This window comes from Mobula birostris, chromosome 11 (genome assembly GCF_030028105.1).
Source record: "Mobula birostris isolate sMobBir1 chromosome 11, sMobBir1.hap1, whole genome shotgun sequence".
NCBI lineage: Eukaryota > Metazoa > Chordata > Chondrichthyes > Myliobatiformes > Myliobatidae > Mobula > Mobula birostris.
In genome coordinates this window covers 51,782,003-52,786,628 of record NC_092380.1, presented here as the reverse complement: position 1 = coordinate 52,786,628, position 1,004,626 = coordinate 51,782,003, and the positions used below count along the sequence as shown (strand labels likewise).

Genomic DNA, 1,004,626 nt, shown 5'->3' with positions numbered 1-1,004,626 from the left:
AACTTCTAAGACCAATGCTTTTCATTTTAGATGCATTAAGCACGGAAATCAGCCCTTCAGCTCATCACTTCCATAATGGCCAACGTACATATCCGTGCCAGTCCTATTTGCCCGCATTTTGGTCCATATCCTTCTGAACCTTTGCTATCCATCCATCTGTCAAAATATCTTTTAAACATTGAATGGGCATTGAACCCATGAACACTATTTCACTACATTTTTAAAATTTTTACTTTTGCACTACATATTTAACTATTTTACATATATATGTATATATAAATATATATATACTTACTGTAATTCATATTTTTTCTATTATTGTATATTGTACTGCTCCTGCAAAGACAACTCATTTCACAACATATGCCGGTAATGTTAAACCTGATTCTGAAACGTTGCAGTTGTACTGCCTCTACTTCTTCCATTGGCAGATTGTTCCTCATTCCTACCATGTCTAAAAAGCATATCTCTTTTAAATCTTTTCTCTCTCACTTTAAACCTATCCCCACTATTTTCAAGCTCACCTATCTTGGGAAAAGGAATGCAGCCACCTACCTTATCCATGTGCCTTATGATTTTATTAACCTCAATAAAGTCATCCTTCACTACAGGGAAAACAGTCCAAGACTATCCAGTCCCTGCTTCTAACTCAAGCCCTCCAGTCCATCCTCGTGAATCTTTTAGAACATAGACAGTACAGGAGCAGGTCCTTTGGCCCACAATATTGTGCCGAACCAGCTAAAAAATAAATCAAAAACCACCAAAAAAACTAATCCTTCCTGCAACACAATGTATATATCCCTCCATCTTCCTCACATTCATGTGCCTATCTAAACATCTCTAATGTATAGGCAAATACCACCATACCAGACAACGCATTCCAGGCATCCATCACCCTCTGAGTAGAAAACTTGCCCCTCACATCCCCTTTGAACCTACCCCCTCTCACTTTCAATGCATGCCCTCTGGTATTAGACATCTCTACCCTGGAGAACAGATACTCCCTGTCTACTCTATCAATGCCTCTCATAATCTTATGAACATCTATCATCTCCCCTCAGCCTCCACCATTCCAGAAAAAACAGCCCAGGTTTGTCCTGCCTCTCGTGGTAGCATCCCCTAAACCAGGCAATGTGCTGGGAAGCCTCTTCTACATCCTCTCCAAAGCCTCAACATCCTTCCTATAGCGGGGCAACCAGAACTACATGCAATACCTGTACTCCAGATGTGGTTCTTCTTGTTTAATCACATCCTTTCTAAAGTGTGGTGACCCGAACAACGCAAAATATTCCCAAGTACAGCCTCATGAATGATTTGTACAACTATAACTTGAAGTCCCAAATCCTATACTCAACGCCTTGGCCGTGAGGGCAAGCATATCTTTTGCTTTCGTCACCACTCTGTTTACCTGTGTTGCCACTTTCAGGGAAGTACGCAAATGCACTCAATGGTCTTGCTGCTCAGTAAAACTCTGTGTGTTTCCTGGCCTAGCTTAAAATACATCAGTTAACACTTGCCATTCTTTTACCATTCCCTTCCCTTACCGTTCCAATTTTTACTTTCATAGGAGGTTAAGGAGGTTAAGGAGGTTCAGCTTGTCACCGAACACTCCAACAGGCTTTTACAGGTGTACTGTTGAAAGTATCCTCTGGGTGCATCGTGGTCCAATGCTGCAATTCAAATGCACAGGAACGCAAGAAGCTACAGAGAGTAGTGCACTCTCCCAAAGTGTCACAAGCACCTCCCTCTCCATCATCAGTAGTATCTGCAGGAGGCATGGCCTTGAGAAAGCAGCATCTATCAAAGATCCTCATCATCTGTGCTGTGTCGTCTTCTCACGGCAGCCATCAGGCAGGAGGTAGAAAAGTCTGAAGTCCCACACCACCAATTTCAGGAACAGCTACTTCCCTTCAATCATTTGATTCTTGAAGCAACTGGCAAAACCCGAATCATTAGAATTTGGCAACACCGTGACCACTTTGATCACTTTGCACTAAAATGAATGTTATTGTTCTAATTACTTTCTTTCTAATGAACACTGTGTATAATTTATATTTATGTTTTTCTCGTGGATGCTGCTTATCTGATGTCACGTCCCTGTGATGTTGCTAAAAGTAAGTTTTTTATTGCACCTGTGCATTTATGTACTTGTGCTTGTGACAATAAATTTGACCATTTCCTCAGTTGATCCAGATCTCGTTGTAACATTAAAAGACCTCTTTCACTGACCATTATTTTTTGTGTGATCTAAAAACTTACCAATCTACATTCTCTTCCTTATCAGTAATGGTATGATGGGCAATAAAGTAGCCAGCATTGATCCCTACAGCACAGAGCTGATTATAGGTTTCCAGCCCAAAATGCAATCCTCCAGTGTCACCTTTGGACAGGCGACCAAGAGGATTGATGAGGGCAGGGCAGTGGACATTGTCTACATTGACTTTAGCAAGGCACTTGACAAGGTTCTATGTGGTAGACTGATGCTGATGGTTAAAGTCCATGGAATCCAAGGTGAGCTAACCCAGTGGTTCTCAGCATAGGCCATATTGCCCCCCAGGGGGCCATGCCAGATTTTGTGGGGAGTACAAATAAAAAACAGGAAACGGGGGGCCACAGGAGTTTCTGAATGGGAACAGGATAGTATTGTAACTTTTCTAAGTGATAAGCAGCTTGGCAAAAAAATTATCACTGCTGAGTCTGACAAATTTTATCTGTCAGATATATTTGAAAAACAATTTATTGTAACAGACATTTACAAGGAACATCTGCAACCTCAGGGGCTATTACAGCTTTCCTTGGAAAACTTTTCAGCAGAATTACTGGGCAATTTCCTTTATTAGACACTTTTAAAATAGAATAGCAAGATGATAATCTGATTGTATATCTTGATCATTTGAAACAACTGCACACTGATATGGAATTTTGGTTCAGCACCCTGCTGGAGATGCATTTTCCAGATTGGGTGATGGATCCATTTGGGGTGAACGTGAATGATGTTGACACCACATTGCAAGAACGTCTTATTGAGCACCAGAGTGATACAACAGCTCAAGCAAAATTCAAATGCACCAAGCAAAATTTCTGGATACTAGTGATATTTAAATTAAGTTTTCACAGCTCTGGGAGAAAGCAAAGTTGTTTTTAATTAAATATCCCACCACTTATCTAGTTGAATGTGATTTTAGTCAAGCTCCTCACCTGCTATCAAAAGCTCATAACCAAGTTGCAACCAGATATTGAAAAACTCACGTTTGCATTATTCATAAGGATCTCACCAAATACCCAACTTTTTTGTTGCTGGTTGAAAGAGCGTAACATATATTACAAATAAAGTATTCTATTCAGAACTTTGAAGTAGTTCTATTTTTCATATACACTTGTAATATTATCTTTAACATATAATAATACCTATAACCTGTTAAAGCATAAATATTAGAATAATTAGTACAGTTGACCAATAAACTTTAGAAACTAATGGAGACTATGGAAGGTAAATGAAAGTTACAAGTGGGCCAAGAGCAGAAAATGGTTAAGAACCACTGAGTTAGCTGATTTGATACAGATTTGCCTTGGTAGCAGGAAGCAGAGTGCGGCAGTGGGGGTTTGCTTTTCTGTTCGTTCAAAAACACAGTCAGATCTGTGAGACATGATTTTCCATAAGCAAGATCATACTGACTGTCCCTAATTACTCCATCCCTTTCCAAATGCAAATAAACCCAGCCTTTCAGAATCCCTTCCAATAGTATTCCATTATTGATGTACTGGCCCATAGCTCTGCGCCTTGTTCTTGCAACCCCTCCAACTAAAGGCACAACGTTAGTCATTATCCAGTCATCTGCTACTTCACTTGTAGCTAACAAAGGGACAAAAAATCTCTGCCAGGGCCCCAACAATCTCTCCCTTGCTTCCCACAATGGGGATGTATCAGATCAGGCCCAGGGATTTGTCCATCTTTATGTATGTCACGGTCACTAATACCTTCTCCTTTGCAATGTTGATGTGCTTCAGGATGTCGCTATTGCCTTTCCTGAACTCTCGAAGTTCCATGCCCATGGTAAGTTGGACAAGTAGTATTTAATGAGGACCTCATCCATCTCTGATGGCTCCACACATAGACTGCCATACTAAATGGGAACCCACCTTTCCCTATTTACCATTTTGGTCTTAATATACCGTACTTATAAGATCTTTACCTGACATGCTGTGCTCCTCCAGCATTTTGCGTGTGTTGTTCTGGATTTCCAACATTTGCAGAATCTCTTGTGTTTATACCTTTACATTTTCTGCCAACAAGATCTCACCTCCCCTTTCTGCCCTCCTGATTTCCTTCCTTCCTGCATTCCTTATGCTATTTATAGGACTTGCTGGATCCCAGCTGCTTATACCAAACATATGCCTCCTCTTTCTTGGTCAGACCCTTAACATCCCTTGTCAATTATGATTCCCAAATCCTGCCAGCCTTTCCTTTCACCATAACAGGAAGATTGTAGCCCTGAACTCTCCCTATCTCACTTCTCAATACCTCAGATTTGCCAGATGTTCCTTCATCTGCAAACAGCCTCTCCCAATTAACCTTTGCAAGTTCTTCTCTCATGCCATCCATTAAAATTAGTCTTGTGCCAAGTTAGTGCTTGTAAATTTATAGAGATTCTTTGAGACATACTGCATAGAAACAAGCCCTATAATATTGATTCCACTCAAGATGCCTATCTAATATCATCACATTTGCTTGTTTTTGGCTCTTATTTCTCTCAATCTCCCTTACAGGTTATCTGTCCAAATGCTTTATAATTGTAACTGAACCTGCCTCCAGCACCTCATCTGGCAGATCATTCCACATATCCGGCACCTTCTCTGTGAAAAGCCTACCCCGCAGAACCTTTCATGGACCTGAAGGCTATTGGCAAAGAAGAAGACCCTTTAACACACCAAGCCTGTACCAGCCCTTCTAGCCCAGCTGTTCCAATAATAGTTATTTTGCCTCTGAGGAAAAAAAAACTCAACAGTATTGATCTTCTGGAAGACCAGAATGGTCGTCCGTGTGGACCCAAACCAAATGGGGGATATCTCAAATGAATTTTTTGCATCAGTATTTACTCAGGAGACAGACACAGTGTCCATAGAAGTGAGGCAAAGTGGCATCACTTCATGGACCCTATATAGATTACAGAGGAGGAGATCCTTGCTACCCTGAGACAAATCAAGGTGGATGAATCCGCAGGTTGCTTCAGGCCCTAAGGGAGGCTAGTGCAGAAATTGCCAGGGCCCTAGCAGAGATATTTAAATCATCCTTCGTGACAGGAGAAGTACCGGAGGATTGGAGGTAAGCCAATGTTATTCTACTGTTTAAAAAAGGCTCTAAACATAAACCAGGAAATTATAGGCCAGTGAGTCTGACATCAGTTGTGTGAAAGTTATTGGAAGATATTCTAAGGGACTGGATATGTAAGTATCTGGATAGACATGGACTGATTAAGGATAGTCCTCATGTGTGGTAGGTCATATCTAACCAATCTTACAGAGTTCTTTGAGGAAGTGCATAAAAGCAAGGCAGTGGATGTTGTCTACATGGACTTTAATAAGGCACTCATGGAGGTCTCGCATGGGAGGCTGGTCAAGAAGGTTTAGTCGCTCAGCATTCATTCAGGATGAGGCAGTAAATTGGATTAGACGTTGGCTTTGAGGGAGAAGCCAGAGAGTGGTAGTAGAGGGTTGCCTCTCTGACTGGAGGCCTGTGACTAGTACTGGCACTAGGTCCTTTGCTGTTTGTCATCTACTGCATATCAATGCACTTAATTGGATTAGCAAATTTGCAGATAACAACATGATTGAGGATGTAGTGGACGGTGAGGAAGGCTATCATGGCTTGCAGAGGGATCTGCATCAGCTGTAAAACTGGACTGCAAAATAGCAGATGGAATTTAATGCAGAGAACTGCGAGGTTAGATTAGATTAGATTATGAGGACACGCAATCCTCTTTTATTGTCATTTAGTAAAGCATGCATAAAGAAATGATACAATATTCCTCTGGTGTGATATCACAGAAACACAGGATAGACCAAGACTGAAAAACTGACAAAAACCACATAATTATAACATATAGTTACAACAGTGCAAGCAATACTATAACTTGATGAAGAACAGGCCATGGGTACGGTAAAAAAAAGTTCCAAGTCTCTCGAAAGTCCCACATCTCAGGCAGACGGGAGAAGGAAAAAAACTCTCCCTGCCATGCCCGACCACAGTCCGACTCTGAGTCGTCCGAAAACTTCGAGCCTCCGACCAGCTCTCCAACACCGAGCACCAAGCACCATCTCTGCCAAGCGCTTCGACTCCAGCCTCGGCTGGCAGCAGCAGGCAAAGCCAAGGACTTTGGGGCCTTCCCTCCAGAGATTCTCGATTGCATAGTAAACAGCGGCAGCGAACTGGGCGTTTCAGAAGTTTCTCCAGATATTCCTCCGTGCTTCTCACGTCTGTCTCCATCAAATCAGAATTGTGCACGGCATCCTACTTACAAATACAATATCATTACATCGGAGAGCTGTACGCGCTGTGTCGCGCCGCCATCTTCTCCTCCCGCCGAATGGCTGATGGAATTTAATGCGGAGAACTGCGAGGTTTTGCATTGCGGTAGGAACAACCAGGGTAGATCTTACATAGTGAACCGTAGGAGTGTGGTAGAACAAAAGATGTGGGAATACAGGTCTATAATTCATTGAACATGGTGCCACAAGTAAATAGGGCAATAAAGGAAACTTTCGGCACATTGGCCTTCATAAATCAATGTATTGAGTACTGGAGATGGGATGTTATGTTGAAGCTGTGTAAGACTTCAGTGAACATTAACTTGGAGTATTGTGTGTAGTTTTGGTCACCTACCTACTGGAAAGATCTAAACAAACTTGAAAGAGCGCAGAGAAAATTTACAAGGATGTTGTTGGGTCTGGAGAACCTGAGTTATAAGGAAAGATTGAATAGGTTCAGGCTATATTCTTTAGAACATAAAAGGTTGAGAGGAGATTTGATAGAGGTATACAAAATTATGAGAGGTATAGATAGGGACAATGAAAGCAGGCTTTATTCCACTGAGGTTGGTTGGAACTACAACCAGAGGTCGTGGGTTAAGGGTGAAAGGTGAGATGCTTAAGGGGAACATGAGAGTAACTTTCTTCACTCAAGAGGGTCATGAAAGTGTGGATTGAGCTGCCAGCACAAGTGCTCAATTATAAGGGTTAAGAGAAGTTTGGATAGGCACATTGATAGTAGGGGTATGGAGGGCTATGGGGCTGGTGCAAGTTGTTGGGAGTAGGCAGTTTAAATGGTTTCAGCATGGACTAGATGGGCAGAAAGGCCTTTTTTGCCCTGTACTGTCTCTATGTCTATGACTCTATTGGCACATTTCGGAAATCCACATTAATAACCATAATCTTGAGAAAAGGTTTTTTAAAAAATTATTTAACACAGAATTCTAAGAGACTTTTACCAAACATCCGCGCTAGTTGTCCAAAGGCATGAATGCCATGAAAGGCTGGGTAGGTGAAGGATATTTGCTGCTATGTGATTCTGTCTGAGGCACACAAACCACTTAAGCTGCATTCCCAGATTTCGTGATGCCACCTAATCTTCTTACTGTTCTGTAACTCCCTTGTACTTGAATATAATTCTGCAGATTACTTTGATTCACTTAAAACAATAAAAAGCAGACACTGCTTGTCAAAGTAAATGACTAACCGTGAATGGCGACACATATTGTGCAGTAACATCAGAGCTCGAGGAATGAAGGAAGATAATAGTACAAGGGGTGATTGATAAGTTCGTGGCCTAAGGTAGAAGGAGTCTATTTTAGAAAACCTAGCACATTTATTTTTCAACATAGTCCCCTCCTACATGTACACACTTAGTCCAGTGGTCATGGAGCATACGGATCCCTTCTTTATATCGGCATCTTGGACCTCCAGAAAGTGGTCCACAACAGGGGTGATTGATAAGTTCGTGGCCTAAGGTAGAAGGAGATTTGTTAATAAGTTCAAACTTTCTGCATTTTCACTCAAAGAGCTGAACTACATATGCATATAACGAGGGCTGTATAACTGATCTCCTTCTACCTTAGGCCACAAACTTATCAATTACCCCACGTATCTAATAATCTTCTTCCTCTTTATTCTTAACATGTTCTCCAAATCTTAGATATTACAGAGCCGAGCCCTCCATGCCTCTACCACAGCACAGTGGTGCAGATGGGAGAGCAGATGCCTCACAGTGCCAGAGAATTGGGATCAATCTTGACTTCTGGTGCTGTCAGTCTAGAGTTTACACATTCTCCCTGTCAACATATGAGATTCAACAGCCCACCTCTGAGATGCTCTGGTTTCCTCCCACATTAAAAATGTGAGAAGGTTGGTGGTGTTGGATCTGGTGATATTGACAGAGATTCTTCAGACATCAAGAATGAGGCATAAATCTTGAAATTATAGCCATCATTGAGTGTTCATGCAGTAACCAGTAAAGTAGCAGAAACCAACTCACTCTACTGTGAACCAACTCACCAACACACACCAACCCACTCTCCTGTAAGGGAGAGTAACCAACTCTCCAACAGTAACCAACTCACCAAACTGTAACCAACTCACTCTACTGTGAACCAACTCACCAACAGTAACCAACCCATTCTCTTGTAGGGGAGAGTAACCAACTCTCCAACGGTAACCAACTCACCAAACTGTAACCAACTCACTCTACTGTGAACCAACTCTCCAAGTAACCAACCCACTCTCCTGTAAGCGAGAGAAACCAACTCACCAACAGTAACCAACCCACTCTCCTGTAAGAGAGAGTAACCAACTCACCAACAGTAACCAACCCACTCTCCTGTAAGAGAGAGTAACCAACTCTCCAACAGTAACCAACCCACTCTCCTGTAAGAGAGAGTAACCAACTCTCCAACAGTAACCAACCCACTCTCCTGTAAGAGAGAGTAACCAACTCACCAACAGTAACCAACCCACTCTCCTGTAAGGGAGAGTAACCAACTCTCCAACAGTAACCAACCCACTCTCCTGTAAGAGAGAGTAACCAACTCTCCAACAGTAACCAACCCACTCTCCTGTAAGAGAGAGTAACCAACTCTCCAACAGTAACCAACTCATCAACAGTAACCAACTCACTCTACTCTAAGGGAGAGTGACCAACTGACCAGCAGTTACCAGCAGTGACCCATACACGAACAGTAACCACTAACTCTACTGTAATGGAGAGTAACTGACACATCCAACAGTAACCAACTCACCAGCAGTAATGAACAATGAATGACCAACTCATCCAAGTAACCAACAGTAACCAACTACTCTACTGTAATGGAGAGTAACCAACTTATTCAACAGGAACCGACTCATTAACAGTAACTAACTAACTAACTCACTCTACTCTAAGGGAGAGTAACCAACTCATTCAACAGTAACCAGCTCACCAACAGTAACCATTTTATTCTACTCTAAGGGAGAGTGACCCACACACCAACAGTAACCATTTCACTCTACACTAAGGGAGAGTGACTAACTCACCAGCAGTAACCAACATTGACCAACTCAGCAACAGTAATCATCTCACTCTGCTCTCAGAGAGAGTAACTAACTCACCAACAGTAACAACACTGACCAACACACCAACAGTAACCGACTCACTAACAGTAACCAATTCACTCTACCCTAAGGGAGAGTGAATAACTCACCGGCAGCAACCAACTCACCAAACAGTAACCAATTCAAACTACTATTAACCAGCTCACTAACAGTAACCAACTAACTCTATTGTACGAGAGAGAAAGAAAGCAAAGGAAGAGAGCAAAGTAAAGAACAAAGACAAGTCATAGTAGTCTTATACTAAAAGCAAGCTCTCTAGAGAGGTAAACATATTCCGGTGCTAAGGAGTAGCCTATGGAATAGACAGGTTCAATAGCATGACATACAGAATCAACCATACTCCAGTTACTGAAATTCACTGAACAATTACACACGTAGGTGATTATATCAATGCACAAACAAACGTAGGAAAAGTTAAACTATGAAAAATACCAGTTTTACACTTTAATTCAATAATAAATTAATTGGTCACTGTAAAATGCCCCTAGTGAGTAGATGAGTGCAGGGGAGTCTCGGGGTAGTTGAAGGGAATTTGGGATAAATGTGGGATTAGTGATGGTCCATACAGACTCGGTAGATTAGAGGACCTGTTCCTATACATGACTCTACATGTTATTGAAACACTGTGAAGTGCAGTCTGTCACTGGAGTTAAAGAGTGAACTCTGCTCAGCTGCACTCCACAACGGTGTAACCGTAACAACAGTGTACTGGAGGGGCGTTGCTGCGCCAGATCGAGATAAGCTGCAGGAAGTTGTAAAGATAGTCAACTCCATCATGGGCTCCAGCCTCTGCAGTGTCCAGAACATTTTCAAGGAACAATGCCTCAAAAAGACAGCAACCATCATGAAGGGCCCCCATTACCCAGGACGTGCCTTGTCCTCATCGCTGCCATCAGGAAGGAGGTACAGGAGCCTGGGGGCACACACTCAGTAATTCAGGAACAGCTTCTTCAGGAATAGCTTCAGTATTGCATTGTACTGCTGCCACAAAGACAACAAATTTCACGATATATGCCGATGATATTAAACCTGATTCTGATTTTACTTAGGTACTTCCTGAGGAATGAGAGAACAGGAAAACATCCCAGCTGCTTGTATTTACACAGAGACTTGGACACAGTTATTTGTCTCATAGGAGCATTCTAAAATAACATCCAGCAGAAAAGAGTTATAGAGATATGTAGATGATTGATACCGATCAGGAAACGTCTTCTAAGGACGTACATGGAGAGGGCTCTGACTGACTGTATGGAGGCTCCAATGCATGGGATGGAAAGAGACTGCAGAAGATTATAGACTCAGCCAGTTCCTACAAGGACACAACTCTCCCCACCATCCAGGACAACCTCAGGAGATGGTGCCTCTAAAAGGTGGCATCCATCGTACAGGACCCTCACCATCTGAGACATACCCTGTTCTTGCTGCCAACATCAGGGAGGAAGTAGAGGAGCTTGAAGATGCACACTCTGCATTTTAGGAACTGTCTCTTCCCCTCTGCGATCAGATTTCTGAATGGTCTCTCACCCTCACATGGTCTCACATTACCTCACACCCCTTTGAACTATTAATTTATTTAGTTAGTTAGTTTGCGTAATTTATAATATTTTTTATGTCTTGCATTATACTGTTGCCACGAAACAACAAATTTCACAATATATGTCAGTATCAATAAATCTGATTCAGGATTCTGGATTCTGAAGGACAAAGGTGCAGGAGAGGGAGGGAGAGAAGCATCCCAAAGTTTAAGGTGTCAGCAACTGAAGTATGACCTCCAGTGATGGCAGAGCTAAGCTTGGGGTCATAGGACCACAGAAATATCAAGGTAGGTTTCAAGCCTGGAGGAGATTAGAGAGGCAGGAAGGAGAGAGACAATGGAGGGAGTGAAATAGTTTTAAGCGTAGATATTTCTCAACAGGGAACCAGTGTATGTTAGACTCAGCCCTCACAGTAGGCCGCTTTGCCAACACACTGTCCCCTTCTCTTGGACCCTCACAGCCCCCACCTTCCCTCTCCCGCCCTAATTCTTCCCCCTCCACCGACTGCAGGTGCTCTCTCCCAAGAAGAGATCGCACCCTCCGGATGTCACGGCCTCAAACCTCTGCTCCACCACAGTGTGTGATGACTTTCTATCTCCCCCCACCACCCCTGATCTGCCCCCTTCCACCCACGCCGCTCTGCTCCCAGTGCCAATCCTGCAGAACCTTCTCTGGGGAACCTCCAGCCACCCTGGGCTGGCACACGTGCTCTGGGAACGCTGCGGGAGGGAGGATGATTCCTGTGTACATTGTATCAGAGCAAGTGTGTCTTACACTGCTGCCACTAACTTGGAGCAAAAGATGTTGAACAGGTTAAAGAAGAATAGGGTAAACTACTTCCAGCAGTTGTATTAAGTATTTCTGGCCGATGTGGTAACATAGTGGTTAGTGCAATCGCTTTATGGAGCTGGCATTCAGCAGCCAGGGATCAGTTCCCTTCGCTGTCTGCAAGGACAAAGAACACAGAACGTAGAAATCTACAGCACATTATGGCCCACAAAGTTGTGCCGACCATATAACCCGCTCTAGAAGCTGCCTAGAATTTCCCTACCACATTACCCTCTATTTTTCTAAGCTCCATGTACCTATCTAAGAGGCTCTTAAAAGACCCTATTATATCCGCTACGATAGGAGTTTATACAATCCCCATGATTGCACGGATTTCCTCTGGGAACTACCATCTCCTCCCAGTTCCCAAAGACATCTAGTTGGAATTGGGATTAGTGAGTTGTGGACTTGCTATTTTGCCGCTGAAATGTGGTGACACCTGCAGCACAATCCTTTCTGATTCGATTTCGTGCCAACCACGCACTTCACTGTATGTTTCAGTGTTTTGATATACACGGGACAACTAAATCGGATCTTAAGCTTACATCTCAGTTGTGGCTGACAGAGGGAGGGTGATGCAAGGTGAGCATTGAGGGAGAGCTGTTGGGCAAGGGGGTGTTGGAGAAAAGTGCAGGGGATGGAATGTTGAGGGGGCAGAGGAGGGCCTGCTGCAGGAGAGAGGAGGAAGGGTGTGAGGGAGGAGGCTCTGCTGGGCAATGGCACGATCGTGTGCATCTGGTCCTGAACTGAGTCTAACTACACACCCTCTGTGTAAATTCATCCTGTGGATTGACACGTGTGTGTGTGTATGTGTGTGTGTGTTTTCATGTTGGTATGTGTGTGTGTGTGTGTTCATTCATGTGTGTGTGTGTTTGTGTCAGTGTGTGTGTGTGTGTGTGTGTGTGTGTGTGTGTGTCTGTAATCCAGAGCCTGATCACTCACTGAATTTGATACCCGGTCGCTGGACCAGGAGCTTGCTCTGTCCGTGTATTAGTCAGTGCGCAATGGCCACTCTATATTAAAAGAATTCATGAACAGGCCAATACCAGAGGACGTTCGTTTAAGATGAGCTGAGGAAACATTAGGGGAGATATATACCTGAGACAGGTATTTTAGATGGGGAATAATGGATAGCTGGAAACACACTGCTGAGGGTGGTGATAGACACTGATACAATAAGGACATTTAAGGGATTCTTAAATGGGCATGTGAATGTAAGAAAAATCTAGGGTTATGGGATGTGTAGAAGGAAGGTTTAGTCTGATCTTGGCACACACACAATGCTTGAGGAACTCAGCAGGACAGGAAGCATCTGTGGAAAAGTGTATTATCGATATTTCAGGCTGAGACCTTCCATCAGGACTGGAGAAAAAAAGATAAGGAGCTAGAAGGTGTGGCGAGGGGAGGAAGAAACACGAAGCGTTAGGTGAAACTGAGAAGGGAGGAGAAGCGTAAAGAAACGAGTTGGGAAGTTGATTCATGAAAGAGATGCAGGGCTGGAGAAGGGAGAACCTGACAGGAGAGGACAGAGGGACATGGAAGAAAGAAAAGAGGGGAGGAGCTCCAAAAGAAACTAATGGGCAGGTTGGGAGATAAGGTAAGAGGGGGAATGGGGAGCAGTGAAGGGGGTATGGAGCATTACTGGAAGTTCGAGAAATCAATGTTCATGCCATCAGGCTGGAGGCTGCCCGGATGTAATATAAGGTGTTGCTCCTCCCAACCTGAGTGTGGCCTCATCTTGACAGTAGAGGAGGCCATGGACTGACATGCCGGAATGGGAATGGGAAGTGGAATTAACATGGGTGACCACCGGGAGATCCCACTTTTCTGGCAGACTGAGCATAGGTGCTCGGTGAAGCAGTCTCCCAATCTACGTCAGGTCTCATCGATACACAGGAGGCCATACTGGGAGCACCAGACACAGTATATGACCCCAACAGACTCACAGGTGAAGTGTCGCCTCACCTGGAAGGACCGTTTGGAGCCCTGAATGATAGTCAGCGAGGAGATGTAGAGGCAGGTGTAGCACTTGTTCCACTTGCAAGGATAAGTGCCTGGAGGGAGATCAGTGGGGAGGGACAGATGGACAAGAAAGTCACTTAGGGAACGATCTCAATGGAAAGCAGAAAGTGGAGGGGAGGGAAAGATGTACTTGGTGGTGGGATGCTGTTTGCCGAGCACCTACACTCTGTCCGCCAGGAAAGCGGGATCTCCCAGTGGCCACCGATTTTAATTCCACTTCCCATTCCCATTCTGACATGTCAGTCCATGGCCTCCTCTACTGTCACAATGAGGCCACACTGATGTTGGAGGAGTAGCCTCCAACCTGATGGTATGGACATCGATATCTCGAACTTTCGGTAATGCCCCCTCCCACCCTCCTTCACCATTCCCCATTCCAAATTCCCTCGCTCACCTTATCTCCTTACCTGCCCATCATCTCCCTCTGGTGCTCCTCTTTCTTTCTTCCATGGTCCTCTCCTATTGATTCCCTCTTCTCCAGCCCTGTGTCTCTTACAGAAATCAAGTTCCCAGCTCTTTACTTCACTCCTCCCTCCACCTCCCGGTTTCACCTATCTCCTTGTGTTTCTTCCTCCCCCCCCCCCCCCCCCACCATCTTCTCACTCTGACTCCTCATCTTTTTTTCTCCAGTCCTGCTGAAGGGTCTTGGCCCAAAACGTCGACTGCACTCTTTTCTATAGATGCTGCCTGGTCTGTTGAGATCCTTCAGCATTTTGTGTGTGTTGCTCGGGTTTCCAGCATCTACAGATTTTCTCTTGTTTGTGATCGGACTGATTGTGGAGTAGGTTTCTGTAAGTCCGTACAAAGCCAAGGGCCCCGTCCTGTGCTGTACTGTTCTATGTTCTATGTATGGTCCACTCCTCAAATTATACTTGCATCTATAATGTCAGGCCCTTAGTTAACCCATGATCGCTTGGCAATTCACAGCTCAGGAAGTCGAACACTTTGATATCCTGAGAGACACGAAGAGGAGGAAATGACCAGATCAATGGACAAGGCGGCAGGGTCACCTCCTCCTACAGGACAATTAGCAGAGAAGCTGCTTTCATGGGAAAGTTTCACAATCAAGAATGAGCTCAGCCAGACATATGTGAGCTTCTCCTGACCCTTGGCTCACTGCAGCATTGAACCAGCATATTATAGTCACTGGCATATATACTGCTAAGCAGGGAACTATGGAATCCTCCCTGACCTCAAGCAATGCTGGTTCATATCCCATGGAAAACAAATAGATTCTCCACACTGATTTCAACAGCAGAGCCAACGAAGTCTCAAACCTCTGGTAAGCTGTCCAGGGCAAGGAAAGAGCAGAGCAAGTTAACTCAAACAGAACACATTCCTCAACATACTTCACCGCAGATCAGACTAGAATGGGACACAAAGCAGATAAAATGCAAGTGAAAAGTAAAGTACCAAAGACGTTGCAAATCAGAAATACAAGCAGAACTCTGGAAAATGCTGATCAGGCAGTATCAGTGTAGAGAAAAATCGAGTTAACTTTCCAGATCAGTGAACTTCCATCAGAACATTAAATAAAATATGAACTGACTGTAGGGCAAACTTACAGTCAAGTCAAGTACTCCGGGCAGAATTAAACATGAAATTGTACAATGAAGTTGCCTAGGGCGCTTCAGTTCCTATCGATCTTTCAGCTTATGTTTTAGAGTCAAATTATCTGTCTGTGAACTCCCTGCATTCAATTTGGCCCCTGCATTCGCTTCATTGTAACAGTGGGAATTCAAAGTTCATTGGCTGCAAAACATTTTGGATATTCCTGGGGCTACAGAAGGTGCCATACATACACAATACAACTGGTAATAAATCTTTATTGTGCACAATTAAAGAGTAATATTTAATAGATTACTTGGTAACGAATCTTTGACCTAAATCTACACTGATACTTTCTGCCATATATTTCTGTTTGAAATCAAGTCTGCAGGATGAATCGTGTTGGATGATGACACCATTACCTATTACTCATGTCTGGGTGGATCATAAAGTCTCCTATATTGCAAAAAAGGGACCTGCAGAATACCAGGCCACAAGGAGTTCATTATCTTCATGTGAATGTCCCATTGCTTTCTTCACAGCAGCTTAATAGTACACAGACTGACAGGAGTGATGTGGCTTTGGCTGCCAATACCCAACATGAGTTCATTGCGCTCTGTTCAAGGCAGCGCTTGTTGTCACATTGAATCATGCTCTGATACCAGTCCAAAATATGAGGGAAGGATTACATACACCAGCTGTGAGTGCTGTTTGCATGGTGTAGGAAAACAGAGAGCACAACCAGATACCCTCAGTAGAATCGTGCCCAGATAGCTCGCCACGCAGTGGTAGTGAGTTGGCATAGTGGTGCAATAGAAATTGCTGTTGCTTTATGTAGTGTATTTAATATTTCAGCAATATTTGACTAATATTATAAATCAATTATTCAATTAAGCATTCCTTGTTTGTTTATATAACTCATTATGGGTTATGGAAGCACGTGAATGGCTTACACCATTACGGCAGCACATCACATGTGAGTGACTCACTAAAAAAGAGGAAAAGAAATCTAAGTACACCATCATCCCAGCTCCTGTGTTTTTCTGGAGTTACAAAACCTAGCACTTTAGAGTTTCAGTGATGTGCTTTATATCTGGAAAAAAAATCTTTTAACCTCAAGTTGCGACTAGAAGGAATGAAAGCCATATTCAGTGTTGTGTATTTAATACTTCAGTAACCTAGCTCCCTATATTCTCTCTTTGAACGCCATCCTTCTCCCTTCCTATGTCATTTGCACCACAACTTCCGGCTGAGATGTCCCTGACCCTGGCAACGTACCACCAAGGAGGAGCGGGTCTTTGGTGTTATCATTTCAGAGGAGCTGCCCCGGGTCCAGCACATAAGTATAGTCATGAAGAAAGCACAGCAGCACCACTACTTCCGTAGAAGTTTGCAAAGATTTGGCATGACATCTAAAACTATAGATGTGTGGTGGAGAGTATATTAACTGCTTGCATCACAGCCTGGTATGGAGACACCAATGCCCTGAGCAGAAAATCCTACAAAAAGTATTGGATAGGGCCCAGTCCATCAGGGATAAAGCCCTCTCCATCACTGAGCACATCACATGGAGCGTTGTTGCAGGAAAGCAGCATCCATCATCAGGGACCCCCACCACCCAGGCCATGCTCTCTTCTTGCAGCTGCCGTCATGAAGAAAGTACAGGAGTGTCACAACCCCACCACCAGGTTATTACAGAATAGTTATTGCTCCTTAACCATCAGGCTCTTGAACCAGTGAGGATAACTTCACTTATCCTCACTTGCCCCATCAATGAACTGTTCCAATAACCCAAGGATGCACTTTCAAGTAGTCTTCATCTCACATTCTCAATATGTATTGTTCATTATTATTATTATTTAGTTTTTGTTTTGTATTTGCAGTTTGTTGTCTTTTACACATTGGTTATCCATTGTGTTGTGTGCGGTCTTTCATTGATTCTATTATGGTGCTTGGATTTACGGAGTATGCCCGCAAGAAAATGAATCTCAGGGTTGAGTAAGACAACATATATGTACTTTGATAATAAATTTACTTTGAACTTTGTTTGCTCTTGCCTCCTCTCAGTCCTAGCAGCGTGCTCCCTCATTTCTCTCTCGGCCTCTCACTCTCTCTCACTTTCTCGCACAACCTCTCTGTTTCTGTCTGTCTCTCTCACTTTGTCTGTCTGTCTGTCAGTCTCTTTCTTTCTCTTTCTCTTTTTCTCGCTGTATGCTGCCCTTATCACACATTCAGTTGCAATTTGTCTTTACACACTCAGAACAGGGACTGTGAATAAACACAGGCAGAGCCTGAAAAGGAACAGGTGTGAAATAAAGATTGAGTTAATTATGGAGAATGTGCCAGAGATGAAAAAAACAAGCTGGGTTAAATGTTCGGTTGAATCCAGTGACAGAGAATTACTGTAAATGACTGTCTGTAAGGAGTTTGTACATACTTCCTGTGACTGCGTTCCCAAGACGTACAGGTTATAGTTAGTGAATTGTGGACATGTTATGCTGGTGCCAGAAGCATGGTGACATCTGCAGGCTGCAAAGAGCACGTATTCGGACAGTGATCATCATCGTTGCAAATAGCACATTTCACTGTATGTTTCAATGTTTCAGTGAACTGTATATGTACAAATAAAGCTAATCTTTAACTTTATCTTAGATGAAAATTCTGATGACCAACATGCGTGGTATGGCACTATATGCCAGTGCCAAATATTGTGCACATTTGAAGAGATGCTGGACTTGAATCTTGCTGCTTAACTGAACCTCTCAAATACACATTGACCAGACTTACATAAAGACCTAGGCTATGTAAAAAGGTCTGTAACCTTATTTCTGATTCATTGCTATGAATAATGAGTTGCCTTTTAATAGTAGATAGCAAATTTATTTGGTACCTGTAGAAATTATCCTCCAACCTCCTCAACAACCATAAGATGGAGCAGCGCGAACCTCAGCAACTTTGGTCAGTCAGCATTACCTGAGAGAGGAGCTGTGCCCAGTACTACCTTATCACAATCTCTACACTGTTGCCTTTCCAGTGGAAGTCACTGTACAACAAACAGGAATATGCATCTCTGTAAACCTGTCACACCATATCCAATGTAATTAAATTTTAAAAATCTGCAGATGATGGAAACCTGAAACACAGAGGAAAAACCTGCGGAAGCCTTCGACCACTCAGGCAGCCTCTGTGGGAAGAGAAACAGAACTAACATTTCAGGATGAAGAAATTATATGAAGGGCCCTTGACCTGAAATGCCGATTCTGTTTCTCTTTGAAGATGGACCACAATCACAGACCAGATAAAGAAAACTACCGAGGGAGAGACTTCTTGTTTACTGTGATAGAACAGAACATTGGATGTATCAGTGGAACAGTATTAATGTGCTGAGCAAGCAGGTCGTCAATAATCCTTACAGAGCAAGTATCTAGACTGAGTCACACATGTTTATGTAATATAGTTATGAGGACAAAAAGAGACGTGACGAAGTGTTGTCTGAGCTGCAGCAATGTCTGTAGGTTAGGGAGTCAGTCTGGTGGGAAAAAAGCCACGAGAAGAAAGCAGCCTGACCTACAGGCTTGTTCATCGATGAACCAACCGCCTTTGCTGATAACTTGAATCACTGACTATTTTCCATAACCTCAGGGAACTGATGGGAGTGATGCTGGACCGGACTGCCAGAGAGTATGTGGATAGTGTTAGACTGGGGAGAAAATGAGTAAGGATGATGTAGTTGTGTCTTACACTGACAGAAGCTCCAATTTAGCCCCTTCTGCACAAGCAGTGATGCAAATCTGATACCTACCAGAGAACATGGCTGATATTCACAAAGCCACACTAGATGCTAGAGGCTGCCTCCAAAACATGAACATTGGCATATAAGTTATAAAAATTAAACAAAAATGCAGGGGCTGGAAATCTCTGAAACAAAATTTAAAAATAGCAGTTTAGGCAAAATTTGTGAAGAGAGAAAAACAGTGAAAATTTTCCTTTCTTTGCCTTTCCATCTCGGAGGACAGGCTTACAACCAGCATCCACCACAAGCCCTAAGATTCCCATAGCTACATTGGTGAATGGGTAAAATTTGTAAATAGATTTATTATAGTCACGTGTACCATGGTATACTGAAAAACTTTGTTTTGTATGTCATGCATACAAGTCATTTCATGACAACAGTACATTGAGTAATACAAGGGAAAACCGATGACATAATGCAGGATGAAGTGTTACCGTTGCAGACAGACAGTAAGGTGCAAGGTCATAACAAGATTGTTAGAATGTGAGGTCAGGAGTCTACCGCTGGCAAACAATGTAGGAGAGGTAGTAATGGAGGACAAGGAAATAGTGGACGAACTCTCAACCCTATTATTTTGTCTTCTCTCTGTAACCTTTGATACCCTTATTAATCAAAATCCTATCAACCACTGCTTTAAATAGATCCAGTGACTTGGGCTCCATTGCCATCAATGGCAAGGAATTCCATAGATTCACCACCCTCTGCCTAAAGGAATTCCTCCTCATCTCTGTTCTAAGGGGACTTCCTTGTATTCTGAGTCTGTGCCTTCTGGTCCTGGACTGTCCCACAGTTAGAAACATCTTCTCCATGTCCACTCTCTCAAGGCCTTTCAATATTTCATAAGTTTCAGTGAGATTCCCCTTCATTCTTCTAAACTCAAGCAAGTACAGGCCAAGAGTGTTCAAACGTCCCTAACACATTAACCCTTTCATTCTCAGAATGATTCTCATTAACCATCTCTGGACCCTGGCGAATCCCTGAGCATCTTGTCTTAGATATATTCTACTGTTACAAAATGAATGGGAACACTGCATCTGCCTTGCTTACTGCTGACTCAACCTGCAAGTTAAAAGTTAGGGAATCCTGTCCTAGGACCGCCAGGTCCCTTTGCACCTCTGATTTCTGAATTTTCTCCCCTTCATTCCTTCCAACAATGTTCATGTCCATACATTTCTCTGCACTGTATTCAATCTGCTACCTTTTTGCCCATTCTCCTAATCTGTCTATGTCTTTCTGCAGACTCCCTGCTTCCTCAACACCTGCCCCTTGACACAAAGCCATCAATTCCTTCATCCAAATCATTGGAATGTAACCTGAAAAAAAGTGGACCCATCACCGACCCCTAAGGAACACCACCAGTCACCGGCAGTCAATCAGAAAAGGCTCCTTATTTCTAATCTTTGCCTCCTACCGTTCAGTCACTCTTCTATCCTTGCTAATATTTTTCCTGTAATACCATAGGCTCTTATCTTGTTTAGCAGCCTCATGTGTGGTACCTTGTCAAAGCCTTCTGAAAATCCAAGTAAACAATATCCACTGACTTTCTTTTATATATCCTGCCTGTTATTTTCTCAAAGAATTCCAACAGATTTGTCAGGCAAGATTTTCCCGCTGATTTCATCATGTACCTTCCAAGCAGCCCAAAACCTCATCCTTAATAATGGACTCTAACATCTTACTAACCATGAAATCAGGTTATCTGACCTATAATTCCCTGGTTTTTGCCACCTTCCCTTCTTAAAGAGTGGAGTGACATTTGCAATTTTCCAGTCCTCTGAAATCATTTTGGAATCTAGTGATTCATGAAAGATCATTCAAATGCCTCCACCATCTCTTTAGTTACCTCTTTCAGAAGCTTGGGCTGCTGTCCATCTGGTCCAGGTGACTTAGTCACCTCTAGGCTTTTCTGCTTCCTAAGCACCTTCTCCTCAGTAATAGCAACTGCACTCACTTCTGCCCCCTGACACTCTAGCATTTCTGGTGTGCTGCTGGTGTCTTCCTCAGTGAAAACTGATGCCAAATTCTTATTCAGGTCATCTGCCAATTCTTTGTCACCCCTTACTTTATCTCCAGTATCATTTTCCAATGGCCCAATATCATAAGACCATAAGACATAGGAGCACAATTGGGCCATTCAGCCCATCGAGCCTACCCCACTATTCCATCATGGCTGATTTATTATCCTTCTCAACCCTATTCTCCTACCTTCTCCCTGTAACCTTTGACACAATTACTAATAAAGAACCTATTAACCTTTGCTTTAAAGATACCCAATGACTTGGCCTCCACAGCCATCTGTGGCAATGAATTCCACAGATTCACTACTTCTGGCTAAAGAATTCTTCCGCACCTCTGTCCTAAATGGATGTCCCTCTATTCTGAGGCTGTACCCTCTGGTCCTGGACTCCTCCACAACACAAAACAACTTCTCCACAGCCACTCTATTGAGATCTTTCAATATTCAATAGGTTTCAATAAGATCATCCCCGCCCCCCATTCTTCTGAACTTCAGCAAGTGCAGGCTCAGAGCCATTTAGCACGTCTCACCTGTTAACCCTTTCATTCCATGAGATCATTCTTGTGAACCTCCTCTGAACCCCTTCCAATGCAGGCACATCCTTTCTTAGATAAGGGGCCCAAAACTACTTGCAATACTTGAGTGCGATCTCACCAATGCCTTAAAAAGCCTCAGCATTACATCCTTGCTCTTATATCCAAGCCCTCTCAACATGAATGCTAACAATGCATTGGTCTTGTTATCCACTCTTGCCTCTCCTTTACCCTTTATACATCTGAAAATAAACTGTTGATATCCTCTTTTACATTATTACTGGCTAGCTTACCTTCATATTTTATCTTTACTCTCCTTATAGCTTTTGGTTAATGGCTTCTGCTGGTTTTTAAGAGCTTCCAAATCCTCTAGCTTCCCACTAATTTTTGGTGTATTGGATGCCCTCTTATTTGCTTTCATGCTGTTTTTGACTTTCCTTGTCAGTCAGAGTAGCCTCATCCTCCCTTTGAATGCTTTATCTTTTTTAGGATGAACTGATCCTGCATCTTTCAAGTTACTCCCAGAAACTTCAGCCATTGCTGCTCTGCCGTCATTCCAATCATCTTTGGCCATCTCCTCTCTCATGCTTCTGTAAGTCTTTTTACTCAGCTGTAATACTGATACATTTGACTTCAGCTTTGCCCTCTCAAACTGCAAGGTGAATTCTATCATATTATGATCATTGTCTTCTTCGGGTTCCTTTACCTTAAGCTTCCTAATCATATCCGGTTCATTACACAACACCATCCAGAATTGCCTTCTCCCTAGCGAGCTCAATCACAAGCTGCTCTAAAAAGACGTCTCGAAGGCACTCAACCAATTCCTTTTCTTGGCATCCAGCACCACTTTGATTTTCAAAATTGACCTGCATATTGAAATCCCCCATGACCGTTGTAACATTGCAACACACACAAAATGCTGGAGGAACTCAGCAGAACGAGCAGAATCCACAGAAATGAGTAGAGTTGATGTTTCGGGTTGAGACCCTTCTGTTCATCAATCCTGATGAAGGGTCTCGGCCCGGAACGTTGACTGTGCTCTTTTCCCTAGATGCTGCCTGGTCTGTGGAGTACCTCCAGCATTTTGTGTGTGTTGCTCGGATTTCCAGCACCTGCAGATTTTCTTGTTTACCATTGTAACAAGGCTCTTTTTGCATGCCTTTTCTATCTCCTGCTGTAAGTTGAACCCCATATCCTGCTACTGTTCAGAGGCCAGTATACAACTCCCATCAGGGCCTTTTTACCCTTGCAGTTTCTACCCACAAGAATTCTACATCTGATCAAATGTCACTTCTTCCTGAGGATTTGATTTCACCTTTTGCCAGCAGATCCCATCTGCCCACCTGAATGCCCTTTCAATACAGTGTGAATCCTTGGATGTTAAGCTCCCAGCTGTGATCATTTTTCAGCCACGACTTACAGCATTATGCCTGTCAATTTCTAACTGCGCTAGAAGATCACCTACCTTGTTATGCATACTGTGTGTATTTAAATATATATAACACCTTTAGTCCTGCAATCACTACCCTTTTCAAGTTTGGCTTCATGTTACATGAGATTAAATTCGTATCCCTTTCTAAACCTGATTTTTTTTTATTCTGGATATTTCCATAACCTCTCCTGCAGTCTTCTTCCCTTTTACCTTATCCAAACATTTCCAGGCTGTTGAAGCTAGGCCCCACAACTTAATTTAAAGCCCCATCCACAGCCCTAGTTCAGCGGTTTTCCAGGTCCCTGGCCCCAGCAAGGTTCAGGTGGAAACTATCACATTGGAACAGCTCCCTCCTTCCACAATACCGGTACCCATGCCCCATGAATTTAAGTCCACTTCTCCCACACCAATCTTTGAGCCATGCAGTTAGCTCCCTGATCTTATTAATCCTATGCCAATTTGCACATGACTCAGGTAACAAGCAGAGATGATTACTTTTTTGGTTCTACATTTTAATTTAGTCCCTGACTGCTCAAATTCCCTCAGCAGAACCTCTTGGAACATAGAACAGTACAGGTCCTTTGACCCATGATGTTGTGCCGAGCCTTTAATCTACTCCAAGATCAATCTAACCTTTTTCTCCCACATAGCGCTCCATTTTTTCTTTCATCCTTGTTCTTGTATTGACATGGAACATGACAACTGCATCTTTCCCCTCCCATTTCAAATTCCTCTGTAGGTCAGATGAGATGACCTGAACCCAGGCACCAGGCAGACATCAAAGCCTTTGGGCTTTTTGATCCTTGAGAAAAATAATTATGTCTGTTTCTTTGACTATACTACAGGTCGACCTTCACTAATCCGGCACCATTGAGACCTGAGGAGTGCCGGATTAGTGAAAATGCCGAATTACAGAAGGATCACATTAAGCATAATCAGTGCCGGATTATCGAAGGAACCAGATTACAGGTAGTCGGATTAGTGAAGGTCAATCTGTATCCCCAATTACCACTACATTTCTCTTCTCTCCCCCCTCTTGAATGGACCCCTGAACTACAGTGCCACAGTGAGGTTCCTCATCCTTTCTACAGCCCCCACTCTCATCCACACAGGGAGCAACTGTGGTAACTTCTACTTTGAAAAAGACACGCTCGACAACTTCATGCCCAAAGAAACAACTTTACCTCGAACATCAAAACCTTTATGTATATACAGAAGATTTCACAACCCATATGGCATAGCAGGAACACTATATACAAAGCACACCAGAAGTAAAAAGAACAGAAGTAAACCCCCCCCCCCAATTATCCTAATTAGTATTAACTTACTTTTAATAATACTCACATTACAACACTTCTCCCCCTTTAAAATCCAACATTCCCCAAATGTAAAAAACTAGGAAATAAAAACAGTGGTGTTTTTAATTTGGGTACCCCTGAAAACTTGTACTAGTATCTCAGCAACAGTTCACCAATACAAAACATCTGGAAAGCATGACAGATTCAACATTCAATCCAACAACAACAAAAAAACAACTGCCCCGTCAAAGATTCAGTCTGTCAGGAGGTTTACGAGTGCGCTGTGATCTGCGCACTACCCCCAGTGACCCAATAGAAACCGCTGGTGAGGGTGTTTTGGGTGGATCTGGTTTTGCGGGCATGAGAGGCATCTGTGTGTCTGCATGAGAATGTCCATCCTCCTCAGGGGACTCCGACCCCTCTGCCAGTGTCTCGCCCTCTGGCAAAGTCACTGGTGGACATGCTTCCACCATAGTCTGTCCCACAAATGGAAAATTGATGGAACTGTCTGCCTCTGAGCCGATATCGTGACGTAGGTGCACATGGTCCTGATGTCTGTGGAAAACACGCCCATCAGTCAGCTTAACAACATAGGAGACAGGACGACTCTGCTTAAGAATAACCCCAGGCAACCATTGCTGATTGTTTCTCACATAGACATTGTCATCCGGTTTTAACTGTCTCTCTTGTGCATGTTGATCATGTCCCTCCTTCTGCTTTTCCTGCTTTCTCTTCACTTTCCCCTTCATGTCCGGGCACAGCTGGTCAAATCTTGACTTGGGCCTACGCCTCATCAGCACCTCTGCTGGAGTGCAGGCAGTCGTAGTCTGTGGCATGAGGCGGTATTTAAACAAGAAACGTGAAAGCCGCATGCTAAGAGAGTCCCCTGTCATCTACTTCAGGCCTTCCTTCACTGTCTGAACAGCCCGCTCAGCCAAACCATTGGAGGCTGGGTGGAAAGGAGCCGTCCGAATGTGATGAATGCCATTCTGCTGCATGAACTCACTGAACAGTTCTCTGGTGAACGGCGGGCCATTATCAGTGACCAGAGGGTCAGGCAACCGGTGGACTGCAAACACTTGCCTGAGTTTGTCTATCGTTGAGGGGGCTGTGACATTGCTCATGATGTGAGCTTCAACCCATTTAGAATGCGCATCTACCATTACAAGAAACATCTGCCCCATAAAAGAGCAGCAAAATCCAGAAGTGGCCTAGACCAGGGGTGATCTGGCCACTCCCATGGATGCAAAGGAGCTGGTGGTAGCATATTCTGATTAGTCTGACATTGCATGCATGATTTTACCTTATTCTCCAGTTCCTGATCCATTCTTGGCCACCAAACATAGGATCTTGCAAGGCTTTTCATTCGAGACACTCCTGGGTGAGCCTCGTGAATTTCCTCCACAATCTGTGAACAGCCAAGGGGAGACACGATGACCCTCACCCCCCAGAAAATGCAGCCATCCTGCAGACCGAGTTCTCTCTTGCGTTTGACATAAGGCCTCAGTTCCTCTCCTTCCACGACTCTGGGCCAACCTTGTAAAAGAAAGGTCTTGACTTGGGACAGGACTGGGTCCCTCTCTGTCCACTGCCTGATCTGGGTCACCTTTACAGGTATCTCTGACAGCCTCTCCAGTGAAAACACAGTCTCTGGAGGCACATATGTAGTAACAGGTGACTCAGGTAAAGGTAGTCGACTCAGTGCATCGGCGTTTGCATTATCCCCACCCGCTCTGTACACTATAGTGTACCGGTAGGCTGACAATGTAAGAGCCCAACGCTGTATCCTGGCTGAGGCTAGCGGTGGGATGCATCTAGTCTCACTGAACAGGCTCATCAGTAGTTTATGGTCTGTATAAATTGTAAATATGCGTCCATAAAGGTACTGATGAAAGCGTTTGACTGCAAAAACAATGGCCAGACCTTCTTTATCTAGCTGTGAATATCCCTTCTCAGCAGATGTCAGGGTACGTGAAGCAAAACCAATAGGCTTCTCTGAACGGTCCTCCATTACATGTGAGAGAACTGCCCCGACTCCATAGGGCGAGGCATTGCGTGCAAGGGTGATCTCCTCGTCTGGGTCATAGTGAACAAGCAGCTTCACTGAGTGGACGAGTTCTTTCACTTCCTTGAAAGCTTTCTCCTGCTCTTCACCCCACTGCCACTTAGTAACATTGTGAAGCAGCTTATACAGTGGGGTCAAAGCCCTTGAGAGGTCAGGAAGAAACTTGCTGCAATAATTCACCATTCCCAAAAATGATCTGAATTCCATGACGGTCTTCAGGCTTGGGGCCTCCTTAATAGCTCTCACCTTGTCCTCCACAGGGAAAAGCCCCTCAGCTGTGATCTTGTGTCCCAGATAAGTCACATTCGATGTCAGGAACACACATTTTCCACGTTTCAATCGCAGCCCTGCGTCTGAGAGCCTCTTCAGCACCCGTTCTAAATTAGCCAGATGCTCCACTTCCATAGCCCCCATGATCAAAATATCATCAAGGTACATTGCTACATGCGGAATCCCCTGCAGCAAAGTGTCCATTGTCCTTTGGAAAATGGCAGGGCTGGACGCCACTCCAAACACCAGGCAATTGTACTTGAATAATCCCTTGTGCGTATTAATTGTGACGTACTCCTTTGAATCCTCGTCGAGCAGCAGCTGTTGGTAGGCGTGGCTCATGTCCAGCTTTGTGAACAGCTTACCCCCTGACAGGGTCGCAAACAGGTCATCCACCCGTGGCAATGGGTACTCCTCCAGCCTAGAGACCTGATTCACCGTAAGCTTATAATCCCCACATATCCTCACCATTTTGTCTGCCTTCAAAACTGGAACAATGGGAGCCACCCACCTTGAAAACTGGACAGGCTCAATAATGCCCAGCCTCTGTAAACATTCCAGCTCCTCCTCAACTTTGCCTTTCATGGCATAGGGCATCGACCTGGGCTTAAAAAAACATGGTGTAGCCTCAGGGTCCACATGGAGTTTCACTGTCACGCCCTTCAGAGTTCCCAACTCGTCCCTGAAAACGTCACTGTACCGCTGCAGAATGTCCTCCATCGTGTGTGCATACTTAATTCCATGCCAGTTGAGCTGGATTTTGCGAGGCCAATCGCGACCCAAAAGTCTAGGCCTCCTGCCCTTAGCTATCACTAGCCTTCTGACCCCTGGCTGAAATGTCCACATATAACACCCCTAAATGAGGTATGGGTTGCCCGTATAGGTCCTAAGTTTGAGCTTTGATGGTCTGATGGGAGGCAGGTTGGACCCCCATGACTCCTCACTAATGACTGATGCAGTAGCCCCTGAATCAGTCTCAAACTTAATGTCCTTTCCCCTGACAGTGACTATGGCATAATATGGTTCAGGTGGTTCCTCATCTGTTTCTACTGCAAACATGTTGTAGGCACACACTGCCTCTTCATCTGCTTCTTCTAGATGGTGTGTGGCTGCCTGAGCCTGTTGAGCTTTCCCCTGCCCAGGCTTAATCTTACCCTTTGAACTTCTGCACTTTTTAGCTAAATGTCCCTTTTTGCTACAAGCATGGCAGACAGTGTCTTTGAATTTGCAATCATTTGCATAGTGCGTCTCTCCACACCAGAAACATTCCACCCACTTTGCCTGTTTACCAGTCTCCCTCCTGACTTGGTGCACTGCCACCGACTGTGACCCCCCATGTCCTTTCTGGATATCCTTGACATTATTAGCAGCCATCTCCATGACTTGGGCAATCTCTAAGGCTTTCTTGAAAGTCAACAGTGGGGTTTCCCCTAACAGGCAGCGTTGTATGTCGTCATTATTAATGCTGCATACCAATCAATCACGGAACATGTCATCCAATACCACTCCTAAATCACAATGCTCTGACAGCTGCCAAAGCTCGGCCACAAAATTGGCCACAGACTGACCTGGCTTCCTGAAACAGCTGTGAAACTTACACCATTGGACTATCACAGAAGGTTTCAGATTGTAGTTGTTCCCCATGAACTTGGTCAGTTCGTCATATGGAATGTCCCCCAGTTTCCGCGGTGTGGCTAAATTCCTTATTAGCTTGTAAGTCTTAGCCCCACACACACTCAGGAGAACAGAGCACTTCTTAGCCTCCTCAGTAATTCCATTAGCACAGAAAAAGTGTCCCATCCTTTCCTCATACTCCGGCCAGTCCTCCATTAACTCCACAAGTTCAGCAATAGTCCCAAACATAGCCATCTAAACGTGAGGCCCCTTATCAGCGCTGCTGCTCCCGTTTGAAAAGTGCCGACACGTCCACAAAACCATTTCACCTCGTCGCCAAAAATATGTGGTAACTTCTACCTTGAAAAAGGCACACTCGACAACTTCATGCCCAAAGAAGCAACTTTATCTCGAATGTCAAAACCATTAAGTATATACAGAGGCTTTCACAATCCATAAGGCATGGCAGGAACACTATATACAAAGCACACCGGAAGTAAAAAGAACAGAAGTAAACTCCCTCCATCCTCCTTATTAGTATTAACTTACTTTTAATAATGCTCACATTACAACAGCAACAACCTCAGACCTCCTGGGCAAGCTCAAGGGCTGAGGCTCCTCCTGCATTACCTGTTGGATCCCCAGTCCGCCTCATCGCAGTCACACCCTCTAGTCCCTGGCCACGGACTGAACTTAAAGTAGTTAATCTAATGTGTGTGACTGCCTCCTGAAACACAGTACCCAGGTAACCCTCCTCCTCCTTGAAGTTTCACAGTGTTTGAAGCTCCGATTCCAGGTCATCAGCTGTGAGTCCAAAACGCTTGAGCAACCTCACTTTCTGCTCTTGTCTCACCCCTTTCCTGAACCCCTATGTACTGGCCATCTCCCCACACTAAGCACCCCCTACTCCCCACTCCTAATGTAGGGTCTTGACCCAGAATGTCCTTTGCCTCCACAGATGCGACTTGACCCTTGCCAATTCTCGTCGATCTGGATACATTTTGACTTGGCATGACAACTGCTCTGCCCATAACCACAAGAAACTGCTTGGAGTTGGGATCACAGCTCAGCTCATCACGGAAAACAGCCTCCACTCCATGGACTCTACCTACACTCCTCACTGCCTCAGTAAAGCAGTCAAAGCAACCCGACCCACCTTGGGCATTCTCATTGGCGAGAAGGTACTAAAGCCTGAAAGCATGTACCATTCAGCTCTAACAACTCCTGTTCTGCTATTAAAAGACTATTAAATGGTTCCCCAGTAAGATAAGGTGCACCCTTGATCTCACAATCTACCTGGTACGGCCTTGCACATACACCTGCTTTGCGTACAGTGTACTCTCTCTGTTACTCTTTACTCTGCATTCCGGTTTTGTTTTCCTTGGTACTACCTCATTGCGCGGATGTGATGAAATAATCTGTATGGACAACGTGTAAAACAGTTTTTCACTGTACTTCAGCATCTGTGATCATAATAAACCAATTTATCAATTGACTTGGCTGCCTTCCAGTCGTCTTGTTTAATCGATGTGGACAAGCAAAGTGCCGGGGAGGGGGAATATTGCATTGGAATTAATATACTGCTCAGTCTGGAACACTTAGTTGGTGTGAGGATGATAGAATAAATTAAAGTTTGCAATAGTGTGGGATAAGGAAACGCCTGAATGATTGACTGAATGTGCTGCTGAGACTCAGCAAGCCTGATGAATAAGAAGGCTGTGATAATAAAAGTCTAGGCACAGGACATTATTTATTGATAAGACCTTGTTTTCATTCATTGCATTTGTACTGCTGAGGGCATTCTATCTCTGCATTGCACCAACTCCAGCTAACTCAGAAGTAAATAATTAACAAGGAGTGCAGGCAGAAAGTGAAATTGTCATTGTCTGCTGAGAACTACAAGTGGATTAATTGTTCAAGTAGATAAATTGTTTGCTTCTTAGTCATAAAACCAATTTACTGAAGAATACAGATGGCATGAAATATTCAAGCTGCATTGCCTACTTCTGTGCAAGTTTTAAGTTCCATTTTGAACATCTGAAAGCAAATGAATACCCAGCCGGAATAAAAAGGCAACAAAGAATGAAAAAAAGATGCTTGCCCCAGTGTTCGCCTTTTACACTTTATTAGAAGAAGTAAAACATAAAGCAGAAGTCTCAGTTCCTGTTGTAACTAATTGTATACATTTGCCTTGTGTGTAATCACAAACAGTAAATCAAGGGAAATGTGAAAGCTCCGAGTTTTATAAGTTTCCTTCTGTAAAATGTTACTGCTGTGCAACAATTATCTTCTAACAGAGTCAGTTTAGGTCACAGTATACCCTTATTTGTCACACTTTTCTACATCTGTGATTGAAACTGGGTTTGTTATTGCCTTAGCACTGGGTGTTTGCTTTCAAGGCCTAAACGTAATTTTCAGATTAAGTTTGGTTACAATGAAGGATGCAATGTAATTCAGTTTTCTCTTTGTTATTTGCTGCAAATTTTTTTTAAAAACTTTCAACAGTAGGACACAGTAGTTTGAAGCAGTGACGGTCACTTCGAAAGATTGACCTTGTATTCGGCAATAGTAGTGTGTAAATATGCACCGACACAATTGAATATAAGAGCGAATGACCCTAACAACATAAAGGTCTTTGCATTATGTCAATTCATTTTCCATTATGAGTAAAACTTAATCTGCTTTCAGACTGCCCACTTGTAAATTCAGGGGAAAAAAAACAGCAGATAACAGAAGAGAAGAGCAATGGCTGGTGTTTCTGAGGGCGATTTGGAAAGACAGATCCCAAAGATGACTAAGTATTCTAAAGGAAGGATGAGGCAACCGTGGCAGACAAGGGAAGTCTAAAGCAGTATACAGGAAAAGAGAGGGCATGTAATATAGTAAAAATGAGTGGGAAGATAGAGGATTGGGAAGCTTTTAAAAACAAACAGAAGGCATTAAAAAAGCCAGAAAGAGAGAAGAGATCAAATATGAAAGGAAGTTAGAGAATTATATAAAAGAGGATACAGGGAGTTTTTTTCTGATACTGTATATAAAGAGTAAAAGAGAGATGAGAGAAAATGGTGCTAGAGAGGTAGTAATGAGGAGACAAAGAAATGGCAGAGGAACTTAATAAGTATTTTGTATCAGTCTTCACTGTGGATGGCACTAGCCAGAAATGTGAGAGTGTCACGGAGCAGAAGTGAGTGCCATTGCTGTTACTAAGGAGAAGGTTCTAAGGAAGCTGAGAATCCTGAAGGTAGATAAATCACCTGCACCAGGATTTTGAAAGCGGTTAACTGTAGAGATTGTGGAGGCTTTAATAGTGATCTTTCATGAATCATTAGATTCTGAAATGGTTTCAAAGGACTGGAAAGTTGCAAAAGTCACTTTACTCTTTAAGAAGGGAGCATGGATAGAAGACTGGCTGACTGGCAGGGGGTAAAGAATGGGAATAAAGGGGAGTCTTTTCTGGTTGGCATGCCATAGGGGTCAGTGTTGAGATGACTTCTTTTCATGTTGTATGTTAATGACTTGGATGAAGGAATTGATGGCTTTGTGGCCAAGTTTGTGGACAATACGAAGATAGGTGGAGGACAGGCAGTATTGACGAAGCAGGAGCTTGCAGAAGGCCTTAGACAGATTGGGGGACTGGGCAAAGCGGCAGATGGAATATAATGTAGAGAAGTGCATGGCTACACACTTTGGCACACAGAAATAAGGCATGGCCGATATCCTAAATGGGGAGAAAATTCAAAAATCAGAGGTGCAAACAGACTTGGGAGTCTCGTGCAGATTTCCCTAAAGATTGAGTTGGTGGTGCGGAAGGCAAATGTAATGGTAGCGTTCATTTCAAGCGGACTAGAATACAAAAGCGAGGATGTAATACTTAGGCTTTATAAGACATTAGTCAGACCGCTCTTGAAACATTGTGAGCTCCTTATCTAAGAAAAGATGTGCTAGTATTGGAGAGGGTCCCGAGGAGGTTCATGAAAATGATCCGAGGAATGGAAGAGTGCTTGTTGGCTCTGGGTCTGTACTCGCTGGAGTTTAGAAGAATGAAGGGCGATCTCAATGAAACCTATGGAATATTGAAAGGTCTGGATAGAGTGGATATGGAGAGGACATTTCCTATAGTGGATGAGTTTAGGACTAGAGGGCACATCCTCAAAACTGAGGGATGTCCATTTAGACATCTAAATGAGGAATTTTTTTTTAGCCAGAGGGTGATGAATCTATGGAAATCATCGCCAGAGACTGCTGTGCATCCTCCCAGGTCACTGGGTATATTTAAGATGGAGGTTTTGTAGGTTCCTGGTTAATCAGGATGTCAAAGGTTATGGGGAGAAGGCAGGAGAATGGTGTTGAGAGGGATGAAGGATCAGCCATGATGGAGTGGCAGAGCAGACGGGATGGGATGAATGGCCTAATTCTGCTCCTATATCTCGATGTTCTTATGACTTAAGAATGCACTTGTCTCCACCTTGGATCTACCACTGGATCAGTGCAATTGCAGAACCCTTTTGTGTAGTATTAGCAAAAATGTGAAGTTATCCAGGCAACACACACAAGAAGCTGGACAAGCTCAGCAGGCCAGGCAGCAGAGATATCCAGAACTGAGTTCTGTGATAGAGGCAGTGTGCAATTACAGCTTACACTGGGAATTTTCACTATTAATGCTGCTATTTAGATTTTGAATAGACACCTGAAAAAGTTTGTCTCCTGTGACCATAAAGTGACAACGAAGTGTTGGAGGTGAGAGGAGGAAGGAAAGAAGGTTTTGAAGCTGAGCTGGAGGAAGAGGGGAAGGCAGATCAGAGTCATGAGGACAGGGGAGAACAGAAAAGTTTAGAGAATGTAAAGGTTGGAAAAAGACAGAATGCACTGCAGTGTTAATGGCCTACTGCAAACTGCAATGACAGTAACAGCAAACTGTAAATTTTAAAGAAATTGCCAGTCTAATTGGCTAAATCTGAAATAAAAATTGCAAAAATAGAGGGGCCAGGCATGGCCACTAATGGAGTGAAGGAAAATAGGCTGAGGTTGAACTTATGGGGCAGAAGTGGAGGCAGGTGGACGTGAACTTAATTTGAATGAAGAAGTGGGGGATAGTACAAGTTCAAAGTTCAAATTAGCAACATACCTATATGTCACCATACACTATGTTGAGGTTCATTTTCTTGCAGGAATTTACAGGAAAGTAAAGAAATGTATTAGCATTTATGAAAAGCTTTTCATAACAAAGATTGACAAACATCTGACATGCAAAGGAGGACTAATTGTGTAAATAAATAAAAATAAGTAAATAAATAATACCAAGAACATGAATTAAAGTCCTAAAAAGTGAGTCTATAGATTGTAGAGTCAGTTCAGTTTTGAGGACAGTGAAGTTATCCACACTGGTTCAGGGGTCTGATGGTTGTGGGGTAATAACTGTTCCTAAACCTGGTGCTGCAGGACATAAGGCTTCTGTACCTCCTGCCCAATGGTCATAGCGAGAAGAGAGCATGGTCTCGCTGATGGGGGTCCTTGATGATGGATGCTATTTACTTGTGCCAATGCTCCTTCTAAATGTGCTCAATAATGGGGAGGGCCTTTGCCTGTGATGGACTGGGAGGTATTCACCATTTTTTGTGGAGTTTTCTGTTCCCGGACACTGGTGTTTCAAAGCTAGGCCATGATGCAACTCGTAAGGATACTCTCCACAGTCCAACTATAAAAATTTGTCAAAAGTTTTACATGACATGCTGAATCTACTCAAACTTCTAGGAAAATAGAGGTGTTGTTGTGCTTTCTTTGTGATGGTATATATGTGTTGGTCCTAGGACAGACCCTCTGATATGGTAATGCCAAGCAATATATAGCTATTTACCCTCTCCACCTCTCATCCCTCATGGCTCACAGACTTTGGCTTCTTCCTCCTATAGTCAGCAATCAGCTCTTCGGTTTTACTGATGTTGAGTGAGAGGATGTTGTTATGGCACCATTCATCCGGATTTTCAGTCTCCCTCCTATATACCGGCTCATAAAATGGGGTAAAGAGGGAAGGAGGAGGCAACAGTAGAGTTCAGGGTAAGATCTCTGAGTATTAAGCGGGAAACTGGAAATAGTGTATAAACGGCTGGCACAATGGTACAGCTGGTGGAGCCACCGTCTTGCACTACAGCGGACTCTTTTTTTGTTCTAATTGTGTTCTTTCTTGTATAATTTATGTATTTCGTGTGAACATTGTCTCTAATGCTACATGTCTCTAATTCATGATGCTGCTACAAGAAAGTTTTTCATTGAACCTCAGCATACATGAGCTTGTGCATATGACATTATCTTGACTGGTCTCCTGGGCACAACGACCTCTGGCTGTGTACAGACATATCACTGATGAGCAATTCCCTGTTCCTTTTGAGTGCTCTTCCTTCCTTTCACACTGTGTCTTTTCTACGCTGGCTATAGTGTGTGTCACAAGCATCTGACCCCATTGGGTGCGTGCCTTTAAGGTTGCATTTCAAGATGATTATGTTGCAAATTATCAGTAGCTGAACTGCGTTGAGCTTGGTCTCATTAATCACTATCAGGTTCTATTTTAGCACTCGTTTCTGATGTAAATTATCCTAATGTTGCTTTTAATCTTTCAGCCAATTTTGCAAATTGCACCCCCACCCCGTTCCCTGCAATGTCTCCAGTTAGGTGTTAGTGAACATGTTTAGTGCATCAAAAATAGGAAATATTCAATGCTCAGGCTGTGAATCTGCGGTTGGCGTTGCCGAGTTCTCTTGTTGCAAATGCAGAGGCTTCATCAGGACCCATAGGATTCCAACTTTCCCTTGCTTGTTTAGAGAAAACTCTTCAAGTAAATAAATTCAACGTGTCCAGTGGGCTGTAACCCATCTAACAATATATGGATCCGAAAAATGATCTTTTTCCATTTCTTGCACTCAGCCTCAAGAGCTCCAATTGTAACTCTTTTATGGCAATGTGATGCCTCTTCACTTCCTTTAAAAGCTGTCATGAGAATTTATACCAATGACTCTGCAATTTGGCACAAAGATAGTTCAGTGGAAAACATTTTGCTAAGTGTATATGAATGGGCATAAGATCATTTTAACATTTTTTGGGCTAGTTTTGTTGTAGAATGATACACAAACTTCCGGGGGCAAATCAATTTTACTGATGTAATTGGGAGTTTTCTGCTGTGGAATGAGAGAATCATAATTTTGCCAAAAACTGTGCATACTTTGACGTCTTGGTGATGAGGTCAGGGCTGAACAGACATATTTCCGAGGTCAGATAATAAGAAAGAAGATAAATTACTGTTAAGGAGCACTGTCACCAACTGGTTTGCAAAGTAACCCAACCCCAAACAACGCCTTCAAATGTTGACAGCCCACAATTTGATTCAGTTAGCCAGGAGTGAAGAAAAGAGCAGTTCAAACCTGTGTTACCTATTTTGAGCATGAAATTTATAACAATCATGTAAAAAGCATTCCTAAGAAAAATGAAGAATAACTGGGAACACAGTGTGCTACAGAGCATGTTGGAATTAGCACCCAGTGAATCAGAGGCTGAACCATTGGCACTGTCGAACAATCTTACAGTGGATAATAGGAATTTTACCACAGTATTATGCTGACTTTGATTGAACTACTTGTTACAGTAACACACCTTGCCTTTAAACAATCCAAATGCAGGAGGAGAAGATGGTGGCGCGCCTGCGTGTGCGCAGCCCTCCGGTGAAAAATGATATCGTATCTGTTAAATAGGGGCCGTGGACAATTCTGATTTGATGGAGAATGGACGTGAAAGCACAGAGGAACATCTGGAGAAATTTCTGAAATGCTCTTTTGCTGCTGTCGTTACTGTGTGGTCGGGAATCTTTCAGAGGGTAGGCCTCAAAGTCCCCGGCCTTGCCTGCTTTTGGCGACCGAGAAGGAGGTCGAATCGTTCGGACAGAGATTCGTACTCGGTGTTGGAGAGCTGATCAGAGCTTGAAGTTTTTGGATGACTCACAGTCAGACTGTGGTTGGCATGGCAGGGAGAGTTTTTCTTCCTTCTCCCGTCTGCGTGAGATGTGGGACATTAGAGAGACTTTGAACTTTATTGTGCTCATGGACTTCTTCATCAAGTTATGATATTGTCGCACTGTTGTAACTATATGTTATAATTATGTGGTTTTGTCAGTTTTTTCAGTCTTGGTCTGTCCTGTGTCTTGTGATATCACACCAGAGGAAATATTGTATCATTTCTTAATGCATGCATTACTAAATGACAATAAAAGAGGACTACGTGTCTTCATAATCTAAAAAAAACCTAAAAAAATAATCACATGGTCATCAAAAAGGCATGCATTTATATAGTATCATTAATGAGGCCCAAGGTCCTTACAATCTATGAAACCTTTCTGTTGTCACTCAGGAAAAACACTGTGGATGGCAAAATCATAAAAGCAGCAACACAGCAATGGCTGGACAATTTGTCTGTAATGGAATGAGTGGTAAATATTTGCCTGCAGAATTGGAATTAACTATGCCTGGGAGTTCCAGCAGAGGCTCCATGGGGTACTTGATTTTAAAAAAAAGCCTTGTGTGACTAAAGAAAGTTTCAGTTTGGTATGCTCTAATTTGTGTAATTGATCCATGTTTTTTTCATATTAGTGTTAGGTTTTAATTATTATGTTAGCTGTATCTCTTTACAAATCCATTTTGTTTTGCTTCTTATTGATGCTATTAGGTAATTGTAGTTAAATTAGCTCAACTGTTATTTTAAAAGATTCAAAACTAACATGGAACATCTAACATTCTATACTAGCTGGGATAGTTGTTCCAGGTTTAAAGTCTCTCATACTGGGTCATTTATCTGATTTGCTTTCATCCTGGAACAAATGCAGGATAGTCCAACTTTCTTGCATTTTTAGAACTTTCTCATGCTCCATCTCGTGGTCAGAAAATCTAAGCTTGTGTTTCCACATAAAATGCCACCACTTGATTGTGAGTGGAATTGCAAGTGTGTTAGCCGAACATGTTTAGAGTTATAGAGTCATGGAAAACTACAGCACAGAAACAGACCCTTCAGCCCATCTAGTTTGTGCAGAATGATTAAAACTAACCATACCTCTGCCATCCATGCATCTATCCAAACTACTGAAACATTGAAATCAAAATCGCATCCACAACTTGGGGGATGTTGCGGGGGCATCTGATTCCACACTCTCACCACCCTCTGAGTGAAGTTTTCCCTCCTGTTCCCCTTAAACATTTCACCTTTAACCCACGACCTGTGGTTGCAGTCTGACCCGATGTCAGTGGAAGAAGTCTGCTTACATTTAGTCTATCTATATATCTTATAATCGGGTAGATGGAGCTTGTCAGCCTGGGAAGGCAGTCCATCTAAGAGAGGGAAAACTCTGATTTCAAACCTCCGCTGCCTTGCGGCCATAAGGACTCATGAGAAAGGCTTCGGGAGTAAACCCCAAGGACAAATCCAGAGCTGCAGTCCCTAAGGCAGTCCGACGTTGCCTTCAACCTCGTTCTGGCAACTCCTGCGATGACACTGGTGCCAAGCTGTGTCGGCTCTTGCCCTTCCCTTGGACAACATTGGTGCCGTGGAGAGGGGACACTTGCTGCATGGGCAACTGCTGGTCTTCCATACAACCTTGCTCAGGCCTGCACCCTGGAAACCTTCCAAGGTGCAAATCCATGGTCTCATGAGACTAACGGATGCCTATAATTCCCGTATCCCTTTGTTCTACTGCACTCCTTAGTGGTCTGCTGTGTAAGACCTACCCAGGTTGGTCCTTCCAAAGTACAATGCTTCACACTTGTCTGCATTAAATTCCATGTACTATTTTTCAGCCCATTTTCCCAGCTGTTCCAGAACTCTCTGCAAGCTTTGATAGTCTTCCTCACTGTCCACTGCACCTCCAGTCTTGGTGTCTTCTGCAAATTTGATGATCCAGCTAGTGACATTATCATCCAAGTTGTTGATATAGATGACAAGTAACAGTGGACTCAACATCAATACCTGCAGTACTCCACTAGTCACAGGTCTCCAGTCAGAGAGGCAACTATCTACTACCACTCTCTGGCTTCCCCCGCAAAGCCAATATCTAATTCTATATACTACCTCATCTTGTATGCTAAGCAACTGAACCTTCTTGACCAACCTCCCATGCAGGACCTTGTCAAATGTCTTGCTGAGGTCCATGTAGACAACATCCACTGTTTTGCCTTCATTATTTTCCTGTTAACATCCTTGAAAAATTCTACAAGATAGGTTAGTCGTGATCTACCATGCACAAATCTATGCTGACTATCCTTAATCAATCCCTGTCTATCCAAATACTCATATATCCGGTCCCTTAGAATACCTTCTGATATCTTTCCCACCACTGATATCAGACTCAGCAGCCTGTTATTCCCTGGTTTATTCTCTAAATCTTTCTTGAACAGCAGAACATTAGCTATCCAATGCTCTGGTATCTTACCTGCTGCTAAGGATGATTTAAATATCTCTGCAAAGGGCCCCTGCAATTTTTGCACTTGCCCCTCACAGGGTCTAAGGTAAAACACCTCCTCCTCTGCAATCTGTATCGGGACCACAACCTCATTGTTGCTTTGCCTGACTTCTATAGAATCTGTACGTCTCCCAAGTAAATATAGATGCAAAAAATCTATTTAAGATCTCCCCCACCTCTCTTGGTTCCACGCAGAGATTACCATTCTGATCTTCCAGAGAACCAATTTTGTCCCTTGCAATCCTTTTGCTCTCAACGTATCCGTCGAAGCTCTTAGGATTCTCATTCACCTTGTCTGCTAGAACAACCTTATGCCTTCTTTTAACCTTCATGGTTTTTTTGGACATCTTCTTGCACGCCTTATTCTCCTCAAGTGCCTCATTTGTTCCTATCTGCCTATACCTGCTGTGCACCTCCTTCTTTTTTTTCTTAACCAGAGCCTCAATATCTCACAAAAACTAAGGTTCCCTAAACATGTTATCCTTGCCTTTTATTCGGACAGGAACATATAAGCTTTGTACTTTCAAAATTTCACATTTGAATGGCTCTTACTTACCAAGTACACCTTTGCCAGATCCTTTCTGATATCATTAAAATTGGTCTTTCTCCACTTTAGAATCTCAACCTGAGGACCAGACCTATCCTTTTTCATAATCACCTTGAAACTAATGGTATTATGACCACTAGGTGCAGTGTTTCCCTATACAAACTTCTGTTACCTGCCCCGTCTCATTCCCTAATAGCAGATCCAGTATTACACACTCTCTTGTTAGGACTTCTATATACTCATTAAGGAAACTTTGCTGAACACATTTGACAAACTCTATCCCATCTACTCTTTTTACAGTATGGGAGTCCAAGTCAATATGTGGGAAGTTATGATACCTCTACAAATTTGTTCCTCTACATACCATGGACTGATGGATGATCTATAATATAGCCCCAATGATGTGATCATATCTTTCTTATTCCTCAGTTCCACCCACAAAACCTCACTAGACAAGTTCACCAGTCTGTCCTAAGCATTGCCATGACATTTTCCCTGTCTAGTAATATCACCCCCCCTTTAACCCCTCCTGCTCCGTCATATCTAAAACAATGGAACCCCAGAATACTGAGCTGCCAGCCCTGCTACAAAGTCTTGCTAATGGCTACAGTATCTTAGTTCCACGTGCTGATCTATGCCCTGAGTTCATCTGCATTTCCGACATCCTTCTTGCATTGAAATATAAGCAACTCAGAACACTAGTTCCACCATGCTCAACATTTTGATTCCTGACTTTGTCTGAGGTCTTAACAATATCTGTCTCCACATCTTCACTAACTGTTCTGGCACTCTGGTTCCCATTCCCCTGCAGCTCCAGTTTAAACCCCTCCATGCATCACTTGTAAACTTTCCCACTAGGATATTAGTCCCCTCTCCAGTTCAGGCGCAGGTCCCACCTTCCCTGAAAGAGAGCCCAATGATCCAAAAATCTGAAGCCTTCCCTCCTACATTAACCCTTTAGCCACACGTTAAACTAATCTTCCTACTTCTGGTCATATTAGCATGTGGCATGGGTAGCAGTTCCGAGATCACAACCCTGGAGGTCCTGTCCTTTAACTTAGCACCTAACTCCCTGAACTCATTTTGCAGAAACTTGACCCTCTTCCTATGTCATTGGTACCTATACGCACTATGTGTTGGCGCGTGGCCAAGTGGTTAAGGCGTTGGTCTAGTGATCTGAAGGTTGCTAGTTCGAGACTCAGCTGAGGCAACGCGTAATGTCCTTAAGCAAGGCACTTAACCACACATTGCTCTGCGACGACACTGGTGCCAAGCTGTATCGGCCCTAGTGCCCTTCCCTTAGACAACATCGGTGGCATGGAGAGGGGAGACTTGCAGCATGGGCTTCCATACAACCTTGCCCAGGCCTGCGCCCTGGAATACCTTCCAAGGCGCAAATCCATGGTCTCACGAGACTAATGGATGCCTATATATATGCACCATGACTACCGGCTGCCTTCTCTCCCACTTAAGAAAGCTGAGGACTCAATCTGAGATGTCCCAGACCCTGGCACCTGGAAGGCAAAAACTGTCCAGGAATCTTGATATTGTCCACAGAACCCCCCTTCTGTTCCCCTAATGAATCCTCCATCACTGCAGCACACCTCTTTTCCCCCCTTCCCTTCTGAGCCAGAGTCAGACTCAGTGCCAGAGAGCTAAGCACTGCAACTTTTCTTTGCTAGGCCATCCACCCCAACAGTATCCACGTATAGACTGGGTGTCTAAACCCTTCCCCTTCCTGTCATCCAGTTTTCTGTATCGTGCACCTTGGATGTAACTACCTCTCTATATGTCCTGTCTATCACGCTCTCAGCCTCCTGAATGATCCAGAGTTCATCCAGTTCCAGCTTGCACTCCTTGATGCAGAGTGTTAGAAGCTACAGCTGGATGATACTTCTCGCAGGTGAAGTTTCTGAAGCTTCTTTTATATTTCAGTTGAAGCAAGAGGAATAAAGAGTGGCACAATTCCAGAAATTATAGGTTACTCCATCCCCACATCCAATTTTAGTCTTCCTGTTTATGCAGGATAAATGGGAAAGAAAGGGGAATTTACAAAATAGAGCTCGAGTATCCCTTGCTCAGAATTTCAGTCCATCTCAAACTGGGAATTACTTATCTAACTTCCTGTTGCAGTATTTTGAGAAGCACATTCTATGGACGTGTGAATTCCTGGTAAGAATGCCCACCAATTGGACTTCTATAGTTGAACTGTGGGTACTTCTTTATTTATTTACAACCCCGACTTAACCCCAACCTACCAACTTCCTGCAAGAGCCTTAGGTTACTGGCACATTTTATTCACAGAGAAAAGGGAAAAATGTTGATGCAATTAGGATAAGGGCTGCAAGTGTGTGGGAGCCCCAAGCTTTCAGCATTGTCTTACCTTGTCCTGACTTGGATTATGTGTACGTATTGTAATTCCTTCATTTTAACTGGTGATCCATAACACAAGAAATCAGGAGCAGTAGTGGGGCGCTCAGCTCTGCCCCACCATTTAGTGTGATCTATGCTGGCCTCAGCTCCCCATAACCATATCAATTAACACTCACTTAAATTTTATTAATTCTAAACAGGTGCAAGACCTACACTTTCTGTCCTAATACGAATGCAGTACTCAGTAATCAAGACGTCACTGCCATCTAGTGGGCAATACTTACGTTGCAGCGATTTTTCTGTAACCGTTATTTTTCTTTTGTATTCTGCATTTAAACGAAACATTACGGCAGCACAATCGGAAAAAAAAAGCAATGAATCAGGAGTTATGCACGTAGTGGTTAAAAACTTGATTAAAGAACATGTGTTCGCTTGCCAAAGAGCTGTCCATTATAATCATCTTTCCTACTCCTTTCTCTGTAATCTATAGGCTTTCTTTTCCTGATAATATCCTGCTTCCTTTTTGAAAGCTAACATTAAATTTGCTTCTCATACTGGTTCAGACAGTAGGTTTCTGAAAGGGCTTAAATAGATAACAGCAATAGTATTGAGGTAAGGAAGCTACTATTCTGGCAGATTGAGCGGAGGAGACTGATTAATGGACCAACGGTCAAGAAGGCAGTCCAGCAGGCGTTGGTGGAGACCACAGCTGTAACCTGCCAAGTATATGATTTCCCAATATGTCAGAGCGGCGTGCAGGGAAATTGTCTGCCAACTGGAAATTCCAGACGCGACCTAGCGACGAAGGAAGCTAAAGATGCAGAGATTATGATAACAAAAAAGGGACTGCAGATGATGAAGATACACTAAGCTGGAAAGGAGATTTACAATGATGTTGACAGGATCAAGGGAAGGTTGATCAAGTTGGGACTTTATTCACTGCAGCATAGGAGAATAAGGGTTGACATTACAGAGGTGTATAAAATCAGATAGGGTGAATGCATAGTCTGTTGCCAAAGGTTGGGGATATCAAGTACTAGAGGACATAGGACAGGAGACAGATTTATTAGGGGCCAAGGGGCAACTTCTGTCAGCCAAAGGGTGTCTGCATATGGAAAGAAGCGTTTGAAACAGGTATATTTAAAAAACAAAGTTAGTCAAGGATAGTTAGGCTCACCGGCCTGTAATTTCCTAGTTTATTCTCCAAGTCTTTCTTGAACAGTAGAACATTAGCTATCCAATCCTCTGGTACCTTACCTGCTGCTAAGGATGATTTAAATATCTCTGCTAGGGCCTCTGCAATTTTTGCACTTGCCTCCCACATGGTCCAAGGTAACAGCTTGTCTGGTTCTGGAGATTTGTCCACCCTGATTTGCCACAAAATGGATAGTCAAGGTTCAGAGGGTTCTGGGCCAGATGCAGGAAAATGGGAGTCTTAGTTGGCATAGATTGGTTGGGCACAAGGGCCTGTTTCAGCGCTCTCTCACAGAGTCTGAAGAAAAACCAGGAAATGGCTAAAAACACTCAGCAGATCAAGCAGTGCATGTGGAAAGAGAAACAAAGTTAGTTGTAGGTTGAAAACTCTGTCAGAACTGGAAGTGTTTTCTCTCAAGTCGTCTCTGCTCCAGAGATGTTATCTCACCCATTTTTCTTGTAATTATAGACAGGACCTTTGGTAAGAATGAGAATTTAGATGAAGATGCAAAAAGAGGTTGTGCAGAGTTCTCCAGAATAGAGGAGATTATAGATATAATATAGAATTTAAAAGTCCCAAGGATACAGTCAGCAATTCATTTTCCACTGGGATATTAACCTCCTAATGCTTGTGGGCTAACAATTTAAATCAAAAAGGTTTTAAAACAGCGTCATATAGTAAACAGAAGAGGCACTGGGGCCCACTATCTATTGAGACCCTAATGCACCAAAATCAGCTTATTTCATTTTACTCTTCCACGTTCCCATCAATTCCACAGATTCTTTGGAATGTGGGAGGAAACCAGAGCATCCAGTGGAATCCTACTTGGACACAGAGAAAACGTGCAAACATCAGACAGGAGTGGAGTCAACCTGGGTTGGTGGAGTGTGAAGTAGCAAGTCTCCGAACTGTGTCATTTATTCACAGTGAAAACATTTGTAAAACTAACCCAAAATAGGGAGTTCAGTGGGTAATGGCAGGTTAGGACTGACTGGTGAGAAACATTAAATCCACTGATTCCCTTTGTATTCATAGATCAAGGCCATTTACTTTTGACCTTTCCCTATTGTTCTCTTTGTGTTTTTATCATTTATCTCTGGGAGCTGTTGGATAAACTCAACTGTGCCAGAACATTGTTCCAATTTCTAAAGAAGAGTTGAATACATAAATCCACTCAGTCATACAGTCCAAGTCATTTTTGAATCTAAAATCCCACAATTGTTCTGTGGCTACCATTTTCCCAAGGTTGCCTTGACTTTGATTCCCTAAACTATCAGGATATCATACGGCTACCAAGTCAAGTGGCTTTCTGTTAGGCACACATAATCATGAGTCATTCATACATACCATTTACCAGTTGGAGACTCAATTTTTAGGAACTTCCAATTTACATTCGATATGTGAAAGGCATATTGTCATATTTCTATAAGATAAATGATAATATTTCATCAGAATGTGAAGAGGTAATGAAGGCTGTGAGATTTTAAGTCCTGAACAGTAAGCATTTTCAGTTTTATCACCCAGTTGATCAAGATGCCATTGGCTCAAATGGTTCAGTGTTTTATTTCTCTACAGTGAAGTGACAAGCTACAAATCATTGGGTCTGAAACAAACATGCTGCAATTTAAATTATAAACCATCCTTAGAATACAACCAGAGTTGCAAGAAGCACACAAAACTTCCTACTTCAATAGAAAGAAATACATTGATTAAATGTTGTTTGGCTTTACAAGATATTTACACATGTGTACAATAAGGTAGACTTTCACTTTTCAATTATAGCAGATCAGTAAGTGCAACTAGAAAATGTACTTACAGATTGCAGATAGACATCTATAGAAATAAGGGGGTTCTGTACTTCTAAAAATATATACATTTTATTTATAGAGGGAAAACAATTTTAAACATTGGTGCTTGTTGCAGGTATTGTTTCTAAAGCTGGGGAAGATATTGTCAATGGTTACTGAAGGGTGTCTACAAACGCATCAAATTCTTCCATATTCTTCTCATAGATTGCCAGCTTTTCCGGTAAGGAATCCTGAGGCAGAAATAAAATGAATTAAAAAATATTAGAAATATTTTGCAGCCTCACATTTGTTCTTATTCTTCAGTTGATAGGACATTCAACTTTGTATCAAGTGCTTGGTACTTCAATATGAGCCCCCAATATACACTGACATTCCAGAGGAGCAATGGGGGAATATAATTGTTGGGATTGTATGTTAATATAAGACCATAAGACATCGAAGCTAATGACTTAGAATGAGACAGGTTTGAATTGATTACAAAACTCTTGGCACCTTTGAAGATCAAGAAGTTCTCCAAATGTGCTGGTTAGAACCTTTGTTCAACCAAATCCAATCCCACTTTTCTGCTGATTATTATATTTCTTTGTTCTTCTTCCTCCAACCACTTGTTCATGCTACCCCGAAGTGCTGATATTTTCTCCAATGTTCTACATAGATTCACTATTATACCTTTGACTTTCAATTTCTACATATTTAATATGGATTTTTTATATCTCAAGTTTTAACTCATGAATCTTTGTAGTCATCCAACACAGGATAATCTATACAAAATATTCTACCCCATTTCCATCTAACATTTACTTTTGGCTATTTCACCATCTTGTTAATATTCTTCAACAGCTTCCTTTGTTTCTGAAAATAATTCACTATGCCTTTTATACTGCGAGTATCTGCACAAATTTTTAATCTTTTAAATCAATACTATACACAGTTAAATGCAGGAATCCCCAGACGGTTTGGCAACAAGTTTAAATTATTTCTAGTTGTTCAACCCTGTACTGCTCATTATTTGTCATCTTTCTTTCAATTTTGAATTTAATTTGTCTGACCCATATTGGGGACAACATCTTTTCAAGGAAATGTTGCAGGCATAAGTGCTTTCTCTTGTGCATTTATTATTTCAGTAATGTTTAAGTAATATTGTAAACATACTGTTTGATTAAGCATTCTTACATAATGCATTGTGTGTTAAATGTAAACATACGTGCATGGCATACGTCATCATGCCACCATGTCATAAATGTGCACCTTGCTAAAAGTAAAAGTGAAGTTTACACGCATCTCTCAGGCTTGTTTTTCTTTCAACTAGTTTTATGTTTTTGAGTTACAGAACGTAACAGTGGTGTCTAAGTTTTAAATGACCCCAAGATGACTACCTACCTGTTGAAGTTACATTGTACAATATACTGAGTGTGTGCGTAAATTTTATATATATATATTTACACACACACACACACACACACACATATATGTACATACACACACATACACAGGAGACATATTACATATTTGAGTTGAGAAGCATTCTATGCAAATGTGTAAAGAGTGTAGTGTATTTAATATTTCAGTAACATTTGAATAATATATTGTTTGATTAAGCATTCTTTGTTGTTTACATAATGCATTGGGGGTTATATGTAAAAGTATGTGAATGTCATACGTCATCATACCACCATGTCATTAGTGTACACCTCACTAAAAGTAAAAACAGAGTTTCCACGCATCTTTCGGGCTTCCTTGTTTTACTTTCAATTAATTTTATGTTTTGGAGCTACAAAACACAACACCTTCCATTTCTTCAACTGTTAGTTTGTAAAGCTTGGGACCATGTTCCCCACAAACTGAACACTGAACTTGGGCTGAAGTTTCAGAGGATGGGGTGGGATAGACTATGGGATCAGGTTATGATTATCACAGTATCCCAATGAAGGCTTAAAGTAGTTCTTTGTAGGTTCCTTCAGCAGATTGTTTATATTTCTCTTCCCCAACATATTAGTGCTCATGTACAATATAAGGAACAACAGGAGCAGTACATTTAAACCCTCATGCAATTCAGGAAGATTGTTAACCTCAGCATCATTTCTTTCACAAACACCATATCCCTAAAATCCATTAACAGAAAAATCTGCTGAGCTCAGCTTTGAATGTACTTGGTGTCTGAGCCTCCATTACCTTCTTTGGAGAATTCAAAAGGTTAATTATTCTCTGGGTGAAGAAATATGGTTTCTTCTGTGACCGGAAAGGCCAACCCTCAGAACTTTAGGTTTGGGTCATTACTTCAGCAGAGGAAATTTCAACTCCAAATCTACCCCATTAAGGCACAAGAATTTTATACATTTCAATGAGATCATTGGAGTATCGGCCCTGTCTGTCTAACCCCTCCAATTCAGGTATTCACTGCACTTCCTCTATCACATCCTTTCTCAGGTAGGGAGACAGATCTGTACGTAATAGCATGCCTTACATAATTGAAACAATACATCTTTATTCTTGCAATCAAATCCTACTTAATAATGAACAACAAGTTGCTTGTCTTCTTAATTGCGTGCTATACCTGCATGTTAACTTACAGATTTGTATACCAGAATATCTAGGTTCCTTTGAGCATTAACATCTTTCAATGTCTCATTTAAAACATACTCTACATTATTTTATACAAAAGTAGAAGATTAAAGTAAAGCTGTTCAGTTTCTAAGGAGGTGGTAATGACTTACAAACAGGTGCAGTTACTTGAGCATCAAGGACCATCCTATATCACACTCAGGTAGTCACTCGTTACATGTGTACTTGGATTTAACATCAAATTATGTGGTTGATGGTGGAAAGGTAAAAAGGTGTGTTGATTTTATTCTTGGCAATGTTCAGGTAAGAAGCCCAGGAGGTTAATTTTCCTTTCAGATTATTTGAAAATGCATGAGCTTTCACAGAAGCTATCAAACTGACTCTATTAGGTTTATGGAGACACCTTCCATGTAAGTGGCTGTACCATCAGTACAGAAGGGATATTACATTTAGATCCAGAAAAGAACAGATCAGTACATCAGGTGTGCGACATATGCTCCTTTCTGAGGCCAAGTTCCAGGAATGTACCTCACTATGACCCATTAATTTTATTTGTGGGATGGGCCGGAGAAAGAGGAAAACAGACAGTGGGTTTATTTGACAATAAATTCCATTGCATTAATAATTATTTTAAACACAATATAGTAGAGTTGAAAACAGAAGAATAAAGCAGCATGTCGTACAAGAGCAGCATGCAAACACAGTGTAAATGTATATGCTTTCTACTATTAGCAGCATGACACATGAATTTTATATAAAAGCAATGGCAAACATATTAAAATACTGATGATGGTGCTTTCATTTTTGAACTGCTTTGGCCTTCTGTTATGATATCATGCTGCTGACAGATGGGTATTTGTTACTTCCTCTCCCACAGAGCACTATAATGTGATCACAGCAGCAGCGAAAAAGCAAGTAGCCAAACTCAATGTACTATGATTTATGTCCATTAGTGCACGTGTACTATGTATTCAAACGTTGTTGCTTTAATGCAACTCCATAACTCTCTTCTTACCAGATCCTCAGCCATTGACTGTGCGCTGATATCTATGGAGAGACTGCTCAACTGAGGCGGGTTCTGAAATTCCCTGTAAAAGGTGCCAAGATCCATGGGTAGAAAATCATCCTTTGAGAAGGCAGGCTTCTAAATTGCAGATAAAGAAAAATTTGTTACATTAAATTTTATTTTGAAAGGAAGTTAAGCATAAGGATAGAGATACAACTTGCCTATAAAACGACGCGCAAGTAGCAAATGTATTTGATCAATGGCTGTTAAACACAGTAGATTCTATAGATAAACATGGTAACATGGGTGGTTGTGATAAAATGCTCTTTGACAGAAGAGCAGATCAATGTTCAAAATAGTATGTTTGTACTATATGACTTTAAAAGAAAAGCAACTCGTATAAAAACTGATGCTAATTTGTTAAAACTGAGAATAGTGTCCTGTTTCATTATCCAGAAGTAATTATTTCTCTGTATGGGAGTCGTCGGCTTGTCATCCTTCAGGAATTAATTACTTTGTAAAATTATTCAACTTTTGAGTCTACAAACTTATAGACTTCAGGATGAGAAAACTTATTTCTCTTGTACTTTATCAGAAGTGTTCAAGATTTAATTTTAGCACCTTCAGCAGTTCAATTGCCTGACCAATTTGAAAAATCTTCTTGATTTCAAAGTAGTAAAAAAGCCAGGCAGTACCATTTGAGTTTTTAAATTTTGTGTCATGCTCTTTTTTACGCAGACACAACAAAAATAACAAAAGTGAACTAATTCCAAATTATCAGAGGCTCAGGCAAACTACTTTGAACAGAAATGCTAAGAGATTAGAATATGGGACAAGTCATAGAGTATTATCCAAATTTAAAACAGAAGCTGTTTTAATTCTGAGCATCAAAGAAGTCTACAAGGCAGTAAAATAGTCAAAGTACAGCAGATAAAACCCAATATCTAAGAATGTGGAATATAGTTAAAAGTAATGTTTCCACAGGGGACAGCAGCTGATATGGAAGATACACACTGGTATTTCTGTACGACTATGAAAGTTTCAATGGACGCACTCAGTCACAGGAATTCCAAATTTGATAGCAGCTGTCAGAAATGATGTCTCAATTGTGGATGGACATTAGAACCTTCTCATTTGGTTTACAATATTGGATCTGGCACAGGGAGCTCTTTTGCATGCAGGGAAATGGCTGCCAGGGTTTAAGTATAAGCACTTACATTGTATTTATTCAAATAGACACTTTAATATTCCATACTCTTGCAATTAAGGTCTTTTTTCTATTAGCAATCATAGGTATTTGTTCTTATAACAATCTCTATCAAGAGATTGTCCTTAGGCTTCACTCAATGGTTCAATCTAGAGATGTACTCTCCCTGAAGCCTGTACTGCCACTGACAGAATTTTCACCTAATTCCAAGTGTACACCTAAAACCCAATTTATAATATTATGTTGAACCCCTACCTCTCTGAGCAGCTCCAAGTTCCTGGGTGTCAACATCCTGAACCCAACATACTGATGCAATCATGAAGGCAGCATTCCAGTGGCTATGCTTTATTAGAAGTTTGAGAGATTTACTATGTCACTAATGAAGCTAGCAAATTTCTACAGATATAGCGTGAAGAGCATTCTGACTGGTCACATCACCACCTGAAATGGAGGCTCCAATGCACAGGACAGCAAGAGGCTAACGAGTTGGAGACTCAGCCAGCACCATTACGGGAACAAGCCTCCCCACCACAAAAGCTAACTTCAAAAGGCTGTGCCTCAAGAAGGCAGCAACCATCATTAGGGACCCTCACCAGGCAGGACGTCCTCTCTTCTTGGGTGCAAGGGCCCTAAGACTCAATGTTTTAGGAACAGCTTCTTCCCCTCCACCATCAGATTTCTGAATGGTCTATGAACTGAACTCACTAATTCTGTTTTGCACTATTTATTTTTATTAATAGTAATATTTTGCCTGGCACTGTATTGCTGCCAAGAAAACGTGTGATAAATAAAACTCCATCATTCGAAACCCTGCCAAGCACTAATGGGTCTTTGCAGCTTGATTTCAATACTCTCATTATCGTGTGATCATAGCATGGCTAAGTCCCAATTCACCTTGTTGGGCTCCAACAGTCTGAAATATTTTATCTTAAGCATTTCCTTTCCCACTTCTACTTTATCATAAACTGCTGTCCCGTGAGACATCCTGCCTAGAATTCTTCCTAAATCCTTCCTGCTTCCAAGTCAGCTTAGAAATAGGTCCATCGAGCCCATACAATGACCCATTTTTACACTAATCCTACATCAATCCCATTTTTTAAATTCTCACCACATTTTCACCTTCCCTCAGATTCGAGCACTCACTTACAGACAAGGGGCAATACAGAGTGGCCAACTAACTGATCAACCCATGTCAACTGGATAAGGGAGAAACCAAAGCACCTGGAGGAAAACCAGGTGGTAACAAGGAGAACAGAAAAACTCCACACAGACAGCATTCTGAGATCAGAATATATGAGTAAAGGAAGATACAGAGGCTGCCATTTTATACTTAACATAAAAGAAAGCAAACCATTATTGTTTTTGTCTCTGTCCATCTTAAAAAAATTGGATTCTTCACTCCTCAGAGTGCTCTTCTATTAAGGGGAGAGGCTAACTCAAGTACAACTCACTAATCACTCCTTGATTATGGTGTAACTGCTACCATTTTGAAATTATTTGTTCAGGGTCTCTGGGCATTGGTGATGCTTGTTGTCCATCCCTACATGCTCCAAAGTCAGAAGCTTGCTGAGCCATTTCTGGGTATGTTGGTGTGTCTGGGGTCACAGTGACATACCACACTGGGTGAGGATATAGAATGCCCTTCCAGGAATGACATTAGTGAACCTAATATATTTTTAAAAATCCATGTTCATTTAAATAGATAAATTTAAAATTGTCAGCAACCTGGTGAGATTTGAACTTGCATTTTTGGATCAAAGTTTATTTGTCAACTTTGTACAACTACCAAAAAAATCCTTTTGACTGTGCTTTTGCCATACTTATTTTTCTGCAGTCATTCGTTCTTTGAATTTACCATTCTTTCGTCTTTTTATAACATGAAGATTACTTCAAGTTATAGATTATGGAGGTCATGTAAAGTTGGTTTTCAAAACCAGCAATTACTTGCTCTAGAACATTAATTGGAATTATAATTTGCAGATAGGAGGTTTTTCCAAGAACTCCGCCATGGATGATCCTAAGCCTGGCTGCAAAAGAGGGAGGGTTGGGCATGGGGCTAACAACTCCATCCCATAAAAACCCAGTGCTACAGAAACACCAACAAAAGCTCCAAAGACCTCATCCCTGAGAAAGGAAGGATCCAAGAAGAGGAGCTAAACCTGAGGACAATTTGAAAGACTGACCCAGACAGTGGACCATGATGTGCTAAGAAGAGAAGATTTTCAGCTGTTCAGAAAGATGGCTACATTGAGTATTTTCCTCTTCCTTCAGTTAGTCCTGACGAAGGGTCTCGGCCTGAAACGTTGACTGCACCTCTTCCTACAGATGCTGCTTGGCCTGCTGCGTTCACCAGCAACTTTGATGTGTGTTGCTTGAGTATTTTGTGTTTTTTATGCTCAAAATATTTTATCAAAAATTATTGATATCAGCATTATCTTTAATATCTTTGACGACATGCACTTAATATGTGTCATCCAATGGGATCCCTTCAAAATAAACTAGATCAGGCAATGTTGGAATGCGATAGGATTTCACTCTATCAATTCCCTTAAGATAATCTGCGTTCTTAGTTGCGATGCAAGTGAAAGGTGGTGATTTATGAACAACTGAGCAACAAGCCTGCAATGTTACTTTAGGTTAAACAAGTAGCCCGAAGTGCCAGAAATAAAAGACTTACAAGTTCCACCATAACAAATTCATCCTGTGTGAGGCCACTGCTACCGCTGGACTGGTCTGAGTGAAGACTGGCATGCAGGGGCGAATCTTGGATTGGGGAATCAGGGGGATTTACCTGTGTTAAAGTAGAAAGATGCCATCCATTCAGATGTAATAGGTTGCTAAGCAGCAGCAATCAGGCAAACCGTTACATAAACAAAAAGAACCTGCCAGGCAGCCAATGTCAGATGGCACACTAGAATTGCATCACTGAGCGATGAAACATTGAATTACAGTCATAATTTGGCATCCATTATAAGATTCTAGGATCAGTTCCCACCACTGTCAGATTCTAGGATCAGTTCCGAAGAGGAAAGACACAGCAGGAGAAAACTGTACATTTAATTGGAAATTGGGGTGACATGCTGGTAAGACATGGCTGAAATATTTCCAGCTCGAGATGGAGGCAGGAAGAAGCAGTGCTTGAACTCAAACTTTATACATATTTCAGAACATTTAATAAATTACAGAAAAGAGATAGACAGGATTATTCATAGGTTTGATAAAACTAGGATTACTCTTACGCTAGATATGGGAAGATTTTAAATCCTAGTGGTAGTCAGCTCCCTAGTTTAACAGAAATGAAGAACGTTCACGTCAGCAGAGATCTGAGAAATATATATGAACACAAGAAGCGAAAATGAAGCCTTTGTTCAATAGCTTGGCCCGTCAATAAGATAGGTTAACTACTCTCATCTTTTAGCTGATGGTTTATATTAAAAAGACCATACAGCAAAAGATGTTTTAAACCAGCTTTAAAACCTTTCAAGTTTCCGAAGGATTTATATTTCTTGCTAGACTCACCATAACATCAGTGTCCTCAGATTCAATAATTTTTGATGCAAACATAGCAAATGGCAAATCCATTTTGACAGCAGTAACCTGTGTAAAACAGGAAACCATAAGTTATATGACTAAATCTGATCATGATAAGAATAGACAAACATTAAAAAAATGTAATCTATAATCATTCACTTTAGTCAATTACTGAAACACATTACGGAGTTCTCCAAAAATATGGCACACTAGTTAAGCTACATAGAATGCTTAACATTCTATTTCTCTTGCTATTTTCTCAGTGCAAGGAAAACTGTGATCAGTCACTTTGAATTCATAAGCAATTTTAAGACTATGACAAAACTAAAGTTAAATTAAATCTGCTGTTGAAGCACCTGATATGGTTATAAGCTAGTTTTTCTTTTTTTGGTTTAAGAGTCACTGAAGGGTTCCTTAGATCATAGTGGATGTTCAGGAATCGGCAAAAGTTTTCGACTGTGACTGCCATCAAGTGTCATTACAAAGTTGACATGAAGTTACCAATGAAAGGGCAGTTGCACACACACCCACATAGACACATACGCACGCACGCACGCACGTACGCACACACACACACACACACACACACACTCACTCACTCAGTGGCCATATTTTTAGGTACACCTGCAAATATCTAATCAGCCGATTATGTGACAGCAACTCAAAGCATAACAGCATGCAGACACTACAGCACATAACTATGCCCTTCAACTAATCTAGTCCATGTTGAACTATTAATCTGCCTTTTTCCATCAACCTGTACCCAGACCATAGCTCTCCATACCCCTCTGTTCCATGTACTTAACCAAATTTCTCTTGTGTTGAAATTGAACATGCATTCAACATTCTCACCATGCTCTGAGTGAAGTTCCCCCTTATGTTGCCTTTAAGCATTTTGACTTTCACTCTTAAGCCACACTTCCAGTTCTAGTCTCACCCAACCTCAATGGAAAAGCCTGTTGGTATTTACCCTATCTATATCCCTCATAGTCAAGAAGTTTAGTTGTGGTTCAGACCAAACATCAGAATGGGGAAGGAATGTAATCTGAGTGACTTTGACCATGGATTGATTTTGGTGCCAGACGGGGTGGTCTGAGTTTCTCAGAAACTGCTGCTCTCGTGGATTTTCATGCTCAACAGTCTATAGAGTTTACAGAGAATGATGTGAAATTCAAAAAACATCCAGTGAGATGTAGTTCTGTGGGGGAAAACAGCTTGTTAATAAGAAGGGTTTAAGGAAATGGCTGAAGTGGTAAAAGTTGACAGAAAGGTGACAGTAATTCAAATAACCACGTGTTATAGCAGTGTTGTGCAGAAGAGCATGTCTGAACATATTACAATATGTCAAACCTTGAAGAGGATGGGCTACAGCAGCAGAAGGCCATGAAAATACACACAGTGATATCTTAAGATTACAAGAGTGTAATCGTGTGGACAACATAGATAGGTACCCTTATCAGGGTGGGAACATACATATATAGTTTTAGTGATGTTTGGTTGCTGGCTGCTTGACCAAAGTTTTTGGTTGGGTGCCGGACGCTTGGAGAGATTTGGCAGGGGGTGGGCACCCGGCGCTCGGCCGGGGGCCGTGGTCGAATGGTCGGCAACCTGGGCCGGCTCGCCCACCGGATTTAGTCTGGGAGGAGGGTGTGAGGACACCCAGCAGGGCTAAAAAAAAACAAGACCTGACAAAGGGCGGATGAGCTCCTTGTGAGCCAACGGCCATCTTCCATGGAAGAGATTAAAGCCTCACCATGTATCTACGAATCGTGTGCTATACACCTGGTTAGAAGAGATATGATGAACTTGGGCGCTGCACCGTGTGCCTGGACCTGCCCAGGGCCTCCACCTAAGGAAGGGCTGAGCTCGAAGAAGCGGCTGCGGCTGGAGGCCGACACGGCCTCGGGCTCGAGTTCGGCGGGGGCGGTGCCAAGGTGGTCAGTGGGAACAAACTGGAGGAGAGGCTGTACTCAGTGCTGTCACAAGATCAAAGAAGATGGAGGTGCATAGCCGCCAACCCTGGATTCAGGACAGCACCCACTGACTGACTGACTGAGACACACACACACACACACACACACACACACACACACACACACAAATTGGTTAGTTAACTCTTTCAGCATCAACAATAATGCTCCTGAAATGTCCATAAATTATTATTTTTTTCCTTCTTAGTAAATTGTTTGGGAGAGGACTAGGGAAGGTGTCTTAACAGCACAGGTAAAACTTCCTGCAGTTTTTAACTGTTTGCAAACATCCACATTGACACATATTTAGGTAAACAGAGGGAATGACCACTAAAAATGCTCACAACACATAAAAGTTGGACATCTAACATAAATATTAGCACATCTACATGGAGAGCTGTTGCAGGAAAGCAGCATCCATCATCAGGGATCCCCACTACGCAGGTCATGCGCCTGTCTTGTTGCTGCCATCAGGAAGATAGCACAGGAACCTCAGGCGAAACACTAGCAGGTTCAGGAACAGTTATTACCCCTCCACCATCATGCTCTTGAATCTGTGGGGGATAACTTCATTCAACTTCACTTGCCCCATCACTGAACTGTCCCCACAAACTATGGATGCACTTTCAAGGATTCTTCATTTCATGTTCTCCATATTTATTATTATTATTATTGCTATTATTTTTTCTCTTTTGTATTTGCAGTTTGTTGTCTTTTGCACATTGGCCGTTTGTCTGGCCCTTTCATTAATTCTATTATGATGCTTGGATTTACCGAGTATGCCCGCAAGAAAGCGAATCTTAGACATATATCTACTCTGATAATAAATTTACATTGAACTTTGAAATAAAGCAAGAGGAAACTTGTTACTAATAGCATTGAAAGTCAATTGTTCAGTCCCTGCTATATTTGGAGTCATACCTGAGTGGCTGGTTTGTTAACAAATGCACCCACTTTCCTGGTAAAGGTAGTCTCCAGTGCATCTTGTGGTGATCCACTCTTCCCCTCACTGCTCTTTGATAACATTTCTGCTTCACCACTTTAAAATGAACAAAGGAGAAGACTGTCAAAGATGGCTGTTTATGATTTTATTACATGTCACTGTTCTCAGTCATAATAAATATAAATAATAAATAAGAATAAAAATAAGCATTTTAATCTGACAAAAGTGAAATTTCTACTTAAAACCAGATTAGGTGTTGAACAAGTTTAAGAGGAGATTTAGTGTGTAAATCTGCTCCAGCATTCAACAGGCTCATGTTTAATCAATAAGACATGACTCAACTAGCCTCTTAGACTTTGATCCATTAGCATTCAAAAATATTTATCCCTGCCCCGGGTATTTTCAATGATTCAGCATACATTTATATCTGGAACAGAGAATTTCAAAGGTTCACAACCATACAATGCAGAAAATAGGTCTTTCAGACCACTTAATCTGCTCCAACCATTAAGCATCCATTTACACTAACCCTAAATAATTTCATTTTCACTCTTCCCACATTCCCATTTACTCCTCCTCGACATTTCCACTTACTTAAACACTGGGGATAACTTAGAGGTGGTCTATTAACCTACTGACTAGCATATCTTGGGAATATGGGAAGAAACCAGATAACTCGGAGGAATCCAGTGTTGGGAACTGTAGGGTCATGCACTTTGGTAAAAGGAATAAAAGCATAGATTATTTTCTAAATGAGGAGAAAATTCAAAAATCCGAGATGCAAAGGACTTGAGAAATCCTTGCGCAGGATTCCCTAAAAGTTAAGTCAGTGGTGAGGATGGCAAATGCAATGTTACCATTCATTTTGAGAGGACTAGAATATAAAAACAAGGATGTAATGCTGAGGCTTTATAAAACACTTGTGAGGCCCCACTTACTCTGAGCAATTTTGGGCCCCTTATCTGAGAAAGGATGTGATGACATTGGAGAAGGTTCAAAGACATTTTACGAAAATGGCTCCAGAATTGAAAGACTTATGATATGAGGAGCATTTGATGGCTCTGGGCTTGTACTTGCTGAAATTTAGAAGAATGGGGTTAGGGGGATCTCATTGAAACCTATCAAATGTTGAAAGGCCTAGATGGAGTGGATGTGAATAGGATGTTTCCTATAGTGGGGGAGTCTAGGTCCAGAGGGCGCTGAATCCATGGAATTCGTTGCCACGTGCTGCTATGGAGGCCAGGTCACTGAGTGTATTTAAAGCGGAGTGTCTTGTGGGGGTGTGCCTTATTCTGATTGCTGAAAGTCGCGTTAGTTGTGTTTGGTTACTTTAGAAGCTGCAGCTGCTTTTCCCATTGGATAGATGCCTGGTGTCCGCTTTTAAATATCCTAGGTGTATATGCTTTTTGGCTGTTTGCAACAATTGAAAGACATCAGGATAAAACAATAGCGAGTCTTAAGAATGAATTGGAAGATCTTAGTCAGCACTGTATTAAGCTGAGCGAATCAATATTGATGGCTCAGAGTAGGGTTACAAACTTAGAAGATACAAATATACAGATGGCCTGTTGGCTAATGAAAGTACTGAATTTAGAGGCAGCTCACTGGGCCTATCAGGAACTACGTTGAGATGGGGTAATGATCCTACTGTGTGGCTGAGAGATGGGGATACCTGGTTGGATGATAAGTATGAGGGAGAGAGAGTAGCGTGGCCCCTCGGTTTAATCCTCGAGATGATCGCCCTCTCCCCCGTGAGTTTGGGCCGGGCCAGGGCAGTAATTATGCGTTCCCACACCTGCTGTGGGGGACATCAATCCGCAGCTTCGTCCTCTCAGGAGGGGGAGGAGGGTCAAGAATGTACAGGGGATGGTGTAATGGACACCTTTGAGACAACAGAGCTCAGAGTCCCGTAAAGAAATGTTTTTAGTGTTGCTTAAAGCTGGGATTCTAGAGGAGTAGGTAAAATGGGTTTTGCAATATGTAAATACTGTCAGGAGGAACAAAAAAGGGAGACTGTTGAGAGGGAAGGATCATTCTTCAAGTCTTCTGTAGATAAGGGTTCCTTTTGTCCTCTGCCAGATTCCTCACATTTCATTTAGGGTTCCCTGCAAAGGATATTGGCTAACGATTGCCAGCAGTGGGAATCGGGGTGGGGGGGGGTGGAGTTGTGGCTAGTGCCTTGTTATTGTAAGGGGGGGGGGGTCATCTATCTTTCCTGTAAATATTGTGTGAATGATTTGAATGCAGAAAAATGTGAGGTGTGGCCATATGTGACAGTTTGTGTGTGTGTGCGCATTCGTGCGTGTGAGGGCTTTGCTTATAAGAGACTGTGATTGTGTTGGGCCCCACCCAGTTACTATTTCCCTATCTGTTCCCTGAAAAGTGCTGTTTCTCTGTGAGAAATTAATGTCTGTTTTCAGTTTTGCAGTTCCATACAAGTTTTAAAAGAGGAATACAGCCTGGGCTTTGTGTTTTGTATCTGTTCTGCGTTTATTGTATCTTAAACTGTTAATTTGTTACTTGTTTCCCCATGGTTTGTGTAATTGGTTTTAAGGAAGACTCATTTTTCACAGTGGCCATATGAGACTAGAGTTGAAATTTTGGTAGAAGTTTGGGCAACTTTATTCTGGATATGAGATACCCACATTTTAGAGGGAATTGAGCATTTGGGGAGTAATTCTTGTAGTTATATTGCTGTTTGTGTTCTCTAAGCATCCAGTTACTAATCAGGAGCAAGTGCATTTGCATCTCCCTGCATTACAGAATGGCAAAGTGGTGTATGCTAATTTGGTCAAATCTCTTACTAACTCTTCCTTCAGTTAGTCCTGACGAAGGGTCTCGGCCTGAAATGTCGACTGTACCTCTTCCTAGAGATGCTGCCTGGCCTGCTGCGTTCACCAGCAACTTTGATGTGTGATGCTAATTTGGTGTTTGAATTTGCATACTAGATCAATGGGTCAGATTGCTGAACTTGTATGAAGTCTCCTTACTACAGCAAGAAGGGATGCCACCGATATTGATTCCTTTAATGACAAGAAAGATTGTAAGACTGCTGGGGGAAATTATCTGGCCGCTCGGATTTCGGAATTCTGTTTTGGGGAGTTGAAAGGGAGTAGTCCATTTCAACCAACCTCAACCCAGAGTATGACACAGCCTTAAGGGACTTGAGCCTGAATAACCCCGGTGGAGTGGGTGCTTTAAGGGCTCGTATTTCCCTATATACCATTTATATAATTGGAAAGTCCTGACTCTTAAAGTGATCTCTCCATGTGACAAAAGAGTGTTGGTGTAGATGGTATGTGGAGTACAGGTACAAGGTGTAAGGTGGGTGGTAAGTGTGAGCAGGACCAGCACACTGGGACGGCTGTGTCTGTGCCAAATGGTCTTCTGAAGTTGGGCACATGTTGGAAGCTGAATGGCACTTACTGGATATGCAGTTTCTAGGCCTACCCATTGTTCCCACTGGGTGGTGCAGTTGCTATGTGGTGCTGTATGTATGCCACTCACTCCCGTGCCCTGCATGAGCACCTTGCCCATGCTGATCGGTAAGAGGGCTATTACAAAGGAAGGATGTTTGAACGATTACCCTTCTCAGCATGGTATGGCCAGACTGTCCCAGGAACTGATGCTTTGGATTACCTGCTCAGAAAGGAAGGTGGCACTTGTACTGTTATTGGTCAAGAATGCTGCTCCTACTTTTCTGATGGGTTGGTGAACATCACTCACCTGGTTGATCATTTCTCAGAGTCAGTCTATAACATTAAGTTGGGGAGCAGTTCACTGGTTATGACACTCCAGGGTGGGGCTGATGCCCTTTTGGGTTAAAGGGAAGCTGGTGGACTACTATAGTACACTGGGAGGTGACTATTGACTATTGGTATTGTACTCATGTGTTTTATGTACAGCTTGGTTGGGAGTTCGTAAGAGTTGTAATAGTGTGAGGGTTGGATCATCACATATATGTATACACTTACTGTATGTATATATATATATATACTTAATGTAATACAATTTTTTCCTATTTATTTATGTTTTTCACTGTACTGCTGCTATAAAGTTAACAAATCTTATGACATATGCTGGTGATATTAAACCCGATTTTGATTCTGATTCCGATTCTAATTCTAAATTCTAAAGAATTACAGACCTACTGTCCTCCAAGAAAAACCTCATTTTGGGAAGTTTTTCTGCTAGCTGCTACCAGCTGGGAAATGGTACCACAGCACAAAAGCCAGGAGCAACAGGCTCTGGGACAGCTTCTTTCACCAGGCAATTAAGACTGCTTAACTCATGCTGACACAACTGTATTTCTATGTTGTATGAACTATCCTGTTGTACATACTATTCATTATAAATTACTATAAATTGCACATTGCACATTTAGACGGAGATGTAACATAAAGATTTTTACTCATGTATATGAAAGATGTAAGTAATAAAGTCAATTCAATTCAAAACCAGAATTTTGATAATTTCCAATTCCAAAAGGTCTTGAGCTCACGACCAGATTAGTGTTTAGTGATCAGTGAACCCTTCCTTTTGGCAGAGACAGAACACCATTAGGTCTGAGTCCAAGAGCAGTCAGAGAGGATAAGGGCTGTTCTATATTATTCCATTAGATGCAATCATTAAGACAAAATGGACTGAACGTCATCTTGCAAGGTGTAGACAAGTACTTACAAACTTATTCTGCATCTGAATAAGCTGTATGAGTACACGTTCTGATAGGATTGATTACACTTATGTTTGTATAAATTCTTTAGCACTTAACCACCTTGCTGTTATTTTTGTAGCTGCATCAGAATATTCCTTGTGAATTAATTCGCTATTATTTTCAGCAAAGTCCAATTATAAGTGAACAGAACATAGAACAGAACAGAATAGGAACAGACCCTTTGGCTCAACTGGCTGTATTGAACCAATTAAATTAGTAATCAAACGGCCAACTAAACTAATCTCTTCTGCCTACATAATGTCCATATCCTTCCATTCTCCGCACATTCATGTGCCTATCTAAAAGTCTCTTAAACGTTCCAGAGCGTATCCACCTCTACCAGCACTCCAGACAGTACATTCCAGGCAACCACCACTCTGTGTAAAAAACATGCCCCACACATTTCCTTTGAAATTAACCCCTCTCATTTTAAATGCCCTCTGGTATTGGACATTTCAACCATGGGAAACAAATACTGTCTGTTTACTTTTATCTATGCCGCTCATAAACTTATAAACCTCTGTCAGATCTCCCCTCAGCCTCAGCTGTTCCAGAGAAGACATCCCAAGTTTGTCCAACTTCTCTTTATGGAACATGCCCTCAAAAGAAGAAAGATGAGGACTGATCCATTACCAGGTGTCACTCAAGAACTTTGTAGGCAAATTAAAATCAGGAGGGATCCACCTGGTTGAAAAATGAAACTGCTTTGGACTGGTGCTCTTTACATTTTTAAAAACCTTTATGAATCTGTTATCAGTGATAGGGAATTACATCATCATTTCCTTCAGCAATCCCGCTGTTAGTTCTAACTGTACCTGCTAGATGGAGTTGCTGGCACCTGTTGATTCATATCTGTGGGATTACAGGCTGGCATCCTATCACCCTCAGCCTGGGTACCATGGGCAGGATGTTGAGGAAGAACAGGGACCCCACCTTCTTTGCCAGGAATTGCCATCTGTTATTTATCAACAGAAGAGAAAGGAAATATTCAAGACCAAAATTATTAATTGCATAAATTTAAATTAAATTCAGATACAATTTAACTAATATACTTTAAAGTGAAATACAATGCCTCTGGGATTAAATAGGAAAACAAATTAAGCACTATTAAAATGTTCTCTGCAGCCGTGCTTGATGAGCCAAATACGAATTCTCACTTACTACCATGTATTTTTTGTTTATATTCTATGAAAAATCCTTGCCCTTGAACCTATACTATATTAATACAATGAAAAAGACTGTTAGGGCATATTGAGTACTATGGGTATGTGCTTATGCTGTTTATTACAGGATTTGGGAAGCAATGGAGAGCAACGACTGGAAGAGTAAAATTAAGCTCTCTGGTTAATGAGAAATCTGCATGGACTCCTCGTGGATGCAAAGGCACTTTACGTTCAATTCTTTTTGAAATTTAGAAGAATGAGAGATAATTGCATTGGAGCATAACATCTGGGAGGAGCTTGATAGGGGAGCACTGAAAGTTTTGCCTGGGTATGGCGGGTGGAATGTGTATTAGTCTCAGGATAAAGGGCCGGCCAAGCAAGCCTAAAGTGAGAAGAAATTTCCCTGTCGGAGAGGTGTGGAAAGAGGAATTCAGATCAGCCATGACCTCGTTGAAATATACAGTGAGACTCTGCAACTATTTCAATTTCACTATCTCACTTTTTTCTTCGGGCACACAGAAATCAAGAGTGGAGAAAAAACTGAAATACGGTTACTGTACAGTGTGGAATGAATGCATACTAAGTAACATATTTCTCCCCCCTTTTTTGTCAATTTTCTGTGCCATTTTCCTGAAGGTGCAAACTGACTTTTCATCATGCAGTCTGCTTGCCAGAGCTGCTTTACCTCAGAGAGGAAATTGGCATTTTTCTGGTTTCTTAATTGTTGAAGTGGCTGTTATGATAACGTATATGCCATTTTAATAGTTGACAGGTACATTGCAGGCCTAACATTTGATGGAATTAGTTGGCTGCACAACATAAGGGAGATAGAAGATGGATTACAACCCTGTTGAAGACATCCCAAAATTCAGCACTCCCCATGATAGGATTGACAAAGATTCACAGGAGCATCAAATCACAAATCAGAGAATGAAGTCAGTCACAGACAGTAAGGTAACACGGATGGAGGTTGCCATGAAAGTAAACAAGAGAAGCATATGCTCCTATCTCCGGATTTAGCAACTATGAGCGTTTGGAGCTCATCAGTTGAGTGCACTGGGTTATTCACCAGCATCCTTTTGTGAATACTACTCCAATCCCCTTATTCCAAGCAGCAAATTGCACTCAGCATGAAATTTCCAACACAAAAGAGAAGTGATGTGCCTCAAGGAGTTCATTAAAACCAGAAGTGCGTATTCTCCCACTTCAGCAATCTAACCCTGCTGATGCTTCAGATCTCCCCTTCTGCAAATACACGTCTCCCCATCGGGGCCATTATTAACAAACCTGTTCAACACATACCATTACTTACATTCATCTGAGCCCAAAAAACTGGAATAACCAGCTTTCAAAAAAGATGTCCAAGTAACTTGGTTGCACCAAGATTACAAAATCAGCGCCATCATAGAGATTTAGGAAAAGGAATAATCAAAATTTGTGGTAAAAACCAGTTGTACAAATTGTAAATTTTGCCAGAGTGCTAAGTCTCAGTTCTTTTAATTAAGAACTAACTGGACTTTCAACGTACCTAAAGTAAGTCATAGATTAATGCCCAGCAATTGGAGGAGAGGGCTAGAAGTAATGTGGATAGGTACACATGCCCATGAACAGAACTGATTTGACATTTGGCTATCAGAAGATGGATTGGTGGCACATAAATGTATAGTGGTGATGCAACCATGCAATGCTTGTATCTTCATTCTTCTCTTTTGAAGATGGTTCATCTTCCTTGCCTTCTGTCTTTAATATGCCCAGCAGCGTAACGTGAAAAAGGCATCAATTCACCACCATTGTGGAAGCCTCCATGGCATGCACCATACTCCTTAATCCGAAAACCCAGTCAAGATCCATTATCTTGTGGCAGTGGCAGTCACATACACAGGATCCTTAAAAATAACTATGTGACAGTTCTGAACATAAACAATGGAAACTTGTCAGAAAGGGTAGTACAAATCAAGGAGAATTTTAACCTACACATGGAGTAGAAAAAAATCCGATTAACAGGGATAGCTATGAGAAGAGGTTTACAGAGTGCCTTCAGAACTGTTTCTATGAATAGCTTGTTCCAGAGCAAAACTGAGGGCAGGCTGTAGTAACACTGGTATGCTGCAATCTAATATTAATGAACCAATTGTGAAAGTACAATCAGTTTCAGCTGGTGGACTGCACCGTGTTCTAAGACTCATCAGAAAATTTGAACAAGTACACCATGGTTGTGTCTTTATAAAAACAGTTGTAGACTAGTGTGTCCCCACAAAATCATTCAGAGTCTTCCCCAACCAGCAGCCCCTGAATACCCTGTATTTTCAATCTCTGAGGCTGACATACGAGTATCTGTTAGGAGGGTGAACCCATGGAAAGCATCCGGCCCAAATTGGGGTAGCTGGCCAAGTACAAAAGATACGTGCTGATCAACTAGCTAAAATGTTCACTGACATCTTTAACCTCTTGCTTCGGCAGTCTAAGAAACCCAAATGCTTCAAGCTGGCTTCAATTATACTGGTGCCTAAGAAGAATCGTTAATCTGCCTACGATAAGTACTAATAGCACTTATATCCACTGTGAAGAAGTGTTTTGAGAGGCTGGTGATGAAGCATATCAGCTTCCGCCTGAGCAACGATTTGGATCTGCTCTAATTTGCTGACCAGAGCAACACAGCAGATCCCATCTCATTGGCTCTTCCTTCAGCCCTAGAACATCTGGACAGTGAAGATGCATACATCAGGATGCTCTTCATTGACTACAGCTCAGCACTCCATACTATCATCCACTTATAACTAATCAATAAGCTTCAAGACCTTGGCATCACTAGCTCCTTGTGCAACCCAATCCACAATTTTTTCGCTTGCCCAGTCAGTTCAGATTGGCAACATCTCCTCTACGATCTCCATCAGCACAGGTGCACTACCAGGTTGTGTGCTTAATCCCCTGCTCTACTCGGTAAGCACAGCTCCAATGCTATATTTAAGTTTTCCAATGTCATTAACCAAATCAAAGGTGGTGACAAATCAACACATGGGGGGGGGGGGTCACAAGTGGAGATTTTGAGCAACTTTAAATTTCTTGATGTTATAATTTCAGAGGATCTGTTGTGGATCCGGAATGTAAGTGCCATTACAAAGGATGTGCGGCAGTGCCTCTGCTTTCTTAGGAGTTTGTGAAGATTTGGCATGACGTATAAAATTTCTACAAACGTCCATAGATGGTATGGTGGAGAGTATATTGACTGATTGTATTATGGCCTGGTCTGGAAACACCACTGCCCTTGAACAGAAGACCCTACAAAAAGTAGTGGATATGACCCAGTGCATCATGGGTAAAGCCCACCCCACCATTCAGTACATCTACATGGAGTGCTGTTGCAGGAAAGCAGCACCCATAATCAAGGACCCCCACCCACCATCCATGCCATGCTCTGTTCTTGCTACTGCCATCTTGACAAAGGTACAGGAGTCTCAGGACCCACACCACCAGGTTCAAGAACAGTTATTACCCCTCAACCATCAGGCTCCTGAACCAGAGTGGATAACTTCACTCAACCTATCACTGAACTGTTTCCATAACCTATAGACTCACTTTCAAGAACTCTTCGTCTCCTATTCTCAATATTTATAGATATTTCTTCTTTTGTATTTTTAATGTTTGTTGTCTTTTGCACATTGGTTGATTGTCTGTCCTGTTGGTGGCGGTCTTTCATTGATTCTATTGTGTTTTTACTGTGTATGCCCACAGGAAAAAGAATCTCAGGATTGCATATGGTGGCATACTCATCATAAAATCAACACCCTAGAAATAACTGTAAATTGGAATGGAAGGTGAAACACATGAAAATTGCTATCACAGGGCAGTGTACTGAGTAACATGTTTTTGCTGTGGACTTTATTCAACATTACTAAAAGGTAATTCATTTTACTTTCCCGAAGTTCCCTAAATTTGGGATATTTCCATGACAGAAAAAAAGGACTACTTTGAAGGATAGATCACAAGCCCATTAATTTAACATTCAGGTAAAGTCAACATGGTCTTGTGAATGGGAAATTATTTTTCACCATTTATTTCATTTGAAGTAACATACATCAAGGATAAAAATTACTGGATGTACAAATACTTCCAGAAACATTTGATACAGTGCCACGAAGGTTACTGTGGGGGATAAAAGTTCAACATGTAGGAGGTAACATTTTGGCAAGGGATTAGTCTCACAGGACTAACAGGAAAAAGTAAAAATAATTGGGTCTTTACCTTATTGATATAAGCATTGAGTTTGTGCCACAAATATCAGGACTGGAGCAGCAATATTTTCAAGAAAAATTATTTACATGTAACGATCCTAGATATTGTTGCTAATTTTGTTGATGGCACAAAGATAGGTAGAAAAGTCAGATATGAGGAGCAACACTCACAACACGCTGGAGGAACTCAGCAGGTCGGGCAGCATCCGTGGAAACGATGAGTCGACGTTTCATTTATAGTCTCCTTAAATATGCAACATATTTGAGGGGCCAACTGGTTTGTGTAAACTCTTAATCTGGATGTTTACACCTCATCCTCAAGCAATCAGCAAACTTACATAGAAAGATAGAAAGGAATTAGAATGCCCAAAAGTATGAAAGTGAGGTGAATCCAGAATAAAATATAAATATGGAGAAACATCTTGAGTTGTTGGCACAGAGTTGTTGGCACCCCTGCATGCAAGAGTGGCAGCTATAACAGTAAAGCTGAGTGTGTTCATTCTGACCAGCTCTGCAGGTAGTCATGAACATAATTGGGTACCCTGGAAAGAAGGTAGCATTCAGGCCACCAGTGAGATTCTATACATCAAGCCTTGCCAGAGACAAAGAATCAGATTTAATATCACCAGCATATGTGTGAAATTTGTTAATTTTGCAGCAACAGTACAATGCAATAAATGATAAATAAATAAAAAAACAGAATGACTATATAAATTAAGATATGTAGTGCAAAAACAGAAATTAAAAAAACTTAAGGTAATTGATCATTCTAATAGTTACAAGCATCAGATCTGTTCCAACAAGCTAAAAAAAGTCTATTACCTGATCCAAAATATTAATCTATTAGAAACACAAGCTTGAGCATGTCCGAGAAACTAGGCCTCTGCTTGTATCCTGTGATGAGTATGGCTTCCTACAAATTAGTTTCCTCTGCTTGGTGCCTTTGTTCATTGATCACTTCTAGATCTCACGAATCTCAAGACAAATGAGGTGCAAAGTGTACTTAACTAGCTGATGCCTCTTAAGTTTGTAATGCAAAATGCACAATGCACAAACGTAGCTGAAGTTCTGATAAAACTTTTGTACACAATCCCCCCTAATATAAATTCTGTTATTTTCCCTTTTGCAGAAGCATGATACATACTGGATCTCAGTGGTAACCTTTTCAATGCAGGGGATCGTTACCCTGTTTTCAGGGTGCCCCAGCATGCCCAATGGGTGCTCAGCTTTTCTTTGCTCACAGTTGCTTTCCTTTGGATGTAGAAGTATTATCAATCAGCAAGTTTTCCAGTGTACCCAATACATTGTTCAGGGCAATAAGGTTTACTGAATGTTATGGAGTGTAAAGTTATATTACCAGACAAAGGAGAAAGAAATAAACATATAAGAACAAAGTTCAAAGTAAATTTATTTATTTGGAGTACCGTGCTCAGTTCTCGTTGCCGTACTACAGGAAGGACGTGGAAACTAAAGAAAGGGTGTAGAGGAGACTTACAAGAACGTTGCCTGGATTGGGGAGCATACCTGATGAGAATTGGTTGAGTGAACTTTGTCTTTTCTTCTTGGAGCGATGGAGGATGAGAGGTGACCTGATAGAGGTGTATAAGATGATGGGAGGCATTGATCGTATGGATAATCAGAGACTTTTTCCCAGGACTGAAATGGCTAACACAAGAGGACACAGTTTTAAGATGCTTGGAAGTAGGTACAGAGGAGATGTCAGGGGTAAGTTTTTTTACACAAGGAGTGGTGAGTGTGTGGAATGGGCTGCCAGCAACGGTGGTGGAAGCGGGGTCTTTTAAGAGACTCCTGGAGAGGTACATGGAGCTTAGAAAAATAGAGGGCTATGGGTAACCCTAGGTAATTTCTAAGATAAGTACATGTTTGCCACTGCTTTGTGGGTCAAAAGGCCTGTATTGTGCTGTAGGTTTTCTATGTTTCTATTATTAAAGTACACATATGTCACTATATACAACACTGAGATTCATTTTCTTATGGTTATACTTAGCAAATCTACAGAAGAGTAATTATAAGAGGATCAATGAAAGATCAACCAGAGTGCAGAAGACAACAAACTGTGCAAATGGAAATATAAATAAATAGCAATAAATAAAGAGAACATGAGATAATGAGATAAAGAGTCCTTGAAAGTGAGGTAAATGGCTGTGGGAACATTTTAATGATGGGGCAAGTGAAATTGAGTGTCATTATCCACTTTGTTCAAGAGCCTGATGGTTGAGAGGAGGGGTAGTAACTGTTCTTGATCCTGGTGGTGTGAGTCCTGAGGTTCTTGTACCTTTGACCGGACGGCAGCAGAGAGAAGAGAGCATGACCCGGGTGGTGGGGATCTCTGATGATGGATGCTGCTTTCCTACGATAGCGTTTCATGTAGATGTGTTGGGAGGGCTTTACTTGTGATGTACTAGATTGAATTCACTACTTTTTGCAGGATTTTCTGTTCAAATGCATTGCTGCTTCCATACTAGGCCATGATGCAGCCATGCAACATACTCGCCACTACACACCTAAAGTTTGTCAAAATTTTAGGAGTTTGTGGAGGTATAGAATGACATCTAAGTAGAGGCACTGCCATGCTTTCTTCACAATTGCACTTATGTACTGGGCCCAGGACATGTCCTCTGAAGTAGTAACACCCAGGGATTTAAAGCTGCTAGCTCTCTCCACCTCTGTTCCTACGATAAGGACTAGCTCATGGTCTGCTGGTTTCCCTCTCCTGATATCGATATATCCGTTCCTTGGTCTTGCTGCCATTGAGTGAGAGGTTGTTGTTGCCACCACTCAAGACAGATTTTCAATCTTCCTCCTATTTGCTGATTCAGCACTACCTTTAATTTGGCCCACAACAGTGGTGTCATCAGCAAACCTGAATATGGCATTGGAGCTGTACTTAGCCACACAGTCATAAGTGTAAAGCGAGTAAAGCAGTGGGCTAAGCACACAGCCCTTTGGTGTCCCTGTGCTGATGAAGATTGTGGAGAAGATGTTATTGCCAATCCAAACTGACTGGGATCTACAACCGAGGTCTGTAAGAGGTGATAGGCATTCAAGCCCTGCCACTGTTGTTACGCATGGCTATCTCACGGGTGAAGATTGGTGTTCTTAAAAAAAGTTGACTGGGAGGAAGAAAGAAAGATCGATTGATCAAGGAAGAGTAGTCAACGACCATTTAAAGGCAACAGCCTGATGAAATGCAGCAAAGGTGATGAAAATCTCTAGCTCAGAAAGCAGCACCATTATTTATGTGCTGAAAAATAAAGCTGAGAGCAGGGATACAGGTATAATGAAGGCTCCTCATATTTTGCAATGACATAGCCCCATGGTTCACATGCTGTTACTGAGACAAATGCTTTTGTACATGGAATCTGGGGCCTCAACTACATAACAGAGGTGCCTCTTTATGATGCTCCACTAATTTGGTGGGGTGTATGGGGTGTCCAGGGAGGGGTAATGGGCTTGGCATACTTCGCCCAGTGGCAGCTTGTCCTCATTTGGTCCCCACCTGCCACCCAATTCTCACCTGTGGCTCCAAGTAACTGTTTGAAAGTGACAGTGGCCACACCCCAGACCACCACTTCGACAGGCAGGCTAAACGAGGTGAGGGTAGCCAGGAAACTCCAACCCTGATGAGATCGGGATGTGCCCACCCCAGCATGCGAAGCCAGTTCCAGCGACTAGGGGGATGAGATCAACTACAAGATGCAACAGCCAAGAAGGTGGTGCTGCAACGCTACGTGGAGAGCAAAGGACATGACAAAGCACAGAAGGAGTCATGGCTATTTGCTGCAGCTGAGGAAGCCTCCAGTGGTGGTGATTTTTCATACCATTGGACCAACATTTTTTTGAGGCCAGGAGAGTGGAACTGCCCTGGTGCAATGACCTTTTCCCTACTAAACTCCTTCCACAAAGGTTACATTATCGTCGGAAACAACCGACAACCAACACACTAATTTTGTATGACAGGATGAGCAACAATCATTGAAGGCTGATGTCTAAGCTGTTCAGCATTCATAACGCTTTGGGATGTTTTTTTCATGAAATATAGATTTTTTCCTGTCATTTTTCAATCTAAAACGTAGGAGTCTTCTGAGTAAAAACTTAGTTGCTCAAGAAGAATGGCACTTGTAAGAGAGGCTACTCTGAGTGAGAAGCAGAATTCAGTAGCTGCAACTGGAGAGAAGTTCCAGGCCCCACAATCTCCGAGGCCTTGCACAAAAAGGGTATTAATGTAAGAGTGGCATGAAAACAAATTATCCTTGGTCATTAGGACTTTGTGTGACGTCACTTAGAAGATACTGTAAAGATGTGGAAGAAAGTCTTGTGGTTGGATGAGACTAGTAGAACTTTTTGACCTCAACACCAAGTAGCACCAAGTGTGAATCTAATACTGTGTATCGGCCGGGTAACACCATCCTTACTCTAAAGTATGGTGAAGTTAGCATAATGCTATGGGGATGCTTTTCAGCAGCAGGGATTGAAAATCTGGTCATGATTGATGGGAAGATGAATGCTGCTAATATACAGAAAGATCCTGGATAAAAACTATCCAGCCTCTGCCAGGAAGTTTAAACCGGGGAGGAAGTTTGTCTTTCAGCAGGAAAACAACCCAAAGTGCACTGCCAGAGCAACTATGGAGTCACTTTAAATAAAGAAAATTGATGTCTTGGAGTGGCCCAGACACAGCCCTAACTTTAACCTGATCAAACATCTCTGGCAAGACCTGAAGATTGCTGTCCACCACTGCTCCCCAACTAACATGGCACAGCTTGTGCCATTTGGGAAGGAGGAATGGGCAAATCTTGCTCCATCATGTTGTGCAAAGCTAATAGAGAGTCATCCAAAAAGACTACTGGCTGCAATAGCTGTGAGAGGCTACACTGAGCAAAGGGGGATGAATACCTTTGAACTGCTGACATTTCAGTTTTTAAATTTTGTAGCTTTTTGTGCTTTACAATTTTCCCCGTTTGGGCTCTACTGTGAAAAAAGGAGCATGTGATTTACAAATAAAAATTCTCAGTTAAATTGATCAAACTCCCTAGTTGTAATACTCATTTATGCGAACAAAAGGTTGGGGACTGAATACTTTTACAAAGCACAGTATTTATTTGAATCTTTCTGCATAAACATAATAATGATAATACAAAGTAATAAACCTGAAGTACTGTAATTTCAATTTGCAACTAGTAACATAATTTTTAACAGCCATGCAAGTTGATAGAATTGCACAGGACAGTAGGGCATGCAGGTCATCAAGCTTGTGCCAACTATGAAAGAACTATCCAGCTTCAGTGCCCCAGCATTTTTGTGAAAAGTACCTATTTCACTTTTTCAAGTGCAATTTATTTCTTTTTGAAAAATACAACTTGATCTACTTCAAGAAGCACATACCAGATAATAATCCCCAATGCACCTGAAGTTGCTCTGCACAGTTTCAATGTATGATGTTTATGCTGTGAAATCCTATATAGCAGAACATAAAGCCAACATATCAAATTTTGAGCAGGATAGGATCCTGAGGGTTCTTAACAGGATGGAGATGGAGGGAAATGTTTCCTCATGTGGGAGAATCTAGAACTATGGGTGATGATTGTAACATTTTTCTCCAGGTGAAATACACCTTTTGGAATCTCTTCATTAAAAGTGCAGTGGAAGCAGAGCCTTTAAACATTTTTAAGCAAGATGTAGAAAACCTGATAAATAAGGTGAAATATTACCACAGTTAGACTCAAATGACTCCTGGTTACAATCAAATCAGTCTTAAACTTGTTGAACAGCAGAATAGACTTGAGAAGCTGAGTAGCACATCATGGCTCCCATTTGTACAGTAGGTTTGGATTTTTAAAAATTGTTTTCCTGAGAAAGATCATCAGGGTTATATTCAGTTATGATTTTGTTGCACTGAAATTACGGTACTTTTCATCTGATATCGTTGGCTAAAAGCAAGACTTTGAATCAAGAAACATCAACTTTACCTGATGAGGATGAGCAGCATTTAGACCAGCAGTTAAAGCTGCTGGGGTATAGGCTAGGTCAGCTGAACCACCACCGAGAGTAGCAAAGGGCTGATAGGAAAGACGGGAACTGTAGAGCTGGGAGAAAGAAGAAAGGCACAGAAAACAAAGACAGAATCTAAATAGTAATCAGAGTGGGCACACAGGAAACAAGAAGGAAACAAAGGATTGATGTTACTGTAAGACTATCGATTGAAAATTAAAAGTACAGAGTCTGAATTCTGAGATTTTAATTACTATCCAAACATTAAAAATCTTGATCTTTTCAATGATTTCCAGTTCCCAGGTCCCGAGAAACTTATTTTCACTATGGATGTCCATCCCCCACCAGAAGGTGCTTCTTTCTGGACACCAAACCCAACCAGTTCTCCTCCACCACCACTCTCCATCGTCTGGTGGAACTTGTCTTCACCTCCAGTAATTTCTCCTTTGGTTCCCCCCACTTCCTTCAAACAAAAAATGAAGACTGGGTACTCGCAGGGGTCCCAACTATGCCTGCCTTTTTGTCGGCTACGTTGAACAGTCTATGTTCCAAGCCTACACTGGTGTCACTCTCCAACTTTTCCTACACTACATCGACAACTGCATTGGTGCTGCTTCCTGCACCCCCCATGTGGAGTTTGTCAACTTCATCAACTTTGCCTCCAACTTCCACCCTGGTCCATTTCCAACACCTCTCTCCCCTTTCTCAATCTCTGTCTCTATCTCTGGAGGCAGCTTATCCACTGATGTCTATTATAAAATCACTGACTTTCACAGCCACCTGGACTATACCTCCTCCCACCCTGTTACTTGGAAAAATGCCATCCCCTTCCCTCAATTCCTGTCTCTGCTGCATCTGCTCTCAGTATGAGGCTTTTCATTCCAGAACGAAGGAGATGTCCTCCTTCTTCAATGAAAGGGGTTTCCCTTCCTCTGCCATCAGTGCTGCCCTCAACCGCATCTCTTCCACTTCGCGCACGTCTACTCTCACCCCATCCTTCCACCACCACACCAGGGATAGGGCTCCTCACCTACCACCCCACAAGCCTCCACGTCCAGAACATAATTCTCTGTAACTTCCACCATCTCCAATGGGATCCCACCACCAAGCACATCTTTCCCTCCCCCTACTTTCTGCAGGGATCACTCCCTATGTGACTCCGTTGTCCATTCGCTCTCCCCTCCCCACTGTTCTCGCTCCTGGCACGTATCCTTGCAAGCAGAACAAGTACCACACCTGCCCCTACATCTCCTCCCTCAATACCATTCAGGGCCCTGAACAGTCCTTCCAGATGAGGTGACACTTCACCTGTGAGTCTGCTGGGGTCATCTACTGTATCCGGTGTTCCCAGTATGGCCTCCAGTATATTGGTGAGACCCAACGCAGATTGGGAGACCGCTTTGCTGAGCACCTACGCTCCATCTGCCAGAAAAAGTGGGATCTCCCAGTGGTCATCCATTTTAATTTCATTTCCTATTCCAATACGCCAGTCCATTGCCGTCTCTACTGTTGCGATGAGGCCACACTTAGGTCGGAGGAACAATACCTTGTACCCCATCTGGGTAGCCTCTAACCTATTGGCATGAACATCGATTTCCAGAACTTCCGGTAATGACCGCCCCCCCCCCCCCCACCTTTACCATTCCCCATTCCCTTTTCCCTCTCTCACCTGATAACATACCCATCACCTCCCTCTGATGCTCCTCCCCTTTTCTTTCTTCCAAGGCCTTCTGTCCTCTCCCATCAGATTCCCCCTTCTCCAGCCCTGTATCTCTTTCATCAATCAACTTCTAGCTCTTGAATTCACCCCTTCCCTTCCCCCCCTTCTTAACCCCCGGTTTCACCTATCACCTTGCGTTTCTTCCTCCCTCCCCCCACCTTTCCAACCCTGACTTCTCATTTTTCCCTCTCCAGTCCTGATGAAGGGTCTTGGTCTGAAACATCAACTATACTCTTTTCCATAGATGCTGCCTGATCTTCTGTATTCCTCCAGCATTTCGCACATGTTTATTAAAATTATTTGTTATTTTTAAACAAGATTTTTTACCTAAACTAATGTAACCCAATTAAGAGATTCAATCATAAATACTACATCATTCTTCTATGTTAATTCCGCTAGTGTTTCTTCCCCATCACCTTCCCATCAGCTAGTGAACAATGAGAATTCATTATATCTTTACTGGTAGTTGTTGACTTTATGACAAACCACAAATGCAATAGACTGAGGCACCAGAGAGCTTGTATAAAAAAAGCCAGATGCAATTTGCATTTCATTCAAGGAAATGAGGTTTAAACTGGATTGGCAGGGGGATGAGAACCAGGGTATAGGTCAGAGGAAGGGGCAGACAGTGTGAAGGCAGTTGCAGCATATAGAGACTGTGAGTAAGGAGAGACAATGCAGGGCATAATTGCAGTCGGTTGGATGGGTTTATGTGTCTACTTTAATGCAAGGTGAGGAACAAGGGTGATGAACTTAGCAAGTCTCTGTAATGGTCACAATGTCACAGTTCCATGTACTGACAGAGGGCAGGAATGGCTGTTGGATGTTCCAGGGTTTAGATCTTTCAAAAGTGACAGGGAAGGATGTAAAAAGAAGTGGGGGAGTGGTATTGCTAATCAGGAACAGCTACAGAAAAGGAGGAAGTACTGGAGGGATCTTCTACTGAGCCAGTGTAGATGGAAGCCAGAAACAGGAAGGGAGCAATTACTCTATTAGGAGCATTTTATAGACCCCCACAATAGCTACTGAGACACTGAGGTGCAGATCAGGAGGTAGATTTTGTAAAGATGCAAAAATAACAGGGTTGCGGACATGGGTGACTCTAACTTTCCTAATATTGATTGGCACCTTCTCAATGAAAAAGGTTTAGATTTGGCAGAATTTGTTAGGTATGTGCTGAAAGGATAGTTGGCTGGAGGAGAGACAATACCAGATCTGATAAGAGGCAATGAACCTGGTTAGGTAATAGATCTCTCAGTGAGTTGAGTATTTCGGAGACAGTAACCATACCTCTGACCCTTAACATAGGCTTGGAGAGGGCTAGGAGCAGACAGCATGGGATATGTATTTAATTGGGGAGGGTGAATTATGATGCTATTAGTCAGGAACTTGGGAGTGTAAAATGGAAATGAATGTACTCATGGACATGCTTAACAGAAAGTGGCAGATGTCTGGGGAGCACTTCATGGGGTTCTGGATAGGACTTACTATTGAGACAGGGAAAGGATGGTAGGTGAAGGAACCATATCTGAGAAAAGATGTGAAACATCTAGTCAAGAGGAAGAAAGAAGCATAGTCAAGGTTTAGGAGCAAATGATCAGACATTGCTCTAGAGAGTTACAAGATAGCTAGTAAGGAGCTGAAGAATGGACTGGAGAGCTAGAAGGGGGCACAAGAAAGCCTTAGCAAATAGGACTAAGGAAAATCCCACAGCGTTCTACACGTACGTGAAGAACAGGAGGATGACTAGAATTGGGATAAAAGGGGAAATGTGCCTAGAGTCGGAGGTAGACATAGTCATAGCCATACTTTATCGATCCCGGGGGAAATTGGTTTTTGTTACAGTTGCACCATAAATAATTAAATAGCAATAAAACCATAAATAGTTAAATAGTAATATGTAAATTATGCCAGGAAATAAGTCCAGGCCGAGCCTATTGGCTCAGGGTGTCTGACCCTCCAAGGGAGGAGTTGTAAAGTTTGATGGCCACAGGTCCTGGATGAGGTCCTTAATGAATACTTTGCTCTGGTATTCACCAGTAAAAGGTACCTTGATGAATGTGAGGTCAGTGTAAAACAAGCTGATATAATGGAGCATGCAAACGTTAAGGAAGATGGTGAACTGGAACATTTGGAAAACATTAGGATGTATTAGTCCCTGAGGCCGGATGCAATATATCCCCAGGTCACCATGAGAAACAAGGGAAGAGACTGCCTTTGGCGATGATCCAAGAGCCCTCACTGGCTACAGGACTAGTGCTAGAGAATTGGAAAGTGGCAAATGATATTCCTTTCTCAAGAAAGGGAGTAGGGATAATCCTAGGAATTATAGACCAGTGAGTCTTACAGCAGTGGTGGGCAAACATTTGGAGGGGATTATTAGAGACAGAGTAGTCAACATGGCTTTGCGAGGGGCAGGTCGTGCCTCACAAGTCTGAATGAATTATTTGAGAAAAGTGACAAAACATATTGATGAAGGCAGAGCAGTGGATGTGGTGTATATAGACTTTAGAAGGATGCCTCATTCAGAAAATCAGGAGGCAGGGGTCCCAGGGAAACTTGGCTGTGTGGATTCAGAATTGGCTTGCCCACAAAGGCAGAAAATGGTAGTAGATGAAGTGTACTCTGTCTGGAGATTGGTGATAGTAGATTTCCTCTGGGATCTTTTCTGGAACTTGCTCTGTTTTCTTTTTCTAAATGACTTGGATGAGGAAGTAGAAGGGTGGGTAAGTAAGTCTGCAGGTGGCACCAAGGTTGGTGATGCTGTGGATAGAACAGGCTGTCAACCCACCTGAAGACCCATCAAAAGACAACCCTTTATGTGAACATCATACTAGACGAGTGATCACACTATGTCATAGGTTAAAATGGAACATTGATAGGATGCAGGGCTATGCTGAGAATTTCAGATGGAATTCAATCCTGTAAAGTGTGAGATGATATGCTTTGGAAGTACAAACTTGAAGGCAGAATATAGGGTTAATGGCAGGATAGTTGGCGGTATAGACGACCAAAAGGATCTTGGGGTCCATGTCCATAGATCCCTTAAAGTTACTACACAAGTTGATAGGGTTGTTAAGAAGGTGTATGGTGTATTGGCCTTCTTTAGTCAGGAGATTGAGTTCAATAACCACAAGGTAACGTTGCACCTCTATAAAACTCTGGCTAGAACATACTTGGACTATTGTGCTCAGTTCTTGTCACCTTGTTATAGGAAGGAAGTGGAAGCTTTAGAGAGAGTGCAGAGGTTTTCCAGAACGCTGCCTGGATCAGAGAGCATATTTTATGAGGATAGGTTGAGTGAGCTAGGGCTTTTCTCTTTGGAGCAAAGGAGGATGAGAGGTAACTTGATAGAGGTGTACAAGATGATATGAGGCATAGAGTGGACAGCCGGAGACTTTTTGTCTGGGCAGAAATAGCTAATATGAGGGGACATAACTTTAAGGTGTTTGGAGGAAAGTATGGGGTAGTATCGAAAGTATGGAATTGGTTATTTTATATACACAGAGCAGCAAGTGTAGGAGTGATGGTACAGCAAGATACTTTAGTGGCATTAAGAGATTCTTAGATTGGCACATGGATAAAATAAAAATGGACGGCTATGTGGGGTGGAGGGAAGGCCTCATATCATCTTGAACACCTCTATCAAGTTACCTCTCATTCTCCTTTACTCCAAAGAGAAAAGCCGTAGCTCACTCAACACAACATTGTGGACTGAAAAGCCTATACTACGCTGTATTGTTCTATGTTCTATATGCTATCTGGTACTTAAAACAGATTCTGTAAAGTGTTTTTCTTCCAGAAATATGGAGTGCACCTGGCACATGATTTAAACTTCCAGATGGAGGTCTTGGTTCCTGATTTCTCCACATCTCTAGCAAACAGTCTCAAATCAAAAATAATTATGTCCAGAAAATCCATACACTGCTTTGAAAAATCAAGGACTTCATGATTATCCCAATGATTCAACTTCTCTTCCTGTTATATATTAGCCCATCCTCCACATTTCTCCTTCAGCAGAGGATCTTGACTATGTTCAAAAACAAAAAAAAATGTTTCTTCAAAAATGGCCTTTGTAATCCTGACTCCTCACAACAACATCACCATCTTGTATCTACTTCATGATTGCATGCAAACTATGATTTAATCAGATATATAACAGCCTAATCTTGGTGCAGACCTCTGTCAAGAAGGCTATGTCACTGCCCCTACACTTCTAGTCTTATTTGCTGCATTACTGAATTTTACCTAAACAAAATGTCTCCATGGAATGGAGCTAATCTACAAGACAAATGGGAAACTATTCAATTTATGTCACCTGCTCTCCAGATCCAAGGTCATCTCAATTTCAGTCATTGGAGTTTGTGGAGGTCAAACTCCAAGTCACTATAAATAAATTCACTGAAGCATAAGAAAATAGGCCTTACATTTAGTATCTGCAAACCAAGGTCTACCAATCAGCATTTGTAGCATAACACCATTCTCCAGTAAAGGTCCAACAGAGACCCTGGAAAATTGGTCCTCTTTACACAACTCAGAAGGCATGCCTCAATGAATGAAAACATCAATGATGAAGCTTACCCATATCTTCCATGAAAAGGCATGTAATAGGGCAATGTTACAATAGTCATGGGAGATTTCAATATGCAGGTAGATTTGAAAAATCAAGGTTAGTCCTGGATCTGAAAAGACAGACTTTGTCGAATGCCTTTGAGATTTTTTTTTAAGAACAGCTTGTGGTTGATCCTACTAGGGAAAGGCAATTGTGGACTGGGTATTGTGAAATGAACCAGATTTGATTAGGCAGTTTAAGGTACAGGAACTCTTAGGAGGCAGTGATAGAATAGAATATGATAAAATTCACCCTGCAGCTTCAAACGGAGAGACAATAAAGTCAGATTTATTCGTATTACAGTGAAGTAAAGGGAATTAAAGAGGCATGAGAGAGGAGCTGACCAAAGTTGATTGGAATGGACACTATCAAGGATGATGACAGAACAGTAATTTAAAGCATTTAAGCATTTTAAAGCAACCATGGCTGACAAGGGAAGTCAAAGACAGCATAACAGCAAAAGAGAGGCAAATAATATAACAAAAATAATGGGAAATTAGAGGATTGGGAAAATTCTATAAACCAGTGGAAGTTAACTAAAAGAACCACGAGAGAAAAGATGAAATATGAAGGAAAGCTAGCTAATAATTTAAAAGCAGACACCAAAAGTATTTTTCAGATATATAAATAAGACAGGTGAAAGTGCACATCAGATCGCTGGAAAATGACGCTAGAGAGGTTGTAATGGGAATGCAGAAATGGGAGATAAACTTAATAAGTATTTTGCATCAGCCTCCACTGTGGAAGTCACTGGCAGTATGCCAGAAAGTTGAGTGTTTTTAGGGGCAGAATTCACTGTAGTTTCTATCACTAAGGTTACACTTGAAAGCTGAAAGGTCTGAAGGTAGCCAAGTCAGCTGGATGAGATGGACTACACCCCATGGTTCTGAAAAAGGTAGCTGAAGAGATTGTGGATGCATTAGTAATGATCTATCAAGAATAACAAAATTCTGGAATAGTTCCAGAGGACAGGAGAACTGCAAATATCACTCCACTCTTTAAGAAGGGAGGGAGGAAAAAGAAAGGAAATTATGGACCAATTAGACCCACTTCAGTGATTGGGAAGATATTGGAATCCATTAAGGATGAGATTTCAGGGTACTTGAGGGCATAAAATAAAATAGGCCAAAGTCAGCATGGTTTCCTTAAGGGGAAATCTTGCCTAACAAAGCTGTTGGAGTTCTTTGAGGAACTAACAAGCAGGATAGATAAAGAGTCTGTGGATGTTGCTTACTTGGATTTTCAGAAGGCCTTTGACAAGTGCCACACATGAGGTTGCTTAACAAGATAAGAGACCATGATATTACAGGAAGAATACCAACATGGACAGAAGAATGGTTGACTGGCAGCAGGCAAAGGCGGCTATTCTGGTTGGGTGCCTGTGATGTTCTGCAGGGGGCCAGTATTGGGACCACTTGTGTTTTTTTCACAGTTTAAGTCAACAACTTGGATAATGGGACTGATGGCTCTGTGGCCAAGTTTGCAGGTGATACAGATAGGTGGTGGGTCAGGCAGTGTTGAGGAAGCACAGTGCTTGTAGAGAGACTTGGAATGGGGAAAATGGGCAAAAAAAGTGTCTTTGAATATAAATATGGAGAAGTGCATGGTCATGCACTTAGATGGAAGGAATTAAGGCATGGACAATTTTCTAAATGGTGAAAAAATTAAAAAATTAGAGGTGCAGAGGGACTTGTGCATCCTTATGCAGGATTTCCTAACGGTTCGTCAATTGAAGTCAAATGCAATGTTAGCATTAGTTTCAAGAGGACTAGAATACAAAAGCAAGGATGTAACACTTAGGCTTTATCAGGCATTGGTTCGATCACACTGGATTAGTGTGAGCTCCTTATGTAAGAAAAGATGTTTTGGCATTGGACAGGGTTCAAAGGAGGTTCATAAGAATGATCCCAAGAATGAAAGAGTTAACATGAAGGAGCTTTTGATGGCTCTGGGCCTGTACTCACTTGAGTTTAGAAGAATGGAGGAGGATCTCATTGAAAGCTATCAAATATTGAAAGGCCTAGAGTGGATGTGGAGAGGTTGTTTCCTATAGTGGGTGAATCTAGTCAGAAGGCACAGCCTCAGAATAGAGGATGACTATTTAGAACAGAGATGAAGAAGAATTTCTTTAGCCAGAGGATGATAAATCTGTGGAAACTGTTGCGACAAATGGCTGTGGAGGCCAAGTCATTGAGTATATTTAAAGCAGAGGTTGATATGTTCTTGATTAGTGGGGGCGTCTAAGGTTACAGGAAGAAAGGAGCAGATTGGTTAGAGAAGTAATAAATCAGTCTTGGCAGAATAGACTTGATGGACCAAATAGCCTAATCCTGCTCCAATGTTTTATGATCTAATTTAGAATCCTGAAAGTTGAAGCAGTGTCTTCTGCATAATGGATCCATGACGCTCACTTATGGGTGTGCTTTATTCTTAAAATAAAGGGGGTAGATGAAGAGCAGAAAGGCCATCAAAAATAAAAACAGCAAACATAAAAGTATGATATATCAGGAAGTAGTACAAGTTTACCAAGCATAGATTCTAAAAGCCTACAGCCTAGGAGAAACAATATACAAGGGGAAATAAAAAGGTACACAGAACTCTTTAGGGAATAATGTGCTTTGAACGAGAGATCCTGCAATTATAATACCATGAGAATACTGAAGATGAAAGAATTTACAAGATCTCTTCTTTTCCCAAATTCAAGAAACAATTAGAGCAAAGCTGGCTGATATGGCCTTTTTCCATTTGGAAATTGTCCCTGTACAACTGAGTCTGAACTATTAATGCATGTTAAAAAAAATACTTGTACTGACCCCTGGGGAACTCCATTGTACATTTCCCCCCAATTTTAACAACAGCTTTTCATGACTATTCAGGATCCTATTAACTAATCCAATTTCTTCTATATGCTGCTAAATTTCTTTTTATTCCATGGTCTTCAATCTTGTTGGCAAGTCAATTATTAGCATCCAACTGATCAGCTTTTGGAAGTTCATGTTACATTAGCCATATATGCCTCAATACCCTGTTAACATTAAGGAATGAGATTGATCCACAAACCACATTTATTGAAGTGACTGCTAATTTGTCTATGTTGAATTAGACTGTATAATTGTTATTTTCCTTGTAGGTCTTATGTTGGTTTGTATTTTTATATAATTAACTACTTATATGTAATTGTTCAGTGTGTTTTCCGGTGGTTGCCGTTGCGGTTGTCACCCCTATTAAGTCATGCTAAGCTCATTGGTTACACAAGTGATTCTGCTGATGCTGGAAATCCAGAGCAACATACACAAAATGCTGGAGGAAAATGGCCTCATTGTGACAGAAGAGGCGGCTCTGGAGTGACATATCAGAACTGGAATAGGGAGACAGAAATTGAAACGGTTCACCTCCGCCAATTCCACTTTTAGAGATGGAGTGGACTGTGATCCCCCAATTTTAGTCAGGTCTCACCAATGTAGAAGAGGCTGCATCGGGAACACCAGATACAATGGACAACCCCAACAAACTTGCAGGTGACATGTTGCCTCACCTAAAAGGAACGTTTGAGGCCTTGAATGGAGGTAAGGGAGAAGCTGTATGGGCAGGTGTGACATTAGTCTCACTTGCAGGGACATGCGGCAGGAGGGAGATTAGTGGGAAGGAACACATGGACAAGGGAAGCACGGAGCAAAGTGATCCCTATGGAAAGCAGAGAGTGGGGAAGAGGGGGAAGGGAAGTAACGATATGTTTGGTGGTAGGATTCTGTTGAAGCTGGTGAAAGTTGTGGAGAATGATGTGTTGGATGTGAAGACTCATGGGGTGATAGGTGAGATCAAGAGTAACCCTATCCCTGTTAAAACGATGGGAAGATGGGGTGAGTGCAGATGTCCGGGAACTGGAGGAGATGCAGACGAGGGCAGCATCAATGGTGAAGGAAGGGAAACTCCATTCTTTGAAGAAGGAGGACCAAGTGAATATAAAGGCAGGGTGGAAGCTGTAGGCAAAATTGATGAAATTCAGCATGGGTACAAGAAAGTTCTACCAGATGGAGCAGGATAGTGGTGGAAGGGAACTGATTGGGTCTCATGTTGAGTAAAAAATGGACAGCGCTAAGACCTTCTTGATGCAGGATGAAAGCGTATAGGAAATGGACATCCATGGTGAAAATGAGGCAGTCAAGGCCAGGAAATTGAAAGTTGCTGAGGAGATAGAGAGCATGTCAGGCATCGCAGATGTAGGGGGGAAGGGACTGAACCTAGGGGATAGAGTGGAGACGAAGTATGCAGACACAGTGGTCAGTGAGGCGGGAGCAGGCAGAGACAATGGATCTACGCAGACAGTCAAGTTTCTGCATCTTGGGTAGGACGAAGAAATGAGCAGTGCAGGGTCAGGAAACTATGAGATTGGTGGCAGTGCATTGAAGATCTCCAGATTTGATAAAGTTAGTGATGGTGCAAGATTCAGTGGCTGGACGGTCTGGAGTGGGATTCTTTACAAAGGGTAAGCAAGAAGAGGTGTCTGAGCATTGCCACCTGGCCTCAGCAAGGTAGAGGTCAGTCCACCACATTACAACAGCATCCCTTTTATCTGTGGGTTTGATGTAAAGGCTGGGATTTATGTGGACAGAGTGGAAGGCAGTGTATTCAGAGCAGGTAAGGTTCGAGGAGGAGAGAGGAGTGCTTAGGTCGAGTGGTTGTTGGCTCGTCAGCAGTTCAAGGTGAAAAGATCCAGGGTAGGCAGAGAATCAGAGTGGGTTGGCCAAGAAGAGGAGGAGGCCTGCAGACAGGAGGAGGGGTCATCGGTGCAGTGTGGGGAACTCTTGTCAAAGTGGGCTTGGAGATGGAGGCAATAGAAGAGGAGCTTGGCATTGTGGTGGGCATGAAGCTCACTGAGGTATGAGTGAAGGGGGAAAAAAAGATAAGGCCCTTGCTAAGGACAAAAGGTTCTGCCTCAGAGAGGGGAAAGTCAGAAGTGGAGACACAGTAGGGATTAGAGATGGGATGGGGGGGGAAAGAGTTGGTGGCGTCAGAGGAGGTGGGTGGGTTGTGGTGTTCAGGCAAGGTGGGGAGAGAGGAAGATGGAGGCTCTGAGGACTCAAGAGGTGACAGAGGAGCCAGGGAGCCCAGCAGCAGAGAGGAATGTGTTGGCTTGGAGGTGGTGCGACCAAGGTCGAAGCTGGAGCCAGAACCAGAGGCTACGTAATTTGCACCTGAAGGCATCGGGGGTCATTGGGACTAGATTTGGCAATGGTGGGATCCTCGCTTTGGAGCTGCAATTGGCGACGGTGGGTACGTGGGTATCCAGAGATGGAGACGATGGGATCCATTGTTTGGAGGTGACTGACTGAATTGAAGTCTGAGTGAGAGGTGGAATGGGTCACGGTCTGGAGTTGCCGAGGCCATCACAACTGGAGCTGGAGATGGCGGGATCTGCGGTCTGGAGACGGGTGATCTTCCGATCCTTTCTGGCCGCAAAGAGGGAATACAACTGGCAACTGAAGGTGCGGATCTGGCGGAGGATACATGACAGAGGTCCATGGCAGGCGGAAGAGAGAGAGAGGCTCAGAGCTGTGGCGGAGACTGAGACGGGGCCTGGAGGTATCTCCACATAGCAGAGATGATGGTGCGTAGAACCTGGAGGGAGAAGTGGTGGGCAGGTAACTGGGATTCTCAGTGGGTACAGTCTGGGAGGCCTGAAAATAGAGCTGGAAGCTCTGTGGAACAAGATAGCGATGAAGACATCTTGGATCAAAAACATCAGCATCCAACACCTTTGGCATAGCCAGTGGATAGCTGTGAAGATTTGAGGACTAAGGAGAATTCCAGATGAAGTGGACCTTTTGGCACCCATTTTTAAAAAGGAGGTAAGAATTGTTTCAATTTTCTTACCGGCTGAGTGATTGCTAGATCTTGCTTTAATATACCATCTAATGGAAGTTTCATAGTGAAGAAAATCTCTAATATAGATTGCTATGCTAGAAGTCAGTTGAGCACTAAAATTACCATCATGCTCTAATTAAATTTGTACTACCCAGTGGAGTACATAAGAAACCTCTCGATTTGTAATCTGGTGCTTTTGGAAAAAAAAATTAAGATTGCAATCCAATGGAAAAAAACTGCTGTTTGCAATCCTAAGATACTCCGATTACAATCCTATGATATTTTGATTGCAATCCCAAGGTATTTCAATCATAGTCCAAGTATGCACAAAATAAGTATTCTGCGACACTGAATTAAGACAATAGTCAAGGTCGTGAAACTTATGAAAAGGGGAGTTGAATTTCCAGCTATGTGTGAACAGATGACCGAGGGCTTGAGTTCTTACCTGAATAAAGCATTTCAGTTTGTTAAGATTAATGAAAAAATCCAGATGAAATATACCATCAATGTAGATCAAAAGATAGGTGGTTCTTATATGATATTGTGAAGGTATGCAATAAGATCCAGAGAATGTCTTTGGGGAAAGAAGACTGGCTGGATGTTATTATATTATCACAGCGAAGTAAGTGCGAGTGTGCAGGGTTAGAAAGACAAATCTGTGAGCTTAAGCAAACACTTGGTCAATTGGCAAAGGAAAGGGGGAGCTGCGATAAACTACAAAACAGTATGATTGTGACAGTAAGGAGTTTAAAGAGCAAATTTTTGCATGAACTGAATGGGTGAAAGAATAGCATGGTAAGTGTAATTAAATCATGGTACATTGTACAGAGCTTCAAAGCAAACTGAAGAGGTATCAGAACACACAACAGGGGCCTCAAGTGGGCAGTCCTGCCAGTGACACACCTCCTGGAGAAACATTGGATATAAAAACGCAAACACGAGGAAATCTGCAGATGCTGGAATTTCAAGCAACACACATAAAAGTTGCTGGTGAACGCAGCAGTCCCTTCCCCTCCTGTCTTCTCCTATCATTTTGGATCTCCCCCTCCCCCTCTCAATCTCTTACTATCTCTCCTTTCAGTTAGTCCTGACGAAGGGTCTCGGCCCGAAACGTCGACTGTACCTCTTCCTAGAGATGCTGCCTGGCTTGCTGCGTTTACCAGCAACTTTTATGTGTGTTGCCCTACATTGGATAGTCTTCTGAGACAATGCGACCATCTGAACTCCAAGAAATTATGGCAAGGACATGACATGGACCCTACAGCAACCTCTAGTGACTCAAGTGAGGGTGACAATAATGAAACAAGAGGATTGGCAGCTATGACATGGTTTGCTCCAATAAAGACCAAGGTAGTGAAGATATGAAAGACTGAAAATGGAAGCTATGAAAGAAGACAGATGGTTTTCCATCAATCATCTGAACTGGAAAAGATGAATAAATGGTCCAAAGAAGTTGCACATCCTAAAAAAGGAAGTTTGAAGACCTGGGCTGAGCTTCAACATATTAAGAAGAGCTATAAACTGCACCCATATGATGGCATTCACATTTTAGCTGTTATGTTGTCTTCTCAGCAAACCAGACAATTGAGTTGTAGAAATGATGACAACATGGGGGCTGATAAAGAAAATATTAAAGGTGGTTGGGATGCTATTAAGAGGTGGTACTATTAAGTACAGACTCTAATCAAGGGAAGTGGTTGATTGTGCAAGCAAATGTTTCCAAGGATGTTTCTGAATATGAGGAACACTACAGAATGGTGTGGCCAGCAGTTCCAGGAATAAATGAAGATAACATAGAGCACTCTACATATGGCCCCTTGAAGACAATTTTTATGGATGGCTTGAAACCAGATGATGGAAAAAACAGTGAAGCTGACAAAACTGAACTGGAGTAAAGATGGTGTTCCACATAGCGAGCTAGTGCAAACCACCAACCAAGTGATAAGTCTGAGAGATGGCGGTGCATGTGTATCAAGAGGCTCAGTGTCTTCCCAGATTTCGAAAAATAGTGTTAATTTATCTGCTTGTTTCCTGTGTGTTCGCTCGATTCAGCTATGCGAACTACACTTACAGCAAACAGTCATTTTTGGACATTAACTATCAATGCACCAACATAGTTTTGGACTATTCATTCAACTTCGACTAATGACCTCCGGAGTTAGTAAGGACACCAAGGACTTGCATTCAACTTGCTCCGACCGGAAGGGCCCGGTGCCAACATCGAGACCGTAAACAAAGACGGGGGAAGCGTGGAGGTTTGTGTGCTAGGCTAAGGCTAAATCCACACAGGCCAGTGCTACCTAGCATCTTCCTCGCCAATGTTCAGTCTCTGACGAACAAGCTGGACGAACTAAAGACTTGGACCCTTACACAAAGGCAGCTTATGGATGGCAACGTCATGTTTTTTACGGAGACGTGGCTAAACAGTGATGTCCCAAACAACAAGGTGGAACTGGAAGGGCACACGGTCTTCAGGGCTGACAGAGCTGCAACAGCGACAGGTAAAAGTAGGGGAGGTGGTTTATGCATCTATGTGAATCAATTATGGTGTACTAACTCTACCACTGCTGACACTTATTGCTCTGCTGATCTGGAATACCTGATTATTAAGTGCAGACCTTTTTATCAACCTCGAGAGTTTACATGCATCATTGCTGTCGCAGTTTATGTTCCACCGGATGCTAATGCTAAAGTAGACATGAAAGACCTCAGTGCCCCTATTAGCAAGCTGCGGACATTGCATCCAGACGGAGCCTTTATTGTCGCTGGGGACTTTAATCATTGTAACCTATGTACCGCGCTTCCAAGATTTTACCAAAATGTATCATGCACCACAAGGGGAAATAAAACGTTAGATCATGTCTATACAAATGTGGCTGACGCTTACAAAGCCACTACCCTCCCCCACCTGGGACAGTCTGACCATCTTTCATTGTTTCTGCTTCCCAAGTATAGCCCGGTCATTAAACGTGTGAAACCCACAATGAAGACTGTTAAGATCTGGCTGGAGGGTGCTGACTCTGCTCTTCAGCACCAATTCCAGCACACAGACTGGAGCACGTTTGCTGCCCATGCCACCACAGACTCTCAGGTTAACATTGATTTATATACCAACTCTGTCCTTGAGCACATCATCAAGTGTGTAGATAGAGCGACATCACAAAAACAAATAAAAGTTTTCCCCAATCAGAAACCATGGATGAACAGAGAAGTTTGCCTCTTGCTCAAAGCCAGAGATTCAGCCTTCAGGTCTGGAGACCGAGAGGCTTACAGCTCAGCCAGGGCCAACCTGAGGAGGGGAATCTCTCAGGTTAAACACATATACAGACAGAGAATTCAGGAACATTTCAACTCCTTGGAACCCCGGCACATGTGGCATGGCATACAGATTATTACAGACCTCAAACCACCTAGTACTGTGCCCCCTTCCAGCTCTGTTTCCCTCCCTGATGAACTCAATTACTTCTAAGCTTGCTTTGACCAAGAGAACAAGGAGGTCACCCTCAAAGCGGATCTCCCACCTGGTGAACTGCCTCTCTCACTTTCCACCTCTGATGTTTGCGCCACCCTGAGCAGGGTGAATGTACGGAAGGCAGCTGGTCCAGATGGAATACCTGGCTGTGTGCTCAGAGTCTGTGCAGGGCAGTTGGCCGGGGTCTTCACGGACATTTTTAATCTGTCCCTGGCCCAGGCAGTTGTCCCCACAAGCTTCAAGATCGCTACCATCGTGCCAGTGCCGAAGCATTCCACTGCCACGGGCCTGAATGACTTCCGCCCAGTTGCACTCACTCCCATCAATGCAAAGTGCTTTGAGAGACTGTTTCTATCACATCTGAAATCCTGTCTGCCCACTACCCTGGACCCCCATCAACTTGCCTATCGCACCAACAGGTCAACAGAGGACGCCATCTCCACGATACTTCACTCTGCCCTGACCCACCTGGACAGCCCCAACTCTTACGTCAGAATGCTGTTCATTGACTTTAGTTCGGCATTCAATACTGTGATCCCCTCCAAGCTGATTGCCAAACTTCGCCTGCTTAGTATCAGCACATCCCTCTGCAATTGGACCTTGGACTTTCTGACTAACAGACCCCAATCAGTTAAGTTAGACAACCTCTCCTCCTCCACTCTCACCCTGAACACCGGCATGCCTCAAGGATGTGTGCTGAGCCCTCTTCTGTACTCCCTTTTCACCTATGACTGCATTCCTGTACATGGTTCTAACTCCATTATCAAGTTCGCAGACTTGATGGTGGTTGGCCTGATCAGAGCGGATGACGAGACAGCCTACAGCGACGAGGTCCAGCACCTGGCCGCGTGGTGTGCCAACAACAACCTGGCCCTTAACACCCAGAAGACCAAGGAGATCATTGTGAACTTCAGGCATGCTAGGAGCCACACTCATGTCCCCATCTACATCAACGGACCTGTAGTGGAGCGTGTATCAAGCTTCAAATTCCTTGGTGTCCACATTTCCGAGGATCTCACCTGATCCCTGAACTCCTCCCTCCTGGTCAAAAAGGTGCAACAGCACCTTTATTTCCTGCCGAACGTCAAGAAAGTTCACCTTTGTCCCAGGATACTGACGGACTTTTTACCGCTGTACCACTGAGAGCATACTCACCAACTGCATCTCAGTGTGGCATAGCAATTGTCCCGTATCAGACCGCAAAGCACTCCCTCGTGTGGTGAAAACTGCCCAGCGGATTATCGGCACCCAATTGTCCACCACTGAGAACATCTACCATAAAGGCTGCTTGGGCAGGGAGAAAAGCATTATCAAGATTGCATCTCACCCTAACCATGGACTTTTTACTCTCCTCCCATCCGGTAGGCACTACAGGAGCCTCCCCTTCCTGAGGCTGTGACCCTGCTGAACCTCACATCACAGCGCTAAACAGTACTGCGCCCATATTGGACTGTCTCAGTACTTTTATATTTGTGTGCTGTAGCACTTACTTTTTATTTGCAGTTATTTTGTAAATAACACTATTCTTTGCATTTCTGGTCAGATGCTAACTGCATTTCATTGGCTTTGTATCTGTACTCGGCACAATGACAATAAAGTTGAATCTAAACTAATCTAAAAAAAGTAGAACATGATGTCGAAATCCAAGTAAGATTATTGCAGGTGGGTTAGCTATCTGTTGATCAATAGCCACTGACCATTGGTCAACTGTCATTGCTTACTAGTTAACAGCCACAGCTGCTGCAGGTGAGTCAGCGGCCAACACCCATTAACCAACAGGAAAGCAGGACTGGAATTCACCGTGTGTACCACAGCAAACTCAGTCTGAGCCACAATGCCTAGGTAATTCCCTTAAGACCAAATGTCAGTTTTGTGGTTAAAAAAATGACATTGGGGTAGAAGTTGTTGGTATAGGAAACAAGGTGGATAACAGAAACAAACTCAATCCCCCGCTTTGCAAAAAAAGGGAAATTCTAATTTGATGACATGGTTTCAACAATGTTTAATGTAATGGAAGTATTGTTGAATTCAAAAAACAACTAAGCCCTTGTTTGCCTTGATAGAGCAAAAACCAGATGGCTTATATGTTAACTTAATGATTGGATATCAATGTGCTGACCATGGTGACCATAACTGTGCAAGAATAATAACATGTCATGAAGATGCAAATTATTACAAAGAAACACCTCTCTTGATTCTGTTGGCTCTCCAGCGATTGAATTCACAAGGCTGTGTGGGCCATTGCTTCTGAAATGGAAATGTTGGACTCAGGAAGCATGGCTCCTGGTAATTCTGCAGCAGGCAGAACTGAAAGCTCTGATTGAAATCAGTAAGGTGGCAGAAGGATAACTGGCTCATATCTACACTGATTTTTGATATGCTTTTGAAGTTGTTCATGATTTTGGGAGCTTAAGGACAGAAAGGGAATTTCTTACAGCTGTAGGGACATACGAATGTTATATAATTGCCATCAAAAGTGGCTGTATTAAAATGTGAAAGCCATGTCAAAATAACTACAATGGAAAACCGTGGAAGTGCATTTGTGGATGAAATCGCAAAAAGGCAGCCGCCATGGTAAGGGGTAAAAAGAATACAAGTAGTAGAAATAGTAAAAAAGATAGAAGAATTAGAAGTATCGGGATCACATGAGGTGAATCCGATAACTGAAGTTACGGAAACTAAGTTCAATTCTGCATCACCGACGAACACACAAGGTATTTGAGAGATGCAAGCTCAATGCTCTAACCAGAAAAAGTGATTAGGATGGAGAACGGTGGGAGATTAAACAGTGATGGAGCATGGAGATAATGACAATACTCATAGACTAGTACCTCTAGCTACGTTGCTTCCTTATCTGGCACAGCAGATTTTCCCAGAGGTGGTGGAATCCAAAGTTCAGGGCACAAGCTCAACCAATGTTTGAAAGATGCATGACATACCAGAAAGTAAATTCTAGAGCAGTGGAGAAGGTACTGCAATTAAGTGCTCCTGCTCCACCTGGTCCATTTTTACATTTACAAGTGAACTACATTATTTTGTAGAAGTGGCAAGGATACACCGATGTACTGGCAACAGTGGACAAGTTCCTAAGATGGAAGCTATTCCAGCAAGGAATGCCACTGCCACTCACAGTTAGGAAATTAATTTGCCAAGGGAATTTGATTAAAGTTGATTGCAAGTAAATTAGGCACAGACTTTGAAGTAAAAAGTGCTTTATTCACGATATTGTGGGGAATGGACCTCTAACAGTGGGTTTCAAACTCCAAATAATACAGAAAGCACAGCTCCTTTTATGCATGTACAAATCAACTGTAAAAGCTAAGGCTGTTTGATTAACCTTGTGAATTAGAAAAGATAAGCTAGAAGCAAAAACCTGAACAATCCCTTGACTACTCACAATTAATTAAAGAAGAAAACTTAAGACAAAAATTTACAATTGAAGTAAGGAAGAGATTTCGAAGTCTAGAAATAGAATCTGTTGAATATGATAACAATCATGTAGAAATGAAGTTTAACTCTTTAAAGGATGCTTGGTAGAATCAACAAAGTCAGTGATTCCTAAAAAAGAAATAAGCACAAAGAATAAATAGATGACAGATGAAATCAAAAATCTAGTGGAAGAAAGGAGACGGAAGAAAGCAAATCCTATAGAACGTAAGTCCTTAGGTAAAAAAGTTAAAGGCTTATATTAAAAAGCCAAAGAAGAATGGTTAAACCAGGAATGTGAGCAATGAGAAAGAATCCCTCTTACTGATCTAAAAAGGTTACATCAACAAATCAAGAATATCACTGATAAAAAGCTCCTCTGTTCTTCAGGTGGATGTTTGAAAGCAAAGGATGGTACCATTATCATGGAAAAAGATGAGATTATGAACAGATGGACTGAGTATATTCAGGAATTGTTTGAAGACGACCGAGGCCTAAAACCAGAAATTAAGAGGAAAATTGAAGGTCCCAGTATTTTAAAATCTTAAGTTCGCAATGCAATAAATAAGGTGAGGAAAGGAAAGGCAGCAGGTCCTGATGAATTAGTAATAGAAGAAATTATCGCCCTTGAAGATTATGGAATTGAAAAATTTACTGATTTAATCAATGACATTTATGAGACTGGAATAATACCAAAAGAAATGAAAAAATCAGTATTTATCACTCTTCCTAAGAAACCTGGAGCAATAGAATGTGAATTACATAGGACCATAAGATTAATGAGTCATATCACTAAGATACTTCTAAGAATTTTGATGACAAGAGCTAAAAGTAAGATACAAGCTGAAATAGGTAAAGAACAATGTGGTTTTGTGAAAGACAGAGGTACAAGAAACACGATATTGATGTTAAGGATACTATCAGAACGAGCTATTCAAGTGCAAAAAGATTTGTTTGTTTGTTTTATCGACTACACAAAAGCATTTGATAAAGTGAAGCACAATAAGTTATTCGAAACATTACAGGAAACTCTAGATCTAGATTCGAAAGACCTCCGCCTAATCAGAAATCTGTACTGGGAACAAACTGCCACTGTAAGAATAGATGGAGAAGTGAGTCAGTTTACGAAAATCAAGAGAGGCGTTAGACAAGGGTGTATTTTCTCCCCTGATTTATTTAATGTGTACAGTGAAACAATATTACAAAAAATAAGAGACATCTTGGGAATCAAAGTTGGCAGGTGAAAACATCAATAATTTTAGATATGCTGATAACACTATGTTCAATGCACGTACGGAGAAAGAACTACAAAACTTAATTGATATAGTTGTTGAAGAAGTGCAAAAATGGGTCTATCTATCAATTGCCAAAAGACAAAATGTATGGTGATATCCAAAGAGAAGGAGAATCCTATTTGCAGGCTGAGAATAAACGGGGAAGACATAAAACAAGTAAAGAACTTCTGCTACTTAGGAAGCTGGGTGGCATCAGATGGCAGGTGCGACATGGACATCAAAAGAAGAATAGGGATGGCAAAAGACACCTTTATGAGAATGAAGAGTATACTGACCAACACTAAACTAGGCATGACAACCCACCTCACAGCACTGAATGATACGTTTATCCAGTTATGTTATATGGCTCAGAATGTTGGACAATATCTAGTAACATGAGGAAACAAATTGAAGCAGCAGAGATGTGGTTTTTGAGGAGGATGCAAAGAATATCATGGATGAAACGAATATCTAATGTGGATGTCATGAACAGAGCAAGCACAAAAAGCGAAATAATGTATGAGATCATGAAAAGGCAATGTGACTTCATTGGACAGGTGATTAGGAAAGACGAGTTAGAATGCACTGTAATTATGGGAAAGATTGAAGGGAAGAAAGCAAGAGGAAGGCAAAGGCAAATGATGATGGAGACAGCAGCCAGAGAACTGTAAATGAATACCAATGAATTGATCCACATAACCTGAAACAGGAGTGTGTGAGCCATGGCAGTCAAAGCTCAAACTGGGCATGGCACCTGATGATGATGATGAAGCTAGGTTCACATGCAGTTTTCTTGTGATAACCTATACCCATAGCAACAGCCAAAAATTAACTGTGTACAACTTTGTATTGACAGTTTGTCTCATATCCTTGAGTCTAATTCTTACAAGATAAGCAACTGCAAGTATTTATTCTAAGAATCGTCTCTACTGAAAGCCAAGGGCATATCTCTAACAACTAAGCTGGAAACTGGTTTCCATACTCAAAAATCCAATATTAACCCTGCGCCTATCAAAATCTTTAACTCACAATATTTTCCTCCACATACACAAAGCAAGAACACTGATCAAGGACTATACTCCAAGATAAGGATCACCGTGTCACATCAACTCTGACCATGGAACATATTTCAGAATCCGAATCAAACTTAATATCACTAGCACATCTGGTGAAATCTGTTGTTTTTCAGCAGCAGTACATAGTAATATGTAGTAATAAAAACAAATTACAATAAGCATATATAGCAAAATAACTAGGTAGTGCAAAAAGGAGAAAATATACTGAGGAAGCGTTCATAGGTTCATTATCCATTCAGAAAGCTGATGGCAGAAGGGATGAGACTTCCTGAAATGTTCAGCGTGTCTTCAGGGTTCTCTACCTCCTTTCCTGGGTTATGTGAGTCCTTAATGATGGATGTCATCTTTTAGAGACATCACCTCGTGAAGGTGACCTGGGGCAGGGGAGCCTCGTGCTCATGATGGAGCTAGCAGGCTTTACAACTTTCTGCAGCTTTTTCCGATCCTGTACAGTGGCCCCTCCATACCAGATGGTGATGCTACCAATCAGAATGCTCTCCACAGTACATTTGTAGAAATTTGCTCATGTCTTGGTGACATACCAGTTCTCCTCAAACTCCTAATGAAATATAGCTGCAGTCGTGCCTTCTTTGTAATTGCATCAATATGTTGGAGCCAGGATTGCTCCTGAGATGTTGACACTCAGGAACTTGGAACTGCTCATCCTTTCCACTTCTGATTCTTCAATGAGGACCTGCCTGTGTTCCTTCAACTTACCCTTCCACAATCAATTCCTTGGTCTTACTGATGTTGAATGCAAGGTCGTTGTTGCGACATCTCTCAACCAGCTGAGCTATCTCGCTCCTGTATGTCTCCTCATCACCATCTGAAATTTTGCCAACAATAGCTGAGCTATCAGCAAATTTATAGATATTGGAGTTGTCCCTAGCCATGGGCATAGAGAGTACTGCAGTGGACTAAGCACGCATCCTTGAGGTATGCCAGTGTTGATTGTCAGTGAGGAGGAGATGTTATTTCCAGTGAGGAAGTCAAGGATCCAGTAGCAGAGGGAGGTACAAAGGCCCAGGCTGTGGAGCTTTTTTAAAAATTAGAACTGAAGATATGATTGTGTTGAATGCTCAGCTGTAGTCAATAAACAGCAACCTTACGCAAATATTTCACTGGGATTATTTGTCTGGAATTATGTTAACTGATGATCACTGAATGGTCTTTCCATAGTCCACATCCCTCAGAGTCATCAGGATAAGTCGAATGAATGAACCACCAAGTATTACAAGGAAGGCATACAATATCCTACTACTCTTTCTATGGTCTTAACATCAGAGCAACCCCAAAGAAGAAAACTAAACAGAGTCCATTCAGGGTAGTAACAGGGCGTCCTATGTCATTGCCAAGAGTGCTTCATCTCAGAGAGGCTGATATACATACACGTTACGGTAGACAGTTTATGTAACTATTGTGTGAAATTAAACCAAGCTGTACAGTCTATTTCTCAACAGGTTCCTATCATTTGGAGTGATCCAATAGAAGAACACACTCCGATTCCTGCTGAGTAGGTCCTGATTAAAAAAAACACATAAAGAACCACTGGGAGCTTGATGGGAATGGCCTTATCAAGTGCTGTTAATTACTATCTCAGTGGTAAAAGTAGAAGGTAAAAGTAAGTGGATACATGCTAGCCACTGCAAATGAATTAAAAGTGGCACCTGATGTAGACAACAAGCACTGTGGTTAATATAACCTCTGACCCAGTGCCTGTGCTGCTGGGCTACAGTGAGCAAATCGCTAACCAGTCAGAATACTTTGAACAGAGTTGATGGATTCTGGACATTAGGAAGTTTATTCTAATATCATGCGTTGTTGTTAATATTTCTGCTGAAGTTTCCCTACTAACTGTGTGCCAATGAGGTAACTCAATTGTGAGTTATCACATGAATTTGCTGATGCCCCTAGCTGTTGGGTATTTCAATATATAACACAGACTTAGAAGTGGTTGCCTTGCGCAAGATGGTACTTGAGAATTGTATGACATTAGATCTTCTCTTAGCAGTTAAGGGGGGGAAGCATGTGCAATTACAGCCAAGGAGGGTTGTACTTACATACCTGATGAGACCAAAGACATAGTGATTTGACTGATCATATTTGTAAAGAAACAGCTAAAATACATCAATCTGATTGATGGGATTTCTTTGACCGAAGGAAGTCTAAGAAGCTGCCTTTACTCAATATTACGGGTAAATGTTTCTCTTGATATGCCTTACCATAACTTACATCTTTTTTTAACACTTGCATAAAGGTGATCATTGACAGAGCAGTTTAAACACATGTAAGTCTGCCTGCTTACAAAACCAATCTACCTAGCAGTGACATAATCCTATGAACAACCTTCGATATTTCCATTACAGGTTTCCCCGCCATCCGAAGGTAGAGCGTTCCTATGAAACGGTTCGTAAGCCAAAATGTCGTAAAGCGAAGAAGCAATTACCATTTATTTATATAGGAAAATTTTGTGAGCGTTCGCAGACCCAAAAATAACCTACCAAATCATGCCAAATAACACATAAAACCTAAAATAACAGTAACATATAGTAAAAGCAGGAATGATATGATAAATACACAGCCTATATAAAGTAGAAATACCTTTCCACAATCATTACTGAACTGTTCTCCGTAGTGAAAATCTCACGCAAGCGCCATCGGCAAAAAATCTCACGCAAGCGCTGTTGGCAAGAACACTCTCTCCAGTAACCTTTAAGCTATAAAGCTGCCAAATCATACCAAATAACACGTAAAAATACACAGCCTATATAAAGTAGAAATAATGTATGTACAGTGTAGCATCACTTACGGGAATCAGGAAGACAGCTTGCCGAGCACACTGATGATGGTGTGTTAGACTGAGTCGTCGCAGGCTGGGGTGGTGCAGTGCCCCAACCCTCCAGGCCGCCAAGTGATACATTGCCACGAAGAACGCAGGGGTCCAGTGGTAGCCGGGAGGTACACAGCACATCTTTAAGAAAAAAGCCAAAACAAACATGCAAATTAATTAGGTGCCACCCGTAATTGTCGGCCCAGATTAGTGCCGATTTCCGATTGCGTCGTCTCTGATCTGGGCCGACAATTACGTGTCAGCAGCACCTAATTAATTAGTATGTTCATTTCGGCTTTTTTCTTAAAGATGTGCTGTGTGCCTCCCGGCTACCTTTGCATTCTCTGCGAATCGGTATCTGTCCGTGGCCTGGGGTGGTGGGACACTGGGGTGTCATCTTGTCATCTGTTCCCATTAGAGCAGGCAGCTCATCTTCTCCTATGACTGCCCACCTTGATGTCAAAGGTCGAGGTTCATCGTCTGCTGAGGCTGATGTGGAAGGCTTGCTTGACTGCTGAGCCTCGCGCATTTTTCTATCACACAGTTCTTTAATAAGGACTCAAACCACCCTGCAAATATCCCCTAAATCGACGTACCCTTTCAAAATTAAAGTCGTACTTTATCATTACTCATTCTGTTTCGATTGTTATCCTTTTTTTTTCAATTGCATCAGCTCTTCATCTGTCAGTTCTTGGTGATGGGATGCCAAAACCTCTTCAACATCATGTTCAACAAAAACAACAGGAATTCTGCAGATGCTGGAAATTCAAGCAACACACATAAAAGTTGCTGGTGAACGCAGCAGAAGGGTCTCGGCCTGAAACGTCGACTGCACCTCTTCCTAGAGATGCTGCCTGGCCTGCTGCGTTCACCAGCAACTTTTATGTGTGTTGCTTCAACATCATGTTCGTCAGCTTCCACAAGCCAAACTCATGTTGTCCTTACTTCATTCACCATGATCAAAACGCTTAATTATGTCTAGTTTTACGCTAAGTTTAACACCCTTACGAGCTCTTTCAGGTTTTTCCGATACCATAGAACTCATCTTGCAAACGGCTGCTCACAGGCACGTGTTAAAGCAATGCCGTTCCGAATCCAGGGGAGAGCGGCTGCTCGGGGCACGTGCTGCCTTTTATCATGCGCTGAATTTTTTTTTCGTAACAGTGAAAACACCTTCTGAAAGCGAAAACAGGGTACTAATGTAGGTCTTTCGTAACAGTGAGGTTTCGTAAAGTGAACGTTCGAAAAGCGGGGGGCACCTGTACTTATGTTAAGTGCAAAATAATCATAACTTTCCCAAGTACGAGAAGATTTTCTGCCTCCGAATTTTCAGATGCTATGATTCTAAATGCGTGATTGAGAATTGGGGGGGGGGGGGTGTTGGATTAGACTGTATAATTGTTATTTTCCTTCAGTTTAACTTTCTTATGCTTGTTTGTACTGTTATATAATTTCCTACGTACATGTAATTGCTCAGTGTTTTCCAGTGCTTGCAGTTTCTTTTGTAAGAACTTCATTGCAGTTGTGGGTATCACATTACTTGAATTGAGACTCCCTTATTGGTTAATTCAAAGAATGGAATGTGTCTCATCTCTGGAAATTCAATGGAATTAGCAAACTGGTAAAAGACTAAAGCAGTGGTCCCCAACCTCTGGGCCGCGGTCCGATACATTGCCGCAAAGAATGCAGCACTGCAGTGGTGGCCGGAACGCACCCAACACATCTTTAAGAAAAAAGCCGAAATAAACAAGCTAATTAATTAGGTGCCATCCGGCACATAAATGTCGGCCCAGATCAGATGCGACGCTATCGGCAATCGCCTCTGATGGTTGATAGGATGCTAATCAACTGGGCTTTGCTGGTCTGGACATTCTCTCCATCACCAACCCACGATGGCTGTAGTAAGTACCATCTATAGAATGCTTTGCAGCCGATCACTCAGACTACTCCAATAGCATCTCCCAAATCTACAATCTACTGCCAAGAAAGACAAGGGCCAAGCTGCATGGAAACCACTAGCTGCAGGCTCCTGTGTCGCACATCATTTGATGTATGGAACACAATCATCTCCAAGTTTTCTTCAAAGCCATGATGTATTCTTATTGAATATATGCTGCATGTGTCTTTTCTTACAGGACAAATACTTGTTAGTGCAGACTTCCAAAGTTGAAAATGATGACACTTTTCTTGTCATATTAATTGCCTCATAATGCTACAGATAATGTAAAAAATGTTAAACTGTTGCCATAGTTCATCACACATTGTATGTCCAGTCATTCTGATGTAAAACATTAAGTGGGTTTTATTTATTTTCTCTTGCTGTGCACTGTGCATATAAAAATACAAAATTGAGAGAAACTAGACAACAGCACATATAAAAGATAAATATTTCCAAGGTCCTAGTAAATCTCAAAGACTTTAATTTGAACAAGTTTAACATTTTGCAAGTGACCACATATATTTCTATTTCAAGTTGAAGGAGCAGGATGCAGTTTGTCTGATAGCAATAAATAATTATTTCAGTGCCAAGAATAAGACATTTCCATCACCAGGTACACAATTAGCACCCGGTAGGCAAAATCATTTTATCCAGAGAGAAGAAATACAAGACCTTTGTACAAACCTGGAGTTGGCTGAAGCCAAAGTATGAGAAAGCTTAAATTACTATTCAGTTATTTACTGGTTTGGCACTACTTAATAGAATGATTGTGCAAACGTAGGAAGCATTACTCACAAATTTCAACTTTGGATATGAATTGCTAATATTTAAAAGCTTTTGTTTTATAATACAGAATTCACTGGTATACTCAAGACTAAAGTCTGAGATGCAATGGTCTTTATTTAGTTGTTAAGCAGTTAACCAGGATAAATGGCTCCAAGTATGTATTTGTGCGGTATAATTATATATCACCTCAGGTATATTAAAGGAATAATTGGAATCACATGTAAAATTATGATATCATTTATCTTATTGTTTTTAAAGAACTTATTACATTAATGAGCAGTAGGTGTCACAGTGCTATTGCTTTTATACAAGACTTGTTCATCTTGCAACAGAGGAGTAGGATAACAGGCTTAATGGTTGATAAAAGTCACTGATTGTGTTTGGCTTGGAAACATGTCTACAGCTAGATAAAGCAGCAAACAAGGTTGAGAGTTCATGTTATAAGATTTTTTCTCCAATTAAAACTTCAGACATCTATGCAGTGAAGATACTTATACATTCTATTATAAACTGCAGGAATCAAAAGAGATGAAAACTGAACATGCACAAAAATGGAAAAAATATAAAAACTTAGAAATAACAAAAGGCACTCTATTAATATTTATAGCTTTTCAATAGCCACCACCTCCCAATTTCCTTCCTCAACAATCACCTAAAATTTTCCCAAATTCACCTTCCTCACCTGAGAGAACAGAGCAGAGTCATGCCTTTGCAATTTCAATTTGCAAAAGCTAAGAGGTAAATAAACATGGCAAAATGGTAATTGTGTGCACCTTATTTTTTTCCTGCAAGTGCCTTCGCTTCCCACAATAGCATAAGCAGTTAACATTATCTGGATGTTGCCCTTTATTTTAACTACCGATAGTCAAATAAAAATATCCCTGCAGAATGTTAGTTCAACAGAGATGATGACTCTGGTTTAAATCCCAGTTTTGTATCACGGGCTCACATAGATATATTATACCTGGAATCCTTGTCTAACCATCTAAGAATTGTGAACAGTTGGGAACACAGCACAACTCCTGTGGCACTCCACTATAGACAAGCATTCTCAAGATGATCCATTTATTTCTGTTTTCTGTTCCCCCCCCCCCCGTTAACTATTCTCAATTTATGCTTGCCTATCACCAAAATCCAACTTGCATTAATTTTATCGAATCACCTCCTGTGTGGTACTCTATTAAGGGACCTTTCAAAGCCCAAATACACCGCCCACAGGATCACTCATAACATTTATACTAATTACAACTCATTTTTGACAGACTTGTCAAATATAATTTCCATTTCATAATCTCTTGTTGACTCTGCTCCATCCTTGTATTCTATTACCTTTAAAAAAAAAAATCAAAGCATTTTCTCTTCTCCTGACAGATGTCTATTCAATTGGTAGGGGTTACGTTGAAATTTGCACATCTTTATCGATTCGTACAATATATAAACTCACTTGATGCGTAAAGGTCAAACCTAGCATGGGGACCTTCAGTGTGTCCATTATCACTGGCCTGGGAGTCTGAAAATGTGTCTTACTAATAGTAAACACACACTACACACAAACATAGACAAACACAAAAGAGAAGAAAGAAAGAGAAAAGGAAAACAGAACTTAGAGAGAAAAAAGGTCAGATTTCAAAAATATCAACTTTGATATACAATGTGAACAATATTTGAAAAAAGACATTTTTAATATGTACTCACACTGATGCAATTTGGTACTGAACATAACTACAATTTGACCTAATTTAATTTATTTCAGTGATCAAATCTTTGCCCAACTGCTCACCAAAGCTCCAATGATGACCATATGGATATTTTCAGATTTTAAACATACAAAGTTCACTTTGCTTCCCTTTAGTTTTCTCCTTAACAACTTGGTGACTCACTATACTGTGATCTTACAAGTGTCAAGGATCACATTCCATGTGTGAAACTATACAGCAAGATTTACCAACAAGTAGGGCCTCTGAGTTTTATTCTATTCAGGCAGTGGAGGTCAGTGAATAATAATTAGCAGCATATCTTCTAATCAACATTTTTCCTCCATGTTCTGCAAGCCAAGATTGATTGTAGCACCCCTTTCAGCATTAAGCTTAAGATTAGGTTACTTGGCAGAGGGCAAGTAAACTTTTTATCTTTAACCTCAACTTAACTATCAGACACTTTCCTTTTGGGGCTGTCTCACCCATCCATTTCCAATTGGAGTCGCCCTCCCATTCCAGCTTCAACTCAATAGCACCCCCCTCTTCACAAAAGCTCACCATCCTTCTCACTCACAAACTTCAGCCTCACTCTGGTTAGACTGGAGATCAGCTCAACATGCAAAATACTCCTGCAACATCCATCCCAATTATCAACCTCTGTTCTTTGTCCTTCTTCATCGATAGCTGCAGGTTCCCTCCCAACACTAAGAATGGATCGATCCCACAATGTTGGCTCACTAGCCCAGCTGTCCAGCACTGACAAGCAAGTAGCTTATTTCTGACTCCTCATCTAGTTCCCTACTAATAACAGATCATCATAATCAGTCCTTTCATGCTGATACGTTAATCATAATTTTAATTGATTAAGATTTTTCATTATTTTTGAATTTTACTTTAATACCCAATCTATATTCCCAAAAAATACTAAATGTGGGAGGTCAAACTGATAGTTTAAAGCAACATTGAAGAATTGTCACAGTGTACATGTAGCTGCTCAACTGCCACATGTACAAATTCCTTAATTTGGAGGGAAATGTTTCACAGTATCTAGCTGAATTTGTTCACACCAGAAGTGTAAGGATGTTATCTACAGATGAACTGAATGGACATCATGCCCATGAACAGAATGAATACAAGTTGGGGATGGTATATTAGCTTTCCTATCTGGGGTCAATGGTGAAGTCTCTCTTGCACAGAACTTGCAATTAACCTATAATCTCTAGGAAACTGAACACTGATCACACAGCTCCTTGAAGGTGTATGTTAATGCATTTTTTGTCCAATTACGGAAACTGTGAAGTAGTTTAAAAATTATCAGTGAATAGTTCTGGAGGGTTCAGTGCATATTCCTGATCAGTACTGTAAATGAAGTTTGTGTTGATTTTAGATTCAGACATACTCCTACATTTGTAGAAATCTGATAACATAGATAGCCAGATCAACATAAAGGCCTTTTTTGTAACTTCTCTATTTACTGTACTTTCAGCTGCCGTAATTAAATATCTGATCAATAAATTATAGAGTACTAACCACTGCTCATGAACCATCACATGGGAAGGTTATGAGTTCAATCGAAGTGTACTACCAAGAAAATCCACGAAGTATGTTAAGGATGGTTCATATTTCTTACCTGTGAGGGAGGGGAAGTGGAGAAAGAGGTCGTGCACACTTCCTGAGAATCTTCTACAGACGGAAAAGTCCCTGTATCCTCCTCATTAGATGTCCTGCAGGGGCCAGCAAGAAATATTTTGATCTACTTCATGCATTTTGTTCAATTTTATTTTCAAAACCATACAGTGTGTAGATAAAGCTTATTCTTATTTACCCCAACATATCACGGCAATATCATACCATCACGATGAGAGGATTTTTCTAAACTGATTGTTATTTCAGTGCTTTGACGTGCAATATAATACAAGCTTCAAAGTCTTCAGGATGGGAGTTCAGAATTCCATGTGAATGTAACTGAAGCACATAGCCTGAAAATGCAGGTTCTTAGCCAGTTCTAGTGGACAGATTACAATTTCACATTTCATAAAACAATGCTTTTTGTTTTGATGACATTGTACCTTAAATTATTTAATATGAGCAACACACACAAAATGCTGGAGGAACTCAGCAGGCCAGGCTCCAAAGCAACTCACACTGTGCTGGAGTTCTTTTAGCATTGTGCGTATGTTGCTTTGGATTTCCAGCATCTGCAGATTTTCTCATGTATTTAATGAGTTTGCTCAGTGCTTGGTTTCCCATTGCACTGCACATTTGAAATAAAGACACTGTTTAGGTGTCAAACCCAAACTTTCATTAGTCATGTTTACTTGGAACGTAATCTTGTTAAACCGTATCCCAGAACATTAAGTAGAGGTGACATTAAAGAATGCTGTTCACATTAAATATTCACATGCTAAATCAGAATTTAAAAATTACAACAATACAACTTCAAAGAAACTAAGGTACAATGCGAGGAGAATTTCTGGTTGACAAAGTAATATGGTAGTCTCTATCGCTCATGTGACTATCATATTACTCACGTTTTCTTGCAACATAGAAGGATGCCATTTGACCCATCAGATCTACACCAGTTCTCAAAGTATTATCATCAGTCTCACTTCTTCACTTATTTCCTTACAACTGGTTCTCTCTCACATGCCCATCAATTCCCCTCTGGTTCTCCTGCTACCCACCTAGACTAGCAGCAATTTACAGTGAGCATTTAATCTGACAGCTTGTATTTGGGATGTTGCAAGAAATTAGAATACACCAGGAAGCCCCATGCAATCACAGGAAGATTGCGGGAACTCCATCAGACAATGCCCAAGACATCCAAGTCAAAGGAGCTGTGTGGCGACAATGTTATTTGTTTCTATTATCTATGTAAAACAAACTAGCAAAAAGATTAATGAATTTTAGAACAGCAGAAAGAACATCTGGTTTCTTCCTGTACTGCGAAGCAGCTATAAAACAATCTGCCAGTTTCAGTATTGATAGCTGTCATGCCTGCTCTATTCTTCCGGGCTGATGTTTCAATATTTTTGCAAGCTATTTTGTTACCTCTCAGAGCAACAAGAACTAGGCAGTAAAACTGATTTATAATTTGGAAATTATTATCCATTTGTCACTGACAATATAGTGGTTGAACTAAATGGGTCTCTACAAAACCAATTGGTTCATGAGCTGAAACCAAACGAGTTTTACAAATTGAAATTCTGCTTATATGTAAAGTGATAATGGTTCTTGACTAGATAGTTGAAAAATCAATGGGGAACAGGGTGACTACAATCAATCCATTGAACTCCTATCTTTCAGTCCCATACCTTTTATGGGGAAGACTGGGAAAAGGAAGAAAAAAAATTCATATATGGCATTCCAGTGTGTGGAGAATAGTTAACTATGATTTCAACCGTTATTTCTGTCCATCCTAAAACATGAGGTATTGAAGCCCTCTCAGTAAATTTACTTAAGAGCTAGTATGCCTTTGATAAGAACAATTTCCTGAAGACTTCAATATAAGTCACAAGTCTGCTGTGAAGTTTACGGTATCTGAGATACTGCAGCACACTTTGCACTCTGAATGATCCTAGGGGAGCTGTGGTACACATCTCCTAGAGGCAGGAATAACAACAGTTAAGGGACATTTGGTGAGGTACTTGAAAGAGCAATGCATTGAGTAATGTGGAAGTAATGCAGGCAAGCAGGATTAGTATAGGTAGACATGGTGGTTGACCAAAACATGGCACGTTGAAAGGCCGGTTTCTATGCTGTACAACTCTAGGACTCCAATGTAGCATCATACCTATGCAAAAATCTTAAATGTCTTAACCCAGTGAAGTAGTCCTACTACAGCATGGAATATTGGCATTACATTTCACAGATGTGGATGGACAAATTGAAAGCAGACCTAAAATAACCTGTAACGGGAACAGCAAAATCTGGAATAGTGTGCCAACCTTGTCAGAGACTTTCTCCACTTAGCCCCAGGCAGTAACGTGAAGAAGGGTAGCAAGGTTTCCCATGTAGAGGAGAAGTTAATAACTTCTCATGATACATTTTTGTGTATATGAAAGTCATTTGTCCTTTGGGTTAGATCACAGCAGTCCTTTATCCCAAGAATCCTACATTCTAGAACAATCAATTGGAAGGAGTATTTTGCACTCATCTGCAATCTTTCTGTCAGCAAATTTGATCAAGGACTTCTCCAGAGAAGACTGACACTGATTAGAATATAGCTCATACTCACGATTTTGTATTCTGATCTATCAAATTCAATTGTGTAACCCTGAATCTCACCTAGATATTGGGAGAATGGAGGTGGGTGAAGATGGTGGTGGGCTTGGAAACTGTGTAAGTGGTGCTCCTGTGTTCACTGAAAATTTCAAGCTTCAGACATACAGGGAAAGGAATATATTACCTCTTGTTTAATCAATGCAACACTGGCAAATGTAGTACCAAGTAGGAATCCTGAAGGATTATTATAGTTAGCTACTACAAAGTAGTACCAGTATTGAACTCAGCCAAAAACACCGACAACTTGGAGTTATGGTGCATCTTTCAAGTGGAAAAACATGCAGTTACATTAAAACAGCGTAAATGGACAAAAAGTTCTGTCAAGTTAAATGAATCATGTTAGAATAGTGCAAATAGAATTTGGCAAATTCAAAAACAAGAAGATGGAGCTCATTGGACGAAGTGGATTGAATCCACAAAGACAATGTGGGAAATGTGCGAGTGAGAAATGTACACATTTCTCCAGGCAAAAAAGAAAAAGGCCAAGAGCAGGATTTTCAAAGTGTGGGATTGGAAACCAATGCACAGGATGAAAAGGAATGATAAACAAGTGTAGTTTAGAGAACTATAGGGACTGAGCACATGGATGCTGGCCAATATATGGATGTAAAGATTCAGCTTGAAACACACAATCAGTAGTTTGCAACTGAAAATCTTAAGGGAATAAAATGTCCTTGATGAGGACAGTGGACAAGAATAGAAATGCTGGAAATCTGAAATATAAACAAAAAATGTTCAGCTGAAAAGTCACCATCTATAGACAGGAGAAAGAGTTTTAATGTTTCAGATTGAAATCTGAATCACACCAACACTGAACTGAACACAACCTCACTTTCAAGGACTCTTCATATCAAGTTCTCGATATTTATTGTTTATTTATCATTATTACTGCTATTTTACTTCAGTATTTGCAGTTTGTTGTCTTTTGCACACTGGTTGTTTCTCCACCTTGTTGTCTGCAGCCTTTGATTGATTCTATTGTGTTTCTTTGCACTTGCTGTGAATGACCGACCACAAGAAAAGGAATCTCAGTGCTTATGTACTTTGACATTAAATATTTTTTGAACTTTAGTATGAAATAAATGTATTAAAACATAGAGAATGGGACTTGGGGTTAAATAAGGCCAAATAATGAACATTAAAAGAGGCAATAAGGCAATTTGAAAGCTGGTACTAAAAATATAAAAAAAAAGGAGGTGCTGTAAATATTCAGTAAGTCAGATCACACATATTGGAAGAGAATCCAGATTAACATTTGCTAACACTGATGCTAACAGGGAACAAAAGGTAGGCATGAAGAAGCTGCACATGGAGAATTTTTCTGAAATTATGGCCAAGAACATAGAGTAAATTAGAACCAAGAACATAGAGTAAATTAGAAACATAGAAACAAAGAAAAACCTACAGCACAATACAGGCCTTTCGGCTGACAATGCTGTGCCAAACACGTACTTACTTTAGAAATTACCTAGGGTAACCCACAGCCCTCTATTTTTCTAAGCACCATGTACCTATCCAGGAGTTTCTTAAAAGACCCTATCATATCCGCCTCCACCACTGTTGCCGGCAGCCCATTCCACACACTCACCACTTTCTGCGTAAAAAACTTTTCCCTGACATCTTCTCTGTACCTACTTCCAAGCACCTTAAAACTGTGCCCTTTCGTGTTAGCCATTTCAGCCCCAAGAAAAAACCTCTGACTGTCCACATGATCAATGCTTCTCATCATCTTATACATCTCTATCAGTTCACCTCTCATCCTCTGCCGCTCCAAGGAGAATAGGCTGAGTTCACTCAACCTATTCTCATATGGCATGCTCCCCAATCCAGGTGACATCTTTGTAAATCTTCACTGCACCCTTTCTATAGTTTCCACATCCTTGCTATTGTGAGGTGACCAGAACTGAGCACAGTACCCCAAGTGGGGTCTGATCAGGGTCCTATATAGCTGCAACATTCCCTCTCAGCTCTTAAACTCAATCCCATGGTTGATGAAGGCCAATGCACCCTATGCCTTCTTAACCACAGAGTCAACCTGCGCAGCAGCTTTGAGTGTCCTATGGACTCAGACCTCAAAATCCTTCTGATCCTCCACACTGCCGAGTCTTACCTTTAATACTATATTCTGCCATCATATTTGACCTACCAAAATGAACCACCTCACACTTATCTGGGTTCAACCTATCTGCCACTTCTCAGCTCAGTTTTGCATCCTATCGATGTCACGCTGTAACCTGTGATGGCCCTCCATACTATCCACAACACCCCCAACCATTGTGTCATCAGCAAATTTACTAACCCATCCCTCCACTTATTCATCCTGGTCATTTATAAAAATTATGAAGAGTAGGGGTCCCAGAACAGATCCCTGAGGCACACCACTGGTCACCGGCCTCCATGCAGAATATGACCCGTCTACAGCCCGTCTTTGCCTTCTGTGAGCAAGCCAGTTCTGGATCCACAAAGCAAGATCCCCTTGGATCCCATGCCTCCTTACCTTCTCATTAAGGCTTGCATGGGTACCTTATCAAATGCCCTGCTGAAATCCACATACGCTACAGCTCTTCCTTCATCAATGTGTTTAGTCACATTCTCAAAAAATTCAATCTGGCTCATAAGGCACGACCTGCCTTTGACAAAGCCATGCTCACTATTCCTAATCATATTATGCCTCTCCAAATGTTCATAACTCCTACCTCTCAGGATCTTTTCCACCAACTTACCAACCACTGAAGTAAGTCTCAGTGGTCTATAATTCCCTGGGCTATCTCTACTCCCTTTCTTGAATAAGGGAACAATATCTGCAACCCTCCAATCCTCCGGAAGCTCTCCCGTCCCCATCGATGATGCAAAGATCATTGCCAGAGGCTCAGCAATCTGGAAAGCTCACATAAAAATGCCAAAAATGATAATTATCATGACTGTCAAACTCAGTGTTGAGTCTAGAAAGCTGTGTTGTGACAAGCACAAAGATATTGTTGGAGATAGGACTGAAATATACAAAGAGCAAAGTTTAAGGATACACTTGACTGAAGTAATGGTGTTTATCTCTGCTAAGAGGACATGTAAGGGACATCTTAAATAAATGAACTGTACAATTTATTTGAAAGCATTTCCAATTCTCCCTCTGCTTACATCTCAGTTTAAATCAGATCCCCCCCACCCCGGGACTAAGATTTTTACTATCTACCCTATCTCCATCATTATTTTATAGACCTCTAACAGGTCACTCCTTAGCCGCCTTCTCTCCAGGGAAGAAAAACCCAACCTATCCAGTCTCTACTTATAACTGAAACACTCCAAACCAAATACCATCCAGGTGAATCTTATTGCACCTTCTCCAGTACAGTCACATCATTCATACAGTGTGGCAATTAGAACTGTACACAGTAATCCACATAAGGGCTAACCATTGTTTTATAAAGATGTTACATGATGTTCCTGTGGAATACTGAAATCCCTATGGACTATGGAGAGCCTATCTGCGCAGAGAGAGGAGAGAGTGTACGTGTGCAAGCACAGAGAGTGTACAGCTAAGAAGAATAACCTCTCCTTAAATCACAGGATTGGACAATTTTACATGAAAGCTGTTGATCTTACCATAACTGGCTTTGTTTAGTAGTCTTAGCAGTTGCTTGCTTTCTATTTCTGAATGCATTTATGTAGCATGCTTTAGACACTGGAATTTTTTTTTCCAAATGGTGGTCTTAGAATTATGTACATTCTTAATGCTGAAAGTAAGAAATGTGTGAAACAAGAGCATGAAAGATGAAATGAATTTGATAAGAAAACAATGATGAATTGTCTTCATTCTGCTTTTCAAAAATCTTAACATTGTAAATTCGGAAATGATAAATAAAATTATGGAAAATTATTTATTGAGATACAGTGCAGAATAGGTCTTTTTGAGCCATGCAGGCCAACAATGCCCCCAATTTAATACCAGCCTAATCATGGGACAATTTATAATGACCAATTAATCTATCAAACAATACAGGAAATTGGAGCACCTGTCAGAAACCCACAATCACAGGAAGAAAGTACAAACTCCTTACGGGCAATAGCGGGAATTGAACCCAGGTTGCTCGTACTGTAAAGCGTTGTGCTAACCACTATGCTACTGTGCCATCCTGAACTGGTATCAAATATAGCACTGGTGTGAAACAGAGTAACACACCATAGCATCGCACCATACAAATCAGGAGGCTCTCCAAGACCATCAGTGACAACCTCTCCAGAAGACTTTGACGTAAAACTAAGCTACAATGTTATCTTTCAGAATGGACTTGACTGGCAATTTCAATAAACTACCTAAACCTTAATTCTACAGTACAGTTATCAATGTACACTTTATACTTAAAGACTATTGTTACTGTCCCACCTGTAGTTACATGGGTGCAGTGGTGATGATCCACTATAGGGACGATCTACAAAGTGGTCTATGATAATTCCCATGATTGGCTGGGTCCGCTCCAACTGCCTGTGAAATAATTCAAAGTAAAAATTAAAAGAGCTCCTAGAAATGACAACTATTATGTTCCCTGCTTAACTGATCACGTTAAGCAGTAGGACAAAGGTCTAACTTAGTAATAGCTCACTTGCATAAACAGATATTTGGCAAGATTATCAAAATGATAGCATGTGAAGAATAACCAGAACTATTTTGATAAACAGGGTCAAAAATAATAAACGCTGGTGCAAGCAGAGACCACATATTTTTAATCACAGTTGTGTGTTTTAGACAAGAGATACATTTATAGGCTGCTTTAATTTTAGAAACTGTTTATTTTCAGAGTGACTTAATTCACCACATATTAATTACTGCAATACAACCAAGGTACGAGGAGATTCTAGTAATCAAAAACAGTCAAAACATTGGGGTGTAATTGCAAACGAGCTTGATTTCTGTCTGCATTCACAGTCTAAATTAGAACAAACCACAAGCATGACACAGATGATAAAAATGGAAAGAAAAAGAACCAAATTATGAATCATGAAATGAAAATAACAAAAATGATTTTATTCACAAGATTAGACTACAATATTGAACTCACTGGCTATTGTAATGTATGCTATGATAAAATTCCATTCCAAGACAGTAGATAATGAGACATTTTGAATCCTTAGTTCCTTTGAAAAGGTTGCCTTTAAATAGGCACCAAGACAAACAGTAGTTGGAGCAAAATATTTCAGACTTCAGCAAAATAGTATGTAAATAAATTTGATTGCGTTCTTACTTACATTAATGGTTTATCACTCTTTTTGATTCGTAAATCAGAGAAAACCCTTGTTCTACACCTGAAGCATCAAAAACCAAACTACAACTGCTCTTAAAGTTTATTTCTAGTTTACTTGAATGTCAGTGGGAAATATCAATAATTTTGGTTTAATTTTTATGACTGTAAATAGCTTGTGATGGATGATTTTAAAACTTTTGTTGTTGAACAATTTGAAGTAATTCTGGTTTAAGATGGTGCTGGTGAATAGAAACACATTAAACCTACAGCACAATACAGGCCCTTCGGCCCACAAAGCTGTGCCGAACACGTTCTTACCTTAGAACTATCTAGGCTTATCTATAGCTCTCTATTTTTCTAAGCTCCATGTATCTATCCAGGAGTCTCTTAAAAGACCCTATCGTTTCCACCTCCACCACCGCCGCCAGCAGCCCATTCCATGCACTCACCACTCTCTGTGTAAAAACTTACCCCTGACATCATCTGTACCAACTTCCAAGTACCTTAAAACCATGCCCTCTCGTGCTAGTCATTTCAGCCCTGGGGAAAACCCTCTGACTATCCACACGATCAACGCCTCTCATTATTTTGTACACATCTATCAGTCACCTCTGATCCTCCGTTGCTCCAAGGAGAAAAGGCTGAGTTCACCCAACCTATGCTCCCCAATTCAGGCAACATCCTTGTAAATCTCCTCTGTACCCTTTCTATGGTTTCCACGTCCTTCCTGTAATGAGGCGACTAGAACTGAGCACAGTACTCCAAGTGGGGATTGACCAAGGTCCTATATAGCTGCAACATTACCTCTCGGCTCTTAAGCTCAATCACACGATTGATGAAGGCCAACGCTCCGTATGCCTTCTTAACCACAGAGTCAACCTACGTAGCAGTTTTGAGTATCCTATGGACTCAGACCCTAAGATCCCTCTGATCCTCCACACTGCCAAGAGTCTTACCATTAATGCTAAATCCTGCCATCATATTTGACCTACCAAAATGAACCACCTCACACTTATCTAGATTGAACTCCATCTGCCACTTCTCAGTCCAGTTTTGCATCCCATCATCGTCCTGCTGTAACCTCTGACAGCCCTCCACACTATCCATATCGCCAACCTTTGTGTCATCAGCAAATTTACCAACCCATCCCTCCACTTCTTCATCCAGGTCATTTATAAAAATCACAAAGAGTAGGGGTCCCAGAACAGATCCCTGATGTACACCACTGGTCACCAGCCTCCATGCAGAATATGACCCATCTACAACCACTCTTTGCCTTCTGCGGGCAAGCCAGTTCTGGATCCACAAAGCAATGTCCCCTTAGATCCCATGTCTCCTTACTTTCTCAATAAGCCTTGCATGAGCTACCTTATCAAATGCCTTGCTAAAATCCATATACACTACATCTACGGTTCTACCTTCATCAATGTGTTTAGTCACATCCTCAAAAAATTCAATCTGGCTTGTAAGGCATGACCTGCCTTTGACAAAGCTATGCTGACTATTCCTAATCATATTATGCCTCTCCAAATGTTCATAAATCCTGCCTTTCAGGGTCTTCTCCATCAACTTACCAACCACTGAAGTAAGACTCATTGGTCTATAATTTCCCAGGCTATCCCTACTCCCTTTATTGAATAATGGAACAACATCTGCAACCCTCCAATCCTCCGGAACCTCTCCCGTCCTCATTGATGATGCAAAGATCATTGCCAGAGGCTCAGCAATCTCCTCCCTTGCTTCCCACAGTAGCCTGGGGTACATCCCGTCCGGTCCCGGTGACTTATCCAGCTTGATGCTTTCCAAAAGCACCAGCACATCCTCTTTCTTAATATCTACATGCTCAAGCTTTTCAGTCCACTGCAAGTCATCCCTACAATCAGCAAGATTCTTTTCCACAGTGAATACTGAAGCAAAGTATTCATTAAGTACCCCTGCCATCTCCTCCGTTTCCATGCACACTTTCCCACTGTTACACTCGATTGGTCCTACAGTCGGCCCTCCTTATTCGCGAGGGATTGGTTCCGAGACCCCCCCGTGGATACCAAAAAACGCGGATGCTCAAGTCCCTTATTTAACCTGGTTCAGTGCGGGTGGACTTTAGGACCCAGGGCAGCACAGGACCCACCGTACTCAGTGTTTCTGTTCCGTTGACTTATAATACTTAATACAATGCAAGTGCTATGTAAATAGTTGTTATACTGTATTGTTTAGGGAATAATGACAAGAAAAAAAGTCTGTACATGTTCAGTACAGACGCAACCATCGTAGCTCTTCTGGGAATGCTGGATGCCAATTCTCCCGTGATCTTTAAGTTCCTGAGGCTGTAGCACTTTACATAGCTAGCCAGCCATCCCTAGCACTAACACTTTCACGAATTTCAGCTTCTTTCTGCTTTATAGTGCGAATGCTCGATTCGTTCTTACCGACCTTACGGCCCACTTCGGAATGTGACATGCCACTTTTCAAAAGATCTAATATTTCTAATTTCTTGGTGAGAGATAGCACTTTACGCTCCCTCTGAGCCTTTGAGGAATTGCTTTGACCAGGTAATTGCTTTTTAGGAGCCATTTTTTCACAGAAACAAAGTAGCGACCAAACGAGACGCGAAGCGAACAATGCTTGAACGACGAGTGCTGGAGAGAGAACTTCCGGGTTTTCCCGATTCACAGTTGGTTGAATTCGCGCATGCAGAACTCACAGATAAGGAGGGCCGACTGTAGTCTCTCACGTCTTATCCTCTTGCTCTTCACATACTTGTAGAATGCCTTGGGGTTTTCCTTAATCCTGTCCACCAAGGCGTTCTCATGGCCCCTTCTGGCTCTCCTAATTTCATTCTTAAGCGCCTTCCTGCTAGCTTTATAATCTTCTAGATCTCTATCATTACCTAGTTTTTTTAACCTTTCATAAGCTCTTCTTTTCTTCTTGACTAGATTTACAACAGCCTTTGTACACCACAGTTCCTTCACCCTACCATCCTTTCCCTGTCTCATTGGAACGTATCTACGCAAACCCTATGCAAATATCCCTTGAACATTTGCCACATTTCTTCCGTATATTTCCTTGAGAACATCTGTTTCGAATTTATTCTTCCAAGTTCCTGACTGATAGCCTCATATTTCCCCTTACTCCAATGAAATATTTCCCTAACTTGTCTGTTCCTGTGCATATGCACCGGTCATGCATGCAGCCTGTTACAGCCATTCTGACTAGTTTGCTTATTTTTTTAGCTTACGTTATTTGTTGTATTTTTTTCATGGTAACACGTTGAAGCTGCACCCTCTCTAACATGCTGGTGGAGAGAGTTTTATTTGGGTTTTTAGCGCTGGAAATAGTTACATTCGGACATGTCTCATTAGCGGGGCAGCAGTATGGTCACATTGTTTATTCCAGGGACCAGCTGATTGTGCTTACGCCAGCCGGTTTAGTGAACAGAGCAGCGGACACCCCTGCTGAAGTCTGGAGGAAAACACACAGAAGGGGATCACAAAGGCAAGGAAAGAAGACCGGGTCGAGACAACAGAGACTTATGGAGAAGAGGAGTGAGATGGGTAATAAAATGGACGAGTTGACGGCGCTAGCCAGGAGTCAGAGAACGTTTCAGGAGTGCAGTGTTATGTGTTTCACTGAAACGGGGCTGCACGAGGACATACCTGACCAAAACTTTTCCATGGAGGGCTTCTAGACCGTTCAGGCTGACCAGAAGTGCACTGAGAGCGGTAAGTGTAAAGGAGTTGGGGGCTTGCTGTTCTGGTTATCAACAGATGGTGCAATCCTGATCATATTACGATTGAGGAATGTGTTTGTAGACCGGATATCGAACTTTTTGCTGTTGGACTCCGGCCACATTCCACCGAGATACAACATTGGGCGTCATGGGAGGTTGTTCCTACCTGTGGCCATCGAACTTTGCAGCTCCTCCCGTGGAGGTCCAGACACCCTGAGCCAATAGGCTGGTCCTGGACTTATTTCCATCTGGCATAGTTTGCATATTGTTGTCTGATTGTTTGTGGTTTTTGTATTGCTATATTTACGCTCTATTTTTGGTTGGTATAGCTGTAACGAAACCCAATTTTCCTCGGGATCAATAAAGTATATCTATCTATCTATCCCTCTCCAATGCTATGGTAAGGAAGATAGAATTGTGATCACTATCTCTAAAATGCTCTCCTACTGAGAGACCTGACACCTGACCAGGTTTATTTCCTAATACCAGATCAAGTACAGCCTCTCCTCTTTTAGGCTTATATACATAGCATGTCGAGAAACCTTCCTGAACAGACCTAGCAAACTCCACCCCGTCTAAACCCCTCTCTCTATCTCAGCAACTTTTGGCTGGTGGCCAATGAAACAAGGAAAAGAACTCAGTATTTTGCTAATCACGCTTTTTCTGGCAAACAATCGCAAGTAATAGTCTGCAACTTCCCTTTGGACTTAGAGGCAACTGAGAGTGAGGAAGACCTGAGGTTTGATTAATTCAAGTGCCAGGCAAAGATCAGAAGTCAGGTACAAGTCAAGTCAAGGCAGCGAGGTCCAGGCTCCAGAGTGCATTGAAGTGAATGAACCTGACATTTGGGCAATGATTTCAGCACCAAGATGAATTGGGAAAGTTGGGTACAGGCCGAACTGAGATGGCGGGGGGGGGGGGGGGGGGGGTCCAGACAGAGTGTATCGAGGTGACTGAACCCGATGTTTGGATGACAATTTAAGCACTGGGCCAAATTGTAAAGGTCAGGGTGTCGGGGCCAGAGGCGAGGGACAGGCCAGTTCAGCTCACTGCTCCACTTTGCGCTGAACCAAGGGTCCATGGACAAACTCCCTTTGTCGACTTCAGTTCAAAATGCTATTTGCTTGCATTTATTGCTTGCATTTTTTTTCTCTCAGCACATTAGGTATTTGATGGTCTTTTTTAAAAAAATGGGTTCTTTTGGGTTTCTTTGTTTTGTGGCTGCCTGTAAGAAGAAACTCAAGGTTGTATGATGTATATATACTATGAAAAAAAAAGTGCTTTGAACTTATGTCATCTCTCATACATTTTATATAATTGACCAATGCTTATAACTGCTGAAATAAATTAAAGCCTGCTGCACTTTCTTGTGTAAATCCAGCTGACTGGGTGACTGCTGACCTATAAGAAGGGCATATTAATATTCAAGTTTTATATTTGGCCCTTGGTCTAGAGCAAAGATTTTATGCTAGAGTGCTGCCAATATTACTCCTTCACAAAACTGACTCAAATCTACTCTCTAAAACTAATTAACAGAAATAGATTTAATTTCAAAAGCTGGCATTCATTTTCAATTTTTCTACTTCTATCAAATCTACATGAATATATTTAGCTATATTTGTATACCAAAGACAAATGCAAATGACAAAATATAAACCCACCCTCTCGTCTATTAGTTCTTCAATAAGCATGCCTTATTTTCCTTCATTGTCATTATTCATTGCTCCTAGACTACATTTGTCAAGGAAATTGAATGTCATTTCCAATACTAACAAAAATGTGGAATTAATCTATGATATAGGAAAAAAAAAGAGGGAACTCAGGGCAGTGAAGGAAAGAGAAACTTATAATATTTTGGTATTTGGTGGTATTACCAACATATTCCAGTAATTTAAAATTCTACTTGCATTCGTAATTCCACGCACACAGACTGATTACTACAGTAATTAAGAACACTATAAACTTCATATTTAATGTTGCAGATATTGCTGACTGCACGACATTTGGCCCTATCTAAGAGCTGAATCGTCCTACTCATCTGTAGAGGGTTTTCGAAGGTCACCGACACTTCCATTTCCAAGATATCTAACCTCCCTCCCAAACCCCTACAGATTTTGGCAAACTATTGCATTTACAAAAAATATATATGCATTTTTTTCAATTCTGTTTCTCTTGCCCAGAAATGCCACAATTTTATTTAAAGTCTATGCTGCAATTTACGTATGGCTTGAATTACTTAGTAAATTAAGGAGGCATGAAACATTTCACACTATTATTGATATGGTGTAAGAATTGAAACTTTTTTTATAATCATAAACAGTGGACAGAGGCTGTGAGATTAAGCAATTCATACAATTAATTCAAATAAACTATCAAAAGTTTATTTGTGGTCACTCCGGTGATGTCTGTTATTTGTCAAGTAGGTGCTGTGCACAGTCCTGATTTGATGGAGACAGACGTGAGAGCATGGAGGAACATCTGGTGAAACTTCTGAAAAGCCTGCTTCGCTGCTGCTGCTACTGTGTGATCCAGAATCTCTGGAGGAGAAGGCCCCGAGTCCTCAGCTTTGCTTGTTGCTTGGCGGCCGGGGCGGGGTCAAAGTGCTCGGCAGAGGATGGTGCTCAGAGAGGCTGTGTTAGAGGGGCTGGTCAGAGGCTCGAAGTTTTCCGACGGACTCAGAGTCCGCTGAGGTCGGGTGCTTCCAATGGTGCTGCATCGGCAAGTTGGTGGCGCTTGGAGGTTTGCGGCAGGGGGCGTTTCTCCCTTCTGCCGCCTGCGTGAGATGATGAGTCTATTGGGACTTTGAGACTTTTTTTTACTGTGCCCATGGTCTGCTCTTTATCAAATTATGGTATTGCTTTGCACTGTTGTAACTATATGTTATAATTATGTAGTTTTGTCAGTTTTAGTCTTGGTTTGTCCTGTGTTTTCTTGTGATATCATTCTGGAGGAACATCGTATCATTTTTTAATGCATGCATTTCTAAATTACAATAAACGAGGACTGAGTGTCCTCATAATCTAAAAAAAGTATTTCTTGTTCAGTTTTGACCGGACAGCTAGCCTGGCACAAGAACAATGAAGGATAGTGCCTTGTCTGAAGTTATATTAAGGGCTCAATTTTGAATCCTTATTATTCAATGTAGGATTCCTTAACAAATGATACTTGTCTCTTTTTGGAATTTCACTCCTCAATGATCACTATCCAAATATTTTAGTTACAAAATAAAGTGTGAAAAAGCAACCAAATAAATAAACAAAAAATATTTTTCAACTATTAATTCTTAATGCATTGCAGATGACATGGCTTTGTGTTACGGAAAATTGTGATACCAGTCATTTCCTAGGAATATGATCATCCTCGTTAGGGTTGACTGCATTCAAATACAATGTCTACAGCATGATTTAGTATCTTCATGTGTTATTTTCCAACTTATGCGCTTGATGTTTTACTTACCAATCACATTGCAAAATGAAAATATATCTTCCTTTCAAGACAAAGCAATTAATTTAAGCTTACTATGATACAGCACATGAAGCAATTCAGTCCATTATCCTTGTATCAATTATTGAAATGCCTTGTGCTTTTAAATACTGCTATGAAAATTTCTGAGCCTCTCCTGCTTCAAGAATAATTACCTCACCTTCTCTAATTCTTATTATCTTAAGTCTTGATCTCTTTTATTATTTCTCATAAATTTCTTTGCACTCAAGTTTTATTTCTTTATTAAACCTTTCAAATCAAATACTTGTACACTGGTCCAAATAAATGTTTCACAGGAATTCTAACACCCTTACTTTATATGTTCCACCTTTATTCATCAGCCATGATTTTTAAGCTTATTTAACATAATCTCAGTTTCCAATTCTCCCAGTTTGTCCTGCCATCCTCAAAAGATGTCTTTATTCACTTCAAAACTGTACCATTTGGAACAGAATCCGGAAAGGAAGGAAACAGTATGCAGGAAAAAACAGACTCATTTGTAGAACCCACATCAGTTGGAAGTAACATCAGGACGCTTAGAAAATCAAGCAGAGTCATAGCCAAATGTGAAAAGGGTTATGAAAGGAAAACCATGTTTAACAGATTGATTGTTATTCTCTGAGAACATGAGAGCATAAGATGGATAAGAGCACCACTGCCAGTAGTGCTTATAGATTAAAAGGAACTTGAGATTGTGCCACATGAAAGGTTACCAAAAACTTAATGTAGCAGTGTAATACACGAACAGAAATTCAGAACATGTGAAATTAAGTTTCATGACATAAAAGTCATCTTTAGCTTACAAAAGATGTAAAATAATTTATAATTTAAATTTTTAATATTTACTAATTTTTAACAATTTTTAATATTTTTAATATTTAATATTTGTAATCCGGGGAGTGTGAAGTGCAAAATCAAATATCGCTATGATGATTGTACATTCTAGTACCAATTGTTTGGCGACAATAAAGTATAAAGTATAGAAAGTATAAAAGTATAAAAAAATCAGCTAAGTGCCACAGGGACCTCAACTACCTGCAATTTGTATCATTAACTCAGATACCAAGTGTACTTCCAATAAATTTGCTAATAATACAAAAGTAAGTGGAAAGTCAAGTTGCAAGAACACAGAAGTTGCTAGGTAGTAATATGTGAAATAAGAGATTTTTATTTTGATAGAAAGAAAGGCAGAATATTGTCTAAATGGATAGAATCAAAGAATGCTATTAGAGTAATGTAGGCGTCCTTGCTGAAGAAACAAAAAACAAGCATTACTAGGTTATTTCCTGGGATGAAGTCATTGTCTCATAAAGAAAGATTAAGCAAATTGCACAAAAATTCAGTGAGGTTTTGACTAATGAAATTAATCTTTTAGGACAATACAATATTCAGAGGGGACCTAACAGAGTGGACCTTTTGTGGGAAAGAGAAGGCATCATCTGATATTAAGAGATTACCAATTTGAGAGATAAAAAGGAATTTCTTCTTTTATAGACATAGACAAGTTTTATAAGCAGATTCTATGTTGGAGCAAGGGTTATGAGTACAGACAGTCTGATCAGATTGCTCCATCTTTCAATATGATTGTGGCCAACCTGTAGTGGCAATGTACTTTATTCCTTCTCATACTTAATTAAGCTTTTGCTTCTGCTGACTTTTCCCATAAAAATAAACCACCCATGTTTAAATTTCATCTCGCATTTTACTTATCTATGCACATTTGTTGTGTTTACTATCCTTTTCGAATATTGAAAACCCGAGATAAGAGTGGATGTTTCCTATAGTGGAGGAGTCTAGGACCAGAGGGCATAGCCTCAGATTAGAAGGATGTCTCTTCAGAACAGAGATGAGGAGGAATTTCTTTAGCCAGAGAGTGGTGAATTTGTGCAATTCATTGCCACAGATAGTTGTGGAGACCAAGTCACTGGGTATGTTTAAAGCAGAGGTTGATAGGTTCCTGATTTATAAGGACATCAAAGGCTACAAAGTTCAAAGTACATTTATTATAAAAATTTGTATACATTATACAATCTGGAGATTTGTTTCTTAGTCAGCAGCCACAAAGCAGAGAAACCCCCCCAAAAAGCAAAAAAAGACCATCAAACACCCAAACAGGGAGAAGGCAAGAAAATGGGGTTGAGAAGGATAATAAATCAGCTATGATGAAATGGCACAGCAGATTTAACCAGAATGGTCTGATTCTGCTGTTATGTCTTCTGGGCCTATGGTCTTCATTGATTACTACATTTCAAATTTGTGTCATGTGCAAACTTAAAAACTCTGACTTGTTAAAGAATCAGTTTAACCCCTTGGGCGAGGACAAGGTTGCTTTCTGCATCCCAACTAAACCAAGGCACGACAAGTTGATAGAGCAGATTCTTCTCATTGCAGCTCATCACTTTGTTTTATACCCCTCAGTATTTTTTGTGAAAGAACTAATGTTTTTTTAAAAACTCAATTGGTTTTGAAATAACTCCTATAATTTTTATAAAAGTTCTTTCTTCTATATTTACCACATCTCTATTTAATCATGATGATCAGCGAGGAGTTATTTCCCATTTAATGTGTCAACCAAACTCACTATTTTGAAAACCAAAGTAAGATCACCTCTAAATCTCACCTTATGAGACAATGCTCTTTATCATAGCCAATCAATAGGACTTAAATCCCTTCATTCAATTTAAAACCAGTCTGTTGCTATATCAAATGCAGCCATTTGCCGTCTTTCTTCCTGAAATAAACTGCATAATGAACTAAAATGAGAGCAAGACAAAACACCAAGGTAGTTCAATTCTGAAATTTACTTCTTAAGAAGAGTTTCAAACTTTATCCGAATTTAATAATCAAGGGGCTGCAGAACTATTCAGTGTTTCAAGTTCTGGTGCTATAACTGCAGCAACTGAGTACTTTTCATGCCTTCTTCAAGGCAAGATCCCAGATTTCTTGATTTCAAGATGGCGCAAGTTGTGGCATCTGTTGAGGTCATGGCTCAGATTTCATATTTTTTAGGTTTGCAGGGATGGTTTTGGGAACAGACAGGTGAGTTGGGGATCAGGTTAGTGTAAATGGACAGGTTCTGGAGTTAAAGTTTCATGGGAACAGGGAGCAAAAGATCTGATAACAACCTGGGTCCGAGAATCGGTGAGAACTGTAGTTCGAAGCCTAGTGTTGGGGAACCCGCCAGCAGCGAGACCAGAATCTGAGATTTAGTGTTCAGCAAATGGTGGATCCCACATTGATGCCAAGGTCTGAGAGTCAATTGGAAGTACAGAAGTCATTGGCTGGAGCCTCAAGCCTGCAAATATCTGTCAGTACGCTGTGAAGTCAAAGGCTTCACGCTGGTGAAATCTATGAGTCCACTGAAGGCTAAAGGCCTGTCCTGGGGCTGGAGGAGTGTGAGTGTGTAAGGGAGGGAGGAGTGGGGCTTGTTTTGTTGCTTGTTGTGTTCTGTCTTTCCCATCAAGCATTGTGGGCAGACTATGTCAGTGCCAGAATGCGTGGCGACACTTGCAGGCTGCCCTGCCCCACCCCAGCACATCCTCAGCTGCATTGGTTGTTAAGGCAAATGATGCATTTCATTATGTTTTGACGTACATGTGATAAGTGGGCACGTGGCCAAGTGGTTAAGGCATTGGACTAGCGACCTGAAGGTCATGAGTTCGAGCTCCAGCCAAGGAAACATGTTGTGTCCTTGAGCAAGTCACTTAATCACACATTGCTCTGCGATGACACTGGTGCCAAGCTGTATGGGTCCTAATGCCCTTCCCTTGGACAGCATTGGTGTCGTGGAGAGGGGACACCTGCAGCATGGGCAACTGCTGGTCTTCCATACAACCTTGCCCAGGCCTGCGCCCCGGAGAGTTAAGACCTTTCCAGGCGCAGATCCATGATCTCGCAAGACTAACGGATGCCTTTAATTTAAGCAACACACATCAAAGTTGCTGGTGAACGCAGCAGGCCAAGCAGCATCTGCAGGAAGAGGTGCAGTCGACGTTACAGGCCGAGACCCTTCGTCAGGACTAACTGAAGGAAGAGTGAGTAAGGGATTTGAAAGTTGGAGGGGGAGGGGGGAGATCCAAAATGATAGGAGAAGACAGGAGGGGGAGGGATAGAGCCAAGAGCTGGACAGGTGATAGGCAAAAGGGGATACGAGAGGATCATGGGACAGGAGGTCCGGGAAGAAAGACAAGGAGGGGGGGGGGACCCAGAAGATGGGCAAGAGGTATATTCAGAGGGACAGAGGGAGAAAAAGGAGAGTGAGAGAAAGAATGTGTGCATAAAAATGAGTAACAGATGGGGTACGAGGGGGAGGTGGGGCCTTAGCAGAAGTTAGAGAAGTCGATGTTCATGCCATCAGGTTGGAGGCTACCCAGACGGAATATAAGGTGTTGTTCCTCCAACCTGAGTGTGGCTTCATCTTTACAGTAGAGGAGGCCATGGATAGACATGTCAGAATGGGAATGGGATGTGGAATTAAAATGTGTGGCCACTGGGAGATCCTGCTTTCTCTGGCGGACAGAGCGTAGATGTTCAGCAAAGCGGTCTCCCAGTCTGCGTCGGGTCTCGCCAATATATAAAAGGCCACATCGGGAGCACCGGACGCAGTATATCACCCCAGTCAACTCACAGGTGAAGTGTTGCCTCACCTGGAAGGACTGTTTGGGGCCCTGAATGGTGGTAAGGGAGGAAGTGTAAGGGCATGTGTAGCACTTGTTCCGCTTACACGGATAAGTGCCAGGAGGGAGATCAGTGGGGAGGGATGGGGGGGACGAATGGACAAGGGAGTTGTGTAGGGAGCGATCCCTGCGGAATGCAGAGAGAGGCGGGGAGGGAAAGATGTGCTTAGTGGTGGGATCCCGTTGGAGGTGGCGGAAGTTACAGAGAATAATATGTTGGACCCGGAGGCTGGTGGGGTGGTAGGTGAGGACCAGGGGAACCCTATTCCTAGTGGGGTGGCGGGAGGATGGAGTGAGAGCAGATGTACGTGAAATGGGGGAGATGCGTTTAAGAGCAGAGTTGATAGTGGAGGAAGGGAAGCCCCTTTCTTTAAAAAATGAAGACATCTCCCTCGTCCTAAATGAAAAGCCTCATCCTGAGAGCAGAGGCGGCGGAGACAGAGGAATTGCAAGAAGGGGATGGCGTTTTTGCAAGAGACAGGGTGAGAAGAGTGGACTCTCTCAAGACAGGAGCTCCCCAGGGCTGTGTCCTGAGCCCCCTCCTCTACTCCTTATACACCCCCAAATGTGTTGCCATGCACAGCTTCAATACGTTGATCAAATTTACAGATGACATGACATTGATAGGCCTTATTCCCAACAATGATGAGACAGCCTACACAGAAGTCAACCCCCTGACACAGTGGTGGCAAGTAAACAACCTTTCCCTCAATGTCAAAAAAAAACGGAGTTGATCATGGATTACTGGAGGAACGGAGACAGGCTAGCTTCTATTGATATCAATGGGACTGTAACTGAGAAGGTGAGTAGTTTTAAGTTCCTTGGTATCCACATCACCAAGGATCTCATCTGGAATGTACATACCGATTCTGTGGTGAAAAAAGCACAATAGCGCCTCTTACCTCAGACAGCTGAAGAAGTTTGGTATGAGACCCCAAATCCTCAGGACTTTCCAAAGGGGCACCATTGAAAGCATCCTTACTGGCTGTGTCACCGCTTGGTATGGGAACTGTATTACCCTCAATCACAGAGCAATGTAGAGACTGGAGTGGACAGCCCAGCACATCTGAGGATGTGAACTTCCTCCTTTTCAGGAAACTTACAGAGGCAGGTGCATAAAAAGGGCCCAGCAGATCAGGGGCTCCAGCCACCCCAACCACAAACTGTTTCAGCTGCTACCATCTGGCAAATGCTACCATAGCATTAAGGCCAGGACCAATAGGCTCTGGGACAGCTTCTTTCACCAGGCCATCAGATTTATCAATACATATTGATCTGAATGCATATCTGACTATACATTGTATCTGACTGTATATACATGTATACAATCTTAGTGTTTTTGCAATATCCTCCCACATTTCCCCTCTTTATTGCTTGTACATTGTGACGGAGACACAACAGATTTTTACTCCCATGAATGTAAGTAATAAAATAAACACAAATACTTTGCCAACAGATGCAACATACACTTAAGGCTCATAATATTTTACCCAGACTGGAAGTCTTTTGTACCAGGTCTTTTACAATTGTTGACACCTCCCACAACATTTATTTTACAAATACAATGTTACAAAGTTTCATAAAAATCACAATAATCCACTTGAACAATCAAGCAGACCGCACAAATTAAAGCTCATATTTTTCAGAATTTTCTCCACCTAACACTCCTCAAAGCTTGGCTTTTTCAGATAACTTTGCCCAATTTTGCTGGCAATAAAGTTCTGTACCTTAACTACAAATTTACGATGGTAATAGGGATTCAAATAATGCAATTAGGTAATGTGGGAAGGCGAAAAAAATTCCAAATCCATGAAGCTGTTTTGAAGTAAAGTTGTGGCCTTACCTTTGCTATCTAAGAAACCTGTTACTATGCCCAACATTGACCATTAAGAACACATAAAAACTATTAAAACAGGAAAATTAAAAAACTAATCATAACAAATGATAATAAAAATCTAGCAGCTCATTTAATCACTCTATGTAACCCCCAATCAAATGAATGAGTTTGTTGATGCTGCACAACTTGACAGCAAATTCCCAGTAGAAATGTGGGAAAACTTAACAAGCCCCTTGTAGCTTATTCAAGAAACTGGCTTGTCATTAAATTAGGAGTTCTGAAACTTGTTAGCAAATATGGACCAATACAATATGTGCGAATAGGAAGGTAATATTTTCTTCTACGTCACAAACTAAATTTATCTTTCCTTTCATTCAAGTGTCATGAGGCATAGGATCTAGGGAAACTTGGCTGGGGGATTTGGAATTGGCTTATCCACAGAAGGCAGAGGCTGGTAGTACATGGAATGTATTCAGCTTAGAGGTCTTTGACTATTGATATTCCACATAGATTATTTCTGGGACCTGTGCACTTTGTGATTTTTATAAATGACTTGGATGAGGGAGTGGAAGGGTGGGTTAGTAAGTTTGCAGATGACACAAAGTTTGGTGATGTTGTGGATAGTGTAGAAGGTTATTGTAGGTTACAGCAAGTCCTTGATAGAATGCAGAGCTGGGTTGAGAAGTAGCAGTTGGAGTACAATTCAAAGTGTGAAGTGATATACTCTGGAAGCTCTTTACAAGGTTAATGTCAGAATTCTTAGCTGTGTGGAGGAACAGAAGGATCTTGTGGTCCATGTCTACAGATCCCACAAAGTAGCCAAGCATGTAGATAGAATGGATAAGAAAGTGTAAGGTATGTTGTCTTTCAATAGTCAGATGACTGAGTTCAAGAGCCTCAAAGTAACGTTGCAGCTCTATAAAGCTCCAGTCAGACCACACTTCGAGTATTGTGTTCATTTGTGGTTGCCTCATTATAGAAAGGACGTGGACACTTTAGAGTGGACGCAGAGGAGATTTTTTTCAGGATGCTGCCTGAATTAGAGAGCATGTTCCATGAGGTAAGATTGAGTGAGCTAGTCTTGTCTCTTTGGAATGGAGGACGGTGAGAGGTGACTTAATAGAGGTGTACAAGATGATAAGAGGCATTGATAGAGTGCAGCCAGCACCTTTTTCCCAGGCCAGAAAAGACGAAAATGAGAGAGCATCATTTTGAGGTGACTGAAGGAAAGTATATGGGGAAATGTCAGAAGTAGTTTTTTTTTGTATACCCTGACAGGGGTGGTGGTAAAAGCAGATACATTAGGGACATTTAAGAGACTCTTAGACAGGCACACGGGAGAAGCAAAATTGGATGGCTCTGTGGGTGGGAAGCATTAGATCGATATTGGAATAGGTTAAAAGATCTGCACATCACGGGCTGAAGGGCCTGTAGTGTGTTATAATGCTCTGTGTAACACTTGATTGTACATTCTTTTATTGTTTTCTATTCTACTACCTCAATGTATTGTTGTGATGAAATTATTCTGTACAGATGGCATTCCATTAGTTTTTCACTGTGCCTCATGGGCTAGGATCATGGGCTGAAGGGCCTATATTGTGCTGTATGCTTTAAATGTTCTGAGGTATTTACAAGTTTGGAGTTGTGTTTTACCAAAAGCAAACAGCCACGCTGTTTTTAAATCCTAACTACTCTTTGCTGCCACAGTATGAGTGTGAGCAGCATCAGGTTCAGCCTTGTTGATTAAGTTATGATCATTAATATAAATTAGCACTCTGCATCAAGATAACTTTATTTCTTTGGGAAAGTTAAATGTTCATTCTTAAAAGCTTTATAATTATACTACATAACACTACTTCAATGTAATTTAAATATAACTATTGGATACAATCATCTAACCTCTTAACAAAATTAAAAATTTACTTAACCTAACTTTGCTTACAGCCAGCTCCATCAGTACAAATCTCAAGACAGTATTAGACTTTACCTGCCAGACATGAAAGCCAGGTTAGTTCTGTAAGCACAAGACAGAGTAATAGTGCCGACAGGAGTTCCAACTATTCCAACCCGTACAGTCTGAAAACCTGTGAGAGAGAGGTATAGAGAAGCCACGTTGGAGATGGGAGTGGGTGTGTCCTACCATGCAATCAAAATGAACAGGCTATTTATTAGATATATGTTAAAAGCAAACAAATACACCAACTTCAGTGGAACTGAATTTCTGAAACAGAGTACAACATGCAGTTGGTTTGACACAACGTACCAAACAGATTACAATGTGCAGTTTAAGCTTTAATTCTGTACATTTAGGGAATAAATGGTTTCAGAGATAATGCTGGAATATATCACTGAGATAGAAAATCATCTACGAGGAATAGTTGAGCATACTGAAAGGGCTAGATGCACCCTATCAATTTCTGTTTCTTACATTCTTAAGAGAGCAAGGATGCATTGGTGCTTCTATGGCCTCATGCACAGCTGTATATAGTGCATGGAGAGGTGGATAAGGAGCTACTGGCTTGTACTAGTGGGCTGCACTGGACAAAAGTTCCACCAAATGAATATTTATGCCTGGAGAAAATGTGAGGAAATTTCTAAGTGTCTAAGAAGTGTGATAGGACTGTCGTTACTCAGGTGGCATTAAAAAGAACCTCTGCAAGGTCAGTTAGATGGCTGGTGATGTAACTTCCAAGTACATCATGTACGGCATATTATTTTTTAATCAATTGGATAAATGCAACAAGAATGTCTGATGTTGGCAAAAACTTCAAATGGACAAAAAATATGTTATTGAAGCTGACAGTATGGAGTTTAAGATAACAGTAGCTAAATAGTCTGTTCAAACAAGACCATTAAACAAATGATTGCTAATAGAAATTACTCAAAGGGAGTCTCTTGCCCTTTTACTCAAGTACGTTCATGTAAATCTAAAAAAATTTGGATTTCAGGATACTAAATGGAGTTTTGCACATGATAAGCTTAGTTGAAACACAAACTACATTACATGAAATTGTCCTTTAAAATTGGCACAGGCAACTAGATCTCTAACGTTCATTGGAGAAATTAGCTTGAAACATGTACCTGGTCTAATCTAGAACTAACACCAATACTACAATATCAGTTAGCTCATTTCACCTTTAGGGAAGCTAGCAATAGCCCATAAATAAATCTGCTGGTATTATTTCACACATTATAAAAAGATACAGTAAAAATCTGATAATCTAATACACTCAGGACTTTAATGGTGTTGGAAGTTTGATATGCAACAGCCATTCAGCCTTTCGTCACATACGGACTATTTGGCAGCATCCATCATCAGAGATCCCCACCATCAAGGCCATTAGAAGTTATTTTTATTCACAACCCACTCACTTTTTATTCTACTGCTTGTAGATCTTAGAATTTTGATAAATTTTCCTGATCTGTTGACAGAGAAGGCAGCACTGGAACCAGGACCCAATGAGTGGGAAGGACAGTTTAACCTTAGGCTGGTTTATCATCTTGGGTGTAAAGTATTCTACATATTGTACTGTACATATTTAAAAACTGCAATTCCCCAATTATACATCAATGGGAGGATTAACACAGGAAAGGATACAAAAGTTACAAACATACCTTCACCCAGGCCACTCAGTTGCACTTCTCCAAAATATATCCTGCAAAATTGAAAGCAAATGTGTATCTTATCTGGTACTCAAGTAAAATACAGTGACCATGCTTTAAAATAACTGGGTATATCAGGAAACACACATAAAAGTTGCTGGTGAACGTAGCAGGCCGGGCAGCATCTATAGGAAGAGGTATAGTCGACGTTCCGGGCCGAGACCCTTCGTGAGTCCTGACAAAGAGTCTCGGCCCGAAACGTTGACTGTATGTCTTCCTACAGATGCTGCCTGGCCTGCTGTGTTCACCAGCAACTTTTATGTGTGTTGCTTGAAATTCCAGCATCTGCAGATTTCCTCGTGTTTGGGTATATCAGGAAACATTTTTGTGAAAAATATTTCAAATTCCCAAGGAAAGACTGTATATTTTCTACACAAAAAATGTCAATGGTTGCATATCCACAATGTGGCCTTTGGAGAAGGTTTTTGGATGGATTATTGTTTCAAACTCACTTTCAATATGAAATGGCAGCCCAAATCAAAAAGCTTTTTCAATGTGCATGCTTCAAAGTTCAATTATGGAATGGAAATAATGGTGGGAGATGAATGTCAGTGGCTATTTGATAGAAGACATACTTTTTCTAAAAATGAGAATTGTCATGCAAGACCCCCCGAAGGATTATCCACCACTTCAATTATTTCCCTCCGATTGTATAGGATACAAAATGACTTTTTTTCCCAGTTTTGAGGAATATCTTATACTTGAATAATTCCTCCCAAGTCCACTTTTCTTCAACATATCTGGTTAATAATCTTCCCATTTAAATACTACCCTTCCCTGAAGCCAATGTGACATGATGAATTTAATAATATAATAGTAGTTTTCTACTGTGACTTTACTGAGAGCCAAGAATGTGTAAACTAACATTGGATTAAACCCTCAAGCTGATGAAGAGACAAGGTCCTGTGTGACTCATTTGTATTGAGTTACAAATCTAAAGCATATCAATATAGGTTTTCTGCAAACTTACATCAGCACAAAATAAACTCAAATAAATCAGTTTTGGGGCAAATGACTTAAAAAAAAAAACAACTTGCAGGTGGCAGTAGAGTGGTGCTGACAGAATATTCCTAAAGACTATATTAATTGTAAGTAATCCACTAAAAACAAGTACAAACTCCACAATGTGAGAAAATCTGGATTCTGTTTGAAACTATCTTGAAAAGCTTAGAAGAGTAAAGTGATCACTAAGCTGTTGGATTGTTCTAAAGATCCACTGGCTCACTAATTTCTTGAGACAAGGAACAAAGAAACCCTAGGCTAGTTTGGTTCACGTGTGATTTGAAAAACACACTAAATGTGGTTTCAACTTAACTCGTTTTGCAGGCCACTCACACATTGCGATGGGCATGAAATGAGTTTCACGTGTAACAATTTAGCTCAGGAGGATGAATTAAGAGCAAAACATATTTCAATACATTCTTCCCAATACTTTCACCTTTTGCATGGAGATAGATCAACAAGGCTACCTTTTAGGAGCAGCTAGGAAATAGCTTTTTACCTGTACAGGATTACGTAGTCATGTCCTTGTTTTCTGGATAGTTTATATGCAGGTGTTACTCTTGTGATTGCAAGAAGTGATTTCAATAGTAGTGACAGTCTGTTGTAGACAGTGTATGAAACCTTAATCTCTTTATCACACCTAAATAAAGATCAAAATTGTTAGAAAAGCAACTCAACCCAAGGGGTCTCTGCATTTCCAATCTACTTAACATTAGTGATAAAGTAGCTGAAGACATTGTTATTTGAACCAGCAACAACCAGATAAACAGGATTTTAATTCACCCACTCTAACATGAAACAATACCATCGCTTCTCCAACACTGTGAATCATCAGGATGACTCAGGAAAGCACAGCTTGTTCTCAAATTTCTTATGATTTATCATCAAAATATGGTTTTGCTTGAAATTTGAAATTACCAAAGAACAAACTTACTTATCACTCATTTCCAAACACCATGTTTCCAACTCCATAGAATCTCCCTGAAAAGGGAAAAACGATATGCTTTTAAACAGTTTTTGAACAATAAAACATGTCAGCATATATGCCTAAAATCCCCAAGCCGAAGTGGCAGTGACTAACCGTACCACTCAGTTTACTCAAAGACATCATATCCTTCATTATATGTATTTGATTTCAAGAACACCAATCTTACTTTAACTATTACTGACTTGTATTTCAAGCAACACACACAAAATGCTGGTGGAACGTAGCAGGCCAGGCAACATCTATAGGAAGAAGTACAGTTGACGTTTCGGGTCAGGACCCTTTGTCAGGAGTGGTAATTACTGTCTAAGGCTCTCATTTGTCTCACTGCTTCAGAGGAATGTTTGTCTTACAACTGCATGGTTTGAAAATGCACAGAAAAGTAATCAAAATTATATGACAATATATTAAAAAAAAAGACATTTCTGAAGCAACCCGGGATGCCGTGAATAAAACCATCTCATTTATACGCCATTCTCATTCACACTGGGCCTTAAAATTCCTCTGGCCATAATGATAGGAAAGGAATCCCATTGATTCAACAGTAATAAGGAACAGTGATGAAAGTATAACTTAGAAAATGGAACTGTTACCATTCCATTCCATTGTTACTACTGCAGTAGCTAAACACGTTTTATCAGCTTGTGGCAATGGACTCTACTCATCTATCAATACTGACACCCGAGGAGGCTGCAGCATATACAGCCTTGAGGCAAATTTCGTGTACTGGTTCTGGGTACCTGGTGTATTATTGCAGTATTTATCGAAGTGAGAGGGTTTCAAGCCTGTAAAATTTGACAATATGGAACAGAATTCAGGAAGCAAGTTATTTGTTACAGACTACACTATTTCGACCATGATCTTATGTTAGCATTGACATCCAGTTAAAAATCTACTGACTGGTGATCTTCATGATGTTGGTAGGGGAGATTAAGTGCTGAAAGGTCATTGAAAAACATACCATTTATTGTGTTATGTGTTTGGGATGCTCATTACTGGTTTTTAAAAATGTTAAGAACGCTACTGTCCAAATTTTGAACTGAGCAATATGCAATCTTGGTTGTGTTGTTGACTAAACAGTCTTCATAGGCATTCGTACCTGTTCTACTGCGTCAGAACAGATGTAAATATCTATTAAGACTGTAGGATCATCAGAAAAATAGTCTTACTCTTTAACAAGCAATGGAGTTAAGTAACTCATGAACTAATATTATTACTGACATTTGACCCTCCAATAGGATCAAATAAGAGATGGACAAAAAATATCATCTTGTGAGTGGCAACTCTATCGTCCAAATAAAATAATGAAAATGATTCAGACCATGGATGCTTCACTCAATAATGACCTAGACCTGCATCTGCTTTCTTCTGTGTCAAGTACAAATGCAAAGAGAATAATTTTCCTTTTGACTCCATCAGGACAAGCCTGTATTGATGTCAGCAGTAAAGGTTCCAATGAATTTTGAACTGAGGTCACATTGTAAACAGTTTATTGAGGAGCAATATCAAGTGTCTTAATGGCACATCCCAGATGTGCCAATATTCTACTACTAATAGTGAGCCACAGAAAGTTGGCTGGGATGGATTTATCTAGTGTGATCTTGTAGGCAGGTTATCATAGGACAACATATTACTGGACAAAGTCACAAATGTAATGAAAGCCTTTGCCAGGTTTTCAGCACCATAGCAAGATGCTTATAACATTTGGTATACAACAGCATTCAGCCTTTCGTCTCATGTTGACTCTTTGGCAGAACTATTCAATGAGTTCCATCTTGTCACCATATCCTTTACATTTAAGTTTATCTCTCAAGATATTTACGAAACTTTTGGAAATGATCACTTACTCTTCTTCCCCTTTTCAGATCACAACATCATGTGCATACAGAAACAGTTCCTCCGGTCAACTGTTTTTGTTTCCTCTGTTAATTGACCTAAATCTATCTCATCTGCCTTGAGAAACAGCTTTTTCACTTTCAGAATCAAACCAGTTCACAATTTTAAGTTCATTAAACTTCTTCTTAACTGAATGCTCCAAATCCCTAAACCTAACTCAGTGAATCTCAAATGCATTCTTGATAAAAAGTTCTGATAATTTCCATGCTCAGAACACAATGCTCTAGCTGTACCAAAAACCTACTTTTTGGACAGTCAAAAAGGTTCACTCAGCATTCAGGATGAGATAGGAAATTGGATTAGACATTGGCTTTATGGGTAAAGCCAGAAGGTGGACATAGAGGGTTGCCTCTCTGAGTGGCAGCCAGTGACTAGTAGTGTGCCAAAGGGATCAGTGCTGGGTCCTTTGTTGTATCAATGATCTGGATAGTAATGGAGTTAATTGCATCAGCAAATTTGCAGTTTACATCACAATTAGGGGTGTAATGGATAGTGAGGAAGGCATGCAAAAGGATCTGCATCAGTTGGAAAAATGGGCTGAAAAATGGCAGATGGAATTTGATACAGAGAAGTGTGAGGCTTTTTTGCACTTTGGTAGGGCCAACCAGGGCAGATCTTACAGTGAAAGATAGCACACTGAGGAGTGCGGTAGAACAAAGGGATCTGGGAATACAGGCACATCATTCATTGAAACTGGTGTCACAGGTAGGTAGGGTCGTTAAGAAAGCTCTTGACACATTGGCCTTCAAAAAAGTCAATGTCATAGTCATACTTTACTGATCCCGGGGGAAATTGGTTTTCATCACAGTTGCACCATAAATAATTAAATAGTAATATGTAAATTATGCCAGGAATTAAGTCCAGGACCAGCCTATTGGCTCAGGGTGTCTGACCCTCCAAGGGAGGAGTTGTAAAGTTTGATGGTCACAGGCAGGAATGACTTCCTATGACGTTCAGTATTGCATCTCGGTGGAATGAGTCTCTGGCTGAATGTACTCCTGTGCCCACCCAGTACATTATGTAGTGGATGGGAGACATTGTCCAAGATGGCATGCAACTTGGACAGCATCCTCTTTTCAGACACCACCATCAGAGAGTCCAGTTCCATCCCCACAACATCACTGGTCTTACGAATAAGTTTGTAGATTCTGTTGGTGTCTGCTACCCACAGCCTGCTGCCCCAGCACACAACAGCAAACATGATCGCACTGGCCACCACAGATATATTGAGTACAGAAGATGGGGTGTTATGTTGAAGGTGTATAAGACGTTGGTGAGGCCTGATCTGGAGTACTGTGTGTAGTTCTGATCACTTACCTACAGGAAAGACGTAAACGAGGTTGAAAGAGTGCAGAGAAAATTTACGAGGATGTTGCTGGGTCTGGAGGACCCGAGTTATAAGGAAAAATTGACTAGGTTAGGACTGTGTTCTTTAAAACGTAGAAGATTGAGAGGAGATTTGATAGAGGTATACAAAATTATGAAGGATATACAAAAGATAAATGCAAGCAGGCTTTTTCCACTGTTGGGTGGAACCACAACCAAAGCTTATGGATTAAGGGTGAAAGGTAAGAAGATTAAGGGGAACATAAGGGGAAACTTCGTCACTAAGAGGGTCATGAAAGTGGTCTATGCGAGCTCGATTTCAATGCTTAATAGAAATTTGGATAGGTACATGGCTATGGTCCCGGTGCAGGTCGTTGGCAGTAGGCAGTTTAAATGGTTTTTGGCATGGACAAGATGGACCTGTTTCTGTGGTGTACTTCTCTATGACTTAGTTGTGTTTGAACTCCATTCTTCATTTTTTTTTGTTGTTATTTGAGGAGAGGGGCAGTATAAGTGTGAGGGCAGTTTGTTGTTCTTGGTGTCGGATGTGGGAGGCCCTGGAGTCTCCAAGCCTCCCGGACGTCCACATCTGCGCCAGGTGCGCCGAGATGCAGCTCCTAAGGGACCGCATTAGGGAACTGGAGCTGCCGCTCGATGACCTTCGTCCGGTCAGGGAGAGTGAGGAGTTGATAGAGAGGAGTTACAGGCAGGTGGTCACACCGGGGCCACGGGACGCAGACCAGTGGGTCACGGTTAGGAGGGGGAAGGGGAAGAGTCAGGTAATAGAGAGTACTCTGGTGGCTGTGCCCCTTGACAATAGGTACTCCCGTTTGAGTACTGTTGGGGGGTGACAGCTTACCCGGGGAAGCGACAGTGGCCGTGCCTCTGGCACAGAGTCCGGCCCTGTAGCTCAGAAGGGTAAGGAAAGGAAGAGGAGGGCAGTTGTAATAGGGGACTCGATAGTAAGGGGGTCAGATAGGCGATTCTGTGGACGCAGTCCAGAGACCCAGATGGTAGTTTGTCTCCCTGGTGCCAGGGTCCGGGATATTTCTGATTGTGTCCAAGATATCCTGAAGTGGGAGGGTGAGGAGCCAGAGGTCGTGGTACATATAGGTACCAATGACATAGGTAGGAAAAGAGAAGAGGTCCTGAAAGGAGAATATAGGGAGCTAGGAAGGGAGTTGAGAAAAAGGACCGCAAAGGTAGTAATCTCGGGATTACTGCCTGTGCCACGCGACAGTGAGAGTAGGAATGCAATGAGGTGGAGGATAAATGCGTGGCTGAGGGATTGGAGCAGGGGGCAGGGATTCAAGTTTTTGCATCATCGGGACCTCTTTTGGTGCAGGCATGACCTGTACAAAAAGGATGGGTTACACTTGAATCCTAGGGGGACCAATATCCTGGCAGGGAGATTAGTGAGGGCTACTGAGGTGACTTTAAACTAGAATGGTTGGGGGGGTGGGAATCAAATTAAAGAGGCTAGGCGAGAGGAGGTTAGTTCACAACAGGGGGATGGGAACAAGTGCAGAGAGACAGAGGGGTGTAAAATGAGGGTAGAAGCAAAAAGTAGTAAGGTGAAAAGTAAAACTGGTAGGCCGACAAATTCAGGGCAAGCATCAAAAAGGGCCACTTTTCAACATAATTGTATAAGGGCTAAGAGAGTTGTAAAAGCGCGCCTGAAGGCTTTGTGTGTCAATGCAAGGAGCATTCGTGACAAGGTGGATGAATTAAAAGTGCAGATTGTTATTAATGAATATGATATAGTTGGGATCACCGAGACATGGCTCCAGGGTGACCAAGGATGGGAGCTCAACATTCAGGGATATTCAATATTCAGGAGGGATAGACATGAAAGAAAAGGAGGTGGGGTGGCGTTGCTGGTTAGAGAGGAGATTAACGCAATAGAAAGGAAGGACATAAGCCGGGAGGATGTGGAATTGATATGGGTAGAGCTGCGTAACACTAAGGAGCAGAAAACGCTGGTGGGAGTTGTGTACAGGCCACCTAACAGTAGTAGTGAGGTTGGGGATGGTATTAAACAGGAAATTAGAAATGTGTGCAATAAAGGAACAGCAGTTATAATGGGTGACGTCAATCTACATGTAGATTGGGTGAACCAAATTGGTAAGGGTGCTGAGGAAGAGGATTTCTTGGAACGTATGCAGGATGGTTTTTTGAACCAACATGTCGAGGAACCAACAAGAGAGCAGGCTATTCTAGACTGGGTATTGAGCAATGAGGAAGGGTTAATTAGCAATCTTGTCATGAGAGGCCCCTTGGGTAAGAGTGACCATAATATGGTGGAATTCTTCATTAAGATGGAGAGTGACATAGTTAATGCAGAAACAAAGGTTCTGAACTTAAAAAAGGGTAACTTTGAAGGTATGAGACGTGAATTAGCTAAGATAGGCTGGCAAATGATACTTAAAGGGTTGACGGTGGATATGCAATGGCAAGCATTTAAAGATCGCATGGATGAACTACAACAATTGTTCATCCCAGTTTGGCAAAAGAATAAATCAAGGAAGGTAGTGCACCCGTGGCTGACAAGGGAAATTAGGGATGGTATCAATTCCAAAGAAGAAACATACAAATTAGCCAGAAAAAGTGGCTCACCTGAGGACTGGGAGAAATTCAGAGTTCAGCAGAGGAGGACAAAGGGCTTAATGAGGAAGGTGAAAAAAGATTATGAGAGAAAACTGGCAGGGAACATAAAAGCTAACTGTAAAAGCTTTTATAGATATGTGAAAAGAAAAAGATTGGTTAAGACAAATGTAGGTCCCCTACAGATAGAAACAGGTGAATTGATTATGGGGAGCAAGGACATGGCAGACCAATTGAATAATTACTTTGGTTCTGTCTTCACTAAGGAGGACATGAATAATCTTCCGGAAATAGTAGGGGACAGAGGGTCCAGTGAGATGGAGGAACTGAGGGAAATACATGTTAGTAGGGAAGTGGTGTTAGGTAAATTGAAGGGATTAAAGGCAGATAAATCCCCAGGGCCAAATGGTCTGCATCCCAGAGTGCTTAAGGAAGTAGCCCAAGAAATAGTGGATGCATTAGTGATAATTTTTCAAAACTCTTTAGATTCTGGACTAGTTCCTGAGGATTGGAGGGTGACTAATGTAACCCCACTTTTTAAAAAAGGAGGGAGAGAGAAACCAGGGAATTATAGACCGGTTAGCCTAACATCAGTGGTGGGGAAACTGCTAGAGTCAGTTACCAAAGATGTGATAACAGCACACTTGGAAAGCAGTGAACTCGTCGGACAAAGTCAGCATGGATTTGTGAAAGGAAAATCATGTCTGACAAATCTCATAGAATTTTTTGAGGATGTAACTAGTAGAGTGGATAGGGGAAAACCAGTAGATGTGGTATATTTGGATTTTCAAAAGGCTTTTGACAAGGTCCCACACAGGAGATTAGTGTGCAAACTTAAAGCACACGGTACTGGGGGTAAGGTATTGATGTGGATAGAGAATTGGTTGGCAGACAGGAAGCAAAGAGTGGAAATAAACAGGACCTTTTCAGAATGGCAGGCAGTGACTAGTGGCGTACTGCAAGGCTCAGTGCTGGGACCCCAGTTGTTTACAATATATATTAATGACTTGAATGAGGGAATTAAATGCAGCATCTCCAAGTTCGCGGATGACACGAAGCTGGGCGGCAGTGTTAGCTGTGAGGAGGATGCTAAGAGGATGCAGAGGATGCAGGGTGACTTGGATAGGTTAGGTGAGTGGGCAAATTCATGGCAGATGCAATTTAATTTGGATAAATGTGAAGTTATCCACTTTGGTGGCAAAAAAAGGAAAACAGATTATTATCTGAATGGTGGCAGATTAGGAAAAGGGGAGGTGCAACGAGACCTGGGTGTCATTATACACCAGTCATTGAAAGTGGGCATGCAGGTACAGCAGGTGGTGAAAAAGGCGAATGGTATGCTGGCATTTATAGCAAGAGCATTCGAGTACAGGAGCAGGGAGGTACTACTGTAGTTGTACGAGGCCTTAGTGAGACCACACCTGGAGTATTGTGTGAAGTTTTGGTCCCCTAATCTGAGGAAAGACATCCTTGCCATAGAGGGAGTACAAAGAAGGTTCACCAGATTGATTCCTGGGATGGCAGGACTTTCATATGATGAAAGACTGGATGGACTAGGCTTATACTCTCTGGAATTTAGAAGATTGAGGGGGGATCTGATTGAAACGTATAAAATCCTAAAGGGATTGGACAGGCTGGATGCAGGAAGATTGTTCCCGATGTTGGGGAAGTCCAGAACGAGGGGTCACAGTTTGAGGATAAAGGGGAAGCCTTTTAGGACCGAGGTTAGGAAAAACTTCTTCACACAGAGAGTGGTGAATCTGTGGAATTCTCTGCCACAGGAAACAGTTGAGTCCAGTTCATTGGCTATATTTAAGAGGGAGTTAGATATGGCCCTTGTGGCTAAAGGGATCAGGGGGTATGGAGGGAAGGCTGGTACAGGGTTCTGAGTTGGATGATCAGCCATGATCATACTGAATGGCAGTGCAGGCTCCAAGGGCCGAATGGCCTACTCCTGCACCTATTTTCTATGTTTCTATGTTTCAAATAAAAAAGCCAACAATTGCATGTAATTTCTTTTTATTGAATTACATCTATTTGCACTTGTCCTTAACATTAATTATTTATCCAACAGCTCTCACTGTCCATGCTTCTTTTAATATATAGTTTTCTTCATGCTTAACAAAATGCAGTAGAGCTAAAAGCATGCAACATTAATTCTCAAGAATACTATCAATCATGGAATGTTATAATTATGAATAAAAACTTTATGAATTAGGACCATTTTCGGAAATAGAGAACTTCACAGGATGACTTAATAATTGTCCAAAATGACAAAAAAAAATCCAACCAGGGAGGATTATACATTTGTATCTTCTCACTCTAATCACAATTTAGAATGTATGAGGGGGTTAGAGCAAGGAGCTACAGATGTATAATTCAGCCAGCAAATTGTAAAATCCATTTCTTTTAACACTTGCAGAATACATCACTGGAATTTGTGAATGTGGCGAAAAAGCGTGTCCACACATTTTGTATAAATACTGCTGTATGGAAGGCACTTAGTGGCTTCATAACTTTGTGAAGTGAACTGACGTGAGCAAAGACACAAGAAGCAGGAGAAACTGGTTTTTGGAGCAACAAATAATTTGTTGGAAGAATTCAAAGGGGGGTGGTAGAGATATTGTTGACATTTTGGGTCAAGACTCCACACAGCAGTACTGAGGGAACACCAGCACCTGTGGTGCAAGTATACGAGGAAGGCCAAAAGTAACATCCATATTCGATTGCCACCTTACTCTATGTTGCTTCCTGTGCTGCTCCAGCCATATCCAAGGAAATTAGATAGTGAGAATAAAGTCAATTACAAAGACCTATTAAATGCTAGGAGTTTATGATGTATGGAAAAAATCTTCATGATTCTTCAACTTGTTTAGTTTTCATGCTCCAATTCTAGAACTTCTAATTAGTCTTAACCCGCTATCAGATCAGGCTTTATTTTATCTCTTACAAGCTTTGATACACATCTTTAAAAAAAACCTTTTATTTCACAGTTTATTTTACTTCAAATTTTATAAAGTTAAGTAATTTGTCATTCTTTGTAAGTGACATGGTTTCAATTTTTGATTGTTCAATTGGAGACTATTTTAGGATATGACTAACTGACCAGGATTAAAGATCCAGGATGGATAAGGTAAAAGTATCAATTATTTCATGGCTTCAAATGCACTGTCAACACACTGAACAGCTGAAAAGTCAAATGTGCCAAATTTGGTCAAATGAATGCTCAATCAGCTGTTCAGCTTCAATATGTAGTCAGTACTAAAAGTGGAATATTCAATATTCATGTTGAAAGAGCAAGGTGATCCACATGGGAACTCACAAACAAATGATTGCAGTTTCTCCAGACTTGTTAGAGATACAAGATATACAAGATTGCTGATTGTGCAACAAAAGGAAATACGAAATGTTATTTAGAAATTGAATTTTTGGACATAATGATTCAGTAGCTTTAGGTGAAAGGTGGAAGCAAAATATTATTTATTTATAGCAAAATGTGAGCAGGCCAGTGAAAATTTTAACCAAGCAAAGCTCCAGGAATTGCAGCTGTTATTTCTCAGAAACTTTAAAGGTCCGCCAAAATGAAACACAACTTCCCTTCCTTTCACTGAATATTTGAAGTTGCTACATAATCAAATGTCAGCTTACTGGTTATTCCTTTTAGGAATTGGAGCATTACATAAAAAGTTGAGAAAAAGATATTTAGAGTATACAAATACTGACATGCAATTAAGAAATTAAACTGAAATCCACACCTCAGATGTCTTCAGAGAAATTTCCACACACATTGACCGCCCAATTCCTGGAAGTTGCCCTGCCAGTGCCTTCTTCGCCTCATGGGTAACTTCAGGAATATCCTTTATTGCGAGATTAAACTGAAACAGGAGGGTTATTTGCCAACAATCCAAGTATATCATAATAAGATTAACCTAGCCTCTTCAAATTCATTAAAGCTGTGGTTGATGAATTTAAGGCTTGCATGATGATCATATTTTATACTTAAAAAGAAATGAAAATATTTAACAACAATCTTATTTCGGAGTTAATCATACACAACCAATTTATGAGATAGGTAACTACTTTCAGAGAAATGCTTCATTCAGCATCAAATGTTGATTTTGGATGGAACCATCTTGGCTGTTTAGCCATTTCTACAAAACAAGTGCATAACTTGCCAGTCGGCCTAGATATACACATTTTATACAATGGTGGTTAAAAGTCTGTGAAACTTCAATTTGGCAAATGTTAACTTAGAATGGGAATTTTTGGGATAGAGATGTATTTCCTTACCCAGTCTGAGCCTGTAGGGGAAGAGCTTGAACGGGTGCAGATTTTTTCTCCAAGTCGTGCTTGTACAATCACCTGAACCGTCTGAAAAACACAGCAGTTAAGTACATAGAAATTGGAGCAGTAGGAGGCTGTAAGGCCCCTTGAGCCACTGTTGCTATTCAGCAAATTGGATCTTGGCTACAGCTCCACTTTCTTGCCAGATGCCACAATAATTCAAATAAGCCATCATACAGTTTTAATTTCTTGCCTCCATTGACAGCAGCAATGATTTTAAATTTTACATATTAATCAAAACTTTGCTGTAAGAATTCAAATGCAAAATCATCTTACAACTTTGAACCAAGGACCTACAGCTTTATAATCATTCCACATTAAGATTACCTGATGACAATCAATTCACGGAAGCTAAGCTTTTCTCAGTTTGTCATATTGCCTCCTTCAGCTTAATAGATGATGCATGAGCATTTTTATTTTACTTAGTCAGTAATGTACAAACTCTTTACAGACAGCAGTAGTATTGAATTTGTGTTGTTGATCCTATAATATTGTTATGCTAACCACTACACTACCATAACAACTGCAGTGTATTAGTTATTGTCCTCATGTTTACACCATGAATGTTCCTCCACTGTAACTGCAAAAGTGTATGGTTATCTAAAGATGTTAACATTTATAACAAGCATTAAATTTAAATTCTTGCCATCAAGCTCAAACTTATCAATTTATGATACACTTTCACACCATATATGGATTATCCTTTTCAAATTTAATTGGTTTTTTATGTCTTAATTATTCATCTGCAGCTAATATGCGGTGATATAGCTAACAAATGGCATTTTTTGAAGAAATGGACAGTGTTGATAACGTTAACAACATTTATTCCTTAATGAAATAAAACACAGTCTATCTAGTTATTAACATATCACTATTTGTGGGATTTGTTTAAGTTAACTGTTCTTTCCTTTGAAACAACAGTAAATGAACTTCAAAAGTTCCAGAGGTCGAATGAGACCAATAGAGTTCCAGAGAAGAAAGTATCTACCAATAAAAGGAAGGTAGGGCCAAGAAAAGTAGCCATTTACATTGGTCTGCTGACAAACAGAAGAATTAGACTAAGCAGGGATTTGAAAAAGCATTAGGAGATATTGTGGGTGCAAAATCTTTAAGAGATGGACACTCTTCGTATTTAATAAAGATCGTAAGCAATGCGAGAAAGCTTTGCGGTTAAAAGCTGTGGGAAGAAGGGAAGTAACAACAAGGGATTATATTGAACGACAGAGGCTTTGGGGAGTAGTTTCTGGAGTGCCTCTAATGTATGCATGGACAATTTAAAAAATAATTTCGTCAAAGGTAAAGTTGTGGATGCTAAATGTTTACAAGGTTTTGTGGTGGAGTTCTAACAGATAGCTTTATCGATGTTGATTAAATTTGATGGAAAAATGTATACGTTAAAATTTGGTTATATGACTTACATGATTTGAGTATATGTGCTACCCTTTCTGAATGTTCTCAATGTCAGAAGTTTAGTCATGTAGCAGCTGTGTGTAAGGGTAAAAAGTGCTGTGGTAGTTATGAAGAAGAACATGATTATTGCAGTTGCGGAGAAGGTGTTAGGTTAAATTGTAGTAACTGTGGAGGAGAATATAGTTCTGCCTATGCAGTGTCCTGTATATAAGAAAGCTATGGAAGTGTAGCATGTTAGGGTCGAGATGGGCAGGAGTTCTGCAGAAAGTACAGAAGACAGTGTCAATTGGACCTATTAATATCCAGAATACAGATAGTTTAAAGACAACGTGGGAAGCGCATGATAGTATAACAGAAGATTCTCTTATTGTTGATAAGCTAAAGTTTGTCACATTCATGGCAGATGTGGTACAGGACAAACTAAAAGTAGAACAGAAAAAATTATAATTATATTAAAGACTGTAAAAAAAAAACTAGAGATAGAGGACTTAACTCTAGAAGTTATTAATAATGCCTTACAAGGAGTTCAGATGTTCAGACCTCAAAGACAGGTTGTTAATGTTTTTTCCCTAATCTTACAATGGAATGCTAGAAGCCTGTTAGCTAATGATCAAGAGTTTACAAAATTTACTGAATATCTTAGATAAGTAGATAGATAAATACTTTATTGATTCCAAATGAGATTAGTGTCACAGTAGCATTACAAGTGCACAGATACACAAATGTTAGAAGTAAGAAAGAATAAAAAAAAGTTACCTCAAACAGTCTAAACTGAAGGGGTCAGGAGGGGTCACCAATTCCCCAGCCATAGGCTGACTCATTATAGGGGCTAATGGCTGAGAATAAGAATGACCTCATATAGCGCTCTTTGGAGCAACACAGTTGGCTTACTCCATTACTAAAAGTGGTCCCCTGCTCAGCCAAGGTGGCATGCAGAGGGTGGGAAACATTTTCCAGAATGGTCAGGATTTTCCGTAGTGTCCTTTGTTTTACCACAACTTCCATTGTGTCCAGTTTGACTCCTATAAGTCAGCCCTTCTAATCAGTTTCACCCATGTTGATGCCATTGCCCCAGCACACCACCGCACAGAATATTGTACTGGTGACAACAGACTGGGAGAACATGCGAAGGAGAAGCCTGCATACTCGAAAGGACCCCAGTCTCTTCAGGAAATAGAGGTGACTCGGGCCCTTCTTGTACACAGCCTCTGTGTTGGTGCTGCACTCAAGTCTGTCTTCCAGGTGCGGAGCGGTTATGATGGCGCTAACTGGCGACTCCTTTGCTTGTATCTTCAAAAACAGCTCTATTTCTATCTTTGATATCTCTTTTATTCCTTTTTAAGGTTCTTTTGAAGACCCGGACCTGGAGTTACACTCTGACTTTGGTTCTTTGCGGGAATGGGACCCGCACTCAGGGGTTCACGACCAGCCGCTTTTTGATACCCCAAGGACATGGTATGGAAGACAAGCACGCCTTCAGGGTTCTGGATTTTCGTGGCTCTGGAGACGTGCTGATTCTAGACTGGTGCCCCTGACTGAAGCAGCGTGGGAGAACAAGGACATCGGAAGCAGCAGGTTCGCTGCTGTGGGTTATGTGTCCGAAGAGCTGCACCTTTCTGGGGCCAACACTCTGGGCGCAGAGCTCGGAAAAAGCGGCGCCATAGACTTTTAACATCGTAAATCAGTGAATTGTTTGCTATGTCTCCCCTCTCGCTATGAAATGGAGACACCTCTTTTCCCCTTGTTAGGGAGACAGCAAGCCTGTAGTTTGTCGAATTACTGGATGAACGAGTAGTATTTGGGTACTGGAAGTTTGTCTTTATTGATGCTTGCTGCAAGCTCGAGTGCTCGGTGGAGGGGGGAGTTGGGTGGTGGATGCTTTTTGCTGGTGGGGGGGTGGTTGCCTTACTGCTGCTTGTGTGGGCAAGGGGGGAGCTGGGGGGGGGCTTTGGGATTCTAATGTTTCGCCGCCATTCTTTCTTTGGGCCACCCCTTAGGCACCCCACTGAGATTATACTGTGGTTCTGTTAAGTCATCCTCAGTTTCAGTATTACTTGTAGAAATATGTGAAGTACCTTTACATCTACACATGTTACAATTAGCAATGGTTTATTGGTTTAATGTAAGAGGACAAAGTTTGTCATCCAATAATGTTGTCAATAAGCGTGTTAGAAACACTCTACTCTTCAGTTTTGGCATGCTGGGAAATATGGACACAGAATCTTCGGTTATTTAATGTGGATGATGGTCCCAGTGTACCCCCTTCTGTCACTCCTCATTAGTTTTTCCCTTTGCCTGTGGTTGATCTGGGTCTTCAGGAATGATCAAGATGAAAAGTGATTGTTTATGATTGGCACAGGAAGTTCAGCTACATATGCAAGGCAGATATTATGGATTCTTACATATCTACACAGAAGGTTCAGAAGATCCAGTGACAGGTCATTCAGGTGATTGCTAATGTTCCAAACTTTCAGGCGACTATTAAGAAAAGATTGTCAAAGTGTCAGTATTCCCATCTGAGATGGTTGCTATCATTTTAGCCGTAGAATGGGTCGAAGCAGTGTGTCCTGATTACGTACTTCTGTGCTCTGATTTGTTCTCAGTCTTGTTATCTTTTAAAACAGGCCAGGACATTCTTCTTGAGATTGGACAACATCCATTGAGGCTGCAGGGTCTCGATCTGTGTATACGTTTCATATGGGTTTTTGTCCATGTTGGGTTTGAAGAAAATGAGGAGGCAGACATTCTTACCAAGCAATCACTTAAAATAAATATATAAATGTCCTGGTGATTTTGCACAAGGGAGAGATGAAAGCCATACTTAAAAAGTCAACTCAGTCGCAGTGGCAATAAAGTTGGGATGAGGAAAAATCCAGAGGACGGTTGGAACTCAACTGGGGATGAGTATAAAAGGAAGGAAGGAAGGAAGGAAGAAGTTGTACTTGTACATTTATGTATTGGACATACTAGGCTGAATAATTCTTTGTTCAGAATTAATAGGCATGATACGAGCATTTGTAGGAAATGCAATTGTCAAGAAAAGGTGCAGTATATATTGTCTGAATGCAGTTTCAATGAGGTGCAAAGGAAACAAATAATTGTTAGATTGAGTTCTTTGGGAGAGCCACAGTACCACATGGACAGTTTGTTAGGATATCACTGCCATTGTAATGTATACCAGCGCATACTTGACTTTCTGAAAAGCATTAAACTTCTTGATATTATATGAATATTTTTTGTGTTATTGTGTGACCTTTGACATAGTGGTCAAAGTCACTCAATCTAGGTGTTCAATGAGATTCCTCTCATTCTTCTTAACTCCAGCAGGTATGGGCCCAGATCCATTAAATGCCCTCATACATTCTCATACCATCTCTTTAGCTACCTCTTTCAGAACCTTGGGTGTAGTCCATCTGGTCCAGGCAATTTCAGATCTTGCAGCTTCTTAAGCAATTCAGGAGATCAAATAAAAGGTGGTAGTATATAGTTAGTGGAGGCAGCTTAATAACATTGAAATCTAGAGCGATCTTGGAATCCAGGTCCATTGTCAACTGAAAGTGACTACACAAATAGATAAGGTGGTGAGGAAGACATACGGCATTCTTTTCTGCATTGATAGGAGTGTCGAGTACATGAGTAAGTCACGCTGCTGGGGCATAAAACTTTAGTTACAGTGCACTTGGTGGTATTGTGTGCAGTTCTAGTTACTTCATTACATCTTCTTTTTATTTCAGATATAGTTCGGCTACTGTTAGAGCCCGTTATCTACATTCTAGTGTTGTGCTTTTGGGCTGATCAGGCGATCTGGCGCTTCGCTGCCTCAGAGAGTGTTCTACGAGGCTGGGAGCAAAGCCTGTGGCAAGGAGGCGGGTCCTGGGCCCATGATCAACTCAATCTCTTAAGAAGTGCCGAGGAAGACTGAAATCATTGAAGTGAGTGCACAAGGCAAGCAAGTGTTCAGCGCAAACTACAAGCCTCTCACTCGTTGCTGCCGGAGAAGGTATCTGCATGTGGTAGTCTCTCACACTTGCTGCTCCAAAGGGAAGGTCTCTGCATTTGTGTGATCTCTATCCCTCAATGCTGTGAAATGATGGGGCCAAAGCAAGGTTTAATCAACACAAACTATAGATTTGGACTCTAATTCAGGTTTATGATGTGTTCTAGTTTCTAGTTCTGGTCATTCTTTTTTGTTACTACTTTTGATGGATTTTTGAATCAGGCTGGCCTGCAGATAATGAACACTGGGCTCAACTGCACTGAAACATGCCTTTTGATTTTGAGTTTTATATTCTGTATTCTTGCTTATTTTTTTTGTTGCTGTTTGCAAGACTTTTTTTGCGCATGGAAAGGGTTCAGGGGTTGGTATGCTTTTCTTTGAACGGGTTGGTTCCATGCTCTTCTTTGTTTTGTGACTGTCTGTGTGGAAGGCAAATCTCAAGGTTGTATATACTGCATACATACTTTGAATTACAGGAAGGATATGGAGACTATATAAAGGGTGCAGCTGGATTAGAGGGTATGAGCTATAAGGAAAAGTTTGACACACTTGGATTGTTCTCTAGTGTCAGAGGCTGAGGGAGACCGGTTTCTAAAAATAAGGCCAACATAGGGTGGACAGTTAGATTCTTTTAACCTGGGTAGAAATGTCCAGAGTACATGCTTGCTCTTAAAAGTTAGAAGGGGAGAGTTTTTTTTTATAAAGTAGAGTGGTAATCTCTGGAATGGTTAACCACTAATAGTAGTAGAAGTAAGGAGTTTGGATTTTAAGAGGCTTTTATAAAGATAAAGGAACAATGAAGGGAATGGAAGGATACAGAAGATGCACAGGAGAAGGACTTTTACTATATATTGGCCCTCGAGATTGGCATTTCCAGGTCAGAAATGTTCACTTTTTGCAGGGTGTAGTATGACCTATTAAGCATTTGTAGCATTTTGTTTTCCTTTGGGTTTCCAGCATCTACAGTGCATTTGCTTTGTTTTCCATTCTGTTCAATGTAAATCATTTTGGGATATCCTGACTGTGTGAAAGTTCACCATTTTAAAGCAAGTCTTTCTCTCATTACAAATCCATAACATGCAATATAAAGTAGGCATATGCTCAAGAATGCAACTTTGAAGTAGATATGAAAAATAAGGATATGCTGGAAAAAGACCGGTGACAGATTTTACGAGAATATTGCGACGCTTTATTTAATGTAGGTAGGAAGTTAAGTCTTTACTACCCAAATTCAAAGCTGCAGTCAATGTTTTCTTTGTTTGATTCAATATGCAGGCTAAATACAAATCTTGTTTCAACTGAAAATTATCACATCTCTTCGCATTAATTGGTAATACAGTGGATTCCAGTTAATAGGGGAGCCATTTATTTAGGACAACTCTTAAAGAACAAAAACAAGTCGAGAAAATAGCCGGGGTTACTTCACTTATTTAGGACACTTTCCACTTAATTAGGACAGGAAACTGTTGCCAACTAGTTTGTAACTAGCGTCAGTTGCATGTATTTGAATGGCCATTAGACACTACACCATGATTTGAGTGAACAGTTTTTAAGTAGCATCAATTGCATGTGTTTGTCTTCAAAAAGCAGCTAATTTTGTCAATGATAGTTGGTGGGAAGTAAGCAGTAAAACAATCCAGAGCTGTTTTGCTCACTGTGGTTTCAAACATTCAGGTTTGGAGATGCCAGAAATGATTTCACTACTTCAGTAAGTTAAGCACTATGAAGAATTTGAAGGTATTGCCAATCAGCTTGAATGACAGAATTAAAATTAAAATGAAGACCTGGAGGATGCAATTGTCGACAGCATTGTATAAAGGCAGTCAATTATGTGCACTGGGTGCCGATTTTGTTCATTTACAGTCAAAAGAATGTGACACGGATGAATTCTTCCGTCAATACGTACTACAGCTTTATAATACTGTAGTGGTATTGGTATTGTTCCAATTTGTTCTGTATTTCATTTAAATATATAATTACTCAGTGTGTCTTTTTTATGTCTTTTTAACTATTTCCGTGAAACTTTGGCTAATTTAAGCAGCTTCTTAATTGAGCCAAAATGTACTGGACCAGATGTGTCACAATTAACCAGAATCCACCGTACTTTATTTGTACCTTCAGGGCAAAGAATTTGATAAACTTATCCAGGTCCTTTTTATCTTGAGGACTCAGTTCACCATCCATGGTGGGAAAAACCTGTAGATAAGGCAGAAAATAAAAAAAACAATTTATAATTATTAGAGTATAAAGACGGAGTTCGATAAAAACAGCATGTTTCCATTAGCCAACATTTAGTGCTTTAGCTTTTTTTTCCATTCTGTTGGATGTAAATCTTAAACTTCAGTGCTCCACATTATCACTTCTCTAACTTTGCTCTCCGGTAATCCAGGAACTAGAGTGTACTTTTGCAAAGTCGTAACGATCTTCACAACACATGTTATATACAGATATTTTATGAGACAATCATACAGAGGCAACAATATGCAAGTAATATTGATGCTTGTGGACTTTACAGACACAAGTTAGTGGAAATTTTCCTTATTGAAGAAAACTTAACATGCAGGAAATTCAGTTGACCTTGCCCTGCCTCGATCTGTCAATATGCACTTTTTTTTTTACCTTACACTTTTAAAGTGGTACTTTCAGAATTCTGAGATCTTCTTCCAATTTTTTTTTTTGCCTGAGCTTCACAAGATAAAATTTTACCCTTCGGTAAAGATTTTTAAGTGTAACATTTTCACGTGGGTACATGAAGAACATGGTGATTTGTCAGACAAACCCAACTGGTTTTAGCCGTACTTTCAAGTTCAGATATAGATAACAGTCTTCGAACACAAGGGGAATTCAAGTTGCAGTTGCATGCTCAGCTGACCATACTGACTCAATTTCAAAAACACTGCTGGATTTTACTTACATTCATTATTTCTAAGACGGTATTATTCCATTCTCATGGAAAGGAACTGTGATGTCTGCTACATATCATGTTTGAATTGCACAGCACAGAAATTAACCCTTTTAGCCCGCATTGTCCACTCTAATCTACACCAAGGCCATTTGCCTGCATTCGGGCCCACATTCCTATAAGTTTTTCGATCAAGCTACCTGTGCACATTTCTTTTAACTGTTGTATATTTCCCAATACCACCTTGGGCAACTTGATTCAGATCTGTCTGTCTGTCTAGGTACCATATCCGATGTGGACATGGGTAACCATGGCTTTCCATATAGATCTATCCCTCGTTCTTTGGATGTCTTCCATTTCCTCCTGGGTATGAGGATAAACTACATCCAGCTGTGGAGCATTTGCTTTGGGTAATGAGGTTACCATTAACTACAGCTACCTCCAGGTCACCCATAGGCAAGGTGTAGCACCTGTTAGCCTCCCTACTTGGATTATAGTGAAGCCACGGAATGCAGGTGGTGGATGAAGCAGATGGCAAGTTGAGAGTAACATAATCAATGGTTCTTGCTTCTCAGATGCTGAGCAGTAGATCCTTTTAATAGGACAATGGTCAGGGTCACCAGTCTTGTAAAGACACTGCATCGGAAGCAAGCAAGGGGAAGCTACTTCTTGTATTTTATCCCTAGTTTAACCATGGTTGTTTCCGATAACCACATTACCGCTACCTGTCTGCATGTAATTTTCCAAAACATTTGGGTCTCTGCTTTTTAAAAATTCTAATGGCATCTTCAGCACTGAAACTATATTCAACTTTAAGCAGCAGAAAGAACAAATTTTTGATATTCTTCCCACCACAGTTTGAGCAGCACATGCATTGCTTAAGTGTATATTGACTGAGTGGTCTAAATTGTAATGTTAAGGACTAGAATGCTAATTGTGTAAGTATACTTCCTAGCCTACAAAAACCATAAATAGCAAATTACAGCAAGTCTACATAAATACCAACATTAAGGAGGTGTCAAATTAAACCAATCAAATTAAAGATCAAAGTCCGGCAGTACTCTGTTTACAATGGTATGTTGACCCAGAGAACATGACAGACAAATTAAGCTTATGTGGAAGATTTAACACCAGGAATTTCTGAGGGACTCCTGATAACTGTAGTTGGCATTAAAGAGGATAACTGAACAAGTGAAGAATTCTGTCTTCAATTGACCCTGCTGAACAAACACTTAACCCTCAATTGTTGCTCGACCCACTTTATTAAATAGTCAAAAACAAAATTAAACTTCATGTCTGATCAATTATTATAGACTAATAATTGCATAAAAGTCTTGCAGCATCCTGTTATTCCCTACTTGTATGATCCAATTACCTTTTTTTGAGGATATAATGTACAAATTTTAAGTTGCAAGTATTATCCATTCCTGAAACATCCTCACTGATATTATTTGGATTGTCCAAAACTCAGTGGCCAGGAAATAGTTGTGCATATTCACCTGTCCAATTTCCAGCAAAGCCACATTTCAAAACCTCTTAGATATGCTGGTGACAGAGGTTATGTAAAAAAGGCACATCAATTTACATCATAGATTTTCTCTCAACTAAAACCTTAGCTATAATACAACCAAATGCAATACATTTCTTATATATAAAGAAAGGAAGAAATTAGTTGTGGTGGAAGAAACAATTTATTTTCTGAACCTATTCAAATATGTCTGTTGGGATTAGGCATCTGTACAGGAAGTGAGGCCAAGTCTGAGGTCATGGATCAAATTGTTTACAAATCTCTGCCCTATGAATAATGACATTAGTTAGAGTGATTGTAAAGCCATTCCTATACTTTGGGAGAATTGCTGCTTTTATTTGCCTTTAATGTATCACCCAGATGTTTAGCTTGCTGACTAGTATATTGTTAAGTCATAGATTAACAGCTAGAATTTTTAGTGACTCTATTCACAATTAAACATCTGTATCTTTATGACTATAGCGCGTGGCCAAGCGGTTGGGGTGTTGGACTAGCGATCTGAAGGTCGTGAGTTCGAGCCCCAGCTGAGGCAGCGTGTTGTGTCCTTGAGCAAGGCACTTAACCACACACTGCTCCAGTCCACCCAGCTGAAAATGGGTTCCGGCAAAAATGCTGGGGGTTAATCTTGCAACAGAGTGGCGTCCTATCCGGAGGGTGAGGGTGGGAGAGTCTTGAACTCTGTCGCTTCACGCCACGGAAACCGGCATCAGCACCGACCTGATGAGCCTATAAGGCTTGGGACAGACTTTAACTTTAATCTTTATGACTGAATGAAAAGAATGTGAAAATACTGAGGTAAAACAAAGCAGTGATCACTTTTATAAACTTGAAAAATACCCATTTATTCAATCAGAAAGCAAACTATTGATTAGAATTCAATATTGAGCACAATGTCAATTACCAGCTAGTAATATTAAAGGTTAACACAACTAAATGTTAAGTGATCAATTCTAAATGTAATTGTAAAATCTCCTGGTCCTGTTATTAAATACGGTACAACTTAATGTGTTCCAATTGTTCAGAAATCCTAATGATTCAGCATTTAACTCATAGGGTGATGCTTCCAGTGGTCCATTTAAAATCCCCAGAGCTCTGTTCCAAACACTTGTTTTAAATTTCACTGATTTTACGAAAAGGTGTAAGCAGAAGTTCAAACACTATTTGAGTGCCTTGTAATTGACCTCAGTTTTTAACCAAATACTGCAAAGTTCATTTCTAGCATATTGTATTTAAATTTGATAAGATATATTTAAAGGGCAAAGTTACAAGTAGAATTAATTGTCATGTGCTGAAGTAGTGAGATACAATGAAAAACTTGCAGCAGCATCACAAGTTTGCTGATAACCCCAGTGTTGCAGCCTGAATCAAAGGTGGTGGCAAATGACAAATAGGAGGGAGATTGAAAATTAGACTGAGAGGTGCCATAACAACCACCTCTCATCAATGTCAGTAAGACCAAGGAGATGATTATTGACTTCAGGAGGAGGAAACTGGAAGTCCATGAGCCAATCCTCATCAGGGGAGCAGAGGTGGAGAAGGTCATAAACTTTAAATTCCTCAGTGGTATCAGTTCAGAGGATCTATCCTGGGTCTAGTACACAAGTACCATTACGAAGAAAGCACGACAGCGCCTCTATTTTTTAAGAAATTTGCAAAGATTCGGCATGGCATCCGAAACTCTGACAAGCTTTCATTGATGTGGAGAGGATATTGACTAGTTGCATCACAGCCTGGTATGGAATCACCAACGCCCTTGTATAGAAACGTCTACAAAAGGTAGTAAATATAGCCCAGCCTATCACAGGTAAAGCAGTCTCCACTGCTCTGCATCATCTACACAGAATGCTGTCTCAGGAAAGCAGCATTCATCATCAAGGACCTGCCCATCCAGGCCATGATCTCTTCTCGCTGTTGCCATTGGAAAGAGGGTACAGGACCCACACCACCAAGTTCAGGAAGTTATTACTAATCAACCATTAGACTCTTGAACCACAGGGGATAACTTTACTCACCCATTACAGAACTGTTTTCACAAACTACTGACTCAACTTTCAAGTACTCTACATCTCATGTTCTCAATATTTATTGCTTATATTTTCATCATTATTATTTTTTATTTTCTTTTTGTATTTGCACAGGTTATTGTCTTTTTCACATTGGTTGTTTGTTCATCCTTTTGCATGCGATTTTTCATTGATTCTGTTGTGTTTCTTTTACTTATTGTGAATGACCATAAGAAAATGAATCTCAGGGTTGTATATGATGACATGTATATACTTTGATAATAAAGTTACTTAGAACTTGAGTTCAGACAACACAATTTAGTTATACAAAACAGTAAAGCAGAAAACTAAATGTACACCAAATACACCACAGAAGCAGCATGTTACAGAAATAAATGAATTCAATTTCTGTTTACTTCTCTGCACATCTTCTCCAAGTACATACAGTCTCCATTACCTTTAAAATTGCTACTGAATATGGTTCTACCATGCTTTCCAATGCCTTGCTCCAATGTGCTTGGTAAACCATATGGGGAGAACACTAGCAGTCTTACTGACTGCATGACTGGCTACATCAACTTCTGTGTGGACAACACTGTAATACCATCAAGGACTGTTCACTGCTTTTCTAACAACAAACCATGGGTCACCAGTGATCCAAAGGCTCTTTTCAACAACAAAAAAGAGAACCTTTAAACCAGGAGACAGGAAGGAACTAAAACCTGCAGAGGGACCTAAAGGAGAAAACCAAGGTGGCTAAAGAGGAATATAGGAGGAGCTGGAGAACAAGGTTGGGCAGAATAGCACATGGGAGGTGTGGAGAGGCAAAAAGAATATCACTGGCTTCAATCAGTCAAGGCATAGACCCTTTAAATGTGGCCATAAATGGGCTAATAAGTTAAACCAATTCTTCAGTAGGTTTCACAATTACCCTCCCCTCAGCGGGTGCCACGGCACCCAATGCCCCCTCAGCACAAATGTCTCCCCTCCTTCCTCTTACCCCCTCCAGTTCAACACGTGGATGAACAACAAAGGCCACTACCACTGTCTACATCCCTCTACTTGCCCTGCACCTACCATCCAGACCTCCACGTACCGACTACTATCGTCCTGATCTTCACCTCTCCAGCCCCCACCTTCCACCAACTCCCCTGTCATTATGGACTCACCTTCACTACTAAGCAAATGAGAAGGGGTCTGGGGAAACTCAATAATGGCAAAGCACTGGGACCGGATGGTGTGAACCCCAAGGTCCTGAAGGAGTGTGCTGAGCAGCTGTGTGGAGTTCTCCAGCACATTTTTAATCTGAGTCTTAGCATGGAAAGGGTCCCGACTGAGGAAAATTGTGATCTCATTACTCAAGAAAGGCCAAATGTAAGTCTTGAATAACTATCGTTCAGTGGCCCTCACCTCACACATCATGAAGAGCCTAGAAAGGCTGGTCTTGGCTCACCTCTGACCCCTGGTCAAATCAGCTCTCAATCCCTTGCAGTTTCCCTATTGGAGTCGCTGATACTATCATCTACCCGCAGAACAAAGCCTACTTCCATTTGGATAGAGGGCAGCACCGTGAGGATCACGTTTTTTTGATTTCTCAAGTGCCTTCAATACGTACAGCCCTCATTACTGGGGGAAAAACTCCATTCAATGCAGGCTGGCACTTCCATTGTATGCTGGATAATGGATGAACTGACTGCAGACTACAATTTGTGTGGCTTCAGAACTGTATGTTAGACATGGCTATAAGCAGCACTGGAGCCCCACAGGGGACTGTATTGATTCCCTTCCTCTTTAGCCGGTGTACCTCAGAGTTTAGATACAACACTGAGTCATGTCATCCGCAGAAATTCTCTGATGACTCTGCAATAGTTGGGTGTAGAAAGGGAGGATGGTAGGACTAACACAGGGCCCTGGTGGAGGACTTTGTCAAATGGTGCAAGCTGAATTATCTACAGCTCAATATCAGTAAGACAAAGCAGAAAGTGATGGACTTTCGGAAGACTAATCCCTGTTAGTATTGATGGTGAGGATGTGGTGAGGACCTACAATTACCTGGGAGTGCACCTGGATGACAGACTTGAGTGCAGCACCAACACAGAGGCTGTTTACAAAAAGGGCCTGAGTTGCCTCTACTTCCTGAGGAGACTGAGGTCCTTTCCAGTATGCAGGCCTCTCTTCACATGTTCTAACAGTCTGTTGTCATCAGTACAATCTTCCATGCAGTGGTGTGCTGGGGCAATGGGATCAACATGGGTGATGTCAACAGGCTTAATAAACTGATTAGAAAGGCTGGCTGTTATAGGAGTCAAATTGAACACATTGGAGGCTGTGATAGAACAAAGGACCCCATGGAGAATCCTGGCAATTGTGCAACACATCTCTCACCCTCCGCATGCCTCCTTGGCTGAACAGAGAAGCACTTTTAGTAATAGGCTAAGACAACTACACTGCTCCAAAGAACACTATACGAGGTCATTCTTACCCTTGGCCATCAGGCTCTATAATGAGTCAATCTATAGCTGGGGAAGTGAAGACCCCCTCCTGTTAGACTGAGGTAACTTATTTTTTATTCTTTCAACTTCTTTTCTAATACTTACATATCTGTACACTTGTAATGCTACTGTGACACTGTAATTTCCTTTGGGATCAATAAAGTATTTATCAATCTACCTACCTGCTTTAGATAGTCCAGGTCTCCAAAGCATTCAGAAGGATAGAGCTAGTTACTCAGGAGAAAATAAATCTGTTCAACATAACCAGAGGCTGTGCCAATGCATTGAAGATTATGGTGAATTTCACCATTACAGAGTGCTCCTAAGATATGAGACATGGTACATGTTTTTCAGGGTCTCAGTGAAGACAGATTAGTAGAATACCTACAAGAGTACAAAGTGACAATAACTTGGAGCTCAGCATGTGCGAACAAATGATTAATTTCCAGAACATAGCTCAACTACCAATATTGGGGCGATTTTGGTTCTGAAGTGTGGTCATCGTGATTTGTGCAGCTTCCCATAAATTGCTAAGATTAGCTCCATTCCTATGGAATATGTTGGAGTGAATAGGATTTTATGCCAAGAGAGATAGAAAGAAATGTTGGGCAATGACATTTCAGTGAGATTGATTCTTTCTGAACCAGCTGGTTATGATCGCGACTTTGCAAGCTTTCAATTAATCATTTGTTTACACATGCTGAGCTCCAAGCTATTGTTGCTTTGTACTCTTGTAGGTATCCGACTAATCTGTGTTTACTTTAGACCTGTGGCTCCAACAATGAGATTCTGAAAAACATGAACCACATGTCATATCTTGGGAGCACATTCCAGGGTGTCACCATCTCAGAGGACCTGGACCCATCATATAAACTTAATTGCAAAGAAAGCACAACAGCGTCTCTACTTCCTCAGGAGGCTGCAGAGATTTGGCATGTCATCAAAAACCTTGGCAAACTTTTATAGATGAGTGGTGGAAAGTGTGCTGACCAGCTGCATTACAGCCTGGTATGGGAACACCAATGCTTTTGAAAATCTTACAAATGATAGTGGAATCAGCCCAGTACATCACAGGTAAAACCCTCCCAACCATTGAACACATCCACATGAAATGTTGCCATAGAAAAGCAGCATCCATCAAAGATCCTCACAACCCAGGCCATGCTCTTTTCTCACTGCTGCCATCAGATAGAAGGAACAAGTGCCTCAAGGCTCACACTAACAGTTTCAAAAACAGTTACTAGCCCTCAACCATCAGGCACTTGAACAAAAGGGGATAAATACACTCATTCTACTTCTGATATTCCCACAACTGATGGTCTCACTTTAAGGACTCTTTATCTTGTTATTTCATGCTCGCTACAGGTGTCCCCCGCTTTTTGAACGTTCGCTTTACGAAACCTCACTGTTATGAAAGACCTACATTAGTTCCTTGTTTTCGCTTTCAGAAGGTGTTTTCACTGTTACGAAAAAAAATCAGCGCACGATAAAAGGCAGCGCGCGCCCCAAGCAGCTGCTCTCCCCCGGATTCAGAACTGCATTCTAGCCAGCATTGCTTAAACATGTGCCTGTGAGCAGCCGTTTGCAAGATGAGTTCTAATGTATCAGAAAAGCCTAAAAGAGCTTGTAAGGGTGTTACACTTAGTGTAAAACTAGACATAATTAAGCGTTTCGATCATGGTGAATGAAGTAGGGACAAAATGAGTTTGGCTTGTGGAAGCTGACGTACATGATGTTGGAGAGGTTTTGGCATCCCATGACCAAGAACTGATAGATGAAGAGCTGATGCAATTGGAAGAAGGAAGGATAACAATCGAAAACGAATGCAGTAGCGAACTGAACGTGAAGCAACTGTGTGAGATTTTCGCTGCAATGATAAAATACGACTTTAATTTTGAAAGGGTACGTAGGTTTAGGGGATATTTGCAAGATGGTTTGAGTCCTTACAAAGAACTGTATGATAGAAAAATGCGTGAGGCTTAGCAGTCAACTTCCACATCAGCCACAGCAGACGACGAACCTCGACCTTCGACATCGAGGCGGGCAGTCATAGGACAAGATGAGCTGCCTGCTCTAATGGAAACAGATGACGAGATGACACCCCAGTGTCCCACCACCCCAACACCCAGGCTGTAGACAGATACCGATTTGCGGAGAATGCAGCGGTAGCTGGGCGGCACACAGCACATCTTTAAGAAAAAAGCCAAAATAAACATGCTAATTAATTAGGTGCCACCTGACACGTAATTGTCGGCCCAGATCAGATACGACGCAATTCGAAATCGGCACTGATCTGGGCCGACAATTACATGCCGAGCGGCACCTAATTAATTAGCATGTATATTTCGGCTTTTTTCTTAAAGATGTGCTGTGTACCTCCCAGCTACCCCTGTACCCCTGCATGATTCACTGCAATGTATGGGTCAGCAGCCTGGAGGGTGGGGGCCACTGCACCACCCAACCTGCGACGACTCAGCCTAACACACCATCATCAGTGTGCTCGGCGCTTTCCCAATTCCGGTGAGTAATACGACACTGTACATACATTATTTCTACTTTATATCGGCTGTGTATTTTTACGTGTTATTTGGTATGATTTGGCAGCTTCATAGCTTAAAGGTTACTGGAGAGCGCTTGCGTTGTGTTTTTGCCGAGAGCGCTTGCGTGAGATTTTCGCTACGGAGAACAGTGCAGTAATGATTGTAGAAACGTATTTCTACTTTATATAGGCTGTGTATTTATCATATCATTCCTGCTTTTACTATATGTTACTGTCTACAAGAAGAGTCAGAGCCGTCTCTATTTCCTGAGGAGACTGAGGTCCTTTAACATCTGCTGGACGATGCTGAGGATGTTCTACAAGCCTGTGGTGGCCAGTGCGATGCTGGGGCAGCAGGCTGAGGGTAGCAGACACCAACAGAATCAACAAACTCATTCGTAAGGCCAGTGATGTTTTGGGGATGGAACTGGACTCTCTGACGGTGGTGTCTGAAAAGAGGATGCTGTCCAAGTTGCATGCCATCTTGGATAATGTCTCCCATCCACTAGATAATGTACTGGTTGGGCACAGGAGTACATTCAGCCAGAGACTCATTCCACCGAGATGCAACACAGAGCGTCGTAGGAAGTCATTCCTGCCTGTGGCCATCAAACTTTACAACTCCTCCCTTGGAGGGTCAGACACCCTAAGCCAATAGGCTGGTCCTGGACTTATTTCCTGGCATAATTTACATATTACTATTTAACTATTTATGGTTTTATTACTATTTAATTATTTATGGTGCAACTGTAACGAAAACCAATTTCCCCCAGGATCAATAAAGTATGACCATGACTATTATTTTAGGCTTTATGTGTTATTGGCATGATTTGGTAGGTTATTTTTGGGTCTGCGAACGCTCACAATATTTTGCCATATAAGTAAATGGTAATTGCTTCTTCGCTTTATGACATTTTGGCTTACGAACCATTTCATAGGAATGCTCTACCTTCGGATGGCGGGGAAAACCTGTATTTATTGCTATTTATTTATATCTGCATTCGCACAATTTGATCCTGTTTACAGTTACCGTTCTATAGATTTGCTAAGTATGCCTGCAGAAAAAGAATCTCAGGATTGTATGTGGTGACATGTATATACTCTGATAATAAATTTTACTCTGAACTTTGATGTTTTCATGAAGCAAGTGTAAGATGGAGGTAAATTTCTATGCAGCTAAATTTGACATGTTTCATATTCCCTCCTAGACACTAGAATCAAAGACACTAAAAGTCTGTAGTAGTTGGTACTGCTCCCTGCATTTTTTTCCTAAGGTTTTGTACCTAGTAATAGACAGGATTTATGAAGTGATTCTGGGAATGGTCCATCAATTGGTGATGGTTTGAGAAAGATCCTGCCAATGACTTTTCTTGAATGTAATTACCAGAGTCAGAAGTGTTGCCTTTCATGAATATGGTCAAGATTACCAATACAAGACCCATAGCTTCTCCTCTTACATGTTTTCACAATAAGACTGTGGTTTGTTTGAAGTGTTTCACTGCTGAGGAGGATGATATACTGGGATATTAGTTGAGCCTTTGAGGTCTTTTTGTTCACTAATGCTCCTTAGCACTATACCATTTACTGTATATGTCTTATTCCTAGTTGATTTCCCAAAAACGCAGAACCTCATACTTGACAGAATTAAATTTCAACTGCTAATGCTCTGCCTAATTTTCCATTTATCTGCTGTTGTAGCCTTGGACAATCTTCATCACCATCCACAGTAACACCAACTTTTGTACTATATATAGACTAATTATATCTCCACCTTCAGCGAGCACTGAGAGGGTCATGCTTTTTGACTTCTCCAGTGCATTCAACACCATCCGCCCTGGTCTGCTGGGGGAGAAGCTGACAGCAATGCAGGTGGATGCTTCCCTGCTGTCATGGATTCTTGTTTACCTGACTGGCAGACCACAGTATGTGTGCTTGCAATACTGTGTGTCCGACAGAGTGATCAGCAGCACTGGGGCTCCACAGGGGACTGTTTTGTCTCCCTTGCTCTTCACCATTTACACCTCGGACTTCAACTACTGCACAGAGTCTTGTCATCTTCAGAAGTTTTCTGATGACTCTGCCATAGTTGGATGCATCAGCAAGGGAGATGAGGCTGAGTACAGGGCTACGATAGGAAACTTTGTCACATGGTGTGAGCAGAATTATCTGCAGCTTAATGTGAAAAAGACTAAGGAGCTGGTGGTAGACCTGAGGAGAGCTAAGGTACCAGTGACCCCTGTTTCCATCCAGTGGGTCAGTGTGGATATGGTGGAGGATTACAAATACCTGTGGATACGAATTGACAATAAACTGGACTGGTCAAAGAACACTGAGGCTGTCTACGAGAAGGGTCAGAGCCGTCTCTATTTCCTGAGGAGACTGAGGTCCTCTAACATCTGCCGGACGACACTGAGGATGTTCTACGGGTCTGTGGTGGCCAGTGCTATCATGTTTGCTGTTGTGTGCTGAGGCAGTAGGCTGAGGGTAGCAGACACCAACAGAATCAACAAACTCATTCGTAAGGCCAGTGATGTTTTGGGGATGGAACTGGACTCTCTGATGGTGGTGTCTGAAAAGACGATGCTGTCCAAGTTGCATGCCATCTTGGACAATGTCTCCCAACCACTACATAATGTACTGGGTGGGCACAGGAGTAAATTCAGCCAGAGACTCATCCCACCGAGATGCAACACAGAGCATCATAGGAAGTCATTCCTGCCTGTGGCCATCAAACTTTACAACTCCTCCCTTGGAGGGTCAGACACCCTGAGCCAATAGGCTCCTGAACTTAAGTCCTGGATTTATTTCCTGGCACAATTTACATATTTACATATTACTATTTACCTATTTATGGATTTATTACTATTTATTACTTATGGTGCAACTGTAATGAAAACCAATTTCCCCCGGGATCAATAAAGTATGACTATGACTACATCCAACATATTAATAGGTCCCAACACTGAACCATGCAGTACAGTCACACTTGCGATCAGCAAAACATTCTTCCTACATCCTCACTGCCTTCCATCAGCAAACCAGTTTTTGATCCTGAAACCTTGCACCAAAGTGTCTTAACCTTTTGTGTAGATCTGTGTCTGAAACTTGGTGGAAGGGAATGTGGAGCAGGTATGCATCTGGAGCAGGGTACAGCCAGAATTGAAAGCTATAATCTACAAAATTGTCCATTATTAATACCATTATTTGAATCTGTATATGTACAAACATTACAATTTTACTGCTCAGTAATATTCTGCACGTATTTTAATTTCTCGTAGTTGCATACCATGATGAAACCACAAGATACTTCCAGTTTTCTCCTTAATTCTGATATTAAGCAACAGATGAACTTTGAACAACATCTGTTTATAAGTCTTCCCTGGCTCTTTAAAACTACTGTCTTAATGCAAAGGGAAAGACCTGAATATGTAAATTAATGCTCCAAGATAAAGAGTGCTCCATTACCAAATATGGCAAAAGATGAGACTTTCCCAGTGGGTAAGACATGTTCTGATAAATCTTTGGTGAAAGTCACCTTGCAGAATAGTTAACACTCTGAGCTAATCTCTACTCTTAGGTAGCATGCATTGTTTATGGTTCTCTTTCACTTAGAGGTATATAAATAAAATATTCCTGAAACTTCCAGGCTTGGGTTAATTTGTGGGAAGTTCCTTCCTGTTCTTGATAAACATTTTGTAATAACCTCACAAAAAACACGAGTGGGGCCTTTCAGATCTTTCCAGCAGGCTTGAAATAGCACGAGATGCCACTTGCTTGGAGGTAAGAGTGAGAATTAAAACATGAGTGGGACCTTTTGCGATATCACTGTTTATTAAGCCTATAAATGCCTATAAAAAGTGATGTTAAGCAGAGTGCCCATTGGGAGCAGCCATTGATGGAGTGTGCTAGTATTAAGAGTGGGAAGCTGACGCTTTGGCTAAAGAGGATTTGGCAAGGAGAGGCAGAGGCTAAAGTAGGTTTCTGGTAAGTTTCTTTCTTTCTTTGTCTATTTGTGCTTAGTTAGTGTAGTGAGAATGGGTCCAGGGTCAGCATTCTTCATATAGAGATAGAAATTTTGGGAGACTTCCAGTCTTGTTGATAACTACAACTGCATGAAGTGCATCCAGCTGCAGCTTCTTACAGACAGTATTAAGGAACTGGAGCTGCAGATGGATGGCCAGCAGATCATATAGGAATAGGAGGTGATAGATGAGAGCTAAAGGGAGGTAGTCACACCCAAGTTGCAGAAAACAGGTAGCTGGGTAACTGCAAGGAGAGGGAAAGGAAATAGAGCAGAGTACTTCTGGAGCTGTTTCACTCAATTACAGCCATACTGCTTCAGATGCAGTTGGGGGTGAATGACCTAGCGTGGAAAGCCGCAGAGACCAGGCCTTTGGCACTAAGTCTACCTCTGTGACTCTCAGAAGGGAAAGGGGAGAAGAGTAGTGCAGTGGTAATCTGGGGATTCAATAATTAGGGGAGCCGTTCTGTGGATGTGAGGAGTCTCCCGTTTGGTATGTAAAGGATGCCACAAGTGGGACTTCCCCGTAGTCAAACAATTTAATTCTTATTCCCATTCCTTTCACGATTTGTCGGTCCGTGGCCCCATCTTGTGCTAAGATAAGGCTCCCTCATGACTGAGAAGCAACACCTTATATTCCATCTGGGTATCCTCAAAAGTGATGGCATGAATATTGATGTCTACTTGCAGTAAACAAATCCCCCCCCACCCTGCCCAAAACCCCGCCCTTTCTCTAATCCCCACTCAGACCCATTTCCTCTTCTCACCTGCCTATTACTTCCCCCGAGTCCCCTCCTCCTTCCCTTGCTCCGATGGTCCACTCTCCTCTCCTACGAGATTCTTTTTTTCTCCGGCCCTTGTCTTTTCCCACACACCTGGCTTCACCAATCATCTCCCAGCTCACCTCCTTTCCCTCCCCCCACATTATAATTCTGGCAGCTTTGCCCTTTCTCCTCGGTCCTAATGAAGGGTCTTGGCCCGAAATGTCAACTGTTTATTCATTCCCATCAATGCTGCCTCACCTGCTGAGTTCCTCCAGCATTTTTTGTTGCCTCAGATTGGGCACACAGTATTCGTAGGGGGAGGTGAGCAGCCACATGTCATGGTACATCTCAAGGATGAACTTTATGCACCAAATACATTTACATTTATTAGGAAATTGTTGTGGTATGTTGGTACATGCAACAAAACTACAACATTCACCAATTATACATAATAAAGAATTATACATATAAAAGTGGAGATATGAAATAGAATGTGAATAAATACAAGCATGCATTTATAATACAAACAAGAATAAGAAGTGCTTTGAAGTGTTCACAGTGTGGTGACTGATGTTGTTATCAACAACATAGATAGGAAAAGGCTTGAGATCCTAAAGAGAGAATGTAGGGAGCTAAGTAGGAAGCTGAAAAGCAGGATCTGATGGATAGCAATCTCCGGATCACTGCCTGTGCCATGTGCTAGAGAGGGCAAGAATACAATGATCTGGCGGATGAACGTGTGGCTGAAGAATTGATGCAGGAAGGAGTGTTTCAGATTTGTGGATTATTGGAATCGCTTCTGGGGAAGGTATGACCTATACAAAACAGATAGATTACGCTTGAATTTGAGGGGATCCAATATCCTTGCGGGCAGATTTGCTAGCGCTTTTGGGGAGGGTTTAAACTAGCTTGGCAGTGGAATGGGAACCAGAATGACAAGCCAGGGAATGGGGCTATGGATATACAGGTAGATCCTGAATGCAGAGATATCGTGAGGAAAGACATGCAGCTAATAATGCAAAATAAAGCAGCCATGATTGAATAGTTGAACAGACTCCATGGGTTGAATGGCCAAATTCTGCTCCTATGTCTTTTGGTCTAAAGTTCCGGTCCAAGATTTGGTCCAAATTCCAGGATGAGTTGATCGGTGTCTGTTTGGATGCAAGATGTATCAAGAACAGGGTGAACTTAAAGTATGGGTCAGTACATGGAACTATGATATTGTGGCTGTTACAGGAATGGCTGCTGGATGTTTTGAGGGTTTAGATGTTTCAAAAGGGCAGGGAGGGAGGGAGGGAGGTACAAAGTGGGGTAGCAGGATTGCTAACCTGAATAGTATCACAGCTGCAGAAAGGGAGGATGTCATGGAGGGATTATCTACTGAGCTAATGTTGGTGGAAGCTAGAAACAGGAAGGGAATTATCACTCTCTTGGGAGTATTCTATAGAATCCTGTTAGTAGAACACCCCCCACCCCCCAACCCCTATAGCAACAGAGAATGCAGAACAGATGGGGAGAGATTTTGGAAATGCATCAACCTCAACATGATCTTTATTTTGAGTTACATTGTGGAATGGGCCCTTTCGGCCCAGAGTCACACTGACCAGCAACCAAACTGTTTAACCCTAGCCTAATCACAGGACAATTTACAACGACCAATTAACCAGTATGTCTTGGAATTTTGGAGGAAACCAGAGCACCCAGAAGAAAGCCACGCATATGGGGATGACAAACAAACTCCTTACAGAAGATGCCAGAATTGAACTCAAAGCTCAGACGTCCCGAGCTGTAAAAGCATCATGCTAACCGCTACACAACCATGGCACCCCATTAATAAAGGCCTGAAGAAGGATCTCAGCCTGAAACGTTGACTGTTTATTCTTTTCCTTAGACACTGCTTGACCTGCTGCATACCTCCAGCATTTTGTGTGTGTTGCATGATGCCCCATTAATTGGTACCTTCTTAGTGCCAAAGGTTGGCTGGAGCAGGATTCGTTAGCTGCGATCAGAAAGGACTCCTGACAATATGAAGAGAAGCTGACTAGATGAGAGGTCATACTAGGCAATGAACCAGGTTAAATGTCAGATCTCTCTGTGGGTGATCATCTTAGAGATAGTGACCGCAACTCCCTGCCCATTACCATTGCCATGGACAGGGATAGGAGCAGACAGTATGGGAAAGTATTTAATTGATTGAGAGGGAATTTAGGCAGGAACTTGGGAGTATAAATTAGGAACAGATGTACTCAGAAATTCACAATGGAAATACAGACATTGTTCAGGGAGCACCTGCATGGAGTTCTGAATAGATTTCTCCCATTAAGGCAAGGAAAAGATGGTAGGGGGAAGGAATCATGGTTGACAAGAGATGTGGAACCTCCAGTTATGAGGAATAAAGAAGCTTGCTTAAGATTTAGGAAGTAAGGATTAGAAAGGGCTCCAGATAGTTACAAGGTAGCCAGGATGAACAGAAGAATGGACTTGGGAGAGCTAGAAGGGGGCATGAGAAGGCCTTGGCAAGTAAGATTTAAAAAAAAAACAGAAGTGATAAGGTGTTAACACATGAGTCTGCTAAACATGATAAGAGTCATGGCATTACAAGAAAGATCGTAGCTTGGATTAAAAAAAATGGCTGACTGGCATACAGTGGGAATAAAGGGGGCCTTTATAAGCTACCTGCCAGTGTCTAGTGGTACTTCACAGCGTTTGGTGTCATTATATCAATGATTTGGTGATGAAATTGATGGCTTTATGGACAAGTTTGCAGGTGATAGGTGGTGGAACAGGTTGTGTCAAGGAAGCAGGAAATCTACATAAGGACTTAGATTGGGAGAGTGAGCAAAGAAGTGGCAGATGGAATATAGTGTAAGGACATGTATGGTGAAGCACTGTGGTAGAAGGAATAAAGACGTAGACAGGGAGAAAATCCAAAAATCAGAGATTTTAAAGGACTTGGGAGTCCTTATGCAGGATTCCATAAAAGGTTAACTTGCAGTTTGAGGTGGTGGTAAGGAAGGCAAATGCAATATTAGCATTCATTCCATGAGGACTAGAATAAAAGAGCAAGGATGTAATGCTGAGGTTTTATAAGGCATTGGACAGACTGCACATGCAGTATCGTGAGCAGTTTTGGGCCCCTTAAGAAAGGATGTACTGGCATTGGATGTTCATGGGAATGAAATAGTTAATGAATGAGGAACGTTTGATGGCGCTGGGCATGTACTCTTTGAGTTTAGAAGAATGAAAAGGAGATTTCATTGAAACCTAATGAACATGAAGAGGCCTAGACAGAATGGATATGGTGAGGATGATTTCTATGGTGGAATAGTCTAGAGCCAGAGGATATAGCCTCAGAATACAAAGATATCCCTTTAGACCACAGGTTATGAGGAATTTCTTCAGCCAGAGGGTGGTGAATCTGTGGAATTCATTGCCACAGATGGCTGTGGAGGCTGTCATTAGGTACATTTAAAGCTGAAATTGATAGAGTCTTGATTGGCAAGGGTGGCAAGGCAGCAGAATGGGTGAGAGAGATAATCAGCCATGATGGAATGGCAGAGCAGACTTAATGGTCTGAATGGCCTAATTCTGTACCCAAGTCTTATGACCTTATGGTCTAAAACCCCAAGACATTCTATACATAAGTGAAGAATAGGAGGATGACCAGAAAGCGCAGTACTAATCAGGAATAGAAGAGGAAAATGTGCCTGGCGCTAGAGGGGGTAGAGCAGTTCCTCAAAGCATAGTCTGATTAGGGATAGTCAGCATGGATTTATGAAGAGGAGGTGATGCCTCACAAGCCTCACTAAACTCTTTAAAGATATGACAAAGCACATTGAAGGTATTGTAGTGGATGTGATGTATGTGGATTTTAGTAAGGCATTTGATAAAGTTCCCCATGGTAGGCTCTGTCAAAAAGTCAAGAGGGATGGGATCCAGGGAAACTTGGCTGTGTGAATTCAGAATTGGCTTGCCCATTGAAGGCAGAGGGTGGTTGTAGATGAAGCATACTTCTGCCTGGAGGTCGGTGACCAGTGGCGTTCTGCAGGGATTTGTTCTGGGACCTTTGTTCTTTGTGATTTATATAAACAACTTGTTTGAGGAAGCAGAAGTTTAGGTTAGTAAGTTTGTGGAAGGAACAATGCTACCACGCAAGTTAATATGGTTATGAAGAAAGCAAATGGTGTGATGGCCTTAATTAGTCAGGGGATTGAATTGAAAAGCTGCAAGGTAATGTTGCAGCTCTACAAAACACTGGTTCAAACACAGTTGAAATATTGTGTTTAGTTCTGGTCACTTCATTAGAGGAAAGGTGTGGAAACTAGAGAGGGTGCAGAGGAGGATGATGCCTGGATTAAGAGAGCATGTCTTATGAAGAAAGTTGAGCAAGCTAGGGCTTTTCTCTATGGAACAAAGGAGGATGAGAGGTGTCTTGATAGAGGTGTACAAGATAAGGGGCATATATGGAGTGGGTAAATATATTAACTTTTTCCCAGGATGGGAATGGTTTTCAGAGTGGTGGGTGAGTGGAATGCCTTGTCAGAAGTGTTGTAAAGGCAGATACAATTGAAACTCTTTAGATAGACATATGAATGATGGAAAAATTGAGGGCTCTATAGAAGGAAAGGGTTAGATTGATCTGAAAGTAGATTAAAAGGTCAGCACAACATCCTGGGCTGAAGGGCTTGTGCTCAGCATTCCCTCTAATTTTTTTTTTAAAAAACAGCTGTGCGGACCAACCATTACTCTGAGCAGGCATGTTTTTATATATAAATGCTGCCTGAAAAATGCACTGTACTTTAAAAGTTTAAATGTTAAGAAAATTCCAGCTGCACTGCAGTAAAGGTCATGTGCGCAGGAGCATTTGTTACTGTGAGGCCGCGCACTCATGCGGCTCAAAGGGAACATGACCTATCTGCTTGTGCTGTAATGTTCTAGATCACAGATAAAGGAGCAGAAGTAGGTCATTTGGCCCATCGAGTCTGCTCCAAAAAAAAAGAAGCAGACTCCACCATGAGCTAAACTATTCTCCCATCTACTTCCAATTTCCGGCTTTTTCCCCATATCCCTTGATACCCTGACTAATTAGATACCTATCAATCTCCTCCTTAAACACCCTCAATGATCGGGCCTCCACAGCTGTATGTGGCAACGAATTCCATAGGTCCATGACCCTCTGGCTAAAAAAACTCTCCTCATCGCTGTTTTAAATGGGTACTCTCTAATTCTAAGACTGTGGCCTCTTGTCCTGGACTCACCCACCAAGGGATACAGCCTTTCCACATCCACTCTGTCCAACCCTTTCAACATTCGAAATGTTTCTATGAGATCCCCTCTCATTCTTCTGTACTCTAATGAATACAGTCCAAGAGCCAACAAACACTCCTCATATGTTAGCCCCTGCATTCCAGGAATCATCCTTGTAAATCTTCCCTGAACTCTCTCCAACATCAGCACATCCCTTCTAAGATAGGGGGCCCAAAACTGCACACAGTATTCCAAATGAGGTTTCACCAGTGCCCCATAGAGTCTCATCAACACCTCCTTACTCTTATACACTATTCCTCTTGAAATGAATGCCAACATAGCAATCACTTTCCTTACTGCCAATCCAACCTGGTGGATGACCTTCAGGGTATCCTGCACGAGGACCCCCAAGTCCCTTTGCACTTCCGATTTTTGAATTTTCTCCCCATCTAAATAATAATCTGCCCGATTAATTCTTCTTAAAAAATGTACTACCGTACATTTCTCAACATTGTATCTCATCTGCCATTTCTTTGCCCACTCTCCTAAACTGACCAAGTCTCTCTTCAACCTTTCCGTTTCTTTAACACTTCCTGCTCCTCCACCTACCTTGGTGTCATCCACAAACTTAGCCACAAAACCATTTAATCCATAATCTAAATTATCGATATACATTGTAAAAAGAAGTGGCCCCACACCGACCCCTGCGAAACACCACCATAACCGGCAACCAATCAGAATAGGATCCCTTTATTCCCACCCTTTTCTTTCTGCCTATCAGCCAATGCTCCACCCATTCCAATATCTTTCCTGTAATTCCATGGGCTCTCCTCTTATTAAGCAGCCTCTTATGCGGCACCTTATCAAAGGTCTTTTGAAAATCCAAATACACAGCATCCACAGCCTCTCCCTTGTCAACCTTATTTGAGATTACCTCAAAAAATTCCAATAGGTTGGTGAGGCAGGATCTTCCCTTCATCAAACCATGCTGGCTTGGGCCTATCTTGTCATGCACCTCGAGGTATTTCATAACCTCATCCTTGAGGATCGACTCCAATAACTTTCCAACTACCGATGTCAGACTAATGTTCTATGTTCAACTTAAGACAAAGGAAAGAGGAATCCATCCTGTTCACTTTGTGCTTTTTCCTTAAAAGGTTCATAAGAACAAATGTTTTCCTCCAAGAGGACATATACTGCCTTGATGGTAATTTTTGAACAAAAATTCACAGTCAGTGTCCTTCATTGGTTAAGAATGGGTTTGGATTTTTCTTTCCAATATTTTTTATTAGTTTCTACATAGAAGAATACAGAGTACAAGAAAGTATATATAAAAAGTCAAAAAAGATAAAAAATAACTACCAGTTACATTTTATCTATCCATAATAACAATCTCATTACCCCGTATACATGTAAGTTAATCAATAATTATATTGAAATATACTAATTACAAAAAAAAACCTAACCCCTACCAAGACCAAAGCTGTTTATTAAGGAGAAAAAAGGTAAAATACCTTCTCATATAATAAAAAATAATAATAGCCAACATCTGAATTTAAACAATGAATTGAAGGTTTTGAAAATAATTCAGAAAACGTCCCCACAATGTTTGAAAGTCTTGACGAGATTCAGAAATTGAACAATGAATCTTCTCTAAATCTAAGCATGACATCATGTCGTAGAACCATTGAGCATGAGCAGGAGGAAAGACATCTTTCCATTTAAACAAAAGCGCCCTCCTAGCTATAAGACAGTTGAAGGCCAAAATATGTAAATCGGATGTCTTCAGCTTGTTATCTTGTCTGGTAACAATACCAAATAGGGCTGTCAGAGGATTAGGCTTAAAATTGACTTTGAAAAGTAAAGAAAATGTTTGGAAAACTTCCTTCCAATATTTTTCAAGACTCGGACAAGTCCAAAACATATGAATTGATGAAGTTTCTCCATTATTACATCTATCACAGTAGGGATATATAGTCGAATAAAAACGAGATAGCTTATCCTTAGTCATATGAGTTCTATGTACCATCTTAAATTGTATGAGGGATGGCGAGCTCACAATGATGAAGTATTAACCAATTTAAAAATTTCATTCCAAGATTCCTCAGATATTGATGTCTGTAAATCTTGTTCCTAGGATTCTTAATTTTGTCTAAAGGAACATTCCTCGTCTCCAGTAACATGCCATAAATATTAGATATTAAACCCTTATGAAAAGGTGTCAAATTGAAAATTACGTCTAGTAAGTTCTTATCTGAGCTTATAGGAAATGTGCATAATTGAGATCCTAGGAAGTCTCTGATTTGTAAGTATCAAAAAAAGTGAGTTTTGGGTAAGCTATATTTGGCTGACAATTGCTCAAATGAAAAAAGATTTCCTCCAACAAATAGATCCCAAAAATATTTAATACCCAATCTGTCCCATTGTTTAAAAACTAAATCAGTCATGGAGGGTTTTAAAAAAAAAGTTAGAATAAGTGGGACTTGAAAGGGAAAATCTCAATAAACCAAAGTGTTTTCTAAATTGTATCCAGATCCTCAGAGTATGTTTAACTATTAAATTATCAGTTCGTTTACTTACAGATAAAGGAAGTGAGGATCTAAGAAGAGAAATAACAGAAAAATTATTAACAGAGTTAGCTTCTAAATAAACCCATACTGGACAGTCTACAGGATTACTATAATATAGCCAAAACGTAAGATATCGTATATTAACTGCCCAGTAATAAAACCTAAAATTAGGTAAGGCTAAACCTCCAGACTTTTTAGATTTTTGAAGATGAACTTTATTTAATCAAGGATGTTTATTTTTCCATATATAAGACAAAATAGAATCAAGAGAGTCAAAAAAAGATTTTGGAATAAAAACGGGTAAAGCCTGAAAAAGATATATGAATGTAGGTAGAATATTCATTTTAATAGAATTAATTTGTCCAATCAACGATATTGAAAGAGGTGACCAATTTAATGATATCTTTTTTACATACTTCAATAAAGTAAGAAAGTTTTCTTTAAACAGGTGTTTGTAATTCTTAGTGACTGTTACACCCAAATAAGTAACTTGATTCCTTACAATTTTAAAAGCGAGATTTAAAAACCTGAGTGTGGCTTCGGAACACCACCGTATATTCCGTCTGGGTGGCCTCCAACCCGATGGCATGAACATTGACTTCTCTAACTTCCGCTAATGCCCCACCTCCCCCTCGTACCCCATCCGTTATTTATTTATATACACACATTCTTTCTCTTTCTCTCTCCTTTTTCTCCCCCTGTCCCTCTGACTATACCCCTTGCCCATCTTCTGGGTCCCCCCCCCTTTTCCTTCTCCCTGGGCCTCCTGTCCCATGATCCTCTCATATCCCTTTTGCCAATCACCTGTCCAGCTCTTGGCTCCATCCCTCCCCCTCCTGTCTTCTCCTATCATTTTGGATCTCCCCCTCCCACTTTCAAATCTCTTACTAGCTCTTCCTTCAGTTAGTCCTGACAAAGGGTCTCAGTACCTCTTCCTAGAGATGCTGCCTGGCCTGCTGCATTCACCAGCAACTTTGATGTGTGTTGCTTCATTATTTTTTATACGTTTATCTTGTTCATTAAGAGTTTGTCGAATAGAATCCAATTTACCATCTATTTGTTTAAATTCAGAGTTGAATTGTTGAAACTTCTCAGAGGCTTGTCTTGTATGACTTTGCAGCAAATCCATTACAGAATCCAAAGAAGCAGGGAGATCATTGTTTTTAGTACCTCTGGCACGTCTTCCAGTCATAATGAAAGAATATCACACTTAAAAAGTTTCAAGACAGGTTGGAAATAGTAAGATAATTAGGGTTGGAGCAACGGCAGATTGCTGTTACTCCATCAGCCACCACCAGGAAAATCTGGGATTTTGACACTCAAATCACACGACTGAAAACTATCAAGATCAATTCATAGCTGATAATTTCTCCACTACTCGGAAGATTTATATAAACCAACATTTGTAACTCTCAGAATTGTTTCACATCTGATTAGACAGTCGCACCTACTCCATAATAAAGGATTCTAATCATCTTGGATCTTCTTGCTAGAAGGCCAAGACCACTCTCTACCACCCTCACACCAAGGTATTTATGAAGATAACAACCTACGGTTACTCAATACTGACTGGCCCAAGAATATATTTACAGCTGCGTTTAACTGTGCATTCACTCAGTTAATCCTATTCCCAGGTTGGTACAGAACACATCACCTAGCACTGACAAGCCAGTTTGAATTGGAATTCATTCTGGGCAAGCTCAAAATAAACATTATACAGCCTTAAAAAGTGCTGGAATAAGGAGCCTGCTATGGATGTACACAAATCTTCAAAGTTTCAGGAAAAGTTGAAATGGCTGCAGTAATGATGGTGAATTAAAGCTTTAACCAGCCAAGGTGCACAAAAACACTAAAACTTAAAAAAAATTGGCTTGCCTCAACTGGATAATTCCTTTCAATTCTGGATAAAGTCTTTTGGAGATACTAGATAAATTAACAGCAATGTTATCAGACACAGGGCCTCAAAGAAAATGAGCAGATTGTTTTTCTTAGAGCAAACACAAAGGATTATTACAGTTGTATTGTTATTAATTTTTCAGTTTTCTAAGAATATTAAGCAATTTAATAACTTTTGAAAGAAAACTTTGAATTTTGCCGATCAGGTTCTGATGTGATTTTAATCACATGCTGTCTCATAAGCACAAGAGTACCCTGCCCCCAACAGTCTCTCATGGTTAGTTGGAGGTTGGTTCCAATTGTTTCATAAACTGCACTGTATTTTCCCATATCTACCCATTCACTAACAATACAGTGGATTCCAATTAAATGGGACATATCAGATCAGTACATTTGGGCTGCCCCAAGTAGCTGAAGTTTCATGGAAATAATTAAAAAGTTACTACAGATAACTGAGTAACAAATTATGTACTTAAATAAAACAAAGAAAAAAGAACACTACCAATTCTACTACAGCATTATAAAACTATTAATTCTTAATCATTATCAATGGAGGAATTCATCCAGTGTACACCGCTGTGCTCTTTTGATTGATTGCAAATGAACAAAATCAGTGCAGGCACCTCGTGCAAATAATGTACTGCCTTCATACAATGCTTTTGACACTTACATCCTCCAAGTCTTCATTTTCATTGTAACATTTAAAAGGATTGCGGATATCTTCAAATTCTTCATAGTTCCTAACTTGCTGAAGTAGTGAAATTGTTTTTGGCATCTCTAAGCTCAAATGCTTGAAACCACAGTGACCAAACAGTTCTGAATTCATGTTCAAGTTTATTGTCATCTGACTGAACATATATACAACCAACATAATTCTGGACCATGGTGGACCAAGTCAGCATATAAACACACATAGCACATAAACCAAGCTATTACCATAAATAAGTTAAAAAAAATATAATCCAAAATGCATGCAGCACAAGTAACCAGTAATTGTCTTACTGCTTATTTCTCGCCAACTACCAGAGACAAAATTCACTTTTTTGGCCATAAACACACACAACTGACACTATTTAAAAACAATTCACTCTAAGCATAGTGTAATATCTAACAGTCACACAAGTGCATGGATTGACGCTAGTTAGAAACTGTTCGGCAAAAGTCACCTGTCCCAATTAAGCAGCATAGTATCCAAAATAAACGAAGGGAATCCCAGCTAGTTTCTCGATCAGTTTATTTGTTCTTTAAGAATTGTCCTAAATAAGTGGCTGCCCCGATTAACTGTTAGCCCAATTAACCGGAATCCACAGTAGTCCAAAAGGTGGCAATTGGAAACATGTTCAGGTAAGTCATGTTCTTGTAAAGATTTTAATATTGGTTCCTCAAGAATTTTGACAATAAAGTGCAAAGCTTAGGGTTCTTGCCGAATTAAAAGAACACAAGCATAGAAAAGCATCAATTAATGCATACAACAAAACTTGATAATCTTGTGTATTTTCTGACTGATTTTTTCCTGAAAGATGTAAGACGGTTTATGTATCTGAATGCCTATGACAGTGGAAAAGGTAGGAAGGGGACACAGGAGTGGGGAGGAAGACAGCAGGGCAGGGTCAGGGTGGAAAATAGTGAGTAAGGGACAGAAGAGGTAGCAGGTGGGCAGAGACGTCGAGGGGACAGAGCGGAAACGACGAGATCGACACGGGGCAGTGGAGCGAAGACAAAATAGTGGGATGGGGCAAAAGCAATGATTGGAAGAACACTAGCGAGTGGAGCCGTAAGGAGTCTCGAAAGAACAGGTACGGTCGCGGCGATTGGGGAAGACAAACGGGGGCGCGGAGGGGTTCGATTGCAGAGACAAGTGATGGGTTGGGCCACTTACCACTCACATTCCAGCGAAGATGAGATCAGTCTAAACTCCTCAGCCTCCAAACCCTGGAAACAGTGCAGTTCCCCGGAGCGGAACGGCGCCAAGTCCCGAGGCCGGCGACTAGCGACCACCAGGCCTAGGCCTCCTCACTGTTTACCTTTGCCACGCTCCGCAAATTCAACCACTATCGCGCAGCCCGCACATTCGCCAGTCCCGTCCCCTACAGCATTCCTAAATTAAAATAGGAAAAATAAATACATAACGATAATTGAAGCTCAATGTCCGTGTATTGTTTTCACAGTAGCTTTAAGAAAATAAATTTGTTTCTTCTGGCAAGATGCGTCGTATATGTGGTTGTCTATTAAAATGTAAGTTTGACGTCATTTTGTCTACAAATACCAGTGGCACCACACAATAGGACTACATTTCCCAGGAGGTAAAGGGCTGGCGTGACCCATGTGATCTCAACTGATCCAGTTGTGAGGAGTTGCAGTTTCCTTAATCGAGTGACTGATGGTTAGGCAAAAAATAACAACTTTATAATTATAATAAGTTAGGATCGATTGCATGTAAATTGTTAAATGTTTTGGAATCATTGTAGATAAAGTGTTCTAAGTAAATTTTTTATCAAAGTACATACATATCACCATATACAGCCCTGAGATTCATTTTCTTGTGGCATACTCAATAAATCCATCATAAAATAGTAACCATAGTAGAATCAATGAAAGATCGCACCAGCCTGGGCATTCAATCCATGTGCAAAAGACAACAGATTGTCCAAATACAAGAAGAAAGAAATAATAATAATAAATAAACAATAAATATCGAGACCATGAGGCGAAGAGTTCTTGAAAGTGAGTCCATAGGTTGTGGGAATATTTCAGTGATGGGTCAAGTGAAGCTGAGTGTTGAATATTTTCAGAACCAGGCTTATTGCCACGGATATATGCCATGAAATTTATTGTTTTGCAGCATCAAGTATGGTGCAATAGATAATAAATAACTGTAAGTTACAATAGAAAATAAGGAACTAATACAAAAAGAGAGCAAAATGTTGAGGTAAATGTTCATAAGGCTGATAGTTAGGGTAAGAAGCTATTCCTAAAATAATGGGAGTATGTCCTCACACTACTGTTCCTCCTTCCTGATGGTATCAATGAGAAGAGGACATGTCCTGGATGGTGAGGGTCCTTAAAGATGGATGCCACTTTCTTGAGGCACCACCTTTTGAAGATATCCTGATGGTAGGGAGGCTGGTGGCCATGATGGAATTAGCTGTCTCCAATCAACTGCAACTTTTTCGATCCTGTGCATTGGAGCCTCCACACCAGGCAGCTATGCATCCAGTCAGAATGCTCTCCTTGGTAAATCTTTGTAAATTTCCTGGAGTCATTGGTGACATATGAAATCTCCTCAAACTCCTAATGAAGTATACCTGCTGGTGTGCCTCCATTGTGATTGCATCAATGTGACAGGCCCAGAATTGATCTTTTGAGATGTTGACAACCAGGAGCTGGAAGCTGCTTGCCCTTTTCACTACTGATCCCTTTATGAGAACTGGTCTGTGTTCTCCCAACCTTTTCCTTCCTTAAGTCCACAAACAATTTCTCGGTCTTACTGACGATGAGTGCAAGGTCATTGTTGCAGTTCCACTTAACCAGTCGATCTACCGTTTCCTCACCACCATTTGCAATTCTGCCAACAAGTTAATTCACATTTGTCACAAATGAAAAAGCTTAAACTTACTTGTCTATTGGCTTCTCATTTACAATGAGGTACAGTTCCATAAATAAAAGCAAAACATAAATGATGGGAATACTTAACTGTGTGTGGAGTTTTCAGCTAGTCATTATCCACCATATTTTTAAGACATTGTGTTCCAACTGTGAAGTATTATGTGATACTTCATAAGGTCAGTCTGGCCAACATGCAAACAAATTTTTAAAGAATAGGCTTACTCTAGGAGCTCTTTGCATACCAACAGTGCAATATTTGCCTAATTTGGAAAAAAAATATTTTCCTTTCTCAAATATTTAATCAGCTGCTTGAAATTCAAGTTCCTAAGGCTGTGAAAACTTAAGTTTTCATTTCACAAAGACTGTAGTATCCTAGCATCTTTATGGATAAGGCCAGATAATTCAGAAATTTAAAATTTTAACTTCAGTTTTGCAATTCTCAACTGCATCATTTGTTTTATTTTTCAGCATAGGCCACTGGTGAATCAGGTCTTACGTACTGATAAGTGCACTGCAGAAGTAGAATTTAATGTTGTTTGATTGTATATGTTGCCAAGATTGAAAATATAAGGTAAGACTTTTTATTTTCGTTATCTTGGACTTCGCACCCTCAAGATTTAAGGGTACGTTAATCCATATTTAGTTGAAGAAAATTTGCTAGAAATAATGTCTGCGGATGCCACGTTGTCCATTCACAGTCTGTTACGGTTCCCAATATCTGTTCTACCTTCCTACACATTCGTTCTCACAAATAAATTGCATCCCTTGCCAATTCACTTTGCTGAATCATGAAGACCGAATCTCAAATCAGTGTCTCGACATAACAGAAGAGAATTATAATCGACGTGTGTGCGAAGTGTAGGGAAAATAACCATTACAACTCGGATATCCAGAGCCGTCAGCCAGTATTGATCGCTCCAAGTTCAAACGCTCGAACTTGGTTAAGGGACATGGACTTGTTGGCTGGAGTTGGGTAGCCGATCGATTCTGCGCATTCGGTTGCTTTTGCCTGGCCATCTGATGGCATCCGGTGCTCGACGACGACTGCTCTGGTCTGTAGAGCCATTGCTGTCTGTAACACAAGAAATCATGGTATGTGGGCAAGGGCTTTAGGCCACACCAAGCTTGTTCCTTTCAAATACAATCATTCTGCTCGGTTATGGACCCCGGCCAACATGTTTAATCTCTGGATGTTCCACTATGTCTTCCCAAAGGTAAAAGAAACCAAATTCCAATGCGTTGTATCTGAAATTTTGACCATTAGACAAGTTGTCAAGGTGCCTTTCTCGAACTTGGCTGCTCAGCACATCGCCCATTTACTTCCACGGATGAAGTGTATCCTTGGGGGTCTTACGGACGTAAAGCACTGCCCTTGTGCCTTGTCATTATTTCACCAGGGTGCAAGTTTAGTGGTGGTTTAGGAGTGGGGGAGATCTACACAAAATGTCTGCCCAGGTTATGTTTAATCTACAGTTTCCTCAGCACAAAATGGGCAGGATAAAATGATCGAGTGGAGCCGTGAACTAGGAGCTGCTTCTCTTTTTTGAGGTTTCCCTTGAGGTGTCTGTGTGAAGGCATGCAATGCCTGCTTTCGGTGTGATAGGTCTTCATTTTTGCTTTTTTTTCCCCCCCAAGTCGGCGAGAAGCCCAGAAAATGGGCCATTTGAATAAGATGCCTTGCTCTGAGTGTAATAGCAGTTATGGAGTATTTTTTTTCCCACAGGGTGTTTCATTACTGCTTTAATTCTCTAGTAATGCAGTGACTATTGTATTAGTAAACTTTGCTGACCAAACTAGGTTTTAAGAACTGGTTAAAATGTATGAGATCTAGAGTGAGAGGTGTGAAGAGTTTCACATTTGATAATTGAGTAAAAACAGTGTCTCCTGAAATGGCATGTCAAGTAGTTACAGATTACCAGACATTTTTCTCCTTTTAAATTTTGATAAAATTTCTTGATAATCTCATTAGCATTCACTGGGAAGATAAACTAAGAGCAAATATGTAAACTATTACAGCTTTGGGAAAATGCCAAAAATGTGCCGTATTTATTCTTTCATGTTTGAAAATTGAAGTCCAGATCCATCCGATAGTTCGCGATGGACGTTAACATCAATAAGTGAAGAAAGAATTAAAATATTATGTAGGTCTTGTTAAGGAGAGAAAATATAAGCATGTATGTTTTGGTGTAAAGTTTGGTCTATTCTGCAATTGTTTGAATATAAATTTCGTGAGCTGTGTTATTGTGGTGGGGGACATGGGTATGCTTATGATCGATCAGGTGTTTTTGTTTAGAGGATTAATGTGTGTAAGTAGTCAATTAATATGAATATAACTTTGAAGTGATTTATGCTTTGCCCTTTAACCCTTAGCCTAAACAAAACAGTTATCCTTTATTTGCATTATTTTTGGAATTCATAATTCACGACAAGTGTAAATAGAAATAATTGAATAATTACTTTAAACTAGATTGAGTTCAATTCTCAATCGAACAAAGTATTTATTGCATTAATTGGAATGCTGATATAAAAAGAAAAAATGGCTAGGAAAAAATTAACAGGTTGCACAGCATCTATGATTTAAATAAAACAGTTGCTATTTCAGGTAACTGCATCTTGGACATCTTGACAGAAGGACCACAGTCAGTCCCTGTTGGCAAAAATATCTCTAGCCCTATCACACTGAGTACTAGCACTCCCCAGGGCTGCTTGCTCAGCCAGCTGCTGTTCACACTGCTGTCACTTGACTGTACTACTAGATCCAGTTCAAACTGAATCATCAAGTTGGTTGAGACACAACACACCATGAGATGGCAAACAGTGAGGAGTTAGAGCAGCTAGTAGAATGGTGTGAACACAATAATTTGAGTTTCAACGTGGACGAGACCAAAGAGATGATTGTGAACTTTTGGAAGGCACAGCCTGACCACTCCTCTCTGCACATACACAGCTCCTCCTGTGGAGAGAGTTAGGAGCACTAAGTTTCTGAGAGTGCACATAACAGACGATCAGTGCCACCTCTTAGCTAAGAGATCACAGTAGTGTCTCTATTTTGTGGGGAGACACTATCTGGTATGGGAATGGCAAGGCATCTGACTGAAAATTCCCACAAAGGATTGCAAGGACTGCTGAGAGAATTATTGGGGACTCTCTTGCACCCTTTGAGATACTTAATCGAGAGCACTGAGTATGCTGGGCCCGTAGCATTGTCAATGATCCCTCCCATCCATCCGACAATCTCTTTGCCCCCCTACGATCAGGCAGGAGGCTCTGTAACGTTAGGACAAGAACTGTTGGATGGGTAACAACTTCTTCGCCCCAGGCCATAAGACAACTGAACTCTCTGCCACTGCATATGAGTCTTATCACATATGAAGTGCCAGTAGCATTATGCTGTTTAGTTTTTAACTTGAATCATATATGCACCTTATTATTTGATAATTTATTTTTGGTAATATCACCTTGTGTGTGAGTTGTATGTAGCATATTGTGCACCTTGGTCTGGAGGAATGTTGTTTCGTTTGGCGGTGTACACGTGTACAGTTGAATGACAATAAACTGAACTTGAAGATTGATGATCATTCATGTCAGCTGACTAGTTCTGATACAACCTAAAGAGGCTGCTCATCTACACAGCCGAATTCAATGTTGGGTCTTGAGAGCTCTGGCATGCTGACTCAGATGCTGTGTTGTGATCTTGTGTGTGGCTTTGAAATCAGAGTGCAGTGGAAGGTTGGTGTTAACGGAAATACTGAGGGTCAGTAATTTAAAGGAATGGAGTCCGGGGAATGGGGTGCAAGAGGTAGTCCAGATTGTTGACCAGAAATGTTCAGTCTTTTCTCTCTCCATGGATGCTGTCTAATCTGAGAGTTTCAGCAATTTCTGATTCTCTATCAGTGTTCCATTTAATTTATTAGCTATCAAGAATACGGTAGGAATCTGAGGTCCAAGTGTGAGTGAAATAAGTTTAAAGTAACAGTCAGCTGGGAGCATAATGTCCTATTTGTGGGCTGATCAGAAATATTCTGCAATCTGCATTTTGTGTCTCAAGTACAGAGGATACCACTTCATAAATGGTGATACAGTTTCATTTGGACTGTTGAAAGGTGATGTTTGGGTTCACAGTGAGCACAGAAACTGATTAAGTACAAAGCTATAAGTATAAAGCAGGAGACTAATGAGCAACACACTCAAAGTGCAGGAATTCAGTAGGTCAGGCAGCAACTATGGATAAGAATGTCAATGTTTCTGGCCAAAACCCTTCTTCAGGAGATTAATGAGTTTAGTAAAGAATGTAAAGGCTTGTGCAATAATGACCTTGGAATTTGGTAGACTATGATACTTAAGTGGAATGAATTTAAGAAATAATGTTAATGGGTTGATAGCATGGGCTGATAAGTAAGGCTTGAACTTAATTCATTTAAGAAAAAATTAGTTTTCTTAGTTTTTAATCTTTAAAAACATCACTGAATATGCATTATTTTTCAGTCTTTTGAGCACAATTGAAATTGGTTACTAGACTAATTCACTTGATAATCTCTGTCAAACTTTCTGTATTTTCCTGAAGGATTCTTAGCAACAGGAATATCAATTGATCCTTTCTCATTTTTTTTATTCCCCACCTGTCTCATTAGGACCATTATATTTCACACTTTGTGGTGTGGTGTTTCAGTTTTGTTCCTCAATTTAACTTGTGAAGCCATGGGGTTTCTACAAACATCATCCCCCTCATGGTGGTGAGTTCAACAGAGGTGTTCTGCAACTTGCATCCAGTGAAGTCATTATGTTTGGCTTAACTTGGTTCTTGTGTAAAATCTTTCATTTTATATAATGTAATTAAGAATGTGTTCTTGTTTTTTTTCCTCTACTTCTGGCTTGCTTTTGACCTTTCACTGATAGCAGGCGCAGAATCAGAATCGAGTTTACTATCGCTGATGTATGTTGTGACATTTGTTGCTTTCTGGCAGCAGAGACATAAAAAAATTAATAAAAGTTACAATAAATAGTTGAAAGAGGAATAGTGAGGTAGTGTTCATCGATTGTTCAGAAATCTGATTGTGGAGGGGAATAAACTGATCCTAAAATATTAATAATGTGTCTGCAGGCTCGTGTACCACTTCCCCAATGGTAGTAGAAGAGGGCATGTCCTTGATGGTGAGGGTCTTAATTATGGATGCTGCCTTCTTGAGGCACCAACTTTTCAAGATGTCCTCAGTGGTGGAGAGGGTTGTACCTGTCATGGACTGGCTGAGTCCACAACTCCCTGTGGCTCTTTTGATTCTGTGTATTGAAGCCTCCATACCAGGTGATGGTACAACCAATCAGAATGCCCTCCACAATACAGCTGTAGAAGTTTGCTGGAGTCTTTGGTGATGTTCCAAATCTCTTCAAACTCCTAATGAAGTATAGCCACGGGTTTGCTTTTTTTGTGATTACATTGATGTGTTGGGCCCAGGATAGATCCTCTGAAATGTTGACACCTAGGAATTTGAAGTTGCTTAACCTTTCCACCTCGAATCTATCAGTGAGTGCTGATGTGTGTTCTCCCAACTTCCCCTTTCCGATGTCCTTAATCAAGTCCTTACTGATGTTGGGTGCAAGGTTGATGCCAATCTGTCTCTCTCCTGTTGATTTCCGCTTGAACTTCTGCCAATAACATTAGCGTCATTAGCGAATTTATAGATGGTGCTTGAGTTGCGCCTTGCCGCACAGCCGTCAGTATAAAGAGACTAGAGCAGCTTGTCTCACAAACAAACAGCTGGGCCATTTGTAAATGCAAATCCCACACCTGCAGATGCTACAAATCTGAAATAAAAATAGTAAGTGTAAATATCCAGGATAATGAGCATCTCTGGAAAGATCAATTTATGTTTCAGCTCAGGTCTCTGTCAAAACAATTGTTTGATCATTTGTCAATGTGCACAATTTGCAAGTGAACAAAGGAGCCCTTGAAGCAAAGTTAAATAAAAACGTAGATTCTGGTGCCGGTGGTTGATAGTTAAAAATTTCCAAGTAGGCCTTTGGGCCTGATTTCATGGTTGTGTTAAACTGAAAGTTGAAATCCTCAAAATATGAGGCTGCTCTTGAAATAGCAAAAGTCCCTGTTCAATATTGCTGATTACAGACGTTTTGGACTATATGGAGAGAGCAATATTAGTTAAAGAAAGTAGTCCAGTTGTGAGGAGGTATGGTTATCTATGAGAAAGATAAATTACATAGCCTTTTGAACTTAATTGATGAAGGAAAAGAAATGTGTGCAATATCACACTGTTCTGTCATATGTAGGTCCTGAAGAGTTGGATGTGGAACAGAGGAGCAAATGGAAGCGATTAATAATTTTGTTGCTAAGTGGCATTTAGGGAAGAGTGATCATAAAATGCTAGAATATTATATAAAGATTAGTTCAGTCTGAAACCTCAATTTTAAGTTGAAACAAAGCAAGTTGTGAAGACATGAGGCATTGAGGCATGAGTTGCAATGGTAGATTGCAAAGCAACAATAAAAGGTATACCAACTGATAAGCACTGGCTAACTTTTAAAGAACTTAATCCAAATTTTAAAACAAATACATGGAGGAATTCAGTGGCAGCATCTATGGAGGAAATTGAACACTTGATGTTTTGGCTGAGACTCTTCATCAGGACTTCTACACACTCAGACTCTGGGTAGTAAAATGTCTGAGAGATAAATAAAGATTTTTGTGTCCTTAACAGGAGAGAACACTTAAAAATATTCTGATAATAGATAACAGGTCTAGGGATAATGAACTGGAAAAAAGTTATCATCAGTGAAATAATAGAATTGGATATGGGCCTGACAAGTAGTAAATTTGCAGGATCTAATTATGTGAATCACAAGCTTATGAATGAAGCGCTTTGGAGAGGCTGCATTACTTGTCAATTTCAAACATTCTGTAGATTGTGGAATAGGTCCTAAGGTTTGGATGTAGCAAATCCACATTATTTAGCAAAGGACGGACCAAGAAAATGGAGCAACTTTAGACCATTTAACTTAACACGGGTAGGAGAAAACAGTGCTAGAATCTTTTATAATGGAAGTGGTTAATAGGACAAAGTCAGAATGGCTTTATGAAAGGAAAATCATTTTTGACCAATCTATTCAAATTTTGAGGTTGGAATAAGCAGAAAGCTTTTTTTGGCATGAGTGGATGTGCTATTTTTGGCACTTTAAAAAAGTCCTTTTGTAAGGCTGGATGATGGCAATAAAGTAGAGCACATGATGTGGGTAACACTGCAGAGACTGGGGGAGTTGGTTAATGGACAGAAAACAAGGAACAAATAGTATTTTGTATTAAGAGGCTGTGACTAATTGGGTACCGCATGGAAGGATAGTATCACAATCTGTAGCGTTTGAATGAGGATAATGCAGGCCCTCCGCAGCTTATGAATACTTGACTTGTGTATATTCCCAACATAGGAATGAGTTTTTGGGAGACTGGTGGTTTGCATTTGACAGCTACTGTGGGATTGCAGGCAACTTCTGCCACCTGGGAAACTCTGCGGCCATATTTCTAACTACCAAACTGTTTGGATTAAGCAGGAACAGATCTTTGCTGTAACCCAAGGATGGCCTGTATGTCCAGAGGTTGCAGAGATTTCAAAGGGATATAGATGGGCTAGAAATGGGTGAGGATTTGGTAAATGGAATTTAATCAAGACCAATGTAACATCATCGATGTTAGAAGAAAATGCAGATATGTGGAATATTCTACATGGTGAGAGATGGAAGTCGTTATTCGGAGGAACCCAGGAGTCCTTGTAAATGAGCCCCCGAACGTAACATGCACTTACAGCAAGGAAACTGGCAAGCAAACTGTTTATTGGCCTTCATTATAAGAGGACTGGTGAACAATATTAAAGACTTATTGGTTAATTTTCTTTACAGGTTGCTGATGAGATTGCAGCTGGAATAATATCTAGTGGTCTGCGCTCCTTCCCCAATCGGTTGAAGAGGGTGGTGAATATGGAATTCATTGTTACAGAGGGCTGTGGAGCCCAAGTCTCTGGGTTTGTTTGAAGCAGATATTGATAGGTGCTTAATTAGTGAGGTTGTCAAAGGTTATGGGGAGAATTGGAGAATGGAATTGAGAGGGAATATAAATCTGCCGTGATTGAATGGTGGAGCAGACTAGATGGGCCAAGTGGCGTAATTCTTCTCCTATGCGATATGGATTTGGATTCTCAACTAGCCCTCATTTTTCAACCCACCATTCCCCACGTTAAATGGATTCTCCCGTATTCTCTCTGCTACTTTCAATGTGATGCTGCAAGCCAAGACATCTTCTCGTGTCATTTCAGCATTGAGAACAGATTGTTCCTTCTGTGGCGGCCAGGTTTGTATTTCTGTCTCTATCAGCAACCACTTATCATGGAAATTCCTGATGTATCAGTTTTTTCAAAGCTCTTCCCCTCTAACGCTGCAGCAAACCCAGTGCTCCTCCGTGGTGATGCAATGACCCACTTGTACTACTTCCAGTTTAATATATTGCATTTGGTGCTACTTTGGAAAACAAGAGTGGATATTGGGTGATTACTTTGCAGAGCACTCCATCGACTTTTTATTTGCCTGTCACCAATTCTCTGTTATGCTTCCATTCTGACTTCTCTGCATTTGCCCTGTTGTACTGCTCTATCATAGTTTAAAATGAGTTCAAGAAACTACAGACTTTCTTCCACTTAGGTACTGTATATTCTGTCTCTCAGGACATGACATTGAATTCAACAATACAAAATAACCAGCTTGCATCAAAACTTGATAGTTCTGATGAGAAATCATTGGCCTGTAACTTGTTCAGCTTCGATCTCTGCAAATTCCTGACTGATTGAAATATACTTCTGCAGGAGAAAAGCTGTTGTTTCAGATTTCTAGCATACTGCAGTGTTTTCCTCACCTGCCCTGCATTCACTTTCTTCCCCACACTATTCTCTTTTATCTCCTTCACTTGCATCTCCCACAGACACATCATTTTACAATAAATGGCGGAGCAGACTAGATGGGCCAAGTGTCCTAATTCTGCTGCTACAAATATTTTGTTCTCTGTACCCCTTCCTATATCTAACTTTCCCAGTTTTGAAGAGAGATCACCTGAAATATTAACTCTTCGGCAACACACACAAAATGCTCGGTACGCCAGGCATCATCTATGGAAAGGAGTAAAACAGTGGACGTTTCGGGCGGAGACCCTTCATCAGGACTGGAAAGGAAGGGGAAAAGTCAGAATAAGAAGGTGTGGGAGGGGAGGAAGTAGTACGAGGTGATAGGTGAAACTGGGGGAGGGGTGAAGTGAAGAGCTGGGTAGTTGATTGGTGAAAGAAATAAAGGGCTGGAGAAAGGGGGATCTGATGGGAGATGATAGAAGACCACTGAAGAAAGGGAAGGAGGAGGAGCACCAGAAGGATGTGGTGGGCAGGTAAGAAGGGAAGGTGTAAGAGGGAAACAAGAAAAGGGAATACTGAAGGAGAGTTAGGGGGGACAATTACTGGAGTTTGAGAAATTGATGTTCATGCCATCAGGTTTGAGCCTACCCAGACAGAATACAAGATGTTGCTCCTCCAACCTGAGTGTGGCCTCATCCTGGCAATAAAGGAGGCTGTGGAATGGGAGGCCACACCAGGAGCACCATATACACTACAGTAGATAACCCCAACAGACTTGCAGGTGAAGTGTCACCTCATCTGGAAAGACTATTTGGGCCATGAATAGTATGAAGGGAGGAGGTGTAGGGTTAGGTGCATTATGGTCATAGTCGTACTTTATTGATCCCGGAGGAAATTGGTTTTCGTTACAGTTGCACCATAAATAATAAATAGTAATAGAACCATAAATAGTTAAATAGTAATATGTAAATTACACCAGTAAATTATGAAATAAGTCCAGGGCCAGCCTATCCGCTCAGGGTGTCTGACCTTCCAAGGGAGGAGTTGTAAAGTTTGATGGCCACAGGCAGGAATGAGTTCCTATGACGCTCTGTGCTGCATCTTGCAGGAATGAGTCTCTGGCTGAACGTACTCCTGTGCCCACCCAGTACATTGTGTAGTGGATGGGAGACATTGACCAAGATGGCATGCAACTTAGACAGCATCCTCTTTTCAGACACCACCGTGAGAGAGTCCAGTTCCATCCCCATAACATCACTGGTCTTACAAATGAGTTTGTTGATTCTGTTGGTGACTGCTACCCTCCGCCTGCTGCCCCAGCACACAACAGCAAACATGATAGCACTGGCCACCACAGACTCGTAGAACATCCTCAGCATCGTCGGGCAGATGTTAAAGGACCTCAGTCTCCTCAGGAAATAGAGACGTCTCTGACCCTTCTTGTAGACAGCCTCAGTGTTCTTAGACCAGTCCAGTTTATTGTCAATTCGTATCCCCAGGTATTTGTAATCCTCCACCATGTCCACACTGACCCCCCTGGATGGAAACAGGGGTCACCGGTACCTTAGCTCTCCTCAGGTCTACCACCAGCTCCTTAGTCTTTTTCACATTAAGCTGCAGATAATTCTGCTCACACCATGTGACAAAGTTTCCTACCGTAGCCCTGTACTCAGCCTCATCTCCCTTGCTGATGCATCTTCTGATCTTTTTATTTGCCCGGCTTGCAAGGATCAGTGCCATCATTGATCTCCAGGAGGGAGATCAGTGGGGAGGAACAAGTGGACAAGGGGGTTGTGTAGGGAGTGATCCCTGCGAAAAGTGGCGGTGGGGGGGGAGGTGCTTGGTGGTGGGATCCTGTTGGAGATGGTGGAAGTTACAGAGAGTTACGTGCTGGGGTAATAGGTGAGGACAAGAGGAACCGTATCCTTGGTGTTGCATTGGGAGGATGGAGTGAGGATAGATGTGTGCGAAAAGGAAGAGATGAGATTGAGAGCAGAGTTGATGGTAGAGGAAGGGAAATCCGTTTCTTTAAAGAAGGAGGACATCTCCTTCGTTCTGGAATGAAAATCTTCATCTTGGGAGCAAATGCGGCAGAGATGGAGGAATCGAGAAAAGGGGATGGGATTTTTACAAGTGACTGGTTGGGAAGAGGTGGCTGTGAGAGTCAGTGGCTTTATGAAAGATATCAGTAGGTAGACTGTCTCCAGAGATGGAGGCAAGAGAGATCAGAAATGGGCCAAGTAAATTTGAGGGCAAGGTGAAAGTTGGAGGCAAAGTTGATGAAATTGTTGAGCTCAGCATGGGTGCAGGAAGCAGCATCAATGCAGCCGTCAGGGTGCAGGCTTGGAACATGGATTAACTCTTCTCACTCCCCACGAACATAAAACCTCCTTGATCTGCTATTTCCAGTATTTGTTTTGTTTTCTGACTGGCTGACTTAGCATTTTTTTGTTATTTCTATAAAAAAAAAAGTGGCATTTATTCAGACCTTAAAGAATACATTGGAAAGTTTTTGACAAGATCAGGCCATTTAGCCAAACAGAGCTTGCAAATTCTTATTCATACTGTGTGTCGAAATAACTGTCGTGTTTGAATTTGAGTCTTTAACGTACTACTCTCAACTGCACAACTAGGTAGTTTTTTCCACGTTTCCACAACGTGCTGTGTAAAGATATGCTTCCTGATCTTAGTCTGAAATTTCCCTTTAACCAGTCTCCACCTATGGCCCCACGTCCTCGTCGATGGATTACTTTTGGAGTCGCAGTTGGCATCTACCCTATTTGTACCCTGAAAGTTTTTAAATCACTTCTATCATGTCTCCTCTCGTTCTAGGTCTACTTAGGCTAAAAATATTTAATTCTTTCAAGCTTTCTTCATAGTTCATACCCTGCAGAACTGGAATGAGTAGTCCTTCTCTGCCCGCCCTTCTCTGAACTCTCTCCAGTGCCTTCACATCCCTCACAAAATATGAAGACCAAAATTGTACACAGTACTCAAGATGTGGCTTCACAAGTGCATTATACAGCTTAAGGAGAACACTGAATGCATTATATAGCCCAACATTCTGTTTGCCGTCCTAATCTCTTCTGTGTATTGTCTCGATGCTGATAAAGATGAGTCTACCGGGATGCCCAAATCCTTCTCATACAGTGCACTTTCTAACTGAAGACCACTGTATATTTACATCTAACTACTTCCTATGTGTAAAATTTTACATTTATTTACATTAAATTTCATCTGCCATTTATCTGTCCACATCTGGATTTTGTTTAGATCCAACTGTATTGAATGTTATCAGCCCATCCCCCTTATTTTGTGTCATCCTCAAGCTTTACTGTTTATTTGTTATGTGCTTATCCAAATCATTATGTAAATTAACAACAGAAGCAGCCCCAAAACTGATCCCTGCAGAACCCCACTTTTAACAAATAGGTGTGAAAATGATTCTCTCACCATAACTCATTTACAGATTTGAGCCAAGTCTGCACCCATTCACACACCTTAAATTTGATCACTGAGCTGAGGAATATGGATATAATCCCTAAGCAATATTTAATATATTTCTTTACAAGCGGAGAATAAATCTAATATTGTAGTTGAGGAAGACAAACTTTGAAAGAGGAAACATAAAGGGCTTTAGCATTTTTGAATGTAGCTGAATCACACAGCTTTATACAATTTGCTACAGTGGGAGAAGCAGGGGAGAAAATAACCATCCTTTATAGTTTCTAAGCCACTTTGGTGAAGGACTGGCAGACTGCTAAAGGAAGTGTTAGTGTTTTTCAAATAGTGGGAAGGAGATTGACTGAGTCATGACAGGCTGGTCAGGTCACATTGCTGCTGTGCAAATGACTGAAAATTAAAATGAGGGACAGTTTAATTTGAGAAGGCTCAAGTTATTCAAAGATAGCCAGCATGGATGCATTAATGGAATGTCATGAATAACTAATGATCAATTTATTTGAGTTGATGAGGGTAGTACATTTGGTGCACATGTCAATTTTTGACAAGGAATCTAATATATCTCCAGCACTAATTACTCAAGTAGAAGGCTATGGAGAAGGGGCAATTTGGATGCAAAATTTACTCACTGGTACCAAACCAAAGGTGTTTCAATGACTCAGCAACTCTCAGCTGTGGGTTTTGCAGAGTTGTGCACTGGATCCCTTAATCACATTAAACTTTGGATCATGACTCAAGTTTGCCGATAATACAGGATTTGGCTGTGCAATTGACATTTACAAACTTCTTAATCATACCTTCAACATTTAAATGTTATTCCTGTGATTTGCTTGGATGATTAAATGAAGAAACCTCTATGTTCCCGAAAAATATCAATGGACTTGTCAGGTTGGCAGAAAGGTGGCAAATGAAATTCAAACCAGAGAAATATGTAGCTATTTAGTTTTGCTGATGTTGAGAGGTTTTTTTTGGCACCATTCAACTAGGTGATTTATTCTTGCTTTTGTTAGCTGACACTTCCAGCTGTGATTTGACATTACTGTTGAGCATTGTATGCTCAATCTGGGGCAAGATCCCTGTAGTCATCAAGTTAGAGAGAAAGCTGTGTATATTTGGGTGGATTAGATGACTACTCATAGAAATGCATTGGATTTTTTACATTTCCTTGTGTCAGGTTGGTCCATCATCTTTAGTGGCCAGGTTTTCATCCAAAGTTAATTTTTGAAGTTTGATTTTATTTGCTTGCTCATTACTCAGATTATATGGATCAACTGGTGATTCTTCAGTACTACATAGATTACCACAAGCAGCATTCTGTGATTTGAAACAACACTTGTTATCAGGCATCTGTTAATCTTTTGGATGCTCTAATTTAGATTCTATATGCCAAGATTTGCCCTGCCAGAATAGTGGGATTCAATTCAGGACGTAGCACGCAGCTTTATAACTGACAAAGCAAGAGAAAATTCAGGTCTCAGATGCTTTAACTGGGCTTAACAATAATGTGTTTTCGTCTTCAGAATGAGGGTAGGTGCTATGTCCTAAAGTTACAGTGAGTTATGGAATAATACATCACAGAAACATTCATCTTGGCCCTTTGAGTACATGCTGATAATGAGATACCTGTTTGCACTAATCACACACTTGTAATGTTTTATTCTTTCCACATTCCCATTAACTCTCCATGGAGGGTGCTCATCTTCGAGGCAAATTGCAGTGGCCAATTAACCCACCAGTCTGCACATCTTTGTGATGTGGAAAGGAAGGAATCTACGTGATCATAGGGAGAATGTGCAAACTCCCCAATGATAGCACTGTAAGTGAGGAGTAAATCCAGAATACTGGAACGGGGGCAGGGTAGTGGGGGCCAGCATTTTACTAGCTGGACCACTGTGTCTTTGTTCAAGAGTTGCTGTTGCAAATGTCAATTCTTTATTGCTGGTCGATTTTTTTTTTTGAAAGATTTTTTTTCAGTTTCTGGTGAAGATAATTTTCATGAACTTGATAGCTCTTTCTATTTTGGCTTTCTATAAATTGGTCACTGAGAGTGTTGCCTAGATGTTGTAAGTGAAATTGGATGATTTACCATTTTGAAGCAGTCGCTATTCTGCTGGTTTCCTGAAACATTAAGATGTTACTCTGCTTTCCTTTGATCATAGCTCAGTTTTCTGATTAAGGACCAAACTCTCTTGTCGTAGCAATCTTTATGTATGTAATTGCCTGAAAAAGTAGAGGTTCTTGACAAGTCCAGAGATCAATTTTTTCTTTCTAGCTGCAATGGTGTCTGGAATGCTAGGTTTAATTTCTTACATATGTGTATCTTTTTTTAGAAATGAGAAGGACGTTAATGGTTGCCATAGAGTGGACAGGCTACATACAAGTGTTTGTGATTTGTACTGTACACTGGGATGTATCTTTTGCTTTAATTTTCTAATTTTTCAGGTTATTTTTGATGTTTGTCCATGTTTGGTTCCATTCTACTGTGAATTTCTGCCTATTAGCCTCATGGATGTTGAAACAAACACAGAATGGTGTTTTCTTTTGATTGAAAGATATGGATAGTGGTAAGTAAGATAGTGTTGAGTATAGAATTAGATCAGTGTTTCCAACATTTTTTTTTTAGCCTAATGCCCCCCAAAGCACTTTTGTACTTGTCAGTGCCCCTCCCCAAAGCACCTTCATACTTGCTAACGCCACTCTTGGGCACAATATACTTTCCAGCACCCCCGTAATGTAAAAACAAGATGTTGATGATGAATTACACAATGGATTGCAAACAGTCTTGGAATTGCATTTTTCATAAATGCTACTAAAGGAGCATGGCGACTTGTCATAAATGGTTCTCCTAATCATGTTCCTAATCTGAATACTTTTATCCTTAATATACATTTTGAGCTCATCATAGATTGGTTCTCCATTGGTATTTGTTTTTAACATTTTTATAAAAGAGAATCTCTTTATAAACTTTTCCACTTAGTGCGATTGACCAATCATGTAAGGTTTCATAATCCCCAAAGGTGGTTCTTGACCGCACATGTGAAGCCAAGGTCGATTTGAACATCTCAAGAGGAATCCTGGGGTTGGCAGGTTTACTGATTGGCTCTTTGGTTCCGGCCAGTGCTGTATCATTGTGTGGGCTGTTTTTCGTAGATCTGTAGAGAAAGTTGAGAGGATGTAATAGATTTGCCAACTGTTAAATTGCATGAACGCATTCTGTGCCGCAAGTCAAGAAGAACTGTTTGGCACCCTGGTTGCTAACTTATGCATCCCCAGTAATGCCTGTTTTGTTGGTAAGGTTGGATGAGATTGCCGAGTTTCAGATGTGTTGTGCCGACAAGTGCTCTCAACCTGCAGGGCTATGGTTCTTCCTGTGTTCTGGTGCTTCATCCTTTAGTTTTGGAGGTGCCTGCTGTACTAACGGTTGGTCAGGTCTGATGCCTCAAATTAGGTTGCTGCCCCACCCAAGAATCTTGAATGCCTCCGACAACGACTTCTATTTCCCCTAACGCCCCCTTAGGACATATAAACACCCCCTGGGGGGGGGGCGGTACCTTTCCAGTTGGAAATCACTGAATTAGATTTATGATTGTCCTTTAGCTTGGTGTCAGAAGGTTGCAGTTTGTTTTCTGGCTTCCACTTTCATTCAGTTTATGTCCCTCCCCCCACCCAAAAGTTCTCTATCTTAATTGGAAATGTATTTCTTGGTTTTGCTGATCATCAATGAAATATAGATGTTAACCCAAAAATACCAGAACTGCTCTACAGGTCAGACAGTATCCATGGGAAAAAAAGTGAGGTGCTATTTCAGGTATAAACCTTCAATCAAGTCAGTCAATAACTTGTATTAGTTTCTGTTTTTCTATATTGCTGCTTGCAGATGTTACACTTCCAGTATTTGTTTTACTTCAAATTTTCAGAAATTCATTATTTTGAATATTTTGAATTTCAATCATGGTGTCAGTGATCCAGAACAGTCAGATGTTTTTGCTTGATTGTTTTTCAGGTGAAGTAATTTGAAAATTCTCCTGTTGGGATTCAGAAACTTGGTTTCTTTGTGTCTCAACAGAGATTCATGATTTGTGCAGAAGATGCATTGTTTGTGTGATCTTGCAGTCACGGGCTTCATCCCAGGTGATTGTTTTGTATTTTACTAAAGACAGGTCCTTTGTGCAGATATAGCACCATGATGTGCCTTAAAAGTCGATTTTGCCAAATTGATAAAAGAAATGCCTTAAACATCGTCAAGTATGACAGTGTAGGCCCTGAATAGGGTTCTTTGTGATGACCATTGCTTGCATGTTTAGTTGGTTTACTTGGTACCACAGGTTTATGATGCGGATTCTCCTTCTGTGATTACCCTTGAACATATTTTCAATTCATCCTCACTCTCTTGGCAAAGAACTGTATAACTAGGGGACATAATTGCTTAACTTGTAAATGGATTAGAAGGAAGTGGGAGAAATATTTCCACCTTGACCATGTACATTTGGAACTCATTGCCTAAGTTCACAAACCCCCTTTTTAGAAAAGAACTGGAAGAGGATATTGATGTGCTGCCACAAAAAGTTTCAGACAAAAAAATAGAAGCAGGATGTGTCTGAAGAGTTATCCATACAGACAATGCTGGAGATCAAGAGAGAACCAGAGTCACTGACACTGAATCAGCAGCTTCATTAGCTGTGCCGCAATCCCTAGAACTTGGATGGATTCTCGGAAGTGAATGTTACCTGTGGGCCAAGACAATAAGGAGCTGATAACCCCAGAAATATACTTAAAATTGAAAAATAAAAGACTTAACTCTAGGCTCCTGAGAGTAACTTCTGCTTAGACTAGTCAGGAATCCAAACTAACTTTTAAGGAAGTGGAATCAACACCTCAGGTGAAAAATCTTCCACAATTCTGAACTTCTGGTCTTCATAATCAATCATACCTTTCCGACGAGATTCACGAATTAGAAGTTCCTTTATTTGAAAGTCGTGAAGACAAACTATCACTGAGCGGGATCGTCCTCCCGGAGGAGATCTTGGTATAGGCGATCTGTGAGCTCGGTCTATTTTAGGTGGAGATTTTAAAATATTTGGAAATAAATTAGCCAAAAGGTTTGCAAAAAATTTCGAAGGCTGATTGCCTTCCAATGACTCTTTAAAACCCAGAATACATAGATTATTTCTTCTGTTTCTATTTTCTCAGTCGATAATCTTTTGACTTAATGTTTCATTAACCTTTACCTTTATCACGGATCTGTTCCAGATCGTTCATCTTCGCATCGAACGTTGTCAAAATGTCTTCATTCTCTTGTATCCGTTCATCATGTTCACTTAAAGTTTTTTTTGAATGGAATCCAATTTTCCATCCATTCGTTTAAATTCAGCGCTGAGCTGCTACAACTCCTCTGAAAGTTCATTTTTATGTTTCCGAAGTGTCACCATAATAGATTCCAAAGTTACTGGAGGGTCCCCTTTTTTTTAAGTTGCTTTAGCACGACTCATTATAAAGCAATATTGCATTTAAAAGTAAGTTTTCAAAACCAGTTGGAAGCAGTAAATTAAAAAGAGTAGGAGTACCTATAAAAGCGCTGCTACTCCATCAACACCCAGTAGGATCTTAGTGATATTGGCTCTGATTCAGCTGGCATTCGGGGTTCTAATGCTCCAGGTTGGCTCTGATGCTGACAGATTCTTCTGGTTCAATTACCTGCACCTTCCTCTCTCTTCCCCCCGCCCCCCTCCTGAGTCTACTGCAGGATGGAGGGAGTGAAGTGACCACTCCCCATCCCCAATACCTCCCACCCTCAGCAGTAGAACATTGATGGCCCAATGGAGAATTTGCCGGCCTTCCTCTGGTAGGCTTTCTATGGGGCAGTCGGCCTTTCGAAACATGCACTGCGTGACCCCAGTGGGTGTGGACTTTAAGTTAAAGTTTATGTTGAAACCCTGAACACCTACTACCAAGTTCCACTTTCATCTTTACATTTATTGTCATCGTCATATACGCGCAGGGATAAGTGTTGGCCTCCTGCAGAAGCAGCACTTTAACATTACAAACATGACAAACCATCAATTAACAAACTTGAATTAACATAAATGATCCATAAGTTAACAAACTTGTATGACAAAATAAACTAAAAGAAACATAATAGTGCAAGTTCAAAGACAAAAAGACAGATCGTCTGGGCAGGGTTAGCGTCTTTCAGGTCAACTCAAGAACCTGATGGCAGTGCGGTAGATACGTTGATGAACCTTGAGGTCTAGTGTGCGTATTTGGGCTGCTGTGTCTCCTGCCTAGTGGCAGCATTAAGAAGAGGATGTGGCCCATATGGTGGGGCTTCTTAATGATGAGCGTCACCTTCCTGAGATATTGATTCTTGTATATCTACTAGGGGTGATTGATAAGTTCGTGGCCCAAACTAGACGGAGTCAATTTTAGAAAACTTAGCGCAATTATTTTTCAACATAGTCCCCTCCTACATTTACATACTTAGTCCAGCGGTCATGGAGCATATGGATCTTGGAGCTCCAGAAAGTGACCACAGCGGGTGTGATTGATAAGTTTGTGGCCTAAGGTAGAAGGAGATGAGTTATACAGCTCTCGGTATATGCATAATGCAGGTCAACTCTGAGTGATTATGCAGAAAGTTTGAAGTTAATAACTTATCAGGGGTGATTGATAAGGTTGTAGCCTAAGGTAGAAGGAGATGAGTTATTAACTTCAAACTTTCTGCATAATCACTCAGTTGAACTGCATGTGCATGTAATGAGAGCTGTATAACTCATCTCCTTCTACCTGCGGCCACGAACATATCAATCACCCATGCTGTGGACACTTTCTGGAGGTCCAAGATCCATATGCTTCACAACCGCTGGACTATGTGTGTAAATGTAGGAGGGGACTATGTTGAAAAATAAATGTGTTAGGTTTTCTAAAATTGACTCCTTCTACCTTAGGTCATGAACTTATCAATCACCCTTCGTATGATGATGAGGAGAGCTGTACCTGAGATGGTACTGAGTCCATCACTCTTATGATCCTGTGCATTGGAGTTTCCATACCAGATTATGGTGCAACCTGTCAGAATGCTCTCCACTACACACCTGCACATATTTGTTAGTGTCCAATAACATGCAGAATCTCCTTTAATACCACCCTCCCGATTAAAAGTAGTTTCACTTGCATTTCCACTACCACCCCCCCCTCCACCTTCCTGCTGTAAGACATGATTCTTAACTCACTGAAGGCACTTACAGCATGGGGGCAAGATCTTAAGTTCAGAGACATTTCTCATCTCTTCACAGCCCAACTTTGTTACACATGATTAAAGGGTGTAAATATGAAATACCATTGTGTTGGCAAGATCCTTCAATTAACAAAAGGACTGCATTGTTGTATTAACCATAAATCATAAATCTTTTGCCATTGTAACAAAATCGGGTTATATTCCATCGGGTTATATTCCAGAGCTCAGTAATATTATTTGAAGCATTATTATGGTGTTAACAATGTAACATTATTTACATTTTAACTTTGAATCAAAATATAAATAATGTGACATTGAAGGGTATTCATTATCATAAGAACCTAAGGGGTCTTGATGAGATGGATAGAATGGGATTCTTTCCCTTGTGAGAAAATACAGGACAAAGCATAACTTGAAATAAGGTGTTGCTGATTCGATAGTGGATTTTGTTTTCTGGAAGTTATGAATCTTTGGAATTCTGTAACTTAAAGGGTGCTGGAAGTGATGAGTTGCATGTTCTTAAAGCAGAGGAACATGGATTCTTAATAAGTGAATGATTGGCAATGTGGAAATGAATTTCATTGGAACAGTTGTGATCTTACAGAGTGACAGAATTGGACTGATGGGAAAAGGGACCCATATCTGCTCCTAATTCACACTTTTGTATATTTGTATGGAAGTGAACATGGTGACTTTGCAAGTTGAGATGGCAACAGGGAAGATAGGAGGCGGAATTGTTTCTGGAGTTTGGGTGATGATAGTATTGTGTGCAATGTTGATAGTGAGGTTTTATTATGTTTGGATTGCTGATTTAAAAGAGACTTGAGAGACATGATTATACATTTAGCCTTTTTTTATCATTTGGTTAAGAAGTTTTTTGGTAAGCTTCTCAGCCTGAAGTTCCAATAATACTTCTACGTCATCCTGAACATGTCATGAAGCCCAGCTTTGTTTGGCATATCGATTGGGGAAAAATGCCGTAGCTAGCCTTGTATCCATTACGCTCCTTGAGCTTTTTCACAGCAATCTTGCTTTTCTGCTATTGGATTCTGATCTTCCAACTATATGCTTAACTCTTTTATTATTTTCGTTATACAACTCATTTACATTTGTGAGACTTGACAAAGATTGGGAGACTGCTTCGTTGAGTGCCTTGTCCACCACAAAAGGTGGAATTTCACTGTGGCTATGCATTTCAATTTTACTTCCCATTCTCATTCTGACATGTCAGTCTATGACCTCCTCTATGGTCATGATGGGGCCACTCTCAGATTGGAGCAGCAACACATCATGTTTCATTTCGGTAGCCTTCAATGTGTGATCAAGATCGGAAATACAAACATCAAACAAGTCAACAAATTCCAATATCTTGGCAGCCTGATAACAAGTAATGGCAGGTGCGAAACAGATATCAAATACAGAATAGCAATGGTGAAAAGAAGCTTTCCAAAAAATGAAGACCATATTAAAGACAGAAAGATGAGCACGTACACTAAAAACAGAATACTGCAGTGCTACATTATTCTATCCTGACTTATGGAAGTGAATGCTGGACCATTTCTCCAGCAATGGAAAAGAGACTAGAAGCATCTGAATTATGGTTCTACAAGAGAATGTTAAAAATATCATGGACCACACACGCATCAAATGAAGGAAGTTCTCAGAGGAGCCCAAGCAGTTCGATCACTCATACCAACAATAAGAGAAAGACAACTCATATTCCTAGGACACATCATGCGGAAAGATGAACTAGAAAAACTCATACTTTCTGGAAAGATTGAGGGGAGTAAGCCTAGAGGAAGACCTTGGCTTACGTACATCAAAAGCATAGCCAGGTGGCTACACATCAAGGAAATGGAAGTCATCCAAAATACGAAGGATAAATCTATATGGAAAACCATGGTCACCAAAGTCCGCATCGGATATGGTTCCTAGACAGACAGGCAGGCTTCAACCTGATGTCATGCACATTGATATCTTTTGCTTCTGGTAATTTCTTTCTCCTCCCCCTTTTTTTTTCTTTCTGTTTCCATTTCTCAATCTGTCTCCCCTCTACTCCTTTTTGTCTCACCTGCTCATCACCTCCCACTGGTGCCCCTCTTTCTTCCCTCCTTTGTCCATTCTCATCTCCTATCAGATTCCTCCTTCAATCCTTTACCTCTTCCACTTGCCAGCTTCTCAATTCTCCGCTCTCACCTACCCATCCACTTTCTCTCTCACCTGATTTCACCTGTCAGTTTGTATTCCTTCCCCTCCTCCACCTTCTTCCTCCGGTGTCTTCCCCCTTCCTTTCTAGACCTGATTAAGGGTTTTGGCCTGAAACATCAACCATTCATTTCTCTCCATAGATGCTGTCCGACCTGCTGTGTTATTTTTGTAATTTATTTTTTATTGAAGTTCATCATCAAACAAGCATTTCCATAAGATGCATTTCAGATATTGTACATATATATCATATAATCATATTTGCCACAAATCTCCACATAATATTTATCTGAGGTGTGCAGCTATCGAAAAGAGAGGAAAGAAAGAACAAGCAAAAGGAGAAAACTAAGTACAAGTAGGGCGTGATTTTTTTTTACAATATATTCATTGATTTCTGAGAGTAAAATCAGGCCTATGAGGTGTTAATGCAGTTAAACCATTTTTCCCAGTATGAATCAAATTGTTCCAACTTATGATTAACAGATGCTGTTATCTTCTCCATTTTGTAAATGTCCATTGTAACTTCCATCCATGCGTTTAACGTTGGGCTCCCCTGTGGTAACTATTTCCTGGTAAGAGTCTTTTTACCAGCCACCAGCAGTATATTCATTAATATTTATCTCTTTTCAACCATTCTTGAGGTACATATCCAAAATATATGGGCTTACTTTCTAAGGGTATTTCATATTTAAAAATGTCTTGTTGGGCATTATGTATCCCACTCCAATAGTCTTTGATAATGGGGCAATCCCAGAAAATATGATAATAGTTTGAATTTTGATTTCCACAATTTCTCCAGCAAACAGGGAGGTTACTACCATAATGGGATTTCTGAGAGGGTAAGTTTTTCCATCCAAACTCCCTCCATTTCTGTGAACTGGTACACTTCCATTGATACCTCCATATTATTGTAATTCTTCCTCAGATATAATTATCCCTCCTTCCTTCTCCCATTTTGTTTTAATGTATGAAGTCGAATGTATTTTAAGATTTGACAAACCCTTATACATGCTTGAAATGATCCTACTACCGTTATCTGAATTATATGCTTTTCTAAATACCTCTATCAAACATGTACTTGCCTTGGTTACATTTTTAACCCTCCTATTAACATATTGTCACACCTGTAGATACCGATAAAAGTCTTGTTTTTTTAATAAGTGTTTCTCTTCAAGCATTTCAAAACTGAACAGTGTGCCTTCTTTCATTATATTGCAAAGAACTGTTATTCCTTTAGCTGTCCAGTGTTTAAATCTAGCATCCAGTTTATTTGGCATAAAATCGGAGTCATATGCACACCATTTAAGAATTGCAATATCTCCCTCTAGTTTATATTCTGTAATAATAGTTTTGACCTGCTGTGTTCCTCCAGCATTTTGTGTGTGTTGCTCTGAATTTCCAGTATCTGGAGAATCTCTTGTATTTATTATTTTCAATATTATATTTTTGTAACACAGTTCACTTCTGAACATTATAATTTGTCAGCATTTGTAAGGATTGCATGTGTTATTGACATGGCAAGATTTAACAAATACTGAATGTCCACTGTATTAATTTTGTTTTACTTGTGTTAATCACATTAAGCTTAATATTAATTATGATTGCTTATAGTCATTCGTTACAAGTACAGTCTTCAGAATTACGAAGGCAATTTTGAAGGAAAGCACTAAATAAGTTGCCATAAATCATGAAAACAAGCAGAGCACTGTGATCACCACAAAGACAAAATTGTGGGTGGAAATGAAAGTTGCATTATGGGTGGAAAATGGCATGTGTTCTGTTGGAGCAAAAAAAAATCTTAATTCGAGAACACATTGCCAAAGAGTCAATCAGAAGTTCATGAATGCAGAAACAACTGTATGCTTGGGATGGCTGTGGGTTTTGCACAATCATTAAATCCGTGACTGCAATATTTTCATATTTTGCTGTGGTCATTCAGACCATTGACAACAAACAGCTGCTGTAGCCACAGCATGTCGTTCATTTAAATTTTTATTCACGTAATTTGGTAATAATTAATAAAGACAGTATACAATTACAAAAATCCTTTTAATGTATGTGAAAAAGGAAAACGCTTTCGCATTTTCTCTGTCAGTCTCCTTGGGAAAGGGCTGGAGTTATTTTGTTGCTGAACAATAGAAGCTTCTGTCTTAAATTTGTATCTGCCAAGATGCTTTGGTTAATACAGGATTCCATTTTATTGAATCTGAAAGAACATTGGAATAATGAAGAAACAGTACACAAATGCTATTCATCTACTTCGTACTGTTTAGAATCTGTGGGTCAGATAGATTGAAAAGACTTGCCTTTTACACTAATGAAGCATCCAAGTCTTAAGCCAAGAAAACTATTACTTATAAATAGGCTGCTGGCAGTTTTCCAATTTGGATCCAAGTTTTGAGTGTTAATGCTGATTTGGTTGTGAATTCTTTGCAGCGGCATTTGCTAAGATGTTTTCTTTCTTTCTATAGGCAAAAATAAAGTTTCATTACCTAATGCTTGGCAATACCTTTGAAACCAAAATCAGAGCCAGTGGTTCTAAATCTGGTTACTTCCTTTTCCTTTTGGTTATGGTGGACGAAATTGAAAGCTCCAAAAATTGATTCCATGTCCCTAAATTTTGTTGTTGTGATAGAGTTTCACATGATTTGGACCTATTTGAATATTTGAGATAAAATATCTGGTACAAATTTAGAAGCTTTATCTGTCCTTGTCAGAACTCTTTCTCTAATTTTCTGCTTTATGGGAACTTTGTTTATCCAGTTATTATCCTGTTTTAAATTGCAAATAGTTAAGGTACTTCTTTGAAATAGCAGAACTGGATAGGTCTGCTCACATTTGTGAGATTTCGTAAAAATTCATTTTAAATTGGTGAAGTGAAGGCACAAAGAATGTCATGAATGGGACGTAAATATTTTCTATGCATGTAAAATTGTTTTTGTGGTATGTTCTTAATAGGATGAATAAGCAATCATCAAGTTACAAATATGTGCAACCAGACTTCTGTGTTTTTGTTTGATTTGCAAAGTAACGAAATTGTCTGTTTGAATGAAGGCTTAGGTTTGGGTTTGTATTCTTAAGTGCCTATTTCAAAAATATTCTCTTTCTCCAGCAGAGAAATTTGGCAAAATTATTGTCGAATAAACCAATTGTGGAGGTTAACCAAGGCAACTGCACTGCAGGCTGCAGTGGCTAATCAGGCAGATATTTATTTTTACAACCTCATTCAATCACAGGCTTGAGGTGAATATAAAGGGCTGAAAGAAGAAACTGTGGTTCAATATTGGGGGCAAAGTTTGATAAAGAGTTGAATCAAGTTGAGTGCCTGAGGTTGGGTAGGGTTGGTTGCTGTAGATGATGCTGCTGGATCAGTTCAGATGATTATAGTACTATAAGACATGGAAACAGGCCCAACTGGTTCATGCTTACTGAGTTGCCCATCTAAGATGGTCACAGTTGTCCTAATACAGGTTTCCCCCGCCATCCGAAGGTAGAGCAATGAAACAGTTCATAAACCGGAATGTCGTAAAGTGAAGAAGCAATTACCATTTGTGCTGCTTTTTTCGTAACAGTGAAAACACCTTCTGTTAGCGAAAACAGGGAACTAATGTGGGTCTTTTGTAACAGTGAGGTTTCGTAAAGTGAACGTTCGAAAAGCAGGGGACACCCGTAATTGGATAAAGGATTAGGTAAAGACAAGTGGCATGGAAATCAGAAAGAAAGCCGGACGCTTAGATATAGGAGGAAATGAGGACAAAGGCATTGGAGGTTCTTGAGGACAAGAAGAACTTGGCAGGGTCCATGATTTGTCGAACACACTGTCTTGTGCATGTGTAACTTGATTAATCAATGAATTTTGACAAGTAGTGGCAGGTGAACGGTTTTGGTTTGAATTTGCCATTCTATTATGTGTAATTCCTATTCTATTTTTCCATATTTTCTCCTATGGTTTTGTCTGTTTTCTACTTGTCTTCTGATCATGTGATTATCTTTCTTGGTGACTTTCTTTTTAATATGAATCAATCCAAATGACTTTCCTTTTAAGACTGTGACCCTTATTAACCTCCCTTCCTCTCTAGAAATCCCATCCTTGAATTGCGTGTGTTCTTCTCTGATCCCAGCCAACTTCTCCTGTTCTCAAGGTCCTTGAATGTAACTGTCATCTCTCAACTTGCACCACCTTTTAAAAAAATCGTTTTCTGCTATGTGCTTTTTTTCTTCTCCAATGCTGAGATTGTTGAAACAGAGATGAACAGTTGGATCTTTGTAACTGGTACCCAGTCCTGTGTTCCGAGGACATTTGATTTAGTTGACTGCAATGCCCTTCACTGTTGAACGAACTGGCCTTGTAATATTTCATAACTAATTGTCCCACTGTATTTACATATCACACCATTACATTTTCATTCTCTTCTGCATATAAGTAAACTCTGGCATTCCATTCCTTGTTACTATTATCTGCTTGGCTGAAGCTTCATGATATCTGCAAGCTTCAACTTGCATTATAGGCAATTGTAGTTCATTTTACATGATCCTGCAACAATTTTGTGCTTCACTTTCTCTCTGCAAAAAGGCACAAATGGATTACAATTCCTTCAACTGCAAAGAAAGTAGTCTTTACTTATTTGCTTCAGAAAGAGATTTGCATTACTTTTGTGCCTTTTATGACTTTGGATTGTTCCAAAACAAATTACAGCCATTGAAGTACTTGGAGGAGTACCCATTGTTGTGATGTGGGGAATATGTATCTCAGAGAGTCCAATGATCTGTTTTAGGGAGATGTTGGAAGGGACTGGACTCAAATAAGGCAGTCCCCTTAGAGCAATTAATCCTGTGAGTATAGAGCTCTTTTGCTCCTCTTTGAAGTAGTTTTTCAGGTTGCATTATGTGCACCTGAGTGGAGAGATGCTAACCTGTTGAGATGGACATTGTGAGATCCCGTGATACTATTCAAGTTGTCCTGTTGTTACCTTATCCCTTGCTCTTTTTTGCACATGCTCAGTTTTGCTCCTTGCTGGGATTCGAGAAATGTCTGCATGACAGTTGCTGTGTTTCTTAGTTCAATTAAATTAAACACTTTGAGCCATTTCATTGATGAAATAAGGTGCTAGTTGACCTGTTCAGATTAGTTGCAAATGTCTTGTTTTGAGGGATAATTTACTCCTAAATTTACTTGTATCTTCCTATTACTGAAGTTCTCTGTATTATTATTATTTTCCTTCTATGGAAGTTGTGATCTGGGATGCAGCAGTGAAGAACTCACATAGGTGGTAGTTGACTTTGTGACTTTTCACCTTTCTGAAAAAAAAAGCTTAGAATTGCTAAATTTGAATGTGTTTGCTTAATAGTGCAATGATTCCCTCAGATTGGCTTCTTATTCTTGTTTCTGGATATTATCTAAGAACAGTTCAGAATACTTTTGAGGATTTTTTATGTCATAACCTTGAAAAATTAAACTGAATGCCTATCTTTAGATTAAAATGAACAAGGGTGCTATGTGTTTTTATCATCTGTTATGGAGCCTGGGGCAAAGTAGGCATGTTTACATTTACTTTGAACTTATAAGTTGATGTTTACTCATCCCGTTAGGATTATAGGAGTTTTGTCTGTCCACAACAAATAATTCAAAGACCAGAGTTTAATGATGGAAGCTAACTTGAATTTAAATTTTCCCTATGTAATCTTTATTCATCCTAAATATTTAATAACCAGTAAGTAAGCACTTTAAAGTAAATTTATTATCAAAGTCATACAATCCTGAGATTTATTTGCCTGTAGGCATACACAGTAAATCCAAGAAACATAATAGAATCAATAAAAGAGGGCACCCAACAGGATGGACAAACAACCAATATGCAAAAGACAGCAAGCTATGTTTAAAAAAAAACATATTTCATGACATCTGAGTGATGATAAACCTGATTCTGATATGAGTTTGTATGTGCCTTGACAGTGGGTAGGGGACAGGGAGAGGAGAGGGAGCAAGAAGCACCAGAGAGACATGCTCTAATGATCAATAGACTAATTGTTTGCAATCAAATGTCCTTTCCTGGTATCTCAAGGCTGGGTGTACCTTCCCCAACACCACCCTCCCAGCCCCTGGCACTCCTCTTCTGCCGACTGTCCCTCATCCCCTCTCAGCAGCGCTCCACTCCCACTATTCCCAACACCCTTTGCTCCTGCCAGATTTACACACTTGATCTCCACTCCACTTTGACAAGTATAGTGCTGTACAATATTCTTGGGCTTAATAAGTAAAATTTATGTGCTACCTGTAAGCAGTCTTTATCTTACATTTGTTCATCACACATGTACTGGTGCAGCCATTCAGCATGTTAGATTTTCACCATCAACGATCTTGGTAAACTCATCAATGAATTTCTCTGCTGCTGCTTGATCAGCAGACATTTTATCACTACAAATCTTTACAAATGCTTAAATTTCTGCAACCAGCCTGCTGAATATTTACATATACCCTCAATTGTCAGGTAGTAATGATAGGTCTAAGATTGTTTCATGATCAGCATACCATTAAGGAACATATGTTCACTCTGAATTTACTCTTTCAATACATATTCAAGATCTTCCATTTTTATGCTTTATGCAGTGTTTTTCTATTTTTCTGTGGTGTGCAAAGGCCTGTGCATCGTCTGGGAACCGACCCAACGCCTTGTAGAATTTTCCACTTGTGACATTGTCGAATTTTGGAATTTCGGATAAGCGGTACTCAACCTGTAATAATAAGTACTGTAAATAAGCAATAAGTATCGAGAATATGTGATGAAGAGTCTTTGAAAGTGAGTTCAAAGGTTGCAGGAACAGCTCAGTGATGGGCGAGTGAATTATCCCCTTTGGTTCAAGAGCCTGATAGTTGAGGGGTAATAACTGTTCATGAACCTGGTGACGTGAGTCCTGAGTCTTCTGAACTACTTTCCTGATGGCAGCTGTGAGAAGAGAGCATGGCCCAGATGGTGAGGATCCTTTGTGATGAATACATCTTTCCTGCCAGTGCACTATGTGTAGATGTGCTCAATGGTGGTACAGTCTTTACCCGTGATGGACTGGGCTGATGGTTTTTTTTTTTTTTTGTAGGCTTTTCTATTCAAGGGCATTGTTGTTTCCATACCGGGCTGTGATGCAACCAATTAATGTATTCTCCGCCAGACATCTATAGAAGTTTCTCAAAGTTTTAGATAACGTGCTGAGTCTTTATAAACTTCTAACAAAGTAGAGGTGCTGCCGTGCTTTCTTCATAATGACACTCGCGTGCTGGTCCCAGGATTCATCTCCTGAAATGATTATGCTGAGGGAATTTTAAAGTTGTTGACCCTCTTTACCTCTGATCCCCTGATGAGGACTGGCTCTTGGACCTCCAATTTCCTCCTCCTGGATTCAATTATTGGCTCCTTTGTCTCACTGACTTTGAGTGAGAGGTTGTTGTGGCACCACTCAGCCAGATTTTCAATTTTTCTCCTATGTGCTGACTCGTGACTATCTGTGCTTAGCCTCACAGTCATAAGTATAAAGCGAGTAGAGCAGGGGGCTAAGCACACAGCCTTGTGATGCACCTGTTCTGATGGAGGTTGTGGAGGAAATGTTGCCAATCTGACCTGACTGGGGTCTGCAAGTGAGGAAATTGAGGATGCAGTTGCACAAGGAGCTGTTGAAGCCAAGGTTTTGAAGCTGGATTAATTTTGAGGGGGTGATAGTATTGAATACAGTGTGTAGTTAATGTAGAGCATCCTGATAAATGCCTCTTCATTGTCCAGATGTTCCAGGGTTTAGTGAAGAGCCAATGAAATGGCATCTGCTGTTGACCTTTTGTGATGGTAGGCAAATTAGAGAGGATCCAAGCAACACACATCAAAGTTGCTGGTGAACGCAGAAGGCCAGGCAGCATCTCTAGGAAGAGGTGCAGTCGACGTTTCAGGCCGAGACCCAAGTCGCTTCTCAGACAGGAGTTGTTATGTTTCATCACCGACCTCTCAAAACACGTTATCACAGTAGATGTAAGTGCTATTGGATGGTAGTCATTGAGGCAGGTTCCCACGTTCTTCTTGGGCACCAGAATAATTGAAGCCTGCTTAAAGTAGGTAGGTACCTCAGACTGCCAAAGTTAGAGGTTAAAGAAACCATTGAACACTTGAGCTATTTGATCAGCACAGGTCTTAATACTCAGCCAGGTACCCCCATGTGGACCGGATCCAGTTGCAGAGGCCTAGGTTCTGTAGCTTTTCGGTCAGGACTGTAGGAATGAATGTTAAATGCTGATCTGTAGTCAATAAACAGCATCCTGACATAGGTATTTGCATTGTCCAGGTGATCCAAGGCTGCGTAGAGAACCATCGAGATCATGTTTGCTGTAGACTTATTGTGGCGATAGGAAAATTGCAGTGTGTCCAGGTCCTTCCTGAGATGGGTGTTGATTCTAGCTATAACCAACCTCTCAAAGCATTTCATCATTAGGTGTGAGCGGAACTGGACAGTAGTTGTTGAGATAGCTCACACTGCCCTTCTTGGGCACTGGTATAATTGTTGCCCTTTCGAAGTAGGTGGGAACTTCTGACTGGAGCAGTGAGAGACTGAAAATGTCTTTGAATACTCTTGCCAGTTGGTTGGCACAGGTTTTCAGAGCCTTACCAGGTACTCTATTGGGCCCTCCTGCTTTGCGAGAGTTCACCCCCTTGAAAGACAGGCTGATGTCGACCTCTGAGATAGAGATCACAGGGGCGTTGGATACTGCAGGTATCCTCATAGCTGTAGTTTTATTCTCCCTTTCAAAACAAGCATAAAAGGTGTTGACCTCATCTGACAGTGAAGCACCACTGCCATTCATGACGTTGGGTTTTACTTTGTTGTAAGTAATGGCCTGCCAATCCTGCCAGAGTTGACGTGCATCCAGTGTTGCCTCCAACCTCTCGGAATTGCATCTTGGCTCTTGAAGTGGCCCTAAACAATCATGCCCAGTTTTTCTTATATAAAGAATTTTTCAAACAAGCCTGATTTATGGGTACGCACGAGGAATTCTGCAGATGCTGGAAATTCAAGCAACACAACTCAAAAGTTGCTGGTGAACGCAGCAGGCCAGGCAGCATCTCTAGGAAGAGGTACAGTTGACGTTTCGGGCTGAGACCCTTCGTCAGGACGAACTGAAGGAAGAGCTAGCAAGAGGTTTGAAAGTGGGAGGGGGAGGGGGAGATCCGAAATGATAGGAGAAGACAGGAGGGGGAGGGATGGAGCCAAGAGCTGGACAGGTGATTGGCAAAAGGGATATGAGAGGATCATGGGACAGGAGGTCCGGGGAGAAGGAAAAGCGGGGGGAGGAGGAAGCCCAGAGAACGGGCAAGGGGTATAGTCAGAGGGACAGAGGGAGAAAAAGGGGGGGGGGGAGGGGAGGAGAGAGAGAGAGAGAGAGAGAGAAAGAATGTGTGTATATAAATAAATAACGGATGGGGTACGAGGGGGAGGTGGGGTATTAGTGGAAGTTTGAGAAGTCAATGTTCATGTCATCACGTTGGAGGCTTCCCAGACGGAATATAAGGTGTTGTTCCGCCAACCTGAGTGTGGCTTCATCTTTACAGTATACGAGGCCGTAGATAGACATATCAGAATGGGAATGGGACGTGGAATTAAAATGTGTGGCCACTGGGAGATCCTACTTTCTCTGGCGGACAGAGCGTAGGTGTTCAGCAAAGCAGTCTCCCAGTCTGCGCCGGGACTTGCCAATATTTAGAAGGCCACATCGGGAGCACCGGACGCAGTATATCACCCCAGCCGACTCACAGGTGAAGTGTCGCCTCACCTGGAAGGACTGTCTGGGGCCCTGAATGGTAATAAGGGAGGAAGATTTATGGGTACAGTTTATCTTTCCATTGAACTGTCTGAACTGCTGAGTACTTACAGCATTTTTTTGTTTTCTTTCCATGTACATTTCTCAATTTGTTTTAACTGTTGTCAGAGTGCAAGTAGAATTATTCCCATTGACCTCTGGCATGTCTGCTAATCTCTGTAAAATAAAATATCAACCCTAGAAAGAAAATTCATGCCATATATACAATCTTATGCTTTTGTCAAGTAATTAAATGATTCTGATCTTTTATAATTAGTATTTTGTTTTGGCAAATGACATTAGATATTACTAAGGTCAACTGCAAGAGTCTTCGTTGGAGTCCCAAGTTGATGTTTTTTTCTGTTCCAACCCCTCAGGTACTGCTTTTTCATGAGCTAGTACCGTGGATGCTGGTTGTCTTCTAAAAGTAACTCTTCACATTATCTTGCACAGTGTGTAACCAGGTTATTTGGTCCTGAAAAAAATAGAACATCATCAAAGTCTATATCTGTTTGAATGTGTTTGAATTTTAGTTGTGTTAATAGTATAATGCTCATGATTGGAAATTTCCAATTTGTTTTTGTTTGTTTCTAACAAACACTTAGCCACACAATTTAATAGGGTTGGAAAGAAGCTATCACATGCTTGCCTTTATAAGCCACATCTGCAGTATTGCATTCAGTCCTGGTCACTTTGTTACAGCAAGGATTTGGAGAGGGTGGAGAGGAGATTTACCACATTGCTGCCTGGATTAGAGGGCACATTGTATAAGGAGATATTGGACAAAAGGGGGTTATTTTCTGTGGAGCACTGGAGACTGAGCAGAGATTTGATAGAATTTATATGATGGTGAGAGGCAGAGATAGAATAAACAGCTGGTGTTTTTTTCCCAGTGTTGAAATACGAGAGGGCATGTGTATAAATTGAGTCCGGATGTTGAAAGGAAATGTATGGAGCAAGTTTTTTTGCATGGAGAGTGCGGGGTGTCTAGAATGTATTGCCGAGGATAATGATGGAGGCAGATACAATAGAGGAGTTTAAGAGGCTCTTAGACAGAGACGTGAATGTGCCAACAATGGAGGGATATGAGCTATGTGTAGGCAGAAGGGATTAGTTTAATTCGGCATCATTAGCTTAAATAGTTTGGCACAATATTTTGGGTTGAAGCGCCTGTTTCGATGGTGTACTGTTCTATATTCTATCTTTGACTTGCGGAGGACAGATTTGCGAAGGTTAGACTACCTAAACTATCTTTCCAGTTGGGATTTGAACTTGTCAGAATTTTATTGCTGAACAGTACAGTTCAGGAGCAGGTCTTTTGGCTCACCTTGGCTACGTTGAGTACGATACCAGTTTAAGCTATTCTTGCATGCAGTCCATATCACTCTTTTCCTTGACTGTTTATATGTCTGTCTAAATGCTGCTGAAACATAGCTACTATATCTGTTTCTCCAACCTTCCCTGGCATTTCAGGCAGCTTCCACTTGGGTAAATAATATAAAATATTGCTTTGTAAATTTCCGTTTAAATTTTGCTTTAAAAGTTGCCTTAAACTCTGCCCTTTAGTACTTAATATTTCCACTCTGGACAGAAGACTCTCAACCCTAAAGGTGCTTCTCATAAGCACAAGGTTCAGCAGATGCTGGAAATCCAGAGCAACACACAGAAGGTGCTGGAGGAACTCAGCAGATCAGGTAGCATCTATGGAAATGAATAAACAGTTGACTTTTGGGCTGAGGCCATTCTTCTGGACTGGAAAGGAAGGGGGAAGATGCCAGAATAAAAAGATGCGGGGGGGGGGAGGAAGGAAGTAGGGTGATCTAGAAAATGATAAGTGAAGTGCTTTTTTTTTTTGGTACACTTCGATCAGCTTCTGCTCCAGAGAAATCAATCCATGTTTGTCCAACCTCTCCTCATAGCTAACATGTTCCAATCCAGACAACATCTAGGTGAGTCTCTTCTGCGTTCTTTCCACCACGTCTTTTTAATAGTGTCAACCAGAGTTGCACAATTACTATAAATGTGGCTTAACCAAAATTTTTATACAGTTGCTACTCAATGCTTCAACCAGTGAACCACACTAAAATGCTATTTCGAGCCTCGGGGCTCTCTTTAACAGTTGAACAAACTAAAATATTCTTCTGACTGAAGTTAATTTGTAGTGCAAAAAAAGACTTTGAAACATGAGGTTTATTTCATGTATTGTGAGAGAGCATATGTAAGACATTATGTTCCATGGGATGCTTTTCAATGAAAGACTGTTTCCCTAGTCTAGAAAGGCTACTTAGAATTTTCCCTAAGTTTCTAATTTTTGTTGTTGGCTTCTTTTCTAAAATTTGTTTTACAAATAAGAGCAGTTACATTTAAGTGCGAACATGCAGGTCATAGTAATTGATTGTCAGTCCATTCGGTATAGATGACTGATCCTTGAGGGGTATAGTAATTGACTACTCTTTAAGGTGGTTGAGTAATATTTCTCTGGGTATATACTGTGTATCTGTTCTTATTACCCCAGCTGCCCTGTCTGTCCAGCCTGGAGTTCGTGATCTGATTGACAGGTGTGTTTGGGTTCTATAAAAGCACATTTTGGCAAAGAGCATCTTTGGGTGACTCTATAGACTTTAAACTGTGGTCTTGAATGTTTGGTTTACATTTAACTTTGGTCATTGAAAGAGGTTTGCAGCCTTTGTTCAGTGTTGCAAAATTTTGTGCCACTTCTCCAGAGATGAAACATAGTCAAAATGCAGCAAGTTTGAAAGCAAAGCTGTAAAAGCCTTTATTTTCTGTGTCCAAGTTGGAAAAATGTGAACTCTGTGTTGTTATTCATCTTGTTTTAATCAAATCATTTGTCAGATCAGAGCCTCAGCTGAGAAACTGCATGATTATTTATTTAGCCAGATTTTTTTTGTATGGAAAAGGAGAATCTGTCATTTTCTAGTATCAGTGCACAAGGAAAGGTTGTGTTCTGATTCCTGGTTTGCCTGAGCCATTCTTTTAACTGTGCTACATCTTATATCACTGAAACCATGCAAGCTAATAAGTGAATGATCAACAAAAGTGAAGGGAAGAAATTGTCAAGCAGTGAGTTTTGACATTAAGCAAAAATACTTCTTTAATCAGTGCAATGAATTAAAAAAATGTGGTTTTTAAAATTTGCAGATTAGATGTGGTTTTAATTTTCTCTCTGTTTCAATTTATAGTGATCATTTTCTGACTTGATCTGGATGGGCTGTTCTTAGCGGTGACCTGGTGTTGGTGATTTGAAATCCCTGGCCTCTGGAAGCTGTGAATCCATAGGACTGAGTTCTGTAGCAATGAAGAGCATTGATTCAAAGAATGCAATTCAAATCCTGACTAGCCGTGAGCGTGGCTTCCAGGAGCTGGGCTGTCAAAGTTGCCTAGAGGAGCTGGTAGAGGATAAGACACGATGGATGCAATGGGAAAGTCAGGTGAGCAAAATCACAGGTCTTCAATCTTAATTTTAAATCAGATTGTTCCATTGTCTTGAAATGTTTCAAGTATACAAAACATGATTTTGTTTTACTTGGCCCTGTATTTTAAGATTATTTTCTTAACTTAATTTTAAGTAGAGAATGGTTGAGTGCATGCTGTGAAATGGTGATCATCAGTGATTAGCAATAATAATTCTAAATGCTTCACTTGGAAACTAAAGTATCGTAGCAGCTGAATAAGATTGGTCATCTCATTTCTTACAGGTGGCAGGGTGGAGTTACATCTCTACCAGAGGAGGTGTAAGATACTCCTTCCCTCCACTAGCCTGCGAGTCACCCTTGGGTAAGCTGTACCACCTGCTTAGCCCCCTGATCAGTGTTACATGAAGTCATGGGAGCAGGTGGTGGATGGTCCTATGAGCAGCTGGTGCAAATCACAAGTTCTGGTTATAGGACCTCTGACAACAGGCAGACAATCTCTGAAGAGTGTTGATAATGACTGGGGTCACCCATCTTGTAAAGACACTACCCAGAAGAAGGCAAAGTCAAATCACTTCTGTAGAAAAAGTTGCCAAGGACAATCATGGTCATGATTGTGACCATCTTGAGAACAGCATGAAAGGGGCTTTCCTCACAGGCAACGATCTCTTGCTTGGAAAATAGATTAAAGATGGCTGGAAGACCTTAATTGCCCATGTCACATGACACAGCACGTAATAATGATGTCGATCTCATTTATTTGTAAATCTCACACAGCCAAAGGAACTTATGTTATTATAGAAAGTTCTGAATTTGCAATTTTTTTTGTAAAGAAATGCAGGAGAATTAGTTATGAGGAAAATAAATCATGGGTCATATTGATGTATTAAATCAAAAAGACCCATGTGCTGAACATTGTACTGTTTGAGATTTCCTTTCTGTTAAAGACTTAAAGGAGAGTGGCCTTTCACAGCCATATTTTGTACTACTTGTGATTCTCTCGGACATCAAGATAAAAGATGAGAACAATTGAAGTGGTTTTCATCCTCGTTATTACTGATGCTATAGTTTTCGACATTGATGGGATTTCTGTTATTTTGAGCTTAAACATGGTGCAAATAGATCATTGACATTTGGGGTTGATTGTAGTTTGGGTAAGTTGTGAAGATTATTTGGGAAATGGGTTGAGGATTGTTTGTGAGTAACTGTTGGGGTTGTAAGCTTACGATGCAGAACATAAGTTGGGAGACACATAGAACATTGTAGCACAGTACAGGCCCTTTGGCCCATGATGTTGTGCTGATGTTTTAACCTACTCTTAGATCAGTCTATTCCTTCCCTTCCATCTGGCCATCCATTTTTCTTTGATACATCGATCTAAGAGTCTCTTAAATTTTGCTAATGTATCTGGCTCTACCACCAACCCTGGCAGGGTGTTCCACACACCCACAACTCTCTGTGTAAAGAAAACTTGCCACTGACATACCCACTTTACTTTCCTCCAATCACCTTAAAATTACGACCTCTTGTATTAGCTCTTACTGCCCTGGGAAAATGTCTCAGGCTGTCCACTCAACTTGTGCCTCTTATCGTCTTGTACACCTCAATCAAGTCACCTCTCATGCTTCTTCGCTTCAAAGAGAAAAGCCCTAGTTACTCAACCCATCCTCTTAAGACATGCTGTCCAATCCAGCCAGCATCCTGGTTAATGTCCTCTGTACTCTCTAAAGTTTCCACATCCTTCTTATAATGAAGCAACCAAAACAATACAATAATTCCAACCTGGGTCTAACCAGATTTTATAGAGCTGCAACATTACCTCGTGGCTCTTGAACTGAAACCCTGATTAATAGAGTATGCCTTCTTAACAACTCTATCAACTTGCACAGACCCCAAGATACCTCTGTTCCTCCACAGTGCTGAGAATTCTATTAATCCTGCATTCTGCCTTCCAAAATGAATCACTATATACATTTCCATGTTGAACTCAGTCTGCCACTTCTCAGCCCAACTCTGCATCCTATCAATGTCTGTGTAACCCTTGACAACCTTCTACACTATCCACAATTTCACCAAACTTTATGTCACCCAGGAACTTATTAACCTATTCTTCCACTTCTTCATCCAAGTCATTTAAAAAAAAGTCATGAAGAGCAAGGGGTTCCAGAACAGACCCCTGCAGAGCACCACTGGTCACCAATCTTGAGGCAAAATACTCTCCATTTACAACCACCTTCTAGCCAATTCTGAATCCACACTACCAAGTTTCTCTGGATCCCATGCCTCCTGACTTTCTAAATGAGGTGACCATAGGGAACCCTTATCAAATGCCTTATTAAAATCCAAAATCACAGCATCCACTGCTCTACATGCATCAATATATTTTACTACAATCAGGCTTGTAAGGCATGACCTGACCCTCACAAAGCCATGCTGACTATTTCATAATCAGACTATGCTTCTCCAAATGCTCATAGCTCCTGGCTGTAAGAATCTTCTCCAATAGTTTGCCCACCATTGAAGTAAGACTCACTGGTCTATAATTCCCAGAGTTATCCTTACTTCCTTTCTGAACAAAGGAATGACATTTTTCACCATTCAATTATCTGTTAATACTCCTGTGCCCAGTGTAGTCACAATGATCATTGCCAAAGGTCCAGCGATTTCTTCCCTCGCTTCCCATAGTAACCTTGGATATACCCTAACTGACCCAGGGGACTTAACTATCCTAATGTTTTTCAAAGTTCCAGGTATCCTCTACCTTAACATTGACATATTATAACATATCACCCTGTTTTTCACTGTCCTTGTAAAAGTCAAGGTCTCTTTCACTGGTGAACACTGAAGCAAAGTATCCATTAAGGAACTCTCCTACCTCCTCTGACTCTAGGTACATTTCATCTTTTATCCCTGATCAGTCCTACCCTCATTTTAGTCATCCTCATGTTTCCATAGAGCACATTGGAGCCGGGGCCTTCTCATTCCCCCTTCTAGCTCTCCTAAATCCATTCTTAAGCTCCTTCCTGGCTACCTTGTAACTCCGAGAGCTTTGATCCTGACTTCCTAAACCTTAAGCAACTTTATTTCTCTTGACGTGGTGTTCCACACCTCTTGTTAGCCATGACTTCTTCACCCTACCATCCTTTCTCTGCCTTAATAGGATAAATCTATCCAGAACCCCATGTAAGTGCTCCCGAAATAATGTCCATCTTTCCGTTGTGCATTTCTGAGTAACACTGTTCCTAAGTTAAGCTCCCGTCTCCACCTAACAGCATCATAATTCTCCCTCAGTCAAATAACTGCTTTCCCATACTGTCTGCTGCTATACCTGTCCAAGGCAATGGTAAAGGTGAGGTAGCTGTGGCCAGTGTCTCCAAGCAGAGATCTGACACCTCACCTGGTTCATTGCCCTGTAGCAGATCTAGTATGGCCTCTCCTCCAGTCGGCCTATCTACATATTGTCAGTAATCCTTCCTAGACACATTCCCTAACAAATTCTGCTCCATCAAAACCTTTTGCACTAAGGAGATGCCCTCAATATAAGGGAAGTTGAAGTCATCCATGACAACAACCCTGCTATTTATGCATCCTTCCCAAATCTGCTGCCTGATCTGTTCCTTATTGTCTCTGTTGCTATGGGGGTGGGTGCTGTCTGTAGAATACTCCCAATAGAGTAATCGCTTCCTTCCTGTTTCTGACTTCTACCCACACTGAGTCAGTAGATGATCCCTCCATGACGTCCTCCCTTTCTGCAGCTGTGATACTATCCCTGATCAACAATGCAACTTCCCCATGTGTTTTACCTTGCTCCCTGTCCCTTTTCAAACATCTAAATCCTGGAACATCCAGCAGGAATTCCTGCCCATACAGTATGACAACCAAGTCTTTGTAATGACTTTGAAATCATAGCTTCATGTACTGACCCATGCACTAAGTCCATCATCCTTTTTCCTTATAATACCTGCATTAAAATAAACATACTTTAACATATTCAACTGACTGCAATTTTGCCCCATCAACTGCTTGACTTTTGAGAAGCTGCATCTGTGTTAACACCAGAAGCCCTATCTGCTGAATTATTACTCTGGTTTCCATCCCCCTACCAAACTAGTTTTAACTCTCCTTTTTGTAACTTGTCCTTTTTGTACAGGTCATAGCTTCCCCAGAAGAGATCCCAGTGATCTGGAAATCTGAAGTACTGTGCCCTGCACCAATTCCTCAGCCACACATTGATCTGCCAAATCATCCTATTTTTACTCTCACTTGCATGTGGCACAGGCAGCAATCTACAGATTATTACTCTTGACAACCTTCTTTTCAGTTTTCTAGCTAGTCCCCTATATCCTTTTCAGGATCTCGTCCATTTTCCTATATCATGGATACCAATATGCACCACAAGTTCTGGCTGCTCACTCTCTCACTTTGGAATGCTGAGGACCTGATCTGAGACATTCCAGACCCTTGCAACTGGGAGGCAGCATACCATCTGTGAGTCTCTTTCACATCCACAGAATCTTCTGTCTCCTCCCCTAACTATTGAATTCCCTATCACTACTTCTCTCCTCCTCATTTCCCCTTCCCTTCAGAGTCACCGAGCCACACTCTGTAATTTGTCTCTCCTGCCACCCCCCCCCCTCCACATAGCGTCAAAGCAATAAACTTATTCCGTGGAATATTTACTGTTCAACTGATAATCAACATAATATAAATAAATTCTTAAGGAAACGCAGATATTTTTGTCAATTCTTAAATTACAACTCGAGTGTATTACTTTTACTTATTAAATGTACTTCAGAGTGTTGTTGTATTTTCAAATATATTAATAGAGTGCTGTAGTAGTTTTGAAGCTGGTATCTAGGTTGTAGCTGCAATTTGTTAAGGGAAGGAGGAGCAATGCACTGAAATACCAAATTCTGTAAATGTTAAATCTAATCTTTGCCCCATTTCCATAATATAATTATGCTAATAAGCAAATTGCTTGAATCAGTAGACCATGGATCAGTACATTTGTTCTCAATCCATATTAACTACACAATTTTCAAAAGAGATTTTTTTTTCAATTGTGTAGAGAGTACTCTTTACTCTTTTAAAACAATATTATCTGCCAGCTTATGGAGTTTGGTTATCCTATATAAAAGAATATTTCCCTTAGTCTTTCAAGTGCTGTTTTTGCATTTCAGGAGATGCAATTTCTGTCATCATTTTCATTGTTTTTGTTTTTCTGCTTTCATCATCTTTTGAGTTTACCACAAATGGTAGATATGAAATTACAATTGAGCTATGGTTTGTAATATAGCAGACTGGTCCAAGGCAATGTAAAGTTACACTGATATATTGATATACTACAATGATACAATTTGTAACCATCCTCTTTCACAGTGCAATCTTCTTTCTTTCACTTTCTGCTGGTCCTGAGGTTTGAAAATTGTAGTTTGATTTCAGAAATTGACGTTTTTTTAGAATCTCGTCCATTTCACTATTTGGTCGATTGGGTTTCTTTCCAATTTGAAGTAATTTAAATATGACGGCAACGTAATATAATTATGAGGCCCAGAAAGTGTTTTGAGAACAAATTTGAGATTAATATTTTAATGTGTGGAACAGTTAGTTATAACTCATGATATTTTCCTCTTGCAGAAAGTCGAACTTCCAGACAGTCCCCGATCAACTTTCCTCCTGGCATTTAGCCCAGACAGGTCAGTGGCAGCATGATTAATCTCCTTTGGATGACTTTAAGTGTTCCTTGCTAATTTCTAAAACAGTTCCTTGCTGTTAAAAATAATTTTTTTAAATGGTTTTATTTAGTATATAGGGTTACTTTAACAGAATCTCAATTTTTCCTATGTCCTGTTAAAGTGGCACTCTGAAAAAGTGAAAGCTTCAAGTCCTGTTTCAGGAACTGAGCATCTAATCTCACATTAGTAATTTTTTTTAGAAGGCCTCTTTCTAGGTGATGTGTTTTACTCTCAACTGATTAATCAGATGCTAAGGATTCCACAGAGCGAGGAATTTTCTCTAATACAATTATGCCTATGGCTTTTCTTCAAGGCCTCCAAGGCAGATAGGATGTCCAGGTATATTAGTGCTGTTAGTGAGAGCAAAGTGCATGCAAATAGAATAATTGCTTGCTTAGTAACTTTCACGATTGTAAAGCAACTTGTGGTGACTTGTGATTATCAAAGGTCTTATGTACTTTTAGGTTCTTAAAAACAGCTTACTTGTAAGCTGTGAAGTATTGCAAGTATCCAGAACAAAGACCCCACTTCACCTGAAGACTGTTCATTAATGCAATTGACAAATGTAGAAAAACAAGCAAAGTTACCTTATTGGATTATTATTAAATGAAATTAGTCCCTTGACCACATAATCCGTAATTTAAAAACTTGCTGAAGCCAATTTTAAGGAGTACATTAAGGTATAGAAAAGTTAGAGAAGGTTAGTGATTCTGAGCTTAGAATCCAGGTAACTGCAAGCAAGCAACACACATTAAAGTTGCTGGTGTACGCAGCAGGCCAGACAGCATCTCTAGGAAGAGGTGCAGTCAACGTTTCGGGCCGAGACGTCAACTGTACCTCTTCCTAGAGATGCTGCCTGGAGCCTGCAGCATTCACCAGCAACTTTGTGTGTTGCTTGAATTTCCAGCACCTGCAGAATTCCTCGTGTCTGCAACTGCAAGCAAAGCTGCCATTTGGTGAATCAAATGAAATCTGCTTGTGCAGGAGTTCTGAATACACATTCAGTTACTTTTCTGTAAATTATGGGTGGGGAAAATGTGGGGCAGTTTGAAAGAAGACCTTCAAAGACAAAATCGATTCTTGATATAGATGTAAATATCACTTCCCTCTTTTGTTGGGTGCAGAGAATGCTAAGATACGTGTGAGGAAAAGCTGGCAGTTTCACAGAGAACTACTTACTGTGGTAAGCATAACCACATCAGGGACTGATTAGGGATAGTCAACATGGCTTTGTGCATGGTAGGTCATGTCTAACCAATCTTACTGAGCTTTTCAAGTAAATTATCGGGACAGTTGATGAAGGAAAGGTAGTGGATGTTGTTGACATGGACTTCAGCAAGGCCTTTGAGAAGATCTGCATGGGAGGTTGGTCAAGATTAAGTGGCTTGACTTTAGCATGAGGTAGTAAATTGGATTAGACATTGACTTTGCAGGAGATGCCAGAGTGTGGTAATCTGACTGGAGGCCTGTGACCAGTGGTGTATCAGTTTGTTCGTCATCTACGCTTATGATCTCAATGATAATGAGGTAAACTGGATCAGCATATTTGTGGATAACACCAAGGTTGGTTTCATGGTGACAACTGGAATTTAATGCATGTGAGGTGTTGTACTTTGGGAGGATCAACCAGGGTAGGACATGTATGGTGAGCAGTAGGACACTGAGGAATGCAATAGAACAAGGGGATCTGGGAATACAGATCCATAATTCTTTGAAAGTGGCATCACGGGTAAATAGAGCTTTTGGCACATTAGCCTTCATAGATCAAAGTCTTGAGTACAGGAAATAGGATGTTATGTTGAAGATGTATAAAATGTAAGTAAGGCCTAATTTGGAATATTGTGTGCAGTTTTGGTCACCTACCTATAGGAAGAATACTATTAAGATTGAAAGAGTGCAGAGAAAAGTTACAAGTGTATTGCTGGGACTTGAGGTCCTGAGTTACAGGGAAAGGTTGAACAGGTTAGACTTTTCCCTGGAACATAGGAGAATGAGTGGTGTTTTGATAGAGGTGTACAAAATTATGAAGGATATAGATAGAGTAAATACAAGAAGGGAGATTGGATGGGACTAGAACTAAAGGTCATGGGTTAATGTAAAAGGTGAAATGTTTAAGAGGAACATGACAGGAAACTTCACTTAGTGGATGGTGAGTGTGTGGAACGAGCTACTCTGGGAAGTGATGAATGTGGGTTTGATTTCAACATTTAAAGGAAATTTAGATAGGTACATGGATGGGAGGAGTAATGGCGGTTATGGTCCGGGTAGAGGTCGATGTGAGTAGGCTGCATAATAGTTTGGCATAGACTGGGTGGGCCAGATGGCCAGTTTCTGCACTGTAGTGTTCTATGACACTATCCAGGATGGTCTGAAATGCCTGAAAATAAATTGTATTTGGCCAAGTAGCCAAAGTGTAGTTTTCTTGCCTTTGCTCTTCATTTACATTGTATTTGCATAGGTCACATTGGACCATTACTTTTCATATAGCCTCATTTCACCAGAAATTTTTACTATTCATAGCTGCAACTATCACTAAGACCTCTGCATGTTTTCTCTGCACCTACAAGCTTTCTTATAATACAAATCAACTAATTTTATATAATTCACGTATATTTTAATTTGGTTTTGATGTGCATTATGCTTGATCCTCTTTACTTGTTCCTCCAACCCAGTTAATAAACTCTGAAATGATAGCCTGCTATCCCAATTGTTAGAATATATGTAAGTGCAACTTTCTGGACATTTTCAGTATCTAAGACCATGAATTGTGGGTTACGAATCAAAAATCTATTTTTTTTCCATTAAAAATCTATTTTTAATTATGGGTTTTTAGTTATTCTCAAGTACTATTTAATGTTAACTATTTGTTTTTGTTTAATACTTTAAGAACATTGATGGCCTCCACCCACGTAAATCACAATATTTACATCACTGAAGTTAAGTCTGGGAGATGTATTCATTCACTGGTGGGTCACAGAAGAACACCTTGGTGTGTAACTTTTCACCCCACCATCCAAGGGCTTGTGGCATCTGGATGTCTAGATGGAGAGGTTCGAATCTGGGATTTACACGTAAGTATAAGAAACCTTAGCCTGAATGTGAAGCGATTTGCAATTATGGAAAAAAATAAAATCGGAAACTAAAAGGTAACTCATACATGCACAAAGAAGTATTAATAACATAGGGTAGATATCTGTAGAATTGGAATTCATTGATCTCTGGTGATAGAAATGGAAACCATTTACTGTGGACTCCTAAATGAAGGAATGCTCCTTTTAACAAAAAACTGTCAATGGGATATGAGTGATAAATGAATTTGATTGATAGCCTGAACTGCATATCTTGCTTTCATGTGACTCTATCTTACAAGTGACTACTTGTAATGTTCTGATTCTCTATCTAGATTACTGTGGATTAAGGAAAGAATTGTTCCTTTGCATCTTCTCCTACAACTAATATCTCAAATTGAGCTTACTGTAAAATAGATCTTTGTTTACTTTACTGTCTTTTTAATACCATGTTTAGCAAGGATTGACAATGTTACATTAAACATAGCAAAATATTCTTCAATGTTCTATTTTACAGGGAGGCAGTGAAAGTTGGTTTACAGAGAACAATGTTGCCATCGCATCCTTAGCTTTCCATCCTATGGCACAACTCCTTTTGATAGCTACTGCAAATGAGATCCACTTCTGGGACTGGAGTCGGCGTGAACCGTTTGCTGTGGTTAAAACTGCAAGTGAAATGGAGCGAGTCAGGTTTGTGTACATAGTTAATTGAGAGCTGCTGCCTGGAGCACATGCATAGTGTGTATGTTACTCCATTGAGGAATGGATCTTGATGGTCTTAAGTGAAATATAAATGCTGTATTTTTGTAGTTGAGCTTCAAATCCGAGGTTTCTGTGTAAACAAGACTATTTTCCTGTTCAGTTGCTGCTGGGAATTCAGTTCACCTATCAGTAAACGACGAATAATGGTGCATTAAATGTGGATTAATGCATTTGAAAAGAGCATCACAAAATACAAGGATGCAGAAAATTTAAAGACAGCCAGATTCTTGATTGGTCAGGGCATGACGGGATATGGGGAGAAGGCAGAAGATTGGGGCTGAGAGGAAATTTGGATCAGCCGTGATGAAATGGTGGAGAAGACTCGAGGGACCAAATAGCCTAATTCTGCTCCTATATCTTAGGGTCTTATTTGATTCTTCTAAATGTCATTGATTGGAAATTAGGATGGTGAATGATACCCATTAGCTTTGGTGTACATCCTGTTACATAACCCGTAACTGGGTTGCCAAACCAGCAGAAATGGACCACTTAGTTGGAGTCTGAATTACTAGAACTAAGAAAGTTTTATTAAAGAAATAAGTAACACAGTACTCTAATCATAAGAATATAAATGCAACAGGTTAGCAATGATAAAACACACATGTACACAGAACTAGGATAATGGGATCAATCAAGCTCTATCGCAGTCTAGGGGTAAAATGATCAGACTCAAGTGACGCAGAGTTCAGTTCAGTTTAGTTCAGTTCGCAGTAATCGCTGTTGTGCCTTTGGGGAGAGGGAGAGCGAGCGAATGATGATATTCAAATCGGATTCAAACAGACCTTTGATATTCCTCGCAGTTAGCTTTTGGGCGAGTCCCTTGTAATGTCTTCTGAGGTCACCGAGTGTGACCCCTCCGTTCCGGATACGATCATTCTTCTGCGGTGAACCCGGCACCCAGGCGAGGGCGGACACACACACCAGGTTCCCGCCGATCGTACCTTTTCACCCTGTGCGTTTATGGCCGGTCCCGTGACCAGACCTCCAATACTCCCACCAACTTGTGGGGGGACACACCGCACTTCCAGGGTCTCGTTATCTGGTGGTGTCGTGGTGTGTGTCCTTGCCTTAGCGAACCTGTTCCTTTTATCCCCCTGCTGGGGTATTGCCTGTCCATCAAACTTCAAACAGTTCAGGTTCAAAGCAACCGGTCTGACAATACTCGGAACTGTGTCTCTTTTCGTTAATCTCTCTCGTCTCTCATTAACATTTGGAATGTTTCTCTCTTTGCCTCTCTTATCAGCATCAATCTTCTGATAACTTGGTCTTTTGTCACACCCCTACCGTTCAAAGGATTTTTACCGGGGTAAAAATTATAGGCATGAATACATTATTAGATACACACAAATATACATGGTCATCAGCTATTTGGCTAATACAGAGAACTTTGAGTTGTCAACACCTTGACAGACAGTCAGCAATCACATTTTCCGTTCCTTTTATATGTGTTATTTTAATAATCCTCTAAGACCAGGCTCCAACTTAGCAAACTTCATAGTGGCCAAAAACACTAATGAGTTGTGATCAGTGTAACTTCTCAGTGGTTTTCGTCCCGGACACAGATAACAAGGGTCGTCCCATACAAACTTAGCATTCTTTGGCAAGGGCTGAGGATGGGTAATATCCGTGAAGTTTTTTTTTTGAAGAACTTCCGATAGTACCCCACCATCTCCAAGAACCTTCTCAGGGCTCTCTTGTCTGTCGGGGTGGGGACTTCAGAGATAGCCCGCACCTTAGCCTGCATCGGATCCAGCTGCCCCTGTCCTACCACAAATCCCATATAAGTGACCTTCGCGTGGCTGAATTCACTTTTTGCGAGGTTCACTGTCAGGCTGGCTTCAAACAGCCATTTAAACAGTGCCACACTGTGCTCCTCCCACGTGTCACTCCAGACCACTACATCGCCAATATACGCTTCTGCCCTTTTAGCCCTTTTGTCACTGAATTAATCATCCTATAGGGGTGTTGCTCACTAGGCTGACCTGATGTGACGACAACACCATGTCCCGGCTCTTTGCATCGCCTCGGGACATCCGGACATACGTGTGCGTGCCGTTTAGTTAGCTCTCTTAGCGGGTCGCTTTGTTCGGGGATTAAGGGAGAGACCTTATCAGCAAAGCTGGCCAAAACAATAGACTTCTCCCATCTGGTCGGCACCATACTTATCTTTTCAAAATGGGTTTTCCCCTTATCAGGTGGCACACTAGCCTCATTAATTTTCGTGATAACACCGACCAGGTTTGTTCGCTTATCATGGCAAGCTGTTAGCATATCAAAAGCCTATAACTGTGTTAGCTCACGTCTACAATAGTCAATAACATCCTTCCTCCTGTGTGGCCAGTAAAACTCTTTCATGATTCCGCCGACTGTTTTCCTCCCCCCAAAATGTCCACCGAGGGGTATCTTGTGGGCCAGGTTAAGAATCTCATCCCCATAAATTTTTGGCACCACCCCTCATTCCTCATCTGCGGGCACGGTACTTGGTCTCCATTTCTTCCTTAGCACTCCCTCCTCCACACAGTAGCCCACTGGCTCCCTTTTTAATTCTGCTTCAGAGAGAGCTGTCTCCGCCAAAACCATCAGCTCCTCGTCTCGCTCCTGTGCCTGTATAAAGTCCTTCCTTGCTAATGCTAAGTCTACCTCAACTCCCTCACTTCCTCCGGTTTCACTATGCTCCTTCTTTTCACTTTCTAACCCCTTCTGATACAAGGCTGGTAAAAACATCTCAGCTAAATCTATATTAGCTTCGGCAGCCTTCCTGGACATTCGCCGAGTCACTGCGCAAATGGGATAAACCTATGAGTCCGTGGGCGGGGCCTCAATGCTGGCAGGCTGGCTTGTCAATCTTACTGCTGGGTACACCTCTCCGCCGGCGAGGTCATTACCGAGTAAGACCTCCACATCTTTCATCGGTAGTTCGGGCCTCACCCCGATCGTGACCGGTCCAGAGACCAAGTCGCTTTTTAGGTGTATCTGGTGCAAAGGTACTGCTTCAGTCCCTTTCCCAATGCCTTTTATGACCCTGACCTCCCCAGTCTCGGTCTCTGAACTAAAGTCTAAAACACTCCTTAAGGTCAGTGACTGACAAGCTCCTGTGTCTCTCCAGATCCATACTGGAACTGGGTTTAACCCCTCCTTCACTGACACCAATCTGGCCGAGATAAACCTCTCGCGCCCTTCCTGAACTTTATCAGACCTCCTCTTCCCCCAGCGATTTGTTTACCAGCTCAATACAGCCAGTCGGAACCGCCGTTTTTCCTTTCCCCGTCTCCTTCTTTGGGGCAAAGCACCTGGACGCAAAGTGTCCGGCTTTCCCACAATTATAGCATACGACCCCAGGAGACTTCCTACCAAATTGCTCCCGGTCTACCTTATCCTTCTCACTAGTGCCCGGCTTACTTTCTGACTTTTCTGGCGGACTCTCCCCGCCCTCTTGACTACCCTTCTGGTAGCCTTTACTGGGGGTAAACTTCATTTTATGTGTCAACGCGTACTCATCCGCTAACTTAGCAGTTGCGGCTAAAGTGTCTGCCTCTTTCTCATCTAGGTAGGGTCTCATACCTTCAAGGACACAACCTTTAAACTTCTCAATCAGGATGAGCTGTAGCAGTCTGTCATAATCCCCACTGACCCCTTTCGAGGCGCACCAACGCTCACAATATGTCTGCAGCTCACGAGCAAACTCTAAATACGTGCGGTCCCACTGCTTCCTCGCACTCTGGAACTTCTGCCGGTATGCCTCCGGGATCAACTCATAAATCCTGAGTGTGGCCTCTTTCACCACCTCATACCTCTGGGCATCTTCTGTGGACAAGGCCAAGTAAGCTTGTTGGGTTTTTCCTTTAAGTACACTCTGAAGCAAAACAGCCCACTTATCCCTCGGCCAGTCCTGACTTGCAGCAACTTTTTCAAAATGGAGAAAATACCGATCAACATCGGTCTCGTCAAATGGGGGATCCAGCCTAACCTCCTGGGTCACCCTGAACCCTCCACCTTGGTTCGACATGGGCCCCTGTGCTGCCGTCATCTTGAACCTCTCCAGCTCAAATTCCCTTTCCCTCTGTTTCTCCAACTGCCTCTCTTCTCGCTCCAACTGCCTCTTTCTCTCTTCTTGCTCCAACTGCCTCTTTCTCTCTTCTTGCTCCAACTGCCTCTCTCTCTCTTGCCGTTCTAACTGCTTCTCTCTCTCTTGCCGTTCTAAATGTTTCTCTCTCTCTTGCCGTTCTAACTGCTTCTCTCTCTCTTGCAGTTCTAACTGTTTCTCTTAGTGTTCTAGCTGCCTTACCCGGATCTCGTGCTGGAGTCTCAATTTTTCCATCTGCACCTGTACTGCGTCTCCACCAGGTTTTCCAATAGATATCACCTCCAGCTCCCCTTGGGGAAACACACCTTTAGACACATAATGCTCTATTCTCCTCATGGTCGACTTCCCCTTAAAAAGATTCAACCGTTTGGCCACAGCTGCCAATTCTGCTTTCCTGGCATCCTCTAATGCCTTCAAGGTCGGCGCCTTTAGAAATTCCTCAATCTCCCATTTCTGCTGTTTGCCTTTTCTTTCTTTCAGAAATTTTAACCCAATCAATTTACCCCGTCACAAATTTAGCGTTCAAAATCGCAGACGAGAACCCCACTTATGTTACGTACCCCGTAACTGGGTTGCCAAACCAGCAGAAATGGACCACTTAGTTGGAGTCTGGATTACTAGAACTAAGAAAGTTTTATTAAAGAAATAAGTAACACAGTACTCTAATCATAAAGATATAAATGCAACAGGTTAGCAATGATAAAACACACATGTACACAGAACTAGGATAATAGAATCAATCAAGCTCTATCGCAGTCTAGGGGTAAAATGATCAGTCTCAAGTGACACAGAATTCAGTTCGCAGTAATCGCTGTTCTGCCGTTGGGGAGGGGGAGAGAGAGAGAGAGTGAGCGAATGATGATATTCAAATCGGATTCAAACAGACCTTTGATATTCCTCGCAGTTAGCTTTCGGGCGAGCCCTTTGTAATGTCTTCTGAGGTCACCGACTGTGACCCCTCCGTTCCGGATACGATCGTTCTTCTGCGGTGAACCCGGCACCCATGCAAGGGCGGACACACATACCAGGTTCCCACTGATCGTACCTTTTCACCCTGTGCATCTATGGCCGGTCCGGCGACCAGACCTCCAATACTCCCACCAACTTGTGGGGGGGGGGGGCACACTGCACTTCCAGGGTCTCGTTATCTCGTGGTGTGTGTCCTTGCCTTAGCGAACCTGTTCCTTTTGTCCCCCTGCTGGGGTATCGCCTGTCCATCAAACTTCAAACAGTTCAGGTTCAAAGCAACTGGTCTGACAATACTCGGAACTGTGTCTCTTTTCGTTAATCTCTCTCGTCTCTTATTAACGTTTGGAATGTTTCTCTCTTTGTCTCTCATATCAGCATCAATCTTCTGATAACTTGGTCTTTTGTCACAATCCAATCTGCTTTCGCAAGACAAGTGTGGGTTTGGGAGTGCAGCCATGATTTGAAAGGGCTTGAAAGGGTCGGGTTTTGGGGAAAAGAAAAGTTAATCTGCTTTCATAACGAGAACCGTCATTATCAGTATAAGCCAGGCTCAAAGTTAGTCCATTTAGCATTGAAGTGAGGAGATGGTTGTTAACCTGGAGAGTGGTACAGTAAATTTTTGAAAATGTCTATGCTGGAGAGCTTTGAAGGCTTGTTTATTGATTCCATTTGGAATGGAGATCACGAGATTTCAGGTTATTGAAGAAATCAATTGTTAAGGTGATAATGCAGTAAAATCTCATATAAACAATCATTAAACCATCATCTTTTTTGAATCTTAGAGCAAGCTCAAGGGTCTGCATACCATTTTCCTGCTCCTGTTTCTTATTTTTTGATGTACATTCTATTTAACTTGTGGGTAACTGCTGTAGGTCCTGGGGAGTGCTGTAGAACAGCAGACCTCAGATACAAGGACATGTTCCCTAAAAGTGGTTTTATAGGTCGACAGGGTGGTGAAGGTTCTTGACATGCTCACCTTCATTGTTCAGGGTACTGAGTGTAGCAGTTTGGATGTAATGTTGTCGTTGTAAGAGATGTTGGTGAGGCCATTTTTGTAAAATTGTGTTGGGCTTTGGAAAGCTGCTGTTAAGCTGGAAAGAGTTTAAAGGGGGTTTATGAAGATGTTGCCGGGACCTGGCGGAATGTGTAATTGACAGAGATCGAGCAGGTTGGGACTTATTTCACAGGTGCATAGTGAATGAGATGTGTATAAAATCATGAGGGATATAGATTGGATGAATGTTCATGGTCTTTTTTTCCAGGGTTGGGAATCAAGAAAAAGCAGGCATTGTTTTAGTGAGAAGGGAGAGATTTAATAAGAACCTGAGGCCAACTTTATCCACCCAAAGAATGATGTGTACATGAAACGAGATGGGGCAGGTACATAAAAGATACTTGGGCAGGTACATGAATGGGAGAATGTTAGAGGGATATGAGCCAAGTGCAAGCAAATGGCACCGGCTTAGATGGGAATCTTGATCGGTATGGGCCAATTGGGCAGAAGGGCCTGTTTCCATGCTGTATGATTCTATGATTCCATAACTGTAAATGTATTTTCTTTCCAGTTTTGATCTTTATACAGCTGGCTACATGCTACTTTGTATACATATAAATTTTAGCAAGCAATTTATCATTCCTAGTCCACTTGAAAAATGTCACAGCTGCTGACCATCACTTTGATCACAATGTAATATATTTCTGGAAGATGTGTGATCTTAGCATGGTTATTTTATCTCTCTCTAACCCCTTGGAAGATAGTTGGAAGAGATTTATTTTTACTACAAAATAGTTGGACCAAAGTAATTTCTTACCAGATTTGGCAATGGTGAATTTTTTGCTTTCCAAAAGGTATCAACAAATCATTTGGGCTGTTCTGATAGAGTGGAAATTTTACTTTTTTTTCTCTTTGCTTTGCCAGCTACAAGTCAAAAAATATTGAACTTGTTTTTTTATCTTGCTATGATACAGTTTAAACTTTCAACTAGTAGGTTGTTGATCCGATACAGCGCCATTGTTGTATACCACGGCCTTTAATATGACATTCTTGTCAGCCTTGTACATACTGATCTACTTCAGTAAGGAATCAGTGTAATTTGGTATGAAATTAACAAACTTGCAACTCTTAACTAACAATGTGGTAATATAATCAAGTTGGATCTTTCATCTTAAAGCAATGAATGTCATGTGATGAGTGGTGCTGAGGGTTTCCTCAATAAAATGTTAATTAAGCATTTACCATGCTTAAACTAAGTTAGTTATTTGTAGTAATTATGAGAACTGCTCATCCATAGTTCCCTGATTTTGTTGTTGCCCAATATTTCATATTCCACTCTCCATATAAAACATTTGTTGGCTGTACAGGGCGAGAACCAAATTATATTTTTTTTCTGAAATGTGCTTTTTAGAGTGTACAAATGTTAGTACTTAGATTTTTATTTGAAAATTATTTTGTTTAACTTCAATGCTAACATTTCTTTTTGACTTGAGGAATTTTTATTCTCTTGCACAGAATTAAGTTGGTGAAAATATTAACATTTAATAGGCAGATGTTGATTACTAATTTTTTTTTTGTTTTGTTACGGTGTCTAGTTCTGTGGTAGTGTGTATTCTCCACAAAATTAATATCTCGAAATGTGGAGATGCAAATTCAGGTATTGGCTGGTCCTGCATGCTGATATATTGTATCTTTAATCCTGTTTCATTTTGATGAATTGGAATGTATCGGACAGAATTTGTACTTTTACTAAATGTTTTGTTACGACTTTATTTGCAGAGTAAATAAATAATGGCCATGATACTATTGCAACAGCTTATAAGGAAGCTGATTGATTGAAGAAGCACAATGAACCAGCTTTTATTTTACCCTTGGGAAATAGCAGTTAAATACTTCCTCTTTTTTTTTCTTGCCTCTGATTGGCAAGATTTAATTGAAATCTTCCCTGTTAATTTTCAAGCTACATGCCAAACAGTTCCTCCCAAAACTAAAAGCTTCCTCTTTCTCTGTCCAGGGTTTTTAAAATTGGAAGAAAATAAAACAACCATGAATAACTATAGTTAGCGGTAACTATTTCTATTTTAAATCTGACTGGATTGACTATAGCTTCAACAAACATTCTTGTTCAAATGCTTTAAGTCATTGTTGCTTGAGCATTGCATAAAATAGCTTTCATGCTCGATTTGGAAGGTTGGCTATGTATATATGCAAGCATGCTTGCAGGTGTCCCTTGTTGATCAATTGCATTTATTTTTGGATGTGCAATTTGTTCCTTTTGAGTTTGAAGCTACAATGGTTTTGCAATTGTGTAGTACACAAGAGAGCAGGTATCTTGTTCTAAAATTTCTTGAAATTTTAAGTACTTTTAATAATTTTATAGGAGTCTTTTTCCTTACATTTATGAAGAACACTTTTCAGAAAATCTTTTCAAGTAGCATTGGTATGAGATTTCTCAAACTCTGCCTAACTAGAGGCATGCCACAATGACTGAAAATGTTGTTTTGTTTTGCAGACTGGTAAGATTTGATTCCTTGGGTCACAACCTCCTGACTGCAATTGTCAATCCTTCCAACCAGCAGGTAACTTACTGTCTCAAAAATTTATTATTTTTTTCCTTTTGAGTTTTAATGACAATGTTTTGACAAATCATTTCCTTTTAAGTGAGAAAAGCAGCCAGCATGACAGTTTAAGATTAACCAATGAGTTATTTCTATGTTTGGAGTAGCACAGTGGTAGTGCAGCTATTTCACAAGTACAGTAACCCAGGTTTCATTCTGAACTACAGCACCATCTGCGTGAAGTCTCACAGTCTGACTGAGAGTGCATGTGTTTTCTCTAATATTCCAGTTTTTTTTCACTTCACAAAGGATCTCTGGCTGTAGCTTTACCAGTATTCTAAATTATCACTTATACATAAAGGTGCAGCAGAATTTTGCAAATGTTGGGCATTGAGTTAGAATCATTTACAAGAAGGTAAATGGGGGCGGGGGGCAGGGTGAATTAGATGACTCAGAGCTAGCATAGGTGGCAGTACAGTCCAGTAATCTATATTGAAAGGAAAATGAGAAATAATGCATGACTGGCTGTACTTCAAGCTGACTGACCTCAGTCAGGGTGATGATGATGGTTAAAATTAGCATTAATATCACAATCAACCATGGTTCCTGGCTTGACTTCTCTCTATTAGTCTGTCTGGGGATGTATTTAAAGTGGAAGAACTAAACACAGCTGTCAAGCTGCAGCCTAACATATTGGTAATGCTAGAATTTCTGTTAATATTCCAGTGTCTATTTTAACTGTGATGCCAATCTAAACTATCACCAATTGCCTTTACAAGGTTCATTTCCCTTTATTCCCTGCCTGTTCATGTGTCAGTCTAAATGCTATTTAAACATTGCTATCATATCTGCTTCTACCACTTCTGCTGGCATCATGTTCCAGGCACCCACCCCCCATCCCAAGGGGGGATAAAACCATGTCGAGGTATGCAGAAATGAATTTGGTGGGGCAGGAGCAAGCTGAGACAATGGGTCTACCTGGACAGGCAGGTTTGTGGATCTTGGGTAGGAGGTAGAAACGGGAAGTGTGGAGTGTGGAAACTATAAGGTCGGTAGCAGTGGATGGGAGATCCCCTGAGCGGATAAAGTTGGTGACGGTGTGGGAGACAATGGCCTGGTGCTCCTTAGTGGGGTCATGATCGAGGGGTAGATTTCATATTTGATATTTTCATCTTTGGGTGGGGGTGGGGGAGGCACTGACCATCTACCCTATCTGTGTCTCTTAGAATGTTATATACTTCCATCAGCCCCAAAGAAAACCGCCCAAGGTGGTTTATGCATATAGTTTTTACATTCAGATCCCGGTGAACCTCTTCTGCGACCTCTGCAAAGCCTGCACATTCTTCCCATAATGTAGCAAACAGAACAGTAAGCGGTAATCCAGCTTGGGCCAATTGGTGCAGCTGCAATGTGACTTGCCATTTCTTTTGTCCCAATGACCTGACAGATGAAAGTAAGCATCCCAAATGCCTCCTTTAACCCCAGCCATCTACTTATAGTTGCCACTTCCAGAGAAAAATGAGGCCACACCCAAGATTTTTCTATGCATGAATACTACTGAGGAGCCTGCCATTTACTGTAAACTTGCTTTTGACCTCCCAAAATGTACCACCTCACTTGTCAGAATTAAACTGCGTCTGCCGTTTCCTGTGCTCATACTTCCAATTGGTTAATACCCTGCTGTATCCATTAACAACCTTCTACAATTCCACTACCATCTCTCGTGTTGTCTGCAGATTTGCTAATCAGGCTACCTGCATTTTCGTAATATATGTACTAAAAACAACAGCCATCCCAGCGCTGATCCTTGAGGAGCACCACTCGTCACAGACAAACAAACCCCTCCACCACTGCCATCTCTCTTCCCTGACCAAGCCAATCTTGAATTCAATATCCCATGTCACTGGATCCAAAAGTGCAAATCCCAAGCACTCAGAGCCAAAGAGGAGATTAAGAAGGAGAAAACAAGAAGCTCACTAAAAATGCAGTTGGTATGTTGGAGCCACCTAGCATGAGGACTCTCACAAAGAATTATGGTTTGAGGTAGAAAATTGAAATGTCGGGTTGTGAAGAAGGACAGAGAGAATTGAAAGTCCAACTGCAGTTGAGATAGTTTTACTTTCATTTGGTCTTATAAGGATTTTGAGCAAAACCAGTGAGGTAATAATTCTGTTAATTAGAAATGACAAATCTTTCTGACTTGCCTACATAGCAAACACTAATGTTGTCAAAGTCTGATGGACCATGCCAAATTCCAAGTACAAGTCAGATGAAATCCTTAATGGCTTTGATACATCTGTTAATGTTTAAAATTTGTATAAATAATCTCAATGTATACAAATTGGAATTTTTAAAAAAGCTAACATTGTTATTGTTTTGCTGTCTGGGGAAATGAAGACAAAAACAAATTGTACTTCACTTATAAAGGATGTTGTTGAGATATATCTAAGTATTGTGTATCCTATTGCTCTCCTTAATAAAGGAATAATGTTAATCAGAAGCAGCTCCTAAAAGGTTTACTGGACTAATATCTGGAATGAGTGGGTTTTATGAGAGAAGGTTGAAGTGGCTAGGTTTGAATCTGCTGGACTTCAGAAGACTGAGGGGGGATTTGATTTAAGTATTGGAGATCCTGATGCATAGAAACATAGAAAACCTACAGTACAATACAGGACCTTCGGCCCATGATGCTGTACCAAACATGTACTTATGGTAGAAATTACCTAGGGTTACCCATAGCCCTGTACTTTTCTAAGCTCCATGTACCTATCCAGGAGTCTCTAAAAAGACCCTATTGTATCCACCTCCACCACCATCACTGGCAGCCCATTCCACACACTCACCACTCTTTGCATTTTTAAAAAAAATACAACTTACCCCTGACATTTCCTCTGTACTTACTTCCAAGCACCTTAAAACTGTGCCCTCTCATGTTGGCCCTTTTAGCCCTGGGAAAAAGCCTCTGACTATCCACACGATCAATGCCTCTCATCATCTTGCACACTTCTATCAGGTCACCTCTGATCTTCTGCTGCTCCAAGGAGAAAAGGCTGAGTTCATTCGACCTATTCTCATAAGGCGTGCTCCTCAATCCAGGCAACATCGTTGTAAGTCTCCTCTGCACCATTTCTATAGCTTCCACATCCATCCTGTAGTGAGATGACCAGAACTAGGGACAGTACTGCGAGTGGGGCCTGACCAGGGTCCTGTATAACTGTGACATTACCTCTCTGGTCTTAAACTCAGTACCACGGTTGATGAAGGCCATACACCCTATGCCTTCTTAACCACAGAGTCACCGGCGCAGCAATTTTGAGTGTCCTATGGACTCTGATCCCAAGATCCCTCTGATTCTCCGCACTGCCAAGAGTCTTGCTGTTAATACTATATTCTGCCATCATATTTAACCTACTAAAAGGAACCACTTCGCACTTACCTGGGGTTAACTCCATCTGCCACTTCTCAGCCCAGTTTTACATCCTATCGATGTCCCACTGTAAACTCTAATAGCCCTCCACGCTATCTGCAACACCCCCAACCATTTTGTCATCAGCAAATTTACTAACCCATGCCTCCATTTCCTCATCCAGGTCATTTTTAAAAATCACGAAGAGAAGGGGTCCCAGAACAGATCCCTGAGGCACACCACTAGTGACCGACCTCCATGCAGAATATGACCTGTTTACAACCACTCTTTGCTTTGTGGATCCAGAACTGACTTGCTCACAGAGGCAATGTCCCATTGGATCCCATGCCTCCTTACTTTCTCAATAAGTCTTGCATGGGGTACCTTATCAAATGCCTTGCTGAAATCCATATACATGACATCTACTGCTCTGCCTTCATCAACGTATTTGGTCACATCCTTAAAAAATTCTATCAGCCTCTTAAGGCACGTCCTGCCTTTGATTAAAGCCATGCTGACTATTCTTAATCATATTATGCTTCTCCAAATGTTCATAAATCCTGCCTCTCAGGATCTTTTCCATCAACATACCAAATGCTGAAGTAAGACTCACTGGTCTATAATTTCCTAGGCTGAAGTAAGACTCACTGGTCTATAATTTCCTAGGCTATCTCTACTTCCAACATCTGCAACCCTCCAATGCTCCAGAACCTCTCCCGTCCCCATTGATAATGCAAAGATCACTGCTAGAGGTTCAGCAATGTCTTCCCTCTCCTCCCACGGTAGCCTGGGGTACATCTCATCCGGTCTTGGAGACTTATACAACTTGATTCTTTCCAAAAGCTCCAGCACATCCTCTTTCTTAATGTCTATATGCTCATGCTTTTCAATCTAATGTAAGTCATCCCTACAATCGCCAAGATCCTTTCCCATAGTGAATACTGAAGCAAAGTATTCTTTAAGTATCTCTGCTGTCTCCTCCAGTTCCATACACACTTTTCCACTGTCACATTTGATTGGTCCTATTCTGTCACGTCTTATCCTCTGCATTGGGCAGAGTGAACGTGGGAGAACCTAGAACAGGAGGATTCTATTCAAGGTGTTGCCCCTTTGAAGGTGGAGGCATTTTTTTTGTTTGAGCGTTCAAGGTCTTTGGATCTCTCTCCCACATTGGGGATAGAAGTTGTGGTTTTGAATATTTTTTAATGACAGGGTTAGAGAACATGGAAGTGAAAAATTACTATGGAAAGATGACTAGATAGGAATGTAGAGTTAAAATTATAATCAGATCAACTGTGAGAGTGGTGAATCTCTAGAATTCTCTCCAATGAAGAGTTGAGGCAAAATCAGTGGAGGTATTTAAAAAGGAAGCGGGTAAATATCTGAAAAATTGGGGAATTAAGGGCAATGAGGAGCGATAGTGGTTCAGCTAGAAGAGATGCTGCCTTGCAACTCCATTAAGTTAGATTTGATCCTGATTTCAAGCTCTCAGTGTGGAGATTGTATGTTCTCCATGTGACTGTGGGCTTCCTCTCGTATTCCAAATATGTACTGTATGGGGCAATTTAAGTTGTTACTATAAATTGGCATTGTGATGGTGAGTGGCAAAATCTAGAGGGAGTTGATGCAAATGTAGGGGAAATAAGAACGTAATTGATGTAAGCGGATGTTAAGTGATTGGGATACTCTTGACGGGCTGGGGGGGGGTCTGTTTTTATAATTAAGACTTTATGGGATGAGGCCTGGGGAGGAGCAGCCATGGGGAAGGGAGTCAGACTTGAGGGGCTAAGTAGTCTGCTTTTCATTACCTGTCTGCTCATGTGTGAATATTGCACTATGTTTTGACAACTATGTTTATATGAATAAATATCTTCAAAAATACTTGAATGCAAATTCATTTTATTATGTTGCCAAGGTTATCACTACTTTTCTATTGTTTTGTCATACAATGCTGACTTGAAATGCATTTCTGTAAAATTAAATTTTCCCAACAGTAGCTTGTTATATTTCATTACTGTTGTATGGATTCTTGTTCATGCTGGTGGTGATGCTCAAAAAGGATGATTGCTTAAGCATAGTTGATTTTTCACTTGGTTCTTGTGAAATTTGCAAATGAAATGCAATAGGTTCACTGTGCTTGACAGTTATTGAATCACGTTTGCTGAATAACTCCTGTGCAAATTCCTATTTAATGCTTTATATTCAATATTAAAACTTTTAAAGTAAAAATAATTTGGGTCATACAATGCAAAAATGAAATTATGTGCCTTTAAAATGATGATCTAGTGACATTTCTTTTTGTAATAGCCTTTTTGTTAATCAATAAATCATATAGGGCAGTGAACTGGAATATTGGGCTGGATCGTTCATTTATTTTTATTTCAATTACTTCAGAATTCAATTTGCTTTGATAATATTTCATGTATTTCTTAGTGTTTGATTGTAGGCACTTAGAGGTGGTTGTAAAGGCAAGAGCTATTAGAGGCTAACAGGTAGTCTGAACAGGTCTTTGGGATGTGACTAATCCCCAACTACTGATAGTGTTGCCCCAGCAAAGCTTCAAGACTGTTGGGAGCTGAACAGTTACATGAACTTATATTTTCTTTATTTTTGAGATGCAGCACGGAGTAGGCCCTTCTGGCTCTTCAAGCCGTGCCATCCAGCAATCCCTTGATTTCACCTTAGTCAAATCAAGAGACTATTTAAGATGACTAATTAACCTACCAATTGGTACATTTTTGGATGGTGGGAGGAAACCGGAGCACCTGGAGGAAACCCACGCACTCACCGGGAGAACATAGAAACTCCTTACAAACAGTTGCAGGAATTGAACCTGGGCCACTGGTACTGTAAACCGTTGTACTAACTTCTACGCTACCCTGTTGCTTAGGACATAATGAGTTCCGGTAACTTCTGAATTAAACTTCAAAACCAATGGTTGCAATGTTGTGTCCTGACCTTTTGTAAGGGCTTGATCTTGCTGCTTATCCTGATGCTGCAGATCCTTGAGCGCAGATCGTTTTTGTTTGTGTTTCCTATTGTTCTAGGTTTACATGTTTGGCCAGAGGATCTTCACGGTTGCTTGAATTTCACAGAAAGTTATTTCAAACAGAAGACCCTTTTGGATCTATGCACTAATAATTTGCCAGTGCATCATGAGGAGGCCTGAAAGTATTTCTTGGAGATCTCCTTCCTTTGATGCTCATTGCATTCTAGCTGTCCTCTAACAACCGAGAATTGTGGAAATGCACTTAAGAGGGGGTAGTTGGTCTGCATGGAGAATTCTTGATGGGTTAAGATGTGTTGAATTCTGGAGTTTATGTTCTAATTATTTTCCTCCTCCTACCTCCCCTCTCCCCCTAGAATGATGATGATGGCGAAATTCCATTGGATAACGTTGAAACACCCCAGTATCGCCAGCGATCTTTTCTCCAATCTCAGCCTGTCCGTCGAACACCACTGCTTCACAACTTTCTGCACATGTTGTCCTCACGGTCATCAGATACTTCAACGGGAGACCAGAGCCAGACTGAGGAGAATGCCTTGCCGGCAGGTGAAAGTGGTAGAACTTCCGTGTATGCTGTTCTTCGTGACCGCTTCAGCTATCCAGTACAGGAGTGTGTTCATCACATGGGTTTGGTTTGTTTTTGTAGCCGTTGCTCTACACTGAGGTCATCTTCCTCCTCTTCTGTACCTAATGAAGTCAATGCTCCTTCGACATCCTCTGCTACCACCAACTCTACGTCTGCACGGACTGAGCCTCGTATTCCTCCTGAAAGGCCTTTATCCCAGCCCGACCCTCGTATTTCTGACCGTCCTTCAGCATTCAGTACTGTTAATTATGAGAATTCTGGTAACTCTCTCAGAAATCTCTCTGCAGCCACTAGCAGGAGGGGTTTATTAGGGCACACGGCATACCAGTCAGGAGGTTTGCAACAATCTAATACCACACCAGCCTACAGGGACCAGAGTCCAAGGTTAAGTGGGACTGATTGGACAAGAACAATGCTAAACATATCACCAAGGTCTGAATTGGAAAGCATGCCACCTCCAAGGACTAGTGCATCTTCTGTAAACTTGCTGTCTGTGCTGAGACAGCAGGAGACAAACACTCAACCTGTTTACACTTTAGCTTCTGAGGGGAGAGGTGTCTCTAGTCCGGGCACAAGTAGTAGTGTCAACACTGGTGCTAACAGCAGTACAGATGAAGAGAGACCGAACAACCAGTCCTCTGTCAGGAATGTCCTTCAGTGCAACCTGAGCCGTTACTTCATGGAAATGGACCGCTTCCAGGATGTGGATCAGCGAGTTGTTGATGAGTCCAATCAATCCCAGCAGGTGCAGGAGATCCTAAATAACAACATAGAACCTAATAGGGCTGGCCCATCTCAGCAAAATGCCGAAAACACTTCCAGTTCATCAGGTGGACATCTAAGTCGCTGTAGAGCCTGCCATAACCTTTTAACTTTCAACCATGACACTCAGCGATGGGAGCGGACCACACAACTTTTTTCATCAAATGAGAGCAGCTCTTGGCATGTGCCAAACAGTTATGAACCACTAGGGCATGGAAGTAGCCAATCCCCAATGCCACCAAGTAGGGGGATCATGGGCAGGGCTCATGGCTTGAGTAGCTCAGAAGGCAGATTTACCCGTCATGGCTCTGGCCAGCAGGGAGAACGTACAATGGGTCTAACATTTAACAATGAGACGGGACACTGGGAGCGGGTGTACAGTCAACCATCATCAAACAGAATGTCGAATGTTTCACAAGAGGCCTTAAACCAAGAAATGCCTGAAGAAAACTCGGAAGAAAATTTACTGAGAAGGTAATATTTGCTTTTAGTTTTAAGAACATGAATTGAAAAGTAATCTTGCATATCTTTTCTCAAGTGGTAATAACCCAAAAGAAAAAAATCAAGCTGACTGTTCAAAGCAATGAACATATAACTTATGATTCTGGCATCAATTAAAGTCCACTTGTGGTCTACAATTTGCATATGAACACACGATTTGTGATTGGTATTAAAAAGTCCATGTAAAGCTTAAAGTGAAGCATCTGTTTCATACTTAAGTTAGTTAAATGTTGTCCTCTGTTATTAAATTGTGTTGTTTAGATTTGAGTCTGAAGTATCAATCTCCTATGTATTTGGCTGCAGTTGGATTCCTGGAATTCCCAATGAAGTTCTCATGCAGCATTGTTGCTGTAATAGGAGACATGCCAGATAATGTGATCAAAGCAAAATCCTAACCTGCAATGTAATAATGAACAAGTAATCTATTTCTACGTTGTGGATTGAGGAAAAAAGTATTTACCAGAAAGGGGGAAAGCATGGAGTTCAGAGGATTTGCTGGGGGGGGTGGTTGTGGGTTTCTTATTGAAGAGGTGGACATGGAGAGGATGGATCCAAGGGCACAGCCTCAGAACTTGAAACTGAGATGAGAGGGGATTTCTTTAGCCAGAGGGTGGTGAATCTGTGGAATATGTAACCTCGGAGGGGTGTGGAGGCTGAGTTCTTGAGGTTATTAAGGGCAGAGATTGACAGGTTCCTATATTGTAAGGGTTTTAGTGGTTATGGGGAAAAAGCAAAAATACAAAGTAAGTTTGTTGTCAAAGTATGTATCTATCACCATATACTACCTTGAGATTCTTTTTTGGATTCATTAGAAGAATGGGTTTTTAAAAAATCAGCCATGATTGGATGGTGGAGCAGTCTCAATGGGTCCAATGGCCTTATTCTTACAGTCTAATATATCTGTTTTAAATTGTTTTCATGGGCTACTTTATATCTTCCTGATTAGTTGGGACATTTATTTTAAATTTCACCTTTTAAGTAACATATTGATTTTTAAATGTAACATTTGATTTCACAATCCTTTACGTAGAAATTTGTCTCTCACAGCCATGAGTTATCTCTGCTTTGTCAATTCTGACATGTTGAGCACTCTAAATTTTAATCTTTCCATAATCAATGACTGTTCATTTAGCTGCAAATGCTCTGACCTCCATATCCTTGTCTCAATATGTTTGCTGAGCCACCACTCACTCTTTTTTCTGCTCTTTCTTTTTTTTTTACCAAGTTAGTACCTCCTCATCAAATTTGGTTTCAGATCTTATTTACTAATTTTCCCATTGAGGTATTCTGGATTGTTTACCAGCAACCTTGGGCTTCAAATAAAGTGAGATCTTAATGTTCTGAACATTGAACCTGAAGAAGAAAAGCTGATTTCATAGATGTTAAAACCCTAAATGGGCCCATCAACAATTACAAAGTTGCCTTGGGCAGTCTCATTTACAAGAAGACTGTTAGGTGCTTTATTATAAATTAATGTTAAATTGTTTGAGAGGTGAAACATATGAACAGTGAGTAACTGCATGCTGTCTGCTGTCCAATGGTAAGACATTTGAAGTAGCAGAACACCATTTGTACACCACAGGCCGTTTAAAGGTGAAGCAGATAGTACACCTGTAGTTCAAAGTACCACATATAACCCTGAGATTCTTCTTCCTGCGGGCATACTCAGTAAATCTATAGAATAATAACTGTAAACAGGGTCATTGAATGAGCCAGAGTGCAGAAGACAACTAACTGTGCAAATGCAAATATAAATAAATAGCTAGCAATCAATCAATCAATAAATGAATGTTTAATCCTGATCTCTGCTGCCTGTGTGGAGTTTGCATGCTCTTTTTGTAGCCATGTGGGTTTCTCTTGGCTGCACTGGTATCTTTCCACATCGCACAATGTTGTGGAAGATGATGGGCAGGCCAGGGAAGAGATGTTGCTGTTCAGCTGTCAAGTGTGGAGTTGAGAAAGAACTGTACCCAGGCCAGTAAGATGAGTGCAGCTGTAAATGCGAAGGGATGAAGAGAGTTAATGTTTCTATCAGAATATTTATTCTTTGTCACTCTCATCAGGATCAGACTGGACTCCTGAGAATTTTCAGAAATTTCTGCTTTTACTTCTGCCTCATCAGCTAAACATCTTCTGGATTTGACTCCATTTACTCAACAATTCCTATTTCCCTGCTGCAGTAGGATGAATATCCCTGCTTCTGAGCCACACTGAAAGAACAACCTTCTCTGAACTCGCAATTAAACAGCAAGCTAACTATTAGGTTTCTGCTGCTGAAAAAAACCTAATTAGAAAAGGCACCCTTGTGATTTAAAAATAATTAGAGTTTTATATTTTGAAAATGCTCTCACAAAAATCAAGCAGTGAAAATAATGAGATAGCATTAAAGATTTGGACAGATTGCTGTCAAGGAAATATTACATATCATTCTGTAGATAGGCTAATCATTGTACTGCTTTATGTGCTTCGCCGTCAGTGGGCCATGTTGATTTCTCTTTTAGCCTGCTTATATATTGGATATGAGGGCCATAGAATGCTGAGCCAAAAATTAGCTTGTAGTTCCAGTTATTCCTTTTATTTTTAAAGGCTAATCTGCACTCCGTGGCAGTAACGCAGATGAAATCAGGCACTCAACAGACACAGACCACAAATGTTTACACATAGTCATTCCTTTGCTGTTGTGTTACTCCACCTAACTATGTTAATCTGGAGTGTTTACTAAGAATTCGGGTCATTCGCTCCAACTGTCCACCACTGACACTCAGCACAAACACCTGCTCTCCTCAAAAAAAGTGTTCCCATGATTTGTTGCTTGATGGCTGATATTGATGGGACAGAGCCAGTAACATAGCTTCTCAATGCTGAGTTCTGGGGTTCAAGGCTGCACAATGAATGCCGTTTCCCTCTGTGTAGCTATGCATCTCTTCCAGAGAGTGAATATATGGAGCAGCTGCTGCTGGTCCCCAGTTAGAACTGCACTCATCTAACTAGCCAGGGTGCAGCTCTGAGCTCTACATATGACAACTTCTGCCTGCCTGCCCACCATCTGCCTTGTCTGCATTTGAGTATTGATATTAGAGGATCACCTTAACAAATCAGCTCTCTGCAGGATGCACTCAGCACAATGTGAAACTGTCATTGTATTGCATACCTAGTGGACCAAGGAAATGTTTGTGTCACAAGGGTTTGACATTTTTCTGTGTGCACTGATGCATTCAAGTTAACTGTTTCGATATACATTTTGAATTTTCTCTTTCAATGCAAGCCTTATTGATGCATAAGCCCCACCAGGGAGTATGGATGAACTATTTTATCCCATAGGCATTGATCCTATTTATCATAATTATAGACTCTGGGTGTTTTCTAGAGAGTGGGTGAAAGCAGATTTCCACCTCTTCTCTGGTTCACTAGTCCAACATATGGTAGCTTGCAAATTTATCCCCTTCACCCAATCCCACTGCCACATGAAGACATGGGAGCTACAGATGCTGGATTTAGAGCAACATACAAAACTCTGGAGAAACTCATCAGATCAGACAGCATCTATGGAGGGAAATGGGCAGTCAACTTTTCACATCAAAACCCTTCAGCTAAGACTGAAAGAAATAGTGTTGAAAGGTGGAGAAAGGAGCTAGCAATTGATAGTTTGGGAGTGGGGTGTGGTTAATAGGCAGGTGAGGGAGGGAAGAAGAGCAGGAATGAAGTCAGAAGCTGGGAGGTGGTGAGTGTAATGGGTGGCAGTAATCGGGATGAAGGTGATGGAATCTGATGGGAGATGAAGGTAGAGCATGAAATAAAGAGAGGGGATGCAAGGTGAACATCGGGGCACTTCCTGTTGCCATCTCTGCTTCTAATCCCTGTTTTGCTGCAGTGATATGAAACAACTGGAGAGCAACTAGCTGCAGATCAATAGCAGTTGGTATGAAATTCACTTGATACTGTGACCTAGTGGTTTGGGGAAAAAATACTCTGAAATAAACCAAAGAAATACAAAATTACTTTAAGTTTTGCATAATGGCAGTGACTTCTTAACTGAGTAATGAAATATAAATGATAATCAATTGTGAAAAATGGTCACAATACTCCTGACCCTAACACTAACCCAAGTGCTTAGTAAACTGTACACTTATCTTTCATTCAGCGTGTAGACCATTGTAATCTGCAAAATATAATTTGTAATTTTTTTTATTGCCCTATTCATTGTTATTGAGTTTCACAAGCTTCCCTGAGTAACTCCTGTATTTGATAAAGGAGTATATTTTTCCTTCCGCATCCAACGCATCGTCCTCCACAACTTCCGTCATCTCCGGAGGGATCTCACCACCAAGTATATCTTTATTTCCCTACCTCTCTCTGCTTTCCACAGGGATCACACCTTGTGTGATTCCCTTGTACATTCGTCCCTCCCTTCTAATTTCCTTCCTTGTACTTACCCTGCAAGCAGCCAAAGTACCACACCTGTCCATTCATCTCCTCCCTCACTTTCATTCAGGGCCCCAAACAGTCCTTCCAGGTGAGGCAACACTTCACCTGCAAAGCTGCTGGGGTCATCCATTGTGTCCGGTGCGGCCTCCTCTACATGGGAGAAACTCACTGTAAATTGCGGATGACTTTGTCGAGCACCTCCACTCCATCTGTCAAAAGCAGAACTTCCTGGTTGCCAAACATTTTAATTCCCGTTCCTATTCCCATTTCGACATGTCAGTCCATAGCCTCCTCTGGTGCCAAGATGAGGCCACCCTCGGTGGAAGAGCAGCACCTTGTATTCTGTCTGGGATGCCTCCAACCTGACGGCATGAATATTAATTTCTCCTGGTAAAAGAAGTTCCCTTTCCCTCCCTCCTCCTCCTCCCCATTCTGGCCTCGTACCTCTTCTCACCTGCCTATTGCCTCTCCCTGAATCCCCTTCTCCATCCCTTTCTTCTGTGTCCACTCTCCTCTCCTATCAGATTCCTTCCTCTCCATCTCTATATCTTTTGTAACAATCTGGCTTCACCTGTCACCTTCTAGCTAGTCTCCTTCACCTCCCCCACTTTTTTATTCTGGCATCTTCTTTCCTTTCCAGTGCTAGCAAAGGCCTGAAACGTCGATTATTTATTCACTTTCATTTATGCTGCCTGACCTGCTGAGTTCCTGCTGTGTATGTTGCTTTGGATTTCCAGAATCTGCAAAATTTTGTGTGTTTATATTTTTCCTTTTTTTTTCAGTTCCAACCAGATATGTGCAGGAGGTTTAATTACGATTCCAAATCTTGGTCCAGATTGCTGAATATGTTGCTCAGCAACCTTGCTGACAGAGAAAATGACTTAACGAGTGTCGTAGTTACATTGTAATTTTTCATAAATATTTCAGGCTATCAGTGGGTGGAAAACCTGACAGTCACTGTTTAATTTGACTTGCCTTTTAATTCTTACTGAAGTCATAATAAAAAAAAAAAAATTTTCATGTTTGATTAAATTATATTTTCTGTAGCAATGAATATAGCTTTGGTCTCAACAAGATGGGGTTCTCACAGTGAAAAGCAGAGTGCTTGGGCTTTGTACTTGTCACCTTAAGCTAAGTTTTTGAATGTTAATGTGAATAAAATACAATTGTGTATGTAATAGAAAAATAGTTCCAACATAACAAGTATTAAGGCCAGCACTTGATGCAGATATTTGTTCACCTTATTGAAAAGTGAAGCAGAGTTGGAGGAGTGACATGGCTGCCTCATTGTTTCTACTTGTGCTGCTACTTTCACACTTTTAAAGGTTTGGTTTGGAATTGGAAATGTTTCAATGATGTTCTCATTCAGTCTAATATCTGCATTGTTTCATCTGAACGTGATTGAAGATTCCAAGTTAGGAAACATACATTGTGCCTCAGATTTTAGACGCAGAAACATTTAGCTCAGTCACACAATCTTTGTCTCAGTCTGAAATGTCAACCATCCTTCTGCTTCCATAGAAATTTTGGAAATGTAGTTCCTGAACAGCAATTTGTTTTTTTTAAAATACAGATTACAGCATCTATTGTACCTAAGCAATTTTCTTAAATGTGTATGTACAAACATGGGTACATACGAACATGGAATTAGGAGCAGGAATAAGCACACTCTACTATTTAATCCTTTTATTTTACTATTTAATACTATTTAATCATGTGTGATCTGATGGCAATCTCAACTCTTTATTCCAGTCTTGGTGTGGTAATCTTTAATCTCTTGCTTTTCAAAAATACTTGCATCTCTCATTTTAAAATATTCAATCATTCTACATACAATCCCCTTTGAAGAAAAGAGTTTGGAAAACACTCCAGCCTCCAGGGGTGGGAGAGAGAATCTTTTTATGGCTGATCCTTTAGTTTTTAATAGTAATTCTGAATTCTAGGTTAGTCACAAGGCCAAATATCCTTTTCACGTTAATTCTGTCGAGAGTCTTCTATACTCCATATGTTACAGGCAAGTATATTTTCACTCTTGTATTCTAGATGATGCATATTTAGTTAGTGCAACCTTTCCTCATAATGTAACCTGCCCATTCCAATTATTAGTTTTGCACATTTCTGAACTGCTTACAGCACGTTACAACCTTTTGTCTGATTGCCTTATGTACCTCTAATTGAGCTCTGGGACAACAGTTCGTTGAAACAGCTTTGTGAAGTCATTTTGTTTTGGCGTTTTTGCCGCCTTAGGTTTTTTTTTCTATTCCCTTTTGCATTGGAACATAATCAGTTGCCTCCTATGTAGCCTTTGGTGAACGTGGTGATTGGGAGTCATATCAAGATGTTGGATAATCCCATCATGTATTAGTTACAGGATTGAGAAATGTCTTGTGTTAAAAGCTCCCTAACTAAAACAGTCAAACGTCCCTGGTTTTGCTGTGCTAAAAGGTTACTCATTCTTTCATACCACTGGAAGTTAATTGATAGCAGCCAGATATACAACAAGGAACATAGTAGAGTACAGCACCAGACAAGCCCTTCTGTCCATAATGTGATGCCAAAGTAATTAAGCTAATGATTCCCAAACTAAACTAATCTATTCTGCCTGTAGATGGTACATATCTCTACATTTCTGCATATTCATGTGCCTGTGTAAGAGTCTCTTAAATGCCTCCATCATATCTGCTCCCACCATCACTCCTGGCAGTTCATTCTAGGTTCCCACCATTCTCCTTTGAACTCGCCCCTTTCCCCCACCTAAACTGAAATGCATGCCCTCTAGTTTCAGAGCTTTTGACGTTTGGGGGAAAAATACTGGCTGTCTCTGAGTCTCCTCATAATCTTATGAACTTCTATCAGGTCTCCCTTGGCTTCCACTGCTCCAGAGAAAGCAAGAAGATATGCAACACCTCCTTTGTATCACATGCTCTAATCCAGGCAGCATCCTGGAAAACCTCTTCTGTACCTTTTTCAAAACATGCATACTCTTCTAATGGCACAGAGACGATCTGTATTTACTGATAAGTACCTTTTATTGTCTCAACTGGTAAGCATGTGAATTTACAAACTGACTGTGTGCACACCCACTAGGATTCCCTGACCTTCCACAAACAGTCAAAGAATAGAAGAGGTACTACCTGTGGGGAAAACAGTCTATCAGGCATTCCTCGTGGTTCCGATATAATAACCATGTGCTCAACATGGGTCATCCACATCTGCGGTTGTCTTCGGAGTTGTCACTGCCTTTCATTCAAAGCCCCTTACTCTTATACTCTTATTAGTTCAAATATTGTGTTTCAATCTCATTGGCTCTGGCCTATCTGGTTTATATGCCAGCTCCCCATTAGCTCTGGTCCATCATTTTAATGTACTTTTCACAAGTGACAACTTGTAATTAATGTCTCTTTGTTTTGAATCAGAGCAGAGCAGCCAGTTACTAGACTTGGGTTACTCAGGTTAGACAAAGACTCCCCTATTCATAAACCTGCATGTCAAACTTACTAAAGAACACCTTGCAGACAATTTATTTGGGAATGATCTCTAATTCAGCAAATTATCAGGTGTACTATTATGTCCATTTTAAAGCACTTTGTTACAGCAGGCTTCACAAAATGACAAACTCCATTCCTCTAATCACATGGCAAGATCAAAGACAATTGGTGTATATACTGCTACCACCCTTGCCTCATTCCTATTCACTTTGGAATTCAATTTGTAGATTGTAGTTCTTTCTGGCCAACAAATGGGAACACCACAATAGAATACAATACTCCAGATGTGGCCTGAACTTGATGCCTCAAGGCATTCAGGCAGGCAACCCATGTGGTGCCTTTAACACTATCAGTATGTGCCCCAGGTTCACTCTGTATGTCAACAGAGTTGAGGATTTTGCCATTGACTGGAATCTTTCCCTTTCTATTTCATCCCAAAGTGCAACAGCTCACACTTTCCTGGATTAATCTGCCATTTTTCCAGATGTATCTGCAACTGTATCCTTTGGCAGTCTTCTACACTGTCCCGAATGTCACCGATCTTTGTGTCCTTTGCAACTTACTAACCAACCTATCCATGTTTTGACAAGTCACAAACAGTGAAAGTCACAGTATGGATTCCTGTGGAACACCGCTCCTCATGGACCTTCTGCAAGAAGAAGATCCATTGATCGCCTACTTCTGTCTGATACAGGCAAGCCAATTTGGAACAAGATGAAACGTTACCAAATGGTCAATTCACCAAGGATGCCATGTATCTTAATCTTCTGGAGCAGCCTACCATGAGGGACCTTGTTGAATAACTTGCTAAAATTAATGTAGACAACATCCACTATCTTATCCTCATCAGTTACCTTCGTCACCTCTGCAAAATGCTCAATAAAGTTTGTAAGATACGACCTACCCTGCACAAAGTTATGTTTCAAACTGGGCCATGCTTTTCCAAATGCATATAAATCCTATCTCTACAAATCACCTGAATATAATTTCCAGGAATATCTTTATTTCCCTCCTTCAACAAAGGAATAACTTAGTTGTTAGTCTTCAATGACCTCGCCTGTGAGTAATGAGAACTCAAAGATCTTGGTCAAAGCCCTAGTAATCTCATCTCTTAACACTTCCAATAAACTGTGGAGTATATTCAAACAGGCCTTGGGGACTTACCTATATAATGTTCTTCAAGAGGTCCAGCATCACCACTTTATTTATCTCAATAAGCCTTAGCATATAAGACCATAAGACATAGAAGCGGAATTAGACCCATTGAGTCTGTGTGCCATTCTATCATGGCTGATTTATTATCCCTTTCAACCCCATTCTCCTGCCTTTCCCTCATAATCTTTGACTCCATTAAAAATATAGAGTCTATCAACCTCTAAATATACTCTTTGACTTGACTGCCACAGTTGTCTGTGGCAATATATTCCACAGGCTCACCACCCTCTGGCAAAAGAAATTCCTCCTCATCTCTGTTCCAATGGGACATCCTTGTACTCTGAGGCTGTGTCCTCTGGTCCTAGACAACCTGACTATAGGAAACATCCTCTCCATGTCCACTCTATCTTGGACTATCAATATTCAAATTTTCAGTGAATTCTCCTCTCCTCCTCCACCATTCTTCTTAGGCCCAGTGAGTACAGGCCCAGGGCCATCAAATACTCCTCATATGTTAACCCTTTTACTCCCAGGATGATTCCTGTGAACCACCTCCTTGCCTCTCCAATGTCAAGACATCCTTTCTTAGATAACGGGCCCAAAACTACTCTCAATACCCCAAGTGCGGTCTGACCAATGTCGTATAAAGCCTCAGCATTACATCCTTGCTTTTATATTCTAGTCCTCTCAAAATGAATATTAATATTGCATTTGTCTTCTTTACTATCGACTTAGCCTGCGAGTTAATCTTTAGGGAATTCTGCATCAGGATGCCCAAGTGTCTTTGCACCTTTGATTGCTGAATTTACTCCCTGTTGTAATACTCTTATCCTTGGTGAATTTCAAAGTATTCATTCACTCACCCACATCTTCCACCTTTACATATATGTTCCCTCCTTTTAACTTTGAGTGGTCCTACCCAGACCCTAGTTATCCTCTTGTTCATGATTTATGTATGCTCAAAAATATTGCATCTTTTTACCCTGTCCGCTGCCCAGCTTCACTGTATACCATTGAATTCAGTTTCTGTTACTTTAAGGACACCAGTTTCTCTCATCCTCAAACTGTATTTGAAATTCATCCATTCTGTGATCACTGTTTCCAAAGGGATCATTTACTGTGAAATAATTAAATAATCCTGTTCACTTGTACAGTACCAAATTGCATCTTAAATGCTCCTTGTTTGGTTCCTCAGTGTATTGTTCTGAAACCATTCTGGATACACTGTATGAACTTATCCTCCAATCATTACTAATTTCTCCAGTCTTTATGATTTAAAATTGTCCATGATTATTGATGTACCTTTCTAAAATGACCCCATTTGTTCCTTTTTCATGTCCAATTCCTACCAGTAACTTCTCAGCTTTACCATTTCTTAGCATTACACAAGCTGATTCTCTAACATGAGTTTTAAAGCCATATCACCCCTCACTTATGATACAGTGATCTCATCCTTTATTAAGAGAGCTAATTCATTACATTGTCATTTCCACATAAACTTTTGAAAAGCCACATACCTTAAATTTTAGAGTCCCAGGTCTATTTGCAATCACATCTCTGTAGTGGCTATTGAATTGTACTTAATTTTGTAACACAGTAACCAATTTGTACACAGTGGAAGCAGCATGATAAAAAGAGCAATAAGCATGATTTGTTTTATAGACTATTGTCCAGATCTGCATGAAAACTGAATGAGCAAGGTCTTGTTTTAATCTTTCATTTCAAGGGTGGGAGTTTTTGCTGTTGGAATTCTTCCTCCTTGGTATTAAGAAATTCTATGTCCATTTATTAAAATGATACCTGATATCTGTTGATAAAGAATTTCCTGATCTTTGGGCAAATATCAAAAAGCAGCGAATTATTGAAGCATCTGGCTTTCTCTTTGATAACTTTGACCAATTCTACTCTCTGTTGATGGATGTAAAACTGAGATCATGTACAGATTTCATTTTATAATTTTTATATGTTGTATGACCAGCATACTAAGGATGGCAAGGTTATCCATGCATCTTCTCTGTGCTGTATTTTCTCTGTCCATTTGATGGTGCTGTCGTGTTGCGCATCACTGAAAGGAATATTTTCCTTTTACATGTTTAAAAGCAATTTGAGGGAAGTTTGATACAAAGAAAGCTAAGGTTTCTTTTGCAGTATGTTGCTTTGAAAATATTTTTAACAAGCTTTTTTCCTCCTAATTGATGGTTATGATATAGCTGAGTTTAGGCAGTGACTGGTGGCAGAAGCGATATCCATATGTGCTCAGCTCAGCCAGTTGGACATATACACACTTAGACATTGGCTTTTCCTGGTTGCTCTTCTTTCCTTTGCCTCCTGCGTCCTTCAAAGCAGCTGACTACATACCAGAAATTGGCCAGTAGTGTGTACCTTATCTGGACCTTATCATTGTTGATGATTTCATGGTTCTTGGTTTCATTGTTGACTGGTCAATTGAGCAGCCCCGGATAGTTACAATGCTTGGGAAAGTTCTAAATTTTAAAACTTATGCAAGTGCAAGACTTATTGAAATCAAATATTTATGGCTTGCTGTTTTTGAAGTAAGTTTTGTTGATACCAGAAGAGAATGAATATTTGATTGAAATTGTTTATTTTAAGGTCAAATGTGGGTGATCATAATTTGGGGAATGAAGTTGGCCAAGTGTATTACAATGAATGCACACAGCTAATCATGATCATTAGGTTCAATTCAATAATAAAAGATGAATTTTTCCAAGTGGAAATGAGATTAAAAGGAATATTGCACAGGAGAACTGGGGGAAAATGTGCGGTAAAGAATGCACTTGGTGAAGCCATTAATCTAATATTTTTTTCCATCAGAGAAAAAGATAGGATATCCAAAACTGGAAATCCCTGGATGATGATTATGGAAATTAAAGTAAATCGGAAATGATCTGTTACAGAATCCAACAGAAAATCAGGAAGAGTACCAAGAATGATTGGAGAAATTGAATGTTATGGGTGAGATTGGGGAGAGGGGGAGAATTGTGGTAACACGACAGGCAGCACAAATAGTGGCTGTGAGAAATAAAACCTGATAAGAAGTAGAATGCTGAACAGACCAACTGAATGAGTACAATGCATCTATCATGGGGATAGGATATAGCTAAACATAAAGTTAAATGGTTGTTATCAAAATCGAGTATGTTATCTGGTCCATGCAGGTATATATTCAGTTCCAGGGCAGTGATGGAAGAATTTATAATCACACTTGTTCATCCTTCTGAGATAGAGTTGTGATGATGATCCTGACAAATTGCAATGTTTCAGCTTTGCTCAAAGGAGCGAATAATAACCCCAGTAATTGCAGGCCTGTCACTCATCATCAGTAAGGGACCATTGTCACGCTTCCGTATTTGAGGAAGTACGGTACAATTAAGCATCAGTCAGCATGCATTTGTTAAAGGCAAACTAAAACTAACCTTTGAGCAATTGAATAATAGTGACTAAAGAGAAAATGCCGTAAATGCAGTATAATTAACTTTTGTAATTTCATAAAGTATTTGTTGAGGTACCATGCATCAATTTTTTTTGGAAAAGAATCTCGTGTAATTAGGTAGGACAATGTAAATGTGGATGTAAAAGAAGAGAGTAGTTGTGAATGTTTTTTTCTGATTATAGTTAAATGTGCAGTGGGGGTTTCCAGGCTTCAACTTTAGGGCCATTAATTTAGATGTGTACTTGATCTGGTTTTAAGTACATCGTGTTCATAAATGATAAAAAATTTGACAATGAATTAATTCATGAGCAGGATAATCTTAGAGTAAGAGTAATCTTAAGGATTCTACAACCTGGTGATGTAGGCAGATGTAATTCAATATGCATGACTGAAGTCACTAACTTGTGGAGATGTTGAAATTAGCTATTAAACTAGTATATTAATTGTAAAATCAAGCGAAAAACATCCTTCAAAGTGAAAAATAAAAGCTAATTTTTGAATCTTGAGTGGATGAGTTGATATTATTCAGCTTTGACACTCTCTTCTTGATGCCTTTCATCTGTTTTTCCAATTCCATTCCCATTCACCAATTTCTGCCTACTAACAATACAGTAAAATGTTTGTGTTAGACTTTGCCATGATTTTTGTTTTTTTAAGACAGCATTTATTGTACTTAGTTTTTGGCTCTGCTGATTCCTTTGCTGAATATAAATGGTACCGTTCTCATACTAGCGACTGTTTACTTCATATGGAAATTGGTGATGGGCATTCAGATAGTTAATAATAGAGAGTAGATGATAGAATAGTGAATTCCCACAGATCAAAAACATCTTATTCTGATAAGCATTTCTTTGAAAGCTAATGCCCAAATACATCAGTGTGTCCTTGATCATAATTCTGCTTGTAAGAAATGGGCACCAAGCTCTGTGATGTAATGTTATGTTTCAATGTAATTTCCTATCTGTGAATATGAAAACTTTGCAAGTTTTTTGGAACTGCTCTTTACTTTAAGCTAACACGATTGGTTGCCAATCATGAAAGAAGCCATCATTCAAATAGTTCAAATGGTTCCATTTATTTATTATCAGAGAATGTATACAGTATACAACCTGAAATTCTTACTCTTCACAGACATTCATGAAAAACAGAAGAACCCCAAAAGAATGAACGACAGAAAAACTATAGAACCCCAAAGCCCCCGCTTCCTCTCCCCCATACAAGCAGCAGCAAAGCATTAACTTCCCTCCACTCCCCCCCCCAAAAGAGAGACCACGATCTGCAGTAAACAAAATCTGTTGTTTACCTGACAATAACTAATATTGCAGTGAATATTTCATGGGATAAACAATTAACATTAGATTTGTCATTTGATTCAAAAAATGAAGAACTGCAAATCATTATTTTTCATGTGGGTATGAGTGTGCCCTATGTGTTTCTGTACAATTGATGTAATGCAAAACACTTCACGTAAAATTAATGTCTTCTGATGAAAGGCACTCGCTTCTGTTCTGCAACTATTCAAGCGGATGGAAAATGGTTTCAAAACATAAATACAGTTATCGTTTTGACACCTTCCCAAATGAATATTTTAGTGAAGGACAAATAATAATTATATGTTGCCAAGCATTTCCAGAGATTATATAAGAGTCATAATTGCAGTGTTCTGTGCTTAAGTGGTGTAATAGATGCTCTTCAAATCTTTGTCATCTGTGTTTATGATTAGAAAACTCTGGATGTGAAATTGTTGAACTGACGTGAAGCTAGTCTCAATGTAGAAATATTATGAAACCCACCACACCAGTATTAATGTAAACTTTTACACAAGTGTTTTGTTTTCTCTGAGTGAATTGTATCAATGTGAGTTTATTGGTAATTTTGATGTATTAATTTGATTTATATTTCACTACCTTATGCAGTGCTCTATTTATCTGCTGAAAGGGAGACTGTGTCAGGCTCCAACACATTTACATTGTGCAACCAGCTAATTAATTTGATTCTTTTCTGCCCTCCCATAATGGGCACTGATTTATACTAACCCCCTTCTCTTTCCACATAGTACACAGCTGCTCATTGAGTGGAAGAGACCTTATTTGTTGTGCATTGTGTCTGAGATTCCATTTCTTGCAAATAATTTAATTTTATTTTGGGTAGTCAAAGATAGTGATAATGTGTTTAGTAGCAGTGAATGGTTGCAATTTTTGACAGCTGAGGCTTTACCCAAGAAAGAGAAACTTTTAGTGTTCAAGACCTCAATACATCTTTGTCAGCTTAATGACTTTTGTCAACTTAAGATTCTTAAATATTGCTCAACCTAAATGATAAAACCAACTTGTTTCTATGTTTTGTGGTTCTATTGGAGGACCTCAGACTTGTGATATTAACTGTTCAAAGTAAATTTGTTATTGAAGTACATATATGTCACCATATACTACCCTGATTCATTTTCTTATAAGCATTCACAGTAGAACAAAGAAATGCAATAAAATCAATGAAAAACTACACACACTGACAATGTGCAAAAGAAGACAGATTATGCAAATACAAGAAATAAAATAATAAATATGCCAATGAATAATACTAAAAGTTATTGAATCCTTGAAAGTGAGTCCATAGGGTATGGAATCAGTTCAGTGTTGAGTGAAGTTACCCATGTTAGTTCAGGAGCCTAATGGTTAAAGGGTAATAACTGTTCCTGAACCTGCTGATTTGGGACCTAAGTCTTCTGTATCTCCATTCCAATGGCAGCAGCAAGAAGATCGCATGACCTAGTTGGTTGGGCCCTTAAAGATGGATGTTGTTTTCTTGTGGTAGCATTCCTTATAGATGTGCTCCGTGGTGGGAAGGGCTTTTCCTGACAGACTGGGCTGTATTCACTTTTTTTTTGAAGGCCTTTTTGTGCTTGGGCATTTGTTTTTCCGTTCCTTGCTATGGTGCAACCAGTCAGGATATTCTCCACTATGCATCTATAGATGTTTGATGAAGTTATAGATGACATGCTGAATCTGTGCAAACTTCTAAGAAAGTGAGTGCTCTTGTTCCTTCTTTGTAATAGCACTTCTGTTCTTGTCCCAGAACAGATCCTCAGAAATGATGACCCCAAGGAATTTAAAGCTACTGACCCTTTCTGTCTCTGGTACCTTAATGAGGACTGGCTCGTGGACCTCTGTTCTTTTTTCCTCCTGTAGTCAAAAATCAGCTCTTTGGTTTTGCTGCTGTCGAGTGAGAGGTTGCTGTGGCATCATTCGATCAGATTTTCAATCTCCCTCCTACATGACGATGGTGTGTCATCAGCAGTACGGCATTAGAGCTGTGCTTAGCCTCACAGTCATATAAAGTGACTAGAATCGGGGGAGGGGTAAGCACACGACTTTGTGGTGCACTTCTGCTGATGGTGTTTGTGGAGGAGATGTTGTTACCAATCTGAACTGATGGGCAAGTGAGGAAATCAAGGATCCAGTTTCACAAGGAGAAACTGAGGCCAAAGTCTTGGATTAGTTTTGAGGGGATGATGGTGTTGAATGCAGAGCTGCAGTCAACGAAGATCATCCTGAAACTGCTCACAATACTCCGAGTGAGGCCTCAACAGTGCTTTATATAGACTCAATATTACATCCTTACTTTTATATTCAAGTCCTCTTTGAAATAAATGCTAACGTTGCATTTGCCTTCCTCACCACAGACTCAGCCTGCAAATTAACTTCCAGGAAATCCTGCACAAGGGCTTCCAAGACCCTTTGTACCTCAGTTCTTTTGTATTTTCTCTCCATTTAGAAAATAGTCAACCCTTTCATTTCTTCTACCAAAGTGCATGACCATGCATTTCTATCTGCCATTTCTTTGCCCATTTTCCTAACCTGTGAAAGTCCTTCTGTAGCTTCTATACTTCCTCAACACTAGCTGCCCCTCCACCTATCTTTATATCATCTGCAAACTTTGCAACATAGCCATCAATTCCATCATCCTAATCATTGACATATAATATGAAAAGAATTGTTCCCCAGACAGACCACTGTGGACCACCACTAGTCAATGGCAACCAACCAGAAAATTCTTTCTTTATACCTACTCTTTGCCTCCTGCCAATCAGCCACTGCGTTATTCATGCTAGAGTCTTTCCTGTAATAGGCAGCCTTGTGTGGCACCTTGTCAAAGGACTTCTGAAAATCCAAGTGCACAACATCAACTGATTCTCCTTTGTCTATCCTGTTTGTTATTTCTTCAAAGAATTCTAACAGGTTTGTCAGGCAAGATTTCTCCCTTGAGGAAAGCTTACTGACTACTGCCTATTTTATCATGTGCCTCCAAGTACCCTGAGACCTTATCCTTAATAATTGTCTGCAACATCTTCCCAACTACTGAGTTCAGACTAACTGGCCTAGAGTTTCTTTTCTTTTGCCTCTCCTCCTTCTTGAATAGTGGAATGACATTTGCAATATTCCAATCTTTTGGTATCATTGTAGAATCCAGTAATTCTTGAAAGATCATTGTTAATGCCTCCACAATCTCTTGCACCCCCCCCCCCTTTCAGAGTTGTGTACACCATCTGGGCCAGCTGACTTATCTATCTTCTGACCTTTCAGTTTCCCAAGAACATTCTCTCTAGTTATGATAACTTCACACACTTCAAGACTCCTGACACCTGGAGCTTCCACAATATTGCTAATGTCTTCCACAGTGAAGACTAATGCAAAATACTTACTCAGTTCATCCACCATTTCATTGTAGTCCATTTCTACTTGTCCAGCATTGTTTTCCAGTGGTCTGATATCCGCTCGCTTCTGCTTTATACTTTAAGTAACTGAAGAAATTTTTGGTATCTGACATTATTGGCTAGCTTACTTTTGTATTCCATCTTTGTCTTCTTATTGACTTTTTAGTTGCCTTCTGTTGGCATTTGAAAGCTTCCCAATCTTCTAACTTCCCACTCATTTTTGTTGTATTATATGCACTCTCCTTAGCTTTAATGTTGGCTTTGACGTCTCTTGTTAGTTATGGTTGTGTTGTCTTGCCTTTAGAATTTTTCTTCCTCTTTGGAATGTGTATATCTTGTGCTTCCAGAAATTCCAGCCATTGTTGCTCTGCTGTCATCCTTCCAGTGTTCTGTTCCAGTCATTTCTGGCCAACTCCTCTCTCATGCCTCTGTAATTCCCTTTACTCCACTATAATACTGATACATCTGACTTTAGCTTCTTCTCAAATTTCAGGATGAATTGATCATATTATGATCACATGCTCCTCAGGGTTCTATTACCTTAACCTCTCTAACCAATTCTGGTTCATTGCACAACACCCAATCTAAAATATTTGATTCTCTAGTGGGCTCAACCGCGAGCTGATCTAAAAAGCCGTCTTGTAGGCACTCTCGAAATTCCCCTCCCTGGAATCCAGCACCAACCTGATTTTTCCCAATCTACCTGCATATTCAAGTCAAGTAACATTTCCCTTTTGGCATGCATTTTCTATCTCCTGTTGTAATTTGTAGGCCACGTCTTCACTACTGTTTGGTGGAGGAGTGGTTTGTATACAACTTCCATCAGGATCTTTTTACCTTTTCAGTTCCTTAGCTCTAACCACAATGATTCAACCCTTTCTGACCTTGTGTCACCTCCTTCTAATGATCCGATTTAATTTTTTACCATCAGAGCAACACCGCCCTCTGCCTTCCTATCTGTCCTTCGATACAATGTGTATCCTTGGACATTAAGCTTTCAGCTGTAATCCTCTTTTAACCATGATTCAGTGATGCCTGCAACATCATTCCTGCCAATCTGCAACTCTGCTGCAAGTTCAACTACCTTATTCTGTATACTGCGCTCATTCAAGTATCACACCTTCGGTCTTGTTTTCACCCTTTTCAATTTCATCTGCCTCTTACGTTGCAACTCATCCTGTTGACTGCAATTTTGCCCTATCAACAGCCTCACCTCACTACACATTGCCTCTCTTTGTAAACCAGCTACCCCAGCTTCGGCACTATCATCCACCATTCCTACGATACTACTTGTATTGAAATATATGCAGCTCAAGACACTTGTCACACCATGCTCAACCTTTTGATTCCTAACTTTGTGTGGGGTCTTACAACATCTGCCTCCACAAACTCTCCACTAACTGTTCTGGCAGTTTGGTTCCAATCCCCTTGCAACTCTAGTTTATCTCGCATCTCTCCATTTCAAGTGTTTACATTTTTTTGTTTATTTATGGATTTACCAGGAGTGGAGTTTTATAGACCTTCTGAAGGCAGATGACATTAGTTTAATTTGACATTATGATCGGAAAGGGCATGGTGGGCAGAAGAACTTGTTACTGTGCTCTACTGTTCGATGTTTTGTATTTTTCGGTCTGTAATTTTTCAAAACCCAGAATTTGTATCCAAATTACAGTGGTCACAAAATTTCATTTGTAGATACTGGTTATAACATGAGTGGACAAGTAGGAAGCTAGGATAGGAAGGAAGAATTGGAGGGCATTTTTTTTTTGAGATGTGCGAGATTTGGAACCACAGGAGCTCCTCTCTTTAGAGGGCAGGGAGACAAAAGACAAGAAATTGCAGGAGGGAGACAAAAGACAAGAAATTGCAGGCCTGTTAGCCTGATTTCGGTCGTTGGCAAGATGTTAGAGTCTATTATTAAGGATGAGGTTGCGGGGTGGAGGCACATGATAAAGTAGGCTAAAAACAGCATGGTTTCCTTCAGTGGAAATCTTGCTTGACAAATCTGTTGGAATTCTTCAAGGAAATGACAGGCAAAGTAGACAAAGTTGATAATTGTTTACTTGGATTTGCAGAAGACTTTTGACAAAGTTCTGCATATGAGACTGCTAAACAAGATAAAAGCTTGTGGCATTACAGGAAAGAATCTAGCATGGATAGATAGAAGACTGGCTGACTGGCAGGACGCAGTCTGCAAGGGCCTTTTCTGGTTAGCTACCAGTGACTAGCAATGTTCTGCAGTGGTCAGTATTGGAGCCACTTCTTTTTGCATTATATGTCAATGATCAGGATGATGGAATTGATAGCTTTGTGACCATCCTTGCAGGCTGTTCAAAGGTAGGTGGATGGGCAGGTAATGTTGAGGAAGCAGGGAGTCTGCAGGAGAACTTGGACAGTTTAGGGCAAAAAAGTAGCAGATGGAATACAGTGTAGGGAAGTGTATTGTCTTGTACTCTGGTAGAAAGAATAAAGGCATAGACTACTTTCTAAATGGGGAGAAAATTCAGCAATCAGAGGTACAAAGAGACTTGGGTGTCCTTGTCCAGGGTTCTCTAAAAACTAACTTGCAGGTTGTGTTGGTGGTAAAGAAGGCAAATGCAATGCTAGCATTCATTTCAAGAGGGTGAGAATGTAAACGCAAGGATGAAATGCTGAGGCTGTATACGGCATTGGTCAGTGCATGGAGAATTGTGAGCAGTTTAGGACCCTTTTTTTTTAAAAAGAAGGATGTGTTGGCATTGGAGAAGATGCAGAGTAAGTTCACGAGAATGATCCTGGGAATGAAAGTACAAGGAGTGTTTGATGGGTGTCGGCCTGTACTTGTTGAAGTTTAGAAGAATGCTGGGGTGGGGTGGGGGTGGAATCTCATTGAAACCTATTGAATATTGAAAGACCTAGATAGAGTAGTTGTGGAGACAATGTTTCCTATAGTGAGGAATATACGACCAGAAGGTACAGCCTCAATGCAAAAACATCCCTTTAAACAAACAAGGACATCCCTTCAGCCAGAGTAGTGAATCTGTGGAATTTATTGCCACAGATGGTTATGGAGGCCAAGTCATTGAGTATGTTTAAAGCAGAGGTTGTTGGGTTTCATTATCAATAAGGATGTCAAAAGTTTCTTGGAGAAGGCTGGAGAATAGGGTTGAGAGAGATATTAAATCTGCCACAATGGAATGGTGCAGCAGACTTGATGGGCCTAATGGCCTAATTCTGCTCCTAAGGTTTTATAGACCTTGTCTGGGCTGAATTTGGAAGTCATAATGATTGAAAGTGTTATTCCTTGCACTAATATTTTGGATCCAGAGGCATGGCTCTGAGATTGAAAGTTCTGTGTGGGACATTAAGCTGTTTCTGAAATCCAAGGCCCTGACAATGAGGTGATCCATGAGATTTGGGGATCTTTATTTGTTCTGGTAGGACACGGGAGTCACCAGTGTGCATGAGTATCTGTGACAAGGCCCAAGAGAAACAAGTATCCATGGATCAGACAAGAAGTGAAGATTACTTTTCCTCTGAGAATTTGAGTGGAGGAGGACCTAGGGCTTGGATGGATTTCAGATGGTGGGTTTGGACAGAGGCTGATTGAGCCATTGTGAAGTACAATGACTGAATCAATTATAGATTGAATTGCCTTTGACACGAGCTGTTTTCAATAAATGCATTTTGCAGTTTGAGTACAGCTTGAATCAGCAGTGGAAGACATGCTGAACAGCATTAACATTAGGATAATTTGGATGCTGGTGGTGAACAGGAGAATCAGAATCAGGTTTACCATCACTGGCATACGAGATGAAATTTGTTTTGTGGCAGCACGACAGTGCAGTACGTAATTTTTAAAAAGAACTATAAATTACGATAAGAAATATGTCTTTCAAAATTCAAATTAGTAATGGAAAAAGAGAGGTAGTGTGGTTCGTTGTCCATTCAGAAATCTGATGGAGGAGATAAAGAAGCTGTTCCTAAAATGTTGAGCGTTTGTTTTCGGGCTTCTTTACCACCTCCCTGATTGTAGTGATGAGGAAGGGGCATGTCCTGTGTGATGGAGGTACTTAATGATGGATGCCGCCTTTTTGAGGCATTGCCTTTTGAAGATGTCTTCGATGCTGGAGAGGTTAGTGCTTACAATGGAGTTGGCTGAGTTTGCAAAGTTTTGCAGCTTTTTCTAATCCTGTGCAGCGGCCCCTCCGTACCAGACGGTGATGCAATCAGTTAGAATACTCTCCACCGTCCGTCTGTAGAATTTCCTAGCTTTTGGTGACATACCAAATCTCCTCAAATTCCTAATGAAATATAGCTGGTGTCGTGCCTTTTTTGTTGGTGCATTGATATGTTGGACCCAGGATGAATCTTCAGAAATGTTGACACTCTGGAACTTGAAGCAGCTCACCCTTTTCACTGGTGATCCGTTGGTGAGGAATCATGTGTGTTCTTGACTTCCCCTTCTTAAAGATTATAATCAATTCCTTGGTCTTACTGCTGTTGAATGCAAGGTTGTTAATGTGAAACCACTAAATCAGCTGATCTTTCTTACTCTTGTTTGCCTCCTCGTCACTGTCTGAAATTCTGCCAACAGTAGTTGTGTCACTGGCAAATATATAAAGGACACTTGTGTTGTGCTAACCACACAGTCATGAGTGTAGAGAGAGCAGGACAGTGGGCTAAGCGCACATCCTTTGAAGTGCGCCACTGTTGATTGTCAGTGAGGAGGAGATGTTATTCCAATCTGCACTGACTGGTCTCCTGGTGAGGAAGTCAAGGATCCATTTGCAGAGGAAAGTACAGAGACTCAAGTTTTGGAGTTTTTTGGAGAGTGCAGAGGGTATGATTGTGTTGAATGCTGAATTGTAATGAACAAACAATAGCTTGATGTAGGTATTGCTATTGTCCACATGGTTCAAGGCCAAGTGGAGATACAATGAGATGTTTGGATGGGTTAAGATGAACAGAAAGCATGATCATGAGAGTTGCTAGATCTTCATGAGTCCAGCTGATTCCCAGATAAATTTCAAGGAAGGAAGTCTAAATTTAATTAGTCTGAGTTCCATTTGACTCCTCTCACCGGTAAATCAAAAGCTGATAAATATTGGCCTTGTCACTAAGGAAAACCAACATTGAACAAGGACAGGTGCTAATTGAGAAAATGGGCCTGTCTTTTCTACAGAGCAATCAAGTCTTGAAAATTGCCTGTTGTTTTGAGGGTAGATTTCAGTGGTGACCTTGTTGACTTCATGACACAGCTTCAGAAATGAGATTCAGAATTTTAACTTATTGATGAGCCATGCCTTAGGATTTGATATGGTCTTTATCTGAAGGAGTGTTATGTGTGATAGATAATTGGTATGCTTGAGTGCAGCAACGTGCAGTTTGAAAGCGTACATTCAGTCTTGATCTGTGGTCTGCGTTTTGAGTGTGTCTTGTGGCAGACGATCAGGTCGAGCAGTGGTTCCTGGTCCACTTGTGACTTTCATTTACTTCTGTGGCCCCCACCCTCCATAGCCTCAGTTGCTATTTTTTTGGTCAACTGTACTAATTATTCTAATGTATGGTAATATTTATGATTTAAGTTTATAGGTATTATGTTACATATAGTGTTACAAGTGTGTATGGAAAAATAGAATAATTTCAAAGCTCTAAAATAGGATACTTTATTTGTAATATATATAATATTCTTCCAACCAGCAATGAAAAAGCACTTAATATTGTTACTTTGGGTACTTAGTGATACCCTGCACTGATGCAAACTACCGAGTTTTTGAATATCTGGTTGCAACTTGGTTAAAGGTAATTGAAGGTCACCTCTTTTCTCAACATCAAGACGGTTATAGCAAGTGAAGAGCTTGACTAAAACCACATTCAACATCTTTGTTTTCTCCCAGAGTTGTAGAAATTTAATTTGAGTATCACTAGTTATCCAGAAATTTTACCTGCTGCATTTGAATTTTGCTTGAGCTGTTGTATCACTCTGGTGCTCAATAAGACATTCTTGCAATGTGATGTCAACATCATTCACGTTCACCCCAAATGGATCCATCACCCAATCTGGAAAATGCATCTCCAGCAGGCCTCTGAAATTCCATTATCAGTGTGTAGTTGTTTCAAATGATCAAGAAATACAATCAGATTATCATCTTGCAATTCTATTATGGGAGCGGCCAGTGAAGGAAATTGCATAAGCTTGCAACGTCCAATATTGCTGGTGAAAAGTCTGTGTTTTCCAGAGGAAGTGGTAATGGCCTCTTTTCATGATGAGATAGCAGTTTTTTCCTTGTAACCATTTGTTTGATAAGTTTAGTTTTTTAAATATATCTGACAAGTAAAATATGTCAGGCATTGTGGCGGTAATTTTTTCTCCAAGCTACTTATCACTTAGAAATGCTGCAATACTGTGATAGTGATGGAGTGGTAGATTTCTCACGTTCTTGCCTCTCTGCAATTTAGCCGATTCTGGCAGGTGACTCCACTGCAGTAACTGCAGCCTTCATGTCACCTTTTATAAGTATTATAAGATACGAGGGTCAGTGGAAAGCAAACAGAACCAGCCTCGTGTTGCATACTCGCTGATTGGCCTTGCTGCAGAGAACCCCACTTATTCTGCAGTGTGTAATGGTGATTTGTGCATTATCAAACAGGAGCAGAAGGATTGATGTGCTGCACCCCCACCCCACTGCATACAGATCAGCTAACATCTGTTACATCTCCAATTGGGGCAGAAATCTACTCATGACTCTGTGCTGTTTCTCATTCCCACATTGCTTACTCTTAATTACTCGTTTACTCAGCTGTCTTTGTTTTGCTATAATGAGCTGTTAGTTAACCCCCCCCCCCACCCGTGAATTTCATGCCTAGTTTTTTTTACATTTTAGGACATCTCTATCACAACAGACAGCACTTGATCATTGAGTTCGACCTAACCCCACCCCATTATTCAGTCCCCTTAGGGTCTTGTTTGGCAATTCAGCACCTGAAGTATTCACCTTTCATTTTTTTTACAGATACTGAGTGATACTATGTTTCTCTAAGATTATCTGAGTGAAAGTTTATTCTGATAAACTATTTTGATTTAAGGCTTTTATTGCTGATCATAATAAACATGTATACAATGAAATAGTGCTTTTGAGGTTTGACAGTATTATGAATATTAATACGAGAAGACTGCAGGAAAGAAGAGTTGCTGTGTTGAGCTGGATAATCCTTGTGATATGCCACTGTGACAGCTGAGGCAGTTGCATGTTTAATAAGCTTTTGGAACTTAATTATGTTTTGGAGTTGCATGTTACTTGAAAGGAAGACAGTTTCTCTTATCAGTTCATTTCCATTTATTGTGTTTAAAATCTAATTAATTTTCAAATGAAATTGTGCTTGCTTTCAATTTTAAAAACTATACTTGGAACTGTCACAATAATTTGAATAAATTAATATTCATAATTTTTCCTCAAGTGCTTAGGGTTCGAGATTTTAAATTGCATATTTTCAGATTAGAAAGCAGTTAACTACATTTTAGTACCACCTGTAATTAAGGCATTATTTTTCTAAAGTAAAACATTGGTGAAAATCTGAAATCAAATGTTATTATTCAGTGGTGTTGATTGTTTCCTGATTTTGGTGAAGCAGTGTTTGCCACATAATTTCCGATATGCCTTGGCAAATTACTTCAGACCCATCGTTTGATAACCTCTGCTTGCTCCACAAATGTAACCTTGCTACCTGTTGCTCACAGTGACCTGACTTTAGCTCAGTCTGTCTGAGTTAGAGCAATTCTGATCCCGCTGTCCTGAGACTGAACTGAGAATGCTCCAAGCTATGTATCCATCAGAAATAAAATCTGTGACTTTTCTGATGCCCTCTGCCACTTCTACAAATTTAATTTCACTTTGCTCATCTTGCCCACAGACGTACAATCCTTCCATACTACTTTAGCATATCAGGATAGTATCTGAGAGCTTGCTGGTAGTTACTTGAACAATTCTCTTGCATACACCTGGCTGGAATTGGTTTATTATTGTCGTGTATACCAAGATAGTTGAAAAACTTAGTTTTACAAGCCAGCTAAAGTCAAGTGTATTGTCACGGGCACAAGATCACTTATGCAGAAGTGCATTTAGGTACAGAAACAATGAAAAACTTACTGCAATAGCATCCCAGGCACATGGCATCCATGTAAATAATATCAAAATCTAAGGGCATTGAGATAGTATTAGGATAAGCAACCATCAGAATAAGCAGAATATCTTAGAATTTAGATTTAAAGGAGCATAATAGATGTAATGAATAGATCTGCTGAGAGAAGTTTACAAAGAGTTCCACACTCTGGCATCATTTTGCTTGACTGAACACATACTCCTTCAATCCCACTCACTTTCTCCACATTAAAGTGAGTTGTGGTAACTCACATGAGTGTAAGCTACACCTGCCTTTAGTGGGATACATAGAATAGTCCTTGCTTGAGTCCTTCTCAGGACCCCTTCCATCACCTTTTTTTTTGGTACGTCAACAGTGCTATCACTGCTACTAGCTGTAATCATATAAACTCAAATTTCATTACTTCATCTGCCAGCTTCTAACCTGCTTTCACCATTGCAGGATCCATCCCTGATCCTCCTCCTTCGGCTTCGGGATCTTTAAGTTTCTATCTGTAGGCATGGGCGCTACAGTAGTGTAGCATTCTGGAGTTTGGAGTACACTTATGGCGCCATCTGCTAGGAGTTCATACAATCTCTCCATGGGTATGGTCGTTTCCTCAGGGTGTTCCAATTTCCTACCATGGTCCAAAGACGTACCGGTTAGGAGGTTAATTGGTGATCAGGCTGTTAAGTAGGTGGGTTGCTGGACAGTGTAGCTCATTGGACTGGAAGTTCTGCACCGTACCAATAAATAAATATGTACATACATACCACAATTTGCTTTGGACGCAGGCATTCATTACAAACTGACAGAGACCCATAGGAATCTTAATATATTTCATCCCACTCTGCTTATCATATTCCCTGCAATGATGTGATTTTTCACAAGGGTGTGCCTAAAATGTTTTTCTCCCTTCCTGAACTGTGGCTTCCTCCATGTCTTAGTAACTAGAGCCCTTGACCCCATCTCATCTACAATTATAAAAGGAATAGGTAGAGCAGAAGGTCAAAATTTTTTTCTGACAAGGGGGCACAAGTTGCATGCAAATGAAAGCAGTTTTAAAAGAGATTTGAGGGGGAAATTATTTTACACAGTAATTGATAGAAGTAGTGGTAGAATTAGATGTAATCAGCTTTAATAGACTCTGGTTCAACTGCACCTGGAGTACTGTATTCACTTCTGGTCACCCTATTCTCGGAAGTATGTGGAGGCTTTGGAGAGGGTGCAGAAAAGATTTTCCAGGATGCTATAATAAGCGATTGTACAGACTAGGGCTGCCTTCTCTCGCAGCAGAGTCTGAGGCATAAATAGCATTGGATGTGTTTGGCCAAAGTACGTGTCTCTGTGCTGTGCAATTTATGACTGACTTTGCTCTTGCCCTTTTTTCTGGACAGAGTAGAAATGGTGTTCTCCTAGTCCTTGCCCTCCATCCCACCTCTCAGTAAAAGATCCAATGCAATTACTGCAAGCTCCAATAAGATTCCACTGGTAGACATACATTTTCTTCCCTTTGCCTTCCAACTTCGTGGTGCTCTTCTGTCCTTGCCAACCCCACTTGATGAGGATGTCCTTCCATGCAATCTCAGTAGATTCAACACCTGTCCTTTCATCTCTTCCCTTGCCCACTCTTCAAGGACCCAAAGAATCTTTTCAAGGTATGCAACAAATCAGTTTCACTTCTTCCTATTTTGCGACCTACTTTGAGTGTTCTCAGTGTGGTTTCCTTTGCATGGAGAAACCAAACATAGATTGTGTGATTGCTGTGCAGAGAAACTGTATTCATTCCTGAAAAATGACTGAGTTTCTTGTACACTGCCACTTTACCCTCTGTTCATTCCCCATTCTTGCCTATTTGTCTGTTTCATCCTATGCTGTTATAATTGGAGCCCAATGCAAGCTTGAAGAGCAACATCTCATCTGAGCTTTCCAGACTTGATTACAGGAGAATTCTCCAACTTGAAGTATCTTTCTTTCTCAGACTATGCCGCAGTTCAGTACATCCCTTCCATCTTTCTCCCCACCACCACTCTGCAATTTAAAATAAGGTTTCATCCCTTTCCCAGTTACGATTAAAGTTTTCATGTTTACTCTTTTCATACATCTAGAGTGTTTCTAGAAGAAAATGAATATTTGGGTTGGTTGGTTGATTGATACCTAGCAAATGGACAGTATAAAGCCTTTTTCAGGTTTGTGGGTATTGCATTCATCCAGATGCATGGAGATTCCTGCATTCCTGTGATTAGTGTTTTGTACATGGTGAGATCTTGGGAAATCAGGGGGTGAGTCATTCACTTCTGACCTGTTCATGTAATCATGTTATTGTTATGGTGGTCCAGTTGTGCTTTGAGCTAGTGGTGAGAAACTCGAAGATGGTAGTGCCATTAAGTCTCAAAGTTAAACTCTGTCTTTAAAAGTGATCAATGCCTACTTGTATTGTCGTGTAAAGGAATGTTCTTGGAGCCTTTTCCTACTATTCAGGGTACGATGGTGACAGAAAGGGTGGGTTCAGTATCTCAGAAACTGAATGTCCGAGTTCAAATCCATCCATTGCAATTGTGTGACTTAAATTCAGTTAGTAATTTAAAATTTGTGGAAAAGAATGATCAACTCCCCGGGTAATGATAAGCACGAACAACTACTGGATTGTTAGGTCAGAGTCATTAGGTTCCTGAATGTCCTTCGAGGGAAGAACTCTGCTGTCCTGAACTAGCCTGGTGTTTGTGTGACTTCAGACCCATCCTATGTGGTTGACTGTTTAATATTCTCTGAAGTTGCTTCGGAGACCACTCAGTGGTGCCATTACTGCTATATTTAAACCAGAGATTCACAACCTGGGGTCCACAGACCCTCGGTTAATGGTAGGGCTCCATGACGTAAAAAAGGTTGGGAACCCCTGGTTTAAATATTGGGTGCATAAGTTAACATCTTGTGCTTTGGTAAAACCTTTGGAACTTCTGTACAATCAAGTTGTTTGGAATCAATATGTGTGTGTGAGATGCATTGCAGCTTTCAAATGCAATGTGAATATCATCTTGGACACCATAGTTTGTGACATTTAATGTACTTGGAGTACAAGACATTGTGATGGAATCAGTTGGCAGCAAAACTGTTGAGTAAATAGTCCAGTGCAGACTACATATGGAAGATACAAACATAACAAGAATTAACAAATGGAAATGAGTAATCTGCGGTATTCAAAAGAAAATGTGTACTTTACTTGCTTTACTTCAATGGCAATGTACCAGAATTTGCCTTAATTTGTTAGTTTTACAGATTTCCAAAACTCTTAAGATATTAATTTACACCATACACTAGCAAAAAAATAGCTGTCAGTTAAGATGGTTAATAATTTTATTGATTTAGTACATCCAGGCATTTCTATCTCACACAAAAGCTGGCTAATAAAGTTTGTTTCATGTAAGATACAGAAAAATAGTATTTAGTTTCACATTCCATTAATGATTAAATAAAATTAATCATATTTTGAATTAAGACAAAATTATGAATTGATGGAACAGCTCAGCAGGTAAAGCAGCATTTGCGGAGGCCAACGATAACTTTTTGTACTGAGTCTCCATCAGGACTAAAAGTTTAGAGGGAAGATGCTCAGTATTTGGAAATCCGAGGGAGGATGAGATAGTCTGGCAGGTGATTATAGGTGGAACCAGATTGGGATGGGGTGTGGGGGATGTTGCCATGTGAGGAATGATGGGCAGATAGACCCAGATGGGAGAAAGGATAAGAAAGATGACTAAAGGAGAGGAAATGCAGTTGGATAGGAATGGGAATGATGGATAGATGGAACCAGATGAAGAAACATGTGGAATTTTGGCAGGAAGAGAGGAAAGGATAGAAAATGTGCATAAAAGGGAGAGAGAACTTGACTGGACTGGGAAGGGAATGTGTGTAAGAGTTGCCTGAAATTAGAAAATTCACTGTTCATGTTAGGTTATTAGCTACTCAGGCAGAATGTGAAGCATTGTTCTTGTTTGAATTTTGCCCTCACCATGGCAGTTGAGCAAGCAGAAGACAGACAAGCCAGATGGGGATTGGAAGGGAAGTTGAAATGACATGCATTGGAAGCTGCTGCAGATAAAGTGCAGGTTTTCTGAAAAGCAGTTGTCTAGTATACACTTTTTCTCACTGCATAGAAGGTCACATCACAAGTACCAACTGCAATGGTCAAGGTTAGGGAAGATGCACTGAAATCTTTGCTTCTCCTGGATGGACTTTCTGGGTCCTTGGAAGATTATAAGGAGTGAGGTGAAGGGTTAAGTATTGCACCTGATACATTAGCAGGCAAAAGTGCTAGGGAATGGGGAGAAGTGGGTGGAAAGGTATGAGTTGGCTGGGGAGTTTCAGAGATTTGTCCCTGCTGAAAACATAAAAGGTGAGGGACTAAGCTTCTACTAAGCTTCAGGTGATGGACTGCTACCCTGACATTCTCCTGTAAGATGTCTTCATACAATTTTGAATTTATTGAATTTATTTGAATTTATTGTTCCCTCAACGATTGCAAGCCGTCAAGGCCCTGAGGCAGTAAAGCAGCCCCAAACCATGATATTCCTTCCACCATGTTTCATAGCTGGGTGTTTTTTTAACGTTGGTGTACAATGCCCTTTTTCCTCAGAAGATAGCATTGTGCATTTCTGATTTTAAAAGTTCAACTTTTGACTCATCTGTCCACAGAACACTGTCCCAGAAGCATTGTAGAACATCCAGGTGGTCTTTTACAAACTTGAGATGTTCAGCAATGTTTTTGTTTGGAGAGCATTGGTTTTCTCTGTGGTGTCCTTCCATGAACACCATTCTTGTGTTTTTCTTATAGTGAACACATGAACAGAGACCTTAGCAAATTCTTGGCTTCTTTTTCATCTCTTTCAGCATTGCAAGTTGTGCTGTTGGTGTGATCTTTGCAGGATGCCCACTCCTAGGGGAGAGTAACAACATTAAAAATGGAGTTTCTCTTACTGTGGACTGATGAACATTCAGGTCTTTAGAAATGCTTCTGTAGCCTTTTCTAGCTTTTTGCATCTCTACAATTCTTCTAAAGTCCTCAAAGTTGTTTTGATCAAGGCGTGGTGCACATAGACAGATCTTTCTTTAGAAGAGCAGGCTCTGTCAGTAACCTGACTTTGTGTGTGTTTTTTACAGGGCAGGGCACTTCTACAACCCACACCTCCAATCTCATCTCAGTGACTCCAAGTAGTTCTTACGGAAGGCATTACAGAGGTTCACATACTTTTTCCAACAAATACATGTAATATTGGATCAATATTCTCAATAAATAAATGAACAAGTATAATGTTTTTGTAACACACATCAAAGTTGCTGGTGAATGCAGCAGACCAGGCAGCATCTCTAGGAAGAGGTGCAGTCGACGTTTCAGGCCAAGACCCTTCGTCAGGACTAACTGAAGGAAGAGCTAGTAAGAGATTTGAAAGTTGGAGGGGAAGGGGGAGATCCAAAATGATAGGAGAAGACAGGAGGGGGAGGGATGGAGCCAAGAGTCGGACAGGTGATTGGCAAAAAGGATATGAGAGGATCATGGGACAGGAGGTCCGGGAAGAAAGACAAGGGGGGGGGGGGAACCCAGAGGATGGGCAAGTGGTATATTCAGAGGGACAGAGGGAGAAAAAGGAGAGTGAGAGCAAGTATGTGTGTATAAAAATAAGTAACAGATGGGGTACGAGGGGGAGGTGGGGCATTAGCGGAAGTTAGAGAAGTCGATGTTCATGCTATCAGGTTGGAGGCTACCCAGACGGAATATAAGGTGTTCCTCCAACCTGAGTGTGGCTTCATCTTTACAGTAGAGGAGGCCGTGGATAGACAGAGTGGTGGTAGAGGGAAACTGATTAGGTCTGGAATCCAAAAAGAAGTGTAGAGCTTTGAGACCTTCCTGATGGGGATGGAAGTAAATAGGGACTGGACATCCAAAATGTTTTTGTGTTATTTTTTTAATTGGGCTCTCTTTATCTGAACACATTTTAGGTCATAGTTATGCAGAAATAGAGAAAATTCTACAGGGTTCACATACTTTCTAGCACCACTGTATATTTGCCTAAGGCTTTTTCACAGTATTATAAGTTACAGAAAATTGTAGAAGAAAGAACACAATTAGAACAAGCAAACACAAGATCCATTGTACTGTAAAGTTGTTAATTGGCCATAGTACTGCTATATGGAAGTAATGATTAAGTCTCTAAAGATTGGTTCAAGATCCAAATGGTTGATAACCTATTCTTGGTTCTGGTGCATCAAGCTTCTGTCCAGTGGTATTTTAGAAAGAAGGCCTAGCCTTGATGGTGTAGATCTTTGATAGATGTTGCCTTCAGAAGGCAGTTACCCTTATAGATACTTCTGATGAGGGAAGGAATGTGACTGTGATACAATGTGCTGAGAACACTACTCTTTGAAGTTTCTTCTATTCCTGTGACTTTGAATTGCCATATTGGACCATGATGCAACCATTCAGGATACTTTGAACAGTACATCTGTAAAAGTATGTTGGTGCTGAGTGATATGCTCAGCCTCATTAACCTTCTAAGGAAATAAAGACCCTGGCGTGCCTTCCTTGTAATTGCACAGCATTATTCCTCATCTTGTGCCTAGGACAGGTCATCCAATGCATGTCAGTGCCAGGGAATTTGAAGCTGATGATAATCTGCACTGCTGATCCACCAATGTAGATCAATTCAAGTTGATCATTTTATCATAAGGATGAATTGGTTACTTGGCCCCTGTTTTTATTGGAGGAAAAGAAATTGAGAGATATAATAAAGCTTTCTAGGATTTGCAGAGGATGACTACATGATTTTGACAATGAACTCAATTAAAGGACAGATTTAATAACGATGACAATTGTTGGTCTGTATATCAAAGCAACATTTTTATTTGAGACTCGGAGATTCATGGGAATATTTCACGGTCAATATTCATGTTGGAACTGAATATTTATAATATAGTTTTAAGTTTTCAGATTAGATGGATTGTTTTTATACAAAAATAATATTGATTCTGGTGTTTCAAGAAGGATGCCAGTACTGTCCGTGGGGATCTACAGGCCAGATCGTATATGCAGATGAATGTGTTTTGGTCATCTATCATTTACTTACCATCTTTTAAAAAGTTTTGCCTTGAATTTTGTTGACGTGATAGTTCTGGCACCACTTTGTATTGTTGAAATTTAACTTTTGATTCAGCAGCATCTCTCTAGGACTTCCCATGACCTGGCCACGTCAATGGTTATAGAAACAGAAAGTGCTGTAAATACTAGAAGAGCCAAGCTACATCAATAGAATGATCTGCTGACAAGTCTTTGACCTGAATGTTAGCTCTGTTTCTCTCCCCATGGATGTGGCCTGACCTATGAGTGCTTTGAACATCTTGCATTTTTTTAAAATGTATTTTCACCTCATTGGTTAGTTTGATTCAAGGCTGCATTGTGACACTTGATTTAAAAGCCTTTTGAAATTGTAATATCTCATCTCGGATTCTGTTATTAAAAACAGTACTGGCATTGTCTCATTTTTGTGAGCATTGATGTAATTGATTACTTCAGCTTCTTCTGTTTTATGTTTTGCCCCTGAACATAGCAAAGTAATAAATCTGTTTAAAATTAATGCTGCATGTCAGGAATCCTATGAAAGAAACATTTGAATTTGTGTCTGCTGAGGGTTTCACTTAAATTATTTCCTGTGCATCCAAGAACTCATAATAAAACTTGGATCTACAAATGCTTGAATCTTTGCTGTAATACTGTGAACTCTTCATGGGTTCTAATTGTGAAAACTTTTTGCTGTAGTGGATAATTTTCCTTGACATAGATCACAGAATATTGAAATGCCCATGATGCATTTTGTCCAAGCCTCTTGATTTACAAAAGTTTTCATGACAGAAATTGGTAAATCAAGGAGTGGCTTATAACTTGTTTAAATAAAAATTGGTCATTATTTGCCTTATTTTCACTAATTTAGTATATATTCAATTTGGCCTTGCATTTGGCACGATCAAACCTATTGCTAATCTTAGCCTTTAGATCTGGGTTTATTTCCTACACCTTGAGTTATTTGAAAATGCCTTTTCTCTGCAATAAAATGACACCCAGAAGCATTGATACATAGCCTGAACATTATTGCAGCTAGAATTTCCTCAAGTATTCGTTAATAATAAAATCGCAAATGCTGGAATCTCAAAAGAAATAGTAAAACTTGGCCAGTGAAACAGCACTTGTGAAAAGATCGACCAGTGAACACTTCAGGTCAGCAACCTTAGTCACAGATCTGAAGGCTTAATTATTCAAGTATTCCTGTTTTTATTTCAGCTTTTAATTGAGTAATGTTGCTTTTCTCTATTATTTAGAAATATTTGTATCCAGAGCACAATTTTAATCTTAAAATGTTTTAATTTTAATCCCATTTTCATTCCCTTATGCTGAAAATGTGCTCAACTCCTGTTCTTTATGGCATTACATCCACTGACACTCAAGTCTGGCTTGATCTCTTTGAAAAATATCATTTGAAATGTGCTATGCTATTTTTCTGATTACCTTCAACGGAAATATAGCAAACAGCTATAATCACTTCGGCCACTATAAGGCATAGGAGTAGAACCTGGTGTGGTTTTCTGCTGCTGCAGCCCATCCACTTCAAGGTTTGATGTGTTTTGCATTCAGAGATACTCTTTTCCACAACGCTGCTGTAAAGCATAGTTATTTGAGTTACTGTCGCCTTCCTGTCAGCTCCAACCAGTCTGGCCATTCTCCTCTGACCTCTCTCATTAACAAGTTGTTTTCACTCATTGTACTGCTGCTTTCTGGATGTTTTTTTTGTTTCTCACAGCATTCTCTGTAAACTCTAGAGATTGTTGTGCGTGAAAACCCCAGGGGATCAGCAGTTTCTGAGATACTGAACCCATCCCTTCTGGCACCAACAAAAATTCCACAGTCCAAGTCATTTTGATCACATTTCCCCATTCTGAAGTTTGGTCTGAACAACAATTGAACATCTCAACCACGTCTGAATGTTTTTATGTATTGAGTTGCTGCCACATGATTGGCTTATTAGATATTTGCATTAATGAACAGGTGTACCTAATAAAGTGCGTAGAGACAATATTTTAAGTAATATGTAGCAGTGTATTATACATGCTAATCTTTTAATATAATCGGCTATTTCAACTTTGTCGAAAAAATTATGCAGTTCAAAACTTATGTGTAGGTTCTGCTTTTAATAACAGAGCTATCAACGTTTAATTGTTGAGGCTCTCACATTCCCTTCTTGTTTTAGTGCATCAAGTGAGAAATAGTTGTCAATAAATGATCCTTTCTCAGATAGGCCTCCAGCATTTCACAGTTGCTCCCCAAAATATGTATTATCCCCATTTCAGTGTATAATTATTTCCTTACTGTTACCAGATCAACATCTTGTAAATCTATGTTTAAAATTATTGATAGAATAACCAATCACCTCATGAACTTAAGTAGTTCGCAGAAAAAAATAATCCCATACAATAAAATTAGTCCTGACAATATTGCCCCAAGTAACTACTCTTTAGTTATTGATAATCATGATGCTCTCAAACACTGCAGTCTCCCTTGATAGATATAGTTATTCTCGTCCATTCAAAAGGATCTGGTTGCACAAGTTCAAAAATGACAACTTTTACTTACTTCTGGATGAAATGAATCAGGTAAAATATACTCTTTCCAATACCATGAAGGCTATCTTGAGAGATTTTTTTTTGAAGTCCATTTCAAATTTTCACACTCGATTAAATATTTTCTGCTGAAGGTCCAATTTCAAGCTTTTTGAAAATGAGGATTTATAGATGAATTCCATTCAGGTAGCACTGCTTTTGTGTTTAATGTAATGAAATGTATTTCAAAAGTCTATTGCCTCTTACGGTACTGGGTACACCTCATCCATTATCGGGGAATTATATATTGTTTCTTCTGCCTATGCACAATAGCATTGCAGATGCATCATTGAGCAACATTTCTTGTATGAGGAATGTTAGTACTAAATGATTAAGTGCTTAGATGTTCAAAGTGAATTTTCAATGGAGCAGAAAATCACTTTTTGTACCCTATTTAAAATGGTAGCATTCTAATACCACTATAATTTAATGATGAGTTAACATCACCAACTTACACTATTTTAATGTTAGCGTTGTTGACCAGAAATCTGCAGATTTCATCATTTTAAGTTCCATTAATTTTCTTTTTTTTTATTTTGGTAATTCTCAAATGTTCTGTTTCCACCTACCTTCTGTACCCAATGATGGAATTTAACAGCTTGCTCTGGCCAAGATTAGAACATTGAGGATGAAGAGGAGGAAGGTTCATTGACTGGTATCGTACATTGTACACCAGGTTCCTTTGTGCCATCCGGAAATAAATCATCCCTGAAAGAAAGCCAGAAAATACTAGAAAAATGGGGAGAAACGGTTAATGTTTCAGGTTAATGATCTTTCATCAGAACTTCAGTCAAACAATTTTAACTTAAAATGCCATTTTTTCCAAAGTTTACCAAGTTATGGTGAAGGATCACCAACCTGAAACAATTGGACTCACCATTTTCTGTCAACAAGTACTGCAAATACTCAGCATTCAGGGAGCATTATCTGTCTTTATTTCAGATTTCCAGCATCTGTAGTTTATTTTTTCTTTATGTCAGGTCTTGAGACATTACTGCAAGAATTCTTTGGGGCTATTGCTCAAGGCCCGATCTTCTTCAACTTCATCAGAAATGCCCAGATAGAAAATAAGGTACTGTTCTTTGGGATTGTGTTGGGCCTTGATTGAACAATGCATGACATCATAGTTAAGTGAGTGTGGGAACAGGATGATGAATGAAACTGGCAAGCAATTGGAAGCTCAGAATAAATATGAACAAAGGTTTGTTTGCAAATTTGTAACCTAATCTGTGTTCAGTTTCTCTGATGCAAAGGAGATCACATCATTCCCTCTTTATTAAGTTATGAATTTGTGCTCACAGTTCTCAATTATATTATTCTATTAAGACAGTTATTAATTTTATCCCATAATATGCATTTCAGATCTTGACCTGAATTCATGCTATGTTTTTTTCTCTTAGTTCAGCATTATTGTATTGTGTTCTTCAGTCCTCAATTGTAAGTTCAATATCCAAAAAGGTTTAAATGATGTATATCTTTTATTGCTATCTCCTTTCCACTCTTGGATCTACGATGCTTTTTCTAATGGACGCTGTACTTCTCTTCCACTTTTATTGTGGTTATGTTTCCGTGAATATTTATTTCTATTTTTGACCTATCTTAAGCCACATTAAACTGGAGGCAATATGTACCCAAACTTAGCTATTTTATATTCAGTTCACGTGATCCATGTAATAGGTACTGTTTTTAATTCACTTCGGAGATGTAGAAATTGCCAAAGATCTGACTACTTCTGACTAAATCTGACTGTGGAGCTGAATTGGAAAAACGTACCTGGCCAGGATTTTTCCATTGGGTTTTGCAGACCTGGCCTTGGTGACCAGCTAAAATTTTAATGAAAAATGAGTTGTGTGATGAATCAATTACTGACTTAGTGCAGGTGCAGGCTATGGTAAATGGAGAACACATGCATATCAGCATTTGCAATTTTTTTTTGCAGATTCTCAGAAAGATGTTCTAAGATTAATGGAGTGAACAAATATGTTAACTCCTGGTTGCATTTCTAGATGAAACAAATATTTCACAAGTAATTTGTTTGAACAAGGCCCTTTATCATATTGAATTTGCATACGTTTCTATTGAAGATTTTATTAAGAAACCAAAATAAACACCTATGCCTTTCTGCAGGCTTAACTGAGCAGAAAGATTTGATTTACAGTACTGTGCAAAAGTCTTAAGCACGTATATACAGCTACGGAGCTTAAGACTTTTGCGCAATGCTGTAGTAATTTTATATATTGCACTATACTGTAGCCACACCAAAAATAAAAAAAAACAATTTCATGACATGAGTGATGATCATCCAGATTCTGATAGGGGCTTTGTTGTGAACTGAGAGTGGGAAGGGGGCAGGGAGACGGGAGGGAGTGAGAAACACCATAGAGACATTCTGTAGTGATCTATAAATCAATTGTTTGGAATCAAATGACCTTGCTTGGTGTCTCAGGGCTGGGTGAGTCTGTGCCCACACCACCCCCCTGCTCAAAGTACTCCTCTACCACCTGTCCTACACCCCTTCCACAGAGCCCTACTCTCACCACTCCTGACATCCTTTGCTCCTGCCAGATTTACAAACTCGCTCTACGCTACACGTTGACAAATAACAGTAACATATATTGTTATTACCGTAGGCACCCTAGTGTGCGCGCGCGCTCTCTCTCTCTCTATCTCTATCTATCTATCTACACACACATATCTATATCTATATATATAATGTGTGTCTAGGACTTTTGCACAGTGCTGTACATTTAACTTGTGTTGAGTCAATCAAAACCAGAATTTAATTTTGGAAAGGAAATTCCACTAATCATATTTTTGTGCTTTCATAATTTGTCAAAGAGGTATTTTTTTCTTTGGTGTACTGCAGTGGTGCATCAATGGTGCCTTACAGGTTCAAGAAACTTGGTTCATTCTTGGCTTCCAGCGCTGCTGTGTAGACTTTCTAAGTCCTCCCTATAGCCAAGTGCATTTCCTCCTGGTGCTCTGTTTCTGAACCACTTCCTGAGGACATTTTGATGCTGCTGAGTGGCCGAATCTGAGGGACATGATGTTAATATGACAAAAATAAAATGGTTTAGAAGGAATGCAATTTACCAAGTCCAGTTTTGGGGTGACCAGCTCACAAAATATGCAAAGCATTATATCCAGTGCTCCACAGTGAATCCATCCACAATGCCTGCTGTGCAGTGCAGTCGGTCAGGAACTGCAGCAGGGTACATTTTCTGCATAGTACATGTGAACTCTGGGGTTGTATGTTTTCCTGAGTTTACACACAACCCAGGAGGAGCAGACCACAGAGCCTTGTTCCCCTGCCATGGATGACCCTTGAATTAACTCTAAATTAAGGAGGTAACTGATTATACTGGATCCTAAATTCTGAGCACAACCTAGTACAATCTGAAGCCTCTACCTTTCTCTTCAGTGAATCAAAATAATACAGGTTGTGACTGATTGGTTATCCTCCACGTATCCCATTATGCAAACGGATCTCCTTACTCAACAAAGTCTGTCTTCAGCGTTGTGCATTCCAGGATCCACTGTGCAAAATATGTAACACTTAATTTTGTTGTTTGAACATTCAGAGATTGTTGTCACAGAAAGTAAATATACCTATTTACTTGTTTAGTTTGAATATACTGTTGATTCTCTGTACTAGAATACAAGAAATGTTAATAGAAGCCAATTTGATCTATGTACGGGGCTACTGTGATGCAACTGAGGAAGTTAACATTCTTAGCCATGGTGTTTCTTAGCAGAGGGGAGGCTGTGATTATTGTGAATTCCTGTACTTTTCTGTCCTGTGTTGATCAAGGAAAGTGTAATGTTTATAATCCCTAGGATACTTTGACTGTCCAAGATTCCAAACGCAATGGCAGTTATTGTGTAGTGTATTGGCATGCCAGTGGCTGTAGAACTCTTGCTTGAGCCAGCATGTCAGGAATTTATAGAAAACAGAAAAAAACAAATTAGCCTATGATGCTTATCCTGAGTTCTGTAAGCACTCCCATTAGTCCCATTGCCATTGCCCTCCCCCTCCCCCACACCCTGTAGCTGATTCTCACTCACATGCCTATCAATACCACATTGGTTTTCTGCCTCTTACTAAAGCTATGGGGTTATATGGGGATGCCATGATAGCTCAGCAGTTAGCAGGATGCTATTACAACTCAGAGCACTGGAGTTCGGAGTTCAGTTCCAGCATCACCTGTGCAGAGTTTTTACATTCTCCCCATGTCCACATACTGGTTGGTCATTTTAAGTTGTCCTGTATTAAAGAGATGGTGCAGCTCGTTGGGCCAGAAGGGCCTGGTCCGTGCTGTATCTCTAAATACAAACAAATATATAAGTTAACGGCAGATTGTCAATTTTATGTATCAGCTCGTCTTTGGGATGTCAAGAGAAACTGGCTTACCTAGGGAGCACTCTCATGTTTACGGAGGTGATGTACAAATTCCTCGCAGATAGTACCAGAGTTCAGGATCAAACCTCGGCTGTGAGGTAGCTGTTCCATTACTGTACCTTCAGTAGACAAATGACTAGTGACAAAAAACACATACTGTAATGGAACTTGTCATTAAACATTCTGATGCTTTAAGCAGTTGATGAGTTGGTATGTAAAGTAGCAAAATTATTAGATTTGTTGCAGTAAATGTTTGGTGTTTCTATTTATTCTGTCAGACTCACCTGAAACTATCTTGTTTTAACTCTGTAGGCGACTGTTGGAGTCCTCACTTATTTCTCTGTCCCGAAATGATGGTTCGGGGTCAAGAGAGCACCCAATTTACCCAGATCCAGCCAGGTAAGGATCGCTATTATCTTCCTATACTGCTGCCACTTCTATATATGTATTAATTCTGTCAAAAGTATATTCTGTGTCTGGGCAATCATGGTTTTATCTACCATGTTTTACTTCCTGTAAATAATTTTAAAAATTGCTGTCATTTCTTTTGCTTTCCATTAATGAATCGTTTTGGGATGGATAGTTTTCTCTATTCAAAAGGAAATCCAGTTCTATTAATTGTAAAACAAAACTTTTTAACCGTAATTGCTGTGGTTTGCTTGGAGAAAATGAGTTGCATGAAGAGTGTGTGCAGAAACAAAGTTATAAAATTCTTCACGAGGAAATAACTTGGTTATTACAAATTTGAAACATTAAGATGTCAATGGTTCCATTCCTGGAGATTTTCAGGGCGAATTATATCAAGGCTTCTTTGTGCATTTTGTACTTGGATCTTTCAAATTTTGATGGATTTTTTTGGCTTTTTCTGTATTCTGCAACATTAAAAGAAAAGCTTTTAGAAATCTTTAGGCTGCAACTTCATGTTAAGTACAGAATTTTCAATTTAGATGTTTTCTCTCTATGATTAATATATTTCTGAGTGTGATGAATGAATCCTTTTCAATACAAATTTGAAAATTGTGTTTGCCCTGTTAGTAGGGATGTCATTCTCTTGACCTTTGTGAAGTTTACAACTGTTCATTTTACTTTTGTTGTTTTCTCTCATACTTTCAATTATTTTGTGACAAGTAGATATTTAAACATTCTTTTTGAATGTAATGCAAGACAAAGGCCTGAGATTCCAATATTTCTGCTAACTCTTCCAAGAACTTCTAGTCATCTGAGTGGAGTTTTTTGAGATGTACATGTTGTTGGCTTTGTAACAATTTTTACATTTAAGAAGTGGTGATGCACCTACAGCTGAATAGCATGCTGTTCCATTTCATAGTCAACCACATCTCTGCAGATTTGGAATCACATAAAAACTGGACTGGGTAAAGATGACAGATTTCCTCCTTGAAGGTCAATTAATGAACAGGATTGTTTTTGTGTTATGGTGAGACAAATCTTCTGGTGAACTGAGTGGTCTTGAAGGAGACTATGTAAGCACCATTGAACTGATTGAGGCAACTAGCTTCAACAGCTCCCCAACTACTGCCATCCTCTTTATTCAAACTCTGACTCTTTGTTGCAAGTCCATGAACTGGAAAAATTATTTTGATGGGAAGAAGTCTGAGGTCATCAGCACTCTGAAAAGTTTTACTCTACTGAGCATCTTGTGTTCTTAGAACATTGAACCAACTTGGAAGGAACATTTTATACTTGTGTATTAAATTATAAATCTTGTTGATTTATACAACAGGGTTCAGGGAAGAACGCAGTTAAATATCATCTGTTCATGCTTATATGAACAGGTCCCTCAGCATTTCCTTTCAGCTTACAGCTTGTTTTGAAAACTTGCTTCAGTATCCCTTGCTTTCTCATAGCAATTAGAATAGAAATTTTGGTCGATTTTTAATCCATGTTAGATTACCGTGGTTATCAGAGAAAGTACATTTTAACTTTGTGTATGATATACTGTACAAAATAAAATTCCTGCAGTTTGTGTTCGACATCGTTTGTGTTAATTAGTTTGTTCATTACTCAGACTGCTGGGATTATTAGATAAATGTTCTTTTGAAACACTCACGAGATCAAGTTCTGACAGTCAGTGAGCTAAATTTGATTAAATTCACAATGTAAACAGTAAGTTCCACATTCAGATAGTTACATTAATGCTGCCAGACCTGCTGAGTTCCTCCAGAATTTTATGTGTATTGACCTGGATTTCCAGCTTCTGCAGAATTGCTTGTGTTTGTAATAAATCACTTGCCGTCAATTGTGGAACGTTTGCGCCTTTGATTTCGGTTGTGTTCATTGGTCTTCCCACTGTGGAACTGGGAGACAGTGCAGGTAAACAGAAAAGGGAACTAGAAAAAAAATTGCATGAATTTTGGCTTATAGTATTGGGGCATCTCAAAGCATCTTTCATCCAATCAACTTTGAAGTGTTGACACTGTTGTAATGTAGCAACTAGTGTGTATTTAACAATTGCCTACTAAAGCATTTTTTAAAGTATTTTAAAAATGTTTATTGGGCTATACATTTCGGATAAGTCATTAGGGTTAATTTCTTTTTGCTAATAACATGATCTTTAATACTTACTTGAGACAGCAGTATCTGCTCATTTGTTCAGTGAACCATTCCAGAAGTAGTTAGTTCTGATTGAGTATCTTGTCTGTATGGCAGCATTGTACGGAGATTGTTGTTACAAGTATTTGTTGTAATTCAGGAAACTACAACTTCTGGACACGGTATGAATATTAATTCTTGACTAGTAATTGAATAGTTCATAACTGATGTAATGGCAAATGACTGCATTATAGTCTGGCATAAATGTTAGAAATAAAATATTCAGTCTCTGCTGTTGTTGAAGTTCATTGGATGCTGCTAGCTGATTTGAAATCTAAAGAACAGGACTAGATCTATATTTGCAACCACCTCCCATGTGTGGTCCCTGTGGATACACCAAACAACAACCTTGTAGATGGACCTCCACTCTGCTGTCCTTCCTTAGGTTGGAGAGGGTCATGAGCAGAGACTTGGCTGACCAAAATACTGTGGAAAGTATGTGTCAGTATTTTAAAATGTTTCAGGGGATAAAAGAAAATAAATAACAACTTACCTCAATTCACGAGGACAACATTGACTTCTCTAACTTCCGCTAATGCCCCACCTCCCCCTCGTACCCCATCCGTTATTTATTTATAGACACACATTTCTCTCTCTCTCTCTCTCTCTCTCTCTCTCCTTTTTCTCCCTCTGTCCCTCTGACTATACCCCTTGCCCATCCTCTGGGTTCCCCCCCCCCCTTTTCCTTCTCCCTGGGCCTCCTGTCCCATGATCCTCTCATATCCCTTTTGCCAATCACCTGTCCAGCTCTTGGCTCCATCCCTCCCCCTCCTGTCTTCTCCTATCATTTTGGATCTCCCCCTCCCCCTCCCACTTTTAAATCTCTTACTAGCTTTTCCTTCAGTTAGTCCTGACGAAGGGTCTTGGCCCAAAACATCAACTGTACCTCTTCTTAGAGATGCTGCCTGGCCTGCTGCGTTCACCAGCAACTTTGATGTGTGTTGCTTGAACTTGCCTCAATTTGCTCTTTTTAGTGAGGTTTAGTAATCCCAATCAAATGAAAACAATCATAATTTGGCTCAAGAAAAGCTAATAGACTATGAGGTGCATCCAGCTCCTCACATTAGGAAGTTAGTAGCTGTCTCTGGACTTGAGTATTGCTGCATCACAGCATGTGTTGAGAGAAAAAGGAAGCAGCCTTCTCAAAGTATTGTTATATTTTGAGTTGCATTTTGCATATGGAGGAATAGCAAAGGACAGATTGGGCAAGTTGTTTCCTGATGTCTGTGTGGTTTATATACAAGCATTATTTTCCTAGATTTTTGCATTTTCAGGAAAAAAGGAAAATTTTGACAATTTTGTAAAATAGGTGCACAAGACAAGACTTCTGGATTCCTTTCTCAAGCGGTTGCATGTGGAATCATACCTTCACTTAACTTCTTTGTTTGGAATGTGACCACTACAGCAGAATTTGTTAGGAAGGCCTCCTTTCAAGGTTTTGTGTTTTTCTTTCAAGACTTACGCTTTTGTGAAGGAGCTTCAGATTCAGAGTCAGGTTTATTATCACCGGCATGTGTCATGAAATTTGTTAACTTAGCAGCAGCAGCAGTTCAATGCAATACGTAATATAGAAGAAAATAAAAATAAATAAGTAAATCAATTGCAGTATATCTATAATGAATAGCTTAAAAATCGTTCAAAAACAGGAAATAATATATATTAAAAAAGTGAGGTAGTGTTCGAGGGTTCAGTGTCCATTTAGGAATCGGTTGGCAGAGGGGAAGAAGCTATTGCTGAGTGTGTGCCTTCAGGCTTCTGTACCTCCTTCCAGTGAGAAAAGGGCAGCCATGGATGCTGGAGGTCCTTAATAATGGACGCTGCCTTTCTGAGACACCGCTTCTTGAAGATATCCTGGGTACTTTGTAGGCTAGTACCCAAGATGGAACTGACTAAACTTACGACCTCTGCAGCTTCTTTAGGACTTGTGCAGTAGCCCCCCTCCCCATACCAGACAGTGATGCAGCCTGTCAGTATGCTCTCCATAGTACATCTATATAAGTTTTTGGGTGCATTTGTTGACATACCAAATCTCTTCAAACTCCAAATGAAGTATAGTTGCTATCTTGCATTCTTTGTAACCACATCAATATGTTGGGACCAGGTTAGATCCTCAGAGATCTTGACACCAGGAGCTTGAAGCTGCTTACTCTCTTCACTTCTGATCCCTCTATGAGGATTGGTATGTGTTCTTTCATCTTACTGTTCCTGAAATCCACAATCAGCTCTTTTATCTTACTGACATTGAGTGCCAGGTTGTTGTTGTGACACCACTCCACTAGTTGGCATATCTTGTTCCTGTACATCCTCTCGTCTGCATCTGAGACTCTACCAACAATGGTTGTAATCATCAGCAAATTTATAGATGGTATTTGAGCTATGCCTAGCCACACAGTCATGGGTATATAGAGAGTAGAGCAGTGGGCTAAGCACACACTCCTGAAGTGCACCAGTATTGATTGTCAGCAAGGAGGAGATGTTATCACCAATTCGCACAGATTGTGGTATTCCAGTTAGGGAGCCAGGGATCCAGTTGCAGAGGGAGATACAGAGGCCCAGGATCTGTAACTTCTCAATCAGGAATGTGGGAATGATGGTATTAAATGCTGAGCTATAGTCGATGAACAGCATCCTGACATAGGTGTTTGTGTTGAAAAGCCATTGAGATTGCATCTGCTGTTGACCTATTGTGGCGATAGGCAAGTTGCAATGGGTCCATGGCCTTGCTGAGCAGGAGTTCAGTCTCCTCATGACCAACCTCTCGAAGCATTTCATTCACTGTAGATGTGAGTGCTACCGGGCAATAGTCATTAAGGCAGCTCACATTATTCTTCTTAGGCACTGGTATAATTGTTGCCTGTTTGAAGCAAGTCGATGACTACAGACCGGTGGCATTGACCTCCCACATCATGAAGACCCTGGAGAGACTTGTTCTGGAGCTGCTCCGGCCTATGGTCAGGCCACACTTAGATCCCCTCCAGTTCGCCTACCAGCCCCGACTAGGAGTTGAGGATGTCATCGTCTTCCTGCTGAACCGTGTCTACGCCCACCTGGACAAGCCAGTGAGCACTGTGAGGATCATGTTTTTTGACTTCTGCAGTGCGCTCAACACCATCTGCCCTGCTCTGCTGGTGGAGAAGCTGACAGCAATGCAGGTGGATGCTTCCCTGGTGTCATGGATTCTTGATTACCTGACTGGCAGACCACAGTACGTGTGCTTGCAACACTGTGTGTCCGACAGAGTGATCAGCAGCACTGGGGCTCCACAGGAGACTGTCTTCTCTCCCTTTCTCTTCACCATTTACACCTCGGACTTCAACTACTGCACAGAGTTTTGTCATCTTCAGAAGTTTTCTGATGACTCTGCCATAGTTGGATGCATCAGCAAGGGAGATGAGGCTGAGTACAGGGCTACAGTAGGAAACTTTGTCACATGGTGAAAGCAGAATTATCTGCAGCTTAATGTGAAAAAGACTAAGCAGCTGGTGGTAGACCTGAGGAGAGCTAAGGTACCGATGACCTCTGTTTCCATCCAGGGGGTCAGTGTGGACATGGTGGAGGATTACAAATACCTGGGGATACGAATTGACAATAAACTGGACTGGTCAAAGAACACTGAGGCTGTCTACAAGAAGGGTCAGAGCCGTCTCTATTTCCTGAGGAGACTGAGGTCCTTTAACATCTGCCGGACGATGCTGAGGATATTCTACGAGTCTGTGATGGCTAGTACTATCATGTTTGCTGTTGTGTGCTGGGGCAGCAGGCTGAGGGTAGTCGACACCAACAGAATCAACAAACTCATTTGTAAGGCCAGTGATGTTGTGGGGATAGAACTGGACTCTCTGATGGTGGTGTCTGAAAAGAGGATGCTGTCCAAGTTGCATGCCATCTTGGACAATGTCTCCCATCCACTACATAATGTACTGGGTGGGCACAGGAGTACATTCAGCCAGAGACTCATTCCACCGAGATGCAGCACAGAGCGTCATAGGAAGTTATTCCTGCCTGTGGCCATCAAACTTTACAACTCCTCCCTTGGAGGGTCAGACACCCTGAGCCAATAGGCTGGTCCTGGACTTATTTCCTGGCATAATTTACATATTACTCTTTAACTATTTATGATTTTATTACTATTTATTATTTATGGTGCAACTGTAATGAAAACCAATTTCCCCTGGGATCAATAAAGTATGACTATGAACTTCCGCCTGTAGCAGTGACAGATTGAAAATGTCCTTGAATATTCCCACCAGTTGGTTGGCACAGGTTTTTGGAGCCTTACCAAATACTCCATCGGTACCTTCCACCTTGCGAGAGTTCATCCTCTTTAAAGAGAGCCTAACATCAGCCTCTGAGACAGAGATCACAGGGTCATCAGGTGCAGCAGGGTTCTTCACAACTGTAGTTATATTCTTCCTTTCAAAGCGGGCATAGAAGATGTTGAGTTCATCTGATAGGGAAACATCACTGCCATTCATGCTATTGGGTTTCGCTTTGTAGGAAGTAACGTCTTGCAAACCCTGCCAGAGTTGTCGTACAACCGATGTCGCCCTCAACCTCATCTGAAATTGTCTCTTCGCCCTTGAAATAGCCATCCACAAATCATACCTGGTTTTTTGGTACAGGCCTGGGTCACCAGACTTGAATGCCACAGATCTAGCCTTCTGTAGACGACATACGTACTTTATTTGAAGCTAATACAAACCTGAAGTAGTAGAGTTTCATGCTTTGATAGAAGCATGCAAAACATGAGAGTTGTATTTAGTGGTTAAGATAATATAGCCAGTCACTGTGATGGGCTTAAAATGGCATTAATGAATTTTGTTAGAATCCTTGGTCTTAACAGTCCTTTGAATTGCTTTCTCCTTGTTGTTCACCTTCATTGGATTACCATTATTTGGTTCTTAATTGTAGACATTTCCACCAAATTATTATCAGTCTAATCTTGAATTCCTGAGGATTTTCTTAATGGCTTTTTTATTTTTTAAAAATGATTCCTGGGATGTTGTAATGTTGCTGTCAATGGCAACATTTATTGCCTCTCAATCAAATCTTTCCTGAATTGATTGATTGGATCATTGCTGAGCACTGTTCAGGTTCAACCACATGGATAGGTCGGGAGTCTGGGATGGGAATGGCAGTGTCCTTCCCTGAAAGATGTTACATTTGTTAAATAAAACTCAATTTCTTGCTGATAGATGCATGATTGTTTCCTATATTAGTGTGCTTGCAGCATCCAGCTTTAATTCTGCACTACCCTTGTCAAGGTTCCCGTTGTTTCTGCAATGACTGACTGCTGGTTCAACATCAATTGCAGAATGAACAGGAAATTCCTCCAATTGTAGGCTCCAGTCTAATATCTTTAAACTCCCTTGGTACCTGCTTGGCATCCTTTGACTACATGTTAAATGATACGTTTGACCTAACATGGTCAACCTTATGTTTGATGTCTTTTAGTTTGGTGTCCCATTTTCGATTATACTTTGGTGCCATGCTGAGAGATTTTTCAATATTACGTACTTGATAAGTTCCATTGTTATTTGATTAATTTTAAATGTTAAAGAATGGAAACTTTTATATAGTAGTATTAGAATTATTTTCATGCTACTCCTATTTTGGTATTTTAAAACAATCTAATTTAGTTTGCAGCTTTAAATAGAAGAGGTGCCAGGGGACAGTTTAATGTGTCCCGTGCACATAAAAATGGTTCTGACAGTTTAGGGACGTGGTGTGATTGCCATGAATGTGTGTAGGTGGAGTTATCTCTTTTTCTGCAGAATTGAATTGTGTATCTCTGAAAGCAGTGACATTAATGTCAGGACCCTGTAATTTAATTCGGGGCTATAAATTCCACAAGTGCCTTATGAAATGGTTTTGTCTCTTACTTGGAAATTTAAAAATGATAAGATTCTCCAAGTAGGATCTCCTAGCACCAATAGCAGGTCAATGAAGTGGATGGATGGAAGTTGTTGGAGGTGAGTTGAGAGTTCCATTTTAAGAGTTGTATATCACCTCTGAGTCATTTAAACAGGCCCCAGGTAAATCAAAATTCATAGAACTGTACTATATCACGCGGAGTTTGATACAAAGAATGGCATTGCACAAAACCTGGAGAGGTGGTATTCATATGCATTGTGATGGGCTGCTTGCAACCTATGGTGTTATTTCTATTACTTTAATAATGCTGAGAACTTGCAGCATTGTGATCAGGTGTATCCTTAAGAGGAGGTCGAAGAAGGTGAAGATAGAGCATTAGATAGTTCTGTTCATATATTTGTGAGTATGAGCATTCCTTGAAGAAGCAATGTTTTATGGTTAAAGGTTAACAGGTGAATGTGATATAGTTGGATTTCCAGGAGACTTTTGCTGGCACATCAAAGCTTGTTGCAAAAGTTGAAACACATAGGTAAGAGATAGCTTATTAGCATGGAGAGAAGATTGGCTGCCTGATAGCAAACAGAGCTTGCATACATGAGTCTTTTTCTGGTTGTTTAAAATGTAACAAGTGGTGTGCTCCAGGAATTGGTGCTGAGCTTCTGTCTTTTTACAATTTATATCTGTCTTGGATGAAGGCAGTGAAAATGCAGTTCAGTTTACTGGGGGCTGAAACTGTAGAACGGAGGTGGGGGAGAGGAAGGAGTGAGACCTGACGCAGATTGGGGGACTACTTTGTCAAGCACCTTCATTCTATCTGCTGCAAAAGACAGGATCTCCTGGTTGCCACCCACTTCAATAGTGATATGCCTGCCCGTGGCCGCCTCTGATGCCATGATGGAGGAGCAACATCTCGTATTTTGTATGGGTAGCCTCCAACCTGATGGCATGAATGTCAGTTTCTCTGACTTGTAATTTCTTGCCTCTTCCTCCTCTTTTTCCATTCCCCATTCCTTCTCGTATCATTCCCCTTCTTCTGTCCGCCTCCCCCTTCTTCGGTCCGCCTCCCCCTTCTTCGGTCCGCCTCCCCCTTCGGTCCACTGTCCTCTCTTATTAAGATTCTTCCTTCTTTACCTCTTCACCTCTTCCACCTGTCATCTCCCAGCTTCTTGCTTCCTTTCCCTTCACAGAGTCTCAGCTATTACCTGCCAGCTTGTACTCCTTCTCACCTTCTTATTTGAACATCTGTCCCCTCCTTTTCCAGTCCTGCTGAAGAGACTCGGCCTGAGATGTTGTCCCAGGAATCACTTGGTATTCAGCACTGGAGGCTAGAAATTATGCCAAGGAGTTTCCACACTGTCCAGACCTAGCATTTCAATGAAGGTCCATGTCCATAAAGCATAACACACTAGGAAGGAAAAGTTAATTTCACTTACCCAAGATATATAAATTATTTAATATTTATAAAAAAATGTGATTGTATTTGCTTTTCATTTATAAATGATAAGAAATTTTAAGTTTGTTCTGGTGTCTGTACATCAGAGATATTTTAAGACTCTGATAATCTCAGTCTTTGTCAGAAAGTGTGGATATCTGCCCAGCCTTTATCTCCTTAAAAAAAATCTGTGAGGGTGTTCCAGGACTGGTCTCAGTTGTGCATTTGCAGACATCTGGTTTCTTCCGAAGTTCTGTTGCATATGCCTCTCTCTCTAGTGTTGGGAGGTCCAGGATGGTTGGACCCACATGTTGCTACCAGGTTAGCACGGGTGGTGGGAGAATCTACATGATGAGCTGCATTGTGCTTGATTTGGGGTATTGTCCATGTTAAATAAAATGTACTCAGTGGTCACTTCATATTAGGTACACTTTTCAACTTGGTGCCATCATCTGCTACAGTTGCTCTTCTGCACAGCACTGTTGAAATGTGTGGTTATTTGAGTTACTCTTGTCTTTCTGTCATCATGAACCAGTCTGGCCACTCTCATTTAACTGCTCTCATTAACACGGCATTTGGAACTGCCACTCACTGGGTGTTTTTTGTTTCTCACACCATTCTCTGTAAACTCTGAAGACTGTTGTGCATGAAAATATCCAAATCTATAATAAAAATTAGACTATATTTATCCTGCATACGGTACCTTTTATGCGTTCCTTTTTTATATGAAGATTCTGTATATTATTTTTCCTTGCCATCCTCTTCTGTCACCATGTGAAACCCACATTTGGCCATTTAAGCAGCATATCTGTATTTTATTTTGCATTGTGAAGTACTTTGTTTTATTTATCCCAGTTACAAAGTACTAGGACATCTTGAAGAAATAAAATAATTGACTGTGAAATGCCAGCTTAGAACTACTTGAATTCTCTCTTCAGAATCAGAATCAGGTTTATTATCACCAGCATGTGACATGAAATTTGTTAACTTAGCAGCAGCAGTTCAATGTAATACATAATCTAGCAGAGAAAATAAATAAAATAAAAATAAATAATAAATAAACAAAATCAATTACATATGTTGAATAGATTTTAAAAACGTGAAAAACAGAAATACTGTATATTTTTTTAAAAAGTGAGGTAGTGTCCAAAGATTCAATGTCCATTTAGGAATCGGATGGCAGAGGGGAAGAAGCTGTTCCTGAATCACTGAGTGTGTGCCTTCAGGCTTCTGTACCTCCTACCTGATGGTAACAGTGAGAAATGGGCATGCCCTGAGTGCTGGAAGTCCTTAATAATGGACGCTGCCTTTCTGAGACACTTTTCCATCAACTGTCCCCGCCACACCTCCACCAAGTGGTTGAGACCTACACTTCTAGCACTATTCCTGAAGAGTGCTTTCAGATTTGTAATTTCGAGAATTGCAGCTGTGGACTGTCTCACTGTACACTCAAGCATATCATGTGCGCTACTTTTGTACCCTCAACTGAATTTAGTTAATGAGAAAATAGGAATAGATGCATAAACCCTGTACCTGCTGTACTATTCAGCGAAATCATGGCTAATCTGTTAACTCCGTGCCACTTTCTTACACCCAATCTCTATTCTTCAATATTGAAAAGTTTGTCCTTCGCTCCAATTGGAAATGTTAATGACTGTGAAGATTATTAGCTTCCACTTTGGTACTGGATGGAGCTGTGGATCCGCACACAATTGAAACTTAAAACTTAGAAGTTAAATCCATGTTTAATGTACATGACTCAAACTTTTAAGAATCCCAGTTATATGTGATTTGATAGAATTTATTTTTTAGCATACTAAATAAATATTGACCATATTTGAGTTAACATGTGATGGATGCTTACATTGAAGATCATTGTCATCTACTGGACTGAAGGAATATTATGCAGTCAAGGTTATTATTTCATTACCCTTAATTCTACTTCAGAGTTCAGAAGGAAGGAACTATGATCTCTGAAGGGCTGAATACATTGCTTACATGTTGTTTATCTTCATATAATTTGACACATGAAACTGAAAGATTTTTGTTTCTTGGTAGGCATTTTCAAAAAGTTGTGCAAGTGATTCTTAACAGCCTTTGTATTTTGAAAGCCCTTAGCATCTTGTGATGAGCATGATGAGCTATCACTGGGAAATTAGCAAAGAAAATGAACCTCGAAACACAAGAGGTTCTACAGATGCTGGAAATCCAGAGTAACACATGCAAAATGCTGGAGGAACTCAACAGGTCAGGTAGCATCTATGGAGAGGAATAAGCAGTCGACATTTTGAGCCAAGACTCTTCATCTGGACTGTAAAGGAAGTTGCCTCTTTGTGGCAGTAGAGGATGCCATGAGATGTCAGAATGGGAATGGGGAGTGCGATTACGATGTTTGGACGATGGGAAATCCTGCCCGTTTTGTACGGAGTGAAGGTGCTCAACAAAGAAGCCCATCGATCTTTGTTGTGTCTCACTGATGTAGAGGAGGCTGCACTGGGAGCACCAGATACAGTAGATGACCCTGACAGACTTCCAGGTGAAGTGTTGCGTCACCTGGAAGACTGTAGTCCTGAATGATGGTGAGGGGGAAGGTGAATGGGCAGAGCCAGCAGGGGCTGAGGAACAGAGAAAAGTGACAGGGTGAGAAGAGGTATTGTTAAGATGGCTGTGAGAGGTCGAGAAAGGGGACAGAGGTGTCAGATGGACCAGGTGAATTTGAGGGCAGGTTGGAAAAGTTGGAGGCAATATTGATGAAATTGACAAGCACAGCATGTGTGTAGGAAGCAGCACAATGCTGTCGTCAATGTAGTGCAGAAAGAGTTGAGGAACATTACGAGTGAAAGCTTGGAATATGTTCCATGTGGCCAATGTGAAGGATGGCATAGCTGGGGCCCACGTGGGTGTCTATGGCTACACGTGTGAACTTCAAATCTCTGGAGCACAAAACGAAACCCTTCACTCATCTATTTATGTTAAGCTATTTTTCATGTCCTTTGAGCCTTGGATTTTTAATAACATTCAAACTAGTTTAAAGAATTAGCCTCATTATGAAAGGTCATGCATACTGCAACTTTGAGCTTGCTCTTAACTTTTTTTGACAAAATTACATATGTTACGATCTGAATCTACTGTCAAGTTGTGCTGGCGTGGGATTAACAGCCCTTTTGATATATGAATTGGGGCAGGATCACTGCAGAATTACTTTTACATAACAGTGAAATTGACAACTAACTTGGGATGCAGAATTAGCTCCAATTAGTTTAATATTGCTGCTACACATTAGAAGCTTCAATAGGGATGACAGTCCATATAGCTCTTGAACTTACCATTAAGAGTGCTTCATCAGTCGTGCTTCACACAACGTATAATACTTTCACAGTCTTCTTGCAAATATTTACTTTCCATTTTTTCAATCTTTTGGATATTGCTAACTTTTTCCAAATAAAAACTGATGTAATGCTAGCAGAAACTTGCCTCTGGGCAAATATTATGAGACAACACAGTCATTTTAGGTTTAAAGGCTGCTCAGCCCCAGATTTTATTATTGGTTTGGTCAAAATAAACTTAAACTTCATGGGGGGGGGGGGAAGAAGAATGATTGCCTTTGGCTTCAAAACAGCATTTTTTGCAAAATGTCGCATCATGGATACCTTTAAGTCTGAAGTTTATATAGTTCAAGGAGAAAACTCTTCGGGGAAAGGACAAAAACCTGATGGAGGAAGACAGTTGATGTGGGCTCATGTCAACATGAAAACATATCTCTACAATCTGATCTAAATTAATTACAAATATATAATACAAAATAATTAATTGCACAAGCACTCACCCCCTTCAAGTCAGTATTTAGTAATTGCACCTTTGGCAGGAATTACACCCTTGAGTCTGTGTGGATAGGTCTCTATCAGCTTTGCACATCTGGACACTGCAATCTTTCCTCATTCTTCTTTTCAAAACTCATCAAGCTCCGTCAGATTGCATGGGATCATGAGTGAACAGCCCTTTTCAAGTCCAGCCACAGTTTCTCAATTGAATTAAGGTCTGGATTCTGACTTGACCACTTCAGGACATTAACTTTGTTATTTTTAAGCCATTCCTGTGTAGCTTTGGCTTTATGCTTGGGGTCATTGTCTTCTCCCAAGTTGCAGTTCTCCTGCAGATGGCATCAGGTTTTCCCTGTATTTTGCTGCATTCATCTTACCCTCTACCTACACAAGCCTTTTAGGGCCTACTGCAGTGAAGCATCCCCACAGCATGATGCAGCCACCACCATGCTTCATGGAACGGATGATGTATTTTTGATGATGAGCAGTGTTTGGTTTATGCCAAAGATAGCATTTAGTCTGATGGCCAAAACATTTAATTTTGGTTTCATCAGACCATAGCGCCTTCTTCCAGCTGACTTCAGGGTTTCCCATATGCCTTCTGGAAAACTCTAGCCAAGATTTCATGAGAGTGTTTTTCAACAGTGGCTTTTTCTTTGCGCCTCAGCCACTGAAGCTTGTAACTCCTCCAGAGTTGTCATAGGTTTCTGGGTGGCCTCCCTCACTTGTCCTCTTTTTGCACGGTCACTCAGTTTTTGGGACGGCCTGTTCTAGGCAGATTTACAGCTGTGCCATATTCTTTCCATTTCTTGATATTGACTTAACTTTACTCCAAGGGATATTCAGTGACTTGGAAATTTTCTTGTAGCCACCTCCTGACTTGTGCTTTCCAATAACCTTTTTATGGAGTTGTTTGGAGTGTTCTGTTGTCTTCATGGTATAGTTTTTGCTGGGATACTGACTCACCATCAGTTGGACCTTCCAGATGCAGGTGTATTTTTACTACAATCAATTGAAACACCTTGACTGCACACAGGTCTCGAAAAACAGCAATCTCAATTGAACTAACTATGTGACTTCTAAAACGATTTGACTGCACCAGTGATGCTTTGGTGTGTCATATTTAAGGGACGGGGCAGAATACTAATGCAATCAATTATTTTATGTTTGTAATTAATTTCGTTCACTTTGTAGAGATTTGTTTTCACTTTGACGTGAAAGAGTCTTATTCTGTTGATCAGTGTCAAAAATAGCCAAATTTGATCTACTGTGATTCAAGGTTGTAAAACAATAAACCATGGAAACTCATTGGGGTGGGTGGGGGGAATACTCCATGGTCATAATACTGTAAGGTCATAAAGAGACATTTTGGCATATTGATCTTCATAAATCATAGTATTGAGCACAGGAGTTGGGATGTTATGTTGAAGTTGTTAAAGATGTTTCCAAAGCAAAACTTGGAGTATTATGTGCAGTTCTGGTCACCTACCCACAGGAAAGATATTAACTGAAAGACTGAAAGAAAATTTACAGAACTTTGCTGAGACTTGAGGACCTGCGTTATTGGGAAAGGTTGAATAGGTTAGAACTTTATTCCCTGGAGTGTTTGAGAATGAGGGAAGATTTGAGGTAGCTGTGCAAAATTATGAGGGGTATGGATAGGTTAAATGCAAGCAGGCTTTCTCCACTGAGATTGGGTGAGACTAGAACTAGAGATCATAGGTTAGGAGTGAGAGGTGAAACATTTAAGAGGAACCCAAGAGGGAACTTCTCCCAGAGGGTGGTCCGAGTGTCGAGCTGCCAGTGGAAGTGGTGGATGCAGGTTTGATTGCAACAGTTAAGAGAAATTTGGTTAAGTACATGGATGGGAGGTATTTGGAGGGCTATGGTCCAGGTGTGGGTCAATGGGACTTGGCAGAATAACAGTTTAGCACATGGGCTGAAGGGCCTATTTCTGTGATGTAGTGCTCTATGATTCCATGATTGGTGTGTGATGAAGTTACAGCCTACACATCATATCACATCTGAGTGTAGGACCTCATTGTTGCTCATTTTTGCTTGGTCAGAATCCTTGAACCTCCTCATCCATCTACATACTTGAAGCACCTTCGAGCAGAGCACAGCAGTGAAATAGTTATTTTGCTTGTTACGTTTCAGAGAAACAGAGTTCGACAATGAACAATCTTAGCAGTAACTCTCTACTCTTCAAATAAATCAAAACAAGATACAAGCCTTGAGGAAGTAACCATCTTCAGATGTTTTGGATATTTCACGGCTAACAATGCTTCTTTATGCGTACCATGTATTCACACTTTGTAAATTATATCCGTCAGCACACAAAAGCACTCTGCTTGATCTGTTCAACTTCATTTCAACTCACTTTTCTTCCCTAACTGTGGCTCTTTGAAGCAGGAAATCCTATTAGTTAGGTAGGGTACCAGCTGTGGCAAAAGACTGATTTCTTTTTCAGGCAAACATCCTGCAAAGGAGCCTTTCTGAACACGTGTCTTAAACATATGTTTATTGCATTTTTCTTTCCACAGGTGCTTTTTAACCTGCTGAGAGATTCTATAATTTTGTGTTTACATTTCCAATTTTCATCTGCAGTTTTGATTTTGATTTTCTTTTGTGTGTAATGTTAGATTAGTAGCCTACAGAAGTATTTATGTATCTCCATTTTGCACTGTGCTTGATAACAGGTGACATTTGCTGGAGGGAATGTTGTCTTCATTATTATCTGGACCTGATGGAAAAATAGGTTGAAAAATAGCAGATGGGATTTAATGCAGACAAGTGTAAGGTGTTACATTTTGGGAGGACCAACCAGTGTAAGTCTGACATGGTGAATGGTAGGGCACTGAGGAGTGTGGTAGAACGGAGGAATCTGGGAACACAAGTATATAATTCATTGATAGTGGTGTCACATGGGCCTTCATAGATCAGAGTATGGAATACAGGAATTGGGTTGTTGTCATTGTATAAGATGTTGATGAGGCCTAATTTGGAGAACTGTGTGCAGTTTTGGTCACCTACCTACAGGAAATATGTAAATAAGATTGAAAGTGTACGAAGAAAATTTACAAAGATGTTTTTGAGACTGGAGTACCTGAGCTATAAGGAAATACTGAATAGGTCAGAACTTTATTCCCTAGAACATAGAAGATTGATAGAGGTGTACAAAATTATGAGAGGCATAAATAGGTAAATGCAAGTAGTCTTCTTCCACTGAGGTTGGTAAGACTACAACTAGAGATCATGAGTTAAGGGTGAAAGGTGAAATGTTTAAGGGAAAAATGAGGGGCAATGTCTTCACTCAGAGGGTGGTTAGAATGGAATGTGATGCCAGTGCAGCTGGAGGATGCGATTTTCATTTCAACGTCAAAGGGAAGTTTGGACAGGTATATGGATCGGAGGGATCTGGAGAACTATGGTCCATGTACAGGTCGATGGAATTAGGCAATTTTAATGGGTTAGCACACACTAGCAAGTTTTCTTTGACTCTGTGATAATAAGTGACAACAATAACATCATTAGCTCCGTGCAGGACCATTGTTTCTGTTTAAACAAGCAGCAGAACTGGATTGTGGTAATTAATGCAGAGAGTTTGACTGTTGATATTTGTCGGGTAATAAGTTGGTATTGGGGTCTCTAAATAATTAACTGAAATCTTTCTATGAGAAAGAACACTTTAATGAAATGAAAATCAAAAAATACTGAAGATTTTGAAAATCTAAGTTTACAAAAAATGAAGTTGCTAGAAGTACTCAGCAAGGCAGTTGGATCTGTGAAAAGAAAAGCAGAATTAACATTTGAGATGGAAAGCCCTTTGTCGGAAACAAAAAGAACCTGCAGGAAGGGTGGGGGGGGGGAGGAGGAGAATAAAACGTAGGTGACCATAGAGAGAAGCTGTGAACAAGGTTGTCTGTTCATTAAGTGAAGGACTACAAGGAGATAGTGAGAACATTGACAAAAGAATGTAGGTGTTGCAAAATGCAAAACAGAAAATGTTCAAAGATCAAATTTATTATCAAAGTTTGTATACGTATACAACCATGAGTTAATCTTCTTGTAGGCACCTACAAAACAGTGGAACCCAATGGAATCCACAAAAAACCTCACACAAAAATGACTGACAAATATCCATTGTGCAAAATAAGATAAATTGTGCCAATATTCAAAAAACACTAAGTAAATATTACATTGAACATGAACTGCAGAGTCCCCAAAGGTGAGTCCAAGGCATGCAAAGTCATTACAACGCTGCAGGGAGTAAAGCCCCTCTAGGAGTCCAATGGCTGCAGGGCAAGAACTGTTCTCAAAACTAGCAATGTGGGTCCCAATCCTCCTGAACCTCCCACCCGATGGTAGTAGTGAGGAAAAAGAGGGAGAAAGGACAAGCGCAGGCAAACTGTGCTGAACACTGGTTTCTTTTCTGTTATTGGGCCTTGATGCCATAATCAGCATGGAATATTGGAGCTGAGCACAGCCTGAATTCCACCCCAGCAATGGCCATACCTGCATTCTTGAGAGTTAAGTTCACCGAATCTCAGACATCCCACCCTGCAAGAACTCATTTCAGGGAGGTAGCACCATCAATTTGCGGGAGACTCCCGGGAGAGGTGGGATGTCTGCAATAGAGTAGCTCCTTAGCAGCTGGCCAGCTAGTTTGAATAACATTAGCTATGCTAATGAACGAATGACACCTGTTAAACTCACCTCAACCTGTTGCAAACAGTGCAGTGAGCAACACTGTCATTATTTTTGACCCCATTAGGCAAGGGTACACTTTAGTGTAGTCTGGGGTGATGTACGTTTTATATTTCCTTTGGAACACTCTGCCATCTATCTATCTCTCTCTATCTCTCTCTCTCTCTCTCTCTCTCTCTCTCTCTCTCTCTCTCTTACTCGCGTGCTCTCGCTTGCTTTCTCACTCTCGTGTGCGCACTCTCTCTCATGGTCGCTCTTGCACTCTCTCTTGCTTTCTCTCGCTCACTCTCAAAAAAATTGATTTCCGTGATATTGTATATAATTTGTGGGCATCAGGGAGCCACTATTAACATGCAGGAGACTCCCGGAACTTCTGGGAGAGGTGGGATGTCTGGAATCTTTCAGACAATCACAAAGTTAGTGGTAGACAACAATCAGAAGCTCAGGCTCTCCCCACAGAGGTATCCTACAAAGCGGTCATACAATCTGCATTTGGTTTCTTTAGGGTAGAGAGCACACAGAATGCAGTACGCTAGTTTAGAAGAAGTACAAGTGAATCACTACTTCACCTGAAAAACCTTGTAGGATGAAGGGAAGAGGTGAAAAAGTAAGTGTTGCAAGGGAGGATTTCATGGGCGGGGGTGGAAATGGTTGGTGGGAACACAGAAGTGGTGCGGAGAAAGGAAGTGGATCCTGTGACATGCTGAAAGTCATAGAGGGGTAAAGAGGTGTCTGGTGGTGGAGAAAATTGCAAAGAAAAACCTGTTGAATGCAGTGGCTGATAGGAATTTGATCTGTTCTACCTTGGAGAAGGGATTAGGGTAGAGACCCAGGCAATGATGAATTCATAGAGAAATACAACACGGATTCAGGCTCCCTGGTCCAATGAGTCCATGCCAACCATGGTGCCCACATAGCTGGTCCCAATTTCTTCCATTCAGCCCATACACCTCGAAGCCCTGACCCTCTGTGCGCCTATCCAAGTACTATCAACCACTTCCTCTGGCAGCTTATTCCATGTACTCACCACCCTCTATATGAAAAGGTTCTCTTCAGGCCCCTTTTAAAATCTTTCGTCTCTTACCCTGAACTGATTTCTGTTCCCACAGATGCAGCCTGACTGACCTGCTGAGAATTTCCAGCATTTTCTGTTTTTGCTCAATATTTTTCTCTAAAGTTGTTGTCCTGTGAATGCCATTTAGGTAATAGAATAGGAAAATCAAATGCAGTTCTCCTAATCTGTAAGATATTTCAGCTTCACTTGCTGCCCAATTCAGTGTTTTACAGGTACACAGATTTTATCAGAGTTGATCAGAAGTTGTGAGTTAATGCCTGTCACTGGCATTCTTAATTGTCTGCTAACTTTCATTAGAATTAATTTTTGTATCAATTTCCTTGAGCAAATTTTTTCTTGGCTCCTCTGCCTCCTGACCATGACCTTAGAACCTATCCTGCAGCAATATGTATAATTCCTGCACACTGTACATTTTACTAAGCTAAGGTTTAGAATATACTTAAATACAAGAGATTCTGTAGATGCTGGAAATCTTGAGCAACAAACTGAAAATGCTGGAGGAACTCAGCAAGACGGGCAACATATGCACAGTTGACATTTTGGACCAGGACCCTCATCAGGATGTCCTAATGATGTACCGGCCTGAAAAGTTGTCTGTTTATTCCCTTCCATAGATTTTAGAATATACTTAACCATGGTCTCTGAGCCAAATATTTGTAGTTCATGTTGCACTCCTTTGACTTGAGTACAGACATGTGGACTGCCAATCCATTGTAGTTTTCATAGAGTGCTGCATTATGGTGATATGGTCATGCCTATGAGGAACATTGGACAGTGAGCCCGGGGAGCTCCTAGTTGAGCAGGCCAACATGTAGCTTTCATTCCATGATATTAAAATCAATTATTTGGACTTTGCACATTAATGTTTGTCTGACCTTCCTGTACTCAAACCTGTGTATTTCTGCATTACATCAATAGTTCTAGTTGAAAAACAGTTAATTGAATAGAAGGTACTCAAGTTTCCCTGAAAGGGATTTGAAGATGTAATTCTAAATGTCATCTTTCTTTAACAAGCAAAAATTAGACTAAATTGCAATGTCCATTAAGTTAGAGGCATTATAGCCCATGGCAGCAAAGACAAAGTACACAAAGATATGATTTTAATATATTTCAGAGCAGCTGGAACAACTAATCCCTCACAAAAAGCTGGGTAATTACAACAGAGAGATGATGAGTGAAAAATAGTTAAATACATGTTCTCTGCATAAAAATAACTTTTGGTCACAAAGCGTCATTGATGGAGAGATTATTCAATTAATGCTACTTTGGCTGACAATTACATTGTTACAAATAAGTAACTGCAAAATTTGTCTGAAACATTTTTCCTAGACTTTTTCCCAAAGTGTAGAAGAAGCAATGTATACTCCAATAAATGACCCAAACTGTTTAATTTGTGCAGATTTATATATATGTAACTTACAAATAATCTTCACAGAAATAGTTGGTCATCCAGAGAATGAAGGATTTGGCAGGCCAAAAGATGAGTTTTTTTTAATAGTAGTTTTAAAGTGTGTGAAGAGATTTACAAAGGAACTTCAAGGAAGCTGAGAGTTTTGCATTGACTATACAAGTAAAGGAAGAGTGGAGGACAAGAGAATTTAGTCATAGTCATACTTTATTGATCCCGAGGGAAATTGGTTTTCGTTACAGTTGCACCATAAACAATTAAATAGTAATAAAACCGTAAATAATTAAATAGTAATATGTAAATTATGCCAGGAAATAAGTCCAGGACCAGCCTATTGGCTCAGGGTGTCTGACCCTCCAAGGAGGAGTTGTAAAGTTTTATGGCCACAGGCAGGAATGACTTCCTATGACGCTCTGTGTTGCATCTCAGTGGAATGAGTCTCTGGCTGAATGTACTCCTGTGCCCAACCAGTCCACTATGTATGGGAGGCATTGTCCAAGATGGCATGCAACTTGGACGGCATCCTCCTTTCAGACACCACCATCAGAGAGTTCAGTTCTATCCCCACAACATCACTGGCCTTACAAATGAGTTTGTTGATTCTGTTGGTGTCTACTACCCTCAGCCTGCTGCCCCAGCACACAACAGCAAACATGATAGTACTAGCCATCACAGAGTCGTAGAACACCCTCAGCATCGTCCGGCAGATGTTAAAGGACCTCAGTCTCCTCAGGAAATAGAGACGGCTCTGACCCTTCTTGTAGACAGCCTCAGTGTTCTTTGACCAGTCCAGTTTATTGTCAATTCGTATCCCCAGGTATTTGTAATCCTCCACCATGTCCACACTGACCCCCTGGATGGAAACAAGGGTCACCGGTACCTTAGCCCTCCTCAGGTCTACCACCAGCTCTTTAGTCTTTTTCACATTAAGCTGCAGATAATTCTGCTCACACCATGTGACAAAGTTTCCTACTGGTAGGAAGATAAGTGGTGGGGAAATTCCAGCGACAGTTTAATAGTGATGTAGAGATACAAGAGAGTATACCATGTATAATATCATTTTTCCAAGGTTCATAATTCTCTATTTTGTTGCAAAATTTAATTTATTATACTGACACCCCTTTCTGCTTGCTCAAATATAAGTGGTTTATATTTATCAAATTGTTACTTGGGTAGCTGCATAGAATGAAAGCTTTATAGTACTTGTGAATATTTGGTAGAATCTCAGATGGAGATGAGAGAGAGTACAGAAGTGAGATATTCCAGATAGTTGAGTGGTGTTTCAGCAACAATCTTGAACGCAATGTCAGTAAGATGAAAGAGCTGATTGTGTACTTCAGGAAGAGTAGGATGAAGGAACACAATCCAATTCTCAGAGTGATCAGAAGTGGAGAAAATGAGCAATCCATAGTGTCATGATCTCTGAGGATCTAACCTGGTCCCATATCGATGCAGCTACAAAGAAGGCAAGACAGAGGCTATATTTCATTAGGAGTTTGAAGAGATTTTGTTTGTCAACTAAAACACTCAAAAAAATTTCTATAGATGTACCGTGGAGATCATCCTGAAAGGCTCCATCACTCTCTGGTATCGGTGGTGGTGTGCTTGAAAGTATTGAAAGAAGCTACAGAAAATTGTAAAATTAGTCAGCGCCATCTGTAGTACAAGCTTCTGTAGTATCCAAGACATCTTCAAGTAGCAGTGCCTCAGAAAGGCGATGTTCATTATTAAGGACCCCTATCACCCAGGACATCTCCTCTTCTTATTGTTATCTTCAGGAAGGAGGTACAGAAGTCTTAAACCACACACTCAGCAATTCAGGGACCAGTTTCTTCCCCTCTGCCATTTGATTCCTAAATGGACATTGAACCCATGAACAGGACCTCACTTTTTTTAATATACAGTGTATTATTTCTGGTTTTGCACCATTTTTAATATATATTCAATATACATATATATACTAATTTTAATTGATTTATTTATTTTTTCTATATTATCACGTATTGCATTGTACTGCTGCTGCTAAGTTAAAACATTACACAACACAAGCTGGTGATTTTTAAAAAAAACCTAATTCTGATATACAATATGGCAGTTGGATGCTTGACACAGTAATGGAAATGCACAGAGACAGAATAAAATATATCTGCTCTACAATCTATTTACGAGCTGTATGGGTATCCAGCTCTTTCACGTGTGAGTCAATTGAAAGTGTAATACATTTGTCTTCAATTCAATTAAACATCATAAGTAATATAGAAACCTTTATTGCATATTGTACTATAATAATCGGAATATCGCTCCACACCAGTTTTGCTCAAAGTACTATAACATGAAGTAAGGCCTTTTAAAGTCCCATTTCACAGTGATTTCTACTTCAGATTTTATGGTATCCTATTTTCTAAAATTCTGTTCTAAGGAATTAGATAGAATTGAAGTAAATGCTTGCACTAATATTGAAAAGTTTATCATTGAATGTTAGCCTAATTTACAAAGGAAATTCCCCACTCATTGAAGATGCATGTTATTGTTAAGGTTGAAAAATAGTGCAGTCATTGCCTGATAACATGGCTACGTGAGCATGAGTTGTGTTGCTTATTTTGTTGTGTAACAAATGCAGTGTGGTGAATCTGGAATGCTCTGTCACAGACAGTTGTGGAGGCCAAGACTGTGGCTATATTTAAAATAAAAATTGATAGTTTCCTGGTTAGTCAGTACATCAAAGGTTATGGCGAGAAGGCGGGTGTTTGGGGTCGAGGGATCCAGGATCAGCCATGATGGAATGGTGGAGCAGACTTGATGGGCTGAATGGCCTAATTCTGCTCCTATGTCTTATGGTCTTTCTTGGACATCAGAGATGTCCTCTTTCAAAGAACGGTGTTTTCCTTCTTCCAGAGTTAGTGCTGCTGTCACTCACATTTCCTCCATTTCCTGAACATCCATGCTCACCTCATCTTCCCACAACTTTAACAGGGAAAGAGTTCCTCGTCCTTGCCTACCACCCTCTGCATCCAAAACATCATTCTCCGCAACTTATGCCATCTTCAACAGGATCCTACCACCAATTACATCTTTACTTCTCCCCCCACCAACTCTCTGCTTTCACAGGTTTGCTCCCCTTGTGGCTCCCTTGTCCATTCGTCACCCCTTACTTATCTCCCTCCTGACCCATGTTCCTGCAAGCGACAGAAATGCAACACCTGACCATTCACCACCTCCATTATCTCCATTTATGATCCAAGCAGTACTTCGAAATGAAACAATACTTCACCAGTGCACCTGCTGCAGGCATGCATCCAGTGCTCTCAGTGCAACCTCCTCTGCATTGGTAAGACCTGACGTAAATTGGGGGACTGCTTTGTTGAGTTGTTGAGTACCTCTGCTCCATCTGCCACAATCAGAATTTTCAGGTACCTGCCATTTTAATTTCTATCCCCGTTTGCATTCTGAGAGTTGGTTCATGGTCTCTTTTTTTGCCACTATTTGACCACCCTTAGGGTGGAGGAGCAACACCTCTGATTCTGTCCAGCTAGCCTCCAACCTGATGACATGAAAATCGATTTCCCCTTTCCAGTAATTTTGTTCCCTCCCCATTCCCTCTTATTCTGTTTCCCACTCTGCCTTTTACCTCTTCTCCCCTGCCTTTCACTTCTCCCTTGGTTCCCTCCTCCTTTCCTTTCTCCTATAGTCCACTCTCCTCTCCAGTCAGATTCCTTCTTCTCCAGCCCTTTGCCTTCCCACCCACCTGGCTTCACCTATCCTTTCTCCTCCTTTCATCTTTTTACTCTGGCCTCTTTCCCTCTTCCTTTTCAGTCCTGAAGAAGGGCCTCTGCCTGGTATGTCCACTGTTCATTAAATTCCATAGATGCTGCCTGACCTTCTGAATTTCTCCAGCATTTCGTGTGTGTTGCCTACATTAGTTCTGTATCCTTCTATGCCTTATTCAAGTGCCTGTCTAAAAAAGAGGCTAGATAGAAGAAAGTATAGACAACTGTTGGAGTCTCATGGTTTGGAATGAATATTAGTCGCTCACTGACCTCCTGAGATGGAGACACTTCCAGTAAGGGAAGTAGAATTGGCGAAGGAGCTTGAGAATATGAGAGTAGGTTAGAAAAAGTAGCAAAATTAAAGCTGTTTTTGAGTTGACCATGACAGCAGGAAACCATACCATAGAGTCAGTGCCCCAGAAAAAGATTTGGGTAACTGGGTCCTGAGTAGGCCTGATAGAAGTTTGCTTATTCTGGTAAGATGGTGGCGTGCTCGGATACAGTGGTCTTTACGGGGTCAGCCAACGCTGTTGCTGCCTTTTTAAATTTTTTTTTATCATTGCAAGACACTGTGGGACATTAAGAACTTCAAATGCTGCAGGTCTGCCACATTAACGAGTTGCTCATTGGCTGAGGAGCTGGACTTGGTGCAGATCGTGCTGCTGCCTGCGACAGAAAGGTGTTGGAGTCAGTGCGCGAGGGTGGTTGTGCAGTCTAACAGTGAGTGATTGTCCTGGTCATTTTTCTTGTGATTGCAAGATCCTGTTGGATATTGGTAATGTGAAATGCTTCAAGACCCATTCACTGGTTTATTGGTGAGAGCAACAGCAGGGGAGCTGAGTGGCTTAGGTTGTAGCGTGGATGAGGCCTTGTGCTCCAGTGTTGCCTGTTTGCAGCTGCCCAGGGGAGAGGTGTTGGAGTTGGTGCCTGGAGGCGGTGTAGCGTGACGTCCATGCTGATATTGGTGTGCTCTCCAGTGTTCACTTAGTGGAAGGCAGGTCGGACTGCATTCTTCTGCACACTGCTATGGGCTTGCTCCTTCCAACAACATTCATGGACTCAGGGACTTGGGCTATATTATCTACTTTTCATGTGACTGTATATTTACTGCTGTCTCATGTGTGCTATATCTGCCTAGTGCTGCATATGACCGCTGGTACTGTGTTTGCAGCTCGGTCCCGGAGGAACACTTTTGTTTGGCTGCATTCATCATATTCCAGTATGGCCGAATGACAATTAAACTTGAATTTATGTATCCCTTAAATATTCAGTGTCATTTATATTGAGTTCCCAGAGGTCCATATATGATCTGGAAAAAGTGGAATTGAAAGGAGGGTTTTCAACACATGAATCAGTTTAGCCAAGTAAATGAGTATTTTTGGAGGGCAACTGGATTGGGGTACCTGAGGCCATCCTAGTGTGGGTTCGAAGTATTAGTGAGAACCAAAGCACAATCGCTGTACTATCGTATCCAATTTCACCAACAATAACATAAGCACATGAGATTCTACAGATGCTGGAAATTCAGAACAACACACACAAAATGCTGGAGGAACTCAGTAGGTCAAGCACCATTATGGAAAGGAATAAACAGTTGACATTTTGGGCTAAATGCTACATCAGGACTGGAATGGAAGGGGAAGAAGTCACAATAAGAAGGGAGGAGAGGGAAAGGAATCGAAGTGAGGGGGAAGGTGGATGGGTGGGGGAGGGGGAGTGAAGTGAGAAGATGCAAGATGACAAGTGGTAGAGATGCAGGGCTGAAGAGGAAGGAAGCTGGTAGGAGAGGGCAGTGGGCCATGTGGGAAATCAAAGGAAAAGGGGCATCAGAGCGAGGGGATGGGCAAGTGATGAGAAGAGAAGTGCTACGATGGAAGCCGAATGGGAAAAATAGAGAAGGAGAAGGAGAAGGAGGGAGAAATAACTGGAAGTTAGAAATCGATGTTCATGCCATCCAGGCAGTGTGTGAGGTGTTGCTCCTCCATCTGAAAATAGCCTCATCATGGCAGTAGAGGGGAGGCTATTGACTGACATTCTTGTATACTAGTTTTCTTGAATAAAATTTATTATTAATTGAAAAGTGGATGGGGATAACATCAAAAGATATGAAAGTGATGAATTGTTTCGAATGCCCTAGTTTTAAGGATTGATGAATGTCAGTGCCAGGAGAATGCTTGGTGTAACTTCAGAAGGTGAAAACAAAACTACTGAAGTCATTGAGCAGATGGAAGGAAAACATATTGCCCATCTGATCTAAATAAATCAGTATTATGAGGAAGGAAACACGAATTGCAAAATGTTTATTTGTAAAGCAGTCCTTGTTCCAAAGACTAAGTAATGTTTTCTCATTAAATTAATTTATTTAATGGTTTAAATTCAGTGATGTGTTTTGATTTCTCTGCTGAACACAATAACTGTTTACTCAACCAAAGTAAGTCAGCATTTCCAAATTGCTGTTTCTAAGCAAACACATATAACAATTGATGCTTACTAAGCTGCACTTTCCCTTTTAATTCATTTCCATCTCCTTTCAGTAGAAATAAAATGGATGATCTCAGAGTAGTTTCCAGCAAGTTAAAGGCAGAAAATCGTCATCTCATACTGTCTAGTTAGAGTAGTTATTCACCTGAATACTGTGGAGGTGTTTGTATCAGAAATGCCACATTAATGCAATGGATCATTGCCATTATCATAATTGGGTACTTTCTCAGCACCTTCATGTAAATGACCTCAACAGTGCAGCCAAGTGGGAGTACTTGATGCCATTTCTGCTCACTGAAGGATATCGAAGCTGTTTTTGAATTAAGTGTCTGAGGACACTCATTATCAATTTTATTTAACTGTGTATGTCTTTTGAGTTGAAGTCCATTCTTTTGAGTTTCCCATGATCTGACATTTCTACTGAAATATGTGGGATTGGTAATGTGGGAAAACCTTAAAACCACGATTTTGTGATGTCACCATCACTGCTGGTGCTTGGTGTACTACAGGAGATGTGATTTTGGAAACCATTAACATGACTGTATCCCAAATTTCAGCTTATCCCAGGCTGATTTTGGCAACCAGAAAGAAAAAGGATATGAGAAAATGCTGCTTGACTTCCTTTACGCTTGTTTCACCTTCTTTTGAAAAATACTTTACCTGTGTTTGAATTCATTAATTGCACTGAATTCTTATTTGAATCTTAAATTAAAATGTGTGCTTAAGTTTATTTGGGTTGTTAATTAAAACATGTATTTTGTAGAATTGATATACAAGCGGCAGCTGTGCCCCAGCCAAACACTTGTTGCTTCATAGAAATTGTGGTCACATGGCTACTGTAACATAATTTAGCATTTTGAGGAGTACCTTCTATGTTAAAGTAATCATAGTCATGTGTTCACAGTTGTGTTTTGAAGCTTGATTTTGCATTGCACTTGGACTGCTACAATCAGGAAAAAAAATCTGGGACTTGGTTGCAAAATCCTCTTCCCCAGCAATGTTCAATCTCAATTGTATCAGACATTTTAAAATAAAAGGCAATGAATAGCCTAATGTCTGAAAAGAAATGAGATGATAAATAATGGTGGGTAACCACATCATTAACTAACAGAGGAACTGAATTGATTCATTGGGTTTTATTTCAGCTTCAGCTCTTGAGTGGATTTGGTCAGTTTTTTTGTTTAAAAGCCTGCAGAACCATGAGAGCCACTTGTGCATGTTAGTTTGGAGGGCATGAGATGCACATTGTAAAGTGGATCCATGTTTGCAGCTACGCTGAGCCCTCCTTATGGGCAAGGAACAGGGGCAAGGACTTGCCTTGAATAACAAAAATGTTTAAATCACTCAGACTGCTAACGAAATCACTAAGACTTCTTTGATGTAGCAAATTGCCTGTAAGTCTCAGTTTGTACTTATCAGCTTGTAAGTTTTGATTTCTAATTGTACGTAAACCTACGTGTTATTGGCTCCCGGTGTTCCTGCCCCAGGCTGCACACCTGGCCCACACTTAAATTTCTGTTTTAGCCACTCGCCAGTCCTGTATTCTGGGCCCTTGGCTCTGATTGCACATCCAGCCTGCATTCTGGACCCTGCTTCTGAGTGAGCATCTGGCCTGCGCTCTGCATTCCAGTTTCAGCTGGACACCTGAGTCTGCTCTCCATCCCCATAAGCAGCATACATTCCACACCTGAGCTCCAGTCATAAACGTGCCCCAGTGTCCACACCTTGCAAGCATCTGGATCTACAGATGGTAATTCACTGCATTAAGGGGATTTAAATTACATGGAATTTACAGCTGCTTGTTCTGAGTGTCTGAAAGACAGATCTGAAAAAGAGTGACAATATTTTTAAAACTTTTCCAACATATTTTGGCAGCTGTTTTTTTCAATTTGCAGAGATGGCTGATTTAAGTGGGATTTTTTTTTCATTTTACATTAGGATAATTGAAGTTGCCTTATGATTTCTTTCTTTAATATCTAATATCCTGTTTCAGTGATTGTATGTGGGAATACTCCAAATGTACACCACTAAAAGTCTTGGGTCTTACTACAGAATTTTGTTTTTCTCATCACCAGCTTGCAAAAGTGATTTAAAATGTTTCAAATAATAGAGCTGGATATTGAAGATGCTTTACTGATGAAATAATACATTATGAAAGTGTACAAAATTCAGAGAGATGACCTTCTTACCCCTATTAAACTATTCTCTTTAGATATTTGCTGGTGAATTAAAAAGAAGCTTATGTACTTTATTGAAGAAATACTTTTATCTGGTGCACAGTTGATTAAATTTAACAAACAGAAATGATTTTGGTAAGATTGCAAATCAATTGTGCAGTATGTTTTTGTAATTAAAATTAGCATGGTGCAGTTAAAGCAGGAATACTGTTTTATGCTGGTGTCCAAGACCTTGGATTTTAAGCTACATACTGCGGATGATTTTAAAAAATCTCAAATTAAAATGTCCATTATAACTTATTTGGCAACAAAGTTTCAATTTTGGTCTAATTTCAGTTTCTTAAGAAGTTAATGAGACAATTCTTTGTTTCTAATAGTTTTTTAAATCAATATATCCATTTTACTTGAAAGTGAGTGTTGCATAGAAATTACCTATTTAATTTGGCATCATGTAATGTCCCAGTGTGTTGGTGTGTGGCCAAGTGGTTAAGGCGTCAGTCTAGTGAGCTGAAGGTCGCTAGTTCGAGACTCAGCTGAGGCAGCGTGTTGTGTCCTTGAGCAAGGCACTTAACTACGCATTGCCCTGTGACGACACCGGTGCCAAGCTGTATTGGCCCCTAGTGCCCTTCCCTTGGATAACATTGGTGGCGTGGAGAGGGGAGACTTGCAGCATGGGCAGCTGCCGGTCTTCCATACAACCTTGCCCAGGCCTGCGCCCTGGAAACCTTCCAAGGCACAAATCCATGGTCTCCTGAGACTAACGGATGCCTATATAATATCCCAGTGAAGCATTGTAATTTAAGTTCCAAACAAGGTTAACTTTTTGGCATGAGAGGAACTGCTAGTTTTTCCATCCTTGCATTTTACTTGCGTACAATAATTTATCCATGGCCTTACAGCTCATTGAATCTGTAAACTTTTTTTACATCTATTTAGTAACAAATTTCATCTACTCTTAACCAGTCAGAGACCTACCCTTCTGTTTTCTTCAGTGTTTCCTCCCTTCTGTTTGCAGCTTTTCCTAGTACTGATGAAAGGCATTCAACTTGTATTTTAATTTTCTCTCTCTGCAGATGCTGTCTGTCAGTGTTTGTAGATTTTTTTTAAAGCAGGTTTACTATCACTTTGAGAAAAGATATAATATAAAAGATATAAAATATATAGTTGATATAACTTGTTGCCTAGGAGTACTTGCATTAAAGTCAACAGCCCACATAAACTGAATTCTCAGATTTCGAGATTGATTAGATCATGGCATTTTGTAACCTTGCACTTGTATGTGGTTTTGTAAATTGTATTCATTAGTCTTAAAGAAATATAAAGGATGCGTACAGTTGGGGCAGAGAGGTGCAGTTAGTAGTGCCACTGCCTTGTAGTGCCTGAGACCTAGGTTGGTAGATTGTGGACACTGTAAATTGACCTTGTACATGGGGAAGTGGTAGAATCTGGGGAGTTGATGAGAAAGTGGGGAAATTTTTTTAAAAAGGGACTTAATGTGTATGTGGTTGGTTGTCTGTAGGATTGAACTTCTGAGTCAGGTTTATTTTCACTAACATATGTCATGAAATTTGTTGTTTTGTGGCAACAGTACAGTGCAAGACATTAAAAAAATCTATAAATTTCAAAGAGAAAGCAAAAGCGGAATAGTGGGATAGTTTTCATGAACCGTTCAGAAATCTGATGGCAGAGGGGAGGAAACTGTTTCTGAAACTTTGAGTGGGCCTACCTGCTCCCTGATGGTAATAGTGAGAAGTGGGAATGTCCTGGATTGTGATGATCCTTAATCATGGATGCCACCTTTGAAAGTTTTCCTCAGTGGTGGGGCAGTTTGAATCCACGATGAAGCTGGCTGGGTCTACAATCCTCTGCTGTGTCTTTTGATCCTGAAGGTTGGAACCTCCATTCCAGGCACTGATGCAGCCAGTCAGAATGCTGACCACTACATCTGTAGAGATTTGCTAAGGTCTTTGGTGACATACCAAATCTCTTTAAACTCTTAGTGAAGTACAGCTGCTGGTGTATTTCTTCATGATTGCATGGATGTGTTGAGCTCAGGATAAGTCCTCTGAGATGATGATGCCCAGAACTTGAAGCTGCTCCCCCTTTTCACCGCTGACCTCTAAATAAGGACTGGTGCATCTTCTAAGTTGCTGGTGAACGCAGCAGGCCAGGCAGCATCTCTAGGAAGAGGTACAGTCGACGTTTCAGGCCGAGACACTTCGTCAGGACTAACTGAAGGAAGAGTTAGCAAGAGATTTGAAAGTGGGAGGGGGAGGGGGAGATCCAAAATGATAGGAGAAGACAGGAGGGGGAGGGATGGAGCCAAGAGCTGGATTTGCCAATCACCTGTCCAGCTCTTGGCTCTATCCCTCCCCCTCCTGTCTTCTCCTATCATTTTGGATCTCCCCCTCCCCCTCCCACTTTCAAATCTCTTGCTAACTCTTCCTTCAGTTAGTCCTGACGAAGGGTCTCGGCCTGAAACGTCGACTGTACCTCTTCCTAGAGATGCTGCCTGGCCTGCTGCGTTCACCAGCAACTTTGCTGTGTGTTGCTTGAATTTCCAGCATCTGCAGAATTCCTGTTGTTTGCTGGTGCATCTTCTCCTGACTTCCCCTTCCTGTAGTCTACAATCAGTTTCCTGGCCTTGTCGACAATGAGTGTGTGTTTATTTTTGCAACACCACTCAACCAGCCAATCTGTCTTGCTTCTGTACACCTGTTTCTGTGTAATGCCTCTTTTTGGCTCTGTTTACTATTTTACAAAAATATGAATTAACTGTGGTTTCTAGCAGATTTGCACAATGAGTCAAGAAGGGTTTTGAGGAATGAAATGAGTTCATATGGCACTGTAAGTCATTGGGCTCTTGTCAGATGAAATATGGAAAATAGAAATGTACCTTGTTCTTGAAGTAAACATGTTTTACATGTGAATATAGTTGATCAACTCTTATTACATAATGCATAATTTGTCATTAATATTTTAAACAGAACTCTCCTGTTCTCTCACTTTAAGTTGAGCAGCAAATTCTGTCAACCAATGGCAATCCAAGAATATTTGTTTAAAATTTACATTTGAAAGTAGTTATTGTTCTTTGGATGAAGAAACAGTTTAACAGTCCTTGATTCATTTTAGATCACTGGGCATAAATCTAATTGGTATATTAAACCACTTGTTCCTCCTTGCAGTGTGCAGTTTTCTTTTGGAGTTAGTTTTTGTTGCCTTTTTACCTGCCCCCTTGCTAGAATTAAGATGCAAGTTTAAATATTTATATAGATGATTTCTGATTATATCTGTTCTTGAAGAGATCAGTGAAGAACAAAGAGCAGGTGTTTCCTGAACAAGAAATATTCTGTCAGAGAATTTTCTTGTATATTTCCCTTTGCTGGCCATAGGTAGGATTCAAAATGTATTTCCAGTTGCTCAAAATCGACAAAATGGATTCGTGTAGCTTTGAGGAAGAGTAGAATTGAGACAACAGGGCTCGTTATCATTATCAAAAAATGCTAGTAATTATCTTGCTCAATGATTAGTTTGCAAATGTGCGCTGTTTAGGTTAATGATTTTCATCTGCTCCAAATATATGAAAGGCGAATGGATACAAAAGATGCAATCCCATATTAGCAAATATATATAATAATTTTAATTAGAAGTTGTTAAAAAATTCAGACAGATTTGTTAGCTGCCTTCATGCTTAGCTTATTAACTAACTTCAATGCTGTAAAGGAGGGCACATGTTCAAAAATATTTGATGAGAGTTCCAAAGGAATATTGAAGTTGAAATTGTTTTTGATATTTCTTTTAAATACTTAACTGACTAGACTAAGACATTGCACTTCAATGAGTGCCCAAGGATAAATAAAATAATTGAAGTTGTGAAAAAGTGTTGGTTCTCAAAGTACAAGGCAGAAATTCAATGACTTATGCAAAATGATAGTCATGACCATCAAGAAAAATGTATTGCAGTTACAAAACGCAGAACTTGGAATGTAAATTCATCATCCTTGATGAATTCGCCCTATGCTTACTGGATTCTTTTTCAGTAATTAGAAGCCTGCAGCCTAGTCAAGATGGAGAAGAAATTGAAGATGAGGTTCTCATGCCCTCCTTCCAGCTCCCTCAGAAACTAAGAATATTATTACTAGACATAAATTTTATATCAAGTGAAACCCAATTATGACATTTGACCAAAGAGTTGCTGCAAAGTCTTTGGTGATTGGTTGTCCAGCTTGCATTTAAAGCATGCCACCAAGTAGAGCAGCAAATCCATACATTAATCGTTCAGCATGGACCAGATTGGCCTAAGGGCCTATTTCTGTGCTGTAGTGTTCTATGACTCTTATTTTCAAGATTCAAGTACATTTATTATCAAAGAATGTATATATTATACAACCCTGAGATTTGATAATTTATACATTCTTTGATAATAAGTACCTGAATTTTGAACATAGAAAGCTACAGCACAGAAATAGGCCCTTCAGCCAACCTAGTCCATGCCAAACCATTAATTTACCTAGTGCCATCAACCTGCATCCAGACCATAACTCTCCATACCCCTCCCATTCAGATATGTATCCAAATTTCTGGTAAATATTAGAAATCAAACCTGCATCCACCACTTGTGCTGACAGCTTGTTCCACACTCTCACCACCCTCTGAGTGAAGTTCCCCCTCACGTTCGCCTTAAATATTTCACCTTTCACCCTTAACCCAAGGTCTGTAGTTATAGTCTTACCCAACTCAGTAGGGAAAAAAACCTGCTTGTATTTAACCTGTCTATACCTGCCATAATTTTGTATATCTCTATCAGAACTCCCATCTATCTTCTACGTTCCAGGGAAATAAAGTCCTAGCCTATTCCACCTTTCCCGATAACTCAGGTTCTCAAGTTTCTTCAACATCCTTGTAAATTTTCTCTGCACTCTTTCAATCTTATTGCCAGTCCATCTATCCTGTAGGTAGGTGACCAGAACTGGACACCATACTCCAAGTTAGGCTCACCAATGTCTTATGCAATTTCATCATAACATCCCAACTCTTGTATTCAATACACTGATTATGAAGGCCAATATGCCAAAAGCTTTGTTTATGACCCTATTTACTCATGTTGCAATGTTCAAGGAAATATGTATCTGTATTCTCGGATCCTTCCATTCTACTGCACTCCGCAGTGCCCTATCACTCACCATCTACACCTACCCTGGCTGGTCCTTCCAAAGTGCGACATCTCACACTTGCCTGCATTAAATTCCATCTGCCATTTTTCCAGCTGCAAACTTTGATAGTGCTCTTCACTGTTCACTGCATCCCTGATTTTGGTGTCATCTGTAAATTTGCTGATCCAGTTTACCACATTATCATCCAGATTACTGATATAGATTACAAGCAACAATGGACCCAGCAATGATCGCTGCAGCACACCACTAATGACAGGCCTCCAGTCAGAAAGGCGGCTATCTATAACCACTCTCTGGCTTCTTCTGCAAAGCCAATATCTAATCCAATTTATTACCTCATCTTGAATGCTAAACAACTGAACCTTCTTGACCAACCTAATTTGCCTCAAGACAGCAAACAGACAGTAATCTGCTTAGGGTTCATGACCTCACTACTGCATTGCCTCACATCTATAGACTCTGTGTCCATCCCCGAGTATATGCGGATGCAAAAAAAAAATCCATTTAAGACCTCCCCCCATCTCTTTTGGCTCCATGCATAATTACAAATCTGATCTTCCAGAGGATGGATTTTATCTCTTGATATCATTATGGTATCTCTAGAAGCCCTTAGGATTTTTCTCCATCTTGTCTGCTAGAGCAACCCCATGTCTCCTAGCCCTCCGGATTTCCTTCTTAAGTGCTCTCTCACATTTCTTACTCTCCTCAAATACCCCATTTGTTCCTCCAGCAAATGCTGAGTTCCTCCAGTATTTTGCATGTATTACTATCACAGCCTTGTGTTTCTTGCAACAGTCTGTGCTCTCTACAAATTTTCTCCTCTAAATCCCACTCACTATTGGGTGATCTATAATATAATGCCATTAACATGATTATACCTTTCTTATTGCTCAATTCTACCCATAAAGCCTCACTAGACGAGCCCTCCAGTCTGTCCTGAGTACCACTATGACATTTTCCTTGATTAGTAATGCCAACCCTCCCTCTTTAATCCCCCCCTGATCTATTACATCTAAAACAATGGAATCTCAGAACACTGAGCCTCTATTTCTATCCCTCCTGCAACCCAGTCTTGTTAATGGCTACATTGTCATAATTCCACATGCTAATCCATGCTCTAAGGTCACTTGTCTTTCCTGCAATAATCCTTGTATTGAAATATACACAGCTCAGAACAATAGTCTCACAATGCTCAAACTTTTGATTAATGACTTTGTATGTAGGCTTAACAACATCTTTCTCCACAGCCACTTCACTATCTGTTCTGGCACTCTGATTCCCATCCCCCTACAGCTCTAGTTTAAGCCCCACTCCCTGTGTGGAAGCACTAGCAAACCTTCCTGCTAGGATATTAGTCCTCCCCCAGTTCAGGTACAAATCATCCATTTTGTACAGGTTTTCACTTCCCTGGAAGATTGCCCAAATCTGAAGCCATTCTTCCTACACCATCTTCTTAGCCACATGTTAAACTATATGATCTTCCCATATCTGGCCTCGCGCGGCACAGGTAGCAATCATATCTTAATCAAAAACTTAGCACCTAACTCCTTGAACTCACTTTGTCGGATCTCGTCACTCCTTCTACCCTTGTCATTGGTACTGATGTGGACCATGACCTCTGGCTGCTCACCCTCCCACTTAAGAATGCTGTGGACTTGATCCGAGACGTTCCTGACCCTGGCACTTGGGAGGCAACAAACCATCTGGGAATCTTGTTCTCATCCACAGAACCTCCTTTCTGTTTCCCTGATCAACAAATTCCCTATCACTACAGCTCGTTTCTTCTTCCCCACTCCCCCACCCCCAACTTCCCTTCTGAGCCATAGGGCCAGACTGTGTGCCAGAGACCTGACTGCTGTGGCTTTCCTCTACATATAATGCATATAATTGACCTCTTTATTAGATGGTTTAATTTCGCAAGATCTCTCTATATCTGTTAACTATAAAAGATGGTGGTACCAGCCTGCAAACATTATTACTTTGAAGTCTCATTGATGATAGCATGTAAAATTACAAAAACCCAACAGCTTGTTTTCATTTGACTGGCACTGGTATTTTTTTGGCTAAACAACACAGAAGTTAGAAGAAAATACAGATTCCCTGAAATGATAATCACAATTTCATAACTCCTTTACTTTGTCATTGTATGAGGGTGTATATAAATGGTGTGAAATATTCCAGTTTTGCAGAGGTTCAGAAATCAAAAACTGTATTCCTTCATGCAGTGAAGATGAATATCAGAAAAATACTGCAGATGCTGTAAATCTGAAATAAAAAATAATGCTAGGAACACTTGGTTGACAAGGCTGCGTCTACTGAAAGGGAAATCGAAGTAACATTTTGGGGCAAAGATCCTTCATCAGCATTAAAGATTTGACAGAAACATTCATAAGTTAAGTGGACTTGAATGGAGAGTGCAGTGAGAAAATGATTCTATATATATAGTTTTCCACAGCAAGTTTTCGTCAGGTAAGTGTGCTGGGAGAAAATTTGTAGTAAGTTTAAAATCGTAATTGAATTAATACATGAAAATTTGTGAATAAGACGATAAATTGGTGGCTTTTCTGACAGGCATGAGTAGCTTTGAGATGATGGGGTTGGTTGCTGGTGATTGTGTCTTACTCCTGTGCTGCTTCATTCTTTTACATTAGACAATTTTGTGACCCTCTGTGAATGAACTTTGCTTTAGTCTCTTATACTAGTGGAATCTAAATTAACAACACAGAAGATTAGATATTTTTCCCAGTGAAGGGCTGATCAAAGTGTTCCAACCATCTGGTTTGGTGGTAAAAATAAAATTGTATTGTACAACCCATCCCTAGGTTACAAATACCTTACACTTGGGCGTCTACATTTGAAGCTAATGAATTTTACAACATATGTCGTTGATAAACCTGATTCTGATATGAATGAGTTCCCATATTACTTTATATGCTTATGTTAAATATAGTAATACCTGTTAATTATGGATGCATATTTTTACTATTCTGATCACAGGGCGTTGCTTGTGATGATGATTCCATGTTCTTGATGGAAAGTATCTGATATGTCTTCTACATTTCATGTCTTATAGTCTAGTGGACTGATGAATCATTATCCACAAATGTTAGTGAATTGAGTTAAGTTGAAACCACTATACCTATACTATTTCAGATTATCCCCTGCCTATTATGCCCATCGGATCATCCAGTACCTGTCACGTAGAGACAGTATTCGTCAACGCTCGATGCGATACCAGCCGAACCGAATGCGTGCCAGTTTGGAAAGTCCAGCAAGCAGTCCGGCCCAGCCCATTGATGGTGCTGATATGGATTTTGATGATTTTGAGTAAGTACAGATTGAGATTTGCGCAGATACACTTGGCATGGCTGCAGTACTGACGTCCAGCGGTGTTGATTGTAGTTACCTTGTGGGGCAATGGCATCATCGCTGGACTCCGGAGCGAAGGCTCCCGAGTTCGAATCCAAGTCAGGCCACCCCCCGAGCATGCTTTCCATCCGTGCTGGGTTGAGTGTCGAGCTAGCCACTCGACCTCTTTTTAAAAAAAAAAGGATCGAGTCAGCAACGTTCATATTGTGACCCGATTAATCCGAAAGGAGACCAATCCTGACACCACGCGCCAGATAAGAATGGCTGACTGTCTGGTGCAACACGCTAAAAAAAGACTACTGTGCTTAAAAACAATATTTGATCCAAGTTCTTCTGCGCTCCCTCTCTCTTCTTTTCATGGAGTGTCCCTGTTGGTTGAACTGTGAAATGCTGCTAATGTCAGAATAATATGGAAGTTTGAAACTATCTTGTTTTTACCCTTTAGATAAATAAATGCATTAAGTAAAGTGAGAAAATGAGGGAAAAGCATAAATAATTTCAGTGTTTTGTGGCTTCATAATGTAATTTAAATTCTCCAATCTAGTTTCTTTACATTGGGCTAATACTAATTGTACAATATCTAATATGATTAGAGGTCAAATTCTTGGATGGCTGTGAACCATTTTAGGATACTTAGAAAAGCACATAGTCGATAAGTTAAATCTATTGTGGTTTATTAACTCTTGAGAGTTGCAACTGAAAGTAAGTGATCTGCATAATTCTCTAGTACTGCCCAAATTTTTAGAGACTTAATTTCATTTAAAGTCAAAGTTTCATTTATTAAAATTCTTAACTCATTTCCTTTATTCTAACCTTAATTTCTTTTGAACTATATTTAACAAGCATAATCCCAGTCTCTTGTTTGCAGTTCCCTCTTGTAACATGATAATATCTTGTGAAACTTGGAAGAATATTTGAAGATTTCAAATCCATTCATAACTTTCCTGAATATTTTAATAAAAGAATAATTTGGAAAGTATCACTTCTACTTATAAGTAGTTATAAGTGGTGCATCCAGGGTATGTCTGGTTTCAAAGATCACAGTATGTTATTTGATCTTGTGTCATCATTACATTTGAATGTAATATTTTGCTCATCTTTAGGGAGCATTATTGTCCCCTATGTCATTTCCATACAGCTGTATCCTGTTTTGTGCATTTCAAAGTGGGGAATGAGTTACTATTTGCTCTGAGGAAATCAATAGCTTGTCTAACTTAGAAATCTAATAAGTTATATTTTTCCACACATTATTTTTGCCACCTGTAGGGGAATGCTCATTTTGCCTCATGTCTTCTGCTTTACATGATTCCAACATGATGTTTTCATCAATATCACAGTGTTTTATTAGAGATATTCCAGGCTGGGATTCAATAAAAGTCCTCTTGTTTTTATGCAGACTGATGCCACAGGTTTTTTAGAATTTGTAGAATGTCTGGGAGATGGCTTTTTAGAACAGCTTGTCGTTGAGCCCACTAGGGGATCGGCTGTACTGGATTGGGTATTGTGTAATGAACCGGAGGTGATTGGAGAGATTGAGGTGAAGGAACCCTTAGGAGGCAGTGATCATAACATGATTGAGTTCACTGTGAAATTAGAAAAAGAGAAGCCGAAATCTGATGTGTCGGTGTTTCAGTGGAGTAAAGGAAACTACAGTGACATGAGAGAGGAACTGGCCAAAGTTGACTGGAAAGAGACACTGGCGGGAAAGACGGCAGAGCAGCAGTGGCTGGAGTTTATGCGAGAAATGAGGAAGGTGCAAGACAGATATATTCCAAAAAAGAAGAAATTTTCGAGTGGAAAAAGGATGCAACCGTGGTTGACAAGAGAAGTCAAAGCCAAAGTTAAAGCTAAGGAGAGGGCATACAAGGAAGCAAAAATTAGTGGGAAGACAGAGGATTGGGAAGTCTTTAAAACCTTACAAAAGGAAACCAAGAAGGTCATTAAGAGAGAAAAGATTAACTATGAAAGGAAACTAGCAAATAATATCAAAGAGCTTTTTCAAGTATATAAAGAGTAAAAGACAGGTGAGAGTAGATGTAGGACCGATAGAAAATGATAGTAAAAGACAGGTGAGAGTAGATGTAGGACCGATAGAAAATGATACTGGAGAAATTGTAATGGGAGATGAGGAGATGGCAGAGGAACTGGACAAGTATTTTGCATCAGTCTTCACTGAGGAAGACAGCAGGATACCGGACACTCAAGGGTGGCAGGGAAGAGAAGTGTACGCAGTCACAATTACGACAGAGAAAGTACTCAGGAAGCTGAATAGGCTAAAGGTAGATAATTCTCCTGGACCAGATGGAATGCACCCTCGTGTTCTGAAGGAAGTAGCTGTGGAGATTGCGGAGGCATTAGCGATGATCTTTCAAAAGTCGATAGATTCTGGCATGGTTCCGGAAGACTGGAAGATTGCAAATGTCACTCCGCTATTTAAGAAGGGGGCAAGGAAGCAAAAAGGAAATTATAGACCTGTTAGCTTGACGTCGGTGGTTGGGAAGTTGTTGGAGTCGATTGTCAAGGATGAGGTTACAGAGTACCTGGAGGCATATGACAAGATAGGCAGAACTCAGCATGGATTCCTTAAAGGAAAATCCTGCCTGACAAACCTATTACAATTTTTTGAGGAAATTACCAGTAGGCTAGACAAGGGAGATGCAGTGGATGTTGCATATTTGGATTTTCAGAAGGCCTTTGACAAGGTGCCACACATGAGGCTGCTTAACAAGATAAGAGCCCATGGAATTACAGGAAAGTTACATACGTGGATAGAGCGTTGGCTGATTGGCAGGAAACAGAGAGTGGGAATAAAGGGATCCTATTCTGGTTGGCTGCCGGTTGCCAGTGGTGTTCCACAGGGATCAGTGTTGGGGCCGCTTCTTTTTACATTGTACATCAACGATTTGGATTATGGAATAGATGGCTTTGTGGCTAAGTTTGCTGACGATACGAAGATAGGTGGAGGGGCCGGTAGTGCTGAGGAAACGGAGAGTCTGCAGAGAGACTTGGATAGATTGGAAGAATGGGCAGAGAAGTGGCAAATGAAGTACAATGTTGGAAAGTGTATGGTTATGCACTTTGGTAGAAGAAATAAATGGGCAGACTATTATTTAAATGGGGAAAGAATTTGAAGTTCTGAGATGCAACGGGACTTGGGAGTCCTCGTACAGGATACCCTTAAAGTTACCCTCCAGGTTGAGTCGGTAGTGAAGAAGGCGAATGCAATGTTGGCATTCATTTCTAGAGGAATAGAGTATAGGAGCAGGGATGTGATGTTGAGGCTCTATAAGGCGCTGGTGAGACCTCACTTGGAGTACTGTGGGCAGTTTTGGTCTCCTTATTTAAGAAAGGATGTGCTGACGTTGGAGAGGGTACAGAGAAGATTCACTAGAATGATTCCGGGAATGAGAGGGATAACATATGAGGAACGTTTGTCTGCTCTTGGACTGTATTCCTTGGAGTTTAGAAGAATGAGGGGAGACCTCATAGAAACATTTCGAATGTTAAAAGGCATGGACAGAGTGGATGTGGCAAAGTTGTTTCCCATGATGGGGGAGTCTAGTACGAGAGGGAATGACTTCAGGATTGAAGGGCGCCCTTTCAGAACAGAAATGCGAAAAAATTTTTTTAGTCAGAGGGTGGTGAATCTGTGGAATTTGTTGCCACGGGCAGCAGTGGAGGCCAAGTCATTGGGTGTATTTAAGGCAGAGATTGATAGGTATCTGAGTAGCCAGGGCATCAAAGGTTATGGTGAGAAGGCGGGGCAGTGGGACTAAATAGGATAAAATGGATCAGCTCATGATAAAATGGCGGAGCAGACTCGATGGGCCGAATGGCCTACTTCTGCTCCTTTGTCTTATGGTCTTATGGTTTACCAAATATTGAATTATGTTTACAATTTTCAGATTATCTTCAGAGTAAACTCTTTTTCCTTCTTTTTACTTGTGCTGCCTGACCAGCATATTTGCAGCATTTCTATTTTATTTTGCTTTTTTAGTCATGAATGCTGATTTTGATTTTTCCAACCTGCTTTCTGTGCCATTGACTGTGTGGGTATTTTCTGGTTCCTAAGCTGTGATCAGCTAGCTGGCCTGATCCAGGGGAGTTGAGGGGAGGTGCTAGGCAGATGCTACACCTTGCCCAAGGGTGACCTGCAGGCTAGCGAGAGAAGCAGCGCCTTACACCTCTTTGGTAGAGATGCATCTCCACCCACCTCCCTGATGGAGGTATTCATTTAATTTAGAACAATACACCGTAACCGGGGTGGTACTGTGTGTCACACAAGGTACTTCTCATGTTAGCAACAAGTGTAAATGTGTGGTGCCAATCACATTGCTGAAGGGAGTAGACTTCCTGGAAGTTTGCAATATAAAACAGAAATAAGATAATTGGAATAAAAAGCTGTGAGGAATATTTAAACTTCGGCTTATCAGTGTCAACGAGGCTTTCAAGCATAGCTGCATAAAGTCAAGTTTATGTACCAAAGGATACGATGGGATTTTTTTGTGTACTCATCCATTACAATAATTTATCTCTAATTTTCCCCAAACTAAAGTTAGTACAAAAGCCAAACGTGAGAAGTTATTGTGGAATAAGTAAAATTTTAAAGCAGGTCAGAGAGGATTGACTAAAGGAGTTGAAATGTGGGAGACGTTTACTGATCACAACAATCAAGCTGACTACCTTCTGAAGAAACATGCCTGACATTCTGGCAGCTGAGCCTGTAACTGCATGTTGACGTTGGAAAAATAATTATAATAGCCATGTTAATAAAAGGTAAACGACAGAATTAAGGGAACAAAAAGAACAGAACGGGAAAGTGAAAGAAAGGCCAATATTTTGTTTTGGAGCAGCTCTTGCAATAACTAAAAGAAAATGTTTGCCAGTAATTAAGATATCAGGATGTTCATAGTCTCCTATTGGGTGGGCAAACTCCCCCCCCCCCCCCGATGAGTTTTGTGGGTATCTCTGGGCTAATAGTAACTTCACGTGAGCTCATACACAAGGAACAGAGCAACTTGGCTAACAGATTCTGATCCCTGAGATTTAATTGTGTATTAACTGCCTGCGGTGATTGCTATTCGGTTTCCTCTTCAGTAACAGTAAGGGCTGATGCGCATAGATACAGAGTATTACCCACTGAAGATTAAAATCGTATACAAGCAAAACCATTTGTCCTGCAAATAGTAACAAAATAATACTGAAAAAGATGACATTTTAGTTTTTTTAAAATGCTTTATGAAACTGAGATATCTCATTTCTTTGCTACAAGTTTGATGATAAATAAGTCAAGTACAAAATGACAATGTCTTCAGTTATTATAAGCAAATGTTAATGACATGGAAGGCCATTAATTAGTACAGAATTAATGTTATCCTGCTCATGGTATTGTTAATTTTGGTGAACTGAATACACACGAAACTTCATAGCCACAGAAACCAGGTGAAGGGGAGGTGGGGGGGGGGGGGGGTTCGGTGGAGAGATCATTACCGGAAGTTTGAGAAATCTTTGTTCATACCATCGGCCTGGAGGCTACCCAGACAGAATATAAGATGTTGCTCCTCCACATTGAGTGTGCCCTCATCACAACAGTAGAGGAGGTCATTGATTGACATATTGGAATGAGAAATGGAATTAAAATGAATGGCTACTGGGAAATCCCACTTTTGTTGGAGGACAGAGCGTAGGTGCTCAGTGAAGCAATCTCCCAATCTACGTCAGGTCTCACAGATGTCCAGGAGGCCACACCGGCAGCAATGGACATTGTATATGACCCTCAACAGACTCGTAGATGAAGTATTGTCTCACCTGGAAGGTCTGTTTGAGGCCTTGAATAGTGGTAAGGGAGGAGATGTAGGGGCAGGTGTAGCATTTGTTCTGCTTGCAAGGATAAGTGCTAGGAGGAAGATCCGTGGGAAGGGATGAATGGACAAGAGAGTCACATAGGGAGCAATCTATGCAGAAAACAAAGTGGCGGGGGGAGATGAAGATGTGTTTGGTGATGGATCCCATTGGAGATGGCAGGAGTTGTGGAGAATTATGTGCTGGACCAGAAGGCTGCTGGGGTGGTAGGTGAGGATAAGAGGAACCCTATCCCTGGTAGGGTGGCAGGAGGATGGGGTGAGAGCAGACTTGTGGGAAATGGAAGAGATGTGGTCGAGGGCAGCGTTGATGGTGGAGGAAGGGAAGCCCCTTCCTTTGAAGAAGGAGGACATCTCCTTCGTTCTGGAATGAAAAGCCTCATCCTGAGAGCAGATGTGGTGGAAGCAGGAATTCAGAGAAGGGGATGGCATTTTTACAAGTAACAGGGTGGGAAGAGGTATAGTCCAGATAACTGAGACTCCGTGAGTTTATAGTAGACATCAGTGGATAAGCTGCCTCCAGAGATAGAGACAGAGAGATTGAGAAAGGGGGGAGAGTTTTCGGAAACGGACCAGGTAAATTTGAGGGCAGCGTGGAAGTTGGAGATGAAGTTGACGAGCTCCGCCTGGCTGCAGGAAGCAGCACCAATGCAGTCGTCAATGTAGCCTAGGAGAAATGGGAGGTGACTAATGAATTCGACGAGCTTTGCTTGGGATTCACAACCTGCTTGTCCAGGCCAAGATCTACAAAACTCTTTGTCCAAGTAGATCCATTGTTTCACAAGTGGATACAGCCCAGCCCATCACGGGTAAACACCACCTCACCACTGAGCACATCTACATGAAGCATTGTCGCAGGAAAGCAGCATCTATCATCAGGGACCCCCACTAACCCCCCCCCCCCACCCACCCAGCTATGACAACCTTAAAGAACATAATAAACATCATTAGACTTGTGTCAGAAGCTCAAGTATAATGAAAAACTTGCAGTAGAATCATAGGCGCATAATAATCTGCTACAACATTCACAGGAAAGGTATCAATTATGCAAGGAAGAACAAAAATGTTTGCCTTTTGATGGGGGAAAGGATCTGGCTGCTGACTTTAAATGAAGGTGTGAATGCAGAACACAAAGCCATTTGGAGTAGGAATACACTGAAGCTTTCTGATAAGGTCATTAATTATTTACACTGTTATCCTCTCATGTAAAAGGAATTACTTTCTGGGAATGCACTTTATAAGTGTACAGTCTGTGAGAATTGTAACATGGTGGTTTCAATTTAGATTTAATGTAGTATACTGAAAGGTTATGTTTAGTTCCTGATAAGTGATAATTTTATAAATGTAATCTTCACATTAGTAGCAGCATTATTCATCCTTTATACAATGTGTGAGAGCAGAATACTCAATGAATGATTACAGGTATTTATGCATGGGAAGTTAAGTAAACTGATGTGAGCCTTAGCCAGCTTAAATGGCAAAAAATTCAATGTAGCAAAATTTGAAAAATAAACAAGTGAAAATCTGAAGATGCTGGAAATCTAAGCAACACACAAAATGCTGTACTCTTTTCCATTATTGTTGCTTGTCCTGCTGAGCTCCTCTAGCACTTTTGTGTGTAGCAAAATTTGAGCTATTTAGTATAAAACATGATTCTATTACCATTAAGTGTTAGGCCATGAAGATGTTTCTCACATTGTTACCTTATTTCATCTGTTATATACTGTATCAAGCAAGAATTGCAGTTTTCTACTTAAGTTAATCTTTGCCAGTCCACTTGTAACAATTGCATCGGTCCATGTTAGAAAATGTCACCACAACTAGTTCCATCTTTATGACAAGGTTGCTCACTATGTGATTTTGAATGGAAATGGCAACTCAAAACTGAATATGCATGCAGTACCATGGGTTATCAGCAGCGACAGAATTTATTCCAATGCAAACTAAACTTGTGGAGAGAGTGGATGGTTAGAGTTTCCAATCAAGACAGTAGTTTGTCTGAGATGTTGTTGAGCTTCTTCAGTGTTGTTGCCATCCAGGCAAGTGAAATGTATTCTACCATAGTTCTGCTTTGTTGCCTGTGCATGGCAGAAAGGCCATCGATCTCTGGTATACTGATATATTTGTCTGGTGTCGCAGATCCCCATGAAATTCCAGCTGATTGGTGAATGAGTGCATCTGTCCATGACGAAAATGGTGACTACAACAAGTCCTATCTTTATGCTACGTATGCCTGCCCAGTCCTGATGAAAGGTCCAGAGATGAGAGTTGATATTGGACCAATGGAAAATGACGTTGGTGAGGTAGTAATGGTGACAAAGTAATGGCAGATGAACTTAATAGGTACTTTGCATCGGTCTCCTTGTGGATGGCACTAGCAGGGTGCCAGAGGTCTGTGAGCATCAGGGAGTAGGAGTGAGTGCCATTGCTATACAAAGGAAAAAGTGCCAGGCAAGCTCAAAGGTCTTAAGGTAGTTAAGTCACCTGGGTCAGATGGACAACATTGCAGAGTCCTGAGAGAGGTTGCTAAAGAGATAACAATTGCATTGGTCATTATCTTTCAAGAATCACTTGATTCTGGCATGGTCCCGGAGGACTGGAAAATTGCAAATCTCACTCCACACTTTAAGAAGGGAGGAAGGCAAAAGTTAGCCTAACCTCAGTGGTTGGGAACGCGTTGGAATCTATGACTAAGGATGAGACTTTGGGATACTTGGAGATTAATGATAAATTAAGTCAAAGTCAAAGAATTAAATACTTTCAAATTGTATTTACAGTAGACATACAAAGTCTGCCAGATATATTAGTGATTCAAGTAAGAATGTGAAAGTTAATACCGGTCAAAAATAGTACGAGAGCAATTGATGAGCATGAAAACTGATAAATCTTAGCAACCCAATGATTTGTATCGTAGAGTTTTGAAGGAGGCTGCACCGATTATTATTTTCCAAGGCTCTGAAGAATCTGGAATTGTTCATTTAGATTGGATGGTAGCAAAGCTGATATCTCTATTTAGGAAAGGAGGCAGATTAAAGACTGGAAACTTTTTTGCCTGATGTCATTGATGTGATATATTCAAACTTTAGGAAGGCTTTCAGTTTTGTTTTTAGGTCATGCAGGAGGTTAGGCATGGGTTTGGGGGTAAATTACTGACAGGACTGGAGGATGGATTAAATGAATTTATTGAATTGTCCTTAGGTTGGCAGGTTGTGATGAGTGGGGAAAGGCATGGGCTCTTGCCTGGACCCCAGCTTATTTCCAGGACCAAGAGGCACAGAATAAAAGGTTGGACATTTGGAATGAGATGAAGATGGACTTTTCCACTTGAAGGGTAGTAAAACTTTGGAATTAACTACTGAGGAGGCTGAATTGCTGTGTTAATTCACAACTTAGGTGTGTAGGTCTCTGGACACTTAAGTGAATCATGGGACTTTATACGGGGAAAATAGTGCCAAGGAGAAGCTCAGCCATAATATTAATGAATGGAAAAGTAGTCTCTGGCCAATTTCCAGTGTTTTAATAGTTCATCCTGTCCATTTTCCTTTGTGTTTATCAGTGTAGCGGAAGTTTATAGAAATGAGATGAGCCCCAAAACCCGAATAGTGGCAAGGGGTTTTTGGGTTATGAATCAAGATTCATAGAAATAATAAGCACGGAAACAAATCCTTGAGGCCTACCTCATCTCTCTTAATCCCATTTGTCCATGTTAGGCTTTATATCCCCCTACTCCTTTCCTATCCAAGTGCTTGTCCATGACCTACTCAGGCAATTATTTTCGGAATTCTACTGCAGAAAGATGACTGCGATGGTAAATCAAATTTTTGACCTGCTGTGCCTCAACTTCATTCACCCACCTTTGATCAAGATTCTTTGACACACAAAATCTCGAAGAAGTGATACTTGAAGTAGATATTGGAAAGCACTGCAAAGACATAAATATTATCCATCTAAATATTTGGGAGACAAGGAGAATGCTTTTGATCCCTCCCATACATTTCGTTCTAAGCCATTGTCCATGGTCCCGTCCCCTCCATTTGAACTACACAATTTATAAACTTGTTGTTGGAAAGCTGTATGATTACCAAGGCAAACTATTTTCAATTTTATAGCAATATCCACATTTACCCTGTTTCAGCCCACTTTCTGCTAAAACAGACAATTATACCTTTGCTATCATTAGCCTTAGCTCAGCTAAAGCTCCGCTGGCCACCCTTCATTTTGAACAATTGTTAAACTTGATAGCATCCAAAATTCTGCTGTCTAGTATTGTCCAAGACACTTACTGTCCATGTGTTCACAAAGTGTTCAACACCCCTCCCCTCTGGAAGTTTTCGTCTTTTATTTAACTTTGAGTCTCAGCCCCTTTAATATGACACAGCAAATTATCACTGGTGCAACCAATTGGTTTTAGAAGTCACATTATTGGTTAAACAAAGGTGTTTCAATTGATTGTAGTAAAATTACACCTGTATCTGGAAGGTCCAACTGCTGGTGAGTGAATGACAAAAACAAACATCATGAAGACAAAAGAGCACTCCAAGCAACTCTGCAAAAGGGTTATTGAAAAGCACAAGACAGGAGATGGATACAAGAAAATTTCCAAATCATTCCATATCCTTTGGAGTACAGTACATTCAATCATCAAAAACTCAACATCCTTACCATGAAGCATGGTGGTGGCTGCATCATGCTGTGGGGATCATCACTGTTGTAGTTCCTACAAGGCTTGTGAAGGTAGAGGGTAAAATGAATGCAGCAAAATATCGGGAAATCCTAGAGGAAAACCTGATGCAGTCCACAAAAGAACTGCGACTTGTGAGGAGATTTGTTTTCCAGCAAGACAATGACCTCAAGCATAAAACCAAAGCTATATAGGAATGGCTTAAAAACAACAAAGTTAATTTCCTCAGTGACCGAGTTAGAATCCAGACTTCAATCGAATTGAGAAATTATGGCTGGACTTAAAAATGTTTGTTTATTTATGATCCCTATGCAATCTGACAGCTTGAGCAGTTTTGCAAAGAAGAATAGGGAAAGATTGCAGTGCCCAGATGTGGAAAGCTGATAGAGACCTATCTACATAGACTCAAGGCTGTAATTGCTGACAAAGGTGCATCCACTAAATACTGACCTGGAGGGGGTAAATATTTATGCAATCAATGATTTTGTGTTTGATATTTGTAATTAATTTAGATCACTTTGTAGAGATCTGTTTTCACTTTGACACAATAGTCTTTTTCTGTTGATCAGTGTCAAAAAAAAGCCAAATTAAATCCACTTTGATTCAGCGTTGTAAAACAATAAAACATGAAAACTTCTGGGGGGGGGCGGGTAAATACTTTTTATAGGCACTGTATTGACATCAGAATGTCTTAATTTTTAAAAAAATCTTTTTGAAATCCTCTGTAATTTCATCCAGCACCTCAACTTTCCCAAACTGTCTGCACTCTCTCCATTCTGCTCTAGTGAAATAAATGTCGTAATATTGACATTTCTAAAATAAATCTTCCACAAGTGTTCCGATTACTTTTGCTGTACTGTTGGCTCAGTAGATGGCTCAAGTAAATTGAAAGGAAATTTACTGAGGAAACAGTTAAATGGTGTTCGATTAGGGTGCTCTGAATCCAGTGCTTAATGTACTTAAGATGGCTTCTTCCCTTTTTGATCCTTTTAAATTATTGACTTGAAATTTGATACAGTCTAGCTTGAGGACAAGTGTAGAAAAGAAGTTGAGAAACCATAGAAAGAACTGACCTTTGTTGTTTAGCACGTATCTTGGACTTTAGATGCAATACTAAATCCTGTCATCTGCAAAAATTCTCTGATGACTCAGCAATAGTTGGGAGTGGAAGACTGTTAAATGGTGCAAGCTGAGTCGTCTTCAGCTCAATATCAGCATGACAAAGGAGATGGTGATGGACTTTAGGAAGACTGAGCCTGCACTGCTTCCTCTTATTATTGATGGTGAGGACATGAATGTGGGGAGGACTTACAAGTACCTTGGGGTGCACCTGGATGACAGACCTGAGTGGAGCACCAACACAGAGGCTGTGTACAAAAAGGGCCAGAGTCGCCTTTATGTTCTAAGAAGACTGAGGTCCTTTTGGAGCTTGCAGGCCTCTCCTTCACGTGTTCTACCAATGTGTTGTCACCAGTATAATCTTCTATGCAGTGGTGTGCTGGGGCAATGGCATCAACATGGGTAATGCCAATAAGCTCAATAAACTAATTAGAAAGGCTAGCTCTGTCAAACTGGACATACTGGAGGTAGGCTGTGGTAGAACAAAGGACCCTATGGAAAATCTTGGCAATTCTAGACAATGTTTCTTTCCCTCTACATGGTACCTTGGCTGAACAGAGAAGCACTTTTGGTTATAGACTAAGACAACTGCTCTGCTCCGAAGAGCGCAACATGAGGTCATTCTTACCCTCAGCCATTAGGCTCTATAAGGAGTCAACCTGTAGGCATGGATGTGATGACGTCCTGATGAAGGGTCTCGGCCTGAAACATCGATTGTACCTCTTCCTAGCGATGCTGCCTCGCCTGCTACGTTCACCAGCAACTTTGATGTGTGTTGTCCCTCCTGTTAAACTGTTTGAGGTAACTTTTTAAAATTTTTTCTTACTTCTAATATTTGTATATCTGTGCACCTGTAATGCAATGGTGACACTATAATTTCCTTTAGGATCAGTAAAGTATATATCTGTCTCTCTATAACATCATGACATCCTTAATTCAATAAAATGAGCAAAAGTTTTCAACACAGTCATATAATATGTAGAAGAGCAATCTGACCATGTGGCCTCTCAGTACCCTTCTACTGTTCAATATAATCAAGACTGATCTGATCCTTGCCTCATATCAGACTTGGTTTAATATCACTGGTGTGCAGTACTGTGCTAAAGTTTTAATAGATATATAGATAGATATATGAGGGGTGATTATTGAGTTCGTGGCCTAAGGTAGAAGGAGGCAATTTTAGAAAACCTAGCACATTTATTTTTCAACATAGTCCCCTCCTACGTTTACACACGTAGTCCAGCGGTCGTGGAGCATACGGATCCCTTCTTTGTAGAAGTTGGTGTCTTGGACCTCCAGAAAGTGGTCCACAGCAGAAGTGATTGATAAGTTTGTGGCCTATGGTAGAAGGAGATTTGTTATTAACTTCAAACTTTCTGCAAAATCATTCAAAGAGTTGAATTGCACGTGCATGTTATGAGAGCTATATAGATAATATATATATAGTGCCTAAAACTTTTGCACAGTAATGTATTCCATGAAATTTGTTGTTTTGTAGCAGCAGTACATTCCAATACATAGGTATAAAAATACAAATTACAATAAGTATATACAATATATAAAAAAATAACTGAGTAGTGCAAAAAAAAAAAGGGAAAAAATACTGAGGAAGTGATCATGGGTTCAATGTCCATTTAGAAATCTGATGGCAGAGGGGAAGAAGCTGTTCCTGAAGCATCAAGTGTGAGTCTTCAGGCTCCTGTACCATCTTGATGGTAGCAATGAGAAGAGGGCATGTCTAGAGTGATGGGGTCCTTAATGCTGAATGTCACCTTTATGAGACATCATCTTTTGAAGCTGCCCTGGATGCTGGGGACGATGGTAATCATGATGGAGCTAACTGAGTTTACAACTTTCTGCAGGTTATTCTAATCTTGTACAGTGACTCCTTCATGCCAGACAGTGATGTAAACTGTCATTTCATGTTTATTGCCTGTTCCCTGCTACACTCAACTCTCCTATTTGAAAATCACCCAGTGCAATTCTCTTTGGTAGAGATTTCTAAAGATTCACAATTTGGGAGAGGAACTTCCACCTTAAATGGTGATCTGCAACTCTGCCCTCACCTTTCAGATTCCCTCTTAATTTTCTTTAATTTCCACCTTGTTAAGGTCTATTTCAAAAAGGTCACCTCATTCTTCTAAATTCCAACATGTCGAGGCTCAAGCTGCTCATTCGTTCTTCATAAAAGAACCTTTTCATCAATTTAATGAATATTTTTTGAACTGCAGTCAATGCACTTGTTTTAGTGCTCAAAAAGGAGACTAAGTGTACACAGATATCCATTACCAGCGCCAAGCACGATTGTAACATGGCTTAATACTTACTTTCGCCATTGTAATTAAGATAAATATGCAGGGGATGAGTGTGGGGTAGTTGTGGCCAGGGGATGAGCTCGTGTAGGCTTTATGTGTAACTTCCTGGCAATATACGTGATTTTTTTTTAATGTTGCCATTAAGTAATAGCAGCTTATAGAAAACACAGTGCTGTCAATGGTTGGAATGCAGAAGCTGTTAACCTTTTAACGAGCTACCAGTAAACTTTGAAGATTTTATTAAACTGCAATTAATTTGTAATAAAATTTTCAATACTAAATATTAGGCAAATAGGAGTTATAATTACCAGAAATTAATGTTAATGGATTTTAATTTTCTTCCTGTGCAATATTTCATCTTTATGAGTATACATGTCAAATGTTTTTTTTAGCTCTATAGAATGTCTAAAACTTAAGTTTTGTGCTTTCCGGAATGCTGCTAAAGGTTCTCCAATATGCTGGAGAAAGTGGTTGAGTCAGGTCCAACAGTATCTTTTAAGAATCATTTGCATCGGTATGTGGAGGGGCAGGACTTGGAGGGATATGGGCTAAATATGGGGTTAGTTGGGTGTTTGACTTGGAAGTTTCTGAAGGACTCAAATTTTTTGTACTTTTTAAAAAAAATCCATGTGGCCGTACTCCCTGGTCCAAATGTCTTGATTTTATTAATGCATTTCTCATATGATGAAAAGATGTGGAACGAACTTGCTCAGTGTTCCTAGTAGATGTATAAAATAATTGCCTTACACAGGAGAAGATGATTTGGCTTTGTGTTGTTGCTTGTATGACTCCATATTAGGTAATTTGCACCTCCAGACAATCCTCCCAAATCACTGTTTTTGTCTCTAACCATCCAAAATAACTGCATATCTTGTTAACACTAATAGTGGTTGTACTTCAAATGATCACATTCTGAATGTTTAAGATCATTCTAACCTCAGTTTCATGTGGATGAAATGTGAATGGAAATTCTTATTTGAATTGAAAGTGGTATGCTGGTTTTGCTTCACTTTGGTTTTACAGAGTTTACAATTTGTCATTTCACCACTCTCGTAATTGCAAAGTAATATGTCAAAAATAATGCAGGCAGTACTTGTCTCAACATGTAACAGCTAAAAAATCACAAACTTGAAAAAATCTGCGGATGCTGGAAATCCAAAGCAATTTGTGCAAAATTCTGGAGGAACTCAGCAGCCAGGCAGCATCATAAAGAATAATCTGTCAAAGTTTTGGGCCAATCCCCTTCATCTGGACTGGAAAGGAAGGGGGGAGGAGTTAAATGATCTTTTTGCATTCTTGCGTTAACTCACTATAAGAGAATAGTGGACCATATTTTGAGGTTGAAAGGCTTAACATACAGGACCGAAGTTTTAGAATTCACACAACCTTTAACTCACTGTCAACAAGATCAAGGAATTGATTGTGGCCTTCAGGAAGGGGAAGTCAATGGTGGAAAGGATAAGCAGCTTCAAATTCTTGGGTGTTAGCATCTCAGAGGATCTATCCTGGGCCCAACACATAGATACCTTCACAATGAAGGAACTTCTGTAGGTGTACTTCATTAGAAGTTTGAAGAGGTTTGGTATGTCACCAAAAACTCTTGCAAATTTTTACAGATGTGTGATGGAGAGAATTGAGTCTTTGCATCATAACCTGGTCTGGGGCCTACAATGCACAGGGTTACAAGTGGCTGTAGACATCATGGGCACAACCCTCCTCACCTTCGAGGACATCTTGAAGAGGTAGTGTCTCAACAAGGTGGCATCCATCATTAAAGACCCTCACCATCCAAGACATGCCTTCTTTCTGTTACTACATGGTAAACCATGTGTATATGTTGTAACTCGGTTGCCTGTCTGGACACACCCCTCTGCTGACTGCCCCTGTGGCTCCTCCCACAGAGTCCTGTATAAAGGTGTTCGCCTTGCCCCTCCCCCCTCAGTCCGGGGGCAGACACTCACTGTGGAGGTCGTATTGTACAGCGAATAAAAGCCTTTCAGTATTTTACCAAACCTCAGTCTTTTGGAGTAATTAAAGGTGCTTCAATTTTATTCGCTGATCAGAGACCAGCCGAACTACGACGGTGCGATGAACGCACTCAAAAGACAATACCTGTGGCTGATAAACAGCGTCTATGCTCGGCATCACTTAGCAACACGGCAACAACGGTCCGGGGAATCGAGTGCTGAGTTTGTCCGGGCCCTACAGACACTCGTGCGGGTCTGCAATTGCCAGGAGCTGACGGCGGCGCAGCATGCAGAACTCCTAGTGAGAGACGCCTTCGTCACGGGGACCAGGTCAGTGTATGTGCACCAGCGGCTGCTGGAAAAAGCCGACCTTACCCTAAGATCAGCGATCGAGCTGGCTGATACGTTGGAGGCCGCTCTGCATAACTCCGAGGCTCTCCAGGCACGCGATCCCCCGATGGCCTCGTGGGCGCCGCAGACCCCGCAACCCGCCGGCGAATCGACCTCGGCTGCAGCCAGTCGTGAGTCCGCGAAGTGCTACTTCTGCGGACTGGAGAAGCACCCCCGGAAACGCTGCGCGGCCCGACAAGCTACCTGTTCCAGCTGTGGAAAGAAGGGCCACTTCGCCAAGGTCTGTAAGTCAAAACCGCGAGCGGGATCGAACAGCGCCACGTGCGAGACGTGGGGGTCGCCATCTTCCCTGCACGCTGCCACCACGTGTGAGACATGGGGGCCGTCATCTTCCCTGCACGCCGCCACCACGTGGGAGACGTGGGGGCGGCCATCTTGGTCGGCACCACCTCCCACCGCCTACGACCAACGGGTGTTCACGGGCCACCCCACCGCGTCGGACCAAGACAGCGACCCCACCCTGGCTTCCGTGACCCTCGACCAAAGCGCTCCCCTCCAGCTCACAAGGACAATGATGGACATCCTGGTGGAGGGGCACAGGACAAGCTGCCTGTTTGACACAGGCAGCACGGAGAGTTTTATCCACCCGGCCACAGTGCAGCATTGGGGACTCATGATACGGCCAGTAAGTCAGAGGGTCACCATGGCCTCCAGGTTGCATACAATAGACATCCGGGGGGGTTGTACAGCGACGCTAGTGGTGTAGGGCACAGAATATCGGGACTTTAAGTTACTGGTCTTGCCTCAACTGTGTGCCCCTGTGCTGTTGGATTTGGACTTCCAGAACCACCTGAAAAGCGTGACAATGAAGTATGATGGGCCCCTCCCACCAATTACTGTCATAAATCCCCTGTTTTGTAGAGATATGTCACGTACCCCGCTACTGACCACACACACACACCGACCTGTGCATCCCACCCAACATCATGCGTATGCCAACTGGACCAGATGGACCAGATGGTGGACCAGTGCCAACTGAAGGCCACGTTCCCATATCTGGATAACATCACCATCTGTGGTCACGACCAGCAGGATCACGACAACAACCTCCAAAAATTTCTCCAAGCGGCCAAATCCGTACCCTTCAAGGCCCTGAAATTCGGCACTCTGCGGTAGAGAAAGAGGCCCAGGCCATAGTGGAAGCTATAGAAGCTATAACTGCCACACTACTGACACCACTTGCGGCCTCTCCACCCTCAGGATCCCTCCCCCACCGCTGTTCGCCAACCTGACCCCCGACTGTAAACCCGTGGCAACTAAAAGCAGGAGGTACAGCGCGGGGGACAGAGCTTTCATTAAGTCGGAGGTGCAGCGGCTGCTCAGGGAGGGGGTCATTGAGGCAATCACAAGTCCTTGGAGGGCGCAGGTGGTCGTTGTTCGGAACGGGGAGAAGAATAGGATGGTCGTGGACTATAGCCAGACCATCAATAGGTTCACGCAGCTCGACGCGTACCCTCTACCCCGCATCGCGGATATGGTCAATCAGATAGCACAGTACAAGGTGTACTCGACCATAGACCTAAAATCCGCTTACCATCAGCTCCCCATCCGCCAGGAGGACCGCCCTTACACTGCCTTCGAGGCGGACGGCAGGCTTTATCAATTCCTGCGCATCCCCTTTGGTGTCACGAATGGTGTATCTGTCTTCCAGAGGGCAATGGACCAGATGGTGGACCAGTGCCAACTGAAGGCCACGTTCCCATATCTGGATAACATCACCATCTGCGGTCATGACCAGCAGGATCACGACAACAACCTCCAAGAATTTCTCCAAGCTGCCAAATCTTTCAACCTCACCTATAACAGGGACAAGTGTGTATTTGGGACCACCCGACTTGCTATCCTTGGGTGTGTCGTGGAGAATGGAGTCATTGGCCCTGACCCCGACCATATGCGCCCCCTGTTGGAACTCCCTCTTCCCAATACCCTCAGAGCCCTCAAAAGGTGCCTGGGCTTCTTTTCATATTACGCCCAATGGGTCTCTAACTATGCAGACAAGACCCGCCCCCTGGTCAAGTCCCCCACATTCCCCCTCTCTGCCGAGGCTCACACGGCCTTCAACCGCATAATAGGGGACATTGCCAAAGCAGCAATGCATGCGGTGGATGAGGCCATTCCCTTCCAAGTAGAGAGTGACACCTCCGACTTTGCGCTGACTGCTACCCTCAACCAGGCAGGAAGACCAGTGGCGTTCTTCTCCCGTACCCTTCAAGGCCCTGAAATTCGGCACTCTGCGGTAGAGAAAGAGGCCCAGGCCATAGTGGAAGCTATAAGGCACTGGAGGCACTATCTTGCCGGCAAAAGGTTCACCCTGCTAACTGACCAGCGCTCAGTCGCGTTCCTGTTTAATAATCAGCAGTGGAGCAAAATCAAAAATGATAAAATTCTGAGGTGGAGAATCGAACTCTCCACCTACAACTATGACATCATGTACAGGCCTGGGAAGCTCAACGAGCCCTCCGATGCCCTATCCCGGGGAACATGTGCCAGCACGCAGATCGACCGGCTATACGCCCTACGTGTAGACCTTTGCCACCTGGGAGTCACCCGGCTTTTCCACTTGGTGAAAGCCCGGAACCTGCCTTACTCCCTTGAGGAGATCAGGATGATGACCAGGGACTGCCAAATCTGCGCAGAGTGCAAACCGCACTTCTACCAACCCGAAAAGGCACCACTCATCAAGGCCACCCGCCCCTTTGAGCGACTGAGTGTTGACTTTAAGGGCCCCCTTCCCTCCACCGACGGCAATGTGTACTTTCTTAACGTAATTGACGAGTACTCGCAGTTCCCCTTCGCCATCCCCTGCCCTGACACCACTACCACGTCAGTTATAAAAGCCCTGCACAAGCTCTTCACTCTGTTCGGATACCCATGCTATATCCACAGTGACAGAGGGTCCTCGTTTATGAGTGACGAGCTGCGCCAATATCTACTGGCTAGGGGAATTGCAACCAGTAGGACCACGAGCTATAATCCCCGGGGGAATGGACAGGTAGAGAAGGAGAATGGCACAGTGTGGAAAGCCACACTCTTAGCCCTCAGGTCAAAGGGACTGCCGGTCTCCCGCTGGCAGGAGGTCCTTCCCGAGGCATTCCACTCCATCCGCTCCCTGTTATGCACGGCCACCAATGCCACCCCTCATGAGCGGCTCTTTTCTTTTCCCGGAAAATCGACCACTGGAACCACCCTACCAACTTGGCTGACGTCTCCGGGGCCAGTGCAGCTTCGGAAACATGCAAGGAGCAATAAATACTCCCCGATGGTCGAGAGGGTTCACTTACTTCATGCGAACCCCCAGTATGCCTACATGGTTTTACCTGATGGGCGGGAGGACACGGTCTCCATCCGCAACCTGGCGCCCGCAGGAGCTCCGGACCCCTACCCTGAACACTCCGTGGTGACTATTGACCCCGTACCCACCAATGTATGTACCCACGAGACACCGTGCACCCCAAACCCTATACAGACACCACACCACACTCCCATACCGGGCGCGACGCACACGCACGAGGGATTACCGACGCCTAACGTGCTGGCACCTGAAATCAGGCCGGAGCCAGCACTACCGCCATCGCCGGTGCTACGTAGATCACAGCGATGAACTCGACCGCCTGATAGACTTAACCTGTAAATATGCTTCTTGTAAATATTGTCAGTCACTTCACCCCGCGGGACTCTTTTTTAAAAAAAAAACAAAAAGGAGGGGTGAATGTGGTAAACCATGTATATATGTTGTAACTCGGTTGCCTGTCTGGACACACCCCTCTGCTGACTGTCCCTGTGGCTCCTCCCACAGAATCCTGTATAAAGGTGTTTGCCTTGCCCCTCCCCCTCAGTCCAGGGGCAGACACTCACTGTGGAGGTCGTATTGTACAGCGAATAAAAGCCTTTCAGTATTTTACCAAACCTCAGTCTTTTGGAGTAATTGAAGGTGCTTCATACTACCAGTGGGGAGAACGTACAGGAGCCTGAAGACCTACATTCAATATTTTAAGAACAGCTTCTTCCCCTTTGCATCAAATTTCTGAGCACTCTATGAACATTACTTCATTATTTATCTTTTGCGCTATTTGCTTATATTTTTTGTCTTGCATTGTACTGCTGCAAAACAATAAATTTCACAACATTTCAATAATAATAAACCTGATTCCATTTCTGAATTGATCTTTAAAATAATGTGAAAGCTTGTAGGTCAATGTTCTACACTGTCATTATTGTACTATTAAAGCTTATTGAGTTATTTAATCTGCAAAGGAAATGCTGTTTTTTGTTTGATTGTTTCACTTTGCACTCATGTAAGATGTATTGACCAATTATTCTCCGTGCTTCTGGGTACGATATTTACTTCAAGATGAGAGAAATGGTACGATTTATTTGCTCGTTAATGTTTCTTTTCCTTCATTTTTGTCATGTTTATTCCTGTAGCTTGCCAAATAAAGTAATTCATTTTCATAGAATTTACCAAGATGTGCATGGAGGATAATGAGTTCAGAGGCAGTATATTGATAGTCCAGAGCATGATGGTATTAAGAAAGGTGAGGTGTTAGATGTTATGGATATGATCGATAAGCTTACGGATGTCTTGTAAACTGGGGAATTTGTGAATAATAATGAATGTTGTCTCAGGTTACAGGAGGATATAGATCAAATGGGAAGCTAGGTTCGACATGGCAGATGAAATTTAATCCTGACAAGTGCAGGGTGATACATTTTGGAAAGTCAAATAGGGGTAGGGCATAGACAGCAGAGTGCCGAATAATGTTAATTAATATAGGATCCTTGGGGTTAGAGTGCATGGGAGCCAGAAATAGTAACACAGATAAGGTTCTGAAGAAGACATATGGAATGCTGTTCTTCATGGGATGGGACATGAAACATAAAAGTTAGGAGGTTATGTTCCAGCTTTACAAAGTACTGATTAGATTGCAAACGTTTTGTGTAGTTCTGGTCACCACACAATAGGAAAGATGTGTTTGAGCTGGAGAGACCGCAGAAGAAATGCACTGGAACATCGACAGGATTGAGGGACTTGGTCATGAGGAGAAATTGGAAAAGCTGGAGTGACGGGCTGGGGATGCCCTGGTGGAGGTGTATAAAATTAAGAGTATACAGTGGTGCTGCAAAGTTTGTGAACCCTGTAGAATTTTCTCTATTTCTGCATAAATATGACCTAAAATATGATCAGATCTTCATGCAAGTCCTCAAACTAGATAAAGGGAACCCAATTAAATAACACAAAAAAATATTGTACTTATTTATTTATTGAGAGAAATGATCCAGTATTACATATATTTTTTGGAAAAAGTATGCGAACCTTTACTTTCATGCTCCGGATGGCTCTTGATGTGAGTTGGCAACAGCACATGACGAACGTCAAGCTCTATGATGACCTACCGATGCTCACCACTAAAATCGAGGTGAGAAGACTGCAACTGGTGGGGCACTGTCTACGCCACCCCATGGGGTTGCAGGTCGAAAGATGTGGGTATTTTCTTCACCTTTCAAGAAGAGACCTTAAGAAGTGAGGGAGTTAGAAGAAAGGAAATTGTCAGCCAGTTAGCCTGACTTTAGTGTTTGGGTAGATGTTGGAGTCCATTATTAAGAATAAGGTTTCGGCGTACTTGGAGGCGTATGATAAAGTAGGCCAAAGTCAGCATGGTTTCTTGAGGAGAAATCTTGCCTGACAGATCTGTTGGAATTCTTTGAGGAAATAACATGCAGTAGATGTTGTTTTACTTGGATTTTCAGAAGGCCTTTGACAGATGTTGCATATGAGGCTGCTTAACAAGATAAAAGCCCGTGATATTGCAGGAGAGATACTAGCATGGATAGAAGATTGTTGATTGGCAGGAGGCAGAGAGCCTATTCTGGTTGGTTGGCGAAGGCAAGTGGTCGCTGGGGTCAATATTGGGAAAGCTTTTTTCACGTATATGTCAGTAATTTGGATGAGGGAATTGATGCCTTTGTGGCCAAGTTTGCAGGTGATACAAAGATAGCTGGAGGGACAGGGAGTGTTAAGGAAGCAGGAAGTCTGCTGAAGGACTTGGTTTAGATTGGTAGAATGGGGAAGGAAGTGGCAGATGGAATGTAGTGTAAGGAAGTTGTTTTGTCATGCACTTGGTAGAAGGAATAAAGGTGTTGACTATTTTCTAAATGGAGAGAATTCCAAAATCAGAGATACAAAGGGGCTTGGGAATTCTTGTGCAGGATTCCCTAAAGGTTAACTTGAAGGCCGAGTTGGTTGTAAGGAAAGCAAATGCAGTGCTTGCATTTATTTCGGGAGGACTAGAATATAAGAGTAAGGATGTGATGCTGAGGCTTTATAAGGCAATGGTAAGCCATACTTGGAGTATTGTAAGCAGCTTAGAGCCCCTTATCGAAGAAAAGATGTGCTGGTACTGGAGAGGCTCCAATAATGATTCTAGAAATGAAAAGGTTAATGTTTGAGGAGTGTTTAATTGTTCTGAGCCTGTATTTGCTGGAGTTCAGAAGAATGAGCAGGATCTCATTGAAACCTATCGAATGCTGAAAGGCCTAGACAGAGTGGATGCGGAAAGGATGCTTCCCATCATGGGTGAGTCTAGGACCAGTGGTCACAGCCTGAAAATAGAGGAACATCCATTTAGAACAGAGATGAAAAGGAAGTCCTTTTGCCAGAGGATGGTGAATCAGTGTAATTCATTGCCATGTACAGTTGTGGAGGCCAAGTCATTGAGTATATTTAAAGCAGAGGTTGATAGGTTCTTAGTTAGAAAAGAAGTCAAAAGTTATGGGGAGAAGCAGGAAAATAGGATTGAGAGGGATAATAAATCAGCCACGATGGAATGGCAGAGTAGATTCAGTGGGCCAAGTGGCCTAATTCTGTGGTCTTTGCACTCTCACTGCATGAATGATAGAGCAACATGGGAGTGCAAGAAATATACTTGAACAACCAAAAGCAATTTTGCAGATAAATCCCTGAGTTCCTGTTGGAAAACCATTAGCAGGTACGTGAGTGAGTGTTGATGTTTCTCCCCAAAGTTTGGATAGTTGTTTAAGTTTTAAATTGTGGAAAGATATCAGAGAATATGGTTGAAATATCTAATGACTAATCAAATGCCTTACTCTCCTTTGACCTTTTTGGGGAATATTGATCATAGCTTGATAATTTATGGAAGTGACTCCAGATTGATGTGGTTCTTGGTTCAATTTTATGCTTCCATCACATAGTCAGAATCAGATTTAATATCACTGGCACATGTCATGATATTTGTTAACTTAGAGACAGCAGTACAATGCAATACAAGATAAATAAACAAAATGACCTGAATTACAGTAGCAAACACGAGGAAATCTGCAGATGCTGGAAATTCAAGCAACACACACAAAATGCTGGTGGAACGCAGCAGGCCAGACAGCATCCATAGGAAGGAACACAGTTGATGTTTTGGGCCGAGACCCTTTGCCAGGACTAGCTGAAAGAAGAGATAGTAAGAGATCTGAAAAATCTCTTCAAATCTTTTACTATCTTTTCTTTCATTTAGTCCTGGCGAAGGGTCTCGGCCTGAAGCGTTGACTGTGCTTCTTCCTATGGATGCTGTCTGGCCTGCTGTGTTCCACCAGCATTTTGTGTGAATTACAGTAGGTATATGTATGCGTATTAAATAGTTATATTAAGATAAGTAGTTCAAAAACATAGACTTTCTAAAAAAGTAGTGAAGTAGTATTCATGGGTTTAATTTCGATTTAGAAATCTGATGGCAAGGGGGCAGAAACTGTTCCTGAATCACAAATTGTGTGTCTTCACATTTCCGTTTCTCCTTCCTGATGGTGACAATGAGAAGATGGCATATCCTGGGTGGTAAGGGTCTTTGATGATGGAAGCTCCTTCTCTGAGGCAGTACTCTTTGAAAATGTCTTTGATACAACAGAGGCCCATGATGGAGCTGACTAATTTTACAACACTGCAACTTGCTACAATGCTGTGCAGTAGTGCCCCACCTCCCCATACCAGTCAGTGATGCAGCTAATCAGAATGCTGTCCACGGTACATCTGTAAAAGTTTTCAAGTGTTTTTGGTGAAAAACCAATCTTCTCAAACCCCTGATGAAATATATCCACTGTCTTGACTTCTCTATAGCTGCATCAATATGTTGGGAGCAGGTTAGATCCTCAGAAATATTGATACCCGGGAACTTAAAAATACTCGCTCTCTCCACTTCTGATCCCTCTGAGAATTGGTTTGTGTACCCTCATCTTGCCCTTTCCGAAGTCCACAATCAGCTCTTTGCGCTTTTTGACATTGAGTGCTAGGTTATTGTTGCAACACCACTCAACTAGTTAGTATATTTCACTCTTGTACACCCTCTCGTCACCATCTAAGATTCTGCCAACAATGGTTATACCATCAGCAAATTTATAGATGGTTTTTGAGCTATGCCCAGCCACACAGTCATGGGTGTAGAGAGAGTAAAGCAGTGGGCTAAGCACACATTCCTGAGCTGCACCAGTGTTGATTGTCAGTGAGGTGGAGATGTTATTACCAATCCGCACAGATCGTGGTCTTCCAGTTAGGAAGTCGAGGATCCAGTTGCAGAGGGAGGTACAGAGGCCCAGGTTCTGTAGCTTTTTGATCAAGACTGAAGGAATGATGGTGTTAAACCTGAGTTATAGTTAATGAACAGTATCCTGACATAGTTATTTGTATTGTCCAGGTGATCCAGGGCCATGTAGAGAGCCATTAAGATTGCATACTCATAGCCCTAATGTGACGATAGGCAAATTGCAGTGGGCCCATATCCTGCCTGAGACAGATGTTGATTCTAACCATGACCAACCTCTCAAACCATTTCATCACCATAGAGTGAGTGCTTCTGGATGATGGTTATTAAGGTAGCTCACACTGTTCTGCTTGGGAACTGGTATAATTGTTGCGCTTTTGAAGCTGGTGGGTACTTCCGACCATAGCAGTGAAAGATTGAAAATGTCTTTGAATACTCCTCCCTGTTGATTGGCACAAGTTTTCATAGCCTTACCAGGTATTTCACTGGAGCCTGCAGCCCTATGAGTGTTCACCCTCCTGAAAGACAGCCTGACGTCAGCCTCCGAGCCAGAGATCACAGGGTCACCGGGTGCAGCAGGGATCCTCGTAGCTGCAGTTTTTTTTTCTCCCTTTCAAACTGAGCATAAAAGGCATTGAGCTTGTCTGGTAATGAAGCATCACGGTCATTCGTGACGTTGGGTTTCATTTTGTAGGAGGTAATGGCCTGCAAACCCTGCCAGAGCTGATGTGCATCTGATGTCGCCTCCAACCTCGCTCAGAATTGTTTCTTTGCTCTTGAAATAGCCCTCCGCAACTTGTACCTGATTTTCTTGTACACACTTCTCCCAGATCAGAGAAAATTGTGTTTCTTTGTCTTTTAATATTTTTTACATATTGAATTGAAGGCAAAATATGATTATCAAAAATTTTAGGAACAGGTTGAATACTTTTTGGAGCTTAATGATCTCAGTCACAATGCAATAGTGAACCAAGACCAAGTGCTATGTTCAAATTAAGTGAGCTTAGGGGCAGATGAATACATGAATTTTGTAAGTTGGGGGGCAAGATGATTACTGATAAGAAGAGAAAAAGAGTGATTAAACCATAAGTTAGCAGTTAGTGTTAACGGTTGTATTTTCATTGGTGTGCTGTATATAACTTGTTTTGATTGTGACTCAGAAGAAATAAGAACAGAGGCCTTTTCCCATGTAATAAGGAAATATATGAATATGGAAGTCTTTGTTCAGTTCTCTTTTGAAAGTCCTAATTAATTGTTCTCACTGCTCTTACAATTCAAGTGTTCCAAGTCATGACTGTTGTATGTGGCTTTTAAAAAGTTGTTCCTGGTGGAGAAATGAAATTCAGTGATGAAGAAGGCTGGAATTTTGAAGTACCATTTTTTTTCCATTGGTAGGAGATACTGAAGATGGAAAGCACTAGAAAAGATTTGAAATAATAAGAGGTGAAGCAGTGATCTGTAGAAATGAATGAAACTCTATGCAGCTGGCGGGACAAAGGTGTTGAGGGGTCAGAGAAAGTTTGTGAGGTTAATTTTAAAGGCTGTACCTAAAGGATGTAGGTGTCAAGGATCACCATGTGTCAGCAACAGGGTATAAAGAATATGACCCTTCACCTGCAACAAAAAGCAATGCATGTTTGCTCATTTATTTCAAAGCAGTTTACTAAGGCTGTGTTCTTAGCCAATGCCAGTAAGTAGTAGGAAGGGAATTTGGTGTTGAAATAACACGAAGTAATTAATTTATAGCCGCACCCTCTCCCTCCATCTTGTGTTCTGGTTAATAAAGTAAAGATGCATATAATCTCTTTAATGTTAAAACATGTTCTAAATCACTTTAAGGATGTACAGTATAATAAGATGAAATTTGAAATCAAGCCGGATAGGTCAATGGATGCATTTAATGTCAGAGAAATGTATACAATATACACCGTGAAATTCTTCTTCTTCGCAGACATCCAAGAAAACAGAGGAGTGCCCCAAAGAATGAATGTCAGTTAAAACATTAGAATCCTAACCCCCCCCACTCCCCCTCCCACGCATAAGCAGCAGCAAGGCTTCCACCAGCAACAAAGCATCATAACCCCCCACCGAGCACACAAGTGTGCAGCAAAGCATCAATAAAAACACAGACGTAGTACCCCAAAAACTACACAGTCACCCAATAATTCAACATGCCACAGGCTTTGAGATGTCCCTGTTTCACAGCGAGAGGGGAGACATAACAAATAACTCGTCGAGTTACAATGTTGAAAGTCCGTTGTATCACTTTTTCCAAGCTCTGCGCCCGGAGAGTCAGCACCAAAATGTCACAGCTCTCCAGGCACACAACCCCCAGCAGCTAACCCGCTGCTCCTGACGTTCTGTGTTCTTCTGTGACGCTTCAGTCAGGGGCACTGGTCTAGAATCTGCATGTCCCCAGAGCCACGAAATCCCGAAACCCTGAAGGCATGCTCGTCTTCCAGGCCGCATCCTTGGGATATCAAAAAGCAGCAGGTCATGAGGCCCTTAGAGTGGGTCCCATTCCTGCAAAGAACTGAAGTCAAAGTGTAACTCCAGATCAGTGTCTTCAAAAGAACCCCCGCACCCTGAAAAGGGGAAAAAAATTTTTAACAAAGATAAAAATAAAATAGTTTCCGAAGATGCAAGCGAAGGAGTCACCATTTAGCGACATCTTAACTTCACCCCAATATAAGGGATATTGAAGCAAATACTAAGAGGAAGGTGTTAAATGAGTTCTTTAAAAGAATTCTGATGGACAGATTTAGAGATTAATTCCCAGAATTCCCAAATTAAAATCTGCTTACAGCTGTCATCATAAAAGTCCACTCTAAAAATGGAGATAGAAATTGGAGCCCAGTTGTGTCATGGGATGGGGTTATAGAAGATGTGAAGGGCTCAAAAAGATATGAAATAATGAGAGGTGAAAAAGTGGAGGCATTTGAAAACAAAAATCAATATTTCAAAGTCAGGGTGTGGTTAGCTGGGAGTCTGTATGGGTCAACAAGTATTGGGTGATGGGAGAACAAAACCTGGAGTCACAGTGGTATACAGCACACAGAAAGGTGCTGACCATCAAGTCTGTAGTCATCCCATCTCACTCTCCCCTTTCCCGTCATCTCCACCCACATTTCCTCTGCCTGTGCATTAACCCAAGCACTCTCACGTATTTGGGAAACTGAAGCACTTGAAAGAAGTTAGTGTGGTCACTGGGGCAACATGTAAAATCGACACTGAAGGTCAGGATGGAACTTAGGTCACAAGAGTTGAGAGGCAACAGTTGGGACATAAGCAGCAAAGTTTTAGTAACCACATTTATAGAAGATTGAGTGAGAGTCCAACCAGGTGTCCACTGCCATGCTGAGTTTTGTAGTAAACAAAAGACACAGATGGTGGTTTATTATCTGTGGTGCAAAGTGAGGCAGGGACACCACTAAGCTATTTTATGGGATTGATGACCTTGGTAAATATGTGGTCTCAATCTCACTGTAAGAACAGTTGCAAAGCATCTTCATTTTCAGTCAAATAACTAGAGAAATGAAAGAGGCTGAAAGTGAAATTTCTTTCTGTGACCTAAGATGGAGCTTTGGTCTTCCCAATATTTAATTAGAAGAGATTGCTCTACTGGATGCTGAAGAAGCATTGAGAAACAGTGGATGATCGGGAAAATGTCATTGGAGTTATTGTGGAAACTGATACTGTGATTGTAGATGATATTACCTGGAGCAGCAGATGGATGAAATAGAAGGGGGCCTTGACATTGTGAAATAACGATGTGTACATACATATATATTTAGAGAAACCATTGCAGGTCATTCTTTGGCAATGATGTGATGAACAGGAAAGGCTGCGAACAGGTCAAGAAGGATGCAAGGTTATTATTTTTCACAATCATATAGTTTGACACTAGCAAGTTTTTAAGTGTGATACAGAGAGGACCTCATCTATTCAAGCAAAAAGTTCAAGGTCAGGCAGTCATTAATTAAGGAATTAATTAATTATTTTTTTAAAGAGGCTTTCATCAGCAATTGTATACTAATGTGGTTGTGACCTTTTTTTTGAAAACTATGGTGAAATATTTCCTGTATGTTCAGTCATGTATTCGGATGAGAATTTTACTTTTTAATTAATATTTATGTTCAAGAGTGCTTAGAAGTGGTACAATTTTAATAGGATTATAAATCTAAGTATCAGTGTTCAGAGAGGCATTCAATTTCCAAGAATAAAATAGGACTCTTTCTTTGAAGATAAATGCAACTTTAAAGATTTTAATGATAATAAATATATTACTGCTTTGAATATTTTTAATAGTAGAGGATTTTGCACTTACGTGTACAGGAGCCACAAGAGACTGCAGATGCTGGAAATCTGGAGTAGCATACAAAAGAGATGGAAGAGCTCATCAGGCCAGGCAACATCTTTGCAGGGAAAAAATAAATTTGTTTTGAGTGAGACCCTTCATTAGGACTGGAAAGAAAATGGGGCGATAGCTAGTATAGAATGTTAAGGGGAAGGGATGGAACAAGAGCTGGTGGGAGATAAGTGGATCAGTTGAGGCATGTGATACAGGTGAGGGAGGGCAAGAGTGGGAATGATGTATGAGGCTGCAAAATGATAGGTGGAAGTAACACAGGAGTGAACAAGATGTAAACACGAGGAATTCTGCAGATGCTGGAAATTCAAGCAACACACATCAAAGTTGCTGGTGAATGCAGCAGGCCAGGCAGCATCTCTAGGAAGAGGTACAGTCGACGTTTCAGGCCGAGACCCTTCGTCAGGACTAACTGAAGAAAGATCTAGTAAGAGATTTAAAAGTGGGTGGGGGAGGAGGAGATCCAAAATGATGGGAGAAGACAGGAGGAGGAGGGATGGAGCCAAGAGCTGGACAGGTGATTCGCAAAAGGAGTATGAGAGGATCATGGGACAGGAGGCCCAGGGAGAAGGAAAAGGGAGAGCAGGGGGAAAAAGCCCAGAGGATGGGCAAGGAACAAGATGGAATCTTATATGAGGGGACAATGGAACATGAATAAAGGAAAGGAGATGAGTATGGGAGTAATGGATACATTGAGAGGGAAAGAGTTGGGGTGGGTGAGAAAATGGACAGAGGGGAGTGTTTACAGGAAGTTAGAGAAACTGATGTTCACACCTTGAGGTTGGAGATGACCAAGGCAGAATATGATCTGCTGTTTATCTAGCATCAGCTTTGTAGGGGAGGTGGCCCAGGGCAGATATGTCAGTATTGGAATGGAAAGTGTAATTAAAATGGTGGTCCACTGCAAGATTTTGGTTGATGCATGGAAAAGAGCAAAGGTGCTCAACAATGCGATTTCCACCATTCTGCATGGTTCTCACGGATGTAGAGTCCACATTGGATATAGTAACTAATACTGATGGATTCAGTGTGTGGTGTGCTGACTCAACTGTTTAGAACCCTGTGTAACACTTCATGTGATTAGAGGGATAAGTTCCTGGAGGGTATCAGTGGGAAGAGATCAATGGGTAAAAGGGTCACATAGAGGATGATCCCTATGGAGAGGGAAGGGGAATACGTGCTTAGAGATGGGATCACATTGCAGTGAATATATTCGATACATGAGTTTGTCATGTGGTAAGGAAGGACGAGGGGAACTCTATCCCTGTTGTATCTGGGAGGAATGGGGTGAAGTTAGACATATGACAAATAGAGGAGAATTTCTAGGATGTCCTGCAATCAAAAACCTCATGATTAGAACATATGTGGCAGGGACAGAAGAACTGCGAAAATGAATTGTGTCTTTGCAAGCGATGGTGGAAAATGGTGTAATCAATGTAACTGTGAGAGGCAGTGGTTTTGCAGATGCTAGTACATTTATGTATACCAGTTTAAGATGTGCCATTTCAAATATTGCTTGACTTAGCACTACTACTTCATTTGTTTGAGTTTTGAAGTTTTCTGTTCATGTAATGCATTAATTCAGATGTAAAAGTAAGCTTCTTTGAAGTGAGGGAAAATACTGCTAGTCTGCAGACCGCCTGATCTTGGTCTGCACTGGTGGGCAAGTGTCATTATAGAGTAGATGAAGGATGGTAGTACTATCACTGCCAATCGAAATTTCAGAAAGCTGCTGCACATTCATCTGGGTTGGAGTCCAAGGCTTTTGTGAGGTTAAAGCGGTTGATGCTATTACCTTTATTTCATTTGACTTTATTACTTGTTAACAGAATTTCAATGATGACTCTGGAAGGAACCCTTTGACCATTGGGAGGGGCATATTTGAGGGACATTCTTCAAATAACTATTCCTGTGGCAGACAAAGGTGCACACTTCTCCAGTTAGTGCATTTGAACATCCATCTTTCTTGAATATGTCACGTTTGTGCCACTTGAGATATAGTAGCTTGACTCTCCTCTTCCCGTGTAAGAGAGAGTTCATGAAATCTGGCCTGAAGTACTTTCCTGCCACGTAGAAGGGATTTCTTCTGTTTCGGAGATATTATTGTTACTCAGTGAAGGTATGATTGAGAGCTTTGAAACGCCTCTTTCAGCAGACATGAATACCTCATGTGAAACTGTCCTCTGTACTTGGCTGTCGTTGAGTTTGATCTTTGTATATCATAGGTGAATCTACAGCAGCTGCAACATCCACAGTTCATAGGTGTTGGATCACTGAACCATCACAGGAAACGATTCTTTGCTTTCACTCCAGAACTAAAATCACTTTAGCCTCATAATCAGATTTATTATCATTGACTTGTTTGATGTGAAACTTGTTGTTTTTCAGCAACAGTGTAGTGTAAAGATGCAGTCATTACAGATTTCAAAAAAATAGCACAGAAGAGAAAGGAATAAGGAGGTAGTGTTCATAGGTTCATCGACCAGAAATCTGAAGGTGGTGCAAAATGAACTGTTTCTGAATCATTGAGTATCTGTTTCCAGGCTCTTGTACATCCTTAATAGTGGTAGTAATGACAAGGTGCTCCTTCTTGAATGCTTTGGATGGTGAGATCCTTAATGATGGATGCTGCCTCTTGAGGCACCAGTTGTTGAAGATGTCCTTAATGGTGGAGAGGGTTGTGCCCATTAAGTTGATATGCTGCATCTCCTCAGACTCCTAATGAAATTGAGCTGCTAAATTAACAATGTGTTGGGCCTTGTGACATGTTGACACCCAGGAACCTAAGGCTATTTACTGTTTCTGCCCCAGTGAGGATCGGTGTGTGTTCAACCAACTTCTTCTTCCTGAAGTTCCTTGACCTTACAGATGTGAGTGCAAGGTGGTTGTTTGAGTTGCAGACAGCATTTTGTGGATATTCTGAGGAAGATGTTCTCCTTCATCATTGCATTCAAAAAGAATGACTTTACATGGAACATCTGCTTGACAAAGCTCCTTCAACCTGTATCCATCCACCTCACTATCGTGCTTTCTCACCAAGGCCTTCCCATTGAATTGAATTGACTTTATTTCTTATATCCTTCACGTACATGAGGAGTAAAAATCTTTCTTACATTTCCATCTGAATGTGCAAATTAGTAACTTGTTATAAATAGTAGAACAAATAGAATAGTATTTGTAGTAATACAGGAAGATATGCAACAGAACAGTCAATATAGCTTCGAAATACAATTGTGCCAGCGTGAATTAATAAGGGCAGGTCGAGTTTCAGAGCAAGCAATGGGAGACAAGTATACAGTGGTGCTAGAAAGTTTGTGAACCTTGTAGAATTTTCTCTATTTCTGCATAAATATGACCTAAAATGTGATCCAATCTTCACACAAGTCCTAAAACTAGATTAAGAGAACCTAATTAAATAAATAACTCAAAAAAATTATACGTGTTAATTTATTTATTCAGAAAATTGATCCAATATTACATTACATGTATTTGTTGGAAAAAGTATGTGAACCTCTCGGGTAGTGATTTCTACAAAAGCTATTTGGAGTCAGGTGCTCCAATCAATGAGATGAGAATGGAGGTGTGGGTTGTAGAGGTGCCCTGCCCCATTTAAAAAAAAGACACACAAAGTCAGGTTACTGACAGAGACCACTTTTCTCAAGAAAGATTTGTTTATGTGTACTATGCTTCGATCAAAACAACTTTCAGAGGACCTTAGAAGAAGAATTGTAGAGATGCATGAAGCTGGAAAAGGCTACAAAAATATTTCTAAAGACCTCGAGTATTCATCAGTTCATAGTAAGAGAAATTGTCTACAAATGGAGGAAACTCAGTACTGTTGCTAGTCTTGCCAGGAGTGGGCATTCTGCAAGGATCACACCAAGAGCACAAAGTGCGTTGCGGAAGGAGTTGAAAAAGAGCTGAAGGGTAACATAAAAAGATCAGCAGAAATATCTAGAACTTTCTAAAGTTTCTGTTCATGTGTTCACTCTAAGAATACTGAAGAAGAATGATTTTTGTTGAGGGACACCACAAAGGAAACCACTGCTCTCCAAATAAACATTGCTCCATGTCTCAAGTAAGGCCACCTGGATGTTCTACAATACTTCTGGAGCAATGTTCAGTGGACAGATGAGACAAAAGTTGAACTTTTTTGGCAGAAATGCACATTTCTATGTTTGGAGAAAAAAGGACACTGCACACCAACACCAAAACCTCATCCCAACTCTGAAGCATGGTGGAAGGAGGACTATGGTTTGTGGCTGCTATGTTGCCTCTGGTTCAGGACAGCTTGCAATCATTGAGGGAACAACAAATTCAAAATTGTATCAGGACATTTTACAAGAGAATTTCAGGGTAGCAGTTCATCACCTGAAGCTAATAGATGTTGGATAATGCAACAAGACTGATCTGAAAGACAAGAGTAAATCAACAACAGAATGGTTTAAAAAGAAGAAAATTCGTGTTTTGGAATGGCAGATTCAAAATCCTGATCATAACCTTACAGAAGTGTTGTGAAAGGACCTGAGACCAGTTCATGCAAGGAAGCCCACCAGCATCCCAGAGTTGAAGTGGTTTTGTAAGGAGCAGTGACCTAAAATTCCTCCAAGCCAATGTATAGGACTGATGAACAGTTACCGGAAATGTTTGGTTGAAGTTATTGCTGGACGAGGGGTCACACCAGTTACTGAAAGCAAAGGTTCACATACTTTTTCTAACAAATACATGTAATATTGGATCATTTTTCTCAATACATAAATGAGCAAGTATAATGTTTTTGTGGTACTTATTTAATTGGGTTCTCTTCGTCTAATTTTAGGACTTGTGTGAAGATCTAATCACATTTTAGGTCATATTTATGCATAAATAGAAAAATTCCACAAGGTTCACAAACTTTCTAGCACCACTGTGTGATCCCAATAAAATGCTCCCTAGCCACGTCAACCACAAGCACCATAGCCTTTTCCTGAGTTTGCAAATCCCACACAGGGCTCATTGAACACCTCAGAACCCACCAAACTGGAATGGGAGCAGGTAATCCTTGACCATGAGGGAAGGCCCAAGAAAGAAAGAGTTTGGAGTTAGAGCAACATTCGCTTCAACAGAGAGGTACATCCTGGCAGATACAGTGCTGGTAAGACAGAATTGGTATTATTTAGGCTCCAGGCATGTGCCAAATAGATATTTGAATGAACAGATTAATTGAGAATTAATATCAGTTGCTATAGTTTGTGTTTCGATAAGAGCAATGGAATGAGAAAATGTCATCTGTCAATCAAATGGGTCCCTCTCAACTATTTAAATTTTTTTGTCCTACTCATCCTGGTATTATGGATCTTCCAAAGAGAATACATTTCTATTTTCAATTGCAAATGAGAGCATTACCAATGTTTTTCCACTGTCTTAAAGACTGTTCAGCTGAAACTAATGAACAGAAGATAGAACAACAGCACAGTACAGACTCTTTGGCCCACAGTGTTTGCCGACACTTTAACCTACTCCAAAATCAATCTAACCACTCCTCCCCACTCCTGGCACAGCCCTCAACTTTTCAATCATCTATATGCCTAAGTCTATGTAAGAGTCTGTAGCACATTTCACTTGTCTACCACTTTCTGTGTTTTTAAAAAAAAAGGCTCTGACATCCCCTGTATACTTTACTCTTTCCACTTTCCACCCATCCCTTTAAAGTTATATTCCCTTGTAATAGCCATTTTCACCCCAGCGGGGGGAAAAAAAAAGTCTTTAGCTATTCATGCTAACTATGCCTTTTATCATTTAATGCACTTGTATCAACTTGCTTCTCATCCAATGAGAAAAATCCTAGTTGGCTTAACTTATCCTCCAAAGACGTGCTTTCTAATCCAGGCATCATCCTGGTAAATCTCCTCTGCACCTTTGCAAAAGCTTCCAAATCCTTATAATTCCCATGGTTATCCCTGTTATCTTTCTTGAACATTGTTTGCACCGCAGTTCTCTTGGAGCCACTGGATTGTGCGTTGTGGAGAGAGATTTCAAAAGAAGCAAGCGGGGCAGTCGGGACATTCTGTATGCCACAGTTCCCTTGGAGACATTGAATTGTGCGTAATTAGACACTTGCCAAGGGCCAATAAAAAGATATTAGGTTTAAGCGGAGCGGCCATTGTTAGAGTGGGGAGTTGAGACAGGCTCATGGAAGCTTTGATGAGGAGAGGCAGACCCTGTAGGTATGCCAGACAGGATACTGGAATGCTCCTGATCTGAGATGTGGAAAGGCAGGGAGACCTTGGGTGTTTCTGATAACTACACCTGCAAGAGGTGCATCCAGATGCAGCAGCAGCTTTCAGACCATGTTAAGAAACTGGAACTGGAGCCAGATGAATGCCAGATCGTTTGAGAAGCTGATGGGTTGGGCGACAAGTGATATAGGGAGTTAGCTGCACTCAAGGTGCAGGACACAGGTAACTTGGGGACTTTCAGGAGGGGGAAAGGGGATAGGTAGTCATTGCAGGGTGCCCCTATGAGAGGTAGAGCAGCCAAAGTCCTGGTCCACATCAATGAAAATGACATGAGTAGGAAGACTGACAAGACCTGCAAAGTGAGTTCATGGTTTTAGGTGCTAAGTTAAAGGACAGGTCCTCCAGGCGCTTAAGATGTTTGGATTATTATGCTTTTTTCCGGGGAAGGTGGGCTTTACAGATGGTATGGTTTGCACCTGAACTAGAGGGGGGCTAATATTCTTGCGAGTAAATTTGCTAGTGGGGGGTTTAAACTGGAGTTGCAGGGGGATGGGAATCAGAGTGCCAGAGCAGATAGTGGAGTGGATGAGCTTAGGACATTGTAGGCATTTGTGCAACTTGGTTGCAGGAGGCGCAGGAGTGGTAGCTCAATGTTCCAGAGTTCTGTTGTTTTAGGCATGATAGAGCAAGAGGGATGGAATTTCTAGTCAGGGAAAGTGGCACAACAGTGCTCAGACAATACAAGCTGAAGAGCTCATCTACTGAGGTTACATGGGTGGTTCTGAGGAATAAGAAAGAGATGACTACGTTAATGGGATTACACAAATGGGATTAATGGGATTATAGACCACCCAATGGAGATCACAGACTGCTGCAAGAAACATAAAGTTCTGATAGTATGTGATTTTTAACTTTCCACATTGACTGGGACTTCCTGACTGTGAAAGGGCTGGATGGGATAGAGTTTGTCAAATGTGTTCAGGAGAGTTTCTGTCAGGATAAAAGGCAAGGATAACAGTTTTAGGGAATGTTTGTTTTCAAGAGATAGAGAGACTATGGTTAAGAAGAAGGAGTTTGCATAGCCAGTGTAGGCAGGAAGGAACAAATGAGGTCCTTGTGAATAAGAAATGGAAGAGAACAATTAAGAAGGAAATCAGGAGGGTTAAAAGAAGGCATGAAGGTAACAGAGAATCCTAAGGACTTCTACAGATATATTAAGAGCAAAAGGATAGTAAGGGACAAAATTGGTCCTCCTGACGATCAAAGTGGTCATCTGTGCATGAAGCAGGAAGAGATGGGGAGATCCTAAATGGATTATTTGCATCTGTATTTACTTGGGAGAAGGACATAGACTGCATAGAAATGAGGCAAAGCAGCAGTGAGGTCATGGACCATATGCAGATTATGGAGGAGGCAGCAAGTTAAGATTAATAAATGCGCAGTGCCTGGCAGGTATTCCCTTATACATTGTGGAAGGCTAGTGCTTCCTTCCATGATTCCCTTGTCCATTCATCCCTCCCCATTAATCTCCATCACAGCACTTATCCTTGCACTTGCCCATTCACATCTTCCCTCATCTCCATTCAGGGTCCCAGGCAGTCCTTCCAGATGAGTTACCACTTTACTTGCGAACCTGCTGGGGTCATCTATTGTGCTTCCAATGCAGCCTTCTCTGCATTAATGACACACATCGTAAATTGAGGGGTCATTTCGTTGAGCACCTCTGCTCTATCCATGAAAAGCAGATCTCCACAGTGGCCAAATATTTTAATTCCCATTCCCATTCCAACATGTCGGTCCATGACCGTCTCTAGTGCCATGATGAAGCCACCTTTGGGATTGAGGAGCAACTCCTTATATTCTGTCTGGGTAGCTTCCAATTGATTTCTCCTTCTGGAAATGAAATTTCTCCTCTCCCTCCCCTCTTCTATTCCCCACTCTGGCTCTTACCTCTTCTCACCTCCCCCTCGGTTCCCTCTTCCTTCTCCTTCTCCTACAGTCCACTCTCCTCTCCTATCAGAGTCCAGCCTTTTACCTTTCCTACTCACCTTGCTTCACTTATCACCTTCTAGCTATCCGCCTTCCACTCCCACCACCTTTTTATTCTGAAGAGTTCCCCCTTTCCTTCCAGTCTTGAAGAAGAGTCTCAGCCCAAAGAGTTGACTATTTAGATGCTGCCTGACCTGCTAAGTTTACCCAGTATTTTGTGTGTGTTGCTTTAGTATATAAAGAAGACCTTTATCAAACAAATTCATAATTCAGGTATGAATGTTTCTACTGGCTTTTCATTGTCAGCAATACACTTACTGGGAGATATGAACATAATATTTTTAATGGTTTCATATTATGTTTATTGGGAGCACAAGACCAACACCACTGGTATTGCAAGTTTTTGGTACCACTAATCTAAATTCAAGCATAATCTGAAAACTGTCGGGTCCCAAGGAATTTGATTGACAATTCTCTACTTTGCTGTCAATTTGAATGGAAAATGCTTTTGTTTGTTCAACTATTAACGGAATGCAGGAGAAATTATTCTCATAGCTGTTGTCCATCTGTGTTATGTGTTTTACCACTTTGTAAACCTGTCAAAAATTGATGATTATTCACGTTATCTGTGTTTAAAATCACTTGATGAGAACAAAAGTGAATGCAATGCTTCAAAGTATCCTCATAGAGCAAATACATAACTTAGTGGAAGTATGACAGAAGGTCAGAAGTTCCCTCACAATTGGGTGAAGAATGCTGGTGGTGGTACTCTGAGCTGAACTGGGTTTTTTCAGTTTTGCACTGGCAATCCGTTACATTTGTACTCCTGTGCATTGGTATGTGAATTTGGCTCCACCTGAACTTGACTGAGAACTAATAAATAATTTGTGTTTGGAGCAGGCAGTTTTCCAATTAGTAATGAAGAGAAGCAGCCCCTCTGTGAACTAATTGTGCTGAACTGTGTTCAAACTGGAATTATTAATTGATAGCATTGTCACAACAAAAATGAGAGTGAAAATGGCTTAATTCTCAAGTTATTATCAGAGAATTGAGACCTTGATCCCAAGAGGATAGGAACACCTCAGCAGCTGTTTAATATCATGTTATCACTTATCTGGAAAGAATTATGGTGAAAATAGAAGTAGTTTCTATCCTTTCTGACAATGTGTCAGCATTAAGGTTTTGTTTGCTCCATGTAGATTGGGATAATCTCGAAGGTCATTTCAGAAAAGTGATGAATTTCTTGCATGATCAAAGTATTTTTAAAACAGTAGTAAGTCCCAGAAACAGCAGGAGGGCAAGAGTCATCAAAATTAATAATGAGTAATGCACCAGATTTCGTTAACAAGCAAAGATTGTCTGAATGTACTGCTAAAAGCAAACATTGATATACTTGGGGTCAGCTTTGTGTTTGAAAAGGAGGAGAGCGAAAAATTTTACTATGGGTTTATAGGATGTGACAGGTAGTGCCAATGGTAAACTAAGATGATTGATGCCACAGGGAAAATCATGGAAGATACTCAACATGATAAATTGAATATGAAACCAGCATCTACCACTAAGTGGTAAGAGCTCTACCTGACAAAAAATAGCCGTAGCTGACTGAGCAAATGAGGAATAATTTTTTTTAAATTATTAAAACTCATTAATTAATTTCTCTGCTGCTCTGTGATCAGCCGACACTTTATCACTACAAATCTTTTAAAAATTAATGCCGTGCCTTTTCTGAAATTTCTGCAAACAGCCTGCTGAATATTCACAATTGCTGAATTACTGTCACTTTCAAGTTCCTCACTGCCTCTCTCTCCCCCCCCGCAGCATGCGCTCCCTCCCCCTCCACATACTCTCTCTCCCCTCCACAGTCACTCTCTCCACGTCCACACACACTCCCTCTCTCCACCTCCACACACTCTCTCTCTCTCTCTCTCCACCTCCACACACTCTACCCCCCCACACACTCTACCCCCCACACACTCTACCCCCCACACACTCTACCCCCCACACACTCTACCCCCCACACACTCTCCCCCCACACACTCTCCCCCCACACACTCTCCCCCCACACACTCTCCCCCCACACACTCTCTCCCCCCCACACTCTCTCTCTCCAACCCCCTCTCCCTCCCTCCCTCTCCCTTCCCCATTTTCTTTCTCTCACCACCCACCATCTCTCCACCCTCCCCACGCCCCCACATGTCGAACGAATTGTGCAGATTTTCAACCCGCATTGAAGAAAAAAGACATCTTTGATGCAGGCTTTACATATATGTTTTTGAAGTCCTGATTTTGAAATTAACAATTCTTGTGTATTTGCTACTATTACCGTCTGGTTCTTTCAGTACTGTCAATGTCTCTATTGGGTTTGTGAATTCCTACCCCTAATTCACCATGAGTTGTCTTTGAGCCTGTGGCATAGTATCTTCTATCAATGTTAATGCAAAGCAATGATGCCTTATTCTGGTTTTGTTTCAGTAGTTCAGATGGAAGATCATTGAGCTGACATCCATTCTTTCTCTCGGCAATTATTGCCGGGTTGCTGGGTGAACGCAGTATAACTATTTTCATACCACATATCCAGCATTTGTACTATTTTGTCTTTGTACACCTCAAATTTCCCTATTTCATTTTATCACCACATCTAGACCATGTTTAGAAAAAAAATGCAGGAATGTCATATAATTTCAAAGGTTCATCAAATATAATTATGTAATTGTGAGACAAGTATGGAGGTTATGCTTGGATACCAGTGAGGCCTCCTTAGGAGGGGAGCAGTTTGGAGAAGGCGTACTGGACTACTGACTGGAATAGGTGAGTTATTATGTGAGGAAGGATTGGATTACACTTGTACCAGCAGAGTTCAGAAGAGTGAGAGGAGACCCAATTGAAACAGTAACTCCTGAACAGTCTTGAACAAGTGACTGCGGGGCCAGTTGGGTCACTCTTTCAAAAGAAAAAAGTCGCTGGTTTAAGTTTGGCGAGATTAAACACTTTTTGCGGAATCAGAATCAGGTTTATTATCATCGGCATGTGACGTGATGTTTGTTAACTTAGCAGCAGCAGTTCAATGCAATACCTGGGGATACGAATTGACAATAAGCTGGACTGGTCAAAGAACACTGAGGCTGTCTACAAGAAGGGTCAGAGCCGTCTCTATTTCCTGAGGAGACTGAGGTCCTTTAACATCTGCCAGACAATGCTGAGGGTGTTCTACGAGTCTGTGGTGGCCAGTGCTATCATGTTTGCTGTTGTGTGCTGGGGCAGCAGGCTGAGGGTAGCAGACACCAACAGAATCAACAGACTCATTCGTAAGGCCAGTGATGTTGTGGGGATGGAACTGGACTCTGACGGTGGTGTCTGAAAAGAGGATGCTGTCCAAGTTGCATGCCATCTTGGTCAATGTCTCCCATCCACTGCATAATGTACTGGTTGGGCATAGGAGTACTTTCAGCGAGAGACTCATTCCACTGAGATGCAACACTGAGCGTCATAGGAAGTCATAGCCTGTGGCCATCAAACTTTACAGCTCCTCCCTTGGTGGGGTCAGACACCCTGAGCCAATAGGCTGGTCCTGGACTTATTTCCTGGCATAATTTACATATTACTATTTAACTATTTATGGTGCAACTATAACGAAAACCAATTTCCCCTGGGATCAATAAAGTATGACTATGACTAATCTAGCAGAGAAAAAAATAATAATAATATATAAACGAGTAAATCAATTACATATATTGAATAGATTAAAAAACATACAAAAACAGAAATACTGTATTTTTTTTAAGAAGTGATGTCCAAAGATTCAATGGCCATTTATGAATCGGATGGCAGAGGGGAAGAAGCTGTTCCTGAATCGCTGAGTGTGTGCCTTCAGGATTCTGTACCTCCTACCTGATGGTAACAGTGAGAAAAGGGCATGTCCTGGGTGCCTGGAGGTCCTTAATAATGGACGCTACCTTTCTGAGAAACCAGTACCTGAAAATGTCCTGAGTACTTTGTAGGCTAGTACCCATGATGGAGCTGACTAGATTTACAACCTCCTGCAGCTTCTTTCAGTCCTGTGCAGTAGCCACTCCATACCAGACAATGATGCAGCTTGTCAGAATGCTCTCCACGGTACAGCTATAGAAGTTTTTGTGTGTATTTGTTGACATGCCAAATTTCTTCACATTCCTAATAAAGTATAGCCACTGTCTTCCCTTCTTTATAACTACATTGATATGTTGGGACCAGGTTAGATCCTCAGAGATCTTGACAAACAGGAATTTGAAGCTGCTCACTCTCTCTACTTCTGATCGATCTGAGGATTGGTATGTGTTGTTTCATCTTACTTTTCCTGAAGTCCACAATCAGCTCTTTCGTCTTACTGACGTTGAGTGCCAGGTTGTTGCTGTGGCACCATTCCACTAGTTGGCATATCTCACTCCTGTACACCCTCTCGTTACCACCTGAGGTTCTACCAACAATGGTTGTATAATCAGCAAATTTATAGATGGTATTTGAGCTATGCCTAGCCACACAGTCATGTGTATATAGCGAGTAGAGCAGTAGGCTAAACACACACCTCTGAGGTGCGCCAGTGTTGGTTGTCAGCAAGGAGGAGATGTTAGCACCAATCTACACAGATTGTGGTCTTCCGGTCAGGAAGTTGAGGATCCAATTGCAGAGGGAGGTACAGAGGCCCAGGATCTGCAACTTCTCAATTAAGATTATGGGAATGATGGTGTTAAATGCTGAGCTATTGTCAATGAACAGCATCCTGACGTAGGTGTTTGTGTTGTCCAGGTGGTCTAAAGCCGTGTGGAGAGCCATTGAGATTGCATCTGCCCTTGGCCTATTGTGGCAATAGGCAAATTGCAATGGGTCCAGGTCCTTGCTGAGGCAGGAGTTCAGTCCAGTCATGACCAACCTCTCAAAGCATTTCATCACTGTCGATGTGAATGCTGCTGGGCAATAGTCATTAAGACAGCCCAAATTATTCTTCTCAGGCACTGGTGTAATTGTTGCCTTTTTGGAGCAAGTGAGAACTTCGGCCCGCAGCGGTGTGAGGTTGAAAATGTCCTTGAATACTCCTGCTTTTCAGAGCCTTCCCAGGTACTCCATCGGGACCTTCTGCCTTGCGAGGGTTCACTCTCTTTAAAAACAGTTCATCTGGTAGTGAAGCATCGCTGCCATTGCTATTGGGTTTCGCTTTATAGGAAGTAATGTCTTGCAGACCCTGCCAGAGTTGCCATGCATCCGATTTTGCCTCAAACCTCATTCGAAATTGTCTCTTCGCCCTTGAAATGCCCTTCTGCAAGTCATACCTGGTTTTCTGGTACAGTCCTGGGTTGCCAGACTTGAATGCCACAGATCTAGCCTTTAGCAGATGATGTACCTCCTGGTTCATCCACAGCTTTTGGTTTGGGAATGTACAGTAAGTCTTCGTAGGCACACGCTCATCCACACAGGTTTTAATGAAGTCGGTAACAACTGCAGCATACTCATCCAGGTGATTCTTGGTGAGTCATTAAAGTCTCTTTCTCAGTGGATGGTGAAAGCAGAAGTATTTTGAATGTTTTTAAGGCAAAAGGTCAATAGACTCTTGATGAGCAAGTTGGTGGAAAATTACATGGATAAATAAGAAAGCAGAGCTAAGATTGCAGTCAGATCAGCTACTTTCTCATTCAATGAATTGACTGATCTGCTCCTGCTCCTAATTCCTATATTCACTTTACTAGATTGTTCTTGAAAAGCAAAGTAGTATGAGGTTACCAGGAGGGTATGCAAGGATGCAAAATTACTGATATAATCAGATCAGGCATGGCCCTACTAACGGAGGAGGAGCATCAAATAATGAGTGACCTACTGCTGCTTAATATTTGGGATTCGAACAAAGCTAAATGTTCTGTCTTCTAGTCCAGACAGATCCAGGATACTTTGGTCACATTATTTAGTTTGTGGAGGTGTGTGGGGGTTGGTACAATTTCTGTTAATTGTCTATCATCATACTCCACGATTCACCAGGAAAATAATGCTGCTGTTTTTTATTGAAGAGCTCTTTACCATTGGGTTTTACATTACTGCTGTGTTTTTATCATCCTCTGCTATGACCTATTGAGTGGTGTGATGGGTCTTTTGGCACTTCTTCTTCTTCTCCTTTCAGTATTCTAAAGCATACGTTGCATTAAAAGAGATAAATTGTGCTATGTACTACACGGAACGATGTGGTTTTCATTATTGATTTACCATACTAATCGGCTAAAAGCATTGAAGTGGAGAAGCTTGAGCACCATCACTTCTGGTAATATTGAGACCACTGTTATTACACCTTTTTTTTAGATTTCTTTTACATGGAAGCTCATTGTTCCTGCAAACTTGGAAATGGAATCTACTTTTAATTGGTTACTGTCTCAGATTCACAGATCTGTTGTAGCAAAAAATAATTTTCTATTTCTCACAATTAATATATTTAGTAAGATTTGTTACATAAATGTCACCTGGTGATAAGCAGTGCTAACTCCAAAAGATTATGGACATACTCCTGATAATCTCGTTACTAATGACCTCCTCCTTCATGAGGCACATAATTGATCTCGTAACAGTGTTAATGTGTTCTATAAGGTGTAAAGAGAGCTCTTGTTAGCTGTTGTGAACATTCAATTATCCATGTTCCAATTACCTTGCTTCCTCATTTTCAATAAAGTTTCAAACTGCAGAAAGTGTACACAGACTTCGTCCTTTTGCATTTAATTAAATCTACCTACCCCCTGTATTTTGAAAACTAATTTCACAAAGAGTGTAGGAGTAAATTAATACTTAGTGCCTGTAACACCGTTGGCATTTAGGGCAGCAATGAAGGTCCTCCAACTCTGTCTATCTAGAAGGATTCTTCAGTGCTGTTTCTGTAACAATTGTTTTTTAACCAGTCAAGGTTGGTAGCTCTGAGCTGAACCCCTGAACCTGGAGGACTGGTGGACCACTATTAGTCTGGCCTCTACACTTTGACCTGATTGGTATGGGTCATCCTATCAAGGGCCAAACCACAGGGCCCTGACTCCAGTCAACGTAGCTCTTCGGGTCACTGAGACACGGAAGCCTCCAAACCCTACGGCAAGGTTGCGGTCTTCTTGGAGGAGTAAATTAATAATTATCATATAATTATCTTTTTGGTATTCCATAGATTTAAGCAACTATATTGTCTTCAAGAATACACTATTTAACAAAAGACTGAATACTATAGATACTGGAGGAAGCAGTTATAATTATTTTTGCCTCATCTCTTATGTGTGCCCAACTGGATGATTTTCTACAGTTACTTGTTAAACAGATGAATGTACAACATTTCAACAGAGGCTTGTTAAAGGAAAGTGAATTGCGGGGGTATAAATTGATACTATGTGTTTTGTTTTTCTCTGGTGTTTAAAATTTCCCAAAGGTATCTCGAGTAAGACCAACTATAATTAAAAGTAAATTTGTGTTGAAGGCTGCCTTTCCTTTGCAAAAACTTTTAACAGCATTTTTCATATATACTATCCTGTCAGCTCTTACTTTTGCCATTCACAGTGAGACCAGAACTACTTTCATTTTTTTTCAAATTGCAATTCTTCCAAGAGAAGTCATCTATATTACCAACTTAATCTTTTGGCTCTGGGTTCAGATTCTGTCAATTGAAGTTGGATATGGGGTAGAAGTAGTTTAATAGTACACTTATTTTTTTAAAAGCTGTTCAGTTTTTTTCTGCTTTAGGTCACAAAATCAGGGTGATAAATAGAACTCGATAGTGTTTATATTCTGGCTGGCGGTGCAGTTTTCTTCAGGGTAACATTGAAATTGATGGTCTTTAATAGCTGCCACAGTGCATATTAAAATCAACAGAAATTTCAGGCTTATAGGAGTGTAAAGGAAGATGATAGAATGCATTGTTTTCAGCATTAAAGCCTGGTGGTAGATTACTTTATTGTAAGAAGTAAATGTGATTGATCTGTGTGAAAATCCTATTGGAGACAAAGTGGTAATTTTTTTAATGCATTGAAGTTATGCCAAATAAAGATGGCTTAAATAAAAGTAGAGAACAAGAATTTGGTGCAAGTAAGACAAAACATGGCTTCCTTTTAAATGGAGATACTTTGTTTCAGCAGGTTGTTGAAAGTCTGTATACTCCTATATTTATAACCAGATAAACAATGTCAAAATGGGAAATTGGAATTATCTTTAATAGAAAAGTACTGAAATAACCTTGTTTCAAGCACTCCTAAAATTAGTTAGTCCATTTCTCCTATTCTTAGAATTATATTTATTCTGAGTTAATTTTCTCCTTACATCACGTTCAATGATTTAGTTAATTTTATCAGTTTCTATGAGAATGACCACCACCCTGGCAGATTTTGTGTTCCAGTTTTATACTTGTTGGATTCCTGAGAACATCTTGATTAATTTGGATTAAGTTAGTCTTACATCTATTAAATTCCCTTTGCAAGTTTTCACTCTTTGCCTCCAACGTATAGTTAGTAATAGTTTCAGGACCAACAAAATTTCATAGTTGGATTTGGGCAGTTTCAGTTTATTTCCAAATGAAATTCAATTGTAATAACTTATTAAAACATATTATCTGATTATGTGCTAAAATTATCAATCATACATAAATATTGTGTACTTTGCTGCATTTAAACAGAGTCTTTACTAGTTTGTGCTTGTTTACATTTGCAAGAGAGATGTTATGCCCAGTGAAAAATATTATGAAAGGTAGCAAGTTAAACGCAGACCCGATTTGGGTACCTGGTCTGAAATCTTAGGCCAATCAACTGGTGGGTGTATTCAAAGGGACTTTCGATCTCTCTCTGCTATGGTTGGAAGTTCCCACCTGTTTCAAAAGGGCACCAATTATAACAGTGCCCAAGAAGCAGATTGAGCTGCCTTAACGACTATCATCCAGTAGCACTCACATATATGGTGATGAAATGCTTTGAGAGGTTGGTCATGGCCAGAATCAACATCTGCCTCAGCAAGGACCTGGACCCGCTGCAATTTGCCTATCACCACAATTGGTCTACAGCAGACACAACCTCAATGATTCCACACAGCCTTATATCACCTGGACAATACGGACACCTATGTCAGGATGCTGTTCATGAGCTAATTGAATCCTTGACTTCCTAACCGTAAGACCACAACCTATGCAGATTGGGAATAACATCTCCTCGTTGACAATCACCATTGGTGCACCACAGGGATGTGTGCTTAGCCCACTGCTCTACTCTCTCTGTACCTATTACTGTATGGCTAGGCATAGCTCCAGTGCTATCTATAAATTTGTTAATGATACAACCATTGGCAGAATCTCAGTTGGAAATGAGAGGACGTATAGGAGTGAGATATACCAGCTGGTTGAGTGGTGTTGCAGCAAACATCTTGCATTCAACGTCAGTAAGGTCAAAGAGCTGATTGTGGACTTCAGGAAGGGTAAGACAAAGGAACACAAACCAATCTCAGAGGGATCAGAAGTGCAGAGAGTGAGCAATTTCAAGTTCCTGAGTGTCAATATCTCTGAGGATCTAACCTCATCTCAACATATCAATGCAGCCATAAGGAAGGCAAGGCAGTGGCTATATTTCATCAGGAGTCTGAGGAGATTTGGTTTGTCACCTATGAAACTTCAAACTTCTACAGGTGTACTGTGGAGAGCATTCTGACTGACTGCATCACCATCTGGTATGGGGTGGGGTGGGAGGGGGCTACTGCATAGGATCGAAAGAAGCTACAGAAAGTGGTAAAATTAGTCAGCCCCATCATGGGTACTAGTCTCTGTAGTATCCAAGACATCTTCAAGGAGTGGTGCCTCAGAAAGGCTGCTTCCATTATTAAGGATCCCCATCACCCAGGACATGTCCGCTTCTCATTGTTACCATCAAGAAAGAGGTACAGAAGCCTGAAGGCACACACTCATCAATTCAGGAACAGCTTCTTCCCCTCTGCCAATAGACATTGAATCCATGAACATTACCTCACTTTTTAAAGTGAGGTAAAGTTTGCATTTTTTGTGTATTGGTGAATGCCAGAGAGGTGCCATTTCTTTAACAGCTGGTGATCTAAATGGCATGACCTCACTGGCTATTAATGACAACCTTGGCCCCTGTTGGAACCCAACAGTCACTTTGGAACTGGATTCTTAGCAGAAGATGGCACCCAGGGATTTGGGCCGGTTATGAGCTCACCTGTCAGTTTAAGATTTGGGCCCTTTAACTTATTACATAGCTTGGGGAGAAACTGGAATGGTTTTTATCAGAATGAAATACTAAGAGATACAAACTAAATGAGATCAGGTTCTGGCTTCAGTGTGAAGATAATGAAATAATGTTATTTCTGGGTCAGATAAACCAAAGTTCTGCAATGCAGTTTTGAAGCATTTAGTTAGAATAATAATATTTCCAGCAAAATTTTGAAATCCTCTCCTCTATCTCAGGCTGTTTGTAAGGCAATAGATATCTAATGATTCCCAACAATTTTTTTCCTCTGGATCATGATCTTTGACTTAATACATTGACGGATAAATATTTTTAAATGAATGTGAAATTCCTTTCATGGTTACAGTGCATTTGTATTATTTGTGTATATAGCCCATCCTACCTACAAACATCTTAAGGAACTTGTTAGTCATTGCAAAATAAAATTACTCCCTTCCTCGGGGGTTCATGATCATAAATCTTCAACTGGTATATCAGTGCTGTGACTTCAGTACACTGTCCAGCTTTTCCCATTCTGTAAAAGTGTACAGAAGTCTCAGATATGCTGTGTCCTCCCATCCATAATATACTTTGATACTCTTCTTCAAAGGGCTTATTTTCCATTCACAAATCATGCATCCACTTCCCTTGTTTCCTCCAACATGAGACTGATTATTAGTGTTCCGGCCGTTTTATACTCTTATCACCAAGCCTATGACATGTATGAGAATAGCATCTACTGTCTGTACTTCAGCCCTTCTGCCAGTGGATCAGCCACCCATGTTTCTAGTGTACCAAGGCTTCACCTTTCCTATAAGTATGCTCCAAAAACTGGAGTTCATCCAAATCCAAAATTATACTTGCGCATTGTAACTTTAAATCTCATTTACCTATATTTACCATTTACCGAGAAAGCAAAGTCTCATTTCAAAAAAAATCTAACATGCCCATTTCCTTAACCTCCATCCTTCTAGATTACCCCACATTGTAATTTTACCAAGACATCTGCTGTCCTTTATTAGGTGAGATTGTCCAGCATCTTTACTCGGAGAGTGGTGGCTGTGTGGAACGAGCTTCCAGCAGAAGTGGTTGAGGCAGTTTCGATGTTGTCATTTAAAGTTAAATTGGATAGATATATGGACAGGAAAGGAATGGAGGGTTATAGGCTGAGTGCAGGTCGGTGGGACTAGGTGAGAGTAAAAGTTCAGCACGGACTAGAAGCGCCGAGATGGCCTGTTTCCGTGCTGTAATTGTTATATGGTTATATTATGCTCAGGAACTGCCACTTGGTTCTGTACCAAAGTATCACCAGACACAATTTCTAAGTTTCAATGGTTTAATGGGTCTAATAAGGCAAAATGCTTGGAGGCAAAGGGAAAGATTTTTTTTTGATTTTAAGTATGTGCCTGTAGGTTTCAATTAATAATTTAATTTAATTTTTGTGTAATTCAATTTGAATAGTTTGTAAATGTCTCCAAATGTAAAAAAAAATAAAATGAGTACTGTTACAGCTGGCAGTGCTGTTCCCTGAGCATTACTGGCAGCTCATGGGTTGCCAGAACATTTCAAATGTGGATCCTCTATAGCCTGCAACCTCAGGCCTAAATGCTATGTGGACCACACCACTAGACTTGAGGTTTGGAAGGCCAGTGAAATACTGCCTTTAATACATTATTATTTATTAATGACATTAGTAATTATGGGTGTAACTAGACCACTGGTGCACACCTCTACAAAGTTCTTTCCCAATCCTTGTGTGCTTAGCTACATTGTGAAGCTGTAAATTGCATTAAGATACTTTATTAAGCCAGCTTGATATCTGTTAATAAAAATGGCACATTGCAATTCCTATGTAATAATTAACTGTTGAATTTTGGGAATGCCAAACCTGATTAAAATGGGGCAATACTTCAGTTTTTTTTTTGCTCTTTCATTGTACTCTTCGGTACATCAGCATTTGCATCGTCAGACTAATCCAGCGTGGCAATAGGCCCTTCAACCAAGCTAGTCCATGCCAGCAAAGATGCCCATCTCAACTAGCTCATTTTGCCGCCTTTTGGCCTGTATCCCTCAAAAAAATTTTAATCCATGTCCAAGTCCCTTTCAAGTGACAATGCACTGGTGCAACCTATTTAATTTGAGTTGAAATGAATACTATTATTAACTGTTTCATTTACTATTTGAGGAATGTAAAATTTGCTATCCTTTTTGTGCTTTAAAGGGATGGTGGAGAGAGATCACGCCAGCGGGCTCCAAGAAATGCAAGAATGACAGCCCCATCCCTGGGTCGCTTTGTTCCCCGGTAAGACTGATTAATATTGAATGCCTGTTGAGTTCTACTTGGAGGTAATGGTCCTGCTGGAATGCCATTCAGTATGACTGTCAGGCAACTGGAATGATTAACTGTGCCCATTGAGTTTTCAAACAAATTATCTTTCTTAAAAGCTCATAGTATAACTTCCTAGTCTAATTTCAGGTTTGATTATTTCAAAGAAAAGACTCCCTAATATTTATTTTTGTTAATTCCAAATTTCCTCTTTTCATATCTCATGAATTTTCCAACCCCTGTTGTGCTCTCCCACCCTCATTTCAAAAAAAATGAGCACATACATGAGTAAGTCCAAGGAGTCTAAACACCCTTGACCATTGCTTTACGAAGAAAGATGCCTCCCAAGCCATCCCTTGTCCAGACTTTGGTAACTCAGACCACCTGGCTGTGCTGCTTCTCCTGCGTACAAGCAGAAGGTGAAACAGGAGAATCCTGAACTGAAAGTCGTACAGTGCTGGTCTGAGGAAACAGATGAGATTCTACATGAGTCAGAAGAATGGTTCATGTTCAAAGACTTGGTGTCAGTCTAGATGAGTAAACTCTACCATCACAGACTTTATCAGCAAGTGTATTCAGGACTGTGTACCAAATAGGGCAATCTGGGTGTTTCCAAACCAGAAACCATGGATGAACTGGGAGATCACACTCTTCTGAAGTCTAGGTCTGCAGCATTCAAATCAGGTGACCCTGACCTTCATAAAAGATCAAGATATAACCTCTGTAAGGCTAACAGAGGTTGAAGACAATACCAGTCCAAAATGGAGACTCAGTCCAGCCGTCAGCTGTGGCAGGGCTGACATACCATAACAGGTTACAGTGCACCTGATTCTGCAGTCACCATTGTAAATGTAAGAGGGTGAATCTCTGCAAAGTATTAGGCATGGTTGGTATCCCTGGCTACATCCTGAGATCACATGTGGATCAGCTGGCAGGGTATTTGCAGACATTTTTGATTTCTCCTTGCCTCACTCTGTAGTTCCCTCCTTTAGAAGACCACTATCATCCCAGTACCCAAGAAAAACAAGGTAACGTACTTTAATGACCAGTGGCTCTCATACTACTATCACAAGGTGCTTCAAGAGGCAGGTCATGGCAGGCATTACCTCCAGCTTTCCAGACAACCTCACTGCAATTTGCCTACCTCCGAAACAGGTCTGTGGCACATGCTTTCTCCCTGGCCCTGTACTTAGCTGGACAGAAAAGGCATGTGTCAGACTATTGTTTATAGATTACAGTTCTACCTTCAGTACTATAATTCCAAGCAAACTTATTGCCAAACTCTGGAGCTAATGCCTCCCTTTGCAACTGGATCTTTGACTTTCTGCTCAGCAGACCGCAATCAGTAAGGACAGGCAGCAAAGCCTCTGCCAAAATTATTTTAAACTCTGGTGTTCCACAGGGTTGTGTCCTCAGCCCCGTATGCTGCTCTTTGTACATGAATGATTGTGCGGGTAGATTCTACTCTTACCATCTACAAGTTTACAAATAATACTATTATAGTTGGCCACATCTCAAATAATGATGAGTCTGAGTACAGGAAGGAGATTGAGAACTTAATGACATGGTGTCAACAAAAGAGCTGGTAATTGACTTCAAAAGTGGGTGGGGGGGGGGAGTGCTTGGTATACATGCTCATGTCTGCATCAACAGCGTTAAGGTTGAGAGCTTCAAGTTCCTAGGTGTCACTAGTAGCCTGACTCAGTCCAATCATGTTGATGGTTACGGCCTAGAAGGCTCACCGTCACCTCTACTTCCTCAGGAGCCTAAAGGTATTTTACATGTCCCCCTCGACTCGTACAAATTTTTATTGTTGCACCATAGAAAGCATTCTGTCTGGGATGCATGATGGTTTGTTATGGCATCTGGACACGACCACAAGAAACTGCAGAGAGTTGTGGACACTGTTTGACACATCACAGGAGCCAGTCTGTCCTCCCCGAGCTTTGTCTATGGTCTTTGCTGCTTAAAGTCCCCAGTGACCCACCCTGGACATTCTCTCTTCTCCCCTCTCCCATTAGGCAAAAGATACAAAAGTCTGAAAGCATATACCTCCAGGCTTCAGGTCAGCTTCTATCCTACTGTTATCAGACATTTGAGCAGACCTCTTGTACGATAAGATGGAGTCTTGGCTTCATAATGTACCTCATTATAATTTTGTGCTTTATAGTTTACCTGCACTTGCACTTTTTCAGTAGCTTTTACACCTTGTTCTGCATTGTTGTTTTGCCTTATTCTAGCTCAATGTACAGTGTAATGATTTGATCTGTATAAACAGTATGCAAGAGAAGCTTTTGACTGTATCTTATATATGTGACAATAATAAACCAATATCAATCAAAGATTTATTTGCATTCGAGTACAAGGAACTTCAGGAACGCTTTAGGAGATATCACATTGCATTCTTTATTAGAGAAATAGTGTGGCAATGTTAATGTGCTGAATTAAAGAAGGCTAGGGTTCATATTTATATTCAAACAGCATCCCATATGGCAAGAATGACAAAGGCTGGAGCAAATGAAGGGTTATAATAATAAAATTTACATTTTACAGTACTGTGGTCAAATTTAATATGTATTATTGATCAAAGAACCTTAGTCAATTTTGAAATGTGGTGCAATTGAAAGGTATTTTTAAGCTGTCAGCAAGATAAATTTGACAGGGATACTTGCACTGTTTAATTTAGCTTCTAAATTACTTTTCAATCTTTTGTTCGGAGTCCCAGCGGAACATTTGGAAACAGAATTTCAAAATTCAACTTGCTCTGCTTTGTGATATGAATGGTCTATCAAAAAAATTAATTGGTTAGTTCAATTGATGTCCTCCTTTACTTTGATTATATGTTTTACTTTTTACAGGCGATTTCTGCTGCCCGAGTATCTACCTTATGCAGGCATCTTTCACGAGCGAGGACAGCCTGGATTAGCCACTCATTCTTCTGTCAATAGAGCCCTGGCAGGTAAGCAATATCTGTGTGGTTTAGGAATCTCATTAGCAGGGAGTTTCTTTGTGTACTATGTTCATCTAACAAATAAGAGTTTAGAGAAATAAGTGACACCTTGCACTGTATGATACTGATACTGTGTAATAGATGCTCAGATTATACTGTAAATAATACAACTAATTGTTCAGATTTTCGCTTGTTTAGTTGATCTAATTAAAACCCTTTCATCTGATTTGTTTCTTTAATCCTTCAGTTTTGTAATGGTGTTCACTGACCATTGCTAGTGCTGGAAGTGAAGAGCAGTAAAACTGTTTCATTCACCCTTTGGTTTGCATATTTCTCAAATTGACTCAAATTCTCTGCAAGGAAGTTAACTACTTCCTACACTGTTCAAATCAGCAATGAATCTTTATAGGTGTGATTTTACCTGTGGCTAGCAAAAAATATATGCTGCAAAAATATTAGTCAGTTTCCGAGCATCTTGACTATTTTCACTTCACCTCTACTCCTGTGGGGGCATTGCTCCAGGTTATTTTTGGTGTGATGTGATCTTTTTGGTGTACACGCCCATACAGAGAGCAGATATACCCATTAATTTTCTGAAGACCAGTGTCTCTTGCAGTGCCATTTGGTCAGGGAGTCTTCAGCAGGTATTCCAATGACTAATTTCATATTGCTTCATTAAAAAAAACATCATTTCTACTTGTGAGTTTTTGTTGTAACAGATGTGTCCAGCCATGCAGCAGTTATAAAGCTTTTGTGTGTATCTATGTGCGTATCTGTAGGTATATGAGGTAAAAACTAAATTTTATTTCTTTCAGTCAGAAACATTAGTGATTCTGTTTCTGTCGAAATAGTTATTTCTAAATTAAAGCATTATTGTTTTGCTTTAGTGATGGTCCATAGTTATTTACTGGAACCTGTGACCACTTTTTATTGCAAACAATTCCACATTAAAAGTCAAATTTTTTCAAGATGGAGCTGGTCAGCAGTATCAGCATTTCACAATCAAACATCTGGATACTAAATTGTATCTACTTTTTTGCTTTATTGCTACAATGTTAAAAGATAGTTGTTCTGAACACATCCGTGGGGGTTACATTTGGAGAGGATCCAGTTGTTTAAGAGTTGTACATACAGTTTTGGAAGAGGGAATCGCTCATCTTAGGTGACAGTTCAGATGTTTCGTATCTGCCTGAAAAATTCCTTCTGAAATGCTCTTAAGATTTGTGCTGCCTTATGTAATGAAACTAAAGAATATTTTTCTCTCAATTCTAGAAGTCATTCACCTTCACTGATTTATAGAAGGCATGGCTTTTCAATTGCTTTGCGTTCTGATGCCTAACACGCTGGTTTGTAAAATTAAACCATGACATAGATGTCACTTAATTGCAAGAAGAGTGGCAGCACACACAGAGTTGTAATTAGTTTTTTTTTTTCTGACAAGAGCTTTATAATAAATGCCCAAGCTTGATTGCTTTTAAAGTTTTGAATAGAACAAATTAAATATAGAGCACAGTTAATGAACCTCATGCAGTGTGTTGCATGTGTCTTGTTGCTTTGCACGAAATGAGGTTAAAATGTTCATAGCAGTTTTATTTCCTCTGTAATGCTTAGGAAACCTTTTTATGAAAATAGTTCTATGAAAACAAAGTTTGTCAGTAATCAAAAATGGCAGCGTTCAAAGCATAAATTTGCCTTCATTTCCATGTCCATGAGCTTCAACCAACAGCTTCTTATTGGACACTTTATCATATACCTTTTGCTGATATGTATGAATAACTTCCAGAGACATTGCCTTTTCCACTTCAACCAGCACTTCAAAACATATTTGTTAACTAACAGAATGACTGTGTTTCTATAATGGCAAATATGTTGATAGATGGACAGATGCATATTGATGTTAAAGAATCAAAGTAATGTTCAGAATAAGATGGACTCCACTGATCTACCTTGTCCGTGATCCCTATCTATTACTTTTCCATTTGTCTGCATTAGGCTGATAGTCCTCTGTGCCTCTCCTATTTAGATGCCTGTGAAACATTATGAATATATCTATCTCCATTACCTCTGGCAGCTTGTCTCAGATGTTCACCACACTGTGTGAAAAAACTTATCCCCAAAAATCTCCTTTGTTTCTCCCCACTTACCTTAAACCTGTGACTTCTAGTTCTTAGCTCCCCTGCCTTTGGGGGAAAAAGATTTTGATAATCTATCATATCTATGCTCCTCATAGTGTTGGCGCGTGGCCAACTGGTTACGGTGTCGGTCTAGTGATCTGAAGGTTGCTAGTTTGAGCCTCAGCTGAGGCAGGGTGTTGTGTCCTTGAGCAAGGCACTTAACCACACATTGCTCTGCGACGACACTGGTGCCAAGCTGTATCGGCCCTAGTGCCCTTCCCTTGAACAACATCAGTGGCATGGAGACGGGAGATTTGCAGCATGGGGCAACTGTCAGTCTTCAACCTTGCCCAGGCCTGTGCCCTGGAAACCTTCCAAGGTGCAAATCCATGGTCTTACAAGACTAATGGATGCCTTTATATAATGCTCCTCATAATTTTATTAACCTTATAAGGTCACCACTCAGCCTTGTATATTCCAGTGGGAATAAACCTAGTTTATCCAATCACTTGTAAATTCACCCTTCTGTTCCAGGCAATTCTGGACTGTCTCTATTGCTACTACATGGTTCCTGTAGTGTGGCAACCAGAACTGCATACCATACTCAAACTCTGTTTCAACCATTGTTTGGTGCAACTGCAATATAGTGTCCATACTCATGGCAACACACAAAATGCTGGAGGAACTCAGCAAGCCAAATCGCATCAGTGGAAGAGAATAAACAGTCAAAGTTACAGGCCGAGACCCTTCATCAGGACTGTTGTACTCATGCCTTTTTCACTATCCTGTACATCAGTGTTGCTGCTTTCTGGGAGCTAGGGACTTGCACCACAATGGCTCTCTGCACATCAATGCTCCTAAGGTTGTTGTCAGTTACTCCATACAGTATGTCCTACTTGAATTTGACCTCCCAAAGTTGTGTCCACTCTGATGTCTTCAAGTTTTATTTAGCATGTCCTCCTTCCTAGTAAAGACAGGCTCCAGAATATCAGTGTACCCCTCTCTTAACTCACCACACTCTTCTCCCTGATGACTATTGATGACATGTTTATTAAGGATCTTGTTCATTTCCCTTGGCTCTGTTCTTAGAAGGGACCTATTTCTTCCTTAGAGTCCTCACTTGTTTCTAATATACCTAAAAGATTTAGGGATTCTCCATAATCCTATATCCTATTGTCATGTAATGACTTCTTTTTGTCTTACTAAGTTAAAATTTCTCCGGTATCCCCTATAAACTTCATGACACGTTTGATACCAATTTCTGATACTGATATATGCTGCCTGATTTTTCGTGATCAAACATTCAATATCCTTGGTTAACGCCAAGTTTCCTTATGTTACTCTTTTTATTTCTTACCCCAGAGGGATGGGACATGATGAATCTGAACTCCTAAGATCTAAGATGCCTCCTATGTATCAAATACTGTTACCACGCACCCCTGCCCCCACTTCCAAACAATTGTTTCAAATCTACCTCTTCTAAATCTTGTCTTAGACTATTGAAATTGACATTTTCCCACTTTCGGGCCTCATCTTGAGGACCAACCTTATTTTTTTTCCAATGACTACCTTGAAGTTTACCATTCTACACTTCTGGTTCCAAAAGAGTTCATGCACAGATACTGTATCATTTGCTCATCACCATTCCCTAAGGTAAGGTCAGGTACAGCTCTGTCCCTAGTAGAAGTCACTACATACTGTTTCAAAAAACACTCTTGCATACATTTTACAAATTCCTCCCCATCTACATTGTCCTTTACACTAAGACAATCCTAGTCAATATAGGGAAACTTAAAGTCCTCCATTACTATTCTTGCTTTTACAGCCTTTTGCATTCTCGTTGTTCTGTTCTGAATCCCACTGACTAATGCGAAGCCAAAAGTATAACCATGTCAAAGTGACTTCTATTCTACCCATATTGCCTCATTGGTTGATCCCTCCAGATATTTTCCTTGAGTACCATCCTAATGTTCTCCCTAAACAGCACTACAACAATGCACACTCTTTTTCACCTTTTGTCTTGCCTGGAACTTGTATATTGCAGAACATTAAAAGACCAGTTCTACCCTTCCTACAGCAACGTTTCCCTGATTGCATCAGTATCCTGTTCCTTTTAGTGTTGTAGCCAGAGGGGTGGGGATTAATGGGAATAAGTTCCCATCAACTATTAAGTGCTCTGAATGATGTACTTCTCAAATAGCCTCTGACAGCCAAGCCAAGTTTCTGGCTCCTTATAGCCACTTGCTTCAGGCAGATGGAGCTCCTCAGCTGTGGTTGGCAGCTCATCTAGGAGAAGGAAAACTCTGATCTCAGACCTCTGCTGCCTTGCACCAATACCCACTCATGTGGAAGGCTTTGAGAGTAAATCATGAGGGAAAATCCAGAGCTGGAGTCCTTATGGCAGTCTTATGTTGAGGTCAATGCAGACTGGCAACTGCTGCAACGCCACTGATGTCAAACTGTATCGTCTTTGCCATTCCTTTGGATTTATCAGCTGCATGACGAGGATAAGCCTGCTGCATGGGCAATATCCATGGTTGACCTCGATCAATGGAGGGTCTCATCGTACTTTTCCTAATTGTGTATGCTGGTGAATGCTTTTAGCTCACCTGTCATACCTATGAGACTTCCTATATTAAAGAAAATGGGGTTAGGCCTACCAGCCCTCTCATGCTTCCGATCCTGTTTGCATATTCTCCTAATTGTTTTGCTTTCAACATATGAGCCAGACTCCCCGCTTGCAAGAAAAACTAAATGGTTAATAAACTATTTCAAATGACAGTTCTGATTTTGGGAAATTGTGTTGGAATGGGCAGAGGCTCTGACTGAGATCCAGTTGGAAAGAAGTGACTGAACAGTCACAGTGGCTTTAGAGTTTTGATCCATTTCAACTTGGCATGTGCTCAGAAAAAGAATGCAGTGTAGTTTCTTATAGACGATATTTCCCATGGATGCAACTTCACAAGAAATTCTTGCAAGTAATTTCTTTTGACAATTGTCGAGTAATTAAAAAGGTTTAAGAAAAGATAAAATTGCAAAGGTACTATTTAATTACCATGTTAATTAATTATTCTTTTAGTCATTTTGTTATATAGAAGTTCAGTACCAGCATTCTTGAATGGCCTCATAGAATATTTTGCTTTAATTTCAAATAATAATTGCCTTTGTACGTACACAAAATTATCTCTGCATTCCTCCAGCTTTCATTGCCCAACTTTGACAACTTCATGGCTTATTATCAACCAGGTTGATTATTCTCATGGCAAGGTTTTCAAAAACAGCAATAATATCTTTTGGATTACCTACTTCTCATTTTCTAACTTCTTCGGTTGTTGCTCATCAGTGTTAACAGACCTGACCTATTCACAATTTCAGACAGCAAGAGGATTATGAGGAGAGAGATTTTTATGAAACCATGTAGGGATGTCCTTGTCTTCACACAGCCTCTCTTGCTCTCTCCCCTTTTGCCCCCACAACTGCTGGCTCACCCACTGCCGGTCTATGGCTTCTTGGCAAGATTTTTTTTTACAGAACTATTGCATTCAATCTGCAGGTTGTGCCCATTAGCATCCAATCATCTGTCAGTTTAAATCTCTCTACCCTATTCCCATTCTGCCAGTGTCTTCAACTTGTTTGCTTATTTCAACAAAGTTTACTATAAGCTGATGCAAGAACAGCTCATCTCCTGGCAGGCAAAAATATACAGTTGTCTGGATTTTAATTTGGGTTGAATAATTTCAGATAATTAGCTATTCCATAATTTGGATTTTGCAGTTCTGGTTTTTGGCTTGCTTTCTGTGCAATTCCAAATAATTCTTCTTCTTTTACTTTATTGGCACCAAACAATTGATACTAGAGCGTACAATCACCACAGCGATATTTGATTCTGCGCTTCACACTCCCTGGAGTACAAATCGATAGTAAATAGTAAAATTTTAAATTATAAATCATAAATAGAAAAGGGAAAGTAAGGTAGTGCAAAAAGACCGAGAGGCAGGTCTGGATATTTGGAGGGTACGGCCCAGATCCGGGTCAAGATCCGTTCAGCAGTCTTATCACAGTTGGAAAGAAGCTGTTCCCAAATCTGGCTGTATGAGTCTTCAAGCTCCTGAGCCTTCTCCCAGAGGGAAGAGGGACAAAAGTGTGTTGGCTGGGTGGGTCGTGTCGTTGATTATCCTGGCAGCACTGCTCTGACAGCGTGCGGTATAAAGTTAATCCAAGGACGGAAGATTGGTTTGTGTGATGTGCTGGGCTATGTTCACGATCTTCTGCAGCTTCTTCCGGTCTTGGACAGGACAACTTCCATACCAGGTTGTAATGCACCCCAGAAGAATGCTTTCTACGATGCATCTATAAAAATTAGTGAGGGTTTTAGGGGACGGGCCAAATTTCTTTAGTTTTCTCACGAAGTAAAGGCGCTGGTGAGCCTTCTTGGCAGTGAACTCTGCTCGGTTGGACCAAGTCAGGTCATTTGTGATATTGACCCCGAGGAACTTAAAGCTTTTGACCTGTTCCACTTGCGCGCCACCGATATAAATGGGGTCTTGCTGTCCGCTACTCCTTCTGAAGTCAACAACCAATTCCTTTGACTGGCTGATGTTGAGGGATAGGTTATTGTCTTCGCACCATGCCACCAGGTTCTTAATCTCCTCTGTACTCAAACTCATCATTACCCAAGATACAGCCTACAATTGTGGTGTCATCAGCAAACATATATTGAGTTCGACGGAAACTTGGCTACACAATCATGGGTGTTCAGTGAGTACAGCAGAGGGCTGAGTACACAGCCTTGTGGGGCACCGGTGCTCAGAGTGATTGTAGAGGAGAACTTGTCCCCTATTTTTACAGGCTGGGTCCTGTCTGTGAGGAAGTTGAAGATCCAGCTGCAGATCTGAGTGCTAAGGCCCAGGTTCCGGAGCTTAAGAATCAGTTTATTTGGAATGATGGTATTAAAGGCAGAGCTGTAGTCAATGAGAAGGGGCCTTACATATGCGTCTTTATTCTCCAGATGCTTTAAGGAGGAATGTAGGGCCAGAGAGATGGCACCTGCCGTTGACCTGTTGCTCCGGTAGGTGAATTGCAAAGCATCGAGGTTGACTGGTAGGCTGTGGTTGATGTGTGCCATAACCAATCGCTCGAAGCACTTCATAGCAATTGATGTCAGAGCCACAGGTTGATAGTTCATTCAGGCATGCCACCTTGCTCTTCTTCAGCACTGGGATTACCGTTACCTTCTTAAAACACAAGCGGATCTTAGACTGAAGCAAGGAGCAGTTGAAGATGTCAGCAAACACTCCAGCTAGCTTGCTTGCACAGGCCCGGAGAACCCGTCCCAGGACGCCATCTGGGCCCGTCGCCTTCCTTGGATTTATCTTCAGGAAGGCCCTTCTAACATCCTCCTTGGTGACGATGAATCTCGATGCCACCAGGTCCAGTTCATCCGTCTTGAAAGTTCTAAAAGTTAAACTTTTAAACAGATGCTTCAGCAAGATCTTCTGTCTGGTGTGTGCATCATGCTGAATGGAGAGGGGGAAATCACATGAGCTAGTACTGTAATACTGTAAATTCAGACCACCATAGGTTGTATGTAGCAACTAGACTTGACTACAAGCAGAGCTGAGACATTGAAGCCTTCAATGACAATAGATGGATATTGAGAAAAATGTATTGGGCAGAAAAAGAAACGGAAAAAAGGATTGCAATCAGGAGGAGAGAACTACGTGTTTCACACTTGAGTATGGTATCTGGTAGGACGGTTTGGTAGGGACATCATTTCAGCTTTGCATTGTTTATCTTGAAATTTGACCTTCATATCTTGAATTAGATAATTTGTCATTCAACCTTTGAATTTTTATCCTGGTGATATGTAAAGTCTGCTTATTGCCAACTTACTTGCAGTCCACAAATTAGCTCAGATTAATGGAAGTATAAAACAATATTTGAGTGAAAGTAAAAATTCTTTGTTTTTCTTTGGACTAATAAGTGATTTTACTTGACAGAATTTTCAATGGCACCAAAACCTGGTCACAAACAGTGAAAAAATCATGACCAAAGAGTCTTTTTCTCTTTGTAATATTGATTGAAGAATCAATGTTGACTTGGACATTGGATATAATTTCCTTGCTGTACTTTAAATAGGACTTCAGAGTCATTTACACTTTCCTGAGAGAGTAGATGGAGCACTGGTCCAAAGAGTTATCTAAGGCTATGTCTACCCTAGACTGGATAATTTTGAAAACGCCGGTTTCGTGTAAAAACAATAGGCGTCCACACCAGGCGTTTTTGAAAATATCTCCGTCCACATTAAAACGGATATTTGGGCGAATCTCCTCCTACTGGGCATGTGCAGGACACACAGAAAACAAGTGAAGAGGAATCCATATACTTGGTGCGCATTTGTCCAGTTACAAACTAGAAAAACTTAAAAGGAAATTGCCAAACGAAAGACTTGGTGCGCATTTGTCCAGAAACATTTCCTACAGCCATAGTATCTTCACCGATGAAAGGGACGACAGCAGCAACTAAATGCAATAAGGCTTGTTACTGGACAAAAGTAAAATTTGCTGTTACCTCATCTGTTTGCCTTTACTTTTGCCATGTCTTTGTGTATTATTTTGCTGTATTTAACATGTGTAAAATAATGAGTTACGGGGCAAAAGTGACAATTGCATCTATTGAATGTTTGCAGAAGCAATACATTAATAAAGCACCTTGTTAAATGTATAAAACATGTCTGCATCAGTGTTATCTTGTATTTCCATAAGATGTTACATTAGGCTGTTACACATCTATTCTCAGATGTTGTTGTGGTGTTGGAGGTTGCGTTCAAGAAAACAATGAAATGCCGCGCTGCTGCCACCATTTATTCCAGCACGTCATGACAGCGATTTCAAAAATAGCTGGTTACCCTGTACACACTACGCTGGATATTAGGCGTTTTCAGATTTATTCACTCTGGAAGAGCGTTCTTGAAAAGATCCATTTTCGGGGGAGGAAAACGCCGTTTCTGTGTGGACGGAGGGTCAAAATGAAGAGAAAAAGCTTCGGTTATGGATTTATTCGGTCTAGTGTGGATGTTGCCTAAGTGATGCCATGAGACAATGCTGTACTTCAGCACTGTGTCTGAGAATCAACCAATTATTATTCTCCTCAAATCACTGTTAATTAGCAGTATTTTCACCACATAGAAACCATAGAAACTACAGCACAGAAACAGGCCCTTTGGCCCTTCTTGGCTGTGCCGAACCATTTTCTGCCTAGTCCCACTGACCTGCACACGGACCATATCCCTCCATACACCTCCCATCCATGTATCTGTCCAATTTATTCTTAAATGTTAAAAAAGAACCCGCATTTACCACCTCGTCTGGCAGCTCATTCCACACTCCTACTACTCTCTGTGTGAAGAAGCCCCCCCTAATGTTCCCTTTAAACTTTTCCCCCCTCTCCCTTAACCCATGTCCTCTGGTTTTTTTTCTCCCCTTGCCTCAGTGGAAAAAGCCTGCTTGCATTCACTCTATCTATACCCATCATAATTTTATATACCTCTATCAAATCTCCCCTCATTCTCCTATGCTCCAGGGAATAAAGTCCTAACCTATTCAACCTTTCTCTGTAACTGAGTTTCTCAAGTCCCGGCAACATCCTTGTAAACCTTCTCTGCACTCTTTCAACCTTATTTATATCCTTCTTGTAATTTGGTGACCAAAACTGAACACAATACTCCAGATTCGGCCTCACCAATGCCTTATACAACCTCATCATAACATTCCAGCTCTTATACTCAATACTTCAATTAATAAAGGCCAATGTACCAAAAGCTCTCTTTATGACCCTATCTACCTGTGACGACACTTTTAGGGAATTTTGTATCTGTATTCCCAGATCCCTCTGTTCCTCTGCACTCCTCGGTGCCTTACCATTAACCCTGTGTGTTCTACGTTGGTTTGTCCTTCCAACGTGCAATACCTCACACTTGTCAGTATTAAGCTCCATCTGCCATTTTTCAGCCCATTTTTCCAGCTGGTCCAAGTCCCTCTGCGTGCTCTGAAAACCTTCCTCCCTGTCTACTACACCTCCAATCTTTGTATCATCAGCAAACTTGCTGATCCAATTTACCACATTATCATCCAGATCATTGATATAGATGACAAATAACAATGGATCCAGCACTGATCCCTGTGGCACACCACTAGTCACAGGCCTCCACTCAGAGAAGCAATCCTCTACCACCACTCTCTGGCTTCTTCCATCGAGCCAATGTCTAATCCAATTTACCACCTCTCCATGTATATCTAGCGACTGAGGTTTCCTAACTAACCTCCCATGCGGGACCTTGTCAAAGGCCTTACTGAAGTCCATGTAGACAATATCCACTGCCTTCCCTTCATCCACTTTCCTGGTAACCTCCTTGAAAAACTCCAACAGATTGGTCAAACATGACCTACCATGCACAAAGCCATACTGTCCTTATTCACGTTTGTACTGTAGTTAATTGACTGCAGGAATGTGTGTGCATGTGTGGAATGCTCTGGTGCTTATCAAATCTGCGAATAGATGCACTTATCCATCGGGCTCTTCTATTTCAAGTTTTTGATAAAACAAATGCAAGTTTGACTCAATTCTGGACGCAAAAAAAGGTCCAATTGATTATGAAAAGGAACATTTCATAATCTTCCCATGTCATCTTTCACCCAACCACTCCACAAAAAATGCCAGTTTGTTCTCAGTCTTTCATGAGCCTTCCCTGATCATTCCCAGCAAGATCTCTGCATTCACCATTTTGATTTGTGACAATGTGGCTTCCAGGAGGCCTTGCTGCCCTCCCATACAGTGGAACAATGGGCGAACAGCAACGTGGTCTCAAGTAGACCAAGGTCCTGTCTGTATGCAGCCTTGATGGTTTTCTGACAGCCTGTGCTATCAGGAGCCTTTCCCACTGCCTGGAACTGTGACTGATCATCAGATGTACTTTGCATCTGGTGAATTTAATAATTTAAAATAATTAAGTTAATTGAATACAAAAGTTTATTGGAAACAATTCAAAGCATCAATATTAATAAAATAAAAAGGAACACTTTCTTTCACTTTTTAATATTGGTTAGCAACGATGTTTAAGTGAATGATGCTGCCTGGAGCAGAAGGCTTAAAGCTGAGCTGTGTGGTGTATCCTCCCCATGGGTTCATAAAGTCAGGAGCTGCTCATGGCCTTGCTACTGGGTTCAGCAGTAGACTGAGCACCTGATCTGACATGTGCATTGCAGTCAATAACAGCTGGCTGAATATCAGCAGGGCCTGGCCTTTGTTTGGTTGATATTTTATTTATGAGATTTATCATTGAGAGCTAAAGGCCTGCTAGGGGGTGGTATGTTTACGCAAAATTATTGTTTAAAGAAAAAATATTGTGGGTTTTAATATGTTCCTCTTTGCAACTGCTCATTACATTTAGTATAATAACCTGAATATTGCATTATGAAATGCCTGTCACTTATTATTATTTTGCACTTTAACCCTTGCCCACCCAAAAACTTCCTATGACTAAAGGAATAAAGAAATATGAGCAGGAGACGGCTATTCTAGCCCCTGGCCCCAGAATATGACTGATGTTCAACCTCTACACCATTTTCCTACTCTCAATCCATATGCTTTGATTCCTGTCATATCTGGAAATTGAATTAATCTCTGTTTGGAATGCAATCAACAACTGAGCCTTCGTAGCCCTCTCAGGTTGAGCATCTTCAAGATTCATCTTCCTTTGATTAGAGGAATTTATCTTGATTTCAGTCCCAAATTGCCAAGCCCTTAGTTTTGATACAGTTTTCTCTCATCAGCTCCTCAGCCAAGGAAAGCATACTCACTGTACCTACTTTGTTACACATGTTAAAAACTTTCCCATGTTTCAATAAGACTGTATTATTCTTCCAAACTCTAAAGGAGAGGCCACAGTGACTCAGTCTTCCCTCGTGATACACCTACTGTCCCAGTCTGGTCAATCTAGTATCACTCTTTCTGAAGAAAGGTCAAGTAAGGAAACAAGTGGTCCAAGAGGGGTATCACCTGGACCTATGTAATTGTAAAAATTCATTTTCACTCTTGTCTTCAAAGTCTCTTCCTGAAACCCCTTTATACTGGGCGTCTCTGGAAATGCGGCTCGTTGGCCCCTCGCTAACAGCCACTGGATTCCACAGCAGAAACCCACCTTTCTCAAGCTTCATACATCTGGGTGTATATGACTTCGGTTCCGTTAAATCCATGAAGTAGGGATGTCTCGCCCATTCAAACCCCAGTTTGTGTGAATGCTGTGTGACTTGCTGCCCTTGGCAATATGCCGTCGGCAAGAAATAACAGATCATACACTGTATACAATTATAAAGAAGTAAGTTTAAAATTGCAAGCAGTTGTTCAAGGAAAGAAAGAAAAAATCGAAAAAGCGCCCCTTATAAGCAGTCACGTGCACATGGTAGGGCTCAAATCTTCCAAAAGCTGTTGTTTGCACACTGCACCAACTCCTATACATTGCTTCCTGGTAAAAATTCCTCTCTTGGGTTCTATTGGATTGTACGTTCCTGCCCGGATCGAATTCTATGGCCAGTTCTCTCGAGCTCCTTCTCTCTCCATCTCCCGCCAAAAAAGAGACCTCGACCCACCTCAGTGTTTGTCACAAAAAACTGCTCCCCCAGCATTCTCCAGAACCTTCTCCCAGTTCCACTCTCCTGATTGGATGACGCATATTCCTAAGCATCCCTTATCTTTAACAGTAACATAGACACTGCTAGCAGATCACACTGCTTCTACAGCAGGACCATTACATGAAATGCCCTACAACGTTATCAGTAAAATCTTTACTAGGGTGTTACATTACAAAAAGACCAACAAAGTGTTTCCTCCCTAATCACCTGGTACACTTCACATTGGCTGTTTTGTGACTTTTGTATAAGGACCATTCAGATGCCTCTGAACAAGTGTTTCCCAATTCCTCACCCTTGTCTGTGCTGTCATCCCACAAGCTTTTGTGTGGAGAGGATGTCTTTGGTCCCCTTTGCCATTTTGTTTATATGTTTATTTGCTGCCTGTTACACCACTGGTGCTTTGGGCAACAATGAAGGTCCTCCATCTGAGTCTGTCTTTGGCCATCTACTCTATTGTGCCCCAGGAGTGGTTCAGGGTCTCATTTCTGCCTCTGCGGTACAGCGCCAAGTTGGCTTTGGCCTCCCGTGATTCCTCCACCCTCTAGGAGTCCATGACTTCTCAAGTCCTGATGAAGGGTCTCAGCCCGAAACGTCAACTCTCTTCCATAGATGCTGTCTGACCTGCTGAGTTCCTCCAGCATTTTGTGTGTGTGTTGCTTTGGATTTTCTGGTGTTTGTGATCATTATTAACAGTCATTTCTGCTTGAGGAACTGATTATAATACCTTGTGTATTGATAAATTACAGCAGCTGTTGATTGTGTTTGAATAGAGTTGTCAGTTACATAAATTTTATGAGGACCAGTAGTAGGGGATATTTATTTTCAAGCAGTTACATTGAGATTTGCATATAAATAGGTGCTGTGCTTGCTTTTTACAAACATATGGTAAATGAAGTAAGATATCTGATGTCTTTATCAATCTCCATGGCAATTTAATGAAGAAAACCGACTGCTGCTCAGGAAATGATCTGATTTTTCACATTTGGGCAAATAGATTGTATACTTCCCACCATCCTCTGTTTTTTTTTGTTTTTGTTTTCCAAATAAATTGCATGAAGAAAATTATTGGGAGAAACAATTAAGGCATTGAAATAATATCCTGTGTGTTGCACAAGTAAAGTTCCTTCAGATAAAATTGGCAAAACAAACATTGAAAGAATTGGAGAAGTAATATATTTGGAGCATTTAATGAACATGGTTTTACAGCTCAATTGGACAGCTTTAAATTTGATTTATGTTTTTGTAACAATATCAGTATTATCTTGTACCATATTTAATGTTCACGTAAAGATGTGTTGAGCATTTTTGAGTACTCTTACATGTGGTAAATATAGAAAAATATAGATATAGTCAAGTTACTGGCAATATCCAGAAGGCTGCACAAATGATCTAGAAGTAGCATTCTTTTTTATTCATTATAGCTGGGGAATTAATAAATAAATAAATAAATAAATAAGCAAGCAAGCAAATCTGCCGTCAGATAGCTGGTATCGGTTCTGGTAACAGTGAAATGACCACAATTTGTAGAAGCCCGCTTAATTTATAGATCTGCTTCAGGGAAGAAAATAAATCATTTGCTCATTTGTCCTAGACTACATATCTTGTGCTTGTCTAGATGAAGATCAGACCATATTTTATGAATAATTAATACAGGAAACCAGGTAATTGCAAAGGGTTCACAAACTTTTTCTTGCAACTGCATGTCCTGGTATTGTTTGAGTATCAGAAGGTTAAAAAATACGTAACAGCTATTGTTGAAGGGTAAATGGCATATTGACTATCCATTCTAAGATTTTTCTGTGTCAGCTGTGCTTGATTATAAAGTGTCTTCTACCTCTCAAAAGGACTGCTTAAATTTCATCTACTGTACAACCTGTTGATTTTATTTCCTGCCTCTCCACCCTGCTCCTACTACACTTCCCCATCAATCCTACTCTACTGTCTTCACAATAGATACAGAAATCTGTTCAGATTGCCATCGGATTTGTTTAAGTTTGTTCTAAATCTTATTCTGTAGTATTCTAATACGGATGTGTGTCAGACATGGCTATAAGCAGCACTGGGGCCCCACAGGGGATACTGTATTAGCTCACTTCCTGTTTACCAGGTATACCCTGGAATTTAGATACAGCACTGAGTCATGTCATCTGCAGAAATTCTCTGATGACACAGCAATACATGGGTGTATGAAGGGAGGACAGAAGAATGAATGCAAGTCCGAGTGCAGGACTTTGTCAAACAGTGCAAGCTGAATCATCTGCAGCTCAACAATAGTAAAACAAAGCATATGCTGAAGGAATTTAGGAAGACTAATCCTTCATTGCTTCCTGTTACTATTGATGGTGAGGACGTGGATGTGGTGAGGACCTACAAGTACCTGACAATGCATCTGGATGACAGACTTGAGTGCAGCACCAACAAAGAGGCTGTGTACAAGAAAGGCCAGAGTCGCCTTTACTTCCTGAGGAGACCATGGTCCTTTAAAGTATGCAAGCCTCTCCTTCACATGTGCCACCAGTCTGTTGTCACCAGTACAATCTTCTATGCAGTTGTGTGCTGGGGTGATGACATCAACACAGGTGATGCCAACGGTCTCACTAACCTGATTAAAAAGTCTGTCTCTGTTATAGGAGTCCAACTGGACACACTAGAGGCTGTGGTAGACAAAAGACCCTACTGAAAATCCTGGCAGTTCTGGACAATGTTTTGCACACTCTGCATGCCACCTTGGCTTAACAGTGGAGCACTTTTAGTGATAGACTAAGCCAACTAACTGCACTGCTCCGAAGAGCGCTATATGAGGTCATTCTTACCCGCTTCCATTAGGTTCTATAATGAGTCAATGTACTGCTGGGGAGGGGATGACCCCCTCCTGTTAGACTGTTTCAGGTACCTTATTTTTTATTTTTTTCCTACTTCTCTAATATTTATGTATTTGTATATCTGCACACTTGTAATGCTACTGTGACACTGTAATTTCCTTTGGAATCAATAAAGTATCTATCTATCTATCTATCTATGTCATGTTTTTAAGAACATTCTTAAGTGAGCAAGTCTATACTGACCACTGAATCCATTAACAAATGTAACCAGAGCTTCTAGAACAAGAGTACTGAGAGTTGGAGTAAAAATACTGGTTCATCTTCTGTTCGGAAAATAACTTTAGACAAGCCACTTTCCATTTTGTTCCTGTTTTGCAACATTTCTCAATTAATTTTATAGGATATTAAACAGTAGAGAGTTGGTATGATTGTTTGTTTCTGCTCTGTCAGACTTGTAAATTCAGAATAAATTGCTGAGTGCAGCTTTTCTTGTAATGATTTTCCTTGTGTTTCTCTCTACATTATTCTCACTTCAGAAAGAAATAATCTGTTCTTCTGGCTTTTCAAATTTGTATAGAAAATTACATCTGTTTCCTTTGCAGGATGTTAGTTGCACTACTTAAAGCAGGTAGATTCAACCCTGTGATCTTATCTTGTTGGTATTGAATTTTGTACCTCATTCTGAGAACATAAGGGCATATTGCTGTCTGAATGTCTAAGAACCAAGTGTGGTGTTAGTTTGAAAACACACAGTGTACAGCTGTAGTGTGGCCCTGAATTGTTCATAGCACTTCTCTATTAGTGACGAAACACAACATTTATCCATTCAACTGTTTGGAACAGGGGTTCCCAACCTGGAGTCCATGAACCCCTTGGTTAATGGTGGGTGTCCACGGTATAAAAGAAGGTTGGGAACCCCTGGTCTTGATCTAAAGTGTTATCTAAAAGACATTGCAATCAGTGATGCAGCATTTCTGCAATCATCAACTCATCAGGTCTAAGAGAGAGGTTTCATCTCAAATCAGAGTTGCAAGTCACAAACACGAGAAAATATGCAGATGCTGGAAATCCAAAGCAACATACACAAAATGCTGGAGGAACTCAGCAGGTCAGGCAGTATTTATGAAAGAGAATAAACCGTCAACGTTTTGGGATCTTCATTGTGAAGGGTCTCAGCCCGAAACTTTGACAAGTTTACTCTTTTCCATAGATGGTGCCTGACTTTTTGTGTTCCTCCAGTATTTTGTGTATATTTCCCCAGAGATGCAAGTGCTTTCAATGAAGGTTACAGTTTCGTTTTGGCTAGAAAATCAATAATTAGGGGTCATGTTCCAAAGGCTACAGGAAAATTAAACAGAATCTTGCACACATGCCAAGATTTCCCTTTTTGTTCAAACTTATCTGTGAGCATTGGAAGTCCTTATAATAAGCACTTGAGTCCAAGTAACTGTTTTTTGAAGTACTGATACAGAGGCCACAGACCAAATATACTTCAACTTGTATGTGCCCAACAAATCTTATTATCACATTGTTCAAGTTTATGTACTTTGCTTTGTATAAAATGAAATTGTTATCAATATGAAGGTGTAAAATTTCTACATGTTCTCTTGTCCTTCTACCATTCTCCCTCTCAAATATCATTCTTTAAGCAAGGCAACATAATTTGAATTGGAGAAGACGTTGGTTAAATTTAAACAGTCACATGCTCACAGTACTTAGCTGACATTGCTTTCACTGGGCAGAAAACAGTGCTACAGCATACAAGAGATCTCAGCAGCTAAAGTCTTCAAGCCTTGGCTAACTTTAAAGTGATAAGTAATAGCATAGAATTGCTTACAAGGTCAACAAAAGTGCCATGTTGGTTTTATCTGTAGTGTGTTAGAATGTTTGCAGGAAGTTGTTTTAAGTCCTGACTTCAAGGAGCCCCTCCAGTGTGTCAGGAAAAGATAAGCCACTTTGCTGAGAAAATCCCATTCAGAGATGGTAGACCATCATAACTGGCTTTAAAACTCCAAGATTAAGTGGCAAAATGGACAGATTCCTTTATTTCTGACAGAAGTCTGCAAATTTCAAGTGGATTTCCAGGTGAACAAATTTCTTGACATGTTGGTGATACTAAACCTGATTCTGATTCTGAAAATTAATTATTGTTAATATCAGTGAAGTCTGTTTTCCAACTTTGCAATGAAATATTAAGTACTTAAATTGCTGCTTACATTGTTTTCCCATAAAGAATAATGTGGGCAGGTGGATGTTGCCAGTGAACTTTAATGGACAATGTCTAATGAAGGATTTAATGGAGCAATTTATCAGGCAGTTATCACACATCTACAAAGATGAAAATGATGTATTGTTCATTTGTTCCGCTTGTATTTTACAAAATATAGTACTTAAACTAAACAGCTCAACTCGCCACATTGTAAATAAAGAATATTTTTTTAAAAAAGGATTGGTAGCAGCAGATGTGGAGCACTTCAGAAAAAGTTGGCCCTCTGTATGCTCAATCTACTAAAATGTGCCCCTTACAGAGTAAATCTGGCCCATTGATTTGAATAAACAGCAGGTGACAATTTACAGAAAATTGTGTTTAGAAACAAAATATTATTTACAAGTCTGTGTATCTGAAATAATTAGAGAGAGAAAATTTGAGGTATATTAATTGAGTAAGGGAAAATAATTTTTTTTAGGTCCTATTGAGCTAAAGGTTAAACAGTTGTTTGTGTATTTAAATTTTAACTAAATTAAATTAATTTCTGCCTTGCCTTAAAAATGAACAAAGAAGACTTATTGTCCATTTATGCTCTTGGAAATTGTTTTCATTCTAGTATTAGATATTTCAGATCTAAAATTTCTTGGGTTATCCATCCCTTGTTAGTGTGTTGGATTTCTTGTACTGGGATTATCTCGTCTGCTGATTGCTGTATAGCATATTTAAATCTGTCCCAAATAGGTGTTGTTTCATTTTCATTGAAGTGTTCTTCTACAGCTGATTTGAATTGTTGCTTAAGTATGCTATCATTTTTAAGTTCTCCCAACATATACTCCTTTCTCTTTTTTCCACGTTTCAGTTTCCTTTTGTTTTAATGGTAGCTATTACTAGATGGTGATCTGAACCATATTCTGCTCCTGGGTAGACTTTAGAATTTGTGATATTATTTCTAAAGCATTCATTGATGGTAATGAAATCTATTTGATTCCTTCTTCTATCTCTAGGGCTAATCCAAGTACACAATCTACATGAATGGTTTTTATATCAAGTATTGGTGATCACTTATTTGTTTCTGATACACCAATCAGTAAACCTTTCTCCATTTTCATTTTTCTCCCCTAATCCAAAAGGTCCTTTGATGTTATCAACCCTTTCCTGTCCAACTTTGGAGTTAAAATCTCCCATGACTAGTTTTATATCCTGAGATTTACATTGTTCATAAGCACTGTCGAGATCTTCATAAAACTTGTTGATATCTCTTCATCCGCATTATTTGTTGGCGCATAGGCTTGGATTATGCTAATGTTGAAAGGGTTACCCCTTGATTTAACTAAAAGCAGCTGGATATTGCCCAATATCCCATAGGACATTTTGATACTGGTTTGTTTAAAATAATTCCAACTCCATACATATGCTGTTGACCTCCAGAATACATTATCAGAGAACTATTCTTAGTGAATTTGCTACTGTCAGTCCATCTAATTTCTGACAGGCCTAAGATATCAGCTTACAATCTTTTCATTTCATTTAATGTATTGTCCAACTTTCCTTTCTGGTAAAGTGTACGGATGTTCCATGTTGCTACCCTTAGCCTTTCCCTATTGCTTACAGTCTCTGGATGACGGTCTGGTATCACCTGCAGCCCATGACTACCCCTACCAAGCGAGGTGTTGTTCTATTGATTAGAATCAACCCCATTCACGCTGTTGTCTGGTCTCCTTCTTTTGATTCTTTCCGTGATTGACTAGGCAGAAATTACAACAGTGGTTTGCCGTTGCCTCCTTTTGCCGCAGTGCTCATCTAACTAGAGCATTTGACCTATACTGATGTTCCCAATTGGGAATCATACACTAGACATCGCACAACCTTTGCTGTTGTTGTACAAGGACAATCCTCCACCAAAGCTTGGAATCCATCTTCCTGCTGCCGGAGACTTCAGTGATTTTAGATGACACCACCACCACTGATCTGGTTATCTTTCTGGTGCCAAACACTTGCCATAGACAGAGCTCCTTCAGCGAGACAGGGTGCACCCGGACCTAAGTCCTACGTGAAGGCAGAGTTGTCTTGGGTGGTAGAAGCTATATAATCGTTTTTGGCATTTCCTGATATTTAGTCAGGACCCAACCACCCCATACACCTCCTCTACAGGATGCACAAGATCAGCAGACGGATCCATACTAACAGATCCAGATAAAGTATGTGAGAGGTGGATTCAGTATATAGAGCAGCTTTTTTGAAGATTATAGAGGGGAACCCCCCCCCCCCCCAAGATATTAAACATCCTAATTCTGGCCCACCTATTACCGAAGAAGAAATAACTAAAGCAATGAAAAGCATGAAACGTGGTAAAGCCACTGGACCTGATGAAATTTCAATGGAAATGATACAAGCCCTAGAAGATCTGGGCATAGATATTCTTTTTGAACTGTTTAATGGCACATATGAGTCTGGTGTATTGCCTGATGATCTCTTGAAATTAGTGTTTATAACTGCTAAAAATTCCTGGAACTATTGACTGCGAAAATTATAGAACAATCAATCTTATGAGTCACATAATAAAGATTTTGTTGAGAGTTGTTCTGAGTCGAATTAAAAATAAGTTGAGGCCAGAAACTTCTAAACTGCAATATGGGTTTATTGAGGATAGAGGAACTAGGAACACAATTTTCATACTACGAATGCTTTCAGAAAGGGCAATTGATTATCAAACTGATGTATTTTTATGTTTTATTGATTTCACTAAAGTATTCGACAAAGTGCAGCATGAAAAATTATTTCGAATTCTTGCTAAACTAAACATTGACGGAAGGGGCCAACAACTGCTTCAAAATTTATATTGGAATCAAACGGCAGCGGTAAAAATTGATGATAATATAAGCAGTTGGACTAAAATTCAAAGAGAAGTTAGACAGGGATGTGCTACCTCACCGGAATTATTTAATACCTATAGCGAAATGATTCTCAGAGAAATAGAAGACCTAGATGGATAAAAATTGGTGTTAACATCAACAATATAAGATATGCAGACGATACCACCCTAATAGCAAGTGCTGCAGAAAACCTACAAATCCTCCTAGACAAAGTAGTACAAGCAAGTGCAGATTTTGGTCTAACCATCAACTGTAAATAAAAAAACACCAAATGTATGGTAATATTAAAACAGCAGGATACTCCCAATTGCCAATTGTACATCGGTAACCAAGAGATTGAACAAAAGACCAACTTTAATTACCTTGATAGTTTTATATCACAAGATTGTAGAAGTAAAGTAGAAATAAAAAGAAGAATTGCCATTGCCAAAACCAACTTCCAAAAAACGAAACCCATTTTTACCAACAGACACATTTCTATGACAACAAGGCTTAGGCTACTGAAATGTTACATCTGGTCAATCTTGCAGTATGCTTCTGAAACATGGACTATAACACCAGAACTCCAAAGAAAATAAAAAGCAACAGAAATGTGGTTTCTTAGAAGAATGCTGAAAATATCATATAGAGATAGGGTAGCTAATGAGACAGTACTCCAACATGCCCATACAAAAAAGATCTTTAATGATAACATTAAATGAGAGGAAACTTAAATTCCTGGGCCATGTCATCAGAAAGGGAGAAATAGAATGCCTTACATTACAAGGCCGTACGCCTGGGAAACGCGGAAGAGGAAGGAAAAGAAGAAAATATATGGACACTGTGAAAGAACTAACAGATCTAAGCGTGTGAGATGTCATTGACGCTGTGAGGGATCATTCGATGTGGAGAGCCATGATCGCCCAAGCGTGTAATGCACAAGGCACATGAAGAAGAAGATTAGGTATTTTCATTTTTCCATGGTGCTTGCCAGTCATCTTTGTTTTCCCCCTTGACTAACATTGAATTTTCAGTAAAGCAGCTGTCAAAATGTTTCCTGGATGGAGAATATCTGGCTGGATTTAATGAGAATTCCACTGCAGCACGTGTTAATTGCAAGACTCATAGCCCTGCTGTTTTAGATACTTTGCACCTGCCTACTGTCTATCAAGTACAATTTCATTCTTTCAGCTTTAATACTATAGCATGTTTCATCCTGTGCAACCAAGCAGCAAGGCTGCGTGGCATAGTAACAAATATTATGAATGAACCAAATGTGGAAGTAATAATTTATGAGTATATATGTATTATATAGGGATGTAGTTAAGTTCATAGTACTGAGTTAGACAGAAATCTGGGTATAAGTTTTTTTTGATTTTGTTAGGCATTGGACTAAGATCATACATTTTTGTGAATTTTTCCCACTGTGAAGACAGATTTTGCATGGAAGAAACTGTGAGTCATTCTTCAGTCCCTGCCTTTTTCACCATTCAATGTGATCATGGCTTATATAATTTGTAACTTTTTTTTTGCTTGATGCTTATTGAAACACTCATTCAACAAAATTCTTCTTTTCAAAACTTCAACCATTTTTCAAGTTCCCAAATACCAGACTCTCATCCCTTTCCGTGCGGGGGCAGGAGGTGGATCAGAGGGAAATTGCATCTTTTCTGATTTTGCTTCTGTTTGGCCAAGTTTTATAGGTAAAATGCCAGCACGAGAAGGTTTTTTTTATCTAGCCTATCAAAATATTCTCAGACTGGTAATATAAAATTATTCATAACCATTAACAGTTTGCTATCTTTTTTTCTTTAACATTTGCCTGTCAGTATGCAATATATTCAATTTGTTAACTAGATTAATGGACTGTGGCAATTATTGCAGCTCACTTGGGATTTAACGGGTTCACTGATCTCTTATCTGCTTTAGAAAATGAGCCTCAGCTATAATTTTCCTTCTCATCAGAGTGCTAATTTAAATTAATTCTGTGATTTGCCATGTTAGCCTTTTTTTCAAAGCTTTAACGGTAACAATTTGTTATAAACCACTGATTTTTATTCAAGCTGAAAGCACAAATTATTAATTTGATGTTTTTTTTGATTAGTTCTGGTTATCTTTCATCCAAACTATGAAGCCATTTTGGCCTGCTGAAAATACTGTTTTTACGAATCCTTAATGCTTAGATCATCCTTGAGCCCAAAAAAGCTTATCCATTTAATTGAATCATGGAGCAAATGGAGTATAATGTGGGGAAAAAAGTGAGTTGCCTGTTTTGGTAGGAAGAGTCAAAAATGGAGTGTATTATCAAAGTAGCAAGAGATTACAAAGCTCAGGAGTGCAAAGAAATCTGTCTTTTGTACATGATTAGTGTGCAAGTAATTCGGAAATTGCAAGAAAAATTGAATGCAAAACTCGAGAGAGAGTGCTTCATTTATAAAGCATTGGTGCCTACTCATCTGGAGTACCGTGCACAATATTAGTTATTTTATTAAAGAAAGATGTAAATGTGGTGGAATCCGTCTAGAGAAGATGTATTTGAAATTGGAAGAAAGGTTTTTTCCCGGAAAATATTGGACAGACTAGGCTTTTATCCTCTGGAATTTAGAATTGTGGTGTGATTAAAACAATCAAATCTCCATTCCTGAGCGATCTTGACTTGTTGGATGTGGAAAGGATATTTCTCCTTGTGGGAGCATCTAGAATTAGCAGTCATTTCGTAAATATAAGGGGGCTCTCATTTGGCAAAATGTTTTATCTCAGAAGGTCATTTGTTTGGAACTTACTTTCTCAAAGAATCGTGGAAGCAGATTCTTTGAATAGCAAAAGGCTAAAAGGTGGTCACGTGGACTGGGAACAAGAAGTTCATGTCTCCTTGAGATCAGTTGTGACATTATTGAATGGCAGGGCTGGTGTGAGTGTTTGATTGGAATATGCTATGGGGCAAGTGTTTTTTCACTCTACTGAACTAAGTGATGTTTGTTAAGGTGCTGCTGAACTTAAGTTTCCTGACCACAGAACAGTTAATGTAACCAGAGAAGGTCATGACTCATGATTGAAGAAAAAATTGGCTGTGGCTCAGATACCAGGCGAATAAGTAATGTTCTTGAAACAAGTCTGCAATCTAAACTTGCTTTATGTTTTTGCTGAAATCATCGTGTCTTCTGCATTGTTTTCTTTTGTTAAAATTGTTGCTTGTCCAATAAACCTATATTGTATGAGTCAGTTCTGCAGCAGTTGTCATTTATAGTCACAAATTTATTCAGTGATCTTAATGAAGAAACAACCTTCATGAGTACCATGACTGCATCTGTCCAATTTTTGAGAAGTGGATGTTAATTGAGTAATTATTATAGTTTAATGGCTATTATTCTAACTAATGGCTCTTAATGGCACCTCGTAACTTCACAATGCATTAAACTCACTCGCTCAGTTGAACTTTAGGAGTATAGAACGCCCTGAGAAAGATTTTGTAAGAGATGCCAGTTTTATTCATCAGTGAAAGAAGTACTTATAGTGTACTTTGGTTTCAAAGCCTGTCTCTGAACCTTCAAAGCTAAATCCAGTTGCTATAGAAATATTATTCTTGCTATGTTTCTTCGTACTTTGCATTCTAGTGCTCCAAATTAAATTGCCTGTCACAAACTTCAAACTGACCAAAGTTAATTTCATAAAGTGCAATACTTCTAAGAGATGGAAAGATCAATGAATTCACTGGTGACTGGTTTTAATGGACCATTGTATATGGCAGCTTCTGACCTTATTTGATATCCTGCCTCAGAAATAATCCAGCTGCCTATTAAATTTTAACAACTTATCTACAGAATATTTTTGTCAGATATCTCTTCTGTAGTATTTTTGTCAGATATCTCTTCTGTAGTATTTTTGTCAGATATCTCTTCTAAATTCTTATTTTTCATGATATATTTTCAGAAATATCTTTATCTATTCAATCTAAATCTTGTATTAGACCATCCCAGAATCTTCCCTTTCCAAAATGAACAAGTCCAGCTTTATTTTCAAAAGGCTTACAGTATATAAGCAGACTCTATAGCCCCCTGTCGGTGCCAATATAAACCACCCTCTTATTCTAATCTTGCATTGATTTTATTTTTTTTAATTCTCTGTGCATTCTTATTAGTGCTCACTAGATTCTGCCACTCACCTACACACTAAGGACATTTTACATTCACCAATAATTATATAACCCTCACTACTTTGGGATAGGAAGAAAACTGGAGCACCTGGAAGAAAGCCAGTGGGTTACAGGGAGAATGTGCAAACTACATGCTGACAAGATCTGATGCCAAGATCAAGCCCAGTTCCCTGGTGCTTTGAGATCTGTGCCCTACTTTCCTTATCTGGCATATATACTTTTATAGCAGGAGATAGTCATCATTTGATACCAAGGTTGCCAGTCTATTCAACAGCTTTTGTAAAGAGGTTGTGATGTTTCCAAAAATGAATCTCTTGATGTAAGAGTTCAGTACTTGTGCTTAGGTAGCCACACACTCGTGTAAAGTGAGTGATTATATCTTCCCTGGCCTATTCTTGAGCAATTTAAAATCCTGAAATGAAACGTCAGCATGTTCAACTGCCTCTGTGATCTAGCTGGGATAATAAGATGCTTCCCTCTCATTAGTAGCCAAAATTTGATAAATAATCAATTTGGGGTCATCATTGTCTTGAAAGTAATTATATTGTGACTTCTAATTTGCATGCTATTTCTCTGTTAGTACTGTTCAGTACTAAATTATGTCTTTCTCTTTAAACACAGCTAGGGCTGTGTTACAGTTTCACACTTCTTTCTTGTTCAGCTGTGTTCCCTGCCTTAATTAGCATAATCCAGTTTTAATTACTCATTTTTCTAAGTTTCTGTTGAAGTGCACTGACCTTGTGTGCCAAATTATCTTGGATCTTCATGAAGCCTGTAGCAAAGTCTGCATTTTTTTGATATCTCTGCTCTTTTGTTATACCGTTAATGGGTGAATCATGGTAACAATAGCAAGTTTGTGAATAGTAAGATTCCCCCATTGGAATAATGTGCACAAATATCAATTGATGTCAGGAGGTAAGAAAATACACAGCATTGTCTGGGACAGATGATTTGTGGAAGATTGTGATGCATGGACAGCTTTACATGCTTATGAGTTGGATCATTTGCTACACTAACCATTGGCGTTTGTGTTTATGCAAGTTGTTGTGTAATTAATGTTGGACATTTGAATACCCATCTGTGGAATTAATCCCTTTTTAAAAGAATGCTAAACAGATACCCCTTTTCTATAAATATTCAACAACAGATTTGCCAAGAAATTGCATTTGTTAGTATCTTTTTTTTGAAATTGCAAATTATATACAAGAGCAAATTAACCAAGGTTGTATGGCTCCAGTTTTGCCTTGTAAGTGCACTAGCCCCTCCCAGAAGACTGGATCAGCCATTTAGTGTATGTACACTCTTGATTACAGCCTGACATCTTTTTGTGGCATGAAACATGCATAGCATCTTGAAGAGGTATGGCATTGGAACTGGCCTTGTGTCTACACCAACCATCATACCTCCCTTACAGTAATCCTACATTAATCCACTTTTTAAAAGTTCTCATCTTCCCCCAATTCTACTGCTCATTTGTACACTAAATTAATTGGTAGACCATTAAATCTGCCAACCTGCACGTTTTTGGGATGTTGGAGGAAACCGGAGCACCTGGAAGAAGCCCATGCATCAAAAGAAAATGTGCTAATTCCATTCAGGCAGATCCCAAGGACAAGATCCTGTACATGGTAGTCATAGCAGATATCTGCAATGTCTCCCAATTTTCTGCTCACTGCATCAGGACAGTATTTTTATACAGATATGATTTTGCCTGCTTCATTGGGGAGACGTTTGGTATCTCAGCAGTGGATTCGTTGATCTTGATGGTTTTCCACAATGTAGGCAGTTATTGACTACATTCATAATCACAGGAATCTTAATGCAGAAGAGCGTATCTGTTCTGTAATTGTGTTGGTGGTTGTGGTTCATTGACAGATTTTCCAGATGGTGAATGTCATGTTTCCAGGAATTGCATATGATGTATTCATCCTCATCAGGATACTTTAGCAGCTGGCATTGGCTAGAGGGATAAATCCCAGGGCATAAAGTGTACTCTCTACTTCCATGGCATCTCTCGTCAGTCTGTAGTCGTGTTGTAACTGCTGATTGTTCATGGTGTCGGAGGCCTGGGTCTGACACCAACATGATTTGTGGATTGTACTCGGTAGTTCACGTTATACTGTGTTTCTGGTTTCTGGTTGCTCCTTTTTTGTTATGTGATTTTGATCGGAACCATCAGAACTCTGTGGCTTGCAGTCAACAAACCACACAGGGCCAGTCTGAACTGAACTGGGCCGAAACTGAATATTCCTGGACTGTTTTGATGACTTTGTGATTGATGTTTTGTATTGTGTGTACGGGGTCTTTCTTTTGTTACATTTAAAATGGCGATTTTGTTATGTTAATCTGGGGAATGCGGCTTTGTTGTGTTTTAACGCTGCAGGGAGTTTGCGCTAACAGTTTGTTTTACTTTAAAATGAGGTAACAAGGTTCTATTAGCCAATGGGTGGTTATGTATCGTTTTGTTTTCGGGTGCCATGCTGTATGATATGACTGTGGACTGAGTTTTGGCGGGGAGTCGGAGGAGAGATGAGGAGGACAGCGGACATGCGGAGAGGCTCCGGTCGATCACTCAGGGTGGTCCCGAGCCGTGAGTCGACGGAATTCGGGTGGTCGTCTGACGTCGAATTGAGCTCCAACGGTAGCGCGCGAAGAACTTGGACTTTGATAAGTGTTGGCGCCTTTTTTTTTCCATTACTTTCCTCTCTGTATCAAATGCATATTAATGCCATAGAATTAGTAATATCTATCAAGTGTATTTGTTAAAATTTATTGGATGTGCTGGCTGATGATTGATGTTTGTGATTGATTCGGGCGGCGACTGACCCTGAGGGGAGTGTTGAAGCAGGTGCTGGGCGGGATTTCCCCTAGACATTCACGAGCCAATATAGCGGAACGTTACATGTGTTTTTCACAATTCGTTCTTTTTTTCTTCTGCATTAGGGGTTTGATGTTTTTCTGTAAGCGGGTTCCATTGTTTTATTTGTTTCGTGGCTTTCTGTGGGAAGGTGAATCTCAGGATTGTGAACTGTACGCATACTTCGATAATAAATGTTCTTTGAATCTTTACAGTGAAAACGATGTAAGTGCTAGAGTCGGTGAGGGTCTTACCAACATATTGAAGTGATGAAATGATCTGCGTAGATGGCATGCAAAACTGTGTGTACTGCAATAAGTGTAGTAATAATAATAAATCAATTTACCAACACAAGATTACTGTTCCTGCCTCAGAGTAAGGGTGCAGTACAGTATACATACAGCTGTCCTGGAGATTTTGCTGTGGTCTGCTGTAAACTCCAGCCAATGAAAACTAGCCTCTGCTGGCAGGGAAGCAGCAGCTAGGAACCCAGAGACACGAAGCACAGACTGAAAAATAACAGGAGCAGAAGGATGATGAATGCTTCAGGGTGAAGTTCCAGCAGAAGAGCAACAGCTGTGAACAGAGGCATTGACTGTACAAGGTACAAGAGACTTGTAGATAACCATTGTTCTATAAGGAGCTTTACAAATCACAGACATCCAATGTAACCAGAGATCCTCTCCACACTGCACTGAACTGGGCACTGAAGCTGGTAGGTATAAAGGTCTATATTCATCACTGCAAGCTGGCACTCTCTTGTGAACATCATGTGACAGCTGGAGCCACTGCTTTCCAATTGTTTATATGGCAGACACACACACACAGCAGGACTGCTGGTCTTCTCCAGCAAACAGGAGCTCCTTTTTGATACTATATCACTGTTGAAAACATCCATGTCTCCCAATAATTAGTGCTCTATTGGTCTTTCCTGTAGCCTCTTGTTTCCCCGATGGCAGGCACAGCATATGTTGCTTGTGTCTTACAGCCATGGGAAGTGAGCCTTTAAAGGCTGATGACATTCCAAAAATTTGCTATGTGCCTGTCTGAAAAGCTAAGTGGCTGCATTTGGGAACCTACAAAGCTTGTGATGTATCAAGTTTCTCAGCATAAACAACCCTTTCACATTTCAGGCTTATTTCTCTTTTTTATTGTTTGCATAATTTGTTCTTTTTTCACACATTGGACGTATGACTGTCTTTGGGGTGTAGGGTGTTTCGTGAATTCTATTGTGTTACTTTGTTTTGTGACTGTCTGCAAGAAGATGAAACTCAAGGTTGTATATGGTATACATACTTTGATAATAAATGTACTTTGAACTTTCTCTGAGATTGGGTTGAAGGGAGTGAAATAAATTAGCATTGGCTTAGTGCATCATCCAATATTTTCTAAATAGCTGCTGTGGAAATAAATTAAACTGGAAAATAATAGAACAAAAGTTTGCCAAACAGGCAGCACAATGGAAAGGTAAATCATTTTCAGCCTGATCTTTTGAAAACTGATTTTCTGGTATTTTCTGGTTTTGTTTAATTTTGAACATTTACTGTATTTTCTTCGTTTTGCAATTTCTGGAACATTCATTAAAGCCAGATAAGAAGTATCTGTACTAGCACCATGAGTTGTAACTGCACTAAATGTCCTTCACTTTTCTTTGAAAGTTTTAATGCACTGACGTCTCAACCAGTCTGTGAGACCATGTTGAAGTATGGTCTTGAGAGAGAAAATTGTGGGTGGGGGGAATTGTTTGGGAGGATTGTTTTGTAAATTTTGTCCATTATTGCCTTTTGACTTTCCATTTCTTTGTTGGAGCTATTGGGACAGAGTGCCTTTGGTGCTTCAGGGCACTAACCATAGAACAGTACTCTATTGTCAAGAATTGGGCAAGTGGCCTACTTTGTGAAAGGATTTTATTGAAAATGAGATTTTTCCTATTTGTTGGATTTTGTTTTCAAAGAAATAACTAAGTGCAGGGTTGCATTCTGTGAAGTCAAGAGGTTATTTGCTATGCTAAGAGGTTATTTGTGTGGCTATAATCAGACATTAATGTCCAACATTTCATGAAGATGTTGTCTTGCAATACAGTCAATTCAGGGGAATGTGGTCTTTCCTATTATTGCTGAATAGTATTACAGCACAATAGTTTTGCTGTTCCACAGAATTTAGGAGAGATACTGCATAGAATCTAACCTCCAAGTGATATGATAAAGACTAGACTAAAAGTGAAATATACTTGTCATATTTCATCAAACATGCTTCATTTTTAAAACACAGAAGGCAAGTTAAGAAAATGGGTAACATGGTTAATTTCGAGGAAGAAAGGTGATCAGATGAATAGAAAAGTGAGAAATGGAATTCAATTCAGCAATGCTTGGGGTGGGGAAATAATGACAAGAAAAATATTATAAGTAAAAGAACATTGAGAAATTGGGACCTTTGCATGTGTTTGTGTAGATCCTTGAAGATTAAAGATATTGGTTAAGAAAAAAACAGGACTTGTGCTTTTGTTGATCAGGGCAAGCAAGAGCAGAGGAAGTCATGCTAGAACACCAAAACACTGCTTAGTCCACAGTTGGAATACCTTATACTTTATTGTCGCCAAATAATTGATACTAGAACGTACAATCATCATAGCGATATTTGATTCTGCGCTTCCCACTCCCTGGATTACAATGTATGAATACTTTGTATGTTCTAGTAACCACATCACTGCAATAATGCAATGGCACCAGTAAGTATGTCCAGATGTATGAGAGTATTGCCAGGACTAGTTATGAGGAGAGATTGGCTAGACTTGAGAACAGAGACCAAGTTGGAATTTATTTGAAGTGTATAAAATTATGAATTATGTAGCTTAATATGACCAATTTCCTTTTGCAGAAAAATCAGTAATTAAGAGGTTAAGATTTAAAAGAATGGATGGAAAGATTAGAGAGTTCTATAGCTATAGTATGTTAATAGCCTAAGTGAGCACCTGGGTGAGGCAGAAACCTTCATTTCATTTAAAAAGTACCTGGATGAGCCCTAGTGAACCATATTATGGAGCATGAGTTAGAAAATGTATGTGTTACTGTTGGTTCTTCATGGACTGACATAGAAACTATGCACTTAGTGACCTCCTCCTGTGCAGCAACTTAATGTGATTCTAATCTGCTTTGCTGTAATGAGTTTCATGTGAATAGTCCACAAAAAAGATTTAGTCTTGGGTGGGGGGGGGGAATAAAGATAATCTGGTGCCAATTATCTTTCAGTAAATTAGATAAGCAACTATTGTGTTATCATTTGTTTAAATGAATCAGTTGTATTCTTGTAGGAATGCCAATTTGACATCTTGGTGTTTAGTGCTAACTTGCTTTGGTGACTGCTAGTTTGGTGCCCTCTGATCTTGCACTTAAGTGTAAAAGATTCATTTATCCTCCCAGCTATTTTGCCCTTCAATTCTGTCTTGCTAAGAACATAGTCTGGCCATTAATGCTTTCTGCCTGTTAACTGATTTTTAGAGCGTGAAATACAATGTTAATCCTAATTGCTTAAGTGAAGTTCCCTTAGAAAAGAGGAGCAATAACTCAACTCCCAAGCCTTCCAGCCACTTTTGCCCTCTTTGTTATTGGTATTGCTTAACTTCATTTACGTCAATCAAGATTTTGTTATCTGAATTTCCATTGGTTTATGCTTACAATTTTTTGCTTTCAAGATTTTTAACTGCACCAGTACTATTCTTGGCAACAAATGTCATGCTGCAGTTTATTAATGTGCATTTATGTTATCAGCATATTAAAGTAGAAAGCACTTGCCAGTCTCTGTTATTTTTAATCTTCATTTTAAAATAACTTTCAGAACTATTTTTCTAATTGAAAAAGGGATATATTTGTGATTTGTAAAAGGCCAGATTATTAATTGGTCCATTTACACATTGTATGTTGCTTGTGTTTACTTAATGAATAGTTTAGAAATATGGGAAATACCAAATTTTTTTTTGCAAGATATCATTTGTCTTTTCCTTTGGACTGTACATGGGGTCACTATTTAATGCTTGTTGTTATAGTGACAGTGATAGCAGTGATTGAGTTAATAGATGTTCCTCTGTATGCAAGCAGGAGAGTTTCTATCTGGTATGTGATAATATAATGCCAATGTAGAACATTTTGATATTGATTTTGCAAATGAATTGATGGCAAATGCAAGGAATTAAGTTGAGAAAGAGCAAATGAATATGAGACCTATAGAATTAAGTCCCACTATTTAAGTTATGCATGATAGTGTAAATGGTGGCAGAAAGACACAGAATTCAAAGAAATGCAGAAAGGAAACTCTTACAGATTTTTATTTACAAACGTAATTACAGAATTCAGCACATTTGTCTTAATGTCAAGGTTTTTTTTCGTTGTTATTTAACATGAGGGTCGATTACAGAAGACGCGTTACTAAGACCACTATTGTTTTTACCTCCTCAATTGTTGATCTTAAAACAGTGACAGGTCCTGGCACTTAACCCAGCAAGTTTGACAGGTGCTACATCTGCCCCTCCACCTCCACAACCACCACCATTCGGGCCCCAATAGTCCTGCCTGGTGAGATGACCCTTCACCTGCAATCTTTTGGCATTATCTTTAGTATTCTGTACTCCCAGTGCTGCAGCCTCCTCTACATTGGTGAGACCCGAAGCATATTGGGGGACCACTTTGTCCAGGACCATCACTCTGTCCTCGACTAAAGTAAGGATAACCTGGTGGCTACCCACTTCAATTTAACTTACTATTTTCATTCTGATTTGCCTGTCCATGGCCGCCTCTGCTGCCATAATGAGGAGGACCAGCACCTTATGTTCCATTTGGACAGCCTCCAACTTGATGGCATGAAAATTGATTTCTATAACTTCCAGTAATATTTCCCCTCCCCCTCATGTTCTCTTTTACCATTCCTCATTATGGTTCTCCTCTCATCCCTTTTCTTCCTCACCCTTCCCCACCTGACCATCACCTCCCTTTGGTTCCCCTTCTTCCCACTTCCCTTTCTCCCATGGTCCCCTCTCCTCTCTCGTCAGATTCCTCCTTTTTTTCTTATAGCTTATCACCTCTCAGATTCATACTTCATCCCTCTTCTAGCATCTACCCACCCTCCCCCTCACCTGGTTTTACCTATCACCTGCCAGTTTGTACCCCTACTCCTTCCTCCCCACCCCCACCTTGTTCTGGCTTCTGTCCCTTCCTTTGTTGATGAAAGGGCTCGACCTTGACTGCTTATTACTCTCCGTGGATGCAGTCTAACTTGCTAAGTTCCTCCAGCATTTTTTATGTGTTGCTCAAGATCATCTGTAGAATCTCTTGTGCTTATGCTCTGAAATCACCTTTAATATTTAAAAATATGAAGCTCCAATTGGAAAAAGTTACAGGACAGGGTTGGTATGTTTTCTAATGAGCACAAATTGCAGGCAATAGATTCCACCACCAATACAAAATATCAAAGCACTGCAGTTCTTTTGCATGCAGCCATGATGGTCGAGGGCAAAATACAGAAAGGGAAATCTTGCAGGTTTTTATTTAATTACAGAACTCAGCACCAGGCTTTTTTTTAGGGAGAAACAGCTTGAGGAATACTCTTTCTCAAAGGAGTTTTAAGTCTAGCATGAGTAATCAAAAACAAGCAGGTATCTTCAGCCAGAATTGCCAAGTGACTGATTCATCTGTGGTTGCTTCTGACATTCTTGCCATGTCTTCAGCCAGTACCTTTCTCTCAACTTGATGCCACATATGGCTGAGAGCTGCAGGCAGAAAATTTTCTTAGAACAGGTAGCATCTTGTCTGTGGTGCTGAAGTATTCCAAAAGTAGCTCTGCTCCTATACAAACTTCCCAGTACAGATACAGCACAGATTTTCACCCACCAGTGTTGGGGGGAGAAGGACAGAGGATACATTCTGTCCACAATAAAAGCTGAGCTGATCAAGTGTAACTGGTTACTGCTTGATCATTTACTTGCCAGTTATCAGCAAATTGATGAACTGTGTCAATGGTACTCTGGTCACATAGGACTTGATCAACAGTAACCTTCTTGCTAACATTTAGTTTGGGTTTCGTCAGGAACAATCAACACCAGACCACATAATGACCTTGGTCTACATGTAGATAAACGATCTGTCTTTGAGAGAGGAGTGAGAGCATTACCTTTGGTTGGTATCAGGGTAAGATTTGACGAAGTGTGACACTGCAGGCCCCTAGTAAAACTTGTCATTGCGAACCATAGAAAATGCTCTACTGTCTGGAGTCATGCTTTGCCTAATGCATATGGTGGTGCTTTCTTGGGGGTAGATCATCTCAGCCCTGTGACATCATGAGCATTGGTAGCTGTCCAAAGAATATTCACCAGGCTAATTGATAGGATAAGAGGATTGTTTTATCAAGAGAGGTTGAGTCTGCATTCACTGGAGTATATAAGAATAACATGTGACCTTATTCTGTTGTACAAGACAGGAGTATACACTCAGTAATCACTTTATTAGGTATAGAGTGGAACCTGGTGTGCTCCGTCAACTTCAAGAGTTGACATGTTGTTCATTCAGAGATGCTCTATAGAACACCACTGTTGTAACACATGGTATTTGATTTACTGTCACCTTCCTGTTAGCTTGAACCAATCTGGTCATTCTCTGACCTCTCTCATTAAAAAAGTCTTTTGGCCTGTGGAACAGCCGCTCACTGGATGTTTCTTGTACCATTCTCTATAGTCTATGGACTATTGTGCATGAAAATCCTAGGAGATCAGCAATTCCTGAGATACTCAAACCATCCTGTCTGGCACCAACAATCATTCCACGCTCAAAAGTCACTTGGATCCCATTTCTTCCCTATTCTGAAGTTTGGTGTGAACAACAACCGAATCTTCTGACCATGTCTGCATGCATTTTTTGCATTGAGTTGCTGCCACATAATTGGCTGATTAGATATTTGCATTAATGAGCAGGTGTGCCTAATAAACTGGCCACTGAATTCATGCTGAGATGTTTCCATTAGTTGGAAAAAGTGTACTTAATTACAAGATAAGGGGCTACCATTTAGAAAGAGATGCTGAGAAATGTCTTTTCTCAGGGCAATTAATTTCTGGAAGAGGCTAGATGTTTATATCTATTTCAGGCGGAGGTAGGTAAATGATTGAAAAATCAAGGAATTGAGTGCCCTGGGAACTGGCACAGAAGATGACTTGAAGCCAGATTTGATCAACTATGATCATATTAAATGGCAGGGCAAGTTTAAGGGGCTGAAAGGCCCATACATCCTCATAGTTTCTTGTGCCTTTATATGAACTGCAGGTGCAAAAAGACAGCAGCACCAACGAGTTTTCCTGCACAAAGACCCTTTAGAAGTTCCCATGTTTTATTGTTTTACACCATTGAATCACAGTGAATTTAATTTGGCTCTCTTTACATTGATCAACAGAAAAAGATTCTTTTGTGTCAAAGTGAAAACAGATCTCTACAACGTGATCTAAATTTATTACAAATATAAAACACAAAATAATTGATTGCTTAAGTATTCACCCCCTTCAAGTCAATATTTAGTGGATGCACTTTTGGCAGGAATTGCAGCCTTCAGTCTGTGTGGATAGGTCTCTATCAGCTTTGCACATCTGGACACTGCAATTTTTCCCCATTCTTCTTTAAAAACTGCTTAAGCTCTGCCAGATTGCATGGGGAATGTGAGTGAACAGCCCTTTTCAAGTCCAGCCACAAATTCTCAATTGGATTAAGGTCTGGACTCTGACTTGGCCACCCTTGGGGATTAACTTTGTTGTTTTTATGCCATTCCTGTGTTGCTTTGGCTTTATGATTGGGAACATTGTCTTGCTGGAAACAAATCTTCTCCCAAGTCACAGTTCTCATGCAGACTGCATCAGGTTTTCCTCCAGGATTTCTCTGTATTTTGCTGCATTCATTTTACACTCTACCTTCACAAGCCTTCCAGCGCCTGCTGCAGTGATGATCCCCACACCATGATGCAGCCACCACCACCACACTTTGCGGTATGGATGGTGTGTTTTTGATGATGCGTGGTGTTTGGCTTATGCCAAACATAGCATTTAGTCTGATGGCCAGAAAGTTCAGTTTTTGTTTCACCAGAGCATAGAACTTTCTTCTAGCTGACTTCAGAGTTTCCTACATGCCTTCTGTCAAACTCTAGCCAACATTTTGTTAGAGCGTTTTTCAACAGTGGCTCTCTCTTTGCCACTCTCCCTTAAAGCTGCGACTGGTGAAGCTTCTGGGCAACAGTGTATGCACAGTCTCACCTATCTTAGCCACTGAAGCTTGTAACTCCTCCAGAGTTGTCATAGGTCACTTGGTGGTCTCCCTCACTATTCCCCTTCTTGCGTGGTCACTCAGAGGACATCCAGCTGTGCCATGTTCTTTCCATTTCTTGATGATTGACTTAACTGTACTCCAAGGGATATTCAGTGACTTGAAAGTTTTCTTGTATCCATCTCCTGACTTGTGCTTTTCAATAACCTTTTCACGGAGTTGCTTGGAGTGTTCTTTTGTCTTCATGGTGTAGTTTTTGCCAGCATGTTTTCTCACCAGTAGTTGGACCTTCCAGATACAGGTGTATTTTTACTACAATCAATTGAAATACCTGGACGGCACACAGTGATCTCTATTTAACTAGTTATGTGACTTCTAAAACCAATTGGCTGCACCTGTGATGATTTGGTGTGTCATATTAAAAGGGATGAATATTCATGCAATCAATTATTTTGTGTTTTATGTTTGTAATTTGGATCACTCTGTGGAGACCGGTTTTCACTTTTTCTGTTGATCAGCATCAAAAAAGCCAAATTAAATCCACTATGATTCAATGTTGTAAAACAATAAAACAGGAAAACTTATGGGGTGGGAGGTGGCGGTGAATACTTTATATAGGAACTGTATATTTGTGTTTGTTCTCCATTCCTACATTTAAATCCTGTAGCTCTTTCATCACAGCATTGTGGAAGTATCTCCATATGAAGTACTGGACCAGTTCAAGGAGTGACTCACCGGTTCTTTCTCAAGGGAAGCTAATGGTCACACTAAAATACCCCAATTATATTGCCCCACTGAACATTTAATTATGATGAATCTTCACTGTAAACTCATGGTAAATTTTTATAGAATATTGCTTTCAAAATAAATATTTTTCATCTTTTCTTATAATGGAGGCCATTTGGCCATTGTATCTGCTGCAGTTGTGAGTAATCTCTTTTTCCTGCTTATTTCCCTGTGACCCATTCTCTGTCACATGCCCATCAACTTCACCCTGATTCTCCTAGCACTCACCTACAGCAGGGGAAATGATCAGCAGCAAAGTAGTATACTAGCCAACACAGATTTGTGGTTAGAAGGAATTAAAATGTCACAAGGAGAACACCACATTGCTGAACTTGTGAGGAATCTGCATTGCTTACTGCACAGCAGCAACATCTTTTTGGATTGACTATTGGCACTGCCTCAACATTGGCATTTCAATGTCTGTACTCCTTGGCTAACCTGAGTGGCACCTACTGGGAAAGGGGTGCAGCCAACCCCAATTCCAGTTCTGAGTATACTTTTCTCTACATTAGGGCAGCTTTTCTGGATCTGCTTTCTTGTGGCATCAGAATCAGATTTAATATCACTAGCATATGTCATGAAATTTGTTGTCTTTGCAGCAGCAGGACAACACAATCAGAATCAGGTTTATTATCACCGGCATATGACATGAAATTTGTTAACTTCGCAGCAACAGTAGTTCAATGCAATACATAATCTAGCAGAGGGAGAGATAGAAATAATAATAATAATAAATAAAATAAAAGATAATAAATAAACGGGTAAATCAATTACGTATATGGAATAGATTATTTAAAAAATGTGCAAAAACAGAAATACTGTGTATTTTTACAAAGTGAGGTAGTGTCCAAAGCTTCAAAGTCTATTTAGGAATCGGATGGCTGAGGGGAAGAAGCTGTTCCTGAGTTGCTGAGTGTGTGCTTTCAAGCTTCTGTATCCTCTACCTGATGGTAACGGTGAGAAAAGTGCATGCCCTGTGTGCTGGAGGTCTTTAATCAGGGACGCTGCCTTTCTGAGACACCGCTTCCTAAAGATGTCCTGGATGCTTTGTAGGCTAGTACCCAAGATAGAGCTGACTAGATTTACAACCCTCTGCAGCTTCTTTCGGTCCTGTGCAGTAGCCCTTCCATACCAGACAGTGATGCAGCCTGTCAGAATGTTCTCCACAGTGCAACTATAGAAGTTTTTGAGCTTATTTATTGACATGCCAAATTGCTTCAAACTCTAATAAAGTATAGCTGCTATCTTGCCTTCTTTATGACTACATCAATATGCTGGGGCCAGGTTAGATCCTCAGAGATCTTGACACCCAGGAAATTGAAGCCGCTCGCTCTCTCCACTTCTGATCCCTCTATGAGGATTGGTACATGTTCCAATATAATAATAGGAAAAAAACATGAATTACAGTAAATATATATTTTAAAAAGCTAAATTAAATATGCAAAAATTGAATTTAAAATGTAGGGAGGTAGTGTTCATGGGTTCAATGTCCATTCAGAAATCAGATGGCAGCGGGGAAGAAGCTGCTCCTGATTTATTGAGTGTGTGCCTTCTGGTTTCTGTACATCCTTCCTGATGAGAGCAATGAGAACAAGGCATGATCTGGGAGATGGGGGTTCTTAAAGAAGGATGCCACCTTTTTGAGGTATCACTCCTTGAAGGTGTTCTGGATACTACGGAGACTAGTGCCTATGATGAAGCTGACTAATTTTACAACTTTCTACAGCTTACTTCGATCCTGTGCAGTAGCCTTCCCCTCCATACCAGATCGTGATGCAGCCAGTTAGAAAGCTCTGCACTGTACATTTGTACAAGATGTGACATAGTTACCTTGTGATACTCCATCCCAAGCAAAGGTATAGGGTGTATAAAATAAAGCTTTGCATTCTGATGCTTGTAAATAAATCTGTTAAAATTGTTGCCTAGATAAACTTGTGTGATCTATTGCTCATCAGATGTGCTCTGATAATGTGTCTACTGTAATGTACTGAAAAGTACACTTTATAAGAAACTCAGGATACTAAAGAAACAAGATCAGATAAAGCCATAATTCACACTAAAGCAGGAGTCCCCAACCTTTCTCGTACTGCGGGTCGGTTTCATATTGACAATATTCTTGTGGACCGGTCGACCGGGGGGCGGGTAGGGTTGCCAACGTACAAGAGTAGCAATCAAATACGTTAGGTTTACCACGAGAAAGACTACAATGACCATGAAGCCTTGCGCGGGCACCAGTGTGCATCCGTAACTTGTGCATGCGTTTACGTGCCGATTTCTTAAAAATTGTTTTTGCCGATTCTGTTGTCATCGGCGGCGGCGGCGGGAGGGGGTGGGGTGTGTTAATCACGACCGGAATATAGGTGATAAGTGGCTAATACCCTCAATTTCGTTTCTAAATGGGTTTATCTAACGAATTTAATATTAAACACAGCGCATATTTTCCTCGCATGAATATAGCGATAAGACAATTATCAGGGGAGGACAGGGGAGCTTGAAGTGTTGAACGAACTTCCAGTAGAAGTGGTAGAGACAGGTTCGATATTATCATTTAAAGAAAAATTGGATGGGTATATGGACAGGAAAGGAATGCAGGGTTATGGGCTGAGTGCAGGTCGGTGGGACTAGGTGAGAGTAGAGTTCGACACGGACTAGAAGGGGCGAGATCGCCTGTTTCCGTGCCGTAATTGTTACATGGTTATATAAGTCACTTATAATAGCATCATAACATTTTAAGTAACGTTTGGATATCAAACACACAGCGCATATTTTCCTCGTATGAACATATAAAATCATTGCAACGCACCAATATCGCTGAATCAGTGGGAGCCCTGGGCTTGCTTTCCTGCAACAAGATGGTCCTATCGAGGGGTGATGGGAGACAGCAATACTCGAAGGGGGTTCCTTATGTCCAGTCTATTCTGCAATTTAGTTTTCATTGCATTCATTGCAGAGATATGTTGGAAATGGAAGCAACGTTTTCAGTGCTTTCCTGACTATCTCAGAATATTTAGCCTTGACTTTGATCCGGAATGCCGGCAGAGATGTTATGTCAAACATACTTTTCAGCCCACTGTCATTTGCAAGCTGGAGGAGTTGATCTCCTTCCCGCGCTGACATGGATGACGCGCGGGTAATGACCTCACTTGTGTTCAAGCTCAACAGTGGGCATGACAAGCAATGAGGAAAGGTGCAGCTGACTCCTATCGCCAAATCATATCGTTTCCTCGCGGCCTGCCCTGCGGCCCGGTGGTTGGGGACCGCTGCACTAAAGAATTGAACTATCAAGCTGATAAATGTTTTGCAGCCAAATCAGTGAAAATAGGTTTCTGATATCTATTTATAAATAGTCTGTAATAATGCGGGGCTTTTATAGTAACAGACTTTCCATTATACAACCTTCACTGAATTGAACACGGAATATACTGTATGTAGCATCTAATCAACTGAAATTTGGCTAAGTAGGATTTAAGGAGAGACTCCAGCTTGCAGTTGTACGTACAACAAAACCGATTTGCAAAGAGGAGAAATTAGGAGAAAATGTTGAGCAAACAAAAAAACTTGGCAAGATGTAAATCAGACAATGTAAGATGAGGTAAGAGAAATAAGGTCTGAAAGAAAGTACAGAGCTATTATTTGATTTACCAAGGGGAGGCATTTCTGAAAATATTCAATGAAAATTCGCCAAAAAGGGTGGGTGGTGAAATGCATGATGTATATTTCAGTGCTGTGTGTTCCTTTGTGCTGAGAATAGTGTGCTGCTTATTATAGTGAAAAATAGCTTCATAAGTAGAGAGCACATACCCAATTAAGTCAGTGATGTTGTGAGAATTCAGGAAGTCAAGGAATCTTTGGATTCCATTTGGTCTTTTTGGAGCAGATTTTTTCGTAAAGAATCTATGTAACTAGGTTTCCAGCTCAATTGTTTCGACTATTTTTTGACACCAAATTCACTAGGTTCCCAACTGTATATTCTTGACCAGCCACAGACCAAACATTCTGATCCCTCATGGAAGTTGGATTTTTATAATTAAAGATTGATCCCACGGTTTCGATATATTCTCTTCAATTGTCTTTCAAAGTGACATTGTTATTGAATCTTTTTACAGAAGTGAATCTGTGTGAGATCTCCAGAGGAACATTATGTTGCTCTTTGCAGCTAAACGATCTAGTTTTGAAGTTTAAACATTTTAATGTCTTTAATTTTTGTTGTTATGTACTATTTTAAAATTAATTTTAGGTATGTTGCATCACGTGTAAGTACTTGGACATGTAGATGTCCCTCTGACTTTTGTCTTGGGCTATTTTTGATCCATTCAAGAGAGCAAACACAGTTTTGGTTGATCACTACATCCAAAAGACTACAAACGGTATAGCACTGGAAGGGCAGTCTAGATTTTTGTGCATGATTTTCTGGACAACTGGTTGGATCTGGCAAACTCAGACACTGAGCCAAGAGTACCAAATGTTGATTCACAGCTAGAATGTAAAGGAGTGTGATATAATGGTTGAACTGGAAGAGAAACAGGAGAATGAGAGAGAATAAAACATGTGGCTTCATTTGCTGACAGTCCGGTGTAGTTTAATCAAAGCGCTAGTTGCCAAAATGTGTATATAGTTTGCCAGGGTGTTTAATTGCATCAGGGCTTGTTTTGATTTTGTAGTTAGCATATTAATTTTACACATCACTCCTGATGTCTTTGAACGTAATTACAAGTCTGCAGTAGTGGGAGATCAAGATCATAACCTCTTTTGAATATTTATCACTTGTGTTGAGATATCTTAAAAGTGGACAAATGTAGCCGCCCACTTGATGGAATGTGTTTCCTGAAGTTGATTGTGAAGTTTGAGATCTGGTCAACTTCTTTGACTCGTTTAGAATATATTGGTACTTGTTTCTCCACTATAATTACCCCCATCCCTCCTGCGAAACAAATAGTTTAATAATGACAAAAGGGTTTGAAAAATGTTCATAGCTACAATTTAAACTTCATTTAGCCTAGCAGGGGCAATCTCACAAACAATTTGTGACTTGTAATTAAATTAAAATGTAATATTTTATTAATGTTAATTTGTTTAAATCTTAGCCCACACACTATTTTGAATTCTTAAGCAATCTCAGGATCAAGGCTGACTTGTTTCTACTTTAGTTTTGTGGGCCCAGGGGCAGCTAGTGAGACCGATATGGAATTGTAGACCATTCTACAGATCTAGGAGGAAGTGAATGCTTGGGTGATTTGTGAGGTGGTATGCACTCCTTCATCCACTTAACACGGGATAACTGTGTGGTCCTGAAGCATGGTCCCTAGTTCTCATACCTTTTCCACTTGGAATTGTCATGAGCCAAAGGTTCCCAGGAACTACTGAAGATGTTGCATTTCCTGAAGAAAGTTTTTAATTCCTTATTTCAGAAGACTGGTCCTTGGTCCAGCACGTAAGTGCAATTACGAAGAGAGCATGACGGTGCCTCTACTTCCTTGGGAATTTGCAAAGATATAGCATGACATATAAAACTTTGACAAACTTCTGTAGGTATGTGATGGAGATTATATTGAGTGGCTGCATCATAGCCTGGTATGGAAACACCAAAGCCCTTGAAAGGAGAATCCTACGAAAAGTGGTATTACGGTCCAGACCATTACAGATAAAGCCCTCACCATCATTGAGAGCATCTACACAGAGTGTTGTCCCAGGAAAGCAGCATCCATCATCAGGGATCCCCAGCACCCAGGTCACACTCTCATTTAGCTGCTGGTATCAGGAAAAAGATACAGAAGCCCCAGGGTTCTCACCACCTGGTTCAGGAACAGTTATTACCCTTCAACCATCAGGCTCTTGAACCAAAGGGATATATCTTCACTCAACTTCAAATGTCCCCTCACTGAAATATTCCCACAACCTGTGGATTCACTTTCAAGAACTTTTCAACTCATGTTCTCAATATTTATTGCCTATTTATTTATTACAAGTATTATTTCTTTCTTTTTGTATTTGCACAGTTTGTTGTCTTTTGCACACTGGTTATCCGCCCAGTTGGTGTGGTCTTTCATTGATTCTAATATGATTATTGGATTTATTGAGTATGCCCTCAAGAAAATGAATCTCAGGGTTGTATACAGTGACATATATGTACTTCGATACTAAGTTTACTTTGAACTTTGAGCACATCCTGTGACTTTTTTCTTTGTTTGCTGTGTAATATTGTCCCACAACAGAGATTGGTTCAGTCCATCTATTTGGATCCAGTGTTGGGAATGCAATTGACATGGGTAGGGCCGTACTGCAGGGGAGGCCATAGGCATTGGTTTGCTTATCCTGCCAGTGGACTTGATGGACTTTGTGAAAGTAGAGTTGGTATTTGCAGTATCTTGAGATGCCTGCAATACATGGTGCTGATCTCCAATGTTAGAGCAGAGCAGGGACCATTGTTCCCCAATTGACCTTGAGATTTGTGCCAATCCTGACCTTCAAATACACTTGTCTTCAATCATAAAAATGTCCATTGAGCATGTTGCTGAAATCCACTGGAGCTTATCCTGATATCCTCCTCCATTATTTTGAGGCCATCTTGCTGCAAAGGGAGAATGCTTGCATAGATTATTCTGTTACTATGCAAGAGCAGAACTGCTGAGTGTAGAAATATACAAACGTTTGTATAAGCAATACTCATTCATCCCACATCTTCTCCTGGTCCATTTAAAAAAAAGTCAAATATTTTGTGTTTTCCATGTTTTTAATGTGTAGGCCATCAGTAGATGTATGTACACAGTGGATAATGCTTATTAACAGCTGTTGGATTTTGGTTGAATAATGTATTGTCACTTCTACGAAAAGACTTTTAAACGTAGTTCTTTGAGTTATTTTACGGCTGTCTGAAATGTGACAATGAAGTCTAATTATGTCAGCTAATATGAGGAATATTGATGTATGTAGTGTTCTAATTAGATTATAGTGTCCGGATAACTAAGCCTTTTTGAATTACTAGTGTTAGAAAAAAACTTGTATTAATGTGATTTTTCTTCCCATTGCAAGATTATTAATGGAAGCTTTGAAAATCCCATTACATTTGCAGTTGCAATATTCTGAAATGCTCTTAATCAGATGTTTTGCAATGGTTTCTCTGTTCACAGAAAAATAATAACCAGTTTTCAGAATTGCTATTCTTTAACCCAGTCCCCTGCTGGTGGATAAATCTGATCAGTACAGAAGATGAAGTTGTGCTGCACCAGTAATAGGAATTAGGTGGGTGTTGCTGGAGAACCATAGTTGTGGTGTGAGACAATGCAGGTTGTTGTTGATGGCTTCCATTATGAGGGTGTGTCCAAGTTTACGGATGAAGTCATGTGCTTTATCCAGAAGTGCATCAACAATGTTGTCCCCCAGAAGTCGGTCAGGGTCTTCCTGAACCAGAAATTCTGGATCAATAGTTTGCAGCACTTACCACGCGACACAGAGCTTACATTGCCAGCAATCAGCTGGAGCTCAAGAAAACCAGCTATGATCTGCGCAAAGAAGATTCACAACAAATAGCACACGTAAATTGGAGTGAGGGTTGCATTACCATCGCAAACTTCAAAGCCAAACGTTGTGGTGCCGCCAACATCGTGACCTCTCTCCCAGATGAGCTCAGTTGCTTTTATGCTCAGTTTGATGTTGCTAACTCTGAGCATCCAAAGAAAGCCACCGCTTCAACCTGCAACGTGGTCATCTCTGAGGCTGAGTTACGCAGATGTTTCCAATGAGTGGACAGTCACAAGGCTGCAGGACCGGACGGCATCCCAGGGAGGTACTTGGGGTGTGTGCAGCACAACTGGCAGGTGTGTTTACTGACATTTTTATTCTCTCCCTCTCCTAGTGTAGAGTGCCCTTCTGCTTCAAATTATCCACCGTTGTCCCTGTACCAGAAAAGGCCAGGTAACGTGCCTGAACGACTGGTGTCCTGTCGTGCTCATCTCTTTAATAAGCAAATGCCATTATTTGTTCCAGGAAAATGTTGTACAGTGTGGGTGAAAGGAGACAACCTTGTCGGACTCCAACTGATGTGTGGAGCCACTGTCCAACTGTGCATTGAACAAATACCACACTGGTAGTTTGGTGTAGAGCTGCTTCATGGTTTGGATCAGCTGTGGCCCATGTTGTATCTCTTCATTGTGGCCCAGAGTGCATCATGCCACACCCTATTGAATGCCTTCTTGAAGTCTATGAACATGTGGAAGGTGTCCTGTTGATGTTGGTTGTATTTCTCACACAGTACTTGGAGGTTGAATATCTGTTCTGTTGTATTTCTACCAATTCTGAATCCAGCATGCTATTCAGCGATTATTTCTTTCTCCTGTGGTTTCAATCTGTTCAAGATTACTTTCAACATCACTTTGCTTGAATGGCTGATAAGACTTGTGGTTCTATAATTCTGGCACGCTGCAAGTTGCCTTTCTTGGGGAGAGTGATGATGAGTGATTTTGTCTAGGGTGTTGGGTATTCCCTAGTCTGTCAGATATTGGTGAGGATGTGTAACACTGTCTTGCCTTCATGTTTTATCAGCTGAGCCAGGATGTTGTTTATTCCTGCAGCTTTCCCATTCTTTAGCAACTTATGGCTGCTTCTACTTCTTCCCGCAGAATTAGAAAGGCTTCGTTGTTTTATGACTCCTGGCTTATGAGTATGCTAGAGTCTTATTAGGTCTGATGGTTGTAAAGGTCTAAACAATACTCAGTCCATCTGTTGAGAATGTCTTCATCCTCTGTACAACAATTTCCTTCTTTGTCTTGGATGATACAAACTGATAACTGCCTTTGTTTCGTGAAGTCTTTCACAAGTTGAAATGCTTGTCTGCTGCTGTTCTTGTTCAGGGCTGTCTTCTATCTCTGTACACTGTCTCTCAATCCATTCTTCCTTAGCCTTGATCATGTTTTTCCTGACCTTATTGATCTCTCTGTACGCTACAGCTCCTGTTATTGTGTTCTTCTAGCGCCACACATTTCCAGGATCTTTTCTGTTGCTCAGGGTTGGGATTTCCAGCTGTGCTTTCCAAGTATCTCATTGGCTGTTACTGTCGTCACTTCATTGAACTGTCAGCTTTTCAGCATCTTTGTCAAGGGTCAGCAGTGGTGCAAGTTTTCTGCCAAATGTAGCTTTGAAGGATTCGGCGATGGAGGGGTCCTTCAATCTGCAAAGTTGAACTTCATTCTGATGTTCTCGGGCTTCTTGACTTTCTTCAATCTGATTCTAAAGTTCATCATCACCAGGTCATTTCCAATATCAGCACCTGGGAACGTCCTTGTTGTGGCTCACTTGATCCCAGATTGAAACCAGTGCTGCAGGAGGTGGGAAAACCTCGGTGAACGTCTCACTGGGGAAGGCCATATATTATTTTACAGTGGAGAGTTTGACAAACATGCCAATGACATAGGATTCCTTGTCAACAAAAGCGTCAAGAACTCAGTACTCAGGTGCCAACCAGCAGCCTTATTTCCATCCACCTTTCAGTGTCACAGTAATACAGGCCTACGCACCAACAGCTGATTAGAATGACCTTTTTTGTCAACCTTGTGAATAATGCCCTGGAGCTGGTTGTAGAGTTCCTCCACTTTGTCATCTTTAATCATCCAGGGGGACTGAAGTGCCAAGGTGGGTGCAGACACACCGAAAGACTGGCTCTACCTGTAATCCCATCAACAAGCGAGGATTACGCCTACCTCAGTTTGCCATCTGCAGCACCGTGGTGCTTGCGAACACTCTCGGAGAGCACAAAGACATCACAATGCTGGACTTGGCATGCACCTAATGGAATACATCATAGACTGATTGTACGTACATAAAATAATGTTGGGTACAGGAGTATCTGTACATAAGGTGACTGACATGAAATAATAAAGTTGTGATAGTGGGGGTATGGTGAGGTGGGTTAATAGATGGAGGTGTTGATCAGCCTTTCGGCTTGGGGGAAGTAACTGTTACTTAGTCTGGTGGTCCAGCTGTGGATGCTGCATAGTCTCTTTCCTGATGGGAGTGGAGCAAACATGGTGGGTGGGATCTTCATGAAAAGACACTGTATGAAGGTGAAATGAAAAACGACAAGTTGTTCCAAGTTTTCTGTTTCCTTTCCTGAAGCTGCTCAAGTTAAATTGGTGCTCTGGATTGGCTTTGAGTTTCGGTGGACCGAATAAAACTGAGGTATATCACAATCAAGCTTAAGTGTCTTTTGCTGCAGTTATATATGTTGGGAATGAGGTGTTTGGGCAAGTGAGAAAGGGACAAATGATGCAATTGATTTTTATATGCAAAGAAATCAAATGTGTAAAATTGGTGATAAGAATTAGTTGTATTTTTAATTATAGATTTTATTGTATTCAATGGAAAGTTTTTTTTCTAGTGGAAACACAGTTTCTACCTTTTTATTTTGTTCAAATTTGAGTGAGCCCTGATCAGTTAGATACATAATGTCAGAGTCTATTTTGAGTTTATAATTACAGTTTGTACCTTAATACTGGAAGACCATATTTAACTAGTTGATCTAAATAAGAATTACTTGCCACTCTTTCTATTTTACTTCCACCAAAAATTGATATATTGGGATCAATTGTGTTTGCCTTAAGTGAACAAGATTTATCCTGTTAACACTTCCAGAACTTCATTGTGACCAGGAGAAGTTGACACAATTGAGTGTATAAGTTTGCCAGGGCACCTATCAAGAGATGAGGAGGCGGACAGTCCCTGACACACAGGCGACTCAATTCACTACTGAAACAGTTTGTTTGAATGCTATTTTTGAGAGCCTTGTTCAAATTTTTTTTGTTTAAGGAAGAGCGAATCTGTCTTCATATTTAAGATCATCTTGTGATGGCAAACAAAACAAAGAAACAGAAAAGGCACAGTTGATTACTTTGTGAGTAATATGAATAGAATGTCATTAACTTCAGAGATAAAGGGAGTTGCACAAAATCAGTTTTATGCCCTTGGATTCTTTGTGCCCACACACATCACTATTACTTGTTTTACTTTATTCATTTTGCTGACAAGTGTCAAATCTCAGCTTCGCAGAGAATTTTATTTTACCCATTTAAATTTCATTCCATTTAGATCCTTAAGTATGTTAAAGGGGAAATTATAGCCAGTTCAGTCTAGAGACTTACTGTATTGTCATGTCTATTGCTATCTAACACACAGAGAAAATTGTGTACATATACAAAGGACTTTAGGTTAGAGATCTTTCACACAGCAATGATGGCTGGGCAACTATATACTTAAGTAAAGTACATTACTCTAAATGACTGCATTTCAAAGTTGTAAAGTACTTTGGGCTACCATGGAAGGCACAACATGTCTTTCATCAACTGGAATTTAAAATTTGAGTTTAAGTTCATTTTAGAGCTCAGATTTCTGCCACTCATTCTATTCATAATGAAGTACCCAATGCAGGTCTACTGTCACAGCTGTACAAAGTACAGTAATGGTCAGAATAAAATTATTGTTAAATATAAATCCCAGTATGCTGCAGCATAGAAAAAGATCATTTTGGACTTCTATGCCTGTGCTGGTCTTTGATAGCACGGTTGAATGAAATAATTTCCTTCTTCATCCCTGTAAATATGTGAATGTTTTCCCTACAAGTATTTAATTCTCATTCAGATTTCATTATTGAGTCTCCTTCCACTATGCTACCTCAACGTTTGAGGGGACAGCAACTGTATTTTGTATTTATATAGTACTGTGCAAAAGTCTTGGGCACGTGTAAACAAAATTCTGTCAAGTGAAGATGCGTTCAAAAATAATTAAATGAAAAATGTCTGTCAAAAAATTTAATATTAAGAGCTGTAAACAGTAAAAAAGCTAAATCAAATCAGTATTTGCAGTGGTCACCTTTTGCCTTTAAAACTGCATCAATTCTTTTAGGTACAGCCTTGCACAGTTTTATAAGAAAGTTGCCTGGTAGATTGTTCAAAGCATTTTGGAGAACTTGCCAAGTTCTAGTGCAGACTTTGGCTGTCTCACTTGCTTCTGTCTCCAGGTAATCCTAGACAGCCTCAATGATGTTGAGATCAGGTTTCTGTGGAGCCCATACCTTCTGAAACCATACAAGAAACCTAGGGTAACTGCGATTTTTGCACAGCACTATTTTTTAAAACTACCTTCACAGAGTCTCTAGTCTATTTACCAATCTATTGAAATTTTTTCTTTCTAGTTACTGACCCCTGTCGGTGAAAATAGTTTTCTCCCAATTACTTAATGGCTTTGAAAACCATCTAATTTCCTCCTATAATTTTCTATTTGAAGAAGACCTTACGAGCTTCTCTGGTATCTTCACAGAATTGAACTGTCCCACACCCAGTTGGTTCTTAATAAATCTTGCAATTTTCTTCTCCGACTTTGTGACTTTCTTCCAAAAATATGGAACACAGTATTGTGTGCAATTTCCCAGTTGATTCGTAACTAATGCTAACACTTGCAATACTCTGTCCTAAGTTCTCTTATCACAAGAAATTATCAGAATAGAGGAAAAGGCATGTTCTCAAAGCCTCTTTGGAAAGAGGTAACATCCTTACTGACCCATGGACTTTCTTATCCCATGAGAGCTCAAACTGGAGAAGCAACCTTTAGCGTTGGTACTGAAAATCTAAGCTATCTACTTGGAGTGCAGAAGCCCAGGATTAACAGCAAGAATGCACCACCTCCCAAACCACTTACTCATCCCCCCTGTCATGCATCACCTTCCTAGTCTGTGAGCCCTACTTTGAGCTCAACAGTCACATTAGAACCCATGGAATTGGCGTGCAAGTAGGACTGTCCGGGAAGAAACTGCAGCTTTTGGATTGTAACAAGTGACGAGAGCATGCCAGCATTATATTTAAATTCATGAACTGGGGATGGATTAACTCTTACTGATGACTTCTATTATAGTTGTTTCAGTAATCTGTTGGCTCTTTAAGGTTGTTAGAGCTGGGATGGTAGTGGATATAAGCTCCCACTACCTATTAAATGCTCCCAATAGCTTCTGACAACCATTCTAGCTCTTGGCCTTCACATACAGCTTAGCTACTAAGCCCGGCGGAACCATATCTACTGACAGGAGGAGGGGCAGTGGCGTGTTAATGGTGTCTTAAAATCAGTTGCTTTGGGCAGATGGGACATGTCAGTCATGGTTGACAGCTCATCTAGAAGAAGGAAAACTAATGTCAAAGTGCCGCTGCCTTGAAGCTATACCCACCTACAGGGACAATTTGGGGAGAAAATCGTGAGGAAAAATCCAGAAGTGGTGTCCCAAAAGTGGTCCTACATTGAGTTCAATGTTGACTGGCAATTCTTACAATGCCGCTGATACCAAACCTTCTTAGTGTTTGCTATTACTTTGGATTCATCAACTGCATGGAGGGGGGGGGAGACTGCTGCATGGGCAGCAGCTTGCTTTCCATATTGTACTGCATTGGTTTGTGTATGACAGCTTTGATTCAACAGCCGTGGACCTCTCAGTGACACGAGGAAATCTGCAGATGCTGGAATTTCAGGCAACACATAAAAGTTGCTGGTGAACGCAGCAGGCCAGGCAGCAACTATAGGAAGAGGTATAGTCGACGTTTCGGGCCGAGACCCTTCATCAGGACTAATTGAAAGATAGTAAGAGGTTTGAAAGTGGGAAGGAGAGGGAGAGATCTGAAATGATAGGAGAATTCAGGAGGGGGAGGGATGAAGCTAAGAGCTGGAAAGTTGATTGGCAAAAGGGATATGAAAGGATTGTGGGACTGGAGGCCCAGGGAGAAAGAAAGAGGGAGGGGGGAATCCCAGAGGATGGGCAAGGAGCAAGGGGTATAGTGAGAGGGACAAAGAGAGAAAAAAAGAGAGGAAAATTATGTGTGTGTATATATGTAAAATAATAATAAATAAGTAACGGATGGGGTACAAGGGGGAGGTGGGGCATTAACGAAAGTTAGAGAAGTCAGTGTTCATGCCATCAGGTTGGAGGCTACCCAGACGGAATATAAGGTGTTGTTCCTCCAACCTGAGTGTGGCTTCATCTTGACAGTAGAGGAGGCCGTGGATAGACATATCAGAATGGGAATGGGATGTGGAGTTAAAATGTGTAGCCACTGGGAGATCCTGCTTTCCCAGGTTGGAGGAACAACACCTTATATTCCGTCTGGGTAGCCTCCAACTTGATGGCATGAACACTGACTTACCTAACTGCCGTTAATGCCCCACCTCCCCTTCGTACCCCATCTGTTATTTATTTATTTATTATTATTTTTTTTTTCTCTCTCTCTCTTTCTCCCTCTGTCCCTCTCACTATACTCCTTACTCATACTCTGGGATTCCCCTCTCCCCCTTTCTTTCTCCCTAGGCCTCCCATCCCATGATCCTTTCATATATCCCTTTTGCCAATCAACTTTCCAGCTCTTAGCTTCATCCCTCCCCCTCCTGAATTCTCCTATCATTTCGGATCTCCCCCTCCCACTTTAATATCTCTTACTATCTCTTCTTTCAGTTAGTCGTTACGAAGGGTGATCGGCCCGAAACGTCAACTGTACCTCTTCCTATAGATGCTGCCTGGCCTGCTGCGTTCACCAGCAATTTTTATGTGTGTTGCTTGACCTCTCAGTGATCTGCTTTACAAGGAACCTACTGAGAAGGAAATTATTTTTTTGAAATTGTGTCTGTTTGATACTTCTTGCTGCATTTGGGACTCAAGTTGCTGGGTCAAAAGATTGTTGATTCAGTCTTACAGTGACTTGAGGATAAAATTTATACTGATTCAACTGTGATACTAAAACACTGGTGTACTAACAGCTCGTCTTCAAGAAGTTCAGCTTAGGCCTTATAAGCATTCCCAGCTACAATGCCCTGAAAATGTATTCAACCCCACAATGATTTTAACATTTTACTATTATTTTTTGAATTTAAAAGAAATTGAAGTTTTTTGAGCTAACCTACAAAACATTGTACATCATGTCATATCAAAAGAAAATTTCCAAAACCTGTAAATTATTTGCAAAAAAATAAAAACCAAAATTGTGAAGCTGAAAAAGTATTCATTTCCTTTGAAACTACTATGCTAACTTTCCTCAGGTGTGTTACTGTATATTACATTACCAACTCGCCCAATTTGTTGATGTCGAAAATTGGAGGACCACCTGAATAAATAACTGACCTCTCTAAGGTCCAGCAGTGTGGTAGATTTTCAACAGAGCAAACTAAAATGAAGCCAAAAGAGCACTCAAGCCAAGTAAGGGGAATTATAAAAGAGAAACACAAATCTGGTGAAGGGTACAAGATCATCTCAAAGGCACTGAGCATACATTGAAGCTCTGTGCAGTCCATTGTGAAAAAGTGGAAAAAAATACGAAACTGTCTAGGTCAGGCAGCCCTTCTAAACTTAGTCACCAGAGAAGAATGGGCAGTTACAAGAAAGGCGTCTATGATGCCAACAGTCACAATGAGTGAGCTACGGATATTAGTGGCTGCAATGGGAGTTCATGGCTCCAGTCTATAAGGCCTTGCCCAAAAAGAGTAGCTATGGAAGAGTGACAAGGAAGAAGCCCTGGCTTAAAAAGTAGCATATCCTTCCCTATAAGGACTTTTCAAAGCATCACTTAGAAGATACTGTCAAGATATGGTCGAATGACACGAAAGTGGAACTTGTTGGCGTCAAACACTAAGCGGTGTAACGTAAATCTAATACTGCGTATCAGCCAGGTAATACCATCTCTACTGTAAAGTATGGTGGAGGTAGTGTCATGTTATGGGGATGCTTTTCAGTAGCAGGGACTGGAAATCTGGCCAGGATTGGTGGGAAACTGAATGCTGCTAAAAACAGACCCTGGATATAAACCTGATTGCCTCTGCAACTTAAACTGGGGAGGAAGTTCGTCTTTTGGAAGAACAATGATCCAAAGCACATTGCCAGGACAACCATGGAGTGGCTTGAAGTGAAGAAAGTTGATGTCCTTGAGTAGCCCAGTCAGAGTCCTGACCTTAATCCAGTCAAACATCTCTGGCAAGACCTCAAGATTGCTGTCCACCACCGCTCCCTGATTAACCTGACACAGCTTGAACATTTTTGCAAGGAGGAATGGACAAATCTTGCTCCATCACATGAAAAGCTAATGGAGACTTATCCAAAAAGACTACTAGCTGTAATAGCTACCAGAGGTATTTCAACTAAATACTGAGCAAAGGGGGATGAATACTTCTGAACTGCTGACATTTCAGTTTTTGAACCCTGTTTTGGGCTCTACTATGAAAAAAGGAGCATGTGATTCATAAATAAAAATTCTCAGTTAAGTTAGTCAGAATCTCTGGTTTAATACTCATTTATGTGAACAAAGGCTGAGGGCTGAATACTTTTACAAGGCATTGTACTTCAAAAATATCCCATCATGATAAGGTCATGGGAGTGCTTCCTGTTGTCCTGATATAGGTTATCCTTCCATCAGCGTTACCACAAAAGCATTTTTTCTTCTCAGTACTACTTTGCTGTTCTGGGAAATTATTGCTAATCAGTGCATTTTGCAAATTGATGTATTATCATATTGCAATAACGCCAAGACTTAAACGTCATGAGAAATGAAGTACTTTCTAAAAATTCTGTCAGATTAAACTCCATCAACAAATTTTTATCATTAGTATCTTTGGCATTGTGATTTGAATTTGGCACTATCAATATGCTTCCTAGTTATCATGGACTTAATTCGAAGTAGTCCTTACAGTAATGCCCTGGTTCATATTTTTACTGTTATGCTGTATGTATTTCATTTTGCCAGTTCTGTAAGAGCAACTTGTTTTCAGCTTGTCTGGGTTACTGTTGAAGATGAGGGATGGTGTGGAATGTGTGCCATTCAATTAGCGAGAGGTTTTCTTGGTGAGTGACAATAAGATTTGTCTTGGGCTTTTGTTTGGTGGGAGATGAAGAGAGAAGACACTGGGAAGAACTGGTCGTAGCATAAGATCCGGTGGGAGACCCGCTTATTCGAGATGGATTGCGAGAAACATTTGGAAGGTGGTGTGGCCGTTCATGCTGACGAGGGCCCAGCTTGTGAGTGACAGTGAAGTTCAAGATCAGCTCCAGCTTGTGCGCATTTGACGGTTCAATTAGAGTGGGCATTTGTTTTAGTTATTCTTTACTAACCCTTTAGTTAAGTTAGGATTCATAAATACAATTCCTTTAATCGTGTGCAGTGTACTGTCAGTTACTTCATGGCACCAATTTGTAACAAGGTAGCAAATTACACAGCAAATTACACAAACTAGGATTTGGGGTGAGAGAGCACCTCAATCTCACAAGTTTGGCAGGGCCGGAGGGTGTCTTCCCTAGATTTACATAGCCAAGGAAACCAGGGGGTTTTACAGTTGATAATTTGTTGTCTCTGGCAGTGTCATGTTGACTCTGTTAATCTTACTTTTCTGAGTTTGTAAACTAGACCTATTGCAGGAAAGTCATAAGATTTGTACACTTGCATTTAGCTTTGTTTAACCTGAGGTTGAACCTTCTTTACTTTTATGGTTATAAAAGTCAATCATTTTATGTTTTTTTTAGAGCTGAAGCAGCACACTGGCATTTTGTAGGTCACTTTTAGGCCATTGTATTGAGATTAACGGGCTGCTGACCAGTTCTACATGTACCAACAAGTGAGAAGCCATTTCCTCTGGTACAAATAGAAAACTAAAATGGCAGGTCACTATATTGCTAAAATATTAAAAGCAAGAGATGTAAGTTAATTGCAGACCTCAATCAGTTTGAATCGGCAACAACAAATCCACAATACCATCAGCACAGTTGCACCACAAGACTGTGTGCTTAGTCCCGTGTTCTACTTGCTTTACACTTATGTCTGTGAGGCCAAGTACAGTTTCAGTGCCATATTCAAGTTTGCTGACAACACCACTGTTGTTGGCTGATTCAAAGGTGGTGATGAATCAGTATATAGCAGGGAGATTGAAAATATGGCTGAATGGTGCCACAACAACCACCTCTTAATGTCATCAAGACCAAGGAGCTGATTATTGACTTCAGGAGAAGAAAACCAGAGGTTCGGGAGCCAGTCCTCATCAGGGAGTCAGAGGTGAGGAGGGGCATCATCTTCAAATTCTTTGGTGTTATCATTCCAGAGGACCTATCCTGGGCCTTGCACGTAAGTGTATTACAAAGAAAACACGGCAGCACCTCTACTTCCTTAGCAGTTTGCGAAGATGCAGCATGACAAGGTAACAAACTTCACAGCATGTGCTGGTGATATTAAACCTGATTCTGATATTTAAAACGTTGACTAACTTCTATAGATGTTTGGTGGAGAGTATATTGACTATCTGCATCAGTTCCTGGTATGGAAACACCAATCCCCTTGAACCGAAAATCCAACAAAAGGAAATGGACACAGCCCAATCCATCACAGGTAAAGCCCTCCCCCCATTGAAAACATCTACACAGAGTGTTTTTACAGGAAAGTAACATCCATCATCCGGGATCCCCATGGTCCAGGTCAAGCTCTCTTCATGTTGCTGCCATCAGGAAGAAGGTACAGCACTCTCAGGACTCATACCACCAAGTTCATGAACAGTTATTACCCCTCAGCCATCAGGCTCATGAACAAAATAGTATTACTTCATTCAGCTTCACTTGTCCCATAACTGAAATGTTCCCACAACCTATGGACTCACTTTTAAGGACTCTTCATCTCACTTTCTCAATATTTATTGCATATTTATTTATTATTAGTATTATTATTTCTTTTTGTATTTGCAGTTTGTTGTCTTTTGCATACTGGTTGAACAGCCAAGTTGATGTGGTCTTTCATTGATTCTATTATGGTTATTATTCTATTATAGATTTATGAGTATGCCTGCAAAAAATGAACCTCAGTGTTGTATATGATGACATATATGTACTTAGATAATAATTTTACTTTGAACCATGTAAAAATATTGATGTGAAATGAATATAAAAAAGTCACCCTACAAAATCTCTTCCTGTTCCTTCCTTAGCTGCACTGGGTGGAATCATGTCTGATTTGCATGAGGACCTTTGTTTTTAATTATCCTTTGGTTTCAAGGTGAATTAAAATGTTGTTTTTGTCTACTGGCTATCTCTGTTTACAAAATGGTCATAGATTATATTGTTACAATAAAATAAACCAGCAGTTTCGGACACAAGAAGAAACCCAATAATATAAGCATTGTCAGAGACATAATAAATTACATTACCTCCTTATTGAAGAAAAACCTTGTACATAAATGTTGCTGTGCAAATGAGATCGTTTTTTCAAAAGAATGTGCTCATCATATTTGATTTTTTTTCCTTGTATTATAATAAAATGCAGATGTCTGTCTAATTGGTTGGATTTTCAGGGACTTGTGTTGATCTCTTGTTCTACTGCATGTTCAGTATACAGTTTAAAAACTACTTTTAACTCGGAGTACTATATTTTTGGATAAGGTTATTCACCTCCCTATCATTATAATGCCTAATTCCAATTATTTTTTATTTGTGAACTAGTATACCAATAATATGTGCAGAATTATACGATTTCCGGTAACTGGCAGTTTAAACCAAATGAAACATGCAAACGTACAGAACTACTTGAAATACTTTGTGCCATTAAATACTGCGTAAATTTTAAATGTGGCAAATACTTGTTTCCTTCCCTAAAATGTACTTAAGCTGTTTGCACAAGATAATAGTTGAGATTTGATTCCATAGCTCTTTACCTTTTAAACATAGACAGAAATTATAACCATTGCTTGGTAGACATCAAAAAATGATCTGTATTTTATCCCATGATTTCAACTATTTTAATGCACTAGTAATTTTCGCTTCACTTACAGACTTACTAGAATCATTTACTTTGTGATTAAATAAAGCAAAACAATGGTGTTGTATCTTTATTTATTAAGCTGATTTTCTGCTTTGATCTTCCAGGCACTAATGATTGCTTTTCCAATAAATCCATCGCTCTTTTTTTGCGTGTCAAATGTTGTCACAGATTCCTGAAAAGGAAGAGTGGTTTGCATTATCCAGAGTTTTAAATAGCATTTTATTATTTTCCTTTAAAAATATTAACTCTTATCAGTAATATACAGATGTCAAGATTTTTGTAATTTGATAACATGATTTTCAACTCCTTCCTAACTTTAATGCATGAATTTTATGGCTTGGTCCAAGCATCTATTCTAGAAGTTTGGGAATATGACCCAAGCAGACAATTCAATGAATTAATGTAGAAGAATTTATCTTTGAAGCAGCCATCTTCGTTATGGCATTAACCATGTTCCCCTCTGCCTTTCTATTTGAATATTCAAGATCCCCTTGAAATTGTTATTTCCTCTTCCACTTACCTTTTCCACTTCACTGACATTCATTAAGTCATTTAGTGACAATTGCATCTACTCAGTGCATTGCTGGACATTCACGCGGGATACTGTTTTATCCAAATGTGACCTCTGCCAACACACAGAGCAACACATTAGTGTTAAGACATTACTGTAAGCTCTGAGCATGATGGGGAGATGAGAATAAGGGATGGAATTCACTTTTGTCATGCCCAATCTTTATCCTTAAATCTGTTTATTTGAATATTTGCTGTTTGTGGGTATATATTCCGTTAAGTCAGTTATTACATTTTATTTTCTTTGTGCAGTCGTTAAGATGGTGAAGCCACTGAAAAGTACAAATTCATTTTATAAATATGTTTGTAAAATCTACTAAATCCATCCATAATTCTACTTCTGCATAAAGAGTAGGCTCAGAATATCATTTCTATGAAAAAAGATGAAGGTGTGTATCTCCTAACTGTTATGACTAAATCTTTCAACAAAATCTTTTGTGTGATTGATCATTGTGAGAGATTGAGAAGAGCTGACCAAAAGTTTGGTTGAAGACATTGTCTTGATATGAATGGAGATCTGTTCTCTCCTTTTGAGTTAGCCCTGTCATTTCCCACTCTGTTGCTGACTTATTGTAATAATCACCAGAAAGATGTGATGTTGCTGGAGAATCAAGCTATCCTTTTTCTTACTTTGTTGCTATGGCAGCAGTCAGCAGTTTATCCCCAGCTCATCATTTCATTGCTGATAATTGTCAGTAAAGTCATTTTGTATTTGAAGAAGGAAAACAAATTTGCACTGCTTTGAATCAGTGCTCTGACTCTCTTTAAGCCAATGGGTGTTAGAACTCTGAGGTTTACAGACCACTTCAACCATTTAGTTGTCCCAGCTGAAAAGGCATTACTGGTTAGAAGAAATTGCAGTATAAATTATTTGCTGAGTAAAATACAGCATCCCTTGACCTTATGATCCAGAGGAATTGCTTTGGAGTTCTATACACTTAGAAGTGAAAACAATCTAAATGCATTTATCAGCAATCTGCTTCAAGAGCAACTTTTTGGGGAAAAAAGATCCTGGCAAGAATTGTGGGAAGAAGTTGGATAAAAAGAGGAGGAAGATTTTGATTATTGGCTGAATTCTACTATATTATGCAAAATGTCATCAAATTGAATCATTCTCTTCAAATAAGATGAAAGAATTCAAGTTAAATTTTTTTCTTGAGATCTTTTGGGATGGTCCTTATAGTTCTGAAAACTGGTCGTGATTCCTGACACTGTGTTGAAAGGATATCCTTTGATCTTTTTAACCATAAAAAATGTAACTTAAGAGTTCAAGTAAAGCTGTAAAGGTCATCCTTGAGACCAGTCTTAGACTATTAAAATAATGGTTTGAACCAGACCTGCCAACTGCTATTTCTTGATCCCCAATAATGTGCAGTGCTCCCACTGTGCATGAGAATAAATTTTCTTAAAAAAAATCAGTAGATATTGTGACCTTGAACTGATATAAGAATGCACCTAAACATAGGAATTAGGAGCAGGACTAAGGCACTCAGCTGCTTCAGCCTGCGCTGCTTATTAATATGATTGAAATCCCAACTCTGCATTTCTGGTAAACTTTTCAACCCCTTGCAAATAAAGAATCCATCAAAATATCCACTGTCTCTTCTTCCATCGCTTTTTGAGGAAGAAAGTTCCAAAGACTCATCATCCTTGGAGGAAAAAGTTCCCTCATTTATTTTAAATGGCCAATCCCCTATAACTTTAAGCATTATATGTAAACTTTATCCAGAACAAGGATATCTTCCCGCCCCCCCCCCCCCGGCCTTTTCAAGTACAGTTCTAATGATGGTTAAGGAGCTCATAGCCTGATTCTGAGTAATCCAGCAACTGTTTGATTGACACCACCAATATAAGCATGAATCCCATTCTTTGAATATATAAAAATTCAGAAGTTGATATGGGTGCTATCAGCACAGACTGCGACATGAAGAATTATACAGGAAATAGCAGAAAAAGGAAACAAATACTTTGTATCTATTGTCACAAATAAAAAAAGTAGTACATATTGTACAAGTTAGACTAGACCCAACTGATCCCCAGACCAGATGACCTGTGCTCAAAAATTTTGAAAGAGATGATAAAGATATTGGACCCGCCGGTTGTCGTCCAAAATTATAGCACTTCTGGAATGGTTCCATTAATGTAACCTCACTATGTACAAAGGAAGGAGAGAGAAAACTGGGAATTATAGAATAAAGTTAGAGCACATAGCATATACTTGTATGGTTTAGTGCGCATGCGCCGGTCGTGCAGCCTGGTACAGCCATTCCAATTTATTCTTACTTTCTTCTTACTTTTTAATTTACGTTATTTTTTGTATTTTTTTCTCACGGTAACATGTCGAAGCTGCACCCTCTCTAACATGCTGGTAGAGAGAGTTTTATTTGGGTTTTCTTTAGCGCTGGAAATGGTTACATCCCAACACGCGGGACAGAAGCAAGGCTGCATTGTGCATTCCATGGACCAGAAAATACCGGCCAGCTTAGCGAACGGAGCGGCAGGCACCCCTGCTGAAATCCGGGGGAAAACACACAGAGGATGCAGAAGGGGATCACAAAGCTGAGGAAAGAGGACTGGGTCGAGACAACAGAGACTTTTGGAGAAGAGGAGTTCGCTGGGTAATACCGTTCCGGCTGACCGGAAGTGCACTGAGAGCGGTAAGCGTAAAGGAGTTGGGTGCTTACTGTTCTGGCTAACAACGGATGGTGCAATCCGGGGTATATTATGATCAAGGAACGTGTTTGCAGACTGGATATTGAACTACTTACTGTTGGACTTCGGCCACATTCCACCGTGATACAACACTTGGCGGCACGGGAAGTCGTTCCTGCCTGTGGCCATCGAACGTGCAGCTCCTCCCGTGGAGGGTCAGACACCCTGAGCGAATAGACTGGTCCTGGACTTGTTTTCCATCTGCCATAGTTTGCATTTTGTTGTTTGATTGTTGGGGTTTTTTGTATTGATATATTTACGCTCTATTCTTGGTTGCTGCAGCTGTAATGAAACCAAATTTCCCTCGGGATTAATAAAGTATATCTATCTATCTATTTCCGGATTGTTTAATTGAGTGAAAACAAAGTAGATATAAAACCTTATATCAGGATTGGAGGATTGTGCCTTATGCAGGAACCAGTGCTGGACTCCAACGTGTCCACAATTTGACTGAGTTAATCAAATGTGATTTATCCAAGGTTGCTGTTTGACTCAAAGCTGGATGATAGTGTGTGTCGTGAGGATGCAGATGTACTTCAGGGCTATATGCTGTATAGAGGATGCAGATATACTTCAGGGCTATATGCTGTATAGAAAATATAAAATGGAATTACATGTGGAAAAATAGTAGGTCCTTCACGATGAGGGGAAAAAAAAAGAAAAAATAAGAGTATTTGGGAAATGGTGAGAGGTAGAAAGATGTAGTTTGGAGGGGTGGTGTATCCTCGTACACAAATCACATACACAAAGTTAATATGCTGATATAGCTTGCAATTATGAAGCCAAATGATATGTTCTTTATTGCAAAATATAAAGATATAAAGCTGGCTTACTGGAATGATACAAGGTCTGGTGATGCTGCATGAGGAATATAATGCATCTGACCTCATTGCAATGAAAGGAGTACAGTGAGGTTCACCAGATTGGTTCCTGGGTATTCACTTTGTTTCTCATCCCTCTCCCTCTGTGCTGCCTTAAGCAGACTTGTTTTTTCGCATCTCCTATTCTGATGAAGGGTCACATTTTTGAAATGTGAATTGTTCCTTCTGACCTGCTATGTATTTCCAGCATTTTTCTGTTACTGTTTCATATTTAAGGCATCACAGGTTTTTATTTAATTTTCAGTTAGGTTTATACTTGAATTTAGAAGAACAAGGAATTCTTTGCATGGCTTATTGGAGTTAATGTTTCCCCTCATGACTGTATCTAGCTATCAATGGTCATAGTTGCAAATCAATATACAAGGTCTCAATGCAAAACCTCGACAATTCCTGTCCTGCCTGTAGACGCTCCTCAGACCAGCTGAGTTACCCCTGCAGATTTTCTACCTAAGCCTCTCTGTTTAGCTGCAGACCAGGTGAGGGGTCTTGATTCTAAACATCGACTGTCCATTTCACTTCACCAGTGATGCTTAGTTCCTCCAGCATTTTGTTGCACCAGGTTCCTGCAACTGTTTTTTCTTGTGTCTTCAAGTTAAAATCTTGGTCATTAAAGACTTGAGAGAAATTTCTTTGTTTTGATGGTACTGAATTTTTAGAATTTGCTACTTGAGGATCATCAATTTTGCACAGATTTTACCACTCACCTATACTCTAGGTGTAACTTAGTGGCTAATTAGCATACCAGATTACATATTTTTGGCATGCGAGAGGAAACTGGAATACCTGAAAGAAATTCACACTGCCACAGGAAGTCAGTGTAAATTCCACACAGAGGTCAGGATTGAACCTGGGTAGGTTTTTAAGATAGTAAGGCAATCAAGGGAGATAGGTTATTCCAGGAACTTGATGCAGAGATAAATTATTAGCAATGATGTTAGTTAAGGGTAGGGGAAATGCACAGGGATACCATTGTGATTTGGATATTTAGCATTATTAATAGCTTAAAAGCAGAGGCATCTCTGTTTAATTGCACTGTGGGACCATCTTCACATCATCCTTAACTTGAAGGCAATTAAAGATCGTGATTAAATGTTGACAGGGCGCATGTTACCCATATACTTCAAATGAATAATGATAGCAGAAATCGAAGTCTTTGCAGTATACCTTCTCTTGTGGTATTTTCTCATGCTTGCATTTTGCAATTAAAGGCCTTTGAATGCATCTGTGTACGCTATAATTTTTGAGTAATTCAAAAAGAAAATGTATAATTATCAGGACTGTATATTAAATATTTAAATCTTCTGTTTACAATGCTTGCAATTACAAATTGTTTAATCTGCAAGGCATTCCATTGTTATGTCAATTTAGGAAATTATTTGGAGCTTCTGATCTTGCAATTTGTGCCCATGATTATTAAAGCAGTAATAATGTCTGTTGTTTATGGGGCAATAACAAACGCAACAAGTAAATTTTCATCCAAAGACAGGTTTTGCTTTGTGTAATATGATAGTTTAGATTTCATTGCAGAAGCAAAAGCATTTAATTAAACCTCTTCTGAATTACTTTCACTATAATCTGCAGCCTGGATTTTCTCTTTAAGCAACATACTTCTGAATTGTCTTAATGAACTAGTGATTTCATGATCTTCTGAAGGGCTCAGTGAGCTTGATGCTCAAACATACAGGTACAGCACCTTTACAGAATGAAGGTACATCACTATGGCCAGAAGAGGGGTAGGACTCCAAGCCAGATTGTAATGTCAAGGACTGGAAGTTCGTCTACCCAACATCTTGTTAGCAAATATACAATCACTGGAGAACAAGATTCTCCAAAGCACTTCATGGCTGTAGACTCACTTTCGTGAACTTCAGTTTTGAATGTTATTTGCTTTCTTTTATTGTTTGCATGACTTGTTTTATCTTCTGCACATTGGGTGTTTGATGGTCTTTTCTTTAATGAGTTCCAATGGGTTCTCTTTGTTTTGTGGCCTGCCTGTAAGGAGATGAAACTCAAGGTTGCTTATAGTATGCATACTTTGTACTTTGAACTTTGAGAACCTAAGGGTTATCGAAGTGAAATGAGGAATTGTTGTGTTCTGTGTTTCTCGGAGACATGACTCACTCTGGACATGCTGGATACATCGGTACACAGGACTGCTGATTCAGAGATGAAAGGTGGGGTTCTGTGTTTCATGATAAGCTCAGTGTGGTGCTTAGACATAGCGGTCTTGTCGCATTCTTCTCCCCCCAACGTGGAACATCTACCTACCAAGAGAGTTCTCCTCCACCATCCTGACTGCAGTTTACAGACTGCCAAAAACCGATGTTAATCAGACACTTGAGATATTGAATACTGCCATAGCCAAACAAGAAACAGCTCAGCCCAACACATTTCAAGTCAAAGTTGGGGACTTCATTCAGGCTTGTGAGAAGAAATCTCTCCAATTATCATCAGCAAGTAACCTGCCGCATCAGGGGTTCCAACACACTCGACCACTGCTACGATTAGAAATGCCTACAGTCCCATGTGCAGACCACATTTTGGGAAATCAGTTCACTTGGCTGTCCTCCTCCTACCTGCATACAGGCAGAGGTTAAAGAGAAAGGCTGCAGGATAAGGACAACAGAGGTGGTCGAGAGAGAAAGAGGAGCGGCTACAGGATTGCTTCGAGCTGGTGGACTGGGCCATGTTCAAGGACTCAGCAGAGGATCTAGATGAATACACCTTGCTTGTCATGGACTTTATAAAAAGAGTAGTGGACAAGTGCGTCTCCACAAAAGCATTCAGAGTCTTCCACAAATAGAAGCACTTGATAAACCATAAGGGCTGCTGAGGGTCAGATTAGTAGTATTCAGGTCTGGAGACCAAGTAAGATACAAGAGGTCCTGATATGATCTCCAGAAAACCATCTCCTGTTTGGAGTGGCAATTCTGGACAAAACTTGAATCACTGAAAGATACTTAACAGCTGTGGAAGGTAATGAATGATATTACCTCTGACAAAGTGAAACCAAGCAACATAGGTGACAACAAAGCTTTTGCTCCCAGGTGAGCTCAATGCCTTTTATGTTCACTTTGACTATCAAAACAGTGGAACCTTCATAAACTCCCACAGCCCCCAGTGATCCTGCGATTTCTGTCTTTGAGGCTGACATGCAAGCAGTTTTCAGGAGGGTGAACCCATGGAAAGCATCCATGCGAGACGGGGTACCTGGCTGAGTACTAAAGAACAGTGCTGGTCAACTGGCTGGAATGTTCACCAATATCTTTAACCTCTTGCTTCACTAGTCTGAATTACCCACCTACTTCAAGCAGGTTTCAATTATACCGGTTTCTAAGAAGAGCGTGGTAACCTGCCTGAATGACTATCATCCAGTAGCATTTACATTTACTGTGATGAAGTGCTTTGAGAGGCTGGTGATGAAACATATCAACTCCTCCCTGAGAAATGACTTAGATCTGCTCCAGTTTGCCTTCTGGGCCATCAGTCAGCAGCTGATGTCTCTTCACTCAATCTTGGAACATTTGGACAACAAAGATGTATACATCAGGATGCTCTTCCACTACAGCTGAGCATTCAATATGGCAACTCCAATGCCATATTTAAATTTGCTGATGACACTGCTGTTGTTGGCTGCATCAAAGGTGGTGACGAATCAGCTTATAAGAGGGAGACTGGAAATCTGGCTGAGTGGTGCCACTACAACAATCTCTCAGTCTATGTCAACAAGAAATAGAGCTAATTATTGACTTCAGAAGCAGGACACTGGAAGCCCATGAGCAAGTTCTCATTGGAGGATCGGAGATGGAGAGAGTCAGCAACTTTAAATTCCTCAGTGTTATCATTTCAGAAGATCTGTACTGGGTCCAGCACGTACATAATTGTAATTACAAAGAAAGCATGACTGCTCCTTTTCTTCCTTAGACATTTGCGAACATTTGGCATGTCATCTAAAACTTTGACAAACTTCTGTAAGTGCATGGTGGAGAGTAAATTGACTGATTGCATCACAGCCTAGTATGGAAATACCAATGACCGGAAATGAAAATCCTACAAAAAGTAGTAGATATGGCCCACTACATAACAGGTAAAGCTCTCCCCTCTATTGAACACACCTGCACAGAGTGCTGTTGCAGGAAAGCAGCATTCGTGATCAAGGATCCCCACCACACAGGCTATGCTTCCCTTCTCTCTGCTGCCAGAAAGATACACTGCCTCAGGCCTCACACCACCAGGTTCATGAACAGTTATTATCTCTCAACCATCAGGCTCTTGAACCAGAGGGGATAACTTCACTCTACTTTACTTACCCTATTACTGAACTGTTTCCATAACTGTTAGACTCACTTTCAGGGATTCTTCATCTCATTTACTTTTATTGCTTGCTTGCTTGCTTATTTATTTATTTATTCTTTTCTATTTGCACAGTTTGTTGTCTTTTGTGTATTGCTATTTGTCCACCCTGTTGGATGCTGCCTTTCATTGATTCTTGTATTTACCGTGTATGCCTACAAAAAGACTAATCTCAGTGTTGTGTATGGTAATATATATGTATTTTGATATTAAATTTACTTTGAACTTCAGATTTACTGTGGCATTTCGAATGGTAGATTGTAATTTTTATACCAATTCTGCTTTTATGCTATAAGTTGATAAATTATTGTTGTTCAGCTCACTCTTCAGTAAATACCTGAAATCAATTCCATTGCTTTAGATGCTTTGACATAACCATCTCAACCAAAACAGATTAGCACCAGTTTCCTTAGTATTGCAGTATTTTTTTGGATTTATTATGCTCTGAATTACTGGAGTGAGGGCCAATTTCTGATTTCAGAGTGTTACATTCATTATCTTTATTCATTTATCTTGGTACCACTCTTTGTAGAGGAACTGTGATGTACAGTGAGTGGGGAAAGACTGGTGAAACCTTGCTTTCGAGTTGAGTTGATCTGCATATATTGAGGGAGTTACATCAACGTCATGCATTTGTATCGTTCCTTTAATGTTACAGCACATCTCTAAAGTGCTCTGAATGAAAAATGCGATAAATGACTTGGTCCAGGAAAGAGAGAGGGAGATTAGCAAAGCAAATAATTACTATGCTGAGTCTAGCATCTGGAGATTGACTACAAAGGAAGCTGCACAAGAGTCTATAATTGCAAATGTACAAGTTTGCATTTTCCTGCCAGAAGCTTTATTGATTTACATTTTGAAGTGATGATGCATGTGAATGCATGCATGGTTGGAGACAGATGCAAGTTTAACAAATGTGTATTACTCCATATTTTTAGTAATATCCTTCCCCAGTAACATTAACAAATTGGACTAAATTATTTTGGAAAAATTGGGAGTAAAATGTTCACCACCCCACTTTTTGTATTTAAATACCTATGGTGTAATTGTAGGGATTTTCTTAATCAATTGGTACTCTTATTCTTTAAATTCAGGTGCTGTGATAGGCGATGGGCAGTCAGCAGTGGCCAGTAATATTGCCAACATCACTTATCGCCTCCAGTGGTGGGACTTCACCAAATTTGACCTTCCAGAAATCAGCAATGGTAAGTGCTTTGGGAAGTTTGTCAGGACACAAGTGAGTAGGTCTCTGCATTCAGTGTGCTCTTTTGAAGTTTCTTGAATGAGTCAGTTGAATGATACACAGTATGTGGAGGAACAGTGTGCAGAGTTTGTTTTTTTCCCTCAGACAGTAGTTTTTTCTTGTGATCTTTTGGGATAGTCCTTACAGTTCTAAAACTTGGTCTTGATTCCTGACACTGGATTGAAAGGCTATCCTTTGACCTTTTTACCATAAAAATTATAACTTAAGAGTTCAGGTAAAGCCATAGAGGTCATCCTTGAGGCCAGTGTTAGACTGTTAAAATAATGGTTTTCAATCCAACCTTGGTGATGGTTGGGGGAATGTGATGAGAGCATATATGTTGAACAGAATTTTGTTTTTTTTTTTGAAGTTCAGTGATATTTCAGCAAATATAACCCATTTGAAGGATTTTTTTTTTGGAAAATTGATTGGTACTGAGGGCTCATTTTATAGCTTGTTGCATTGCTTATAAACCATCCATACTTTCTTCATTTAACTTACAGTTATTGAGACAATAGAGACCTTAATCAGGATTGGAAGCAGCTTCCAGAAGACATTCTTACACCACAGTGAACTATAATTATCACCAGAAAGACAATACAAAAGCCATTTTTTTCCCCAGAAACGGTGGATTCCTGTTAATTGGGACACATCAGGACCAGTTTATTTTGGCCCAATTAAATGGCTACCCCAATTAGCTGAAGTTAAAAGAGTATAAAAAAGACAAGCTACTGTTTAACTGACTAACAAATTGGGTATTTGTATGAAATACAGAACAAATTTAGAACATTACCAATACCACTACAGTACCATGAAATTGTGTATTCGTTCCTCATAATTCTCGATGAGGAATTCATCCAGTGTACTCTGCCGCATTTCTTTGACTGTAAATGAACAAAATCAGCTCAGATATATAGTGCAGATAATAGACTGCCTTCATACAGTCTTTTTGATGATTGCATACTCCAAATCATTTTTATTGTAACACTCAAGATAGTTATCGATACCTTCAAATTGATTGTAGTTTCTAACTTGTTGAAATAGTCAAATTGTTTAATTTTCATTTCTGTCCGTTTCTGGCGTCTCCAAGCCTGAATGCTTGAAACCGCAGTGAGCAAAACAGTTCAGAATAATCTTACTATTTATTTCTTGCCAACTATCAATGACTAAAATTGCTGCTTTTTGACACTACTTAAAAACTGTTTGCTCTAATCACGGTATAATGACCACATAACTGAATGTGATTGACGCTAGTTAGAAGCTGTTTGACAACAGCCTTCTGTCGCAATCAAGTGACATAGTGTCCCAAACAAAAGAAGGAATTTCCAACTCTTTTCTCAAAATCACTATTTGTTAATATGTAAATTATAAAGACTGCACAATTTATATTGGAGGAGATGACTTTGAACCAGCAAGGAATGGTTGATAGCTCTATGGCCCTAAGGCATTAGAACAGAATTAGGCTATTCGGTCTGGTGATTATGAGTGATGCTACTGGTTTTTATAGTTTTTGTTAAAAGCTAATATTGGTAGAAAGAAGTATGCTGAAATTGCCATCACCATCATCATGTTTTCTTAGTTAAGCAATTTCCTGCCTTGTACCTGCCTCATCACCTTGATGTTCCATTATGATGGATTCTTGATCTCAGTCGACCTCATTATGATTTTCCAGTTTATTGTTTATCTGTGCTGCACTTTCTCTGTGGCTGTTGCACTTTATTCTGCATTCTGCTATTGTTTTACCTGGTACTACCTCAATGCATCATGCAATGATTTGATCTGTATGAACAGTATAAAAGACCAGCTTTGCATATACAATGCAGTTCCAATTTCATTGTTGTTGATTTCCCCGCAGTTTCAAAAATAAAGGGGATAGAAAGAAAACTGGGAATTATAAACCAATTAATCTGACACTAGCTGTGGGGAAAATGCTCATATCCACTCTTAAAAGTATAATACCAGAGCACCTGGAAAATAGTGACAAGATCAGACAAAGACAACTTGGATTTAAAGAATGAAGATCAATCTTAAATTATTCTTTGAGGATATTAAGAATGGAATGGATGTAGTTGAGCTTTCAGAAGACTTATGATAAAATCCCACGTAAGATATTAGCTACACAATTAAAGCACAGGATTGGGGGTAAGAACTGATCTGATTGGCCAACTGCTTGGCAGACATGAAACAGAAGAAAACAAGAAGGCACAAACAATCTGCTGGAAGAACTCAGCAGGTTGAGTAGCATCTATAGAAGGAAAGAAAATGTCGACATTTCAGGTTGAAACCTTGTATCATGACTGAGAGTGGAGTGGCAAGATGGCCACCATTGAGAGGAGATGTGGAGTCGTGAGAAAGGACTCTGAGGCGTTTGGTGGACTGACGAGCGTAAGAGGGCAACCAAGTAGTTCCAAGAAGGAGAGATGAACGGGAGTGGAGTTGACATACTTCCCACACAGCTTTTCCCTCACCAGTGCCCACCCCACTTCCTTTCTAATTCCAGCTGCCATCTTTCTCTCCATTTTTTTCCTTCAATGATTTCCATTCTCATTTTCTTTACTTATCTGAATGTAGCACTGGTAACATTTTGTGTTTATGCTTACCTCCCTGCAGCAACTGTCTCCTATCTTCACACTCCCCTCCTTCCACCTTGGTCCATCTGTTTCTTCTCCCCCTCCTCCCCCCCCTCCTCCCCTCCTCCTCCTCCCCCCTCCTCCCTCCTCCTCCTCCCCCTCCTCCCTCCTCTTTCCCCCTCCTCCCTCCTCCCTCCTCTTTCCCCCTCCTCCCTCCTCCTTCCCCCTCCTCCCTCCTCCTTCCCCCTCCTTCCCCTCCTCCTTCCCCCTCCTTCCCCTCCTCCCTCCTCCTCCTTCCCCTCCTCCCTCCTCCTCCTTCCCCTCCTCCCTCCTCCTCCCCCCTCCTCCCTCCTCCTCCCCCTCCCTCTCTCTCTCTCCCCTTCCCCCCTGCATTCATATGCCTTCCAATTCCTCTCCTGCTCACCTCCCCTATCTGACACGACCTGCCCATCATTTCACACCCCTCCTCAGACCACCAATTGCCTCACCATCTTTTCTTGCCTCTCCCCTTCTCTTTGAGCCAGCCATCTCACCTCTCCAATCTCAGTTTTGATGCAAAGTTTTGACACAAAACATCAACACTTTTTCTCCTACTGATGCTGCTCAACCTGCTGAGTTCTTTCAGCAGGTTGTTTGTAGCTCCCAATTCCAAATGTCTGCAGTCTCTTGTATCTCCATAGAAACAAGCAGGTCTTGAGGGGCAGGTAGCAACTGGTGGGGTATCTCAGGGTTCATTGCTTCAACTTATGTTTGTTTACAATATATATTCATCATTTGGATGATTCAGCTAAATATATTCAGCTTAGGCAATCACCCAAAGCAGGGTCAACATGAACACCTTTTACTTTGCTGTTTCCCTTAAAATGGTTATAAGCACATTTCCTATTAGGTTTTAATCTTCATAATATGTTCTGTATTTCATTTAGCACTTCTTTATGTGACTCTCCCAATTTGTTGGGCATCCATGTTGTGTTGCATTTATGCACTTGTTTTTAAAATACCATCTCTCATAATAAATATATTGTAAAAATACAAAATTGAACCTTTGGCATTTTAAGAGTATGGCCTGCTTTTTTTATTCCTGCCAAATGCAATGTTTTGTGTTTGTTAAGGAGATGTGGCCTTCAGTGCAAAAGCAACTGCAGATTGTCCATCCCTAATTGCCTTCAAGAAGGTGGTGGAGCAGCAGCTAATGACTTGCCTAGCCATTTCAGGGGGCACGCTGTTGTGCTCCGGATTCTTATAGAAGAGATTATTTTCCATGGAGAATATTGGTAAACCATTTATGAACAGCAGTGCTCAATGATTTTTATCTGAATTAGATTATCTTGGTGCTTAGTGTAGACCTTAGTTTTACCAATCTCGTGATTTAACCAGTTCACTGCCATGTTATTTAATCTGTTTGGGAGGTTGCCCATTTTACTGAACCACTTCTTTTGTCATCTGCCTGTGTCTTTGTTACTTCAATTTGAAAATATATTTTATGATTTTGATTCTTCAGATTCAAACCCAAAATAAAATTCTGCCATTTGTCGCAAGGTATTCCTTGCTAAAGGATATGTGCTAATGACAACTTTTCGATTAATTGACATAACTGAATATATGTGTCTTATGGTCTTATAACGATTTGTTGTCTTTCCAGTTCTAAAAGAGACTGATCTGGAAAACTGTCTTGAATTGATTTTAGAAATTCATTACAAGCAGGACATTTATGAAACTGTTTGTAAATTATAGACCCAAAGTCAATACATGGGTTTATTTGTTTATGTTCTTTGCATTTCTGAAAAATACACCTTTTTGTGTGGTGATATCACATATTTGAAGAATGTGTTGCATTATGAAGGAGGGAGAAAGATAGTATGCAATAGAAATTTAGGGAAGGAATTCCAGAGTTTGAGAATGAGCCAGGCAAGTGAAGTAAATCATGGCCACTCATGCTGCAGAGATATGGAGGACCTTTGAAGTTGTCAGGCCGGGTGCTAATTTGAAGTGTAAATCTATGGAGATTTTCAAGCATGATAATGTGAGCATTAAAGAGGGACTTTGATAACCTGGGAAATACTCACAAATGTTGTTTATGCAAAACCCTCCAAATTCATTTGAAGGGTAAGTATAGGAGTGATTCAGAATTTTCGCACAGGTCCAAATGCCAGCATTGAGACCCTAATTTCACTTAATTGACTGTTAACATGGCATGGAAAACATTGTATTTTTAATGTCAGCGAGGAATTGGTATCAAGTGATCATTCAAGTTGAATCACTCTATGCATGGAGTAGTTTGCAGTCCCTTTTAGACAAAATGCACAAAATCTATCTCTTTTTAAAAGAAAAGTAGCCAGATTTTTGTAGCTGATGCAGGCTTGCATGCAGTTTTAAGGAAAAACTGAAGAAAGATGAACATAGTTGGGATTTTCGCACCCACTCCACCTCCATCATTGTAATGCTGGTTTAAATAGTTTGAGCAGTTTACTTGAACTCAACTCGAGGACTTTCCTGCATTGATTGGATTGAAGAGTTCCATTCTATTGAGATTCAATTTTCCAGGGGACTTCTTAGTGATGCCTGCATGTGGATTATTTTAATCTTGGAAATTGTGCTTTATTTCTGATTATTGAGGCTCCAGAAAGGAGATAAAGCATGAATATTTTATGCTCCAATCAACATTGCTGTCCACTTCAATAATAAAAACTGCTCCTGCTTTATATTTTATCTTCGATATGAAATACCTAACAATTTGTTGCTGCTGATCTGCCAGTGCAGTTGATTACTGTGAGTTAAAGCAAGTTTGGAGAGTGCATAAAACATGTATATACAATACCTATAAAAAGTATTCATCTGCCTTGAAAGTTTTCATATTTTATTGTTTTACAATTTGAATCACAGTGGATTTAAGTTTTTGACACTGATCAACTGAAAAATACTTTCATGTCAAAGTGAAAACAGATCTCTACAAAGTGATCTAAATTAGTTTAAAATATAAAACACAACGTAATTGATTGCTTAAGTATTCACCCCCTTTAGTATGACTCACCAAATCATTACAGGTTCAGCCTATTAGTTATAGAAGTCGCAAAATTAGTTGCAACTTCTTTTTGGAGACCTGTGTGCAGTCAAGGTGTTTTAATTGATTGTAGTAAAAATACACCAGGAAGGTCGAACTGCTGGTGATTCAGCATCCTGGCAAAAAGAACACTCCAAGCAACTCCATGAAAAGGTTATTGGAAAGTACAAGTCAGGAGATGGATACAAGAAAATTTCCAAGTCACTGAATATCCCTTGGAGTATAGTTAAGTCAATCATCAAGAAATGGAAAGAATATAGCACAGCTGTAAATCTGCCTAGAGCAGGCTGTCCTCAAAAACTGAGTGACTTTGCAAGAAGGGGTCTAGTGAAGGGGGAGGCCACCAAGAGACCAGTGACAACTCTGGAGGAGATACAAGCTTCAGTGGCTGAATTGGGAGAGACTGCAGTTACAACAACTTGCCTGGGTGTTTCACTAGTCACAGCTTTATGGGAGAGTGGCAAAGAGGAAGCCACAATTGGAAAAAATACTCACATAAAATCATGGCTAGAGTTTGCCAGAGGGCATATGGGAGGCTCTGAAGTCAGTTGGAAGTAGGTTCTATGAAACCAAAATTGAGATTTTTGGCCATCAGACTAAACTCTATGTTTGGCATAAACCAAACACCACACATCATCAAAAACACACCATCCCCACTTTGCAGCATGGTGGTGACTGCATCATGCTGTGGGAATGCTTCACTGCAGCAGGCCCTGGAAGGCTTGTGATGGTAGAGGGTAAAAGGAATGCAGCAAAATATCAGAAAATCCTGGAGGAAAACCTAATGGAGTCTCAAACAGAACCATAATTGGGGGAAGATTTGTTTTCCAGCCAAACAATGACCCCAAGCATAAAGCCAAGGCTGCACAGGAATGACTTAATAACAACAAAGTTACTCCCCTGTAGTGGCTAAGTCCTCAATCCAGTTGAGAAATTGTGACTGGACTTGAAAAGGACTGTTTACTTACAATCCCCATGCAATTTGCCAGAACTTGAGGAGTTTTGTAAAGAAGAATGGGGAAAAACTGCAGTGTCCAGATGTGCAAAGCTGATAGAGACCTATCCACACAGACCGAAGGCTGTAATTCCTGCCAAAGGCGCATCTACTAAATACTGACTTGAAGGGGGTGAATACTTAAGCAATCAATTATTTTGTGTTTAATAATTGTAATTAATTTAAACCAATTTGTAGAAATTTGGTTTTACTTTAACACAAAAGAGTCTTTTCTGTTGATCAGTGTCAAAAAACCTAAAGTAAATCTACTGTGATTCAATGTTGTAAAACATGAAAACTTAAAAGGTGAATACTTTTTATGGGCACTGTATTTGCAATGACAGTTTTGACAGGTAAACAATTACTATTAAGATTAGATCAACAGGCATTAGTAAATACATCGCAGTATTCTTTTAATTTTCTTATTCACTGTGGCACCATATAAAGGCTAGTATAGATTTGATATTTTCTATATTTCCATTACTGCATCAAAAGAAGAAAGCAGAAAGTCGTAAAAATGCATCAGTCTTCTACAGAAGTACAATTGAAAGAAGCATAAAACACAGTGAGCAGAATGCTTGCTTTAACCACCTCACTTTTGCTATTACTCCAAGACTGGTTGAGATGCAATAAGTCTGTGAAACTGAAACGTAGCTCTGCATATCATCATAATTTAACTATGCCGGTTGACCATGCACAAGCAATAATGCAGGTTTCTGGTATTCCCGCACTTAATAGTTAGTAATTAATTTCTCATCTGTTATTATTCATTTATTTATTTGCTCTTTACTTACAGAAAATAGAACGATACACACCTTTCAACCCACAATGTTGCGTCAATCCTTTAACTTACTCCAAGATTAATCTAACCATTCCAACTCACCTAGCCTTCCATTTTTCTTTCAATGTCCCTAACGTATCTGCCTCTACCACCACCCCGGCAGCATATTCTGTGCATCTATCACTCTGTGTATAAACAAATTCTACCTCTGACATTCTTCCTATATTTTCTTCCAAACACCTTAATGTTATGTCCCCTTGTATTAGCCATTTCCATCCTGAGGAAAGTATCTATGGCTATCCACTCTGTTTATTCCTCTTGTCATCTTCAACACCTTTATCAAGTCACTTCTCATCCTACTCGTCTCCAAAGAGAAACGTCCTGGCTCACACAACCTATCCTCATAATACTGCTCTCTAATCCAGGCAGCATCCTGGTAATCTTGCCTGCACCCTCTCTAAAGCTTCCACATCCTTCCTATAATTAGGAAGTGAACTAAACTGAACCAATACTTCAGGTATGGTCTAACCAGAATTTTATGGAGCTAATTACCTCACAGCTCTTGAAGTCAATCCACTGGCTAATGAAGGCCAAAACACCATATACCTTCTTAACCACCCTATCAACTTACACTGCAACTTTGAGGGATCTATGCACGTGGGTCCCAAGTTCAATCTGTTCCTCCACATTGCTAAAATCCTGCTGTTGACCCTGCATTCTGCCTTCAAATTCGACCTTCCAAAGTGGATCATTTCACACTTTGCTGGGTTGAACTCCATCTGCCACTTCACTTTTCAATCCAGCTCTGCAAACTATCAATGTTTTGTTGTAACCTGCAAAAACCTTCTACGCTATCCACAAAACTGTGAACCATTATGTCATGTGCAAACTTTCTAAGACACCCTTCTGCTTCCTCACTCAAGTCATTTATAAAAATTACAACTGGCAGAAGTCTCAGAACAGATCGCTGAGGAACTCCACTGGTCACCAATCTCCAGGTAGAATGCACTTAATGCACCCTTTACCTATGTGGCAAACCAGTTCTGAATCCATGAGGCCAAGTTTCCCTGAATCCCATGCCTCCTAACTTTCTGAATGAGACTACTATGGGGAGCATTCTCAAATTCCTTACTAAGATCTATATACACCACATTCACTGCTCTGTCTTCATCAGTATGTTTTGTCACTTCCTCAAAGAGTTCAATTAGGTTTCTGAAGCAGGACCTGCTATTCGCAAAGCCATGCTGATTGTTCTTCTCCAAAGTTTTGTAAATCCTTTCTCTAAGAATCCTCTCCAATAATTGTCCACCTCTGACACAAGACTCACTGGTCTATAATTACCAGGATTATCCCTATTCCCTTTCTTGAACAAAGGAATAACATTTGCCACTATCCAATCCTCTGGCACTACAATGCAAAGATCATCATCAAAGGCACAGCACTCTTTTTCCACACTTCTATAATAACCTGAGGTATATCCCATCTGGCCCTGGAGATTTATCAGTCCTAATGCTTTTCAAAAATTCCAGCATATCCTCTTCCATAATTTTGACATATTCCAGCTTGTCAGCCTGTTCGACGCTGACCTCACATTCGTCAAGATCCCTCTCACTTGTGAATACTGAAGCAACGTATTCGCTAAAGGATCTACCCTACCTTTGACTCCAACACGTTTTCTTTTCTATCCCTGATCCCTACCCTCACTCTTGTCATCCTCCTGTTCTTCGTGTAAGTGTAGAATGCCTTAGGGTTTTCGTTAATCTGAGTCGCTAAGGCTGTTTCGCCTTCTCTTCTAGTTTTCTTAAGTCCATACATAAGCTCCTTCCTGACTACCTTTTAATTCTCAAGAGCCTTGTCTGATCCTTGCTTTCTAAACCTTAATTATGCTTCTATCTTCCACTTGACTAGGTATTCCACATCTCTTGTCAACTACAGTTCCTTCACCCTATCATCCTTTCCCTGTCTCAATGGGACAAACCTATCCAGATGCTGTGCAAGTGCTCCCTATTTACATTTTACATTTCTGTGAGTATATCATTCCTAATTTATGCTTCCTAACAGCTTCAAAATTTCCCATTCCATCTGTTCCTATCCCTGTCCAAGGCTATGGCAAAGGTCAGGGAGTTGTGGTCACTGTCTCCAAAATGTTCACCCGCTCAGAGATTTGTGCCAATGATCCCACTAAGGTTCATTGCCTAGTACCAGATCCAGTATGGGCTCTCAATCTAGTCAGCCTGCCTACATACTGTGTCAGGAATCCTTTGCTGCACACACCTAACAAATTCTGCCCTATCTACATCTTTTGCACTGAGGAGGTACTATTCATTATGAGGAAAGTTGAAGTCATCCATATCACAACAGCACTATTATTTACTTCTGGGGCACCTCAAGGTGACTCGTGGTAGCAGCAGAGCTCTCAATACGATTAAATATTCTCGTTTCAGCCTGATACAGCTAAGAAGAACAACTGCTTCCAAGGTCAGTAGAGTCAACAAAGATGTCTTAATGTGTTTAATCAAACTATCGCTGCTTAAAACCAATGGAAACAACGCTGATTGGGGATGGATTCGTCCTCACAGGATTCCACGCAGGAAACGTGGCTGCTGGTCGGGGGTACAAGTGCGCTTAAGGAAATGGGGTTTTAATCTCCCAATACTGACTATCTTGCTGGCAAACGTGCAGCCTCTGGTGAATAAAATTGATGATCTCAGAGCTAGGGTGCTGAATCACAGGGACATTAGGACCGTGTGTGTCCTTTGTTTCATGAAATCCTGGTTAACCCCTTCTGTACCGGATGCAGCGATTCAGATGGACGGATTTACTATATACCATCAGGATAGATCTATAGAGTCTCTCCAAAGCTGAGGTGGAGGAGTATGCCTCATGATCAACTCTTCTTGGAGCACAAATATATCAGTGCTGTCCCAATTCTGCTCACCAGACCTGGAATATCTAGCAGTAGGTGCCATCCTTTTTACCTACTGCAGGAGATTTCCAGGATCATTTTGATAGCAGTATACATTCCACCTCAGGCCAATGTCAATGAGGCTTTAGGTGACCCGAGCAATGAGATCAACATGCACAGAACAGCACACCCTAATGCCTTCACTGTCATTTTGGGGAATTTTAACCAGACCAGTCTGAAAAATCACTAAACAATTACCATCAACAGATCACTTGCAATATCAGAGGAAACAACACATTGGACCACTGTTACACCACCATCAAGAATGCCTACCGTGCTATTCCACGCCCTCACTTCAGGAAGTCTGATCACCTGGCTGTACTTCTACTCCACGAGTATAGGCAGAGACTGAAGATTGCAGCGCCAGCAGTGAGGACCAGGAAGGTATGGACAAGGGAAGCACAGAAGCCCCTATAGAACTGCTTTGAATTGGTAGGCTGAACTGTATTCAGGGATTCATCTTCAAATCTGGATGAGTATGCTGTTGTTGTTACCAACTTAATTAAAACCTGTGTGTGTGTGTGGATGAATGTATGCCTATAAAGACTTGCTGTACATTCCCAAACAAAAAGCTGTGGATGAATCAGGAGGTACGTAGACTGCTGAAGGCTAGATCTGTGGCATTCAAATCTGGTGACCCAGGTATGTACCAGAAAACCAGATATGATTTGCGGAGGACTATTTCAAGGGCGAAGAGACAATTTCGAATGAGGTTGGAGGCAACATCGGATGTACGACAACTCTGGCAGTGTATGCAGGCATTACTTCCTACAAAGCGAAACCCAATAGCATGAATAGCAGCGATGCTTCACTACTGGATGAACTCAATACCTTCTATGCTCGCTTTGAAAGGGAGAATATAGCTACAACTGTGAATATCCCTACTGCACCTGATGACCCTGTGATCTCTGTCTCAGAGGCTGATGTTAGGCTGTCTTTAAAGAGAGTGAAGGTCCAGATGGAGTACCTGGTAAGGCTCTGAAAACCTGTGCCAACCAATTAGCAGAAGTATTCAAGGACATTTTCATCCTCTCACTGTTATGGGCAGAAGTTCCCACTTGCTTCAAAAAGGCAGCATTTATACCAGTGCCTAAGAAGAATAATGTGAGCTGCCTTAATGACTATCGCTCAGTAGCACGCACATCGACAGTGATGAAATGCTTTGAAAGGTTGGTCATGACTCGGCAAGGACCTATCGCCACAATAGGTCAACGGCAGTTGCAATCTCAATGGCTCTTCACATGACCTTAAACCAACTGGGCGTCACAAACATCTATGTCAGCATGCTGTTCATCTTCTATAGCTCAGTGTTTAATAACATCATTCCCACAATCCTGACAGAAAAGTTACAGAACCTGGTCCTCTGTATCTCCCTCTGCAATTGGATCCTCAGCTTCCTAACTGGAGCATTCATCAGCTATTCCTGCCTTTGTGATAGCCAAGGCCCTGTAATGGCCACAATGTCATAGTTCCATTTACTAACCAATGTTCCAATTTCATCACCCTTTTTCCTGATATATCTTGCGTTACAATAAACACATTTAAACCCATGCAATTGATAGCAGTTTTGCCCTTTCTTTTCAGTCTCCCAACAGACTGCGTCTATCTGTACACCAACTGCCCCATCCTTTGACCAATCGCTCTGGTTCCAATCCCCCTGCTAAACTAGTTTAAGCCCTACCCAACAGCTATAGCAAACCTGCCCGCAAGGATATTGGTCCCTTTAGAGTTCTGGTTGCAGTTCACTTCTTCCTCAGAGTAGATACCAATGATCCATAAATCTGAAACTCTGCCCCTGCTCCAGTTGCCAAATATTCATCTGCCAAATCATCCTGTTCTTCACCCGCTGGAGCATGGCATGGGCAGCATACTCTTGAGATCCTGCTCTTTAGCTTCCTACCTGGCTCCCTATATTCTCTGTTTAGGACCTCATCCCTTTTCCTACCTATGTCATTATACCAATACGTACCACAATTTCTGGCTGCTTACTCTCCCCCTTAAGAATGCTCTAGATCCAATCTGAGACATCCCTTATGTATTGAATCTTTGTTAACTGCATTCCCTTCCCATATCTTTTTGTTGTATTTTCCTTTTCACTTGCCCAAGATGTCATCCAGCGAGCTCCAGCTTCAGTTGCCTTACCTTTCTTCCTTATGCAAATATACCTAGCCCTATACTTGAAACGTCTATTCTCCAAGGATCACCTATTCTTCAATAAAAATTTTACTTCATATAATCCCTGGTAAATCCTCACTGGTTGCAGTCAGCTTTCTTCCAATTTAGAAATTCTACTTTGGATTTCTCCTTGTTCTCGTCATTATTAACCTGAAGTTTATAATCCATAAGTAATTATTCGATGCGCAAGGAAAAGTGAGCATGTACTATTAAAATGCAACCTAGGCATTGTATCATGACCTTGGAAAATTTTCTAAACCACTTAAGGATTCAAAGGGAAATCTTCACATTGAGGTGGTAATATGGATAAAGTATTATCAGTGTTTGAAATTACTTCCTTTACAAACAGAAGACACAGCGAAGAATTGCAAAATAGAGAGGAATATTGACAGAATAGTAATAAAGAAATTGTCAAAAGATAAGCGAATTCAGTTTTTTTTGTTTTGGACAGTTTAAGGCTAATTGAATGAAAGCTTGAATTCTGTCAAAACAAATCATGCCTTATGAAGGCTGAAGAATTAATCTATCAATCAACTCACAGATGGCATCTGACAGTGTTATAGGTTTATTAAGAAGCTTGATCATCTTAATGAGGAGAAGTTGGTGGTATTAAAAGAATATTGTCTCCACATGAAAGCAAACAGTTGTGAATGGATACACTATATCGATGGAGGATTTGCTGTAGTATTGCCAACATTACTTATTAATATAAAATTTTCAGATGATTCAAAACTTCGCAAAGTGCTCAGTCCTGATGATTGTAATTATCGGCTTTAGATGTGATAGAACTGGTGGTAAAAATACCAGAAGCTAGGGAGACAGTTTTCAATATGGAAAAGTGAAGAGTGATGGACTTTAGAACAAACATTCTGCAAAGATTGTCTTATAAATCCCGCAATTTTGAGCAGAAGTGACTGTTAGAATACACATCCTTGAATGACAGAGCAAGCAAATAAAGTGCACATGCAGGTGTTCAAATTGCTTCAATTGGTGAGTAGAATTAAAAAGAAATGGGAAATTTTGGGATAGTTTTCATACAGTTATATAACATGGAAACAAGCTCTTCGGCCATAACATCCATGCCAACCAAGTTGTCTACCTGAGCTAGTCCCATTTGCCAGCACTTGGTCCATATCCTTCTAACTTTTTCTATCCATTTAGTCATTCAAATACCTTTCAAGTTCTGTAATTGTTCCCATACCGCATACCCAGCTCCCTCTGTGTGGAAGAGTTGCAACTCAGGTTCCTAAAAATCTTTCCCTTCTCAGCTTAAATCTATGCCCTCTAGTTTTAGATGCTTCTGCCCTGAGAAAAATAATCTGAGAATTCATCCTATATGTGCCCCTGTTCATTTTTTGTACCCCTGTATGATTACCCCTCAGTCTAACAGCTCAATCCCTCCAGTCCCAGTATCACCCTTGTGAATCTCTCCTGCATCCTTTCCAGCATCATGATGTCATCTGGAATATTGTGGACTTCTGAAGTCCAACAGGAATGATGGAAAGATCATAAAATGACACGGGAGATTTATTAAATATTAATTTGGATGGGAGTTTTCAGTTGTAAGAAGGGCTTAGAAAAGTTAAACCAGACCCAAAGGATATTTTTGGGATGATGAAAGATTTTTATGGAACAGATAGATAAAATAGATCGTTGAGTATGCTGTAAGTCAACGAGTAAAACTCTTCACAAAGCAATCTAGAGGGGAGATGAGAAATTGTTTCACTGAGATGCTGGGATTTGGATGCACATCTAAAAATGTAATGAAACTTAATAACACAAAGTTTTTAAGAAAAATTGAGAGATATTTACAGTTCTGCAGGAATAAGCATCATCACACTTTCAGAGGCCGTGATCAGCATGGGTCTAATGACTACAATTTCCATTATCCCATTTCTATTAGTATTCCAAGGCTGGTGCTATTTGAAAAAAGTAAGTAAATATTTTAGACAACACACATAAAAATTGCTGGTGAACACAACAGGCCAGGCAGCATCTATAGGAAGAGGTATAGTCGACATTTCGGGCCGAGACCCTTCGTCAGGACAAAGGGTCTCAGCCTGAAACGTCGACTGTACCTCTTCCTATAGATGCTGCCTGGTCTGCTGCATTCACCAGCAATTTTTATGTGTGTTGCTTGAAATTCCAGCATCTGCAGATTTCCTTGTGTTTGCGTTTTTAAATATTTTAGATTAGTGAAAGCATATGATCCAGAGCAAAGAGAAAGCTGCTTAAGGGACAACACAAGGAAAAGACTCTTTGCCCTTCTGGGTCTTTGCTGACTTTCACTGCACCTGTTTTTGTTCTCATCTTGCACTATAACCCACTATTTTCTCTTCTTTCCTCCCCCCCACATTCCCATCCATTCTCCCCAGATTCTGCCACTCATCTACACACTCTGGGTGAGTTAAAATGGCTAATTAACTGCCCAGCCACCTTTGGGGTTTGTTAGGAAGCCAGAGTACCTAGAGGAAGTCAACATGGTTACAGGGAACGCTTGTAAACTTCACTCAGAAGAGCATGAGGACAGGATTGAACCTGGGTCACTGGAGCTCTGAGGCAGCAGCTTTACTAGCTGAGTAAGAGACCTCACGAGAATCAATAATTAAAATAAAATTCATATTTCCAGTGTAGATGACAGCCTGTAATCATTTGGATGATTGGTCTTCCATACAATTAAATGACAATATACTGAACGATGCCACGGTCGCACAGTGGTTAGTGCGACACTTTTGCAGCTCAGGGCGCTGGAGTTTGGAGTTTAATCCCAGTGCCTGCTGTAAGAAGTTTGTACATCCTCCCCAAGGAATATCTAGGTTTCCTCTCACAGTCCAAATATGTTCCACTTAGTAGGGCAATTGGTTATGGTAAGTTGTCCCGTGATTAGGCTACAGTTAAACTGGGGCATTGCTAGCAGCATGACTTGAAAGGTTGGTACGCTCTTCTCCATGCTGTATCTCTAAATAAGTAAAACTAGCAGTCAAAGAAGTCAGCAAAGTTGCTTCTTTTTTTAAACTTTGTCTGCCTTTTAGTAGTTACTTCAGCACAACCAAGTATCAGAGTCAGCTGCATTTTCATCTTTCTCCACTGTTCCTATGAATACCCCTTTTGCAGTTCCAGTTTGCTGATTAAAGTTGTGGAGATGTAGTGTTCTTAAATGGTGTGAGGTTAATTTAGCATGTTTTGGCAATGTAGGATATACTTGAAAAATCCTATCTACTGCTCAACCTAATTGTGTTACTGCAGAAAGTACAAGACATAAGAAAGAAAATGAGTTTGGTCATATCGTCGCAAAAAAAATAGTTCATTGCAATAAATTATACAAATATACGATTAGTTGGGAAAAGAAATGTCAGCGGTAGGCTAACTCAGTTCAAGATGCATGACTTTCATTTTTGCCTCTTTTAAAATTGTACATTTCAGCTCCTGTTTGACTCTGTTCTGTGTAGATCCTGATAAATCATCTGTGATGATCCCTCAAATGAGAAATTCCTGTTCAAACATTTTTCGCATCCTTTGATTAAGCCATATCAGGCGTCATTTCTCCAATCTTCCTGTTTTGAGAGCTGTGGAAAATTGAAGTGACAACATTCATTTTCTCTGTCAGTCAATTTAGTCCATAATGTAAATCGATTCTGCACAACACCAACTTATCTAGCAAAACTGCAATCTTGTGCAAATATGTTATACAGTAGCTGAGAATTAGTTTTGGGATTCCATGGTGTTTGTAAAATGCAAGTTTGTTCAGCTGGCACACTGAAAAATGTAAAGTCCTCATCAGACAGTGGTCAGTATATGGAATAAGCTGCCAAAGGAAGTAGTTGAGACAGGTGCATTAACAACATTTAAAGGGTGTTAGACAAGTGCATGGGTAGGAAAGTTTTCGAGAAACATGGGCAAATGGAATTGGATCAGATGGGAATCTGGTTCGGCATGAACCAGTTGAGCAGAAAGGCCAGCTTCCATACTGAATGACTTTGTAGCTCTATCGATGCCAGTAGTAGGATGTAGGAAATTGATAAAGCTCTGCATTGACGCCAAGTGAGGGAAACTAGAGAGGTCCGAATAGGAGGCTGAAAGGGACAGTTCCCAAAGAAAATTCTGAAAAAGATTTGGATCTTAATTTAAATCCTTAGGCATAATGGAAGCAAATTACTTTCCACTGGACCATGTTAAAAATATTGTACCTCAATTCATTAAAATCTCAGTCAATTGTGTTTTTTAAAAAATATATGTATTTTTTTCTTATTGCTTGTCATCCCTGGATTTGTCTTATAGCTTTAAAGCAGTTTCTGCCCTGCAGAGGTAAGTCATGTTTCAAACTTCATCAGCCCACTCAGGATGCACACCCACTCAAGCATCTGCAACAGTGTTTTTCCAGGGCTTTTGGAAATGGCATGACATGCAAGCATAGCTTGTCAGTTTCAGTGGATGCAAGTTAGATTTTCTCGTTGGTAAGTACTGTAAAAAGAACAATCCTTAGCTTGCAACCCAACACAACTTGTCAACTTCCACAGATACAACTGGGAATTGTAATGCATTATACACCTGTGACATTTTTAACGCATTGCCCTGCTGTCATTTTTATTGCAAACTGTATTTCAAAGACAACAGGATGACAGGTTGTAATGTTGCTGTTCACTCCCAGAAGCGGTAAGCAGCATGTTGGTCCAAGTAGTCAGTTTAGGCTAAACCTCCCTGAAAGTTAAAAATTCAAAATACATTTTTTATCAAAGTATGTATGCAGTATACAACCCTGAGATTTGAATTCCCACAGACAGCTACAAGACTAAGAAATCCATGAAACCCGTTCAAAGAAAAACTTTAACCATCCTCCCCACCTCCACGTGCAAGAAAACCAAATTGTGCATCTAGTTTAAAAAAAAGAGTGGGAAAACACAGAATGTAAAGCACAAAATCAAACGAGTCCAGGCATCATAATGTGAACTACAGAATCCAATCCACAACTGCATTGATTAAACCTTACCCAAGACCCAGGACTCTAACACAATCCTCTGGCAGCATTAATTGAGAGGGAGAGAGAGACTGTCACATGTAGACACCTTCCTCTGGCAGCAGTGGGTGAGAGACTGGTACCGTTGCTGAACACCCGCTCGTTTCGCCTACCTGTAGAGAAATGGGAAAAAATTTTCAATTAGTTAGCTCATCCTCTATATGTGCTAAACATACGCTGATACAATTTAAGGTAGTGCATAGGGCCCACATGTCTAAAGATAAACTAGCTCGTTTTTACTCCCATATAAATGCTATTTGTGACAGATGTCACTCTGAGGTGGCTTCTTTGACTCAATGGTTCTGGTCCTCCCCTCTCTTGGAAAAATTTTGGGAAGGTATTTTTTTGACCACCCGCTCGCCTTCCACTCTCGCCTCGTTGATTTCAGTCTTCCTCGACGCTTCAGTCGGCGAGATCGGTGAGGAATGGAGTCGATAATGGACTCGCAGGTTTCTTGGCCCCGAGGTCACATGCTTCCTCACCAAATGCCCTCGGAGACGGTGAAGCGCCAGATCGCTGAATCGGCCTGATCACAGGCTCCAGCAGTAGCAGAGCCACTTTTGAAAGTAAAGGAAGTGAAAGAATTAGTTTCGTGAACCATCTGGAGGATGTCGCCCTTGGTCGCGTTGTTACTGGTGGCATCTTCCGTTAGGGGCCTTGCTTACTGTGAATAGAAGCTCAGAAAATTGTCATAGGGAAAAACCTTCCATTTGCAGTGGTCTTCAGTGCTGGATGTTAGTTTGACCTGTAATATTTCCATGGAGAAGCTAATTGTTCATGTTTCTTCAAATTTGCTTGGAGCTTTGGATGAGTAGTTTAGGAATTTCATATTTGTTTAATTCCAGGTTAAATTCCAAACGGGTGGATAGTTGTACTATTATTTTTCACAGAAGTTGATAAACCAGTTGTGCTACAATATGGCAACACACACAACATGCTGGAGGAACTCAGCAAGTCAGGCACCATCTATGGGGGGGAATAAACTTTCCCTTCTGTGTTTATGTATTTTTAACAATGCTCATCTTTGAAGACTAGCATGACCTCTGATATGGTTGTAGGTTTAATTCATCAGTTTCTAGTAAACTGTCTCCTTATCCTTCGCCACCTGGCTGTTTAGGAGGAGCCTGTTTAAAAAAGATAACAGTTAAGAGGATAATTCAATGTGGAATACCCACAGCAGAAATCTGGTTAAAAACACTCTTCTCTGGCCTGAAAATCAGAGGATGAATTAAACAGTGAGCCTGTAAAAAGTAATCAGTTTGTTCATTGCAATGCTACATTGCACTTTGGTAGAGAGAGTGTTATATACGTCAAGGAACAATTTGTTCAAAGTTCAACGTAAAATTTATTGTCAGAGTGCGTACATGTCACTGCATTCAACCCTGAGATTCTTTTTCTACGGGCATTAAGCTCTGTTTGTATACAGGTAGTAGAAGTACAGCCAAATGATCCGACTTACCAAACTTGTGCAGTATTAAATGAATCACTATGGCGACTCCAATAACGTGAGAAAACGAGTATGCAGTTTCTATGCAATGGAAGGCAGGCAGGGAAATAGTTGAATTTGCAAGGCCATCCGACTTTGATGCTAATGTGGTCTAAAATGGAAAGGCTATAGCACGTAAAACTGAGCAAGCAAAAGTGTGTCACCGGTAAATGCTGATCAGTTTGATCGTATGTAAAAAGAAAAATGGGGGGGGGGGTGCGAGTGTTTGGGTCTAGGGTCCTTTGTCAGAACTGGTAAGGAGGAAAGAAGTTAATTTTAAGCTGCAGAGAAAGAAATGGGTAATTGGTTTAATTTGTCACATATACAACTATACAGTTTAAAACTGCTTTGCATGCCATCCCTACAGATCATTTCAAATCAGTAGTACAAAGGGAAGAACAATAACATAGTGTTACAATTACAGAAAGTACAGTCCAGGTAGACAATCAGGTCCAAGGGCTATAATGAAGTTTGTAAGGTCAGGAGTTCATTTTTATCATGCAGGATGTCTGTTCAAAAGTCTTTTACCCATAACAAGGTGGAAGCTGACCTTGAGCCTGGTGATGCTTTTTTTTAAAGCATTTGTATCTTCCCCTCCCCAATGGAAGCAGGGAGAAATAAGAATGAGCAGGGTGAGTGGGGTCTTTGATTATGTTGACTGCTTTCCCGAGGCAGCAAGAACGATAGACAGAGCCCACGAATGGGATACTGTTTTTTGTGATAGACTGCGGAGAGGATTTCATTAAAGGAAAAGATAGAGTACCTTTCATAGACTGAGATTACATGGATTAAAATGGCAGTTAGAACTAGGTTATCCATGTCTGTGGTGTGGGTTGCTCTTATTAGGGCTGTGAGGTATACCCAGCAGGGCAGGCTGTACCAATGAAAAGAGAAAAACTGAGCCAAACCTCAAGTTGACAGAACTGGTCAGTTGTGATAAAGAAAGGGCGAGTTACTTAACGTTGGATAACTTGATATTGAGTGCAGATCGCTGCAATGTTCCCAGATGGATGATTGAAGTGCCAAGCCTCAAACTTCCATTGGGCTTAATAGTGAAAGTGCAGGAGTCCAAAGGAAGATAGGTCTAAGTTGGACGTAGAATTAAAGTGGCAAAAGATCTGACTTGACTGCAGGTACTCCACAAAGCGATCACCCAATCTGCCTTTGGTTTCTCCTGCGCAGTAGATCCCAGTTTGTGAATACTGAATCCATTACAGCAGGTGGAAATGCATTGAGCCTAGACTATTTAGATCCCTGGATGGTGGAAGGGAAAGGTGTAACATTAGGTATTGCAAATCCTACAGTTGCATGAGGCAGCACTCCAAGACGGGTGGGCATTGAAGAGATAACCAGAGAGTCACGAGAGGAGTGATGCCTTTGAAATACTGATTAAAGAAAGGAAAAGGGAATATGTGTCTGGTAGAACATGTATCTTGTTGGAGCTGGAGAAACTTGCGAAGGATGACCTGTTGAATGCAGAAGCTTGCTCTGTCCAGGTGGTGAGGTGTCGAGAGCAGAAGTCGGCGAAATAGATGTGATGTGGTCAAGGGATCTGACCATTATGGTGGGGGGTGGGAAGCAATAATTTAGTATGGTCCTTCTCTCCAGGCACATTGCAGCCTTCCAGACTTCATCCAATCCTCAAACTTCAGATGTCTGGTGATTTCTTTCATTTTATATCAGAACTGGCCATTTCTGCCAATGATCCATCTGTGCCCCACAGTTTGGCACAAACACAGAAAAAGAAGCACACACACAAGGTGAAGGGTCTCAACCCAAATGGTCAACTGTTTATTCTCCTCCATCAATGCAGCCTGATTTGCTGAGTTCCTCCGGTATTTTTGTGCGTGCAAAAGAAACACAGCCTGCCTCCAATTGGCATATTAGGCCTCACCTTATCAGACATATTTCTGCTGTGCTTTACAACTTCAAGCTAACTTGTTTTCTCTCTTTCCCACATCTAGCAAGAAGTCACTGACCTGAAATATTAACTTTTTTTCTCCCTCCATGGACACTGCCTGACGTGCTAAGTGCTTCCAGCATTTTCTGTTTTTCAGATTTTCAGAATCTGTAGTATTTTTGATATGGGTTTAGTGATTTGTTGGTGGCTTATGTCTAGTGGCAGTAGCAGAGACCTAAGAGTAGGTCATCTTATTGGCTTCTTAGTTATGACTATTACAGTGTGGAGACATCCCATATGCATAAAACAAAATTGTTCCTCAAGATCTACTGGCAAAAAGTTTGCTCATGTGCATTTTCTCGTTGCTGTTTTGTATCACGTAAAATGTTTTCTAGATATTAGATTACAGCTAAGTACAATTGTAAAATGTTATGTACAATGGCAGATTTGTTAATATTTTTAATATTTATGATGCAGCTTTAAGGCCGTTTCCAAACGAAAAGGTGACTGGCCTCTTTTGGTTTCCTGGCAACCGTGGTTCTTTCAGTGTCCTCATTACAGCACCAATCAAATTGAAACTGAATTTTACTGAAGCATGGCAGCCACCAGCTGGAATATTTTTTCATGCATTACATTGTATTTTGCTGCTCAAATTCTTTTAAACATGAATTGTTTGGTATGCTACATACATTTAGTGGCCACTTTATTAGGTACAGGAATGGAACGCAGTGTGGTCTTTTGTTGCAGTTGCCCATCCACTTCAATGTTCGACATGCTGTGCATTCAGAGATGCTCCTCTGCACACCACTGTTGTAATGAGTGTTTATTTGAGTTACTTTTGCTTTCTTGTCATCTTGGACCAGTCTGGCCATTCTCCTCTGACCACTCTCATTAATAAGGTGTTATCACCCATAGAACTGCCACTCACTGGATGTGATTTGTTTTTCACACCGGTCTCTGTAAACTCTAAAGACCATTGTGTGCAAAAATCCCAGGAGATTAGCAATTTCTGACATACTCAAAAACCCCAGTCGGCACCAACAATCGTTCCATGGTCGAAGTCACTTAGATCACATTTCTTCCCCATTCTGATTTTTGGTCTGAACAACTGAACCTCTTGACTATGTTTGCATCCTTCTATGCATTGAGTTGCTGCCACAGGATTGACTGATTAGGTATTTACATTAATAAGCAGGTTTACCTACTAAGGTGGCCATTGATTGTATATTTGTAAGTCATTTTCAGTTTCTTTGACTTGTATAAAATTATGTTTATAACATAAAATCAATTGTAAAAAAATTTATTTTTTATATTTAGATATTTAGCTTATTGACCTAGTCACCAATCTAGTTTCTAGGAGGGTCAGACACCCTGAGCCAATAGGCTGGTCCTGGACTTATTTCCATCTGGCATAGTTTGCATTTTGTTGTTTGATTGTTTGTGGTTTTTGTATTGCTATATTTATGCTCTATTCTTGGTTGGTGTGGCTGTAACGAAACCCAATTTCCCTCTGGATCAATAAAGTATATCTATCTATATATCTATCTATCTAATAGAAGCACTAGATTTGTCTTGTGTTCTGTGGGTTAAGACTGCAGGGGTGAAAGTACAGGCTTTCCCCATCTTACAAATGATTTCCATTTTTTTACAGACATCTATGAGTTGATATTTTCTGTAAGATTTAAAACAAAATTAAAATGGTGGAGCAAAGACACAGCAGTGTATCCAGCTCCTGATAATAGAGCTAATTTTAAATTAGTGTTTCAAAGTTTCTTGTCAGGGATTTTAGTCAACCAAAGCTCCACGAATAGAAAGCTTAGATAAAATTACTTTTAATCCACCAGCAGCAGGTTTAGTAGCGATGCTCGGCTCTTTGGACACCAGGCCCAGTGATAGTGACCTGGCCTAGGTGACTGAGCTAAGGGAGTGGCAGACACAGGCGGTGTGAGAGGAAGCGGAAACATGGCAAGAGAGCTGGGGCATTAGCTAGGCTGAGAGCTAGCCTGACCAGGCTGGCACTACCATCACTTTTCCTGGCCAATATCTGCTCACTAGAAAATAAAATGGACTGACTAAGACTGAAAATGAATGCACAGAAAAAGATAAAAAGCTGCTGCATTCTTGTTTTCACCAAACGTGGCTAAACGACTACATGCCCAACTCCGCATTTCAACTGGACTGTTCCCCACAGATAGGAGATCCCAGTCCAGGATATCCAAAGGAGGTGGGCTCTGTGAGTAAATTAACAAAGGATGGTGCACAAACTCACCTGTAGCTGGTAGTTACTGCTCTGTTGCAATTAAGCAGCTTACAATTAAATGCAAGCTACATCACCTGTTCAGAGTTTGCTGCTGTGTACATCACCCCCCCCCACCCCACCAAGCACGAGTGCCAAGGATGCACTGGGGGAGCTTTATAGTACCTACAAAACAAGCATCCGGATGGTCTCTTAATAATTGCAGAAGACTTCACTTGAAGGACATTTTACCTCAAATTTCACCAACATGTCACCATGATCGTTAGGGGAACAAACAGACTGGACTATGTTTATACAAATAGATATGGTACCTGCAAAGCCACTCCACACCCTCATATTCATCTCTCTGACCACATCTCCATAGTGTTAATCTCAGCATACCGACCACTGCTGAAAATGGAGAATCCAGCCAAGAGGATCATCACCGTTTGGCTGAATTAGGCAATCTCTGTGCTTCAAGACTGTTTTGAACGGACTATCTGGCAGATATTCAAGGTTGCTGTCAGAAACAGAGAAGACACAGACTTTGAGGAATATGTCTCATCTGTCACCAACTACATCTGTAAGTGTGTAGACGACATTGCTACTTCAAGAACAGTAATTTCATGGCCCAACCAGAAGCCCTGGTAGAATGCAGAGGTGCGCTTCCTACTAAAAGCCCAAGACACTGCCTTCAAGTCTGAAGACAGAACAACTCAGCGCTGCCAGGAGAAACCTCATCTTAGACATCCATCAAAAAGGCATAGACCATCCATGCACAAAAAATTCAGGAGACTGCTGTCGGATAATGATCCCAGAATACATGGCATCAAGGGCATTACTGGCTAAGCAAGGAAGAACAGTGTTGACTGTACCAGTAACATCTCCTCCCCGACGCTCTAAACAACTTCTATGCACGCTTCATAGCCTGTAACAGAATGCCAGCCACAAAAACTCCCCCCCCCCCACCCCCATAGGTGAACAGCCGTTCTAACAGCAGCAGACATGAGAAGTGCTGCAGCGAGTCACCCCCATAAAGCTGCTGGGCCAGACTTCCCAGGCCGAGTACGCAGGGAGTGTGCACACCAGCTCATTGACAACTTCAACACTTTACTTATCCAGGCTGCTAAGCCCACATGCTTTAAGTCTGCCACCATTTTCCCTGTTCCAAAGAGCTCTACACCTTCAGAACTAAACAACTGCCACCCATTTGTACTGACGCCAATTACCATGAAGTGCTTTGCATGGCTGGTAATGGCACATGTAAAAAAAACTCCATTCCTGCCACTCTTGCCAGTCACCAACATGCTTAACGACAGAAGTGCTCTGCGACAGATATGGCATCTGTCATGCACCTAGCCCTAACACACCCAGCACACAAGGGTACTATTGTCTGAATGCTGTTTCTGGATTTCAGTTTGGCATTCAACACTACTGTCCCACAGACCTTGGTGTACAAGCTCCTACTCCTCGGCAATGTTCTCTCTAATTTGCAATTACCGGTAGATCTTGTGCTGTGCAATAATGTGTGTGCTGAATTTTTAAGTGGAAGTAAACCTGAAGCTATTCTAAGGATAATAAACTGCCAAGTCTAGTTTGTTGTTCATTGTTTAGAAGAAATAAAATAACTGCCATTAAGAACTTTGATCTCCTCTGAGTTTGATTGTTTTCGCTCTCGTTCATCTGCACTCTCACAAAACATACATAGCAGGCCTGTAGCAGGTAATGAAGAATTTTCTCACCAGAGTTTTTGCACACATAATGTGATTGGTTGCTAAATGATGCTTTAAAAAGTCAAGTTTCCAAATATCACTCCACTTCTTCCCACTTGCAAGTTCTCCAGCAACTTTTGCATTGTGACAATACACACAAGTAACACCAGTTTCTGTATCGTACATAAATATTTCTCATAGCCGCAGGTCCCTGACCTCATGAACTTTCTGTGTAGCAGTTTCTATCGTTTTTTAAGCTATTCTGCTTTAAATGAACTAGCAGTTCTTTTGTGCTTCATGCCCTTTTGCTTCTTTGGAATTCAACATAGTGAATCAATAATTTCTTCAGTAAAACTGCAGAGAAATCATCGCAAATTCCATGTTGTCAACACTGTCTGCATCAGAAGCCAGAAAAGGAAATGTGATTGTGTATGATCATGAAATATATTTAACATGCCAACAAGGTAGACAGCGACAACCTTTTGTGCACAGTTTAAATTCCTTTGTACGCTAGTAGCAAAAGATGTGTTCCTTAGAGGGAATGTTGCTCCTCAGTCTAACCACACTAATTTGCAAATGGGTGTTGAACTTGCTAGCCAACAGACCTCAGATAGTCGGATGCACAACCGCTCAGGAGAACTTGCACAGCTCACACTCCTCTTTATACTGCCGGCCCAGCAGTGCAAGCAATTTCAAACTGCTGAAAGTGCACATCTCACACAGCCTCTCATGGTCCCAGAACACATCCTACACAATCACGAAAGCTCACCAAAGAGGTTGAAGAGAGCTGGTCTACTGAATGTACATCAATACTCACGAGATTGTACAGATGCGCAGTAGAGAGCATCCTAACATGCTACATGGCTAGTTCAAGCTGCCCGATGCATCACTGGCACCAGCCTACCTGCCATCAAAGACATACATACTGAAAAAGGCCAGGAATATCATGAAGGTTCCCAGCCACCCTGCTCATGGACTGTTTGTCCCACTGTGACCGGGGAAGAGGCCACGTAGTATCCACACCAGTACCACTGGACTCAAAAACAGTTACTTTCCCCAAACAGTAAGGCTGATCAACACCTCCATCACTAACCCACCCATCCACATCCCCCCCCAACCACGACTTTATCACTTCCTGTAAATTACCTTATGTACGAACATTCCTGTACCTAGTGTCCCATAATGTCGATACAATCAATCGTGCATGTAAGCTATCTTACATATTTATATTTATTGTGTACTTTTTATTATTTTTTTTATCTTATGGTTTCTATTTGTGTTACATTGGCTCTGGAGTGGCAATTATTTCATTCTTCTTTACATTTGTGTACTAGAAATGACATTAAAGCAATCTTAAATGAATGTAGGTTACTTTTGGAAAATACATAAAATTATTTGATCATGACTGCACCACCATAGTATTGCAGTGAATGATATAAGACACATAAGACTGAAATGAAAGAGCAATTGTGAAAAGTAGAGAGAGGAACAAAACTACATCTGCCCTTTGCAGTAACAAGTATGTACACATGTTGAAATTTAGAATTTTATAATATTATTGGAACTTATTTTTATGTACGGAGTCCATATGTTGGGTGTTCTTAACCCAGGGAAGGTCTGTAAGCCTATATGGTAAGATAATAACCAATACGGTTTACAGTACAATTATATTAATAAGAAATGTACATTTAAGAAATATGAATTACTTTTGTGTCTATCTCACTGTGCACTCATTGATGTCTCATTTATATGTACATGACAGTTGAAGGTGCAAGGAATTAAACACAGTAGTAAGCCAAGTGGTTTTCTTTATTTGAGTAATAATAACACCAAGCATGTGCTCTTAAAGGATTGAAGTTAAACTATTAGGTTAATCAGTATCATTTTACCCTATCTGTTCTAAATCAAGCTCAGCTGAAAAAGTGAGCTGATCTTCCATAATTTCAATCTCAAATCAACTTGCGATAACCTGACTCATGCAGCATTTAGAGAGGAACATTAATTGATCTAGTCCATGATCTTTCATTCAAACTAGGAAGCATTAGTAATTAAACTGGTTTTCAATTACTAGAAGTGGGAAGATAGCCCTGTATCTGTCCTGCCAGTGGAGTTTGACCTCCATTTGGCATTACCCAAGTGGTTCAGCTAGCTACTGTGTGTGCCTAATCTTGACATGAGCTTCCATCCCGCCACTCTTCTACTTTTTAATCAGTGTAACAGATTTCGTTGTGTAGAAAAATAAAAGTCTAGGAACCAAAGGACAATTTCTCCAGTACTCCTTAATCACCCCTAACTCATGTTGTGCTTCAGCAAGTCAGTGCGATTAGCCTTGTTCATATTTGTGATTGCTGGTAAAATCACAAAAGCACATACCTTACTGAAGAACTTTGTACAGAGGCAGGAATCTACGTGCTTAGAAACAGTTTTGACATGTTTGCAACAGCAATAATTGTTTTTAGAGCGTTTGTATTCATGTAGCTGCTGGCCTAACCTTAATTAAGCTGAGAGCATTGAGGACTGCAGCTCAGCTTGATGCAACAGCTCAAATTGCTCATAGCCATATTTTTAATAGGTAGCAATTTGATTGTCTTTGTAATATCCAATGTGAATGAATGACACAGGAATTAGCAATCCCCACTGTGATGGTAGATTTTTGCTCATTTGACTTTGCAATTAAGCAAATTATAGGATGGAACAGAAGGCACAGTGCTCTGTGAAGTTTGTTTCACTGTCTCAGGGAATCTGAATAAACCTAATTCTCTTTCGCAGTATAGGCAATTTTTATCACTGATAATCTAAGCTTCAAAATCCTATTGCAATAGCAGCAGAGGTTCACCCTAGAGGTAATGAGCTGTGTATGGTTTCTAAATATTCTGCACTTTGAATGTTTCAGTGAAAAACTTTACGGAAATTAAGTGTTGTTTGCTTTGTATATTGCTGTGGTATTTATTTCAAATGTTCAAGATTCTGTAAAAGCAGGTTAAATTCTATAAATAGATTTAAAAACTGCAGAGATTTTGTGCGGATTTTTAATCATTTTTCAGAAAATCCTTATCCTTTTTCTGCCATCCATTATTTATCAGATTTTCTTTTTGTCTTGATCTTTCAGCCTCAGTCAATGTCTTAGTCCAAAACTGCAAGATCTACAATGATGCAAGTTGTGACATTTCAGCAGATGGGCAACTTCTGGCTGCATTCATTCCCAGCAGTCAGCGTGGATTTCCAGATGAAGGCATCTTAGCAGTGTATTCCCTTGCTCCTCATAACCTAGGAGAGATGCTGTACACAAAACGATTTGGTAAGTATGTAGCAAAGTAGATTTTCCCCAAGCTTTTTTCACTATTATTTAGTTATCTAATTAAAGAGAAGTTTTACTATTTGATAGTTTACCTCAACTGAACATCCCCTGGCTCTGAAGGTAGAAGATTTTCAGTTTCAGACCTTTTAAGTAAAAGTTTTTGAAGCACATTTTTCCTACTTTTCGGGCATCCGTTGTTCTTGTGAGACCATGGATCTGTGCCTGTCTTCACTCTCCAGAGCGCAGGCCTGGGCAAGGTTATATGGAAGACCAGCAGTTGCCCATGCTGCAAGTCTCCCCTCTCCACGACACAAATGTTGTCCAAGGGAAGGGCATTAGGACCCATACAGCTTGGCACCAGTGTCGTCGCAGAGCAATGTGTGATTAAGTGCCTTGCTCAAGGACACAACACGTTGCCTCGGCTGGGGCTTGAACTCACGACCTTCAGGTTGCCAGTCCAATGCCTTAACCACTTGGCCACGTGCCCACAATGATACTTCCTATATAAGTATGTCCCTTAAATAACTGACATACTAAATTACTACATGTCGGATGATGGGGTAAATATGGAGGATTTTGTTGCTTTATCTCATCAACAAAAACACTTTCCTGTACTGAAGAACTCTACAATGGAGGGTCTTAGTCATAAAATCTGAATTTTCGATTTAGTGATCAAATCAGAGAGTACCATTTCATACACTGAAAAATCTGAATATATTCCCTTAAGTGGGTTATAAGAGTGCCTTGTCATTTGGAATTAGCAAAGTTGATATTACTGTACTAGACCCTGTCACTCCCTGCTAGACTCTGCTTAACTAGCCCTAATTGTCATCCACTGGAAACTAAGTATGACATTTGTTACGTAACCGGCAACGATGAATATTAATCGAGACAGGTTATATAAAAATAACCAAACATTTATTAAACACGTATAAACGATAAGGAAAAAAAAATAACGGAAAACTTTAACCAGAGGTTAACAGGTATGCAGCCGTTCACCAACTCCACTCGGCTCTGGTTCTTAAAGCGTTAAATGCTCTAACAGTTCTTAAAGCGATACAGTCAGATATAGTTCTTAAAGCAATAACTTCGGAAGTCCAACAGTTTTACACATTCAATTGGGAGAGAATTCTCTGGAGAAGGATTTCTTCACAGACGCACCTTTACTGCTGGTTCTGTCCACAGGATTCCCGATGCCGAAAATAAACAGATTAAATCGACTGACCTTAAATTCCTTTAGAGAGAGAGCACCTTTTTGCATGAACTCACTGCCCTTTTGCAAGAGTTATCTCGATGCAGGTTCTCTCCAACGAAGACTCAATAAGGTTGATTCTCTATTAAACTGCCAAACGATGCCAACTTCTCTCGATCCTTCGATGAATTCTTCACTCTCCCCTCAGCTGTCTGAATTGAGTAAATTGGCAGTTCCAGCCACAAATCTCCAGTCCAATAATACCATATCTTGTAAGAGAATGCACCTTCCGTTTTAAAAATGAAACTGCGTCACAAAAACAACCACGCAACAGAAGCGGAGGCACAACACGTTCTACCTGGAAATCTACAAACTCAAAAACCTACTGCGTCACCTGAGTCGACCCTTATATAGTCACGGGGCACATGTCATCACGTGACCTCATCGGCGGGAAAATCATATCAGGTGACCTCCAAAAGACCATTACATCATTCTCACAGAAAAACCCAGATCTCCTTGAGCATGTAACACATTAGAGCAAGTAGCTTGCATTGAAACCAGGGAAGTTACCTGAAAATACCCAATTAAAAATGAGAGAAAATCTATGGATGCTGGAAATCCAAGCAACACATACAAAATGCTGGAGGAACTCAGCAGGCCAGGGAGCATTTAGGAAAATAGTACAGTTAGCGTTTCGGGTGAAAACGTTGACTGTACTATTTTCCTAGATGCTACCTGGCCTGCTGAGTTCCTCCAGCATTTTGTGTGTGTTGCTCTGAAAATACCTATGCTAGATTACACAGTATGGGGGCAGTGGCTCTAGTCATTTGACAAAGCAAGTTAAATTTTGGATAACCTGAATTGTTGAATTAATTGGGTTGAGTTAAATTATTTTGTTGTGTACCTCGTTAATTTTTTAGTGCTCTACTTGTTTGAGTCCCTTTTTTAACATTCTTGAATCCTACAGAATATGAATCCTCCTAAAATTTTGGCAGCCAGCTCTGTCACCACCCAGTTAACTGTCAAGAGGTTTTTCGGCTGATTTTTGACCAGGGCTTAGTTTCTCCCATTCCTGTGATGACATTTGCAGTACAAAGCTCAGCCACAATGTAGGACCTTGCCATTGGGAATCAGACTGGCATTTTGCAGCAAATTGATGCAAAGATTTCTAAAAATCAGCCTGTACATCAGCAATGAATGCCAATGGTGGGAAATCCGCACTTTTTATTTCTATTACAATTTCATTGAGTCTCATTAAAGGCTGAGGAAAAGATTATCTAACCGGCAGAAAAACAAATGTGTAACCTAACTAATTAAAATTTCGGATATTTAATTGGTGGGTGGGGGGGGCATAGGATTTGAAGCGAATCAGCTGGACCTTTGTTTACTCACTGGGAGCTAGAGAGTCTATGGAGCAGATGGAGGGGAAAAGCACAACTGAGGTACTCTTGCTGACTGTAACCAAGAATTGCCTTTCAACAAAATTGGACTTGTCAAGGGTCGCAATGATGAGAGATCACTTGAATAAGATAAGACTTCAGTGGCACTGCGAGATGTAATCACTTGGCTGGGAAAAGAAAATAAATGACAATACACTGCATTGAGAAAGTATTCAACCCCCACAACTATTTCCCCTTCCCCTCCCCTGGTGTCTGTGTGTAAGGAGTGTGTTTACCGAGTGCTCACCGACACAACCTGTTAACAATTGACTAAAATTTAAAAAACAAAAGAGTGAGGCTAAAAAATTATTCCTCCCCTCTGGGTGGCATGGCTCAATGGGCGGAAGGGCCTATTCTGCATTCTATCTCAATAAATAAAAATAATTTAAAAGTTTCAGTTTGTCCGAGGGGTGATTGATAAGTTTATGGCCTAAGGTAGAAGGAGTCAATTTTAGAAAACCTAGCACATTTATTTTCAACATAGTCTCCTCCTATATGTACACACTTCGACCAGCGGTTGTGGAGCATACGGATCCCTTCTTTGTAGAAGTGGTCCACAGCAGGAGTGATTGATAAGTTTGTGGTCTACGGTAGAAGGAAATGAGTTATTAACTTCAAACTTTCTGCATAATCACTCAAGGAGTTGAACTGCACGTGCATGTAACGAGAGTGTCTTGGACCTCCAGGTGGTCCACAGCAGGGGTGATTGATAGGTTCGTGGCCTAAGGTAGAAGGAGATGAGTTATACAGCTCTTGTTACATGCACGTACAGTTCAACTCTTTGAGTGAAAATGCAGAAAGTTTGAAGTTAATAACTCATCTCCTTCTACCCTAGGCCACGAACTTATCAATCACTCCTGCTGTGGACCACTTTCTGGAGGTCCAAGATGCCGACTTCTACAAAGAAGGGATCCATATGCTCCATGACCGCTGCACTAAGTGTGTAAATGTAGGAAAAATAAATGTGCTAGGTTTTCTAAAATTGAGTCCTTCTACCTTAGACCACAAACTTAACAATCACCCCTCGTATTTTTCCACGCACTATGTGACCAGATGATATTGTTAAGACTATACTTTGAAAGCTCTTTTGTCCTCATTTACAAAGTGGATGTTATTATAGGAGTAGTGTAATGGCTTATTTTATTGCTGTATCACATAATTCTTTAGACGTACTTCTCTCATACTTTTAGAGTGACTTTTGTGAATCAACATCAAGAGAGTAGGCAACTTCTCCAAATGCTAAGTAGTATAATTTATAGAATACTGAGGCATCATTTGATTCTCAGAGGATATGCAGATTTCCTTTTATAATATTTTAATTTTTCTTTAATTTGGATTTTTCTTTTAGATAGCAACACAGAATTTGCCTTATAAATCATTTACTTCCAAGGACTGTTTGTCAGCAGAGCTGAAGTGTCAATATTATAATTCCATCCCGCAGGCCCAAATGCTATTTCTGTCAGTTTGTCTCCAATGGGCAAGTATGTGATGGTTGGCCTGGCCTCGCGGCGCATCCTGCTGCACCCCTCCACTGAGCACATGGTGGCCCAAGTCTTCCGACTGCAGCAACCCCATGGTGGAGAAACCTCAATGAGGGTAAGTGTTACTCTGTTAGCCACTTAACTTATCACCAGCAGGAATCTTCGTATCTCCTGACAACAGCATATTTTGTAGTAATGATTGACTGGCTGTAGTTGTAGCCATTGCATTTATTTCCAAATCATTACTGCATGCATAGTATTGAAAGGTGAAATGCAGCCACAGTCACCTTAACTGTAAATTTTGTGGTGTACATTGACGTCATGATTTTTTTAAATGTGCTCTCTAGAGATCCTAATGTCAACAGTTCCAAAGGCTAATCAATAAGAAATGCCAATTATTTGAATAGCTCCAGAAGAGCAGGGAGAGCTAGATCTGCAGTGGAATCTACACCTACCTTCAGTATGATTGCCTAAGATATTAATGAATCTGTAACTTTGTCCCATTGGTAAATTTAGCATCGACATACAGTTGGATATAACATTAAACTATAATTATTTTCAGTGAACAGATGAAGCAGTTTAGATCAAGTATGCCACAGACACGGGGGAAAACTAAGGTTAGTGTTCCTCCCCCAGAACATTGCCATATATCCTTGCGGAGATTCATGGTATGGGATTTGTTGCGGAAGTGAAGTAGAGGTCAAGTATCATGCTTGAACTTTGTTGATCTGCAGTACAAGCTTCATGGCTTGTGTGGCGTACTCCAATTCCTATATACGTAATGATGCGGTGCATTAAAGATGCCTTCACTTGAAATCGAAATCTTAAAATGCACATCTGTACATTTTATTAAAAGCTTGTTGAAAATGGAAAGCTCTAACATTGGCCAAATCATAATGAAAGTTCAAAGTAAATTTACTATCAAAGTACATATATGTCACCATATACAACCCTGGGATTCATTTTTGGAAGCAGGCCCAATAAATCTATAGAATAATAACCATAACTGAATCAGTGAAAACCTGTACCAACTTGGGCATTCAACCAATGTGCAAAAGACAACAAACTATGCAAATACAAAAAGAAAAATGATAATAAAATAAATAAGCAGTAAATATGAGAACATGAGATGAAGATTGTCTAAACAGTGGATTGTACTTCGCATTAGGATCTGGGCCTTGCCATGGCGAATCGCTCTGTGCATTGAACATGCTTCCCAGCAATTCGCTCTGCACCTGGATTTCACTGCAGAAGAAGCCGTTATCAACCTCTGCTATTCAGCTTGGCGCTTAGAGCAATCCACCCTCGTACCCGGGTTAGTTGGATGGGCAACTGATCTCCTCTGTCCTGTTTTCTACCCTCCAAATTGTTCACTCCAACTGGCTCGGCTCCATCTCCAAGTGTGTCGATTTTGCAGCACACCAGCAGGGCACATCTCACGATGTCACTTTGCCTTCACTTGCTTCTTCATTGTTTGTGGTGATAGTTTACCATAATTTACCATAATTTACATTTTAAAGAAAATGTTAATAGTAATGGTTTTAATTGTATTCCTTTGCTTTCGAACTACCAGTAAGTTGTCACACATCTTCCGTAGCACCGTATTAGGTACAACTAAAACGCAACTTAATTAAGAACCTGCTTAAGTCAAGAAGCACAGGGTGGTGTGTGAATAGGATTTACAATGACTTTGGGTACGTCAGAGTCCCATCTGTCTTGTAGCGTGGCAATCGGAACTGTGCATCTGATACCAGTCTTTGATATCTTATCCTGAAGGAAGAAAGTTGTGATAATGTGATTAAATATTTTAATTGGATACGTGATTGGATGCAATCATCTTAGATATTACTAAGGATCAAGATGGTTGGAATGGGGGTTTTGTCATAAAATTTATCAACAGAAATTTTGGCTGGATACATACAAGGAAAAATTTCTTTATTTTCAGAAAGTCATTACTCCCTAGGATAGTAATTTGCATGGAATCTGTAGAGCACTTAAAAAGAGAATTTGTTATGTTCCTGGAAGGTATTTTCAATCAACAATGTGTCACTGGTTAGCTGTCACTGAAATGAAGCTGGAAAATCTTGGCTGAAAGCATGTCTGATTGCTTTTGAAGAACTTCCCAGAGTATCCCCTCAGTTCCTCAACTGACTGCAGGTTTTAGCAGTTTGTCATGAAATTAACTTGCTGAGGGTGGTTTGCTGGACTGTGGGGAAAATCAATGAACCCTTGTCAAGTGTTTGTAATTGGTTGCATTGTAAAGTTAAAAATAGGTCCAGTAGATTCTGGTTAATTGGAGCCAGTACATTTTGGCCAAATTAACCGGCTGCCCCATTTAGCCGAAGTTTCATGGAAATAGTTCAAAAGATATTAAAAAAAAATGACAAACGTTGGTATAACTGAGTAACAAATTATGCATCTAAATGAAATGCAGAACAAATTAGAACACTATCAATACTACTATAGTACTATAAAACTGTATTAGTTCCTAATAGTTATTGAAAGAGGAATTAATCCAGTGTACGCAGCTGCATTCTTTTGATTTACTGCAAATGAACCAAATTAGCGCAGGCACCTAAAGTAGATAATGGAGTGCCTTATACAATGCTGTCAATGATTGCATCCTCCAAATATTCATTTTCATTGTAACATTCAGATGACTGTTGAAACCTTCAAATTCTTTATAGTCCCTAATTTGTTGAAGTAGTGAAATCAGTTCATTTTCACTCCCATCCGTTTCTGCCGTCTCCAAGCCTGACTGCTTGAAACTGCAGTGAGCAAAATAGTTCTGAATTATCCTAATGCTGATATCTTGCCAAATTTCACTGCTTTTGAACACAAGTACATGCACCTGATGCTATTTAAAAACTGCTCACTCTAAGCACAGTGTAATGTCTAACGGCCACACATGTGCACACGCCTGATACTAGTTAGAAACTCTTCAGCAAAAGTCCCTTGGCCCATTTAAGCAGCATGGTGTCCCAAACTAACAAAGGGCATCTTGAATATTTTCTCAATTAGTTGTTGTTTTTTAAGAGTTGTCCCAAATAAGCAGCTGCCCCAATTAACTGGAATTTATTGTACATTCAAATATTCAGTAACTAAAATCTTCAACCACCCTGAAGCTCTTGAATATAATGACATTTATTACTTTAATCTGTAGAATGTGCTTACCTAGTTTCGAGCACGGCCAGCATTTGATCCTTGGGGCTTTAAACCAAAAATTAATATTTGTTGGTGAGTTTAATTAGGCTTGTCAGTTAAGCTATGATTAGAACTTAGTTCAAGTGATTATATTTGTAACTTCACTAAAAAAAAATATCAAATTCAAGTAATCCAAGCTTTAATTATTCTGAAATAGCTCTTTCAAATGCTGTGGTGATTGGTTTACACTTTATTGGAAAATTCTATTTAAATTCCTCTAAAGTCTACAAATGTATCTGGAAGATGAAGGTTTCTTACTGTGACATGGACAAAAATAAGTGAAAACGGAATGCTGTAAATGTTTCTGGATTATAAATTGAAGTAGAACATACTTCATCATAGTCAACCCTTAGGCAAGAAATTTTGACAGTGTTTCAGAACTGTCTAATGACTGCTAAACTCAGATAGATATTATACTGGAATTTATTTTGCCAGAACTGAAATCTTACATTGTTTGCATCTGTTTCCCTTTGATTTTTTTGTGTAATCTCTTGCCTTTCATTTATGTTTTTGTTGAAAGTAGTAGAGATCTCTCATCTCTATCAATTGCTTTCATAATGAGAAGAAAACACAGGATCACTTTGAAAATTTTCTCTTGGTTGGCTGCATTAGTGTCAGTGCTGTTAAAGATGAGGTTCAAACAGAAGCCCAGTGATCACTGTCTGTCATTGACTCCTTTGTTACATGTATATAGTTATCACCATGTAGCCACAGAACAAAATCTTGTTCTTGCTAAGCACTTTTTAAAAATGTGTTTTAATAATTTAGTTGTGCAACCTACCAAACATTTTTACCATTGAGAACTGCCATCTGATTGCAAATGTAACTCCTCTGATGTAAGGGAACTTGTGGGCAGAAAGACTATCAAGAAATGTAAACAAGCAGGAAGAAAAAATTGGGACAGCAATAAGAGGAATGCAACCCTAATTTTGGCAAAAACCTGGATGAGGATTAGAAATATTTGTGTAGTAACAGTGGAATGAGAAGGAGAATTTCAGGCTGATGAAATCACAAGGTCATAGGGAAAGAAACCCTTTCTGTCTGCTTTCTCTATGCTAGCTACAATACCCATCTATGCTAATCACATTTGCCTACATTGAGCCTGTATCCTTCAGCAATATTGTAATATCAGTCTCCAATACCTCCTCCTGCAGCCCATTCCAGATATTTCCCACCCGACGTGGAAAAACCTTAATTCTCAAATCTCTAAATTTCTCCCCTCATATGTTAAACATGGAACCTCCAGTTCTAGGTACCCCTGTCTTGGGGAAAATATTCTATCTATCCTATTGATACTCTAAAATTTTGTAAACTTCTATGAAGGCATTCCTCAGCCTCATAAATTTCAGAATAAACCCAGCCTACTGTAGTACTACTTAGAACTACAGCCTTATGTTGCTAATTCATGAAATGCATAATAAAATACACAAAACAATAACTTTACCCAACAGTTATATTGCTTTTGGTTACCAACAATTTAAAAAATCTCTACTTGTATTCAAATATTACCCACTATAGGTGAACTTGACCGGCATTCAATGCAATGAATTTTTCTGTGTCCTTGACTTAGAGTGTTCTTCTTGAGTTATCCTGTGAGGCCGTTTAAGCATTTTTCTGTATTTATCCCAGACATAGTCTGAATCTTTACCACTGATTATGTAGCTATAAGTCTACTTATTTACATCAGTGTACTTGTTTCTTGAACCTCTTCAATTTCCTGCTGCTGCTGTGTCACAATCATGGAACTGCTGGTTAACATGATTATCAGAATGTCTGCAAAATTTGCAGTTCATCAGGCAAGCTGTTACAAAATCTTGTGTATCAGAACATCCTTATCTTGTGCCTGCAGTCAAGGTCGACTATTCGAGCTGTTTCAGTAGCAGTTCTATTATTTTCTTTCAGTGATACTGAGCAGGTATCGATCAGATGACCTGCTTCGCCACACCTCCTTTCTTTCTGGGCAGCATCCTGGTGCACTCTCTCTATTGCTATCCATATCTTTCCTATAGTGTGGCAACCATTATTGTGCACAGTCCTCTAAGCGCAGTGGAACCAATAGTTTGTCTGATGGCTTTTATACTCAATGCCTCGACTTATTAAAGGCAAGCATGCAAAGTACTTTTTTTCACTACCCTATCCATCTGGATGGTGGCTTCCAGGGAGCCATAGACTTGCACAAAGAAGAGAAAATCTGCAGATGCTAGAAATCCAAGCAACACACAAAATGCTGGAGGAACTCAGCAGGCCAGGCAGCTTCTATGGAAAAGAGTGTAGTCAGTGTTTCAGGCCGAGACCTTTCATCAGAACCGAAGGAAAAAAGGATGAGAAGTCAGAGTTTGAAGTGGGGGTAGAGGAGGAAGAAATAGGTGAAACTGGGAGAGAGGGGAAGTTTACCGGAAGTATGAGAAATCGATGTTCATGCCATCAGATGTGGCTTCATCAGTAGACAAGGCCGTGGACTGACATAGACTTGCACCTTAGGTTTCACTGTATGTCAGTACTGCCTTGGTTACTGCTATTTGCTCTATATCTCCAACCAAATCTAAAGTACATTATGTCACACTTTTCTGGAATAAATTCCATCATCCACTATTTCACTCAATTTTCCAGTTTATTTGTCTTTAAACAACCTTCCTCATTACCTTTTATTCTACCAGTTGTGCTGTTTGTAAATCATACCTGCAACATTCTCAAGCAGGTAATTTAAATACACAAGATTCTGCAGATGCTGGAAATCCAGAGCAACACACACAAACATGCTGGAGGACTCAGTATTTCAGACAGCATCCATGGAGTGGAACAAACATTCAATATTTCAGTCTGAGGCCCTGCATCAGAATTGAAGGGGGAAGAAGCCCAAATAAGAAGGTGAGGGAGAAGATGGAGTACAAGCTGGCAAGTGAAACCAGGTGTGGGGGGTGGGGAAGGGGGGGATGAAGAGAGAAGCTGGGAGGTGATATGTGGAAGAGGTAAAGGGCTGAAGAAGAAGGAATCTGATAGAAGAGTTCAGTGGATCATGCACCAGAGGGAGGTGATGGGCAGGTGAGGAGAAGAGAAGGGGAACAGGGTAGCCAGAATGGAAAAAGAGAGAAGGTTCGGCAGGGGGAGGGAGGAAGAAATTACCAGAAGTTAGAGAAATTGATGTTCAAGCCATGAGGTTGAAGGTTACCCAGACAGAATATGAGGTGTTGCTCCTCCAACCTGAGTGGTCTCATCATGGCAGTGGAGGAGACCATATTACAAACTGGGATTGATCCCTGCAACACAACATTTGTTACAGTGAAGAAATACCCACCTATTACTAATTTCTTAATCATCCAGAAATTTTGAATCCAGTTTGCCAAAATGGCTCAGATCCCATAATCGTTAATCCACATGGACAGCATCTACCACCATACCTTCATCAGTCTCTTCTGTTACCTCCTCAAAAATACCAAACATTCTGAGATATGTGATCTCCCCTGCAAAAAAGTCTGCTGAGCTCTTCTGCTGGCCCTGCCTTTCAAAATGAACATAAATCTAGTCACACAGCTTCCTTTTCACTAATGCAAGGATCACCAGAATCAGAGTCAGGTTTATCATCACTGACAAATATTCTGGAATTTGTTTTATGGCAGCATTACAGTGCAAGGACTTAAAAAAAAACTATAGGTTACAATAAATAAATAAGTAATGCTAAAGAGGAATAGTGAGATAGTGTTCATGTGTTGATGGACCGTTCTGAAATCTGGTGTAGAAGGGGGTAGAAGGTGTTCCTAAAACATTGAGTTGTGTCCTTAGGCCCCTGATGGTAGTAATGAGAAGAGGGCACGTCCCAGATGGTGAGGATTGGATGCCACCTTGAGTCATTGCCTTTGGCAGATGTTCTCACTGGTAGGGAGAGTTGTGCCTGTGAATGAGCTGGCTGAATCTACAACCTTCTGCAGCTTCTTTTGATGCTGTGCATTGAAGGCTGTATACCAGATGGTGATGCAACCAATCAGAATGCTCTCCACAGTACATCTGTAGAAATTTGCTGGGGTTTTTGGTGACATTCCAGATCTCCTCAAACTCATAATGAAGTATAGCTGCTGGTGTGCTGCCTTTGTGATCACATTAATATGTTGAGCTGAGGATAAATCCTCTGAGGTGTTGATACCCATGGACTTGAAGTTGCTCACCCTTTCCAAAGCTGACCCTAAAATGAAATTGGTGTGTGTATTCTCTTGACTTCCCCTTGCTAAAGTTCACAATCAATTCCTTGGTCTTGCTGACGTTGAGTGTAAGGTTGTTGTCACGATACCACTCAATTAGCTTGGTCTATTTTGCTCCTGTACATTTCCTTATTGTCGTTTAAGATTCTGCCAACAATAGTGGTGTCATCAGCGAATGAATAGATGGCATTTCAGCTGTGCCTAGCCATGAGTGTAGAGAGAGTAGAGCAGTAAGTCAGTCACACACCTTTGAGGTAGCTCTTGTGTTATCAGCGAGGAGGAGATTTATTTCTGATCTCAACTGACTGTGATTCATTGATGAGGAAGTCAAAAATCCAGTTACAGAGGGAGGTACAGAGGCCCAGGTTCTGAAGCTTGTTGATTAGTATTGAGGTGATCTTAGTGTTGAATGCTGAACTGTAATCGATAAACAGCATCCTGATGTGTATATTGCTGATCCCATGTGCTCCAAAGCTGAGTGGAGAACCAGTGAGATTGTATCTGTTGTAGACTTGTTGCACCAGCAGGCAAATTGCAACAAGTCCAGGTCCTTGCTGAGACTAGAGTTAAGTCTAGTCATGACCAACCTCTCAAAGTACTTCATCACAGTAGATATGAGTGCTACCAAGTGGTAGTTGTTGAGTCAATTCACCCTGCTGTTGGGTACTGGTATGATTGACTCCCTTTTGAAGTAGGTGGGAACATCTGACTGCATCAGTGAGAGTTTGAAGATGTGCTTGAATACTCCAGCCAGTTGGTTGACATGGGTTTTCAGGTACGTCATCAAGGCTTGATGCCTTGTGTTGTTTCACCCTCTTGAAAAATGTTGTGATGATAGACTCTGAAGAAAACATCACAGGTTTACCAGATGCTGTGAAGATTTGCACAGGTGTGAATTCTCCCTTTCAAAGGCTGCATAAAAGGCATTGGGCTCATTGGCCAGTGAAGGAAGTAATAGCCTGCAAACTCTGCCTCAGCAGTCATGCATCCGATTCCATCTCTAACTTCTCATGGAATTGCTTTTTTGCTCTCTCAAAGGCCTTCTGTAGGTGTTCAGTGATTGCAGTGAGAGTAGTTGCCCATATTGGTTCAGGAGCCTGAAGTTTGAAAGGTAATAACTGTTCCTGAACCTGGTATAGGACCGAAGGCTCCTGCACCTCCTTCCTGATGGTAGCAGCTTGAAGAGAGCGTGACCTGGATGGTGGGGGTGCTTGACAATGGATGTTGCTTTCATGTGGCAGTACTCTTCATACATGTTCCCAGTGGTGAGGAGGGCTTTTCCTGTGATGAACTGGGCTATATCCACCACTTTTTGGAGGGTTTTCTGTTCTTGGGCACTGGTGTTTCCATACCAGGCCAGTCTAGATATTCTCCATCATGCATCTATAGAAGTTTGCCAGAGTTTTAGATGACATGCTGAATCTGTGCAAACTTCTAAGAAAGTTAGAGGTGCTGCTGTGCTTTCTTTGAAATGGCACTTGTTTGCTAACCCCAGGACAGATCCTCTGATGAGATAACACCCCGGAAGTTAAAGTTACTAACAACCTCCTCTGATCCCCTAATGAGCACTGGCTTATGGACCCCCGATTTCTTCCTTCAGCTCTTTGGTTTTGCTGATGTTCAGTGAGAGGTGGTTGTTGTAGCATCACTCAACCAAATTTTCAATCTTGCTCCTTTATGCCAATTTGTGGCTAGCTTTTATTCAGCCAACAGCAGTGGTGTCATTGGCAAACTTAAATGTAGTGTTGGAGCTGCGATAGCCTCACTTTCAAGTGAGCAAAGCAGGGGGCGAAACACACAGCCTTGTGAACCTATGCTGATGGTGATTATGGAGGAGATCTTGTTGCCAATCTATACTGACTGGGGTCTGCAAGGGAGGAAATCAAGGGTCCATTTACACAAGAAGGTTTCGAGACCTATGTCTTGAAGATTATTGATTAGTTTTGAGGGGATTGAAGGGCAAACCTTCAATAATCAGGGTGGCATGCTAGTGTAGCTCTTAATGTAATGCTTCACGGCACCACCAATCTAAAGATCGGGGTTCAATTCTTACTGCTGTCTGTATGGAGTTTGTGTGTTCTCCCCATGACATTGTGGGTTTCCTCTGGGTTCTCCAGTTTCTTCCCAAATTCCAAAAAGGCATATGGGTTAGGGTTGGTAAGTTGTGGGCAATGCTATGATGGCAACACTTGTGGACTGCCCCCAACACATCACAAATGATGACACAGATGGTGCATTTCACTGTACACAGTGGTACTGGAAAGTTTGTGAGCCCTGTAGAATTTTCCCTATTTCTAAATGAATATGACCTAAAATGTGATCAGATCTTCACATAAGTCCAAACGTTATACTTGTTCATTTACTTATTGAGAAAGAAGATCCAATATTACATGTATTTTTGGGAAAAAGTATGTGAACTGCTGCGGTATTGCATTCTACAAAAGCTATTTGAAGTCAGGTGTTCCAAACAAAAGAGATGAGATTGGACGTGTGGGTTGTAGAGGTGCCCTGCCCTATAAAAAAGACACATAAAGTCAGAGCCTGCTCTTCTCAAGAAAGATCTGTTTATGTGCACCATGCCTTGAACAAAACAACTTTCAGAGGACCTTAGGAGAAGAATTGTAGAGATGCATGAAGCGGGAAAAGGCTACAAAAGCATTTCTAAAGACCTGAGTGTTCATCAGACCACAGTAAGAGAAATTGTCTACAAATGGAGGAAACTCAGTGCTGTTGCCACTCTGCCTCGGAGTGGGCATCCTGCAAAGTTCACACCAAGAGTGCAATGTGCAATGCTAAAGGAGGTGAAAAAGAACCCAAGGGTAACAGCATAAGTTGAACTTTTTGGCAAAAATGAACATTTCTATGTTTGGAGGAAAAAGGGCACTGCACTCCAACACCAAAACCTCATCCTAACTGAAGTATGCTGGAAGGAGCATCATAGTTTGGGGCTGCTTTGCTGCCTCAGGGCCTGGACAACTTGCAATCATTGAGGGAACAATGAATTCAAAATTGTATTAAGACATTTTATAGGAGATTGTCAGGGTATCTGTCCATTTGCTGAAGCTTAATAGAAGTTGGATAATGCAACGAGACAATGGTCTGAAAGACAAGTAAACTAACAACAGAATGGTTTAAAAAGAAGAAATTTTGAGTTTTGGAATGACCAAGTCAAAATCCTGACCTTAATCCTATAGAAATGTTGTGGAAGGACCTGAAGCAAGCAGATCATGCAAGGAAATCCACCAGTGTCCCTGAGTTGAAGCAGTGTTGTAAGGAGGAATGGCCTAAAATTCCTCCAAGACGATGTGCAGGATCAACAATTACCGGAAAAGTTTGGTTGAAGTCATTGCTGTACGAGGGTGTCACACCAGTTACTAGAAGCAAAGGTTCACATACTTTTTTTAGTGTTATTTATTTAATTGAGTTCTCTTTATCTAGTTTTTGGACTTGTATGAAGATCTGATCACATTTTAGGCCATATTTATGTAGATATAGAGAAAATTTTACAGGGTTCCCAAACTTTCTAGCACCACTATATTTCAATGTATGTGTGACAAATAAAGTTAATCTTCTAACCTAATTTTCATTAACTAGAGTTGAACCTTGCCATCATTGCCTTTTTTAAGCTCACAGGGAGCATAGGCCATCAACTTTTTTGCTGTTAATATTTCTGTAGAAGGCAATTACTTTTTTACGAGGCTGAGTTGCTAGCTCAACACTCAACCCAGCACAATGGAAAGCATGCCTGGGGAGCCAGCTGGGTTCGAACCTGCGAACCTTCGCTCCGAAGTCCGGCGCTGATGCCACTACGCCACCAGCTGGCGTTACAGGGACATACTGACTCTGAAATCTTACTAATATCTAACTAAACTTAACAGCGTAACATAATTTAAGTTACTTTAAAGCACAAAGGTTATATTAACCCTGTTTTCCACATAATAATGACATAATTAATTGTGTGTACATTACCTAATCCATTTTATTGAGACTGTACAAAAGACAGCAGGTGTATCCTTCACTTTGTGCCCCAGAACAATGTTAAATTCCTCAGTGTTGTCATTTCAGAGTATCTATCTTGGGTCCAGCATGTAATTGCCATTACAAACAAGGCACTGTAGTTCTTCTACTTTCTTTGGAGTTTGCACAGATTCAGCATGTCATCTAAAACTTCGACAAACTTCTGTAGGTGGTGGAAGTATACTGACTGATTGCATCATGGCCTAGTATGGAAACGACAAAGCCCTTGAATGAAAAAAAACACTACAAAAAGTAGTGGATACTGTCCATCACAAGTAAGGCCGTCCCCATCATTGAGCACATTTATAAGGAGCGCTGTCACAGAAATGCAGCATCCATCATCAATGACCGTCACTATCCAGACCATGATCTCTTCCACCAGGAAGTCTCAAGCCCACACCACCAGGTTCAGGAACCCCTCAACTATCAGGTTCTTGAACCAGGGTGGAAAATTTCAATCACCCCAACATTTGAAATGATTCCACAACTTACAGACTTACTTTTAAAGACTCTGCAACTTGTGTTCTGAATATTTATGGCTTATTTTTATTATTATTATATGTTTTTTCATTTTGTAGTTGCACAGTTTGTTGTCTTTTGCACATTGAAAGTTTGTCCACCTCTATCATGTGCAGCTTTTTATTGTTTCTATTGTGTTTCTTTCTATTTACTGTGATTGTTTACAAGAAAATGAATTTCAAGGTGATATATGGTGGCATATATGTACTTTGATAATACACTTACTTTGAACTTTGAGAAGGTATTACAGGTATCATACATCATGTAACTGTGACAATAAAGTTATTAACTTCTACAAATTGAGGACACACTTTCTGCTACTTTTAGTTAGTTAGAATTGTTTGCAATCATATAAAATTTGAAAGAATCATCTGTAATTATGGTGCTTTGTATTTACTTTTCATGCCTACTCAGTGCAACAAAACAACTGATAAAAGTGGATATTAATACAGGGTGATACCAGTCGTAAATTGAGATCAGCTGCCCACCATCCTTCGGTGTGTTTACAAATTCCACATTCCTGCCTTGCTAATGCTATTGATTTTGCACTAGATATCTGTTCTCAGCACCTACTGAGCAGCGGGTTTTGACTAAAGAATGTTGATTGCAGTGGATTAATTTTATTGAAATTTTGCTGATTGATCCGTCCTTCCCTTTTCCTAATCTATTGTGCTTCTAAGTGACTGCTATACCAAAAAAGTGCTCTTCATTTTGTTGATGATAGCTGGTTTTAGATGCTAAGTGCATGATCCAAGACAGAGAAGTGAGATTTAAGTTTATTTCAGGCATATTAGCTGAAAGAGCAAAGTCATATCAGAGTGGAAGGCGAGTTGCATATACCAATGGTTGATGTGTCAGTAACTACCTGACTTATCAGAGGACATACATGTTGTACCTTTAAAGCATGCCACTTATTACACCAGTGGTATGTGTGGGTGGAAGATGCAAAGCTCATTCATGTTCTGATTAGTTGATATCTTCAATATTGTTTACAGTTGTAGTTACTGCAGCAGGTGCGTGTAAAATGGCCTTAGAGGGAATACAGCATGGAGTTACTGGAATAATAAAGAAATTTGAATTCTCATTCACAGTTTGTTTCTTGAGTACAGAGCATGTAATTGAGGTGCTTAAGATGATAAAAAGAGTATTGTAAAGGTGCCGTGGTAGCGTAGTGGTTAACACAGTGCTTTTACAGCTCGGGGGTCAGTGTTCGGAGTTCATTCCCAGCGTCCTGCGTAGGAAGTCTCTGTACGCCCTCCCTGTGGATTGCACAGGTTTCCTCAAGGTGCTTCAGTTTCCTCCCATGGTCAAAGACATATTGGGTAGGTTAATTGGCCGTTGTAAATTATCAGGTGATTAGGTTAGAACTAAATCGGATTGTTGTGTTGCTGGAGTGGTGTGGCTCAAAGGATCAGAAAGGCTTACTGTCAGCTGTATCTCTAAATAAATTAAAAATCAAAATCAATAGTATATTTTTTTTCCTCCTATGGCAAGTCCACAGCAAGGAAACAGGACCGAATTGAAATGTGCTATTCAGAGTGTGCAAGTGAAAATTTATCTCTCCATTTCCATCCACCCACAATCAAGAAAACAAACCTTCTTGCTTAAAATTTCAAATTAAATTGCAAGGTTTTTGTTAAATATATTATTGAAGGACAAAGAACTCCATAGCAAGCAGTTGAATTTGAGGTGCAAATTGGCCAAGATGGAATTGAGTGTAACTGGCTGAAGTGTTTCAGTGGTGAACTCCAGTACATTTGAGGGTCAAAATGTATTACCGTGCTGCAGACTTTGTCATGGAAACTGATCAAAGGCAGTATGGTTGGAACCAAAGCATACTGCTCATGCTTGTTTGCATCAGGGTTGCTCAAAAGAACACATGGTTTTGAAGCATCTAATGTGACTCACTCCTCTCATGGTTATAGTGATGGGCTCACCAATAATATGAATTGTTAGCAAGCATTTTTTTTGCTATGCCCACTTCTGCAAGATTTATTTTTTTTACATCCCATGCCATCCTGCGCCCCTTCAAAATAACCGCACTAATTTCAAGCATTAAATGACAATATTAATTTATATTACTGCATCTCCTTCTAACTCTGCCATGCCTCCCAGACTGAAAATCAAGGAGTTTGGCACTATCCTTCCCAAACAGTTCTTCGATGCAAAAGCCAAATACTGTTTTAATCAGTTGTTTGATGCTGGCTTTCCTGCTGGTTGCTATAAAAACTAATGAGCCACAGTCAAAATGAGCATGAGAAACACAAGGTATCACTTTTTCCTGGCAATTTTAGCTGTGTTTGTATTATTTTGATTGGATTCCAGTTGCAGAATAATTAAACACTGTTGTATAGCTCAGGCCCTCCCTCCCTATTAGCATTATTTGAAGAATAGATTTTGAAGCTAACCAACTTACTCAATTTCAACTGTTACAAAGAAATAAGGAAAATTTTGATTAATTTTGCTCACGTTAGATGAACAGATGTGATAGAGAAAGGGAAGACAGGCCAGGCTTTGTGTAAGTATGTCTAGATTCGTCTTAGATGTTTTTGTTTTATCCCAGTGAGCACACTAGGAATCCTAATGCTTTGGTCATTTGTATTTGCAGAGTTAGCACAGTAAATTGATAAAGTTGGCAAAAGATTGTGTCATGTTAATAAATCAGAATCAGGTTTAATATCACCGGCATATGTTGTGAAATTTGTTAACGTTGCCACAGCAGTACAGTGCAATACATGATAAATGTAGGGAAAAAACCTGAATTACAGTATATTAAATAGTTAAAATTAAGTAGTGCAAAAACATCAATTAAAAAATAGTGTGGTAGTGTTCATGGGTTCAATGTCAATTTAAAAATCGGTTGGCAGCAGGGAAGAAGCTATTCCGGAATTGCTGAGTGTGTGCCTTCAGGCTTCTGTACCTCATTCCTGATGGTAACAATAAGAAGAGGACATTTCCTGGGTGGTGGGTGTCCTTAATAATAGACAGCGCCTTTCTGAGGCACCGCTCCTTGACGATGTCTTGGATCCTACAGAGGCTAGTGGCCATGATGGAGCTGACTAATTTTACAACTCCCTGCAGTTTACTTCAATCCTGTGCAGTAGCCGCCTCCCCACCATACCATACAATGATGCAGCCAGACAGAATGCTCTCCGTGGTACATTTGTAGAAGTCTCTTGAGTGATTTTGGTGATAAACAAAATCTCCTCAAACTCTTAATGAAATGTGAGCAGCTGAACTGATAAATGCATTGGTGACAATGAATATATTAGATGATTCATTGTTTGTCCATATAAACAAAAGGCCTGTATTCAACTTCAGCTATCAAAAGGTTAATATTTTATTAAATACTGTTTGTTATTTTGTATTTGAGGAAAATAGTATCACTGGGCAAAATACAGAGTATATAATGCACCCAACAGCATTTGATCAGCAAAATATGCAAATTGAAGGCATGATTCACTTCCCTTAAGAGTTCTTTTAAATAGTGGAAACCATGGAGACTAATGAGTGCTATTAAAAACATTAATCTGAGGATTGTTTACCAAAGCAAGGATTTAGAATTGTTAAAAATCATTAAAATTCATAAGTACCCACTGTTGAATATAATAGTGCCGTGTACATTTGCACTGCCTAACTAATGCTTCAACAAATGCAGCACTGGAGATGTGATCTATGTAAATTCTGAACAGGAGAGGACTGAAGATCATAGTAGTTTAGCAGAGCAGGTATTACTTTATGAACTGATCAAGTTAAAGGTTTGCCTTTCATTCTCATCCATGATCACTTTTTGAATCTGAGTTGGTGCAGACTTTAAAAGATTGATTCTTAAGTTATTGCAAGTTTGCAAATAGGGTGTCAAGAATTATATAAACAGTATAGGGAAATGTATGCTCATGTACTTCGATAGAAGGAATAAAGGTCTAGATTATTTTTTAAATGGGAGCAAATTCAGAAATCAGAGGTGCAAAGGGACTGGATAGTTTTAGCGCAGGGGTCCCTAAAAGTTAAATTGCTGGTTGGGTCAGTAGTAAGGAAGGAAAATGCAATGTTAGAAGTTATTTCCAGAGGACTAGAATATAAAAGTAAGATGTAATGTCAAGAATTGATAAGGTATCGGTCAGAGTACATTTGTGGTATTGTGGACTGTTTTGGGTCTTACATCTAAGAAAGGATGTGCCAGCATTGGAGAGGGTCCAAAAAGGCTTAGATAGAGTGGATGTAGTCCTGGTGATGATGGGCAGCACAGTGCATCAGCATATTTCCAATAGCAAGAGAGTCTAAGACCAGAAGGCACAGTTTCAGGATAGGAGGATAGCCCTTTAAAACAGAGATTAGGAAGATTTTTTTACCCAGAAGGTGATGTAACTGTGGAATTCATTGCCACAGAGAGTTGTGGAGGCCATGTCATTGAGTGTATTTAAAGTGGAGGTTGATGGGTTCTTGATTTGGAAGGTTATCAAAGGTTATAGGGAGAAGGCAGAAGAATGGGGTTGAGAAGAAAAAGAAATAAAGCAGCCATGATCAGATGGCTGAGCAGGCTAAATGGCCTACTTCTGCTCCTTTGTCTTGCATCTTAATGTCAGGTAGTTTGTACATTGTAATAACTATATTTAGCATAGTGAAAATACTATGAAGTAAACATGTCTATGCCTGTTAATGATGGATGCTGCTTTCCTGAAACAGTGCTCCTTGGAGATGTGCTGACTACTGGGGAGAGCTTCATGTGTGATGGATTGGGCTGTATCCTCTTTTTATGGGCTTTCCCATTCAAAAACACTGGTGTTTCCATACTAGGCCAAGATGCAACCAGTCAGTTTACCCTCTACCACACATCTATATAAGTTTGTCAAGAGTTTTAAATGACATTCTAAATCTTCGCAAACTTCTAAGAAAGCAGAATCGCTGTTGTGCCGCTTTTGTTGGCACTTAATGCGCTGGACCCAGGACAGATTCTTTGAAATGATAACGCCATCATTGCGTTGCATTATATCATTGCATGGTCTTTCTCAGTAATCTCCAACTTTCAGATGTTTGCACTCTTCCAACTATGTGTCCTTAAAAGTTACTGACTTGAATCACACCACCACTCAAAACTGAACTTTGAGATTCTGACACCCTAAATCCTGTAATTCTCTCTATAACCCTGCCAGATCTATCTCTCCATCTATTCTGCTTATGTGACTTATGAAGAACTTTTGTTCAATGATACATTTATGAAGTGACTTGGGGAACATTTGAAAGTTGTGCATAAATGCAAGATATTGTCAGTGTCACAGTAAAATTCTTATACAATAATTTGGCCAAAGCTTAAACAATCCCCACTTACCGTTTCCACAAGCAAAAATATTGACAATTCATTAACCCAGCAGATGGCTTATTGATGCCTTTTGAAGATGGTTAAAATAACTTGGCTCTTCAGAAAGTTTCAACATAGGAAATAATCTGCAGGTATTTCAGGAGACAAAAGGAATCGCTTGCATTATGACAGAATAAGTAAGCAAAAGTTTAGTCTAGGAATGGGTTTTTAATGAAATCTTGTTTTCGAGAGGAAAGTTCAGAGTAATGGGAGGTTCAGCAGGTATGTGGCCTTATGTTTTATTCTTGATATTAAAATATGAAAGCTAACATTATTAAACTTATAGAGTCATGGAACACTACAACACAGAAACAGGCTCTTTGGCCCATCTAGTCTGTACTGAACTATTAATCTGCCTAGTCCCATTGACCTACTCCAGGTCCATAGCCCTCCATACCCTTCCCATCCAAGTATCTGTCCAAATTTCTCTTAAGTGTTGACACCGAACTTGCATCCACCACTTCCCCTGGCAGCTTGTTGCACTCTCACCACCCTCTAAGTGAAGGCATTCCCCCTCATGCTCCCCTTAAACATTTTACCTTTCACCCCTAACCCATGACCTCTAGTTCTAGTCTCACCCAACCTCAGTGGTAAAAGCCTGTTTGCATTTACCCTATCTAAACCCCTCATAATTTCATATACCTCTATCAACTCTCCCCTCATTCTTATACACTCTCAGGAATTAATTCCTAACCTATTCATCCTTTCCCTATAACTCGAGTCCTCCAGTTCTGACAACATCCTTATAAATTTCCTCTGCACTCTTTCAATCTTATTGACATCTTTCCTGTAGGTAGGTGGCCAAAACTGCACACAATACTCTTAATTACAAGACCAACGTCTTGTACAATTTCAACATAACATCCCAACTCCTGTACTCAGTATGAAGGCCAGAGTGCCGAGAACTTTCTTAACGACCCTACCTAGTTGTAACATCATTTTCAAGGAATTATGGATCTATGTACCCTGCCCTCTCTGTTCTACCACATCCCACAGTGCCCTAACACTTACTGTGTCCTCCCAACATCTTACATTTGTCTGCATTAAGTTCCATCTGCCATTTTACAGACCATTTATCAGCTGGTCCAGATCCTTCTGCAAGCTTTGATAGTCTTCTCCACTGTCCACCACACCCACAATCTTGTCATCCACTAACTTGCTGATCCAATTTACCTCATTATTATCAAGATCATTGATATAGATGACAAACAACACTGGACCCAGCATTGATCCCTGCAGCACACCACTAGTCACAGGCCTCCAGTCAGAGAGGCAACCATGTACTATCACTCTCTGGCTTCACCCACAAAGCCGATGTCTAATCCAATTTACCATCTCACCTTGAATGACTGAAACTTCTTGACCAAAGACCCATGTGGAAGCTTGTCAAAGGCCTTGCTAAAGTCCAAGTAGATGACATCTACTGCCTTGCCTTCATTGGCCATCTTGTTAACTTACTCAGAAAACTCTATAAGATTGGTTAGACACCACCTACCACACAAAGCCATGTTGACAATCTCTAATTAGTTCATATCTATCCAAATACTTATATATTTGCTCCCTTAAAATATCTTCCAATAACTTACTCACTACTGGCATCAGGCTCACAGGGCTATAATTTCTTGGCTGATTCTTGGAGCCTTTGTTAAACAGCAGAACAGCATTAGCTATCCTCCAATCGTCCGGCACCTCACCTGTGGCTAAGGATGTCTTAAATACCTTTACTATGGCTCCTGTAATTTCTGCACTAGTCTCCCACAGTGTATGAGGGAATACATTGTCAGGCCCTAGGGATTTATCCATCTTAATTTGCCTCAAGACCGCATTCACCTTCTCCTCTGTAATCTGTATATAGTCCATTACCTCACTGTTGCTTTGCCTCACTTCTATAGGCTCTGTGTCTGTACCCTTAGTAAATACAGATGCAAAAAAAAATTAAGACTCTCCCCCCGCCCCCCCCCCCCATTCCCTTTGGCTCTGCACATAGATGACCACTCTGATCTTCTAGAGGACCAATTTTGCATTCTTTTTCTCTTAATATATCTATAGAAACCCTGTGATCCTGCTTCACCTTGTCTGCTACAGGAACTCATGCCGCCTTTTAGTTTTCCTGATTTCTTCCTTAATTGTTCTCTTGCATTTCTTATACTCATTTGTTACTTCCTGCCTATACTTGCTATGTACCTCATCCTCCTTAAATAAGGCCTCAGTATCTCTTGAAAACCAAAGTCCCATAAACCTGTTATCTTTTCCTTTTATTCTAATAAGAACATACCAACTCTGTATTCTCAAACTTTCACTTTTGAAAGTCTCACACTTACCAAGTGCACCTTTGTCATAAAACCTGTCCCAATCCACATGTGCCACGTCCTTTCTGATTCAATCAAAATTGACCTTTCTCCTCAAATCTCAGGTGATCTATAATATAATCCCAGAAATGTGGTCATCCCTTTATTTCTCAGTTTAACCTATATAGCCTCAGAAGCATTGTAAACTCAGAGCATTTGTCCCAACATACTCATCCTTTCTTTTCGTGACTTTGTAAGTAGGCTTAACAACATCTTTCCTCACAACCACTCCACTACCTACTCTGGTTACCATTCCCCTGTGACTCTAGTTGAACCCCCCTGCTCCCACCCCATGCGTAACTAGCAAACCTTCCTGCAAGGATATTAGTTGCCTGCTAGTTCAGCAACAGCAAACCATCCCGTTTATACATGTTCGCCTTCCTTGGAAGAGAGCCTAATGATCAAGTAAAATCAAATTAATTTTGCAGCAAAGAAGTTGCCTCGCCTTATGAGCAAAGCGTATCACCAAAAATGAAAGTTTAAGAACTGAATTGTACAAACCTAAAATGTTAAGCAATCAGTTAGTTAATCCCATACTTAATTTCTGTGGTAGATCTCACCATTAATATAACATCATTAAATTCAAGGCCCTGTGATCAGACTTAAGAAAATATTTCTGTGACTTGTACAGTCTGTCACTTGCATCTGCATGCTTATGTTCAGTAGGTGCCTACAAAATGTTGTAAATTGTAATTACATTTCGTACTTGTACTGAAAGCCCATCTCTACTACTGTATACCTAATTATTTTTGGTAGGACCAAATGACAGAATGTTGAAAATGTGTTTACTTACAGGGTTATGGATCACTGCTAATTGCAATAGCACAGTTTTGCCTTTTGTTGGAATGTTTATCTTTTTTGATGCTCAAATGTATTAGTTTTTTTCTTAAGAAAAAGATGAACAATAGATTATGGTAGGATTTGGCCCTGCCATCCTTGGGGAGTTGATGCAGACAAGTCTCATTGCTCTGGGCAGAATTACATGGTACTTTGTTGAAAATTGCTCATCTTAGATGTAAATCTGTGCAGATAATTTCACACTGTCAGAATAATAATCTGCATAATTAGCACTTTTATTTGGTTATGCATTAAATTGTCATTTTGACTGGTATATAATGCTGTTATGGCATTTTAATCAGAAGTAATTGTTACAATCTAGCATTTAAGAAGGTAAATGTTTTTATATTTACACTTTTGCCAACTGATTGGATTCTGTTTTTCAGATTAAAAAGCAATCTGTCCAAGAAGACAAATGTACAGAAATGCCATCACTTGTTATGTCCTAGAGGTGCCAAACTGAAAAAAAAAATCTTCTCTGCCTTTTATACCTCCCACAAAATTATTAAATATTTCAGGCATAATTGCAGAGAAGTGTTGATTGCCTGTTTGCAATGGGAACTACAGCAGTTTTCAATGCTCATAGCGCTGACACTATACTCATATGTAGAGGATTTTAATTTTACACTGGCTGCCATTTCTTTCAATCCAAGATGTTCAGAATACATCAGCCACTGGAAACTTTGGATATGAAACACTTCCCTCTCTCTTTTCTCTTCCATCCTCTTGAACTATGTTCACTTCAGAGCTTCACATGTCAAATTCTTCATTCTGGGAAGACCAAATGCGGATGGGAAAATGTCTTACTGATCATCTCCATTGTGCATGAAGACTAACCTAATCTTTCTGATCTTTTCTCATTTCAATTTCTGCACTCTCCCATTTTGAGTTCCTTATTCATAGCTTAATAGAGCTATGAAACTCAACAGAGGATGCAGGACTAATAACACAGATTTGCCTTAGATAGTACATCATCTCTCAGACTCAGCACCAAGTTTAGTGATATCAGGTCCAAATTTTATTTTCTTTTGATATTCCATGGCATCTAATGTTAATTTGCCATTTTATATTTTATTTGTCACATCTGGGAAATACTTCAGATTTGACCTAGATTATCCCAGAGTTTGTTAGAGTTCATGGGACTCTACAGTCAATTTTGGACAGTTGCAAGTCAAAGAAGCCCAACCTGAATGCTGGCCATGTGCATCTAATATTGTGGTATATTTGCACCAAGTTGGAGCTAATAGAGTGAATGGTCTGTGGGTCAATTAATTGCAGTGGTCCCTGCTAATGCTCTGTCTTATCTTGCCTTGCTCTATTGCGAAGTTTACAGTCAGATCACTTCTATCCTACCTGAGGTGTTCCTATTGTTCTCAAATTCTCTTCCGCACCTTTCCCTGCCAATGTGCTTGCTGAAATTTGTTACACATGTATTATTTTCCAGTTTTGACTAAAGGCCATGCCCTAAGCTGTTGACTCTTTCAGACAGCACCCAAAAGAAATTAAAAGCATATTCTGTCTGTTGCTGCACAACATGTACATTACCCTGCTAAAAGCAGAGCTTTAACCAATGGGATTTTAAGGCATTCACTTTCACATTGACTGTAAAGCATAATATTCCCCTTGTCTGTATAGAAGCTCCTGATTTGAAAAGATGTCCCTAAGATACCTTGCAAATCTCTAACAGTTTGTATGAAATGAAGAACAATTCTAATTGACGATCTCTATTTTAACCTCAGTTTCTGATTGGACATAATGAGCTTAGAATGAATAATCTTTACGTTTGTCAACTTTTGTTGTATGCTTCACAGTTTTTGCAAATATGGCATTTACTTTCACATTAGCAAATTGAAGGCTGCAATGGGACAGACATCATAAAATAACCTTGATAGTGACTTAAGTGCTCAGAAAAATGCCATTGGACACGTGAGCAACAAATGTCTTTCAAAATTAGTATGTGTTCCAGTACTGCAAGTTCACCAGATGAAATTTGTTATTTAAAACCAGTCTTTTCTGAGACATTGCACTGTGTAGTGCCACACTTGAGTGCGTGGTGCAGTTCAATAGAAACTAAACTGTAAATTGGGGACTTGACTGAGAGCTACACAAATTCTTCAGTCTTCCTTCTATTTCCTCCCTCAATTTGATGTTGAAAATCTTGGGTAATGACTTTTTCTTGGACCCTTTTCCAGATATGAGTGTAGAAGTAGGCCTTCAAAGTGTAACAGTTATACCTAGTGTGAAGTCTGGAGCCCAGTGCATATAACATTATATGAAATATTAAATTTTTAGATAGAAAAGGTTATGAGTTAATAAATTATTTTAGAGGGTAAAATGCATAGTCAGAAAGGACTGCATCATAAATAAAAAAAAGTTGGGGATGAGATTGCAGAAGCACTGTTCTGAAAATATAAAGTTTCTCTTTTAGTAAGAAAGTTTGGATGGCTAGTAGCTCATGTAACTTCAATATAAAAATGGTAATGAAGTTATTTCAGGGAACTGTGGACTCGTTAGTTTCAGGGTGGTTATGGATAAATTAATCTAAGTTAGAGATGTAATAGAAATTGAAAATATAAGTCAACATCCATTCCATAAAGGAATGAGTAATGGAGTGATAAGTGAAAGAGATGATGGGGTAATAAATGCAGTGAGCATTGTATTTTTGTTGAATTTGAAATTAAAATACCTTCAATAAGCTGAGTCATTTGAAAATTAAGGCCAGAATGTGAACTTTGGTGAACAGTAACAAGCTGGTTACAAAATAGAATGAAAGTAGAGGATAATAATGGTTAGATATGAAAATGCTTGATATTTCACTTGGATTGATACAGAGCTTATGTCAGTTAATATTTACATAAGCAATTTGGGCAAAAGAATCATAAATGTAATCTCAAAATTTGTTGCTTATTACCAAATTTGGGAAACTAGTTAATAAAAAAAAAAGCCCACAATAAAATGTTGACTGTCTTCAACAACCTTCCACTATTGGTTTATAAAGGCCAATTAGCTTCACGATAGAAAAGCCCAGTAGAAAGCAGGGAAATTACAAACTTCTTGAAAGATAAAGATCCAGATAAAGAAATATCTGTGGTGGAGATATGTAGATCACTTCAAGGTATAATGCATCTTAAAAAATAATGGTCATGTTAACAAGTGAATCAGGGGTGATCTTTATGGACAGGGAATTGATATTGCCGGCATAGATCTTTTGATGCAACAAGACAAAATTGTAGTTGTATGATAATCATGAATCTCTCCAGAGTGATTCAGGAGAAATCTTTATTCATGGAATGGTAAGAATGTGGAACTTCGGGCCATAAGGCATAGTTGAAGGAAGCAAGAAGCAGAAGTGTGTTTAGGAGGTATCTAAATTAGAAAACGGCATGGGGTGTGGTTATGGAATGATAGAAAGGCTATGTTGCTGAATTTAGATCAGTGCTTCTCAATCTGTGGGCCACATACTTCCCATTAGCACACCATAGTACCCAGAGTTTTGGCAAAGGGTCTTCAGCCCTGAATTGTTAACTCTTTTTTTTCCATCACTACTGGCACTTTTTTTCAAGTGTACTACTCCGGACCACAGATAGAAATCATTTTTAAGACAAATGTACTGGAAGTAATTTATGTATGTTACCTACATTGAGAACTGCAAATATATTCTACTTGACAAAAGCCTTAAGAACAAGAGGGTGAAATGAGGCTTGTTGTGAGGAGTGTGATGAGCATGGATCTGCTAGACAAAGTAGACTGTTTCTGTGCCCTGTAACCTAACTTTTGTCAGAAAGCAACCTTCCAGTGTCTAAAATTTCTTGTGCATTCTCCATTTCTCTTGCATCTTCTTTACAATCATGTCTTCACTTATCTTGATCTTAATCACAGGTTTCCTCATCTGCTGACCTGCTATTCTCCTTTAAAAGCCTCCTTAAAACCCATCTCGTTGACCAAACTTTTAGCCATCCCTTCTGATAAATTCTTCTCTGTAATCTTGCAAAGTTTTAGCTTGATTACACTCTTGTGATTCATCTAGCAATGTTGTTGTAGATTAAAGGCACTATGAATATTCAAGTTTCTAAAAATGTGTCAACCTACTGTATAAATTTAGTAGTTTACCTAGCTTCAAGCTAAATATACGGTGGCGGGGAGAGAGAGAGAAAGGTTTAGTTAAATAAAGTGTATAACATCACTTGGGGTCTTCAATTCTCTTCAGTGAAAGAATTTTAGCTTTCTGACAACCTAGAATTTTTATTATTCAAATACAATTAAAGAAAGGTGTTTCTGTTTATCAACTACCCACCTTATTTTCCCACATGTAATAATGACATTTCTGAATAAAGCCAAGTGGCAGTAATTATGATTTTTTTTCTCCAAGTGTAGAATACCCAATACTATTTCACTTCTTCCTCTACATTATTAAAACTGTGACAACATTGTTAAACAATAATAATAATTTTATTTCAATTTATTCTTCAAATATGCATCCTTTAACACTGGCATCACCATCATAATCATTAGCTTATACAAATAGATTTTGTTACTGTTTCACCTACCCACCCCAGTATTTTTATTTTACCCTTACCTTAATTCCCCTCCTGGGCTGCCATTCTCTAAATTTCAATACCTGTACTGCATGCTTTGGATGACTCATCGCATAGCTGCTGAGTTAATTATATCACTGGGGTAGGACATCATTATGTAACAGTAGCTAATGTTTCTGAGCTGGTAAGGCATTTGACAAAATGCCACATTGGACGCTGATCAAGAAGGTTCAGTTGCTTAGTATTCAGGATGTGTTGGTAAATTGGATTGAACATTGGCTTTGTGGAGAAGCCAGGGGGTGATGGCAGATGGTTGCCTGTCTGACTGGAGGCCTGTGACTTGTGTGCTGCAAGGATCAGCACTGGATCTGTTGTTGTTTGTCATCTACATTGATAATCAGGATAATACTGTGATAAACTGGATCAGCAAATTTGTAGAAGACACCAAGATTGGGGGTAGCAAGTAGGATTATCAAAGTTTGCATTGGGATCTGGATCAGCAGAAAGAGTGGGCTGAAAAATGGCAAATGGAACCTAATGCAGGCAAGTGAGGTGATGCATTTTGTGAGGACAAACCAGGATCGCACTTACACGGTGAACAGTAGGGCACTGAGGAGTATGGTAGAAAAGAGGGATCTGGGGATGCAGATCCATAGTTCCTTGAAAGTGGCATCACAGCTTGGTAGGGTCATAAACAGAGCTTTTAACACTCAGGATGGGAGTTGAGGTGTTATGTTGAAGTTGTATAAGATGTTGGTGAGGCCAAATTTGAAATATTATATGCAATTCTGGTCACATGCATACAGGAAAGATATTAAGATTGAAAGGGTACATAGAAAATTTATGTGGATATTGCCAGGAATTGAGGACCCAAGTTATAGGGAAAATTTAAATAGGTTAGGACTTTATTTCCTGGAGCATAGGAGAATGAGGGGAGATTTAATAGAGCTGTAAAAATTATGAGGGGTGCAGATTAGGTAAATGCAAACAGGCTTTTTCCAGTGAGCTTGGATAATGCTAGAACTAATGGTGAAGGGTGAAAGGTTTAAGGGGAACTTGAGGGGAGGCTTCTACACTCAGAGGGTAATGAAAGTGTAAGTAATGGGTGCTGGTTCGATTTCAACATTTAAGAGAAATAGGGATGGGAGGGGTTTGGGCTATGGTCCGGGTGCAGATCGATGGGACTAGGCAGAGTAACAGTTTGGCATAGATAGATGGGCTGAATGGCCTGTTTCTGTGCTGTAGTATTTTATGACTCCATGACTCTAATTATTATAATGTCTTCAGGAGGTATTGCCATGTGATGCTGAAACACAAACAGAATTCTTTTTACAACACTGATGTGATTTTACCATGAACTGGAATGACTTTGTGTACCTTTTTATCCTACAAGGTCTATTTTTTAGCTGAAATAATAATGAAAATAAGCAAGTTAGGAACAAGTCTTTCTATTTAAGGCACCATTGTAAAATGTTTGTAAAATTCCTCAGTCAAGCACATGCAGGTAATAGTTCCTGAATGCCAAGTCATTAGTTGTTTTCCAGTATCTGCAGATTTTCTCTTGTTCGAGTTGTTTTTGATCAGTTAACTTTCTAAGTTACTGAATTGTAGAAATACAATGAAAATCAAATCAAGGGGGCAACCCCCTCACCACGAGTGTTCACCTAAGCCAGTTTTGAGGATGTCCAATTGTTCCTCATGCTGTCTTGTTTATATCTGATTTAGTTTGTTCACTTAACAGTTTGATTTTGAATACTAGTTAGATTTTAAGCAGAAAGTAATTAATCCAAAGAAATGGCCGTGCCCATTCATAGGACATTTGTAAATCTGAGGTGACACACATGCCAAAGGACTCCATGTAACTATTGGCTCATGTCTCAGAGATCGAGTTAATAAGATAATTCAGTAGTCTTCCACTCCTTCCTTGGGGCAAGGCAGATGATCTGAATTAGGTCGCAAGATCCAGAAGATCTAATATGTACTAATATAAAACTGAAATGCTTAGACAAAGGAAGTGAACAACTCCTTCCCACCAGTCCCTTGCATGTCAGTCCCACAGAAAAATTCACAAACATAACCACAGTAAATATGCAGAATAGGAAGGATTCACAACTGAGTTGCATACACTTGTGAAGATGTGAAGGTTAATCAGTCTTACTTAATAACTAGCTATCAATCACCAGATAAAATTGGCTTGTGCAGTGGGCTGAGAAAGGGGATGGCATGGTACTTGATTTCACTGCACTAAAACAAGCTATTTAAAATAATTTATATGTCTGTTTTCAAAGATGTTTGGTTGTTAGGCAGGAAATAAATGAAGTTTGCATTCAAAAGAAAATGGATTTGGAGTATAGTATGGCTATATTTTTGCTTCACAGTGATATTTTCTTGCTTTCCCATCATTCCCACAATCCTGATTGAGAAGTTGTAGAACCTGGGCCTTTGTACTTCCTCTGCAATTGGATCCTCGATTTCCTAACTGGAAGATCACAATCTGTGCAGATTGGTGATAACATATCCTCCTCGCTGACTATCAACACTGGCACACTTCAGGGGTGTGTGCTTCGCCCACTGCTCTACTCTCTGTATACACATGACTGTGTGGCTAGATATAGCTCAAATACTATCTATAAATTTGCTGACAATACAACTATTGTTGGTAGAATCTCAGGTGGTGACGAGAGGGTGTACAGGAGTGAGATATGCCAACTAGTGGAGTGGTGCCACAGCGACAACCAGGCACTCAACGTCAGTAAGACGAAACAGCTGATTGTGGACTTCAGGAAGGGTAAGATGAAGGAACACATACCAAGCCTCCTAGAGGGATCAGAAGTGTAGAGAGTGAGCAAGTTCAAGTTCCTGAGTGTCAAGATCTCTGAGGATCTAACCTGGTCCCAACATGTTGACGTAGTTATAAAGAAGGCAAGACAGCGGCTATACTTTATTAGGAGTATGAAGAGATTTGGCATGTCAACAAATACACTCTAAAACTTCTTTTGTACCGTGGAGAGCATTCTGACAGGCTGCATCACTGTCTGGCATGGAGGGGCTACTGCACAGGACCGAAAGAAGTTGCAGAAGGTTGTAAATCTAGTCAACTCCATCATGGGTACCAGCCTACAAAGTGCCCAGGACATCTTCAGGGAGCGGTGTCTCAGAAAGGCAGCGTCCATTATTAAGGACCTCCAGCACCCAGGGCATACCCATTTCTCACTGTTACCATCAGGCAGAAGGTACAAAAGCCTGAAGGCACACACTCAGTGATTCAGGAACAGCTTCTTCCCCTCTGCCGTCCAATTCCTAAACAGACATTGAATCCTTGGACACTACCTCACTTTTTTTAATATACAGTATTTCTGTTTTTGCACATTTTTAAAAATCTATTCAATATACATAATTGATTTACTTGTTTATTATTATTTTTTTCTCTGCTAGATTATGTATTGCATTGAACTGTTGCTGCTAAGTTAACAAATTTCACGTTACATGCCGGTGATAATAAACCTGATTCTGATTTAAATTTGTGGTTTGAGATAAAGTTGCTAATGGCATGGTTGAGGACCAGGACACCTCTAACTCCTATAAATAGAGTAACCATTAGCTTATCTCCTTTAACTGTGTATGTATTGCCTTCATCATAAAGAAATACCTTGGAGTATAAATTAGTGTTAACAAATAAAACCTGACACAGCATCATATGAGTGTAACAGAATAACAAGCTTGATGGAAGAGGTAAGAGTTGGTGTAACTGTGGCGAATTAAGGAATTCCTGTGTTATGTCTGGAGTGCTTGAACACTATCTGGGGTCCAAGGGAAGTGATGAATACTTGAAAAGCTTACAATGCTGGTAAAGGAGGCGTACTAAGATCATAGAATATTTGTTATTAGAAGAAGTTACAGGAAAAATAGGTGAGTCAAACAAGCTCTGAGAAACTTATTGTCATTGGCCACTTGAGAGCTAGAGTAGCTCATGTATGTGAGGGTGTTTGTAAAAGTTTGTACTGCATAAAATCATACAGTAGCAGGTCATTCTTGCCTCTGATATCCATGTTCCACGTAGTCTCCTCCTATTGTGTTTACTTTGTTGTGGTCCCTTTTTTTCCCTTTCTTCTTATGTGCTTCTTAGTCAATTCTACAATAATCTAATTTTCATTGGTAATGAGTTCCATTTTCTAACCAGTCTATAGAAAGAGATATTCCTTGTTTATATACTGGATTTATTAAAAATCAAGGTGCTTTATAGTTTTTGATGTAGACAACAAATTTTTGGATGCACTCAAATGGTCGGAGAGTGCAAGGTGATAAGCTACCACCAAGGTTGCAAAGCCAGAGGTGAGATTTTTGTTGGTTAAAGAGTTGAGGCAGAGTGTATGTTTGCAGTTGAATTTTAGAGCAGTGGAAGTAGGTGCTTTTTCGATGATGGAGACCATGAGGCTCAAGTCGGGTTACAGCAGAGCCTTTGCTTCCTTAGAGGTTTGTGAAGATTCGACTGACGAACTTCTACATGTGTATGGTAGAGAGTATATTGACTGGTTGCATCACAGTCTGTTATGTAAACGCCAATGCCTTGAATGGAAAATCCTACAAGAAGTCATGCAGATGGTCCAGTCCATCATGGATAAAATTCTCCCCTCCAATTGAGAACATCTACACTGAGCGCTGTCACTTCAAAGCACACATCATCAGGGACCCCCACAACTAAGCTCTGTTCTCGCTTCTGCTATCAGGAAGAAGGTACAGGAGCTTCAGCACACGCACCACCATGTTCAGAGACAGTCATTACCCCTTAACCATCAGGCTGTTGAACCAGTGGGGATAACTTCACTCAACTTCACTTGCCCCATTTCCTAATGTTCCCACAACCTATGACTTGCTTTTAAGGACAGTTCTTCTAATGTTCTTGATGTGTATTGCTTATTTATTCATTTTTTTTCTCTCTTGTATTTGCACAGTTTGTTGCCTTTTGCACACTGATTGTTTGTCCGTCTGTTGGGTGCAGTGTTTCATTGATTGTGTTATAGCTCTTGGATTTACTGTATATGCCCACAAAAAAATTAATGTCAGGGTTGTATATGGTGACATATATGCACTTTGATGATAAATTTACTTTGATCTTTGAAATAAGAAGCTGAATTGTAAGTGTAAACTAGTACTGTGACTGCAGGTGTAGAGGAACTTGGGGGAATAGGGAATAAAGTTTCTTCTAGGAAGCAATTAATTAAACATCTAATGATGTTTAAGGATGGAGAAGATAATTAACACAACAGTAAAGTTTGTGGAACAGATTAAAATTAAGCACAATAATTAATGAAATAAAGACAAAATCAAAAGGGCAGAGTTCTGAAAGATTTTGGAGTCAACTCTGGGAAAGCTAAACAGTTACAACAGCTTTCTTTTCTGGTGTTCATCACTGAATGTATTCCAGGAACAAAAGTCTTGTCATCAACAAATTTCATACTTGGTTGCCATCTTGCAGTTTCTGCAGAGAGTTTACTTTAAGATAACAGCACAAGTTCATGGTCACTGAACTCTCTGTGGAAGGATAATGACAGCATCTAGTTTTTGTTAAGTTGCAGCCAGAGCATTGGATATCAGCAAGAAATTTGTGTTAGTCCAGACCTCAATGTGCCTTTTAGTTGCCATAAAGGGCCTTGTTCTTGGTGGTACTGTAGTGATCCTGCTCTGAAGCAGCATGAGTTGATATGAACATCAGTGGCACCAGTACTTCCTTTCTGTTCTCAACAGCTTGGTGAGACTGCACCTAGAGTATTGTATACAGTTTTCGTCTTTATACCTGAGAAATAATGTGCTTGCCTTAGAGGAGGTTTCCATGATTTTGGAGAGTTTGCTATGCGAAGAGAGGTTGAGAAGACTGGGTCTGAGTTTAGAAGAATAAGTGAAAGTTCCATCAGAGCTTATAGATCATTAAAGAGATTAGCAGGGAGGATATCTCTCCTAGCTGAGAAGGAGCAACTTCAGAATCTAAAGATGAAGCCAGTTAGGGCTGAGATGAGAAATTTCTTCATTCAAGTGAAGAATCCATGGAAGGCTTTGGAGATTCAATCATTGAATATAGTCAAAACAGATATTAAGGCAATGGTAGGACCTAGTGCTTGTGTTGGAAAATCATGTTGAGATAGAAAATCAGTCATGATCTTAAATGGCAGAGCATGCTCTAAAGACCGGACAACCTATTCCTATAAAGTAAATGTAATTGAAATCTGAAAGATCTTCATATACTGATATCCTGCATCTTAATGTTTTGAAGGAGATGATCACTGAGAGTGTTAATGTAGTGGTTCTCATTTTCCAAAACGTTTTTAGATTCATGAATGGTTCACACAGAATGGAAGCATGCTAATGTAAACACATTGTTTATGAAAGGCTCAGCTGCTGAAGCCTCCGTTGGTTAGGGTCAACCGTATATGTTGTGTCCTAGCTGTCTAGATACACAAGCCAGGGTAGTACGATATGAAGAGCAAGCTCCCTCTCTCCGTGCATCTGATGCACCCAAAGAAACAGCAGAGTCCGATACACTTTGGCCCCAGCAGCATTGCAGGAGTTGCCAGTCAGCACTGAACTCAATGCAGGGCTGCCTTAGGGACTCCAGCTCCAGATTTTTCTCCAGGGTTTACTCCCAAAGCCTTCCCCATGAGTAGATATAGCCATAAGGCAGCAAAGATTTGAGATCAGGGTTTTCTTTCCAAATGAGCTGCCAACCACAGCTGACAAGCTCCATCTGCCTAAAGCAACTGGTTTCAAGACATCAGTAACTCACCTTTGCCCCTTCTCCTGTCAGTAGAAGAGGTTCCTCTGGGCTTAGTAACAAAGCCACACATGAAGGCCAGGAGCCGGTGATAATAAGCCTGATTCTGAAACTTGATTGTCAGAGGTTATTTGAGGTGCATGCCACGGGGAGCATTTAACAGGTAGTGGGAGCTTATCCCCATCGGCTATAACAACCTTAAGGAACCTTTCTGAATGGAGGGGGATAAAAAACAAGGAACGATAGTACTGTTGTCCTGACATCAGCAGTTGGGGAAATTGCTAACAAAAGAAAATAATGTTAGATGGGGTGACTGTGTATTCATGTTAAAATGTAAGTGGCCAAACAGAAGAGGTGGAATTAGTTGATCTGGTGTTTCTTTGGGTCATTGATAAGACCATACAGATAGTTATTAAACAGCACTGGACCATATAGGGTTACGGTAAATGTTGGCATATTTTGAGGATTGGTTGATTGACAGAAAATGAGTCCAGGAAGTTATGTCTGGTTTGGTACTGCTATGATTAGTGTTGGGGCTCCAACTGCACATAATCTAAGTGTGAGATTGTATGAGAGGACAATGTAAAATATATTGCTGATGGCATTATAGATTGTGAGCTGAATTCCAAGAAAAATCAGATTAAAAGGTAAGAACATGACATATAGAATGCAATCTAGGAAAATGTGAAACGGTTCACTTTTGATTGGAGGAAAATAGAAGAGTATTTCTTTAAATGTAAGAGATTAGCAGATGTTGATGTTTAAAGGGGCTTGAAATGTCATTATCTATAATTCACTAAAAGTTAGTGTGCAGATACAGCAAGTAATTATGAAGGTAGTCAGCTTATAGGCCTTTTGTTGCATTAGGATTTGAGAACAAAAGTGTTCCAATTATATCCTGATGATTCTGTACTGGCTTTGTGTCCCTACCTAAGGCAGCATATCATTCTTGAATAAAGGATCACCAGCTTTATTCCTGAGATTTTGCTGGGGTTGGGGGGGGTGGTTTGAGGGCACAGAAGCGATTGTAATAAAAAAGAGATTAAGTAAGCAAGCTCTATACCTTATTGACTTTAGAAGAATGAGTGATGGTCTTAGTAAAATGTACAAAATTCCTCTGGGGCTTAACAAGTTTGGTGCAGGGGTAATATTTAGAACCAAGGACGCTGTCTGAAAGTAAGGGGACAGCCATTCAGAATATAGTTGAGAAGAAATACCTTCACCCAGAAGTTGGAAATCCTTGGCATTCTATGCTCAAGGAGGCTATTGGAGTCCAGTCAAACACATGTTGAAGATGGGGATTGATTGGATGTTAAAATAGTGGAGAAATATGGGTTATTGCAGGAAAGTGGTGCCAAAGTAAAAGATAACTTATGATCTTAGTGAATGGCAGGTGCAGAGAGACAATTGGCCTCATCTTGCTTCTGGATGCTGGAGGATGAGAATGTTTTAAAGGTGTGGTTGTCCTTGTATAGATGCCTGATCTCAAAATAAAACCAAGGCTCTTCACTTTTGGCTTTGACAGCCATTGCTGGATGATATTATGTTTTGAAAACTTCTTGATTCTACAAAGTGTTTCAAATAATCTATTTTGATTATTTGGGTGGAGGATACTTTTCCCACATTGGATACCATGCATGTCATAAGATGACTCAACATCAACAACATGCTGGAAATCTGATGCCTAAACGGTGGAGGAAATGCACCATTCATTGGATGTCAGTGGAGAATCAAGCATAGTTAAACTTTCCATTAAATGGTCTTCCATGGGTTATACCATGTTGAAATAAAGTTATTGCATGGGCTTGTGTAGATTGAATAGTAACTAATAGCTAAGTTCTGGAATAGGCTGCCATCTAGTGTAGCAAGTACAGACTCCAGTTGAAGATTTCCAAACTGAATCTTACAGCATTCACAAAAATTGTTAGAGATATAAGATGCTAAAATCAGAGCACTGGAGGAACTCAGGCAGTATTTGTGGAGAGAAATACACAGTCGATGTTTCCAGTTGCGACCCTTCATCTGGACTGGGATGTGTGAACATGTTAGATGCAGGTTTCATTTTTCATACAGAAAGGCCACTCTCCATCATCATGTGTGGTACAACAATCAGGCTGAGTGGGATTGGCTTTGAATAGATCTGGCAACTCAAAACTGGGCATCCATGAAATACTGTGCATGATACGCAGCAGGAGAAATGCACATCAACTGTAACCTCTGTGTGGGATGCTCTTGCAGATGATAAATCCTAATACAATGAGGAATGCATAGGGAAGTTGGAACAGCATCCAAGCATAGCAAAATATGATAAGGTGCATCCTAGTGAGCTGCAGTACAAGATTATATATGTTCTAAACAGTAAAAATAGTATGCAAGAGACAGAGTTAAACAAACGGGCAACCAGTGGATCAGATTAGGGTTCTGCAGTCCAACTTCATCTAGCCATGAATGACGGTGGACTGGTAAATAATGAGCAAAGAAAATTTCATAATGTCACTTTCCCCAGTGGTGGTGGGGCCCAGCACCTGAGACTAAAGATAAGAGGGAAGCTGTGCCAGCCATACTCAACCAGAAAGGCCAAAAGGACGATCCATGCTGACTTTGTCTTGAGGTCTCCGATATTAAGAAAAGCTATTCCCAATTGATTCACTTAACAACTGGGAGCACCGAGTACACTAAAGGCAGTGGTTTAGCTGTAGTCATGATGATTTGTGCTCCAGCATTAGCTGAGCTACTCCTGTACATTTATAACACTGACATCTTCCTGACAAGGTGGAAAGCTTCCCCCTTATGTCCTGTTCACAGAACAAAATAAATCCAACAAAACTGACTACTACCCAATTAACATACACAAAATGCTGGTGGAACTCAGGAGGCCAGCAGCATCTATGGAAATTAATAAACAGTCGATGTTTTGGGCCTAGTCCTGAAGAAGGGTCTCGGCCTGAAACATCGACTGTTTAGTCATTTCCATAGTTGCCGCCCGACCTGCTGAGTTCCACTAGCATTTTGTATGTATTTGCTCTGAATTTCCAGCGTCTGCAGGATCTCTTGTGCTTACTACCCAATTAATCGACTCTCATTCATCAGCAAAGTGATGGAAGCCATCATCAGCGGTGCTAATGAGTACCAGTACAAGGAGGTGATGCCCTCTTCTGAATGATTGACAGAGATGAGCAGTAATTGCTTGCCTTCCCTGCAATGCCCAATTTTCAGGAGGAATTAATTTTAAAAAGGCTGCCAAGCAGTGCGTGTGCACATACATTTGGAGAAATGTTAATATTTTAAATGTAAGGCTGCAGTCTTCAAATCTAGTTCTGTTTTTCATTATTATAAATTGCGTTCAGAGTTTTGGTTCAGGTAATAGTAGATTGAATGTAAGAGCCTTGCGTAAACAACCCAAATCAAAATAAGTGAAATGGGGAGAAATGATTCTGCCCTTACTTTGACATATATATGATGAGCAATTTATTTACTTATCTCTGAAAGTTTGTGTCATTATGGATGGAAAGTTAAGGGCACTCTAATCACAGACACAGTCAGATTTATAGACACAAGCCTTCACCATCCACCTCCAGCATCATTCTTCAAGCTTGATCGTACACAATTAGTTTGATAATGTACTGTTATATCAAGGACAAACTGCATGGTTAAATGTGCTCTGTGAGTTGCAAGCAACCCATTTCTGATTGTTGGAAAGATGTTCAAGGTAATAGTACAATTTGAAGAGGAATGGTTTCATTCTTCTTTATAACCAATACCATAAGATCTTGACAGAGAAATCTGTCTAAATAATAACTTATCACATCACATCAAAGTGAAATGTACTGTAAGCTGAGGTCTTTCTGTATTTGCAGAAAGTCATGATTAGAATACTGTATAAGTATATTTTTAAAATGGAGGCTTTTTAAATCTGATAAGCCCAGGGCAAACAAAATACTTTACAATGACCACTTCTAATGAATACAGTTCAGTCAGTTGTGCAACTTCTTTCTTCCTTTGAATTACTGTGCATCAGTAGCCTTGCAGATACCTTATTGTGTCAGGATTCATGGTACAGTATCTGTAATGTACAATTAGGGCAACAGGAAGAAAGGAATAATAATAATAAATAAATAAGCAATAAATATCGAGAACATGAGACAAAGAATTACCTCCTTTGCTTCAAGAACCTGAAGGTTGAGGGATGATAACTGATCCTGAACCTGGTGTTGTCAGTCCTGAGGCTCTTATACCACCTTCCTGTTGGCAGCAGTGAGAAGAAAGCATGAACTGGGTAGTGGGCATCCTTGACGATGCATACACTTTCCTGCGACAACGCTCCACATGGATGTGCGCAATGGTGGTGAAGCCTTTATCTGTGAAGGACTGGGCTGTATCCACTACTTTTTGTAAGATTTTCCATTCAAGAGCATTGGTATTTCCATACCAGGCTGTAATGCAGCCTCTGAAATGATAACACCAAGGAATTTAAAGTTGCTGACCCTCTCCACCTCTGATCCTCTGATGATATCTGGCTCATAGAGCTCTGGTTTTCTCCTCCTGAAGTCAATAATCAGCTCCTTGGTCTTGCTGACATTGAGTAAGAGGTTGTTGTTGTGGCACTACACAGCCAGATTTTCAATCTCCCTCCTATATGCTGATTTGTCACCAACTTTGATGCAGCTTACAACAGTGGTGTTTTGACTTGAAGATGGCTTTAGAGCTGTGCTTAGCCACAAAATCATAAGTATAAAGCGAGTAGAGCAGGGGCCAAGCACACAGCCTTGTGGTGCCCCTGTGCTGATGGAAATTGTGGATATGTTGCCAATCTAAACTGACTGGGGTCTGCAAGTGAGGAAATTGAGGATCTAATTACACAAGGAGGTTTTTGAGGCCAAGGTCTTGAAACTTATTGATTAGTTTTTAGGGGATGATGGTATTGAATGACGAGTTGTAGTCGATAAAAGAACATCCTGATGTATGCATCAATGCGTCCAAATGTTCCACGCTTGAGTGAAGAGCCAATGAGATGGCGTCTGCTGTGGATCTGTTGTGCCAGTAGGTAAGTTGGAGTCAATCCAAGCTGCCTCTCAGACAGGAGTTGATATGTTTCATCACTATCCTCTCAAAATATTTCATCACTGTGGATGTAAGTGCATGCCACAAGACAATAGTCATTGAGGCAGGTCAGTCCATTCTTCATGGGCACCAGTTTAATTGAAGCCTGCTTGAAGTGGGTGGATACTTCTGACTGTCAAAGTGAGAGATTGAAGATCTCAGTGAACACTCCAGCCAGTTGATCAGCACAAGTCCTTGTCCAGGTACCCCATCTAGGCTGAATGCTTTTCACCCTCCTGAAAGCTGCTCACACTTTGGCCTCAGACTGAAATCACAGGATCATTGGGAGTTGGGGAAGGTTGTGATGGTTCCTCCATGTTTTGATGGTCGAAGTAAGCATAGAAGTCATTGAGCTCGTCTGGAAACAATGCCCTATTGTCACCTATCTTGCTTGATTTTACTTTATAAGAGGTGGTAGCATTTAAACCCAACCACAACTGTAGAGCATCCTTCATTGATTTCAGTTTAGTCTGGAATTGCCACATCACCCATGAGATGGCTTTCTAGAGATCATACCTGAAATATAGTTGAAATTGTAGTTTCATGTATCTGCAAATTTATTGATCTGGTCTTGTACATTTGCATCCAACTGAATACTAACACCAGCCCCTGAAGCACCCCACTAATCACCTGACTCCATTCAGAGAAACAACTTCATCATCGCCCTCTGCTTCCTACCTTGATTCCAAGGACCTAACCTTCCAGACCAACCTACCATGTGGGACCTTGTCAAAGGACTTGTTGAGGTTCAAATAGACAACATACATTGCCTTATACTCAGCTGCCTTTTTAGTTATCTCTTCAAAATAAACTCTTAACAATGTTCATCAAGCATGACTTCATTCACACAAAGCCTATCTGGCTCCTCCTAATGAGAACTGTCTATCCAAATGCTGGTAGATCTTTCCAGTACTTTTCCCACTATTGATGTCAGGCCGACACTTCTGCAGTTCCCTGGTTTGTCTTTACTACACATTTTTAAACAATAGGACAACATTAGCCACTTTGCAGTCTTTGGGGACTTCACCAGTAGCTATCGAAGCAAGTATCTCCAAGTATCTCCAGCGTTTCCTCTCTAGCCTCCCAGAGAACTTTCTTCTGAAGAGTATTCTTAATCTTTTTATAATCACCAAGGAATTTACTGGATCCCATCCTCCTAAACCCAGTATATGACTCATTTTTCTTGACCGAAGCCTCTCGTCAGCCAATGTTCCCTAAATTTGCTAGTTCTAGGCTTCACCCTAATGAGAACCTGTTGCTCCTAGACACTTAATATTGCACCCTTAAAAGCCCCCCAATTGTCAATCATTCCTTTCCTTTCAAACAGACTCACTCAATCTCCGCTAGATCCCGTCTCATTCCCCCAAAATAAGCCCTGCTCCAGTTTAGGACCCTAACGTGAGCACCTGCCTAATCTTTTCCATCACTATCTTAAAATTAATAGAATTATGGTCTCTAGAGCCAAAGTGCTGTCACTTTATTTATTCACCCTGCCTCGTTCCCTCAGAATATTTGGCATTTTTGGTCAAAACTCTGCATCAGGAGTGCAGGGTTTCTAACCAAAAGGTTGACAATTCCTTTTCTCCTATAGATGAAGCCTGATCCACTGAGTTCTTCAGATTATAGCGTCTACAGTATCCTGTGTCTCCATTACAGACAATGCATTGTATAGTAATTGAGTGTGCCCATATAATTTAATGTTGTCATGTAATTATGACAGTTAATGAGGTTGATTGGCATCATTCTGGTTATCAGTACTGTAATCCACATGGCAACCTGTCCTAATGTGGTTAATGCTATGCTCTGTTATAAAGCTTGACTATATTATGCTGTTGTTAGCATTGGAATTTTTAATCAGTTTGTGATATTTAAAAAAGGAACAATTTTCAGCTTTTCATTGAAGATTACTGCTTGCAGTGCTTTGTATGCTTTATATGGTTACCACATTTTTGCCAACCATCAAATTTATTGAAACTGATTCCACTTGCCTCCATTAATTCTATATCCCTGAATGCTTTGCACATTGAAGAACTTCTCCAAATGCCTCTTAAATGTTGTTACTGTGCCTGTCTCCACCATATTCTGCAAGGAGGTTGATGACCAGTGGTGTGCCTCAGGGATCTGTTCTGGGACCCCTTCTCTTCGTGATTTTTATAAATGACGTGGATGAGGAAGTGGAGGGATGGGTTAGTAAATTTGCTGATGACACAAAGGTTGGGAGTGTTGTGGATAGTGTGGAGGGCTGTCAGAGGTTACAGCGGGACATCAGTAGGATGCAAGACTGAGCTGAGAAGTATAGATGGTGTTCAACCCAGATAAGTGTGAGGTGGTTCATTTTCTTAGGTCAAATACGATGGCAGAATATAGTATTAGTGGTAAGACACTTGGCAGTGTGGAGAATCAGAGGGATCTTGAGGTCGAGTCCATAGGACACTCAAAACTGCTGCACAAGTTGACTCTGTGATTAAGAAGGCATACGGTGCAATGGCCTTCATCAACCAATGGGATTGAGTTTAAGAGCCGAGAGGTAATGTTGCAGTCAAGTCAGACCCCACTTGGAGTACTGTGCTCAGCTCTGATCACCTCACTACAGGAAGGATGTGGAAACCATAGAAAGGGTGCAGAGGAGACTTATAGGGATGTTGCCTTACGAGAATAGTTTGAGTGAAGTTGGCCTTTTCTCCTTAGAACGACGGAGGATGAGAGATGACCTGACAGAAGTGTATAAGATGATGAGAGGTATTGATCGTGTGGATAGTCAGAGGCTTTTTCCCAGGCTGAAATGGCTATCACAAGAGGGGAGGACACAGTTTTAAGGTGCTTGGAAGTAGGTACAGAGGAGATGTCAGGGGTAAGTTTTTTCTGCAGAGAGTGGTAAGTGCATGGAATCAGTTGCCAGCGGCAGTGGTGAAGGCGGATACGATAGGATCTTTTAACAGACTCCCGGATGGGTACACGGAGCTTAGGAAAATAGAGGGCTCTGGGTTATCCTAGGTAATTTCTAAAGTATGTACATGTTTGACACAGTATTGTGGGCTGAAGGGCCTGTATTGTGCTGTAGTTTTTCTATGTTTCTATCTCTTCTGGCACCTCATTCCAGATACCAACTACTCTTTCTCTCACCGGAACATTTTCACCTCAGATCCCGTTTAAACTTCCTCCCTCTCACTGGAAAGCTATTCTCCACCCCCCCGCCCACACATTATAGAGAGTGTACCATGGGAAAAGATCCTGGCCATCTACCTGATGTATATTTCTCATAATGTAATATATCCTAAATTCTTTTCAAGTTGAGGGGGGAGCCTTTTCACCCAAATGGTGGTGCATGTATGAAATGAGCTGACAGAGGTCGTGTTTGAAGAAAGTAAGTGAAAAACTTTTAAAGGACACTTGGTATGTACATGGGCAGAAAAGGCTTAGAGGGGTTTGGGCCATACACAGGCAAATAAGACCAACTCAGGTGGGTATCTTGGTTGGCATAGATCATTTGGGCTGAAGAACCTCTTTCCATGCTGTATTACTCTAACTAAAGTACAGAGATACTAACTATTTTCAAAGCTGCTTTCTGCTTGTAACCGGGTTCCCTTTTCACCTTCCATTGGAGAGGAAGTGGATTTTAAACACCTATTGAAACAGCTTAACTAAATGTACTGTGCATTTTGAGATCCGAGTATTGGTAAAAACAATGTCTTAAATATTGAAGTATTGTCCAAATGAAGTCAGCAGTGGCAGACTGTTTTGAAACATATAGTTAATAATTCAAGGCAAAACATTATGTTTTAATTGGCTAGTGCATCCCATTCTGTTTCTTCACTGAGAAGCTCCAGTGAGTTCTAGTGTTTTTAACAACTGACAACATTGACAGAAAGGTGAAGTTGGCTATGTATAAGAAATCTTCAGTTAATGTGAATTAATTATTATTTCTGATTTGTCAAAACCTGTGAAAAGCTTGTGTGCTGGTAATGAATAGCAAGCATGCCACCCAGAGATGGAGCTGAGTTATCCCATCTTCTTGTGGTACTGCAGAGAGCATTGTGCAGTGGTTCTCCACAGAGCCCATTCTTGGGAGAGTGCGGAGGCTGGTGTTGTCAGCTGTTTGAGAGTCTGCTGTCTTCGTGTACAGCATTTTTTAATGGAAGATGGCAATTTATTATTCATTGCTTTATATGCTGTGCTGAAATTTGCATAAACTCTCCTTGAGATTATTGTATCTGTGATGGCCCTTGTGTTCACTTCACGTTGAATATTCAGTCTGTTAATATACTCATCGTGATTGTCGCAGTACAAATATATTTTGTTAAGACTAGTTTTCTTTCTTTCAATGTTTCTTTTAAAGCATTGCTGTCCTCAAAGAATTCATGTGTTGGGGACAGTGGAAATGGATACCAGATTAAAATGCTGTTTACTTAACAGATCACTCTGATTGAATGTGACATCCTGAATTTTTTTTTCATTTCCTTTCAAATGGTGATTGTTATTTTATCAAGGCACCAGCAAGTGAATGCCCAGCTTGCCTATATTTGAAGAATGCTGCCTTAGGTGTAAAGTTTGCCTTTGGTTGAACTGCACTGTGCAGTATCTGTTTGAATTGTTGAGAGAATGTGGTAGATTGATCTCTCTTTTTTCTCTCTCTGTCCCTCTCACAATATTCCTTGCCTGCTCTCCATCTTCCTCTGGCCCTCCCCTCCCCCTTTCTTTCTCCCCAGGCCTCCCATCCCATGATCCTCTCCCTTCTCCAGCCTTGTATCCCTTTTGCCAATCAACTTTCCAGCTCTTAGCTCTATCCCTGCCCCTCCTGTCTTCTCCTATCATTTCAGATCTCCCCCTCCCCCTCCTACCTTCAAATCTCTTACTGTCTCTTCTTTCAGTTAGTCCTGATGAAGGGTCTCAGCCCAAAATGTCGACTGTGCTTCTTCCTATGAACGCTGTCTGGCCTGCTGCGTTCCACCAGCATTTTGTATGTGTTGCTTGTTATAAAAATGTTAGAATGTGTACAGGAGTGAGATATATCTGCTGGTTGAGTGGTGTCGAGGCAACAACCTTGCACCACACATCAGTAAGACTAAAGAATTGATTGTGGACTTCAGAAAGGCTAAGAAGAGGGAACGCTCAGGAGTGCTGATAGAGAGATTAAAAGTGGAAGGAGTGAGCAATTTCAACCTCCTGGGTGACAATGTCTCGGAGGATCTATCCTGGACCCAACATATTGATGCAGCGACAAAGAAGGCATGACAGCAGCTATATTTCATTAGGAGTTTGAGGAGATTTGGTATACCACCAAAGACACTCTCAATTTCTATAGATAAACCATGGAGAGCTATTGTAACTGGCTGCATCACCATCTGGTATGGGTGGAAGGCGGGGTGCGCAGGATCAAAATAAGCTGCAGCGAGTTGTAAACTTAGTCAGCTTCTTCATGGGCACTAGCCTCTGTAGTATCCAGGACATCTTCAAGGAGCAGTGCCTCAAAAAGCGACATCCATCATTAAGGACCCCCATCACCAGGTTATGACCTGTTCTCATTGCCACCATCAGGAAGGAGGTATAGGAGCCTAAAGGCACACACTCACTGATTCCAAAACAGCTTTTTCCCTCTCCCATCTGATTTCTAAATGGTCATTGAACCTATGAACACTACCTCACTACCTTTTTATTTCTATTTTTGCGCTACTTATTTAAAATATATATTTACTGTAATTCATATTTTTCCTATTATTGCAATGTACTGCTGCAGCAAAGACAACAAATTTCACGGCATATGCCAGTGATATTAAACCTGATTCTGATTCTACAGCCTCTGACTCAGAGTAAATGGTTATTTACTGAGTTAAATTGATTAGAGAAAAATTTATGATTGCTTTATTAAAAAGTAGTAGAAGCTTCTGTTTAAAATTATACCGTATGTACTTCAAGACAGAAAATAATTGTTCTTGATACTCCGCACCGAAAATCAATGCAGTGGATCACTGGTCCAGATCTGTGCATAATCATTAGTAAACTTTACTCGAAGGAAAGGGTTTATCACAGGTTATGTCATTTGTGGCTATGATTTTATTGTGTACACTTTGCTCTTAATTTAAGAAGATGTTTAATTTTACGATGAACATTGAGTTGAGTGGCAAAACACCCCTAAGGAGCTCTCCAGAGCATTTCATCTTCTGATTCTGTAGATTTTAGGTGCAAACTACCATTTCACAGAAAAGCTCTTTTTTTTTTTAAAAAGAATTCTAAAATCTATTTGTTTTGCACATGTGTGACATTTTATGCATTTCCCAAAGATCAGTTGTCTTACAATATCAGTGACCTTTTCCGTCCAATTAAGCTCTATGGAATCACAAACAACCAAATCTTCCCTGCCCCCCACTTCATTGATGTCGACTTTCCAGTCCAAATTTAGAGTATTCTTTGGTTTTATGGCATATTTTCATATTTCAAAATATTTCAGAAGTTTGGCAGAAAAAGATAAAATATTGCTTTGGATTTTTAGCATCTGAAGAGTCTCGTGTTTGAACTCATTCTCTGGCATCTGTATTCAACATATTTAACTGTTGTTTCATCTTCTTACAGAGAGTTTTCAACGTTTTGTACCCAATGCCTCCAGACCAGAGGAGACATGTTAGTATAAACTCTGCACGCTGGCTTCCAGAGCCTGGGCTGGGCCTGGCCTATGGGACCAATAAGGGAGACCTAGTCATTTGCCGGCCTGTGTAAGTAGCTTTTAATATTAAGGTACTTATTATCCAAAGCTATTCCCTTCAAGGAATTGTGTTTTAGAAAATATAAATGACTCGGTGTAAAGTGAAGACACTACTTTCGGCCATAATAACTGGTCAGTGTATTTGGTACTGCAGAACAGAACAGTAAGATTAACCTTTGTGTGAGTTCAATGATATCATTTCAAGGTTGATGCTTATTTCACAGTTGTGCAGAAACAGCTTGTATTTTATCGTCTATCCTTGGAGGATGGAAAGGGTAATAGGTGGCAAGTCGTCTAAGTGTAGATGAGTTTCAGAGACTGCTGATGCATGAATGCAGAGGGATTGAGAGTTTGGGGAGTATGTGGCGAGGTGACTGGAGTGAATGAAGGTTTGTAAGGATTAGAATGATTGATGTGCATTTATGGATTAATAGTACAAACTAGTTTTATATGACTAAATAATAATTTTACCAAATATTACTTTCATTAGTCTTCAGTGTTTGCTTAGACATGGTAAAATTATTACATTTATAATTGGCATTTGTAATGATTAGAGTTTGCCTTTGTTTTTTAAGACGAAAGCTTTTTCTTAGGATCATATAGTTGACCAAAACTTCTGTCCGGACCTATTTGGAAGTGAAAATGAAAAACACCTCACGTGAAGGGAGTTCGAAGGGTTGAGCTCTCTTTTGCCATAGTCATTCTGAGGTGCATATTCGAGGATATTTGGCAACATTGTCTTTGTGTATTTGGGTCACAGATCAGTTGTGATCTCATTGAATAGCTGGTGAATCAGGTTTGAGGGACTAAGTAGTCCATTTGAGCTCTGATGTTTCAAATTTGAGAATGCCCTACTGTATCTGCAGCAGTTCTTCCCCAAGCACTAGAAAAGAACCTGGTTTGTCAGAACATTTTGTTTATCATATTATTGTATCTACAAATTTCCCATTCAAAATCACACTTAGTGCCTGTTGAAATTTTCTTTTGGCTGAAAAACAAACACACATCTATTTTATTTTTTGTTTTCAGTTCACGTCTTCTCTCTAAGCTGATGGAGTCATAAAAACATAAGAAATAGGAGCAGGAATAGGCCATCTGGCCCGTCAAGCCTGCTCTGTCATTCAGTAAGATCATGGCTGATCTGGCCATGGACTCATCTCCACCTACCTTCTTTTTTCCCCATAACCCTTAATTCCCCTACTATGCCAAAATCTATCTAACTTTATCTTAAATATATTTACTGAGGTAGCTTCCACTGCTTTATTGGGCAGAGAATTCCACAGATTCACCACTCTCTGGGAAAAGCAGTTCCACCTCATCTCCATCCTAAATCTTCTCCCCCGAATCTTGAGGCTATGTCCCCTAGTTCTATTCTCACCTATCAGTGGAAACAACTTTCCTGCCTCAATTTTATCTATCCCTTTCATAATTTTATATGTTTCTATAAGATCTCTCATTCTTCTGAATTCCAGCAAGTACAGTCCCAGGCAACTCAATCTTTCCTCATAGTCTAACCCCCTCATCTCTGGAATCAACCTGGTGAACCTCCTCTGCACCGCCTCCAAAACCAGTATAACCTTCCTCAAGTAAGGAGATCAGGACGGCACGCAGTACTCCAGGTGTGGCCTCACCAGTACCCTGTACAGTTGCAGCAAACCTCCCTACTCTAAATTCAATTCCTCTTGCAACATTACATTTGCCTTCTTGATAGCCTGCTGCACCTGCAAACCAACCTTTTGTGATTCATGCACAAGCACCCCCAAGTCCATCTACACAGCAGCGTGCTGCAATTTTTTACCATTTAAATAATAATCTGCTCTTTTATTTTTCTTTCCAAAGTGGATGACCTCACATTTGCCAGCATTGTACTCCATCTGCTAGACCCTTGCCCACTCACTTAACCTATCTATATCTCTCTGCAGACTCTTCATATCTTCTGCACAATTTGCTTTTCCACTCAATTTAGTATCATCAGCGAATTTAGACGCACTACACTTGGTCCCCTCTTCCAGATCGTTAATGTATATTGTGAACAGTTGTGGGCCCAGCACCGGCCCCTGCGGCACACCACTCACCACTGATTGCCAACCAGAGTAACACCCATGTATCCCAACTCTGCTTTCTAATAGTTAACCAATCCTCCCTCCGTGTTAATACATCACCCCCAACTCTATGCGTCCTTATTTTGTGGATAAGTCTTTTATGCGGCACTTATTGAACGCCTTCTGGAAATCCAAGTAAATAATGTCCACCTTCCCCCTCTATCCACATTATGTCCTCAAAGAACTCCAGTAAGTTCGTCAAACGGGATCTGCCTTTGCTGAATAGAGTACGTGCTGCCTGATGGATCCATTTCTTTCCAGAGCACTACAGCACAGAAACTGGTCCTTTGGGCCATCAAGTCAATGCCGAACTATTATTCTGCCTCATCCCATTGACCTGGACCTAGACAATAGCCCTCCTTACCCAGCCCATCCATGCACTTACCCAAACTTCTCTTAAATGTTAAAATCAAATCTGCATCTGTCTCTTTCACAGACAGCTCGTTCCACACTCTCACCGCCCTCTGAGTGAAGAAGTTTCCCGTCATACTCCCTTAAATATTTTACCTTTCATCCTTAACGTATGACTTCTATTTGTAATCTCACCCTACCTCAATGGAAAAAGCATGCTTGCATTTGCCCTATCTATACCCCTCATAATTTTGTATACCTCTGTCAAATCTCCCCTCATCCTCCTATGCTCCAGGGCATAAAGTTCTACCTATTCAACTTTTCCCTGTAACTCAGGTCATAAAGTCCCATTAACGTCCTTGTAAATCTTCTCTGCACTCTTTCAATCTTATTGATATCTTTCCTGTAAGCAGGTGATCAGAAGTGCACACAGTACTCCAAATTAGGACTCTCCAACATCTTGTACAACTTCAACATAACATATCAACTCCTGTACTCAATACTTTGATTTATGAAGGCCAGTGTACCAAAAGCTTACTTTACACTCCTATGTACCTTGATACCACTTTGGATCTGTATCCCCAGATCGCTCTGTTCTACTGTACTGCTCAGTTCCCGACCATTCATTGTCCTCCCAAAGTGCAATATCCCACACTTGTCTGCATTAAATTCCGTCTGCCATTTTTCAGACCATTTTTTCCAGCTGGTTCAGATCCACTAGAAGCCTTGATAGCCTTTCTCACTGTCCACTACACCCCTAATATTGGTGTCATCTGCAAGTTTGCTGATCAAGTTTACCACAAACAACAACAGACTCAGCACTGATCCTCGCATCACATTACTAATCACAGGCCTCCAGCCAGTGAGGCAACCATTTACTATCACACTCTAGCTTTTCCTGCAAAGCCAATGTCTAATCCTGAACGCCAGGTGACTGAACCTTCTTGACCAACCTCACATGCAGGATCTTGTCAAAGCTTTTATAATCTTTGAGCATATTTTAAGTATTAATGTTCTGATTCCATTATGCTGCCTGTGGTCTGCAATTTGTATGATGATTTCCAAACTATTTAAGGCCAGAAAAATAATTAATTTTATATTAATTTCTCATAAATACACACACAAAATACTGGAGAAACTCAAGAACTCAAGCGATACTCAGGATTTCCAGTACCTGCAGAATTTCTTGTGAATTCTTGCGGAATTCCCACCATAGGAAACATCCTCTCCACATCCACTCTATCGACGCCTTTCAACATTTGATAGATTTCAATGAAGTCATCCCTCATTTTTCTAAATTCCAGTGAGTACAGTGCCAGGGCCATCAAATACTTCTCATATGATAACCCTTTCATTCCCAGAATCATTCTTGTGAACCTCCTCTGAACCCTGTCCAAAGTCAGAGAATCCTTTCTTTGATAAGGGGCCCAAAACTGCTCACAATAGTTCCTCACCAGTACCTTATAAAGCCTCAGCATTATATTCTTGTTTTTATATTCTACTCCTCTCAAAATGAATACTTAATATTGCACTTGCCTCCTTACCACTGACACAAACTGCAAGTTAAACTTCAGAGAGTCTTTCACAAGGACTCCCAAGTCCCTTTTCAGCTCAGATTTTTGGATTTTCTGCCCACTTAGAAAATAGTCTATGCTTTTGTTTCTTCCATCAAAGTGCATGACCCTCCACCTCCCAATACTGTATTCCATCTGCAACTTCTTTGCCCCATTCTCTGAATCTGTCTAAAGGCTGATTTATACTTGTGCATCAACTTGACGCCGTAACCTACGCAAGTGGCCTACACGCATTGTGAGCATTTATACTTGTGCGTTGGTGTGTCTGCGCCGCTCTGCAATTCAGGCACGTCGCACATGCGCACACCCCTGCCCACGCAAGACTTCATGGTCATGGTAGTCTTTCTCGGAGTAAACAAGTTTAAAGCGAGCGTCTTTTTTCGTAAAAGCGAAATGTGTCCTCCGTAATTTCGGAGGTCTATAAAGCTTAATAGAAAGCATTGCAGCCAGAGTTCCTTCCCTGCCCGTCAGTCGCCCAAGGGGAAGCTATTGCAGCATAGGAGGAAATGCAATGCTACCAAGCAGACCAATCACAGTTGTTGTGGTCTGCGTTGCCGCAACGTGTAGTTACATTTTTGGAGAGGTGTGTGTCAGGCTACACACGCAGGTGTGTGTCTGCGTAGACACTGTGTAGGGTTCGTGGCTATGCCGTACCTACAGTGTCGAGTTGACGCAGAAGTATAAGTCAGCCTTGAGTGCTTCTGCAGCCTCCCTGCTTCCTCAACACCACCTGCCCCTCCACCTATTCTTTCATCGTCCATAAACTTGACCACAGTGCCATCAATTTCGTCATCAAAATCATTGACATGTAATTTAAAAAACGTGGTCCCAACAGTGACCCCAGGGGAACAGCACTAGTCATCAGCAGCCAACCAGAAAAGGCCCCCTTTATTCCCACTGTTTGCTTCCTGTCAATCAACCAGTCAGCTATCCATGCTATTTTCCCTGTAATGTTATGGGCTGTTATATTGTTAAGCACAATCACGTAAAATCCAGTACACAACATTGACCAATTCTCCTTTGTCTATCCTGCTAGTTATTTCCTCAAAGAATTCCAACAGATTTTCCCTTGAGAAAATCACGCTGACCTTGGCCTATTTTATCATGTGCCTCCAAATACCCACCTCATCCTTAACCATCAACCAACTCCAACATCTTCCCAACCACTGTGGTGAAGTTAACTGGCCTATAATTTGCTTTCTTCTGCCTCCCTCCCTTGAAGAGTGGGGTGATGTTTGCAATTTTCCAGTCCTCCAGAGCCATTCCAAAATCTAGTGATTCTTTAAAGGTCATTACTAATGGCTGCACAATCTTTTCAGCCACCTCTTTCAGAACCTTGGCATATAGTCCATGTGGTACAGGTGACTTATCCATCTTAATGTGAATTCTTTATTTTCTCAAACCAACTCTGAAATAGTTTTCAGGAAATGATCAGCATTAAACCGATTCAATGAACTCTCTGGTAAAGCATCCAATCCACATTCAATTGAAATTCCACAAGATGTTTGAGTTAATATTGAATGGTTCTCATTCCTTGAGCACCAGGATAACAGATAATTGTATAATTATATTAGGTTATATCAAACATAATTGTGTTGCATTATATTGGAATATATATTCGGTTGGCACTGTATTGGGTATACATATACACCTGCTCATTCATGCAGATATCTAATCAGCCAATCATCTGGCAGCAAGTCAATGCATAAAAGCATGCAGACATGGTCATGAGGTTTAGTTGTTCAGACCAAACATGAGAATGGAGAATAAATGAGATCTAGTAACACACACAAAAAATGCTGGTGAACGCAGCAGGCCAGGCAGCATCTATAGGAAGAGGTACAGTCGACGTTTCGGGCCGAGACCCTTCGTCAGGACTAGCAAGGTAGTAAAAGATTTGAAGCGGGGGAGATCCGAAATGATAAGAGAAGACAGGAGGGAGAGGGTTGGAGCCAAGAGCTGGAAAGTTGATTGGCAAAAGGGATATGAGAGGATCATGGGACAGGAGGCCTAGGAAGAAAGAAAGTGAGGGGGGAGCCCAGAGGATGGGCAAGGAGTTATAGTGAGAGGGACAGAAGGAGAAAAAAGAGAGGGAAAAAAGGGAAAAATTAAAAGAAATAAATAAGGGATTGGGTACAAAAGGGAGGTGGGGCATTAACGGTAGTTATGCCATCAGGTTGGAGGCTACCCAGACGGAAGTGTTGTTCCTCCAACCTGAGTGTGGCTTCATCTTGACAATGGAGGAGGCCATGCTCCCGATGCGGAGACCCGACGCAGACTGGGAGACCGTTTCACTGAACACCTACGCTCTGTCCGCCAGGGAAAGCAGGATCTCCCAGTGGCCACACATTTTAATTCCACGTTCTATTCCCATTCTGATATGTCTATCCACGGCCTCCTCTACTGTCAAGATGAAGCCACACTCAGGTTGGAGGAACAAAACCTTATATTCCGTCTGGGTAGCCTCCAACCTGGTGGCATGAACATTGACTTCTCTAACTTCCGTTAATGCCCCACCTCCCCTTCGTACCCCATCCCTTATTAATTTATCTATTATTATTTTTTCCCCTTTTTCCCCTCTTTTTTTCTCCCTCTGTCGCTCTCACTATAACTCCTTGCCTATCCTCTGGGCTTCCCCCCCACCCCCGTACCCCCCCCCCGGCTTTCTTTCTCCCTAGGCCTCCCATCCCATGATCATTTCCCTTCTCCAGCTTCGAATCCCTTTTGCCAATCAACTTTCCAGCTCTTGGCTCCATCCCTCCCCCTCCTGTCTTCTCCTATCATTTCGGATCTCCCCCTCCCCCTCCCACCTTCAAATCTCTTACTATCTCTTCTTTCAGTTAGTCCTGACGAAGAGTCTCAGCCCGAAACGTCAACCATACCTCTTCCTATAGATGCTGCCTGGCCTGCTGTGTTCACCAGCATTTTTTGTGTGTGTTACTTGAATTTCCAGCATCTGCAGATTTCCTCGTGTTTGCGTTTAGAAATGTGATCTAAGTGACTTTGACAATGGAATGATTGTTGGTGCCAAATGGAGTGGCTTGAGCATCACAGAATCTGCTGATCTCCTGGGATTTTCACACACAACGGTCTCTCAAGTTTGCAGAGAATGGTGCAAAAAGTCAAAAACATCCAGTGAGTGGCAGTTCTGCGGGTGAAAATGCCTTTTTAATGTGAGAGGTCTGAGCAGAGTGACCAAACTGGTAAAGCTGACTGAGAGGCAACAGTAATTGAAATATCTGTGCTATAGCAATGGTGTGCAGAAGTATATCTCTGAACATGCAACATTTCAAACATTGAAGTGGATGGCTACAGCAGCAGAAGACCACTATCATACACTCAGGGGCTAGTTTATTAGGTACAGGAGGTATCTAATAAAATGGCCACTGCGTGTAGTTCATAAAAGAAGTGATTTTTAATACCTGTGATAGAATTAAAGACAGACAAAATGCTCAACGATTTTTTTTGTTGTAAGTTAATATTTTATTAGAAATTCTCAGTCTATATGAGAGTAATAGAAGTACATGCAACATGTAAGCAACTGTAATATTGTAAAATATCACAGAGGTTGACTCAAGCTATCAGAAATGTGAACCCAAAGGAGCTACATTTTACTTTACATCAGCTTTGTATTAAAGAAGATAAGGGCCTTGCCTTCAAGTTCTTATGTACTTTCTTTGTTCCTCAAGCAAGTTTCTCTCTTTCTCCTGTCAGTGCTCTTGATGATTAAAGAGTTCCTCCAGCAGTTTCATTGTCAGTAGCAGAAAATGAACAAGCCTGACAGGCAGCTCAGAAGTGGAGATCCATAACACAGGATGGAAAATCTGCATTTCACGTTTTTGACATGCTGAGCAAGAGTTGTTTTCAATATCTGTCGCATAAACCAGAATATCTTCAAAGTAATTTTTGTAGCTTAAAACAATGAAGATACTGGTTAATCTCTCATCTGTAGATTACTGAATAAAATGTCACATTGCAAGTATACCTCTTGTGTAGAAATGTGTTATGGTTGTTTAGCAGCACACTTCAATACCGAATCCTCCAGTATTGTCATAGTAATACAAATACAGAACCTATAAAAAGTATTCAGCACCACCCCCCCCCCCCGGAAGTTTTCATGTTTTATTGTTTTACAATATTGAATCACAGTGGATTTAATTTGGCTTTTTGACAATGATCAACAGAAAAAGACACTTTCGTGTTGAAATGAAAACAGGTCTCTACAAAGTGATCTAAATGACTTACAAATATAAAACACAAAATAATTGATTGCATAGGTATTCACCCCTTTCAGGTCAGTATTTAGTAGATACACCTTTGGCACCTTGAGATTGTGTGTATAGATCTCTATCAGCTTCGTACATCAGGACACTGCATTTTCCTCCATTTTTCTTTATAAAACTGTTCAAGCTCTGTCAGATTGCGTGGGGATCATGAGTGAACGGCCCTTTTCAAGTCCAATCACAAATTCTCAATTGGATTGAGGTTTGGACTCTGACATTAACTCATTCCAGGACATTAACTTCGTTGTTTTTAAGCCATTCCTGTGTAGCTCTGGCTTTATGCTTGGGGTTATTGTCTTGCTGGAAAACAAATCTTCTTCCAGGTTGCAGTTCCCTTGCAGTCTGCGTCAGGTTTTTCTCCAGGATTTCCCTGTATTTCGCTGAATGCATTTTACTCTCTACCTTCACAAGGCCTCCAGGGCCCACTGCAGTGAAGCACCCCACAGCATGATGCAGTCACCACCATGCTTCATTGTAGGGATGGTGATGTTTTGATGATGTGCAGTGTTTGGCTTAAACCAAACATAGCATTTAGTCTGTTGACCAAAAAGCTCAATATTGATTTCATCAGACAATCGAACCTTCTTCCAGCTGATGACAGAGTCTCCCACATGCCTTCTGGCAAACTATAGCTGAGATTTCATGTGAGTTTTTTCTCAAAGCGCCTTTCTCTTTGCCAATCTCCCATAAATCTGCAACAGTAAAAAACACCCGGGCAACAGTTGTTGTATGTGCAGTCTGTCCCATCTCAGCCACTGAAACTTGTAACTCTTCCAGATTTGTCAAAGTTCTTTTGGTGGCCTCCCTCCATGCTTGATTACTCAGTTTTTGAGGATGGCCTCCTCCAGGCAGATTTAAAGCTGTGCCATATTCTTTCCATTTCTTGATGATTGACTTAACTGTACTCCAAAGGATATTCAATGACTGGGAAATTTTCTTGTATCCATCTCCTGACTTGTACTTTTCAATACCCTTTTCGTGGAGTTGCTTGGAATGTTCTTTTGTCTTCATGGTGTAGTTTTTGCCAGGATACTGACTCACCAATAGTTGGACCTTCCAGATTCCTGTGTATTTTCACTACAATCAATTGAAACACCTTGACTGTACATAGGTCTACAAGAACAGATCTCCTTATAACTAATTATGTGACTTCTAAAGCCAGTGATAATTTGGTGTGTCATGTTAAAGTGGGTGAATACTAATGCAATCAATTGTTTTGTGTTTTATATTTGTAATTTGGATCACTCTGTAGAGATTCTGTTTTCAACTTGACAAGAGAGTCTTTTTCTGTTGATCAGTGTCAAAAAAGCCAAATTAAATCCATTGTGATTCAATGTTGTAAAACAATAAAACATGCAAACCTCCAAGAGGGGTGAATACTTTTTATAGGCACTCTACATCTTGATGGTGGTAACTATTTAATCTCTAATAAGAATTTTTTTTAATTTACTGTTCAGTGTCAACAAAATCTTGCTGGATTATCTGTTACTACATTAAAGCAGTTCAACAACATAGCTGATTTGGCTATAGATTTTAAAAAATGGCTAGTCCCTACATGCAATACATATTCTCTGGTCACATCTACTCGAGAAGGTAGCCTAGAATGTTCATATTTTCAATCAAATTGATTGCATATCAGAAAAAAATTGACCAGTTTTTCACAAAAGTATAAGCATATTAGCATCAGTTAAGTATTCCGTGAAAACTCTCAGTGGTAATCGAAATCAATTTAAGGCAGGGTTCCCCAATTAGTTTTCCACAAGGGCCAAATTCGTGCTCTACAGGGGTGTAGGCCTCAAATGTACAGTGTGGGATGATGTTAAAATAAATTAGAGCAGCACGCGCTTTATTTACATGTTATGACAGGTGCGTTCACATAAATGCCAGTGGGTCGGCGCAGTCCAGACATCTGGTTCCCATGGTCCGGACCTGGCCTGTGGTCCGCCTATTGGTGTTGTCTGACTTAGGGAATCCTCTGATAAAAAAGAATGACAAGCTACACTATTCACATTGCAAACATCGACTGTCATTGTTTTTTCTCGTATCCCTGCCGCTATTATTCCAAAATAAACCTTTTAATCCTATGTATAACCATTGCAATGTACACATACTGCATTGATAACATTAGATTTAATTTACATGTGTATTCCTTCCATTTGAGTACTTTAATGTTTTCATATGCAGATTTCATTCTTTTCCAAAAACTCGTGGTCAAAATCGGTATTGCATCTGCTGAAAAGAACTCGCCTACCATTCCTTTTGTATTAAAAATCCCAACGTCCCACAGCTTGCACATCAGGAATATTTTGAAGATCGTTTACGTACAACAAACTATCTGCCTTTTCTTACTGTGGGGGCAGAGATGGTGCTGAAAGTAAACTTTTTCAGTCGTTATTTTAATTTTGGCCAGCACTGCCTCTAATTTAGAGTTGTGGTATGTAGCACTTCTTTCATCTACTCTTTGGGTTATACTGATACAGTACTGCCCTATCCATCTTTTCCCTTCCTTCTTACAAGAGCTACCCAAACTCCAGTTCATGTTTGCTTTTCCCCCCAGTATTATGACCCAATTTTCATCCTTTCTCTTTTTGTTAATATCTAGAGATTCCTATTGAAGCACTGTGGATGTTTTTGAGAACCAAATGAATAAAACCCAGATGCACCCTGCAGGCATGAATTCCTAATTCCCCCAGGCATTTACCGTGATAACTGCCTTGTACATATGCCGAAAGTGCTCATAGTACAGATTACACCAGTTTATTGGGCATGTATGCATTCTATTCCATCTACGATAACCATTCATTCAAGAATTATTTTCTTTGGATCCCTGAATATGTATGATATAAACAAATCTTAACCATTGTCCTTGCACCAATGCATACTGTGTCTAATTAATAGTTCTTAAATGATTTCTAAAAGGCATAAAAGATAGCAATTTTACCTCCAGTTTCTTCATCTGTTGCACCTTAACCTTTGTTCTGCCTTTATTTCCATGTTTTCCAGTGCCAAATGTTAACAGTTATTTTGAAGTAGTATCTCTACCCACTATTCCAGAGTCAAAAGATATTTAATTTGTATGAACGTTGCATCCATTTCAAATGTAAATCCAGTTTGCCGACATTGATAGCCTTGGGCATTTAGACATTAATAATTTCATCTTAAGTACAGTCTGAAAAATTTCTGGGTGAGTTGATACTTTTTCTCAGTGTTCTCTATTCAGCTGTGCATACCCTCTTGTAGTCATTCCCTTCAAAATAAATATCTTCTGACACATTTTAGAAGTGCACCAAGAAAGCATGGAACTGCTAAATGCATGAAAAAGGATGAGCTCAATGATATTCACGAACGAGAAAGAAGGATGGAAAGCACGTGTCATTTATAATCTCACATTTATCCATTGGACCTAGAGTCCACATTATTTCATTTGCTTTCTGTTTTGGAGTTGATGTGTCCCATATGTTAGAGACCATGCATATGGGAATACCTCTTAAGTTATTTCTCGCGATTGTTAACAATTGCATGAACAATTCCTATATTCATGTTTAAAGTTAAAACTGCCTCTTAAACTTGTTAAACTGTGACCCAAACTGAAATTGGAGGAGCTGGTGCATTTGATTTTACATTGTCCAGTTTTACAGACTGCAAGCAGAGGAACATGCTTCAAAATCTTTTTGTCTGCTTCAAAAAATGTTTTCCATTTTGTAATGTAACAGCAAGCATTGTCAGATTCAGAAGAGCAATTTTTTTTATCTTAAAGTGTAAATTGACTTTCATCTGCCACGTTACTAACTATGTAATCCATTGAGTGTCAGTTCAGATCAAACCATTGGAATTTGAAAGTTTAAATTTAGTTTCGATTTAAAGCTGCTCGAAGTAATCAGACCGTGAAGGTATTTAATTCTCAATGCTCCACAAATGAGTATTCTTTACAGAAGGGAACCTCTCAACATTATCTAGTCTATCTATCTGACATCACTCTAGCAACACCTTAATTAAATCAGAATTAGATTTATTATCACTCACATAAAATCATGAAATTTGTTGCTTTGTGGCAGCAGTACAATGGAATACTGTACATAAAAATTTACTGTAAGTTACAACGGAAGATATTTTTTAAGTGCAAAAAGAGAATAAAATACTGAGGTAGTGTCATAGACTGTTCAGGAAGCTGTTTCTGCAGGCTCTTGTACCACCACTTTGGTGCTAATGAGAAGAGGTCATGGCATGTCCTGGATGGTGATGCTCCTCAATGATTGATGCCATTTTCTTGAGGCGCTGCTTTATGAAGGTGTCTTTGAATGCGATTGAGCTCGCTGAGTCAATACCCTCTTCAGCTTTTCCAATCCTATTCAATGGAGCCTCCATACCAGGCGGTCATGCAACCACTCAGAATGCTTTCCACTATACTTCTGTAGAAATTTGTTAAAGGTGTTCCTAATTGTGTTTCGTTGTATTTACTGTGGATGCCTACAAGAAAGCGAATCTCAGAATGGTACATGATGACATATAGGTATGCTGGCAATAAATTTACTTTGAAATGCCTTTTCTTGCTTACTGACTTTATGTTGATTTAGTCATTTTGCTTCAGTTCGCAAGGGTCGTAATTAAACACTGATTTGAGTTTTTTATCATTGTACGTATTCACACTCAGCAAGACAAAAGGCTGAAGCTCCAAGAGAGGCCTGATGCAAGTCCAATTAATTTATATAGCTACTAACCGAACTGTGGAATTCATGCTAGATTTCAGAAACGAGGTTTATAAGTCTGGTATCCAGCTGTATTGTCAAACATCATGTATGACAGTGGAAGCTGTGTCAAAATCATGGCTGAATTTTGTCCCCATAAAATTCAGTCATGATTTACAGCAAAATTAGATGCAAACTCAAGTGCAGGTTTAGGCACTGTGCAGTAGCCAGGAGGCGTCCAACGGCTCATGTATCTGGGAGCAAGTAAAATTAAAATCAAAAGGTATTTTCTAGTCTTATCGGGTTCTGAAATACCTACAAACCTGTTGATTTACAAGTATTAAGCATTCTGCGCAGAGACATCTAGAAAATTAAGTTGCAGTTGGTGTTCCCCCGTTCCTTCCTAATTGTAATAATTGTCCAAGTTTATTGTCAAAGATGCGCACACACGCAATATAAATGCCATAATAATTAGCCCTTTGCAGAAGTATGTAACATTACAAGATGATGACAAACATGTTCATGTAAACTTAAATTAGCATAAATCATACATGACTTGCACCCGAACAAAATAAACGTTAGAAATAGAAGAACTGTAGTGCAAGTCCATGAGCAAATCTAACACTGCTTGGGGAAATCTCAGAAAATACTATGACAGTATGATTATCAGTGTAATTGGTTGCAACTGCCTTAACTTCTGGGATTGGAGATAATATATTGGCATGAATTGAGTTATATCATGGATTGACAGTGCAGGAGAAATAAACCCGTCATGTTCGGGTGGGAGGCTAAGAGCACGGGTGCTTTGGATACCAGCACTGGGATTCCAGCTGTCAACATTAGTATTAGTCACTGGATAAGGGAACCAAGTGTAATCATATAGCAAGCTTTGCTGAGCAAGAGCAGAAAGCAGAATGAGTTGTGAGAAGGATGCGGAGAGGTTTCTGCTGAGTGAGTTTGTAAGAACACTCCAGATGGAAAATAATAGGGAGAAAGGTGAGTGTGTTGATGAAGGAGATTAAATAGAAGAGCAGAGTATTCTTTAAATGGTAATAAATTGAAAGGTAAAAGAGACTTGGATGTCATTGTACTCAAATCTCCGAAAGTTAACAAAACAGGTACAGCAACCAATTAAGAAAGGCATGGAATTTGTTGGTCCTTACAGAAGGAGGTTTTAAGAATAACATTATTCCAGGTATATGGGGTTCTGGTGAGAGCTGACTTGGAATGTTATGTGTATAGGTCTATATAGCTCTGATAGAAGTCAACAAAGATGCTCCAGGCTGCCTCCTGGGATTCCTGGGCTTGTGCTGTGAGGAGAAGATAAGCGGAGTATCCCTATTCTTTCTTGAGTTTGTGCTACTGGACAATAATCATTGAGGCAGGTCACCGCATAATTGAAGTCTGCTTGAAGCAGTTGTGTACCTTGGAATGCCGAAGCAAGAGATTAATCATCTAACTGGCTCTTCCCTTAATCCTGGAACCCGCTTCAGATTGCAGTGAGAGTAATTAAAAAGAGGTACAGTGGCATGCAAAAGTTTGGGCACCCTGGTCAAAATTTCTGTTACTGTGAATAGTTAAGTGAGTAGAAGATAAACTGATCGCCAAAAGGCATAAAGTTAAAGATGAAACCTTCTTTTCAACATTTAGAGTGGGGGGGGGGAGGAAAGGAGCACTATGCAAAAGTTTGGGCACCACAACAGATTTGAGCTCTCAGATAACTTTTACCAAGGTCTCAGACCTTAATTAGCTTATTAGGGCTATGGTTTGTTCACAGTCATCATTAGAAAAGGCCAGGTGATGCAAATTTCAAAGCTTTATAAATACCCTGACTCCTCAAACCTTGTCCCAACAATCAGCGGCCATGGGCTCCTCTAAGCAGCTGCCTAGCACTCTGAAAATTAAAATAAATGATGCCCACAAAGCAGGAGAAGGCTATAAGAAGACAGCAAAGCGTTTTCAGGTAGCCGTTCCTCAGTTCATAATGTAATTAAGAAATGGCGGTTAACAGGAACAGCAGAGGTCAAGTTGAGGTCTGGAAGACCAAGAAAACTTACCGAGAGAACTGCTCGTAGGATTGCTAGAAAGGCAAATCAAAACCCCCGTTTGACTGCAAAAGACCTTCAGGAAGATTTAGCAGACTCTGGAGTGGTGGTGCACTGTTCTACTGTGCAGCGACACCTGCACAAATATGACCTTCGTGGAAGAGTCATCAGAAGAAAACCTTTCCTGTGTCTTCACCACAAAATTCAGCGTCAGAAGTTTGCAAAGGAACATCTAAACAAGCCTGATGCATTTTGGAAACAAGTCCTGTGGGTTGATGAAGTTAAAATAGAACTTTTTTGCCGCAATGAGCAAAGGTATATTTGGAGAAAAAAGGGTGCAGAATTTCATGAAAAGAACAGCTCTCCAACTGTTAAGCACGGGGAGGTGGATCAATCATGCTTTGGGCTTGTGTTGCAGTCAGTGGCATGGGGAACACTTCACTGGTAGAGGGAAGAATGAATTCAATTAAATACCAGCAAATTCTGGAAGCAAACATCACACTATATGTTTAAAAAAAAAGTTGAAGATGAAAAGAGGATGGCTTCTGCAACAGGATAATGATCCTAAACACACCTCAAATTCCACAATGGACCACCTCAAGAGGCGCAAGCTGAAGGTTTTGCCATGGCCCTCACAGTCCCCCGACCTAAACATCATCAAAAATCTGTGGATAGACCTCAAAAGAGCAGTGCATGCAAGACGGCCCAAGAATCTCACAGAACTAGAAGCCTTTTGCAAGGAAGAATGGGCAAAAATCCCCCGAACAAGAATTGAAAGACTCTTAGCTGGCTACACAAAGCGTTTACAAGCTGTGATACTTGCCAAAGGGAGTGTTACTAAATACTGACCATGCAGGGTGCCCAAACTTCTGCTTTGGGCCCTTTTCCTTTTTTGTTATTTTGAAACTGTAAAGGATGGAAATAAAAAAGTAATCTTGCTTAAAATATTAAAGGAATGTGTCATCTTTAACTTTATACCTTTTGGAAATCAGGTCATCTTTTACTCACTTAGCTATTCACAGTAACAGAAATTTTGACCAGGGGTGCCCAAACTTCTGCATGCCACTGTATATCTAGAAGTACTGTCCGCAGCCCACTGAAAATCGCTGTGGTTAATCAGTGTCATCTTAGTGCAAGCTGATGCCATTTTATATATTTCTTATTGTAAATTATAGGTTTTTTTTGTATTGTACTATACTGCTGCAAAACAACAAACTTCACAACTTCTATCGGTGATAATAAACCAGATTCTAATTGTATCTCATTATGGCTTTGCACTCTACTGTCTACCTGCTCGACACTTTCTCTGTAACAGCAGCACTTTATTCGGCATTCTACTATTGTTTTTCTTGTGTTACCTCACTGCACTGATGTGATGAAATGATCTGTTTGTTTTTGGCCTACAGAGCAAGGTTTTTTTCTGTACCTCGGTATATATGACAATAATAAGCCAAAAGTTCCTCTTCTCCTTACCAACAATCCCATCAGTCTCCGCATCGAACACATCATCCTCCAAATCTTTCCCCAATCTCCAAAGGGATTCTACCACTAAACATATCTTTACCTCAACCTCCCTCCACTTACTACAGGGATTGTTCCCTCAGTGATTCCCTTGTCCACTCATCCCTCCCTACTAATCTCCCTCCTGGCATTTACCTCAGCAAGCAGCCCAAGTGCTACACTTGCCCATACTCCTCTTCCTTCATTCCTTTCAGGGCCCCAGACTGTCCTTCCAGATGAGGCCACCGTCAGGGTGGAGGAGCCGTTTGGGTTGCCTCCAACCTGGTAGCATGAATATCGATTTCTCCTTCCAGAAACACTTGGTTTCTTTCCCCCTTCCCTCTTCTATTTCCTACTCTGACCTTTTGTCTCTTCCCACCTGCCTATCACTTCTCCCTGGGTGTCATTTTCCTTCCCTTTCTCCTATGGTCCACTCTCCTCTCCTATCAGATTCCTTCTTCTCCCGCCGTTGACCTTTCCCACTCACTTGGCTTCACCTATCAGCTTCTAGCTAGCCACCTCCTCCTCTCCTCACCTTTTTATCCTGGCATCTTCCCCTTCCTTCTCAGCCCGAAACATTGGCTGTTTATTTATTTCCATCGATGCTGCCTGATCTACTGAGTTCCTCCAGCATTTTGTTTGGATTGCTTTGGATTTCCAGCATTCTCATGTTTATGATAAACCAGTTTATTGGTTTAAATAAGTGGAGTTGATACAATTTAAGTCCTGGATGTATGTTGTTTCTCTTTCTTTTCTGTACATACCGAATCTGTCTGTCTTGTATGTGCTCCCAGACACACACACTCTGTATTTCTCTGACAAGTACTGAATATGATTTATGACCACCTTAGTAATGTACAGCCAAGCCAAGAAAAAAGACTGTAATACTTGTGAGCATTTCTACTTGTTGTTCATTCCTGACACTTTAATTTTGAAAAATGATTGTGAGCTTTTCTTTGGTTTACACTGATGCATGGAACATGACTGGAGTTATCCTCAGCATTGAAGTGATCACTGTTCCAGAAAACATTGCTGAGCAGTGTATTGCAAATTTGTCTGTGTTCTCTCCAAATGCAGTGACTACTTTATTTAAAGCTGAATCCCTGATTCCTTGTTGTTTTACCAATAATGTACCAATTGTATCCGTTTTAGCCTCCTTCGCGAACACTATCAATTTATCCTAATGTGGAAATAGACTAGTTAGCCTGAAGCTGCTTCCCATGCCCTGACCAACCTGCCAATTCACCACCCTCTTTTCAGTCTCAGCTTTTCAGTTGTGGTGATGGGTTGCTGAATGGGGAAGTGTACCAGATTTCCATTGCCCAGGATAATAAGTGGTCCTCCTTGAAGTACATCTTGTTTGGATCAGTAATATTTAATTAGTTTTTTCAGCTATCATTTTTTTCTGGGATATATGATGCCTAACGATTTTAATTTTTGACTAGCTTCTTCTGGTCATGCTGGTTCCAGACTGTGGTGTCCATCAATGTTGTAGCTCAGATGTAGTTGTTTTTTAAGTTCGTAGGGATGATTTTGGAGTTAGTGCAGGGAGTTGGAGGTCACGCTGGGGTTTAGGGACAGAAATGAGGGAGAGTTAGAGGTAGGAGCTAATAAATGAAAAGTCTGGCAAGGGTTCGAGTCCAGGTCGAAGTGCTCTCCAGTCAAATATCAGCAATCCCAGAAGTCATGTCGCAGGTGCTGAGTTCGCCGATTCCCCAGGTCAGAGACCAGCCCCAGTTTGGAAGTCCTTATGTGCAGCAAGTCCCAGGTGTGGATGGGAGTCACGCGAGCCAGTGAATCCTCCAGGTCACTGGGGTCTGAAGTCTGTGTGAATCTGAAAGGCAAGGTCCAAAGATCAAACCCAATGAAGTCTGCAGGGCAAAGACGAAGGTCGAACTCCAGAGCACCACGGAGGTGGAAGCCTGAAAATAGAGGCCCAAAGGAGTCACAAGATCTTGGGTCACTGGAGTTGGAGGGTTCAATGCAGAAGTCAAGGCCCGAAGGTCAAACCCATGATCGACCTGGGGTGAAGTCTGAAGTTGGAGGCCTGATGTCTGCAAGTCTGAGAAATTGGGACAAGGACTAGAGGCCCAGAAGCAGCCTGGCCTGGGTTTGGTCACATGTGTAGATGTGAGGGATGGGAAAAGGGCTTGTTTTGCTGCTGCTGTTGCTTGTGTTGTTTTGTGGAACATCGTGGGCATGTTACGTTGGTGCCAGAATGTGTGGCAACACTTGCAGGCTGCCCCCAGCTGGTTGTTAGAATGATCTATGCATTTCACAGGAGTAGAATATAAAAGCAAGGTTGTAAGGCTTGGAGTATTGTGGGCAGTTTTGGCCTATCCAAGAAAGGATGTAAAGACATTGGAGAGAGTCCAGAGGAGGTTTATGAGAATGATTCTGGAAATGAAACTGTTAACATATGAAACATATGAGGAGTGTTTGATGGTTCTGCGCTAGTATTTTAAGTACCTTTCACAGCATTGTGCGAGCAATTATTTTAAAAGAAAAATCACCCTCCTAAATACATCACTTTATTTTCTCTATCTGTTTTTCCCTCTTGTTCCTTTCTTTCCCACCTGTTATCTCCCATAATATTCAGAAAGCTGGCCGTGATTCAGTTGGCAACAAAATTAAGTAAAGCTGAACATTATCCTGCATTGGAGGATGATTCATAGATATGTTCAATTATGTCCAATGAAGAATTGAAGATCTTGTCATAGCAAATCTTCCTTTCTTAGTAGAAGTAATTTGGAGAATTTGTAATTTTTCTGTAGAAACAGCGAATAATGCGGCCAAAGATGACATCGTTCAGGCAGTTCACGGAATTAGCTTCTTTCAAATATGATTCATCTACTATTGGAGCCTGTGATAGTGTGTTTTCAGGCCAATTGACCAATCTGGTGCTTTGCTGTAGCTCAGTGAGGTTTCGAGTGAAATGTTCATGGAGACAGGGCACAAGCCCATGATTGACTCAATTTCTCGCTGATTAAAGCATTGAGGAAGATTGAAATCAACAAAGGTGAGAACGGAAGGATAGCGCTGTCTGCCTGTGAGTGACCGGTCTCTCTCTCGCTCTTGCTTACTGCCCGGAGGATGAGATCGTTTCCCTCTCCTGCTCTCTCCCTCTCACTCAACACTGCCAGAGGATGGTACCAGAATCCTGGGAACTGGGAAAGGTTTGATCGATGTAGTTTGTGCATTTGACTCTAGTTCATGGTGTGATGTGTTTCTGGTTTTTGATTGCTCCTTTTTTTTTGATGATATTTTGCTCGGGGCAGACTGACTCTGCAGCCTGCTGTCAATGAAAAACACAGTGCTAAGTTGAACTGAACTGAGCTGAAACTGAATATTCCTGAACTGTTTTGTTAACTTTGTGGTTTGATGTTTTATATTCTGTGCTTTCACTCTTTTTCCTTCGTTTGTGCAATTTGTGTTTTTTTTTGCATGTTGGGGGTTTTGACGTTTTTCTTTAAACAGGTTCCATAGTTTTCTTTATTTTCTGGCTGCCTGTGGAAAGACAAATCTCAGGGTTGTATACTGCATGCATACTTTGATAATAAATGTACTTTGAATCTTTTAAATTTTTTTGAATGTCATAAAGTAAAAGCCTCATTTTGCACAATAAGTTACTGAAAAAATATGCAGAGTGGTTAGCTACTTCATTACATCACTAAGGTTGGGAGCACCAGTGGTAAGTATCATAAAAATGCCTCAGGTTAGGTAAAGGAATGGCCAACTTCATCATCCTTGACAGATAACATGTTCCTTTCCTGGAAAGAGCAGCAATCTGCAGATTTTTTTTCCCATCTCTCATGTTGATCAGAATTGCCATCTTCCCTCAACATTTTAATCTGTTTCTGTTGCAACTGCTTTTCTAAATTCTCAAATACACACCGCTGTCTCCTCTTCATATTCCTATTCATTCCAACAGTATTACCTGTGAGCTTTAAGGAACAATGTTTCAGGGCATTTTACAAAAATACACAATATCTAGACTGTATGAGAAGTGTCTCCTTTCTTCCCCATGTCTCCTGGTTCCCAATAAAGAGTTCTTCTGTCAGATCTAATTTTCAGACTTAAAACTAAAAAAAAAACTTCAGATTTCCTGTCTTGGTTTGCTTCCTGAGCTGTGTGCATTTTACAGTTTAACTTATAAATTAATAAAATATTTCAATTATTTGTGAATGTCATTGAAACGAATGTGTTGTAAACTCCAGTTTGCATGATATAGTTGGATTGGTTAAAATTTTTTATTTAACTAAAGCTGTTTGTTAATTGATATGCTGCTTATTGTCAGTTGTTTATCATTAAGCAGAATCTGGACTGAAGTTCAGTTTCATTCAACATTCTTGCCTTGAAAAAGGCACAGTTCGCAATTCACAGATTAAGACTGGAGGGTTGACTTGATGTGAGGTTGCAGCGCTGAACCTTTTCGATTAGAGTTGGAAATTTTTTTCTGCAGATCCATTAATTAATCCACCTAAAATGTCAAAATCATTATTTCCCATGTAATTTTTATTAGCATCATGTTAAATTACTTAATAAGAGCTGATGGACTTAATATTTTATCACAGAAAATTATTTATAATAGTCACACATATTTGTATAGTAATGAGATTGATGTTACATTGAATCAGGGAATAGAATGTGCAAAGGGAAAAAAATAACCTTGACAAAAGTAAATAAGAATTAAGTAGCAGCTTCTTCGGTATTTTAATGGTAAAATATTATCCAATGCTTTAAGTGGAGAAATTTTCTCTGTAACACGCCTCCAATCACATTTCACTGTGCTAGTGATGAACCATTTGGTAACATTTAGGACTGAGAACCAAAGCAACTTGGAAATAGCAAACAGATGCACCCTTAATCTCCAGGACTATATTGTTTCACTATGCTCTGTCTTCATCCATATTGTATAATGCTGCAGAGTTTTCCTATTTCTCTGCAGTTATTTATCTGCGCTGAAGTTGTATGCTCAGTTCAGAAATAAGTAGTTTTTCTTTATGTTTGCTTATTAAACATACCAAATACCTTGATGACCATTTAGTCTATTAGTTTTCATCTGCTATTTCCATCTTCAGTTTAAAACATTTGCAGTATTCTTTTGAGGGAATTTCAAAGCAAATATATTGTTCTTACTTCATCTATAATATTGGAGACTACAGTTTGAGACCAAAGCCAAATTTTTCATCAAAGTTTTTCTTTTATTAATCAGAATCGGGTTATTTATTTATTTCTTTATTTATTGACATACAGTACGGAGTAGGCCCTTCTGGCCCTTCAAGCTGCACTGCCCAGCAATCCTATCTTAATCATGGGACAATTTACAATGACAAATTAACCTATGAATCTGTATGTCTGGACCATGAGAGGAAACCCACATGGTCACTGGGAGAATGTACAAACTCCTTACAGGCAGTGGTGGGAATTGAACCAGCATCGCTGGTACTGTAAAGCTATGTGCTAACCACTATGCTGCCCTTGCCATCCCACTGTCACTGACATATGTCATGAAATTTGTTGCTTTGCGGCAGCAGTACATCCGTTAGTCTTGCGCGACCATGGATCTGCGCCTGGAAGGTCTTCACTCTCCAGGGCGCAGACCTGGGCAAGGTTGTATGGAACACCGGCAATTGCCCATGCTGCAAGTCTCCCCTCTCCACGACACCGATGTTGTCCAAGGGAAGGGCATTAGTACCCATAAAGCTTACCACCACTGTTGTCGCAGAGCACTGTGTGATTAAGTGCCTTGCTCAAGGACACAACACGCTGCCTCGGCTGGGGCTCGAACTCACGACCTTCAGATCGCAAGTCGAACGCCTTAACCACTTGGCCACGTGCCCACACCAGCAGCAGTACACTGCAATACAAAAATTACTATTGGTTACTCTAAGGAATAAAAACTGAAGTGCAAAAAGAGGGCAAAATAATGAGGTAGTGTTCGTAGGTTCATGGACTGTTAGAAATCCAATGGCAAAGGGAAGAAGCTGTTCCTAGGAAGAAGCTGTTCCTAAAACATTGAATGTGTGTCTTCAGACTCCTGTATCTCCTTCCTGATGGTAATACTGAGAAGAGCGGTGTGTCCTGGATAGTGAAGGTCCTTAATGATGAATGCCATTTCTTGAGGCACCGCTTTCTGAAGAGGTCCTCAACGGAGGGGAGGCAAGTGCCCATGTTGGAGTGGGCTAAATCTGTAACTATCTGCAGCTTTTTCCGATCCTATGCATTGGAGCCTTCGTACCAGGTGGTGATGCAACCAGTTAAAATGTTCTCCCCCATATATCTAAAGAAATTTGCTAGAGACTTTTGTTACCTACCAAATCTCCAAACACCTAATAAAGTACAGCCACTGCTATGCCTTCATGATTCCAATCAAAATGTTGTGCGCAGGGCAGATCCTCTGAGGTGCTGATACCTAGAAACTTGAAACTTTTCACCCTTTCGACTGTAGTCTCTTCGATGAGGATTGGTGCGAGTCTCTCCTCTTCCCTTTCCTAAAGTCCATAATCAGTGTTGAGTACAAGATATTGCTATGACACCATTCAACCAGCCACTGTATCTCACTCTAATATGCCTCCTTGTCAACATCTGAGATTCTGCCAACACTTGTGTCAGATTCATTTTGAATTGGTTTAATCTCTTCTACTTAATTGGCCTGCAGATATTAAGTTCTAACCAAGTAAACCATTCTTCCATAAATGTGCTTTTCATCTGGTAACATACTATAGATCTTTCTCCCAGGAGCAATTTTCCGCTAACCAAAGGCAAACAATCTTTTTACTATTTAGTAGAGACAGTAGAAATAATTAAGCCATTCTATTTAAACTAAGTATATGTTCAATGGCAAGTTAATAAATGTCAACAGCAGTGGAAAGTATATTCCATCCAATGTGTTTGGATTTTCTTCCAGTAAAATCTTATGCTGTCAGTAAGACCGTAGAAGTGGAATTCCACCTATCCCTTCGGAGAGCAAATAAGATAGGTTCCTTATTGTAAGTGATTTGCATTACGCTTAGCTAATTCTTTGTATCAGAAGAACCATCTCAGGTTTATGAAAAATGGAAATGTCACATTGGAATTTATAGCAAAGAGCAGTGCAGCTGTGCCTACTTGGAATGAGGTAACTGAGTGGCTTTAGTGCAGTCTAACCATTCAACCTGCCTATCGCCACAATAAGTTTCTAGGAGATGCAATCTCACTGGCTCTTCATTCAGCCTTGGATTATCTGAACAGTGGGATTACATGTCTGCCTGCTATTTATTGATTACAGCTCATCGTTCAACACAAGCATACACTTATTTCTAATCAACAAGCTCAAGAACCTGGGCCTCTGTATCTCCTGCTGCAACCGGTTCCTTGACTTCCTCACTGGCAGACCACAGTCTGTGTGAATTGGAGATAACATTTCCATGTCGCTGACAATCAACACTGGTGCTCCACAAGAATGTGTACTTAGCCCACTGTTTTGCTGTCATTACACCACGACTCTGTGACTAGGCACAACTCAAGTACCATCTATAAATTTGCCGATGAGGTAACTATTCTTGACAGAATTTCAGATGATGACGAGGAGGCATGCAGAAGCGAGACAAATCAGCTGGTTGAGTGGTGTCGCAACAACAACCTTGCACTCAACATCTGTAAGACAAAGGAATGGATTGTAGATATCACGAAGGGGAAGTTGAAGGGACACACACCAGTCCTCATCGAGGGATCAATTAAGTGAACAGTTTCAAGTTCCTGGGTGTTAACATCTCTGAAGGTCTATCCTGGGCCCAGCATATCAATTGATTACAAAGAAGGCATGACAGGGGCTATATTTCATCAGGAGTTTGAGTAGACTTTGTATGTCACCAATGATGCTCACAGATTTCTGCAGATGTGCCATGAAGAACATTTTAACTGGTTGCATCGCCCCTGGTGTAGAGGGGCCACTGCACTGGATCAGAAAAAAGATATAGAAAGTTGTAAACTCAGCCAGCTCCACTAGCCAACCCAGAAAGACGATACCTTAAAAAGGTGGCAAGTATCATTAAGAACCCCCATCACCCAGGATATCCCCTCTTTTCATTGCTACCATCAAGGAGGAGGCACTGGAGCTTGAAGACACACTCAATGTTTCAGGGATGGCTTCTTCCAGTCCACCATCAGATTTCTGAATGGACAATGAACCATGGACACTGCATCACTTATTTTCCCCTCTCTCTTCACACTACTGATTTAATTTAATTTGTTATATATATTTTAATTTATAGATTTTTATTATGTATTGCAGTGTACTGCTGTTGCAAAACAACAAATTTCACAACATGCTAGTGATCTAAACCTGATTCTATTTTCAAAATTTCACTGATGTTACAAATATAAAGAATGAATTTGATTATATTTGCTCCCCTTTACTCCAGACATTCTACTCCTCTCCATCTGTTAAGAATTTGGATTGGAATCCACAGACTACCGCCACCTCCAACAGGATCCCACCACCAAGCACACCATTCCTTCTCCTCCCCCCCCCCCCCCCCACTTTCTGCTTTCCACAGGGATCGCTCCCTACACGGCTCCATTGTCCATTTGTCCCTCCCCACTGATCTCCCTCGTGACACATCCTTGCAAGCAGAACAAGTGCTACAGCTGCCCCTACACCTCCCCCCTCACTGTCATTCAGGGCCCTAAGCAGTCCTTCCAAGTGAGGTGACACTTCACCTGTGAGTCTGTTGGGGTCATATACTGTGTTTGGCGCTCCCGGTGTGGCATTTTGTACATCATAAGAACATAAAGCAGAAGGAGTAGGCCATCCGGCCCATCGAGCCTGCCCCGCCATTCAATAAGATCATGGCTAATCTGTCCGTAAACTCAGCGCCATCTACCTGCCTTTTCCCCATAACCCTTAATACCCTTACTATGTAAAAACTTAGCTAACTGTACCTTAAATATATTTAGTGAAGAAGCCTCAACTGCTTCCCTGGGCAGAGAATTCCACAAATTCACAACTCTCTGGGGAAAACAGTTTCTCCTCATCTCCGTCCTGAATCTTCTCCCCTGAATCTTGAGCCAATGTCCCCTAGTTCTAGTCTCACCTACCAATGGAAACAACTTTCCTACTTCTATCTTATCTATCCCTTTCAAAATTTTGTATGTTTCTATAAGATCCCCTCTCATTCTTCTGAATTCCAGAGAGTATAGTCCCAGGCGACTCAATCTCTCTTCATAGGTTAACCCCTTCATCCCTGGAATCAACCTGGTGAACCTCCTCTGCACTGCCTCCAAAGCCAGTATATCCTTCCTCAAGTATGGAGACTAGAACTGCACACACTACTCCAGGTGTGGCCTCACCAGTACCCTGTATAGTTGCAGCATGACCTCCCTGCTCTTGAATTCAATCCCTCTAGCAATGAAGGGCAATATTCCGTTTTCCTTCTTAATAACCTGTTGTACCTGCAAGCCAACTTTTTGCGATTCATCAGCAAGCACTCCCAAGTCTCTTGGCACAACAGCATGCTGCAATATTTCACCATTTAAGTAATAATCTGCTCTTCTATTATTCCCTCCAAAGTGGATCATCTCGCATTTACCAACGTTGTATTCCATCTACCAGTCCTTGGCCCACTCACTTAACCTGTCTATCTCCCTCTGCAGACTCTCCACATCCTCTGATACAATTTGCTTTTCCACTCAGTTTAGTGTCATCAGCAAATTTTGCTACACTACACTCAGTCCCTTCTTCCAAGTCATCAATGTAAGTGGTAAACAGCTGCGGGCTCAGCACCGACCCCTGCGGCACCCAACTCACCACTGACTGCCAACCGGAGAAACACCCATTTATACCAACTCTCTGCCTTCTGTTAGTTAACCAATCCACTATCCATGGCAATACACTTCCTCCGACTTCATGAATCCATATCTTATTTATAAGTCTCTTGTGCGGCACCTTATCAAACGCCTTCTGGAAATTCAAGTATACGACATCCACCTGTTCCCCTCTATCCACTGCACTCATTCTGTCCTCAATGAACTCTAGTAAGTTTGTCAAACAGAGCCTGCCCTTTCTGAATCCATGCTGAGTCTGTCTAATGGAACCACCCCTTTCTAAATGTTTCGCTATTTCTTCCTTAATGACAGCTTCAAGCATTTTCCCGACTACAGATGTTAAGCTAACTGGCCTATAGTTGCCTTTTGCCTACATCCTTTTTATAAAAAAAAAGTGGTGTGGCACTCTCTCTCCCCTCCCTCTACCTTTTAAATCTACTCCCTAGCTATTTTCTCCAGTCCCGTCAAAGTGTTTCGGGCCGTAATGTCAACTGTACTCTTTTTCTAGATGCTGCCTGGCCTGCTGAGTTCCTCCAGCATTTTGTGTGTGTTGATCGGATTTCCAGCATCTGTAGATTTCTCTCGTTTAGAATCCACAGTGTTACTTTTCTTTCATGTAAAATTGCTGACAGAATTGCTTCTCAAGTTCTTTAAAATACATGTTGATCATGCAATTATTTCCATACTGAATACCAGATTGGAGTACTGGCTGCATATCTAACCCATGTTTTTTCAGCATCGCATATGGTTGATAAACCAACTATATGATGTTTCTGGAACTGTGTTCACTGTGTAAACTTGCCAGAAAGCTTGTACAAGATAGACTGTTTCCAAGATAAAAATAGCCTTCTCAGGAAGAAATAAATGTAAGATTTTATGGCATTAATTTAACAGTAAAAAAATACATTGAATTCAAAGTGACTTTATTAAATAAATTTGCTATGCTGCTGGAATTATGAATTTCTAGTAGTGCTACTTTGATCTAGTATGGTTGCACTACCCTATAATCGGCTCAAAATGAATTGATCAGTGGAGCATCGTGGCAACATCTGCTACAAATCCAGGTCTTTCCCATCTTCAGGGCCAACCGCTTTGTACCTCTGTAATATCATTTGTCACCTACCCTCACACTGGATTTCTGTTACCATACAAAATTCTACATCTACTACCACCCAGAGCATGATAACCTACTGTAATTCCCAGATGAACCTAGCAATTTTCCCCCAAAACTTTCCACTCATTTAAGACATAAAGCTTAGTCATTTGTCTGATTTTTTTTCCCTTTGAGAACGACTTTAGAATGTCTTATTACTATAAAATCACTACATTTGTCATTGTTATTTTCATTTCGAGGCTTATTATGTTATTGCCTTTGTTCTAATAATGTTGCAATGCCTAACCACACGTTGTGATTAAGGAATAATATTAAGGCATATATTGATACAAATTATCCTTTTCATTCAAGTTTAATTAGTGATGCTGTTATTGCGAGTAGTTATACAAAGAAATTCAGAAACTGAATTTCATAAAAGAATAATGCCCGAATTAGATAGAACCATTATAAGTTTGAATTGCAATGAATTAAAAAAATCACGTGCCTTATGAGCCTAAAAAAACATCATTTCTGCACTTTTCTGCATTTGTCTTACTTTACAGGTGGATTATTGTGTTTCTCAAAGATAATGCTGCTTTCAAATGTAAAACTAAAGCACAATTGTCAGCTGATATCTGGCTCTGCTTGATAAGGATCAGAATGTGTGTTGGCTGACTTTGTTCTTTTATACTCATCTTCATAAACAGGTGACAGGAAGTGGCAATTTGTTTTTGTTTTGTTGATTTAGCTGTTGAAGTTATTGTACTCTGTGTTACTTTTCTGGTACTCTGCAATGAAAGTAACTTTCATATCTTATCCCCCATTGGCAGTTCAAGTTCTTGCTCCTGTTGCTCATTTTTGCCATGTGAGATTGCCTTTGAGTGAAATGATAGAACAAACAGCATGTGCTGTCTGGTTTATTGTCTGAGTTAGTGGTCCCCAACCGCCGGCCCGCAAAGCATGTGCTACCGGGCCGCGAGGAAATTATATGATTTGGCAATATGAAATGATATGAGTCAGCTGCACCTTTCCTCATTCCCTGTCACGCCCACTGTTGAACTTGAATGCACGCGAGGTCATCAGTCGGTCATTAACCTGCAACAACTCGATGAGTAAAAAACAAATGTCGTTTGAGAGGTTCTTTGGAAGAGGAGGTAGGGGACATAAAAGGTCTAACGATGATGATAATGCAGAGACAGCTGAGGCCGAGACTGCAAAAAAAAAGAAATCTTCCTTCAACAGGAAATACGATGAGTCATACATAAAATATGGCTTTATTGTGACTGGTGACTCGTACACTCCAAGCCCCCTGTGTGTGATATGTGGAGACAAGCTGTCTAAGGAGGCAGTGAAGCCCTCAGAACTGCTTCGGCACCTTGAGTCCAAGCACCCCACACTTAAGGACAAACCCGTTGAGCTTTTTAAGTTGAAAAACCGTGAGCAAGCGGCACAGAAGCAAGTGCTGAGAGCCACCACCTCCACAAATGCTGCTGCTCTGAGAGCGTCGTACTTAGTGGCTAGCTGCATTGCTAAGGCTAAGAAGCCTTTCACTGTTGGTGAAGAATTGATTCTGCCTGCTGCCAAGGACGTGCTGTGAACCGTTGGGAGAAGCTGCAGCTAACAAGATGGCACAGGTTTCTCTTTCAGCTACCACAGTTTCAAGGAGAATCGATGGCATAGCGGATCACATCGAAGCACAGCTGTTGGAACGGCTTAACGAGTCACCATGGTATGTTATTCAGGTCGACGAGTCTATTGATGTCGACGACAAGACAATACTGCTGGTTTATGTGCGATATATATTTCAAGACGATGTGCACGAGGATATGTTGTATGCACTGCCGCTGCCAGCTAACACAACTGGGGCAGAACTATTCAAGTCTTTGAATGACTACATGTCAGGCAAACTGGACTGGTCATTCTGTGTTGGAATATGCACAGATGGGGCTGCAGCTATGACTGGACGGCTGTCTGGTTTCACCTCCCGAGTCAAAGAGGTTGCTCCTGAATGCCGGTGTACACACTGTGTCACACACAGGGAAATGCTGGATAGCTGAAAAATGTCACCTGATCTTAACAGAGTATTGAATGACGTTGTTGAAGTTATCAATCACATCAGAGCAAATGCCCCTAACTCACGTCTGTTTGAGCAGCTTTGCGAGAAAATGGATGCAGAACACAAACGTCTTCTCTTACACACTGAAGTCAGGTGCTATCAAGGGGGAGAGCCCTGGCCAGGGTTTTTGAGTTAAGAGAGCAGCTACAGAGATTTCTTTCAGGAAAAAAGTCACCACTGGCAGCACACTTCAGTGACAAGGAGTGGATAGCAAAAATCGCTTATCTGTGTGACATCTTCAACATGCTCAATGAACTCAATTTGTCACTTGTCAGTGGTCGGGGAGAATGACCACTTGTTTTCAAGTTGGCAAATAAAGTGTCTGCTTTCAAAGCCAAACTGGAACTGTGGGGATGGTGAGTGGACAGGGGCATATTTGACACGTTCCCAATATTAGCTGGGATTTTGGGAGAGACTGAGGCTGCACCGTCCTTCTCACAGCTAGTGCGCGATCACCTATCTTTGCTGTCGACAGAATTCGAGTATTACTTCCCAACCGCAAATGACCCAAAACGTGCAAAGGAGTGGATCCGTGACCCATTTGTGGATGTCCCCGGTGATCCACGTCAGCACAGGATGAAGATCAGCTCCTTGAGCTTGCAAATGACCGTGGGCTGAAAAGTATGTTTGACATAACATCTCTGCCAGCATTCCGGATCAAAGTCAAGGCTGAATATCCTGAGGTAGCTATGAAAGCACTGAAAACGTTGCTTCCGTTTCCAACATCGTATCTCTGCAAAGTGGGGTTTTCTGCAATGAATACAACGAAAACTAAATTGCAGAATAGTCTTGTTGCGGGGAAACAAGCCCAGGGCTCCCACTGATTCAGCGATATTGGTGTGTTGCAATGATTTTATTTGTTCATACAAGGAAAATATGCACTGTGTGTTTAATATCCAAACGTTACTTAAAATGTTATGCTGTTGACTTATAGGTGACTTATAATTGACTTATCACTATATTCATGTGAGGAAAATATGCGCTGTGTGTTTAATATTAAATTCGTTAGATAAACCCTTTTAAAAATGAAATTGAGTGTACTAGCCACTTATAAGTGACTTACAGTTGACTTATCATCTAAATTCTGGTCGTGATTACCCCCCCGGTCAGCCGGTTCACAAGAATATTGTCAATATTAAACCGGTCCGCAGTGCAAAAAAGGTTGGGGATCCCTGGTCTGAGTTACCCAAAACAGAAAATAAACAACAGAATAAGGGCCAATTCATGACGCAGAAAGCATGCATCTCACTTCTGGGAAGCTCACTTGGTTATCTGTGGGGTTTTTGTAGAGCTTTCATCTTTGAGTTGCTGTGTTCTCTGCTTTTGAAGAGCTGAGGTGTCCATTATCACAAATTTATTTCCATGCATTGTTGAGCCAGTTCAGTCCAATTAAAAGAATTCATTATATCCATTAGCTATTTTCTTAGATAAATTATTTCCAGTTCTGCACTATCACTGGTCTTTTCATTGTGATAATAGTTCTGTTTGTTCCCACAAGGAACCACTGTGTACAATGGGTGACGATTGATGAAGTCTGTTATGATCCTCCTCACAATTCCCTGCAGCTCCATCTATTGCCATGCACATAACTTCACACTGTCCCTCTCTGCCTGTTTGTTTAGCTTCTAGTTTTAACTTGAATTGCATGTTATTTTTGAATTTCTCTGAACACAAGTAGTATTGTTTTTTGTAGAATAGATTCTTAGTGTGTTTCCTTGTGCAATTAATGATTTCCTTTTTCCCTATATAGAACAAGTTTATTTCATTTGTAATTCAGCTTTGCAGCTTTCAACATAATCATTTCATTCATTAGCTAGATGGTTTATACTAAGGGGAATTTTAAGAATAAATTTCTTAATTTTGTTTCCACCCCCGACATCTGAATTGCTCACACCAACAAACTTAATACATTTGTTCCTCAAAATGAAGAATGGATTAATTAATACCCAATTAACATGGCAGCTGTGAGACATTTCAATACAATTTATTTCACTGCTATTAAGTTTGAGATTTCCCCAATTAAAAGTATGTAACTTGCAAATAATTTATTGCAATATCTATGCTCTGGATTGATTAAGTAATGGATAACGAGAATTATTTTTCCTTTAAGAAAGTGGCGCTTAGTAAGTTGGGTTCTCCTTCCTATTAAGTTTACATGTGAAGTTAAGATAATGGAAGTTTACCAGAAACCTTAGTGATGACTTTTGTGTGGCATTCCTGATTTCATGGACACTTCAAGCCAACAATCTTTCTGATGCTATCATTTCTATTTGAGTTGGGTTCTGAGTTGGATGATCAGCCATGGTCATACTGAATGGCGGTGCAGGCTTGAAGGGCTGAATAGCCTACTCCTGCACCTATTTTCTATGTTTCTATTTGATTGGAAGGAAAGCCACTGTAGACTTTTGAGAAAACATCACCCAGTACGCTTGTCAATAAATAATGAATCATCCTTTTCCCAGTGGCCCCATTAATGTCTCTGAGTCCATTATCAATTTAGGCTTCATTCCAGGGATTTGCAGGCATAATTTAAATTGAGAGGCATATCAGCATTATACAAAGGGTGCATTGTGCACTTTCGGAGCTGTAGCATTGTGGAATGCCCACTTCTCCAGCATGTAGCTTGATTATTCCTACAGCAGACTAGCTACTTAAGGAAGGAGAAATGCTGTAAGTTAGACAGATCAAGAAGAAGGAAGTTTGTTGTAAATTGGTGAGGGAAGTGTAAAAATACTGTAAGAGTGCTAGGAAGAGGATATGCTAATGTAATTGTGACCAGTTGGGAATGAAAGAGACTTGAGTGCAGTTTAGAATAGCTTGGAGAGGCAGAGGGCACTACAGGTCAGCATAGCCAGGAACAACTGGCACAGTTGGGAAGGGTTGGATAGGTGGCTAAAGTTGTGGGAGTCTTAACGGGGACGGGGAGCAAGTAGGTGGATTATTGAAGATTTGGAGGGTGATCTTCATTGCTGCTTACATAAATGGGATAGGAAAAATTGATCATTGGCTGTGGCCTTGAGCTAGTTATTTGTTTGACGATTAAGTTAAAACTTGTTTTTCAACTTGAGATGTGTCTCTAAAAGAGCTTCTTCCATGCCCTCAAGCATTAGACTACTAGATGTCTTCCATTCTTGCGGGTTTACTTAAGCTCTACCTGAAATACTAGTTGTGATTGTTTATTTGTTTAGAATTTAAGTTTTGACTTTGGGAAAATCATCACAGAAGTTCGATCTTTGAGCTAAATTGTAATTGTTATGCATGTTGAAAGAAGGTGGAAGAATAGCAAGACCTGAAATTAATATATCCTATCTTGTACCTTTGAAAGTTTAGGCAGTTTAAAAGTGGTTGATTTTGATAAAGTATTGCTTTGAGTGCAAAAGCAGAGATCTATGCAAAATTTAATGAATTGCTTGTTAGTCCCCTCTGATGTATTTTAGCCAATTCCTCCTGGCATCAAACCTTAAGAAAGACATCATTACATTGGGAAAAAATACAGCCAAGATTCAGTGGAATGACATGAAGGTCTTTTGTTACGTGCAGAGCTAAATAAACAGTTGCTGTTCTCCTTGGATTAAAGATGATTGAGAGATTTAAAAGATGTGTTCCAAATTTTGTAAGGTCTTGATGGAGTAAAAAATATTTTAATTGGCAGTAGAATTTATAACTAGAGTACAAAGCTTTAAAATAATTCACAAGAGAATCTGCCAAAGGCAAGAATTGTTGTCTTGCAGCACGTTACGGTGAGAGTGGCTGGATGGGTGACTCGGGCAGATTCATAGCAACTTCTAAAAAGGAATTGAATAAATACTTGTAAAAGATTGAAATGAAATTAATTAGATAATTTTCATTTGTTGGCACTTATAACAGGCTTTTGACCGTGTGCTCACATAGAATATAGCCAAAAGATTCAGAACAGGCTTAGCCACCAGAACAGATTATCACTTGTTTTTCAAACTCAGTTTTAAGTGTTGAACCAGGGATATGTGTTCTAAGCTGTATTTTCTTTTACTATTTTGCAGAGCATCAAAACTGGAGACCGAACACAATTGGGAGCAACTTTCAGAACCTGTTTCCACCCATCACAGCAACAGAAACAATGAGAGGCCTGGGTAAAACTGGCTCAAACATTTTGCTTTGGCTATGGATAGTGTTACAATAGTTTTACTTAACAAAAACTGCCATGCTAGAAATCTGAAATACTTATTCTCAGCATTTTCTGTTTTTATTGCTTCTTTGAACTGTTGAAGTACACAAGGTAATAATAGAATTCAAGGTGCAGAAAATGCAATAATCTGCTGCTTTTTAAAATGAGTTATATTTATTATTGATGGTGCCCCGTCAAAGAAACACTACAAGCACCACGATGCGGGTGCCTTTCTTGTGTGTTGTAAAATTGCATGATTCAATTTACTAACAAATATATACTTCTGTAAATTAGAAGGATGGCAAGAAGAACGTAACATCCTTTCTGGTCTCTGGTGGACAATTAACCAGTCTCCTTGGAGGGCAGTAGGAGATTCTAAATGATGAGCTGAGAATACTAAATAATCTACATAAAATGGAAGTCAGGCAATTGCTTAAGCATGAACATCGGAATGATTTAAGAGCCCTCAAATTGTTTTACATTGATATTATAGCCCCTTGTATTATTATTTGCCTGTGCAATGTTAGAATTTATTTAGAGCAAACATTTTCCAGTTCATGATCAATTATATATTTGCTGACAGTGTTATGTTGTTAATGCAAAACTCACAGAACATTACAAGAATATGAAAAAAGGGGTCTTTAAAATAGGAAATTGCCAGATATGGCTATGTTATTGTACGGTTTTGACTATGCTACTTTGAGGTAGTATGGTTATATACCTGAGGTCCTTGCAGTGTGGAGATGACTTCAGTTGTTATATTGGTTCTACTATAAAATAGAAATTAAACTGAAACTGGATTGAGTACTTTACCCACCTTTAATGAGCTCCAATACAGACTGATTAAAGGAACCAGCCAGTGTGCTGTTGTCAATAGACTTGCATGTCATGTCGTGGTTGGCTGCCGGTGACTAGTAGTGTTCCATAAAAGTCAGTGTTGAGTCCATTATTTTTCATGTTGTATATTAATGATCTGGATAACGAAATTGATGGCTTTGTGGCCAAGTTTGCGGACAATGCAGAGATAAGTGGCAGGTAGTGTTGATGAGGCAGGGAGTCTGCAGAAGGACTTAAACTAGGAAAAAGGATGTCGCAGCTGGTATACTGTACAGTATAGGAAAGTATGGCTACACTCTTTGGTGGAAGTAATGAGGTGTAGACTATTTACTAAATGTGGAGAGAATTCAGAAATTGGAGGTGCAAAGAGACTTGGTGGTCTGTAATGCAGTGGGTTGATCAGACGCAAACCAAATAATCTGACTGTTCAGGAGATATGGTAATAAGTGTACGAGCAAAACAAAGTAACTTAAGCCTAATTTATTGTCATATAAAAGAAAGCACAAATAAACCACACAAAGTACTACACAGTAAGTCACAAAGATTTCCACAAAAATTTCAGGATTTACAATTCATAGTCTCCACTTGGTTGTCGCTGTTGTCAAGAGAACTCCGAATTCCAACTCATAAAATCATGGTGGGTCTGTCCTGGAAACGGATCGCAATCCCCAGTCTAGGTAAAGTCCCAAGAACTATAGGTGCCTCAATAACTAGGGGTTCGATCTCCCAAGCATAACGAGACAGGGAGAGACAAACAAACTCTTTGATCTTTTGTTCTCGTAGCACTAACACAGCATGGTTTCTTCCATTCAAACAACTTGTGATCATCAACAGACATCCTGATGACACTGACGCGCGAGGCCAGAAAGAATTCGGCCAAGTCTCACTTGGAATTGTTCAGACTTTCATTTAATATTTTACAAAATTTCATACACCACAACACAGAGTCCTAGTGCAAGGCTCCCTTAAGGTTAACTTGCTAGTTGAGTCGGTAGTAAGACTCCCTCAAGGTTAACTTGCTGGTTCAGTCGGTAGTAAGGAAGGATAATGCAATGTTAGCATTCATTGGGACCAGAGTAGAATATAAAATTAAGGATCTAGTGCTGAGATTTTGTAAGGTACAGGTCAGATCACATTTGAAGTATTGTGAGCAATTTTACACTCCACATCTAAGAAAGGATGTGCTGGCATTGGAGAGCATCCAGCTGAGGTTTAAAAGAATGAAAAGGGTAACATATAAGGAGCATTTACAGGCTCTGGGCCAGTACACACTGAGTTTAGAAGAATGTTGTGAGATCTTTTTGAAACCTACTGAATATTGGAATGTCCAGATAGATTAGGTTTTGAGAAGATGTTTCCAGTAGCGGGAGAGTCTAGAATCAGAGGCCACAGCCTCGAAAGATGTCCCTTTAGAACAGAAATGATGAAAAATTTCTTTAGCCAATGAATCTGTGGTATTCGTTGCCATAGATGGCTGTGGAGGCCAAGTCATTGGGTATTCGTAAAGTGCTAAATAATAGGTTTTTGTTTAGTAAGGGCGCCAGAGATTACAGGGAGAAGGTGTTAAGGGGGGAATATAAATCAGCCATGGTTGAAGACTCAAAGGTCTGGTATTAATGTGGAGTAAATTGTAATCAAATCATTGCAGTGCTTCACTAAGGCAAATTAATGAATGCTGCTTCCAAAATGAATGAGACCGTTATCCACTTTGAAACTTGAATGACAAAGGCACTGTCAAGTAATTTGATCTGGAGATATAGTTTCCTAATCCATTATTGACCAGGCATTCAAAGATATATTTTCAATCATTTGCATTGAAGATTTTAGCAGAATCATGGGGAAAGTATGTAATAGGATACACTGCATATACTTCTTCACAATTACTTATTTCTTTTCCCTTTTTAGTATTTCATTACTTATTGTTTTTAAAGTATTAATTAAAAATGTAAGTTTCCATTTCATTATTGATGAATCTCGAATGTTGAAATGTCAGAGATAACAAGTATTTGGTAAAACAGCAGGGTCAGCTGGGAGTGTGACTTTATTGTTTCTCAAAGTTATGCAGTAATTCTTCATGATGGGTTGGCTCTGCACAGTGTAGGGACTTGTTGAGGAGGTAGAAAGCAGCATTTTGCAGGGAATTCATGTCCTAAGACATTAACAAAGCAAAAGCAGGGAAGAGGTGAACCTGAGTGATTTTTGGGCCTTTTTGTGCCTGGACTCGGATGGGATCCACAGAAGTGCTGACAGTGCTTAATTAGTTCTGAATTATTCATGTACAATTTATCACTAATTATCATGTTTCCCTAGCTAAGAAACATCTGTGAGTGGCTGGCCAATGAATCTTTGTCATGTGAAATGAGAAAATCCCAGGCATTGTTTGGGATGCCAGATTCACTGCACCACTTAACACTGAACCATCACACTGCAAGCTGTGTTTTTACTGGGATCTACATTTGAAGACTTTTAAACACAGCCAGTATTTCTAAGCTTTGTTCTCCCATGGTATGGCAGCTTGAGATAATGATGAACATAACAAGCAACACGTGAGGCAGTTCAGCTATTCCAACTACCTCTCCATCCTCTGTTCTTTATCATTTCCAGCTTGTCTTCCCCCACAACAGACCCTGTTATCATGTTCTTGCTGATTATGCTAAATTCTTGGCATAGATTATTCCTGTTCTCATACACAGGTCACTCCATGTTTTCTTTTTCTACCTCATTTCTACAGCTTGCTGCAAAACTACTGAACGCCCTTACACTCTGATTATAATTTTCCAATTTTCTGACTCCATTAAGGACTACTTGACAATCAAATTTCCATAATTTCTCCTTTGTTGATCAGCTTGTATCACCTATTTTGTTCATTGTGAAACACTGTGAAAATTATTATTGCAGTAATATATAGTGATTATAATTATGGGTGGTGCAATGGTTTCTCAGCTGGTTTCGATAGTCCAGTCGTCATCTGCTTATCTTTTGCCTTTTCATTCTTTTTCCCTATTGCAGTAACACCTGATAGTTTTAGGGTCACAGGTGCAATATCTGCCCAATATTCAGAGACCTTGTAGTGCACTGAGATACCAGAATACAATCAATGTAAGTGATGTAGTAATGAACTACTTGAAACAAGAAAATCATTATCAATATAACCATTCTGTTCATGAAGGAGCAAAACTTGATAAGCTAAGTTGTTACTTAAAAATTGTGCTGTGTTTCCTAATGGAATGTTATGTATACTTGCGTATGCTTAATTTGTGTGGATGTACTGCATGCATTTTCTGGGAATGCATAACAATTTTAACATTAAAAGATAAATTAATTTTTACTACATTATTTTTTACATTATGAAGAGTTACATATCATTTTACCAGTAGCTACACAAGCAGATCAGTGGTTATGTATCTTACAGTGAATGACACACCAAAGCATTTTCACATGCACAAGGCACAAGTCAGGAGTGTGACTGCAGTGAGTACTGCATTGCTTGCCCTGCTAAGTTTGATGACACCTCACAAACTGTAAGGGCTTTGGAACGTTACCACCTGCAGATTCACTTTCAAGTTTTACACCATCCCTACATGGGAATGTATCATTCTTCCTTTCTGAGCCTAGTCCCCAAGGCTTCCTTACTAACATCATAGATAGAGTATTTACAAAAGAAGGTCTGCAATAGTTTGAGAAAGTCACTCATCTCCACTTTCTCAAGGGCATTTGACAACTGGCAATAAAAGCAGTACTTACCAACCAACAGCACACATACACCAATAATAATATCACTGCAGAAATTAAAGGCTGGTAACTTTCCTGTAGAAAAACATAAGTACCCAGAGTCATCTCCTTCCTTTTGCTTTAAGAAATAACTTGCTTAGTCAGCATCAAATAGGGTGTTTGGAAAAGTTCTCAAAGCCATTCTGAAAGTTCAGCAAAGGTTTGAGAAAAGCTTTTGAAGCAAGATGAGAATAAAAATGTAACTGGTATAGTGAGTAGTAATTGGCAACAATGAGGCCTGGCTATTTGGACAAGCAGTGATTGGAATGCTTGTCTAAGTGACAATTCTGTTTCTATTCCAGGCCGAATAGATCATCGTGGAGAACAGACCGAGATATGGGACTAATGAATGCTATTGGTCTGCAGCCTCGAAACCCTGCCCCTTCTGTTACCTCACAAGGAACTCAGACACCTTCACCACAGCTACAGAATGCGGAAACCCAGACAGACAGGGATTTACAGGAAGCTACCACTTCAGGGACCAGCCAGGGTAAGAAACTGGAAATGATGGAAATGATCTAAATAAATTATAAAAGTGCTAAACAACAGAACTGTGGAAATAACAAAAGAAATGAAGATTAGCTCTGTGTCCACCTTTACGGATGCTGCCTGACTTCCTGAACATTGCCAGTGCTTTCAATTTTTATTTCAGATCTGCTGCATATTTTTGCCTTTCAAAAAATCTGCAATTCCTGGGGAGAGTGCAGCCTACTCAATCTCTTGAGTTATTTCTTTATAACAAACTAGTTTTTATTTGCATTTTCTGAGTTCCAGCTTGTTTCTGTGTTAATATTGCAAATGCTTAACTGTGTGGAGCAACAAAATACTGAGGACAAAATAGCGATGTGGAGGACACTTAGACACGCTCACACTCCATTTACATCATTGATACACCCAAAAGGGTGTGCATTTTATTGGTACCAAGATGAGCGTTAATCATTAGAAGTGCAATATTATTTTAGAACAGTGGCGGCTATAGTGATACTGCATTTGTTTGATGATATTGGAAAAATTAAGGGCTAAAAGTTTCATTCCAAACGCTTAAACTCATTCCTGCAGAATTTGATTTCTCAGTCTAACATGAAACTGTATCTAAAGACTGCTTTTAATCTGGCAGCCTTCTTACAAGCAGTTCCCTCCCAGTAGTATTCTGGTCAAGACTTATTGTGTACTCTTTATATTTTTAACGCTGTCCTCATTTCATGGTATTTTCTTTTAACTAGGTCATTTAGTATTTCATAACCAATTTTCCTTTTAGAAGAAACTAATAGGGAACAGATTTTTTCAAACCTTTTCTCACAGAACATGCATTTGTAATTTAAAATGCAACTCTTCTTGCTTCAGCAAAATCTCAGTGGGCATGTATTCCATTCTTCCAGCCAAGGTCCTTGGTGTTGCAGGGGAAATGTCCTCTCTTATGCCAAGTCATTTGTACTCATTCCATTGTCATTTCCTTTTCCTTTACCTTACATCTTATTTCATCAAACAAAGCCTGCTAGTGCAGTAGCCATTGGGTGGTTGCCTAGGTCTTTTTATTTTTTTATATATAAGTTTCTACAATGCACCAACAAAAAAAAACAAACAGTGCAAAACAAACATATCAAATGTACAGTTCATAACAGTTAAGGAAAAGCACCCATAGTAGAATTGTATAAAGTTAGTTACTACCCCACCCCCCCCACTACCCCAACTCCAAGCCAACCTTACGATATATAGAAAAGTTAATCAGAACTTTTATCATCACAGAGCTGTATTTATAAAAAGAAGGTATATTGCCTACTACCTGAGCTATAATATGTTTACGCAACAAAAAGTAACGTAAATCTCAACCGAAAGATGCTGGAAGTAAGGGATTTAAATGCAAAAGAGAAAAAGGAGGGATGAACCCTTAATCTAAACGGGAATTATGAAAATATTCAAGAAAAGGTCCCCACACCTTTTGGAACTTTATGTCCGAATTTAGGAGTAAATACTGAATCTTTTCAAGGTCTAAGCAGGGCATAATGTCTCTGAGCCATTGAGCATGAGTGGGTGGGGCAGTTGCCTAGGTCTTGAAGGAATTTAAATTGTGGTAAAGTAATTTGAGCAGTTAATCTGACATGGCAAAAACTGCTAGATTCTTGACTCACTTGCATCCTGTACTTGTTAAAGCTTGCCACCCTGCCTGATCTACAAGTGATTCTAGTTTTCCACCAGTTCATTGAAACTTTCTGCCCTCTGATGCATGAATCATGACCACTGTTACCTCTTGAAGTTGTACTGGTGCAGCTCAGACAGTGAACTGTGTGTATGTGAAGTTATTAAATACATCCATCAGGATGAATAGAAGACGGGCATTAGCATGACTGCCTGCCTTTCTCAAACCTTAAGTAAGTGCACATTCTAACTAAACTCAAGACATCAGGAAGAACCATCAGTATATATTGATTTCATCATTTAACATTTTGATCGAAATGAATCACTAATAAACTGGTTCCTCAAAAATATGGAAGACTTCAATTTATAACAGCGCATTTCTTGACCTTGAGACATTCCAAGAACTGTACAACCACTCAGTAACTGGCTGGAGTACCTACTCTTGCCTGATGAAGCAAGTGCCAGCCACAGAGCAAGTTTTATGCTGTGAAGTCTCCTAATGGAATGAGATAAATGGCCAAGCTGAGGAATATTGCTCAGAACAATGTGGAGAGGCCTGTTTTTCAGAATAATGCACCAGAATTTTTTTGTCTGTCTCAGAGAGTAGAGCTAGCCTCTGTCTGATGCCTGATTCAAAGGTAGGAATTCACAATGCATAACCTCCCCAGTCATGGCACTAAAATGTCAGCCTGAATTAAATGCCAGAGTCTCTGGGTGTGAAACTTTTTGAGCTTGTGCGGGAGATCCGCAACAGCCAATTGCAGGCACGGTGAAAAACAAGTACCTTTTGTTTTCAGGTGATATTTTGCTGATTGACTTTTGAAAGAATTTATGACCAGCAGGATGCATCAGGGCCAATGTTGTTTTCAGTTTAATTAATGGTTGGAGTAACTGCTGTTGTCTCCAGTTACATCTTTCCACCATTCAAACATAATTTGCTGTCAGCATTCTTAACAAACAGATTCCTGGAGAAGAGGTGCTGGCTATCCACTCTATCTATTCCTCTTATTATCTTGTACACCTCTATCACATCTCCTCTCATCATCCTCCTCTCCAAAGGGTAAAGCCCTAGCTCCCTTAACCTCTGATCATAATGCATACTTTCTAAACCAGGCAGCATCCTGGTAAATCTCCTCTGTACCCTTTCCAATGCTTCCACATTCTTCCTATAGTGAGGTGACCAGAATTGGACACAGTACACAGTACTTTGGTATGTACCATATTTATTGTTCATCTATAATTGCTTTATAGTAGTAGGTTTATTTTTATCGTGCGTGTATATTTGGTGGGTGATGTCAGGCTGTCTGCTGTAAGTAGTAAAGCAGTTATGGGCATCTTCTTGGAGCAACTCCCTCCTGTAAGCGTTTAATTGTCTCCCACTATTCATGATGGTTGTGACAAGACTACAGAGTTTTGACTTGGGGGAGGGAGTTCTGCAGCATCACACTCTTCACTTTATCTGAATGCAGTTATGTAGACCAGATATTCCTGTTGTGCAGTTCCTGGAGAAGTGGAACAGTTTCAATAGCAACAGTCTAACTTTGAATTTTCCTAGGATTGGGCACATGGTGAATGATACTGGTTAAGAAGATTACAATGGATAGGTGCTTGAAGGGTTGGCATGGACATGATGGGTCAAAGGGCCCATTTCTGTGCTGTATGACCTGGTGATAATCTACTTACTGCCCGTTACGCCACTGGCGTTTAGGGCAGCAATGAAGGTCCTCCATCTCTGATGGTGTTCAGGGTTTCCTTTATGGTGTGTCAGTCATGCGAATCCTGGGTGGAGACTCAGGAATACAATGTAGGATTCTTCATTGCTGTTTCTGTAACAATTTGATTCACCAGTCAGGGTTGTTAGCCCTGAGCTGAACCCCTGAACTTGGAGGATCGGTGGACCACCCTTAGGCTGCCCTCTACCCTATGACCTGTTTGGCATGGGTGACCTAACCAAGAGCCAAAGCATAAAACCCTGAGTCCGTCCAACATAACTCTCCAGGTCATTGTGGCATGCAAGCCTCCAAACCACAACAAGGTTGTGGTCCTCTTGGAGGTCGGTTATCATCAGGTCTTCCTTATTTTTGAAGAAAGATCCAATTCAAGTCTTCAACAACAGTGTTTTTCAGCTTTAAGTCAGCTTAGAGTGAAGCCATTTTTACCACACAAGCACAGAACTAGTTACTACCAACAGATCATTTTAATTTTGTTTGTGCATTCAGATTTAACATAAATTTGGATAAAAATCAACTCTACAAGAGCAGACAGTGGTAGTTAGAACTGGGATCTCTGCCTCCAATGTTCTTTTTCTAAATGCTTGTGAAAGGAATTCCCAAATTAATAAAAACTAATTTAGTAGGAAACACTTTGGGCTTTATGAAATGAAAATGGTATATCTTAATTTTGAAAACTTCTGGCTCATTAATGCCCATGTGAACTTTAAGTTGCAGATTTTGCACTCTATATGTTAACAAACTTTCTCATTTATCTTGTTGCATATTATCTTTAATGTAAAACATTTTTCCCTATTTAAGTAGTCTGCCCAGTTACAGTATGTGGATCTATTAGCACTACATGGCTGGGTGAACTACCTATTCCCTTGTTCCTATCAGTGATATAATAAAAACGTTTTCCTAGTAGGTATTCAGTGCTATTCTAAATAAACCTATCCTTTCAATGTTCTCTCTTGGATTTGACTGAGGAGATGGAAGTGCAAATTAGGTATCCGGAATCTGATCTGTCTCGTTGTGCTTTGATGGCTGTTTGCAGCCTCTTTGACTATTATTCTGCTTAAATAAAGATCAATGCATTATCTCTCTTAGCTCTTTCTTTATGTAGTATCCAAACTGTGGAGGTCTTCATCTCTATATTTCCTTCCTTAAGACAGTTTGCAGTTTTAAGTAACTTTGAGCACAATTGAAGAAATGTCATCATAATATTTTAGGAAGTTCTTTTGCACAAAAGCGAAATGGGTTATAGTGACTTAGTGACTAAGTTATTAGACCAGTATGCAGAGGCTTTGTCTAGAGACAAGAACATGAATCTTACCATTTTAGCTGGGGAAATTAAATTGAAGTAATTGAATCATTCTGGAATTTATTAAAAATCTTTACTGCCTTTTTTCCATTAATGCAACATTAATGTTTGCATTTCCCAAAACTTGTTCTGCATACTGTGTGTTCTCATCACATTGCTTCCTATCCTCCTGGATAATGAGGACATTGTATATTTTAGAGATATTCAGCAAATATGGGATCTTCTCCACATATTTTGCTAAGGCTTCACTATCCAGCTCCTTGATGTCACGTAATGACTCACTAAATATGTTCTTTCCTCTAGACAGTGACTACTGTAGGTAAGTTTATTTAGAAATTCTTCTTGTCACGTGTTTCAGAGCTGCACTAGCTTGGATCAGAAAGCCAAACAAAAACTGTAATTGTTGGAATTCTGAAACAAAAGCAGTAAAGGATGGAAACACTCAGTAGGTGTGGAAGAAAAAAGAGCCGAGAAATAGAGGTTAATTATTTTTTCTCACTTTCCCAACTCTGTTGAATGATTCTTAACTGTTTCTTGCACCACAGATGCAGTTTGAACTGCTGAGTATTTCTCAGTTTTAATTTCAAGACAGCTATTTCCTGCAGATGCATGAATCTCTGGCAGTTAGGAGGATCAATAGTGGGTACCTATGAGCATTTTAGGGGAGGTTGTACCATTGATTGTGAAAGGACTCTTTCTACCTGCTCATGTGGATGCAAATAAAGACTGCATTACACTTGGTCAGTACGTAGACATATCACCAACTCTTAGAGGATAGTCCAAGGATAGGCAACATTGTAAGGGCTGAATGGAATTGGTTGTGATGAGATATTCTGTAATTATAGAAGTAGTCTGTGGCCTTGAGGCAGCGTGGAAGAGGTCTGACTGAAGATGTTTTAGGATTTAGCACCTGAATTAGAAGTTGCATCTGAACTGATTACCTTTGAATTACTGCTTGAAAAAGATGAAAACACCATGGAAACAGATGTATTAGGCATGTTGTTATTCGTCCATCGTCGTCTATGATTAAGACCTTGACACCATGATGGTGTCGAGACTAGCACTTGATTTGGATTTAAGTGAGGGGGAGTCAGCCTCACTCTCTCTTCCCAATCCCCATCAGGATCCAGTGGCAAGACAAGAGTCGAGATGGCTGGAGATGAGACTAGGTGCAGTGGATGACCAGGACGCCTTCTGTGTCTTGTCATGCTCTACACGTTCCACGACGCTTGCAGAGACTGCCTTCTTAACCATTGGACCTTCCATTGGTTTCGTCCACTCAATCCGCCAGAGTCTGTCTTCACATGCTGGGATAGACAACTCCCTATCTCACCGAGGGTTTGAGACCCGTTGGCTACCCTCACCTGGTTGAGCCGGCTTGTCGAAGCCATTGCCTGGGTTGTGGCCACTGTCACATGCAAATAGCTACGGGGAGCCACAGGTGAGAGCTGAGTGCCAGATGGGGACCAAAGGTGGACTAACTGCCTTGAAAAGGACGCAACATATTCCCCCAACGAAGGTGCTACCCCTCCCTGACACCCCTTACACCCCATATTAGGCATGTTAATACATGATCAAAGGATGTATAAGAAAGATGAGCCTCAACCTGTGCTAAGGTGAGAAGACGATGGTAGACTGGCTCTGTCTGAGCTAGAATGGAACTGACATTATAACAGTAAGCATAAAAGGCAGGGTGCAAAGACTTCAACTAATAAGATGCCAGATGGAGTCTTTAAGAAATGCAACAAGCCCAGATATAAACAGAAAATGAGAGTTTAATATATGTATACTTGGCTAATAGGGGGCACAAATGAAGGTAGAACAGTAGATGTGATGCATATAGATTTTATTAAGCATTTGACAAAATCCCCATGGTAGGCTCATACAGAAGCCAGGAGGCACAGGATTCAAGGAAAATTGGCTGAGTGGATTCAAATTAGCTTGCCCACAAAAGGTAGAGGGTGATTGTAGAAAGAGATTGGTGAACATTGGTGTTCCACGGGATCTGACCTGTGACTCCTGTTTTTGGTGATTTTTACAAATGACTTGGATGAGGAAGTGGAAGAGTACAGATGAGACAAAGGTTGGTGGTGTTATGAATAGTGTGGACTGTTGTCGTAGGTTACAACAGGACTTCGATAGGATGCAGAGCTAAGTTGAGAAGTAGCAGATAGAGTTCACTCCAGAGAAGTGTGAAGAGACTAACTTTGGAAGGTTGAACTTAAAGGCAAAATACAGGGTTAATAGCAGGTTTCTTAGCAGTGTGGAGGAACAGAGGGATCTTGGGATCCACTTCCAGAGATCCCTCAAAGCTGCCATGCAAGTTTATAGGGTGAATAAGAAGGTATCTTGGCCTTCCTTAGTTGGAGGATTTAGTTCAAGAGCTGTGAAATAATGTTGTAGTTCCATAAAACTCTGGTTGGACCACACGTGCAGTATTTTGTTCAGTTCTGATCCCCTTTATAGGAAGCTTTAGAGAGGGTGCAGAAGAGATTTACCGGGATGCTGCCTTAATAAGGAACATGCATTATGAAAATAGGTTGAGTCAACAAGGGCTTCTCTCCTTGGAGCGAAGGAGGATGAGATGTGCCTTGACAGGTGTATAAAATGACAAGAGGATTCGAGTGGAAATGGCTAATACGACAGGGCATAACATTAAGGTTTTTGAAAGAAAATCTGGGGAGATGTCAGAGGTAGTTTTTTTTTACACAGAGTGAGTGGTGGGTACATGGAATGCACTGCCAGGGATGCTGGTAGAGGCAGATACTCTTTCGTGGAGTATTGTGGGCAGTTTTGAGCCCCTTATTTAAGAAAGAGTGTGCTGACATTGGAGAAGGTTCAGAGGAGGTTGAGGAAAATGATTCCAGGAATGAAAGGATTATCATATGAGCAACAATTGAAGACCTTGAGCCTGTGCACACTGGAATTTAGAAGAATGAGGGGGAATCTGATTGAAATCTATCGAATTTTGAAAGCCCTGTGAAGAGGATGTTTCCTTTGGTGGGTGAGTCAAGGACCAGAGGGCACAACCTCAAATTACTGGTATGTGCATTTAGAACAGATAAGGTGAAAATTCTTTAGCCAGAGGATAGTGAATCTGTGGAATTCGTTGCTACAGGCAGCTGTGGAGGCCAGGTCACTGGTTGCATTTAAAGCAGATGTGATAGGCTCTTGATTAGTCAGATCATGAAAGGTATGGGGAGAAGACTGGAGAATGGGGTTGAAAGGGAAATGGATCTGCCTTGATGAAGTGGCAAAGCAGACTCTAAAGGCCGAATGGCTGAATTGTGCTCCTATGTCTGATGGTCTTATGGTTTAACACCAACAAAGGAACATCCAGAACGAAAGAATGATATAGACTAGCAGAGTTGAGAGTAGGAAAATCCAAGCAGAAATGACCATAATATCTAATTGTTAAGAGTAACAATATAGAGAAACATATCATGAGGAAAAGAGTGAGTAACTGTTTTGATTTTAAGGGTCATGACTACAACTTGGGTGGCACTGGACCACAATGTAAAAGGCATGCATGAAATTCATGGAGAATGGCGAACCAAAGAAAGAAATTTTTAAAAAATGAATTGAAAATTAAGTTCTCAAGGATCGTGAAAGAAAATAGTCAAGTATACAGGTAAAAAGTCATGATGACAATTTGGTCACTGAAGGACAGTCGAGATAAAAGGGACAATGATGGTGATTTGGAAGAAAGAGTAAATTATTCTTTTGTTTCAGTTTTAATAAGGGGGCTAAGCAAATGAGTGTGTTAGAAAATGAGATTAGAAATGAGTTGACATAGTAAGAGGAACAAAATGCAATAAAGTAATGAAATCTGGCAGATAAAATCATCTGTCTACTTGGACTACATTAATTAAACAATTCAACGAAACGATCATGTCCATGATTATGTGTAATTACTAATAATTCATTCTAAATGGCTATAGTACCAGAGTTCTGGTAGATGGCTAAAGTTGATATTGTATGTAAGAAGGAGGAGTTTGATAACTACAGAATATTTCACTGCATTGTGTGCAGTGAGAAAATTAATAGATTTCTTCCTAACAGAGAAAATAGACATTTTGGAATTAAACATATAAAAAATAAATTGTCAAACATTTCAAAATGGAAAATCATTTTTTGACTCACCTACTAGCTCTTAACTTCAGAGAATAAAAACAGTAAATGAAACGTAAGTAAATTTTCAGAAGGATCTTCAGTAAGTTTCCCCAATACACGATAAGGCCAGTGAGGACAGAGTCAGTGGGTAAAGTAATAGGATAGGTGGTGGCCACACAGAATCAGAGATTAAGAGTAAAGAATAAGGGCACACAGTAGGTGCTGGATTCCCAGGAAGTTCAGTCATAGGGCCACAGATATTAATAATTTATATTAACAATTTTGATTTTGGAATCAAAAGGTACTTGTAAATTTGGAACTGACAATGAATTGGGTGGCTTCCAATGAACAGAACTACACAACTTACAGAAAAATATCAGTAAGTTTGACTAAGCATGTAGTTAGTAATTGTCTTCCAACACAGATGAATACAACGAATTAAGTTTGAATAAATAATTGAGATCACACATTGGAAATTAGAGAAGAGGGAAAATAAAATGAGAATATATAACAAAGATCATCAAAAATTGTGAACACAAGAAAATTACATTACAATAAGAATGTGACTGTAAAACAGAGACAGTAAAATTAAATATTTTTGAGCTTTGATTGGACGACATTTGGAATAATTTCTTCTGTGCTGGATGCCAAATAGTAAAAATGACATAGAAGTATTATAGCCAATGAATTCGCCACAGTTGTGACTGACTTTATCAGGACCTGTGCAGGTGAGTGTATTGCCTTTGAGAACATACTGCACTGTGTTAGAGTGGAGATTCTGAGGCTTTAGCTCCTTCGATGCTTCAGCAAGGTGACACTTCAATGAGAGAAGGTGAAAAGCTGTAGGTAGATTTTTTTTTCAATGTATTTATTGTTTCTTTTCTCATAATTGCACCGTTAGAGCAATAGGCATGCCAGGCAGGACAGCTGAATGCTCCTCTTGCAGGCTGTAGGAAGGCAGAGAGACCTCCAGTGTCTCTGCCGACTGTAACTGCAAGAAGTATGTCCAGCTGCAGCTTCTAACAAACCAAGTTAAGGAAATGGAGCTGGAACTGGATGAACTCCAGATCATCGGGAAGCTGAGGGCGTGATAGATAGGACATATAGAGAGGTACTTACACCAAGGTGCAGGACACAGGGAACTGAGTGACAGTCAGGAGGGTGAAAGAGGTTAGACAGTCAGTACAGAGTACCCCTGTAGCCATCCTCCTCAACAGCAGATATACCACTTTGGATACTGTTGGGGGAATAGAAACAACTTAGAAATTCAGAGTGGTCAGGTGTCTGAAGGGAATGGAAGAGAAAAGCTGAGCTGTGGTGATAGGGAATTCATTATTTTGGCAAACAGTAAGGAGGTTCTGTGGCCAAGAATAAGATACCTGGATGGCATGTTGCCTCCTGGGTGCCAGGGTCCAGGACATCTTGGATCTAGTCCTTAGAATTCTTAAGTGGGTGAACAGCCAGAGCTCATGGTCCACATAGGTACCAATGACATAGGTAGGAAGAGGGACGAGGTTCTGCAAGGTAAGTTCAGGGAGTTAGTTGCTAAGTTAAAGGACAGGACTTCCAGGTTGGTGATCTCAGAATTGCTACCTGTGCCATGTGCTAGCGAGGCCAGAAGTAGGAAGACCATATAGTTTAACACGTGGTTAAGGAGTTGGTGCAGGAGGGAGGACTTCAGAGTTTGGATCATTGGGCTCTCTTCCAGGGAAGGTGGGACCTGTACAGAAGAGACAGCTTGCACCTAAACTAGAGGGGGGGACTAATATCCTAGCGGGAAGGTTTGCTAGTACTGCAGGGGAGATTTAAACTGGAGCTGCAGGGGGTGGGAACCAGAGTACCTGAACAGATAGTAGAGTGGTTCTGGAAACAGATGTTGTTAAGACTTCAGACAAAAGGTTGAGCAAGGTGGGACTAATGTTGTGAGTTGTGTTTATTTCAATGGAAGAAGTATTGTAGTAAAGGCAGATGAGCTCGGGGCATGAATCAACACTGGAATGATGGTACTGTAGCTACTTGTTTGCAGGAGGAGCAGTACTGACAGCTCAGTATTCTGGGGTTCCATTGTTTTAGATGTGATAGAGCAGGACAGATTAAAGAGGGAGAGGAGGCGTTACTAGTCAGGGAAAATGTCATGGCAATGCTCAGTCAGGACAGATGGGGAACTCATCTAGTGAAGCTTTATGGATGGAAATGATGAATAAGAAAGGTATGACCACTTTAATTCGGCGATACTCTAGAGCACCCAAAAGTCCGCGGATTTAGAGGAACGAACTTGTAGAGAGATCGTGGACTTGCAAGAAACACAAGTTTTTTGATAGGTGATTTTAAATTTCTACATATTGACTGGGGCTCCTGTACTGTAAAAGGGCTGGATGAGAAAGAGTTTGTCAGATGTGTTCAGGAAATTTTCCTTATTTAGTACATAGAAGTCCCAACAAGAGAGTGTGCTATACTTGATCTCCTTTTAGGGAACGAGACAGGGCAGAATGTAGAAGCTTGTAGGGGAACATATTTCATCTAATAATCATAATGCCATTAGTTTCAAGGTAATTATCAAAAAGGTCTGGTCCTCGGGTTGAGATTCTAAATTGGAGAAAGGTCAGTTTTGATGGTACCAGAAAGGATCTGGCAAGTGTGCATTGGGGCAGGCTGTTTTCTGGTAAAGGTGTACAGGTCGACCTTCACTAATCCAACTACCTGTAATCCGGTTCCTTCGATAATCCACACTGCTTTCAAATTTTCCACACAACTGTAATTTCAAATTTTCCGGGCCACCGTACCAATCTGCGCATTGTTTTGGTTGCGCTAGATCTGTTCACGTGTTGGCGCGCTCTTGTAAGCACAGACAGGTGATTCCTGCTTGTTTTCCTGCATTTATTAATAACATTTGCATGAGGCGCGTCCACCCGGCACCAGCCAGCAGTGGGGGAGCTGGCGCACGCTGGGTCGGTCTGCCTTCTCGCCTGCCTGCAGACAGTCGCACACTGCCCTCCGGCATCACCCAGCCGGCGCTCCGTTCTTTTCTGCCTACGACCTCAGATCAGACGTGGTCACCCGCTGAAATTAGGCATATTACTAAGCGGAGGAAAAGAGACTAACGAGGATTCCCTCAGTAACTGCGAGTGAAGAGAGAAGAGCCCAGCGCCGAATCCCTGGCGGAGACGTGAAATGTGGTGTCTAGAAGATCTCCTTTCTCCGACTTCTGCTTCTGAGAACCCCACACTTGCAGACGTGTAGCTTTGCCTGAAGGTGTGTTAAATGTCTCACTTTAGAAGCGGAAATGCTCAGCTGTTCTGTATAAGTTAATTCCTGTACATTTACCTGTACCCTTTATTTTATCTGTGCCTGTACAGTGTATTACTTTATTAAAATTTCACTCACTACTCATTTAATATTTCTGTTTCATTATTATCTAAGTTGTACTGATTTACATGAGTCACCTCTTTCTCCCTTATTAGGAAAGAGAGAGCCTGCAGCATATCGAACTATTGGGTGAACAATGTCATCTTTGGGGTAACTGCAAGTCTGTGTCTTTGCAATCGCTTAGCTCACGCTTGAATGCTGGTAGTGGGTGCGCTTTATTTTTTTGCCGATGGGGAGGGGGGATTTTTGCTCGCTGCCGCTTACGCGTGGGAGGGAGGGGAGCAGAGCCAGTGGGGGAGCTTAGGGGTTCTAACATTTAATTGTTGTTCATTCTTTAGGGCACTCTGTTTTTGTACAAACGTTTGTAGATGGTTGCGAAGAAAAAGCATTTCAGGATGTATATTGTATACATTTGTCTGACATTAAATGAACCTTTGAATCCTTTGATATTTTAAAGGTATGATGAGCTGGTTAGCTATTGCTTAATGTGATCCTTCTGTAATTTGGCATTTTCAGTAATCCGGCACTCCTCAGGTCCCAATGGTGCCGGATTATAGAAGGTCGACCTGTAGTTGTTAAGTGGGAGGCCTTCAAAAGTGAAAACTTTGAGAGTACAGAGCTTATATTTGTCTGTCAGAATAAAAGGCAAAGATAACACATTTAGGGAACCTGAGAGATTTCGAGGCCCTGGTTAAGGAAAAAGATGCATAGCAGCTACAGGCAGAAACAAATGAGGTACTTGAGCCATATAAGAAATGCAAGAGAGCACTGAAGAAAAATTGGGAGGGCTAAAAGAAGGCATGAGGTTCCTCTAACAGACAAGATGAAAGAGAATCCGAAGGGCTTCGACAGATAGGTTAAGAGCAAAAGGATTGCAAGGGACAAAATTGCTTCTCTGGAAGATTAGACTGCTAATCTATGTTTGGAGCCAAAAGGGATGGGGGTGATTTTAACTGGATTTTTTGCATCTCTGTTTACTCAGGAGGTGGACACAGAGTCTATAGAAGAGAGGCAAAGCAGCAGTGAGGTCATGACTTCTGTACAGATTATGGAGGAGGAAGTGCTTGTTTTCTTGAGGCAAATTAGGGTAGACTAATCCCCAGGACCTGATTTGGTGTTCCCTGGGACCCTTTGTGACACAAGTGCAAAAATTACAGGGGCCTTAACAGAGATATTTAAATCACCCTTAGCAACAGGTGAGGCAGTGGAGGATAACTAATGCTACTCCACTATTTAAGAAAGGCTCTAAGGATAGATCAGGAAATTATAGACCGGTGAGCCTGACATTAGCAGTAGGAAAATTATTGGAAGGTATTCTAAAGAACCAGATATATGAGAGGGATTAATTAGGAATAGCCAGCATGGCTTTATGCATGGTAGGTCACGTCTGACCAATTTTACAACAATGTTACCAGGGAAGTGTATGAAGGCAAAGCAGTCGATATTGTCTCCAGCAAGGCATTTGGTCTAGAAGGTTTAGTCACTTGACATGACTTAGGGCATGACTTAAGGATTGAAGGGTGCCCATTCAGAACAGAAATGCGAAGAAATATTTTTAGTCAGAAGGTGGTGAATCTATGGAATTTGTTGCCACGGGCAGCAGTGGAGGCCAAGTCATTGGGTGTATTTAAGGCAGAGATTGATAGGTATCTGAGTAGCCAGGGCATCAAAGGTTATGGTGAGAAGGCGGGGGAGTGGGACTAAATGGGAGAATGGATCAGCTCATGATAAAATGGCAGAGTAGACTCAATGGGCCGAATGGCAGACTTCTGCTCCTTTGTCTTATGGTCTTATGGACGTTCAAGATGAGGTAGTAAATTGGATTAGACATTTGTTATGTAGGAGAAGCCAGAGTGTGGTGGTAGATGGTTGTCTCTCTGACTGGAGTCCTGTGACTAGTGGAGTGTCGCTGTGTCCATTGTAGTTTGTCATCTATATTAATGATAATGTGGTAAACTGAATCAACAAATTTGCAGATGACATCAAAATTGGGGGGTATGATAGACAGCGACGAAGACTATCAAAACTTACAGCAGGATCTGGACCAGTTGGAAAAAAGGGCTAAAAAATGGCAGGTGGAATTTAATGCAGACAAGTGTGTGGTGTTGCACTTATGGGAGGACCAACCAGAATAGGTCTTGCACAGTGAGCAGTAGGGGACTTCAGAGTGTGGTAGAAGAAAGGGATCTGGGAACACAGGTCCATAATTCGTTGAAAGTGGCTTCTCAGTTACACAGGGTCATTAAGAAAACTTTTGGCATATTGCCTTGACAGATCAAAGTATTGAGTACAGGAGTTGGGATGTTATGTTGAAATTGTAAAAGACTTTGGTGAGAAATATTGTGTGCAGTTTTGGTCATTTACCTGCATGAAAGATGTAAGTAAGACTGAAGCTATACAAACAAAATCTACAAGGATGTTGCTGGGTCTGGAAGACCTGAGTTATATGGAAAGATTGAATAGGTTAGAACTTTATTCCCTAGAAGATAGAAGATTGAGGGGAGATTTGATAGAGGTATACAAAATTATGAGGCGTATAGATAGGGTCAATGCAAGCAGGCTTTTTCCACTGAGATTGGATAAGGCTACAACTAAAGGTCATGGGTTAAGGGTGAAAGCTGAAATGTTTAAGGGGAACATGGGGGGGATCTTCTTCACTCGGAGGGTGGCGAGAGCGTGGAACAAGCTGCCAGCACAAATGGTGGACGCGATTTTGATTTCAACATTTAAGAGAAGTTTAGATAGGTACATGGATGGGAGAGTTATGAAAGGCTATAGTCTGGGTGTAAGTCAATGGGACTAGGCAGTATAAATGGTCCGGTATGGACTAGATGGGCTGAAGGGCCTATTTCTGTACTGTAGTTTTCTATGACTGTCTGTTCCGTGGAGAGCATTCTAACTGGTTGCATCAACATCTGGTATGGAAGGGTCAATGCACAGGATCAGATAAAGCTGTAGAAAGTTGTAAACTCAGTCAGCTCCATAACAGGCACTAGTCTCCCCAGCATTGAGGAGATCATTAGGATCCCCATCACCAAGGATATGCTCTCTTCTTATTGCCACCATCAAGGTGGTATAGGACCCTGAAGACACACGCTGAACATTTCAGGAACAGCTTCTTCCCTACTGCTGTGGTATTACTGAATGGACAGTGAACCCATGTATATTACTTCGCTTTTTCACTTTTTTTGCACTACTTACTTATTTTATAAATATTTATAAATATAATATTTATTTTATAAATATTAAATGTAATTTATAGTTTCTTATTATTATGTATTCCAGTGTACTGCTGCCGCAAAACAAGAAATTCAGTGACGTGCTAGTGATATTGAACCAGGTTCTGATTCTGTTTCAGTGCAAGATATGTTCAGATATATGGAGCAAGGAGATTATACCTATCAGGAAAGGTTGAACCTCCCAAGTTGCTTTTCTCTTAAACCCTTCTTTGGGCAGGGAGGTGGGGGAATGAGTAGTAGGAGTTGTGAGTTAGTGATCAAAAAGAGGATCTTAAGAACTGTGACTTATTTTGACAGTGCAGACATGTTAGCAGTTTCCCATATGTGGAAACAGATAAACCACAACATAATAAGATAGAGATGGAGAAATTAGAGGTGAATTCAGAAGTTATTTATTGGTGAGCATGTGAAATGTATTCAGGCAGTAGTAGAAATCAATAGTATTGATGCATTAAATGCAAAACTAGATAACATTTGGGGCAGAGAAATAGAGATGTATATTCGTGAGATGAGAGGATGTTTGAGTGGGTCATAATTACCAGCAATGATGTGTTTCTGCATCCTTCATTCTATGAAATCACTGCATTACTGTTTGTGTGGCCTGCCTTGTGCAAATTCATTCCCACTTTTTTCATAGAACTGCACTTTAAACAGGTCATTGGCAGCAAAGTGCTGTGAGGTATTCTGAAAAATACAATATAATTGCAAGTCTTTATTTTCAGGTTGCAATTTTAGCTCAGCAGTATATCACTCATATCTCCAAGAGAAATTTTAAGGATTCAAAAACTGCACCACAAATTTGAGCATACAGTTCCAATTGACATTTCTGGATAGCTTTGAACTATGAAAAATTGGAAGTGCTGCTTTCCTTCTCGAAGATCCGCACACCAAGTCTGGTCTGTCTAGTCACATGAAAATAATAATGTCCATGGAATTATTCAAAGAGAAGGGATATTTTCCCAGAAGCATGTTAATCAACATCATTTTTAAAGCAGTTTGTCTTATCATTTATCATGCTGCTTGTTATGAAACTTTGTGTGTAAATAGGCTGCCACATTTGTTGACATTACAGATGAACTTGGGTGTTTGAATAGTGTCATGGAAGTTGGGGGTCATACTGTTTTGAGTTTGAGCTGAACTAGTGGTCAGTTGATGCAGACACTGTCATGTTGTTTACATTTTTTTATTGTTGCTCTTTTCTCTTGGATTCACTGCAAAATTGGGGTGGTGGAAATTTAGGGTGCAGTAATCAAATTTTAACAGGATGTAATGACAATGCTTTCCATAATTGCAGACTTGCTTAGAAATTGCCATATGAAATAATCAGATTGTTGACAGTCAGTGATACAATAGGAACTCTTCTGTAACTAGATTACAGAAGGCCCTGTGACTACCATTATGCCTAATCAACAACCAGTACACATTGATGTCCACACTTACTTACATTTCAAGCCACCTGTCTATCAAGGGGATTCTGTAATGATTTGTCCAGCTTTCAAGCATCATTAATATAACCTCATTAATTCTCCCTGTCTGAATAGAAATATAGGTGATGTTGGGCCATTTCTTCAGGTGTAATAGAAATCTGAACATTTTATTCTTCCGAAAGGCAATGATACATTTGCATCATTAAGAAAAAAATCAAACATTTGAAAGATTGATTTTTATTCATTAAGACAATTGAAATATGGAACTTGCGCTTTAAGAAACAGTTTGTGATCCATTTGAATAAAGAACAGGCTTAAGAGCCCGAATTTTCTTTTTTCATTAGACCAAGACCTGTGCTCAGCTTACCTATTTTGTAGAATAGTTCATTCTAGATTTTAATATACAATCAGTGGCCACTTTATTAGGTACCTCTTATACCTAATAAAAGTGGTCACTGAGTATGTTTGTGATCTTCTGCTGCTGTAGCCCATCACTTCAAGGTTTGACGTGTTGTGTATTCAGAGATGCTCTTCTGCACACCGCTGTTGTAATACGTAGGTATTTGAGTTACTGTTACCTTCCTGTCAGCTTGAACAAGTCTGGCCATTCTCCTCTGACCTTTCTCCTTACTGAGCATTTTCACCCACAGGACAGCCGCTCACTGAGTGTTTTTTTTGTTTTTTGCAGCCATCTCTGTAAACTCTAGAGACTGTTGTGCACGAAAATCCCAGGAGTTCTGCAGTTTCTGAGATACTCAGTCACACTGTCTGGCACCAACAATCATTTCATAGTCAACATCACTTAGATCACATTTCTTCCCCATTCTGATGTTTAGTCTAAACAACAACTGAACCTCTTGACCATGTCCATATACTTTCATACATTGAGTTGCTAAAACAAGACTGGCTGATTTAGATAGTTGCATTAAGGAGCAAGTATACAGGTGTACCTAATGAATTGGCCACAGTGTTCATCTGATCTTCACATGGTCACTCACCCACATTCATATCTACAAAAATTGTGCATGTGCAAGAGATCTGAAATAAAATAGAAAATATTAACTGGTCAGCCAGCATCTGTGGAAAAAGAAATTTTATTTTTTCAACTTGGATATCTTACTGTAATTCAAGGCAAAAATGGCATTTTATGTTCATGATATTAAATGAATTAATTCATCTGATCAGAACTGTGTTAATTTCAACAGCCAGCCAGTCTTCACTGAGTGAATCAGAGGCACCACTAGAGACCACAGCCAGTCAGATGGCGGAGGCCAGTGCTGGAACAAGTTCTGATTGGCCCTTGGAGAATGCAGGGGGCACCTCCTCCTCTGCACAGCAGACAGATACAAACCCATCAGCACCAGGAGCCAGCACAGCTTCAACAGGTAGGTCACAAACTGAAATCCAGAGCACCATCAGTACAGGGTTTGGTAAATTATCTAGGTATAGGATTATCTAACTGAATTCCTCCAGCAGAATATTCGTTGCTCTATCACAGTGAGTCAGATCACCTGACACATTCCTGCTTCTGAAGTCTCTGATCTCCACCTAAGAAATTTCTGGGATTCTGATCTCCTTCTTGATCTCTCTCAGCTCAGTTGTCTGCCCAACCAATTCCAGATTTACCAGTGGCTGCAGTTAATCCTGTGAGGCAAACCAATCACATCCCTTGGTTGAAGCAATGAACTGCAGTCCACCAAAGAATATATATGGGGAAAAATAAATAATTATTGCTGAGGTGAAATTACTCCACAGCAAGGTTTAAGTCTTTAAGAAACATAGAGAGGGTTTAATCTTATCTGTATAATCCCCAGAAACAAATGTGCCTTTTAATATTTGCAAGTAATTGTTGAGTGAATTGAATACAGCAATAGGAAATTATATTCAGTCATTTAAAATTCGTTATGAGTGATTGGTGAGACTTATTTGGAGTACCGTGGGCAATATTGGTCTCCTGTTAATGTGTTGGAAGTAGTTGTTTTGGATGAGCTATCTCAAAAGGAATGGTTGGGCTGTCTAGACTTGTATCTGTTGGGGTTGAGAAAACAAATTACTTGATTGAAACATGTATTGAGAGAGAGATTCCTTCAGTTGGAGAATCTAAAATTCAGGGTCACTGTTGAAAATGAAGATCACCCACTTAAAATAGAAATGAAGTGATTTTTTTTCACCCAAAGGTCATGAGACTTTAGAACTTCCTTCCTTTAAGAGATGTGGAAGCAGAGTCTTTGAATATTTTTAGGGTGTAGGTTGATAAATTCTTGATAAGCCAATGAGTGAAAAGTTCTAATGGGTAGACCGTAATGCAGTTACGGTTACAATGATATCAGCCACAAACCTTTTAAATGGTAGAGCAGAGTTGAGCAGCCCAATGGTCTATTCTGCTCCTGATTTCTAGGTATCATTATTAGTGAGGTTGTATATTGTATTTCTGCATTTTTGCCTGTATTAGTTCATGTTAAAATGCAATTTTTAATCATTTAGAGAGGTCCCAATTGATACTACAAACAAGAGCTGGTGTGATTGGATCTGGCATGTAATTGAAGAAGGGAGACAGTAGGACAGATATGCTACCAGTTCATAAAGTTACTCTCAGTAGACATGGCGTTCTAAACATGACTTTAAAGGTGCTGAGGGAAATTTAGCAGTGGTACACTAAATGACACATATTTTCTAATTTCATTGGTTTGCCAGTGTCATTAAAAGTACCGTTTACTTTAGATTCATGGACTACAAGTAAAATAAAGAAATAATGTTTTGATAATATCAGATAGAAAGCCACAAACTATATATTTCTTTAAAAAAAGCAAATAGAATCAAATAAAGTAGTTAGCTTTTCTATATGGCTGAAAGTCAGGATATTCATGGAACAAAAATAGTTACCAAAATACCTTCCAAAAGACTATACTTAGTCTTAAACCTGTTACATTTACCCATTCAGGAATGGTTAAAACTGTCTTATTGGCTGAAGGAAGGAGACTGCATTGGCAGTTTTACTACCAGTTCATGGTGACTCTCAATAATTCTGGCTGTGGTCATTATGAAGATAAAACCATCAACGCTATATTTCTGTCACTAATTTCCTCTCTCCGCCTCAGACGATGCTACCCGTCACAAAAATTTAGTCGACCCTTTCACAGTCTTGCAGTTTGCAAGCTTGTAATTTTTCCTGATCATTTAGTTTATCCAGAGTTCTCATAGATTCAAATCAGACAATCTCAAGAGACTTTATTGTTTACTATAGTCTTCTGAGTGATTATGCAATGCAAAGCCACCAAGGTCCACTCCTGACGTCCGTCAAAATTAATAAAATTTTTCATACCTCTGATTCCAGTCCCCCCTTCCCACAGGAATTGCTCTCTACATGACTCCCTTGTCCACTAGTCCCCACTGATCTTCCTCCTGGTACTTATTCATGCAAGCAGAACAAGTACTGCACCTGCCCTTACTCCTCCTCACTTGTAAGGATTCAGGGCCCCAAACTATTCTACCAGGTGAGGTGGCAAATCACCTGCAAATCTGTCAGGGTCATCTATTATCTCCAGGGATCATCGGTGAAACCCGACGTAGATTGGGGGGAGTCACTTCACTGAGCACCTTTGCTCTATCAGTGGCAAAAGGTGGGACTTCCTAGTAATCACCCATTTTAGTTCTACTAAATTCCATGGCATCTTCTAAATCACAATGAGGCCATTCTCAGGTTGGAGGAGCAACATGTCATATTCAATCTGGGTAGCCTCCAACCTGATGGCATGAACATCAATTTTTCTAACTTCTGGTATTTTCTCCTCTTTTTCCATTCCCCATTCTGGCTTTACTCTTACTCCTCCTTATCTGCCCATCAGCTCCCTCTGATGTCTCTCTTCCCTTTCTTCCACAGTCCACTTACTCTTCTATTAGATTCTTTCTTCAGCCCTTTTCCTCTTCCACCTATCCCCTCCCTACTTCTCACTTCATTCCGTCACCCTAACCGCCCACCTTCCCCCTCATTTAGTTTCACTTATCACTTGCCAATTTGTACTCTTTTCTAATTTTTTATTTTGGCTTCTTCCATCTTCATTTCGAGTATTGATGAAAGGTCGCGGCCCAATATGTTGACTGTTTATTCCTCTCCATGGATGCTGCCTGACCTGCTGATTTCCTCCAGCATTTTGTACATGTTGCTGTAGATTTCTAGCATCTGCAGAATCTCTCGTGTATGGATAATATCTAATGTTTATCTTTTGTCTTCCTCAAAAATTCAATATTATCAAATACAATATGCATTTTATAAATCCATCTGAAATTATTTTATTATTATTTCTAAACTTTATTGACACTAAGATTAAAATCATGATTATCCGATTACTAAGAGTTTCCTTGAGCATTCTTTTTTGGGAACAAAAGTGTTACAAAAAGTCTACTAATATTGATACTCTGCCCAGCTATGATGCTGTTTCTCTCAAGGATCAAGTAGACCACCAGTGTACCCATGAACATGGGCATGTCAGGTGGGATAGCCAACAATTGTCGTCAGTGGTACCCAATCAGCAGATCCATGAAAAGAACATGTAGGATTATGTGGTTTGGGCAACATTTGACATTGCAGATGATGGCTTTTTGTTGTCATAATTGGTATATTTTGGTGTAGTTGGTACAAGGCAGAAAATTGCCAAGTGATTCACTTTGGAAGGATGAAATTGAAGGCAGAATATGTGGCTGATGGCAGGATTCTCAGAAGCATGGAGGAATAGAGGATCTTGGGGTCCACATCCATAGACCCCCCTCAGAGTTGCACACAAGTTCATAGGATTGTTAGGAAGTCATTTGGTGTGTTGGCCTTCATTAGTCAGGGGACTGACTTCAGAAGCCGTGAAGTAATGTTGCAGCTCTATAAAACTCTGGTTAAACCACACTTGGAATATCGTCTTCCATTCTGGTCGCCTCTTTATAGGAAGGATGTTGGCATTTTGGAGGCTGCAGAGGAGATTTACCATGATGCTGCCCAATTTAGGGAGCATGACTTGTAGGTTGAGTGAGCTAGGGCTTTGCACTTTGGAGTGAAAGAGGATGAGAGGCTATTTGATAGAGATGTACAAGATGATAAAAGGCAAAGATTGAGTGGATAGCTAGCACTTTTTTCTTTTCTAGCCTGGAAATGGCTAATACGAGGGGTCATAATTTTAAAGTGATTGGAGGAAAATATAGGGAGATGTGAGAGGCAAGAGGCAGATACATTGGGGACATTTAAGCAAATCTTAAACAGGCATATGGATGAAAATGGAGGGCTATGTAGGAGGAAAGGTTAGATTGATCTTAGGGTAGTTTAAAAGGATGGCGCCACATTGTGGGCCAAAGGGCCTGTACTGTGCTGTAGTGTTCTATATTTTTAATCTGCATGGGTATACAGTTGCATCAAAAATCAATATTCAGTAATGAAAAGATTCTAAGTTAGCCTAATTATTTAAAATAATAAAACAGAGACTGTTTGTCAGATCAAATATTTAGATTGCATCCTGCTTGTCACATTAGCAAATCTCAATATCATATTTTTTGAAAGAACTATTGATCCCTCATTTCAGAGAAACCTCGCCATATATAATTGTTGAGATGTACTTACACAATTATTTTTTAATAGGATTTAAAAATGAATCTACTTAAAATAAGTTGCATTTTATCCTTAAAATGGAAAGACCAGATATTTCACATGGTCCTTCCATACACTATATTAAAACTTTGTGAGAACTTTTGCAAATTCAGATATTGATTTGATTCTAGAAGAAAGGGCAAATAGAGCTGAGAAGAAATTTAGGAATGAGATTAAGAAGTCAATAGTTGCTAACCATAGACTGCACATGAAATTATTAGGGCTGGCATTTGATATAGGAACTCCAGAGGCAAATCTGAGATAAAAATTTGAGTTTGTCCTCTTTTCTCACAACCTCAAATGTTCAGACTCTACGCTTCTTTCCAAAAATAAATGGTTTTCAGTTGTTGACATCTTTTAATAGCAAAACTCTCAAAATTAGAGACCTGTTAAAACAAAAGAAAACAGGAACCAGAAAATTTGATAACATTTACCAGTGCATCAATTTATCTTCAGTCTATTTATTTTTAAAATACAGGGAACAAACGTACTTGCCAGTTTCTAAGCTTTGGCCGCTTGTGTAAATGATATATGTTCTCAATATTACAAAGATAAATAGGTCTGTAGATAATTTAATGCATTAGTAAATATTGCTAATATTGATAAGCATACTGCCACACGTTGTAGAAAAAAAATGACACATGGTCCACTGATCTTTTTATTTTCCCTTGCTGGTTTTTTTTGGAAACAAGCCAAGCTTTGACCCTGTGGTTGTCTCTAAGCTACTGTTGCACTGCTCTACTCAAAATAGTTTTTATTGGGATGGGTACATGTCTGCCAAGGCCAGCATTTTGTTGCCTAACGTGAAATGTTCTTGAGAAAGTTGTGGTGCCTACAATCACTACAATAGGATGAAAGTACTTTTATATACGGTAGTGCTGTTATGAGGTTGTTCTGTGATTTAACCTGAGTGACAATGAGGGAGCACAGTGATATTTCATACTTGAGATAGTGTGTGAGTTGAGGGGAATTGGAAGTGACATTCCCTTGCACCTCTGTCCTTACCGTTCCAGGTGGTAGCATTGTGGTTTTGGGCAGTGCAGCCAAGGTATCCTTAAGTGCTGCTTCGCTTCTCTTAGGCAGTCCCTCGAGATCGAGGATGACTTGCTTCCATTCCGGTTTTGTGGGTTCTGAGGTGACTGATGAGGCCAGTGTGAGAACTGCAGACCCGTCCACAGATGGGGCAGGAGATGTCTGACGGTCTGGGCAGGTGGGTAGTTTGTGAGGTGGTGCACTTTGTCTACCATTTACGCTGGGCTTCTGTGTGCTGTTGATGTATGCATATTAGGTTCTCAGTACCATCTTGAATGCTTCTTCTCCATTTTAAGCAGTCATAAATTAGGGAGTGTCAGGAGTGAGTGACAACATTACATAATTCAAGAAGGCTTTCAGCAAATCCTTGTACTTGATCCTCTGTCCACTTGGGAGTCTCATCCTGTGACAGAGCTCAGAACAGAATACCTATCAGAAGTCCACTGTTGGGCATGCAAATGTCAATGCCTACATTGCAGAGCCAGTAGAGTATAATGAGAACCCCAGTATGTACTTCTATTGATAGAGGTAGATAATGAAATTATGGATAGATGACACCGACCTTCCTGCAGACTCTTTGCTGTTAACGCTGATGTTTTGGACACCAGATTGATGGAGATGATAGAGCTGATTAAGCAGTGGTCAGAGCAGTGGTCATCAGTGCCCATCATAGTACAACTGAAGCAGACGTCCTTCAGCCTCTCACATGGAAAGTGATATAATGTAACCTGTGCCTGTGTCAGTATTGTTGTTGTGAGGTTTTATTCTTCTCTCTCTGATGGAACAGGTGTTGGTTATGACAAGGCTCATCTTCACATGATTTCTTTTCAGGAAAAGTTGTAGCAGCTGTTAAATGGTATAGACAGTGAGTGTCAGTAGGAGAGGGAATTAATTTTCAAGTCGTGGATGGAGTGTGAGTCAAGTGGTTGCTGTTTTGAGTGTTTTTGGAGCTGTCCTGATCTAGGCAAGTGGAAAATATTCTATTCCATTGTGAATTGTGCCTTGTGGTTGGTGGGATTGCTTTTTAGAGTCCGGAGGTGAATGACTCATCAATGTAATAGCATCTGACCTGCATTTGTAACCTTACTATTTACATGTCTAATTCATTTAAGACTATGGTCGATGTTAATCCCTTTCCTTCCCAACGTATCGATGATATGGAATTGATAACAGTAAGGTCAAACTACCAGATTTGATTTCCTCCTCAAGATGCCTCTTACTGTTGCATAGGTGGTGCCTGCCACCAAATTAGCTCAGGCTTGTAGGTTGAATTTATGAATTTGAACTGAATATTCTGTGATTGGTAATCCAAAAGCAAAATACTGTACATCTGAGTGAAAGAGGAAAATACTGCAAATATTTAGCAGATCCAGAAACATCTGTGGAGAGAAATAGCGTTCACATTTCTGGTCTATTACCTATCACCAGGAGTGGTAAAAGTTAGAGAAATAAGTTTTCAAGTTGCAATTTAAGACAGGAGGAAATGTGTAGACAGCTAAAGGCACATTAGATGCTGCTTTTGGCATGGTCTTTTACTACCTTCACAGTTGTCGCTGACGATGACTTTGATTGAGAGCATTACATACTAGTGAGCTAGCAGAACTTCTGCCTGACAGCTGCAGCGACTGGGGCTCTGTGTCTGCGGAGACTGCATATTCTCCCTGTGACTGTGTGGATTTCCTCCCAATGCTCAGAATCCCAAAAATGTACGGGTTAACCTGCCCCTATAGGTTGCTCCTAGTGTGTGGGTGAGTGTTGGATTTGGTGTGGAGTTAATATGAATGTGGATGTGTAAAGGTATTAGCTATAAAAAAAACCTCTTGTCTTTCTCTGTGAGATTATAGCTACAGTTAATATTTCATATAGTTGCTGCAGAATGCAGTTTGAGATATTAACCCGATTTATACAAAAGTTGCAATAAGCCTCAGACAACGGAATTCTGTCTGATTCCCATCTGATTCTCTCTTTTGGTCCATAGATAACACCATTATGCTTTAAAATATTTTTCATGTTTATTATGCAGATATATCTCCTCACTTCTTTGTAAATGTTTTTTTTTTCTATCTTGGTTGTATTTAATGTTATACTGGTATCTTGGTTACTGGCCTGCCAGTTCCCAGACACACATCTCGCTTTGTCAACAAGATGTTCTTCTTTGTTTGGCAGCAGTACAGAAAGACACACAGATTGTAGTTTAGCACTCAATATGTTCAGAACGAGCAAAATTATCATCATCACTTATAGTGCCTCTGGCCTGACGTCAAGCCATCAAAGGGAAAATGCAATGAGCACTTCAAAGTGTATGAACAAGTCCCACTCACAGGTGGATCTTGTGCTTTACAGCTGTTCCTTGGTGGGAGATAGGAAACTGGAAGTTTGTCAGCAACAGCTGTCGTGTTTACAAAACATATAGGAAGTTCTTGGCTCACTACTGAGCATCTTCATTCAGGAAACAGGATAGAAAAAAAATAAGAACACGAGGGTCACACACAGTGCTGGGGATCTTAGCAGGCCAGCCAGCATCTATGTAGAGAAATGAACAGTCAATATTTCTGGCCAAGGCCTTTCATCAGGATTGGAAAGGAAGGGACAGACAGCAGAATAAGAAGGTTAGAAACATAGAAACATAGAAAATAGGTGCAGGAGTAGGCCATTCGGCCCTTTGGGCCTGCACCGCCATTCAGTATGATCATGGCTGATCATCCAACTCAGAACCCTGTACCTGCTTTCTCTCCATACCCACTGATCCCTTTAGCCACAAGGGCCATATCTAACTCCCTCTTAAATATAGCCAATGAACTGTTCTCAACTGTTTCCTGTGGCAGAGAATTCCACAGATTCACCACTCTCTGTGTGAAGAAGTTTTTCCTCATCTCGGTCCTAAAAGGCTTCCCCTTTATCCTCAAACTGTGACCCCTTGTTCTGGACTTCCCCAACATCGGGAACAATCTTCCTGTATCTAGCCTGTCCAATCCCTTTAGAATTTTATACATTTCAATCAGATCCCCCCTCAATCTTCTAAATTCCAGAGAGTACAAGCCTAGTTGATCCAGTCTTTCATCATATGAAAGTCCTGCCATCCCAGGAATCAATCTGGTGAACCTTCTTTGTACTCCCTCTATGGCACGAATGTCTTTCCTCAGATTAGGGGACCAAAACTGCACACAATACTCCAGGTGTGGTCTCACCAAGGCCTTGTACAACTGCAGTAGTACCTCCCTGCTCCTGTACTCGAATCCTCTTGCTATGAATGCCAGCATACCATTCGCCTTTTTCACCACCTGCTGTACCTGCATGCCCACTTTCAATGACTGGTGTATAATGACACCCAGGTCTCGTTGCACCTCCCCTTTTCCTAATCGGCCACCATTCAGATAATAATCTGTTTTTCCTGTTCTTGCCACCAAAGTGGATAACCTCACATTTATCCACATTAAATTGCATCTCCCATGAATTTGCCCACTCACCTAACCTATCCAAGTCACCCAGCATCCTCTTAGCATCCTCCTCACAGCTAACACTGCCGCCCAGCTTCGTGTCATCCGCAAACTTGGAGATGCTGCATTTAATTCCCTCGTCTAAGTCATTAATATATATTGTAAACAACTGGGGTCCCAGCACTGAGCCTTACAGTACCCCACTAGTCACTGCCTGCCATTCTGAAAAGGTCCCGTTTATTCCCACTCTTTGCTTCCTGTCTGCCAACCAATTCTCTATCCACATCGATACCATACCCCCAATACTGTGTGCTTTAGGTTTGCACACTAATCTCCTGTGTGGGACCTTGTCAGAAGCCTTTTGAAAATCCAAATATACCACATCCACTGGTTCTCCCCTATCCACTCTACTAGTTACATCCTCAAAAAATTCTATGAGATTCTTCCGACATGATTTTCCTTTCACAAATCCATGCTGACTTTGTCCGATGATTTCACCGCTTTCCAAATGTGCTGTTATCACATCTTTGATAACTGACTCCAGCAGTTTTCCCACCACCGATGACAGGCTTATAATTTCCCAGTTTCTCTCCCTCCTTTTTTAAAATGCGGGGTTACATTAGCTACCCTCCAATCCTCAGGAACTAATCCAGAATCTAGGTTGCAGGATGAAAAGGCGAACAAGCTAGCGGGTCGTAGATGAAGCCAGGTGAGGGGGGAAAGTGGGTGGGGGAGGGGGTGAAATAGGAACGTGATAGGATGAAGAGGTGAAGGGCAGAAGAAGAAGGAATCTGAAAGGAGAAGACAGTAAACTATGGAATAAAGGAAAGGAGATGATGGGCAGATGAGGAGAAAAGAAGGGGTGAGAGGAGAACCAGAATAGGGAATGGAAGCAGGAGTAAGTCTTCTATCCACTCCTGTGTTCTCATGTTATTATAAACAGATTATTATCTGAATGGTGGCCGATTAGGAAAAGGGGAGGTGCAACGAAACCTGAGTGTCATTATACACCAGTCACAGTGTTAGCTGTGTTTTCCTTCAGTACATTGACGACTACATTGGTGCTGCTTCCTGCACCCATGCTGAGCTCGTCAATTTCATCGACTTTACTTCTAACTTCCACCCAGCCCTCAAATTCACTTGGTCTATCTCGGACACTTCTCTCCCCTTTCTCGATCTCTCGGTCTCCATCTCTGGAGACAGACTGTCCACTGACATCTTCTACAAGCCCACTGACTCTCATAACTACCTCAACTATACCTCTTCCGACCCCGCCACATGCAAAAATGCCATTCCCTATTCCCAGTTCCTCCATCTCCGCCGCACTGCTCCAAGGATGAGGTTTTCCGTTCCAGGACATCTCAAATGTCCTCTTTCTTTAAGGATCGTGGTTTCCCTTCTGCTGTCATCAATGATGCCCTCACCCGCATCTCCTCCATTTCCCACACTTCGGCTCTCACCCCATCCTCCCGCCACCACAACAGGGACAGAGTTCCCCTTGTCCTCACCTACCACCCCACTAGCCTCCGGATCCAGCACATTATCCTCCGCAACTTCCACCACCTTCAACAGGACCCCACCACTAAGCACATCTTATAAGGAGACAAATCTCAAGGTTGTATATAGTATACATACCTTGATAGTAAATGTACTTTGAACTCTTAAACTTAACACAGTGGCCTGTTCGTGGGGTCAGATAATGGTTGAAAAATACCACTTCTGATTTGAATTTGTACTTTTGAATCAAAAGGGTGCTGGAGCTTTCTGGATCTCAGCAAACAATGTGGCTGATAGTCTCTTAAGTCAGTCTCTCTAGAAAACTAGCAATTAAGTACTGTCTGTAAATGCTTTTTTAATGTGCTAAGTACATAATATTCAGTGGATGAAATGTTCTTTTTATTGCTTTTTCTGTTCTGTGTGACCTGAGTGAAGGCAAGAATTGTGGGTGGGAAAGGAACAGACCTGGAGGTGGGATGCAGAAGCAGACTGTGAGGACATTGGATCAGGGTGGCACAGAGGAACTGCGTAGTGAATTGCAATGAAAGTAGGATAGTGGACTATTCCTCTAATACAATTGAGGGAGTTAGATATGGCCCTTGTGGCTAAAGGGATCAGGAGGTATGGGGGGAAGGCTGGTACAGGGTTCTGAGTTGGATGATCAGCCATGATCATACTGAATGGCGGTGCAGGCTCGAAGGGCTGAATGGCCTACTCCTGCACCTATTTTCTATGTTTCTATGAATACACATGCTTTATGTGGCGATGGGAATTAAAGTGCAAAGTATTTGGTGGAGTTGTACAGCAGGTAGTATTGCTGCCTTGTGGGACTAGAATTCGGGGACAGTCGTGACTTTCAGCACTCTCAGCATCGAGTTTGCTAATTCTTCCCTTTGCCTTGTGGCTTTCCCCCAGGTACTCCAGTGTCCTCCCACATTCAAAAGCTATCCTGAATGGTGGGGAAATTGGATACTGTAAGTTACTGCTAGTGTTGGCGAGCAATAGACAAATCAGGATAGAGTTGATGGCCATATGAGAAAGAATAAGTTACAAGGAAATAATTTGGCGAATGAGATTCATCGAGCAGCCAGCATAAATTCAGTGCACCAAAATGGCCTCTTGTCATATTGTATGAGAAATGTGAGTGTGCTTGTACAGGGATGATAGGAATAGACTGCAAGGGCATTGGATCAGATTTGCATTGAAGCATTCCAGTGTGAATTGTGAGGTGCTAATAATGAAAGCAGGATAGTGGGATATTCATATTGAAGAAGATTGATGAGGGTGGGGCAGTGGATGTTAACTACATTTACTGTGGTGAGGCATTTGACACTGTCCCTCAAGATAGGCTGATCCAGAAGGTCATGATGCATGGGATCCAAAATTACTTGGTAAATCAAATTGAAAATTGGCGTGACAGACAGTGGTGGAGGGATGTTGTGTTGACTGCAGGCCTGTGACCAGTGGTGATCTGCAGGGATCATTGCTCTGATATGTAAATAACCTGGACAAGACTGTTAGTGGACTGGTTAATAAGTTGCAGCTGAGAGAAAAATGGTTAGAGTTGTGGAGAATGAAGAAGGTTGCCAAAGGATACAGCAGGATATAGATCAGTTGGAAATATGATTGGAGAAATAGCAAGTGTAAGGTGTGGCACTTTGGGAGATCTGACTTCCTAGATACGAGACTGGAAGTCATGTTGCAGCTGTATAAATCTTCAGTTAAGCCACTTTTGAAATATTTAATTCAGTTTATTGTAGGAAGCATGTGGAGACTTTGCAGAAGATATTGAAGAGATTCTGCAGGATGCTGCCTGGATTAGATTATTAGCTATTAGAAAAGGTTGCACAAACTTGGGTTTTCTTCTGTGGAGCATTGAAGGGTGAGGAGAGATCTGATGGATGTTTATAAAACTACAAGAGGTGCCTGGGATAGTGGTGAAAATCAGTTATGATAATGGCATTTAAGAGGTACTAAGACAGGCATATATAGGGAACGGAGAGGTGTGGATCATGTGCCAACGGGCTAGGTCCAGTACTGTACTGTTTTCCTCTGAAACAGTCAAACAGCCTGCTTTGTGTGCAAAGTTTGTAAGGAATATTGGAGGAATGGCATGGATACACAGAACAATGTTCAAAGTAAACATTATTATCAAAGTGCATATATGTCAACATATACAACCCTGAGGTTCATTTTCTCATCCTCATGCTCAATAATTTTATAGAATAATAACAATAACAGAATCAATGAAGGATCATTGAGTGTTTAACCAGATTACAGAAGACAACAAAATGTGCAAATACAAGAAGAGGAATTAATGATAATAAATAAATAAACGAAGAATAACAAGAACATGATATGAAGAGTCCTTGAAAGTGAGTCCACTGGTTGTGGGAACATTTCAATGATGGGCCAAGTAAAGTTGAGTGAAATTATTCCCATGGGTTCAAAAGCCTGATGGTTGAGGAGTAGTAACTGTTCCTGAACCTGATGTTGTGAGTCCTGAGGTCCTTGTACCTTCTATGCAATCTAATTTCAAATGCAAAGGACCAACAATCACTATAATTACCAGTGATCCCACTGAGATGAGGTTGGTTGGTATTAGACTTCTTTCTGTTAGAGGAATAGTTGTAGAATCATGTTGTAGGATATTGAGCTGTCGTGAACTGACTTTCTACTTTCCTGTCCCTCAGACAAAACCTACAAGATGTTCAAGTTAGATGAAGGTCTACTGGCCTGATCCCAGTCCTAGCAAGTGATCAGCTTTTCAGAATCAGCTGCGTGGTGTAATTCTAGAAGAGGACATAATCCTTGAGCTTCAAACAGGATAAATTGAGGAAACTATTCAGCAGCCAACAATAGGCATTTTTTTTTACTGGACAGCACGAGCACACATATTGCTATAGTATTATTCTTGGGTATTGAGACAGCTGCAACCAATGAGGATGCAGTATCCATTCTTTAATTTTTAAAGAACTGCAGTATTACCTTGGCAATAGAAAACATGTGCACTAAATAACATAACCTTTGCTTCCCTTTAACATTAGACTGTGCCTGGCATGTTGGACTATTCTGTTGCATATTTCATTCAGTAAGGACACCTGAGAGGATGCATGTATGTTGAAAATATAGTGTGTGCACATCTTTTCTTTTTTACTTTAATCTTCTTATTATATGAAATTTACTTTCACAGTTGATCCAGTAAAATTAACCCTCCTGAGGAAAGAGCAAGCTGTTTCAGTTCTTGACAAAAGTTGAAATTTGATTGAACAAATGTTTGCAGTAAATGCTTTCAGCCTGTCTAAGCTTCTGATATTGATGTTCTTTAACATTCTGCCTCTCTGTCAATGATGTACAAAAAAAAACTATTCCCTTTGGGCCTGGGATATGTCAAACTGGAAGGTTTCAGTGCCCAAAAATCTGTTTAACTGCTGGCTTGTAAGTTGCACCATGTGCAGTCAGGAACAGTTGGGATTTGAGTGCAGTTCTAATTGCTAGGAGGTGCGCTCACCACTGTCTACTGACATTGAAACTAAGGATGTTTGAATGAAGGGAAATGGAAAAACAATTCCTCAGAATAATTATATCAAGTAAATGAGGAATTATGTTATATGGGCTGTATTTAAGAAGAAGCCTGCAATCATTAACATTTTGCAATTACCACTTAATAGCTTCAGTGTTTCATTGGTTGAAGGAGGGAATATTTTGGGTGGCAGAGCAAATCATAACACAAGGGATTCTGCAGATGCCCGAAATCTTGAGCAAAACACAAAATGATGAAAGGCTCAGCCAAAACCTATTTTCTGTATCCATGTCTGTGGAATTCATTACTACAGGTGGCTGTGGAGGCCACCTGTGGGGAGAAGAGCAGAGATGCAGAAACTAAAATGAATGCATAAAATGGTTTACCAATTTCCTGTAAGGCTCTTTTACATTTCTGGTTAAAAACAGTTAATACAATTAATAGGAAGAATTAGCACAAAGGCAAGTCCTTAATTGGAAAAGCTTTTTGTATGAGACAGATTAGATAGGCATGGAATTTGTCATGGATTCCTATGCACCTCAGATTTTTGAATTTTCTCCCCATTTAGAAAATAGCCTACACATTTGGTCCTTCTACCAAAATGCATGACCATACACTACACTATATTCCATCTGCCGCTTCTTTGCTCATTCTCCCAAGATGTCAAAGTTCTTCTGCAGACTTCCTGCTTCCTGAACACTACCTGTCCCTCCACCTAATGGAATCAAGTTTATTATCACTGGCATATGTCGTGAAACATTGCAATACATAATAATAAAACCTGTAAATTACAATAAGAGGTATGTACACAAATAATCTGCAGATGCTGGGGTCAAAGCAACACTCACGCTGGAGGAGCTCAGCAGGTCGGGCAACATCCGTGGAAATGATCAGTCAACGTTTCGGGCCGGAACCCTTCGTCAGGACTGAAGAGGGAAGGGGCAGAGGCCCTATAAAGTAGGTGGGGGGAGGGTGGGAAGGAGAAGGCTGGTCGGTTCCAGGTGAAAAACCAGTAAGGGGAAAGATAAAGGGTGGGGGAGGTGATAGGCAGGAAAGGTGAAGAAGGAATACGGGAAAGCACAATGGGTAGTAGAAGGAGGTGGAACCATGAGGGAAGTGATAGGCAGCTGGGGGAGGGGCAGAGTGAAACTGTGATGGGGGAAGGGAGGGGGAGGGAATTACCGGAAGTTGGAGAATTCAATGTTCATACCAAGGGACTGGAGACTACCCAGACGGTATATGAGGTGTTGCTCCTCCAACCTGAGTTTAGTCTCATTGTGGCAGTAGAGGAGGCCATGTAAGGACATATACAAGAGGTATGTATATATTTTTAAGTTAAATAAGTAGTGCAAAAAGAGTAAAACAAAATGTAGTGAGGTAGTGTTTGTGGGTTCAATCTGATGGCAGCGGGAAGAAGCTAATCCTGAATTCTTGAGTGTGTGTATTCAGGCTGTTGAACCTCCTCCCTGATGGTATCAATGAAAAGAGAGCATGTCCTGGGTGACGGGGGTCCTTAAAGATGGATGCTGTGTTTTTGAGGTATCGCTCCTTAAAGATGTCCTGGATGCTGGGGAGGTTAGTGCCCATGATGGAGCGGACTGAGTTTACAATTTTCTGCAGCTTATTTCGATCCTTTGCAGTGCCTCCCCCAATTCCAGATAGAATGCTTCCCGTAATACATCTGTAGAAATTTGTGTGTGTCTTTGGTAACATACCAAACCTCCTCAAGCTCGTAATGAAATATAGCCACTGTCATGCTTTCTTTGTAACTGCATCAATATGTTGGACTCAGGAATGTTGACATACAGGAACTTGAAATTACTCACCCTTTTCACTTATGATCCCTCAATGAGGACTGTTGTGTGTTCCCTCATCCTACCCTTTCTGAAGTCAACAATCATTAGTTTGGTCTTATTGATGTTGAGTGGAAAGTTGCTGTGACTTCACTGAACTAGCTGATCTTTCTCATTCCTGCATACCTTCTCATCATCATCTGAAATTCTCCCGACAGTAGTGCCATCAGCAAATTTCTGGATGGCATTTGAGCTCTGCCTAGCCACATACTCATGGGCTCAGAGAGAGTAGAGCAGTGGGCTAAGCACACATCCTTGAGGTGTATCACTGTTGATTATCAGCAAAGTGGAGACGTTATTTCCAATCTGCACTGATTGTGGTCTTCCAGATGATGCAGTTGTAGAGGGAAGTACAGAGGCCCAGGTTTGGGAACTTTTTGATCAGAAGTGTAGGAATGATTGTGTTAAACACCGAGCTGTAGTCAATAAACAGCAGCCTGACCTAAGTATTAGTATTATCTAGGTGATCCAAGGCTGTGTAAATAGCCAATGAGATCACATCCTCTATAGATCTAATGCGGCAATAGGCAAATTGCAGTGGGTCCTGGTCCTTGTTTGGGCAGGAGTTGTTTCTAACCATAGCCAACCTCTCAAAGCACTTCATCACCATAGATGCTACTGGGCAATAGTGGTCAAGGTGGCTCAAAGTTCATCCTGCTGTTCTTGGTTATTGGTATGACTGTGCCCTTTTGAAGCAGGTGATCATTGTATCAGCTGCAAACATGGCCATAAAGCCATCAATTCCGTCATCCAAATCGTTGACGTATAATATGAAAAGAAGCGGTCCCAATACTGACCCCTTTGAAACACCACTAAATTAGATTAGATTAGATTATGAGGACACGTAGTCCTCTTTTATTGTCATTTAGTAATGCATGCATTAAGAAATGATACAATGTTTCTCCAGAATGCTATCACAGAAACACATGACAAACCGACTGAAAAACTAACAAAAACCACATAATTATAACATATAGTTACAACAGTGCAAAGCAATATCGTAATTTGATAAAGAACAGACCATGGACACGGTAAAAAGTCTCAAAGTCTCTCGAAAGTCCCATCATCTCACACATACGGTAGACCTTCAGCGCCGCAAACTTGCCGATGCAGCATCCTGGAAGCATTCAACCACAGTCCAACTCCTAGTCCGTCTGAAAACTCCCAGCCTCCGACCAGCTCTCCAACACTGAGCACCATCTCTGCCGAGCGCTTCGATCCCAGCCACGTCAACAGGCAATAGACAAAGCCGAGAATTTGAGGCCTTCCCCTCCGGAGATTCTCGATTGCACAGTAGCAGTGGCAGCGAAGTGGGCATTTCAGAAGTTTCTCCAGGTGTTCCTCCGTGCTTCTCACGGCTGTCTCCATCAAATCAGGATTGTGCATGGCACCTAGTTAACACATACAATATCATTCAGAACAGCCACGCGCACTGCATCGCGCTGCCATCTTCTCCTCCCTCCACTAGCAACCAAACAAAATAGGTCTACTTCATTCTCACTCTTTGCCTCCTGTCAATCAGCTAACCTTCCATCCATTCTAGTATATTTCCTGCAATACCATGTGCTCCTATCTTGTTTAGCAGCCTTGCATATGACACCTTGTCAAAGGTTTCTGAAAATCCAAGTAAACAACATCCACTGACTCTCATTTGTGTATCTTGCCTGCTATTTCCTCAAAATATTCCAGTAGATTTGTCAGGCAAGATTTCGCCTTTAGGAAACCATTCTGACTTTGGCCTATTTTATCACATACTTCCAAGTACCCTGAAATTTCATCCTTAATAACGGACTCCAACATCTTCCCAACCTCTGAGGTCATGCTAACTGACCTAAAATTTCTTCTGCCTCCCTCCCTCCCTTAAAGAGTGGGTGACATTCCAGTCCTCCAGAACCATTCCTGAATGCAGTGTTTCTTGAAAGATCATTATTAAAGTCTCCACAATCTGTTTAGCTATCCCTTTCAGCTTCTTAAGCACCTTCTTCTTACTTACAGCAACTACAGTCATTACTGCCCCCTGACACTATCAAATTCCTGGCATACTGTTAGTGTCTTCCACAGTGAACACTGATTCAAAATATTCATTCAATTCATCCAGCATTTCCTTGTCCCCATTACTACCTCATCAACATCATTTTCCAATATCCAGTATCCACTCTTTTTACACTCTTTATTTATCTGAAAAAACTTCTGAAATCCTGTTTTATATTATTGGCTAGCTTGCCTTCATATTTCATCTTCTCCCTTCATATGTCTGTTTTAGTTGCCTCCTGTTGGTTTTTAAAAGCTTTACAAGTCTAACTTCCCACTACTTTTTACTATATTATATGCCTTCTCATTTGCTTCTATGCTGTCTTTAACTTCCCTTGTGAGCCGCGGTTGCCTCATCCTCCCTTTAGAATACTTCTTCATGTTTGAGATGTATCTATTCTGCACCTTCTAAGTTGCCTCCAGAAACTCCAGCCATTGCTGTTCTGTCATCATCCCTGATAGTATCCCCTTCCAAACACTTCTGTCCAGCTCCTCTTTCATGCCTCTGTGATTCCCTTTACTCCATTGTAATACTGATACATCTGATTTTATGTTCTGCCTTTGAAACTCAAAGGTGAATTCTATCATATTATGATCATTGCCTCCAAAGGGTTCCTTTGCCTTAAGCTCCCTAATCAATTCTGGTTTATTGCACAGCACCCAATCCAGATTTGCCTTTTCCCTGGTGTGCTCAACCACAAGTTGCTCTTTTAAAAAAGATCCCATAATCATTCTATAAATTCCATCTCTTGAGATCCATCACCAACCTGATTTTCCCAATTTGCCTGCATTTTGAAATCTCCCAAGACTATCGTAACATTTCCCTTTTACATGATTTTCTATCTCTCACTGTAATTTGTACCCTTCATCCTGGTTATTGTTTGGAGGCCTGTATATAACTCATATCAGGGTCCTTTTACCCTTATAGTTTCCTAACAGGTTCTGCATCTTTCAATCCCATGTCACCTTTTCCTAAGGATTTGATTTATTACCAGTGTATAATACACCCAGTAGCCACTTTTTTGGGTACATCTGTTCACCTGCTCTTTAATGAAAATATCTCATCAGTCAATCATGTGGCATCAACTCAATGCATAAAAGCACGTAGACATGGTCAAGAGGTTCAGTTGTGCAGATCAAACATCAGAATGGAGAATTGTGATCTATGTGACTTTGAACGTGCAATGATTGTTGGTGCCAGATGGGGTGGTTTGAGTATCTCAGAAACTGCTGATCTCCTGTTATTCTCATGCATAACAGTCTCTAATGTTTAGAGAAAATGCTGAGAAAAGCTAAAAACATCCAGTGAGCAGCAGTTCTGTGGGCAAAAATGCCTTGTTATTGAGAGAGATCAGAGGAGAATGGCCAGACTGGTTCAAGCAGACAGGAAGGCGACAGCTCAAATAACCATGCATTGCAACAGTGGTGTGCAGAAAAGCATCTGTGAATACACAACACACCTAATCTTGAAGTGAATGGCTATAGCAACAGAAGACCTTGAACATACACTCAGTGGCCAAACTGCATTTAAAAAAATAATACAGTGAACATGAGTTGTAAGGAGTCCTTGAAATGGAGTCTGTGGATCGTAGAATCAGTTCAGGGTAGTGGTGATTGAAGTTATTCATGTCAGTTCAGGAGCCTGATGCTTGTCAGATAATAATTGTTCCTGAGCCTTGTGGTGTGGGACCTGAAGCTTATGTACTTCTTGCCCAATGATGGTAGTGAGATGAGGGCATGGCCAGGATGGTGGCGGTCTTTGATGGTGGATACAGCTTTTTGTGGCAGCACTCCATGTAAATGCACTTAATAGTGGGGAAGCTTTGCCTTAAACAGCCAAGATCAGAGATCAGAGAGCACAGATAAGGTGAGAATAGTTGCCCTTGACATCAGCGCAGCACTTGACTTGTGTGTGGCATCAGGAGCCAAGTACAATTCAGATGTGGCCCCAGTGGCTGGAGTGAAGGTAAGATTCTGAAGGTTAATCATACCTCACTGCAGAGTGTAGGCAATGTCCAAGACCCAGCCATCAGTTTCTTGGCCTTACTTCCATCACAGCACCAGAAGTGGGGATCCTCGTTTAGATTACACTTTAGTTAAGTCCATTCACAGCCATCAGCAAATGAAACAGTTCAAGTCTGTGTACAGAGGTGAGGTTAAAGAAAATGTCTGATACATGGAAGGTAACATCTGTACCACAAGGGCGCCAGGCAATGACAACCTGCAATAAGAGGGTCTAACTGTCTATCCTTGGGATTCTGTGGAATCACTATTGACCAGAGACTCTATTAAACCAGCCATATAAGTAGTGTAACTACAGCCACAGCTCAGATGTTGGGTATCCTCTGCTGAGTGATTCACTTCTTAACACCTTACAATGATCTTACCAGCAATGAGTTTCATGTATAGAGTATGATGAGTGCTGTTTAAGCAACTCTCAAGAATCTTGACACCTTTTAGGATAAGTCAGTCTACTGCATCAACAATGTTCCCTCTAATTTGTAACGACAGGTGTGAGCAAAAATCTTGTGCTGGGCAATATGTTGCCCAGTGACGACAACAAGTGTGCACTGAATTTTATACTTAAAGGTATTCATTTTAACAGCTAGCAAGCCATAAAGCCATTCTGCTTTAAATGAACTAGCGCTTCACGCCCTTTGCTTCTTTGAATCAATAATTTCTTCAATAAAAACAGTATAAATAAGCCAGGTCTAAAATCTGCAGACAAATCACTGCAAACTCCACATTGTCAACACCGTCCACTTCAGAAACCGGAAAGGAAATATGTTTGTGTACGATCGCGCCAATGAGATTGAGGATGACAACCTTTTATGCGCAGTTTAATTTTGTGAGCTAGTAGCATAAGATGAGAGTGCGCACACACCTCAGTTGGAACAATGTCCATCAGTTCTCTATCTATCGCACTGAATGTTTATTCCTGTCACAACTGGCTCTCACTGGATGTTATGAATGCCATCAACAAGATGTAATGTGACAACCTGCCCACGCTATTGCAACAAGACTTTCCAAACTTACCGCCTCTACCAGCAAGGACACGTGCAGCAGGTATTTGGGAACGTCACTGTCAGCCCTTCCAGTTGCACACGGTCCTGATTTGAAAGAATATATCACTGGAACTTCATCACCTGATCGCATTGCTTTTTGTGGGCTTGGTTGTCATGTTTCCCAGAAGAATGCCATCCCAAAATCTCTGTGGGAATAACTCCACTGGAAGACTTGCAGTGGTTCCGGAAGATGACTCATCACCACCTTCTCAAGCATTGCTAGGATAGATAAAATTCAAAGTAAATTTATTATTAAAGTACATGTATGTCATCATTTACAGCTCTGAGATTCCCTTTCTTTTTGACAATCACAGTGAATACAAGAAACACAATAGAATCAATGAAAGACCACACCCAACAGGGAGAACAACACCCAATATGCAAAAAAAACCAACAAACTGCAAATACAAAAAAAAAAGAGAAAATAAAGAAGCAATTAATATCAAGAACATGAGTTGTGGAGTCCTTGAAAATGAGTCCGCAGGTTGTGGAATCAATTCACTGTTGAAGTGAATAAAGTTATTCATGCTGGTTCAATAGCCTTGTGGTTGTGGGGTAATAATTGTTCTTGAACCTGGTGGTGTGGCAGCTGGGGCTCTTGTACCTTCTTCCTGATGGCAGCAGTGAGAAGAGAGCATGGCCTGGAGAGTGGTAGGGGGAATCTTTGATGATGAATGCTGTTTTTCTGTGACAGCACTCTGTGTAGATATGCTCAATAATGGGGAGGTCATTACCTGTGTGGGACTGGGCCATATCCACTACTTCTTGTTGGATTTTCAAGGGCATTATTATTTCCATAACAGACAATGATATAAACAGTCAATGTACTCTCCACCACACATTTATAGAAGTTTGTCAAAGATTTAGATCACATGCCAAATCTTCTCAAACTTCTAAGAAAGTAGTGACGCTGCCGTGCTTTCTTCATAATTGTACTTACCTGCTGGACCCAGGTCATATCCTCTGAAATGATAACACAGAAGAATTTAAATTTGCTGACCTACTCCACCCCGATCCTCAATGAGGACTGGCTCATGGACCCCTGGTTTCCTCTGTCTGAAGTCAGTAATCATCTCATTGGTCTTGTTGACATTGGGAGATTGTTGTTATGGCACCATTCATCCAGATTTTCAATCTCCCTACCATATGCTGATTCATCACCAACTTTGATTCATTCAACAGTGGTGTCATCGACAGACTTAAATATAATATTGGAGCTGTACTTAGCCTTATCGTTGTAAGTCTAAACTGATTAGAGCAAGGGGCTAAGCACATATCCTTGTGATGCACTTGTGCTGAAGGAGATTGTGGAGAAGATGTTGTTGCCAATCTGACTGACTGGGGTCCACAAGTGAGGAAATCAAGGATCCAGTTGCACAAGGCTTAGGACCTGAAGCTTATCGATTAGTTTCAAGAAATGCTGTATTCCAAAATACTAATAAATAAACTGTGTGGGGCTTAGTTTTTAAAAAAACTGAATAGTGACTCAGTATATTCGTCTTAATATATTGTCTTTCTTGCTTGAATGTTGGATTAATGTTATACCTCCAGATTCTGCATTTAGCTGCGGTCTGTTTAGCAGTCAGTCAGTCAGACAGCCTGTTTCCTCCTTCCTGCCAATTCCACCCTGTAACTGTCTGCCAGTGAATGCAAAGCATCAGTCATGGTAACTAACCTTACAGTTTTTCATCTGTCTAGTTTCCTTCTTTTCCAGCATGGAGTCAAATCATCCAAAACTTGTTCTTTTTTGATTATTCTGTTTCGAACAAGGGTCTTGCTGAATTTTAACAAGCTTTTGACTTTCTATAAGTCAGGTTTGAAATCACCTCACCATGTCCTATAACTCAGTCATGGAAGAGCAAGCATTTTGAAGGAGGTACATAATGTTGAATATGTTAACTTCATTGAGGAGGTGTTCAAGATAGCAGCTGGTTATGTCTGGAAAAAGGTCTGAGATAGATTTCATTGTTTGTCCTTGCCACTAATTGACTCCAACTTAGTATTTCTCTGCTACCACAGTGCTCCAAGCCCAGTTTCTGATTTCCCTGACAGTCTCAACAAGAAGTGATTTGAATCCTATTAAAGGTGCACAGACATCTCATTTTGTGTTGACTAAATGACATTTTACTATCTCAATTCCAGAATGAATGCAGAGGTAATTCATTTGAGTGTTTCCTGGGATCTCCACATGGTCTACTGCTTTTATTCATTGCCACAGAGCAGCAGCTTTGCTTCTGGTGTTGGGAAGAAACCAGCAATCAAACTGGTTTGATTATAATGTAGCTAACAGGATCAAGTTGCTCAAAAACAAGGGTTTGCTGATAGGCTGTTTGCTGGATGCTGTCAGGTAGTAAATGAAACAACAATGAAATGCCCCAAGGAGAATGATCAAAGTATATTCTGTTTTAGTACCCTTCAACCTAGTAACCTAATGGCATGAATATTGATTTCTCCTTCCAGTAACCAAATTCAACCCCCCACCCCATTCGCCACTCTGACCTTTGACTACTTTCACGTACCTATTACTTCCCCCTGGGTCCCCTCCTCCTTCCCTCCTTCCCTTTCTCCTATGGTCCACTCTCCTGTCCTATCAGATGCTTTCTTCTCCCACGCTTTACTTTTCCCACCCACTTGGCTTCACCTCTCACTTTCCAGCTGACTTCTCCCCCCACCCCCCACCACCACCTTTTTATTCTGGCATCTTCCCCTTCCTTCTCAGTCCTGAAGAAGGGTCTCAGCCCAAAACGTCAACTGTTCATTCATTTCCATAGATGCTGCCTGACCTGCTGAGTTCCTCCAGCATCTTCTGTGTGTTGCTTTGGATTTCCAGCATCTACAGATTTACTTGTGCTTATGATCAAAATCTATACAGAAGATAAATTTCCAAGAACTGATTTGCTATATAGTGATTGACATAGTCTTTCAAAATATACGATTCACACCTTTTTAAAACATCCTCTAAGTAAGCATCAATGTTTTCTGTTTACCCTGCTTCAGGAGATGCTCCAGAATATATTCCAGGAGAGGATGCTTTGTCTCGCATCCGGCGACTGATCGCTGAGGGCTGGATGACAGCAGTCGTACAACGAGAACAAGGCACTACCACTGCCTCCATGGGAGGCTTTGGAAACAACATTATCGTTAGCCACCGAATACACCGAGGTTCACAGACAGGCAACGAAGCCCTGACGCGACTGAGCGCACACCCACCAAGTACCCTTGGCAGGACAGAAATGGACAGTAGTTACAGTCATATTCTGGTGGACTCTGCTGTCCCCAGCAACTCCAGCAGCTTAGTGACAGACTTCAGAGAAAGTAATGAAAGGGATCAGACATTAGAACAGCTCAGCAGAAGTAGTGCCCTTGGGGATGATGGGATTTTTGGTCAACAACCCTCGACTTCTATGGACACGGGTGCCCCTTTCCATCCTGTCGGCGCACACAGCCCCCATATCGTTGATAATACTGATAATCATGGCACTGACAACAGGGGCTCAGACAGGAGGTAAAATTAGGTGCTCTGCTGTTCAGGGTAAAAGAAACAAAAAAAAATGCATGTCCCATGGTTTGTATGTGTAGAATCTAGCTAAAACAGCCAAGGAAATTCCACTTACTTGTTTTTAGTAGAATTTGATTTAAGTTGTTTTTTTTCCCCCCCTTTTTTTGTAAACTGGTAACTTGTTATTTTAGAGAAATGGAATCTAGTTAAGTGCAAGCAAAAGAGACCTATGTGAACACCAAAGATCACAATAACGAATAAAAACTCTTTAAAAACTGGAAGAAGACCTTTGCCAATGTGATTAATTTATTTTATGCCTAATGAAGTTGTACTAGACTTTCTCATTCCTTTTGTCATGTAGTATCTGTGTGGGGAGAGAGAGACAGATAATGTTTCAGGTGATGATGAACTGTCCACAATCTCGATCATTAACTTCTTTTTTGTCCTGGATGCTAATTAATCTGAAGTTTTCTATTTAACGGCAAATTTCTGCTCATATGGCCAAATTAAAAATCATTACAGAATGTTCTCAGCCAAAGTACAAACTGTTTGAAACAAGGCATTTTACACATATTAATATAGTAGAAATGTAATCCATGAATTTAAATGGTGTTGACATATTCTTGGTGTCATAAACTTTACTCAGAATAATAGAGACACAAGTATATGCTGGAATATGGAGCAAATAACAAACTTCTGGTGGAACTTAGCAGGTCAAGCAGCATCTGTGGAAGCAAAGGGATGATCGATGTTTCCATCTGAGGCAGATAAAGGGTCTCCATGTGAAACTTTGACCATCCCTTTCGTCCATGCTAATCTGCTGTGTTCCTCCATCAGTTTGCTTTTTATCTGAATGAATACATTGTGTTTGGGCCCTGGAATTGCATTTGAGCATGTAATAATTACAAACGTGCATGATATATAAAAGCATAGATAATATAATACAACAAGGGGTTATTTGCTCCATTGTGTTTATGCTACTCTTTGAAGGTACAATCAATTTGCTCCACTCCCTGCTTCTTTCTTCTAAGATTCCAAATCTTTCCCACAGAGAATTCGCTGTTCTCTTTATCATTATTGAATTATCTTCCTGCTTTCAGTCAGTGAATTTCAAATTTTTCAACTTACTGTTTACATTTTTTCCTTCTTGTCAGTTGCCTTAAATTTGCATTTTTGGATCTATCCTGTCACTAGGAACACTCATTACTCTAACAGAATAGTCCTGATATTTTTAAAAATACCAGCTAATACCTCCTTAACATTGTCCTTAAAGTTTGTTGTCAACTCTAACATCATTCTGGTAAATCTTTACCATACGCTGTCAAAACCCTTTGTAATGTTGTGCTCTGCTGTTTTTCCCCATCCTCAAAATGCAGCACTTGGTACTTTCCTTCATTCAGCTTTTATCTTCCACTTCATCTCTGACTGCCTGAACTCTTTTCCTGTATTCCTCATCATTTTCTGCATTTCCAATATTCAGATCATTTTCAAATTTGCAAGTAATGTCTTGGACATGCAAGTTCAGAGGGTAAATATGTATGGAAAAAGTGCTGTGGTCTCAACATTGATGTTGCATCAAACCTTCAGCCAAAGGAAAAATGATTCATCATTATCCTGGGCTTTGTCTCCTAGCCTGCTTGGTAACCACACGGTAGTCAGGCCCCTTAATCAAAACTGACACTGAGAAGGTACCACACCATTCAGGAAATGTTAAACTGACTCTTCATTATGTTTTCAGAATATTTAATATTAGGTAACTGATAAGTCATTGGAACAAACAGTGCACAATATTCCTGGCTGATATTAACAGATTAATTGATCGCTTGTTTCATAAACTGATTTTGTGTCCTTGGGGGCAAATTGCCTGTTGTATTTTGTTCCTCTATTTACTGGTTACAGCAGTTCAGAGAAGTGATTTTGCATAAACACTTTGAAATTTAAGATCCATGTATTTCCAGCTTTCTGCCTGCCCTTGTATTGTTTCACACACTTTACTTGGCTGCGATATGAGTATGGGTTTCTCTAAACTAATGTGTGTAGATCACTACCAACAGGATATGAAATCTATGTATAGAATGTAGAACAAAAATTTTTCCCTAGTCAATGTACAGACTACCCTATCATAAAATCTAACCCATTCATTTAATCTGCTGAGGGAAATTCGTGCAAAATACCATTTGATCTCCAAAAGTAACTTAGCAAAGCAGCTGAAATGCTGTCCATTTTGATCCAATATGAACAGCTTCTCACACATCACTTCCATTCTCGTAGCTACATAGACTTGCACAGTGTGAAGTACCCAGTACCTGCTGCTACAATTTTAACTTAGAAATTGTATTCAGCTCTCTGATAAGTAAACTGGCTGATTCTGCATTGTTGGGCCTTGGTGACAGCTGTTCTACATTCCATTTATGGGAAGCATATGTGGATAAAATAATTCAATCCAATTGAGATGGGAGATTTTTTAAAAAATCTGCCCCTATTCACAGGGCTGACCCAGCGCCAGGGTTTGTATAACTGATTTCGTAAAAATGACGTGCCATTATATTTTCATTCTTTTATTTCTCATTGATTTGATTGGAAAGAGTGCCACATGCCACAGGCCATGGAGTGGATGAGGCTGAGAGAATAACTTGTGTCACACTTACATGACCTTCATTAGGAACTTTGATGCCACGGCAAAGTTGGAAACTTGAAATGGAAAAAGATCAAGTGAAATGTTCAGGGGGAAACGATAGACCACAACACATTCACAGACTTTGGAGAGCAAAACCAGGTTAAAATAAAGTTTTTAAGTAAATATTTTAAACATTTATTTTAAATAAAGATTTGGAATAGTACCTAACAGTTTGAAATACAGCGTGTCCAAAGAAAAAAAAATGCATAATTCACCAATTTATTACATTACATTGAGAATAAATGCTAATTGGAAGTAGTTTATAATAATCTTCTGTAATTCAGAAGATACAGCTTACTGAATGATTTCCAACCAAGCACAACTCATTGCAGAACATTGATAAATATTTTAATTAGCTTTTTTTGAAATCTTACATTTTGGAGCCTCTTGCTGCTAGCTATTTTATCCTTGCTCAAATTTTGATGTTTATTGCCCACACCAGGATGGTTTGCCAACAAAGGAACAACTTGAGACCAAAATGAAGACAGACTAGCAACAAAATCAACATAAGCTTGCTACCTGCTAAAAGGCTCAACTATTTGCAACTAGTAACTGTCTACCATAGAGCAGTGGTCCCCAACCACCGGACCGGTACCAGTCCGCAAAGCATGTGCTACCAGGCCGCAAGGAAACGATATGATTTGGCAATATGAAACGGTATGAGTCAGCTGCACCGTTCCTCATTCCCTGTCACGCACTGCTGAACTTGAACACCCCCCCCCCCCCTTTTGGCCGGTCCGCACGAATATTGAAGAATATTGTCAATATTAAACCGGTCTGCGATGCAAAAAGGGAGGTTGGGGACCCCTGGTGTAGAGTGATCATGGGGATCTTAGCTCCGTTGTTGAATAAAAGAAGATTGCTCCTGAATGACAATGATGAAATTGGAGTAATACCACATAGTAATGTTTGCTAGCCTTTTACTACATTGTGAAATCTTGTGGATTGATTATTGTTCAGCCAAGAGAAAAAATAAATTGTTCCTTTCACTTGAGGTATTATGCACAATTCTGCATTAAGCCCACTTCTTATTCTACACAAATCTGAAACCTTTTCCATTATATACACTCACGCTCTACAGAAAACTCTTCCATTCAATACAATTCCATTTTGTCGACTCTTCATTGTATCCAGGCTCATTGTTGAAATCCTTCCCATTTTATACACTCCCATTATATGAAATATCCACTCATCATATGGAATCACACAGATTCAGTGTACAATCTCAATGACAATGTTGCTTTCTGGTTTCTTTGTGTATTGATATCCAAAAGGCCTGCTTTCCTATCTCAAACAAAGGAAAATCTACAGATGCGTGAAATCTGTGCAACACTCACAAAATGCTGAAGGAACTTAGTAGGCCAGGCAGCATCTATGGAAAAGAGTACATTCAATGTTTTAGGCCAAGGCCCTTCAGCTGGACTGGAGAAAAAAAGATGAGTAGAGATAAAAACTCGGGGGAGGGGAAGGGGTGAAGTAAAGAACTGGGAAGTTGGTGAAAATGACACAGGGCTGGTGAAGGGGAAATCTAATAGGAGAGGACAGAAGGCCATGGAAAAAAGAAAAGGTGGGATGGGGGGAAACAGTAGAACTTCCCATCCCCATTCCGATATGTCTGTCCATGGTCTCCTCTGCTGTTGTGATGAGGTCACACTCAGGTTGGAGGGACAACACCTTGTAGTCCGTCTGAGTAGCCTCCAACTTGATGGCATGTCATCAATTTCTCAAGCTTCCGGTAATGACCCTCACCCCCCACTCTCCTTCACCATTCCCCATCTGCTTTTCCTTCTCTCACCTTATCTACTTGCCTGCCCATTGCCTCTGGTGCTCTTTCCCCCCTTTTCTTTCTTCCATGGCCTTCTATCTTCCTGTCCTCTACTCATCTTTTTTTAGTCCTAAAGGTTTTCAGCCTGAAATGTTGACTGTATTTTTTTCTATAGATGCTGCCTGGCCTGCTGAGTTCCTTCAGCATTTTGCATGTGAGGCTTGCTTTCCTAATCTCTTTTTTGTTAACATACTTTAACCAAAGGAATGTCTTATTAAGGAATGTTTTAAAGCTTATTTTCCCCACAGAAAACTTACTCATTTGATTAACATGTGGAAGGAATAATCCTCCCCCATGCAATATTATTAGGGATGACACTTGCAACTCAATGATTGGCACCAAAGATGCTGTTAGAGATCAACTGCCAGGAGACATCATTCAGAATAAGAATAATTCAGAATAGGTCCGAGGGGTAGCCGTGGGCCCCTGCTATGCCTACCTCTTTATTGGCTATGTAGAACACTCCATGTTTAAAGCCTTCCCTGGTAATGCCACCTAACTCTTCCTCCAGTACATTGATGACTGCATTTGTGCTGCTTCATGCACCCATGCTGAGCTCATCAATTTCATCAACTTTGTCTCCAACTGCCAACCTGCCCTTAAATCCAGTTGGTCCATTTCTGACACCACCCTCCCCTTTCTCAATCTGCGACTCCATTGCTGGAGACAAACTGTCAACTGGCATCTTTTAGAAACCTACTGGTACCCATGGTTATCTTTACTATGCCCCTTTTTACCCCGTCTCCTGTAAAAATGCTGTTCCCTTTTCTCATCTCCTTTGTCTCTGCTGCATCTGCCCCAGGATGCAGCTACCCTTTCCAGGACATCAGAGATGTTCTCCTCCTCCAAAGGATGGGGCTTCTCTCCCTCCACCATTGATGCTGCCCTCACCCACATCTCCTGCATTTCCTGAACAACACACACAAATCTTCCCACCGCCTTAAACAATCATAGAATTCCTCTTGTCCTTACCTACCACCCCATGAGCCTCTGCATCCAACACATCATCCTCTGCAACTTCCACCATCTACAAAGGGATCCTCTGACTTTTTACTTCTTCTCAGCTGCCTATCGCCTCCCCGAAGTCCTCTCCTCCTCCTCATTTCTCCTTTGGTCCACTCTCCTTTCCTATCAGATTCCTTCCTCTCCAACCCTATATCCATTCCATCTGCCTAGCTTCACTGAGCACCTTCTAGTTATCCTTTTTCCCCTCCCTGCCCACCTTTTTATTCTGGTGTTTTCCTCCTTCCTTTCCAGTCCTGAAGAAGGGTCTTGGCCCAAAACATCAACTGGTTATTCATTTCCATGCATGCTGCCTGACCTCCCGAGTCCCCCCAGCATTTTGTGTGTGTTGCTTTGGATTTCCAGCATCTACAGAATTTCTTGTGTCTATCATTCTGAAAGAGTTATGATGCCTTGTGGAGATTTTCATAATGTTTTTCTATGGTGTGTAAAGTTTAGAAGCTCATGTTAATAACTCCACTCAAAATTATTATTGCCCATCATAAATCTTTTTCCTCAGCAGTTAATGTGAACAATGAAGAATGGACTGCATATAAAATGATTCCTACATTTGATCGCCAGCCAATGTGCAAGAGAGTGGATGGAAGTGAATGCATGTGATTTGAATTGGGGCATAGGCTAGTTTACTGTCAAGTCATCCTTGATCAAATTGTCAATTGCTCAGAGTACTCAGATACAACACCAGCGAGCTGCTGGAACTTGCAGTACTGAAGTGTGTATCCCTGTTCTCACTAGCAGAGCAAAGAATGCAAAAGACTACTATTGTGACTGACAATTGGTTACTTAGGAACATTTGTATTTTCTTCACAAAGAAGATCAGATGGTGTGCAGAGTTGGTATATTATATCCTCGTCTTCCTGGAAAAACAATGTCAAATTCACAAAGAACATTCAACGGTAAACAGCAAATACAAGCAACAAAATGATGTACAATGCTGGAAATGGCCACAACGTGCTGCTGATTTCCACTATTCCACCATCTTTGCACAAATAGCATTTATCTAGCAACCACTTGTTACCTTGAATAGCCCTCTTGGATCTTCATGTTGAGTCTATATCAACTCTCAGAGTATTCTCATTCTCCCACCCACTTCCCAATAGCGACTCACTCCATCTAGTACCCATCAATTCCACCCAATTCTCTTACAACCCCCCCCCCCCAAACTACACTAGAGCAATTTTTAGTGGCCAATTAACTTATCAACTCATGTCTGGGACTTGAAGTAAACTGGACAACCCCAAGGAACAAACGAGAAAATCTACAGATGCTGGAGATCCGAGCAACACACACAAAATGCTAGAGGAACTCAGCAGGCCAGGCAGCATCTATGGAAAAGAGTATAGTCGATGTTTCATGCCAAGACTGTTGGGTATGTGATCGTGAGCCACCTTAAGCTGTACCAATCCTTTTGCTACGAGTCCTGCAGTGATGTTATTGAATCAGGAGTTCCGGGTCATAGACCCAACAACGATGAAGGATCAGTGATACTATTGTGAGTGAGCTTGATGAATGATTTGGAGGGAAACCTGTGGGCCATACTCTTCCCATGCATTCATGACTTTTCTCTCTCTTGGTGGCAGATTGTGTGTGTGGGGTACTGTTCAGGAACCCTGACGTGTAAGTGCACTGAATTTTATAGTGTACTCACCCTGTGTGTTCCGTCAGTGATAGGGTAAATATTTATGGTGATGAAGAGGGAATCAGTCTAGTGGGCTGTTGTACTGTATGACGTTGAGCTCCTTGGGTGCTTTTGGAGTTTCACATGTACAGGAAAAGCAAATTATTCAATTGATTAGATTAGATTATGAGGACATGCAGTCCTCTTTTATTGTCATTTAGTAATGCATGCATTAAGAAATTATATCACAGAAACACATGACAAACCGACTTAAAAACTGACAAAAACCACATAATTATAACATAGTTCCAACAGTGCAAAGCAATACCGTAATTTGATAAGAACAGACCATGGGCACGGTAAAAGTCTCAAAGTCTCTCGAAAGTCCCATCATCTCACACAGACGGTGAACCTCCAGCGCCGCAAACTTGCCAATGCAGCATCCTGGGAGCATCCGACCACAGTCTGGCTCCAAGTCCGTTCGAAAACTCCGAGCCTCCAATCTGCTCTCCGACACTGAGCACCATCTCTGCCAAGCGCTTCGAGCCCGGCCCCAGCAACAGGCAATAGGCAAAGCCAAGGATTTGGGGCCTTCCCCTCCGGAGATTCTCGATCGCACAGTAGCAGCGGCAGCGAAGCAGGCATTTCAGAAGTTTCTCCAGGTGTTCCTCTGTGCTTCTCACGGCTGTCTCCATCAAATCAGGATTGTGCACGGCCCCCTAGTTAACACATAATCGACTCAGTCCTTGTAGTTCATTGAAAGGTTTTGGAGAATCAGAAGGTGACTTGCATGTCACAAGATGCCAAGCCCCTGTCCTAATTCAATAGCCATTGTTTCCTTATTGTTGCTGCTTTAGTTGAGTTTCTCATCAATGGTGACCTGGAAATATAAATGCTGAGGTTTGGCGCTGTATGTGGTTTGAGCATCAACAGTCAGTGATTAGTCTCTTTCTTGTCATTGATGATTATTGATTCTTGGATCATTGGAACCTCTTCTGCAGCAGGGGTGACCTGCACAAGAGGGACAGGTTGCACCTAAACTGTGGGGAGCTAATATTCTGGCAGGGAGCTTCGCTAGTGTTACTTGGGGGGGCTGAAACTAGTTTGGCAGGGGGATGGGAAGCAGAGCAACAGGTCAGAAAGTGGAGGGATGGAGAGGAAGGTAGATATCAGGGTCAGTGAAAAACAGGCAGAAGCAAAGTAACAGATACAATTGGATGGATAGTTTGAAGTGTCTGTATTTCAATATTAGGAGTGTTTTGGGTAAGTGTGATCAACTTAAAAGCATGGTTCAGTACATGGAACTATGATGCTCTCGCCATTACAGAGACTTGGCTGAGAGAGGGACAGGAATGGGTGCATAATGTCCTAGGGCTTTGAGGTTTTAGAAAAGGTAGGGGGTTAAAAGTGGGGAAAATTTGTAGTACTAATCAGGGATAACACCACGTCTGCACTCAGAAGGGCCATAATGGGGGAGGGGGGCTCGTCCACTGGGTCCATATGGGTAAGACCTAAAAATCGGAAGGATGCAATTGCTCAAATGGGATTGTACTACAAACCACCAAGTCTCTCAATAGCCACTGGGACGTTGAGGAACAGATATGCAGACAGATTAAGGAAAGGTGTAAAAACAATAGAGTTGTTACCATAGGAGCTTCGACTTCAACTTCCCTAATATAAACTGGGACCTTCTTAGTACAAAAGTTTAAATCGAGCTGAATTTATGTAGATAGTTCAGTAAGGGGAGAGAGAGGCTGTACGGGACATAATAAACCTGAGCAAGTGACTGACATCTCAGGGAACAGTGACCACAATTCTGAAATTTTAAAATAGCTATAGATCAGAATAAGCATGGACCTTGTGGGACTGGAGTAGGGAAAATTACAAGAGCATTAGGCAGGAACTCTGTAAGGTTAATTGGGAACCGCTGTTTCTTGGGCAAGTCCACACTTGACGTGTGGAGGGTGTTTAAAGACTAACAGCACAGAGTACAAGACGGGCATGTTCCAGTCAGAAGGAAGGACAAGGATGGCAAGGTAAGAGATCCTTGGATATCAAAAGAAGTTATGAATTTATTCAAGAAGAAAAGGGAAATGTTTGTAAAGCTTAGGAAGCTAAGATCAAACAGAGCCTTTGAAGATTATAAAGAAGCTGGAAAAGAACTCAAGAAGGGAATTAGGAAAGCCAGGAGGGGTCATGAAAAGTCCTTGGCAAGTAGGATTAGAGAACTCCAAAGCATTCTATACATATATCAAGAGCGAGGGGATAACTGGGGAGAGATAGGATCAGTCAAGGTTAAAAGGGGGAACATTTGCATGGATGCAGAGGATGTGAATGAACACCCAAGTTGCTGTGGTCTTACATTGGATCTATTGAGTATGCCCACAAGAAAATAAATCACAGGGTTGTATATGATGACATATATGTACTTTGATAATAGATTTACTTTGAACTTTGGGTGAGGATCTCAATGAGTATATTACATCAGTTTATGTCAAGGAGAAGGACGTGGGAGATAGGAAACTCGGTGCCAAAAATATTGATTTACAGTTTGAGGTAGTGTTGGGTCTGTCAAAGAGATTTAAGGTGGATATTCACAAGGCTTGTTGGGATATATCCCTGGTTATTGAGAGAGGCAAGGGAAGAAATTGCTGAGACTTGACCAATACTTTTGTGTCCTCTCCAGCTACGGCACAGTCACAGAGTACTGGTGAGTAGCCAATTTTCCATTACTGAAGAAGAGAATGAAGGATAATCCTGGAAACTATAGGCAGGTGAGTTTCACATCAAAGGTAGGGAAGTTACTGGAGAGATTTCTTAGGAATTTTTCATGTAATTTTTGGTCAGTGCATAGGCGGCTGTAAATAGAATACTTAGTGCTCCTAAACACAGGCAGGCTGACAAAATTAGCTGACTGTCTTGAATAAGGGGGTGAAGGCAGATCAGTAAAAAATCCCTGCTACCACTATTGTGCTTGAGTGAAGTCGGGTGGAGATGGGTGTAGGGCCTTCTATGGCTGCTGGACGTCATGGGTGTAGACCAAATTTAGCAGATTTTCCAGCGTCTGCTACTACTAAACCTACGAGGGGCAGGGTTAAGTTTGCGTCTTTAGATAGGAAGAAAAGTTGTTGAATTTCTCATGAGTTAAGGTTTATGGCTTAAGCCGCCTTCATTTCCCTAATTCTCCCTTTCTTAGCCTTCTGACTACCAACAATGAACCCAGACAATGAAAAGATATCCCCCTATGAGTGTGGCTTTGACCCCCCTGGGACTGCACGTCTACCCTTCTCCCTCCGCTGCTTCTTAGTTGCAATTCTATAGCTTTTATTTGACTTAGAAATTGTTCTTCTTCTTCTGCTTCCCTGAGGGGATCAGCTTACCTCACCCCTCACTACCTCTTTATGGGCAGCAATCATCTTACTTTTAACCTTGGGCCTAATGTATGAATGACTCCAAGGAGGTCTAGACTGAGCAGAAGAAGAAAATTAATCCAAAGACTTAAAACATTTGATTTTGGCTCAATTAATTCGTGAAAACCCGTAAGCATCTTGTGTCTCCAATCCATTTCATCTTCTCCTCAGCATTCATCCCAGGTCTAACAGAACTTGCCCTAAACTGCTCTCGTCTTCTATCAGCACTCATCGGCCTAGAAGGCACAATATTATCCCTGTTTATTGCAATTTACCCCTGATCAACAGCAATAGCTACCCCAACCTGTTCTCTCGCGCCCATAATCTTGTTAACAATCTCAGTTTGCAAAGCCTCCTAGTAGCTACCACCCACGCTCACGGCTCAGACACACTAAAAAACTTCAGCCTCCTGCAATGCTAGAAATCATCGTCCCTACAATTATACTTTACCCAATTTCATGAACATCATCTAAAAAATGCCTGTGAGCCACCTCCATTTGTCACAGCCTCCTATGGTTTAAATGAGATATAGTAGTGGACTGAGAGCTTTGCATCCTCCAGCTAGGACTTGATCCTCTGTCATTCCCCTTAGTTGCACTAACCTGCTGATTGTTTCCACTGATATCACTTGCCAGCCAAACCCACCTCACTGATGCACCCTGCACCCGACACCGTATTTACATCAATCTCCTCATCACCTTACAACTACTCTTAATCTTAGCTTTTAGCGCCAGATAAATAACTCCATTCCACATTATATTTGAAGAACTTTAATCCCGACATTTATCATTATTATCCGCTGAGGTAACCAAACTGAATGCCTAAACGCAGGGACGTATTTCCTATTTTATACCCTCATACACTTTGTGCCCCTTCGAGTTGCTCTCCTCGTCCTTCAAAATGATCTTGGTTCACTCTCAATATTAACTTTATAATTCCTCCAACTCCTAAACACCAACTTATGAGCAAGTAAATTTTGGTAAAAATGCCACTTTACAGAGCTTATCTATGACTACCTAAACCCACGTTGAAGCTCCCATTGTCAGTTCCATAACTCTAGCTGCAATTTTACTAAAACTAGGAGGCTACGGAATGATACGAATTGTCACTGTACTTAACCCTCTCACAAAAGAGACACCTTGCCCATTTCTGATCTTAGCCCTTTGGAGGATTATTATAACCAGCTGCAACTGCTTACAACAAACAGACCTAAAATCTCTAATTGCCTACTCATCTGTAAGTCACGTGGGCTGGTAGCAGCAGCCATTCTCATTCAAACATCATGAAGCTTCACAGAAGCAACCGGCCTAGTAATTGCCCACAGCCTCATTTCATCTATCCTCTTCTGTTTAGCTAACACCAATTACGAACGAACATGGCCAAACACCACTCCTTACTCAAGGTATACAAGTTATTCTCCTATTAATAGGAACTTCATGATTTCTAGCTAATTTAGCAAATCCAGCTTCACCCCCCTCCCCTAACCTCATAATAAGGGAACTCCTTATCATCACCTCCCTATTCAAATGATCTCATTGAACTGATTTGGGGGTTTTACCAACCACCTCCTACTTCTTGTATGTGTATTATAACACAATGGGGGCCTGTACCTCATCACCTTATCCTCATAGACCCTTCTCACACACGAGAATGCATACTGGTATACAGTATCTCCACCTAATCCCAACACTCCTACAAATCTCCAAATCAGAATTATCCCGGGCTGAACATCCTGTAATTATAGTCTAAAAAAATCATTAGATTATGGTTCTAAAAATAAAAGTTAAACCCTTTTTAATTACCCAAGAGAGGTCTGGGACAAGGAAAGCTGCTAGTTTCTCCTATCCATGGTTCAAATCCATGGCTCACTTGAAGCTGCAGAAAGATAATAGATATCTGTTGGTCTTAGTTCAGCTCCATCTATTGGTGCAACTCCAAACTAAAGCTATGAACTCTTTAACCTTCAATACATCATTTCCCTCAACTTAATTCTCCTGTACCCCTTGACCCTACTCTGAATTTTCCTAGATCAGGGTTTAGAATCTATCATGACCAATTGAAATTGAATTAACACTGGAACCTTTGATAACAGTGTTAGCTTTAAATTCAACTCCTATTATCTTCACCCCTGTAGCCTTCTACATCACATAGTCTATCTTTGAATTTGCCCTAAGGTACATAAACTCAGACCCTAATCTCAATAAATTCTTTAAATATTTACGCCTATTCTTAATCACAATAATTGTTGTCATCACAGACAATAACCTAATCCAACATTTTGTTGGCTGAGAAGGCATGGCATTATATCATTTCTCCTCATTGGTTGATGATTCAGCTGAACTGATGCAACCACAGCCACTCTTCAAGTCATTATTTACAACCGCATCAGAGATGTTGGCTTTATTGTAAGTATAGCATGACTAGCCATTAACTCATGAGAAGTTCAACACCTCTTCTTCCTATCTATAGAAACAAACTTAACCCTGCCCGCTTCAGGTTTAGTATTCGCAGCTGCTGGAAAATCTGCTCAATTTGGTCTGAACCCATGACTTCCAGCAGCCAAAGAAGGCTCTACAGCAGTCTCTGTCTGACTTCACTCAAGCACAATAGCGGTAGCAGGGATGTTTTTTTAACTTATCTGCCTTCACCCCCTTATTCAAGACAGTCAGCTAATTTTGCCAGCCTGCCTGTGTTTAGGAGCCTTAACCATTCTATTTACGGCCACTTGTGCACTGACCGAAAATGACATCAAAAATCCTAGAAATCTCTCCAGTAATTTCCCTCTCCAGTCTATGATTTCCAGGATTATCCCTCATTCCCTTCTTGAATAATGGAAAATTAGCAACTCACCAGTCCTTGTGACTTTGCCTATGGCTAGAGCGGACACACATATATTGGTCAAGGGTTCAGCAATCTCTTTCCTTGCCTCTCTCAATAACCTGGGGTATATCCCATCAGGCCCTGCGGATATCCACATTAAATCTCTTTAACTGACCCAACACTACCTCGTCCTTACCTCCAAATGCAAGTCAATATTTTCGTTTCTGAGTTCCCTATCTCCAAGTCCTTCTCTTTGATAAAAACTGATGTAAAGTACTCATTAAGGTCTTCATCCAAAGTTCAAAGTAAATCTATTATCGAAGTGCATATATGACATCATATACAACCTGCAATTCATTTTCTCGTGGGCATACTCAAAAAATCCATAAAAGAATAATATTGATAATAGAATCAATGAAAGACCACACCAACTTGAATGTTCATTCACATTCTCTGCATCCATGCAAGTGTTCACCCTTTTATCCTTGACTGATCCTACCTCTCCCCAGTTATCCCCTTCCTCTTGATATATGTACTGAATGCCTTGGAATTCTCTTTATTCATCGCCTTAACAATGAGAAATGGGAGGCATACATAAACTTCTCCTCATCTCTGACAATTGGTAGCTTAGCCCTAACTGGCACATCCTCCTTATCAGGACTTTTCTCAAAAGACACTATTATTGAAGCAATAAACACATCTTAACTTAACGCCTGTGCTCTATCCTTAACTCTTCTAGTCACATCCTTCATCACCATTTACAATTTATGCCTAAAATCTTTCTGATTAATAAACTTTCTATGATTAATTAATTAAAATAACTCCGTGCTTATTAACCTAATTAAACACCTTGCCTACAGAAGTATCCTAGCCAGCCTCATCATTACCTCTAACATAATAACCACAAAAACACAAGTCATAACAATACCTCCACTCCTAAAACACTCTGCCATCCTAGTGAGAATTGCTGGTTTAATAATAGCCCTAGAAATAATCAACTTTACCTCATCTCAACTTAAAATTTACCCAAATTTATCAACCCGCAATTTTTCTAATATACTAGGCTACTTCTCAACAATTCTCCATCAACCTTCTCCAAACTTAACCTATCCTGAGCCCAAACCTTCTCAACTCAAATGAAATATATTGGACCAAAAAGCCCGATTATTCAACAGGCATTCATAATTAAATTATCAACTTTCCCCAACAAGGTTTCATCAAAACATACATACTCATCTTTCTCCTCACCCTTACCCTTGCAACCGTTATATTCCTTTAAACAGTAGGTAACCACCCAAAATTAATATCCTCCCTCCTCAAGAGTATAACAACAGTACACCATTGAAGTCCCCATGAATTCAATTCATTTCTACAGACTCTTCATTCCCCAGTCAACCCCCCAACCTCAAGTACCCACAAAACTCATATCAACTCAGATAAGACCGCCAAAATACATAATTACATAAACTATTACAGACCAATCTCCCCACGACTCAGATAAGCTTCAGCAGCAAGCGTTGCTGTATAAGCGACTGCTACCATCATTCCACCTAAACAAATTAACACAATTAAAGATAGAAAAAGAACTACCAGATCCAACTAATAACCCACAACCTACCCCAGCAGAAACTATGAATCCTAAAGCAGCAAAATAAGGGGAAGGATTTGATGCCACAGCTACTAAATCAAGCCAACTATTAAAACTAACATTACATATGTCATTATTCATACCTAGACTTTAAATAAGACCTTTAATCTGAAAGACTATTGCTGTTATTCAACTACAAGAACCCCTAATGGCTCCCGAGTTCGAATCCAGCCAATTCCCCTGGCACGCTTTCCATCCGTGCTGGGTTGAGCATCGAGCTAGCAACTCGACCTCGTAAAAAAGAAATTGCCTGCTACAGCAAAAAGTTGATAGCCTGTGCTCTCTCGTGAGTTTAAAGACAATTTCTCTTCTTCATCTAAATCCTTATAGGCCCTGTCTCCTCAGACATCTCTGGAAAAGGATCACAGCCCCCGCTGGCAGTCTCCCAACTCTGCACCGGAAGACCCACTGTTTTCGGGCCATGAACATCTAGAGAATATACCGTGAGATTGGGATGTCTCCTCCACCCAGTCCCCAGTTTGTGTGAGTGCTGTGTGATTTGCTGCCCTGTTACAAATTGTTGCCAGGAAGTAACAGACCGCACACAGCATATAATGAAATGAAGTATATTTATGAATATTAACTAAGTTTTAGTAAAGAAAAGAAAGGAAAAAAACAAAAAAGGCCCATTATAATTAAACAGTCAATTTGCACAAATTGGTACTCAACTTCCAAAAGTCATATTCACTGATCCTCAGTAACCTCCCGCTCCTCCTTACTCCATCGAATCACGGCCCCCACTGGGTCGAATCCTACAACCGGTTCTCTCCAGCATCTACTCTCTTCTTCTCCTGCCAAACAAAGACCAAAGCCAACACTGGTGTCAGGCATGCAAAAAAAAATCCCCACTCCCCCAATAGAATGGCTCCCATTCTGAAGCACCCGTTATCTCTAACCATAACCCAAACACTGCTTCTTTATCCCAGCAAACCCTTTTGTTACAGCCCCTCATATTAAACCAGAATGGTACTTTTTATTCTCCAATGTCATTCTATGCTCCAGCTCAAATAAACTAGGAGTCATCCTAGCCCTCGCCTTTTCTATTCTACAAAGTTTGTAATTCTCCTTCTCGTACCAGTCCTCCACCCCTCCAATCAACGTAACTTAACCTTCTGCCTAGTTACACAACTCCTCTTCTGACTCTTAGTAGCCAACACTATTATCCTAACATGAATTGGAGGCCAACCAGTTGAACAATCTTTCATTATCATCGGCCAAATCACCTCATTCACCTATATTTCCTTCTTCCTCATCCTTTTTCCTATCACCAGTTCACAGGAGAATAAAATATTAAACCTTTAAAAACTAATGTTCTGATAGCCCGGTTATTTAAGGCATTGGTCTTGTAAACCGTAGATCAGACGTGAGATTCCTCCTCAGAACAAAGTTCTTTTCAGGAAAAAGGGGGCCAAGCCCTCATCCTTGACTCCCAAAGCCAAGATTTTTATTAAACTATTTCCTGAAAAAAATACTTGGAAAAATATCAGCTTGTCCTTCACAGCAAGTAGACTAGATTAATATCTTAATTATTGGGCTTCATAAATCTATTATACACGTTATACATATATACATTTAATCCCCATTAATAGATGTTCCCCTATTCCATAACGTATATATTTTTAATCCTCATTAATAGATATACCCCTATCTCATTACATTCCTGTGCTTAATCCTGTCAGGTACCCTGTGACAGGTTAAAGAACCAGCAGCAATGGAAAACACTTTGGAGTCCGGTATTGCTATTAACTAATGGTATTTATTAGTAACTACGCAATACAGTAATATAAAATCAGATATATAAAACAGCTTAGCAATGATTATATATGTATAAGTGTGGAAATATATGAAAACCAATCTTCTTCAAGTCTAGGGGTAAATAGTCTTACGATGATGAGTAAAGTTCAGTTCAGTTCATAGTATTGAGTTGGGTAGTGATATAGAGAGAGAGGTTTGAGTCTTCAAGGTGAGCTGACGTCGTCGATCTTTCTGTTGTCCTCTGAAATCCTTTAGAAGTCATCGACTGTGACCACAACAAAGGGGACCGTTCTTCTGTGGTGGAATTATCAACCCAGGTGAGGGTTGGACACACGAATAGCTCCCTACCGGTCACACCCTTTTCACACTGTGAGAGCCACTGATCGGTCCTCCAAAACCCACCTTTTCTGTGGGCACAACAAAGCTCGTTCAGTGTCCAAAACGATGTGTCTGTCAGTCTATCAGCTGACATTCTATTTATCTCACAGTGCTGAACACCAGCTGTCCATCAAGAAGCTCCTCCCTTCTTTCTCTGTACGAACACAGAAGCTGCCAGTGTCCTTGCAAAAGTGTAAACATGCTGCAGAGAAACCATAACACCATCTCCAAGCAGTCTTTGCCTGTCTCTCTCTTAATAACAAGGTGTCTGGTGTTGAACAATTCTCTCTCTTTTCGAAAGCACGTCTCATAGGGATACTTCAGGATCACAATCCTCATTAATAGACATTCCCCTATTTCATTACATTTCTATTGAACTTTTCCATGCTAAATTTATAATCCAAAGATTGTCTGGCTGGTAAGAAATCACCATTACCCTAACGTAAGGCACCTTTGTCCAGTTTGTGGCACAGTTATCGGTTTATCGTCACCTATTGCTCAAACCTGACATTTGGCATCCTTGACACGCATCTCATCCTTAACCACATCAGAAGTCCTCTCCCTCTAGCTCTCTTTAATGGTATATTAACCCTTGATCGTATGAAGTTTTCCAGTCCTCTAAGGATTTTATAGGGTTATCAAGCTTCCACTAACCCGGAGGGACTGTTGCCAGGACTAACAGTCAAGTTGGCACTGCCCTCAACACGATACTAGCTGACCTCACTACTTCTCTCATTCACTGGTCACTTCTCAGCCAAGTTGAGTCATATATATCAGAGTGTTAGACATGTGATTGTAATTTTAATCCTCTAATTACATTTGGTTAATCAAATATCAATTTAAGAAAGACATAAAACTTTTATTCATACCATTATAAGGACGACATTTGATTAATAGGAAAGTAGAAGAATCTGTATTACACATACATATAAGGATTATCCCTGTGCAGGCAAAAAAAAAGTACATAAAATTGTTTGGAAACCCCACCCTCCCCCATATATACTTGGTTATCCTCGAAAAAAAATCTTAAAATGAGGGCCATAAACCTAAAGAAGTAAATTAATCCTTTACAATTAGGCTTTTGCTATAATTAATAAAGACCCACCATGAAAAAAGCTTATGTACACATTCAAGTATTTCTTCCTAAGTGTGACATCAAATGACACCAAACTTGAGTAAAAAAATGAATCCAAAAATATATTTGAATTTTTAAAAAATTACCTTCTACCGCCCAGTACTTTACTGGAATTTAGGAAGCATATACATTGCTTTATTTAACTGGACAGACTCCACTGACAAGTGGTTAAAGAAGCTTGTAGCATGTCTGCAGTGTATCACACGTTACACACACCTTTCATCATAAACTACGTCACTAGTGATATTTACTTCTGCCCCCCACTATGACTGCTAGTGTAGCTTAACATAAAGCATAGCGCTGAAGATACTAAGATAAAACCAAGTAAAACCTTTTCACAAGCACAGAAGGTTTGACCTACACATGCAAATCTCAGCATCCCGGTGAGAATGCCCTAATTGTACTAAAATTTGATTAGGTATAGCACATGACACCTCACTCAGCCACACCCACAAGGGAATTCAACAGTGATAAACATTGTTCTATAAGCATAAGCTGGAGTCAATCAAAGTTATGAGAGTTGGTCAATCTCGCACCAGCCACTGCAGTTACATGAGTGAAACAAATTAATATTCTACGGCGTAAAGGTTAATTAAAAACACCTTGCTTACAACTAAAGTTAAGACCTCATTAAACTGTCATACACTTATGATTGGAAATGTAATTTAAAAAAGCAACTTCATATAATCAGATGTTTTGACCTCATGACAGTTGAGGCCCAAGCTAGGATTAGATACCCTACTATGCTTAACTATAAACATTGCTAATAATTATAGCTTTATTATCTGCCTGAGTACTACAAGCATTAGCTTTAAACCCAAAGGCTTGGTGGTGCTCCAATGAAGTGGGAAGAAATGGGCTACATTCTCCTTTTAGAGTCCACGGATAGCAGTATGGAAAACTACTTAAAGGTGGATTTAGTAGCAAGTACTCTTTAGAACATTACACCAAAACCGACTTTGGAACACGCAAATACCATCCACCACTCTCCTCGATAAACAATATTCCTCTTTATTAAAAAAAATTCCTAACAAGAGGAGACAAGTTGTAACATGGTAAGTGTACAGGAAAGTGCACTTGGATTAACCAAAATGTAGCTAAATTAGTAAAGCACCTCCTAAAATAGGATTTATGAGCATTTGGAAAACCGTGGCTTAATTAGGAAGGGCCAGCATAGCCTTGTGCAGGGCAAGTCATGTCCTATTAACTTGACTGAGTTTTTTTGACAAAGTTATGAGGGTGATTGATAAAGATAGAGCTGTGCATGCTGTCTACATGTAAGGTGCCTGACAAGGTTCATCATGGGAAGCTCATCCAGAACATTAAGATGCATAAGATCAATAGGGAACTGGCCTTTTGGATTCAGAACTGCCTGATCGATAGAAGACAGAGAGTAGTGGTCGAAGAGTCTTATTCGAGCTGGAGATATATGATTAGTGGTGTTCTGCAGGGACCTCTGCTGTTTGTGATGAAAATTTAAATGGATAGGTTAATAAGTTTGCTGATAATGTTGAGACTGGTGTTATAGATAGCATAGAAGACTGGTGTTGGACTAGACTGTTTAATTCTTAGATTACACTGTTTAATTATTATTTTCTTTGCATCTGAATAATTAATTGTCTGCAAAGAATTTTATAACTACTTACCTACATATAACTGTTTAGTATGTTTCCTAGTGGCCACAGTATGTATATATGCAGTTTTTTAGTGTGTCCCCTAGTGGTTACATTTGTATGATTCTGGAAAGATTGGAATCTTCTCTGATGCTGCAATATTTGAATAGGAGCTATCTGACTGGTTAACTCATATCTAGGACTTGGCGGCGGAACTCTGAATCCGCAGTGTTTCTGTTCACGAAAATAATCACGATCATAATTGAAAATAAAGTGGAAATAATAAAGCGATTGGAAAGAGGTGAAACACCATTGGTCATTGGAAAAGCGTTAGGCTACAGTCAGTCAATGATCGGAACAATTTTGTAGGATAAAGTGAAAAAGACCCTGCCCCGATGAAAGCTACGATTATTACTAAGCAACGCAGTGGTTTAATTATTGGGCTTGGGGTTTTTGATCCTTCACATCAACCTGGCACGGATGGAGAGCGCGCTCAGGAGTGGTCTGTCACTGGATCGAATTCGGGAACTTCTCGTTCCCAAGCCCAGCGCTGAAACATACGTTTCTCAAGTGTTTTATATGCATAGAAAGGTAAAATATATACTATATACTAAGACAAATGTTTGACTAACTGATGCTAAATAATACCAGATGTACCTGTTCTGACTTACTTCGTAAGAGAACTTCTGTTTTTTTTTCAATCCCGATCCAAGATAACCTACGTACATCCTCCCATATACTTTAAATCATCTCTAGATTACTTATAATACCTAATACAATGTAAATGCTATGTAAAATAGTTGTTATACTGCATTGTTTAGGGAATAATGACAAGAAAAAAAGTCTGTACATACTTGAACAACAAGTGCTGGAAGAGCACTTCCGGGTTTTCTCAATTCGCGGTTGGTTGAATTCGTGCATGCGGAACTCACGGATAAGGAGGGCCGACTGTACAAAGAGCTGATCATGCATCTTCTTTTTCTTTTTTGCTTCTCTCTCCCTTCACTTACTAGGCCTCTATCCCTGCCCACCTTTCAACTTTCTTAGTCTATTTATGCTTAATAAAAATGATTGTGAAGCAACATGTTTTGTGCCTCTTTCCTGACATATGAAAGAACTTAATTAAAAACAACAGAATCCAACACTGCCAAAGAATACAGTGGGATATAGATCATAAGACCATAAGACATAGGAGCAGAATTAGGCCATCTGGCCCATTGAGTCTGCTCCGCCATTCAATCATGGCTGATCCTTTTTTTTTCTCCTCCTCAACTCCATTTCCGGCCTTCTCCCCGTAACCTTTGATGCCGTGTCCAATCAAGAACATATCAACCTGCCTTAAATACACCCAATGACCTGGCCTCCACAGCTGCACGTGCCAACAAATTCCACAAATTCACCACCCTCTAGCTAAAGAAATTTCTCTGCATTTCTGTTTTGAATGGACACCCCTCTATCCTGAGGCTGTGCCCACTTGTCCTAGACTCTCCCACCATGGGAAACATCCTTACCACATATACTCTGTCTAGGCCTTTCAACATTTGGAAGGTTTCAATGAGGTTCCCCCTCATCCTTCTAAATTCCAGTGAGTACAGACTCAGAACCATCAAACATTCCTTGTATGATAACCCTTTCTTTCCTGGAATCCCCCTTGTGAACCTCCTCTGGACCCTCTCCAATGCCAGCACATCTCTTCTAAGATTAGGAGCCCAAAACTGTACATAATACTCATGGTGAGGCCTCACCAGTGCCTTATAAAGCCTCAGCATCACATCCCTGCTCTTGTATTCTAGACCTCTTGAGAAAAGTGCTAACATTGCATTTGCCTTTCTCACCATTGACTCAACCTGCCGTTAACCTTTAGGGTGCTCTGCATAAGGACTCTCAAGTCCCTTCTCAGATTTTTGGATTTTCTTCCTGTTTAGAAAATAGTCCGTATATTTATTTCTACCAAAATGCATGACCTGCATTTTATTGTATTTCATTTGCCACTTTCTTTTTTATGGTAATTTATTTTTTATTGAAGTTCATCATCAAACAAGCATTTCCATAAGATTTCAGATATCATATAGTCATATATGCCACAAATCTCCACATAATATTTATCTGAGGCATACACTTATAGAAAAGAGAGGAAAGAAAGAACAAGCAAAAGGAGAAAACTATGTACAAGTAGAGAGTGATTTTTTTTTACAACATATTCATTGATTTGTGAGAATAAAATCAGGCCTATGAGGTGTTATGTAGTTAAACCATTTTTCCCAGTATGAATCAATCTGTCTAAATCCTTGTGCATCCAACCTGTTTCCTCAACACTACCTGCCCCTCCACCAATCTTCGTATCATCTGCAAACTTGGTAACAAAGCCATCTATTTCATCATCTAAATCTGTTATTTGCAGCATAAAAAGTGATCCCAACACCAACCCCTGCGGAACACTACTAGTCACTGGCAGCCAACCAGACAAGGATCCCTTTTATTGCCACTCGCTGTCTTCTTCCAATCAGCCAATTCTCTAACCACCTTAGTAACTTTCCTGTAATGCCATGGGCTGTTAACTTGGGAAGCAGCCTCATGTGTGGTCAGGGTCTTTCCAAACCAGAAACCCTGGATCAACAGTTCCGTGCGAGCAACACTTACTGCGCGACGCAGAGCTCACATCGCTGGTAATCAGCAAGAGCTCAAGAAATGCAGCTACGTTCTGCGCAAAGTCATTATGGCAGCAAAACAACAATACAGAGACAAGATTCAGACTCAACTCTCCACCAACAGCACATGCAGCTTATGGCAAGGTCTGCACGGCATCGCAGACTTCAAAGTGAAACGCAGTGGATTTTCCAACATCGATGCCTCTCTCCCAGACGAGCGAAATCTTTTTTACGATTGATTCGATGTCGCCAATATTGAGCCCCTGAGGAGATCTGCAGATGATGCGACCGGCAACTTGGTCATCTCTGAGGCTGAAGTACGCATGTGTTTCCAACGGGTGGACAGCCGCAAGGCCGCAGGACCGGACAGCATCCCAGGGTGGGTACTCAGAGTGTGCGCGGCACAACTGGCAGGTGAGTTTACAGACATTTTTAATCTCTCCCTCTCCCAGTGTAGAGAGCCCTCCTGCTTCAAAACATCCACCATTGTCCCTGTACCTAAAAAGACCAAAGTAACCTGTCTGAATGACTGGCATCCTGTCGCACTCACCTCAATAATAAGCAAATGCTTTGAGAGGCTGGTCAAGGACTACATCTGCAGCTTGCTCCCACCCACACTGGACCCCCTACAATTCACCTACCGACACAACCGATCGACAGCTGACGCAATAGCCACAGCTCTACACACCGTCCTTGCACAACTGGAGAAGAGGGATGCTTATGCGAGAATGCTGTTCTCAGACTACAGTTCAACATTCAACACCATAATTCCCTCCAGGCTCGACAAGAAGCTCAGAGAGATCAGCCTTCACCCTGCCTTGTGTAGCTGGATCCTGGACTTCCTGTCAGATCGCTGGCAGGTGGTAAGAGTGAGCTCCCTCATCTCTGCCCCTCTGACTCTCAAAACAGGAGCTGCCCCCCCCCCAGGTAGTGTCCTAAGCCCCCTCCTTTACTCTCTATATACCCATGACTGTGTCGCCACCCACAGCTCCAATCTGCTAATTAAATTTGTGATGGCACTACACTGATTGGCCTAATCTCAAATAATAATGAGGCAGCCTACAGAGAGGAAGTCATCACCCTGACACAGTGGTGTCAAGAAAACAACCTCTTCCTCAACGTCGCAAAAACAAAGGAGCTGGTTGTGAACTACAGGAGGAATGGAGACAGGATAACCCCTATAGACATCAATAGATCTGGGGTTAAGAGGGTGAACAGCTTTAAGTTCCTCATCATAAACATCACCCAGGATCTCCAGGATCTCCCGTGGTCTGTACATACTGGCTGTGTGGTGAAAAAGACACAACGCCTCTTTCACCTCAGGCAGTTGAGGAAGTTTGGTATGGCCCCCCCCCCCCCCAAATTCTATTAACTTTTTACAGGGGCACAATCGAGAGCATCCTGACTGGCTGCATCACTGCCTGGTATGGGAACTGTATCTCCCTTAATCGCAGGACTCTGCAGAGAGTGATGCTCACAGCCCAGCACATCTGTAGATCCCACTATTCAGGACATTTACAAAGACAGGTGTGTATAAAGGGCCCAAAGGATCATTGGAGATACGAGTCACCCCAACCACAATCTATTCCAGCTGCTACCATCCAGGAAACAGTACCGCAGCATAAACGCCAGGACCAACAGGCTCTGGGATGACTTCTTCCACCAGGACATCAGACTGCTTAATTTATGATGACGCAACTGTATTTCTATATTATATTGACTGTTCTGTTGTACATAATATTTATTATAAATTACTATAATTGCACATTGTACATTTGAATGGAGACGTATCATGTATATGAAGGATGTAAGTGATAAAGTCAATTCAATGCAATTGTTAAAGGCCTCTGAAAGTCCAAATATACAACATCCACTGTATCCCCTTTATCTATCCTACTTGTAATCTCTTCAATGAATTCCGACAGGTTCATCAGGCAGGACTTTCCCTTAAGGAAACCATGCTGACTTTGTCCTATCTTGTTCTGAGTCACCAAGTACTCCATCACCTCTTCCTTAACAATTGACTCTAACATCTTCCCAACCACTGAGGACAGGCTAACCGGTCTATAATTTCCTTCTGCTGCCTTCCTCCTTTCTTAAAGGGTGGAATGACATTAGCAATTTTCCAGTCCTCTGGCACTATGCCAGAGTCCAATGATTTTTGAAAGATCATTTTTAATGGTGTCACAATATATAAAGCTACCCTAGGGTGCAGTTCATCTGGTCCAGGTGACTGATGTACTTTTAGGTCTTTCAGCTTTTTGAACACCTTCTCCCTTGTAATAGTAACTCACCCACTTCTCTTCCCTCACACCCTACGACATCTGCCACATTGCTACTGTCTTCCACAGTGAAGACTGATGCAAAGTACTCATTTAGTTCATATGCCATCTCCTTGTCCCCTGTTATTATTTCTCCTGCCTCATTTTCTAGGGGTCCTATATTCACTCTCATCTCTCTTTTATTTTTACATACTTGAAAAAGGTTTTACTATCCACTTTGATATTATTTGCTAGCTTGCTTTCATATTTCATCTTTTCCCTTCTAATGATTCTTTTAGTTGCTCTCTGTAGGTTTTAAACAACTTTCCAATCCTCCATCTTCCCACTAATTTTTGCTTTGTTGTATGCCCTCTCTTTTGCTTCTACATTAGCTTTGACTTCCCTTGACAGCCACGCTTGAACTATTTTGCCATTTGAGTATTTCTTCATTTTTGGAATACACATGTCCTGCACCTTCCTCATTTTCCCCCAGAAATGCACACTATTGCTGCTTTGCTGACATCTCTGCCAGCAGCTCTTTCCGATTTACTTTGGCCAACTCCTCTCTCATATCACTGTAATTTCCCTTACTCCACTGAAATCCGCTACATCAGACTTTACTTTCTTCCTATCATATTTCAAGTTGAACTCAATCATATTGTGATCACTGGTTCCTAAGGGTTCTTTTACCTTAAGCTCCCTAATCACCTCTGGTTCATTACATTATACCAAATCCAGTATAGCTGATCCCCTAGTAGGCTCAACGACAAATTGTTCTAAAAAGCCATCTCTTAGGCATTCAACAAACTCACTCTCTTGAGATCCATTACCAACCTGATTTTCCCAATTGACCTGCATGTTAAAATCTCACATGACTATCACAACATTGTCCTTTTGACAGGCCTTTTCTATTTCCTATTGTAATCTGTGATCCACCTCCCTGCCACTGTTGGGAGGCCTGTATGTAACTGCCAACAGGGTCCTTTTACCCTTGCAGTTTCTTAACTCAACCCACAAGGATTCAACATCTTCCAATCCTATGTCGCATCTTTCTATTGATTTGATGCCATTCTTTACCAGTAGAGCCATGCCTCCCCCTATGATTACCTTCCTGTCTCTTCAAATGCAACATGTAACATTGGACATTCGGCTGCCAACTACAACCATCCTTCAGCCGCGATTCAGTGACGGCCACAACATCATACTTGTCAACCTGTAATAGTGCAACAAGATCATCCACCTTATTTCTTGCACTCCGTGCATTGAGATACAACATCTTGAGTACTGTATTTGCTACCCTTTTTGATTTTGATTTTGCATCCCTAAGATACTGGTACTCACCCTGTTGGCTGTGTTGATGAGCAGAAGGATCTTGGAGTCCAAGTTCATAGCTCCTTGAAAGTGGCTACATGGGCTGACTGGGTGGTTAAGAAGGCGTATGGCATAAGAGGGCATATATACTAATACCTCTATTAGTTGGGGCATAAAGTTTGAATGTCAAGAAGCTATTTACAAAACTCCAGTTATGTCATATCTAGTCGCTCATTATAGGAAGGATTTTGAGGTTTTGGGGAGGGTGCAGCAGAGGTTTACCAGGATGCTGTCTAGATTAGAGGGCATGTGCCATAATGAGAGGTTGGATAAACTTGGGCTGTTTTCTCTGGAGCATCGGAGGATGAGGGGAGATCTGATAGAGGTTTGTAAGATCATGAGAGGCATAGATAGAGAATACAGACAATATCATTTTCCAGGATTGAAATGTCTAATACCAGAGGGCATGCATATAAAGTCATTTGAAAGGAGATGTGTCATAGAGTCGAGAAGTACAGCACAGAAGCAGGCCCTTCAGCCCATCTAGTCCATGCCAAAACCATTTAAAATGCCTACTCCCATCGACCTGCACCGGGACCATAGCCCTCCATATCCCTACCATCCATGTACCTATCTGAACTTCCCTTAACCATTGAAACCAAGCTCATATGGATCACTTGTACTGGCAGCTCATTCCACACATTCACGGTCCTCTCAAGTTCCTCTTAAACTTCTCACTTTTCACCCTTAAACCATGACCTCTGCTTGTAGTCCCACCCAACCTTAGTGAAAAAAGCCCGCTTGCATTTACCCTATCTATACCCCTCATAATTTTGTATACCTCTATCAAATCTCCCCTCAATCTTCTATGTTCTAAATAGCCATAGTCATAGTCATACTTTATTGATCCCAGGGGAAACTGGTTTTTGTTAGAGTTGCACCATAATTAATTAAATAGTAACAAAACATAAATAATTAAATAGTAATATGTAAATTATGCCAGGAAATAAGTCCAGGACCGGCCTATTGGAATACGGTCAAAAGATTTGAGGGGAAAATTTTTCATAGGGAGAGTGGTGGCTGCCTGGAATGCGCTGCGTGGGGTGTTGAGAGAAGCAGATACTCTACATTGGGGACTTCTAAGAGCTGTTTAGATAGGCACAGGAATGTGAGGAAACTGGAATGACATGGGTACTGTGTAGGAAGAAGAGATGAGTTGGATGTTTGATGAGTTCGGCACAGCATTGTGGGCCGAAGGGCCTGTTTCTGGGCCTTAACTGATCTATGTTCTATCTGCTTCCACCATAACCCTGGCAGCCTGCTCCAGGCACCCTACCACTCTCTATTTCAAAACAAAACTTGTCCTGCACACCTCCTTTCAATGTTCCTCCTTTCTCCTGACATGCAAGTCCTCCAGTATCTGACATGTCTAATCTGGGAAAAAGATTCTGACTGTGCCTCACATCATTTTAATAAGCTTCTGTCAGACCTCCCCTCACCCCCGGTGCTCCAGAGAAAACAAACCTAACTTTGTCCTAACAAGTTACATTGTGCAGTTATCAGTGAGCAGCCTATTTCTGACCCAAGGATGGAAGGAAGGAAGGTCACTGATGAAGAAGCTGGCTGGGCCGTAACATTATCCTGATGAACTCTTGCAGTGATGGTCCGTGGCTGACAACCATAACCATTTTCTTTTGTGCAATGTTTGACCGACCATTGTCATGTCTTTCATTCAGTTCCTTGTGACTTCAGTGTTACCAAGACGCTTCAGTGTTACACTTGGTGAAATGTCACAGTATGAATAGAAATTACTCAGTATGAATTGGAGAGAGGTTTTCTCTGCACAAAGCCACACTGGTATTTAATTGCAGTCAGTGTCCTAAATGTCCCCACTGCAGAAACATGTGATCTGGTGAATTGACCAGAATCCCTAATCTTTGCACACAACAAATTCATATCATACTAAATACTGAAAACTGGGCAGTAACTTTGGAGGTCAGCACTCATCACTAAGTAGCATAGCTTTTCACATAGATCCCACTGATCTTCTACAAGACTGCTTGCTTGCATGTCAAATGCCATAGACATCAGCACATAGGCATACCCCGATTACTAACACTTAACTCAAATGTCACTTCAGAAATATTCTGAAAATAATCAGAATCAGATTTATATCACTGGTATATGTTGTGAAATTCATTGTTTTGCAACAGCAGCACATTGCAATTCATAATACTGTAAATTGCAATAAGAAATATATATTAAGTATTTACTTAAGCAAGTGGTGCAAAAATACTGAGGTAGGTTTCATTGTCCATTCAGGAATCTGATGGTGGAAGGGAAGAAGCTGTTCCTGAAACATTGACTGTGTGTCCTCAGGGTCTTGTATCACCTCCTTGATGGTGGCTATGAGAAGAGGGCATGTCCTGGGTGATTGAGGTCCTTAATTATCGATGCCACCTTCTTGAGGCAGTGCCATTTGAAGGTGTCCTTGATGCAATGGGGGGCAGTGGGCTAGAGCCCATGATGGAGCTGGCTGAGCTACAACTTCCTGCAGCTTTTTCTGATCCTGTGCAGTGGCCCCTCCATACCAGATGGTGATGTAACCAGTTAGGATGCTCTCCATGGTACACCATAGAAATATGCAAGAGTCTTTGCTGACATATCAAACCTCCTCAAAATCTTAACAAAATATAGATGCTGGCATGCCTTCTATGTAATTGCATGAATATGTTGGACCCAGGATAAATCTTCAGAGATGCTGATACCCAGGAACTTGAAACACTTTCCGCTGGTGATCGCTCGATGAGGGCTAGTGTGTGTTCCCTAGACTTCCCCTCCTGGAGTCCACAATCAATTCTGTTACCTTACTGACATTGAAAGCAAGGTACTACTCAACCAGCTGACCTATCTCGTTCCTCTACACCTCATTGTCACCATCTGAAATTCTGCCAAGAGTAGTTGCGTCAACAGCAAATTCATAGTTGGTGTATGAGCTGTGCCTGGCCAGACAGTCGTGGGTGTAGAGAGAGCAGTGCAGTGGGTAAGCACGCACCCTTGAGGTGTGCCAGTGTCGATTGTCAGCGAGGTGGAGATGTTATTTCTGATATGGCACTGACTGTGGTCTCCCTGTGAGGAAGTTTAGGCTCCAGTTGCAGAGGAAGGTACAGATGCCCAAGATTTGTAGCTTGTTGATTAGTACTGAGGGTATAATGTCATTGAACATTGAGCTTTAATCAATAAACAGCAGCCTAATGTAGGTACTGCTATTGCCAGGTGATCCAAGGCCAAGTGGAGAGTCAGTGACATTGCATCTGCTGTAGACCTATTGTGGTGATAGGCAAATTGCAGTGGGTCCAGGTCCTTGCTTTGGCTGTGCCCAATCTCTCAAAGCACCTTCATCACAGTAGATGTGAATGCAACTGGGTGATAGTCATTCAGACAGCTCACCCTGCCCTTCTTGTGATTGTCGCCCTTTTGAAGCAGGTGGGAACCTCCGACTGCAGGAGTGAGAGATTGAAGATGTCCTTGAACTTTCCAATCAGATCAGAGCAGGCACAGGTTTTCTGTGCCCAACCAGCTACACAATCAGAGCTGGTGCCTTGGGAGGGTTCACTCTCTTGAAAGATGTTCTGACATTGGCCTCGAGGCAGAGGACACAGGGTCACCAGGTGCTGCAGAGTTTTGCACAAGCGTTCTATTCTCCATTTCAAAGGGAGCAGAAAAGGTGTTGAGCTTATCTGGGAGTGAAGCATCACAGCCATTCATTCATGATGTTAGGTTTCACTTTGTAGGGAGTAATGGCCTACAAACCCTACCAGTGTTGACTTGCATCCAATCCTGTCTCTAACTTCAATTGGAGTTGCTTTTTTGTGCATAGTATAGCCTTCAATAGGCCATACTTGAACTTCTTGTATAGTTCTGGATCACAAGTCTGGAATGCCACAGATCTAGCCCCTCAACAGATTACAAATCTCCTGGTTCATCCATGGCTTTTGGTATGGGTAGGTTCGGTATGTTCTCAAAGGTGCATACTCATTCAACCAGGTCATGATGAAGTTGGTGAAAAGTGTGGTGTACTCATTCAGATTCGAAGATGCGTGTAGCGAGAGACCTAGGCGAGGATGGTTAAGACCCAAGTGCTGGACTAGAATCAAAACTGAAACAAGGACAGGGATCTGAACTACGTGCTAGACAAGAATCCAAAGTAGAGCTGACGGTGGAGCCCAAACCTCAGTTCAGGAGCTCTTTATATCCTGCCGACAAAACATGGCTGCCGATTAGCGGGGCAGATTATTTTCTGCTAATTGTTTAGACTTTCAATCTTGTTCCGAATGTTTCAGTTTAAAGTGTATCATGGATTCTTTACTTATGTGAAGTAATTGGAGGCATCTTTGTTTTAACGTTTCCACTGTTTAACGTTAGCAAATTTGACTCCAGTTATTATATTGGATTTATAAAAATGAAAAATGCTATAGTTAACTAGATGAAAAATTCAAATCAATTTTAATTTCTGAATTGACAATTCCATGTTTTTTGTTGTCACATTTGAATTGAAGCCTGTTGTCACTCTATAGATAACATGACTGTAAATAAAGGAAGGAAGAGAATAGGGGTGGTGAGCAGAAGAATTGCTGAGTTCACAGTGGACACAAGAGTACAATAGAACATTCAAGCACAAGCAACACTCTGGCAAAGACTTGTGATTAAAGTGAAAGGGTGCTCTTGGCCATCTCAGTGAAGGTAAGGTACACTCACAGCACTGTATTAGGTAGACATGTACACATGCTCATTTATGTGGCAGCAACTTAATGCATAAAAGCATGCAGGCATGGTCACTTCTTGTTCAGATTAAATATCAGAGTGGGAAAGAAATATAATCTAAGCGACTTTGACCCCTGGAATGATCGTTGGTGCCAGACAGGGTGGTTTGAGTATTTCAGAAACTGCTGATCTCCTGTGGTTTTCAGACACAACAGCCTCTAGGGTTCACGGAGAATGGAGCGAGAAACAAAATACATCCAGTGAGCGGCAGCTCTGTTGGTACAAATGCCTTGTTCATGAGAGAGCTCAGAGGAGAATGGCCAGACTGGTTCAAGCTGACAGGAAGGTGACAGTAACTCAGATAACCACACGTTACAGCAATCATGTGCAGAGGAGCATTTCTGAATGCACAGCATATCGAACCTTGAAATGGATGGGCTACAGCAGCAGAAGACCATGAGCGTACAGAAACACACTCAGTAGCCATTTTATTATGTACCTCCTGTACCCAATAAAGTGGTCACTGAGTGGATGTTACATGTAAAAAAATTAAACAGAAACTTTGTAGATATTCAAATAGCTCATCTGTGCGTATGATTAAAAGCATTCAAAGCTGCTAATTAGCCATTTACTTAAGAAAATGTTCTTATAATAACTTCTGACTTCAGTTGCTGCTGTAATCACTTTGCATCCATTAGCTTTGATTCAGAGATATAAATTTCCTTCTACTCTTCGATAAAATGTGGAATCACTCAGCAGGTCACAGAGAGAAACAACATTGTAGCTTCATCAGAACGGGTTCTATCACGACAGATGCTGTCTGACCTGCTGTCTACATCCTGCATTTTATTTTTGGTATTTGAATTCCAACAACTGCAGCTTTTTGAGAAACAGACTGCAGACGGTGGAACCTGGAGTGACAGCCAATCCACTGGAGGAGTTCAGTGGGTTAAGCAGGATCAGTGAGGGAAAGAAATGGTCAAAACCCTGCGTCAGGACAGAGAGTGGAGAGGTGAGATGGTCAGTGTAATGTGCGAAAGGCGAATGGTGAATCGGGAGTCCAAGGTGATCGGTGCAATCTTTTGATATTTTTCCCCCAATCTCAATTAATTATTTATTTAGAGATATGAATTTCCTTATATTCTTTGAAAAAATGTGGAATCACTCAGCAGGTCACGGAGAGAAACAATGTTGTTTCTTCATCAGAACGGGTTCTATCACGACAGATGCTGTCTGACCTGCTGCAGATTACATTTATCTATGTCCATGAGACAATTATAATCCATCAATACTGGCTGATTATTGTTGGACACTTAAGCAAGAAGCCTCAAACTCTGAGTAGAAATGAAAAATCAACAACAAAACATTTTTAGCTTAGTTGAACTTTGCAAAGCATTAGCACCATTATGCAATTAAACGCATTATAGTCAATAAAAGTTAATTTCTTGTTTCTCCAAATTCCTACGTGATACAAGTAATCTGAAATTATATTTGTGTTCAACTTAAAGTGAATTATCATACACACAGAATAATTATGCAGAAGCAATATGTTTGAAAAAATTTTCTGTCCAGTGTTATCTGCCCATCTTGTGCATTAGGCATTTTAACCAATCTATAGTGTCTGGCATCAAGAAAGAATTAATTTGCTCTCTCAGCAGATTAAGGCAGACCTAACTGATGGTTAGTGAATTGCTATTTGTCTCTTAGTGCCAGGGATCATCCATTCACATCACCAGCATGAAAAACCCCATGGTTCATTAATAAGGAGTTACAAGAGGTAATTAAGAATTTGTTAAGGCACCCAAGACCTGGCTTACAACTCAGACACCCACACAATGCAATGGGAGGAGGCTCCAACTGCACAGCCAGCAGTGGTCTATAATCCTACATTTATGAGCCACCAAATTACTGGGTTGGATCTCAGGTTTAGGATTTTTAAAAATCTCAGCACAACTTCCTGCCCAACAGCTACGTTGAATGATTTATCGTTAGTGTGCCCCTCTTCCCTCAGTTTAATGAGTTCGCTGAGCATCCTATCCATTATTTGCATTCGTTGCTAAAGTTGCAGCCTGAAGGGTTTTAATGGAAGCAAAATCTAAAGGATATACAGTGGTTTTATCATGTGAACTTTCTGGGGAACATTCTTGTCTACCTTACTAAGTTTCTGTCTGGTAAACATGAAAACATATCACTGTGAAATATTTGCAGACATGCTAATTCTTCAATTGTTGTCTTACATTATATGTTCAGAGATAGAATATTATAGAAAGAGCAGTACAACACAGGGACAGCCCTTTCATCCCATAACGTTGCGCCAAACCAGCTAAAAACAAATCAAAAACACCCACACACTAATCCTTCCTACGCACACAATGTCCATATCCTTCCAACTTCCTTACATCTGTGTGCATATCCAAACATCTAAAAGCTCCAATGTATTTGTCTGTACCACCACACCAGGCAGCACATTCCAGGCATCCACCACTCTCTGAGGAAAAAAACTTACCACTTTGAACCTACGCCTTCTCACCATCAATGCATGTGTTTGGTGTTAGACATTTCAACCCTGGAAAACAGATACTCTTTGTCCACTAAATCTATACCTCTCATAATTTTGTAAATTCTATCAGATCTCCCCTCAGCTTCTGGCACTCTAGAGGAAACATCCAAAGTTTATCTGTCCTCTCATGATAGCACATGCCCGCTAAACCAGGCAGCATCCTGGTAAACCTTTTCGGCACCCTCTCCAAAGCCTCAACGTCCTTCCTATAGTGGGGTGACCAGAACTGTTTCCAATACTCTTGTAGTGGCCCAACCAGAGTTTTATAAAGTTGCAACACAACCTCTTGATTTTTGAACTCAGTGCTTTGACTAATAAAACCAAACATTCCATAAGCTTCTCAACCACATTAAATGAGGAAAATCTCGTGGAAAGAGTTAACCTTCCAGGTTTCAAGCCGAATGTTGGAGTTTAACATTCCAAACTATTTGTTTTGTGCTGCCAAAACAACTAGAAGCTGGAGGTTTGATGGCAGCTGCAGAAATACATTGTGATTTCTTACATAAGTCATTACCTTGAACATGTTTTTAATTCCTGTGACTGAGAAGTGATGAATATCTTTTTACATCTTTGAGGTTCACTTATCACTAATATTTTAGATTAAACTAAAAGATTTATCCCAAGTTTCATGCTATCCTGACTTGAAAATGTCTCTCCAATCTTTCATCAGACTCTACAACTCCCAGCTAGCTTTACTGAAGTACTTTGACTACAGGAGGTTGGAGGCAGTGGCACAGCCAATAGGTCTGCTGCTTGGACAGCTCCAGCAACTTGAGTTCGATCCAAACCACGGGTACTGCCAGTGCAGAGTCCACGTACTCTTCCTGTGGTTGTGTGACCTCCCCCACCACACACATCCCCAGAGCTTCTGTTTCTCACCAAAGACTTGCAAGTCAGTGGGTTAATTGGACAAGAGTGGAAATTGCAAGGGTCTTGACAGCATGTTTGTAGCCTCACTAACAGCAGGCAAGGTGCCGGAGGACTGGATGCTAGCCAGTGTTGCTCCTTTGCTTAAGAAGGGAAAAAGGGATAATCGAGGGGATTGTAGGGCAGTGAGCCTCACATCAGTGGTACGCACGCTTATTGGAGAGGAATATTAGGAATAGGACTTATGCTCATTTGGGGAAACATTGTCTGATTAGGGACAGTCATAAATTGTTTTCTGCAGGGTCATATCTTACAAACTTGATTGAGTTTTTTGAAGAGGCGATGAAGGAGGTTGATGAAGATAGGTCAGTGGTTATTGTCAACATGGATTTTAGTAAGACAATTGACAAGCTCCCTCTTGGTAGGATGATTCACAAGATTAAGATACATCTAGTGTGATTTGGTAGTTTGGATTCAGATTTAGCATGTGCACAGAAGACATGGGGGTAGTGGTGTAAAGGTATTATTTTAGCTGGAGATCTGTGACTCTTGGAGCTCTGCAGGGATTAGTACTGAAACCTCTGTGATTTATATAAATGACAGCAGAATAAGTAAGTGGGTGGTTAATAAGTTTGTAGATGTCACAAAGACGATTGGAGTTGTGGGCAATGTAGAGGGCTGTCAAAGGATACAGCAGAATATAAATCAGTTACAGATGGACAAGTGTGAAGTGATGCATATTGATTGGGGGGGTGCAAATATAGAGTCTGTGACAGGACTCTTAATAGCATTAATATGTGGAGGGACCTTGAGGCCTCTGAAAGCTCCCTGAAATCAACCACACAAGTAGATCGTTTTGTAAAGGAAGTCTGTGGCCTGCTTGCCTTCATCAGTCAGGGCAATGAGTATAGGGCAGCTCAGGAAGCCATGTTGCAGCTGTATGAACCTTTGGTTAGGTCGCACTTGGAGTATTAAGTGCATTTCTGGTCACCCCATTACAGGAAGGATTTGATGGCATTGAAAATAATGCAGAAGGGGTTTTCCAGGATGCTGCATGGATTCAAGGGTATGTGCTAAAAGGAGAGGTTGTACAATCCTGGCTTATTTTCTCTGGAGCATCAGAAGCTGAGGGGAGACCTGACTGAAATTCATAAAGTTATGAGAAGCCCTGATAGTGTAGGCAGTCAGAATCGTTGTGCCAGGGTAGATATATTAAACAGAACAGGACATGCATTTAGGTAAGAGGGGAAAATGCAAGGGAGCTGTGCCAGGCGGGTTTTGTGCAAAGGGAGTGGTGGGTGTCTGGAATGCTCTGCTGGGGGTACTGCAGGAAGCAGGTACTGCACTGTACTGGCATTTAAGAGCTTGGATAAACACATGAATGTGCAGGAACTGGAGGGATGTGGACAATGTACAGGCAGAAGAAGTTTAGTTTAATTTGACTTGGTGTTTGGTAAAGACATCATGGGCCAAAGTTCCACTCTCTGTGCTGACTGCTCCGTGTTCTATGTCCTGCGTCTTCCTGGGTTTAGATCAGTGGCAGAATCTGGGAGTGGTTATTGGGAGAGTGTGGAGAATAAAATGAGATTAGTGAAGTGTTAGTATAAATGGGAACTTCTTGGCCCCACCGACTCAGTGCTGTTTCCATGTTATGTGATTCTATTTCAATCTGAGCTGGTTTCCAAACCATGGTCACGCAGGCAACCAGGGATGGGCAATACATGCTGATTTTCCAGAAACACCCACAGCATCCATCATCAGAGATCCCCACCACCCAGGTCATACTTTCTTCTCACTGCTGCCATCAGGTAGAAGGTACAAGAGCCTCAGGACTCAATCCACCAGGTTCAACAACAGTTACTATTCCTCAGGCTCTTGACCAAAAGCGGTTAACTACATTCACTTGCCCTATCATTGAGATATCAAATATCTCACTTTAAGGACTCTTTATCTCGTTATCTCATGCTCTCCTTATTTATTGCTATTTATTTATATTTGCATTAGCACAGTTTGTTGTCTTCTGCACTCTGGTTGATCTTTCACTGATCCTGTTATAGTGACTCTTCTATAGATTTATTGAGTATGCCCACAAGGAAATTAATCTCAGGGTTGTATATGGTGACATATATGAACTTCGATAATAACATTTACTTTGAACTTGGAACCCTGAGAATAAATTTTAAATAAACTGGTCAGCAGAACTTGTAGTGATTTGATTATCCTCCATGATAACAATGATGAACTGTATGCCTGTATGTTGCCTTGGTTTGCTATCATTTGCATTCTCCTAGTCATAAAGCACTAATTGGTGGCACTGACGATCAGCAACAGGAGGCATATTTGGAACAGAGAAGTTTGATCTATGGTATCAGCTCCAGTGATGGAGCTGGGATCCTATAAAGATGCTATTTGGTTCATTAAGTAGAGGCCCAATCAAAATGCTGGCACTGTGGTGAGTGTTAATACCATGGCAACAATATATAATTTGTTTGCTTTATCGTAACTCTTCTTATCATAAAGATCTCTACCGTGTCACAGCTGGCCCAGATCATGATTGAACGTTACCTAGTTATACCTGGTACCCACTACAAGTCATTGTATTAAAACCAAAAGAACACCCACAACATTATAAAGAAACTCTTATCGGTACAGCACAATGGTAGAGCATTGGTGACCTGCGCCCAATCTTGATCTCCAGTGATGTCTGTGTTATGCTTGGGCATTCTCTTTTTGAATCCCTGGATTACCTTGGGTGTTCCAGAGCCTTCCCAGATCCCAGAAGTGTGGTTGGTAACTAGAACCCTCAGGGGAATCGCAGTGCTGATTGGTGGGTTAACTGGTTACTGTAATTTGCCCCTTATCTATATGTGGGTAAGGGTTATACTTTGGGATGTGTGAACGGGAATGTGAGGAGAATGCAAATGGATTAATTTTGGATCATTGTAAATAAGGGTGTGGCTCAGTGGGTCAAAGAGCCTGGTTTTGTGCTGTCAGACTCAGCTAGACTATTGAAACAGGCAGGTTATGAGACCATAAGACATAGGAACAGATTTAGGCCAAACAGCACATTGAGTCTGCTCTGCCATTCAATCATAGCTGATCTATTATTCCTCTCAAACACATTCTCCTGCCATGTAATACCATTGGCCCTTATCTTGTTAAGCAGCCAATCTTGCGGCATCTTCTCAAAAGCCTTTTTAAAATATAAATAACCAACATCCACTGACTATCACTTGTCTATCCTGACTGTTACTTCCTCAAAGAATTTCAACAGATTTGTCAGGCAAGATTTCCCCTTTCAAAAACCATGGTGACTTTGGTTGTATTATAATGTGCCTCCAAGTACTCCGAAACCTCATTCTTAATAATAGATTCCAACATCTTTGCAACCACTGAAGTTCGACTAACTGGTCAATAATTTCCTTTCTTCTGCCTATCTCCCTCCTTGAAGAGTGGAGTGACATTTGCAATTTTCCAGTCCTCAGAGACCATGCCAAAATCTAGTGATTCTTGAAAGATGATTACTAATGCCTCCACAATCTCTTCAGCTGCCTCTTTTAGAACCGTGGGTGTAGTCCGTCTGGTCCAGCTGACTTATATACCTTCAGATTTTTCAGTTTCACAAACACCTTCTTATTGAATTGACTTTATTACTTACATCCTTCATAAGGAGTAAAAATGTTTACCTTGCGTCTCTGTCTAAATGTGCAATGTGCAATTTATAGTAACTTATAATAAATAGTATGTACAACAGGGCAGTCAATATAACATAGAAATACAATTGTACTGTATCAGCATGAAATAATCAGTCTGATGGCCTGGTGGAAAAAGCTGTCCCGGAGCCTGTTGGTCCTGGCTTTTATGCTGTGGTACCGTTTCTGGGAAGGTAGTACCAAAACAGTTTGTGGTTGGGCTGAATTGGGTCCCCGGTGAGCCTTTGGGCCCTTTTTACACACCAGTCTTTGTAAATGTCCTGAATCATGGGTAGTTCACATCTACAGATGTACTGGGCTGTCCACAACACTCTGCAGAGTCCTGTGACTGAGGGAAGTATAGCTCCCATACCAGGCAGTGAAGCAGCCAGTCAGGATGCTCTCAATTGTGTTCCTGTAGAAAGTTCATAGGATTTGGGGGCCCACACCAAACTTCTTCAACCGTCTGAGGTGAAAGGGGCTTTCTTCACCACATAGCTGGTACGTACAGACCGAGTGAGGTCCTCGGTGATGTGTATACCAAGGAACTTAAAGCTGTTCACCCTCTCAACTCCAGATCCATTGATGTCAATAGGGGTGAGCCCGTCTCCATTCCTCCTGTAGTCCACAACCAGCTCCTTTGTTTATGCCACATTGAGGGAGAGGTTGTTTTCTTGACCCCACTGTGTCAGGGTGATGACTTCTTCTCTGTAGGCTGCCTCATTATTATTTGAGATTAGACCAATCAGTGTAGTGTCATCCGCAAATTTAATTAGCAGATTGGAGCTGTTGGGTGGCAACACAGTCATGGGTATACAGAAAGTAAAGGAGGGGGCTTAGGACACAGCTCTGAGGGGGATCTGTGTTGAGGGTCAGACGGGCAGAGGTGAGGGGGCCCACTCTTACCACCTGCTGGCGATCCAGCTGCACAGGGCAGGGTGAAGGCCAAGGTCTCTGAGCTTCCTGTTGAGCCTGGAGGGAATTATGGTGTTGAATGCTGAACTGTAGTCCAAGAATGGCATTCTCACATAAACATCCCTCTTCTCCAGATGTGTAAGGATGGTGTGTAGAGCTGTGGATATTGCACCATCTGTCAATCGGTTGTGTCAGTAGGCGAATTGTGGCCAGTAGCATAATGCAGTAATAGCAACTATACTCATTTCTGTCCCTGACACTCGAGAATTTCTAGCGTGCTGCTAGTGTCTTCCACAGTGAAGACAGATACAAAAATACTTACTGAGTGCAGCTGCCATTTTTTTGTCCCCATTGTTACCTCTCCAGCCTTATTTTCCAGCAGTCCAATATCAATTCTTGTCTCTTTCTTACTCTTTATATGTCTGAAAAAAGCTTCTGGTATCCTCTTTTATATTATTGGCTAGCTTACCTGCATATTTAATCCTTTCTCTCTGTCATGCTTTTTCAGTGGCTTTCTATTGGTTATCCCAATCCTGTTGCTTCCCACTAATTGTTGCTATATTGTATGCCCTCTCTTTTGCTTTTATGCTGTGTTTGACTTCCCTTGCCAGCCACAGTTGCCTCATCTTCCCTTTAGAATACTTCATCTTTGGAATGTATCTATCCTGCACCTTCTGAATTGCTCCCAGAAACTCCAGCCATTGCTGCTCTGCTATCACCCTGCTGGTGTCCCTTCCAATCCACGTTGGACAGCTGCTCTTTCATGCCTCAGGAATTCCCTTTGCTCCACTGCTATACTGATACATCTGACTTTATCCTTTTCCTTCAAACTGCAAGGTGAGTTCTATCTTATTATGCCCACTGCCTTCAAAGGGTTCCTTTACCTTAAGCTCACTAATCAAATCTAGTTCATACACAACACCCAACCCAGAGTTGCCTTTTCCTGAGTGGGCTCAACCACAAGCTGCACTAAAACACCACCTGACAGGTGTTCTGCAAATTCCCTCATCTAGGATCCAGCACTAACTGGATTTTCTCAAACTAACTGTGTTTTGAAATCCCCATGACTATCGTAACGTTGCCCTCTTTACATCCCTCTCACAAGAAGGGGCTGAGAGAGGGCTTGTAACATGCTGGGAGGATCCAACATACAGAAAATGTTTCCTGTGGTGATAAAAATCTAGAAGCAGGGATGACAGCTCGAACTATTGTGCCTTATTTAAGAATTAGATGAGGCACAATTGTTTCCCTTAAGCCAGGGGTTCCCAACCTTTATTGCACCACGGACCGATTTACTATTGACAATATTCTTGTGGACCGGCTGACAGGGGGGTGGGGGGTATTCAAGTAGGGTGGCCAACTTTCTTACTCCCAAATAAGGGACAAAAGTAGCAGTCAAATACGGGACACTTGTGTTTACCCCGAGAAAGACTACCATGAACATGAAGCCTTGCGTGGGCACATGTGTGCGCATGTGTGTACGTACCGATTTTTTTTTTCCACAAATCGGTTTTGGCTTAATCTTCCCAATTCTGTTAAGTGAAACTACACTGTACATACATTATTTCTACTTCATATAGGCTGTATATTTATCATATCATTCCTGCTTTTACTATGTGTTAGTGTTATTTTAGGTTTTATGTGTTATTTGGTATGATTTGGTAGGTTATTTCATAGAAACATAGAAACATAGAAAATAGGTGCAGGAGTAGGCCATTCGGCCCTTCGAGCCTGCACCGCCATTTATTATGATCATGGCTGATCATCCAACTCAGAACACCGCCCCAGCCTTCCCTCCATACCCCCTGATCCCCGTATCCACAAGGGCCATATCTAACTCCCTCTTAAATATAGCCAATGTACTAGCCTCAACTGCTTCCTGTGGCAGAGAATTCCACAGATTCACCACTCTCTGAGTGAGGAAGTTTTTCCTAATCTCGGTCCTAAAAGGCTTCCCCTTTATCCTCAAACTGTGACCCCTTGTTCTGGACTTCCCCAACATCAGGAACAATCTTCCTGCATCTAGCCTGTCCAATCCCTTTATGATTTTATATGTTTCAATCAGATCCCCCCTCAATCTTCTAAATTCCAACGAGTACAAGCCCAGTTCTTCCAGTCTTTCTTCATATGAAAGCCCTGCCATCCCAGGAATCAATCTGGTGAACCTTCTTTGTACTCCCTCTATGGCAAGGATGTCTTTCCTCAGATTAGGGGACCAAAACTGCACACAATACTCCAGGTGTGGTCTCACCAAGGCCTTGTACAACTGCAGTAGTACCTCCCTGCTCCTGTACTCAAATCCTCTCGCTATAAATGCCAGCATACCATTCGCCTTTTTCACCGCCTGCTGTACCTGCATGCCCACTTTCAATGACTGGTGTATAATGACACCCAGGTCTCGTTGCACCTCCCCTTTTCCTAATCGGCCACCATTCAGATAATAATCTGTTTTCCTATTTTTGCCACCAAAGTGGATAACTTCACATTTATCCACATTAAATTGCATCTGCCATGAATTTGCCCACTCACCCAACCTATCCAAGTCACTCTGCATCCTCCTCACAGCTAACACTGCCACCCAGCTTCGTGTCATCCGCAAACTTGGAGATGCTGCATTTAATTCCCTCATCCAAGTCATTAATATATATTGTAAACAACTGGGGTCCCAGCACTGAGCCTTGCGGTACCCCACTAGTCACCACCTGCCATTCTGAAAAGGTCCTGTTTATTCCCACTCTTTGCTTCCTGTCTCCTAACTAATTCTCCATCCACATCAATACCTTACACCCAATACCATGTGCTTTAAGTTTGCACACTAATCTCCTGTGTGGAACCTTGTCAAAAGCCTTTTGAAAATCTAAATATACCACATCCACTGGTTCTCCCCTATCCACTCTACTAGTTACATCCTCAAAAAATTCAATGAGATTCGTCAGACATGATTTTCCCTTCACAAATCCATGCCGACTTTGTCCGATCATTTCACCGCTTTCCAAATGTGCTGTTATCACATCTTTGATAACTGACTCCAGCAGTTTCCCCACCACCGATGTTAGGCTAACCGGTCTATAATTCCCCGGTTTCTCTCTCCCTCCTTTTTTAAAAAGTGGGGTTACATTAGCCACCCTCCAATCCTCAGGAACTAGTCCAGAATCTAACGAGTTTTGAAAAATTATCACTAATGCATCCACTATTTCTTGGGCTACTTCCTTAAGCACTCTAGGATGCAGACCATCTGGCCCTGGGGATTTATCTGCCTTCAATCCCTTCAATTTACCTAACACCACTTCCCTACTAACAAGTATTTCGCTCAGTTCCTCCATCTCACTGGACCCTCTGTCCCCTACTATTTCTGAAAGATTATTTATGTCCTCCTTAGTGAAGACAGAACCAAAGTAATTATTCAATTGGTCTGCCATGTCCTTGCTCACCATAATCAATTCACCTGTTTCTGTCTGTAGGGGACCTACATTTGTCTTTACCAGTCTTTTCCTTTTTACATACCTATAAAAGCTTTTACAGTCAGTTTTTATGTTCCCTGCCAGTTTTCTCTCATAATCTTTTTTCCCCTTCCTAATTAAGCCCTTTGTCCTCCTCTGCTGAACTCTGAATTTCTCCCAGTCCTCAGGTGAGCCACTTTCTCTGGCTAATTTGTATGCTGCTTCTTTGGAATTGATACTATCCCTAATTTCTCTTTTCAGCCACGGGTGCACTACCTTCCTTGATTTATTCTTTTGCCAAACTGGGATGAACAATTGTTGTAGTTCATCCATGCAACCTTTAAATGCTTGCCATTGCATATCCACCGTCAATCCTTTAAGTGTCATTTGCCAGTCTATCTTAGCTAATTCACTTCTCATACCTTCAAAGTTACCCCTCTTTAAGTTCAGAACCTTTGTTTCTGAATTAACTATGTCACTCTCCATCTTAATTTCAAGTTCAACAGTGCGTGACAGGGAATGAGGAAAGGTGCAGCTGACTCATATTGTTTCATATCGCCAAATCTTATCATTTCCTCACAGCCCGGTAGCACATGCTTGGCGGCCCGGTACCGGTCCACGGCCCAGTGGTTGGGGACCACTGCCTTAAGCCATAAGGCTGTAATATCTGAGGGCTCTGTTGGTCAGAGTTGGCCATGGATATTGTGTTCTAGCTGTCTAGGTATACAAGCCTGGGCAGTACCATACGGAGAGCAAGCTGTTGCCCATGTAGCTCCCCATCTCTACACATCTGATGAACCCCAAGGAACAGCAGAGACCAAGTGGGTGTAGCCACAAAGCAGCAGAGGTTTGAGATCAGAGTTCTCCTTCTCCTAGATGAGCCGCTAACCATGGCTGATGAGTCACACCTTCTAAAAGCGACTGGTTTTAAGTTTCCTGTAACCCGCCTTTGTCCTTTCTCCTATCTCCTGTCAGTAGAAACTATTTCACTGGGCTTAGTAGTTAAACCACACATGAAGGCCAGGAGCTGGACTTGGTAGTCAGAGGCTATTTGAGGCACATGCCATTGGGAGCATTTAATAGGTCCCCATTACCACCCCAGGCTATAACAACTTTAAGGTCCAAGACCATAAAATATAGGAGCTAAATGAGGTCATTTACTCTATCAGGTTTGCTCTGCCATTCAATCATGGTTGATTTTTTTTCCAACCCCATTCTCCCACCTTCTTCCTGAACGTTAACCATCTTCAGAGGATTGTGAGCCAATTCTTTTCCTCACAGTGTGTTTGGATGCTTTAAAGAAAAAGGTGGATAGATTATTAACAAGAAAAGGGTGTTACTGTATGTTACCGCAGGTAGGAATGTGACCGAAGTTGCAGTCATATCTTACTGAATGATGATGCAGGCTTTCATGTTCCATGGTCTACATATGAATTAAAGGGATTTTTTGTGAATCTTCTCCAATGAATTTACTACTATTTAACAGCAAGTTTGGCTTTAATCATTGCATAAGAATGAAAACTACTTTATTTACCTGGAATAAAAGACAAGTAAGGCTGATATTGATGTTTGGAAACAGTAATCTTTAATGACATGGTCTCTCAGTCGGTGTGATCTATGTCTGCCCCAGATTCATGGATTCACCACAATACAAAATATTACTTTTTTAGAGTTCCAAGGAACATGGACTCTTCCATGTTAATTGGAAGAGGTAATGAATTCTGATAAAGTTAGGAACAAATATACCTTTGTTTGGGATTCACTCATTAAATATAAGGATCACCTCTTGCATGATGAGTTATCGTAAGGATGAGGCCATCACTCTAGAGGGGAAGGGAGCATCGAACTGAGGCTCCAGTAGCCGGAAGGTCAAAGGTGGCTCAGCCTGTCAATTAGCTTTCAAAGAATGATTCCTAAAATACCCCGAATGCCAATTGCTAATGCATCTGCTTGTCTGCTCCCCACTCTCCCAGCCACCTGTCTCACTACTGAACCATGCAACAGTGTGCTCAGAAGAGGGACCTGTCACCTATCCCATTGATTCATTCGGTGTTTTGCCGACATGTTTAGGGTGCGGACAGCCACACCAGTGCCTTCAGTGTGATTGCCAGATCTTCGATAAAAAGGTAAATGAATCACAGAGTCATACAGCAGTGATACAGGCCCTTTGGCTTATTGTGTCTGTACCTGTCTATACAGATCTCATTCTCTAGCAGTCAGCTTTGAGGCTTCTATGCCATTGGACTTCAGAGGCTTATCTAAATACTTCCTAATTATCGTGTGAGTACCTGCCCTCACCTCCCCCTCAGGCAGTCTGTTTCAGTTTCCAACCTCCCTCTGGATAAAGAAAATTCTTCATATCCCCTTTCATTCCTCTGCCCCTTCTCTTAAACCTATGTTCACTGATTGCAGACACCTCTACTGATGAGAAAAAATTTCTCATAACAAGTTCAAGTTTATTGTCATCTGATCGTGTAAGCTTTTGCAAATAAAATGATGTGAGGCATTTTATGTTTAAGAAGAAATGGACCAACCAACTTATTGTTCCCTAAAACCTGAACACAAAGCACAGTAACTGAACTTCATGTAATTATATCATCAGGCCAGACCAGCCTCTTAAAGTGAACTCCAACTCAATGTCGGTGGTTGTGAATATGTACCTTTCCACTAATTACATTACCCTACACAAGTCTCTCCCCCACCCCCCCTCGCCTCACTGAATTCACTAATACTGGCACTGTGAGCCTTCCCAGAGCTCGGATGAGCTGTCTGGCTTGGGTCCTATGTTCCTCGATGGAGGAACAGCAGGTGCCCCTGGCTCGTCCCAATGTGTGTTGACACGTCCGTGGTCATGTTGTGATGGCAGGGGCATAGCAGTGGAATCCTCTAAATCTTGATGGGTTGGTTTAAGACGATCTACTGAAATACATTCAGATTTACCCCTCTTATCGATGATGAAAGTCTTTTCTCTCCATTCCAAAACACGGAAAGGGCCATCATAAGGGGGCCTAAGGGGATCTTGGTGAACATCATGGCGGAGGAAAATGAATGAAATGGGATGCAGGTCAACGGGAACCCAAGAGTGCTGTATGCCATGATGGGAGGTAGGAATGGGATAAAAGAAATTGAATTTATTGAGGAGGGTGAAACGCTGTTGAGAGGCCGACCAGGTGGTTGTGGCTCCAGGAATAAAATCACCTGGCACCTATAATGGCTGCCCGTATACAAACGCTGCCACGGCGACTGCAGGTCCTCTTTTGGAGATGCTCTGAGCCCCAGCAGGTCCCACAGGAGAAGATCATGCCAACACATCTGTCAGGGAAGCCTTAGAGCAGGCTTTAAGGGATGGTGAAACTGTTCACATAGGACATTGGTCTGCGGGCGATACGCCCGGGTGTGACGTACCCTAATGCTGAGGTTCTGGGCCATCGCAGCCCAGAGGTCTGATATGAATTGGGGACCGCGGTCAGAAGAAATATCAGATGGCGTGTCAAACTGAGCAACCCAGGTGCTGATGAATGCCTGAGCCATGTCTGTGGCCGTCGTAGATGCTACGGGGATGTACTCTGGCCACCTGGTGGTACGGTCCACCATGGTAAGGAGGTGCATGAAACCGCGATTGGGGGAAGAGGACCAACGAGGTCTACGTTGATACAGTCAAACTATCACTCAGGGACCTCAAAAGATGCCAATGGTGCCTGAACACGATGGTTAATTTTTCCCCACTAGCAGTCCACACAGTCCAATCACGCATGTCTTTTCTAAGGCCGTGCCACACAAACTTTAATGCAACCAGCTTCTGTGAGGGCCTTCTGGTCCGGATGCAAGATACCATGTATGGAGTCAAAAACAGTCCTTCTCCAGTTAGCAGGCACTATGAGGTGAGGGTGACCAGTTGAAAGATCACACAGGAGAGAAACTCCAGCTTCCTTGAACTTAATGTCAGCCAAGTGTGGGCCTGTGACTGCTGTTCAGTAAGCCTGGACCTCTGGGTCAGTAGCTTGGTCAGCATAGTCAGCCCCTATTTGTATGTCCTCAATGGCTGCCCATCAGAGGCAAACAAGCATGGCTTTATTTTACCTCTTGAATTGTTGCATATCAGTTGTGAACTCTGATATGGAGGCCAGTTGGCACTTCATATCAGACCAAGAGTCTGATATTTTGGCTATTGCGTGCACGAAGAGTCTGTGGACAATGAACCCTGCGAAAGGGCGACCCTCTTGAAGAAAGCAAAAATGGTGGACAGCCAAACAGAGGCCAACAGCTCATGGTCAAATGTGCTGTACTTCCTTTCGGTGGGGCCAGAGCTGCCAGGCTGAAAAAGGCAAGCGGTTGTCGCACACTTCCATCCAACTGTTCATGCACAGGACGCATAGCATAGTCTGAAGCGCCAGTAGTAATGACTATAGGTGCATTGGGGAGTGGATGGGCTGTAGGGTCAAATTAGAAGGAGCTTGTTTGGTATCTTCAAATACCCTGGTCATGAAGGCTGACCAGTCAAGCGTGTGATTAAAAATATTGCCTTTCAGCTTACTATGTAGGAGCAGCATGAGTTCAGCGACTTGCAGAATGAAGTGGTGATAGAAATTCACCATACCTGTAGTTTTTTAGTAGTGTGGGGTAGTGAGAAATCCATAATCACGGCTACTTTTGATGGGAGGGGTTTCGCACCTTCTGTGAAATGCGATGGCCAAGAAAGTCAATGGTTGAAAACCCAGACTGGCACTTAGCAGGGTTAATAATCTATCTGCGCTGGCTTAAGCACTTGAAAGGTGTGTGGAAATGAGAGAGGTGCTTGGATTTGGATGCACTGGCAACAAGTATGTCATCCAGGTAAACAAAAAGAAAGTCTAACCTTGTAATAAAGTCCATCAGCTGATGGAACGTGTTATTTTCAGCCCAAACGGATTGCGCAGAAACTCAGAGGCCAAACGGGGTTACCACTTTGGGAATGTCCTCTGAGCACACAAGCACCTGATTGTAGCCGTTAACCACGTCAACTTTGGAAAAAAATTTACTTTCTGACTAAATGTGCTGAGAAGTCTTGGATGTGTGGAACCGGGTAATGATCGGATGTGGTGACCTCATTAAGACTTCAATAGGTTTCAATTAGGTACGTGTGTTACCGAGGGGTATGTAAACTTGATCAGGTACTTGCTGCATGAAGAGTTCTTTACAAATAAAATGAAGATGGTGATTTCCCAGGAGAGGCAGCATGTGTTAATTAGCTCCGACGGCTTAGCATTGCTGAGGTTGGGCAAGGCACGTTCAGATTCTGATAGTCCAAAAGTCTGTAAAAGGTGAGTTTTCAACCATCAATATTTATTGCCTTCGGACAGGTGTTCAAGTAGACTCACCACTCTCAGAGCTGTGGAGTTGCTGAACAACGCTGTCACATAGAAAAATTTGTTGTTGGCGGAGATTTCTCACATGCGAATTGGGCCTCGGCTTGTACAAACCAAGCAATGGCATTGGCAAAAAAGAATGACGTGAGGTGTTTTATGTTGGAGAAAAACCATAACACCTCACTTATTGTACTCCAAAACCTGAATACAAAGTGCGGTAACTGAACTTCATATAATCACATACATGATCACATCAGGCCAGCCTTTTAAAGTGAACCCCAGCTCAATGTTGGTGGTTGAGAATTATGTATGTTTCCACCGATTACATTACGACTGTACATATATAGAACCAAACAAAACAAAGTTCCTGCGGACCACAGTACGTAAGTCACAGACAGCACATGAAACAAAATATTACCACTGTAAGTTAATAAAATATAATTCAAAATGCGTGTGGAAGTTCACAGCACAGGTAAACAGTATGGTAAACAATAAATAGCTCGCTGTCTTAGTGACAAGAGCTTAGTGGTGGTAGGGTATTCATTAGTCTTACAGCCTGGGAGAAAGAAGCTGTTTCTTAGTCCTGATGCTCTTGTACCTCCTTCCTGAAGGCAGTGGGTCAAAGAGATTGTGGCAGGGTTCCCCAACACTATTTTGGGCCCTTCATATTCAATGCTCCCAGTAATGTCATAAATAGTGGGGAGGGAGACTAGGGATGATGAGATCAGGAACTGGCCTAATCCAAGATGATCCAACTGAAAGATTCAAGATTCAAGTACACTTATTATCAAAAAATGTATAAATTATACAACCTTGAGATTTGCTTGCTCACATGTAGCCACAAAGCAAGAAACCTGAAGGAACCTATTTTAAAGAAAATACAGAATAAACAAATAAAAATAAACGACCAACACTCGATGTGCGAGAGAAAAAAATATATAAGCCATGCAAACAATTAAAATGAGTCCTCAGACTTGAACCCCGGAGCAGCCCAGAGTAGGCCCAAAGCCTTGCATATCAATTCATCATATTAGTGAGCATGGAGTACAGCAGCCCGGGCAGTCTTCACAACCTCAGTGCTATGGAGATGACCATTGCAGAGAATGAGTGAAATCGGCTCTCGTCCTGACCGACACCCGGTGTTTTCAGTCTGTCTGGGCTGCCGTTTAAATTGACGCGACAGCGGAACAATGAAATGCTTCGGCACCCTGGAGAGAGGAGCGAAGATCGCAGAGGTCAAGTGAAATCGGTTCTCGCCTCCAATCTGGGCCGACATCTAAACTGTCTAAACAGCGTATTGTACCTCGCACTAGGACCCAGGACCCCTGCTGTAAAAGCCCCTAGACCACATTGCCCAGCATCTTGCTCCAGGCCCACATTTTGTCGCCCAGAACAATCCAACCTTGTCTCAGGACAAGCTGTACAAGCATTTAAATCGAATCTCCTGTGCCCAGGCTCCAGCTCCTCCTTATGGCACCCAGATTGAGCTAACTTCGCTTCCAGGCCAACTGCCTGGGCATCTGTATTGATTCATCCTCCAAACTCACCTCTCCCCTTCACAAATTTAACACAATTTACCTCAGAAAATGTATTTTAGTGATGCTTTTTGTCAGATTTCTTAGCCTTTTGACTACTAGGAAGCTGCTGCACACATTTGGTAGCTCCACCTTAACTGGAAGTTTAGATGTGTGTTCCCAAGCAGGGTCCAAGTTCATCAGAGTATCTGGATGTAAGAAAACCTGCTTTTAGACTGACAGATAGGGAGTAATTGCACAAAAACTGAAACTTTGTTGCTGAATTAACAAAGAAATATGAATCATTTAACAGAAAATGCCAATCCAGTTTATCCTTTTCAGATGCTGGCAGGTTTGCGGAATAATCCTGTCTTCTGTCTGCATTTATATAGATCCAGTAAGATAGAGATGAGCGGGTAGAATTTATTAACTTTGATTTATAAAACTGCAGTGTGAGCAGTTTTTCCTAATGAAAAATGAGAGCGTGTGGTAGGTTGACATTTGTTGTTGGTGACATCAGTCCCTCAACCCATGTGTGAGTCCCACTTGTTACTGCATTTCACAAGATTACGTACAAGAGAAAATCTGCAGATTCTGGAGATTCGAGCAGCACACACAAAATGCCAGGGGAACTTAGCAGGCCAGGCAGCATCTATGGAAATGAGTGCAGTTGATGCTTAGGGCCGAAACTCTTCGACAAGACTGGAGAAAAGAAAGCTGAGGAGTAGATTAAAAAGATGGGAGGAGGGAGGGGAGAGAGAAACGCGAGGCGATAGGTGAAACCAGGAGGGGGAGAGGTGAAGTAAAGAGCTGAGAAGTTGATTTGTGAAAGAGGCAGAAGGCCATGGAAGAAAGAAAAAGGGGGGACGAGCACCAGGGGGAGGTGATGGGCAAGCAAGGAGATAAAGTGAGAGAAGGAAAAGGGAATGGGAAGTGGTGAATGGGGTGGGCTGGGGGGCATTACCAGAAGTTTGAGAAATCGATGTTCATGCCACCAGGTTGGAGACTACCCAGACGGAATATAAGGTGTTGTTCCTCCAACCTAAGTGTAGTGTCATCACAACAGTGGAGGAGGCCATGGATGGACATATCGAAATGGGAATGGGAAGTGAAGTTAAAATGGGTGGCCACTGGGAGATCTGTTCTGGTGGACAGAGCGTAGATGCTCGGTGAAGCGGTCTCCCAATCTACCTCGGGTCACACTGATGTACAAGATGCCACATCAGGAGTACCGAATCACAGTATGTGACCCAACAGACTCACAGGTGAAATGTTGCTTCATCTGGAAGGACTGTTTAGGGTCCTGAATGATAGTGAGGGAAGAGATGAAGGGGCAGATGAAGCACTTGTTCCGCTTACAAGGATAATTGCCAGGAGGGGGATAGGGAGATCAGTGGGGTGGGACGAATGGACAAGGGAGTCGCGTAGGGAGCGATCCCTGTGGAAAGTGGGGGGGCGGGTAGTGGGGAGGAAGATGTGCTTCGTGGTGAGATCCCATTGGACGTGGTGGAAATTTCAGAAAATCATGTGCTGGACGCGGAGGCTGGTGGGGTGGTAGGTGAGGACAAGAGGGACCCTATCCGTGGTAAGATAGTGGGAGGATGGGGTGGGGACAGACATGCGTGAAATGGAAGAGATGTGGTTGAGGGCAGCGTTGATGGTGGAGGAAGGGAAGCCCCTTTCTTTGAAAAAGGAGGACATCCCCTTCATTCTAGAATGAAAAGCCTCATCCTGACAGCAGATGTGGCGGAGATGGAGGAATTGAGAGCAGGGGATGGCGTTTTTGCAAGTAACAGGGTGGGACAGGTATAGTCCAAGGAGCAGTGAGAACCCATGGGTTTGTAATAGACATCAGTGGATAAGCTGTCTCTGGAGATGAAAAAGTGAGATCGAGAAAGGGAAGGGAGGTGTCGGAAATGGATCAGGAGAATTTGAGGGCAGGATGGAAGTTGGAGGCAAAGACGGAAAGTTGATGAAGTTGACGAGTTCTGCGTGGGTGCAGGAAGCGGCACCAAAGATGTTGTCGATGTAGCATAGGAAAAGTACGGGATGGTTACCAGTGTAGATTTAGAACCCCATCCTCCTGCCACCCTACCAGGGATAGGGTCCCTCTTGTCCTCACTTAATACTCCACCAGCCTCCGCATCCGGCATATTAATCTCTGAAACTTTCACTACCTTCAGTGGGATCCCACTACCAAGCACATCTTCCCTGCCCCCAACTTTCTACTTGCCACAGGGATCGCTCCCTACGTGACTCCCTTATCCATTCATTTCTCCCCATTGATCTCCCTCCTGGCATTTATCCTTGCAAGCGGAAGAAGTGGTACACCTGCCTCTACACCTCCTCCCTCACTACCATTCAGGGCCCTAAACAGTCCTTCCAGATGAGACGACACTTCACCTGTGAGACTGCTGGGGGTCATGTACTGTGTTCTGTGCTTCCAGTGTGGCCTCCTGTATATTGGTGAGACCCGATGTAGATTGAGCTTCTATGTTCTGTCTACCAGGAGAAGCAGGATCTCCCGGTGGCCACCCATTTTAATTCCACTTCCCAGTCCCATTCCAATATGTCCATCCATGGCCTCCTCCACTGTCATGATAAGGCCATACTTAGGTTGGAGGAACAACACCTTATATTCCTTTTGGGTAGCCTCCAACCTGATGGGACGAACATCGATTTCTCAGACTTCCAGTAATACCTCCCACCCGCATCCCCCTCACCATTTCCAATCCCCTTTTCCCTCTCTCACCTTATCTCCTGATCATTGCCTCCCTTTGGTGCTTCTCCCCCCTTTTTCTTTCTTCCATGGCCTGCTGTCTCTTTCACCCATCAACTTCCCAGCTCTTAACTTCATTGCACCCCCCCCCACCACCAACGTTTCAGCTCTCACCTGGTGTTTCTCTCTCCCCTCCCCCTACCTTTCAATCTACTGCTCGATTTTTTTTTCTCCAGTCCTCCTGAAGGGTTTTGGCCCAAAACATTGACTGTACTCTTTTCCATAGATGCTGACTGGTCTGCTGAGTTCCTCCAGCATTTTGTGTGTCAGAAGATTACATCTCTGCCACCTTCAGTCAAAATCTGAAGCTATTAAAACACATGACAGACAGAACAAATGTATAATACAAACATTTTTATATATAATAGTAGTCAAGGAATAGGTGATTAAGAACCAAAAAGAAACTCATGTTGTGGATGCAAAGGGTTTAAGTAATTCCCTTGTATCTGCTTTCACTTAAGTAGACTTTCCAGCCCTAATATCAGCAAACCTTTGAGGATATTCTTGGCTTCCCTATTCACAAGATGCACTTGATGATATTGACCAGGAGATCTAGGAGTTAATTAACAGAGACATAAGATTGTTCTTAGCCTGAAAGCTCGTGCACACCTCAAGGGGGACGGGACACCTCTACAGGTGTTCAAAAGCTGAGGCGAGTCAAAGAACAGATTGTGGGCAGAAAGCACACAGGACATCTGCTCTTGATGCAGTATTTCCACATGGTCTGGAAGAGATCAGAGTTTCTTAGTGGAAACCTGATAACCTGACTGCTCCGTTTCCATCTGAATGAGAGTCATCTTTGGACCAGAAGCAGCAATACAGTTCCAATTTCTCATTTGTCATTTTCCTTGGCAGGATTAAAACTCCAGTGGTCCCACAGAAAAGTTCCTGGCTCAAAATAGCATTATTGACAATCTTGCTTCCATTCCTTCCTAAGAGTGAGATCCAGTCACACTAAACCCTTGCTCCTGATGTCCATTTCATTCAAAAAGTCTGCTGGCTTACATCCTGTAGTATTCTGCCAAGTGGTTCTATATTCCAACAGCTAATCAGCCAAGTGATGTTTCACATTTAAAGATGAGAATTCTTATAAAATGTGCTTTGACTGTCACAACAGAATGTTCAGCTGTGCCTTAGGATACCAGAAAAAAAGTACGCTGCCATTTTTCCTCATGTGAATGTAACTACAGATCCCAATTTACACAACCTGGGTTGGATGACAACTCATGTCGTTGAACACAGAATGATTTCAGTCCTTCACTTCTCCAGTTGTTGACTAACTGTTGTGACTGTGATGGGAGTCATCGGGAGACACTGAAGCTGGTGATAACGAAGTCTTTATTCTGCACAGCAAGCAGGCATCATATGGGAAACATTCTTGGAAGAAGACATCTCCTGACCCAATATTATATCACATTTTATATGTTAAAAAACAAAGGTAACAACAGCAGATAATGAGGTCAGCTGAAGGGATCATTGGGGTTTCTCTTTTGGTCATTACAGACATTTACACTACACGCTGCATCCGCAAAGCTGACAGCATTGTGAAGGACCCCATGTACCCCTCATTCAAACTCTTCTCCCTCCTGCCATCTGGCAAAGGGTACCGAAGCATTCGGGCTCTCCGCCCAGACTGTGTAAGTTTCTTCCCCCAAGCTATTAGACTCCTCAATTCCCAGAGTCTAGTCTGACACCAACCTAAACACACACAAACACACACACACACACACGCCACACACTCAACTGAACACCACTCTACTCCCCTTGCAATTTTTGCTCATTTCTTTCTCAATTTCTGCTAAAACATTGTTTACATTGTTTACATTTACATTATTTATTATTATATTGTAATTTGTCCATTACTGTGCCTATTGTCTTGTTTATTAATTATTGCGCTGTCTTGCACTGTTTTGTGCACTTTATGTAATCCTGTGTAGCTCTGAGGTCTAACGTAGTTTTGTGTTGTTTCATGTAGCACCATGGTCCTGGAGGAACGTTGTTTTGTTTTTACTGTGTACTGTACCAGCAGTTATGGTTGAAATGACAATAAAAGCGACTTGACTTGAACAGGACAATTTCTATAGATACAATCTATTCATAATGCTTTCTTTGATTTGCACATAGTTTCAAACACCTCGATCTTCACACCAACACGCCCAAAATGTGTGTTAATTGTCTCTGAGCTGCATTCATGCATATGCAGACTCCTCAACTGAATTTAAAAACGCAAACACGAGGAAATTTGCAGATGCTGGAAATTCAAGCAACACACACAAAAAATGCTGGTGAGCGCAGCAGACCAGGCAGCATATAGGAAGAGGTACAGTCGACGTTTTGGGCTGAGGCCCTTCGTCAGGACTCGGGTGTTGGCCCGAAACGTCGACTGTACCTCTTCCTATAGATGCTGCCTGGCCTGCTGCGTTCACCAGCATTTTTTGTGTGTTTCGCTTCTCAGTTGAATGATTGTTTCCTGGTTTGCAATCAACCTCAGTCTGCAGCTCCAGGAAGACCATTGTACTGAGCTGCATTTTAAATTCAGTCTCCAGTCCACATTAAGGTCTGAAGACTGATTGCTGTTGAAATGAATATTTACTATATTGCACAACTCCAGAATACATCCTAATGCTAACCATCATCTGAATCCGAGCTTGTCTGTAGACAGAACCTCCCATTGGACCCTACCTGAGTTATTCCACATCAACATCTGATGTGAAAAAGTCAGTCAGCTTTCTGGCATGCTTGGCACTTGAAGGTCACACACACAAATCCTCATGATGTAGTCAACCACTGCATTTTATTTCAGATCCTGTTTCCTAATCTGTGGTATTAATGAGAAAGAAAGAACTCTTCCCCATATTTGAATTAGGAAAGCATTTATAAATGGCATATCTGACTTAAGCCATAGAACCATAGAACCTTAGAGCATTACAGCACAGAACCAGGCCTTTTGGCCCTTCTCAAGCTCATTATTTCTTGTTAATGTTACTGACATTTACGTGCCCTCTTATCTCTTCCCTTCCCACCATCCAGGAACCCAACAGTCATTTCAAATGAAGGCAATAATTCATTTAGACTTATTCCAATCCAGTATACTGGTTTTAGTGCTTACAGTACACATAAAATGCTGGAGGAACTCGGCAGGCCAGGTAGTATCTATGGAAAAAAGTACGGTTGGCATTTTGGGCTGAAACGTCGACTGTAATTTTTTTCCATAGATGCTGCCTGGTCTGCTGAGTTCCTCCAGCATTTTGCGTGTATTGCTCGGATGTCCAGCATCTGCAGATTTTCCCTCATTTAGCGCTTAGAATGTGGTCTCTTCACAAAGGAGACAGCTAATGCAGATTGAATTACTACTTTTCAGCCATCGTGGCTCACCCGCAGCTTTCTATTATCCACCAGGTTAATTGTCCATCCCACAGCCCCACAGATCTCTCTGTGACCTCCTATACTGTAAAGCAAGGCCTAATTTCTGCTTGAAGAACAATACCTCATTGAGTCAGACAGCATGAACACAAGCCCTTCAACCCAACTGGTCAATGCTGACCAATTTCCACTCTCTGGGCATGATGTAACTCTCAGGATACGCATCTCCCTCTCCACCCTCTCTCCCTTTCTCACTTGCTCCTAGCCAATTTAGCAGCAAACCTTCCACCTGTAAATATTGGCCTAGTTCCCCTTTCCCTGTGGCCAGGCCCACAAGACTCTGCATTTCACAGTTTTCACATTCCTTTGTTTGTGTTTTGTCTCTCGAACTGCTCTTGCCTTGTAACTTTTAAATGCCTTTTCTTCACTTTACTAACTTCTGTAATGAAATCAGCCTAATCATTTCATCAATTGTTTATCTCCCTGCCAATCCTGACCTCACCCCATCAGTGATGTTATCTTTATCCTCTCCCTCCCTCCCCACCTTCCCTGCAATGTAAAATGACTTTCTTCTCTTTCCCAGATCTGATGAAGGATCTGAAACATTGACTGTTTCTCTCTCCACAGATGCTGCCTGAATGTTCAGCCATGAACGTTCCCTGGTCACACGGGATGATGGTACTTGATGCTGCCATTTCTCTCGAAGTTGCTATCTGGCAAGTTTTCTCAAAAGTAGTCTCTGAACAATGACTTTGACTAATTTGGAAAGATTGTTAAGTCCATTTTTGGCCTCTGTTATTGAAAGTAACAGCAATTCCAGTGCAATGAAGACTCTCAATGCCTCGATACATTCATTAACTGACTCAACAACATTTTGTTTTTGTTTCAAGCCTGCAGCTAGCCACTCGATTAAAGTATCTCCATAATGTCCTTACACCTCTGCAAAGAGTACATCAATTGCCTTTTGAAGTGCAAGTAAATTGGGGTATTGTGATAATATCTGATCAAATTTCAGCTAAGAGGATTATTATCTTCTTCTCCTGAATGGTCTCGTTAAGCATGTGTGTACTCTTGGCAATTACTTGTACCTCTCCGGTAGGGACATCGCTGTACACTCAAAATATGAAGCGCAAGCTCTTAATCCCAATGTTAGGAAATGAAGCAATCATCTTGCTGCTGCCGTCAGGTCCCTGCACACAAAGAATGGCAGAACACCAAGGGCATTTCTATTTCTCCTTGCAGATCCAGTCTTTAACAAACATACCACCATTTGGCATCTCTCGCTGATTGTATACATTCAAAAGAGAAGTAAAATATTATTTAGGAGGTTACTCCTCATTTATGTATATGTGTATTTCCTAACGTAGCAGTGCTGATTATATTGCTGTTACACAGCAGGCATGCTGTGTGACTCTGCTGCCTAACACGGCCACAGACCACACATGCGAGGGATCATTGCCCACAGGGAATATGGGAGGGAGAGACAGGGCCCCTTACTTAACTCACCCCGAATGATTTTAGCAGTAAGGGAGATCACAGCCAAGCCTAACTCTTTATTACGGGTCATCTCTGCCACTGATCTCTGTAATAGTTTATTCTCCGCAGGCACAGACCCTATTTCCTGTCATACAACAGTTTAATTCCCCTGATATTACGGACCGTTTCCTAACGGATTAATTTACTAACCTTGTCTTGGTGGGTGATGGGCAGACAGGAAATGGGCTGCGGTTCTCCCCAGAATAGAATATCATTCGGTATAAGGATCCTGTTTCAAAATCAGATTGATCATGTGTTGTGAAATTTGTTGTTTTGCAGCAGCAGTACAGACCAAGAAGTAACTGTTACTCTAAGTGACAAAAAGAAATAAATATACTTAACTGGCTGCTTCAGTCTTTAACTTAAGTTGTCAAAACTCTTCAAAGTTCAAAGTAAATTTTATTATCAAAGTATATATATGTCACCATATATTACCCTGAGTTTGATTTTCTTGTGGGCATACTCAACAAATCTATAGAATAGTAACTATAACAGGATCAATGAAAGATCAACCAGACTACAGAAGACAACAAATTTCCTGAGGAGACTGAGGTCCTTTAACATCTGCCAGACGATGCTGAGGATGTTCTACGAGTCTGTGGTGGCCAGTGCGATCATGTTTGCTGTTGTGTGCTGGGGCAGCAGGCTGAGGGTAGCAGACACCAACAGAATCAACAATCTCATTCGTAAGGCCAGTGATGTTGTGGGGATGGAACTGGACTCTCTGACGGTGGTGTCTGAAAAGAGGATGCTGTCCAAGTTGCATGCCATCTTGGACAATGTCTCCCATCCACTACATAATGTACTGGTTGGGCACAGGAGTACATTCAGCCAGAGACTCAAACCACCGAGATGCAACACAGAGCGTCATAGGAAGTCATTCCTGCCTGTGGCCATCAAACTTTACAACTCCTCCCTTGGAGGGTCAGACACCCTGAGCCAATAGGCTGGTCCTGGACTTACTTCCTGGCATAATTTACATATTACTATTTAACTATTTATGGTTTTATTACTATTTAATTATCTATGGTGCAACTGTAACAAAAACCAATTTCCCCCGGGATCAATAAAGTATGACTATAACTATGACTATGACTATGACTAAACTGTGCAGGTGCAAATATAAATAAATAGAAATAAATAATGAGAACATGAGATGACAGGTCCTTGAAAGTGGATTCATTGTTTGAGGGAACATTTCAATGGTGGGGCAAGTGAAACTGAATGTAGTTATCCCTTTCTGTTCAAGAGCCTGCTGGTTGGGGTAGCACCTGTTCTTGAACCTGGTGGGGTGAGTCCTGAGGCTCTTGTACCTTCTACCTGATGGGGAGCAGTGAGGAAAGAGAATGTCCTGGGTGGTGGGGATCCCTGATGATGGATGCTGCTTTCCTACAGCAGCGTTTTATGCCACTGTTAACTCTTGCCCAATGCAAATAGTTCAACCTTTGTGAGATATTGTGCATTGTTTTTACTTCTGTTTACAGCCAATGGAAATGCTGGATTGCTTATTCTCCAGAAGTGTGAGCCATATTTCTTGTCACACGACGGCCGAATTCCCCTGATGTTATGTACTGCTCCCTAATGGGTTAACTTACATCTATCAGCGTGAAGTTGGCGAAGGGGGGATATATCTTCAATTAGTAATGCTTAGACAATTATTTGAGGCGCCACGATAGCACAGCAGTTAGTGCAACGGTATTACAACTTGGGGTGTCATAGTTCGGAGTTCAATTCCGATGTCATCCCGAAGGAGTTTTTATGTGTTCCTCCCTCCCCAACCCCGTGAATGCATGGGTTTTGTCCGGGTGCTCCGGTTTCCTCCCACAGTCCAAGGACGTCCAGGTTAATAGGTTAATTTGTCATTGTAATTGTCTTGTGAGCAGGTTAGGCTTAAATTGGTGGATTGTTAGGCGGCACTGCCGATTGGGTCAGAAGGATCTGTTCCATGTTGTATCTTTAAATAAATAAACTATATCTCATTTGATCTTAACCTCGCAGAAGACCTTCCAACACATTGCAACTTACGTACCGCTCCGAATGAAATTATTTGACGTCTTAAGCTGTTGTAACCTTTGTTAAAAAGTTAAAATAACACCAACAGGAGAAAATAAGGAGGATTTAGTCAATAATTAGCAGCTAAAAATGCTGACTATATACCTCATTGCTAAAAACAGATACATCAGTGATCTATCATGTGGCATGCAGTGATCCAGCAGCTAATCAGAAAGCATTGTTAATGAGCTCTCAAAAGCTAACTTGAAAGAACTTGGTCCAAGTGCATCATTATTTTGCCAGGATTGCCTGTTAGAATTTTGTCTCCAGGAAAAATATTGTATTACCTTTAAAGATACATGGCCCAACATCCATACATCTATCTAAGGTGCGAAAGGCTACCGCAATTTGAAACTAGATGTTATCAGTGGTTTGCCTTATTCTGCTACCAATGTCATTGTAAGAGTTTAGTCAAAGGGATCCATTCACAAAACAGATGGTGTTTGATTATGCTGACTGTAAGGCATTGCTACAGAAACAAACTACAAAGACACATTGACTTTTGTTCAGTGGCTTGTGGGCCTCTCATTTACTCATTATAAGAATATTTGCAGAGTACAAACATGGGACCCTCAGATCATAATAAGACCATAAGACATAGGAGTAGAATTAAGCTATTCAGCCCATCAAGTCTGCTCTGCTATTCCATCACGGCAGATTTATTATCTCACTCAAACCATTCTCCCGCCTTCTCCCTATAACCTTTGATGCCCTTAATAATCAAGAACGTATTAACCTCCGCTTTAAATATACCCAAATGACTTGGCCTCCCAAGCCATCTGTGGCAATGAATTCCACAGATTCACCATCCACTGGGTAAAGAAATTTTCCTCCTCATCTCTGTTCTAAAGGGGCATCCTTCGATTCTGAGGCTGTGCCCCCTAGTCCTACATTTCCAATTATAGGAAACATCCTCTCCACGTCCACTCTGTCTAAGTCGTTTAATATTCAACAGGTTTCACTTAGATCACCTCCCCTCCCTCCACCTCATTCTTCTAAACTCCAGCGAGCATTGGCCCAGAGGCATCAAATGCTCTTCTTATGTTAACTCTTTTGTTCCCAGGATAATTCTCATGAACCTCTTCTGGACTCTCTCCAATGTAAGCACATCCTTTTTTAAGATAAGGGGGCCAAAACTGCTCATAATACTCCAAGTGATAGATTGATGGATTCTTGATCGGTCGTGGGATGAAGGGATATGGGGAGAAGGCAGGAGACTGGGGCAGAGCCTTGATGAAATAGTGGAGCGGACTTGATGGGCCAAATAGCCTAATTTCGTTCCAATATCTTATGGTTTTAAGGACTCTGTAAGTTTGGACCAAGACTGTCATTCTCTGGTAGGATGAAGGAAATGGGATGCACAACATGCTTGAACTGGAGGAAAGCTCTGAGCATTCAGAGCTTTCATAAACCTTCTGCAATAACCCATCATATTGGCCAGAGCCACCATGGTGTCAGAGTACAGGCACAGTTGGAAGACAGACAACGAGACAATGCACAAGGGTGACTGGTCAATAATTGTTGGTTTGGTCATAGTTGATAATTATACGTTGCTTAACCCTGATTTACATGGCCTTATTTTTGATGATTTGTGTTTCAAAGGACTCAGATGCACAGCAAAATGATGTATCACAGGGGCATCAATTGTGGAAACATGCTCGTCAGCCCAACTTGTCCATGTCAACCAAAGTGCCCACCTCAGCCTGTCCCATTTGCCAATGTTTGGTCCCTATCAAATCTGCCTTCATCAGATTTGGTTCGTCATTAAAGCCTGTGTGGATGAGTGTGTGCCTATGAAAACTTGCTGTACATTCCCAAACCAAAGCCATGGATGAACCGGGAGGTTCATAGTCTGCTGACGGCTAGATCTGTGGTATTTAAGACTGGTGACCCAGGTCTGTACAAGAAAACCAGGTATGACTTGAGGAGGACTATTTCAAGAGCGAAGAAACAGTTCTGAGTGAGGTTGGAGGTGACATCAAATGCACGTCATCTCTGTCAGGATTTGCAGGACATTACTTCCTACAAAGCAAAACCCAATAGCATGAATGGCAGCAATGCATCAATACCAGACGAGCTCAATGTCTTTTATGTCCACTTTGAAAAGGAGAACACAACTACAGCTGTGAAGGTTACTGCTGCAGCCGATGACCCTGTGATCTCTGTTTCAGGTGCTGATGTTAGGCTGCCTTTAAGGTGGGTGAACTCTCACAAGGTGGCAGGCCCTAATGGAGTACCTAGTAAGGCTCTGAAAACTTGTGCCAGCCAACTAGCAGCAGTATTCAAAGACCAATGCCTTTAAGCTAAAATTCCTACCAAAAGGTAGTGGATTCAGCCCAATACAGCACAGATAAAACTTTCCCCACCCTTGAGCACATTGACGTGAACAGTTGCCGTAGAAAAGCAGCATCCATCAAAGATCCTCACCGCCCAGGACATGCTCTTCTCTCACTGCTGTCATCGGGTAGAAGATACAGGTACCACAGGACTTGCACACCAGGTTCAAGAACAGTTACTAGCCCTCAGCCTTCAGGCTCTTGAGCAAAAGGGGATAGCTACACTCGTTTAAGGACTCTTTCATCTTGTTATTTCATGCTCATTGTTTATTGCTATTTATTTATATCTGCATTTGCAGAGTTTGTTTACAGTTAGCAGTTGTTGATGTTTACAGTTTACAGTTACTGTTCTATAGATTTGCTAAGTATGCCCGCAGAAAAAGAACCTCAGGATTGCACGTGCTGACATGTATGTACTCTGAAAATAAATTCTATTTTTGACTTTGAACTTTGACATCTACAATCTCTCAATACGGTCTGAAGTTCCCACCTGCTTCAAAAAGGCAACAATTATATCAGTGCCCAAGAAGAGTAGTGTGAGCTGCCTTAATGACTATTGCCCAGTAGCACGCACATCTACACTGATGAAATGCTTTGAGAGGTTGGTCATAGCTAAAATGAACTGCCTTAGCAAGGATCTGGACCCACTGCAATTTGCCTATCGCCACAACAGTTCAACGGCAGACACAATCTCAATGTCCCTTCACATGGCCTTAGATCACCTGGACAATACAAGCACCTATGTCAGGAGGCTGTTCATTGACTATAGCAGTGTTTAACACCATTACTTCCTCAGTCCTGATCGATAAGCTACAGAACCTAGGCATTTGTACTTCCTTCTGCAATTGGATCCTCGACTTCCTAACCCAAAGACCACAATCTATGCAGATTGGTGATAATATCTCCTCCTCACTGATGATCAATATTGGTGCACCTCAGGGTGTGCGCTGAGCCCACTGCTCTACTCTCTCTATACCCATGACTGTGTGGCTAGGCATGGCTCAAATACCATCTATAAATTTGTTGATGATACAACCATTGTTGTCAGAATCTCAGATGGAGACAGGAGGGCGTACAGGGTGAGAAATACCTGCTAGTTGAGTGGTGTCGCAGTAACAACCTTGCACTCAATGCCAGTAAGACCAAAGAGCTGATTGTGGACTTCAGGAAGGGTAAGACGAAGGAACGCGAACCAATCCTTATAGAGTGATCAAAAGTGGAGAGAGTGAGCAATTTCAAGTTCCTGAGTGTCAAGATCTTTGAAGATCTAACCTGGACCCAACATATTGATGCAGCTATAAAGAAGGCAAGTCAGCAGCTATATTTCTTTAGAAATTTGAAGAGATTTGCTTTGTCGCCTAAAAGACACAAAAACCACCAAAAATGTAATGTGGGGAACATTCTGACAGGCTACATCACTGTCTGGTATGGGGGGGGGGGGGTGCTACTGCACAGGACCAAAAGAAGCTGCAGAGGGTTGTAAATTTATTCGGCCCATCTTGGGTACTAGCCTACAAAGTACCCAGGACATCTTCAAGGAGCAGTGCCTCAGAAAGGCAACGTCCATTATTAAGGACCTCCAGCACCCAGGGCATGCCCTTCTCTCACTGTTACCATTAGGTAGGAGGTACAGAAACCTGAAGGCACATACTTAGCAATTCAGGAACAGCTTCTTCCCCTCTGCCATCCAATTCCTAAATGAATATTGAACCCATCAACACTATTTCACTTTTTAAAAAAATATTTATTATTTTTCTATATTATCATGTATTGCATTGTACTGATGCTGCTAAGTTAACAAATTTCAAAACACATGCCAGTGATAATAAACCCAATTCTGATATCCTTCTAAACTTCCCCTATCCATGAACGAGTCCAGTTAGATATTAAGTTAAAGAACAGGACCTCCAGGGTGTAAACTCAGGAATGCTACTCATGCCAAACACTAGTGAGGCTAGAAATAGGAAGATAATACATTTCAACAAATTGCAAAAGAGATGGTGCAGGAAGGAGGGATTCAGATATTTGCATCATTGGACTCTCTTCTAGGGAAGGTGAGAATGGGACAGTTTGTATTTGAACTGGAGTGGGATCAATATCCTTGTAGGAAGGTTTGCTTGTGCAGTTCTAGGAAATTTAAACTAGAGTTGCAGGGGAATGGGGACCAGAGCGCCTGCACAGCTAGTGGATTAGTTGTGAGGAAAAAATTCTAAATAGAAACATAGAAACATAGAAAATAGGTGCAGGAGTAGGTCATTCGGCCCTTCGAGCCTGCACCGCCATTCAGTATGTTCATGGCTGATCATCCAACTCAGAACCCTGTACCAGCGTTCCCTCTATACCCACTGATCCCTTTAGCCACAAGGGCCATATCTAACTCCCTCGCACTATTCGCACTATTTCTTCTGCACTATCTGTACAGCAATCTGCAGCCTATAATTTCACTTTATGTAATGTACTTTTGAACCATCTAAACAAATTAATGATTTCATGATGTTCCGAAGGATTCGGTGGACTTAACTCTAAGGAATGCAGATATGACACATTTAGGCAGATGAAGGTACATCGCCGCGGCTGGAAGAGAGGGAAGAGGAGTATGAAACTTCCTCTACGCAGTATCTTGTTAGCAAATGTACTGTCTCTGAAGAACAAGACTGGGGACCCAAGGGCAAGGTTGCTGTATTAGAGGGAAAAGGTGGATTGCTGCATTCTGTGTTTCACAGAGACATGGCTCAATTAAGACACACTGGGTTCATCGGTAAGACCTGAGTACCTCTTGATACACTGCTGACTGGACTGCTGATTTGGAGCAGGCAAAAAGTTGAGTGTCTGTACTTCATAATAAACTCTTCACAGTGCTTGGATGTAGTGGTGTTGTCACACTCTATTTCCCTGACCTGGAACATCTTATGATTAAGTGTCGACCAATCTACTTACCATGAGACTTCTTCTCCATGACCCTGACTGCAGTTTACATTCTACCAGAGGCCAACGTCATGCATGCATTCAAAATATTGAGTGCTGTGATCAGCAAATAAGAAGCAGCTTTCTTTGACACCTTTCAGATAATTTCTGGGGACTTCAGTCAGGCTCGTTTGAAGAAATATTTGCCCAATTATCATTAGCATGTCACCCGCTGCACTAGGAGTCCCAACACACTGGACTGCTGTTATACTATGGTTAGGAATGCCTACTGTTTGACGCCTAACCTTATTTTCGGAAATCTGACCCTCTGCTTATCTTTCTCCTACCTGCATATAGGCAGAGGCTAAACAGTGAGACCCCAGAGGCAAAGAAATAAGGAAGTGTTTGTGGGAACCAAAGGAGTGAATATGGGATTGCTTGGAGTCAGTGGACTGGGCTGTGTTCATGGACCCACCAGAGAATCTGAATGAATATGCCATGGTGGGAGATTTTAATTTTCCAAATATCAATTGGCATGTCCCTGGAGCGAGGGGTTTAGATAGGGTGGAATTTGTTAGGTGTGTTCAAGAAGGTTTCTTAACACAATATGTAGAAAAGCCTACAAGAGGAGAGGCTGTACTTGATCTGGTATTGGGAAATGAACCTGGTCAGGTGTCAGCTCTCTCAGTGGGAGAGCATTTTGGAGGTAGTGATCACAATTCTATCTCCTTTATCATAGCATTGGAGAAGGATAGGAACAAACAAGTTAGGAAAGCGTTTAATTGGAGTAAGGGGAAATATGAGGCTATCAGGCAAGAACTTGGAAGCATAAATTGGGAACAGATGTTCTCAGGGAAATTTACGGAAGAAATGTGGCAAATGTCCAGGGGATATTTGCATGGAGTTCTGCATAGGTACATTCCAATGAGACAGGGAAAGGAAGGTAGGGTACAGGAGCCATGGTGTACAAAGGCTGTTGTAAATCTGTCAAGAAGAAAAGAAGAGCTTATGAAAGGTTTGAAAAACTGGTAATGATAGAGATCTAGAAGATTATAAGGCTAGCAGGAAGGAGCTTAAGAATGAAATTAGGAGAGCCAGAAGGGGCCATGAGAAGATCCTGGTGGACAGGATTAAGGAAAACCCCAAGGCATTCTACCAGTACGTGAAGAGCAGGAGGATAAGACGTGAGAGAATAGGGCCAATCAAGTGTGAGAGCGGAAAAGCGTGTCTGGAACCAGAGGAGATAGCAGAGGTACTTAATGAGTACTTTGCTTCAGTATTTACTACGGAAAAGGATCTTGGCAATTTTAGGGATGACTTATAGTGGACTGAAAAGCTTGAGCATGTAGATATTAAGAAAAAGGATGTGCTGGAGCTTTTGGAAAGCATCAAGTTGGATAAGTTACCAGGACCGGATGAGATGTACTCCAGACTACTGTGGGAGGTGAGGGAGGAGATTGATGAACCTCCGGTGATGATCTTTGCATCATCACTGGGGACGGGAGAGCTCCCAGAGGATTGGAGGGTTGTGGATATTGTTCCATTATTCAAGAAAGGGAGTAAAGATAGCCCAGGAAATTAAAGACCAGTGAGTCTTACTTCAGTGGTTGGTAAATTGATGGAGAAGATCCAGAGAGTCAGGATTTATAAACATTTGGGGAGGCATAATATAATTAGGAATGGTCATGCATTACAAGCCTGATTGAATTTTTTGAGGATGTGTCTAAACACATTGATGAAGGTAGAGCAGTAGATGTAGTGTATATGGATTTCAGCAAGGCATTTGACAAGTTACCCCATGCAAAGCCTATTGAGAAAGCAAAGAAGCATGGGATCCAAGGGGACCTTGCTTTGTGGATCCAGTACTGGCTTGCCCACAGAAGGCAAAGAGTGGTTGTAGATGAGTCATATTCTGCATGGAGGTTGGTGACCAGTGGTGTGCTTAAGGGATCTGTTCTGGGACTTCTACTCTTTGTGAGTTTTATAAACGACCTGGATGAGGAAGTGGAGGGATGGGTTAGTAAATTTGCTGATAACACAAAGGTTGGAGATGTTGTGGATAGTGTAGAGGGTTGTCAGAGGTTACAGCAGGACATTGATAGGATGCAAAACTGGACTGAGAAGTGACAGATGGAGTTCAACCCAGATCAGTGTGAGGTGATTTAATTTTGGTAGGTCAAATATGATGATAGAATATAATATTAATGGTAAGACTCTTGACAGTGTGAAGGATCAGAGGGATCTTGGGGTCTGAGTCCATAGGACGCTCAAAGCTGCTGCGCAGGTTGACTCTGTGGTTAAGAAAGCATACGGTGTATTGGCCTTCATCAACCGTGGGATTGAGTTTAGGAACCAAGAGGTAATGTTACAGCTATATAGGACCCTGGTCAGACCCCACCTGTAGTACTGTGCTCAGTTCTGGTTACCTCACTACAGGAAGGATGTGGAAACCATAGAAAGGGTGCAGAGGAGATTTACAAGGATGTTGCCTGGAGTGGAGAGCATGCCTTATGAGAATAGGTTGAGTGAACTTGGCCTTTTCTTCTTGGAGCGACGAGGATGAGAGGTGACCTGTTAGAGGTGTATAAGATGATGAAAGGCGTTGATCATATTGGATAGCCAGAGGCTTTTTCCCAGGGTTGAAATGGCTAGCACAAGAGGGCACAGTTTTAAGGTGCTTGGAGGAGACCCGGGTTCTGGGTTTTCGTGGCTCTGGAGACAGGCTGATGCCCCTGACTGAAGTGTCATGGCAGAACACAGAACATCAGGAGTAGTGGGCTAGCTGCCAAGGGTTGTGTGTGTGGAGAGCTGCACCTTTTTGGTGCCAACTCTCTGGGCGCAGAGCTCGGAAAATGTGACGCAAGAGACTTTTAACATCATAAATCAGCGAGTTGTTTTGTTATGCCTCCCCTCTAGCTGTGAAACGGGGACACCCCTTTTTCCCTTTTTAGGAGGGAGAGAGCCTGTGGTGTGTCAAATTATTGGGTGAAGGAGCAGTTTTTGGGGTAATGTATGTCTGTGTTTTTATTAATGCTTTGCTGCAGGATTGCATGCTCAGTGGAAATTGCTGTTGCTTTTTGCTGGTGGGGGTGGGGTCGTTGCCTTGCTGCTGCTTATGTGTGGGAGGGGGAGTGGGGGGGAGCTTTGGGGTTCTAACGTTTTAACTATCATTCAATCTTTGGGTCACCCCTCTGTTTTCATGGATGCCAGTGAAGAAGAAGAATTTCAGGATGTATGTTGTATACATTTCTCTGATATTAAATGTACCTGTTGAAAACTTTTGAAACTTGAATTATTGAAGGATGCTCGATATTGTAGCAGGGTTTGAATGCTATCACCTCTTACAAAGTGAAAGCAGGCGACATAAGTGACACTAAGCTTTCCTTCCCAGGTAAGTTCAATGCTTTTTTGCTCACTTTGACCATCAAAACATAAAGGCAAATTAAAGTGGGATGGCTCATGCAGTGAAACAACAATTTTCACAGTGGCAAGCCCAGTCTGAGCAGGGAGGAGCACATGGCAACACCCACAGCATCTGGTCAGCATCTCACCACAGACAGCCAGAATCAGGCGGCAGCCATTACTGCTGTCACTGCCGCTGTTCATCACCTCACAACAGACAGAGTCAGGTGGCCAATGGCTCTGTGGTTTTTGCAGGTCCTGGTCAACAATGCGCTCTGGGACAAGTTGAATCAGTTTGTTTTATGTGTACGGTATCTGGATGACATTCTCATGTATTCCCACTCTCGCTAGGAACACGTTCTGTATGTCTGGAGGGTTCTCAGACAGCCACTCGAGAACAAACTTTATGCCAAGCCAGAGAATTGTGTCCCACAAAGAGCAGGCATCATTCTTGGGCTACATCCTTATCCCTTCCAGTGTTCAAATGGAACAACGTAAAGTTCAGGTAGTCACAGAGTGGCCCAGACTATCTACGGTCAAACAGGTGAGGCACTTCGTGGGGCCTGCAAACATTTATCACCAATTCATCAGAAACCTCAGTTCCATTGCAGCTCCCATAAATACACTCAACACGAAAATCTCTGCAGGACTCCAGTGGGCAAGTGAAGCAGACCAAGCATTCTGCGAACCAAAGTGATGCTTCACCACTGCCCCAGTGCTGCAACATTCAGACCCATCACTGACATTCATCATTGAGGTTGATGCACCAGGTGTTGGCATTGGAGCTGTACCCTCCCAGTGTTCTTTGGTAGATCATTGTCTGCACCCCTGTACTTTCCCTTCCCACTTGCTTGACTCCTGCAGAGTTTAACTATGCTGTTGGGAAGAGAGAACTTCTGATTCTCAAGAAGTCCCTAGAAGCATGGTGACAATGGCTGGAGGGGGCAGAACACCCCCTTCTGGTATAGACACAGCAGAAGAACCTTTCCTACATTGGTGACGTAAGGAGACTTGACTTCATCAAACCTGTTGACACTCTTCTTCACCCGGTTTTATTTTGCCCTCATCTACTGTCCTGGTAATAAGAATACCGAGGTCGATGCTCCCTCGTGCCGGTTTGACAACTCTGAAGACAATGTCAATCCAGGGCCGATCCTTCCTTGCTTGTGCACAGCTGCTCTGGTTATTTGGTGAACAAAAACAGAGGTGGGGGTTGCCTAACAGTCAGGTCTAGGTGCAGGTGGAGGACCTCCTAACTGGCTTTTGGTCACTGCCACTGTGCAACCCAGAGTGTTGGATTGGGGTCATTCTTTCCTGCTGATTGGCCACCCACAGATCCAATAGTCCTGATGAAGGGTCTCGGCCTGTAACTTTGTTTGTTAATTCCCCTCCTTAGATGCTTCCTGACTTTCTGAGTTCCTCCAGCATTTTGTGTGTGTTGCTCAAGTAGGCAGAAAGCTAGCCTGCCTAATTTCTTCCTGCTGGGAAAAGTCCGCCCCGGGAATCAATCTGGCTGCACTTCTTACCTTATATGTATATTTTCCCATAGGCAGAGAGAGATCACAATATTCCAGCTGTAGTCTCACCAGGGTCCTATAAAATTGGAGAAAGATATCTCAATGGAGAGAAATGGATTCTACCATGGGAAACACATTTGCTCGGGGCTGAGAAGTAGATTGGCAAGTCTTGGATACAATGTCCCATTGTTACCTGCACACCTTCTGTATCTTCTCTGTTACTACTCAGTATGCTTATATGCTGAGGGTGACATTTACCAGTCAAACCTATCCACCTTCCCTTCCTCCCCTTCAAGGACTATAAACGTCCCTGCCTTGGATATTAGAGCTTGATTTAATAAGATTGGGAGTGGGTAGGGTTGGAGAGGGAAGACATTGAGAGGGAATCTCTTCACTAGGTGCAATTGGCAAAGTGTACAGAACATAGTACAGCACAGCAACAGGTCCTTCAGCCTACCTTATTGTGCTGAACTAATTCAACTTGTAATTTAAATGCCTAACTAAACTAATTACTTTTGCCTAAACTTGGTCTATTTCCCTCCATTTCCTGCAAATTCATGTGCTTATCAAATGCTTCTTTTCCTCAAGTTTGGCAGCATATTCCAGGCCCCCACCACTTACTCTGCGAAAAGAACTAACCCCACACATCTCCTTTGAGCTTACTCCACTCACCTTAAATGTTGAATACCAAAGGATGTGCATTTCAACCCGAGGAAAAAGATACAAGCTGTCAACTCTACCTATGCTCTCATAATCATAAACTTCCATCAAATCTTCCTTCAGGCTCTGCTGCTCCTGAGAAAACAACCAAAGTTTGTCCAACCTCTCCCCTTCTTTGTGCACTTGCCCTCTAATCCAGACAGTAAACCTGTTCTGCACTCTTTCCATCCTTCCAAATAACAGGGCGACAAGAATTGAATGCAATACTCTAGATGCAGCTTAATCAGAGTTTTATAAATCTGCAGCATAACTTCTTGACTCATGAACTTAATGCCTTGACTATAATTTCAATGCCCCAACTAATAAATGCAAGCATAGAAATGAGATTTCTGATATACTGAACAGGGTAATCAGGCTATCATGAAATCTGCCAATATGTGATTTGTTTTTGATATGCTACACTCAGCCTTTGCCTTTGATGCGTGGAAATTTGTTAATTCTAAGTATCAATACTCCCTTGAGCTAGAAGCTAACCTTAAAGTAAATGTTTAGCTGTTTCTGTGCACCTGATTAAAATAATGCTAGTGTATACTGACTAACAGCTGGCAGAGAGTTTTAATGAGTCACAAATTAATCCAGGAAAATAGTTCAATCTGGAAAGGTCAAACTCCAGGGATGCTTGGTGTGGGGAAAAAATGAATCGAAGGCAGAATTTTAATTAAAACTGTCACTTGGTGTAATTGCAATTATATGTAACCAGTGAGAAACTATTGACAAAATAACAGAGTGGAAGATTTATACCAACCTACAAGAGAGAACTCATTTACACCAAAGTTATTAATGAGGGATAATTACTTAATTTTATTTTTATGGAATGGAGCTTAAGCTTGTCATGCAGAATCATGTTTTTTTTCGAGGGGGGAGTGATTAAAATGAATAAAAAACTAGTAACTGTACTGATTTTTTGGATTTGTCAGGATATTGTGGTTCTTGCTGTAACATGTTGAACAAGTCAAATATAATTAAGTCTGGTAGCAAGCGTAACCATATGTATGATACGTAAAGAATTTGCTTCACTTATACATTCAACATGTAAGGGCTCTATTGATATCAGTAATATAATATAAACGAATGCCTCTTTTGGCAATATACACTGTGCAAGTGGACTTAATTTGATTCAGAGCCACTGTGTTGCCTTGTTAACTTCCCTCTCCTTCCTCCAAAACTATCACTTTCTACCAATACTACAGTACTGAATCTAAGGCTACGTCCACACTACGCTGTATAATTTTGATAATGAAGCTTTTTCTCTTTGTTTTGACCCTCCGCCCACATTGAAACGGCGTTTTCTAAAACACTCTCCAGAGTGTGTAAATTTGAAAAGGATTGTTGTGCGTTGTACTGGGGACGGGGTAAACGGAGGTATTTAAAAATGCTGTCATGACAACTCCACATCAATGCTTTTTCTGCATCTGCTTGGTACTGCGCAAGCACTTCTGGATGACTATTATAACGCGCAGTTGGTGTAAACGGCGTGAGAGTTAAATTGGAAAGTGAGCTTTTTTGACTAGATCCCCTAAATTGATTTGATTCAGTCTATGTTTAAAAATATTAATGTCAGAAATACTGCGCAGGTCTGGCAGCAGACGATTCCACTCTCTTGTTGATCTTGGGTAGAGGACGGCTTCATGCGTGTGTTGTTTACTTTATTGTCTGCGGTAATAGCTTGTTTGGAATTAAACATCTCCACGGTCTCCACTGCTTTGCTCACTGTGTAGTCGTTTGTAACTCGCAGAAACAGCTGGACTTCATTGTCTGTCTAAACGAAGAAGTCCGGTCTGCTTTTTCCAGCGGTGGTTTTCTTTGTATTCCTCAAAGACATTGTTGAAAACTTTCTTTCGCTGTTGTTGTTGGTACTCTAGTTTTTGACCAATGAAAATAGCACATTGTCGCCGCGGAAACGTAAATATTTACGTTTCCTCTTCGCTTGTTTTCTGTAGATGTGTCTGTGCATGCCCGGTAGGAGGAGATTTGCTCAAATATCCATTTTCATGTGGACAGAGATATTTTGAAAAACACCTAGTGTGGACACCTGTCGTTTTTACTCGAAACCAGCGTTTTCAAAATTATCCGGTCTAGTGTGGACTAAGGCAAATTATCTCACAGAAGTGGATTTTTGGAAATGTCAAAGACAAGAATAAAATAGCTTCAAGAGAACCCAAAAAGTTCAGTATTTGAAGTCCACAGCCTCTCAAAAGATTCAGGCTTAACATGCTTGAATCAAACAGAATGACTTCATTTATATGGGGCATGGCGGACATCTCAGGCTATTCCATAAGGGAAGGGAAGTGAGAAGGAAATTGGCTGGAGGAGATTAGGAGATTTAAAAGAAGTGTCTGAAGTTGTTTTGAAGATACTGTTGGAGCACTGATGTAGTTTCAGAATACAGAGGAACTATCACTGAAGATGCCATTATAAGTAACTTGAGAGGGGACAGACAAAGGAGGATGTGGCAGATTAAGGGTGAAAACAAGCTATGAAGAGTACTGTAAGGAGGACATAAATCCAACTATAAGCTCCAGCATTGTGTCTTGAACCTAAAGATACTAAAGTAATTGAAGTGGCTTCCAATCACAGACATTTTAATCCACAGCTGCTTTTACTATTGAACTATAAAAGCATAGAAGCATACAAGAAGGCTGTTCAAATAATCTAGTTCTATGTCGACCTCTTGCTAGATTTACCAGTTTCTGGTTCTTTCCTGTAGTCACACTGGAAATATAGAGTAATACAACATGGAATTAGCCCTTCTTTGCTGACCATAAACCACTCATTTACACTAATCCTGTACTTATCCTATTTTACTTTCCTCATATTAACATAAATATTTCCTAAATTCAATGGTCTACGTCCACACTGGGCCAAATAACCTACTAAGGTGCACTAGTTTGTCCTGTGGGAAGAAACCTACACACTCACAAGGAGAACCCATAATCTGCATATGAGCAGCAGCCCTTCTGTTTGTGTGACCACATCTCCTCCAGTTTCATCTTCTGTCTCCATTTACTTCTTTCCTCCCATGTAAAACATATTTTCTGGTTCCTAAACCTTTACTTTAGTGCACCACAGGATTTTACATTAACAAACCCAAAATAAATCAAAATTGGGCCTGCAAACTAACACCACTTTCATATGTTTTTGGAGACTGAAGTGTTTTGATTCCCTTATTACTGTGCTGCAGAACATAGAACATAGAAAACCAACAGCACATTACAGGCCCTTCAGCCCACAATGTTGTGCTGACCATGTAACCTACTCTGGAAGCTGCCTAGAATTTCATTACAGCATAGCCCTCTATTTTTTGAAGATTCATGTACCTATCTAAAAGTCTCTTAAAAAGCCCTATTGACTCCGCCTCTATCACCTGCACTGGCAGTGCATTCCACGCACCCACCACTCTCTGTGTGAAGTTAACAGCTAAGATCTCAATGTGATAAGTATGCCCAATATTTTGATACCAATGACATTCTTTCAGAAAGTATGAGAGAATTCTATTTAAAAAGTCCCTTGTTTCCATCTGCAGAGGGAAATCAGATCATGTCTGTTAAAAATCACATTCCACCTCAGCCAAGAGTAATTTAACGGCTCCCAATCCATTCTTGTTAATGTCAGTTTATTCCCAATAACTCAATTTTCTGTTTCATATCTGCTTTATAGTCTGAAAATGCAAGATGATTTTTGTTCCACAGCATTGATTCTGCTTGGCTTTTATTCACTCAGCTCCACTGACACTTATACCAGCTCTACCAGGTAATACGGAAGCAGCATGCCGACGGAAGGGAAAGAACTTGCATTTATAGAATACCTTTTCCAACCATGGAGTATCTCAAAGTGCTTTGTGGCCACGGTATACTTTTAAATGAGAGTTGTGAGAGAGGAAACGAAGCACTAAATCTGTGCACAGTAATACTTGGCGCGTGGCCAAGTGGTTAAGGTGTTCGTCTAGTGATTTGAAGGTTGCTAGTTCGAGCCTTGGCTTAGGCAGCGTGTTGTGTCCTTGAGCAATTGTTCTGCGATGACACTGGTGCCAAGCTGTATGGGTCCCAAAGCCCTTTCCTTGGACAACATCAGTGGCGTGGAGAGGGGAGACTTGCAGCATGGGCAACTGCCGATCTTCCATACAACCTTGCCTAGGTCTGCGCCCTGGAAACCTTCCAAGGCGCAAATCCATGGTCTCATGAGACTAACGGATGCCTATTATTATAATATTTCACAAGCATTGTTTTGAATAGTTAGATAATCTGCATAAGAAATGAAAAATAAGGATTTAATATGGGGAAGAAATCCCCAGAGTCATTAAACCTTCTATTTTGGTCAGATAGTAGAATGGGTGAATTGAGGGACTTCAGTTTTTCATTTTGCAGTGTACTGTCCATAACCACTAAAGCTAATCTGCAAAGTCAATCACACTGCCGGCAATTTTGAGTCATTCCAGTGAATTTATGCCATTGCCAATAACTAATGTTATCCATGCCATTGTATATTGTTACCAAGAAAATATAAACCATTTTATCCCCATCTGTAATGAAAGTTATTGTTTGGATATTCAAAGTAAAATTTATTATCAGAGTAGATACATGTCACCACATACAACCCTGAGGTTCTTTTTCTTTGGGCATATTCATCAAATCTATAGAACAGTAACTGTAAACAAGATCAATGGATAACAAACAGTGCAAATGCAGATGTAAATAAATAGCCATAAACAGCGAGCATGAAATAACAAGATAAGAGTCCTTAAATAAGTGTAGTTGTCCCCTTTTGTTCAAGAACCTGATGGTTGCGGAGTCATAACTGCTCTTGAACTTGGTGGTGTGAGTCCTGAGGCCCCTGTACCTTCCACCTGATGGCAGCAGCGACAAAAGAGCATGACCTACATATTCAAAGGATATTCAATCCTTTACTGTGACACCAAGTGCTGTAAATAGCTGTTCCTCCATATTGTATGTTGCTTCCAAGTTACTTGTGGTTTATTAAATTGATAGGTATTGAGATATGGTGAAAAACTTGGTTTTGTGTGAGAACCATACAGGTCATTTCTTTGCATCAGTGCATTAAGGTCCTCTCTTCTGTCTGTTACGCTGCTGGTGTTTAGGCCAGCCATGAAGGTCCTCCATCTCTGGCAGTGTTCAGGGTTTCCTTCACCGTGGAAGTAGCTTCGTTTTCATTACTGCCAGTCTTGCAAGTTCTGTGTGGAGATGCAGGAATACCATCACCATCAGATGTAGAAGGTTTTTTCCTGCTGTTTCCATGACAATTTTGTTTGACCAGTCGGGGTGTTAGCCCTAGCTGAACCCCCGAACCCTGGAGGACCGGTGGGCCACTCTTAGTCTGGCCTCTACACTTTGACCTGTTTGGCATGGGTGACCCTACCCAGAACCAAAACATAAAGCCCTGACTCCAGCCAACAAAGCTCCCCGGGTCACGGAGGCAGGCAAGCCTCCAAACCACAACAAGGTTGTGGTCCTTTAGGAGGAGAGTGCATTGAGGTAGTCCAAGGAAAAACAATACTAGAACGTGGAATAAAGTGTTACAGAGAAAGTGCAGTGCAGGCAGATAATGAGGTAGCAAGGCCATGTTGAGGTGGATTGAGAGGTCAAGAGTCCATCTCATTGCACAAGAGGGCCGGTCAATACTTTACAACAGTGGGATAGAAGCTGTGCTTGGGCCTTGGTGGGATGTTCTTTCAGGCTTTTCTTCCTTTTGCCTGATGGGAGGAGGGAAAGAGGAAATGTCCAGGGTGGAATAAGTTTCATTGGCAGAGTGCAAGACACAGATAGTACTCCATAAGGTGCTTAGTGTTACTGGTGAGGGTGAACTCCCAAGCATTTGCCTCCCGATCAGCCGACACTGGGAGATCACTCACTATTGCAGCCATGTGACTCTTCTTCCTGTCTGACAGCTAAAAGTGAAGTAATATTTCCATTTTTCTGGTGTTGACATTGGAACACCTATCTTAAAATGATTATTAACAACACTATGTAAGGGGCTTCTTCTTTTATGTTAGTGCTAAGGCTCATAAAAATGGCTTCTCTGTTATGTTAACGGCTGAGAAAGTTCTCTCTCTAGCAGCTTGTTTGGGTTATATTACTGATAATGAGAATTGTATTCATTTGCTAACCAATTGGGATAGATGTTATTCTTTCTTGTGTGTCTGTAAGTTATTGTTTTCACGGGCTTTGGGGCAGAAAGTGCAATGGGGACAGAGAGTGGAGACGCGATGCTGTAAGCTGGCTGATGGAACAGACCCTGAGCGGGAGTCTGAGGCCCAGAGTTTTTGGGAGGAGAACCGAAGAGGAAGGACATGCTGGAGGCGCTCTGGTTGACCACCGTGGATGGTCCCAGGCAGCGGGTCAAGGGGGGGGGGTGGAGGAGATCGCGTGGTGGAAAGAAGACTCCGTTACTTGAGCTCCAATGGTTGTGCACGAAGTGGTTGAACTCTGATAATTTTGGGGTCCTTTACTTTCCTTTTAAATTGTATCTCTATTAATTACATAGTTCCAGTAAGATCTATAAATTGTATTCTGTAAATCGCATATGGTGTACTGTCTGTTATTTGGCGTGGTCGGGTAAATCACACAGCATCTACACAAACTCGATTACTGAGTTTGGAGGGGCCGAAGGCTGCTCCCCCTAGATGAAAGCGGGCTGAGCGAGCCTGAGGCTTACCAGGGGGCTACAACTAAAATAGCAAATCCAGGTTGAATATTAATATTGGGACCCAGTGTGGCCAAGCCGGTGGAGCTGCACCTCGAGTAACCTGACTGGCAGAGTGCACATCCTGTTACTGTGTGGGTTGCCCCGGAGTTCCTGGTTTCTTCCTACTCCTACACAACATGTGGGGTAGTAGATCAACTGGCCCTTAGGAGGTGGTGGAACCAGGGAGGTGGAGCGGGAATTACAGGAATATGGGGAGAATAAGCTGGGGTTTGTGTAGAATGGTAAAGACAGAGACAAGAGAATATAGACACGAGAATCTGGATCAACAAACAATCTGCAGGAGGAACTGAGTGAGCAGAATCTGTGGGGGAGAAGGAATTGTCAATGTTTTGGGTTGAAACCCTGCATGGGAATCAAGGTTGCTTGATGATCAGTGCGGAACCCAAAGCACTGGTTCCATACTGTATGACCTAATGACTCTGTGAATCTTCCATCCCTTGGAAACTCCAGGATTGTGTGTGAGCAATTCGACTGAGAAATGGGAAGGATGGAGTGGCAGAGATTGATGTTGGGATGGAAATGGATCATCATAATCAGATCTCACCCCAGTCCTTGCTGGCTATCCAAGGTGCATCATATTTGCATCAGGCTCCTGTGGCACTGGCTCAGGAGGAGCACCTTGGATAACTTGAATTATTCCCTACCCAAGATTGTTGATCTAATAAAAGCACACCTGCCTCACTGATTATCCTGGCAGTGATCCACCGTCAATGCTGAACAGGAATGAAATTGGTTACCCTCTGAATACCAAGCTGATGAGTGAATTTACTCACTATGGTAATGGGGATCTAGCTGTGCAAACATACTACTGCAGTAGTAATAGACTTCCTCCTTACTTCAGTTCTTGACAATCGGAACTTTGCATATTCTGGCTCTATTCAGAAGACAGGTGCATCCTTGTGTAGTGAATATGAGTACACCTTTAAGAGCAGTTTAACTCATCATGTGCTTTTGTCTGGGCTACACTGCTGTACTTAGCTGACTGGCTGAAGAGATGGTACTTATAGAGATCCAAGTAGTTCACAGAAAATGCATACTGTGACTGATACGTCATTGTTGGCAGTCTGTGGGCAAACATCATGACGAAGAGTCTCGGCTCGAATATCGACTATACTCTTTCACATAGATGCTGCCTGGCCTGCTGAGTTGCTCCAGCATTTAGTGTGTGTTGCTGAAAAGTAATTGTGCCATTTTATGTGAATGGAGTTAAGCCCAAGCATAAAATAACCAGTGTCATCTACATCTTAGAGGCACCCATTTAATTTTAGACACATCTATCATGGGCTAGATATTTTAAGTACAGGAGTGGGTTGTTACTGGTTTAGATATATTTGCACAGACCATCTTTTTGGACCACTACCTTTTCAGCCAAGCACAACCTATGTAACAGAAAGAATAAGAAAGGGGGACTTTTCTCTTTTAATGGGACAGCTGTGGTATATTAGAAATATTTAGGTGTGAAGAGTAGGGTTCAATCAGTATGTAGTAAAGTTTATGATATATTGGAGGATGGTACATTGAGAGACTGAGAATAATTAGAAAAAGTTATGATTTTACAAGTATGATTAAGCAACTTAACTTTGAGATTGAAGAGTTGATTAAATTCTCAGCATTCAAGTTTTTAAAGAACTTAATTCAATTTGCTTACACTTTCAGAATGAAGTAATCAGGAGAACAGAGTTACTTCATTTACAGGAAAGTGAAGCAGGTTAGGTGTTTATGTAATTAACACTGACCATTTCAATTATCAGCTTCAAAATCTAGTGTGGATTTGCCCGCCAACTGAAATGTGATTGCACAATTATAGAGCCCTACGTCACAGAAATAGGCCCATCATGTCCGTGCCAACTATTCCCACTTATGGACTCTAGATGTAAGTTATTTATGCCTTGGTGATTCAAGTGCTCATCGGATACTTTTAAAAAAATATGAGAAGGACAGCCTCTGCCCTCCTCTTAGACACTGCATTCCAGTTCTAACCCTATAATCCACAACACAAAACCACTGATAACTTTGCCCCAGTAGGTAATCTCTTACAGAAAGGTAGGGAGGAGAGAATTATAATGGAATATACTTATTCAAGTCTCATGTATTTTAATTACAGAACAATCCTGACTTTGGTTATTTCTTTCCTTCCATTCCCAAAGGCTTGTTCTTCAATTCTCAGCTGTTTTAGTTTCATGACTTCTTATTTAATGTCATATTTTAGAGAGGAAAAGGAGCACCTTGGCATGGAAGGGATGCCTCACTAACTGTGGATCAGAGGTCTCCTCGGAATGATATTTTCACCCTGACACTAACCACAGGGAATTGAATCTGTTCAGTGTCTGTTGCTAGATTTAATCAGCAGGACCAATTGACAAGCAACAGTCATCAAGGCAGTGCCCTGTTGCCATTCCTTCATTCCTTAAGCAGAGATGATCAATACAAGGTAAATCCTGTAAAATTTAATGTCAGGATATGACCTTCAGTAAATGTGAGATCTGTGCTCGCAGATTGAGTGTGATATCTTTCCCTTGTTTTCAATGGTGAGCCTCAATTACACAGAATTTACCTCCACGATTTACTGTCTTTGCACTGATAGTAGATAGTAGATAGATCAGCTCATGTTCTCTTCAGTCCAATTTTGTTAAATAAACCCAACTAGAATCATAACAACAATGTATTTAGACAGCACATTTAACAAACTAAACTGCCACAAGACATTTCAAAGGATTGTTACCAAATAAAATTTGATGCTGAACCATATGGGAGACTCGGACTAGAAGCCAATCCAAAGAAGCAGATTATGAAGGGGTACCTTAAAGGATGAAGAAGCTTAGGAAGGGAATTCAAATATCTAGGGAATTAGAAATTGAACTCATGACCACTGGTGATGGCGTGATTATTCCTGGGGATAAACAGGAAGCCACATCTGATGGAAGCAGGTATTTTGGGATATAAGGCCATTTAAGCGATAAAGAGGTGAGGACAAAAATAGCTACCAGAGGGATTTGAAAATAAGAAGATATTTAAATGCAGAAGTGCATTGGTAGATTCAATAATAGGAGTAACAAATGTATTGTTGATAACCTCAATGGCATAAAACAAAAGCAGTATTAAACATTGTTATTGAAATAGGTAGTCTTATTTATGACATTTTCAGGCAGCATCTATGGAGAGAAATAAATAGTTTCAGGCCAAGACCCTTCATTAGATCTGTCACAGCCTGAAATGTCGACTGTTTATTCCCCTACACACACAAAATACTGGAGGAACTCAACAGGTCAGGGTGCGTCTGTGGAAAGGAATAAAGAGTCAGTATTTTGGGCTCAGACCCTTCATCAGGATTATCTGCTTTTGCAGAATCTTTAGAGTTTATTCCCTTTCATAGATGCTGTCTGACTTGGGCTCCACCAACATTTTGCTTGCTTTGCTCAAGATTTACAGAATCCAAAGAACTTCTTGTGTGTATGGTAAAACAATAGCAGAATGCAGAATAAAGTGCATTCTTTGTCTCTAAGAATTTGGATTTAAAAGGATAGAATAATTATAAATGAATTAATGAGGCGATGTGCAGAGAGCAGCTTGTAATGAGTGGCTATCTTGCAGTTTAGATTCATACCAAAACAACATCCCAGCATCCGCGTTCAAATACATGCTGGTTTACAAGTCAAGTTGAAGTCCTGATGAAGTGTCTCACCCAAAACGTTGACTGTCTATTTCACTCTAAAGATACTGCTTAACCCCTCAAATTCCTCTAGCAGTTTGTTTTATGATCCAGATACCAGTATCTGCAGTCCTTTATGCTTCCATCAACATACTACTGTAACAACCCCTTTTAGTACTGATCCCATTGGCACTCAAAATTTTGCACAAGATCTCCAATTGTCCCTCACCGTTAACACTTCATTCAACTGTATGTAACTGAGCACCAGTAGCTCTGTCACCTAACGCAAGAAAGAAAACAGGACACGATGTTAATACCCTCATGCCAATGGGTCGTGAGTACTTGCTCGAGACTGCCTTGACGTTGGGAGCGGCACAGGGCTGGCATGCAGGGGTTTTCAAGTGGGCACCCTCATTCCTTGATGTTTCATCAATTAGCCCACCACATCTCTGGAGGGCTCGACGATGACTTCTGGCGTCCCAGAGTCACCCCCTATTGTGCCTTCCCACTCTCTCGATGCTATCTTAGAGCCCAGGAGAGGTCTTTCCACTTCATCCAAAGCCATTGACTGCCTCTTTTCACTGCCTCTGATGTGTCTCTGATGGTTTGCCATAGAGTCTAACCATGGATCCCTAGCTCCTTCAGCAATTTGATGGTGGATGTGACTATAAGTCCCCTACAACCCAAGCCCACAGCACAAACTTCGGTTTTCCAGCCCCTAGAGCCATGGAGTTGCTAGATTTCCACAGCGTAGCCTCTTGCGCTCATATCCTTCAGCCACTGAATCCTCCCATGGGACTGTGAGTTCCAAGATGTAGGCAATCTGTAATGAATTAGACCAGAGAACCAAGTCTGGCCCAAGGTTGGTGGTAGCAATTTCCAGTGGAAAGATGAGTTATCCACCAGCATTTTCCAGTCATGAGCCATGTTCATCTGTCCTGTTTCTGGCTTGGGGGGGAGATTAGATAGTTTTTTCCCTCCCTTCCAGACAAATGCTACTGGTGGCAGAGTGTTAGTCATTCTAGGGGGCAAGGAGTTGGTTGATATCCTCTTGATCTCAATTGCTGCTGGCAGAATCTGCCTTGTGCAAGGCTGATCTTGCAGCTTGCCAGGATATGCTTGAGGGTTGCCAGAATTGGGCACAGGGCACAAGTTGGGTCCTCACTGAACCAGTGGTGGAGGTTTTTTGTGAGGAAAGCACATCATATGTAGCTCTGATGAGAAAGCTAAGTCTGTTTGCTTCCATCTCTCACGTGTCCTTCTAGCTGAATTTCCTCCTCTCAGTGCCTTCCCCCCACATCCATTGCCCCTGCTTAGCCAGGGAGACAGCCTTTGCACTTCTGTCTGACTCTTCCTGTCACCACACTTCCTCGACAACCATCTTCCTTCGCTCTAGAATTGTGACCTTGTGCCAGGTGGATCCACTTGCTGCCGGACCAAAACCACCCCTGCCCTGTTTGACCTGCCCCACAATGTCTCTAAGCTTAAGGGCTGCTGCACCATATCAATTGGGTTCCATTTCCAACCCATTGGTAAGGTCCGTGCAACATTACTGATGGTCTTGTCACAAGAGTATTTAAGTGTCATCTGTAGAACACACTTTAGAACATTTGAATTCCTCTGTAAGGCCGGTGAAGGGCAGTTCAAGGACTTCTTCACTATAGAGACTGATGTCACTGATATGCCTTGGGACACTGAGCTATTTCTTTATGAACGGTGTGATGGTTTGCTTGAACTTCTGCATGGTTGTTGGTGGGACCTCATAGACAGTGTGTGGCCACCTCACCTGGGGTAGCAGTCCAAACTGTAAGCACCAGATCTTCAGTTTTCCAGGATCAATTTATTATTCTAATAAATATTAATAATAAATATTAGAATTTATTAGCGGCTTGGTTGCCATTCAGATTTCAACAGAACAAAGTAATAATGTTTCGTTACTTAAAATGCATGGAATTATGGCTTGTAGTTCTATGTGTTTGCATGAAATCATGTTTATCTTTCATCAGTGCCAGGAACTTAATACAATTTGGCTCTATATCAAAACAACATCCCATCATTTATTTCAAAGCACTCACTGGTTTACGAGTCAAATTAAACTTTAATTATTGAAACAGTACCAATTTTCTAACATCCCAACTGGGCTTCAATATTATTTTCAGTGTTTTTTTCCCATTACGCAACCCCTGCCCCCCAAAAATCTTTCTGACTACAAAATACACCATGGTCTCCAAAACAAACCCCAAGAATTCTGGTTTGCAGATATGCAGTAATTATCCATCTAAATCTCTCAAGTACTATGCTCCCCAGTCCCCCTCCCTCCACCTACCCTCTCCAGAGCCCCCCCAAACTCCTGATAACTTTCTACTTAATGAATTACATTTTCTGAATATGATTTATTTAATGGATTGACCAGTGAGCCATAGACTCCATTAAGTAAACACATGGTTAATAAATTATAGTGTAAACAGCAGAGCATTAGAAAACTCACTGGTCCAAAGGGCAGAAATGTGGACATATACTTAAGAAGCATAGAACAGTAGAACACAGAACAGGCCCTTTGGCCCGCAATGTTGTGCCAACCTTTTATCATAACTTAAGATCAATCTAACTCTTCTGTCCCCCATAGACCTCCATTTTTCCTTCATTCCTGTACTTATCTAGGAATCTCTTATATGACCCTGATGTATCTGCCTCAACCACCTCTCCCAACAGGACGTTCCATGCACCTAATGGATGCCCTTTTCATTCTTTATTTTGTCGTGTAAAGTATGTATAATTTATTATTGCAGTTTATAGAATTTGCGTTATATTTATAACAGACTCTGCTGCTGCAAAAAGCAGACTTGTATGACATTTATGTCCTGGGTACCTATGCCAATAGCAATAAACTTGAACGGACTGTGAACAACATAGAACCCTTCCCTGGACCAACAATACACAAGGATCAAGATTTTGGACGAGAAGGAAGATGGGTGCAGCATTATCAAGAAGTCAATCATTCTTTAAGTATGACTTACCCCATGACTCCCTTGTCTGTTCATCTCTCCCCACTAATCTCCCTCCTGGCATTATTCCTGCAACCAGCCAAAGTGCGACACCTGCCCATTCACCTCCTCCCTTACCTCCAGTCAGGGCCCCAAACAGCCCTTCCAGGTGAGGTAACACTTCACCTGTGAATCTGCTGGGTGGACTATTGTGTCCGGTGCTCCTGATGCAGCCTCGATACTGGTGAAAGCCATGATAAATTGAGGGATAGCTTCATCAAGCACCTCTTCTCCATCTGCCAAAATGGAACTTCCCGGTGGTCAAACACTTTAATTGTGATTCCTATTCCCATTCTGACCTGTTGGTCCATAACTTCCTCTTGTGCCACCATGAGGCCACCCTCAGGGTAGAGAACAACACTGTATATTCCGTCTTGGTAGCCTCTAATTTGACAGCATAAATACCAATTTCTCTTTCCGGTTAAAATAACTCCATCCCCTTCTCTGCTCTTCTTTTATTCCTTACTCTGCCACTAACCTCTTTTCACCTGCCTGTCACATCCCTCCTCCCTTCCTTTCTCCTATGGCCCACTCTCCTCTCCTATCACATTCCTTTCTTTCGAGCTCTTTATCTTTCCTACCTGCCTGGCTTCACCTATCACCTTCTAGCTAGCGTCCTTTCCCTCCCCCGCTGCATCTTTTATTCTATCGTCTTTCCCCTTCCCTTCCAGACCTGAAGAAAGGGTCTTGAGCTGAAATGTCAACTGTTTGTTCGCTTCCACAGATGCTGCCTGACCTGCTGAGTTCCTCCAGCATTTTGTATGCCATGCTTTGGATTTCCAGCATCTGCAGAATTTCTCATGTTTATTCTTAAGTACAGATGTTTCAATAAGGTATATTTGAAAGCCCACAAAAGACTATTTTTTGTATGGACAGCAATTCGATGGTCAACATAACAAATCAAAATAATGTGCAGATACAGAATCTGAACAGAAGAACTCTCTCCTACCATTACAATCCTCCTCTCCTTATTTCATTGCTAATTCACACACCTTCAGTTCCCCAAAATACAGGCCTCTCTCAAGCCACCCTGAAACCTAGTTTCCCCACATTCGAAGGGAGCATCAAAGGGTTTTTACCATAGGAGAGCCCAACTTTAAGTGCATGGATGGAAATTACAATGGACATTTACAAAATGGAGAAGATAACAGCATCTGTTAATCATAAGTTGGAACAATTTGATTCATTCTGGGAAAAATGGTTCAACTACATAACACCTCATAGGCCTGATTTTATTCTCACAAATCAATGAATATGTTGTAAAAAAAGATCACTCCCTACTTGTACAAACCCTATTTCCAGAAAAGTTGGGATATTTTCCGAAATGCAATAAAAACAAAAATCTGTGATATGTTAATTCACGTGAACCTTTATTTAACTGACAAAAGTACAAAGAAAATATTTTCAATAGTTTTACTGACCAACTTAATGGTATTTTGTAAATATACACAAATTTAGAATTTGATGGCTGCAACACACTCAACAAAAGTTGGGACGGAATTAAAATAAGATTGAAAAGTGCACAGAATATTCGAGTAACACCGGTTTGGAAGACTCCACATTAAGCAGGCTAATTGGTAGCAGGTGAGGTATCATGACTGGGTATAAAAGTAGCGTCCATCAAAGGCTCAGTCTTTGCAAGCAAGGATGGGTCCTGGCTCACCCCTATGTGCCAAAATTCGTGAGAGAATTGTTAGTCAGTTCAAAAGGAACATTTCTTAGCACAAGATTGCAGAGAATTTAGGTCTTTCAACAACTACAGTACATAATATTGCAAAAATATTCAGAGAATTCAGAGACATCTCAGTGCGTAAAGGGCAAGGTCGGAAACCACTGTTGAATGTGCGTGATCTTCGAGCCCTCAGGTGGCACTGCCTATGAAACCGTCATGCTACTGTGACAGTTATAGCCACCTGGGCTCGGGAGTACTTCGGAAAACCATTGTCACTCAACACAGTCCGTCGCTGCATCCAGAAATGCAACTTGAAACTGTATTACGCAAGGAGGAAGCCATACATCAACTCTATGCAGAAACGCCGGCGAGTTCTCTGGGCCCGAGCTCATCTCAGATGGACCGAAAGACTGTGGAACCGTGTGCTGTGGTCAGATGAGTCCACATTTCAGCTAGTTTTTGGAAAAAACAGGCGTTGAGTTCTCCATGCCAAAGATGAAAATGACCATCCAGATTGTTATCAGCGAAAGGTGCAAAAGCCAGCACCTGTGATGGTATGGGGGGTGCATCAGTGCCCACGGCATTGGTGAGTTGCATGTATGTGAAGGTACCATTGACTCTGAGGAGTATATTAGGATTTTAGAGAGATATAAGTTACCATCAAGGTGATGTCTCTTCCTGGGACGTCCATGCTTATTTCAGCAGGACAATGCCAGACCACATTCTGCATGGGCTACAACAGCGTGGCTTTGTAGACACAGAGTGCGTGTGCTTGACTGGCCTGCTGCCAGTCCAGATCTATCTCCTATTGAAAATGTATGGCGCATCATGAAGAGGAGAATCAGACAACGGAGACCACGGACTGTTGAGCAGCTGAAGTCTTATATCAAGCAAGAATGGACAAAATTTCCAATTGCAAATCTACCACAATTAGTATCCTCAGTTCCAAAACGATTAAAAAGTGTTATTAAAAGGAAAGGTGATGTAACACAATGGTAAACATGCCTCTGTCCCAACTTTTGTTGAGTGTGTTGCAGCCATCAAATTCTAAATTTGCGTATGTTTACAAAATACAATTAAGTTGGTCAGTAAAACTATTGAAAATCTTTTCTTTGTACTTTTGTCAGTTAAATAAAGGTTCACATGAATTAACATATTGTAGCGGTGTGCTACACACAGCGCTAGAATAACCACACGGAGTCGGTGAGTTGGAGTTGCGATAAAGAGATTTATTCAAACTTCGCGGCCTGCTTTAGAGCCTTCCCGTTCCCGCCCTCCCTGGAGCGGGACTGCTGTGGGGAATGCATATTCCCAGACCCTTTCCGCGCGCGGGATTTTCCCCCGCTGGTGAAGATGGCCTGGCGCCCTTTTTGGGGCCGGCCCTCTGCCTGCGCACGCTGTTGTGAGCCGGTTCGTGTGTGCCAGAAAGCGGGTCGCCACATAACCCCCCCCCCAGAACCGGCGATACCTCCCCCAATGTCCACAGTCTGGATCGGCCTCTGTTTGGGAGGTCTGCCCCTGCGCCGCGATGCCTGAGCCTGGACCGGCTGCGCCAAGTCCACATGGGCTGGTTTGAATCGGTCCACCGTGAAAACCTCCTCTCTCCCCCCAATGTCCAGCACGAATGTGGACCCGTTGTTCCTGATCACCTTAAACAGCCCCTCGTAGGGCCGCTGTAGCGGTGCCCGGTGTCCGCCCCGTCGTACAAAAAGAAACTTACAGTTCTGCAGGTCTTTGGGGACGCAGGTCGGGCTCTGTCCGTGCTGTGAAGTGGGGATGGGGGCCAGGTTACCGAGCCTCTCCCATGGTCTGTCCAGGACTGCTGTGGGTTCTTCCTCTTGCCCCCTTGGGGCTGGTATGAACTCTCCTGGGACGACCAGGGGTGCACCGTACACCAACTCGGCCGACGAGGTGTGCAGATCCTCTTTGGGCGCCGTGCGGATTCTGAGCAGGACCCAGGGAAGCTCGTCCACCCAGTTAGGCCCCTCCAGGCGGACCATGAGAGCCGACTTCAGATGACGGTGTAAGCGCTCCACTATTCCGTTCGACTGTGGGTGGTAGGCAGTTGTGTGGTGTAGCTGCAATCCTAAAAGGCTGGCCATAGCCGACCACAGGCTGGAGGTGAACTGGGCTCCCCTGTCGGAGGTAATGTGGGCTGGTACCCCGAAGCAGGCTACCCAGGTTGCGATCAGTGCTCGGGCGCAGGATTCGGAGGTGGTGTCGGTGAGTGGGACTGCCTCTGGCCATCTGGTGAAGCGGTCTATCATCGTTTGGAGGTACCGCGCTCCTCGTGACACTGGCAGCGGCCCCACGATATCCACATGAATGTGGTCGAACCTCCAGCTGGTGGGTTCGAACTGCTGCGTCGGAGCCTTGGTGTGCCACTGCACCTTGGCCGTTTGGCACTGCATGCACGTTTTGGCCCATTCACTGACATGTTTATGAAGTCCATGTCACACGAACCTGTTGGTGACCAGCCGGATGGTTGTCCTGATGGAGGGGTGTGCTAAGTTGTGAATGGACTCGAAAACCCGCCGGCGCCAGGCTGCTGGGACGACGGGGCAGGGTTGGCGGTAGCTACGTCACATAGTAGGGTCCTCTCACCTGGGCCTACGGGGAGGTCTTAGAGCTGCAAACCGGAGACTGCAGTCCTGTAACTGGGGATCTCAGCATCTGCTTGCTGTGCCTCTGCCAGCGCTGCATAGTCCACCCCCTGGGACAGGGCCTGTATGGTAGGTCTGGAAAGTGCGTCCGCCATGACATTGTCCTTTCCCAAGACATGCCAGATGTCCATCGTGTACTCGGAGATGTAGGACAGATGTCGCTGCTGGCGGGACGACCAGGGGTCGGACACCTTCATGAACGCAAAGGTAAGCGGTTTGTGGTCTGTGAACGTGGTGAAGGGCCTACCTTCTAGGAAGTACCTGAAATGCCGGATTGCCAGGTATAGTGCCAATAGCTCCCGGTCGAAAGCACTGTATATGAGTTCAAGTGGTCGTAGGTGTTTGCCAGGGGTTGCCAGCGACCCTCGATGAGTTGTTCCAGCACTCCACCAACCGCTGTGTTGGATGTGTCCACCATGAGGGCAGTAGGAACGTCCGTTCTGGGGTGCACTAGTGGCGTTTGCCAAGGCCTCTTTGGTTTTAACGAAAGCGGTTGCGGCCTCTTCGTCCCAGGTAATGTCCTTGCCCTTACCCGACATTAGAGTGAACAGGGGTCGCATGGTTCGGGCTGCTGAGGGGAGGAAACGGTGGTAGAAATTCACCATACCCACGAATTCCTGCAGGCCTTTGATTGTGTTGGGTCGGGGGAAGTTGCGGACCCCATCTACCTTGGCGGGCAGCGGGGTTGCCCTGTCTTTAGTAATCTTGTGGCCCAGGAAGTCGATGGTGTCGAGTCCGAACTGGCATTTGGCTGGGTTGATTGTAAGGCCGAATTCGCTCAGGTGGGAGTAGAGCTGGCGGAGGTGGGACAGATGCTCCTGCTGACTACTGCTGGCTATGAGGATGTCGTCCAAATAGATGAATGCAAAGTCCAGGTCGCGTCCTACCGCGTCCATTAGCCGCTGGAAAGTCTGTGCGGCATTCTTTAGACCAAACGGCATTCGGAGGAATTCGAAAAGTCTGAACGGAGTGATAAGTGCTGTTTTGGGGATGTCGTCCGGATGTACAGGGATTTGATGGTATCCCCGGACGAGGTCTACCTTAGAAAAGATCCTTGTGCCGTGTAGGCTTGCTGCGAAGTCTTGAATGTGCGGCACAGGGTAGCAGTCTGGCGTTGTAGCCTCGTTCAGTCTGTGGTAGTCACCGCATGGTCTCCAGCCCCCCGTTGCCTTGGGCACCATGTGAAGGGGGGAGGCCCATGGGCTGTCGGACCGTCGTATGATCCCCAATTCCTCCATCTTCTTGAACTCCTCCTTCGCCAGTCGGAGCTTGCCCGGGGGAAGCCTTTGAGCACGGGCGTGGAGGGGTGGTCCCTGGTTGGGGATATGGTGCTGTACTCCGTGTCTGGGCATGGCTGCCGTGAACTGCAGTGTCAGTACTGATTGGAAATCCGCCAGGACCCTGTGTGAATTCGTCGTCGGACAGCGTGATGGAGTCCAGGTGTGGGGCTGCCAACTGTGATTCACACAGGGAGAACGTTTGAAAAGTCTTGGCGTGGACTAATCGCTTCCCTTGCAGGTCGACCAGCAGGCTGTGGGCTCGCAGAAAATCCACCCCCAGGAGTGGTTGGGCCACGGCGGCCAGTGTGAAGTCCCACGTGAACCGGCTGGAGCTGAACTGTAGCCACACCGTGCGGGTGCCGTAGGTTCGTATTGTGCTGCCATCTGCGGCCCTCAGGGTGGGTCCCGGTTCGCTGTTGCGGGTGTCGTAACTCGTTGGAGGTAAGACGCTGATCTCCGCTCCGGTGTCGACCAAAAAGCGGAGTCCCGACTGCTTGTCCCAGACGTACAGGAGACTGTCCTGATGGCCAGCCGCTGTAGCCATCAGCGGCGGCTGGCCCTGGCATTTCCCGGGAATTTGCAGGGTGGTCTGCAGCGGCGGGCCTCTGTGCCCCACCGCTGGTGGTAGAAACACCATTGTTCGTTGGCCTCCTCACTCCCATCGCCGGGTTTTGTAGGCTCTGCTGCCGGGCCTGGTCTGGTCTGTCGTTGGGCACGCGGCTTGGTGATCTGTGCGATGGATGCCCCTCTCTCTTTCCTGGCATTCCACAGCACATCTGCTCGGGCCACCACCTCCCGGGGGTCGCTGAAATCTGCGTCGGACAGCAGCAGGCATATGTCCTCGGGCAGTTGCTCTAGGAATGCCTGCTCAAACATGAGGCAGGGTTTGTGTCCTTCAGCCAGGGCCAGCATCTCGTTCATTAATGCTGACGGCGGCCTGTCTCCCAAACCATCCAGGTGCATTAAGCGGCGTGCTCGTTCGCGCCGTGAGAGTCCGAAAGTCCTTATGAACAGGGCTTTGAATGCTGTGTATTTGCCGTCCTCCGGGGGCGACTGTATAAACTCCACAACTTGTGCAGCTGTCTCCTGGTCGAGTGTGCTCAGCACGTAGTAGTAGCGAGTGGACTCCGCGGTTATCTGCCGAATGTGGAATTGTGCTTCTGCTTGTTCGAACCATAATTGGGGTCGCAGCATCCAGAAGCTTGGCAGTTTTAACGAAACTGCGTGAACAGATGCAACGTCAGTCATCTCTGGTCCAAATATCGTTTGGGCCGACGGGGTCACCAATTGTAGCGGTGTGCTACACACAGCGCTAGAATAACCACACGGAGTCGGTGAGTTAGAGTTACGATGAAAGAGGTTTATTCAGACTTCGTAGCCTGCTTTAAAGCCTTCCCGTTCCCGCCCTCCCTGGGGCGGGACTGCTGTGGGGAAGTGCATATTCCCAGACCCTTTCTGCACGCGGGATTTTCCCCCTGCTGGTGAAGATGGCCTGGCGCCCTTTTTGGGGCCGGCCCTCTGCCTGCGCGCGCTGTTGTGAGCCGGTTCGTGGGTGCCAGAAAGTGGGTCTCCACAATAACACAGATTTTTGTTTTTATTGCATTTTGGAAAATATCCCAACTTTTCTGGAAATGGGGTTTGTACATAGTTTTCTCCTTTTGCTTGTTATTTCTTTCCTCTCTTTTCTATAGGTGTACACCTCAGATAAATATTATGTGGAGATTTGTGGCAAATATGATTATATGATATATATGTACAATATCTGAAATACATCTTATGGAAATGTTTTTTTGGTGATGAACTTCAATAAAAAATACATTACAAAGGGTTTTTTTCATGTTTGTTTTTCACTTTGTTTAACTCACTGGGAAATTTCCCATTGTCTGTCTGAAGCACTGATACCTGAACATTGTTCTTATTTCTCTGTCTGTTTGTGAATGGGATCAAATTTTCCCTGCTTTTTATTTGTGCCACTCAGAACTCGATCTAACAGGCTGCGTTAACTAACCTAACAAGTTTTACACTTTAGATCATGGTGACCCTCTGTCTGACACACATCATTATTTATTCAGCTACAGCATGGAATAGGTCTTTCCAGCTCTTTGAGCTGTGTTGCCCAGCAATCCCTGAATCAGTTGGCATCTATCTTGAAGGACAATGGGTTATGACCATCATCACAAGCCTGGGTGGAAGGTATGGAGATCCTGAGATGCCCAGTGGTCAAGATCCCCCTCTCGGCCTCACAAGTATAGTCCAAAGGAAAGATTATGAAACAATCTGTTTGATACCAGCTTGTCTTCAGGAGCTGCTGGAAGGATGTCAATGATGTCCAGCCACCTTAGGGGCTCCACTCAGATTTGCTGTCTGGGTTTATTCCCATATCCTTCGTCTCTCCCAAAGCTGCCCACAAGGCTGTGGGGCTACATACCCATAGCTGGGAATCTGGTTCACAAACACCAAGGCGTGTCCACACACCAGTGGGCCTGCGTGCTCTGTGTGTAGGGGCCAGACCTCCTCCCCGTTCTCTGTAGTTCAGCCTGAGTTCAAAAGGAGTTCAGTTTCCGTGAGGCTGAGGAGGCACTACATGATGTTTGTGGTTGAAGAGGCTATGTACTGGCAGGGAGCGATGTACACATTCAGTTCTCTTTATAGCCAGCAGTAGAAGCTGAAAGTGAGAGTGATAAGCACTACCCACTACACTACCACACTAGATGCATCACCACAACCTAGCCTAATCAATTACAATGACAATTTACAATGATCAATTAACCTACCAACCAGTAGGTCTTCGGACTGTGGGAGGAAATCGGAGCACCCGGAGGAAACCCACACAGTCACATGGAGAATGTACAGGCAGTAGCAGGAATTGAACCTGGGTCGCTGGTACTGTAAAGCGTTGTGCTAACCACTGCACCACTGTGCTGCCCAAATTAATGGGTTATTGTTAAGATGTGAATCAGTGGTGATGATGTTGTAATTTCAAACATGCTTATTTCATTATGAGATAGTTTGTGTTTTTATGTTGCTGAAGGTGTCAAAATTTAAGAAAAAGAAAACAATGCCATTTTCAGCAGCTGGCTTGGAATGTTAGAAGTTCAGTAGCAAACTGACCAGGAACTCACACTGGCATGTTGGAGATTTGAGGCCAGGTATGCATCCCATTTTAATTCTGTTTGCTTTGCCAATTGTAATGGGATGTCAGCATGCTTGGAACTTGGCCATTTGTACCGTAATTGTGTATTAACCATGATCTAGGTTTATATGATGCTTGAATATAACAAGGAAGTAAAATTACTCCAAAACTGAGGATCTGTGCTTAGCAATATTTCTACAGTTGGGAGCAATGAAATTATATTGTTTGTAACTTGTCTTTAATTACTTTGTTTATTAGTGCAGGATTGATGACAAAGCAGCCATTGATTGTTCAGCTCTAATTGAATGGCTTATTGGGTTCATTCAGAAGGCAGTTAAGAGTTAACAACATTGATGGGTCTGGGTTAAGGTAGCTGATTTCTCTTCTAAGCACGGATGTGGTTTCCAGCCGTTTTAAAGTCACCACCACTGATGCTAGCATTTTTCATTTCTGGTTTATTTATTTACTTGCATTTAAAGTTCCCAGATAATGTCAGCATTGAGACTTATGTCTCTTAATTAAAGATTATCCCTCTGAACAGCAGAGCTGAGGATTAATCACGCTGCCACTTCACATGGTAAACCTTTCTATTTACACAGATATTTAGCCTGGTAAATAAATTGCAAGGGTGTTTTCTCAACATTTACAACTCCAGAGACTGAAGGAGACACCACAGCCCCATGTTGAGAAGACTGGGGCTGAGGGCAGTATGGTTATTGTGTGGGGCTCTGAGCTGTGGTGGGACTGTGGATTTGTGCAAGGAAGTACAGAGCTAGAGGATGGGGCTTGCCCCTCAGCATTAAGGTTAACTTACAGGCTGAGCAGATGGAAAAGAAGGCAAATGCAACACTAGAATTCATTTCAAAAGGCCAAGTATACAAAAGGAAGAATGCACTGCTGCCATTTGTCAGACCGCACTTTGAATGTTGTCAGCAGTGCCGGCCCCAGGGAGGGTCCAGCATCAGTTCACAAACAGGATTCTAGGAATGAAAGGCTTAAAACTTGAGGAGCATTTGGTATCTCTGAGTATGCACTCAGTGAAGTTCACAAGGATGAGGGGCATTGCAGTGAAAACATCAGATACTGAAAGGCCTGGATAGAGTGGACGTTTCCTTTAAGAGAGTATAGGATCTGAGTACACAGCCTCAGAGTAAAGGGATGACCCTTTAAAGCTGAGAAGTAGGGGATTTTCTTTGGCCAAGGGTGGTGGATCTGTGGCATTTCTTGCACAGAGGGCTGCAGAGGTCAAGTCATTGCATGCATTCAAAGCAGAGGTTGATAGGTTCATGATTGGTAAGTGGATTAAGGGTTACAGGAAGAAGATAGGTGAATGGGTCAAAAAGTAAAATCAACCATGAATGAATGGTGGAAGACATTCAATGGGCCGAATGGCCCAATTCTGCTCCTGTCTCTTATGAGGCTGTCAACTTCTAGAAGAAAGATAAAGGCCTTCAAAACAAATCAAAATATTAGGAACAATCCAGTTATGAAGAAAAGTTATAAAACTTAGGTTGCTCTCTTTGGAACAGAGAGAAACCAAAAATGATTTTAAATGTGAATTTCAAACCTAAGCTGACGTGAATCAGTAATCAACGACTAAAATTTTAAAAATATCCAACTCCCCTAGGTCTTCTGTTAAGGGAGTATGTTCCCTTGGAAGAGAGTCAGAGTCTAAAATGTTTACGTGAAGAGATGGCAAAAGCTTATTCTATAAATAATTCTAGAAGAGAGCTGGACAGAATACAGACCTGCAGGGTTTAAAAGTGACAGGGCTTCGAAACAGCCCGCACAGGTGTGGCAGGCTGGAAGGGTTCATTGGTGCAGTAACTTACAATGAAAGAGATAAAGGTGTTGAGATGCCTAGGACCAGTACACAAGTGTACCAGAGAACAAAATAATTGTTACTCCTGATTCAAGGCAGCACAAAAACATTGTAAGATATAGAACAGAATAATAAAAGAAACAATAAAAATAAATACATATGGTAGCTCATATACATTGATTGTAAGTACATGAAGAGAGACTAGGGACAGGATTGTCTGTACATAAGATGACTGATGGGGAATAATAAAGTAGTGGTTGTGGAGGGGTGGGGTGGGGTGGGTTAGTGGGTGGAGGCATTGATCAGATTTACTGCTTGGGGAAAGTATCTGTTTTTGAATCCGGTGATCCTGGCATGGATGCTACACAACCTCCACCCTGAAGGGAGTGGTATGAGCAGTCCTTTATGATATTGCTGGCCTTTTTCTGGCATCTTTCTATACGGATGTTCTTAATGGCGGGTAGGCTGGTGCTGGTGATATGTTGGGCAGTTTTGACTACCTGTTGTAGAGCTCTCCTGTCCTCCACAGCGCAGTTTCTGTAACCATGCAGTGATGCTCTCTACTGTGCATATGTAGAAGCTCGTGAGTTTTGATGTGTGTAGTCTCCTCAGCAAGCAGGGGTGTTGGTGAGCTTTCTTGATTTTGTAGGATGTGTTCTGGGATCATGAGAGATTATACATCATGTGCACTTCCACGAGTTTGAAACTGCTCATAGTTTCTATTGCTGTGTTAGCAATGTAAAGAGGGGTGTGAGTGGTGTGAGTTCTCCTAAAGTCAATAACTATCTTCCTTTTCTTGTTCACGCTGAGGAACAGCTGTGCATCCTCACTATCTGGGATCTGTTGGTTAGGAAGTCCAACACCCGGTTGCACAGTGGTGTATACAGGCCGAGGAGCAGGAGTTTGTTCACCAAGGTCTGTGGGGCGAAATTGTTAAATGCCAAACTGAAATCCAGAAACAACATTCTGACATCTTGAGAATATCTGAGCAACTTCTGCTGATAACTGCTTGCAGGATAGTTAGAGAACTCGGAGATAGTAGTTTGAAAGACACTTTGTTGGATTAAGCGATAAGTTGTGTCACAATAAAACCAAAAGATAGTTTGTTGTGCATTGTAGACCAACTCATGTTGTGTCTGTCGTCCTGCTGCAGAACAGGGCAGCAGTCATGATTGGGACTGGTCCCTGTATTTTGGTACATGTGACAATAATAAGATAAATTATCATTTACCACTTTGTAAAAAAGATATCCCTTACCATTTTTGGGTTCTTTCGCCAATGATTTTCATTTTACATGTCCAATTGCTTAAACCATCTGCCAATGGCCACATTTTTACATCCATTATATTTATACCCATCTTAATTTCCTGTGTGACGGGGTCCTGAATTACCCCTATAAACCGTGCTTTTAAAGAGAGAGAGAGAGAGAGTTATTTAACACTGACATCTTGTTTTTAAGAGAGAGAGAGAGAGACGAAGACTGCTCACACTTTGTTTATACTTTCTACAAGGACATTGCCTGCTTGTAAGTTCTTACATGAAGAGAAGGGAGGAGCTGTTATTTGAGAGACAGTTGGTACTCAGTATGGGGAGGTAAATAGAAGGTCAGATGATAGACCTGAGATACATGATTTTGGACACTGAATGAGCTTTGTTGTGCCCGCAGAAAAAGTGGGTTTTGGAGGATTGATTAGGCAGATCAATCAGTGGCTCTCGCAGTGTGAACAGGGCGTGACCAGTGGGGAGTTACTTGTGTGTCCAACCCTCACCTGGGTTGATAACTCCACCACAGAAGAACGGTCCCCTTTGTTGTGGTCACAGTTGGTGACTTCTAAAGGATTTCGGAGGACAATGGGAAGATCGACGGCGTCAGTTCACCTGAAGACTCAAATCTCTCCCTCTCTCTCTCTCCATCACTACTCAACTCAATACCACGAACTGAACTGAACTTTACTCATCATCGTAAGACTGTATCTATTTACCCCTAGACTTGAAGAAGCTTGGTTTTCATATATTCCCGCACTTACTGATATACTTACTTATATATAATCATTGCTAATCTGTTTGATATATCTGATTTTATATTACTGTATTGCATAGTTACTAATAAATACCATTAGTTAATAGCAATTCTGGACTCCAAAGTGTTTTCCATTTCTGCTGGTTCTTTAAACCCATTACGGGGTACGTGATACCTGTCAGCACCTTCCATTCCAGATAGAATACCTCTGGTTTCTCCTGCCCAAGCACATAAATAAACCCCCTCATCTCAGAGCTCATTTCGAAAATCTCTTCTGCACTCTCTCTAAAGTGTATTGGCCAGAACTGGACACAATGGCCCAGCTGTGATCCAGAGCAATGCCTTATAACGATTTGCACCAGCTTCCTTGTTCTTGTCCTCTGTGCTTCTCTATATCTATAGCCAGGATCTGATATGTTTATATGATCTGCCCTGACACCTTTGGTGAACAGTGCACATACAGCCCATCCACAGGATCTCTCTGTTCTTGTACTCATTTTAGAAAAATGCCCTGCAGTTCCTATTTCCCAGTATGTCTCTACCTCACTCATAACTACAATTTCCCACTGCCAACCTGTTGAACACATCCTCAACTGGTTCCACCTTATACCCTCCAGCCCGTACCTCAGCCCTTCCTCTCACCCCTTTACACTGGCCATCTCCCCTCTGCACTCTCAGTCCTGATTAACACTCTCGAACTGAAACTTTGACCTTTCTCTGCCATCGCAGATGCTCCTGACATGCTGAGTTCCTCCTGCAGTTTGTTATTTGCTCCAATTGGAGTCACTTGAGTCTCCATGTAACAAATCCATGATGATTTTCCATAATCAATTTATGCCTCTGGAAGTAACTGCTAATTGTATTTGTATTTATTATTTCCAGTGCTTACCTACTGAATGATCTGTGGTAACACATACAAAATGCTGGAGATACCCAGCAGATCAGGCAGCATCTAAGGCAAGATCCCACTGAAGATGGCGGAAGTTACAGACAATTATGTGCTGGATGAGGAGATTTATGGGGTGCTAGGCCAGGACAAGAGGAACTCTATCCCTGTAAAGGTGATGGGAAGATGGGGTGAAGGCAGGTGACTGGGAAATGGAGGAGATGCCAGTGAGGGTAGCATCAATGGTGGAGGAAGAGAAATCCTGTTCTTTAAAGGAGGACATCACTGATGAATCATACCACCAAGCAATCCACTTTCCACCTTCCATAGGGATCACTCTGTCTATGATTCCCTTGTCCTCTCATTCCTCCCCACTAATTTCCCTCCTGGTACTAATCCCTGCTGGCAGAAGCTACACATGCCCACTCGCCTCCATTTAGGACCCCAAAAGGTCCTTCCAGGCGAGGCAGCACTTCTCCTGCAAATCTGTTGGCATCATCTATTGTATCCAGTGCTCCCAATATGACCTCCTCTACATTGAGAACTGACTCAGAATGAGGAATCGCTTTGATGAGCATCTTCTCTCCATCTACTACAGGTAGGGTTTCCCAGTGGCCAAACATTTTAATTCCTATTTCCACTCCTGTTCTGACATGTTGGCTAATGGCCTCCTTCACTGCCACAATGAGGCAACTCTCAGGTTGGAGAAGAAACACCTCATAACCCTCCCACAGTACTCCACCCTTATGATTTCCAACATCTTTTGCTACCACAAACTCACTCTTTGCTCCATGTTGACAAATACAGTACTGTGCCAATAGTCCTATGCACCCTAGCAATATATATATATATATATATATATATATATATATATATATATATATATACACACACACACACACACATATATGTGTGTGTGTCTCTGACTTTTGCACAGGGTTTTTACTTCCGATGGCTGGGCATATACACTACTTTTGTAATCAAGGGTATTGGTGTTCCCATATCAGGCTGTGATGCAACCAGGCAATATACTCTCCACCAGACATCTATAGAAGTTTGGAAACATAGAAAACCTACAGCACGATAGAGGCTCTTCCGCCCACAAAGCTGTGCCGAACATGTCCTTACCTCAGAAATTACCTAGGGTTACCCATAGCCCTCTATTTTTCTGAGCTCCATGTCCCTATCCAGGAGTCTCTTGAAAGACCCTATCGTATCCGCCTCCACCACCGTCGCCGGCAGCCCATTCCACGCACTCACCACTCTCTGCGTAAAAAAAACTTACCCAACATCTCCTCTGTACCTTCTTCCAAGCACCTTAAAACTGTGCCCTGTCGTGCTAGCCATTTCAGCCCTGGGAAAAAGCCTTTGACTATCCACACGATCAATGCCTCTCATTATCTTGTACACCTCTATCAGGTCACCTCTCATATTCTGTCGCTCCAAGGAGAAAAGGCCGAGTTCATTCAACCTATCCTCATAAGACATGCTCCCCAATCCAGGCAACATCCTTGTAAATCTCCTCTGCACCTTTTCTGTGGTTTCCACATCCTTCCTGGAGAGAGGAGACCAGAACTGAGCACAGTCCTCCAAGTTGGGTCAGACCAGGGTCCTACAGAGCTGCAACATTACTTCTTGGCTCTTAAACTCAGTCCCACGATTGATGAAGGCCAATGCACCGTATGCCTTCTTAACCACAGAATCAACCTGCACAGCAGCTTTGAGTGTCCTATGGACTCGGACCCCAAGATCCCTCTGGTCCTCCACACTGCCAAGAGTCTCACCATTAATACTATATTTTGCCATCATATTTGACCTACCAAAATGAACCACCTCACACTTATCTGGGTTGAACTCCATCTGCCACTTCTCAGCCCAACTTTGCATCCTATCAATGTCCCACTGTAACCTCTGTCAGCCCTTCACACTATCCATGACACCCCCAACCTTTGTGTCATCAGGTTGTCAAAGATTTAGATGCCATGCTGAATCTTTGCAAACTTCTAAGGAAGTAGAGGTGCTGCCTTGCTTTCTTTGTAATGGTATTTACGTGCTAGACCTAGGACAGATCCTCTGAAATGCTAAAACCAATGAACTTAGTTTCTGACCCTCTCCACCCCTGATCTCCCAATTGACGACTGGCTCATGGACCACTGGTTTCCTCCTTCTGAAGTCTATAATTAGCTCCCTGGTCTTGCTGACATCGAGTGAGAGGTTGTTGTTGTGTCACTACTCAGCCAGATTTTCAATCTCCCTCTTGTATGCCGATTTGTCACCACCTTTGATTTGGTGAATAACAGTGGTGTCATCTGTAAACTAAAACGTGGCATTGAAGCTGTGCTTAGTCTCACAGTTATACATACATAAGCGAGTAGAGCACAGCCTATAAGTAAGTGCACAGCCTTGTGGTGCACCAATGCTGATGGAGATTGTGGATTTTGCCTATCTAAACTGACTTGGGTCTGCAAGTGAGGAAATCAAGGATCCAGTTGCACAAGGAGGTATTAAGGCCAAGGTCCTGAAGCTTATTGATTAATTTTGAAGGGACAACAAATTCTGAACAGTTATGACACAAATGCATCTTCCTGTTGGTATGTTCAGAGTTTACTGATAGATTATTTAGAGTCAAATGAAGTTGTAATTTAAGTATTTAGATTAGATTAGATTACATTATAAGGACACTCAGTCCTCGTTTATTGTTATTTAGAAACGCATGCATTAAGAAATGATACAATGTTCCTCCAGTATGAAATCACAGAGACACAAGACAGACCAAGACTAAAACTGACAAAAACCACATAATTATAACATATAGTTACAATAGTGTAAAGCAATACCATAATTTGATAAGAGCAGACCATGGGCACGGTAAAAAAAAGTCTCAAAGTCCCGATAGCCACATCATCTCATACAGACGGCAGAAGGAAGTAAAACTCTCCTTTCCATGAACCTCCAGCGCTGCAAACTTGCCGATGCAGCATCCTGGAAGCACCCGACCACAGCCGACTCTGAGTACATCGGAAAACATTGAGCCTCTGACTCCGAGCACCGAGCACCATCCTCTGCCGAGCGCTTCGACCCCAGCCCTGCCACCAAGCAGCAGGCAAAGCCAAGGATTCGGGGCCTCCCCCCTGGAGATTCTGGATCGCACAGTAGCAGCGGCAGCAAAACGGGCATTTCAGAAGTTTCTCAAGATGTTCCTCTGTGCTTCTCACATCTGTCTCCATCAAATCAGGATTGTGCACGGCATCTTACTTGAAAAATAACAGATATTCATCACCGGAGTGGCCACTGCGCACTGCATCGCGCCGCCATCTTCTCTTCAAATACTGGCAACCCACAAATAGTAATTGTCTAAAGGTCTGCCTCTCTCAGCATGAGGTGAAACAAGAGTCTTGAACCTGGACAGCATGGAGAAGCTGTTTCTCAAGTACCACATTATAGGAAGAATGTGATTCAGCTGTGGATGATGCAGAAAAGATTCTTTAGGATGTTACTTGGATTGGAAGACTTGAGTTATATGGAGAAATTGGTTAGGCTGAGACTGTTTTCCCTGGAGTGTAGGAGGCAGAGGGGTAACCTTGGGGCAATGAACCTATGGCACATGTGCCCAAGATGGCACATGCAAAATTTTGTTGGCACGCAGCATGCTCCTTAAGTTTTTAAATTCCGCCCATTATAAGATGCATAATGATTAACTTTACTACCAAATGAAGAGGTAGGATTTTTACAACCTATAATTACTGTTACTAATTATTCAAGCAATGATAATCTCTGCTCAAAATTGCAGTGGCACTTGAGAATTTTTTTTAGATCATTATCACAAATTTAGATACACACTCTGAAAAAGGTTTGCCATCCCTGCCTTAAGGCAAAAAATTAAGGGGCTTAGATAGGGCAGATAGTCACATTCTTTTTTCCACCAGCGTGGGTGAATCCAAAGCTAGAGGGCATAGGTTTAAAATGAGAGAGGGCAAAGGTTCAAAGGAGATTTCAGGGCAACATTTTCAACACAGATGGTGTTGGAGATATGGAATGAGCCGCTAGACAAATAGTGACAGTGACAATTACAACTTTTGGAGAAAAAACATTTGGACAGGTACAGGTATATAGATAGGAAATCTATCTACGCACATGTCCAATTTGGTCCTTTCCTTCCAAAGATGAGCAAGACCAAATGCAGCCAGATGAGATTAGCTTAGACGGAGATGTTGGTTGTCATGGATGAGTTGAGCTGAAGGGCCCATATCTCTGGTTTAGAAACATGAATGGAGTTTAAATGAATTTTGTTCGCAAGCCTGAGAGCTCAAAAGGCCACATTATCAACTGTTCCTGAGACCTGCAATCAAAATCCGTGTTGACAGATAATAGCAGGCTACCTGGATAGAGTTGTGGGGGGGTGGCAGGGAAGAGGTGTCTGCCTTGAGCACTGACATCTGCCAGGCTAATGAGAACAAATTAAAAATGAAAAGGAAGCACTGGAAATGAATTTACCTTATTGTAAAGGTCAATTTGCCTACTTCATTTACCTTCCTTGTTATGAAGCCCATCAGTAGCAGCTGATTTAATAAATGTTAATTTTTTTTGCACTCAAGTTTACAGCTTCTGAATATAATAGCAATCAGTAGAATGATGTGTCTAACTACAAGTCATTCCTGGCTTAATCTCCTCTGCCTTTCTATGTTCTTGGGGGTGGGGAGTAACACCCTTTCAGAAGATGCCTCGGGAAGTCATTACACACTGTAGTGTGTATCCACTCACAAGTACATGTCAAAATCCTCTCTGATCTAAAAGTCACTGATAAATGTCATAGGAAATGGAATGAGATTTCACTACAACATCATCTCCATTGGCATTCATCTTAGTCATAATTGACTATCTCATGGGCAAAGAAACTGTACTAGCAATGGTTTACATGATGCTTTGAGCAGTACTTTCCATTCGCTCAGTGTTAGCACTTATGCTTAGTACTTGTCTAACGCATTAAAAATCTTAACCTTTAAATTTTTCACCAGCCCTACCTCAAAAATTCTTACCATGTATCACAGGCAGCTCAATGTGCCAGAGGACAATAATCAGCATTTAAAAATTTTCCTTGGCAAAATAGAGTGGCATTTTAAGAATCATTTCCCTTTTTTAAGTGCCCTTCAGATGACAGCGAGGCCTCTGACACTGCTGAAATCTGTCTAGTGAAGGGATACACCTAATGCAGCCCAGCTTCAATGAAGAAATGCCTCTACACACCTGGATGTTTCAGATGGAGTCAAACAGAAGTGATAGTGTTCTCATCACTTGTCATCCTTGTCATTTTAAATGATGGAGGTTAGGAAATTAAATGGTGCTACTGTAGAAATCTTGGCTGGATACCAGTGTGGTATGGGACACATGAACTGATGGAGCAGGGGGTGAATATTAATGCTGGTGGAAAGGCTGCCACTTTTGTGATTGCTTTGTCCTGACCAGTTTTGGATTCAAAAACATAAGGAAGATAAATTAGCCTGCAAGTAAGTCTACAAAAGTTCTGAATCACAGAATTAGCATATATTCCATCTGGGTAGTCTCCAACCTGATGGCATGTACATCGATTTCTTGAACTTACGGTAATTACACCCCCTTCCCCCCACTTTCACCATTCGCATTCCCATTTCCCTCTCTCACCTCATCTCCCTACCTGCCCATCACCTCCCTCTGGTGTTCCTCCCCCTTCCCTTTAACTCTTTCACCTATCTACTTCCCAGCTCTTTACTTCACCCCTCCCAAGTTGCGTCCCCTCCCAACTTCAATTGTACCATCTTTATCTTGTCCATATGCCATCAGAGGTCATACAGCATAGAAACAGTTGATTTCACCTATCTGATCCACGCTGACCAGTGGGCACCCATTCATATGAACCCCACCTTCCAGTCCTTGGTCCATAGGCTTCCATGCTCAGGCAATTCATGTGCTTATCGTGTAAGGCTGTTAAATGTTTCCTCCTTGCTTACATGTCAGTTAATTACTCCATTGCTCAGTCAAGAAAATATCATCCTGTTTCATGTCTTGACCATTATTAAGATGCTTTAGTAGAAAATCCTCAAATGAGGATTTTAATGAGCTCTTCAAAAGTCTAATAAATAGATTTCACTCCAGCAATGAGAAAAGGCAGGAGCCATGCACGCCAACTGGCTGCATGACAAAGGACTCTATGCTGTATGGGATGTCCTCAGAGATGTGTTCTGAAGCAAACATCCATTGCTGCCATAAGATCATAAGCTGAGGGGAGGATGCTCTCTGGTCTGACTGAAGATCACTGGGATTCCAGAGAACGAAAAAGTCCACAAGCAAGTGCACCTGACTGACACGTTCCTGCATGTGGGAGTACACACTGAAGCTTAGTACAGCCACTGCAAAGGACCACATCAGGAGGCTAGGTCCTGTGTGACAGCCTGTCAAACAATTCACCAATACGTCATTACACTCACCCCCCTCATTACGACGGGAGCACAGCAGTGGAAACTGAGGGCAGTTTCAAACTCCTGAGAGTGCACATCTCGCACAGTCTCTCATGGTCCCCGAACACATCCTACACAATCAAGAAGGCTCACCATCAGCTCTATTTTCTGAGGAGGTTATGCACGCCCATGCTCATGAGCTTCTACAGGTACACAGTACAGAGCAGCCAAACATGCTGCATCACTGCACTGTGGCTCTGCAACAGTTAGTCAAAACTGCCTAACGTATCACCAGCACCAGCCTACCTGCCATCAAAGACATATATACAGGAAGGTGCCGAGACAAGGCCTGAAATATCATGAAGGATCCCACCCACCCTACTTATGGACTGTTGGTTCCACTCCCATCAGGGTGGAGGATACATAGCATCCATGCCAGGATCGCCAGACTCAAAAACAGTTACTTTCCCCAAGCAGTAAAGCTAAACAATACCTCCACCCACTAACCCACCCCACCACACCCCTACTTTTACCATTTCCTGCCTGTCATCTCATGTACACATGCATCACTTTATGTACATAAAATCGATTTATGTATATAAGCTATCTTATCTATATTTATTGTGCTCTTTATTATTGTGTTCTTTATCTCATTGTGTTTTTTTGGGCTGCATTGGATCTGGAGTAATAATTATTTTGTTCTCCTTTACACTTGTGTACTGGCAAAGGCATTAAACCATCTTGAATCTTAAAAGATCAAACAATAACGACGCTGAAATTTTATAAAATTGAATTGCTTGATAGTGAAAGAAAGTAGTGGCATGTCCGGATCATATTATTGTACATTCTGAATAAAGTTTATCATGGGGGTGGGGTGCAGTGGTGAATAACATTTCCAAAGGGTTCTGGGATTGTGATTTGGTGGAACCATGGACTTAACCAGATTGCAGGGGTTCAATGAAGGAAGGGAGACAACATTTTAAATGAATAAACTGCATCCTTTTATTTCCTTAGATCAACATTTAACAGTTTTTGTTTGGCTCTGCTTATGTTCATCTTCTTTTCTTTTATCTTATCGCCTGTCTCTGATAATCCTTTTAAACGTCTTGGTGATTCCTAATGGCATATGAAGCATGAAGATCATAAAACTGTCCCTCTAGTAGATCCACTTGCCCTTCTAATGTTTTTTCTTTGAGTTAAGTACGTTCATACTGTCGGTCTGGCTATAAGAGTTTATGACCACATGCTGTTGTGTTATTCTTTGAGCTGTTTTTTTAATATTAAAATACATTAGGTGCACATTGATTTTTGACAGAATATGTGAAATAAGGCAGGTGTCTTCCCCCCCACCCCCCGCCATTGTCCAGGATTCTGAGAAAACAGCCCTAGAGAGGCAGTCTGCTGGTTTTAACATCAAATTTTCCTTCTCCCACACTTGAGACACTTTCACCATTGAGCAAAAGAAAATATGTCACATTGCTCACACATGAACCTTTCCAGCCATCGCTTACAGCGTCAAAAGTACAGGAAAAAATCCTGTCAAAGTGCAACAGCTTCTATTGGTGTCAAGAAAGGAGAAAGAGAGAAGAACCATTTTCGAAGTGGGTGTTTCATCAGTACTAGAAGCTAGCACTTCTTATTAATGAGCAATATTTACATCAGTTACTTCTTGGTGGCACTGATGAAGGGAAAGTTTCTACCAATATCTACCTCTCCATCACTTACCTTTACTTATTGTTGCTTTAATGCTGCCAGTCTGGTTCGTCCGACATACAGTCTTGAAGGGCCCAGAACTGCTTGCAGTTGAAGTCAGTGCTGACATATACAGGAAGATGATGAGGGTGCGAGATGAAGCTAGAAGTGATGGAGGAACCTGGCAATTTGAAAAAAAACTGAGGTCCTGCACTGACACTTGACGGAAGTCACATCTGTCTACTTCTAGGATTAGTCTGATGAACTATTAGGACCTTAATCACGTGAGGTTCTCACTGGCAGGTAAATCTATTGGCAGACCACTGGCATCGAGGACCATGAGAAAATAAATGTGACAGAAATGTGGTGGAATCCAAGTTGCTATGTGCCTGAATTTAGTTCATATAATGAGCTGAAGCGGAATAAATTAGCATTTCAAAAAGGGAGCTGGATGTATATTTGTACAGGGGGAAGCGATAGTAAGGCCACTGGTAAAGCAAGGGAATTTCAATAGTTCTGCCATTGGCTAGAATGAAGCAATGGATTGAATAGGATCTTCCTGGGATTTTTTTTCTATGACTGTTTTTGTGTGTTTAGGATTGTAGCTGGCAATAGTTATATCAGCAATTCTCCCGACATTATTAGGATCTCTATATTTCCAACTGGACCTGAAGAGACTGTGGAGGGATTAGTAGTGAACTTTCAAGAATCACTAGATTCTGGAGGACTGGAAAATTGCAAATGTCACTCCACTCTTTAAGAAGGGGGGGGGCAAAAGAATTATAAGCAATTATAATTAAATTATAAGCAACATACACAAAATACTGGAGGAACTCAGCAGCATCTATGGGAAAAGTACAGTTGATGTTTCAGGCCGAGACCCTTCGACAGAAGTTCAGGAGAAAAGATGCATAGATTTAAAAGGTGGGGGAGGGGAGAGAGAAACACAAGGTGATAGGTGAAACCGGGAGGGGGAGGGATGAAGTAAAGAGCTGGGAAGTGTCCCTATCCCAGTCCCTTCCACAACTCCGGGATTCTCTCTCCACCGCCTGTAATGGACCTGCCTGCTACTTTATATTCCGCCGGATCCACGCTTTCAGTCACTGGTTCTTTGACTTTCTCACGCCCTGCAATGACCGGAAATCGCCCATTTACAGACCACAGAGTCTTCCGTCCCCAACGCCGGCAGGCCCAGGCGTCTCCAGACCGCGACCCCTGCTACCTATCTCACTGGCTCTAATGATCCAGATTCTAAACCCAGACTCTGCCGCCATCGATGCAGGTTCCAACGACCTCGGACACCTCCAAAGTGCTGATTGCACAACTTCCAACTCCGACTCCGGCCTTGACCTCCAGGCCGGGTCCTCATGCGCTGCCGCTGGAACCCCCGTCTCCCCTTTCCCCCACCGCCACTGCGCAATCCCGTCTCTCTCAGGTCCCACCGCCAGCTCCTGGGTCTTCGGAGACTCCGTCTTCCTCTCACCCCAGAGTCCCTGAACACCCCAAACCCCTTTCCCCTCAGACACTACGAGCCCCCGTCCGATCCCAGCTCTCATCGGTGCCGGGTTCTCACCATTCCGTCCGACCTTCCCCCCTGTGAGACAGAACGTTCAGTAAGGGCCTCACCTTTGTCAACCATTCCCTCTGACCTTCCCCTCTCTGAGGCAGAACGTTCTGTCCTCAGTAAGGGCCTCACCTTTGTCCCCCTGCGCTCATACCTCAATGAGTTCCGCACTCGTCTCCATCTCTGAGCCTATTTCTTTGGCAAGGACTCTCCACCCCTTCTCCCGTCTTCAACCTTCCTCCTCTTCCTGGGTACCCCACCCTGTGCAGTTCTGGACCTTTTCATTGCCAACTGCTGATGGGACATCAACCATCTTGACTTTACTATTTCTCTCTCCAATTCCAACCTCACCCATTACGAACGCTCTTCTCTCCACTCCCTCCCCTAATCCTAACCTCACCGTCAAACCCGCAGATAAAGGGGGTGCTGTAGTAGTCTGGCGGACTGACTTCTACCTTGCTGAGGCCTAGCAACAACTCTCAGACACTTCCTCTTACTTACTCCTTGAACAGGACCCCACTAAGGAGCACCAGGCCATTGTCTCCAACACATTACTCACCTTATTAGCTCTGAGGAACTTCCATTCACTGCCACCAATCTCATAGTTCCCGCACCCTGCACCTTCCCGTTTCTGCCTCCTATCCAAGATGCACAAACCTGCTTGACCAGGTAGACCCATCGTTTCAGCTTGTCCTTGCCCCACTGAACTTATACCTGCATACCTCGACTCTGTTTTATCCCCGCTAGTTCAGTCCCTTTCTACCTGCGTCTGTGACACATCACACACTCTGGATCTTTTCAATGATTTGAAGTTTCCTGGCCCACATCATCTTATTTTTACCATGGATGTCCAGTCCCTATACACTTCCATCCCCCACCAGGAAGGCCCCAGAGGTCTCTATTTCTTTCTGAACACCAGACCCAACCACTTCCCCTCCACCACCACTCTCCTCTGTCTAGCAGAATTTGTCCTCACTCATAATAATTTCTCCTTTGCCTCCTCCCACTTCCTTCAAACAAAAGGTGTAGCCATGAACACTCACATGGGACACAGCTATGCCTGCCTTTTTGTCTGCTACGTGGAACAGTCCATGACCGAAGTCTATACACTGGTGTCAGTCCCCCACTTTTCCTACGCTACATTGACAACTGTGTTGGTGCTGCTTCCTGCACCCATGCCTAACTCATCGACCATCAACTTGCCTCCAACTTCCACCCTACCCTCATATTTATCTGGTCCATTTCCAACATCTCCTTTCCCTTTCTTGATGTCACTCGTCTTGTCTCTGGAGACAGCTTATCTACTGATGTGTGTTATAAACCCACGGCCTCCCACGGTTACCTGGACTATAACTCTTCCCACCCTGCTACTTGTCCCCTTCTCTAAAATGCCTCCGTCTCTGCTGCATCTGCTCTCAGGATGAGGCTTTTCACTCTACAATGAAAGAGATGTTGTCCTTTTTTAAAGAAAGGGGCTTCCCTTCCTCCACCATCAATGCTGCCCTCAACTGCATCTTTTCCATTTCACGCACGTCTGCTCTCACCCCATCCTCCCGCCACCCTACCAGGATAGGGTTCCTCTTGTCCTCATCTACCACCCCACCAGCCTCTGCATCCAGCACGTAATTCTCTGGAACTTCCGCCTTTTCCTGCAGGATTCCACCACCAAGCACATCTTCCCCGCCCCCCCACTTTCTGCTTTCCACAGGGATCGCTCCCTATGTGACTCTGTTGTCCATTCGTCCTCCCCACTGATCTCCCTCCTGGCACTTATCCTTGCAATGGGAACAAGCGTTTCACCGGCCCCTACACCTCCTCCCTCACTACCATTCTGGGCCCCAATCAGTCCTCCCAAGTGAGGTAACACTTCACCTGTGAGTCTGTTGTGGTCATATACTGTGTCTGGTGCTCCAATTGTGACCTCCTGTGTAATCTCCTCGACTTGGATTGGGAGGCCATTTCGCCAAGCACCTATGCTCTGTCTGCCAGAAGAAGCAGGATTTCCCAGTGGCTACCCATTTTAATTCCACTTCCCATTCCCACTCTGATATGTCAATCCATGGCCTCCTCTACTGTCACATGAGGCCACTCAAGTTGGAGGAACAACACCGTATATTTCATCTGGGTAGCCTCTAACCTGATGGCATGAACATTGGTTTCTTGAACTTCATTGAGGAAAGAACAAGCAGGAAGGATAAAGGAGAGTCAGTGCATGTTGTTTACCTTGGCTTTGAGAAGACTTCTAACAAAGTGCTGCACATGAGGCTGCCAAACAAGATAAGAGCCCATGGTTTTGCAGGAAAGATACTAGCATGGATAAGGATTGGTGTTGGAACTGCTTTTTTTCATATTATATATCAATGACTTGGACGGCAGCATTGCTGGCTTTGTAGCCAAGGTTGCAGATGATACAAAGTGTCAGTACCTCCAGTTGAACTCTGTGTTTTTGTGTGTTTTCCCCCTAGCCGTCAGTCTGTGCTTTTGTATTGCCATGTGCTCTTGTTTGTTTTCATGCCCCATGTGCTCCTGTCCCCGCTCCTGCTCTACTCCAGCCCCTGTATCACTGATTACTCCGTCTCTCTCCTGTTTCCCATTATTACCTGCGTAGCTGCCACTTGTGTATCATTGTACTCCACCTATCATCTGCCTCTCTGTTTATTGCTCAGTGTATTTTAGTCCTGTGTTTTCACCTGTTTGTTGCCAGATTGTGCCAATGAGTTTTCCTGAGCCTTTCCAGCATTTGTATCTGAACTCTGTCTGTCTGAGTATCGACTCTACCTGTTTCCTGACCCTGTTTTTTGGATTTCTCTGGAACTTTTGATCTCTACCTGAACTTTGATGCCAACTTTGTTGCCCCTCTGGATTTGCTACTCAAGAAACATCACAGTGTGCATAGTACTTGGTCTGTGATTGGATCCCTTCTTCAGCGTCCTGACAGTAGAGTCTGGCCAGAGTGGATCCGCAGACCCTGGTCGTCTGAGAGCTGCCCTGGAACAACAGGGAGTGATGCTGGGGAGACACTCCAGCTGGAGTCTCTTTCTGCCGACGAAGCCGATTTTGTGGCCCAGACTCAGTCACTCCAGCTGTCCCAGAGCGCCCATCAACATTCTGGGACTGCATCTTCAGCCCTGCCATCCGCGTTCTCGCTTACTCCTCCTGTCCAAGAGCCCCGTCTACCTCCTCCAGAAAAGTACTCAGGTGAGCCCGATACCTGCTGCTCTTTTCTTTCCCAGTGCACCCTCATTTTTGAATTACAACCAACAACATTTCTGACTGATCGAGCCAAGGTAGCCTACATCATCACCCAACTGTCCGGTCAGGTGAGAGAATGGGGAACAGCCGTCTGGGAGGCAGGCTTACCTTTCTGCATCAGTTTTCTGAGATGTGAAGAGTGTTGATTGCTCCAAACATGGGAGAGAGGCTGCCTGTGAAATGCTGCACATGCACCAGGGGTGCAGATCTGTGTCAGATTATGCCATAGAGTTCCGGGCCCTAGCCGCCTCCAGCAACTGGAGCTCGGAGGCACAGTACGACACCTTCCTGAACAGCCTCTCTGAAGACATCAAAGATGAGCTGGTCACCCAGGACCTTCCTGCCACTTTTGAAGCTCTGGTGGATTTGGCCATCTGTTTTGATGTTCGCCTTCAGCAGCGCTGCAGAGGGAGGGACTCCCGAGGGTCCCTGGGGGCACTGGGTGAGTTCCAAGCTCCTCGTCAGTCTATATTGCCCTGCCATTTGCCTCCATCTACAATTCCCGTTCCAGAGCCTGAGGCTATTCATGTTGACCATACCCGCCTGACGTTGACTGAAAGACAAAGTAGAATCAGCACCCGCTCCTGCCTGTACTGTGGCCAACCAGGCCACTTCATCTCCACCTGCCCAGTAAAAGCCAAGTGCTCACCAGTAGGTCAAGGAGTACTGGTGAGCATGACCCCTGTCTGGCCCTCCTTGATGCCACTCATACTCATATCTGCTTCTCTGGAGTGGGGCATCCAATGGCGAGCAGTCTCTGCCTTGGTCAATTCTGGTGCAGAGGAGTGTTTTATCGATTCCGGCTTGGCTGCCCAGTGGGGATTACCCACGTCTGCTCTCCAGTCACCATTAATGGCCAACACCTTGAACGGTTAGAAACTGGTTAACATCACCCATGTCACAGCCCCGGTGAGTTTCAGCAAACATCGTGAGCGGTTAACCCTTTATGTCATTGACTCTTCTCAAGCTCCCATTGTCCCGGGCCATCTCTGGTTAGTTAAACACAACCCCAACACTGACTGGCTCAGTTGCAAGATTGTAGGCTGGAGCCCATTCTGTCACTCCGCCATGCTCAGATCTCCATGTCTCCAAGCCTAGATCCCCCCAGGGAATTTCCGGATCTTAGTGCCATCCCTCCTGAATACATGGACCTCAAGGCTGTGTTCAGCAAGTGTTGTGCCATTTCCCTGCTGCCTCATCATCCATATGATTGTGCCATTGACCTCTTGCCTGGCACCTCTCCCCTAAGGGGCCGCCTGTATTCCCTGTCTGTACCTGAAACAGAAGCCATGAGTAAGTGCATTCAAGAGTCTCTGACTGCAGGCATCATCCAACCGTCTTCCGCCCCTGTTGGTGCTCTTTTTTTCTTTGTTGGAAAGAAGGACGGCTCCTTGCGTCCATGCATTCATGACCAGGGCCTGAACTGTTAAGAACCATAACCCTCTTCTGCTCATGACCTCGGCATTTGAACTACTACGAAGAGCCTCAGTTTTCACCAAGCTTGATCTCCATAACGCCTACCATCTTGTCCGCATCCGCGAAGGGGACGAGTGGAAGGTGGCTTTCCACACCACCTCAGGCCATTATGAGTATCTGGTCATGCCATTTGGTCTCACCCATGCCCCCACTGTCTTCCAAGCCCTGGTAAATGACATTCTCAGGGACATGCCGAACCAATTTGTTTTTGTGTATCTCGATGACATTTTGATTTTTTTCTAAGTCCCTTGCTGAACGCACAGGTCATGTCCGCAGAGTTCTCCAGCACCTTCTGGATAACCAGCTCTTTGTAAAGGCTGAGAAATGTGAGTTTCATCGCAATGCAGTCTTCTTCCTGGGGTAGAAGATGGTTCCATTCAGATAGACCAACTAAAGGTCAAGGTGGTGGTCATTTGGCCCCAAACTTTGACTCGTTGGGAGTTGCAACGTTTCTTGGGCTTTGCTAACTTCTATCGCCACTTCATCAGAAATTACAGTACACTGGCTGCACCACTCACTGCTCTTACCTCATCGGCTGTCAGATCCCCTGCTGCTGAAAAAGCATTCTCTGACCTGAAGGAACGTTTCACCTCTGGCCCCATCCTGATTCAACCAGACACCGACCGGCAGATCATTGTGGAGGTGGATGCGTCTGACACTGGCGTATGAGCTGTTCTCTCTCAGCGCTCAGCCAAGGAAGAGAAGGTACACCCCTGCGCTGCCTTCTCTCACTGCCTCACTCCCACAGAGCAGATTTACGATGTCAGAAACTGGGAGCTGTTGGCTGTGAAGCTAGGTCTGGAGGAGTGGAGGCATTGGCTGGAGGGGGCCAAGGTGCCATTCTTAGTCTGGACTGATCACAAGAATCTGGAATATATCCGTACTGCCAAGCGTCTCAACTCCCGTCAGGCTCGTTGGTCCCTGTTTTTCTCAAGATTCAAATTTACTCTGTCCTTCCGCCCCGGTTCCAAGAATGGTAAACCTGATGCCCTCTCCTGAAGATTTCCCTCCTCTGAGACCCCTGAGGTACCCAATGTCATCCTCCCTGCTCACTGTCTCGTGGGTGCAGCGCAGTGGGACATTGAATCCATTGTGCATGAGGCTCAACAGAGCAAGGCAGGCCCTAGTCAATGCCCACTAACCGTGTTAACGTTCCCAGCTCTGTCTGCTCACAGGTATTGCAGTGGGGTCATTCTTCCCGGTTATCCTGTCATCCTGGAACCAGGCATACTCAAACCTTCATCAGTCTGCAGTTCTGGTGGCCCTCCATGGGAGATGACATCCACAACTTCGTCTCAGCCTGCTCGGTCTGTGCTCAAGGCAAGAACTCTAACCGGTCACCCACTGGTCTGTTACAACCCCTGTCTATCCCCAAGAGACCCTGGGCCCACATTGCCCTGAACTTTGTCACCGATCTTCCCCCATCAGATGGTAACACCACCATTCACAGTAGTTAATCGCTTCTCCAAGTCTGACAATTCATTCCTTTACCTAAACTCCCCTCTGCCAAAGAAACAGCCAAATTACTAATTCTGCATGTTTTCAAATGACATGGTTTACCTGTGGATGTTGTGTTAGACAAGGGCTCTCAATTTACATCCAACTTCTGGAGGGCATTCTGTAATCTTTTTGGTGCCTCTGAGTCTGTCTTCAGGATTCCACCCACAGACCGATGGCCAAACCGAGCGGGCCAACCAACAGCTAGAGACAGTATTGCAGTGTCTGGTCTCCCAGAACCCCCCTGCGTGGAGTCAGCAGCTACCCTGAGCTGAGTACACCATAAACTCTCATCCATCCTCATCCACCGGTCTATCCCCCTTTGAGTGCTGCCTTGGCTACCAACCTCCACTGTTGGCATTCCATCTGCCAAGGCATTCATCTGCCATTGTCAGCGGATGTGGAGGCACACTCGCTCTGCCCTTCTCTGTGCCTCAGCTAGGATCAAGCATCAAGTTGACCGCCATCACTTCAAGGCCCCATGTGTCCGCTAGGGACAGCGTGTGTGGCTTTCAACCTGAGACCTGCCCCTCAAGGGAGATTCCCGCAAGCTGCTCCTCCCCCCCCCACTTCATCGGCCCCTTTCTCATTGCTAAAGTCATCAGCCCTGCTGCTGTCTGTCTCAAGCTCCCCTCCACTCTCTGCCGCATTCATCCCACCTTCCATGTGTCCTGCATCGAGCCTTTCATGAGCTACTCCCTGTGCCCTGTCCCCAAACCACCACCCCGCCCCCCCCACGGCTCATCGACGGGTCAAAGGCCTTCATGGTGCGTCGACTGCTGGACATTTGTCACTGGGGCCGTGGCTTCCAGTACCTTGTGGTCCCCACCCGTAATATCCTGGACCCCACTCTCACCAGGGACTTCCATCGCCAGCACCCAGTTCCACCTGCCGTGATGCCAGGAGGCGTCCATAAAGTGTGGGGGGGGGGTGGTACTGTCAGTACCAGTGGTTGAATTCTGTCTTTTTGTGTCTTCTCCCCCCAGCCGTCAGTCTGTGGTTTTGTATTGCCATGTGCTCTTGTTGTTTTCATGCCCCATGTGCTCCTGTCCCCTTTCCTGCCCTACTCCAGTCCCTGTATCATTGATTACTCCGCCTCTCACCTGTTTCTCATTATTACCTGTGTAGCTGTCACTTGTGTCTCATTGTGCTCCACCTATCATCTACATCTGTTTATTGCTCAGTGTATTTCAGTCCTGTGTTTTCACCTGTTTGTTGCCAGGTTGTGCCAGTGAGTTTTCCTGAGCCTTTCCAGCATTTGTATCTGATTTCTGTCCCTCTGACTATCTACTCTGCCTGTTTCCTGATTCTGGTTTTTGGATTTCTCTGGAACTTTTGATCTCTGCCTGAACTTTGACACTGACTTTGTTGCCCCTGTGGATCTGCTACTCAGTAAATATCAGTGCGCACAGTACTTGGTCTGTGATTGGGTCCCTGCTTCAGCCTCCTGACACAAAGATAGGTGGGGTGGGAGGGGGTGGGCTATAGGCAGTGTGGAGGAAGCAGGGAGTCTGCAGAAGGACTTGGATTAGGAGAATGGGCAAAGAAGTGGCAGATGGTAAACCTTAGGGAGAATATGATTATACACTTTGATAGAAGGAATAAGGTCATAGACTATCTTTTAAATGAGGACTAAATTTAGAAATCAGTGGTGCAAAGGTCCTTGTACAGAATTCCGTAAAGGTTTTCTTACAGGTTGAGTTGATTATTAAGGCAAATGCCATGTTAGCAATCATTTTGAGAAGACCAGCACATAAATGTCAGGATATAATGCTAAGGCTTTATAAAACATCGGTCAAGCGGATGTGGGATTGAGTTTAGGAGCTGAGAGGTAATGTTGCAGCTACATAGGACTCTGGTCATACCCCACTTGGAGTACTGTGCTCAGTTCTGGTCGCTTCACTACAGAAAAGACGTGGAAACCATAGAAAGGGTGCAGAGTAGATTTACAAGGATGTTGCCTGGATTGGGGAACATGCCTTATGAGAATAGGTTGAGTGAATTTGGCCTTTTCTCCTTGGAGCGACGGAGGATGAGAGGTGACCTGACAGAGGCATATTTGATGAGAGGCATTGATTGTGTGGAGCATCAGAGGCTTTTCCCCAGGGCTGAAATGGCTAGCACGAGAAGGCAATGTTTAAAGTGCTTGGAAGTAGGTACAGAGGAGATGTCAGGGGTAAGGTTTTTTTTACTCAGAGAGTGGTGAGTGTGTGGAATGGGCTGCCGGCAGCAGTGGTGGAGGCAGTTACGATAGGGTCTTTTAAGAGGCTCCTTGATGGGTACACGGAGCTTAGAAAAATAGAGGACTATGAGTAAGCCTCGGTATTTCTAAGGTAAGGACATTTTCAGCACAGCTTTGTGGACTGAAGGGTCTGTATTGTGCTGGAGGTTTTTCTCAAGTTTCTAAACCGCACTTGGAGTATTGTGAGCAGTTTTGGGATGCTTATCTGAAAAAGGATGTGCTGGTGTTGGCGAGGATCCAGAAGAGGTTCATGAGAACAATCCTGGGAATAAAAGGTTTAATGTATGACAGCCTCTAGATCTGTACTAGCTGGAGTTTAGAAGGACGAGGGAGAATCTGATTGAATCCTATTTAATATTGAAAGACCTAGATTGAGTGGATGTGGAGAGGATATCTCCTATAGTGGGGGTGTCAGAGTGAACAGCCTCAGAACACAAGGACAAGCCTTTAGAGATGAGGAGGAATTTCTTTAGCCAGATGGTGGTGAATTGGTGGAATTCATTGCCACAGATGGCTGTGGAGACCTAATCATTGAGTATATTTAAAGCAGAGGTTGTTAGGTTCTTGATTAGTAAGGGTGTCAAAGGGTACAGGAAAACATAGAAAACCTACAGCACAATACAGGCCCTTCGGCCCACAAATCTGTGCCGAACATGTCCTTACCTTAAAACTACTTAGGCTTACCAATAGCCCGATATTTTTCTGAGCTCCATGTACCTATCCAGGAGTTTCCGCCTCCACCACCGTCACTGGCAGCCCATTCCACACACTCACCACTCTCTGCGTTTATATTTTTTAAAAAAACTTATCCCTGACATCTCCTCTGTACAACTTCCAAGCACCTTAAAAATATGCCCTCTCGTGCTAGCCATTTCAGCCCTGGAGGAAAAAGCCTCTGACTACCCATACGATCAATTCCTCCCATTATCTTGTACACCTTATCAAGTCACATCTCATTCTCCGTTGCTCCAGGGAGAAAAGGCCAAGTTCACTCAATGTATTCTCATAAGGCATTCTCCTCTATCCAGACAGCATCCTTGTAAATCTCCTCTGCATCCTTCCTGTGGTTTCCACATCCTTCCTGTAGTAAGGCAACCAGAATTGAGCACAGTACTCCAAGTGGGGTCTGACCAGGGTTCTATATAGCTGCAACGTTACCTCTCGGCTCCTAAACTCAATCCCACAACTGATGAAGGCCAATGCACCATATAGCTTCTTAACCACAGAATCAAACTGCACAGCAGCTTTGAGTGTCCTATGGACTCAGACCCCAAGATCCCTCTGATCCTCCACACTGCCAAGAGTCTTGTCTTTAATGCTATATTCTGCCATCATATTTGACCTACCAAAATGAACCACTTCACACTTATCTGGGTTGAACTCCATCTGCCACTTCTCAGCCCAGTTTTGCATCCTATCAATGTCCTGCTGTAACCTCTGACAGCCCTCCACACCATCCACAACACCCCAATCATTTTTTCATCAACAAATTTACTAACCCATCCCTCCACTTCCTCATCCAGGTGATTTATAAAAATCACAAAGAGTAGGGGTCCCAGAACAGATTCCTGTGGCACACCACTGGTCACCGGCCTCCATGCAGAATATGACCCATCTACAACCACTCTTTGCCTTCTATGGGCAAGCCAGTTCTGGATCCACAAAGTAATGTCCCCTTGCATCCCATGCCTCCTTACTTTCTGAATAAGCCTTGCAAGTGGTACCTTATCAAATGCCTTGCTAAAATCCATATACACTACATCCACGGCTCTACCTTCATCAATCCTCAAAACATTAAATCTGGCTCGTAAGGCATGATCTGCCCTTGTCAAAGCTATGCTGACTATTCCCAATCATATTTTGCCTGTCCAAATGTTCATAAATCCTACCCCTCAGGATCTTCTCCATCAATTTACCAACCTCTGAAGTAAGACTCACTGGTCTATAATTTCCTGGGCTATCTCTACTCCCTTTCTTGCATAAGGGAACAATATCCGCAACCCTCCACTCCTCCGGAACCTCCCCCATTCCCATTGATGATGCAAAGATCACTGCCAGAGACTCAGCAATCTCCTCTCTCGCTTCCCACAGTAGCCTGGAGTACATCCTGTCTGGTCCCGGTGACCTAGCTAACTTGATGCTTTACAAAAGTACCAACACATCCTCTTCCTTAATATATACATGCTCAAGCTTTTCAGTCTGCTGCAAGTCATCCATACAATTGCCAAGATCATTTTCCATAGTGAATACTGAAGCAAAGTATTGATTAAGTACCTCTGCCATCTCCTCTGGTTCCGTACATATTTTTCCACTGTCACACTTGATTGGTCCTATTCTCTCACGTCTTACCCTCTTGCTCTTCAGATACTTGTAGAATGCCTTGGGGTTTTCCTTAATCCTATCCACCAAGGCCTTCTCATGGCCCCTTCTGGCTCTCTTAATTTCATTCTTAAGCTCCTTCCTGCTAGCCTTATATCTTCTAGATCTCTATCATTACCTAGTTTTTTTGAACCCTTCGTAATCTCTTCTTCTTGACTAGATTTACAACAGCCTTTGTACACCACGGTTCCTGTACCCTACCATCCTTTCCCTGTCTCATTGGAATGTACCTATGCAGAACTCCACGCAAATATCTCCTGAACATTTGCCACATTTCTCCCATACATTTCCCTGAGAACATGTGTTCCCAATTTATGCTTCCAAGTTCTTGCCTGATAGCCTCATATTTCCCCTTACCCCAATTAAACGCTTTCCTAAATTGTCTGTTCCTATCCCTCTCCAATGATATGGTAAAGGAGATAGAATTGTGATCACTATCTCCAAAATGCTCTCCCACTGAGAGACCTGACACCTGACAAGGTTCATTTTCCAATACCAGATCAAGTACAGCCTTTCCTCGTGTAGACTTATCTACATATTCCTGAACACACCCAACAAACTCCACACCATCTGAACCCCTTGATCTAGGGAAATGCCAATCAATATTTGGGAAATCAAAATCTCCCACCACGTCAACCCTGTTATTATTATGCCTTTCCAGAATCTGTCTCTATCTGCTCCCTGATGTCCCTGTTACTATTGGGTGGTCTATTAAAAAAAAGAAAAACACCCAGTAGAGCTAATTGACCCCTTCCTATCCCTAACTTCCACCCACAGAAACTCCGTAGACAATCCCTCCATGAATTCCTCCTCTTCTGCAGCCATGACACTATCTCTGATCAATTGTGCCATGCCCCTGCCCATCCTTTCTGAAACATCTAAAGCCTGGTACGTGAAGTAGCCGTTCCTGCCCCTGCACCATCCAAGTCTCTGTAATGGCCACAACATCATAGCTCCAAGTGCTGATCCACGCTCAAAGCTGCTCCACTTTATTCATAATACTCTTCACATTAAAATAAACACATCTCAAACCATCAGTCTGAGCACGTCCCTTCTCTATCACCTGCCTATCCTCCCTTTCTCACTGTCTCCAAGCTTTCTCTATTTGTGAGCAAATCTCTCTTTCCTCCGTCACTTCAGTTCAGTTCCCACCCCCCAGCAATTCTAGTTTAAACTCTCCACAATAGCCTTAGCAAACCATCGTGCCAGGATATTGGTCCCCCTCGGATTCAAGTGCAACCCGTCCTTTTTATATGAGTCACACCTGCCCCAAAAGAGGTCCCAATGATCCATGTCCCCTGCTCCAATCCCTCAGCCACGCATTTATCCTCCATCTCATTCTATTCCTATACTCGCTGTCACATGGCACAGGCAGTAATCCCGAGATTACTACTTTTGTGGTCCTGCTTCTCAACTTCCTTCCTAACTCCCTGTAGTCTGTTTTCAGGACCTCCTTCCTTTTCCTACCTACGTCGTTGGTACCAATATGTACCACGACCTCTGGCTGTTCACCTTCCTACTTCAAGATATTGTGGACACGATCAGAAACATCCCGGACCCTGGCACCTGGGAGGCAAACTACCATCCGCGTTTCTTTCCTGTGTCCACAGAATCACCTGTCTGACCCCTTAATTATAGAGTCCCCTATCACTGCTGCCATCCCCTTCCTTTCCCTACCCTTCTGAGCCACAGGACCAGACTTTGTGCCAGAGGCGCGACCACTGTTGCTTCCCCCAGGTAGGCCGTCCTGCCCCCCAACAGTACTCAAGCAGGAGTACTTATTGTTAAGGGGGACAGCCACTGGCGTACTCTCTAGTACCTGCTTCTTGCCCTTCGCTCTCCAGACTGTTACCCACTTATCTGTCTCCCTAGGCCCCTGAGTGACTACCTGCCTATAACTCCTCTCTATCACCTCCTCACTCTCCCTGACCAAATGAAGGTCACTGAGCTGCACCTCCAGTTCCCTAACGCAGTCCTTAAGGAGATGCAGCTCGATGCACCTGGTGCAGATGTGGCTCTCCGGGAGGCTGGGGTCTCCAGGACCTCCCACATCTGACACTGAGTACTGAAAACCGGCCTCGCACACATTCTTTCTGTCTGTATTCTAAACAGATGACCTACCTCGCCTCGACCCGTTATCGCCAAAGCCCCATTGAGCCAAAGCCTTCCTACTCTGTCTCCCTGTACTCTATCGCCAGCTCTGTAAATCTGTCTTCCTTATAAACTCTTACTGCTCTTCTCACTGGCTGACCTCCACGCACTTGTGCAGTCGTGTCCCGTTCAAACCGCTGAAGAAATAAGAAGAATGGGTAGGAGAATAGGACTGAGAGGGATAATAAATCAGCCATGATGAAATGTTAAAGCAAACTCGATAGGAACAGAATTGGGTCATTTGGCCCATGTCTTATGGAAACAGCTCCTCAAGACGAACAACGAGATCATCTGGCCCAAGTTGTCTATGTGGACAAGAGATCCCACTTCCCAATAATTACCCCTTTTAACCTATTCTGCCTACATTCCCATCAGCTCTCTCCAAAATCTACCACTCAGTTAAAATCTTCAGGCAACTCACATTGTCCAACCTTACAGGAGGGAATTGGAGCTGCCACATGGAAACTCTTAACAGTCACAAGGAGAATGTGCACTCACACTCACCTGAGGTCAGGATCAAACCCATGTGGCTGCAGCTCTACTAACCACTACTGGGCAGCTGATTGAAGGCGTGTATCTATGGAGAAAATACTCTGCAACAAGAAATGTTAATTGGCAACAGAGCTGATGTAACGTATCTGTCTTGTCTCTTTAAAATAAAATTGACAGGTTTCTTTGTACTGCTGATTTTTATTAAATGTTACATTTTCCTGTATTTCCCTTTACAGGGTTGGTGTCAGGCAATCAGATCTGCAGCTCTAAATGGATTCTGACCACATTAACCTTCAGGTAATATCCCATGCTGCATCAAGACACCAGTATCACGAGGAGGCTGGACAAGAGCCTGTAGCTGCCTCGGCTGGGATAATCAGTTTTAAATTGAACTACGTTTGCTCGTCCTACGCACTTTGCTCCAGTCAATACCTTTCCACAAAAGTCATAAGTCAGATTGAACCAGAGGGGCTAAATTAGTCGAAAAATGAGAGTTCAGGATTGAAGCTGGCGATAGGCTTGCACCCATTTGACCCAACACAGGATCAGATTTATGCTCCTGTCCTATTTTTAAGAGTTTACCACCAAAGCAGTTCTAACTGTGGAGACAAAGGAGAGTGCAGATGATAGAATCCAGAGCAACAAAATCAGCTGGAGGAGCTCAGCGTGTAGAGAAGTATATATGGGTGAGGAGGGTGAAGGGGCAGGAGGAAGGATTTCCCAGTGGTTTGTGTCAAAACTCTGCGTCAGTACTGGTGCAGCATTTCCACCCGAAATGTCGACAATTTCTCTCCTCCCCCGATGCTCCTCAATCTGCTGAGTTCCTCCGGCAGGTTGTTTGTTGCTGTCGTGATAACTGTATCTTTTATTGCCTTCAGACATATCCGCTGTTTCCACCTTCATAAGCAGTGAGCAACTACCAAATTTAGAGAACGCTGAATAAGGTATCCTATTCCTCTTGAAGTGGAGGTGCTCCTTTGGTTGCAATTGTTGATAAAAGCCGTTCCACCTTTTGGGGAAAGTTTGGGCAAGCCACACTAGAACAGACACTATAATTTTCCAATGTATAATCACCTTTGCACCAGCACATCTGCAGATGTGAACTTCCCACTATTCAGGACATTTACAGAGACAGGTGCGTAGAAAGGGCCCGAAGCATCACTGGGGACCTGAGTCACCCCAGCCACAAAGTGCTCCAGCTGCTAACATCTGGAAAACGGTACTACAGCATTAAAGCCAGGACCAACTGGCTCCAGGACAGCTTCTTCCACCAGGCCATCAGACTGATTAATTCACACCGATACAATTGTATTTCTATGCTATATTGACTGTCCTGTTGTTCATACTATTTATTACCACTATTAATTACAAATTACTATAAATTGCATATTACCTATATAGACGGAGATGTAATTTTTACTCTTGTATGTGAAAGATGTAAGAAATGAAGTAAATTCAATTCAATTGAGATCACACCGTCGTTTTTACAGCCAGCGATTCCCTCCCACCCTACCTTTCCTAGTCCCCCCCCCCACCATCAACCACCCAAATGGCCTCGGGGTATTGTTGCATCATTGACATTCACAGACATGTGGTAAGAGCTGGGACAGTTAACAATTTTTTAAAGCGTTAAGATATTTATTTTGCATATTAACAATTAAGAAGCACCCCTACACACTAAAACATAGAAATCTACAGCACGTTACAGGCCCTTCGGCCCACAATGTTGTGCCGACCATGTAACCTGCTCTAGAAACTGCCTAGAATTTCCCTACCACATAGCCCTCTGTTTTCCTAAGCTCCATGTATATATCTAAGAGTCTCTTAAAAGATCCTATTGTATCCACTTCCACCACTGCCGCTGGCAGTGCATTCCATGCACCCACTACTCTCTGTGTGTAAAACTTACCCCTGACATCCCCTCGGTACCTATTTCCAAGCACCTTAAAAATATGCCCCCTTGTGTAGGCCTTTTCAGCCCTGGGAAAGAGCCTCTGGCTATCCACACGATCAATACCCCTCATCATCTTATACACCTTAATTATTTTATGCCCCTTATACACGATCATCTTAAAACTTAATAGAATCACCCGAAGTAAGTGCTACATGTTTTTACCTCCTTTTCCAGGAACTCATGTCCTCTAGGGATCACCACAATTGCAATTTTTTAACTGAACACGGGGTAGAATAACGTGTCCTGGGACACACTGTGGTTTGGGGTCAACGCAATATCAGTCCCTTCGTTTGGTCATTACCTCTTTCTGGCCATGGAAGCTGAATTTGCTCCAAGTGGCCACTGTGGTTCCTACCCACTAAAAGTATCTGTACTACAAGAGCACGTCATGCATTGGGAGCTACTCTGGAACAGCTTTTGGCTCTGGGATGACAAGTCCTACAGCATGGAGACAGACCTTAAGCCCATTGAGTTTGTGCCAGCCATCAAGCACTCACTTACACTAATGTTACATTCACATTCTGTTCTCTCACTTTATCATCAACCCCCTCACAGATTCAACCCCTCGCCTACACACTAGGAGCAATTTACGACAGAGCAATTCACCTACCAATCTGCATCTGTTTGGGATAGGAACACCTGGAGGAAACAGGTGCTCAGAAGGGGGACCTGCAAACACCACATGGAAAGTGTAGGAGATCAGGATTGAAGCCAGGTCACTAGGACTGTGAGATGGCAGCTCTAACTGTGTCAGTTGAGGCACTTATTTCCTTCCTTTTCATTGCTCTAATGTCCTCTAGGCAGAGTGATAACTACAGTAAAGAAAATGTCTTTACATCCAGAAGTGTTGAGAGCAGAGGTCCCCAACCTGGTATGCACTGACCCCCTTGCTTAACGGTATTGGTCCATGGCATGAGAAAGGTTCAGAACCTCTGGTTTACAGTACTGAAACTGAACAGATCCAAGGTCCCATGTGCTTCGCAATTACCTGCGCTAGCAGAGATTAAATAAAATGAAAATGTATCCTGTTGCATATTGGTGATCTTAAAAATGCATGTTGAGACATTTCAGCTCCTGAGCGCTCAGTGACATGTCTCCTCAAGGAATAAAGGCACGGAGATCTAGTGAAGATAATTTACATTGTATAGTGGTTCTATTTAGAGATGAATAGTAATCAGATCAAGAATGTCAATTGGGAAATGCTTTTTCTTGCAAGTTAAACAGATCACGAGAAAAGCAATAGTTTTGAATCTAGGTTTGATAATCTCAGTGCCGAAGAGGAACAAGGTGGCATGCCTGAATGACTATCGACCTGTAGCTCTGACATCAATTGCTATGAAGTGCTTTGAGAGATTGGTTATGGCACACATCAACCACAGCCTACCGGTCAACCTCGACACCTTGCAATTCGCCTACTGGAGCAACAGGTCAATGGCAGATGCCATCTCTCTGGCCCTATATTCCTCCTTAGAACACCTGGAGAATAAAGATGCATACCTAAGGCTCCTTTTCATTGACTACGGCTCTGCCTTTAATACCATCATTCTAAATAAACTGATTCCTAAGCTCCGGAACCTGGGCCTTAGCACTCAGATCTGCAGCTGGATCTTCAACTTCCTCACAGACAGGACTCAGGCTGTAAAAATAGGGGACAAGCTCTCCTCTACAATCACTCTGAGCACCGGTGTCCCACAAGGCTGTGTACTCAGCCCCCTGCTGTACTCACTGTACACCCATGATTGTGTAGCCAAGTTTCCATCAAACTCAATATATAAGTTTGCTGATGACACAACAATTGTAAGCTGTATCTTGGGAAATGATGAGTTTGAGTACAGAGAGAAAATTAAGAACCTGGTGGCATAGTGCGAAGGCAATAACCTATCCCTCAACGTCAGCAAGACGAAGGAATTGGTTGTTGACTTCAGAAGGAGTAGCGGACCGCACAACCCAATTTACATCGGTGGTGCGCAAGTGGAACAGGTCAAAAGCTTTAAGTTCCTCGGGGTCAATATCATAAATGACCTGACTTGGTCCAACCAAGCAGAGTTCACTGCCAAGAAGGCCCACCAGCGCCTTTACTTCCTGAGAAAACTGAAGAAATTTGGCCTGTCCCCTAAAACCCTCACTAATTTTTATAGATGCACCGTAGAAAGCATTCTTCTAGGGTGCATCACAATCTGGTATGGAAGTTGTCCTGTCCAAGACCGGAAGAAGCTGCAGAAGATCGTGAACACGGCACAGCACATCACACAAACCAATCTTCCGTTCGTGGACTCACTTTACACCGCACGCTGTTGGAGCAGTGCTGCCAGGATAATCAAGGACATGACCCACCCAGCCAACACACTTTTCGTCCCTCTTCCCTCCGGGAGAAGGCTCAGGAGCTTGAAGACTCGTATGGCCAGATTTGGGAACAACTTCTTTCCAACTGTGATAAGACTGTTGAACGGATCCTGACCCGGATCTGGGCCGTACCCTCCAAATATCTGGATCTGCCTCTTGGGTTTTTTGCACTACCTTACTTTCCCATTTCTATTTTCTATTTATGATTTATAATTTAAATTTTTATATTTACTAATTTTTACTATTTTTAATATTTAATATTTGTAATCCAGGGAGCGGGAAGCACGGAATCAAATATCACTGTGATGGTTGTACGTTCTAGTATCAATTGTTTGGTGACAATAAAGTATAAAGTATAAACTAGGTTCACTGGCAAAAAAACAGCACTCTCCACTGATCAGGAGGAAAAACTCCCAGCAAAACTTCAGCAGCCTCTGTGGTGAGAACTCCGTCTTTTCCAATATTGACTGCGGTTAGGCACCAGTACTTTCAGATCCCCGGTGTTCATCATTTGTGTTGTCATTAAGCTGATTGAGAAGCCCTTCACATTAAAGAATGCTTGCAGGAAACTGGGAATTTTTAATTAAAGTATTATACTGTGGCGACCCACTTTCTAGCACCCACGAACCGGCTCACAACAGCGCGCGCAGGCAGAGGGCCGGCCCCAAAAAGGGCGCCAGGCCATCTTCACCAGCAGGGGGAAAATCCCGTGCGCAGAAAGGGTCTGGGAATATGCATTCCCCACAGCAATCCCGCCCCAGGGAGGGCGGGAACGGGAAGGCTTTAAAGCAGGCCGCGAAGTTTGAATAAATCTCTTTATCGCAACTCCAACTCACCGACTCTGTGTGGTTATTCTAGCACCATGTGTAGCACACCGCTACAATACATTATTCTGAGTGCTAAAGACTGCGGCATTAGCACATAATTGCAATGGAATCCAAAATATCATAAATAACATCTTAAAATTATAAACAAATTGAAGTCCCTTGTATTTTGAAATATTCATGCAAGAAAATTGCAATGCATAAAATTATTATTTTTTAAGCCAAGTAATTAGTGAGCAGTAATAATGCCTTAATATGCAATTAAAAATTCACATCTCATGCAGTCAAATGTAAAATGTTTTGGATATCTTGCAGTGCAACCACTTAGTAAAAATGTTAACCTCACAACAGTTCTTGTGATTCCTTCTAGATTGTGCGGAATGATGCAAACAATGCAAGTTGAAAGAAACTCTTAATCAATGGCAGTAAATTGTGATTTCCACATTAAACTATACCTGAATAAAAATCCCTCAGTTGCTGGGAATTGTGAGAGTAAAGATGGAAAACATACATAGTTTTCCCTTCAATCATCATGCAAGAGCCAGGCAGAAATTTCACATACTTGTAGCAAAGGTATTTCAAATTCAGTTTCCATTCTGAAGTAATGCTATCCAATTAGTAATTAAAAAAATATGGCTCCATTTAATTGTAGACAAATTGAAAATCTATTGGAAAACTCTCCTTCATCTGAACTGGGTACTTGAGCGTTTCCTTGCAGCCATTGTTCTCAGGCATATGGACAGTGTTATCCATCAATACACTGCATACATCCTGATACTGTGCTTTCTATATTCATTGGAGCACGAACTACCAAAAAGAAGCTGGGCTGAAGATAATCAAGACCAACTAAGGCTGATTGTTAAAGAGAATTTACACTGACAAATGGTTCAACTGTACCCACTTTAACTTGGGTCTTGCAACCACAGTCCAAGAACCACAAATCTGATCCCAGTTGTAATGTTTTGTAATTCCAAAATATAAAACTAAAGAAGAAAAAAAAACAAGGGAGTCCAAATATGAGTCTAAGTATGTTTTTACTTTAAGCAAGGCGTGTACTTATGGCACGGTGGCGTGATGTATTTACCATTTATGTACTTATTCAGATAACCTGCAGTGATTTATGTAAACAACAAAAAATGTTTAATCAAATTACAATATTGCTCAAATATTACTGAAATATTACATAGAGAATGCTCCTCCTTGCTTAGCTATAAACTTTAACTCAGTATACAATACATCTCAACTATATACACAGTACAACTTCTATATAGACATCCACAGCATAGTAAATCTTAAATTGTCTCACTCAGGCCTAAAAATTTAATCACTGTGGAGGACTGTGGGACAGTGTCTTTTCTAACAAGAGAGACTTGTGGCTGTGAAACCAGCTTTCTTCGGAGGTGGCTTTAGGAATTGAGTCTGGCAATGCAGGAAGTGGTTCTGACAGCTATGGATACCTTTCTTCTGGACGTGTTGGCATTCTGAACAGTGCATGGCAAATTTCACTGGCGAGTGGATCATAATGTGTGAGTAGTGTCTGATGTGACTGTTTCCTTTACCTTTTAGAAAGCCACCTCAGACTGTCTTGTCCATTGCCATTTCTTCTGGATCTGTGGGAATGAGTTCACGGGGTGGAGCAGATTTGGGAGGAACCTGTTATAGTAATTGAAAAATCCTAAAAGGAATCACAACTGTGACATGTTGTTTGGCCTTGGGCATCCACCACTGCTTGAATTTTCTCAGCGCACTTGTAGGTAATGTTTGGTTTAAAGAATTCACACTTGTTACATTATGCTATGAGCACATTATCTTCATTTTAAACTGTTTTGAGATTTTGGATATGTTGCTTGTCAACCTTACCACTAACGATGATGTCATCCAGGTAACAATCCTTGTTGAACAGTCCTGTAGCACCTGGTCCAAAGCTTTCTGCAAGAATGCAGATGCAGATGTGACTCCAATAATAAGCCTACTATAGCTAAAAAGCCCCTTGTGAGTGCTTATGGTGAGAGACACTTTGGACTCCTCTTCCATCTCCACCTTAGGTAGGCCTCAACTAAGTTCACTTTGCTGAAATGTTTCCCTCCAGAAAGGTTTCAGAAATATCCTCTATCTTAGGCAGAGGGTATTGATCTACTTTCAGTACTGGGTTGCTGGTCACCTAGAACTCACCACAGATCCTGACAGACACATTCTATTGTATCCTTGATATGTTTCAGTTTTCAAATGCCATCCTTGAACACTGCTGTGGTATTATCCAGTATCTTTCTTAATTCAGTTTCCATTGACTCTATCGCAGGGGGTGTGACATTCAAATTGTGAATAGATCTCCAATCAAGTTGTAGTTGTCTCAGCCACTCATGACCCCACAACACTGGGCCTCCTGCTTTTACCACATACAATCTCCAATATGGCTTGTTGGTTGTTGTATTTCACTGTCATGAATATCCTTCCCACTGGAGTTTGCTATTCTCTAGTATATGTTCTTATGCTTCAGTTCTGTGTCATTGAAATGCTGTTCAAACTCCTTTTGTGGAATGAGTGAAACAGCTGAACCTGTGTCCAATTCCATTCTAATGAATTTGCCATTCACTTCTGGTATAAGCCATATTGCTAGTCTGTTGTTAAATTTCATATTGTAAATCCCAAGGCTACACAGTCCAGTGTCACTCTCATCAGATTATTCATTAACAACATGCAGATTAGTGCACTTTTTGAAAGAGCAACTTAACTTTTTACCTTTCTCTCTTCCCTGTGCGGCACATTTATTTTTGTCTACCTGACGTGCTCTTCGTGTGTGTCCTACTTTGTTGCATTTTCTGCAAATTTCACCTTTAAACCTGCATTGGTGTGATGTATCTGAGTCCCTGCCACAATGGTAACACAATTTGTTCAGCCAGGCAGGTCTCTGTTTAGATGTTGCAATCTTGTTCACGCTCACTTTCATTCCTGACTGCAACTTAACTGAGTCCCTGTCTGCGGTTTCCATTGATACAGCAATTTCAACTGCCCTTTTAAATGTAAATTGTGTTTCAGTTAGGAGCCATTTCTGACTGCTTTCTTGTAAGATTCCACAAGCTAAATGATCTCTCAGTGCATCATTAATCCCATTGCTGAATAGACAATGCTCAGACAATCTCTTCAATTTAGCCACCTAGATAGAAAATGGACTCCCCTTCCTTTTGATTCTGCATATCAAACCTGAAACATTCTGCAATCAACAATGCTTTCGGTTCTAAATGTTCTTGCATTAATTTCATGACTTCAGCAAAGCTCATTTCGACTGGTTTGGTTGGAGCAGTCAAACTTCTAAGAAAACTATATGCCTTTAAACTCAATGCACTCAGCAAAAATCGTACTTGTTTTTCATTGGTTATTCTATTTGCTTTAAGATACTGCTCAGTTTGCTCAATATACATATTCCAATTGTCTCGTGTAATCAAATACATCTATATTTCTGATGTATGTAGATATTTCTGTTTTTTTTTATATTTATGATTATTATCACCTGGTACTCACTGTTATGAACCAATGATCTTGTCCGATGTTCCTTTTTTTTAATTCCACTGTCTTCACTCTCTCCCTTCTGAAGAGACGCATGTTGGGCTGCTTTTTTTAAACTCAAACATCTTGCTGTCACAATGGCGGGGGCATTGGGAGCAAGGGTAGACCCAAATGCAAGACACATCTTGTGAGGTTACTTAGATTTAGTTTATAATTCGATACCAGGAGAGCTAGGCAGGAGCAGGAGTAGCGAACTGGACAAGGACTCAGGACTACTACTAGGCTGGGACTAGGGGTCTGGGCTAGGACTCGGAATTGGATCCCAAAACTAGAGGAGACATGAAGAGGCTAGGGTATGGAATCCGAGCCCGAGACTGGGCAAGGACCCAGTACCTGGGTCTTGCCTCGGGCTCGGACCCCAGAACCAGGCATGGACATGACACGGGCTAAGGAGAGGAGGAACATGGAAAACAGAGCCTCGGTCTCGGGAGAGCAGGTACATGGAACCATGGACACATACACAGAACAGAGAGCCAGGACCCCTCCTTGGGAAAAGGGCATAGGGCCGGGACTCATGACCCTCCGTGGGGCAACAGCAAGAGGGCCTGACTTACCCCATGGAGGCGAGGACAAGACAAGACAAAACATGACCCCCCGTGGGGCAACGGCAAGACAGCCTGACTTACCCCACGGAGGCGAGGACAAGGCAAGACAAGACTAACACGAAAGAACACCAGACAGTACCTATTTCGCTCCGGCGATAGAACTAGACCGAAGTGCAGGCAAGGGCTGCTGATGAGGGCTAGGGGCGAGAGGGGCAGAGAAGGGATTCAGACAAGGGGGTAGGACAGGAATCACAGACCGCCAGGGCCAGGACTCGACTCGGAACTAGGAAGCCATCAGGGCCAAGACTCGACTCGGAACTAGGAAGCCGTCAGGGCCAAGACTCGACTCGGAACTAGGAAGCCGCCAGGGCCAGGACTCGACTCGGAATTTGGAAGCCCCCAGGGCTAGGATTCGACTCGGAACTTGGAAGCCACCAGGGCCAGGACTCGACTCGGAACTTGGAAGCCACCAGGGCCAGGACTCGACTTGGAACTTGAATGCCCCCGGAGCCAGGACTTGACTAGGAGTCTCTGGGTAGTGGCGAGCTCTTGACTCGACCCAGGAACAGTAGACAGCAGTTCTTGATTCCCTCCAGCGGGTTAAATGACGGACCCACCTCAGTGAGGAAACTTTGCAGGCTCGCTCTGGCGGGGTAACTTGACAGGGTTGCTCCAGTGAGGAAGGGTGAATTACCGGCGCTCACTTCGGGCGGAGACTAGGCTTGCTCCGGCCGGATGACATCAGTACGCCGTACCTTGGTGACTTTGCAGATGCTCCCGCACCGAACGGCTGAAAGCCAGAGACTATAAACTACTGGTTCAGTCCAGAGTAATTGCCTCCAATCATCAAAGCCGAAGGACATGGGAAAACAGGGAACCAAAGGGAAACAGGGAGTCAACAGTCCAGATTGTAACATAAACAAAGTAAATTTAAAGGGACCCGGATCCGAACCGTGACACTTGCTACACTTTTGTTTTTAACTTGAACGTCTCACTACACTTCTACAGGTAGGTAGTTTCTTAGGTTTGTTTTAAAAATGCCTTGTCACCACTGTTATGTTTTGTAACTCCAAAACATAAAACTAATTGGAAGAAAAAAGCAAGTGAGAAAAGAACACAGCTACAAGATATAGGGTGGGTCATTTTACAGGGCAGGGTGGTGACGTATCTCCCAAATTCTCTGAACCCAAGTGTGGTGGAGGCCAGATAATTATGGAAGGGTCCTGTCCCCATGAATTGTTCATAGCTTGAAAAATTTGCAAGTCAGAAATGCGGTCACAAACTGTGTCCCCAGTCAGCAAATCTATTGCACTGGTCTCCCTGGATCTCTTTCATGTGTAGAGCAGTACACAAGCTAGATGTTCATAAGCGAGGGAAGGCTTGCAAATATACATATTTAAGGTGGAGATAGATAAAAACTGGAAAGGTCGATGAATTAATGATATGAGGAAGTGATTAACAAAAGATGATTTTAAGTTGTGGAGAAGGTGGAAAGAGGAATATGCAGGGCAAAGTGAATATCTGTGATAGGATGAGACCATGTCAATGGGTGAGAAGGGATTTTGAGGGATTTCATCATGATGTCTGTGTCTGTTCAGGCAGTTAAACGCTGGTTATATTTCCCTGTCCGTGTTATGCATCATTAACAGCTCTAATACAGGCCTAGTGGGCCAGACTATGGGAATAGAGATTCAGGAACCTGATGAGATACAGTTATGGGCTCTGTCCACAATTGCAGAGAGGAAGCCATTGTTCAAGGAGAAGAAGGACATTTCAGAGACACCTGGACGGTGTGCATGTACTTCAGACCAAGTGCAATGGAGATGGGGCAGCTGATGGAGTGGACTGGAGTCCAAAGAGAAGATTGTATTTTCTCCAATCCTATCAAGATAGCTGTGGGAATCTGCCAGCTCCTAATGAATTTTTGTGGATCACTACCTTCTGTCTCTCACCCCTCTCCCACCAGCCATAGGTTACAATTGGACATAGACGGGATGCAGAGCTGTGTGGAAAAATGGCAGATGCAGTTCATTCTGGAAAAGTGTGAAGTGATGCAATTTGAAAGATTGAACCTGAAGGCAGATTACAAGGTTACAGGCAGGATGCGTAGCAGTTTGGAGGAATAGAGGGATCTTGGGGTCCAAGTCCATGGATTGCTCAAAGTTGCCACACAGGTTGCAACTTTCAGGAGTTAAGAATTCGGATCCCAATATTTTGATGCAGAAGAGTAGGCATGATGTTTATACCCATCTTCTCTTCGATTACTCTTTGAAGAAAGCCCTGCACTAACCCACATTTCTCAAGAGGGAACTGCTACAACTAGACAACTGTACATAAATTCAAGAGACCCTATAGATGCTACAAGTCCAGAGCAGCATACACTACATTCTGGAGGATCTCAGCAGATCATGCCGCATCTATGGAGGTAACAAACAGTCAATGTTTCGAACAGAGACTCTTCATTTGGACTAGAAAGGAAGGGGGAAGAACTCAGAAACTAGATGACAACTGTACAGTCAAGCAGACAATGTCTCCACACAGCCCAACTGTTCAAAGCAGTTAATGTTGCCTACTGTTGGCAAGATTGTTTGGGTCTTGGAGAGGGTGGCAATGAGGGTACTTAAATGGTTAAAAAGAATGAAAAAAGACTTAGTTGTAGAGATGACATTTCTAAGAAAAGATGAATAGGAGATTTAATGAAAGTTTCCACATTTGATGATAGATAGGGAGAAAACTTTTCACTATCAAACAGCCTGATAACCTCAAAGCACATTTTTAGAATATCTTGATAAAGAAAATGTAGAGAAATTGTTTCACACAGTGAGTTGCAATGATCTGGACCATCACTGAGATTACATATTCCTTCCGCACACTTTATTTATTTTCTGCATATTGTTAGTTGGGCCTCACAATGTTGACCCTTTTTAAAGGTAGCTCAAGGTTGCTTTGGCACAATCTCCCCTGTTGATAACTAATAGCTTCTGATTGCCCAGGTGCTCCTGTGGTTTAATTTTTTGGACTAATTATGCAGCAGTCTTGGTTCTCTGCATGTTGTGGAGAGTGCTTTCCTGATGGATATTAAACTGAAACAATCTGACAGTTTCCTGTTGACAACAGCAGGATCCTGGGTTGTGTAGTGGCATTCTCTGCTAGACAGTACAATTGTCTAATTGTTGTGGCACGTTTGCAAGGCCTCTTAGGGTCACTGCATTTTGAAATGCAAATCCACTACATTAAGCAGCATTCAATTTATTGTTGTGAAATGCAGAGAGTTCGCTACTAATCTGATTTATCACAAACTTCACAATGTTTTCTTTTGATGTGGGACAGCTCCACTATCGATCAAATATTTATACTTTAATTGGATATTGCAGTTTAGCTCCAGAATCTCCTGTTATGCCAGTGCATCTTTAATTGAGCAAAATTTCAAAACAAATGAAAACAAAAATACTGGAGATATTCAGCAGGTCATGCATTATCTCTGCAGAGAGAAAATCAGAATTGATGGTTTAGGCTGGTGAGGGGTGCCAAAGCATTGACTCCATTTCTCTCCCAGAAGATGTTGTCCATCCTCTAGCGTAGTTTTACCATTTCATTTTAGACTTGGAGGTTTGTTTTTTTTTGGAAATCTTCAACCATCTAGGCTCTGGTTTATGATTTCAGAGTTCAGTAGAACCTTCACTGGCCTGAGATGTTCTTTGGGTTAGAAACTGGGGTAGTGTCCAACAAGTAAATAATGTCAGTGTATAGTGTCACGTACCCCGTGACAGGGGTTAAGAAACCAGCAGAGATGGAAAACACTTTGGAGTCTCGTATTGCTAACAACTAATAATATTTACTAGTAACTATGCAATACAGTAATATAAATGTAGATAAATCAAACGGGTTAGCAATGATTATATATAAAAGCAAGTGTGGAATATAAATGTATGAAAAAACCAAGCTTCTTTAAGTCTAGGGGTAAAAAGATACAGTCTTACGATGTTGAGTAAAGTTCAGTTCAGTTCAGTTCATGGTATTTAGTTGAGTAGTGATGGAGAGAGAGAGAGAGAGTGAGTTGAGTCTTCAGGTGAACTGATGCCGTTGATCTTCTCATCGTCCTCCAAAATCCTTTACAAGTCACCGACTGTGACTTTAACCAGGGGGACCGGTCTTCTGTGGTGGAGCTATCACCCAGGCGAGGGTGGGCACATAGACAACTCCACACCAGTCAACCCCTTCTTCACGGATGGAATAGCAATTGGATTGATCTGCCTGATCGATCCTCCAAAACCTACTTTCTCTGCGGGCACAACAATGCTCATTCAGTGTCCGGATCATGTGTCTGAGGTCTGTATCATCTGACCTCCCATTTATTTCACCAGGCTGAGCATCACCTGTCATTCAAAGAGTCCCTCCTTCCTTTGTCTGTAAAGGAGTGCAAGCAGGCAACAAGTCCTTGAAAGTAACATCAACAATCTGCCTTTGGTCACCATAGCAACCTTCGAGCTGCTCGGTGCTGTCTCCAACTCCAAACTCAGTAGAAATCCAAAGTTACTTCCAATGCCTTAAAGTGACAGTCCACTGTTAATCTTCGTCTCTCTCTCTCCTTTCCAAACAAACCATCAATGATGAATGTCTCTCTCTGTCTCTCTTCAAGCAGTTAATAGGGGCACTCCAGGATCCCCTCACACTCCCCTTCCTCAAGGAAAAAAAAATTGTCGAAGACAATTTTATTTTAAATGTCCATCACAGGGTTTTAAACAATACAGGGAAAAAAAAACATCCGATGACAAAGCAAAAATGGCTACAGTTTTCAACTTAATATCGGGATAGGCAATCAGCTATGATGTTATCAGTACCTTTTACATGTTTTATTACCAAATCAAATTTCTGAAATACTAGACTCCAATTTAACAACCCCCTATTTTTATCCTTCATTTTATTTAAAAACACCAGCGGATTGTGATCTGTGTAAATCACAAGAGGTCTTTGGGCAGGGCAATTATAAACCTCAAAATGTTGTAAGGCCCGAATAAGTGCCAATAACTCCTTTTCAACAGTTGAATAATTTTTCTGGTGTACATTAAATTTCTTTGAGAAATAAGCGACTGGATGTTCAATATCATGCACACCCTTCTGTAACAGTACTGCCCCAGCAGCTTCATCACTAGCATCTGTGGCGATTGAGAATGGCTTCGAGAAATCAGGTGCTTTGAGCACAGGATGGTTTTCAAACGTTCAAACGCCTCCTGGCAAAGGTCACTCCATGCAAACCTTTCACTCTTCCCTAGGAGCTTTGTTAGGGGAACAGCAATGTCAGCAAAGTTCTTACAGAATTTTCTATAATATTCAACCATCCCTAAAAACCTTCTCAAAGCTTTCTTGTCGGTCAGAACAGGAACTTCAGCAATAGCTTGAAGCTTGGCCTGTACAGGAGCCATCTGGCCTTGGCCCACCACATACCCCAGATATGTGAATGTGGCACGGCCAAACTCACTTTTAGCAAGGTTCACTGTAAGAGTGGCCTTAGAAAGTCTATCAAACAGTTTCTCTACCGCTGCAATATGTTCTTCCCATGTCACTCCAGACCACTGGGTCATCAATATAGGCCTCTGTGTTTTCTAACCCTTTAATCACCAAATTGATCATTCTCTGAAATGTCCCTGGTGCATTTTTCATCCTGAAGGGCAAAACATTATATTCATACAGCCCTGAAGATGTAACAAACGCTGAGATCTCTCTGGCCCTGTCAGTCAATGGAACACACCAGTATCCCTTCAGCAGATCAATCTTCGTGAGGTACTTAGCCTTTCCCACTTTATCAACATAGTCATCCACTCTGGGGATAGAATAAGCATCCGTCTTGGTTATGGCATTAATTTTCTGGTAGTCAGTACAGAATCTCATGCTAACGTCCGGCTTAGGTACAAGGACACATGGTGATGCGCAGTCTGAGGTAGATGGCCTAATAATACCGGTTGCTAGCATGTACCCGATCTCTTTTTCAACTTCTTTATTTTTCTTGAAGTTCATTCTGTAAGGATGCTGTTTAATGGGCCGAGCTAAATTCAGAATGACATCATGCACTGCCCCGGTTCATTGTCTTGGAGTGTCAGGAAATAAATCTTTATGTTTCTTAATTAGCTCCTGCAATTGCTCTCTTTGTGCAGGCCCCAAATGACTAACTTTATCAGTAAGGTTCTTTAAGAGAAGGGAATTTGTAAGTCTCGTGGACACAATACTCAGTTTAGTGAAATGATTTTTCTCCTCATTATCAAATTCCTCAGCCCCCTTTGTTTTTGTGGTCACACCTACTGGTACCGCCTCAGAGTCATGATACGATTTCAACATATTAACATGAACCAGCTGCGTGGCCTTCCTCCTGTCAGGAGTTGCAATAACATAATTCAAAGAATCAATTTTCTTCCCTATGCGGTATGACCCATGGAATTTTGCTTGGAGGGGGTTGGTCACAAGAGGGAACAGCGCCAGTACTTTGTTTCCCACTTCAAACACTTGCTCCCTCGCTCTCTTATCAAACCACTGTTTCATTTTAATTTGTGAGTGCCGCAGATTCTTCCTGGCAAGGTCGCAGGCCTTGTTAAGCCTTTCTCGAAATTTTAAAACATAGTCTAACACGCCGACACACACGTCTGGGTTAGACCATTGCTCCCTGAGCAGGGTCAAAGGTCCTTTGGGCCTATGGCCAAAAATGAGTTCAAACGGGCTGAACCCCAGGGACTCTTGAATGGTGTCCCTCACAGCAAAAAGTAGTAAGTGTATCCCCTCATCCCAGTCCTTGTCATTCTCATGGCAGTAGGTTTTAATCATGGTTTTTAAGGAATGAAGGAATTAAGGAATGAAACCTCTCCAGAGCCCCTTGAGACACCGGGTGGTAGGCAGATGACACAATCTGTTGAGCTCCCAGCTCAGCCACTACTTGCTGGAATATTTTTGAAGTGAAGTTGCTACCCTGGTCAGATTGAATTTCTTTGGGTAAACCTACCAGTGCGAAAAACTTGCTGAGTGCTTTTACCACAGTCTTGGCCTGGATGTTTCTGAGAGGCACAGCTTCCGGGAACCCAGATGCAGCACGTATTATTGTTAACAAATCCTGATGACCAGCTGCAGTCTTTGGCAACGGACCTACACAATCCACTATGACCCGGGAAAAAGGTTCACCAAAAGCAGGGATTGGCCGAAGTGGTGCTTTTGGAATGGCCTGGTTAGGTTTTCCCACCGCCTGACACATATGACACCCGCTAAAGTAATTGACAATATCTCTCCTCACGTTAGGCCAATAAAACTCCCTCAGGATCCTGTGCACCGTCGTTTTTGTTCCAAAATGTCCCCCTAAAGGCATCTTTTGGGCCAGGTTTAAAATTTGAACCCTATAAACCTTTGGAACCACCACTTGGTGCACAATAGCCCAATCCTCACTCACAGGCACAGTGGCTGGTCTCCATTTCCTCATCAACATCCGATCCTTAAGATAATACCCCACTGTCTCTTTCTGAATCTCCTCCTCAGAGAGAACTGTCTCTTTAAAAGCCACAACTTCTGGATCTTATTCTGCTCCTCTATAAACTCCTTCCTTGACAAGGACAGGTCTCTCCTCTCCTCCTTGCTCTCCTCAGCCTCACTACCCCCTAAATCCTGTTGGTATAGGGACGGTAGGAAAGTCTCAGATAAATCAATATTAGCAGCAGCCTTTCTGGACATGCTTCGTGTCACTGCACATGCAGGATACACATCAGCATCTCTGGGCTGGTCCTCAGCAGCAGCAGCAGCAGGCTTGCTTGTGAGCTGAACTGCTGGGTAAACATCCCCACCTGCAAGGTCATTACCGAGTAAGACATCAACATGGTCTATCGGTAGCTCGGATCGGACCCCTATTATGACTGGTTTTGACACCAAGTCACATTTCAAGATTATCTTATGCAAAGGCACAGCCTCTGTTCCTTTTCCAATGCCCTTAATGATGTTTACTTCTCCAGTGTCTGTCTCCGCACCAAATTCCAAAACATTCTTTAATATCAGTGACTGGAAAGCTCCAATATCTCTCCATATTCTAACTGGGACTGGGTTTGACCCCTCCTTCACAGACACAAACCCTTCTGAAATAAACCTATCGAGTCCTTCCTGAACTCTGTTCGACCCCCTCTTTTTTCAGCGGTATTTTAGCCGTCTGAACACAGCCAGTTGGGGCTTTCTCTTTCTCCTTTCCTTTCCCCCTTTTCGCAGCAAAACTATTCGACGCCACATGGCCAGGTTTTCCACAAGAGTAACACGTAAAATGGGGAAATTTTTCCCCCGACTGTTTCCCTTCCTCCTTACTTTTATCACTAATCCCCAGTTTACTTTCTGGTTTAGCCGGTGGATTATCTCTACTCCCTTGTGGGTTACTCTTAGTGGGTAAAAATATTACTTTATCAGTTAGGGCATATTTTTCTGCTAACTTAGCAGCTTCTGACAGTGTCGCCACCCCTTCTTCATCTAAGTGCATCCTTATCTCAGTTGAGACGCAGTTTTTAAACTCTTCAATCAACATTAACCCTCTCATGTTGCCAACACTCTCAACCGCCCCTTTTGAAACACACCACCGAGCAAAGTATACCCGTTTCTCATGGGCAAACTCCACATACGTTTGGTTACAAGACTTTCTCAAACCTCGAAACCTTTGTCTGTACGCCTCTGGGACTAACTCATAAGCCTTAAACACAGCATCCTTCACTTTATCATAATCCTTTGCGTCTTCGAGAGACAGGGCTGTATATGCTTGCTGAGCCTTTCCCTTTACCACACTCTGTAATAACACCGCCCACTGCTCCCGCGGCCACTCCCAATTACAGGCCACTTTCTCGAAATGTAGGAAATATCTATCAATTTCAGCTTCATCAAATGGAGGTACTAACTTAATTTCTCGACTGACACTAAACCCCTCCTCACGGTTCACCATCTGAGCGTTCTGTTGCCATCTCTCCCTTTCAAACGTTCTCTGCCTCTCTGCCTCTTCTCTCTCTAATTTCAATCTCTCTATCTTTAACAGTTCCAAGTGGACCTCGACCTCCTCTTTCACTACAGGAAACCTCTTTAACTCACTCTCCCCAAAAGTCTGTATAGAGACATAATATTCAGCTATTTTTCTTTGAAACTCTGCTTTCGTCATACCTCTCTTTACCCCAACATTCACTTCCTTAGCAATGTCCCGCAGCTCATATTTCCTAGCCTTTTTCAAGGACACGGGGTCTGGCGATTCCAAAAATTCCGCAACATCCATTTCTGCTGATATTCCACACAACCAATCAAAGGAATTTTTCCCAACCAATTCAAACCAGCCTCCCGACCAATTTGTTCATATCCCAGACGAGCCCCCAATTTTGTCATGTACACCGTGACAGGGGTTAAGAAACCAGCCGAGATGGAAAACACTTTGGAGACTCATATTGCTAGCAACTAATAATATTTATAGTAACTACGTAATACCGTAATATAAATGTAGGTAAATCAAACAGGTTAGCAATGATTATATATAAAAGCAAGTGTGGAATATAAATGTATGAAAAAACCAAGCTTCTTTAAGTCTAGGGGTAAAAAGATACAGTCTTACGATGTTGAGTAAAGTTCAGTTCAGTTCAGTTCATGGTATTTAGTTGAGTAGTGATGGAGAGAGAGAGAGAGAGAGAGTTGAGTCTTCAGGTGAGCTGATGCCGTTGATCTTCTCATCGTCCTCCGAAATCCTTTACAAGTCGCCAACTGTGACTTTAACCAGGGGGACCGGTCTTCTGTGGTGGAGCTATCACCCAGGCGAGGGTGGGCACATAGACAACTCCACACCAGTCAACCCCTTCTTCACGGATGGAATAGCAATTGGATTGATCTGCCTGATCGATCCTCCAAAACCTACTTTCTCTGCGGGCACAACAATGCTCATTCAGTGTCCGGATCATGTGTCTGAGGTCTGTATCATCTGACCTCCCATTTATTTCACCAGGCTGAGCATCACCTGTCATTCAAAGAGTCCCTCCTTCCTTTGTCTGTAAAGGAGTGCAAGCAGGCAACAAGTCCTTGAAAGTAACATCAACAATCTGCCTTTGGTCACCATAGCAACCTTCGAGCTGCTCGGTGCTGTCTCCAACTCCAAACTCAGTAGAAATCCAAAGTTACTTCCAATGCCTTAAAGTGACAGTCCACGGTTAATCTTCATCTCTCTCTCTCCTTTCCAAACAAACCATCAATGATGAATGTCTCTCTCTGTCTCTCTTCAAGCAGTTAATAGGGGCACTCCAGGATCCCCTCACAATAGGATATTCAAGAGCAGAGGTTAACCAAAAACCAGGGAAGCTGGGGAAGGCAGTTAAATAGGCTTCACTTCAGGGTAAACCATGAGATTACGTGGCATTTGATTTATAATGGAGCTTGGAGGCAGGTTGGTGTGAAGGTTTTCTGAAAAATAAATTAGATGAGTGGAGATTTATTTTGACAATATAGCACATTGAATGTACAGCACAAAGACAGACACTTTAATCAAATTGGAGTAAATATATTCACTGCGTTACCATTCCTCATCACTGTTCCTTTCTTGATGAAGTTGGTCAAGCAAGACTTTTCCTTTTGGTTTCTGGGAGTTGTGTCCCATTCTCCTTTGGTAGAATTCTGCTAATTTCCCTATAAATCGCAAAGCAGGTAAATGAATCAGATATTATCACTGACATATGTCATAATGTTTTGTGGTAGTTTTACAGTGCAATACATAAAAATTACTATAAATTACAACAGATATATATATTAAAAATAAATAGGGCAAAAAGAGAGCAACAAAGTGTGAGATGGTGTTCATGGACCATTCAGAAATTTGATGGCGGAGGGGAAAAAGCTTTTTGTAAAATTTTGAATGTGTGTCTTCAGGTTCCTGTAACTCTTCCCTGATGGTAGTAATAAGAAGAGGGCATATCCTGGATGGTGAGATTCCTGCATAGCTGTGTACATACATCTACTGATGCTTCTGGACATATCTTCAGTGATGTTCCTGGAATCATCGGGTGTTTCAGGTCTTTCAACATCATAGAGCCTCCTCCAGGTGACCCAGGTGGGGCTGATCAGACCGCAGCTTGTGTCCAGATGGCTAGCTACTTATCACTCCATGGTTCCCCTCTTTTGAGCCACAGCCATCTCGAGGCCCTCTCTGCCGCATCGGTGGTACTGTGGTTGGCTCTCCTCTTCCTCTCTCCCTCGATGCCCAAAATGCTGAAGGCTCTAACTAAAGAACAGGCTACGAATCCCCTACAACCAACCTCCACTGGGAGACACCTCACTCTCCATCCAGCCTGCTGACAGTTGCTGACCAGTCCTGCGTACTTGGAGAGCTTCTTTTCAAAGGCCTCTTCCAAGCGATCTTCCCATGGGACTGTCAGCTCCAGCAGCACCACTTGCTTAGTAGACTCAGACACTAGGACAATGTCTGGTCGCAGAGTAGTGGCTGTGATATGATTGGGGAACTTCAGCTGCCCTTCGAGGTCCACCAACAGCTGCCAGTCCCTTGCAGAAGTCAGAATGCCTGCAGATGTTCTTTTGGTAGGTATTGGCTGCTCCCCAGCTCTGACAAAGGCAATGGTCTGCTTGGAGGGTCGGGACCGCTTCGCCCACTCAACTCCTGCGCTGACGGCTTCAGCGATGGACCTCAGGACCTGATCATGCCTCCACCTGTACCATCCCTCACCAAGTGCCCTTGCGCAGCCGCTGAGGATGTGCTCCAAGGTTCCTCGTTTGGAGCACAGTGGGCACGCAGATGACTCTGCCTTGCCCCATGTGTGCAGGTTTGATAGGCTTGGAAGCACATCGTACACTGCCTGGATGAGAAATTGGATGCGGTGTGGTTCGGCTTTCCAAAGATCAGCCCAGGTCACTTTCCTCTCAATCGCATTCTCCCATCTTGTCCAAGCTCCCTGTTGCTTCATTCCCACTGCCTTGCAAGCTCTCATCTCCTCCACTACTGCTCTCACCTCCTCCTGAACTAGATGACGCCTTTCCTTCCCTCTGGTGTCCATTTGGGGAGCTGGAAAGGACCCTAGCCCAGCTCGACCTTGTGTGACCCCTCCCACCAGCCTCCTGTGACGCAGCCTCGCCTCTGCCTCCTGAACAGCTTCCTCTGCCCTCCACTTCCTGCCAGTACTTACTTGGATCCCTGCTTTAGCCACCTTCGGGTCACTTGAGTCCCTATACTGTAGCACTTCTCTGGCTCTTGTTACCTTGAATTCTTCCTCCAAGGATTTGAAGGGCAGTTGCAGTTTGTTGTGGTGTCCATAGAGTGCGATGCTGCTCAGGCTCTTTGACAGCCCCAGCCATCTCCTGAGGTGGTTGCTAACCCTCCTCTCTAAGGTTTCGACTGTCAAGATCGGAACTGCATAGACGAGGAGGGGCCACAGGATTCTGGGGAGAATGCCATGCTGATACACCCAGGCTTTAAACTTCCCAGGTAGGCCAGACTTGTCCACAGATTTCAGCCAGCCATCCAACTCGGTGCAGGTTGCCTGAATGGATGTTGTGTCCCTTAAAGAGCTGTCAAAAACTTTGCCTAAGCTCTTGACTGGCTTTTCTGTGATGGTTGGGATGGCTGTGCCTGTGATGCTGAACCCGAACTTGTTCTCCACCTTCCCTTTCCTCAGCACCATCGATCTTGATTTGGCAGGTTTGAAACACATCCAGGGCCACTCCACCAGCTTTTTGAGCCCTTGCAGAATCCTCCGGCAGCCTGGGACTGATTCCGTGGTGACTGTGAGGCCATCCATGAATGCCCTGATAGGTGGTTGCCGTTGAGCGGAATTCATTCTGGGCCCTCTGCACTCTGGTTCAGCAGATTTAGTGAGCATGTTCATGGCTAGGGAGAATAGTGTCACTGAGATAGTGCACCCTGTGATGATGCCGATCTCCACCTTGTGCCAGGTTGATGTAATTGCTCCTGAAGAGACCCTCATCCTGAAGTTGCTGTAATAATCAGCGATAAGGTCTCTGATTCTGCTGGGGACGTGATATTTGGTCAGTGTGAGCTGCACCAGCTTGTGCGGAATGGAGCCATATGCATTTGCCAGGTCGAGCCACGACACTGACAGGTTGCCCTTGTTCTCTCTGGCCTCCCTGATGAGCTGTGTCACCACACCGATGTGCTCCAGACAGCCCGGCATCCCTGAAATGCCACCCTTCTGGACTGATGTATCAGTATAGGTGTTCTTTGCTAGGTAGGTGCACAGCCGGTTAGAAACGGCACTGAAGAAGATCTTCGCCTCAACACACAGCAGGGAGATGATGCGAAACTGATCTATCTGGGTGGCATTTTCCTCCTTCGGTATCCACACCCCTTTAGCCACTCTCCACTGTTCTGGGATCTTCCCCCTTCTCCAGAAGATTCTCAGGATCTTCCACAGATGCAGCAGGAGTTTGGGGCAGTTCTTGTACACTTTGTATGAGGTGTTGCTTGGTCCTGGAGCTGAGCTTGCCCTTGCTTTGCGGACGACCTCTCTGACTTCCTTTAGTTGCAGCTCTGACATGTCGAACTGCACATCCGGTTCAGGTGGGTCTATTAGGATGTCACACTCTCCTAACTCCTGCTCTCTTTCAGGATCATTATGTATCTTCTTCAGATGTTGATCTATGTCTTCCTGCAAGCAGGCCAGTTTCCCACTGCGCTTCTCCCCCAGCAACTCCTTGGTGAACTTGAAGGGGTTGGTGATAAAGGCAGCACGTTTTCAAGCCCTTTCATGACGCCGCCTCCAATGCCACTCTGCCCGGCGGAGGACCCTGATCTTCTTTCGTAGTATGCACATCAGCTGGGCCAAGCCAATGCGCTCCTCTTCTCCTGCCTCCTTGTATTGGGACTTCAGCGCTTTCATCTCCTGCCTGATGTTGTGGATCCTCAATGCTGTTTGGTTCTTCGAGTAAGATATTTTGGAGCCTTCCTTCTCCTCTTCTCCGAGCCGTTCAGCTGCGATACTGACAATAATTGTTGTCATGGCTTGCAGCTTCCTATCATCCCCTCCCTTCGCCATTGCCTCCAGAATTTGGTTAACATCGTCATCAAACTGCTTCCACTGTGAAGTCATGTTAGCTGCAGGCCACTTGATCTGCCTCCTGTTAGACTTCATGTTTGAGGGATTAGTTTGCAACACTTGGAGGTTCCGGGCACTATGGGGTGACTCCGGGCCTGGCCCCTCCTTCGTCTCACCAGGTTGCACACCTGCGCGTTGTGCTGCTCCTGCTCCCGCCAAACACTTCATCCTCACTTGGTGGATCTTCAAGCCGCGATCGTTCTTGCAGATTTTGCCACATGCACACTGCTTCCTCATCGTCGTTTGTTCATTGCCTGGGTCTGATGTCGTCGTGTCCATCCGACTGGGGTGCTCATCCTCCCCCGCCTCTCGGGCACCCCTGGGGGTATCTTTTCCTTAGATTCTTTGTAGCTTTTGTGGGGGTCCTCCTTTCAGAGGACACAGATTGGGTTGCCAGCCGTTCTGCCCTGGTTGCTGTCTCTCCGGGCTGTCACTGACTCTCCAGTCATCACTACTCTTTTCGTGGTTGTCACCCAGTCTTTCCTGGTTGTCACTGATTAACTCAGGGTGTAAGCTGTGTACATACATCTATTGATGCTTCTGGACACATCTTCAGTGATGTTCCTGGAATCATCGGATGTTTCAGGTCTTTCAACATCATACAACCTCCTCCAGGTGACCCAGCCGGGGCTGATCAGACCCCAGCTTGTGTCCAGATGGCTAGCTACTTATCACTCCATGGCTCCCCTCTTTTGAGCCACAGCCATCTCGAGGCCCTCTCTGCCGCATCGGTGGTACTGTGGTTGGCTCTCCTCTTCCTCTCTCCCTCGATGCCCAAAATGCTGAAGGCTCTAACTAAAGAACGGGCTACGAATCCCCTACAACCAACTTCCACTGGGAGACACCTAGCTCTCCATCCAGCCTGCTGACAGTTGCTGACCAGTCCTGCGTACTTGGAGAGCTTCCTTTCAAAGGCCTCTTCCAAGCGATCTTCCCATGGGACTGTCAGCTCCAGCAGCACCACTCACTTAGTAGATTCAGACACTAGGACAATGTCTGGTTGCAGGGTGGTGGCTGTGATATGGTTGGGGAACTTCAGCTGCCCTTCGAGGTCCACCAACAGCTGCCAGTCCTTTGCAGAGGTCAGAATGCCTGCAGATGTTCTTGTGGTAGGAGAACTTACCCAAAGAACTATTGATCTGCCAGAGAATGAGCAAAGAGTCCAGAGGAGAAACATGCTGATGGAAGGGGAGGAGAAGAAACCATTTCCGTGCCATATGTCTCCTTAAATCTATGCATGACTTCTGGTTATTTGTCAAAGTTCCAACAAATGCATCTAACAGTTGAATTGATTTCTCTGGAAAGGCAGAAGATGAGGGGAGATCTGACAGAAGTTTATAAGGTTCTGAGAAGCATAGATTAAGCGCAGACAGCCAGTATCTTTTTCCCAGAGTAGAAATGTGTAATACCAGAGGGCATGTGCATGCATTTAAAGTGAGAGGGGGAAATCAAAAGCATGATTTGCAAGGCAAGTTTTTTTCTTCGCATATAAGGTATCTGAATAACCACCACCAGGTAGTGGAGGCAGATGCAAAGGCTTTTAGGTAGGTACATGAATGGAAGGATATGGACATTGTGAAAGCGTAAGGATTTCATTTAATTAGATAGTTTAATTACTTTAGTACAACCTCATTGGCAAATAGCCTGTTCCTAAGCTGCACTGTTCTATGTTCTATATTCTAGTGCCTCTTCCACATTATCCTAGATTGTTTCAAAATACTAGCTAGGTTTCCCATTGCATCTCATCTTTTATATGTCATAAAATGCAATTTATACTAATAAGTGTTGGCTCTGAGAGCACAATGCTTTTGCTTAGATTACACAGCAGATGTCCAATTCATTAATATGTTCAACAGTTAATATCCAGAATACTGTATACCTATTTACAGGTATAGTTCAGTCCTCAGCTGGTCAGCGAGACTGGATAAGTACAGGAATATATTGCTCAGTAGACTTCTACTCCGTCAGCAGAAGACAAAGCTCAAGGAAACTGCACTCACCAATTCCTGCACATCCATTGCCTCCCCATTCCAGAGTCAAAGTTCAGGCTTTTGTGGAGGAAGATAACTAACTTTCTTAAAGTAGTTTAAAGGGGTGTGACGGGATCCTGAATTACTCCTATGAACTGTGCTTTTGAGAAGAGAGAGAGAGAGAGTTATTTAACATCGATACCTTGTTTTGAAGAGAGAGAGAGAGCGAGACGAAGACTAACTGTTGGACTGTCACTTTAAGGGACGAGAAAGAACTGGTTAACTTTTGGATTTCTGCTGGGTTGGAGTTGGAGATGGCACCGAGCAGCTCATAAGTTGCTATGGTGACTGAAGACAGGTTGTTGATACTTCTCAAGGACAGTTCGCCTGCTTGTGCATTTCTTCACAGAGAGAGGAAGGAGGAATTATTTGAAAGAGAGTTGATGCTCAGCACGGGAAGATAAAATAGGAGGTCAGATGATAGACGTCAGACACATGTTCTGGACACTGAATGAGCATTGTTGTGCCTGCAGGAAAAGTGGGTTTTGGAGGATCGATCAGGCGGATCGATCAGTCGCTCTTGCAGTGGAAAGAGGAAAAGGGTTGACTGGTGGGGAGTTGCCCATGTGTCCACCCTCACCTGGGGGATAGCTCCACCACAGAAAACCGGTCCCCTTTGTTAAAGTCAGTCGGCGACTTTTAAAGGATTTTGAAGGACAACGAGAAGATCGACAGTGTCAGCTCACCTGAAGACTCAAATCTCTCCCACTCTCTCTCTCTCCATCACTACTCAGATTAATACCATGAACTGAACTGAGCTTTACTCATCATTGTAAGACTGTATTTTTTTACCCCTAGACTTAAAGAAGCTTGGTTTTTCATACATATATTTCCACACTTACTGATATACTTACTTATATATATAAAATCATTACTAACCTGTTTGATTTATCTAAATTTATATTACTGTATTGCGTAATTACTAATAAATATTATTAATTTATAGAATTACTGGACTCCAAAGTGTTTTCCATCTCTGCTGGTTCTTTATTCCCATCACGGGGTTTGCGACAGGGGCAATATTCAACGTTCATAGCAAATTTACTATTAAGGTACATATATGTCACCATATAAAACCATGTGATTTATTTTCTTTCATGCATTCACAATAGAACAAAGAAGTATAATGGAATCAATAAAAATCTACTCACAAAGACAAGCAGCCAATGTGGAAAAAGTAATCTGTGAAAATACAGTTATAATAATAATTAATAACAAGTAAATAAGACAGAGAAGAGCCAAGTCAAGACAGTGGGTGGTCCCTGATGTTGGATGCTGCTTTCTTGTGGCAGCACTCCTTGTAAATGCGCTCAGTGATGGGGAGGGCTTTGCCCTGTGATGGGTTAGGTTGTATCCACCGCTTTTTGTTTGGCTTTACCATTGGCTTTTCCATAGTCAGGATACTCTCTAATGAGCATCTATAGAAGTTTGTCAAAGTTTTAGATGACATGACAAATCTGTGCAAACTTCTAAGAAAATGGAGGCTCTGCCATGCCTCCTTTGTAATGGTACTTACATGCTGGTCCCAGAACAGATCCTTTGATGTGGTAACACTATGGAATTTAAAGTTACTGACTTTCCCCACTTGCGATCCCCAAATGAGGACTATCTCATGGGCCTCCAGTTTCTTCCTCCTGCAGCCAGAAATTAGCTCTTTGGTTGTGCTGACATTGAGTGAGAGGTTCTTGTTGTGGCACCATTCAACCAGATTTTCAATCTCACTCCTATATGCCGATTTGTTACCACCTTAGGTTCGGCCGACAAACTTCAATATGGCTTTGGAGCCTCGGTTAGCCATACAGTCACAAGTGAGTGAACAAATGGGATTGATAATCATGAACAAGAGAAAATCTGCAGATGCTGGAAATCCAGCTCGGCTACTTTTTTCCCCTCCCATAGGTGCCGCCTGGCCTGCTGAGTTCCTTCAGGATTTTGTGTGGGATTGATAATATCCATTCTAGGATGCATTTGCCAAACCAACTTAACACCCACTGCACAAGGGCAGAACTCCACTGTCAATAGTGTCAGATTGCATGTTAGTGAAAGAATACTGTCCAAGTGCCAGCAGTACATGATATAAAGCCAGTCAGTCAGGACACTTTTGGACCTCTGAACTCCGGCACCTTAAACTCTCACGTGGCACAGGTGTGAGGTGGCAGGAGATACATTCCATTGGAACTACTTACATGGTCATCATCTATTTACATTGTTGTGACTGTGATGGCAGTCACCGCGAGACACTGAACATGGTGATGTCGAAGTCTTTTTTTCTTGCAAAACAAGTAGGCATCATACTGGAGATACGCTCGGAAGAAGAGGCCTCCTGACACAATATTACATCACATTTTATACGTTAAGGAACAAAGGTAACAACAGGACAATTTCTACAGTTACAATACATTCAGAATGCTTCATTTGAGTTGCACATAGTTTCAGGCACCTTGATTTTCACACCAACACATCCAAAATGAGTGTTAATCACTCCTGTCTCTGAGGTACATTCGTGCATATGCAGACATCGCAGGCGAATGGGTGTTTCCTTGTTTGCAATCAACCCCAGTCTGCAATTCCAGGAGACTATTGCTCTGAGCTGTATTTTAAATTCAATCTGCAGTCCACATTCAGATCTGAAGACTGGTTGCTGTTGAAATTATCATTTGCTATAGTGCATAACTCCAGAATATGCCTAACATCCATAATACTGTATGTCTATACTGACTGCTTGGGTGACATAATGACATAGATGGTAAAGCCACTACTTCATAGCACAAGAGATGCAGGTTCAGTGTTAATCTTGGCTGCTGTCTCTTAGGAGTTTGCACGTTCTTCCTGATGAAGGTTTCCGTATTCTATTTCAGAATCTCCTTATCTCCCTCGAATCTACACCAATCAGCTTCACCAATGAGATTATTTATGATGGTCAATTAACCTACTAGCTTGCAGGTCTTTCAGAAGAGGGGTGAAACCAGATTCTGGAATAGAATATGATTTGATGAATGTATGATTAATATGAATGTATATTCATGTGATTCAGCCAGCTCCATCATGGGAACAGCCTCCCCACCCTAGAGGACATTTTCAAAAGACAGTTCCTCAAGAAGGCAGGATGCATCATTTCCTGAGCTACGTTAATGACTTCATTGGTGCTGCTTCATGCACTCATGGTAAGCTCATCAATTGCATCAACTTTGCCTCCATCTTCCATCCTGCCCTTAATTTCACGTGATCCATTTCTGACATCTTTCTTCCCTTTCTCAATCTCTTTGTCTTCATCTCTGGAGACAATCTGTCTACCAACATCTTTTATAAACCTACCAATTTCCAAGGGTATGTTGACTATACCTCTTCCCACTTGGCTGCAGTTAAAAATGCTATTCTCTTTTCTCAGTTCCCTCATTTCCACTGCATCTGTTCCCAGGATAAGGTTTTCCTTTCCAGGACATCAGAGATGTCCTCCTTCAGTGAGTGGGGTTTCCCTTCCTCCACCAATGATACTGCCTCAACAAGCATCTCCTCCATTTCCTGGACATCCACACTCATCCCATCTTCCCACCACCTTAACAGGATAGAGTTCCTCTTGTTCTCACCTACCACCCAACGAGCCTCCTCATCCAACACAGGATTCTACACAAATTTTGCAGTCTTCAGTGGGATCCTACCACTAAATACATCTTTACCTCCCCCCCCCACTCTCCGCAGGAATCGCTTCCTCCATGATTCTCTTGTCCATTCATCCCTATCCACTAATCTCCCTTCTAGCACTTACCCCTGCAAGTGACAGAAATGTTACACCTGCCCATTCACCTCCTCCCTCACTTCTACTCAGGGCCCCAAACAATCCTTCCAGGTAAGCCAATACCTCTCCCGTGAATCTGCTGGGGTCGTCTACTCCCAAATCAGCCTCCTCTACATAGGTGAGTCCTGACATGAATTGGGGGTTCACTTTGTTGAGCCCCTCCATCAATAGTGGAATTTCCTGGTGGCCAACCACTTTAATTCTTATTCCTATTCCTTTTGTAACATGTCAGTCCATGGCCTCCTCTTTTACCACTCTCAGGGTGGAGGGTCAACACCCCATATTCCATCGAGCCTCCAACCTGGTGGAACAAAGATTGATTTCTCCTTCCCGTAGTTTTTTTTTACCTCCAGCTTCCCTCTTCTTCTACTCCCCACTCTGGTCTCTTACCTCGTCTCCTCATCTGCCTACCATCTCCCCCGGTACCCCTCCTCCTCCTCTTTCTACCTTGGTCAACTCTCCTCTCTTATCAGATTTCTTCTTCTCCAGCCCTTTGCTTTCCCCATCCTATCCTGGCTTCAACTATCACCTTCTAGTTAGTCCTCCTTCCCCTCCCCCAACATTTTCATTCTGGTATCGTCCCCCTACCTTTCCAGTCCTGAAGAATGGTCTTGGACCAAAACGTTGACTTTATTCATTTCCATGGACGCTGTGACCTGCTGAGTTCATGCAGCATTTTGTGTGTATGTTGCTCTGGATTTCCTGCACCTGCAGAACCTCTTGTGTATTCATCATTCAGAATCCTCACCATGCCCTCTTTTATTGCTACCACTGGGGAGGAGGCACTGGAGCTTGAAGACCCACACTCAATATTTTAGGAACAGCGTCTTCCCTTCTGCTATAAGATCCCTGAAAGCTCCATGAACCCATGAGCACTACCTTGCTATTCCTCCATTGCACTATTTATTTGTTTTAATATTTTAATGTAATTTATAGTAGTTTCTTATGTCTTCCACAGTGAGGTGAGAGCCTCCGTCTGTCAGAGTTGATCATGGATATTGCATCCTAGCTAGCCTGGACAGTACAATATGGAGAGCAAGCTGTTGCCCATGTAGCAAGTCCACCCCCCCCTCACTCATCTGATGAACCCAAAGGAACGGCAGAGACCAATACAATTTGGTATCAGCAGCATCGCAGGAGTTGTCAATCTGCGTTGAACTCAATGTAGGTCTGCCTTAGGGACTCCAGCTCCCGAGTTTTCCCTCAGGGTTTATATTCCAGAGACTTCCCCATGAGCGTGTGTAGCTACAGGCCATGGAGGTTTGGGATCAGAGTTTCTCCTAGACGAGCTGCCAACTACAGACAATAGGCCCCACCTGCCCGAAGCAACTGGTTTTAAGGTGCCAGTAACCTGCCTTTGCCCCTTCTCCCGTCAGTAGAAACGGTTCTGCCGGGCTTAGTAGCTAAACCACATGTGAAGGCCTGGAGCTGGACTTGGTTCTCAGAGGTTGTTTGAAGCACATGCTATTGAGAGCATTTAACAGATAGTGGGAGCTTGTCCCCGTTATCACCCCTGGCTATAACAACCTTAAGGAACCACAGTCTTGTACAGTAACGTTGCCGTAAAACTACAAATGGAGAAGAAAGGAAAGAATTCTGAGCAGGCAGCCAGTTGAAGTGTTCGGAGAGCACATCTTCTCCTTTTGGGCTCCTCGGCCTGGAGTTCCGGTGCAGTGCATGAAAGCCTGTGAGTCCGTCCGCATCTTTATTTCTCCAGTCCTAATGAAGGTTCTCAGCCTGAAACGTAGACTGTCCTCTTTTCCGTCGATGCTGCCTGGCCTGCTGAGTTCCTCATTTTGTGTGTTTTGCTCGGATTTCCAGCATCTGCAGATATTCTCCTGTTTGAGCCTGCGCCTTTCCTGTTATGCCATTCCCCGGGTCAGGCTCACCTCCGGCACGACACCCAGGAGATGCTCCAGTAAAATAGCACAACCTCTTTAAGCAACTTTGCCTGATGTTGGGCATTGGCAGTTCTGAGATCCATGCTGATCCCTCGACAACAAAAGGCACAGTCAGAGGCTAGATCTCAACAGCATTTATGCTCATCAGCACCAGTGGGGCTCATTACATGCATTTACAGTATGTGTAAAAAATTAACTTAGTTAGACATCTCTTCCCCACATCTGATTCAGGATTATGCACTTTAGTCTCAACTGTCTCTGAAATTTGAAATGGCTACTAACTACTTTTATCATTAGCAATGTGTTTGATGATAATTCCCGTGCATATTGAGATAAGGAACATATTGCGTCTTTTTATGATGGTGTTGTAATAACACTTAATGGGAGCTACACAGACTTGAGTGGGAAGAGCTCATTATTTCTACCCTCCCAGGTAGAAAATGAGCCAAGCTGCTCTGTAAACAATCTCAGACAGATATCATTAAACATCTGGCAACTACTAGCTCAATCCACAAACTCAAAGAGAATGCTAGAAAGAAACATATGGGGATGATAAGTATATAGTGCAGAAACAAGCCCTTCAGCCCATCATAGAAACATAGAAAACCTACAGCACAATTCAAGACCTTCAGCCCACAAAGCCGTGCCGAACATGTCCCTACCTTAGAACTACCTAGGCTTTACCCATAGCCCTCTATTATTCTAGGCTCCATGTAGTGATCCAGGAGTCTCTTAAAAGACCCTATCGTTTCCACCTCCACCAACGCCACCCATTCCACGCACTCACCACTCTCTGTACGAAAAATTTACCCTGACATCTCTTCTGTACCTACTTCCAAGCACCTTAAAACTATGCCCTCTCATGCTAACCATTTCAACCCTGGGGAAAAGCCTCTGACTATCCACATGATCAATGCCTCTCATTATCTGGTACACCTCTATCAAGTCGCTTCTCATCCTGCGTTGCTCCAAGGAGAAAAGGCCGTGTTTACTCAACCTATTCTCTTAAGGCATAGTCACCAATCCAGGCAACATCCTTGTAAATCTCCTCTGCACCCTTTCTATGGTTTTCACATCCTTCCTGTAGTGAGGCGACCAGAACTGAGCACAGTACTCCAAGTGGGGTCTGACCAGGGTCCTATATAGCTGCAACATTACCTCTTGGCTCTTAAAATCAATCCAACGATTGATGAAGGCCAATGCACCGTATGCCTTCTTAACCACAGAGTCAACCTGCGTAGCAGCTTTGAGTGTCCTATGGACTCGGACCCCAAGATCCCTCTGATCCTCCACACTGCCAAGATTCTTACCATTAATACTATCATATTTGACCCACTAAAATGAACCACCTCACACTTATCTGAGTTGAACTCCATATGCCACTTCTCAGCCCAGTTTTGCATCCTGTCAATGTCCTGTTGTAACCTCTGACAGCCCTCCACACGATCCGCAACACACCCAACTTTTGTGTCATCAGCATATTTACTAACGCATCTCTCCACTTCCTCATCCAGGTCATTTATAAAAATCACAAAGAGTAGGGGTCCCAGAACTGATCCTTAAGGCACGCCACTGGTCACCGGCCTCCATGCAGAAAATGACCCGTCTACAACCACTCTTTGCCTTCTGTGGGCAAGCCAGTTCTGGATCCACAAAGCAATGTCCCCTTGGATCCTATGCCTCCTTACTTTCTCAATAAGCCTTGCATGGGGTACCTTATCAAATGCCTTGCTAAAATCCATATACACTACATCTACGGCTCTACCTTCATCAATGTGCTTAGTCACATCCTCAAAAAATTCAATCAGGCTCATAAGGCACGACCTGCCTTTGACAAAGCCATACTGACTATTCCTAATCATAACATGCCTCTCCAAATGTTCATAAATCCTGCCTCTCAGGATCTTCTCCATCAACTTACCAACCACTGAAGTAAGACTCACTGGCCTATAATTTCCTGGGCTATCCCTACTCCCTTTCTTGAATAAGGGAACAACATCTGCAACCCTTCAATCCTCTGGAACCTCTCCCATCCTCATTGATGATGCAAAGATCATTGCTAGAGGCTCAGCAATTTCCTCCCTCACTTTCCACAGTAGCCTGGGGTACATCCCATCCGGTCCCAGTGACTTATCCAACTTGATACTTTCCAAAAGCTCCAGCACACCCTCTTCCTTAATATCTATATTCTCAAGCTTTTCAGTCCACTGCAAGTCATCCCTACAATCGCCAAGATCCTTTTCCGTAGCGTATACTGAAGCAAATTATTTCCTCTGGTTCTATACACACTTTTCCATTGTCACACTTGATTGGTCCTATTCTCTCATATCTTATCCTCTTGCTCTTCACATACTTGTAGAATGCCTTGGAGTTTTCCTTAATCCTGTCTGCCAAGGCCTTCTCATAGACCCTTCTGGCTCTCCTAATTTCATTCTTAAGCTCCTTCCTGCTAGCCCTATAATCTTCTAGATTTGTACCATTACCTAGTTTTTAGAACCTTTTGTACGCTCTTCTTTTCTTCTTTACTAGATTTACAACAGCCTTTGTGCACCACAGATCTTGTACCCTACCATCTTTTCCATGTTTCATTGGAATGTACCTACTCAGAAACCCACGCAAATATCCCCTGAACATTTGCCACATTTCTTCCGTATGTTTACCTGAGAACATCTGTTTCCAATTTATACTTCCAAGTTCCTGCCTCATAGTTCCCCTTACTCCAATTAAATGTTTCCCTAACTTGTCTGTTCCTATCCCTCTCCAATGCTATGGTAAAAGAGATAGAATTGTGATCACTATCTCCAAAATGCTCTCCCACTGAGAGACCTGACACCTGACCAGATTCATTTCCCAATACCAGATCAAGTACAGCCTCTCCTCTTGTAGGCTTATCTACATATTGTGTCAAGAAATCTTCCTGAACACACCTAACAAACTCCACCCTCTCTAAACCCCTCACTCTAGGGAGATGCCAATCAATATTTGGGAAATTAAAATCTCCCACCACAACAACCCTGTTACTATTACTTCTTTCCAGAATCTGTCTCCCTATCTGCTCCTCGATGTCCCTGTAACTATTGGGTGGTCTATAAAAAATACCCAGTAGAGTTATTGACCCCTTCCTATTCATAACTTTCACCCACAGAGACTCCATAGACAGCCCCTTCATGACTTCTCCTTTTCTGCAGCCATGACACTATCCTTGATCAACAGTGCCATGCCCCCACCTCTTTTTCCTCCCTCCCTATCCTTTCTGAAACATCTAAATCCTGGCACTTGAAGTTGGCATTCCTGCCCCTGTACCATCCAAGTCTCTGTAATGGCCATAATATCATAGCTCAAAGTGTTAATCCATGCTCTAAACTCATCCGCTTTATTCGTGATACTCCTTGCATTAAAATAGACATATCTCAAACCATTGGACTGAGCCCATCCCTTCTCTATCACCTGCCTATCCTTCCTTTCGCACTGTCTCAAAGCTTTCTCTATTTGTGAGCCAACCTCCCTTTCCTCCGTCACTTCAGTTCGGTTCCCACCCCCCAGCAATTCTGGTTTAAACTCTCCCCAATAGCTTTTGCAAGCCTCCCCACCAGGATATTGGTCCCCCTTGGATTCTAGTGCAACCTGTCCTTTTTGTACAGGTCACACCTGCCCCAAAAGAGGTCCCAATGATCCAGAAATCTGAATCCCTGCCCCCTGCTCCAATCCCTCAGCCACACATTTATCCTCCACCTCATTCTATTCCTATACTCACTGTCACGTGGCACAGGCAGTAACCCGATTTTTCTACCTTTGAGGTCCTGCTTCTCAACTTCTTTCCTAACTCCCTGTAGTCTTTTTTCAGGACCTCCTCCCTTTTCCCACCTATGTCGTTGGTACCAATATGTACCACGACCTCTGGCTGTTCTCCTTCCCACTTCAAGATATTGTAGACGCGATCAGAAACATCTTGGACCCCAGCACCAATTCTTTCCTGCATCCATAGAATCACCTGTCTGACCCCCTAACTGTAGAGTCCCCTGTCACTGCTGCCATCCTCTTCCTTCCCCTACCCACTTGAGCCACAGGACCAGACTTTGTGCCAGAGGCGCGACCACTGTTGCTTCCCCCAGGTAGGCTGTCTCCCCCAACAGTACTCAAGCAGGAGTACTTATTGTTAAGGGGGACAGCCACTGGGGTACTCTCTAGCACCTGCTTCTTGCCCGTCCCTCTCCTGACTGTTACCCAATTCTCTGTCTCCTGTGGTCCCAGGGTGACTACCTGCCTATATCACCTCCTCACTCTCCCAGACCAGACAAAGGTCATCGAGCTGCAGCTCCAGTTCCCTAACGTGGTCTCTGAGGAGCTACAGCTCGATGCACCTGGTGCAGATGTGGTCATCCGGGAGGCCGGGAGTCTCTAGGACCTCCCACATCTGACACTGAGTACAGAAAACCAGCCTCACACACATACTCTCTGTCTTTATTTTAAACAGATACACTACCTGGCCTCGACCCTTTATCGCCGAAGCCCCATTGAGCCAAAGCCTTCCTACTCTGTCTCCCACTACTCCAATGCCCGCTCTGTAAATCTGTCTTCCTTTTAAACTCTTCTCACTGTTCTCACTGGCCGACCTCCATGCGCTTGTGCAGTCATGCCCCGTTCAAACTGTCGAAGAAATAACCCACCATCAAGTAATGATTGATATGAATTCCATTTACCAGCACTTGGTTGGTAGCTTTTATCTTCCATCATCTTAAGGCACTCAGACAAACCACAATGTGTTGAGAGATGGGACACTGCAGAGAACAGCATTTCGTGGAACATTTTGGAAGTTTTACCATCACTGAGATTAAAGCACGGTAGGAGGTAACTTGATCCATTAGGTCTTTGCAGAACAAAAAGTGAGCTATTTAGCATTTCAACTTCCCTGTAGCCTAAATGTTTATTCCCAGATCTTAAAAATGTGGTGAGGGGTTGTACTTCCACTGATTTAGGTAATAAATTCCAATCCCCCATATCTTTTTGGTATAAAGAAAATTTCTCAGCCCATTCATTGTGTTAGTGTCTGAGCTCTCAGTGCAAGGATTATAAAGCTGTGTGGGAAATGCCAGGGAAGGATTTGAAAGCCAAAGAAGTAAAAGGCTGAGAGGTAAATGGGATTCAATACAGGTTGGTACATGGGTGGAAAATCTAAGGAAGAATGTTTCTGCCTGGAAAGGTTGCAACAAAGGATTAATAAAATGATTTTTGTGATGGCATTACTATGAGAAGAGACTTGGTGAATTAGGCCTTTAATCATTGGAGTATACAAGTATGAGGAGGAACCTCTTAGAAGCCTACACAAATCCAAGAAGACTATAGGCAGTCAAGAGATGGTGTTGGGAGGGGGGGGGGGGGGATGGATAGTCCAGAACCAGTGGTCGAAGTTTCCAATTCTAAATAAATGCTATTTAGAATTGATATCAGGAAAAAAATGTCTTCACACATGGTGGGAAGATAAATTTACGGAGCTTTCTGCCACAGAAGGCCAGGTCATTAAATGTATTGAAGGAAGCAGATATATTTATTAATACTAAATGGATGCTGGGCAATGAGGAGAGGGTGGGAACAGGACAGTAAAATGGAGAATTAGTTATAATCATTTTAAATGATGGAGAAGGCCTCATCAAATATCTGCCTTAAAATATTGAAAATCCCTGCTCCACTGTTCTTCTAGTTCCAAATTCTCACAATCTCTGTCTTGAATAATGATGCCAAGTTCAACATTTTCACACAAGAGGAAACTTGTTCTCTAAATTCAATTTACATCAGTGGTGCGCAAGTGGAAAAGGTCAAAAGCTTACAGGAGGAAATCTGCAGATGCTGGAATTTCAAGCAACACACATAAAAGTTGCTGGTGAATGCAGCAGGCCAGGCAGACTAGTCCTGATGAAGGGTCTCGGCCTGAAACGTCGACTGTACCTCTTCCTAGAGATGCTGCCTGGCCTGCTAAGGTCAAAAACTTTAAATTCCTTGGGGTCAATATCACAAATGACCTGACTTGGTCCAACCAAGCAGAGTCCACTGCCAAGAAAGCCCACTAGCGCCTTTACTTCCTGAGAAAGCTAAAGAAATTTGGCCTGTCCCCTAAAACCCTCACTAATTTTTATAGATGCACCGTAGAAAGCATTCTTCTAGGGTGCATCACAACCTGGTATGGAAGTTGCCCTGTCCAAGACCGGAAGAAGCTGCAGAAGATTGTGAACACGGCGCAGCACATCACACAAACCAATCTTCCATCCTTGGACTCACTTTACACCGCACGCTGTCGGAGCAGTGCTGCCAGGATAATCAAGGACACGACCCACCCAGCCAACACACTTTTTGTCCCTCTTCCCTCTGGGAGAAGGTTCAGGAGCTTGGAGACTCCTATGGCCAGATTTGGGAATAGCTTCTTTCCAACTGTGATAAAACTGCTGAATGGATCCTGACCCGGATCTGGGCCATACCCTCCAAATATCCGGACCTGCCTCTCGTTTTTTTTTTGCACTACCTTCTTTCCCTTTTCTATTTTCTATTTATGATTTATAATTTAAATTCTTAATATTTACTATTGGTTTGTAATCCAGGGAGTGTGAAGCGCAGAATCAAATATTGCTGTGATGATTGTATGCTCTAGTATCAATTGTTTGGCGACAATAAAGTATAAAGTATAAATTCATCTCATCATGACTCTTCATGTTCTCATATGTTTAAGTCAGCTCATGCTCTACTAAATTCCAGTAGGTCCATGCCTACTCTATCCAACCTTTCTTCAATGGACTATCTAACCATTCCAGGAATTAGTCCAGTAAATCTTCTTTGAACTGTTTCTAAATTGTTTACCCTAAAATAAGATCAATATTTTATGAAGTATTCCAGATGTGATCTCATGAACTTCCTTCATAACAAAAACAGAAAATCTCTATTTTGGTATTCAGTTCTCATGGCAATAAACAACATCATTCTGCCAGCTTCCGACTTATTACTGCATCTGTATTCCAGCCTCTTGTAAATCATGTGCTGGTGCACCAGATCCCTCTGCATCACAGAACCCTACAATCCTTTTATGGGTGTTCCTTTGTAGCTTCCTTTTGTCCCTTCTCCTCAATCAAACCAAGAAGATAGAAAGTGGAATAAGCTACTTGGCCCCTCAAGCCTGTCGTACCATCCAATCTGATGGCTGACCTGCCCAACGTCTCAACTTCTGTTTTTGTGCCAGTTCCCCTTGACTCTCAATTCCCCAATCCCTTTAAAGTGTATCTAACTCCTTTTGAAATACTTTCAGTGATCTTGCCTCCACAGTTTTCCAGGATACAGAATTCCAGTGATTCACCACCCTCTGAAAATTTACTTTCCCATGCAGCTTTGTGCCATCAGTAAAATATAGATGATAATGTATATGTAGTGGTACATTTATGCCTCAGCCTGATCCCTGCTGTAGTACATATCATATTAGTTTGTGTCACTCAACTAGAAACAAAAACATTTGTGCCTACTCTTTGTTTCCTGTTAGCCATCCAGGCTCCCATCCATGTTACCTCCTGCACCACACCATTTGCCTTATGTAATAATCTTTGATGAGAGACCGTATTGAATCTAATTATAATAGATCCTGTGGTTCCCCTTTATATGCTATGCATGTTACTTTTCCCAAAAGAAATCTAATAAACTGGTCGAACAAGATTTTTCTCTTGCAAAACCATGTTGGCTTTATTCGATTGCATTAAACTTTCGTTAAGTGCCCTGTAATAAATTTTAAATTATATTTTCTAATATTTTCTCTATATCAGATGTGAAGCTAACTGTTGTGTTGCTTCCTGCTTTCTGTCTCCCTCGCTTTTTGACTAAGAGTTATACCTGCTATTTTCCAACTCGATCCCCAGAGGTGAAAATACTGCAGCGAAGCTCATGTCCATCTGTGTCAGCCTTCTAAAGGACAGCTGCCTGCAACTTAGGTGAATCGCATACCTAGTGCTAGCATTTTCTCTTCATTAACTTGTCACCAAATGTGCCAAATTCTGGCCATATTAATTCTGATTAATGTATTTTCAAGCCTTGTGCTTGAAGCCAAGATACCATCTGGTACCTTTCATCTGGTACATTTTATATCATCAGGGTACTGATATGGGAAATTACAAAATATGTGCCTTTGAGCAATTCATTACTTTATTGTAATGGTCAAATTATAGGTCGGGGCATTGAATGCATAAGTTGGGATATTACATTACACTTTGAATATTGTGTGCATGTCTGGTTCAAGTAGCTACAGAACAGATGTCAATGAGTTGGAAATGGTACAAAAAAAACGCTTCACAAGGATGTTACCGGTACTGGTTACTGGAGGGCTTGTGTTATAAGGAGAGTAGACAGCATGGGGCTTTTCCCTCCCTAGATCAAAGGAGGCTGCGTGGTGGCCTTATAGAGGTATACAAAATCATGAAGGGCATTTATAAGGTGAACAGTCAAAATCTTTTTCCCAAGATAGAGGAGATTAGGAGGAAAGATTTAAATGGTATATGATGGGCAAATTTATCACATAGGGAATGGCAAGTATACGGAATGAACTGCCAGAAATTGATAGAGGCAGGTACAATTACGGTATGTAAAGGACATTCAGACAGGGTCATTGAATGGAACTGTAGATAGATATAGACTGAAGGTCACACAATTGATACTAGTTCAGGTAGGCACCTGTACAGCATTGATGAGTTAGGCTGAAGAGTCTGCCTGCTTCAGTACTGTATAACACTGACTCTCTGGTTCCTAACTAGGTTATTGTATCACAGAGGCCAACATTAATTAAGATAACTTATCAGGCTACGTATGTTATTGGGTAAATAAAATAATATCCTCCCCTCACTGACATATTGGGTGGCAATCTTGCTGTTTCTTTAGCATTTTGTCTGTTTCATGAGGTCACGTTGCTAGCTCGACGCTTAATCCAGCATGGATGGAAAGCATGCAAGAAGCCAGCCAGATTCGAACCCAGTACCACTCACCTCAAAGTCCTGTGCAGATGCCATTACACCACTGGCTGGCTGGTATTGGGTATATTATCAGTTTTATACCCTGTCCAGTGACTTGAATGGAGTGTAGTGTAAATTGCAAAACCAGCCCTGAAATTCAGCTTGTCAATTCATTTTTTTCCAACATGTGGTTCAGGCTGAAATCTAACAGAACAGCAAGACTGTTTAGACTCTTTGGAAGAGCTATTTAATTAGTTCCAGTCTCAGGCTCTTTTACCTACAGCTTTATCCTTTTGTTGGAAGTATCTCATTTCCTTCTCAAAGCTTTGACTGAATCAGCATTGGCTAGTCTTACGAGAGGACATTTCAGGTTAGAACAATTCATTATGTTTCAATACCCTTTCCCTCAATACAAATTAACCCCATCCTATGGAGCTTACTCTCCGACTACACTTGGTTCTTCCTACACCAGTTTTAAAGATTTGCGCAAAAAACTATACACTTTCAGATGTTCTGTTAGAAAATTCACCTAATCCCAGACAAGCCTATTCTAATTTGTTTAGGCTTTCGAGTCCGTCTTTTTAACCCACAGCAATAAAGGAAACAGAGATTTTTAAATGTGAATTTATTGATCTTCAAGACGAGGAATATTAATGGCGGAGTTCTCTGCTTCCTGGATATCCACTGTAAGAATCAATCACTCCCAAGTCAAATATACCACAGTGGAAAGTGATTAAAATGCATCTGTTTTAGCCCTGTAAAGTGCCCAACCAGTCTCTATTTTAGCAATAATAACATTTAGTAAAGTTTCCATAAAAGTGATTAATAATAACCGAATTTAGAATGAAGTGATGTGGGTTTGTATCTAATATCTGAGCAGCACAATGGTGAAGTTATCATAGCTGTTGGCTCACAATTTCAGTGACAGAGTTCCATTTCTCCTTGGATGCTGTCTGCGTAGCGTTTGTTCATTCTCACTGTGATTGAATGAGTTTACCACACCCCCTCCACCCCAGTCCTCTGGTATCCTTCCACATACCAAAGATATGCAGGTCATTGGGTAAAGGGAGGGAGGGAGGGGGAGGGAACATTGACTCAGACCATGAGAGGCCTGCGTCGGGCATTTTCATGCCTTACAAGGCGCAGATTGGAAGTCAGTGTGGAGTGCAACTCCTCACACAGACTAGAGCAATGTGTGATTAAGTGCGTTGTTCAAGGACACAAACGCTGCCACAGCTGAGGCTCGAACTAGCGACCTTCAGATCACTAGATGAATGCCTTAACCACTTGGCCACGTGCCCAACACAAATGGTAAAGGACTACAGTAAATTCTTCCTAACTGTGATGACCGGCACAAAAAAATCAGGTGAGGGGAGCAAGATGATGAGGATGGGAGTGGGAAGAAATGGGATCAGTACAGATAGGTGCCTGATGGAATGCCGCACCAAGGAGTCTGTAACTATTCCACGTGACCCTCTATCTACTGGACCGTTGCAGCGTAATCGGGGTTTAAATGCGATTCTGGGGTTGAATTCCACCTTTGAAGATGTGGTAGGAAACACTGAGAAAGTACCAGAAAAGCAAAGAGGTTGCACTATGCCTTAACAAGACACAGTCTAAGCTTCAGTTGGTCCATTTGGTTAAAAATCTAGGTATCACACTGCAAAAAGATGACAAGGCCTTTTAGGGGTGCAGAGAAGATGTACTGGTCTGGTATCGTGAAGAGGAATCTCAGATCCGTGAAGTGACTGGAGGGACTGAGGTTGTTCAGCTGCTTCAAAACAAAAAGACTACAGGGACACATGACAAAATTGGCCAGCCTCATGACCAGCTGTGATAGAATATAAAGAAAAAGAGAACATTTCTAGTGGAAGGGTTTGTTTCCAGAGAAATGTCCTAGCAAAGGGCCGGTGGTGCCATAGGGAAACTTCATTGTTTTAACCAGGGTCTTCTCTGACCACTGTAGCACCAGCTGTCTATAAGGTAGGGGAGAGCATGTGACTGAATGTAGTCGATTGTACAGTTAACAAACTCAATCTACACAGAGAGCAGTCTGAGGTGTAGCAGGAAAAGCACTCATTAAAGAATGCGGCAACCTCTTCCAGTCTAAGGAGGATACTTTCACCAGAAACTCGAGGATATTGTTCACAATTCATTCTCTTGGGTGACTTGGGCACTGCTGGTAAGGCCAGTATTCATTGGCCATTATTAATTTTCTTTATGAAGTCATAAAGTCATACAACACTTCAGCATTTCTGGCACATGTCGGCCGTTGTACTAATACTAATTCCAATTCCATTTACATACATGTAGTCAGCGATCCAGGTGCTCGCTTAGATGCTTCTTGAATAGTTAAATAGCCTTCTGCTGTTCATCTTCATCATCTAGTTCCCAACTCCCAATACCGCCACAGCTCCATTTCGAAAAGACTGCCTATCCTGTTGATTGAAGCTCTCTCCCAGTTTCCGACATTCATTACAAGAAGCTGGTGAGCAATCATCTTAAACTGCTCCACTCCTTCTGGTGAAGGTACTCCCATAGTGTTGTTGTGTAGCGAGTTCCAGGACAACGAAGAAACTGTTTTAGCATGCAATAGGAGCAGAGGCCACTAATTCGAGTGGTGCTGTGAGAGTTCAGTGGGCAAGAAATGGCACTGCGGTTAGCAATCACAGTTCTACAGTGTAATGATGCTAGGCATGCAGGGTAGATGCAAACTACTTGCTTCAATTTAACCTCAGTCACACACAGAAAAGTGGTCAGTAATTTTAAGTGACACCTAATCATATCCTCCCTAGGTTTATAATATTTTTGCTACTACATGCATCCCCTTCCTATTCATTCATTTCTGCTTGAAATTTGGACTGGTAGGAATGGAGGGATATAGGCCATGTGCAAATGGAAGGGATTCATGTTGACTGATGATATGGTCGGCATCGTATTGTGGGCCCAAGTATCTGTTTCTGTTCTATGTTCAATGAAAGGGCACTGGAAGTAGATTCAATGGTATTTTGTTTATTTTAAAAAGGAACATTACATAAATATTTGAAGGGCAATATTTTTTTATGTGCATGAGGAAATTGCTGGGGAGTGTGACCTAACTTCAATGAGTATACAACCCATAGTACACTCTGGAGCAAGCTATTAGACCTCCCTGTCAGCCCAGGGAGGCAGGGTTTGAGGGTCGGCACAACATTGTGGGCTGAAGGGCCGGTAATGTGCTGTACTATTCTATGTTCTATGTAGCCCTACAGCCAGCTCCAGAGTACCCCAGCTGTCTCTATTGAAGTATTAGACTGGAAGATGCCTCCTTTTTGTTGTTTAGCATTTGTGGCAGTGGCCATAAAACCAAAAACATAAACAAACTGCGGATGCTGGAAATCCGAAATAAAATGCTGGAAACGCTTAGAATGTCAGGCAGCATCCTTGAAATGAGAAACAGAATTAAGGTGTTGGGTCAAATGCTCCTTGTTGAAATGATTAAGCTTTTTTTTGATAGCATATCGATTAATAAGACCACTGTGAATGGAAGTGTAGCCAAAGCACAGACAGGGAAGACAGCAGCATACAAGTTAGTGTGAGTTTATGTCATCCTATAAATTGTGTTTATATCAATATAACCCAGTACGGTGATACTGGGCATAACAAAACATAATAGAAACACACAGCGAGTTAAAATTTACAACCTGGGAATGGAGCAAACTCAAATTGAATTGTATTCATTCAGACATTAAAAATTATTAAATGTATAACTTGTGCAAAGTGAATCCCCTGAGCAGGAATCTACAGCCGGAAAACAAATATCACTCATCATAAATTCAGCCAACAGTGCTAATATGTGTACCATTTTTTGTTTTTAATGTCAGAAAGAACCACTTAAAAGGCAAAGACTATAAATTCGCCTAGCAGTGGAAATGATCAAGGGTGGCATCAATTCCATGCGCCAAGGCACAAGTATGAAGATAGAAGGTTGTTTACTCAGATTGACAGGTGCAGAGACATGTGCTGCAGTAGTTGGCATTTTGGAGGAACATCAAATAATCTTGATACTGCAAGTTGACCCTGTATTGGAATGACAGACCGGGGAATGAGAAACAGCAACTGAGCAAGCCTACCTCTGATTGCTCACTGATGTGGAAGGTCTGTCTAATCATCTATTTCGTTTGTCTTCATGTCTGTCTGTCAAACCAGTAACCTGTCTTTTTCCTTTAATAGTCTGTCCATCCATCTATCAGTTACATTTAGCTTTTGAACTGGTCAGATGCCTGTTTATATTGCTGCCTTTGGCACTGATCTCTCTGTCGAAACCCTAGCTTAAATCCTTCAATCAGAGAAGAGGTGACAGAAACTGGAAGGCTCTCCACCTGGTTCTAGAATTAAAACAGGTCTGAAGCATACTGATAAACCTAATTTATGAAGCTCTTCAATGCAGTACATGCTGGATACAGCCTCTTGAGTTTTTTGACTTTGTGTCAACCATTAAGGATACATTTTTACACTGATTCGATCCCTGGCACTTTTAATTCTCTCTACAATCCCATCAGCTCCATCCAGATTCTATTACACATCTGTACACTCAGAGAAATTACAGTGGCCAACTATCCTATCAAACTGCACATTGATAGGATTAGGGAGGGAACAGGAGCACCTAGCCAAAAGCCACACAGGTAGATGGAGAACATGCAAACTCCACACTGACAGCGCTAGAGATCAGCATCAGTAAACCTGTGAGGCAGCTGCTCCACGAGCCACTGAAGGGGCTTATCTAACAGTGCACTGTTGATAAGTTGTGCAGGCAGTCATAGGATTATTGTATGATTATTAAGCAAAGAGTCGGAACTTTTGATATCGTGGTTTAAAGGGCATACAGTGTGTTGACCTTTATTAGTTTGGGGACTGAGTTCAAGAGCTATGAGATAATGTTGCAACTCTATAAAACACTGGTTAGACCACACTTGGAACATAGTGTCCAGTTCTGGTCACCTCATTATAGGAAGCATGTAGAAGCTTTATAGAGAGTGCAGAATACTACCTGGATTAGAGGGCGTGCCTTGTGAGGATAGGTTGAGTGGGCTAGGGCTTTTCTCTTCAGAGCGAAGGAGGATGAGAGGCAACTTGTGAGAGGTATAGATCAAGTGGATAGCTAAACTTTTTCCAAGGGTGGAAATGGCTAATAGCAAGCGGCATGATTGGAGTAAAGTCTAGGGTGGTGTTAGAAGTAAGTTTATTTTAAGCACAGAGAGTAGTGGGTGTGTGGATGCCCTGCCAGTGATGTTGGTAGAGGCAGATACATTAGGGGCATTTAAGAAACTCATAGCAAGGCACATGGATGATAGTAAAAGGGAGGACTATGTGGAAGGGAAGGATTAGATTGATCTTAGAGTAGGTTAAAAGGCTGGCACTGTACTGTAGTGTTCTATGTTCTTTAAAATCACAATATTACTGTGTCAGCTGATGTGTGTGAGTGCTCCCCAGTTAGCAGAGTTACTTCCTGGAACTTACCCCTATTGAAATCTATTCATATATATTGGGTTCAGCATTGAACTGTTTGTTGAAACCTTGGCTTAAAGATGTTGCTCTGTAAATTAGCATCATAGAGCACTGCAGCACAGAAAAAGGCCATTCATCCCATCTAGTCTGTGTCATCCTGGTCTTCTACCTAGTGCCATCCACCTGCACCCTGACCATAACTACCTTTCCCTTGCTAATCATGGGCCTATCCAAACTTCTCTTAGCTATTGCATTTCCGCTAGCAGCTCATTCCACACATTCACCACTCTCTGAGTAAAGTTGTTCCACGTCAAATTCCCCTTAAATATTTCCCCTTTCATCCGAACGTATTCAATCTTTCCCTGTAACTCAGGTTCTCAAGTCCTGGTAACATCTTTGTAAAATTTCTCTGCCCTCTTTCAAACTTATTGATACCGTTCCTGTAGGTAGGTGACCAGAACTGCACACAATACTCCAGATTTGGCCTCACCAACATCTTACACAACTTCAGCATAATGTCCCAACTCCTGTAGGCCTGATTGATCATGGAGTTCTGACAAAGACGGGAACCCTATGAATGCACATCCAGATACAAAGCCCCAACGTCAATTACCAATGGGAAATAGTTGTGCAATCTTTTCCTTTGTGAGCAAACAACTCATTGATAAAACAATCTGAATAGGAATTGCACATCTCAGCATCTATCAATGACCATAATACGCATGAGAAGGTTTGCTCTCCTTCAAACTAGCTCAACACACCATATGTCAGCTGGAAGCCACCCTGACAGTTTACTTTTGTTTTCCAGATGCTCACCTGTGAATAGGCTTTGTTTCCAGTCCTTCAGATAATGAGAGGATGTTTGGGGAAGGAGGTGCCGTGCCTCTATCACTCCATCAAAATGTATGTGGAGATCTTACCATGTTTAACCTCTCAATGTCATTAAGACTCTTCCTACACAAGAGCTTTGAGGAAGTTAAAGATGCATCAAACATAGAACAGTACAACACGGGAACAGGCCTTTTTGCCCATCTTATCTGTGGTGACCAGGATTCCAATCTCAACTATGTCCTGCTGTGTACAGTCCGTGTTTCTTTAGCTAGCTCTTGAAGAGACATATGCACTAGTCCTTCGTGTAATGAGGTGAATATGTGCACTTTTCTATTTCTGGCATTTTCTCTTTGATGGTGATGACAGGTCTAGGGACAGTGGGGAAGGGAGGGAGGAGGATCAGTAAGAGCAGGAACATGGTTAGCTCCAGATCAAGAAAGCTCCCAACACCATCTTTCCGTCCTTGCGTACAGCTAACTGCCTCTAGCCTGTGATCTTCAGGTATCTCCAGCAATCTCTCCCTCTTCCAATCTTATCCCCTCTGTGACTGCCCCTACATCAAAATGTCCCCCTTCCTTCCCCTCTCTTGCCCCTAAAGCACCCGACACAATTTTTGTTCAATTATGGAAATTGCACCATCTTTGCCAGGATTTCACAAGCTAAGCACAAGAATCTATATTGCCCATTGAGCCTCAAAGCATTAGGGATGATAGGGAACTTAATAGGTTATTGCATGATATCCCTATGAAGTGAAGACCACAAACTAGACAGCATCTGGGAAGTTCTGAAGAGCATTTCCCAAAGGACTAATATTTAATGGACTGCAATCAAGAATATGCATAAACAATTGATCAAGCAGCTAAATTGAAAGTCCAAATGAATATGATGGAAATATTTTGTGAATATGCTATGCAGAGGTTGCATTATCCCAACAGTAAACTCCATTTTGAGTTCAACTCATGAGATCAGAACCTTGTGTTACCATCCAAAGGATAGCGTAGAGGCACTACCTGTCAGCACGGCCACACGTTCCTTCTTCGACCAGCAGAGGCAAAATTAATTGGTCACTCAAATTCCATTTGTGGGATTATGCTATTCACAAACAGATTCATTTGTTGACAGCAGTTATATAATTTCATAGCAATTAACTGCATGCCAAACAACTCTGCAGGTGTGTTTCAATACAAGAACCTGTCTTTCCAACTATACACTGATTTGAACCTTATACACTACTGATTTATGTATCACTAATTACTGTTTAAAATACCTCATTGTGCTCATCAGAAACGAATGTGTCTAAAGATCAGCAGCTGTTCCCTCTGCTTGTGTTAGCATTTCCCCAAGGAAGATGTGCTCCTGATGATATAATTCTTGCAAAACAGTCAGAGACAGAGAAAAGAGAGTTTCTCATCAATATTGGTGAGACTCATTGGTTGCAGAGAATGTGTCCATGACGAATCATGTATTTTAAATAAAGCTGCTGGGGAAATAAACAATGATAGAATAGCCAGATTTTCATCAAACAGTGGGATGTTCTGCTAAACAACATATTAACCACATTTAATATTGTTTCTAGAAGGGAAAGGGGTCAATTGGAACTGCCTGAAGCTTTAACTGGTTAATTGTGTCCTCAGTAACCTCATCTTTGTGGACAGAGCCATATGGGTTGGCAATAGCTCTCTTCTGATCTCAGTCATCACTTCATTACTATCTGGCCTGTGCTCAATTTGAAAATCCTCATTCTCAACATCAGATACCTCACTTGCAATCAGAATCTGTATCCAATTCTGTACTCTTATGTATTTCAATATCCATTGTCTTAACATTATTGCCTGTGCATTGTTGCCCAAGCTCCAAATTCTAGGCCTCATCGTAACTTGCATCTCCTCCAATTTCTTCCAGTAAAGGTGCTCCTTGCATCTAGCATATTTGTCAAGGTCTTGTTCCTATCCTTTCTTTGGCCACTGTCAGTCTTTGTCAGATATGATACACTTTGGGATGATTTGCAGTGTTAAAGATCCTATATAAATCTGCTGCTGTTCATCAGCTCATCATAAAGAGGTCCAGCTTACGGAAGGTGGTACTAACAAATCTGAAGTTGTCCTAACTTAGGGTAGGTGAAGAGAAAGCAGGACGGTTTGAAGATAGCAGTGTGAGAAGAGGTCAAAGTGACCCAGTAAGAGGAAAGAGGCTAATGCTGTATATTCTGGCTTCTAGAGGCACAGTTCATTTTGTATGCAGTTCGTTTTCTATGAACATCACTTCCTGTACATAAGCATTTTTTAAATACATAATTTCCTGCATGGATTAATTTGTATTTTGTTTTGGACATTCATTTCCATCCCCTCTTCATTTGCTCTTGAAACACCTTTTGTTAACGGTTTTGTTAATATCGATAAATATTTAGCAGATACATTTTGAGGGAAGTATTATGCTTGTCACCTATAGTTATCAAGATATCATTGTGCGGCGAGATTACTCTTGTTTACGTTGCATAGTTATGGAGTGTTGCATGTGTGTATTACTTTCATTAACACTGATTACAAGAATAATCAGTATTAGTAAATTCAGATGTCCGATGATCCTGCATTGAATTTAATACATATTTCACTTAACTTTCTTCAGTTTCACAAGTAAGATCTCATTAAAACCCCAGAAGGAAGCTTCCATCTCTGGCGATTTTTTAAAAGGCGTTTATCTCACTGCATAGTGTTGTACATTCACACTGTGAGGGCATTACACTATAAGTACAAACAGGTTAAATCCTCAATGTTTGTGACACAAACACTTCATAAGGAATTTAAGTTATTCTTATCAGGCTTCAGCTTGTCTGTGACACCCACATGATCAAAAAAAGCTGGCCGACACTCATTATCTAGCCCCACGCGTGTAGAGTCGTCATTCTGATAAGTAGTGGAATATTGCCAAAGGTTGTAGGACAAAATCACAAAGAAAACAGGAACAGGAGTAGGCCACGAGCCCTCAGGACTGGCCAGCATTCAATATCACGCCTCCCCAGTGCGCAGGATCACACCAAGGTGCAGAGGGTTGCATCATGACTTCAACCCACATCTCCCATGAGGACATTGTCAAGAGGATGTATCCATCGTTAAGAATCCCTCACCGTCCAGAGCATGCCTTCTTTTTGTTACTACCATTGGGAAGGAGACACAGGAGCCTGAGAACCCACACCCAATATTTGTTGTTCCTTTCCACACCTTGTTGTGCAACCTTGCTATTTCTTTAGCATTTTTGTCTGGTGTTTACTCACTCGATGTTCAACACAGCATGGATGGAAAGCGCGCAAGGAGCTGGCCAGATTCAAACTGGGACCACTTGCCTCAAAGCCTGGTGTGGATGCCACATTGCCAAAGTCCAGCTAACCCAGTATTTTAGGGACAGCATTTTCCTCTTCATTATCAGATTTCTGAATGGTCCACAGATCCTTATTCGTGATTCATCTTCTACACTGTTTTGTAATATAGTACTTTTGATGTCTTTGCACTGTATTGCTCTGGCAAAAGGAAGATATTTCAGTGACAACAAACCTGATTCTGATTCAGCTATTGTGTCTGAGGCCTCATTTCCTCACTGTACCACCTTCTCAGTGTCCTCAGTTTCCCAGCCTTTATGATGCTCGTGGCCTCAAAGCTGTTACCAGGCCAGAGGACAAACTATTAGCTGTGAACATCAGAGGGGGAGGAAGTCAACCTTTGAATAAATTATCTTACAGTATTCAAAATTCTGGAAATAAAATAAAAGGTTAAATCCCTCACTGAGCTCCTCAGGTAACTGAAACAAATCCATTTCCCAATATTGACGATATTCCTCTTGTGCCAAGATAAGGCCACACTCAGGGTGGAGGAGCAACACCTTATATTCTGTCTGAGTAGCCTCCAACCTGATAGTATGACTATCAATTTCTCCTTCTGGTAAACAGATTTCCCCCTCTCCCCCTTCCTCTATTCCCCACTCTGACCTTTTACCTCTTCTCACCTTCCTATTACTTCCCCCGGCCCCCCCTTCCCTTTCTCCAACGGTCTTCTCTCCTCTCCTATCAGGTACTTTCTTCTCTAGTCCTTTGACCTTTCCCAACCACGTGCCTTCTCCTATCACTTTCCAGCTAGCCTCCTTCCCTCCCCCCACCTTTTTATTCCAGCATCTTCCCCCTTCCTTCTCACTCCAAGAAGGGTCTCGGCCTGAAACTTCAGGCATCTATTCATTTCCATAGATGCTACCTGACCTGCTGAGTTCCTCCAACTTTCTGTGCGTCTAGCTTTGGATGTCCAGCATCTGCAGGCTTTCTCATGTTTATAATATTGAATGCTAAAATTATTTACCGCCTCTGCTTCAGCTAAGAACTCGGTCCAGCTTTTAGGTGAACTGAATCAACAAAGACTTGAATCTTCTAACAATGAACAAGACCTTGCACAATCTACTCAGAACTGTGGTCACCAATCCATTTAATTTTGTGAGGAGCATTTTTGCAGTTACAAAGGTTCATGGAAAACCTTGATCAATTTGATGGTAAAATGAATTGTAATGCTGTATTAACTGGTCTATTAATATCACACTTCGTTCTCACTTAGTGCTGCCTTGAATTACATTGAAATATCTGACAATGCACCTAACATGTGATGTCCTCCACATGCCCATATGTTTATATTTAAGCCTCAGCAATCAAATGACTCATAACTTAGATTAATATTTGATTTACAAAAATAGTTTAAGTTAACATAGTGTTTAAATAAAATAAATAGAGACTAAAGTGAATAAGGAATTTAGGATGAGTAGGAGAATGGGGAAAATAAATTTGTAACTAAAGGAAATACAATATTAGAGACACATTGACATTTACAAATAGATTACCTAGGAAGTTATAGCAAGGGAAATAAATGAATAATTGCTGGCTCCTGGCATTATGGATGACCAGCAGCTTTGGTCTATGAATGATCAATGATCATTTCATAATTTTTATACAGGTCTATGTGTATAATACTGACCTGGAGAAATGTAACTCTATAAACGCATGATTTTCCTCTGGAATGAGTTGGATTTTATACAAGCATAACACAAGTAATAGATGCAGCGTGCCATTTTAAAATTGAACTGCTGAATCTGTAAGCACCAGAGCTTGGGTTATTGAAGTATGCAGTCATTTACTTGGTAAGAGTTGACACACTGTCATAACAGTTGATAGAGCATTCAGTGTGGGTATAACTTCTGTCGAATTTCAGTTATACAAAAGGGGCAGACATCAGAAAGTCATCTTGCATGTATCAGCAAAACAAAATAAGTACCCATTGTGATAGGATGGGTGGGTGGGTGCAGAAGACTGTAAAGACCCAAATTAATAACTTGGCTGAACAGATGAATGACCAGTCCCTAGCAGGAGCTGCGGAATGTACTGCGTGCTGCAGTGTGTAATTAGAATATTAACTTCAACTACTCCTATGCAACATTTGATTAATTATTCAATTAAAATGTCACAATTGACTGACTTACACTTTTGATGTCAGACTTATTAACCTTCTCATTTTGTTTTGCAAGTGTTGCCATCCAATACATTACATATTTTTTTAAATGCTGTTTTGATTTTGGTCTCCTGTCACCTCCAGGAGAAGAGTAGCTGAACAATTGGGTCACATATTGAGCAGAATGCTAGAAATGTTTTGTCCACTTTTACCTGGAGACAAGACAGCCTCTGGAAATTACCCTGTGAATGTATATTGACAGATACTAGATCAATGATTAACTAAAAGTTTCTGTGTGCCTCATTACTTGTATACAGACAAGCAGTAAAAGATTTGGTGCTGGACCAGTTAGGAACCTTCTGCAGCATGATACAATACAGAAATCAATCATAATCTATATCATTGATTTAAATCAATTGGTCTATAAAATCTTTTACTAGGTTGATGCTTTAATTGCTATATAAAACAAAATGAATCGTTCATTGCATTATACAGTAAAAACATGTATGAACAAGTCTCATTTGCTAATGAGCCACTATTGAGTGTTCAAGGTATTGGAGGTTTAAAATCTAGAATTTATCAACTGAACACCACCTGCATCAGGAGGGTGTGAAGATTAATAACCACACCCTGATGATGTCTTCCAAGATTAGAGGCATGGAAATGTAACTTTAAATTCCTTGGTGTTATTATTTCAGTGGATCGACCATGGGCTAGGCACGCAAGTGCAATTACAAAGAAAGCATGGCAGCACCTCTACTTCCCTAGGAGTTTGAGAAGATTCAGCATGACATCTAAAACATTGACAAACTTCTATAGGTGTGTGGTTTAGAGTATATTGACTGGATTTGTATGGAAACACTAATGCCACTGAATGGAACAGCCTTCAAAAAGTAGTGGATACAGCCCAGTCCATCACAGGTAAAGCCCTTTCCACCTTTGGGCACATCTACACGGAGCACTGTTGCAGGAAAGCAACATCCATTATCGAGGAGTTCCACCATCCAAGGCATGATTCCTTTTCTCTGCTGCCACCAGGAAGGTCCAGGAGCCTCAGGACTTACATCGCCAGGTTCTGGAACAGTAATTACCCTTCAACCATCAGGCTCTCGAACCAAAGGGGATAATGTCACTCAACTTCACCTGCCCCATCACTGCAATGTTCTCACAACCTATGGACTCACTTTTCAGACTCTTCATCTCATGATCTTGATACTTACTGCTTATAGATTGATTTTTTTTATATTTACATTCCTTGTTGTCTTTTGCACACTGGTTGAGTGCCCAAGTTGGTGAGGTCTTTCATTGATTCCATAATGGATTTATTGCATATGCCCACAAGAGCATGAGGGTTGTATAAGGGTGATATATGTACTATGATGATAAATTTACTTTGAACTTTTTGAAACTTGACTCCCTCTCCAAATTTCTCCTCCCCATTCTCCAATTAACGTTCTCACCTTCACATAATACTACCAGTTTGCTACAACAGTCCTCCCTGTCTCCTTCTCTCTAAATTCCACAGCATCTTCTCTTTACAATCAGATCTTCCAAAGCTGTAATCTACCCTCTGCCGCTCTCTACCAGCTAGACACTTGGCCTTAATAAATCAAAGTCCTGAGTATAGTAGTTGGGATGTTATGCTGAAGCTGCATGATATTGGTAAGGCCAATCTCTCTTCCACAAAGTTCTAATTCTAAATCTGAATTTTAGATTTGGAATCAACAACTTTGTGGAAGAGAGCGCATACTATCTACCATCCTCTGCCTGTATAATCGTTTCCCGATCTTATTCCTGGGAGTCTAAATGTAGTCTTTTTACACTCTGCCCCGGATTTAGACTTGCAAACCAGAGGTCTTAGAACATAGAACATAGAACATAGAATAGTACGGCACAGTACAAGCCCTTTGGCCCACAATATTGTGCCGACCCTCAAACCCTGCCTTCCATATAACCCCCCACCTTAACTTCCTCCATATACCTGTCTAGTAGTCTCTTAAACTTCACTAGTGTATCTGCCTCCACCACTGACTCAGGCAGTGCATTCCACACACCAACCACTCTCTGAGTAAAAAACCTTCCTCTAATATCCCCCTTGAACTTCCCATCTCTTACCTTAAAGCCATGTCCTCTTGTATTGAGCAGTGGTGCCGTGGGGAAGAGGCGCTGGCTATCCACTCTATCTATTCCTCTTGTTATCTTGTACACCTCTATCATGTCTCCGCTCATCCTCCTTCCCTCCAAAGAGTAAAGCCCTAGCTCCCTTAATCTCTGATCATAATGCATACTCTCTAAACCAGGCAGCATCCTGGTAAATCTCCTCTGTACCTTTCCAATGCTTCCACATCCTTCCTATAGTGAAGCAACCAGTACTGGACACAGTACTCCAAGTGTGGCCTAACCAGAGTTTTATAGAGCTGCATCATTACATCTCGACTCTTAAACTCTATCCCTTGACTTATGAAAGCTAACATCCCATAAGCTTTCTTAACTACCCTATCCATCTGTGAGGCAACTTTCAGGGATCTGTGGACATGTACCCCCAGATCCCTCTGCTCCTCCACACCACCAAGTATCCTCCCATTTACTTTGTACTCTGCCTTGGAGTTTGTCCTTCCAAAGTGTACCACCTCACACTTCTCCGGGTTGAACTCCATCTGCCACTTCTCAGCCCACTTCTGCATCCTATCAATGTCTCTCTGCAATCTTTGACAATCCTCTACACTATCTACAACACCTCCAACCTTTGTGTCATCTGCAAACTTGCCAACCCACCCTTCTACCCCCACATCCAGGTCGCTAATGAAAATCACGAAAAGTAGAGGTCCCAGAACAGATCCTTGTGGGACACCACTAGTCACAATCCGCCAATCTGAACGTACTTCCTCCACCACGACCCTCTGCCTTCTGCAGGCAAGCCAATTGTGAATCCACCTGGCCAAACTTCCCTGGATCCCATGCCTTCTGACTTTCTGAACAAGCCTACCGTCTTCTTTATCAATCCTATCAATTTGCCTTAATATCTTAAGGGTTCAACCAGATTACACCTTGAATTTCTAAATTTCAGAGAATAAATCTTTGCTATCATCATCTTTCATCGTGATGTAACCTTGGAGACTAGGTGTATTGCTGGAAAAGCAATACAAGACTCTCTTCAAGGACAATGCTCTGGGCACCACTATCTGTTACAGGCTGCCTGTACAGAATTGAAGCATAATTTCCAACCTTTTGTACTCGGGCAAAACTGGATATAATTTCCATCAATCTGCTATTTGTCATTCTATGCAGCTGTTGGTGAATTTTATACACATTCTCTTTGTATCTATTCTTTAAATATTTTCATCACTTATGGACAAGATGGATAGCAGATTTACTTTTTCATTTAAATATAGTGGATTTCAGTTAACTGGGACACAACAGGACCTGTATATCTTGGCCTAATTAAGCAGTTGCCCCAATTAGCTGAATTTTCATGGAAATAGTTAAAAAGGTATAAAAGATAAAAAAAGATAGCATTTAACTGAGTAACAAATTATGTATTTAACTGAAATATGGAACAAATTAGGACACTACCAAAACTACTATAGTACTATGAAACTGTATTATTTCCAAATAGTTATCGATGGAGGAATTCATTAAGTGTAGCTGACATGTTACATAGAAACATAGAAAACTTACATCACAATGCAGGCCCTTCGGCCCACAAAGCTGTGCCGAACATGTCCCTACATTAGAACTACCTAGGCTTTACCCATAACCCTCTATTTTTCTAAGCTCCATGTACCTATCCAGGAGTCTCTAAAAAGACTCTATTGTATCCGCTTCCACCACCATCGATGGCAGCCCTTTCCACGCACTCACCACTCTGCGTAAAAAAAACTTACCTCTGACATCTCCTCTGTACCTGCTTCCAAGCACCTTAAAACTATGCTCTCTCGTGCTAGCCATTTCAGCCCTGGGAAAAAGCCTCTGACTATCCACACAATCAATGCCTCTCATCATCTTGTACACCTCTATCAGGCCACCTCTCATCCTCCGTAGTTCCGAGGAGAAAAGGCTGAGTTCTCTCAAACTATTCTCATACAGCATGCCTCTCAATCCAGGCAACATACTTGTAAATCTCCTCTGCACCCTTTCTATGGCTTCCACATCCTTCCTGTAGTGAGGTGACCAGAACTGAACACAGTACTCCAAGTAGGGTCTGACCAGGGTCCTTGATAGCTGTAACATTAGCTCTTGGCTCCTAAACTCAATCCCACGATTGATGAAGGCCAATACACCATATGCCTTCTTAACCACAGAGTCAACCTGCGCTTTGAGTGTCCTATGGACTGGGACCCCAAGATCCCTCTGATCCTCCACACTGCCAAGAGTCTTACCATTAAGACTATATTCTACCATCATATTTGACCTACCAAAATGAACCACTTCACACTTACCTGGGTTGAACTCCATCTACCACTTCTCTGGCTAGTTTTGCATGCTATCAATGTCCTGCTGTAACCTTTGACAGCCCTCCACACTATCCACAACACCCCCAAGCTTTGTGTCATCAGAAAATTTACTAATTCATCCCTCCACTTTCTCATCCAGGTCATTTATAAAGATCCACGAAGCACACCACTGGTCACTGACCTACATGCAGAATATGACCCGTCTACAACCACTCTTTGCCCTCTGTGGAAAAGCCAATTCTGGATCCACAAAGCAAAGTCCCATTGGTTCCCTTGCCTCCTTACTTTCTCAATAAGCCTTGCATGGGGTATCTTATCAAATGCCTTGCTGAAATCCATATACACTACATCTACTGCGCTACCTCCATCAATGTGTTTAGTCACATCCTCAAAAAATTCAATCAGGCTCGTAAGGCACGACCAGCCTTTGATAAAACAAAGCTGACAATTCCTAATCATATTATGCCTCTCCAAATGTTCATAAATCCTGTCTCTCAGGATCTTTTTCATCAACATACCAACCACCGAAGTAAGGCTCACTGGTCTATAATTTCTTGGGCTATCCTTACTCCCTTTCTTGAATAAGGAAATAACATGCACAACCCTCCAATCCTTTGGAACCTCTCCTGTCCCCATTGATGATGCAAAGATCATCGCCAGAGGTTCAACAATTTCTTCCCTCGCCTCCCACGGTAGCCTGGGGTACATTTCTTCCGATCCGGGTGACTTATCCAACTTGATGCTCCAGAATATCCTCTTTCTTAATATCTATATGTTCAAGCTTTTCAGTCCGCTGTTAGTCATCCCTACAATCGCCAAGATCCTGTTCCATAGTGAATACTGAAGCAAAGTATTCATTAAGTACCGCTGCTACCTCCTCCAGTTCCATACACACTTTTCCACTGTCACGCTTGATTGGTCCTATTCTCTCACGTCTTATCTTCTTGCTCTTCATACCCTTGTGGAATGCTTTGGGGTTCTCCTAAATCCTGTCCACCAAGGCCTTCTCATGGCCCCTTCTGTCTCTCTTAATTTCATTCTTGAGCTTCTTCCTACTAGCCTTATAATCTTCTAGATCTCCATCATTACATAGTTTTTTTTAACCCTTCGTAAGCTCTCCTTTTCTTCTTGACTAGATTTACAACAGCCTTTGTACACCACGGTTCCTGTATCCTACCATCCTTTCCCTGTCTCATTGGAACTTACCTATACTGAACTCCATGCAAATATCCCCTGAACATTTGCCACACTTCTTCCGTACATTTCCCTGAGAACATCTGTTCCCAATTTACGCTTCCAAGTTCCTGCCTGATAGCCTCATATTTCCTCTTACTCCAATTAAACACTTTCCTAAGTTGTCTGTTCCTAACCCCCTCCAATGCTATGGTAAAGGAGATAGAATTGTGATCACTATCTCCAAAATGCTCTCCCGCTGAGAGACCTGACACCTGACCAGGTTCATTTCCCAATACCAAATCAAGTACAGCCTCTCCTCTTGTAGACTTATCTACATATTGTGTCAAGAAACCTTCCTGAATGCATCTAACAAACTCCACCTAACTAAACCTCTTGCTCTAGGGAGATGCCAATCAACATTTGGGAAATTAAAATCTCCCACCATAGCAACCCTGTTATTATTGCACCTTTCCAGAATCTGTCTCCTTGTCCGCTCCTCAATGTCCTTGTTACTATTGGGTGGTCTAAAAAAAACACCCAGTAGAGTTATGGACCCCTTCCTGTTCCTAACTTCCACCCATAGAGACTCAGTAGACAATCCCTCCATGACTTCCTCCTTTTCTGCAGCCATGACACTATCTCTGATCAGCAGTGCCACTCCCCCACCTTTTTTGCCTCCCTCCCTGCCCTTTCTGAAACATCCAAAGCCTGGCACTCGAAGTAACGATTCCTTCTTTTGATTGACTGTAAATGAACAAAATCAGTGCACCTAATGCAGATTATGGTCTGCCATCAAACATTGCTTTCGATGATTGCATCCTCCAAATTTTCATTTTCATCGTACCATTCAATATGATACCTTCAAAAGTTTCATTTTAAGTTCTGGCTGTTTCAGGCATCTCCAAGCCTGAATACTTGAAACTGCAGTGAGAAAAACAGTTCTGGATTGTTTTACTGTTTATTACTCGCCAACTATTTGTGACAAAAATCCCTGCATTTTGAACACAAACACCCCAGTGATGATATTATTGTCAAATTCGTTTGGATATGGCCCAAATGCAGAGAGAGAGAGACGCTGAAGTGAGTTGGTAGTACAGACTTCAATGCGAACAGTATTTTAAGGGAAAAAGAAAACAATAAACGTTAGGCCAAACAGGGCCATCAACTAAGACTCTCAAATGGAAAACTTTCAACACTGTGGCTGAAAGGAATATCTAAATGTAAAACGAAAACCACTCATCCTCAGCGTCAGTCGACTAGACAGGCCACTGTTCTCAGGTAAAGCCAAATGCGAGCAGGTAACATAACGTTGCTGTGCTGTGCTCAAGTCTTGACATGTGCTACACCAAAAAGAAGGAAACTAAATACTGTCATAACGAGATAGTAATTAGCTGACACAAGCGGAATTGCTGTATCTGCTGCACAGCTGAGTCCGTGGTTGTGACAGGACCCCCCCCCCCCAGGCCAGCCTCTGAGGCGCCACAGCCCTGTGCCCACTGAAAGTCCCAGATGAGCGATTTGTCCAAGATGTTCTTTGCTGTGATTCAAGAACATTCTTCTGGACCACACCCTTCCCAATCCACAAGGTTCTGGACCTTACCACGTACTCAGGAGATGCCAAGAGGTGCCGCACAGTTTTATAGGCATCCGTTAGTCATGAGACTATGGATTTGCGTCTTGGAAGGTTTCCAGGGCAAGGTTGTATGGCAGACCGGCAGTTGCCCATGCTGCAAGTCTCCCCTCTCCACGCCACCGATGTTGTCCAAGGCTAGGGCATTAGGACCCATACAGCTTGGCACCGGTGCCGTCGCAGAGCAATGTGTGGTTAAGTGCCTTGCTCAAGGGCACAACACGCTGCCTTAGCCAAGGTTCGAACTAGCGACCTTCAGATCACTAGACGATTGCCTTTACCACTTGGCCACGTGCCAACACATGCCGCACAGTATAGACAAGGGAACCATCTACCAGGCGGGGCGGGGGGGAGTGTGGGGTGACTGGGCCAGGGGAGAGGTAGTAACTGGCTTGAACTGGGAATACTGGATGGATCTTCGGTGATGCTGGTAGACGCAATCTATACGAGACCTTGTTGACAGCCTTTTCCACTGCAAAGGTTCCCACGTCGTGCGGTGCCAACTTGCGGCACTTGGCTTTCAGGGGAAGATTCTCTTGATGCCAACCAGACCTCCATCTCCTGGCTTGAAAGGCCTCGCCTGTTGACGGAGCCGATCAGCCTGCCAGGAATGTTGTTTCTGGGCGTGCAGCAGAGAAGCCCTGGCTCGTCTCCAGGTGCGCTTGTAGCGCTGGATCAGCTGTTCAGCAGCAGGAACTCCTACGTTGATCTCCTGATCAGGGAAGAGTGGGGGCTGGAATCCCTTCTGGCATTCAAAGGGAGACATGCCCCTGGAGGACGACTGGAGGTTATTGTGAGCGATCTCTGCCGAAACCAATTAGGTGTTCCAGGGCATGGAGCTGGAAGAGGCAAGGCAGCACAAGGTTGTCTCCAGCTCCTGGTTCACTCTGCCTGGACATTGGATTGGGTTGGAAACTAGACGGGAGGCTGACCGTGGCCCCTCCAAGGGAGCAGAAAGCCTTCTAAAAGCGGGCAGTGAACTATGGTCCACGATCAGACACTATGTCTTGATCAGACGCTATGTCTTGAGGGATGTCCTGGAGCCTGAACACATGTTGAACCATTACTGGCAGTCTCATGGGCTGATGGGAGCTTACAGAGGGCAATGAAGGGGCAGCCTTGGAAAATCGATCCACAACACCCGAAATGGTGGTTTTCCATGAGACGGCGGCAGACCAGTGATAAAATCTACTGAGAGGAGGGGCCAGCGACAGAGGGGCATCTTTGCTCCTGTCACGCGTTGAACAGGCTGAGTGGAGGTCCATCTATGAGATTGACCTTATACGCCAGTTTTCACACATCATCATCAAAACGACCAGGCTGGGCTTGGAATGTCAGCTCGCATTGGGTAATGAAGTTTCTGCAGCCATCGGGATCACCAGAGTATCTGCCCGGTGGTGGAATGTTTGGTTCTTGTATGGAAGCGGGAGTCTGATAGTCCGAAAGTGGGAGTCAGTTCTGGACCACGTGCGGGAGTAGGAGCATTAGTAGCAGAGATTGTCAGGGCAGCAGGAATAGAGGAACTGCAAGATGCTGGGAGTGGGACTGAGTTGGCCAGAGGCTGTTGAATTGCGCTGGCAAGAACGCTAATGGCTGCCTGCTGACACTGGTAGTCTGCAGTGAGTTTGTGGACGGTGGTCTTGAGACCGGAAATCGCAGACACCTGAATCTGATTGTCTGTGATAGCTGCTGAACAGTTGCTGCGAGGGATGATACCTGTTCTTCTAGATGAGATTGGGCATGTCAGCATGAGATTATTGGCCTCATTGCTTCAGTAACTTCACTCAGAACAGATTCATTTGCCTGTAGCCTGTCCCCCTACCTGACCAATGAATCTCAGGGCCAATGTCAGCTGATCTCTCTCTGCTGGATCCGTGTTTGTGTGGTCAAGACTTGCGGTCAGTTTTTCTGGATATGGCCCAAGTGGAGGGAGGGACAGGGAGAGGGGGGAGAGGGAGGGAGGGAGGGAGGGAGGGAGAGAGAGAGAGGGAGAGAGAGAGATACACGGACGCTGAAGTCGGTTGATAGTTCACAGATTTTAAAGCAAATGGTATTTTAAGGGAAAAAGAAAACAATAAATATTAGGCCAAACAGAGCTGTAAAATAAAACTCTCAAATGGAAAACTAGATGCCAACACCGCGGTTGAAAGGAATATCTGAACATAAAACAAATACCAGTAGTCCTCACAAACAAGAGAAAATCTGCCGATGCTGGAAATCCAAGCAACACACACAAAATGCTGGAGGAACTCAGCAAGCCAGGCTGCATCTAGGAAAAGAGTACAGCTGACATTTTAGGCTGAAACTCTTTGGCAGGACTCCTCTTTTCCTAGATGCTGCCTGGCCTGCTGAGTTCCTCCAGCATCTTGTGTGTGCCACTAGTCCTCAGCGTCAGTCAACTCGACAGTCCACTACTCTCAGGCAAGGCCAAGTGTGAGCAGGCAGCATAACATTGTTGTGCTTTGCTCAAGTCTCGACAAGCGCTATGACGAAAAGAAGGGAGCTAAATACAGCCATAACGAAATACTAATTAGCTGACGTGCACGTTCATGAGTGTAATTGCCATTTCTGCTGCACAGCTGGGTCCGTGGTTGTGACAATTATGAACAGTTCGTTCTAAGCACAGGGTAGTGTCTAATGGCTACACAACGTGCACGCAACTGACACTAGTTAGAAAATGCTCAGTAGAAGTCCCCTGTCCCAACTAAATGGCATAGTGTCCGAAATAAACAAAGAGAATCCAGCTATTTTCTCGATTAGTGTTTGTTCTTTGTTAGTTGTCCCAAAATAGCTGCTGCCCAGTTTTCTCAGTTTTCTTAATTCTGCCAATTAAGCAGAATCCACTGTATTCATTTTGGGACCTTGCCACTGGCAGCAAGGGGAAGCATTTATTGTACAACCCTAATTAGCAATGAGAAGGTGGTAGTGAACTAGATTCTTCAACTCCTGTGGTCCCTCTACCCAAAGTATTGTTTTCTGGCAGGGAGTTACAGAAACCACTAAAACTCAGCTCTATATTTCCAGGTCAGGACAGTTCAGTGACTATTGCTGGTGCTAGTGCTCCTGCAGTCTGCAGAAAAAAAACGAGGTTCAGAGTTTACCATCAGAACTTACTTCCTTTATTACAAAGGAGACAAAAAAGACTTCAGAGCTGGAATCTGCAGCAACAATCTGCTGGAGGAATTCAGCAAGTCAGGTGGCTCCTGTGAAAGAAATTAAATCAGCTGTTAACATTTGGGGTCAAAACACTGCAGAGTTGACAATTCTTGACATCTCACAGATGTTGCTCGACCCACTGGGTTCTTCCAGCAATTTGGTTGTTATTTCTTTATTATAAGACATACAATAAAGCAGGTTCTACTGCAATTTGCCTATTGCCACAATAGGTCCATACTGAATGCAGTCTCCCTGGCTCTCCAGTCGGCGTTGGATCACCTGAACAATAGCATTACCTGTGTAAGGCTGTTAGTTATTGGCTGCAGCTCAGCATTCAATATAATCATACCCTCAATAAGCTCCAAAACCTGACCCTCTGTATCTCCATATGAAACCGGATCCTTGACTTCCTCACTATGGGACTACGGTCAGTGTGGATTAGAAATAACCTCACTGACAATCAACACTGATGCACTACAAGGAAGCATGCTTAGCCACTGTTCTACTCTCTACACCTAAGACGGTATGACTAGGCACAGTTCAAATGGCATTTATAGATTTGCCAATGACACAACTATTGCTGGCAGAATTTCAGATGGTGACAGGGAGGCACACAGGAGCAAGATAGTTCAGCTGGTTGAGTGGTGTCGCAACAACAACCTTGCCCTCAATATCAGTAAGAATAAGGAATTTGTTGTGGACTTCAAGAAGGAGAAGTCGGGGGTACACACACCAGTCTTCATCAATAGCTAAATAGGTTCTTGATTAGCCAGGGAATTAAAGGGTATGGGGCGAAAGCAGGGGAGTGGGGATGACTGGAAGAATTGGATCAGCCTATGATTGAATGGCGGAGCAGACTTGATGGCCTATTACCTTCTCTAGTTAGATTCCTTTGGCACCTGCTCTTCATTGGAATTGAATTCAGCCATGTTCAAATGGCGGAGAAGACTCGATGACCTAATTATGCTCCCATACCCTATGTTTATGCAATTAGATTCAAACTCTCAGAATGTGTGAATCATTTTCACTTCAATCAGTTATCGGTAAACATGGCACTCGCCACACATAACAACATCCTACAACTGGCAATAACATAAAAGCTTCCTGATGGTATTGCCCTGGATGCGTTTACCTGCTCCTCTTCAAATGGTGTGAAGGGACTTTAATGTCTTTGAAAGGGTAGGTGGACTAGGAGTAGTCTTGGTCACTTACAGTACAAGTCCAAGCTGGTGCTTTCAACGCAGCACATCCTACTTAGATTGTGGGTGCAAGTCATAGAGAAGTGTTTCACCTTCTGCTGCACCTCATGTTACCACTGCACCAAGGTGATATTTAATTGGTTGCAATAAAGTGGGGGCTCCCAACCTGGTGTTCACAGGCCCTTCGCTTAATGGTTTTAAAAAGGTTGGGAATCCCTGCATAAAGCTTCCTTAATGGCCTGAGAGACACTTCTCAGCTTTTGTTCATGCCAATCAGTTTCTTTTTTTTTGGAGTGTGCCTGCATGCATGCGAGTCCGTGCGTGTGTCTGCGTGTGCGTGCGCGTCTGTGCGTGCGTCTGTCATGATGTCTTTTTCGTGGCTTTTTACAAGGCACGGAGCGAGGGAGAGAGAGAGACTGTGTGGCGCGCCACTCCTCACACAGACATTACAAAGAAATACGATACACCTCATTTTTTGGATTTTTTTCCATATTTAAGTTTATTACATTTTCATGGGTAATTTATTTTGTTTGAGGTTTTGCATTATACAAGTATTATTTTAATTTCCTTCCCATTTAAAATATTGGAATCTGGTCATGGCCACATCCTCAGGACTTTGACCTCATTTCTGGTTGAAATTCTACTCCATCTGTGCCAATAATAGATTAGCTGTGAATGTTAAACCATTGTTCTGTCCACACAGACCTCCAAGGACAGATCATAGGCTCATTGTGCAAGCTGTGTAAAATGTTTTGCAGATAAATCATTTTCAGGGAGTGTACTGTCATAGTTTTAGAAATGTGTGTGTTGATATTACACAAACTTAAATATTCTGGTGCCTATCAGCCTTGCTCATGAATGTGTATTAATTCAGGAAAAAATCTGTCACACCTTATCAGCTACCTTTCTATGAAATACCACTTCAGTGACAAGACAAATAAAGTAAACTGGCGTCACAATAAAATACTTCCCAGCAAGTGTTCTGCCATCAGCAGTTAATGTATTTATCACACATACAGTGTCACTGAAGTAAATTAAATGTCTTTGGGATCAAATCCTTTTCTGATGTCCTGCTGTGTCTCACCCTTGCCAGAAACAAAAAAGAAAAGAAAGCTAACTTTTTCAGACTCACAATGGAAAGTGAGCAGAAATTGAAGAACGCAAGGTATTCCTTTTCCTGGCTCTGCTTGGTGAGCATTTAACGAACTGATTAGGTAAAGATTGGCTTTATTTGGCATATGTACATCAGTGTACTGACAGAGAACTTGATGCAGGGGATCAACAGATTACTGTATATATTTGTAAAAATAAATAGATGATGCAGCCGGGATCAAACTTTGCAAATTTGCAGATCCAAGAATTGTGTGTTCGTCCATCGTCGTCGATGAGGACCTCGACACCATTATGATGGTGGTAAGACTAGCGTGTGATTTGAATTTAAGTGAGGGAGAGTTGCGCAGCGTCAGCCTCACTCTCTCTTCCCAATTCCCATCTGGATCCAGTGGCAAGACAGAGTCTAGATGGCTGGAGATGGGACTAGGCACAGTGGATGACCAGGACGTCTTCTGTGTCTTGTCCTGCTCTACACGTTCCACGATGCTTGCAGAGACCGTCTTCTTGACCTTTGGACCTTCCATTGGTCTCGTCCGCTCAATCTGCCAGAATCTGTCTTCACATGCTGAGATAGACAACTCCCTATCTCACCGAGGGTTTGAGACTTGTCGGCTACCCTCACCTGGTTTAGCCGGCTTGTCGAAGCCGTTGCCCGGGGTGTGGCTGCTGTTGCATGCAAACAGCTACGGGGAGCCACAGGTGAGAGCTGAGTGCCAGATGGGGACCAAAGGTGGACTAAACGCCTTGAAAAGGATGCAACATGTTCCCCCACCAGAGGTGCTACCCCTCCCTGACAACCCATACACTCCAAGAATAACAAATCAGTAGATGGCAAGGATCAAATATAACTATCAATTTATTTTGAAAATTACTGTTGAACATGTCTGCATGGCCTTGTTTTGAAAACCATGACAACTTACTACATAAGAATCCTATTCCCTCTCTAGCAAACCATCTTGGGCTCCTGAGTCAACACTCCCCTCCCTCTCTTTACACCGGCCAACTTGCCTCTTCACTTTCACTCCTGATGCAGGATTTTGACCTGAAGCATTGCCAGCTTCTTTCCTATCCACAGATACTGCTTGACCCACTGAGTTTCTCCAGCAGATTGTTTGTTCCACTAGATTCCAACATCTGCCGTCTCGTGTCTTCTTCTCCCTCTGTTTCTTTTTCTATTTGTATAATACTGTGACCTCTAATTAGTGCCTGCCAGAAAAAGTTTCTACTTAATTATTTAGCAAAATGATTGTCTTGTTATTCTAAAAAATAGTTAACTTAAAAGCAAATGCAAAGTAGACAGTCCGTTATATGAAGTTTTTGATCGGAAATTACAGTAGGTGAATGGATTGCCTATTTCCTTGTATTTCCATACTACAGCAAGCCTCTGCTCTGAAGCAGGTCACTGGCTCGTCTCTTAGGGCGTGTATAGGAGAGGGGGATGGGAGAACCGGTAGCCATTAGAGCCTGCTCCACCATTCAGTAAAATCATGTCTTCTTCAGCACCATCCTGCTCCCCATAACCTTTCACTTCCCTGAAGTCTAAAAATTTCAACTCTTTTCCAAAGATCTGCCACCCTTCAAAAGAAGAAATTTATTTTTATCTCAGGCTTGACTCTATTATGAGACATTGCTTCTTAATTCAGTCTTCCATACCATAGCAGGTATCCTCTCAGCACCGTTTCCTGACAAGTCTCCTCCAGATTGTTTATATGTCGATAAGATTGCCTCTCAGTCTTCATAACTCCGATCTATATAGTCCCAGCCTGTGTAATCCTTCATTTTAAGACAATGTCTTAATCTGAGGAATTGCTCAAACTTTTTTTTTGCACTGGCTCCAAGACGAGTATATTCTGTAAATAAGGAGATCAGTTCTGTAGGTGTGGTTTCACCAATGTCCAATAAAATTGCAGCAAGGGCTTCTTACTCTGTGTGAGGGAGATGTCACTGCAGATTCTAATAGATACTGGTAACAGAGATACAGTATGTTCCACAGGTATCTGTAGCTTCTAAAATATATCCCCACTCTTTGCAACTGGACCTTAAATGCATTTGGGCAAGACAAAGGAAAACTAGAACAGCTGCTGCATTCTTTCAATCCAAATTCTAACATACGTTTTTTTTTTCTCTTTAGATTCCAAATGCATAAACCTAGGATAGAGATAGTCAATTTAGTTTTGTTCAGGGGAGGTCACGCCTGACAAACTTGGTGGTTTTTTTCTCAGGAACTAATAAAGGTGATTGATGAAGGACTGTGGACTTTGCCTACATTGTAAAGCATTTGACATTGTGGGATGGTCCAGAAGGTTAAGTCATGGGTGATCCATGTGAGTAAGCACACTGGATTCAAATATGGCTGAGGACAGAGGGGTGGAGGGCTGCTTTCTTGACGGACTCCTTGTACCATTGGTGCTCCACAAAGTCAGTGCTGACACTTCTATTGTTTAGAATATAGAATGGAGCAGCACAGACAGGAATAGGCCCCCTGGCCCACAATATTGTCCCAATTTAATTAATTTCATAACCAAATGCCAAACAAAATTAACCCCTCCTGCCTACATAATGTCACATTCTTCCATTTCCTGCACCTTCATGTGCCTATGTAAACTTCTTGAACACCTCTGTTGTATTTGCCTCCTCCAACAGCCAGACAACACATTCCAGGCCCTCACCACTGTGTAACCAAAATATCTTGCCTGCATATCTACTTTGAAATTATACCCCCTCACCTCAAATGCATGACCTCTTGTATTAGACATGTTAAACTTTGAATGAAGATACCAATTGTCTACTCCATCTATGCCTCTCACCACCATATAAACATCTATCAGGGCTCCAAAGAAAGCAACCCAAGTTTGTCCAGACTCTGTTAATAATACATGGCCTCTAATTTAGGGAGCATCCTGTTAAACGACTTCTGCACCCTCTTCAAAGCCACAAGTTCCTTCCGATAATGGGGAGAACAGAACTGAATGCAATTCTCCAGATACAGTCGAAGTGGAGTTTTATAAATCTGCAATATAACTTTGAATCCTGAACTCAATTCCAACTAATAAAGACAAGCACACCATATGCCTTCTTTATCACTCTATCAACTTGTGCAGCCATTTTCGGGGAGCTATGGACATCAACCCCAAGACTGCTCTGTCCATCAACGCTGTTACTAACAGAGTACTGTCCCTTTACATTTGACATCCAAAGTGGTAACACCTCACACTTGGCTGGATTAAAAGTGATCTGTCATTTCCCCAACCATATCTGCAACTGATCTATATTCTGTTGTACCTTTTGGTAATCTTCTATGCTATCCACAACACTGATCTTAGTAAGATATGGTATTATGGAATTTGACTGCCAGAACATAGAGGGGTCTTCATAAATCCGCAGAGACCCCAATGAAGCCCATGTGAAAGCATTCTTCAGGAGGATGATTCCATGGAAAATGTCATAATTGGTCAAATACCGAAGGTCTGTGCAAATCCACTGGCTGGAGTGTTTGTGGATATCTTCCACTTCTCACTTCAGCAGTCTGAGGCACCCACCTAATTCAAGCAAGCTTCAATCATGCTGCTGCCCTAGAAGAATTTGATAACCTGCCTCAATGACTATAGTCCAGGAGCACTTACATCCACTGTGACAAAGCGCTTCAAGCAGTTGATCATAAAGCATATCGACTCCTGCCTGAAGAGAGACATGGATCTGCATCAGCTTGCCTACTGCCGCAGCAGGTCAACAGCAGACGCCATTTTATTGGCTCCTCACTCATCTTTAGAATGCCTGGACCATGAAGATGCATACATCAGGATGCTCTTCATTGACTACAGCTCAGAATTCAATACTCTTGAAACTCATCAATAAGCTGCAAGACCTAGGCTTCGATACCTCCCTACACAAATGGATCCTTGATTTCCTCACAGGCAGACTCAGTTATTGCAGATCGGCAATGACATCTCCTCCACATTCACCATCAGCACGTGCATCACAGGGCTGTATACTTAGCCTTCTACTCCACTCACTGTATATTTGTGTGGCTAAGTACATCTTCAATGCCCCTTGCTGATGACACCACCGTTGGTGGCCAAATCAAGTCCGGTGATGAATAGGCATACAGGAGGGAGATTGAAAATCTGGCATTAGGTGCCACAACAAACTTCCACCCAACATCGGCAAAAACAAAGAGCTGATTATTGGCTACAGAAGGAAGAAGCTAGAGTTCCGTGAGCCAGTCTTCATTAGAGGATCGGACATGGAGAGGATCTGTAGCTTTGAGTTCCTTAGAGTCAGCAGAGGACCTCTCTTGGGACCAGCACGCAAGTGCCAACACAAAGACAAACTGGGAAAAATACCTGCATGTCTATTATATACAGAAACAATACCGACTAAAATTCAGGTGGTGTAATTAATCAAGTTTGCAGAGAATACAAAAATCAATGGAGTTGTTGGTAGCCAGGAAGGTTGTCAAAGGATATGGATGAGTCAGAAATTTAAGTATAGAAAAGGCAAATTAAACAATCTAGACATACATGTGATGGTACATTGAATGTCAAATGTAAGAAGAATGCATACATTAGATGACAGAACCCTTCGGAGCATTTTATGTACAGGGGGATCTTGGGGTGTAAGTACAGAGCTCCCTGAAAGTTGCAACATGAGTACATAGGGTGGTGAAGAAGGCATCCGGCAAGCTTGCCCTATATATTGAGACATTGATTATAAATGCTGGTTGGAGCTGGGTCCCGATGCTCTCAGAGATGTTATAGAAATTCTGAGATATATGTATTGGACTGTAGCTCATATTGGCCTCTTTCAATTCTATGTCTTTTTTCGTGTTCTCGCCCACTCTTTCTTGTTGCGGTTTGGGTGATCAGTTAGCTTTTGTACGAGGGAGGGATTGGGGGTTGCGAGTTCTTATTTCTTTTTCTTTTCATGCGGGGAGGGGATTGTTGTCTTTCTTCCAATTATTTATATGGTTTTCTGCATTCTGGAGAAACGGCTATCTGGAGAAGAGACAAACGTCAGAGTTGTATTCCACATACTTACTTTGATAAAGTGAACTTTTGGACATTTGGGAAGTTGTATTGTAGAAGTACAAAACCTTGATAAGACCCCAAATGCTGTATTAGATGCTGTTCTGATCACCACACTGTACGAAGGATGTGGAAGCTTTGGACAGGGTGTAGAAGAGTTTCACCAGGATTTGTCTGATTATAGTGTATTAGCTATAAGGAGAGGCTTGATTATTTCTCTAGAGGTTGGGGGAGGGGTCAATCTGACAGAAGTGTATAAAATTATGAGAGGCATAGAAAGGGTAGAGCTTTAAGACAAAATGGGGAAAGATTAAAAGATTTTAGACAGAGAGCAAGTAATAGATGCCTGGAAAGTGCAGCCAGGGCAAGTGGTAGAAGCAGATATGAAAGAAATATTTAAGAGGTGTCTAAACATACAAATGCCTAGGCAGAAAACAGAGGGATGTGGATCACATGCAGGTAGATGGAATTAGTTTAGATTGATACCAACGTCAGAGCAGATACAATGGGCTGATTCTGTTCCTGGGCTCTAGGTTTCTTATGTTCTATGCTGAGAGTTTGACGCAGTGGTTCCCAAAGTGTGTAATATCATTCCCTCCCCCCCCTATCCTCCCCCCTTCCCGGAGGCAGTGGGAGTTTCTCAGGGTTAATAAAGATAAAGAGGTGATTGATGGGGTTGTTGTGTATTTCATATCTCAGTTATATTTGAGTAATCTTGCATGTATAATGGTTGATCAAGCATTCTTTTTCATCTAAATAAGTCATTACAGGTTAAATGTATGAATACGTGAATCGCATACATCATCACACTACCACGTGATATGTGTGTGCCTGGCTAAAAGTAAACTCAAAGTTAGATTCACATTTTGAACTCCCATGTCTTCCTTTGAATTAGTTTCATATTTTGAAGTTACAAAACATAACAGAGGGGCTCTCAGTAGTGTGGGGCGGGGCAGCTGAGGTATTACAGGCTTAATTTAAGAAATGATTTACTTATTATAAGCACTTGATCTTCACTACCTTATAACTGATCACAGAAATCATGTAATCACCTTATTTCTTGCTAACTCACCATTCTGTTAGACTTTGCTTAAAGTGCATTATAGCTGTAGCTTTAAATAGATTCGAATATTTTTTGCAATTATTTGTCACTGCTTTGAATTTTCAATTCCTATTTTCTTTCACTCTGCATCATAAATCAAAATTCTTATATAATGGCTGGAATAGGAGAGGAGGGCATTGGATTGTGATCTGGGAACCTAGGGTCAGTAATCCAAAAAAGTTTGGAACCACTGGTTTAGAGAAAGGATGTTCAGTATGTCTGATTACTATATTCAAAGGTTCGAGTCATGAAGAAAGATTTTTCACAATTAGTTTCGGACTGATGTTCATTGTTAAGTTTCTAGCACAAGTGCAAATCAGAGTTCTAGGCAAGTCTATCTTTCGCTGTCATGACTTAAAAATTGTGAATCCTTGAAAAAATTCAGAAGATGTTATATTTTAAAAAGAAAGCAGGAGGAAAGTGAAGAGATTTTTGAGGGGTACGGGAAAACAGGATGGATGGTGAACGATGTTGTTTCCTAAATAGCAAATATTAATGCTGTCAGGTAGAAGTGCTGATTCGAGCCAGATGGGGTTTGGAGAATGAGGGGCGATGATCATCAAATATAAAAGCAAGAAGTTACAGAGGATGTTGGAGGTCCTATTCTCAGAAAAGCCGATGTACTGTTTCCTGGCACACTTTCCAAAAAGAGCTGGGAAAGAGAAAATCATCTTTAGAATAATGGGGTTGATCTTCCATGCCGAATGTACACAAATCTACTGACAATGATTAATGCATCCCAAAGTTTGGGCCTGTCTACAAGTTTCTATCAGAACTTATACCATAGACCAAGTCGCCTGTTACTATAGTGACATCACTATCTATTTTCACTGTAAACGTCTATGTTCTTAAATCTAAACAGTGCTCAAGAAGGAACAACAGCAAACATTTAAAAAAAAATTCTGCCAATGTCTGTTGCAGGATTCCTGCAGGTATTTACAGATTTGCTTATTTTTCCCAAGTGTAGCATCCAACTAAACTGTCTTTATTTGCGGGTTTTAGCCATGTTTCCATGCTTGCACTGTATGATGATCAAACAGTAGGCAATCAAACCTTAAAATAAGAATGTCAGTCTTTGGAGTTTGACAAGTTAATGGAATAAATAGTGCTGTTAGTGACCAATTGGCTTAACTTCTGAGACAGCCATAAGGTACTATATTCTTTAAAAAAGGGAAAAATTAAAATTAATAGTCTAATAAAAAATTGAAGGCTAATTTAGAATTTTTGGTTAATGGCAAATTTGGTCATTCACTGTCTGATTTCTCCCTGAAGGTCTTCACCAGATTATCTTTGCCATAATGAAGAATTATTCTACAATCATCTGCAGTGTTTGTGCAGGGAACAAGCAAGGCTCGGGCATCATTGACTACAGGATCAGTTCAGTGACCAAGTGAGCTCACACTCAGGAAGCCTCCAAGTGATGTGCATATGGAGATTCCAGGGACTGTCACGGGCTGACGCCCTTAAGGATGACATTTGACTATGGTCAAGATTACACTCAGTACTGATGGTTCCTGCAGAGCGTAACTTGTGTTCATCTGACTTGCTTCCGGTAAATTTTGGCAATGTGTGCAGAGTTGGGCATCTAGAAGTCAATGCCCCAGTTATCCATGTTCGCTTGGATTTGTCAAAGTGAGTGGGCCACTGCTTTCCACCATATTGTTGCATTCCTCACATTTCCTCGGCAGAGGACGCAATCTACGTTAGCATAAAAGGCTGAAGAGAGCGAGTCTGTCGCCTTTAGCCACAAGCAGACCACCTGGCTGCAGTTTTCTGGTGACACCTGCCTATGAATCTTTACAGTGAGCACAAACCGACAGGAAAGTGCACAGGGGTGCCTTATGTCCTTCAAATCCTGGAACGAAGTCACACACACACACACACACACACACACACACATGGTGTAATGAGATGGGTGGGTAGGGTGTGGGGCAGTGGGGTGTAGATGAGATACTGGGGAACACCGGCTACCTGCTGAAGCCATGATCATTCCCATGGATAAACAATCAAGTTCAGGGAGAGGTATGCCAGGTTAATTGGACAAGGGAGCACTAACGATTCCGCAGTCATGTTCCGAGTGTTTGGACTAGTGAGGTGAGAGTTTGCAGTACTTATCTGCTAACACGGCAGAAATTTTCATTCCCAGCTATGCTTAGTGGGACATTGATGTGATAAAGCCTTAAGCCAGCAGGGAGGCAGATGTAAAGCTGGCAAAAGCAGATTGACCTCCCATACTTTTGCCCTGCGTGGCACAAGTGACAACCTAGAAGACAACGGGTGACAACTCTTTCTGCCACAAAATACCAGCGGATGATTCACCAGTTGTACCTTAAGCTCCACCCTGTCTGGAGCACAGATGCTTAGTAACAGTGCTGCAAGGAAGAGACACCAAATATAAAACTTTCCCCGAGTTAAAAAGTTTGAAGATGTTCATCATTGTCAACATAATGACAGATTGTTATTGTCTGAATTAAAGAACTGTTTGTTTGTAATTTATCGGATGGGTGAATAAATAAATTATGCTGTCAGATCAACAAAGGACTAACTGATTAATGTCTCCCTATGCTGTAATGTTTATCTGTGAGGTCACCATTAAGATCCTTCCTTCAGCTCACCCCCTCCCTAAATGCATTAAACTGCCCTCTTCCCACAGAAGTACATGGAACAGCGGACAGATCTTACAAAAAATTCCAAAGCATAGTTATTTTAATTGACATTAAAATAGGAAAGTTCCTGATTCATATTATGCTCTGGAGGACAGTGCACAATGGCAGGCTGAAAATTGGATGTGGATTCATGAATCTGTTTTCAGGCCATCACATCCATTACACACGAGCAAACAGTTAATGTACATCAGGATCATTTCCTTCCCAAGCTAGCAACACAGGTTTGCCTTGGAGTTTCAGTATCCCAGAGGACTTCCTTTTCCAGAAACAGAAAATGGAGATTGGTGATTTGCAACAGATGGGGATTGTGAAACAACAAATGTGTTGGCTCCACTCACAGTTTAAATGTCTGCTCTCTTTCTGCTCAAAAGTTTTGTTGACAGAATTTGGATTAGTCTCTGATCTGGGAACTTGGCATGGCCTATAAAATGAACTGACCAAGCTTAACTGGGATCTCCATACTGAGATGTTGCTTGGGAAAAGGACATTAGACCATAAGACCATAAAACACAGGAGCAGAATTAGGCCATCTGGCCCATCGAGTCTGCTATGCCATTCAATCATGACTGATCCTTTTTTTTTCTCCTCCTCAATCCCAATTCCCAGCCTTCTCCCTGTAATCTTTGATGCAATGTCCACTCAGGAGCCTATCAATCTCTGCCATAAATACACCCAACGACCCGGCCTCCACAGCTGCATGTGGCAACAAATTCTGCAAATTCACCACCCTTTGGCTAAAGAAATTTTTCTGCATCTCTGTTTTGAAAGGGTGCCCCTCTATCCTGAGGCTGTGTCCTCCTGCTCTAAACTCTCCCACCATGGGAAGCATCCTTTCAACATCTACACTTCTAGGCCTTTCAACATTTGAAAGGTTTCAATGAGGTCCCCCCTCATCCTTCTGAATTCCAGCGAGAACAGACCCAGAGCCATCAAACCTTCCTCATATGATAACCCTTTCATTCTTGGAATCACCCTTGTGAACCTCCTCTGGACCCTCTCCTATGCCAGCATATCTCTTCTAAGATGAGGGGCCCAAAAGGCCTCACCAGTGCCTTATAAAGCCTCAGCATCACATCCTTTCTCTTGTATTCTGGACCTCTTGAAATGAATGCTAACATGACATTTGCCTTCCTCACCACCGACTCACCCTGCAAGTTAACCTTCAGGGTGTTCTGCATAAGGACTCCCAAGTCCTTCTGCATCTCAGATTCCTGGATTTTCTCCCCATTTAGAAAATAGTTCACACATTTATTTCTACGGCCCAAGTGCATGACCATGCATTTTCCAACACTGTATTTAATTTGCCACTTTCTTGTCCATTCTCCTAATCTGCATCCTACTTGTTTCCTCAACACTACCTGCCCCTCCACCAATCTTCATATCATCTGCAAACTTGACAACAAAGCCATCTATTCCATCATCTAAATCATTGATATACAGCATAAAAAGAAGTGGTCCCAACACCGACCCCTGCGGAACACCACTAGCCAACCAGAAAAGGATCCTTTCATTCCCACTCGCTGGTGGTGTTGATAGTGCTTCAATCCTGCCTCTACTGAACTTGGAGGATTTTGTGGACACCACATTGGCTATAATTTTCCAGGACCTTGAGGTGCCTGCTGTAGGCAATCCAGGTATCTGGAACATATAGGAGGACAAAGTTCCATGCTGTCCAGTACACTTGAGTGTTGTATGTCTTCAAACACCCTTTTCCATCAGTGCTGGTACATTGATGAAGAGTTTCATCATGGATAACTGCCTTGGCTGAGAAATGGCTCCTGAGATGTTGGAAGTCGTCCATCCATCCATCCATTGTCATCAGAAGGCAAGGTGAAGTAGCAAGGGTAGGTTGAAAGAAGAGCTTGGTCTTGCAGGTGTTTGGTGCAAGGCCCATCGTCACATATGGATCAAAGAGTCAAAAAAGGTTAGGGCACTGCACCCTAAAATTACCCACTACCCCAGTGGGTACTTGCACATTTTAGCATTGTGAAATTAACCTTGGGAAAGTAACAACTTCTGGCTACAAGTATCGGTCTTACAAGTATGGAGACAGCATGGTAGTGTTGGGGCTAACATAATGTTATTACAGCACCAGCGACCCAGGAGAGGGTGCAGAAGAGCTTCACCATAATGTTGGCAGAATTGGAGGGTGTTCGCTATAAGAAGAGGTTGGACAAACTTGATTTATTTTCTCAGCAGCGTCAGAGATGACAGCAATATTTAAGAGGTGTTTAGCCAGACACATAAACAGGCAGGGAGGGTAGGAAGGGAGGCAGGCAGATGGGATTAGTTTGCCACATACAGCATGAGCTGAAGAGTCTATTCTTGTGCTGTACTGTTCAATGTTCTATAATATACATTTAAAAAAACTTTGTTTGGCATGCTCAACATGCAGAGACACCATTCCTTCTTGTGCTAATTATTCTTTGATTTGTCCTTACTACTTTGTGTTCATTTCAGGGCATGTCCAAGATCCTACAAAAGCATCAGATAGTTGATGTATTTTGGGAGATCGTACAGTATAAGCACAAGTCATACACTAGGTTGTGTATGTGACTGGGTTACATAACAAAGCTATAAATAAAAATGCTGGAGATGGGAGCTAAGTTAACAGGGTTCTTTACTGACTGAAACCAAACTGAACACACACATACAGATCAACACGCGCCTCATAGCGCATGCTCAGTATGCGCCTAATAGCGCGTGCAACGATGTGTCCCTATAACATAAAGTAGTCCTATAATATACAGTAGCTATACAGTACACTCCTCCCTTTTATTTTAATAGTGTATCAACTGTTTTTTTACTGGGGCACTCTGCTAAACAAATATGTTTACCCTTAACATACAAATGCCTACCAATTGTTTACTTAGTAACTTAATAATATCAAATTATAACAAGCCTTTTTTTTACTTTTGGTCTAAGACACATTTATAACTCAAGTCTCTGGGGGGAGGACTCTGCCCACTGTGTCGTACTTCTCTAGATGGTGATTATGTACCAGTGGTAACAGAAGAAATCAGTGAAGCTGTAGCAAAATTAGTCATATTTCGCAAGAGGTGTGATGCATTTTTCGTAGCTTTGGTTTCCATGGTCTGCTTCAAAGATGACTTGTCACTAACAAAAGAAGTGGTTGGTGATCTGCTGTCTCTGCTAGTTATTCAAAAGTCGGGGTAATCCAATGACTCACAGAAATATGCTAATGCCCCCCCCCCGTACCCCATCCGTTATTTATTTATATTCACACATTCTTTCTCGCTCTTTCCTTTTTCTCCCTCTGTCCCTCTGACTATACCCCTTGCCCATCCTCTGGACCCACCCCCCCCATCTTTCTCCCCGGACCTCCTGTCCCATGATCCTCTCATATCCCCCTTGCCAATCACCTGTCCAGCTCTTGGCTCCATCCCTCCCCTTCCTGTCTTCTCCTATCATTTCGGATCTCCCCCTCCCCCTCCCACTTTCAAATCTCTTACTAACTCTTCCTTCAGTTAGTCCTGATGAAGGGTCTCGGCCTGAAACGTCGACTGTACCTCTTCCTAGAGATGCTGCCTGGCCTGCTGCATTCACCAGCAACTTTGATGTGTGTTGCCAGTACTTTACCAGTAATCTTTCACCGTTTGATGAAACGGTTGATTGAAATCCTGTTGTTGGTTCCATTGTTCTTAAGCTGTTGTTAAAGTACAGTACCTGCAGTGCTATCTGCCTGAAGCTAAAAAAAAACCACAAATCTTGGTCAAAAAAATGAGACTGAACTCTATTCACTGTTTCTGAATTGTTTGGAGGATTCTATGTATGAAAAATCCCAGTTGTGCACAGTGCAAGAAAAGATTGCGTACCTGGCTCAAGAGGGAGAATTCCTTCAGATGCACATTCAGCACAAGTGTGAAAATACAATAGAAACCTTACAGTTTGTTGCCAGAATTTGCCTCTGTTTTGATGCTGTTTCCCAACTTCTTTGTGCAAAACAAGACACATTGGCTGAGGATTCAAAATATGTACGTGCAAAAGAAACTTCCCTGCAAAGGATTAAGTGTATGATTCTCAATGGAGGAAATGATTGGTTCAAGATTTACCTTGTGTGAAAGCTGTTCTGTTTGAATGGAATTGATTTTGTCCAAGAGCTTTTAAGGGGTGACCAATTTTCATGGATCTTTAGCAAGGAAATTGTTCAGGAGAATATGGAGATGCTGGTCTTTTTGGAGATTTAAGCTTATTGAGAATTTGCAGATCTTCCATTATTTGTTCATCTGTTAACAAGTAATGTAACTGCACAGGTGCAGGTTCTCGTCTTTTGTCTGTAATTGGAGCAGGGTCATTAGGTCTCCTCCTTAGTTTCCTAGTCATTATTGGCTTTACCTCCATAGAATCTCCTGTGAGTTCCATTGTTAGCCTTTCATTCTCAATCATCTTTCTCTTTTCTTCTAACTCAATCTTTTTATCTTCAAATTCCTTCACTGCTGCTTTCTTCTCTTTAATATAATTCCTTTCCACTTGTTCTGTCTCCAGTTGCAGAAAAAGCTCTGCATTTCATATTCTTTCTTTGTACTGTTGACCTAGTTTCTTCATCCTTTTCTGATACTCCTGCAAAGTGCCTTCCTGTAAGTGCTGTAGCTGTCTTTTGAGAGATGTCAATTTCTCCTAGTCAATCTGCTCTTTTACTTCCAGGTAGTCTTCATCATCCTGCTTATTGGAAATATCTGTTTCCCTGTTGATGCTGTCTAGCTCTTCCTCGTCATTGTAATAATCGACAATGGGTGAGAGAAGAGCTGCGGACATCTTCCCTGCCGAGCTGCCCTCCTTTGTTGACACATCTAGTGCCTTGATGGTGTGCCAATCCAACTGGATTTTCCTGAGCCATTCACATCCCAGCAACTGTGGTCCTCCACTTGTCAGTACATAGAGATTCAGTTGCTGTGTTTTGTCTCTGTAGGTCACTGTCACTTTAATTTTGCCTTCGGGATGCACTTTCTGTCCTGTGTAAGTTTTTAGCAGTAGTTTAGTTCGTTTAAGAGGTATGTGCAAAAACAGTCATTTGTAGTTGTGTACAGAGATCACTGTTAAAGCTGAGCCTGTGTCCAACTCCATTTTCAGTCTCACGCCCGCCACTTGTGGAGTGATCCATATTACTCTTCGATCATCTGTCTCTTTCACGCTGTGAAGTTGCAGACAAGACAATTCACTTTCATTGGATTCATTTTCATCAGAACTGCTTTCATCAGAACTGCCTTCTTTCATTTTGTGTACCTTGTTGTTTTTTTCCTTTCTGGGGTTTCTTGTTTCTCTGTATTTTGTCATTTTTCTGCTGTTTACTAGCTTTGGATACTCTGCCAGTGTGGCCCTGTTTGCCACAGTTTCTGTATTCTTTGTCTTTAAACCAACAGTCCTCAGGGACATGTGACCTGTTCCCACAACGGTAACATTTCCTTCCTTCACTCCTGTTCAGTGACATTTTATTTGTGGCATATTCCAGAGATTTTTGTTGTATCTCGGAAGCACCCTGTGCTGCTGTTTCTGTTGACATTGCAATGTTTAGTGCTTTCTCGAATGTAAGGTCTCTTTAAACAGAAGCTTCTTCTATGTGGTTTCACAGTGCATGCCACACACTAACCTGTCCCTCAATGTGTCTGATAGACCAGCTCCAAATTGACAATGTTCTGATAATTTGCACAATTCAGCACAATATTCAGAAATGCTTTCATTTTTGCTCTGATTCCGATTATGGAATTTAAATCTTTCAGCAATGACCAGTGGTTTGGGGTTTAAGTGCTGTTGGAGAGTGTCTACTATTTGTTTGAACGTTTTGTAGCTCGCTTTTCAGGGGTTAACAAGTTCCGTAGCAAGCCGTACATTTTTGCTCCCATAATACTAAGTAAGACGCTGGTTGTCTTTTCATCACTAACATTATTAGCATCACAATATAACTCCACTCTTTCAATGTAAGTTGCCCAGTCTTCAATGCTACTATCAAATGCTGTAATGGTTTCCATCATTGCCATCTTTGTTATGTTAATTCAGCCTTGTTCTGCCTTTTTTTTTACTCACGTGACTTTTTTTTTGCTAGTGCCATGAGCGCACTCCGTCTAGATGTGTGTGTGTCACTCCTTTTTATGTCCCTTCTGGAGACGGGAACTAAGTTAACAGGGTTCTTTACTGACTGAAACCAATCTGAACACACACGTACAGATCACTACACGCCTCTTAGCGCATGCTCAATACGTGCCTAATAACGCATGCAACGATGTGTCCCTACAACATAAAGTAGTCCCATATTATACAGTCACTATACAGTACACACTACAATGTTGTGGCCCCAAAGAGAATTCAGGAATAGGGGGACATCAGTATACAAGTCCATTTTACTCTCACAACACTGGAGAAATATTTGGACAAGGACTTGAATTACCAAGACATAGAAGGTCATGGAACCAGGTACTGGTAAATGGGATTAACACAAATAGCTACTTGATAGCAGCACTTAATGGGCTGAAAGTCCTGTTTCTTTGCTGTAACTCCATGACTCTAAATGAATGCTGGAAACTGATTTTGAGAGTTCATCAGGACTGGTAGGCCACATATTTGGCACTGAACAAGGAAAACTTCAGTATGGAGCCACTCAAAATTACGTTGTACAACTCCGATGCAAAATTATGTTTCATCACGCTAGACCACCTTCATTACGTCTACTTGAATTTTGGTATTTAATTCCTAAACTTTTAACTGGGAGGCAAAATATCTCACTGTTTTTCAGTAGGTATTGACCTCTAACTGGGTCCCACAGCTTAGAGTACTTCATCCCTCCAGAGTTCCAAACCAAAATAGAATGGTTATTAAAGAGTATTACTTAAATTATTTTTGCTGGCTCAATTTATGCTCATAGGAATTTACAGATTTCATCAATATTTTGCAGACATGGCCAGTTTGTCAGCTGATTCCATATTTGCCAACTGCCAATTCTACAAGTTCACCAACGGATGTCACTGGCAAAGTCTGCATTTCCTTCAAGCCTTTAAGCATGATGGAGAATAATGTCTGAATATATTTTCAGTGACATCAAACTTCATCAAGGAAGACTGAATTGGATAGCCTCGGCTACAGTTTTACATATAATGTTCCATTAAGAATGACCTTAAACAGCTGTGATGTTTCTGCAGCTGGACCGTCGAGTCATCAGCCGAGTCCATCTGTCTTCAGACGTTTCATCTCCTAACCCGGAGCATTCTTGGGATGGTGGGAAAGCAGAAAGTGATCGGTCTTCTACCCCGATGGTCAGACATCCAGCTACTATCAACCCTTTGCAACCAACACCAACTGGAGGCTCTCTCTGCTGCTTGGGTCATGGTGCCAATGGCTCTCTTCCTGGTTCTCCCTTGTATCCCTAAAGCTGCCATCATCTTCCAGCATGACATGGCAGGAAATCCTTTTGCCCCCATTTCGACAGGGAAGTTCCACGTCTGCCAGCCTTGAATAAGCTGATCAAATTGGAACAAGTATATAGAACACATGACTATTCTGTTTCCTACTGAAAAGTCCACTATGTAGTAAATTGTAAAGTAGTAAAAAAAATGATCCAAGTACATACATGTCACCACATACAACCCTGAGATTCTATTTCTGTGGGAAATTGAGAAATACACTTAGTGGCCACTTTATTAGGTACAGGAGTGGAACCTGGGGTGGTCTTCTGCTGTAGTCCATCCACTTCAAGGTTTGACATGCTGTGCATTCAGAGTTGCTCTTCCACACACCACTGTTGTAACATTTGATTTACTGTTCCCCTTCTATCAACTTGAACCAGTTTGGCCATTCTCCTCTGACCTCTCTCATTAAAAAGGAGCTTTCGCCCTCAGAACTGCTGTTCACTGGATGCTATTTTGTTTCTTGCCCCATTCTTTGTAAACTCTAGAGACTGTTGTGCATGACAATCCCAGCAGATCAGCAGCTTCTGAGATAGTCAAATCACCTGTCTGGCACCAATATTCATTACGAGGTCAAAGTCACTTAGATCACAAATTTCCCCAATCTGATATTTGCTCTGAACTAAAACAGAACCTCTTTACCATATCTGCTTGCTTTTATGGATTGAGTTGCTCCCACGATTGGGTGATTAGACATTTGCATTAATGGACAGGTGTACCTCATAAAGTGGCCACTGAGGATGGGGCAAACTTGACCCATTTGCACTTGAACGTCTGAGTCAGAAGTTATAAATTCATTGTTCACTTCAGTGGTTTGATAATACTGGTGCAGTACTGAGGGAGTCCTGCATCTTTAGAGATGGTGCCTTCAGGAAGGTTTGAATAACATGCACACCTTAACTATGCACATGTACAAATAGATCCCATAACTTTATTCAAATAACAGAACAGAGTATTCTGGTAGTCGAGATAGAATCCTTCAATCACTATGTCCAAAAATCAGATTAACCGATGATTGTAGATCTTGTGTGATTAATCTGATTTATTTACAACTTTAGACAATGCTCTCTTTCTCTCTTTCTGGTTCTGCTGTAAATCCATCTGATTTTCTCAAGCTTTTCACACTCCATTAGTACAACTTGACCTACGGTATTGCGATTAGCAGCACAAATCAGACAAATAGTAAAATCACCCTCTAACTTAGGGGTTCCCAACCTGGGGTCCACAGACTCTTTGGTTAATGATGGGGTTCATGGTATAAAAAAATTGGGAAACTCTAAGTGTTAACCTTATCACAGGTATTCTCTTTTTCCTCTCCACCCCTCCAACTATATCTGCTGTGACTTAAAAGTACCATTTTGGTCTCTTTCCCAGACCAGTCAAAAGATCTCTGACCTGAGACATTATCTGTTTCCCTTTCCACAGATAGTGCCTGAACTGTTGAAAGTTTCCAGCATTTACTATTTACATTTCAGGATTGATGCATACACTTATAGTAACTACATGCTCTTTTCTCTTCACAGAAATGTGAAGTGTTACCAGTGAAGTACTCTGGGACCTCCCAAGAACAAAAAAAAACACGCTATATATTTTAGTAGGTAAACTCAGGTCAATTCTATCAGGCAAGCCACATCATTGAATCAGAAAGCAGCACAGCCATAAAGGAGACAGGAAAGGGAAGGGAAAAGTGCTGTTAATACAAGAAATAACCTTTAAGATTGAATGTTCTTTATTTTGGGAAACTGTGGACCATGTTACTCATCTGATTGATTTCACTGAAGAAGTGGGTCTTAGAAGTTGTGATGTTATCCAGCAGGAGAAAGGTTCAAAGTTATGCCGTAGTCCTTGTCCCTTCTCACCCACTCCTGCCCACTCACTTTAGAATTCTGCTCCTCTTCTCAAACCATCCATCCTGAAGACTGGTGTCCAAGGGGAAGACTTTTTTGTGACCTGCTGTCCCTTTGGGGGGTGGGGGGGGAGAGAGAGAGAGAGGCCTGAGGGAAATGGACAGTTACTGTCAAGTCCAGGATCCATCTCTAAAATGGACAGTACAGTAAAGCTTAGTGCAGGCCCTTCAGTTCATAATATTGTGCTGACCTACTCTAAGATCAAACCCTTTTCTCCCACATAGCCCTCCATTCTTGCTTCATCCATGTGCCTAAGTTTCTTAAATGTCCCTAATGTATTTGCCTCTACCACCACCCTCAGCAGTGTGTTCCATGCACTTACCACTCTCTGTGTGAAAAAAATACCTTTGACATTACCCCCCCCAACACCATATTTTCCTTCAAGCACCTTAAAATTATGCCCTCTCGTATTAACCATTGCCACCCCAGGAAAAGGCATTGGTTGTTCTTTCAACCTAGGCCCCTTATCATCTTATGCACCTCTATCAATCCTCAGGTTCAAACACCCAACGACATACATGTATTCAGCCAAATGAAGCAGTGTTTTTCTGGATCAAGGGGCACAACACAGTACATATAATTCTCACACAACACAAATATTATCACAAATAAATTAACAAATATTAAAATGTATTCCAGAAGATTGACATTTAGCATCAGGTGCATTTATGCCACAAGTTAAAAAGGAAATAGTACAATGTTACTGGCGCTTCATACATGTTGAGACCTGGGTGGTGGCAGGGAGTTCAGTAGTCTCATGGCATGGGGGAAGAAGCTGATTCCCATCCTAACATTCCTTGTCCTAAAGCTACAGTACCTCCTGCTTGGAGCTAGGAGGTTAAAGAGATGGCAGGGATCACTGTCAATACTATGAGCCCTATGTGTACACTGCTCCTGATAAACATCTTGGAGAAGTGGAAGGGAGACCCGATGATCCTCCTTCACTCCAAAGAGAAAAGTCCTCAGCTGGCTCAACGCTTCCTCCTATAAAACGTTCTCTAATTCAGGCAGCATAATGGTATATTGCTTCTGCACGCTCTCTAAAGCTGCCACATCCTTCCTATATTGAGACGACCAGAAATGAACATAATATTCTAAGTATGGTCTAACTAGAGTTTTATAGAGCTGCAACATTACCTCGTGGCGCTTGAACTCAGTTTCCCGACCAGTGAAGGTCACACACTTCACGTCTTCTTAACCACCCTGTCAATCGATGTGGTTAGGTTGAATGTCGATAAAAGAAATAAAATCCTTTCAACCTACACGCGCTGGTTTACCTCGCGTGGAGTTCGGTGCATTGAACTCCCAGCAGCGGACGGATTCTAATTTAGATTCCAATGGAGGCTGGGCCAACTTCGCCAGTCAGATTTTGCGATGGCTACTTCCACAAGGGGGAAAAAGACAATGCCCAGGAGGGTATTCCCATTGCCCAGTATCTCACTTTAAAATATTTATAACCCCAACTCATCTCATGCGAAGGATTTGGTTACAATGGAAACAATGGAAGGAGAGATTAGGGCGCACCTCAGAAAATGCTATTGCAACAAAAATATTAGCAGGTACATCGCAATCAACCTGTCCTAAAGCATTAACTGCAAAGGTTATCCCTTGCGATTAGATTAAGTAGTTGCAGCTCGTTGCCTATTTCTCGCCGTCAATATTAACCTTGCTTGCACTGCACTAACGCAAGGTCGCTTCGAACGAAGGAACACTAGTTTTCTGTCACGTACAACTAGAATTGTCCCTGTCCTTTCACTGAGCTATATTTGGTATTGTTTAGTTGAGTTAACTGGTTTAGTATACGATCCCGTCGGACCTTAATGCAATCCTGTCAGAACTGCTTTTACCATTTTCACCATACCACAGTCTCCGGAGGATGTGGAGATCAGAACAGCTAAAATCTTTTTGATATTTTATTTATCTTTGCTTTAGATTTCTGCAGCTCCGGGGTGGGAGAGGCAAGAAGCCCCCCCCCGCCACCCCCGCCACCGATTTCAGTGCCAGCTGCTGCTGCCTTCAACCAAACATCGCCAACAGATGGCTGCGCTCGCTATTCAACCATCTGCCAACGCCGAGCTTCCAACTGGTGAGCAGAGGGATTAACTCTACCGGGAGAAAGGTGGGTCGGAAGGGGATAGAGGCGAGGGTCAGGATCTGGCATAGGACAGCGTTGTCATTTCCCTGCGTACTTTATCCCATTGTTCAAGGTGGCTGAATATACACAGTGTGGAGAGGAGGAATGGTTTGATTGTACTTAACTTATTAGTCAAAAAGAAGGGATGCTGGCGGTGTAACATTTTAAACCAGTTACGCATGAAACTTCTTTCGCTGAACCAAAACTAAGCAAAAGCTCGTCAAAAAAGTATCCAAACCTACTATTGCAAATGATCGGAAAATGTTTACTTTGGGCATAAAATGGTGAAAACATATTGTGTGTGTCCGCAACTTATATATGCATTGACTACAGCTGAGGAAATAGCAAAGGAATTACTTTGCCGAGTATGTCATATCAGGAGCGTAAATGTATCTATAGACCAGCGCCGTTTATCTCCTCAGCAGCATGTATATCTGCCCTGTGTACGTTTTAGAGGGGCTCCGTTGGAAGTCTTTGGAATATATTGATCTCGATCCTACATTCCTAAAGGGCCAATTAACTTTGTTAAATTTGAAACTACTGTCACCATTCATTGTTGCTTGTGGTGTTCCAATTAACTACTGAAGAAATGAAGATTTTGAACATTATGACAATATTTCAGTATTGAGAGCAGTTTTTGGTCCCCATACTTAAGGATTTAGAGGAAGTTTACATGATCCCGGGAATAAAGGGGTTAACATGTGAAGAGTGTTTGATAGCTCTGGGCCTGTACGCACTGGAGTTTAGAAAAACAAGCAGGAATCTCATTGAAACCTATTGAATATAGCAGGAGCTGAATAGAGTGGACATGGAGAGTCGAGGGCCAGAGGGCACAGAAGGGCGACCCTTTAGAATAGAGCCGAGAAGAACACCTTTAGCCAGACGGTGGTCACCATCATCATTATGTGTCGTATCGTATGAAGTAGGCGATCATGCTCCTATGACCATGATTGGTCTTGGCAATTTTTTTTCTTTAGAAGTGATTTGCCTTCTGGGCAGTGCCTTTACGAGACGAGTGACCCAGCAACTATCAATATCTTTCAGAGATTGTCTGCCTGGCGTCAGTCGTCGCATAACCAGGACTGCGATATGCACCAGCTGCTCATACCACCATTCACCACCTGCTCCCATGGCTTTATGACCCTAATCAGGGGAAGCGGGGGGGGGGGGGGTGGCGAACTAATTAGGTGCTACACCTTGCCCAAGGGTGAGCTGCAGGCTGACGAAGGGAAGGAGAACCTTACACCTTCTTTAGTAGAGACGTATCCTCCATCCCGCCACCCACAGAGGGTGGTGAAACTGTGAAATTCATTACCACAGACAGCTGTGCAGGCCAACAATATTTGGAATATTTAAAGCAGAGATTAATAGGGCAAAGGTTAGGGGTACGAGTAGAAGACAGGAGAATAGGGTTGCGAGAAATAAACCAGCCGGGATAGAAGGACGGAGTAGACTCGAAGAGCCGAATGGCCTGATTCCCTTCCTATGTGTTACGGACTAAGCAATGCGCTGGTTTAATTTTCCGAAGCTCGTCCGCTCTGAATTTATTTATAATATACATATAGCTGAGGGATGCTCCAATACCAAACACATACAAACAAAGGTAACTAGGCTCTTTCTCAGATTCTCATTTTATTTTCGGTATTCCTTATAGCAACAGAGTTTGCCCACTTTGAGACGGTAACGGAGCCAACCGTTTTGGAGTAGTAAGTTACTCCTTGTTCGCTTAACCAAATCTAATGAATCTAGTTAGTAGGTTTAGATCTGATTTCGATCAGACACTGACTTTGTACGCTGTGGAACTGGCCGGTGAATTGCTACAATGCCATCTATTGGACGTGCAGGTGGACACTGTAATATTATGTACCAAGGTAGAAGGAATACCCTTTTCTTTAATTCCTAGTTTGCTTCACTTGGAAGCTTCTGTCTTCTTCATCCAAATTTTGCAAAAGTTGACCGTACCGAGTTGCTTCGTTTCACATTCAATGCCACGTGAAGGGTATAAGTATTCCTGCCGTCTCTCTATTTCTGATACTCATCATTCTGGTCATCCTTCTGGTACTCTTTAGCTCACACTTGTACCAAATGATCCCAGTTTCACGGCCCTCGCTTACCTCGTCAGCAAGTTTGACCTCTTTTAGAAAACCCCATCCACCGGCAGATTCACCGCGCCATCACTCCCTTCCCACATGCGATCCCTACTTTCAACACTTTCTCGTCATCCGGTCAATTCTTGCATCTCACACTCTTTGCAATTATGTGTACTTGAAACAATTCAGCAATGTGTTTATTTTCGAACCAGAGTCATTAGAGGATAATAAAAATAGCTAGCTTCACTCGAAACCGAAATTGATCCTGTTTACTTATAAACTAACTGGCTATTCCGTGTTAGTACTTAGGGTTCTAAAACGTAGGGTATTCCTGGTGCATAGTGGCGAAAGTGACAGTACAACTGATTAACTTTCGTGTTCAATAAAAGCGTTGTTCGCGGCATTGCTTTGTATTGTTCTTTGCTACGAAGCCGGAAACCGACACGATCCACATTTTATAACCATCACTTTGAGAGTAGTGATTATTCGCTATTACACACACCTAACAACTAACATAGATCATTCGCCATTCATACTGTAAGCGACCTTGATAAGATCAGATTTTCTGTCCGGAATAATTCGTATCTACAAGAAAAGACAGGCGTTTTCCTGTCCACAAACAGCAATGGAGTTAAAGCCATCTCAAATGCAACTTTGTAGATAATTCATTGAAATTACTCATGTAAGCCTCCACGTGATCTACAATTATTGTTTATACTCCCGTACTCTCATGTCAGTCCATGGCCACCTCTTGTGCCACGATGAAGTCACTCTCAGGGTGGAGGAGCAGCACCATTTTTTTCCCTGGGGAGGTCCTAACTGATGGCATGAATATCGATTTTCCCTTCCTGTTAAAAAAAAATCCCCCCGCCTTTTCTATTCCCCACTCTGGCCTCTTACATTTCTCACCTACCTACCACCTCACCATGGGTCCCCTCCTCCTTCCTTCTCTCCTATCAGATTCCTTCCTCTCTATCCCTTTACCTTTCCTGTCCACTTGGCTTCACCTAGCTATCCTCTTAATCCTCCACCCCCTTTTTATTCTGGCGTCTTCCTACTTCCTTTCCAGTCCTGAAGAAGGGACTCGGCCCAGAACGTCGATTGTTTATTCATCTTCACAGATGCTGCCTGAGCCATTGAGTTCCGCCAGCAGTTCTTGCGTTGCTGCTGTTTACTTTGACTGTTTAACTTACTTCATAATTATATTAACTTGATGAACGAGCGAAAAATATTAGGTATAAAGAGAGAGATGACAAAAGATGCATTATACCATGAACTAAATACACTGACTAGCCCCATTCTTAGTCTCTTCTGTGTTATGTTATGTTATTGAATGCATAACGCATTCAATAGCATAACATAACACGATTAACACGATTTATTGCCTTAAAACGCACCGTTGCGCAGCGGGGGAGGAGGGCACAGAAATCGTTTATGGCGGAAATTAAGTTTTTACAGAGGGCTGCTTGGACTGCCGTAAATCGGCAGTGTTCAGTGTGCCGAAGTCCTCAAATTTAACAGTCCTTTAAGTATTTTTAAAGAGTAGCAGATCCAAATGTAGGAATGATAGCATCAAATGTGTGCAAAACACGGCGCGGGATCAAACCATCTTTTAATCCGTGATAATGTTTTGGTTGAGAAATATGCATTTTTCAAGCAACTGGAAGGAATTTCAGTCCTTCTTTCATCAGCCTCAAAGGATCGTTCAAGTCCAATATGAAGGCAAATGGCGACTTAGGTTTACCACTACAGTGGTCTAAAATGTGCAAAGACTTGAAAGCACACTCTTCTTGCTCAAGAGACAGCACCATGCTTACACAATATCCTTCCTGAAGTCTTGTGGATACGTATAATATGAACAAAACTGAGAAGCCTAAGCACTAAGTTTGGTGTTGAACCAGTACGTCTTGTAAAAATTTGCTTCGGGCCTGACCAATTTCTGAGTTCCGGAGGAGGGACATGAGCAATGATGACTGTTTCAGTACCGTAGACAGCAACCCGCAGTGCCGGCTACTTCGTTGGTCCTGTCCAGGGTGCTGAACAGCGCTCTCTCGAACAACTAAAAGCGGAGTACTATACTTGCTGAGACCGCATTTTGTTTTAGTGGAAGAGAATCAGAAAGAAACTGAAATATCTTACTAATTTCGAAGTAAAAGTTAGACATGTGGCCATCTCATGAAACAGAAGAATAAAGTACAAACAGTTGGGGTACTTTGTAATGACCGGATACTTTTTTTTTGGAATCATAATGCATGTTTCAGATTGTTCAGACAGATGTTTGAAATGCATGGGTATTAACCATAAATGCCAAACGCCCTGAGCAAGTCTCCCGTGATGGGACACTTATAGATATGTAAGTAAAACCCAATGTTTGCATTTTTTCAACAATTTCTCTGCGTGGGGTAGATCTGAAGTAGAATTGTATGTGGAAATATCGGGGTCACCGGGAAAAAGAAAATACTTCTTCAAAAATCTGCCTTTCAGGATCACCAGACATCCGAAAAACAAGTCATATTCAATTAGATTTGGTCACTGTTCAAGTATGGAAGTCACAGTGGCCAGTAAGATACACCCTCAGAAATACAAGACTGACTGTAATGACAAAAAAACGCGAAAACTTTTATCACCCTATGGAACGTGCAGCCACGTGGGATACCGAGCGGTTGAATGCACTGTATGAGGATTAAAGTTAAGTTCGTACAAGGAGGAAATGAAATGTGATATACTGATCAAGTGAGACGTAGATGAGGGAGGGGTGCTTCTTTTGTTTGTCGATAGGCTGAATGGTCCCATCTTTGGGCTGTAAATTTTCTGCGATCAGAAGTACCACTCAATCTCGCAGCTAGGGTTCCCTGTTGGAATTCATGTTAAACAGTCTCTATATCTCTAGAAATCAGACTATTGTCTTTGGTTGCCGGGAATTTATCGTGTTCTAATCCTAACATCATCAACTCTGAGAGATTAATTTAGCTGCAGATTGTTGGGTACTGCAAGATTGTTGTCAACTGGAATCCAGATTCCAGTTATTGGTACAGTTTGTGGTTTGGTGGCGGTTATGAGATTGCTGTTTTGAATTAATGGAATTTATCCCCCCCCCCCCTCCACACACACACACATTAAAGATTAGACAAAGCAAAGGCGTTCTCATTGTTTCTATAGCTACCAAACAACGATAAATCATCTGCACTGGAGTACATGGAGAAGCCCTGTGTCAATGGTTGAATTGACCTCAAAATTACACCGGCGTTACATTGGATACGGTGAATATCCACAGCATTTTCCCGCCAAAGTCAGTCAAGAGACTGCCTAAAACCTTATTTCTATATTTCCCCTCTTTGCGGATGCTGATCAAACTGCAGAGTATTTTAAGCCACCTCCATCTTCATTTCAAAGTTCCAGCATCTGCCACACTTTGGTATTAATTGTTGTGGCGAATAATATTAAAGTTAAAGAGGCTGACAGTAGTAAATGTGTCAAAGAGCTAATCAAATTCCAGCTGTCAACTCAAATCAGGTAGAACCTTTTACCCTGCAAGTGGACGTTTTTGCCGGTAGTCCGCACCCCACTATCGTAGTTTACAATCCCTACTGCTTGGCTCCTGCGTTAAGCACATATGCTCCTTCTCTGAGTGTACATGGCAGCTTCGCCGCGATATCAATTCCCAGTTGCTATGACACTGTAAGAGACCTCAAAATGAGCGGCGGAGCGAGCATCAAGAAAGGAAGCTATAAATGATCAGCGTTTTCCTACTGACAGGGATAAGCTCTGTGCGCATTTGGATCGGTTCAATAGATGCTGCCACCTGGATTAGAAAGGTTGCGGGATGTGGGCAGATGAGAAGAGATCGCACCCTCCCTTTGTTACCGAGACTAGAAGCATGAACAGTTTCAGGAAGTTTCCCTTCCTGAATATAATGATTCCACGTCGTGTCCACGCCTTCACCTTGCCCTCCTGGGCTGAGCAACGGCAGCAAGCTTTTTAACTCCGCCTTGGGAGTTTGGTGGTTTGTGAGACAGTGGGACATCGCGCTAGCTTCTATTATTAATGTTATAGTCTACTTCTCTTATGACTCAACTCAGTCCGCAGTTTTGGAGATTAAATCGCGAGGTTTCAGATCGGTGCAGGAAATAGAGAAATAAAAGTGTTTTAATTGTAGATTGTTGAGAAAAGGGCTGCAGCAAAATCTATAAGTACGAATCAACTACGTACTCCAGTCTGACAACATTCAATGCAAAGTAGCCTCCGGGGGGGTTAATGTATAATATAGCAGGAGACCTAGAGGCTCCGTGTTGATTGGCTAGATTTGCATTACATCACCTCTACTGTCTTACCGGTATTTCTATGGTTTGAAAATAGATAGCCAGCGGAGAGGCTTCACATCTTGCTCAGTTTCAACTAGCTCTTGGAACTGCTCTTATCGTCGGCAAACTAACTAGTCAGGGCCGTCGGTATATCCATCGGGCAACGCGGGCAGAAAATGATCATAAGAAGAGTTAAGACAGACGTCAAAAGTAAGCGAAGAGTTGCCGACATATTCACCGGCAATTAACGACTTCGCGTCCAGACCAAGCTCCTGAAGTTCCTGGTCAAATGATCAAGGATTGTAACCACGTCCTAGAAATAATCATCTTTGTGTTATGAGATGATTGAAGAATTCTGGTGAGTGATACTTTATTTTAGCTTCACAAATGATAATTGTAAGGTTATCTTTGTGAGATGGGGATGCATGGGTATACTGTAACTTATCGATGCGCAAAAGTATCACACGTAGTGACAGCATTTAGAATTGGGACATAGGCGATTTTGTAAGTGTACTGGTGTCCGACTACTACGCCTAATTTCAAATTCTGTTGATGTTACTTTCAACTTAATGACCTTAGACGATCAAATGTAATTGTTTTAGTGCAACTTCAGGACCTCGGGAAAAAAGACTCACAATATTTCTGAAAAAATGTAGTATGAACCTTATTCTCAGTCATTGGTAGAATTGTCCCCGTTACAAATAGGAACAAAGTCTGCAACAAAGTTTTCAGTTTTGACCTGAAGTTGCCAACTAACAAAAAGGCTTGTTAGGAACAAATTTTATTGAGTGAGGCGCTTACTTTTAATTGGTTAACTAAGTCAATGTACCTTTAACTGGCTTTCTAATAATGTTTAGGAAAATGTTTTAGTAAGAAGTGGTAATATTCAAACCTCTTCCGCTTTCCTTAAGGTGTCTGCTTAAAAATGAATATAATTTTCAAAATCCAGTCATTATTAGGATTAGGTTAAAGTTAACCGGGTTATTTCTCACCCTTAGAGTGGATTATTAAGTCTCCGCTAATCAACGCGAAACAGTTAGAATATTGACTAAATGGACTGTTAGGCTTTATTGAGGGTCAGTGATCGGATGTATCAACTGAACATCAATCATCATTGTCCAATAACAGATGAATCGTTTATCGTTTGGCTCTTGACTGAATTTTAGACCCTTGTCCTGAACAGAGAATGCAAGTGTAATATTCCAATCCAAGCAAGTACAATTTGAAGGCGGAACACTAATTAGAAATTAGCATCGCAGCCAGTCCACCAGAATGCGCAACACATCCTTGGTCTAAGCAACAAGTCAATTAAAACAAGCTCCTCACATCAACAAACCAAAATCCGTCCTCGGTAGAAACATTCGGAACCAAAGCAATCCACAGTTTCATATAAACAAGAAACTGCTTCTTCAAGGCATTACGTATCCAAGGTATTAATAATACAAATAACTCACTCGCTTTCTCAATCACAACGTGCCTATAAGCCAGGAGCAAAGCGCACCTCTTGTTAAACGACGAGAAAGAATCAAGCCATAAGTCTTACGCAATAGGGTCCCAAATAGAAAATCACTACAAATCAACTACAGTCTATCTTTGCCCCTCAGACTTCTTATTCCTCGTCCAATCAACACAATTTTCAGCTTTATCGAGAAAGGAGGATCTCCAAGCCAGCCTGTGTTAAACACCGCACGAATTCATCCAAAACCCTCGCATCCCAGCGCAGGTCAAACACATTATTAAGAAATAATGCATAATTAGCGCAATAAACGCACGCAGGGCGAGATTATTGAACACCCATTAAGAGCAGATGGATCATTTTAGAGCAGGTGCTCTCTGCTTTTACGTTTGGCATCCCAGTGCATCGAATTGAACAATACGTGGAACTTATACAAGTGAGTGAAGTGCGCTTTTTTTCTTTGAAAAGAAGAATCTTCTTTTCAAACATCTAATACTCCAGACGAGCGTCAAAATAATAGCAACACACACGAAATGCTGGTGAACGCAGCAGGCCAGACAGCATCCACAGGAAGAAGCACAGTCTGACGTTTCGGGCCGAACACTTCATCAGGACTAACTGAAAGAAGCCAACTGAAAGAAACGTCGACTGTGCTTCTTCCTATGGATGCTGCGTTCTACCAGCATTTTGTGTGTGTTGCTTGAATTTCCAGCATCTGCAGATTTCCTCGTGTTTGCGTCAAAATAATAAACTTAAAATAACTCCACCGTTCTGCCACTTCGTGCAGATGCATCTATCCTAACCCGCCAAATGCACATTCTGTGGTTAGTCATATGACAGCTACGTAAATTCATGTTGTAACAAACACCCTGATTGATTCCACAATTTCTGTGCGCCTTATGTTGATCTTGTCACAACAAATGAACTCAGGTCCAGAGATAAGATGCTCTCTAGCTAAAACAAATCGATCTTCTGTGCAGCGTCAAAGCCCCCATTACGGGATCATTCCTAGAGAAGAGATGAATTGAGGGAAGAAACAGCGCACGGTGGGAGTACACGTTAAATAAAGACCTTGTGCAGTAACTGACACTGTCGGCCGCTGATGACCAGGTCCCTTCATATTCGATACCAGGAACATATTATCTAGACATTTCCCATTGTCAGTCCCCCAAGCACGATCTCGCGGAGATAGCATCAGGAAGCTGAGTCCAGTTATTAGACAGGTGATTCAGAAGTTCATCAAATATTTCAGGCGAAAGTATTTACTCCTGGTGATCGCACTGACCACACATTCTTTGACTAACAATCTATAACTGACATTTTTAAGACGTTAGGTTTTGCGTGGGACATGTGTCGCTTTGGAGGAGAGGACTGGGAGAGGGTTGAATCAATATGAAGGCTTGTGAATGGGAGAAATTGAGTAAGAAAGAAGTAGAACCCAAAAGGGAAGTGCATAAAAATATTCAAACATGACTGGCAATGTTAGTGTTACGTAAACGAAGGGAAGGAATGCAAAAGTCGGAGGTAAAATCATGGTCTTAATATACCCTTGGAAACCAGAGACCAATAAATTGGAGGAGAACATTTAATTCCGTGAGGATATACATCAATGACGCTGAATGAATTAATTGGGGCGGAAAGAAAGCGTTGGCTTATCTATGGGTAAGATTCCTTTAAAACAATGGGAGATGGTCAAGCCAGGACGTCGTAGTTGGCAGTAGGTCAAACAGTCAACAGGAGAGGAAAGAGAAAGTTCACTGGAAGAAGGAGAGAACGGTCGACACATTCAGTAAAAAAAAATAATCCGGAGGATAAGCATTAGTGAAAAATGATTAGAAAGGCAAAGAAATGGAGGCTTGGCTACAGCAAAAGTTTTTATTCAGATCTTAGCTCTGTGCGAAGGTGCGTGCTTCTGAACTGGATGGTTTCCCCGAATGAAGAGGCACTTGCAATAGGTTTATGACACCATGAGCGACCTTGTCGACCACTCTTGTTCAAAACATTCCCACCACCGATTCTGCTGGGATCTCCTGCTCTCCCAACTCCGCTTCCACTTCCACCTCCATGACACTACAGTACCTGGTATTCACTGAAGTGCCCAGTGATCATGTGTTTACCAGTTCTCCTTATACAATACGTTCCTCTCTTAGACAGTATAAGCCTTTCACCGTTCAAACTGGCATCTTTTGTGACTTTTTGCCGTAGGCTGTACCATGACTTTTTTTCTTTAAACGGGGTTCACCAAATTAAGTATCGTTCTACCATGTCCCGATCATAAGAACACCGTCCCAAAAATCGTTACGTTAAGACTAACACCCGCTTATCAAAGAGCCAACGGCTCCTGCTCTCCCACTCTATCCATTTGTGCTGCATTAATTTTCCTCCAAGGATTTAATTTTAAGGTTGTTATTGACGTTTTAATCCAGCAGTGTACCGTCTGGGGCCTTCCAAACTCCGATTTCTGATATCAAAGGTTGCCTTTTATTATTTCTTTTTTTAAATCTGCATTTTTATATATGTGGCCTCACCTAATCAGCCAATGGAAAGAGGTTATCTTGATCCACTTGTACTCTTCCTTATTTTAAGGAAACCTTCTTCTGCTGGAACAGCACGGGACTCTGCAACCTGTCCCCTAGAAACGTTATAAGCGGAACGATTCGAGTACTGTACCCATCTTTAGCAAACCGCCTATAATCTTCGTACTCTTTCCAAAGTAAAATTCTCAGAATTGAATGCAAAATACCGGCTGAGAAAACTCAGCAGATCTATGCTGCCTTGGTGGAGAGAGAAAATTGATATTTCAGGTGCGCGATTCTGCCGGGAAGGAGAAACTTGGACACGAAACAATAACCCCTTCTTTCCTTACAGATGCTTTATGGGCTCCTGCGAATTTTTCAGGTCTGCTATTTTAAATAAGATTTCCAACACCTGCAGGCTTTATTATCATGGACAGTTGTGGCTGGAACAGTATCCGACAGAAATTCATTAAAAAAAATCATGCAACTTGGAGCCCAGAACCCCATTTACATCGTTACTTTCTTTGTTAACGTGAGGCTACCCTTTAATGTTTGTGTGCCAGAATTCATACCTTTTATTCCTATGTCCCCCATTAAACTGAACTATTTTCAAAGCACTGTCTCTCTCTATTCCCCTTACTCATTTGTGTCATTTTATAATATTGTGCATTGAATTGCACCTGCTATTTGCCCATTCAAGCAGTCTCCCCTCAACCTTTTGAAGCCGATAACAATGCATATTTGAACATTTCTCACAGGTTATTCATCTGATACCACGGAAAAGCCTTGCAGCGGTTACACAGCAACACAGTAGCTCTTGAAAAGGATTAAAACTGTTAGTGTACGTTTTCCTCAATAAAGAAAACTAAGTATCTTTATGAAGCATTGCCAGATGATTTCCTGGCAGCCAAAGGGATGGAAAGGAACACAGTAACTTATCAGCAAAGGGAATTCCAAAGTAAAATATTTGCCAACAGATTAATAGCAAAAAGGTTATGACAGAGAAAAAAAGACGATTAAGAATGGAAGTCTTCTACTGGAAGCAGGCATCATAGTTAGGTGTTCATTAGCGGTGCAGAGTTGGCAGACTGTGACCGCAGTTAGTAATAACATCGCGCCTTTGGAGTTCGATACTGTTATTTATGCGCGGAGCAACGACGATATCAGAGTAGTAGGATTAAACGTTTTAACCGAGTCATATTAGCCATGGTACACGCGTGACAGTGGTGCGAGAGTGACCAATCGGTCCTGCTGAGACGAAAACCCGCGTACTTGAAAGCCCGCGCAAAAAAAAGACTCCGTAGCTCGCCCAATCGATTCACTGCGCGATTGATTGACTGCATGCCCACTTGTTACATTTTCGCTATCGATCCGATACGGTTCAGACACTCTAACTTAAACCTGCTCTGCCTCGAGAGCAGTAATGGCTCGGCATTTCTATCATCACCAGTGCTGCGGAAATCGGCCATAAACTCCTTTCAAGTTTTTCAGCAATTGACGTCTGCTGCTGGAATTGCGCGCCTGTTTGATGTTTGCCAGCGACACGGTGAGGTAGCTTCCGAAGGACGTTATCCAAGTTTCAAAGCTTCTGCTCAAACCGGTGCTGTCAGTCGAGGTGGGGTTCTTAGCCTTTTCAAGTGGAGCACCTGCAGGAGGCTAAGCAAATTGCATACAAGTTAAGGATAGGCTGCTAAGAGGAGAGGTAAGTAGATCTTGGTCATTATCACACTGGGTGTTGACAATACAACTCTCTTGTCTCAATTTAATTAAGGAACAATACGTTGAGGACCTACCCTAGAGTAAGGATGGATAGACGAACTATATATGAACTAGAGATGTTCGCAACAATTCACATATTGGTTGTCAATTCAATCAAAAGTAACAGACAACATTTGATTTACTACTGTCACAGAGGTGATGACAGAGATTGTAAATAGAACTGTGAGTATCGCAGGTACCCCGGAGGTGAAGGGTACCACTGCTTTACACCATGGATGGAGAAATTTATCACTGAGGTACACAGCAACCCCAGGGACCCCAGTCCCTAAACTTCAACAAAGTAAGTGATTGTGTGTTGTATATTATACAAATTAATGCTCAGTATCATGGCAGCCAATATATCATCTTCATTGGTATGATGATATACTTTGTCAACTGCAATAAAACCACCACAGCAAAAGGCTTGTTGTTGAGCCATGTATCAGAAAACATTTAAACAGACCCTTTGTCCCAACATATCAACACTAAGCACCAATTCCCCATCTACACCAGTCCCAATTACCACCACTTGGTGACATGGGCTATTCGATGTTGACATGATTTTGACTTCCATGCACATTCCTGCAGATACTGAGCCAGACTACCCGTAAAGTAAACATGTCATAGCATATTTTATGCCTCCTGGATTGCTCTTCCCTAGTTTTGGAATACTGCTCTGTGCTAGTGCCAAGATTTGTAGAATTTGATTTGTACTGCACAACCTTACCACTGTAAGTGCACGGCCATTGCCAAGATTCTGGCAGGCAAATGAGAGCAGAAGATGCAGGAAGAGAAGTGGGAGCAAAAGAAGGAAGGTAAAGGAATGGAAGAGGAAAGCTGGACACTTCTTCTCAAGCTAGCCTGTTCATGAACAACTTGTTACATTGTGACACCATTAAACATAATCCCAATTAATTCATCTAAATACTCACTCCGTCCTTTTCACCTACTGCTGACCAGCACAGCTGAAATGCAACAAATAAAGCCAATGCAAAATCAATCATAATGCTAAATTATAAATTATAATGCTAAAGTTAGCCTATGCTTCAACCCTTGTAAATTCCTTGTCTTCCATATACCCTTAAACGTCTACGTGCTGTATCACTCTACCCTCCCAGATTGGTAAAACTGGTGGAAATATGGAGATTCAGACATGCCTGGGGGTACATACAGTACATTCCTTATTTGAATATGGGAGGATGAATTGTGAAGGCTATTGGAAACACATATGAGATCTTTTGTTTAATTAGAGTGTGGGAACAAGGAAAGTAGCTGTGTCTCTATAAAATATTGAAAAGTCCTTGGATGGAATTTGTTCTAAATTCCAGGCATATCATTGTTGGAAGGATTCTAAAGCCATGGAGCAGGTTTGGAAGACATTTATTGGAATAGTGCCAACATAATGTGAAACAGAGAGCAGGGAAGCCTGAAGGGATTCAACAGAGTACTTCATCTATTAGAGTTTTAGAGACAGATAGTCATTCCATTGACTATGAGATGAGTTAGTAAGCAGAATGTGTAGACTTAGAACGGTTTATAGAAAATTCAAAGGCAACATAAGAGAAATTTTGCTAAATGGGTTGCTATGCTTTGGAATGCAATAGTTGAAAAGGATAGTGGAAGATGTTCAACAGGAGCAGCTAATAGAAAAGTAGATCATTATATGAAGACTTAAATTTTAAGGTTGTGGAAAGAGCAGATGACTGAGATTAACTGGTGAATGCTGCTGAATAGCTGTCTTCTCTGTTCAATGGAAGAGTCAGTGAAAAATGTAGATCTCCAATAGTACTTACCCTCCGAAAGAATCAGACTGCTGTGTAAAATTTATTTTTCTTCTGGCAACAATGAGGATTTTCTATGCATTTGAAAGACAAACTCAGCATCTTACATTTGTTTTGCATTCACCTGCATCTGTGATGGCTTGATGTTGCTGTCTACTTATTTAACTGAAAGTGGGCAACAAGAACTGGACTAATCATGGGTTAATTGACTTACTAGGAATGCTCAATGCCAGACCTGGATTGATGCAACTAGGCACAATCCCAATGAACTCTTAACAAAACGAAAGATAATGCCATTTATTCTAAAGTAAACAACTTCCCACAGAGATCTCTCCATGGGGGTCTCTCACCCTTCTCCTGTGCCGTACATTTGTATTACTCTGGCCAATCTCTCTAGGTATAATTCTTCCACTGATGAATGCTTGTGATCCCTATCTGGAATGGCGTGTTATAATCATTAATTTAGTTTGTACCTAAAAATAATTTTCCAAAGCAGTAACTCTGCTCTCCTTGAGAAACAGTCTTCCTAAATAATGAGGTTAGTCCTGTCAAAGAATAATTCTGTCCATTGCTCAAATATTAAGGCCAGTTCCTTGTAAAAAAAATGCAACACAAAGAGTCACAATCTAATTAAAAGCACCAAGCCACATAGAACATCACCTGAAAATGATCTTCATTTTGAATGAATGTGTCAGTGATTTTCTTGCATTATGCACATCAAGTGACAACAAAAAGTGCAAAATTTAGAATAGAAAATGCCCAGATAAATTATTTTTCCATGAATAAAAGACACTTAATTTACAATTTTAACTGTATTTTTACTTTAATACGTGCATCATTAGTAGAAATAGTATCATGAAAACACAGCTGATTTTGAACAACTACGCTATATTATTATAAGCCTGGGTTCTATAAAACGTATGTGTTAGGTAACAGTTATGGGCTTCGTATCTTTTATTCAAAGAGCAACATAAAGTGAAGCAATGCTAATAATTTCCAATAGAATTTCAGAATCAGGTTCATTATCACCACACACAAAATGTTGCTGGAACACAGCAGGTCAGACAGCATCCATAGGAAGAAGCACAGTCGACGTTTCGGGTCGAGACCCTTCGTCGGGACTAACTGAGTGAAGAAATAGTAAGAGATTTGAAAGTGGGAGAGGGAGGGGGAGATCAGAAATGATAGGAGAAGACAGGAGCGGGAGGGATAGAGCTAAGAGCTGGAAAGTTGATTGGCAAAAGGGATACAAGGCTGGAGAAGGGGAAGGATCATGGGATGGGAGGCCTAGGGAGAAAGAAAGGGGAAGGGGAGCACCAGAGGAAGATGGAGAACAGGCAAGGAGTTATTGTGAGAGGGACAGAGAGAGAAAAAAGGAAAGAATAAAATAATTAATAAATAAACAAACAAACAAATAAATAAATAAGGGATGGAGGAAGAATGGGAGGAGGGGCATTAACGGAAGTTTGAGAAGTCGATGTTCATGCCATCAGGTTGGAGACTACCCAGACGGAATACAAGGTGTTGTTCCTCCAACCGGAGCGTGGCTTCATCTTGACAGTAGAGGAGGCTGTGGATAGACATATCAGAATGGGAATTATCACCATTATCACCAACATGTCATGAAATTTGTTGTTTTGCAGTAGCAGTGCAATATGTAAAAATACTATAAATTATAAGAATATATAAAAAGTAATAAATAAATAATGCAAAAGGGGAGCAAAACGGTAAGGTAGTGTTCATGGGTTCACGGACCATTCAGATATCTGAGAGTGAGGGAAAGAAGGTGTTTGTAATGGATGTCACCTTCTTGATGTTTCATCTTTGACGGTGGGAGGCTTGTTCCCATGATGGAGCTGGCTGATTTTATAACACTCTGTAGCTTATTGCAGTGCAGTGGCCGTTCCATATCAACCAGTCAGAATGCTCTCCATGGTTCTTCTGTAGAAATTTGCTAGCGTTTTTGGTGACATACTAAATCTGCTCAAACTTCTAATGAAGTATAGCTGCTGATGTGCCTTCTTCGAAATTGCATCAATATGCAGGATAGATCTTCTGAGATGTTACCGCCTCAGAAACTGAAGCTGCTCACTCTTGTCACTGTTGAACCCTCAATGAGAACTGCTGTGTGTTCTCCTGATTGTCTCTTCTTGAAGTCCAGAACTAATTCCATGTCTTACTGTTGGCGTGTGCAAGGTTGTTGTTGTGACATCACTCAGTTGGCCAATTCACTCCACTTTTGTATTCCTCCTCATTATCATCTGAGGTACTGCCAACAACAGTTGTGTCATCAACGGATTTATAGATGGCATTTGAGCTGTGCCCTGTGACACAATCATAAGTTTAGAAAGAGTAGAGCAGTGTGCTGAGCACGCATCCTTCAGATTCGTTGGTGTTGATTGCAAGCAATGAAGAGATGTTATTTCTGATCCTGCAGTGAACCATTGTCTCCCAATGAGGGAGTCAAGGATCCAGTTTCAGAGGAAGGCACAGAAGCTCAGGTTTTGAAGCTTGTTTGTAAGTACCGAGTCAGAGAGAAGTACAGCATAGAAGCAGGCCCTTTGGTCCATCTTGTCACCAGGTTCGGATATGGCCCAAGAGCAGAGTGAGAGACACTGAAACAGGTCAATATTTCACAGACTTTAATATGAACGATGTTAAAGGGGAAAAGAAACCAATAAACAATAGGTCAAACAGGGCCGTTAGCTAAAACTCTCAAATGGTGAATGAAACCTACACTGCGGCTGAAAAGAACAACTAGGGATGAAACGAATCCTGCTAGTCTTCCGAGTCAGTTGACCTGACTATCCAATTTCTCAGGAAAAACCAAATGCAGACAGGCAGCGAAGCACTGCTGTACTGTGTCCAAGTCTCGACAAATACTACGACGGAATGAATGAAGTTAAATACTATCACAATGAAATAATAATTAGCTGATGCGTGCATATTCATGAGTGCAATTGCCGAATCCGTGGTTGTGACACATCTAGTCATTGCTGAAACAATTTAAACAGCCTACTCCCATCGACCTGTACCAGGACCATGGCCCTCCATATCCCTACTATCTAAGCTTCTCTTAAAAGTTGAAATTGAGCTTGCATTCACCACTTATGCTGGCAACTCATTCCACACTCTCACGACCCTCTGAGTGAAGAAGTTTCCCCTCATGTTCCCCTTAAACTTCTTGCCTTTCACCCTTAAACAATGACCTCTCGTTATAGTCCCACACAACCTCTGTGGAAAAAGCCTGCTTGCATTTACATTATCTATTCCCCTCATAATTTTGTATATCTCTATCAAATTTCCTCTCAATTTTCTACGTTCTAAAGAATACAGTCCTAACCTGTTCAATCTTTCCTTATAACTCAGGTCCCCCAGACCCAGCAACATCCATGCAAGTTTTTTCTTTCAACCTTGTTTACATCTTTCCTGTAGTAGGTGACCAAAACTGCACACAATACTCCAAATTAGGCCTCAGCAATCTCTTATGCAACTTCAGCATAACATCCCATCTTCTGTACTTGATACATTGATTTATGAAGGCCAATGCGCCAGAAATTTCCTTTACAACCCTATCTACCTGTGTTGTCACATCAACGAATTATGTACCTGTATTCCCAGATCCCTTTGTCGTACTACATGCCTCAGTGCCCTAACTGTTGCTGTGTAAGACCTACCCTTGCTGCCCTACTGAAGTGCAAAGCCTCGCACTAAATTCTATCTGCTGTTTTTCAGCCTATTTTTCTAGCTGATGCTGATCCCTCTACAGGCCATGATAGCTTTCCTTACTGTCCACTACACCCCAAATCTTGGTGTCATCCACAAATTTGCTGATCTAGTTAACCACATTATCATCCAGATCATTGATATAGATGACCAACAACAAAGAACCCAGCAATGATCCCTGTGGCACACCACTAGTCACAGGCCTCCAGTCAGAGAGGCAACCATCTACTACCACTCTCTGGCTTCTTCCACAAAACCAATGTCCAATCCAATTTACTATCTCATCCTGAATGCCAAGTGACAGAACCTTCTTAACCAGCCTCCTATGCCGGACCTTGTCAAATGCCTTACTAAAGTCCATGTAGACAACAACCACTGCCTTGCATTCATCTGCTTTCCTGGTAACTTCCTCCAAAAACTTTATAAGATTGGTTAAATATGACCTACCACACACAAAGTCATGCTGACCATCTTTAATCAGTCCATGTCAATCCAAATAATTATATATCAAGTCTCTTTGAATGCCTTCCAATAACTTTCCCACAACTGATGTCACTCACTAGCCTATAATTTCCTGGTTTCTGTTTAGAGCCTTTTTTAAACAACGGAACAACATTGGATATCCTCTGGTACCCCTCCTGTTGCCAAGGATGCTTTAAATATCTCTGCTAGGGCCCTGGCCATTTTTGCACTTGCCTCCTATAGGGTCCGAGGGTACATCTTATCAGGTCCTGGGGATTTATCCACCCTGATTTGCCTCGGGGTCATAAACACCTCCTCCTTTGTAATCTGTACAGGGTCCATGAAGTTGATGCTGATTTGCCTCACTTGTATAGACTCTATCCATCTCCCCAGTAAATACAGATGCAAAGAATGCATTTAAGATCTCTCCCACCTGTTATGGCTCAACACATGGGTTACCATTCTGGTCTTCCAGACGACCAACTTTGTCCCTTGCAATCCTTTTGCTCTTAACATATCTGTAATATCCTTTAGGATTCTCCTTCACCTTATTGCTAGAGCAACATCATGCCTTCTCTTAGCCTTCCTGATTTCTTTCTTAAGTGTTCTTGTGCATTTCTTGTACTCCATAAGCACCTCATTTGTTCCTACTTACCTATATCTGCTATGCATCTCCTTTTTTCCTGTTAACTGCTGCTCAATATCCCTTGAAAACCAAGGTTCTCTATACCTGTTAACTTTACCTTTTATTCTAACAGCCACATGTAAGTTCTGTACTCTCAAAATTTCAATTTTGAAGGCCTCCCACTTTCCTTTGTCAGAAAACAGCCTGTCCCAATCCACAGTTGCCAGATCATTTCTGATACCATCAAATTGGTCCTTCTCCAGTTTTGAAACTCAACTCCTGGACCAGACCTATCTTTTTGCATATTTACTTTGAAACTAATGGCATTGCGATCACTGGGTGCAAATTGTTCCCCTACCCAAACTGCTGTCACCTGCCCTGTCTCATTCCCTAACAGCAGATCCAGTATCGCATGCTCTCGCATAGGGATTTCTACATACTGATTAAGCAAAGTTTCCTGAATGTTTTTGATAAACTCTATCCTATCTACTTCTTTTACAGTATGGGATTCCCAGAGGAGATGGTAGTTTTGAATGCTGAGCTGTAATCAATGAATAGCAGCCTGGTGTTGGTATGCTGGTGATCCAAGCCTGGGTGGAGAGTCGATGAGTTTGTATATACTCTAGACCTGTTATGGTGGTAGGCAAACCGCAGTGAATCCAGGTCCTTTCTCAGGCAGGAGTTATTTCTAGACATGATCAACCTCTCATGCACTTCATCACAGTAGATGTGATTGCTTCTGGGTGGTAGTCATTGGGGCAGCGCATCCTGCTTTTCTTGGACACCCATATGATTGATGCCCTTTTGAAGCAGGCGGGAACCTCCAACTGCAACAGTGAGATGTCCTTGAACACTCCAATCAGTTGGCTGGTACAAGGTTTCAGTGCCCTACCAGGTATGCCACTGGGGCCTGATACCTTGTGAGGTTTTCCCCTCTTGAAAGATGCTCTGACATCAGCCTCTGAGACAGATATCTCAGGAGAGATATCTGCAGGAATTCGCACAATATAGTTTTATTCTCCCTTTCAAGGTATGCATAAAAGGCATTCAGCTCATCAGAGACTGGAGCATCACAGCCACTTATAATGCTAGGTTTTGACTTGCAGGAAGTAATGGCTTGTGAATCCTGCCTTAGCTGACTTGCATGTGATTGCATTTCCAATTTCACTTGAAATTGCTTTTTCACTCATAAGATAGCCTTTCGTAGGTTGTGTTTGGACTCTTGTAGAGTTCTAGATCACTGGTCTTGAATGCAACAGATTTAGCTGTCATGAGCCTTGCAAGCCTGTGTAGTGAGCCGTAGAGCTCCAAGGTATCTAGAAAACCTGAATTCATTAACTGTGGTCTTAACCCGAGTTGTTAAGCTCTTGTGCTCCCTGTTTAACCTTGTCTAGTTAGTTTGCACTGGCTTGGGTGTTCTATACTGCGAATATTTAAAGTGGACTCTTAATTAGCACTTATCACGAGGGTCCTTCTTCTGAGAATAATTTATCTCGTTGTGTTGCTTGTTCGAGCCACCAATGTTGTGTTGGAATTCCTTTGTATAAGTTCTTGTTTCCATCTCTACATGGGAGTCCGTTGTTCCTCTGCACCTGGGTTCAGTCATTGCCAATCTTCTGCTTCACCCGTAGTTTCTGGATTGGGTATGTTCACAAAACACACACACTTTTCCACATAGGTTTTGATGAAGTCAATGAGAACTGTGGCATATTCACTCAGATCTGAAATGAATCCCTGAATATGGTGCAGTCTACCGATTCAAAGCAGTCATGAGACCATAAGACATTGGTGCAGAATTATGCCATTTGGCACGTCGAGGATGCTCTGCCAATTCATCATGGCTGATCTATTTCCCAGTTACCCCTATTCTCCTGCCTTTTCCCTGTAACCTTTCACACCCTGACTAATCAAGAACCTATCAAACTCCACCTTAAATACATCTAATGACCAGGCATCCACAGCACCCTGTAGCAATGAATTACATAGATTCACCATCCTCTGGCTAAAGAAATTCCTCGTCATCTGTTCTAAATCGACAACTCTTTATTCTGAGGCTGTTCCCCGTGATGGTAGACTCCCCCACCATAGGAAACATCCTCCCAAAATCCACTCTATCTAGGCCCTTCAACTTTCGATAGGTTTCAATGAGATTCCCCTCCATTCTTCTAAATTCCAGTGAATAAAGGCCCAGAGCCATCAATTGCTCCTCATAAGTTAACCCTTTCATTCCTGGAGTTATTTTTCATTCCTCTGAACCCTCTCCAATGTTAATACATCCTTTCTTAAATATGAGGCCTAAAGCTGCTCACAATACTCCAAGTGAGGCCTCAGCAGTGCTTTATAAAGCCTCAGCATTACATCCTTGCTTTTACATTCTAGCTCTCCTGAAGTGAATGCTAATATTGCATTTGCCTTCCTCACCACCAACTCAACATACAAATTAACCTTCAGGGAATTGCACACAAGATTCCCAAATCCTTTTGCACCTCAGATTTTTAAAAGTTTTCCCCATTTAGAAAACACTGTATGTCTTTATTTCTTCTACAAAAGTGCATGACCGTACACTTCCCGACACTATTCCATTTGCCATTCCTTTGCCTGTTCTCCTAATCTGTTCTGTTCCAGCCTCCCTGCTTCCTCAATACTACCTGGCCCTTCACCTATCTTTGTATCATCTACAAATTTGGCCACAAAACCATCAATTCCATCATCCAAATCATTGATATACAACGTAACAGGAAGTGCTGCCAACACTGAAACTGCGTAACACCACTAGTCACCCGCAGCCAACCAGAAAAGACTCCTTTATTCTGACCCTTTGTCTCCTTCCAATCAGCCATTGTTCTATCCATGCCAGTATCTTTCCTATGGGCTCTTATCTTGTTAACCAGCCTCATGTGTGGCACCTTGTCAAAGGCCTTCTGAAAATCCAGGTAAACAATATCTACTAATTCCGCTTTGTTATTTCCTCAAAGAATTCTAACAGATTTGTCAGGCAAGACTTTCCCTGAAGGATTTTTTTCTTTCCATGCTAACTTTGGCCTATTTTATCATATGCCTCCAAGTACCCCAAACTCCAGTTTAATAATCAACCCCAACATCTTCCCAACCACTGAGGTCAGACCAACTGGCCTATAATTTCCTTTCTTCTTCCTCCCTCCCTTCTTGAATAGTGGAGTGATATTTGCATTTTGCCAGTCCTCTAGGACCATTCCAGAATCTACTGATTCTTATGATTCTTTAAGATCATTACTAATGCCTCCACAATCTCCTCAGCCATCACTTTCAGAACCTTTGTGTAGATCATTTGGTCCAGGTGACTTATCTACCTTCAGGCCTTTTACTTTCCCAAGCACCTCCTCCCTAGTAACTGCAACTGCTGCCCACTTCTGCCCCCTGACACTCTTGAACTTCTGGCATACTGCTTGTGTCTTCCACATGAAGACTGATGGAAAATAATCAATTCATCTGCCATTTCTTTGTCCACCATTACCACCTCTCCAGTGTTATTTTTCAGTTGGCCATTATCTACTCTCACCTCTCTTTTGCTCTTTGTATATCTGAAAAAAACTTTCAGTACAGTATCCTCTATGATATTGTTGCCTAGCTTATCTTTCATCTTTTCCCCTTTTAGGGTATTTTAGTTACTTTAAGTCAATTTTCATAAGTTTCCCAATTATCTAACTTCCCACTAATCTTTGCTTTATTATGTGGCCTCTCTTGGCTTTTAAGTTGGGTTTGACTTCACCTGTTAGCCACGGTTGTGTCATCCTGCCTTTGGGATGTATATCTGTCCTGTGACTTCTGAATTTACCCCAGAGACTCCAGCCTTTGCTGTTCTGCCATCATCTCTGATAGTGTCCCCTTCCAATCAACTTTGGCCAGTTCCTTTCATATGCCTCTGTAATTCCCTTTACTTCATTGTAATACTGATACATCCAACTTTCGCTTCTCCTTCTCAATTTGCAGGGTGATCACATTATGATCACTGGCTCCTAAGGCTCCCTTTACCTTAAGCTCCTTAATCAAATCCAGTTTAATTAAGCACACAGTACCCAATCCAGAATAGCTGATCCCCTAGTGCAATCAACCACAAGTTGCCTTAAATGGCCACTTGTAGACATTCTACAAATTCTCTCTCTTGGGATCCAGCACCAATCTGATTTTCCCAATCTACCTGCAATTTGAAATCTCCCATGACTATTGAAACATTGGCCTTTTGTAAAGCCTTTTCTCTCTCCCATTGTAATTTGTAGCCCACACCTTAGCTACTGTTTGGAGGCCTGTATATAAATCCCATCAGGGTCTTTTTACCCTTGCCGTTTCTTAACTCTACCCACAAAGATTCTACGTTATCCTCTATATACAATAGAATCAATGGAAGACTACACACAAAGACCAAGAAATGACCAATGTGCAAAAGAATACAAACTGTGCAAATAAAATATGAATATATAAATAAATAAATAGGTAGATAATACTGAGGATATGAGTTGAAGAGTCCTTGAAAGTGAGTCCACAGGTTGTAGAGTCAGTTCAGAGTTGAGATGAGTGAAGTTATCCATAATGGTTCAGGAGCCTAATGGTTGAATGGTAATGACTGTTCCTGATCCTGGAGGTGTGGGACCTAAGACTCCTGTACCTTCTTCCAATAGCAGCAAAGAGAAGAGAGCATTGATTGATGATGGGGATCCTTGATGATGGACGCTGCTTTCTTGTGGCAGTGTTCCTTGTAGACGTACTCAATGGTGGGGATGGCTTTGCCCAAGATTGACTGAGCCATATCCACCACTTTTTGTAGACATTTCCATTCTTGGACTTTGGTGCAACCAGTTAGGATACTCTCCACTGTGCATCTATAGAGATATTTCAAAGTTTTAGATGCTATGCTAAATCTGCATTAACTTCTCAGAAAGTAAAGGCACTGTTGTCCTGTCTTTGTGATGCCACTTAAGTGCTGGTCCCAGGACAGATCCTCTGATATGGTAACACCATTAAAGTTACTGAGTCTCTCCACCTCCCATCCCTTAATGAGGACCTCCAGTTTGTTTCTCCTGTAGTCAATAATCAGCTCTTTGGTTTTGCTGATATTGAGTGAGAGGTTGTTGTTGTGGCATCCTTCAACTAGATTTTCAATTTCCGTCCTTTGTGCTGATTCGTCACCACCTCTGGAAAACACTGGTCTTGTTAGCAAACTTAAATATAGTATTGGAGCTGTACTCAGATGTTCAGTCAAAAGTATAACGTGAGTGGAGCAGGGGACTAAACACATAGACTTGTGGTGCACCTATGCTAATGGTGATTGTGGAGGAGATGTTGTTGCCAATCAATACTGACTGAGGTCTGCAAAGCAGGAAATTGAGGATCTGATTGCACAAGAAAATATTGAGGCCAAGATCTTGAAGCTTATTGATTAATTTTGAGGGGATGATAGTGTCGAATGCTGAGCTGTAGTTAATGTAGAACGTCATGATATATGCATTCCCTTGACCGCCAGATATTCCGGGTTGAGGGAGAAGTACTGAGAAAGAACCACCATATCTGTGCGCCATGATGAGTTGATCAGGAGGCAAACTCTGCTGCTTCTGCTTTTACCTGACACCATGGTGGAAGGTGAGGCCCTTGGACAGAAGCGTTTTTTCCAGAATGACTGAGGTGAATCATGACTCACTGAAGCAAAGTGCACAACAGTGCCCGATGTTCCTCTGGAATGTCAATCTTACTGTAAGGTCTGCACTTTTATTTTCCAGAGACTGGACATTAGCCAGAAGCATCATCGGAAGTGGTGGTCTCAGCGCCCTGCTTTTCAGTTTTACCTGCAGCTCAGTCAGACAGCTTCATTTTCTTAAAGGGAAACTATACTCACTACCTGGGTGGTTTACACTCCAGAGCTGGGGTTCCCAACCTTTTTTATGCCATGGACCAATACCATTAAGCAAGGAATCCATGGTCTCCGGGTTATGATTTCCCTGCCTCCAGAGTTTGCTGATTTTGAAAGTAGTTTATTTTTGAATGTCTTGAAACAATGTTGCTTACTGAAGTACCTATGACCATGACTGTAGAATTAATCAGTATTGGTCCTAAATGGGAATATTTGATAATTCCCTTCGGAGCTGCACACAAAAAGTCACCACTCTCCAGAGCCATTGTGTAATTTGCAGAAGAAAGGACAATGATGAAAATAATTATGGACACAATGGAACTCCTATTTTTTTATAACCATATGATATTTCTTATAAATTATCTTCAAGATGTCAATTTGCAGAATTTACAATTAGTACAAATCTACAACTAATTCCAGCAAAGCACATGTCTGTACCTATGCATAATTCTATCTCAAAGAGAATTTTGTGGTCATGCACTCATTAAGGAATTGAACTAGCATCTAGAGGCTTGAATGTTGACACAAAAACAAATTCAAATCCCACACGGGCATCTAGAGAATTTAAATTAAAGCAATTGAATAAGTATGGAATAAAAGAAATCAGACAACGGTGAACATAAAGCCACTGAATCCATAAGATCCACTATGGGAGAAAATATCGCATCCTTACATAGTCTAGTTTTATAGAAACATAGAAAATAGGTGCAGGAGTAGGCCATTCGGCCCTTCGAGCCTGCACCGCCATTTATTATGATCATGGCTGATCATCCAACTCAGAACCCCACCCCAGCCTTCCCTCCATACCCCCTGACCCCCGTAGCCACAAGGGCCATATCTAACTCCCTCTTAAATATAGCCAATGAACTGGCCTCAACTGTTTCCTGTGGCAGAGAATTCCACAGATTCACCACTCTCTGAGTGAAGAAGTTTTTCCTAATCTCGGTCCTAAAAGGCTTCCCCTCTATCCTCAAACTGTGGCCCCTCGTTCTGGACTTCCCCAACATCGGGAACAATCTTCCTGCATCTAGCCTGTCCAATCCATTTAGGATCTTATACGTTTCAATCAGATCCCCCCTCAATCTTCTAAATTCCAACGAGTACAAGCCCAGTTCATCCAGTCTTTCTTCATATGAAAGTCCTGCCATCCCAGGAATCAACCTGGTGAACCTTCTTTGTACTCCCTCTATGGCAAGGATGTCTTTCCTCAGATTAGGGGACCAAAATTGCACACAATACTCCAGGTGTGGTCTCACCAAGGCCTTGTACAACTGCAGTAGTACCTCCCTGCTCCTGTACTCGAATCCTCTTGCTATAAATGCCAGCATACCATTCGCCTTTTTCACCGCCTGCAACCTCAGACACACAAAGTGGTTGCGTCTTAACTATGCTCTGTATTCATTAAATTACCTAGTCCAAATGGCTACAAATACTGACCTCACCAGTAATGGCCATACTCTGTGAATAAACAAAACACTTAAAAGTCATTTGCATTAAACTCGAGAAGTGTATGTTACTCATGAACACATTGTATAGTCTTCCTGATCAAGCAGAACAGAAGCTCAGTGTTCTTTCTTTGAATAATTAAGAATAAGATGCAATAAGTTTGTGGATTGATAATAGAATTTATAACTACAGTAAAATGATGCTTTGATTAAGATAGTCAATTGTTTGAAATTGCTTTAATTGAAGAGCTGGAATGAGTTAAGGTACAGTCCTTAAATCATTTTCACTAATTGGTGACCTGGATTGTACACGAATGGGAGAAAAGGCCTGAATGATGACTGCACCTTCCTTTCTATGCTTCGTATGGTGTATGAGATAACAATCAGAGTACTGCGGTGAATATTCATGGAGTAGTACTGGCCGGTGAGATTCAGGTGACCTTGCAGCCCAAGACAGAAACCTGAATGATTCATAACCATCACAGAAACCCTGACACACTGTAAATTTGCATAAATGATATGGAGCTTGTTTTCCATTTTCTTGCGGTTACAGAAGGTTAAATGGGGATCAAATCTAGCTGTAGGTGGGATTGTTGTTGTATTGTAACCAAATAATATCCTTAATCATAGAATGTCTAATCTTTATGATATGGGAATAATATACATCTGATTCTTCATTAATCCACCTAATATTCCATTGTTATTTAAGCATAGCAAATGTAGATTCATTACCAAACATTGTAAAAATTAGCCTTTTGTTTTGATTTGAAAACTAGCATTCCCAATACAAGTAAAATTTTGGTATGTTGCCAGAAAGTAGCCATGATTATTATCCTGCACTTGTCATTAGATGTCTTTGAGTCCGTGCTTTTGCTCTCCCATAATGTTCCACCTCTATTTGGGTTTTCTTCTACTTGCAATATTTTCTGCACCTCCAACTTCTTTCATTCCCCCTCTGGCAGCTGTGCCTTCAGCTACCAGTGCCATTTGTGGAAATCCTTCCTTAAACCCCTCCACCTCATCATTTCACTCTGTTTTTCAAACCGAACAATCCCCACAATAAAAATAAACAGAGAATGTTGGAACCATTCTGCAGGGCACTCTGTATTTATGGGGAGAGAAACAGAGTTAATATTTCAGTTTGAGGACCCTCTGTCAGAACTTAGAAAGGAGACAAGTTTATTAACTGGGGAGGGGGGAGGTAGATATCTCTGATCGGCTAACACCCTGTCTTAGACTTCCAGCATCTGAAGATATCTTCTAATTTTTGCTATTCTCCCACCTTGCTCCTAGCTCCTTTGGAGTTCAGTGTCAAATGCTGTGTGACTTTGCCGCTGTAAAACATTTTGGATGAACTAGAGTGTTAATGGTGTTACATAATTACATGCTGTCATTGTAACTCTATCTCAGAGTGAATGTCTTTATTTGATAGCTGTCCCATTTATGCAGCTGCAGAAATGTATCCAAGTACCTCTCAAAATTAGTCATATTAGACAGTACCAATCTGAAAGGTAAAGCAAATGTAAAGATTTGTGCTGGGAACACAGAACACCATTGAGTAATCAGGTTAATGCCTATAATAAACAAGAAAAAAATGCAGTAATTATTGGTTCAAATCAAATTTTAAACCATCACTTTACAACGCTGTCCAAAATAATTATTTGATTACAATGATAGAGGATGAAATAACATATACTGTAATTAGTTTTGATTTAATTAAAATATGAGGTGGCACAGTTAGCACAATGCTTTACAATACCAGCAACCCAGGTCAATTCCCACTGCTGCCTGTAAGGAGTTTGTATGTTCTCCCCTTGACTGTGTGGGTTTCCTCTGGGTGCTCCAGTTTCCTCCCACAGTCCAAAGATGAACTGGTTGGTAGGTTATTTGATCATTGTAAATTGTCCCATGATTAGGCTGGGGTTAAATTGGGTGTTGCTGGGTGATGTGGCTGGGAAAGCCAGAACACCTATTCTGTGCTGTATCTCAATAGATAAATAATATAATATACATTGATTTCTTTTTAAAAAGATGTTCCACGATGGGAAGCTTTCCACTGAGACATAACTCTAAAGAAAAAGAAACTGATCAGCAGTGATTATTTGTTCGATTAAATTTCTTCACTGAACATTGGAGACTTTGTCTACAATCACAAAAAAGACATTTTATCAACTTGGCCCTGTAGCTACACAATGTCATATCACATGCTGACCATCATTGAGAGATAATAAAAGCATGCCTGACAAGATCCAACTAAAAAGCCTTCATCTTCAGTGCCACAATGTCATATCTTAGTTCCGTCAGATACACAATTGAAGTGTGAGTTCCATTTCTTGAAAAATATCTCTGAAATATTAGTTTGTTTAGGAGAATTGTGCAGATATTGGGGAAATGATTAAAGGCAGAACTGTTTTTAAAAAAAGTAACAACATGTACACCCCCCCACACCAGTAAAAAAAGTAACAACGTGTACCCTCCTCACACCAGCAAAGTTGAAAGTACATTTATTATCAAAGTATATATGCATTACACAATCTTGAGATTCATCTCCTTACAGGCAGCCACAAAACAAGAAACCCAAAAGAACCCATTAAAAAAAATAACAACACCCAATACATAAAGAGAAAAAAACATGCAAACAGTAAAAACAAGCAACAGCATTCAGAATGAAAGTGAGCCCATAGACATGAAGCCGTTCAACTTCCCTCGCCTTCCACCCAGACAACCTTCCCATCTGATCTTGTCCTCACTAAACTACTGGTTGTTGATGATGGTATGGGTTGGAGTGATCAGCTCCCAGCTCCTGTAGTGTCAAAGTTCCATCTTAGACCAGATCTGGCATCCATGAGCCACTGCAGACACTCAGAAGCAGCAGGATGATCACCTGCGACCATCTAATCTCATGATATGACAAACCCCACAATCAAGACATCAACCACAGTTCAATGAGTATGGAAGAAGACTCCAGAAGCAATACCAGATGTACCTAAAATTCCCGTCATCAGCTGATGGATGCCTGTTAACATACAGGCCCTTCAGCCTACAATGTTTTGCCAAACTAATTCTACTAGTAATTAAACACCTAACGAAACTAATCCCTTCTACCTAAAGGATGACATATTCTTCCATTTTCTGCACTTCCATGTACTTAACCAGAGCCTCTTAAACACCTCTACCACATTTGCCTCCACCACCAGCCCCGGCAGTCCATTCTAGGCAGCCACCATTCCCTATGCAATAAAATACTTGCCCTACACATTTCCTTCAAATTTATTCCCTCTCACCTTAAATAAGTGCTCCATAGGATTAGACATTTCAATCCTGGGAAAAAGACACAAGCTGTCTATCTATGCCTCTCATGATCTTATAAACTTCTAACAGTTCTCTACCCTACTGGCAGAGCGAAACAGCCCCACAGCCAGTGGGTGAGATCTGCGCTCTATAGTCTGCTATATCGCATGGCAGGGGACAATTAAGCAGCTTGAAAGCCAGAACAGAGAGTTTGGGAGCACTTACATTGAAAGAGGCTATGTCATGTTCACAGCTGTTCGTAATTGGCACTAGTAATTTAATCTTAGTCATTTAAAACATAATTTATAATTGATACTGTGTTGGTGAGGGAGTTGATACTGATCAGAACTGTAGCCACTTACAGGAGGACATTAATAAAAGCACATTGGGCATGTAATTGGCAAGTGAGTCTCAATGCATATAAATCAGAGGGTATCTATTTAAATGTAAAAACCAGGAAGGTTACTTAGCAGGGGAGAAGAATAGAGGGATCTGGCTGTTCAAGTGTACCATTCACCAAATGTATCTTAAAAATAGTAAATGAGGCACTACTATAAGAATAAAATTAAGGTGTAGGGAAGTAAATCCAACCTACTGTATATGGAATGCTGGTTATAATTAGACAATGATGTACAGTTGAGGTAACTATATTATAGAAAGGATACAGAGACATTGAGAAGGGTAAAGGGAAGATCACTCAAGAAATGTGAGGGTTCGACTATCAGGAAAGGATGACTAAACTGCGTCTCCTAACTTAAGAGAAAAGGAAGCTAAGGGGTTCTTTAAACAGATGGAAAGTTTTGATATTGTAGATACAGAGGGGAATGCAAGATTAAAGTCACCAAGGAATCCAAGAGGAAATTTGGAGTAATCTTCTGATTTCGAAGAGTGGTGAGTTAGTGGAACTTGCAGCGCCAAGGAATGGTTGAAGGGAATAGTACAAGTGCATCCTCTGGGAGCCTGGACAAACACTGGCGACAGAGGGTGAGACTGACACACAGTATGAGGAATAGAAACAGGCTCAAGTGGAGCATACATGTCTGTTGGGATGAAAAGTCTATTTCTGGCTATATCAACGATGTAAGCGATTTATTTCTTTGACATCATGAATGATTCCAGCCTCACTATTTGTACTTACTTTTGCGCTCCTCTGAAATCGCTTAGCAAACTCCTCAGGTGCATATCAATAAGTTACAGAGTACAATCTCAACTGAATCATAGGATGCTTTATTGGCACATTCAGTATCCATTCAACATTATATGAGAGCAAGAGATAAAATGTATATTGACCTCCATCAGCCAAGAAGATGTTGGTATCTTCTCAATTTCATTGATTTATTCCATGGATTTCATTTAATTCAATGGAAATGAAAGGCAGGCATTTTCATGAATGGATGTCCAATCTATTCAAGCATTAGGCCCAATACAGTAATTTAGGGAATACAATAATTGAGACTACAGGTGCTAGAAGACAGATAATACTACCAGCATCAGCAGTTCATCCCAAGCATCTAGAGATTAGCTTTATTATTTGCTTGACCAATTGCAAAATCCATGACATGCTCTGAACCATGTAAGGCATGGGGTATCTTCTATATGATATCATCCATCCTATATTAATGTTTCTCTATGAAGACACAAACTGCTATTGCTGGTTGCAAGCAATTTTGTTTTTTGTTCTACAGTGTTACACCTTTCCAAGCTGGAAGGATGACTTGCCAAGTGCCATTCCTGCACTCACTGCAACATACAATGGTTAAGTTACCACCTTAATTCACCAGAAACAAGAGCTCAAATCACGGCACAGCAGCTGTAGAATTAAAATTCAATGAATTATAAAAAATTCAAGTGAAAATAACCAGTTAGTCATTACCATTTATGTACTGCTGGGATGTTGAGCTTGGAAGTGAGCCTGGAATGCTGAGTGGGAACGTTGCCCTGGTGGCCACCTTTACCCATTCTTGTTCAGGATCTCCCTCATAGCCCCCAGCCTCCAAGACTCTTTACTGTTCTTCCTCCACCACCAGCTGCTGCCTTTTGTTTGTGAGATTTTGTGATAGTATCTGCTATGGTATGATATGCATATGCATCTATTTCTTCCCCAACAAAAGTGAAGAGGAAGAGTTATCTGTGATCCACAGTCAGCTTATGGGAAAGGTAAAAGCAAACAAGACAATAGCTTAAAAAAAGGATAGGAAAATGTATCAGACAAATGTAGGTCTTCATTGCACGTGTAATATGTAATTGGCTGCCTGTCCATTCATTAAAATAGTGAAGACAAAGGTGTGTTTTATACATCATGAAAAGCTGCTAAGAGTTTAGTCAAAATTTAATGGAATGATGAAAAAGACAGGCAAAAAGGCAATCATTTTGCTAAGACAAATAAATTTGTACTATTTCCCCTATCTGAAACCAAATCCTGAAGCAGGCATCAATGATAAAATTTATAGTAACCTTCAATGTGCCAACATGGACTTTGGTTGATTAAGGCAAGGGTTGAAGATCAAGATCATAGAATTGACTTATTATCTACTGGGCGGCGATGATCCCTGCTTGCCTATATGCTTGGAGACCTAAAACACATAACTGGCATCTCAAGATACTGGGAAAATTCTCAAACTGTCTTCTCAAACTGCTCTGTTCACTGGAAGGAAAAGTGAAGCAAAGTTAGTGCCCCTTTCCCCAACCAACATATCCAGCACTATAGCCTTAATTACACCCAATCGGGCAGGCCATACCGTTCCTGTACCTAGGCATCAGACTCCAGAAATGTGTTCTATTCCAAGCCCTGGTTTGGGAAGAGATTGCAAGGTGGACAGATGGATAGGCTCAAGGACCTTCCCCAAATACCCTTGAAGAAATGCAACATCCCCAGTAGCTCCTCTGGCCCATGACTGCTGAGGGTGGAGGCCGAGCTTCCAGGATGGCATTGATAACTGTAAGTCCCTGCACCCGAAGCACATGAAGTACTGCATGTAGCGGAAGAATGAAACCTCCAGCCTGCCACATTTTGTGTAAGAGTGTGGGCTTCCAGAATTAGCCTCATTAGCCACGCTAGAACCCACAAAACTGGACTGTGCGCTTCATCCTTGATCTCAAAGGACTTCCTAAGAAGAAGATCTTTAGTGTCCAAAGTAATGAAACATTTTAACAGATAAAGGAGTAAGTGTCCATTGGCCAGCGCTGATTTATCATAATTATGAGAAGAACCAGATAAAAAAGATGGTGAGCATTTATTTTGATGCTGTAATTTTGATAGCAAGTATCTGAAAGGAGCTAGGGAAAAAATGGACAAAGGCTTGAAAGACAACCCTTGGGGGAAGAGAAATTGTATGAGACTATACATGGATATCTCCTTTAAAGGGATAACAGATTTATTTCATGATTTCTTGATAACAACACTTCTGTCAGAGACAAGAGCAGCAGAGACCAGATGCAAAGGTTCCTGACGGCGTGTCAGAATAAGATTACTGAATTAATGGTAAATTGATGAACGGTCCTACCATGTTTTTTTTAAACTTGATTTATGTTTGCCAATAACTAGATTAGACTGCCGAGCTTCATTGCACTAAATAGCTTTAACATGCTTCAGAGACGAGACTTTAATTCTATCTATTGAATGCTAAGAGAACAAACAGACAGGCACTGAAACAGCCACTTTCAATTCCTCAGCATCTCCCAGTTGCCTCCAGGACCAATGCATTACCTTTGAGGAAAATAAAAAATATTGCATATATCAGATATCTGAAATATGAGAAAAATGTGCTAATGTTGCCCAAAGGTCAGAGAGCATGTGCGCCAAAAATGCATAGAAATTGGACTGTATGCCATTTTTGGTGTGTTGAAACAACATCGTATTTAGCATTAATGTCACATCTGATCTCCTGCAAATCATTGTGGAAGTGACCAAAATCCAATGTGTAACAAGTACTAACAGGACTTGCACACTACTTTTGAACTGATTTTTGTAGTCACAGATTATATAGAAGGAATTGCAGCAACCAATTTGCAAATAGCAAAAACTCACAAGCAGCAAATTAATCGAATATTAGATCATCTGTTTTTGGTGCTGTTGGTCAAGCAATAAACCAGAAGATGAAGAGAACTTTCCTGATCATCTCTAAATGACATTGTAGCATCCTGACAGAAAAAAAAACGGTGCTTCATTTTAAGATTACAACTGCCCTCAATGTTAAACTGATTAGAAAGAAAAACAAATGGTCAAATTTCAATTTTGTAGGAGTAAAAGGCTGAGGATATATGTAGATCAACTGCCTGTTATGTCACTCACTCACCCATGAAAGATGGAATGAATTTCAAATCAGATAGGATATAGCAGACCTGTTACCACCAGTTTCTTGCTGACACAAGTGGAGGTTACACCTCACATCCCTGAGGCAAAGGAATAACGTTCAGATCCGAGATAAAATCAGTATCCACTATTGATGTACCAACTGAACCAAACTAGCAGATAGCTTTTAAAAGTTAATTATCAGCAAAAAAAAGACACATGCATGGGTGTGATATGCCTTGGGTCTCCCAAACCAAATAGGTCAGAGGATAGAACATTGGCTGATTGGGAGGAGGCAAAGATTGGGAATAAAGGGAGCCTTTTCAGGTTGGCTGCCGGTGACTGGTGGTGTTCCACAGAGGTCTGTGTTGGGACCATTCTTTTTATTTTATATGTCGATAACTTGGATAACAGAATTGATGGCTTTATGGCAAAGTTTGCAGATGATATAAAGATAGGTGGAGGGGCGGGTAGTTTTGAGGAAGTAGAGGGGCTACAGAAGGTCTTAGACAAATTAGGAGAATGACCAAAGAAGTGACAGAAGGAATACAGTGCCGGGAAGTGAATGGCCATGCACTTTGGTAGTAAAAAATAAAAGGATAGACTATGTTCTAAATTGAGAGAAGTTCAAAAATACGAAGTACAAAGGGACTAATGGTTCATTTGCAGGTTGAGTCAGTAGCGAGGAGGGCAAATGCGATGTTAGCATTTATTTCAAGAGGACTAGAATATAAGAGCAAGGATGTAAAGTTGAGGCTTTATAAAGCACTGGTGAGACCTCACTTGGAGTATTGTGAGCAGTTTTGAAAGGATGTACTGACAATGGAGGGTTCAAAATAGATTCACAAAAATGATTCCAGGATTGAAAGGCTTATTATATGAAGAACGTTTGATGGCTCTGGGCCTGTACTCACTGGAATTCAGAAAAATTAGGGGTAATCTCATTGAAACCTTTCGAAAATTGAAGGGCCTTAATAAAGTGGATGTGGAGAGGATGTGGGGGAGTGGTGGAGTAGTCTAAGACCAGAGGACACAGCCTCAGAATAGAGGGGTGTCCTTTTAGAACCAGATGAGGAGGAATTTCTTTAGCCAGAGAGTGGTGAAACTGTGGAATTATTGCCACAGGCAGCTGTGGAAACCAAGTATTTGGTATATTTAAGGCAGAGGTTGGTAGATTCTTGATTAGTCAGCGTGTGAAGGGAGAAGGCATTAAATATACTGAGAGGTAAAATGCATCGGCATGATGAAATGGCAGAGTGGACTCGTTGGGCTAAATAGCTTAATTCTGCTCCTATATCTTATGGCCTTATTGACAAACTCCATGGGAACGGCTTTGTGTATTTAAAATATTTTTGAGAAAATTAGTCTCCATAATGCAATCAGCATAGTTAGTTTTGCAAAGCTGTAATGCCAGCTTACATTTCATTAGAAGTGGTCGTGATGCCCTTGACCCTCAGGGCACTTTCTGATGCCTACAGTTCCCTGATCTGCAGCTCGCACATCATGGCCCATGTCACGATGCCTCTCAGCTCACAAAATGAAATTTCAAAGTTCAAATTAAATTTATTATCATAGAAGAAAAGGAAGGGGGAAGATGCCAGAAAAAAAAATATGTAGTACATCTAAGATTCATCTTCCTTAGAGAGCCACAAAACAAAGAAAAAACATCAACATCCCCCACGCACAGAAGATAAATCACAGAAATGGCCACGAGAACATCAACCGCACTTCCCCCACAAAAAACAAATCATGCAAACAGCAAAAAGAACATCAAACCCAAACCCCCCACACACAAAAAAGACAAATCATGCAAACAGCAGCAAGACCAAACCCCAAACCCCCCCAACATAAAAAAATTCAAATCTTGCAAACGGCAACAAGAATAGTAAACCCCAAACCTGCCCCCCATGCAAAAAAACAAATCAGGCAAATAGCAACAAGATCAAACCCCAACCACCCCCCCACACAAAAAACAAATCATGCAAACAGCAACAAGAACAACAAACCCCGAACCTGCCCCCACAGACAAAAAAAGACAAATCTTGCAAATGGCAACAAGAAAGAGCAGACAAAAACACAGAATATAAAACTCAAAACTGAAAGAGTCCCAGAGAACCACGTTTGAGTCCAGAAATCGCAGACCCAGCACTTCAGTATCAGCCTCCACTGAGGGATAGAGAAATCTCCGAGATGCAGGGGTCTTCCCTCGGGAGCAGGAGCAAGAGACTGTCACATGCAGGCACCCGCTCTCCAGTAGCAGCAAGCAAGAGGCTGGCAGACGGCACTGAACACTCACTCACTTTCTGCGTTTGCCTTGATGTCTCAGTTTTCCTTGACACTGTAACTGGTGAGATCAGTGAGAAATGGAGTCGATGATGGGCTTGCTTCTGGTCTCTAAGCTGCTACGCCTCAGGACCGCTCGCCACATAGAATCTTCTTCGAGACAGCAAAGCACCAGATCGCTCAATCATTCTTCAAACTGTAGATCAACAGTACCAGAAACACAACTAAAATAGAAAGAAGACATACAAGAAGTGAAATAAACAGTTTTGCGGACTGTCTGGAGATGTCACCTAAGGTAGCATTGTTCGCTTGCACCATCTTGACCGACTTTCCAGCATCATTCCCCTCCCTTTCCAGTACTGTTGACTGTTTATTCATTTCCATAGATGCTGCATGACCTGCTGAGTTCCTCCAGCATCTTGTGTGTGAGAAGCTCTACATACAGGTTTTTTTCTTTACTTGAAAATTATGTATCCATACAGTGGTTACAAATCACAGATAAGCCTAATCAATGTCCTGCTATGCTTTTTTTTCGTTTTGTTTGCTTCTTTATATGCTTTCATAAATTATATAAGGTCAGAATTACAGAGAGATACAGGATGGAAACAGGCCCATTAATTCATTAAATCATAGCACATCCATTCCAGAAACAGCAGTCTAGTTGCTTTTAATCTATATTATGGTGTGACATGGCTTCTCTTGTTGTTATGACAAAATTTTATAACTCAATTCCTCTTTTTTATTTTGAAAGGATGATTTTAACCTGCTGTAACTGGTATCAGGAGATTCCTCATCAATTGAATTCCACTTTGCAAGCAGCTCTCATTTTTGTTAAATTCCAGTTTGTATCCATATTTCCTCACTCTCCCCATAACCCGCATTGCCTTTTGCATCTAGAATCTATCTATCACTTTACATGCATTCAGTAACTTGGCTTTAATGTATTCTATGGCAGAGAATTGCAAAGGTTCATCACCCTCTAAGTACAAAATTTTCTCATAATCTTAGACCTAAATCTTTGTATATGGAGGCTATGACCCATTCTCTGGATAACTCATCCAGGAGAAACCTACATCCCTACATCCAATCTGTCTAGCCCTGTCAGAATTCAACTAGATTTTCTCTCATTTTTCTAAACCAGTTGTTCCCAACCTGCAGTCCATGACCCCTCAGTTAATGGTAGGGGTCCATGGCATAAAAAATGTTGGGAAACCATGTTCTAAACACTATTCAATGCAAATCTAGTTAACCTCATCGCTCCTCATGCTGCACTCCCACCATCCCAAGAACTAGTCTGATGAAACTTTTCTGCTCATGTGCTCAAATCTATTTGCTATGAAGGCTAATGTGCCTTCTCAATTCTTATATTTTTGTTAATGTCAGTATACTTCACCAAATTTTACAGGATTGACTATCTTTCAAACACTCTGAAATACATGTACCTGAAAGGGGAACTTGAACAAACAAAGCATCCCTAACATCCAAGTCCACGCCAGTCATTAAAGCTTTATTATTTTTTCCCACTGGCAGAGACTAAGCTGCTTAATGTCTTAGACAACTTCTCCTTTGAATAACAGGAAATCATCTACTTGTACAGATTGTATTTCCAGCCAACCCTGACTGGCTTCGGACCTATCACAGTATTAAATGATCACCTTCAATTCATACACATCCAACCAAATGGGCAATTACACATCATTTGGCTACCCGACTAGTTTATGGCAGCTTTAAGGCAGTCCGAGTTTATGTTTCCCAGACACCTCACCAGCCATCCTTTGGCCTTCACGGTGAATCTTAACATTCAGGATCTCTCTGGGCTGACAAATTCATAGTCATAGTCATAGTCATACTTTATTGATCCCAGGGGAAATTGGTTTTCGTTACAGTTGCACCATAACTAATTAAATAGCAATAAAACCATAAATAATTAAATAGTAATATGTAAATTATGCCAGGAAATAAGTCCAGGACCAGTCTATTGGCTCAGGGTGTCTGACCCTCCAAGGGAGGAGTTGTAAAGTTTGATGGCCACAGACAGGAATGACTTCCTATGACGCTCTGTGTTGCATCTCGATGGAATGAGTCTCTGGCTGAATGTACTCCTGTGCCCACCCAGTACATTATATAGTGGATGGGAGACATTGTCCAAGATGGCATGCAACTTGGACAGCATCCCCTTTTGAGACACCTGTCTGAAAAGGAAGAAAGCCTGTCTAGCAGTCGACAACTGAAGTAACCACAGGAATGTGGACAAATTCCACAAACGAATTACATTAAGTCCACAGTTCTGTATTTTGCAACATAATATGTAGCTAATTGTCAATTTAATAACATTATATATGGCTATTCTCCGTCTTACACTCTGCCAGATCCACTTGACAGGAGCTTGTGGTTCTATAGCATTGAGTCAGTTTTGAAGGTGGACTTGCGTGATCCAGCTGTTGAAAGTATGAGTGACTGGTGAACAGTAACAAGATAGGTTATAGACTATTGAACGCCGCAATCAATTGAGAAAGGACCGAGGAATAGCTGAGGGGGGTGACTGAGAGTCACAGTGAATACAGAAAGAGAAGCAAAGAATGAATAACTGCACGGGAACAAGTGATTTGGTCGAACTACGATGACCAAGGTGCCCATCATTGCCAGACGCATTGGCCCGCATTTAACCCCTATGCCTTTCCTATCCATGTACCTGTTCAAGCACCTTTTAAATGTTGTTAACGTCTCTGCCTCAACCATTTCCTCTGGCACCTCATTCCACTGATATCCAGTGTTCATCCATCCTGTTCGGTCGTCTATCCAGCCTGTTTGGGGGATTTAAGTAATGAAGTTACTGAGGAATACACATGTGAATCCCTTTCCCAAATGCAGCCCAAGAGGTGGCACTTTGACTGATTATTGGTTCCATACCCAGCCTGTGGGCCAGTTCTAGTCGATGGATATTTAGTACATGGTTCTGATGTTTTAATTTTATAGGTAGCAGGTTAGAATAATATCTCCCTCAATGAAGAGGGTAGAATAATGTAACAGAAGGTTATTTTTCTCAGCTATCAAGTCCAGGAAGTTTGTAAGTAACATAAGAATGAATGACATCACCATGAATTAAAGATCCCAGCAACAGAAAGCAAACTGTCAGTTAAAATGCCACCTCTCGGCCTGTACCTGGAAAAGGGATTCACATAAGCATTTTTTAATAATTACATTTCTTAAGTGTTTAAAGCAGAATGCAAAAATGTTCATGAGAAAAGCAAATGCTTGATTTACTAAACTCTATGAGGCTCACTCACCAGCTGTGGCTCAAAGATGCACAGACTAAATCCATTTATAGGATAAATTTCTTCATTCGCTCTACTTACCAGTTGCTTTGTGGAGCTTATTTCCACTCACTTGATCGTCACGTGCTCATTAGTCGAGGCTCATGGATCTGACCGCTATCACTTGGTATTATTGGATATACTTCTTTTACAAATAGGCAGGTAGATATATACCTACCGGCTCAAAAACAAAATGCTGGAAATCTATAATCAAAACTAAATATTCGGAAGTACATGAACAGCTCGGCAGCTTCTGTGAATAGAGTCAGGGAGCTAATGTTTCCATCAGAATACTTATTTTTCCCTCACTCTCTACAGGACCAGACTGGACTCCTAAGTACTTACAGAATTTTCTGTTTTTACTTTTGGTCCTTTCAGCCAAACGCCTTATGGATTTGACTCCATTTACTCACTTTGGTGTGTCCCCTTCTCCAAGAGGATGAACGTCCCTGCTTCAGAGCCACACAAAAATGTAACAGCCTTCTCTGAAGACACAATTAAGCAGCAAGCTAACGATTCAACTTCCACTGCTGACAAACTTAATTGGAAAAGGCACCGTTGAAAAAGGACAAATGATTAAAAAAAAGACTAGAGTTTTATTTTTGAAAATGCCCCCACAAAAGTCAAACAGTGAAAATAATGAGACAAGTCAGCGAAGGTTCGGACAGTTCACTTGCCGTCAAGAAAATGTTACACATCATCCTGCAGCTGTCAGCGCAGTAATCACTCTACTGCTTCACATGTTTTAGTATCAGTGGGCCAAACTGATTTGTCTGTCGGCCTGCCTTTACATTTATATGAGGGCCATGGAATGCTGAGCCAAAATGAACTTGTAGTTCCAATTTTCTCTTTTATTTTTAAGGGACTTACTCTGTCCCGTGCTCCAACACAGCAACATTCATGATTTAATGTACTCAGCAGACACAGACCACAAGTATGGCTACACAGGATGTCAGTCCACCACTGATGTGTTACACCACTGTAACACCATCAGTGTATGTTAATCATAAATATTAGGATCATCCATTCTGCAGTGCTTATTTCTGTTGAAAATATTTATCATCCAAATGATAACATCAGATTAAATGCTACAATCCTATTTATGTACTCAGTGATACATTTATTTATTCAGTAAAATATTAAATGGAGCAGTGGATTAGCTCAACAACTGGAATTAACCTTTATTAATTACACAGTCTCATTGCAGAAACAGATGTTAAATGATGTGTGATTGTTCACTTCTCTTTTCCAGGAACATAAGCTTCAATTTAGAGAGAGTAAATAAGAATAAAGGTTCATTCTGAGGTAAACAGGCCAGGTGCTGGCACTAAACAACCTGGAGTTTAGCTCCAGAAAGCAGACGGAGCTGTTGAGATTGTTGAAGTTGCTTGAGAAGCTGATAAACTGTTACAGAGCTCAGGCAACGGGAGACCGACTGATCTTTGTCACCTCCTCTGATTACCATCTCTTCACGAATACAGGGCTGGGTTCAAGAGCGTGCACATTCTGCAGAAACACTAACAACCAACTGGAAAAGTTCAATGAAAATATACAGTGATGTCCACAATCTTGGTGCAAAGTCACCAGGACAGAGTAAATTTGCAAGAAAAAAATGTTTTGAAGCATTTCTTTCATTTTCCAGTGAAAGCCTTACTGGTGCGGTAAAGGACCCAACACATGGGGGTGCAATTCAGCCTGGCCTGGATCACATTTTGTATCATTTGTGTATCTAATGCCACCAACAGCATTGTCATCGCATGAAGAGTCACCAGAGAGTCGTAGCTGGCAGAAATGGAGTAGTCTTTTATTCGACAAAATGAGACATAGCAGGCATCATGTCGAAAGCTTTTCAGAGGAAGAGGCCTGCTTGGCCCAACGTTCCATGACATTTTATATGCTGAAGATCAAAGGACAATTCTATATTTACAATATATTTACAATGCTTTCCTTAGAATTACGTACAACTTACCTCCTTGTTTGCACCCACACAATAGATAGCCAAATGAATTTTAAATCAGCATTGTCCAGTCTTTCAATTAACTGTGGTTCACAGCTCTTAGGAACCCATTGCCCAGAGCTCATTTTGAATTCAATCTACAGTCCATATTCAGATCCGAAGATTGATGGCTGAAGTTAATGCTTTACTATACACCTTAAGTCCAGAATATGCTCTTACCAAACATATGTAATGCTCTTTTTCATTTAGAACTGATATTGGTTCAACAATGTGCAGGGATAATACAGAGATAACAATGGTGTATCATCCATGCTCGCTCAATATGTGTCTGTCCCAGAGAGAATATTTTACAAACTCTTCCCTATCTGTACAATGGATATCAAAGGACTTTGCATGGTATGACATCCTAGTACAAGTGTGAGGTTCAATCAAAGTAATAAAACTCTTCACCTTGCTCTTATCCTAGATTTTCTAACAAACCATGTTTATTTTAAAAATCATAGTAATAGGAAAACTATAACAACCGTGAGATTCAAATACATAAACAAACCTTACTGTAGTCACAATATAACAAAGTTACGCAGAATTGGCACCTACTAAGTTGTGGACTTGAATATGTTACAGAAATAAATCAGAGCATCAGAGAAAGTAGTGATGTCACATGTTGGTTGTAAGAACCATATGTGTAAAGTTTTGTAGAATTGAATTGAGCACCCTACTTGAAACCTATATATTCTAACTGTCCTTGTAACTAGACATCCAGTAGTATCTAAGGCCTACTGGCTTAAGTCTGTTCCAACTCACAAAAGTTGACTGAATTGGTGATCTATGCATGGATGCATTTGCACCTGTGGTTAATTTACTATCATAAATGCACATTCAGGATTAATAGGCTGAAACAAATATTTTGTACTGAACTTGCTCAAACATAACCATGGTCATGACCATTTCTGGACTCTTTCCAAGACAGAGATTAAATACATGTTAATAATACAAAGAGAGACTCTATAAAATGTTAGATCCAAAACTATATCCTCAAAGGCAAATTGAAGCAGAGATAATTTAATGATTTTTAAAAGCCTTAAAATGCTTTTAGTTTATGGTAACTGTGAAGTACCTGGGCAGAGATTATCGTTGTATCCTGATATGGTAACCTGGCTCCAATTGATCGCGTAGGTGAAACATCAAGAGAGTGAAGCCAGTGAGGTGATGAAATTAGCAAAGCTTATCAGAGTAGAGAATATTCTGTAAATGCTCAAGAGGCTGGGTAGCACCCGTGGAGAGGGTAACAGAACTTGTGGGGCAGATCTCAGGGGTCATGGTGTCATGCTGCTCAGGACTGGGCTCTTCGGGCCACCAGCCATCATGCACTCGTTTACAAAAACACTATTTTATTCTATCACATTCTTCTTGGTTTCCATCACTTCCCGACAAACAGAGTGCCCAAAGGAAACCCAGACAGCTAGAAGAAAATGCTAAGTCCACACGGGTGGCTCCGAAGAGCAGGACTGAACGCAGATTACCAGAGCCATGAGGCAGCAACACTGCTAATTATACCACTGGGTCACTCAGGTCTTCTGACGAACTCCAGTTTGCTGGTGTATGCCACTATTTCCTGTAGCATGGACCAGTGCAGTTTCCCAGGAGCATTTCTCAAGCCCAAACAAATATGAAATGCACAGTGTCTTGACCTCTCAAATTCTAGGGACTCAGACATGTGCTGGAGCTAGTGATGTTTAGCACAGGTATGCTGAACTATCTGAGCAGGGGAGCATGCCAACACTGAAAATGGTGTTGAGCAAATTGAAATCTGAGCACCAAGATTGCCTCAAAATGGTAACATTTGCAAATGTATCATATTCAGGTGCCACCATTCACTATACAAGACATTGTTATATTTGCTAACAAGATTTATATTATATCAGCATAACCTACATTTTCCTTTCACATGCTGCATTTGCAATCTGATCAGTTCTCTTACACAGGTTCTAGTTCTTCAGTGTGCTGTGGCAGAGAACACCAGTGCTATATCTTTCCCCAAAATGATCTAAGATTTAGTCTCCGTGACAATGATGAATTAATAATTCATTTTCACTTCAAGCTGGTGTTATGCCTGACCTGCTTGCTATGCTCCAAGTTGTACAACTTCCTGAATTGAAAGTACGTCCCCATTCCTTCACCATCACTAGTTCTAAATCTGGGAACACCCGACTCAATAGCAGAATGGGAACATCTTCACTGTAAGGTCTAAGCCAGTTTAAGAAGGGAGCTCTCTGCCAGCTTCTTTAGGAATGGGCAAAACAATTCAGACCTCATCAGGGCCGACTGCCTCAAAAGTGCAGAATTATTACAGACAATTCTTATAATTAACAGTGTCCCTGCTTTGGCTTTAATACACCATGTTGAGGTAGACTTTTGGAAGCAATATCAAGATCCAGTTTAATTATCATTCGACCATATACGTGAACACAGCTAAACCAAACAGTGTTCCTCTGGGGCCAACGTGAAAAACATAGAACCAATGCATAGCAGACAGCACAGATCACAGTATAATTATGACAGCAGAAAATGATATCTCAGTAACTGAGTTCTTAAATCTAAGGATCAAACTCATCATCAAAGTGGAAGAATGTATCCTAAGATGCTAATTAAGAGAATTTGTTTAACGAAGTAATATTTTGGGATGCAGTGTACAAGAAAGCTGAAATGTGAGATATAGTAACTTGTGTATGCTGAGATTTAATGAGCTCTTGGATCCCAAAGCTCTCCTGTTGCAGTTTTCCCAGTCTCACATTCAGATCCATTGGAGACTAATTGACAGAGAATGAGTGCTGTAATTAGTCAAGAGTTCCATTATTATAGTATCATATGTCTAGCAGGGTAGGGGAAGTTGAACTAAATAGATGTCTATTTTCTCACTTCAAATTCTATAAATCCATGACATAACTCATGCACTTGGAAAGATGTAGTTGGGAATTTCCCTTCATTATGAACTCTGCAAAGTTTTTAAAAAAGGAGGGAGAGAGAAACCGGGGAATTATAGACTGGTTAGCCTGACGTCGGTGGTGGGGAAACTGCTGGAGTCAGTTATCAAGGATGTGATAACAGCACATTTGGAAAGCGGTGAAATCATGGACAAAGTCAACATGGATTTGTGAAGGGAAAACCATGTCTGACGAATCTCATTGAATTTTTGAGGATGTAACTAGTAGAGTGGATAGGGGAGAACCAGTGGATGTGGTATATTTGGATTTTCAAAAGGCTTTAGACAAGGTCCCACACAGGAGATTAGTGTGCAAACTTAAAGCACATGGTATTGGGGGTAAGGTATTGATGTGGATGAAGAATTGGTTAGCAGACAGGAAGCAAAGAGTGGGAATAAACGGGACCTTTTCAGAATGGCAGGCGGTGACTAGTGGGGTACCGCAAGGTTCAGTGCTGGGACCCCAGCTGTTTACAATATATATTAATGACTTGGATGAGGGAATTAAATGCAGCATCTCCAAGTTTGCGGATGACACGAAGCTGGGTGGCAGTGTTAGCTGTGAGGAGGATGCTAAGAGGATGCAGGGTGACTTGGATAGGTTGGGTGAGTGGGCAAATTCATGGCAGATGCAATTTAATGTGGATAAATGTGAAGTTATCCACTTTGGTAGCAAAAATAGGAAAACAAATTATTATCTGAATGATGGCCGATTAGGAAAAGGGGAGGTGCAACGAGACCTGGGTGTCATTATACACCAGTCATTGAAAGTGGGCATGCAGGTACAGCAGGCGGTGAAAAAGGCGAATGGTATGCTGGCATTTATAGCGAGAGGATTTGAGTACAGGAGCAGGGAGGTACTACTGCAGTTGTACAAGGCCTTGGTGAGACCACACCTGGAGTATTGTGTGCAGTTTTGGTCCCCTAATCTGAGGAAAGACATCCTTGCCATAGAGGGAGTACAAAGAAGGTTCACCAGATTGATTCCTGGGATGGCAGGACTTTCATACGAAGAAAGACTGGATGAACTGGGCTTGTACTCATTGGAATTTAGAAGATTGAGGGGGGATCTGATTGAAATGTATAAAATCCTAAAGGGATTGGACAGGCTAGATGCAGGAAGATTGCTCCCGATGTTGGGGAAGTCCAGAACGAGGGGTCACAGTTTGAGGATAAAGGGGAAGCCTTTTAGGACCAAGATTAGGAAAAACTTCTTCACTCAGAGAGTGGTGAATCTGTGGAATTCTCTGCCACAGGAAGCAGTTGAGGCCAGTACATTGGCTATATTTAAGAGGGAGTTAGATATGGCCCTTGTGGCTACGGGGATCAGGGGGTATGGAGGGAAGGCTGGGGCGGTGTTCTGAGTTGGATGATCAGCCATGATCATAATAAATGGCGGTGCAGGCTCGAAGGGCCGAATGGCCTACTCCTGCACCTATTTTCTATGTTTTGATGTTTCTATCAAGTGTGACTCTTGTTTCAAAGTAGTGATTAAAGCATGGAGGGAAAATCTTTTGTGTATTAGCCTCTTTTTTTCTGTGGTTTTCAAACATGCATTCAAGCTTGAAAGAGTGCATGGACAATTTACAAAGATGTTGCCAGGACGTGGGGACCTGAGTTATAGGGGTAGACTGAATAATCTAGAAGTTTATTCCCTAGCCACGGAAGAATGATGGGAGGTTTTAAAGAGGTACAGTATTCAAAATTATGAGTGGTAAAGACAGGGAGAATGCATGCAGTCTTTTTCTCCTTATGTCGTGTGAGACTAGATCTAGAAGTCATGGTTTTAGGGTGAAGGGTGTAATACTTAAAGGAAATCTGAGGGGAACTTCTTCACTTAGAGGGTGATGCAAGTGTGAAACGATCTGCCAGCACACGTAGTAGAAGTGGGGTCAATTGTAACATTTAAGAGAAGTTTGGATAGATACATGGATGAGAGGGGCATGGATGACTCTGGTCAGGGTGCAGGTATATAGAATTAGGTTGGCACAGAGAAGGTGATTCATAGGTCCTGTTTCTCTAATACTTTATGATTCCATGACCTAATGGATATCTATTTAAATAAATAATAATAAAATCTTTAAGGGCTCAAGTGTGGGGAAGTTGTCACAAATGCTGAATTACAGCAAATTATGGTTTAGGAAATTAGATCTTTAGCTAGTGGGTGGTAAATCTGTGGAATTCATTGGGTATATCTAGTCTCATACAACACAAGCAAAGGTTGATAGGTTCTTGATTAGTAAGGGCATCAAAGGTTATGGGGAGAAGGCAGGAAAATTGGTCGAGTTGGATAATAGATCAGCCATAATTGAGTGGCAGAGCAGATTCAATGGGCTGAATGGCCTATTTCTGCTCCTTAATCTTATGGTTTTACGGTCTTATCACAGTTAGAGGACATAACAATGAAAAATTGTAAAATTATAGATATGTGCTTCAAGGTGTAAGCATTTAGAAATACCATATAGACTAGAAATCCTAAAGAACTGGACAGGTTGGATGGTTTGAGACTGTTACTCTCGGTGTTGGACTCTGGACTGAATGTCTAGACACATCTCCTAGATAAGGAGGAAATTCTTCACTCAGAGGGTGGCAGGACCTGTCCAATTCTCAACCCCAACTACCATGATACACCTGTGCCTCACTTAAGGTAAACCTTAAGTTAGACCCACATTCCTGGACTCCCGTGCCTTCCTTTGAATTAGTTTAATGTTTTGAAGTGAAGAACATAATACTGGTGTCATGGTATTTTTAAAACGAACCCGAGATGGCTATCGACCTGTTGATGCACAGCAAGATGTTTGAACTACAAAAAACACAGCCCAGCATGTGCAGAGATGGTCAATTTAAAAATAAAAGCAACACAGGAAAGGCATAACTGAGTTTTTTTTAAAAGTAAGAAAATGGAAGGATTCACAGATTCATGAAGAGTGAGTATCAGGTGATTTTAATTATTAAAAATGCGAAAGATCTGGTTACTTTGGAAGTTGGTGCATTGGATTACACAAAAACTGGAATATGTATAATGCGCTAATTCAACAATATTTTGAAGCAACCAATGAGAAATGAGTACCAGATTTGCTGAGTTCATTGGATGCAAAAGCAGCCAGTTTGCTTCAAAGTTTGACTGCTCCAACCAATCCAGAAGAAGTGAGCTTTGCTGATATTGTCAAAAGTAAAGCTGGAACATTTAGAACCAAAACCATTGCTGATTGCAGAACATGTCAGGTTTCATAAGCAGAATCAAAAAGAAGGGTAGTCTATTTCAGTGTGCATCGCTGAATTGAAGTGATTGTCTGAGCATTGTCAGTTAAATAATGAGTTTAATAATACACTAAGATTGTGGAATCTTACAAAAAGGCATTCAAAAGTGGCTCCTGACTGGAGCACAACTTACATTTAAAAGAGCAGTTAAAATTGCTGTATCAATGGAAACAACAGACAGTGCCATGATGAACTTGCCCATGATGGGGGATGCCCTTATGTGGGGATGAGGATTGCCAAGAACTGAACTGTTGGAGGAGCTACATGTCAGTAATCTAGGCCTGGTTAAAATGAAAGTGTTGGCTCAAAGATTTGTCTGGTGGTTTGCGGTAGATTAGAAGATCGGGCAACTCGTCAGGCACGGTACAGGATGCCAACATGTCCAGAAGATGCCAAGAGCAGTGCCTCTCCGTCTCTAGGAATGACCTACTTTGCCCTGGCAGAGGACACGTGGATTTTGCTGGACCATTCATGGGCACAAATTTCTTGGTACTAGTGGATGCAGCTACAAAGTGGTCAGAAGTGTTCCCAATCACTGCACTATAGCCTTGCACACTGTTGATGTGTTGAGAAGCCTCTTTGCAATGACTGGTGTTCCAGAATATTTAGTCAATGACAATGGATCACAGTTTCTGTAGAAGTCCCAGTCATTCTTAAAAATGAATGGAATAAAAAATATTACATCTGCACCATACCACCCAGCTACAAATGGCGTAGCAGTAACATTTGTCCAGAGTCTAAGAAACACGTTGCAAACAATGTCAGCAGAACGCACTACACTAACATTGAACCAGAAGCTCGACAATTTCCTCCTTGCTTATTGTAATGCAACACACTCCACAACCAACAACTCACCAGCTATGCTGTTCCTGGGTTGTCACTTGTGTTCAGCCTTGAATCTCCTCAAACCCAATCTCAGAGGATTATGCAGGACAAACAGCTGAGGAAAACTGAAGACTACACAAACAAAGAGGTTCAGTGTTTCACATCTGTACAACCAGTCCTGGCGAAGGACTACGAAGGTGATCAAAAGTGGTACTTGGAAAGATTAAAGACAGAACTGGACTACTCTCCTACACAGTGGAGATTGCATCTGATATCAGAATCAGAATCAGGTTTATTATCACCGGCATGTGACGTGAAATTTGTTAACTTAGCAGCAGCAGTTCAATGCAATACATAATATAGAAGGGGAAAAAACACAAAATAAAATACTAATAATTAAATAACTAAATCAATTACAGCATACGTATATTGAATAGATTAAAAATTGTGCAAAAAAGAGAAATACTATATATTTAAAAAGTGAGGTAGTGTCCATTTAGGAATTGGATGGCAGAGGGGAAGAAGCTGTTCCTGAATCACTGAGTGTGTGCCTTCAGGCTTCTGTACCTCCTACCTGATGGTAACAGTCAGAAATGGGCATGCCCTGGGTGGTGGAGGTCCTTAATAATGGATACTGCCTTTCTGAGACACCGCTCCCTGAAGATTTCCTCAATACTTTGTAGGCTAGTACCCAAGATGGAGCTGACTAAATTTACAATCCTCTGCAGCTTCTTTCAGTCCTGTGCGGTAGCCCCCTCCCACCAGTGATGCAGCCTGTCAGAATGCTCTCCACGGTACATCTATAGAAGTTTTTGAGTGCATTTGTTGACAGACCAAATCTCTTCAAACCACTAATGAAGTATAGCCGCTGCCTTGCCTTCTTTATAACTACATCGATATGTTGGGACCAGGTTAGATCCTCAGAGACCTTGACACCCAGGAACTTGAAACTGCTCACTCTCCACTTCTGATCCCTCTATGAGGATTGGTATGTGTTCCTTTGTCTTAACCTTCCTGAAGTCCACAATCAGCTGTGAGCTATGCCTAGCCACACAGTCATGTTTATACAGAGAGTAGAGCAGTGGGCTAAGCGCACATCCCTGAGGTGTACCAGTGTTGATCGTCTGTGAGGAGGAGATGTTATCACCAATCCACACAGATTGTGGTTTTCAGTTAGGAAGTCGACGATCCAGTTGCAGAGGGAGGTACAGATGTCCAGGTTCTGCAACTTCTCAGTCAGGATTGTGGGAATGACGGTGTTAAATGCTGAGCTTTAGTTGATGAACAGCATCCTGACATAGGTGTTTGTGTTGTCCAGGTGGTCTAAAGCCTTGCGGAGAGCCATTAAGATTGCGTCTGCCGTTGACCTATTGTGGTGATAGGCAAATTGCAATGGGTCCAGGTACTTGCTGAGGCAGGAGGTCATTCTAATCATGACCAAATTAAAGCATTTCATCACTGTAGATGTGAGTGCTACTGGGCGATAGCAATTAAGGCAGCTCACATTATTCTTCTTAGGCACTGGTATAATTGTTGCCTTTTTGAAGCAAATGAGAACTTCAGCCTGTAGCAGTGAGAGGTTGAAAATGTCCTTGAATACTTCTGTTAGTTGGTTGGCACAGGTTTTCAGAGCCTTACCAGGTACTCCATCAGGATCTTCCACTTTGCGAGGGTTCACCCTCTTTAAAGACAGCCTAACATCAGCCTCTGAGACAGAGATCCCAGGGTCATCAGGTGCAGCAGGGATATTCACAGCTGTAGTTGTATTCTTCCTTCTAAAGCGGGCATAGAAGGCATTGAGTTCATCTGGCAGTGAAGCATCACTGCCCTGCATACTATTGGGTTTCGCTTTGTAGGAAGTAATGTCTTGCAAACCCTGCCAGAGTTGTCGTACATGCGATGTTGCCTCCAACCTCATTCAAAATTGTCTGTTCACCCTTGAAATAGCCCTCTGCAAATCATACCTGGTTTTCTGGTACAGGCCTGGGTTGCCAGACTTGAATGACATAGATCTAGCATTCAACAGAAGATGTACCTCCTGGTTAATCCACGGCTTTTGGTTTGGGAATGTACAGTAAGTCTTTGTTGGCACACACTCATCCACACAGGTTTAAATGAAGTCGGTAACAACTGCAGCATACTCATCCAGATTCAAAGATGAATCCCCAACTACAGCCCAGTCCACCGATTCAAAGCAGTCCTGTAGGTGCTCCTGTGCTTCCCTTGTCCATACTTCCTTGGTCCTCATGACCAGTGCTGCAGACTTCAGTCTCTGCCTGTACTCAGGGAGTAGAAGTACAGCCAGGTGATCAGACTTCCCGAAGTGAGGGCGTGGAGTAGCATGGTAGGCATTCTGGAGATTACACTTCGATCATTTGAGGAGTGCAGACCCAATTGTTAATGAAGAAAGTTGGCTGCCACTGTCAGAGCCACTTCCTGCTGTCTCAGAGTCAACTACTACAATCACCACAGAGGAGGCCCAGAACCTGAGATTGTTTCACAGCCAAAAGTCTCATCTGCTGAGCAGACTGACTCCCACCCCAACACGAGTAAGAAATCCTCCACAGCTATTAAATTGTTAGGCCTAAATGGGGCAATTTAAAATTTTACTATGCTGTGGATGTCAGTATATAGTAGTTGTATTATAAAGTATACTGTGTATATAGTTGAGATGCATTCTCCATTGAGTTGAAGTTTATAGTTAAGCAGGGAGGAGTGTTGTGTATTTAATATTTAAGTTATAGTTGAATGTATATATGTGTGTGTGTATATATATTTATATATATATATATATATATATACACACACACACACACACACACACACACACACACACATATATATATATATATATATACACACACACACACACACACACACATATATATATATACACACACACACACACATGCATATTTTCTTTGATTAAGTGTTTTTGTTCATTTAAATAATTCATTACGAGTTATATTCATGATTACTTGAATTGCATACATCATCATGCTACCACATGATACTCGCGCGCCTTGCTTAAAGTAAACCCAAAGTTAGACCCGCATTCCTGGACTCCTGTGTCTTTCTTTAGTTTAATGTTTTGAAGTTAGAAAACTTAACAGTAGATTTCTGAATTCAAAGGGCATCCAGGGGTGCTTGGAGAGAGTGGAATACTGTATTGAGATAGAGGATTGGTCATGATTATATCAAATGCAGAGCAGGCCCAAAGGGATAAATCGTTCTCTATATTTTGTACTAATCTTTGACTATCAGCTGCATTTCAATGGTAGCACTCCTGCCTCCAAGTTCACAGATTACAGTTACATGTTTCAGAAGGGCATTAAATCTAAACAAAAACTTCAGTGCTGTACTTAGTGAGAGGTGCTCTTTAGGATGAGGCGTGAAACTGAAGCCAACATCAGCTTTTGGAACTGGGTAAGCAAGATTCTATGGTTCTATTGTGGAAAAGAATAAAGGATTCTGGCCAGTTTTTATCATTAGAATAGATATACCATTTGCAGACTATAAAACACAGACATCAGGCTTCCCATGTACAATGAAGCAAGCATGTTTAAATGTATAGTTTACATCAGACCACTGGTGGCATTTATTATCTGATGCATACAGGAGTCCTAAGTGAATTGGCAACTAACAATTCCATTCTAGTGGCTTTATGTCTGATCAGAGGAAATATAGCCATTTAGTTCTGAGCAAGTGCAAATCCACGATATTAAACTTCCCGTTCAAGCACAGAAGCTTAAAGAGTCTGCCTTTGAGCTCTTGACGGAATAATAGGTTTACTGAGGCACAAGTACGATGCTTTGCTGGGACAGTGCCAAACTGAGTGTCCAGAACAGAAGATAGACTTGCGTTTATAAAGCACTTTTCATACATCAGGGTTCCATAACAAAATACCACTGAAAAGCAATACCTGTGGTAAGCATGCAAGTCAGTTTGTGCATAGCAAGTTTATATAACCACCTACGAGATAATAGTCCAATAATATATTTTAGCAATGCTGGTATATGGACAAAATAGTCTGCCCATTACTATAATAAGCAAATGTGTGAAACAGAAGCAGCAATTCTACTGTTTCATGGTGTTGAAATAATCAAGTTTCCAAACCTTTGCAGTGCTTCAAGATGGCCCCAGCAAACAACACGCCCAATGGTGATGTCCTGCAAATAGTTAATGAAACTACACCTTGTTTGATATTTTATATTCTATGTATTGTTCACTTGCCTTTTGCCATTTGTGCAATTTGTTCCTTTTTCATCCTTTGGGTGTTTGATGTTTTCTTTGAACGAGTTCCATGGTATTTCTTTGTTTTGTGGCTGTCTGTGGGAGAATGAATCTCAGAATTGTATTCTGTATACATACTTCGATAAGAAATGTACTTTGAATATTTGAATCTTTAGCTTTTGCCCAACATTATTTATTTGGGACTCCTTTGAACTGAAACATGGCATGACTGGGCTGCCATAGATCAGGAGAAATATTTACCCCCGTTTCACCTTGCACAATAAATTAATTGGATGTTGCAATATCTCCCTGAAAACTGTCCTTCTCAGGGTAATGTAATATAAATCTACATTGAACTCAGTCTTGTATGCACACTTTGAAAGGGAGAATAAAACTACACCTGTGCAAGCAAGGAGGTTATAACACAGATTTTGGAACTAGTTCAAAATAGTTTTTTAGTTATGTAAGTTTATAAAGTCCTGTTCTCATATCTGCCAATCAAACTATAAGGGTACACACATGCTCTCATTTCAACCGATCCAAACAGGTTTTGCCTTTGAAATATCTTTATTGTATCTGCCCCAACTACTTTCTCTGGCAGCTCATTCGCACCACGCTCTGCATGAAAAAGTTCTCTCTCAGTTCCCTTTTTAATCTTTTTCCTCTTATCTTAAATTTCTGCCCTCTCGTTTAAGGCTCACTTTCCATGGGAAAAAGACCATGTGCATTCACTCTATCTATGCTCCTCATGCTTTTTTTTATATATACACCTTTAAGATCACTTCTTGGTCTCCTGTGTTCCAAGGAATAAAGTTTGAGCCTGCCCAACCTCTCCCGAAACCTCAGGCTCTTGAGCCCCAATGGCATTCCCCTAAATCCGTTTTGCACACTTTCCAATTTACTGATGTATTTGCTATAGTAGGGTGACCAAAACCAGTAGATAATACTCCAAGTGCAGCCTTCCCAATGTCCTTTACAATGTCTGCTCAATAGCCTGATGCCTTCTTTTCCACCCTGTCTAACAGTGATGTTGGGCACGTGGCCAAGTGGTTAAGATGTTTGCCTAGTGATTGAAGGTTGCTAGTTCAAGCGCACAGCTGTGGCAGCGTGTTTGTGTCCTTGAGCAAGGCACTTAACCACACATTGCTCTACTGTGTCTGTGTGAGGAGTGGCGCCCCACACTGACTTCCAATCTGCGCTTTGTAAGGCATGAAAATGCCCGACGCAGGCCTCTCATGGTCTGAGTCGATGTTTCCTCTCCCTCCCTTAACAGTGATGATAATGCAAGTGAACTGCTTTAATTCCTAAGTGCCCTTGTTCCACAACACTCCCCAGGGCCCTAGCATTCACTAAATAAATCCTCCCTTGCTTGACTTCCCAAAATGCAAAACCTTGCTTTCACTTACCACTTACCAGGCTGATCAAGATCCCCCTGCAGTATTTAATAACTATATTCACTGTCTAATTTTGTATCATCTGCAAACTTACTAACCATGCTTTATACATTCTGATTCAAATCACTTCTATAAATAACAAAGGGTGTTTCAATAAACATATTCTCAATTTTGATAACTAATTATTTGTGGTCCCAACTATAAATCTATTAGCTTTGAAATGGCAACATAAAATGATTGCACAACTGAAGTGCCTATAAAAGCAATGCAAGAATAAAGAAAAGATGATGGGAAGTTTTGTTTTGGTCCTCAAGAGGGAATTAGATAATAAAACACAGAAAGGAAATTTTGAGATCTTTGGAGAAAAGGCTGACGATAGGAATTAAAGGGTTGTTTTTGATATAAAGTTGGCAAGAACATGATGGCCAGAATGGCCTCCTGCTCTCTGCTATAACCATTCTATGTCAAGATAAAATGAATCTAGAGTGTCTTCTTTGGTTTTTTAATTCCATTCAGGGCTGTGGCCACTCTAGTTCAGTGTGAATGGGCAGAGTTTGTGGACCAACACAGTACCCTTCCATATAGCACATCTCAAGGGAGGTGCTATTGCCATCTGTATATATATATATATATATATATATATATGTAGAGAGAGAGAGAGAGAGAGAGAGAGAGAGAGAGAGACAACAAGATTTATTTGATTCAATACATAAGACCAGATGGTTATCTTGTGCTAAAATTAATCATTGATGCCTTTACTGTGGTCATTTGAGAGTGCACTAATTGCATTAAATCTTTGTTAGCATGTTACTGTAAATTAGTGATGACAGATGCCAACATTGAAGTAAAATCCATTCTCAGCAGGGGTTTTTTTTTAAAAAAGGAAATCCTTTCATCTGTAACATTATGTATACCATTTGCTCTGTTATAACCTCCAGTCAATGGTTAACACGGGGGAAGACATTTTGAGGGTACATCTCCAGAGATGACAAGTAATGTTCAGCCCTGTCATCAGCTAATTTCACCTTTCAGAATATCCAATCTTCTTCCCATTGATGACACAGTGGCTTCCTGGGGACCAGTTGCACAGAACGAATTGAACAGACTACAGGGCAAAATAGTAAGTACGTTAAGAAAGAAATGCCTGCATCCCCGCTGATCCCAGGCCACCCCTTATCACATTACCAACAAAACGGGGCTTCTGAAATACAATCTCTGCTGAGAGGTGGGACATGTGATTGTCAATCTGCACGCAGCAAGGTCCCGTGGGTATGAACGTGGTAACAGCTGTAACAATTGTTTTGATGATATTAAATAAACATGACGCTGAATACCAGCATCTTTCTTGACTTTGACCAGTGTATTTTAGCATCCACCTGAGAGGGCAAATGGAACGTTGGTAGGATGTTGTACTCTTTCAGAACTGCACTTAGGCTTCAGCTGTCAACTTGTGCTGGATGCACTTGAACAAAATAACCTCACAATATACCTAACCACTCACTTCAGTGAGAGTCACATTACAGGCCTCGAGTTGGACTTCATTTAATGGCTGTACAGAGAAATGGAGTTGTGCTCATTAATACTTAGCACAGGAGAATGGGAACATTGAGTGAATATTGCCATTAAACACTTCGTGCTTTTTTTGCCACTTACTTAGTTCATTGCTGATCTAAGCCTGCACCCCACTTGAACCTGAAAAAAAATTGCAGAGACTGGAAATTGGCAATAAAACTGAAAATGCTGGAAACACTCGGCAGGTCAGTCAGCATCTGTGGAAGGCGAAATAGAATTAACGTTTCAGATCTGACACCCTTCGGCAGGACTGGATAAGAATGAAAGACAACAGAAAGAACCTCATTTAACCTCCTTACTTGCACATATTGTCAAACAAGATCCTAAACTCTAATTACTCTATATGCTCTGGAAGAAAAAAAAATGCTACATTCTCTGCAACTGTGGTGTTCAAAGTTGGGCAGTGGTCTGTTTCATTTTAGTCGACAGATTTTGCACAGCTTTGCAGTTGAAGGATAAATGCTCATTACAGTAGCATTGCCTTTGAATCCAGCAGATTCCTAAATCATTTTCAAAAGGCAGCTATGATTTTCATACAATTTTTTAAAAATAAATGGTTTTCAGGATATGTAACAACAGCAGAATATTTTTCTTTCTCAAATTAAATACGCTGTAACTTTATTACAGTTAATAGAATGAAGAATTACAGGCTCTTATTACCTCAGAAAGGTCAGACCATACGCTGAGATGAAACAACACATGCTTCATAAGAGGACAGGGTGTCCATTTGTAACTTCTTTTAAATCTCAACTATATTTTTTTATTCACCAGCGCTGCAGTTGAACCTTCTTCATACGGATCCACCAAAGGTACAAGAGGACATGGCCTCAGAATAGAGGCACGTCCATTTAGAAAGGAGATGAAGGTGAACTTCTTTAGCCGGAGAGTGGTGGATTTGTGGGATTCATTGCCACAGGCAGCTGTAGAGGCCAACTCTTGGGTATATTTAAGGCAGAGCTTTTTAGATTCCTGATTAGTTATGGGGTGAAGGGATATGGGGAGAAGACAGGATACTGCGGCTGAGAGGGAAATGGAGGCGTCATGATGAAATGGCAGAGCAGACCCAATAGGCCACATGGCCTAATTCTACTCCTACACCTTATGGTCTTATGGCAGGTTTATTCCCACTCTGGGAGATTTCTTCAGCTGAAGTCATTTCAAAAGAAGCAAGGATTCCATGAAGTTGGAATGGCATCACATCTGGTGAGGTGATCTGGAAAAGGGTATTTGGCACTGAAACATTTCAGCAGAATCTGAAGGTCTTCATAGTTTTGTGCAGATCCAATAAACTGAACAAGTTCATCATAGTAGGCATTAAATCTGACGATGTCATCATTTATTTTCACAATACAGCTTAAAATCAGTCACCACCAGCAGTAATAAGGCCCACAAATATTTTTCTTACTCCACTTACTATCAGTTTGAAAGCCATTTTCTATATATTAGGTGGTCAGTGTGTTTACTCTGGTTATCATGGTTTACAATAGAAGTACTTATATACAGAGGGTCCCTCAAACCAGAACTACAATAATGACCATTTCACCTGAAGATATGTGTGGGTTATATGCTAACTAACTCATAAAGTAATAAAATAACAAGAATAACTCCCTTTCTTTTCTTCAAGCACAGACTCATCAATACAATTCAACAGATTGAACATCTGACACTGCAGCACCTCTCAATACAACAAAAATCCTACCCAGGCTTTAGAACAAGACTTAAACCCAAACCAATGTACAAGTAGGGGCTGCAGATCAGTGTGTAATTGGTGCTTTTGTGGAAAGAGTCTGGAGTTGGACAGGAAGGGGGGCAGCTGACCAACCTGTACCTGTATGTGTCAGTATACACTATCTGTCAGTGTCAAACTCACAATGAAAGCAGCTTCAACTGCTCAGGCAACGACCAGTGCAATCATTGTGTACTGTTGGTACCGATGAATAAAATAGAACTCTAAGATTGTGTTTCGAAGGTCAGAGCAATGATTCATTCACCTGTCATAGTTATTTTCACAGCATTTGATCTATAGCCTTTTATGACTATTCACCCGCTCATCTAGATGCATCTTTAATGTTGTGAAAGTATCTGTTCTGAATATCTACTCAAGGCAGAGCATTCCAGCTTCCAGCCACTCTTTGGGTGAAAAATATCTTCCTCATATCTCTCTGAACCCCCTACTCCCGACCTTAAACCTATTCTCTCTAGTTATAAATATCTCTGCTATAAGAAAAGGGTTGCTACCATCTACTCTATCTATACCCCTCATAATTTAGTAGATTTTTGTCAGAATCCTTCTCAGCCTTCTCAACCCTGAGGGAAACAACCCCAGCTTATCTAGACTCTTCCTATAATGGAGACACTCCCTCCCAGCCAACATCCTGGTGAATCTCCTCGGCACCCTCTCCAGTAGATTCAAAACTTTTCTACAACATAGAACATTACAGCATCGTACAAGCCATTGGGTTGTCCTACCCCTATTTGTTCTTCCAAAATGCATCATATTTATCAAGATTAAATCCCATCTGCTATTGCTCTGCCTAACTTACTATCTGATCAGTATCTTTCCGTAACCTGAGACTCTTTACCACATCACCACCATTTTTGTGTCAACTGCAACTTTACTAAGCATAATTCCTGTATTCACATTTAAGCCATTAATGACAGAGCAAACCTGAAGAGTCCCTATACTCATCTGTGTAGTATAATGCTGATCACAAGCTTCCAATCATAAAAGTAACCTTCTACTATCATCCTCTGACCCCCAGAACCAGTCACACATCAAACTGACCACCAGAAGAATGCAGAAGTGAGAAGACCAACCCCTTCCTGCTCATCTGCCTATTATGCTAATTATTAGTTCATGGTTATCACCTGTGTCCCCCCTTATTTCTTTGCTTAGTCTTGGAATCATCTTTTGTAAGTGAAGTCTTGATTTTGTTTGTAGGAATTTCTGGTTTCTGAAACTCTAGTTCAGTCTTTTTCAAACTTTTGGTCCTGGAGGAACCCTTGAAATAATTTTCAGGTCTCAGCAAACCCCTGCATGAAAATTATTTTATCTACAGCTCATGGTATGTTAGCCTGATCAGTAAATTGCTGATATAATAATTCATAAATAACTATCAATGCTCCTTTAAGTACAGAGTGAATTTTTAGCCAACCTTCCTTGGAAAAAAAAGCTTAGTTTACCTTTCTAGAAATTACTCTTTCTTTCTCTTTAATAAATTTTAAAAACTTGTAAGACAAACATAATAAATTGCTCAATTCTGGCTCAAACTTGATATAAGCACACATGGATTTTGCCTTCACATGAAATGAGGCAATTTCTACCCTTGCTCCTGATGCTTGTTAAGCAAGAAAAAGTCTTCTCACATATGTAAGAAGTTGAAAACTGCAACAAAATGTTCATTGCTTTCCTATGAATGGCAGGATACTCCTCTTTCCCAGAAATCCAGAATTTGCCCAGGGGCAGGTCAGTAAATTTCATCGTGAGTGCATGATCAGAGTGCAGCTCAGAGTTCTTCCTCTTCTCTTAAAGTCAAGTTTTCAGGCCGAGCAGAAGATTCAGAGAAAGGGTCCCTCACCCAGCCATACACTTGTGTTGAAAGGGAGGAAAACTATTGTTCAATTTTGTTCTACAGTTCTTCCAGGTGGTTTTCAATATGTCTTGAGACTTTCTGATATCTTTCCTCACTCTCAAGCCTAAGCAGCAGTAGAAATATTTCAAGGTTTCCTTTTTGCAACAGATTTTTCCAAGGATTAATTTTCCTTTTAAGTCCAAGAATCTTGTCACTTGAAGTCAAAACATTTTCTCCAAGGCCTTGCAGAGACTTGTTCAGTTGGTTCATATGATGAAAAATTACTGTTAAGTTGGCTAAATTTCACAGCAATTCTTCATTTTCAAATCACTTGGGCTAGATCTGGCCTACTATTTTCTTGAAAGTACTCCTGCAATTCACCTTCCAGCTCAGACACCCTGTTGAGAACTCCTCCTCTGCTAAGCCACCGATTTCTGTGTGTAGCAGGAGATTGGTGTGCTCCTTGTCCAGGTTTTCAGTAGTTTTTAAACATTCCCGAGTGAACTGGTCTTAAAGCTTTGAAATAACTTACTTCCTAAGCTTTTTACTGACCATGACTTTATTTTCAAAAGCTTTAATCTGTTTGTTTTGAGCTTCCAATAGTCTTTTAAAATAATCAGCACATCTAAGTGTCATATGGCTGTGATTTGTGGTTAAGTGTCTTTTCATTTCTGCCTGAGCTATTGCTACACTTGTTAGTTGTTTGCCACAGACTAGGCACAGTGGAATAAGGCAACTTGGATCACCAGTCAATGTAAAACCCATTGATATGTAAAGACATGGTACCAGCTGATTACTTTAGTCCTGCCCACTGCTTTGTCTCTAGGACCTGAAGAGGCTGGTGGACTTCTTCTGAGGCAACTAGAGCCATTAGGTGCCTGAGTCTTCCGATTGCAGAGGGTTGTCAGTCTTTGCTGTGTGTATGCGTACCCCGCTGGCGGCTCTCTGCCTCAGGACCTTGCACAGATGCCTGTACAGTGACCACCCTCCAAGCTGGCATGTGCTGGTGACAGGGAGGGCACGGGGCTTCGAGGAGACAGCATCTGCCTTGCTTTTACAGAGAGCTGTGGAGGGTACGAGGTCTAGTCTTATCCAGACAGAGTACATCTGTGCCGGTGCTCTAGCTGCGAGGGGAGCTAGTCCCCAGTCCTATCAGGGTGGTTGTCAAGGGGACTCGGGAAAGTGGAGAGGTTTCGGCTGCGTCACCACCTGATGGGCCGGAGGTGCTCGTCGGACCCAGGCCTTGGAATACCCCGCAGGAGAGGGTCCCACACAACGTGAGCCATCTCGCGGGGATGCCTACCGTGCCCTTCCGTGACGCCCCAACACATTTCGTGTACGGGCTATTCCTGCACACCTTTCACTTCCTTGCCTTCGTCTGCTGGCCTGACTCACCTTTGGCGGTCCGTGTTACCATCTGGCAGCGGAGGAGGTCCCCTGTGTAAATCTGCATGTTCACTGGGGACCTGGGGTGGAAGGTGTTGCATAGGGCAGGACCGTGGAACAGGTTTTTAAACAGATTCACTGACACCCGGTCCACCTGTCCATTCTGTGGGCGGGAGGACTCAGCGTGCCATGCTTATATGGGGTGTGAGAGGTTGCGGCCCCTGTTTGAGTATCTGAAGAGGCTGCTGCTCAGGTTCTGGCCGCACTTCAGCCCTGTGCACCTTGTATACGGGCACCCAGTACAGAAGGGGGGTGCGAGGAGGATCTACTTGGTGGGCTCGGCCAAGATGGCCATTCACAGGTCTGGGTGACAGAAAATCGAGGGGACTGCCAGGGCCGACTGCCTGCCCCTCTTCTGTGCCCTGCTGTTCTTGGAGAGAGTACAGTGGGTGATTTCTGTGAGTGGTGCACCCCCCCCCTCAGGAGTTGACTTTTATAGACAGTAGTAATCATATTTTAATTTGGATTTATTCACTGACTTGTAAATTCTTAATGGTTGTACCTTGTGTATTTGCTGTGAAAATAAGCTTTTATAGTTTTGTAAAAAAAGACGGACCTTTTTCAAGTCCATTGTTGCACCAGGGCAGTGAAATGACTCAGTATATTGTAATTCTTCATCATTAATCTTATCAGAATTGGCCTTGGGCCTAGAATCTTCCTCATCCGTCTCACAACTGCTCTTCAAAAATCGCCACACTGCACTGTCGTTAGAATGAAAATTTCCCTCCAATTTTCCCCTACACCGGAAGTTTGTTCCTCCCGTTAGTCAGTTGTGTGTAAAGGGAAGTTGGGAGAGGTAATTCGTGAGGGAGAGACTGACATTACAGCCCAAGTTGGGTGAGTCCATTCAATGCTCGGAACATGCACTTCACACTCCTCATCACCCTACCGTCTTCCCCTCCATGCATAATAGACTCCTCATCTCCCTACTGTCCTCCACTCCGTGTAATATAGACTCCTCATCACCCTACCGTCCACCCCTCCGTGCATAATAGACTCCTCATCATCCTACTGTCCTACCTTCCGTGCAATACAGACTCATCACCCTACCGCCCTCCCCTCCGTGCATAATAGACTCCTCATCTCCCTACCATCCTCCACTCCGTGCTATATAGACTCCTCATCACCCTACTGTCCTCCACTCCGTGTAATACAGACACCTCATCACCCTACCATCCTCCCCTCCATGCTATATAGACTCCTCATCACCCTACCGTCCTCCCCTCCGTGCAATAGACTCCTCATCTCCCTACCATCCTCCCCTCTGTGCATAATAGACTCCTCATCACCCTACCGTCCTCCACTCCGTGTAATACAGACACCTCATCACCCTACCATCCTCCCCTCCATGCTATATAGACACCTCATCACCCTACTGTCCTACCCTCCATGCAATACACACTCCTCATCACCCTACCGTCCTCCTCTCTGTGCAATACAGACTCCTCATCAGAGGTGCATGAAAATATGGCTTGTCATATGAAGAGCGTTTGATGACTCTGGCCCTGAATTCAGTAGATTTCAGAAGAATGAGGAGTGACCTCATTGAAATCTATCAAATGGTGAAAGGTCTCGATAGAGTGCACGTGGAAAGTCCAAGATCAGGGACACAGCCTCAGAATAGAGGGGCGTTCTTTTAGAATGGAGATGAGGAGGAATTTCTTTAGCCAGAGGGTGGTGGATCTGTGGAATTCTTTGCTACGGGCAACAGTAGAGGCCAAGCCATTATGTATATTTAAGACATATATATATATTTAACAGGTTAATAGATTCTTGATTGGTCAGGGCAAGAAGAGGTACAGGAAGAAGACAAGAGATTAGAGCTAAGAAGAAAATTGGATCAGCCATGATGAAATGGTGGAGCAGAGTTGCAGGGCCAAATGGCCTAATTCTGCTCCTATATTTTGTGTCCTAGTGGTCTTGTGTAAACTACTTTGATTGCACTGCGCTCATCTATATAATTAGTAACATATTCCAAAACAGATCAATTTAGAAACTCAATCAAATTAGTTGAAGGTGTTGACACCTTCATGATCAAGACTAATTAAATAATTGCATCTCTGCACAATAAGAATAGGTAACTTAGCAATCTTCTGCTTGTAGGTAAGCTGATGGATATCTAATTCTGAATAAGGGTCTTTGACTTGAATAATTAGCTTAGTTCTCTCTCCACACATGCTGTCTGACCTGCTGTGCTTTCTCAGCTGGCTTGTATGGAGAGTGAAAAAACAAAAGCTAATGTTCCAGGTCAAAGACCTTTGATGACCAGCGTCTAATACTCATCACCAGTATTAAATAAGTGTGAAGTAATAAACAGAAAGGAACTTCTTCCAGGGTGGAAGATGGTGCTGCTAATAGAGCTAGCACCTCACTGTTCAATCGCGACCTCTAGTGGAGTCTATGTGATCGTTCTCCCTGTTTCCTCCAGGTACTTTGGGGACTTATTCCCACATCTGAAAGACATACTGGTAATTGGCTTTCATAAATTACTCCTTAGTACAGCTAAATGGCAAAAGAATTAAAGGGAATTTGATGCATATATGTGAGAGAAGATAAGTTGAAGTGCAACAGCAATACAAGGAGGGAAATGGGATTGAATTCCTGAGAGCTGATGATCTAAATGCCATCCTTTTATGCTATGGTACTTAAGTAACTGACAATGATTTAGGCAGCTTTCAAATCCTCAGATCATCCTAAAATTCTTCTCTGCCGGTTACTAACTTTATAGTGCATTTGCTGTTAGGGCATTTTTGTGGATAGCAGAGCTCTCTCAAGAGTAATGAGTTAAATAACTAGTTAACTTGCATTTTGAATGCCAAAGAAGTGATTAGTATTGGTTTAAAAAATTTTCTTTCTGTCCTTCAAATAGTGTCAGAAAGCTTTTAAATTCAGCTGATTGAGTAGCCAGGGTTTTAGTTTAAAAACTCATCTTATAGAAGGTACGTCTGACCATGCAGCACTCCCTCAATACTTTCCTGAAATTTCAGACCAGCTTACACAGTGACTTTTTGCATGGGGCTTTAGGTAAGCTAACAAGTACCTTCATGTACAAAATCCTTCAGCACGTTCCAGAGCAGCTGCATCTCCGATCTGTAGAAGCAGGAGGGTAATCTAGACAATGAGAACTTCCTAGCAAAGAGGCTTGGTGGAGAGGCTCCAGTGGGCATGTATGCAAATTCTCTAATTATCTCACTTCAATACACATTTTTAATACCTGAGCTACTTACTGTGTCCAGGCGCCCACACAATCAACCTCTCTAAAGCACATACTTAGTGCACCATCAGATGGTTCCCCAACCCATGAATTCTCAAATGGCAACAAGTCCTTGAAACCAACACGGCTGAATCTGAATTTTTCAGACTTTATTCTCTCCCCTGTAGATATCGTGATTTCCATTACAATGTGGATATTATGTTGAAAAGTAATATAGTATAGGCAAAACACTTGGAGGCTTTTCTGAGGGATATTCTAGGCACCATAGGCATGAATCTTTCTTCTAGTGTTCCCAATGAGCACTATGCTATAGCTCTGTTTTAGTAAAAATTGTATGTGACATTTTTTTCCAGGTCTAAACTCTCAGTGCAACCTCACCCTCCTAGAGTTCAGGAAAAAAATTGTCTAGTTCAGCGATACGCAACACATGCAACATGCTGGAGTTCCTTCACCAGGCCTCAGCCTGGAACATAAACTATTTATTTCTCCTACGTAGATGCTGCTTGATTGCTGAGTTTCTCCAGCATTTTTTATGTTGCTCAGGGTATCCATGATCTGCTAATTTCTTGCGTCTAGTTAAATGATACACTGGTGGTCACAGTAAAACTTGGTACTGTTATATTTTGTAACTCCAAAACAAAACTAATTGAAAGAAAATCATGGAGCTGGGGATAAACATGTAAGTGCGATTATAACATGGTGATGTGATGACGTACGCCATTCACGTACTTTTACATATAACCCGCAATGAATTATGTAAACCACAGGGCATGCTTAATTAACTAATATTTACAATATCACTCAAATATTACTGTAATATTAAATAACATTCCTTCCTGCTTAGCTATAAACTCCAATTCAATAAAGAATGCATCTCAACTATATACTCAGGATACTGTCTAATACAACCCACAGCATAGTACATTTTAAATTGACCTATTTAATCAATAAAGATGTAATCACTGTGGAAGATTTCTTACTCATGTGGGATAATGTCTGTCCTGATGGGACGGGGAGGGATCACTCTGCTTGGCAGATGGGACTTGCGGCTGTGAAACAATCACAGGTTCTGGAGCCTCCTCCAAGCTGGATGTAAGAGTTGACTCAATGACTGTAGGAAGTGGTTCTGGCAGCTTTAGACACTATTCTTTCTTCTCCAAGATGCTCATTGCAGTTGTACAGGGCCCTGGAGTATTGTGTACAGTTTTGGTCTCCAAATTTGAGGAAGGACATTCTAGCTATTGAGGGAGTGCAGCGTAGGTTCATGAGGTTAATTCCCAGGATGGCGGGGCTGTCATATGTTGAAAGATTGGAGCGACTGGGGTTGTATATGCTGGAACTTAGAAGGATGAGAGGAGATCTGATTGAAACATATAAGATTATTAAGGGATTGGACACGCTAGAGGCAGGAAACATGTTTTCAATGTTGGGGAAGTCCAGAACCAGAGACCACAGTTTAAGAATAAGGGGTAGACAATTTAGAACGGAGTTGAGGAAAAACTTTTTCACACAGAGGGTTGTGGTTCTGTGGAATGCTATGCCTCAGAAGGCAGTGGAGGCCAATTCTCTGGATCCTTCCAAGAAAGAGTTAGATAGAGCTCTTAAAGATAGCGGAGTGAAGGGATATGGGGTGGAGGCAAGAAAAGGATACTGATTGTGGATGATCAGCCATGATCACAGTGAATGGTGGTGTTGGCTCGAAGGACTGAATGGCCTACTCCTGCACCTATTGTCTATCGTCTATTGCATCTTACGGATGTGTTGGCATCCTAAATGGTGCATGACACGCTGCTCGATCTGCTGATCTATCCCTGGTCACCGGACAAACCTTCAAGCAAATGCTTTCACTTTTACCAGACCTACATGACTAGCATGTAGTTCTGCCAAAACTTTAGCTCCCAGCTTGGATGGTACAACAGCACTCAATCCCCACATAAGGCAAACTCTGTCAAGGACAAGTTCATCTTGGTGCAAATAAAAATGGGGAAATTGGAATTTCTTCCGCACGTTCCAGACATTTAGGATTGCCATGTAGGCCTGAGGCAGTGTAGGGTCTTTTCTGGTTTCCCTTTGGATCATCTCTACCATAATAGGGAGATTTTTGATCTGCATTTTTGATTTGGGAATACGTCAAGAGAGTGTCCTCTCTTGTAAATTTTTCAGATACTTCCTTTTCCAAAGGTAAACAGGACAATCCATCAGCATTTCCATGATTAGTTGTCCTCCTGAATTTGGTCTTGTAATTGAGTCCTCCATGAAATAGCCCATCTCTATATTCATTCTGCTGCTGTTAGTCGAACACCCATCTGTGGATTGAAATGACACGAGTAGTTGATGATCAGTAATGGGGGTAAACTCTCTGGTTGAAATGTTTTACACCCAAACCAGACTCAAGGCCTCTCCGTCGATCTGCGTAATTTTTCTCTGCAGCGATAAGGGAACATGATGCTAAGGTAATAGGGCGTTCACTTCCATTACTCAAAACATGTGACATGACAGCACCTATACCATAAGGCGAGGCATCACAGGCAAGCTTCACTGGATGAAGTGGATCATAGTATGTGAGTGCAGTATCTGGTGTCACCATTTCCTTTACCCGTATGAAAGTCAACTCACACTCCCGATCTATAGCAATGAGTTCAAGGGGTGGAGCAGTGCAGCCAGGTTTGGTGGGAATCTGTTATAATAATTGACAAATCCTAGAAAGGTCTGTAACTGTGACATATTCTTTGGCCTTGGGGCATCTGGTACTGCTTGAATTTTTTCCGCACACTTGTGTGATCTCTGTGAATCAATGGTATGATCACAGTAAGAGATGCTTGGTTTAAAGAATTCACACTTGTTGCATTGTGCTCTGAGTCCATAATCTTCTAATCTTTTTAACACTGACTTGTGATTTTGGAGAGTTTTCTTGCCATCCTTATCAGCAACAATGATGTCATCCAGGCTGGTCAACCTTTCAGCACCTGGTCCATAGCTTTCTGCCAGAGTGCAAATGTGACTCCAAGACTAAGCCTATTATAGTAATAAAGCCCTTAGTGAGTGCTTATCAGGAGAAACTCTTCTTCTACTGTATCTCCATCTGTAGGTAGGCCTCAAGTAAGTCCTCTTTGCTGAAGTGTTTACCTCGAGAAAGATTTATGAAGATATCCTCTATCCTGAGCAGAGGGTCATAGTCACAGAAGTACAGCACAGAAACAAGCCCCTTTGCCCACCTATCCATACCAAAATCATATAAACTGCTTACTCCCATCAACCTGCACCAGGACCATAGCCCTCCATACACCTACCATCCAGGTACCTATCCACACTGTTCTTAAATAGTTGATATCGAGCTCACATGCCCCGCTTGTGCTAGCAGCTCATTCCATACCCCTCACAACCGTCTGAGTGAAGTTTCCCCTCATGTTCCCCTTAAACTTCTCACCTTTCACCCTTAACCCATGACCTCCAGTTGTAATCCCTGCCAATCTCAGTGGGAAAAGCCTGCTTGCACTTACCCTATCCATACCCCTCACAATTTTGTACACTTCTATCAAACCTCCCCTCAATCTCCTGTTCTGAAAAATACAGTCCTAACCTATTTAATCTTTCCTTATAACTCAAGTCCTTCAGACTCAGAATAGCCTTATAAGTTTTCTCTGCACTCTTTCAACCTTATTTACGTCTTTCCTGTAGGTAGATTACCAAAACTGCACAAAATACTCCTAATTTGGCCTCACCAACATCTTATACAACTTCTACATAACATCCCATTTCCTGTACTCAATATATTGATTTATGAAGCCAATGTGCCAAAAACTTTCTTTACAGACCTATCTCCACGCGACGCCACTTTCAATAAATTATGGACGTGTATTTCCACATCCCTTTGTTCTACCATACTCCACAGTGCCTGGCTGTGTAGGACCGAGCCTGGATGGTGCTACCGAAGTACAAAACCTCACTTGTCTGCATTAAATTCAATCTACCATTTTCCAGCCCATTTTTCTAGTTGATGCCGATTCTTCTGCAGGCCATGATAGCCCTCCTCACTGTCCACTACACCCTCAGTCTTGGTATCATCTGCAAATTTGCTGATCCAGTTAACCACATTATCATCTAGATCATTGATAAAGATGACAAATAACAAATGACCCAGTCCCTGCAGCACTCCACTAGTCACTGGCCTCCAGACAGAGAGGCAACCATCTACTACCACTCTCTGGGTTCTTCCACAAAACCAATGTCTAATCGAATTTACTACCTCATCCTGAATGCCAAGCTACTGAACCTTCTTAGCTAGCCTCCCATGTGGGACCTTGTCAAATCCTTAAAGTCTATGTAGACAACGTCCACTGCTTTGCCTTCAGTATTCTGGTAACTTCCTTGAAAAGCTCTAAGATTAGTTAGACATGACCAACATAAGAATATAAGAGATAGGAACAGGAGTAGGCCATCCAGCCCATCGAGCCTGCCCCACCATTCAATAAGATCATGGCTGATCTGTCCGTAAACTCAGCTCCATCTACCTGCCTTTTCCCCATAACGCTTAATTCCCCTACTATGTAAAAATCTATCTAACTTTATCTTAAATATATTTAGTGAAGAAGCCTCAACTGCTTCCCTGAGCAGAGAATTCCACAGATTCACCACTCTCTGGGTAAAACAGCTTTTCCTCATCTCTGTTCTAAATCTTCTCTCCTGAATCTTGAGGCAATGTCCCCTAGTTCTAGTCTCACCTACCAATGGAAACAACCTTCCTACTTCGATCTTATCTATCCCTTACAGAATTTTGTATGTTTCTATAAGATCCCCTCTCATTCTTCTGAATTCCAGAGAGTATAGTCCCAGGCGACTCAATCTCTCCTCATAAATTAACCCCTTCATCTCTGGAATCAACCTGGTGAACCTCATCTGCACCACCTCCAAAGCCAGTATATCCTTCCTCTAGTATGGAGACCAGAACCGCACACAGTACTCCAGGTGCAGCCTCACCAGTACCCTGTATAGTTGCAGCATGACATCTCTGCTCTTGAATTCAATCCCTCTAGCAATGAAGGCCAACATTCTGTTTGCCTTCTTAATGATCTGTTGTACCTGCAAGCCAACTTTTTGCGACCTACCACACACAAAGCCAAGCTGACTATGCTTAATCAGTCCACGTCTATCCAAATACATATATATCTGATCCCTAGAATACCTTCCAATAATTTTCCCACAACTGATGTCAGACTCACCGCCCTATAATCTTCTGGTTTATGCTTAGAGGCTATCCTCCAATTCTCTGGCATGTCTCCTGTTACTAAGGATGTTTTAAATATCTCTGCAAGGGCCCCGGCAATTTTTGCACTTGCCCCTCTGGGGAACCTAGGGAACACCTTGTCAGGCCCTGGGCATTTATCCATACTGATTTGCCTCAGGGTAGTAAACACCTCTTCCTCTGTAATCTGTACAGGGTCCATAAAGTTAACGCTGCTTTGCCTCCCTTCTATAGACTCTGTATCCACCTCTTGAGTAAATACAGATGCTAAGAATTCAATTAAGATCTCCACCATCTGTTTTAGGATTCTCTTTTACCTTGTCTGGTCAAGCAACTTTGTGCCTTCTTTTAGTCTTCCTGATCTTTTTCTTAAGTATTCCCTTGCTTTTCTTGTACTCCATAAATACCTCATTTGTTTCTACCTGCCTGTACCTGCTATGCACCTCATTTTTCCCTCCTAACCAGAGCCTCAATACACTTGTTATATACTTGTTATATTTACCTTTTATTCTGACACACATACAAGCTTTGTTCTCAAAATTTCATTTTTGAAGGACTCCCGCTTACCAAGTACACCTGTACCAGAAACCAGTCTGTCCAAATCCACACTTGCTGGATCATTTCTGATACCATCAAAATTAGCCTTTCTCCAGTATAGAATCTCAACCCGCAGACCAGACCTATCTTTCTGCACAATTACTTTGAAACCATTGGCATTGTGATCACTGGATGCAAAGTGTTCCTCCACACAAACTTCTGTCACTTGCCCTGTCTTTTTCCCTAATCGGAGATCAAGCATCGCACACTCTCTTATTGGACATCTTTGTACTGATGAAGGGCTCTTTCCTGAACACATTTGACAAACTCTATCCAATCCAGTCCTTTTACAGTATGAATTTCCCAGTTAATATGTGGAAAGTTAAAATCAACTACTGTAACAACCTTGTGTTTCTTGCAACAATCTGTGATCTCTCTGTAAATTTGTTCCTCTAAATCCTTAGGGCTTTCGGTTGGTCTGTAATATAGCCCCATTAACGCAGTCATACCTTTCTTATTTCTCAGTTCCACCTATAATGCCACGCTAGATGACTTGTTCAGTCTATCCTGACTGAGGACTGCTGTGACATTTTCCTTGACTAGTAACACTACCCCTCATCCTTTACACCCTCCTGCTCGGTTGCGTCTAAAACAATGGAACCCTGGAATATTGAGCCATCAGTCCTGCCCCTCCTGCAACCAAGTCTCACTAAAGACTCCAACATCATAATTCCAGGTGTTGAACCATGCCATGAGCTCATCTGCCTTTTCTATGAAATTTCTTGCATTGAAGTGTTTGCAGCTCAGGACAATAGCCACACCATGCTCAACCTTTTGATTCCTGACTTTGAGGTTTTGCCAACATCTGCTTCCACAACCTCTCCACTAACTGTTGTAGCACTCTTTTCCCCACTCCCTGCAATTCTAGTTTAGACTGCACCATGCAGCATTAACAAACCTTCCTGCTAGGATGTTACTCCCCCTCCAGTTCAGGTGAAAATGGTCCCTTCTGTATGGGTACTGCTTCCCTGGAAGAGAGCCCAATGATCCAAAAATCTTATGCCCTTTCTCCTACACCAACCCCTTAGCCACATGTTAGGTTTCCTAGTTTTGGCCTCACTAGCACGTGGCGCGGTTAGCAATCCTGAAATCACAACCCTGGAGGTCCTGCCCTAGCACTTCTCACAGTTGTAGTTGTCAGGAACACTGGAAGTCTCCCTGCTTTCCCATATCCTGCAAGAGGATCATTCAACTAACCTGCCTGGCATCTCTACTGTCCTAACTGTGTAGATATACAGAAGGAGGAAAAAAAGCTTTACCTCAAGTTTTTCTTTTTTTGCTTTCAATGGCTGAAGCCTCAAAGAGATAAAGCCTGAAGATCACCACTCTAGCTCTGTCCACTCCAACGATGGCTGCAGCAGCTTCCCCTTACTTCCTTTAATTTGCTCTTGCTAACCAATCCCAAACACTGACTGAAAGGGTATTGATCTACTTACAGTACTGGGTTGAAGATGACCTTAAGATCACCACAGAACCTGACAGACCCATCCTTCTTGGCTACTGGGACCACTGGCCTTATTCCATGGGCTCTACTCAACCTTGGAAAGAATTCCTTCAGCATCCATGTGATCTAGCTCACGGGCTACTTTATCACAGATGGTATAATGAATCAGACAGGCTTTGTAAGGCTTGTGTGTGCATTTTCATTTAACACTATTTTGCCCTTGATAATTTGAGTTTCTATTGCCATCCTTGAACACTACTGTGGCATCAACCAGTACCTTTCTTAAATCGCTGTCAGTTCACTCTACCGCCGGGGATGTGGGTTGAAAATGGTGGATGGATCTCCAGTTGTAGTTGTCTCAATCATGACCCTACAATGCTGGCCATCCTGTTCTTACCACACACAAGCTCAATGTGGCTTAGTGGCTCTTGTATTTCACTAACGAATGTCATTCCCACAGGAGTTATCTTTTCTCCAGTATAAGTTATTAGTTGCATATCTGCAGGCTTCAGTTTAGTATCCTTGAAATGCCATTCAAACTTGTTTTGTGGAATGACTGAAACAGCTAAGCCAGCGTCCAATTCCATTTTAATTAATTCGCCGTTCACTTCCGGTGTAACCCATATTGCTTGTCCATTGCTAGTTTTCACATTGTAAATCTCAAGTCTACCTAGTCCAGTGTCATTCTCATCATCAGATTTTTCATCAACAGTACGCACCTTCGTGCTTCTTTTGAAACTGCAACTTCACTTTCTATCTTTTTCTCTTCCCTTTGCAGTCCATCTATTTCTGTCTGCCCAACATACTCTTTGTATGTTACCTACTTTCATTCAGAGATTCAAGATTCAAAGTACATTTATTATCAAAGTATGTATGCAGTATACAACCCTGAGATTCATCTTCTCCACAGACAGCCATGAAACTTGCCTTTTCTGCAAGTCCTTCCTTTAAATCTGCATTGGTATGGTGCATGTGAGCACCTGCCACATTGGCAACACAATTTGTTTTGCCAGGCAGGTTTCTGTTTAGACATTGTAATTTTGTTCACGCTCAAACTTTCATTCCTTACTGCAACTCAATTGCGTCTCTGCTGTTTCAATTATTAGTGATTTCAACTGCTCTTAATGTGAGTTGTGCTTCAGTTAGCCATTTTCCTGAATTTTGTAAGATTCCACAAACTAAACTATCTCTCAGTCTATCATTAAGCCTACCACTGAACTGACAATGCTCATACAATCTCTTAAATTCATCCACAGATGCGGAAATGGGCTTTGATTATGCCTATGAAACCTAAAGCGTTCTGCAGTCAACAATGGTTTTGGTTCTAAATGTGCCTGCATTACTTTCACAATATCTGCAAAGCTCATTCTGGCTGGTTTGGTCAAACTTCTAAGTAAACTGTCTGCTTTTCCATCTATTACACTCAGCAACACTGGCACTTGCTTTTCATTGGCTATTTCATTTGCTTCAAAGTACTGCTCAGTTCATTGGGTACACATCAGCCAGTTACCTTTTGTGCAATTTCTGCTTTTATTTATTTGTTATTATTATCACCAGTTATTCACTGTTCATGAACTTGTGAATATTGTCCATTTTCCACCCATTTTTTAACTTGAACGTCTCGCTTCTGTTGCAAAGAAAAAGTATGCTGCACTCTTTGTTTATTCAACCATTTTTCTTCTCCCGCAAAGAAAACATGCTGTATTTTTTTAAACTGCATTTCAACGGGTAGGCAGTTGTCTCAGGTTCACTTTAAAACTTACTCATTGGCACAGTTATGGTTTGCAACTCCAAAACATTAAAGTAATTGAAAGAAAAATATGGAACCAGGGATAAATGTATACGCTTTGTTTTTTCACTTAGTGAGGCACGCACTTATGACGTGGTGTCATGATGACGAATGCTATTCACGTACTTTTACATATAACCTGTAATGAATTATGGAAACAACAAGGAATGCTTAATCAAACAATGGTGGCTGTCTGTTGTGTCCAATGATGACAGGAGACCTTTGAGAGATTTTTTAAAAGTGGCAAAGCCATTGTACTGGGGCAGTTCCAGTCTCTCAGCCTCAGAAGTTTGGGCCCAGTGGTACAAACATGTGTCACAAACTGGGTCTTTGATTGCGGTGGATGACCATAATGTCTTCTGTGCCTTGTCATGCCTTTCGCTCTCCGCAAATCCTGGGAGAACTGCCTTCCTGACTGTTGGATCTCACTGTGGATCTCATCCACCCCGTCTGCCAGAGCTGAATTCACATGGTAGGACAGGCATGTCCCTATGTCACTGAGGTATGAGGCCTGCTGGCTACCCTCGTCTGTTTTAGCCCACTTGGTGAAGTTCCAGTACCTAGTGATTCTGGAAAGATCAGTACTAATGCCTCCACAATTTCTTCTGCTACCTCTTTCAGAATGCTGAGGTGTAGTCTATCTGGTCCAGGTGACTTATCTAACTTCAGACCTCTCAGCTTCCCAAGCACCTTCTCCTTAGTAATAACAACTACAATCACTTCTAGCCCCTGAATTTCTGGCATTCTGCTAGAGTCTTCCACAGTGAAGACTGATGCAAAATGCTTGTTGAGTTTGTCTGCCATTTCTTTTCCTTTACTACCTCTCTAGCCTAATTTTTCAGCTGTCCAATATCCACTCTCATCTATCTTTTACTCTTTATAATCTGAAAAACATTCGGTATCCTCTTTGACTATTATTGGCTAGCTTGCCTTCATATTTCATCATTTCTCTCCTTATGATTTTAGTTGCTGTTTGTTCCTTTTTTAAAACTTCTCATTCCTTTAACTTCCCAATATTTTTTGCTATGTTATATGCCCTCTCTTTTGCTTTTATGCTGCCTTTGACTTCCCTTGTCTGCCACAGTTGCCTCATCCTCCCTTTAGAATATTTCATTTTTGGGATGTATCTATCCTGTGCTTTATGAATTGCCAGAAACTCCAGTCAATTCTGTTCTGCCATCATCCCTGCTAGTGTCCTCTTCCAATTAACGTTGACAAGCTCATCTCTCATGCCTCCATAATTCCTTTTACTTCACTGTAATACTGATACATCTGACTTTATCTTCTCCATCTCAAACTGCAGGGTGAATTCTATCATGTTATGAACATTGCCTCCTAAGGGTTCCTTTACCTTAAGCTGCCTAATTAAATCTGGTTTATAACACAACACCCAATCCAGAATTGCCTTTCCCCTAGTGGGTTCAACGACATTTTGCTCTAAAAAGCCATCTTGTAGACATTCTACAAATTCCCTCTCTTAGAATCCTGCGCCAACCTGATTTTACCAATCTACCTGCATATTGAAATCCCCCATGACTATCATAACATTGTCTTATGACATGCCTTTTCTATTTCCTGTTGAAATTCCTAGATATAACTCCCATCAGTGTCTTTTTCTGTTTTGTATAAATCTATGACTTACGGCAGTTGAATCAACTTGGCAGGACAAACCTGAGGGCTGCATAGCTTAGTTCTATTCCTGCTTCTGGTGTGGTTATGGGATTTGTAAAGGTCAGGCTAAATGTGCTTTGTTAACAACAGGGTGTAAATTTAATAAAGATGCTGTTCTTTCACCCCAGCAATTAAATTTCTATTGATCTAAACTGCTTATTGTCCAAGTGTTGTTCTCCAGGGAGGCCTTTCCAAGGTTTGTCCTATTTTCCCTCTGCCCGATGTTTGTCTCCGTTGTGGTCACTGTTGTCATAACAGTGAGCATAGGGTCACCAGTGGGGGGCAGCACACCTCCACTGTCCAACATCCACAGCCAGAACCAGTGACATTTTAACAGTGCACAGTGTATATAGATGATGAATACCAGACCTTGGAATGAATCCAGGACTAATAAGTACCCGTTGTTAGCAAGGAGCTTAAGCATTCTGTTTGAGAAAGATCACTGGACTTGATGCCTGCAAGGTTTAAATTTCCCAATAGTAAAAGGTAATCATGTTTCAAATTGACTAACAACATGCTTTTCTTTTCCTGTAACTTTTATAATCAGCAACATCCAAGAACCGCTCCTGCTTCAGGAATAGGTACCAAACAAAAGGCTCACAATTAAAGAAAAACTGACCCCAAACCCTTAGATACTGGTTGTTTTCACCCATTCCTCCTAATATTGCATTTATGGAGTGAATTCTCTTGTACAGACATCACCAAAGGTTTGAACTTGTTGCTCAAGAAGGGTTGGAATTAAAGAAAGGAAAGTTGGGGTCAGAAGCAGGGTAATGAAGCAAAGGCAGAGGAATACAAATCTGAGGAAATATAAGTGCTAGACTTTAGGTATGACACTTGTCCTTGGAGGAAAACTGAGATATTTCAGGACTGCTTTTTTTCACATTGCAACACAAAGACCCATCATATTGTACAATGACAGCATGAAGTAGCCTTACAAAGCCATCACCATGGCAATAGCCTCTGCAGACGTTCATGAGGCTGAAATATTAGATTTAACCCTTTCATTAACCAAACCCATTCCTCACTAGCCATTCTCAGATTTGATGCCTCTTAGCAACCAGTCAACAGCTCAAAGCTCAGATGTCACATCTCACACAAAACCATACCTTGGATCTGATGCTATACCTTTCACTGACCGAGCTTCTAACGAAGTAGAGCATTTACAGGTGACTTTCAAAGGCACACCATAAGGGGGGAAATGGAGAGCACATTACCAAGGTGCAAAGTTTTAAAGAGCAATAAAAAGGAATCGAGATGTAGAAAGGCTGAAGGAGGAATTCCAGTGGTGAAAGCTTTCACATTATTGCCGATGGTAAATGGATTAATTTCAAGGATGAGCAAGAAGCCAACATTAGAGGAGAGTAGTTGTATTGGGGGTTACAGACCAGGAGCAGATTACATAGATAAGGTATATAGTACTGTGCAAAGATCTTTGACACATAATATGTATATCTAGTGCGCCTAAGAATCCTGTAGTAATTTTATGTATTGCACTGTACTGCTACTACAAAAAAAAATTTCATGATCTGTGTGAGTGATGATAAACCTAATTCTGATATGGGTCTCTACTGTGGACTGAGAGTGGAAAGGGGGCAGGGAGAGGGGAATCATGGTTGGGAAAAGGGGAAGGGAGAGGGGAGGGAGCAGGAAGCACCGGAGAGACATTCTGTAATGATCAATAAACCAACTGTTTGGAATCAAATGACCTTGCCTGGTGTCTCAGGGCTGGGTGTGTTTGTATCAGTGCCACTCCCCCCCCGCCCAACACTCCTTCTCTGCCACCTGTCCCACACCCTTCCCATGGTGCTCCACCCTCACCATTCCCAACATCTTTTACTTCCGCCAGACTTACAAACTTGCTCTCCACCTTGACAAGTACAGTACTGGCAACAGTTTTAGGCACCCAAGCTATATATATGTGCCTAAGACCTTTGCACATAACTATACTCGACCACGGAAGGATTAGAAAAAAAAAACAAAGGCTGCAAATACTCAGTAGGTCAGGTAGCATCTACAAATAGAGTTAAAGTTTTAGGGTTCGGTTTCTCTCTGTACAGATTCAGCTTCTCCACTTTAAAATTTTTGAAAGACTTCAGAAGTTTTTGAGAGTTTCTAATGTAAATGGAGATGTTGATTAGCTGGGAGCCAGAATAGATCAGCAGGTGGAGAGATGATGGCTGGATGGCTGAACATCTGAGGGATAGGTCACAAATGGCAGACATTTGGATGACCTCGTTAATCAAGAAAGAGAGAAGGCTGGGGGGAAGAGAATTGTAATAGACAAATCAAAAGCAAGTGAATTGCTGGGTAAGAATTCCAGCAGCAGCTGAGTGGAGACAAGAACAAAGTCTGATGGTGAAAATGATAGCACCAATATGAGGTCTGAGTCTCACTGAAGACAAATGCACTAGTGTGCAAGTAGTCTAGTTCAGTTTGATACCAAAGAGAGACAGAGATGAGGGATCAAAGTCTTCATATGAGACCTAAGACAATAGCTTTGATCTTCCCAGTTATTTCTGAGGGAGTCCAGAAATGCGAATCAGACATCAGGTCTCATTGAGTCAGAAGTCACCCAGCATGGAAACAGGTCCCTCTCCTCACCCACTCCCTGTCAACCATCAAGCATCCCTCCCTCATTTTCAAACACTAGCCCCCAGAATCCACTACTCAACTTCACAACTGACAGCAGCCAAATTGACCTATCAACCAGCATGTCTTTGGGAAGTGATGCTGGTAGGGGTCAGGCATGTGGTGAGATGGAGAGTGTACAAGCTCAGCACCGGTCAGGACTGAAGTTGTCTCATCAGCACTGTGAGGCAGCTTCTCCACCGGCTGTGCCATTGTGCTGGCCTGTGGGTCTAACAAATAAGCTGCTCAGTGATGATGGAGAACTAGAAGAGCTGGGTTTCAAAAAGCTGATGGAAATTATTGCTACATCTTCAGATACTGTTGTAAAGGAATTAAGTGTAGTTGAGAAATGATGCGGGGGCCAAGCAGTGTTCCTCAGAAGTCACCGGTCACAATGCCGTGACTGTAGGAAAAGATTCTTTGGATAGATAGATATTTGAACTGGTGAATGTGGTCCCATTCAGCTCGATGTCGGTGGGGCCGTATTGGAGTCAGGTGGTGTGGGCAGCTGTGAAAAGCCGCAAGCAACTGGGGATAAAAAGACAGGACGGACTGTTTAGTTGTGGGACTAGATCGGTACTGAAACCTGACCAGAAGGATATTAATAAGGAGTGATTGTAAAGATGAGCACACATTTGTTGGGCTACAGCAAGGGAGGAAAGAGGATAGAGTAGGCAAGTAGCTTACAATGGTAGTGAGGTCACACTTTGAGGAGAGCATAATGATGGACAATGTAAGGGGAAGCTGTGTCTGAGAAAGATGAATGATTTCAGCTATTATAAAGAGACAGGAGGGCTCAGTAGTTTAATAAGCTTGACTGAATCAGCAAGAAGGGGAGATTTGATATTTTACTTCACCCTATAAACCAGTCATAATTCTGCTTGCTCTGCATGATATCCTCACCTCACCCACACAGACCTATCTCAAATTAAGTAACATCCCTCACAGACCTTTCTAAATGTCCTTTGTGCTCAGCTGTTGAGAGCTGATACGATCTAACGATAATAAACTGCTTCATATGCAAAATTACATCATGACATCCCCAAACCCTGCAGCATACATCAGATCTAATAGACATTAAAAACACCCTCCACCACTAATCTATCATAACTCCAATGCTGTTTTAGAGACTCCTTTGTACTAACCTAAACACAAGAGATTTTACAGATGCTGGGAATCCTGAGCTACACACACGAATGTTGGAAGAACATAGCAAGTCAGGTAGCATCTATGGAAAGAAGTAAGCAGTCATCATTTAGGGCTGAGACCCTTTATCAGGACCGGAAAGGAAGGGGGGAGAAGTCAGAATAAGGTGATAGTCTTGTCTTCCCCTCCTCCCACCTTCCCATCTTCCCACCTTCTTATTCTGACAACTGACCATAGATCACCTGAGATCTGATATTACAATTCATCTCCTATGCAGATATAACTCAGGCCAAAACCTCCTAAGTGTCCTGTCCCATAGAGAAAAAAAAACTGGACAAATGCGTCTCAGATCAGAAACCTCTTAACAGCAGCTCACCCACCCCTATCATATCCAAAACTGCCCAGCAAACCTTCCACAACAACCTATCAAAAATTCAACAACCACCACCGCCCACTAAAATTTCATTCCCACTCACTGGCCGTTCTGAGATGCAAAGCAGCTTCCCACATCAGTTTGTTCATATCCAGTGGTATTGTGTAATCCACCCACCAGTTAACCCTAGATCTAGTACCACTTGACAAGCTATCTCCAAATTGTCACTGAATCTATACCAGCAAGCAAAATCTACAAAGACCATTGTCACATGTGACAATTCCTATAAATTTCTACGCTAACTAATCCCAGGTCAGAAATCTCCTAAAAAGAAAATCTTCTAAAAACCATCACCAACTCTAACTGAAAAGTTTGAGCTTGAACAGCTTTTGGATTATTAACAAGGATAGTGGCTTAGATACAAAAATCGTATGGAGATGTCTGTAAGGGCTCTTACTATGCTGTAATAACATGTATCTTAAAACAATCTTTAATGGCTATCAGGTGTTTCAGGTTGACCTGAAGACATCGAATCCACATGTCTAAATCCTATTCATAGAACATGCAGTGTGACAGGATAATGTTGAGAGTCATGCAGTGTATGTAATCAGTGGCCACTTTATTAGGTACCCCCTGGCCACTGAGTATGTTTGTAGTCTTCTGCAGCTGTTGCCCACCCACTTCACAGTTTGACAAGCTGTGCATTCAGAGGTACTGTTCAGCACACCACTGGAGCAATGTGTAATTATTTGAGTTACTGTCACCTTCCTTTCAACTTGAACCATTCTGGACATTCTCCCCCAACCTCTCTCACTAACAAGGCATTTTTGCCCACAGAACTGATGTTCACTGGACATTTTTTTTTAGTTTTCACTCCATACTCTTCAATCTCTAGAGACGGCTGTGTGTGAAAGTCCCAGGAAGTCAGTTTCTGAGGTAGTTTAAACACCCCTTCTGGCACCATCAATCATTCCACATTCAAAGTCACACAGATCACATTTCTTCCCCATTTTGATATTTGTTCTGAACAGCAACTGTACCTTTTGACTATATCTGCCTGCATTGAATTGCTGCCACATAATTGGCTAATTAGATATTTGTATTAATGTGCAGGTGTACAGCTGTACCTAATAAAGTGACCATTGAATGTATTGTCTCTCTACAGAGTAGGTAAAATTAATACAGTTCAATGCGAGGTCAACCCAATCTTACTGAGTTTTTTGAGGAAGTTACCTGGAAAGTTGGTGAAGGCAAGGGAGCTGATGCTGTCTACATGGACTTCAGCAAGACCTTTGACAAGGTTCCGCAATGGAGTTTGGTCAAAAAGGTTCAGTAGCTTGGCATTCAAGATGAGGTAGTAAATTGGATGAGACATTGGCTTTGTGGGAGAAGCCTGGCGGTGGTCGAAGATGATTGAATCTCTGATTGGAGGCCTGTAACCATAGGTGCTGGGTCAGTTGTAGTTTGCCTTCTATATCAACAATCTGTATGATAATCTGTTAAACTGGATCTGCAAATTTATGATGACACCAAAATTGGGGGTGCAGTGGACAGTGAGTAAGGCTATCGAAGCTCGCAGTAGGATCTGGACCAGCTTGAAAAATAGGCTGAAAAATGGCAGATAGAATTTAATGCAGATCACTGTGACATATTGCACTTTGGGAGGACAAAACCAGCATAGAATTTACATGGTGAGTAGTATGGCACTGTAGGGTGTGGTAGAACAGAGGGATCTTGGAATTCAGATCCATTATTTTCTTGAATGTGGTATCACAGGTAGACCGCTTCATAAAGAGAGCTTTTGGCATATTGGTCTTCATAAATTGAATTACTGAGTACAGGAGTTGGGATGCTATGATGAAGTTGCTTAAAACATTGATAAAGCCTAATCTGGAGTATTGTTTGCAGTGTTGGTCATCTACATACAGAAAAATGTAAGTAAGATTGAAAAAACGTAGAGAGAATTTGCAAGGATTTTACCTGGACTTGAGGACCTGATATATAGGGAAATGTTGATTAGGTTAGTACTTTATTCCTTGGAGTATAGGAGAATGAGGGGAGATTTGATAGAGGTATACAAAATTATGAAGGTATAGCTGTGGTAAATGCCAGCTTTTTCATTCAATTTTGGTGAGACTAGAACTAGAGGTCATGGGTTAAGGGTGAAAGGTAAAATGTTTAAGGGGAACATGGAGGGAACCTCTTCACTCAGCAGGTGGTGAGGATGTGGAATGAGCTGCCAGTGTGTGTGGCAGATGCAGGTTTCATTTCAACACTTAAGAGAAATTTGGATAGGTACATGATGGGAGGGGTATGGAGAGATATGGCAGATTAATAGAGCAGCACAGGCTAGATGGGCCAAAGGGCCTGTTTCTGAGCTGTAGTGTTCTATGACTCTATGTACTAATGGATTAGAGGCTGCTGAATTAATCTTCTGGATAATCTACGAGACACGCCTGGCAGGAAAGATCTACAGCAATTTCACAGTATCATCTGCTAATTAGATTATAGAAAATAATGGTTGCTTTTAAAAATTCTGCAGTCCTCATGGTGATTGTAAATAACATCCAAGATAAAGTAAAGCCCTGGGTTATTATTTGGCCTTATTGGTTGTGCAGTGCAGATTTATCAAAATGATACTTGGATTTGAGAGATTAAATTATAATGAAAGCGTACTGAATCTATACCCTGAAAATAAAAGATTGGTGATAAAAAATCTGCAAGCCTATTTTATATTGGTCCTAGATTTTCTTTCTTCAACTTCAGTCCTGACATTAAACCCCATCACTCCAATACTGCAGCCTTGAAAAATTGGTGATTCTGCTTTCTTCTTTTGAGGTGAAGTATTTTCCTTAAACTGGTCTCACCACAAGTTTTTCTAATGAGAGGTAGGTTAATGTAAACAGGGGTTTGGAGGTTTCCTTTAAGGTAACAGCTCCCCTTTCCAAGATGACAAAGATAAATTGCTTTAAGTCCAGGGCCATCTGCACTGTTAAAAGAATGGTCAATCTGCATGATAGATGGCCTGTCAGCCCTTCCTGTCTTATTAAAAGTACTGGGAACATCAATTAACTATCCCAAAGAAATCTAAAGTTGTCTGCAATTAATCATCTGGAGCTTTGCCTCCAAAAATAACTACCAGCTATATTTGTTAAAAAAGATGTCAATCCAGAAATATCCCAATGGCCCAACCAAATTTTAAACAAAAGAAGTTAGACCTCTGCACTCTTTCTGTGTTCATAAAGTGTGGATGTGCTGGTGGCTGGAATGCTCGGAGCTCAGGTTGGAGTTGCATGTAGATTCAAGTTTGTTTGCATGTGCGTGTGGCGTGTGAGTCTGTAGACGTGTATTTGTGTCTAATACAAATGCACATGTCTACAAATACACTGCAAAAGACAGGATCACCTGGTGGTTATTTGTTTCAATTTGACTTCCCATTTCCATTCTGACATACTGCCGTGATGAGACCAAATGCAGCTTGGAGGAGCAACACATCATATTCGATCTGGGTGGCCTCAAGCCTGATGGTATGAACGATTTCTCCAACTTCCAGTAATTTCTCCCCTCTTCCTCCTTCCCCCTTTTTCTGTTCCCCATTCTCACCCCTTCTCTTCTCCTCATCTGCCCATCACCTCCCTCTGGCTCTCCTCCTCCTCTTCCTTCCACGGTCCACCGTCCTCTGCTATTAGATGCATTCTTCTTCAGCACTTTGCCATCTATCACCCCCTAGTTTCTTACTTCATCCACTTTCACCTTCTACCACACCTGGTCTCACCTATCACTTGCCAGCTTGCACTCCTTCCCCTCCCCACTTTCTTATTCTGATTTCTGCCCCCTTCTTTCTAGTCCTAATGAGGGTTTCTAATGAATGACTGCCCATTGCACAGGTGCTGCCTGACTTGCTGAGATCCTCCAGCATTTTGTGTGTACTGCATTTGTATCTATGTGCGAGTGTATATGGGATGGAGAGAGGGCTTCTGTAGGGATGCAGAGTTGTTCGTCTGTATGCCTGTATGTGCCTGAGGCTCCAGATCTGTTTTCAAATGTGGGTGTATGTGTAGTTGAGTTAAGAGTTAAGGGTTTGTGTGTGTTGCTCAGATTTGTGCATCTGCAGATTTTCTTTTGTTTGGTTGCAATGGAGGACATTGTTATTGCTCCCCTCTGTGCCTTATGGTACATCAAGCTGCAACCTGGTCATTTCTTTACCATTTGTTTTTTTTTTAACGAGGCCGAGTTGCTAGCTTGATGCTCAACACTGCACAGACGGAAAGGGTTCAAGGAGCGGGCAGGATTCGAACCTGGGACCACTCGCGTTGGAATCCAGTGTGGATGCCACCAGCTGGCCAGTGGAGGACTTTGCAGAATGTTGCATTCATTGAATAATGACCTGAGAAAAAGTTCAGCACCTTCTTGTTTTACAATATGCTGCAGTGGCGCATCTACATTAATTCTCCAGGTAGTCCCTGCGTTGTTTATCATAGTGTGCATATGTCCATTCTTCCTCTGCATCATTACCTTTGACCTCCCGCCACACTTTCATGTGATTCAGAAACTAGCCACTTGCTTGTAAAGAATGGACAAGTTTACTAAAATAACAAACCAGCGTCTGACCTTAAGTTACCAGGCATTAATTCGTCCTCTGTGTCAACTGACTCTCATAAACCACTCAAGCAGTAGCTGATATTGTTATCTGAAACACATAATTGAATAACATCCTTGCAGCTGTCATCTGGTATTCGAAATATGTACAATCATATTTACTTATGGATGGAGGATTCTCTCTGATAAATTGGATTTCCATCTTTTTCCTGCATTGAATGCTGTGTGCAAATTCTTTAAGCATGATTCAGATCAAAATCTCCTTTGCCTCTGCTCTGACCTTTAGTCATAACTAAACATAGATTAATGTGGAGTTCATTCCAGGGATAAAGTTTCCAATGAACAGTATAGTTTACCATGAAATATATATTTTAAAAGCTCATCTCTTCGTTGATAGCCAGGATACTGGTTTTACCAAAAGGCAGATACTTAAATTCACTTCTCAGTGCATTCCAGGTGAGTCCCTGAATCCGCCACCTGTTCTTTGATCCCAGGACAGAGGGTGAAGAGAGTTGTACTATAATAATTACAATGATATTGGGATTTAACAAGGTAAATAGTGGTACTGTACTGGCATCATAGTTCCAACAAGCCCAGTCCAATTCTGACTTCTGGTTCTGCCAGTGTGATACAGCTACTTAAGATGATATCCACCATAAACCTGAGGCTATCTGGAACACTGTTGCCCACATCCTGTGCTATACTGGATACTGGTTAAACAACAGTTTGATTTAAAAATCCTCATCTATACTTACAAAGATCTTTCTGTCCCTGTAACCTCTGGGATTTCTGCATCCTTCAGGTGCTAACCCTTTGATTGTTTCCGAGTTTGGTTGCTCCACACCTGTTCCCAAAATGTTCCCTGGTAAGTGTGTTACTCAGTGCTGATTGGACAGGTTTTATCAAAAGCACTGTCTTTGAGACCAGATTTTTTTAGGGACAATAGGAGGCCTATTCAAACTTCTTCAAAGGTTTTCTTGATTCCAGTTAGCTACAATGTTGAATATCCATAAGACCATAAAACGTAGGAGCAAAACTAGGTCATTCAACCTATCGAGTCTGCTCTGCGATTCCATCATGTCTGATCCTGGATCCCACTCAACCCCATACACCTGCCTTTCTTGCCATATCCTTTGATGTTCTGACCAATCAGGAAACTATCAAATTCCACTTTAAATATACCCGTGGACTTGGCCTCCACTGCAGTCTGTGGCAGAGAATTCCACAGATTTGCTACTCTCTGAATAAAAAAAAATTCTCCTTACCTCTGTTCTAAAAGGTTGCCCCTTAATTTTGAGGCTGTGCCCACTAGTTCTGGATACCCTCACCACAGGAAACATCCTCTCCACTTCCATCTTATCTAGTCCTGTCAACACTCTCAAATACCAAGCAAAAGTCTCCGGATATCATCTTTGAAAATTTCATGACATTTTTCATCATTTTTGGCAGAATGCTATAGATTTCTGTAAACTTTTTATGTGAAAAATAGTTGCTAGTTTTACTTCAATATAACAACACTGATTTTAAAATGCATGCCTCTAATTAAATGTATCCATCATATTATCACCTTAAATAGCCTAACTAAATTAACTTCCAATCTATATATAAACAAATATTGCTAAGCTTGTGTAACACGCTTTTTTTAACTTGACTTTTCTGAGCAATGGTGTCATTTTAGAGAAAATATTACGTCCCACTTCCAAGATACAAAAATATCACTGCTAACTCAATCCCAACATTGACAACAGGTTTTACAACAAATAGGAGGTGATTCTAAGCTGGTGGTTGACCATTGTTTGACCATATGACATTAGGAAGCCCTGCTAAGGTAAAAGTTAATGGGAATAAGGAAGGAAAAAACACTCCATTGCCCATGGTCAGATTTAGTTGCGAGGATGATGGTCATTCTCATTGGGAACCAACCATCTCAGCCTTAGGCTAAGATGGTAGGAACTTCACAGGGCAGTGGCCAATAGCAACACCTTTGGCACTATCTCTCCCTCATTAGACCAGAAGCAGTGAGGATTACGGTGTTTAGTTCCATTTTCATCCCCTCAGTTAACAAAGGAATGTATTTTGAAAAGTAGCTCTGGACAATATTCAGGAATCATGATCACAGTGTATATGTCATCCACATAGTGAACTGAGGTGAAGGCATTACTGATAGGAACCTGAACTTGGGTCGTCTTCCAGACTGAAGGACAAAGGCATGAGTACAGCACTGCCATGTCGCACAATATCATCTTAATAACCTAATTACATTGATAGAAAAACTGCAGTGCAGGTAGACAATAAGGTCGTAACAAGATAGGTTGGGGAGATCAAAAGTATATTCTCATTGTACCCTGCTGGTGGAGCAACAGAGTCATGAGAGTATCTTCTCCACACATACAGCAGTTGAGATGGTAGATCCCCATTTCCATCTCAGAGGCAAGTAGGGAACACCTTATATACTGACCATGCAAGAGATACCCATATTCCCCAGTAGGGTTCTCAAAGGCTTTCCACAACAATGCAATGCCACGAATAATTTGATCAGGTCCCTGTTCAACTAGAGCAATACTTGCACACACTTGTATTTAAATCTCCTTGAGATAAAGGGGAAATTTCCATTGGCCATATTGATTACTTTTAATAATTGTGTGTAAGGATTAAAAAACTTGTGAATACAGACAGCAAAATTTCTTTCTTCTCTCCACCATTTCACTGAGCAGATTTCGCCACACTCATGAATGCTACACAAGTGCACATCTCTGCAGAGGAGATGATCTGAGAGAAAATCCTGATTTTCCATGAGGATCTTCTCTTGTCATTCACTTTCTCATGATAGAATTCAAATACAAGAGAATGACTGTAATTGTAGTGAACAACAACCTTTTGCCTTTTGAAATTGTGTTAGATAATTATGTTGTATTCATCTTAACTTTTGAAAAGACGGTCTCTTTCACATAAGTGGTCTTGCACAAAATATAAGATAAGGTAAAATAGACCCCAAGAAAGATTGTTTGAGTTCTACACAAACTGCCATCCAGACATCACACATTATTTCTGCATGAAATGTGCACTTACACAGTGTCCCTACTGGATATGCACAGCAAAGCTATAAAAAACACTTTTCCCCATGGTAAATTACATTACACATCAGCTTGCAGGAAGAGGGAAATAATTTCTGGATTGGAGTCCCAAAGCATCACTGATTACTTTCCCAAGTCTACCTAAGTATTCTTAACCTTGATTATGGAGTGAGTGGGAACTGGCTGTTGACCTAGAAGTATGATTCACACAAATATTTAATGCCTACGGACTTCCCCCTTTTGTAGGGATTGAACAGAGGGATTGGAAACAAGAGATGTACATGGCATCCAGCAAGTGATGGCATCATTCTGGCTAACCAGCCAATCATTAAAGACAAACTTGCACAGATAGCAAACCAGGAGAAGTAACAAGTGCCATTTTTAACTAACCTTTTGAACTCTGTAAAATACAAAATAAAAGCCAGAAAATTGGTAAATTTATTATTGTCACATCTACCAAGGTACAGTGAAAAACTTAACTTGCATACCAGTCATACTGATCATTTCATTATAACAGTACATTGAGGTAGTACGAGGGTAAACAGTAACAGAATAATTGTCATGGTTACAGAGAAAGTGCAGTGCACATGGCCAATAAGGTGAAAGGTCATAACAGTGTAGACTGGAGGTCAAGAGCCCATTCTTATCATATCATGAGGCATATACATGAAAACATTATTATTAACAACTGCAAGTAAAATAGCAACTATACTTTATTATTTAAAAATAGATGGGTCCACAAATTCCTCCCTACTGAGTAAGATGAAATATGTGGTACAGGAGTATCACAACACCATTGCCTATAGAGCAGAGTTATAGTTACCAACAAAGGATTAATTCCTAGACAACAAATTTTGAAATATTTATCTGAAGGAATGATAATTTACTCAGACAAAATTTTAGATGATAGTAGTCATCTAGTTATTAATCAGCTGAGAGATTAGATCATGAACACTTGAATCTCTTAGTTTGCTCCTTTCTGTTGATATACGTTGCAAAAGCCAAATGCATGGCTTCATTGACAGTAACAGCTAAATTTCTTTATTTAGTTGCTTTCTTGCAACTCCAGAAACTGCTGTTAGATTCTTCACATTATAACTTGCAGCATTGCCAGTCTTATCATTATTTATCAGTCCAAGTTCTGACTACAATCAGAGACAATCTCCACAATTGATATAGCAGCCAATATCTACGCAGTTGCCATAATGCTCAAGATACACCTGGTTCTCTTTCACTGACACAATCCCTCTATTGGTTCCACTCCTATGGCCCAGAATTAACTTGCTTTTTGTACAGCACCTGGGAGCTGAACTGCAACATATGGTCCCATCGGTAACAGCTCCTCTCCAACCTATGTTTTCTGATGTGTGTAAAGATAACTGCCTGTTTATATAAGCTATAAAGAAACAGAAGGGAATATGTGAGCAATATTTCAGCAGGTCAAACACTGGGCATCTGTTCAATAAATGTGTACACGGCTGTGCAATTATTATTATTGGCGGTACCTTCATAATGAAGTTCTAAATAACTGATTGTTAATCTCATTGCAGTGTAAACTATACCTGTCATATGCCACCAGAACTATAATTTCTAAACTAATTCATTGTTTCTAGTCTTAAGCATTTTGAATCATTTCCTGAAGTCACAATGTTGCATGGAGAAACAGACAGGAATTATTAACATACAATTGAGTAGATTGGTTCCATCTCAACATCTCACTCTGCTTGACTTCTGTATGTTGCGGGATATTCGCCCATGATGTTAATGCCATGTTGTGCGAGCATAGACTTGGAATGGTGAGCAGACCACTTAAAGAGAGCTTCTCGTGCATTTGCCTCATCTTTTCCCCGCACATTCAGGAGATGGCGTCCTTGCTGGTTTTTCCAATCTGTGCTCAGGACCAATGTTCCCTCTAATTTTTAGTAGTCAGTGTGTGCAAAAATCTTATGTTGTGTAAGTTTTTTTCCTGGGACAAAAGTATGTGCGCACTGAATGCACACAATGGACAGTTTATGCAGGTTTACAAAATATTTGACATAAAACTGCACAGAATAGCAACAAAATAACATACATACTTAAGTCACTCAGTTATTTTTTCTCTCTCCTGTATTTGGCATTTACCCATTCTTTGTAAACTCTATCTAGACTAATAGAACTTCCATCCAATTGATAGCTTTTGATTCTTATTAACATATCCAAATGACATTCACCTAAACAGTTTCTCAGCTTGTTTTTGAGTTGATTCATTAGGCTAAAACGTCGCTCACAGTCCGCACTAGACACAGAAAGGTTCCCCCAATGTCCATCAACTGTGCAAGGTCGCAAAACTGTTCATTTTGAAGTACAAATGCCACCATTTGAGCAAAGTTTGAAATCAGTTTGGATTTAATTTTTTCTTGCACGTAAAATTTAAAATCATTAAACGGTCTAACTATTACAATATTTTCAGCTAGACAATCATGATATTTTAGACATAAGGCATTAACTTGTTCATTGCCAAATGTGAGGTCACAATCTGCAATTGCGGAGGAATCAAAAGCTCAACTTTGATTTCCTCTGGGTTTGATCGTTTTTGCTCTCGCTCATCTGCACTCAACTGTAACATGCATAGCACTCTTGTAATGGGTAATGATGGGTTCTTGTGCCTGAGCTTTTGTACACCATCCAAATACGATTTATTTGCTAAATGACACTTCAAAAAGTCAAGTTTCCAAATATCATCCCATTTCTTTCCACTAGCAAATTCTCCAGCAACTTTCACATCATGACATTACAAACAGATAACTCCAGTTTCCGAATCATACATAAATATTTCTCATAGCTGAACGTTCATGACCTCATGAGCTTTTGGTGTAACAGTTTCTACTATTTTGATAAGCCATTCAACTTTAAACAAATTTGAAGTTCTTTTGCGCTTCATGCCCTTCGCTTCTTTTGAATTCAACATAGTGAATCAATATTTTTTTCCAATAAAAATTTAGTAAGCTACCTACAGGATTTGAAATAGATCTTTGTAAACTTTACGATATGAACACTGTCCACCAAACATGGCTGCCGCCGTGATGCAGCTGTACAAACCGGAACAGGAAAGGTGAGGTGACATAAATTAGTGACGTGCATTGTGATATTTGAAAAACCGACCAACTAGTTAACAGAAACAGTTAGCTAAAAGATTATTTTCAATAATCTACATTACTACATTATTTTAGGTAACTAACCTTTTGTGCGCACCTTAATTTCCTTTGTTCGCTGGTTGAAAAACGTGTGTGCACGTGCACACGTGCACAGCCTAGAGGGAACTATGCTCGGGAAACAAACAAGCCCTGTTGGAGCTCCTTAGGTTAGCTCAGGCCATAGCGGTCTATTTGGCAGGCTTCAGTCACAGTGATCTATTAGGCACTTGGCAAAGGGCAATAAAACAAAATCAGGCTTAACTGGAGTGGCCATTGTGCGAGTGGACCAGTGTTAGAGTGGTTAGACATTGGCTCAAGAGGCTTAACTGGGAAGGGGTGAAAGCTCCATGTCAGTTTCTGATAAGTTTCTTTCTTTTTTTCTCTATCAGTACGTAGTTAGCGCAGTGACAATGGGTCCACAGTCAGTGGTATGTGGTTTGTGTGAGATATGGAAACTCTAGAAGACCCCCAACCTCCCTGATAACTATATCTGCCCAAAGTACATTGAGCTACAGCTCCTTCAAAACTGTGTTTGGGAACTGAGTGACACCTGGATCATACGGGAGAATGAGGAGGTGATAGATAGGAGCTACAGGGGGGTAACCACCACTAAGTTGCATGAGGCAGGTAGCTGGGTGACTGTCAGGAGAGGAAAAAGGAATAGACAAACAGTGCAGAGTACTCTTGTGGCAATTTCCCTCAATGATAAACGCACCACTTTGGATACTGTTCAGGGTGAGCAACCTACCGTGGAAAGCCTCAGCAACTAGGTTTCTGGCACAGAGTCTGACTCTGTGGCTCAGAAGGGAAGGGGGAGAAGGGGAATGTATTAGTGATAGAGGATTCCATACTTTTCAGAAGCAGACAGGAGATTCTGTGGGCGTGACAGAGACACCCAGATATGTTGCCTTTCTGGTGCTCTTGTGACAATCCTGCTGTATAAGAACAGGATAGGACAAACAGCTGTTCGGAGACTCTGTTTGACTGGGAATTATAGAGGGAGTGAGAATAAGTAAGCATAAAGAAAAATATCTGCTGGTCTGTCTAGCTATCAATAGCACATGGACTGTTCATTCATATTGTTCATTCATCCTCTGGGGGTTCATGCTTAATTTGTATTTGTAGGTTTGGTTTCAGTGGCTCAGTACCAAATTACCAGTGAGGGAGAAGATTGAACTTTCATTAATAATGAGTTTCAAAACCATTTTTTTAACTGGCAACTTTTTCTTCACAATATTATTTGCATCTTGTGTATAGTCTATGATCCACTGGCAGATATACAAGTCCTGGGAAAAAATAGAAGGATTTAAAACTTTAAAAAAAACGACATAGAATGGTAAAAACTGGCATGAGTTTGACACTGAGCAGATGTTTTCCAGCTTCTAGCAACAGCTGAAATTTCAAACTGATTAACAAATGGCCCAGCCACAGTCTGAATCCCTGTCAGAAAGCATCTTGCTGGATGCTGATTCAACCACATCAAAATAACCTAATATGAAGCAGAATTTGATTGTTCTGTTTAAAGAAATGTGGCAAACCCTGTCTCTAACTCCTACAGAGCTGTTTGTGCAATCTGGTTCATGTCCAGATTATAAATAACCCCGGTGATTTATTTTGTACTTAAAATGTGACGAGAGCTGATGGAGAAGTTTCATTAGTAATCTAAAGCACCCCTTCGACTCTGAACAAAATACATTTTTGTCAGACAAACCCTCCAAGCAATCCAGGTGAACATTCTCATCACCAATTATTAGCAATTCTGCATACCCATTATTATACTGAACTGAAATGCTGATGGATGAAAACCAACAGGGATTCATTATGACTATCTGCCAAGGTATAAGAAAGGTGATAATGGAAGTTCTTTTTATGTGTCTTTTGGAATTTAATTTCTATTGAAGCCAGCCATGTGAAAATATCATTGCACTGTGCCTGACCACATCCTGGAGGCAAAGCAGAACGTGTGATCAATGGAGCTTTTGGAAAAATATGTATGCTCCTTCTAAATTGTCTCAGGTTTGCAGTTTCACTTTTTGCTCTGCATGCATTTTGTAATCATTGGCTCATACATCTCTGCAACTCATCTGTCATAACTGACAGATAGCTTAGTGGCACAGCCATGTGGTAGTTAGCACAGTGCTTTACAGTACAGGCAGCATAGGGTTTGATTCCTGCCGCTGCCTTTAAGGAATTAGTACATTCTCCCCATGACTGGCGGGTTTCCTCTGGGTGCCTCGCACAGTCCAAAGATGTACCGGTTGGTAGGGTAAATGGTCATTGTAAATTGTCCTGTGATTAGGCTAGGATTAAGCTGGGGGGTTGCTGAGCGATGTGGCTCAAAGGGCCAGAACATAGAACATAGAACATAAAATAGTACAGCACAGGACAGGCCCTTCGGCCCACAATGTTGTGCCGACCCTCAAACCCTGCCTCCCATATAACCACCCCCCACCTTAAATTCCTCCATATACCTGTCTAGTAATCTCTGAAACTTCACTAGTGTATTTGCCTCCACCACGGACTCAGGCAGTGCATTCCACGCACAACCACTCTCTGAGTAAAACGCCTTCCTCTAATATCCCCCTTGAGCTTCCCACCCCTTACCTTAAAGCCATGTCCTCTTGTATTGAGCAGTGGTGCCCTGGGGAAGAGGCGCTGGCTATCCACTCTATCTATTCCTCTTATTATCTTGTACACCTCTATCATGTCTCCTCTCATCCTCCTTCTCTCCAAAGAGTAAAGCCCTAGCTCCCTTAATCTCTGATCATAATACATACTTTCTAAACCAGGCAGCATCCTGGTAAATCTCCTCTGTACCCTTTCCAATGCTTCCACATCCTTCCTATAGTGAGGTGACCAGAACTGGACACAGTACTCCAAGTGTGGCCTAACCAGAGTTTTATAGAGTTGCATCATTACATCGCAACTCTTAAACTCTATCCCTCAACTTATGAAAGCTAACACCCCATAAGCTTTTTTAACTACCCTATCCACCTGTGAGGTAACTTTCAGGGATCTGTGGACATGTACCCCCAGATCCGTTTGCTCCTCCACACTACCAAGTATCCTGCCACTTACGTTGTACTCTGCCTTGGAGTTTGTCCTTCCAAAGTGTACCACCTCACACTTCTCTGGGTTGAACTCCATCTGCCACTTCTCAGCCCACTCCTGCATCCTATCAATGTCTCTCTGCAATCTTTGACAATCCTCTACACTATCTACAACATCACCAACCTTTGTGTTGTCTGCACACTTGCCAACCTACCCTTCTACCCCCATATCCAGGTCGTTAATAAAAATCACGAAAAGTAGAGGTCCCAGAACAGATCTTTGTGGGACACCACTAGTCACAATCCTCCAATCTGAATGTACTCCCTCCACCACAACCCTCTGCCTTCTGCAGGCAAGCCAATTCTGAATCCACCTGGCCAAACTTCCATGGATCCCATGCCTTCTAACTTTCTGAATAAGCCTACCGTGTGGAAGGCCTACTCCACACTGTATCTCAATAAAAATATATACTTTGCTAGTCAATTTAATAACCTCTAAGTTCAAAGACATGAATTCAGTAATGACTGAATGAAGGGGTGCTATGAGTAAAGGTGGCAGCTATGGTTTTATCATCTGCATTTCTATCGTGAGACTACTTCTGTGGCTCAGTGGTCAAGTGCAGCATATGTTATTCACGTTACCAGGTCAGTTTAAGGTTCCTGCAGAGTTAGCTGCTCTCACCTGGAGGATAAGACATAGGAGCCAAACTAGGCCATTCAGCCCATCGAGTCTACTCCACCACGCTATCATGGCAGATACACTTTCCCTCAATCACATTCTCCTACCTGCTCCCTGTAACCTTTAACTCCCTTACTAATCAAGGATCTATCAACCTTCACTTTAAATATACTCAATGACTTTGCCCCCATAGTCATCTGTGGCAATGAATTCCACAGCTTTACCATCCTCTTGCTAAAGAAATTCCTCCTCATCTCTCTTCTGAGCCATGCCTCTGGTTCTAGACTCCCAAAATATAGGAAACACTTTGGTAGTAGAGATAAATGTGCAGACTATTTTCTGAATGGGGAGAAAATCCAAAAATCTGAGATACAAAGGGACTTAGGAGTCCTTGTGCAGAACGCCCTGAAGGTTAATTTGCAGGTTGAGTCAGTGTTAAGGAAGACCAATGCAATGTTAGCATTCATTTCAAGAGGTCTAGAATACAAGAGTAGGGATGTGGTGCTGAGGCTTTGGAAGACACTGGTGAGGCCTCACCTTGAGTACTGTGAACAACTTTGGGCTCCTCATCTCAGAGAAGATGTGCTGGAATTGGAGAGGGTCCAGAGGAGGTTCATAAGGATAATTCCTCAAAGAACTCCAAAAGGTTCACCAGGCATGATTTTCCCTTAAGGAAACCAGGCTGACTTTGTCCTATCTTGTCCTGTTAATTGTCCTTAACTTTCCAATATTTTTATTAGCTTCTACATAGAAGAATAGAGTACAAGAAAGTATATATAAAAGGTCAAAAAAGGTTTTTTTAAAACTACCAATTACATTATATCTATTCATAATAACAATCTCATTACCCTGTATTCATGTAAGTTAATCAAAAGTTATATTGAAATATACTAATTTATTACAAAAAAGTGTCTAACCCCTACCAAGACCGAAGCTGTTTATTGAGGAAAAAAGGTAAAATACCTTCTCATATAATAAAAATTAATAATAGCCAATATCTGAATTTAATTATCCTTAACAATTGACTCCAACATCTTCCCAACCACTAATGTCAGGCTAACTGATCTATACTTTCCTTTCTGCTGCCTTCCTCCTTTCTTAAAGAGTGGAGTGACATTTACAAATTTCCAGTCCTCTGGCACCATGCCAGAGTCCAATGAGTTTTGAAAGATCATTGCTAATACCTCCACAATCTCTAACACTACCTCTTTCAAAACCCAAGGGTGCAGTTAGTCAGGTCCGGGTGACTAATGTACCCTTAGGTCTTTCAGCTTTTTGAGCACCTTCTTTCTTGTAATAGCAACTGCACTCATTTCTCTTCCTTCACACACTGCAACACCTGGCACACTGCTGGTGTCTTCCACAGTGAAGACTGATGCAAAATACTCATTTAGTTCATCTTCCATCTCGTCCCCCATTATTATTTCTCCAGCCTCATTTTCTAGCAGTCCTATATCTGTTCTCTACTCTCTTTTATTTTTTACAGACTTGTAAAAGCTTTTACTATCTACTTTGATATTGTTTGCTAGCTTGCTTTCATATTTCATCTTTTCCCTTCTAATGATTCTTTTAGTTGCTCTCTGTAGGTTTTTAAAAGCTTCCCAATCCACTATCTTCCCACTAGTTTTTGCTTTGTTGTCTGCCCTCTCTTTTGCTTCTACATTAGTTTTGAGTTCCCTTGTTAGCCTTTTGAGTATTTCTTCGTACTATTTTACCTTTTGAGTATTTCTTTGTTTTTGGAATACATCTATCCTGCACTTTCCTCATTTTTCCCAGAAACTCATGCCATTACTGCTCTGTTGTTATCCCTACCAGTAGCTCCTTCCAATTTACTTTAGCCAACTCCTCTCTTATACCACTGTAATTTCCTTTACTCCACTGAGAACCTGCTATGTCAGACTTTACTTCCTCCCTATCAAATTTCAAGTTGAACTCAATCATATTGTGATCACTGTCTCCTAAGGGTTCCTTTCCCTTAAGCTCTCTAATCACCTCTGGTTCATTACATAACATCCAATCCAGTATAGCTGATCCCCCAATAGGCTCAAAGACAAACTGCTCTAAAAAGCCCTCTCGTAGGCATTCAAGAAACTCGAGCTCCATTACCAACCTGATTATCCCAATTGACCTGCATGTTAAAATCTCCAAAGAATACCATAGCATTACCCAGTGACTTGGCCTGCACAATCATATGTGGCGAAGAATTCCACAGATTCAATACCCCCTGGCTAAAGAAAATTTTCCTTACCTCTGCTCTAAGCGGACTTTCCTCAGTTCTGAGGCGGTGCCCTCTGGTCTTAGATCCCCCATTAAAGACAACATCCTCTTCACAGTCACATCCATACTTTCCAAGCCTTTCAATATTCAGTAGGTTCAATGAGGTCACTCCTCATTCTTACAAATCTCAGTGAGTACAGGCTCAGGGCCAGCAAATGTTCTTTATATGTTAACCCTTGGAGCCCACGGGATCTAAGACAGAATTGGACCCAAAATTGGCTTGGCAATAAGAAAAAGAAGATGATAGTGGAGGGTTATTTTTGTGATTGGAAGCAAGTGACTGGTGGTGTAGCACAGTTCTTCTCCTATCAGATTCCTTCTTCTCCATCCCTTGACCTTTCCCACTCACCTGGCTTCACTTACCAACTTCCAGCTAGCATTCTTCCCCTGCGCCAACCTTTTTGTTCTGGCATATTTCCCCTTCCTTCTCAGTCCTGAAGAAGGGTCTCGACCCGAAACGCCGAATATCAATTCATTTCCATATATGCTGACTGAGCTGCTGAGTTTTTTGTGTGTGTTGCTTTGGATTTCCAGCACTTGTAGGCTTTCTAGTGTTTATGAATTACTGGAACCTTACTGTTCATTATATGCATTAATAATTTGATTGTGTCTAAAATCAAAGAGCACAGGTTTAAAGTAAGGGGTAAGCACCTAAAAAGAGATCCAGAAAGGAATTCTTTCACTGAAGAATAGTTGTAATCTGGAACCAACTCACTGAGGGGATAGTAAAGACTCTGACAATATTTATCTAGATAAGCACTTTAATCACCTGTGGCGTGGAGGCTTGGGCCAGGTGCTGGAAGATTGACTATAGATTTGTAATCAATAATTGGAATGGATCTGGTGAGCCAAAGGGTCTGTTTCTGTTTCTGTGTAACTATGACTCTATAAACAGGCAATTCTAAAATAAACTTCAACCTTGTGGAGCTGAAGGCAAATTATTGAACGTGTAACTATATTGAGTAGCTGGTTGAAGACAAAACGAGCACTAGAAGTACAGCATGAACTTACAATATAGAACACAGAACAGTACAGCACATGAACAGGTCATTCAGTCCAAAATGCTGTGCCAACCCAGGTAAAAGCAAATCAAACACACCCAAATACTAATCCCTCCTAATTGCACAATGCCCATGTCCCTCCATCTTCCTCACACCCATGTTCCTATCTAGATGTCTTTTAAAAGTCTTTCATATATTTGCCTCTGCTACCATACCAGGCAGCACATTCCAGGCATCCATCACTCTCTGGGTAATAAAACTTAGCCCTCACATCCCCTTTGAACCTACCCCCTCTCACCTTCAATGCATGCCCTCTGGTATTAGACATTTCTACCCTGGAGAACAGATACTCCCTGTCTACTCTATGTATGCCTCCCATAATCTTATGATTGAAGGATCGGACTGGCAGTGTTTCACAGTGATCTGTACATTGGCCTCAACTATTCACAGCAATTAATAACGACCTAAGTAACAAAACAGAAGGCCCTGTATCCATGTTCCTCATTGATTAATAGCTGAATAATGAGTACAGAAGGAGACATAAATTACAAGGGGATGGTGATAAGTGAGCAAAACTGCATTAAATGGAATTCAGTGCAAATACAACCACAGACATTATCATGAAGCAAAAAAGAATAGATCCAGGTACTTCTGAGTGGTAAAAATATAAGGACATTGGGTCTCTGTAAATATAAGTAAAAGACTGAACATTTGTATAATTTTGTACAAGTTTTATATGACATCTGGATAATTACGGATTTTTCCTGCCTCTGCATTGCAAGAAGGATATGTTGACCTTGGAAGGAGTGCAATGGAGACTCAGCACATCATTACCAGCCCTCCAAATGATAAATTATGGGGTGATTATATAAACCAGGCTTGTATTCTCTGGAATGTGAAAGACTAAAGGGTGATTTAATTGTGGGTTTTAGGTTTTTGAAAGTAATTGATAGAGTAGGTGATTCAAATATTTTCCACTGAAAGTTGAAGTCTAGGGCAAGCTTTCTATGGTACTCCGATCTTTACTTTAAAACAGGACCACAACATTCAGGGGACATTTTTTGTTGCTAAAGGAGAAGGTTCTTCCTCACAAAAACAGAAAGATGTCATTGATATTAGGTATTTAATAGCTTTACATTGGGCTTCCAAACATGCCATGATGGTGGAATGAATCACAATGTCATTAAATGGCAGAGTAGTCTGAAGGGTTGGGCAACTTGCTTTTGTCCCTGTGCTCTTCAAAATTCTCCTCTTCTATTCATTTGCTTCAATTACTCCTGTCAACTGGAGAGGAAAACAAGCATTATAGAGTAATTCATGAAGGAAACAGGCCTTCATCCCATTTCAGTCATGACAATCAGGATGCCCATCTAAGCTAGTCTATATTGGTCCCATTACCTTTTTAACCCCTCCAATTCATTTACCTGTCTAGGTGTCTTTTAAGTATTATTGTATTTGCCTCAGCAGCTTCCCTCCTTCCATATATGCAACACCTTTAGAAGATCTCAGCAACCCTCTCTACTGGGTCACAAACAGCAGTAGGATTTTTGTATCAAACTACCTTTGAGCAATGGAAAGACGTGAAAGCGGAAGGGGCAGGGGTGAATGCCTTCTGTACTCTAATCATTGCTCCTCTCTGTTTCAGGTTTTGTGGCTAACACGTTTGGAGAAACCTGCTGCTCAAAATGGGGAATTTCAGTTTTGAAGATAATAAAACCAGCTTAAACACAAACGTAACGGTACATGCCAGCCCGTTAACGGGACACGTCAGCCCTTACAAAACAGTTGAGATCGTCTTTATATCTGTGGTTACTGGCTCCCTCAGCCTGGTCACAGTCGTGGGCAACATACTAGTCATGTTGTCCATCAAAGTTAATCGGCAGTTGCAGACTGTGAACAACTACTTCTTGTTCAGTTTGGCCTGCGCTGATCTGATCATTGCAATCTTTTCTATGAACCTGTATACTATCTATGTTATTAAAGGCTACTGGCCCCTGGGTGCTGTGATCTGCGACCTGTGGCTCGCCCTGGATTATGTTACAAGCAACGCTTCTGTCATGAACCTGCTGATCATCAGTTTCGATAGGTACTTCTGCGTAACCAAGCCACTAACTTATCCAGCTCGACGGACCAACAAGATGGCTGGGCTGATGATAGCGGCGGCTTGGATCCTTTCCTTCATCTTATGGGCACCAGCCATCCTTTTCTGGAAGTTCGTTGTTGGTGAACGCACCGTGAAAGAGGGCCAGTGTTACATTCAGTTCCTGTCCAACCCCGGCGTGACTTTTGGCACGGCAATTGCAGCCTTCTACCTCCCTGTAGTCATCATGACCGTCCTCTACGTCCAGGTTTCCCTGGCCAGCAGGAGCAGAATGAAAAGCCACAGGACCGAGAGTCAGAAAGAGAAAACCTCCCGCTCTTCCAACTTGCTCAGGGGTTATTTCAGCAGGCACCAGAATAACAACAACACGCCCAAGCCTACGGCGGATTCCTTCGGAGACACCGTCAAGAACGGAAAGTTGGAAGAGAATTCCTCCGCCAATCCCGCTGCGACGAGCAACCGGGAGGAGAAGACTTCCAACGAATCCAGCTCCGCCAGCACCGTCTTGTCCATCCCCAAAGGGGACGTGGTACAGAACGCGCAGCTCCCGGCACCCAGCAAGATGCAGGGCTCCAAGTGGTCAAGGATCAAGATAGTCACCAAGCAGAGTGGCAGCGAATGTGTCACTGCCATCGAGATCATGCCCGGCAACACCACCAACAACGCGGTGGAGAACAAGCCCGGCAACGTGGCCAGGAAATTCGCCAATATTGCCAGGAGCCAAGTCCGAAAGCGGCGCCAAGTGGCTGCCAGGGAAAAGAAGGTCACCCGGACGATCTTCGCGATCCTTCTGGCGTTTATCCTAACATGGACCCCTTACAATGTCATGGTGCTCATCAGCACCTTCTGCGAGGAGTGTGTCCCTGAGACTGTCTGGACCATTGGCTACTGGCTGTGTTATATCAACAGCACCGTCAACCCTGCTTGTTACGCTCTCTGCAACATCACCTTCAAGAAGACTTTCAAACAGTTGCTACTGTGCAGATACAAGAATATCGGCAATGCAAGATGAAGTGTTGGCCGTGTGTGTTATAGAACTGGACGTGTTGTAAAATGCTCATTTCCGAGGCGTCGGGTTTGCACTATGCTTTAATTCCAAGTCCAAACTTGTAAATCTCTCTCCCCTTGAAGCGAAGCATGTACATACAGTACCATATAAGCAAAGACGTGGGTGAAATTAAAAAAATCTTTGCAGTGTCATGCGGGTGATATTAAGTGGCGGAGCCATTCGGATATCCAACAGGTCCTGGGTAAATTATGGTATCGAGTAGAAGAAAGCAGACGCGTAAAATGTCCGAACAATTGAGTGAATGCCGTGGTTGAAATGTAACGCAGGAGGTCAAAGATCACAAGAAAAATTTTTTTGACATTCACCCGGGTCCTGAGATTAAATTACAGCTTTCCCCTCACACCTATTCGCTCGTATGTAACGCGATCTTAACAAAACAATCAACTCGGAGTGGAAGCTGACGAGGAACAGCAGAAACTGCCACACTTTCACTACATAATTTACTGGGGTGACATGATTCGCTGTTGGAATTTCTATCCGTAATTTTACTTCGAATTGAACTGTTTAACAATGAATCTGTAGAAATCGGGACATATTCTATAGCGTATTTATTGTAATCTTCCCAATCATGCTATAACTGGTCTCAATTTCATCCTTTAATATTATTTACATAAATATCTGAAACATTGGGCTTTACAGGGTGTTTTGTGAAACGTTCCCTCTATTCTGCGTTCATTTTCCTCTTTGTCATCATATCTCCGAAAGCCACAGCATGGTAACAGGTTCTCCACCCAATATTTAGTTGTCTCCATTGTAAGGTGGACTGCTTGAAAAACTCAGTGGGTCAAGGAGCAATTACCGGGGGGAAGGAACAGCCACATTTCAGGTGCAAACTCTGAGCTGCGTATATTTCAAAGCGATGTGTGTTGTAGGAAAGGCGGATGAGATCAGGGTATGAATCAACCCACACGGAATTACGACATTGTAGCAGGAGGGCTGGGATTGGCAACTCACTACTCTGGGGTCCCATTGTTTTAGATGTGACAGAGCGGGAGGGGTGGCGTTACTGGTAAGGGAAAATGTCACGACAGTGCTCAGTCAGGACAGACTGGAGAACTCGTCCAGCGAGGTCTTCTGGGTGCAACTGAGGAATAAAAAAGGTATGACCATGTTAATAGGGCTATATTAGAGACCACTGAACCGTCCTAGCGATTTACGGTGCCTTGTAAAAGTATTCATCCTCCAACTGTTTGTTCACATAAATGACAATTACAACCAGGGACTTGGATCAATTTAACTGAGACAGTTTATTTGCAAATCACATGATCCTTTTTGACAGTACAGCCCCCAAAAGAGGGAACATTGTAAAGCATGAAAAATCAAAAATTCAAAAACTAAAATGTCAGCAGTTCAAAAGTATTCATACCCATTTGTCCAGTACTTAGTTGAACCACCCCTTGCAGCTAAGGCAGCCAGTCATCTTTGTGGATAAGTTTCTACTAGCTTTGCACAGCACGATGGGGCAAGATTTGCCCATTCCATCTTGCAAAATTGCTCAAGGTCAGTGGGAAGCAAGTTCTTGAGTTCCTGCCAGAGATGTTTAATAAAGTTAAGATCAGAACTCTGACTTCGCCCCCCAAGGACATCAATTTTCTTCATTTGAAGCCATTCTGTCAGTGTCCTTGGGTCGTTGTCCTGCTGAAAGTCAAACTACCTCCCCAGTTTAAGTTTTCTGGTAGATGCTAGCAGGTTTGTATCCAGGATCTCTCTGTATTTACAGTATGCATCTTCCCATCAATCCTGACCAGATTTCCAGTCCCTGCTACTGAAAAGCATCCCCAGAGTGTGATGCTACATCCATCATATTTTACAATAGGGATGATGTTACCTAGCTGCTCTGCAGTATTAGATTCACACTACATGAACCACTTAGTGTTGACGGCAAGAAGTTCCACTTTATTCTCATCTGACCACAAGAACTCCCTCCACATCTTTACAGTATTTTCTAAATGATGTTTTGCTTCTTTTTAGATTTCTTGCTTGCCACTCTTCCATAAATTCCCTTTTTGTACAAAGCCATAGAGATTGTAGAGCCATGAACTTCATCTCCAGTTACAGCTACTGACTTCTGTAGCTCAGTCAGAGTGACATTTGGTACCACAGTTGCCTCTCTTACAAGCACCATTCTTCTCCAGTGACTAAGTTTAGAGGGATGACCTGACCTAGGCAGTGTTGCTGTGGTTTCATATTTGTTTCACTTGTTTACAAAGGAATGCATTGAGTTCAGTGCTTCCAAGATGGTCTTGACCCCTTCCCCAGATTTGTGCTTCTCTATTATAATTTCCCTGACTTGTCTTGAATGCTCTTTTGTCTTCTTTTGGTTTGGTCTGTTGAAAATCTACCAAACAGTTGGACCTTACAGATAAACAGGGTATTTGTTCTTAACAGGTGATCCTCCAGATTTCTACATCAACTAATTGGGGTGAATTGGTAAGGTAGGAAAGTTAGTGTAGCAATTACAAAGGGGATGAATACTTTTACAGCCTCACAATTTTGTTTTTTAATATTTAGTAAGCTGTTGACAAGTTTTGGAATTTTTCTTCTGATTTGACATGTAGCACAGTGTTTTGTAGATACGCACAAAAATACTACTTCAATATATTTTAAATTTAGAAAATGAGACAGTAAAATGAAAATAGTTTGGGAACTGAATACTTTTTCAAGGCACTGTAGAGGAACAAATCTGTAGAGAGATCACACACTGTTGCAAGAAACTTAAGGCTGTGATAGTAGGTGATTTTAACTTTCCACATATTGACTCCCATAGAGAATGGGATTCCCATACAGAATGGGATTCCCATACTGTAATAGGACTAGGTGGGATAGTAATTGTCAAATATGTTCAGGAAAGTTTCCTTAATCAGTACATAGAAGACTCAGTGAAAGAGTGTGCAATATTTAATTTGCTATTAGAATATGAGACAGAGCAAGTGACAGAAGTTTGCGTAGAGAACTCTTTGCATCTAGTAATCATAATGCTATTAGTTTCAAAGTATGATCGGAAAAAGATAGATCTGGTCTGCAAGTTGAGATTCTAAGTTGTAGAAAGGCTAATTTTGATGGTATAAGAAAGTTTCAGGCAAGGGTGGATTTGAACAGGCTGGTTTCGGGCAAAGGTGTACTTGGTAAATGGAAGGCCTTCAAAAGTGAAATTTTGAGAGCAGAAAGCTTTAATGTGCCTGTCAGTATAAAAGTAAAGACAACAGGTTTGTCGTAAGGGCATGGCTGGGAACGGACCCAAATGCAAGACACAGACACTGAAGTACTAGGGACAGGACTAGGATACAGGGTGATGGCAAGGACATGGACAGGAAAACTAGGAACCTGGAACAGGACTGGACAAAAGAGCTAGGAGCTCGGGCTTGGACTCCGAGCCAGAGACTGGGCAAGGACCCAGTACCTGGGTCTTGCCTCTGCCTCGGACCCCAGAACTAGGCAAGGACGAGGCTTGGCAGGCAGGCAGGATGAGGCTGGAATCTTAAGACTTGAGGCTAGAGGCTAGAGACTTGGCTTGGCTTGGCAAGAGGCTAGAGGCTAAAGACTTGGCAAGAGGCTAGAGGCTAGAGGCTAGAGACCTGGCTTGGCTTGGCAAGAGGTTAGAGGCTAGAGGCTAGAGGCTAGAGACCTGGCTTGGCTTGGCAAGAGGTTAGAGGCTAGAGGTTAGACGCTTGGCTTGGCGAGACGGCTAGAGGCTAGAGGTGAGAGGCTATAGACATGGCTAGGCAGGAGGCTGGAGTCCTCAGGCTGGAGGCTAGGCAGGAGGCAGGAGGCAGGAGACCTGAGGCTTGGCAGGAGGCAGGAGGCAGGAGACCTGAGGCTTGGCAGGAGGCTGGAGGCAGGAGACCTGAGGCTTGGCAGGAGGCTGGAGGCAGGAGACCTGAGGCTTGGCAGGAGGCTGGAGGCAGGAGACCTGAGGCTTGGCAGGAGGCAGGAGACTTGAGGTTTGGCAGGAGGCTGGAGGTAGGAGACCTAAGGCGAGGCAAGGCTGGAGGCAGGAGACTTGAGTTGAGGCTTGGCAGGAGGCAGGAGGCTTGAGGCGAGGCTTGGCATGCTCCACCTGGGCAGGGTGCGGTTCACCTGGGCAGGGCGCGGTACTCCTGGGCAGGGCGCGGATCACCACTCGACAGAAGCAAGGGACAGGAAGGGACAGAACCAACCCCAGGTAATGACAAGACAGCTTGGCTTACCTGGGCGGAGGCAAGGGACAGGAAGGGAGCTAGGTACAGGGTGGCTCCAGGACAAGACTGCAGGTGAGACGAGGCAAGAGTTACCGGCAAGACAAGGCAAGGCTTCTGGCAAAGCAAGGCGAGAGTTACTGGCAAGACAAGGCAGGGCTTCAGGCGAGGAAACAGAAGGCAGAGCAAGGGATACAAGGAGTAAGGACAAGAACAATCCAGCAGCCATGCCTGGATCTCTGAGGGTATTTATGCAGCCAGCCCCTACGAGCATCAGCTGCCTCAATTAGCTTAACAAGAACAGAAACAGGGTAGATAGGAAAACCTGGATCAAGGGTCGATGGACCACAAAATGAACCGGAATACGGACTTCACAGACCGGACCATGACAGTACCCCCCACTCTACGGGAGCCTCCTGGTGACCAAACAGGGTATCCAGACTATGGACGACCTGGGCGGGTGGGAGGGTATGTAACAGAAAGGAACCCTGGGTGGCAAGAGGAAAACGACAGTATCTATGTCGCTGGGTCCACGGTTGGCTGGATTGTTCTGTCATAAGGGCACAGCTGGGAACGGACCCAAATGCAAGACACAGACACTGAAGTACTAGGGACAGGTCTAGGATACAGGGCAATGGCAAGGACATGGATAGGAAAACCAGGAGCCTGGAACAGGACCGGAAAAAAGAGCTAGGAGCCTGGGCTTGGAGTCCGATCCAGAGACTGGACAAGGACTCAGTACCTGGGTCTTGCCTCTGGCTCGGACCCCAGAACTAGGCAAGGATGAGGCTTGGCAGGCAGTCAGGACAAGGCTGGAGTCTTAAGACTTGTGGCTAGAGGCTAGAGACTTGGCTTGGCTTGGCAACAGGCTAGAGGCAAGAAGCTAGGGGCAAGAGGCTAGAGACTTGACTTGGCTTGGCAAGAAGCTAGAGACTTGGCTTGGCTTGGCAAGAGGCTAGAGGCAAGAAGCTAGAGGCAAGAGGCTAGAGACTTGGCTTGCCTTGGCAGGAGGCAGGAGGCTGGAGTCCTCAGGCTGGAGGCTAGGCGGGAGGCTGGAGTCCTCAGGCTGGAGGCTAGGCAGGAGGCTGGAGTCCTCAGGCTGGAGGCTAGAGGTTAGAGACTTGAGACTTGAGGCGAGGCTTGGCAGAAGGCTGGAGACTAGAGATGAGGTGAGGCTTGGTAGGAGGCTGGAGACTTGAGATTTGAGGCGAGGCTTGGTAGGAGGCTGGAGACTTGAGACTTGAGGCGAGGCTTGGCAGGAGGCAGGAGACTTGAGGCAAGGCTGGAGGCAGGAGACTTGAGGCAAGGCTGGAAGCTGGAGGCAGGTGATTTGAGGCGAGGCTTGGCATGCTCCTCCTGGGCAGGGTGTGGTTCACCTGAGCAGGGCACGGTACTCCTGGGCAGGGCGCAGATCACCACCCGACAGAGGCAAGGGACAGGAAGGGACAGAACCAACCTCAGGTAACGGCAAGATGGCTTGGTTTACCCGGGCGGAGGCAAGGGACAGGAAGGGAGCTAGGTACAGGATGGCTCCAGGGCAAGACTGCAGGCGAGACGAGGCGAGAGTTACCGTCAAGACAAGGCAAGGCTTCTGGCAAAGCGAGGCGAGACAAGAACTTCAGGCGAGGCGAGAGTTACCAGCAAGACAAGGCAGGGCTTCAGGCGAGAAAACAGAAGGCAGAGCGAGGGATACAGGGAGCAAGGACAAGAACAATCCAGCAGCCATGCCCTGGTCTCTGAAGGTATTTATGCAGCCAGCTCCAGTGAGAATCAGCTGCCTCAATTAGCTCAACAAGGACAGAAACAGGGTAGATAGGAAAACCTGGATCAAGGGTTGATGGACCAGACCGTGAACCGGAATACGGACTTCACGGACCTGACCATGACAAGGTTTGGAGGATCATGCAAACAAGGAAATCTGTAGATGCTGGAAATTCAAGCAGCACACATAAAAAATGCTGGTGAATGCAGCAGGCCAGGCAGCATCTATAGGAAGAGGTAGAGTCAACGTTTTGGGCCGACACCTTTCGTCAGGATCTTGGTTTTCAAGAGATATTGAGGCCCAGGTTAAGTAAAAAAACGGAGGTGCATAGCAGGCATTACTAGCATCCGTTAGTCTTGCGAGACCATGGATCTGCACCTGGAAAGTTGTATGGAAGACCGGCAGTTGTCCATGCTGCAAGTATCCCCTCTCTACGACACCAATGTTGTCCAAGGGAAGGGCATTAGGACCTATACAGCTTGGCACCAGTGTCGTCGCAGAGCAATGTGTGGTTAAGTGCCTTGCTGAAGGACACAACACGTTCCCTTGGCTGGGGCTCAAACTCACGACCTTCAGGTAGCTAGTCCAATGCCTTAACCACTTGGCCACATGCCCATGCATAGCCGATATAGTCAGGTATTTATGGAGTATAAGAAATGCAACAGAACACTTAAGCAAAAAATGAAGAAGGCTTAAAGAAGACATGAGATTGCCCTAGCAGACAAGGTGAAGGGAAATCCTAAGTGATTGCAGGGGATAAATTTGGTCCTCTGGAGGATCAGAATGGCAATCTAGGCGTGGAGTCAAAAGAGATAGGAGGAGATCTTAAATGGAATTTTTTGCATATGTAAACATAGAAACATAGAAAACCTACAGCACAATACAGGCCCTTCGGCCCACAGAGTTGTGCCGAACATGTCACTGCCTTAGAAATTACTAGGCTTACCTACAGCCCTCTATTTTTCTAAGCTCCATGTACCTATCCAAAAGTCTCTTAAAAGACCCTATCATATCTGCCTCTACCACCATTGCCGGCAGCCCATTCCATGCACTCACCACTCTCTGAGTAAAAAACTTACCCCTGACATCTCCTCTGTACCTACTCCCCAGCACCTTAACCTTGTGTCTTCTTGTGGCAACCATTTCAGCCCTGGGAAAAAGCCTCTGACTATCCACACAATCAATGCCTGGCATCATTTTATGCACCTCTATCAGGTCACCTCTCATACTCTGTCACTCCAAGGAGTAAAGGCTGAGTTCACTCAACCTATTCTCATAAGGCATGCTCCCTAATCCAGGCAAAGTCCTTGTAAATCTCCTCTGCACCCTTTCTATGGCTTCCACATCCTTCCTGTAGTGAGGCGACCAGAACTGAGCACAGTACTCCAAGTGTGGTCTGACCAGGGTCCTATATAGCTGCAACGTTACCTCTTGGCTCCTAAATTCAATTCCACTATTGATGAAGGCCAATACACCATATGCTTTCTTAACCACAGAGTCAACCTGCACAGCTGCTTTGTGTGTCTATGGACTCGGACCCCAAGATCCCTCTGATCCTCCACACTGCCAAGGGTCTTACCATTAATACTATATTCTGCCATCATATTTGACCTACTAAAATAAACCACTTCACACTTATCTGGGTTGAACTCCATCTGCCACTTCTCAGCCCAGTTTTGCATCCTATCAATGTTCCGCTGTAACTTCTGACAGCCCTCCACACTATCCACAACACCTTTGTGTTATCAGCAAACTTATTAACCCATCCCTCCACTTCCTCATCCAGGTCATTCATAAAAATCACGAAGAGTAAGGGTCCCAGAACAGATCCCTGAGGCACACCACTGGTCGCCAACCTCCATGCAGAATATGACCCGTCTACAACCACTCTTTGCCTTTTGTGGGCAAGCCAGTTCTGGATCCACAAAGCAATGTCCCCTTGGATCCCATGCCTCCTTACTTTCTCAATAAGTCTTGCATGGGGTACCTTATCAAATGCCTTGCTGAAATCCATATACAGTACATCTACTGCTCTTCCTTCATCAATGTGTTTAGTCACATCCTCAAAAAATTCAGTCAGGCTCGAAAGGCATGACCTGCCCTTGACAAAGCCATGCTGACTACTCCTAATTGTATTATACCTCTCCAAATGTTCATAAATCCTGCCTCTCAGGATCTTCTCCATCAACTTACCAACCACTGAGGTAAGACTCACTGGTCTATAATTTCCCAGGCTATCCCTACTCCCTTTCTTGAATAAAGGAACAACATCTGCAACCCTCCAATACTCCGGAACCTCTCCCGTCCCCATTGATGATGCAAAGGTCATCGCCAGATGCTCAGCAATCTCCTCCCTCGCCTCCCACATTAACCTGGGGTACATGTATTTGTTTATTCAAGAGATGGACTCAGTGTCTATAGAAGTGAGGCAAAACAGCAGTGAGGTCTCTACAGATGATAGAAGAAGGGGTTCAAAGTTTCGAAGGTTTATTCTATTGTCCAAGTATGCACGTATAATACAACTCTGATATTAGCATAGATAAATCCACATGGCCTGACAAGGTGTTCCCTCAGACCCAATAGGAGGCAAGTGCAGAAATTACAAGGGCCCTACCAGAGATATTTAAATCATCCTTAGTGACAGGTGAAGCACCAGAGGACTGGGAGATAGTTAATGTTGATCCACTGTTTAAAGGCTGTAAAAATAAACCAGGAAATTATAGGCAAGTGAGCCTGACCTCAGTAGTGGGAAAGTTATTCAAGAATCTATCAACCTCTGCTTTAAATATACCCAATTATGGCATCCACAGTCACCTGTGGCAATGAGTTTCACAGATTCACCACTCTCTAGCTAAAGAGATTCCTCCTCATCTCCATTCTAAATGCTGCTTCTACTCTGCTTCCCCAAAACTACCTGTCCCTCCACCATCTTCATATTGTTTGCAAACTTGGCCACAAAGCCACTTCTTCCAAAATCCAAGTCATTGACATATAACATAAAAAAGAAGCAATCCCAGTTCAGAGCCGTGTGGGACACCACCAGTTACCAGCAGCTAACCAGAAAATACTCTCCTTATTCACACTCTTTGCCTCCTGCCAATCAGCCAATGTTGTATCCATGCTAGTATCTATCCTGTAATACCAAGCTTAGCTTGTTAAGCAGCCTCATATGTGGCTCCTTATCAAAGGGCTTCTGGAAATCCAAGTACACAACATCCACAATTTCTCTTTTGCCTAGTCTGCTTTTTATTTCTTCAAAGCATTCCAATAGATTTGTGAGGCAAGATTTTCCCTGGAGGAAACCATGCTGACTACAACCTACTTTATCATATGCCTCAAAGTACCCCGAAACCACATGCTTAACAATCGACTCCAAATCTTCCCAACCACTGAGCTAAGACTAACTGGCCTACAATTCCCTTTCTTGTCTCTCTCCCTTCTTGAAGAGTAGAGTGACAATTGTGCTTTTCCATTCCTGCAGAACCATGCCAGAATCAATTGATTGTTGAAAGATTATTACTAATACCTCCACAATCTCTTCAGCCATCCCTTTCAGGAACCTGAGGTGTAGTCTATCTGGTCCAGATGACTTATTTACTGTACCTTCCTCAGAAGTGATCCCAGTGATCCAGAAATCTGAACCCCTGCCCTCTGCACCAGTTCCTCAGCCATGCATTCGTCTACTAAACCATCATATTCTTACCCTCACTGGTGCTTGGCACAGGTAGCAATTCTACCTAACTCCCTGAAGTCTCTCTTCAGGACCTCCTTACTTTTCCCACCTATGTCATTGGTGCCAATATGTACCACGGTTTCTGGGTGCTCACTCTCCCCCTTTAGTATGCCATGAACCTGATCTGAGATATCCCTGTCCTGGGAGGCAACATACCATCTGTGTGTCTCTATCACATCCAGAGTATATCATTTCCATTCCTCTAACTATGGAATCTGTATTCACTACTGCAGCCCTCTTCAACTCTGTTTGCTTAGCCACAACACCAGACTCAGTGCCAGAGACCCAGTCACTGTGGCTCCCTGATCAGCATCAAAGCGATATACTTATTTGTGAGGGGAACTGCCACAGACACACCCTGCAATGACTGCCCATTTCCCATCCTTCTCCTGACAGTCACCCATTTACCTGCCTCCTGCAGTCTAGGGGTGACTACCTCCCTGTAGCTCATAGCTATCACTTGCGCAGTCTCCTGAAGGTCATCGAGCTACAGCTCCAGTTCCTTAACAAATTCTCTGAGGAGCTGCAGCTCGGTGCACCTGGTGCAGGTGTGGTTACCTGGGAGACTGGATGTCTCTCAGAATTCCCACATCTTACACACATAACACAGCCCCTGGAGCCATTATCACTGCATTAACAGTGAGAAATGAAAAATAAAGAAGAAAAAAAACTTACCTCGCCCAAACCCAATGAGCCAAAGCCACTCTAACACTGGCCTACTCACACAATGGCCACTCCGCTTGCCCTACCTGATTTTTACTTGCCCTTTTCAAATAAATCATGTCCACTGATTGGGCGCAGTCCAATTCTGAAGACTGCCATGAAGCACTGCCTTTTTCAATCTCCAGCCACAAACCTAAATGAAACGGCTGCCTCTTCTCATGATCCTGCTCACTGATTGCAGTCCAACTCTGAAAACAGGGACTGATTACGGAGAGTCAGCATGGCTTTATCCATGGTAGGTCATGTCTATCGATCTTAAAGAGTTTTTCAGGGAAATAATTAGGAAAGTTGATGAAGACTGTCACATACCCCGTGATGGGTTAAAGATCCAGCAGAAATGGAAAACACGTTGGAGTCCAGTATTGCTATTAACTAATGGTGTTTATTAGTAGCAACACAATACAGTAATATAAATGCAGATAAATCAAATGGATGAGCAATGATTATATATAAGTAAGTATATCAGTAAGTGTGGAAATATATGAAAACCAAGCTTCTTCAAGTCTAGGGGTAAATAGATACAGTCTTACGATGATGGGTAAAGTTCAGTTCAGTTCATGGTATTGAGTTGAGTAGTGATGGAGAGAGAGAGAGAGAGAGGGAGAGATTCGAGTCTTCAGGTGAGCTGATGCCGTCGATCTTCCTGTTGTCCTCCAAAATCCTTTAGAAGTCACTGACCGGGACCACAACAAAGGGGACCATTCTTCTGTGGTGGAGTTATCAACCCAGGTGAGGGTTGGACACACAAGTAACTCCCCACCGGTCACGCCCTGTTCACACTGAGAGAGCCACTGATTGATCTGCCTAATCAATCCTCCAAAACTCACTTTTTCTGTGGGCACAACAAAGCTCATTCAGTGTCCAAAACCATGTGTCTCAGGTCTATCATCTGAACTTCTATTTATTTCCCCGTGCTGAATACCAACTGTCACTCAAACAGCTCCTCCCCTCTCTGTCTGTAAGAACTTCCAAGCAGGCAGCGACCTTGTAGAAATGTAAACATACTGTGAGCAGTCTTTGCCTCTCTCTCTCTTAAAAAAAGATGCCGATTTTAAATAACTCTCTCTTTCTAACAAGATGTTTGTGTTGGGCACCTCTCTCTCTTTCTTTTTTCAAAAGCACGGTTCATAGGTGTAATCGAGCACAGTTCATAGGGGTAATTCAGGACCCCGTCACAAGACAAGGCAGTGGATGTTGTCTACATGGACTGTAGCAAGGCATTTGACAAGGTTCCACATGGGAAGTGGGTCAAGAAGGTTCAGTTGGATGGCATTCAAAATGAGATAGTAAATTGGATTAGATATTGGCTTCACAGGAGAAGCCAGAGAGTGGTAGTAGATGGTTGCCTCTCCGACTGGAGCCCTGTGACTACTGGAGTGTCATAGGGATCGGTGTTGGGTCCATTGTTGTTTGTCATCTATATCAATGATCTGGATGATAAAATGTTTAACTGGATCATAAAATTTATGGATGACACCAAGTTTGGGGGTACAGTGGGTAGCGAGAAAGACTATCAGAGCCTGCAATGGGATCTGGGAATACAAGTCCATAATTCTTTGAAAGTGGCAGCACAGGTAGACAAGTAGTGCATGCAAGCTTGATTTCAGCGTTTAAGAGAAGTTTGGGTAGATACATGGATGGGAGGGGTATGGAGGCTTTTGTCCAGGTGCAGATCAATGAGAGTAGGCAGTTTAAATGGCTCAGCACAGATAAGATGGGCCAAAGGGCCTGTTTCTGTGCTGTACTTTTCTATGACTCTGCAGTTCCTGTCCTCCCACAGATACTGCTTGATCAGCTGAGTTCTTCCAGCAAGTTGTTTGTTGCTCCAGATTCCATAATCTGTGCTCTGTGTCTTGTTGTGAGATGATGGCCCACTCAGAATCCAAGAAAGCACGAGCTGCATCGTCTCAGGGTGGGAGGGTTTAGGGACCTCCAAGGAAAATGAAAATCAATCAAATACCAAATTTAATTCATTAGTACTAACTCCATTTTAAAAAAAAGTTTTCCTGTTGAGTTTATGTACAGCACCTTATATATTGCCAATATTCAACTATATTCTAAATGAATGCAGAACTGCCTCACATTACATGGAACTAACATTATAAGCTGATTGCTACTAAAGGTGTAATTTAGGACACATATGTTTCCACCAATGTTGATAATTGGAACACAATTTGTTGCCATTTCTATTGTGTCTCTAACATAGAAAGGAAATGTATTTATATTTCAGGGGTAAAGAACAGGTGAAAAAGGATTTTAGTAGAAAGCTCACTCAAAATGCTAGGATTAAGATGGTTCACTAACACTGAAGATGGAGAGGCTAATGGTAGAAATGTGCCATATATTAAAAAAAAGGTAGAGTTCACCACAAAAAGGAAAGTTACAGTGCAAATTTGTGAAAGTTTTGAAGTACATGAAAATTCCTGCAGTGTTGGGGAATCAGGAGCCAAGGAGAATTATTGAGAATGGCAGAAATGTATTTGGATAATGTCAGCCAGAGATACACCAGTCATGATTTTAGGCTCAAGGTGGGGAACAGCCTACTCCTCATCTTACACATGGTAGATGGTGGTCTGTTGTTCTGTGGAACGATAGAATAGTGTAGAGGTGAAGATGATGTGGATCAAGGGTGTTGTGATAGGGCACACCAGAAGCTTGACTTAGGAACACAAACCAAGGCAGCAAATGGTCTGGCCCATCTCAACTGGATTAAGGAGAGGGATAAAATTACTGGCGCAATTGAGGTGGAGAGAGGAAGACAACTGGATTTGTCCTGCCAGTGCATAACTAGTGGAAATTGAAATTCACCCAAGACAAGGTACCAGTCAAAGTGCCCATACAGGCCATGGATATTAAAATATGAGATACTCAGAGGCACAGAGCAAATGTTTCTTCTGCCTCTTGAGCACACACCGACCAACAATTTCGCATTTACATAAATAGTACATTAATCGTGTTTAGTTCTCACCAGCTCCCCAGAGAGTCTACTCCTCACATACACAGCAAGACCATCCACATTGGAAATTGACCTATGACGGCTGAAAGAGTGATTTTGATGTCTTGCCCACAGCAGTGCAAAAGGTTTGAGGGATCTGATTGATTCCACTCAGTCTGCCTTTCTACTGTTCAGTGTTCATGTTCACAAAGTCCTCCAAATTCACAGGAAGGATTATCAAACCAAGGTCAGCACCCTTGTGCAGGCTAACGGCTCCAGTAGTAAGACTCTAGTTCTTATCCGTTCAGGACTGAACTGGAGGGGGTAGCTCCGAGAAGCAGGAGACTTGACACAAGGCCAACTAAGAATGTGACAGGTTCTGATCCGCAAAGAGTATTGACAGTGTCATTGAGTTAAGAGTGATACAACACAGAAGTAGACCATTAACCCATCACTTTCATGCTGGCCTTTGGTACATCTATACTATTCTCATTTGCCTGCATTAGGACCTTACCCTCCTCATCCTTGCCTACTTGTTTCAGTCTAAATCCCTCTTGAACAGAGAAATTGTATCTGATTCCACCACCCCCTCAGGTAGTATCCATTCCCTGTTGAAAAATATTCTCCTCAAATTCCTTCTCTTACCCCGCCTCCCATCTTAAACCTGTGTAGTTTTTGATACATCTCCCATGGGAAAGAATTTTGACATCTACCTGATCTACGCCTCAGTTTTATTCCTCTATCTAGTCAACCCCCAACCTCTTTCTCTCCAGGGAGGACAGCTAGCCTATCCTCAATCCTATCTCACCCCGTAACTGATGTCATTAACACAAACAAGAATGCTTCCTAAGATGTGGGCCGCTATTGAGGAGAATTAAATGTCAAATACGATATTGCCTTTCCAAAAGGTGGATCTGTGATACTTGGACTGGTTTTATTTAAGTCAAAAATTGATAAAGGTTGTGATTGACTAATTGACTCCACTGTCTCATCAATGGCAAAGCAAGCTCACACAGACTCTTGGAGAGTGATCGCATACACACACTGATGTACCGCTTCCCCATCCTTCATCAGGGAGTCAGTCAGGAGTGCCTCCAAGACAGCGAGCTGCAGTATTTCTCTCATCTCCTGATGCTGAGAGTATGCAGGCCTGTAAATCTATAAAGGTAGTGAGAAACATCTGGTAAGAAAGGAATGGAAATGACCAATATTAAACATATTGGACAATTAAACATTGGACTCATTGCTTCCCAGCAATAGTGTGAGATAGCCAAGCAGAGGCTCCAAGCATGGGAAAATGGGGTTAAGAAACAGATTTGCCTTTGCCCCACAGCTCAGCAAACAAAAAGGGCTGAATAGCCCATACGGTATCTATTCCTTAAACCATATTAAATGCACAGAAGATTACAAGGCTTATAGAGCTAGAGAGCACAAGGCCAAAGCTCCAGTCCAACAACTATTGCCCCATTAACATTCCAGTAATCTATTAGTCACAGAACTTTGGTGGTGCCAGATTTTGTGGAGTTTCAACATACTTTTAATTTATCTTAGTCGCACACCATATGACAATAAATTAACCAGTGAACCCGGATGCGTTTAAATGAAGTGCTGGAAACAGAACCAGTGAGGCAGGTAAGCAGCTGTCTGACGATAGGCCATCAACATCATCGACCATGGGGTGAGAGTTTACTGAAATTCTACTCTCGCAACAGACAAGATGGTGAAGGATCTCGGTGGGTCTGGCTGCATTTGTGAGGTTGGGGGGGGTGCAATGGAGTGTAGAAGTTGATGTTTCAGGTCAAGACCCTTCATCTTAGCTTGGGGGGGGGGGGAGTTAGTCCAGATGAAGGGTCATGAACAGAAACATCAGCTGTCCGCATATGATGCCTGACCCACAGAGTTCCTCCAGCATCTCAGTTGTTGCTCCACATTCCAGCATCTGCAGTCCTTTCTGTTTGGAATTTCACTCAGCTTCTAGGCATGTGTACAGAGCTTCCAAACTTCACCCTGATTCCAGTTCACCTTTCCGCTCTGTTTCTTTTTTTTTGCCAACTCTCAATATTTTTCAGTTAATATGTGCTTTGATTTTAAAAGTTCCATTCCTGTTTTCAAAGCCCAGTGTGATCTTCTCCCTTTCCATTTCCTTCAGCCCTACAACGCTTTGAATCATTCGACATTACCTATGATAGTGGAAGAGGTTATTTCAGCCCACTGGGTCTGTGCTAGTCCACAGCCCAAGCTACCAATCCACACACCTTTGGGATGTGAGAGGAAACCAGAATACTCAGGGGAAAGCCATGCAGACACAGGGAGAACTTTCAAACCCCATACACACAGCATCCAACATCTGCATTGAACCCACGTCTCTGGGGTTTTGAGGCAGCAGCTCAACCAAGTGCACAACCCAATTGTTCATTCATTTCATATTCACCCCCAAATTTAAATGGATCCACAGTGATGACAATGGCCTCAGACATAAAGGGCAAAAGACCTGGAATCCTTAAATCTTCCTAGTTCCCTTTGCACTATAACGATCATTAAAGCAGCCCTCTCTGATCAATCATTTGGTCACCTGACAAAAGTGTGGCTTCAGGTTTGTTTTCAGGCATTGAAATGTCTGTGGAGAGCAGGTTCCAGAAACTAGAACAAGAGCTTCTCCTTCACCTAATAAGCTGAGGCAGCATCCATATGCATTGCTAAGGAAGAGGGATAGCCCTACTCTGATCAATCATGGTTGTAATTACAAGACTATTATACAACAAAGTGTGAGGAAATACTAATATTTGATAGGCCATATTTTTAACTTAAAATAATATTCAATTTTTGTTCCCACAAGTGTGCGGACTCAAATACCCAGCACAGGTTTCCTGTGTCCCTTTTTATACGCCCAGACAGCTCTGGTCCTGTTAGCTGAAATGAATTAACTTTGATTTAAAAAGGTCACCATTACAATTCTTAAAGTACCATGTTTACCTCCTTATTGGAAGCTAAGCTTCTGCCTAAAAAACGCAGCCTGGAATGGTTTAGCTATAAATGTTACTAGCTTTAATATTAACTTAGGAGAAACTTTTAATGAATTTATATACACTTACCACTCACCAAAAAACCTACACTGTGACCCCAATGTTGAGAATTACTGTCAAAAATTTTTAAACTTGGTGTAAATTTCCAAACTTGTTTAGCATCAGTCACATGGTCGACATAGTGACTTAAAGGGAACGATGTGTCAATCTTTGCATCACATTTCAGGGAGGATGGAAGGAGCTTGGGAAAGAGTACAGGAGAGATTTACTGCTGTGGTACCCAGGCAGAGGAACATCAAATACGAGACTGGAGAAATTAGTTCTGTTCTCCCTTGAGCAGAAAGTATTAACTGAGAAATCTGAACTCCTTAAAAAGAAAATGGGCCTCACAAGGAAAGGGACTTTTAAAGTTAGGAATGAATATTTTTTTCCAGATACAGTGCAGAATAGGCCCTTTCAGACAAGCTGCGCAGCAATCCCCCGATTTAATCCTAGACTAATCACAGGACAATCTACAATGTCCAATTAACCTACCAACCAGTACATCTTTGAACTGTGGGAGGAAACCAGAGCACCCAGAGAAAACCCACACATTCTTGGAGAGAACATACAAACTGCTTACAGGCAGCAGCTGGAAGAAGATGTTTCAACCAAAGTAAGTTAATAAACTCCAGTCTGGTAAAAACACTGTGGAAGCATTTTCATTGCTAAATGCCCTCTTTATCACAGAAGATCAATTAACCAGCTTTTAATTGATACAAGCAGAATGGGTAGCAAAGTTAGTTCCAGTTTTTGGGTTAAGTTTATTGAGTGCATCAATCTATGGATAAGTTTCAACAAGGAAACGTTCCTTTCCCGGACTCATAGAGGTGAGTCCATTGCTTTAAAATAACAAACAAAACTGCTGCAGGAACCAGGATTCTTTTCTTGCTAGTTATATTCACATTGCATAAAATCCCCTGGATGGATGAATATTTGATTAAGCTAGACAAAAAAATTCCTTTAAAGCTAGTGCATAAATGCAACACCAATCTCTTGCTTTTCAAAAAAAAACGAGCCAGGAACGATTGTGCAGATGGCGAGCTATCTATTGCTCTGCTGTATCAGCTCACCGACTCCCCCGGCCACACTTAGTTGTAGTAACAGCTTAATAGAGGGTATCTGCCCTAAAACTTTTCTCTTTTTCCACATCTACTGCCCCATCTGATGAGTGCTTCCAGCATTTTCTGTTTTTAATTCAGATTACCAGCATTAACAGTTGTTTCTAGAAAAGCTGGCAGCAGGATTGTTTCCAATAATTACCCTAAATAAGGATCTGTAACATACTTAATTGATCCAATTACTCATTTTCTCTAATGTGGGTTTTTCATTCCTTCAATTCACACTGTTGCACATTTGATTAAATACATGCATTTTTGTAAAGAATTTCCTCTTATGAAAAAACTATGTTAACACTGAAAAGCTGCTTCTTACTATTTCTGGCCACCTTTCCCCCCATAGTGGATGTAATTGTACTGAAAGTCAGTTTTGTTTTTTTTCCAAGGCTCTGAGCAACTTATTCAAGATACTGTTTGAATGTGCCTGAACACAGCTACAGTGGGAGGATGCAGCTGATGTGTCGAGTCTGTTTGGCCAGGTTGGAATTTCTCTGGCTTTAGACACTGGGGTGATGGCTCAATGGCTCAATGCAGTATTGAAGGAGTGCTCTGTGATCAGATGTTTGAAGCTCTTCCAAGCCGCTGAAGGAGACTGCCGACCACAAACCACAATGGATTAATTGAAACAAATGGTTCTCCATACACTGTTCTCTCAACCATACAAAAAGCATCTTAAATGGGCAATCATTTCAGATTTTCAGCATTCTTTTCAATCATCCAAACATTGTGATGTGGTGAGATGCTATTACTTGTTGCTTGTTGCAATAGATGATAATTTATACAAGTCTGGGCATCTGGTGAGAAACCTACAGAGCAGCAATGGAGACTTTCTGAAAAGTACATCACATAGATGTATCATGGAAACAGATCTTCATTCTGCCAAGTTTGAGATGACCATCAAGTTAAGAGTTCAACATTAAAAGTTCCCTAATCCTTTTTATTCTCCACACATAGCCATCAACACCTGTCCAGATTCTCGCATTCACCCATACATTAGGGTCACAGAATGGAAAAGCCATATTGGAAGTTACAAATTCCCTGCTTCCTCCTTTTCCTGTTCTAAATATCAACATTACAAACCCAAGAGATCCCCAAGTGTATTTCACTCCAACTTATTTCACTTATGTCCACACTTCTATGTAGAATGTAGCTTCTACCAGAACATGGGAATCTGTTGCCTACAATGTCATTTCATTGATCTTCAATGGATTATCAAGCCATTGAACTGTACTGTTGCAGTACAACTATGCACTTATTAATGACCAAAGGATTGACTACAGACTTCAGAAAGGGTAAGATGGGAGCACATACCAGTCCTCATGGTGGGATCAGAAGTGAAAAGGGTGAGCAATTTCAAACTCCTGGATGTCAACATCTCTGGTTCTATCCTGGGTCCAACATATCGATGCAATTACAAAAGAAGGCATGACAGCCGCTGTATTTCATTAGGAGTTTGAGGAGATTTGCTTTGTCGCCAAAGACACTTGCAAATTTCTACACATGTACCGTGGAGAGCATTCTAATTGGCTGAGTGACCATCTGGTGTGGGGGGGGGGGTGGTGTTTGGAGGGCATTACACAGGATCAAAGCAAGCTGTGGAAAGTTTAAATTCAGTCAGTTCCATCCTGGGCACCAGTCTCCGCAGCATTCAGGACACCTTCAAGGAGCGATACCTCAAAAAGGCGGCATCCATCATTATGGGCCCTCATCGCCCAGGACATGCCCTCTTCTGATTGCTACCATCAGGAAGGAGGTACAGGAGCCCGAAGGCATACACTCAACGATTCAGGAACAGCTTCTTCTCTCTACCATCAGATTTCTGAATGGACATTGAACCCACGAACATTACCTCATTGCTTGTTTTACTCTTTTTGCACACCTCATTTAATTTAACCTTTTAAAAATATAGCTTTCCTCCATCTTGCCCCACATAGTGTAAAATGTTTCATCATGTATAAAAGAGACTGTATTATAATGTTAAGGAAAATCCTTGATGATTTTCCTGCTTTTCCATTTGGATTTCCATCTCTAGTAAAAACCTGGTATCAGACTCACTGTCACGTTTCTTAGGAACGTAGGAAAATGGATGCTGGATTAGGCAATTTGTTCGCTCTTATCTGCACTGCCATTTGATGTGATTATATTTAATGTGCCCCAACAATATCCTTTGTATTCATTCTCCAAACCCTACAATTCCTTTATCTTTCAAAATTGTCTCTACCTCCTCTTTAGATACCTCCTTTGATTTAGCCTACACATCCCTCTGTGGTAGAGAATTCCAGATTCTGTGAGAAGACTTTCTCAATCATCTCAAATTGTTTGACAACTGCTCTCTCACGAAACCCCCCAGCCAAGGCATTACCCTCAAGCATTAACTCTTTTTATAGATGCTGCCTGAGCTTCCATGTCTTTCCAGCATTCTCTACTTCTATTTCAAATTTCAGTAGTTTGCCTTTGGACCACTGCCCATTCACCTTGGTCATAATCACGATATATAGCCCTGCTAGAAAGGTAGAAATTATATATATATTATACATATAAAAATCTTCCAAGGGGGGAGGTGAACACACACACACACACATACAATGCCTGTTTTATTGTTTTACAACGTTGAATCACAATGGATGTAATTTGGCTTTTTGACATTGATCAACAGAAGAAGACTCTTTTGAGTCAAAGTGAAAACTGATCTCTATAAAGTGATCTAAATTAGTTACAAACATAAAAGACAAAATCATTGATCGCGTAAGTATTCATGCCCTTTAATATGACACACTAAATCAGCACTGGTGCAGCCAATTGGTTTTAGAAGTCATATAATTAGTTAAGTGGAGATCTGATTTTGGAGGCCTGTGTGCAGTCAAGGTGTTTCAATTAATTGTAGTAAAAATACACCTATATCTGGAGGTCCAACTGCTGGTGAGTCAGTATCCTGACAAAAACTACACCATGAAGACAAAACATCTCAGTGGCTGAGATAGGAGACACTGTGCATACAATCACCAATCACAAATTATGGGAGAGTGGCAAAGAAAAAGCCACTGTTGATAAAAAATTCACATGAATCTCAGCTAGAGTTTGCCAGAAGGCATGTTGCAGACTCTGAAGTCATCTGGAAGAAGATTCTATGGCCTGATGAAACCAAATTTGAGTTTTTTGGCCATCAGACTAAATGATATGATTGGCATAAGCCAAACACCACACATCATCAAAAACACACCATACATACCGCAAAGTGTGGTGGTGGTGGCTGCATCATGGTGTGGGGATCATCACTGCAGCAGGCCCTGGAAGGCTTGTGAAGGTAGAGTGTAAAATGAATGCAGCAAAATACAGAGAAATCCTGGAGGAAAACCTGATGCATTCTGCAAGAGAATTGCGACTTGGAAGAAGATTCGTTTTCTAGCAAGACAATGACCCCATGCATAAAGTCAAAGCTACACAGAAATGGCTTAAAAACAACAGAATTAATGTCCTAGAGTGGCCAAGTCAGAGTCCAGACCTCAATCCAATGGAGAATTTGTGGCTCAATTTGAAAAGGGTTTTTCACTCAGGATCCCCATGCAATCTGATGTTTTAATTTCAAATAGGTAAACATATTAACATATATTATTTTATAGAAAGTAGTGCAGTTTCTTTTATAGTTCCTCTGATATTTCCTTCCTGATGTTTGTCACCACAATTTGAACAGAACTCTTTATTCAAGGTGATTTATGTCAAATTTGAGGAATAAATGTGACCTTCACTTTTGATGATACTGGATTTTATTACACAATATAATTCTTTAAGAAAGACTAAAAAAGTCTTTCATGAGATCAGTAAAGTACCAGAAACTTGAGCCTGCAACTATAGTTTTTTAAATATATAAAATATACTGTATGCTTTAGTTATAACACTAGCATAGTTATCCCACAGGGCGTTAGCTCTCATATTCAGCTTTCACTGCATTGGAGAAGAAGATGGAAATGAAAACGTCTGCAGGTGATAATAAAAATTGAAACAACATGCTTTCCCTTAGCTGCAAATAAAACTGCTTAATGCATTATCTAAAAGATGGGACCTCTATCAATACCATGTCCCAAACATGTTCAAACACTGGAGTTGATATAAACCTCAAGAGTCCAAGAGAGATATAGGAACAGGCCCTTCAATCTACCAAATCTGTGTGAACCTAATCCATCAATTCACTCAAATTCTACAATTTACCCTCACATCTTGGCCAATGAATGCACCAATCTGGGAGGAAAAGTTAACACCCGGAGAAAACATTTGCAGTCACAGGTAGAACGTGCAAACTCTACACAGACAGCACCCAAGTTTAGGATTGAACCGGAGTCTCCAGTGCTGTGAGGCAATGGCTCTACCAGCCTCTTAATTTTGCTCTATCTGTCTTTATTTTAACTCATAATAATTTGTTATGCCTGCACTGAAACTCCTGCCACATAACAACCAATTTCATACTTATGTCAGTGACAATAAGTCTGACTCTGATTCTGACTCTCCAGTGACTCAGGGGTGAAGGGAATTATTATACTTTCATGGGAAAATAGATATAAAAAAGTTACAAAACTTTCTTGATGTCTGATCCTAAGTATTGTACATCTATGATACACTTTTATTAAAGTCACAATGGTTTGTTTCCTTTTGAACAAGTATTCATCACAATTGCTTTGCTGAGGTGCTGAAAGGAGAGTCATGGCTAGAACTGACTCCCACGTCAGCAAGGACAGGACACATTACAATCTGCCTACCATCACAATAGATCTACAGTGGACTCTCCACTCAGCCTTGCTGCACCCGTCCAACAGCAAAACATATACTGGGCTGCTGCCTATCAATTGCATTTGGGTATTGAATGCCATCATTCCCTCAGTGCTAATCAACAAGCTTCGAAACCTCGGCTCTGTACCGTGCAACTGAATTCCTGGCTTCCGTATCCAATATAGATCAGTAATATCATCTCCTCACTGACAATTAACACAGGCACACTTCAGTGATGTGCACTTAGCCCACTATTCTCTATCTACCCTGATGACCGTGTGGTTAGGCACAGCTCAAATGCCGTTTATACTGTAACTTCACCGATGACAGCAATGAGGAGGCATAAGGAGTGAGATAGATCAGCTGGTTGAGGGGTGTTGCAGAAAAATCAACCACCTCACCCTCAATGTCAGTGAGACCAAGAAATTAATTGTGGACTTCAAGAAGGGGAAGTTGGGAGACCAGTTCTGATTGAGGGATCAGTAGTGGAAAAGGTGAGCAACTTTAAGATCCTGGGCATCAACATCTCATTGTTGCAATCACAAGAAAGGCTTGCTTGTGGCCCTATTTCATTAGGAGTTTGAGGAGATCTGGTATGTCAACAAAGCCTCTTGCAAATCTCTACAGATATAATGTGGTTGCATCACCACCTAGTATGGTGCCTCCGATGCATAGGATTGAAAGAGGCTGTAGAGTGTTGCAGACTCAGCCAGCTGCGTCATAGATGATTCTTCATCCTCAGCCAGCTGCATCACGGATGATTCTGCATCCTCTGCATCATGGATTATTCCTCATCCTCAACCAAATGCATTGCGGATGATTCTTCATCACACTCAGCCAGCTGCGTCGCGGAGGACTCTCCATCCTCAGCCAGCTGCGTCGCGGATGACTCTCCGTCCTCAGCCAGCTGCATCGCGGATGACTCTCCGTCCTCAGCCAGCTGCGTCGCGGATGACTCTGCATCCTCAGCCAGCTGCGTCGTGGATGATTCTTCATCCTCAGCCAGCTGCGTCGCGGATGACTCTCCGTCCTCAGCCAGCTGCCTCGCGGATGAGTCTGCATCCTCAGCCAGCTGCGTCACCGATGACTCTGCATCCTCAGCCAGCTGCGTCGTGGAGGACTCTGCATCCTCAGCCAGCTGCGTCACGGATGACTCTCCGTCCTCAGCCAGCTGCCTCGCGGATGAGTCTGCATCCTCAGCCAGCTGCGTCGCGGATGACTCTCCGTCCTCAGCCAGCTGCCTCGCGGATGACTCTGCATCCTCAGCCAGCTGCGTCGCGGAGGACTCTGCGTCCTCAGCCAGCTGCATCGCAGATGATTCTTCATCCTCAGCCAGCTGCCTCGCGGATGACTCTGCATCCTCAGCCAGCTGCGTCACGGATGAGTCTGCATCCTCAGCCAGCTGCGTCGCGGAGGACTCTGCATCCTCAGCCAGCTGCGTCGCGGATGACTCTTCACCCTCAGCCAGCTGCGTCGCGGATGACTCTCCGTCCTCAGCCAGCTGCGTCGCGGAGGACTCTGCGTCCTCAGCCAGCTGCATCGCAGATGATTCTTCATCCTCAGCCAGCTGCCTCGCGGATGACTCTGCATCCTCAGCCAGCTGCGTCACGGATGAGTCTGCATCCTCAGCCAGCTGCGTCGCGGAGGACTCTGCATCCTCAGCCAGCTGCGTCGCGGAGGACTCTGCATCCTCAGCCAGCTGCGTCGCGGATGATTCTTCATCCTCAGCCAGCTGCCTCGTGGAGGACTCCGCATCCTCAGCCAGCTGCGTCGCGGAGGACTCCGCATCCTCAGCCAGCTGCGTCACGGATGAGTCTGCATCCTCAGCCAGCTGCGTCGCGGAGGACTCCGCGTCCTCAGCCAGCTGCGTCGCGGAGGACTCCGCGTCCTCAGCCAGCTGCGTCGCGGATGAGTCCGCGTCCTCAGCCAGCTGCGTCACGGATGAGTCTATATCCTCAGCCAGCTGCGTCACGGAGGACTCTGCATCCTCAGCCAGCTGCGTCACGGATGAGTCTGCATCCTCAGCCAGCTGCATCACGGATAACTCTGCATCCTCAGCCAGCTGCGTCGCGGATGACTCCGCATCCTCAGCCAGCTGCGTCGTGGATGAGTCTGCATCCTCAGCCAGCTGCGTCGCGGATGAGTCCGCGTCCTCAGCCAGCTGCGTCACGGATGAGTCTATATCCTCAGCCAGCTGCATCGCGGAGGACTCTGCATCCTCAGCCAGCTGCGTCACGGATCAGTCTATATCCTCAGCCAGCTGCGTCGCGGAGGACTCTGCATCCTCAGCCAGCTGCGTCGCGGAGGACTCTGCATCCTCAGCCAGCTGCGTCATGGGCACAACCCTCCCCACCATTGAGGATGCAGTCTCATCTTCAGGAGACTGTGCCTCAAGGAGTACGCACCCATCATTAATGACACTACAATCCAGATCATACCCACCTCTTGTTGCTATGATTGTGAAGGAAGTACGGGAGATGGAAGACCCGCACTGGATGTTTTAGAAACATCTTCTTCCTCTCTGCTGTCAGATATCTGAACAGTCCATGAGCCCATGAACATTACATTCCTCTTTTCTACTATTTATTTTTGCAACAGTAATTTTTATGGCATACACTGTACTGCTGCCACAAAACAACAAATTTCACAACATACGCTCAGTGGCCACTGTATTACAACCTCCTTTACCTAATAGAGTGGCCATTGTGTGCATGTATGTGGCCTTTTGCTGCCCATCCACTTCAAGATTAGATGTGCTGAGCATTCAGAGATGCTCTTCTGCACGCCAATGTTGTAATGCTTGGTTATTTGTGTTGTTTCATGTCACATGCCTGATTCTCATTACTATCACCTTCCTGTCAGCTTGAACCAGTCTGGCCACTCTCCTCTAACCTCTCATTAACAAGGCATTCTCAACCACAGAACTGCTGTTCACTGGATTTTTGTTTTGTTTCCCACACGATTCTTTATAAGCTCTAGAGATTGTTGTATGTGAAAATCCCAGGCATTTTCTGAGATACTCAAACCAATGGTCAAAGTCACTTAGATCGTATTTCTTCCCCCATTTTGATGTTTGGTCTGAACAACAATTGAACTTCTTGACTACATCTGCATGCTTTTATGCGTTGAGTTCCTGCCACAATATTATAATGAAGAGCAGGTATACAGGTGTACCTAATAAAGTGGTCACTAAATGTATGTATGTCAGTGAAAAAAAAAATGGATTCTGAATGTTCATTGAGCTATAGGACCAAGCAAGCACCTTCCACTCACCTCAGAAAGCACAGAACGACAGTATATAATTTATAAAAAGATTTTATTGAAAAAAACCTCTCATCCAAGATCTGTTCAGTAAATGGCAAACACTTAGCTCTGAAAATGTATTATTTTTCATTAGTTACTTTATGCCTTCTAAATTTCTAATTCACAGCTTTGAAATTAAAAAAATGTTTCAATTGTGTGGTTTTATTAAAAATTTCAATGTGTCAATGTCATGCATTGTCAAGACTACATCAATGTCAGTAGAGCAAAATGGCCATTTTTCACATCACCAACTGCTTTAACATTTTTCTGTCATCCAAATCGAAATGAAACAGTTACAAATTATTTTATCTGAAAGGATGCTGGATGCGTTCAGATGTGAAGGTCAAAGACTGGGAAAAATGAATGCCCTAAAATTCTTCAAAGAATGCCGAAAAACGAAAAAATCATTTTGGAAGAGGTTTAACAGAACAATTGATACACAGTAAAAACTACTACAATTCTAAAGATCTGGAAGGCATTCTACACAGAAATTATATTGTTGCAGAAATGTACTGTACACATGCCAAAGTCTCAGGTTTATAAGCAATAAGAGACTAGAAAACAAAATCAACCACTTAAAAAGGTTGCTCCTTTACATTAAATTCTACAGATTAGAAGATTACAACAAAGCTTGGTGAAAGGTATTTTGGTGAGGGGTGGCTGTATAGATTGTGCTGCAGCTCAGATCAACAGAAGGTGGGTTATACTGTCAAATTTCTAGGAACTTCTTCACATCCCCTTCTTTCCCTTCTTACCTGTACAAAAAAAAGGCAAGAAAAAGATTTGTACTTAAGATTTTAGAAAATCAACTTTCTCATTCACCTTCCTGATGTTCGGACCACAGGTCAATCCTGCTCATTTTACAAGCAGCTAATGATGTTCTGGTTAGTCTTCTGATTCCTGGGCTGGCAGGTTTGTCATATGAGGAATATTGAAGCTTACACACACTGGCACCTCAGTACCACTTAAGATACAGTCCTGCTACAAAACGGCTAATTCAATCAGCACTCAATGAAGTTACTTTGTGCTGTGCTCGCATTGGCCAAGCATCCAAGACATAACGAGCTCTCATTGGCCAAATGAATATGAACTCTACAGCCATGTTTGGCAAGCTGCATTTGGCCAGCCTGTCAACTGACAAAACGGTAACCTAGTAAGTTTTGGTAACTTTAGACTTTCTTTTGAACTCTAGTAGTTTTCGTAAAAATGTATTTTTCCAGGGCCAAAAACACTATAATGTATCAATACTTTAAGGTTGCTGCAATAAGTGATACAATTGTAATCTGTCTGTCAGGTCTTATTAACAGGTACAATATTCTTAAGGGGTTTGACAGGGTTGATGATGTGGACTTCCTGTCTCCCTTGACTTTGGTGTTTGCAGCTAGAAGTCACAGCTTCAAATTAAGGAGCCATTCTAAACATAGTCAAGAAAAAATTCCTTTACCTAGATGTTAGGAATTTGCTACCCAGGAAGGCTGTTGAGACTCAGTTACTGAATATGTTTGAAACTGAGATGGATGTTTAAGACTATGCACTCTCGTATCCCTTCACACCTCCAGAAAGGCAGACAAAGCACAGACCACCATTCCATCAAAGCAGGCTGAACCACTGATCTTGCTGACTTGGTACAGAACATAAAACAGTTTAGCAGAGGAAACATCCCTTTAGCCTAAAATGTTGTTCCTAACTAATTAAACTAGTAACCTACCTAAATTAATCCCTTCTATCTACACAAGATCTGTTCTTGTATTTAGTCTAACATGGAGGTGAGAGCAATACAGCAGTCCAGTTTTATGCTTTTTATCACTTTTATTTCCATAATTCCATCAATGATCAATAATTCCCTATGATTACTTTTGCCTGCCCCTTAGTCCCGACTTTATGAACATCCACCAATGTAACTAGGCAATGGACTGTGAGGCAAATGGTCCTGAGTTCGAATCCGGGCGGCTCCTTGCACGCTTTCCATCTGTGCTGGGTTGGGCGTCGAGCAAGCAAGTCAGCCTCGTAAAAAACAGTCAAGTGTTATGGAAATGGCAGAAATGCCACCTGATGCTCCAAAAGGCGTGAAAAGGAACAGCGATAAAAACAAACCCAATGTAGCTACGGTTATTGGCATTCTGCCTAAAGCTCATCTCCATTCTCTGTCACATTAATCAGTTGCTGTATTGTTGATAATCTTTTTGTACATTATCTCAGATGAATGACGTATCAGTACAATTATTACTGCAGATCAGTACTATTCCTTTCACTATATTTTTCTCCTCAGACCACTTCCCAATCACACTAGTCCCTTTGTGTTCTCTCATTTATCCAATGTAACACAAAACACATCCAACACCTGTGCAAGTCTACGAGAAAAATGTCACCTGTTTCTCTCTCCACAAATGCTGCCTGACCCATTGTGTGTTTTCATAGTTTCTGGTTTTACTTCAGATTTTCAGGAACTGTATCAGTAGCAAAGTTTTCATTTTTGTCTCTCACACTACCGCAAGTCCAACCCTTTTCAAACATATTTCTGAAATGCTTTGTTTCTCTAAAGTCCAAATCTTATACTACCCCATTGTTAAATTTATTATCAACAAGTGTTAATTACCAAAGATGCCCATGTACGACTCCGTATTCTGTTTGTTTACTCTGATCCTTTACGTTCAGGTATCTACTGCACTTGCTAATGTTCACTATATTACACCTTCCAATCCGGTCCTGATGCCTTTCTGCCTCTCTACCAGCATTTCCTTATGTAAAAAGTTCATCTAAGGCACCCTGTTCAGCAACGTCTGCATCTGCACTTTCTGATACCCTCTGATAAGATCCGCATTCTCTATTACCTTTTCTTCCTTTGCTCTCTCTGCTCTGGGTCATCAGAAATTACCTATTAACCTTAATTTCATTAGTCAATCTGAATTCATTTCCTTGCTTCATCAAGGTTTTTTTTTTCTTATGCTGATCCTTATTAACCTCTGCCACAAACAATTTCTACATTGGAAAGTTTTTAATGAGGAATTTAGTCTAATGTTTTGTTTGAGTTTTCTTGCCAGAGATCTTCATATACATTGTTTTTAAATTCCTTCCTAAGCTCCAGGAAAGAATGTAGAGAGCAGGCTACAACTCCATACCTACCTAGATTTAATTTAACATCCAATTAAAATAGCTCTTTTATCAACAGCATCTAAATATTATTTGGGAATAATACTGAATCCAGTTTATTTTTAATAATTTATTGCCATTTAAAAACTAGTTTTTGGTGGAAATTATGACTTAATATTAAGGTTTTTTGAAGAAACAACTATCATCAAGGACAGGGGTCTTTTTATTTGTATATAAGAACGATACAACACAGGAACAGCCCTTCACCCTATTGTGAATGTGTTGAGCTTGATGCCAGTCTAAATTAATCCCATCTGCCTGCATATGGTCTGTATCCCCTCATTCCCTGTCTCCCTATGTGTCCGCCTAAATGCCTCATTAAAGTTGCTATCACATCTGCTTCTCCCACTTCTATTGGCACTACATTTTAGGAACCTTTCACCAATCAACTTAGTTTACTAGTTTGCAAACGAGTGATTCGTCTTGGTTTTCAGTATCATAAGCCACTTACCTAGAGGTAGCTGATATTACATACACAGTTCCTGCACCTGCCCTCAGCCAGGTAAGCACTCACCTTTTGACTTTGACTTGGATTTATCGCAGGGCTTTGTGACTTTCACTGACTGCTTACACTCCGCATTGAACAGAGCTTTTTTTAGGGTGCCATTACGAGTCTTGAGGCCAGTCTCGGTGTCACATTCTCCCCAGCTCCCAAACTTGTACTTGCAGTCACCTGTAAAAAGAGCTTAAGGTCAGCGAGTCAAGGGCCTGTTGATTTGATCCCCTGTCTTTGGTGGGTCAATCACTTAGGTTTGGTTGCCGCCCTGAAATGCTTTATGGTCATCCAGGTCCAGCGGCCAAAATTCAGTATTTGGCTGCATCGACCGACACTTGTGCTCCATTGCAAAGCCAAGCGTGAAAGTAAACAGCCACATGTAGGGAGGGAGGATACATGCAAAAGTTTCCCGGAATCAGTAAAAACCAGAAGACTAAGGACGCAGGAATGGCGCGGGGAAAGACCATACGAAATTTATGAGCAGAACGCTAGAAAAGGCAAACAAGTGATTATCATTTGTTGTACAATATCTGAGTAGCCAAACAGAAGGCAGAAATGTTATTTTGCTTAACCAAGAAAAAGAAATGGTGTGATAACACTCAAAAATGACCTCATTATTGTAACAGTCATTCATTAAGCACCAGGCTCATAACCGTAGTGAGTAATTTAAAATAGCCACTGGAAATAATATACAATAGGGGTCTATGAGTCTGTAATATCAACCAGATGGCTAATTGTTTCCAAGAACGTATGGTTTTGGTAAAGTGAACGTATTACTTTGAGTAAGGGAGTCGGGGGTAATTGGCCTAATAATAATGTGCACCACACAAGACATGCTTCTCACCCCACCTCCCTGGTATTAAGATTATCAGGGAGTTCCTGTAACTCTCGTATACCTCCCATTAGCTGGTTAAAAACTGCCTTAGGCTGGGATCTGACTGCAGATCTTTGCAAATGATGCATTTTGGTGGGGGCAGGGTGGAGAAAATAGTTTTGAAGAAAGCAAATCCAGCAGTTCAGAAAAATTACTTACCTCCAAACTGCCTCTTCCAGTTACATGGCAGTTTGCACTTTAGGATCTTGGACTCGTCGTTCTCTTTGCAGGTTCCCTCGCGGAGCCCATTGCCGCAGTCACCTGTTGCTGGCTCACAAGCTCCCCACTGCCACTCCTTACAGGCTGAGCTGGATTTCTTTCCTTTTTCTGTAACGGAGCACAATATCTCAGACTTTGTTCCGGACAGGGGGAAAGAGGTCTTCATTATCCTTTCATTTTAGCATTTGAATTAAGATTGTCAAGGATACTGGGCACCACAGTGGCTCCACCTTACAGCTCCCATGGTGCAAGTTCAATGCTGACCTTGAGTGCGGTCTGTGTGGAGTGTGTACATTCTCCCTACGAGTGCTCAAGTTTCGTCCCACATCTCAAAGACGTGCGGGTCGGTAGGTTAGCTGACCACTGTTAATTGTCCCGAGAATGTAGCTGAGTGATAGAATCCAAAAGGTGTTGATTGGCACATGGAGAATAAAATGGGATTAGTTAAAATGGATGTTTGAGGGTCAGCAGAGACTTAATGGAGCGAAGGGCTTGTTTCTGTGCTCTGGTTCTATGACCCTTGTAATAACTATCATGTTTATCATCCTCCACCTACTAACTCAACCCTCCACACCACCAACCACCACTACTTTATTATTTCCTGTCAGTGATTTTATGTACGGATACTCCTGTGGCTAGCATCGCTCAATTGATATACAATCAATCCATGTATATAAGCTATCTCATGTATTTATATTTATTGTGTTTTTTATTATTGTGTTCTTTATCTTACTGTGTTTTCTTTTTGAGCTGCATTGGATCCAGAATAACAGTTATTTCGTTCACCTTTTCACTTGTGTAATGGAAATGACATTAAACAATCTTGAATTAACTCTGTTAAGTGTGATCTGAAGAAAATAATTCACCAGAGAAGGGTTGACTGTGTCGTTGTGTCGACGGGTGGTTGAGGTTACTAAACCTAGTGGTTCAAAGCACCAAAAGGGCAGCCAAGACAACCACAATGTTTGTCAACAGGGAGACTGATGATCTTGGGCTCCACTCAGCTGTGTACACATTAGAAGGTGAACAAGAGCATTAAGAGATTTAGCAGGGTAAAAAATCTGAGAAAGAAATCACTGATCTGAAACATTAGATCTACTTTTCTCTGAGATGTGCTCAGTGTTTGTAGAGTTGCTTTTCTAATAGATCTACTGCATGTGTTTTCGATAATGAGGATAATTACCAGCTTTGGGAAATGTATTCTTCCAGATTTAAGACTCAAGAAGCTAACTCAGAATACATTGTGATGAGATTAAGATTCCAAAGGAAGATCAAACTACTGCATTTGATGAACTAGATTTCTAAAAGAAATGGAAGGAGGTTGAAGAGAAATTAACAGCAGCTTGCTAGTTTCCAAAATTCAAAGATTCAAAGTGCATTTATTATCAATGTATGTAGTATACAACCCTGAGATTTGTCTTCTCCACAGACAGCCACAAAACAAAGAAAACCATGGAACCCGTTCAAAGAAAAACATCAACCACCCCTGCATAAAAAAAATCTTGCAAACGGCATCAAAAAAAAGGAGTGAAGAACACTGAATATAAAGCACAAAATCAAAAGAGTCCAGGTATATTCAGTTCAGCTCAGTGTTCATTATCTGCAGGCCATGTGCTAAATAACAACAGAACCAGCAGTTGTTAAGGAATTACTTAGACTTTTGGAAATGGAGGTCCTTTCCTTTTGACATGAACACATTGATGGTGCCATGGTAGGTATTCTATGGCTGTATTTCTAAATATTTCCTGACGAAAGTTATTAAGCAAGCGTATGTCTTTGAGCATGCGATATTGGTAAACTGTTTCACTTCCACACAGAGCTAAGTAATTAATCTTAATATCTGTAGTAGTTCGAGGTGGCGCACCTCCACCTCCTCAAGGATAATGAGGGATGAGCAATAAATGCCAGACTTTTCAGTAATGTCCACATCTCATCAAGGAATTAACAATCATCGGAAGATGCAACTTTAAAGCATAGAAGAAGGCCGTTTAGCACATCATTCCATGCCTGTCAAAAATACAGAGCCATTTTGGTTACTGCATTTCCTGGTTCACTAAAACTATGTGAGATATGCTCTTCAACTGCTCATCCAAGTAAATTTTAAATGTGAAGAGGAATTTTCCCTCTATGATCCTTACAGCTAGTGAGGTCTGGACTCTTTGTGAAAATATTTTCTTCCTCAATTGTCTACAATCCTTCCATCAACTGATGTATATCTAAGTTTGCGAGATATTGACCTGATGGATGAACTTCTTCATTCATCATAGGAACACGTGTTTGCCTCATTCGGGCACAGATGGGATCATAAGACCACCAGCACAAGTGAGCTCCCTGGTGTCCCAGCTCAGAATACTGGATGACGGACAGCAGACTGCAGAGATAGTTAACTGCTGTCTCAAGTACAGGGACCAAGCCTCCAAGGGATATGGGATTTGCCATTTCCATGTTGCACTTCCAGAGCTACCAGCCACTACTTGTGGTTGCAACACCCAGGAGAAGCACTGGAGTAGGGGAAAAGGGACATCTTAGACAGCTGGAGGAATGAGATAGCCTGGCTTCAAATCTACCTCAATTCACCAAGGGTGTTTGGTGAAAATCTCAATTCCCGAAGGGTGTTTGGTTTTCTTATATATTATGTCTTGCATTGAACTGCTGCTGCTAAGTTAACAAATTTCACGACACATGCCGGTGATAATAAACCTGATTCTGATTCTGAAATGAGTACCCCGTTGATAAACACAAAATAATCTGCAGATGCTGGGGTCAAAGCAACACTCACAACATGCTGGAGGAACTCAGCAGGTTGGGCAGCATCCGTGGAAACAATCAGTCAACATTTCGGGCCGGAACCCTTCGTCAGGACTGAAGAGGGAAGGGGCAGAGGCCCTATAAAGAAGGTGGGGGGAGGGTGGGAAGGAGAAGGCTGGTAGGTTCCAGGTGAAAAACCAGTAAGGGGAAAGATAAAACTAAGATAAAGCACCCCATTGATAAAACTACCTACCTGCAATGGATGGATGCAAAAAAGAAACCATATTAAAATTTAGGGCACAGTTCCAGGTGTGGGGAGTGCAAAGATGCTCAGAACCAAATCCTAAGGGTCCACACTTTAAGACTTACCACGATCTTCAATTCACCTCAACAGTTTCTTCCAGACTGGGTTTTTGCTTGTGCCCTGCACTGACACAAGATAAAGCCCACTGATTCAGTCACGTTCCACTCACCTTTCTTGTTCCTGCCAGCCTCTGAGCTCCCTGCCATGAGGACAACCACCAGCACAAACACCAGCGAGAAAAGGACACGCGGCTGCATCCTGAAAAGAAACACAATAACCCTGGGTCATTTCCTCATTGTCTAGAGATACAAATCAATAGAGTCTATGTGGGAACAAAAAAGTTTGATCGGTCCAGAAAAGAGACGACATTGAGCAATGGGCTTACTTCTAAATACCATAAGGTCTGAATCTGAATCAATAATGACCTTTACACAGCCACCCAAACCAAAGGTTCCACATCAAAGCTTGCCATTTCACTTGCATGGGAACAATTCTGACTCAGTTCAAATAAAATTTGAGGTCTTGCAAACCTGCAAAGAGAGAAATAGTCCACAGATCTAATGAGATAATTTTGCCTGGATTGGAGATAGGAATAATCATGAAGAACACACAGTGATCAATAAGTGGACAAGTGCAGAGGACTACAGATAAAAGCAACAATTGCCTTTAAAAAGTCTTCGCGCATTCACTGTGCTGATTGTTTTGAGAGACCTGGGAACTATTGAACTACAAGGCATAGGAAGCAAGATCATTTCAAAGTCTGCCCATCTGAATCTTTGGACTGAAGCTGATCCAAAACGTGCTTTGCACACATGAAGGGCGTTTATTCAGTACAAGTTGCCAGTGGGCTTAATGAAGTATGCAACATCAATGCCAGGATTGCCCCAGCATGTCAGTCCTGAACAAGCCACCGTTGTTTACTAGGGTTCCAGGTGCACGATCAGTTGGCACCCGCCAGCCCTAGTTGGCTGATGAAAAGAGTAGATTATTTACCACGTTGTACTACAGTGTGCATCACTCCCTGTTCCCAGTGAAAAGCTTTAATCATTTAACCTTTGCCAGCTGGATGTCCCAAAGGCAGCAGACGGTCATTTTTTTGAAAACGAACATGTAGCATTCAATCACACTAACAAACAAGGGGACACCGACAATTTAGTTATTCAAGAAATCATAAGCACATGGGAAAGGTTGAAGGGGAGGAATAGAAAGGTGACTTCTCCTAACATTCATGATTAGCCCTGTAATTTGTCATTAATTATAAACTGATTGTTACAGTTCTTCCATTTCCAGCATGTCAATACAACAAAATACTTTGTGCAGAATCTCTTGTGTTAACAAAATATTCTGATGGCTGAAAAGTTTTGGGACACTCTGAAGTTGAGAAATCTAAATATGTGTTTGTTTTCTTTGCTTATGACAGGAAGAGGATATTGAGTTTACACTGGTTCTCGAAGCAGAACACTGTCATCAGCCCAATCCACCACTTACATCTCTGCAACACAAGTTGTCACATATGCCAAATAGCGTGGACTGATTCCCTTCCCACCGCAGCCAGTTCACAGCTTGCATGGCGTTTGGGATCGGGGAGGAAATGGAGTCAAGCCCACACAGTCACGCAGTGAGTGCTCAGAATCCACACACACAGCACAGGGAGTCAGAATCCAACCTGGGTCACGGGGTTTGAGACTTTCCCTTCTGCGTACCCTTTTCGCTGGAAAATAATAAATATTTGGCAAAGACTGAGAGGTTTGAGGCGGCACTGCAAAGCATCATCAGTACACACTGCTGATAGAGAGGGAGACAGCATTGGAGTTGTTCTATCAGAACTGTCAAAGTTTTAATGGGCATCTTGATCAGCAGGGTCCAGTGGACTGAAGTGTCTGTTTCTGTCCTCTATGGCTCTCTTGACTCTAATCACTATCCTGGGCTGGTATTAATTTACCAAGTGATAATATATTACCAATACACCCACACTCCAGTTATCTACACTACGTGCAATCCTAGCCCGAAACATCAACTGTCACTCTTTTTCATAGATGCTGCCTGACTTGCTGAGTTCCTCCAGCACTTTGTGTGTGTTACTTGGATTTTTTTCAGCCATCTGCTGATTTTCTCTTTGTTACGTAATCTACTGGATCAGTCCCACCTTAGTACAATTGGAAACAATTCCTTGGTGTTCTCATCTCCACCACCTCTGCCTCTCCTTCCTTCAAACAACTTTGTCACATTCTACATGCTTCACAGAAAGCTTGCAGCAAAATACTCAGCAGCTGTGACCTCTGATCTTTCACCTGTGAGTGGCTTCAGACCTCAGGCATGAAGGCATTTAGTACATGTTTAAACTAAGAACTCTGAAGTGGCTGAATAACTGGAATTTCAAGGCAGAAAGGCAAAGCCCATCACTAATATTGGACTGCTGGAGCTAGTGAGGTTGTAGCACTACTTCTGGGTTCAATGACTATCACTTTACAAGTACTATGCAATGTTTAACCTTTGGGACATATTTAATATTCAGTGCACAAGGTCAAATATAAGAGATGTTTAATGAGAATAGATCACCTTTCCGATAATGCTCATGTCTTCTGTGAAGCAAATGGCTATTAACTCTTGAAATGCTGACTGTAGTTCACAGTCACCCTGCTATAAGATGTGTTATCACATCAGTATTGAGATGCGTTGAACAGCTTTTAGTAAACTGTTCAATATCTGAGTGTGGAATATAAAACTTTATGTTCATTCTCTGTGTTGTTGAAGATCAGGTAAGCAATTTTATCTCCACGTTCTTGGCTGCCTTTGTGCCATTTGGTATATTCATTCCTCTGAATCAGAGATGAAACATGAATTAGAATCATAGATTTGTTGAATTAAGTATGAAATAGACCAAATTATAGAGGTCAGGGGTCAGCCATGACCTGACTGAAATCACAAGGTCTCATCATCCTTCTCAGAGAACTCTCGAAAATTCTATTAACTGTAATGGTGCGTGCGCGCACACACTCACTATTCACTGTGAGATTTTCCAACATCACCAACCCATTTCCCCTGAACCCATGCCACTGAATGTGCCAACTTTTTAGCTGTGTCCTCTGTTCCTTTTGAGATCTGTAACGTCCCACAAGCTCAAGTATAGCTTCACTTGTGTGCCTGCATTACTTTGCCCATGGAGTTCATAGTCACAGCTATTCTCAGAGTTCACTCAAATTCCACACTTAAGGGAAGTTGACTTTGTCTACTTTTCTCTTAGTGCACAGGAGCCTGAATAATTGACCGTGGGGAAGTGCACACAAGTGCTCAAATGCAGAGATTCTCTTTCCACTCATGCTGCCTGACATATGAGGTATTTCCAGCATTTTCTTCTTCTATTGCAGATTTAAAGAATCTGTTGATGCTTGATTTTCATGCAGAGTTTCATCAAGTCCTGGTGGAGACATCTCCAGGAATCGGTTGCCAGGAGTACCCAGCTAGGATTTCTGAAGGACCTCCATGCATCCCTGCAAAAATAGCATCCATTCTGTGAGTACTATTTCTCACCTCTGTCCAAGTCCCTCTAACCCCTGGGCAGCAATCTATCATCATTGCTATAGCCATTCATTCATTGGCAGCAACTGGAAAGATTATTATAATTGGAAAGATTATTTTTAGATGCCCCTTTAAGAGTGAGTTGGTGAGATGAGACTTGCTATGCTGCATTGTAGCAATGGCAAGAATTCACAATTCTATTGGAATCAATGTTAATTACAGCCCTGCAAATCAGGCACTGAGTTACTATTTGCTCTGTGGTCTGCTCTGGGTGGGGTCCGTTACACACTGGGCAACCTATAGTCTTCCATTTGTGCATCTGGTAACTTCCTCTGCTGTCTTTGCAGTGGGTTGCCCCCAAGTCCTCTGAAGAACGTAAAGCAAGGATTCTCGGCATTGCCTTCATCCCTGGCTTGGGAACTCCCACCGAGCTTCCTGAGCTTGGTCAGCACCAAGTCGTATTGCTGAAGGTTGAGCATGTGTGACCTCCAGCTGAGGGCCACAGGAGGGGACCTGGGCAGGTCCCTGGGCAGCGGCAGCAGCATTGCAGCAGATGGATGAGAAGTGGCATGTGATACCGCAGTTGGCCAGGTTGATGGGGAACAGCAGCTGGAGGATTCCAGTGGCACGCCGTGAGCCACCAAGCCTTTGTTTACCACTTTTCCTACCTTACCCGTCAGCTCCCAACGTCTCATATCACTCTCACAGCTCCCATTTAGCCATCTTGCCTCCTCACCTGGATTCACCCACCAACTGCCAGATTGTGCTCCTCCCCTTTATTCTAGCTTCTGCCCCCTTCCTTTCCAGTCCCAATGAAGAGTTTTGGCCCAAATCATTATGTGCTCTTTTCCCTCCACAGATGCTACCTGACCATAGAGTTCCTACAGAGTTTTCTTTTTACAGTCATAGAGAAGTACAGAAGTATACCTTTCGGGCCAACTAGTCCATGCCAAAATCATTTAAACTGCCTACTCCCATCGACCTGCACCGGGACCATAGCCTCTGTATCCCTACCATCCATGTACCTATCCAAACTTCTCTTAAGTATTGAAATTGAGCTCACATGCATCACTTGCACTGGCAGCTCGTTCCACACTCTCACCACCCTCAGAATGAAGAAGTTCCCCCTCATGTTCCCCTTAAACTTTTCACCTTCCATCATTAACCCATGACCTCTAGTTGTAGTCCCATCTAATCTCAGTGGAAAAAGCCTTCTTGCATTAACCCAGTCTACCAATAAAGGCCCACCAGTGCCTTTACTTCCAGAGAAAGCTAAAGAAATTTGGCCTGTCCCCTAAAACCCTAACTAATGTTTATAGATGCACAGTAGAAAGCATTCTTCCAGAGTGCATCACAACCTGATATGGAGGTTGTCCTGTCCAAGACTGGAAGAAGCTGCAGAAGATTGTGAGCACAGCTCAGCATATCACACAAACCAATCTTCCATCCGTGGACTCCCTTTACACCATACGCTGTCAGAGCAGTGCTACCAGGATAATCAAGGACACAACCCACCCAGCCAACACACTTTTCGTCCCTGTTCCCTCCAGGAGAAGGCTCAGGAGCTTGAAGACTCGTACGGCCAGATTTGGGAACAGCTTCTTTCCAACTGTGATAAGACTGCTGAACGGATCCTGACCTGGATCTGGGCCGTACCCTCCAAATATCCGAACCTGCCTCCGGTTTTTTTGCACTACCTTATTTTCCCTTTTCTATTTTCTATTTATGATTTATAATTTAAATTTTTACTATATTTACTATTGATTTGTACTTCAGGGAGTGCGAAGCGCAGAATCAAATATTGTGGTGATGATTGTATCAATTGTTTGGCGACAATAAAGTATACCCCTCATAATTTTGTATCCCTCTATTAAATGTCCTCTCAATCTTCTCCGTTCTAAGGAATAAAGTCCTAACCTATTCAATCTTTTGTTTATAACTCAGGTCCTCCAGTCCCAGCAACATCCTTGTAAAGTTTCGTGTATTGCTCCATCTGTAGTCTGTCTTATATTGCCGTGTAAGTTACATTGATTGTGGGAAAGGATTGAGCAGGTGTCTGTGTGAACTGCAGCCAATCCGAAGGGTGGTACAGCCAGCAGAACTACTTCAAGACAGTCCCGGGGATCAAGTTCAACCCCACTTCTAGCACTCTGGGGAAGCTTGCACACTCTCCCTGTGACCATATGGATTCCTCCTACATCCTCAAAATATGTGGGTTTGTGGTTTGATTGCCTTCTGCAAATTGTTCCTCGTCACAGGAATTATCATTAAACTGGCATTGCTGTTAATGGGTTCCTGAGGGCTGGCACATTATTAGGCGGATGGAAGGCCTGTGTCTGTACTATATACTTATGGGAGGAGAAGATGGCGGCGTGACGCAGCGAGCGCAGCCTCTCTGGCAAATGATATCTGTATTTGTTAAGTAGGATGCCGTGCACAATCCTGATTTGATGGAGACAAACGTGAGAAGCACAGAGAAACATCTGAAGAAACTTCTGAAATGCCCGCTTCGCTGCCGCTGCTACTGTGCAATCAAGAATCTCCGGAGGGGAAGGCCCCGAATCTTTGGCTTTGCCTGTGGCTCGGCGGCTGGAGCCGGGGTCGAAGCCCTCGGCAGAGATGGTGCTTGGTGCGCGGTGTCAGAGGGCTGGTCGGAGGCTCAAAGTTTTCGGACGGACTCAAGAGTCGGCTGTGGTCGGGTGCTTCCAGGTTGCTGCATTGGTGAGTTTGCGGCACTGGAGGTTCACAGCAGGGAGAGTTTCTTCCTTCTACTGTCTGCGTGAGATGATGAGGCTGTCGGGACTTTGAGACTTGTTTTTACCGTGCCCATGGTCTGTTCTTTATCAAATTACAGTATTGCTTTGCACTGTTGTAAATATTTGTTATAATTACGTGTTTTTTGTCAGTTTTTTAGTCTTGGTCTGTCTTGTGTTTCTGTGATATCATACTGGAGGAACATTGTATCATTTCTTAATGCATGCATTACTAAATGACAATAAAAGAGGACTGCATGTCCTCATAATCTAATCTAATATAGGGCAGGGTGGTTGTCACCTTCTTAAACCAACAGTCAACTTGGAATGCAGAGCTGTGGTCATGACCTGTGTGAAACATAAGCCTGGCGACACTGTTTGATAGGATGTTTAAGAAGGCATATGGAATGCTTACCTTTAATAGTAGAGGCAGTGAGTTCAAAAGTCAGTAAGAGCTTTATAAAACTCATGTTACTCCAGACCACATCTGGAGTGTTACATACTGTTCCAGTTGCCCCATTATAGGAAGGATACTGAGGTTTTAGAGAGGGTACAGAAGAGGTTTACCAGGATGCTGCCTGCATTAGAGGGCATGTGTTCTAATGAGAGGCTGGACAAATTTGGATGGTTTTCACTGTAGCTGTGGAGTCTGAGGGGGATTTCTGGTCGAGGTTCATAAGCTTATGAGAGGCCTGGATGGAGCAGAAGCTAGCACCTTTTTCCCAGGCTTGAAATGTCTAACTCGAGAGACATGCGTTGAAGGTAAGTGCAAAGGAGAAGTGAGGGGCAAGTTTTTTCACACAGAGAGTGGTGGGTGCCTGGAATGTACTGCCCAGGGTGGTGGCAGAGGCAGATACTTGAGGGACTTTTAAGAGATGGGCACATGAACGTGAGGGAAATCAAAGGTTATGGACATTTCATGTAGGTAGAAGGGACTAGTTTAGTTGGCCATTTGATGACTAATTTAATTGGCTCAGCACAATACTGTGAGCCACAGGGCCTGTTTTTGTGCTAGGTTCTATCTACTGTTTGCCTGTGTGTCCCATATGGACTGATGTTCCAACACTTGTGTATCTGGGACCCTGATACATGTTACAGAGCAGAGATAAGGTATAATCACAGCCACAAGTATCTCCCTGAGGCAGGAGAGCAGTCATCAGAAAACAGCTGGGACAGATGGCTTCAAGGCATGGGTTTAAATGAAGTGTCTGTTGCTTTTTTAAAAACTTTCTGCGAGCAAAACACAACATCGCCTTCACACCTTCGTTATTATTTATTGGAACTGAGGCTCAGAAAACATTTATGCTGTAAAATATGGCAGAAGTAAGGGAGCAACACACAAGATACTGGAACTCAGTGGGTCAGGCAGCATCTGTGGAGGGAAATGGACAGTTAACACTTTGGGTCAAGGTTCTTCATCAGGTATGAATAATAGAGGGGAGATTAGCCGATATAAAAAGCTGGAGGGAAAAGGTGAAGCAAGAGTATGCAAGTGGTAGGTGGGTTCGGGTCAGGAGGGGTGATTTGCAAATGGAGGAGGGGAAAGTGAAAATGGTGCTAGACGATGGGAAGTGGTGAATGGAAGCATCAAAGGGCTTTTAGATGATGGAATCTTACAGGAGAGGGGGGAGGAGCATAGAATCAAGTGAGGGAGGTGGGAAGGGAAAATGGGAACCGTGAGGGGTGGGTGGGAAGGGGAACCAGTGTGAAGTGGAAAGAGTATAGATAGAGGATCATGGGGGCTGGGTCAGGTGAAGGAAGGACTGGGTAGGTGAGGAGGAGAGAGAGGAAGCAGGTTACTAGATGTTGGAGAAATTAATGCTCATGCCATTGGGCCAAGACTACCGGAATACGAGATGCTGCTAGCTGAAGGAACTAGGTTCAATCGTGACCTCTGGTGCTCCCGCTGTGGAGTCTGCATGTTCTCCCTGTGACTGCATGCGTTTCCACTGGGTGCTCGCATCTCCTCCCACATCCCAAAAGACACGAGTGCTGCTTGTCCACTGCAAGTCGCTCCTAGTGTGCAGGTGAGTGATCGAACCTGGACTGAGACGACAAGAATGTGCAGGGAGTAAAAACTGGGGTCAATCCAGGGTCAGTGTGGTTGATGGTCAGTGCAGATTTGGTGGGCTGAAGAGCCCCTTTCTATATGGTATCTGTCTATGTCTCTATGACGTAGCGATGTGCACTCTAAAGTATACAGCATTAGAATGTAGGAGTTGTGGGATTGGCTTAGTGGTCTCACGAATAGTAGTGAATGCTGGAAACAAAAAATCAGACACTAAACTGATCATGCACATTCAGGAATCATGAGGAAGACCATCACATTGCCTCTGGCTATTATTCCCATTTAAACAAGTGATTTTCATGCTTTCTGACAGAAACTGTTTGTACAGTGGATCCTGGTTAATTGGGCCATTGGTTAATCAGGGCAGACACTTAATCGGGACAACTCTTAAAGAACAAAAACTAATTGAGAAAATAGCCAGGATGACCTTCATTTATCTGGGACACTGTGCCACTTTATTGGAACAGGAGACTGTTGCCAAATAGTTTCCAACTAGTGTTGGCTGCGTGCACTTGTGCGGCTGTTAGACACTACACTGTGCTTAGAGCGAACAGCTTTTAAATACTGTCTGTTGTGTGTGCTTGTGTTCAAAAAACAGTGATTTTTGTCACTGATAGTAATAAGCAGTAAGACAATACAGAAATGTTTTGCTCACTGCAGTTTCAGGCATTCAGGCTTGGAGAATGCCAGAAACGGCTGGGAGTGAAAATGAAATGCTTTCACTACTTCAACAAGTTAAGGAATATGAAGAATTTAAAGGTATCAACAATCAATTTGAATGTTACAATGAAAATGAAGATTTGGAGGATGCAATGGTCAAAAGCATTGTATGAAGGCATTACATTTTCTGCACTAGGTATATAATCTGATTTTGTTCATATACAGTCAATCAAAAGGACGTGGCAAATGCACTGGATGAATTCCTCCATTGACAACTATGAGGAACTAATGCACAGTTTTATAGTACTGCAGTAGATTGGTAGTGTTCTGATTTGTTTTATTTTTCATTTAAATACATAAGTTTTTACTCAGTTCAACAGTAGTTTGTCTTTTTTTAATACCTTTTTGAACTATTTCTATGAAACTTCAACTAATTGCGGTAGCCACTTAATTGGGCCAAAATGTATTGATCCTGATGTGTCCCAATTAACTGGAATCCACTGTATATTAATTGATTGGTGATCAAAAACAATCTATTCACTTTCAAATAACCCTGCCTCCCAACAACTAAAAATTAATGAGGTGTCACTGGGATGTAATACTTAAGACCAGCACTCAAAATTCCACATGAAGCAATGGATGTCCTGTGGGATGAACAGAAAATACTGGAAAGGATTGTCAGAATGATAAGCCCTCCATGCATTGCATGTATCCTGTACCAAACTGTACTTACTACTCACTTCTCCTTAATGTAATTATGCCACGTGCCAATAACTGGTTTGCTGATGCTCTCACAGCTTATCACGAATCAGAGTGCGCAGAGTGTATATTGTATACATTTCTCTGACATTAAACGTACTTATTGAACATCCCAATTTCTGACCTTGTGTTGAAAGGGACGTCAGTGATGGCACATCGAAAGATGGTTGGGCTCTGGACACCACCCTGAGGAGTTCCAGCAGAGTTCTGGACAGATAGAATTTACTTCCAACGGCCACAACCACCTCCCTCCATGGAAATGATGAACCCAAACACTGGGGGACACAAGAGGCTGCAGACGTTGGATTATGAGGCAAAGGAATAAATACCAGACAAACTCACTGGATCAGGCAGCAGGTTGGAAGTGGACAGTCAATATTTCAAGTAAAGGCCCTTGAGATGGACAATCCACAGTACAGTGTTTACTCCTTAATGCTCATGATGTCAGTCTTACCAAGACTCTTTAAAGTCACACTTGGTCAAAGAATGCACTAATATCAACTAGAGCCACTTTAATCCCACCTCAAGAATCCATGTCTATGGTCCACACTTGGACCTGGGCTGTGATGAGGTTTGGGAATTACTGGTGAATTATCGCTCCTGTTAAAGCACTGTCAATATCACCTTCCACCATTCACTGCTGATTGAGGTTAGACTGTTTGGGGTATACTAGGCAAAGTACATTTTTCTTGCTTCTTGTAAACAGGACATGACCTGGGTAATTTTCAATGGCATTATAATTATTTTGTAACAGTTTGGCTAGCTCTAGACTACAGGTCTTTGGAACTATAGATGGGGTGTTGTCAGGTCCGGGAGTCTCTGAATATTGCATCCTATATTCTCAACTGTTTCCTGATTCTTTGAAGAAGCGAGTGAGAGAGCGACGTATTTGTAGTGTGGAAGCCATTAGGAAAAAATAAGACTCATTGGGAGTGCGTTTTGTTTGAGCCAATAAAAAGAAGTGAGGTGTAAGCCAAGCAAACATAGTGGGAGTGTCCATTGTTGAGGTCAGCCAGTGTTAGAGTGATCAGGCTTTGGCTCGACAGGCTTCAGTGAGAATAGGCAGAGGATAAGGATGCGGAATCATTTGCTATCGTTTGTCCTTGATTGTGGAACTTGGGCTTGGGCTTGTTGGAGCCAAAGGTTTAACAAGCTTGAGAAGAAGCTGTATAAGTGACCTAGGTTAGTGAAAAACCCAAATGTTTCAGAGATAAGGCACAAGTAAGAACAGGTAAGCTTTTTTATTGCTTGTAAATCCTAAATCCTTGAGCTTGTCACACCCAAAGTGCAGGCCTCAGACAGTAGATGCCCACTGGAAGTAAGGGAAATCAGCAGACAATGCCAAGTTCCCCTGTGTCCATTCCCCTCAGCAACAAGTATACCCCTATGGATGCTGCTGCTGGGGGGGTGATGGTGACGGTGATATATCAGGTCACAGCGGCAGCAGCCAAGCCAGTAAGCCAGTGGCACTGTGGCTGGCTCTGAAGGTCATCAGGGAAAGGTAAAGTCAGGCAGAGCGACTGTGATAGGACACCCGTTGGGCGATGGACAGGAGATTCTATGGCCGTGAAGAAGACCCAGGATGATGTGCTGCCTTGCGGGCGCTAGGGTCCAGGGTGTCTTGGAACTGCTGCAAAATATGCTCTAGAGGAAGGGCGAGCAGCCAGGGGTCGTGCTACCATTAGCAGCAATGACATAGGGAGAAAGGGGGAAGAGGTCCTGTGCTGAAAGTATAGGGAGTTAGGAAAGAGGCTGAAGAGCAGGACTCCAAGGTAGTAATCTCTGGATTACTGTCAGTGCCATGTGCTAGTCAGCACAGGAATAGGGTGATAGTAGAGATGAATGAGTGGCTCAGGAACTGGAGCAGGGGACAGGGTTTCAGGTTCCTTGATCATTGGACTCTCTTCTGGTGACCTGTACAACAAGGATGGGTTGCACCTGAACTGGAGGGGAACCAATACCCTGGCCACAAGGTTCACTAGTACTACTTGACAGGGATTAATCTAGTTTGGCAGGCGGAAGGGAACCAGAGCACCAGGTCAGAAAATGGAAGGATGGAGAGGAAGACGACAAGGGGAAATTGACATTGGGTGACAAGGAATCAGCTAAGGCGTGAAACAACTATTTTGTGTCGGTCTTCACAGTGGAGGACATATCTAATGTGCCAAAGAAGGATGTTATGGATGAAATGGGAGGTGAGGACCTTGATAAGATCACTGTCATTAAAGAGATAGTAATGAGCAAACTAGAGGGCCTGAAGGTAGATAAGTCCCCTGGTCATGATGGGCTGCATCCCAGGGTGCTGAAGGAATTGGAGGAGGTTATAGTAGATGCATTGGTGATCATTTATCAAAACTCTCTAGACTCTGGGCAGGTCCTGATGGATTGGAAGACAGCAAATGTCACGCCACTTTTTAAAAAAGAATGTAGGCAAAAGACGGGCAATTGTAGGCCAGTTACTTTAACATCCGTAATCAGGAAAATACTTGAAGTTGTCATTAAGGAAGAAATAGCGAAACATCTAGAAAGAAGTGGTTCCATTAGACAGACGCAGCATGGAATCAGAAAGGGTACGTCCTGTTTGACAAACTTACTGGAGTTCTTTGAGGACATAATGAGTGCAGTGGATAGAGGGGAACAGGTGGATGTTGTATACTTGGATTTCCAGAAGGCGTTCAAGTAGGTGCTGCACAAGAGACTTATAAATAAGATACGGATGCATGGAGTCGGAGGAAGTGCATTGGCATGGATAGTGGATTGGTTAACCAAAAGAAGGCAGAGAGTTGGTGTAAATGAGTGTTTCTCCGGTTGGCAGTCAGTGGTGAGTGGGGTATCGCAGGGATCAGTGCTGGGCCTGCAGCCGTTTACCATTCACATTGATGATTTGGAAGAGGGGACTGAGTGGAGCGTAGTAAAATTTGCTGATGACACTAAACTGAGTGGAAAAGCAAATTGTACAGAGGATGTGGAGAGTCTGCAGAGGGATATAGATAGGTTAAGTGAGTGGACCAAGGTCTGGCAAATGGAATACAACATTGGTAAATGGAGATCATCCACTTTGGAAGGAATAATAGAAGAGCAGGTAATTATTTAAATGGTGAAAGATTGCAGCATGCTATTGTGCAAAGGGACTTGGGAGTGCTTGTTCATGAATCGCAAAAAGTTGGCTTGCAGATACAACAGGTTACTTAGAAGGCAAACGGAATATTGGCCTTCATTGCTAGAGGGGTTGAATTCAAGAACAGGGAGGTCATCCTGCAACTATACAGGGTACTGGTGAGGCCGCACCTGGAGCACTGGGTGCAGTTCTGGTCTCCATACTTGAGGAAGGATATACTGGCTTTGGAGGCAGTGCAGAGGAGGTTCACCAGGTTGATTCCAGGGATGGAAGGGTTAAACCTATGAGGCAAGATTGAGTTGACAGGGACTATACTCTCAGGAGTTCAGAAGAATGAGAGGGGATCTTATAGAAACACACAAAATTTTGAAAGGGATAGATAAAACAGAAGTAAGAAAGTTGTTTCCATTGGTAGGTGAGACTAGAGCTAGGGAACATTGCCTTAAGATTCAGGGGAGAAGATTTAGTATGGAGATGAGGACAAACTGTTTTTCTCAGAGAGTGGTGAATCTGTGGAATTCTCTGCCCAGGGAAGCAGTTGAGGCTTCTTCACTAAATATATCTAAGATACAGTTAGATAGGTTTTTACATAGTAATGGAATGAAGGGTTATTAGATTAGATTAGATTATAAGGACACACATATGGGGAAAAGGCAGGTAGATGGAACTGAGATTACGGACAGATCAGCCATGATCTTATTGAATGGCGGGGCAGGCTCGATGGGCCGGATGGCCTACTCCTGCTCCTATTTCTTATATTCTTATGTTCTTATGAAGGTAGATAGTAGGCCCAGTAAAAACAAGCAGAAGCAAAATGACAGTTACAATAAGACAGATAATTTGAAGTGCTTGTATTTTAATGGTAGGAGTATTTTGAGCAAAGTTGATGAACTTAAGAGCATGGATCAGTACATGGAACTGTGATATTGTGGCCATTACAGAGACTTGGTTGAGAGAGGGTCAGGAATAGGTGTTCAATGTCCAGGGTTTCAATGTTTTAGAAAAGATAGAGAGGGAGGTAAAATGGGGCGGGGTGAGGAATTACAGGGTCAATATCACATCTGCACGCAGAGGGGACATAATGGAGGGCTCATCCACTGCGTCTTTATAGGTAGAACTCAAGAATAGGAAGGGTGCAATCACTCTTATAGGATTGCACTACAAACCCCCAATTGCAACCAGGACATTGAGGACAGGTACGCAGGTAGACTGATGTAAAGTGTAAAAGCAATAGAGTGGTTGTCTTGGGGCACTTCAAATTCCCTAATATAAACCGGGACCTACTTTGCACAAGAGGTTTAGATGGGGCAGAATTTGTTAGGTGCATCCAGGAGAGCTTCTTACATCAATATGTAGATAGTCCAACAAAGGAGAGGCTGTACTGGATATGGAGTTGAGAAATGAGCCTGGCAAGGTGACAAACCCTTCACTGGGTGAGCAGCTAGGGAACAGTGACCAGAACTTCTTAAATTTTAAGATAGCTATAAAAAGGTTAAGTATGGACAATCCAGGAGTATGTTAAACTGAAACAGGGCAAATTATGATAATATTGGCAGGAACTGAGAAGAGTTCACATTTTTGGACAAGTCCACATCCAACATCTGGACAGTGTTTAAAGACCAACTGCACAGAGTGCAGGGCAGTTATGTTCCAGTCAGAAGGAAGGACAAGGATGGCAAGGTAAGATAACCTTGGATTCGAGGGAGGTGATGTATTTAGTCAAGAAAGAAAAAAGAGAAGTATGTAAAGTTTAAGAAGCTAGAATCAAACAGGGCCATTGAACATTATAAAAAAAAGCCAGAAAAGAACTCAAGAAGGGAACTAGGAAAGCCAGGAGTGGCCATGAAATTTCCTTGGCAAGTAGGATTAAAGAGGATCCCAAGGCATTCTATATATAAATCAGGAGCAGGAGGATAACTAGGGAGTGGGTGGGACCACTCAAGGATAAAGGGGAGAACATTTGCAGTCTTCCACACATCCTTCATGTGTCTGTCAGTGAGCCACTCCTGGTGACAGAAATCGAGCCTTCCACCCAGCCTAGCCACCATGCTCACTACCTTCTGAGCTGTGGAGTAACACTGATTCCTCAGCTCAGGGAACAGGTGGCCATCAAGAGATTTCCTTGCCCTTATGCGATCTGATTTCACGAAACTCCGTGGGTCTCAAGTCAATGCTGAGGACTTCTGAGGCTGCTCCCCCTTGTGGATCTTACCTACCAGTGGGGTAGGAGGTACCTTGGGATTGTAATGGGGTGTCCATTATGTTGTCTGTAAGGTATAATGCTGAGAATACTACCACCATGACAAGGGGTAGTCACCGGCACTTGTAATAGTGGAGATAGATGAATGGACACTATTCCATGAAATTCTAATATTTTATGTTCGGAGCTCAATCGGCCAATGAAAGTCAGTGAAGAATTAAGGACCCTGATGTAGCTTCTGATAAAGTATGGCAACAGCTGGGATATCTTGAGGCATGGATACCATACTTGCTACAGTCTCTTCCTTCAGTTAGTCCTGACGGAGGGTCTTGGCCTGCAACGTCGACTGTACCTCTTCCTACAGATGCTGCCTGGCCTGTTGTGTTCACCAGCAACTTTGATGTGGTTTGCTACAGATAACCTACTTTAATCCAATCATGATTGGACGTCAGTCCTGGTCCCAAAACCTCACTGTAGGAGCTCCTCGGGTCAGTATCCTTAAGACCATAAAACAAAGGAGCAGAATTAGGCCATTTGGCCCATCAGATCTGCTCTGCCATTTCATCATGGCTAATGCATTTCCCTGTCAGATACAGTATCCGGCCTTCTCCCCATAACCCTTCATGCCCTGACTAATCAGGAATATATCAATCTCTTTTAAATATACCCAATGACTTGGCCTTCACAGCCACCTGTGGCAATGAATTCCACAGATTAACCATTCTCTGGCTAACGAAATTCCTATTCATCTTGGTTCTAAATGGATGCCCCTCTATTCTAAAGCTGTGTCCTCTGGTATTAAGACTCACACCCCACCACAGGAAACATCCTCTCCACATCCATTTATTTGAGGCTTTCAACATTTGATAGGTTCCAATGATATCAACCCTTATTCTTCTGAATTCCAGTGAGTACAGGCCCAGAGCTGTCAAACATTCCTCATATGATCAGCCTTTCCATCCCAGAATCATTTTTGTGAACCTCCTTTAAACCCTCTCCAATGTCAGCACATCCCTTCTTAGATAAGTAGCCCCAAACTGCTCGCAATACTCCAAGTGGGCCATCATCAGTGCCTTATAAAACTTCAGCATTACATCCTTGATTTTATATTCTAGTCTTCGAAATGAATGCTAACATCACATTTGCCTTTTTCACCACTGACACAACTTGTAAGTTAACCTTTTTTGGAATCCTGCACGAGGACTCCCAAGTCCCTTTGCATCCCAGGTTTTGATGTTTCTCTCCATTTTGAAAATAGTCTATACTTTTATTTCTTCTACCAAAGTTCAGGACCATCACCTGCCGACACCTGCCACTTCTTTGCCTATTCTCCTAATCTGCCTAATTCCTTCTGTAGTCTTGCTGTTTCCTCAACACTACCTGCCCCTCCACCTATCTTTGTATCATCTGCAAACTTGGCCACAAAGCCATCAATCCCATCATCCAAATCATTGACATATAACAAAAAAAGAAATTGTCCCAACACATACCCCTGTGGAATGCCACTTTTATGTTAGCTTTGACTTCCCTTGTCAGCCACGGACGTATTGTCCTGCTTTTAGTATACTTCTTCTTTGAGATATATTTATCCTGTGCCTTTGAATTGCTTCCAGAAACTCCAGCCACTGCTACTCTGCCATCAACCCTTCTGCTGTCCCCTTCTAATCAATTCTGGCTAACTAGTCTCTCAGCCCTCTGTAATTCCCTTTACTCCACTGTAACACTGATACTTCTGATTTTAGCTTCTCAAGTTGCAGGGTGAATTCTATCATATTATGATCACTGGCTTCTAAGCTCTCCTTACCTTATATTTTCTAATCAATTCCGGTTCATTGCACAATATCCAGTCCAGAATATCTGATCCCTTAGTGGGCTCAACCATGAGCTGTTCTATAAAGGAATTTTAAAGGCATTCTACAAATTTCCCTCTTAGGATCCAGCACTAACCCGATTTCCCCAATCAATTTGCATATTGAAACCCACCCCTTCCCCCCCCCCCGACTATCGTAACATTGCCCGTTTGACATGCCTTTTCTATCTTCTGTTGTAATTTGTAGCCCATGTCCTGGCTGCTGTTCGGAGGCCGGTATGTAACTCCCATCAATGTATTTTACCCTTGCAGTTTCTTAGCTCTACCCACAACACAGCTGTGTGGTGAAAAAGGCCACACAGCTGAGGAAGTTTGGTATGGGCCCCCAAATCCTAAGAACTTTCTATAGGGGCACAATTGAGAGCATCCTGTTTGGCTGCATCACTGTCTGGTATGGGAACTGTACTTCCCTTAATTGCAGGATTCTGCAGAGAGTGGTGCGGACAGCCTACTACATCTGTAGTTCCCACTATTCAGGACACTTACAATGACAGGTCTGAAAAAAGGGCTCGAAAGAACATTGGGGACCCGAGTCACCCCAACCACAATCTATTCCAGCTGCTACCATCCGGGAAACAGTACCATACCATAAAAGCCAGGACTAACAGGTTCCGACAACACACATAAACGTTGTTGGTGAACGCAGCAGGCCAGGCAGCATCTCTAGGAAGAGGTACAGTCGACGTTTCGGGCCGAGACCCTTCGTCAGGACTAACTGAAAGAAGAGCTAGTAAGAGATTTGGAAGGGGGAGGGGGAGGGGGAGGGGGAGGGGGAGGGGGAGATCCAAAGTGATAGGAGAAGACAGGAGGGGGAGGGATGGAGCCAAGAGCTGGACAGTTGATTGACAAAGGGGATATGAGAGGATCATGGAACAGGAGGCCCTAGGGAGAGAGAAAAGGGGGAGGTGGGGAAAACCCAGAGGATGGACAAGGGGTATAGTGAGAGGGACTGAGGGAGAAAAAGGAGAGAGAGAAAAAGAATGTGTGTATATAAATAAATAACAGATGGGGTGCGAGGGAGAGGTGGGGCATTAGTGGAAGTTTGAGAAGTCAATGTTCATGCCATCATGTTGGAGGCTACCCAGACAGAATATAAGGTGTTGTTCCTCCAATCTGAGTGTGGCTTCATCTTTACAGTAGAGGAGGCCGTGGATAGACATATCAGAATGGGAATGGGGCGTGGAATTAAAATGTGTGGCCACTGGGAGATCCTGCTTTCTCTGGCGGACAGAGCATAGGTGTTCAGCGAAACGATCTCGCAGTCTGTGTCAGGTCTTGCCAATATATAGAAGGCCACATCAGGAGCACCGGACGCAGTATATCACCCCAGCCAACTCACAGGTGAAGTGTGGCCTCCCCTGGAAGGACTGTCTGGGGCCCTGAATGGTGGTGAGGGAGGAAGTGTAAGGGCATGTGTAGCACTTGTTAACAGGTTCCGAGACAGCTTCTTCCACCAGGCCATCAGACTGATTAACTCACACTGATTTGAGTGTATTTCTACGTTACATTGACTGTTCTATTTATAATAAATTATTATAAATTACTATGATTGCACATTGCACATTTAGACAGAGGGGCAGCGTAAATATTTTTACTCCTTGTGTATGTGAAGGATGTAAGTAATAAAGTCAATTCAATTCAATTCAATGATTCTGTCTCTTCCAATCCTATGTCACCTCTTTCTAAGGACTTGATTTCATTTTTTACCAACAGAGCCATGCTCTGTTAAGCTCCCAGCTATGATCTTCATTCAGCAGGATTCAGTGATGCCCACATCATACATGCCAATCTGTACCTTATTCTGTATACTGCATGCATTCAAATATAACAACTTCTGTCCTATGTTCATCACCCTTTTCAATTTTGTCCCCTTCTTACATTGCAATTCATCCCACCGACAGCAATTTTGCCCTAGCATCAGCCTGCCCTAGCTAACAATCTCACTATACAGTCTCACTATACGCCATCCTCAGCCCTAACACTCTGTTTCCCATCCCCTTGCCAAATTAGTTTAATTCCTCCCGAACAGCTCTAGCAAACCGGCCTGCAAGGATATTGGTCCCCCTTGGGTTCAGGTGTAACCATCCCTTTTGCACTGGTCGCACCTTTCCCAGAAGTGGCCCCAATAATCCAGAAATCTGCTCCCTACATCAGTGCTTCAGCCTCGCATTTATCTGCCAAATGCTCCTATTCTTACGCTCACTGGCAGCAACCCAGAGAGTACTACCCTGGAGGTCCCGCTTTTCTGCTTTCTACCTAGCTCCCTAAAATCTCTCTTCAGGAACTCCTCATCTTTCCTACCTATATCTTTGATGCCACTATCTACCAAGACTTCTGGCTGCTCACAATCTCCCTTTAGAATACCGTGGACCCAAGCCACGATGTCCCTGATCCTGGCACCTGGGATGCAACATGCCTTCTGGCGTCATAGACCAAATTTTCTTCAGTGGCTTCATTAAAGCCTTTATTTCCTCCATGAAGTCAGAACTGGGGACTTCCTACTATGATTGCAAATAGAGCAGTCCATGCATGCATCTGGCAAGATCTGGACTGTGTTCAGGTATGGGCTGAGAAGTGGCAACTAATACATGTGACACAAAAGTAACAGTCCATGAATACTTCCAGCCTACCCTTGATGCTTAGTGACGTTACCATTGCAGAGTTCCACACAATTAATATTCTGGGGGGAGGGTTGCCTTTGACTCAAAACTCACCTCAACCAGCTACTGAAGTATTGTGGCTATGAGATCAGGTCTGAGGCTAGGTATCCTAAAGCAGGTGAAACCACCTATAAGGTCCAAGACGGCAACATGGGGGAATACTCTCCACTTACATGGATGAGTGTAGCTCCAATAGCTCTTAAGATCCTGACATCCCCCAGGACAAAGCAGTGCACTTAATTGGTACCCTATTTACCACTCTTAATATGCACTGGAGTTACTTTCCTTAGCTGTACCAACAGAAACTCTCCAGACCACAGCCTCCACTACAATAGACAAGTGCATTATGTTCAGCATCCCCTCTCAAATTGCTCACCATCTTGTATTGCCACCCCTTCCTCACAGACGGAACTCCCCACTCAACAGCAGTGTAGAAGTTCCTTCCCCAAAAAGTTTGCAGCAGTTCAAAAAGGTGGCTCTCCAACACCATCCTAGGGTCAATGAACACTGGCCCGTCAGTGACATCCAGATCAAAACAAATTATGGAAGAGGAAATCACGGCAGTAAATCTTTTAAACCTACTCACTCTTCTCATCTATGATAGTCAACCCTAATTCTCTAATCTCTGCCACCAAGAAAGACAAAGGCAGCTTCTGAGGACTCCACATTTTTTCCCTTGTATATCTATTTTAATTGACCAAGAAGAGGGAACTAATAGGCAACCCATCCACATCCACTCACAACCCCTCAACCCCCGACAGATGTACGGTAGCTATACCTTCTACAGGATGTACTGCAGCAGCTCATCAAGACTCCTTAGACAAAACCTTCAAACTCACAACCTCCACCAGCTGAAAGGACAAGGAAACTTCCTGCTGAAAGTTGCTCTCCGAGCCGTAAACTATCCTGACTTGGAAACACATCACAGTTCCTTCACTGTCACTGGGTCAAAGTCATTGGGAACTCCCAATGCATTGCGGGATCACACTCACCTGAAGTGGTTCAAGAAGGCAGCTCACCACTACCCTCCCGAGGGCAATTGGAGATGGGTAATCAAATACTGCCTCAGCCTATCTGAAACCCACATGCCTTGAATGAATGAAATAGATGTCTTCTGCTTAGCACTGGAATTAGTTCCAGAGAGAGGTTAGAGACTTCATATCAAAAGGATGCACAGATATCCAACATAAGGCGAAGAACTAGTGTATGCAAACACCACACAGAACATCATCTGGGGAAAATCGAAGTAATGCAGTCCTACTATTTTACTCAGCAGAGGAGAAGAGTGATCCCAGCCATCTGCAAAGTCATGGTGCGTAAGATGATGACAGGCATTGATCGTGTGGATAGTCAGAGGCTTTTTCCCAGGGCTGAAATGGCTGCCACAAGAGGGCACAGTTTTAAGGTGTTTGGAAGCAGGTACAGAGGAGATGTCAGGGGTAAGTTTTTTACACAGAGAGTGGTGAGTGCGTGGAACGGACTGCTGGCAACGGTGGTGTACGCGGATACAATACGGTCTTTTAAGAGACTTTTGGATAAGTACATGGAGCTTAGTAAAATAGAGGGCTATGGGTAACCCTAGTAATTTCTAAGGTAGGGACATGTTCAGCACAACTTTGTGGGCCGAAGGGCCTGTATTGTGCTGTAGGTTTTCTATGTTTCTATGACACATCACTGAGCATACAATATGACAGCTGCTACCAGCTGTGGGCAGAAGGTTAGAGCCCTTGCAATAAGAAAACTAAAAAGACTCTGCATCCATCAACAACGCGTGTGTGTGTGCTTAACTGAGTGTGCTTAAGACTTTGAGGTACAGAATACCACAATGAGCAATAAGCATTCTCATTCAACACTGGCAGAGAGATAATCAAATGGGAAAGTCAACAAGGGTACATTGTGACCAATTTATTCAATTGTTATTGAGCCAATGGCAGAGAAACTGGAGATAATTAATCTATACTCTATAAAAAATCTAGTTATTGAATAAAGACAAGTTGATTTGCTACTTTGCAAAAAAGATTTAAAACAGCTGGCTGACACACAGCACCTCTCATACAAGGTGTAATTCATGTGGAGACATTAGCATGTCTGTCGTCCACCTCACTGAGATGCTGCCCTCACTTCACTTCCAAGAAAGAAGGCAAATGCAGCTGGAGTAACTGCAGTCAGGTCTCCCTGTTGCCTGTCTACACTGGGAGAGTCATTGAGTCATAGTCACATCAAGGAAACAAGCCCTTTGACCCACCAAGTGTGCACCAACCATCGACCACCCATTTTTATATTAACACATTGTGTCCTCCACTGTCCCCTATTTGCCAGCAACTTCTCTGCCCCATGAATCACTTTCGATCCCCCAACTCACTGACAACCCAGAAATAGCCAAATAACCTATCAACCTGCACACCTTAACATCACCTCTTTGAACAGGAAGGTACAGCAGCACCTCCACTTCCTAAGAATATTGAGGCAAGTAAGGCTCCTCCCCCCCCACTCATCTTAACTGCATTTTACAGGAGCAGCATTGAGAACATCCTGAGAAGTTACATCTCCATCTGGTATGGGAGCAGTTGAGCATCAGACCAGAAGTCTGAAGCTGTAAGAACAGCTGAGAGGATCATAGGATCATTACCATCCCTTGGGAACATTTATCAGGAGCGGCCATATGCAGGGCCTTTGGTATTATTAAGGATCCCACTCATCTATTCAGCATCCTCTTTGACTTTCTGCCTTCAGGCAGATACATAAAAACAAGAACGGTCAGGATGAGAAAGAGTTTCTCCCCCAGGCCATTAGGCTTCTGAACTCTCTGTTGCATCGTATTTGAAGTGTCACTGGTTAATCTGTTCCGTACCCTAAAATATTTAATATTAATATATTCTGGTTTGTTACTTATGTGTGATTCATCTGTAGATGTTATCCTTACCTCCTTAAGTTATCATGTGTTATGTGTATTACTGTGCTTTAAACCCGGGTTTGGAGAAACGTTGTCTTATTTCTTTATACATTATATGGTTATATACGTTATATGCATGTGTATAGTAAATGACAATAAACTTGACTTGACTTAATGTGGGAGGAAAGCAGAGCACCCAAATGAAGTCCAGGTAGTAACAGGGAGAACGTGCAAAGTCCACATGCATCAAGCTTGGCAAATAGTGTGGCTTTTCCCACCTATTATGCTGTCACGCATTCAACACTGGAAGTTGGGATCAAATCCAGTTGCGGGAGTTATGATGCAGCAGGCCTGCTAGATACACTACTGAGTCACCCACCAACTTGAATCTATATAGCACCTCTAACGTAGCAAATTGCTTTGTAAGAAGAATATCAAAGACAGTCGCAAGGTGAGCATTAATCCAAGCAATCACATTTTATTAAGACTGGCTATCTCCACACAACTCAACCCTCCCCTCAGCTTACCCACTGTAAACATGTGCTCCAGGCCCTTGTTTACAGACCTGACCTTTCCAAAACTCTCCTTCCAAACCATGTTGCCCCTTTCTCACTGCTACCAAGTCCCTTCTGCCATCATTGACCTTTATAGGTTCCTGAAGAGACCATACGCTGACTCAAGATCCTTCTTTACAAATCCCTCTGGATCCCTTAGTTCCATCACCTTCACAAGTTCTATACTTCCACCTTTGATCTTTGGTTCAGCACCAGTGTCAGTGGTCCTGCCTGCCTACCAAGGTCCTCAGCTCTGGGATTCCAGCTAACATTGGAAATTCAGCCTGAAGTCTATTAATGATGTCACTTATCTCATCTTAGTGCCCTCCTCAACTGCCAACCCACCCCTCACACCTTCCAGTGGCTGAAGAGTTGCTTCCCAAATCAGTGTGGATTCTATCCACCTAGACGTAGAGTAAGGATAATATTCTCCTTGCAAGAGCACCAAGAGGAAAGCAGGGTATTCCATCAACCACTCAGAGTTTTTTTGACCTCAGAAATCTTTGCTCAATTCCATAAGACTGGCACTGCTTCTCCAACTTTCTTGCCACAGAAATTTAACCCTGTCTTACTTATATTTCATGACAGCTGGCAGTGATCTTAACAAAGAAGTTATAACTGACCCAGTTCCAGTGCAGACAGGTGTCATTACCCCACCATCTTTCTCAATATTTCATGTTGTGCCACAGGTTGTGCCTCACCTCCAGCAACCATCTTACTACCAATAACACAGAATTTCAGAGGAAACCCCATGGGCCAGGCTGCATTTGTGGAGGGGAATGAGCAGTCGATGTTACTGGTCAAGACTGAAAGGCAGAGGGGAGGGAACCAGTATAAAATGGTGGAGGGAAGAGGTGGAGCAAAAGCTGGCAGGTGATAGGTGGATTCAGGTGAGAAGGGTGGATCCACCTATCACCTGCAAGCTCATGTTTGCCCCTTCACCTTTTTGTACTGGCTACTTCCCCTCTGTCTTTCAGTACTGATAAAGTCTCTAAATCCACAGATGCTGCCTTCCTCCAGCATCTCGTATGTTGTTCCATATTCCAATATCTGTAGTCTCTTGCATCTCCAGCCTTCTTGTTAGGGTAGAGGTCACCTACAGGACAAATGCAAAGCCATTCCAGGACCAAGACCACATTAACTCTAGTCATCAAGCAGCAGTGCTCAGACAATGTTTACTGATCCTGGCTCATTCATTGAGGGAGACAAGATAATAGTTCTTCCATTTAAACCTGCGAAGCAAAAGTCCTCTACCAACTTGACCCCATGTTATAACATCATCCTCTGACAATCATGGTCTCCTTCAAGCCACAGGAATGTGGGCTATTTCTCACATCTCGCCAGTCACATCTTAGCAAAGACAGACATCAGTGGAAGAAGTCACCATCATCTTCAAGGTGCCAGCACAGACTTTGAACAAAAAGTTTGAAGATGCATACCTCCTCAAAACCCAACACTGAGCATGTTGGGTCTATTCAAATCCCAGCTTAAACTACATTATCTACTTCCCAGGCTCCTCGCTTGACTTGCACTTCCTGCCCCATCTGTGACATTGTCCACAGATCCCATACTGACCTCATTAGCCTCATCTGACCCTGAGAGAATGCCAACAAAGAGATGCTAGTGACACTTCACCTAGTTACAGCTCACATTTGAAACAACTTAACCTGGTCATGAAACAGAAGAGTAAGTAAGCAGGGACAATAGAAGTGAGGAAGTGATTTCAAAAGGATTCCAGCAACAAGAATCTCTGACACAATGGATTGAGCCACTTTGGAGGGAGGAAAGAAACTGCTGATGTTTTGGGCAAAAACCTTTCGTCACGATATATGCTGAGATTGGTTTTATTCTGGCCTGAAATACCAACAAATTCTTGACCCTCTGAGTTTTTCCAGCAGATTGCTTGATGCTCCAGATCTCAGCACCTACAGTCTCTCGTGTCTCTAAGAAACCCTGACAATGGGCAGCTGAACAAATACGTAAATGTTGTTTGCCTTGGTTCAGCTGGGACTTGAGGCCAAGGGTTGTGATTGTATTGACTTGACTGGTATTTACTCTCTGAACAACCTCAAAGAATAGATTAATTTAAAACCATCTCATTGACATTTATAGGTTGTTGTTGGAACTAAACAAAGTTGAGTAAACCAACATTTAGAAACACCCGAGCACACTTCAAAGTATTTCATTTGGCTGTAAAACATCATGTAAGCAAGCAAGGATGGTGCTATAGAAATGCAAATCCTTTCCTTTGAGTTTGATATATTGTCAAGTTGAAGTTCAAGTTTAATTGTCATTCAACCATACATGAATACCCATGAATACAGCCAAACAAAACAGGGCCAAGGTGCAAACCACAGTACCAACAGTCATGCAGCACAAGGCATGTATAACACATATAAGATAGCAAAAGAACACAGGGTCACACAAAACGAATATATACGCATGCATGCAATCCAGCTTGTCATTCTGCTGATCAAACATTGGAGACCAGCCCTCATGCCAGAATGGATACTGTGCAACACCAACTCTGTCATCTCATCTCCAGGACTGTTGCAACAGGCAAGCCCTTGGCCTGAGGCCTAGTCTTCACTACAACCAAGGCCACGCAGCTCCCCCTCCATCTGCCTCACCAATAAACAATAAATCTGTCTCGAGGTGTTTTACAGCCAAATTAAATACTTTGAAGTGTTCTCGGGTGTTTCTAAATGTTGGTTTACTCAACTTTGTTTAGTTCCAACAAAGACCTATAAATGTCAGTGGATGACATTAAATTAATCTACTGAAAGTACAAACATACTTGCAGCATTTTACATTATTAATGTCCAACAGGGTCTTGTGATCACAACAAATGTTCCGATTTTAAAAATCAACCAATTCATTGCAAGAAGACAAAGTCTGAATTCCGAAATGATTTGATGGGGATGAAGATGTGCTGTGTAGATAACTGCTTGGTTGGGATACAGGTATTGGACACTAAAACCCTGCAAGAAACTCAAACAACGTGCAGTTACATTTACTGCTTTAAGTACACACTCATACACTGGCAACTGTTGGACACATTGTATTATTTTCAAAACTGTAATTCAAAATCTGCCAGCAACAGTTTTTTTTTTCAAAAGAACAAACCAGTATCTTGAAGTTATACAGGAAAACTAAAATGAATTGTATACAGCTTCAGTAGTCACTTTATAATCCAGTTTACAATTGGCAGAATGGCCCAGAGAGGCAAATGGGGATCTGGAGGAAAGTTTGTAGGTTCCTGAAAAAATATCTGAGGAATTCTACCTACACAAAGAACAGGAAATAAACCATGGGCTCCTTCTGAACTATCAAGCTTTGCATTTAAACAATTCCTGGTACACATCCTTTGATACAGCTTTGAGCTGCTAACTTGTTGGAACAAGTGTTCAACCCCTAAAACCTTAAATGTGGCTGTTAAAACACCACTAGCAAGAACAAGTCGAAGATCAAAAAGGAAACAAAACTATGTCAAGAGGATGGTTTGAAAGGTCATACTCAATGGTCACTGAAAAGCCAGCAATAATGGTTGTCATGTCACTCTGTTTTCTTTTCTTGGCCCATCAGATTTCTTTGTACATTGCAGACACAGACCCCTTTCAGGATTACAGTGCATTCGCTGGTGCATCAAAACAGCCTTGTCACCTTGAATTATGCAAAGAAGTAACTCAAATTCACAAAGTGCAAGAACATAACTGGCAAGTCAATATAATTACTCCAAGCCACATCAAAGTAAAATTCCTTGCTCTGGGCCTTCAGAGAATTAGACTGCAACAAATGTGCTGTCAGTCATTAAGGTGATGAAAATGCTAGATTCTGATTGTGCACTGTATAGTTTTGGAAGCCTTAAGGCATATGCAATAACTTCAACCCTGCTTCCATCCTCCCTCTCCTCCGCTGCCATCCATCCTCTAACCAAGTCAACCCAGCAAGTGTTCTGGTCCAGTGCTTGGGAGTTGGATGGTGCAGCACTACGTGTCTCAACGTTAAGATTAAGATAGAAGGAAATATTGGGGAAGTGCCGGGAGTTGTACAAAGTGCTCAGGCTTTCCTGCCGGAATGCCCATCCATCTGAGACACAGAAGTGACCCTGCTATCTGCAGTAGGGTCCCATGACAGATTCTGCCGGCCCAGAGTCCAGAGCTGGAACTGCTGTCTATACAGAACCCATAGTGTCCTCTGGGCTCTTCTTGTGAACAAGGCTTCTTGAGTCTTGCTTCTTCTCCACCTCAGCAAGGGTGAACATACAGGTAGATGCCCGATTAGAAATATGCTTTTCCAGCTCTACCCTAAGTAGTAACTTCTCTACACCCTGGCCTGTTGATCAGATCCCAGCTCTTCCACCAAATGATTGATACTGTTCCTAGTTGATTATGTCACATATACCAAACTGAAGCAAGAAGCAGCACTCCACCCTACTTAGCTATAAACATCAACTCAATATCTCAACTATACACAGAGTATACTATATAATACAATTACTAAACAGACATGCACAGCATAGTAAATTTTTAAATTGTCCCATTCAGGGGGCTGCAGGAAGTGCTTCTGATATCAGTAGCAAACTTTCTTCTCTAACAATTGACTCTGTTCTCATCAACTGATCAATCTGATATCTCCCAATGATATCAAACACATCCTCCACAGAGTAGGAGAGTGGTCCAGCTCTGTCCTTAATCTTTTTGAGTACCCACTTTTGATCACCTCTGTAGTCCCTCACCGGCACTGCTTGTCCAGGAGTGAAACATCAAACCTCCTTTATACTTACAAAAGCCGAATGCTTGCAATTTTCCTGAAGCTGCTTGAACTCTCTTCTTGCTTAAAACCAATCCACATTTCACAAGTTACCACCTGATTAACGTATCAGAACCTTTCTCAGATATGTTGCCTCCAAAAACTGCTGTAGTTTGACCACTGCTTTCATTGCTTTCACAATTCCCCTGAGCACCATGATCCTTCCTTGCTCCAATATACTTTCCAACCAGAGGTACAGAGGTTGGCATCAACAACTGTTTGCTCTCTATTGGGCAATAGTTCATGCTGTACATCATGGAGATGGTTGTTACATCCTCCAGTACCTTTCTCAATTCCCTTTCAATTTACTCTGCTACAGGGAATTTGGCAATTGATGGATGGATCTCCAATCAAATTTTAGTTGTCTTAGCCATTCACATCCCCCATTGCTGGTGCTCCTGTTTTTATCACATACAAGCCCAATGTGGCTTGTTAGTTGTTGTATTTAACTGTTACACATGTCCGTGTTGGCGCGTGGCCAAGTGGTTAAGGCGTCGGTCTAGTGATCTGTAGGTTGCTAGTTCAGGCCTCAGCTGAGGCAGTGTGTTGTGTCCTTGAGCAAGGCACTTAACCACACATTGCTCTGCGATGACACTGGTGCCAAGCTGGATCAGCCCTAGTGCCCTTCCCTTGGACAACATCGGGGGCATGGAGAGGGGAGACTTGCAGCATGGGCAACTGCCGGTCTTCCATACAACCTTGCCCAGGCCTGCTCCCTGGAAACCTTCCAAGGCGCAAGTCCATGGTCTCACTAGACTAACGGATGCCTATTATTATGTCATTCCCACAGGAATGATCTTTTCTCCAGTGTAGGTTATTAGTTGGATATCTGCAGGCTTCAGCTCAGTATCTTTGAAATGCCGTTCAAACTCATTTTGTAGAATGTCTGAAACAGCCAAACCAGTGCCCAATTCCATTTTAATTAATTTTCTGTTCACTTCACGCCTAAGTCTACTGTTAGTTTTCACATAATAAATCTTAAGGCTACTCAGTCCTGTGTCACTCTGATCAGATTATTCATGAACAGCATGCAGATTAATGCTCTTTTTGAAACTGCAACTTGATTTTTTAGCTTTTTCTCTTCTCTGTGTGGTCCATTTATCTTTGTCTACCCAACATGCTCTTTGTATGTATCCTACTTTGTTGCATTTTCTGCAAATTTTGCCTTTAAACCTGCATTGGTCTGGCGTATGTGAGCCCCTGCCATAACAGTAACACAAGTTGTTTGGTCAGGCTGATTTCTGTTTAGAGGTTCCAATTTTGTTCACTCTCACTTTCATTCCCAACTGCAACTCAGTTGTGACTCTGTCTGTGCTATTTTCATTGATAACACTGTTTCAACTGCTCTTTTAAGTGTAAGTTGTGATTCAGTTAGGAGCCATTTTTGAATGCTTTCTTGTAGATACCACAAACTAAGTGATCTCTCAATGCATCATTAAGCCCATAATTGAACTGACAATGTTCAATCAACAATTCAGTCATGTATGCTGAAATGAACTCCTCCCCCTTTTGAGTCCACTCATGAAACCTACATCGTCCTGCAATCAACAATAGCTTCAGTTCTAAATCTTCCTGAATTAATTTCAGGACATCAGCACAGCTCAAAGCTCAGCTGGTTTGGGTGGAGTCACAAAATATCTAAGCAAACTGTAGCTTTTAAACCCAATGCACTCAGCAAAACAGGCATTTATTTCTCTTTGTCTATTCTATTTGCTTTAAAATACTGCTCAATTGACTCAGTATATATGAGTCAGTTATCTTTTGTGCAATTGAACGTGTTTATCATTCTGATGTAGCCAGCCAATTCTTCTCATTTAAATTTATGATTATTATCACCTGGTACTCACTGGTTAGGAACTTGTGGTCTCCCATTTTTCTGCCTTTTAAAAACTCTATCATCTTTCCTTTTGCGAAGAAAATGTGCTGCTCTGAAGAAAAAAAGTGTTACTCTTTTTTTTAAGCTCAACCGCTCCATGCTGCGCTTTTTAAAAAACTCGAACATCTCGCTGTGCTTCAACAGATTGGTAGCTAACTCAGGTTCATTTTAAAAATATCTCATCATCTCAGAAAGGATGTGTTGTCATTAGAGAGAGTCCAGAAAAGGATCACGAGGATGATTCCAGGAATGAAGTGGTTAACATATGAGGAGCTTTTAACAGCTTTGGGCCTGTACTCACTGGAATTTAGAAGAGTATGGGGGAAATCTCATTGAAACCTACCAAATATTGAAAGAACTAGATAGGGTGGATGTGGAGAGGATGTTTCCTATCGTGGGGATATCCAGAACTAGAGGGCACAGCCTCAAAATTTAGGGGCGACCTTTTAGAAAAGCGATAATGAGGATTTTTTTTAGCCAGAGGGTAGTAAATCTGTGGAATGCTCTGTTACAGACTGCGGTGGAGGGCAAGCCTGTGCATAGATTTAAGGCGGAAGTTGATAGTTTCCTGATCAGTCAGGGCCTCAAAGGATATGGTGAGAAGGCAGGTGTATGGGGTTGAGTGGGATCTGAGATCAGCCATAATGGAATGGCACAGCAGACTCAATGGGCTGTATGGCCTAATTCTGCTCCTATGTCTTATGGTCTCTGTATTGTTTTGTAACTCGAAAACATGAAAGGGAAACAAGAGAATCAGGCGAAAAATGTGTGCATTACTTTTTTTAACTTTAAGTGAGGTGTGTATCATGTGGTAGCATCATGACATATGAAGTTAACTTATTTTTACATATAACCCGTAATTAATTATTTAAACAAACAAAAATGCTTAATCAAACAATATTACTCAAATACTATTGAAATATTAAGTACACAAGCAAGAGGCACTATGAGGTAGACTGGGATATCAAGAGTCCAAAAGGTTATCCTTCAGTGCGTGAGTGGGTCTGATTATCGGTGAGATAGAATCTGTCCTTGGGTCTGGTGCTTTGGTTGTCTCCTTTGTATCTCCTGCCTGATGGAAGAGGGGAGAAGAGAGAATTATCAAGGTGGTAGGTGTCCTTGATAGTGTTGGCTGCCTTACCAACAGAGTCAGTGAACAAGAGAATGGGATGTGTGATGGACTGAGCTGAATTCACAGCTCTCTGCAGTTTCTTGTGATCCTGGCCAGGGTAGTTATCGTACAAGGCTGTGATGCATCTGGATAGGATGCTCTCTGTGATGCATTTATAAAAGTTGGTAAGTCATTCTGAATGGTAAGGCATGCTGAATTTCCTTAGCCTTGATGTTGGTGTGCTTTCTTGGCCTTACCATCTATGTAGCTAGACCAGGACAGATTGTAGGGAAGATTTACATCTTGAAGCTTTCTATCATCTCCAGTTCAGTACCATTGATACAAAGCACGAACCATTGATATTTAGTCCACAACCTGATTACCACCCCACCCAACAAGTTATCCACCCTTGGCAACAATCTACAGTACTGAAAAAGCCTTAGGCACATATATGTAGTTCGGGTTCCTAAGACTTCTGCGGAGTATTGTAGTAGTTGTATGTGTTGCTGCTGCTGCAAAAATAACAAATTTCATGACATATGTGAGTGATGGTAAACCTGATTCTGATATGGGTCTCTATTGTGGACTGAGAGTGGGAAGGGGGTAGGGAGAGGGGAATCATGGTTGGGAGAAGAGGAAGGGAGCGGTAAGCACTAGAGAGATATTCTGTAATAATCAATAAACTAATTGTTTGCAATCAAATTACCTTGCCTGGTATCTCAAAGCTGGGTGTGTCTGCACCCTTGCCACCCCATTCCCTGGCATTCCTTCTCTGTCACCTGTCTCAATTCCTTCCCATGGTGCTCCACCGTCACCAATCCCAGCATTCTTTGCTCCTACCAGATTGACAAACTCGCTCTCCACTCCACATTGACAAATACAGCATTCTGCACAAGTCTTTAGACACCTTAGCTACTGTATATATATGTGCCCAAGACTTTGTAACAGTACTGTAGTCTATGCTATATTCTTACAAGTGACAATGTCACTCCTTACAGTTATCAACTTTATCCTCGTCTCCTGTCCAATCCCTTCAATAATCCATAGGAGCCAATCCTCAGTCATACCCATCAGCCAAACACCATACTGGTCCCTTTTTCCCTTTTTACCAATGGCAGGTCTGACCCCGCCCCCCCCGCCTCCCCACTTATTGATCAGCAAACTCCTTTCCAAAACCAAACTCTTTCCAAAGCCAGGCCTCCTTCCCTAGAGAATCTCCTCCACCTCACCCAACCACAGCCCTCGCCCCTCAGCATGAAACATCCTCGCAGAGTCCCCAGAAAGTCTTTCCTTCAACAGGCCTGTTGGGTAGATAATTTGCCTCCTCCTTTTGTGGGACGTTCACACGATTGTGAGCCCACCCCCTTCCCAGGCCTGAACTGGCTGGCAGCCCCACCGCAATCCATTCCGGGGCCTAATACTGAAAGCAAACCACCAACTCCATGGCCCTATTTAGAATAGCTGAACCCCATGACCACTCAGACTTTAGCTGTGATAGCCGGCGAGCAATCCTGACAGCAGGTCCACTTCCCGGCCTTTTCTGGCCTCTTGACCTGCCTTGAGCCTATACCAGACCTGGGTCATCGACATCATCCCCTGACCCTCATCCTGATTGCCACTGCTCCGGCAGCATCCACCCACCCCATCCCTCTCTGCTGCTTGTCTGATCACGCATTTGATCACCCTGGCCTAGCACCACCCATCCCAGTCAGGCTTTCCACGCTCTCTCACCTCAGACCTGGCACCACTGAAGCCTGCAGGGATACACGTCATTCAGGCACTGAGGCACTGTGCTGTCTCTATTAAACATAGAAACATAGAAACACATCCATTAGGCGCCTGCTTTAGGATCACAGCGATGTACAGCTCAGTAACAGGCTCTTCGGCTCACCATGTCCACACCAAACCGTTTGCCCACATTCTGACCTCTATGCCTTGCTTACTGAAGTGTTAGCTGAACACCTCTAATCACAGTGACTGTATCTGATACCAACTCCTCCACTAGCGATGCAGTCCAGATCTCAAACTCTTCAAATCCCCTTTCAAATTTCTTCATTTCACCTTAATCCTAAAATGGTACCCCTGTCATGGGGAAAAGACTCTGACTATCTACTCTGTCTATCCTGCTCATAATTTTACATACTAATCAGGCAACACTTCAGCCTTCTTAGCTCCAGGGAAAACAGGCCCAGACTATCCAATCTCACTCCATAACTAAAGCTCCTCCCCATTCTAGAGTTCCACAGTCAAATTGAAATCAGAGGCTTCCATCAGTCCTGAAAGTACAGCTACATCAGGTGGAGTACTTTTGCATCAAGAACCTGTCTACAGCAAGGAGAAACATGGAAAAGGGTGAAAAGAGGAAATGAAAGCAAAATTTTATATTCATTGGGAACCACGACATTTGCCTTCCTTTCTGCATACAACTGTATAAGTCTTTTGGTGGTGAAGAGAGCTTAGATCTCTGAATCCCTGTGACCTAGCACCTCTACAGCAAACATGCTTCAAGCCAACCTTTGGGATCAATGTTCAGTACTTTAATCAGACAGAGCTTCTGATGAAGGTTGCAGTGTCAGACCTTAAACAGTCCAAAGCAAATGCCTCCCTATCCAAGAACAACTCCATTGGAGTAGAGAATCTAATCCAAACCATTCTATTAAATCACCAGGTTCACTGGTCCCTCCCAGTAATGGGTTAACTTGCTGTAATGAGAGCTGCCATCAGCTAAACAGGCTGGATAGCTCCTAATGTCTGAGAATCTCCATTATCAAGGGGATTGAAAGTGTTAGAGTGTAGTCTGGAAATATGCAATATAGCAAATATTAATTTCAACAGCAACCAGTCTTCAGATCTGTATATAGACTCTAGATTGAATTTAAAATGCAGCTCATAATAATGGTTTTCCTGGAAATGCAATTTAGAGTAAATTGCAGACCAGAGTAAATTGCTGACCAGGAAACATCCAATTGACCTAAAATGTCTGCATATGCATGAATGCAATCAAAATCCCATTGCATGAATATGAGTCAGATACCACAGTAATTAACACTCATTTTGGGTGTGTTGGTAGGAAGACCCAGGTATTTGAAAAATTACATGTAACTCAAAAGAACATTGTTAGAATAGATATTGTCCTCTTATGTTTGTTCTTTAAGATATAAAAATGTGCAGTAACGTTGGATTGAGGGAGCCTCTCTCTTGAGTGACTCCAAAGTCTGTCAGCTTGTGTGTGTCCCAAATAAAGACTTTTATATCTACCAGCTGCTTCATTTACTGTCACAACAAGAAGGATCTGGGACCTCAAGATTCATATGTAGATAAGCAGCGGAACTTCCAACTTTCTGGTTACAAAGTTGGCCATCTTTGGCAGACCAATTAAATGGAGCAAAAAAACTAACCTCACATTGCATTCCAGGTTACAGAATTTAAAAAAATGGCATCTTTAAGCTACTTTCATAAATATCTAAAAGCTCATTGACATTCACTGAACAGTGACAATGGGGCTGAGGGCAAATTGTGAGATAGGAAGAGCTAGCTAGCCAATGGGAAGGAAGAGTACAAAGGACTGTTGAACACAAGGCTCTGTTGAACTCAGCCTGGAGGCATTCAACAGGTGACAGCATGTCCTCCATGTGAATTTGTAGGGTGAACTGAAGGAGAAAGAGATTTTGATTTCCCAAATATCGATTGACATCTCCCTAGAATGAGGGGTTTAGTTTGTTAGGTGTGTTCAGGAAGGTTTCTTGACACAATATGTAGATAAGCATGCAAGAGGAGAGGCTGTACTTGATCTGGTATTGGGAAATGAACCTGGTCAGGTGTCAGGTCTCTCAGTAGGAGAGCATTTTGGAGATAATGATCACAATTCTATCTCCTTTACCATTGGAGAGGGATAGGAACAGACAAGTTAGGAATGCATTTAATTGGAGTAAAGGGAAATATGAGGCTATCAGGCAGGAACTTGGAAGCATAACTTGAGAACAGATGTTCTCAGGGAAATGTACGGAAGAAATGTAGCAAATATTCTGGGGATATTTGCGTGGAGTTCTGCATAGGTATGTTCCAAAGTGACAGGGAAAGGATAGTAGGGTACAGGAACCGTGGAGAAAAGGCTGTTGTAAATCTAGTCAAGAAGAAAAGAAGAGCTTACGAAAGGTTCAAAATACCAGGTAATGATAGAGATCTAGAAGATTATGAGGCTACCAGGAAGGAGCTTAAAAAAGAAATTAGGAGAGCCAGAAGGGGCCATGAGCAAGTAGCTATTAAGAAAGAGGATGTGCCTGAGTTGAATAAGTCACCGGGACTGGACGAGATGTACCACAGGCTACTGTGGGAGGCAAGGGAGGAGATAGCTGAGCCTCTGGCGATGATCTTTGCATCATCAATGGGGATGGGAGAGGTTCTGGAGAATTGAAGGGTTGCGGATGTTGTTCCGTTATTCAAGAAAGAGAGTAGAGGTAGCCCAGGAAATAAAAATACAGTCAGTCAGTCTTCAGTGGTTGGAAAGTTGATAGAGAAGATCCTGAGATGCAGGATTTATGAACATTTGGAGAGGCATAATATGATTAGGAATAGTCAGCATGGCTTTATGAAAGGTAGGTCGTGCCTTATGAGCCTGATTGAATTTTTTAAGGATGTGACTAAACACATTGATGAAGGTAGAGCAGTAGATGTAGTGTATATGGATTTTAGCAAGGCTTATTGAGAAAGTAAGGAGGCATGGGATCCAAGGGGACATTGCTTTGTGGATCCAGAACTGGCTTGCCCACAGAAGGCAAAGGGTGGTTGTAGACGGGTCATATTCTGCAAGGAGGTCGGTCACCAGTGCTGTGCCTCAGGGATCTGTTCTGGGACCCCTACTCTTCGTGATTTTTATAAATGACCTGGATGAAGAAGTGGAAGGATGGGTTAGTAAGTTTGCTGATGACATAAAGGTTGATGGTGTTGTGGATGGTGTGGAGAGCTGTCAGAGGTTACAGCGGGACATTGATAGGATGCAAAACTGGGCTGAGAAGTGGCAATTGGAGTACAACCCAGATAAGTGTGAGGTAGTTCATTTTGGTAGATCAAATCTGAAAAGACTCTCAGCAGTGTGGAGGATCAAAGGGATCTTGGGGTCCGAGTCCAAAGGACACTCAAAGCTGCTGCGCAGGTTGACTCTGTGGTTAAGAAAGCATACATCAATAGTGGGATTGAGCTTACGAGCCGAGAAGTAATGTTGCAGCTATAAAGGACCCTGGTCGGACCCCACTTGGAGTACTGTGCTCAGTTCTGGTCACCTCACTATAGGAAGGATGTGGAAACCATAGAAAGGGTGCAGAGGAGATTTACAAGGATGTTGCCTGGATAGGGGAGCATGCCTTATGAGAATAGGTTGAGTGAACTGGGCCTTTTTTCCTTGGAGTGATGGAGGATGAGAGGTGACCTGATAGAGGTGTATAAGATAATGAGAGGCATTGATCATGTGGATAGTCAGTGGCTATTTCTTAGGGCTAAAATGGCTAGTACGAGAGGACACAGTTTTAAGGTGCTTGGAAGTAGGTACAGAGGAGATGTCAGGGGTAAGTTTTTTACACAGAGAGTGGTGAGTGCATGGAATAGTCTACTGGCGACGGCGGATAGGATAGGGTCTCTTAAGAGACTCCAGGAGAGGTACATGGAGCTCAGAAAAATACAGTGTTATGGGTAACCCTAGGCAATTTCTAAGGTAAGGACATGTTCGACACAGCTTTGTGGGCCGAAGGGCCTGTATTATGCTGTAGGTTTTTTATGATACTATTCTTTAAACAAATAAGGAATTGTTTGCATTTGGAATGATTAATTTAGACCTAGCTTTGATGGAGTAAATCAAATGCATGTTCTAATGCTGTGTTTCATCTTAATTGTGAGATTTACCTCCTTGTGCAATTGGATCCTTGATTTCCTCACTTGCAGACCCCAGTCAGTTGGGATCAGCATCAGTACAGGTGCACCACAAGGCATTGTGCTTAGCCCCCTGCCCTACTCGCTTTACATTTATGGCTGTGCAGCTAACCAGAGCTCCAATGCCATATTCAAGTTTGCTGATGACACTACTCAGTGGTGCCATAACAACAACCTCTTATTCAATGTCAGCAAGACCAAGGAGCTGTATATTGACTTCAGGAGGAGGAAACCAGAGGTCCATGAGGCAGTCCTCATCAGAGGATCAGAGGTGGAGAAGTTCAGCAACTTTAAGTTCCTCAGTGTTATTATTTCGGAGGACCTGACCCGGGCCCAGCACGTAAGTGCAAGATGAAGGAAGCACGGCAGTGCCTGTACTTCCTTAGGAGTTTGCAAAGATTTGGCATGACATCTAAAGCTTTGACAGATGTGTTGTGCAGAGTATATTGACTGGTTGCATCACAGCCTGCTACGGAAACACCAGTGCCCTTGAATGGAAAATCTACAATAAGTAATGGATACAGCCCAGTCTATCACAGATAATGCCCTCCTAATCATTGAGCACATCTACACAAAGTGTTGTCAGAGGAAAGCAGCATCCATCATCAGGGACCCCTACCACTCAGGGCATGCTCTCTCCTCCCTGCAGCCATCAGAAAGAAGGTACAGGAGCCTTAGGACTTAAACCACCAAGTTGAGGAATAGTTAATACCACTCAACCATCAGGCTCTTGAATCAAAGTGAATAACTTCGTCGAATTTCACTTGTCCCATCGTTAAAAGTTCCCACAACCTATGGACTCACTTTGTAGGACTCCTCATCTTATGTTCCTGATAATTATTGCTTATTTATTTATTATTATTATTTCTTTCTTTTAGTATTTGCACAGTTTGTTGTCTTTTGCACACTGGTTGAACACCCAAGTTGTTGAGGTCTTTTGTTGATTCTATTATGGCTATTATTCTATTACGGATTTATTAAGTATGCCTTCAAGAAAAATGAACCCCAGAGTTGTTTATGGTGACGTATATGTACTTTGATAATAAATTCATGTTGAACTTTGAACTTTAGAATGCTTACAATTAACCTAAGTGAATTATTTTTTAAGTAAACTTTACTGGCAGGTACACATACATGAATCCTGCCTTAGGAAACTGACAGCCTGTTATGCTTCTTCCATCATTTGGTCTCTGCCTTCAGGCTTGGTCCTCCCTCTAGGAATGTTGCATGAATGGTAAAGACCAAAGTCCATGTTGTCTCATGTCTTAAGCTTACAAGGTTTGGTTCTTCAATGATCAGCTTTAATTCACAAAGCCAGTGGTCAATATTTGTAGACTGCAAAGAGAAAAGGTTTCTGCTGGAAAAGAAAATGTGAACACATAAACATTTTGAGAACATGCAAGTCTCCTTTAAATGAAAGTCCATACAAAGGAGTGGTTGGATCCATTGATGGTTTTATTAGAAGAAACCACAACAAGAAGCTCCAGGCATTTAAGTTGCTGAAATTAATGTTCAGATCAAATTTGGGGGCATGTTAGGAAACTAAATAACATAATGATGTGGTAATGAAATTGATTTGTATTTTTGATAGCCAAGGTAAAAGAAATTGAAAGAACAAGGAATATAAATTTAAGTGTCCACCTCCCATTTGATCTATGTGAGTTTTTGTAGCTGCCCACCAACGCACTTTGAACTAAGAAGTCTTCAGACAATTCAACAGCAAAGTAAACCTTTAATACTCAATGGAGTCACTCACTGGAAACAACCAGCAGACACCCAGGTGGCCTGAACAAAAGACCCACCCACCACACTATTCTTAACACTCCTGTTTAAAACAAAGGGCATGTCACATTCCGAAATAATGCTAATGGGCAGGCAACTTTCTGCACCACCTCATTTCTGCAATAGAAATGCTTCTCCCCTTCCCCTAACCCAGAAGATATATTGTTATAAGAATTGATGGGACAGTTATCCAGCGCCACAGGCTTGAAGCAACACACCCCACTCTCATGAATTGAGTTATTTAGTGAGGCCCACACGAGGCCTCATTATTTATTTATTTATTTTAAGATTCAAGATTGTTGAATGTCATTTCCAGTACACAAGTGTAAAGGAGAGCGAAATAATTAAATGTTCAGTTCAGAAGACTGCATTGAGAAACTGAGCCCAGTCACTTGCACAGGGTTCAAATGTAACAAAGCTATCTTGAGAAAGTGATACTACAGGGAAGCCAAATTGTTGTTTTGTTTCTTCAATGAATATATTTTCCTTAAAGAAAACCCCACTGACTTGCTTCCAGTAATGGTGCCTTAGTGTTTTCACTTACAAAGAATGGATATTCTCCTTCAGCAAATGAGTTTGAATAGCAATAGAGTCCAGTCTGCAAACTGCACATGTCACTTTGACAAGACCCTAAGGCTTACTTCTCTCATAAAGTCCAATTTTCAGATGTCAGCTTTGTCTTCTTGAAAAGCAGTGATCTATTAGCTTTAAATCTATAAAAGATATGAGGAAATCTGTAGACAATGTATAGATTCCATGTTGCATTCATCTCAAAAAATGCAGACTATGAAATTCAGCAAAGTTTCTTCTAAATTCTCTAAAGAACAGAGTGCTTTGATTTGGGATTAACTGTACGTTGTGCCCATTGTGAGCTTGACTGAATACCAACAGCATTCAGCACAAAAGGTATGACATTAGTCCATATTTATTCTGTTTAAACAGCACTGCCCAGGATCTGAAGTGGTTTATGGTGCAGAGACAATAAGGAAGCCTTTTGTAACTCAACAGGCTCTAGATTTCTGTTCACACTGAGTAGAGCTGCCATGGATGTTAATTTATTAAACCCCAACTGGGTGCTCTACCTCATTCATATCACCCACCCCAAAACTAACAATGGCTGACAAAGGAAGCATTTCTTCTTGAACCCATTTGCTTTGTTTCTCTTGCTCACAGTCTGTGAACTTTCCCTGCTTTTCCCAGCTCCGTCTTCCCATAAATCACTGCTAATACGTTAAATCACCAAATGATCTGACCTGAGGTTTCAGGTGAAAGGATTGTGTACTTTAGCAGAGTTATACCTACACACAGAATCCCACCAGAAGAGAGTACAACAGGGGAGTTATTCTGCAACTTGCTCTCCATTTATTATATCCATTCTTCACTGAAAAGGGGTTCCTTTCATGACCACCTCTTCCCTCAGCCACATACAAATCACTGGCCAGAAGAAATGACCCCTCTCCACCTTTTGGAGCCTTCAACTTGACAAACAAAAGGGGACAAGCAGAAATTGAACATGCTGGAACTGTGTGAGATAGAAAACAGCAGATGCTGGAAATCTGAGACCAAAGATGATCTGCAAATATCTAGCAGATCCAGCAGCATCTGTGGAGAGAGAATCAGAATCACATTTATTATCACTGACTTATAGGTCATGATTTTTTTTTTGCTTTGCAGCAGCAGTACAGTGTAAGGATATAAAATTGCTATAAATCACTAAAAAATAAACAAATAATGCAATAGAAGGAATAACAAGGTAACGTTTATGAGTCCACTTGTTTACTTATTTGTTATTTGAGATACAGAAAAGAATAGGCCCTTCTGGCCCCCGGCAATCCCCCGATTTAATCCTAGCCTAATCACCAACAGTTGATAAAGACCAATTAATCTACCAACTGGTATGTCTTTGGACTGTGGAAGGAAACCGGAGCACCTAGAGGACATTCAAAACTCTGACGGCAGAGGAAAAGTATTCATGAATCACTGAATGTGGGATTTCAGGCTCCTGGACCTCCTCCTCAATGGCTGTAATGAGAATAGAGCACGTTCCCAGTGGTACATCAAGTAATACGGGGAGAAGGCAAGAGATTGCGGCTGAGAGGGAACTGGATCAGCCATGATGAAATGGTGGAGCAGACCCGATGGGCCAAATGGCCTAATTCTGCTCGCATATCTTATGATATCTTTCCTATGCCAGTTCTCAGTAACACATAGGAGAAGAGAAATTTTGCTGCCTAGCAGACCATGAGTTTTGTGGTCTATGTGCTTATGGTCTCATGGTGAGGGTCCTTAGTGATGTATGTTGTCTTCCTGAGGCATCACCGCTTGCTGTTGATGAGAAGGGCTGTGCTCAAGATGGAGCTGGTTGGCCTCTGATCCTGTGCATTAGTGCCTCCTGATGCAATCTGTGGAAACACTGTCGTTGATATATCCGTAGGGAATGATGTTAGTTGACAGTTGTTCAGTAGCGAGCAGCTGGCAGGCTGTGATGGAACCAGTTAGGATGCTCCTCACTTTACACCTACAGAAATTTGGTGACATACTGAATCTCTGCAAAATCCTAACGAAGCAGAGCTTCATTAAAACTGAGTTATGACCTTGCATCAAAACAGGCCAGTCCTGACATAACATTAAATTGCCGAATTCATTATTGAGTACTGAGGGGTGATAATGAACTAAAGACTTCACCTTAGTGGGTGCTTCTGTGTCTAGAATATTCAGACATAATTTTTCCCTCATGGAAGTCTGAATGACTAACTGCCACTTTAGTCATTGTTCTGCAATGTTTGAAATTGTTGAACATATAAAGTTTACTACAGTATGTAGGTGCATTTGCAGATGACTTTCTCTCAGCCTCCCACAAAAATGGTCTTATAGTCTATTGGCATCGATGAACCTGGGGTTGAGAGGGTGAACAGTTCAGTATACACATCACCAAGGTTCTCACTTGGTCTGTACATACCAGCTATGTGGTGAAAAAAGCACAATTCCTCTTTCACCTCAGACGGCTGAAGAAGTTCGGCATGAGTCCCCAAATCCTAAGAACTTTCTAAAGGGGCAGAATTGAGAGCATCCTGACTGGCTATATCATTTCCTGGTATGGGAACTGTACTTCCCTCAGTTGCAGGGCTCTGCAAAGAGTGGTGTGGACAGCCCAGCACATCTGTGGATGTGAACTTCCCACTATTCAGGACATCTACAGTGACAGGTGTGTAGGATCATTGGGGACCCGAGTCACCCCAGCCACAAACTGTTCCAGCTGCTACCATCCCGGAAATGGTACTACAGCATTAAAGCCAGGACCAACAGGCTCCAGGACAGCTTCTTCCACCAGGCCATCAGAGTGATTAGTTCACGCTGACACAATTGTATTTCTAAGCTATATTGACTGTCCTGTTGTATATCTTACTGTACATACTATTTGTTACAAACTACTATAATTTGCACATTGCATATTCAGACAGAGACGTAACGTAAAGATTTTCACTCTTCATGTATGTAAAGTATGGGAGAAACAAAGTCAGTTCAAAAATGAAGGGATTTTTCCATGCATAGAAATTTAAAGACTGGGTAGAATAACAGGGATTCATTTTATCCACAGGGCTAGATCAAGTACTCAGAAACACTTCCTGTATAATCCGATCAACCGGGCAGGGGAGAACCATGAATAATCCTCCCCTATCACTTATGGCGAGGCCATTCACACAGAAGAATGGTGTCCCTGCTGAGAAGATCTCGTCTCAATCTCGCAGCAGTGGTGCGATAGCTGGGCTTAAAGGAACACACAGTCATTGAAGGGTTTGTACATCACTGCATGAACTTCAATGAAAACACTAGGACAGATGGGAGGAGAACAAATGATCTTAGGAAGCAGGTTCCTTCAGTGAGGGGGCAGGAGAAATCACTGAAAGCTAAACTCACTAACCAAGCAATATGCAGCTTTGGAAACACCAGGAGGTTTTTTAAATGTTGGCATGTCAGAATGTACTCTTTCTCCTGCTAATCAACCAATGGGCAGGCAGCTGTTCTCTACAACATCCTTCAAAGCAATCTCCACTGAGCAACTCACGATCCAGAGTGCCCGAGTGCAAAAAGACAGAAACGGAGCAAAGGAAAAAGAGATGGGCTTCACTGCACAAACCAGGAAAATTTATCATGAACCAACGTGCTGAATACAGACAAAAAAGAAACTCTGTTTCAGACGCATTTCAGAAGTCTAAGGGCATTTTTCATCTAAAACTTGTGAGGGAAAGGGAAAGGTGTACTGAATTGAATTGACTTTAAAATTTACATCCTTTATATACATGAGGAGTAAAAATCTTTACATTATGTCTCTGTCTAAATGTGCAATGTGCAATTTATAGTAATTTATAATAAATAGTATGTACAACAGGACAGTCACTATAACATGAAACACAGTTGTGTCAACATGAATTAATCAGTCTGATGGCCTGGTGCAAGAAGCTGTCCTGGAGCCTGTTGGCCCTGGCTTTTATGCTGCGGTACCGTTTCCCGGATGGTAGCAGCTGGAACAGTTTGTGGTTGGGGCAACTCGGGTCCCCAATGATCCTTTGGGCCCTTTTCACACACCTGTCTTTGATAACTTCCTGAATAGTGGGAATTTCACATCTACAGATACGCTAGGCTGTCAGCATCACTCTTTGCAGAGTCCTGCGATTGAGTATTCTAAGGGGGTGGGGCTGTTATTGTTTACAATGTAAGTATAACAATTTCTAGGGAACAATGTACATTTATATTAAATAGATTCATGCAGCCAAAGAATAGGGTGATTCCATCAAAGATTGTACTTTCCAATACCCAGGATCAAGGAGTGACACAGAGACCTAGTTACACATATCAGGTCTTTGTGTTGTCTCTTCTTGGAAAGGATATGCTGATGGAGCAAAGATAGATTTCCCAAAATGAGAGCTGGGTCACAGAATACAGAACAGTACAGTACAGGGACAGGCCCTTCAGCCCATAATGTTGTACTGAACAAGCTAAAAAGTAAATTTTTAAAAACTCAAAAACTAATCCCTCCTATCTACACAATGTCCATATCCCTCCATTTTTCTCATATCCACGTGCCTATTTAAATGTCTCTTAAAAACACCTAATATATTTGCCTCTATCATTATACCAGGCATCCACCACTCTCTGAGTAAAAACCTACCCCTCATGTCCCCTTTGAACCTACCCTTACTACAAGGATTAAGTTATGAGGAGAAATAGAGTTCTGTTCTCTGACACTTAGAAAGGACAATGCCTGTGAAGTTTTCATGATCTTATTATGGTGAATGGAGAAAGGAGAAAGGAATAAAACTGTTTCTCCTGATTGGGCACAGCAAGCAGAATATATTGTGGCCGTCAAAGTAATCCCTGCTGGGTGCCTGTGACTGGGAGTGCTGAGGTGGAGAGTCCAGGTGTAGAGGCAAAGTCAAAAACAAAAGAGAGCAGGTTTTGCAGCAATGAAGTTCGACAACATAAACTAGTGTGTGGCAAAAATGTGAGATACTCTTCCACAAACAGTAAATGAGGCTCAGTCAATTGTGAATCTCAGCTGTGAAATTCATTGATATTTGATAACGAAAGTTATAAAGAGGCATGGGGAACACAGATTGTTGACATTCTCACTGAATGTCGGAACGGGCTTCTGCTGTTTCCACAGGTCACAGGACTATAAACAGGGTAAGTTGAAAAGTACCAACACTACTGCACACCTCCCATTCCCCAAACCATCCACAGCCTCCTTATTTTCTTCAGTTACAATCAAATACTGTTTCTGCTTACTGCCTGCACCTGACTACCAACTTTCCACTTACCACTGTCCACTGCCACTGGTAACCGAAAGGTTTAGAAATCTGTCCAATTGGCCAGATGCTGCAAACTGGAGCAGCAATGCCAAGCTCATGAAATCCACTTCTGCGAAATAGGATTCCATAAAGTGGACTACATTTGCATCTCTATCCCTACAAGGGACTGAAGATGAGGAGCTAATGCTTAACACAGGCAAGCAGGCCATTGTCAATGTGAGATTTTAAGGAGTTTGAAAAGAATTTAAGCAGCTGAAACTTAAAGTTCAGATGAAAGGCACTCCACTTGAAAAGAAAGCAGGATCAGAACCAAATCTGGAAGCAAGCCATCCCTACCCCTGTAGGACATGAAGATTCTCAGCACCACACTCTTATAAGCAGGAAAGAGGACAGCAATGCTAATGGGTGTTCAGCTGGTAACATGGTGCAGGAGGGATTGCTGGAAGTGGGGGGGCGTTGGCATTAATTTGAGGAGCCCTATATAGGACAGGGTAGTTGCACCTCCGTAGAGCTGATACCACTGTCCTTGCAAGTAGGTTCATTGGTGCTCTGGCAGTGGGAAGGGTGGCAGAGGAGGTAGGGGGACAGAGGAGGACATTATTTAAATTAACTAAGAAGTGATATATTCACCAAGATGAAACATTGTAAAGAAGGATGGATAAAGGAAATGGGAGAGACAGATAACAACAGAGTAAGAAATCATGCTGTTATAGTTAAAACCAGACTAAGGGAGATAACAAGAAGGAATATGATAGGATTAGAGGATTAGTATGTAAACATAGAACATACATTAACAAACCTGGAGAGCTGTAGGCAAAATTAACCACATGGGATTGCAATGCTGTGGCAGACCTGGCTGAAAGAAAACAGGATTAAATTTTGAAATGTTCAGGAAAGGTAGTGTGAGAAGGAAAGAAAGGGAAGTTGTGTGAGTGGCAGAGTTGATTAAGAGGAATATCATAGTGGTCTCAAGAAGAGGATGTGCTGGAACAATCTAGGACAGTGTATCTCTCTGTTTGGACATAGAACAAACATAGAACGTAGAAAGTATGAACATTGGCCCATGATGTCATGCCAAACTAATTAAACTAATAATTAACTGCCTCACTAATCCATTCTGTCGCTATAATGTCCATGTTCTTCATTCATTCATCTGCTTATCTAACAGCCTCTTAAAGGTCACTATCATATTTGCCTCCACTACAACCTTGGGCAGCAGATTCTCTGTAAAAACATGAGCTGCATATCTCCCTTGAAGTTACCCCATCTCCCTTTAAATGCATGTCCTCTGGCATTAGATATTAAGGAAAAATAGAGGTGTGATTACCATCCTACCACTGCTGGGGCAGTACAGAAGCACGACCTCGCAGCTGCCCTGTGTGGAATTTGCATGTTCTTCCTGTGACCCCCATGGATTTTCCCCAGATGCTCCAGTTCCTTCCCAAATCCCAAAGACATGCTAATTGGTAGGGTAAGCTGGACCTAGTGTGTAGGTAAGTGGTGGGACCTGTGACGGGCTGATGAGAATGGGGGGTGAATAAAAAGGGATTAATATCGGATTAACGTAAATGGGTGATCGATGGTCAGCATGAATTCAGTGGGCGAGAGGGCCTGCTTCTGATTGCAGCTCTCACTGACACTATTTCCAACCAGCCGGACCGATTGGAGGAACAGATTTGTAGAGATGCTGTAAGAATGTGCAAAATATTAAAAACAATGGGAGACTTCAACCATCCAACACAAAGACAAAATGGGAAACAAATAACAGAAAAGACAGGGTGAGGGTGGGTGGAGAGGAATTTTTAACGCACGTCCCCTTGAAACACTCCAGCCCAAAATCATGATCATACTAACGTAAGAAGTGCAATGAAAGAATATATGGCCCTCTGTAAGTAAAAGGTAAGTCAATGGAGAGGGACCAGCTTCAATAGGATGAGATCAAATCTGTCCTGGATAAATGTGTTATTAATATTAACAGGAAAAACTGTATTCAATAATGGGAGGCTTTTAGTAATTCCAATTCTGATTCTCACTCCCATTCCAACTTGTCAATCCATGGCCTCCTCTTGTGCCAAGATGAGGTCACCCTCTGGATGGAGGAGTGGTATGAATATTGATTTCACCTTCCGGTGAACAAAACTTACCTCCCCACCCATTTCCCCTGTTCCCTTCTCCTCACCTGCCTATTACTTCCCCCCAGGTCCCCTCCTCCTTCCCGTTCTCCTACTGCCCACTCTCCTCTCCCATCAGATTCTTTCCTCTTCAGTCCTTGACCTTTCCCACCCACCTGGCTTCACCCATCACCTTCCAGCATGGTTGAGGTACTAAACAAATAGTTTACTTCTGTCCTCGCCAAGTCAGAAGATATGACTGGCGTCTCAGCAAAGGCAGAGGTCATTGCATTACTGGGTGGGATAACAAATAAGATGTTAAAAATTTCACCTGGACTTAAAGGTGGATAAATCATCAGGTTCTGATGGAATGCATCCTAAGCTGACGATGGAAGTATAACGGGTGGAAATTATGGAGGTACCAGCCACAATACATAGGCAATGCCCTAACACTGAACACATTACATTCTTGTTCTATGAAAGGGTGTGGGGGTAATCTCAGTAACTACAGACTTTTGCAATGGGAAAAATATTTAAAATGATAATTATAAACACATTTGCAATTATTTGTGCATATAAGTGGATTGGCTGGGGAGAACAGGCATGTACTTGCTCAAAGCAAATCACATTTAACTAATTGTGAGTTCTTGGATGAGATGAATGAGCAGGTTGATTAAGGATGTAAGATCTATCATTGATGACTGTCCGAAGGTGCTTGATAAAGTGCTACTCACTAAGACTGAAGACCATGAAATGGGAAGGCAATAGCATCAATGAAAAATATGCTAAGTGTCAAGAAGCAGAAATTGTTTGGTAGACTGGAGGAAGATGTACTTTAGTGTTCCCGGTCCAGGGCTTTTATTAATATAGCAACTTTGACTTGCCTCTAATCTTTTTATGTAGGCATCCGTTAGTCTCGTGAGACCATGGATTTGCACCTTGGAAGGTTTCCAGGATGCAGGCCTGGGCAAGGTTGTATGGAAGACCGGCAGTTGCCCATGCTGCAAGTCTCCCCTCTCCACACCACCGATGTTATCCAAGGGAAGGGCATTAGGACCCATACAGCTTGACACTGGTGTCGTCACAGAGCAACGTGTGGTTAAGTGCCTTGCTTAAGGACACAACAGGCTGCCTCAGCTGAGGCTCAAACTAGCGACCTTCAGATCACTAGACCGACTCCTTAACCACTTGGCCACGCGCCAACACTGCCTCTAATCACTAAATTTGCAAATGACACAAAAGTTGGAAGCATTAAGAATGGTGAGATGGATATGACAGGAGATGGACAAAATGCGCAAAAGAAACAGTGCAGAAAAATGTTAAATACTACAGTATGAGGTGTCACGGTAGCGAAGCTGTTAGCAAAATGCTATTAACAGTGCCAGCAACCCAGATTTATTTCTGCCGCTGTCTGTAAGGAGTTTGTACGTTCTCCCTGAGACCATGTGGGTTTCCTCTGGGTGCTCAGGTTTCCTCCACATTCCAAAGGCATATGGTTTTAGTGGGTGAAGTGATCACATGGATGTAATTGAGAGGCTGTGCTCGTGGAGTCGGAAAGGACAGTTACCAAGCTGTATCTCTAAAATGAAAATAAAGTTGCAGTGAGTTTGACAAGGAACGATTCCTAAAGGTGTTTAGTTGCAGAAAGGTCAGAGTGCATCAATTGTTGGAAGTGGCAGGGCAAGTTGAAAAAGCAGCTAAATGCATACAGGATCAGGTATACCACAAGAAGGAAATCACAATGAACTTTTATAAGTTGCTGGTTTGACTGCAGCCGAAGTGTTGCATCAAATTCTGCACACCACACCTTTGGAAAGACACAAATATGCTGTAGCCACAAAGAAATCTGCAGATGCTGGAATTTCAAGCAACACACACAAAAGTTGCTGGTGAACGCAGCAGGCCAGGCAGCATCTCTAGGAAGAGGTACAGTGGACGTTTCGGGCCGAGACCCTTCATCAGGACTAACTGAAAGAAGAGCTGGTAAGAGAACATGCTGTAGTATCATTTCGCTCGAGTGATGACAAGAATGGGGTCTTTAGATATGTGGATATATGACGAAGCCTTGGAACAGAAATTATTGCAAGGTAATCTGTGAAAGGTAGTTAAATTCAAGAAGGGTCTAGACAGAATAAATGGAGAGAAACTGTGTCCATTGGTAAACTAGTCAAGAACCATAAAAGACAAGTGACTGACAAAAAAAGAAACTTTTTTTTGCAGCAACTAGTTTGTATCTAGAATTCACTGCCACGGTCAGTAGAGGAAGCAGATTCAACTATCATTTCCAAAAGTGAGCAGGTCTGTAGGGAGATGTTGTGGAGTAGGGTGGGGGGTAGGATTTGCGGACTGCTCTTGCAAGGAGCCCACACAAGTATGATAGACCAGATAGTCTCCTTCCATCTCTCTATATTTCAGAAATTCTCTCAGGATCGCCAGAGTTGGGTAATAAATGTAGCCCCATCAATGCTGTCTACACTTAAAGACCAATTGTTTTCAAGAACAAATAATAACTGATCCTTCTTCATTATAAGCAATTATTCTCTAACAAATACTACAGATGCAATAGTGCATTGTCTATGTTAGTGGAAGCTTGAAATAATCATCCCATGGATGTGGATCCACAAGTCCACTACCATAGACCAAGAATCCAAAATCAGTTTGATTTTTTTAAATCCATAGAGTAAGTTCAGAGTGTTTTTAAAACCTCAACGGATCCACTAACTTTCTTAGGGGAATGACAAACACTATTTTCATGCAGTCTGGGCTATATATAACCACATTCTGAGTGACTACTTCTGGAGTAATCAAGTAAGATATTCAGTTGTTCCATATTGCTTATTTGCTAATTGGGGGAACTAGTGCTGGGGTTTAAATGCAAGTCTTCTCAAATGATGCCAATATAGAACATAGAATAGCACAGCACAGTACAGGCCCTTCGGCCCACAATGTTGTGCCGACCCTCAAACCCTGCCTCCCACATAAGCCCCCACCTTGAATTCCTCCATATACCTGTCTAATAGTCTCTTAAACTTCACTAGTGTATCTGCCTCCACCACTGACTTAGGCAGTGCATTCCACGCACCAACCACTCTCTGAGCAAAAAACCTTCCTCTAATATCGTCCTTGAACTTCCCACCCCTTACCTTAAAGCCGTGTCCTCTTGTACTGAGCAGTGGTGCCCTGGGGAAGAGGCGCTGGCTGTCCACTCTATCTATTCCTCTTAATATCTTGTATACCTCTATCATGTCTCCTCTCATCCTCCTTCTCTCCAGAGAGTAAAGCCCTAGCTCCCTTAATCTCTGATCATAATGCATACTCTCTAAACCAAGCAACATCCTGGTAAATCTCCTCTGTACCCTTTCCAATACTTCCACATCCTTCCTACAGTGAGGCGACCAGAACTGGACACAGTACTCCAAGTGTGGCCTAACCAGACTTAAGAATTAATATAAAGAGTGCTCCAGTTTCTTCCCCAGTCCAAAGATGTACCGGTTGGTAGGGTTAATTCATCATTGAAAATTGTCCTGTGATTAGTCTAGGATTAACTCAGGGGGTTGCTGGGCAGCGTTATTAAACAATAAATTTGGGTAAAAATTTGGCAAGCATTTATTTCCCCTCTATTAGTTCTGGAAGTTTGGCAGGAGGTGGGTGGAAGAGACAATTATATTTTGTATTAACACAGAAATTTGAGGAATACTGAGACATCAGGCAAATTTCAAAAGTCAGTAGAAAATTAGGCTGCAACTGTGTCCGTAGAATTAGTCCAATGGTTTAAACAAAAATAGACCAGGCAGTGCCAATGTACCTTTGCAATCTGCCTACCCACAGACAGTACCCATCTACGTCATGACAATGTTACAAATCCAGCCTCACAAAGCACAGCATGGTGTGGGAGTTCGACAGTTAACACCCTGTGCATGCTTTTACGTGGTACACTTGCAAGAGGAAATGAGCTGACGAACAGTCTGAGATTTGACGACCCTGCTCTCAATGTAAGTTTTTCTTAGGTGAAAAATACATCCACTCATTTCAGTCAAAATCCCCTTCCTTTTCTAGGTGAAGGATCTGGATTAGTCCAATGCCACCCCCCTCCCACACACAATCCCTGAAAAGGGTTCATCTGACCCTTCGGAGTGAATTCACCCTTTAAATTCAGGACCTTTGAAGTCTGTTGTGGGCTTTCATTTCAGTTGAAAACTTGAGATTAGTTCTCCATCACTATATCTTCAGTCACCTTTAAGGTCACTTTCACAATGAGAAATCCACAGGTAACTGCATCATCTTATACCTTAAAATAATACTTCTTAGAATGGGCGATAAAGAAACAGGCCAAATTCATCAACAGTTTGGTAAACATCAAGGTGGCAGATGCAAGAGAAATTCCTCCACCACCACACCCCCCCCCAACAGCGAGTACATGAAATATATTCTGCACTGTCCAAACAAGCTTGTAATGAAACAGAATCCGTTTCACTGAGCTATTCACTTCAGTATCAAGAATGCTAGTAAAGATGATTCAGTCAGTCAAAATTCAATGCAAGAGAGCTACAGAGGCCGCCCGAGTAATACTTTGAGATAGCTTTCTGACATGTCACATTACTTCATTAAAACTATTGGTTAATTAATGAGACTGATACATTCCAAATAGAAAATAGTTTTCAATATCGAGGATCCTCAACTGGACATCGCCAAGTGATGCTTCATACATTAGGGATAAAAGCCACAGTTGTGCTTGACGGTGGTGGGCGATGCGGGGCGGGGGGGGGGAGGGAGGTAGTCAAGGGTGAAATTTGTCTACATCAGTCACACAAACTGAGCATACTGAATCAGTAAATTCACTTACTTTCTTCAATTTCAATGGAAATGAAGTTTAGCCTCATTTTAAAACGTTGCAGACTCTCTACAGGAACTTCACTTTTAAAGCATTATGCATATTTTCATAATTCAATTAAAACATTCCAATATCCCTTAATGCTACATTCCTATCTTCCTACTTCCCTCGCCCACCCCCGCCCCCACATAGATCTAACCTCAGTACACAAGAAGTTACAACTCCACACTTGTTTCTCTTTATTAAACCCTAGACTAGTTCCTTTTATTTCACAAAGCCACACATCATCGGCTGGTGTGGGGCCTGCAAAGAACAGCAGTGTGAAACTTCTGCTAAGATTCAATGTGACAGCACCAAGATGGAAAGCTGCATTTAACTGTAGGGCCCCTGACAGTACCATCAACTCCCAAGAGTTTGGAAATCAGCACCAGGGAAACCCGAAGACAGATGAAAACCATTTCATGCTCAAAGGACTTTTCTAATCTGGAGACTGTCAGAGTATATTCAAGCGCACATTCAATTATATTACAATAGTCACATTTAATTAACTTCAGACCCAATAGTCCAAAATGACATTCAACCCTCTTAGTTCTATAAAAAGTTCAGAATTAATCATGCCGAGCTTTTCCAACAGGGCCAGATTTCATTGAGATGGTAAATTGTTACTCTGACTTTGTGTGAAAAACAAGAGTAGGAAATGAAACAAGCACAGAGTGGTAACTGACCCTCAGTTGGTGGGGGATGGGGAGTGTCAGCATTTCAAACTGGTGAATTGCGGGGAAATCATCCAAATGCAACTAGGTAAAAAAGGGGCAGAACACAAGCTCTAACCGTCGGACACCAGGGTGGGGAATAGTGCACAGCCTGCTGCATTATGGTATTTAAAGAACTGTATGCAAGGACATCTGTGAATTGTTAATGGATCAAATCAAACACCAGATTGGGGAATGAATGAAGTTAAAACCATCACAATAGAATTGACAATTTTTTGAGATGCCAGACTTATTATAGGCAGTAATAATATCATCAAATTTTGTTAACCCTCAGCAAGTCATGCAGCATCTGTGGAAGCATTTGGACCCTTCGTCAGAAGTTCTGTTGGAAGGTCCTGGACTTGAAATGTTGACTCAGTTTCTCTTTCCACAGATGCTACCTGACCTGCTGAGTGTTTCCAGCATTTATTTCAGCTTTTTGGCATCTGAAGAAATATTTTTCATTTGTTCTTCATGATAGAAGCTACCAAGAGGCTTCCTATTGCAGCAGAAATGTCTCTACATAGCATCTACATTTGAGTTTTTATTCACAAGAGGTCACAAACCTCAAAGGGCTCTGGGGTAGTATTTCCACAGCTTCATGCCTGTATCTAACGTAAGCACAATGGAAATGGACGTCAATTCCTGGCATTCCAATTTCAGATAGTAGGAGATTGCGAGAATCTTTACAAGTGTCCGTGATTATCTCCAGTGATAGGCAGCAAACCAATAGCAAAGACTCTCTGCATGAAGCAGGAAATCATGTTAACCTATACCAATAATAGAATGAAAAATGACTGAGTTATAAAGACTGAATATTGCGGAGTCACAGACAATACTAGAACAGCTGCTGCCTCAGAACTCCAGGGACCAGGGTGCAAACTCAATCCTGACCTCAGGTGCTTTCTGTACGGAGTTTGCACATTCCCCCTGTGACTGTGTGCTCTAATTTTCTCCCTCATGTGTGGGCTGAGCTAGTGCACAGAACATGGAACAATACAGCTTGGGAACAGACCCCTTGGCTCACAATGTCTGTGCCGACCATGATCATAGTCTAAATTAACCTCATCACCCTGCACATGAACCATATCCCTCCATTCCCTGCTTGACTGTGTGTCTGGCTAAATGCCTCTTAAGCATTGCTATTATATCTGGTCCTCCCATCTACCTAGGCATCACTCTCCAGGCCCCTACCAAAACACACACCTCACAGCCTTTAAATTTCCCCCTCTCACCTTAATCCTAGTTGTTTGATATTTCCACTCTGGGGGAAATAGACTCTTGACCATCTACCCTCTCAATATTATAAACTTCTATCAGGTCTCCAGAGTTTTCCCAACCTCGACTCACAGGTAATCCGCTCTAATGCCGGTAAACTTCTTTTGCACCTTTTCCCAAGCCTCCACATTCTCCCTGTAATGGAGTGACTGGAACTGTACACAATACCCCAAAGTTTTATATAGCTGCAGGCAGGTTAACTAATCACAGTAAATTGTCCCTGGTGCACAGGTGAATTGTAGGATCTGGAGGAACTGATGAAAGATGTGGGAAAACGAAATGTAAATCGAATGGAACTAATGCAGGGGCTTTATAAGCGGGTGCTTGATGAGCAGTGTGGAGTAGGTGAACTATGGGATATGTCCGTATGCTGTCAGACTCTATGCCACTTCCATTCTGTGTGAGACGATACTCAGCAGCAGATGATATCAACTCTGATTGGCTGCAAGTTTCATTCCTGAAGGGTGTCACCACATAAAACTTAAATCTCCTTCTAAATGTTTATAACTAACAAACAAAATTATTGAAAGAAGGAAGATAAACACGAATGTTGTTGAAATATGACACCTTACCTAAGATCGTAGGACATAGGAACAGAATTGGATCATTTGGCCCATTGAGTCTGCACTGCCATTCCATGATGGCTGATTTATTTTCCCTCTCAACCCCATTCTCCTGCCTTCTTCCTAGACACTTGGAACAATATGTGGGATATTAATCCTTGGTGCTTCGGAATTACAATTCGATCCTGACAAGGGGACAACTAATATCAATGCCAGCTCATTTAACTTGTCCCACAGTCCATATTTCCCCTTTCCTCATGACATAAAAGAAAGCCAGAAGTTGATTCTCATTAATCCTGCTCTCATTAACCCAATTCTTAGCCATCCCCTCGGATCCCGCCTCTCATCCATCACACTAGGGGGCAGTTTACTGAACCTACCAATCACAGGTCTTTGAGATGTGGGAGGAAACCAAAGAACCCAGGGGAGATCCACATGGTCACGGGGAGAACCTGCAAACTCCACGCAGACAGCAGCAGAAGTCAGGATTGAACTGGGTCCCTGAAACTGTGAAGCAACAGCTTTATCATCTGTGCTACTCTGCTGCCCCAGGGTAGAGGATCACTGGTTCCATCTACCCACTGCCTTTCCCCACTTAGACTAAGCATCTACAAAACAGATACCACAACCACTGCCTTACAAGTGTCACAACTCATCAAGCAAGGCTTCCATTGTCATACACATGAAGGGGAAATTAGATTTCAACACTAAACACCAGTGGTCTGCTGTGAACTGCACTACATCTGTCATCTTGATAAAGCAAATTTAGATTATGTTTAAATCAAGACTTCAAATACAAGTCCTGGTTAATCATTCATTGAAAAAAAATCAAACCAAAGAAAACATACTGTACATTAAGCAAAGTGTTTGGATTTCTAAAGCATCCTGCTGTCTCCCCAGGGAAACATTTGGTGGTGAATTACTTCCACTGATGTATAGAGCATCAAAAGCCAGGGAACAGGAAACAATGAATAATTGAATTCAGTGAAGAAAGGAATGCACATCTATTCACCGAACCTCCAGTTCCTCTTGCCCAGTGTCATTAACTCCACCGCAGGTCAATGTGGCAGCTTGTGTCCAAACATTTATCTGCAAAATATAAGCAGTCAGCAGGGACCTCAGACCCCAGTGACCTTGCAGATTGTGTGCTTGCATCAGGATTTTGATCATCAGATGGCAAGTGGGTGTTTCTTGGTTAAAAGGAAGAATATAGAGTCACAATAGTAAAAAAATGGCCCCTTTACCCCACTGGCCCTGCTGAGCGCTTTGGCAATCACTTGTTTATTAAGTACCTTCTAAATGCCACCACCTCCCTTGGCAGCATCGTCCAGACAGCAACCATTCTCTGTGTAGGAAACATACCCCTAACCTCCCTCCTTTCCTCCCACCTTGTGCCACAGACACAACATTTTCTGCAGATGTTATAAATCCAGAGAAACACAGACAAAATGCTGGGCAAACTCAGCAAGCCAGGCAGCATCTATAAAGAAATAAACTGTTGGCATTTCAGGGTGAGACTGTAAAAAGGGATGCAGGTACCAGAATAAGAAAGTGAAGGAGGGAGAAGAGGTGACTGGGTGAGGGGGAAGGTAGGTGGGTGGGTAGGGGAGGGGGAATAATGTAAGAAGCCAGGTGATAGGTAGGAGTACTAATTTAATAAGAAAGGACACTAGGCCTTTGATCAGGAGGTAGCAAAGCAGAGGAAGGCGATGGGCAGGTCATGAGAGTGGGGGAAGGAGATAAGAAGGGATGAGAGGGTAACCAGAATGAGGAACGAAAAAAAGAAAGGGGACAAAGGAAAAAAAGGGGAGGTGATGGGGAATTATGCCCAGGAGATAGAGAAATTGCTCTTCACGTCATCAGTTTGGGGGCTACCCAGATTGAACATGAGGTGTTGCTTCCTCAACCTGAGTTTGGCTTTATCGTGACAGTAGAAGAGGCCATGGACAGGTATATCAATATGGGCAATACATACAAAATGCTGGAGGAACTCAGCAGGTCAGGCAGCACCTATAGAACAGAATATAGCCCGAGACCCTTCTTCAGGGCTGGAAAGGAAGGGAGAAATGCCAGAATAAAAAGGTGGAGGGAGGGAAAGAAGGATACCTAGGAGGTGATAGATGAAGCCAGGTAAGTGCGAAAGGTAAAGGGCTGGAGAGGAAGGAATATGGGAATAGGCAATTGAATTGAAGTGTATTGCCAACGGGAGATCCTGCCTTTTGCAACAACAGAGCGAAGGTGCTCGAAGAGAGGTCCTCGACTCTGCATGGGTTTCACTCATCTAGTGGAGATCACACCAGGAACACTTTCCCATCACCTCTGGTCCCCTACTTCCCTCCCTTTCTCCAATGGTCCACCGTCCTCTCTTAGTAGATACCTTCTTTTCAGCCCTTTACCTCCTCCACCTGTCATCCCTCAGCTTCAACATGCTCTCTCTCTCACCCACTCAACTCCTCACATGGTCTCACCTATCACCTGCCAGCTTGTACTCCATTCCCTACCCCACCTTTATATTTTGGATTTTGCCTCCTTTTTTCAGTCCTGATGAAGGGTATCAGCCTGTTAATTAATTATTCCTCTCTATAGATGCTGCCAGACTTACTGAGTTCCACCAGAATTTTGTGTGAGCTGTTAAACTATGCCCCTTTGTTTTTGATCCCCTACCATATGAAAGAGCTTCAGACTCTCTAACTTTTGTATGTTCCTCATAATTTTATATACTTCTATCAGGTCATCCTCTGGTCCTGGGTAAACAAGCCTAGCCTAATTTCTCCCCATAACTGAAGTCCTCCAATACAGCAACATCCTGGTGTATCTCCTTTACATCCTAAGAATATAATTTGATCCTTGTTTCACTTCTTTCAGTCTACAGGATCAGAGCAGATAGGACCTGTGTGTTAGTTTATATCTGTAATCTCTGTAGCCATGCTGGCAAAAAACGATTTTCCACTGCCCATTTTGGAAAGTAAATTTAATGATATGGCTGAGCTGACAAAACGTAACACTAAACTGGTTGCTAGACACCCAAAGATTGCTGCATCTGCCAGAGTATACATTGCAATTGCCTCATACTAAGCAATTTCCATTGGTATTATGGGTAATAAATTAGAAAGTGACTGGGTTGGGTATGTTTAGTTTATCGAGTATAAAATATCATGTTACATTAATATCAAGTTTTTGTACTTAAGGGAAATTTACCCATTTGTTTATTTAATAAAATAGTTCCTTTTCACTCTAAAAGTTAACAGGAGAAAGAGAGCTCATGGTTCCACTCTGCAGGTGTCCGTCTTTGTTGAACATTAAAACTCATTCCCTAATAGCGCAGCTTCAAATATTTATTCAGCTTTCCCTCTGACTGCATTACACCCTTTGGAAAACACCTGCTGCATATCAAACTTGCGGTTCAATCCAGTCAAAGCTTTAATTAAGAACTTTATTATTGACTGCCTTACCCAAGAAATCCTGCTAAGGAAAAAATTAAAATGTTTTAATTCTTCTCATAGCTCTCAACTCCAGTCGATAAGTAGCTTGTAGTATCCTTGGTATTTTTCCCAGGTGGTAGTGAGCAATACCAGAGGAGATCCATTTAAGGTAAATGGACAAAAGTTTAAGGAGAGATATCGGAGGTAGTTCTTTTTTTACACTGAAAGCATTAGGTTCCTGGAATACATTACAGGGATGGTGGTAAACATAGAAACATAGAAAATAAGTGCAGAAGTAGGTCATTCGGCCCTTCGAGCCTGCACCGCCATTCAGTATGATCATGGCTGATCATCCAACTCAGAACCCTGTACCAGCCTTCCCTCCATATCCCCTGATTCCTTTAGCCACAAGGGCCATATCTAACTCCCTCTTAAATACAGCCAATGAACTGGCCTCAACTGTTTCCTGTGGCAGAGAATTCCACAGATTCACCACTCTCTGTGTGAAGAAGTTTTTTCTAATCTCGGTCCTAAAAGGCTTCCCTTTTATCCTCAAACTGTGACCCCTCGTTCTGGACTTCCTCAACATCGGAACAATCTTCCTGCATCTAGCCTGTCCAATCCCTTTAGGATTTTATACGTTTCAATAAGATCCCCCCTCAATCTTCTAAATTCCAACGAGTATAAGCCTAGTCGATCCAGTCTTTCATCATATGAAAGTCCTGCCATCCCAGGAATCAATCTGGTGAACTTTCTTTGTACTCCCTCTATGGCAAGGATGTCTTTCCTCAGATTAGGGGACCAAAACTTCACACGATACTCCAGGTGTGGTCTCACCAAGGCCTTGTACAACTGCAGTAGTACCTCCCTGCTCCTGTACTCGAATCCTCTCGCTATAAATGCCAGCATACCATTCACCTTTTTCACTGCCTGCTGTACCTGCATGCCCACTTTCAATGACTGGTGTACAATGACACCCAGGTATCATTGCACCTCCCCTTTTCCTAATCGGCCACCATTCAAATAATAATCTGTTTTCCTGTTTTTGCCACCAAAGTGGATAACCTCACATTTACCCACATTAAGTCGCATCTGCCATGAATTTGCCCACTCACCCAACCTATCCAAGTCACCCTGCATCCTCTTAGCATCCTCCTCACAGCTAACACTGCCGCCCAGCTTCGTGTCATCCGCAAACTTGGAGATGCTGCATTTAATTCCCTCATCTAAGTCATTTATATTGTTAACAACTGGGGTCCCAGCAGTGAGCCTTGCAGTACCCCACTAGTCACTGCCTGCCATTCTGAAAAGGTCCCGTTCATTCCCACTCTTTGCTTCCTGTCTGCCAACCAATTCTCTATCCACGTCAATACCTTACCCCCAATACCGTGTGCTTTAAGTTTGCACACTAATCTCCTGTGTGGGACCTTGTCAAAAGCCTTTTGAAAATCCAAATATACCACATCCACTGGTTCTCCCCTATCCACTCTACTAGTTACATCCTCAAAAAATTCTATGAATTCATCAGACATGATTTTCCTTTCACAAATCCATGCTGACTTTGTCCGATGACTTCACCACTTTCCAAATGTGCTGTTATCACATCTTTGATAACTGACTCTAGCATTTTCCCCACCACCGATGTTAGGCTAACTGGTTTATAATTCCCCGGTTTCTCTCTCCCTCCTTTTTTAAAAAGCGAGGTTACATTAGCCACCCTCCAATCCTCAGGAACTAGTCCAGAATCTAAATACAATAGAGACGTACAAGAGACTCATAGATAGGCATGTAGATTTAACAAAATTGGAGGGTTATGGGCTGTGTAGAAGGGATTGATTGTAGAGTAGATTCATTCAGGTTGACATATTGTGGGCTGAAGGTTCCATACTGTGCCGTACTGTTCGATGTTCTGTGTCCATGTTCCATTGTATGGGCACCCTTGTCTAATTATTGGTGTGCAATATTGATTGGAGAGTTGGGAGGGGTGTTATTTTTAAGCCAGACATTAAGCCAGGGATGTTTTGGGTCCTTAGGAGAAATATCTCTACATCAATGAATTCCATATATCCCATGCTGGTAATGCCTGCTTCCGCTGCTGAGAAATAAGTTGAACAAGGATCTGTAGTCTAGGCTTCACGATGCTATGCTGCTGTCTTCCCCAGCAAGGGCAAATGTGTGAGATTGTGTAGTACTGGAGCATACCATGGGGATGTCTCCACACCTTGATAAGGGCAATAACATTTCATCTTAAGGACACCAATTCACCCTGAGTCTCTTGCAGCTGCTCTGAGCTGCTGTCTGCTGCCATAGGAGGTAAAGGTAGTAATCCAATCGCAAACAAGAGAAAATCTGCAGATGCTAGAAATCTGAGCAACACACACAAAATGCTGGAGAAGCTCAGCAGGCCAGGCAGCATCTATGGAAAAGAGTACAGTCGATGCTTCAGACCGAGACCCTTCATCATGACTGGAGAAATAAAATAAAATGACTTAGAGTCAGAAGGGAGGGGAGGAAGAAACACAAGGTGATTGGTGACACTGCAAGGGGGAGGGATGAAATAAATAGCTGGGAAGTTGATTGGTGAAAGAGATACAGGGCTGGAGAAGGGGGAATCTGATAGGAGAGGACAGAAGGCCATGGGAAAAAAGGGGGGAGGAGCAGCAGAGGAAGGTAATAGGCAAGCAAGGAGATAAGGTGAGAGAGGGATGAGGGGATGGGGAATGGTGAAGGGGGGAGGGGTGCCATTACTAGAAGTTCAAGAAATCGATGTTCATGCCATCAGGTTGGAGGCTACCCAGATAGAATATAATGTGTTGTTCCTCCAACCTGAGTGTGGCCTCATCACAACAGTAGAGGAGACCATAGATAGACATATTGGAATGGGAATGGGAAGTGGAATTGAAATGGGTAGCCACTGGGAGATACAGCTTTTTCTGGCGATGGAGCATAGGCGCTTGGTGAAGCAGTCTCCCAATCTACATCGGGTCTCACCAATATACAGGAGGCCACACCAGGAGCACCAGACACAGTATATGACTCCAGCAGATTCACAGGTGAAGTGTTGCCTCACCTGGAAGGGCTGTTTGGGGCCCTGAACGGTAGTGAGGCAGGAGGTGTAGAGGCAAGAGTAGCAGTTGTTCTGTTTGCAAGGATAAGTGCCAGGAGGGGGATCAGTGGGGAGGGTCGAATGGACAAGGGAGTCACATAGGCAGCAATCCCTTTGGAAAGCAGAAGGTGGGGGAGGGTAAAATGTGCTTGGTGGCAGCTCCCCGCTGGAGATGGCGGAAGTTCCAGAGAATTATGTGCTGGACGCTGAGGCTGGTGGGGTTGAAGGTGAGGACAAGAGGAACCCTAACCCTGGTAGGGTGGCGGCAGGATGGGGTGAGAGCAGACGTGCATGAAATGGAAGAGATATGGGTGAGGATAGAGTTGATGGTGGAGGAAGGGAAGCCCCTTTCTTTGAAGAAGGAGGAGGACATCTTCATTGTTCTGGAATGAGAAGTCTCATCCTGAGAGCAGATGCAGCAGAGATGGAGACAGAGGAATTGAGAGAAGGGGATGGTGTTTTTAGAGGTAACAGGATGGGAATAGGCATAGTCCAGGTAGCTGTGACTATAATGGAAATCTGTAGATAAGCTGATAAGTAGTAAAGGTAGGCCTTGTCTCCCACAGTCCAGCCCTCAGGATGTGAGCAAGCAAGTATGGCCTCCCTCAGCAGATGTACCTCTGGATACCATGGAACTAACTCCTCTGCTGATCCATCATAGTCTGTACATTGAGCAAGTGAAAGCCTTTTCTAATGACAGAAAGTTTTGATTTATTAACTAGAGCCTTTGTGTTCAGTCAGTACCCACCTGCGTTCAGTGGAGACCTGCACTGTTGGTAAGTTCCGGTGCCTAGGCAGCACAATATTATCAGAGCAGATCAGTCATCTCCCTGTGCCTTGGAAGTCTTGCAGAGCAGCAGAGTTCAGGTGGGGAGAATGACGGGTATCTGTAGCAGCCACACAGAAGGATTCAGCAGCAAGGAAATTGGGTCCTCATGAGCCCAGCTTCCACCAAGAGAACAAAGTAGGCACGAGGGCATAGTTGGAGGTCATTAAGGAGAAGTCACTGATCTCAGTGACTAGAGCCTTAGTGAACCTGGGCATGTTTGTTAGGCCAGGAAATGGTGTTTTGCTTCCTCTGCCGAGGTCCTCACCCCATAATAAGTGGCCAGCCATGGCCATTACTAAAACCTGAGTAATGGAGAACTGCCAGTGATGTCACTACAGAATGAGTCAAAAGTTGAAGATGGGTAAGGTATGAATAGTGACCCATTAGCTGTCCTGAAGGGCAAATATTGGGTAGCTGGAAATGCCCATCCAATTCCACAATTTCAATTTACTTAAGGCAAAATTGAATTTCTGTCACATTCTACTGAAAATGGTCAGGTTTGTAGGCATAATGGATACTAGTGACAGACAGCGAGGGAAGTGAAGAAATACTAAATTGGTACTTTATATCCATTTCAAAACAGAAAAAATGCACAATTATTGAATGAAGCAAGTAAGGATTAATTCTGGCTGCTAACCTAATAAATATTGCTGGCATTTATACAGCCTCAATGCTGGGCTGTGTAAGATGATTTCAGACTCAAGAACTGCATTATATTCTTGGCATTAAAACTATCGACACCACTGGTAGCATTCTCTGCATTGCCTCTAAATTATGGGGTGAGGAAAGGCAGGCAGAGGGAGAGAGAGAGAGAGAGAGAATCAAAGCCAGAATTTTACTAATTCTGTCACAATGCTTCCAGTGCACACTGAAGATTAGCTCCCAAAACCTTTCCACTGACTGAGTATTCTATCAATAAGAGCTGAATCTTCTTATTTTCACCAAGAGTTGATTTTAAAAGGTAAAGATCTCTGCGAATATAAAGGAAACTCTAATAAACTTCAGCGTTATAAAGCTATTCAGCTTTTGGCCTACTGAGCCGACAGAAAGCATCAAACATCCATTCCTCTAACTCCATTGTATTCTATTGACATCCTCATCAACTCTCCCCAGCAAGGGCTGGTCGGTTTTATAAATATTATCCATGCCTTTTAAAACTCAGCAGTATAGAGACAAATCTACCATCGTTGCCTTTCCTGTCATTCACACAGAGTAACACAGCATGGAAAAAGGTCTCTTGGCTCATCAAGTCCAATCAAGCACCCATCTTGTGGCAATCTGTGACTAACCCCATTTTATTCTCTCCGCATTCCCACCAACTCCCCCAGATCCATCCACTCAATGACACATCACGGGCAATTTACAGTGGACAATGATCTACTAACCTGAAAGATTTTGGGACAAGGAAACTAGAGCACCCAGAGCAAACTCATTAGGAGAGCATGTACGTTTGATACAGAAAGTGTCAGAGGTTAAAGTTGAATATGGGTCACTGGAGCTTTGAGGCAGCAACTCTACCAGTTGTGATACTGTGCTAAGGATGCCTGCACTAAGATGCCTTCTCTTGACTTGGCCTGCTAACTTGGGTATTCTACCATGTACAAAGTGTAAGTCATTGTGCATGATCTGCCATGTGGGGAACAGATCATGGGGATTGGGGAAAGGATTGCTAGTGGGTGTGGGAGAACCAAGCAGGTCCAGAGAGATGATTGGAAATGGTGAGGTGGTCAAGCAGTGACCACGATTTTGGCATTAATAGGTGGGGGGGGGGTGGATGGTAAGAGATCTCCGCTGGTGAAAATGAAAGAAACCACCTACCTGGAGGAAGGTGGGATCTGCTGGATTCTCTGGGCAAGCTCTGACTCTGTAACTCATGCCGAAGCAGGTCCTGTCCCTCTGGCCAAGGTCTGCATCAGCGCACGACAGAATTTTGAGCTTGCAATGATGCTGTACACTAGGTGATATCACTGTATGTATATGAAAGCTGTTCTGGGCTAGTGTATCTGGCACACAGATTTGCAGTTAACAACTTTTAGCTCTTAGCTTTCTGAAAGTGGTCTCCAAGGACAAAGATTTGAGCAGCTCTGAATTACACCATGTCTCCTCATCTACCCAATCTAATTAAAATCTCCTTGTCTTTTAAAAGGGGTCCTGACTTCCAAAATGCTTTCTGATTCTCACCCCAACCCCTCTAAATGTCAGACTCTATTTTAAGAGTGTTCCTCCTTGATTCACACACTGGAGGTCACCAATTTCTTTGTACTTATTCTATGGAAATTCTGAACCATGGTCAGATCCTCAATAAGCGAGAATGTCCTCCTCTTATTTCACTTAGTCCCTTGCCTCATTAATTCGGGAAAATAAACTTATTGATTGTTGTATTGTAGCTAGGAGAATGCATGTTCTGGCCCCACAGTGACAAGTGATAGCCAAGCCAACACACTTTCCACCTCCCTTTTAAGATGGTGGAACAGTCATTAGAATGGCATGATTGACACAATTTGGATAATGTTTCTTCTTGCCCTCAGAAGACATCAAGCCGACGTTTGAGTCTTTAGCGCCAGCAATCTCAATAGAAAGGTAATTGGTGGAGTAGCTTCCTCTCTAATGCATCAGCAGTCTCCAATGATCTTGTGCAAAAGATGGCTTCAAGATGACTTTCGTACAAATTCATCCAATCTGCAGAAAATTATTTCCTTTCCAATGGGCACAGGGCCGCCTCTCTCCCACAGGTAGACCCATATCTCTCAGAAGAAGATGCACAGATGCCTGGCACCCCCCCCCCCTTTAATGACAAGGATATAGTGGTGTCGTGCTTATGTTCCTGGGCAGACCTAGAGCTTTGCAGAGTTCAGATCCCACTGTTGCAGTTTTCAGAATATTATTTTGAAAGATGCAGAAATTTAACAAAATAATTTTGCAGGTATTGAAGTACTGACCATGAAGTTGTTGAGACAATTATCAAAAACCCTAACTAAATCACTGATATTGTTCAAAGAGGAAAATCTCCTGACCAGATTGACTCTGGCTAATAACACTGTGGTTCTATATTCCCATTAGTTAACGCTTCTGTGTCTTCTAAAATAAGTAAAGGCATCCGTTAGTCTTGTGAGACCATGGATCTGCGCCTGGAAAGTCTTCACTCTCCAGGGCACAGGCCTGGGCAAGGTTGTATGGAAGACCAGCAGCTGCCCATGCTGCAAGTCTCCCCTCTCCACAACACCAATGTTGTCCAAGGGAAGGGCATTAGGACCCATACAGCTTGGCACCAGTGTCATCGCAGAGCAATGTGTGATTAAGTGCCTTGCTCAAGGACACAACACGTTCCCTCGGCTGCCGTTCGAACTCACGACCTTCAGGTAGCTAGTCCAATGCCTCCTCAATAGATTTAATACTATATTGTAAAATGTATGTAATTTGGTCACCCACATGTTGTAGTAGTGCTTTGTCCCACAAGTAGAAGTTCTTTCATCAAGACCTTTTTTCCGTGTTTGCTAGTTCACGAAGCCAGCATTTTCTCTCCATTCCTAATTGCTGTTGAGAAGGTGATAACAAACAGTCCCCTTAAACCATTACAGCCCCTCGAGTGTAGGCTGTCCCAGAACGCTGTTGGAAAGGGAGACCCAAGACAAAGGAGTTCAGTAGCAATATAATGAGTCAACCATGATATGCAGGTTTTTCTTTATTTAATTTTACAGCCAGACTACTGAAACGCTTACAGAAAAAGGCCATACGTCAAACAGCATTTTTCTTCCCAGAAGGCAATAAGAATATACCTTTAGCTCCACTCTTGACTGGAGTGAAACGTTCAGACATCACAATGTTGATCACTCAAGAGGCAAACAAATGTCTCACAATTGAAACAATGTTAACTAGTTTCAAGAATTAGAAGCCCGGGAAGTCATAAATCAAATGACGATTAAACAGATCTGGAAAAACCTGTTTTTGGATAGAAGTGATTAGCCAGGCTTTATTGCTGCTGTGTGGTGTTTTGTAATTTTGCCACAGTTATTAACATCTCGATGACCCCAACCCCCCATCGAAAAAAATATCTAATCTAATCCTAACCCCTAAAGGACATTTGTTTAGAAGAAATCATTAAAAACTAATTCTCTCCAAATCCTTGGGATTAACCTGTCTAATGTCAGAGAAATTCCATTTCAGTTGGCAGACTAGTTTCTGTTACATGTCGAAGTCCCTTGGGAGTTCTGGGGGCTTGGTGGGGAACATGATGTTTGAATACACACAGCAGTAAGAACTATTTACAAGCCACTTCATCTAACACAGAAAAAAACTTTCAACAAAATGCATCCATCAAGTTATTTTAACACTTCCCTTGTTTGGCAACTGCAAGGCAAATTAAACGAAAAAAGCAAGATTCAAATCTATTTAGTCACATTCTTTTATTCCCATCTGAAACATTAAGCATTGTGCTTAATTGCCTTTCTGATCAGTAAACATAAAATGATGATAGAGTGCATTGTTGACCATGTGGCCCGACATAATTCTTTAATCGTTTTCTGCAATGTGGACTTCAACTACTTTGCCCTTAGACAAGTGAAAATGTGACAAAGTGACTGTGTGAACTTTCATTTATCTTTCAAAGTGATTTACTTCTTTGATTGCAGAACGGGGCTGGATATCTGGTAATTAAACAAACGTATGAACTGTATCCACCTGTGCTGTGAAGAGCAAGCATGCCTAATTGTTAACCATTTATGTTGATCAGCAGATTAAACAAAAATACAGATGTATTCAGCCTGTACTTTACCACTTGTCTTTCTAATGCTCAGTTCTGTTTAAAATCTTGGCTGACTTAAAGGCAGGGTGAAAAGCAGTCGCAGCAAGAGCTCAACTGAAAGCTTTACTGTTCCATATCATTAACAGAACTCACTTTTTAACACAAATTTCAGGAGAAACTTTTTTTTATCCAGTGAATGGTTGGTATGGACTGTAGCTCCAAAATGAGTTATTAAACTACCCAACACTGTTGCTCTTAAGGGCAAACAAGGTCATACATGAGGTAGGACATAGAGAGCGTGGAGTCTGTCAACAAGACCACTCAAAAACTTCTATACATGTACCTGATTCTGAAGTGAGAGAGGCATAAATATCAGGAGGGAAGTGTGGAGCCAAATGGCTTGATTCTCTAGTGTGAACATATTGTCGTTCTCTGCAAAAGGTCAGTCGAGCAGCTTGAACCTCATTGTGAGAAAACATACTCGGTCCTAACTGTTTGCTTCTGCCCCAAGGGCTGGCAAGAGAAATAATCTACTTAAGAGTTCTACTGATCTGAAGTATTCATTGAGTTAGGGACTACATTAAGTTGCTGAAATGGATAAGAGTGAGATGCATGTCAGATAAAACCACTCTCCATCCACTTGATACCATTTTAGGCAGCTTCATTTTAAAAACTTTTAGCAACCAGCTGCTGCAATTTCTCAAAGACTCCTGATTCCAGCACTTTTGGAAGTACCACATTTTTAAGACTTAATTACATGATTAATAATTTGCAGCTGCCTTTCAAATCTGACTTCTTTTGGAAAGCTGATAAATATTACATGACCAAGCTTTCCATTTAGAAACCCTTTGCAACTCTTCATTCTGAAGAGTTTTACTGACTTTAATCCTTCTAAACAGCAATTGGATTTTCTCAGCAAGGATCAATAATTCTCCCAGGAGAGTTGATTTTACTCTTTTTTTAAGAAAAAGCAAGCCCCCAGTGTGCCAATGATCAAGCCAACCTTTCAACCTTAATCCTGGCTCAGTGATTGAAAGCACTTTGGATCCAGGATAGGTGTAAACAAAAAGGCTTGGGGAAAGAATTACAGACCTGCAGTGTAAAAATGCCAGCGCCGAAGGGAACAGAATTTTAAAGGGGCCACAGTCAGATGGAAAATCTCTTTCAAGGCAGCTTGCCAGTTCATAAATACTGAGACTTGTATTCTGACAACAGAATGGATCACCAGCATGTATCAGACATTTACAAAAATATACCACAAACGGCCACCACACTTTGACGTTCCTACATCAAGCCAAATGCGGATTACCCCAAGGGCTTGGATTGAGACAGAAAACTTCATGTCAGCAAGATTTTCTCACACAGAACTCATTATTGCAGAGTGACTGACACACTGCAGAGGGGCTCAGCCTCATTATCCATAAGGGACTTCTCAAATTAATTCCAACTGCACACTCTGCCGTGAATACATGAATCAAGACAAAGTTCATCAAAGAGTTAGGACATTAAAGTTAGTACTTCAGAGAGGGGTGCGAGTGCAGAAAGGGCTGCCAGTGGAATTGGTAGATGCCAGTCCGAATGTAACATTTTAGAGAAGTTTGGATAGGCACATGAATTAGAGAAGTATGGAGAGCTATGGTCTGGATGTTGGTACATGCTACTAGACAGAAAACCAGGCTGGCAAGGCGTAGATGGGATGAAGGGCCTGTTTCTGTGCTGTAGTTCACTATAACTCTACATGTATATGTGATCCACTGCTTGTTTGCCAGTGTGGGCAATCAGAAACAAGATCTGCAGAGACACTGTGGGCTAATCAACACCTCTTGCTACGTACACCAGTCCAAGGACTCTTTGGTCCCCTTCTCTTGGCTTTTTACATCACCATCTTTTCTTCCCTTGATGGTGCGAAATGGTTTTCTATTTCAAAATCTCACAAGATGCATACTAGCTAAATCCCTGCTGCTATAGAAACACAATGGCACCAAGCTACAGTATCTGTGACCTGCAGCCATGTTTTCCACCTGAATGCACCTTCTCAGTAAAATTGAGCAAAGGGCAATACAACCATAGCCCGACTGTCACGGGAAAAAATGGAGTATATCACCAAGGAGGTCTCACTCTGGAGTAATTGGTCGGGTCCAGACTAGGGGTTACAGCATCTTTGCACATTAAACTTGGCCAGCAGCTTGGTTTGAGCTGCAAAATTCGACATACTGTCAATTAATACAAAAAAGACCAAAGAAAGACGAGTAGCAAAATGATAGACAAACTTAGTGCAGCTCAAAACAGGAAGGCAGCGTCTACCCAAGTATAAGAGTGTTAACCTCCAGATTATTGTGGCACAGAGTGCGAGTTCAGCCTTCATGAGGGAGGGGTTGAAGTCGCAGCCAGTAGGGAGATTAGAAGTTCTGACCAAGTTTCAGAGACGAAGGATTACAAATTGCAATTGCAATACTTCCAGTCTTGGCTGTGGCATCACATGAAGAGGTTCAGCATTCTCTATTCACTTGGTCTAACATACTTCTGTACATTATCCAACTGGGAAAGAAAAATCTTGAAAATTGCTGAAAATTCAAGTTTGCAGTTCAAGGAGCTTTTAAAGAACTTCAACAGTTTCTCGGTGAAAGGGGGGCAGGTTTTGCCAAAATACACTCCAACCCATTGCAGTTATATCACACAATAAGCTCCCAACTTGAAAATTGGAAACATTTACTCATCCTACATATGTAGTTCAGCCAGTCACAATTAGAATTAGTTCTCTGGTCCTAAGTATCTGGAAGATTACCATTAATGGCCTACAAAAGAATTTCTTGTGCTTTCTACACATCTGATTCCCACCACCTCTGAGGGAAACATAATTTAAACAACGTGCCCTTCTTGAAACACCCGGCCATCAGCATGACCCCAAAGACTCAAAAGAAAGATTGTCAATCGCAAGCAGTACAAAATTGATAAATTACAACATGCAAAGGATAGATGTAACTGAGCTCAAGCTCCAGTCCGCAAATTTGAAAAGAATTACAGCCATTTTGTGTACCAAATAATTTCATCTGGTGCCAACGACAGGGAGGTAATGGATACTCTGCACTGCTTCAAAGCTGTAGAGTTTATTTTCCTCTTGAAAGTACTTCAATGTCCAGTAATTTAGAGATGCTATGTGATGCAAGAAGCAACAAATTAATCCCTAAATTAAGTGCCATCAATTGCAACATTGCCAGCACAGTTATCTTTGTAGTTTGGCTCCCAACACCATATTATAAAGATGTTAAACTCAGCAACACATGTTCCACCACAAAACTGTTGGACTGACTGTGCCGTGCTGTAAACTCCTGTAAAGTATTCAAATAAACCAACTCTCCACCATGGTTGGAACGCTAAGGCAATTTAAGTGAAGGGTTTAAGATTACATTCAGTGGTGGAGGGAGGTGAGAAGGGGATGAGAAGAGCCTGGCACACACTTTGATGCAAATTATGCAGCAGTTCGGTTCTGCTTCAATCCAGTTCCAACTTGCATCCTTTTGTAAACTGGAAGCACTGCTTTAGCTGTCCAGCACATCCCCAAACAACCTAATACAGTTAGCAAGTTAATTCTTCTGCATTTTCCTCGTGTGACAAATGCAAAACTTTAATGAGGATTTATAAGATATTGCAAAAACTTTTCAAATATCAGTGGATTCCATATTCACATTTCAGTATGAGCGCTTTAAACACTCGGAAATCAGTAAACGTGGTGGAGAATTTAGGATTCCTGAGAGCTGTTTATGCATTTATCTCTTTTTAATAACAAGCTCCCAATGACAGCTATGCATTTGTAAGGTTAAGGATGCCCACAGAGATTTAAAACAACAAGGTGTCAAAACCTGCTTTACTCAAACGCCTCCAAATGACCCAAATTCAATACTTAAAGAGCAATTTTGTCCACCCCCTCAGCTGAACAAGGGGGAAAAATGTACGTCAACGATTTAAAATGTTCCCCAGTCTTTAATTAATCACAGGTCCCTGAGCTTAGTTTGACATAAAGTGTTATTTTAAAGCAGCCTGTTCAGAGTTGCTCACTAAATTAATTGTGACATCCACATATGTTATTACAGTTTACGCCCTTGGTGAAAAGACCATAACTTTACATTTTTAAAAAGTGCAAGCTGTAGCGTTTCTCAGCACAATGGGAGATCTTCTCTTAAGTTAAAACAAAGCCAAAATACTCTCAATCACATTCCTCAACAGTAGAAGAAGGGAACACAATTATATTCTGCTCTATAACAGTGACAGCACTAAAGAAGTGCTTCTTATGCTGCAAATTGTTCTAGGTATCCTGATATTGTGAAATATACAATTTAAAACCAAATCCGTTTGTCTAGAAATAAGTTACGTCATGTATCCCTGCAGTAAAAATTGCTCCAGTTTCAGCTTTCCACCACACATAGTCATCCTTGGCCATTGGCAATGACACCACTGAGAGGTACAGTATACACCAGTGCAGAGGTAGAAGATAGAATGAGAGACTCCTGTTGCTCACCATCCACTGCATACAGAAATTTAGTGCACACACTTTGTCACAATGTAAAATGATTTGCCACTGACACTTCTGGGAGGGCAAGCTAACTTTTGAAGAGGGAAGGAAGAAAATAAGCAAGAATGGTAAACACAAGGAATTTCTGCAGATGCTGGTTCCCGAGCAACACACACAAAATGCTGGAGGAACTCAGCAGGTCAGGCAGCATCTACAGAGAAGAATTAACAGTCTGAGACTTTCACCAGGACAGGGAAGGAAGGGGGCAGAAGCCAGAATAAGAAGGTGGGGGGGATGGGAAGGAGTACAAGCTGGCAGGTGATAGGTGAAACCAGGTGAGGGAGAAGGTGGGTGGGTTGGCGAGGGTGAGGTGTGAAGTAAGAAGCTGGGAGGTGATAGGTTGAAGAGTAAAGCGATGAAGAAGAAGGAATCTTATAAGGAGAGGACAGTGGACCATGGAAGAAAGGGAAGAAGGAGGAGCACCAGAGGGAGCTGAGGGGCAGATAAGGGGAAGAGAAAGGATGAGAGGGGAGCCAGAAAGGGAAATGGAAAAAGAGAGAAGGGGGAACGGAAGAAAGATTACTGGAAGCTAGAGGAATTGATGTTCATTCTGTCAGATTGGAGGCTACCCAGACAGAATATGAGGTGTCTCTCCTCCAACCTGAGTGCAGCCTGATTGTGGCAGTACAGGAGGCCAGGACTGATATGTCAGAACAGGAATGTGAAGTAGAACTGTAATGGGAAGCCACAAGGAAATACCACACTTTCTAGTGGATGAAGCAAAGGTGTTGAACGAAGCAGTTCCCAGTCTATGTCAGGTCTCACCGATGCATAGGGTTCTGCACCGAGAGCACCGGATACAGTAGATTACCTGGACAGACTACGGGTGAAGTGTCTCCTCACCTGGACGGACTGCTTTAGGCACTGAATGGTGCTGAGGGAGGAGGTGTAGCACTTGTCTTGCTTGCAGGGATAAGTGCTAGGAGGGAGATCAGTGGAGAGGGACAAATGGACAAGGGTTTCTTTTACAGTTTGCTAGTTGTCAAAGTAGTTTCAATACATGTTGGATTTATTAAAGTCTGCAAACTGGAGACAGTTTCTGCACAGGGAAGTTCTAAAGGCAAATTACTCACAGGCTTATAACTGGTTTCTGATTAGTGGAAGGTTGAATATTCTTCTCTAAGGAATGCAATGGGGTGACATAATGGTGTCAGTCGGTGGCTGAGGTAATTAGATAACTCTCTTAATTTAAAACAGCTGTATCTCGAGTCATCCATTTGAATGAAACCAAAGCCCAAAATCCGCATTTTCAGGAACCATTTCTCCTTTCCCTAACCCTGCCAGGTTAGATGTCTCCCAACTTCTCAATAACACCAAAGTCTGGAGCCATACCCAACCACTGATTGCCTGGGGCTGAGTCAGTTCACTGTGCTCGTTCTCCTTGGTCCTACTCTTGTCCCAGTCCCAATATTTACCCTCCAATTTGCGTCTGCATTTTAAACTTTTTCTCTCTCCTTCTCCCATCGATTTCTATACTCTCTAGTTTCTCCAAGATGCCTAGACCGGGAACCTTCTCTTGCCCTCTCAGTATCCCTTCCCTCCCCTGTCTCTTCAGGTTTTTCGTGATGATCCCACAGCCGGTGGGGAGGGGAGGTCTGGGCTGGGCCGTGGCTACCAGAACCCCAGTATACTGCAGATGTCTTTACCACAACCACGCCACGTCCCGGAAAGGGTCTGAGGCTGAAGTCCACTTCATCCAACGCCAGACCACTCTCGGGCTTCTGAAGCCCATCGAAGAGTTTACATGGAAGTGACAAGAAGCCACAGTACCGCCCAGCCCCAGCGGGTAAGGGGAGGAGGGGAAACAAGGTCCGCAGAACTCACTCCACCATTCAAGGCGCTGGAGGACCTCAGCGGATCAGACAGCATCTCTGGAGGAAAGGAACAGTCAGTGTTTCGGGCCGAGACCTTCCATCGCTACTGGAAAGGAAGAAGGCAGAGGCTAGAACAAAACGGAGGGGGCTCGAAACGTCTATTGTTAACTTCCCTCCCTAGATGCTGCGTGACCTGCTGAGATCCTCTATCATTGTGTCTGTGTTTTGCTCTAGACTTCCAGCATCTGCAGAATCGTGTGTCTTGTGTTCACACCACCATTCATACCCTCCTGTATCCTATCCCTATATCTCCAGTCACTCCTTTCCACACGCACATCCACTGAACGTCTCCATAACTTTCTTCCGATCTCATAACCCCAGCCTCCTTCCAAACAGCCCAGATCGTCCCGTCCGCCGAAAGACCGAAAGCGCCTCACATCCGATGTTCCCGGTCCTCTTTCCCCGTCTGATATCTCCCCCCGCGAGACTCTTCACCTAGATGTTCCCATCTAACGTTGAGCTAGCGTCCCATTTAACGCCATCTCAGCCAGTGCTTGCAAGTTAAATTGCCCCCATAAATGTTCCAACACTCTCGGATTGGGAAGAGAGGACAGGGCACAGCCATGGCTACCAGAGCCAGCATTAGAATAACACGGGCAACTACCCTGCATTGTAACGCCAGTGTTGGTAGAATAAGCTCGAACATCAGACCAGCAGTAATCTCCCTCCAAGTCCCTACTCGCCTGTTGAACCCATCCATACTGCCTACACTACCGACCCGCGGCGGTGTCCTTTCCCAGGGTCATGAACTTCCCGCTGCAGTCAACTACGAGAAGTTCTCGAATGAGATTTCGTGCACTGTACCCGCGAAAATCAAAACGTAAGCTCTTCCCCGAGTCACTTCTCCCCACTCGCTCACCTAACTAACTCCCATCCCTTCCGACAGGAACCCCTTCGAAAAACAGGGGGAGCGCTGCATTCCCAAGAGACAGCCCCCGTGAGAGAGAACTTCGCCTCGGACAGATTCCCACTCAGATTTTCAATCCCCAAAAGAGTCTAAACTCGCGTTCGAGTCCAGCAGCAAACAGTGTGATAATCTCGTCGACCACCGACTCCCTGATTTACTAAACCCCACACAATGTAATATCCCCCCGCTCTTCGAGATTTGAACATTCTTCATTTCTTTCGCACACAAAGCCATCCATGCCAATGCTGACTTACATGTAAGATAATGTGATGTCTTCCTCAGCTCCGACTCCCGGTGATCTCTCTCTTTCTTTCTCTCTCTCTCTCTCTCTCTCTCTCTCTCTTTCTATCTCTCCTCTGCTTCACTGTCTTAGTCTTTTGAAACTACTTGGAGCTGGTAAAACATTTACATTATCCCGGCAGCGACGTCACGCTCACGTGATAGAAACTTTACCTTTCAAAACAACGGGTTAACTTTGGTAAAAGCCCTGTCAGTAGCTAATTGCAGAATGTAGTCTCTTTGTTCTCGGCTTCCTTGCACCTTTTGATATTCTGACCACTGCACCGATCGATTATACGTCTGATCAGATCCCGTTTTCTCTTCTTTCTGTGATCCCGAATTAAAAATAATTACCCTTGGGGGTTAAGAGAGAGTCGTAATAGCGTGTGAAATACCTTAGCTTTCCGCTGGGGCACTAATAACAAGATTCCCCCAGAGTAACAAGACATGAACCAGTTTGGAGGACTTCAGGACTCGTAGGGTAATGGAATAGTGTGCATATTCTAGCACAAATGGTAAAGAGGAGCTAGAGCGGTCGCTGAACTCTCAAGCCTGCAACACCTTTCAAAGTAATCATCGCTGGTCTTCCCCATTCCTCACCTCCTCTTCTGTGTCAGTTCTCAATAGTCCTTAATTCTTCTTTCAAAAAATATATTTATTTTGTCTTAAAATATCTCCAATGATCTAGCCCACACATCTTTCTGGGGAAAGAAATTTCAGAGATCTGCCAGTCTACTCAGTTTTATAAGACTGTAATGATTATTGACCTCTGGTTCAGAGGTCCCTTGCCTTCTAAACTCAGTGGCTGACACTTTTAAGATCACGCGCAATTGTAAGTAAACTTCCATCTTACAGTTGTTCAAATTCTGGGTGTAAACCGGAGGTTCCCAATCTTTTTTATGCCATGATCCAATACTATTAAACAAGGGATTTGTGGAACCCAGGTTGAGAACTCCTGATGTAAATAAAAGTCAGTCTTCAGTTCTTAAAATGTAAAGGGAAAGCAGTAATCAGCTTGAAGTTAAAATAATTACTATATATAGAACAACTTGGCAAACAAACTCTGTAGACAGTAGGTTCTATACCTGTGAGAAGTAAGATTTTGTCACGGTTCCGACTGTTAATCCCTCATATTTTCCTAATTGTACTTTCACTGTGTTCTCCCAGGCTCAATGACTGTGGCACTTGATTCTCATCAAAGACCGGCAGCATAACAACCCCAGCTTTGCATCCACTCATCGCCAGATTGTTGTTTTAGCCTGTGTGGTAATTCACGTTCCTGGCCGCTTAGGATTGTGTATCCCAAGTTTTACTTCAGTACTGAAGTTTACCTGTGTAACTCTGTCTCTCCGTGTCAAGATAAGTATTGTCTGCCGCTTGCCTTTCCTGTTTCCCATTTAAATTCGGCAACGCTCCGTATCAAGATGCACATTGCCTGCTGCCTGTCTCCTGTTTGCCGTGCAGCTCCAGCCACACTCACGCCCTCGTCTGCATCCTAACTTTAGCTCCGTGCCAGTGTCCTGCGTTTGGGTTTGCCCTGTTCCTTGCAACAGATTTAGCTCACTACATCTGGTTTATTGCTGCAGTATAAGACAATGGGTTGTTTAATTTGGCTTATTTCAAACAGACAAGCTGACTCTAAGTTGTTTAGTTCAAGAAAGCTTGCAGAACTAGATGGATAATATCATTTAGTACATCTGTTATGAAACACACCCAATCACGCTCACTTCCAAGTTTAGATGCTCTAACTCTCCAGAATATGGATAGCTGATGCGGCCTTTTTATAGATTCAGAACTGTCCCACTAATTGGCAATCATGTTTTGGGCGCCAAGAGTTGAGTATTCAAAGAGCACCTGAACAGAGCCTCAGGGCTCAAATATAAGCCCAACCAGAGATATCGTCTAGTGTTTTGTTTTATGCTCAGTTCTTGATCCAGTTTTACTCTGCATCTTAATCTAGCTTCAGATACTCCAACAGTTGGGAGGAGATCTCCTGGGTATAAACTGATGAGGTGAATACTTTATTGGACTCTGGGTCAGTGGGAAATTTCCTGATGTTAGGGACCACCCTTAGGCTCACCGTATCACTGCAGGAATTGAGCCAGCTCATTCCCACAACTGTCTTGGATGGCTGTCCACTTGGCTCCAGGCAGATTTGGCAGCAGCCATTGATCTTGTGGATAAAGATGGAGGATCATGCAGAGGAAATTAGTTTCTCTATCATTGAATCTCTTCACATACCCCTGATCCTCAGGCAGCCTTGGTTGTCCCGGCATAGCTCTTCCGTGAATTGGAAGGAAGGGAAACTCATTGCAAGAAGGTATATTTTCGGCTTGGTGTTCCAACTCCCTGACTCTCATGAGACCAGCATCTGACAAGGAGGCAGACTTCTGTTCAGGGTAACCTGGAGCTTTCAGAAAACTCAACCCTGCCTTCAAGGGCAGACAACAAGCCTGTGCAAGACCCGACCCTGTCCTGCCAGGGGTGTGCTGGAACTAGATCTCTAGTTTGGGAGCAAGCCAAAGGAGGTGCCCAAGCAGTCTGGAATTCCGGCTGCTAAGCCAAAGGGCTCCAGTTGCCAGGTCCCATCCAAAGGGAAGGCTCCAAAACTGAGATCCCAAGAGCACTAGGACAATTTGTTACACCTCACTGCTGATGTCTGAGGACACAGACAAGGATTTGGACTCTGAGTTGGCATCTGTTTTCATTAAAGACTCTTGTGAGCATATGGAGGAGATGCTGGGATCTGCTGAAACACCCCTACTATCTAAGGAACCTCAGGACTCATCCTCAAAGGAAGGCTCAGGGGCAATTGCAGCACCCAAGCTGGTAGAAATCTCTTCCACCTACAAGGATTTGGAAGAGGTCTTCAGCAAGGGAAAGGCCCCAGCTCTTGCATCACACCAACCCATGGCTGTGAAATAGATCGACTGCCTGGTACTTGTCCTCCGCAGGTTGATTTTCTGCACTCTTGGGAAGCACTGTGGAGAAGTATATAAAGGAGGGTCTTGCCCTGGGATTCGTTCAGCCCTCCACCTCACCCGCCAGTGCTGGCTTCTTCTTTGTACAAAAAAAGGGATGGGAGCCTGTGACCATGTATTGATAATAGAGAGCTGAATTGCATAA

General features: G+C 41.6%; 4 protein-coding genes and 2 pseudogenes across 10 annotated transcripts; 4 read left to right on the top strand and 2 right to left on the bottom strand.

Annotated features, from left to right (window-relative positions):
• Positions 1 to 44,742: 44,742 nt before the first annotated feature.
• Positions 44,743 to 173,735, bottom strand: atg13 (ATG13 autophagy related 13 homolog (S. cerevisiae)). 5 transcript variants are annotated; one of them, XM_072272242.1, is made up of 18 exons: positions 173,363 to 173,735; positions 147,630 to 147,710; positions 140,054 to 140,134; positions 139,519 to 139,638; positions 129,887 to 129,933; positions 129,452 to 129,592; positions 127,903 to 127,943; positions 126,275 to 126,371; positions 109,709 to 109,807; positions 102,674 to 102,767; positions 100,791 to 100,889; positions 72,325 to 72,441; positions 61,755 to 61,894; positions 56,204 to 56,321; positions 53,301 to 53,378; positions 52,459 to 52,572; positions 48,584 to 48,712; positions 44,743 to 45,236 (listed from the first exon to the last, which is right to left on the bottom strand). In XM_072272242.1, exons 2-18 carry the CDS (start codon positions 147,696 to 147,698, stop codon positions 45,159 to 45,161), a joined length of 1,662 nt encoding a protein of 553 aa, XP_072128343.1. In that variant the 5' UTR covers positions 147,699 to 147,710; positions 173,363 to 173,735; the 3' UTR covers positions 44,743 to 45,158. The 5 variants fall into 5 exon arrangements, with proteins under 5 accessions (XP_072128343.1, XP_072128340.1, XP_072128344.1 ...); XM_072272239.1 differs by having other exon boundaries at positions 173,356 to 173,734; XM_072272243.1 differs by lacking the exon at positions 72,325 to 72,441 and having other exon boundaries at positions 173,356 to 173,732.
• Positions 173,171 to 590,646, top strand: LOC140205080 (activating molecule in BECN1-regulated autophagy protein 1-like). 2 transcript variants are annotated; one of them, XM_072272238.1, is made up of 20 exons: positions 173,171 to 173,272; positions 175,551 to 175,653; positions 209,907 to 210,155; positions 215,775 to 215,833; positions 218,760 to 218,943; positions 219,458 to 219,630; positions 228,262 to 228,328; positions 235,077 to 236,542; positions 276,331 to 276,417; positions 313,698 to 313,871; positions 363,804 to 363,884; positions 366,767 to 366,867; positions 433,031 to 433,141; positions 461,183 to 461,371; positions 465,444 to 465,598; positions 508,929 to 509,068; positions 542,634 to 542,723; positions 547,669 to 547,856; positions 565,886 to 566,065; positions 589,742 to 590,646. In XM_072272238.1, the coding sequence occupies exons 3-20, from the start codon at positions 210,021 to 210,023 to the stop codon at positions 590,251 to 590,253; spliced, it is 4,092 nt and encodes a 1,363-aa protein (XP_072128339.1). In that variant the 5' UTR covers positions 173,171 to 173,272; positions 175,551 to 175,653; positions 209,907 to 210,020; the 3' UTR covers positions 590,254 to 590,646. The 2 variants fall into 2 exon arrangements, with proteins under 2 accessions (XP_072128339.1, XP_072128338.1); XM_072272237.1 differs by lacking the exons at positions 173,171 to 173,272; positions 175,551 to 175,653 and adding an exon at positions 176,145 to 176,296.
• An 11,800-nt stretch (positions 590,647 to 602,446) lies between these two features.
• Positions 602,447 to 603,627, top strand: LOC140204670 (NADH-ubiquinone oxidoreductase chain 5-like; annotated as a pseudogene).
• A 191-nt stretch (positions 603,628 to 603,818) lies between these two features.
• On the top strand, positions 603,819 to 604,895 carry LOC140204669 (NADH-ubiquinone oxidoreductase chain 5-like; annotated as a pseudogene).
• A 288,127-nt stretch (positions 604,896 to 893,022) lies between these two features.
• chrm4a (cholinergic receptor, muscarinic 4a) lies at positions 893,023 to 894,450 on the top strand. The gene has a single exon (XM_072273114.1). It carries the CDS (start codon positions 893,023 to 893,025, stop codon positions 894,448 to 894,450), a length of 1,428 nt encoding a protein of 475 aa, XP_072129215.1.
• A 25,623-nt stretch (positions 894,451 to 920,073) lies between these two features.
• Positions 920,074 to 1,001,824, bottom strand: mdka (midkine a). Of its 2 annotated transcripts, none has more exons than XM_072273113.1 (5): positions 1,001,675 to 1,001,824; positions 928,040 to 928,128; positions 924,759 to 924,926; positions 923,744 to 923,902; positions 920,074 to 920,834 (listed from the first exon to the last, which is right to left on the bottom strand). In XM_072273113.1, exons 2-5 carry the CDS (start codon positions 928,125 to 928,127, stop codon positions 920,809 to 920,811), a joined length of 441 nt encoding a protein of 146 aa, XP_072129214.1. In that variant the 5' UTR covers position 928,128; positions 1,001,675 to 1,001,824; the 3' UTR covers positions 920,074 to 920,808. The 2 variants fall into 2 exon arrangements, with proteins under 2 accessions (XP_072129214.1, XP_072129212.1); XM_072273111.1 differs by lacking the exon at positions 1,001,675 to 1,001,824 and adding an exon at positions 1,001,476 to 1,001,618.
• Positions 1,001,825 to 1,004,626: the final 2,802 nt, after the last annotated feature.

Excerpts from the sequence above, each read along its gene's own strand:
- LOC140205080 (XM_072272238.1), top strand. The coding sequence starts at position 210,021 with ATGAAGAGCATTGATTCAAAGAATGCAATTCAAATCCTGACTAGCCGT. Across the intron at positions 218,944-219,457 it reads TTCGAATCTGGGATTTACAC|GGAGGCAGTGAAAGTTGGTT; the intron begins GTAAGTATAAGA and ends TCTATTTTACAG. Across the intron at positions 219,631-228,261 it reads AGTGAAATGGAGCGAGTCAG|ACTGGTAAGATTTGATTCCT; the intron begins GTTTGTGTACAT and ends TTTGTTTTGCAG.
- mdka (XM_072273111.1), bottom strand. Across the intron at positions 924,927-928,039 it reads GGCTGGCAGGAACAAGAAAG|AAAAAGGAAAGAAATCCAGC; the intron begins GTGAGTGGAACG and ends GCTCCGTTACAG. Across the intron at positions 923,903-924,758 it reads CTGGAAGAGGCAGTTTGGAG|GTGACTGCAAGTACAAGTTT; the intron begins GTAAGTAATTTT and ends CTCTTTTTACAG.
- atg13 (XM_072272242.1), bottom strand. The coding sequence starts at position 147,698 with ATGGATGGTGAACTGAGTCCTCAAGATAAAAAGGACCTGGATAAGTTT. Across the intron at positions 139,639-140,053 it reads CCCCTACAGGCTCAGACTGG|TTTAATCTCGCAATAAAGGA; the intron begins GTAAGGAAATAC and ends CTCCTGTTTCAG. Across the intron at positions 129,593-129,886 it reads TGTTTGGAAATGAGTGATAA|GTGTGATAAAGAGATTAAGG; the intron begins GTAAGTTTGTTC and ends ATCTTTATTTAG.
- chrm4a (XM_072273114.1), top strand. The coding sequence starts at position 893,023 with ATGGGGAATTTCAGTTTTGAAGATAATAAAACCAGCTTAAACACAAAC.